This window comes from Vulpes lagopus, chromosome 10 (genome assembly GCF_018345385.1).
Source record: "Vulpes lagopus strain Blue_001 chromosome 10, ASM1834538v1, whole genome shotgun sequence".
NCBI lineage: Eukaryota > Metazoa > Chordata > Mammalia > Carnivora > Canidae > Vulpes > Vulpes lagopus.
Genome location: NC_054833.1, coordinates 103136113 through 104264454, shown reverse-complemented (window position 1 = coordinate 104264454; position 1128342 = coordinate 103136113). Strand labels below are relative to the sequence as shown.

The 1128342-nt window shown below is 44.2% G+C and overlaps 18 protein-coding genes, 3 long non-coding RNA genes, 8 other non-coding genes and 5 pseudogenes across 70 annotated transcripts in view; 15 read left to right on the top strand and 19 right to left on the bottom strand.

The window, feature by feature from the left end:
* Window positions 1-17211: 17211 nt before the first annotated feature.
* LOC121499525 lies at window positions 17212-17932 on the bottom strand. The gene is made up of 2 exons (XR_005990165.1): window positions 17779-17932; window positions 17212-17447 (listed from the first exon to the last, which is right to left on the bottom strand). It is a non-coding gene; the product is annotated as an uncharacterized LOC121499525 (long non-coding RNA).
* Window positions 17933-29563: 11631 nt separating this feature from the next.
* Window positions 29564-42092, top strand: TAT (tyrosine aminotransferase). The gene is made up of 12 exons (XM_041772650.1): window positions 29564-29719; window positions 30318-30564; window positions 30721-30825; window positions 33425-33492; window positions 34774-34932; window positions 35337-35475; window positions 36289-36341; window positions 37545-37697; window positions 38332-38460; window positions 38791-38874; window positions 39616-39714; window positions 40901-42092. Exons 2-12 carry the CDS (start codon window positions 30330-30332, stop codon window positions 41039-41041), a joined length of 1365 nt encoding a protein of 454 aa, XP_041628584.1. The 5' UTR covers window positions 29564-29719; window positions 30318-30329; the 3' UTR covers window positions 41042-42092.
* A 25809-nt stretch (window positions 42093-67901) lies between these two features.
* CHST4 (carbohydrate sulfotransferase 4) lies at window positions 67902-75465 on the bottom strand. Its single transcript, XM_041772497.1, has 2 exons — window positions 75440-75465; window positions 67902-69949 (listed from the first exon to the last, which is right to left on the bottom strand). Exon 2 carries the CDS (start codon window positions 69931-69933, stop codon window positions 68794-68796), a length of 1140 nt encoding a protein of 379 aa, XP_041628431.1. The 5' UTR covers window positions 69934-69949; window positions 75440-75465; the 3' UTR covers window positions 67902-68793.
* A 17115-nt stretch (window positions 75466-92580) lies between these two features.
* LOC121500966 lies at window positions 92581-94853 on the bottom strand (annotated as a pseudogene).
* A 28081-nt stretch (window positions 94854-122934) lies between these two features.
* LOC121500756 lies at window positions 122935-124863 on the top strand (annotated as a pseudogene).
* Window positions 124864-127300: 2437 nt separating this feature from the next.
* Window positions 127301-145766, top strand: ZNF19 (zinc finger protein 19). 5 transcript variants are annotated; one of them, XM_041772364.1, is made up of 6 exons: window positions 127301-127332; window positions 127916-128093; window positions 129515-129577; window positions 132305-132431; window positions 132964-133077; window positions 139657-145766. In XM_041772364.1, exons 2-6 carry the CDS (start codon window positions 127992-127994, stop codon window positions 140754-140756), a joined length of 1506 nt encoding a protein of 501 aa, XP_041628298.1. In that variant the 5' UTR covers window positions 127301-127332; window positions 127916-127991; the 3' UTR covers window positions 140757-145766. The 5 variants fall into 5 exon arrangements, 4 of the variants coding, with proteins under 4 accessions (XP_041628298.1, XP_041628299.1, XP_041628297.1 ...); XR_005990415.1 differs by lacking the exon at window positions 127301-127332 and having other exon boundaries at window positions 127344-128093; window positions 139657-140823; window positions 141217-145766; XM_041772365.1 differs by lacking the exon at window positions 127301-127332 and adding an exon at window positions 127344-127691.
* Window positions 145767-150959: 5193 nt separating this feature from the next.
* Window positions 150960-166412, top strand: ZNF23 (zinc finger protein 23). Of its 4 annotated transcripts, XM_041772526.1 has the most exons (7): window positions 150960-150989; window positions 151305-151443; window positions 155035-155104; window positions 155652-155716; window positions 157922-158048; window positions 158629-158742; window positions 164156-166412. In XM_041772526.1, exons 4-7 carry the CDS (start codon window positions 155693-155695, stop codon window positions 165943-165945), a joined length of 2055 nt encoding a protein of 684 aa, XP_041628460.1. In that variant the 5' UTR covers window positions 150960-150989; window positions 151305-151443; window positions 155035-155104; window positions 155652-155692; the 3' UTR covers window positions 165946-166412. The 4 variants fall into 4 exon arrangements, with proteins under 4 accessions (XP_041628460.1, XP_041628461.1, XP_041628462.1 ...); XM_041772527.1 differs by lacking the exon at window positions 150960-150989 and having other exon boundaries at window positions 151003-151443; window positions 164159-166412; XM_041772528.1 differs by lacking the exon at window positions 150960-150989 and having other exon boundaries at window positions 151003-151443; window positions 157872-158048.
* A 10565-nt stretch (window positions 166413-176977) lies between these two features.
* Window positions 176978-180527, top strand: TLE7 (TLE family member 7). The gene is made up of 9 exons (XM_041773053.1): window positions 176978-177192; window positions 177291-177313; window positions 177486-177544; window positions 178279-178488; window positions 178597-178838; window positions 179036-179177; window positions 179336-179489; window positions 180033-180106; window positions 180423-180527. Exons 1-9 carry the CDS (start codon window positions 176978-176980, stop codon window positions 180525-180527), a joined length of 1224 nt encoding a protein of 407 aa, XP_041628987.1.
* A 6036-nt stretch (window positions 180528-186563) lies between these two features.
* TRNAM-CAU lies at window positions 186564-186636 on the bottom strand. The gene has a single exon. It is a non-coding gene; the product is annotated as a tRNA-Met (tRNA).
* A 20404-nt stretch (window positions 186637-207040) lies between these two features.
* Window positions 207041-234682, bottom strand: CALB2 (calbindin 2). Its single transcript, XM_041769991.1, has 11 exons — window positions 234530-234682; window positions 222997-223073; window positions 220420-220509; window positions 217564-217644; window positions 213992-214048; window positions 213358-213435; window positions 212810-212865; window positions 212451-212490; window positions 212006-212059; window positions 211331-211402; window positions 207041-207637 (listed from the first exon to the last, which is right to left on the bottom strand). Exons 1-11 carry the CDS (start codon window positions 234621-234623, stop codon window positions 207521-207523), a joined length of 816 nt encoding a protein of 271 aa, XP_041625925.1. The 5' UTR covers window positions 234624-234682; the 3' UTR covers window positions 207041-207520.
* A 49973-nt stretch (window positions 234683-284655) lies between these two features.
* On the bottom strand, window positions 284656-287642 carry LOC121500964 (annotated as a pseudogene).
* CMTR2 (cap methyltransferase 2) lies at window positions 287625-296186 on the top strand. 2 transcript variants are annotated; one of them, XM_041772671.1, is made up of 2 exons: window positions 287625-287853; window positions 291697-296178. In XM_041772671.1, the coding sequence occupies exon 2, from the start codon at window positions 291716-291718 to the stop codon at window positions 294014-294016; it is 2301 nt and encodes a 766-aa protein (XP_041628605.1). In that variant the 5' UTR covers window positions 287625-287853; window positions 291697-291715; the 3' UTR covers window positions 294017-296178. The 2 variants fall into 2 exon arrangements, with proteins under 2 accessions (XP_041628605.1, XP_041628606.1); XM_041772672.1 differs by lacking the exon at window positions 287625-287853 and adding an exon at window positions 288106-288408 and having other exon boundaries at window positions 291697-296186.
* A 16805-nt stretch (window positions 296187-312991) lies between these two features.
* Window positions 312992-671041, top strand: HYDIN (HYDIN axonemal central pair apparatus protein). Of its 11 annotated transcripts, none has more exons than XM_041773068.1 (86): window positions 312992-313140; window positions 367760-367917; window positions 369973-370098; window positions 377554-377673; window positions 381146-381280; window positions 390394-390593; window positions 398472-398596; window positions 413533-413734; window positions 419769-419952; window positions 432850-432949; window positions 447721-447839; window positions 452847-453070; window positions 457873-457940; window positions 463547-463782; window positions 466280-466380; window positions 469097-469232; window positions 472231-472395; window positions 474068-474220; window positions 496911-497149; window positions 499911-500184; window positions 501992-502135; window positions 508148-508291; window positions 513352-513665; window positions 531280-531414; window positions 532112-532214; window positions 534458-534577; window positions 534854-535063; window positions 537270-537407; window positions 538972-539149; window positions 541698-541819; window positions 545866-545993; window positions 546422-546558; window positions 546793-546920; window positions 547070-547261; window positions 547600-547749; window positions 550427-550666; window positions 555156-555324; window positions 558166-558345; window positions 558804-558974; window positions 561493-561663; window positions 565655-565869; window positions 570585-570722; window positions 573172-573355; window positions 575774-575915; window positions 577905-578064; window positions 579678-580301; window positions 583516-583737; window positions 586259-586467; window positions 586682-586864; window positions 587972-588091; window positions 590836-590995; window positions 591098-591270; window positions 592113-592311; window positions 594485-594584; window positions 596553-596652; window positions 598527-598695; window positions 599129-599367; window positions 600632-600749; window positions 606585-606789; window positions 607513-607748; window positions 609666-609817; window positions 609930-610119; window positions 613752-613854; window positions 614080-614358; window positions 616387-616529; window positions 618771-618989; window positions 622171-622331; window positions 624551-624648; window positions 625444-625651; window positions 626974-627186; window positions 627656-627794; window positions 628860-629025; window positions 632029-632176; window positions 632616-632823; window positions 633415-633636; window positions 638472-638641; window positions 641147-641345; window positions 643403-643561; window positions 645502-645779; window positions 647010-647229; window positions 648848-649060; window positions 650052-650215; window positions 651155-651305; window positions 661800-662030; window positions 668702-668926; window positions 670459-671041. In XM_041773068.1, exons 2-86 carry the CDS (start codon window positions 367783-367785, stop codon window positions 670939-670941), a joined length of 15354 nt encoding a protein of 5117 aa, XP_041629002.1. In that variant the 5' UTR covers window positions 312992-313140; window positions 367760-367782; the 3' UTR covers window positions 670942-671041. The 11 variants fall into 11 exon arrangements, 8 of the variants coding, with proteins under 8 accessions (XP_041629002.1, XP_041629001.1, XP_041629003.1 ...); XM_041773067.1 differs by lacking the exon at window positions 312992-313140 and adding an exon at window positions 340325-340399; XM_041773069.1 differs by lacking the exons at window positions 312992-313140; window positions 668702-668926 and adding an exon at window positions 340325-340399.
* LOC121501044 lies at window positions 586879-586973 on the top strand (annotated as a pseudogene).
* A 6223-nt stretch (window positions 671042-677264) lies between the features above and the next one.
* Window positions 677265-778354, top strand: VAC14 (VAC14 component of PIKFYVE complex). The gene is made up of 19 exons (XM_041772479.1): window positions 677265-677663; window positions 689467-689617; window positions 689906-690073; window positions 690851-690913; window positions 691655-691762; window positions 692255-692364; window positions 692662-692768; window positions 693720-693854; window positions 694328-694480; window positions 701086-701149; window positions 708136-708280; window positions 708548-708613; window positions 726679-726835; window positions 738973-739105; window positions 768613-768787; window positions 770213-770331; window positions 771519-771598; window positions 773416-773566; window positions 777732-778354. The coding sequence occupies exons 1-19, from the start codon at window positions 677560-677562 to the stop codon at window positions 777892-777894; spliced, it is 2352 nt and encodes a 783-aa protein (XP_041628413.1). The 5' UTR covers window positions 677265-677559; the 3' UTR covers window positions 777895-778354.
* Window positions 686697-686767, bottom strand: TRNAG-GCC. The gene has a single exon. It is a non-coding gene; the product is annotated as a tRNA-Gly (tRNA).
* Window positions 687673-687743, bottom strand: TRNAG-GCC. Its single transcript has one exon. It is a non-coding gene; the product is annotated as a tRNA-Gly (tRNA).
* TRNAG-GCC lies at window positions 695449-695519 on the top strand. Its single transcript has one exon. It is a non-coding gene; the product is annotated as a tRNA-Gly (tRNA).
* LOC121500618 lies at window positions 765700-779533 on the bottom strand. The gene is made up of 3 exons (XR_005990423.1): window positions 779477-779533; window positions 771512-771676; window positions 765700-767377 (listed from the first exon to the last, which is right to left on the bottom strand). It is a non-coding gene; the product is annotated as an uncharacterized LOC121500618 (long non-coding RNA).
* A 26-nt stretch (window positions 779534-779559) lies between these two features.
* On the top strand, window positions 779560-800744 carry MTSS2 (MTSS I-BAR domain containing 2). 6 transcript variants are annotated; one of them, XM_041772484.1, is made up of 15 exons: window positions 779561-779742; window positions 784252-784313; window positions 784405-784478; window positions 785247-785331; window positions 785423-785514; window positions 785598-785672; window positions 786003-786011; window positions 786892-787049; window positions 787471-787578; window positions 788428-788525; window positions 790105-790231; window positions 796613-796687; window positions 797013-797189; window positions 797352-797517; window positions 797599-800744. In XM_041772484.1, the coding sequence occupies exons 1-15, from the start codon at window positions 779674-779676 to the stop codon at window positions 798345-798347; spliced, it is 2124 nt and encodes a 707-aa protein (XP_041628418.1). In that variant the 5' UTR covers window positions 779561-779673; the 3' UTR covers window positions 798348-800744. The 6 variants fall into 6 exon arrangements, with proteins under 6 accessions (XP_041628415.1, XP_041628416.1, XP_041628417.1 ...); XM_041772480.1 differs by having other exon boundaries at window positions 790009-790231; XM_041772481.1 differs by lacking the exon at window positions 786003-786011 and having other exon boundaries at window positions 779560-779742; window positions 790009-790231.
* A 440-nt stretch (window positions 800745-801184) lies between these two features.
* IL34 (interleukin 34) lies at window positions 801185-811844 on the bottom strand. Of its 7 annotated transcripts, none has more exons than XM_041772490.1 (7): window positions 811706-811844; window positions 805819-805952; window positions 804780-804857; window positions 804316-804498; window positions 802701-802757; window positions 802039-802175; window positions 801185-801808 (listed from the first exon to the last, which is right to left on the bottom strand). In XM_041772490.1, exons 1-7 carry the CDS (start codon window positions 811731-811733, stop codon window positions 801805-801807), a joined length of 621 nt encoding a protein of 206 aa, XP_041628424.1. In that variant the 5' UTR covers window positions 811734-811844; the 3' UTR covers window positions 801185-801804. The 7 variants fall into 7 exon arrangements, with proteins under 7 accessions (XP_041628424.1, XP_041628425.1, XP_041628427.1 ...); XM_041772491.1 differs by having other exon boundaries at window positions 804316-804495; XM_041772493.1 differs by lacking the exon at window positions 811706-811844 and adding an exon at window positions 806280-806419.
* Window positions 811845-812057: 213 nt separating this feature from the next.
* Window positions 812058-818863, bottom strand: LOC121500616 (annotated as a pseudogene).
* Window positions 818864-878929: 60066 nt separating this feature from the next.
* On the bottom strand, window positions 878930-931617 carry SF3B3 (splicing factor 3b subunit 3). Of its 2 annotated transcripts, none has more exons than XM_041771826.1 (26): window positions 931481-931617; window positions 926172-926318; window positions 924855-925181; window positions 923963-924135; window positions 923305-923446; window positions 920838-920950; window positions 918481-918618; window positions 917556-917659; window positions 909118-909283; window positions 906169-906264; window positions 902961-903033; window positions 897829-897980; window positions 897379-897534; window positions 896441-896596; window positions 895782-895925; window positions 891575-891697; window positions 890699-890853; window positions 886256-886430; window positions 884852-885057; window positions 884599-884755; window positions 883494-883619; window positions 882874-883086; window positions 882070-882168; window positions 881068-881211; window positions 880125-880229; window positions 878930-879559 (listed from the first exon to the last, which is right to left on the bottom strand). In XM_041771826.1, the coding sequence occupies exons 2-26, from the start codon at window positions 926239-926241 to the stop codon at window positions 879419-879421; spliced, it is 3654 nt and encodes a 1217-aa protein (XP_041627760.1). In that variant the 5' UTR covers window positions 926242-926318; window positions 931481-931617; the 3' UTR covers window positions 878930-879418. The 2 variants fall into 2 exon arrangements, with proteins under 2 accessions (XP_041627760.1, XP_041627761.1); XM_041771827.1 differs by having other exon boundaries at window positions 931376-931575.
* LOC121501088 lies at window positions 918881-918965 on the bottom strand. The gene has a single exon (XR_005990527.1). It is a non-coding gene; the product is annotated as a small nucleolar RNA SNORD111 (small nucleolar RNA).
* LOC121501087 lies at window positions 924472-924551 on the bottom strand. The gene has a single exon (XR_005990526.1). It is a non-coding gene; the product is annotated as a small nucleolar RNA SNORD111 (small nucleolar RNA).
* Window positions 931618-931868: 251 nt separating the features above from the next.
* Window positions 931869-955561, top strand: COG4 (component of oligomeric golgi complex 4). Its single transcript, XM_041770963.1, has 18 exons — window positions 931869-932043; window positions 934241-934323; window positions 935037-935151; window positions 936743-936917; window positions 937715-937908; window positions 939498-939603; window positions 940736-940893; window positions 941622-941680; window positions 943890-944023; window positions 947633-947751; window positions 948269-948435; window positions 949259-949424; window positions 952661-952777; window positions 953352-953444; window positions 954008-954091; window positions 954319-954420; window positions 954636-954764; window positions 954986-955561. Exons 1-18 carry the CDS (start codon window positions 931876-931878, stop codon window positions 955118-955120), a joined length of 2304 nt encoding a protein of 767 aa, XP_041626897.1. The 5' UTR covers window positions 931869-931875; the 3' UTR covers window positions 955121-955561.
* Window positions 955562-955861: 300 nt separating this feature from the next.
* On the bottom strand, window positions 955862-976044 carry FCSK (fucose kinase). 4 transcript variants are annotated; one of them, XM_041770961.1, is made up of 24 exons: window positions 975897-976044; window positions 971322-971426; window positions 970620-970771; window positions 969786-969836; window positions 966926-967051; window positions 966493-966565; window positions 966004-966101; window positions 965530-965610; window positions 964789-964908; window positions 964524-964614; window positions 963952-964064; window positions 963195-963296; window positions 962911-963081; window positions 962516-962580; window positions 961755-962125; window positions 960928-961138; window positions 960585-960751; window positions 960269-960490; window positions 959780-959923; window positions 959527-959646; window positions 957738-957925; window positions 957551-957650; window positions 956822-957045; window positions 955862-956652 (listed from the first exon to the last, which is right to left on the bottom strand). In XM_041770961.1, exons 2-24 carry the CDS (start codon window positions 971401-971403, stop codon window positions 956566-956568), a joined length of 3159 nt encoding a protein of 1052 aa, XP_041626895.1. In that variant the 5' UTR covers window positions 971404-971426; window positions 975897-976044; the 3' UTR covers window positions 955862-956565. The 4 variants fall into 4 exon arrangements, with proteins under 4 accessions (XP_041626895.1, XP_041626893.1, XP_041626894.1 ...); XM_041770959.1 differs by having other exon boundaries at window positions 964443-964614; window positions 975897-976043; XM_041770960.1 differs by having other exon boundaries at window positions 960928-961132; window positions 964443-964614; window positions 975897-976043.
* Window positions 970961-971066, bottom strand: LOC121501040. The gene has a single exon (XR_005990489.1). It is a non-coding gene; the product is annotated as a U6 spliceosomal RNA (small nuclear RNA).
* Window positions 976045-990362: 14318 nt separating the features above from the next.
* Window positions 990363-1042860, top strand: ST3GAL2 (ST3 beta-galactoside alpha-2,3-sialyltransferase 2). 4 transcript variants are annotated; one of them, XM_041771034.1, is made up of 8 exons: window positions 990363-990654; window positions 1023016-1023123; window positions 1023626-1025002; window positions 1027991-1028184; window positions 1032984-1033163; window positions 1036243-1036288; window positions 1036586-1036705; window positions 1037534-1042860. In XM_041771034.1, the coding sequence occupies exons 3-8, from the start codon at window positions 1024664-1024666 to the stop codon at window positions 1037705-1037707; spliced, it is 1053 nt and encodes a 350-aa protein (XP_041626968.1). In that variant the 5' UTR covers window positions 990363-990654; window positions 1023016-1023123; window positions 1023626-1024663; the 3' UTR covers window positions 1037708-1042860. The 4 variants fall into 4 exon arrangements, with proteins under 4 accessions (XP_041626968.1, XP_041626966.1, XP_041626967.1 ...); XM_041771032.1 differs by having other exon boundaries at window positions 1023016-1023179; XM_041771033.1 differs by lacking the exon at window positions 1023016-1023123.
* Window positions 1010351-1010457, bottom strand: LOC121501118. The gene has a single exon (XR_005990540.1). It is a non-coding gene; the product is annotated as a U6 spliceosomal RNA (small nuclear RNA).
* Window positions 1042861-1052464: 9604 nt separating the features above from the next.
* LOC121500524 (ATP-dependent RNA helicase DDX19A) lies at window positions 1052465-1074576 on the bottom strand. Of its 2 annotated transcripts, XM_041772268.1 has the most exons (12): window positions 1074413-1074576; window positions 1070723-1070771; window positions 1067302-1067352; window positions 1065946-1066081; window positions 1063309-1063401; window positions 1061336-1061438; window positions 1060826-1060940; window positions 1057759-1057936; window positions 1057142-1057379; window positions 1054677-1054839; window positions 1054037-1054228; window positions 1052465-1053620 (listed from the first exon to the last, which is right to left on the bottom strand). In XM_041772268.1, exons 1-12 carry the CDS (start codon window positions 1074467-1074469, stop codon window positions 1053559-1053561), a joined length of 1437 nt encoding a protein of 478 aa, XP_041628202.1. In that variant the 5' UTR covers window positions 1074470-1074576; the 3' UTR covers window positions 1052465-1053558. The 2 variants fall into 2 exon arrangements, with proteins under 2 accessions (XP_041628202.1, XP_041628203.1); XM_041772269.1 differs by lacking the exons at window positions 1065946-1066081; window positions 1067302-1067352; window positions 1070723-1070771; window positions 1074413-1074576 and adding an exon at window positions 1065585-1065622.
* Window positions 1074577-1074639: 63 nt separating this feature from the next.
* On the top strand, window positions 1074640-1089329 carry LOC121500135. Its single transcript, XR_005990311.1, has 4 exons — window positions 1074640-1074859; window positions 1084302-1084470; window positions 1084658-1085015; window positions 1088469-1089329. It is a non-coding gene; the product is annotated as an uncharacterized LOC121500135 (long non-coding RNA).
* Window positions 1081550-1105679, bottom strand: DDX19B (DEAD-box helicase 19B). 5 transcript variants are annotated; one of them, XM_041771596.1, is made up of 12 exons: window positions 1100908-1101127; window positions 1093854-1093902; window positions 1092978-1093031; window positions 1091946-1092081; window positions 1091568-1091660; window positions 1088449-1088551; window positions 1087886-1088000; window positions 1084801-1084978; window positions 1084215-1084452; window positions 1083512-1083674; window positions 1082872-1083063; window positions 1081550-1082455 (listed from the first exon to the last, which is right to left on the bottom strand). In XM_041771596.1, exons 1-12 carry the CDS (start codon window positions 1101079-1101081, stop codon window positions 1082394-1082396), a joined length of 1557 nt encoding a protein of 518 aa, XP_041627530.1. In that variant the 5' UTR covers window positions 1101082-1101127; the 3' UTR covers window positions 1081550-1082393. The 5 variants fall into 5 exon arrangements, with proteins under 5 accessions (XP_041627530.1, XP_041627531.1, XP_041627533.1 ...); XM_041771597.1 differs by lacking the exons at window positions 1093854-1093902; window positions 1100908-1101127 and adding an exon at window positions 1105509-1105679; XM_041771599.1 differs by lacking the exon at window positions 1093854-1093902 and having other exon boundaries at window positions 1100908-1101043.
* A 312-nt stretch (window positions 1105680-1105991) lies between these two features.
* Window positions 1105992-1128342, top strand: part of AARS1 (alanyl-tRNA synthetase 1) — a 22960-nt gene continuing 609 nt past the window's right edge. The window contains exons 1-20 of the mRNA XM_041772154.1: window positions 1105992-1106059; window positions 1108863-1109027; window positions 1112906-1113094; window positions 1113449-1113594; window positions 1114938-1115129; window positions 1116108-1116252; window positions 1116606-1116751; window positions 1117597-1117705; window positions 1117860-1118010; window positions 1118708-1118832; window positions 1119262-1119406; window positions 1120492-1120670; window positions 1121758-1121871; window positions 1123083-1123289; window positions 1123802-1123986; window positions 1125547-1125655; window positions 1126511-1126624; window positions 1127209-1127328; window positions 1127445-1127531; window positions 1127918-1128031. Coding sequence (XP_041628088.1) covers window positions 1108884-1109027; window positions 1112906-1113094; window positions 1113449-1113594; window positions 1114938-1115129; window positions 1116108-1116252; window positions 1116606-1116751; window positions 1117597-1117705; window positions 1117860-1118010; window positions 1118708-1118832; window positions 1119262-1119406; window positions 1120492-1120670; window positions 1121758-1121871; window positions 1123083-1123289; window positions 1123802-1123986; window positions 1125547-1125655; window positions 1126511-1126624; window positions 1127209-1127328; window positions 1127445-1127531; window positions 1127918-1128031 — 2721 coding nt within the window. The 5' untranslated portion in view covers window positions 1105992-1106059; window positions 1108863-1108883. The remainder of the gene's footprint in view (window positions 1106060-1108862; window positions 1109028-1112905; window positions 1113095-1113448; window positions 1113595-1114937; window positions 1115130-1116107; window positions 1116253-1116605; window positions 1116752-1117596; window positions 1117706-1117859; window positions 1118011-1118707; window positions 1118833-1119261; window positions 1119407-1120491; window positions 1120671-1121757; window positions 1121872-1123082; window positions 1123290-1123801; window positions 1123987-1125546; window positions 1125656-1126510; window positions 1126625-1127208; window positions 1127329-1127444; window positions 1127532-1127917; window positions 1128032-1128342) is intronic.

Genomic DNA, 1128342 nt, shown 5'->3' with positions numbered 1-1128342 from the left:
AAACCAATGCCCTTGCCACCTTACCTTTTTCTTTCCCTTGTTTTTGTTTTGTTTTGTATCTTTACCTTGATCCACTTCTTATTGGTCTGTTACTGGAGGCCAGGGAGGGGGGCAGATGACTCCAATTTGGGTTTTCTCTCTCTCTCTCTCTTTTTTAAAGATTTTATTTATTTATTCGTGAGAGACACAGAGAAGGGCAGAGACACAGGCAGAGGGAGAAGCAGGCTCCCTGTGGGGATCCTGATGCGGGACTTGATCCCAGGGCCCTGGGACCACCACCTGAGCCAAAGGCAGACTCTCAACCGCTGAGCCACCTGGGGGCCCCTAGTTTTCTCTCTCTCTCTCTCTCCTTTTAGCAGTGATTCACCTTTTGCTTTTTCTTCTGCCTTCACAGACCCTGTCACTCTGAACACCGGGTCTACTGAGGTCTCTAAGAGTCACCTGTAAATGTTCCCCCTTATGTGCTCAGTAAGGGTTTGCTGAGTGGAAGGATGGACAGATAAGTATTCCTTTTTTACTCTCCTTGGATGCTTTGTGGAACGAGGAGGACTGGATATATCTTTGTGGGAGGCTATGGAGCAAAGTCTTTCCAAAGTCCACATAGTGCCTTAACTTCTCCACAAAACTTTTATGGCAAATTTACCTTTTCTAAAAAAGGTCACAACTCTAGTCTCACATACTCTTCCAGAACCTTGCCACTGCTCCATCAAGACAGAAAGTCTCTATCTAGGGGATCCCTGGGTGGCTCAACGGTTTGGCGCCTGCCTTCGGCCCAGGGTGTGATCCTGGAGTACCCAGATCAGGTCCCACGTCAGGCTCCCTGCATGGAGCCTGCTTCTCCCTCTGCCTGTGTCTCTGCCTCTCTCTGTGTGTGTCTCTCATGAATAAATAAATAAAATATTAAAAAAAAAAGAAAGTCTCTATCTAATGATGCCCCCACCCCAAGCCTGTGCAGGCCTTTGTGATTACCTGGATGAAGCGATTCAGGGCTGGCTATGTAATTTGTGGGGCCCAGTGCAAAATAAAAATGGGGAGCCCTTTGTGTAAATATTAATAGGAATTTCAAGATGGTAAAGGCAGAGTATTAAACCAGGGATGGGGCTGTTCTAAGCATGGGGTCCTAGGTGACTGAGCAGGTCACATCCTGTGAAGCTGGCCCTGAATAGAATGTGGCAAAAGAGACAACATGGCTTCTAGGGCCTGTCATAAAAGGCCATGGAGCTTCCTCCTGGTTCTCTGAGAATCCTGCCTCTTGGACCCCAGTCACAGTAATGTGAGGAATCCTAGGCTACATGAAAAAGCTATGTGTGGGTGTTGTGGCTGTTAGCCCCAGCTGTGGTCCCAACTGATTGCCCATGTCACCTGCCAGGGGTTGCTGAATGAAGGCTCAATGATTCCCTTCCTAGTCTTTGAATCACCTCCAGCCTTTGAATTTTCCTGCTCAGTTCCTACTCAGTTGTGAAGGAGAGACAAGCCATCTTCACTGGTTGTTTCTAAATTCCTGACCCACAGGATCCATGAACATGGTTGTCTTATGCTTCGAAGTTGGGAAGGGGGAGAAATTGGATTTGTTACTTAGCAGAGGATAACCAGTGTCCATTCCTTGACTCCAGCTCATCTTGGCCTCTCCCTTTTCTGAGTAGGGAAGTTTTTTGAATTGAAAAATTTGTTGCAGTTTTGGTTCAATACATGCATTTTATTTGAAAACTTACATTTATTTGTATAGTCTGTCTCTCTAGCCAGTCAACTCCCTGGAATGATATGTTTTTATTTTATTTTATTTATTTATTCATGAGAGAGAGAGGCAGAGACACAGGCAGAGGGAGAAGCAGGCTCCATGCAGGGACCCGATGTGGGACTTGATCCCGGGTCTCCAGGATCTCACCCAGGTCCAAAGGCAGGCGCTAAACCACTGAGCCACCGGGGCTGCCCATGTTTTGTGCCATTTTCATTGCACAGAGAATTTGCATTGCTCAATAACTAATCGTTTGATAAATAACATTAGTTCTTACAGATGAATCTGTGTTCTGAGAAGGATGACAGGGGCCTTATGTTTCATAGCATCTGCATAACAGTTTCCAACTACGTGTAATTTTTGATAAATCAGTCAACCACACAAGTGAGGAAAAGAGTAAGTAAGGTGACTGAGTGAGAGCCCAATGAAAATCTGATGAGTTTATTTAATTTTAGTTTAGTGTATGTTCTTGTTTTTGTAGACAGATTAGGAACCAATACTCTGACATCTCTTTTGCCTTAGTTAGAAGTGTAAAACCTTTGGGTTATCTACCGTGTTCCCAGAACCCTTGACATTATGCACATGGTGGAAGGTAACAAGGATGGGAGCCCTTTTCTGAGGTAACTTCTTGATTGTTCAACCAAAGCAAAGAGCACCATGAGCAGACGGCCAAAGAGCAGAAAAAGAAAGTACCTGCCATTGGTGTGTTAACAAGAAATGTCCCAAAAAGGTAAGATCACAGTTCTCATTCAGATATAAGATGGACACATGCTAAACATTTTATGTAACTCAGTCATCACTGAGGGAATCAGGCAGGTGTTACAACAGATTCAAAAGAAAATCCGAAGAACATGCCCAGTGTAGATCAGGAATGATAAATGAGCATACGAAGGAGGCAAAACTGATTGCTTGCAAGGAGGAAAGGGAAAATCAGTTGAATCTTTACCAGACAAAATAGAATTTGCATCTCTATAGGCAAAACTTTTTTTCTTTTGCATTGCTATCGATTATCTACAATGCAGAGTTGTAAAATAACAGTTTTCTGCTGAAGCACAAAAGCAAGGGCATTGCCTCCACTTAAACTGGGAAAGTGGGATGCTTTGTGGGTTTGGGAAAATGTAGCTGAGAGGCTAGCCCTGAGGAGAAATGGTACACCCGGCCTCTTTTGACTTAGCAGGCTCACAAAAGCCTGCGCATCTGCATTTTTTTTTGTGCGTCTGCATTTTTTAATAGTTCCATGAAGCATCCCATTTGAGAACTAATTTATTAATATAAATTAGCATTCAATTTTCCATCCTAAAGGAGAGCCTAACCTAATGCGAGGCTAATCCAAATTCTCACCTAAATTTTTTCTTAAAAATAAACATTTCAGGACACCTGGGTGGCTCAGTGGTTGAGCATCTACCTTCGGTTCAGGTCGTGATCCCAGGGTCCTGGGATTGAGTCCTGCATCAGGCTCCCCACAGGTGGCCTGCTTCTCCCTCTGCCTGTGTCTCTGCCTCTGTCTCTGTGTCTCTCATGAATGAATAAATACAATCTTTAAAAATAAATAAACAAAAATAAACATCTCTGTTGGTTTGGGGTACCTTTTAAGGCAATTTGGAGCAGAGGGTTTACTTTCCCAATTCTGTTCTTAACTCTGAGTGGTTTCTTTCAGCCATCCCTAACAGGAGGAAGTCCTTCAGGTGAGTGGATCCAGAGGCAATCCTTGCATAGTCCCTGCATGATCCCCCGGCTCCCTCTCCCTCTTAGAACATCCTATGCTGGTCACCAGACTCCAGACTCCAGCTCAGGTGGCGGAGGGACTTGTGACCTGGTTAAGCCTGCAGCGAGGGTAGAGCTGGCCAGCAGGCGGCAGCACAGGCTCAGGTTGGGGCCTCCCCGGCATGTCCCTGTCCCTCAGCCTGAGCCTTTCCCTGCCCACCTGGGCCTGGGTAACTCTATTTCTCTCATCTCAGGTGTGATACAGAAAGCACACAGTTCAGTTTAGTTCAGTATTCCCTGAATAATAAGTGACCTGGAAATTTCTCAACTTCTCTGTGTCCAAGTGTCCTTGTTTGCAGAATAGGGGTAATTGTATCCATCTCCTAGAATTAAATCAGGTAAGTATGTGTAAATATGTGTAAAACACATGAAGCAGTGGTTGGATATATTAGTGCTATAAAAGTATTAGCTGTTACTACTGTCCCTGTTATTATTTATCAGGCACTGTGTGGACTCCTAAGTGAATGAGACTTTTTCTTTTTTAAGATTTATTTATTTAGTTGAGAGAGAGAGTGAGAGCCAGCAACCCTGTGTGCGTGCATGCCTGTGAGCAGGGGGAGGGGCCTAGGGAAAGAATCTCAAGCAGACCCCCTACTGAGCACCGACCTCCACGGGGCTTGCTCTCATGACCCTAAGATCATGACCTGAGCCGAAATCGAGTCAGTCTCTTAACCAACTGAGTCACCCAGGCCCCAAGACTATCTTTTAAAGCTCACAGCCCAGGGCACCTGGGTGGCTCAGTGGTTGAGCATCTACCTTTGGCTCAGGGTGTGATCCTGGAGTCCTGGGATCGAGTCCCCCATCAGGCTCCCCACGGCCAGCCTGCTTCTCCCTCTGCCTGTGTCTCTGCCTCTCTCTCTCATGAATAAATAAAATCTTTAAAAATTTTTTTCTGATACTCTACAAAATAAAACAAAAAATAGTTTCTATACCTCATCCACAAGCACCCATTTCTCTAGAGGAAGAAAAATTATCGAGGGCAGGCTCAGCCCTCAGAGCCTGGGGGACTCCTCTCAGGGTAAGCTGTCCACGTATGTAATTAAGAATCACCCTTCCTACAGTTTCTACCATTTCAAAAGGTTGCAAAAAGTTTAGAGCCCTCTTTTGGCCACCACCCCTAAAAGATTTAGAGTCCAGGCATGTTAGAGTTCAGGCTCCAGGAACTAGGCCCACCCAGATAATCCAGGATATAATTTCCCTATTTTAAGATACTTCATCATATCTGCAAAGTTGCTTTTGCTATGTGAGGTGACATTTTCAGTTTCCAGGGAGTAGGCTGTGGACATCTTGCAGGGGGCACTGTGGGTCAGAGATTTAGGAGTGCTTTGCCTGGGTGGTTCATGAGAATCCCATGAGGCTGCAGCCAAGAGTTTGGTTAGGGCTGCAGTCATCTAGGCTTTATCGGGGCCAGAGGATCTGCTCCAAAGGTCATCCACTCGCATGGTGGACAAGTTAATGCTGCTGTGATTGGGGGGCCTCCGTTCCTCTTCAGTGGGGCTGTCCATAGGACTGCTTGGGTATCCACACATGGCAGCTGGCTTTTCCCAGAGCAAGAGATCCAAGAGACCAAAGTGGAAGCTGCAATGCTTTTTTTGACCTTTGCCTTGGCAGTCACATGCTATCACCTCCTCAGTGGAATCACTGGTCACACAGGTCAGCCCTTATCGCATGTGGAAGAACCATGCGAGGGCATGACCACCAGAAGGCAAGGAACACTGCGGAGGCTATCCCCGATGGTTATTATCACTAGTCTTTTTTTTTTTTTTTTTTAAGATTTTATTTATTTATTTGACACAGGGAAAGAGAGAGAGAACAAGCAGGGGGAGCTATAGGCAGAGAGAGATGGAGAAGCAGGCTCCTTGCTGAGCAGGGAACCCAACGCAGAACCCTGGGATCGTGACCTGAGCCGAAGGCAGACACTTAACTAACTGAGCCACCCAGCTGCCCATCACTGATCTTTTGATTTATGGCATTCTTAAGAAATTTCTCAGGTTGCGGAAGCATTTTCAAAGCATTCTTTGTTTTTAGGAAGTCTATAAATACATGTTATGTATTAATTGTAAAAGTAATGTAACATCATAACAACCCCTCATAATCATAAATTAATTTTTGCATATTCTATTAAGACTTTGTCTGTAAAAATATGTTTTTTTACATATTTTAATACTGTTGTAAATATACTATATACCATTTTGCAGTATGAGGAGGAGGTTAAGTGGTCTGTGGAGCCAAATTGCCTGGGTTCAAAGCCTGATTCCACCACTTGCTAGCTATGTGACCTTGAAAAATAACTTACCTCTGCTCTGCTATGCCTCAGTTTCCTTATTGGCTGCATGAGGATCCTGATACTTCATAGGAGTGCTGTGAGGATTGAATGAGTTTAACATATTTAAAGTGTTTATAACACTACCTGGGATATAGAAAATGCCAAGTGAGAGTTTGCTGTTGTTACCATTTCTCTTAGCATTATGTCATAAACACTGTCATTGTAAAAGACTGTTATGTCTTCCTGTTGGAGGAAGGGGAGGGGAAATATATGGAACTGCTAACGTCTGGTACTTCAGACTATGACCTTATTTGGAGATAGAGTCTTCACAGACATAGTCAAGTTAAATGATGCTGTTAGAGTGGGCCTCTAATCCAATATGATTGGTGTCCTTATAAAAAAAAAAGGGGGGGGGGGAACACTTGAAGACAGAGATGGACATGCATAGAGGGAAGACCCTGTGAAGAGACAGGGAAAGGATGGCCATTGGCGAGCCCAGCAGACAAGCCTGGAGCAGACTCTTTTTCCTTCACGGCCCTTAAAAGAAACCAATCGGGATCCCTGGGTGGCGCAGCGGTTTGGCGCCTGCCTTTGGCCCAGGGCGCGATCCTGGAGACCCGGGATCGAATCCCACATCGGGCTCCCGGTGCATGGAGCCTGCTTCTCCCTCTGCCTGTATCTCTGCCTCTCTCTCTCTGTGACTATCATAAATAAATAAAAATTTAAAAAAAATTTATAAAAAAAAAAAAAAAAAGAAACCAATCCTACTAACACCTTTTTTTTTTTTTTTAAGATTTTATTTATTGGGACGCCTGGGTGGCTCAGTAGTTGAGCATCTGCCTTCAGCTCAAGTCGAGATCCTGGGGTCCCGGGATCGAGTCCCGCATCAGGCTCCCTGCAGAGAGCCTGCTTCTCTCCCTGCTATGTCTCTACTTCTCTCTCTCTGTATGTCTTTCATGAATAAATAAATAAAAGTGGAAGCTGCAATTCTTTTTTTGACCTTTGCCTTGGCAGTCACATGCTATCACCTCCTCAGTGGAATCACTGGTCACACAGGTCAGCCCTTATTGCATGTGGAAGAACCATGCGAGGGCATGACCACCAGAAGGCAAGGATCACTGTGGAGGCTATCCCCGATGGTTATTATCACTAGTCTTTTTTTTTTTTTTTTTGTAAGATTTTACTTACTTATTTGACACAGGGAAAGAGAGAGAGAGAGAGAGAGAGAGAGAGAGAACAAGCAGGGGGAGCTATAGGCAGAGACACAGGCAGAAAGAGAAGCAGGCTCCCTGCAGGGAGCCCAATGTGGGACTCGATCCCGGGACCCCAGAATCTCACTTGAGCTGAAGGCAGATGCTCAACCACTGAGCCACCGAGGTGCCTTTCCTACCAACACCTTGATCTTGGACTTCTAGCTTCCCAAATTGTGAGACAATAAATTTCTGGTGTTTAAATCACCCAGTTTGGATCACTTTGTTACAGCAGCACTAGCAGAGTAGTACAAACACTTTTCTAGGATGGGATATATACCTTTGCAACTGTGCTTATACTCATTATTATAATGTGTATTCGTTAAATGAATGATATTATCAGTTTATTTAGCTGTTATGAAATTGTGGCACTTTGGATGTTTTCAATGCCACAATATTACAGCTAATGCAGAGATAATTTTCTTTGTAGGATAAATTGTCAGGAGTGGAATTTCTGGGGTCAGGGAATATGTATATTTTTGTGTCTGGATGTGTCTTACCACGTTGTTTTCCCGAAAGGCCGCTCTGGTGGGCCATGTCAGAAACCTGGCCGTGGCAAATCAAAGCTCTGTGTAATGATCCGTCTCTGTCTTGGACCTCTCTAGGGCTTTGTGCCCTTGGTAGTGCCTCTGCCCTCTGAGCATTGTAGTTTCAGTTATAGTGCTCAGTGAAAAAGTCGGTGAGGTGCTGGCAAAAACTAGCAGTTGCCTAAATCTTAGGACATCAGGAACAGCATATGTGCACTAACCAAAACAGTTCCTTCAATCTTTTCGTCTCACTGCATATCCAGTGTGTTGCCTTCAGAGGTGGCTTAGAACCTGTTGACCTGCCAAGGGACCGCAGTATGGGCCCTGTTAGCTTTCTGCACAGTGACGTCAGCAGAATGCCCTGTCCTGTTCTTAGCGCCACCTTGACCAGTACCACCCAGCTGTGAGTGATTCCCAACTCAGTTTCACAATGTCCCCGGGAGGGCAGTTGAGTACAAGAGGCAGCCTGGGACCAGGAAGGATGGAGCTCTGACTTTAAGAGCCAGTTTCCAGTAAAATCTGGATACTGGGTTTCTTGGGTGGCTCCGTGGTTGAGCGTCTGCCTTTGGCTCAGTGTGTGATCCCAGGACCCTGGGATCAAGTCCCACCTTGGGCTCCCCATAGGGAGCTTGCTTCTCCCTCTGCCTATGTCTCTCCTTTTCTCTCTGTGTCTCTCATGAATAAATAAATAAAATCTTAAAAAAAAATCTGGATACAGATGAAAGGTGTTGCTCACCACCTTCAGACTTCTCCATTCAGCATCATTTCCTTCTTTGGGGGCACATGTTATCCCCCCCCTTATATCACCTACTCCAAAAAAATCTGCTCAGAGTAAACATTTACACAGAAGAACAAGTGATCTGTGCCTAATAAAATCACTCGCCATCCCCCTCCCACTCCAAAAATGGAAGCCCCACAGGAGCTGTTTTTTTACTGCTGTGACAGTGCCTGGCATGCAGTAGGTGCACAATAAACATTTGTTGACTAGAATAAACTTCATCTTTTAAAGTTCATATTACTGGAGCACCTGGGTGGCTCAGTGCTTAAGCATATGCCTTCGGCTCAGGTCATGACCCTGGGATCCTGGAATCCAGCCCCAGAGTTGGGCCCCTTGCTCAGTGGGGAGCCTGCTTCTCCCTCTGCCTCTGCCGTTCCCCCTGCTTGTGCTCTCTCTTTCTGTGTGTGTCAAATAAATAAATAAAATATTTTAAAATAAATAAATATTATTTTGGATGATTAGCAGCAGCACTTACTGTAGTAGAAATATTTTAAAATGGAGAAAAATGTAGAGAAGCAATTAAAATCACCCATAGAAAAATCACCCATAAATCTATAACCCCCTATTCCTTTTTTTTTAAATTTTTATTTACTTATGATAGTCACACACAGAGAGAGAGAGAGAGGCAGAGACACGGGCAGAGGGAGAAGCAGGCTCCATGCACTGGGAGCCCGATGTGGGACTCGATCCCAGGTCCCCAGGATCGCACCCTGGGCCAAAGGCAGGCGCCAAACCGCTGCGCCACCCAGGGATCCCTATAACCCCCTATTCCAACTAACATTAGTGTTTTATATTTTTTCCAGTAACTTTGACATCCAAATTTACATACTTGCTATTGTGAAAGTGCTTTAAAATAGTGTAAGGTGGTATTAAAAAATAATTCATAATTTCCTGCAAATGGTCTTTTGGGTGGTCCTAAGTATTCTCTCCAACATCCATTTCTGTGCCCAGTGGCCATTTCTTTTGTTTATATCTTTGACAAAGGGGATAGGATTACCTTATGGTATGATAGAATTTATAAGACCTAATTAATTTTTAAAGGTAAGTCCATGTTTGGCAGTTCCTTTGGGCTGGAGCTGGAGGGGACAGAGGCTTCAGGGAGGTGGAGAATAACGGGCAGTGTCACAAAATCAAATAAACAACCGTAACATGTTGGGTGTTGCAACTCCTAAAAGGCTGGAAATTATCACGGCCTGAAGGCAATGGTCCTATGACACCATGTATATGAAGGCAACTCTAGCAAATCAGTCCCAGGGATCCTGCGCCTTGTGTTGCTGGGACTCTTCATACTACAGTCCTCTCAAAAGGTCTCTCTTTTGAATTGATGACTTGTTTCAAACCCAACATCTAATTTAGAACTTTATGTTTTAAGTCTTCCCACAGAAATGGTATTTATTTTTTTTTAATATTTTATTTATTTATTCATGATAGGCACAGAGAGAGAGAGAGAGACAGGCAGAGACAGAGGCAGAGGGAGAAGCAGGCTCCATGCAGGGAGCCCGATGTGGGACTCGATCCCGGGGCTCCAGGATTATATCCTGGGCTGAAGGCAGGCGCTAAGCCACTGCACCACCGGGGCTGCCCCCAGAAGTGCTATTTCAAGAACAACAGGACCAGAAGAGAAGCCTTGGAATCATCTATAGGATCTCCCCTCTTTGGCCAATTTGCTCAAGGTCAGCAACAGATTGATAACAGACTAAGACTGGAACCCAAATTCTGTTGTCTTTCCAGTTTGTCATACCAATACTCCTATTTGCTCCTTGTTCTGGGTTGAATTCTATTCCCTCAAAGTTCATATGTTGAAGTCCTAACTCCCCAGTATCAGAGAATGTGACTTCATTTGCAAATAGAGTCATTGCAGATGTAACTAGTTTTTGAAGGAGAGTGGGCCTCTAATTCAATATGACTTATGTTCTTATTAAAAGGGGAATTTTGAGATGCCTGGTGGCTCAATGGTTGCACATCTCCCTTTGGCTCAGGTCGTGATCTTGGGGTCCTGAGATCGAGTCCCCCTCAGGGAACCTGTTTCTCCCTCTGCCTATGTCTTTGCCTCTCTCTCTCTTTCTGTGTGTGTCTCATGAATAAATAAATAAGATCTTCTTAAAAAAATAAAAGGGGAATTTTGGACACAGACAGGTGCACAAGGAGTGTGACATATTAAGGTGAAGGCAGAGAGCAAGAGGATGCACTTTTAAGTCACAGATTGCCAGTAAACCACAGTAAACCTCCAGTAAGCTGGAGAGAGGCATGAAACAGATTATCCTTCCCAGCCCTCAGAAGGAACCAACCCTGTGGACACCATGATCTCGGACTTCTGGCCTCTGGAACTCTGAGACAATAAATTTCTGTTGTTTAAGCAACCCGGTTTGGGGTCCTTGGTGTCACAGCCCTAGTAAACTAGTATCACCCCAGTATGACCTTGACAAGTCATAGAATCTTGGGAAATCAGTACTCTCCCTAGAACTTAGAGTCTTTTTGATGATTTTCTGTTTTGTTTTTTGAAAGATTTTAGTAGTACTCAGGCACAAGTAAAGTTTTCCAAGCAAATGTCAACAGTTGGGGTTATTAAAGTCACGAATATGCAGGTTAAGGTAAAATATGAAAATGTGTGATAAAAAGCTTGATGCATAGAGTATACCATCAGATTATACCTATGCAAATTATATCTATTATTCAAGGAACCTTACACAAATTGTATCTATTGTTTGTATGTGTATGTTGCATGTATATATACACATAAAGATTGTATTTATGCTTATGTACAAAGAAAAAGATTAGGAATATAATAGATATCCATAAACTGCTTCATCCAACCAATGTACGTAATGCATATTCCTCTCATGCTCACATGGAACATTTACCAAGAGAGATTGATATAAAATCAACGATCTAAGCTTCCACTGTAGAAAACTAGAAATGGAAGAGCAAATCTAAAGCAAGCAGAAGGTGAGGTGCCTGGGTGGCTTAGTTAGTTAGGCGTCTGCCTTCAGCTCAGTCATGATCCCAGGGTCCAGGGAGCAGGGAGCCTGTTTCTCCCTTTGCCTCTACTGCTACACCTGCTTGTGCTTGCTCTCTCTGTTAAATAAATAAATAAACAAACAAACAAATAAATAGAGTAAGCAGAAGAAAAAGAGATAATAAAAATTAGAGGAGAAATCAATGAAATATAAAACAGGAAATCAGTAGAGAAAATCAATAAACTGAAAGCCAATTCTTTGAAAAGATTGCTCTCACTCTAGCCAGGCTAATTAAGAAAAAAGAAAGATGACAAACTACTAATATCAGGAATTAAAGAGGAGATATCACTGGATGTTAAGGAGTGATATCAATGGAGATTCCAAGGATTTAAAAGATAATAAAGGAATATTATGAGCAACTCTTCACAAATTTGATAACTTAGGTGAAATGGACCATTTCCTTGAAAGACACATCTGTCAAAATTCACACAGCAAGAGATACATGATCTGAATGGGCCTATATCTACTAAGGAAGTTGACTCAATAATATATAACCTTTCCAAACAGAAAGTACCAAGCCTAGGTGGGTTCCTTGGTGATTTCTGCTGAATATTTAAGGAAGAAATGTATATCAGTTCTCTCTTTCAGAAGATAGAACCAGAGGGTATATACTTCTTAACCCATTCCATGAGTCCAGCATTACCTTGATGCCAAAACCTGACAAACTACAGACCAATATTTCTCATGAACCCAGATGTAAAAATTAGCAACAAAATATTAGCAAATTGAATCCAACAATATATAAAAAGAATTATATACCATGGTCGAATGGGATTTATTTCAGGTACACAAGGCTGGTTCAACATTTGAAAATTAATTAATGTCATCTATCACATAAACATACTAATGAATAAAAGTCACATGATCATATCCATAGATGCAGAAAAACCTTTTATAAACTCTAGACACCCATTCATGATAAAAACTCTCCGTAAACCTGGAATAGAGGTGAGCTTTTTCAACTTGATGAAGAATATCTATAAAAGAATGTACAGCTCATATCATACTTCATGATGAGAAACTCAAAGCTTTCCCACAAGAGTGGGAACATGGCAAGGATGTTCCTTCTTTCATCACTGCTTTTCAACATCATAGTTGGAATTCTAGCTAATGCATTAAGACAAGGAAAGGAAATAAAAGGCATACAGATTTGGAACGAAGAAAGAAAACCATCGTTGTTAACAGATGACATGATCATTTATGAAGAATATCCAAAAAACCAAACCAAAACAAAACAAATAAGCAATTATGGCAAGGTTTCAGGATACAAGGTTAACCACTTTCCTGTATATAAAGCCATGAAGAAGTGAAATTTGAAATTAAAAAACAATGCCATTTACATTAGTACTACAAAAGTGAAATAGGCACAAATATAACAAAATAGGTACAAAATAGGGGCAGCCCCGGTGGCGCAGCGGTTTAGCGCCGCCTGCAGCCCCCGGGGTGTGATCCTGGAGACCGAGGATCAAGTCCGGTGTCGGGCTCCCTGCATGGAGCCTGCTTCTCTCTCTGCCTGCTTCTCTCCCTGCCTGTGTCTCTGCCTCTCTTTCGCTCTCTCTGAATAAATAAATAAATAAATCTTTAAAAAAAAATAGGTACAAAATATATATATAAGGGAAACTACAAAACTCAGATGAAAAATGTGAAAGAACTAAGTAAGTAGAGAGATATTTCATGTCCATGGATAGAAAGAGTCAATAGTGTCAAACTGTCATTTCTTCCCAAGTTGATCTGTAGATTCAATAGGACCCCAAACAAAATCCCAGTAAATTATTTTGTGAATATTGACAAACTATTCTAAACTTTATTTGGAAAATAAAAGACCAAGAAGAGCCAACACAATGTTGAAAGAGAATCAGATTTGGAGAAATGACACTACCCAACTTCAAGGCAGAGATTGTCAGACTGATTTTTTTTTAAAGATTCAATTTGGTGCAACTGGGTAGTGCAGTCAGTTGAGCATCTGACTCTTGGTTTTGGCTCAGTCATGATCTCAAGCTCGAGTTCTGTGTTGCACTCTGTGCTCAGCACAGGGTCTCCTAGAGATTCTCTCCTTCTCCCTCTTCTCCCCCTGTGCTCTCTCTCTCTCTCTCAAATAAATAAATGAATCTTTAAAAAAATATTTAATTGTATGCCAACTACAAGAGACCATACTTCAGATTCAAAGACACAGATGAGTTGAAAGTAAAAGGATGGGAGAAAAATATACATGCAAAGAGTAACCATAGATGAACTGAAGTGGCTATACTAATATCAGACAAAATAAATTTTAAGACAAAAATATTAGTAAAGAGGGGCATCTCAATCCTAAAAGGTTAAAGGATCTATAACACTTGTAAACACATACTTACTAAATATAACCCTGAAATATGAGAAGCAAAACTGACAGAATTAAAAGAAGAAAGAGATACCAATAATGGATATAAGGGTGGGGGAGAGGCAGGAGTCAGTGATGAGCTTAGGTATGTAGTTTGTATAACTTGATGAATGGAGAGTAACCATAATCCAAGATGGCCCACAATGACTCCTGCCTCCTGACATCAGTGCCCTTCTTTATTGAATAGGGCTGATCTATGGAGCCAGTAAGATACCATAGGAATGACAGAGGGTGGCTTCTGAGGCTAGATCAAAAAAGACACTGGGCTTCTGCCTTCCTCTTTCTCTTGAATCACTCGCTCTGAGAGAATCCAGTTGCCATGTTGTCAAGATACTCAAGCGTCCCTCTGGAGAGGTCTACTTGGAAAAGGACTCAGGTCTTCAGCCAGCACCCAAAATATTGAAGCTTTCTGACAACAGCCATGCAAGTGAACCATCTTGGAGGTGGATGACTGTGGTCCCAGACACATCTCTCATTTCTTTTCTTATCTCTTCTTTTACAGAGAGGCAAGGGCAGAGGGAGAGGAAGAGAAAGAATCCTTAAGCAGACTCCCTGCTGAGCACAGAGCCTAGTGCAGGGCTTATGTCTATGACCTTGAGATCACGACTCCAGCTGAAATGGAGTCAGATGCTAAACCAACTGAGTCCCCCAGGTGCCCCAGTCCCAAGATATATCTTGACAGCATCTTTGGGAGAGACTCAGCATGCTCTCTCTACTAAGCTCCTGAATTCCTGATTCACAGAAACTGTGAGAGATGATAAATTTTTATTGTTGTTTTAAGCTTCTAAGTTTTGAGGCAATTTGTTTTGCATTAATAGATAACTAACCCGAATGGAGATATTTATCCATTGAGTAAGTGAATCCTGAAGCAGAACTAGGTTTCAGGGGAGAATATAATATATATGGGGCCATCCAACTAGTTCTTGCCAATAGAATTTATTTTTTTTAAAGATTTTATTTATTTATTCATTGAGACACAGCTAGAGAGAGAGGCAGAGACACAGGCAGAGGGAGAAGCAGGCACCATGCAGGGAGCCCGATGTGGGACTCGATCCCGGGTCTCCAGGATCACGCCCTGGGCTGCAGGCAGCGCTAAACCACTGCACCACCGGGGCTGCCTTTGCCAATAGAATTTAAAGAGAAATGATATGTGCCACTTCCAGTTTGAAACCATTAAGAATGGTTCTGCCTTTTTTACATTCACTCCCTGTCTTCCCTACCTCCATTTCCACCAAACCAGGATGTCATTGAGGGTATGTGGTGAAAATATCAGAACCACAGGATGGAAGGAGTCTGGATCCCTGAATCACTGCTGCAAGAAAGCTTCTTATGAGAAATCACAACCACGAATGCCTGCTTTGAAGTTTAGGTGATTGATAAATAAACATTAATTTCAGTAAGCCACTGAGACTGGAGATTGTTTAGAACAGTTAGTGCTGATCGGTCTGGGTAATAGGGACATTTTTTTTGGGGGGGGGGCATTTTTTTTTTTTTAAGATTTCATTTATTTATTCATGAGAGACACACAGAGAGAGAGAGAGGCAGAGACACAGGCAGAAGGAGAAGCAGGCTCCATGCAGGGAGCCCGATGCAGGATTTGATCCTGGGTCTCCAGGATCATGCCCTGGGCCAAAGTCAGACACTCAACCGCTGAGCCACCCAGGCATCCATGGGTAATAGGGACATATTAAGTTTAAGTTACCTCTGGGATAGCAGATATGGAGGAAGCAGTTGCAGGTACCAGATGCTTGGGAAAAGTTGGAAAAATAGATTGAATATCATCAGAGGTCCCCAGGCTTTCAGGAGTCTCTGTTAACTATCAAGTTACAAAAATGCACATGACATATATACTAACATATCTGATAAAGTTTTTTTGAAGATTTTTAAGCAATGTCTATACCCAACGTGGGGCTTGAACTCACAACTCAGATCAAGAGTTGCAAGCTCCACTGACTTAACCAGTGCCCCTTTATTGTGGTTTTTAAGAAGTTTTGAGGTTAATTGTTCCAGCTACTAAGCATCCAGTCCACGGCCACTCATGATTAAAGTGACTGGAATGTTCTTGAAGGAGTTCTTTTTGGTCGTTGATTAGTGGTTATGATAAATCTGGAAGCCAGCCTACCTGGGTTTGAATCCCAGATCCCACCTGATAGATCTGTAAACTTGAGCAAGATATTTAATTTTTCTGGACCTAAGTTTCCTTTAATGAAATGAAAAGTTTTTCTCCATTGTAAGTGAGCATAAAACTGAACTCATAGGGTAGTTGTGAGAATTAAATGAGTTAATATATATACAACACCTAGAATCCAGACTGACATATAGTAAGTTTTACATAAGGACGTCTGGGTGGCTCATTTGGTTGAACATCGGATTTTTGATTTCAGCTCAGGTCCTGATCTCAGGGTTGTGAGATGGATATCCTGGATATCCCAAGCAGTCAGGGCAGTCTGCTTGGGATTCTCTTTCCCTCTGTTCCTCCCCCTGCTCTCTTTCTCTCTCTCTAAAATAAATAAATACATCTTAAAAAAATAGAGTCTAGGGATGTCTGGGTGGCTCAGCGGTTGAGCATCTGCCTTTGGCTCAGGGTGATCCCCGAGCCCCAGGATTGAGGCCCAATTGGGCTCCCCGCACGGAGCCTCCTTCTCCCTCTGCCTGTGTCTCTGCCTCTCTCTCTCTCTCTGTGTGTCTCTCATGAATAAATAAACAAATAAATAAATAAGTTCTATGTCAGTGTTAGCTACCATTTTTACTTCCTCTTGTATACCTTTACATCTGAACCTTCCTATATTTCACATGAGACAGAAAGCATAACCATGAAAAATACCTTTTTTTTTTTTAAGAGAGGGAAAAATCATTGATAGACATGACTTGAAGATGCATGGAGCATTTTGGAAGTTGAAGCTTTACTGCTATGCTGCAATTTTCTTCTGACCCTCCCTACCTCAGACCCAAGTCATTGTCCCCAGGTGAGAATGGTCACTCAATGCTAACAAGCCAAAATATATGAGTTTGCCCAGATTGTCATTTTTATTAGTTAGGATACATATTTTGTTCTGATTTATTTGGCACTTGTAAATTATATTTGTTTTATGAGTTTTTAAAAATTGAGATGTGTGAATGTGTACATTGAGATGTGTGATGCTTGTATTTTAACCCCTTTTTGGAAATAAGCATCCACCTCTTGATTAAATTGAATTAAGTATTCCCTTGTCATGGAACTAGCACTGTATAAAACGAGTTAAACAAGTATAGCCCCTGCCCTCAGAAATGCACAAACATGAAAAGAACTAGAAATATATACACTTTCCCAGAGTCCACGCTTTGGCACAGGCACAAGCCAAGAACACATTGATCAAATACTCACAAGACACATAAGCATTGCAGTTAATTTTCATGTTATGGCTCACTGACATCTGAGTGGGAACTTAGAGGTAGTTTTGTTTTTTTTTTAACTTAATGGTAGTTAAAAAAAAAATCAATAGAGCAGTAAAAATCAATAACTTTTGTAGGCAAATTTATTGGTCGCTTTGAAAGATTGGTCATATATAAAATCTCTTAAGAAAACACTGATGTATGTTCATGTGTGTACTTGTAACCATTACTTATTTTTTAAGAAAGGAGACCGGAGTTCCTGGGAGACCGCAGAACAGCTGGCGTTCACATGCCTTGTCCTTATGGATTATTGATCTGATGTCAGGCAACAGTCCATCACCATCCGTGCATTCCCTGTGCCCTGGTATACAGGAAACTTTGCAGGATCAGTCTCTGGTCACTCTCTTTCTGTTCTTTTCTCACTATCTGCATTCTTTGGCAGTCCCTGGTTGTTCCCCACTCTGATTTACTGGGACATCTCTCTGCCACAGCCACATGATTCCCATCTGGGTGGTGGGGGGGGGGGAGAGGGGGGGAATAGATCCATTCTGTGGCACACGCAATAAGGTGCAACACTGAAGTCATTGAGCCCGACATTTCTCAATATTTGCTCTGGCAGAGATAGGGAACTAGAGCTGTTCTCATGTTCTAGGGAACCAAAAATTGTTTTGTAAAGAGAGGAAGGAATATACCTGGCCTCATGTCTGGAGGGCAGGAGGTTTGCAGGGCAGTGAGTCCAGCCTTTCTTTGCTCCTGACTCCTCCTTCAAGATTCAACACGAGTATCAGTAAAGTCTTCTCTGTCCCCTTGGACGCATCTTGAACCTTCTACAGGCTTCCATGGTGGCGATTATCTGTCTCTGAGCCCCTTTATTTATCTGTCCCCAGTGCCTATCACAGTGCTTGTCACATCAAGGGCACTCAACAAATGTCAATAGAACAAAAGCCAACCAGAGCAGTTTGGCTCTGCCTTCCTTTCGTCATTTGATAATTGGCCAGCAAACTGAATGGCCTAATTAACCAGGGGGGGGCGGGGGTGTCACTTTAGTAACAAAAGTTAATGATTTTTATTGCTTTATTGATTTTTTAACTGTCACTTAAGTACCATCAATACAGTATAGGACGTTTTAGTGGCTATGAGGTAGTATAGCCTGGTGGGTAAGAATGCTGACCTAGAGTAGGCTGCTTTGGCCTAAGTTTTGACTCAGCCATTTAGTTGCTGTGTGACCTTTGGCGAGTTCCTTAACCTTTCTGTGTCTGGGTTCTGTGCCTGTGTTAGTACCTGTTTCCTGCTATTGTGAGAATCAGAGGAGTTAACATCTGCAAAGTATTTAGAACTTGCAAAAGTGCCAAGAATAGAGAGGTACTTGATCAAAATTTATTAATAAATAAAATTTTTGTTTTTAAATTTTCAGTTCATTGTTAAAGAAATATTTTGATAATCTCCTTTATTTCTTCCCAGTTGCTTAATTTTATGTTCTGGTTAGCCGAGGTATTGAAAACTATTACTGTCCGGGTTATTGATTATTTATGATAAATTCCCCTTTCTCATAGGGGCGCTTGGTTGGCTCAGTGATTGAGCGTCTGCCTTTGGCTTGGGTTGTGATCTTGGGATCCTGGGATGGAGTCCCACATCGGGCTCCCCGCAGGGAGCCTGTTTTCCCTCTGCCTGTGTCTCTGCCTCTTCTCTGTGTCTCTCGTGAAAAAATAAATAAAATCTTTTAAAAAAATTTATTCATGAGAGACACACACACAGAGAAGCAGAGACTTAGGCAGAGGGAGAAGCAGGCTCCATGCAGAGAGCCTGATGTGGGACTCGATCCCGGGACTTCAGGATCACACCCTGAGCTGAAGGCAGACGTTCAACCACTGAGCCACCCAGGTGTCCCAATAAATAAAATCTTAAAAAAAAAAATATCTGTACTATCTTTACAATGTTTCTGTATATCTAATATTATCCCCAAGGAAAAAGTTTAACCAGAACATTGTTATTAGTGTACTTGAAACCACAGCCCCTCTGTAAGATATTTTGCCCAGTAGCCATGAACACAAACAGTTCTGGATCATAAGAACAAAGGATACAAAAGGCAAGGGCTTCCAGAACGAGAAATAAAAATAGCTAACATTTATTGAACATTTGCAACATGCTCAGCTTTGTTTAAAGTGATTTATGTATGTTAATTTCCCAGATACCACCACAACCCTATGACATTGGTATTACCATTATTCTCATATTTACCAAAGAGGAAACTGAAGCACAAGACTAAGTAATTTGCCAATTTATGTAGTTGAGAAGGCGTGGAACTGTGATTCACATCTGTCTGGGTCAGTGGTCTTTAAGTGGAGATAAGTTTGGCTCATTTAAGGACCCAAAAGTCCAATGTGGTCAAATGTGAAGTATAAGGGGTATGCAGTAGGCATGTGATGTCCAGGCTGTTGGTAGGGGCCAGGTCATGTGGGGACTTAGGAAAAGTTTGGATTTTCTTCCAAGTACAATGAGAAGCCATCCAAAAGTTTGGAGGAGGAGGTTTGGATATGGATTTGTTTATTTTCTAGTAAGACTAAATTTATTTGATACCCTAGTAAAGGTTTTGATTATAAGTATCCAACCATATAAAAAGCATACAACAGATTTGTAGATTTCTTTTTTTTTAATTTTATGTACTTATTTGTGAGAGACATAGAGAGAGAGGCAGAGACACAGGCAGAGGGAGAAGCAGGCTCCCTCTGGGGAGCCCAATGCAGGACTGGATCCTAGGATCCTGGGATCACACCCTGAGCCAGAGGCAGATGCTCAACCACTGAGCCACTCAAGCGCCCTTGTAGATTCCTAATATATTAATACAAAGGGCATGAGTATGTACAGTACATCCTACAGGCAAAGAAGTGGAAGGAGAAAAATAAGAGTGTGGTCGAGGTCTAGTGATAAATAAATATGAAATAGAAATTGAGATGGCCCATAAAATAGTATATTCTAGCACCAATACTGCAGCCAAAATGTCCAAAAAATATGTTTTGTTCAATAAAGACACTTCTACTTTCTAAAGAAGCAACAAACCATTGTTTAGGTGATTATCTGTTTCTGCAAAATTACTTTAAAGGATGAGCTACAAGACCAAATCTCAGTGGCACCTTTCTCAGCACAGGTAATTTTGGTTTGGTTTGTTTGTTTGGAGGTAACCTATTCATGCTTCTTAAAAAGTTGAGGTACCAGGGATGCCTGGGTGGCTCAGCGGTTGAGCGTCCACCTTGGCTCAGGGTGTGATTCTGGAGTCCCGGATCGAGTCCCACATCAGGCTCCCCAGAGGCAGCCTGCTTCTCCCTCTGCCTGTGTCTCTGCCTCTCTCTCTCTGTATCTCATGAATAAATAAATGAAATCTTAAAAAAAAATTGAGGTACAATTTATAAACAGTAAATTTCACTCTATTTGGTGTAGAGTCCTACTGTGTTTGTCAAATGCATACAGTCACATAGCCAGCACCACAGTCAAGGTGTAGAACTGTTCCTTCATCCTCCCACATTTCCATGCACAGCTCTCTGTCCCTCATTCCCAGCCTCTGGGAAACCACTGATCTGTTTTTCTTTCCCTAGAACTCTACCTTTTCCAATTCTTCCGTAAATGAAATCATACTGTATATAGCCTTTTGAATCAGACTTCCTTCACTTAGCCTAATGCATTTGAGATTTATTATTATTATTATTATTATTTGGCTGAGTAGCTTTCCTTTATGTGAATGTGCCACAATTTGCTTGTTCATTCATGAACTGAAGGACATTTAGGCTGTTTCCATTTTTTGACAATTATGAATAAAGCCACTATAAACATTGACATACAGGTTTTGTGTCAACTTAAGTTTTTATTTCTTTTCCTAAGCATGGGATATCTTTTCTTAGGATTGTATGGTACGTGCATGTGTAATTTTTTAAAATATGTTTTTTAAAGGGTCTGCCTTCAGCTCAGGTTATGATCCCAGGTCCTGGGATTGAGTCCCTCATCAGGCTCCCCACAGGGATCCTGGTTCTTCCCCTGCCTATATTTCTGCCTCTCTCTCTGTCTTTCATGATTAAATATATAAAATCTTTAAGATAATAATAATAATTCATTTTGGATTTCACTCTATTTGGTGTAGAGTCCTACTGTGTTTGTCAAATGCATACAGTCACATAGCCAGCACCACAGTCAAGGTGTAGAACTGTTCCTTCATCCTCCCACATTTCCATGCACAGCTGTCTGTCCCTCATTCCCAGCCTCTGGGAAACCACTGATCTGTTTTTCTTTCCCTAGAACTCTACCTTTTCCAATTCTTCCGTAAATGAAATCATACTGTATATAGCCTTTTGAATCAGACTTCCTTCACTTAGCCTAATGCATTTGAGATTTATTATTATTATTTGGCTGAGTAGCTTTCCTTTATGTGAATGTGCCACAATTTGCTTGTTCATTCATGAACTGAAGGACATTTTAGGCTGTTTCCATTTTTTGACAATTATGAATAAAGCCACTATAAACATTGACATACAGGTTTTGTGTCAACTTAAGTTTTTATTTCTTTTCCTAAGCATGGGATATCTTTTCTTAGGATTGTATGGTACGTGCATGTGTAATTTTTTAAAATATGTTTTTTAAAGGGTCTGCCTTCAGCTCAGGTTATGATCCCAAGTCCTGGGATTGAGTCCCTCATCAGGCTCCCCACAGGGATCCTGGTTCTTCCCCTGCCTATATTTCTGCCTCTCTCTCTCTGTCTCTCATGAATAAATAAATGAAATCTTAAAAAAAAATTGAGGTACAATTTATAAACAGTAAATTTCACTCTATTTGGTGTAGAGTCCTACTGTGTTTGTCAAATGCATACAGTCACATAGCCAGCACCACAGTCAAGGTGTAGAACTGTTCCTTCATCCTCCCACATTTCCATGCACAGCTGTCTGTCCCTCATTCCCAGCCTCTGGGAAACCACTGATCTGTTTTTCTTTCCCTAGAACTCTACCTTTTCCAATTCTTCCGTAAATGAAATCATACTGTATATAGCCTTTTGAATCAGACTTCCTTCACTTAGCCTAATGCATTTGAGATTTATTATTATTATTATTATTATTATTATTATTTGGCTCAATATGAAGTCAGAATGACCTAGAGAATCTTCAGTTACCAAAATTTCTAGGACTTGTGGAATCACTATGTTGTACACCTGGAATTAACGTAACATTGTGTGCCAACTGTACCTCAATTTAAAAACAAATCTAGGGGGATCTCTGGGTGGCGCAGTGGTTTGGCGCCTGCCTTTGGCCCAGGGCGCAATCCTGGAGACCCGGGATCGAATCCCACGTCGGGCTCCTGGTGCATGGAGCCTGCTTCTCCCTCTGACTGTGTCTCTGCCTCTCTCTCTCTCTCTGCGTCATAAATAAATTTAAAAAAAATTTAAAAACAAATCTAGGGGTACCTGGGTTGCACAGTCGGTTGAGCATCCGACTCGGTTTTGGCTCAGGTCTGATCTAGGGGTGGTGGGATTGAGCCCTGTGTCGGGTTCCATCCTGAGCGCAGAGTCTGCCTAGATTTCTTTCCTTCTCTTTCTGCCCTTCTCCTCTGCTCTTTAAAATAAATAAATAGGGACCCCTGAGTGGCTCAGTGGTTGAGCGTCTGCCTTTGGCTCAGGGTGTGATCCCAAGGTCCTGGGATTGAGTCCCACATCAGGCTCCTTGCATGGTGCCTGCTTCTCCTCCCTCTTCTTATGTCTCTGCCTCTCTCTGTGTCTCTCATGAATAAATAAATAAATAAATAAATAAATAAATTAATTAATTAAAAAAATAAATCTTGAAAAAAAATCAAATACTGTGTTTTCATTTTCATTTGTCTCCATGTATTTTTTCTTTTCTTTTTTCTTTATTGACTCATTAGTTGTTCAGGAGCATGTCATTTATCTTCCAGATATTTATGTTCTTCCCAGTTTTATTCTTGTAATTGATCTCTAGTATCATACATGATAGATACTTGCTATGGTTTCAAATCTTTGGAATGTAGTAAAAGCAGTTCTAAGAGAGAAGTTTATAGTGATACAGGCCTACCTCAAGAATCAAGAAAAATTTCAAATAAAAGTCTAACCTTATACCTAAAGAAACTAGAAAAAGAAGAAAAAAGTTAGTAGAAGGAAGTAATAAAAATCAAAGTAAAAACAAATGAGAGATTAAAACACAGTAGAAAAGATCAATGAAACTAAGAGCTTGTTCTTTGAAAATATAAACAAAACTGATAAACCTTTAGCCAGACTCATCAAAGAAAAAAAAGAGAAGACTCAAATAAAATCAGAAATGAAAGAGGAGAACAGTTGACACCACAGAAATGCAAAGGGTTATGAGAGACTACTATGGAAAACTACATGCCAACAAACTGGATTATATATTATCTAGAAGAAATGAATAAATACCTAGAAATATACAATTTTCCAAAACTGAATCACAAAGAAAGAATATTTGAACAGACCAATTGCTAGTAATGAAATTGAACTGGTGATCAAAAAACTCCCAACAAACAAAAGTCCAGGACCAGATGGATTCACAGTTGAATTCTAACAAACATTCAAACTATTCCAAAAAAATATGAGAGGAAGAAAGCTTCCAAATACATACTATGAAGCCAGCATTACCTTGATGCCAAAACTAGACAAAGACACTGAAAGGGAAAATAACAAAAAACCCAAACCAAAAAAGCAATAGGGCAATATCCCTGATGAACATAGATGCAAAAATCCTCAACAAAATAGTAGTAATTCGTTCAACAATATCAAGGATCATTCAACATGATCAAGTGGGATTTTTTTTGGAGATTAAAGGATGGCTCAATATCCACAAATCAATGTGATATACCACATTAACAAAATGAGGGATAAAAATCATATGATCATCTCAATAAGATGCAGAAAAAACATTTGACAAATTTCAACATTTATTGATTCATGATAAAAAAACTTTCAACAAAGTGGGTGTAGAGGGAGCATACCCCAACATAATAAAGGCAATATATGAAAATCCACAGCAACATCATACTCAAAATGGTGAAAAAAACAGCTTTTTCTCTAAGCTCAGAAACAAGACAAGAATGTGCACTCTCACTACTTTTATTCAACTTAGTACTGGAAGTCCTAGCCACAGCAATCAGAGAAGAAAAATAAATAAAAGACACCCAAATGGGTAAGGAAGAAGTTAAACCATCACTATTTTCAAATAACATGATACTATTCATAGAAAACTCTTAAGATTACACACACACACACACACACACACACACACAAAGCTATTAGAAGTAACAAATTCAATAAAGTTGCAAGATACAAAATATTCTGGAATCTTTTGCAGTTATATAAACTAATAATGAAATAGCAGAAAGAGAAATTAAGAAAATAATTCTATTTACAATTGCACCAAAAGGGGGCAGCCCGGGTGGCTCAGCGGTTTAGTGCCGCCTTCCCACCAGGGCGTGATCCTGGAGACCCGAGATCAAGTCCCCCGTGGGGCTCTCTGCATGAAGCCTGCTTCAATCTCTGCCTGTGTCTCTGCCCCTCTCTCTCTCTCTTTGTGTCTCTCATGAATAAATAAATAAATAAATAAATAAATAAAATCTTAAAAAAAAAACACACACACAATTGCACCAAAAGAAAAAAAATACTTAGGGTGAACTTAACTAAGGACATGATAGACCTGTACTCTGGAAACCATAAAACATCGATGAAAAAAACTGAAATGATACAAACAAATAGAAAGACATACCATGCTTATGGATAAGAAGAATTCATATTGTGAAATGTTCATGCTACCCAAATCAATTTACAGATTCATTACAGTCCCTATCAAAATATCAATAGTATTTTCCACAGAACTAGAACAAATAATTCTAAAACTTGCATGGAACCACAGACGACCCTGAATAGCCAAAGCAATCTTGAGAAAGAAGAACAGAACTGGAGGTATCACAATCTTGGATTTCAAGAAATACTACAAAGCTATAATAATCAAAACAGTATGGTACTGGCACAGATATAGACACATATATCAATAGAACAGAGTAGAGAAGCCAGAAATAAGCCCACACTTACATGGTTAATCTATGACAGAGGAGGCAAGAATATACAATGGGAGTAAGATAGCCTCCTTAATAAATGGTGCTGAGAAAACTGGACAGCTACACAGAAAAGAATGAAACTGGACCATCTTCTTACATCATACATAAAAATAAACTAAAAATGGATTAAAGATCTAAATGTGAGACCTGCAGCCATAAAACTCTTGGAAGAAAACATAGGCAGCAGTTTCTATGACATCAGCTATTGAAACATTTTTCTAGATATGTCTCCTCAGGCAAGGGAAACAAAAGCAAAAATAAACTATTGGGGTTACACTGAAATAAAAAGCTTTTGCACAGTGAAGGAAATCATCAACAAAATGAAAAGGCAATCTACTAAATGGCAGAAGATATTTGCAGATGATATATCTTATAAGGGATTGATATACAACATATAAGGAACTTACACAACTCAATACCAAAAAACTCCCAAATCATCTGATTAAAAAATGGGCAGATGACCAGAATAGATATTCTTCCAAAGAGACATGCAGGTGGCCAACAGATGCATAAAAAGATGCTCAACATCATTAATCAGGGAAATGCAAACCAAAGAACTACAATGAGATACTACCTTACACTTGTCAGAATTGCTAAAATATATAAAAACAAAAAAGCAAGAAATGACAAACATTGGTGAGGATGTGAAGAAAAAGGAACCCTCAAAAAAAAAAAAAAAGGAACCCTCATGCACTGTTGGTGGGAATGTAAATTGGTGCAGTCACTGTGAAAAACAGTATGGAGTCTTCTAAAAAAAAATTAAAAATAGAAATGCAATCCAGTAATTCCACTACTGGGTATTTACCCAAAGAAAATGAAAACATTAATTCAAAAAGATATATACCCCCTACATTTATTACATCATTATTTACAGTAGCCAAGGTGTGGAAGCCACCCATGTCCATTGATAGATGAATGGATAAAGAAGGCTTGATACACATGCACAACACACATACACAATGGAATATTACTTAGCCATAAAAAAGGAGATCTTGCCATTTGGGACAACATGAGTAGACCTAGATGGTATCGTGCTAGTGAAATAAGTTACACTGAGAAAGAAAAATACCGTGATTTCACTTACATGTGGAATCTAAAAAGAACAAACAAAAAGCAGAATCAGAGCTATAAATACAGAGAACAAACCGATGGTTGCCAGGGGAGAGGGGAATGGGAAGATGGGCAAAATGAGTGAAGAGGAGTAGGAGGTATAGACTCCCAGTTACGGAATGAATAGATCACACAGAATAGGACACATACCATCAATGATATTGTAATAATCTTGTAATAACAAGGTACACTTGTAGTGAACATAGCATAACATGTAGTTGTCCAATCACTGTTTTATACCTGAAACTAAAGTAACAATATGTGTCAACTACAGTTCAACTTAAAAATATATATCTGGAAATGTCGGATAAAATATAACAAAACCCCTGACAGAGCTCCAAAAATACAAAAGGGAATACACCAGGGACCAAACAATGAAAAAGAACTGAGAACCAGAGACAAAAGTAGGCTGACATTGCTGCTACCCAGAGTGGATTATCTCAATAGTCTAAGCCTTCTGTGTTAACTTCCAGGCGAGGACAGGATACAGCCCATAGACTATGTGAGTGTGTGGGAGGGAAAGTTGAACCTGAGTCTCATGTGGAGCTGGGATCCTTGAAAGTCTAAACTTCGAGTGGTAGGTTGTCAAAATAAGACATATCTGTATTGTCTCTTCTTTCTATAGTACATCAATTGATCAATTTGGCAGGTGTCTCAGTATGTGAAATGTGATTTTACCTCTAGAAAACTATCCCATAAGGAATAGGATACCTATAAAAATTCTCAGTCATTAACAATGAGTGTGTTTAATATGCTTTATTTGTAAGAGAAAAAAAATTTAGAAGCTGCCCCATGTCCAACAAGAGTAGAATAGTTAAATGATACTATTTAGCCATTAAAAGGAATGTAATTGATCTCCAGTATGAAAATGGAAAGGATGTCAAGACAACATGTTAAGATTTTTTAAAAGGCAAGCTATAGGCATTTTTCAATAGAAACAGAATGGAAACCACATAATAATTTAATTTCAAATTTTCTAGCAGAAGTATTTTAAAATGTAAAAAGGAGTAGGTGAAATTGATTTTAATAGTGTACTTTACTTGACCCAATATATCCAAAATATTTAAGTATGTAATCAATGTAAAATTATCGATGAGATATTTTACATTCTTTTTATGTAAGTCTTCAAAACCTGGTGTGTGTTTTACACCAACACCATGTCTCAGTTTATTTTTCCCCCTCCCTCCACCATGTCTCAATTTAAACAAACCCACATTTCAAGTACTCAGTAGCTGCTTTTTTTTTTTTTTTCAGTAGCTGCGTTTGACTAGTGGCTTCCAAAAGGGACAGTGCAGCTATAGGACAGATGTATAGTATCCAATTTTTTCCCCCAAATTTTCAAACAGCTTTCAAACCAGCTATATATAAGTATTGCATAGAAACAGAAAACACTAATGAGATACAAGAAATGACTAACACGGCCATCTCTATGGAGTGGGGTTGTGGGGAAAGGTGTTCAGGGCTTTGTCTATAAACATCCCTATTTGAATTTATTATATGAGGATTTTAATTACTAAAAATCAAGAGTAAAAGAAAATATTTTGGAACTTGATGGTGGTGATGGTTGTACAACGCTGCAAGTGTACTAAAAGTCATTGAATCTTATATTCTGAAATGAAGAAAACAGTGAATATTTTGTTACGTGAATTTTATCTCACTTTCAAAAATATGGATTTAGAAGAAGATATCAACTTTGTAGGGGAAGAATAAGACTAATGTGTTAACAATGGTGATGGGATTATAAATGCTTTTAATTTTTGTCTACTGTTCTCCGGTGCGTATGTATTATATTTCAAATGGAGGTGGTGGTGGAATAAAAGCAGTTGGGAGAGAAAAGTCTTCTCTCTTGACAAAAATCTGTGGACTTTGGAAACAATACCATGTTCTCATTATGCTGGCAGCTACACAAAGGCTAGGCCTTGTCCAGCCTGTGAAGTATACACTTATCTGTACAATGTTTACCTGCTGTTTAGTAAAACAAAGAAGCCATTTGCCTTTTGCTGTAGGGTGCCAAATAGCAGAACTGACAACCCTTTCCTTCTCCGTGTCTTTGGATGTTGTACAAACAGGGCTGTGTACTTGCATTTTGAAACAGAACAGCCCTGGGTCTCTAGCTCAGGGTATCTGGCTTCCAGCTTTAGAACTTAAATTCTCTTTGACCTGACTGGCTTCCTGTTCTTGCCTTGTGCTTCTGCTGCTCCACTGGTAAGACAAAGTGGCAAACGCTTGCTTCATTGGAGTGGGGAAGGCAATGTGTTAGATAAGTTCTTCAAAGCACTAAGAGATGAAAGGTCCAGAAAAATAAAAGGTTATTCAACCCCACTGGAGACTCGAATCACCCAAAAGTAAATGGAGAAGAAAGAACTTATGTAACAACCCTTTGTCTTCCAATAAATAAACAGATAGGATTTGAGCCATGGAGTTCCTGAGGCTTCTTTTAACCCTTGAATGGACGGTATTAGTCATAGGCTCACTAGAATGCTGAGAATTCTGCTGTGTGTGCTTAGCGAAGTTGTTTTGTTTAGACCTCACCTGACATCTTATTCTCCCAATAACTCCATACAGGTAAATGAAGGAGAATTCACAGGACAAGATAATATTGCACAGATTTTAGTTGCCTCAAAGACCACACTGTCTTCTAGGTATTTGTTGAGTAGGATTTAATTTGTTTCAACCGCCCACTTTGTTGTGACTGGCGTAGAATCTCGTGGACAGGGAAAGGAGTGCAAGATATAGGAAGTAAATATAGAGGTTGCAGAACAAATTGTAGAACCTGATCCCTTCGGTGTTTTGAAAATCTATGAAATTATGTCTGTGTATCTATCTTGTATCTATGTATTTATCATAAATCTACCTACTCACCTACTACTCCATCTTGGTGAATGGATAGAAATGGCCAAATCATTACCACTGCCTATCCCCGGCAATGAGAATAGGGCATATAGAGCTACAAGGAAGGACTCTCACTTTCTATTTTACACATTTTTGTACTGTAAACATTTTTAATATGTTGTTTTGTACCAAAAGAGATTTAATAAAAATTGCCAATTGTAATCATAACTATACCTCTGACAGTCCTCTCAAATGTCTCACAAAGTGCCCAGAAAGAGTTAACACCGAAAATTCCAGATGTTTGAAGTGAGGACAAACTCCTGATCTGGTGGTGGGGGTGGGGGAAGGGTTAGAAGTGAGAAGTAGCAGAAAGTGAAGAGGGGAGGGAAGGGAGGGCTGGCCACCCAGTTCTCACCCTAACCAATAGCACAAAAGTTCCAGGCCCAACGCCCATTTGTGCAGACTATTTCAGGAGTCAAGAATTGCCTCTGAGGCCATTGTCGCTGTGACCTGGTAAAGAAGAATCAAGAGAGCTTCCAGGTTTGTCTACTTGGAGGCTGTTTGTCCTTTAGTTAGAAGGTAAAATCTCAAGCCTCAGCTAATCTGGTGGTGGTGATTGGGATGTATGCTTTTTTCTTTATGGTGTATTAACTTCTTTTTCCACAGAGCAGTAAGATACTTATGGGATAGGGCTTTATTTTTACTCATGACAAGATTAACATTAAATTTCTAACAATGTGGAATGGTTTTGCAGATAGAATGGTTTTGCAGAGGGCAAGACACAGTCTGTTGAAGCATTAGGGAGACTCTTGGGTAGCTTTCGCATTGAAAGGAGGCAACACATAGTCTTTGATGGTTTCACGATTTCCATGTCGTCTCCCCTGGGTTTCACTCAGAGCACTTTTATGGGTATTAAGGTTGCACACAGCAAGTCTCACAGTAGATAAGAATGCAATGGGATGGTCTTTGCTAACATTATACAGTAGGTTCTTTATTTTCTGTCTCAGGACAAAGTCTTAAAACTCCCCTCATTCACAAGAAAGCATGAGAAATGTAGCAAAACAGTGCAGTTTGGAAAGAGATGTCTAGTGAAATCACCCTGATGTTTAGGTCCAAACATAGCCTCCCAGGATGGTGCTCTGTTCTTAGTGTCTCAGGGACATCCTTTTCTCCATAGGCTTCGCTCGTGATGGACCCGTATGTGATTGAGATGAACAGCAACAGCAACCTCCCCTCAGTCCTGGATGTGCATGTCAACATTGGTGGGAGAAGCTCCTTGCCAGGAAAAATGAAAGGCAGGAAGGCCAGATGGTCTGTGAGGCCTTCAGACATGTCTAACAAAACTTTCAACCCCATCCGGGCCATCGTGGACAGCTCGAAGGTGAAGCCAAATCCAAACAAAGCCACGATTGCTCTGTCTATTGGTGAGTTGGGGACACTCTGGGGAGGGGCGATCGTTGTGTCTTTTATCCCCATCCTCACAACTGTTTGGAGAAGATAGGAGTAGAGGGGATGTCTGAGCACTGGGCCTAGAAGAGTAACATCTTGGTGGCTTTTTTTTTTTTCTCTCTCACGAAAAGGCGACCCTACTGTGTTCGGAAACCTGCCTACAGACCCTGAAGTTACACAGGCAATGAAAGATGCCCTGGACTCGGGGAAGTATAACGGCTATGCCCCCTCCATTGGTAAGCTTCTCCTGAGACTCCCTCTGGTGGCTTCCAAATCTTTAGTGTTCTTCTATTAGGAATAAATTTCTAGCAGTTCTCCCTTGCTTCCCTGATGCATGGTTCCTAAAGAGAGGCTAAAATAAAATGGTCATTTGGATTTGGGGAGGTCTCAGAATGCTCAAACACAGCCAGCAAAGTCCAGCTTTTTTCCTGGTCTTTTTGGCACACCAGGCCCTCCTCTCTCGGCTCCCTTCACATACTTATTTCTCACATAGCACTCCTATCCTATCATTGCTAATTCTCATATGAAGGCCATGAGGTTAGTTGCAGCTGCTTGTCTACTGAGTCCTCTAGGTCCTAAACTAATTTACTTATTGCACTATGTTAATAGCTTCTTGGCTTTATATCTCCTTCTTTATACATTCGACAGTTAACTATGGTTCTAATCACATTCAAATGCAGTCGTAACTGTCTCAGATTAAAGAGATAAAAATAAACTAGAATATAAAGAATAGGCTGTCCTCTTGAAGGTTAGAAAGTTGTTTCTGACAGAAAGTATTCTTATTTAGGTGTTTTTAAAATATATGTTTCAGATGTATAGCTTTATAATATGACAACTGTACATACTACAAAGTGATCACCACCAAAGGCCTGGTTACCATCCATCACCATACAGTTGACCCCTTCACCCATTTTGCCCATATCCTATTCTTACTTAGGTGCAACTGTCTCCATCTATTAAATATTTCCACATTAGACATGTTAATAAAATACATGATCCTTTGACTTTATTTCAGTGTTCCACACTGTCTATACTGTGCACCTAGCAACATGTTTTCTTTTTTAAAAATTATTTTTATTTTTTTATTTGAATATAATTGACACACAATATCACTTTAGTTTCAGGTGTTCAACATAGTGATTCAAAATCTCTATATGTTATGCTGTGCTCACTGAGAATGTAGCTACCATCTGTCACCATACGACGCTATGACAATATCATTGACTATATTGCCTTCGCTGTGCCTTTTATTCTCATGACTTACTCATTCTATAACTGGAAGCTGTATCTTCCTGTCCTATTCACTCATTTTGTCCATCCTCCTACCCATCTCCCTTTGACAAACATCAGTTTGTTCTCTATGGGTCTAATTTTGCTTTTTTTTTTGTTTGTTCATTCATTTGTTTTTTAAATTCCACTTATAAGTGAAATCATGGAATTTGTCTCTCTCACTCTGACTTATTTCCCTAGGTCCATCCATGTTGTTGTAAATGCAAAACCTAAGTACATATTTCTTTTTTCTTTTTTAAAAGATTTTATTTATTGGTTCATGAGAGACACAGAGAGAGAGGCAGAGACACAGGCAGAGGGAGAAGCAAGTTCCGTGCAGGGAGCCCGATGCGGAACTTGATCCTGGCATCCCAGGATCACGCCCTGAGCTGAAGGCAGACGCTCAACCACTGAGCCACCCAGGTGTCCCCTAAGTACATATTTCTAACATAGAATACAAATCCAGTTTTATGCTAAAATAGAATTTCAAAAACACTTCAAAGAGGTCTGAGGGACATAATTTTTAGGTTGATTATATATACAGTTTCATAAAACAAAAATAAAAACAAAATAAGACCAAAAATAAAACAAGCTTATAACTTTTATCCCCAAAGTATTAGGGAACTGATTCAACCTGAAAAACCAGAACCAATTCTCCAATTGACAAATATTCAAGAATATGAACATTTCATGCTAATGGAAATATAGATCATAATATATATCTAGGAAAATGTTCTTCCTTATTAATAATTAAGGAAGTGCTGATTTATATAACTTCAAAACATTTATCTTTAACTACCATGTGGAATATTGTGAAATATTGCATCTGGACTTTATGATTGAATGGAATCTTTCTGGAAAGCAATTTTGCAAAACATAATTTGTGTGATGCTGACTCTACTTCAAGGTCATAAGCCAACATTTGGAAATGTTGTCCAAGAATAGAATTTAAAAGAAAAAATTGTACAAAATCCCTAATCGGTATCTTATATGATCTAAAAAACTTAAAAGGGACCCAATGTATTGAATGCATTGATTATAACTTTCTTTTAAAAGATTTTATTTATATTATTTATGAGAGACACAGAGAGAGAGAGAGAGGCACAGAGACAGAGGCAGAGGGAGAAGCAGGCTCCATGCAGGGAGCCCGTGAAGGACTCAATCCTGGGACCACAAGATCACAACCTGGGCCGAAGGTAGATGCTCAACCACTGAGCCACCCAGGCGTCCTGATTATAACTTCTCAAAAAACATAGTCCCTGGAAGGGATTAGGAATAATCTAAATCTTTCTGTTTTTATGAAAAATAAAACAATCACAGTAACCAAGATGGTGCAGAGTATTTCATAGTTTGGAAAGTTCTCCTTGTTATTATTCATACATTTGAACTTATTATAAAAAAGTAAAACATAAAGTCAATCTCTCTTTTCTATTGTGGGTGAGAACTAACCTGAATAGAATTGTGCTCTAAGCAGGGGCAGAAGGTAGCTGGAAGCCCTCTGGACTCTAGGGCATAGTGGTCAGTTGCCAGATGCAAACTTCCGGCTTCTTCCTTCCACTCTTTCAGGCTACTTATCCAGTCGGGAGGAGATTGCTTCGTATTACCACCGGCCCGAGGCACCCCTGGAAGCTAAGGTATGCCTTAGACAGTGTATCAGCTCTGAAACAGTATTGGGCAAACTGTACCTTTTTCCTCATTTCTATTTCACAAGGAATAAAGGGTCGCAGGGGTAGTAACAAAAGGTGTGGAGAATTTCCCTTTAGCAATTTGAGGACTTCTCATATAGTGAGGCCACTAATCCATGATTATATTTAATATTATAGTATGATAATGATGTTGCATACAACTTATGTGGTGTCCTGTCTTAAGGAGACTCAAAGAACTCAGAGGCTCCCCTATATTTGATTCTTTGCAAAAGATCATTAAAAAAATGTAATTTATAAACACCACATAAACAACATTTTTAAAATTTTACCAATAGAATCTTTCTTAAATTTGTAGCTTCCCTCATTCCCCTGAAGTTCACTCAGTTGGGAAGATCGAGATGCTATGGCATATTGAATTGATGGTGGTGCCAAGTTTAAATGCCACTGTCCCTCTGTTGTCTACTGTGTGCGTTTGATATTTTTTTAACAGAAGTGCCCTCAGTCTGCATTTCAGAGAAGAGTCAGGCTTCAAATTTCTGGTCAAAAATAAATAAATAACCAAGTGAAAAAGTCCAAGGTCATAATGATCTCTCATGGAAGCCGATGAGTCACAACTGGCATATCTTTTTCAAAGTGATTTACTTCTTTTTATAAAAAAATAAAGATGTATTTATTTATTTATCTGAGAAAGAGAGAGAGAGAGCAGGGAGGGACAGAGGAAGAGGGAGAGAAAGAATCTCAAGCAGACTCCCTTCTGAGTGTGGAGCCTGACTCAGGGCTCAATCCCATGACCCTGAGATCATAGCACAAGCCGAAATTAAGAGCCAGCTGCTTGGGGATCCCTGGGTGGCGCAGCGGTTTGGCGCCTGCCTTTGGCCCAGGGCGCGATCCTGGAGACCGGGGATCGAATCCCGCGTCGGGCTCCCGGTGCATGGAGCCTGCTTCTCCCTCTGCCTGTGTCTCTGTCTCTCTCTGTGTGTGACTATCATAAATAAATTTTTAAAAAAATTAAAAAAAAAAAGAGCCAGCTGCTTAACTGAATGAGGTACCCCAAGTAATTTTTGTCTTTTAAGTGGTCAACATTTTCAAAATTTAGAAATGGACATACATAAATATATTAATTTCTTTCAATTTTGGCTTAGTACAGTCCTTACCACTTTACTGAGAACTTGGAAAGTAAGTTTATTATTGCTTCCCACTCACCTGACAATCTCTTTTCCCTGTTGCTGTTGGAACCCCTAACAAACTAAACCTTTTATTTCTTCACAGGATGTCATTCTGACCAGTGGCTGCAGTCAGGCTATTGAACTTTGTTTAGCTGTATTGGCTAATCCAGGACAAAACATCCTAGTTCCGAGACCTGGTTTCTCTCTCTACAGGACTTTGGCTGAATCGATGGGAATTGAGGTCAAACTCTACAATTTATTGGTAAACAGCTTTTTAATTTAATTTAATTTAGTTTTTTAAAAAAGATTTATTTATTTATTCATTCAGAGAGAGCGAGAGAGAGGCAGAGACACAGGCAGAGGGAGAAGCAGGCCCCATGCAGGGAGCCCGACGTGGGGACTCGATCCCGGGTCTCCAGGTTCACACCACGGGCTGCAGGCGGCGCTAAACCGCTGCGCCACCAGGGCTGCCCAACTTTTTAATTTTAGACTCAAGAGCTCAATTACTACATCATAAAAATCTATGACCATTATCTTAGCACAGAAAGATCTGGAAGTGGGTGGTGGGATCAGAAACACATTTTATTATTTAGAAGACACTGTTAGGTGAGTATTCCCCTTAAACTTTTCAGAATCATCTTAATCTCGCCCTTTCTCCCTCCCCAGCCAGAGAAGTCTTGGGAAATTGACTTGAAACAACTGGAATCTCTGATTGATGAAAAGACAGCTTGTCTCATTGTTAATAATCCATCAAACCCCTGTGGGTCAGTGTTCAGTAAAAGTCATCTCCAGAAAATTCTGGCTGGTAAGTGCATCAGTCCTCATTTGACAGGAATAGATATGGGGATGGAATCCTTTATCTGTTTCCTGGAATGAGAAAAGAGTCAGTTCCTAGCTGAGGATGGAAATGCAGGAGCTCCACTGGGGTCTCCAGTAAATAGTGTGCCACTGGAATGGTAGAAGTTGTCTACAAGGAGAAAAGGAAACATTTGCCTCATCCCCATATGTGGAAGTGAAGGTTTGAAATATCCATTGACTAAATGGCAGATTTAGGCTCTGTACCCTGGAAGAGTATAAGAAGAATGTACAGTTCTTAAAGAGGAAAACAGGGCATCCCTGGGTGGCTCAGCGGTTTAGCGCCTGCCTTCGGCCCAGGGCATGGTCCTTAAGTCCTGGGATCGAGTCCCACATCGGGCTCCCTGCATGGAGCCTGGCTCACCCTCTGCCTATGTCTCTGCCTCTCTCTCTCTCTCTCTCTCTCTCTCTCTCTGTCTCTCATGAATAAATAAATAAAATCTTTAAAACACACACACACAAACATGAAATGCAAAGTTTATAAATAATAATATATATTATATTATATAATTATATTATATAGTTATATATAATTAAATTATATAATATATAATATATTATATATAATAATTAATATAATATATAATATAGTATATATAATATAATATATAATAATATAATATAATATTATATATTAATAATAATTAAATTATATAATATATTATAATATACATATATACATAAATGCAAATAAAATAAGTCCTGGTGAATATTAATTGCTAAGGCAATTCACCTTAAAAATGACTGTTTCTCTTATTTGCAGTGGCTGCAAGGCAGTGCGTCCCCATCTTAGCTGATGAGATCTATGGAGACATGGTAAGTCTTGGGCAGGGTATATCAATACAATAATCTCAATTCCAGATTATTTCATGGGGCCTTTAGAGGTGGCATCTAGAATAACCAGAAGTAATTCTTAATCATTTCAGTGCAGCAAATCAGTATCCCTCCAGTCTTTTTTTTTTTTTTTAAGATTTATTTATTTATTCATGAGAGACACAGAGAGAAAGATGCAGAGACATAGGCAGAGGGAGAAGTAGTATCCCCATTGGGAGTCCAATGTGGGACTCAATCCTGGATCCTGAGATCACTCCCCGAACAGAAAGCAGACACCCAACCGCTGAGCCACACAGGAGTCCCAGTATCCCTCCACTCTTAAAAGTATAAATAGAGAAAAAAAAAAGTATAAATAGATTAGGGCGCCTGGGTGGCTCAGTTGGTTAAGCATCTGACTCTTGATTTCAGCTCGGGTCGTGATCTTAGGGTTGTGAGATCTAGTCCCTGTATTGGGCTCTGTGTTGGTCATGGAGCCTGGTTAAGATTCTCTCTCTCTCTCCCTCTGCTCCTCTTTCTCACCTTAAAAAAGTGCATATAGATCTGCGATCCCTTAGCCAGTTTTCTGAAGTCCAAAAAGCTATGAAAATCTGATTATTTTTGAAATTCATTTGGTAGAAAAACCTGATTAACCTGATATAAAGATATTTGTAGATATTTTATGTATCTCACAGATCCATATATTTGTCAAAAATGTAGGGAAAGGGAGAGAAAAACATTAATATGCTTGATTAAAAGTGCTGTCCCACACTGCCCTTGGGAGTGTTACATAATATATGATACATGTGCTACATAACTTCTCCAAAATCCAAACAGTTCTGCATTCTGCAATAAATATGAGCCCAGGAATTTCAGACAACACGTTGTGGGCCTCTATTTTATTTTTAGATCTCTAATTCCAACAGGCATTCATTCCTTAGAGCAAGCTTCACTGAGTTGTACATATTCCCAGGCTAGGGTCAATGTCCTCATTGTAGCCTTCCTTTAATCCAGACCAAACACCAGGTTAAATGTCTTAGGATAGTCTCCTTTAAAGTCTGTTGGGCTCCCAGTCATGCTTCAGAGTAGAAATGAGCCCAGAAATGAGAAAGGCCCTCTCCCTAGTTATACAATTTAAAGAGTGGGAGGCATGGGGTTTGGAGGAAAGTAAGCCAGAAGACAACTCTAACAAGCATCTCCTCTCCTCAGGTGTTTTCAGATTCCAAATTTGAGCCTCTGGCTACCCTGAGCAGCAACGTCCCCATCCTGTCCTGTGGAGGGCTGGCCAAGCGCTGGTTGGTTCCTGGCTGGAGGTTAGGCTGGATCCTCATCCATGACCGAAGAGACATTTTTGGCAATGAGGTAAGAGCAATGTGGTGAAATGGTATGTCTAGTTGTGTGTGTGTGTGTGTGTGTGTGTGTGTGTGTGTGTGTGTATTATACTTTGTATGCACAGTGGTTAGGAGGTGATTTTGTTGTTGTAGAGTTGTTTTTTCCCTCTTTGTTTTTGGCCCTGTAGTTCTGAGTGCCTGGAAAGATGCCCTAAAGATGGTGCTAGTTATTCCTCTCCAGAACTCAGTTTTCTTATACCTGGTTCTGTGAAGAAGTTCCATCTGCTTCTAATTTTAGGATCACAAAAAAGGAAACTGTAGCTCTAATAATACCAGGTATTGTTTGCAGGCTTACAGTGTGTCAGTGCTTCAAAATATACTTTTTAATTTAATCCTCATAACAACCCCACAAGGCCAGGATTAGTATTATCTACATTTTATGGTTGAGAAAAATGAGGCACTAAGATGTTGTCTAATTTGCCCGGAGTCACACAGGAGGTGTGTGACAGAGCTGGGCAAAAACCCAGGTGGTCTGATCCACTAGGACCATCATTTCCCCAGAGATTAAAAACCCAATGGGAAAAAAAAAAGTCAGAACAAAAGTCCCCAAAGCTGGAATGCTTAAGGAAGGCTAAATAATTAATACATTTGCTGGGGCACTTTAGATCCGAGATGGGCTGGTGAAACTGAGTCAGAGGATCCTGGGGCCCTGCACCATCGTCCAGGGAGCTCTGAAAAGCATCCTGCGTCGCACCCCTCAGGAGTTCTACCACAATACTCTGAGCTTCCTGAAGGTAAGGGCAGCCTGTGGCCTTCCACTTTGGAAGTCTCGGGGAAAGCCACCAGTGGAATTAGGAATAATGGGTCCTCATTTCTGCAGCAATATTCCACTATGGGGCTTCCGGTGTTCCATTATGTGGCATCAGTGCAACCACCTACCCTTACATTTCTCTCATTGGCAATTCACTCTGCTCCTGGCCAAAGGCTTCAGGTGATAGGACTTTCTCGTTGACTCCTTATGCCAGCAGAGCAGACTTAAATTCCCTGCCTTCAGTGTTGGCTCTATTTTTGTTTTTCTTTTACTTAAATCTGGATCCTTGACCTCTTTCTGCCTCCTCTTGTAGTCCAATGCTGATCTTTGCTATGGGGCTTTGGCTGCCATTCCTGGACTCCGGCCAGTCCGCCCTTCCGGGGCCATGTACCTCATGGTAAGTATGTGGGTGGCAAGCATTTGCTGTGGGGCAAGCAGAATCCAGTCTGCAGCACTCACGGAGACAACCAGCTAAGTTTCTGGGCCAGTTAGTTTAGGAGTCACCTTGTTCTGAATTGTCCCACTAACATGATTTAACCTCAGTGTTAAAAAAAAAAAAAAAAAGAACCCTCTTAAAATGACTTAATGCCTCAGTTCAGAAAATCATTTTATGTGTAGATACAGGGAAGATATAAGACACAAATAAGAGGTTTTCCACATGATTGTACTTCTCAACTAGGAATGATACTGGTTCCCTAGAGGTGTTTGAGAATATATGGGAATTTTGTTTGTTTGCAGAATGACTTGGGGCGAGTGTGTGAGGGGATGCTCTTGGCATTTTGTGCACTGGGGATACTGAATATTTTGTAATGGGTGGGATTGTTCCATGCAGTCAAGAATTGCCTGGCCCATAATGCTTATATTGCCTTTTTTAGAGAAACACTGGCATTCTGTTTGTAGCTCTCGTTTATCATGGTCCAGAAAGGAATGCTTCGAAAAACTAAAATATTAATATAAATATATCCTCTCTTCCCTATGAAAAATTCCTTGAGCTCCTAAGTATTAGAACTCTTAGCTACTAGTAGTAGAGTTCCAAGATATCTTTTTAGAGCAGTCCCTACCTTAGTTTATAGCTTAGGGAGTTGGCCTGTTTTTTCCCTCCTTCTGATAAGTTTGCCTCTCTCTGTTATTGGTATAGGTTGGAATTGAGATGGAACATTTCCCAGAATTTGAGAATGATGTGGAGTTCACAGAGCGGTTAGTTGCTGAACAATCAGTCCACTGCCTCCCAGCCACGGTGAGTGCTTATGTCTCTCTCAGGACATTCTCAACCATTTCTAGAGCCTCAGGAGCTCTCCCTGAGCTGGTCTTTAACCTGATTTTTCTCATCTGCCAAGAAAATGTATTCTTATTTGATAAGATTTAAACTTATGTGTCTTGTGGCCTCTATTTAAAATTTGTTTCTCCTCCATCATTATCTCATCTGTACTGGGAAGAAAAGTTGTGGCCATACATTGTAGGTGAAGGGAAACAAGCTTGTCCCACAAGTTTTCCCACCCTCCAGCCCCCAAACCCCCCTGGAATGAAAGTCAGGTTGGTTTTTTTTTTTTTTGTTTTTTTTTTTTAAGATTTTATTTGGGATGCCTGGGTGGCTCAGCAGTTGAGCAACTGCCTTTGGCTCAGGGTGTGATCCTGTAGTCCTGGGATTGAGTCCCACATCAGTAGGGAGTCTGCTTCTTCCTTTGCCTGTGTCTCTGCCTTTCTCTCTAAAATAAAAAAAAAAAATTATTTATTTGAGAGAGAGAGCGAGAGTAAGCCCAGAGGGAGAGGGAGAAGCAAACTCCCTACTGAGTTGACAGCCCGATGTGGGGCTCGATCCCAGGACTCTGAGATCATGACCTGAGGTGAAGGCAGATGCTTAATGGACTGGGCAACCTAGATGCCCAAAGTCAAGGGTTTTTAAAGACAAAAGGGAATGCTTGTATATATTGTTTATAAAGAATTTTGATTGTTTGGTGACAGAAAACTAATCTTGGCTAAATATGATTGGTTACTAAGACTATCACTGAGCAGTCTCTTACTATAGCAAGTTGCAGTAAAAAGTAACTAAGGAGTCTTTGTAAGATTTGTGGTTTGGCCTAGTTCAAAAGTTCATAGTTTCACTGGTGAAGAGGTGCATACAGTCCATCTCCTTAATGACCTCCTGGCTCCATTTTAATTTTTATTTATTTTCTCCTGGCTCCATTTTAAAACCTTGTGACATTAAAAAACAAACAAACAAGACAAAAACAAAAACAAAAACAAAAAAAACCTCGTGACATAAGTGACACCATTTCATTTCACCTTCCACAGTGTAACTGAATAAACTGATAGCTCTGAATAAATGACATCGCTGCTTCTTGCTGATTAGGACCCTGGTCATTTTAGGGGAGTTTAGTACCAGATTCAATTGCTATGAGAATAATGGGCTCTTATTTTTGCAGTGCTTCGAGTACCCGAATTTCTTCCGAGTGGTAATCACAGTCCCCAAAGTGATGATGCTGGAGGCCTGTAGCCGAATCCAGGAGTTCTGCGAGCTGCACTACCATTGTGCTGAAGGGAGCCAGGAGGAGTGTGACAAATAGGCCCAAGTCCATTCTCTTGAGTAGGTGCCCCATCTGGGGAGGGCTGGACTAGGCCTTGCTCTTGTTCCTTAAGAGGAATCAGGCACCCCTACTGGGAGAGGGGCCTCAAAAGCACATCAGGGGTTCAGAATGGCTCGTGCTTTCCCCTAGCTATGTCCACATACACACTCTGAATCCCAGATTCTCCTCTCACTCTGCTCTGGAGTGACTCACTCATTCCTGAATATGTCCCCTCCTATATGACTTCCTCCTTTTTTCCTGAGAGTACGAGGTGAGCAAAATTTACTAGAAAGTGGAAGAGACAAGAAAAGTTAAAGCGCATGATGAGAGAAAAAAAGAGATTGAGAAAATTTGTGTCCCCAAACATTTCCTCATATTATATCAGTAAGAACACACTCTCCAGTCAGGTCTAAGGCCCAATTCTGTTACTGCTTCACTTCAGGTATATACCTCGCTTTATGCAATAGAACTATAACGAAAGACGTTGGGAACACATATATTTGGTTAATTGGATTTTAAACACATTAGCAAAATTTGCTGATTTGAAGGATCCCTTACAGAAACCTTCTCACTGATTTTTTTTGAAGAATGATTAATTACATGGGGCACCTGGCTGGCTCAGTCCATACATGTGACTCGTGCTCTTGGGGTCATGAGTTTGACCCCTTTGGGTGCAGAGATTACATACACACATACATACATAAATAGAATTATTGATTGTAAAGGTAATCAATGGACTTTCTAAATTTAGATATGTGTAAATCAGGATTACTTAAAATGAGGGCACATCTATACTTTAAAAAAAAAAAGGAGGAATCATAGGACCTTCCAGAAATACTGTGGTATAAGGTCCAGAAATATCCTATCATTTTTATGGAATCATTGCCTTTGCTGTAATGTTGATATTGATTTATTGATATATATATTATATTATCTTTTCATATGTTTTCTAAGAAACATTTATATTGACAAGATCCTTTATTTTGCCAAGGGCATAAATTATTGTTTTTCTTCTTTTTTTTAAAAAAAATAAATTTTACTAAGTATGTTCTTTTGTGGTGTGGTTTTTCTCCTCTGTGGGGAATTCATATTTCCAGGTGCTGTTCATTGTTCAGTCTGATTGATGCTTCATTTATTTCTTTGTCCATGTACTGACCTTTGGAGTTATTTAAGAAACACTATGCCTAAAACATTTTATTTGGGAGTTCAACTTCTTGCTTCCTACTTTACAAACAAGGCAAACTAAGAAGTTTATTATTATAAACCTCTGGCCTTTGACTTCACACTTTCAACTCTTTGGAATTTCCAATCTCTGGTCCCAAATTCCTATGCTCTGGATCCACTAACCACTCATTAGTGAATGAAACTGAATGGGTTCAGTTGACCCAGGAAATGAGAAGTATCAAATATCTTTCATTAGGGGCCTTTTGCCTGCATATCCTCTTAGGCACAGTTGACTAGTTTTTCCCTCACAACTTCCCTTAGAGGAAAGCATCAAGTTATCTTGCGAGGTTGGGAGGAGGAGCATACCATCTTCAGTCTGGAGATTAGTCACTAAGAGAAATTTTCCTTATCTATAGAAGAGAAACATCAGGTCTCAACCCTGCCAGTCACACCCAGTTAGTTTCCTTTACAAAAATAAACATCGAATGTCCGCATGGAGTGAGTTCCCACTAAAATGTACGTTTTAATTTTCTTTGGCAAATCCAGAGGGAACATGGAACAATTGAGATGATAAAGATTTGTTTCCTGTATGCCATCAATGCCAAGAATTTTCCCAAAGCGCCTTTTCCCCTATACCTCCTTGGCCCCAACCCCTGAAAGATCTCCGTCCAGAAACCCACAGGAACACTTGGTGGTTTACACAAGACATTTGATCTTAACATGTACATATAATTCTACCCAGCTTTACTGAATTCTACTCAGACTTCTTAAACATCCGAATTTCTTTTCTTTTTTTTTAAACATCCGAATTTCATGTCTATGTTTTGATAAAGGAGTCAAGGAAATACTCAAACATTAAAAAAAAATAATAATACATGCACACAGCACATTTCAAAAGATGCAAACGAACAAAACCCAGAAACATTCCTCATGCCTGTCCTCCAGCCTCCCAGACCCTTGTCCCCTGAGGTGACCAGTTAGCAGTTGCTGGTCCCTTCTTGGAGATTCTTCTGTGCATCTGTAAACGGGTGTGTGTGTGTGTGTGTGTGTGTGTGTGTGTGTGTTTTCCTTTTTTTCCTTTTTCAAAGTAACTATTACTCAGCTTTATAATTCAGCTTTCTATGGAAGACAAAGAAAGGATATTTCTGAGGCGCCCATCACCTCCTGGGTGTTTCTAGATAAAAAGAACCCCAGGGCCGGGCTGCTTGCAAACAAGATTAAAATCCCCCCCGGAGAGAGCTCGATGCTTCGCGGGCAGCGGCTGCAGCAGAGGGGGTGGCGTCTGAGCGTCCCAGAGAAAGCAAAGCGTTCAAGACCGTGCAGTCACCCTTCTTTCTAAGCCAGAGCACCGCCCATCAGGTAACCGGCCAGTATCCCACGGCTGGTACCAGCCCGCCTCCCACCCCAGCCCCAGGAGCCCTCCACGCCAAGGCAGCGGGCGGGAGCAAAGCCGAGGGAGGAGAAGCTACCGCTGCGCAGGCGCTGATGCAAGGGCGGGCGGGGGGGGGGGGGGGGGGGGAGGCGGCCGTGCAGCCCCGGGCGCATGCGCGGTCCCGGGCGCCGAAGGGCCGCTCAGGGCGCAGGCGCAGAACGCGAGCAGCCGCCGAGCCTCGCTCCAGGTGGCAGGTGCTGGGTTTCCCTCCGTTGGGGAGGTTTCCGTTCTGTTGCCTCCTCCAGCTTCATTCTCGGACCCGCGCCCTGTGGAGAGGTTCTCTTCCTCGTTTGCCCGCTGTCTGGGCCACATCCCTAGGTATTGTAAACACCTGTTAAATAAGTGAACTGTACGTTTTTCTTTTCCTCACCCTGGGCCGCCCCAGCGAGTCCGATGAGACGCAGAAACAGGGATTCCCGGTAGCTGTTATTAGCTGACAGCAAATGTGTGGTCCCTGGACCTTTTTTCCCCCAAAGAATTGTGTCCTTTATAATCCTGAGTACCTGGCTTGTATGTTTGGATCCCTACTTGGGCAGGAAAATGAATCCACCGCTAGGCTCCACACACTATCCCTATTACTACCAGAAGGGGCTGTATGTTAAGTACCCTAGAGGTCGACCTGAGTTCCCGGTGCCTCTTATTCACGCTCATTTATTTTAAACAACTTGGGTATGTTTACAAGCAAGTTTCATAGGGTTTCCTAGAACCTACAAACTGCATGATTTCTGTGGGTCAGATTGTTACACAGCACCTTCCAAAGAAGCAGACACTCTCCGACATTAGAATTGAGGTATATGGGATCCCTTTGGCCCAGGGCGTGATCCTGGAGACCGGGGATCGAGTCCCACGTCGGGCTCCCTGCGTGGAGCCTGCTTCTCCCTCTGCCTGTGTCTCTGCCTCTCTCCCTCTCTGTCACTCATGAATAAATTAAAAAAAAATAAGTATATCATGTGGGAGATGATGCTATTTCTGCTAAGGAAACAATGAGATGAACTAGCAAGTATGTCTTAATTTTTGTCAGTGTTTCAAGCATGGGAAAGAATTCTTGCTCTTTGAGACGTTTATTCATTTGGTAACTGAAATGCAAAGTACGTTTTGGAATTCAAGGGAGGTAGGTTATTCCTTATTTAAAAAATAAATTCACAGGAGTTCTTACTTTGGCCGCACACATACTAAAATTGAAACAATACAGAGATGAGCATGGTATTAGCAGTGCAAATTCAACAGCACCTTAAAAGGATTATACACCGGGGCGTCTGGGTGGCTCAGTAGTTAAGTGTCTGCCTTCAGCCCAGGGCATGGTCCTGGAGTCCCAGGATCGAGTCCCGCATTTGGCTCCCTTCATGGAGCCTGCTTCTCCCTCTGCCTATGTCTCTACCTCTCTCTCTCTCTCTCTCTCTCTCATGAATAAATAAATCTAAAAAATAGATAAATAAAAGGATTATACACCATTTGGTCATGGGATTAATTCCAGAAATCCAAGAATCTTACAACATAAGAAAATCAATCAACGTAATATACAACCACGACGAAATGAAGGGCAAACAACACATCATAGATGCAGACAAAGCATTTGACAATGTTCTACATTCTATTATGCTAAAAACACTCAAGCTAGAAATAGAAAAAAATGACATCAACATATTATAGGCCATCCATGAAAATCCATTGCTAACATCATAATAGTGAAAAGCTGAAAGCCTTTCCAAGGATGCCCACTCTCACCAGTTCTACAGTTGTATTCAACACCATATTGGAAGTCCTAGCCAGAGCATATAGGAAAGAAAAAGAAATAAAAGGCATCCAAATTAGAAAAGAAGCAGTAAAATTCTCTATTATTAGATGACATGATCTTATAGATAGAAAACCCTAAATAGTCCATGAGAAAACTAGAGCATATCAACTATACATCAATAAAAAAATAAAAATTAAAAAAAGCAAAATTCATCAAAAAAAAACCCCAACCTAGTACAACTAACAATTGAATTCAGCAAAGCTGCAAGATTCAAAATCAACACAAATCAGTTGTATTTCTGTATATTAACAACTTACTGTATATTAACAACAATCTGAAAAGGACATCGAGAGACTCATTTAGCATCAAAAAGAATAAAATACTTGGAAATAAACCTAACCAAGAAGATGAAAAGTGAAAAGATGCTCAATATTACTATTCATCAGAGAAATGCAAAACAAAACCACAATGAGCTATCATCTCATGCCCATTAGGATGATTATAAAGAAAGGAAGGGAGGGAGGGAGGAAGGAGGAAAGAAGAGAGAAAGAAAGGAAAAGAAAAGTGCTGGAAAGGATATGAAGAAATTGGAACCGTTGTCCACTGTTGGTAAGAATGTAAAGTGGTACAGCCACCATGGAAAACATTATGGCAGTTTCTCAAAAAATTAGAAATGGAACTACCATATGATCCAGCAATACTACTTCAGGGTATATATCCAAAATTGAAAGCAGGATGTCAAATAGATATTTGTAAATCTATGTTCATAACAGCATTATTCACAAGAATCAAGAGGTGGAAGCAATCCAGATGTTTACTGATGATTGAATGAATAAACAAAAGGTGGTGTATACATGCAACAGAAAACTATTCAGCCTTAGAAAAGGAAGGAAATGCTATAACATGGATAAACCTTGAGAATATTATGTGAAATGAAATAAGCCAGTCACGAAATGACAAAGAATTTATGATTCCACTTCTACGAGGTATCTAAAGTAGTCAATTTCACAGAATCAAAGTAAAATGGTGATTACCAGGCATCTTGTTTTGTAGGTATAGAGTTCATATTTGCAAGATGAAAAAGTTGTGGAGATTTCTTTTACAACAATGTGAATATATTAAACATTACTGAACTGTACACTTATGCTTAGTTAAGGTGGTAAATTTTATGCTGCTTCTTTTCTATCTAATAAAAAAAAAGTAGATCCTAAGAGTTCTCATCATACAGAAGGAAACAATTTTTTTTCTTGTTTGCTGTATCTATATGAGATGATGGATGTTAACTTACTGTAGAAATCATTTCACAATATGTATCTTATGCTGTACCCCTTAAACTTACATAGTGCTATACGTCAATCATATCTCAAACTGGAAAAAAAATTGAAAGCCACAAAAATGTAAAGTTTTTTTGTCTGTTTTATTTTCTTATATATGCTCAGTGCCCTGAACAGCCTCTGACACATAATAGGTACTCAAACCACATTGGATGAATGAATGAATGAAAAATACAAAGACTAATGTATTGCCATTACTTTTTATCTTCTTGTTAAGTAAACTTGTTAAGTGGTTACTTAACACTTGTTAAGTGGTTCAACCACTGAGCCACCCAGGTGATCACTGATCTGACATTTTATAATAGAAGTAGACAAAGTGGGAATCCCTAGGTGGCTCAGCAGTTTGGCACCTGCCTTTGGCCCAGGGCATGATCCTGGAGTCCCGGGATCCCACAGTTGGGCTCCCTGCATGGAGCCTGCTTCTCGCTCTGCCTGTGTCTCTGCCTCCCTCTCCTCTGTATCTTTCATGAATAAATAAATAAAATCTTAAAAAAAAAAAAAAAAAAAGAAGAAGAAGAAGAAGTAGACTGTCAGTTTGGCTTCCACAATTGGAAGATAAGAAATTTCCAGTGTAATTTATATGCTACACTAGTCCTCTTTAAGAACTTTGGTTCAGGGATGCCTGGGTGGCTCAGTGGTTGAGTGTCTGCCTTTGGCTCAGGTTGTGATCCCAGAGTCCTGGGATCAAGTCCCACATCAGGCTCCCGGTGCATGGAGCCTGCTTCTCTCTCTTCCTATATCTCTACCTCTCTCATGAATACATAAAACCTGTGAAAAAAATTTTGGTTCATGTGTTCTCTAAATAATTTTGAGTTCTGACTTTGAAATTTTTAAACACATATAAAGTATAATTAACAACCATATACTCGTCATCCATTATCAAGACTGCCGTATTTCTTTTTTCCTGCTTGCTGCCTTTGTTGAAGGATTATAAAGTAAATCCTGGGCATGTGTTGTTTTCCCTCAAACTCTTGGTATGCATCTCCAAAACCATAATTGCTTAGTCACAGTGATGCATTACACCAATAATTAGATCTCTTCAGTTGTCTTCAAAATGTCTTTTATAGTTGGTTAATTAAAATTAGGATCCAAACAAGGTTCAAATTTACTTCTAGTTCTCTTAAATCTCTTTTAATATTTTCATGCCATTGACTTGTTGCAGAAATCGTTGTCCTGTGAAATGTCCTACCCTCATTTTAAGTGTTTGTTTGCTTCCTTGTGCTGTCATTTAACTCATTCTTCTAAACCCCAGATGTCCATTAAATTGAATTTTAACTCTAGAACATGCATTTTCAAAGGAATGATATTAGAAAATTTACATCATTCCTTTTCTCTCTCGATCTTGTATTTCGAGTCCATGTTTGCCCCCAATTTTATGTTAATGTAGTCCTTTATTATCGCCGAAAGTGTTGTATTGATCATATTTCTCTTCAACAAAAATATAGACTGAAATGGCAGACTGCTAGGTATCCTAACACCCATTTCTCCTCTTTTTCGGTAGTAAAATACCTGGACAGGACCCCCGTTTCATGTGAATTTCTCAACTTGGGGTCCCAGACTATTGAGATAATTTGAACATCAAGCCCACGTGAAGGAACACTCATGGTTACAGATTCTCAGGGGGAGAGGTTTTTTTTTTTTTTTTCCTTCCCAGAACCCAGATCAAGGAAGATTTCTTTTGAATCCATCTTTTCATTCATGCTTAGTATTTGGAGGGTCCTGACTTTGTGCAGAGTCTAAATTTTAACTCCCTGCCTTACATGGGCCTAAGGTCTCCCCTCCTAGTATTAAAATCCAAACCCCTGGGTTGCTGAGCTAGTACCAGTGTAAGTGTACTCTTATTGTCCTGCTTTTCAGTTCCTCTTTACCTGTGTGCCTTGGGAGATTCCCTTATTGTCTTGCAAGTTTAGCTCTAATCTGAAAATGTTTGTTAGAGTTGATCCAGCATATCTAGGTGTTTTGAAGGCAAAACATTTTCATATGTTATCTAGTTTCTGATATGGCTCTAGAAACTCCCATACTTGTAGCTCCCTCTAATCTGATGCTTCCTCCTTCCATTCTTTCCCCCTGGAATCCTTATTCCAATGCAGATAAAATTCCTGGTCATTCCCAGATTCTTTAGAATATTCCTTTACCTCTTTGCTTTAACTGTAACTTGGCTGTTCCCCCAGAGACACTGCCATGCCTAGAGCCAATTCAAACTATCTCTCTGAGAGAGTCCTGTGATAACCATCCTTCTTTAAAATATAGGCTATATTATTTTATACCCTTTCTGTGCACTTTCCTTTGTTTACTTAGGACCTTGAGACGTGGGACATTTCAACATTCCTGTGACTAATACCCTAACTTCCAGGCCTCCTGCTGGTCTTAAACTGGAGAAGCTATAAATCCTACCCCAGGATGCCTGGTGGCTCAATGGTTGAGCATCTGCCTTTGGCTCAGGTAGTGATCCTGGGGTCCTGGGATTGGGTCCCGCATTAGGATCCCCACAGAGAGCCTGCTTCTCCCTCTGCCTATGTCTCTGCCTCTTTCTCTGTGTCTATCATGAATAAACAAATATAATCTTTTAAAAATCCCTTTGTTTTAAAATATATCATTAATGATACAATTAAAAATCATACACCCCTGGGGGCACCTGGCTGGCTCAGTCAGTAGAGCCTGTGACTCTTGATCTCAGGGTTGTGAGTTTGAACCTCACATTGGGTGCAGAGACTACTTACAAATAAAATCTTAAAGAAAAAATCATCAGGACTCCTGGGTGGCTCAGTGGTTGAGTGTCTGCCTTTGGGCTCAGGGCATGATCCTGGAGTCCCAGGATGGAGTCCCACATTGGGCCCCCTGCATGGAGCCTGCTTCTCCCTTTGCTGGTGTCTCTGCCTCTCTCTCTCTCAGTGTCTCTCATGAATAAATAAATCTTAAAAAAAAAAATACCCTTAAATAGACATTTCTCGAAAAAAATATGCAGTGGCCAACAATTTTATAAAAAGATGACTGACATCATCATTGGTCATTAACGAAATGCAAGTCAAAACACAGTATAATATCACTTCTCATCCACTGAGATGACTTGTAACAAAAACAAACAATAAAGTAACAAGTGTTGGCAAGGCCATGGAGAAATAGGAACTCTTGTTTGTTGGTGGTGGGAATGCAAAATGGTATAGTTTTTTTTTTCAAAGAGAATGAACGTATTTATTGTTCCTAAAATAATTTTGCCAGTTTTACATATTACATAGTCACAGGATTAGAATGTAAAACCAAGTAGCAGATGAAATTAAGATACCATGTCCATTTAGCCCATACTCAACACATTGAGAAACGCCATCTACAACACAGATTTTTCATCTGGCTAATGCTCTCATAAAATGATGCATATTTCATTTTTTTTTAATTTTTATTTATTTATGATAGTCACACAGGGAGAGAGAGAGAGAGGCAGAGACACAGGCAGAGGGAGAAGCAGGCTCCATGCACCAGGAGCCTGACGTGGGATTCGATCCCGGGTCTCCAGGATCGCACCCTGGGCCAAAGGCAGGCGCCAAACCGCTGCGCCACCCAGGGATCCCGTTGATGCATATTTCAAAGTAACAAATGTTCATTTCTTTGTATTGCCAACAAGCCAGAAAATCCACCAATTTCCAACAGCAGACTGAAATAAGATCCCCACAGAGGAAAAAGAAAAAACAAAACAAAACAAAAAAAAAAACAAAAGAACCTGTTACTGAAAATACATCATGTGCCACACCTTACGCTACAGACTTTTCTCATATGTCATCTAATTTAAGGCTGACAATTATATAGTAACTGCTTCTATTTTTACAAAATTCGGGGTAAAGAATAGCTCATGTTGTTTCTACTATAACAGCCTAAATAAGCAAGAAAAAAATTAATAAACTAATTACAAAGATGCTTCAGGACCACTTTCAAGCAGAAGTGTTGAAACATGTAAAACCAGTTAGCTAATTCCTTATGACATAGAGGCATTTAAGTGATCATATGAAGACAACGTTTTCTTTCCTGGCCTTTAGCTAATTATAGGGGAAAAACACACTTTGTAAAAAATTTATTTTAGGTGAAATAATCCTAAAGCCTTTTAGAGTGAATACTATATAGAACTATGTTTCAAAGAACATTTTAACCTCAACATATCAATATTTTCATAATATGACCAATTCTATAATTTTATACAGGTGTTTGCAACTTTTTTCCTAGTTTAACCTACTGTTGAAAATAGCATACATACAAAAAGTGTATGAATCATGATTCTAACAAGGTAGAAGTTTTCATATGATGCATATAAATCGAAAAAACAGAAATTACTAGCATCCACTAACATCCCTTGTGCTCTAACACCAGAGATGAGTTTTGCCTTCACAGATGTTTTTTAATCTAGCAAAGCTCTGATAAATTTGTTGTGACTTTTACTGAAGTACTCATTTCATTTCTGCTAGCTCTTCCATTTCCTCACTGAAGAGACAAGATTATCCCATGCGATCAAGGAAAGTGAACCACCAGAGCTTTAGATCTGTTGCTTAGAAGTTTCTCGATATCCCTGGCTGCAGGTTCCACCAGCTGCCGTGCATTATTTGGTTCCACAGTATACAAATCTTGATACTTTTCATAAATATCAACAAGCCGATTGACTCCACTTGCTGTCTTTGCCAGTGTGACAAGATCTTCTTGCATCTTACCCACCCATGACTTGATAGTGACGGCAGAAGGGAAGGGCTCCGCGGCGGCGGGCGGGACCAGCGCCGCCTGCACAAGCGCCAGCGCCAGGGCCAGGGCCAGGGCCAGCAGGCGGCCCGCAGCGATGCTCGCGGTGGGGACCGGCGGGGCCCGGGGCGGGCGGACCCTCTAGCGCGCGGCTCCGGCTCCTGCTCCGCGGCCGCCGCGCCTCCGCCTCCATCAGCGGACACTCGGGAACAGAGGCGGCGAGTCCGCCGGCGCCCGCGCTCGCCGTCCCAGAATGGCATCGTTGCTATGGAAAACAATCTGTTGATTCTTGGAAAGATAAACATGCAACTATAGCAGTTCTACTTGCAGGCTTATGTATATTTCCATAATCATACAGAATCATAATCCAATATACTTTTCACCTAATTTTCCCCTACAATAAAAACATCTTGCAAAGCTGCAATACAACATCACAAACAGGATATTAACACTAATACAGTCAAAATACACGCAATTTTCATCACATTTCATCACTACTATGTGCCATTTTAAAAATATTGAAGATGCATGAGAAGTATATCGGATCCTTCTGTGTTATTTCTCTTAACTGTTTGTGAATCTACAATCTAATTATCTTTAAAAGTTAATTACAAAAATATCATACCAGCCAAAATCAGTTTCATTAGAAAATATAGAACATGAACTCTTGAAAATTGGAAATGACATTTTTTCCCAGGCTTTTTGATTTAATTTTTGGAATAGGTGATATAGTCATAAAGGTCAGAAAATTTCAAGTATAAAGAGTCATACAGTAAAAGTTGTCCTTTTATCCTTATTCCTCATCTCCAATCCAACCTGCTTTATTCCTTATGGGGTCACTGCTTTTAGTGTCTCATGTATTCTCCATGGTGTATAGGCGTATACAAACACATTCGAATATAGATTTATATATTCTCCCCTTAATATAAAAGATAGCATGAAAAAAAAAAGCATGAATCAGGATCTTGTGCTTTGATTTTTTTCTTTAAATATACATATATGTGGGACACCTGGGTGACTCAGCAGTTAAGCGTCTGCCTTCAGCTTAGGGCATGATCCCAGAGTCCTTGGATTGAGTCCCACATCGGGCTCCCTGCAGGGAGCCTGCTTCTCCCCCTGCCTATATCTCTTCCTCTATCTCTGTGCCTCTCATGAACAAATAAATAAAATCTTCTAAAAAATTTTTAAAAATACATATTTTTGTATAAGTATATAATGTATAATGTAATGTACAATATATAAAATATATATTATATGAATTGGGGAGCTCTCCATATATGTGCACAGAGAAATTTCTCTCTCTCTCTTCTGCTACATAATATTCCATAGTATGATTATACCATAATTATTGCCCATAAATTTTGCACATCACTAAGGGATTAGCTAATAAATAAGTTAATTGCTTATTTGGAGGATACCAGGAGAGAAGCCCAGCGGTAGAGCGACTTTCCCCATGAAGCAATGGCAGCAGATGTGGAGGCTACCAGAGGTTTACCTGGAGGGTGAATGGTAGAGCCCACCAGGTGGAGAAGAACATCAACCATCCTCCAACACTAGTGAAAAAGATGCCATTGGTGGCAGAAGGCAGCACTTCTAGAAGTAGTGAGAATGACACTAAAGCTTTTCTCCAGCCCACCACTTTTCCCTCAGGCTCCTCACTCAACCTTCTCCCTTCCACAGCTCCCTTCCAGTATTTCTGTCTCAGCTGCCTTCTCTTTAAGAACCATCCAATTCCAGGGAATTGGAATTAACTCCTAACTCCTCCCTTTCTGAGGCCATCTTACCCTTATTTCAGTAACTATAAGTTGATGACTCCCAAATGAACATTTCAGTCTAGACTTCCGAACTTCAGACTTGCACATCCAACTTCCTCTTCCCATCCACTTGGAGACCTAAGAAATACATCAATCCCACTCGTATCTTCCCAAATTTGGCCTTCTTCCACTGTTCCCTCTTTCAGAAAATGGCATCTCCATCCAACTGCACAATCTAGAAACCTAAGAAACTCTTCAACACCTCCTTCATTTGCATTTCCCTATATATTTCCAATTATCCCCTAGATCTGGCCACTTCCATCTTTGTAGACTGCTCACTCTAATCCAAATTACCACTGGCTACTATAATCTCTTAACTGGTCTAACAACATCTATTCTGCTCCACTATCCTCTCAACATTGCAGCTGAAGTCTAGTTGTTGTTGTCTTTTAACCTGAAGTCTGATTTTGTCATCTGCTTAAATAATAACTTTCCATCGCTTTTATTTTATTACTTTTTGATTTTGTTGTCTTTTTAAAAATTTAAATTCTATTAATTCACATATAATGTATTATTGGTTTCAGAAGTAGAGATCAGTGATTCATCAGGCTTATATAACACCTAGTTCTCATTACATCACGTGCCCTCCTTAATGTCCATCACCCAGTTCCTGCATCTCCCCACCCCTCTCCCTTGCAGTGACCCTCAGTTTGTTTCCTTTAATTATGAATCTCTTATAGTTTGTCTCCCTCTCTGATTTCATCTTTATTTTTTCCTCTTTTCCCCAATGATCCTCTGTTTTGTTTGTTTCACATATGAGTGAGATCATATGGTAATTGTCCTTCTTTGACTGACTTATTTCACTGAACATAATATCATCTAGTTCCATCCATGTTGTTGCAAAGGGCAAGACTTCATTTTTTGATGGTTGTGTAGTAGTCCATTGTGTGTGTGTGTGTGTTATATATATATATATATATACCACATCTTCTTTATCCATTCATCTGTCAATGGACATCTGGGCTCTCTCCATAGTTTGGCTATTGTGGACATTGCTGCTATAAACATTGGGGTGTGGATGCCCCTTTGGATCACTACATTTGTATCTTTGGGGTAAATACCCATTAGTGTAATTGCTGGGTAGTAGGGTAGGTCTATTTTCTTTTTAATATTATTTATTTATTCACGAGAGACAGGGAGAGAGAGAGAGAGAGAGAGAGAGAGAGAGGCAGAGACTCCATGCAGGGAGCCTGACGTGGGACTCCATCCCAGGTCTCCAGGATCAGGCCCTGGGCTGAAGGTGGCGCTAAACCGCTGAGCCACTGGGGCTGCCCAGGTAGCTCTATTTTCAACTTTTTTGAAGAACTACATACTGTTTTCCAGAGTGGCTGCACCAATTTGCATTCCCTCCAACAGTGTATGAGGGTTCTGCTTTCTCCACATCCTCACCAACATCTGTCATTTCCTGATTTGTTCATTTTCTCCATTCTGACTGGTGTGAGATGGGATCTCAATGTGGTTTTGATTTGTATTTCCCTGATGCTGAGTGATATTGAGCATTTATTTCATGTGTCTGTTGGCCATTTTTTAAAAGATTTTATTTATGTATTCATGAGAGACACAGAGAAAGAGGCAGAGACACAGGCAGAGGGAGAAGCAGGTTCCATGCAGGGATCCTGATGCGGGACTTGCTCTGGGGACTCCAGGATCATGCCCTGGGCCGAAGGCAGGCACTAAACCGCTGAGCCACCCAGGGATCTCCTCTGTCGGCCTTTTGTATGTCTTCTTTGGAGAAGTGTCTGTCATGTCTTCTGCCCATTTCTTGATTGGATTATTTTTTTCTTTGGGTGTTGAGTTTGATAAGTTCTTTATAGATTTTGGATAGTAGTCCTTTAACTGATATGTCATTTGCACACATCTTCTTCCATTCTGTTGGTTGTCTTTTGGTTTTATCAATTTCCATTGCTTTAAAAATCAAACAGAATCCCTGGCAAGGGGATGCTTGGGTGGTTCAGTGGTTGAGCCTCTGCCTTTGGCTCAGAGCATGTTCCCGGGTCCGGGGATTGAGTTCCATATCAGGCTCCCTGTGAGGAGTCTGCTTCTCTCTCTATGTCTCTGCCTCTATCTGTATCTATCATGAATAAATAAATACAAAAAATCTTAAAAAAAAAAAAAAAAGAATACCTGGCATGGCCTTTGGGGTCCTATGTTGTCTGTTCTGTCTGCTTTCCTCCATTTTCACCTTGCACCAGGCAAGCTTTCGGGGCTTTCCTACTGTAAAGTCCTGTTCCCTCTTGCCATCGGCCTTTTACTCACACTCTTCCCTCTGTCTGTATCATTAATTTCTATTCATTTTTCAAAGTACAACTCATAGAAGTCTTCCATAGACCCCCCAGCTTTCATCAGCTTTCTTTTCTTCATTGTTTTTACCTTCTTTTGTTATATATTCCTTTGGGTGGTTCCAATATTTGATTAACATTTGTCTCCTTCGTTAGGCTGGAAGTATCTTGAGTGTAGGGACTGGCTTGTGTTTTTTCTTATCATTGTCACATGCCAGTTAAATTCTGAATAAATTAATTACTGCTGGTGACAAGAGTGAGGGGTGCCTCTTTACCACCTTTCGCTACTACCATACCCTGGGAGATACTGTAGATCACAGTCTTATCTCTTACTTACTGGGGATGCTGCAGAGGAAGAAGCATCCACTAGCCAAGAGCTTATGGTTTGGAGGCAGGGATATCTGGCTTGTTTGGGTACTGACCTTTGCCAGCTCTGGATTCTTGGGCAAGGTTTCTCTGAACCTTAGTCTGGAAAGGAGGGTTACCACTTACTTCATAAGGTTATTTTTTTTTTCATCACAGTCACTACATTTAATATTTTTCAAAAATATTAAAAATTGTCCATTTTGAAAATTTCTGATTGTCCCCATAAGTGTCTTTTTTCTGCCTTTTTGTATCTCGGATCCAATTGAAGTTCACCCATTGCATTTTGATGTCCTATGTCTTTAGTCTTCTTTAAGCAATATACTTGTCTTTAAGAAATGTTTGTCTTTGGTGATATTGACAGTTTTGAAGAGTCCAGGCCTATTGTCTGGTTGAATATCCATGTTCAGCACTTGACTGCTGCCTCATGATTAGATTCAAGTTAAACATTTTTTGGCAAGAGGACCAGTTCAATGATGATTTGTACTTCCCCATATACTCCACCAGGAGGCATGCAATACCAGTTTGTCACAGGATGAGCCATGCTAAATTCCATCACACAGTTAAGGGGGTGTTAACCCTAACAGAGTTGTGTTGGGGGGATTCAATGGAGGAATGTACCCAAAGGGTCTGGCCCATAAACCTTACTTCTTGTTCCTTCCCCTTCATCTTTCACTTTGGGACAAATACACAACATTTCTAACTATACTTTCCCACCATAAGTGCCTTTTGGGGGGTGGGGGTGACTGGTAGTTATCACTGACTTGAGACTATTTTTAAAAGAATATTTTATTATAAAAATTTCACACATACAGAAAAGTAGAGAGGGTAGTATAATGAATCTCAGTGTATTCATCATCAAATGATCACCATTTTGTCAGTTTGTCCCCTCCCCCCTTTTTTTTCTGGTGCATTTTAAAGCAAATCCAAAATATATAAACTCATCCATAAGTACTTCAGTGTGGTACATAATTAACAAAGACTATGTATATATGTAAAAATATATGTATGTATAAATGTATATATACATACAACACAACCATGATGTCATAATGTCTAACAAAATTAAATACAATGTCTTCGGGGATCCCTGGGTGGCTCAGCAGTATGGCACCTGCCTTTGGCCCAGGGCGCGATCCTGGGGTCCCAGGATCGAGTCCTGCATCGGGCTCTCGGCGTGGAGCCTGCTTCTCCCTCCTCCTGTGTCTCTGCCTCTCTCTCTCTCTCTCTCTCTCTCTCTCTCAGTCTATCATAAATAAATAAATAAATAAACAAACAAACAAATAAATAAATCTATCTTTAAAAAAAATACAATCTCTTCATATTATCTGAAAGTAAAACCATACTCAAAGCTTTGGAATTACTTTTGAGTTTTATTTTTTGAATCTTTCTTGTTTTTCTTAACACACAGGTCCCCAAGTGGAAGCACTGCATGGACTATTACACAGGCTTTGATCTTAACTTTTTAATATATATTTGTTTCTCCAGGCAAGGCAGAAGTGTAGTTAAAAGCACAGATGAACCTATTTGTGGAGGTGCAGCCTAAGAATTGATAGCTTTAACAAGTACCCAGATGATGGAGACTCAGCCCATAGCTTCTTTAGAAGTTAGTTATATTCAGGAGAAATGAGAGGTGTGGTTAGAAAAAGTCAAATAGTTTGCTCATGTTTCATCCTGGATTTATCATGTCGATGTGGAATTTGTCCCTTCAGCCATCAAATATTTAATAAGCACCTGCTATGTGGACAAACAAGGTGGAAACATCCTGTCAGAGGATGAAAGATGGAAGATAAACATGCAAATAACGAGGACAACTTTTATGTACTGAGAAGCATTTTAAAGAATTATGAAAGAATTAAAACAGACCCTGGTTTTCCTTGTTTTAATCTTCATCTCCTTTCCTTTTTCTTTCTTTTTCTCTCTCTTCTCCTTCCCTCTGTTTCCCCCTTTCTACCTCCCCTTCCCTTGAACCTTAACTAGCATTAGATGACTCACAGGACTTACAAAGATAGCTCTCAAAAGAACTGTTTCAACAGCTACCAAAGTAAGATTGCAACAACAGTCATGAAAAACCCCAACATAACCCATCATTCCAGCTGCAAAGCTTTGCAGCAGTTACAGATAAGGAAAATTGCAACTGGGACAATATCCTAACCATAGGCCCCTCTCTCTGTGCCCTCTATGTAAAAACTCCAATCCTGCTTCAGCTCAGGGAGTTTTGTCATCCTGAGGGACTGCCTGATACAATCAGCTAAATACCTGAGTCACTTTAACCTGAGTCACTTCAACTAATTTTTGTTCCTTGACAGAATATAGAAGACATCATTTGAAGAGAGAGAGACTTGTGGGAAAATGTCTCTGAGGAGGATTCATTTGAATTGAAGCTAAATAATGAGAAAGAGATCAGCTTCTGATAATTTGGGGTAGAATGTTCTAAGTAGAAACCACAGGTGCAAAGGTTGGAAAATTGGTACAAAGAAGAGAGCATGGATAGAAGTGAATGAATGAAGGGAGAAGTACTGTGTGGACTGGGAAACCCCTGGAGTTTCTCTTCTGTTTGTTCTAATGGCTTTCTTGAGATATAATTCCTATACAATGCATCCATTTAAAGTCTACAGTTCGGGGGCGCCAAGGTGGCTCAGTTTGTTAATCGGTTAATCCTCTGCCTTGGCTCAGGTCATGATCGCAGGATCCTGCTGAGCAGAGAGTCTGTTTCTCCCTCCCCCTCTGCCTGTCCACCCCCACCTCCCCTACAACTTGAGTACATTCTCTTTCTCAAAAATTTTTTTTAAAGCTTTTATTTATTTATTCATGAGAGACACAGAGAGAGGCAGAGACACAGGCAGAGAGAGAAGCAGGCTCCATGCAGGGAGCCCAATGTGGGACTCGATCCCAGGACTCCAGGATCACGCCCTGGGTTGAAGGTGAACATTCAACCTGTGAGCCACGTAGGTGTCCCAATAAATAAAATCTTAAAACAGAATAGTGTAGGGGTACTTGGGTGACTCAGTCGGTTAAGTGTCTGACTTAGGCTCAGGTTATGATTTAAAAGTCCTGCGATTGGCACTTGGGGCTCCCTGCTCAGCCAGGAATCTGCTTCTCCTTCTCCCTCTGCCTGCCACTCTGCCTGCTTGTGCTCACACTCTCTCTCTGTCAAATATTGAATGAATTAATTAATATTTTAAAAAACCGATGAATTATACAATTCTGTGGCTTTTAGTATATTCACAGGATTGTGTAACCGTTACCACTATCAATTTTAGAATACTTTTTTTTCGATCTCATGACCCTGAAATCATGACCTGAGCCTAAATTGAGAGTTGGATGCTTAACTGACTGTGCCACCCATGCACCCCTAAGATTTTATTTTTAAGTAATCTCTACACCCAACATGGGGCTCAAAGTGACAAACCTGAGATCAAGAGTCACATGCTCTACTGGCTGAGCCATCCATATTGTCTTAATTACTGTAGCTTTATAGTAAGTTTTGAAATTGGGACTTCTTCTCCGACAATATTTTAGGATCAGCTTGTCAATTTCTGCAAAGAAGCCTGATGACATTTTGGATTGTTTGCTAGTAATAGAAACAGAATTTGTTATTTGTTTATTGATCTTGTATCCTGCAAACCTGCTAAACTCTTTTATTAGTTCTAATATTTTTTAGTGGGTTCCTCAAGATTTTCTATATATAAGATTATGGTATCTGCAAATAGAGATCATTTTACTTATTCATTTCCAATCTGGTTACCTTTTATTTCTTCCCCACTTGCCCTGCAAAGAACCTCCAATATATTATCAAATAAAAGATGAGAATGGACATCATTGTCTTATTCTTGGTCTTGGAGGTGGGGGGGGCACTCATTCTTTTACCATTAAGTATGATGTTATCTCTGGGTTTTTAATAGATAAACTTTTTCCAGTTTGAGGAAGTTCTCTACTACTCTTAGTTTATTGGGTATTTTAATCATGAAAGGTTTTTGGATTTTGTCAAGTACTTTTTTTTTTTTTTTTACATCTATTGAGATGATCAAATGGTTTTTTGTTTATTTGGTTTTGGTTTTTAGAGAGAAATAGAGTGTTCACATGTGCACATGCACAGGAGCATGCACAGGAGCTGGCAGGGAGAGCAGAGGGAGAAAGGCAATCTTAAGCAGGCTCCACACTCAGCATGGAGCCCAATTCAGGGCTCAGTCTCACTACCCTGAGATCTTGGCCTGAGCCAAAATCAGGAGTTGAACGCTTAACTGACTGAGCCACCCAGGTGCCCTGGTTTTTGTTTTTTATTCTATTAATATGGTGTATTGCATTATTTAATTTTTTGACATAAATTACATTTCTGGGATAATTCTCACATAGTTATGGTATATAGTCCTTCTTACATGTTGCTAGATTCAGTTGGTTATTATTTGTTTTGTTTTGTTTTTAAGATTTTATTTATTTATTCATGAGAGACAGAGAGAGAGAGAGAGGCAGAGACACAGGCAGAGGGAGAAGCAAGCTCCATGCAGGGAGCCCGACATGGGACTCGATCCCAGGTCTCCAGGATCAGGCCCTGGGCTGAAGGCGGCGCTAAACCACTGAGCCACCCAGGCTGCCCGACTATTATTTGTTGAAGCTCTTGCATCTATACTTATAAGAGATATTGGTAAGTAGGGGTTTTTGTAACAAGTTTTTCTGGTTTTTGTCTCAGAGTAACACTGGCCTTATACAACAAGTTGGGAGGTATTCCCTCTTCTTTACTTTGGAAGAGTTCAAGAGAATTTATATTAATTCTTTAAATGTTTGGTGGAATCTATCAGTAAAGCCATGTGGGCTTGGGATTTTCTTTGTGGGAAGTTGTAAATCACCAATTCAGTCTCTTAACTTATCAGTCTTTCCAGACTTTCTATTTCTTTTTGAGTTATTTTTGACAATTTGTGTCTTTCTAGGACTTTGTTCATTTTGTCTGTTATCTAATTTGTTGGCATATGGTTGTTGATAGCATTCCCGTATCATCTTTTTTATTTTTATAAAGTCAGTAGTAATATCCCCACTTTCATTCTCAATTTTAGTAATTTTAGTCTTTTTTAATTTTTCCATCTGGCTTAAGATTGGTAACTTTTTCTGCTTGGGGATTTGGCTAAAAATCAGTCAGAAGGCAACCACTAAGCAAGTATTTGCCAAATGCTTCCAGGTGGCACTTGATTCGTTCATATACTACACCCTGTGAACACATGCAACTCTTTAGAAACCAGCATAATTTGCATCTCTTCTTGCCATAGTAATAGCACTATTAGAAATACATGTCAACTTAATTTCTGAATCTCTGCTTTATCCTCTACCTTCCATCTGCCACCCCACTTGACCCAGCACTTCTGAGCTGTTGGCTTTGAGATTCAACTTCCTTTATTTTTCTTAAACAGGAAACTTTTAAATGTTGGTTCTTTCTTATCTGAATCTTTAAACATATAACTGTTTCTCAGAATAGAAGGTTCTGTGATTAGCCTTTTTTTCCTAAGTCTTACATAAAGAATGAGCTCTTTACATATAATGCAGATAAGATTAACATTTCATTTATTAAACATTTAATGAATGCCAGAGACTGTACCAGGGACTGTGCTAGGCATCAGTTATAATAAGTGAAAAAGATAGTTTCTGCCTTCAAAGAGCTCAAAGACACATACATTGGGTGGTTTTATTATATTGCAATATGTGCTGTGATGATAGAAAAACCTGTACAAATGGCACTGAAGGTTAAGCTGGGAAAAACTCCCAGAAGAGATATTTTAGTTGAGAAGGAATTTAAAAAATTAGTCAGAGAAGTTGGGGATGGGGCAGAATAGCATATTCTAGGTGGGAGAAATAGCATGATCTAGGATCTAGACATAAATGTGGCACATTGGTAAAACTACAAATTTGAGATGTTAGGAAAGTACGGTCTAAGAGGGAGTGACAAGAGAAAGATGCAAGAGCCAGATCATGAGAGGCTATCTCAACTATAATAAGAAATTTGAACTTTCTGAATTTTCAATACAGTGTAGATTGTACTGAAGTGGGAAGCTTGGAGGCAGGAAGACCAGTCAGTGCTTCAGGAAAGAGATGGTGATGGCATGAATAAAACAGGGGTGAAGATTTGGAGGGACCAGGAAAAGAGAAGTAAATGAACTTTAAAAAAAAATGTCGATGGGATAGAGTCAACAGTTGTTGATTGATTAGTGGAAGAAGTCAAGGGCAAAGTCCAGTTTTTTTGATTTGGCAACAGGTTGAAAAGGTGGGAAGAGACCCAGAAGGGACGAAGATGTTTGGCATCTAGGGTGGAGGAGGGGAAAATTGTGAATGTGATATTTGGACATACCGAGTCTAAAACATCTTCAGAGATGTTCTAGGGATGTCAGTTGGTGATTGGATTTACAGGTCTGGAGATCAGAGAAGATAAACATCAAAGATATAAAATTGTGGATCATCTACATGTGGGTGTTTTTTTAAAACTACATGGGTATAAATGAGATAGTCTAGAGAGAAAGTATAAAGTGGGAAAAGAAGAGGATCTATGTTGTGCTTTAAGTAACTCCAACATTTAATAGCTAGAAAGAAGATAATATGAGGAAAACTAGGATACAGTGTCTCAAGAAGGGAGAAATTCTCAATCAAGTTTATTGCTGAGTCAGGTGAAATGAGAATTGGAAAATGTCCATTAAGTGAATGAATAACATGGAATTTTGTTACCAGCTAGAACAGTTAGAAAAGGGGACAAAATCCAGATTGAAGTATATGAAGTAGAAGGTGAAAAAATAAAAAGCCAATGACTATAGACATCTCGTAAGAGCAATTTGGCTGTGAGATGAGGAGAAGCTAGTACAGATGGTCTCCAGCTTCCAATGGCTCAACCTAATTATCTTTTGACTTTATAATGTGTGAAAACAACATACATTCAGTAGAAACCATACATGAAATTTTGAATTTTTATCTTTTCCCAGGCTAGGGATATGTGCTTCAGTTCTGTTGTGAGCCTGGACAGGGCGACAAGCCGCAGCTCCCAATCAGTCACACCATCACAAGGGTAAAGAGCTGATATACTGACAACCGTTCTGTATCCATACAACCATTCTATTTTTCACTTTCAATACAGTATTCAGTGAATTGCAGGAGATATTCAACACTTTATTATAAAAGAGATTTTGTTCATAAAAAAAAATAAATAAAAGAGATTTTGTGGGAGATGATTTTGTTCAATGGTAGGCTAATGTAAGTGTTCTGAGAATGTTTAACGTAGGCCAGGCTAAGCTATGATGTTCATTTAGTTAAGGGTATTAAATTCATTTTTGGCTTATGATATTTTTGACCTAGGATGGGTTTAACTCCATCATAAGTGGAAGATCTGTAGTTGGAGAAGAAGAGTTTTTTCAAAATGGGAGTATACTAAGTTAAAAGGCCAAAGAGAAGGATTCAGTTGAAGAGAAGTTGAGTTGAAAGAGAATGAATACTAAAAATATACAATTCTTGAAAAGGTGAGTGGATAGAATCCAAAGCTCCAATAGAGGGGAGGCTAGCCTTCAATACAAGACAGAACAATCTCTATCTTGTAATACAGTATAAGGAGGAAGAATGGATACTGGCATGGAGTGGTTCAGATGTTTGCATTGAGGAGTAGAGAAGTCTAATATTAGATGACTTTTCTTTTCTTTGGGAAAGTATGCAGCCAGAAGATGAGTAGGGAAAGTTCTTATGCTGAGAGGGAAAGAGTTGTGAGTGTTGAAGTGATCATAAATTGATATGGACTATCATAAAGCCCCTGTGAATTACATGCCTGCCTGCAATGCCCTCAATTCAGCATTCACCTGCCTGTGCTCAGGAGGAGGCAAAAAGAAACCAAAGTGTTGGGGTCATCATCCAGAGTTAGGATTGCTGAAGACAACTCCGCATTTCCCAGATTGGCCTTTCTCCAAATATTATGCTGACAGATGTTAATAGGTATATTGAAGAAAAAAAACCTCTTGGTCAAAAAATATGGGAGAATCACTTTCTGCTCTTTCCCATTCTTAATATGCACAAACATATTTGAAAGTTCTGAGGGTCTTGCATTTAAAAACCTGGTTAAATTTAGTATTGTCAACTTTTTCAAGCTTATTTGTTTCCGGAATGCTGTGTGAGTGCATGTATGTGTGTACTACATCTATTAAAGTCTCATCGTTTATTCATTGTTTGATCAGGTAATCAGGATTTTACCTCACCCCTACCTAAAAGGACAGGAGTCTTTATCCCTTTCATCCAACATGTTTACATTATCTGTCGTTAGCCATTTAAATCCATATTGATTTAGGGTGGAACAATAGGTTACTTTTCCTGAAACACACCTCATTCTTTATGGACAGTAGCCCTATGTGCCTGTTCTACTTGTTCACTTCTTATCATACACTTAAGACACAAACAAAATGTTCTTCCAGGATCATAAGAAGTCATCTCAAAACGTGGCAAGGCAAACAAGGCCAGTGGCCATCCCAAATAGTTAAGATTAGTGCTAGTGGGAGTAGGGGCTAAGAGGGTGGCAATGAGAGTTACTTGTATTATTATTATTATTCTAATAATAATAAGCAACATTTTCATAGGTCTTTATAATTTACAAGTTGCTCTCATATGTGTTATTTTGCATGATCACATTTAATTACAGTTGAGCAAGGTACAAGTCTTATGGGTGAGAGCAAGGAACATAGTTTGGGGGCATGACAAAAGGCATGATGAGGAAAATAGGAGCAGGGAGGGAGCTAAGATCATACATTCTCAGTGGAGTTGCTGTTACCACCGACAGTAAAAAGTGGTTTGTTGGGGTGGGGGGGGGCGGGGAATGAAAGCATTACTGTGATTTGTAGCTTTTGGGAGGGCTACATATATTTTTATGCAATTTTTATTGTGGTATTAACATTTCATAATAGAGGACAATTCGAACAAAAATGTCTACCATAGGCTTGCTAAGGGAAGGAGGTGATAACAGAAAAAAATATTGGGAGCCATGGTTTAAATCTTGTAGTGTCTGTGGAATATTTTGACATTCATGAGTGATTCTTTTGTTTCCAGAAATGTTAGCTCATTTGTCTAGTGCAGTGTCTGCTTCTGGCTTCATTTGTCCTGGCCATCTTCCCCAAGACCCTCAATGACTATGTTTTGCCCACATTATTTTTTTTAAAGATTTTTTTATTTATTTATGAGAGAGAGAGAGAGAGAGAGAGAGGGAGGGAGAGGGAGGCAGAGACACAGAGGAGAGAGAAGCAGGCTCCATGCTGGGAGCCCGATGTGGGACTCGATCCCAGGACTCCAGGATCATGCCCTGGACCAAAGGCAGGCGCCAAACCACTGAGCCACCCAGGGATCCCATGTTTTGCCCACTTTAAACTCCTCTTCTGGCCACAGTGGACTGAATTAGGGTGGACATAAGCCGAGGCACAGATTGGCCAGTGCATGACTGGTCCCAGGAAGCCTGGCTTTGCTTGCTTCCTCTGCTCTGAATTTTGATAATGTCTGCTTCACTACTTATTCCCTTTGACATGACTTGAGTGGGTGCCAGATCATTGGTTGGTTGCAACATCTCCCCCATCAGGACGCTTGGCCTGGGGGTATACTGTCTGAGTAAGACTGCATGAGACTGAGAAAAAGGAGAAGAGAAATTTGTTTTAATCATTGACTCTTCATCTTGCATATATGCATCATCTGATGAATGTAGAGTAGGATTCTTTCTTCCTCTTTCTTTCTTTTTAAGATTTTATTTGACAAAGAGAGAGAGCACAGCAAGGGGAGCAGCAGAGAGAGAAGCAGACTCCCTGCAGAGCAGGGAACCCAGTGTGAGGCTTGATCCCAGGACCCTGAGATCATGATCTGAGCCAAAGGCAGATAGATGCTTAACCGACTGAGCTACCCAGGCACCCCTAGAATAGGGTTTTGTTTTTGTTTTTTAAGATTTTGTCTATTTACTCATGAGAGACATAGGGAGAGGCAGAGATATAGGCAGAGAAGCAGGCTCCCTGTAAAGAGCCTGATATAGAATTCGATCCTGAACCCTGGAATTACACCTTGAGCCAAAGGCAGACCCTCAACTGCTGAGCCATCCAGGCGTCCCTAGAGTAGGTCTTCTTAACAGATGTGCTGTTGACATATTGGATCAGAGAATTTTTGTTGGGGATAGGGGTTTTCCTGTACACTATAGGAGGTTTAACACTCTACTGGTTGTGATAACCAAAATCTCTCTAGACATTGCCCAATGTTCCCTAGGGAACAAAATCACCTTGGGTGGAGAACAACAGATGTGGATAAACTGGAATATTAGACAGCTGTAAATCTAATTGTTTCAGTATGATCAGACATGCCACAAATGGCTTGTAATCTGCTGTTGAGTATCACCTTAATGAGGATATTACCAGAATGATGGAAGATGGTCCTTGAGAGAGCTAAAACTAGTGTTGTTACGAATATATTCACTGCTACCACTTAGTGAGTGCTTGCTTATGAGCCAGATGCTTGCTAAGCATGTTCCATTTATTAATTCATCAGCCCTCCCAGCAACTCCAGGAGGTCAGTGCCACCATTATTCAACCCACCCCACAGCTGAGGGAACAGAGACATGGAGATGTTTAGGGACTTGCTGGAGATTGCCCAGCTGGTAATAGTAGAGTCACCCAGGCAGCAGGATTCCAGAGCCCATGCGCTCATGAGCACATAACGATTCCTTTGGAGAAGGAAAAGCAAACAGCTTTGTACTCCAGCATCTCATAGAAATGGTTCCTAAGGAAGTTGCTAGCATTAAGACAATTCAGGTGGAGGCTGGAATCTCAGAGGGGAAATCAGAGGTGGTTGAGTCTCTCACTGTCTTTCCCCCTCACTTGCCTTCTTCACTATTTGCACCATACCTGCTGCCCTGGCCTTATTTTCAGTGTTGGGGAAACTTTTCACAGTTTTGGAAGGTTTGTAGAAGCAAGAAACATTTGCTTGGGAGATCCTGGCTAGGTTCTTGAGGTGTGTCTAGAGTGGCTTAGGTTTATGTGTTAGAATAAATCCACTCCTTTAGATTCACATATAAATTAACTTTGCTAGACCCAGCTGGCAAAGGTAGCTGCTCACATATCTTAAGTGATGCCACAGCCCAAGAGCTCCTTGGCAGAATCAAGTATGAGAATTCCCATCGGACACTGAGAGCACTTTATGAGGTAAGGACCATGCCCAGAGTGGGAACAAAAGGAAAGATGAAATGATGGTATCTTTCAGATTTGGACAGTGAAATACTAAGCAAGTCAGGACTCAGAGGTCCCTGGAGTTCCAGACCGATAGAGACCTTCTTCCTATTCCTTTTTTTTTTTAATCAAAGATTTTATTTATTTATTCATGAGAGAGAGAGAGGCAGAGACACAGGCAGAGGGAGAAGCAGGCTCCATGCCGGGAGCCTGATGTGGGACTCGATCCCAGGACTCCAGGATCGTGCCCTGGACCAAAGGCAGGCGCCAAACTGCTAAGCCACCCAGGGATCCCCTTCTTCCTATTCCTTCTAACCTGAGGACAGGACCAATGTCAGGAGCAAGCAGCATGGATACTTGGCATGTGCTGAAAAGGCATCTGTTCTGGAGTGGGAAGGCACACAGTGCTGCTGCCCAATGGAGGGTGTGGCATTATTAGGCTGGTCTTGAAAGAATTACCAGGGTTGCTTGATCAACGTATAGAATCCCAGCCCCTACCCTGGTGGATTCCAATTCCAGTAGATCTGAGGTTGGGCATGGCAAAATGAATTTCTGACACTGGATTCTGATGCATAAGTAGACCTGGGGAGTACTGCAAAGACTGGGAGAAACAGCGTCTATCAGGTGGAGAGGTGACCCAGGAAGAGCTGAACATCACTAGCCATACTAACCCTGAGGTCCTCTGGCTGAGGATCACATTAGAAGAACCCTTTGCCCAGACCCTAGAGTGTTACTGCAACTCACACCTCACACAAGAAAGAAAGGGCTTGTTGCTAGTTGCCTGTTTCTACAGATTCTTAAGAGCACAATGTGATGGTCAGTATTGATCAGTTTAGACTCAGCTCATCATCTGACACCAAATATTGTCTTAGAAATTTTTGTGTGTGGGTAATAGATAATAGTAAAAGTACACACACACAAAAAAAGTCTCTAAAGATGCTTATGCTATCAGGTTAGGATCCCATAAGAATTAGCATTTACTACTAAGTAATTAGAAAGCATAAAAGGGAAAACTCCAAACAGAATCCTATTTGGAATTTTAGTGTTAATGGATAGCAGCTTCACAAATCAAAATCTTCTATGCGATAGGAAAACACTGAGGGGAAACAATGTCCATATCAGGCCTAGCCACTCCATGAATTTAAGAGCTTGCTCTATTATGCGGAGATCTTAATTTTGTATTTGTGATAACTGATAACTGTAATGGCCAAGCCCACCGTAAGCATCCAACTCTTTTCTCTGTTCCCTTTGTGAATCCACCAGGAGCTCCATGGGCTCAAAGTTCATATCCCTGTGGAATGTGCTGGTGGGCTCTTTGGCAGAAGACCCATCTCCTGTCTCTCTCCTTTCCCACTGGGCAAGATGTGGATAGAGAAGTTTATGGATTTATCCCACTGATACTGTGTGGTGCCAATTAGGACCCCAGGCCACAAAGTCTTTGAGGTACACGCAGATGGGAAGACCAAGAAGAGAAGAAAGGCAATACTCCTTTTTAGGTGGTAGAACATGCTGCTCGTATACGTTTCTGAATCTCTTCTAGGCCTGAGTGGAGACATGAAGATTTCTCAGCTTGAGCACGTATAGGCACAACTCATGCTCACATGTACACCAAAAGAGATGTAATTAAGACTAAGAAGCCTTTGTTAATGTGGCCAAAGCTGGTGCCAAGTGGGGACACACAGCCTCTTCAACCCTCTTGGTAGACTTACTTGGAGGTAGTCTATGTAGACAGAAGATCCAGTGACAGGTTTCTCTGCTCTTGCTCTGATCTAACAAGCTGGTAGCCCAGCAAAGTCATGGTATCACTGCAGACTTTCTGAAGTCGAGAAACCTTTTTGTAAGGCAAAGTCCAGCGCCAGGCCTGGGAGACGTTGAGAGCATTCCTGGCATTAGTGTGGAAGGCATGATTACCCATGCCCTCACCTCGAGTGATGTTGTACACCCAGGTCTGGAGATGAGGCAAGAATTTCAATCTCACATATTCATATATTTGTGCAGTCCGGGCAATGGGGTTCCGGACAAGGTCCTCATAGCGTATGAGCATGTAGCGTTCCCTCAGCGCTTTGGGCAAGGACTGCACAGCCTTATAGATCTCCAGCTGGCTTTGGCAGATGACCTGCATCACATAGTAGGGCTGATCCTCCTTCTTGAGTTTCTCCCAATGCTGCCCCAACACAATGCGGCTGTCGATCATGAGTTCCTCTGTGGTGTGTTCTCGAGAACGGAACACTGCCCGAGGGTCACGTACCAAGTGCACGATACGCAGATTGAGGGAAGGGTCTCTCAGCAGCGGGTAGAGCATCTGCAGGTTGAAAAAGCGTACCTCCTTGAGCACCACATGGCTGTAGGAACGACAGGCCTTCTCTACCACCTCAAAGGGCTGTTGACTGCACAGAAGCTTACAGTGAGCCCGGGGTATGATCATATCCCGGGAGAAGATGTTGCAGGCAGGTGGGGAACACAGGGCCCGGCTGTTCTCCCACTGGAAGAGGCTGGACTGTCTTCGAGGACCAGGTTTCATGTAGGCGTCAAAGACACTCATGTCACACAGGAAAATGGCACGTATCAGATCCCTCACTGCCATCTGCAGCCTCCAGGCAGTGCTGTGTGTGAAGGTCATCCAGATGTGCCAGGCAGGCTCCATCAGGTAGAAGACATCTGGATGCTGCCCAAAAAGCTGTCCCACAAAAGAAGAGCCAGAGCGCCAGGAAGACAGGACCAGCACATGCATGGGCTTGGGCTCCTCTGTGGTAGATGGGGAGTTGGAGTTGTGGCCATACAGGTGGAGGAATAGAGCAAAGATGGCCATCTGGGAAATCAGAAACAGCAGTGGCTTCATTTTTTTTGGCAGTATCATCATGCTGAAGTGGAAGATCCTTAAGGAACAAGCAGAAGGGCTGTGTTATGTTTCTATTTTGGTGTCTGCCTTCCATCCCCTTTCCTGCCAATGCCATTTTTTCCCTCTGACCCCCAGTGAAGAGCAACATAGAGTGCTGGAAACTTCTGGCAACCAGCTATACAAATCCTTCTCTGAATCAATTTCTGTCCCTTGCAGTTAGTGTGTCAATAAGTTCTGTTTATTTTAGGCTCCTTACTTCCTCCCTTGTGGTCTTTCTTGTCCAGTAAACTACCAAAAATCCCTGAACCCAGCCATATTTCATTGACATAGAGGAATAGCTCTGCCTTGGTGACATGCATGTCTCCACACAGGCCACTTAGGCAAAGATTAACCATAGTCTGACACAAGTTTTGGTTGACTGCTCTGTGATTCCTTCTGAAACTAAGAGAGATTAGCTGACTTGGGAGGAACTACCTCAAGGCCATTGTTCACCGACCTCCCCTATCTTGAGGAAGATTGCCATAGATCATTTCTCATTACCTTCCTTCATCTCGAGCAAGCACAAGCCTTTCAATCTCCTGAAGGATATGGTCACAGGCTATAAAATTGTTTGGCTTGAGTTTGGGGTTGTCTCCTCAGTGACAGAGCCAAGTGCCCATGGCATTTGTCAGTTAGTCTCCTCTGATCGGGTCTCATCCTGTGGGACTAGGGACATGAGGAACTGACCCAATGCTGACCTTACATCAGTGTAGCTAAGAAACTATCTAAATCTATTTGACTTTAATTGTTGTCTCCTTAACAGCTGACTCTATGGAAGTGTGGCAAGCCAACCTAAGAGCTGCAATAGTGCTACTTATGGCCTGTTAACTGCTTGACACAACCCAATCAGGGCTGCTCAATACAGATGGCCAGGCTGTATACTATAATCCTAGGGAATGCCATCTCATGAAAACTTTAAGATATTTATTATTAAAAAAATGTTCTCACAGGTGACAGTAAAGTATTTTGGTCCAAGAGAATAATAACATTAAAATGATTTTCCAATTTTTAGATGTTAAATACCTAGAGAGGGGTGCCTGGGTGGCTCAATTGGCTAAGCAGATGATTCTTGATTTTGGCTCAGGTTATCTCAGGGTTCTGAGATTGAGCCTTGGGTTGGGCTTCATGCTCAGTGGGGAGGCTGCTTGGGTTTCTCTCTCTCTGCCCCTCCCTCACTTGTGTGTGTACATGTGCATGTGTTCTCTAAAATAAATAAATAAGATCTTTAAAAATATATTTAGCGAAATGAATTCTTCCTAGTAATTCACACAAAGGCTCATACAGCCTGATGGCAACCCTCAATTTACTTCCTTAGTAATCAAGGCTTACTTGGTATGAAAAGACCATGGTTCCTGGTGCCATGTAGAATATTATTCTGAGGAGTTTTTTTGTTTTTTGTTTTTAAAAGTTTAAGGTTAAGGGTTCTTTAAGGGTTAAGATAATTCTGGATTGTTTTGGGTGACTTCCTAGCATAAACAACTATTGAGAGAAAGCTATTTCACATAGTGTAAAATATTAATAGAAGCAACGTGCTAATTTTTTTCAAGGATTTTAAGTAATCTGTACATGCAATGTGGGGTACAAACTCACAATCCTGAGATTAAGAATCGTATATATCACTGGCTGAACCAGCCAGGCACCCACAATGTGCTAATTTGCACATCACTATATACTAGTAATATTCTTCTTTCCAGCTTTAACAAAGAATACATTTCTAGACAGTAATTGGAGCTGGATTTAGGGTTTGTTATTTTCCTGGTGACAGATCTTATCACTAATTTTTAAAAAGTTTTTAATGAGTAATAGTTACACAGCTCAAATTGTTTTAAAAAGTATCATTATCATAAACATTGAATCCAGATTTAGAATTTAAAAGAAGGCTTCCTGTAATTCTGCATGCAGGAAGAGCATAACGGGAGTGCTTGCTTACCAGCCAGAGCCTAGTGTGTCACACTGCAAATCTTTAATAGATGGGGGAAATACGATGACAAGCAGTTATGTCTGTGGGTAAAGCCTCTATTCAGAAATCAGAAAACTTCTAGAGCTCTTTGTAAACAGGGGTAATGATTTACCTTAACGATGGGTCACAGTATTTTCCTGAGGGAAAGAACACCCAAGAATTTTACCGGCGGCTGACTCAGTAACCTCATCTCTACTCACAGCTAGGATTAATCTACTAGCTAGTGTTTTGTCATTACTGTACAGCAAAAGTCTATTTCCAATACGTGTCCCTTATCTGCCCATTCCCACCTTGCTCCCAGGTAGCAACTGGGTTCATTTTTCATGTGTCTTTTCAGTTGCTTTTTGCATACCCAAGAAAATTCAAATGTACATGTAGTCTTAAGTTTCCCCCTCTTTATAACAGAAGTAGCAAGTTATTCGCACCATACTTTTTTTAACTTTACTGTATGTCTTGGTGAGCTTTCCGTGGTAGCACATAAAGCATTTCCTCATTCCATTTTACCACTACATAGAGTTTATTATATGGATGTACCACAATTTATTTAAATAGTTTCTTCATTGATGGGCTTTTGACTTATTTCCAGCTCTTTTGCCATTTCACAAACTTCAGCACTGACCATGATCATTACATATGCATGTAAGCTAAATCCCCAGAAGTGAAAGCATAAAGTCCAAAAATACACATGTGAGTAACTTTGCTATTTATCACTCAGATAGCATTCATACTGGTCATGAACCATTCACTATATCAAGAGCTGCAGAGATCCTAGGGAGTAGGTTTTTTTTTAAAGATTTTATTTATTTATTCATGAGAATACACAGAGAGGAGAGAGAGAGAGAGAGAGGCAGAGACACAGGCAGAGGGAGAAGCAGGCTCCATGCAGGGAGCCTGACGTGGGACTCGATCCCGGGTCTCCAGGATCACGCCCCGGGCTGTGGGCGGCACTAAACCGCTGAGCCACCGGGGCTGCCAGGGAGTAGGTTTTTGAGGAGGAATTGGGCAGCCGTAGATGTGACTCTTGGATTTTATAGCGTGCTTCCTGAAGAGGTAGAGCATGCTTTGCCAGCTCATGGGCTTCCCTTGGAAGTCCCCTGAACCTTCTGGGAACTGTGTATCGACCCAAGCCAGACCTTATGTGGCAGTGGCACAGAAACTCCTCACTTCCATTCATTACAACAATGCGTTTCCTCCTTCTGTGTCAAACGGATCCAATGAGGATCATCTCTCTTTCACGGCCAAGATTATTTTGCTATAGCCAGGGAAACGCCAATGAGTGGTAATTCTTTTCATGGCCCTGAAGTTTAGAATAAGACCAGCTAAGATATGCTCTTAGGTCTTTCAAACTCAAGCCTAAGAAGAAATGATTAGAAACTAGGCCATTATTATAGCCAAAGATTGTCCTCCTCTACCTCCACCTCCCAAAGACTGAGGAAATGACTTTAGCAAGAGATCCTCTCCCAAAGGTAATGTAAGTATGAAGAAAAATTTGGAACAAAGATAGGAAACAACAGAGCAAAAGAGAGAAAAGTAAAGAAGAGAAGAACTTGACCTGTATACAATTTATTATAAGGAAACCATGATAGAACTTTATGCAGGGATTGTAGTCAGCTCAAAAAGAAGCTAACATTTCTTAAGAATTAGGAATATAGACCTTTCAAAGTTACACCCTTTCTTCCCAACCCTGGCTTTGGGCCATTTCAGTGTCCTCAGCAGGATCAATGGCTTTAAGTCCTCCTTGCCTACCAGTATAGCTCCTGGCCTCATGCCCATTCTCAGAGCTGGAGCCAGGCCTTCGAACTCCATCCCCAGTTGTCCTCAGGCTTTAGTTGTCCGTGGTTTCAGGAATTCCCATGAAAATCCTTCGATTCCTTCCTTTGCTTTTTCTTACCATGAGCACTCACCCTGGCCAGAAAGAAAGTGTGCTTTTGTAAAGTGAGTCCCATCTCTTGTCACTGGGCTCTAGGTACTTCCTAGAAGTACCATGATGGGGTGAGCCAGAATAGCCAGGGAAGACTGTAGATAAAGTTCATTTCTGCAGAGATTGTAATCAGTGATAGAGATGGATACTCTTGAAGGCCTGGGAGAAGTGAGCAGGTGTGGCTCCATGAAGAATGGGCAAGTCGGGTTTTTTACAGCTATTTCCTCAATCCTCTCCTGTCTCCCACCTCTCTCCCACTAACATCCTCTGTAGTCTTTGGATTTGGTCAGCATTTGTGAGAAGTATGTGACACGACTCCATTTCAGAGTCCGTGGTCCACCTTGCCAAGTGTACTTTCCTGGCTGCTCAGTGGCAAGCTTGAATCCTGCCTCCCTGTTGTCAGAATCTCTGGTCTGTTGTCTGCTGTCTCTAGCCTGGCATTTGATAATAAGTAGCCTCTCTCTTCTGTCTCATCATCCACTGCTGCCAAAAACTGTCTTTTCTAAAGTACAAGTCTATCAGTTCCCTCCTTGAAATCCTTCAGTAACTTTCCAACACATACAGGATTAAATCAAAATCCCCAAATCTTGTACCCAAGGACCTTCATGGTTTGATCTTGATACCCTGCCAGTCCCTTGCTTTTCAGCATCGTAGACTCCAGATTTTTGGTTCTTTCCTGTTATTTAGAAGTCATTCCTCCTGAGATTTAATTGTTCTTTGAACTTTCAGTTAGCATCCATCTCTCCCCTCTATTGTAAATAGCTGTAGAAGAATGTTTCTGCGACAGGGCTGCTATAACTTAAGGGTAAGTGGGTAAGTGCTGTCTTATCTTATTTACAGGCACATGAAACTTATAAGTGATTAAGGCTCTTTAAACACTGGTTGAATAAATTAATAATTGAATATGGGAAAAGAAATAATCACGCTGGAAAGCAGATAACTGAATGAGACCTGTCAAGAAATGAAAACTTGGCCTTTCCTAAATGCACATGGGTGTCTCTTTAGTATCAATTACTAAAATTTAGGTGATTCCGTTGAGCATTGAGCACAGAACCAAAACTATCTCAATTGCATGGAGCAAAATATTAATAAAGTCAGACGCATAGGTTTGATGGCATGGCACAGTTAACCTTACTCCAAAAAAAAAAGTTTCTACACTGAATATATATTCATGAAAACTAGGGGGAAAAAAAGCCATGAACATTATTTTTTAATTAATAAGAAATAAAAGCAGGGCATCTGAGTGGCTCAGTCAGTTGAGCATCTGACTCTTGGATTTTGGCTCAGGTTGTGATCTCAGGGTTGAGATGGAGCCCCACTCAGCAAAGAGTCTGCTTCTCTCCCTCTCCCTAAATAAATAAATAAATCTTTAAAAAAATGACTAAATCTTTTTAAAAAATAAAATAAAAACTGTATTGCAGGACACAAGACCACTCAGACTGCTTCTCTGGTCTAACTAATTCAGTTAGAAAAAGGAAAAACAGAGAAAACCCTCAGCACATCTGTTACCACTCCCCCTCCCCCAATAATTAAAAAACATTTGCGTCAAGGAGGGATGAGTGGTATTGTTCTTAAAAAAAAAATCACCATCATAAACATGACCTTACCTGATGACAGAGGGCTGAATTATGGATGACTCCCAAATGGATGCTGTGTAGCCTTTTAGAAACAAAATGAAGACTTCTGAGGGAAAAAATAACAGACAGCAATTTAAGAGCCCTGGATTCCAGCCACTGGCACATTCCTAACTTAGATTCCTCAGGAAGATTATGCTCCCATAACCCGAAATCAGAGATTGTAGAGATATTTTCACAAACCAAGAGATCAGAGCTGGGTTGGGGAAGCCGATATCTACACATATACCTATAGAGTCAGGAAAACCATGGGGATAAGGACCCGGGCAAAGGCAACAAACAGTAACTAGACTGAAAGTTAGGGTTGGACCTGGGTCCTCATCACTGCTGTGTCTCCGGTGCGTCAACAACAGTGCCTGGCACATAGTAGGTGCTCAAGAAAGTTACTGAATGATGACTGAGTGACGTCATTTGTAAGGCAGTTTTTATTGTTTGAGGTGCCCTCATTGATGTGGATAAGGAAGGCAGGACAAGATATTTTTATTTTGCGTGTATAAAGTTATTTCAATTCCAACTAGAAGTTCTAGATTTATCTGAGGCCATACAAGACAGAAGTCTCTTCTACTTCGGTTGTTGCGCTGGCCTCACAACTTAATCTTCTTTTACATCTGAATAGCACTCCACAACTTTGAAACCCCATTTAGTCACAATCACGACAGCTACCCGGTTAGATATACAGGACAGTGATAATTCACACACCCGTTTTTCAGGATAAGTAAACTGAATTTTAACTGATTGATCCAATGGCGGAAATAGCGCACCTTAATCAGACCCCAGGTCTGTTGAGTCTCAGGGCTGAGAGCATTCAATTATCACATCCCAAACCTACAGCTACCTCCACCTCCCACCTGCCACCTCCAGCACCCGAGCAGAAAAGCTACACGAAGTATAGAAACTTGCACTCAGAAGCCAGGATCTGAGCAAGTTAGATTCATCAGGGGACCATCTACAAAATATCTATCAAGACAGCCCTACTGGCATTCTAGGCTTTTTCGGATCCTTTCAGAGATGGAGCCAGTGGGGATGAGGGAGCTGCTGGTAGGCAGCTTGCGCTTTTTCAGGGAGATTCTCCAGGTGATTCTGATTTAGCCGCCCTCCACAACCCCTCCCTCTGACACCGCAGTTAAAATCCTTAGCTTAGCTTCGGGTAACTTTCTGATACTCCACTCCAGGAGCCTCGGATCAGTGGCCCTGCTATGGAGGCGTATACAGAGAAAATTCTCCTCTTACCTTGATAATAACTTAGACTTCTCCACTGCTTTAGAAAGGCTCACTGCAAGCCAAGTTGTGCTTTTCTCCTCTGACTCACCCACCAACTCCCCTATCGGCTTCCACTTCCTCCTTACATTCTGCATAATCAACTGTGCTCAGAAATAATTCCACTGACCTCTCCCTTCTGCTGGAATAGTGACCCACCTTCCAGGACGGTGTTGAGAAAGCACTCACTCCCGAGTAGCCTTGATATTAGCAGCTTTAACACTGAGACACTCAAGCACTGGGAGAGGCTGCTCGCAGTAGACCAGGAGACGCAAAGGAGGAAGTTCTGTATCACACAGCTGGAAGCTGATGCTGGAAAGTAGGCTCCTTGAACGCAGCTGAAAAGGTTAAATCCCTTAGGACAGAGTAGAAAAAGAAGACCTGGGAGATGAGGTCGATAAGGAAATCAGTGACAATTACAACCCAAATACTCACAAGATTTTAAGCCTTGCCCTTAATCTTATCTCTGATGCCAAAAAGAAGAGAAAAACTGCATGCTGTTTCTGGAATGTACCTGCCCGCTTACTCCACTGGATTTAGGGAGATAACATTTTTTTGGCCTCTGTGTCATGTTCTACATCTTCAACCTTTCTTACAGGAGATTATAACTAGATAATTACCTAGATGCAATAACTAAATGTATGGGAGGACGTGGATGTATTGGCATTTGGTTGGGGTACAGGAAAAATATTACCTCCTTAAGAAAAAAAGAAACAAGTTATTAAAAAATTAGCTTCTTACTAGCTGTGTGTCTTTGGGCAAATCACACAACTACTCTGGGCCACTTTACATGATCTTTGTGAATGTAAACAGTAGATGAGAAAACTCAAGTAAACATAAATTGTGGCCAAGTATAGAAGTCACTGACTTTGCAGTCAGACATCTCAATAAGTCCTTTTCCACTTCTCTGAGCCCTAGAATTTTAGTGTAAAATATATATCTACTTTATAGAATTCTTGTGAATGTTAGAGCAAGATTAATGCATATAACACCCTTAATACAATATTATGACAATAATGAGTTAAAAAGTGGTAGTTAAGGGGCGCCTGGTTGGTGCAGTCGGTTAAACATCTCATTCTTGGTTTTGGCTCAGGTCTGATCTCAGGGTAAAGATCAAGTCCCTTGTCCTGCTCCCTGCTCAGCAGGGAGTCTGCCTGAATTTTTATCCCCCTTTCCCTCTGCCCCTCCCCCTGCACTCTCTCTCTCCCACTGAAATAAAAAGTAAAAAAAAAAAAAAAAAATTTAAGTGATAGTCATAATACCTCCTTGCTCAGTGGCTGGAGAGTTGTACGAGTTCTAAGCTAATCTAGGAAGTGTCTTTGCTAGTTTCTCAGCTGAGCCTCCTAAGGTCTTATCATTGGCACAAATGACCAGACCTATGGTAATGGAATTTCAATGGTGTGGCCCTCCCTCTCTCCCAATTTCACCCTGGCAGGGAGAAGAGAAATTTCTCTTCCTCAAAGTCATTCCATGCCAGGGTATAAATTGAAGGGCCAGAACTGAGCAGCTGGTAGTTCTGCTTTTTTTCTTATTATAAAAGTTAGTACCTGTTCATTATAAAAAATGTGAAAATTACAAAATGTATAAGAAATACAATATACTATAAATCCCTTTACATTTGCCATGCAGGGGGAACTGCTTTTTTCCCATGCTTGCAGAACTCTGTATAATTGAGATCACACTGGAAAATACACATTTCTACTTGTTTTCCCCTTGTCTTTATTTTAAAATATTTTAAATTACAAAAGTAGAATAAGGGGATGTAGTTACAATTTAACAAGTAATATGAAGGAACTACCACTTAAAAAAGAAACCAGGACACTATCAAGATTGTTTCAGCATCCCTTCCCTCCCGCAACCTCCTCCTGCCATTGTTATGCAGAGGTGATCACTATCATGATGTGAGGTTCCTTGCTTTTCCTTACACTTTGTCTTTTTTTTTTTTTTTTTAAGATTTGATTTTTAAGTAATCTGTACACCCACCGTGGAGCTCAAACTCACAACCCTGAGATCAAGAGTTGCACACTCCACCAACTGAGCCTGCCAGGTGGCCCCTACAGTTTATCATCTTAAGCAAGACAATTAAATTTTCCCTAATTTGATCTTTCTGTAAATAGAATCATACCACATGTATTCTTTTGAGCTTTGCTTTTTTCCTTTCATATTATCCTTGTAAAATTCATCATATTGTTGCATATAATGATAGGGGTTTTAAAATTTGTTTTTGGTTTTAAAATTTTGTTTTGGTATATTCATGTGTGAATATACCACAATTTGTCCATGATCTTGTTAATCAACATCTGAAGTGTTTGTAGTTTGGAGTAATGACTGAATATTCTTGACATGTCTCCAGGCACACATTTACACAAGTGTCTCTAGGGGATGCTAGGACATGTGGAATGTTTGGCTCTGATTTTTTCACCTCACACCATATACTTAGCATTTACCCATGTAAACAAGTATTTATGGAAGACATCACTTCAAAAGAATTTGTCATATGCCAACATTCCAGTGCTCTATTGTCAGATATTTAGATTGTTCCCAGTTTCCCTGTTACATATAACACTGTGATAAATATGGTGATCTTAATGATTAATGAAACACCTAGCATAATTCTCAGTGTGAGTAGCTGCCCCACCCCTTTCCTTACATGTAATACCACAGATCTTAGCCTCTTTAGTTTGTGACTCTACATCAATTAGGAAGAATTTTCGGAAAGGTTAGGCTGGAAACAGCCGTTTAAAATAGGTATTCACAGTAATCAGAAACCCAGGGTATCCCAAACAGAGGGCATTCCCAGGAAGGAATTAGGAGGCTGAAGACTGTGAAAGAAGAGAGTGATATGATAGCTCCTGCTTGTTTGGAGCTGGCTACAAGCCAAGCACTGCACTGCATGCTTATTTGGGTCATTGCATTGTTGCCTTTGCCGTTGCCTGATGAAGTAAATTCCATACTTTCCAGATGATAGAATAGAGGCTTAGAGAAGTTAAACAATGTTTCCACAATTACATGACTAATAGTGGGAAAATATGGACCCAATCTTCCGTCTGAGATCAAAGTCCAGTCTTACTCATCGACATTGCTACCTCTGTCTCATCATGGATAGGATTATTAAGTCTATTACCTTTTGCTGTCCTCCTAAGAGTAGTTGATAGTTCATTCAGGGCAGAACTCTTTCTACAGTTGTAGGAATAGAAATTTAACATTCATAAAGAGGAAGGAGCTGTTCCAGTTCCCTGCATCACCTGTAATCCCTGGTCTTTTGGGGGATTCTACTAGCCTTATGTAAAAAGAAGAGAGAAATTAGGTCTTTGTCAGTCATTGATGAATACCGATAATTTTATTTATTTATTTTTAATACCAATAATTTTAATCCAGCCCTTTCTACTATTTTTTTATGCTTTTCTGAAGCTTTCCCAAATATAACGAGGTCACTCATATACACCAAAACCCTAAATAATTCATATCACTTACCATCTTTTTCTTGATAGGAATTTGTGCTGATAGAATGCCAGGCAGCTAAAGAAAAGCCTCCTTTGATCATTAGTCTCTGGTGGTAGTCAGCATGTTCAGATATGTGGCTTTTACGAGTCTATAATATTGGGCAGTCCCAGTGGCCCAGCGGTTTAGTACCGCCTTCAGCCTGGGTGTGATCCTGGAGACTCAGGATCAAGTCCCACATCAGGCTCCCTGCATGGAGCCTGCTTCTCCCTCTGCCTGTGTCTCTGCCTCTCTCTCTCTATGTCTGTCATGAATAAATGAATAAAATCTTTAAAAAAAGAGTCTACAGTATTCCACAGCACCAGGAAGAAATTTGAATGCCAGTGTTTGATATCCAAGCCTTCTTGTAGAACATTTAAGCCTTGAGTAGAACATTCACAGGGAAAACCATTTCTTTAAGTCAGCACCATCCATAGAACTTTTCTGTGATGGCGAAATGTTATGTATCTGCATTGCCTAATACAGCAGCCACTACTACATGAGGCCACTGGACACTTGAAATGTGGCTAATGTACCAGGTCTCAGAAAATCTTATGAAAAATACTGTCTCTCTAGAAAAATGTACATTTGATCATTATACAAACACAATATCATATCCAATTGCAAAGAGTCCCTACTTAAGAATCCTGACAAAAGACTGTATGTACCTTAGGTGCTTCTCAAAGCATGATTTCAAGAGTTATCTTCCAGGGACCACTGTTCATCAGTTTTGTGCCCCAACTCTCCCTCTTGGACTTTTACCATCTTTATAGTCTGGGGACCCACTCACATGGTAAAGAGTCAGCCACTGATCCAGAGTCTGATTTTCTTAGGGGTCAAGAAGAATCTTTCTACTAGTTATACTCCTACCTTTACCCAGACCATTGCTCCCTATGTACTAGGATTGGAGTTTCTTGAATGCTATACTTGTTACATGTCTTTCCTATTCACTGACCTTAAAAGAACAGATAGGGGGATCCCTGGATGGCTTAGTGGTTTAGTGCCTGCCTTCAGCCCAGGGTGTGATCCTGGAGACCTGGGATTGAGTCCCACATCGGGCTCCCTGCATGGAGCCTGCTTCTCTCACTCCCTGTGTCTCTGCCTCTCTCTCTCTCTCTCTTTCTGTCTCTCATGTATAAATAAAAAATCTTTAAAAACAAACAAACAAACAAACAAACCACCCACTGTTTGGGTGGTTCAGTCAGTTAAGCACCCCACTCTTGATTTCAGCTCAGGTCATGATCTCAGGCTGCAATGAGGGTAGCATAGTCTGGTTAAGATTCTCTTTATCCCTTTCCCTCTGCCCCTCCCTGCCTCTTAAAAAAGAGAGAGAACAGTTGGGCTTTCCTTAAGTTCTTTTTCCCATGGGGGCTCCAGAATTCTATACATTACTCAATATGGATCAGCCTGCAGCATGAATGTCAATACCTGAAACCTGAATGACATTGTACTCCCTATACCGATCACCAGCCCTATGTTACTTACCAAAGCCTGGTGCCAGGCCTGATGAGGGTACAGGCTGGGTTTAGAGAATGGATTCTGGAGGACTAGAGCTTTCTACTTTGGTTAGGAGGACTAGAGTTTTTTACTTTGGTTAGGCATCTGCAGGCTGCAGAGATTGGACCTCAGCATCCTGGAGAGCCAGCACCTTCTGAAGAAGTGTGCCAGAAGGGGAATTTTCGTTGCTATAAATCCTATTATCAAATGGACAATTGCCTTGAGTAGAACCCTCTTTCCTGAGCTGGGCCCTGGGGGTAGACACCTGGTTGGGAATCCCTTGGCCCTTATCTCTGTGTTAAAAGTATTTGTTTCAATAGTGGGAGAACAGGTTGGATTAGAGTAGGTTAGGATGAAGGAAAAGGTAAACATGGTATTATGTTTCTTGTTGGTTCTTACTTTCTTGAGGTTCCTGAATAGGACAGAGGGGGTGAGAAAATGGGGAATAGAGTCAGGAGTTCCTCCTAAAGCTCAGTCTTGTATGTTGTTGGTGATTCAGGAGCTTGACATTATTGGACAATGAGTTCCTTATCTGGAATTGGGCCAGGATATTATCTGAGATGAGAATTCTACCTCCAGGCTTTTAGAAGATCTCCAGAGATTGATATAGGTGATCCATGATGGTTTAGTCAAGGAGTTTCTGGGGATGAAATCTGGGGAGAGTAAAGAGGTGTCTTCTGCTGGGCTCTAACCCCATGTATCACATTGGTCACCTCTATATAACTCAAATTTGCTACCTTTTTCTTTTTGTTCACAGACGCTGTCTTTGCTCAGGCTCTCAATTTTTCCTGTCTGAGTTTCTGCCAAAAACCCCTCAACTCTTCTCTCAACCTCCAATCCTACCCCCTCCAGTCTTTGCTTCACCCTGCAGTTAGAGTGATCTTTCATTGTATAGATCCAGTCCCAATCACTTCTCCGATAAAATGCTGTGATGGAGCTCATTATAGACAAAGTGAAAAATTTTTTGGCCTGCTATTAAGCACCTTTTAAGAGCAGGTGTTTCTCTACCCTCTGTTATAATCTTCTTCATGCAATAAATTCCAAAAATATTTGTTGGTTGCCTATTACATACCAGGCTTTGCTCAAGGCCCTGAAAACCACATTGGACAAAAGACAAAATTCACTGCCTTTGTGGAACTTGCATTCTGCTGGATAAGGGACAAACATATACATCAAATGTGTGATATATATCAGATTGTGGTAAGTGCTATAAAGAAAAATAAGGAAAGAAGAAAACAGAGATTGTGCCTGGGTGGGGGTTGTTACAATTTTAAATTGAGGGGTCAGGGAAAGTAACATTTTGGTGAGGATGTGAAGGAGGTGAGGGGGGAAAAATAAGAGAATATTTGAGGAAAGGCCATTCCAAGCAAAGGGAACAGGCAAGTGCAGGGGTACTAAGCCAAGAATCTTAAGGAAAGCAGTGTGACTAGTCAGAATGAGTAATAGGGGAATAAACAAATAAGTTGACTGTTTGTCTTTATTTTTTTAAATATTTTATTCGTGAGAGACAGAGAGAGAGAGAGAGAGGCAGAGACCCAGGCCAAGGGAGAAGCAGATTCCCTGAGGGAAGCTCAATGCAGGACTCTACCCCAGAACCCCTGGATTATGCCCTGAGCATAAGGCAGATACTCAACCACTGAGCCACCCAGGTGCCCTATTTATCTTTATTAGTGGGAATTGGGCTCCTCCTTTGAGTGAAACGGGAAGCTACCAGAGGGTATGAATTTGGGAACAACTTATATCCTACAAGGGTAATTTAGGATACAGTGAGGGGAATAAACCGTAAGGGAGTTAAGGGCAGAAACTAAGAGATCAGCTAGGAGACCAGTGTCTTAAATCAGGGTAGTAGTGGTGGAGGAGGTGGATTCTACAATATCTATTAAAACATATTTTATAAGTAGAGACAAACAATTCACCAATATGAATAAGACGTGGGGTAAGAGTAAGACAAGAGTCACGGCTGACTCAAAGATATGGTTGCCATTTTCAAAAATGGGAAGAATTATGATTGGGGTGGACATCAGGAGTTTGATTTGAGATGTGTTAATTTCAAAATGCCTATGGACATACAAGTGGGAATGTTGGAGTAGTCAGGTAAATAAATAGTCTGGAGATCAAAGGAGACACACTTTTGAGAACCATTAAGATGGAGATAGTATATAGAGCCATGAGGCTGGATGAGAACATTCTGGAAGAGTGAGAAGATAGAGAAGATGACAAAGGAAACCAGTAGAAGGAGTCACTAGCAAGTTAGGAGGAAAACAAGGGGTTGTGGTGTCCTGAAAGCCAAGAGAAAAAAGTATATCAAGAGAAATGAGTAATTAGTTGTGTTAAAAGCTTCAGAAGGATTAAGAAAGATAGAGACTGGATATTGATTGGATATAGAAAGATAGATGTTATTAATGACCTTGACAGGAGGGCATTCTGTAGAGTTATAAGCATGAAAATCTGTTGGGAGGAAAGGAATTGGAAGTAGAGAAGATAGCCAACTGTCAACGTCTAAATGGGATGAGAAATGGGACAGTAAGTAGTTGGAAGTAAGGTCAAGAGACAGGTTTTTTTGTTTATTTGTTTTGTTTTAAGATGGGAGAAATAACAACTTATTTATTGGTGGAAATGGTACAGGACAGAGAGGAGAATGGTTAGAGTGATGGAATAAAGTGTACACAAATGGAGAGTTGGCCTAAGTTAGGAACACACATAGTTTGTCCTTATTAATAGAAGGGAAGGTGGACTATGTAACCCAGCTGCAGGTAGGTGGGGGGATGATGTTCTGAGAGTTTGTGAACATTATCTTCTTACTGTTTTTTATTTTCCCAGTGAACTAGTTGACAGGGTTTTTAGCTGAGTCTGAGGATAGGAAAGAAGTTGTGGAAAGTTTGAAGACAGAGGAGAAAGGATGGAATAGCCATTAATGAGGATGGGTTAGTAACTATGCTAGGGTAATGTAAGTAGTATTGATGAGTGACATTGAAGGCCTTTGCAAAGTATGTGGTCATAAACTTAAAGTGAGAATAGTCGGCATAAGTGTGTGAATTTTCCAGCCATGTTTAGCTGTTGCAATTGTGTAGACAGGTGGAGAGTTAGATTTAATTAAGGCTGTTAATTAAGGTGTTCTGTCCAAGAGTCGAAATGACACAGGAGAAAGGAAACCAATGGTGTATTCAAAAGAGTGATAATAAGAGCCACAGAATCTAAGAGCATAAGAGATGAAACAAGGACATGAGAGGAATAACTGACCTAAGGAGGAGGACAGGCTTTTTGAGGGAAGGAGGTCAAGGATTTTAGAAATAAGCCTTTTGGAAGGATCATTCCCAAGGATGTTGAGATTGTGTAGGAGCTGGGTTACAAAGGGAGGATGGCCATAAGGCTGCAAGGAGGGTAGCATAGTCTGGTTATCATCAGAATCAAAGCTGAGCTATATTAAGAAGGAGGGAAGTAGAATGATCTGGAAGCAGCAATGGGGAACGTTAGAGAATAACAGAGGACAATGATGATTCCACTGTGGGATGTGGGAGAAAAAGAGCCACAACTTGAGAGGGCTACAGAGGAAGCAGTGTCCTCAAAAGAAACCCCAGTTTCCTTAGAGCAAAAAGGTGAAAAAAAAATTCAGAAACTTCAAAAAAAGAGGGATTTTGTCAATTCTGATGATGAATTGCTAAGGATTTCAGGAGGTGGGGGAGCTGGGAAATGGGGTTAGAGAACAGCATGTACAGAGCCATTTGGGATGAAATCCAAGGGATGAGGAACAACCGAGGATCCTGGGCTCCTTGTGTGACCGACATAAACCTGGATAAAGGGAATCATGATTAGGAAAGGTTGCACAGACAAGGCATTTCTGAACAGGGTTTAGAAAGCTGAATGGGGGGACAGCTGGGTGGCTCAGCAGTTGAGCATCTGCCTTCGACTCAGGCCGTGATCCTGGGATCTGGGATCGAGTCCCACATTGGGCTCCCTGTGAGGAGCTTGCTTCTCCCTCTGCCTGCGTCTCTGCCTCTTATAAATAAATAAATAAATAAATAAATAAATAAATAAATAAATAAATAAATAAATAAAATCTTTAAAAAAATGGTAAATAAATATTTAAAAAGAGAAAGCTGAATGGGGGCGCCTGGGTGGCTCAGTTGGCTGGGCATTTACCTTTGGCTCAGATCATGATCCCGGGATCCTTGGATTGAGTCCCACATGGGGCTCCCTGCTCCACAGGAAGCCTGCTTCTCCCTCTCCCTCTGCCTGCAGCTCACTCTGCTTGTGCTTGTGCTTCTGCTCTCTCTCTCTGTCAAACAAATAAATAATATCTTAAAAAAAAAAAGACAGAAAGAAAACAAGAAAGAAAGAAAGAAAGAAAGAAAGAACGCAAGCAAGCAAGCTGAATGGGAGTTTGTAAAGTGAAATTAGGAGTAAGGTAGAGAGGAGAGCATTCTTTTTTTTTTTTTTTTTTTTTTTTTTATTTAAAGGCATAAAGGAATGGAGTATAAAAAGACATGCTTCTATCACTAACATGACAAGATTTGGGGTAAGATATTTACCTTCCTGACTCTAAATTCTACTTGAATAAAAAGAAATAGTGACACTCATGTAGCAAATACAATTAGTGAATTATGAAACCTTTCCCAAGAACATAGTGACACCTTCACACCCAGTAGTATTTACCAAAACTCAGGTGAGATGTGTCCTTGGAAAAGGCACTTAGAAAAGTACATTCAGAGGATGAATGTATGTACCCTCTACCTCTTTTCCCCATTTTTGGTCTGGAATTCAGATGTGAGTCCTAGATATGCAGTGGCCTACTTATGACCATGACACAATAATCATCAGATTGAAGATCTACATAAAGATAGCACCTAACTGCACCACTGAGCCACAGCAATGGCCTTGTCATATGGCTCAGCACCCAGGAACTGCCATGCCAGTCAATGCTGCAAGCACAACCATTACCTTCCTTTCTTCCTTCAAATGGAACTCCAGTTCTTCCAGTTGAGCTAGCTCCAGATGCTGGGCATCATTTGCAGAAGAGGTGACACTAATTCTCTCCAGGATGAAGTTTCTAAATTTCTGGAGTTTCAGGTGCTCTGGATAAGACAATGCCCCTGCCCTGGCTCCACATCATCACTGCCAAGCATGAACAAGTGCACCTTGGACATTCAACAGTATTCACTTTGGCTACCTTAAGGCATAGGCCAAGTCAACAGACCAATGACGGTCCTCCTTGAGAGCATCATTATCTGTTATCATGATTCCCTTTATCCAGGTTTATGCCAGTCACACAAGGAGCCCAGGATCCTTGGTTGTTCCTCCCTTTGGAGGAAAGGTTGCACAGGCTGGGGTACACAGTAGGAGCTCCGTTAATGTTGCAAATCCAAAGGGAGAGAACAGAAAAGCGAAACGGAAAATTCTAAACTCTTCTAACAATCTAAGCAGAAAATTAAGGGACAACACCCCAAACCATCTCCACTTAGATTCGTGTTTTTCATTATATGGTTTCACTCATACGGGGAATATAAAAAATAGTGAAAGAGATTATAGGGGAAAGGAGAGAAAATGGGTGAGAGTGGCTCAGCGGTTTAGCGCCGCCTTCAGCCCGGGTCGTGATCCTGGGGACCCGGGATCGAGTCCCACGTCGGCTCCCTGCGTGGAGCCTGCTTCTCCCTCTGCCTGTGTCTCTGCCTCTCTCTCTCAATCCTCTCTGTGTGTTCTAATGAATAAATAAATAAAATCTTTAAAAAAAAAAAGAAAAGAAAAGAAAAGAAAAAGAAAAGAAATATCAGAGAGGGTGACCCAACATGAGAGACTCCGAACTCTGGGAAACGAACAAGGGGTAGCCGAAGGGGAGGTGGGCGGGGGGATGGGGTGAGCACTGAGGGGGGGACTTGACGGGATGAGCACTGGGTGTCATACTATATGTTGGCAAATTGAACTCCAATAAAAAAATACCAAAAAATCTTCTTCTTCTTCTTCTTCTTCTTCTTCTTCTTCTTCTTCTTCTTCTTCTTCTTCTTTCTTCTTTTTCTTTCTTTCCTTCTTCTTCTTCCTTCTTCTTCCTTCTTCTTCTTATGTTTTTCTTCTTTAAAATGTTTGGGAATGGAGATTTCCCAGGCTTCCTGAAGCCATGGAGGAAATGTAAGCGCTGCTCCTTGGTGGCGTGTGTGGGGTTGGTGGGATCGAGGGGGATCCGCAGGCACCAACAAAATGGCGTCCGACCCTCCATCTTGTTACTCTCGCCTCGGGACTTTCCCACTAGCAGACGTCATCATGGGAAAAACAGGGCCTATGCAGGAAACAGGAACCGCTGCTTACCTGAACCCCATAAAAGGGCATAAGCAGTCATCACTCATACCGATTCCACCAGTAATATGCCCCAAAACCTATGACCCCGTACAGACACAGCCCCTTACCCTCCCCTTAAAAAGCTGGCATGTACTCCCTTTGGGCGCCACTTCCCCGGCCCGCGCCTTCCCATCTCACTCCCTTGCGGGCCAGGAACCTCGCCTGACAGCGCGTCCATTAAAAGCTTGTCTCCACCGACCTCTGCCTGGACTATTTCATTTCACTACCAACCGGATCAAACCTGACACTGTTCACTTCCGGGGTTCCCCCTGTGGACTCCGGCAGTTGTGTGCTGAGCTCTTCCCATATTACCTTGACCCCTCCCAGGGGCCCCACCAGGTGTGGCTACTTTTTCTGCCTCAATGAGTCTTCAACGTGGATGCTCGCTCTACTCACTTTGCCCTGGTTTTCTCACATTTCTCCATCCAGGAACTTCCTCTTGAGGAGGTCTGTCTTCCACACCACATCCTTCTCCACCCAATGCCTCCTAGGAGAGCAGGCAGAGGAAGAGTCATCGCCTGGGCCCTCTGGTATATTTTCCTTAATGTACATTCCTTCCAGTTTTTCAAATCTGTAATCAGATAGGCATGAGATATAATCAGTAGGTAATGAGGGCTAAATGAACATGAGCAGGATTTATTTAAGGGGAGAGAAATAAGTCTACACTGGCAGGCGGGCTCTTCCGGATTCTTCTAACTTCCTATGGTTATAACCACTGGTACCACCCCGGCTTAGGGTTGAATCTGGTACATGGTTCTAGGGAAGCCAAGTCACGAAGCTTCACACACAACCAAAAGAAACAGGGAAGGAGAGGGCAAGTTTCAAGGGCTGAGTGGAGCACCAGTTAGGAAAGGTGGAGAATGGACTTGCGGCAAGGCATGCTGTTAACCCCCCTGAGCTCCTTAAAAGTGTAACAAAGCACAGCCTCAATGACCCCAGTGCTCTTAGCTTTAGGCTCTTTTCCCAAGTACTTTCCCTGGTGATACTGTCACCATTCCCCCCACCCTGCATTTCATTAAGAGAACTATTCAAGGTAGAGTCTCCAGGCCCCAGGCTAGAAATTGTTGGAAATAGTTTGGCCTAGGAGAAGAGAATGAAGCAGAGTTGACCAGTCCCCTGTGGGGAAAAGGTAGCACGAGAAAGGTGGATTTTTGCTTGTATTTTTCTGTAGCAAATCTCCACAAGTAGGATATTTTAAGCCAGCATGGCGACAGTTTTCCTAAACACATAATATAACCACATAAAGCAATTATAATATCATCTTTTTGGAGTCTTGAAATTAACAAACATTTTTTTTTCTTTTAAAAATGCAAATACCTTAATTGTTGACCTGAAATGTTGACAGTAGTTGTAACAAGCAAGGTTCCCATAAGAAGCAGAAGGCACCCTAAGTTGCAATTTAGTAGGGAATTTCTTCTAAAGGGTCAACTTACAGAAATGTAAGCAGCATTAAAGGACTCAACAGGGATCCCTGGGTGGTGCAGCGGTTTCGCGCCTGCCTTTGGCCCAGGGCACGATCCTGGAGACCCGGGATCGAATTCCATGTCGGACTCCCAGTGCATGGAGCCTGCTTCTCCCTCTGCCTATATCTCTGCGCCTCTCTCTCTCTGTGTGACTATCATAAATAAATTAATTAATTAAAAAAAAATAAAGGAATCAACAAAAGAACATGAGGTACCCAGAATCTGTCAAAAGCAGAAAGCACCCATAGGCCTGAAGAAGGGGAGGGAGCTCTGCAAAAGCTGAAAGTGTAGGAGAGGGGCCTCTGGACAGGAGCTGTTCCTGTGGAAGAAGCAGCCACTGCCTGAACTTTGGTGATGGAAGGGAGGGAGTGGGGAAGAAACACCTAGCTTCTGGTTTCCTACAGGTGCTTCCCATTGGCTGCACACAACTGGGGCAGAAGGGACAGGCAGGGACAGAAGCACCAGGAAGAGGGGAAGGAGAAGGAGGCTGAGCAAGGCAAGTGCAGGGTGGGATCCTGCCTTTATTAAAATTTACGTATTGTGTCATCCTGGATTTTTTGCAATAATGTTGCTTCTTAAAAACTATTACATTAAAATATTATTTATCTTGATTACTGAATTTTTTTAGCATTGGCTCTGCCCCACTCCCTTAAATTTTGTATTACTCACCTCCCTCTAATCCTGGCCCTAAAGGGATTCTCTCTGGATTGGGGGATTTGTGGGTGGTTTTTATTTTCTCATTTTTGCTCATCTGTATGTTCTAATTTTTCAAGTGACCAGGTAGGTATTCCTTATATAATAAAAACAAATACAAAATTTACTTTTTTGAAAAAAAAAAAAGAAAATAGGGACCCTGGGGCACCTGGGTGGCTCAGTTGGTTAAGCATCTGCCTTCAGCCCAGGTCATGATCCCAGGGTCCTGGAATTGAGCCTCTTCCTCTGCCCACCCCCACTTGTGCACACACACACACACTCTCTCTTTCAAATAAATAAAATCTTAAAAAAGAAAAAAATTTTTAAAAAAAGTAGGAATCTTTTGTTCATGCAACATGGAGCAGACTCAGCAAGAAAACCAAATGTTTGTTGAATGAGTGATCTAAAGAATGTGTATGTCAACTCTATTTCCAAATCTTACCTCTTTTCAAGTTCTAACTCAAATGCCACTTTCACATGAAACATTTCCTTTTATCCCCAATCACACTGGCCTACAAAGGCCTATACAACGCGTACATGGGCCACCCCTATCTCTTTGTGGCCTTCCCTTACCTCCTGCCACCCTCCTGTTCCTTGCTTGGCTCCACTACATTGGCCCCTTCCTGGCTATTGCTCCCCAATATTTGTTGAACGAATGAATGAATTGCCTCTCCCTTTTTTGTATCATTCTTGACATAATATGTTTTGTTCTCTATAGGTGTGTATTTTTCTTACTTCCCGTACTCTTAAGCAACTCAGGCCATCATCCTACTCATTTTGATGTGACCCTTGGTGCCTGGCATTATTGCTTGGAATGTAGTTAATAACAACTACTAACAACAATAGTAGGAAAAGCCAGTTTTTGAATAAATACTATGAGTTAAGCCCTGTATTAAACATTTACAGGTATACATCATCTCACTTATGTATCTAAATGCCTGTGAGGTTACAACATCCATAGAAATGTACATAGTCATAAGAGGGACCTTCTGGGGGCACCTGGGTGGCTCAGTGGTTGAGCCTCTGCCTTTGCTCAGGTTGTGATCCCAGGGTCTGGGGATCAAGTCCTGCATCAGGCTCCCCACAAGAGCCTGGTTGTCCCTCTGCCTATGTTTCTGCCTCTCTCTCTCTGTGTCTCTCATGAATAAATGAATAAAATCCTGAAAAAAAAAAGACTTGTTTTTAGTTTCACTTTACAGCTAAGGAAGGTAAGGAGTAGAGAGGTTAAGTCACATGCCTTATAATAATAAGGGACATGACAAGAGAGTGCATTCCCAAATTACACCAGATCAGTAGTTCTCAAAGGGTAATCCGGAAGCCTTCAAGGGGTCTGTATTCTGAAAAACACTCTTGTGTGCCTACAGTGATTTTCTCAAAGCTACACGCCATGTGCTATCAAACACCCTAAATGCAGAAGTAGGGATAAGAACTCTGCCGTTGTCTGTTGAGCCAGACACTAAAGAGATTTTCAGAAATGTAAAAGAATGCCAATCTTTTTACTTCGTTTTTTTTTACGTTTTGTAATACGGTTATTTTTCATAAAACATGTTATTTGTTAACATATGTTTATTGTTATTATATTAAAATGAATTAATAAACACTTAAACATTTTTATCATTGTCAGTTTCTAATATAGTAAATATCAATAGCTATAGCCCACACATAAACAAAAACTCTTTGGGGTCCTTGATGTCTTTAAGCATTATGGGGCCCAGGGATCAGATTGCTTGAGAATTAGATGTATTAGGTAATATTTTTCTTCTCTGCTCTGAAATGTAAAGGTTCTCTGCTCGTGAAGCAGTTTAGGCATACGTAAGTTTTGGAAGTCAGAGGCAAGGGTTTCAGATCATGAGGCAGTCTCTGGGACAGGTCAGAGAAGAGGGGCCATCTTGGGACTGGATTCTGTGCCTAGGTTTCACTTTGACTTGTCTTGGGCACCTGGATTTATTCTGCTCTTAACTGCTCTATGGACTTCTGGAAACCCATGTTCCCTTGGACTCACCCATAACTCCCAGTTGCAATTCATTTCTCCTGAACTCAGTAGTTCACTCTTTATCCCTCATCATCCTTATGCTTATATGATGTGTGTCTACTTTTACCTTGACCCTTAACTAGACCCTGCTTCCAACTTTCTTTTTTTAATTCTCTAACAAGATTTATTGAATATGCCAAAATTCTGTGTACAAAATACCCTGGACCTGTTGCTTCAAAACATGATCCTTTCTTCCTAATATTTTGATAAGACAGTCTATGAGTGTCAAAAAGCAGCTTACTCTAAAATTAATGGAAAAGCGCCTAATGCTCACTAAATAAATGGCCTACCAGAATTGTAATAGTTCTACAAGATAATTAACACTGAGTCCCTATGACAGGCTGCTGGAGAACTGATATGAGATGTCAAGAGGCCATTTTGTGCACTGCCCCTGTGATGCTGTCATGTTTCTGGATCATAATGTTCCCATTATCTGATTCGAGACACTCCACAGGAATATCAGTTAGGTCTGAGGTTAGCTTAGCTACTTGCTGGGCTAGAATACACATCGCCCCAGGATGCTCAACTGACAGCCTCCCACAGCAGCCCAGATTAAGTCCTTGTGGATCTGCGCAGAGGACTCCCAACAATGGATGGATTCTTTATTATGTCTTCCAAGTGCTGCTCAAAGGTCATCTCCTTCCCGCCTATGGTCCACCCAGCCTCGGCCCTGCCACCAACTTTCTATATTTAGTCTTCCATAAATGAAGATCTTATAATATCCCAACACTTCCCAAACTACAGATTAGCTCCAAATGTCTTATTTCATGTTGTCTTGGCATGTACAGGGTTATAACAGATTTCATGATTTAAATTCTTTCTCATTGATTACCTCTGAGGAAAGGAAGAAGGTGGCAGGAGGAGTTGGAAGGGAAACCTACTCTTTTGTAAAACCTTTTGAGTTACTAGTCAAAAATTAAGAAACACATTGTTTCAAATGAAGCAAAAAGAAAAAAAAAAAGTCTAGCCTGAAATAACTTCCTTGTTTGGCTGACATCATTCCACCCCAGGAAGGATCATCTTGCAGGGTGGTTACAGAAGTTCAAAGTAGGGACACCTGGGTTGCTCAGTGGTTGAGTGTCTGCCTTTGGCCCAGGGCATGATCCTGGAGTCCTGGGATCAAGTCCCACATCGGGCTCCCTGCATGGAGTCTGCTTCTCCCTCTGCCTCTTTCTGTGTCTCTCATGAATAAATAAATAAGATCTTTATTAAAAAAAAAAAGAAGAAGTACAAAGTACATCACAGATACTGGACAGTGAAGAACAAATGTGCATTTGGGGAGCTTTATGTTTTTTGCTTTTTCTGCTCTTCAGTTAACTGAGTCACAGTGTGAGGGAGCAGACTAAGAATACTCATTGACGGGATCCCTGGTTGGCTCAGCGGTTTAGCACCTGCATTCAGCCCAGGGCGTGATCCTGGAGACCCAGGATTGAGTCTGCTTCTCCCTCTGCCTTTGTCTCTGCCTCTGTGTGTGTGTGTGTCTCTCATGAATAAATAGATAAAATCTTTAAAAAAAAAAAAAAAAAGAATATTCATTGGCCTCTGTTAGTTCATGAAAATGATATTTTAAAAAAATCCAGATGGACCATAAACTTAGATATGCTATATACTGTATATAGCATACATACTGGATATGCTTCATGCTTTATGTTAATCTGCTGGTATTTGATGTAATTGGTGATTTCTTCATTCTCTGCTGTTGGAGAAAGAAGGTGCTGTTCCCAACCAGGTCACTTATTTTCTGTGATATCTTTGGCAAGTTTTGCCTGATCTCCATAACCCACATCTATCACACAAGGGGAAGACTTGCCTTTGAAGGACAGTTGGGAGGAAAACACAAGATCCAGACAACAAAGTCTTGGAAATTTAAAAGTACTGTTTGAAACCTAAGTAGTCCTGGTAACTCTTTCTCATGCTTAATTCTCAAAATACTGTGGAAGGAAGCCAGAAACTAGACATTGGTTCCACTTGCGAGATTGAAACAAGAAAGCTGAAGAACGTTCCCTGAGTTCCAAAGCAAGTCAGTGGGGGAGCCTGTTATTATCTACCTTTTCCCAGCCCAAGGAAATACCCTCAAAGCTGGAGGTCAGTGGTCAGTGTGGTCTTCAAATTGAGACTAGCAGCATCTATATCCAGATCCTCAGTTTCGTGTGGAAGTAGGGCTGCTTGCCCTTGTAGGTTCTCCTTCCAAAGCCGCTTTCATAATCTGCCCTTCTGCTTTATAAAAAGAACACATACTCTTAAGCTGCCCTGACCTGCCCTACAGAGTCAAAACCTCTGGGGCACCAGAGATAGGTTAAAATATAGATTTCTGAAAAGACTCCCTAAATAATTAATTGAAGGGAAAAACAAACCCCACCTACTTTTTGTCTTCCATTCTCTTATACATTTTTTATTGGGAAGAATTGGCCTGCATTTTGACAGTCTGAATGCAGATATTGTGTAGTGGCATGGGCATGGGGGTGGAAATCATTTCACCTCTTCCATCTCTAGTTTATTGTTGAAAAAAACTTTGCTCCTAGCAACAACCCCGTGAAATCAAAGCAAATATCAAATCCCCAAAATGACTTCCCCCACCTCATATTTAAGATAAACCAGTCCATTCAGTACATTTCATTCAGTACTCACCACAGGACATCTTTTGTGGAAAGAAAAGGTACCTCTAAAGGGGTTCAAGTTAAAGCTTTTTTTTTTTTTTTTTTTAAGATTTTATTTATTTATTCATGACAGATAGAGAGAGAGAAAGACAGAGACACTGGCAGAGGGAGAAGCAGGCTTCCCAGTGGGAGCTGATGTGGGACTCATCTCGATCTCGGATCCCCGGGATCACACCCCAAAGCCAAAGGCAGATGCTCAACCAGTGAGTCATCCGGGTGCCCCTTGGGGTACAAGTTAATAGTGCTGATTCCTTCAAGGAAACTTCACCTGGGACTATCAAATTATTCAAGATATACTGGATAAATTTGCCGACATAATCCCATGTGATTTCTTTCAGATTTTGTGTGCATTAATCAATGTGGTAGTTTATCGAAACATATCATGAAATATTTATTACAATAGCAGTTAATTCTCATCTTATTTCTCTTCTAACATGTTTAATGATGCAAGTGCTGGGCTAATTAATTTAATAGGCCTTTCTCTTTCTTTGAAAAGTTCAATCAGGATGTCAAACTAAAGTAGTAAAGTTAATTCTGATTTTTATACATAATTTTATTTTCAAAAGTCGAACACCTGATATTTATATATGCATATGCACACATAAAGGAATAACATATCTTCTTCATATTTCTTGCTTTGTAAATAATTTACAATGTTAGTTGAACATTGGAAGACTATAACTAAGTGATGGCAAATAGCATAAATATCTTGTTTTTATAAATTATTCTAAATGTGAATAAATTAATTATGTGAGCTGCATTATTTGAATCTTACCTGCTTTTACTAATGTATCTTACTGATGTGTTCCATAACTTATTTCTCAGTAATTGTTATAATATTCCTTAAGAATGTCTATTAACATATTTACCTGAATTTTAAAATTCAGGCAGAAATTAATGCTGATTTAGTTTATTGGTTTGAAAATGAGGATCAGAGTTGACAATTGGGTAATATGGTGAGTGTTTTTCATAAGTGAAATGAGACATACTTCCAAGACTTTTAACAAAAGTATATTTACTTATTTTTTAATATTTTATTTATTTATTCATGGGTGACACAGAAAGAGAGGCAGAGACATAAACAGAGGGAGAAGTGGGCTCCTTGAAGGGAACCTGATGTGGGGCTTGATCCAAGTACTCCAGGATCATGCCCAGAGCCAAAGGCACATGCTCAACCACTGAGCCACCCAGGTGCCCAACAAAAGTATATTTAAAATGTGGGATTAGGAAATTAATTTTATTGAAAAATATTGAATTAGCTATGATGCATTAGAATTAATATTTGGTTTTTCCAATATTTCTGAATATATCATATTAAACAAGATGTCTCTTACAGGAAAGAGTAATAGGCAGGGGTGCCTGTTTGGCTTAGTGATTGAGCATCTCACTCTTGTTTTTGGCTCAGGTCGTGATCTCATGGGTTATGGGGTCAAGCCCACCTCAGGCTCCACACTCAGCAAGGAGTCGGCTTGAAGATTCTCTCCCTCTACCCCTCCCCCAACCCACATGAGTACCCTCTCTCTCTGATAAATAAATAAATCTTAAAAAAAAAGAGGTAATGGACATAACTATAGTTATATAATTCTCAATATTAATAAGTGTATAATCTGATAATTAATAATTCTTGAAGTTATTTGAGTATACGACTTTTCAGAAAATAAGAAGGTGTGGGACGCCTGGGTGGCTCAGTGGTTAAGCATCTGCTTTTGGCTCAGGGCATGATTCTGGGGTCCTCGGATTGAGTCCCACATCAGACTCCCCACAGGGAGCCTGCTTCCTCCTCTGTCTGTATCTCTGCCTCTCTGTGTCTCTCATGAATAAATAAATAAAATCTTTTTAAAAAATAAATTAATAAAGTGAATGACTAATGATTAGGGAACAGATTATTGTCTGGGGTCCCAATTATTTATGTTCATTGAAACTGAAGGAAAAATATGTAATGAAATGATGGATCTAAGTAGTGATCACTAATGGCTGCTAAACTATCAGATGAAAAGCTGATGGGGCTGGTAATGAGTGGATACAGCCTATAACACTGAACCCACTGATACAGTCTATCACAAAAAAAAGACACCTAGACTTCAGGTACCTCCAATGAAATAAAGACTACATACACACCAGCTATAAAGGAGTCTTGCTAAAGAATCATATCTGAATCTATTCAAGACTCAAGATCTAAATATCAATTTTCAGGAAATACAGAGGTCAAGGAGATATAATCAGCAAAATCCAGAACATGGAAAATATATCTACAGGACAAATGACCCAGTTTTTCAATAAATCAGTTGTAAGAGGAAAGAAAAACAAGGAAAAAATCTCTTGATTTTAAAAAAAGATTTAAGAGGTGCCTCTATAGCTCAATCAGTTAAGTGTCTGCCTTCTGCTAGGGTCCTGGTCTTGGGATCCTGGGATCAAGCCTGTGTTGGGCTCCCTGCTTGGCAGAGTCTGTTTCTCCCTCCCCCTCTCCCTCTGCCTTTCCCCCCTGCTCATGCTCTCTCTGTCTCTCTCAAATAAATAAATACAATGTTTTTAAAAATTTACAATAAAAGACTTAAGAAGAATGCCTGGGTGGTTCAGTCAGCTAAATATCTGACTTTTTTTTTAAAGATTTTATTTATTCATTCATGAGAGACAGAGACAGAGAAAGAGAGAGAGAAAGGCAGAGACACAGGAGGCAGAGGGAGAAGCAGGCTCCATGGAGGGAGCCTGATATGGGACTCCATCCTGGAACTCCGGCAAGGATCACACCCTGAGCCAAAGGCAGACCCTCAACTGCTGAGCCACCAGGTGTCCCATATTATTATTTCTTTTTAGAGAGAGGAGAGGGAGAGGAAGAGACAGAACCTCAAGCAGGCTTCATGCTCAATGCAGAACCTGACCTGGGGCTCAATCTCACAACCCAGAGATCACAAACTGAGCCAAAATCAGGAGTTGAATGCTTAACCAACTGAGTCACCCAGGTGTGCCAATTGTTTATATTGTTTATCAAAGTTTGTTATATTTATGTTGTTTTGATCAATTGTATATTAATACCAACTATAACAACTCAATCCAGAATAAATTTTTAATATTTGGAGACTTTGGAATCAGGGAAATAAAAACTTTAAAAATTACACAAAGAGGGGTGCCTGCGTGGCTCAGTTGGTTAAGCACCAACTCTTGGTCTCAGTTTGGGTCATGACCTCAGGATTGTGAGATTGAGCCACATGTTGGAATCCACACTCAGTTGGGAGCCTGCTTGGGATTCCCTCTTTCTCTCTCCCTCTGCCCCTCCCCTACAAAATAAATAAATAAATCTTAAAAAAATAAAAATTACACAAAGATAAAAATCTGAAAGGAAATGTAATGGAAATATAATTTCAAGGAGAAAAAGGAATAAGATAACTGCTTTTTTTCTTCTTCTATAATTTAGAAGATGTTGTTCATTACTTTTAAAAATAGGTGATGGGGTTGGGGAGCCTGGCTGGCTCAGTCAGGAGACCCTTGATCTTGGGTCATTAATTCAAGGCCCATGCAGGTGGTAGAGGTTACTTAAAAAAAAAAAAAAAAAAAGGCAACGGGGTATCAAATTAGAGCATTTAGATGGATATATTTAAAAGAACAATGTAACAGTTTTATTTTGAGGGATGCCGGGGTGGCTCAGTGGTTGAGCCTTCCAGGTCAGGGTGTGACCCCCTGGGTCCTGGTATCGAGCCCCACTTTGGGCTCCCTGCTCAGTGGAGAGCCTGCTTCTTCCTCTCCTCCCCACTCGTGCTCTCACTATCTCTGTCTCTCTTTCAGATAAATAAATAAAATCTTTTTTAAAAAAGTTAAATATTGGGGATCCCTGGGTGGCGCAGCGGTTCGGCGCCTGCCTTTGGCCCAGGGCATGATCCTGGAGACCCGGGATCGAGTCCCACGTCGGGCTCCCGGTGCATGGAGCCTGCTTCTCCCTCTGCCTCTCTCTCTCTCTCTCTCTCTCTCTCTGCGACTATCATAAATAAATAACAATAATAAAAAAATTAAAAGAAAAAAAAAAAGAAAAAAAAAGTTAAATATTAACTGAAAACATATAGGGAGACTACTTAGGTTTTTTTCTTTTATGGATTTTTTTGAGTAAAATTCACATAACATAAAATTAACCATTAACCACATTGAAGCATACAATTCGGTGGCATTTAGTATGTTTACAATATTGTGCAAACACTACCTCTATTTCAAGACATATGCATCATCTCAAAAGGAAACCCTGTACTCATTAAACAATAACTCCCATCACGCCCTGCCTGTTTCCTGGCACCCACTAATCTGTTTTCTGTCTTTATGGATTTACCTATTCTGGATGTTTCCTATAAACGAAATCATGCAATATTTGACCTTTTGTGTCTGATTTCTTTTATTTAGCATGCTGTTTTTGAGGTGTATTCAAGTGGTAGTGTGTACCAGTACTTCATTCCCTTTTATGGTTGAAAAGCATTCCATCGCCTGTGTATACCACATTGTACTTAATTGTTCATCAGCTAATGGACATTTGTCTTGTTTCTACCTTTTGGCTATTATGCATAGTGTTGCTGTGAGGATGAGTGTACAAGTATTTGTTTGAATACTCCTTTCCAATTCTTTTGGAATTCTTTCCAATTCTCTACCTAGGAGCAAAATTGCTGATAATTCTGTTTAACTTTTTGAGGAACTGCCAAGCTTTTCCACAGCCACTGTACCATTGTACATTTGCAGCTACCACGGGTTCCAATTTCTCTGCTTCTTTGATAACTCTTGTTATTCCATTAAAAAAATAATTAACCTAGTAGGTATAGAGTGGTATCTCCTTTTTTTTTTTTTACAAGATTTATTTATTTATTTATTTATTTATTTATTTATTTATTTGAGAAAGAGTAGGAGAAAGAAAGATATCATGAGCAGGGGGAGGGAGTAGAAAGAGAAGCAGTCCCTGCACTGCTTTTTTTCTTTTTTTTCTAGCCAATCAACACTTTATTTTTCCAGTCAACACTTGCACAGATGTTACTGTCCACGTCCTGACCCTAGTGGGGGGGGGTCCCACCACACTGGGAACATCCATGGCCCCTAGAGAGCAGTCTCTTTAAACCTTCCTAGGATAGTAAGAAAGCCCTTCATCCCAACGAGATGGAGCTGCTGCTCACTAATGCAGTGCTGGTGCACGTGCTGTGGGATTCCCGCTCTCCTCCCTTCTCAGGGAAGTTTGGGATGAAGTAGGGCAAGGGTGCAGTGGAGTTTTTGTGAGCTACAGTGACCTAAGCGCATAACCACTGGCCTGACCTACCACTCCAGGTTTAGTCTGTACCACCCAGACAAGAGCCTCCTTGAAGCTTAGCCACAGCCTGCTGGGAAGGAGGAGCTGGCAAAGAGTGCAGAGTGAGCTGCAAAGGACAGGACACAGCCAGGAAATAAAGCAGAGAGGGACATGGGACAGGAGAGGAAAAGGATAAAGTGCCCAAGCTAAACCACCAGTGGGACACGAGGACAGAGCAGCACAGGTCCCTGAGGATAGGAGGAAAACAGAAAGGGCCAGACCACCAGGGCTTGAGGCATAGTGGAATGAGAAGAGAGATGAGGCAGGGAGGCAAGTGCAGGGAACCTGAAGCAGGACTCAGTTCCAGGACCCTGGGATCATGACCTGAGCCAAAGGCAGATGCTTAACCGACTGAGCCACTCAGGCACCTCTCACTGTGGTGTGGTTTTAATTTGCATTTCCTTAATGATGTTGAACATCTATCTATTCATGTGCTTGTTGGCCATGACTATCTCACTTTTGCAAAATTATTTTATGAGGTGTGCAAGCAAAAATGTTATGGTCTACAGCTGTAGATGTAAGCCACTGTGTTTCTGTAGATCTTGTCTAGTACCCTTCTGTTCTTCAGCAGCATCATGCTATTGCCTCAAAGCTTTCTGACAATTTGTCTGAGTGACCCTTCTCCCATCTAGAGGTGTAGTACTAAAATAAAAAAAACAAAACAAAACATCCCTTCTCAGTGGGGTGGCTTGAAGGTCTGTGCAGACTGAAACTACAATTTATAATACCAAATTTTCTTTCTCTGCTACCTGCTAAATTAGCTCTCCTGTGTTTTGAAGACTTTAACTTTGAATGCCAATGTTAGCTAGCCCCTTGCACGTATTGAGCTTTTTACATCCTTATTTGTTGATTTGACATGAAGTCAGAAGGGACCTTTGGCTGTGCAAACTGAGAAGGAGTGCTCTGGGGAAGACATTTCTGTGTCAGGCTGGAGGAGAGTGAGGAAGTGAGGGCATGTCTGCACAAAGTTGTGCCTAGGCAGGGGCCTATGAAAGTAACAGGAGATTCTTGGGACCCACATGTCTGCCCCAGGACAGCAGGGACCTCCCCCAGGACGGGAGGAAACTTGAAGACTAGCAGTCTCCCCTGGATAGGTTGCTAGTTCATTGAAGACAAGAACAGCATCTTAGTCCTGTATCCATCTATGTTCCCTAACCCAGAACCTGGAGTATAGTAGGTACCCAGGATGTTTCCTGGATTGGATGCTACACTAGTGGTACTCTGTCCCCTGATAACTATGGAGCCCTCTTGCCTCCTCAATGGGAATTAGGAAGAAGACATCCTGGTTGCTGCTCCTGATTCTCACTCATTCTTGTCCATCTCAGACTGACATCCTCCAACAGCTTCCCGTTACCCCCAACACTGTGTTCTAGGATTCCCAGTTGTAACATAAAAAATCCCCCATATCCTTGAACATTATTTCTAAAGGATTCCCTCCACTTCCTTTATATTTCAATCACATTCAAGGTACCCTTAGGCATGGGCTAGGGGCCATGTTTGGGACCTTGGAATCACATCCAATCTTCTATGGTAAAAGAAAAATTCTAGAGACTTTCAAATTTTTTGAATATGAAAATCATTTCATTAAATTTTTTTTATATTATATATGTAATATAAATATACATATTATTATATACCTCTTTGGTTAAGTTTATTCCTAGGTATCTTATGCTTTTGGGTGCAATTATAAATGGGATTGGTTCCTTAATTTCTCTTTCTTCAATTTCATTGTTAGTGTATAGAAATGCCACTGATTTCTGGGCATTAATTTTGTATCCTGCCACATTGCTGAATTGCTGTATGAGTTCTAGAGATTTTGGGGTGGAGTCTTTAGGGTTCTTTATATACAGTATCACGTCATCTGCAAAGAGGGAGAGTTTGGTTTCTTCTTTGCCAATTTGAATGCCTTTTATTTCTTTTTGTTGTCTGATTGCTAAGGCTAGAACTCCTAGTACTATACTGAACAACAGCAGTGAGAGTGGGCATCCCTGTCGTGTTCCTGATCTTAGGGGAAAACTCTCAGTTTTTCCCCATTGAGAATGATATTTGCCATGGGCTTTTCATAGATGGCTTTTATGATATTGAGATGTGTTTCCTCGATCCCTACACTTTGAAGAGTTCTAATCAGGAATGGATGCTGTATTTTGTCAAATGATTTCTCTGCATCTATTGAGAGGATCATATGATTCTTGTCTTTTCTTTTCTTGATGTAATCTATCACATTGATTGTTTTATAAATGTTGAACCACCCTTGCATTCCCAGGGATAAATCCCACTTGACCATGGTGAGTAATCCTCTTAATGTACTGTTTGATCCTATTGCCTAGTATCTTGGTGAAAATTTTTGTGTCCATGTTCATCAGGAATGTAATTGGTCTGTAATTCTCCTTTTTGGTGAAGTCTTTGGTTTTGGGATCAAGGTAATGTTAGCCTCATAGAATGAGTTTGGAAGTATTCCCTCCATTTCTATCCTTTGAAACACCTTTAGTAGAACATTTAATTTCTTCTTTAAATGTTTGATAGAGGGCAGCCTGGGTGGCTCGGCGGTTTAGCACTGCCTTCGGCTCAGGGCATGGTCCTGGCGACCCGGGATCAAGTCCCACATCGGGCTCCCTGCATGGAGCCTGCTTCTCCCTCTGCCTGTGTCTCTACCTCTCTGTCTCTCTGTTTCTCATGAGTAAATAAATAAAATATTTTTTAAAAATGTTTGGTAGAATTCTCCTGGACTTTCGTTTCTGGGAAGGTTTTTAATGGCTGCTTCAATTTCCTTGCTGGTTATGGGTCTGTTCAGGTATTCTATTTCTTCCTGTTTCAGTTTTGGTAATTTGTAGGTTTTGAGGAATGCATCCATTTCTTCCAGGCTGCCTAATTTGTTGGCATATAGTTGCTCATAATACATTTAAAAAAATTGTTTGTATTTCTTTGGTATCGGTTGTGATCACTCCTCTTTCATTCATTATTTTATTAATTTGAATATTTTCTCTTTTCTTTTTAATAAGTCTGGCTAGGGGTTTATCCATCTTATTAATCCTTTCAAAGAACCAGCTCCTGGTTTTGTTGATCTGTTCTTCTGGTCTCTATTTCATTGAGTTCTGCTCTAATCTTTATTATTTCTTTTCTTCTGCTTGGTTTAGGCTTTATTTGCTGTTCTCTCTCCAGTTCCTTACATATAAGGTTAGCTTATATATTTGAGATTTTTCCAATTTTTTGAAGGAGTCTTGTATTGAGATATATTTCCTTCTTAGGACTGTCTTTGCTGTATCCCAAAGATTTTGAACAGTTGTGCTTTCATTTTTGTTAGTTTCCATGAATCTTTTGAATTCTTCTCTAATTTCCTGGTTGACATCTTTTAGTAGGATGGTCTTTAACCTCCGATTGTTTGAGTACCTTCCAAATTTCTTCTTGTGATTGAGTTCTAGTTTCAAAGCATTATGGTCTGAAAATATGCAGGAGATAATCACATTTTTTGGTATTGGTTGAGACCTGATTTGTGACAGTATGTGGTCTATTCTAGAGAAAGTTCCATGTGTGTTTGAGAAGAATGTGCATTCTGTTACATTAGGATGAAATGTTCTGTATATACCTGTGAAATCCATTTGGTCCAGTGTGTCATTCAAAGCCCTTGTTTCTTTGGTGATCTTCTGCTTAGAATATCTATCCTTTGCTGAGAGCACTGGGTTGAAGTCTACTATTACTGTATTATTACCTATGAGTCTCTTTACTTTGGTTATTAATTGGTTGATATAATTGGTTGCTCCCACATTAGGGGCATAAATATTCATAATTCTTAGGTCTTATAGTTGGATAGACCCTTTAAATATGATGTAGTGTCCCTCTTCATCTCTTATTACAGTCTTTGGTTTAAAATCTAATTTATCTGATATAAGGATTGCTACCCCAGCCTACTTTTGAGGACCATTTGCATGGTAAATTCTTCCCCACTCCCTCATTTTCAGTCTGAAGGTGTCCTTAGGTCTAAAATGAGTCTCTTGTAGACAGCATATAGATGGGTCTTGCTTTTTTGCCCAGTGTGATACCTTGTGTCTTTTGGCTGCATCATTTAGCCCATTCATGTTCAGAATAACTATTAAAAGATACAAATTTAGTGTCATAGTATTACCTATATAGTCCCTGAATGCCTGTTTCCTTCCCCAGAGTAGGGAAGTTCTCAGCTCTGATTTGTTCAAACATAGTTTCTGGTCCTCTCTCTCTCTCTCTCTCCATACCCTCTGGAATCCCAATAAGATGAATATTATTCTTTCTCAAACTATCAAGTAATTCCTTTCCATCAACTTGTCTTCTTTGTCACTCTCTCTTCTGCCTCATTAACCCTAGCTGTTAGAGGATTCAGTTTAGATTTCATCTCAGTTAAAGTATTTTTAATTTAAGCCTGATTAGATCTCAATTATGCAGTAAGAGAATCTCTAAAGTCTTTTACGCTTTTTTTTTAAGAGCCACCAGTAATTTTATCATTGTAATCCTGAATTGTATCTCCGACATCTTACTTAAATCCATATCTATTAGATCTGTGGCAGAGAGTATTACTTCTGATTCTTTCTTTTGTGGCGAATTCTTCTAGTCATTTTGTCCAGTGCAGAATGGCTCTATGAGTGAGCAGAGTCAAAAATATCAACCACGACCTAAGTAAAATACACTCCAGACAATTCTGAAGAGGTCAAGGACCTGAAAATAAAAGAAAAAGAAAAAAAAGATCATGGAACTGAAAAATGAATTAAAAAATAGTAAAAATTTTTAAAAGTTAGGGGAGAGGAAGTGGTAAGGGACAGAGAATATAGTCTCACAGAGTAGAACAAGATGGTGATCCTCTTGGTTCTGAGTATATTTGGCCTGTATATTAGAAGGTGATAAATTCAAAATTTATATAAACAAGCAAAACTTATAAGGAGAAACAACAGGAACAACCAAAACGAAAACAAGGCGACAAAAAGTGGGGTGCAGAATGGGAAAGAAGAGAGAATATAATCTCAATGTGGACCAACATGGTGCTCCACTTGGTTCTGAGTGTATTTTAGTCTTTACGTTAGAAGGTACTAAATTCCAAAATTATAAAGCAAAACAAAACTTACATATCAACAAAAATTAAGTTGAATATGGTGAAAGGAAGCCAAAAATGAAAAATATATCTATGACATGTAATCGTAAAAATATGAAAGTCAAAAAGGAAAAAACTTAAAAATGAAGAGTTGATAAAATATGGTAGTTAAGATAATAAAAGAGAAAGAATATTGGAAATTTTTAACCTGAAAGATAAATGAATCATAAGGAAAAAACCCTCAAGTTCTATATATTGTTTCCCCTCAGTCCTGGAGTTTTCCATTGCTGCTTGGTCAGTAAACTTGCTGTTCCCTTGTTCTTCCAGGTGTTCTTCTGGGGGAGGGGCCTGCTGTGATGATTCTCAGGTGTCTGTGCCTGGGTGAGGATGTTCCACCCCTTGCCAGGTGGCTGGGCTCCATGGAAGCTGTTTGCCGTGTGAAGCCTTTGTTCCCTGGAGGCAACACCTCTCCCAGGTGAAAGGAGGAAAAAAAATGGTAGTGGCCAGATCTCCAGCCTTGGAGCCAGGAGCTCCCAGCATGTACCAAACTACAGTCTCTCAGTGCACACTGGCTCACATCCTCCTGGGGCAGGTGCGGGGGGCACTGACTGGTACAGTTTGAAAGGTGCTTGGCAGTGGGAGAGCTTTCACCCTCTTGTGGCTCACTGGCTCCATCTCTCCCAGAGAGAATAGAGGATAGCCTGCCTCTGTCTGCTGCCTGGCCCTGAGGTACAGAGCATTCACCCGCTCCAGTGTGCACCTGTTCCACCTCTCCCAGATGCCTGCAGAGGGTTGCTGCATTCTAGTCCTTTGCCAGGACCTAGGATGGCATTGGTCCCCCGACCTAACCTTGGTTTGCAGTTTATGGCACAAGTTGAACTTTCTCCCAGATACCTCTGTTCGTTCTGTGTCTCGGAAATATTGAGACTTCACTGCCCCGACTCTAATTCTTCCCCAATAAGCACTTTTCAGTCAGGGAAGACTCTCTCAGGAGCAAATTTCTAAAGGTCTCTATTATGAGCTGAGTTGCTATCCTGCAGCCAGTTTACAAAGGCTCGCTGGGTTTGAGTTTATCTTCCCATATATCCCTTCCATTTCTCTTCTCCACACTCCTCCCTTGTAAGAAGTGATCACTTTTCTCTCTGTTGTGTTCCAGCTGTTCTTTCTTTACATCTCAGGTTGAATTCATAGGTATTCAGGATGGTTTGAAAGTTATCTAGCTAAATTTGGGGGACCAGATGAAATGAGGACCTCTACTCTTCTGCCATCTTGCCTCCTCCTCCCCAACAGCGATTTCTTTTAAGATTTTATTTATTTATTCATGAGAGACACACACACACACAGAGAGGCAGAGACATAGGCAGAGGGAGAAGCAGGCTCCATGCAGGGAGCCCGACGTGGGACTGGATCCCAGGACTCCAGGATCATGCCCTGTGCCAAAGGCAGACGCTAAACTACTGAGCCACCCAGGGATCCCCCCAAGAGCAATTATTAAGAAAATTAAAAGGCAAGTTACAAACTAGAAAAACAAAAACAAAAACAAAAACAAATTTCTTGGCCCTGTAGGAAACCTAAGAGAAAGGGAGGCACCAAGAAATCTGTTTCTTTAAATTTTAAGTAAATTGCAGAGCTAGCTCGTGTTCCAACCAACACTAGATGTCACCATCGTGCTGTGACATGTAGCTGGCACTCAGGAGTGCTATTTAATATTTAGGACAGGGTGAGGCTTTTCAAGTGTTTGAAGATTGTTCATTTTTTTGACTCCCGTTTGATGCCAGAATATGATTGCTATGGCTTTACCAAAACTCCTCGAACCTTGATTTTCTCTTGTTTATTTATGATTCATTCTACATGTCTTATACTTGGTACTTCTTGGGGCCAAGCTCTAAGGAACACCAAAGGAGGGTACCTGCCTCAGTGGTTCCTGTGAAGGGCGGCCATGTGCAGGGTTCCTGTGTGTCTCTGCCTTGGACCCATGCTGGCTGCTCCCTGAGGCCTCACCAGTGCAAGCCCCATTACTGGAGTTGGAAAGAGAGCAACCCCGGGTTCAGGAGACCATGTCCTAAAGAGCTAGATGCACATGTTAACTGAGGAGACTTTCTGGCCCTGGGAAACTCAACAGCCTTCTGGGTTCTATCAGCCAAAGGCTGAAGCTTTAACCAAGGCTGTTGTAGTGTCCAGTTATTTCGGAACATCCAAATCTACCAGTTTGGTACAAAAATTACATGTAACACACAGAAGTTATTGTTCCCAGTCTTAATGATTCTTGGACTTTGGCAAGAAATGTCAAGAAAGAATGTATTGTATGTGAACTATAACAGGATAACTAGTAAGAAGAGAGCTCACTTATATTTAATTTGTTGCATTAGTAATTAAGAATTTAGGAATTTCTGTTTAGGAGAGTATACTTCATGTGTACATGGGGTCTTGTCCTGAGTGAAAAGAACAAAGGCTCTCCAATTAGAAACACAAAATTTGGGCAGCCTGGGTGACTCAGTGGTTTAGTGCCGCCTTTGGCCCAGGGTGTGATCCTGGAGTCCCAGGATCGAGTCCCGTGTTGGGCTTCCTGCATGGAGCCTGCTTCTCCCTCTTCCTGTGTCTCTGCCTCTCTCTCTCTCTCTCTCTCTCTGTGTGTCTCTCATAAATAAATAAAATCTTAAAAAATATATAGAGAAAGTGTGCAAAAATCTTTGGATTTAACTCCCAACTTAGCACCAGAAAAGTCCACAGAAGAGTTTTGAATCGAATCTATATCAATGTAAGGAATGTGGGAGAACATTAAATATGAGGCAAAACTAAATTGGCATTAAGCCACACCGTGGAGAAACCCTTCAAATATATAGCATGTGGAAAAGATTTCAAGTATAGTTCTTTCTATATTAGACATCAAAGAATCTAACTGGAGAGAAGCCTTATGCATGTAATGAATGTGGGGAAAGCTTTCAATGTCAATGCAAATCCAATCAAAGAAACCATAATAATGATAAACCTTATTTGTATATGGTATATTGGGATGGTCTCAGCTGTAATTCTATCTTCAACATCAATAGAATCCACACTGGGAAGAGTCTATGAATATAATGAAGGTGGGAGAGCCTTCGGATGTGGCTCCCGGTGTGGAAGGCATCAGCTTATTTATACTGAGAGAAGCCCTTTCAAGGTAAGGTGTGTGGAGAAGGCTTCAGCATCAGTGGAAAACTAATTCAGCATAAAAAAATCTACAGCCGAGGGCAGCCCGAGTGGCTTAGCGGTTTAGCTCCGCCTTCCGCCCAGGGCGTGATCCTGGAGACCCGGGATCGAGTCCCACATCAGGCTCCCTGCATGGAGCCTGCTTCTCCCTATGCCTGTGTCTCTGCCTCTCTCTCTCTCATTAATAAATAAATAAATAAAATCTTAAAAAAAAAATCTACAGCCAAGAGAAGCCATGACTTTATTAGGTCTGAGAAAGCTCTTAAACCTGTAACTTCAGACTTTGTTGGCATCAGAAAATCCACACTGGGGAGACATCTTATGAGTGAAGTGATTGCAAGAAAGCCTTTAGGTATGCCTCCCAAGTGAGTTAATAGGAGAATACCTACATTAGAGAAGAGATTCCCCCCACATTGTTAATGCAAAATTAATCAGGGATTCAGGTTTGCCATGGGAATAAACAACAAATGCATGTTATGTGAGAGGGGATTTAATTGTAGTTCTGAAAGTACCTCCCAATTTGATATGCATCAGAGTATCTGGAGAAAAACTCTACCAGTGTGAGTGCTATGGGAAAGTCTTCTATATTGTTAAAGCAAAATTAAATGGGCATCATGATAGGAAGAAACTCTGTATGTATAAAGTGTGAGAGAGGTTTCAGCTATGGTTCTATTGATACTATGCATTCGACGTGAGAAATTCAGTGACTGTACAGGAAGAGTTATTCCCAATTTACAGGCCTCTGGGTGGCTTGGTGTTTGAGCATCTGCCTTCAGCTCAGGTCATGATCCTCAGGTCATGATCCCGGAGTCTGGGGATTGAGTCCCACATCGGGCTCCCCTCAAGTAGCCTGTTTCTTCCTCTGCCTGTGTCTCTGCCTCTCTCTGTGTCTCTTATGAAAAAATCAATAAAATCTTAAAAAAAAAAAAAAAAGAGTTACTCCGAATTTAGACAGTCTAGGATTTACCCTGTGGAAACAAGTTCTAATAATACATCTGGAAGGCTTCAGTGTTAAAACAGAACTAATATATCACCTGACAGTCCATTCCAAGGTAAAAGTCTAATAATAACGAATGTGATAAAAGCATTACTTCTACTTTTAAATCTTTATTTTTCATGTGAAATAACTGACATAGAAAAGTAGTAAAAGTAATCAATTCTCTTGCACACACCCCCCCACCCAGGTTAAGCAAATACTGGGATTTTTTTCCAACATTTCAAAAATATTTTCATAGCTAACGCCCCGCTTCCCCTGTGTCTCCTCCTTCTTTCTCCTTCCCTTCTGCCTTCTCTTAGTGTAAGCACCTATTCTGGGGTTATTGTGTATCATGAACTATGCATGTTTTTCTTTTGAGCTTTTACTATATATGTAAGTTCTAAAAATTATCCATAAATATTATATATATTTATAATTTAAGTATTTTTTTAATGTAAAAACATTTTGCACTGTGTCCTTTTGTCACAAGATTTAAACTCAGCATGATTTTTATGAGATTTTATTTTGAAGCTTGTAGCTCCAGTTCATTTTAACTAATGAATAGGATTCTCTACAGCCTGCTTATCTACTCGTATCATTTCATGGAGTGCCATAGTGAATATCCTTGTAAAGATGCAATCTCAAAGAGGTCTATAGGGAGAAAGCCAAAGCAAAGGGGGGTCTCCATATTTAATAGCTGTTAAGTTCATGCTACTTATGTAATAGGGGAGTTATAGAATGAAGGTAATGAATCACAGTAGAGGTAATATGCTTATTACACATTAAGTGAATAAACTCAATTTCCTACAACAAGCATACACTTAACAAGTGTCTTTTTTTTTTCAGCAAGTAGAGCATGCCCAAACAATTTCCCACAATACATATGTATAAAAGTTTGCAGTAATCATAATCTTGCCATTTAGAGTAGGTTCCCTAGTGAATATAAAACTTTTGTAGTCAGTGATCATACTTTCTCTTTGTTAATGGATGCAATTAAACAGAAATTCAAATTCATTATAATAAGACACAGTGTGTATTTGTCAGAGTTTAGTTTAAGTAAACCGGATTTATTACAAGATTTTTAAAAAAGATTTTTAAAAAATTCATTTATGAGAGACAGAAAGGCAGAGACATAGGCAGAAGGAGAAGCAGGCTCCCTACAGGGAGCCCAATGGGGGACTCGATCCCAGAACCCTGGATCGCGCCCTGAGCCAAAGACAGATGCTCAACTGCTGAGCCACCCAGGTGTCCGTATTACAAGATTTTAGAAACTTGGGATCCCTGGGTGGCGCAGCGGTTTGGTGCCTGCCTTTGGCCCAGGGCGCGATCCTGGAGACCAGGGATCGAATCCCACATCGGGCTCCCGGTGCATGGAGCCTGCTTCTCCCTCTGCCTGTGTCTCTGCCTCCCTCTCTCTGTGACTATCATAAATAAATAAAAATTAAAAAAAAAAAAAGGCTCACAAAGTTAAAAAAAAAAAAAAAAGATTTCCAGCCATTGATCATTGATTCCTTCATCCAAAAATCACATACACAGTCTTCAGCCTATTCCTGGTTATACAATATTGACTGGATCTAGGAGAAAATGAGGAAAACCTCATCTGTCTCCAGATTTAACTAAAAAAAAAAAAAAAAGATTTTAGAAACTTATAAAATCACTGGGAAGTTTGAAGAAATAGATTCTGGCTAAATTTCTGGGAATGACTCCCACAGCAACACTACAGGACTGTACAATCAAAGGGACTCTAATTCCTGCAATAGATTTGAAACTTTCTTCTATATTACAGTTGGTGGCTTCTGAACAATGCTGCCTCTGTGGTGAATCACACAAGTTAGCCCTGCATGGATACATCAGTGGAGCCTACTCAGAAGCCCACTCGCAGGGAATATGGGACATTTGGTGTTTAGCTTTCCATCTTGTGTACAGAAAGGTGCACCAGAGGCTCCTGGATGGCTCGGTGGTTGAATGTCTGACTTCAGCTCAGGGTGTGATCCTGGGGTCCTGGATCGAGTCCTCCATCCGGTTCCCTGCAGTGAGCCTGTTTCTCCCTCTGCCTATGTCTCTGTCTCTCTCTCTGTGTCTCTCATGAATAAACAAAATCTTAAAAAAAAAAAAAAAAGGTACACCAGAAGAAGGCTGGAAAACATGTTGAGTGAACCACTCCACAGCATCTACCACATAAAGTATGCATTGGTTGGACTCAAACTACACTGGTGTCCCATCTGGCTTATGCTCTTTTTAATGAATTTAGGCAACTGGTATGTATTTCAAAATACTTCTTTAGAGAAACATAGGCATTGATTTTTCAAAAGCATGTAGAAGAATATTATCGCTTTCAAGGTTTCTTCTTTATTTGTATATTTTTTATTGGAGTTTGATTTGCCAACATATAGTATAACACCTAGTGCTCATCCCATCAAGTGTCCCCCTCAGTGCCCGTCACCCAGTCACCCCATCCCCCTGCCCACCTCCCCTTCCACTACCCCTTGTTCGTTTCCCAGAGTTAGGAGTCTCTCACGCTCTGTCACCCTCTTTGATATTTCCCACTCATTTTCTCTCTTTTCCCCTTTAATCCCTTTCACCATTTTTATATTCCGAAATGATTGAAACCATATAATGTTTGTCCTTCTCCAATTGACTTACTTCACTGAGCATAATACCCTTCAGTTCTATCCATGTTGAAGCAAAGGGTGAGTATTCATCATTTCTAATGGCTGAGGAATATTCCATTGTATATAGTCTCTGCCTATCTTGGAAGCTCTTTATCTCTCCTTCTATTCTGAATGAGAGCCTTGCTGGATATGGTATTCTTGGCTGGATGTTCTTCTCATTTAGGACCCTGAATATATCCTGCCAGTCCTTTCTGGCCTGCCAGGTCTTTGGAGAGGTCTGCTGTTAATCTAATATTTCTCCCCATATAAATTAGGGATTTCTTGTTTCTTGTTGCTTTAAGGATTTTCTCTTTATGTTTGGAATTTGCAAGTTTCACTATTAAATGTTGAGCCGTTGAACAGTTTTTATTGATTTTTTTTTTTTGCGGGGTTGGCGGGGGGTGGGGGGGGTGGGGGGGTGGGGGGGTGGGGGGGGTGGGGAACCTCTCTATCTCCTGGATCTGAATACCTGTTTCCCTCTCCAAGTTAGGGAAGTTCTCAGCTATGATTTGTTCAAATATGCTTTCTAGCCCTCTGTCCCTCTCGGTGCTCTCTGGAACCCCAATTATACGTAGGTTTTTCCTTCTGAGGCTATCATTTATTTCCCTTAACCTTTCCTCATGGTCTTTTGTTCTTCTCTTTTTTCCTCAGCTTCCTTCCTTACCATCAACTTGTCTTCTGTCACTCACTCTTCTACCTCATTAACCCTCATCGTTAGGACCTCCAGTTTGGATTGCATCTCATTTAATTGATTTTGAATTTTGGCTTGATTAGATCTAAATTCTGCAGTCATGGATGTTGGGGCCAGGCGGGAAGAGAAACTCCTCAAGATGGCGGATACCCCAAAATGGCTGAGGTTCCTGTCACCACCTCCACCTGGGACGTCAATGGACCAATGACCTGCTGACAGCTTGACGCAGACCCTTAGACCTCTCCGTTGGACTTCCCCAACCGGACCCAATGCCCTTCAAACCCCAGAGGAGGAAGTCACCTTTGACTGACCGAATTGCAATCCTTCCTTTGCATAGTGACGGTCACTCTGACTGGTTGGATTGCAATCCTTCCTTTGCATATGAGCCAACCAATAGGAAACCGTTCTGCCTTACAACGTTATGTAAACCCCCCCCCCAACCTTATCTTGGCGCGACTTCCCGACTCACTCTTTCCCTCCGTGAGTCGTGGAACCTCGCCCGAGGGTGCCTGCAATAAAATCTGTTCTTGGACCCTTGCTTGCCTTGGCGGTCTCATTTCCATTTAGTTACTAAAAAACCTAACAATGGAGTCTCTTGATTCCTTTATGCTTTTTTCCAGAGCCACCAGTAGGTTTATAATTGTGCTTCTGAATTGGCTTTCTGACATCGAATTGTAATCTAATTCTGTAACTCTGTGGCAGAGAGTACTGTTTCTGATTCTTTTGTGGTGAGTTCTTCTTTCTAGTCATTTTGCTCAGTGCAGAGTGGCTGTATGAGTGGGCTGAGTCAAGAATATCAACCACGATCCAGGGTAAATTTCACCCCAGATGATTCTGCCAAGGTCAGAGACCAGAAATTGAAAACCAAGGTCAGAATGAAATAAAACAAAAGGACCACTAAAGTGAAAAACAAATTTAAAAACAAAGTAGTGGGGATCCCTGGGTGGTTCAGCGGCTCAGTGCCTGCCTTTGGCCCAGGGCGTGATCCTGGAGACCCAGGAACAAGACCCGCTCCCTGCATGGAGCCTGCTTCTCTGTCTGCCTGTGTCTCTGCCTCTCTCTCTCCCTGTGTCTCTCATGAATAAATAAATAAAAATTTTAAAAAAATAATTTTACCATTTTCTTTTTACTTTTTTAATGTGGCTCCCAGGAAAACAAAATTAAATATATAGATTGTATTTATGACTCACATTATATTTCTTTTGAACAGCCCTGCTTTACTACAGAGCATGCCCTTGAGCCCTTTTACTTAGCCAACCATGCATAAACATCATTGGTGTGTACAGAAAACCTAGAGCACAGAGGTTATGTCAGACCAGAAGACTTGTCCCCTATGTCCTAAGGAACATAACTGCATAGGAATAGGAAATGAGAGAGCTGGCAAAACAATGTGGAGCAGGAGAGGTAGACTCCTGCCACAGTGACCTTGCCACTAGTGGCATATGACATAAGTTCATGATTGCTATGTTTTAAAAATATTAATTGGAGGCGCCTGGGTGGCTCAGTTAGTTGGGCGTCTGGCTTCAGCTCGAGTTATGATCTCAGGATCCTGGGATCGAGCCCCATATTGGGGTCTCTCCTCAGCAGGGAGTCTGCTTCTCCCTCTGCCCCTCACCTCGCTCATGCTCTCTCTCTCTCAAATAAATAAAATCTTCAAAAAAATAAAAATAAAAATATTAACTGGATGTAGTATGTAATTTGGACTGTGGGGGAAATTAAGGCATAAAACCTTGTTACATTGTTATTATATTGCAGTTAATAACTTTGGAGACCTGCAAGGGTAGGGACAGGGTGATGCAGGGATAGAAAGGACTGTAGAGGTGTCAGGGTACCACTGATAAAAATTAGCAGTAAACATAAATAAGTCATGATATAATAATAGCTTTTATGGTGATGATGACAGTGTAATTATCTCATGAAGTTTGAGTTTCTCTGCAACACACAGTTCTATGGATATAGCAAACTCTTGAGAATGCAACTCTGTCATGTTGGGACAAGGTCAAGGCTGAATTACACAGGGTGTCAAAGTCTAGAAACCTAGGAAGACATACACAATGATGTGAAAGACATCTTCAATCTATTAAAAAATACATCTGCTTCCAGACTTTATGATCATCCTGTATTGGGAATCCTCCAGATCAATGGTTCTCATCAGGAACCAGTCACTTTGTCCCCTAGGGGACATTTGACAATGTCTGGAGACAGTTTTGTTTGTTCAGACTGGGGAAGGGGGTGCTACTTTATCAGGAAGGGTGCTAAACATCCTCCACTGCACAGGACAACCCCACACAACAGAATTATCTGGCTGCAAATGTCAGTAGTGCTGAGATTGAGACACCTTGTTCTGTATAAAGGACTCCATGTAGCTGAAATGTCCCCTCAATAGAGAAGGGGGTGGGGAAGAGAATCTTAAAGATTTTCTAGGGTTGAAGAGAAAGGGAGGAGGAAGTAGAGATAAAGACTAGAAACATCACAAAGAGAGAAGAGTGAGATTGAAACTAAAGGAGGGAAGATTTTCAAGGAAGATTGTGGGCAATGGAGCAGAAGCCCATGGAGAAGTAACTGAGATGTGAACATGTTGAGGAAACACTTTTTGCATGGTTTAGGAATGAAAGAAAGACTGTAAATAGTGGCTTTAAGGCCATGTTTTGCAAACATTTTTTACTGTCACCTACAGTAAGAAATACAACTTAAGTCATAACCTAGTATATAAATGCTTCTATAAGTAACTGAAACCAAAGTTTCAGATTCAGAGCTTACCTTTCTGTTTGCTCTGATGCCTGGTATTCTCTATCGTGTATTCAAATCTAGTCTGATGTCTTTCACTTTTTAAATTTTCTGTTTACAATCTGCTACATTTATTTCATGACCCACTGGTGGGTCATCAAACAGTTAAAAAGGAAAAAAACAAAAACTAGTCTAGGAAAGGTAATTACCCTCAAGTGGACCTGAATAGCTGAAGTCAGAAAAGGTGCGCAGCCCGGGTGGCTCAGCAGGTTAGTACCGCTTTCAGCCCAGGGTGTGATCCTGCATCGGGCTCCCTGCATGGAGCCTGCTTCTCCCTCTGCCTATGTCTGTGTCTCTCATGAATAAATAAATAAAATCTTAAAAAAATAATAAAAGTCAGAAAAGGTGAAAGGGGAGAAGGGAGAGGATGTATCCAATGAGCTTCGTTAGAGGAGTGGACAGAGTTGGCATCATGGTGAGGAGACAGCCAGCCCTAAAGGGAAGATGGGAGATGGGCGCCACCCTGTGGGGGTGGACAGTGTGGAGCTTGAGGTGCACCTTTGAGGCCCTCTTGGTTTTCCAAGCGAGTAAGAGGTGATACTGACAGGAGAGTTGAGTGAGAGGGCAGTTGGAGGTCTAGGGAAAGTGGTGATTGCTTGGAAGGACCGCTCTGGGGAAACTGATCAGTCCAAATGACAGGGTTCCAGGGTGTCAGGGAAAGAGGGGATTTCCATGTCATCTATTACTCTAATTTGGATTGTGTGACACAACACACCTTTCTGCCAAACAGTGAGGGAAAAGATATGTAAGAATTGACCTCCAGGGTCCACATTATTCTGGTCACTGTATTTCAGATTGTTATTTCCCTGTGTGTTCACAGTTTCGGCTGTCTCCTTGCTCCTGTTTCCCAGCACTTCCCTTTGGAAGAAGCCCCCTCTCCAAATTCACACACATGTAGGTGTGTGCAGAGAACTGGGTAGATAACCCCTAGTTATCTACCCAACATAGAACTTATGTTATAACATGGATCCAGTGATTTTTGAGCCATAATAGTTTTATATTATAGTACATAAATTGTATGCCTATATTTTTGTTGTTGTTGTTGAGAGAGGGCGAGCCAAGTTGGGGTTGTGGTGTAGAGAGAGGCGCAGGAAGAGAGGGAGAGAGAGAATCTTAAGCAGGCTCCATGCCCAGTGTGGAGTCTGACCCTGAAATCATGACCTGAGCCAGAATGATAAATTGGACGCTTAATTGACTGAGCCACCCAGGTGTGTCTCTATGCCTATTCATAGATAACAAATAATTATTCAATCATTTTATCACATTTATTAGTATCTGTGTACCAAGAATTGCTCAAGACACCTAGGATACAGCAGGAAGGAAAACAAAGCCCTTGCTCTTATGGAGCTTATGTTCTAGTGGTTTAAGGGCATAGGGCAGCTTGTTTGTAAAAAAAAAAAAAAAAAAGGAAAAGGAAAAAAAAAAGGAAAGATAAACACATTCTGCACATCATTTTATTTGCAAAAGGCATAAAAATACTATTATCCACTTTTAGTTACAAATGTTTAACAAAAAAAAACAAGTGTACAAATTCATAAAGATCAACACTTGAATATGAAATTTAACTCAAAATTTTAGAAAAAATGGGTTGGATTTCAACAAACTTAATGAAAATGTCCTTCAATCTTTGGAAATACAAATGTCACTAGAGAGCCTGTTCCTGTTGTGTTTCTCATCTACGGCTTTCCTGTTCTTTAGTATGCAAATGAAGCCTGGGCCTCACAGCTAACTGCTCTCTTCTTTCTAAGCAGTTGAGCAGACCTGTTTTGAGTCCACAACAGCAGACTCAGCCATTTCTAATAGTTTGATAGCATAGGCACAAACTTGTAGCCCATCAGGTGTTGCCTCTTGCTCTTAGATTCGATGCTTCTTCCTCCATGAGCATTTTCAAGCATTTAAGTACTATGAAAACACAAATTACTGGGGACATACAGGTCTGGAGAAGCTTAATAAGCAGCCTTCTGTGTTGGAAAGTGCAGTGAACTGGGTTCAAAATCTCATTTCCTATTCCCCAGCTACTACTTTCTGCCTCTTTCATATTTGGCTCTTCCAGTTTAATAGGTTTATATTTCTGGTAGGCTACATGGGGGTTGCCATAGTAATCTCCAGAGGCCCTATAATTTCAATGCTCTAATCTTTCCAGTATAAGTCTCAGGTGTCATGTGTCTTCCATTTCTCATGTCAGATGCTGAGACCAACATTGACAGTGAGTCCACATCTACTCAAGGAATTTCTGAAGAAAGGGAGATGATGCTATCATGTGGGCTGCCGCAGAGTGTCTCTCAGGAAAGTGACTTTCCAGAAACATGTGAACTGGAGAAATACCAGGAAATCCCCACAGAGAAAAGTACTAAAAGAAAGGATGAGAGAATCCTCTGTGCCAGAAAACCCTTCAGATGTGAGGAGTGTGGGAGATGCTTCAGCTTTGTTGGATACCAGAGAATCCACACTGGGGAAAAACCTTGAGTGTAATGAGTGTGGAAAAGTTTTTGCTGTTAAGTCAACTTTAAGTCAGCATCAGAGAATACACAGTGGAGAGAAACTATATGAATGTCTCAAGTCTGAGAAAACCTTTAGGACTTCCTCCCAGCTACATCATCATGCATATGCTCACCCTCGAGAGAGGCCTGTCCTGGACCTTGGTTCCTTTGGCCTCCCAGCATTTTTTACCCCCTTTTCATGGTAATTACTGCCTTGCTTTTTTTGGAAAGCCACTCTGCCCTCACTCAACAATTGTTGTGGTATATAGGTGGGGCTCTCTTCTCCACAGCAGGGGTGGAACTTGTGGCCTAGTCTAGCCCTTCTATACTGTTCCTTCCCCTTGCCACAACGATGGGTTCAAGTGACCAGGTTCATCCAATCAGGTGCAACACCTACCTAGAAGCAACATTTATTCTGCTGGACTCAGATGTTAGCCTTGATCCATCATGAAGGATGAAAAGAAGACCAGCCCTGCAGATAAGAGAGAAATGGAGAGAACCAAATCTACCTCTGGGTTTTTCAGTGACATAAATCAATAAACTTCAGTTTTTTGCTTAAATTGTTTTGAGTTGAGTTTTCTTTCCTTGTTGATACTGAGCCATTTCAATGTCTCCTATGTTTCAAAGACCTTCAGATAATATAAACTTGATTTGGCATCACTGAGTCCATAGTATGAGGAAACCTTTCATATTTGGGATGTATTAGAAACACAGTAGCTGTGATTCTGGTGGTTTGCACAGAGGTAAACATTCAATATGAATGTGGAAAGGCCATTAACCCTCACTTAAGCCAGGTTAACATTCAGGGATCCCATTTGGAAGGAAGTTCTAGCAATTTAAGCACTATAATGAAAATTTCAAGTTTGTATAGGTCCTTTTCTTTGTTTGTTTTGTTTTTAATTAGGCTCTGTGCCCATCGTAGGGCTCAAACTCATGACCCGAGATCAGGAGTCACATGTTCTACTGACTGAGCCAGCCAGGCATCCCTTCAAGTTACTATAAAACTAAATCTCTGTCAATGAATATTCTGTAGGGAAGATTCGTGTATTAAATGGAAAGCCTTGTTTATTTCCTACTCGGTTTCTGACAGAAGTAGATGCTGAATTTTCAGTTTTAGATCTTACTGGATGTTTCTTTTTTGACCCACCTATAGTTAATTATATTAATGTTTTCCTATTACTTAGTAATATTTATGCTCTCATAATCGTAGTTGGATACACTAGTACACATTTCTTTATATCTTGCTGGGTAGTATTTGTTAATATTTAGGATATTGTCATCTATATTCACATGTGTGATTGTCCTAATAATAGGACAATTTTAATAATTTTAATAATAGGATAATTTTTTTCCATCTTTGTTGGGATTTGGGAGCTGAATTATATGAGATTGCTAGAAATAACTAGGAGGCTGTTCTTTTCCTGTACTTTGGAACAGTTTCAAAAGCCTAGCAGTTATCCGTTCCTTGGAAATTTGAAAAAAAAAAGTCCATCTAATAAAGCTGATTGGGCCAGTTGCTTTTGTTGGGGATAGTGTAGAGGAGAAGAGATCTTTGATTACTTTTTCAGTTCCTTCTCTGGCATTGATCCAATGACACTGTCTACTTCTTGAACCAATGTTGGTAATTTACAATTTCTTACTGACATTTACAAATCATTAGCCCTGCCTTTTATGCAGATTGTGTACCCTTTAAAAGAATATTTTATTTATTTATTCATAAGAGACACAGGCAGAGGGAGAAGCAGGTTCCCTGCAGAGGGTCTGATTTTGGACTCCATCCTAGGACCCTGGGATCATGACCTGAGCCAAAGGCAGAAGCTCAACCACCAAGCCACCCAGGTGCCCTTGTGCATTGTATTAAAAAAAATTTTTTTTTGATATATGCTCCTTGGCATTCCTAAATTTTTTGGTTGACAAAATCTGTATGAAGAGTTTTTATTACTCATATATTTGCATGCAAAATTTGACATTCGTCCTTATAATGCCTAGAATAGCATGGCTGCCATGACCTTAGATTTGGTAAGGGGAGCTGATAACCAAGGCCATTTCCTTGGCCTAAATCTAAAGCAGAATTTCTCAGACCTGACGCTGCCAACATTTGGGACCTGATAATTGTTTGTTGGTGCTGTCCTGTAGGGTGTTTAACTTACTCACTGACTTTTACCCACTAGATACTCTTTGTAACACTCTGCCTGACCCCACTCATGAAAGTCAAAATTGTCTCCACTGATCTAGAGAATATAGAGATTCTCTTCTTTGCAGGCTTGTCAGTCTGTGCCTTGTTATGTCGTATGCCTCCTTGTACTATCATCTACTTCATGACAGTTCTCAATCCCAGACTTAACCTGATGTTTGAAATATTGCCCTGAGAAGACAGCTTTACCATCTCCTTATTTGACAGCAATCTGTTCAAATAGGAGAAGACACTGGGAGGTCATCTCTTAGTAATGGACTTAAAATTGTGCAGACACACCAAAAAGTGATTCAGGCAAAGAAATGATAGAAGTCACCTAAGTCAAGGTTTGTTTGTTCCAGTTGTTGCCTCCCCAACAGAATATTAGCCTTTTATTTGTTATAGCTGTTCTTTAATAAACACTAATAACCAGTAACATTGTGTGTGCTTTCCTATGCTAGGTAATCCCCATTAACTGGATCTTCATAGCAGCCTTTGAAGTAGATACCGTTATCTTGTTTCAGTTAGGATATTGAAGAACAAAGAGATTAAGCAGGTTGCCCAAAGATACAGCTAATAAGTGGAAGGGCAGAGACTCAAACCTGGGCAATCTGACTTCAGAGCCCATGCGCTAACCATTACACAGCATTGCCCTCCTGTCTCCACTGCTTTTTTTTTTTTTTTAGCTTTATTGTATGATTGACATACAATTGAGTCATTTGCTTGATTTTTACAAAGGGTCTTGCTGAGATTTAGACTGGATTAATTTGAATATATATATCAATTGGGGATAATTGACATCTTAATATTGTTTTTCAGCCAATGAACACCATATTTCTCTGTTTATTAGGTATTCTTTCATTTTCCATTATTTTGTAGTTTTCAGCATGCATATCTTGGACAAATTTTCTTAGATTTATACCTAAATATTTTGTGATTTTTTTGTTCTATTGTAAATGGTACTATTTTTGAAATTTTATTAAAATTGTATTGTATTGGGGCACCTGGATGGCTAAGCAGCTAAGCATCTGCCTTCAGCTCAGGTCATAACCCCAGAGTCTTGGGATTGAGCCTGCTTCTCCCTCTGCCTCTGCTACTGCCTCTCTCTTTCTCTCTCTCTCTCTGTCTCTCATGTATAAGTAAATAAAATCTTTTTTTAAAATTGTATTGTCTCACAGGAAATTTTATTATCAGAAATTTCAGTTTCTAACAATTGATTTTTTTCTTTTTTGTAACCACTAATTCTGTGACCTTGTGAAATTCACTTGTTAATTCTAGGAGATTTTATAGACTCCTTGGGATTTTCTATGTAGACAGTTATGTCCTCTTGCAAATAGTAGCAGTTTTATGTCTTCCTTTCCAGTATGTATGCCCTTGATTTCTTTTTCTGGCTTTCTTGCACTTGTTAGGACTCCCAGGACAGTGTTGAATAGTAGTGGCAAGAGCAGACATACCTGTCGTGTGCCCAATCTTGGATGGAAGGCTTTCTGTCACCATTCAGTATATTTTCAGCTGCAAGGAAATAATTCACATAAAATTCTATGTCATTGTAGCCACTGCAACAAAACATTGAGTTTGTACGTTTTTGGACAGTCAAGTTTTGTGCATGAAATTTAAGTTCCACTATAACTTCAGTCTATTTTGTGGCTAGGGTTTTCAGAGAGCTGGGAGAGAAATTGATATTTTCCCCACCACTTTAAAGTCAAGAATAACAAACAGCAAATGTGCCATGATTATACACTATATTCTGGCTTTCCTGACTTACAGTGCTCTTAGTCTAAATTAAAGATGGATAATATAGGGGACGCCTGGGTGGCTCAGTGGTTAAGCGTCTGCCTTTGGCTTGGGGTGTGATCCTGGAGTTCTGGAATTGAGTCCCACATCAGACTTCCTGCATGGAACCTGCTTTTCCCTCTGCCTGTCTCTGCCTCTCTCCGTATCTCTCATGAGTAAATAAATAAGATCTTAAAAAAAAAAAAAAAAAAAGATAACATAGGAGTTAGAGAGAGAGCCAGGTATTCAGGCCATAAGGTGACCACAGGAGAAGGTGGCTCCCTGTGGAATCTGAGGAGTGGCTGAGGCATTAAGATAATTATGTTTGATGGTAGATACCACAATAGATCTGGATATGAGTATACATTTTCTTGTAGGTGGTCCAGTAGGACAGCACCAATTAGCTGTTTATTAATTCTAAAGATGCACTGGGATACCGTGTAGATAATTGGGAGTGGAAGTTACTCACCATTTAAGCAAAAAGGATTTCAGATGGGATTTCATTTCCCCATTCTAAAGGTCCAAAGAACATTGGATTAGAGTCTTGGTCAGGGAAACCCAAATTGCAAAATCCTACTGAATTTCTCTCTAAATATCAAGAATAGTATACACTCTGATTCATAAAATATGACTATGCAAGAAATAAGCAACACTGTTTAACTTCTAACCCTTCCCCATGAGTCACTTGTGACAGTATTGTTGACCTGCCATTCACCTGCAACAATAATCTTGCTCTATTTACTAAATGATTTGAAGGAAAAAAAAAAAACCTTACATAAAAATAAATAAAATATCATGGAGAAACAGGGCACTTAAGTTCAAGCCTTGCTAGGAGGCATCTGCTAATGCTCATTATGGCCAGGGTTGAAAGGTGCTGCAGTATGTAGTTTGTCCAAAGGGCTTCAAAACACATCTCAAGGGTGCCTAGAGGGAAGGCGAGAGGGAGACAGACCGTGAGAGAACGAGAAGGAAGGAGAGAAGATGGCGTCCACGGATTATAGTACCTACAGCCAAGCTGCAGCCTACCAGGGCTACAGTGCATACACTGCCCAACCAACTCAAGGATATGCACAGGCCACCCAGGCATCTGGGCAGCAAAGTTATGGAACCTGTGGACAGCCCACTGATATCAGCTATACCCAGGCTCAGACCACTGCGACCTATGGGCAGACCACCTAGGCAACTTCTTATGGACAGCCTGTCCAGGGGTACGGCACTGGTTCTAATGATACCATCACTGCGATGCTCACTAATATTCAGGCCTCCTATGCTGCTCAGTCTGCATATGGCACTCAGCCTGCTTACCCAGCCTATGGGCAGCAGCCAGCAGCCACCACACCTGCAAGACCACAGCGGTAACAAACCCACTGAGACTAGTCAGCCTCAATCTAGAACAGGGAGTTACAACCAGCCCAGCCTAGGATATGGACAGAGTAACTACAGTTATCCAGTTATCCCCAGGTACCTGGGAGCTACCCCATGCAGCCAGTCACAGCACCACCATCTTATCCTCCTACCAGCTACTCCTCTACACAGCCGACTAGTTATGATCAGAGCAGTTACTCTCAGCAGTTACTCTCGGCTACCTATGGGCAGCCGAGCAGCTATGGACAGCAGAGTAGCTATGGTCAACAAAGCAGCTATGGGCAGCAGCCGCCCACTAGTTGTCCCCTCCAAACTGGATCCTACAGCTAGGCTCCAAGTCAATATAGCCAACAGAGCAGCAGCTACGGGCAGCAGAGTTCATTCCAACAGGACCATCCCAGTAGCATGGGTGTTTATGGGCAGGAGTCTGGAGGATTTTCTGGACCAGAAGAGAACCAGAGCATGAGTGGCCCTGAAAACCGGGGCAGGGAAAGAGGGGGATTTGATCGGGGAGGCATGAGCAGAGGTGGGAGGGGAGGAGGACTCAGTGGAATGGGCGCTGGAGAGTGAGGTGGTTTCAGTAAGCCTGGTGGACCCATGGATGAAGGACCAGATCTTGATCTAGGCCCACCTGTAGATCCAGATGAAGATTCTGACAACAGTGCAATTTATGTGCAAGGCTTAAATGACACTGTGACTCTAGACAATCCGGCAGTCTTCTTTAAGCAGTGTGGAGTTGTTAAGATGAGCAAGAGAACCGGACAACCCATGATCCATACCTACTTGGACAAGGAAACAGGAAAACCCAAAAGTGGTGCTACAGTGTCCTATGAAGATCCACCAACTGCCAAGGCTGCTGTGGAGTTGTTTGATGGGAAAGATTTTCAAGGAAGCAAACTTAAGGTTTCTCTTGCTCAGAATAGGTCTCCAACGAACAGCATGTGGGGCGGTATGCCTCCCCGTGAGGGCAGAGGGATGCCACCGCCACTCTGTGGAGGTCCAGGTGGCCCAGGAGGTCCTGGGGGCCCCATGGGTCATATGGGAGGCCGTGGAGGAGACAGAGATGGCTCTCCCCTAGGAGGACCCCAGGGTTCCCAAGGGAACCCATCTGGAGGAGGAAATGTCCAGCACCAACCTAAGGACTGGCAGTGCCCCAATCTGGGGTGTGGAAACCAGAACTTTGCCTGGAGAACAGAATGCAACCAGTGTAAGGTTCTGAAGCCTGAAGGCTTCCTTCCACCACCCTTCCCGCCCCTGGGCGGTGACCGGGACAGAGGCGGCCCTGGTGGCATGCGGGGAGGAAGAGGTGGCCTCATGGACCGAAGGGGTCCGGGTTGGGGGTTCAGAGGTGACCTGAGATAGAGGAGGCTTCCGTGGTGGCCAGGGCATGGACCCAGGTGGCTGTGGCGGAGGAAGACAAGGTGGTCCTGGCGGGCCCCCTGGACCTGAGATGGAACAGATGGGAGGAAGAAGAGGCAGGCATGGAGGACCTGGAAAATGGATAAAGGTGAGCACCGTCAGGAGCGCAGAGACCGGCCCTACTAGATGCAGAGACCCCACAGAGCTGCCTTGACTACCAGATTTATTTTTTAAACCAGAAAATGTTTTAAATTTATAATTCCATATTTATAATATTGGCCACAACATTATGATTATTCCTTGTCTGTACTTTAGTATTTTTCACCATTTGTGAAGAAACATTAAAACAAGTTAAATGGTAGTGTGCTAAGTTTCTTTTCCTTCTTTTAAACAATGGGAACCCCATGCGAGCGTGCTCAGTATCATTGTGTGGAGAACCAAGAGGGCCTCTAACTGTAACAATGTTCATGATTGTGATTTTTGTTTAAATAAAATTCCAAATGTTTATATATATACAAACAAAAAAACCCACCACATCTCAAATTTCACTGCTTCTCTGCTTGGAGTGATCACTTACCAGAGATAACTGAGACATTTCTCCTCACTGGGATAGTCTTTTGTTGTTGTTGTTGTTGTTGTTGTTGTTGTTGTTGAGGGTTTGTGCAGATTAAAAGTCTAGCAACCCCTCCCAAGCAAAAAAAATCAAGCTCTTCCCAAGTCTTGCCAGGGATCACGTAGGTTTCCACTATTCCAAAGACTAATAAAATGGCCAACAATAAAGATCTTTGTTTTATGTCCAGATTTAATGGATATTATATGATGTAAGTGCCCAGAATATGCAAGTCTGTAGAGTCAGAAAGTAGATCAGTAGTTGTCTAGGAATGGAGGAGGCCTCACACAGGGATTGTATTAATTTTCTGTTGCTGCTGTAACAAATTACCACGAACAGTGACTTACAAGACAACACACATTTATTCAATTTACTTATTATCTTATAGTTATAAAAGTCAGAAGTCCAAAATGGGTTTCACCAGGCTAAATTCAAAGTTTAGCCAAAGTGTTGGCTAAGGAGAGACTTTATTTTCTTGCCTTTTTCAGTTTCTGGAAGCCACTTGTCGTGATTTGTGGCTCTTTCCCTCCACCTTCAAAGCCAGCAATGATGGGACAAGTTTCTCTCAATTTGTCACCTCTTTGGCTCTTCTCATGACCTCCATTACTTATAAGGACTCTTATGATTACATTGGGCCCATCTAGATAATCCAGGATAATCTTATTTTCAAATCAGCTGATAAGCAACTTAATTCCGTCTGCAACCTTCATGTTCCTTTGTCATGAAATCCAACATACGAATTCCAGACATCTTTGAGGGGAACAGTATCCGGCCTATCACAGGGAAGATGGCAAGTGAGCGCTGGTGCTGATAGTTACAGGGTTTCTTTTTGGGAATGATGAAAATATTCTAAATTGACTGTGGTGATCTTTGTGCGATTCTGTGAATATACCAAAAACTAAACTAAGTTGTTTACTTTAAATGGATGAATCGTATGGGATGTGAATTACATTTTAATAAAGCAAGTGTGTGTGTGTGTGTGTAATTTCTAAAACCAAATTCTGTGATCTTCCTGCCTGAAACCAGCTCCTCTTCCTAAATTCCTGAATTAACTGAATCTCCGTTAGTGACACCTTCATCTATCAGGTGGCTCAAACTATAGTAGATTGCTATAGCAGATTGCTCCCTGTCTCTCATCATCTGTTATTCAGTCTTTTAAAAAATCTCCGTTGTTTTCATTTCCTAAATAGTTCTGGAATAGTATCCCTTCACAGTCCTGGTCTTTCTTAATGTGACTGGATCTTTATCCCTCAGGAAAACAGGTTTTTTTCTTTCTTTTTAAGTATTCATTCATTCATGCATTCATTCATTCATTCATTCATTCAGAGACGGGGTTTTTTTGTTTTTTGCCTGACTGCCTCTTTGGCATTGTGAGGACATCTGTGGACCACTCTGAAACTAATTCTATTTTATTTATTTATTTATTTATTTATTTATTTATTTATTTATTTATTTATCTTTGAAACTAATTCTATTAAAATACAATTAAGTGGTTTAAAAAATAAAATTGTGAGTGGCACCTGGGTGGCTCCGTGGTTGAGGGCCAGCCTTTGGCTCAGGCCGTGATCCCGGGGTCCCGGGATCGAGTCCCGCGTCGGGCTCTCTGCATGGAGCCTGCTTCTCCCTCCTCCTATGTCTCTGCCTCTCTCTCTCTCTCTCTCTCTCTCTCTCTCTCTCTCTCTCTGTGCCTATCATCAATCAATCAATCAATCTTTTAAAATAATGATTAAAAAAAAAAAGAAAGTATCTGTGCTTTCCACTGGGGACAATCCACAGGTGCTCCTGATAGTACCGTGGCTTGTTGCCAACACTCAACTGAAGCGAAGGCTACCGGTTAGGGAGCAGCGACAACCACCGCCAACTTCCCCCGCCGGCCCAGGTCTCCCGCGCGGGGGTGCAGGAGCCCCGCCGGCCTCCCCGGGGCGCGCAGCCAGGAGAGCACCGAGTCGCGCTCGGCGTCCTAGAGAGGACGTACATGAGGCTCGGGCGGCGCTCCCGCGCGGTGACGCACTTCCGGTCCCGCCGCGCGCTGCGCCTTTCCTGAGGTGAGCGGGGGCTCCGGCGGCGGGTGGTGTGTGCGGGGGGCGCGCGCTGCGCCCTCCCAAGAGCTGCCGCCGCGTCCCTGAAGCCGCGGTGGGGGAGGCCGCTTTGGGGCAGGGAGGCTGCGGATGGAAAGGAGATGCGCCGCGGGCCCGGGTCCGGCCGGTCGCTGCTTAGCCAGCAGCTGAGGGGCGGCCGCTGCCCTGGGCCCCCGGATGCGGCCCTAAAGGAGACGAGCGTCGGCCCCCCTCGGGGAGCTTTCAGTCCAACGGGAACGTCACCTCGTAACCAAATGTGATCGCTTCAGTCCACCTGTTTGTAAGCCGGTAGCTGCGGCTGTGGGTTTTCGGCGGAAGACCAACCTGTACGTGCGCGCAGATCCCCGCATGGCTTCATCCTCTGCGGCGACGCCGCCGCCGCCGCTTGGCGACACGCTGTCGCGGCTGTGCTCCAGCCTTGGCTTTTCACCTCCAGGGCATGGTGGTTAACCTAGTCACTTCCTACCCCTAAGTCCCGTCTACGATAATCACAGTTGTGATCTTGAAGTTACTTATGAGAATCTCCGATTCACGTGCGCCTTCCCTTTAGTCTAGACAAAGCTCCAGGCCAGAAGGTCACACCCGTTTTCCTCTCTCCACCGTATCTCACGCTTGGCCTGGAATGAATGAAGTATCTGATAAATGTTCGTTGGGTGAAGAAAGCACAGACTAATGCAGATACATCCTCTCAGACTTGGAGACGTGGTCTACAGGACAGCGAACACCGTGTGAGTGGAGGGTTTAACGGGAAACCTCTACCTGGTTTGTAGAGGATGATCTGAAGGATGACCCAGCCTCACCGAGGGGAGGAAGGGGCAGGCTGCTGGAGAGTATTGTAGGCAGACCGTATCAGTTACAGAGGTCCTGAGGTTGGAGAAGAGTAGTTCATAGAGGCAACAGCAAGCACAAAGGCCCTCAGTTACGTAGTACAGGGAACTGAGGGAGGCCAGAGTGGCTAAACAGGAGGGTGGCAGATGAGGCTAGCAGGAGGTTACAGAGTGCAGTGAGGTTAGGGAAGATGCTGGCCTTGGGGCAGAATGTGACTGCTTAGCAAGAAAACTGTTGTAGGGGACGATGTAATTAAAGTGATAGCCCAGCATTTGGGCGTGCTGAGGTGGCCTTTCCGGGCCCTTTGCTAATCAGTTTCGGTCATCGCTGGGTCCTAGAACAGAGTGGTGAACAACAAGATGCCTGCCTTGAGATCCAAGAAAAGGAAGACTTACTCTGTGATTCTTTATCTGAACTTTCTTGGTGACAGCTCTCCCCATGTGAACCTCAGAATTACTTTATCAGGTTCTAAGAGATCCTTTTGGGATTATGATTGGAAGTGATCTAGTGTAGTTAACTAAAAACGTGGCCTTTGGAATCTGGCACATCTGGTTGGAATCCAGGTTCATCCACCACCTTGTGACCTTGAAGAAAATTATTCTCATAGCCTTGTTTTCTCATTTGGGAGAAAGAAAATTCAGAGGATGAAAGTGGACACTGAATGAAGGGATATGTATTTTACATCCAATAACCTATATCTCTCTATATATTTATGTATTATTATTTTTTTTACTTTTTATGTTTCTCAGTAAAAGTTTTGTTTAATTTCATTTGTTTATTTGACAGAGCACAAGAGTACAAGCAGGGGGAGTAGCAGGGGGAAAGGGACAAGTGGACTCCACCAAGCAGGGAACCCAATGTGAAGCTGGATACCACGACACCTAGATCATGACCTGAGCTGAAGTCAAGAGTCAGATGCTTAGCCGGCTGAGCCCCCCAGGTGTTCCAAACGTTTATTTTTAAGAAAAAAGATCTAGATTTCCTCTTGTTAGGTTTTGCTTTAGTTTTGTTTAGTTTTGGTTTTAGTATTGTTTTACTCTTTGTGTATTCCCCCTGTACTTACGTCTTACCCAGGATGGGCAGGGTTGCTTGATGGTGGTAGGCTCTGGTGCCCGTGGGCAAGTTACTTACCCTTTCAAAATCTGTTTCTTCCAAATTCAAACTTGTATGGTGTGGGTTGAAAGAAGAAACATATGCCACTTATCCAGTGGGCATTGAGTAAATGATGGCTGCTATTGTTATTGCCACAGGTTTCTGGATTTAAAGGAGAGCCTTTGGCTGGGCCAGGCTCACTCATGGTTCTCTTTGCTTCTTCCCTCAGCCCCTGCCCTTCACTGAGGGAGACCAGGTGATGTCAGCCATGCCCCTGAACGCCTGGCACCAGGTAAGCTGTGACTCAGGTTAGCCTTCAGAGATCTTATTTGAAGGAAATGGGGCATGAGAGGGATAATTATGGCAAGACTCTTGGAACTAAAGCAGCAGGAAGGCACCTCTTGATTGTCTCCAGTATGACTAGATGTTGGGGAGAAAGCTGATGGTGAGGAGCTGAGCAGCTAGAAGCCCTGAAAACATTGGCTGGAGAGAGTGTCCGAGAAATCAGAAGTACAGCCTCCTGTTCTCCATGGATCTCTGCTGAACTGGAGAGCTCCCAGGTTCAGGAGGGACTCTCACGAAGGGATCTGTGAGAATGAGGGACTCAGGCTGGTGGTAGAAGTGTCCAGTGTTCAATGGGAGTGATTGAGATCACTAAGGTTGCAAGGTTCTTGGGAGGTGGGAGCAGGGAGCTAACAGGAGGAAGACAAGAAAAGGGGGCCTCTAGCCTTTGTCCTCCTAAAGAAAGAAGCTTAGGCTTCATGATCAGGACAGATATATCGCCCTTGAGGTAAGTGCTGCTGGCTAAGGTGAGGCACCAGTAGGCTATGTTGAGGAAAATCTGCACCAGGACAAATATGCTCAATGACAGGACATCTGAATTTAGGGATCCCATCAGGCCTCTATGGTCTTGAGCCAATCACTTGAACTCTGTATTTTGATGGACTTTATCTGTAAAGTGAATGTTAAGTACTTTGCATTTGTGGGACTGGCCAATTCATTTCTTGGGTTGTGGTTCACTTTTTGACTAGGGAGTTTCTAGGTGCTGATTACCATTTCCTCGTGCTGGGACTTATTTATCCAGTAACTTAGCACCCACGAACCATATCCCAAATCCCAATCTTGGGTTTCTGACATTTGGTAGGTCCTTCTCCCTGAATTTAATTGATGCAGTATCTTCCCTGTAGCTTCCATCCTCTTCTGATCTTCTATAAGCATGGGTGAGTTGTTGACTCCATCTCTCTTGATACCACTTCTAGAGAGGCACCAAGTCCAACTTCTGCTTGCTGTCTCTTCCGCTTGTCCCATATTTTATGTTGTCATCATTCAGGTTTCGGCATTTTTTCTCTGGGATTTTGTTGGCAGAGCATTCCAGCTAGTTTCTCTATGTATACTCTCATGCCTCCCTCTCACTACTTATCACCTGATGCAGCTCAGTTTCCTGAGTTTTGATTTTATCCTGTAGTCCAGGCTTTTCAAACTTTAGTGTGTCCAGGATCACCTGGAGGCCTCATTAAGGCAGAAATTGCTCTCAGGTGGGGCCTCCAAGTTTGCTTTCCAAAAAGTTCTCAGGTGTTGCTGTTGCTGCTCCTTCTCTTCCTCCTCCTGCTTCTGCTGGGAGAGGGATACACTTTGATAACCACTATTGTAGTTAGTGTTGACTCATTAAGTCATTGAGTTTATTGGGTTATGTTGTCATTTTAAATAGATCATTGTAAGTGTTGGCAGAGGATGGATTCAGTGCAAGACAGCCTGGAATTGGAGCTGTTTAAGTGTTCCCAGCTGTTGAGCTAGTGTACTGATTGTATGATGGTGAAGAAGAGTCAGATGCCAGAAATATTTAGGCAATGAAACTGGCAGGATCTGATTACCAACTGCATATGAGAAGTGACCAGGGCCTGGGGTGAGTTAGTCTAGGTGAATCTCAAGTTCTAGTGTAGGAGTCTGGGCTGAAATTGATACTATTAATTGAGATAGGGAAACAAAATTGTCAGTGCCAATGAGTTTATATGATTTAGAAAAGTTAGTTTTGGTTGGAAGATAAGTTTGGTGTAATTGGTGGGTCAGCCATGTTAGGTCACCAGGCAGTCTGAGGCAGTGCTGGAACTAGTGGAAGATGGGGATCTGCAGCATCAATGGAGGCGTTAGAAGGTAGGAGGATATTCATTGCATGTTCAGGTAACCAGTTTGATACCAAAGTCTGAAGAGTAGATAGATGATCTAAACAAGATGCTGGCGCTTTCTAGGAAGGTAGAGCTGGGACTGTCAGAGAAGAGAAAGGAGGGGCTGGTGAAAAATCTTGAAATTTGGTTGATAGGAACTATTATAGATTGTCTTGGAGATATACAGAAGAGCAGCTAAAAGAGCTGCCCAGTAGCAATTTGATTCCAAGAGCAAATTCTCCTAGGAAGACCCATCAGGAAGTCTCTCAGAAATGACTGCTCTGGGCGGCACTAAGCTCTCTCTGCTGATCATTCTTGAGTACAAGCAGAGGTGGGGGTTGGATGAGACTGGCTCATCAATCCAGACCACGATGCTGTTCTTGTTAAGTGGGCTGGAGGTTTGGGGCAGAATGGGCATGTGTGGATACAGATGGATTACCTGGGTGCTGAGGCAGTGAAGGGGGAATGGGTGGGTCCTGACATGCCACCTGTGAGTGGGTGTCTAAACTGATTGAAGCTCATGTCCATTTGTAGGTGTAACAACGAAAGATTAAAAGTATTTATAAAACCAAAGAATTTGCTTTAGGAAGTTTAACTAATGCAAGATTTTCCAGGGTTTTTGAAACGTTACCATGTTTTATATTAGTACATTTCGTGTCCTAATGGAAGCTCTTCCATCAGAGATGTGTCAGACTTTTGGCTGTAAAAAGTCATTTAATGGTCTCACATCCATTTCCTTCATTTTTTCTCATTAGCCATCCCTAAAAGGACCTCTCCCTCATACTGTCCCCTGTGCTCTGCACTCTGTCCCTGAGTCAGAGAATTGGCTCTGGGACAGCAGGAACCTCTTGTTTTAGGAATTGGTGAGCTTTAAGGACGTGGCTGTCTACTTCACCCAGACAGAATGGGCTGGACTTTCTCCTGCACAGAAGGCCCTGTACAGAAGTGTGATGCTGGAGAATTATGGGAACTTGACATCCCTGGGTAAGGTTGCTGGAACTCAGCTCTGTTCTCTGCTGTTTCCTTCCTTGTTCTCTTCTAATAGACTGTGCAGTATGGGAGGGAATGGTTGTCTCTGGTATCCTCCACTCTGTGGCTCCAAGGCTGAGACCAAATGACCCACTTCAAAGATTGCTGGGTATGAAGAGATCTTGGGTCAGTTTGGTCACCATGTATGGAATTGCTATCCCCTGGTAAGAGTATGTCCCACCTCCAGGGGGCTCTGCCAAGTAAGGAATACATAGTTTGTGTTACCAGAGCTAAGATCTTAGCTTGTGTAGGGAAGGGTGTTACCCCTTCTCTGTGTTTGCATTTGTCTTATAGGATCTCACTAACTTAAATTACTCTAAAGTAGAAAGGGATCACAAATGCTCGATTCCTTCTTGATCAGATCTTGGCTTTCTCCAATCCTGAGCTGCCTTCTGTGGATCTTACTCTTAGGGAGGCTCTTGGGGTTTTCCTTCTTTTGATACAGCAGACACACAGCTGAAAGGTGCCATTTTCTCTCCCTTTTCAGGATACCCAGTTCCCAGACCTGCTCTGGTCTCCCTTCTGGAGGGAGGGAATTTGCCTTGGGGCTTGGAGGCACAGAATAACCCATCTGCAGAGAGGTCCAAAGGCATCTGTAAAGGTAAGCAAGGAAGCTTTAGAACTGGCAACTATGGAGCTGTATAGAGCAGTATGTTTTAAAATGAACCATGCTGGGAAGGATTTAAACAAAATGGATGATTTCTCTTAACAAGTAAAATATAAAACCTTTCTCATTAATTTTAACTGTCACCATGATAACAAGTACCCTTTAGTAAGTTTCATGTGATTTTTTGAATCCATTACTCCTTTCTGAGTTTCAACATTTCCTATCTCAGTGGTTCTTGTTCTTTGGACAGGATGGATTTGTTCAAAAGCGGTTTTCAGCACTTGACACGTGCCAAGCTTTATTTAAGAAGCTCTGGAGGATACATGCTATGGAGACAGATGTAAAGAGCTTTAAAAAAAAAAAAAAAGAGTGTGTTAGGTGCTGTTGTTGATATATAGGTAGTGGGCTGTGGGAGCACAGCAGGAGGAGAAATTCTCATTTAGAAGCTTAAGTAAGCTCCTTCAATGGCAGGCTATATGTTCCAAATTTGACTTATGACAATGGATCCCATGTGGAAAAAAGAAGGTAGATTATCTGGCCTAAGAAAAGGAGTAGAGGATCCAATAAATTGTTGGGAAGAATGTTACAGTTTAATGTTCAAGGGATAGTTGCCTGGGGAGCATATTTTAAAATGGATATTTCTGGAGCACCTACAAGTATTTCATTTGTCTTTTCTAGTAAGCAGTAGAAGAGCATGAAGCTTAGGACTCAAAGCCCAAGTAAGACTTCCTGGAATCTGGGGCTGGCAGAGTCTATAATACACCCTGACCCCATTTACTCAGGTGGTTTAGAAGAATATAGTTGGTGTATCTTACCCACCCAGCCTTGTGTGTGGAAAGTCTAGAATGCAGAGTTTGTGGTGGACCTGAAGGCTCTATCCTAAAGAACTTAGGGCGTGGGAACAGGAAATGATAGAGTTGGTAAAAGCAAACAAGGAGCAGGAACAGTGACCCCTGCCACAATGACCTTGCCTGTAGTGACATAGGCCCGTATTTAATTGTATTTGCAAAATATTATCATGGTGTGTGCTTTGGATTGGGCTGAAGGAAATTGAAAGCATAGAATCTCGTTAAACTATTACTATATGTCAGGTGTTAACTTTTGAGTGAGGGAATTGGATAGGGGACAGTGACAGTGCAAAAATGGAAGAGGAAAGACCCGATCTTACCAAAACTTATCCATCAAAGAGGAGAGTTGAGTCAGATAATACTGGGAAGTCATGACATAAAAGAAGCTTTTTAAATTCATGTGAATTCAGATCTGAGCACAGAATCTGAGGTTCGTTTAGAATATGTATAAATGGATGGCCAGAACAAGCCATGAGAAAACAGGTGTAGAGTCTGAGATTAATGTCAGATCTACAGGGGTAGATGTGAGTGTACTCTACCAGAGTTTTAATTGAAATGACACCCAGAGGGGCACCTGGGTGGCTCAGTGGTTGAGCATCTGCCTTTGGCTCAGGCAGTGATCCTGGGGTCCTGGGATCCAGTCCTGCTTGGGCTCCCTACATGGAGCCTGCTTCTCCCTTTGCCTGTGTCTCTGCCTGTCTCTATGTCTCTCATGATTAAATAAATAAAATCTTAAAAAAAGAAAAAAAAAACACCTAGAGAGAAAAAGGGGCTGAATCTTAAATATTAAGGGATATTTAATTCTAAGAGGGAAGTGGATATAGGCAGAGGAGGGTCCCCAAGAGGGAACAAGGAACTAAAGGCAAGGGTAGGAGTTTCAGGGTGGATACTTCATAGAGAAGGAGTAAATGAGATGATGAAATTGAGGCAGCATTTTAGATAAGTTTATTTTGGTAAGTTTAGAAATGAAATATAAGGGACACTTGGGTGGCTCAGTGGTTGAGTTTCTGCTTTTGGCGTGGGATGTGATCCTGGGATCAGGATTTGAGTCCTGCATCAGGCTCTCCGTAGCCTGCTTCTCCCTCTGCCTATGTCTTTGCCTCTCTCTCTCTGTCTCTCATGAATAAATAAATAATATCTTAAAAAATTAAATATAAGTGTACCAATTCTTTGTTTATTATGAGCTTCAGCAGGTATTAGATTTTGTATCACAACTCTGTATACTCGTTATGTACTTTGAGACTTGATTATCAAGAGATAAAACTTACCTTGGCATTGCAATGTATGTGAATTCTGTTCTAGGTTAGACTAGTGTATTTCATTTGAAAAAGTGATAGTTACATACTGTGTCACTTTCACAACTAATGGGTAGGCAGTTTGAAAAACACTACTATAAAAAAAAGTTGGATGTGAAGGGATGATTGTTAAGCCCAAGATTTGAGGATCTGCAGAAAGAGGTTGGTGATGAAGAGGAGGTATGATACATCTAGTAGGGAGCAGTGTAGCAGGGGAAGGGAGGAGACGGCATCAGGGATGATTGGGAAACGTGAGACTTGAGAGGGTAGTGGATGGCTTGAGATGAGTGGGTGTGACGTTGAGGGCACTGCATCTGGGCAGCTTTTTTCTTTCAGCAGGAAGATGGAGGTAATGGCTAGAGACCTAGGAAGGTGATTGCTTGGAAGACTTGCTGTGAGGATCCTGATCTAGATGATGGCAGAGTATGGGGCAGCAGGAAAATAAAGAAGTCATCGATTGCTCAGTCCTGGTTTTATAACTGAGCACCCTAGTAGCAAGAAGGTGGTGTGAGAGCCCATCACCGGGTCCAGTTGTCTCAATCACTGTCTTCCAAACTAGACCTTACCCTGTTGACTTAAGTCTCCAATGTCTTTTCTCCCATTGCCTTTCTCCAAGGGCTCTTAACTCATTTGACTCACACTTGAAGGATGAACTTGATTAATGAGCCAATTAACCCAGATAACCCAGATTAATGTTAAAACAAAATTAGCCCAATATTTTATTTTATTTTATTTTATTTATTTTATTTTATTTTATTATTTTTTTAATAAATTAATTTTTATTGGTGTTCAATTTACCAACATACAGAAAAACACCCAGTGCTCATCCCGTCAAGTGTCCCCCTCAGTGCCCGTCACCCATTCACCCCCACCCCCCGCCCTCCTCCCCTTCCACCACCCCTAGTTCATTTCCCAGAGTTAGGAGTCTTTATGTTCTGTCTCCCTTCCTGATATTTCCCACACATTTCTTCTCCCTTCCCTTATATTCCCTTTCACTATTATTTATATTCCCCAAATGAGTGAGAACATACACTGTCCTTCTCCAATTGACTTATTTCACTCAGCATAATACCCTCCAGTTCCATCCACGTCGAAGCAAATGGTGGGTATTTGTTGTTTCTAATGGCTGAGTAATATCCCATTGTATACATAAACCACATCTTCTTTATCCATTCATCTTTCGATGGACACTGAGGTTCCTTCCACAGTTTGGCTATTGTGGCCATTGCTGCTAGAAACATCGGGGTGCAGGTGTCCCGGCGTTTCATTGCATCTGAATCTTTGGGGTAAATCCCCAACAGTGCAATTGCTGGGTCATAGGGCAGGTCTATTTTTAACTCTTTGAGGAACCTCCACACAGTTTTCCAGAGTGGCTGCACCAGTTCACATTCCCACCAACAGTGTAAGAGGCTTCCCTTTTCTCTGCATCCTCTCCAACATTTGTTGTTTCCTGCCTTGTTAATTTTCCCCATTCTCACTGGTGTGAGGTGGTATCTCATTGTGGTTTTGATTTGTATTTCCCTGATGGCAAGTGATGCAGAGCATTTTCTCATGTGCATGTTGGCCATGTCCATGTCTTCCTCTGTGAGATTTCTCTTCATGTCTTTTGCCCATTTCATGATTGGATTGTTTGTTTCTTTGCTGTTGAGTTTAATAAGTTCTTTATAGAACTTGGATACTAGCCCTTTATCTGATATGTCATTTGCAAATATCTTCTCCCATTCTGTAGGTTGTCTTTTAGTTTTGTTGACTGTTTCTTTTGCTGTGCAGAAGCTTCTTATCTTGATGAAGTCCCAATAGTTCATTTTTGCTTTTGTTTCTCTTGCCTTCATGGATCTATCTTGCAAGAAGTTACTGTGGCTAAGTTCGAAAAGGGTGTTGCCTGTGTTCTCTAGGATTTTGATGGACTCTTGTCTCACATTTAGATCTCTCATCCATTTTGAGTTTATCTTTGTGTATGGTGCAGGAGAGTGGTCTAGTTTCATTCTTCTGCATGTGGATGTACAATTTTCCCAGCACCATTTATTGAAGAGACTGTCTTTCTTCCAATGGATAGTCTTTCCTCCTTTATTGAATATTAGTTGACCATAAAGTTCAGGGTCCATTTCTGGGTTCTCTATTCTGTTCCATTGATCTATGTGTCTGTTTTTGTGCCAGTACCACACTGTCTTGATGACCACAGCTTTGTAGTACAACCTGAAATCTGGCATTGTGATGCCCCCAGCTATGGTTTTCTTTTTTAAAATTCCCCTGGCTATTCGGGGTCTTTTCTGATTCCACACAAATCTTAAAATAATTTGTTCTAACTCTCTGAAGAAAGTCCATGGTATTTTGATAGGGATTGCATTAAACGTGTAAATTGCCCTGGTTAACATTGACATTTTCACAATATTAATTCTGCCAATCCATGAGCATGGAATCTTTTTCCATCTCTTTGTGTCTTCCTCAATTTCTTTCAGAAGTGTTCTATAGTTTTTAGGGTATAGATCCTTTACCTCTTCGGTTAGGTTTATTCCTAGGTATCTTATGCTTTTGGGTGCAATTATAAATGGGATTGACTCCTTAATTTCTCTTTCTTCAGTCTCATTGTTAGTGTATAGAAATGCCATTGATTTCTGGGCATTGATTTTGTATCCTGCCACGCTGCCAAATTGCTGTATGAGTTCTAACAATCTTGGGGTGGAGGCTTTTGGGTTTTCTATGTAGAGTATCATGTCATCGGCGAAGAGGGAGAGTTTGACTTCTTCTTTACCAATTTGAATGCCTTTAATGTCTTTTTGTTGTCTGATTGCTGAGGCGAGGGCTTCCAGTACTATGTTGAATAGCAGTGGTGAGAGTGGACATCCCTGTCTTGTTCCTGATCTTAGGGGAAAGGCTCCCAGTGCTTCCCCATTGAGAATGATATTTGCTGTGGGTTTTTCGTAGATGGCTTTTAAGATGTTGAGGAATGTTCCCTCTATCCCAACACTCTGAAGTGTTTTGATCAGGAATGGATGCTGTATTTTGTCAAATGCTTTCTCTGCATCTCATGAGAGGATCAAATGGTTCTTGGTTTTTCTCTTGTTGATATGATGAATCACATTGATTGTTTTACAAGTGTTGAACCAGCCTTGTGTCCCGGGGATAAATCCTACTTGGTCATGGTGAATAATTTTCTTAATGTGTTGTTGGATCCTATTGGCTAGTATCTTGTTGAGAATTTTTGCATCCATGTTCATCAGGGATATTGGTCTGTAATTCTCCTTTTTGGTGGGGTCTTTGTCTGGTTTCGGAAATAAGGTGATGCTGGCCTCATAGAACGAATTTGGAAGTACTCCATCTCTTTCTATCTTTCCAAACAGCTTTAGTAGAATAGGTATGATTTCTTCTTTAAATGTTTGATAGAATTCCCCTGGGAAGCCATCTGGCCCTGGACTCTTGTGTCTTGGGAGGTTTTTGATGACTGCTTCAATTTCCTCCCTGGTTATTGGCCTGTTCAGGTTTTCTATTTCTTCCTGCTCCAGTTTTGTTGGTAGTTTGTGGCTTTCCAGGAATGCGTCCATTTCTTCTAGTTTCCCTAATTTATTGGCGTAGAGCTGTTCATAATATGTTTTTAAAATCGTTTGTATTTCCTTGGTTAGCCCAACATTTTATATAAAATAGATTGACTTTAAGTGAGGCAAAAGGGCATCCAGTCTTGGAACACAAATGCCATTTTATGGTGACTGTTTTCTTTTTGCTAAAATGAGAAGAACTACTCTACAGTTTTGGTGTATCTAAGTAAACTCTGTTCTTCCCTTTCCAAATAAAGTCTGTGCATGTTTGAGACTCAGACTTTTCTGAGTGTCTGATAACAAGACAGAAATTGCCAGCAGTTTTAACGAGTTCATTGTCTTCTGTGGACCTGAAGTTAACAACCTCTGGGGGATGTCCTACAGTTAGGAACCTCTGAGTGTAATCTTCTCTCTGTGTCTTGTCACAGCCTAGTGCCTGTAATGCTCAGTGTTTCCAGGCTTTTGGGCCATTTGCAGGGTATGAATTTTTTTAAAGAACCATCTTTGTATTCTGACTCTGTTCTGTTGTACTTTCTGACTCTGAGTCTTGCCAGCCCAGTGTCACCACTTGATCTTAGGGCCTGTGCCTTTGGTGTTTTGTCGACCTATGAATATCTTAAGGTCAAAATATACTAGAATGTACCAGAGAGAAGTCATTCAAAAAATATGGAGTCTGGAAAAGCTTAGGAAGCAATCTGATATGTGCTGTGTATACCGATACCCTGTTTCTCCTTGACTATTCTGTGTGATGTTTGGCACTTTCATTTTAGTATCCTGGTGTTGCTAGCAGTCTGATGTCGAGGTTGCAATAGTAATCTCTAAAGGCCCTCTCATTTTTTATGCTCTTTTGTTTGTAGCATAATTCTCAGGTGGCATTTGTGTTTTCTGTTGTATTAGATACTGAGACCAACGTTGACAATGAACCCACATCAACACAGGGAATTTCTGAAGAAAGAGATGTGATGTTGTCACATGGTTTGCAGAAGAATGTTGTTCAGGGAACCAACTTTCTGGAAACCTGTGAACTACAAAAGCACCAGGAAATTCCCACAGTGAAAAATATTAAAAGAAAGGTTCCAAGAATCCACTGTGCAAGGAAAACGTTCAGATGTGAGGAGTGTGGGAAATGCTTCAGTTATTTTTCTTACTATGTTAGACACCAGAGAATCCATACTGGGGAGAAACCCTTTGAGTGTAATGAGTGTGGAAAAGCCTTTAATGGCAATTCTTCATTAATTCGGCACCAGAGAATCCACACTGGAGAGAAACCCTATCAATGTGAAGAGTGTGGGAGAGCCTTTAATGATAATGCAAATCTGATCAGGCATCAGAGAATCCACAGTGGGGACAGGCCCTATCTCTGTGGAGAGTGTGGAAACAGTTTTACCAGTAGTTCTGAGTTTGTTATACATCAGAGAATCCACACTGGGGAGAAACCTTATGAGTGTAATAAGTGTGGAAAAGCTTTTGTTGGTAATTCACCACTACTTCGACATCAGAAAATTCACACTGGAGAGAAACCCTATGAGTGTAATGAGTGTGGCAAAAGCTTTGGAAGGACTTCCCATCTAAGCCAACATCTACGTATTCACACAGGCGAAAAGCCTTATTCTTGTAAAATATGTGGGCAGGCCTTTAATTTTCATACAAAACTAACTCGGCACCAGAGAGTCCACAGTGAAGAGAAACCCTTTGACTGTATAGATTGTGGAAAAGCCTTTAGTGCTCAGGAACAATTAAAAAGGCATCTAAGGATCCATATTCAGGAGTCTTCATATATATGTGATGAGTGTGGAAAAGTCTTCACTAGCAGAAGAAATCTTCTTCAGCATCAAAGAAGCCATACTACAGAGAAACCCTATGAGTGTGTCAAGTATGAAAAACCCTTTAGGACTTCCAAGCTAGGTCATCATGAGCATGTCTACCCTGGAGAGAAACCTGTCCTGGACTTTTGTCATTTTGGCCTCCCAGAATTTTTCACCCCCTTTTACTGGTAATAGTACACTAAATTTCCTTTTGGAGTTCATCTTCCACTCAGGAGCAGGATGTGTGACACAGGCCCAGGTTAGCTGCACATTTTTTTTCCTAAGCCATAGCTATAGGTTCAAATGTCAGTAGTTTACCTAAGATGATCCAGTTATAGCTCTAGGACTTGGCAAGAGTTAATAGGAAGAAATACTCTTCTCTTTTTCCCTTAGTCTTTTTTTTCCCCCCCTAGTCTTAAAGCTGAGAGGAACTCTTAGATTCTTGTGGAGGCTGAGGAGGAAGTCAACACAACAAAAGACAAATCAGAGTTGAGGAGTAATCACCTTCAAAGTTTCTGTTTGAACAACTACTTTAAACCATATCTGAAGCCAGAAATACATCTGGGTTTTTAAGTTCCAGTAACCAACACATTTAACTTTGTTTTTGTCTTTTTGTTCAAGCAAGCTTAGGATAGGTTTTCTTCCCTTGCAGGAGAGCTTTATCGGTGTAACAAAAATCTTCAGGGATAACAAACCTGATGGAGAAATGTTTTATGTATATAATGTGTGGGAAAGCCATTAGCTATAGTTCCAGCAGTCCTCGTAATTGCAACAAGAATGGAAAACCCCTTGTAATGCAAGAGCCTGGGTTGCATCAGGGTACCAGTATATAGAAGTTCTAGCTACTTAAGCTCTGCGATGGAAGTTTCATTGTTACTGCAAAACTATGTCTGCATCAATGAGTCCATTCTCAAGGTAAGTCTTAACTATGAAACCAAAAGCTACTGCTCATAAAGCTTTCATTCTTTTTACTCCTTTTTATTTGGGATGGATGCTATTCTAGGGATTACACTAGTAAATGCCAGGCTATTTTGGCATTTACAGCATGCCATTGACCAGTTTCTCTAAAATAGCATGCCCACCTTGCCCTATGATTTGTTAGTGGGCCAAGGAAACACTTTCGGTCTCTCATAAGAGAGAGTGCTGAGGTATCTCAGTAGGAAACCAAAGAGCTGGCTGGCCCTTTTCCTTAGATGATTGTTGTAATCTGCACCGTCTTTTGCCTCCTGTGTTATTTTGCTTCCAACCATTGTAGCAGTTAGCCTGCAGCATTCCAGACTCCTGGGACTCCAGGATCACACCCTGAGCCAAAGACAGATGCTTAACCACTGAGCCACCCAGGCGTCCCAGTGGACTTCTTTATTGAGTAATCAACATCCATGGTCCCTGACCCCCATTGCCACTGTCAGGAAACCCCCCTCCAACTGAGTAGCCATCTTTGATTTAGTCTGTGGTTAGTATATTAGTTTCCTGTGGCTCTGTGACAAATCACCACAAATGTAGTGGCAGAAAACAAAAGAAGTTTATTCTCAGTTCTGGAGGCCAGAAGTCTGAAACTATTCTGTTGGGCTGTAATCATGGTGTTGGGAGAGTTTTGCTCCCTGAGGTAGCTCTAGGGCAGAATCTGCCTTGTCTCTTCCAGCTTCTGGTGGGGGCCAACATTCCTTAGCTTGTAGCCACATCACTCCTCAATCTCTGCTTTTGTTTTCACATCACACCCTTACTGTATCTAATCTCCATTTGCTTCTCTCATAAGACACTTGTGGCATTTAGGACTCACCCAGATGATCCACAATACACCAGCAAAACCTGCCATTTAAAGTCACATTTAAAAAAAAAAAATTAAAAAAAAAAATAAATAAAGTCACATTTACCAGGTTCCAGAAATCAGGACCTGGTGTCTTTGGTTGGCTGTTATTCAGATACACAAATGAGGTAGAAGAGGAAAGAAATTAACATTGAGCAATGCCTGAATCCCAGGCCATACTGTATGCACTTTAAGTGAAACAACATATAGTATTTACAACAACTATGTGCTTTTACTCCATTTTTCAGATCAATGAATGGAGTTTCAGGAAAATGCAGTGATTGCCCAGTGTCTCCTAGCTAGTCCTTGAAGGAGCCAGGACTCCTCAGTAGGCTTCCTACTAGGTCACACAGTTGAAAGCTGGCTGCTAAGTGTTTTACACTTACTGACCACGTGTTAAGTTAGTGCACTTGGTAACATGTAATGAACTTACCTGTTTGTTTCTTTTTCATTTCCTGCCCACCATCTATATTGCATTTTTACATGATCTGAAGATACAAAAACACATTGTGCTATTAGCAGCTTGCTGATTTAATGTGGTTTGTAAAGTGGCCAAATGAGGTCATTCAGGGAATACTACCTCCAGGAACCAGAAGTACTTGGTTTGGCTGTTGATGTAGTTTCTGCTTTTTTACCATTATCATCAATGTGATCTCTTGTTTTTTAATTGGAATATTTAACCATTTGTATTTGATATACTTCTTAGGTTTAAGTCTGTCATCTTGTTATTTGTTTTCTGTTTGCCCCATAGTTCTCCCTACTACCCCATTTCCTGCCCTTTTTTTGGATCAGTTAATTTTTTGTGATTTCATTTTATCTCCTTTTCTGGCTGTTTAGCTATAACAGTTTTTGTTTTAGGGTTTCTGTAGGATTTAGACTATATTTCTTAAACTTAGCATACTTTACATTTAAGTAATATTATACCACTTCATGTATAGCATAAAAACCTGTGTATATAGGTTTTTATATATATACATATATATAATACATAAAAACCTGTATACATATACATACAAGTTTTTATGCTAAATACATATAAAAATGTATTTGCATTTCTCTTTTCCTGACCTTTTTAAGGCTGCTTGAAGTTGTCCCACCATTTATGAATGATCTCATTTATTATTTAGTTAGACTTCTAATTTTGTGATGACCATAGATTGACATGCAGTTATAAGAAATAATATGGAGAGTTTCCATGTATTTTTTACCCAGTTTTCTCCAAAGGTAACATCTTGCAAAACTAAAGTACAACAGTCAGGATACTGACAGGGATACAGTCAACATACTGCGTACTTCCCTATTCACAGGGATCGCTTGTGTTACCCTTCTATAGCCACCCATAACCCTCTCCTTCACTCCTGGAAGCCATTAACCTATTCTCTATTTCCTTTTTAAAAGTCATTTTAAGAGTGTTATATGAATGGTACCAGACAGTGTACAATGTTTTGGGATGGGCCTTTTCACTCAGTGTAATTCTCTGGAGATTGAGATTGTATAAATAATCTATTCTTTTTATATCTGATTTTATTCCCTAGTATAGATATTCCACAGTTTGTTTACCCACTCATCTGTTGAAGGACATCTTAGTCATTTCTAGTTTTTGGCTGTTGTGAATGGAGCTGCTATAGACATTTGTATATAGGTTGTTGTGTGAAAGTAAGTTTTCGTTTGTCCTTAATTAAATGCCCAGAAGTGCTGGATCATGTGATAATTGCATGTTTGGTTTCCTAAGAAACTGACAGACCTTTTTCCAGTGTGACTGCACCATTTTATTTTACATTTCCACCAGTAACGTGAATGATGCAGTTGCTCTGCATCCTTGCCAGCAGTTGATGTTGTCACTATTGTTTTGTTTCAGTCATTCTGATAATTATGTTAATGATTTTGTGGTTTAATTTTATTTCCCTAATGGCTAGTAATATTGAACTTTTTTTTTTTTTTTGTCATCTGTGTATCTTCAGTGAAGTGTTTTTTCACTTGGATTGCTTGTTTTTTTACTGTTGAGTTTTGAGAGTTCTTTATATATTCCAGAAATAAAGCAAGAAGTATGTGCTAGTACTTGTTGGATATGTGGTTTGCACATATTTTATCCTGCTCTATAGCTGGTCTTTTCATCCTTTTAATAGGATCTTTTGTAGAGATATTTTTTAAAATTTGATGAAATCTAATGTATCCATTTTTTCTCTTAATGACTAATGCATTTTATGTTAGGTCTAAGAACTCTTTGCCTAACCCTAAGTCCTAAAAATTTTCTCTCTCACTTGTTTCTAAACTTTATTTTATGCTTACATTTTGACATTTTTACATAATTTCACTTTTATGTCTGTGATCAATTTTGGGTTTATAAATTGTGATACCTAGGTTGAATTTCATTTTTCCCTTATGGATGTCCAATTGCTCTACCACTGTTTCTTGAAAAAGCCATCTTTCCTCTATTGAATTGCTTGTGCACTTTTTAAAAGAAATAAGTTGAACATATTTGTATAGGTCTATTTCTGGGTTCTTCATTCTGTTTCATTGATCTATGTGTATATTCCTCTTCCAATAAACACGGTCTTGATTGTTGTAACTACGTAATAAGACATGAAATTGGGTAGACCTATTCCTTCCATGCTATTCTCCTTTTTCAAACTGGTTTTCTTATTATAGATCCTTTACCTTTTCATATAAATTTTTAAATAATTTTGTCTATATCTTCAAAAAATCTGCTGGAACTTTATGAACTGCTTTAAACCTGTATATCAACTTGGGGAGAGCTGACCTCTTTCCTCTGCTGAATCTTCTAATCCGTGAACTTGGTATTTGTCCTCATTTGTTTAGATCTGCTTTGATTTCTTTCATCAGCATTTTGTGGGTTTCAACATGGAAGTCCTATGCATGTTTTATTAATGCTTACTTATTTTTAATTTTCTCTATGTGTTTCTTTCTGGATAGTTTTTACTGCTATGACTTCAAAAAAAAATACTGCTATGACTTCAAGTTCACTACATTTTTAAAAAAGGTATTTTTAAAAAATATCTACTCCTAATTCTGTCCAGTGACTTTTTATTGTACATTACAGTTCTCATCTCTGGAAGTTTGATTAGGTCATTTCTATATTTTCCATGTCTCTACTTAATTTTATAATCTGTGATGTGGTTATAATAACTTTTAAATGCCATTGTCTCCAAATTCTGTAGGGACAATTTCAGCAGTTTGCTAGGATTCATTTTTAATTTCTTAGATTATGAGTTACTAGTCCAGTAGGTAGTATTAATTTTAAACTCTGTGCTCAGGGGCATCTGGGTGGCTCAGTGGTTGAGTGCCTGCCTTTGGCTCAGGTCATGATCCTGGGATCCTAGGATCGAGTCCCACATCAGGTTCCCTTTGGGGAACCTGCTTCTCTCTCTGCCTATGTCTCTGTGTCTCTCATAAATAAATAAATTAAAAATATATTTTTTTAAAAACAATAAAAAATAAGGGATTCCTGGATGGCTCAGCGGTTTAGTGCATGCCTTCGGCCCAGGGCGTTATCCTGGAGTCCCAGGATCGAGTTCTGCATCAGCTTCCCTGCATGGAGGCTGCTTCTCCCTCTGCCTGTGTCTCTGCCTCTTTCTCTCTGTCTCTCATGAATAAATAAATGAAATCTAAAAAATAAATATATAAATAATTTAAAAATAAACTGTGCTCAGTAATACAGACTATGATTATAAATTCTTTTTATGATTATAAATTCTTAGGGGACATCCCTACTATCACTCCAAAACCTAGGCAAGGACTATAACCTTTCTAATCTCTCTTTGCTAGTGGGAAGATTTTTTTTTTTTTCTAATTTTTACTTTCATGAGTCCAGGCATTTGGTTGGTTGTGGTGTGTGTGTATGTGTATTTGTGTGTAGCCCCAGTTCCTCCTTGTGTCATGTGGCTTCCTGAATATTATAATTCAACCTCTGCAGATATCAAGATCTTCAAATTTCTACTATTTCTAGTCATGTTGGCCAAAGCAGTGAGGGCAGCTAAACTCTGGTTTTAGTTTCTTGTTCAGTTTTGGTACCTGGGTATATTTTCCTGTGAGCTAAAATGATGTTTTAAATTATATCTTATCCTAAATTTCTAGATAACTAGTTTATATCATTCACTATATTGCCTTAAATGAAACACTGCCTAGGGATATTTTTGGTCTCAAAATCATTGCTATAGTAATATAGTTAATGCTATTATTCCTTTAGTTTAACACTTGTCTGGTATATCCATTCTTTAACTTTCAGTCCTTTTGCATTTTTATGTTTTGGTAGTACCTTATAAATATATAACATTTTTTCCCTAGATGAACGTTAGAATCATTTCACGAGTTCCAAAACAAATCCTGTTATTGGGATGCCTGGGTGGCTCAGTGGTTGAGCGTCTGCCTTCAGCCCAGGGCATGATCCTGGGGGTCCTGGGATCGAGTTCTGTATCGGGCTCCTTGCATGGAGCCTGCTTCTCCTATCTCTGCCTCTCTCTGCCTCTCTCTCTGCCTCTCTCTCTGTCTCTCATGAAAAAATAAAATCTTTAAAACAAAACAAATCTGTTGTGGTTTTATTTGGGTACAGCAGTTCCTCCCACTTTATTCTTTTTTTTCCCCAAAATTGTTTGAAATTGGACTTAAAGATTAAATCAAGATGAATGTCCTTTCTTTGAAAAATTACCTGTGCCTTTCTATATACAACTTCTTATTGATGGTGGCAGAGGTGATGGTGGTGTAGTCCCCGAGTATTTAAGTTTTTCTTCATATATGTCTTAAACATTTATTAATAAATGTATTAACTTTTTTGGTTGCTTTGTTGTTTTTGCGAGTAAGACCTCTCCCTGCCCTATTTCTACACATAATAGAGTGATATAGTAATTCCACTCATAATGTCCATAAGTAAAGGAAACTTTTATAATATTGAAACCTATTTGAATTCTTGGAATGAACCCCAAACAGACTTGTTGTCTTCTCATAATTTTCAAGAGGAGAAGCAGGCAGAACGACCTTTACTATGTCATCTTAAAACTGGAAACACCAAAAACATATTATTTAACATGAGAAGATTTGTCATTTTCTCCTGGTGGGCAGGGAGAAAGGGTTTTAGGGAGGCTCTGGGACTGCAGGGCCAGAGGGCACTTAGAGCTGAGGAGGACACTTGGCTGCAGGCCCAGCATAGAGATGAACTTCCAGAGCAGTGAAATATGAGAACCATCCTAAATTTTTAAATATGTGCATGTGATTTTTCCATCGTCCCTCATTCCTAGAGGTATTCCATAAGGCTATGATCTTGGGTATGGGTTTGAAGAATCCACATCAGTGTGGTTAAACGTGATTAATGCATATTTCTTATTTGTATATCATCTGAAGGTAGCAGTCCAGGGCTGGTACAGCAGCTCTATGGTATCTCCTAGCCGCTCTGTCATTCCCCAGGGACCACATCCTCATTCACATGGTTTAAGATACCCCCTTGTCAGCACTCCACCTAGCTGATGGGGATACTGGGCCTGGGCCTGGAAGGGCATGTTCCTTCTCGTAAAGGTATGGCATCACTTTTTCTTACAGCCCATTTGCCAGAAGCTGGTCACATAATCACACTTTGCTTTAAAGAGGGCCAGATGTATTAGACATGAAAACCATACTAGGGCTGCCTGGGTGGCTCAGTTGGTTAAGCAGGTCATGATCCCGGAGTCCTGGGTTGGAGCCCTGTGTTGGGCTCCCTGCTCAGTGGGGAGTCTGCTGCTCCCCTGCTGCTCACTCTCTCAAATAAGTCTTTTTAAAAAAAATTTAAAGAGGAGCAGGAAATGTGTTATTTTTTCTGGACTGTCTTTGGCTTGCTAGAGATTCTGTTAATATATAAGGGAAGAACAGAGATGGTCTCGGCTTCTGCAGGCCTTTTTTAACTTGGCCTGTGCGTGTCCTAAGAGTTTCATGTTATTTAGGAGGCCTTATTTTCTTACCTGTAAAATTAGTGACTGGTTTATGATCCAACATTTGGGTCCAGCATTTCTGTGATACTCTGGTCTCCTAATTCCTTCCTATTTCTTTAGACAAGCCCTCAGCCCTATCTAAAGTTCTACTAAAGGAAAAAAAAACAAACACTGCCAAGTGCAACATTATCCCTAGCTATCACTGCCAAATCCTGGGACCAGTTTCCTATCTGAACAAGAGAAGCTGTGTAAAGTGCTCAATTTAGGAAATAGTGATGATCAGGGTCAAGGCAAAACAGAGAAGTGCTCCTGACAGTGGTCAGTGTTGTGATTCCAGGCAGAAGATATACCCTATTTCCAGTGGCACAAACATGAAAGGTTCTACTCTCGAGTTGGGATTGGAGTCTTAGGATCATGTCAACACAAGATATTTGTTGCATGCCTCCTTTGTGCTGGGCCTTGTGCTTTAGCTGAGGATGATGGTGTTGAACAAGATAGATACAGTCCTTGCTTCCTAGAGGGAGCAGAGAAGACAGACACTTAAATAAACTGTCATCATTAAATAAGCACAGAGGTGCCAAGTACAGAGAAATAGAGTGCTGTGATGGCATGTACCTGGGGGGCCTGCCTTATTCTATCTAGGTGGTCAGAAAAAGCTTGTTTTCCAAGGAAAATGGGATTTGAGCCTAGACTTCAAGAAATAGTCAAGATGGAGGGTAGGGATGGGAAGGGAAAGGCATCCTAGGTTTAGAGAACAGTATGTTCAGCAAGCGGGCTGAAGTTGAGAGAGGAGGAGGAATGAGGGTGGTCCGAGGCTGGAGAGCCAGGTAAGGCGGCCCACCAACCACTTTCCAGTGCTGTAGCTTTGGAGGCATCGTAGCTAGAAGATAGGCACTATCTTGGGAGGGAACAAGGATAATCTAATCCAGGGGCTTCTAGGGGTGTTTCCCTTCTGCCTTGGCTCAATTTGAAATTTTATAGGAGTGTTTTTGTTAGTGTTTGGTGGTGTTAGATGGGAGCCAGGAGTGCCACAAATCCTAAAAGGCATTGAAGGGTTCTGCCTATTTGGAAACAGACTTTCAGGTCTTTCTGGACATTCATGTAGGTAAAAACTGTTTCTTTTTTATTTATTCATAGACATAGAGGCAGAGACACAGGCAGAGGGAGAAGCAGGCTCCATGCCGGGAGCCTGATGCGGGACTCAATCCCCAGACTCCAGGGTTGCGCCCTGGGCCAAAGGCAGGTGCTAAACCGCAGAGCCACCCAGGGATCCCCGTAAAGACTGTTTCTAAATGACCTGAATCTAGAACCTGTCTTTCAGCTAAATGAATTTTTACAGTTTTAACATAGCTGATTCTTCAGGAATGTAACTACTGTAAAACCAAAAGAAGGTTTTACTGTTTCACTTTTACTTTACCAAGAAGTGTTCACCATTTTGATTACTGTTTGTGATTTTTGAAACATCAATAAAAGACAGCATTGTGGCTGTGGCATTCAGGCACATTCCATGTGAGAAGGCAAATATCTGACGACTTCATTAGGTCCATAGCAGTCATGACCGGATGTATACATACTGAAATGTGTATTTTTGCAAATTATTTTCCTTTGATATCTCCTCTATTAAAGCAGACTGTTAAGGTGTTTTTTTTTTTTTTTTTACCTTTCAAGTTATTATTTAAATTCTAGTTAGCATACAGTGTAACATTAGTTTCAGGAGTAGAATTTAGCAATTCATCACTTACATACAACACCCAGTGCTCATCACAGCAAGTGCCCTCCTTAATGCCCATCCCCCATCTAGCCCATCCTCCCACCTCGCTCCATCAACCCTGTTTGTTCTCTACCTTTAAGAATTTGTTTTATGGGAAGGCCTCGGTGGCTCAGCGGTTGAGCTTCTGCCTTTGGCTCAGGGCGTGATCTTGGGGTCCCAGGATCCGGTGCCATATCAGGCTTCTCACGGGGAGCCTGCTTCTCCCTCTGCCTGTGTCTCTCCCTCTCTCTGTGTCTCTCATGAATAAATAAAATCTTTTTTAAAAAAAAAGTTTGTTTTATGGTTTGCCTCTCCCTCTCTCTTTTTATCCCCAATGTTCATCCGTTTTGTTTCTTAAATTCCACATGTGAGATCATATGGTTATTTGTCTTTCTCTGACTTATTTCATTTAGCATAATACCCTCTAGTACCATCCAGGTCATGGCAAATGGCAAGATTTCATTCTTTTTGACGGCTGAGTAATACTCCATTCATACATCTACCTATCTCACAACTTCTTTACCCATTCATCAGTTTCTAAAGTGTGGATTGTTTATAATACCTATAATCTTCTAAGTCCGGCTCTATGAGTTTCATGGCAAGGGAGTAAAGCGTTCACTGGGGAATTACTTGTCACAAAAGGTTGCCTTAGGTCTGAGATCCACAAGCCCAGGCCTGAAACTCTAATTCCTGAAGTACGGACTCCCCCATCCACCCGCGGGGGTGAATCCAGCGCTCCCGCCTGACGCTACCCCAGCCCACCTCCAGGAACAACGGGCCTGCAGCCGTGACCCCCAGGAGACGGCCGCGGGGCACTGGGGTGCGGTCACAGATACTGGGCCCCAGGGGCGCAGCCAGAGCACCACCGAGCAGGAGCACCGCGGCTGCTAGAGAGGCTCCGCCGGGGCCGGTGACGCACTTCCGGCTGCGCCGCGGCGCGGCGGGCGGCGGAGGTGAGTGCGGGGCTGCCCGAGGCGGGGGCGGTGCCCTGGCGGGCGGCGGTGGCTGCGGTGGGGATGCCGCTGGGGCTTCGGGGGCCGGGGAGGGCGGGGGCCCGCGTCTGTCCCGTGTGCCCGCCTCGGGCTTGATGACCGAATACGTTCCCTCGCGTGGGAGGCGAGGCGTGGATTGCTGTCCCGGCCGCCGAGCCCCGCGCCGCGTCTGTTCGGGGATGTGTGGGGCAGCCAGGGGTGGAATATTAGGGGTGAAGCGCATCGTGGCGCCGAGTGGTTTGACGTGTCGACGTGGTGCGGGGCTCCCACCTACAGGCGTTTCTAGTCCGGACTGTGTTTCCCGACTCCTGACAGGCTCAGTGGGAGCACAGAACAAGCAGAGCCCAGCCCAGTCACCCCGGAGCAGAAGCAGCCCGGCTTCTGGAGGGCACTGTCTGGAGCGGGCAGTTCAAAGGTAACTTGGCCCTAGGCTCGGGCCGGTGGGGTGACGATGACCCGGGGATGATTTCAACATTGTAATCGGTGGTTTGCTCGATCCTGGGATACACGTAAAATAGTTCCGGAATTGCTCGTTCAATACCATCACGAAAATTATACTACACTAAAATCATAAAATAGTAATGAAAACATGAAACATATATACATATATTATTTATTAAACATTCATATTTATATTTGCCTCTCTGTCTCTCATGAATAAATAATCTTTTAAAAAATGATAGGCCTATTTATTTATTTATGTATTTTCAATGTATTTGTAGGTTGTTTCTAGTTTTTTGCTCTTCAGAGACTGTTAATAATTTTGTACATGTTTTCTACATATGAGGGTTTCTCTAGAGCATAAATTTTAAAATGTAAGCATGAATATTGAATTTTATTCAGATGCCATTGGCATTTGTTGGGATGGAGAGTGTGTTTCTCTTTCTTTGATTTATTCATGTGGAAAATTATACTAACCTGTATCCTAATATGAAGCATTCTTGCATTCACAGGATGATCCTTTTTAGTCATGGTATGTCACTTTAATGAACTACTGGGGTCTATTCCTTTATATGAGTAATTTTTCTGTCAGTGTTAATAAATGAGACTGGTCTGTGGTTTTTTTTATCAGTGTTGTGCTGGCATCATGAAAAGGACCAGGAAACTTATTTTGCTGTTTTCTCCTACGGTTTCAGTAGTGTTAGAATTACTCATGTCTTAAACACTCGAAAAGATTTGTCCGTGATAACCTGTGGGCTCACTGTTTTGTGTGAGTCTGCTCTCTGCTGGCTCAGTTTAATTAGGTAAAAGTAGCCATGGATTACAGAGAAATATCTATGTAATAAAATTAGTAGAGTTGATTTATTAGATTCAAATAGAACTATATGTTCTTCTATCATAGAGTAAGTTTTTTTGGTAAGCATTCACACTTTAGCTAAAAAAAAAAAAAAAAAAGCCCTCAAAAATCTGTAAAGCAGAGGTAAATAGATCAGGCTATTTAAACACATGCAATAAAGCCAGAAATTATGAGCAGGGAAGAAATTAGCAACAAACTATCCTAAACAATTCTGTGATCAGAGATAAAACACAGGTGCTTATAGGCTACAAAATGTAATTAATATCATTAAAACATGAAATATTTTTTAAAAACTCTGGCATGTGGCTAATAGTGTATTCAGAGGGAAAATTTATGGCCTTATAAATTTTTTTTTAAGATTTATTTATTTATTTATTTATTTATTTATTTATTTATTTATTTATTTATGAGAGAGAGAGAGAGAGGCGCAGAGACACAGGAGGAGGGAGAAGCAGGCTCCATGTAGGGAGCCTGACGCAGGACTCGATCCTGGGACTCCAGGATCGCGCCCCAGGCCAAAGGCAGGCACTAAACCGCTGAGTCACCCAGGGATCCCGGCCTTATAAATTTTAATTGCTAGGTAGGAAAGAATGAAAATAAATGAATAAATCATGCAACCTCATGAAGGTAGAAAAAAGCCTTTTGTAGTCTAGCTTCCTCCAAAAGCAGAACATAGGACAGAGGTTTATGTGCTGGCAGTGCACTTGGGAATGTATTCCAAGGGCAGAGTGAAAGACAAGGGGAGTGAAACAGGAGGGAGAGCCAATACGAGGTTGTACTGTCAGGCTGGCCTGTCTACAGGCAAGACTAGTGCTCAGTCTTGTAGGATCTTTGAGGAGCCTTGGAATTTCATGTAGGAGACTGAAGGGGAAAATTTTTATCCCTTGACCTGTCTCCTGTTGGTCATAGGTGGCCTCACAGACATTAACTCCTCTCTGCTTTTTAGACCTAGCAAGTGTCCCACACAGGACACCAGAGAAACCCCAGGGCAGGAGCCAGCCCCATGTGGTAGATCCTTGAGGACACTTTGGTAGATTGTACCGCTGCAAAGCTGGTCAAAGCCTCTGGCACTGGACTAAGACCAGAGGATTTGGAGTGGAACAGAAGGTGTACTTCTCAGAGAGGTATAGCTCTCACAGAGCTAAAGAAACAAAGCAGAGGGGATCCCTGGGTGGCGCAGCGGTTTGGCGCCTGCCTTTGGCCCAGGGCGCGATCCTGGAGACCCGGGATCGAATCCCACATCGGGCTCCCGGTGCATGGAGCCTGCTTCTCCCTCTGCCTGTGTCTCTGCCTCTCTCTCTTTCTCTCTGTGACTATCATAAATAAATAAAAATTAAAAAAAAAAAAAAGAAACAAAGCAGAACTTAATGAACCACAAGGAAATAGAAAAGAGTAGTGTTGTAAATAAATAGAAAAATTTGCACTTTAAAAATAAGAGAAAACAACATTCAAATAGACAAACCATTGTTCAACTTAACTTTGAGTCTGCTCAGACCACCAGATCAGAATACCATAGACTGCATGCCTCAACCAACAGAAATTTATTTCTCACAGTTCTGGAGGAGCCCAAGTTTAAAGGTGCCAGACAATTTGGTTCTTGGTTCCCTGGGTTGCAGATGACTGCTTTTTCACTTTGTCTTCATGTGGTAAAAAAGAACTCTAGTGTCTCTTCCTCTCTTTTAATTATTTTTTTTAAATTTTTTATTTATTTATGACAGTCACAGAGAGAGAGAGAGAGGCAGAGACATAGGCAGAAGGAAAAGCAGGCTCCATGCACCGGGAGCCCGATGTGGGATTCGATCCCGGGTCTCCAGGATCGTGCCCTGGGCCAAAGACAGGCGCCAAACCGCTGCGCCACCCAGGGATCCCCTCTTCCTCTCTTTTATAAGGGGGCACCAGCCTTATCAGAGTAGGGACCCACCCTTATGGCTTTGTTCACCTCATTACCTCCTCACAGGTCCTAGATCCCAAACGTAGTCATATTGGAGGATAGGATTTCAACATATGAATTGGGGGGATGGGGGGCGCATTCCATCCATAATATATTTTTTTAAAGATTTTATTTATTCATGAAAGACACAGAGAGAGAGAGAGAGAGAGAGAGAGAGGCAGAGACACAGGCAGAGAGCCCAATGTGGGACTCGATCCCGGGACCCCGGGATCATGCCCTGGTCCGAAGGCAGACACTAAACAGCTGACCCACCAGGGGATCCCTCCATCCATAATATTAACAAAGGGGAAAGAGTTTAGAAAACACATATATTCAAAAGAAGTGGGAAAAGCAAAGTAGCTCCAGATTCGGAGGAATTGGAAAGAATCATGAACCAGTGTTTTTCACAACTCTGCACTCAAGTTGAAATCCTAGAAGACATAGATATTTTAGGAAAACATTTTCTTTTTTTTCTTTAAGATTTTATTTATTCATGAGAGACACACAGAGAGAGGCAGAGACATAGGCAGAGGGAGATGCAGGCTCCCTGCGAGGAGCCTGATGTGAGACTTGATCCCGGGACTCCAGGGTCACCACCTGAGCTGAAGGCAGACACTCAACTGCTTTGCCTCCCAGGCATCCCAGAAAAACACATGTTTTCAAGACTAACTTTGGGAGCAGTATAAACCCAAAAATAACCAGTCCATGTGTTTTGAATACAGTGAACAAGGGGTGCTGGGTCATGGGACCCTAGATGATCTAGTGATCCCTTCTCTCAGGGAGCTGAGGCCTGGCTTCTGCACTATCAGAGGGCTGGAGAACATGAGGAGGCAGCCTGGGACCTCAAAGGTAAGCCTGAGCTGTGTGGGAGGCTGGCTTCCCAAGGTCTCTACAGACAGAGAGGGCACTAGAGGACACTCTGCTGTGTGAGGGAGCAGGCAGGAGGTAGGGGAACGGCTCCTCCAGCTCCATGGGGCCTGACTCGGGCCTCTGTGCTGGGCTGGCTTCTGCCAGCCTGGCTTCTCTTGCAGAGTAATTAAGGATGATTCTTGTTTAGAGGAAAACAAGTAAGTCCAAGATCTTGGTGATGATCTATTTCTTGAGCTGAATTGTTGCTATGTAGGTCTTTGGTTTATTATGCTTTAGGCTCTGGAAACATTTTATGTGTGTCAGAATTGTGAAATCCTAGGGTTCTGGGCAGTGAGCATCAGTGTCATGGCTGGGAGGGGTCCTGGGCACCAAGCCAGTGAACAGATCACCCCCTTCTTCCTGTGGCAGCTCCCACTGGACTCCTATCTGGACACCGGCTGCCTGTGTCTCAAATCTTCTGTGAGGGGGTGTGTTGTTCCTCCTGGGATGGGGCTTGCCTCACACTTGCCTCTCTCTTTTTCCTCAGCTCCAGCCCTTCTCTGAGAGGGAGAGCAGGTGATAGCAGCCATGCTTCTGACAGTCTGGCCCCAGGTGAGCTGTGGGTCCTTCAGCTCTTCCTCTGAACAGTTTCAAATTGAAGAAAATTGGGAAGGGAAGCTGGTGAGGCCCTCCTCACTTCCGCCTGGAACTTGTGGGAAGAGCAGTGAAGTGAAGGGATGGAAGCAGCAGGAGAGCATCCCTGAAGGCAGGAGTGAAATGTTCTGTACAACAAGGTTCTTTGCTTCTCTGGTGAACAGGGAACATGAAAGCTGCCCATGGAGGATACTCCATGCATGGATGTGAATCTCCATTCACATGGAGGATAGCAGAAGATTAGGGTGCTCAGGGACTGGGGTGTAGGTGAAGAGGAGTAGTAGTAGGACTAGCTCATCACAAAGGGTGGCTGTGCCTCTAATTTGGTGGGGGGTGGGGAATTGAGAGTAGGATCTGGAGAGGGAAAAAGACAGGAAGTCCAATGGAACAGGATGTCTCATTTTGTCCTGGAGAGGCTTTGGGCTTGGAATCAGGGGCTCAAGTTTTAGGTCTCTCATAAGAGATCTGGACCCTCTCCCCACCCCAAGAAAAATAAACATGCAAACCAAATTTTCCATACAATTTCAGGGACTTCATGGACACCCTGAAGCACATCCATGGACCTCCATGGATTACAGGTTGGGAATAATCAGTCCCAGTAGCATCGTTTGAGGCTTGCTGTGCTGCAGGCACTATACAAAGCACTTGCATGGATTGTTCAGTCCAGACACCTGGCCTCTGAAATAGGTGCTGTGTTGTGCTCATTCTGCCACAAAAGACGTGAAGGCATAGGGAAGTAGAGTGCCTTGCCCAAGGTCACACAACCAGTATTTCATTCTTAATTGCTTATCCCTGTGACGTGTGCAACCAGTGAAGTTAATGTGGTCAGAATTGCGATGGCTTTGTAGGGAATAATTTTTAGAGATGATTCAAAAGGAAGGTGACCACTCCAGAAAGAATTCCATTGGTCCAAGTGATGTGGGCTTCATCAAGGAAAGTAGTTGTTAAAAAAAAAAAGAATCCAATTCAACTAATGCTTAACAAAAAAATATTTAGGATGTAGAGTCAAAGGATTGGGGGGTAGGGTATGGGAAAAGGAGGGATCAGGAACAATCCTTAGGGTTCTGGCTGAGGTTTCCTGCACAGATGGTAGGGGGGTGTTTGAATTCAGGAGGAGGCACCAGCTTACCAGGGTAAAGGTAGTGGCAGTAGCAGTGAAGACATTTAATATTGTTCAGAGAAGTTCCTTGGTCACAGTTGGGTGACTTGCAGACTCATCCGGAAGTTGGACTGGAATTGTTGATAGGTGGAGGTCAGGAGAAGGAAGCAAGACAGAACCTGGCAGAGAGGAATGAGAGCATATCCCTGCCAGTGGGTCCCTAAGGTTGTTACAGAAGACTGAGGTGGGCAGAGAGAGAGTGACCAGAGGCTGCAGCCGCCCAAAAGGGAGGCATCAATCCTGATGCAGAGCCTGTGTTGAGCACATGGTGTCGTGATGCAAAGAGGAACAGCTGGAAGGGTGGCCGAGTAGCTGGCCAATGGGAAGGCTAATCTGCCCTCTTTCCCAAACCTTCTTGAAGAAACAGTGAGTTCTTGGGTAAAGTTGGAAAGGATGAGAGACATAAATGGGAGAGGATGACAGAAAATGTTGGATTTTCAGTGAGATGCATCTGGAAGCAGAATGGGCTGCTGCCCCCTGCCCCAGCCAGTCTGGGCAGTACTGAGCTGCTGGAGGTGCTAAAGCAACCACACAGCCCTTTGAAGCAGGGGCAGTGACAGGAGTCAGGTGACAGATGGGGGCTGGACAAGATGGAAGCCATAGCTGTTCTCTGGGGTGGCTAGAGATTTATAGGTGACGGGGGCAGGATGGAGGAGCTGTCTCAAGGGGGAATGCTGGTGGCTTGGTCCTGAGCTGCATCTGCCACTGAGGATGTGGTTTTACTGAAAGAATGGAGTTACTTTGGGGGAACTTGATTATGGGAATTGTTTTTTTAGGATATCTTTTATAAATGTAAAATACGGCATGAGGTTTCCCTGCCGTGAGAGAAGTCAGATACTCTCCATTGTTTACTTTCCAGGTGCTATTTCTCTAACCTTTCCCCTTGTTATTAATTTTGTACTATTGATGAGCTCCCTCCCCAAGCCCTTATACTACCCTCTGCCCCTCACTTAGGGCCTGAGCCATGGAATTGGCCCTAGGGCAGCAGGAACCTGTTGTTTCAGAAGTCGGTGACCTTCGAGGACGTGGCTGTGTACTTCACCCAGACGGAATGGGATGGCCTGTCCCCTGCACAGAGGGCCCTGTACAGGGATGTGATGCTGGAGAATTATGGGAATGTGGCCTCCTTGGGTAAGGCCTCTCCCCCTGGGACCCGGACACTGCCAGTTGGGGCTTCCTGGCTTATAGCCCCCTAACAGGTTGGAGGTGGGGTCTCTGGTAATCCTTTACTGAGTGGGAACCCCAGAGGCTGAGATTCCTAATACCCCTTGTGTCAAGGGTTGCTGGGAAGGGTGAACTTCAAGCCCTTTTGGGGCCAGTATAGGACTTTGCTGGGGACTGGTGTGCATTCTTTATCCATCCTCTAGAAGTTGTGGTTTGGACACCGAGGAAAAAAGAAACTTACTGCTGCACACACAGTATTATCTTCAGGTTCACCTTTACCCAACCTGCATATCTTGAGGTCTTCTGGGCCCAAGTCTGGGCCATTCCCAACTCTCACACTTCAGGCACCCTCCAAACACATATACCTTCCAAACCCCGGTCTTTCCACTTAACCCCCCACCCCCTCACTTTCCCATAGTCTTTAGGCATGGGATCCCCTGGTGCTCTTATTTTGCCTTCCCATTGCCAAGGACAGCCTGAGGAGATGCTTAAAACTCCTCTGTGGGAGATATTCACCTGTCTCTCCTATTTCTTTTCCCCTTAACAGGATTTTCACTTCTCAAACCTGCTGTGATCTCACAACTGGAGGGAGCAGGTGAGCTGGAAGGCCCATCTCCGCTGGCAGCTGGAACAGAAATAGGCCCCCAGGGCCTCTGGACTGGTAAGGGACACACAGGCTGTTTTTTACGGGGGAGAGTTTAACTCTTTAAGAAGTCAACTTTAGCATATAAGCATGCCGTATTTATGAGCCAGCTGTACACAGTAAAATTTAAATAAATGTTGATGATTTATAGAGATAGGTATAGTTGAGACTTGACTATTTTTGTAGTTTGCTGTTTCTAATTCTAAGAACAGATCTTTTTTCAAATGCTTCATTCTAATTCATCCCAGTCCTAATTTTGGAATTCTACCTTTCTCAGATGAAATGAATGAATGTGGTGTTTTGGGGTCCTTGCTACTTCCTAAGCATTGTATAGTTAATGTGATAGATGGAGAATTAACAGGTTTTTTTATACAGAAAGGGAGAATAGCCTGGCAGTTAAAAATATAGTCTTTGGAGTAGACTTCCCTGAGCTCCAGTCCCAACTACTATTCCTAGTTATATGACTTCCTAGTTGTGACTTTGAGCAGGTCAGTTATTTGAGTTCTCCAAGGTTCAGTGTTTTTATCTCTGAAAATGGAATAATAAAGTGATAGAATAGTGCTGGTCTTGTGGGTTTGAGGATTATATGAGATAATACATATTAAGTGTCTAACTTACTGTGTATGCTCAGTGAAGTATTAGTTTTTATTTTTATTTTTTTATTTTTTTTTTATTTTTTATTTTTTTAAATATTTTTTTTATTATTTTTATTTATTTATGATAGGAACACAGTGAGAGAGAGAGGCAGAGACACAGGCAGAGGGAGAAGCAGGCTCCATGCACCGGGAGCCTGACGTGGGATTCGATCCCGGATCTCCAGGATCGCGCCCCGGGCCAAAGGCAGGCGCCAAACCGCTGCGCCACCCAGGGATCCCTATTTTTATTTTTTTTTTGAGGAGACAACTGTATATAGTAAGATGTGGGAAATAAGGCAGAAGGGAGAAAGTGCTCTCAATTCAGTGCTTCTCAAATGATGTGCAAATGAATCACTGGGGTGTCATGCAGATATATATATTGTCATTTAGTAAGTCTGGCATAGAGCCAAGATTCTGCAATTCTATGAATTCTCAGGTTCTGCCAATGTTTCTGGTTCCCAGACCATAGTTGAAGTAGCAAGCTTCCTGTTGGCTTAAGCAGAGTAGTTGCCAGATGATTTCCCATTTACTTCCTGCATTTGTGGTCCATAGATTGTCGTGTATCCTTTCAGTGAATCCTCCTTATTAAAAAGATAGTTTCAGTGGATTTTTGTTCCTTGTGGTCATTCAACCAGATGATCCCTGACCAAGGAGGACATGTTTGTAAATTGAAAAGTTTAAGGGAAAAGAGATGATGTTGTGGACCTCAAAGGAGTCTGGATTTAAGGGATCCCTGGGTGGCTCAGCGGTTTAATGCCTGCCTTTGGCCCAGGGCATGAGCCAGGAGTCCCAGGATCGAGTCCCACATTAGGCCCCCTGCATGGAGCCTGCTTCTTCCTCTGCCTATGTCTCTGCTTCTCTCTCTCTCTCTCTCTCTCTCTCTCTGTCTCTGTCTCTCATGAATAAATAAAATCTTTAAAAAAAAAAAAAAGGAGTCTGGATTTCATTCCATAAGCAGCAGATAATCCTGAAGTCTTTAAAGTTTTCAAATAACCCATCATGATCTTAGCTAAGAATGAAAACATTAATTGGTGTGTGTAGGTTAACTGAAGTGAGGAATCAAATGGCTTTTAGGCAGACAGGAGGGGAAAGTAGGTAAAGGGCACAAGGCCCACATCAGCAGAGTTGACTCTTAAAAAACTGGGACGCTTGGGTGGCTCAGCAGTTAAGCATCTGTCTTCTGGCTTGGGGCGTGATCCTAGAGTCCTGGGATCAAGTCCCACATCGGGCTCCCTGCATGGAGCCTGCTTCTCCCTCTGCCTGTGTCTCTGCCATTCTCTCTCTCTGTCTCTCATGAATAAATAAATAAAATATTAAAAAAAAAAAACTTTTAGAAGGCCCACCCAATGACTTCTATTTAAATCTCATTTGCTGAAACTGTCTTATGCCCCCCCACCACTGCAAGAGAGGGTGGAAAAATATAGTTTTTATCTGTAGTTTTTATTGCTACCTCAAAAAAATTGGAGGATATACTAGTAAGGATGAAAGGGAGATTGGATATTGGTTAAATAACTGGTAGCATCTGCCACATTGTAGGATTTGGTAAATTGAAGGTCACTAGTACAGAAAAATTGTCAAAGCATATTTTAAGTGACCCACATAAGAAGTACATATTTTATTTTATTTTAAAGATTTTATCCATTTATTCATGAGAGACACACACACACAGAGAGGCAGAGACACAGGCAGAGAGAGGTGCAGGCTCCACAGAGGGAGCCCAATATGGGACCCGATCCCAGGCACCCAGGACTATGTCCTGGGCCGAAGGCAGGCACCAAACCGCCGAGCCATCGAGGGATCCCCAGAAGTACATATTTTAATCAATATGAAAAATCTTCACCCTCAGTAAAACCAATGAAATATAAATTAAAACAGAGATGTTTCACCTAACATATTTGACATAGACAGGCTGGGTCCAAGGACCTAAAGGGGGTCCTGCAGGACCCACCATGAGGGTCCTTGGCTTTGAACAGGATAGAAATCAAATATGAGCCAGGAGGAAGTGAGAGAGGAGTTTATTGAATAGCATAAATGATAGAGTATAGCAGATGGAGTGTCTGGGAGCCTCAGAAAGGAAAAGAAAGTGAATATCTCATTTGTTCGGGGTCTTTGGTTTTTATTGAGGATTAGAGTCCAGTGTACATGTCCTCTTCAGGCACCCAGGAACTGGTCAGAATAAAGACAAGTGTTCAGGTGTCCTCCATAAAGCACTTATTCCCTGGAGTCAGGAGGTTTGGATATTAAGATGTCTAGAGTCAATGGTCTAGAAAATGTACATGATGGCCTTGCTTGGTCATTCCTTAGATGTTATCACCTGTGCTGGAAGACGCCGAAAACTCCTTAACCTCTTGACCCAAATAAGAAAAACAGATATCATTTATACTATAAGACATACACAAGGCAGCGGTACAGGTCCTAGCAAGAATAGAAGCAGGAAAATAAGCAAAAAGCAGTTTTTCATGGAGTTCCTTCAGTTTCCCTAGTTCATACTAGAACAATAAATCAAACTGGAATAGACTTTTGGAGATGAATGTGGATCAGTAGTCTTTCTAGAAAATACTTCTCAAGGGCCTTTTAAAAGTTTGTCCTTGATAGTCTGGATATTCCTTCTTAGAGTATCCTAATAAAGTAATCAGATACAGACAAAGATGTACATGCACAAGAGTTGATCATAATTTTATATAATAAAATGTGGGAATTCAGTATACAGAGAATTGGTTAAAATAAAATACCTCTGCAGGATGGAGTGCTATTTAGCAATTTAAAAAATATTTTTACAGAATATCTAAAGATACTAGAAAATTGTCATTATTAATGTTAAGAAAGAAAAATATTTTCAATTTTGAAAACATTTTTAGGGGCACCTGGGTGGATCAGTCAGTTAAGTGTCTGCCTTCGGCTCCAGTCATGATCCTAAGGGTCCTGGGGCCAAGTCCCACATTGGGTTCCCTGCTCCTTGGGGAGCCTGCTTCTCCCTCTCTCTCTCTCTCAGATAAATAAGTAAAATCTTTCAAAATTTTTTTTTTTTTAGAAAACTGGAAGGAAAATGATTGGGGGAGGAGATACATCAGAAGATTAGATGTGGTTGTTAGATGGTTGTATTTCACGTAACTTGATTTTTCTTTGCACGTTTCTGATATTGGATAAAGACCAACCAGTGTTTTGAAAGTGCTTGCTAGGGAAATTCAGGTCATTTGGGTCTCTTGAGGCGACTTACTACATGTGGTTGAGGACAGATGGGAAAAGAAAAATAGAGGCAGCATTTTGAGGGCAATTTTGAGAAATTTGGGAACAGATACCTAATTCCCTACTGGGACTATAAGGATTCCAGAAAGAATGTTAGGGCTGGGGCACCTGGGTGGCTCAGTTGGTTAAGCGTCTTCTTTGGCTTAGGTCATGATCTCAGGATCCTGGGATTGGGCTCCCTGCTCAGTGGGAAGCCTCCTTCTGCCTCTCCCTCTGCCTCTCCCCCTGCTTGTGTGCTTTCTCTCTCTGTCAAATGAATTGATTAAATCTTAAAAAAAAAAAAAAAAAAACATTAGGGACTGATGACTTTCAGGATTGAGAGAAGAGGAAGAAGGAAAGGCAAGGAGAATGCAGCAGTGTTCTGGAGGGTTGGGAAGAGATGGATTAAAGAGATCAAGAGAGCCTAAAGTCTCCTTCTCTAAGCAGAGAAAAAAGAAGGTGAAGGAGAAATTTTGGAAAGCCAAGAGTTTAAGTTCCAAGAAAAGCAAGTTCTCTCCCTTTCACCTCCTGGTGCTGCAAACTCTTGCGATCTTCAGTGTTGCTACATGTTGTTGGATCCTGTGCTTTTTCCTTCTTGAGCAGTTTCCATTTATATCAACAAGGGACTTAGGGACACAAGGATAGCTGAGATGAAACTGCTGAGTATATTAAGGTGTGGTGTGATAGGAAGAATGCTCATCTGGTGGATAAAACCTAGGATTTTCTTCCATTGCTGTCACATTTAACCATTTTGTTTTGGTTATTTGCATAGAGGTTGGTAACCTTTATAAATCATTCATGCTCAGAACTATACAGAAAGTGTATAAAGCATATTGTAGAAAAAAGTCTCCCAAATTTCCTGTACCAATTTGCTCAGTTTCTTGTGTATTCTTCCAGTTTTCTAGCCATACACATACAAATATATAAGTATATAATGGCCTATTTTATTTTTCCTTTATACAGACGAATCTACCTTACATCCATTTCTCTGCTTGCTTTTCCATTTAACAGTGTATCATGGACATCTTTTCGTGTCAGCATATATGGATTTCTTTCTTTCTTTTTCTTCTTTTCTTTCTCTTCTCTTCTCTTCTCTTCTCTTCTCTTCTCTTCTCTTCTCTTCTCTTCTCTTCTCTTCTCTTCTCTTCTCTTTTCTTCTTCCTTTCCTTTCTTTCCTTTTTTACCAGCTACATATTATTCCACCTTATGGATGAACCTTAGATTCTTTGGCCGAGTTTGGCAATTTTCAAGAGACCTTTGGTTAAATACGATTCTTTATTCTTTTGACCACAGTTCTTTTCTTTTTTCTTTTTTTTTATTTAAAAAAAATTTTTTTTTAATGTAGTCATACAGAGAGAGAGAGAGAGAGAGAGAGAGAGGCAGAGACATAGGCAGAGGGAGAAGCAGGCTCCATGCACCGGGAGCCTGACGTGGGATTCGATCCCGGGTCTCCAGGATCACGCCCTGAGCCAAAGGCAGGCGCCAAACCGCTGCGCCACCCAGGGATCCCGCTTTTCTTTTTTCTAACATGGTTCTTACATGACCTTTTTCTGTTTTCTGTTTTTTTATAGTAGATATTGATATCCAGACTGACAATAATTTGACAAAGGAAATGTATGAAGAAAAACATAGTACATCATTTGAACTTCAGAGGGACTTTTCCCAGGAAACAGACTTTTCAGAACCTTGTATTCTAGAGAAACAGCAGGAAGTCCATTTAGTTGGAAGCATGAAGAAAGAAAACAGCAGTATCATTGACGGAATAGTGAAAGACGACACCAGCTCCATAGAGTGTTTCTTTAGTCAGAGTTCAAAGTTGGATCAATGTCACACTGTCACCCCTAGAGAACAGCCCCCTGAACGTATAGCATTGGAGAGAGCCTTCAGCTTTGACACAAAACTTCTTCAGCATGAAATAATTAATTCTGGGGAAAGACCTTTTAAATGTGAAGAATTAGTGGAAACCTTCAGGTTTAACTCTCAGCATCAAGATGGCTACACTGGGGAGAAGCCCTATCAGTGTAAGGAGTGTGGCAAAGTCTTTAGCATTAATGCAAAATTAATTTGGCATCAAAGACTTCATAGTGGGGAGAAACCTTTCAAATGTGTGGAATGTGGGAAAAGCTTCAGTTACAGTTCCCATTATATCACACATCAGACAATCCACAGTGGGGAGAAGCCCTATCAGTGTAAGGTGTGTGGGAAAGCTTTCAGTGTTAACGGGAGTCTAAGTCGGCATCAGAGAATCCATACAGGAGAGAAGCCCTATCAGTGCAAGGAATGTGGAAACGGCTTCAGCTGCAGTTCTGCATACATCACACATCAGAGAGTCCACACTGGAGAGAAGCCTTATGAATGCAATGATTGTGGGAAAGCTTTCAATGTTAATGCAAAATTAATTCAACATCAAAGAATCCACACTGGAGAGAAACCTTATGAGTGTAATGAATGTGGGAAAGGCTTCAGGTGCAGCTCCCAGCTGCGGCAGCATCAGAGCATCCACACTGGGGAGAAGCCCTATCAGTGTAAAGAGTGCGGGAAAGCCTTTAGTAATAATGCAAAACTCATTCAGCATCAAAGAATCCATACAGGTGAGAAACCCTATGAGTGTACCGAATGTGGGAAAGCCTTTAGTGTCAAAGGGAAGTTAATCCAGCACCAGAGAATCCACACGGGTGAGAAACCTTATGAGTGTAACGAATGTGGGAAAGCTTTCAGGTGTAATTCCCAGCTACGGCAGCATTTGAGAATCCACACTGGGGAGAAGCCCTATGAGTGTAATGAGTGTGGAAAGGCCTTCAACGTTAATGCAAAATTAATGCAGCATCAGAGGATTCACACTGGGGAGAAACCTTTTGAATGTAAGGAGTGTGGGAAATGCTTTACTTCTAAAAGAAACCTACTTGATCATCACCGAATCCATACTGGAGAAAAGCCTTATCAGTGTAAGGAATGTGGGAAAGCCTTCAGTATCAATGCCAAACTAACTCGGCATCAGAGAATACATACTGGGGAGAAACCTTTCAAATGTATGGAATGTGAAAAAGCATTTAGCTGTAGTTCTGACTACATTGTACATCAGAGGATCCATACTGGAGAGAAACCCTTTCAATGTAAGGAGTGTGGAAAAGCCTTCCATGTTAATGCCCATTTAATTCGGCATCAGAGAAGCCACACTGGGGAGAAACCCTTTAGATGTGTGGAGTGTGGCAAAGGGTTTAGCTATAGTTCTGACTGCATTATACATCAGACTGTCCATACTTGGAAGAAACCCTACTTGTGTAATGTGTGTGGGAAAGCCTTCAGGTTTACCTTCCAACTTAGTCAGCATCAGAGTGTCCATAGTGAAGGCAAATCCTAATGAGAAGGATATTTCTTAGGAAACTCTCAAGATTAATGAAATGGATCAAGTTTCATCAGATTCACCCTGGTGGGAAACTCTGAGGGAAATGAATATGGCATTTTCCATCTTTAAGAATCAAGAATGATGACTGGTTAAAAAGTAACATCTAAAAATAAATAGCTTGTCTTCTACCAACAACAAGTTAGAAAATATGATGAAAGATCCCATTCCCAATAGCATCAAGAAAAATGGATCTCCTAGGTATAAACTTAATTTTTACACAGGATCTATATGGAGAAAGAAATCTCCACACTGGGAGCCACAAAAGGAAAAGTATATGGGGAAAAGAAAGAACCTTGTTCTTGGATAGGATAATTCATGAAGATAGTCACTTTACCTAAATTTACTTCCCTTTCACTTTTGACGCCAAGCATGCATCACTTTTGTAAAGAGGATAAATAATAAAGATTTCCTTAGAAAGAAAAGATGAGTAAACTTTTTATTTTCATGGAAGGGAGATAACCTTTCTTAAGCATCATATGAAAGCTAGAAACCAACCATAAGGGAAAATACCAATACAGTGACTTTTCAAAATTACATATTTATGTTTTTAACAATCCCAAATGAAGTTAAAAATAAAGCACAAAAAGTGGAAATACCTTTGTAAGATTTATGATATATTTAATATGTAAAGATAGGTCTTACAATCAAGAGAAAGATATGTAATCTAATAGACCCCTCCCCAAATGACAGTAACAGGCAGTTTTTAAAAAAAATATCAAGATGACTAATAAAGTAAGAGATGTTCAGTCTCAGTCCTCTAAGGAGTGAAAATGAAACCTGCACACAGTCATACACAGGGAGCCTTCAGACCTCTCTTCCACAGACCATCCCATAAACACACACATAATCATACACAGACACATACAATGTACCCTATGTACACAGGCTGTACGCCCCACCCCCATAGGCCACTGACACTTGGTCCTGCATGTTCTGTAGCTTGAGCAGACATGGTTGGCTAAGGATGCTGTCTTGTGTATTTCAAAAGAACCATTCCTGTTAGAAAGCCAATGATGTGCTGTAGGACCTCAGCAGAGCATCATCCTGGGGATGCCACTGTGTGGAAGTCCCACTGCTCTCTGCCCCCAGGCTCCTGGGAGCTGAGCATGAGTAGAGGCCAGACCCTGGAGCTCCCAGAACATAGGAAGGAGCTTTCTTCCCCCTATCTGACCCTACTCCTCTGGGCAGTTCCAGATGATACCCTAAGACCAAAGTGCCCCAGGTCATGGTGTCCAAGTCCTTAATTTACTTAAGAAACAGGCCCAAAGATGGATGGCACTACCTCTGGTCACACAGCAGATCAGCTGCTAATGTGGTCTTTTACCCAGGTGGGAAGGGTACAGCACTCTCCAAGTCATCCTGGTTCATGAGCAGCCACTAGCTGGGTCTCCACAGTCCTGGCTCCTGGCAGGGTCTGGCAGTTTCTGTGCCATGGCAAGACCAAGGCAGGGATTGTAGGAGGGTCAAAAGCCACTAAGGACAGAACCTACTGTCTGGGATCTGCTACTGGTGTCCTGTGTGACCACAATCTCTCTGAGTCTCAGGCTCTTGTCAGTGCAGGGTGGGGGCTGGTCCCAGAACTCCAGGCCCTTCCCACCAGATGGTCCCTGAGGATTTTCTCTCTCTAGGTTTATTACTGTCCAGGACAGGTCCTCTGTTCGGATCCCGAGGACAAGAGGAAGAAGAGATACCTGCAGAGCCTCATGAAGTCACATGGCTCCATCATCCCAGTAGTCCTACCATCTTGTATCCTCAGTGCTCATTACTCCAGCGCAGAGCTGCCTGGGTCCAATGGAAGCCTTACCAGGGTCAAAGGAGCCATGGCACCAGAGACTTCTGTTCCCTCACAAAAGCTCTTCTATTTTTCTGAACTGGAGCTGTGGGTCTGGAAGGGCCAGGATTAAATAGTCTTTCTCCCTTAGCCCAGTTAGCACACCCTTCCGGCCCAGCCTGTCACACTGGAAGGGCCCTCAGAGAACATCTGGTCCTGTCCCACCCAGGTAAGGAGGCAACTGGCCTGTCCAGGTCAGCGGTCAATGTGGCTGCCCACAGGCACCCAGCAGGTCAGGGGACAGCCTGGGGAGAAAGGCCAAAGCAGGACGAGGCTCCAGTGTCATCTGGGGGGGGACAAGAGGCCCAGCACAGCTACCCCTGGGCTGGCATCCCCCTCCTCCTGACACTAGGGCTAGGGGTTGTGAGAAGAGGCCTCTGGACCCAGTCCGCCTCTGCGGACCCCACAGTCGGCAGACCACACCCCACTGTGTGCTACCCTGTCTCTTGATAGGGACCTGAGGACACCCCCTCCCACAGGCCCAGGTCGACCGTGGCCTCCCCGCGTCCCTAGTCCTCGGGCTGAGAGCTCCCTACAGTCCCTTCCCCCAGCTCAGGCGGGGACGCCGCACAGACCACGTGGTCCCCAGCAAATCCTGCACGTCCCAGGGCTCCCGGGGCTCCAGCCCTGGGGCCGAGCCCGCTCTGCTGGGCCCGGGCTCCTGCGCCGGGCCTCGGGCTGCTCCAGCGCTCCCTGCTCCTTGCGGCGCGCGGGCCCGGTGGCTCCGGTGATCGTGCGGGGTCACCTCCAGCCGCGCCGGCTCCTGGGACCCGCGCTCGGCCGAGGCCCAGCCCCCGGCCCCGCGCTGCCCGGCCCGTTTCCTCCAGCCGCACGGTAAGGGGCAGTTGGGCCACCCGCCCTTGGCCCGCATGCTCCCGGGTGGGGACCCGAGGCTGCGGATCCGGGCGCCCGGGCCGCGGCGCCGCGTGGGGGGCAGCTGGCAGCCGTCTGCGGCCGCCTCAGTCCCCGGCGGCTGGGCGCGCGCTCTCGCCCCCGCGCCCCGTCAGCCGCGGTGCGAGGAGGGCAGGGGCGTCGGGCCTGTGCGCGCGGGGCCCGCGACCTGCCCCCGGGCGCGAGAAGCCATTAGCAGCCGCCGGCCTCCCGCCTCGGCGCCCTGCTGCCCCCGGCGGCCGCGTCCCTCCCTGCAGGGCGCGGGAAGCCCAGGCCCGCCGCCGCGGGGGCCGCCGCGGGGGTGGGGTGCACGCGGGCCGGGGACCCCTAGAACGCTGCGCCGGCGCCTTGCAGACTTTCCAGGTGGCCCTCGGTCCGACGTCCGCCCTCCCCGGCAAGTCTCAGAGGCGCCGCCTGGAAGCCCGAGGGGGCGCCCGGTTGCCCGCGGGCCCGGGCCCGGAGGGCGGGGTGTCGCCCAAAGATGCCTCGGCAGGTAAGGGGCGTCGAGGGCGGAGACGGGGCTGCGTTCCAGAACCGGAGCGTTCTGCAGCGGGGCCGCGGCTGAGGTGGCTGAGGGGAGGCACCCGGGGAGGAGGGGCTCGCACGAGCGGCCGGCCAGCCCCGCGGCCAGGGAGCGGCGAGCAGCGGCGCGGGCACCCCGCGGGCGGGGGCGGGGGCGGGGGCGGGGGCCTAGCCCGGGCCGTGCCCCTGCGCCCCGCCGGCTCCCCGCCTCCGCCCAGCCCCCTCGCTGCCCGCCGGGCGCCTCAGCCCCAGGCCCCCGCCGCGCCCTCCGCCAGCTGCCAGCTGCCCGCGCTCCCCGCGGCTCGTTTTACCACAGAGTCGGGGGCGGGGGGCTCCCCGGGCGAGGCGGGCCTGGCCCCTTAACTCCGGGCCAGCGGGCCCCTTACTGAATGGAGAAGCGTTTGGTGCCAGGCTTCGACCGCTTACCCACTCACGTCGACGTCGGACGTCCAGGTGAATTCCCGGGGAGGCCCTAGTGCCGAGAGAGCAGGAATTCCGGGCTTGGGGAGCCACCGAGGAGCACAACCACCGCGCACCGCGCCGGGCCTCGGAGCGCAACCGCCTCAGCCCTGATTGCTCGCCCAGCGCCCCCCGAGGGCGCTCCGCCCCGCAGATAAAGCTCTGGAGGCGACGATCGAGGTCCGGGTCTGAGAGGTCCGGCTCCGGCCTCAGGGTTTGCCCACCGGGTGCTGCTGCGTCCGCCCGCTCCTGCCGGCCCCAAGCTGCCACTGGGGGGCCAAGGCGTCCGGGGGCAGGTAGGGCTCTTCTCCTGGGGAGCAAAGGTTAAGAACACCACCAGCTAAACTGCCCGCTGTTTGCTGGGTGAAGAAGGAAAAATGCTGTGGGAACTCGCGAGGCCTCTCACTCGCGACACAATGACAGTTTTTCTTTCTTTATTGTGGTAAAATACCCATAAAATTGACCGCTTTAACTACTTCAAAGCGTATGATTCAGTTACACTAAGTACATTCACAGTGCTGCGCGCCCACCACCACCCTCTAGTTGCAGATCACTCCAATAGGAGACCCCATTAAGGAATCACTCCCCCACCCCGCAGCCCCTGGCAACCACCAGTCTGCTCTCTGCCTAGGGCTTTGCCGATTCTGGATATTTCGCGTAAGGGGAACTTTGCGTCTGGCTTCTTTGACTCAGTGTAAAGTTTTCAAGGCTCATCCATGTTGTTGCCTGACTCAGTACTTCATTCCTTTTTAGTGGCGACTAATGGTCATGGTGTGCAGAGACCACATTTCCTTCGTCCATCCGTTGACGACGCTTGGGTTGTTTGTACCTTTTGGCTATTGTGAATAATGCTTACTATGAACATTGGTGTGCAAAAATCTGTCGGAGGCTCTTTTCAGCTCTCAGGTGCATACCTAGGAGTGGCATTGCCAGGTTAGCTGGTAATTCTGTGTTTGACTTTTGAAGGAACTGCCAAGCTGTTTTCCACAGGGGCCGCGCTATTTTGCATTCCCACCAGCAGTGCCCAGGCGTCCCGGCGTCTCCACATCCTCACCAACATTTATTATTTGCTGTCATTTTTGTTGTTATATCCCTCCTAGTGTGTGTGAAGTGGAATATCACTGTGGATTTGACTTCGATTTCCCTGATGTTGAGCATCTTTTAACTGGTCTTTAGACTCCGGTCTTGCCCCCATCTATCCATTCAAGAGTAGGCTGAGTCCTTTCAAAACACTAGTCTGATCCTGTCTCCCCCAGCTCAGAACCCCTCGGGGGCTCCCCACCTACTCTCCCTAGACTAGAACACAACACACTCTCTGTGCTCCAGGCCCTAGAAGCTTCTCCCAGTTGTTAAAATACACTAATCCAAACCTTTGTACCTACTATTCTCTCTACCCAGAACATTCTCCTGTGCTCTCCTCCACCCCACTTTCCCCCAGAATGCCTTTCATCCTTCATGTTGCAGACCTCACTGACCCCTCATGACCTTTCACATCTGGTGTGTCCCCCTTCCCTGTGCTCCCCTGTCACACCCTCCCTAACTCCATCCTGTCACTTTCCATTCTGATTTGTAATTCACAGCTCAACTATCAGTGTCACCCCAAAGACTGAAATCCAAAAGGGTCAAGGCCAGATTTGTAGGCTCAGCCCTGTGTCCTCAGAGCCCAAGGCAGCAGGGGTGCAATAAACCTGTGCTCACTGGCCACTTGGAGGGAAAGATGATGGGTGAGTGGGTGGGTGCACAGTATTTGACTGAGGTCCTGGATCCAGTCTGCTAACTCCACCTGGAAGTTCCAACACCCTGGTTCACACATCTTTGGTCTTACCTGTTGGCCACCAGCCCGGGTACAGTCTAGGCTCAAGACAGGTGCTGCCATCCACAGGCACAGTTGAGAGACAATAGAGCGAAACTGTCTTTTCTCCATCTAGGTTATAAATTCCTTTTGTGGTCATTTCCCTTTTCTATCTTAAACTAAATTCCTTCTGTGCCCTTGACCTTCCTTTGTCACTTTGGTCCCTCCATCCTCAGCCTCTTGAATGTTCCCACCTGCTTCCCTCTACCCTCTCACCAACACAATGGTCCTGTTTCCTTCTCTGCAGAACCCTCTACTTGAGTGGTTTCCAACCTTAGCTCACATTGGAACCACAGTGGGAACTCTGAAAAATCCTGACACCCAGGCCACAGTCCTACTAATAGTAATGGAGAGGGCACAGGTCCTTGAGCACCGATAAACACCCAGGTTACTTTGACTTGCCTCTAAGTTTGAGAACCACTGTTCTTGACGCTGCACCCTTCAGAGCTGCCCCGTTTCTTCTTTTGTTCATGTCTCAGTTGAGTACCCTGTTATAACCCCCCCCCCATAACCCCCCACTTATGTTCTTCCCAGTGTCTGACAACTCAAATCTTAGTATTCCAGTGTCTGGCCAAAGAATGCGCAGGAAGCATCCTCTCCAGGCTGTTGAAGCCAAATGGCCCCCTGTTCCTGGCATCCTCCATCTCTCTGCAGCCTGGAAGAGGGCCATGTGGGATTGTGTGGACCTGGCGTCAAATCCTAACTCCAGCCCTTTGTTGCTGTATGAGGTTACTTGAGCAAGTTACTTAAGTTCTCTGAACCTCATTTTCTTTAAACATAACTTCCCTGCTGGAGCAGCTAAAAATGGACACCGACAACCCAGAAATGCACATCTAGTGAGTGCCCTGCAATGAATGTAGCTGATTGTGATCCAGACCCTATGCACCTTCCGGCAACTCTCTTCTCCGTGGGCTGCCTCCCTGCACAAGGGTCTTCCCACTGGCCTCTCTCACCTCTTTTTCTTTCCTTTTCCTCAGACCCCTTAGAGTTGCTCACCCTTACTGAGCATTTACTTGAAACCTGGTCTTGTCAAAGCCCTATTAACCTTTGGGTCTGACTTCAGCTTTAGGAAGGAATTCATAAAAAAAGGAATTTATCTTGCCCTCTCCATTTTACAGAGGAGAAAACTGAGGCACTGGCTGGCAACTTGTCAGAGCTCATGGTGCCTGGAAGTGGCAGGCCTGGGCTTCAAATCAGGACAGTTTGACAGAAGGGCTGGGCTCCTCACTGCAGGGCTGGTGGCCTCCCATTGAGAGACCTAGGCTTGTGGCCTGGATCCTCTGTGTTCCCTGCAACTCTTTCTAGATATTGCCAAGCTCCTAAACTTTATACATTTAGATGTGGAAGGTAAAATAGAGAACCTCCTAGAATAAAACAAAGGGGCATATCATCATGATACTGAGGGCAGCAAATATTTCCTAAATAAGACTCCAAAAAAAAAAAAAAAGTTAACCTTAGAAGGTTAGATAAGCTGTACTGAATTAAAATTAAGAACTATGGGACGCTTGGGTGGCTCAGTAGTTGAGCATCTGCCTTTGGCTCAGGGGGTGATCCTGGAGTTCCAGCATCAAGTCCCACATTGGGCTCCTGCATGGAGCCTGCTTCTCCCTCTGCCTATGTCTCTGCCTCTCTCTCTGTGTGTCTTTCATGAATAAATAAAAAAATCTTTAAAAAAATTAAGAACTTCTTTTCATCTAGACACCATTAAGAGAGCTAAAAGGCCAGCCACAAACTGGCAGTGCACACGTTCTGCCAAAGGATTCATAGGCAGAATATAGAAAGAACCCCTATGATTCACTACAGCTCCCTCACAAACATATTTTTAAAAATTATGTAGGCCTAGCTTTGGACCCAGCTCTTCCACCTGTTCAGTGACATCTCCATGAAGTTCTGACTCCCCAAATTAATTCTTGTATTTCCAAAGTGGGGATAAAATCCATGTTTCACTGTTGTGTTTCCTGTGAGAATCAGAAAAGGGATAATTCACCAAAAATGGATCATGGGTCAGCTGGGGAATTCTATCAATACCCTTCTGTCCCTCCCTCTCAGGTTGGAGCTCCGCAAGGACTTGGGCCAGGTCTTAACCTGATGGCTAGCAATGTGCCTGGAGTACACGGGAGTATAAATGTGATACATGGGTGGACGAGGAACAGCATTTCTGGATGAGGGAACAGCATGAGGGGAGCGAGGGTGGAAGGGTGCAGTCAAGCTCTTTGGGGGGTCAGGTTAAGGTATTATCAGGGGAAAAGTGAGACCAGGCTGGGCCCGGAAGGGGATGATGGATCTTAAATACCGAGCCAAAGATAATACCAGACATTATCTGGAAGGCCACAGGCAACCATAAAAGTTTTAGGGATGAGGGGTGCATAAATGATGGGAAAAGAGAGAAAGGGAGAGACAGAGAGCTTTGGAGATTAGAGGTCAGAGATAGTAAAAGATTTCTCTGGATGCAGTGGCCATTTGAGGACTGATGCTTCCAAAGAAGGGAGCAAGGAACCAGAGTAGAAGTGAGAGCGTGTTCAGTGGGATGGGTGGGCCAGAGGCCGGGGGTGCGTGGAGGGGAAGAGCAAGAGGGGATGCGGTTCACTGCCCCTTCACTCCTGCAGAAGGGGACCACCAGACACAGGGGTTCACAGTGGTTCTCAAATGTGGCACCCTGGAAGTTGTTAGAAATACCATCTGGGTCCCCACCCCATTCCTACAGATTCAGTCTCTGGGGTGGGCCTTGCTCTCCAGGTTCTGATGAGTACTCAAATTTAAGAGCTGCCGGATGAGACAGCCAATGAGAAGAAAGGCCTCCGTGGCGTTCCGTTTCAGAGACTCTGATGAAAGATGAATGATCACAGAGCCAGGCTCAGTCGGGGCCCCAGAGGAGGACTAGTGCCCCCCCTCCCGTCATAACCCTAAGGGGATGCACCTGGAGATAAGCACCCGCACGGGCTCTTGGGGACAGCCTAACCAGCTCTCCGTCTCTGCGCCAACACTGGCTCTTGCGGGCGGCCTGAACCTGATCCAGAGACTTACCCCCTAAAACTTTGTTGCTCCATCTAGCCTCCTGCCAGGACTTCCCTCGGGAGACCCCTGTCCCATCCCTCTTCCAAGGATTGGGGGGCTAATTGGAAATGGGAGGTTGAGGCCATGCCCGGGAAGATACTTAATGCAGGTTCTAACCCAGAGCTTGATTATCAATTAGGCTAAGGTGTAAAAACAGCAGGCCTGGGTGGGAGTGGGGCAGTGCCTGGGTGCTGGGTGTGGGAGGGAGGGTCCCAGCACTGGCACTGGCACCGGCACCGCACCGATTAGGTCTCAGTTCTGCTTCCCCTTCTCTGGGGGTTTGACCTTCTGCCTTCAGGGTGAGTTTCCTCCTGGGGGGGGGGTGTCGGTGACCGGATGGACGCCCAGCACTAGCATTTTGTATTGAAACTTGCATAAGAATTCCGTGGTGAGGGGAGGGGAGTGGTCTCTGCATTCCCAGCTCTGGGGATAGAGCAGAGTGGGATTCAGTCATATGGACCCTTTCTACTGCTCTTTCTAGAAAGTCTTGTCTTACTCTTAGGGTGAAATCCTCTTCATCTGTGAAATTCTGACTAAATGGCCTCACTGCCTTTAAGCTTTACCCAAGGGCAGCTTGCTGGTCCCTCCCTGCCCATCCTCGTCACACTGGTTGGTGTGTGCTGTGAGCTTCCACCCACTTAAAAGGAACCTGATGCAAGTCAGGGTGAATTTGTTAAATTATTTAAACAAGTAACTAAGCATCACAAGGACCCCAAATTATCATTTGGCGGAAGATAAGAAAGTGGATTTGGTGGAGAAAAACATTCAAGGTCTGACAACTTTAAACTTAGGTTCAAAGAGCTACACAGGTACAAAAATTCTCCTGAGTTGGGCAGAGGCAAATCTTCCTCTAGTTCTTGTCGCTATGTCAATTTGCATTCCCAAAGGCCACTACTCTTCCTAATTTCTTATGTGCATACAAACATATGCAAAGATAGGTTCAGATTGCCATCCTTCCTTTACACCGAAGCTGCATGTTATGCACTTTGTCTGAGCCTTGGATCCACCTCTCCCCTCATGAACACACCTAGAAAACTTCCTGGTCCTTGCAGATGTGTCCTTATTATCGTTAACAGTTGTGTAGTATTCCACATTATGCACGTACCGTACTGTAACATGTCACCAGTCCCTTCCTGTGGCTGTGGGACTTGTCTATATCATCTGCTGTCACAGCACTTCAGCTGGTACATCATTTTGCCTATATTTAAGTGTTAAGTCAGAGGGCAACTGCATCTGTGCCCACAGTGAGTGTGTCTTCCCTCTTCTCACAGGGAGGTAGGGAAGGTGACTGTTCAGAGCCAGACTCGGGTTAGGGGGTGGGGGAGTAACAGGGATTTGAACCTTTTCCCTGTGCTTTTTAGTTATCTGTTCTCCTGAGCTTCAGTTCTTAAAATCTGTAAAATGCAGCTCACGCAGTCATCTGGGTGAAATGGGATCAACTACGTATAAAGTGTTTGGTTCTAGGCCATATGCAGAGTGAGACCTCAGAGTGTCCAGAGTAGCAGAGTCTGGCCATACAACAGTTCCCCAGGCCTGCTCGAGCTACCTGTCAGGCAGCCTGGAGGACGGCCTTAAATCCTCAAAGCTCTGGTCCCCAGTGCAGCCCACAGATAACTGCCCTTGCAGCCATTTGGTGAGGGTCTGTCCCTAGCCTTATGTAATTCTGAGTATCCTACACACATAATTCCATTCAGTTCTCAGGATATCCCATAGAGTAGGAGAGAAGAATATCCCCACCAGCCAACTTCTCCGTCATTGTGTGACCTTGCCCCTCCAAATGGAATGTCACATTTGCATGACACCTTGGGGTGCTTCCACTGTTGTTGCCTCAAGGCAGGAAAAAGAGCCTGTGACCTGAGTAGAGTTTCCTGTTGCCCCATGTTCACACTGGGGAGGAGTCCTCATTTGAGAGGTATATTGCCAGATGAAAGGGTGACTTTGATTTTGTAGGACTGGAAACGCCATCTGTGTGTCTAGAAGGAAAAACATAACACCTGCTGCTAACATCTCAAAACGGGTGCGTGAAACTTTCACCTTTAACACCATCACTTCCAGCTTTTAGGATAAAACATGATTCAGCAGTCAACCTTTTGAATGCTCTCATCACTCTTGATCTGAGAACTGTTCTTGACCTGAGAGTGTTCTCAGACCCTTGTAAATAGATCCTAAACAGTGTGCATGTATACTGTATCTGTTCTCTCTTGCTACAGGGGCTCAGGACAAATTGGTCACCCAGGTGCTGTTTGATGGGCTCCTTTCTCAAGCCCTAGAACCCCGTGGCTCAGACACTTCACCGATCTGAGAACATGAGTAGAGAGAAGGAAGAGGCGTTATTTAGTATACTTAGTATATATGATGAGCCAGAGGAGGGAAGCAACATGCCGGAAAGCTCTGGCATTTCCCAGGATGAAGACCAAGCACAGACCCAACCTGAGGGGGTATATGGGACACCCCAGCAGCTTCTGGGGTCCCCGACGCAGCATGACCCAGTTTATCAGCAGCAGTGGGTCCTCCAGACTCCAGACAGATCTGAGCTCCAGGCCAGTTGGCTCTCTGAGGCAGAGCCAGAAGCAGCAGCAGAGCTGAACCCCAGGTGGGTCTTGCTTGAACCCAACTGGTGATGGGAGGGGGGATCCTAGCACAGAGCTCTCCCGATCACACTGTGTCCCCCCTCCTCTCCATGTGTCATAGCTTCCCGCCAGGACCCGAATTTGGTAAGTCTCAGCTGGGTCACGTGGGCAGGGAAGGTGGCAAGGCTGGGCCTCACATGGGGGGGGGGGGGGGACAAGGCACGAGGCCTGGTGTCAGGAAAGCAACCTTCCCCTTGAATCTGTTGCTGTTGGCTGCCCTCTCTGTGAGCAGGTGGGTGTTGGTTTTTCCCTGCAGGCCAGGCTTGCCCTTCGCCTCCGCCCAGTGAAGAAGTTTGGTCATTCCTCAGGGCAATTGTAAGTGTATTATTTTTCTAAACTTGGGATCTTTGCCTTCCCTACTACCTCCCAAAACAAGAAGCTAGTAAGAGAAGGTGAGGACATGCAGTGTGTCCTCGTTCTCTTTCCCATAGGTGGTGGGTTTCCTGTAGCTCTCTGCCTTTTTTCTTTTTTTAAAGATTTTATTTGTTTATTCATGAGAGACATACACACACAGAGAGAGAGAGAGAGAGAGAGAGAGGCAGAGACACAGGCAGAGGGAGAAGCAGGCTCCCTATAGGGAGCCTGATGTGGGACTTGATCCTTGACCCCAGGATCAGGACCTGAGCCAAAGGCAGCTGTTCAACAACCACTAAGCCACCCAGACATCCCATCCCTGCTTCTTTTGAACTAGGCTGCCCAGCTCTCACCACCAGCGTTTAGAGCCTTTGGCTCATAGTGTCACCTCTTCTAGAGCTGTGTCTGAGGGGCAGTGGGGGGGGGGGAGGGGGTTCCTAGCTGGTCCTGCTCTTACTGCTGGCACACAGAATTATCTCAGAACATGGCCTGTGTATCCAGGAGGGAAGCCTGGCACCATGCAGCTAGTGCAAAAGGTTGTTGATGGTTGGGTCCCCAGATGAGGACATGGTTTCGCCCTGGGTCAGGAAGAGCTGTCAGGTGAACAGTCAGAGGATGGGGCAGGCTGTTGCGCATGGATGACAGGAGGCCTTGACTGTGCCCTTTGCTGGCCACCCACTTTCTCCTCTCCCCAGCCACCAATTCCAGATGAAGCAGTCGTCAGGCAGAGGGTCCCACGGAGGTCCTGGAAGGTTGGCAGGCTCCGCCACGGAAAGAAAGTCTATGCCGTTGCCATCAGCTCCACTCACCATGTATACACGTGTGGCCACGGCTACATTAAGGTGTGGGACAAGAGCGCTCTGTACAGCTGCAACATGCCCCCGCAGGCCCAGCTGGACCTGCAGGTAAGTGGTGTTCAGGAAGGACCGTGGGAACCCAGATGTGACCTCTGTCGTGAGACTCAGAGGCCACGCCTCCAGGAGGTGATGTGAAGGTGGGAACTATTCCTACAGGATCGCCAGAACTGTGTTCTCACCTGCAAGCTCTTCCCTGACGAGCGGAGCCTCATCACTGGGGGTCTGTCCCGGAGCCTGACTCTCTGGGACCTGGCACCCACACCCCGCATCAGGGCACAGCTGGCCTCCACGGGCCCCATGTGCTATTCCCTGGCACTCTCCTCCAATGCCCAGATCTGCTTGGCTTGTTTCAAAGGATTTGTCGAGATTTGGGATTTGCGGAACCAGATCTTGATCAGGTACGATCTAGGGGAGGGCTTGATGGTAAGGTCTTTGGGAAAGCTGGTATCCCTTTCTGGGCCTCCCTCCCCGCTCTGTGCAGGAGGACTAGGTGAGTGTGTGGAGAATATATGCAGGGTGCTGCTGGGGTCTTCCTGGGCCCACGACTTCCGGGTGTTTAGCCAGTGCATGCACCTCTGAACTGTTTTCCCATCAGGAAGCATGAAGTCCCAGAATATGGGTCCCGATGTGTGGACATCGTGGGCAATAAGTTCTGGACGGGAGGTGAAGACACCAGACTATATTCCTGGGACCTGAGGAGCTACCAGAGGTTACAGCAGCACGATTTGCAGCATGAGGTGTCTGGGCATCTGGGCAGCCACTGCCGGGCTGAGGGCAGTCCCTGTGGCTGGGAGCCGGGGGCGCTCGCAGGGGTGGGGACAGAGTTTCAAGAGAGGGCACAGATGATGGGGGTGTGGGCAGTTCAGAGTGGTGACTCCATCCTTCTTCCACACAGATCCTCAGCATTACCCACGACCCTAGTGAGGAATGGGTGCTGGTAGGCTTGAGAACAAGTGATATCATAATCCTCCATACACATCGGAGAGAGAAGTTCAAGGCAGTCCTTCATAAATACGTCAACCACCACAACCTCAAGTTTGCCTCCTGTGGTGAGTAGAAGCCAGACGACCTCCTCTAGGGGTCCCGTCGTACCACAAGATGTCCGCTCATTTACAGAGTCTGGGCCCAGCCTGGTTTCAGGCTCTGTTCCTCCCTTTCCAGCCTCAGGCCCTGGCCAAGTGGAGACCCAGGTGTCCGTTTCCCTACCGCTCTTACCTCCGCATCCACGTCTTCCTTCCCCACCGCTGCCTCTCCCTCTGTGACCTGGTGCCCTACCTGTCTCCTGTCTCCTGTCCCTCTCCTTTCTGGCTCTCTGAGTGCCTTCATACACTGAACAGCAGCCTGGAGACTCAGGTGGGCAGAAGAGGCCTGACGCCCCGTCTGATTGTCCTTTGCTCAGTGATACTGACTATGATCCCATATGTGGCAGGAGGGCCAGATGAGGGAATGGTTTGGCTCTTGGGTCTGATTTTTATAGACCCACACACTGAGCCAGAGAAAGAGCGGCCCTTTCCCTAGTCATCTTGGGGATGGAGCTGGGACTGGAATGCAAGCTTGGTCTCTGGCCTCTCCACCTGCCTTTCCTTCACCAGGGAGCTATTTTGTGACCACACTGGACGAGTCGATCCACTGCATAGCTGCACCTTCTCTACAAAGGTTGTTTCAGGTATTGGGAGGAGGGATGCGCAAACTCAGGCAAGCAGAACTAGTAGACCCAGATCCTAGTGGGTCAGGTCCCAAGGACAGTCCCAGAAAGTACCTCTGGGCTGGCATCTGGGGCCATTTAATAGAGGAAGGGGAATGAGGACTCAAGGTTCTGTGACCTCACAGGCTCCACCTTGAGCCCTGAGAGCTGCCCCATGCTCTCCAGACTGAACCTCAGGTCCAACCTTTGCCTTGAAACAGCCCCGTGTGAGGCTTTCATCTCTAGCCCGTGCCGGCCGCTGCCTGTGGTCATTCTTTTGGCCTCTCTTTCCCTATAGGCAGAGGAGCCTACGGATATTCTGTGTTGTGATGTGTCTTCAGACAACCAGTATCTGGTCACGGGCTCCAAGAATAGTGCCACGGTTTACCAGCTCTTGTACTGAAGTTTGCATGTTGTGCTCCTGATGGTGAAGACCCAGAGGTGGCCGGCAGGCTGAGAGGATGACCATCTTCATGCCCTGATACCTCCACCTTACCCTCGATGGCCGGTCATCTGGCCATTCCCTCCTCCCAGTACACACCTAGTCTGTGCTCTCAGGTTTTTATGATATGGCTTAGGAGTTTTTCTTTGTTATTATTCTACCACTGATTTCTGCATTTCAGTGGGGGAAACTTGCCTTTATAATTAACAAAATAGAAAAGCAAAAACCAAAATGGCCTGATATGTGGTCAGTTTTTTCAAATAACAAACTCATTGGATGGATTGCATACAACCCCCTCAGCAACTTCCAGGGTGGGAAAGGAATATTAGACTAGAGTTAGTTTTGTTTGTAACTTTTTTTCGGTGGTCAGAATTCTTGGAACCTTCAGAAAGCTCAAGAAGAAAGGTACATACCTGTACAAACTTTCAGGCTCTATCAGGGAGTCAGCAGACCAACAACACTCCATTCTTGACCCAGGTTACGACTCCATGAGCTGGTTTAACCATATCCCGAGGAAGGGTGCTCTCTCCTTGTAGCTCACCTGGCTTTGCCCGAATCTTGCGAAGGCCTGATTTTCATTCTGGCGTTCTGTAGCATTTTGTCTGGCCCTTTGCAGGCATAAAAAGCTCAGCTCCTGACATCAAGCCGTAGAGGCCTGCTTTTCTATCCTTGCCCATTCTGCCTTGCTTGTTGGTATTGGCGTGGCTGAAACAGCTACAGTTGGTAGCTTAGGGTTGCCACTGGGAGGAGGTGACCAAGTATGCCACTCTTTGTACCGGGATACTGTCAGGTACCTCGTTCTTGCCGATGGATCATGAGTGAGGAAGGAGGCTTGTTCCTGGACCAGGGGCTAAAGGAGTAGTAGCGTCTACAAGCTCAAGGCAATGACGTGGAGGCCCCTGTGGATTGCAGAGCCATGGGATGGAAGCATCCCTTGTCCACAAATCGAACATGGAGAAAACTGCCTGCTTTGGGGGTATGGTATGGTAAAAGTAAACTGGTGTTTGAGCTGTTACACATTTTGGAATCTATTTGTTACTATTGCCCTGGAAACCACAAACTTTTACTTAAAGGGTTAAAGTATGAATAGTTTAGGCTCTGCCCTATGGTTTTTGCCCCAGTCACCCAACTCTGCTGTTGGTGAGAATCTGCTGTTGTAGCATGCAAGCAGCCATAGACAATTAATGCACAAATGCACGTGGCTGTGTTCCAGCAGAATTTTATTTATAAAAACAGGCAGTGGGCCATATTTGGTCTGCTGGCTGAGGTTTGCCGACCCCTGCTATAGCTAGTGTGTCTCTAAATAATAGGAGTAATTAAAATCCACTAAAAAATATGATACAGAGGGTAGAGGTCAACACTAGATCTAGCCCACTGGGCTAGACACAAATTTATAACAAGTGTCCACTGAAAGATGAATTGACAAACAAAATGTGATGTGTATGTAATATGCAGACACACAAGAAAATGTTATCATTCAGCCTTTTAAAAGGAAGGAAATTCTGACACCCGCTATAATGTGATGAACCTTGAAGATTGCGTGGGAAGTGAACTAAGCTAATCCCAAAAGGACATATACTGTGATTCTAGTCCTATGAGGTACTTAGATGATTCCTAGAGCCAGAGAGCAGAATGTGGTTACAAGGGCCTGAGAGAGAGCAAGAAATGGGAGCTTGGTGTTAGACAGGGACAGAGTTTCAGTGTTGCAAGATGAGAGGGACTCTGGGGATGGATGGTGGTGATGGTGGCACAGCCATGTGGATGTGCTCGATGCCACTGACCTGTATACCTCAAGATGGTTAAGATGGTATAAGTTCTGTTATGTGTATTTTACAGGATTAAAAAAACAACTAGGAAATTAGAGATCAAATCTAGAATAGAAGTAATCTCTGGGGAGGTAGGGAGAGAAATTGTGTCATTAAGTGACAAAAAAGGAGCTTTAACTCCAATTGCAATGTTTATTTCTTCAAAAATAAAGTTCATCAGAATAAAAAATGAGCACCTAGGGGAGACCATCAAGAACAGGGGCGGACAACCCACAGAAGGGGAGAGGACATTTGCAAATCCTGCTTCTGGTAAGGAGCTTCTATCCAAAACATATAAAGAATTCTTAGAACTCAAAAATAAGAAGACAAGGAAACCAATTTTTAAAAGGGCAAAGGATTTGAATAGACATTTCTCCAAAGAAGGTATACTGATGGCTGACCAGCAAGCAGGGGAAAGGCTGCTCACCATCATTAGGAAAATACAAATCAAACCCACAAGGAAATACCACTTCACATCTGCTAGGAGGGCTAGAATAAAACCAACAGCAAGTGTTGGTAAGGATGTGGAGAAACTGGAATCCCAAATGGTGCAGCTGCTTTGAACAATAATTGGTAGCTCAAAATGCTAAACATAGCATCACCATGTGACCCAGCAACCCCACTCTTAGGCATGTGTCCAAGAGAACTGAAACAAGAAAAAAGCATGTAACTTGGGAGAGTAATAACTGGAGTGATAAAGTAAAAGAATTCTAAAATTTTTTCTGGAAGGTATAAGTCCTGGGGTGCTTGCCGGCTAAGTCCATAGAGCATGCGACTCGATCTCTCAGGGTTGTGAGTTTGAGCCCCACGTTGGGCACAGAGATAACTTAAAAAAAGGTAAAAACCCCTGTTAGTAGTAGTTTTCATAAGTCAAGTAGTAGCATTGAAATTTCTAGGTTAATTACTAAAAGAATATTAAACAAGGGTATAGTTTTCAAAAAAAGAGGGAAGGGGATCCCTGGGTGGCGCAGCGGTTTGGCGCCTGCCTTTGGCCCAGGGCGCGATCCTGGAGACCCGGGATCGAATCCCACGTCGGGCTCCCGGTACATGGAGCCTGCTTCTCCCTCTGCCTGTGTCTCTGCCTCTCTCTCTCTCTCTGTATGACTATCATAAATAAATAAATAATTAAAAAAAAAAAAAAACAAAAAGAGGGAAAATGCTGGCATAAACAAGTATAACATTAATATTAGTATTTACAATCAATACAATCTATTAACTCATTATTTAATTTGATATTAATCTATTAATATAAGAATAAAGCAATCCAAAAGAAAAGATATATTTTAACTAATTAGAATTTTTTTAAAAGTTTTTTTATTTATTCATGAGACACAGAGAGAGAGAGAGGCAGAGACACAGGCAGAGGGAGAAGCAGGCTTGCAAGGAGCTGAATCCGGGACTCCATCCCTGGATCCGGGACTCTATCCTGGGACCCCAGGGATCATGCCTTGAGCTGAAGGCAGATGCTCAACCGCTGAGCCACGCAGACGTCTCAACTAATTAGAATTTAAATAAAAACTTGAAACAAAAATAAAAGTGCAACAGACAACAGGCAGAACAAAAAGGGAAACCTTATTAAAATGGTAGATTTGAATTCAAACATGTCAGTAATTATGTTAAATTTGAATAGAGTATATATTCCTATTAACCTGTAGGGGTTATTAGACTGGATTAAAAATATAACAAATGTAGGTGTTTATTTATTATTATTATTATTTTAAGATTTTATTTATTTATTCATGAGAGAGAGGCAGAGACAGGCAGAGGGTGAAGCAAGGTCCCTACAGGGGATGCAGGACTCAATCCCAGACTCCAGGATCACGAACTGAGCCAAAGGTAGCTGCTCCAGTGTATGTGTTTAAAGGAGACATTAAAACAAGGATACTGACCGAAAGTATGAAACTTATGGAAAAAGATGCTTTCTTGTACACACTAAATCAAAGTAAACTGATATATTACTATTAGACCACATGTAGTTTTTTTTTTTTTTTTAAGATTTTATTTATTTATTCATAGACACAGAGAGAGAGAGAGAGGCGGAGACACAGGCAGAGGGAGAAGCAGGCTCCATGCAGGGAGCCCGACTTGGGACAGATCCGGGGTCTCCAGGATCACGCCCTGGGCTGCAGGTGGCGCCAAACCGCTGCGTCACCGGGGCTGCCCACCACATGTAGTTTAAAATAAAAAGCCCGGCAGCCCAGGTGGCTCAGTGGTTTAGCACTGCCTTCAGCCCAGGGTGTGATCTTGGAGACCCAGGATCGAGTCCCAGGTCGGGCACCCTGCATGGAGCCTGCTTTTCTCTCTCTGTGTCTCTCATGAGTAAATAAAATCTTAAAAAAAAGAGCAATATTTGCAGCAAAGGTGAACATTTTATAAGTGTTCAGGTTCAATTCACAACGGAGATACAAGAATTCTATGCTTTATGCATTTATTAATGCATAAATATATATTATATTTTGCATACATATAAAAATATGTAATTATAACAAATATATACAAATTGACAAAATAGAAAAAATCTATCAATAACCAATAGTTCAAACAGAAGTCTTAAAAATAACAGAAGGTGGGGATCTCTGGGTGGCTCAGCGGTTTGGCACCTGCCTTTGGTCCAGGGTGTAATCCTGGAGTCCCGGACTTGAGTCCCGCGTCGGGCTCCCGGCATGAAGCCTGCTTCTCCCTCTGCCTGTGTCTCCGCCTCTCTCTGTCTATCATGAATAAATAAATAAATAAAATCTTAAAAAAAAAAAAAACACAGAAGATTTTAAAAGAGAATACAGAAGATTAACGTGAGTAGGAAACAGTACAATGCATACAACCAGTACAGAATATTTTTTCCCACATTCAGAAAAAAAGCATTTACAAAATGCAACCAAACACTGAGCTATCAATTTCAGAGGATTTAATTCTTACAGACTATATTCTATGACCAGGGCACCTGGCTGGCTCAGTTGGTCGAGCACGTGACTCAACCTCAGGGCAGTGAGTTTAAGCCCCTCTGGGGGTTGTGGGGCTTACTTAAGAATAATAATAATAATAAAAAGGAATAAAAAAAGAATAAAAATAATATAAAATAAAAATAATTTTAAAAAGATATAAAAATATAAAATATAGAACATAAAAAGTTTAAAATATACTAAAAATATTTTGTTGTTGTGAAGAACAAAGGCAAAAGAAATGTAGATCAAATTAGATTTCCTTACAACTTGCAGCCCAGTGAAGCACTTGAGGCGGGCGGAGTAGGACATTCGTGTGAGCTCCCGGGTGTCTTACAGTGGATGCTCTGCTAGAGGGAAAAACACCCTCGGCCTGACCACAACCAGGTCTCCAGGATCCCGTAAATCTTCTTTAACATATGAAAATACTTTTGGAAACTTCCTTATCTTTCCCTCCCCCGACCGCAAGGTGTGTAAGGAATGCTGCTCAAAAATCCTAGCGCCGCTCGTTCCGCCCACGGGCCCCGCCCAGGCCCTATAGTAAAACCACCTTTTTTGCACCAAAAACCTCTCAACAATTCTTAACCGTTGGCTCGGGAGCCCCGCCTCAAACCATATCCCTGTGACCACCACGCGACCCTTTAAGACAGAAGTGAATCAAGAGAAGAAAACTAGAAATTCCTCTATCTTGGAAAAGAAGAAGAAACAGACTCGTAAAGAATGAACGGGGACGAAACCCCAGTCCTCGAGGCCCCGGTGGACGGAATCCCGAAGCTCGCGGGGCTCCGCCGGGGCACGGGGCGCGGCCTGGGTCACCTGCCGGCGCCCCCCTGGCCGTCCGGGGACCCGGGGGGGGGGGCGGCTGCCCAGGTGCTCCCCCGCCCCCCGCCAGGCGGGTCTGCAGCGGAGCGACGGTGCAGCCTCGGGAGAAGCCGGGACGGCGCGGGGGACGCGGCCTCCGGGCAGCAGACGACGCGGGGCGACGGGGCGACGGGGCGCGGGGCGACGGGGCGCGGGGCGACGGGGCGCGGCCCGCAGCGCACTTCCTCGGATGCCGCAAAAGCAACCGCGTGCCCGGGCCACGCTCCGTCCGCCTCCCCGCGCAGCGCCGCCTCACTTACGGCTCCGTGCTCCGGGCGCGGGCGGCCCGGCCCGTCCTTCCTCCCGCCTGCGCTGCGTCCCCGCTCCTCGGCCGGGCGGCGTCCTGCTCCCCGGGGGCTTCCAGCAGCCTCGCCCCGCGGCACAGCAAAACGCCGTGCCCTCTCTGAGGCTCGAACTCAGGACCTTCAGATTATGAGACTGACGCGCTGCCCACTGCGCCAAGAGGGCCGCTGCGCCGGAGGGCCCCTTTCCCGGCTAGGGAGGCGCCGACGGCCCCTTCCGCCGCCCGAGCCGCGCCCGCGCGTCGGCTTCTCCCGGTAACCCCGGGGGGGTGGCTCCGAGGGGGACCCCGCGGGCGCGCGGGGCAGGGGCGGGGCCCTCGGGGCCGGGGTGTCGTCCTGAGGGCGGCTGCTGGCCGCGGGAGCACCTCAGGCTGGCGGAGCTCACCCGCGGGGCGGGGGCGGGGGCGGGCGGCAGGGGGCGCCCCTGCGCGAGGGGCGGGCGGGGACCCGGCGGGGACCGGGCGGGGGCGGGGGCGGGAGAGAAGACTCCAGAAGGCCCTTGGGGTGTGGGTTCAGTAGGACAACAGGGAAGAATCTGTGGTGACTACTCTGAGGTTTCGGATTCTCTTCTCCGTGATTTGCTCCCTTGTTACATGCGGGGGCACCTCGTCCTGAAGGGCCGACGAGCGACGCCGTTCCCCGAGCGGGCGGGCAGAGGGCTGGGTGGGCACGACGCACAGCGGTCCCCAGGACGCCCGCCCGCCCCCCCCGCCTTACCCCCCCCCCCCATTCCTGCAGGGAAGTTTCTGCTGCGGATGCCCAGCGGGGGGCTCCCCAGGACGCCCGCCCGCCCGCCCCCCTGCCTTACCCCCCCCCCCCGCCTTACCCCCCCCCCCCATTCCTGCAGGGAAGTTTCTGCTGCGGATGCCCAGCGGGGGGCTCCCCAGGACGCCCGCCCGCCCGCCCCCCTGCCTTACCCCCCACCCCCCGCCTTACCCCCCCCCCATTCCTGCAGGGAAGTTTCTGCTGCGGATGCCCAGCGGGGGGCTCCCAGGGAATGGCCGCCTGTCCCCCTCGTGCCCCGTTATTATGGGGTAAGATGACTGCAGGCCTTGTCGGCGTGTTCGCGCCCCAGCCCTCGGGGAATTCTTGCTTTGGGCAGAGTAACCATATGTTTTTGTATCTGGTAGGACTCGCCGCTTCCTGGTACTTGCGCCTTCAAGGGTTTTGGTGCTGATTGGAAACAGGTTTCAGGTGATCCTTGTACCACAGTTCACACGGATTCCCTCTTCCTTTCCTGGTTTCTCAGAGCAGTAAGTGCCGGTAGGGTATCCTGTGCTTCCAGATTGCTCTCAGTTGCCTCTTCTATTGACTGCATGATCTGTGATCCACGACGGGATCTGAGGCACCCCTAAGTACACCACATTCAGTGGTGGGCGGTGGGGGCTCTGGGCTCCACCCCAAGCCACCCTCGGCTACCATCTCCTGCCCAGACCCGCAGCTGGCAGCTGGTGGGAGAGGCTGCACTGAGCAAACAGCCCTGCGCGGGAGTCAGGGGCTTGGGTTTGTTTTTCTCTCAGCTGCTACCCGACCTTGCCTTTGTGGCTTCTCCCTTTCATCCAGGGGTGGCACAAGTTCTCCCAGAATAGGAGTTGAAAACCAACAGCAGAAGGGGTTCCCAGGCACCCCTAGAGCTGTGAAGCCTGAGCTCCCTCTACCTCTCCCACCGTGAGTCTGCAGGGCCTTCCTGCCTGCCCCCCCCCCCCCCCCCCCCCCCCGCCCACTCATCCTAATCTGTTTCCTGGGCTCCTCTTGCACAGCAGCCTCGAGCTAGCAGAGATCTTTCTTTCTTTCTTTCTTTCTTTCTTTCTTTCTTTCTTTCTTTCTTTCTTTCTTTCTTTCTTTCTTTCTTTCTTTCTTTTCTTCTTTCTTTTCTCTTTCTTTTTTTTTTTTTTTAAGATTTTATTTATGTATTCATGAGAGACAGAGAAAGAGAGAGAGAGGCAGAGACACAGGCAGAGAAAGAAGCAGGCCCCATGCAGGGAGCCTGATGGGGAACTTGATCCGGGGACATGGGATCACACCCAGAGCCGAAGGCAGATGCTTACCCGCTGAGCCAGTCAAGCTTCCCAAGCAGAGATATTTCTTGCTCTTGGTCACTTCTTCAAAACCTTTGCTCTTCCCCTGAGATGACTTCTCTTTCTCTGGGGCAGAGGTTGGTTTGGATTTTTCTGGGCCCTCTGCCACAGGTACAGAAGAACTAGTTTTAGCTTACTGAGAGTGGAGGGTCTGAGAGCAGAGGCAGGTGCAGCAGAGGGTACGGGCTTATTGTAAGGAGTCAATGTTGGAGATCCCTCCCGCCCCAAAACTTGGGTGGGCAGGGAACTGAGGGGAAATGCAGGCACCAGGGGATGTGAGCCGGGGGTGGGGGTGGGGGGGTGGCCCTGTCTTCTCTGTTTCCCTGGGACTTTCTTACTGGCTTCTTCATTTCTGAAATCAGCCCCTCCTCACACTTAGCTCAGCTACAATGCCTGCCACGAGCCCCTCCCTTGATTCTTTAGTCCTCCCCTCTGTTTCCATTCCAGCCCTCGGGTCACCAGAGATTGTATTTGAGACACCCAGCAAGTTATCACCTCTGGGAAGACGGACAGGTTTACTGTCTCAGATTCTGCACCCATCCCAGTGCCTCTTAGAGAAATGAAGAGCCATTCTCTCTAGGTGTTCCTTGAGGCCCTGATTTCAGGGACGCAGTGAGTGGGAAAACTGCTTTGTGTGTACTGGGCCCCAGATAGGGGGTCCTGAGGATTCTACAGGGGGGCACCAGTAGAGAAGGGAGAACCACCCCCGCCTGGCCCCCAGGGAGGGCCAAGGTCATGAAGTCCACCAGGAAGCAAAGTGAAGCTGCCCAGGGTCTCAGGAAGGAATGCCTGCAGTTTTGCTACCCTTCCTCCAGGGGGCAGCCTTGCATCACCTCTAACACCTACATGCTTTGCGGGGATGCCAGGAGCCTTGCCTTTGAGACCTGGACTCTGGTCTTTGCTTGGACTTTCACTGGCTTTGTGATCTGAAGAAAGTCTCTTCACTTTCTGGGTTTGTTTCTCCTCTGTGAAGCAACTAGGTGAATCCCTTGCAGCTTATTTTAGGATACCAGCGTCCCCTAAGTTCCCTGGACTGTGGCCATGCAACCTAGGGGCCTGGGGACGAGTCCTCTGCCTTGCACTTCTCATAATGCCCTTAGAAGACCAGGTTTTGGAGACAACCATGTGCGGCTGCTGGAGTGAGGTGCCTCTGTTCATCTCCCGGTCTGCTGTGGTTGGTTGTTTTAACCCCTCTATTCTCATAAAATGGCGATCATACCTGTGTCTGCCTCCCTGGGCTGCTGAAGATTGAAGGGAGATACTATTCTAGAGTGTGCAGCATTCGCCTAGCATGGAGAGGCAGCTGCGGTGACTGTTGCTTGTCACTGATCCTTTGAAGCAGTGTGAGCTGGAGAGCCTTCTCTGGCTTTGCTGAGCTCCCCTACTCACTACCTGGTATGGAGAGTCCAGCTGTTCTCAAGGGCACCCCGTAGGGAGTAGGAGCAGCCCCCAGAGCTGCCGCAGCCCAGCCCGGTCAGTTACATTCCCTTGGCTTCCAAACCGACTACACATCAAAGTAACTGGGGAATGGTTGCTCTTCACCCACAAAATAAGTACTGATTTACAGCGTTAAATTCATCATATATTTCTGAGTTACTTATAGAGCTGGTAGGAGCTGAACTAAGATCATTCTATAGAAGGCAGTGGTCTTTGTAGCAGTCAGACAGTGTTTGAAAACCCCAAACCTGGGCAGCCTGGGTGGCTTAGCGGTTTAGCGCCTGCCTTCAGCCCAGGGCGTGATCCTGGAGACCCGGGATCAAGTCCCACATCAGGCTCCCTGTGTGGAGCCTGCTTCTCCCTCTGCCTGTGTGTCTGCCTCTCTCTCTCTCTCTCTCTGTGTCTCATGAATAAATAAATAAAATCTTAAAAAAAAAAAAAAGAAAACCCCAAACCTCAGATTGTTGTCTGCATGCACCCTCTTGGGCAAAAGGAAGTTCTTATTTGGGGAAAGCACAGATGGTGTCTTCACAGTAGGTCTCAGGGAACTGGATGTGGAATCATGGGCTGGGGGGGGGGGAGGTGGTAGCACGGGAGGTGCTCCTGGGTGAGGCTGTGGTGGAGCGTCCTGATGGAGCCTGCATCTTTGTTTTGGTGTGACCATGGACATCATAGAGATGACAGGTGGTCTGTGACATCCAGCTCTTTAGAGGAGAAGGATTTCTTTATCTGTGGATGGGACCCCCAGCTGGGCCCGCTAGGAGGCATACCATGCACTTGAGACCCCAGATGACTCCTAGGAACTGGTTTTTGGGCTTCCAGTCCAAGTGAAACATCTTCAGCAGGAAGAGTAAGACCCCACAGGGTCTTATTATTATTAGCTTATTATTGGTGCTGGGAGCCAGATTTTGCCTGTGTTGATAGTTGGGCCAGAGGAACCCACTGGGCATTGAAGGTGTCTTTTAGGAAGTTTCTGGTGACTTCTTACTTCTTGGAGTTGTTTAGAGGGACGTGGTTTATTGATAGAAAGGTTCATATGAAAAGTAAGCCTGGCAGTGTATCTAGGGAAACATTGAAAAGGGGAGAAGGTCTTTTAGTGTTCGTTCACCAGACATTAAAACAAACCATAAAGTCTCTGTAATTACAACAGTGTGGCCATGGCACATGAATAGACAGACCAGTGGGATAGAAAGTGCAGAAATGAACCTAAATACAGATGGAAATTTAGTGTATGATAAAGGTGGCATCTTGAATCTCAGAGGCAGTGATAGACTTCTTAATAAACGATGCTGGGAAGCTGGGCAGTCATTTCAAAAGATAAACTTAAATTCATAGCTCACATATAGAAGAATATACTCAAACGGATCATGAATTTACATGTAAAAAATGAAACCCTGTAAGTACTAGTGAGGGGAAAAGAAGCATGGGTAAGTTCCCCTTGAGCTCAGTGTAAGGAAGGGATTTCAAACTGACTCTGAATCCAGAGTTGAGTGAAGGAATCATTGGTAAGCTGGACATGGCAAAAAACACCATAAAGTCAAAAGATAACTAAAAAAATTGAGGGAAAATATTCGCAGCCCCCAGTACTTGGGCTTTGCTACAAAGATGGAATGCTTAAAATCCTGACACTCTTGAGAATTGAGGACAGAGGATAAAATCTCCAAAAGAAAAATGAGAAAAGATGTAAGCAGACAATTTGCACACACGCCCAGTGACCCAATGACGATGGTCCTCAAACATGGTAATGAGTTCAGGCACACTCATCACATGGGGATATGGAAACTCAAACAGCTGAGTGCCGGATGGTACCCTGGATGGGATCCTACAACATGTAAGGGACATTAATGAGCAACTGGTAAAACCTGGGTGCAGTCTGTGGCTGAGTTAACATCTCCATGTTCATTTCCTGGTTTTGATCCTTGTGTTAACTGTTACGTGTTAACATCTGGAGAAGCTGGGTGGAGGGTCTGTGGGAGCTTTAATTACTTGGAAAGTTTTGAACATTAAAAACGAGGTTCTGTTTCAGCGAATCTTAGAAATGGGGCTCAGGTTGTATTTTTAACACACTCCCTGGGTGTTTCTGGTAATGAGGTGCAAAATCCCTTGGATCAGGTGAACTTTGTCCTTGAAATGTTGAAGGACTCATCAACACTCAAACAGAATAAACAAAGGGATCAAAAAAACATGGCAGGTGTGATGGCTGCGTGACGAGGAGCGAGGAGCATAGACCTGGGCTGTGGGTGTGAGCAATTTCTCTGTCAGGAAATACATATGATATTTTTAAAATGTTAATTAAATAAAATGCTCCCTTATGAGACACTTTCTGCTTTAACTAAATACCCAAATTCACTTACTCAAAAATACATTAAAGGTTTTGTGTGCCAGGCTGATCAGTCTTATAGGGATGAAAAATGGAAGAAAAGCCAGTTCCTTGTCCCCAAGGAGTTTCTGGTTCACTGGGTGAGATGGACGCTGGAAGTTCATGCTAACAGGGGCCAGGGTGTGGTCAAGACTCAAGGGGGCTTGGATTTGACCTGAGTGAACCTTCTGGGGCCTGTGGTGTACCGTTGGTCAGTTAGAATGTGGGGAAAGGGAACAATCCGAGAAGCAGTTGAGGGGCAGGTGGTTCCAAGCAGAGAGGACAGTTGGAGGAACGGGAAGGCTGCTGGAGAGGGATGGGTCGAGGGGACAGCTTCCAGTCTCGGAGGACCAGATGAAAGGTGGTTGCTGTGAACCAGAGTAGGGGAGCCGGGAGGGTCACCGGTTTGATGTAGGTCCTGCATTTACTGTGCGTGGGTCTGTGAGCCGGCCTGCCCCTTGAGGACAGGTTGCTGCCCTCCAGGCCCCCACATCAGAGGCAGGAAGATGGGCCTGGTCACGCTGAACGAGACTTCGGGGTAGAATGGGCCCTGTGCCCTGGTGGAGGAGCCCTGAGGCTGAGGCTGGACGAAAGGGTCGGGTGCTTGGAGCTGGTCAGGTTTCAGGGGAAGACAGACCTCCATGTGCGTATATTCCACTGGCCTTTGGAAATGTGGGTCCGTTGATCAAAGGAAAAGATGGGAGGCTCGAAATGAAGTGAGATTGGCCCCCACAGCTGCCAGGGAGAGGTTATGGAGGGAGAAGGTGTGGCTCGAGGGTCCTGGATGGGGCCGTGGGCACGTGTGATTAGGAGCGGGGTGTCTGATCCAGTAATCCCGTTCAGTCCCCTACTGTGCACGTGGGGGCTCTGTCCTTAAGTTTTCTTGCCTTTAAATTGGGAAGGAACAGTATCTTCAAAGCACCGTGGTGGGATTAAATGACCCGCGTATGTAAAGAGCTTTCAGATATGTGCAGCACTCAGGAATGCCACTATTAGAGGGCAAGAAGAGATTGAGGGAGCAAGACCAGGGGCTGGTGCAAAGCCATGAAGCCCGGGGGAGAGTGGCTTTTAAGAAATAGAACAGTCTCATGATAGCAAGTGGTCACTGGACGCCAGGTATGGAATATGGAAGTGTCCTTAGTGTCGCCTTTGGAGGTTTTTATTTATTTTATTATCATCCCCACTTTATGCTGAAACAAGCTTAAGGTACAAGAGTATAACTTCTTCTGATCTGGACCTTGAGTATTAAATGGCCCTTGGGTTAAAGGCAGGCCTCCCATGGAGATGGTCATTTGCAGGATGCCTTCAAGGTCCAAGGCTCTGCTAAATGCAGGTGACCTTAAGCTGTTCCCACCCTCCTGGGCTGCAGTGCAGGTTTATCGTAGCCTCTGCAGAGAGACTGGCCACCCTTTGTCTTGGGAATCTCTATAAGCACACTTTTTATTATGTGTCTTTCTTGCTTCCAGTTGCCTCCTGGGAAATATTCCCTGTGGCCGTCCAGGCGATTCATCCTGAGGCTTCCTGCTCCAAGTCATTGCTCCTAACTCCATTGCCTCTCCACATACAAATCCCACCACTACCACCACCGTTACCCATAGGGATCATATCTCTTCCTCCCCACTTCCTCCTGCCTTAAAATGGCCCCGAGTGAGCTTGATCCTTCCTCTGAACTTGCAGAGAAACTTCTTCCCTCAGCATGACTCTTTTATACGTTTCTTGCTTCCCTGGGATGATTTCTCTTTCTTAAAGGCAAAGGATGGTTTAGACTTTGCTGAATCCCCTGTGTAAGAAATATCTCTCACGTAATGAATTCTCAAGTGTCCAGATTGTGGACAAGCTTGTACAGGATTCAGGAAACCAAGTGTTCATCAGCAGGGCTGAGGTAAGAGGGCTGGGAGAGTCACAGGGATCCCCCCAGACATGGACCTAGCTAGACAGGCCAGTCAGGAGAGGTGGGTAGGTTCTTGAGGTGACAGCCACTGTGATCCATGGTGAGTTAGGAGGGAGGGCAGGAAGGAGGAAGAGGAAGCAGTTGGGACAAGGGACAAGTGAGAAGGGGCATTGGCTGTGTCTGTTCCTGCCTCCAGAAATGGCCTTTCCATGTTCTGTCTACCTTTCTCTCCTCTTCAGAGCTCTAGATGTCTTGTCCCTACTAGAGTCCCTCTGGGTACTTGGTCCCCCATTCCACTGCACTCAACCCATCAAATCTTTGCTTCACCGTTTCTTTGGTTATCTGCCTCACTTAAGAAACTCCACAAAGACTGGAACTGTGGCTCATCATGTCTGATCCTTAACGTACTAGACCTGATTGGCTGGGCTGTAGAAAAAACACCACACTATGTGGTGCAGCAAGGGAGAGAAAGGAAATGATGGTGGGCATGAGTTTCCCATTAACAGGGATCCCAGGAGTATTCCCGTAGGATTGTCTAGAGCGAAAGAAGGAACTCTCCAGGAGGGGTATGCCCTGAACCTTACCTTCAGCTTTCTCAGGCAGGGAATCCCAAGAAATCTGAGAGGCAGACCTGAAGTTTGGGTTGCTTAGCAGTGAGACAGCAGGAGGTGCTCTGGCCCCACCTGGATCCCTACCTCTGGTGCCCTGGTCCTCTCCCTCTTGACCAGAAATGCTGACCCCAGGGGCAGGATGCCCACAAGTGAAATTGCAGCAGCTCTGAACCTAGGGCAGTTGGCTGGCTCCTCTTCTCAGGGCTGAGTCAGGGAGAGGAGACCCTCGTCTTCACAGCCTATTCTCTGGGATGAAAAGAGGGTTCTGATGATGCCACCAGCTCACAAATACTCTAAAAGCCTAGAGCCCTTGCAGCTCTAGTCCCTACCCTGACACTGTGATCTTGACACATTCACTTCCCTTATGGGCTTCTTTGTTCTCCATCAAATGGCAGAGTTCATACTCTCCAGCCTGTTCTAGAATGCAGAGCACCCCCCAAATCATCCTGAGCTGTGGTGCTGCTGTGTGGACCATCATGCTTTGTGGCCTCGAACATTGCCCTGAGGGAATCAGAGTCCAGAACATTTCACCTCCTCCTGCTGTGGGGACTGGGCCTACACCGGGCATTCCACACACCCCCACCCCCAATCCTCCCCAAAGCCACCCAGGCACAATTAGGAGGAGAGAGGCCAGTTAAGGAATAGAGTAGAGGCCCCTTAAAAGAGGAGCTCCAAGGGCACCTGGGTGGCTAAGCGGTTTAGCGCCTGCCTTTGGCTCAGGTCATAATCCGAGGTCCTAGGATTGAGTCCCACATTGGGCTTCCCACAGGGAGTCTGCTTCTCCCTCTGCCTGTCTCTGCTTCTCTCTGTGTCTCTCATGAATAAATGTTTAAAATATTAAAAAAAAAAAAAAAAGGAGCTCCAGTCAGGGTCCAGATGCAGTACTGCACATATGGCAAATGGGTAACGCCTGCCAAACTGGGTTGGCTATTGTTTTCTGAAACAAAACATTTTCTATTTGAATACACATATTTGCAAACTGTAAGAAAAATGTGCCTGTGAAGACCGTTTGCTCCAATGCAATCTCCTGCTTGTCACAGGGGCCACGCTGGGTGGCTTTCAACAGGAAGCCGGTGGTGAGACTGAAGAGTCAATGGCAGGAAAAGAGGACAGAGGATGAGCCCTGGGGCACAGATGTCTGACCTGGGCATCGGTCTGAGCTGGAGGAGGAGTCAGCCTGGTCCCTGCACCGCAGCCCGCCAGCGCCCAGAGCCACCTCTTGCTATGGAACAAAAGCAAAGAGACTTGGGGAACCAAGGAGAGGTTTCCTGGAGGAAGACTGAGGACTCCTCAGGGATTCGCCAGTACTGATTATTTTCCAGATACTGGCTGGCTGCAGGCCTCTGGGGAGCACAGAGAGGGGCCTGGCAGGATCTGGGCGGGCAGCTTGGGTGACCGCAGATGCAGGGGAGATGTGCCTTGGAGCGACTTGCCAGCTTCGTGAATCGGCTGCCCTGGGCAGTGGGTCGCGTTCACAGGTGAGCGCGGTGGGAGATGGGAAGGAGCTGACACAGACCGCGGCCTCCTGGCTTGCCCGGTGCCAGCGCGCCACCTGCCCGGTCCCGCAGCTCAGGAGAGGCGGGAGAGGCGTTGCAGGGTCCCTCTCCCTGCAAGCATGGTGGCCCCAGGAGGGCGCAGCCTCCGCTCTACTCCAGTGGTCCGCGTCTACGCCAGAGCCTCGGGCGCCGCTGGCCCTGCCCAGGGTGGTGTGGCAGGGTTGGCCAGGTGTCTTTGATGACTTGTCTCCAGGCGAGCTGAAGGCGGCCCAGGAGCGCGAACCCCAGGGGAAGCCAGACTGGAGTCGGAGTGCCCTGCCTTGCCAGGATCCTGAACGTGGAGCGCTCTGGCCATGCCTGCGGCTCTGTCACCTGCTGGCTGTGTCACCTTGGAAAAGTTATCTAACCTTCTCTGTCCCCCAGTATCTTTCTCTGTCACCTGGTGATTGCAACAGTCCTGACCTGATTATGGGGCTATGAGGTCTAAATGGGGTAATATGGGCCACAGGTTCTTACGATCAGGCTTTCTCTCTTTTACTTAGAAGGATGGAAAAAAAATGGAAGAGTTCTTGACCTCAGTATCTTTGGGTGCTTGATATTGCAGGGGAGGGTGTCAGGGGTTGAATGGCATCAGGGACTGGTGAACTACCCCCTCCAAGACCGCAGAGCCTTGTGTCTGTGTCTTTGTGCATAAGTCACTTTTCTCCCCAAGCACAGAATTTACATCTAAGATGGGGGGGGGTGTGGGGTGGTGGTGGGGGTCCGGACTCCAGAGTGGATATCTTGGGGGATTCAAGTGTCTTTATTCCAGACTACCATTTCCCAGCTTCAGCACTATTGACATTTGGGGCCGGATAACTCTTTGTCTTGGGGTAGGGGTGGGGGGTTGTCCTGTGTATTGTAGGATGGTTAGCATCTGTAATTCTTGCCCATGAGATGCTAGTTATGATGATCAAAAATGTCTCCAAGTGTTGCTAAATGTCCTCAGGGAGCGGGGAGCAGGGGACAGATCGTCTGGCAGAGAGCTCCTGCTTTGTACAGTTCTCTATGCAGCGAGCCCTCCGCGAGTGGCCATTATGCGCTGTACTGAAATTTATAGCAAAAGTTAATTTTCTGAGCCTCGGCGTGTCCGCCAACTTCTGTGCACAGTCGGAGGGTCCAGTGAAAACCTGGCAAAGGATTTTTCAAAGTTGACGGGCCACAGTCTTTCCGAACCCCAGCCCCGTTTGATATAAACGACTGGTTCCTTAACCTGGCTGGGCAGCTGGATCAATTGAAACTTGGTTTTTATTGTATTTCTTTTTTTCACTCAGACTTACAGGGATTTTAGAGCAGTAAATGCAACATAATCACTCAGTCCTTTACTAGTAAGACCTGAGCTACAATTAAAATTAAATAGTTAATTCTGTGGAGAACAAGATCTTGAAGTAATCTTTTGTGGTAAATACATTTTCTGTTTGTTTGTTTGTTTTTAAACCACAGACCGCAAGTTGGTAGTTCCTCATTCAGGGGAAAAGCCAGAGAAGGGTTTTAAGGAGAAGGAGCCCAGTGTGGAAGAAGAATCTGAAGCATTTGAAGTCCCCACTATTTAGGAAGTGGTCTGAGAGGACCCGACACTGGGTGCCCTTGTGCTGGGGCGTCCTGGATATGATGAGGGTCTTTGACTCCCTGCCTTTTAAATGATTAATCCTCCTCCATAGATGTATAACATTCTGCTCTCCTCTGGCTTGACTCCTTGTATATCTGCTCAAACATGTCCCCAGGAATTCCTGTGTCACTGCCCAGGAGTGAAGAATGTTCCTCCAGACTTTGGAAGATTTTTCTCTGCATGCTCATGGAGCTTGCTTTTGGGCAGTCCTTCCGTTGTGGGTTTGCCAACATTTTGGCTCCCCCATCTTTGGGACCGTGAGGTCTAACGGCAGGCAGCAGAAGCAAGCTTTGGAAATGCTGTGGGTGCAGCAACAAGCACCCCTGGGTGATGGATTGCCTTTAAACCAGGGGGCTGGGGTTTGCCTGGAGCTTCTCCTCCACCTGGTGGGATCTGGGGGTCTTGTCAGTAGCTCCAGGTATAAGAATCAATGTGGTGTCTAGTGCTTGGAGGTGTGTGTCAGAAGCATTTAGTGTGGTCCTTTGAGTCCCTTTGTATTCATTGACCTGGACTGTCGTCTGCACAGCTGGTCCTGTGGACACAATGATAAGGATTCCAACGAGCTTCTTGTGACACAACGGCTGTGCTATGACAGATGTGACCCACACCAAGACATCTAGGGTTGAGTAAGGTGTGTGCACCCCAGCAACGATGCTGGCTGCTCTAAAGGCACCGAGCTGGCTCTCTGCAGAGGGAGTGTGGTTATTATCCCTGGGTTTTTCAAGAACACTCTCAGATGCTGTACCGTATGGACCAAGTTGATGTTGCAAGTTATCATAGACTTGTGGCATTGGAGGTTCTGTTCCCCAGACGGGCATGGCAGCCATGGGGTGGGGTATCAAGTTTGCAGTTCCTTGGAAATGGGCAAGTCTCTTCAAGTGAGGCAGACTGCATCAGGGGTAGTGGTACAAATTGCCCTAACAGCATGGAGTCCTCTCATTTGCTATGTAGACGGTGAACTGATGCTAGAGTGTGTCCAGTCTCCACTGGTGGGCCCTGCAATCTCATCAGTCTCATTTAGAAGATCCAGGGAGGATTGTGGTGGTGGTGATGACTGGGTTGGCCCTGAATTGGCCATCTTTGTGGGCACCGTGTGAGGTCCCCTTTGATACTGTGACACAGTGGTTCTCCTGCCCTTAACCTGCAGAAGTGAGGGGTTTCAGCAGAGCATAGATACGAACGAGATCAGGAGCTGAGACCTCAGACAAGCCTGGGACAAGGTGTGGCGGCTTCTTCAGCAGACATGGACCCTAGTGGAGGCTAAGCCCCTCCAGTGAATGATGAGGATCTTATAGTTGGGCTCGTTGATGCTGAGAAGAAACAGTTTGAGCAAAACAGTTTGACCACTTTATAATAGTGGTCAGACAGTTTTTTTAAATCCACCAAACCTCAGATTGTTGTCTTCATGTACCGTCTTGGGCAAAGGGAAGTACTTATTTGGGGAAGGTAGAGATTGTGTTTTCTCAGTAGGTCTAAGGAGAACCAACCATGGGTGGAAGGACAGGAAGTCCTGGGTGAGGCGGTGATCTCCTTAGGGGGCTGGGCACCTTCCTCTTAGAAATCAAGAAAATTCTGGAAAGGACATCTAACTTTTCAGGAGAGAAGGAGTTCTTGCATCTGGGACCCTAGCTGGACCCACTGGGAGGCATGCCAGGCACTTGAGGCCTCAGAGGACCCCTAGGAATTGGTGTTGGGACTTCCAGGCCAGACTGGACGGGCTCCTTTGGCAAGAAGAGAAAGACCCTGTGGGTGGGCTTATTATTGGTGCCGGGAGCCAGATCCCACCTGTGTTGGTGGCCGGGCCAGAGGAGCCCTCTGATCGCCAAGGGCCCTCTCCTGGAAGTTTCTGGTGGCTGCTTACTTCTTGGAGCTGTTTTGAAAGGACACGCTATTGAAGCTCTCTCTCTTTCTATGTGTGCTTGTCCTAAAACCAATCTCAAATTGGCACGTACCCCCGGGGGAGGGGGCAAGAGCTCTTCTAACATCCTGTACATGAATGAGAGTTCATGGCTTTCCTGTTTAAAGTACAACTGTAAATTTTATAGGATCTTTCTTGTATTTTGTGTGTTTTTTTTTTTAACTTTTTCTCCAGGGCTTGGATTTTCTGCGAGTTCATTTTCACGTCCTCAGGCAGCTTCTGCTCTTTTTCCTTCCTGATCGGCTGTCTGTGCATGGACTTGTTGCCTGTGGTCCTCATTCGGTCCTGTGTGGTGTTGCCTTCGTGTTCCAGGGGAGCGCTGACCCAGCGCCCAGGGGGCACCTGCCGCCTCCATTGCTTGGCGTCCTCTTCCAGTTCCCCCCCATGCTGGACACCTCATCGCACAGTGGGCCTCGGAAGGCCACATCTTTTTTCAAACCACTCTTTCTTCCCGACTCTGTATTGCCGAGCCATGGCCCGCTGCCAGTGGCCCTCCAAAGCCTTGTGTGATGTTCTTCTCGAGTTTTGGGTAGCGGGTGGCCGGACACCTTCCTTGTCCTTCCTGCTACGGTGCAGCGATAGCTCCCCCTCTCCTCGTGGAGGAGACAGAGGCCGACACTTTGAAGCCTTCATGGCGACGGTATTTTGTCCTGGGATCACTGTGATCAAACTCGATCACACGATCGTGGATCATCGCGCTTCACGTTTTCTTGTGCTGGGATTGAACTGCTTTCTGACTCGCGGTGCATCGGTGCATCGGTGCTGGGGTTTGGGGTGTGAGCTGTGGGCCCCGCCCCGCCGCCGCCGCCTCGGTGGAGGGCTCCTGTGCCCCTGTTAACTCTCCAGAACTTTTGAACCCTTTTGGGGTTCGATTTTCTTCTGCCTCTGGCTCTTCAGCTCCTTACCGTTTAATCCAGCTGTGGCTTCAGCCGCTTACTCTTTGATGAAATACCCTGTCTTCTGAGGAGTGTCTCCTGACTTCAGTGGTTCTCATGACCCGGGGGGGGGGGGGGGGGTCGCTGAGAACAGTGACCCTGGAAAGTGAGTCGTGAGCAGCAGCCCTCTCCGCAGGACTTACAGAGGCCGCCTGTGGAGGGGGACAGAGGCTCTGCTCTAAGCTGGGACTCTAGGGACAGCTGGCACCCCTTCAGCCTCTCCTTCCTGTGTGCCGGACAGTCACCCCCTGGGGATGCGACGCCCTGTCCCCACACCGCCCCATAGCCGAGGTGTGCTGCTTTGGCTTTTGTGATTTAGAGCATGGTTTTGTCGTGGGGAAGAAGAACTCTTTAAGACTTTACTGTGGTTTTTAAAATGACCATTTGGGACACTAGCTTTTGCTTTAAGCCTCTAAGTTCTGTTAGCAATTTCTGCTTTCGAAGATTTTAGCGATCCCTTTGAAGGGGGAGTTGGTGAGACTCTGGGTCCTGTTTGGAGCTGTTAGTAGTGAGAACCCATCCCCTGCTTGTGGAAAGACAAGCTGGCCGGGACTGGGTGTTGCAGGCCGGCCTGTCCCGTTCTGCCCTGGGCTGGTGGTTTAGCAGCTCATTTGTCTCTCCAGGTCCCAGAGGGGGCAGGTAGTGGTCAAACAATGACAGACTTCATAACTGAGCTGAGTGACAGTGGAATGTGCTGCTTTGGCAAGTGGCAAGTTCTCTCCTGGTCGGGGTCCTGGTTAAGCAGAAACCAGCCCCTCATCTGATACTGATCATTGATGTTTTTCTTGTTGGTTTAACACGATGGAGCATGTACCCTAACCCCCTCCCCCCACACCAAATGGGCACTATCGTGCTCTAACTCATGCATCTTAAAAATATCCACTTAACAGGATGACAGATGCTTCCTGCATGTGCTTCCCACCCGGCCAGCACTCCCACCCTCATCCCTGCAACTGAACAAAAGCCCTTTGGTCACCAATGCAGGCAGTCTGAACATAATAAAGATGCTTACGTTGCCTCTGAGCTTCCCTATCCTGGTTGCTGCTGCTCCTCACACTATGGATGCTCCCCTGCTCCTTGCCATGCCTGGCTTTGCTGGAGAAAATCCTCCAGGTCTGGCATTCCTGGAAGGAGATGGTGCTGGGAGCCTATGAGAGGGTCTGTGTGTGGCATCCGCTCTGTCCCAGGCAGCTGCAGCTGGGTGGGGAAGCCCCTGGGTACTTTATTCTCTTGAGTGGGGGGCGTGGGGACCCCCGTGCACAGGATGAGTGTTAAGTTCACTCTTCAGTTCCTGGCGTCATTATCAACGGTGTATGTGAGGTCCCTCTCTTAGTGTTGTAATCCCTTTCGATGAGATTTCCCATGGCCATTCCTCCTCCTCCCACAGACACAATCATTCTGGAACGCTTGATGGGTGTCTTTTTTTTAATGCTCTAACAAAACATCATTGCTTTCTTGTGTATAGGCACTTTTAATCCACTTACATGGTATTATACTATTTCTTAATTCTGTTTTCTTTCTCAGCACTGTGTTTTAAGATGCAGTTTTCCCCTCTACATTCCTAAGGCCTATTGAGATTACCCAAAGAGCTTTTGTTTATGTGGGTTAAAACTATCGATACTTGGCACACTACAAATCGAAACAGACATTTACCAATACTTATTGATTCATTTGCAAATAGCAGTGGTGAACATATTGCAAGTCAAGGTGAATAATATTTTAGCATTATTATGAAAATAGTTTTGACCCTGCGGACCCTCTTTCCCCTGTAGTAAAGTGTCCATTTGTTCCAGAATGCAAAAAGGGCAGTAGGAACGATATAAAGTTTGGAAAGTGAGTTTTATGTATATTGCTTTATAAAACCTGTATCGGAAGAGAAGCTATGATATATATTGTATTTTAGCAGAGTTTCCTCAGGTTTAATGGGCTTGCCTCCTTGTGGAAGGCTCTTCTAGATAGCAGAGATTCTGTGTCTTCTTACCAGAAGACTTTCTGGTGTTTTTTGTTGAATTTGTCATGTCCTAGAAGACGTGACAAATTCACCACGCAGGGAGCCTGATGCGGGACTAGATCCCGGGATCACACCCTGAGCCAAAGGCAGACACTCAACCGCTGAGCCACCCAGGTGTCCCTATTTTACTTATTTTATAATCCATGCCTGCATAGGCTTTTTTTTTTTTTTTAAGAAAATGAAGATGATATTCACCTATGGGTCAATGGTTTTTAGTATATTACTAGGTTGTGCAACCATCCCTACCTCTATCCAATTCTGCCTAATTCCAGATAGAATTAATTCCTAATTTATGAATTCCTAATTGTTGAGGCCCTAATTAATCCCCAGTTCCTAATTTCAAAATGACACCCTGTGCCCATGAGTGGTCACTCCCCCTTATGTAACCCCTGCCCCCATCCCCTGGCAACCATTACCCTCAGTCTCAAAGAATTTGCCTCTCATGGCCATTCAATACATGGAGTCTCACAAAATGTGGCCTTTTTTGGTCTGGCCTCTTTTACTTAGCATCACGTTTCTGAGGTTCACCCATTTGTAGCATGTGTCAGTACTTCATTGCATTTTATAGGCGACTAATAATCCCATTGTGTGGATATACTGTGTTTTGCTTACCCATCGTTGATGGACATTAGAATTGCTTCCACTCTTCGGCTATTATGAATAATGCTGTTGTGAACACTGCGTGTAAGTGTTTATGTGGATGGATGGCTTCTGAGATTCTCAGGTCTGTTTACTTTTATTTTTTATTTTTTTTTAAATTTATTTATGATAGTCACAGAGAGAGAGAGGCAGAGACACAGGCAGAGGGAGAAGCAGGCTCCATGCACCGGGAGCCCGACGTGGGATTCGATCCCGGGTCTCCAGGATCTTGCCCTGGGCCAAAGGCAGGCGCCAAACCGCTGCGCCACCCAGGGATCCCGGTCTGTTTACTTTTAAACGTTGGCACTTCATTACCTGAGTCACCAAGGGTGGTTTCTCAGGCACATCGATGTTAAACAAGTGTCCATGTCTCATCTGACAACCCTTGAGATTTCTGCCTTCCCAAATAATTTAATAGATAGAGGGGGAAAAAAAACCAAAAGGGAACTTTTTAGGATGTCTTTTATACCTACGGTGATCTTTGAAATGTCCCAGGGGAGCCCTAGAACATCACAAAGATTTGTTTTCTGCTTATTACAAGAGAGCTGCTAGAAATAATTAGGTTTGATGTGTTATTGTTGTAAGATGTGCACAAGAGGAGTTGTCAGATCAGAGGACACATTCTGTCTTCCTGAAGTTAAGCTTATATGCTTGAAAGGTTAATGTAAGTATTTTAGAAAGTGTGTGTGTGTGTGTGTGTGTTGATTGGGAAGTCCCTGGAGATTTGTCAGTGCCCTCACTGCACCTATGTTTTTACAAACCTCAGGAGAAGCACTCATCTGAAGTCTTAGGAAATAGTTCTGTACTGTCCCCAGATGGAGACCTTTCCTCTCCCCCATTCTGGCAAAATTGGTGAGAGTCCTGGATGAACCACAGCTACTATGCAGGTTTTGTCATCTTACAGATGTTTTTGTTTAATGCTTCCCCAAGGCTCTGCTCTAAAGTTGCAGGCTGCAGTTTGTGTTTCAGTGACAAAGGACAGTGTTACAGCCTCATGAAAAACGACTGTACCAGGCACTTTGAACTATCCAGTCTTTAAAGAATATATTCTTGGGTGCAAGGCTTCTGAGCAGACATCACTTGAGCAACTCTCAGACTGTCCCTGTGGGCCATGTCAGGATTTCCAGGACTCTTCATTCCAGAAGCAAGACAGCCTCATGAAAACAGAACGCTAATCCAAGATCCAGTGGAACAAGAACCAGTTACACACGACTGCATGAAATGATGTGGGGATTTTATTGTGGTGAATAGTTTATTAGTTTATTTGTGGTAGTTTATTTGTTTAAACTACTGGCAGTGTTTTGTGGCTCTATTTTTGGTTTTATGGGGAAGCCTTTTTCTCTTCTTCGGCTCCCTGTAATCCACACAATTTAGTAGACTCTGCTTTTGGAAACGAATAAAGCATTTAAAAATGATGCTCAGTTTCTACTGGTGTGTAATGGTATCTCATTGTGGTTTTAATTTGCACTTTCCTAATGGCTAATGATGTAATCTTTTGTGTGTTTTTGTTTTTAAGTGGGCTTCATACCCAGCATGGAGCTTGAACTCATGACCCTGAGATCAAGACCTGAGCTGGGATCAAGAGCCGGACTCTTAACCGACTGAGCCACCTGGGTGCCCCCATGATGTCAGTCTTTTATGTGTGTGTTTGCCATTCATATACACTTTTCAGTGTCTTCCCTGCCTCTGCCAGGGGGTTAGTGTGTGCAGGTCATCCCCTGGGCCTCGGCAGACAAAGTTGTCCCCTTGAGGTATCTGCCAGGTTCGGAGGACTCACACCCTGGAAGGAGGAGGCAGTGGACACCTTCTCTGAAAGGTGAGTAGGACTTCCCAGATTGGGAACCCTCTGAGTCCCCGTGAGTCCTGAGGCAGCCACAGAACTCCCAGCTGGAAGTAGAGGAAGCCTTTGGCATTCTGACCCTAGCAACCACAGTAGATCAGATCCCACAGCTGTCATTTAGTGACACTCTGGTGCCAGGCAGTATGCTGAGTGTGTGTGCAACTAGAGTTAACCCGTACTCACAAAAACAGGGAGATACAATCTTACCAACATTTCATAATGGGATGGGAACACAGATACTAATGTGTAGGTGGCCTGTGTCTTTGCCTGGGTACTCGTTTCTTATTGCTGCTGTCACCAGTTATCACACACTTGTTTCCTTAGAGCAACACAGATGTATTATCTTACAGTGCTGGGGGTCTGAAGTCCAAAATGGGCTAAAGTCAAGCCTTCGTGGGCTTCTGCAGGCTCTAAGGGATAATCTGTTGTCACTCTCTTCCTAGTTTCTGGATGCCTCCTGCTTCCATCCTGAAAGCCAGCAGTGCCTCTTACGGTGCCTCACTTTGACTTTTGCCTCCCTCTTTTCCATCTAAGGACCCTTGTGAATATTTCCAGCACTGGGGTGATCTTCCTAAAGTCAGCTGATTAGTGACCTTAATTCCCCTCTGCCAGTTAAGATAACATATTGGCTGTGTCCTGACATCTTTGGGAGCTCATAATATTGGGGATTTTTGGGTCACTGGGTGGAGAAGCAGGAAGGAACGGTGCCCCCAGGTTTGTGGGTTGTGCAGGTGTGGGCAGGACCTGTAAAGGGCAAGTTTGGCACCCTTGGGGACATCCACTCTGGCTGGGGGAGCAGCTGGAACACATACTGGGTCACATGCTCATGGTGCCACTCGTGGTGGTGGTGGTGGTGGTGGTAGTGGAATTACTGCTGGGGAGGAGCTAAGGGGTGATAGGGTGCAGGGGGCTACAGTTTACGGACTATAGTGAGGATGCGCCTCATAGAGGAGGTTCTTCATCTGAAAATGGAATCTATTACATAGAATGGCTGTGGCATTAAAATGATGTGATGTCAAAATGCATCCTGTAGACAGTGAATGATAGCATTTAAAAATTCTAGGATCTCAGCTCTGTGGACCCGTGGGCCAGGCTGGCCCTCTGCCGTGGGGCATCTGGTGAGTGGTGAGGTAAATTACATTTTGAAGAGAACAGGTCAAACTTGTGGTGGTCCAGAACTGGTGGAGGTGCCCTCTTCTCGGAGGACATCACCTGGTACCGCTGTTGTCACACCCAGTTGGTGTCCCTACTGGAGAGAGTGTGGACCCAATCTGTAGATCCCATCTGTGGGATCCGTACCTTAGTTCTGCCTCACACTGGCCACGAGATGTGGGGCTCCTTCTTAACCTCTTCAATCTGGGGTTTCCTTGTCTGTACAGTGGAGGTGGTCACACCACCTCCCTGCAGGGAGTGGGAGAGACCTCTGGTCAACCGTTTAGCACAATACCTGGCGCTTAGCTTTCCGAGAGCTGATGGCTGCTGTCATAACCTCAGAGATGTGGACGGGAACATGGAGCAAAGGGACAGGTTGATGAAGAGACAGGCGGCGGATGGCGAGCCGAAGCCCTCCGTCCCGCCTTTTGCGGTCCCCCCCAGCTGGGTGGACCCAGTGCCTCCCCCACCCAGCAGGGCAGGCCCTCTCCTTGTCAAGGGCTGCTGACTGCAGAGGGAAGCACCCCGCCTGACCAGGACTGGGTGAGCCTCCACGCGGGACGTTTCCACTTTATTGTCTGTAAACTCTTTGGTAAACAAGGAGACGAGGAACCCACAGAGGAAGGAGCACGCGGAGCGAGGGCAGAGGGCCGGCGCCCTCCGGGACCGGGAACTCACGACAGCTGCGCGCTTACGAGGTGGTGGGGGCCCTGGGCGCGGGTGGGTGCTGGCGGGGCGGGAGCGAGGGTCCGCTCCCGTGGGCGCAGAAGCCGAACTTACAGCGGACGGACGAGCTCATGCAGCAGCCAAGGGGGAAGCCCGCCCCGCCCCGCCCCGCCCGGCCTGGGGGGGTCCCTCGGCGCAGGGGGCGCCCGCAGGCCCGGGCCGCCGCCCTCCGTCTCTCCTTTCCTGCTCCGCGGGCGGGGTGCGCAGGCTGCAGGGGCGGGGAGGGCGCGCCGGGGCCGGGCCGGGGCCGGGGCAGGTGGCAGGGCAGCGGGGGGGGGGGGGGGGGGAGCGGAAGCCGCCGCGGCCCCTTTACATGGGGGGCTCGCTGCAGAGGACGATCTCCAGGTCCTTGCGGTAGAGCTTCCCGGCCTCAGCCAAGGACATGACGCTCTTTCTGTAGGTGGTGAGCTGCTGGATGTTCATTTCCTAGGAGACACAGGGAGGGCGTCGGAGCCCCTCTCGCCCCCCCCCCCCCCCCCGCGGCCCATCCGCTCACTCACAAACCCACCCGCCAGAACCTTCCTCTAATCCCGTCCCCGCAAACATGGGCTTTGGAGTCCCAGAGCCCTGCGTTAAGCCTCCCTTTGTCATCCTGGCGGCGCCGCTTTGGGGCAGGTATTCAACGTGCCTGAGTCTCAGCTGCCTCATCTGTGCGATGGGCACAGGCACAGCGGGCCTCGCCGAGGTGTTAGGATGACTGACATCATCTGACATCAGCTGACAGCTGACGCCGAGGTGTTAGGATGACTGACATCATCTGACATCAGCTGACAGCTGACGCAGGACGGGAACCCGCCCAGCAGGCCCCTGACAACTACCGCCCCTCCAAAATCCTGACGGCGGCCACTCAAGTCCCCGCCTCCCTGGGCCTCTGGTACTCAGCCTGGGTCCCTGTGGTGTCAGCAGGCCCCAGACCATACTTCCCAAACCCCACCCATGTCAGCAAGGAATTCTAACTCCTGCCTCCTCCAGCAGCAGAGCTCAACCTGCCTACTTCAGGGGCCACGAAGACAGGTGACCCACAGACATACGGCCGTTGTCTCATGTACAACGGGGGCCAACATTAAGCAGCGTCAGTACCTGTGTCGAATGCATGCTTTACAAGAATTGATCTGGATACAAATAAGCAACAGGTGTGAAATATAGTAAAGGCATCAACCATTTATACTTTTTCTCTCCCTTTCCTCTCTCCCTCTTCCACCCCTTCCCTCCTCTCTACCTGTCTTGAAAATGTTGGCAATTTTTTTTTAGTACCTCCCCTTTCAGGCTGATGGTCTTTTCCCCCATTCAGCTAATGAGAAAAGTGACGTAAAAAGACTATGGTATTTGCTAAAGGACTAGACCAACTCTACAGCCACAAATATCCTTAGTCTCCTGAGTCCCGAAGTCTATTTATCTGGTTCACCTGTCCTCAGGCACCTCCTTTTTGGTGCTCAAGGGTCAGCCTTTTATTGTGTTGTTTGACTGACTGCTGGTTTTGTGCCACCATCCACCCCAAAGGCACTCTACAAGCATCTCTAGCTTTGGGAAACATCTTCCCTAAAGTGAAGTCCCTGGACATAACACCTAGTCCATAATACTACCTACCATTCAAAATAGGAGCTAAGGGAGGGACCCCATATATTAACCTGCAGCTTGAAACTGCCCCTCGCCAGTGATTCAAGGTGGCATCAAGAATCTTAGCAGCATGAAGGGAGAGGGCAGCTCACTTTCTACGTCTAGAAGTTCTGCTCGAAGCTGGGGAAGGAGTTAGTGGGCTGCAGTTGCCTCAGGAGTGGTGAGAAATACTGAGGTTGGATCTCACCAGCCTGTCCCTCAGAAGCCTCAAACATGAATCTGCTCAGAATCTGGATCACAGACTTGGCACCATTCAAATGGAATGTGCATCTGCCGTGTGGATTCACAAAAAAGTGGCCTCTCCCTTCCCAGCACAGGAGCTGCTGCTATGGTCCTGTGGCTCCTGATCATGTTCTCCATCCCCAGGTGCCACATGCTGAGCTCTGTACAGGTGGAAGACTCCCAGGTAAACAGCTGTAGTTCCTTCTCTAACCTTCAGAGTTGGAGTTCGTAACCCCAACATCTGTTTTTGTTTTCACATCTGGAGTGAAACTGGCCACAGGACTTGTGTTTTGTGGTAATTAAGAAAGAGCCCAGGGGCACCTGGGTGGCTCAGTCCATTAAGCATCTGCCTTCTGCTCTGGTCATGATCTCAGGGTCCTGGGACCCAGCCCCATGTCATTGGGCTCCCCGCTCAGCAGAGAGTCTGCTTGTCCCTCTTCTTTTCCCTCTGTCCCTCCTGTCCTGCTTGTGCTCTATCTCTCAATTTTTCTTTTAAGATATTTTATTTATTCATGAGAGACAGAGAGAGAGAGAGAGAGAGAGAGAGACAGAGACACCGGCAGAGGGAGAAGCAGGCTCCATGCAGGGAGCCCGATGCAGCACTCAGTCTCGGGACTCCACGATCAGGCCGAGGCAGGCACTAAACTTTTGAGCCACCCAGGGATCCCCTCTCTCAAAGAAATAAAATCTTAAAAAAAAAAAAAAGCCCAGCGAGGCAATGAGCAGAAAATTCAGGTCACTCTAGATTTAATGCTTGCCTTCAGAGTTGATCAGCCTCAGGTGTAGAACAGGCCATATGGAGAATAATTATGCCTCATTAATATAATTAGAGTTAAAGATAATTTCCATTAGGATGCCCAGTATCTCTTGGACACATAAGGGTGCATAAATAATTTTCTCCTAGAATTTGGGGCCAGGAAAGAGTCTGCCGAGTTGAAATTCCTTGTGAAGATGTCCTTCTTCCTAAGAAGTATGTGCTCCCTTATAATTTATTCTCTGCCTCTTTCAAAAGCCACTTGTACGGTAGGTAACAAAATTAACGTAGGATTATAGAAATGAAGAATGATATTCAGGACAAAGAAGGAACAGTCAGAAAGCAGCTAGAAGGGGAGACAGACTCAGAGGCTGCAGTGAATTTTCCCCCCTGAAATGGAGCAGTAAATTTAGCTCTTGCCTGGCAGCCAAGGCGGTTAGGCAACACAAGGGCTCATGGAGTGTTCATCATCTAATTAAAACAGCAAACCTGTTTGCTCAGAAAAAGACATTTTCCAGGAGGTGAGGGAAGGTGGCTGCAAAGACAGTTGTCGGCTGGCGGTCCCCCTGCCACCCTCCGACCCTGGGACCCAGGATGAGCCCACTGCCACCTGCTGTCTGTCCTGGAAGTGACGCCACCAAGCAAAGTAATAGTTTAGCCCTCCGCCTTTGCTTTGAGGGGAACAAATGTTTCCGTGGCTCCTCTTAGCCTCTCGCTCACCTCTGGACTCTGCATTTAATCAACCTGGAATCCCTTCACCTCCACCCGGCCCCCTCTTTCCCATATCTCTCTTGGTGGAAAAGGTCGTCTTTGATGGCAGCGTGGCCGACCCTGCCTGAACCTCGCCAGACAGGCTGCCGGTGCCTCATCAGAGATTCACTCAAAAGAGCCAACAGGTGGAAACACCCCAAGTAGCTGTTGATGGATGGACAGATAAAAAAGTGGTGAATGCAAACACTGGAATATTAGCCTTAAAAAGGAAGGAAATGCCGACACGCCTACAACATGGATGAACCCAGAGGACATTATGCTCCGGGAGGTAAGCCAGTCACAGAAGGACAAATCTTGGATGATCCCATTTCTGTGAGGTACCTGGAGCAGTCAAATCAGAGACAAAGTCGAATGGTGGGGGCAAGGGGCTGGGGAAGGGGGGAATGGGGAGGGGTTGTTTAACGGGTGCAGAGTTCTAGTTTTGCACGGGGCAGAGAGTTCTGGATGTGGTGCTGGTGATGGCTGCACAACAATGCGGATGTATTTAGTACTGCTGAAGGATACACTTAAAAATGGTTAAGATGGTAAACTTTGGGTTACGTGTATTTTACTACAGTGAATAGAAACATAAACCAATCACCCAAGCATCCAACCAGCAACAAAAAGTGACAGCCCCCAAGCTGCCATTGCCTAGTAATGGATGATGAGAGGAGAGCAAAATGCAGCCCACATTCCCCCCCGCCCCCCGCCCCACACTCCCGCAGGAGCCTGTCTCCTGCCCAAGGACCACCTGCCCAGGCGTCTCAGCTGCTTACCTTCTTGTTTTTCTCATACAGATCCTTCAGAAGGGCGTCCAGCTCATTCTCATCAATATAGCCGCTGCCGTCCTGGTGGGGGCAGCAGAGGCAGCGCAGAGCTCTAGTACTCACGCCCCCCACCCTCTCCCCACCTTGCCTCCCGTTCCCCCAGCTCATCCCAGGGAGCTTGCAGCCTGACCTCCCTTCCTGCACAAAGGCGTTCACACCGCACCGTGTCAAAATAACACCTAACTGCTGACTTTACCAGCCAAGGCAGGAACAGGACACTTGAGGGCAAATTTACGTCCGAGGTTTTTCATTTGCATTGAAAATATAAATGGGGTTCAGGAAGCGTTTAGCTAACTCCCTAAGATGTCAGGACAGGCACAGGGGCTTATTTATAGTTTACCCCCACCCTTTAGTTATGAGGAAGACTACTGGAGCCACCCAGCTGGGGGCAAGCGAAGGAGGGGTGATGGGCGGTAAGGAGGGCCTCTCCCTCCCAACGTCCTAGCAAAGCAGTTGGCTCCAGTGCAACGTTATGACCTGGCTCGGAGGGCGCAGTACTGAGCACCTCCTGACTCCGAAGGACGAGGGACGAGGGACGAGGGACGAAGTGGAGCCATCTGGGCCTGGGGGCTCCCCTGCTGACGTGACCCCTGCTTTTCCATCCCATGTTGTCCTCCCTCTTACCTTGTCGTAAAACGTGAAAATCGCGTTGAACTCCTCTGAGGTCAGCTTCATGCCCTGTAAGGCCCGAGGTATTAAAGAGAGAAGCAGAAGCCCAGCAGAGAGTGTGTGTGCGCGTGCACGTGCAAGTGTGTACACGAATGAGTACGAGTTTGTGCATGTGTGTGCACACGTGGCATGTGTGCACGTGTCTGCATGTGCATGTGTGCACGTGTCTGCATGTGCATGTGTGCACAAGTGAGCGAGCGTGTGTGTCTGCACGTCTGTATGTAAATACAAATGAGCCAGCATTGTGTCTGCATGTGTGCATGTGTGTGAGCGAGCGTGTCTGGGTGTGTGCACGTGTGCATGTATGTGTGCATGTGTGTGCTGGAGGGCGGACAGGAGGGTGGCAGGGTGCTGTGCATGGGGATGAGGGAAGGGAGGGAAAGCAGAGTGGCTCTTTTACCTGAAATTTAAGCAGGAAGTTTTCCTGTACAGGCAAGAGTCTGGAAAGAAAGTGTTAGAGCAGAGCTTAGGAGACAGGGCAGAGGCAAGAACAACGGTACGCAGGGGTGGGGTGGGTAGGGGGTGGAAGCGGCGCCCGTAGTTCTAGAAGCAGTCTCTGGGCATTAGGAATTAGTGGCAAGTTCTACAAGGAGGGACACGGACACACTGAGGTGCCCTCACTCTAGCTTGGTCTTGAGCTTCATGACACCCGAGCTGTCACTTTCCCCACTGACTGGTCTTAGAGCCAGGGAGGGTGGCACGGAGTGGTCTGCAGAGGTCCCGGGAAGAGTGACCCCAGGGGTGAGGTCTGGCACTTACCGGGACATCTCCGAGAGGCCCAGTTTGCCATCCCCGTTCAAGTCGAACATCCGCAGCTGTTGGGGACAGACAGAGGTGCTGGGTGATTGGCTCTGACCCCTCATGTGGCCCTGACCTGCCAGCCCCTCGTTGGAGAGGAGGGGAGATGGTGGGTGTGTTCCTGCCTCCTCCGAGGTCACCCGGGGGCCAGAGGCCAGCATGGTCTAAACTGGTCCCCGCTCCTCTCTCCCCTTCTAGGGGCCCCAGAAGCACAGCAGGCCAGCACCCAAGGCCCACCCTCCCCAAGCCCATCCTCTCCCAGAGCTCTGGAGGTTGTCATGGAAACAGATGCTCCCAGTCTCACACTAGCTCAGCGAGGACCTCAGACAGAGGGTGTGTGGGGCCAGGGACCGGCATCTCTGCTGCCAGTTGCCACCGGGAGTCACTTCACCGGGGTCTGAAGACTCAGCCAACAAAAGACACTGCAAACCCAGAATCCCACTGGCTTGGCAACGCCCCCCCCACCTCCTGTGCGTCTGCAGCGGGGAGGGGCCCTTCAGCCCACTCACTATGGTTTGGGTGTATTCCTGGAGTTTGGGTTCATCGTATGGCCGGTTTGCCTTCTTCAGCAGGTCAGACAGAAATCCCTAGAATACAAAAGGTCTCCTCAGCTCTCCTGACTCAGCCGGCGCCCCCTATTCCTTCTCCATCAGTCACTAGTCAGCTTGTTTTCTGAGGTCTCCCACCTGGATGGTCGACATCCCTCATAATGTGCTAATCCCTAATGCTTGCAGAATGGCCACAAGGTCTGGAGCTACCTCCTGGATGCAACTTCACCCCTCAGAGAGCCCAGGACACAGGGCCTGGGGGTCACTAGTTGCAGAGGAATGGAGGGGTAGGGGGGCAAGCCAGGAGGCCAGCCTGCTGGAACTGCCACGAAGGTGCCTGTCCTGGACACTCATTTGCAAAGGAGTATAGTTTGGCCCAGCTCCATGGTGGCCCTACAGTTCCACGTTACCGATTCACCCGGCCGTCCTGAACACGTCCCCGTTTCCGAGCCAGGCTTAAGTATTCCCAAGCAGCCCACAGACCCTGGTTCCTCATCCAACGCCTCCCCGCTCCCCGGGTTCCTTAAACCTACCACCCCCCGGGCCTCAGTCCCATTCTCTGTGCCTTCCGGGCTGTCCCCAAGGCACATCCTACCTTGAGCTCGTTGGCTTCAATGTAGCCACTTCTGTCCGTGTCGTACTTTCGCCAAGCCTGCAAGGGGAATGCCAACCTGTTTGCAAAGACCTGCCAACATGTCTGAGCTTCCTTCCTATTTCCTCTAGTGGACCAGACTGGGTCTTGATGTTCAAGAATATTACAGAGGGATTGGGACATGGAGATGGTCTAGCTCCATCCCTTCTGTGTCACATGAAGAAACGAAGGGAAGTATCTTGGCCAAGGTCACATAGAGAAGGAAAAAACCTGCTGGGACAATGTCTCTCCACCCCAAATGGCTACAAGCCGGGGTCTCTTTTTGGGTTGTTTTGTAACTAGGGTTATGGTTTTCTTTTCTCTTCTTTTTTTGGATAGGGTTATGGTTTTCTGAGGTGCTAACCATGCAACTTCTAGCACTAGGGTCCAGTGGATCCGATTTTTGCTGTGGGCATATAGCGTGCTCTTTTACTGCTCTGGAAGCTTCTCATTCTCGGGGTGAGGGCTGGGAGCAAGGGTCAGAACCTTCTGGAAGGGGCAGAAACAGGCTTTGGTTACTCTTCACTGTATTCCCTCCTCCATCCCTCCAGTCATGGTGCACACAGCACCCACGTCTGAAGGGGAGCAGAGCTGGGAGTGTAGTCAGCTTGCTCAGACTATCTCAAGGCCAAAAGCATTCCTTTTTCCATTTTGTTTTGTTTTAAGGTACCCCCCCCCATCCGTGCTCAGTCTAGAGAACCCCACTTCCCCAAATCTTTGATCTCTGTAGGTTCCTGGTCATATTTCTTATATTTTCTTTCAAGTATTCACCCCTTGACTTTTTGTCTCTTCTTCTCCAGCTCAAACTGCGCAGTGGACACCAGTGACACCTGGTTTACTGAGAATCAGCAGGCATTAATTATTTTACCAAATTTGGATCCCCTGCCTCCCCTCCCCTCGCCATTTCATGTCTCCCTTTTGTTGTCAGGAGTGTGAGTTTATAGAGATCCTAGAATCTTTCTTCCACATCAGCAGACAAGACTGTGTAGTTCTCCTGGTATAGTGGTGGCTCAGGAAATTTGGTAGAATTTTTTTTTAATCCTGATTCTTAAAAAAGTTTTAAGATATGAGCGAATCCCAACGAAAGGGTAGACTTATACCACAGACAATTTGGATAGGTGGTATTTGATTAGGGGACCATCTTTTCTCTGGGGAAAAAAATGCTTTGGTTCCATCAAAATATTTCTTCCCAGGCCCAGAAAGCCTGCTCTTGAGAAAGTACTAATATGCGCCGGTTTACAGATACGACTTCACCAGCCACCTGCATATACTTAGTGCATTAGAATTTAGTTCATCTGGGACCCCAGGGTGGCTCAGTGGTTGAGTGTCTGCCTTTGGCTCAGGCTGTGATCCCGGGGTCCTGGGATCGAGTCCCACACTGAGCTCCCCCTGCAGGAGCCTGCTTCTCCCTCTGCCTATGTCTTTGCTTCTCTGTGTCTTTCATAAATAAATAAATAAAATCTTAAAAAAAAATTAGTTCATCTGAGTCCTGACAGGGAAAAAAGGCAGATACTCACTAAGTTGCCTAAAAGGAGGGCAACCCAAAGGGGCCCGAGTCCCCACTCAGGGCAAAGCATCACTTTGGTTTTTGCTTTTCTTCTGGAGAGATCCTCCCAGCCGGCTGACCTCCTCCCTCCCCGCCCCACCCCCGCCCCCACACTCTCCCGCTCACTTCTCTGCCCACCAGCACTTTGTGCTCGGCCTTCAGTGGGCCATTCTCTTCCCATTCAAGGAAAAGAGTTCAAGGGACCTGGGCTTTGTGAAATCTCAAAGAAATCCTGAGGCGTCACTAAAATTAGAAATTACAATGTTGTGCTCAGCAGTGGGATGGAGCTTTCTGACCGCACTAGCTTTTCAGGGCAGCAGAGGGACCAATTCATGTTTCCAGCTGATAAAAATGGAACAAATGGACAATCGGGGGGGGGGGGGTGTGCTGTGGGATAGTGGGTCCCGGGAAACTTGGTGGGGGTGTTGGTTCAGCAGTTATACTGTGGATTAAAGGATAAAGACAGATAAAAATATAGAATCATGTCAATGACACAGAGAAACCTCTAATGACTTTGAGAGAAGGGGACAGAGACAAAGGTTTTTTTTTGTTTGTTTGTTTTTTTTTGTTTTTTTTTTTTTTGCTTCTCTTTAAGCAATTCTCCCCTGCAAACTACTGTTATCCCCATTTTCCAGATCAGAGGTGGAATAGTGGCCAAGTTTTCGCTGCCCCCCAGTCAGGGAGGGAGCCATCAGGCATAATGCTCCCTTTTGCACTCTGACAAGTAGTTGCAGACTTTCCCCGAGACACGCAAGAGGAGGGCTAAGAATGTCAGAATGTCATTTACCAGCTTATGGAATCTTCCCATCTTGAAAAAACTGGAGAAAATCCTTTAAAGCACCATAAAATTCAATCCATATCTGATGCTTAGGCAAGCTGCCACCTAAAAACTGACTTCTCTGCCCGGAGACTCAGTTATTTCTAACCAACTTGCTACCCACGTGGAGAACTCCATGCCAGTGGGTTTCTGGGCTAACTCGCCATTAGTTTTAGGCAGTAAATCACGGAGAGGGGATTACCGGTGTCTGGGAGTGGATTTAACACGGGGAACGGCAACTCAAGTCAAGCTGAAAGCCAGTCAGCATCATAGCAGGCAGCGTGCGGGGGGTATGGGTTGAGTTTCACTCCGAGGGACACGTATATTGAATGACTAGGGTGCTGCATCCAGAAAAATACCAAGAAATAATTGGTAGTTTGCTGGGTATCAGGATTAGTCATGTACTTGGTGGAACCATTTGGGATAACCAATCTTTGTAAATCAAAAATGGTCAAAGATCAGCAATTTCACATGGTTCAATCTAGCGGTTGAATATTCCTTAAAAAAAAACCCACATGAGTTCGGATGTTTTATTTCACATGGGGATTTTCAAAGCCTTTCTGTTGCAAAGATCTCTTTTAAAGGGGGGTACTGCAGTCCAGACCAGAGTGAAGAATCAGAACCGGAAGATACTGCAAATAGAATTCCCCCTGGGTCTTCTTCCAGCTTTGGAACGATACATAAATGCATGCTCCTTGGAAGCTTGACTTCAAGGGACACTAATGTTATTGAGAACAAAGTATGTGAGATCTTGAAGCCAAATGATGTGAAGCAGGTCTCTTCACTGCAGGATTTCTCAGAGACCCCAGGATACAAATGTCTATGACCAATTTTCAAAGGGGAGATAAGTGTGCACATGGAATTTCCCAAGTGTACTTGCCCACACTTACTTCTCACCATATTCTGCACACTTTGGCGCGCTCATGTCATTTGGGGGATCTTTTTGGAATCTAGATTCTGATTCAGTGGGTCAGGGACTCTGCATTTCTCACAAGCACTCAGTAGATGGCGATGCTGATGCCGCTGGTCCGTGGACCACACTCTGAGTAGTGGAGCTCTAAGGGGGAGGCGTTCGGGTGTGGGGGGGTGGTTAGCATCTCCCAGGGGACCATTACCAGGCATTTGGGTGGGCCTGGCTCTGAACACGGGAGAAAGGCAGCGCCTTGGCCTCACCTCCATAAACTCGGTGCTGGAGCCCACGTGCTGCCTGAAGCACAGAAGGAAGTTCTCCTCGGTCGGCAGGATCTGCGCCAGCTGTGGGGGCCAGAGAGCGACAGACGTTACAGAGGGCCTTCCCAGGGAGCAGAGGAGACTTTCCTGGAGGGAGGATGGTAAATGGCCAGCGGCAAGGCAGCGGGGGATTCGCAATTTGCTTTTTCCCCCAGAATAGCCCTTCACAAGGGAGGAAGGATGTTCTGAGAAGTGCATCTGGGTCACCCCACATCTTAGGGGATGAGCAGCTGGAGGGACAGAAGGTGGTGCCACTTTAAAATACAAGTATCCAGGGGCACCGGGTGGCTCTGTTGGTTAAACATGTTACACATCTGCCTTCGGCTCAGGTCATGATCCCAGGGTCCTGGGATGAGCCCCATGTCCAGCTCCGTGCTCAGCAGGGAGCCTACTTCTCCTTCTCTCTCTCCCCCTGCTGTTTTTTCTCTCTCATGTGTTCTCTCTCTCAAATAAATAAAATCTTAAAATAAAACGCATGTGTCCAGTCTCAAAAGAATACTTAATAGATTATTCCGTCTATATAAAATTCTAAAAAAAATGCAAACTAATCTGAGATTAGTGGTTGCCTGGGATTTTTAATGGTGATAGGAGTGCTGCATCTTGATTGCAGTGGTAATTACATGGCTGTACACAACTGTCTAAACTCACAGAACTTTGCACTTCCAATCAATGCAACTTATTGCGTGTGAATTATACCTCAGCGTATCTGGTTTTTAGAAAATGCAAAAAGACTCTTGTTTAGCAAATGCTGCTGGCTGTCCCCCACTTGTTTTGCTCTCAGCTTCCTTGGGTCACAGGCAAATCCTCGTGGGTCTGAGTCAACTAAATGGGTGAACCCTGCTTCCCTTGCCAGTGATTGGCTTATGAGGAGCCATGTGACCAAGACCTGGCCAATGAGATGTGAGGGGAGGTCTGCGAAAAGTCCTCCTGGGAAAGGTTCCATACTCCTAGGAGTGGGGAAAAGAGATGGATCCTTTCTGCATCTGGACATGGTTGTATCTGGATGTGATGCCATCCAGCCATCTTGCTACCAGCCCGAGGGTGAAGCTGTTTTGGGAGCAGAGGACTGCAGAGAAGCAGGGCCGAGGACCTGGCTTCTTTCATCTGGAGCCAACCCGTCCCATGGCTTTTCTCATTGGGAGCCTCTTCTAGTTTAAGGCAGGAGTAGGTAAAAAATGGCACAGGAGCCAAATCTGGCCCAATGCCTGTTTCTGTAAATGAACTTGTCTTGGAACATGGCCATGCCCATTCATTTGCATATTGTCTATGGCTGCTTTGGTGCCACAGTGGCAGAGCTGAAAGAATTGGGACAAGGACTGTATGGCCCACAGGCCTTAAAACATTTACCATGATCTGGATCTTTACAGGAAAAAGTCTGGTAACCCCTGGGCTAAGCCCATTTGAGTCAGGATTTTCTGAGACTTGCAGCATAGGCATCTATGTTCTTGGGGCCCTTCCTAGATCCCCTTTAGCTAGGCTGGTGGGCCATCCCTCATGCAGTGAAGGATGACCACTAAAGGCCACTAGCTGCCCCCTGCAGCACAGCTGCCCTCCACCAAACCACTGCTGCTCCAGCCCTCCTCCCCAACTCCCCCACCTAGAGGGGGCAGCCTGTATGCAATGACTGAAATGGGAGTGCAAAGGACCACCCCACCCCTTGCCTGAGGTCAGACCAAGTGTGGCACAATCCACACTCCGGAGCTCCCGGTGAGATCAGGCCAAGACCAGGCTCCAGCTGAGACCACATCCTTCCTTGGCTCCTTCCTCTGCCTTTTCCTGCTGTGCTCTTTCCTGGTATTGAGAGTTCTTTCTCAATGCACCCCATCTACTTGAATCTCTGCCTCAGTCTCTGCTTCTGGGGGACTGACTGAAGGCAGCATCCCACCCAGTCACCTGGGAGGAGCTATGCCCTCATTTGTGTGCTGCTTCCATTATTCTTGACCCCTAGACCACACGGCAAGCTGATGGCCAGAGGTGTGTGGTTAGGCCGGCGCACACATGCATATGTATTGTGCATGTATGAACGTGTGTACGTGTGTATGCATAAATTGTTTAGTCAAACAAGGAAGCCATTAAACTGAGTTGGCCTTAATGCCTTAGGAGCCTATGTGAGCAAACCCGAACTGAAACTGTCAAAACAGCCAATGAGGCTTTCCCAAATAATGCAACCACTTAAACTATCAAATAATGTCAAATAGCCAATCAAATAATTTCCTTGCTCTGCTCCCACCTCTTCTCTATAAGAGTCTTTCCCCAGCTACAGTTGGTGGAGTGTTCCTAACCATTTTTGGTTTGGTGCTACCCCATTTGAATCAATTTTTGCTCAAATAAATTCTTTAAATTTTTAATATGCCTCAGTTTGTTTTAACAATATGTATTTATTCAAATATAAATGTGTGTATATATATATTACATATAAATGATACATGCTCTATATGTAAATTGTGTACCTAAAAATCAATTAATTAAGAATGTTGCCTTTGGATGCCTTTAGGTGGGGCATGAACCATCTTGTTCTCTCGTTGCTGTGCTCCTTTCTGTCTTTAGCTGGGCTCATCACACATATGCAATAGCTGTTGGCACCCTGAGAGCATTTAAGGTCTCCAGCCCTGTCTTAGGCCAATGTTTGTTGCTTCCTTCCTTGTGAGACACAGAAAAAGTCCCACCTGTTCTTGTTGGTCAGCCTAAGTGCTAGAGGTGGGGTGGGGGTTTCCAGACCACCCCCTCATTGTGTGTGGCAGAGTAGAGGTGATGGACGGCCCCTCCCGTGTAGCTCTTAGCTAGGACAGTAGGACTCACCTCGGCCATCTCGATTTTGCCATCTGAGTTCTTGTCATACTTCTGCATGAACTCCTTCATCTTCTCCCCAAAGTTGTCACTCTTTGACATCTGGGGAAAGACAAAGGAGGCTGACTGTGCTGCTGGGCCCCACATGAACCATGGATCTCCCACCCACTTGGTGTGGCAGTGGTGCGATTCATTTTGCGCCCCCAATCTGATCAGGCTGGGTCAATGCTCTGAGTGGTCAGGGCTGCACTCTTCTCTTTTCCAGGGTCCCTCAAATCCAAGTGATCTCTCCTTTGAGGCTCAGTCACATGAGGATGGTTCACCTGTACCATGTAATTTGTGTAATTAAATTTGCCCCACTGCCTTTGAGATGGGATTAAACCACAGCTCTATCAGAAGGGCGAGGACTTACTCCCATCACTCAGATGTGAGAACTGAGGCCCCAGCAGTCTACCAAGGTAGCTTCTAATACAACCCACTTATTCCAGGACACCCCAGTAGGTACTAGCACTACACCAAACCAACATAAATTGCGTATTTTCTTCTCTCAGGTCTAAAGGCAATCCGTATTTTTCACTCTGATTTTATGCCAGGAGGAATGTGGGGAGACAGTCTTCCAATAGCTGAGAGGTAATTTAAATTATCCACTAGATTATTGTGACTACTACCAAGGCAGAGAACTTGCCACGCTCCTTTAGCCCATCATTGCCTACCTTAAATCTAAGGCTCTCCGAGATTGTTAAATCTTAGCCTGTTTTGGGTGCTGCTGAATCACTATATGCATGAATGAGCTCCTCCTCCTCCCTCACCAATGGCGAGTCTACTGGAGCAGCTGGTGCCTCTTCTTGGCTTCTCTGATGACTTCTGGGTGGGTTGTGCACGTCCTTGGTTGGGCCCGGGAAACTACCAATTCTTCAGATGACAGTCTTTTCTGTATCCCTTCTATTGCTTTCTACATGGGAACTGGTTTCAATTTGCCACTATTTGTTCATCAGTATTTATTGCCTTACATTTACAAGTATGCACAGAATGTCCCTAGGCTCTTATCACAAGCGAGGTCAAGCAGTTTAGCTTTAACAACAGCCCCAGTGACGTGAGTAGCCTGTCCATTTTACACACAAATGCAGGCTGAGGTGAAGCGTCTTCTGAGGTCACCGGCCGGCGTACCTAGAATTGCAACTTGTGGTGCCTGCTTCTAAGGCCATATTCCTTCTACCATATGACAGCTGCTCTGAACACCAGTCCTGGACGGTGTCAGTTGAGATTTTTGTTGACAGCCTTGAGAAACACCCATGGTGCCATCTGAGGAAGGGATGACTAAGATTTCAGCCTAGAAGCACTTCATAAAAACACATTCCTCCGCCTACCTCATGATCCCAGAATCAGTCTTGAAGCCTGTGTTTTCAGTGATCCAGGCTTCATTATCCTAGTAATGAGGAGTGATGAGGGAACAGTTGATAAACAAACTCATGAATCACCCCCATCGCCTAAGCCCGTGGCTGGACCTCCTCCTTGCTGGGGCAGTCGGTGGAGCTCCGGGCCAGGACTTCACTGGTGGATTTGTGACTCATCTCCCAAACTGCCCCATGAAGATTTCTTAAGAAGCAGCAGATTGACCAACAGACACGCAGCAGGGGAGAGAGGGGAGACCCCCAAAGGACCAGCGGGAGCTGGGGGGGAGGTAATGAGTCTGTGTGTATCTGAGAACCAGACGTAGGAATCACAATAAACTAGCTCCGATTACCTTAGCTTTTCAGTATTTCAGACAGTCCTCTAAAGGCTTTAGTGAATTAAGAGCGCCAGGTTGGGACTACAGGCCCCACAGTGACCCTGCCATTAAGGGGCTGGGACGTGATTTGGAGTCGCTGCAGGCAGGCTAAGAAAGGCAGTTGGACACCTCCACGAACGAGGCCAGTCAGTACTATCTGGTTCAGATGCTGGTTTGGAGCAATCCTGTTCTCTAGCTCCTTGCTGAGGATTCCAGACTGTTGGTCTAGAACAGTGGTTCTCTGGTGGGGATCATTCTGTGCCCCACACCAGAGACATCTGGTAATTTCTTGAGACATTTTTCATTGTCACAACTTGGAGGGGATGCTACTGGCATCTCATGGGGAGAACCAGTGATGCTGCTAAGCATCTTACATGCCCCCCACAACGAAGAATTATCCAGCCCTGTCAATAGTCCAAGGCTAAGAACCTCTGGTCCAGAATAAAGACACCTGAAACCCCTGAGGTATCCAGTAGAGTCATGATCCCCCTGAGAATCTTAGCTAGGCTCTGGACTATTCCTTAGGGGAAAAAAATCTTTCATACGCACATATACAAAGATTCGCAGTTGGTGGGGTGGGGGAGCTCAGGAACCCCTGGTATCCTTTTATGAATACCCCTCAATCCTAGACACCCAAGCTTTCTTTTAAGGGATTATTCCAATTTAAAAAATCCTTACAAATAAAAGAAAAACTTGGAAGGTCAAAGACCAGAGGTGTCAGGCTGGCTTATGCAATGCATAACTTGGGACAGACAGTGCTGACCAAAGCCATGATCAGGATGTTAGAAAAATCAAACAATGGGAAAGAGTACTGGGCTTACCATGCCAGAGCCTTTTCTTGCCTTCTCCAGCTCTTGGAAAAAGTTTTCTAGCTCTTTACCTTCAATATATCCATTTCCTGTGAAGAAAGCAAAGAAAAAAAGCAATTGACCTTGGAGCTAAATAGTAAGACTGATGGGGGGGTCGGGGGATGGGGAAGTCACGGCTTCAGGGAGGACTTCTCATTGGCTAACCAGCAGGTGTCTGGGTTAGCCTCGGACTGTGTGATGTTAGGGATGGGGGTCCTGCTCTCAGAGTGTTCTCAGCTGTGCAGTTGCAAGAACAACCATGTGTCTTTGGGGTATACATTCAGTAGCCAGAGAACACTGGGACCAGCATCTGGGCCAAGCTGGTAGAAGTGGACCAAGCTGGGAACTGTCTGTAAGTGGCTGGGCAAGCCCCAGGAGCCAGGATCCAACGGGGACAACAGGTCATCAGCATCCGGGCTTGTTGGCAAGTGGCAGGCCTGGTAACAGGGGTGAATAAGGTCCCAGGCAGAATTTGGGTCTCTGGAGTGGGAGAGTCTATGGAATTGAAAAGGGTCCCCTCTGCTCCCTGCCAAACCCATGCCCACCCAGAACCTCAGAATGGGACCTTGCTTGGAAACAGGGGAATGAGTTAAGACAAGCCATACTCGATTAGGGTAGGCCCTAGGCCAATGACTTGTGTATTATTATTATTTTTTTTTTAGTTTTATTTATTCACGAGAAACAGAGAGAGAGAGAGAGAGAGAGACAGAGACATAGGCAGAGGGAGAAGCAGGCTCCCTGTGGGGAGCCTGAACCGGGACTTGATCCCAGGACCCCAGGATCATGACCTGAGCCAAAGGCAGCAGCTCAACCACTGAGCCACCGAGGGGCCCCGACCTGTGTCCTTTTAAGAAGGCCATGTGAAGACACAGGGAGACACACAGGGAAGGAAGACTATGGAAAGACAAAGACTAGAGTGATGTAGTTCCAAGCTGAGGAACACCACGGATTGGTGGCAGCCACCAGGAACTAGGAGAGAGCCTCCACAAGGAAGCCAGGCCGCTGACACTTTAATTTTGGAATTCCAGTTTCCAGAACTGTAAGAGAAAAAAAATTCCGTTGTTTTAAGCCACCCAGTCTGTGGCATTTGTTACAACAGCTCTGGGACACTAACCCAGAAGGGAAGAGAAAGGGCATCTATCCTTCGGGATGGGGGCACCCGAGAGAGTCAGCCCCAGGGATTCTATGTAGGGGAGGCGATGGCTGCTGGTAATGGGGAGGGAGGCTGTGGGGTCTGTGAATGGAGTCAAAGCCTGTTCCCCATGTGACTTTGGGAACATCATTTAACCCATGTCAGCTGCAAAATGAGTTACTACAATTAAGTGGGATTTTGTGTGTAAAGCCTATGAAGCCACCCATTATGCGTGGACTGTAAACGTTGCTATTCTAGTTCAATGACCAGAACCTGTCATTGGAAATGGATCAAATCCGAGCGAACACTGCAGTTACCAGGACCAGGACCAGGCCCCAAGGTCAGTGCCTGACTTTTAAGATCACATAAGTGGTGAGCGGCCTTTTAGGTTGTCAAGTCTTGAACCCAGATGGCCTAGAGCCTGGGTGAGCTGAGTCCATGGCTAAGGTCACTCGTCTCTGCTGTGATTGCGAGGAGGCATCTGTGGGCGGGAAGTCAGGCCAAAGGCAGTGCTCTCCACACTCCCCCAAATTGGAATCTCCTAGGATCTTTAAAAAAACATATATGGATGTCTGGCTCCCACCCCCCAGACATGCCGATGTAATTGGTTTGGGGTGTGAAGGAAACATCATGGTCTTTTTCTATAAGCTCCCCAGGTGATTTCAATGTGCAGGAAGTTTGGAAGCCACTGGCCTCAAGTCAAGTTTCAAATCTGATGTACAACAATGGAGCAAAGTTCCTAGAGAGAATAGTCAATCGGTAGCTTTCCTCAAGGGCCAGTGGGATTACCAACAAAACAAACAAAATGAAAAAAAGGAGGGATGCCGGGTGGCTCAGCGGTTAAGCATCTGCCTTCAGCTCAGGGTGTGATCCTGGGATCTTGAGTCCCACATCGGGTTCCTTGCACAGAGCCTGCTTCTCCCTCTGTGTTTCTGCCTCTCTCTCTGTGTCTCTCATGAGTAAATAAATAAAATCTTAAAGAAAATGAAAAAGGAGTATTTAACTTGGCCTTTGGGGGTGGGATGGGGTGACTGGGGGTTCTTCTCACCCTCCCCCACCTCATCCCCTTAGAATTTAGATTCCCAATAACTAACCCTAGAGGCGCCCCCTAGTGGAGAAGCTGCCGCACTAAGCATTGCGTGGAGAGAATCCCGTTGAGATAAATGATGTATTTTTGTCTGCAGAGAAAAGATGTGATTGTATCTCGGGAGTGGGGAAAGGAGACTTGAGCTCCCTTTTTCCCCTGGCCTAGAGTGGTCATCGTTCTTGGTGAAATTTCACGAGCGTGTGTCTCCTGGCCTGTGAGGCCCGCTGGAGAGGGGGTGTCGAGAAGAGCCAAGGGCTTTCTGGGCAAAAGGCAGTCTAGTGGATGATGCCTCTGGGCTGAAGGAACAACTAATTTTTCTCCTCTCGTCACTCCCTGCAATGATCTGGGAGGATGGGTTTGAGGGAGTGCCCACTCCGCTCCGACGGGCACCCCCCCCACCAGCGTGGGTCCTGCTTGCCACTAGTCTGCTGGCTGGGCACCTGCTCTAGGGGAGGTGGGGCGGGTTGCTGACACTTCTGCAGGGCACCCGCACCCAGTTCTTCTCCTGCCTCTATTCCTCGCTGGCTCGCTTGGGGGTGTCGCCTCTCCAGATCTGTTTCCTCACCTATAAAACAGGGACAATGACGGTGCCTTCCTCATGCGGTCAGCAGCGAAGACTCCGTGGAACAACAACGCGTGGAGCGTGCTGGCCCCTACTGAGCCCCCAGGATGCCAGCGGTCATTACCACCGCGGCTCGTGTTTCCGCCAACTGCCCAGGCTGGGGGACACCTTGGCCTTGGGCTGCTGGCTGCAGGCTGGGAGGCTCTGGGGTGCAGAGGGAGGCCGGAGCAGGTGAGGCCGGCACCGAGCCACGTCCCTTTGAGCAGTGTGAGCAGGAAGAAGACAAGCACAGAAGTATGGGACCCACCTCCTCCTTGGGGTTTCTCTGAAACTTACGAAGAATAAATGTATTTGTTTATTCTTGTTCTAGAAAAGTTTAAGGTGGTCTAATGATCTCCAGAACCAGACAATCAGCCAGCGTCTTGCCCAGCAGGAGCGCACGGATGGTTGTGAACGGCAGTAACGCCTCACAGATACACTTTTAATTTTCCAGAGCACATTCGCTCCTTTCTTTGCTTCAGCAGATAATGTGAGGCCTCACTCCGTGGAGGGCCCTGTGTAGGTTGCGCGGTGGGGATAGGAAAATGTAGGAGATTGAGCTCCTGTCTTCCAAGCTGCCGCAATCCTGCCACACACAGGATCACAGTATGGCAGTGTTGCATCCTCCTCTTGTGACAAAGAAATCTGAGGCACAGAGAACGTAAGCAATCTGTTCCAGAACACACAGCAAGGCAGGACCAGAACTGGAGTATCCTAATTCCTGATCTAGGTTTCATTCATTCATTCATTCATTCATTCATTCAACATTTATTGAGCATCCACTTTGTGCCTGCTGTACGCTAGGCACCAGGGGTGTAAAAGTGAGCGAGACAAGGTCTGCCAGGATGGGGCTTATGATCTAATTGGGCAGGGGCAGACAGACAGTAAGGGAGAGGAAAAATGATGTAATAGAACAGAGAGGGACGGCCAGGGTTACTTGATGGGGTAGGTGGTGGGCAGGGAAGGCCTGAGAAGCCCCAGCTATCAGGTGGAGAAGGAGAAAGAGAGGCATATAACCAGAGCCTGGGAGGGTGCCACAATAGAAAGAAATCCCCTCCCCGAATGCACTTGGCACAACTTGGCAGCAGGAGGGTCCCAGAGGCTGGCCAGCCCCTCGCACCCTGCTAGGAATCCCCCTAGCGCTTCCCCTCTGTACCCCCAACAAAGGGACGAACGGTGGCTCAAATCAACAAGCCTAGATTGTTGGAAGTAAACAACAGTTCCACTTTGTGCCCGGTGCTCAGGGAGCTCTAGACATGTTCTAGATGTGGGCTTATTCCCAGGAGCATTCAATGGTCTAGTTGGGTGAGGCTGTCAAACAAGAATTGCCAGGATCTACCAGCAGACCGCAGAGGGAGAGGAGCAGGGGTCGGTTAGGGAAGCAGGGGCTGTGCGGCCCGGGAGGGGCATCCTCCATCACTGGGGGGTAAAGGCCTTAGCTACTTGGTCCCCCTCAGAGCAGCCCCCATCCATCACCCAGGCGGCAGCTGCTCTCCCCGGTCCGGGGTGGAGGATGGGTTGACCTACATCCTCCCAAGGCCGACTTCAGCACTAGACAAACGGATTGCTTTCTCTATGACCCTCTTATCAGGGCGTGGGGTGACTGGCCACCAAGCAAACCTCATGTGGATGGGCATTGATAAGAATGTGGTTACCATAGCAACCGCCACTCCTTACCTTCCTAACAAGCCACATCTGGTGAACATTAGGAAGAGGGGGCTGGGTGGGAGTCAGGGACCCTGCATCTTTTCTTACTGGCCTCTTGCTACCACGCCTCACCACCACCGTGCCTCAGTTTCTCCCACTTTAAACTGAGACAAGACTTCTTGGGGGGCACCTTGGTGGCTCAGTCAGTTAAGCGTCTGCCTTCGGCTCAGGGCATGATCCCGGAGTCCTGGGATCGAGCCCCTTATCCAGGCTCCATGCCCGCAGGGAGTCTGCTTTTCCCTCTCCCTCTGCTCCTCCCCACCTCCACTCGTCCTACGCTTGCTCTCAGATAAACAATAAAATTTTAAAAAGAGACACTTCTTTACAATTAAGCTGATTACAGACACCTGGAAAGCCTTGACCAAAGAAAGGCCGCTGTGCTCCACGTTGGAAAGAGGGCTTCTCACTGAGGTTTGTGTGTACAGATTTTCTAAGAGCTGGACAGGTAGGAGTAAGAGGTGTAATTCCGCCACCAGCTCTGTGACTGTCCATGTGACGTCGAGCAAGTCAGCGTCTCTGAGCCTCAATTCCTTGATCTCTAAAACGAGTATACCTATGCATGCCCTTTCTACTTTATAGAGCTGTTGTGAGAGCCACACGAGGTAATGTTGAGAAGAGCATTCTGGAAAGTGTAAAATCTCACATGAATGGAAAGCATCGCTTTTATACTCTGCCCTCTAAACCAGTCCATGGCTGTAAACTCTTCACCTCAAAGATACACTTCTGGTTCGCAGCCCAGGCCGTACCCAGAGTCACCTGGGAAGCTTTTTTTTTTTTTTTTTTTTTTTTTTTTTATGATAGTCACACACACACAGAGAGAAAGAGAGGCAGAGACACAGGCAGAGGGAGAAGCAGGCTCCATGCACCGGGAGCCCGATGTGGGACTCGATCCCGTGTCCCCAGGATCGCACCCCGGGCCAAAGACAGGCGCCAAACCGCTGCGCCACCCAGGATCCCCAGGCCGTACCCAGAGTCACCTGGGAAGCTTTTAAAACAACATCATTGCCTGGGCCCCGCCTCTCGAGCTTCTTATTTAATTGATGGCCGAGGTGGGGACTTCTCCTGGGTATGCTTTCAAAGCTCTCTGGGTGATTCTAATGTGTAGCCAGGGTTAAGGACTGCTTTATGGTGAGTCTCAAATGTTAAGGTGAGCAGGAATTACCTGGGGATCTTATTAAAGTGGAGAGTCTAATTTAGCAGGCCTGGAGTAGAAGCGCTGGCTGTTCCAAGTGGGTCTGTGGAGCAGCAGCACTGGAATTATCCGGGAGCTTGTTAGAAACGCAGACTCCCAGACCCTACCCAAGATCTCCCGAGGCAGGCGAGGCAGGAGCACCGGGAGTGAGACCCGGGAATCTGATTTTCACAGGCCCTCCCACACGCCCAAGTTCGAGAACTACTGGCCTAGCCGCAGTAGAACTCACCAGTCTGTTTCTCTGAGACGCACAGGTTAGAGGACTCAAGGACAGGAGTTGCTAAGTTTCAGATTTCCTCCTTAAGAAAGTGTTCATGAGACCAAGCCACTTGGTTGTCTGTCTGGAGTTCAAATTTATGGAAAGGCAAATAGCCCTCCGGCCCCACAGGCCTGAGCACCCTCTGGGACAGCCAGACACCACCCTCTGGGGCAAGAACTTGGCTTCCTCAGATTCTGCCCTGGTGTTGACACTACATTCCAGGGTATGCACTGTTTACGGGGAGCGCCACTCCCCGGCCCACCTGGTCTTCAGGGCTCGGCCAGGTAAGCACACAGGTGAGGAGAGGGGGAGTTCGAGGGGGAAAGAGATTAGTTACAGCCAATAGCCTGGTGCCCTGTTCATCCCAGGGACGACCCCTGCCCACACCTACATTTGTCGTGGCCTGTCAGTCATATGAGCACACACACGTGCACACACGCTCCTGCACACGCCTCTCTCAGTGGCTTCCAGGGGTGAAAAAACAGTGCAAACAGCTACCGGATGAATGTTCAGACACAACTCTTAATCTGTGTTCCGGGGCTGTGCAGCTTCTGGAACAGTGGTTCTGGAGCTGGGCTGGGTCCTCCGAACCTGGGGACCTCTGGTAGCCCAATGCTGGCTGATTCCCAGGCTTGAGGAGGCCAGAGGCAGGGCAGGGTGGACAGCAGAGAGCCAAGGTGGAGCTGGGGGGCCCAGCGAGGCCAGAGCCCCGATGGGCCCCGCTGGGCAAACAAGGGCCTGGGCCGCCATGGGCCAGACCAGCTACCAGCACAGCTGCCAGGAGAGGTGCTGTTTTCGAAGAGCCTCAACCCTGCTCCCCAGGTGTGGCTCCCCGCCACATAATTCTGGCTCCCCAGGTGTGGGAAGAGCTTTCCCGAAGGGTCTTCTTAGCCCTGGAAAGCTCCCGCGGGGCTTCGGCCGGGACAGCCACCGAGGCCCAGGGGGGAAGAGGCCAGCCGAGCTGGGAGCTGGGCTGCTGGCTGCCCTGGGAGGCGGCTCGAGCCTCTTGTTTGTGAGAAGTCGTCCCGGGGCTGCCTCCTGGGGGAGCCCAGCTCCTCGCAGACACTGTGGCTCCCAGGCTGGTGCAATCGGCCCCCAGGGGCAGGCTGCAGGGCCACCGCCACCGCTGGCTGCGGATGCACCCAGCAAGGGCACCGTGAGCAAAGGGTGCGGGGGTTTAGGGGTGAAGCAGGGTGGGGGACTAAATCCCAGGGCTTACCCCGGGTGGGACAGGGGGAGCTCCCAATGAAGCCCACATCCTGCCATCAGGAACCCCAAATCCATGCCCTGCTGTCCCAGATGAGACACACAGACCCCACGGGGACTCGGTGACAGCGTGAAAAGACGGCTCGATCTCCGCTCCCCGCGCCAGACCCCTCTGACTTTCTGGGGCCTGGAAGTGATCGTTTTAACGAGTCCTCTAATCATCGTAGGAACAGCACCGTCCCCCTGCGCTGGAAATGTTCTAGTGTTTGTGTAACTACTTCATCTATCCCGGAGAGTGTCACCCTGTCTGGCAAGTCCTCTTTACTCTTCCAAGAGCCTTCCCTCGGGATCCCAGGGCAAGCTGCTCAGGCCCCTCGCCACCTTGGACGGGCCCTGTGGCTTAGCTTCCTCCCAGTCTCTGGTCCCGGAGCCTCTGTGCTCACCATGGGGTGCAGGAGGACAGAGGAGGGTCTAACTTGCAAAGGTCTTCAGGTCCCCACAGGTAGGGCCCAGGCTCCCTCCCTGCGTCACCAGGGCCACCCGGAGGCAGGCAAACGCCCCGAAGAGTCTGGGCAGATTCCCACACCTGGAGATGTATCACTTTTTACCTCGTTACCGTTTTGCAGATTCACACAAGAAACAGAAGCTCTTATACAATTTTCGAACACTACAGAAATCAACTTCGTAAAAGCAAATGCCTTTTAATTTTACCTCCTCCACTCTGTAGAGAGTAGAGAATTCTCCATTCCCTGCTAACATGTTTCAAGTATCTTCCAGCATATGCGTTTTGTGAATAATGAAAATGGGTTCATGCGGTAACCATGTCCTGCTACCATTAAAAAGAAATCCTAATAGTACAGCTCGGGCATTTGGGTGCATCGGTGGAAATGCTCCACCTCACTCTGCTTGGCTGCATATATTCCCCCGTAGAGAATGGCACAATTCATTTCTCTGCTCCCTGGGGAAGCACCTTTCCCTTCAAATCTCCAATATTCCAAAGAACTCGGTAGTAGACACCCCGGTTCATATAACCTTTTTGTACACATGAGAGTGTTTCTACGTCAGGTAGGTTCTGGGGATGAGTGACATCCCCTCCTTAGACCCAGGATGTCCCTGGCCTCTGGGAGTGACCCCCTCCTATCTCTGTGATTGCAGTGGCTCCTAAAGGCTTTTCCCTCTTGAGCCACACCTTGGCTCTCCATGGAAATTCCTACTGGTCATCGGTGGAACAGGAGCCTGGGAGCCCGTCTGGTCAGAACCACCTAGATAGGACAGTGTGAGCTCTGAGCTGGGCATCCCTCACTGCTTGGATCCTGCAGAGGGAGGACATTCCTGGCAAAGCAGTGACCGGGCAACACCTGGACAGCGGACTCAGACACATAGGGCCATGTAAGGGTCACTCAGAGCACGGAGGTGGTATGTAGGTCATAGTGTGGGCTTGGCTACGGTCTTCCCTACCTCTGCCTTTGAGAGATGACACCCAAATCCTCCCAAATGCACGACCTCAGTGACTGCCAAGGAAGAGTCAGCGATGGTGCAGGGTACTAGGAGATAGGATTTCTTGCCCCCCCCCCCCACTTTGCCGTGTGATCTTCTGGAAAGAACTTTGCCTCTTTGAGTCCCAGTTTTTCTCTGTCCAAACACCCACTCCTTCCTTTCTGCACAAGAATGATGATGATTGTGAAAAGAATCTAACTCTTAAGGCAAAGTCGCCCGGATGACTCTTTCTCTGGGTGAGGAATGGGCTGAGTTAGGGTCAGGGCCCCCCCGCCCCATCTCCACTGTCTGGCATCCAGCTTCTCCTAAGGTCGCCTTGTCTTTGTTTCCTAGAGGGTCCAGGAGGATTGGGCCGGTGGTTCTGTCCCCTGGGGGCTATGCCTAACTGGGCTCCAGGGACTTGGTGGGCCTCAAGGGAAAGTCGTCCCAGAGCTCATTAAGTTTGTAAGTGGCACAGGGACTTCATACCAGGAAAAAACCCCAAGATGAAAACAGAAGCCAGAGTTGGTGAGGGGGAGGCCCAGATAGGGCAGGGAGTGCCTCAGGGGATTGGGATGGGCACCCCAGCTGCCTCTAGGAATGCAGGAGTGGTTGGGCAGGGTAGGTACAGAGCAAGGCAGTCCACAGCCTAGTTCTAGGTCCTTCAGTGGAATTCCAATTTGGCCGTATCCTCATTTTCCTGAATCGCTTCTGTGCCATCTCTGGCATTGTAAGCCCCTTTGTCTTCTTTCTCTCTGAGGTCTGTGGCTCCTCCTGGGGGCCTCCCTGAGGCAGTGACCAGAGACGGTGACGGGGTGTGTGGAAGAGGAATCAGGGAGCAGGCATTCGGCTCCCCTTTCACATCGGAGCAGGAGGGAGCCAGAGGCACAATGGCTTTGGGGGTCTTTGGGGGTCTTTGGGGGGCTCTTGCATCTAGTGCTAACTTAGCTTTCCTTGCTCCAGCAAGGACCCCTTTCTGAGGTTAGGGGAAAGGCTCATCCCCTCTGAGGCTGGGAGTGGTGGAGGCTCTTCTGTGGGCAAGTGGGGGGGAACTGGTACCTATCATCATGGGAAAACCCCTCCCCCAACCTAAATGTATGACCCCAAACCTGGGGACGAACACTGGCCCAGAACCAGCCTCTGAGAACTCACCCCTCGTGCCTGTTTCCTCATCTGCACAAAAGACACCACGGCCTGCCCAGCAGCCTCACCAGGACTCCAGAAGGTGTGACGGTGTTTTGAACAGTATGAGGTCTCAGATAAATGTAAGGATTTGCAGGATTATCGGGAGTGCTATTGGTTGTCCCCTCGAGGCCAGGGGTAAAGCTACGGAGTCCTCCGTTTATTAGAGCTGACTCATCTGGCAGGAGGCCGGTAGTATAACCTTGGCCACTTGGTAACTTTCCTTGAATCATGCAAGTCTCTGGTGCAGATAAACTGGCAGATGATCCTTAGGGAATGTGCACGTCCTCTGGGTACCAAGAGGCTGCACCTTATAGCCCTTTTCATCGAGGCAGTTTTATGGCACCAGCTGGGGATTGGAAGTACACCCCTCCTTGGCCCCATTTTACAGATTTAACAATCTATCCACCTCCTTCGGTAATTCGCAGGCGGATCACGGCCCCAGCCGGGCCTAGTCCTCTGCCTGGCTCTCAAGCTCAGTTGGCTCCAAGGGAGCAAAACTTTACTCATTAACTTTACTGGACATTAACCCTTGCCTCTCCAAGCCCTCTGGGCAGAGGGCCTCTGCTTAGCCCTCCAGGTGCAGGAAGGCAGAGGGAAGGATTTAAGTGAGCCGCCACTGATCCTTCCTCTGGTTCCCACCCCCCCCACCTCTGTCAGTCCCAGGATAAACACCCAACACCACCGCCCTGCCAGTGATCTGAGATGTCGTAACATTTTGGGTGCCCATCCCAGCCAGGACCTCAGAGAAGGGAATTAGATCACTTAATTTTTTTGGAGGGGTGGAGAAAACATCTTTGGTGATATCAGAAGCTCCTAAAGAGGCGGGGAGGGGCGGGGAGGGGCGGGGAGGGCTCTTTATCCCTCAGTCAGACCATCATAGGCTCTTGGAATACCAGCACTGAGAGATGCGTCCTAAGGTCATTCAGTCCAGCCCTTGATTTTTGGGTGAGTCAGTGTCTCAGGAGGCATTTAAGATTGCGTCCCCCCCCCCAATCCAGAGATGGTGTCACCAAAAGCACCGAGGACTATCACCAGGAGGGAATATGTCAGATTCAGATGGTCCCCAACCCTGCCCCACCACACCCACTGCTGCTCTATATGGGACCCATTTGTCCAGGGAGGATGGGAAATGGACAAAGAAGCCCAAGGGGTGTTCAGGGCCCCCGACGTCCCTCTCCACTCCCACCCCCCCCAGTACGACTGGCGACGCCAAGGCTTTCCCCTCAGTATCCCCCAGCGGGCCCCAACCTCCAGGACCGTGAAGGGGGGCTAAGCCGGCATTAAAAGGGTGACCCCAAGGAAGAAGCAAGTGGGCTTTTGAGACCTGTGGCTGCAGCAGCTGACGGCAGGCCATTCCCTCCAGAGAAAGGCGAGGAGACAGGAAGGCAGGGGCAGAGCGGGGAGCCTGGCCGCCGCCCGCCTGGGGGCTCCCCTGCCCCGAAGAGGCTGCCAGGGCCGGTGGGCTCTCCGCGTCCGAGTCGGAGGAGCAAAGTTGCTGGCAGTTGTCAGCCGAGCCTCCGGGCGTCTCCCCGCTCCCGGCCGCGACCTCGGCAGGCTCGGCCCCCAGTCCCCGGGGCCAGGGACCCCCGCCCCGCGCCCGCCCCGCCGCCGCCCCTCCCCGCCGCCCCGGCCGGCGGGCTCAGAAGTTGGCAGGTACTGACCGTCTGCGTCAAAGTGCTTCCAGATCTCCAGGAACTGGGACGCCGTCAGCTCGGCCAGGTGCAGGTAGGGCGGCTGTGGCTGCGGGCTGGCCATGGCGAGCGGCTCGGCGACCTCGGGAGCGCGGCGTCGTCCCCGCGGCTCGGCTCCGCACTCGGCCGTCCTGCGCGCCCCGCAGCCCTTATATACGCTCCCGAGGCTGCGGCCGCGCCCGGCTGCCGGCAGGGGGCGCGCGCGCTCAGGGGATCCGCCGGGGCGCGGGGCTGGCGGGGGGGCGGGGGCGCGCCCGTGGGCGCCGACACCGCTCGGGCGCTCCCCTGCCTCCGGGGCGCCGCCGCCGCCCGCAATCCCGCAGGAAGTGCGGGTCCTCGGCACCCGCGCCTCGCCGTGTTCGAGGCCTCGTCCGACCCTCGGCAGCGGGAAGAACGGGGACCGCCTCTCCGGTGAGCAGCCTGGAGCCTTCCAACGGCCACGTGACTCGCCCCGCCAAGGGGGCCCAGCGAGGACTTGAACCCAGCTCCTGCCCGCGGCCCCCGGGGATGGGCCCGGCGTTCTCAAGGCTCCGCTGGGGCGGCTGGGGATGGGGATGCCCAGGGAGGGTCAGAGGCCTCCGTCCTCCCCGAAGCCCCCCGGGACTCGGTTGCCCGCCTGCCCTGGACGGGCTCCGGGAGGTGAGGGTCTGAGCTGCACCCACTAGGACGTCGGGGACCGGCCCCTGCTCCTGCTGACCCGGGAATGTTCCGTGCGGGTCTCCGAGCAAGCAGGGGTCGCTGCTGCGGCCGCCGCGGGGACCCCGGGACCCCGGGCGCTGTCCCGCTCGGCCCAGCAGCCGCGCCCCTGCAGCCCCCCCCACCCCCGGAGCGGCCCCTCCCTTCCTCCCTCTCCCGCGGAGCGCCGGGAGGTGAGTCGAGGCTCATTAACACGTGCTAATGAGCGTTAGCCCAGCTGCCTGCGGAAAGGAGAGCCAGAGGGAAGGAGGTGAGCGAGAGGCAAAGGAAGGTGGAAGGTGGCCCCGTGGCCCCTCGGAGGGGGACGAGCCACCAGCCGGCCTCGCGGGGCGAACAGAGGGAGGCTCCCAAGGCACTTGATTTTGCTCAAAGCAAATGTGTGTAGAGTTTCTTGCGGGAACACACGAGGGAGAGGAGTCATAAAGGACCAGCTTTTGAGGACTGAAGGCTTCCCCCTCCCCCTTGTGCCGGAGAGCCCCGGCTGGGAAATCCACACTGCTGCCGGGCGGCCTGCCGGGGTCTCTCTTGCCCGCTCTCTGGGCGGCAGGACGGCCCAGTGGTTTAGCGGGGACACTCTGGAATCGGGGTGCTCGGGTCTGAATCCCAGAATAAGCCCGGTGACCTTGGGCAAATTGCATAACCCAGCTGCGTCTCAAATTTTCTCTTCTGCAAAATGGGAATGCGGGTATCCACCTCTTAGAATTGTTGTGAGGTGTAAATGAATTGATGTTCCCGCTGCCCTTCATGGAGCCAGAGATCAGCAGTGATTAGCTTGGGGAGATCTTCCTCGGCCAGCATCCCTCTCCTGGGGTAGCGAATGGCTCCCGAAGGGGCCAGCCCCAGAGGGAGGCGGAGGGGAAGCTCTTCACCACAGTGCTGCAGAGCCCGCGGGGGCCACGCTCAGCCCCTTCCAGCTCTGACACTGTCATTTGGGCCCCTCCATCTCCCCTCCTGCTCCTCCCCTGGCTCAGATCTGTGGGGCCAGAGAGCTCATCCCTGGTTCTCTAAGGACCAAAGCCAGTACCACCTGGCTGCTTTGGTTTTCCCGGTGAGGAAGAGCGAGTAGAGCTCCTTGCTTCCTACTTTCTAGACGAGCTGAGATAGGGCTTGGGTGTCGGGGTTGGGGCAGATGTTGCCTTGATCGGGGGAGGTCTTGGGTATGACTGCAGTGTGACCACAGTGACCTCCACCTCTGCGTTGGAACAACCCTGCATCATTCATTTTAGATGCATGATTGGAATCTTTCTGGGAGGCCCATCCCTGGGCCCATCTCTGACACAGAGGGCTGTGAAGCCCAAGCAAGTCCTTTTGTGCTTTGTCCCCAAGCCAGGTACTACAGAAGCAGTCATGTTGAGGAGTTACAAGATTTGCTCAGGGGTCAGAAAGCTGCCGGTTCAAAACCCACTTAGTAGCAGGCTCTTTAACCTCTTTGACCCTTAGGAAAAAATAGAGGTGATAAAAGTAATATTGGTCACACAAAGTCAGTGTAAGGACCAAAAATAATGTAGTCAAAAAGTTAGCTAGCAAGCATCCTGGCAGTGGTATGTATGTGTTTGATTAAAAGGTAGTTATTATATTAACATAGGATGTTAGGAAGAATTTTTGTTGTTCTGAAAAGGGCCAAGTACCCCACTTGTAAAGCTGCTCCACGGAAGCCAGACACCTCCTGTCTGAGGGACTCACTAAGCCTGTCCCCCTCACTTCCAACCAAGACCATGGGCTCTACAAAGAGAAGGCTGTGGAGTGGAGTGTGGAGGGGGCCTTAGCCTTTGGGGAGCGCAGCATTTGTGGCTGTTCTGAAACAGGTTTTGTTGGGGAGTGGGGGGCTCCAGAAGGCCCTTTCAGGTCACGGGCGAGTGCCTGCAGTCAGGGGACTCTGACAAGCCCAGCCAGTCCTGGAGCAGAATTCTGGAGTCTTGACCCCATGTGAAGACAGAAGCGGTGCTGTTTCTGACTTAGAGTGGTCTGAAGGCCCACACTGTCCTGTCCTGTGCCTAGAAGGGTTGTACCCCATTCCTCTTCTCTGCATCTTTGGAGGTGGCTGTGCCTCCTCAGAAAGGTGCACCGAGTGTAAGGGCAGAGCCGAAGCCGGATACCTGCTGGTCAGCCTTTGGTGTTGAAGGAAGCCAGGGTGGAGCTGAAAACTGCTCTGGGAAAACCTTCATTCCACTGTGCTGGACCCCCTGACTCCCCGGAGAGCAGCAGCAGCAGCAGCTCCTCCAGCCCATCGGGACCAGATAGGTGACAAGAGTTCCTCCTCCCCTCCCGCCCCGCCAGCGCCAGCGTGTGCAGAGTGCTTCTGAGATCCTGGCCATAGGGAGCCTCTCTGTGGCCAAGAGTGATGCCATGGCCACTGTTTCCAGGATGCCCATGAGTTCAGGCTGATGGCTGGCCCCCCCTTCCCCAGAAGGGGAATATTGCGTACCATCCTCCTTTTTGCTCCCCTAGCCCGCCAGCTGCACCTCGAGGGCTGCAACCCAATGCCAAGGATTGGCAAGAAGGCTTGCCCGACTTGCCCTCTGCTTCAGACCCCAGAGTCGCTTTCCGGAGGGAGGGAGGTCTGCTGACGGTGAGGTGGTGAGAGGCTGGAGAACAGATGACAACCTTGCAGCCAGCACCCACTGGGCCCAGATAATTGGCAGGGCTCCTCAGAGCACCTGGTGTTAGTTTGGAGCCCATCAAAGGGAAAACCAGAAGCCCGATCTGGTTCTTCTCTCTGCCTGGAAATATTTCTTCCAGGTATGGCTTCTTTGGTCTTTATAATGGTCAGGCCTGGCTATCCGGGTGCCAGAAAGCTGGCCTTGCTTCCCAGGAAGAAGGATAAAAGGGATGCAGGAGCCCAGCAGTTTCCATGGAAACAGATCAGGTGGAGGAGAATAGTCTAGAGGAACCCCGAGGTGGGAGCAGCACTTTTGAGTAAACTCGGTCTGAAGCCTGAGATTCTATGGCCAAAATAGTTCCTCCTGAGGAAGGGATTTGGGTCACCAGAAAGCAACTGGATGTGGAATAACAACAGATGGGGGCTGTTGGGTGACGCCCTCCCCCAGTAGGCCGGCTCGGGGGTGAGAGCTCAGCTTCCAGAATCCTACAGGTCCCTTTCAGCTTTTGCTTCTGCTGCTAATCAGCAGCTGTGCCGAGTGATGGCTGTGTGACCCTGGGCAAGGTGTCTACCCTCTCTGAGCTTTCATGTTTTCATTGGCAGAATGAGGATAATTCTAGTAGCTTACTTGAATGGCTTTTGTGAGGGTTAAACACGGCAGCCCATGGAAAGGGTGATGGAAGGCCTGGAACATGATAAGCCCTCAGATGTTATTATAGATGGGAAAACGGATGGCGGTTGATAAGTCTAATCCAATCAGTGTAGCCCATCCCCTGGCCAACGTGATTGGTTCAGGATAGGCAATGAGAGAGTGTATCTCAGAATGTGAAGGAGCCACAGAAAGGGCTCCCTCTCCACCTGCAGATGTTCTGGTATGAAGCTGTGAGGTCTGGAATTGCTGCAGCCATCTTGACACCCTGAGTGAAGAATCTTGGGTGACCTAAGGTGGGGAAGGGCACAGAGTGGAGACTGAGGATGAGGCCCATGTTGCACAAGGTGGGGCAGAGAGACTGGAGGAATTTGAGTTGATATGATATTGGGGTCCCGGAGCAAATGGTCAAGAAAGAATTCTTGAGACATTTTTGGTGCAAAAAAGGTGGTTTTAGGGCAGCCCGGGTGGCTCAGCAGTTTAGAGCTGCCTTGGGCCCGAGGAGTGATCATGGAGTCCCAGGATCAAGTCCCGCGTCGGGCTCCCTGCATGGAGCCTGCTTCTCCCTCTGCCTGTGCCTCTGCCTCTCTGTCTCTCATGAGTAAATAGATAAATCTTAAAACAAAAAAAAAAAAGGTGGTTTTATTATAGCATGGGGACAGGACCTTGTGGGCAGAAGAGCTGTACGGGGATTGTGAGGAGTGATTGATGATATACTTTTTAGTTAGGGGATTAGGGAGAGCGTAAGTCTCTAAGGAATTTGGAAGCAAGGCTTCCAGGACCTCGAGGGGGCTAGCTGCTGTTAAGAGAAGGTTCAGGAGACCCTTCTGATGTATATCCTTGGCCATATGTTTGGAGGATGATTGCTAGCTTATATCTTGGAGTGGGGGTAGAGATAGGGGAAGTTTCCAAGTGGATTTTTATTTATTTATTTTTACTTTTAAATGTTTTTTTTAGAGAGGGGGAGAGAGAATCTCAAGCAGACTCCCTGATGAGTGCGGAGCCCAACACGGGGCTCGATTCCAGGACCCTGTGATCATGACCTGAGCTGAAATCAAGAGTTGGATGGTTAACCAACTAAGCCACCCAGGTGCCCCTTGAAAGGGATTTTTGAAGAAGACTTACAGGATCCTGGAGGTCAGGCAAATGTGAAGGTAAGATTGCCTTTTGCATCTAGCAAAGTATTAACATTAAGCAGTTGAATTCCTGGTATGGAAGAAGGTCGCTCTGCCTGTCTCAAGTACTTGTCAGTGGGCTGCAGGTTGGAAGGAGATTTTATTTTATTTTATTTTTTTACATTTCTTTGGCCTTTGACATCATTTGAGCTGTTGGATCAAATGAGCCTGAAGTACCTTTGGACTTCTCTGTTACATGCATCAATAGACACCTATTAGTGTTTATGTTGGATTTTGTTTCATTTGCAACCAAAAAGTTCTAACTCCTAACTCAAGAAGAGTGCAGTTGTTCTAATGGAAGCTGGACTTGGGTAACCTTTTGGAAACAAGCCTTCTCTCTTTTGTGTTTTCTTGGGATAGCTGGGTCACCCCTTCATAGATTCTGTGTCCATCTCGATCCTTCCTCCATTTTCTTCTCTCACACAGCAAGCATCCTTAAGCCTTGCCTTTTCTTTCCCACCATGGCCACTCAACGTCAATTTGTCCTGAAGTCATAGCTTCCATTTCTCCTGACAGGCTCAGCCTGTTTCCCTATTCCAAATTCCCAAGAGAAGAATGTGATTGGTCTAGTTCATCTTTTTGTTTTGGGCCATCCAAATCCTAGGGTCTGTCTCAGTCTGTGTGGCACCCACCCCTTGATCCAGTCAGCTGTGGCTGGGGTCAGGGAGGGGGATGTTCCTCTTAGAGTTGGGGGCATGGTGGCATTGGTTAACACCTCTAACACTGGGTGCTCAAGGTGGAAAACTCAAACAGGCAGTGGGACATATTTGCTGTAAACGGAGTAAAAATCTCTGACCAGTGAATCCAAATGTAAAACAGAGAGCAGGATGGGAGAGAGGGATGTCATCTAGAACAGGGATTGACAAACTTCTTTTTCTTTTTTTGGGCAATTTTTTTTTTTTTTTTTGTAAAGGGCCGTGTAGTAAATTTATTTGACTTTGCAGGTCACAGGGTCTCTGTCTCAGCTACTCAATTCTGCCATTTCCTGTAGCAGGAAAGCAGCCACAGACAATATGCAAACAAATGAGCATCATTTGTTTCAATAAAACTTTATTTACAAAAACATGTCACGAGCTGGGTTTGGCCTAGGGGACATAATTTACCGATCCCTGATCTGGTAGAAAGGCTTCTAGACTCTCTCTAACCTCTCTACACTGCAGTTTCTTCTATGAAATAGGGAGTGTAATAGAACCCACGGAGAAGGACTGTTGTAATGTGTCAATAAAATACGTATGTAAATTGTTCAACACAGTGTTTGGCACAGAGTGATAGACATTGGCTGCTTTTATTCTCTTTATCATTGGGAGGGATCGCGGAATAACTGGATTCTAGATCCACCCATTAGCTTTGTGAGTCTAGGAATGACCCTTTGTAGGGTTGTCATCCCTCTTTTCAGAGGGTGGGATGAGATTGCTGAGGAAAGAGTTGGAGGAAGTGGAGAAAGGTAAGACTCAGGCAAGGAGGGCAAAGGGAAATGTAGCTGCAATAAATCCAAATCTGTATGGCCTCCATGTGAAGCTGGCTTGGCCTCTGCTCAGGGACCTGGCAGGGATCCCTGGGCTCCATTTGCAAACAAACCTGCTTCGCTTCCTGCCAGCTTGGGACTTCCTGGTGGCCAGGAATTTGGAACCTTTCACCAAGGCTAGGGAAGGGGTCTCTGAAGGAGCAGTGTCCCACTTCCAGGATTTCCCAGGATGCAGCAGGGATGTTGGAATGAAGTGCTGCATTCCATTCATTAGTGAATTCATTTAAAATTTAATTCATCTGTGCTGAGGTGGGACCCCTGGCCAGGGAAGCTAGTGTGCCCAACAGTATTTACCGCACCCCAGATAGGATCAGATACAACTGAGTGGTCCAGGCAGGGAGACACAAGGCCAGCCATTCTGGACCAGTGGCCAACAGGGAGGACCCAGTGTTTCTCCATGTGACCTCCAACCCCCACCACTAGTTATCTGGTAATCCCTGGCCTCTCTCACACTCAGACACTGTCCTGGAGACAGAGGCAAGAAGATTAAAAGATAGCGTTTATCCAAAAGAAATGAACTCCTCCAAATGTCCTCTTCTAAGTGAACCAGCATGGAGGTGCCATAAATTGGCAATTTTAAGGTGTGTTCCCCTAATCCTGTCCCTGCTTCCCAGCAGGATGGGAGCCCTGGAGGATGATTGCATCAATTATGGGAAACAAAGAAACTGTGTATTTCTTGCACATCTATCTGAGTGACCTGCGGCCCTGCTACACTCAGTTCTTTGTCACCCTCACTGGGATAGAAGTAGGGACCTGTCTGTTTGGTTCATATTTTTTCCAGCTCTCATATGGATAATTGTTGAATGAATGAATAAATGGATGAATGAATGAATGGCAGCAGAATGGAAGAGGATGTTTCTGTGTATAAAATCAAGACCCTCTGGAAGCTCTAGAAGTGACCCCAGGCACTGATCTGGCCTGCTCAACTCCTGGCAGTCAAGGGCCTAGGCAATGGGCCCATTTGGGTTGCCCTCAGGAGGGCAGCTGCTCGCCCTGCTGGGGGTGCAGCACCGGCTGGTGGGGAGGAGGGGCCTGGCTCTCAGCCTCTACCCTCATTCACTAATCCCCAGGCCTGGCTCCGGGCTGTTGCCCTGCCCTGCCTTCCTGATCACGTCACTGGGAATCCCCTCAGAGGCAGGCCGCAGGATAGGGCTTGTGGGGACCAGGTCTAGGCTGGAAGAGACCACAGTGGGACACTTCCTAGAATCTTGAGCTCTGGCTGTGATTGCTGATGGTCTGATATAGGAGCCAGAAGCTCAGGCCAAGCCCTGTGCAGCCAGTGCTGGAGGGTGACGAAGGAGGAGATCCAGAAGGAAGAGAGGAAGAGAGGGAGAAGGGAAAGGGAAGGGAAGGGAATGTGTTTTTCCAGGAGCTGCAGAATCAGTTAGTGAGGTCACCAGGGTCACCTGCTTATAGTAGATGCCAATGGCGCCCTGCCAAGGTTCTTCTAGCAATGGAACAACATTCTCCGGAGGCTGTGAGTATTGACTGCTAAGGCATCATTCTCTGGAGAATTGCCACCTTGTCCAGAGATGCTCCCTACAACCCCATGGGGGACAAACCATAGCCAGTGACTGATGGATACAGGGCATCATGGGCTGACTCTTGCCTCAAGGTGAGAGGACCCTGTGGTAGCCTTCCTGGTCCAGAACTCCCTGTGGGATCAGGCCAAGGCCATGCTTCAGTTGAACCTGTACTTTTGCTTGGAGTTTCCCTCATCCCTGCTCCCTCCAGGTTTCTCCTGGGCCCCATCCCTCGATAACTCACCTGCACAAGAATCCCTGTTTCAGACTCTGCCTTCAGATCGGACCTAAGACATAACCTCAGACTAAAACCTCTCTTCCACTTGCTGGGAAGCCCAGCTCTACAGCCTAGGACCCCAGTTTCTGATGGTATCTAGAGACATGTCTTCACCTGAGGGCAGGGTGGCTTCCAGCATCTCATGTCAGCAGTTCTAACACAGAGTTCTAGCATCACCGCTCATCAGCCATTTGAACTTGGACCAATACTTTAGCTTCTTAGAGTTTCTATTTCTGCATCTGAGGAATTGGGATCATAATACAATCTTGCAAGGCAGCTGTAAGATAGGGAGAGCCAGGGGAGATGGTGACAAAGAATTTGGCTTATAGTCAGACAGACCTGCCCAGCTGTGTGACCTTGAGTGTGCTGTTAATTTTTCTAGTCTCTATTTTCTCATCCATAAGATGAGGCTAATACTAGTACTGAAGTCATAGGTTCCTGAGAGCACTGAGTACACGTACAGCACTTAATACAAAGCCTGGCTCATTAGTAAACACTAACCATAGAGATTTGTACGGTGCCTGCACAGACTAAGTACTTAGTACGAAGTGAGTGTTGTTCTTGTTAATGGGTATATGTGCAAAGTTAGTTGGTAATAATAATGATAATAATAATAATAATAATAATAATAATAATAATACATATCTTTGGTAATTTGGGAGAGGTGCCTAAAAGGTAGCCCAGAGTGTGGCACGTGGGACCCTTGGGACCTGGTGCGTGGGATGTGGGCTGGGGAGGGGTAGGCAGATGGAACCCATCCTAGCTCACTTCTCAGCCAACCAGTACGAACTCTAAGGCCACTGTTCTGCAGCCTGCTGCCGGCAGCGTGCCGGCGTGCCAGCCCATTTGTCACCCTGTCATCTCTCCACACTTGAAAGCAAATCCCCAGGGATCATGGGCACTGCACGCAGAACAAGGAGCCACTTTTCTCTCTAGGTCTGGAGAAGGGGAAGCAAGGATGGTGAATAGCCAAGAGTGACTAAGGGCTTGTCCTTGCAGAGAGGATGGTTTGATGGGAAAGGTGCAAGTACTGCCTTTCATGAGGGGCAAGGGTCAGCAAAGTGTGCTTCTTGAGCATGTCCAGCCACCTCCTGTGTCTGCATGGCCTGCAAGCTAAGGGTGGTTTTTCCATTTGTAAGTGCTTGGAAGCAGTGAAAAAACAAGTCATGTTTTTATGAAAATGATATGAAATTCACATTTCATTATCCATACTAGCTTTAGAGACCTAGCCATGCTCTGTGTGGCTGGTTTCATGCTACAGCAGCAGAAGGGAGTGATCCCCACAGAAACCCTATGGCCTGCAAAGCTGAAAACACTGGCTCTCTGGCCCTTTCCAAAACAAGTGGGCCGGGCCCTGACTTAGAGCATCAGGCTGACCAAGCGAGGTCAGAAAGTAAGAAAAGCAGAAAGCAAGATGTTTCTCCTTTGCTCATGTTTGTTTTTCCTCTGCCTCCTGTTCATCCTCTTCCAACGCTTGGTGCTTTCTTAACACCTGGCTGATGCAGAGGGAAGAGTCTGATGAATAAACTCATACTAAGGTGTTGGTTACTTAATGCACTGCACTCTTCTTCTCCCAGGAGATTGGACTAAAGGAATACATCTTTGCGTGGTGGAATTTTAGGAAGTGTGGACCATGTCTGTGTGTGCACACATGTGTGTGCGTGCACGTGCATGAGAGAGATAGAGAGGGAGAGAGAGAAATTTATAATCACAGAGAGTGGCAGCTGCTGAGTTCTGGCCCAAAGGAACTGGCCAAATAGATTCTCTGTGATTGAACCACCTGGGAGTGAGCAGTATGAGCTCACCTTAGCGGCTCCTGGAACCTCGGGGGATAGGTTAGAGCAGTCCCGGCCCTTCTGATGTGAGCTCTAAACCTGTGCAAGGCTCCTTCGATGGCCGGATGAAGTGGGAGGACATGGAATTGGAGAATAAGTTGCAACAACGGGGGTATCACTTTTCCCCCAAGGCTCTGCCCAGGAATTCAAACCCTCCATGGCTTGGCCAGAGGACAGGTGATCGCTGGCTTTATGGCTTCGTTGGCCTTGACACTCGCTCTGCAGGCCATCGCTGCCTTTGTACAGTAGCGTGCCTTTGTCTCCTCTTCCCCCTGCTGCCTGGATCTGAAGGGCAGTCCCAGCTGGTGAGCGGCCTGTCAGTCCCTCTGCTGTGGCTCCTGCTGCCCCACCATCCCCCAGACTGCAGGCTGAGCGCCTGGCTCCAGTGGGGCTCTATTGCCCCCCGCCATGTGAATTCTCCAAGTTGCCCCCCCTACCAGAACCAGGGCGTGCTTTCTGAAATGCCAGATGTTATGAGATGTTATGTGCTGGATTGTGCCCCCCACCCTCCCACCCCAGTTCTTGTGTTGAAGCCCTCCTGCCCTCCTAGTACCTCAGGTATGACTGGGTTTGGGGATACACCCTTTAAAGAGATCATTAAGTTAAAGTGAGGCTGTTGAGGGGAGCCCTAGTCCATCCTGATGTCCTGACAAGAAAAAATATGGACACACAGAGAGATCCTGGGGGTGTACACACAGAGTGGGGGGGGGGGCACCTGCAAGCCTAAAAGGGGCATCAGCATGAAACCAACCCTGCTGATACCTTGATCTTGGCCTTCCAGCCCCTGGACTGTGTGAAAAGAAAAATCTGTTGTTGAAGCGATGCAGCTTATGGCAGCCCTAGAGGACAGACACCAGCTTACTTCTCGGTCTAAAATCCTCAACTCTCTGTCACCTAAGTCTGCACTCTGCGTGGCTCTCTTCCCCCCCACCTCCCACTCCCCCCCCAGCCTCAGCTCCCGCCACCCCTTGCTCTCGGCCTTCATCCACCCACACCAGACAATTTCTTGCATTCTCCAGAGTGTGACCTGTTCCCCCAAGCCAAGCTTTTGCATATATGTTGTGCCCTGTGCCCTGTGGGCTCTTTCCCCTACCTGCCAATCCCTCCCTCCCTCAGGATTCCTTTCCAGTACCCCTCCTCTTCCGACCTTCCTGATGGGAATGCCAAGTAGGGCTCTGGTGGGTGTTACACATGGGATTCGCCAACGGCCAGCCCAGCTCTCCTGGAGAACAAGACCTGTACCTCATTGATCTCTGTGGCCCCAGAACTCAGCACACGGTGAGACCTGTGATGTATGCGGCAACTCTTGGTGAGTGCTTGTTGGAGGTCAGCGCTGGGCTGAGACTTCACCTGCACGACCTCATTTACCTTATCCTACACTTTCCAGCTCCCAATTCTGCAGCGAGGAGCAAATATTAGAATGTACCTAGTGCTTGGCACAATGACACGGGCATGTGACAGCTTCTATGGGCTTTGCATCTAGCAGCTCGCACCTGCTCCCTTCTTCAGGGACCATCTGAGCCACTTCACCTCCAAGGGACCTGGACATGCTCATAGGGGGTCAGGCAGAGACCAAGAAGTGACTTGATGTCACACCCTGGTTTGGCTTCCTTCCCCTCTGTCCTGTTCCCTCCACCCCCTTTAACTGGTTCCTCCTGGCTGCACTTCCTTCCTGATAAACCCCTTGCCCCCAAATCCTTGTCTCAAGTTCTGCTGCTTGGAGACTCTGATGTAAGATGGGGTTGGCAACTTTTCCTGCCAAGGGCCAGATAATAAAATTTCAGGCTTTGTGAGCCATCTAGTCTCTGTCATAACTACTCAGCTCTGCCATTGTAGCAGGAAAACAGCCATAGACAATACGTGAATGAATATGCATGGCTGTGTTCCAATAAAACTTTATTTACAGAAAGAGGAGGGGTCCGGATTTAGTCTGGGGGCCATGGTTTGCCGACCTTTGGCTGAATACAACAGCCCTAGAAGGTTGGTGTTCTGTCCCATCTTCATCTTTTTTTTTTTTCTTGAAGATTTTATTTACTTATACACACACACACACACACACACACACACAGAAAGAGAGAGAACACAAGCAGTGGGAGTGGCAGGCAGAGGGAGAAGGAAAAGCAGGCTCCCCACTGAGCAAGCAGGAAGCCTGATGCTGCTCAATCCCAGGACCCTGGGATCATGACCTGAGCCAAAGGCAGACACTTAATTGAGCCACCCCGGCGCCCTCCATCCTCATTCTTATAGATGAGAAAATTGAGGTACAGAGAAGTAGCTGGTCCTAGGTCACCGTGGATCACATATAGGCAGGGCCTGCGGACTGATTCTGAAGCCTCTAGGCTGGACTCGTCCCTGCAACAGAGGTTTAGTTAAGTTCATGGTTCCAGGTGCCTAACAGGAGGCAAGAAAACGGGGTGGCAAGGGAGAATGTTCTGGTTGGCTTAACTCTCTTCTACCTCCAGAAGGAGGACTGGCAATGGTGTGCTTGCGGTGGGGTTGCAGGGATGCATCTCCTCTCAAGTTCTGGGCGATTGCCACTAAAATATCAATCAGCTCATTTGCCTTCCTCAAGGCGCGTGGACCGAGAAGGGCTCCTGGAATCCTTTGCGAAACCGACGTGTTGGAAAGATTTTAAAAATAGCACCAGGCCCTTTGACAAGATGAGCGCTAATTACCCCGAGGCTCTGGCACCCCAGCCGCTGTGCCGCCACAGCGTGGGCTTGGAGCCCTCCCCCACCCCCTGCCCTGAATCGTGAAGGCTTTGTGGAGAAGTGAGGTGAGGCTGTCAGTATGCCCCGAATTTTCTGGCTCAGGCCAGGGAGCTGCTTCATTATAAGGGTCTCCAACCAGGACCATTCTAGCAGGGATGCCGCAGAACCTGCTTCCTGCATGTGTCAGGGAGTGGGGTGCCGCAGCAGGGGGAGCCCAGGCACCCCCCCCCTCCCCCCGCCCCCGGGGCTCAGCAACCCAGGAAGCTTTCTGGCCAGCTGTGTGTGTGTGTGTGTGTGTGTGTGTGTGTGTGTGTGTATGTGAATTTTTTCTTAGTAAAATAATTTATATTCATTGTAGAAAATGCTGCTAAACAAAAAGAAGAAAACTCACCCACACTCCCACTCCCTGGGTTAGCGATTTATTAACAGTTTGGTTTAATTCCTTCCAGTCTTTTGCCTGTGCCTATATTTATGTATTATTTATTTATTATAAAAATGAGATCTTTCTGTGCCTATGGCTGAGTGTCAGTGGCATATTTTGACCATGCCATTGTATGCTTTTCTACAATGTCTTTTGAAATGACCATGCATGATATACGCTTTGCATGCATGTGTCATAGCTTCTTTACTTACCAATTTCCTATTATTAGGGAAAAGGCATCAATTCCAGTCATTTTACTGTTATTTTTTTTTTTTAAACATTTTTTTTTTTTTAATCTTTATTTATTTACGATAGTCACAGAGAGAGAGAGAGAGGCAGAGACACAGGCAGAGGGAGAAGCAGGCTCCATGCACCGGGAGCCCGATGTGGGATTCGATCCCGGGTCTCCAGGATCGCGCCCTGGGCCAAAGGCAGGCGCCAAACCGCTGCGCCACCCAGGGATCCCTACTGTTATTTTTTTAAAAAGATTTTATTCATCCATGAGAGAGAGAGAGCACATGCATGAGTGTGTGTGTGTGGGGGGGGGGAGGGCAGATGGAGAGGGAGAAGCAGACTCCCTGTTGAGCAGGGGTGCTCTGTGCGGGGCTCCATCCCAGGACCCCGGGATCATGACCTGAGCTGAAGGCACATGCTTAGCCAGCGGAGCCACCCAGGTGCCCCTAGTCATTTTATTGTTATAAACAAAGTAGCTAAGTCTTTGTTTGAGTCCTTGATGATCCTTACTTTTTTCAGGTATGGAATGGCTGGGGCTTGGGGTGACCTTTGGGGAGGCTGAAATCTTATCGATCTGCTATAAATTATCTACAGCTTCTTGACAAGACATTCTGAGGGAGCAATTAAGGGCACATGTTCTTAAGCTTGAGCAGTTGGGTTTGAATCCCAGCTCTGCCTAAAAAAAAAAAAAGTTTGGGACTCTGGGCATATTACTTCACTTCAGTTTCTTTATCTGTAATGTTGGAACAACAATACTATCCAACTTTGTGCTACTGCGATAACGATCTGACTCTCTGCCACTGCTCTGGCGGCATCCTCCCCTGCTTTTGCCCTTGATTCTGCTCCCCTAGCCTCACTGAGGGAACACATGAGTGGCAGGTCCACCACAGGACCTTTGCACTTGCTGTCCTTTCAGTGTGATACATTCTTCCTCCAGATTTCCACATGGTTCACTTCCTTACTTCCCTCAGGTCTTGACTCATTTGACCATTCTCTCTTTATCATTCTCTGTCACTTCACTGGGTTGTTTTTCTTTTTTCTTTCTTTCTTTCTTTCTTTCTTTCTTTCTCTCTCTCTCTCTCTCTCTTTCTTTCTTTCTTTCTTTCTTTCTTTCTTTCTTTCTTTCTTTCTTTCTTTCTTTCTTTCTTTCTCTTTCCTGGTTTGTTTTTCTTAGACCACCATGACCTCCTGATGTATAACATGTCTATTTTTTAAAGATATTTAAAAAAATTTTTTATAACATTTAAAAAAAGATTTTATTTATTTATTTATTCATGAGAGACAGACATACGCAGAGGGAGAAGCAGGCTCCATGCAGGGAGCCCGACGTAGGACTCGATCCTGGGTCTCCAGGATCATGCCCTGGGCTGAAGGCAGTGCTAAACTGCTGAGCCACCTGTCCTGTTTGTTTTTGTCCCTTTCCCCCACGCTGAGGATAAAAATTCCTTGAGGGCAGGGAGTTTGTTATCTTGTTCATGACAATGTCTCTAGCATCTGAACTTACATTGCCTGTTGCATGGAAGGTGCTCAAACGGAATTTTTGGCGTGGATGAATTTTGCGTATGAAGCCAAGCCCGGGCCGGTGCACAATAAATTATTATTCACCAACTAGAAGAGCTGAATGGGATAGTTGGGAGGTTGGGATGGTGTTTTCCAGCGGGTCTGAGCAGCGGTGTCATTGAAGGGACAAGAGGTGGGAGGTGGGAGGGATGTCCTGTTTGACCCCTCCTGCAGCTCTTGGTTGAACAGGGATTGGCACTTGGGGTGATGGGCCCTGGGGATGTGTGGCCACAGCGCCCCCTGTCTCCCCTCTCTGCTCCCTTCTCAGGGGACAAACCCTCCTTCTTCAAACACGGCACCTTCTCTCAAAGAATCTGTCCTTGGGCTGTTTGATTTGAAGGGGAGCCAGGCAGCTGGAAGCCTGGGGAAGAGCTGAGGGCCCTTCCTTGTCCTGAGCTGGCTCTCTTCTGGGGCTGCATCTCCCTTCTCATTTACTCTCCTCCTCTGCTGCAGTGGCCTGGAATTGCTTGCTGCCCTGAATGCTCTCCCCACTCCAGGGCTTTTACGCATGCTGTTCTCTCTGCAGGGAGGACCTTTCTGTCTACTTCCCAACTGCATCCCACTACCTCTCAGGGCTCAGCTCAGGGCTCTCCTGAGAAGTACCCCTGACCGCCCCGCACCCCCTCACCCCAGGCTGGTGCCTCTGCAGCCTCCACACTTGTATTCACACGGTTTTTCTAACTCTGTGTTTTCTTACTGTCCTCACCGACTAGACTGTCCAGTGAACACAGGGACCTTGCATCCCTCACTGCTTATCCTCAGTGCCTTGCCTGACACGGAGAAGGTGCTTGATATTGTTGAGTGAATGAATGAATGGTGATGAAAAGGCACCGAAAGTGTTGGGGGTCGGGGGACATCTGAGTGGACACTTGCTCATGGTTGCGTGGTGGATGGCCGCCAGGGCCTGGAGTCTCGGGGTCTGTCTCAGGTCAGGCACTCCTATGGTTTTTTTGGATAAAGCATCCTTATGTGTCTGGGGGAGTGACATTCTCTGCCTGGTGGCCCAGCCCTGGCAGATTCAAATGCTCCAGCCAGTTTCTATAAATGTGAACATTTCAATTGGGCAGCAGCTGCCATGGTAACTGGCTGAATCTTAGAACTTAGGAACTGGGAACAGACCAGAGACCAGGTAACTTCCAATAAGGCTTTTTTGAATTGCGCTGGTGTGTGGAAGCTCACTAAGGAGACCTGACTTTGCCCAAGTGCTCCAGACTGCTGACAGCCAGGGCTTCCCTCTCTCTAGGAAGGGATCTTCAGGGGCTTTGCTGGCCATATTTGTAATATCTTCAGCTTATCCTCTTGGATCCCGGGTTGTTTGGGGCTCAGAGGAGGCAGGCTGAGATTTTTCTTGGTACACTGAAGTGATAGGACTGGGGAGGGGCATAGCAAAGCAGGCAGAGGAAGATCACTGTCACCTTTAATGTTCTGTTCCAGTCAAACTTGCAAGTAGCAATCCATGCTTGTGAGTACCTTCTCCTCCTGGAGCTTTCTCAAGTGGTAGGACAATGTTTTTGAAACGTTAACTAATATATTCCCCGTGGCATTTTTTTCTTCCCAGTCTGTATGCTGTGTGCTCAGTGTTTGACCCCAGCTGGAGGAGGGGTCAAATAGGACAACACATACAGCTGTGCATGTGCATTCAGATGTTCAGGTTGTGCACTGTGTAAGTCCATCCAGGCTGTGTGCATGACACTCCCTGAAGTGTGCTGTATGCCAGCACTGAGAATGGAGGTAACAAAAGAAAAAGGAGATGCTTCAGGGATTTTCTATTCAAAAGCCATGTCCTTGGGGGGAATGAAATGAACTCTAAGTATAGATAAAAGAATGAGAGAATGGTGGATAACCAAGAATAAGGGTTCTTCAGCCACAGTCTAAATAAAGATTCCTTGAGGTATCAGAGGGAGAAGAGAGGTGGTAGCCCATTGAGAAGAGGACTCTGAACTCTGCAACCTGGGCTAAGTCCTGGGCAGGGTAAGGGTGTGTGGCAAAAACCCCATCAGTTTGCTGAATCCAGGGGTCTCAGAAGGCTCATACCCTATTTCCCAGGTGCAACTCCAGCAAAGAAAGGGCTGCATGCTAGATCTAAGCCTCAAAGGGTGAAGAGCGGCAGGATGATTTCAGTGCTGTGGGCGCAGCATCGGAGCCAGCCAGGGAACTGCTGAAAATGAACGATCCCCTGGGCGGGGTGGGCCATGACTGAGCAGCCTTCTGTGTGGAACAGCAATCAGGGAGGATGGGGTGGTGGCTGAATCAGGAGGCCCAAGTGGACACGGATTGTGAGAATCAGATCTTCCTCCACCCCGAGCCCTCAGTGGTCCTGGAGACCTAAGTGCGAGTGTGTGGGGAAATGAAATTGGGCGTCCTCAATTTGGCCCAGATTTAGTGTCTGTTCTCTGGTGGGATGAGAGGTGAGAACAGAGATTAAGTTGCATTAAAGACAAATAAGGTAATGTTTCTTGCAGTCAGGCCTGAGTCTTGGATGCAAGATTTATTCCCCCAACACATTGCTCTGAGATTCTCAAAAAGGAGCCTGACTGGCTGTGTTTATCCACCAGGGCTGCCAGTTAGCCCTGGGGAGCTTGTGGAAACACACACACCATGTGCTCTTAGACTTAAGAATCAGGATATCTCGGGCGGGGCTGGCCTGTGTACTCCGTTGGCTAGATCAGTACCTGAACAGTAGCCAGTGAGACGTTCTCAGCTGAATTTGCTGTGGGCTTTAGAGAAGCTTCTTCCTCCCTCCCCCCATTTCTTTATTTATGAAAACAAGTAAATCCCCTTTCTGCAAGTGACTCCCAACACTTAGAAATTCTCAGATGACAGATCTTAAAAGAAACACATAGCCCTGATGGTCATCAAAAACCATCGCATGGGACTCCTGGGTGGCTCAGCGGTTGAGCGTCTGCCTTTGGCTCAGGGTGTGATCATGATCCCGGGATCAAGTCCCACATCGGGCTCCCTGCAGGGAGCCTGCTTCTTCCTCTGCCTGTGTCTCTCATGAATAAATAAATAAAATCTTAAAAAAACAAAAACCAAACCAACAATAAAAAACAAGAAACATTCCATGATTATTGTTTAAAAAAGGAGTCTTTGGGGCACCTGGGTGTCTCAGGCTAACTCTTGATCTTACTTCATGTCTTGGTCTCAGGGTCATGAGTTAAAGCCCCACATTGGGCTCCATGCTGGGTGTGGAGTCTACTTAAAAAAGAAATAAATAGAGTAAATAAATAAAAAGGCAATCTTTGTCACTTAGAAATTCATTCTTTAATATTAACAGATGAAATAATAGTAGTAACAAGCTACTTACCTATAGGAAGAAAGGGAAACAGGTAGACATGACAAGGATCCAAGCTGAACTTTGCAGCATGTAACCTTTTCTGTAGACTTGATTTTGAAACAGTGTAAATGTTTTCTGTGATTACAAAAAAAATTAACTCAAAAGCAGAAATGACAGTCTTTGAACAAAGAAAAACACAAATCGTATGAACCTAATTGTGTGTCAGGTTGGAGACACACAAAAAGGAAAGATTTTTTTTTTTTTTAGATTTTATTTATTTATTCATGAGAGACATACAGAGAGAGGCAGAGACACAGGCAGAGGGAGAAGCAGGCTCCATGCAGGGAGCCCGATGCGGGACTTGATCCCGGGTCTCCAGGATCATGCCCTAGGCCGAAGGTGGTGCTAAACTGCTGAGCCACCGGGAGCTGCCCAAAACGGAAAGATTTTGTCTGACCTTTAAAACGCAGTATTTTAACTATATACACTTAGTGGAATATATCCTAAGGGCAAAGTAACTGAAAAATAGATCTCAACGTGCTTTCAGCAAAAATATCATTGGAAATAATATTGATATTATTATTCAAAACCATTTCACACACATGGTAAAATAAAGCAAATAAATAACGATGTTATTGGGAAGTAAGGTTTCAACATGAGAGAAGAGATGCAAATTTAAAATTAAGAGCCTCAGGAAAAATTCTGTAATTTAAAATTTGCATTGGAAATATCAGTTTAAATGTATGATGCACTTTCTTTTTTTTTATTTTTTAATTTATTCATGATAGACATAGAGAGAGAGAGAGAGAGGCAGAGACACAGGCAGAGGGAGAAGCAGGTTCCAAGCAGGGAGCCTGATGAGGGACTCGATCCCGGGACTCCAGGACTGCGCCCCGGGCCAAAGGCAGGCGCTGAACCACTGAGCCACCCAGGGATCCCCTCTTTTTTGAAATATACACACACATTTGTATTTCCTACGTCTGTGAACTCTAGAAGCCTAGACCAATAACCACCCAACTCCATAGCAGTGAGAAGCCCAGGGCCCAGGTCATGGTCTCCCAAACCGTTCCCCACTGGAAGGGGGGATATTTCAACCAAAGGCAGTGTATAGGACCTGTTTACCTCCTGATTTGAACAGAATAACTGTAAAGAAGCATTTATGAAATGATGGGGAAGACAATTGGGAAATACCTAATGGAATGAAGGAATTATGGTCATTGTATTTTGGCTGTGTTTTTAAAAAGAGATCTTACCTTTTTAAGATATATGCTGAAGTGGGGCGCCTGCGTGGCTCAGTCGGTCAAGCATCTACCATTGGCTCAGGTCAGGATCCCAGGATCCTGGGATCGAGCCCTGCACTGGTCTCCTTGCTCAGCAGGGAGTCAGCTTCTCCCTCTCCCTCTGCTGTTCCCCCTGTTTGTGCTCTCTCTCTCCGTCAAATAAATAAACACAATCTTAAAAAAAAAAGCGATATATACTGAAGTAGTCACAGATGACAACTCTTGGTTTTGCTTCAGAATGATCCAGCGGGAATGGGAGGAAAAGTAGGTGGAGATTAGAAGAAAAAAAGTTGGGGCACATACTGATCATTGGTGATGTGAGGGTTTGTTGTACATGTAGTTCTGTGTATGTTTGAAAATTTACGTAGATTTTTTTTTTTTTTAAGTAGGAGGAAAAGAAGCAGCAGGAGGAAGAGGAGAAGGAAGAGTAGGGGGTATTCCATAGATATTCCCAAGTTAAAGGAATCTTAGGTTGTCCTCAGAGAGAAGTCCAGGCCTCCAGGGAGCTCAGCCACTTCTCTCTGCCCCAAAGGTCACAGTGTCTCTTGGGCAAAGAGACACGTGACTGGTGACCTAGACAGAGACTCGGAAATCACAGCAGTGGATTGGATAATTCATTTAGAGGCAGCTGGCTGAGCTGGCCTGGCGGCAGGGCAGCTGGGAATAGGGCATTGGTGGAGAAAACCTGGGAACAGGGAGCTAAGTGCCCTGGGCTTGTAAAGGGAACTAATCCTACTTTTTAGGGTGCTGTAGTCCTACTTAGAAGGGATCACTAAGAAGGTACCGACTGAGTCAGTCCCTGGAGGCACTTGTATGATTCCAGATTTCAAGTATATTTAGTAATGCTAATGCTTTTTTTTTCAGATTATGAAAATAATATAGTCATAATAACATGCTTTTAAATAACATGACAAAAAATCATCATGTGTGAAAGAAGCCAGATATAACAGAATACAGACTATAGCATTTCATTTATATCACACTCAGAAGGAACAGAATTCAACTACATTGCTTAGAGATACATGGTTTAGGTGGTGGTTTTAGGGGAAAAAGAAGGATGTGAATAAGACAATGAAAATGGTTATCTTTAGGGGGGAAGGCAGGAGCTAGGGTCAGAAGAGACACAAGTGGGGCTTCTGGGGTCTGATACGGGTGGTGGTTATGTGGGTGTTTTTTTATGAAGCTGCAAATTTATGTTTTATGCACTGCCCCCTAAATGTGTCATGCTTCACAGTATAAATATAGAAATGATATACTTTACCTGTGGAAAATTAGGAAGATAGGAAAAAGTACAAAATAGAAAGAGAAAAGTCACGTGCAATCGCTCTACTTAGAAGTTGACATTTTGGTGTGTATCATTTTGGAAGGAGCCGAGCTTGGTAGTTGAGGGGTACACTTTGGAGATGGACTGACCCAGCAGGGTTCAAAGCTTGGCTTTGCCACGTACTAAACGTGAGTCCTTGGACAAGTGATGGAAGTTCTCAACAGCAAAATACCTGTCTGGAAGTGTTGTCATGGGGATTGATTTAAATAATGCTCAGAGAACACCCAGACTGTGATATATCTTCAATCAGTGTTAGCTATTTTTAGTTCATTCTAATCTTTTTAAAAGCATAGGTATATGCATATTTAATTTGTATATTAGATGTGTGTATGTATAACCTGTAGGTTTTTTGAAACTATTACAGTTCTTAATAGTTCTTACTTGAGAAAATTAAAAAAAAAAGCAGCCATCCCTTATGGGAGTCCCTCTAAGGGACAATTCAATACAATAAAGCCTGAATAATCTTTTTTTTAAATAAAGATTTTATTTATTCATGAGAGACACAGAGAGAGAGAGACAGAGACATAGGCAGAAGGAGAAGCAGGCTCCGTGTGGGGAGCCCGATGTGGGACTCGATCCTGGGACCCCAGGATCATGGCCTGAGCCAAAGGTAGATAGATGCTCAACCACTGAGCCACCCAGGCGTTCCAAGCCTGAACAATCTGATTTAACGTCCAAAGCTGTCTGTAGCCTACACTACTCCATCGCTCTCCAGAGATTATCTGCTCATGCCTTTCCTTGCACCATTACCCTTGTCTGACATCTCTTCTCCTTTTTTGCTGGTTGAAATTTGACTCGTTCTTTGGGACATAGCACAAGCACTCTCCATGAGACCCTCCTTGGTCCTACCAATCTGGGGAGAAGAGAGTAGTCCTCTACATAGGACATGCCTATGTATGGAAGCCCAGGGAGAAGCCCACACTCTCTCCTACCTCTAAGGCACAGGTGGAGTCTTAGTGTTTACCTACAAGGGGGATGAATTGCTTCTTGTTGATTTGAAAGCCATTGGAAATAAGTCATGTCAGGGCTTAGGGTGGGAATAACCTATCCAGAAACTAGCACCTTGAATAGAATTTTAAATGGCTCAAGCTAGTATGCTCCTTCCCATCATCTAAAAGCTGAGAAAGATCACAGACTCAAACATAGAAGAGACCTTTTCTTGTGTAGAAGAAATCCAGAACTGGGTGGTTGGGCCTCATAGTGGAGGCTTCACAGTGCCACGAGGCCAGCTCTCATCTCTCTGCTTTGCCATCTCCAGGGCACAGCCACCCTTATGTCCCCACAGGGTCTAAAATGATTGTTAGTGCACCAGTCATTGGATATCCAGGCCAGGCCATAGGGCCAGGTTGTAAAGGGACATAAATGGGGGCATGTTTTCCTTTTAAGAGTCTTTCTAAAAGTCCTATCTGACACTTCCATTTACATCTCATTGGCCAGGACTAAACTCAAAGGGAGTCTGGGAAGTATCACCACCCAAATGCAACTGGCATCCTGTTATAGAGAAGGAAGGTGAAAATGGTTTGTTGGGAGCAGCACCCAGCAGCCTCTGCCTCTGCCAGAAGGCTCTCCCAACTGGCAGTGTTACCAGCATCGCTCTCCCCTGTAAGGGGAGCTGCCACAGAACAGATAATTCTGGGGGGCTGAGGTAAGGCACATTAATGTTACAATCATATAGAAATGCCCAGGGGTCCTAGAAGTCACCCGTCCTGCATGGCAGTGGTTCCCTCGGGCCTCCTATCTCTTCTTGCTCTGGTGTGTCCTTCCTTTGACTTCTACTTGAAGGACATCCTTCCAAACCTCAGCTCTGAGGTGTGCTGTCATGATTTCCAGAAACTTTCAGAGTTTGCGGTTTCTTTTTTGGTACTCGCCTTTCAAAGTCTTTTGCACACACAGTTCTACTTTATTTTCACTAAAGCCTCGTTTGGTAGTTAGCAGGTGGTGTCGATGGCTCTTGCCGTATGCCATAGAAATGCGGAGCACTTTTACACGCTACATTCTTACAATGACCGAGGGGCCAGAGCTGCTGGAAGCCCATTTTTCAGATGAAGAAATGGAGGCTCTGAATAATGAACTGGCTTGTCTGAGGTCACAGAGGATGTAGTTGGGGTGTGAACCCAGTTCTCTCTGATTCTGAAGCCCCTGCTCCTTAACCATAAGGCTAGGTAAGCTCTTACTCTTATTTGATAGTTGAGAAAAAGAAACCCAAAGGAGGTTATTTTTTATTTTTGAGATTTTATTTATTTATTCATGAGAGACACAGAGACATAGGCAGAGAGAGAAGCAGGATCCCTGTGGGGAGCCTGATGCGGGACTCAATCTCAGGATCCCGGGATCATGACCTGAGCCAAGGGCAGACACTCAACCACTGAGCCACCCAGGTGCCCCTCCCAAAGGAGATTAAAGTGGCTTGTAAAAGCTTATAAACCAAGTGGGTGGTGATGCCAACCTCAGGACCCAGGCTCCTAGCCTTCTCACCGCTGAGCTGCATGGTCCCATCGCCCAGGACCTTGGAGCATCGCCCAGACCAAGCCGACTCACAGGGCTCAGAATTACACCTAGGATCCCTGCCCCCTCCTCACCATTTCCAACCCAGACAAATCAAGGCCCAAGGTAGATTTGTGGATTGTCCAGGAGAAGCTGCAGCCCTAGCAGGAGGGGAGCGATGAGCATCTTTTGAATTGTGAGCTGAACCTCTTTGATCTGAAAATCAATAGGAGTAAATTGGTTAGACCCACCAAAGCCTTTCCCTGCCATGCCCTGCATGCGGTAGCTCTTGAACTTGCTGCCATCCCCAGCCCTCCAGCACTGTGTGACTCCCTCAGGATGGCCCCTGCCGCTGCCCCTGTAGAAAAGCAGGCATCAGATGGAGCTATCCTTCTGCCAGCACCAAACAGGAGGTTTGTTTTTGTTTTGTTTTGTTTTTTTTCTGGTTGCAGCCCATTCTGTGACTTCAACATCTCTTCCCCACTGTTTGGCAGGCACTGTCCCAGATTTTAGCTGTAAGAGGAAGACCCGGATTTAAGAGACCTGTATGGAAAATGCCAACTGGACCCTAGCAAAGCTTCCTGGAGATCCCACAGGGAACACTGTGTGGCTATTTCAGAACTTCTCAGCTTCACTCAAGGGCTGAGCAGTGCGCCAGCCAGGCATTTGCGATGCATGCGCTGCTGGTTTGTCCTGTTCATCACTCTGTGGTTTTCTGAACAGTGTCAGGAGTATCCAGGATCTGCATGCCCAAAGCTGGAAGGGCATGTTACAGTCATCTTGTCTAGTCCTGGATCTCCAGGGTGAACCAGACCTCCTGGGAATATTTTCCAGTTGAAAATAATTCAGCAGATGATCTTGTACTCTGTTTCAGTGCTTGACACATTCTAGGTACTCAGTGAATAAATATTGAATGAATGAATACAGGAATAAATTGCCTCTGTAACTAATGGCTTCTGAGTCAGGAAGTTCTGCAGGGAATGCTGAGAACTCATGTTTACTCATTAGTTGTCCAGGAGTTAAGAAAGTGTAAGGTCAAGAAACTAGCATCTCATTAAAAAGAAAGGATAATAACTATAATTATGCATTAGGATCTTACTATTTGCTGAATGCTTTATATGAATCATCTTTTTAAATACTCACAAAAACCCTTCAGGGTAAACATTATCCTCCTTTTAGAATTTAGAGAACTGAGGGCCAGGGAGGTCAAACAACTTAGCCAAGGTCATCCACCTAGTGAGTGGCAGATCCAAGATTCAAATCTGGATTCTGCTGATGCTAAAGTCCATAGTCTTAGCCAATGTACTTAAAAAACAAAATCTTTGGGGAGGGGCGTCAGGGTTGATTAGTCAATTGAGCATCTGACTCTTGATTTCAGCTCAGGTCATGATCTTAGGGTTGGGAGATCTTAGCGTTGGACTCTGAGCTCAATGTGGAATCTGCTTGAGATTCTTCTCTCCCTCTCTCCCTCTGCCCCTTCCCTTGCTTGCTCAATCGCACTCTCTCTCTAAAAATAAATTTAAAAATGAAATATTAAAAATATCCTTGGAGAAATCTCTCTTCTCTTTCCTTCATTTGCTTCTTTTCCTCTTCTGAGAAAAAGTCTTTCAAGCAATGGGTAGAGTGTGGGCTGATAACCCTTTCCATGATTGGACAATGGAGCCACTAAATTTCTCTTGAAGAACATTAACAAGACAATAGTCTCTGATGACTTTGAGGTGCTCCACATATTTCTCTTCTCAAATGAGGCCGATGATCTTTTCATCCATCCATCCATCCATCCATCCATCCATCCAGAAATATACTGATGGTCTGAATATGTTACATGATAGAGATACAACAGAAAATAAAGGCACACAGTGAATGCCTTCTCTCATGAAACTTGCCATCTCCTCTCTGAGTGCCTTTGAACAGAGAAGGCCAATTCTATGATGGGCAGTGAGAGTGACCTTATACTATCCTCTGGTCTCAGTAGGTAATATAAGGAGGGCAAAGTAGTTGGGTATAGTGCAATAGAGATAAGTGGGGCACTAACTAGAAAGTTCATGGCCCATCTAAGGGGGACAGCCAGCTGAATTCCAGCTGAATGTGGTCCTGACTCCCAATGTGATTAGCTATTTGTGTTTTTATCAAAAGAGGGTGGATATTTACATTTTTATGTGAGAGCTCCTGATTTTAAGATATGGGCAATTTATTCTAGTAAATCTTCCCGTGTGTCCCCTCTGTCTGTCTCTATATGCATTCACTCCTCCCCCCATGAATCTGATCCAATTTATAAGCTGTTGGTTTGCAATTTTTGCTTTATAGTCACCGAGTAGATTACATAAGAGTGGCAGTGCATTTAATAGATACTATTTCATCTTTGCTACTCTTTTTTAAAAATTCAAGATTGGTACTTTAGCTCTACAACTATTACCCCTTAAGAATAATTTGTCTTAAATATGCCTTCTGGCTAGTAAGATGATGGAGGCGTACCTAGGGGATGCAGGGTTATGTAGGCATAAACATGCATTTAGCTATGTGGATATTATGATTTTGAAAGCTACCTTAGTTAAGATGGTTTAAGGAAGACTCTTTGGTGTTTTAGAGCCCACTTCAATGTGAATAGTAAGCAGGGGGAGAGGATGATTCAACTGAGAACCTAGAACTAGGACACAGACAGTCTTTCACGTCTAGGTCACTGAACTCCATCCAGCCCAAGGCACAACTGTCTAAAACGTGTAAGCATCAACAGCTGCCTAGTGGACCATGCGTGAGACACTCGAGATCCCAATTTGCTATGATATTTGCATTTTCTATACCACTTTGCTGCTGTGCTTAGGTGTCACCCTTCATAACAAATATGTGAACATTGCCAGCACTGTCATTCCCTGTTTAGTGGCTGTAGAGATTGAGGTGGCGGGGGATGGGCTGCTAATTTAGCGAGCCCAAGAAGCCAAGCTTCTGAATTTAGGTTATTTGCCTACCATATGTAATAATAGAGTATTTCCTAAATATCAGGTGTTTTTATGTTGCCATGATGATTCTTACCTCATCTTTGTACCACTTACCTCTGCTCTCATTAACACAGTTTAAAGCAGTTAAACCATATTTTTGCTTAAATAATTCATTCTCTAAGGGAAATTTCTGTCATCACCGTTAATCCAGAACCATTATTTCTTGCCATAAATAGAAGGGAACAGCAAGGTATGCTAAGTTACCTGGCCATTATGGTTTTATAAAGGTTTATCCACATGTTAGTTATACGTCGTGCATGCCACGTGCATGCCATTTGTGGAATGCGTTAGGTCTGTATCCCGTGCAGAAAGAAGTGTATGCCGAGCTGTGGCTTATATATAGGTGGCAGGCTAGGTATGCCATCCTCCTAGATCTCTTTCTGAGAAGCTGTTAGTTTATTAATTCACTCACTGACTTGACATTCATTAGAGCCCTACTCTGTTCCCATCCCTGTGATCCCTCTTAAGGAAGATTATTTTGTGGGTCATGAATGCCAGTTCAGAGTGGTGTGGTGCAGGACACACTGCACAGTCAGGATCCGATGCTGGTGAGGATGGACCCCACAAGGGTCAGTCTCTCTGATCATGACTAAAATCCAGATGGAGGGTCTCACTGTTGTAGACTTTGGTCAGCCAGACACAACTTGAGTGGCAGAGGGCAAAGCCCAGATTTTTGTATCCCAAAGAGGGGAATTCTCAAAACGAAACAGAGGTGCTAGGTGGTCAAAAGGCAGTATGTATGAGGCTCTTCATATAAGCTCTGGTGTTGATCTCAGGGTCATGAGTTTAGGCCCCATGTGATAATAAATACGTAAATATAAAATCAATATAAATAATAAATAAATAACAATAATAGGCAACATGTATCTAATATATTGCCTTCTTAGATCTGGGGGAGAAAAATTTAGGTCCGTTGCTCATTAGTGGATTCATTGTGGGATGGAAAGAAGATGAGTTTTGCTATAAATAATAAGGTTGGAAAGCAATGGCAAAGTTTATCCTCTGATCATTTATGGGAAAGAAGTGCCTTTTCCTTTCTCAGAGATTTTATATTTCAACACTACATGATTATACTAACCAAACTTGTGTATTTAATGAGAAAATCATTGTGCCTGGAGCAAAAGGTTCTTATTTTGCTTAATATAGGTAAAGCTCTGAGCTTAATATGTGTAAAACGACAATGACAAAATCCCATAGATGTGGGATTTAATGAATACATGAATAAAGTATTTGTCTTTGAGCTCTGATTCCTTTCACTAATTTGTGAGAAGAGATCTTTGGCAAAATGCTCTCTAGGAAACTTTTCTGTGGCTTGAGGCCAAGACAAACCTCCCAGTATCTCTCCTCTGTTGATATTACCCAGATTGGTATTCTAAGGCAGATGGGTCTGTGGAGGCCTCCCTGGTTCATAAGCACTTTAAGTGCCTCAAAATGAACCAACTTGTAGGTAGAACTTCCAAATTGATCAGCCTTGTGGGGAAAAGTAGTTGCTAATTATTTGGCATCAAGTAGATCAAACCCTAAATGTCTGACTGAATTTTTGAATCAATATTTTCTTTTAAAGATTTTATGTGTTTATTCATGCAAGAGACGTGGAGAGAGGCAGAGATACAGGTAGAGGGAGAAGCAGGCTCCACAGGGAGCCTGATGCGTGACTCAACCCCAGGATCCTGGGATCATGACCTGAGCCAAAGGCAGACGCTCAACCACTGAGCCACCCAGGTGCCCCAAGAGTCAATATTTTGATATTTAGGGTGCTACCGTAAGTTCCCTCTGGGGGAGTGCTCTTCTGGGTCATCCGGGCTGCTTTATTCATTGTGGCTATATCAGGAGAAATGGCATGTGTAACTTTAATCAAAGGGAAATATCAATAGTCAGTCAAGCCAGAAATAGTTTGAGAGTAGATTTTTTTTTTTAGAGATCTAATGATCAGTGGTTTTCCAACTTCTGACATGTAAATATATATTTTTTGAAAATTTCAGTATATATATACACACAGAGGCCCACAGTATATGACAAAATACTTAGCCTGACTATGTGCAAGCGTACTGTGCATTTTTTATTCCATTCTTTTCTTTTCAAAATGCTGGTCAAAACCCTCTAGTATTGATTTTGCACAGTCTTAGAGTTTTGAAAAAACCACTATAAATGGTCCAAGCTCAGAGCCAACAACTTCTGCCCTATTTGCTGTTGGTAGAGCTGTCCACATTGTTGATTTTACCTACTAGATTGACTTGTTATATAGGAAAAAGCATCCTAAAACCTTTTGTGTTAGCCAACAGAAGATGCACTTTTATGCTCAGTTTCTCCTCTTTCCCACCCTGAAAAAATATTCTCTGGCCACAGGGCTGGATGTGTCAATGCAGAACTGTGTAATGAAAATAGCCCTTGCTAGCAGTCAGCCACTGTTCTGAGCACTTTGCACATATTCTCTTTCTTAATCCTTGTCATAAACCCATTCATAAGAAGTATTGATGTAATTCTTATCTCAATATTCAAATAAGTGGATTCTCAAGGAGATTTTATAACCTGCTCAAGGTCACACAGTTATATAGAAGTGGAGTTGAGATTTAAATCCAGACCTCTCTGACTTCAAAGGTTTTCAGTCAGATTTCTCCTTAAGATGTGTAGGAACAGGAGCTGAATAATTCAGACCAATTCCACAGCATAGTATTTACTTTTTCACAGAAGGTCTAAGTAACAGCGCTCACCCTGGGGCCCAGGCTGTGGTGGATTGTCATAGCGCACAACTGCGCGTGATGTTCAGTGCGGGTGACTGGCCAACACTGATGACTAAGCCTTGCTGATGGCCAGAACCGTATTCCTCCAAGCTCCAAGCACCCTGCCATCTGGAGAAATGCTTCTTTTATGAGGAACTGCTAAACCCAGGAGGCTCTCCTGCAGCAAAACATGCCTTCCACATGCCTGTATGTTGGCTTACTGCGAGTCCAGCCAAGGGAACACGGCCAACTCAAGAGAGCAGGAAGGGAGCACACATATTCAGAGTCCATCTATTTGCAAGCCAGATAAATACACTCTGTAGCTCGAACCAGAGCGTTGAATATAGCTATGTAAATGGCCAATATTATACCAGTGCAAGCTCCCCCAAGGTCACCTGGGCATTGCAATATTTTGCAGTCCAGACATCTGACATGAACCAGATGGCTCCCTTCTTTTTTCATAATAACGTGTTTACTTCTTCTCATCCTCTGTCTGACATTTATGGAGTACCTGGTCAGATGAGCAAAGAAAAATAAGACAGGGCTCATCTGCTATTGAGGTGATGCTGTCTCTCCCCTTCCACAACTGCCTGTTACAGGGCTTTGTGCATTGCCCGAGGCATCATCTGTCTCTTTCGGTTCTTCTGTTCTGTTTTTTGCAAACTCCTCCCTCTTTTCCCCAGAGATGAACACAAGTTAATGTGTGCACTGGAGACCAGCACATGGTAACATCAGGATTTTAAGAAAACCAGTTATCCCTGTGCAGACATGATAGGCTCTGTTCCCCATGGTTCCTCAAATATCAAATAATCAAATATGCTAATTCGAACCCCACAAACAAGCAAAGACTCAGAAGAGGGTGGCTTCAAAGAGGGTAAGTGTGGAAAGCTATTCCGAACTCTGCTGATGTTGTGGGTTAATATTTCCTGTCCTTTGTTCTTCACCAATAAGTATTGTTCAGCTCTCAACCTGCATTCTCTTACCTATGGTACAAGATTCCTGAGAGTATTTTGCCATCATTTTTTATCATTTTTTATCATAGTTAACAAGTAGCACATAGATGATTTTGGTGTTTGATCAACTGATACTTCATAAGAGTAGGTGTTGGTATCTTTTTTGATCTCCTTTTGACTGCAAATGGTAGGTCTGGATACCTGTTTGTTGAATTAATCAGAACCTGATATGAGGCCGTATCCATGTGATGATGGTCTTCATGCCAAGACATTGAATAAAGCCCAGGTCCATCTAGAAATCATTTTCATTGTTTCTAGTGGTATAATATGGAGCATTCTCAAGAGAAAATACTTATAAAATGAAAACTTTGGGAGTCAACAAACATCTCTGGATTAGATGCAAAGGCCATAGCAGCCAATGTCAACCACCATATTTTCTGAGAATGCCCTTTTTATTGTCATGGGATGTGATGATGGGCATATAGAAGAGATAAGAAAGTTAAACCTAGAGTGGGCCATTAGGTATTGCCGTGAGAGAAGTTTTGGGGAGACTTGCACAAAATGTCTCTTTGAATTACAAGAAAGATAATTAAAGCCTATTTCCATCGCTGGGCAAATATCAATTATTTATAACATGTCCTGGACTTCCACAAGCCAGACAGACCCCTCTCTCTCCTCTGTATTGGCTCAGGACCCCGAAATGCTCCAAGCTTCTTGGAATTTTAGAGCTGGAAAGAACTTTTGATATCACAGAATCCAAATGACCTTGTCTCATAACTGTTTCAGGCTGATTGAATCCCTTCATTTATTCATTGATTCAACCTCTGTGCCTTAAAGATCTATCAGATGCCAGGCACTGAGCTTGTGTTACTACAGGGGCACAGTAGTAAATGAATCGGGAAAGTCCTAACTACACTCTTCACTCTTGTACAGTTTATGTTCCAATGACACAGAGAGAAAAGCAGTTGAGGAAGTAAATGATGAGCAAGATTGTTTCAGATAGTTGTGGATCCTGGGAGGGAGATAAAACAAGGTGACGAGACCATGATTGGGAGAGGGGCTGGATATGAGAATTAGGGAACATGCCTCTACAATGAATATTTGAATTGAGATCTAAATGACAAGGAGTCAGTCTTGCAGAGTTCCACTTAAGAATTGCTAGCCACTTCTCTGGCAAATAGAACAAAATGAGAATAAGTCATTAGATTCAAGAACAGAAAGAAGGCCGTGTGACAGGATCACAGTGGAGGAGGGGGAGGCGAGAGATGGGCAGCGGTCATCTCATGCACGGCTTTGCAAGTCATGGCAAGTGGTTTGGATTTCACTCTTTGTGCAGTAGGAAACCATAGAGAAGCTTTAACCAGGGAAGCAAAGTGATATATTATTTTTTTTTTTAAAAGGACCACTCTGGCTGTACAAAGAAAATAGTCTGTTGATGCTGGCACCAGAGAAGCATCATCCAAATAAGTGATACTTCCTTAATCACACAGTGACTTAATGGCAGAGCCAGGGGTAAAAAATACTAGGTTTCTTCCAACAACAAATGGATTCAGTTCAGTTGAAAAATATAAAAATAAAAGTGTTAGTTAAATTTGCTAAATGCTTAGTGTTGCCACACTCTGTGTGACATGCTTTATATACAGCATTTTATGTAATAGTTGTTTTAATTGTCTAAGGTAGGTCCCATTCTTCTATTTTATGAATGAGAAAAGTGAAGCTTCAAGAATTTAAGTTCACCTAGATAGCAAAGGACAGAGAGGCAGAGTGAGGATTAAGACCCAAACTAACTCCCAGAGCCTATATGCCACAAAGATTAGTCCCATTACTTGTAATGAGGGGCAGTATTCCCTAGTGCCTAGGCAGGTGGGTGTTGAAGAGCCAGGCAGTCCGTGTTCAAGTTCCAGCTCTTTTGCTTACTAACTCTGTGACCCTAGGCAGGTCACTTCACTGTTTGTAATGTGGTTGGAATTTTTGCTATATTGCATCCCTCTCCCTGCGGCTTCCCATGGTGGTTAGTTATAAAACTCTGGAAAGAAATATGACCTTTGTGCTTTGTAAAGAATGGAGAAGCTGGGAAGATTGGGTCCCATGTTATAGCCATGGCTTACAGAGTAGATGGTACTGGTGTTTCAGGGAAGGGAACAGATGCCCATTCTCTGGATTCCCAAGAAAAAGGAAAAGTGGATTCAGATGAGAGGATTCTGAATGAGACCTAATAATCAGCCTTGGGGCTAGGAGGGCAGAAAGTCCTCATATGTTTCTTGGTACATGCATGGTCTGGTGGTCTCTGAAACCTAAGTTCACAGTTTTCACAGTGAAAACTGTTCAGTGTCTGTGCTCTTCCACATAATGGGCAGCAGGGGGCAGTGTAGCCAATGTATTACTTGTGAGTGAGGGGTTGTCTACTGTTAGCACGGGGGGGTCTGGGGAAGAGCTTAGGCAGCCTGAAACTGCACCTGTCTGGGCAGGTTCTGGGCAGAGAACAACACCTTCTCCTTCTTACTCTTCCAGGATCCCATTCTTCCCTCTTTCCTCTTGTCTCCTGTTCTGTTCTACATCCTCTGCTCTGCCTTACATCCCCATGTCTCATCACCTTTTATCTTTGTCGCATGTTCATCATACCCATTGCCTTCTGGGATCTTCCCAAATATTGAGCGAGGCAGGGCCAGGTTAGATATTTATCATTTACAGATGAAGAAACAGAGGTTCAGGGAGGTGCCTGGTCCCTAGCCCCTGTTCTTCCCTCTAACATACTTATAGAACATAAAAGCCAATGGTCAAGGTTTATCTTGTTTATCGTTCTAGAGAAGGCAATTGTACCACCAGTGCCCCACACTGACCTTGGAATTAGAACAAAAGTTGGCAAAGCACCAAACTGAGAAGGGGCTCGTTCAGAGTTGAGGGCCACGGAGAGCTGTTTCACGAGGGTCTCCACTGAAAGGATTGCAAGCCAAAGGGTGAAACCCTTTGAATACACACTCGGGACCAGGTGGGTATGGATAATCTTTGTGCTTTTTAGGAAAAGAAGCCCTCAGAGCCCCTGTCTCAGGGTCCATTTTGTTGGACTGAGCCAGTGAAAGCTAAGACCATGTCATTTGTTCAGAAACATTGGACTGTAAGCAGATTTCATCATCTCTTTGAACCTTGTTTCTTCTCATATAAGGGGTGATTGTAATAGAGCAGCCATGACAGAGTCTACACACACTCTGCGTTCAACCCATATTGCTGTTGGTGTCAAACAGGGGATTCACTATTTTCAGAGCTACTCTTGTGGAAGATTGGTTACATCGATGGCTCCAATTAATGACCCCCTGTATTCATATCCTTTGCCATGATAATTTCTAGACCCTACCCTCTCTGGCTCTAAGTGGGTCTGTGTCTTGCTCTGGCCAGTAGCATGTGGTGTCTGCTAGTTTCAAGCCTGGGTCTCCAGGGGCTTATGTTATGCTCTTTTGCAGTCTCTTGCTTGCTGTTGAAACCCTGCCTCTATGGTATGAAAAAGCCCACCTAGACTGCTGGAGGATGAGAACGATACACATAGCTCAGTTGTCCGAGCAGGAGACATCAGATCAAGACGATAGCCCATAGACCCCCAATCACGTGAGAGAGCCCATCTGAGATCAGCAGGACTGCCCACTGTACCTACAGTTGACCTCAGGTACATGAGGAAGCCCAGCTGGGACTGGAAAAACTGCTCAGCTGACCCATATATCATGTAACAAGTACTTAATGTTGCTTAATTTGGAGAGAGTTTATTATGCAGCCATAGCTAACTGCTACACTAAAAGTTTTAGGTCAGCTAACTGGTGGAGGGTAATGTGGGGTGAGACTATTTGGAAGGTTATGAACTGTGCTGCTGAATACTTAAAACGGTATGATATTTTTAGAGTCTCAAGTTCAGAGATAGTACGTGGTGGCTCAGGGTAAACACTGGAGTAAAACAGACCTGGTTCCAAATCCCTGCTCTACCACTTTCTAAATATGCACCTTTGGTCAAATTTCTCTATGACTCAGTTTCCTCTTCTGTAAGATGGGGATGATAATAGTTACTGGGAAGGTCGTGAGGATAAACTGGGATAACTTATGTATTTAGTATGGTATGTGGCATGCAGCAAGTGCTGAATAAATGCTAACCTCTAGATGACATTGCTGCATACTGTCCCATAATTGCTGCAGGTGCAACTGGTAATCCAGGACAGGATTTTGCAGCGTGAATTCTTCTAAAGCTTTGATAAAAGAAGAATTGCAATTGCATATATATTTTTCCTCCTTTCTTTAATTATAGAAGTAACCTATATTGTCTACCTTAATCAAAAGCTCTTCTAGGGCAAAATTCCTGATTCAAAGAAAATCTGTATTTTGAGTTATGACTTATAATTATGAATATTGAACCCTACTTCAGTGCATCGTGGTAGACCTTATTTTCTTAGAAAGGAAATGTGCACACCGTGCTCAGTTGTGAGACAGGGGCATAAATCTCTGTTTGTTGCAAGTTGCAACAACTTACCTTCTATTTTGTTGAACAAGGAAACAGAGCAATTATTCACAGTGTCTAAGGTGGAAAAAAATCATCTGACTATATAGCTCTCATGTAAAAGTTTAATCTGACAGGAGATCTGAAAATGTTTAATGTTCAGGGAAGACTTCCTTTGGTGATCAACTCCTCACCAGCTTTCAGATATAGTAGTTGATGTTTATTCCTCGTGGAGAAGGACAATTGTGAGGGAGATGGGGAGTCGGGGTGGAGATTCTTCCTAGACTAGAGAGGAATGCCATGTCAACTTCTTGGTTCTAAGCAGAGTTAGGCTGGGTGAGCATTCACTGATTTTGTTGACTCTCAGTTGATCAAATTTAAAAATAATAAAAAATAAACCTGACCCTTTCCCTAAACACTGGCTCTTAGCCTTTTTTGTTTTGTTTTGTCTTGGTCATGGTTTTGGGGTTTCTGATGTTGGCTCTATACTTATGAATACCCAGAACACTCTGTGTATACAGTCAAGGGGTTCACAGTCCCTCAAGTGCATCAAGGAGCTCCAAGATTCTGTTTTAAAGGGAATAACAAGTTTACCAAGTCCCATTACCCAATAATGGATCTTTCCAGCCCCTTCTCACATAGATCAGATGGAGGCATTTCATCCCTGTATGTTCTTCCAGGGATCACAGTGGATGCACTTGACATTATCACAAAAACTCATCTGTGAGTTGTCTGGCAGAGATACTGACTCCCCAGTGGGCTATAGAGCAAATCTGTGATCACACTGAGGTTTCTGTGCTAGTCTGTCACAAGACTCCCACTCAGGTGATCCTGAGGTTCTTGAGTCTGACCTCCTGCAAGCTTAACTCCCTGAGGATAGCGGGGTGTTTGAGGTGAGCGGGTGCTATGTTTCGGCATGGCAAACCGCTGGTGGGCACCCAACATCCAGGAATGGGCTTTACCACTGTTTATGGTGAGTTCCCTCTGGAGTGTTTGATGTTTGGGCCTCATTGGTTAGTAAGTGTTATGACTATCACCTCTGGATGCAAGTGACAGAAACCTGTAGTTTTTATTGTACCTCTCCAAATCCCGGGGAGGAAGCATAGTACCCCCCTCCCCCCCGTCACTTCATATCTGGCTCTCTCTCCTTATCTTTGAGCACAGCAGATCATTTCATTTCAAGCCTCTAGCAGAAACTAATCAGAGTCCCTGGGCTGCAATTCAGAATTCTTAGGGGGAAAGAATCTAATTGGTCAGGTTTGGGTCAGGTGACCATCTTCAGCCCCCTGTGGCTAGGGGGTCCCAGTTATGTGATACGATTTAGCCTGCCCATGTGAGTGGTGAGGAGGGAGTCAGTTACCTGAGGAGGACCCTATGGTAGGCAGCTTCTGAAATGGCTCCCAACGATCACTATTTCCTGGTGTTCACACCTCTGTGTAATCCCCTCTCCTTGAGTGTGGGCTGGAGATAGCGATTCCTGATTCTACTGAGTAGACTATGCCAAAATTAGGTTATGAAAGACTGGGACTTGTGCAAACCCTTTCTCTCTGGTTCTTGTTGCGTACTTTTTCTGATAAAGCAAGCTGCCATACTGTGCCCTCCGGAGAGGTCCATGTGGTGGGGAACAGAGGGCGGTGTCTGGCCAAGCAGCAGAAGGGAACTAAATCCTGCCGACAATCACGGGAGTGGGTTTGGAAGTGGATCCTTCTCCAATTGAGCCTTGAGATGACTGTGACCCTGGCTGACATTCTGAATGTAGCCTTGTGAGACACCAGAGCCAAAGGACCCAACTCAGCTATGCCAGGATTCCTGACCCACAGAAACTCTGAGGGAACACATGTGGTTTGAAGCTACTAAGATTTGCTCTACCCTTCCAGAATTTCCACCCCTAAGCTACTAAGTTTTGGGGTACTTCCTTATGTAACAATAGATAACGAATATAGGCACCTGGTGAGTGAAGACGCTCTACGGTCACATGACCTGTGTCTTGTCCTAACTGCACCATGTACCAGTTGTGTGGTTTTGTGCAAGTTATCCTACTGAATCCAGTCACATTCTCTTCTGTAAAATAGGGATAATAGTACTAATGTGATTGTTATGGGGACTAAATGAGTAAACCTGGTGCCTGCATGTAGTTTAGTTATGCTAATAGTAATTATTAATTAAATCAATTAATATTAGTAATATCAATGAAGTTTTGCTACCATTACTGAGCTTTCACAGCTCTGCTAACCCTATACACTGGGTTACTAGTGCCTCAGTTTCTTCTTAGGGTTCTAAAGAATTCTGTGCCCCTTATAGAATGCAGAGAGGAACATAAAATACCCAAAAATCTCTTTGAAGCAAATGGCTATTTAACTACTAAATATAAAGAACTATTTCCATTCCACTCACTTTGGTTTTTATAGTGAAGAATAATTTCATATCACAGAGAAGTCAAATAACAGAATTCATGGTCTCAGATTCAAAATATCAAAAAATATTTGAGCTGATGGAATGGAATTTGTTTTCACAGTTTCCTTTACACAAAGGCATCCAACAACTGCCTGCAGCCAATTATTTTGTGTGGAAATGCCAGGGCACTATGCAGGTGGCAATTTATCACAGAGACGAAGCCTGAAGATGAAGAGCACAGGGGTAATCATTGGTGCTTAAAAGGTTTCTGCCTTCTGAGGCCAAAGCCCTCGATGTCAAAGGTTTGATGGGATTTGCTCATTAATTCCAAGCTTGAATGCTTAGTTATCAGGTTTTCATTTCTCCTCAGGGATGCTGTTTTTCTCTCACTGGGAGCTGATAGGGCTTGGGAGGGGGTGGGTGGGTGGTGGGAGGTATTGAATTTGCAGATTTCCCACCTGCTTCGCCTCCCTGTTTATACCTGCATCCCAAGGCCACTGCCCAGGCCCTGATTTCCTGCCGGCCTCTGGCCACACTGTGTGCTTGTTGCAGCAGCAGGGTCTCCACCTGCCTGCCCCGCTTCTCCACTCATTCTCAGGGCCGAGCTGCTGAGTGGGGCCTAGCTTCCTGAGCTTTCCTCACTTCCCCATCCTGAAGTTAAGCGCAAGGAAAGCCCTTTGTGTTGGAGAAAACAAGGGACAGCAGAAAGAATAGATGGGAAGTGTGGCAGCCAGACGGACCATGAAAAATCCCAGGCTCCGCGAGTAGGGCCTGCCGCCACTGCGAAACTGGGGTGTGCTGGGGTGTGCTGGGGTCATTGCATTTCATCTTTCTTCCCCACTCCAACCCTGTCCCTGAGGATGGTGGGGCAAAACTGCCGGTCTCCTCACAATTATGAAACAACAATGCTTTTTGGCTTCTAGAATCACCATCCCCTATCATTCAGTGAAATAAACTAGTTAAAAATAATTACTACCAACAACCAAACAATGAAGAAGTCATCCTCATGCTGTGAACTGAAAAGTGCCCAACAAGAAAATAAACCAGAAGATTTTTTAAAAAGATTTTATTTATTTATTCATGAGTCACACACACACACACACACACAGAGGCAGAGGGAGAAGCAGGCTCCATGCAGGGAGCCCGACACAAAATTAGATTCCAGGACCCCAGGATCACGCCTTGAGCCAAAGGCAGATGCTTTAACCGCCGAACCCCCCGGGGGGGTGCCCCAAACCAGAAGATTTTGGTGTGACTTTATGCAGCTCCTGAATCATCCTTTCCCCAAGACATGATACAAGGGAAGGAAGTGACTTGCAAAACTTTGAGAATTCTACCCAATGCCCTCTGATTTGGATAGAAGATGATGAAGGTTGGGGTAGGGAGCCTAGAGAAAGTCCAAAAATCCCTTCCAAGAGCAGAGGTTCTGGTCTATGATCTCAGTATCACAGCGGAGCCGGGAAGAGCGCCCGGGGGTCATCATCTGCCAGGATTCCATGCTGAAGCAGAGGACTGAGGTGAAGCCTAAGGACACTACCCTGGCGGGGGCAGCCCCTATGGCCCAGTGGATTAGCGCCACCTCTGTCCTGGGTGTGATACTGGAGACCCAGGATGGTGTCCCACGTCGGGCTCCCTGTATGGGGCCTGCTTCTCCCTCTGCCTATGTCTCTGCCTCTCTCTCTCTCTCTGTCTATCATGAATAAATAAAATCTTAAAAAAAAAAAAAAAAAGGATACTACCCTTGTGGGAATAAGGGGGGGGGGACCTCCATTTGGATTTTTATTTTTTAAGAGAGAAAGAGAGGCAGAGGTACAGGCAGAGGGAGAAGCAGGCTCCATGCAGGGAGCCCGATGTGGGGATTTGACAGAATCTCAGAAGAGAGGTAAGTCCAGTCCTATACCAAAGTTGCAGGAAATTTGCCATGTTCTTTCCACATTCCTGTCCTCAGGCTATAAGAAAGTGCATGGATTGCAATCCCCAGGCCTGAGAATGTTGCTGGCAGGGAAAAAGGTCCCAGATAAGGTTCAGAAGTTGTCAATGAGAGTCCATTTTCTATCAAAACAAAAGGAAGAACGGGGGAAAGCTGTCCATTTGAAGCCGAAGCAACATGGTAACTAAGGAAGCATTTGCAGGTGAATAAAATGAAGGGAAGAGTTAAATGAGCATAGCAAGCATCAAACAGGTGGGGGACTACCAGAAACAAACAAACCCGGGACGCCTGGGTGGCTCAGCGGTTGAGCGTCTGCCTTTGGCCCAGGGTGTGATCGTGGGGTCCCAGGATCAAGTCCTACATTGGGCTTCCTGCATGGAGCCTGCTTGTCTCTCTGCCTGTGTCTCTGCCTCTCTCTGTGTCTCTCATGAATAAATAAATAAAATCTTAAAAAAAAACCCCAAATAAACAAAAACACCAAAGAACATAAGAGAAGTCCCCTGCAATTGCTTTGAGCACAGAGAAAAATAATAACATGAATTCAATAAGGCAAGAGTAAAAAACAAAAACCTCAGTTCACTAATGGAATTTAATAAACCAGGAGATGAATGGAGAGGTCAAGAAAAGAAAGACTAATGCATTGCTCATCTGTAGTAGATCATAGAGTAAATTCTACAGACTTTTCAGGGAAAGAAAGTATAAATGTCCTTTGAGGATAAAGGCCATGAGAGACATTTTTAAACTTGTTCAAACTTGGCACTTATAAGCCCTCTTGAAAAACAGTTCTTAAAACCATGGTAAAAAAATGACACACATGAAGAAACAATGGTAAAAGGACTCCAGATGAAGCAACTTAGGTATGATGACATCAAGGAATGAGTTGCCATCTATTGACATGTGGGAAGTTGTGTGCAGAAGAGGTCTTTGGGACTGAAACTCCACTTCAGTTCAATATGAGATGCCTGTGAGGCATTCCCAGTGGAGATGTTGAGTAGGTAGTTGTATATAAGAGACTAGAGGTTGAAGGAGAGGTCTGGGAGGAAGATACACATTTGGGAATCATAGATGTAGAGATGATGCTTGAGGCTGGGGGTTGGGTGAGATCACTCGAGGAATGAATGTAGAGAAGGGGGCCAAGGAATGAGACTTGGCTTACTCCAATGTTAAGAATTAGGGAGAAAGGAAAAGCAAGCAGAGATGGAGAAGGAAGGCCAGTAAGGTAGGAGGTCAACCAGAAGAGGGAGGTATCTGGAAAGCCAAGGGAAAGATGGGTATCAATGAGAAGTATGTGACCAGCTGTGTCAAATGCTGCTTGTTGAAAGAGCAAAGTAAAATGGGACTTCAGAATTGTTGTTGCCTTTATCGTGGGTGACTTGACAAGAGCTGTTTTATTGGAGTCGTATAGTTGAGAGCCTGATTGGGGGAGGTTTTATTTATTTATTTATTTAATATGTACGTGTTTTATTTATTTTTTTAATTTATTTTTTTATTGGTGTTCAATTTGCCAACATATAGAATAACACCCAGTGCTCATCCCATCAAGTGCCCCCCTCAGTGCCTGTCACCCAGTCACCTCCCCCACCTCCCTTTCTACCATCCCTTGTTCGTTTCCCAGAGTTAGGAGTCTTTCATGTTCTGTCTCCCTTTCTGATAATTCCCACTCATTTTTTCTCCTTTCCCCTTTATTCCCTTTCACTATTTTTTATATTTGGGGGAGGTTTTAAAGATATTTGAAGAACTTTGCTGCAAATGGGGCAAATAAAGGGGATGGTAGCTGGCTAGGATGATGGGTAAATATAATATTTTTTTAAAAAATGGGACTGGATGTGATGAATAAAGGAGAAGAGGGATGATTTCTAATTCTATTAGGCAATTGACTGGTTAGCTCTAGCCTCAGTAGTGAGCTCTTGGTTGGAGATGTAAATTTGGGAATCATCAACATATTTAAGATTGTCTGAAGTTTAGATGAGATATCCTAGGGAAGCATGTAGCCTGAGACAAGTAGAGGACCTAGGTGAGAATTCTGAGGACACCAATATTTAACAATTAGACAGAGGTATTGGATTCTACAAAGAAGCCTAAGGAAGAATAACCATAGGAGGAAAACCAGGAGATTGTGTAGTGACAAAAGTCGTGAGAAGAGACTGTTTTAAGATGGAAAATCACAAGAGTAAATAGTGCCAGGCATTCAGTGAGATAAGGGCAAAAAATTCTAAGTTGAGTGTAGCAACAAAGGAGGTTATTTGTTTTTTGTTTTTTTTTTTTAAGATTTTATTTATTTATTCATGACAGAGAGAGAGAGAGAGAGAGAGAGCAAGCGAGAAGCAGAGGGAGAAGCAGGCTCTGTGCAGGGAGCCGGACACAGGACTTGATCCCCGGGCTCCAGGATCATACCCCCGGGAGAAGGCGACGCTAAACCGCTGGGCCACTGGGGCTGTCCTATTTGGGGTCTTTTAATGAAAGACTTTCAGGGGGTATAATGAAGGAGAAACACATTTTTCATGAGTTGAAAACTTACTGGGAGATGAAGTGGAAACCATGAGGACACAACTCTCTTGAGAACTCTGGCTGCAAAAGAGGTAGGAGAGAGATAGGGCAATACTTGGAGGAAGACACGTTTCAGAAACGTCCTTTCAAGATGGTGGAGACATGCGTGTCTAAATTGTTGGAAAGTTTCTCAGGGTGAGAAGAAGCTCCTCTGTGCCTTTGGGATGAAGCTGGTAGAGATATAGAAGGGAGGGTGATAAATACAGGAGAACGAGAGGGAGAGGGGGAAAGAGAGAGAGAGAGAGAAAGAGAGAGAGAATTGGTGGAATCAGATTCCCTGAGAAGGCAGAAGGACCTGGGACACAGAGAACAGAAAGGAGTAGTCTTTGACACCTATTCCATTATGACAGGAAGGATAGGAGAATGGGTAGAGATGCAGATAAATTAGTGGTGAGTGGCACAATTCTGAAGGAATTCTCTTTTGATTACTTCTATTTCCTTTGTGATGGAGGAGGTGAGGTCATCTCCTGACAGTGAGTGAGAGAATGATAGGGTAGGAAGTATGAGGAAAGTAGAAGAGTTTTAAAATAGTCTCTGGGAAAGAAAAAAAAGACTAGTCACTTGGAAACACAGAAAAGGGCGTGGGAAGAATGTACGAGAGTTGTTTGTCCCTCTTTCTCCTTTGTCCACTGCACCCAAGAAATGGACCTCTTTTCTTGTTAAATGTTGAGTGTTCAAAATGGATGCTCAGGGAGGATGTGGATAAGTTGGGCTTGAATTCCTCTAGGTGTCTTTCTAAAGTTGCATTATATTGTGTGGTGGGGGAAGGGCAGAGAGAGACAGGGAGAGAGAGAATCTGCAGCAGGGTCCATGGTCAGTGCACAGCCCAACATGGGGCTCAGTCTCGGGATCCTGAAATCATGACCCGACCCAAAGTCAAGAGTCAGACACTTAACCGACTGAGCCACATCTCTCCTCTAGGTCTCTTAAAGGTCATTGTCAACAAATTCCTCTTGTCCATTCTGGTCTCAGCTTTGCAGAAAGTTCTTTAGTGAGCCTACCTCGGTTCCTTGGTTTGGAGACATGAGGGGATGTTGATCTAATTACAACAGGCCCTGTGGAAACACTGAAATTGGGACCCTAGAATTTGAGTTGTGGCAGAGAGGATGTTCAGTGAAGGAACTAGACGTGTGGGAATGTCTGTTATCATCTTCTACAGCAAGGTCAGAAGCTTTGGCCCATGAACCATATCCAGTTCACTGCCTTTTTCTGTAATAAAGTTTTATTGCAATACAGCCATGTCTCTGTTTGCTTTTCAGCTACCACTTCGTAACGGAGTGGTTGTGACAGAGATCTTCTGGACCACCAACTGAAGATATTGACTCTCTGGTCCTCTTGCAGAAGATGTTCGTCAGTCTCTGTTCTAGAGGAAAGATGGGAAGGTTTCAGAGGAAGCATAACCTTGAGAAAGATCCCAACTCTGAGTCTCTTTCCTTTTCTGCAAAATAAGGACACCGTTCATTAAATCATTCTTTCATTTAACAAACATTTATTGATTGCTTACTATGTGCCAGAAGCTGGGAGTGCAGAGATCAATAAGATCCAGGCTTGTCCTTTCAAAGCCCATAGCAGAGATAAATGGGTAAACAAATAGTTGGAATACCTAGAGAGAAACGCTGTGTGAGTGCCATGGGGATGACGGGGAGTTATCTCACCTGGCTCAGATGGCACTGGGAAGGCTTCTGAGAAAAACAGAAGAGGAGGGGCCCATCAGCTTGTTGGGTTGCTAAGGATGACAATGAAACCAGCCAGGAATTATTGTAGTGTAAGTAAAGATACGCTGAGTCTGGGTGGCTCAGTGGCTTGAACACTAGGTCTTGATTTGGGCTTAGGTCATGATCTCAGGGTCCTGGGATCGAGCCCCATGTGTAGCACTGTGCTCAGCGGGGAGTCTGCTGGAGGATTTCTCTCCCTTTTCCTCTGCTTCTCCTCCCTGCTCCTGCTCTCTTCGCTCACTCTCACTCTCTCCCTCTAAAATAAATAAATAAATCTTAAAAAACGATAAAGGGGAGTCTGGGAGCGGAATTCTAGGAGCACCAAGTTAGAAGAGATAAGTGATGGGAATTGGAGATGGAGCAGTGAGAGGTGGAAGGAGAGCCAGAAAAGTGTCAGGAATATTATTGGGACACAGGGAATTAGCCCTTCACTGTGCTCCTGACATAGCTCCCTGTCTGATCGTAGCCCTTTCTGTGGAGCCCAGGTACATTTTTTCAACTGTCCCAGCTGAGCACTCTAGCCAGCCACTATCAATCAACTGGAGTTTGTCCCTGATATGAAATCAGTTGGAGATCTTAAAGTACACACAAGCAATTTGTTAATCACAAAACACCCCCAAAATGTAATGAGGTGTGAAAAATGAAAATTTAGTAATATGATAATATGTGTAGTTCAACTCCGATATCAGAATGTGAAATATATTTTGGCAATGAAAACCAGCACAAGGCATAACCCATTTTTAATGGATTCATTATACTTTTCTCTAATTGAATCTGAGAAGCATACTCATTCCTGAAAATCATGCATACGTGTGATTTAGCTGAACAGATGGATTTCTAAAGTGCATGGGAGTTTGAATGGATTTAGAAATGAGGCCGATGGTCTTCTTTTTCTGTTTAAAATTTTCAGGAAATATTTCAAGCATTCAGAAAAGAGAATAATAGAACACCCATGTAATCCACTACCTAGATCTTAGAAGTGCCAATATTTTGCTATACCTTCAGAGCTTAATAAAAAGAATACAAACATTACAGGTAAGGTTGATGCCTCTTTTGTGCCTCTTCCCCATCTCCTCTGCCTTCTCAAAGGTTACTACTCTCTGGAAGTATGTTTTTTTTCATCTGTGTTTATATATTTTTGCTATGTTTATATTGATAAACATTAAACCTAATTGTTTTATGTGTTTTCAAACATTACATAAACGGCAGGCAACACAAGACTGTTCTGCAACTTGCCTTTATCATTCTACATTATGTTTTTGAAATGTATCCATGTTGACTCATGTGTTCATTCATTTTACAGCCAGTCTTCTTTCTGCTCTTTGAAACTTGCCCAAATTGTTGAAAACAGAAGCAGATACATCTGAAAGATTCTCAGTGGAAGATATGAAATAATTTGGTCTCAATTGTCTTCTCTTTCTGTCCTTTCTTCTCCTTCATCTCCCTTCCCTCTTTTCCTCTCTTGCTCTGTTAAGGATTTTGAATATAAGAAGAAACAGCAAAAGGAGAACCTTGTCAGGAGGGTGTGACTTTAGCACCCATCTTCCAGAAAAGAGCAGACATTTTTCAGGAGCAGCTAACAACTATCACATGCTGTCTAAGTGCAAGAACCCGTGCTAAGCATTTTACATTTGTTTGGTGATCCTTAGTGTGACCCTTGGAGGTTTTCCTTGCCCACGGCCCTGAGCTAGTAGGTGGAGAGTCTAACCAAGGATCCAGAGCTGTTGTGCTTAACCATTCAGAAAGAGAAGCCATGTTGATCCCAAGAAGGGACAGTGCTAGGTGAGCTATTAACAGTGAGGAGTCCCCCGGAGCTAGTGCTTTAACAACTTTTGGTATTGATTCTATTTCCAAATTAAGTATCATAATTATTGTTCGTAACAAATAATAATAAAGCAGTAAACAAAGAATGTTTAGACAAATTTTTGGTTTTCAAAAAAAGAGCTCGTTTATTCTCATTACAAGAAAAAACCTTTTGTTAACTACCTATGGTGACAGATGTTAACTCAACTTATTAGTGATGATCTTTTTGCAATATGCACAAATATCAAATTATTTTTGTGCACCTAAAACTACTATAATGTTATATGTGGATTATATCTCAATAAAAACAATAATAATAACACAACATTTACATTTATTAAAAAATCATGTTTACTTTTAGGGGTAACAATTGGAGTGGAAGAGGAAGGTGTCTTGAGGGCAGGCAAGTTCTATTTCTTGAGATGCTTGCTACTTACAAGGGTGTATTCACCTTATGAAAATTCACCAAGCTGTCCATTTATGAGATGTGAACCTTACTTTGTGTATTTTATACTTCAGTAAAAATATTTTTTTGCAAACAAAACAAAACAAATTCACAGGTTTGAATGTTGCTGTAGTTTGCTTGCCTGAACTTCAGCCACCCATTGATTTCCAACTCCCTCCTGGATATTTCTGCTTGGCTGTTCCACCATCATCCTTAACTCTCTATGAACCAGACAATCATTTCTTTCCCTCTTGACCATTTCCTAGTGCAGCAGATTCTGGTATCTCACCTGGCTTCCCTGATCCTCTATACTCTGGCTTTTCACTACCTGCTGTAGACAGGATAGTGCCTCACAAAATTCATACATGTTGAAGTCCTAGCCCTCGGTGTGATGGTACTTGGAGATGCAACCTTTGGGAGGGCATTAGGTTCAGATGAGCTTATACGGGGGATGTCCCCAGGATAGGATTAGTGTCCTTACAAGAGGAGACCAGAGAGCTTGCTCTCTCTCAGCCACATGAGAACACAGTAGAAAATGATCATCTGCAAGCCAGGAGGAGAGTCCTTGTCAGGAACCAAGTCTGCCAGCAACCTTAATCTTGGACTTCCCAGGCTTCAGAGCTGTGAGACATGTTTCCATTCTTTAAGTCACTCAGCCTCTGGTATTTTCTTATAGCAGCCTGCACTGAGACAGTACCTCTGTAGCATTTCAGTCTTACTAAACTTCCATTCCTTTTCTGCATTTACCCTTCTTTTGCTATATTTTTTTTATCCATGTTCTTTTCCTGAGCTAGGCTGGTATCCTCTCTCCCCAAATAACAGAACCTTTTCTTTAAAAAAATTAAGGCTTTGGGATCTCTGGGTGGCGCAGCGGTTTACCGCCTGCCTTTGGCCCAGGGCGCGACCCTGGAGACCCGGGATCGAATCCCACGTTGGGCTCCAAGTGCACGGAGCCTGCTTCTCCCTCTGCCTGTGTCTCTGCCTCTCTCTCTCTCTCTCTGTGACTATCATAAATAAATAAAAATTAAAAAAAATTAAGGCTTTTTATTTATTTATTTTTAAAGATTCTATTTATTTATTCATGAGAGAGAGAGAGCAAGGCAGAGACAAGGCAGGGGGACAAGTGGGCTCCATGCAGGGAGCCCGCTGTGGGACTCCATCCTGGGACCCTGGGATCACGCCCTGATCCAAAGGCAGATGCTCAACCGCTGAGCCACTCCAGGTGTCCCAATAGCACCTTTTTAAGACGAAAATTAAAGTCTCTTTTCCCCATATTTTTCCTACTATCTCCCCTTCCATAGACTTCTACAACACTTAACCTGTGCCATACAATAGAGCATTTAGTTGTATCATGGTATTTATTTTTAAGCATCTTGGGTCTACAGTAAAATGATTAATGCTTCAAAGGTGGGTCATGTCTTGTGTTCTATTTCATATGCCAGTGTTTCTCAACATTTTATTTTATTTTTTTATTTTTTTTTGTTTCTCAACATTTTTTAAAAAGATTTTATTTATTTATTCAAGAGAGACACAGAGATAGAGAGAGGCAGAGACACAGGCAGAGGGAGAAGCAGGCTCCATGCAGGGAGCCCGATGTGGGACTTGATCCTGGGACTCCTGGATCACGCCCTGGGCCGAAGGCAGGCCCTAAACCGCTGAGCCACCCAGGCATCCCACTTCTTTTTTTTTTTTTTAAACCTGTACCCATCTCACAATAATATATGTTGTTTCTTAAACCCTTAAGAATTTTTGAAAAAGCCATTTTGGTCATTTTTTTATGTGGGATTTTAAGTAAATAAGTATCTTAGGCCAGTGTAGTATTGATAATTGTATTATGAACCTTACTTTAAAACTCATCTAAAATATAATCTTTAATGATTATAGGTAAGAACTCATTTTTTGACTTTTCCCCATTTAGTGATTCAATCTGTTAACTTTAGTTATGTAAGGAAATAAAAGAATTGTTAAAAAATAAGTTTTGGGAAAGACATTTCATACAGCATCTTAGTTCTGAATGTTAATTAAAATGCAGAATGAGGTTTAATTATGTGTTATATAGCACACGAAATAGACAAAAACTGCTTTCATAACCCAATGTTTATGCTTTTTTTGTATTTATGTCTAAAAACTTATTGATTTGTTTATAATAATTTTTGCTCAGTTGGAACTGTAAGAAAGAAGAGATTTCAGGCTCCTGCTTTCAAGCACTTTCCCACAAATACTACCATTCAGATACTCTACCGAATAGTTGAATAGACAAGTTGGTTATAATATTTACTATATTTTCCCTTTTTAACATTGTATTTTAATAGTGTAGGGTGCTATGTAAGAATTTTGATCAGAATGCCATTTAAAGATCTAGTGAAGATCATCATGAGAGAAATTTAAAAATTTATTAGAAATTAGAAAATTTATTAGAAAATTTATTAGAAATTAGAAAAATTATTATCAGTTTTATAACCTTTGCTGACATCTGGAACTCAGTGTCAGTGTTCCCTTCCTTGGTTTGCTGCCTTTAAGCAATGGTGCATTCCATGTGGCAGGAAGAGACAATGGACCATTACGTGACAAAGAATGGGAATAATTTAAGATTGTATAATGGTCAAAACCAAGCCTGAATGGTGTTCACCAAAGCAAATAAATGGGTTGAGTGGCTAGGACATAAGAACACTGCCCTGGTTGCCACCAAATCCAATGCTGTTCACTTAACACGTGTTCAGTGGCTTTATTTCCTGTGTTAATGGAAAATGCTAGATACTCATTGTATATACATACATATATAAATTTTCTTTAATAGGGAGATGCCATTCCTGCCTTTATGATGCAAATCCCTGTTTATTTCTCCTACTATTTTTTATGAAAAAATTTCAACGAAAAGCTGAATTAGTGCACAGCTATGTGTCCACCGTCTAAATTCTATAATTGTGAACATCATACTATACTTACTTCACCATTAATTCACTCCTCTATCCATTTATCAATCCATCTTATGTGTGGTGCTTTTCAAAGTAAGATGTATATCAGTATACTTCTCTCTAAACACTTCAGCATACATATGGGTAACTAGAGTTCAATATTTGTTTATGGCTCTTTATTTTTTTTAAAGATAACATTTATGTTTAGTGAAATATTCAAATCTTAATTATACTATTTGATGAATTTTGATAGATACACTTATCTCTAAACCTAAACCCCCATCAAGCTTTAGAACATTTCCAGCATCGCAGACAACTCACTCTGAGATTTCAGAATTGTGATTTATACATTGTCACCTCACAAAATCTGTCTGAAGATGTAATTAGGGACTCAGCAAGTTGATTGGTGATAAATGACTACAGAAGCAGTTTTGTTTGTTTGCTTTGACAGAGAAATATAATCAGAGCAGAGGCTGGAGAGCTGGTTGTTTTAATTCTTGTGTATGCTACTTATAGTCTCATTGGCATGCCAGTTGAGTATAAAGAACATTCCGGAATGGGAAAGAATAATTGTAGCTAGCTTCCACTCAGATACTAACGTGTATTTGTTAAAGTACATATTTAGATGTTGATACCAGGTGCATTCACCTAACTACATTTTATTCAAATTTGCAAATACATTGGTGCAGGGCTTGGTTATTTTCTTTGAACTTAAGTTTCAGATACTAATTTCATTCATTCATAACATTTCATCTTTTCCAAAAATTTTGCAAACTCTTCGGGTCTTAGAACAAAATAAATGAAACATCATTTTCATAAAATGAATTGGCTTTATATAAACATTTCTGGACTTGAATGTGGACTATAAAGTTGCTTTTAAATTACTAGAGGCAATTTCTAGGAATTCTCTGCAGAACAGATTGGCCTGGAATGAGACAGAAATAGGTCCAAACCCTGACTCTGATACTTACTGACTCCATAAACTTTAGCAAATCACTTAATCACTTTGACCCTGATTTCTCTGTTTATAAAGGGGGACAATATATGTATCTACTTTATGGAATTGTTGAGAGGATTAAATAAATTTTAAAAAGGGACCAGTTTTCAGTGCTTAGCACATATTATGTACTCAAAAAATGCTAGTTAATACTGTGATTACTTTAGTAAAGACTGGCTCAGTATATGCTTTGTCATTTGGAATATTCCTAATAATATCTATAAACCTCAGGGAACATTTAAGGGATCATATAGCCTTCATCTAGCATCCAGTCCCATATAAGAACAATATCCACAGCTTTTTCACTCTTAATATTTATTAAGAATCAGAGGTATAAAGCAACCAATGCCCACCAATAGCTAAGATGAAAGATTCACGACACCAAAAGTTGGTGAGGATATGAAGGAACTAGAATACTTTACTGTTGTTGTTTAGCTTTTACTTCATATTGATAAACTTAACTCTGCAATCTAACTTGACTTGGACAGGGATAAGGAAAATACAGAACCCATCAAGCTGCCCCAGGGAACACAAAGATTCTAGGGTATTTTCAGCAGATGGGGGTAAAGGGGCCCTCTCCTAGCTACAGAAGGAAAGACCTGGTGCTTAAGCTATGACACAAGTCAAATTTATCAGATTAGTCCATATCAGCAATGGTGATCTTCTTGCTGGTCTTGCCATTCCTGGATCCAAGGTGTTCCATGGATATTCCTGCCCTCTCTCACCTTGCCAGAGAATGCATGCTTGTCATCCAATCACTCAGTTTTGGCAGTGCAGACGAAAAACTGGGAACTGTTTGTGTTGGGTCCAGCCATTTTCCAAGGACAAGATGCCAGGACCCGTATGCTCCAGGATGAAATTCTCATCAAATTTCTCCCCATAGATGGACTTGCTGCTAAGGCCATTATGGTGTATAAAGTCACCACCCTGGCCCATAAATCCTAGAATCATACTATCAAAGCAGGAAACATTATAACCAAATCCCTTCTTCCCAATGCTCAGAGCATGAAAGTTTTCTGCTGTCTTTGGAATTTTGTCGCAAACAGCTCAAAGGAGACCTGGCCCAAGGCCTCACCATCCGTGGCAATGTCCAAGAACAAGGATGGGTTGACCTCGACTGGGCGCGGTGTTTGCAAGTCCCATAATTCTTAGGTATTGTGGGTAAGGATGTAAAATTGTTCAAGCACTCTGGGAAAACCGTTTGGAGGTTTCTTCAAAGTTACACATAAAAAAACAACAACAACAAAGTTACACATAGATTTACCTCAGTGATTCTCAAAATGACCATAATGCTGAGACTGAGAAACGTTGATCTACTCCATGACCCAGCCACTCATTCCATGCCTAGGTATTTGCCCAAGAGTAAAGAAAACTTATGCCTCCAAAAATGTCTTGTAGTAGAATGTTCTTAGCAGATTTATTCACAATAGCTTCAAACTGGAAAAACTCAGATATCCATCAACAAAAGAATAGAGAACTAAATAATGGTCTGTCCATACAATGGCATACTAATTAGCATGCTAATTAGCAATAAAAGGAAGGAACTACAGATACATAAAACAACATGGGTGAATACTGAGGGTTCAGAACATGCAGCCCCAAAATATGGTGGTTGGCATATTTTAAACTAAGGGAATTTGAGAAATGGCAGGTTGCAGGAAGGATCCTCTGACCTTGCCCTGAAGCAGGTCACAAGATCCTCATGTGAGATATGCCCTCCCTATAACCAGAGGAAAGGAACATCTTTATTTCTGAAGATGAAAGGAGATTCAAGAGGAATCTGGGTGAACATGCCTTGCTAAATTTCCCCCAGCGTACTCCTTTTAGCTCATATCATTTGTCTCATTTTTCCACAATTTTCCATTCCTCATTAAACTTAGTATAAAAACACTCAGGTTTACCAGTGTCTTTAGATCTTCATTTCCTTATGGAGGCTCCCATGTAACATAGAGCATGTTAGTAAATTCACATGCTTTTCTCTTGTTAATCTACCTTTTGTTACGGAGCCCCAGCTGAGAACTTAGAAGGATAGAAGGAAAATATTTTTTTCTCCCTTACAATATAAAAAAATGATTACTGAGTGGAAATAGGCTGCAAACAAACCGTAATGACTGAATTTATATAAAATTCTAAAATAGGCAAAACTAAACTATGACGATATAAAACATCAGTGGTTGCTTCTTGGGAGTGGGAGATTGGGAAGGGGTTTATAGGAACTTTCTGGAATATTTAATAGGCATTTGGCAAAAGTAGTTGAACAGTACACATAGGATCTTAGTATTTGTATATAAATTAAAAAAAATTTTTTAAAGGACAATCAACCTGTGAATTTGGAAGACCTTGGGAGATCTTTTCCTTCCAAAGAGCTTTCCATTGATTGCACCTCATACTCTCCAACACTTATATTTGATCTTTTCCATTTTAGCCTATTTAATGTATAATTTTAACTCATTATGGGATTAGTTTACATTTCCCCGAAGACTAATGAAGTTGAGCATCTTTTCACATGTTTATTGGACTTTTGGATATCATCTTTTAGAAGTATTTGTTGTGTCCCCCCCGCCCCATTTATTCCACTAGAGCATTTTTTCTTACTTATTTGTAGGAGTTATATATTTTGGATACAAATTCTTTGTCATACATATGTGTTATAAATATCTTCTCCCACTCTGTAGGTTGTCTTTTCATTCTCAATGGTGTCTTATGGTGAATAGACATTCTTAATTTTAATATGGTTCAATTTATATACTTACTCTTTATGATTAGTGCTTTTTCTGCTTTGTTGTAAACTTTTTTATCTATTTCAAGGTCACAAAGATGTTTTCTGCTAAAAGAGTTGTTTGCCTTTTTAAAATATAAATTGGCAATCCAAATGAAATGTTTTTTTTATGTGAGGTAAGAGTCCACATAAAATTTTTTTCTATATGAATATCCAAATGACCCAGCACCATTTTTTGGAAAGACAATTTTTTCCCTTTGATCGATGCATATCCTGAAGGACTTGTAAAATAATGTATTTTATTTTTTTATTTTTTATTTATTTTTAAAGATTTGTTTATTTATTCACGAGAGACACAGAGAGGCAGAGACACAGGCAGAGGGAGAAGCAGGCTCCCCATAGGGAGCCTGATGAGGGACTAGATCCCAGGACCCCGGGATCACGACCTGAGCCAAAGTCAGACGCTCAACCTGACCCATCCAGGTGCCCCTAAAAAAATATATATATAATATATAATAATATGTAACATATAATCAATATATAAAATATATCAATCTACTATTATTCATAGTAATATGTAATATATAATCAATATCTGAAATATATCAATATATTATTTACAGTATATCAATATTATATTATATATCATATTTGATATGATTTATGTGATATTATATATCACATTTAACCTTATGTTGTTTTTAGAGCATGAGTTTTAACTCAGCCCGTGTTAGGAACCAACTTTTGCCGGACGAGGTTAGAAGGCTTCCCCGCCCAGGGCCGGGTGGGCGGAGGCAGCGTGATCCGGACAGGTTGGCCCCGCCCCGCCCCGCCGGCCCCGCCCCCTTCTCCGCCGGGGCGGGGCCAAAGGACGCTCCGCCTCCGCGAGCGGCTTCCGTTGCCATGGGAGCCGTGGGCAAGGAGGCTGGCGTCCCCGCGACCCCGCGGAGAGGGAGAAGCGAAACCCAGCGAGCGAGGGCTTGGGCGCTACGAGAGTCGCCGGCGTGCGTGACGTTGACGCGTGACGCCAGCCCGGGCTCGAGGCGCGTGCGCAATGTGTGTGTCGGGGCCCTCGGGCCGCGGTCGGCCGGCGTTGGGCGGCGGCGCTGCCTGGAGGTGGGTTCCCGCTGCCGGGGTCGCGAGGGCGCGTCTGGGCCAGTTTCCCGGCCTTTCGGGGCGCCGCCTACCTCCGCTGCGGCCGGGGGCGCCGGCGCCGCACGCCCCGAGCAGCGGCCGTTCCGGGAAGCGGCCCCGGGAGCGGAAGCGGAGGACGGTTCCCTCGAGTGAGGAGAGGAGGGAGGCGCTACCTCTCCCCCGGGCGGGGCGGGGCGGGGCGGGGCGGGGGGCGAGGTGAGGTGGGCGTGAGCGGAGGTAGTCAGGCCCGGGCTCCGAGGCCGGTCCGGAGGGGGCAGGGCGTGGGCCGGGGGTTCCTCCCGGGGTCGGGCCGCTCGCCCGAGTGGAGCTTGGGACTCCCTTCCGTCAGGTGAAGCGGGGTCTTGGGTGCCCCGGCCCGAAGTAGCGAAGGCGCTAGATGACACTGGCTGTACTGCCAGTGCCGCTGGGGGCCGAAGTGCGCGACGGAACTTCTAAAACTCCTTAGTCGACGTTAATTGGAGAGAGCACAGCTGATGAGGTCTCGTGCGTTTTGTGCCAGGCCGACGGATTTTGCAGGTATTTCCTTCGAGGCTTCGGCTGCATGACTTCCTACTTGACTGCAAAATAGGAGCGCTGCTGCGGACCCTCCTAGCAGAGCTGTGGTGCCGCAGGGCTCGAGGGCGTGCTCAGGGAAAGGCGCAGAGCAATCTACGGGGAACTTTTTTCTCTATGAACCACGTGTTTTTTTTTGTTTTTTTGTTTTTTTATTTTTGGTTATTGCATTGGTCATGCCGGAGTGAGGTTGAAGTGCATTATCATGACTCATTCAGAACCTAATCAGACGAGTGCCGTTTGTGCTAACATTTATTCGTTAAATATTCACTGTTTACTGTGTCCTAAGCACTGTTATAACCTCGGTGTGATAAATGAATCAACAAAACCAAGATCTTTGCCCTATGGAGCTTAGATTCTATTTTTGGGGGGGAAGACAGTAATAAACATAATAGGCAAACGAACTATATGTTAGAAGGAAAAAAAGAGTGTCATGGGGGGAAAAAAAGTACAGCAAGGTCCTTCCCTTTACCATTGGTATTGCAAAATGCAATTAGGATGTTGGGGTAGGCTTCGTAGAGAAATTGCATGTGAGTAAATACTTGAAGGAGGTGAGGGAGTGAGCTGTGCGGGTCATCTGAAGGAAGAGCGTTCCAGGCGGAGGGGTTGCCCAGTGCGCAGGCTTACAGGTTGCAGTGTACCTGGTGCTTCAGTGAACAGCAGGAAAGCTTGTGTGGCTGGAACAGAACGAATATGAGGAACAATAGACAGGTTAGAGATAGGTTGGGGCTGGAGGGCAGAAATCTTCAAGGTCCTTGGAGGTTATTGTAAGGACTGTGGCCTTTACTTTGAGTGAAATGGGGAGCCAGGGGAGACAAAGATAGAAGAGACCAGTTAGAAGGCTCTGGCAATAGCCCCGCAGAAAATTGACAGTGTCTATAGGAGGCTGGTAGGTGGAGGTGGGTGAGCGAGTGGCTTGAGCCTGGGAATTTGATAGGAGGAAAGAAAGGTGGGATTGTAGACCTGAACATTATTCAGTATATACATGTTCAATATTTATAGTTTATATATAAATACCTAAGATATATAAACACATAAGATATACGTAATACATAATTTATATATAAATACATAAAATACATTTGTGGTACACAAATCAAGATTCATATGATTCAAATGATTCAAATCAATGATTTAAATCATTGAATCATTTTAGTTTTTCTCATGTAAAGATAATTATCTATTAGCTTAGGCAAGATTTCAGAGCTTACCTACAGCCATTAATTAGTATGTGAAGTTAGACTAAAATCAGACTTTTTCCAAAATAGAATATAGTTGCGATCTAAACATGGTCGTAGTTTCCAGTAAGCACAGTGTGAATTAAGACAGAATAACTTGTAATAAACTTTCATTTGATTTTATTTAGGGTTTTAATGAATGTGACAATGCCTCATTTTTGTCTTTCAGAAATCTGTCTGAATATAGCTTCTAACAGTAAAAAAAAAAAAAATATATATATATATAATATGGACAAGGTATTGATGGGCAAGTGTGACTACTAACTAATAATTTAAAAAAAATTTTTTTTAAATTTTTATTTATTTTTGATAGTCACACAGAGAGAGAGAGAGAAGCAGAGACACAGGCAGAGGGAGAAGCAGGCTCCATGCACCGGGAGCCCGACGTGGGATTCGATCCTAGGTCTCCAGGATCGCGCCCCGGGCCAAAGGCAGGCGCCAAACCGCTGCGCCACCCAGGGATCCCCTTATGTGTATTGTAAATACATTGTGGCAAACAAAAATGACTAAGAAGATACTTGTTACCTCAAGAAGCTTATAGCTTATAGGCTAGTGGAGTACACAAGGTTGTAAATACTTTAAACAAAATAGAAGAGGATGAGAAAAGTGTGCTAAAATACAGTACAAAACAAATGGTAATAGGATACAGCCTTCTATATATTATTGTATTTTTTGTGGCATTAGCTCACTTTTATTTCCCATCTTAATCACACATTGGCTTTTTGTGGGTTGGTGGTTTTTTTCTCAATTTTTTGTGTTTGACAGTTTAGATCCTTTTTGAAAAACTGGTGTAGCATTGAATATGCAGAGTAAACGTGGAGCTTTTGAACTAAAGCACCTATTTTTTTTTTTTTTATTTTTTTTTTTTTTTTTTATTTATTTTTTTTTTAAAGCACCTATTAATTAACATTGAGCCAACAAGTCCTAGGTAATACTTAGAGCTCTATCTGCTGGAATTTATAACTCAGGCCAACACTGTGCCGTTAAGCCATGCTTCTTTCCATTATATCTCTTTCCCTCTCTAGTGGACAGATGTTTTTGGTTTCTTAGACGGTGTTAAAAAACAGAATGTAGGGTGACTTTATAATTTGTATATTCGGTGAGGATATTTCTTCAATTTGAAGATCCTTTATCAAAGTGTGACATGTTTTAGTGGCAAGAAGATGTAATATTTTATAGTGGAGGCATGGAGCTATCGGAGCAGATGAGATAGGGATCTTGTTCAGAGACATGCCAGGTTGAATATTATAGTTCAGTTTCAGCATTGAGCTGAACAGAGGCTGACCAGTCAAGTACACAACAGGTAACAAGCAGTATGGTGATGAGAGTGTTAGTTTGTGGCCTGTAAAGGTGATTGGGTACCACCAAAGTCGTGTCTTAGCAAGAGTGAGAGATCTGGACAGAGGGCGTATTTGGCAGTCCGTGTTAGTGAATAAGTATGTGGTGGCTGAGAGGCCTGGTAGCAATACCAGTACTGGGTTCAGGTGTAGAGTCTTCTGGAAGGAGGTGAGATTTGGAGGGACCTAAAAAAAGCTAAAAGTCATTTGTTAAAGCTTGATCAAAGGTCAAGGGATGAATCTTAGCCTGGGAGTGCTTTTGGGGCCATGTGGGTAGTGTCTCAGCCATGGGTGGAGGAAAATTTTGGGGAGGAGCTAGATGGATTACTATGGTAACATGAGCTGCCATCACTGATGAATATTCATTGGTGTATGCTTTTTATATGCTAGCATGTTTATTCCTCATCCAAAAATATGATATCCTAACTTTTAAATAAGAAACAGGCTTAAAGATGTAATTTGCCCAAGGCCACGTTTTAACTGGATTTGAGCTCAAGTCTGTTGGATGTAAAAGCTTTCTCTTTCTTTATCCAAATTGCCTCATTATGTAACAGAATGTGCTGACATTAGCCTTTCCATTTTATGTGGTTTGTCATGAGTGTGATGGGATTTGCTGTGGATGAGATTTCATTCACTAATAAATTTGATTCATTTAATTATGTGTTTTCTTTTTCTAGATTTTAATTTAATTTGAAAATGAGTAAGTGCAGAAAGCCACCACTGGGTTCAAATCCTGAGACATTCAGCCCAGATGTTCTTGCTGACATTTTTGAACTCTTTGCCAAGAACTTTTCTTATGGCAAGCCACTTAATAATGAGTGGCAGTTACCAGATCCCAGTGAGATTTTCACTTGTGACCACACAGAATTTAATACATTGCTTGATTTGAAGAACTCCCTAAATGAAGTAAAAAACCTACTGAGTGATAAGAAATTGGATGAGTGGCATGAACACACTGCTTTCACTAATAAAGCTGGAAAAATAATTTCTCATGTGAAAAAATCTGTGAACGCTGAACTTTGTACTCAAGCATGGTGTAAGTTTCATGAAATTTTGTGCAGTTTTCCACTTATTCCACAGGAAGCTTTTCAGGATGGAAAACTGAATTCTCTACACCTTTGTGAAGCTCCTGGAGCTTTTATAGCTAGTCTCAATCACTATTTAAAATCCCATCGCTTCCCCTGTGATTGGAGTTGGGTAGCTAATACTTTGAATCCATACCACGAAGCAAATGACAATCTTATGATGATTATGGATGACCGACTTATTGCAAATACCTTGCATTGGTGGTACTTTGGTCCAGATAACACTGGTGATATCATGACCTTGAAATATCTGACTGGACTTCAGAATTTCATAAGCAACATGGCTACCATTCACTTGATCACCGCAGATGGGAGTTTTGATTGCCAAGGAAACCCAGGTGAACAAGAAGCTTTAGTCTCTTCTTTGCATTACTGTGAAGTTGTCACTGCTCTGATGACTCTTGGAAGTGGTGGCTCTTTTGTTCTGAAGATGTTTACTTTGTTTGAACATTGTTCCATAAACCTGATGTACCTGCTAAACTGTTCCTTTGACCAAGTCCATGTTTTTAAACCTGCTACTAGCAAGGCAGGGAACTCAGAAGTCTATGTGGTTTGTCTTCGCTATAAGGGAAAAGAGGCAATCTATCCTCTGTTATCTAAGATGGTGCTAAATTTTGGAACAGAAATGACCCAGAAAGCCCTCTTTCCCCATCATGTGATCCCTGAATCTTTTCTTAAAAGGCACGAAGAATGTTGTATGTTCTTTCATAAATACCAGCTCGAGACTATTTCTGAGAACATTCGTCTGTTTCAGTGCATGGGAAAAGGAGAACAAACAAAGCTGAATAATTTAAGGGACTGTGCTGTTCAATATTTCATGCAAAAGTTTCAGTTGAAGCCCCTTTCCAGAAATAATTGGCTAGTGAAAAAATCTAATATTGGTTGTAGTACAAATACAAAATGGTTTGGACAGAGGAACAGATATTTTAAAACCTATAATGAAAGGAAAATGCTGGAATCCCTTTCATGGAAAGATAAGGTGGCCAAAGGATACTTTAATAGTTGGGCGGAAGAACATGCTGTGTATCATTCTGGACAAAGTTCTCTCTTAGAAGGGACAGCTTCCAATCTTGAGTGTCACTTATGGCATATTTTAGAGGGAAAGAAACTCCCAAAGGTAAAGTGTTCTCCTTTCTGTGATGGTGAAATTTTAAAGGCTCTTAATGAAGCGATTGAAAAGTCTTTAGGAGGAGCCTTGAATTTGGATTCCAAGTTCTGGCCCAAACAGCAGTATTATTGTCCTTGTCACATTTTTACGGAAGACCTGATATTTTCTGAGTTGTTTAGCCTTACCACGTGCCTTCAGGATGATCAGGTCGTAGAACCCAGCAACCAGATAAAGTGCCTGCTTGTGGGCTTTCCAACTCTCCGTGATATCAAAACGCATATACCACTGGAAGTTCAACTCCTGGAATCGGCTGAACTCATGACTTTCAGCTGTTCGTTGCTTCATGATGGAGACCCGATTTACCAGCAACTGTTTTTGGACTGTCTTCTACATTCACTGCAGCAGCTTCATACAGGAGATGTTATGATTTTGCCTGTACTTTCTTGTTTTACAAGATTTATGGCTGGTTTGATCTTTGTACTCCACAGCTGTTTTAGATTCATCACATTTTCTTGTCCTACTTCTTCTGAGCCCCTGAAGACCTGTGCAGTCCTGCTGTGTGTCGGTTATCAGGACCTTCCAAATCCAGTTTTCCAGTATCTGCAGAATGTGAATGAATTATTGAGCTCTTTGCTTAAATCTGACGCACCCCAGCAGGTTTTACAGTTTGTACCAATGGAGGTGCTCCTTAAGGGGGCCCTACTTGACTTTTTGTGGGATTTGAATGCTGCCATTGCTAAAAGGCATTTGCATGTAATTATTCAAGGAGAGAGAGAAGAAATCATTGGCAGCCTTCAGCTATGACATAGAACTTGTCTTTTCTGAGATTTGACTTTATGGCTTACAGTTTCCATTGTTATTTCAGTCCTTTGCTATTTAAAACCTTTCATGTGGGGGAAAGGCCAACTTCTGCATCATGGAAAGTCTTATTATTTCTGGAAAACCACCAGCTAGTTCTGATCTCATATATACGCCCATAGGCATAGAGTTTTCCATGTGGTGCAATCTATGCAGTGGTGATATTCAACCTCAAATATGACATGTGCATATATGTTGGGATGGACACACCGATACTTAAGCAGTTTACTTGGTCTTTTTTATCTGTTTTAAGATTCGCACCCATGTGCCTTCATTCAGATTAGATTTTTTTCCCAACTAATTTCCTCAGTGGCTCATGCTGTTAATAAATTGAGAGAGGCTTTGATGAAAGGTGAGCCACGGATTTTAATACTGACCACGTCAGTTACGAATTTGGGGAACTCCTTTTGCCAGATGCTCAATATGTGCCATTCCTTGCCCTTAGGCCACTGACCCAATTTACTTGTGTAGTTGTTTTATGAGTATTTTAATGACCACAACCATCCAGCCAGAAAGGATATCAGGATAGCTTCAAACCAAAGAATCATGTTTAAAATAATGAAAAAAATCACTGTGTCTAATACACACCTGTATCATGAAAAACTTTCTTTTACAACAGTGTAGTAATTTTTAACTTCCAGGAGATGATCTCTGAGCTAATTTTTTTAGATTGTAAAATATTGTGTATGGACTCATATTGGGGACATATGAATGTAATGAACATAGTGAATCCTGAAAAAAATTTTAACACTTCTGGAATGATGGTTCAGCACCTAAAATTTTTAAATCTTATTTCTTTGAAAGTGGCACTTTACCAAAAGATTGACCATGAGATAGCTATTTTATCAGTTGTGTTTGGTTTCTTGAGAGTTCGAGTATTTGACAGTGTAAATGAGCTTTTCTGGCAAACTGTATTAAGCAGATCGTCATTACTCTGCAATTCCACAAAGTGGAGAATGTTTATATTCTCACATATGTATTTTAGACATATTTGTTAGTTATATAAAAAATAGATGTATTCTCTGATGTATTTGGTTGATAAATATTAATCTGAATTTCTTTCATGTTCTTTGCTATTTTGAGTTCCATTATAGATTCATGAATAAAGTCATTAGCAGAGAGATTTTGTGTTCGTCTTTTTAAAAGAGAATCATGGAGGAAGTTAAAAATATAACTTGGAAACATTTTTTTAAAGGAAGGTTTGAATGGGAGTTAATGTTCCTTCATTTCCTCTGATTTGTATTCATTAAAATTTAGTCCTTAATATTGTAATATTTATGGAATTTCTACTTCGGGAAAGAAACTGAATACTTAAGGGAGGGGAGGAGTAGGGGTAGATTGAGTTCTTGCCAGGGTGGGTGTGAGGGCCTGGAGGTAGATTTCCAAAGAATTGTAATTTCTTACTGGTGACTTTGTGAAAGCAGTTCTAATTGTATAGTGATAGAAGTCTGACAGAAAATTTATACAAGATTACCAGGAGAGAATTAAAAACTATTCTTGGAAAAACATTTTGCACTTAATATGCCTTGATTGGTTTGGTCTCATACAATGACACAGTTTATTGTTGCTTATTTTAACTAGTTCATTTGAATGTGAAGTTTGAAAGCCTAGGTCCAGACACTGGTATTAAAACTTTAAGCACCTGAAATAAGTATTGAATGCTTAGTTGTTTTGTTTGTTTGTTTTTTAACACTAATCAATCTCTTGTTGGAATATATAGCAACCTGGTGTATATTAGAATATATTTTGATATTTAACTTGACTTTTGGAATCAGTTGCTGTATCTGATTTTTTGGATTCAAATTTGCTCTATAGGTGAGATAGGACTTGAAGGTTTGAAATGAACTGGATGTGGATGACAGGTACCAATGACTTATAGGAACTTTGAGAAAAAGGGGAGGAAAAATGCTGTCCAAAATGAATGGCAAGAAGACCGTAAGGTGAGAGGTGGTTTGTGTATCAGTTACTTTTCTTTAAAAAAATATTTTTTGTAGATCTTGAGATTTTTAACTTAATTGTGGTGTTTTTTAAAATGGATTTTTTGGGGCAGCCCGGGTGGCTCAGCGGTTTAGCGCTGCCCTTGGCCCAGGACGTGATCTTGGAGACCTGGGATCGAGTCCCGTGTCAGGCTCCCTGCATGGAGCCTGCTTCTCTCTCTGCCTGTGTCTCTGCCTCTCTCTCTCTCTGTGTCTCTTGTGAATAAATAAACGGAATCTTTAAAGGAAAAAATAAAAAATAAAATGGATTTTTTAATAGCCAGAAAATTTCAACTTTACAAATGTGTTTTCTAAAAAACATGGTTAAGAAGTAGGTCTTACAGGTTTACTTTCGTCAGTGTTAATTTTTGTCCTCCCTAAGAGAAGTTTTATATTTTAGTGAGGCTTCTATATATTAGCTTAATGTTACTTAAATATTTAAATGCATCAAAGATTCTTTTCTGGAATAAATTAAAGATCGAATTGTGGTCTTCATCTTTAGAATAGTTATTTTGTTTAAAGAAATTTGTATGAAATTTTTTAAAAAAATATTTTATTCATTTATTCATGAGAGAAAGAGAGACCTAGGCAGAGGGAAAAGCAGGCTCTCTGGAAGGAGCCAGGTGTGGGACTCAATCATGGGACCTCAGGATCACAACAGAGCCAAAGGCAGACACTTAGCCACTGAGCCACAGGAGTGGAATGAAAGAAGCAAATTCAGCATATTAGGGAGAGTTGGGGAAAAAAGTTAATTGATGCTTTTGTTGTTTATTTTTGATGAGAATATAACTGGTCTTTTTTTTTTTTTTTTTTTTTTTTTTTCTATAACCGGTCTTTAAAAGTATGCAGATGCAAACCTGGGCACCTGGGTGGTTTATTTGATTAAGTGTCTGCCTTTGGCTCCAGTCATGATCCCAGGGTGCTGGGATTGAGCCCTGTATCAGGCTCCCTGCTCAGTGAGGAGTCTGCTTCTCCCTCTTGCTACCCTTGCTTGTGCTTTCTCTTCCTCTCTGTCAAATAAATAAATAAAATCTTTAAAAAAAATAAAAATATGTAAACTTCATTTTTCATTTCCAGTTGAACTCATTATAATTGTACTGTTGTAGCGTGGGTATAGGAAATCAGTTAATTCCTTACATTCTCACATTTTTAGAAATGAAAATATTGATTATAAGCTCAACCAAAATCTTATTTTCCATGTTTAAATACTTTTCCATATTTAAATTGATTTGAAAAGGAAAGAACAACATTGATATTTAGTGTATTTTTGCTTTCTAAGATAAAAGAAATAGGACATTTTTAGTTTCAATATTTTAAATTATTTTAAATATTGATTATCATTTTTTGTAAAAGTATATACTTACAAAGTTTTTAAAGCATGAAGATTTTTTTGCTAATTTTTATGTTCTAAAAAATAACATTTATTAATTAAACTGGTACCATTAGGCCTTATTTAAATGTCCTTTGTTACCCATTTAACCTGAAAACTTATTATACATAGATGGTACAGATATGCAAGGCCTGAATAAAAATTTTGTTTACCATAATTACTGTTGAAAACAGAGATACTCAATTATTTGATAATTGGCCACCTTTTTTTTTTTTTTTTTTTAAGACAAAAGTCATTTTAGGTTGATCTTAAGAGCAGAACTAACCATTGAACAAAAATTTCAGTATTCCCTAATGATTTGTATATGGATAGTAAACATTTTTTTAGAGCTGGCCTAATGGCCAAGTATCAAGTAAACTAAAAGCATGCAACCTATAGTAACTATAGTATGTAGGTATGTTTTAGGGCATGTAATTAAAGCAATAATCCTCAAAATTTATAATGAGTTCTTGCTTATTATTTTGTTTTTTATGAATGACAATATTTAGAAGTTACCTGTCAGTCATGAGCATAGGTTAGCATTTAATTTTACTCAAGTGAAAATTTTATTTAAAAGTCTAATCTGTTTGTGGTCACATATAGGTTGCATACTCATTTACAGGTTGTACCCAGAGTAGTGTTTTCTCTTCTTGAGATCTTAACTCCTTCCCTTTCCAGAGTATCTTTATAGACCGACTAGGTGGAATTCTGTGTTTATGTGTGCCAAGTGCAGCAGCATCAGTGTTGCCTGTTAATTGGATATTTAATATTATTTATTATTTAAAATTGCAGCCACATTGTTGACTCATGGGTTAAATTTGTCATGATATAATTAAGGAAAACATTTGTAGATACATTCTGCTGAAAAGTTACTTTTATTAAAATGATTCTATAGACCTTTGTGGATAAACATTTTATTTGCATGTGTATCTGCATCTTTTTGCTATTTAAGCTTGTCCTTCAACACCAAATTATTTTGCTTGGGCAAGACAGATGTGCTTTTACTGTCTCAACTTTTGAGAATTTCTGTTGTTTTCAGTGAATTTCAGGATTGAAAAATTAGTCTGCATACTAGACTGGTTGAGAAAATTCAAAAGAAGCACAAACATATTCTAGTATTTATTTTTATTGGAGTAAACATCATTCCTGTAATTGATAACTCCAGTAATATTAATCTCTTCCTGGAGCTGTTGGATTTACTGCTTGAATCATTTAATTTGAGCATTACCTTAAATTAAGCAATATTACATTGTTCTTTCTTTTTTTCTCCATCCTTTCATTTTCTTTACAGAATTATAAATTCAGGGTGCTATGGTATATACTTATTTTATATTGCATATTGTTAATATAGGTGTCTTCAGAATACTATTTGATTTTTTTATTATGGAAAACTTACAAGCACACAACATTAAAATCATGTTAACAACCCCTCATGTATCCTTGGCCAGGTTCTATAATTATCAACATTTTGCTTAACTTGCTTGCTTTATCTTCCTACACCTTTTTTTTTTTTTTTTTTTGAGGATTTTAAAACAAATTCGTGAAATCTGTCTTAACAGAAAAGGACTTTATCACAGCTGGCAAAATTACTATCCCTCAATACTTAGTCCATGTTCAAATTTTCCTGGTTGTCTCAAAAGTGCCTTTTTATAGTTGGATCAAGTAAGGATCCAAATAAGGTAGACACATTGTATTTGCTTAGTGTGCCTCTGAAGTCTATTAAAAGTTCGCACCCCATTCTACAGTCCTAACATTTTTTTCTGTGCCATGCCAACTGTCCTGTACTTCTCCACATGCTGGATTTGGCTGATTATTTTATCTTTTGCTTTGTATCTTCATGCCACATTTTTCCTATAAATTGGTAGTTAGATCTAGAGGATTGATTACCTTTGGCAAGAAAACTTTTTAAGTGATATTATGTACTTTCTTTTTTGTCAGATCATGAAGCACAAAATGACTAGTTGCCCCCTCTCATTGACATTAAGGTTAATCAGATTCAAATGTCAACCTTATTTATTTAAATATTTATTCACTTGAGAGAGAGCATGAGAGAGCACAAGCAGGGATGGGGGAGAGAGGGAGAAGCAGACTCCCACTGAGCAGAGACTCCAAGGTGGAGCTCCAGCCCAGGACCCTGGGATTATGATCTGAGCAGACCCTTCACTGACTAAGCCACCCAGGCACCCCAACTTTATTTATAGGCTACTAATTTTTCTATTGATCTTCATTTAATAGTATTAGCATTTAATGGATATTGATACTTAGCTTTATTAGAGTTTGCAAATTAGTGATTAACCACATTGCTTCAGTATTAACTGGACTTTATAATATGTACTTGAAGTCATCCACTATTTTTTTAAAAATAGTTTGTTCAGTAAAAACATGGGAAAAGTGCTTCATTTATTAAAACACTTTATCAGCTTTCAGAAAAATAAGGTGATGTTTTAGCAACCCTCAAGGATGATTAATGAAATTTTTGTGTATGTGTGTTTTAAACTATCTTTAGGAGCTCATGGATGGTTATGTATTTTAATCACAAATACTGTTCTCTGTTGATGCTCATTTTATTTTGACTTGGATGGGTGAACGAAGGGCTCCTTCAAGTTGATACCTATGTCATTTTTTATGTAATTCAATCTTTAATACCTTCTATACTTTCTGACACAACATATGCCCGTTTCATCTTGTATATATCTGCCCAGACCTGACATCCTTGGTATGTCCTTAATCCTGACCTTAATGGGAATGTCTATGATGTAGTCGTTCTCAAGCTCTTTGGTCTCAAAGCTCCCAAAGAGCTTTTGTTCATTGAAATTAAATCTATTGAGATGTTCCATGTCAGAAGCTGAAACTCATAACAATTTGAAATTTTGTTATTGAGAAATGACACTGATAAAAAACTATTGTGTTAACAAATATATCTTACAAATATAACTTTGAAAACAAAAGTTAGAAGCATGGCAGTGTTTACACTTTTGCAGATTTTATTTTGTCTTTATAATAGAAGACAAATTCTCCTGTTTTATATTCAGTCTGTTAGCAATACTTCTTTTGGTTGAAGTTCTTAAGAAAATCTGGACTCAAATAGTAGTTGGAAAAGGAAGGAGTGTTTTAATAACTTTTTTAGGTAATTGTGGATGTTCTCTGATGCTACTCCAAAACTTGACAGGTGATAGTTTCTTAAAAGTTGATTGCAAAGAAGAATCTTAAACTATATTAATGAACTTTTTGTACTCTTAAAATCCATTGGTCTGTCTTGCACTTTGAAGGGATTGCTTACTCACATGTAGTTTTGTAACCCCACAAATTTGTCATTTGAAAAATGAGTTCATTGAATTATACAGATCTTGCAAATGTTTGATGCATTTGATATATATATGGTTCAAAAAATCATATTTTTATACATCTCTGCTGATCTCATCAGAAAATCTAAGTATGGAGAAGCTGTCAAATTCAAAGTGGTTGACAAAAATTTTCTAGTATTTCAATTTTTGTTTGAATGCTTGAATTTTCTCTTAGTGACAAATATTGTCAATTGCTTCCCTTGAAGTGAGAGCTCCTCTTATTGAGGAAAATACCTGTCGAATACCCAAGTCTATAACTATAAACTGTAACTATCAACTATATAATAACCATAGTTTGTCTCTCAGTTGTTCTTCCAAGTAAATGTAATGCTCCATGAAAAATATACTACTTCAGTTTGTAACTGAATTGCACAGATGCTTTTCCTGGTGACAACAACTTTCCCACTGTGGTATGCAACAGAAGTGCTTTATACATACTTCCCATTTCTTCACCTAGAATATTAAAGGCATGTACTTAATACATTTAATTATTTTTACTATTTCATAGAGTTGTGCAAAGGAGAAATAAATAACGTCTTGGTTTGGAACCACAGATGATAGTTTAAGAACTGGTGTCCTAGTATATTCCCATTATATCAGCTGCTGATTTTTAAAAGTTTATTATTTTTACTTATATCAATGAGATATTCCTATTTTTGAGGCTTTTAAAAAACATTAATAAATGTTCAGTTTTTCCACTGCTTAAAATCTGCGAAGATGAGTATATTTTTATCTTTAGTTCTACTAAAGTGATTCATTAATGGATTCCCAAATACTGAACCCCTCTTACATTTCTGCAATAAACACTGCTTGATCATGATGGATTTTGAGATTCTGTTTGCTAATATTTTATTTACAATTTTTGCATTGATATTCATAAATGATATTAGTTTATTGAGCAATGTTTGGTTTTGGAATTGATGTTAAATTCGCATTATAAAAATAATTTGGACATTTTTTCTTTCAATGCTCTGAGTTTAAGTAGCATTTACATCATCTGATCTTTACAGGTTTGGTAGACTTATTTGTGAAACTGGCTGAGCCTAGTGTCTTTTTGGCAGAGGAGCTCTTTTATGACTTTCTCTGTTTCTTTTTACGTAATTCACTTGTTTAGAATGTTATTTCATCTAGATTTTCTTTAAAACCTTTTTTATTTCATGAAGTTGTACAAAGTAGTCTCAGGATTAAAAAAAAAAATCCTGTTTTGACCTTGTTTCTTTTGTGTGCTTGTGTTTTCTCATCTTTTAAAAATCAGGTTAACAGTTTCTGTTTTGTTGATTCATTTTAAAAGAATCAGCTATTTTGGTTTACTTACTGTTTTTTTCCAATTCATCGATTTCTGCAGTATTTTTAAAAATTGAGGAATGATTGATATATAACATGATACTAGTTTCAGGTGGATAACCTAATGATTCAATATACATATATATTATTAAATGATCACCATAATACATTTAATTAACATTCATCACTATACATAGTTCTAATACTTTTCTTATGATGAGAAAGATCTACTTTCTTAGCAACTTTTATATATACTTTTGAATATAACACAGTATTATTAACTATATATATAAAATCCCTGCCACTGGCAAACACCAATCTGTTCTCTGTATTCATGCACTCATTTAAAAAGTTTTAAAAAAATATTTTGTGTATAAATGAGATCATATGGTATTTATCTTTTTCCGTCTGACTTACCTCACTTAGCATAAAGCCTTTAAGGTCCATCATGTTGTTGCAAATGTCAGGATGTCCCTTTTTTTAAGTGACTGAATAATATTTCATCTTTATTCATCCATCAGTGGACACTTAAGGCTATTTCCATGTTTTGGCTATTGTGAATAATGCAGCAGTGAACGTGGGAGTGCAGATATCTTTTTGAGTTAATATTTTCATTTCTTTCAGATAAAAACTCAAGTGGCTGGATCATATGGTATTTTATTTTTAACGTCTTGAGGAACTTCCATACTGTTTCATTGGAGTAAAACATAGAGGCTGCACCAATTTACATTCCCACAAACAGTATATGAGGGTTCCTTTCCACATCTTTGCCAACACTTATTTCTTGTCTTTTTGATAATAGCCATTCTAACAGGTTTGAGGTAATGCCTCATTGTGGTTTTGACTTGCATTTCCCCAATGATAAAAGATGTTGAGCATCTTTTCATTTTTCTGTTTGATATCTGTACATCTTCTTTGGAAAATGTCTATTCAGATTCTCTGCCTATTTTTTAATTGGGTTGTTGTTTTGCTATTGAGTTGTAGGAGTTCTAATATATTTTGGATATTAACTCTTTATCAAATATATCATTTGCGAATATTTTCTCCCAATCCATGAACATGGGATATCTTTCCATTTATTTGTGTCTTCTTTAATTCTTTCATCAGTGTCTTATGGTTTTCATTTTTCTTTTACCTCTTTGGTTAAATTTATTCCTAGGTTGGTTTTTTAATTTTTTTGGAGATAGTTGAAAACGGGGTTGTTTTCTTAATTTTTCTTGTGATAGTTTATTAATGTATAGAAATAATAGATTTTTGTATATTGATTTGGTATCCTGCAACTGAAATAAATTTTTTATTAGTTATAACAGTTTTTTTGGCAGAGTCTTAATGTTTTCTATATATATCATGTCATCTGCATATAGTGACAGTTTTACTCCTTTCTTTCCAATTTGGATGACTTTTTTAAAAAAAACATTTTATTTGAGAGAGAGAGCATGAGCAGGGGAGAGGAAGAAGTGGACTCCCCACTGAGCAGGGTGCCTGACTGATCCAGGACCCTATTATCATGACCAGAACTGAAGGCAGGGGCTTAACTGACTGAGTCACCCAGGCACCCCATGGATGACTTTTTTAAATTAAAAAAGATTTTTTTTAATGGAGGACTTTTATTTCTTTTTCTTAAGGTACTCTGGGTAGGACTTCTAATACTATGTTGCATAAAAGTGGTGAGAGTGGGCATCCTTGTTTTATTCCTGATCTTAGAGAAAAGATTTCAGTTTTTCACCATTGAGTATGATGTTAGCTGTGGGACTGTTATTTATGGCCATTATTATGTTGAGGTATGTTTTCTCTCTACCCAATCTATTGAGAGTTTTCATCATAAATTGGAGTTGAATTCTGTCAAATACTTTTTCTATATCTGTTGAGATGATCATATGATTTTTTACCCTTCATCTTATTTATGTAGTGTAAAACGTTAATTGATTTGCAGATGTAGAACCATCCTTGCAGCTCTGGAATAAATCCCATTCGATCATAATATGTGATTTTTTTTCACATATTGTTGAATTTGGTATGCTAATATTTTATTGGGGATTTTGCATCTATGTTCATGACAGATATTGGCCTGTAGTTTTCTTTCTTTCTATTTTTTAAAAAGATTTTATTTATTTATTCATGAGAGACACACAGAGAGAGAGAGACGCAGAGACACAGGCAGAGGGAGAAGCAGGCTCCATGCAGGGAGCCCGATGTGGGACCTGATCCCGGGACTCTAGGATCATATCCTATGCCAAAGGCAGGTGCTAAACTGCTGAGCCACCCAGGGATTCCCCTGGCCTGTAGTTTTCTTGTGTCATCCTTGTTTGGTTTTGGTATCAGGATAATGCTGGCCTTGTAAAATGAATTTGGAAATATTCCTTCCTCTTCTGTTTTTTGGAAGAGTTTGACAAGGCTTGGTATCAGTTCTTCTTTAAATATTTGTAGAATTTACCAGTGAAGATGTCTGGTCCTGGACTTTTGTTTGTTTGGTGGTTTTTATTACTGATTCAGTCTTCTTATGAGTAATCTGTTCAGCTTTCCTTTTTTTCTGATTACCTTTTGGTAGGTTGTATGTTTCTGGGATTTATTCATTTCTTCTAGGTTGTCCCATTTGTTGGTATGTTCATCATAGTCTCTTATGATCCTGTATATTTCTGCGGTATCAGCTGTAATGTCTCCTCTTCCATTTCTGATTTTATTTTCACCCTCTCTCTTTTTTTCTTGGTGAGTATAAGTTTTGTCAATTTATTTTTTAAGAATAACAACGCTTAGTTTCATTGATCTTTTTTTGTCATCCTTTTAGTCTACTTCATTTATTTCCACTCTGATCTTTATTTTTTCCTTCTTTTACTAACTTTGGGCTTCGTTTTTTTTTTTTTTTTTTTTTTTTTTTTGTTCTTGAGGCTTAAGATTAGGTTGTTTATTTGAGATTTTTCTTGTTTCTTGAGGTAGGCATTTACTGTATGAATTTCCCTCTTAGAACTGTTTTTGCTGTATTCTACAAGTTTTTGGTACATTGTATTTCCATTTTCCTTTGTTTCAGGGTATCTTTTGATTTCTTCTTTGACCCATTGGTTGCCATTAGCATGTTGTTTAATTGATTTCTAGTTTCATATTACTGTGGTTGGCAAGAGATACTTAATCTGACTTCAGTCTTCTTAAATTTATTAAGACTTATTTTGTGGCTTTACATATGACCTGTCCTGGAGAAAGTTCCATGTTTGCTGGAGAAGAATGTGTATTTTGTTACTTATGCTTGGAATGATCTGTATATATCTCTTAAGTCCATGTGATTTAGTGGGTTGTTTAAGGCCAATGTTTCCTTATTGATTTTCTGTGTGGTTTATCTATCCATTGATGAAAATAAAGTATTAAAGTCCCCTGCTGCTGTTTGTTATATTGCTGTTTCTCTCTCCCTTTATGTCTGTTAATATTTGCTTTATATAATTAGGCACTCCTATGTTGGGGCCCCCCTGTGGCAGTGTAGACTAGTGACTGTAGTCAGGTCCATCTCTGAGACTACAGGCAATTCTGTGGGCCTTAACTGTCTACACGCACCTGGGTAACTGCAGTAGTTGGCCCTGGGTACGTGCAAATCCATGGGGAGCAGCTCTGGGGCTTAGGCTGGCATCTTGCAACAGCACATAGCTGTTGAAGCTGAGGCTGGCAGTGTAGACTCTGGGCTTTGGTGGGGAGGGAGCATGGAGTGACTCAGATAGCTGGTATCTGAACATGAAAGCCTGGAGAGTGAAAATCTCATTGGCAGAATCTGCAGGAGGTCTGCAGAGGCTGTGCTAGCTGTTGGATTCCTCAGCAGCAAACAATCTGCTGGGGTCTGTAATGAGATTCTCAGTGATGAAAGCCAGGGATGGGGTCTGTAGCATCTCTAAGGGCTGTTGAGGTACTTAGCCCTGAAGATTTTTGTGGTCCTCTTCAGAGCAGGCCACTAGGAACCAGTTGCTCACACTGTGCAGCCGATACTGGTAGTCCCTTCCCTTGTTCCCTGTTCCTAGCCATTTCTAGATGTCTCAGGTTTCTGGTTTCTGGGTAGGGTGAAACTGAAGTGGGTTCTTCGTGCAGTGCTCCAAAAGGCTGGGGGAGCTTATTGCTCACCCCACTATCCTTTTACCAGTAAGGGGACCTCTCTTGGCCTGGGGAGTCCCCTCTGGGGACAGAATAGTGCCAGCCTGGGGAATGGGATGATGCAGGCAAAATATAACTTCTTCCTACTCTTTTTGTGTGGTTGTTCTCAGGTCTTTTGCTCTGTTGTGATGCTGAAGAAGCTTCTTCTTCTTTCTTCTTTCTTCTTTCTTCCTTCTTCTTCTTCTTCTTCTTCTTCTTCTTCTTCTTCTTCTTCTTCTTCTTCTTCTTCTTTCTTCTTCTTCTTCTTTTTCCTTCTCCTCCTCCTCCTCCTCCTTCTTCTTTTTCTTCTTCCTCCTCCTCCTCCGCCTCCTCTGCCTCCTCTTCCTTCTTCTTTCCTCTTCCTCCTCCTCCTCCTCCTCCTCCTCCTCCTCCTCCTCCTCCTCCTTCTTCTTCTTCTTCTTCTTCTTCTTCTTCTTCTTCTTCTTCTTCTTCTTCTTCTTCCTCCTCCTCCTCCTCCTCCTCCTCCTCCTCTTCTTCCTCTTCTTCCTCTTCCTCTTCTTCTTTTCTTCAAGATTTATTTGTTTATATGAAGAGAGAGAAAGAATCACCAGCAGATTCCCTAGCAAGCAGGGAGCCTGACACAGGGCTCGATCCCACAACCCTGTTGATCATGACCTGAGCCAAAATCAAGAGTTGAATGCTTAACCAACTGTGGCACACAGACACTCCTCTTGCTGAAGCTTAAGTGGACTTCTGAACTCTCCCAGAGCTATTTTTTGTTCATGGATTAGTATCTACTTGTTTTTTTGTGGGGGAATGGAGGCTGGAGGCTCCTACTCCTCCTTCTTGATGATGTCACTCTCTCATTCAGTCCTTTAAAAATGTCACTCTTCTGTCTACTAGCTTGTATGTTTCTAACAAAATGGCTATTAAAATTCTTATGTTTATTTCTCTTTAATAATTTCTCCCCCTTTGGCTGCCTTCAAGATTTTCTCTTTGTTTTGTGTTTTCAGAAGTTGAATATGATATATTTGTCTCTGGCTTGAATATTTATCTTGGTGGTTTGATCTGTAGTGTGATAAATGCCATTACTTTTGAAAATTCTTAGCCATTATCCCTTCAAATATTTATTCTACTCAATTCCCTGTCTTTTTTTCTTTTTTGGAATTCTAATTGCATATCTGTTAGATCATTTGATATTGTCCTGTATCTCCTAGATGCTATGTTTTCTTTTTATTTTTTACTCTTTTCTCTCTTTCAGTTTGGGTGTTTTCGAGTTCACTAATTCTTCCCTTAGTTCTGTTAAGTCTACTGATGAACCTGTCAGTGATGATCTGCATCTCTAACATTGTGCTTTTTATTTCCAGCATCTTCATTTGATTTTTTCTTAGTTATCATCTCTCTGCTGAAATTTCTCATATGACAATGAGTGTTGTTCAGTTTTTCCATTTGACATATTTTCATAGTTATTAAATTTTTTTTTAATTTTATTTTTTAAGTAATCTCTACACCCAATGTGGAGCTTGAACTTACAACCTGAGATCTAAAGGAGCACACTCCACTGACTGAGCCAGCCAGGCACCCCTGTAGTTATTTTAAATTAAATGTTAATAGCTCCAGCATCTGTGTTATATATGGGTTTGGTTCTGTTGATTGTTTTGTCTCTTGGCATTACAAAGTTATTTCCTCTGATTTTTTTTTTTTTTTTACACCACATCACCAGTGATTTTTTTGTTTTTGTTTTTATAGGGGAGTTAGAGAAGAAGAATCTGGGCTGGGCTCCATGGCCTTCTTGCAGCAGCTGCACTTTCTCACCCTTAAGCCTATACCCTGAGAGATGCTTTCTCAAGGGCTCTTGCCATCATTTTTTTGTGATTATCTATTGGCATCTGTAGAGGAAGAAGCCTGCAAGTGGTATTAACTCCCCTTATATCTGTAGCTTTTAGGGCTCCATATTGTGCTTCCAGCCAATACTTAGCTTCCACTATTTTGTTAACAATTCTAGTGAATATTCTTCCCATTGTTCACCTGCTCCAAGTAAACAAGTGCTTGCATTCAGTGACTCCCTGTAGGCATTTGTCTCAACCCAAATTTAGGACTACTTGGCATTTCCTCAACTTCAACTCTGATGGTTCCAGAAAAGTTATTCACTTGTGGTTTGTTCAACTTTTTTTCTTTTTTCTTTTAATTGTCAGGGTGGGAGGGACATTCTTTCTAGCTCTTTTCCTGCTCTCTATACCTGAGTAGAAACCAGAAACTGGATCTTCCCTTTTATTCCTGATATCACTACTGGTAGGGTGACTATTTGTCCTGGCTTATACCAGTATAATTATTAATAGCATTCCCCTTTCACTTAAGAGTTATTCTGTTTGAATGATAAATGATCATCCTGTCCTCAAAAATATTACATAAATAAGGTTTCACCAGGGGAGCATTTGTTAAGTCTGGATGGATTTGTTTATCCTGGATAAAACTAAAATATTGATTATTTTGGTGATATTCAAAAGGACTTAAGCAGAAATTAATGTTAATGAAAGACACATCAACCAAATCCAATTTGTAAACTTTGGGTCTTGTTTCACTCCAAAAGGAGTTTCATTAGGCAATCAGGGATATTAGAACATGGGCTAGATATTAGAAGTGTTAAAGACTTATTGTGACTTTGTTAAGTATTATAATGATATTATAGGTATGTTTTCAAAAAATCTTATTTTTCAGAGATAAATTCTGATGGCATTTCGAGGTGAAATGGCATGACAGTGGGAATTTCTTTTAAAACACGTGGATGGCTCAGCGGTTAAGCATCCGCCTTCAGCCCAGGACATGATCCTGGGGTCCCAGGATTGAGTCCCGCATCAGGCTCCCTATATGGAGCCCGCTTCTCTCTCTGTCTATGTCTCTGCCTCTCTCTCTCATGAATAAATAAATGAAATCTTAAAAAAATTCTCAAAAACAAAAACAAAAAAAGGCGAAGAGATATGTAATAGATAAAAACAAGAATTACAAAATGGTAATTACTGAAGTTAGGTGATATGTTTATGGGGGTGCATTATTTTATTATCTCATCTTTTTCTTATTTTTACCAATTTCCATAATAAAAAATTTAAAAAGAGACAAGGATATTATCAGGAACCTAGTTTTTTGTTTTGTTTTGTTTTTTAAAATTATCCTACAGTTTAAACTGGTAAAGGTGAATTTCTTCTTGTGGCCAGTCAGAAGCCAGGTAGGCATGCCTCAAAGTTCTTTTGAAAACTTTCTGTGCTTCTGTAACTATTTAGCAAAACAGATAATAGGTGCTATGCTACATATAGGGGGAACGAAAAAGAGGTGAAATACCATGGTTTCCATGCAGTTCAGTCTTGCAGGTCCCACTGGATCAGGAGGAGGGTTGGAACTTTGCAGATGTCTTTTTAATGCTGATTCCATTTAGTTTCTACTTTGTGAAGACTTACATTAGAAGGGATTCAGTCTTTTTTTTTTTTTTCTTGGTGTAAATGTCTGTTAGATGTGCAAACTTACATTAGAAGGGGAGAGGTAACACGGCTATAAACTCCATGAGGGGGGATCCCTGGGTGGCGCAGCGGTTTGGCGCCTGCCTTTGGCCCAGGGCGCGATCCTGGAGACCCGGGATCGAATCCCACGTCGGGCTCCCGGTGCATGGAGCCTGCTTCTCCCTCTGCCTGTGTCTCTGCCTCTCTCTCTCTCTCTCTCTCTCTCTCTGTTTGACTATCATAAATAAATAAATAAAAATTAAAAAAAAATAAACTCCATGAGGGCAAGGAGTTCACTGCTTTTAGAAGTGAGTGGCAAACTGAGTACCATTACTGGCACATAAAAGACATTAAATAAATATTGGATGAAGAAATGAATGAATAAAAATCACATCCGCTTCTCACCACATAAAAGGAACCCAATAAATATTGTATTTGTTGAATTGAATTGTGAGTGACAGGATTAAAAAGAGAATTTTAGAGTTTATATCCATTAAGTGCTGGACCTCTTCAGAGCCTTTGAAAGATGCTTAGATGAGCAGAATCAGCCAATGTGGTATCTGTGCACAGGCAAGGGAAGCCAATGAAGTGTAATTTCATTTAAAACTAAAAGAACAATATACAGTTACATACATGTTACCTTGCTGTCAAATATATTCATGGAAATGATTAGGAGAGGACGGTGATTCTCCCCTCTAAAAGTCCTTATGCTATATAGCTCTGTGAGGAAATTGAGAGACTTTGTAATATCCTGTCCACAAAAAATTGAAATGACAGGTATCCTTAAAGATAGAGGTGTAATTAATCATGGTCTTCTTGTTTTGATGAGCATGCAAGAGTGACAAGTTAATAATAAATCTCCAGCTCATCCAAGGAAGGTGGCTAAGGAGGTGCTATGGTTTAATTTACATCTTTGGAAGCACCGAAGATTTAATAATCTCCCTGCCTCATACATCAAACTAACACCCCCGAGGCAGAAAAGCAAAACATTTTTAACTGTTAATCTGAGGAGCAATAAAATCCTGTCTAAGGTCACAAATAAATTGAGTTTCTGGTGGTTTCAATGGACCCCTAGTGTGTGTGACTTATTCAGATTCTGAAGCTACTCATGACTCCAGGGAACCTTGGCTGCAAAAGCAGCAAGCTGGGAACACTATGGGGATTGCCGGTGTAATCAGAAGGTCTCAACTGAGGGCAGTGACTGATTTTACCTTAGGTCTACCCAATTTATTTTACTTTCTATGTCAACTACACATAGATTATGGAATACTGAATTTGAGATTCAGTTGTAAATGGTTGCTTTTAGTCGGGATTGTAACCATTTTTATACTTAGGTAGTACTTGTTCTTAAAAGATCAAAAGGTGTTTTGAAGTTTTTACTTTCAAAGTATAGGATTTTAACTTGGCTAGAGATGTAGAGGGGAGTAACCCTTCATAGCATGGTGAGCCATTTGCAAAATCTAAGCAATGTTCAGATATCCAGCCCTTCATTTCTTTTTTTTTTTTAATTTTTTATTTATTTATTATAGGCACACAGTGAGAGAGAGAGAGAGAGAGAGAGGCAGAGACACAGGCAGAGGGAGAAGCAGGCTCCATGCACCGGGAGCCTGACGTGGGATCCGATCCCGGGTCTCCAGGATCGTGCCCTGGGCCAAAGGCAGGCGCCAAACCGCTGCGCCACCCAGGGATCCCCAGCCCTTCATTTCTTAAGCAGCTGAGCTATGAGGTGTATTGAATTTATTAATTTGGGATTGATATTTTCTTCCTTGTTTTAAGAATGGGCTGTGAGGGATCCCTGGGTGGCGCAGCGGTTTAGCGCCTGCCTTTGGCCCAGGGCGTGATCCTGGAGACTCGCGATCGAATCCCACGTCGGGCTCCCGGTGCATGGAGCCTGCTTCTCCCTCTGCCTATGTCTCTGCCTCTCTCTCTCTCTCTCTCTCTCTCTCTCTGTGACTATCATAAATAAATAAAAAATTTAAAAAAAAAGAATGGGCTGTGAGGGTCTCAGAAAGAGGAAGATAGAGCTTGTGGATTTGCAGTATGCATGTGTGTATTCATTGCTCCTGTTTGTCAAATAATTTAAGGAATTAGATTATAAAATATGATCTCAGATCATTTTTTTACTGATGCTGCTTATAATTTCGACTGAATCATTTTTTATATTTAAGGCACCATTATAGGAAATAGAAAAAGGAGCCTAAGTTGATCTAAAAATAACTTCCTCCTATGTCCCTCCAGCGCTCCATCCCCCCCCAACGGCTCTAAATCACAGCTGTAAATTACAGTTGCATTTTGTCATGTCTTCCAAGGGTACGCTTAGTGACATAGAATGAGCTTCAGATTATTACTAGTACATTCATCCATTCAGCTTAGTAATTAGGAAAACATACTACCGCAGATATACCTGGGCTGCTTCTGTCTCCTCTCTGAAGAAGGCTTGATTCTCCCTGTTAGGAGTTCAGGTGGGCCACGTGGGAGATACCCCGGAGGAAAATTTCTTCCTCCTTCAGTAATTAGCAAATATCTGTTGACTACCTTAGGTCTTGGGGATATAAAGGCCATACGAGGACAGAGGCAAAGAGCACTCTGTCACTTTCTTATTGCTGTCATTAACAAGTGACCATAAATTTCGTGACTTAAAACAAGAGACTTACTATCTTCCTGTTCTGAAGTTCAGAAGACTAAAATCAAGTCTAAAATTGGCGGTTTGAGTTTCTTCTTGAGGCTCTGGGGAGAATCTTTTTCCTTAACTTTTCCAGCTTCTAGAGGTTGCCTGCATTACTTGGCTCATGGCCCCTTCCTTAAATCACTTCAGCTACTATTTATTTCTGTTGTCACATCTGCTGCTCCTCAATACGATCTCCTACTTCCCTCTTATTAGGATTCTTATGATTACATTGAGCCCATCTGGGTAATCCAAGACAATCGCCCCACTTCAAAACCCTTAATTCCATCACATTTGTAAAGTCTCATTTTCCATATACAGAAATATCCACAAATTCCAGGAATTAGGATGTGGACATCTTTGAAGGGGCCATTATTTAGCACAGAATTTGGCATTGGCCAGCTCTGCCACTCAACATGACCATTAAGTAAGTTTCTTAACCTTTCTGAATCTCAATCTTTTTATCTGGGCAGTGGAATAAACAATACTGATCTCAGAGGGTCGTGTTAAGGATGAAATGCCTGAAAACAGCACCATGTCTGACACATATTAGTAGTTTAGTGAAAGAGAAGTTAATGAATTATTATTCTTACAATTCACTGATGCAAGGGCATAGTCTCACCTTTTTTTTTTTTTTTAAAGATTTACTTATTTATTTATGATAGAGAGAGAGAGAGAGAGAGAGAGAGAGAGAGAGGCAGAGACACAGGAGGAAGGAGAAGCAGGCTCCATGCCAGGAGCCCGACGTGGGACTCGATCCCGGGACCTCATGATCGCGCCCTGGGCCAAAGGCAGGCGCCAAACCGCTAAGCCACCCAGGGATCCCATAGTCTCACCTTTTTGAGGACTTCTGAGTCTAGTGGAAAAGATAAACAGGTAAATAATTATAACAGTGTGACGCAATGTTTTCCTTAAGCTACGTTTGTCTTAGGCTCCAAGAATCAATCCTTTGGGCATGACTTCAATCAGTCTTTTATAGACGGTCACCTAACCCTGAGTTTTGAGGTGAAGGAAAGCAAAATATAGAAGGTTGTCTGAAGCCGTTACTGACATGAAATGTCAGGTCCTGGAAGGTTGTGTGTTTTTTTGTTTTAGTCTTTTGGATGAGGTCATGTTTTTTTCTAAGAAAAAGTTAGTTCTTAGTATTACAATATTATGTTAACTCTCTTGGCCTTAGGGTTTATGCCTTTTAACAAGTTAGAACCTTGAGGGGCTTAAGACTGTGTCATATAGTAAAAGGAAAGACAATTGTGCAGGTCTGTAAGAAAAAGTTGAAAGTCCTTCTGTTCATTTCTCTTCTGCCCTCCTCCTCTTGTTACTGACCTTCACTCCCCCATCCCCCAGGCAAAAGAGTGCTGATCTGGTTGGAAACAATCCAGGGTTCTAGTTGGCCAAGTTGGCTAGAGACTCTAGAATCCCTGTGTATGAAAATATGGGCGCTCCGGGTGGGTACCACTCATGTGTCTCTCTCATCTATGCTGCTTGAATGGTGAGGACCAACGTCCACTCTTTTCCTTCTGTGTATGTCCTTTCTCTGTGGATCAGCTGGGCTGAACATACCTGCTCTCCCTGTCTGTTTTGTTTCTTAATTCTGTTCTCTTACTTGACCTTTCAGCAGCATGGGATGCAAACTCTTTATTTGGCTTCTGGAACACTGCTTTCTTCTGTTTTCTTCCTACTCATGTCTACTCCATCTCAGTTATCCCTGCTGGTCTTCCTCATTATCCTGACTTCATAATCTAATTTGCCAATCTCAGTCCCAACACTTCTTCTCTTTTCTACCATGGATATCCCACCCATTGTGGATTTAAATATTGTCAATATGTTGATACTTGCATATATTATAGTAGTTTTCCATTACTACTATAATAAATGACCACAAATTTAGTGGCTTCAAACAACACTGATTTATTGTCTTATAGTTCCTTAGGTTAGAAGTTTTGACAGTCTTACTGGGCTAAAATAACCTGTCATCAGGGCCACATTGCTTTCTGGAGGCTGTAGTGGACGATCCATTTCTTCGCCTTTTGCAGCTTCTAGAGGCTTTCTACGTGCCTTAGTTTGTGGTTTTTTTCCCGTGTCTTCAAAGTCATCAATGTCTTATCTTTTGAACCCTCTTCTTTTGTCAGCTCTCCTTTTCACCATAGCCAAGAGAAGTTCTCTGCTTTTAAGGACCTATCTGATTCGACTGGGCTCAGTCATATAATCCAGGATAATCACTCCATCTCAAAGTGCATACCTTTAGTCACATCTGTGAAGTCTTTTCTTTTTTCTCCATGGGAGGTAATATATTCACAAGTTCTGAGCATTAGGTCATGGACATTTTTGGGAGACATTGTTCTGCCTACCACAATGCCCATATATATGTCTCTGGCCTAGACCATTCTCCCAAACTCCAGAACCAAGTATTCAACTACCTAGTTGACTTCTCCATTTGGCTGTTCATTAGACACCTAGTTTGTCCAAAACTGAGCTCCTGAGCAACTTCCTGCAAACCTGCTTCTTTTGTAGTCTTTGTCTTATCAGTTGATGGAATTACCCCTTTAGTTGCTGAGGTCAAAAGCTAAGGATGATTTTTGACTTTGCTTTCTTTCTCTCTCATACCTTATCTATGGTCCTTCAGGAAAATCCTGGTGGCTCTACTTTTAAAGCTATCCATAATGTGGCCACTTTCCCCCTCCCTTCCTGCTATCACCTTTGTCATAGCCACTAGCTTCTTCCCGGTAGGTCATTACAGTAGCTTTCTCACTGGTCTCTCTGTGTCTGTACTTACTCCCCCTTGTTCTGTACTTAACACAGCAGCCAGAGCCATCCTGTTATTAAAATGCAAGTTGAATAAAATCATTCCTCTTTCCAAAAAAAAATCACCAATGGTGTCCCACATAATTTAGAATAAAAAGCCCAAGTCCTTTGAATGGCCTGCAGTGGTGCTCTGTCCCCTCTGCCCTTCACATTACTCCTTTGACCTCTTCTCCTCTTTTCACTTTGCCAGTTCCACTCCAGCCACAGCAGCTTCCTTACTATTTTCACAAATACTCAAAGCATATTTGTACCTCAGGATTTTCACACAAGCTGTTTCCTCTGTCTGAAATCTCTTGCTTCAGAAAAGCATGTGGCTTGTTCTCTCGCCTCCAGGTGTTTTCTCAGATGCCATCTTCTCAGTGGGGTCCACCCTGAAACCATTTATGTAACATGGTATCTCGATCAAGGTTTCCCGCTTTGTGTGTGTGTGTGTGTGTGTGTGTGTGTGTTCTGTAGTGCACTTATTTACCTTGTTGTAGTCTGTTTCCTCCCCCTTGGAAGTAGACTCCGCCAAGGCAGGAGTATATCCCTGTAGTGTTCACTGTTGTACTGTCATTGCCAAGAATGGCATTTAGCCCATGATAAGTACTCAGTAAAATTGGTTGCATGGATGCATGAGTTCCCTCTGGCATTGGTGAGTGGTTTTTGGGTTAGCCTTCCTCACATCAGAAAAAAAGATAGAATTTGAATGTTAGGAGACTAGAGTGAATAATATAACATTGGGAGCTCTAACTTTAGGATAAGATGCTTACCACTTGTAAATGTTTTTATTAGAGAAATAAACAATTTTAAATAAAACATGTTAACTTCTAGATCTCATAGTGCCCAGGATGAGAAAAGGTATCGTAAATTTAATCATCTCTCCTCCAACAACACTCAATTTGTTCACTGTCATTAAAAGTTTCTTATGGTTTGCCTCCCCCTCTCTTTTTTTTCCTTCCTTCCCCTACGTTCACCTGTTTTGTGAACATGTTCATGTGTTCCCATATATGAGTGAGATCATATGGTATTTGTCTTCTCTGACTTATTTCACTTAGCGTAATACTCTTTAGTTCCATTCATGTCATTGCAAATGACCAAGATTTCATTCTTTTTTATGGCTGAATGATATTCCATTTGTGTGTGTGTGTGTGTGTGTGTGTGTGTGTGTGTGTAGAGAGAGAGAGAGAGAGAGAGAGAGAGTAAAAAGTGAATATATATATATATATCCATTCAGCAGTTGATGGACACGAAGGTGGTTCAGTATTCACAAATCAATCAATGTGACATACCACATTAGTAAAAGAAAGGATAAGGACCATATGATCTGGTCAATAGTTGCAGAAAAAGTATTTTTTAAAATTGGGTAATTTTTTTATTTTGAAGTAATCTCAAATTTACCAGAATTTCAAGGATAGCTACCTTTCTCCCAAGCCATTGAGAGGAAGTTACCAACCTGATGCCCCATCAACCCTGGATACTAATACCTGAAATATTTTGCATTTCCTATGAATAAGGACACTGTCTTAGATAACCATGACACAGTCATCAAATTTAAGAAATTAACATTGATGTCCAGTTTTACTAATAACATCCTTTGTAGCAGGAGTCCTTCCTTTTGTACCTTTGTGTCAAGTGGTATCTGATTTTGATTTGTCCCATTACTGATGATGTTCATTTCGATTAGTTGATTAAGGTGGAGTCTATCAGACTTCGTCACTGTGAAGTTACTCTTTTCCCTTTGTAATTAAAAAGTATTTTATGAGGAGGCACTTTGGAAATATTTAAATATCCTGTTCTTTGTCAAACATTTATTTTATTCACTTATTTATGTCAGCAAATTAATGGATTTTTGTTTTATTTAATGGGTTATAGTCTGTTACAGTAATTATTTTGATACTCAGATTAGAAATGAAGGAGCCCCACTGATCTGTCCCATCATTCTTTGAGTACTTCTTTTGTTCCTGGCACAAGACTTCTCAAGTGCATCTTGTACTTTCCTTACTCTAACTCTTGGGTCAGCCATTTCTCCCTGGTTCCTTTTAGTGGAGAACAGTTCTTAAGAGACCAAGATCAGATTTTGGGTGTCACTGCCCCCAGCCGCTCTCACCCTCCTAGTGGGTGAAGCTAGGGGATATGTGTGTGTGTATGTATGTGTATGTCATGCAATGCATGGATTTTGTTTGTATTTGGATTCAGATGAACTAATTGTAGAAAGACATTTTAAGATAATTGAGGAAACTTTATAGAAACTGGGAGTTAGATGATATAAGGGACTTGTTAATTTTGTTATATGGGATAAAGACCTTGTGATTATGTTAAAAAAAAAAAAAAGATCTTTAGGGGTGCCCAAGTGGCACAGTTAGTTAAATCTGACTCTTGGTTTTGGCTCAGATCATGATCTCAGGTTTCGTGAAATCAAGCCCTATGTTGGGCTCTGTGCTCAGCAGGGCGTCTGCTTGGGATGCTTGCTCTCTCGCTCTCTCTCTCCTTCTGCCCCTCCCCCATGCTCTTTATCTCTCAAATAAATAATCTTTTTTAAAAAAGATTTTTATCTGAGAGAGGCAACTGACATACTTAAATGTGAACTCTCTCTTCAAAGTGGTTAAATGAGATAATATAGGTAGAAAGGACTATGTAAATAATTTATTGTTCCATATATATGTATATACTCATGTATATATACACTGTGCATATACATATATGTACAGAGACACATATATACAATAACTTGGTGTATAAAGTGTCTGGAATCTCAGCCCCCCCATATCCAAAGTCTAGAGCTCATGTAATCCAAAAGCTTCCTGTTAAACTAATGTTGTATCACAAGCCCTGTTTGTTTTATAAGACCTAGAAAGGTTTTGACTGTGTCTAGAAGAAGACTTGTTTCCTGACTCCTAGTTTGGTGCATTGTATACATCTTATTCCAAAGATAGAACTGATCATTTGAGACATCATAAGGTACTCATGGCTTTGGTTCAGCATTTGTGACATTAAACAGTTATTTAGGTCCAAATGCAAAACCTGTCTTTCGTCATCTTGTCTGTGAACTGTCACAGGTATGACAGGAAGGATTGACACCAGACATAAGTGCTTCTATCCTTCACTGGGTAGGGGAGCTGACCTCTAACCCCCACAGCCGGTCCCTGCTGGAAATGGTCCTAGTTCCTGTATGCTCTTTGACATCCTCAGCAGCTGTAACAGCAAGCAATTTAGTGTAAAATCATCCATCCATGAATCTCTTTATTATTGGACATTTCAGACACTTGTGTCTGACTATAAATGAGATGGGAAGTAGCATGACTCTTGATCGTCACAGGCATTTCCCATCGAGGTTGTCCTGCCTACTCAACAGCGACCATGGGAGGCTCTAGAGCCCAGAGAAGAGGAGTGACAGCGTTAGGAACACAGTCTATAGGTTATACACAACTTCCTCACTATTGGCAGCAACGCTACCCTTTATCTCTCACTCCAGGAAACATATCAAAATGAATGAGAGGGCTAACCTCCAGTCCTCTTTAACCAGGAAATTAAGTAAATTACTCAAAAATGTAAGTACTTGGAACATTGCTAACAAATAGCATAAGGATATGGTTCTGAGCTACTGCTCTAAAGGAATAATTTTAGTAAAAAAAAATTAGAAATGTAAAACAATGTCTACACACTTAAGCAGAATTGTCCAGAGGCCTGCCTCTTGCCAAAGCTGAAAAATCCCTTGGAAATCTTCAGCTTCACACTTAATTACCACCTCCTTTGGCTGTTTCTCTTTTACTGCTTTTTTCTCCTTTTCCTGTGATTTTCCTTCTCGCTGCCAAACACACTTTCTCTTCCAGACATCATCTGTTTTCAGAATACATTTGCATTTCCTCTTCCCTTCCCAAAGTGGCCCTATGTTAGGCCTGTATTTCCCTCTCAGTGGACTGCTTCTATGTCACCACATGGACTGGTGGGAAGGAAAGTCGTGGCTTGTAGAATTGAAATATAACCAGGAACCCAAAAGGGACATTTTTGTATGTTCCATGTCCTGGTGTACCAACCCTCTTAAGGACCTTGGGGTGCAGGTATTAGTTTAGGGTATGTCTTTAAAATATCTTTTGTTTGTTATAAAACTTCAAAGAATTTCAAAGTGTGAAAAGGAGACAGTGAAAGCCATTCTCTCCAACACCAGTCACATTCCTCAAAGGGACATGAGCTCCTCAGGCATACACAGTGACCACTATCAACAGTTCTAGCCTTTATGCTCTGAGTGTATTGAAATGGGAACTATGAATATATGAGATTTAAAACAAATTTGATCGTGCTCTATATATTATTTTACATAAATGTCATGGGCATCTTTTCATATCAATACACATAAAATTTGTCATTACATATCACAACTGGCATTCCAAAAAGTAAGAATGTGCCATAATTTATTTACTCGGCCCATCACTAATCTATATTTTTTTCAAATTTCTCATTATTACCAGTGTCTAACATGTTTATCTTTGTGCTCATGCAGCGGTGTTTGTAGGATAGTTGGAATTGCTTCATCAGAGAGTAGGTACATTTTAAACATTGGTAGATACCGTCCTAAACTTTATATGTAAGCACCAATAGAAACATTTTCTCCCCTCAATTCTCAGATAATGATTTGTAAAGGATAAAGTATGTTACCAAGTAATATATATTGTAAACAGTACTCTACTTATTTAACAGTCACAGACATGCTAGAAGGAGGTGATGATCTCCAATTTACAGATGAAGAAATGAGAGTTCATTGAGATTAAGTGATTTGCCTTAAGTAATACCCTTGGAATTGGCTGAGCTGAAGCTAAGTACCTCTTATCTCCAAGCCTGAAATGCCTACACTTTGTCCTCTACCCCTTTGGCTTCTTGCAGAGGAGCTCTGAAACTTCCAGTGATGGACTGACTGAGCATAGGTCAGGGAGAGGGAGTGTGGTGGGATTACAGGCCAGCCAGCTTCATGCTGGTGTGTAATACCTGTGCACATACAGACATTTACTCCCTTAGGAATCTCATCTGGTCACAGCTTTAAATACTATCTGTGGTCAGTGACTCCCAAACTTCTATTTCAGTGTAGCATGCTCTCCTTAACGTACCCTTTACCCAGCTCTGGTTCTTGCTTCTTCAGCCTGGTGCAACTGCAGCCCATATCAACTCAGCTGTAACTTCTGCACCATTTCAGTTTTTCAGGCCCAGGTCCTTGATTCCTCTTTCACACCCTCATTCACAGAGACTGTGGCCAAAGGTCTTAGTGAGACTCCTGACCAGGTTTGGAATTAAAATCCAGGCATGTCTTGTTCTAAAACACACCTAGATTATACTGCTCTATTCTAATCCTATTAGCCTGAAAGGTAATTCTGATCCGACTCTTGGAATTTTCACTCTAATTTAGGAGACCCATGGACTGAGTGAATGTTTGGAGATGAGATCATATTCTTTTTTTTTTTTTTAAAGATTTTATTTATTCATGAGAGACACACAGAGAGAGGCAGAGACACAGGCAGAGGAAGAAGCAGGCTCCATGCAGGGAGCCCAATGTGAGACTTGATCCTGGGACTCCAGGACCATGCCCTGGGCAGGCGCTAAACCGCTGAGCCACCCAGGGATCCCCAAGATCACATTTTTTTTTTCTATTTCTTCAGGTCTTCTTTTTTATTTTTATTTTTTTTTATAAATTAATTTTTTTATTGGTGTTCAATTTGCCAACATATAGAATAACACCCAGTGCTCATCCCATCAAGTGCCCCCCTCATGCCCGTCATCCAGTCACCCCCAACCCCCTCCCACCTCCCTTTCCACCACCCCTTGCTTGTTTCCCAGAGTTAGGAGTCTCTCCTGTTCAGTCTCCCTTTCTGATATTTCCCACTCATTTTTTCTCCTTTCCCCTTTATTCCCTTTCACTATTTTTTATATTCCCCAAATGAATGAGACCATATAATGTTTGTCCTTCTCTGATTGCCTTATTTCATTCAGCCTAATACCCTCCAGTTCCATCCACGTTGAAGCAAATGGTGGGTATTTGTCATTTTAATGGCTGAGTAATATTCCATTGTATACATAGACCACAGCTTCTTTATCCATTCATTTTTCGATGGACACCGAGGGTACTTCCACGGTTTGGCTATTGTGGACATTGCTGCTATAAACATCAGGGTGCAGGTGTCCCGGCATTTCACTGCATCTGTATCTTTGGGGTAAATCCCCAGCAGTGCAATTGCTGGGTCGTAGGGCAGGTCTATTTTTAACTCTTTGAGGAACCTCCACACAGTTTTCCAGAGTGGCTGCACCAGTTCACATTCCCACCAGCAGTGCAAGAGGGTTCTCCTTTCTTCACATCCTCTCCAACATTTGTTGTTTCCTGCCTTGTTAATTTTCCCCATTCTCACTGGTGTGAGGTGGTATCTCATTGTGGTTTTGATTTGTATTTCCCTGATGGCAAGTGATGCAGAGCATTTTCTCATGTGCTTGTTGGCCATGTCCATGTCTTCCTCTGTGAGATTTCTCTTCATGTCTTTTGCCCATTTCATGATTGGATTGTTTGTTTCTTTGCTGTTGAGTTTAATAAGTTCTTTATAGAACTTGGATACTAGCCCTTTATCTGATATGTCATTTGCAAATATCTTCTCCCATTCTGTAGGTTGTCTTTTAGTTTTGTTGACTGTTTCTTTTGCTGTGCAGAAGCTTCTTATCTTGATGAAGTCCCAATAGTTCATTTTTGCTTTTGTTTCTCTTGCCTTCATGGATCTATCTTGCAAGAAGTTACTGTGGCTAAGTTCAAAAAGGGTGTTTCCTGTGTTCTCCTCTAGGATTTTGATGGAATCTTGTCTCACATTTAGATCTTTCATCCATTTTGGGTTTGTCTTTGTGTATGGTGCAAGAGAGTGGTCTAGTTTCATTCTTCTGCATGTGGATGTACAATTTTCCCAGCACCATTTATTGAAGAAACTGTCTTTTTCCAGTGGATAGTCTTCCCTCCTTTGTCGAATATTAGTTGACCATAAAGTTGAGGGTCCACTTCTGGGTTCTCTATTCTGTTCCATTGATCTATGTGTCTGTTTTTGTGCCGGTACCACACTGTCTTGATGACTACAGCTTTGTAGTACAACCTGAAATCCGGCATTGTGATGCCCCCAGCTCTTGTTTTCTTTTTTAATATTCCCTGGCTATTCAGGGTCTTTTCTGATTCCACACAAATCTTAAAATAAGTTGTTCCAACTCTCTGAAGAAAGTCCATGATACTTGATAGGGATTGCATTAAACATGTAAACTGACCTGGTTAACATTGACATTTTCACAATATTAATTCTTCCAATCCATGAGCATGGAATATTTTTCCATCTCTTTGTGTCTTCCTCAATTTCTTTCAGAAGCGTTCCGTAGTTTTTAGGTTATAGATCCTTTACCTCTTTGGTTAGGTTTATTCCTAGGTATCTTATGCTTTTGGGTGCAATTGTAAATGGGATTGACTCCTTAATTCCTCTTTCTTTAGTCTCATTGTTAGTATATAGAAATGCCACTGACTTCTGGGCATTGATTTTGTATCCTGCCACACTGCCAAATTGCTGTATGAGTTCTAGCAATCTTGGGATGGAGTCTTTTGGGTTTTCTATGTAGAGTATCATGTCATTGGCAAAGAGGGAGAGTTTGACTTCTTCTTTGCCCATTTGAATGCCTTTTTGTTGTCTGATTGCTGAGGCTAAGACTTCTAGTACTATGTTGAATAGCAGTGGTGAAAGTGGACATCTCTGTATTGTTCCTGACCAAGATCACATTCTTAATACATTTATTTCTACTGGTTTTTAAGACTACAAAAATAGAAAGTTAGAGTTAAATGTATTGAAAACATAATTTAATTTTAACTGAGGAGCTCAGGGGCCCAGACTTTGCAAGTACACACGTCCTCCCTCAATCAGTTCTTCCATATTGTGTGCATGTCAGTGGGGAAGGGGGAAATGGAGGTGAGTGGAGTCCCAGAAGCGAGCCTCTTGCTTTTCTGCTTTTTCTCTCCCTCGAAAAAGTACAGGATCAGAATGAATATTTTCGAGTGGAAAGGCAGCTGATTTCGGCTTAAACATGAGCTGGGGAGAAGCTGTGGATCTTCCTCAATGCACAAAGGAAAGCAAGCTCTTAAGTAAACCATCGTGAAGAACTTAAATTATTGATTAGGGGGGGGATTTAACTTGTCAGGAAGCATTTTTATGAATTTTAGCACATCCTCTTGATATTTGTGTGTCTATGTCTATGTTTGCGTATTGGAAGTTGTTACACTCAGAAACCAAGGGTTGAGTAGTGTATATACTCTTCTAATTATAATTCAGTTGTCAGCTGGGACCTCCCTGGTCTTAGGAAGTTTAGGGAAACTTGATTCAAATACTCCCTTTTACAGCCTGGCTAGAGTTAGCCTGGACCAGAGGGCATCCTTGGAATGCTAGGAATGCTAACGCCAAACCACTGCACACTGGTTGCCCCAAGCTCGGCTGAGTCAGGAGCCCTCCAGCACTTCATGGATTTCCAAGAAAGATTCACCTTGCACTATGCATTTAATGAAGTATGCAGCTCTCCCAAAGACTTACGGGGTCACATAGACCCCCGGACAGCTGTCAACCATGTCTTTGGCTGCTTAGTGTCCCTCTTTCTCTTCCCTGCAACCTTGATTGCAGCCAGCAACTTTGATTTCTTTGTCTCATCCAGACTCTTTCTGCCTCTCAAGGTCAATGGTGGCAGGGATCCTACATTTTATCCCATGAGGATATACCACGAAATTTCTTTTTTTTCTTTAAAGATTTTATTTATTTATTCATGAGACAGAGAGAGAGAGAGAGAGAGAGAGAAGGCACAGACACAGGCAGAGGGAGAAGCAGGCTCCGTGCAGGGAGCCTGACGTGGGACTCGATCCCGGGTCTCCAGGATCAGGCCCTGGACCCAAGGCGGCACTAAACTGCTGAGCCACCTGGGCTGCCCTACCACAAAATTTCTTAACAAAGGTGGGTCTCATCCAAGAGAAAATCTTAAGCCAGCTATGTAGAGAATAAAATTGTGCCTATTACATTACATAATAAATATCTTATACAAACATGGTTGAAAATTTCTGACCTGATTTGGGAAGAATTAAGCCATCTTCTTTCTGTCTCTTTGCCCAGATCTTATAAGATAAAAGTCCACCCCCAATTACACATTTTTTGCTCTTTTCTTCTGGAGTTTATCAGGAAGGGCTAAACTAAGAAAAGAGCTTAACTCTTTTCTTGTTTTAGGGACATCATGGAATTTTACTCAGAAGTATGTGGCTTGATGCATTAGCGAACCCCTCAGGATACTGGCTTTGCAAGGGGAATTGTGTCTGCATCTTAAAAATCAAGTGATGCATTTTTCCTAATGGGAAGCATTAAAGATTCAAGTCTGATTTGTACCAGACACCATAATAATGAGAAAGTTGTCAAAGCCATTTATCAAGAAAGAGCTAGAGGGAGATCAGGTCAGATGGATGAGACGCTGGGTGACCTGGAGCCTCTGAGTAGGGATCCTGTTTCTCTTGGAATGGGCACATCTGAGCAAGGTTGGGAAACTGTTTGGGGTGGAGGCCAGAAGTCTCACCTGGCTTTCATTTCTTCTTACTCAACATGTCTGGACTCAGAGTCCACTTGAAAAGTTGTGCTTTGGTCACTGGAGAATAATAATAATGATAATGACTAACATTTATTGCATGCTTACTATACAGCAGACACAGTGTTTAATGTATACATGAAAAGATGCTCAGCTTTATTGAGTCACCAGAAAAATACAAACTGAAACTATAGGGTGATAATGCTACACACCATTAGAATTGAATGGCCAGGGACATCTGGGTGGCTCAACAGTTGAGCATCTGCCTTCAGCTCAGGGCATGTGATCCTGGAGTCTGGGATAGAGTTCTACATCGGGCTCCTTGTGGGGAGTCTGCTTCTCTCTCTGCCTATGTCTCTGCCTCTCTCTCTCTCTCTCTCTCTCTCTCTCTCTCTCTCTCTGTGTGTGTGTGTGTGTGTGTGTGTGATGCATGAATAAATAAATAAAATCTTAAAAAAAATAGAATGGCCAAAATGAAGACATCACAAAATACCAAGTGTTGGTGAGAATGTACAGCCACTAAATCTCATATACTACTACTAATAGGAATTTAAATTGGAGCAACCACTTTGGAAAATTGGTTGGTGTCTGCTAAAGCTGATACCCTCTGACCAAGAGATTCTACTTAACCCAGAAATTGTATACATATTTTACATATATTTATGTATACATATTTTACGTATATTTATGTATTAGAAATTTCAAAGTGGTACTATTTGTAAAAGCCCCCAAATGGAAACAACTGAAACCTCCATCAAGAGTAGAATGGATAAATAAATCATAGAATATTCACTAAACATTCTACTGTACAGCAATCGGGATGAATAAACTCCAACTACATGCAACACTGGATGAATCTCACTTACCTAGCAGTAGCTTGATGAGGTAGCTCTGATTCTTCCTCTCATTTTACAGATGAGGAAAGTGAGTGCTGAGAGGGTACATTACTGCTGGAGCCCACAAAACTTGGCAGTGAAGTAGTTGGGATTCAAACCCTGGCATCTGAGTTCTATCCTTTAAACAATATGTACCACTGCTCCACGCCTCTGGCCATACAAACAGCAGGCATTTAGTGTGTGTGCTGCTTTGGTGTTAACACACCCAAAGGCACAGAGTGGAGCTGGTACAGGCTGGTCCTGCAAAAGGCGTCTGTCTACCAGCTAAGTCTGATTACCACGTGCCAGGCTTCATACAAGTGCTTCACCTAGAATACAATGTTTGATCTTCACAACAGTCCTTTGCAGTGGGTACTGTTGCACCCATTTCCACAAAAGCGGAAACAGATATGGAGAGGTAAAGTAATTGTCATCTATCCAAGTGACGAGTAGTATCACTAGTATGTGATGCGGCCAGAATTCAAAGCCAAGTCTGTGCACAACAGAGTCTTTACCCTTTATTATCTCACCACATGCCTCTCCTCCATACCAACCAGGGCAGCAAAGCCAGAGGAAGTCCAGCAGGAACTACTGCTCCTGGTCATAGAACTTGAGTTCTTTGAACTTTATCAGTTGACAAAAGCAATGAGAATTTGAGACCAGCCCCCTGAGGGTTCATGAGGTCAACTGGCTTCTGAGCAAAATATCTACCATAGATTGTCTTTGCCCACTTCCAAGGGAAGAAGAAGCTTGCATCTCCGCAGGAGGAAGATCACAGTTAAGTTGTCATTTTCATCATGTCATATCAAGAGTGTAAGCAAACTTTTCAAAATGTCAGCATATAATAACTCTTCCCTCTTCTCAAATTTGTGTTCCTATCTGTATTTCGTATCTCAGTTAATGGCATCACCACACACATAGTCATGAAGGCTACAAATTGCATCTGCTCCTTCTTCTCCATCTTCCATCCAATTAGCCATACTTATCAATTACTAAGATACTAGTGTCCTGTCGCTTTGTATTTTTCCCTGTCTCTTATTCACTCTGCCTCTGGTTAACTCTGTGTTATTTTTTCCATAAACTGTTACCATAGCACCCTACCTAGTCTCTCTGATTCCATTTCCTTACTCTCCATGTCATTCCTCCTCATACTATTGGTTAACTGTTGGTCTAATATTAACTCTGCCTTCAGAAATCTCAGAATGGTTCCCCATCACATACAGAATAATGTTTATATTATTGGTGTGGAATTCAAGGATCTTCTAGTGCTAGCTCTGAATAACCTTGTTTGCCATCGTAAATATTCGTTGCCTTACTCTTACAGTTAATGTTTTTTTTGGAATTTATTTATCTCAAAAATAAATGTTTTCTCAAATCTCCCCCCATTAGAGTAAAGGAAACGGTGTGTTGTATGTATGTGTATGGTGTGTGTACCTCACTGGCCATATGTTCCTCTCCACACCATGACTTTCTCTGGACAAAAGAGCTACCCATGACTTCAAGTCTGATATGACTAGGACAGGTCCACTTGCTGTATAGTTTGTATCAAATTAGAAAAGATGAGAGGGAAAAAGAAGGTAAGGAGGAAATACAATTTCTCAGAAGTGTATGTATGCTCAACAAAACCTCTACTTGCTTTCCTTCCTCTGGAATTAGAACTATAACCTCTATTCTCTTACACTCTCTGTGGGTCAGAAGTCCTGGCACAACTTAGCTGCTCCTCTGGCTCTGGATTTCCCACAGGGCCACAGTTTCTAAAATTTACTGGCTAAACCTTAACTACTTCAAACTTCTATAGCTCTGAGAGCTTTTGTCACACTCCGGGAATGGTGTTTAAATGAACATTAAATTCCTTCATTGTGCTTGAATGTATAATATGGTTGTCTGAAATTTTAATAAGCAAAAGAAATTGGCTTTCAAATTCTATCTGCCAATTATTCATGCAAGTCCACGATCTTCATTATTAGAGTTTAGAAGTGCACGAAGAATTGGTCAAAGTCTCCTAGGTGCTTGCTGAGGAATGCATAAGCAGTCTAGACTAGAGACCATTTTTTATGCCCAGCCCTAGTTGAAGAGAAAGGCTAACAGAGGGAGGGAAACAAGAGCAGAGAGAGTGGGAACTACGGGCCCAGGAGTGCTCACAGGCAAGATTTTGGATAAGTCATTGAATTAATTAATCAGGAAGATTAATGCTGTCTTGGCATACTTATAAATATTGAGCTCTTAGCAGCTCAGCGAATCTGTGTTATGGGAAAAGGCAGAGACTGTGCAGAAATAGTCACACTGATTCAGAAACTATTTTCATTTTCAGAGCTTCTAAATGATGAAATTATTTTCTGAGAGTGGAATAAGAGCTGTTACTCTGGGATGGGAAACATCCACGGATCCTCTAATAAAAGGACTGTGACCAAACCATTGATGTTTTCACAGCCTCTGGGAATCCCATTTATCCATGGTGTAGAATGCTTCCATCTTACATGACTTCAGATAATTCTGTGTTGCCCATGGCAGAAGGAAAGGCCATTTTTTAAGGGGTTAGGTAGTAAGGTGCAGACACTGACAGACCAAGACAGTTGGTCAGAAATAGGAAGAACACATGGGCAGAACAAATCACGTAATTCCACTATATCCGTGTGACTTAGAAACACACACACTCACCATCCACCCATGTGTATGTCAGCTGTGTTCCTCCACTAGGCTCCTAATTTTCCCTTGTTAATACTAAGAATTCTTTAAAATACTCACCTTTGGTGTATTATCCATGTTGTGACTACCTTTATTAGTGCAGATAGGCAATACTTGATTTAATAAATGGTCTGTGATGTTGCTGCTACCTGATTTTATTTTTTTTAATAAATTAATTTTTATTGGTGTTCAATTTACCAACATACAGAAAAACACCCAGTGCTCATCCCATCAAGCGTCCCCCTCAGTGCACGTCACCCATTCCCCCCCACCCCCCGCCCTCCTCCCCTTCCACCACCCCTAGTTCATTTCCCAGAGTTATGCTACCTGATTTTAATTTTTATTTCTCTTCCCCCCAACACCTCCATTCCTATAAGGGGGATTATTTTTCTTAAATCCTAACATAATTTTAGATTTTACCTTGCATTTCACTGCTTAAGCAGCATGAAGTAAAAGTCATTGCCCTCAGATTTCAAAGTCATAACTGTCTTTATAGGGTCAGCAACTAGGACCAAATCATATTAGGGTCATCCTGGCTGTGGTTAATCCTTCTGATATGTCCATCTGCTTTTCTAATGAGGCCAGGGGCCTGAGGACGTTCCAGAGCCTCAGGGTTGTCTAATGGGAAGAGGAGGGCAAATGAGGTGCATTTAAATTTGTTTTCTTATTTACTTTTAACATTCAGCCTGGTCAGCTTACGAAAGACCGCTAGCTTAGTGCCTGCCTCCTTCTGGCCTCTTCCCTGGCGTGATGATAGAGGCTCTATATTTTATATTTAGTCTGGCTGGAGAATAAACAACTGAAAAATCTCCTCTCTTTATCCCTGGTATCTGACACCGCTGATACAGTCTTGAATTCTAGGTATCTGAGAAATACATGTTTAAATGAATGAATATGTGAGTTCTTATATGCCTCTCCATTTCTGTAACAGGATATTATGATCTTCAGAGCAAATTTTTATATGGACTCAAACATTTCTTTCTATTTTTCAGGGGCTAGGGGTGGGCAGGCACAGAGAGAATCTCAGGTGGAGCCCGACCCGGGGCTGGGTCCCACAACCCTGGGGTCATGACCTGAGCTGAAATCAAAAGTTGGACAGTTAACTAACTGAGCCACCTAGGCACTCCCAAACATTTCTTTCTTCTCTTCTGGATCATCTAGACATTTTGCACATCCTTCCTCATTTTGCCAGAAAGAGAATCTGACCTTTGTCTCACCTTCCCTCTTAAGTCCAGGTAGCAGCTCCCCTGCCCATTTTCTCCTCTTTATAGTTCTTGGCTTTGTCATTCTCCCATCTTTCATTCCCAAGCACCTAAGATTACATTTTATCTTCAAAATTGCTTTCTTCACCATGGCTAAGCCCTGATGAGCCATTTATAGGAATGTGGTATGCAGCCCCACATCTGGAAGCTTCACCCCTCTTTTCCCTCTGCTCCCTGGGGTTCTGTTTGTTTCCAGTGGCATCCCCAGGGCCTGGCATGGAGGCAGCTCTCATGAATAGCTGTTGGATATATTAAATAAGGTTTTGGTGACCCCCCTCCCTGCCAGTGGCTGGCATGATCTGCTTTAGAGCAAGGACTCAGAACACTATATGAAGAATCCATCAAAGCACATGAATAAGTGAGTCAAAATTTTACTGGTCCTTCAATGGCTACTTCAAGTTCAACTTCATTTGAAGCTTTCTTGAAGAATCCAGCCAACCAGTCTTTCTCTTCTTAACCACTCTTGTATTAGTGAATCTTTTAATAGATTATTACAGTGATGTTTATTTTGTGATGTATTATTATTGCACATTAATTTTTGTGTGTCTCTGTGTCCCATCTCCCCTTGATTGCAAAGCTTCATTGGGAGCTAATTTTTATGGGATTTGAAGTTTATACAATTTTGGAAGCCCTTTAGTATAAACAAACTAGAAACAAAACTGAATTTTTTTAAAAGGATGAGTTGTAACAAACTTAAAATTTAAAAAAACCCTGATAAGTACCACACACATCACAAAATAAAAAATAAGATTTTATTCATTAGCCCCCTGCTGAATTTTTGTGATTTTCTTCTGTACTCGTCTGCCTAATCTTTTTTTTTTTTTTTTAAGATTTTATTTGTTTCTTCATGAGAGACACATAGAGAGAAAGGCAGAGACATAGGCAGAGGGAGGAGCAGGCTCCCAGCGAAGGTCTCCATCCCAGGACCCTGGATCACACCCTGAGCCGAAGGCAGACGCACAACCACTGAGCCACCCAGGTGCCCCTTGTCTGCCCAATCTTTGACTGCCTTTTCATATAATAGTGGTTTTGTAGTATCATTTTCTAGAGAAAATAGACAGTTCAGTCTTTTCTCTAGGATGGTTGATAATAACTGGTGGTTTTTTTAAAAAATTTTTATTTATTTATTATAGTCACACACAAAGAGAGAGAGAGAGAGAGACAGAGACACAGGCAGAGGGAGAAGCAGGCTCCATGCACCGGGAGCCCGACGTGGGACTCGATCTCGGGTCTCCAGGATCGTGCCCTGGGCCAAAGGCAGGCGCCAAACTGCTGCGCCACCCAGGGATCCCATAACTGGTGTTTTTAATTATTGCTTAGTTTCCTATATATTTTTGTGTGCTATCTCACACATATACATATTTACTCTTTGTAGTTCTGCGATACCTGTGGGCTCTACAAACACAGGAACTCTATTTTGTTAGAGCTTATTCAAAACAGGAAGAAAGCATAGTGCTTCTGTAATCATATACAGTGCATTATCAAGTACTTTCCTAGCAAGAGAAAATTTGGATTTTGCCTGTGTATTGATAAGAATGAAAACCTCTGCTTAAAATGATACATACCTAATGATTGGCAGATTTTTTCACAGATGAGCTCTCAGCCCAACCCTTTGAAACTATATGTCTTCTTGACCACATGTGTTTGATTCCATATGATTTTTCATATCAGTCCCTGATCCTGGGGGTTCACATCTACTACTTTTTAAATTATGACTCATGGCTGCCAGACACAACAAGTGTCTGGTGTCTCCTCATGACAGGCATTTCTCCCTGGGTCTTCTCTTGACAGTTAATCAACAGTCCTGTTGGCATGTCTTGGATTTACATTTTTAGGAAGTCTAAAACAATGAAGTCTGTTTTAAATTCCCTTTCAAACCAGACATAGTCTATATTGACTAATCCTCAGGACATGAAGCAAGATATATTTCCTCCCTACAAACAAGACAGTGGGTAATTAAACATGATGCTGACAGTTTTTATTCCTAGGCCCTGTAAGAACATTATAATTCATCTTTTAATTGTTAAGCCAAGTGTGATGTCCTAGCAGTAGTCCAGTTCCCCAAATGGAATAAATAGAAATTGCTCATAGCAAAGGGGCAGACACAGAAGATGGAGTGTCTACAGAACTAGATGAGGAAACAGGGTCACATCATCTTGGATAAGACCTTAGACTCAGGCCAGGCCGACCTAAGTCTTGCCACTTTACTGTCTGTGTAATTTGGGCAAGTCACTCGTGGTTTCGGAACCTCAGCATCTCATTTGTGAAATCAAAAGACTAACCTACTGTGGGCTTGTGAGGATTCATGTTTGCAGAGCACTTTTACAGAAGCATAGGATAAGAACTTCAGAATGTTAGGTTTCATTTCTTTTAACATTTCTTTCTCTTCTAGGTCTATCTAGCTATCTAACATCTTTGGTTATTTAAGCCTTTTCCTAGAATCCAGCCTCTCCAACTGGTTTTCAAAATCAACTTTTTTTTTTTTTTATAACAGGGTTCAGGACTAAGTCATTTTCTGCAGCATTTTGCAAATAATAATCTCTCTCATTCATTTAACAATCTACTATTTATAAAGTGTTTTTCTTTGCTACTCAGGCTTCAGAATGATCCTCTCTCTAATGGTGGTGTCAACGAGCTCACCATGCTCTGCCCTTCCCCTGCCCCTGCCAGGCTGGTGCCCAACCAGCCTGCCACACTAGTAGCTCCTCCCTTGTAGATGTCTGGCTGCCCCTGCTGGTCATCCAGATCTCACCTCTGGGGTCACCTTTTCACAGGGGTCCCTAGCTCACCTCCTTAGCTATTCTCCCTCATAGTGTCCTAGTTTACTATTTCATAGCACTTTTCACATCTGATACTTTACTTGTTTATTTTTTATCCAAATTCTTATGGTATAACATGGACCTTGTGAAAACAGAAATGTTTTCCTCTGTTTCCTTAGGGCATGCATTCTCAATAGGTATGATATCATCCCCAAGGGACAAAAACTGGTTCTTGAGGAGGCAAAAAAATCACTTAAAAAAAAAGATTTTATTTATTCATGAGAGACACAGAGAGGCAGAGACATAGAGAGAGAAGCAGACTCTCTGTGGGAAGCCTGATGCAGGACTCAATCCCAGGACCCCGGGATCATGACCTAAGCCAAAGGCAGATGTTCAGTCACTGAGCCACCCAGATGCCCCCAAATCTCACTTTTCAATGTGTAGAACACAGGTGTATATATAGTATATAGACTGATATACAGTGTATACATGTTATGAAAATTTGGGATAGAACAAAAGTGTCTAGGGAACCCTGGGTGGCACAGCGGTTTAGCGCCTGCCTTTGGCCCAGGGCGCGATCCTGGAGACCCAGGATCGAATCCCACGTCAGGCTCCCGGTGCATGGAGCCTGCTTCTCCCTCTGCCTGTGTCTCTGCCTCTCTCTCTCTCTCTTTCTGTGACTATCATAAATAAAAATTAAAAAAAAAAAGAACAAAAGTGTCTAAAAAGTTTCCTTAGGGAAACCATAGTGAATAAAAAAAGGTTGAGAACACTGCTTTATAGGATAGAACACAGCATAGCTCATAAATAATATTTTTTGAATGTCTGAATTGTGCCATTTGATAGTAGCTGCAGAAACTGAGATTCGGAGAGGTGAAGTAGCTAGCCTCAGGACCAAAAGGTGATGGATAGTAGAACTGAGTCCCCGACCTACGTTTCCTGGCTCTTGTGCTTTTTATTCTAAGCCAACTAATAAATACCCAACATATGCTTTTTGAACATATTAGACATTTTTACAAGAGGAAGCAAAACAAACTTATATTTTCTAAGTGATACAATCAATGATCTCAGACATTACATTTAGAAAAGTCCCGCTAGTCTTCTTTTATGAGTTATATGATGCGTTCTACATGACTCGTCTTTGAAATGGGACTCAATGCCATCTCCTGCTCTTGGTAAAATAAGAAAAGGTGGAAAATATTTGTAGTGTGTTACCAATTGTTTCACAGCATCTGTGGGCCAAAAGAAATAGCCGACAATTCCATTTATTAAGTAATCAGGTCCAGATAACTTAATAAGCCCATATGTCCTAACAGTGTAGTGCTTGTTGATCACTGCACACTTTCTCAAGCCTTGGAATCATCATCACACACCACCATTCTCATTTCCTGTGCCACATTAATTTTCAAGTGGTTCTTGTTTTCATCACAGCAGTTATTGGAAACCCCACTTTGACATGATTTGGTCATTGAAAACAGTATAATAATCTAGTGTTGAAACTGTGGACTATTATAAGCTAGTAGTTTTCCAACAGATACATCTGTGATTCCTGTGAAAATTTAAAATATCCAGAGACACTCCTGTGAATTCAATGTAGTGCCCTGAGATGCCTCAGCACACACTTTGAGAAATGTGACACTAGACCAGACATGAAGCTGGCTTGAGGTAGATTAGTGGCAAGAGAATTGAAAAGAAGTGGGATAATCTGATGGTGTATGGAAGTGAAAAATTGAAGGCAGGGAAAACTTCTCTAAAAATGGCAAAGGAACAGGATGTGGGGATGGAGGAAAGAGGTTTGGAAAATGAAATTTGGGGCCTGGCTGAGAGAACTCCTATGTAGTAGAGGGCTTTGAGGACTCTCATTTTCTTAAGAATGACTACTGTCCTCCATATAGGAGTGGCCCTGGCCTCTGTACCATTCAGTGTGACTTGCCTCTGGCAGATGATTGAACTGGAGGAGTATGTTGCACTCAAGTCAGCCTAAGCCAGTTGGATTTTCCCTTCCAAGAATTTGTGATTAAAACTTACTGTGTTCATTTCCTATGATGGTGGCAAAAAATTACCACTAACTAGGTGGCTTCAAACAGCAGAAATTTATTCTTTCACAGTTCTGGAGGCTAGAAGTCTGAAATCAAGGCATAGGCAGGCCCACACTTGCTTTGGAGGCTCTGGGGAGAATCCTTTCTTGCCTCTTCCAGTTACTGGTGGCTGTTGGGGGCCCTTGGCTTCCTTGACCATACCACTCCAATCTTTGCTCTGTGCTCACGTTGCTACCTCTTCTTTATGTGTCTGTGACTTCTCTCATTCTACCTTTTACAGGGTTGATAGATTTAGGATGTACCTGGATAATTTGGGATAATCTCATATTTCAAGACCCTTAATTACATCTGCAAAGACCTTTTTTTTTTTCCAAATAAGGTAACATTCATACAGTATGGGTAGTGGGATCTGAACATACCTTTTTCAAAGCCACCATTTAACCCACTACCCTTGGAGACTTAGAGATAATTGGGCGCAGAGAGGATGGGTATCTATGGCATTGGGATGACTGTTTTGTAAGATTTGGGTAGGGGATGGAGACAGGTCTAAGGTGAAAAGAAAAAATGACACAGGTATCTATAGAGAAGTAGGGGCATTTGGGCACAGGGAGAGGTAGGCAGACAGAGGGACCAGCCCTGCTTTGGTTCTGTTTAATTTTCCATTTCTTGGTTCCTATACCCTAAGGATCCAGCTGCCCTCAGGTCCTATGATTTAGGTGAATTCTTCAGTTAAATCTCCTATTGGCCTAAGATAGTTGGAGTGAGTTTCTCTAATTTTCAACCAAGAGCCTTGATGAAGGCAAAATAGCAGGAGGGTGGGAGATTGGTCTCAATTTTGGCAAACCTTCAGTCTCCTTAAGCTTGTGATTTATGCTACCCAAGCATCAACAGAAAATTTTGGCAGTGGCTACTCACAAAATGAGGCTGATTAGAATGTGGTAGGTTTTTTTTGTTTGTTTTGTTTTGTTTTGTTTTGTTTTTAAACACGAAACAGGAAAAAGTGGTTCATTTACTTCACTGTCTCAGAATGTGAGGAATTAAAATTTTTTCCTACAATAATCCCATCCTACACACTCCTCAGAGCACTTGAGAGAAATGTTTCACCTTGAGCTCCAGTGAAGGAAAACACAGGGATTTGCCCAGCATGGTCAGGATACAAAGGGACCAACTAGAACTCATGCCCTGTGAAAAACTGTTGGGAGACTCAGGTAGTTTAATCTGAAAAATGGAGGACTTAGATAGCCACAATGGATGTTTTTTAAACTGGAAAAATTGTCTCATAAAGGAGATCTAGGAGTCCTATTCTGTGTTATATCAGGAAGAAGTTTTCAAAAATTTTCACTGTTCGAATATGGAGTGTCAGTGTGTGATCTTAGGTTTGAGAAAGTGTGAGAAATAAGCAGCTTAAAGAAACAAAAGACTGAGCCCCTTGAGGGCAGGGACAGTATCGTATTTGCTGAGTACACTCAGTACCTAACATAAGCTCAGTGCTTAGTGGGTTCTCAGTCAAAGCTTGGTAAAGAGCAAGAGCTTAAGCAGAAGTCAGATGTCTTAAGCTGGTTTGGGTTGCTATGACAAAAATACAATACACTGAGTGAGTTGAACAGTTCTGGAAGCTGGGAAGTCTAAGATCAAGGTGTCAGCAGATTCAGTGTCTGCTGAGAGCCCACTTCCTGGTTTGTAGACTATCTTTTTGCTGTAACCTTACATGGTGGATGGGTTCTAGGGAGCTCTCTGCAGTCTATTTTATAAAGGCACTAACCCCGTTCATGAGGGCTTCACCCTCTTGATCGAATCACCCAACGGCCCCACTTCTTAATACCATCACATTGGGGGTTAGTGAATTTCAAATTTTGAATAATGACACAAATACTTAGTCTTTAGCACTGGTCAGCTATTTGGAGGTGATGGCAAAGAGACAGAAAACTAGACTGAAGGGTGGTGATAATACTAATAGAATGATAGTTTTCCTTTATTAAACACTTAGTTTATGTTATTGTCTCATGCTTCACCAATTGTATGCAGTAGTTGCTCCTATTTTACAGGTGTGGTAACTTAACTACAGAGAGGTTACATAGCAAACTCCACACAGGGAGTAAGTTCAGAACTGAAGTCATGTCATAATAGTAAGAAAAATTATTGCTCATGTATTATTCTAAAAATTGTATACACATTGATTTCTATGGCTCTTTGTAGTGAATTCATGCTTTCTGGGTATGTGCTCCCTACGTTCTTGACCATGGCCCTTCTCTGCGGTCCCCTGGACCAGGATTGCTGAGGTGGGCTGCGTAGGCTTGAGGCCCCAGGGTAACAGGCCAACTTAACCACTCTGAAGTCTAAGGAGGGCTAAGTCTTCACTGCTCATTGACCCAGTGATCTGCTCACACCTTGGAAAGAACAGGCCCTGGCCTCATCTCTTATCCCATACAAGTGTGAGGTTCTGTAGGGGTCTGGCAGATGCAGAATTGAGACGGTTTTCATCTTTCCTGTTGAAGGCACATAAATGGAAGTAAGCAAAGATCCCCAAATTTGATCCACTTATTAATGCCTGAAATTAGTTTTCAGCGGGATATCCATTTCTAGATGCATGGCTTTTTAAACATTTTTGCATTTGTTTTTCCCTTTGTTGCCCGCCCACCTGTCTATCTAGCACTGAGAACAAGCCAGGCTTTCATCACCATGCAGCAGCTGCAGATAGACCCTGAGGGAATAGCAGCTCTCAGAAGCCCCAGAAAGGCCTCTAGGGGTTGGGGATTAAATGCCAATCTTAGGTCTGGCTCCGAGGTGCTATGCGACTTTAGATAATCTGTTTTTCTCCCTGTAATAATATGCACTTTAATCCTTAACTTTATATATCTTCTACTGCTCTGTACACTTCAAGAATAACACATGTTCCTGCTTGTATTTATAGCCTGTCTCATATTTCTTCTGTAACCCTTAAGTCAGACAAGCATGACTTGTGGGCTGCAGTCATAAAGCAACTTGACTTTTGTCTTGTAGTTTCTTTTTTAAAATGTCTCTGTGGGACAAATTGTTTCCCTGTCTGTGGCTGAATTCAGGTGCCAAGACCTTTACAGATCCTCCTGGGTGTCAAGATCCAGTCTCAGTACCGTTGTTAAAATGTTATGTCCAAGGTGATGGTCAAAACTTTTAAGTATGGCTTCTCTCCTGTTTTAGCTTGGGCTGCTGCAAGTAGGAATGCTACAGCTGGGGAATGAGAGTGGGGTCACCTTCTTCTTTCCTGTTGTCTTCTACTTGGGCTCATTGCCAGCCTCTGCACCTGTGCCCCAAGTTGGGCAACTGTTTTCTGGCCCCGTTGGGATTGGAGCATGAAGAGGGAGGAAAGAAATAGACAATAAGAAAATTGTTATTGTCTGATGCTGCCATGATTAAGATGATACTTCTACTTGTGGGGCACTTTCAGGAATATTTCAGAAAGCTTACCCTCATCACCAGGCATCTGTACCCTGTAGTTCTTGTAATGGGGTATCTCTTGTTTGCCTGGTCCTTGGCCCCTAGGAACCTAACAATCTTTGATGAAGTCTCTTGTTGCACCAGATTTTCCTCTCAGAACGGATCCAAAATGACCCTACCCATCTTTCTTGTGTGGCCCATACCTGCTCTATAGAAAACCCCCATGCATTTTTTTTTAACCTTGATATATCCTGGAGGCTTGGGGCAGGTTGTCCCCAACAAACCAATTCTTCCTTTGCTTTCTGCTGACTAGTTCACCCATCTCTTGCCCTTTAGAACTTCCAGGTAGGATTCAGACACAAGCCCTCTGTGCCCTCTGATATGGCAAACTCACTGGTGGTCCCTGTAAAAACCTTTCTTTAGACTAGAGATTAGGAGATGGGGTTCACAGCTGGGCTCTCTTCCCCAGTCACCTATTCCTGGACCTATTTTCTTTGGAAATTCTTGTTCTAGTTCTTCTATTTGAGGTTGCTATCTATCCTGCTTCAGGTGAAATGTCTCTTTCATTTTTAAAGTTATGTACATTTTTATTTATTTATTTAAAGTATCTCTACACCCAATATGGGGCTCAAACTCATGATCAAGAGTTATGTGCTCCTTTGATTGAGCCAGCTAGGTGCTCCCTGAAATGTCTGTCTTAATATCTGAAATAAGATGTCACTTGTTTATTCAACTAGCATTAAGCTCCCACTAGACCAGTGCTAGCTAGTAGAAATATAATGCAAGCCACATACATAATTTAACACTTTCTAGCATGTCAACCTAATGATTAGAAACAAGAAACAAGTGAAAATAACTTTAATAATAATAATCTTGTTTAACCCAATATATCCAAAATGTTATTTCGGTATGAAATCAATATTAAAAATTATTAATGAGATATTTTACAGTCTTGTTTTACACTATGTCTTTGAAATCTGCAGTTTATACTTGCTTCACGTTCCAGTGTGGACCAGCCACATACCAAGTGCTCAATGGTCACATGTGTCTGGTGGCTACTGTAATAGACTGCATGGCGGTAGAGTGAGCTCTATAGGCAAGACTGGTGATCTTGGTCATCACTATATATCACAGTGCTTGGCATATGGTAAACACTGGATATTTGTGAAATAGAACTGAAATATAATAGAATGAAGAAATTATCCAGAGACTTGTTCAATGACTTTCCACACCATGTATAGTCTAAATCATTCAATTCTGCCTACATTAAATTAGTCCACGTGGTTTGTAATTCATTTACTCTGTAAGCATTTATGCTTCATAAAGGCAGAGATGTTTTGCTCTTATCCTCACGATTCACTGTAGTTCCTAGTTTTGTGATATGGAGGTTCATGTAGTCAACGGATATTTATTTGGCGTCCATGCCAAGCCAGTTATTTGAAGTGCTGGGGATCCTGTGTTGAGTCCTATCCTCAGGGAGCTCACAGACAATACAGAGTCATGAGGGCTATGAAGGAAAGAAAGGGTGATATGATAGGGTGTGACTGGGGATGGGCAGGTAAAGGAGGAGGGAGAAGTTGCTAGTCCTTTGAAGAGCTAGGTTAAGGTCAATCTGATAGTCTTTTCTCACACTCTTGCAAACTGTCTTCTTTTCAGCTGTATTGGCCTTTCATTTTCTGCAACATTCAAGTTCATTTCTTTTTTTTTTTTTAAAGTTCATTTCTTTTAACTGCTTTTCTTTTGCCTGTGTTGCTGTCTTCCTTGCTGGTGTCTTCTCACATCTTGGCTCAAATGCCATCTCCTCAGCGTGAACCTCTCTGACCACCCTGTTTATAGGGCGTGTTACCTTAGACACTTTCTACCATATCACCACATTTTATATATTATCAGAAACTGAGATGATCTTGTTTATTCATCTGTTGTTTCCTACACCACAAGGAAAACTCTAAGAAATTAGGGATTTTGTCTTTACAATTGCTATACTCCTGTGGCTAGAAAGGTGCTTCTTTGACAAATGTATGACTCATAATTAATGATCAATAGTTATTTATTGAATGAATGAATGAATGAATGAACGAATGAAAGTCAAGAGATAGTTCGAGTCTTTGAGAGATGTCTCAAGGCAGGATTTGAATGAGGCCACAGTCTAAATGAAGTCTGGGAAGAAGCACACTATTTGTGTCTGTGATCTCTGAGAAGGAAGAAGGGGTTAATGCATATAGAAACTATTCGTTCCGACTGTCTTGGGTTCTGGCTCAGGCTCCTTTGAGAATCTATACTTAGAGACCACCCTACCGGTTAAATGGATATAAACTTTTACAGATAACTTAAGAAGGTTCATGCACATTTTACCTGAAGAGGTAAAACTGACTCCAGGTTAAACATTCCTGAGGAAATGCGAACCCTCACAGTGCCACGGGGAGACCCATGTTGAGTGAGATAATGCAGGAGCATCTTTCAAGAGGTAGGTCCGGTGCCTGCTGACGGGGCCTCTAAAGACAGAGGGGGCCTGAGAGTTCCTGAGAACAAGTTCAAGTCCGCCCGACAGCGCAGCCAGGCAGTTGCTATGGACGCTGCCTGCTCCAATCACGCCGCGGCTTGCTGAGCTGCGCCGTGCTCCGTGGTTGCTGTGGCAACGGCTGGCAACAGCTCCGGCCGCACCGAGGGGAGCAGGAGCTCGGAGCCGGCTGCGGGGCCCCAGGGCGGCGGCGCCTGTGAGTTGGCCGCAGGGTCTTGGTGGGGAACAGGGCGCAGAGCTGACGGGCAGTCGGGGCTGTTCCAGGGTCCGAGGTCCTGGCAGCGATCAAGGGGTCGCAGCGCGAGGGGCTTAGGGACTGGCCGGGGCATCCTCTCCTCGTGCTCCCACCCTTCGTCTCAGGGGCCCCTCAGGTTTTCCAGACCCCGCTCCTCCTCAGCCTCCCCCGGCCCCTTCTTCTCATTCCCATGACAATAGCAGAGCCTCCCACCGGGGTGTTCGCTTTGCTTCCAACTTCTATTTAGCCCCGAGGCCTCGAAGCAATCATTTTTCAAAGATTTTGTGTTTCGTGGCCCAGGCGGGGTGCCACGCTCCCACCCCTGGTCCTCCGCACTGCACTCTCCTTCCCAGGAGGACCCTGACGATCGAGGTCTCACCAATACACCCTCAGATGTACTTCATCTATATGGTCGCATTTCATAGCCACGGTCCTGCTCTAAAATGGTTCGTTTTAAGGATTAGCTCGCCTTTACAGCGGAGCATTCTAGGCTCAGCAAGTGCCCCATGACGAGGGCGAGTGAGTGCCCGTTGCTATGACTCACCACCTATGCTGGATGCCAGGTGTATTGTCCTCTGTGTGTGCTCAACTGTTTACCTTGGATTTGTTTCTTGCTCCCTTCCTCTAGTAAGTCTTGGCCTTTTGATTTCATAATATTTCAAATACTATGTATTTTATCAAGATGATTCTTCCCTACTCTTCTTTACTCCTTAAAGTAATCAACGTCCTACTTCATATCCAGTACTAAGGTATTTTGCAGGAGAAAAAAAAATAGTGTTGCCCACAGGATCTGTGACATACTCTTGATTAGGCTATTTGGTGGAGTCACATTTTACTCTGTTAGTTTCAGAAGTCATTGCTAAGCACAAAATTGGCCTCAGTCAGAAATATCCCCGGACAGTCCCTTAAATCACTTCGAACAACCCAGTTCAGAAATTGAACCATTGAAAAGCCTTCATTCTGAGAATATTTAAGATTCCAATTTATACACTTTTCCTATATGTCACCATAAATTAGTAGAAGGATACATTTATCAGTTCCGTTATGTCTTTATTCTTCTAAATTTTGCTGCGGCCCTCATTTCATACTTTGCTTTCTTTTTTGACAATCTCAAGGAAGCTGGTACCATTTGAAGGGCTACTTGGACATTACTCTTTGCTTGTTGGGCTGGTAAATCCTTAGAATCATTCATGTGTACCTTCCATGGTGTTCCCAGTCTGCACTGGACTGACAGGCTTTTCCAGCAGTGACAAAACCAACACTAGCATTTTCAGGACTATCTCACCTCATTCTACAACCCACTGACGAGAACAGGAAAGACAACCACCCAACATTTTATTTTAATTTAATGTACTTAATTTAGTTTATTTGTACCACCCAACTATTTTAAAGGTTATTTTTATGTCTTTTGATTTGGCTAAGTATGAATGTAGTTGAAATTCCATCATCCCATTGATGTAATTTTCTTGGGGTCTTATTTTAGGGGTTGTATTCGCTCTGCATAGGCATCACCATTTGGTATTTTCAGTGTTTGAAGAGTTTGTTTTTCTGATGAGAAAATAATGGTTATCACTTTGTTATAATTTACATTTGCCAGATTACTAGTAAGATTGAGCAGTAGATGTCTATTGACTTGTTGATAACTGATCTTCTGTGGATTGCCTGTCTTTATCTGTGCCCAATTTAAATTTGACCTTTTTGTATTGATTTTTAGGATTACTGTACATACCCTGGATATTGATACTTTGTATGCCATGTTGAAATATAAATTAAATTAATATTTACTCCTGGTATGTTCTTAGCTATTTTTTAAAGTCAGGTTTATGATGTATAATTTATATACTATAAAATTCACCTCTTTTTTAGGTATACAGTTCCATGATTTTTGAAAAATATATGGTCATGTAACCACTTTAATATATAGAATGATTGATTCCATTGGCTCAAAAATTTCCCTTGTATCCAGTTGTTGTCAATCCCCTTTCCCTACCTCCAGCCCCTGGCAACCAATGATCTGATTTCCATTTCTGTATTTTCCAGAATATCATGTAAATGTATTCATAAAATATACAGCACTTTTTTTGTCTTGTTTTATTTAACACATTGATTCTAAGGTTTATACACACTGTTGCATGTAACAGTGGTTCATTCCTTATTGCTGAGTACTATTCAATTGAATGGATGTACCACCAGTCAATGGACTTCAGGTCGTCTCTCATATTTGGTGATTATGAATATATAAAGCTGCTATAAACATTCACATACAGGTCTTTGTATCAATATATTTTATTCTGGAGTGGGATTTCTAGGTTCTATGGTAAGTATATGTTTAATTTTATAAGAAACTGCCAAACTGTTTTCCAAGTGACTGTACCTTTTTGCCCTTCTGCCAGCATAGTTTTGCTTAATCTATAACCTTGCCAGCAGGTGACAATTTTGTTAATTTTAGTTATTCTTGTAGATGTGTAGTGGTATCTCATTCTATTTTTGATTTGAGTTTCTTTCATGGCTAACGGTGTTGAACAACATGTGCTTGTTACTTTATTTTGTCTTTGGTGAAGTTTCTGTTCATATCATTTGCCCCTGTCTCATTTGGTTGTCTTCTTATTGAGTTGTCTTTTAAAGTAAAAAAAAAAAAAAAAAGTTAAATTTAGAGGTAGTCCAGTTTATCACCGTTGTCTTCCATAGATTATGCTATCTAAAACTTTTTGCTTAACCCAAGTAATCATTCAATCACTTTGTTGTTTTGATATTTTGTTTTATTTTATTTGCATATGAGCAAACTTAGATTTATTTGGGGGAAATAAAATGCCTCTGACATGTGTGTGAGAATGATTCCTATAACCACAAAGTAGAGGGGAAGTTATTATTTGTTATTAGTTCGCAGCATAGTTTCACAGACTTCAAAAGAGTTTTGAGAATGTTTCTCCACGTTAGCAAAAAAATATAGAACATGAAAATTTTCATCAAGTTTGAAAGAAACCCGTATAGCTTGTGAAATCATGTTTTAGCTAACATATTTTGGGATCTGTGTAGAGATTCTTGACATATGTGTTTACGTTTATCTTTTGGGGGACAGTGTTCATAGCTTTTATCCAATTCCTAGTGGGACTCAGACCTCAAAGATCAAGGATCACTGGTTTAGAATGAACACGTGTCAGAGCACAGGGGATAGTAATACACTTGATAAAGGTTGGTATCACTGAAGGTGAAGAAACAACCTGCAGGCAGTCTCTTTGTCTCAAATGATTCCTTCTAAGATCTATTCCCTTATGAACACCGCAGAGGCACTTAGTGTTTGGCTAGTCTTCATATAAAAATGTCTTGCAGGGGAATGAGGGCTTGAAAAAAGGCAAAAATGACTGTTGGATCATGGCTGGGAGGATTTCAGGTTGGGCAGAGAAGGATAAGTGAAGAATTGATAAATCACCAGATGGCCTCCACAGAGATTTTATTTGAAAAACCATAAAGTTAGTCTTTTCATTTTTTTGAGGATTTCAAGTGCTTTAAGTTCTGATTTAAGAGTTATATTTACCCCTTGTGGTGGTAGGGAAGAAGATTCGGCTTTTAAAAAATGTTCTTTACTTAAAAAAAAAAAAAAAAAAAAAAAAAAAAAGGTTCCTGGGTAAGGTAGGTAGGGGGATGGGCTACCTGGCTGATGGGCATTAAGGAGGGGAAGTGATGGGGACACCTGAGTGGCTCAGAAAAATAAGAATGAAATGACTAAGAAATTTCTTGTAATTTCTTGGCAGTTCATAAATCTCCTCCATTTTATTTGGCATCTTCTTGCTTTAATAGGCTATCTAAAATGTCCTGAATGTAGGATTGCTCTAATAACATTATGACCTGATTGCATCTGTGTCTGTTGTTATTTAAGTCACTGTTGTAAGCCCAAGTTAAATAATGTTGCCTAATTCTATGTTCTGTACAACTATGTTGTTGATGCTTGGTTTTATTATAAATAATCCACCCAAGTTTGCAGCCGTGGCTTTGAAAAATCCCTAATTAAAATAAATTTCAAGGTTAAGCTATTTTTATTCATGCCTGAAAATAATTACCGATACTTGTGGCTTTTAAAATAATAACAGTGTTGTAAGCATATTTCAAAACCAGGAAGGCAGAAATTTGTGTTTATTAAAGCCAAAAAATTAGTCTTGCAATACTTTGGAATGTCCCTGGTAATTAATTATAGTTGATGTATATTATATGGAACCTCAAAGATTTTAGCAGGAGGTGGAAAAAGGGGGCCCTGATGTATTTCATTTTTTTCTTTTATTTATTTATTGATTTATTCATGAGAGAGAGAGAGAGAGAGAGTGAGGGAGAGAGGGAGGGAGAGAGAGAGAGGCAGAAACACAGGCAGAGGGAGAAGCAGGCCCCATGCAGGGAGCCTGATGTGGGACTCGATCCCAGGACCCCAGGATCACACCCTGAGCTGAAGGCAGGCACTAAACTGCTGAGCCACCTAGGGATCCCCTGTATTTCATTTCTGATATAATTCCTGTCACTCTCAGAGGGAATTAAAGTTTAATAAAAAAGAAAAACAAAGGGATATAACCTATGAAGAGTAATTAATAACTTTAGCTTTATCAGAATGAAATTCCATAATAAACGGTAAGCTGTCTTTTGCTAAATCATGAAATATTGCAGAGGGAAAAAGCAACATACTCTTTCACGATATGGCTCGTTATGTTAAAACTGTTAGTGGTAGGGGAGTTTTGTACTTGTTAAGCATTTGTGTTTTTACATCGCTGTGTGTAATTATAATTAAACAGATGGTTTCTGAAAAGATAGTGTGTTCTTAGCAATTAAAACTATGGCAAGCTGCTTTTCCTTTTCCCCAACATACAATTAAACTGAATGGAATCACACACCCTGTGGGTTCTTCAAAGGAAAGGTTCTGTGTAGATTCAAGTAGATTAGTATTCTGTTCTGCAGCCCTGTCATCTTGCCCCTGCAAACTGAGAGCTTTGCAGCTGCAGAGGACTTCCAAACATGGGTTTTAGGAAGTAGTTACCGCTTCTCTGCTTTCTCCCTGAATCCTATTCTTGCTGTAGGGAGATTGATAGATTATTTTTTTATTATTTTTAGAAAATATTTATTTATTTATTTGAGAAAGAGACACACACGTACACAGTGCGAGTGGAAAAGGCAGAGGGAGAGGGAGAGAGAATCTCAAGCAGACTCCATGCTGAGTGCAGAGCCTGATTCAGAGCTTGATCCCAGGACCTCAAGATGGTACCTGAGCCAAAACCAAGAGTCTTATGCCCAAACGACTGTGCCACTCAGGTCCCCCTGATAGATTACATTTTTAACTGGGATTGGTGGAACAGTCTCTAAAAACCATTGGATGTGTTGTATCTTACATAGCTTTCTAAATTCTGAAGAATTTCTAAATTCTTTCTAAATTCTTACAATTTCTAAATTGCTCAGCTAGCCCATGAAATTCCTTAAGGGCACAGGAAAATTAGATTTTTTTTTTCCTTCTTAAGATAGCAAATATTGGTGCACCTGGGTGGCTCAGTTGGTTAAGCATCTGCATTCGGCTCAGGTTATGATTACAGGGTCCTGGGATTGAGCCCCACATTGGGCTCCCTGCTCAGTGGGAAGCCTGCTTCTCCCTGTTCTGCTGCTCCTCCCCCTGCTTGTGCTCTCTCTCTCTCTCTCAAAAAAAAAAAAAAAAATTTAAAAAGAAAAAGACAACGAATATTGACATGTTTGCTTGTGAAAAGATTCTTTCATTTTGGAGTTTTTAATCAAAAGAATATAGAATTTACTTTGGAGTCCAGGAAAACCAAATTATGTTTCATTTACAATTCCTTTTACAACAAGGAAACTTTAGGAGATTTTTCAACAAGGATTCAGTGCCCTGTGAAATATTTCGCCTTTCAAAATATAGCTTTGTGGCCAGTGGCCCCTCCCTGGAACCAGACCCCAGCAGTGTTAATGGGTCTCCCCCAGAGCAGTGCAGTTTGAGCCTGTGGTGCTCTGTTCACAGATGAAACCTTGAAAGAAGTGTTTTGTTTGCACGAGCACAAATAGGACCGAATATACTTTCAGTGATTTTAGGTACAGGCTTTTGTGCCCACAAGTAAGCAGTTATTTGCTGGGGTAATTAACCATCTGCACTTTATTATGGGAGTGCAGCTGGCTAATTATGCCCGGTGCCCTAGGGCAGGTTCAACTTCTCATCTGCATAAGAAGTGGGTTTGCAGCAAAGGACACTGACCTTTACAAATGAGCCCCTAAATTTAACCAGTTCAGTTGGAGGTCACCACTCATGGATCTTTGTTTTATTTTGTTTTGTTCAGAAGTGAAATTTATATATGGCTAATGATATTTCTATTTGTAAAGCAATTAATAACAGAACCATAGGACAGCCATATTATGATGAGCCAGGGACAATGAGATCCCTGCTGAGTTCAAATTGTTTTGGTTACTTATTTTGAAAAAAGTGGCACATCAATATGGATGTATGTATATTCGTGAACTTGTACAGAAACTTTACATGAGGTAAATTGGTGTATTAACCATTGCAGAGTCATTTTCAGCAACAGTTGTACATTTTTCTAGTACTCATCCAGTAGTTGTATGTTATTGTATAGATTGTTTGAAGAAACAACATAATGCTGGAGAGCAGAGTCTTACATTTCAAGGCAGTTTAAGTTCAAGAACAATGTTAAGTGTGAAGGGGATGTGCTGGGGTGAACTTCCCATATTTGTCTGTCTGAAATTGTCCTGAATTCACCCTTATTCTTGAAAGATATTTTTGCTGGTTATAGAATTTTAAAATGGCAGGTTTTTTTTCTTCTGACACATTTGAATTCATCATCCTACCATCTTCCGGCTTCCACTATATTGATAGATTAGCTTTTAATGTAACCACAGCTCTGTTGAAAATAATTTTTTATTGGCTTTTTAAACCATTTTTCTCTTTATTTTTGGTTTTCTTCACCCTAAGATTGAGTCCAGGTATGGATTTTTCCCCCCCCTTCATCTACATAGCTTGGGATTTGATGGGTTTTTGGAACCTATAAATTGGTGTCTCCCAGCATTTCAGTAGACTGCCCAGCTAGTTAGTTTTTAGTTACTGCCTCTGACTCTTCTCTGGTCACTCAAGGCTCTCATGACCTCAGTCTCTGTCCTTCATGTCTCTGGACCTCCCTTGTGTGTTTTCTGTTCCTTTGTCACTCCATGTACTGACCTGCCTAATTCTTCTGATCCATTTTCTTGCTCAGTCATGTTCTCTTCAGCTATTTAAAATATGCTTTTTACTTTTCCAAATCTGTAAATTTAGTCTCTGTATCTTTTGTTGCCAGATGTTCTATTTGAATCTTTTTTGAATCTTCTATACAACTCCCCCCTACAGCATTTTGTTTTTAAAAGTGTTCACATCTAAAGAAAACTTGAAGTAATCACCGTACCTAAATACCCTTTACTTGGGGCCATCAGTTGTTGTTCCCATTCTGCCACATTGGCTTTTGCACACTCTCTCTCTCTTTCTCTTCTGAACCATTTGAAAGCAATGTAAATTAAATTTTATAAATTTTATAGTTAGGAGGTATTTGCTAAGATTAAGAACATTATTTTATGTAACCAAAGTGTTGTTATCACAGTCTACAAACTTAAAAAAGATATACTATTGTCTGATAGGCACTCCATGTTCATATTCCCCAGTTTTTTAAAAAAAATTTATTTATTTATTTGAGAGAGTGCCTAAGGTGAAAATATTTCTTATTATACTTCTCATCTCGAGCAGACTCTAATCATTGACTTCTGCCTCAGCAAGTTCACCAAACAAAGCCCCAGTTGTTCAGGATTAGCAAGTGCCCTGGGACAGAAGTGGCTATAGAGTTTTAGTTCTTTGCTTACTTCTCTGGTGTTTGATTGCATTTAGATATTGGCCTGGTAATTGCTCACTGTGTTGATAGCTTTTTAATACTTTTAGGGGGAATTAACATTTATTTTTCCCCTAAAGTTTTTAATTAGTGTTCACATGAATGGTTGGTTCAACCAATTGTTATCTGCCATTACTGGAAATGAAAGTCATCTTTAATTTTAGGAGAAAAATTTATTTCTGTCCTTATTAGAAATGTAGGCTGGGTATAAGTATTTTTCATACTATCATAATGAAAATCGATCTGACCAAGTTCTGCTCTCTAATACCAGTGCACGAAGAATTTCCCAGTCAGTATTTACCAATGTGATAATGAAAGAAGAAAAATGACCCTGTTATATGCCAGACAGCTCAGGTACAGTTTTATAGTATGCAACCAGTCCCTGTCATTGGTTTTCATTACTGAATTCTGTTATGACAGCCATCCAGTATGAATTAAAAAAATTACATTTGACATTTTAATAAAAGATAGACATATAGCATTTAACAAGTAGCTGCTGGTAAGGGTGTATGAGACAGCGATCAGTGTTGAAAGCACTCCGTTTGAGCAGGGACAAGCTAACTTGTTCTTCATTTGTTCTTGGGAAATACCACATCCCTAATGGCTGGTGGAGATTGATGAAAACCCCAGTCTCTTTCTTCATTGATAGTAGTTAGAGCCCTGGAAGGGTCAATGAGTAAATCCACGTTTGCTCTACTATGTATAGCTGGCTTTCTTAAAGGGATTCTAAATATTTTCTGTGAAAGGAAATATGATTCCCAGGCATTATTTTCGTCAGAGGGATTTGGTTAACAAATAAGATCACTTTTAAATAATGTTTGCAAAAAACTCTTGAATTTATTAGTACCTGGAGAAAATTTACTGATTTTCTGTAAAGAATTTTCTCTGTAACCCTCAATAAAGTTATATACGTATTTAAAGTATGAAAATGAAGTATTTCTAGTTATCTCTTCTGGATTCAGATGACCCGGAATTTTTTAATCCATGTGAATTTCTGCAGAAATCTTGCTATGTGCTAGTTTTAGTCACATGTGGATTCGGGAAGAGCAGAATTATTTGTGTATGAAATTTCCTGTGCTGTGTTAATTAATGCAGATATCTAATAACTTTTCATGATTTCCAGATTTTTAGGCACCCTGGATGGTACCCTGATGGTTCAAATGAATTAGTCTATGCATTATATATAAGTGCAAAATGTTTAAACTTATTCTCTCCTATTCTAATAGAAGTAAGGCATTTTTAGCTTGCTTTGGAAATAGCAACTCACACCATTACATATTAGTTATTTGCAAGTCTTCCTAATAAACCCCAGGAGTAAATTTTAAGTAAATGTATGATTTCTAAAAATATAACAATTATCATTAGAGAGTGCTAGGTTTTAAGTAATAGAAACTTAGTTCAAACTTCAGTACAGTTTAATTAGAATAAGGAATTTATTAGTCCATTTAGCTAGGACACTAGGATGGCTGATAAGACCAAAGATGAACCATTTGTATCAGGGCCTCAAAGTTTAGAACTGCTTGCTTTCTTTCTTTCTTTCTTTCTTTCTTTCTTTCTTTCTTTCTTTCTTATTTTTTTTAAAAAATATTTTATTTATTTATTCATTTATGAGATACAGAGAGAGAGAGAGGCAGAGACATAGGCAGAGGGAGAAGCAGGTTCCTCACGGAGCCCGACACGGGACTTGATCCTGGACCACAGGATCACGGCCTGAGGCTCAACTGCTGAGCCACCCCGGCGTCCCTAGAACTGCTTCCAAAAGCAGTATAATTCACTCATATTCATCATCTTTCCTCCTGTCATCTAGTCTTTCTGCTCACATTTCTGCTTTTATCTCCTTGGCTGTTTTGTATGAAAGCCTTTTCCATGTAGTGGGGGAAATGGCTGTTAATAGCTTTAAATTCATTTTCATCCCAGCAAACCCAAGGAAAAAAATTATCTTTCTCAATGTCCAGCTATCATTAAAGGGAAGGAAGGATTCTGGGATACCTGGGTGGCCCAGCGGTTGAGCGTCTGCCTTGGGCTCAGGTCGTGATCCCAGAGTCCTGGGATCAAGTCCTGCATCAGGCTCCCTGCATGGAGGCTGCTTCTCCCTCTGCCTGTGTCTCTGACTCTCTCTCAGTGTCTCTCGTGAATAAATAAATAAAATCTTAAAAAAAAAAAAGAAAAAGGGAAGGATTCTGACTGTCATTATTAGAGTCCCACGCTCATACCCAGAACCAATCAGAGCATAGGAGTATTGGATACTATGATTGACCAAGACTTTCTGCTTTTCTGGACAGGACAATGAATTCTTATAGGAAGAAGGAGATTTGGGGCATGGGGGAGAATTATACTAGACAATCAGAAGAAATCCTTTATAAAGATAGATTGTCAAATCAAAAGCTGTTGAAGAGTATTCCTTATTGAGTATGCATTTTTGAATCCAAATAAGATAAATAGATTTGAGAAAATGATCTGCTAAACCCATTGTAGGCATATGAGAAGATGTTTTCTCATGTTAGAAAATTTCCTAAATAGAATAATTGGTATGGCACACTGGAGGGAAGGACAGTTGAATTAGGGATTGTTGTGTTAGGAAAATAAATTAACATACCCAATATTTTCCTTTGCTTATATTTCTTCCACAGAAGAGTCACAAAGAAATGATAGACTGCAGCTTTTAAAAAAAATTATTTTAGAATTTTGCTAAATTAGCAGGAGGGGGCCATTACATTTGTTGTTGATATTAAAATATGAGTAAGCCCTCATTGATTTGATAGTTAATTCCAAAATAAGGAATTTTAGTTATCAGTGAATGGTAATTTCAGTATCTCTTCTTTATTGCAGCAATTCATAAACAAATACATATGTATTTCTTTCATACAATGAAAATAATATGAATTGCCTAGGATTCATAAAAAGCTTATAAAATACTTCATCTTGAGTGATGTATATGTATGGTGTAAATTGAAGCAAATTCTCCAAATCAACATTCATCATGTGTAATAGCTGTAGAAGTCAGAGGCATTCTGTTTGCGTTATTGCAAGCCAATTGGCCTTTATAATCTGGTAGTAACAGAATCAGTGGTATATAAAATAGAAGTTGTTATATTTTAATAAAGCAAACATGGATTTAAAATAGTTTGTTATGTTTATAATAGCATATTTGACAAAATGAACAAGACTTATCAAAAACTGCTTTTATAAATTTTGGTCTAAATGGTTCTCAAGTTATTCATGCTATGGTAACACATTACAAATAATAAATAAACTGCAATTATTTATAATGAATTCACTTTGTCAAGAGATTGTGGCCACAGAATACAGCTCAGATGACACTTGTGTCAAAGAACATAAATTGGCTCAAATAGCTCAAAAGATCCTGCCTTGATCTAAGGATTTAAATAATGTCATCAGAATTCAGGCTTATGACACTGCTTTCATGTGTGGCTTCCTTCTTAAGAGCCTCTCTCCTGTCATAGGGGCAAGAAAGCTGCCTGTTGCTTCAAGCCCGTATCCCACTTTTCAGCAACCTCAGTGGAAAGAAAGTGTGCCTCTTTTTCAGCAGTTCCAATAAAGTCAGAATTATGCCTCATTGGCTCTGACTGGTTTAACTTTAGTCATTTGCGATATCTAGAACTAATCACTGTGGCCAGAGAGATGTGATATTAGGATAAGCTACTCCTGGATTGGGGTAAGGAGTGGGGTGTTGCCCTGAAGAAAAATGATATTGATCCCTGAAAAAGGATAAATAGATACAGGGTAGTAAAAACTTATACATACCTGACAAATGATTCCTTTTATTTTTTAAATTTTTTTAAAGATTTTATTTATTTATTCATAAGAGACAGAGGGAGAGGCAGAGACATGGGCAGAAGCAGACTTCCTGTGGGGAGCGTGATATGGGACTCGATCTCAGGACTCTGGGATCATGACCTGAGCCAAAGGCAGATGCTCAACCATTGAACCACCCAGGTGCCCCAAATGATTACTATTTATTTATTTATTTATTTATTATTTATTTAAAGATTTTATTTATTTATTCATGAGAGACACATAGAGAGGCAGAGACATAGGCAGAGGGAGGAGAAGCAGGCTCCATGCAAGGAGCCCAATCCGGGATCAGGCCCTGAGCCAAAGGCAGATGCTCAACTGGTGAGCCACTCAGGTGTCCCATGATTCCTTTGTAAAATGAATATATTTTTGAGAGGCACCTGGGTGTCTCAGTTGGTAAAGTGTTCAACTCTTGATTTTGGATCTCAGGGTTGTGAGATCAAGCCCCACTTTGGGCTCAGCATGTTGAGTGTGGAGCCTGTTTAAGTTTCTCTCTCTCTCTCTCTCTCTCTCTCCCATCCCTCTCTTCTTCCCCATTGCCCTCACATGCTCTCTCTCTCTCAAAAAATTTTTTTTCCTAGAAAAAAAAAATGAAGATCTCTTTGAGAAAGAAAGCATAGATGGCTTAGTGATTCAGCTACCCATCCAATCACTCCTGAAATATTTATTGACTCCATGCTAGGCATTATGTTAGGCATATATACTAATGATGAGGATGATGGTCAAGGTCTCTGACCCATGAAGCTTGCTCTCTAGTGAAGAAGACAGACAGAGAAATCTAGTTACACAAATTATTTACTCAATATGTGAAAAGTGAAATTGCTATGAGACCTTAGGAAAGGCTTTCTAGAAGCAGTGATGTTTCAAATGACACCTGTGAGATGAATCTAAGTTAGCATGGGGAAAAGGAATGAGAGGGAGAGAATTCCAGACATTTTACCTCAAAATAACCTTGTAGTGTGATCAAGAGAAATAGGGCAGCCTGACAACCTAGACAGAAAGGAACCAGAGTATCCTGGTACGGTTAATGGACTTGGAAGGAGAGACTGGGCATTCCAGAGACAATTATGCACTTTACCATGTCATCTGAGGGTGCCTGTAATAGTGTCTCATAGTTTGGATCCATACACAGATTAAGACTCTTTCTGAAAGATCTAGCTAAAGCTCAGAGAGTCTGAAGTTTAATATACATTTTCAAAAAATGTTATTGCTTTTATTGGTTCTTCAAGTGAGAAGGGGCTGAAGAATAAATATGTCCTTGGTTGCTTGGCAGAGAAATTTAAAATGTTTAATTCTGGCCATTAAAGTTCTGTAAATAGGTATTCATTGTTAATAAAGCAAGGTAACACTAACTATATCTCAATCTGATACCTAAAATGAATCACAATGTTAAGACATAAGCTCTATAAATCTTGGATTAGGTGGCATGAATGGATAATCCAGGTTATTATCCAGACATCTGAGCAGTGCTATAACTTCTACCAGTTCTGGGAACTATGTGTATTGTGCTTCATTTTTGGGTTTTATCTTCAAATAAAAAAAAAGTTTCATTTTTGCATTGGAAAATTCTTCAGTCATGGAATAGGTTTTCTCACCTTATACCATCTATACTTTGGCAAATGAGGATTTCTGCTTCTGAGAAGGGTAGACGAGGTAGTACAGGTCTGTCCTCCTGCCAAGGACAACTGGAAAACTTGGGTAGGTTATCAACAGGAGCCCGCTTCAAGGCAGTAGAGAGCTAACAAGATGGTGAAGAATTATCAGGCCAGCTCTAAGTGGAACAGGGACCCAGGAAGGTGAGTTCAAAACTTAGAACCCCTGAGAGCATATGCAAATAAATTCCAAGGAAGAAGCCAAGAGAGTAAAAGGCAGAGCAGTCTTTGTGGGCTAAGGCAGCAGGGATTGGTGACCAGGGCCTGCCAAGGATAGAGGGCACCTGCTGAATTCCTCTTTGGGTTTGGACCTCAAAGGGCTGCTTCAAAGGAATAGAGATGAACTGGAAGTTGGTGCATAAAGCTGCTTGAATAAAAAAAAAAAAAAAAAACAAGCCATAGAGTGGGCAAAGACATCTGCAAAAACAAGTAACTGTGCATTCAGAATATTTGAAGGACTTATACAAATCAGTAAGAAAAAGACAACCCAAGGGAAAAAGTCAAGGGACTTGAACACCTCAAGACATTTCATAAAAGGGGACATCCAAATGGACAAGCAACATATACAAAGATACTCAACCTTATTAGTAATCAGGGAAATGCAAATTAATACCACAGTGAGCTGTGATAATACACCCACAGGGTAGCTAAAATTTAGGTTTCTAATAGCAAGTGTTAGCAAGTTTGGGTGGTATCCAGATCTCTCATACACTGCTGCTGAGAATATAAAATAGGTACAATGACTTTGGAAAACTGTTTAGCATTATCTACCATAGTTTAAGATATGCTTACCTATGATCCAGCAATTCCATTCCTAGATAGATACTGTTTGGCCTTGTGCGCAGACAGACATTTATAAGACTGTTCATCGCTGTCTTATTCATGGTAGCCTCAAACTGGAAACAACCCAGATGTTAACCGATAGTAGAATAGATTAATAAATAGTGGTATATTTCAAACAGTGAACTCTTAAACTTAAATGAAGAGAAACAGATTGCAGGTATATGCAATGAAATAGTTATATAAAGTAGAATAAAAGAAGCCAGACATAGAAGATTGCGCACTGAGTCCGTTGTTTCAAATATTAAAAACTGAGCAAAGCTATAGTGTTTAGGGATGCATACTTAGGTAGTAAAAGAAAATCAAGGAAGTGATTTCTACAAAAATGAAGAGAGTAATTGCCTTTCGTGGGGAGAGATGGCTTAGTGATTGAGAAGGGATGTGTGGGTCCTTTGGTAGACGTAGTAGGTGCTGACAGTGTTTTGTTTCTTTACTGGCATGATCATTACACAGATGTTCGGTTTATAAGAAATTTGTTATCTGTACATTTTGGAGATACCTTCCTCTGTATATATAAAATCTCACAGTAAAATCTTTTAAAAGGCAGTATCATTTTAACTTTTACCCACCTCATTGTAACTAAAAGTAGAATTTATCAAGTGCTCGAATTGCAACAGTGCTTTTCCCATAAGAGATGTGACCAAGCCTGAATGTGGATGGATATGCAAAGTCAAAGTCAAAATCCAGTTAGATTTCTGGGTGCTTGTTACTGTATGCTAGAGGCCATATCACTAAGTTTCATCTTCACTCCTCAAAAACAATATGATTTTATTTATAATTAGCATAGTACTTTGCAAATAGTAGATAACTCTGTGAAATTGAAAGATAATTGAATTCCCATGTGAGAAAAGTAATCTGATTTGGAGCTGTATTACTTGTAGATTCTTGGTTTAAATCATGAAAATGATGTGAATTGGGGCTCACAAATAATAAATAAGCTCTTTCTGCAGCTGTGGCTCTCTCTTTTCTTGTTGTTACTGTTAAAAAAAGAAACAACAGACCCCAAGTGGTGTCATTTGTGCTAAACTCATGTCAGCAAACCCAGACTTTGTACCTAATCTGATTACAGTCTCAGCCTCTCCTAGGAATGTTATCATTTTTTTTAAAGATGTTATTTATTTATTCATGAGAGACAGAGAGAGAGAGAGAGAGGCAGAGACACAGACAGAGGGAGAAGCAGGCTCTGTGCAGGGAGCCCAATGTAGGACTCGACCCTGGGTCTCCAGGATCACGCCTTGGGCTGAAGGTGGCTAAACCGCTGGGCCACCCAAGGGATCCCTGGGAATGTTATCTTTAACCAGTCAATTTGGAATTACCTGGGCAGCACTAGTGAGGTAATCTGCTGGATATATCCCATCCATACTCCACAGAAAGGTGAGGTTGCCTGAAATAACCATTATTTTAACTTAACTTTCTTTTCATACCTCTGTCTGCCAATAAAACCCTTCCATTTTGTAGCACTTTTTGGAGTTCCTTTCTTTTTCTTTGCTGGGATGCTGCCTAATTCATCAATAATTGAATAAAGTCAAATGATCTTCAGATTTACTCAGTTGAATTTTGTTTTTGTTTTTTTTTTCTTTTAGAGAGAGAGAGCATGAATGAGAGAGCAAGAGGGGGAGGGGGAGAGGGAAAGGGAGAGAAAATCTCAAACAGGCTCCATCTCACTATCTCTAGGCTACAACCTGAGCGAAACCAAGAGTCCGATGCTTAACCAACTGAGCCACCCAGGCACCTCTGAATTTCGTTTTTTAACATTGCCTTATTCCTATGTGGCCCATAGTTGGCTGTCCCTGGCCTGGTTCTACAGTTTGAACAAGTTTCAAACTTTGACACTTTTCTATGAGAAGCAGTTCTTTTTGTAATTTGAGGCCTAGGAAAATTAGTTTTCACTCTGCATCTTGTGGTATTTTGACTTATAGGAAACGCATATTTGGTCTTCACTCTTTCTGGTACAGAGGTCCCAAAACTCTTGGAATTTCCTGAGTGAGGAAAACAATAAAGGGGTCTTTTTTTTTTTTTTTTTTATGATAGTCACACACACACACAGAGAGAGGCAGAGACACAGGCAGAGGGAGAAGCAGGCGCCATGCACCGGGAGCCCGACGTGGGATTCGATCCTGGGTCTCCAGGATCGCACCCTGGGCCAAAGGCAGGCGCCAAACTGCTGCACTACCCAGGGATCCCAAAGGGGTCTTTTATTATGGTAATGAGCTGACTTTTGGACTCCACCTAAGGGTGAGGAGCTGATTGCCAGAAGAACCAACCATGTGATTCCAGGATTACAACTTGCAGTCCCACCCCCAGCCTCTGGGACGGAGGAGGCTGAAGAGGAAAGGGACAGGAGGTTGAATCAGTTTTGTTGTTTTTTTTTTTTAATCAGTTTTTAAATGGCCAAATTTAATCAATCATGCCTATGTAGTAAATCATCCATAAAAGTCCAAAAGGACAGGATTTGGAGAGCTTCCAGGTTGGCAAACGCATAGAGATTTGGGGACAGTGGTACCGTTGGAGAGGGTGTAGAGATTCTGTACTCTTTCCCACATATCTTGTCCTCGGCATCTCTTCTATCTGCTGTTCCTGAATTATATCCTTTTATAATAAACCAGTGATCTAGTAAGTAAAATGTTTCTCTGAGTTCTGAGAGTCACTCTAGCAAATTAGTCCAACCTAAGAAGAGGATCTTGGGAACCTCTGATTTATTGCTAATTGGTCTAAATTACAGGTAACACTCTGGGCTTGTGACTAGCATCTGGTGGTAATGGGAGAGATAGTCTTGTAGGACTGAACCCTTAATCTACAGAATCTGATGCTATCGCTGGGTAGATAGTTTCAGAATTGAGTTGAATTGTAGGACAGCCAACTGTAGGGAATATTCCCCTCTCCTCCCCACCCACATTGGAATTGGTGACCAGAACAAAATACATCTTCATTTTCCTTTTCTTCGACAAGAAAAGGGTCAAACAAGAAGATTCTTTTCTGAAACTTGTCTCTTTTATCTGCATCAGATATAATAGGTCACACATTCTGCAGAGACAGATTATTTTCAGGAAGTATTTCAAGGAGAAGAGAACAGAGGCCATTGTGAAACCTATGAAATCTAAAGTATTCAATTTAAAAGAGACAAAACAGAAAACCAAGGAGCATAACAGCTTTAGAAACAGTAGAAAAACAGAAGATGAAGTAAGATTAAAAAAACTAAAATCAGTTCTTTTATTCTGAGTTCCTGGAGAACCCTTCACTGATAACATAAGTCTTACTGCATTTGAGCATTTTCCCTAATTTTTTTCTTTGATATTTTTCTGTTAAAATGGTGTTTGGGGGTAAAGAAACATTTATTAACATTCCAGAGTATAATTGCCCTGCCCTCACTCCAGCAGTAGCAGAAATTGAAGACACGAACAGATTCATTGCTTTTTTTTTTAACCAAACTTTCTGCTAATACTAAGAACAATTATATGCCAGATACTGTGCAAAGCACTTTACACACATTCTCTCATTTAATCCTCACACTAAACACCTGGGGTATACGTGGTAGCTGGCTTTCAAGGTGGCTCCCAGCAATCCTCCCTTCCTGTATCCATATCCTTGTGTAGCTTCTCTCACACTGAATAGGGCTGATCAGTGGGGCCAATTGCATAAGTGACAGTGTGTGACTTCTGGGTCACAGAGGACATTGCAGCCTCTCCCATGGTCTGCTGACTGCTTGTTGTGAAGGTAGTCAGGCATCATGACACAGAGACTCCAGCAGCCCGGTTGAGAGACCCATGAGGAGAGGAACTGAGGTCTTCCACCGAGAGCCAGGACCACCTTGCTTAGCCATGTGAGCCATCCACCTTGGAAGTATATTTTTCCAGACTTAGTCAAGCCTTCAGATAGCTGCCACCCTCGCTGCCATCTTTGATCACAATGTAAGAGATCCTAAGCCAGAATCACCTAGACCTGTGTCTTTCAAATTTTTGAGTCACAGAAACTATGAGAAGTGAGAAATGTTTTGTGTTGTTTCTAACTACTAAGTCTGGGGGCAATTTGTTATGCTGTAATAGGTAACTACCATTATCTCAATTTTACAGTATTTTAGTTTTGTGTTTCAGCAAAGGAGGGACTTGAGGATGGAATAAGAAGGCAGGAATAAAAATGTAAGGAAATAAGTCTTTGAGACATTTAGGATGAAGGGAAAACAAGAAGAGATGAATAGAGATGCGGGATGAAGTAGAGTTCAGGTCATCATGATAGATATTTATGTGACATATACATGTCCCCATAGTGTCTGGGGGCTTTCACTAATTTAATAATATATGTCAGTAAATTCTGCTTTACTAGGCAGCAGCCCATTCTACATTTGATCACTTTTAGACTCAGCTCCCTTATGAATTCCTAGAGGTAAGCAAAACTCATTTTTGTGCAGAAAATGAATTTTGTGCTTAAGAATATCTATCCTAAAATGTTTTTTCCTTTTTTCTTTTTAGAATTTAGTACTGCAAAATCAGTAAGGCAGAGCTTTAACACAAACCGTCCTACAAGGTTCTTCCGCCTAAGAGTTAACTGAGAATACATTTTCTTGTCTTTTCTGAAAGAACGTAGACTCTGTTCCGTAGAAACACAGAAGGAGCCCAAGGTTGACATTTAAATTAAGGAACGTGAAACAAAAGAGAGAAATTGTTCTGGGAAATATTTTAGTCTTGTGAAAATTCTCTTTTAATAAATGCAATTTAATATGAAGTTAAATTCAAATATTAACTGAGCCTTTTTTCTTTGTATTCACACATGATCCCTACAGTCAAGCTTACGTTCTAGAGGTAGAGACAGGCTTGTTAGCAAATAATTGAAATACAATGTATTACCTTCAATAATAGAGGAATATGCAAAGGACAGAGTGATTGACACTCTGTTTGCATTAGGGAAAGCCTTACTTCTGGGGACCCTTGAGATGGGTTTTGTGGGATGAATAGAAGTTTGCCGGCAGATGGGGATAGGGAAGTGAGAGGAAAGGATGAACTTATACAAGCATATTAGAGGTATGAAATAGACACATTTGGAGATTGTGGAAAGTCATTTGTGTGGATGAATTAACACATTTATGAAATAAGCATATGTACTGGGCAGTGAGAATACAGTGGTAGAAAAGACAAAGTTTCTGTCTTCAAGGAGCTTACAGTCTAGTGGTAGAGGGAGATGATCATGATGGGGTGAGCATGATACAGAGAAGGGGCAGCCTTGGAAGGTCAGAGAAGGCTTTCTGAAAGAGGTGACATCTGAGCCTAGAAAGACAAAGGAGTTAGTGGTGGGACTGGGGGTGGAAGGAAAGGTGTTCCAGGTGGTATGTATAAATCTGGAGGCATGTGAGCACTTGAGAGATTGTGAACTGCAAATTGCACATAAAACGAAGAAGAGCAAGTTCCTGGTATGGATGTCATGCTAAGGAGCTTACAGAATATTATGGACTAAAGGATTTTAGGCAGATAAATGACATGACCTTATTTTTCCCTTGAGAAAGGTCACTGTGGCTTCAGTGCAGAGTGGCTAGAGAATGAGGTATTGTGAGGATGAGATGCTGGAGTCAGGGAGTTCACCTAGGAGGTTGTTCTGGTTAAGACATGAGGAGTACAGTAACAAAGGAGGGCCACAGGGATGAAAAGGAGGAGATGGATGTGTGAGATATCCAGGAGGTCGAGGCAGAATAACGTCATGAGTGTGGACTCTGGAGCCAGAGTGACTGGCTGTCTTTCCAGCTCTAGCCTTTACTAGTATGAGAACTGGGGCAGGTTATCTCCTCTGTGCCTCTGGGTTTTTAAAGCTGTGATTTGGGGAGAATAATAGTATCTACATCTAGTACATAATGTTTGGAACACTATTGTTTATAGGAAGTGTTCAATAAACATTTAGTTATTATATGAATGACTGGAGGAGAGACAAGTCATAGATGAGAGGTGAATTTGGGGTGTGGGCAATTGTGTGGATGGTGATTCCATTCACAGAGGGCTACAGGAAAGAGCAGGTCTGGGGGCGCATGCTGCGCTTGAGGCAGATGTGGGACATAGGTGGGTGGAGGCATCTTGTTTGCAGTGTGGTCAATGGAGTGGAGCTCAGAAAGGATCTGGGTAGGCTTAAATCCTCTAGAATTGCAGGAAGGCGCAGAAATCCTCCAATTGCAGGGAAGCCTTGGAATAGGCTGTGGGAAGAAAGCTGACAAGGACAACAGGGTGGTAGGTGTACAGAGCCCAGCGGGAGCCAGAGACTCTGGATTTATAGTGACAAAGTTGCACTGTTGTGCGGTTTTCTCCAGCAATCCTCACAGCCTGGGGATAGGAGAGAAGAGCAGCTGGACTGCCCCAGTATTGGGGTTTTACTGGCTGAGATGGTAAGACCTGGAATTGGGATGTTGACAGGACTGCTCAGAGACTGGGCAGGGGTTAACTGTGAGATGTAGGCTGCAGAGACAAGAGTGAAGATGTGAGAAGGGGCAAGGGAGCAGAAGGAGTTTAGGGTGATTCTTGGACTACCTGGCTTGAGAACGTGATCATGGAAACCAAGATGATGAGAAATAAAGGAGTGTGTATGTGGGTGCATATGTGCCTACGTGAGTGTGCATGCAGGCTGTACAGGGGAATGGAGGGTGGAAAGAGATATAATGGCTATTTAATTAAAATAGAATTCTAGGAGTTTATGAAGTTAATTTTAAAAAATGAAAATTTATTCTTGGTGGAAACTGAAGATTTGGTGATATGTCTAGCTGGTACTATACATGCCCTAATAAAAGTATTGTTATCTCTTTAGTTAAAAAGTTATTTGGTAAAAAAAAAAAAAAAAAGGTCTTGGGTTCATGGCCCCTTTTACCATATTTTTTTGACCTGAGGGTGGTCTTTAAAAGCAGGGTGTTAAGATGACTGATGGATTACAGGAGTCAAAGCATTCCAGGGATGTTAATGCATTTGGCCTATTTGCATGGATTCAGTTTTGTGTTAGATATTGAGCAATGGGCTAGGTGATTGTCATTTTTAATAACACTCTTGATTATTGATTCTGTCTAATTTACTGGTCGATGGTTCATTAGAAATTCACAGGCATCCATTTAAATACAAGGCACTATGCATTACAGTCTCTACTCAAGGAGTCTATGGTCTATTAAGATCAGAATAAGCACCCACATAACCGTAAAGTAGAAATTTTTAGGTGTCATAAAAGAGAGAAATAAGATATTGGGAGGTCAGAGTTGTTGAACAGTCACTTCCAGCTGGTAAGATCAGAAAGAAATTGCTTCGATAAGGAAATGACATTTGAATCAGGAAGGGATCTGTGCAGAGGTAAAAAGAAAGGACACTGCAGTCAGAAGGAACATTGTGAGCAGATTTTTTGGGAAAAATATATTAACTCTTGTAGTTGAGCTACAAAGGCATGATCCAAGTACTGCAGGCTGGAATTGTAATAAGGTGTTAGTGATCAAAACTGGAAAACAGCAAAACAGGAAAATGGTCAAGAATCTTAAAGTGCTTAAGAAATCAGTTATAGAAAAAAATTAGTTTTATTTATTTTAAGAAATTAGTTTTAATAAAAAATGCCAGAATCATCAAATTTTAACAACATAACTGCTTTGTGTTTTGGTTTGATAAAGAGAGAGTCATTGTTTTTCTCATGTGTTGAAGTTGTTGTTAAGTTACAGTATAGTTTATCTTTTCATAATTGGGGTACTCTGCTATAAATAGCAAAAGATATTTATTTATACATCAAAGGATATGTACAGTTTTAAAGGATTGCCAAAAGAAGTTACAGATTTATATGCTACCTGTAGCATGTGAATAGTATAGTGCCATTATTCTACAAAAAAACTCAATAATTATTTAATATCTATTATTCATTTATTTGCGTCATGATCTAAACAAGGTGCATCCTTGCACTTGGTTTGTTTAGAACTCTTCTAATTTATATCTATCCCCTGCCCACAACCCTCTGATGCTATTTATTAGTTGAATAAAGGAGGTCATTTTCCTATAATATTTCCTACCTTTTTGATTTGGCGTAATTGTATTTCTCCAGAATATGCTTGTTCCTCCATTCCCCATGTCTCCTGCAGCCTGGCTCGTAGATCTTTGTTAGTAGTTCTACATAGCTGGTGCTGTGTAGTGCATCATGTGTGGAGACACATGATATGTCTGGTTTTCAAGCATTTAATGTTGAGATTGGTTTAGAGGGCTCAGGTGTTGTTAGCCCAACTGAGCCATTATAGAGTTCTTCAGCAACAGCTTTCCTAATTATTTTAGCATTGATGGTCTTTTGTTTTATTAGGGGTTACATAATGGTCATGATTTTTCTGTTGTTTGTTCTGAGTTTATTAGCTGGAGTTCTTCTGTGAAGAATTATTTTCCTTCCTTACCTGTTTGATTAGCTTGCAGTGCAATTTGTACCAAAAAAGTGGTTGATTCTTTCCTTTTATTATTTTCAAAATAATTAGTTTGGTGCTGTAGAACTTCCATAGGTGACCAATGATTCTTTTACTGGTATCTTTTAAACTTGAATTTTTAGAGACTTATCCATTGCAGACTTAAAAAATGTTTCAAATCGTCCTATCTTTGGTGAATGGGAACTCCTATTGGATCCTTTAGACACAATCCCAGTGGCCTTTGATAATGTCCTTGTTTTATTTATTTTATTATTTTATTTTTTTAAAGATTTATTTATTTATTTATTTATGATAGACATAGAGAGAGAGAGAAAAAGAGGCAGAGACACAGGAAGAGGGAGAAACAGGCTCCATGCCGAGAGCCCGACGCGGGACTCTATCCCGGGACTCCAGGATCGCACCCTGGGCCAAAGGCAGGCGCTAAACCGCTGAGCCACCCAGGGATCCCCAATGTCCTTGTTTTATAGTAAAATAGAATTTCCCAAGTTCATCTTATACATTTTATGCATCAGACCTCAAATTACCCATTTCTCCAAGGAGATGTGGTTCCTTTTAGTGGGAAATGGTATTTAGAGTCTGCAATATGTCCTTGGACTGTTATTGCTTACTGGACCTTCATTGTTTCTGGACTTTTTCAGTAGGCAGGTTATTTAAAAGAAGAAAATAATCCTGAGCTCACACTTGTTTCCAATTTAAGTGTAAGATTATAAGATTTCTTAATATGAGAACTTCTTTGGCTTTATTTTTTCTTAAGATGAATTGCTCGGTTCCTTTTTTTTTAAAGATTTATTTACTCATAAGAGAGAGAGAGAGAGAGAGAGAAGAGAGACATAGGCAGAGGGAAAAGCAAGCTCTCCTCAGGAGCCTGATGTGGGACCCGATCCCAAATCCCAGGATCATAACCTGAGCCAAAGGCAACTGCCCAACCGCTGAGCCACCCAGGCATCCTGAATTGCTCAGTTCTTAACAATATTGCTTTAACTACTTGTTTTAAAAATATTATTACTGGGGCTCCTAGCTAGCTCAGTCAGTAGAAGATGCAAACTTGTGGTCTTCGGGTTGTGAGTTCAAGCCTCACGTTGGGCCTAGAGCAAAAAATACATATATTATTACTCATATTATGACTAACAATAAGACTACATTCAATGAAGACAGTCAAAATACTACGTTTTTAGGTCAGTTGGAGTAATTGTTTTCTCTTTGTGGTTATGAAAGCAGCTTGATATACAGCAAAGTTCATTTCTTTCAGTTGTTTTTCAGCTTTAAAGAATTGATTTTTTAAGGGCTCCTGGGTGGCTCAGTCAGTTGAGCGACTGACTCTTGGTTTCAGCTCAGGCTATGATCTCAGGGTCGTGAGATTGAGCTTGTGTTGGGCTGCATGCTCAGTGTGGAGTCTACTTGTGATTCTCTCTCACTCTGCCCCTTCCACTTGTGCATGCTCTCTCTCTCAAATAAATAAGTAAATCTTAAAAAGTTGATTTAAGTGTTTTAGAATGTATTTTTAACCACTTTATTGAGATAAAACTCACATAGCATACAATTCACCCTTAAGGTGTATATACAACTCAGAAGTTTTTAGCATATTTACAGATACATATTTGTGGTGCAATCATCACCACAGTCAATTTTAGAACATTGTCATCTTAGTAAGATATCCCATACCTTTTAGCCATACCCTCCCCCCTGCCCATCCCTTCATTACTTCCAGCCCTATACAACCACTAATTTATTCCTTCTCTCTAGAGATTTCCCCATTCTGGACACTTCATGTGTATAGATTCATATAATATGTGGTCTTTTATAACTGGCTTACTTTACTGAGCATGATGTTTTTGAGGCTATTCCATGTCTTTGTGATCTAAGGGGGTACTTCAGCCTCACCCCTGGTTCTGGGATTTTCACAAAGGTATCTTGTCTCTGGATAGTTTCTAGTTGGTCTTTTTGCGAGAGAGACTGAAGTTGGTAATCACCTGTTCCACCATGTTGGTGACATCACATCCCATATTACCTTGTATTATAACAATTATTTGCATTACATTTGATTTATTGTTTGCCTTTCTCTGTTTAGTATGTCTTCTTTGCTTTTTCTAAAATTTCTTCTGGTATTTAGAAAGATTTACCTTTATGTTTAGTAGTTTTTTGGTGTATAAACCCTTTAAAATACCTACATTAGTAATTTATTATTGTATGATAAAGTACCCCAAAATTAGTAGCTTAAGACAGTGAATATTAGTTTTCTCACAGTTTCTATGGGTCAAGAATCTAGATGTGGCTTATTAGTTGGGTGCATCCTCCTCAGTGTCTATTATGCATCTCCAGTCAAGCTGTATGCTGGGCCTGTAGTCACCTAAAGACTCAAATGAGGGATCCCTGGGTGGCGCAGCAGTTTGGCGCCTGCCTTTGGCCCAGGGCGCGATCCTGGAGACCCGGGATCGAGTCCCATGTCGGGCTCCGGTGCATGGAGCCTGCTTCTCCCTCTGCCTGTGTCTCTGCCTCTCTCTCTCTCTCTCTCTCTCTCTCTCTGTGTGTGTGTGACTATCATAAATAAATAAAAAATTTTAAAAATACTAAAAAATAAATAAATAAAGACTCAAATGAGGCTCGGAAATCTACCTTCAAGCTCATTCACATGGTTGTTGGCTGGCCTCAGAAGACCCATTTCTCAGATCACTCATGTCACTGCTAGCAGAATTGGTCCCTCACCACGTGGGCTTCTCTAAGCTTTCTGAGTGTCCTCTCAAAATGGTAGCTAATGATCTGAAAGAGAGCCAGACAGTACCCAAGATGGAACTGAGTCTCTTTATAACTAATCTCAGAAGTGGTGTCTATCACTTGTGCTGTATCATATTTGTTAGAATACCTAAGGACAGCCCACACTCAAGGGCAGGGTATTACACAATACATGAGTGCTTGGAAACAGGTATCACTGCCATTGTAGGGGCTTTCTACCACAATTCCCATAAGCTCCTTTATTCTATCTGGTTTAATAGTTTGACTCCTACCTGTTACTTATTCAATTATTAATGATCTTATTCTACTTTTGACTTTATTTCTATTTTTTACTTTTCTTTTAAAATTGCATTCTTTCAACTTTTTCAGAAACTGTTGAAATTCTATTTTCTCCTCATGTCTTCAACTTCATTCTTAAAATTAGCCCTACAATTAAATACATGAAGTGTTCATTGTGGGTCATTTTGCTGAAGTTCCCCAGTCACCTTTTGGTTGGCTGAAGCCCATCCTCTAGTAGAGTCCTCAAGAAGGGAATTTGTTTACTATTTTCCTTGAGCTTTTACATGTTCAAAACTCCTTTTCTGTAGCTTCGGTAATTGAAGGAGAGCTTGACTGTATGTAAAATCCTTGGCTCACACTTTTTAGTTTTTGGAAAATATTATCTTCTATTTTCCCATTTCATAGGTTGTTTTTTCAAGGTCCAGTGACATCTAATTCTCTTGCCCCTGTGAGTTATTTTACCTTTCTGCCTGGAGGCTGTGAGGAGTTTAAAATTTTCTCTAAATGTCTAATAGTTCTGCTAAAATATGGCTCAGAATTGACCATCTGGGTCTGTTTTCATGGGCACTTACCAATCCCTTTTCATTATGTTTTCTTTCATTTCTGGAAATTTTTATTGGATGGTAGTTTGAAATATTAGTTCCACTCCAGTACTTAATTGTTCTTCTTCATGGGCTCCAGTTATAGTGTCTTGGATCTTTTTTTTTTTTTGACTGTCTGCGATTTCAGCCATTTGTTTTTTTTTTTTTAATTTCATATTCATTTCCTTGAGTATTTTACTGCTTTACTTCAGTGTACCTTATTACATTTTCATTCAGATCTATTTTTCTTTATGCACCTCTTTCCTCATTGTTTTAGTCCGGTAATGACTTACTGTCTTGTGATCTTTTTAATGACTTTTATGGTTTTTTATTTGACATTGTATCAAGCATTTTTAGTTTTTGTTTTTTGTGTGTTTTGCAGGGCACACGGTTGGGTAAACTAGCTGGCTATTACTGAAAACAAATCTCCACTTTGTTTTTTGTTGTTGTGTTTTGTTTTGTTTTTTTTAAATCTCCTCTTTGTCATAAATAGGCCTCCATAGTTGCAAGTGTCCTACTGACAGGCATAAGGAAGGATATGTAGAGGGTAGATGTCTTATCTCTTTGATTTGGAGATATGGAGTGGCTGTTTAATAACTTATTTATGACTATAAACTTCAAAAATTCTCCAGAAACTTCCTCTTCCTTATCTCATGCTACTTTTTTAGCCTCTGCCCAGCTGTGGAAGCCTGAAGCCTTATATTTTTTTATATTTGGATGGTGTCATGAGAGAGAATTGTCAAATAAATATAAAGTAGCAAATGATGAGCAGTGTTTGTTTATCTGAGGGGATAGAAGTTTTTATCTTTATTGAGCAGTGTTTATTTGTTTTTCTGGGGGGATAAAAATAGCAAATGTAAGAACTGCTTGATTTCTGATTCTTCCCTAAGGTCAGTGCAGAATCACTTGGTTTATTTAAAAGGAATCCTAGACTTTGGAATAAGGTTAATTCTGGACTAATTACATGGCATAGACTCCTGTAGTTAAGGCATTTGTTATAAGCATTTGATGTATTTTTGAAGATTAGTCTTTTCTAAACCTTTGTACTTGAAAAAGCTTTAAAAAAAATTGTGACCTGTATTCAGGAATTAACTGTATTTATTCTAAAACCCTTTTTTTCCCACTCCTAGGTGAACGAAGGAAATAACTAAAAATGACCAGTAGAAGACTTGAGGAGTCCATGGGGGCTGTTCAGATGGGGTTAGTCGAAATGCTGAAAGGATTCAAAAGCAAGGTTCTGCCCCCCTTGAGTCCAAGGGTGGTTACAAAAGAAGAAGTAAATCGAATGGTAATGTACCCAAGACTTTCAAGTGTAAAATACTTAATGCAGTCTCCTCAGGCGGATGACAGCTGCTACTTGGCATTCTCAGAAATCAAACAGAGAATTACTGACCAATAATATCAATTTAGATAACATGGTAGCTTGCCACAGAGCTGAGGCACCTCTTAAAGCTCGAGAAGTTTTTGAAATTACATACCTCAAGGTAGAGGCTTGAATTGCTTAAGTTAATCAGTTGAAGTAAGACCGTGCAATGAAATTATCATGGTTTTCTAAATGTTAGGTTGAACCTTATGAGACTGTCTTTTGTGTAATTCAAAAACAATGAGGTATCAGAATTCCATAGGGTTTGACCTTAACAATTTATTACCTGTTGATTGGCAACAGTTATTTCTGTTGGTACATTTGTAGAACAGAGAGTATCAAAATGGTGACTATATGGTATCAAGAAAAATACATTTTTTTCTCTGTCCTTTAAAACAAAACATATTTCTATTTTTTTAAGATTTTATTTATTTATTCATGAGAGATGCACAGAGACAGAGACATAAGCAGAGGGAGAAGCAGGCTCCCTTCCGGGAGCCTGATGTGGAACGCAATCCCAAGACCCCAGGATCACACCCTGAGCCAAAGACAGACACTGAACCACTGAGCCACCCAGGCGCCCCCATATTTCTATTTTTAATGAGTTATCATAATTTGGTGAGAACCAAATTATAAACTATATGCCATAGAAAATATCAATAACAATCTATAGGATTCAAGATAGTATGCACTGAATTTTAAAAACCAGTCTTAAGCTATGTTCTGAGGAGAAAAGAAGACCTGCCATCACTCTCTTTTATGGTGGTTATCATTTCATATTTAAAGTAACTCCCGACTTTTTGCTTTTAAGGCTTCATTATTTTATTTATTTATTTATTTATTTATTTATTTATTTATTTATTTATTTTCATTATTTTTATTTAAACTGTGATACAGCTGATACCTCTTAACATTTTAGTATTGTAATCTGGGTTCCAATCAAAAAGAACCTGAAAACCGAGTCGGAAGCAGCATTGAAATATGCCTTCATTTAAATGGGTTCAATCACAGAAATTAATTTTGTAGGGATTTTGAAGAACATTGATTTTAACCCAAAGGTAAAATGAATCAGCTAAATTATATGCCTCCGAATGTTTTAAGAAGTCTTGGTACATAGTTAAGCATTATGTTGCTGTGAGTGATCATCATCTCCCTGCATATAAAGTAAGCCCTGGAATATTCCAGAACAACAATATACTATTGTTTGGTAATAATAATAATGTTTGGTCCTGGGTAATTAAGTCTTGTTGAGTTATTTAGATGATTTTATTTAAATGATAGATTACATTTTTTTTCTCATAACATCAGAAAGTGTTAAAGCATTTTGTGTTCCTATTTGGATATGTGAATGTGAGTGGCTGCTGGATCTGACGATGGCTTTAGGGCCCTATTAATACAAGTTCTAAATGCACTTTTGTGATTTCTAAAAAGTTCAAACTCATTCATAAACCTTCCGGTCACTCTCTCTAGAAGATCCTCCCCATTTCACAAGATTCCTCTTGAAACTACTATAGCAGAATAGCTAAACACCCAAATGCTTTGCTTGTTTGTTGTAACTTCAGTTGAGAAGTAGAAGCATTTCAAATTCCTTAGCTCTGAAGACTATAAGTGATTTTGGAAGCAGATTTGTATGCTCAGATGCTTCTTCTGAGCATCAATGTTAAACTCTTTGGGCATATTCCTGCAAGTTCCTGATTCTGCACTCCCCCACCCCTACCCAGTTTCTTTTGTGTGATTTCTTCAAAATCACAAGGAAATGGCAACCCGTGTCATTTCAAATTAGTGTGCAAAGAGCTCAAAAGCGCACATGTACTTCTCTTGTATTATTTAGTTAATTTAAATATTTTATAAGGGGACTTAGCAGCATTCCAGAATTATCCCGAAAGCTGCAAACACAAATTATTCATTACCGGCACTTATGAAAACACTTTTTCAGTATAATCGTCTATGAATCTTCAGCTGTTTTGTTTTAAATTCTAGCTGACACCCTCGGAGTTCCTAAAGGAAATGTCCCTCACCACAGAGCAGAGACTGGCTAATACACGTTTGATGTGCCGACCACAGATCATCGAACTTTTAGATATGGGGGAAACAACGCATCAAAAGGTAGCTGCTTTCTGTGATACGTGCTTATGAGGCAGTGTGAATAATGTGAACATTCTAAAACGACAGTCCCTAAGCAGTTATTGTTTCTGGGCTAATTTCCATATTGGGTTTTTGTGTTATATATTCTTTTTCTACCTCTGTCGATTTTGATATCTGTGATTTAATATGGAGAGAAATACAATTAATAAATACAAATAATTTTTGACAAGTCACAGTTCCTGGCTACTTCTGGACACTGTTGTTTAAAGATTAGGAGTAGTTCCAAGGATTATAGGGGCCAAATCCAATTAAGTCATTTTACCACAACAAGAAATCCCTTCTTCCCTGAAGTGTCATCACTAGAAAGGAAGAAGGTGGAATTGTTTTCTAAAGGAGGCATTTGTTGTCTGTTTTGGCTCACTCCCAGGAGCCAATGTATCCTGTCGTCTCTAAAGGATAGTTATTTGAACTTGTTTCTATATTCTAATGTGAAGCATACATTCTAGGCTTTTAGGAGTTTATGATCATAAATAAGGTTTCAGTTCCTACTTTTAAATTTATTTCTTGATTTATGTGCTTTACTTGTTACATACAGATTATGGTGCGAAGCTCCATCAGTCAAAGTGATGGAGGTCTGTCTCCTCTCAAAGGCTTCCCGGCCTATTTCTGAGAGATTTTCAGAGATCTTTCCCACGTGATAAATGAGTCCCTCAGACTTATTTGCTCTCACTACAACACCATTGCCACTCGTGTTTAAGTTCTGCACAAAATTTGCTCTTCCTCTGAGCACTGCTAGCTTTAGCTATTTCTGCTTCTCTGTTAGCACCCTCTACTTTTGAGGGCAGGAGACATGGCTTCTCCCAATGCTAATTCATCATGATCAAGGGCTGTTTGCTCCTTTTCCATAGTATAACTGAGACCAGGCCATGCATATTTTCCTCTGTGTACTGCTTGTGTGTGTTTTAGTGTATTTTGACCCCTGCTATGAAGGATGATGAAATTAGTATAGTATATCTCATCATTGCTCCTCTTTCTTTCTCAACTCATTGGGTTGTTTTTACTTTATTTTCTGGAGTTTCATTTGTTAGTTGGGTGACAGTCATCCTCCACCAATATCTTCAAGAAGAGCTTATGGAAACTATACTTCCTTGGCATAAAGGCAATGTTTGCCTGTTGCCTTTATGCCAAACTTCAGATTTGTTAGGCCTAAAATTCTTGGGTCACACATTTTACCCATAAGAGCTGTGCATGCACTTTCCTCACTACCTTATGGCTTTAATGGTAAGCAGAAGTATGATGCATAATGGTATGCAGAAGTGTGATGAAGCCAGCTTGATTTATACCCCTCTACAGTTATGTGAATCTTTTTGCTCTTTTGTCCAAAGACTGTTTATTTTAATTTAATGTCCAGTAATTTTATTAGGACATGACTAAACTTTCCTGAGATATTATGTATCTTTAGTTACTTCTAGAAAGTTTTTCTTGACTTATCCAGTATTTTATTCTTGCCATTTTTGGTTCTTTTCTTTAGGAATATCAATTATGAGCATGCTAGACCTTCTTTGTCTGTCCTTTTACATCTTGTATTTCCTCTCCATCCATTTTTCATTTTCTGTTCACTTCCATTTCATTGTCATTATATCTATCAGGCTATCCTCTGTGTCCCTTCCTTTGAGTTTTGTGTTTATGTGTGTTTCTTGTATAATTCATCCTTATGCTTGACCAGCTCGGCATTCTGGTTGTCTCACAGCATTTGATTCAGTGTCTCTTTTTTGTACCTTTTTATTTACTCATGGCTCAGATATCATATTCCTTTGATTTTCTTCCTATTTCACTGGTTGTTTTTTTCTTAATTTGTTTTTTGGATCTCTCCTGTTCCTGATCACTAAATGTTGGGGCTCCCCAGTGCTTGGTCCTTGAACTTGTTTCTCTTCTGAATTTATCCTTTATATAACTCCTTTAGGAGCAGGCTTTAAATTCTACTTTTTAGATGATTATTTTCACAACTATTTCTCTTGCTATGGCTAATGCTCTGAACTCTGGATCACATATTCAGCCCAGTGAATGATTGGCAGCTCAGACTTAAAATATTTAAGATTTAATGTTTTTGTTACCTTCCTTCCCTAAGGATATGATCTTTTCTCTTTTGTCTCTTCCTTCTAGTATATAGTACCCTCGTTTATCCATTTCTTCAGGCCAGAAAACTACCTTGGAATTATCTCTGATGTCTCTTTTTTTTTTTTTTTTTTTTTTTGCGTCTTATTTGAGATCCAATGACAAGTACTATAAATTTCTACTTTCACAACGGTATCTCTAATCAAACTGCTTCTCACCACCTGCACCACTACCCTCTCACCATTACCCTCTCAGTTTAAGTCATCACCCTTTAGACTACTGAAATAATCTGTCTGTTTCCATCTCATTGCTCCATCATCAATTCTGCACAAAGAGGAAAGAATGTATTTTTAATGTAAATTAGAAAATGTTATTCCATATATAAAGCCATCCAACAGTTGTTTCCTATTGCCCCCAGAGTTATAGGGTCCTGCATCATCTAATCCTATTTCCCTCTTAGACCTCTTTTTCTTCCAATCTTCCCTAGCTCATTGTCTTCACATTGTGCCCCCTCTTGTTGTTCTTTAAACACTGAATGATGATCCCCACCTCAAGGCCTTTGCACTTGCTATTCCCGCTAACTGGAATGCTTTTCTATCATGTCTTGCAGGACTTGCTTAGATCTCTCCTTGGATGTCTTTTCCTCAGAGAGGCCATCTCTTCACATCTATTGAAAAGAGCATACATCCTGCATTTACTCTGTCTCCTTATCTTCCTTTTTTTTTTTATGTAGCCGTATCACTGCCTGACCTTGTATTATGCATTTCTTTATTTTTTTATCCATTTCCCTAAGAAAGTCTGCTTCCCGAGGGCAAGGGCTTTGTTTGGCTTTGTTCATGTCTGTGTGCTTAACACGTGGAAAATATAGGAAACTCAATTAGTATTTATTGAGTGATCACATGAATTTTTCATCATTTTGATTCATTAAGTACTCCCTACACTCTTAATTATTTGCTTTGTGCTCTCAGATTTTTTCCATTATGTCTTTTGCATTTATAGTGAAACAGCATAGCCAATATTTTCATTGTTTCTTGTTAACTTTTCTGTTAACCGTTCTTCATTTACCATTTTCTTTATTCCTTTGTCTTCCTTGAATATTTTTGTATAAATCTTGATTTATCATTACCATTATTGTTACTACTCATTTTTGGAGGAAAGAAGGACATTTTTCCTGGACTTACAATCTGCAGGCAGTTACTGTTGAGGCAGGTTCTGGCAGTGTACCAGACCATCAGGAATCCTTCATGATTCTCAGCACAGCATTTTATGAAAGAGGAGTGTGTGTGTGTGTGTGTGTGTGTGTGTGTGTGTGTGTATTTTGGAAGGGGGCTGAGAGGAAGGAAGAATGACTGAGTTGTATTAACCTTTCTTTCTCCCCAAAGTTGTGACTTGTGAGGACCTTAGGATCCAGAGTCCTGCTCTTATAGCCTGTCTCAATGACTCACTGCTTCCTATGAACATGCGAATTGATGTGTTGCCATTTGGCCCTGCCTTCTCTATTATTTCCTGGAGCCAGATGGCAACAGGGAATTTCTTGTTGCCATCCCTGGTATTCTAAACAAGGAGTTGGTGGTTATGCCTATGAGAGTGTGTCACCTGCTTTGGAGATCTGTATAGTGCAAGCCTTACTCGAGATCTGAAGTCATGGACATTCTCACTGGGCATCTTCTCTTAACCTTGGTTATTTGTGGCAGGAGAGGTAGAGGAGAGAGCTCAAGCTATCAGTTAAGACCTACACTGAGTCCATCTTGGCATCAGTCATTTATGCTGAAATCCATTGTTTGCTCCTGCACTTGAGGGCTTCTGTGGTATAGCAAGTGATCCATATGCAAGGATTTGTTTCTGGACTTTTCCACACCATTGGTCAGTTTATTCAAATCCAAAACACAGTGTTTTATATATATATATATATATATATATTCATATTTCTCTATTCAAATCTGTAGATATGGATTATATATTTATAATAAAAACAGAGACAGAAGAGGGGCAGAGAGAATCTTAAGCAGGCTCCACACCGAGTGCAGAGCCCTTTGGGGGGCTTGATTCACAACTGTGAGATCATGGCATGAGCCAAAACCAAGAGTCGGTTGCTTAACTGACTGAGCTACCCAGGCGCCCCCCCCATACATTTTTAAGTAAAATTTTTACTGAATTTGTATATGTATTATGAACATATAGCTTGATGAATTTTAGCAAAGTAAAGATATTCGTATAACCACCACTCAGATGAAGGAATGTAAGCTACAACATTACTGGCATCCTAGAAGCTTTCTTATGCCCTTCCCAGTCATTACCTGTCCCTCTTCTCCAGAAGAACTGCTAACCATAGGTGTATTTTTCCTATATCTAACCTTTATATAAGTGGAATACCACAGCATATACTCTTTAATTTCTGGCTAATTTAATTCAATATATTGTTTTGAAGATTTATGTTGCTGTGTTTAGTAGTAGTCCGTTTTTATTGCTGTATAGTATTTCATTGTATGACTATACCACCAATTGTTTATCCATTTTACTGTTGATGAGCATTTGTTTTTTCCACATTTTGACTCCAAATAAATGATGGGTTATAAACACTCTTGTACATTTCTTTTAGTGCACATACATGCAGTATTAGGCGTACACCTAAAAGTGGAATTTCTAGGTTATAGGCATGTGTGTCTCTTTAGTAGTAATTGATAGTTTCCTGAAGTGTTTATACTATTATACTGCCATTAACTGTTTGAAAATTGCAGTTGGAATCGCTAATACTTGCTAATACTTAATATTATCAATCTCTTCAACTGAAATTGTTCTATTGGGTGTGTAGTATTGTCACACTGTGGTTTAACTTGCAGTTTCTTGATTCTAATAAGGTTTAGCAACTTTTTATGCTTATGATCCATTTGTATATCATCTTTTAGAAATTATATGTTTATGTGTTTTGTCCATTTCTTAGCGATTTGTAAAAGTTCTTCATATATCCTGGAGGCTAGTCCTTTATCAATTATGTGTATTACAAATAATTTCTAATTCTTTGGATTTATTTTTCATTTCTTAAAGGGTATCTTTTGATGACATGTCTTAAGTTTCAATATAACAAAATTGCCAATCTTTTCATTTATGTTTTGTATTTTCTATGCCCCATTAAAGAAAATTTTGCATTCCTCAACATCATGAAGATATTCCTTTTGGTTTTCTTCTGAAAATTTTCTTGTTTTACCTTTCATATTGAGAGATTTAATTCACTTGGGTGGTGTGTGATAGGAGTTAAATTGATATTTTTCATATGGAATATCCATTTAACCCAACACTGTTCATTAAAGAGAACATATCTCTTTCCCAATGCTTGTTAGTATTACCTTTGTCATAAATCAAGTGTTCATATATTTAAAGATTTGTTTCTGGGCTTTTAAATCTGGTACATTTGTTTTTAGGATAAATCATATACTATATTTCACTATTTTAATTATTCTGATAAATAACAATATATGATATGTAATAATATAATGAGTCTTGCTACTTTATAAAGCAAGTCCTCCTATCTTGTTATTTAAATGTCTCTTGCTTATTCTTGATCCTTCGCTTTTACATATAAATTTTATAATCAGCTTTTTAATTTCCAAAACAAAATTTTTACCACAATTTTTAAATTAGAGTTCATTGAATTTTTAGATCAGTTAGGGGAGTACTTGACACCCTTGAAATATTGCCTTTTCATTCACGAACATGGTATATTCCTGTATTTATTTAAGTCATTTTTAATTCCTCTCAATAATATCTTATAGTTTTTCTGGATAAAGGTCTTACACAGCTTTCATTGAATTTATCCCTATGTATATTATGTTTTGGGATGCTATTTTAAATAGTATTATTTATAAATTTCATTTCCTAAATGTTCTTTGCTAGTACATAGAAATCTAATTGATTTTTGTGTGTTGACCTTGTACTTAGTAATAACTTTTTAATTCTATTAGTTTATCTATAGGTTATTTTGAATTTTCTAAATAAGCAGTTTTTTTTCTTCTGGGGCAAATGACAATTTTGTTTCTTTTTAACCAATTTCTTATATTAAAACAACTTTGAATTTCTGAGATAAACCCAATTTGGTCATGATATGTTATTCTTTTATTATTTTTATATATTGTAGGTTTCAGTTTGCTAATGTTTTGTTACTTAAAAAAAAATCTATTACATAAGTAAGATTAGCCTATATTCTGCCCCCCAACCCCGTCTTTCTAACATCATCATTGTTATGCTATCATCATCAAGTTGAGAGACTTTAATTTTTTTTCTTTCTTTTGAGAGAGTTCCTATAATATTTGTGTTGTGTCTTTATTTTTTTTATTATTTTTTATTTTTTTGTGTGTGTGTTGTGTCTTTAAATGTTTGCTAGAATCTGCTTGTAAAGTTATTTGGGCTGGGGTTTTCTTTGAAAAGTTTTTACTTGCAGATTCAATTTAATAGTTACAGAACTATTCATATTTTCTATGTCTCCTTGTGTTAGTTTTGATAAATTGTACTTCCTAATATAAATTTTCACATTTCTTGAATAATATCCACTTATTATCTTTTCAGTTAGTTCAGTTTCTGTTGTAATGTCCCTATTTTCGTTCTTTATATTGACTCTTTGTGCCTTTTGTCTTATTTTCTTGATCATACTCACTAGGTATTTTATCAATTCTGTAGTCTTTAAAGACTTGACTTTTGGCTTGTTGATTCTGTAGTATATTTACTTTCTATTTTATTATTTTTGTTGTTTTTGTTATGTCATTTTTTTATTTGTTTGAATTTTATTATTATTTTTTAATGTTTACTATTACTTTTCTAAATTATTGAGATGGATACTTAAAAATTCATTTTGCAAACTATACTAAGGTGCCCCAGGGTGCAACTGTGTACTCATAGGGCATCATAGGATATTCTAAAATTTTAAGGAAACATGGTAGTACTCAAAACTTGTTGGATTCTACCCAAGCTAATAACTTGAGATAATTCATAGTTTTGACATTAGATCATACTGTTTTTGTTAGCTCTTCAGTGCCTCTTAGCATATATTTGTTGATATAGTTTTTCTTATTATTTTCATAGGGAAATTGGTTCTTATTCACCATTGCTGTAATGGAAATTTAGGGTTAGTGTTCTAATTAACCTGTATTTTTAAAACTGAGGGCCAAATCTACTTTATTTTGTATTAGACAAGTCGATCACAGTAACCTTAATACTTATAACAATTATTGCTTATAGTAGTTACCCCTTTCTGAGTGTTTCCTATGTTTTTTAGAATTAATAGCCATAAACCTATGTAGTATTTTCATATCTTCCCCTGTAATTTCTGCCACTGTGTGACTACATAATGAATTTACCCTTTCAATGCAGTTTTCAGGAATTGACCTGGATCAGGCATTATTCCAGCCCTTTCCATCAGAAATTGTGTTTCAGAACTATACTCCTTGTGAAGTCTACGAAGTTCCACTGGTTTTGAGGAATAATGACAAAGTGAGTATGTTTACTGGATGTACCTTTCATGGATATATAAGAAGGTATCAAATAAAATGGGATCCTGTAGGATCTTCGATAAATTCTTTAATTTGAGAGACCTAAAATAATAGGTAAAAACATCCCCTTTGATTATAAGCTTAATGAAGACAAGACTATGTTGGTTTATTCATATGTATTCAGGCCCAGGTCAGTGCCCACCAAATGGTCAACTCTCAACATGTGCAGTAACATTTTGTTGAGTAAAATATTAGCTAGGTAATGTTATGAAAATTTTTAAAAATATTTATTTATTTATTTTAGATAGAGAGCGAGTGGGGACAGGTAGAGAGTGAGAGAGTCTTAAGCAGACTTAACTCTGAGCATGGAGCCTAAAGTCAAGCTTGATCTCATGACCCCAAGATCATGATCTGAGCTGAAACCATATTTGTCGCTTAACCGACTGAGCCACCCAGGCACTCCAAATGTCATGAACTTCTTATGTGTGACTGGTTCAGCTAGGCTTTCATTCAAGATAAGGTGAAGCATAGATTCATATTCACTTACTCTGCATTAGAGCCACAAATGTAGGTATAAACTCTACTCAAATTATTTATACTTTAAAAATTGTATCTTTAAAAAAAACTTTAAAAAAATGGAGCCTTCTTTCCCCTTTTTCTATCTCTTCCCTTCTACCTTAGATAGCCTTCAGATTTTGTCTACAGATAGTTTTGGACAGCTTCTCCCACTGTATATTCCTTGTCCTTTTGTGGTTGCAACTGAGAGTTTCTTCTCCATCCATATGCCTTTTTTTCCCTAGAGATAAATTATGATTTACTTCAAGAAAAGGTATTAAGTGCCTGAAGATTTCCTTGACATCTAACAATAATGGAAGAAAAAATAATGTGGGAAGTCAGCGTGAAGCACAGTTAAGTGTGAAAAGTAGTCAGATGGGGAGGAAGGCATCTGAGAGATGCTGAACTTCAGATGTGAAGGCAGGTAGGAATACCTCAGGAGTTTAAGAACGTGGAGAGAAAAATTCTCTCTATAAGAAAAAAGGGAAGATAAATGAAGACTATGCAAGAATACTTGAAGTTATATTTGGTACAGTAGCTCATTAAAGGAATCAGTGATGCCTTTCAGAGATCAATGGGGTGATTTAGTGACAGCAGAGTCAGACTCTGGAGAAAACGGTATATTTAGTTTTTGGCTTCCGGACTATTAGCAAGACAAGCTCAAGGGATAGAAGTTAAAAGGATAGGCAGAGAGAAGAAAAAGAATCTGAGATGCTTAGGATCATGCCCCTAGACCTCAAGAAGAGATACATTACATAGACATCAGGACTCTTCTCTTTTCATATAGGGCTGCCAAACAATTCCCTTTGTCACTTCCAGTTCTCTTTTTCCCTTTCTCCTTGACTTTTTGACTCTTGCTCAGATATTTTAAGGCTGTTAAAGAGAGAGGAGCTAGCCCAAGGGATACTTTGACCACCCCTCCTTGGCCCTAAACAAGAGATGATTGACATTAGGCATATATGGGCAAGTAAAGGGCATTTTGTCTGCTAAAGGGCACTAAGTTCTCATGGGTAACCCAACACTTCTTGGTTAGATGCTGCTACAGTGTTGGACCTCACAAAAGGAGGGTCCCTATCCAGGGAAAGTCCACCTACCAAAAAAGCAGATAGATTTCTTTAGCCTAGGCAAGCTTGTTCTTGGGTAAAGTACTCTCAGAGCTAACTGGGTGGCCTGCCTCTCTACTTCCTTAGTTCATGGACTCATAAGGAACTGCTGGGATAGATGTAGGGCACCAAGAAATGCTTTCTGTGCTATTCACCAGTGTTTCCTCACTGAATGCAGAAGACAGAGCCTGTTTGGTCATTATTTCTCTATCTCTCACACGACATAAGGTGAGAGTAAGCTATGAGCACTCTATAAGCCACAATTCAATTCTACTTGGGATATAATTATTAGCACCCAGACTCTAGAGTCAGACTAATCTGGTAGATTTTCCCAGCTGTAGACTTTGGGTAAGTCACTTCGCTTCTCCGGGCCTTGATGATACTAATAGTACCCATTTCAATAGGTTGTTTGGAATATTAACTGAGGAAATGAATGTGAAGTATACAGCGCAGTGCCTATCATATAGGAAACGCTAAACCATTATTATTGTTACTATAATCAGTAGTACTAGTATTGCTGTTGTTTTTCTTTCTAGTTTTTAACCCATAATTATGCTCTTACCAAAAGTATTCCCAGCAAGCTTACATAAGCTCTGCATGTCATAAATGACACCATACATTCCCCTTACCAGCAAAGCCAGTTGGACTCCTATCAGATTTGCACACATCTCTTCCTTACCTCCCCACTCTCTAGTCTTAAGATCTCTCTGAATTCTCTCTGTATTTCTTCTTACTGTGCTCATCTGGGTTTCATTTTTAAGAGGTTGTGCAGGTTCTTTTGTACTCATTTTTCACCTAAGACTTCTCAGTCACCCTTAACTATAGTTCACTTTAAAATAAATTATTTATTCATTAGAAAGAGAAAGAGAACACAAGCATGGGAAGCAGCAGGCAAAGTGAGAGGGAGAAGCAGACTCCCCACTGAGCAGGGAGCCCATCATAGGGCTCGATCCCAGGACCCCGAGATCATGACCTGAGCTGAAGGCAGACACATAGCCACCTGAGCCACCCAGGTGCCCCTGTATTTGTTTCTTCTGCCCCCTTTGAGTCTCTTAAAAAAATTTTCCCCCTTTTCTTGTGTCCCTGGAATCTCCACCCCATTTTCCTCACAATCCTATTTGTTTTATTGCTTTGACTATCTTCAATAAACAGAGATACTCTGGGTGAGGCAAGCAGAGCAGAGGAAGCCTTGAAGCAAAGGAAACTGTTTGAAGCCACTCTGACACTGGCCTGGGGACCCTGTACTGCTTGCTCTGTTTATTCTTGCTCATTGTATTGTCTACGGAGGACAGTCCCCTAAGAGGGAAGGTGTGAATAGGCTGGGACTTGGGAAAGATGTAACCATAAGGACAAACATCTTGTTCGCACTGTAGGATGGAGGTCATAATGAAACTCACTGGTTACTGAGAAGATTGATTGGCGTCTCATGTGGATGGTCCGTAGTAGGAGTGCAGGAAGTGTGACTTCTCCCAGAGCACTTCTCAAATGTTGGGGAATCCAGCATTCCTCCCCTGTGTGTGTGGGGTTTAGCTGGTCAAGCAGCTCCTCTTTGAAGATAGTCTCATTTAAATGATAAAACAAAGGCTTGGCAATCACAATAAAAATGAACAATAATTTTACTAAAAATTAAAGCTCAAATGCACCGAGTGAGTCATCTCCTCTCACAGTTGGGGAACTGGAAGTTAAGCCCTGACCAAGCTTATGTGTGGCTGGTAAGTAGTAGGTGGAGATCTCCTGGTGGACGACAAAGCCTGTGCTTTTGCTTCTGCTTTTTGTCATGGGCAGGATGTCTACCATGGTGTGTTTTTCTTGCAGATTCCAAGAATGGTGAAAGTTGTTGAGGAAAGTTCACCTTACTTTAGAGTAGTCAGCCCCAAAGATATTGGCCACAAAGTAGCCCCGGGAGTCCCATCCATATTCCGAATCCTCTTCACTCCAGAGGAGAACAAGGTAAGAAATTGGTGGAATACTGGTCGCTAGCAGTTTGCAATTCTGAAGATTCCTGGAGGTGGTGCTGGTGTTGGTAGTATTGTCAGTGGTGTTGGTTGTGGTGGGGGCGGGTGGTTGTGTTGCTGAGGGTGTTGGTGTCGATGGTGTTAGTGGGTGATGGTGGTGAGGGAAGCAGACAGGTTGGCTGAGAGGAAGGGATAGTGCACCTCTGGAATAAGGGGAGAACTGTCAACCAGAGCCGAGGGCTTCCATGAGCTGTGAGTAGCCAGGGTATAAAGAAGGGTACATCCTTCTGGATGCACCGCACCTCCCTTCACCTACCTCAGCATATTTATATTTGACCATGAGCTCTAAGGTCACAAAAAATGGTGTGCTCCAGATGCAGTGAGTGGAGGCAAAGGATAAGGATGAAACAGGCCATTTCCCCTCAGCACCACTCCAGCTATGGGAAAGCCAGTCCATTCTCAAGTCCATTCTCAAATTGAGTCCATTCTCAATTTCTCCGTTGTAGAAAAGCCAGTCCATTCTCAAGTCCATTCTCAAATTGAGTCCATTCTCAATTTCTCTGTTGTAGAAATCCCAGTTCCTCCTGGAAAGAAGGACCAGCTAAGGGGGACTGAGGCAGGAGGCTTCCTATCCGGCCCATTTCTAGAAGTGCAAAATTGTGGGTTGAGTTTTCTTCACTATGGGCCAGAGTGGGGACTTGTGAGGAGGAGGAGCCAAGGAGTTTTAGCAGCATAACTGAAGGTGTGAGGGCAAAAAACAAGGCTCAAATAATCATAAGAAAATGTCAGGTCATATATAATGTCAGTTCTGTGTGTGCTTATCTGTATTGTGCTGTTAGGGTTGGAATCAAGCATGTTAGAGACGGAAAGAACTAGCTTTGAATCCCTGACTCTTTATCGCTAATATGTATTAGGTGTTGTTAATGCCATTACTAGAATTCCTGCTACGAATGCTACTTTTCTAGAGCAGGGATAGAGAATACAATGTGGTCTGCCAAGCCTGTATCACTCTAGTGAGTGCTTAGAAATTCTATTGTAATAATGCTGCTGTTATTATTTTGCCACTTTGTAGTGTGACTGTTTAAGGGCCTGTAATTTTGCCTGGGGTCCTATTGAAATAAAGGAAAAGATAAATAGCTCCAGAAGTGTTGCAGTTTTTTTTTTTTTTTTAATGTTGCCATTATTGTTCAGTGTTATCAACGTCCTTGGTTTTTTTTTTTTTTTTTTTTTTTCTTGAGGTTCTGTATCTGAATACTATCTGTGAAGAGAATGGTTATCTGGATTTAGTTTGGGTGTCAAATTCCTAACCTGTCATTTTGGTAGGAAGCTGATTACTAAAACTTTGTGCGGCTTGAAATACAAAGCTTACTGGGTTTGAGGAGTTGAATTTCCTTACTTTTTTTCCGGTGCTGCAAAAAATATGTCTTCTGTTGGATAAGTATTGTTCTCCCCGTAGGTCTGGCTGAGAAATGAACACATGGAACTTTCTGAGGAGGTGGAATGTTCTATATTTGTGACAAGTGTGTGGGTTATACGGATGAATTCATTTGTCAGAATTGTACATTTAATATGTATGCTTTCTAATATATCTAAATTTTGCCTTACAAACTAGAAAATATAATAACAACAATGGAAGCAGGTAGTGGATGTAGATATAGATGTTGCCAGAATGGCAGAGTGTTAATACTTGTTGAAGCTGGGTGGCGGGTACATAGGGTTTGTTAAACTCTTTTGTTTTCTTTGTGTATATTTTAAACTTTCCCTACTCAGAAGCTAAGAGAAAAGTGTTATTGCTGCTTATCTATACAGCAAATAAGGAATCGAAACATATGTTAGCATATTTGTATTTACCATATAAATATGAAATGCTAACATTCCTATTAAGGGTTATTACTTGGCTATATTTTGTAGTTGCTTTTCTTACTCCTCACTTTTTTATTCCCTCTTACCTTTCCATTTCACCAGCACTGCCTGTCTATTGGTAAACCCCTAATTTAAAAAAAATCAAGTTGAGGATCATTTCACTATTGCTGCTAAGTATTTAAAAGTTATCAAAGGCTACATGCCCATATGAGGAGACACAAGTGAGAATAATGGCTACTTGTGAGAAATTTAAGTAGCCAATTTTGGATACAGTAACGTTTTGTATTGGATTTGGACTCTCAGCTATAACATGATTTATAGAATTTGTTTTTTTAAACCATAGAGATTTTTCCTTCGGCTGGCTTGTCTAAGATGGATTGTGGGAATTTGAGGAAACTCCTACTACTTGTTTTGATCTCCCTTTTCTACAAAGATCCTGCTACACTTGCACCACCAGCGGGGCCTGGCCACTCTCATGAGTTTTTTCCAGTCGTCCTGGCATCTGCATTCACTCACTGTTGGAAAGCCAGCAGGGCCACGTACAGAACGCCCAGCTAGTCTTTCGTGCTGCTCCAGAATGTGACAGCGGAGCCAGGTTTATTTTAGAGGAGATAGAAGCCAGTCTTTTCACTGTGTCACTTTTTCTTTAGTTGGCCAAATTGATAGCCAGCGTACATATGTATTTTTCTTCCTTATCCCCTGCTGATCTGAGCACACTCCATTCTCATTTACCCTCCTCACATCTGGAGGGCGAGATATGTAAATTGTAGCATGCCACAGCTTAATAAGCTAGTCCCCTTTCAATTGGATTTTCAGCACCCATGTATATTAGCATGTCGAAGATGATAATGTAATTTACATTTTTCCCTGTCATCTTTTAATCTGGCTTCCTGGGGATTTAACTTGTTAAGAATGCCAAGTCCCCAGATAACAGGTGCAGCAAATTCACTCTGGCTGTCCTTATCTCTTCTTGTCACACAGACTTTAAAAAAGAAATGACTGGATATGTTATTAATCTAATAATCCTAGTGTATGTCAATGCGGTGGAAGTACGATAGTCAGTGTTATCATAACACTGTAAAATATTGGAGCCTGGCACTTTTCTTGACCTTTTAAATTTGTATCTTTACTATTAAAAGGAGAATGAAAAATATTAGACTTCTGTAGGAAAGCAAAACTGGATGCTTCCTTAGAATTAAGAAAGCATCTATTTACTATAGAATTGTCATATGCATATGACCGTGGTGGTTTAAAGATCAACTTTATTGCTTATTTATGTTTTAGGAAAATATATAATGTTGTCAAAATAGTTTTCCTGGTTTGCTACTATGAAATTTAAAAATTGTGGTTTGAAAAGACTAGAAAAATGTTAATGTATTTTATGTTATCTAGATGTATGATGATAATGAACTATACTGCCAGAATTTTTAATTCAAGTGTAGATAACACAAAATCTTACACAATCAACCATTTTTGTTGGCAAAAAATTCTGATAGGGATTTTGTCTTCTTCCTGCCTGAATTAGCCCTCTGTAAGTCTGTTTGGGTCACCCCGGGCTCTCCAGGGCCTAGCACAGTGCCTGGCAAATAAGAAGCATGCAGTAGATATTTATTGAGTAACATAAGTAAGGAAAAGTTAATCTCAAGAAAATCTAAGGAAGTTTCTTCAACTTGAGGATGGCCTCCAGATGATAAAAGCAAAAGCATATATAAAGGGCTCAGATGTCTGTTTGTGCCATGAATATATTAGACATTAACTTTTTCTTGTTTCTCTCCATCTTATTTCATATCTTCAGTAAGTTTCTGTCACTACTTTTTAGCATTCTGGACTTGATAAATATCATTTTATAATAAGCCTAGCGAGAATGTTGGGAATTCTCTTTGTGAGGAACTCTTGAGAGTTTAATACCCAAATAAAGATATTAAAAATGAGTAATATTCTTTCCTTCACTCTGAGAACCCAGCTGAGTCTCCAGCTGAGCCACTTGGAGAGCCAGAGTGTCAGAAGATAAGACCCACAACGCCTGACCAGTCCTGGTTTCAAAATGATTAGGACTTCAGAACTGATTCTTCCCTTTTGAGGGATGAATTCTGAATTGAAAAGATACTATATAATACTTTAACTGGTTAGGGAATCTAACATTTTCCCAGGACACTGGATATTAAATTCACTGAGTCCTAATCAAATCTAGTTCTAATTTTACTCTGTGTGAGCCATGCTTCCATCAGGTTTAGAAGTGAAGGAAAGGCAGAGGAGGATTGTGAGGGTCTAACCCCACTGGCCACACTTGCCTTTGACGGATGCCTGGAGAGCCACTGGCTGCAGGAGAGAACACCATTTTCCTTTGCCTGAGACTGTGAAGGACAGAATTATTGCGTGTATACTCTCTATCACGGAGCTAATATAAAATCAAGATTCATTCTTTTCACTTCTCGGAAAGTCAAATCTTCCCTTTTCATATTCTGCTGCTCTGGTTTTTAAAGTTTGGGGACTAGATGTTTTGGAAGGAAAGCTAATGGACAAAAAGTAGACTGGATGTTTCGTCCGGTGAGCATTGTTATAAAGGATAACATTTTAGGATAGATAGTAATTCGTGGCTAAGTCTCTCATAGTAGAGGGGAAAGAGCCTGGAATAAATATTTTGGCTCTAAATGGTGACCTGATTGCTTTGAATCTAAATACAGTGGAAGGGATTATATAAACTAAAGTAACTGCTTAGCTTGAAGGCTGGCAGGCCTCTGCGGGCATTACATCTGAATTAATTGTAAGCCAGTAGAGCAATATATAATTGTGTATTACATAATCTAATATAGTCGTATTGAATATAGAACTTCAGAGATTAGAATACATTTTAATGCAGTCGTCTAAATAATTTCTTCATATTCTTTTATGAGTATGTGAATTGATTATGAAAAAAATAATGTAATTCAGATCAAAATTCACATCTTCCTCATATGGAAATTTGGAACTTTTTTTTTAAGATTTTATTTATTTATTCATGAGAGACACAGAGAGAGAGAGGCAGAGACACAGGCAGAGGGAGAAGCAGGCTCCACGCAGAGAGCCCGACGCGGGACTCGATCCCGGGACTCCAGAACCACGCCCTGGGCCAAAGGCGGCGCTAAACCACTGAGCCACCCGGGCTGCCCTAAATTTGGAATGGTTTGAAAACATCTCTGTGAATATTTCCATTAGTCCCCTAAACTATTTTAAACTATCTTCAATTCTTATAGAACAAAACAGAGAATATGTAAATATAGAATAGAATAAGATAAATTACTTTGGGATCACCTCTCATTCTGGATTCAGCAGCATCTTTTGTTCTTTCTCGCAAAGCCTTTGGTAATATTAAGTTTCCACATGTGCCAGAAGCTTTCCAGTTCCAAATTCCCAACCAAATCTTTGCTTGCTGGGTTTGATCTACTAAGAAAAAATGAAAACAGTACTTATCTCTTTAGGATTCTGTTGTAATCAGACTAGACTGTTTCTTCGGTGAATGCTGTGGGGTTTTCTAGGATCAAGTATGCTTAGTGTAACTTGTACTTGCTCATGTGTGATTAGCATATTTTTTGAGCCTGGCATTACCATCTAGAAACCAGAATCAGTTGAAGAGCTAAGAGTCCAACAACTCAATTTTAACAAATTTCATGAATACTGTCCATTAATTTGTATTACTTGTTCCTACCTTAAGACCTTTACATTTACAACTCTCCTTGCCAGGAAATACTCCATTCCTAGATCTCACCTGACTGGTTCCTTTTGCTGGTCAGGTTTCCATCTCAAGGTCACCTCCTCAGGAAGGCCTCTTGAGTTGTTCTAACCAAAAGCAGCCCCTTCCAACATTATCACCTTACCATCTTTTATTTTCTTCAAAGCCCTGATAGCTTTCTGAAATTATCTTATATTATTATCATCATCAGGATTATCATTATTATTATCCTAACAATCAGAGTAAGCACAAGTTGAGTTTTTCCCATGTACATTACACAACATTTTAATGATGATGGCTTGCATTTATGGAGTACTCACAAGTCAGCAAATGCTAGATGAAGCATTTACCACACTAGGCCAGGTCACTAGCCTCTCTGCCTGGATGCTGCAGGGGCTTCTTGACTGGCCTACCTTTTCCCATTTTAGCTGCTTGCAGTTTGCTGCCTACAGAGCAGCTAGTGATCTTCATAAAACAGCTGTCATGAGCAGCTTTCAGCATCAGCAGGCTTTTGACCATCTTCAGGGCCTAACTGGCTTACAAGGCCCTGTGTGACCTGGCCCCTATTACCTCCTTGCCCTGTCTCTAATCTCTCCTGACTTCTGGCCACTGGCTCCAAGTCACACGTGGCTCAGAAGACTGTCCAGCCACACATGGTTCAGGTGTCACTTTACTCAGATCTCTGCTGAAATGTTACTGCTCATGGAGGCCTTTCCCAAGCATGCCATGTGAAAAAGCAAGCGATCACTCTCCATCCACTTCTCATGCCTCATTTTTCACCACTTGCTCCTGTCCAACCTTGCATTACTTATTTTCCTGTCCTCAGCCAATCTTTTTTGAATGTTTACTATGTACTGGGCCCTGTTCTAGGCACTGGATATATGAAGTCAGTATGATGGGCAGAGTCCCTGTTGATCTTGGAAATATTAGAGGCAGGCAGATAGTGGACTCAATAAATAGGTAAAATATAGATTATGTTGAATGCCTCAGGAAAGGTAAAGCAGGAGGAAAGACTGCTTTCTGGTGTGATAGCATAGGAGTGGGGGTTAAGTTTAAAATAGGGCGTCAGAAGAGGCTTCAGTGAGCAGCATGTCTTCCCAAGTCCTGAGGAGGTGAGGATGCAAACTAAGTGAGTGACTAAAGGAAATGTATTCTGCACAGAAAGTGTTGGAAGGCTCTGCAGGTGGAGCAGTTCCTGTTTGAGGAGCAGCAGGGACACCTCTAGTGGAGCAGAGTGAGCAGTGGGAAGAGGAGCTGTGGCCAGAGTGGTGACAGGGCACCAGGCTGTAGCATTCACAGGCCCTCCAGGTCTCAGCCTGGGAGACTGAACTGAGAAGCATCCAGAGCTGACTTACATTTTAACTGGATCCCTTGTGCCCTTGTGTGGAACATAGACTTTAAGGGAGCAAGGGTCAAAAAGGGCGTCCACTAAGCCCAGGAAGATTGGAGCAGCTAAGGTCAGGTTGGCAGGGTAGGGATGGTGAGAAATGATGCTGGTCTGAATATATTTTGAAGGTCGGTCCTATAGAATATAGTAAGAAATTGAGAAATAGAGTAATCAAGAATGCCTCTTTCCAGGGTTGTAAATACAGGCCACTGGAATGGTGGTACCAAGATGGGAAGGAAGTGAGGGGGAACAGATGGAGGGTCGGGGGAGGGCCATGAGCAGGACCCCAGTGGCACTGTAGAGTCTTTGTAGGCAAGAGGAAAGGACTCCCCCTCTGGGCTGATGCAGTTGGAGACAGCAGAGTGGGCTGGATTTCAGTCCCCATTCCTCCTTGACAGGACATCTGTGCACAACTGCAGGCATTGATCAGTTTACTTTTGGGATGTGCACCCAGTGAGGTGCTGACTGGGTAGCTGGGTATGAGTCTGGAGTTCAGGGAGACAGACTTTGGGTATACATACAGGCACTGTCATGTGAGCATTCCTGGTGATTTTATCTTTATGTTTATTTATATATTACATTGTATATTAGATGTGCGTTATTTACCTTTTCACTATGTACATCATTATGTAAGCTTGAAGTGATCCATGCCTGTGTTTTCTGCTTCAGTGTATTCACACACCTAGCTCAGTACTTAGTATCTGAACACCTAGTAAACGTGGTTGAATAAATAAACTAATCGAGGAGACCGTTGCTTTATACTTGTCCTGTGGGTTGCATGAGATTGAGTGCATGGCCAGATTTTATGTCAATCTGTATGTCAGACATCCCCATTCCTACTGTATGCCTAAAACTCAAAGAGGGTTTTTCTAAAAACCTCCACAATTTAATATCATTTACTACATGATAATTGAAAGGAAATTTAAGTTCCAAGTGGACTTTACATTTACCAATATTGCCTTGAAGCTAAATGATGGGAAAACTTAAAATAAAAGCCTGTTTTAGATAACAAATTCCTTTCATAGTAACTTGTGAGCTTCTGATCTATTCTTGAGAGGACTATTAATACTTTATACTATTAATACTTTATTTTATACTAAAATATAATACTATTAATACTTTATTTTATACTAAAATGTCTAGTTTTGTTTGTTGGTGAGAGTTTTCTTTTTTTTAACTTTGGTATATCAAGGATAAGAGTTATATTTTTCTATCTTATGAAATGACACAAACGGTGACTTGCATTTATGTTGCATTTAAACCCCAGACTGGGGAAGATACATGTCTTAGACCTCAGCATTTTTATATCGAAAGGTCAGTGATGGCTTTGCTCAAGAGATGAGGTTTAAACTGGGCTATGTATCAATTAGTTATTGTATATAACAGACTACCCCCAAGCCCACTGACTTCAAATAATGAACATTATTGCTCACCAGACTCTGGTTCAGCCTGTCTTGACTGGGTCCACTCATGCATTGGGTAGGCAGTTGTGCTCATGCTGGTTGGGCTCTCTCACATATCTGGGGCTGTAGGCTAGTCTGGCATGGTCCTGGCTGGGACATTTGGGCTCTCATCCTTCAGTAAGCTGGATAGTATTTATTTACATGGCAGTGGCAGGGTTCCTTGAGGTCTCAGCTTGGAACTGGCATAGCATAGTTTCTACCACATTCCGTTGGTCAAAGCATGGGATGGAGAAATAGACTCTACTCATGATGGAGACACTGCAAAGTCATATTGCAAAGAGAATAGGCTTAGAGATACCGTAAATTGGAGACCATAAATTTCCATTAATCTAATGGCTTGAAAGACGAATACGGTTTAGGAGGAGGATATAAAGGAACTAGTGTGAACTTCCTCTGATCTGAAGAAAAATGTGCCTTGATTGGCCCCCATCCCAGCTCTCTAGTATCTGGAAAATGAAGCGTAAGCTTCTCCATTGACCTGTATGTTTTAACACTTTAACTGTTCTCTTTCTCTCAGAAAAGAGTATCTCATTGAAAGTATATCTATAATTGTCTTGAGTTTTCATAGAATACATTAAGTTGTTAAGTTGTTTTGCAAGATAGCTGGCAAATGGCCATACTTCTTGCACAGTTATCTTGATCATGTTGGCATCTCCACAAATAATGATTGTACCCTTCTCTTGTAGGATTATGCTCATGTGTTGACCTGTATAACTGAAAGAGAAAAGTTTATTGTGCCTATCAAAGCTAGAGGTGCACGAGCCATCCTAGATTTTCCCGATGAGCTGAATTTTTCCACTTGCCCTGTCAAATACAGCACTCAGAAGATTCTGCTGGTACGAAACATTGGCAACAAAGATGCTGTGTTTCACATCAAAACCCATAGGTATGCATTCCTTCAGTTCTTGTTTTTGATTGATTATAGCTAAATCTAGTCAGCACAAAGTAATTTGCTAGAATAGCAGTCAGAGCGGAACTGCTTTTTACAATCTTCAGTTGCAAGGCTGAGAAACCTCACTGATGTAGGGCAAACTTCCTCTTCAATCCAAGAGGAAGCTAAAATTCAAGGTTACCTTTGAGTAACCTTGGGTTTGGGTATGGGTGGTTTTCTGAAATGCTGACACAACCTTTTCTATTTAGCACAGATTGGCCCATGGAAATCTATTAATAAATATGAGTTTTGACTGAGAATTTTATAACTGGCTATATCAGTTTTCTATTGCTAATGTAACAAATGATCATAAACTTACTGGACTAGAGCAACAGAAATTTATCATCTGATATCTCAGTAGACCAGAAACTTCACTGGGCCAAAATTATTTATTTTATTTTTTTAAAGACTTTTTAAAAAAATTTATGTATTCATAGAGACAGAGAGAGAGAGAGAGAGAGAGAGAGGCAGAGACACAGGCAGAGGGAGAAGCAGGTTCCATGCAGGGAGCCTGACGTGGGACTCAATCCCCGGTCTTCAGGATCATGCCCTGGACTGAAGGCGGCGCTAAACCGCTGAGCCATTGGGCCAAAATTAAAGTGTTGGTGGCTGCCCCATTGGGCCAAAATTAAAGTGCCCCATTGGGCCGAAATTAAAGTGTTGGTGGGACTGTATTATTTTCTTGAGGCTTCAGGGGGGAATCCATTTCTTTGCCATTTCCAGCTTCTAGGGCCATCCACATTCCTTGGCTCATGTGTCACATTCCTTGGCTGAAAAAATGGGAAAAAGTGTAGTAGTCACTTCATAAGGTTGTGAGGAAGAAATGAATGAATAAATATAATCTGCTGGCACATGGGGGGCACTTGGCTGGCTTAATTGGTAGAGCACATGACCTTTGATTTCAGGGTCCTGTGTTCAAGCCCTATGCTGGTGTAGATTTTACTTTAAAAATAAATAAATAAACAAACTGCTGGTACATAAAAAATGCTATATAACTAGTAGGTTTTTGTTGTTGTTATTTGTTTCTTCAGAAGAGCTGCCAGTGTGGTAGGCAGAATGGCTCCCCAAGTATGTCTATGTCCTGATCCCCAGAACCTGTGAATGTGAAATGCTACATGGCAAAGGGGGATTTGGGCTGCAGATGTAATTAAGGTTACTAATAACCTTAAAATGGGGAAGATTATCCTGGATTATCTGGGTGGGCCCAGTGTAATCACAAAGGTCCTTTAAGCTATGTCTAGGCACGGGTTTTGTCTTTGTTTGTTTTTTAAGGATTTTGTTTTGCTTTTGTTTAGTTTTGGTTTTCATCCTACATGAAGTTCCAAGCTTCCTAGACCTTTCGTTATTTTTGGAAAATCTCAGCAATTATCTCTTCAAATATTTCTTTCGTTTCATTGTCTCTTGCTGTTTCTTCTGCATATGGGTAAGTTCTGTCTGCCACAATTAAGACAGTCTGCACCTTTCTCTCTTCCTGGAGGGCAGAGGGATTGTCCATCTTTAGATTTCAGGCTGCTTGTTTGCTCTGCAATATCTGCTTTCTGAATGGTCCAAGAAAGGTTGTGATTTTGTGTTTGCCTGGCTTTTTTTCATTGTTAGGGTGGGCAATCTCTTTCTAGCTTTCTACATCCCAGGCAGAAGCAAGACCCCTGAACTAATTTAGCTAAATCAACCAGCAAAGGCAAAGTTCTTTTGAAGATCAATGTCTTTTGACCTTGTCCCTAAGTGCTTATATAGCCTTTGTCATCTCATGGTGCAATTCACATAGTTTGATTAAAGGAGAAGGAAGCAAGGTGACTGGCTCACCATGACTTAAGAAAAAACAAATCTTTTTTGATTTTAAAAAAGGCCTCCCACAGTCACTTTCCATAATACACATTAAAAACTTCCTGTTATACTCATGTTTTTCTTATGAAAAAGAAAATCTACCTAAGGTGGAAAAATAGGTACAGGCAGGATATCTTCCTGGACTGTGGCTGACTCTTAAAAGCTACATAGAAATGACAATTTATTATATATTACATTCATACAAAAGTGAAACAAAATCATGTCATAGGTTTAATGGTGTGAAGCTGCAGGAAAAGATCTGAAACGTTTCTCTCCATGTAACTATGAGTGTGACTCCCCTCCTAATATACAAATACTTCCAAGGTAAAACAGTGAGCCAACTCAGGACTAGCCAGGAATCATAAGGACATTAGAAACTCTAGTCCAACATTCTCATTTTGCAGATGAAGGAAATAAGGCCTGAGAAGGGAAATGGCTTATCCAAGTTTCCTCAGTAAGTTAACAGCAAAACCTGGGTTAGAAGGAACATGGGCCAGTTCTGGGCTTATGTACCCTGGGATCCACTCCTTGCCCTTCCCAGGCTCTATTCAGTACCTTTGGGCAGTCAGCTTTCTTAGGAGTCTCAGTAGGCTGGATTCCAGCTGGGTTTGACCACCGGGGGGCACTAAAAGGAGATTTCAGGGTAGCAAGGAGCCAGGACGTTTCTCCTCCTCCCTCTCTAACTTCAGCAGAGTCCTCAGTGGTGGCTGCATCTCTTCTAGGGTTCAAATTCCTCTTGGCCTAGCTTGTCATGGTTCCAACTTTTGCCAGGTCCCCAGGGTCTGATAACACTTCCTCCTTGTCTTGTCTCAGCCGAGGGGCGGAGATGGATAACTGCTGTTACTAATCCCTGAGCAACCTCATCATCTTAAGTCGGGCTTCTCATCTCTCTCATCTTCTGTGTTATCAATCTCTCAACTGAATTCCCTGTTTGCAAATATTTCTGCTTTCCTGTTTAGATATCTATTCATGATATAGAGTAGTTTTATGTTCTTTCCATAAAATGCATGTTTTTCAACCATGCCATCAATTCTGTGAGCTACCCCAAATCCTTCCAATAAATCCCTTTTCTGTTTAGGTTAGCCAGAGTTGGTTTCTGTTGTCTGCAACTGAGAACCCTGCTGGCTACAATGAGAAAGGACATGATTGAACTTGTGTCAATTATGTCAATTTACACTTCTGTGTAAATTGTATTGAATCAGAACCTTGGGGGAGATGCCCTGAAAAATGTCCTTTTCTTAAAAAAAAAAAAAAAAAAAAAAAAAAAGCACAGTTGATTGTGTTGCCCTCACAGAGGTGAGGACCACTCTTTCAGGTAATATGATTGCCAATAGATACAATAGAGCAATGGACACACTGTGAGATTTTGGAGTTAAAAAACCCAGGGTCTGCTCTTACTCTCATCACTTTTAGAGTTAATACACAGTTAGAAACAGCATCTCACAGGAAATTATTTAAAAAACAGATCGTATTCTTTTCACTGAAATAACGATTGAATTAATAGTTAAGTTTATGAATGATTAGGTTCATATAAATCATAAAAATTAAAATGTTCCTTATATATGTCTGTTGCCCCCTTTAGAATGGGAGTTTCTAAAATGCAAGAGTTGCATCTCTTTTCGTTTCTATTTTCCCAGCATCAAATATAGTGCGTAGAAGAAACAAGTACTCAATAAATGTTTATAGGATGCCTAACCAACAGTATATCACAAAGCAAAGCTACAACTATAAACCTGTACAGTAATTTAAAATAAAAAAATGCTCCAAGTACTATAAAATAGGCATAATGTTTTTTATGCTAATAAAAGGAGTTACAGTGCGCTATAAAATATACAGAGAACATAAACCATTACTCTTCAAGTTTATTACAGATTCGACCTGAAACTCTAGTAGGTACCAGAATAATTTTGACTATTAAAGTAGGATTAATTTTAGAAGGAAGATTAAGAAGCAATCTCAAAAATCCAAAACCCCATGTCAAGAATCAGTTAATAAGAAAGATTGTCTGAAGAAAACATACTAATATTAAATTCCATATTTAATATAACAGAGCCAATATTTGGCCTTCTGCTGAAATATCAATTCATATGGATAGGAGAGTTTCAGTTCTCAAGAGCAGTTTATAGTGGATTGAACAAAAACTCAAAATCTTTCTTGTGACTCATGATTTTTCATGAGCCCAAGTCCCCTTCCTAATCAAGCATTCAATATTAATGAGGATATTATATAAAAATAAAATATTTTGGTAGACAGAGCCAGCCTTATACGCTTGAGAAACAATGCCTCTTGGTTAAGAACATTTTCTGATACTTGATATTTTCTGGCCAGTTCAGCCTGTCTGCTTGTAGTAAAATCAAATTATAGACAATGTTTAAGCAGCAGAACTTAACACACTCTATCCAATTAACTTCTGATTTATTGAGAAAGCCTAGGCAGCTGTAAGTAGCAATAGTTGTCTCAGGTGATTTTTCAACTACTGAAGAAATTTAGTGTAACATAAATCCCAATAGGGAGCACAACAGAAAAGTATCTGTTACCTCTGTATAGAATTTGGATTTCTGGAGGTCCTAGAGAAGGGTCTCTTTGTCCATAGCAAATTAGCTTATGTTCTTCTGTGTAACATTATCCAGTACGTTTCAAAACCATTCTTTCACAACCAAGAAATGCTTGAAAAGAAAATGAAAGCACCATGTAGGAAGAAAAATATTAGGAACTAGGGAGGCAAAAATAGAAGAAAATATTAAAACTTTGTTCCCAAAGTCAGGAAACTTGGGCCCAGATCTCACTTCTTTACATTCTTACTGATGCCATGACAGAGGAAGGAATGATAAGACTGCTGATTTGGGATCACTTACCTTCATCTCAGGAAGCAGAGATTCTTGAGATACTAAAAGTCTGCTCTTTTTCCGTTCCACCAAGATGTTATAAAGATGACTTCATGATTACAGATATTTTTTATTTCCCTCTGAAAGCTGGCTGTGATTCAATCCAAAACTCCTCTGAGAGGCTTCTGTGAGTAAAGAACTGTGCATGGGGTGAGAGACACAAAGATGCATCTCACTAGGTGGCTTCCATGTTCAGGGCTGGTTTGGGCAGGCAGAAAGAACACAGGCTTCCATTCCAGCTCCACCACTACCTAGTTGGGTAACTTTGGGCAAATCACCTGCCCTTTCAGAGCATCTGTTTTCTCCTATCTTAAGTGCAAATAACAATACCTCTTTTATGCAGGTTTCTCCCAGGATTAAAAGGATTGGCATATGTAAGGTGCCCAGTGTAGTGCCCAGTATGGAATCCATGCTTGTGGCAGTTTATTTGCTTTCTCTTTCCTGTCATCTCAAGAATCTGTAGCTATTGACAGGGGCAGGCATGAAAGCTAACTATAGTCCAAGGTGAACTGAAGTGAGAAGTAAAAAGAAAGCTGTAGCCTCTGAGAGGAAGGAGACTTTATTAACAAGATAGAATCCAGGAAGATTCTAGTTGAGAGGTGGCTTTGAGTCTGGACAGTGATAAGTGACTTTGGAAGAAATACAACCTGTGGAAAATGGTAAGTATTGTGTGGCACTAGTGTTTGGGGAATGTCTGTGTAGGGGGCACAGTGTGTTGGAAGGGAGAGTGGTGCAGTGCTAGACGAGGTTATAGTGAAGGGAGCAGAGTCCTCCACCCTTTCTCTTCCCCAGCCTTACTTGGAATGTAACAGGTATGTGGACACTTGTACAGATGTATGTGTTTGTTGAGAAATGAGAACACAAAATCTAATTGGGAGAAGATGGTGTGGAACCTCAAATGCCTACAACTTTGAACTTTATTACATAGGATATGAGGACCACTGAAGGTGTCTGAACTAGAGATGGATGTGTTATGACCTGTGTATGTTTTTTTACAGTATCCTTAGAGCAGTGTGAAGGATTGAGAGGAGAATGATAAAAGCTGGAACTCATCTAAACACCCAAAATCATCCTCAGGCTTGTCATCCATCTAGAGGCTGCCAGTGATGAAAAACAGAAATGATAATAAACATTAGTTTAGCACTCCCTACGTGCCAGGCATTATTCTAAGCTCTTTACCTGCATCGACTCCTGTAGTTCTCCTTACAACCTTATGGAGTAGGTGCTGTCTTTACCCTCATCTTGCAGACCAGGAGACTGAAGGTTCAATGACTTGTCCCAAAGTCATGGCAGAACTGAGTTTTGAACTTTTTCGGTTGGCTTCAGGCTAGTGATCACTACCCCATAGGCCTCTACAGCAATGCCTGGGGTTCCCTGGAGGATGGGTGCTATAGGTGTGGGAAAAGGACAAAGGAATGGGAAGTGAAAGTGAAGGGAGATCCAAAGAGAGAGCCCCAGAGAAAACAAAGTTTCCCTTGGTGGGAAGCATTGGACATCCTGCAGTGATGATCTCAGGTACCACCAAGTGCTACCCTTGCCATAGTTCTGTACCCTCACAGAAGAAAGCTTAGGCTTTCTGACATTCGTTCATTAACTAAGGGATGATTTAAGAGATGAAACTAAAAAATAGTTGTGATAGAAGTAAATAATCAGAAACAGCTTAGCCTGCCAGATACATTGTATAACGCATTACTTTGAAAAACTAGCAATTAAGAAAAGTGAAATGGACCATGAAAATAATTAAATGGGCTGGGTTTTCTATTTAGAAGGAAGAACTCCATAAGTTATTTAAGATACCTCATGATCAGATCCAGCTTCTCACTTACCACTTCCTTCCAGGGAAACTAAATGCAATGATTTCCTGTTTCCAAATCTACCCTATCACTCCATCATGTCTACACGTCCAAATTCTATTTTCAAGGCACAAAACTTGTTTCCAGCTTGCCTTCCTAAATGCTCTCCACTCTTCTGCAGCTTGCTATCACTCAGGAGGCTGACCTATATGGCATAGGTCAACAGGTTCCCATGCCTTTGGCTTCTGGGTGGGTTCAGCCTATGGGAGTCCCAGCAGATGATCAGACAGGAGAATATGATGTCAGGGTGCTTTTCCCCTTAGTGTCTTCCCTGTGAGGCCATTGGAGCTGACTCTCTCTCTTGACTAAAGCTCCTTGCTCCTCGTAAAGCAGCATTCTCATAGGACTCTTGTGAAGTTCAAAGCAACTCCTTCTCCTTGTCTCTTTGGGCCTAGAGGTTGTAATGGCTTTGCTGTCTATAACCCTGGGGGACTGTATCATTTGTAGTTCCCCTTCCCCTTTTTTAAAGTAAAGCCTTACTCATTTTTTCTCCTTTCCCCTTTATTCCCTTTCACAATTTTTTATATTCCCCCAAAATGAGTGGGGAATATCAGAAAGGGAGACAGAACGTGAGAGACTCCTAACTCTGGGAAACGAACAAGGGGTGGTGGAAAGGGAGGTGGGTGGGGGGTGGGGGTGACTGGGTGACGGGCACTGAGGGGGGCACTTGATGGGATTAGCTGGGTGTTATGCTATATGTTGGCAAATTGAACTCCAATTTAAAAAATATGTAAAAAAATTTAAATATTTAAGACATTATTAAAATTATTATATTTGAGCAAAAAAATAAAAAATAAAAATAAAGTAGAGCCTTAGTTAAACTGCTCTCAAATTGTCCTCATGTGATGTGTGATATTTGGGACTCTGATAGATTTTTCCATTATGAAAACTTTTCTTCTCTGAACTGTCACAAAACTTGGTTTTTATCCCTTCCAAAGTACTTTTCTTCTGCTAATTACAGTATTTGCATACATGTTCTAAGTCTGACTACTGGAATCACTCAACGAATGTTAAAAGAATGGCTGAATGGCAAGGACACAAACAAGACTACTACCATACCATTTAAGTTCCTCTTACACTTGCTGCTCTAGAACTTCTATTTTAACATTAAAAGCAAAGTACTTTCACTTTGGGGGGAAAAGTACTTTACTTCTGCGTCACTGAATTGTGGTGTGGGATCTGAGCTGTCTGCAGAACTAGAACTCCTGTACCCTCTCTTTCTTCCCTGGCCACCAATGTGCTCTGATAGTGTGTCTCCCTGTGCACTGCAGGCCTTTCTCTGTAGAGCCATCTGTTGGAACTCTTAATGTGGGAGAGTCCATGCAACTGGAAGTGGAGTTTGAGCCACGGACCGTGGGCAGTCACAGCAAAAGACTTTTTGTGCATTACGACACAGGTATGCGTTATTCTTTGTTAAGAGTCCTACATGTCAAGAAAGGTCAGATGGGGAATAGGGTGAAGCAAAAGAGGAAATGGTTGTTTTGGCTGCATTTGAGTAAGCTAAGATCCACAAGGCAAAGAACCAAAGAATGGATGTCTCTAACAGAAGTAATGTTCAGCCACGTATAAATCCCACCTGACTGGTTTCTCCACTACTTGAAAGCAGGAGCAATAACAACTCTCAGGAAGGAAACATCCCCCTGAATTCACACCAGTAGCTTAACGTTATTTATATGTAAATGGAACTTGAAGGTAACTTAATACACCATGGGTTTTCCATTTGATTTATTACTGAATTTGTCTAACATTTAAAAAATGTAAACCCCAGTTCGGAATGTTCTCATATGTGCCAACCAGTCTATGTAAGATCCAGTTGCCTTAATCCTTAGAATATGCAAATGTCTTACTTAATATCTGACTTAAATGTAGTTCTGTGTCTATTGCCACCAGCATTTTCTTGAAGGCCACAGTCTGCATAATCATGAAAATTATACATTGTTTTTGCTAATCCTTAAATTATGGTTGTGTAGGCTGCATGTACATTATGCAAGTCTCCAAAGCTGGTTTTTAAATGAATATTTTAACATTGCCATTTATTATTTCATGATTTTTCTCATTTCTCTCTCATTTCTTTTTTACTCATTCGTGTTTGCTGACCCAGATTGTCTGCATCAGAAGGGCACTGTAGGCAGAAAACACAAGTACACAGCCAAGGAAAAAGCAACAAACGCCATCTCCGTCACAGTTCAGAGTTGCTGGCACTGTGGATACCAATCTGAGCAGGACAGTTCAAGTCCTTGCCTAAGGACCTGTGGTTAAGTCCCAGTTCCACATTGCCTGGCGGAATGATATCCAGTTGTACCATCTATGTACCTAATCTTTTAGTGTAGGTCAGAATTTATTGGCTGCCAGCAAGACAAACTGAACCTGAACTAGCTTAAGCAAAAAGGGTTAAGTTTTGACCCATGTAACCCAAAAGAGGAAAGTAAAAAGCATAGCTTATAACACATCAGGAAGGTGAATTTTTCCAAAGTAGTTGTGCCATTTTACACTCCCACCAACAAAGCATGAGACTTCCAATTGCTTCACATCTTTGCCAATAAATGCAATGTTGTCTTTCTTTTTCTGCTACCACATAGTATTGTCTTTTCATTTTAGACATACCAGTAGTGTAAAGCTGTATCTTCTGGTGGTTTTAACTTTCATCTAATGATTAATGTTGTTGAGCACCTTTTCCTGTGCTTACAGCCATTCATATATCTTTTTTAATGAAGTGTCTGTTCAAGTCTTTTGCTCATTTTTTATTGAGTTGTTTTTTTCTTTTATTAATTTGTAAGAGTACTTTATAACTTGATATTGTGAATACTAATCACTTGTCAGATAAATGTATTGTTAATATGTTCTTCTAGTCTGTAGTTTGCCTTCTCATATTTCTTGATCAGCAGAACCTCTAAATTTTGATAAAGCTGACATTATCAGTGTTTTCCTTTAAGATTAATGCTTTTTTGCCTTCTTGCTAGGAAATCATTACCTTCTTGAGGATCACAAACATAGTCTATGTTTACTCTTAGAAGGGTAATAGTTGTAGTTTCTTTGTTTAGATTGATGATTGATCTTTGATTTCATATTTGTATATGTGTGAGGTAGGGACTGTATTTATTTATTTATTTAAGATTTTATTTATTTATTCATGACAGACACAGAGAGAGGCAGAGACACAGGCAGAGGGAAAAGCAGGCTCCATGTAGGGAGCCTGATATGGGACTCGATCCCGGGACTCCAGGATCATGCCCTGGGCCAAAGGCAGGCACTAAACCGCTGAGCCACCAGGGATCCCGGGACTGTGTTTAATTTTTTCTCCCCATATGGATTATTGGCTCTTCTTCCTTCTATTATCTTGTTTTAGAATTCCAATCAGTTACTCTGTTACTCTGTTTCATAGTCTATTATTACTCTATTATTTATTCCTTTTTAAATAATAGATTAACATTAAAAATTATTTATTTGAAAGACAGAGCAAGAATGCAAGTGGGGGGTAGGGAGGAGCAAAGGAGGGAATCTCAAGGAGACTCCACACTAAGTGTGGAGCCCAGTGTGGACCTTGATCCCAGGACCCTGAGATCATGACCTGAGCTGAACCCAAGAGTCAGACACTTAACTAAGTATACCACCCAGGTGCCCCAATTATTTTCCTTTTAACCTCAATTTTATTTTTCCATTTCTTTGTCTTTGTCAAACTTCTCTGAATACTTTTTCTCCTCTATTCAATAATTCCCTCTTCCATGAAGTCTCATCTCTTGAGTCTTATTTTTTCTATTATAGGTATTTTCATTTCTGTAATTTTATTTGCTTCTTAATTCAATCTGTTCTTAAATCTGATTGCTCTCTGCTCTTTTATTTTTCAAGTTTCCCTTTTATTTCTTAAATATATTAAACATTGTTATTTTCATTCTATTTCTGAGCATTTAGATATATATTAAATCTGCTTTTTTATTTACTTTGCTGTTTATTATTTCTGATGGTTTTCAACTACAATATCTGTAGAGGAGGAATAATATATTTTTCCTCCACTCTTCTAGGCTTTTGGTGGGGGCCACTGTAGTAAAAGACAGATTAAGAAGAGAAAAACATACAAATGATTTATTGTAAGTTCTCCTTTGATGCAGGCAGGCCAAATCTGAAGACTCAAAGGGGTCCCGCAGGAGTAGCCAAGGGAGTCCTTGGCTTCACATAGGTTGGAAATCAAATATGAGCCTGTAGGAAGTGAGAGCAGAGTTTATTGAAGATATGGAGAGAACAGATACAGGTGGAGCTTCTGGGAGACTCAGAAAGGAAAAGAGGGAGTCTTGTCTTTGTTTGGGGCCTGGTATACATGTCCTTTCAGACACCCAGGAATTCATCTGAACAATGGCCAAGGCCCAAGTATTATTCCTTGGAGCCAGGGGCCTTGGCATTGACATGTCTAGAGCCTTGATCTGGAATGAGCATATGATGGCTTCCTCAGGTCACTGTTACCTGGTTCTTCCTTAGATGTTATGTATTCTAGAGAAATCATTACCTCCTTGTCCCTTACAAGGTGGACATTCTGAGGCATGTGTGAAGTGGGGTGAGGGTGCAGGTCCTGGCAAGAATAGAAAGCAAGATAAGGAGCAAAAGCAGATTTTTATGAAGTCCTGCCCTTTCCCTTCTGTAAGCATGGGAGCTTTCAAAAGGAAATGAAGACCTGGAGGAGTGATTAAATCTGAATTGTTTTTTGCTCAGTTTGATGAAGAGTAGAGAGTTGTGGGAAAATGTGTTAGGACCAAAAAGGGTATGAGCTAAATGTAGTAAACTTGGGAAAACAGCAAGTCCTGTTCATTCAGATTCTTCTCAGTGTCCCTCTGTCTTTGAAGACAAGGGTGCTCCTTCCATCTAATTATAGCTGGAACTTTTTAAATGAAGGTTTTATAGTGCTTTGGTAGAAGGTAAGAAAATCCTTTCTTACTGTTTCTCAGGTTCCTTCAACTTGAAATATTCAATATGCCAAGGTGTGCCATATTTTGGGAGAGTGTGTCCTGAACCTCATCATATTTTATGCCCTTTCATGTTTTGTAAATTTTGGACTTAGCATCACCACTTTGGGCAGGCCCTAGACTTCATCTCCTGTCATTTGTATACAATTCAGTAATTAAAGCAGAAGTTCAAGTGTTAACAAAAGCCATTAGGACAAAGGACAGTCTTGGTACTATAATAATTTCTGCAATTCTTAACTTCACTTTGATATTCTTATTTTTTGATAGAGTTAGTGATGAATTTTAAAGTAGTTTAAAAATATTTTATCAGCTATTTTAGTTATTTCAATCTTCAATTTAATTTGCTGCTTAAAACTGACTCAAATTTGTATCTTTTTTCATGTCATTCAGCATTATTTAGAGTAGTTCATCCTTTCCTACTATTATAGAATCCTGGGTAGCAGAGTATAAACACAGTTTATCCCTCCATGTACTTAGGTTTTCTCTAGTTTCTCTCAGCAGTAATTGTCTGGGTAGACGTCTTGAACACTGCAGTTAGATTTATTCATTTATATTCATTATTTTTTGTTTATTAGCTATATATTTATTCTGTAACTTTTAATTATTTTTATTGAGTTATAGATACAATGAAATGCACAGATCTTCAATGTACAGTTTGATGAGTTTTGTCAAGATCTGTGGAATGACCACTCCATGTAGGATAGAGAACATCCACAGCTTTAGAGTGTCCCCTCATGACCTTTCCAGTTAGTCCTTCCATCCCCATCCTAGACATTCTAAATTCTATCATTCTATATTAGTGCTGCTTGTTCTTGGACTTCAAATAAATGTGCTCATACAGTATACACTCTTTTGTGTCTGGTTTCTTTCACACAACATCATGTTTTGGAGATGTATTCATGTTCTGTGTGTCAAATTCCCTTTTTTACTCCTGAACAGTATTCCAGTGTATGATTATACATGGTTCATTCATTCTCCTGTTAATGTGACTTTATATTGTTTGAAGTTTGGGGCTATTATGAATAAAGCTTGAATAACCATTCTTGTACAAGTTGTGTGTATGTGTGCATATGTTTTTATTTCTCTCAGATAAATGTTTAGGAGTAAGATTCTGGGTCCTAGAGAAGGTATATGCTTAACTTTCTGAGAAACTTTGAAACAGTTTTCTGAAATAGTTGAAGCATTTTACATACCGCCACCTCCTCCTCCAGCGGTGGATGATCCACATTCTCATCAACTCCAGGTCATTGTCAGTTTTCTAATTTTAGTCATCATACTGGTTGTAAAGTTATTAGCCAAATATCAACAAAAGCCTATATATTTTGTTTTTAATTGGCATTTCTCTAATGACTAATAATGTTGAGTATCTTTTCATGTGCTCTAGACCATTTTATGTCTTCTATTCTCAAGTGTGTATTCAGATTTTTTTTGCCTATTCTTTAGGGGATTGTTTGTTCTTTTGTTTTTGACTCATAGTTTTTTATATATTCTCAAGACAAGTCTTTCAGAAATAATCATTACAAATATCTTCTTACACTGGATTGTCTTTCTAATTTTCTTACTAGTACCTTTTTATTAGCAAAATAATTTAATTTTGATGAAGTACAGTTTATCATTTCCTTTATAACCAGTGTGGTATTTTTCTTTTAATTTTATTTTCTAAATTTTGGGGTGTATATTAAAAAGAAGTTGAATTTTGTACATTGCTTTTATATCTTCAACTTTGACAACTTAACTTTTTGACTCCTAGTTTATCTGTAAATGATTTTTGGATTTTATATATATACAGTCAGGTCATCTGTAAATAATGGAAGTTTTATTCCTTTTCAAACCTTAAACGTTTTATTTCTTGTTGTTTCTTGCACAGCTAGGCCTTTAGGACATCATTCAATGGAAATGATGATGGCAAGTATCCTTCTCTGTTTTTAGTCTCAGAGGGGAAGTTCTCAGTGTTTCACGATTTACTATAATGTTTTTATTTTATTTATTTATTTATTTATTTATTTATTTATTTATTTATTATTTTTAAAGATTTTATTTTTATTTATTCATGAGAGACACACAGAGAGAGGCAGAGACATAGGCAGAGGGAGAAGCAGGCTCCCTTCAGGGAGCCTGATGTGGGACTCAGTCCCTGGACCCCAGAATCACACACTTAGCATAATGTTTTTAATGGACACTATCTATTGAATTAAGAAAATTCCCTTCTATCTCTAGGTTTCTAAGACCTTTAATTCTGAATGAGTGTTGGCTTCTATCCATTACTTCTGCATTTGTTGAGATGATCATACATTATTTCACCTATTCATGTAATGGCTTTGTCTTTCATCTGAGAAAACAAATTGGTCTCATAAAAGAAGTTGGGAATTATTCTACTTTTTAATTCTCTGGAAGGGTTGTCATTTCTAATATGCATGTTATTTCTTCTTTAAGTGCTTGAAAAGTTCACTTTTCAAGCTATCTGGGCCTGAGCCTTTTTGGAGGTTTTTAGTTATTCAGTTTATTTAGTATATTTAGTTCTACTGAGGTGTTTCTATTTTTTTCTTATGTAATTTTTGGTAAACTTTCAAGGAATTTTTCAATTTAATCTAAAAATTTAAATTTATTGGCATAAAATTGTTCATAATAACCCCAAACTTTGTAATGTCTGTAGCATCTATAGTGAATTTTTTCTTTCATTATTGATAATTTGTGTCTTCCTTCCTTCCTTGAATTTCAACAAAAGCCTTTGTGTTGTTAGTGTTGATAGTGGATGAAAGTGAAAAAATATGAGTGTTAATAAATTTGGTCAATGATTTCTTCCATCTGGATCTCTATATCTTTGTGAAGTATCATTTTCATTTATGTCAGCCCCTAAAATTAAGTCTTGGAAAAAATGTGGCCTTAGAATTATATTTGGATTACTTTATCAAAAGGTGTTTTAAATCAAGAGTTTAAAAAAAATGAAACATAGTTGATCTTTTGTTGGTAAACATTAATTATTGATAAACATTCCAAAATATCTTTAAAATATTCATTTTTAGTTCATTCTTTTAAATATTTTGGGTCATATTTTTAATAGATTTGACATATGAGTAGTATATAGTATGATTTATAAATGAACAAGCACACAGGGTGATGGTATAATATTAAAAATATTATTTGTTTGGGTTTTAAGGCCAACATCTTAGAGTGCTCATAGATCAATAGAATCAAAGCTTGACAGAAGACTTAACTAATAACCAAATCTAGTCCTTAGATTTTACAGATGAAAAACTGAAGCTGTAAGAAATTAAGTGTCTTGCCCAAGGTTGCTCAAGTAGCACAAGCATAATTATAACCCAGGCTCAGACTCTAATCTCTCGTGCAGTGCTTTTTCCATCAGAGTGGATCATCTCCCTAGTCTCTCATATTATTACCTAAACATTTTTACTTCCTTAATCTGTTGATTAAGGAAGTAAATGCAGCTGCTTTCTCCCAATGGCCTTCAATCTAGATTTTAACTTTTCGCTAAGTATTTGGATTGATACCCATACTTACATTTATAGTCCTGTGCTAAAGGAAACAAATAATTGTGTATTAAAATTTAATCCCCATGGCAAAGTCGATTTCCACACTTTGAGATTCTAATGTCAACTTTGGTTCACAAAGTCATTTTCTAAAGATGCAGATAGAGGTAAACTATCTTGTAGCATTCTTCTTTACATGAAATGAACTGCTGATAAGAATATGCTTTCATCCGTATTGTGGGTTATCAATGACCGGAACCTATAACCTTTCATTAGTGAAAAACAGTAATGACTGTTTAAACACAATTAATCATGGAGCTTTTCCAAACAGCCATGATCATTCTTTCTCATTTCACTAAATAAGGATCTGATTGAACTTTCTGCAGCTGTTTGAAGTATGAATTGATTTGAGGAGGGAAAGTTAGCATTTTTTTTTTTTCACACGTCCTCAAACAATGTTCCAGAAGGAGGAGCATTGATAATCCTCAGTGGGAAGTACTCAATCACAATTCTAACAGTTGTATTTATGCCCGTCAGTAGCTGGTTCTCCATTGGTTATAAATCCTTAATAAATGCAGCAAGGAGATTTTTCTTTTTCATCAACCAGGGTTTGAACCAGTGTTCTAGTAATTAAGGAAGTTGAGTGTAAATTTCACCAATATCTATTATTTTACTCATCAACATTTACCTGAACCAGAACTCTTCCCTCCTTTCTCCTACGGATGCCTTTCTGAGGCGAAACTAAGTTTATTTAGGGAATTGATTTTACCCCAGAAATAATTTACCTTTTTATTATAGTCCAAAACAGAAGGACTAAAGTAACTTGATTCCTTTTACAAACTAATTCCTCCAAAAAAGATTAGGAACACAATTACTCAAGACTACTTTCTTAACAACAAAATAAAACAAAAATAGAAACAAAACCAATGAGTTAAATAATTCTATCATTTCAATAAAACTGAGGTGTGAAAATATTATTTGACTATTAAAAGACAAATAAATGGTTAATTGCTTATGTTTTGCACTTTTCAACTGAGTATTGAGAAACTTTATATAATCTAAGGGTTCAAGGAGATATTAGTATTTAGAATAGACTTTAAGAAAAAAGACATTCTTATTAAACCTTTGGTTACTTAAATGAACCCTAGAAGTAGGAACATAGAAGTGTTCTTTATTCAATGGCTGGTGAGGTTGCTGTCACCTTAGAGGTGACATTAACCACTGGCATAATCAGGAAATAGAGCTGATGCACTTACTCAGCATTTTTTAAGTATTATGTCTCTTACTGAAAAGGAGATATTTCAATTCAGGAGTCAGAAGTTGGCAAATAGGTTCTTTTCGCACAAAGGCACGATGATGAATTATTATTAAAGATACAAGTAATCATAATATTAGTATTTCACAGGACAGCTTTATAGTCATTTATAGATTGTACTCTAATAAACCATAGAGAAGTTCTTTTTTTTTCTACTAAAGGCCAATAAAGGAATACCAAAATAGAACATAGTAAGTAAGTGAGTGCAATATGTTACTTTATAGTTGAAACTACTAAATAATATGTATCTGGATATACCTGTGCAGACTCATCTGCATAAGCTTTGTTTCAATTGTGTGATTGTTATAATTAATTATAAGTGTGTGCTGTTTTAATTGGAAAACCTAGCAAAACATAGTTATGGTAAAAGAGTAAATGTTTTCACGTGGTTTCAGAGGCAATGGAAACATTCCTTGACCAAATTTTCTTTTCTTCATTTCTTATTCCATAGCTTAGAGTAGGGAATAGCAGAAGCTTGGACAAACGGATGGTCAGGGATTGTTTAGGAGAGTGGAATGAGCTTTCTTTAAATTACATAGCAAGTGAAGACTCAAGTCATTAGGTGTTTGTATTTAAAGGAACACTAGAGCAACAAAACAAAACAAAAAAAAAAAGGAACACTAGAGGACATCTCCTAACTCCATTTATTTTATTTTATTTTTAGAAACTTTTGATGTATAGTTGACACACCATGTTATATCAGTTTCAGGTATACAACATAGTGATTGGGCATTTATATACATCACAAAATGTGCACCACTGATAAGTATAGTTGCCATCTGTCACCATACAAAATCATTACAGTATCATTGACTATATTCCCTATGCTGTACTTTTCATTCCTGTGACTTATTTTAAAACTGAGTTTGTACCTCTTAATACCCTTCACTTACTTCACTCCCCCTCCCTTGCAACTACCAGATTGTTCTCTGTGTTTATGTAACTCCTTTAATTTTAGAGATAAGTAAGCTGCAGCCCAGAGGAATTGAATGACTGTACCCCTAAGTAAAGCTGGAACTTGAACCCAGGTCTTGGATGTCCTCTGAGGCCAGCATACATTCTGTAATCCTACACTGTCTTTCATGTAGAAGAAGAATACTGACTGTGACATTGCCACTCATGTGCTGGGTAAGCTCAGTTAAGTCTTGTAGGTTACTTCTTGAACCCTTCAAAGAAAGAGCACTTCTGAAGAAGTTTGATTCAGCAATTCACTTGCATGGTGAATTTGAGCCTATAGTGAATAAGAGATGAGAAATACTCTTTCCATCAATTTGCTAGTTCTTAGAGAATCTGTGGCTCCACTCATATATTTTATTTATTGCCCTCTCTTGTCTGAAAGTACTGAAACCACAGTATGAAGTGTATTGTGGCTTCATATTTTTTTGTAAACTCAGTTTTGTCCATATATACTTTTGCTTGACTGATAGTAGCAAAACTAGCAAGAGGTAATGATACTTCCACAAAAGATATTTTTACTAGGACATAATAAATGACGATGGCTAACCTCATCTACAATGATTGCAACATTCAACCCCAGAAACCAAATAGGAAGCCGAGTGAGAACAGGCACTCCAATGAGACACAAAAATACCAATGCTGGGGAACAGTAACTTAGTTCATTCTGACAGGTATAACATCCCTTCATCCTACCAGTTTTCTAAGTAGCTAGGGTTTGGGAACACTTTTTAGGGTTGTCTTCAGGAAAGTGGGTGTACAAAGCAAGTCAAGTCCCTAAAGCTATGGAGACAAGAGTTATTGCTTCCTTTACTGTGTAGATCTGATGATTTTGGGAAGATGGATTGAAAAAAATCAATATTAGATGGTTTTTAAAAAGAGTATAATGGCTTTTTCTATATTTCTGGAACAGTTTTGCAGTGAGCAACTAAAATTGATGACATTAGTCCCTCTGACCCTGAGATTTGTATGAAATAATTAAGCCCTTGGATATCTTTTTCCTTGATTAGACTTTTAAGTGATGAAATACTTCAAATAACCACAACAACACAAATAATATAATCAACAACCATCATATTTAACACATCTCAACATTTTACTATACACATTTCTTTCAGATGTTTTATTTTATGGATATCTAAACTGGTTACAGATTTGAAGTCATCTCATTACTTTATCCTGTTCTAATTCCCCTGGCTTGGTCCTCAGAGGAGCTGTATAGGGTACATTTTTATGCTATTTTTATATATTTATCTATCCATAAATAACATATGTTATTGCTTCAAGTAGTTTTTTTAAAGATTTTATTTATTTGAGAGAGAGAGAGAGAGGGTGTGATGAGAGTAGCAGAGAGGGAGGGAGTGGGACAAGTCGACTCTACACTGAGCACAGAGCCTTACATGGGATTTAATCTCATGACACTGAAATTGTGACCTGAGCCAAAACCAAGAGTTAGCTGCTTAACTGACTGAGCCACTTAGGCACTCTTCTCAAGTAGTTTTAAACTTCACATAAATGATATTACAGTATTTACTGTTTCTCAACTTGATATTTTCATTTAACATTATGTTTTAAAGATCTAAATACATAGATCCATACAGCTCTGATTCATTTTAACTAATGTAGTGCACTCCAGCATGTGAACATGCTACAATCTACCTATTCTCCTATCCAATATTAGGATGTTTTCCCTAGTTTTTTGCTATTACAAACAATGCCACAATGAGTATCTCTGTATATGTCTTGTGCAGCTGTATGAGATTTTCTTTAAGAAGTGCAACAGCAGAGTTATAGGACAAGTGTATCTTGAGCTTTATTGGAAACTAAATTGGTTAGTCAAGTGGTTGCACCAATTTGTAGCCTCATCAGCAGTATATGGAAATTCTTGTTTTTCTACATCCTTAATATAGTGCCAAAACAGTATTGCCAAACTATTTGATTTTTCTTAATCTGATGGTTATGAAATGGTATTTTATTTTATATTTCTCTCATTACTAGTGCTATCTGGCAGCTTTACATGTTTCCTGAAGACCCTATCATCCTTCCTTATATTAAAGTTTTGGATAAGTGAGGTGCCTGGGTGGCTTAGTTGGTTGAGTGTCTGCCTTCCTTCTGCTCAGGTCATGACCCCAGGGTGCTGGGATTGAGCTCCACATCAGGCTCCCTACTTAGCTGGGATTCTGCTTCTCCCATTCCCACTCTTGCTGCTTGTGCTCTCTCACTCTCTGTCAAATAAATAAATAAAATCTATAAAAAATGAATAGAAATTAAATGCACTGGTTGGAAACCTACTTAAAAATTTTTTTGGATGAGTAACATATTCATGTGTTCAAAAATTAAAGCAATATATTAAAAGTGTACATTGAGAGGTGTCATTTCTACTTTACCTCATTTACCACCCTCCCCCGGCTCTTATTTTATTCCAGTGTTTTTATGTACATAGATGCAAACATGAATGCATATTCTTATTTTCCTTCCCTATATAAAAATAGCATACTATGTGAATAGTTCTAAACCTTACTTTTTCCACTTAATCATATATCCTGGAGATCTTCCCATATCACTCTGTACTTTTATACCTGCATGGCATTCCACTTTTAGGTATAGCACAAATTATTTAACTAGCCTTCTCTTGGTAGGTATTTGGTGGCTGTTTCTACTTTGTAGTTATTAAGGACAATGCTGTAATGAATACTCTTGATCTTGTTCTAACTCATCTATAGGATAATTTCCTAGAAGTAGGCCAGAGGGTAAGCTGTTTTGTAAGCTTGATAGATATTTATTTTGTTTTATTTTTATTTTTTGATATATATTTTAATCTGTGTCACCAAATTCACTCCATTGAGTGAGGAAGAATGGTACCATTTTGTATTCCCATGGCAATGTATAAGAGTGCCTTCTCCCTACAGCCTTGACAACTGATTATATTCTCAAACTTTTGTTCTACCCAATATGTTTGGGGAAAGTGGTATATGAATATATCTTTAGTTGTGTCTCTTACTAGGAGTGAAGTTGAGCATCTTTTGATACATATGGGGGACCTGTATATTTCTTTTTTTGCAACTCTATCCCAATCTTGTACTGGATTGTCTTATTGATTTCTAAGATTTATTTACATATTTGGGGATTGAGTTGCAAATATTTTAACCACTTGTTCTTTTGTTTTTATTTAAATTTTTGCACCTCCAAGGTTTCTTTTTCCTTTTATTTTACAGTAGGTTCCCCCAGTGTGGAGCCCAATGTGGGGTCTGAACTCACAACCTTGAGATCAAGACCTGAGCTGAGATCAAGAGTTTGGACATTAGCCAACTGAGCCACTCAGGCACCCCAAAATTTCTTTTTTCATTTTTATGTAATCAAAATTCTTAATACTTTTTAGAGGAATCTGGATATTGAGACATAGTTAGAAAACTTTCCCCTCAAAAGTTACAAGGAAATTTTCTTATGTGTTATTCTACTTTTGTGGTTTAATATTGAACATTTAAATATTTTATTCATTTGCTACTTATTTTATTGTTACTATCACCATGGCTCTGAAGTGACTTTAAGATGTTTGTCCAGATTTTAAGGTTATCTTAGCAGGAAAGTCTATTAACATAAACTACCTTATCACTGCTAGAAAAAGAAAATCACCTATGTCTCATTTTAACAGACCTATTAAGAGCTAGGGGCTCATGTGTTTATTGAACCAGACCTATTTATGGTCTCCTTAGTTTCTTTAAGAAAAGAACTACTTTTAAAGAGAAGGTGCAAGGTAAGGTTAAAAATGTAATTTTAAAAAATATAAACTTATTTTTAAAGGCCATAAGGAAAAGAATTAAAATAGACTACATAAAGACTAAGAAAAAAAAGACTTATTCAGAAAAAAGTCATAAAGAAATCCAAATATCTAACAGAGGAAAAGTATGCAACATATAAGACAAAGAGCTAATTTTTCAATATCAAAAAAGTGTCACAAATCAATAAGCAAAAGATAAACTTCTCAAAAGGAAAATGACCAATGCTATAATAAGCATCTCAGAGAAAAAAAGTCTTTAATCAGTGAAAAGATGTTCAACATCATCCCAAATTAAGACTATGCAAATTAAAACAATAATGATTTTTTCACTTATCATATTATTAAATTTAGCTCATCAGAAAGTTTAAAAGTTGGCAAGAGTGCATACCCTTATTTGGGAAGGGAACACATGAAAATATTAACAACTCATACCTTTGAAAAGCTGTCCTAGGATTGAATGAAGAGAAGAAGACATTTTATTTTCACAGTATATGCTTTTATAATTTGAAATTTTTACTTTATTCATTTTTAAAGTTTAAATTTTAGAGTCAAATGCCTACATACTGTTTCTTTACACTTTGGAGAAAGTTTTGGTGTGTTCAAAGTGATAGAGTATTAAGGATGTTTGCACTGTATAAAGTGTTATTTACTAAGTGTCTGCTTGGTTAATATAATGGTGAATGAAGCAGAAATATTTGCTAAAAAATAAGGCATAGCGCTTATGCTTTCTGGGTTCTCATTAAAATTATAGCAGCACAGATCAACAGGACATTCATGGTATTTAAGTATTTCCTTTTTCTACTCTGATATCAGAGTGAGGCACCAGCTGTGACATTGCAGAGATCAGATGGAACATAGTTTATAAGTTTGTATCTTCTTGGGAGCTAAGGGGCTCATGTGTTATGCTACTTAGAATCAAGGGAATTGATGCATCTTGAATGAAGTCAGGAACTTAAAGTAGTATGCTGAATAAAGGTGTTCTTAACATTAAACATTTAAAAATTTAAACATAACTTTGGTCTTTCTATTTTGTTTTCTTTCTATGTAACTACTACCTAGATATAGTGTGTGTGTTTCATTGTTTTAATTGTTGTTGCTTAAGGAAGTGATTCTTTTTAAATAGTTGTTTGTTGAGGTTTTTTGTTTGTTTGTTTTACTAATGAAGTTATTAATTTTTTCTTTCTGATCCCCTTTGGTTGGACTTAGATCCCTGCATCCTGAGCAGCTCTTCTTAGATATACTTGGTACAGCTACTTTAAGAATCAAAATTCCAGCTCATGCTTGGGATAAAGATGAGACATATGGTTATAATTCTAGAACTCATGGTGCTCTCATAGTCCGGCTGTAGGATTTTAAAATACTACCATGAAGGGGCACCTGGGTGGCTCAGTCGATTAGGTATCTGACTCTTGGTTTCAGCTCAGGTCATGATCCCAGGGTCCTGAGATTGAGCCCCTTGTTGGGCTCTACACTCATGCAGAGTCTGGTTGTCTCTCTCCTTCTACTCTTCCCCATGCTTGCTCTCTCTCTTTCTCTTTCTCATAAATAAATAAAAAATTTTTTAAATTTTCAAAGAAGAAAAGGTCTTGTAACACCCACTGTAACAGTTCATATTTTATGTGTTTTTTTTTACAGTGACCAAATAAGATAGTTTGATTCTCTATAACTGCACCAAACATACTATTTAAGTTTTCTGATCATGTCTGATCTCTGGATTGATGAGGGGGGAAGAAAAATAATAAAATGTCTAATGCTTGTGCTATAACTTCACCTTGGGGGAAAAAAGAGCTAGTAGCTCATTTTTGAATAAATCTCAAGGGGTATTTGCACTTTGTTGATTTCTAGGTGAAAAAGTCTTTTTATCTCTATATGGAGCTGCCATAGACATGAATATAAGGCTGGACCGGAATTCGTTGTTCATTGAGAAAACCTACATATCTCTGGCCAGTCAGCGTACTGTAACAATTCACAACCGCAGCAACATCATTGCCCATTTCCAGTGGAAGATATTTGCTACTCAGGAAGAGGAAGACAGAGAAAAATGCAGGTTTGTAAGAAAAACTACCAATATGCTGTAATTTGGAGGAACATAAAGCTTAGTTATTATGAAAAAATCTGACATTGGTGGTAAGTTTTTAACCAACTCAAGATCAGATTTTTATAAACTTGGTTCTGGTGTATGATGCTCCTTTTTTTTCATTTAAAGAACTTGAATTGAGGAACACAATGTTGTCTATCCCTGGTTAATCTTAACCTGATTATAATTTATTAGTAGCTAAACTCCTGGATTTTAAAGACCAAATATATCCTTTTTCACTAGTCTCTCAAAATTAACCTACAGGTCTGTATTTTGTTTCATAACTCTAATCAGATTGGTCAGATTTCATAGTTTCTAAAAATAATCTCTTTTGGATTGAGATCAGTGTGGATTTTTTTTTTCAGTGAGGAAATTTTCCAGAAAATATGAAGAATGAGGAAAAAGAAGAGCTTAGATATAATGGCTTTTATATTCTCAGTTTTAGTAGCGTTGCTAAATCCCTGCTAACCATATAATTTAATAATGATTTCTTGTTGGTATCTTTAATCTTCTACTTTTTAAAATACTTAAGGCAGTGGAGAAAATTAATAAAGTGGCAAACCAAACCTTTTAAACTAATCTCATCATGGTTAAATTTTGAATATTTCTTTTTACTGAATCTATCCCTGCCTCTTTTAAAGTCCATTTTCATTTTTATCTCCTTCTACCCTCCCTGAATTAGCACTTTTGCTGCTTTCATTGGAATTTATTTCAGCCTTTTTTATTTGCCTCTCCATTTTCATTAAAGATTAGCCCTGGGAAGCTTCAAAGCTTTGTTTAAAACCAAGTTAGTATGTGATAAAAATAAAAATCTTAGGTCCATGGAAACCAGGCAGAAATCCCCCAGTGTGCTGTCCCTAATTGAATCAGAAGGAGCTGTGACAATGACAGGACACAGTGGACCAGAAGCTTTATCATTCAGACAATGAGCTTTAATCACTGAATTACCACTGTGCCATCTTTAAAAAGTGGGAAAAGAAAAGTCTTTCCTGCCTAAAAACTTCAGTTTGCCTCATAGTATAGAAATACCAGTGGTTCAAAAAGGCAAGAGGAAACTGCTCATCTACTCCTTCATTTATCCTGATTCCCTCTTTCGTGAGTGTACCAACAATCAAAATGGTCCAGGCATGCTTAAAGATAAAATGGGAAAGCAGGTACAAATGAAGAAACTCTAGTAAATAGTGTTTCAATATCCTGCTTGGCCTGTGGGCATAATCTTTTAGGGAGAATGGGTATACACTATCAGTAGGAAAGCCAGCTTTACCTTCAGCTATGTGCGTTTGACTACATGTATAAGACATGACTGATGCCACGCCAATGTCCAAAAAGTTTAAGGAAGTCAATTTCAACAGTGAAACTCAAGAAAAACTTAAACCAATTATTATCAGAGTTCCAGGAATAGAGACTATATTTTTAACTACGCATGAATGGACATTCTTTCTTTTTTTCCTTTACTTTACTACCCTCAGTATTCATACCCCTTATCTCCTTCATATTATCCTGAGGCTTATTCTTCCTTTTCCCTTGTGTTGTCCTTCTTTTGCTATCTTTCTTGCTCTATTAGTTCCTCTAGCAAATTTTTTTGTAGCAAGGGAATAATGTGGAATAGCGTTTTCATAATGGTGATTGGAAGCCTACTTTGATCATTGATGCTCCTCCATTAAACAATGAACTTGAAAAGTGGCTTCAGATGACCAAATAAGAATACGTCCATTTTCACTTTGGTGACACATGGCAACACAACTCCTGTTTCTCCAAACTGTATTGGTTGATTTAAGTGAAGAGGTTATTGAATATGCTGTTCTTTACCTGATCCCTGCCCCTTTCCTAGGGTCAGATGGTCAGGACAAGAGGAGAAATAGAGTTAGAGGGTAAATAGGCCATTTATGCCCCAGTTTCTTGTTTGGTGAGGATATCTTTTCCGTCTTATGCCTTTCTTGTTCCTTGATATATCCCCAAGCATGCCATAACTTTCCATTTTTTAATGTATTTTTAAAATTGAAGTTCATGTTATTAGTCATGAATTTTTGTCCTGGACATAACTAACCATGGAATGCCCATTCTCTTGAAAAGCAAGACAAATACAGACAGGTTTGCTCTTTCCTGAACATTTAGTTTGGTCTTCAACTTGGAGCAGAGAGGATCTGTTCTAAATGGGCTCATGTACACTTTGAGAGAAAAATTTTCCATTTTCAGCTCCCCAAGGACCTAAAATTTAAAACTTCAGTGTAGGCTCAGCAGTTGAGCATCTGCCTTTGGATCAGGGCATGATCCTGGGATCCGGGATTGGGTCCCACACTGGGCTCCCTGCATGGAGCCTGCTTCTCCCTCTGCCTGTGTCTCTGCCTCTCTCTCTCTGTGTCTCATGAACAAATAAATCTTTAAAAAATAAAAATAAAAATAAAAAACTTCAGTGTAGATTTTTAGGTGATACTCAAGAGTCTGCCCACTGCTGTCCAGTTATAATATGGCTTGAAGGTTGTCCTAAGGCATTCATCTTACAGGAGCTAAAAGTTGCTCAATGAGCATGTCGAAAATGCTAATCACTTTAATGGATCCCCTCAAGACCCTATTCTAGTCATTGTGGTTTCTGGCCATCAGAATCTTATTTTTTTCTTAAAGATAGATAGATTTATTTATTTATTTATTTATTTATTTATTTATTTATTTATTTAAAGAAAGAGAGAGAATGAGTAGGGAGGCAGAGGGAGAGGGAGAAGGGTCTCAGGCAGACTCCACACTGAGAGCAGAGTCCGACTTGAAGCTCAGTCTCAGGACCCCAAGATCATGACCTGAGCTGAAACTAAGAGTCAGACACTGAACTGACTGTGCCACCCAGTCACCTCATTCCTCCAGCCTCTTTATGATGTGACTTGGGGCAAGGTTTGGGTATCTGTTCTCCCTGTGGAGGAATTCTAGCCCTAATCAAAAATAGGAAACCCTATTCCTTTCTGGCAATTATTATTTCCATTCCAAGAAGGATGACTTCCTCTTTACCTACCAAACCAAAACATGTTGGTACCAACATTAGGACATATGTTCATATTTGAGAACCTTAGGCTAATCCCAGGCTCTAGACTCTGACAATGAAGATGTTACTCCCCCTGAGAAGAAGCTTTGGGCTTTGAAAACTTTTGTTTTTATTTTTTACTTTTTTAAAAACCTTCAGAATGAGATATAGGGAGCTTTAAAAAAATTATCTTTTGGGTCTTTTTCTTTGTTGACTTTTTTTCTGGGACTTGCAGAGAAATTAATCTCTTCAGAAATAGAAGCTGCATTCATCTCTCTCTACTTCCTCTCTCTTGTCCTAAGGGATTATAAAACATCCTACAAGATTCTTTCATACTCATTCTTATCACAATTTATTAGATTCAGAGACTTGGCACGGGCTCTTGAGAATTTTTGCTCCCCATTTCTCCATGAAAGTCATGGCCATCGTTTCAGTAGCATTTGGCTCTAATTCTAGATTTGTTTTATACAAGAACTCTCAGAATCCTCAATGGAACCTCCACAAGGTTGTCAGCATGGATTTATTTCACAACATTCAGGTGCAGGAAAGGACATATTTCTCTGGATAGATCAATTTCAATTGGGCTTTGAGCTTACCACCTGGCTAATAATAAATTTAATCTTACTTGTGTCTGGGGGCCTCATCTCTTCCCTAAGGTCACTGAGGAATCTGAAGACTTGAGTGGTACTTGGTAAACAGGAAGGAGGACCTAGTCTTCAGTTTATAATAGTCATTACAAAGTTGCTCAATGTCCAGGGTCACATGGTCCATTTGAAGATGTATGACTTCATCTTTTCCATGCCAAGTGTGTACATGAGAGTATTTCTTTCTGGAAAGCCAAAGCTTTTAGTTTTTAATCTCCTCAGCATCCAGTTACACTCCTTGGGGGTGCTGCAAGGAACAGGGTCTCTAGCACCTCATTATGAGGGAGCATTACTGTTTCATTACTGAGACACAAGGCTTTCCCATTCATTGTAGTCCATAGGCTGGACTGTATTTGTTGCCTGACCATTTATAAAATGACTTAAATCATGGTTTTACTGAGAGAAAAGGCTAGTGTGTTGTTATGTTCTACATATGCCCAGTTTGTAGGCATCAAACTCTCAGAGGAGGAGAGGTTTCCTCCTCTGTAAAACAGAAGCACCTCTGAACATAGGAGACAATAGGTGTCAGGAGGACTAGATGGCCGAACAATCGACTGAGGTTTATAGAAGTCTTGCTGGACTCAGTTCAGTTCACAGTTCAGTTCAAGGTGTTTCACTTTCCCTTCTTAGACTCAGCCATAGCTCCAGTTCTCTAATCAGAGGGCAAAGAGGAAGATATATAGTACATTATGACCCGCTTCACATCATGTGGCTGTGAGCGACTCGTGAGTCATAGCAACGTAGGAGAAGACCTTTTGGGAATTTTTGTTTTATTCTCTTTTGTATTCTCTTGTTAAGATTTGAGTAAATCACGCTCATCAGTTCATGCAGCATTATCATCCTTGGTCCATATAAGATGTATTATTTCCACACTATAACCCCCTAGAGAAATGTAATGTTTGTGATTCCTATTATGTGTTTAACCAATCCTTTGATCTCTCCTATCAAATTTACCCACATCTTTTAGTATTATTGCTAGCGCTTTGATAAACATCTTTCTGGCTGTGTTACTGTTCATATCCATGACTGTTTCTTCAGGATATTTTCCCAAAAGTAGGTATAAAATCCACTCACAGGAGTAAGTGACTTCCTTTCTTTCTGTGGACTGATTTTAATTTGTCCAGCTCTGCCCAGCAGTGTAGAAGGACTGCTGTTCTGGTTACCTTGGGCACTGCTTTCCAGCTAGCCATGGAAAGGAAGCACAAGGTGCTTTCTTCATGGGACCAGAACACATTGAACCCATTTCTTTGACTTCTTTGTGCTCTGTGACCAAGGGACCCTGCATACTAAAGTTATTAAAAAGAGCTGTTTGGCATTGCTGAACATACAGTCTGCTTGAAGTCGTTTAGAAAGTAGTTGGGGCTGAGACAGGAATTCAGTGACTCATGTTCTTACTGAGCACTCACTTAGCTGAATAAATTGTCTCTCACCATTGGCAATACCAGCAAAATGCTGGGAAAATGGTTCTATGTCCTGGAAAGAGATAAAATCTAGTCTTCGAAGTGCAGATGAAGTAACTAACACGTACTAGGAGTAGTGTGAATACAGCTTTGTGAGGACAATGAGGAGAGGGTTGGGGGAAGGCTGCTTTTTTTGAATTATCATGATATTAAAAGCTAGAAGGAGAGAAAAAAGGAGGTGTATTTAAGTGTGATTTGAGCATTTTATAAGCTTTACAGCTTGGTAGTTGCCTATGGTTGACCCTGGGGAGAAAATGGTATTTATTGAGTACCTGTTCTGTCCCAGGAACTGTACCAGGTACTTGATGATGTTTTATCCTCAACACATCTTTATGATGGAGGAGCTCCTATTACCTCTATTGTGTAGGTGAAGGCATTGAGGCTGGGAGGCATTCAGGAACCTCCAAAGTCATAGAGCTAGTAAATGGTAGCAGAAATCAATATCCAAGTCTAGTCCTTGCTGCTTTCAGAGCCTGTTCTCTAGGTAACTAACAGCTAAGCAAGTTTAAAAAGAAATAAAATAATTTTTCACATGTGAAAGGCAGGGTAGATATTAAATATATAAAAAGCAGTCTGGGAAACATAATTATCTGAAAGAAAGTATTTGACTAAATATACATAACGGCTCAGGAGTAAACAAATGGTCATTGAGTAGAACAGGAAGCCCAGGAGGGCTTGTTAGAGCAAGTGAATAATGATGAGCAAACTGATGCTCCTGAGAGGTTAAAGTCCAAGGTCACTTAGCTCAGTATGTTACCGACATAGTGCACAAAGGGACCACCTCAGGGTGAAGGGTGAGACCATTTCCAGGGAGATGGACTGGAGGGGAGCCCTTTACAATATTCATGGGAGTACCAAAATGAATCTCACATTTGCTGTATTTTCTTCAGGGTCTGTGATGATCTGAGCAAAGAGGAAAAGAATGAGACTGATGAGTTTCTTGAAGAGTGCATTATTGATCCTTCACTCCGAGAACGTCTTTCCATTCTCTCCCGCACCTTTGAGAATCAGAGGAGGCTGGTTCAGGCAGACAGCATGCTCTTCTTGAGTAACATTTTCACCATTGAGCCCCTGGTGAGCATGGAAATAAAATCTGATTATACAGTAAACATAAGTGGGGGTGCAGGGCTTATTTTGATTAAAGTACTCACTCTGGGATTGATAGTGAATTCTGAGAACATAAAGATTTCAGCTGAAAGCCTCATATCATTATGAGACAGTGAATGAAGGCTAATGGTAAGAATGCTCAACGATCTTACTTTCTCTACCCAGCAATTGCTGTGTTAAACATCTCATGTGCATTACTCAACTTATCTAATTTGTGTTTATGTTATCTTACAACAACCTTATAAGATATTATCAGTCCTGCATGCTATAGATGAGGAAATTAAGACTTAGAAAAATTCAGTAACTTGCTCTGAGCCAAGCAGGGTCCATATTTAGAAATGTATCCCTGACCAATCTGACTCTGGGGCAGGTTTTCTCAGCCTCTGCACTGTTGACCTTTGGAGCTAGATAATTCCTTGTCCTGTACCTTGTAGGATGTTTAATAGCCTCTCTGACCTTTACCCAACAGATGCTAATTGTGACAGCCCAAACTGTCTCCAGCCATCACAAATGTCCCCCTGGTGGGCAAAATAACTCGAGTTGAGAGCTCCTTTGTCCTTAATTCACTCAATAAATACTTATTAACTCTATGTCCTGTAGTAGGCACTATGTGTTGTACAAGGCATGAGTGAACAAAAGAGACATAGTCCTCAACCTCACTGGTAAGGGCTGAGCCAGACTTAGAACAGGGTAGGTCTAATTTCACAGACCTAGCTCTTGACCACATTCCCTACTGCTTCAAAATGAAAGTAGCTAGAATCTTCTATATTTACTATGTGCTAGGCACTGTGCATGACCTTATACCTATCAAGCATACAGGGATATAAGAGTAAAAATAGCAGTAGAAGTTGAGAAAGCCTTGAGGTACTTGGGGGGCTCAGTCAGTTAAGTGTCTGACTCTTGATTTTGTCTCAGATCATGATCTCATGATTGTGAGATCCAGCCCCGCATCAAGCCTTGTTGGGCTCTGCACTGGGCTCCACACTGGGCATAAAGCCTGTTTAAGATTCTCTTTCTCCGTCTCCTTTTGCCCCTCCCTCTCTGCTCATGCACGCTTTCTTTCTCTCTTGCTAAAAATAAAAGTTGAGAAAGCCCAAAGCTAATCAGAGCTGTTGGATTGTTACTATTCAAACCATTTGGAGAGAAGAAATGGCACATGGACACATTAGAATGCAGGATCGCTAGTGGGAAATGTCACTGGCTTGTGGGTGCATTTTTTTCTTAATGTCTGCACTTCCAAATTGTTGTTTTTTAAAGATTTTATTCACTTATTCAATCTACAGATTGAGAGAGATAGAGTACAAGCAGTGGGGAGGGAGAAGGGGATCAAACAGACTCTGCACTGAGCGTGGAGCCTCATCTGGGACTTGATCCCATGACCCTGAGATCATGACCTGAGCTGAAATCAAGAGTCAGGTGCCCAACTGACTGAGCCACCCATGCATCCCTTCCAAATTGTTTTTGGAGGTTGGAAGATAGAAAAGAGATTCCATAGCTAAATGAGTTTCAGAAATAGGGTATTCAGGAGCACCTGGGTAGCTCAGTGGTTGAGTGACTGCCTTTGGCTCAGGTTATGGTCCCAGGGTCCTGGAGCCTGCTCTCCCTCTGCCTATGTCTCTGCCTCTCTTTCTATGACTCTCATGAATAAATCTTAAAAAAGAAAAAGAAACAGGGGGTTCAATATTGTTTGAAAAGTTTCTTTGCTGTAAGATGTCTAAGTTTTCAATATGATAATGTACATCGTAATTTCCAAGAGAGAGCCTTCTCCTTGGAGACATGCTTTGGGACTATTGTTTTGCAGACCTGCTGTATGAATCTCTGGTGAAGACAGTCCATATGCTAGCTCAGAGGTTGAGGTGATTATCATAGGCCAAATTAGGGAAGGTTTCTTGGGAGCAGAGCCTTGAACTAGGTCTTACAGGACAGGACTTAGGAAAAACAAAATGGGGAATGTGTATGGCAGGGATAATTCAAGGCTCCATGAATGGATCAGTTTGTTTGAAGTAAAGGTCTCATCTGGGATGTATGGCTTGAGGCTAAATCTCCTCTCACCTCAGAAGACTGTCCAGGGCACAGCTGAGCAAAGGAATCTTCATGTATGATGGGCTAGACCAGCAAGAGGTTAAAACAAGATGATCATATAGTCTTGGAAATACAGGACAGGTCCCTGTGATAATAGGTCAAACCAGAAGATGTTAAAAAACATTAAGAAGGCATTATAAGTCTAAGCAAGCAAAGGCTGAGCTGGACAGAGACAAGAAGGAGCAATCAGTCATGGTAATGTTAGACACACTGGTAAGGTCCAGAGTATCAGCAGTCCAAGATTCATCCCGGCTAGTATTGTAGATCCAGGCCGATAACTGCTGTCCTGTTTGTTATAGCCTTTTGGGAATGAATGGCTCTAGAATGGTAAACATTGGTGGCCAGGAGGAGGTGGGAGGCCCACAGGTGATTTTTGGTATGTTTTCAATTCAGGAAGTAGACTAGGGTTACCTCAGCTCTCCTTCTCTTCATGAGTTCTTCCATAACTTGAAGCTTCTTATGGAGATTGTAGTGATACATGTGTTAAAATGGACATTTAATATGTTTGCTTTTGAATTTTAGATAGGAGCTGAACTGTGTGTTATTATCACAAGGCATATTCTCACCATTAGAAAGAAAAAAATTTTAAATAAGGATATATAGAATGGTATCTTTTAAATAATGAGACTAATTTTGTTTATATCCTGTGAAAAATCACTGGAAACAGGAAGGGATAATATTCAGAGTATAAGTGGTATTTATGGCATCTGTAATGATTTTGTTTTTTCTGTGCACTGTTCACTATCTCATGATAGTATTCATTAGCTGGTTCTTGACAATTTTGCAAAATGAAAATGAAGGCATTGAACTTTGCTAGTATCTTCCTAAAGTTATTCTGGTCAGAACAGCCAAACTCAGTGTCAGTAATAGTGAATTATTTATTGATGTTAAATCTCCTTTTACTCCCCCTCCTTCAAGATCCTGATAGTTTTATAGAAATGTGTTTCTTGTGAATGGAATATAATCTTACCTTATAAATTAATTTGAAGTTATTTGATAGGCAAAATTTTGTCATTTCATTAGCTTCTTGATAAAAAGGTGAGCTATGCATATTTTCTACTGTTGAGATTTTGGTTTTCTAGTACAAGTAAATAAATGCTACAGTAGTTTTGGATGAGAGAATTGGGAAGGTATTTATAAAGAGGTGAGACCTGAACTGAATTTTGGAGGAAGGGTAAGTGGAAAGGAAGAAGAATATCTCCAGTTGGAGAAATTGTGAATATACAGTATTCAATAGCAATGAATGAACCAGTTTTGCTGGAGCAAGCAGTCATGGAAGGATGGGAAGGAGAAGAGAGGAAGTCTGGCCTGCATGGCCAATCTGTTGAACTCTAGCCTGTAGGCTACTGCTTCCCACATGTGTTTCTGCAAATACTGGATCTGAGGGGTGATAATGTGTGTTCTTTGGAATAAGGAAGTTCTGTGGTCAAATAAGTTTGGGAAATACTAGTTCAAGAGGAAATGATTCTCCCGGGGATAGAGTGCAAGCAGTATTTCCCCATAACCACAGACCCCTTCTCCCACACAGCATGTCCAGTATATTGGAGCCTCACTGTAGGGATTGAAGCAGGAGCATGACATGTATAGGTGTTTTAGAAATATCTTGGTAGCCATGTGTGGGTCAATTTGGAGGAGGGTGGACTGGAGGTGGGAGGGTAGTGCAGGTCAGGTAGGGGACATGTGCTAGTGCCGCGAGTACCAGGGAGACTGAATATCTCTGCAGGCAAGGTCAGGGTAATGTGTGAAGGTCATGCTAACCTAGATGGTCAGCCTGCTGGTAGTTGGAAAGCAAAGGAAATAGGGGAATGTGAGAAATGTTCAAAAGAAAGATATAAAAGTGCCTTTTGAATCATTGTTGAGGGTAAGACATGGTAAGGAATCCCGTGTCTCCTCAGATCTGAACTAGAGTGGCTAGGAGAATTATGATACTTTTGACGGAAATTAGCAAATCAGGAATCTTGGGTTTAACTCCAGGCTTTGCCAATAGCACATGTTACCTTAAACAAGACATTTGATCTCTCTTGGCTTTGGTTACCTTGTACACAAAATTAGGATGTTGAGGTAGGACACTTAGATCCTTTTTGACTCATAAATTTTGATTCTCCAATTTGGAAACAAACTCTGAGCTCCTTAAGGTCAAGGAGTGCCTTAGCCTTACCTATGCCCCAGGTCTACTGCAGTGCCAATAAATGGAGGATGGAAGGAGAGAGGAGGGAGGGAGGGAGAAAGGAAGGAAAGAAGGAAGGAAAGGGAAGAACGGAGGGAAGTCAGTTGATGATGATGAGTCTGGTTCTGAATCTGTTGAATTTGAGATGATAATAGATGTCCAGGAAGTTTTGGAATTTTACTAATAAATAATGTAGGAGAAGAATCAGAAGTGGAAGCAAGATTTGTATTATATAGAAATCTTGGGATGCCTGCATGGCTCAGTTGTGTGTCTGCCTTCAGGTCAGGGCGTAATCCCAGAGTCCCAGGATTGAGTCTCACATTGGGCTCCCTGTGGGGAGCCTGCTTCTCCCTCTGCCTCTTGTCTAAATTTGAGACTGCTGAATACTTGAGCAGAATACTGAGACTGATAAAGAAAATACATCTTTTTTCTTTATCATAAAGGGATTCATCATAGTAGTAATTGGCATTTACATACTGTATACCATGGCAGGCACCGCTCTGGACACATCACTTAAATATTAACTTATTTTATCCTCTTAAAAAGAGGAAGTGACTATTATCACCCCTATTTTACAGATGGAGAAACTGAAGGCTAGGAAGGCTAAAGCAGCTTTGCTCAAATTCACAGACCTAGTAACTGGCAGAGGTCAGATTTGGACCCAAGCAGTCTGGCTCCAGAGTCTATGATTTTAGGATTAATATCTCTTGTGTAAGAATATTCTTTTTAAGGGCACCTGGGTGGCTTAGTGTTTGAGGGTCTGCCTTCAGCTCAGGTTGTGATCCTGCATCCTGGGATCACTGCCTGCTTCTCCCTCTGCCTGTGTCTCTGCCTCTCTCTCTGTGTCTCTCGTGAATAAATAAATAAAATCTTAAAAAAAAAAAATCTTCATTGAAGGCATGCAAAGAAGATGGAAATTGTAAGAGCAGAGCAAACTAGAAAAATTGTGGACAGCTCTAGACAGCCCCCAGATGCTCATCTTTGGGGCCCCTGCAGAGAGAGGAGAGGCTATAGATTCACAGAGAAGGATGGCTAAGAGAACCAGCCAGCTGAGAGCACATCAGCGTATCTTACATGTCTTTCTATCCTATTCTGGCAGCTTTATCACCATTTTCTCCTGAAGTACTCTTCTGAATCTTACTCCTGTATTAGATCAGCTATGCCACATCATCACTATTTAATTTCTATGCATCATCGATTATTTTTTTCTATTAGGATGTGATCCCTTTTAATTAGCTTCTTGATATAAGTGGAGTTCACAGTAGAATCAGGGAAGATTAAAACCAAGCAGTTGTCACCTACTGATCTAACAAGCAATCGCTAATGGTTACCCCTGTCCAAAAAAATAAATATAAAAGGTGGATGCAGGGGCTTAGAGACCACCTTGCTTTCTGATGGACTCTTCAGCCTCTGTGTCCACTAAGGAAGGACACTGTCTTCAAATGAGGTAAACTTGAAAAATACCTGTTACTTTAGAGTCTGAAAAGAAATAAGAAAGGACCGCAGCCTGGGTGGCTCAGTGGTTTAGCACTGCCTTCGGCTCCCCCGCATGATCCTGGAGACATGTGATCCTGGAGACCCGGGATTGAGTCCCACCACATCGGGCTCCCTGCATGGAGCCTGCTTCTCCCTCTGCCTGTGTCTCTACCTCTCTCTCTATTTATTCTCTCATGAATAAATAAATAAAATCTTAAAAAGAATAAGAAATGATATGCTTATTTTCTCTGACACACATCTAAATATCTTGGTTCTTCAATGCATCACCTAAAACCAAGGATAGTTTAGCCCTTACTGTGTTCCGCACATAATGAATGTTTTATGGGAATGTTGTTCCCATAATTGGAAACAAGTAGATTTAAGATCCCGATCAGTCACTGTCTCTTAAATGCCTAGAGGTAGTGATGAGTTTGAATTTAGTAAAATTTTATTAATTTGATCATGTGAGAAGTAGTTTAACTCAATGCTGACCCAAACTCTAGAACTGCAAGTTCCTAGTCTCCTCTACCACCTGTTCATCACTTGACCTCTGGGTAGTTCCATTGTCTTGCCTCACTTTGTTCTCAATATGCCTGTTGTATAACATTGCCATAGAGTTTGTTATCCAAACCTTGAGTTATGCTGGAGTATGTCTTGGGTACTGATATGGCCTCAGAATGCAGAGGTGGTAATTTGTCTTTTGAGAGACCTGAAGGGTGTTCACTGGTTTAAAAAAAAGGGGGGGGGGTAGATGAGGACCCGGAGTGACCATCAGGGCAGATACAGGGTAGAAGGCTGGAAGGGTTTTTTTTAAATCTTCACTTGGTAATTTATTGATATTCTGGTGATAGCCATGATTGTCAGATTGTCATTCTAGTCATTAGTGCATGTGGTGTATACTACAATTTATATCAAGTTCCTCATGTCAATTCTTTTGATAATGTCTTAGAATATTAGCCTGAAATTTTCCACTTATGCCTTCCGTAGGGAAGGTACTTGGTTCTATAGAATACTGATTATTTCCCAGGCTATCTTCATCTGTATATTTTTTCCCACCACTTTGGGGGAAAAAATGGCAAAACTAAGTCTATTATGCATGTTTTGTGCCTTCCAGAAAAGCAAGTGGAATTGAGTACTTTCAGAAATATAATATTCTATTTTACTAGATGGACTCTGGCTATACAGAATTTTGACAGTCTCATTATGTTATATCCTCTGCTTAGGTCTCTTGGGTACCATGAGTGAGAGAGATTCAAAGACAAAAACCACAAATCTGAGAATCGTGAGGCAGAAGAACATCACAGGGCAAAAAGAGAATTAAGCTTTCAATTTCCATGGGTATCCAGGAGTCCTCTGAGAAATCACAGCACAGATGTGCTAGCCTTGTTTCTGGACTCTGGTACTACTGGCTCAGGTTGCACTTTTAAGATGCAGCAATTTTCTGAATGTTGAGCACTTGATATTTTCTCAAAAAGAAAGGCCTGGGAATGAAAGGTATTTGCCCAAACTGATCCTGGTTGCTGGTATCAGGGAACAGGGAAAACATTTCTACTTCTGTTGGCAAATGTCTTTTCCATCAAAGAAAACTTCATCCATATCCCTAGGGAAGCTTTAGCTTAATTTAACTAAGCCTCAAAAAGGGAGGGAAACTTGATCATTTCTTTATTACCATGTAAGTAATCGTAAACCATGCTTTGTCGTCATCTAAGCCTACAGAAAACATGCGGTTCAGCAATTCAGGCTGAAAGCACAGCTCAAATTTAGTTTGCTTTATTTTCCCCAAATCGGCATAGCATGTAGGCTCAGCAGAACCAGGCTGGGTGGAAGCCCAGATAGCTACCAAAGAGGAAAGATCTAACTTTTTACTGCAAACCCCTCCACTTCTTGTACCATTAGTCGTGAGTCACATTGCAAACATATGGGAGCTGACTCCTCGGAAATGGACACCAGAAGGGAGAAAAGAGGACAGGAATCTGCTGAGAGCAAACTGTCCTTGACAAGTCACAGCTCTTCTGGCAGCACAGTTTTCCATCCTTCAGCCACCCCCCCCTTTATTATTCTTCATCCTCTCCGATCCTTGCACTCAGGCAAACCTCTTCCAGTTGTGCTGGTACATCCACTATTGGACTGGAGGACCGTTGTAGGTGGAGGGAGGCCTGGAGGAAGTCTTAGAAACAGCAGAGCTCCTCATGGCTCATTAAATAAATTAATAAATTAATAAATAAAGCCTTCAGTGTTGAAAGGGACACTAATCTCTTCTCTGCAGAGAAGGATGTGAAGAACATCACCCACAAATGCCCCAGCTCCTAGAAAACCCCAGTGGAATTTGCAGTGCATCTGAGTTGGGGTATCTCTCTGAAAACAGGACATACCTTTAGTGAAATTGCTCTGACAGATGACCAGATCTTAGATCCCTCTCTTAGAAACTTTACTGGCCATTATTTTGAGAATCAAAATTTTGCTAAAATGATTACTAAAATCACAGTGTCTTGTCCCAGGAATTACATTGGAGTAGAAAGTCTCCTGATATGTCATGTGCCAACTCAATCTCTTCTCTCAAGGATGATTACGGAAGTTTACCTTTAATATATCAACTTCCATTTCTCCCCCACTTATTTCTCTTTGAGACAACTTCAACTTGGCCTGAGTGATTATGAGGGGAGCCGTAATTTCTCTCACTGCTCTGACAGATTCTGGAAGAGCGATCTCAGGGGGTGACTCAGATGTGGTTTTTCATCAGTGCTTCTTTTTTTTAATTGATTGATAGAAATTTGATTAAGAAGATATTTTGGGGGGCATTCTGGGTGGCCTCTGCCTTCAGCTCAGGCCACAATCTCCAGGTCCTGGGATCGAGCCCTGTATTAGGCTTCCTGTTGAGAAGACAGGAAGGGAGGGTGTTGAGAAGGGAGTCTGCTTCTCTCTTTCTCTCTCTCTCTCTCTCTCTCTCTCTCTCTCTCTCTCTCCCCTTTTGCCTCTCCCCACTGCTCATTCTCCCTCTCTCTTTCTCTCTCTCAAAAAAACAAAACAAGACAAACCACAACAGCAACCCTTAAAAAAAAGATATTTTTATTTCCTCAAGAGAAATTTTAAAAATTTTCCTTAAATATGATAACACAGCTGAAAATATCTGTTTACGTAGTCAGGATTTTTTCCATTTTGGTGGAACATGATAGAATTCATCACACATTATACAGCTGCTTTGAAATCGTTTTTCACTGACCTTGTTCTGAGCTGACTGCACCCCGACCCAACCAGGATAGCTTTATAAAGATCTTCCAGTGCATTTCTCAAAAGCTGCAATATTGACTGTATCATCCAAAAGAACCCCTTGTGAGTCAGTCACCTTCCAAGGTACCTGAACATATGAGCATACAGTGCCTCCTGCTTTGTTCACCAGATGGGAACACCAAGTCATGCTGGCCTCATCTAAGCCTGATTATCAGTTGTAGTGTTTTTAGAGATCTTCTGCCATTTTGTTTACAACATGAGAAAGGTGAGGCCTGGCCTTTTGTTATAATTGCAGGCGGGTTCAGGAAATTAAAAATATATTCCAAAATCCTAGCTCTGCCACTTAACAGTTGGTGTGGTCTTGGGTGAGATACTTAACTTCTGTTTGCCTTGGTGGTCTCATCTTTAAAGTGGGGATAATACTTCGCAAGGTTGTAAAGTTTAAGATAGATAATGTGTATCAGCACTTAACACAGTGTTGGGAACATGAGCTCTGGGTTAATGGTTGCCAATATTATGATGTAGTGTTAGATGTGATTCAGTCTCATCAGATTAGGGAGTATGATTAGAAAGTATAATATTTGAGTAGCAAATGTTTAGATCACTCTTCTAAATTTAAGTTAGAGATTAAAATGCAACTATTTTATGTGACCAGTGTAAGCATTGAGTCATACTGTAAACTACTTTCCAGATAAACGAAGTGATTAAACCTATATGTAACTCTGTTCTTGCATTGGGTTCTGATTTTGCAAAATTCGCAAGAAATAATCCTTCATTGGAAGGGAGGGAGGGTGCTCGCTTTGGCAGCACATATACTAAAATTGGAAGGGAGGGAGGGAGGCAACTACGGAGGGAGGTAGGAAGGAAAGGAGGGAGAGAGGGAGATGGGTGATAGGTGGGAAGGAAGATGATTTTTAAAATATTTTTCATTTAAGGATTTTCAAGGGAGATTTTTAAAAGAGTCCCTTTAGTCATCATCAATGTAAGTTTTTTTTTGGAAGATAATTTTAAAAGGTTACTTTTCTCATGATGGTGTCAATCACCTGTTATGAACTAGTGGCAGTGTGTTCATAGACATCTTACTGAAAGTCTCGGAACTATATCCATTAGGTCACTTGGTTGGTTGTTCTTGTTCCAGAACGAGACATGAAGTTCCATTTCCAGAGACATTTAACATTTGAGTAAAAGCTGCAACATGAGAGTTAGCTTTAGACCTGAAAAGCTGATCCAAATTCAAAGTACAATTTGAACTCAATTCAATTCAAAGCTGATTCCTTCTAGAAGGCCACTTGATTGATAAGTGAAATGCATCTATGGATCTGAGGATAAAGACAAAATAATAAGACCATGAAGGAACATAATTATAGCATTACTGAAGGCCAGCTTGACAATTATTTTCAACAAACAAAACATGGTCACTTACAGATAATATCCTATAGACTCAATCTCTCATTTGGAACAGAATAGGCAGTGATGGGAGAAGGGTCATACGTGGAAGACAAGCAGAACAGCAGGGTTTCTGTGTGATGAGGCTGCTTTTAGAGGACTGAGAAGAAAGGATATTGATGGTAGAGTGGGCCAGGGAAAATTCTGAATGTTTTGGTTTCCAGAAAGAGACTTTAAAACCGAGCAGTAATGAAGGGAACATTCTTTTCGGAGACTCAAGTGACATGGAAGCTAATCTCAGGAGGGTTGGAGAAGTAATATGAAATGTTTCAGAGCAATGTAAGTGAAAGTGGGGTCAGCTTAGGCTGATCACCTGTTTCTGAGGTTTATTTTCTTCGACTTGCTAGGAAGTGCTATGTTGAGTTTTTGCTCCAAAGAAATAGAAGTTATTTCACTTTTATTTTAATACCAACTGAAAAATAACTGTCCTTCTACATGTTCCTAACTCCTTCAGATGACCTAATATTGAAAACATCCCTCTGTGAGAGGAAACCGAATGACCACACTTCTGTTTTTATAGATAGACATAGTCCTCTAAATGCACATTACCTGCGACAAACCCAGGAGAGGGTTTTAGGATAGGATTTGTCCTTGAATTTTCTTCCAGGGCTCAGTAAAAGCTACAATTTACTAACAGATGTTGCAAGCACAGTAAAACCATCACAGCCCAGGATAAGAAAGCACTGAGCCCATGGTCCCATTCACTCTGGCTGAACCCCATGGACTCAGATTCCGTCTGAAGCAGAAGGGCTTCTCAGTCTCTGGGAGCCTCTGTATCAGATGATCCTCTTCTGTATCACATCCAATCATCAGTACTCCCTTCTCTGGGGAGATTCTGGTCACCTCTGGAGTGTTGTCTTCCTACCATTTTCCAACCTACCAGTTCTGATCATCAGATGATTATCAGATGGGGTGTCCCGGAATGCTTCTGGGATAGAACTTAAGTGTGTTGCCTTCTTGTATGCATATGGACCTTGGACTCTTTTGCTGGGATAATGCTTTTGAAAGTGGTCTGGCTCACCCCAAACTATAAGATGCTTGAATTTTTCCCCATGTACTGAGCTTGTCTGATTTCCAGTATATCCTTAGGGCCACTTCCTCCTGTCCTGGTGAGACTTTCTCACATAGGTTTTCTTGGGATCCAAGGTAGCTCCTTTAGTCAGTTGGTTTAAATAAAACGGTTATCTGTGTCCATTCTACACCCCCAAACAAAGCGGTATCTAAACCCACCAGGGGAATGTAGATCTTTGGTTGTGATGATCACTTATGCCCTACTTGGTCTACTTATAAAAACCATTGAAAAATACATACTTTTTTCTTCCCCAGTTTTTTCAGTAATTTCATCTTATTCTTTCTAGGTGGCATAAAAATAGCATCAATTATACTAAACAGTTATTTAATGAGCTCTTACTCTGTACCAAGCATAGGGCAAAGCATGTGACCTGCATGACTTTGTCAGACCTCAGGTGGGAAATCCTTTTGAGGCAGGTGCTACTAATCTTTTATAGTCCTGAAAAATTAATGAAGAGGTTCCAGGTTACATGGTTAATACAAAAATACTTTTCAAAGAATACCTCAAGGGGATTTTCATATGTGGCATGTTGTATTATAATTTCAAAGCTCAGTTTCTTTACTATGACTTTTGAGTGGCTTGCATTAAAATGAGAAATATCACAAGGGATTAGAATCAATAATTTGATCTGGTCATTGTTTTGCCTTGGGCCATTGCTATGTCTTCACAGAATAGGGTATTTCATGCTATCACCTCAAGAGTAAGCCCATCTGGACCCTGTATGTATATAAGGTGCCGCATCTCTCACACATATTATAAAATATTTAAATACATATTTATCATCCTGTTATGATGTGCATTCCATGCAATCTCAGACCACACCTTTCTTCATCTCTGAAGCCCAGTGCTGGCCATCTGTTGGCATACAATGAATGTCCACTGAATACTCAAATATTAAAAATGTTCTAAACATCCTTTAGTAATTCTATATTCATGAACTCACTTAAAATATCTTTGAAGCTCATTTCCAAATTGTACCATCTCTTAGCAAGTAGCATAAATTTACTATCTGTTGGGTAAAATAGTGCTTTTATTTGTTGTAAAAATATTTCCTTTAAATTTCCTGAAGTTGTAACATAATAGCAACATTTAAAAGCAGTGCCTTCTTTTCATCACATTGGGATTTGTTGTTTTTAAAGATTTTATTTATTTATTTGTTTGTTTGTTTATTTATTTATAGAGTGTGTGTGCAAGCAGGGGAAGAAGCAGAGAGGGAGGGAGAGAGAGAATCTCAAGCAGACTCTGCGCTAGTGTGGAGCCCGACTTGGGGCTCAATCTTACAACCCTGAAATCATGGCCTGAGCCAAAATCAAGAGTCAGATGCTTAACTGACTGAGACACTCAGGCACTTTTTTATCACATTATTTTTTAATGATTCTTTCATGGTTTTCAGGAAGGTGATGTCTGGCCTAATTCATCAGCTGAAATTACGGTGTACTTTAATCCTTTGGAAGCCAAGCTCTACCAGCAGACAGTTTACTGTGACATTTCAGGTAAAGACTTTCCCCGTATGATAAACTCAAGTTACCAAGTGCCCAGAGCATCAAGTGGGGTGCCTGTGTGTGTATGTGTGTGTGGGGGTGTTTAGACTATAGGAAGTATGTGATATTACTAGAGGAATAATAGAGTCAAGTTGTGCACTTCTCATTTTTTTCTATAACAGATCGAACTTTGAAGTACATTACAATTGTGGTGTGGTCGAGGGGAATGGGAAACCATGGATCTGGGTTTACTCTTGATTTTTGGAGCAGTAAGAATATTACTTGACACAAATTCTCAAAAATTTACTTTTTTGTTCTTTTTATAGTATTTGGCTATTTAATTTTTCCTTTTCAAACTTTTAGTCAAAATAATGCAGGCCAAGGAGGATTCTGGCAGTGGCCAGAATCAGCATGGGTGATATATAAGTAGAGTAGCAATCTAATAGCTTCAGAAGACTGGATACAGATAGAGGAATTAAACCAAACAGTAAATATATTGAGGATAACAAAAGCCAGTATTTTTCACTCTTAGAGGAGGCAGATATATATGTATCTGCCTATATATATATATATATAGAGAGAGAGAGAGAGAGAGAGAGAAAGGCTAAGGTGAGTTTTGGTATTGGAATGGAATTGGAGTTATCACTATAAACTCATGGTTGTTGATATACTCAGATATAGGATATATGTGTAAATGTTATATGTTTATGTATATACATGTACATATTTCCTAGCTGTGACCATTGAGAGGTCCTGTCAGCTTCAAGACTCTAGTAACACTCTAGAGCACACCGCATACCCAAAGTTTGGTTTCTGAATCCCAACCTCTTCTAAGAGGGACTTTTTCCAGGTCTGAGGCAGGGAAAGAACAAGATGAGCCTGGAACATTCTATTATGTTGGAAACTAAGGAAATGCTCAAAGAATGACAGGGGCATGTCAGAATGATACAGAAGCCAGAAAAGGGACTCCCACTGACCACATTTAGTAACAAGTTAAGAATAAAAAACAATAATGATGCTAATAGATTATAATCCACTGAATAAATAGGAATCTATGAATCCACTAAAGAAAAATTTACTATTTGGTGATCATAGTAATGACCAATTCAGACAAAAAGCATCCTGAAGATTTAGTGGGTCTCAAAATATCCTACCTCAAAATGCTTATTAATTATAAAAGGGAGAAATCCAACTTTACAGTGACGAAATCTGAGAGATGTTATTTTAGTTAATACCAGCAGTAATATGGCAGTCAACCACATGTACTACTCACTAGGACACAATCAGAACAGAGCATCTCTTCAATGATATTTGGGCCAAAATACTTAACATGGGTCTAAATGTGGGGGAACATTAGGCAAACCCAAATTGAAGAACAAAACAAAATTACCAGCCTGTAATCCTCAAAGACATCAAGCTCATGAAAAGAAAAGACTTGTCTTGAGTGAGATTGAGTGAAACTTAAGAGACATAACATCTGGGTGTAACGTGAGCCTGGACTGGATCCTTTGCTATAAAGGAGGTTATTGGGTAAAGGGTGTATGGAGGTTCTTTGTGCTACTCTGGAAGCTTTTTTATTTTTAAGAAATGTTTTTAAAACATATTTTAATGCATATTTTTTTAAATGCTGGTGCCAATAAATAAGTAAAACAGATAAATAGTAAGATTATAAAGCTGACTAGTAGTCTCTTTCTCCAGTGTTGCTTTCGTGCAGCACTTTTAGCTGTTTTTTGTGGTGGTAATTTTCCTTGCTAATTCCATGCTTATATCAATTGCTTTTTGTTGATTTATCAGCTTCACATATTACCTGTTACGTTCCCCCACTAAGATGGATGAGGATTTAGTTCATATATAATCTCATTGTCCCCTTGCTGGCCTTACTGAGTTTAATTTACATGCAGTGAAGTTCACCATTTTTTGGTGTATCGTTCTGTGAACTATGACAAACCTAAACAGTCATGTAACTGGCACCAAAAAAAAAAAAAAAAGATACAGAATATTTGTATCACACCATAAAGTTCCCTCATGCTGCTTTGCAGGCATTCCCTACCTCAGCCCCTGGCAACCCAATTATTTTTATTATATTTTATTTTATGAGTTTTATTTATAGCCTTAAATAATATACTGAAAACTATATTTTTGTTCCATTAACTCTATAGTATCTCTTGACATGTAAGGGTATTGGGACCCGTGACCTGCCTACCACCGTTCCACCCTGTTTCTCCTTCCTTCTGTGAGTTGTCCTACTTTTGTATTAAAATGATTGGTAACCATATTTAAGTCCTCTATTTTGTCTACATGGATTTTATACACTGAAGGGCCAAATTTACCCTGGGATTACATTTTATCTTCTGTTGGTTGAATGTACTGACCTCCGCTGGTGAATGTTAACTACTAAAAAAATGGCCCCAAGGTCTGTGGCATAGACCACATAGAGCATAGTTGCTCTTTCTTAGCTGTTCATCGCTTCTCACTATTATACCTCATTTTAGCTCACTTCATCACTGAGTTGAGTCTTTTGTGCAGGTTTTGGGATGTTTCTAATTCTTCATTTCTTCATCCCTAATTGTAGAATGTATGCTCTTCTTTTCCTTGAAGTCCTTTTTCTTAGAGCCTCACAGCTTCTCATTCTAAGTCAGATCAGCCACCTTCTCCTGCACAGCCGTTACTCAGAAATTTTTTAAGTTTCCATGTGTGTTCCATTATATCTTTTTACTCTTACTTTGCTCAAGTAGCTTCCTCAGGAAGGGCCTATGGAAGGGGAACTTTGATCCTTGAATGCCTGATAATGTCTTATTCTGCTCTCACACTCACCTGATGGTTTAGCTGACATTACTAGGTTCAAAGTCATCTCTCAGAAATGTTGAAGACATTGTGCCAACTTTATGGTAAAAGTCCAGCAGTCTGAAGTCACCTATTTTGCATTTCTTGATGGGTGGCCTGTTGTTTCTCTCTCAATATTTTCTAGAGTTTTCTTTTTGTACTTGAGGTCTGAAATATCATGAAGCCATGTCCAGGAGTGAGTTTTCTAGTTCATCCTCCTCAGCTTTCTGTGGACCATTTGAGTCTGATTACTCATGTATTACTTTAGTTCTTGGAAAATATATAATTTTAAAATGTACTATCCTCCATTACTCTTCATTTTCTTATTCTGAAAATCTTAACAGTCTGATGTTAGACCTACAGGGCTGATCATCTGTTCTCAAAGAACCAGATTTTAATCAAACATGAGTAATAAATGACATTAAATGCCATTCAATGCTATTAAATAAGGATGCCAGGAGAAATATTTATTTGTTAGAAAATTCCAAGGTAGCAAGTATGCAGTCATAGGGATCCTTCCAATGCCTTCTGGTCCGTGGTTGTTCTTTGTATATAAGGATAAGAAAATGGCTTTAATTTTCAGAGTGCTTAGTGCTACTTATCTCTGCTCTGTAATGTGTAGGTCTCCCTGGATTTACAGGTGTGATGGTTATTTTAATAATAAAATATTAAGTGGTGAGAGAGAGAATAGTAAGAGTGCTAGTAGCTTCAAGTGCAGAAATCCCACTATTCTGCTCTACCTAGCATGTTTTTAGTCCATATCTACATAGTCACTTTTCTCTGTGTATCAAGGGGTCAAGCAGTCTAAGAACAGTGGAGAAGAATGGGCTGCTTGGGTCAAGACTGCTACCCTCTTCCTCCCCTAGATATGTGTGTCCCTTCCTGATGATGTTTCCCTCATCTTCCGTGGAAGTAACAATCACTTTGACTTTTGTGATAGTTATTTTTATTTGTTTATTTCATGTATAAGTCTACTGCCTATGTAGTCATGTCTAAGCAAAATAGTATAGTTTGGCTTGTTTAAAAAAATCTATATATTGAAATTACACTCTATGTCTTATGCTGTGATCACACTGGGAAGATAAAGCCGTTCGTAAACATTGATTAAATGGATGAGCAACTAAATGAAAACAATGAATGGATGAGTGAACGAATCCTAGTTTGATCTGGTCTCCCCTTTGCCTGTGAATGTAGGATTCTCAAAATGGCTCCAGAACAAATGTAGAATGGACTTGGAGTTTCAGGATTGACATAAATCTCGTTCCACACTTCCCACCGGCATCATTTGCCTGAGACTTCTTAACGGGTCTGGAGGAAATGCTGGTACAGCAGTGTTCAGACACAGGCTGGAAGTGCTCCAGTGGCCGGGGTGCCACAGGTGGTAGGACCTCCCTCCCATCTATGACTCCCCTGGGATGTCGTGCTTGGCCACGTTCCAGGGGGTTGGCTGCTCTCCAGGAGGTTCCCAAACATTACATAACTAGTCGTATTCATCTATTGTTTTGTTTGCAGTTCTGAATTCTGCCACAGAATTCACATCCTGGATAAACTGAATAGTATAATTTTCCATCTGGATGACATTCTTCTTTATTTTGTTAGTGGTTTATTAAAAGACATGATTGCCAGAGAAGGGTTTTGTTTACATTGTAATTCCATATTATCTTCCTTGTAAATTCCATGTAATTCTGTGTCTTTTCAAGAGCTCTTGATGATTCCTTAGTATTATTTTCAAAGAGTTGGTAAAACCTCCTGGCTTTAGGTCACTAAAAAATACTTCTTAGGCAGTTAGAAAAAGCCCCTTCCCTTGTTTTGTTTTGCTTTGTTTGGCTATGCTTCCCCCTCATGCCTCTTTGCATAAATGATAGCATACTTTACACAGTGGTTCTGACACTGCCTTTTATTTTTATTTTTTATTTTTTGAAGATTTTGTTTATTTATTTGAGTGAGAGAGAGAGAGAAGGAGCAAGGGGGAGGGACAGAGGGAGAGGGAGAAACAAACTTCCCACTGAGCAGGAAGCCCAACCTGGGATCATGACCTGAGCCGAAGGCAGACCCTCAACCAACTGAGCCACCTATGCACCCTTTAACACTGCTTTTTAAATATCTCTTGCAGATTATACCATTGATACTAAATAAAAAGTGTCACTCTTTTTTCGTGGTCTTATAGGAATCCTTTGTATTTACATACTGTAGTTTTAATTTTTAACCTTTTGTCACTAAGAAATAGGACATAGATCCACAAATGTGCATAAAATATATTGTGGTGGGCAGAGTAACAGCCTCCCAAGGATGTCCATGCCCTAATCCCCAGAACCTATGAATATGTTACTGTGAATGCGTTACATGACCTGACAAAGGTCATGAGAAAGCCCCCTGTGTGTCCCTTCCCAGTCACACTCCATTCACCCCAACCTCCCCCTGAGAAAATCACCATTCTGTCCTTAGTGGTCATCTTTCATTGCTTCTATCTTTAGTTTTTACCCCAATGTGTGTGCAACATGAACAAAGGAATTTGGTACTGCCTATTTTTGAAACATACATAATTGGAATCAATCTGCATGTCTCATCCATGTTTTGCTTGCAGCCTTGGTTGCATTTCACTTTCATTGTTGTATAGTGTTCCACCCTGTCAATATATGCTCAGAGACAGGGAGTAGTAGGGAAGGCCAGCATCACTGGTCTTGAAGGAGGCCTCTTGACACGCGTGCAATTTAACACATCTCCAACAGTTAACTGCAGTGCTACACAGTGAATGAGTGTGAGATAGAAGAGCATACAGGGCGCACATCTCAGTCAGGGGTTTTGAGGGAAGGCTCCCCAGTGAAAGTGACCCTTTTGAAGTATTTGTTAGTCAAGTAAAAAAAAAAAAAAAAGATGTGGGGCTGGGAACACTTTGTGCAAGTACATGGCAAGAGGATGAAATGAAAAAGAATTGCAAATTCTTAGCATGTGGCTGCCAGAGAGACAGAGACAGAGAGACTGGGAGGGGAAAGGAGCGGGCAGGAGATGGAGCGGGACCCAGGGGAGTAGGTAGTGCGGGGAGAGCTGCCCTTGACTGCCAGACTGAGAACCCTGGACTTCCTCCTGACTGCCATGGGGAATCACGGAAGGGCCCTATGCAAGCAAGTGACCTGCTTTAATCTGAACATAGGAACTATAACATCATTCCAATCTTTTCAGTTCATCTGAAACTGAAGTTTTTTCTTCATTGAAATTTTCAGATTTTCTTAGAAGTAGTTAAATTGTATGTTAGATATTTATAAAGACTTGCTGATGGTCTGCTCTGTAGCTTGAAACTGACTTTTTATCTCTCTTGACTTTCCAATTCCTAATCTAATCATGAAAATTACCTTTTTTTTAAAAAAACTCAACGGGAAACCGCACACATTTGGTTTGGATCACCATATGGGAACTTCAAAGGAAGCAACACTTTCTGATTTAAACTGTGAAATATATTGCTAGATAACATCGTTAGTGGGTGCTTCAGAGTCAAATGTGAAAAAGCAGCATGGTGGAAAGGATGCCAGATGTATCTGCTTCCTTTAAGGACCCAATTAAAATGAAACTGCAGTGTCCATTTTCATTCTGTCCGTCAGAAGAAGTATCTGAATTTTTAGCACAATTTAGAGCTTTTGATCTTTATCCCAATTGAAGTAAAGAATGGATACTTAGAAGAGAGAAAGCTAAAACTCCTCAATCATTGAAAGCATTGTTGGGTTTTTGGAGTAATAAGTGAGTAGTGCTTTACATATTTGTAGGTTTTCTTTCTCAAAACTCATCAGACTGCCACCTCATAATAATATAAGGCTTCTTAGTTCTGTGAATAAGAAATTATTTTCTTGATCAACTACACTATTTACTTTAAGTTATATGTTCAATTATCAAATATTCCAAGCATAAGGAATACAGGGAATAATATATAAGTATCTATGAATGCATACTCAGATTTCGGAAAACTTAAACAAATGGAAAGGTATGTCGATGTTTTTGGTCAGGAAGATCCACATCATAAATAGATCAGTTCTCTTTGTAAATAAAATGTGATCCCAGTGGTAATATCAAAGTTTTTTGTTTTTAGTTAGGTTGGTTCTAAAGTTCTTATGGAGGAAATAAATGAGCTAGAATTGCTTAGAAAATCCAGAAAAAAAGAATAATGTGGGAGGACTAGCCCTACCATATGTTAAAACTTATTTAAAAGCTACAATAAGTACAATTGGATGGTTCTAGAACATGAAAAGAAAGTAGCTATTCAATCAATATTCATTCTTTTCATCCTTACTGATCAGCAGCAGCAGCAGCAGCAGCAGCAGCATGTCCTAAGCCCCTAAATCCTCCCCTCCCTGAAATCCTCATTTCCTAATGTCCGTGGTAGGTGAGCAAAATAAAAGCCTTAATTTATTTAAGCCATTTTGTTCCTTTTATCTTTTGCTGTATAACAAACCACCCTAAATTTAGTGGCAGCCGATTATTTTGCTCACAGATCTGTAGTTTGGTCAGGATTCTGCAAGGACAACTCCTCTTTTCTCTACCTGGAGACTGTTGAACAGGCCAGAAGGTGAAGGCTGGTATTTTATAGCTCATCCACCTACAGGTCTAGCAGTTAATCCTGGCTGTTGGCAGGGACCTCACCAGGTTCTACTTGCTAGAACCCCTCTCCATGCCCTCTCCATGAGGCGGCTTGCTTCCTCATAGCATAGACAATGGAGCAGATTGTTGATGTGGGAAATCTACTGCAGTCTGATTATCATTTAAGTTACCTGTCTCCTCACTGAGGTGGACACTTGACGGGATGAGCACTGGGTGTTTTTCTGTATGTTGGTAAATTGAACACCAATAAAAATTAATTAAAAAAAAAAAAGTTACCTGTCTCCTGTATCAGACTGATATCCAGAATCACTTTATGCTTTGGTGTTCTACAGTTTCATTGTGATGGAGTTGCCTTTGTTTATCCTACGTAGGTACTTGGTCTGCTTCTTCAGTCTAAGAATCTTTTATCACTCTTGGAATTTTTCAATGATTATCTCTTTGATATTTTTTTCTCTCATAATTTCAGTTTTCTCCTGGAAATTCTTACAGATATATGTCCTTCCCATTGAATCACCATCTCTTCTAACTTCTTTACATTTTTTTACTTCTTCATTTCTTTTTGGTACATCCTGGGTATTTTTCTAAGATCTTTCTCTCAGTTGACTAATTCTTTAGCTATTTTTACTCTTTGGTATTCATTTATTCTGTTTTTAATTCCATCAACTTGGCTTTTCAGTTTTAGACGTTCTATATCATTTTAATACTTTCTTTTTTTCCTCCTTAATTATGGTTTCTATTTCTTCATTTGCCTCTTGAAAGATTCTAAGAATGCAACATTAGAGTTTCTGTTATCTCAAACTCTTAGAGTACTAATTTACGTGTTTGTAGTAAATATATTCCTCATGCTGCATTGTTTCTTCAGATGCTTTGAAATGTTAGCATTGTAAGCCCATCTTTAGCACATACTGTGGACTGAATATTCGTGTTCCCCCAAAATTCATATGTTGAAATTTAATCCTCCATGTGATGTATTTGGAGGTGGGACTTTTGAGGGGTGATTAGGTAATGAGGGGAGAGCCCTCATGAATGGGATTAGTGTCTATATAGGAGACTCCAGAGCACTCCCTCACCCCTTCCTTCATGTGAGGGCGCTGTGAGAAGGTGGTTCTCACCAGACACTGAATCGGCTGCCACCTTTTTTTTTTAACCTTGTTTTTTATTTTAATTTTTTAATTTTAAAATTTTTTTTATAAATTTATTTTTTATTGGTGTTCAATTTGTAAACTAGAATAACACCCAGTGCTCATCCCGTCAAGTGCCCACCTCAGTGCCCGTCACGGCTGCCACCTTGATCTTGGGCTCCTCCACCTGTGAAATATGTTTGTTGTTTAAGCCACCCAGTCTGTGGTATTTTTGTTACAAAAGCCCAAATACAAAAGCCAAAAAGACAGCATGGGTGTTGGATCATGGAAGTATTCCCGCAGAGCAGTTTTTCAGGATCCTACAACTTTTGTTTTCTCAGCTTCTGATTCTTTCACCTATCATATAGGGTAAATTTAGATCCATATCTGTATCTGGGATTTCGATCTCTCATAGGAACCTCTTTCCCCTATTGACAGAACTAGGGAGACGACAATTTTCATTACTGCTTCTCTAGACCAATAGACAGAATTTTTCTTCTTGTTTCCTTTCCAAGGTCCTGGATTTATGCAAGGATCTAAGTTCAGTTCCTTATTCCCAGAAAGGAACAAAGCCAAATGTCCTGTTTTTGTGAAGGTGTTAAAACTGAAGCCACTAGACCATAAGACCTGTGTGAACTTTACAAATCTCCAAATTCCTTTTTCATTTCTGTTGCCTGGTATTTTCCTTTCTTCCTTTTGAGCGCAGATAAGTATTAAAAATACATATTTGTTATATTTTTAATAAGATTTTTTTTTTTGGTATTTGAAATGGAGGATGGATTGAGTCAGCTTACTCTGCTATGTTGTTGGAAGTTAACATAGTTAACAGTGTTCATTCATGAGGTAACGTCCCTAGAGAATCTGCATAGGCTCACTCTGGCTGATCATTAAAAATGTAGATTTCTTGGGTTTCATCTATGTTTTATTGAAGCAAAACCTGTGGAGATTGTACTTGGGAATATCTGTTTTAAATGAAGGCTAAAAAGTGTGTGGCAAGGTTATAGGATACGGGATCTATATAGAGAGAATTGATTGTATTTTTATACAGTGAATAATGGGAAATTGAAATTTAAAAAAGCAATATCACTTACAATAGCACTAAGAAATCCTAAATACTTAGAGGTGTATTTGACAAGAGATGTGTGAGACCTGCATTCAGAAAACTACAAAATGTTGCTGAGAGAAACTAAAGACCTAAATAAATGGAGAATTGTACCTTGTTAAAAAGTGGGTGAATTCAGTATCATTAAGATGTTACTTCTTCCTCAAGTTTATCTATAGATTCAATGCAATCTGAATAAAAATTCTAGCTGCTTTTTGTGTAGAAATTGACAGGCTGATTCTAAAATTCATATGGAAATGCAAAGAGCCTAGAACAGCCAAAACAACTTTGGAAAAGAACAAAATTGGAAGGCCACTACTACCTGATTTCAAGACAGTTTTTAAGCTACAGTAATGAAGATAATCTAGAATGATCTCCCCACCTCAAAATTCCTAACTCAACCACATATTTTTCCATGTAAGATATTTATATATATATTTATATTTACAAGAATTAGGACACAGGCCATCCTTGGGGGGGCCATTATTCAGTCTACTGCAGATCCCATGTGGATGCCCAGTTGTTCTGGCTCTGTATAGCCTTGCCCATCTTCCCTTACTAACATTCAGTACCTGCTCTGTCATAAATTAAATTCATATATATGTGTACATTTATTCTCAGTTCTATAGTTTCCTTAGTCATTTTGCACCTTCTTCCCCAGTACCACATTATCTTAATTATAATAGCTTTATAATAGATCTTAATATATCAAAGGCAAATCAGTCTAATTTATTCTTTTCGAAGAATGTCTTGCTTATTATTGGCCGTTTGATTTTACATTTAAATTTTATAAAGCAACCTGTCAAATTCCACCAAATTCTGCCTGCTGGCATTGTGTTTTAGCAGAGCATTGAGATTATAGATATAGATCAGTTGGAGGAAAATTGACAATTTTATGATATTGAGTCTTCCTTTTCAAGAACATTTGCTAGTTCTCCATTATTTAGATCTTTGTTAATATCTTTCAGTAAAGTTTTATGATTTTACCCTTGAAGATCTTAAGCATATAGTGTTTGATTTATTTCTAGGTACTTTATATTGTTGCCATTATAAATAATTTCTTGAAAATTAATTTTTCTGATTGTTGCTGTATGTAGAAATGCAGTTGACTTTTGTATCTTGATTTGGTAACCATCACTATTACTCTATCTTATTAATTTAAAAAAAATTATTGATTCTTTAGGATTTTCCAGGTGGACAGTCCCAAAACATTTAAATAGTGGCAGTTTGTTCTCACTATTTGTATTTTTCCCCTTCTTTTTTCTTGTCTTACTGCATGGGAATGGAGCTCAACTATAATACTGGACATCTAAGATAGATGGCAAGGTTTTGAAAACCCCTAGTTATATTTCTTGGAATTTAATGCAATGAGATCTCTTGCATTCAGAGACTTAAGAGCTGTGAAAGGGGGTTTATAGTGCATCTCTCTGCCTCTTGTGTGAAACTAATAAGACACTGTAATCAGAGATGGGAAACTTCCCTATTTTAAAAAACATTTAAATATTTTACTCTTCTAACAAGGAACCTGTCCTTAGAGCTTACTAGTTCCTTTAGGTTTGTCCCTCTTGCTGTCTTTTTCCAAGACAAGAAAAATCCCTGCTTTGTAAGTCTTGCAGAAAAGTAGCATTTGTAATGCAACCTTAAAATTTAGATTAACTCTTAAAAAGCAAGGCTGGTTATCACTTGTACTCCCATTCTATCCTGGCTAGCTACAAATAAGACAATCTCGCTTGAAGTAGTTAATAATTCCCAAAGAAACATTGGCTCGTTGCTTTATTACAATGCATCTTTTATTATTATTGTTGTTATTAAGTAATGCAGTCAGGGTAACAGATGGGGAAAGCTTTAAGCCTGACAGTTATAAATAGTCTTGCTGTTTATTCCACAATATATCTGCAGTTCTCTTTCTTTGCCATTCTGAAAGTTGGATCCCTGTCAAAATACGTTTTTCTTGACCAAGGAATACAAATCATTGCTAATAGATTAGAACTCTAAAATAATGGAGTAAGTTGATGAGGTTCTCTGAAAATTTTACTTACATTTTAGAAGATTGTTAACACAATTTCCTCTAATACTAAATGCTAACAGAGCATCAAAGTTTTTTAATCTTCAAAATGTTACACATGGAATAAATATATTATTTTTGCTTAAAGAACTTTAAATGGTGTAAATTTAAGGATAATCTATCCAATTGTCAAAGATTCTCAAAAATGGTAATATCCCCACTGTTACAGAGTGTGTGGAGAGATAGAAACCTTTAAATCTGCTTGGTGTTTGTGTGCAAATTTCTACAACCATTCTGGAGGGTAATATGGCCATAGCTATCAAAATGTCAAATGTGTATCTCTGTCCTGGCAATTTTATTTACAGTAATGGTGGGCTAGACAATTTAGATAGATATTCTCTCCCCCCACTTCCATCTCCCTCTAAAAATAACTAGAAGAGCAAGGAAAAATATTTTCAAAGCCTTTTTGAAGGCAAAAGAGAACTACTAGAACAGTGAAGAGTTACAGGGCCAACACCCAAGAGACAGAGACCAAGACAATCAGACTTTGGGGGCCACTTTATCCTTAGCAATACCACCTTTTTGGTAGACACTACAGAGAAGACTAAACATTAAATGGAATTAGGGAAGATACATAGGAGTTCATGGGATGCCCAAGGAGAAAGGGCCCTAGTAGCCTTCCAGACTTTAGGATGGGACCCAGTGAAATGAGGACTGGAAATGCACCGATACTCACAATGACTGAGGCTCAGCTTTGGCTTCTTTTTCAATTATCAATTTGATTTAAACAGTTCTTCAAAAAATAAAAAATAAAAAAATAAACAGTTCTTCACTGGGATTCCAGAACATCTCTAATATTTTAAAGCATGATTGTGTATGAGGAATTGACTTCTCCTTTATATCTAGGATATTACTAGCTATATATTCTTCTTAGGAGAATTGAGAAGATAGTCACTCAAATGACTTTGGTACAAGGCTTAATTCTCTCACAGAATCTTAGCTGAGAGTGGAAAGGTTAGGGCATCCTAATGCCCTCTAGTCACCAGCCAGAAGCTAGAGGAAGATAATGTCTTCTCAGGGCCTCAAATGACCACTCTTGGCTTTATATACGCTGACTAGCACTCAGTCAGAAATAACCACACATTTGAGGAGACAACACAGTCTGATAGAACACCAAGGTAAACAATAGAACCTCCATAGAGAGCCAGAAAATAGAATTATTTGGCAGATTTTTTTAAATGTTAAACAAATTTTCAGTGTTTTTTTTTTTTTTAAAGAAAGATTGATCAGAGGCCTGGAAACTATAAAAAATCCTAATGGGCAGTCTGTAACTGAAAAGTTATAATGACAAATTAAGAACTCAGTAGAATTAAATAGTCTGTTAGGTACAGCTAGAGATAAATTTCATAAACTGGAAATTAAATAAATCTAAAGAAAATGCCCATAATGAAGCATACAGAGACAAAGTAGAGAAAAGAGCATCAGAGTCAAATAAGATGTAGCAAAAGTTTATCTATCTGGATGGAAAGAAGTGAGAAAATGGAGCACAGGCAATATTTAAGACATAATGACTGGAAACTTTCCAAAACCTGAAGAATGGCATTCATCTACAGATTCAAGAACCATTATGAACCCCAGGAAGGATACATGCAAACCACCCCTGGGAACATCATAGTAAAACTACTGAAAACCAAAACCAAAAAGAAAATCTTAATGTAGTCAGAGGAAAAGACATTACCTCAAATGAGCAATAAGACAAGAAGCTGACTTCTCAATAGAAGCAGTGGAAGACAAGAAACAATAGAGAATCTTCAAAGTGCTTGAAGAAAATATAAGAAAATTGTTCATAAATGCATTCAAGGATATTAATTACATTATAATTTATTGAGTGAGAAGTTGGAAGCCCTTCTCCCTCTGCCCCTCCTCTCTGCTCACTTGCTTGCTCTCTCAAATAAATGAATAAAATATTTTAAAATGAAAGAAAAATCGGAAGCCGTTTAAATATCCAACAAGAGTCACTGGTTAAAAAGACTTACCTCAGGGTGCCTGGGTGGCTCAGTGGATTAAGCATCTGACTTTGGATCAGGTCATGATCTCAGGCTCCTGGGATTGAGCCACACATTGGTCTCCCTGCTCAGCAGGAAACCTGCTTCTCCCTCTCATTCTGCCTCTGCCCCCTATGCTCATGCTCATGCTCTGTCTCTCTTAAATAAATAAAATCTGTAAAAAATAAAAAATAAATACCTAATCTTCAAGTGATGGTTTGTAAAAATGTTGCAAGTATATTGTTAAGTGAAAAAAAGCAGTTTACAAAATAGTATGTAGCATATGCTCTCATATTAAACTTAATATAGAATTTACTATTTTAATATGATTTCATGTAGTATTTTAGTATTTAAATATTGAGTATGAAAGGATAAACACTAAAAAACTAATAGTGATCTTTGGGTAGTGGAATTATGTGAGAGTTTCCACTTTATAATATTTTTATAATGGTCATGTATTATCAAATGAAGATATACCCATTTTTAAAAAGGAAACAAAATCAGTCAATACTATAGAGATTGTGTTCTCTCTTCACCCTGGGCCCACTGTGGATGTGCAACTACAGATATTGTTTAGTGGATCCCATTACCTCTACTGAAAGAAAGTCTACAAAGTAGGGGTAAGACTCCTAGACCCATATCCCTTAATACCCTGATCTTCCTAAATCTACTGAAAATCAGTGAGAACAATGTCCTTTGGAGCCCCATGGTGATTCTCATAAGAAGCATCAATTAGTGGTCACACGTCTCTAATTTAGAGAAATTTGTTTTTTTTTTAACAAGAAACTTAAGAATACCACTAAGACTAGGTTAAATTTTTTAATTGTCTTTTTTTCCTGATAAAATATCTGCCTAAATTAGAAGATAACCTGCTCTCTAAAGAAACTACCAGTATTCCTGTTTCCCAAAGATAAGCTAAATCTTTTTTTTTTTTTTTTTTGGATAAGCTAAATCTTCAGCATTGTTTAAATTGTAGTTCCCTGGGTCTTTTGCAGGGAGATGGTGCAGTACTGTTGATTGCTTACATTGGCAACACATTGTGCATAATTTGGGGTAATGAAGCATCTTTCAGGGTAATAAAGTCTAAATTGTTTTTATAGGCCGAGAGATCCGTCTGCCTCTCCGAATCAGAGGGGAAGGAATGGGACCAAAGATCCACTTCAACTTTGAACTGCTGGACATTGGAAAAGTCTTTGTTGGATCTATACATTGTTATGAGGTAAGCACTAGAATTGTTCACTGAGACTCAAATAATACTTACCTTTCTTGGTTTATTTTATTTTGTGTATGTGCTTATTGATAGAAAATGTGTGCAGTCATATCCATTTGCCATTATTCATACTCAGACTCTGGAATGATCTGGCTCTTCCTTGTCTTCCTAGCCTTGTTGAAGGTTTCTCCTCTAAATTTCCTGGAGGCAATGAAGCCATACTGTAATTGGTTTTATTTTCATCCTCTTGTATCTTGCAAAGAGGAAAATCATAATTTTCTCTCCATCTGTTTAATGCTTGTTCTCTGATAACAAATCCTATAGACCAGAGGACAGAGAAACTTTCACATTTTCCGGAATGTCCCAATGGGGATAGCTGTATTCACACTTCAGAGTTTTCTCTGAATGCACTAGTCTCCAATCCATGACTTAAAACCAGTCATTGGACTTTCTGGAACTTTCTGATTGAATCTTCCCTGCTTTGTCTTTCCAATTAGATAGAAAATGATCCATTCACTAGATGTACTCATGGGTTCTTCAGTATCAAAGTTACTTCATTGTCACCTTGCCACTAACTTTGTATCTACTTTTTTTAATGTTATGTCAAATTGTAACCATCAAAACTTTATTTTACAAAGATTCATAAACTTTAAATGTTTGTATTTGTCTAAAGATAATAATAAAATAAGTTATTTAATGAGTGACAAATAGGGATCAGGTTCCAGGCTTTCTTGTGTGTACATGTTTATGTATGTGTGTTTAGTTTCCGATCCTTGCAAAACTATGAAAGGTAGGTTTTATTGTACCTATTCTACAAATGAAAAAAAAGTGGCAGAGAGTGGTAAATACCATCAACAACATTGCCCTTCATATATGTTGAGCACAGTACCAGTACTTTTACATTCATTTGTTTGGGCCTCTCTAAACCCTAGAAAGTAGGTGTAATGACTATTCTCGTATTATAGCCAAGGAAGCAGGGGCTTAGAGAAGTTTTACTAGTTAAGGTAATGCTAGATACTGTAACAAATACAAAGATCTATACTCTCTCAGACATGACCAGTCTATTTTGTTGCTTACATAAGGTCTATCAGCACATGGCTCTCTGCCAGCAGAGCATCAGGACCCCGGCTCCTTCCAGCTCATAGCTCTGCCAACCTAAACATGTGCCTGCAAGATTGCAGCCTCACATGTGTCACACGGGAGGAAGGGGAAGGAGCAGGGAGAGATGCCCTTGGAAGATCTCCTGTAGGAGTTGGGCCTATAGGTGGCACTCGTCCCTTTCATTCACCTCCCATCAGCTGTCCGTAGCTACAATAGTAGCTGGGAAACACATGGGAGGAAGAGGGAGTGGGTTCAGTGAAGAGCAAACCTGACTCTGCCTCGTGTGTTAAGTAACTTGGCTAGGTCATTCAGTTAGTAAATATTAGTAAGTGGTGGGTTACTAGGGCCCTGTATTCTGGGAAGAGAAGGCTTTTGCTGCCCTTTCAATCCTGGCGCTTTCATCATGAGCAAATCCAGCCTACAGCCAACTCAACCCTCAGTCCACCTAACCTTGGCATGGGAGGCAAATGGCTCGTTGCTACCCAGAGCTTTCTATTGTGTTTTTTATCCCCACATTCACTAAAGTAACTGTGGCCTAAGCAGGATGATGTGAAAAGTAAATAGAAATGTTACTGTCATAGTGAGACAGAATATACATAAGAGCATTTCTTAAATGAAGAAATCAGTCACATGACTATGATGAAGTGAACAATGGCAGCTTACGATGCTGTATTGGCTTTTGCATTTTGAGAAAAGGGTCACCTTGGGAGGAAAAAAATGTGCAATGCTTCTAATGAAATTGACATTCTGTCCATAATTTATCCAGTGTGCATTTCCCTTACATCATACAGACTGTTCCTAGTGGATGCCACACCAAAAAAAACCCCCTTTAGTTCTGATGCAAAATGGATAGGTTTTCCCTGAGTGTAGTAATAATTTCTTACAAATTTAACCGAAGTATATTTGAGGCCGCTGCTTCCCACCCTCCTAGATTTGAACAATAAAGCAAACCACAGCCAGCTAAATAAGTGTTATATGAGGTGCTGCATCAGATTGGGCAGTTCTGAGGGCTGTGCATTGGCGGAGAAGGACATGGGCATGGTAAGGTGCTTCTTATGGGAATATTTTGCACTCTCTGCGTATTTAGTGCTGATGCCTCATTGCATCTCTCTTTCAATTTATTATGTTACCTACTTGAGACAAATTTGAATAACTAGTTATTACCCGTAGTCATTGCTGAGCTTAGCAAATACATAAAAGTAAACCACAGCCCCAAGAGTATACACTGTTCCCCAATATAATTAGAAGGAAAACAAGGTGACGCTCTAGTATAAATTTTCTCCTCCCCAAGGAATTGGACTGCAAGGGTAAGGTAATAAAAAGGTCTCAGAATTTCATCCCAAATGACTTTCTGGATTGTGCCTTCACATGAAGGTGCCCCTTTGCCAGGGGGAGAGGAATGACATGCATGTTCTTGAACATGGAAGAGCCAGTGCCTTATACAGAATCTGGGTAAAATATTGCTCTTAACCAGAAAGTAAAAAGACAACCCATGCATCTCCCTAAGGAGCAACTGGGGCATAGAGAAACAATGCAGGTCTCCCAAGGTCACACAACCAGGAAATCCATGGTAAAGCTGGGATTTGAGCCCAGGTAATTTGGCTTCTGAGTCCCTGGGCCATAATCACTTTCTGCATGGTCTCTTTAAAAGTATCGAAGAGTGAAGCATGAATTCTATGACCAGGGAACTTAAAACAGAGTGAGGGATATGTGAAATGGATGTAAAAAGATGAATAATATATCAAGCAGCAGTTAGTTATGTATCTCTTTTGGCGCATCATCCATCTTCCCTTGGAAGAAGTGGTGGTTTTCTCTGCAAAGGTCTCTGACTCTATTCTATATATACTCTTGATTCCTTCTTTGCTTTTCGGGAGGCAACCAGAGCCGATGGCCACCCCACATCCACCCAGACCCCATTCTCTTGGTTACCTAGCCCTCTTTTCTTACTACAACAACCATGTGGGCCAGGCACTGGGTAGGTATTATCTCATTTAATATCACTATCCTGGGGCTCCTCTGCCACACCTCCCACAGCTTTGCTGCCCCCACTCTCGCTCCACACCCCCTAATCTTCTCAAAACAGGAATCTCGAATAGTCAACCACTATTTCCTCCATACTCACTCACTCCCTAAACATTTGGAACATTTGGACTCTGGATTCTGCAGTCACACTCCATTAGAGTTACTTTCTTCTTCAAGGGCAGGAAGACCTTTAGTCAAAAATCAAAAATCTGGGGGAGGTGGGCGGGGGGGTTGGGGTGACTGGGTGATGGGCACTGGGGGGGGGGCACTTGGTGGGATGAGCACTGGATGTTATGCTATATGTTGGCAAATTGAACTCCAAAAACAACAACAACAACAACAAACCCTAAGAATAAAGAAACAGTATTTTATTTGCTTTGAGAAACAGTATTCACATGGCAAATAAAAGGTCCCACAAAATTAAAAAAATATATATCAATCAATCAATCAATCTGTAACATTTTGGGCAGCCCGGTGGCTCAGCGGTTTAGCACCACCTTCAGCCCAGGGCGTGATCCTGGAGACCCGGGAACGAGTCCCACGTCGGGCTTCCTGCATGGAGCCTGCTTCTCCCTCTGCCTGTGTCTGTGCCTCTCTCTGTGTGTCTCTCGTGAATAAATAAATAAAATCTTTAAAAAAAAATCTGTAACATTTTCCCAAAGTTTATTCCCCTTTGGTTCTGACTACATTCAATCCCTTCTGGAAATTTCTCCTCCCTTGGCTTCTGATATGTAAGAAGTAACCTCCCTAGGTGTTGACATGCCCCCACATACCTTTCTGTACATTCCTTCATGATCTCCTAGGCTCCTTTTCCTCCAGTGCCTTGAGAGTAGGTTGAGACTGTCTGTATATAGAAAAACATGCTGTTCACCTGTTCAGGTGTAAGCATTGGCAAGGAACTGTCTTAGAAGCCCAGGAACAGAGTTGCATGGTTATAGCAGAGGCAGAAGCACCTTAGGCACTGCAGGCGGTAGGAGGGATGGACTGAGCCAGGAGCGGAGAACTCTGAATGCCAGGCCTGAATTTTTTACATACACATACCTAAGGTGCAAGCAAATATGGACCTATAGCATACAGAAATAAAACTTTCCTGTGGTAAAACAGTTGCTTACATAAGCAGCCCCAAATAATAGAGTTATATCCACGCAATAGAGTTTGAGATGAAAGTATCCCAAAAGAATGAAATCTTGTAGCACAACAAAGAGAATCCTTGTCATCTGCAATCCACAGCGGTATCTCGTTCACATTCTCCAGGCTAAACTAAAAACATTGGCTTAGGTAGCATCGCTCCTCTGTTCTGATTTCTTATTTTACAGTATGCCACTTGTTCTCCACCTTGTACCTATAAGATAAATACCTCCCTTCCCTCAGTCACCCTAGAGAGTATTAGAAAAAGGCATTTTAAGGCTCTTTTTTCAGTGGATGTAATTACAATCAGTATTTATAACATGACTATAATACACGTGACAACTTTGTTCCAAAGAGGATACTAAAAACACAGAATTATTTCTGCATTGGGATTCTTATCTTCAGACCTTCAAGGCAGAAGACTGTTCATTTCTCCCCTGGAGTTTCTCTCTGGCTTTGATTCCTGCAGCTGTCTATGTGCTGGTATTAAACAGTATAGCCACATGCTTATATGAAAACAAATCAGGGACACCTGAGTGGCTCAGTGGTTGAGCGTCTGCCTTCGGCTCAGGGCGTGACCCCGGGGTCTTGGGATCAAGTCCCACATCGGGCTCCCTGCATGGATCCTGCTTCTCCCTCTGCCTGTGTCTCTGCCTCTCTATGTCTCTCATGAATAAATAAATAAAATCTTTAAAAAAAAAAAAAAAGAAAACAAATCAGATGTCCATGCTCTATCTTTGCATTCTTGGCTTTTTACTGATATAGGCAATGCTATCCAACAAAGGCAGCATTGATGCCCTCTTCAACGTGATCCCTCCAACTTCGGCTTTGGGGGCCTGCTTTGTTTTCAGCCCCAAGGAAGGCATCATCGAACCAAATGGAGTCCAGGCGGTCCAGATCTCTTTCAGTTCTGCCATTTTGGGACATTTTGAGGAAGAGTTCCTGGTCAATGTCAATGGGTCCCCTGAGCCTGTGAAATTGATCATTAGGTAAGATATTATCTGTAAGTAATGTGGAAGCTAACTGAAGCTTTGATCTACTGCCTTCTTAAACTTTAAAGCCAGATCATGTCTTGGATGTCCTCAACTGTCTTTGTTGGTAGGAACATGTCAAAAATAATGGAGTATTTTAAATTTCTACCATTGTTTACCTACTGAGCACATGTAGCTTATTATTGTAACATGGATACAAATGCTATTTGGGGATCTAGTTTTTCTACAAGCTATAGCTTTATAAAATAAGGACTTAAAAAATTAAGCTAGTTCCTAGTTATACTCTCTGTTTTAGGATATTTAGGGAAAATAAATCATTACAGTAACACCTGGATAAAATCATCTTCTGGTCTAGGCTTTAGCTATTATCCCAATTTCTCAAAACTTTAATCTTTCATTTTTATTTTAAGGAAATTTAAAATGCTCTCACCTATAATACTTCCAGGTACTGTAAGAAAAAAGCCTACTTATAGCATCAGTCATCCAAGGCTAGACATTTGCAGCTTTTGTGCTAGAAGTCCTTTGATGGCCTCTCCAGCTGTTTGTGGTAATTGAAAGTCATTAATAGCAGAGTTTGTCCTCAGGTTTTAAAAAGTTCTCTATGACCAACCCATTGGGCAGATCTACAACTTTGGCACCTGGTGCTTAGAAAGATCATGTCTTCAGAACACATTGCAGATCCTATTTGGATTTTCACAGCAACAGATTGTTAATTACCATGGCAAGTCTCTCTTATTATGATTACTGCTAGCAGGACCTCCTTCCATCTACAGCTAAGGTCTCCCTTGGGGTCTGGGGGTAACATAGAAAAGAGACAGACATATGTGTCTTGAAGAATCCTAGGAAAATGTGTTGGTCTCATCAGATTCAGTATCTCAAGATAAGCTTAAAGATTATTACCACTTCTTTCAATTCTTCTACCTAAGTGTCCCTATTACGGAGTGAATTGCGTCCTCCCAAATTTATATATTGAAATTCTAATATCCAGTGCTTAAGAATTGGACTGCACTCAGAGATAGGACTTTTAAAGAATTAAGGTAACATGAGGTCATATGAGTGGGCCTTAATCCAATGTGACTGGTGTCCTTATAAGAACAGGCACACACACACACACATACACACACACACACACACACACACACACACAAACCAGGCACCCAGATAGGAAAACACCATGTCAAGGCATAAAGAGATGATGGCCATCTACAAGCTGAGGAAGTCCCTCAGAAGAAACCAACCCTGGTGACACATCACTAGCAATGTGTGAACAGGTTAGATTGTACTGGGGTTTTCCGCTGTGAGTATAGGATTTAGGAATCTTTCAGGGACCTACTCACATGCAAACTTGGATTCGTGATACTTTGGCTCCTTGTGGAGGTTAAGTCTCTCATTTTATCCTCTGGACATTATGTTCTTCCAGGTCAATGTCTTATTTTGGATGTTATTTCTGGTTTCTTTAAAAGGGAAGGAAAACTTGTTTGGGGAAAGAATGTTTGTGTGCATCTTAAAACAAATCACAAATTTCTAAGAGAAATATTCTTTTTTTTAATTTTTAAGTTTTTTGTTTGAATATGATTGACACACAGTGTTATATTAGTTTTAGGTGCACAACATAGTTTGACAAGTTTGTACATTATGCTGTGCTCACCACGAGCGTAGCTACCACCTGTTCACCATAAAACATTATTATAATACCATTGACTATATTCCCCATGCTGTTCCTTTTATTCCTGTGACATATTCATTCCACAAATGGAAGCCTGTTATCTCCTACTCCCATTCATCTATTTTGCGCATCTCTTACCTCCCCTCTCCTCTGGCAACCATCATTTTGTTCTAAAAGAAATATTCTTATCTAAATTGCATGTGTCCGGAAGGGTTCCAGCACTTTCAACCATGAACTATAATTTTGAAATCCTGGTAAATATCTGTCTAATGATAATAGGTGAAATACATGCATAATTTATTATATATTCCCAGCTCTACACATTAATACTGACCTCACTTATGACTTTTCCAGAAATACTTCCTTGAGCCTTGTGGCCTAAGAAATTTCTATAAAGTTAATATTGGGGATTCTGAACTTTTGTTTCTTATCGTTTTATTGTCAGGTATGCTTCTTTCCTCAATACCACATAATTTTGGCCAGCCTGCCTGAAATATCAGAACAATTATCATGCTTTTGCTGTTTCTTTTTACTCCTCAAACTGTGTGACACAGGATTTTAAGTGGTTGATAAACAGCACTGTAAAATTAATGTGATTTTTAAAATTACCCATGAGTAGTTTTGCTGCCTCTGGTTTTTACAAATGCAATTTCATAAAATTTTAACCATAACAAGGTGTATTTTATATTCAACTTGTTTCACATAATTCAATCTTCCTATTTCTCTTAGTCCTTAAAATTACAGTTGGCCCTTGAACAACATGGATTTGAACTACACCTGTCCACTTATATGTGGATATTTTTTGATAAATGCAGCATAATAAATGTATTTTCTCTTCCTTCCTTATGATTTTGTTGTTGTTGTTGTTTTAAGAGGGGAGGGAAGATGCAGAGGGAGAGAGAGAGAATCTTAAGCAGACTCCATGCCTAGCGCCTGACTCGGGGCTTGATCTCACAACCGTGACATCATAACCTGAGCCAAAAATTAGGAGTTGGATGCTTAACTGACAGAGCCACCCAGGCACCCCCTTATGATTTTCCGAATAACATTTTCTTTTGTCTAGTTTACTTTATTGTAGAAATACACCATATCATGCACATAACATACAAAGTATGTGTTAATTGTCTATTTCTGTTATCATTAAGGCTTCTGATCAACAGTAGGCTATTCACTAATAAGTTTTGGGGAGTCAAAATATATACAGGATTTTCAACTACACAGAAGCTTGGCACCTCTAACCTCTGTGTTGTTCAATGGTCAACTGTATACTTTTAACAGACCACTGTATTGATGGAGGGTACAAACTTGGCAGAGACTGTCCAAATACTCAGAATTCCTGCTAGAATGGATGTAGCCATGTCTAAGTTCCCTTAGTTATATATGCCTTTGAACAAATTTGATTTAATTTTGGTTCTTTCTACCAATTAAACAACTGCTTTGCACAATTTTGTGAGCTTCTTTCTTACTTTCTGTAGTCTTTATGCATTTCAGATGCTTCTGATCTATTTGTCACTCGGCCTCACAGAACTTCTTTTACAAGTCAAGCATGTAACCTATAGGCTTGTTTGACTTCATTCTCAACTGGATCCCAATTCCTTGCCTATTACTAGCCATTGCTTTTGAAACCACTTTGGGTCATTAGCATGAAATAGAATAGATGGTCCCAAGAAAGGCTTTTAGAACCAAGATTTGCTTTTAGAATTGAGTCTTTGCTCTGATGGCTCCTCCCAGACTTATAACAGCCTCTTAGCCCATTTTGTCAGACACACAGCAGCCAGAAGTACCACTGGGCACCAGCGTGTTCAGTGTGGTCTGACACATACTTCCCCAACACGTAGCTGGGTAAATTAGGAGGGTCATGATTAGCATGTCTTCTGGGATCTTTTAAAAGCTTGGCACATAAATGGGGAATATTTCAGTTCTTACCTTTGGTCTATGGAATTTAGGGATATGGATCATGGTGAAAATCAAGAATAAACAAATACCTTCTATTGCTGCTGTAACAAATTACCACAAACTCAGTAGCTTAAAACAATACAAACTTACTATTTTACAGTTCTATACATCTAAAGTCCAATGTAGATCTTAACGGGGCTAAAATCAAGGTGCTGGAAGGGCTGTGTTGCTTTCTGGAGGCTCCAGGAGAGAATGCATTTCCTAATCTTTTTCAGTTCCTTGAAGCTGCCCATAGTCCTTTGCTCAGGGGCCCCCTCCTCTTTCTTGAAAGCCAGCAACAACTGGTTAAGTCCTTTCCACAGTACATCACTCTGACCTCCTCTTCAGCATCCTCTTGTATTTTTAAAGACCCTGTGATTGCATTGGGCAAACCAGAATAATCTAGGATAATCACTCTATTTTAAGACTTGTTAATTAAGAACTTTAATTTCTTCTGCTACCTTAATTCCCCTTTACCATGTAATCTAACATATTCTATGGAGTAGCACACAAATATCACTGGGGAACATTATGCTTTCTACTGCACCTGAAGCCGACTGGAAGCTGTAGAATCTATTATTTATTGTAAGCTAGAGCATCATTCTAAGATCATGAGGCCCTGCACTGAGAGAAATGGACCAACATTTACAGCAAAGTGTCCTTATAGGCCATCTGTTTGAGTCTTATCTTTTATACATCAGACAAAGAAACCTATCAAGGCAAAATGACCCACCAAGATCATAGCTAGTTGGTAGTAGGAACTGGATTAAAATGATTTTATAAAAATATGGGGCAAGGAATATTAGTATCATTGATAGTCCTTAATGTTTGTTATATGACCAGCCCTATAATTTTTATTTCTTGTCTGAGAATAACTTTTCATAATATGTATCTTATCCACCTTAATATTCTCTGTCGTTGGTTTGGTGCTGTGTCTGCTCTGCCTCATTCATTGGTAGGAATTTGATGATAAGTTAAGCACATCATCATTTGCTAAAACCCAGTGGTTCGAGTCTCGAAAAAGAACTCTAAGAACCACAGTGATAGACCATCATCTCGTAGTTTCTTTAAGTGCTAGATTCTATACTTGACTTAATGCTAGTTTATGGTTTTCAGGACTTAGTATCTCCCTAGTTCCTGTTACTCTGAATTCACTGGATTCTCTATCCACTCCCCCAACCTGTATTCCTACTTCCAGGGGCTGCGTCATTGGACCTACCTTCCATTTCAATGTTCCTGCCCTGCACTTTGGTGATGTTTCCTTTGGTGAGTATTTTTCCATTTGAAGTAGGAAATGGAGTGGAATTCATTTCTCTCTACATGGAAGGAGGAAGGTTTCCAAAGAACCTCTCTTACCATCTTTTTATGGATAATAGCTAAATAGATATAGAAATGTTCTCTCCTTCCTCTGCAGCAGTATATTTTAGTGCTGTTTCCTAGTTTATATGTGGAAGTTATAGCCATATCCTGGACACTGCGGGCTGTCAGGCTGTGGTCGTCCTGGCTCTTCCAGTAATGAAACAATGGAAAGCCTTAGACTTCACACTCCTATCTAAATGTTCTGAACGTTCTATATGTCTATCTATCTATCTATCTATCTATCTATCTATATCTATCTATCTAATTATTTATTTGAGAGAGAGAGAGAGAGCACAAGTGGGAGGGGCAGAGGGAGAAGAAGAAAATCTCAAGCAGACTCCACGCTTAGTAGGGAAGCCAATGCTGGGCTTGATCTCACGACTCCGAGATCATGACCTGAGCTGAAAGCAAGAGTTGGACACTAAACCAATGTGCCAACCAGGCACCGCTCCCCCTCCCCCGAACATTCTATTTATATGCAGATTCTGATTTGCCAGTCTGGCTACACAGCAACCTGTTCACAGAGATACTTTCAAGTTTCAAGTGAATTATTGGTGGTTGGATTCAGGTGGATTCCATCATTTCAAATGGAAGGCATCTATATTTTTGTGTTGTCTTCTTGCTTAGTTACTTCCCTAAGTCATTTCTTCCTGTCTCAGCATTTCCAATAATAAAAACGACGGTATTAGCAGTAAAAGTTTCCATTTATTGGTTCTTTCTTATATTCCAATCACTGCTAAGTGAATTATATGCAGTACTACATTTAAACATTTTAGCAATCCTTTGGGGAGATGCTATTTAGGATTCCCATTTTGGAGCTGGAAGAACTGAGTATTTGAACAGTTAAGTAACTTCCAAAGGTCATACAGCAGTAGCAGAATGAGTATTTCAATTGAGATCTGTCTAAATTGTGCACTATGAACAAGAGTGATATTGCCCCAAAAGGGATAAAAATTGTTTGTTTGGGGTTGGAAAAAAAATGCTTGGACCTAATCAACGTTTGTGGTCCTCCAAAGTTCAGCCCTGCCCAACAGAATGTTATTCTTTAGAGTTTTTTTTTCTCATTAGGGAGAAATTAATCCAATTTAAATTATATTTAGCTAGTTAATTTCATTGAAAATGAATTCATCACAGTGGTTCTTTTAGGGGGTGATAATAATTTAGAAGAGGCTGAGAAACCCTAGTCTGAATCTATAGTCCACCATCCTTTCCATTTTTCTTTGTTTCCTCCATTTTGACATTCAATTATTTTACTTCAAGCAGGCCCATCTATTTGGGAAAATTTTTTTTCTACAAAAATATCTTTTCTTTACAAAAAGCTTATTCATAATGCCTTTATCAGCTGCTTTAACTTTTGACATCTCCCAAAATATAGGAAAATCTATGTAAGTGGAGTTGAATGTCTGTTTATTACCATAGAATATGAAAATGGCTGGAGACATGTTCACAAATTTTAGGGCATGTTTGAGTAATAGAGTTTTTGCAGGGAAGCAAAAGTGACCTACAACTTGAAAATTGTCTGATGGCCAACAAAGAAAGATGTACTCTCTCAAAGGGTAACTGTGACTAATATACAATAAGAGGTGAATTACTTACCCAAAGGCCTATGCAGTTATCCTCCAGACAGCTCAACTGAGTCTACAGAGAGGTCTGGGCAACTGATGCATAATAGCAGCATACCATTTAAATATGAACTCCAAAACAGAATATTTGGAAAATGTGCCCTATATCATATTGCTCTGGAGAGAGAAAATAGAATCTAAATAAGCACCTTGGATCAGTCACTCCAAGAAATCTCATACTGGTTCATTGTCTAGAATCTGCCCTATTATTGTTCACTGCTGAAAGTTTAATGTCAATACTATACCAATAAGCCAATTTTTGAGCCCCAAGAATATCTGAGTCCAAACATTAAAAAGCACCAATGTCCCTGATAGTACATTTCAACAAAATATGGCAAACAGGAAGTGTATATATATCCCCAAGATGCCATTGATGTATTCAAAATGCTATATTTGATGTTGGCAAGCTCTAGGTAACACAGTGGGTGAATCCATTTGTGATGCTCCAAACTAGGTAGGTTTTTCCAATTAATGTCTTCCATTTGGTCTGTTCCTATTATCCTTAAGTATAGGAAAGGCCATCATTGAGTAATTAATTCATTGTTTCTTTGAGCTGTAGAGATAATAATCAACAGCTATTTCTCATGGTTGGTCAGCTAGAAGTTTTGGTAACCAAGCTTAGGTGAAAATAGAAACAGCTTATTTTTCTTTTGTTGTATAACATCTTATTGAACCATTTGGTGATAAGGCAGCTAGACAAGAGGCAGGAAAACACTGCAGACCCATGACCCAAGATTCCTCAGGTCTGAGATATGAAAACACCCCTCCTAAGCCCACCTTCAAAATTCAAGTTGCCTTTCTTTTAGTTTGGATATGAATTCATTAATCTCCTCTGTAGTGTGACAGGAAATGTTAACAAAAAACGTATCTTTTTGCTTGCCAGCAAGAAATCTAGGGCTATTTCATTTTCAAAACCAATTGCGTCAGTTAATTCAAGCTACGTTGCTGTGCTTCTGGATTCTGTACTGTAAAAGCCAAAGTCAGAGACAATTTTGTGACACAATTTCAAAGTTATTTTATGATAATATTTTTAAGTCCCAAAGTTGGAACTAGAGTTCTCTCATGAATCCTACCTAAAGTATCATTATTTATTTCTCCAGGAAGATTGGCCTACTATCACAAAGAAACACCATCCATGGAAGAGTTATTTATTGGAAACTTCCTAATTATTACCTCACGTGTGCAATTAGGGCTTTGATGAGACAGACAAAACTAAACATGTTATTGGTTCAGGGATGAAAGATCAATAAGGGCGTATACAGTTCCAGATGCAAGAGAAAGTAACTGTTAAAGGAACAAGCCAGGAATTGGAGGAATTTTCTTAGTTATTTCAGGATGACTGGCATATTGTATGGAGTTTAAAACAGGTTACAGAAGCTTGTAGCCCTGGGGAGTACATTGAGCTAAGTAAAGTTGGTAATGTTGTTCCCATATTGGCACTAAGGTCCATTCTTGAAGAGGTGTCTGATATGGGTTAGTTATTTGGCTTAGAGATAAAGATTCTGATTTGGCATCAGGGCCTGTTGGGATTGATGGTGTTAAATTATTATAAATACACTAAAGTAGAAGAGAGGTAATAGTACTATTGATTGGCTTCTGATATGTCTAAAGTATGGCTATAAATATTTTGATGGTAGGATTGGATGTTGGATGACATATCTAACAATTAATTAGGTTGACTGAAGCTACAGTAGTGTCAGAGACTCAGATTATAGAATGTGGGTGGTGAATGTCCCTGAAGGAACATTGAAGCTTTGATAAATCCTCAGATTCCTTAAAGAGTACAATGGACCAAGTAACAACTGATATGCCAGGTGATACACCAAAAGGGACAGGGTAAGTATGTGCACACTCACTATTTTTCAGGAGCTACAAGAATATGTTGAATGAAAATAAGGAGTTTAGAAGGCTCCAGGTACTCAGTGGACCTAACCATTGGGTAATTTGGTCAGAGAAGTTAGGGTTTGAGGGCAAAGTTGTTAGGATAAATATAGAGATCAAAAAAAGTAAGGGCACATGGGTGGCTCAGTGATTGAGGGTCTGCCTTTTGCTTGGACTGTGATTCCAGGGTCCTGGGATCAAGTCCTGCATTAAGCTCCCTGCTTCTCCCTCTGCCTGTGTCTCTGCCTCTCTCTGTGTGTCTCTCATGAATAAATAAATAAATAAAATCTTAAAAAAAAAAAAAAGCAGCATGATAGTTGTCTTCCATGGCCCAGGTATGAACTGGTAGTATTTCACTCAAGAAGAAATATTTAAATTGACTTTAAGAGGGTGTAAATTAGAGAGCCAGGAACAATTCGTTGTAATTGTCCCTTATAATCTTAACTGCAATGATTATAGGAAGATCTTAGGTTAACAGAGGAAATCATAGAAAGCATCAGGAAAGCCTAAACCCAGTAGTATTAGGATTTGGTGCAAGCAGAAGCCTAGGAGTAACACTTATGTTATTAATGACCCTGCAGTCTTTAATAAAATGATATCCTTTTCTTTAAGCTTCTAAACTAGAAATATGGGGTTTACAGGTAGTTGTACAAGGAATTGTCCTAGCTAGGAAGTTATAACTGGTTTTATTCTCAGAAAAACTTCTAGGTATAAAAGAAATAGAGCAATAATTTGGAAGGACCCATCTGAATCTTTATACTAACCACTTCTGGAGCAACGTTCATTACATTGTAGGAGTGCTTATCCCATAAATGGCATATTGTATGGTCCCCATAAATGGTGGGGTGAAATAAGGGTAAGGGATCTATAGTTTCAAGAGTCTTTGCTGGGAAAGTTAAGAAAAGTTGAATGCAGCAATACATGATTGTGAAACTGACTTTCAAGCAGTTCCTCTGGGGTTTCCAAGAAAATCCTTCAGGTACACTTAATTGGGCAATTCTTTTTCCATAACGGATCTCTTCCAAGTAGATTGGCAGGTGATATCACAAAGGAGACATAAATGTGTTTCCTCCAGCAGTCCTAATGTGTACACAAAGACTCAATCATGGGAATCTTCAAGAATTAGATCAGGTCTTGCAATGATGTAGTAACTACTCCAGAAACCAATTGTGTTTTATTGCAGTAGGGTTCAAGGTAGAAAAAGTAGTGTTTGCATCTAGTAGAAATATACATATTTGTTTTCCTCTTGTCCTGAAAGTGGTGGCAGATACAGTGGCTGCCTAGAGAATCCAAAATCAGGGTTCAGTTTATTGCTTGCCAGGCAAGGAGGATCCATATCTCTTAGAAAGGGATGAGGAGTCTCCCCAAACTGAATTGAATATAGGAAGGCTAAATTTAACATAACAAAGTAGCTTTGTCTAAGGGAGGTCAAAACCAACTGTTGTGTTAGTCTCTAGCTGGCTCAAAAGCAGACTATAAAGTCTCTCTCAGGAGAGGTCATTCAATCTTGTGTCATCTACCCTGAAAGCACGAGCCTCAGACAGGTCCAGGATGAGTTACATAATGCCTAGATCATACAGTGGGGAAAACCACACAGACTCCTCTCCTTCACACACTGGCAAAAACAGCAAATATGATTCAATTTTTTAGAAAAATCTGTATTCTATGCAAAAATTAAATGCAAAATCTACTTTTGGAAGACTATTCACCAAACAGATTACAGAGGCTGCTTCTTGAGAAGGTCCTGGATGAACATCAAGGGATTGGTTTTATGTCTATTGTTGCTACATAGTAAGTGTATAAAAGTATTCATTGGATGAAAGAAAAAGAAAGAAATGCATTCACTGATTGTACAGTTGAAGACTATAATCTGGGAGAGGTGGAGTTAAGCAGGTAGCACTGAGTTGTATAGACAGTTCATTTGAGAAGTTTGACAATGCTAGTAGGAGTTGAAGTTCAAGGGAGGGGAGAATGCGGCTCTTACTTCTTACTTCCTATTTTGTTTTCCAGGATTCCCTCATACCTTGATATGTTCCCTCAATAACACCTCCTTGGTCCCCATGACTTTCAAACTACGTGTCCCTGGGGATGGCAATGGCCATAAAAGCATTTCAACTTGTGAGCAGTATTCAGACAACAAAATACCATCTTGGAACAAGGACAAAATACCCATAATGAAACCAAAAGAATTCACCATCACTCCCAGCAGTGGCACCATTCGCCCCCAAGGATTTGCTGCTATCAGGGTAAAGTACACAGCCTTCCAGCAAACATGGCCAAGGAGCCAAATAGTTAATAGGACCACAGCCAGGGTATGCTTTATATGTCCAACTGTCAGTAGGAGGGAGTGCTTCTAATTCACGTGAAAAAGTGGGCCTATAAGGCAGTGAATTATTGGGGCAAAAGAAACCAGATACAAATATATTGGGCAAAAGAACTGACACTGCTCTAGTGGATTTCTATCAATCTAGATGCATTGCCTTCACCAGAACAATGGATTCTAGAAATTCGTAATACAACCATTGCTCTATATAGATAGTACACTTAGTGGTACAAACACAGAAAGATTTAAGAACTCATTGATAATTAGGTTCTACTTTCCTTCAGAATCAAATCACTTATACCAATAAAGGTTCAGATTTGTGCCACAGATGATACTCAGTTTATTCAGATTTTTAATACAAATCTGGGCTTCATGGTGAATGTAGATGTGATATTCCTAACAGTGCTTTATATTTAGACATGCAGTGTGATACTCTGATTATGGCCACTAGCAGAATTATTTCACAGCTAACGGAGAAAGGTTTTACCGTCCTCCCTCACTTACTTTTGCTTCTCCAAATAGTCAGGTTTAGCATTATTGAAGGCTGCTAAATTGAAGTGATTTTATCTTTTCTGGGAAAGACAAAATAAGATTCCCATAGCTAAGGTTGGTAATTTTCTCTTTAGTCATTATCTTTGAATATTTGATTCAGCTGCGGTTTTTATCCCCCACATTTGTTTTAAGTGTTTTATAATAGTTCACCTGAATCCACTCATCCTCAATCTTTTCTGGGAGTTTTTGGCATTTCCAAGGGCTTCTCCATGGACTTAATGAGGTTTATGTCATATTATTGTTATAACTTCTCAGAGTTGTGGTCTTAGTCCATTTGGGCTGCTATTTTTAATTGTTATAAATACTTAAGATTGGGTGGCTTATAAACAACAGAAATTTATCTCTCACAGTTTGGGGACTGGAAGTCTGAGATCAGGGTGCCAGAATGGTAGGGTTCTGGTGAGGGGCATCTTCCTGATTGCAGATTGCAGACTGCCGACCTGTGTCCTTGCATGGTGGGAGGAGCTGGGGATCTCTGCGGGGTCTTTTTTATAAGGGCACTAATCCTGCTCATGAGGGCCCCACCCTCGTGACTTAATCACCCCCCCAGTTCCCCACCTCCTAATTACCACCATACTGGGGGTTAGAATTTTGACTTATGAATTTGGTGGGAGGGAATGGAGGGCGAGGACACAACCATTCAGATTATAGCAGTTGCTAACTGTGACTTTCCCAGGAAGAAGTGCTGTTGCAAATAATTTTTTTACTTTGTGCTCAACCTACACATTGCCTACCTTTCCTTTTTGCTCTTGCACGTGGCACAGGAAGATTTTAGAAGAAATAGCATTCATCTAGCAGCCTTCTGCCAGAGCCACTCGTTCTCCCTTCTAACCATAGCTCAGAGATATAAACAGGGCTTCCTAACTCAGAGCATCTCTGCATGTTGGGGCAGCTACTTCTCTCCAAATCTGACAAGTTTTCTTTCCAAATCAATGGCTCCATCTTCATTCCTTCTTTATATTTGGAAAAGCTTCCTCCAAGCTTCAGTTTTTGCTCCTGAACTAAACTTCAGCCATGTCTGTGTAGACTCAAATTTGCATCCAATGTTTCCCTCTGCAACCAAGAAAAAAATTTTAATTAGTCCTTCATACATAATTTATAGATAGAAAAGCTTTCACCTGTGCCAGAAGCTGTTCTCTCTCCTTATAGGTATCTCTGCCACTACAAATCATCTTCAAGCAATTAAAAATTGTGACGAGACTTCAACAGCTTGAATATAAAATTTCACAATAATGAATAAAAAACACAGAGTAAAATATATACACTGGGCACATATTGTCCTTGAATAGACCTTTACTCGGAGCTTCCTGCTTTCTGCTCCACTAATGAGTATAGAGGGCAAGGGGAGGGGGGAGACAGATTTTGATTTTTTTTTTTTTTTAGATAAGACTAGTTGATTCCTTATGCCACTTTCTAGAACTGACATGGTTATGTTCATTTATTTTGCTGTAAGAGAAACTTACCTATTGTGGTTTTTTTCGGTTTATTGAATTTTCATAATTGATATAGCCTACAGGCATAGAGAACAATGTAAATTGAGTAATTATAGTTGTTTGATACAGCTCATCCTTCAGAGTCATTTTTTCCCCTTATGCAGGTATATGACTTCTTTTATACAGTCTTCTCGGAAATGAGCAAACCTATTGTAACTAAAGCCATTTGGTTTCTAACCTGGCCTTTGAAAAACCTCAGCACGCCCTGACCCCAAAATGTAACTTGTCCCACTAAAAATGTAAAATGCCGTACATCTCCTACTAGAGTACTTAGAAGTTGTCCTCATCAGTGTGGTCCTCCCCTGCTCCTTTCTCCCCTGTGCAGGGGGAGGGCTGGCCTTGTAGAAGAGCAGCTTTTCACCTTTTTCTTCCCAGGTGACCTTATGCTCCAACACTGTGCAGAAATATGAGCTGGCCCTGGTGGTGGACGTGGAGGGCATTGGGGAAGAAGTGCTGGCACTCCTAATTACAGCCAGGTATCATGCTCACCTACTTTCTATCTTCCTGAGTCTCCCCTGAGCTGCCAATATGGGCTGCCTCTCCAAGAGGCAGCATACCTGCATTCGGTTCCCACTGCATTTGTTCTGCTTTCCTGGGAAGCGAAGTTGGATCTGATATTCAAATGACAAAGCTTTAAAACAGCAAACTGCACCTTTGGTGGAGATAAGAGAAGGGATGTGTGTGTTTTGCAGCATTAAGAATAATGGTGCTTTTGGGGGATCCCTGGATGGCTCAGTGATTGAGCGCCTGCCTTTGGCCCAGGGCGTGATCCTGGAGTCCCGGGATCAAGTCCCACATCGGGCTTCCTGCATGGAGCGTGCTTCTCCCTCTGCCTGTGTCTCTGCCTCTCTCTCTCTCTCTCTCTGTCTATCACGAATAAATAAATAAATAAATCTTAAAAAAAAAAAAGAATAATGGTGCTTTTGAATGGTCGGACTTTCCAACTATATAACCTAAAAAGGCTTTACCAGGAAGATGTGAACAGTTGCTGCTTTTTATTTTTATCTTTAAATATAATACTCCAGGGTTATGCCCAGAAAGAGCAGTGCTCACAGTCCTGCAGTGGAGATCCATCTAGCAAGAAATTTCTTCTTCAGGAGATTGTTACTATGACTTAATGCTGGCTACAAGTAGATCACCCAAATGGGGGCCTCTAACCACACTCCTCAGAACCATCCCTACCTTCCCTGTGTTTTAATAGAGGCAGCAGTGGCCTCTGGGGCCAAGTGAAGATCCTGGCTCTGCCATTTGTTGACTGTGTCTCCTTGACCAAGTTACTGTCTTTCCAAGGATGGAGCATGACACCACTGATGATAGTGATCCTAAGTAAATAATAAAATCATGGGCCACACTTTGGCCAAAGCAAACAGGTGTCCAGGTCTGAGACTTTAAGGGGAATGTATGAAAATGCCATTTTTGTGAAATTACTTAGTAAAAACCTGATAACATGTCCATCCCTGGAGTTTAGATCTCATGAATTTCAGAAGCTGTATTGTAAAGGATTTGAAGGTCGAGGCTTGTGCTATGGTCTACTTAGTGTTCCTTCCAAAGACCTAATTGATTATTTTGTTTGCTTAAAAACAGCAAAAACTAGGCAGCCTGGATGGCTCAGCAGTTTAGCGCCACTTTCAGCCCAGGCGTGATCCTGGAGACCGGGGATCGAGTCCCACGTCAGGCTCCCTGCATGGAGCCTGCTTCTCCCTCTGCCTGTGTCTCTGCCTCTCTCTCTCTCTCTCTCTCTCTCTCTCTCATGAATGAATAATAAAATCTTTTTTTTAAAAAAAAGCAAAAACTAAAAAAAAAAAACAGCAAAAACTTTCATCTAGTCCTTTCTATTCCCAGATTTACCTTTTTGTCTAGTCTTGCATTTCATTTCTTTTCTGGTTGGATTTATTCTGACACTTTCCCCCTAGGAGCCCCCTTTCCCTGCAGGTATCAGTAGGAAACTCTGAATTTTTTTTAAAAAAAGTCTTAAGCAGCTATGAGTTTCCTACCATGTTTTTTCCTACCACGTTTTACTGTAAGTCCTATCAGCCACAGTATTTCAGGTAGTAAATGATTAGCTTTATGAAAGTCATCAGGTCAACTGGCAACTCCATTCTAGCTGAAAATGAACACCCATCCCATGCTAAACCTCAAACTTGGGGTTAACAAGACTCTCTTTCATGTCATCATTTTTGGTGTAATCTGTAGAAACTGCTTGAAGACCCTCAACAAAAGAATTGCTTTTAGAACTTTCAGAGAGCCAGCAGTGACAGCTTGCTGTGCCCTCTACCACAGGTTAATCATCTCTCACTGACTGAGCTCTTGCTCAGTGCTATGGGCACTGTGCTGTGCTATTCATTCTCATCATCCACCCACCCCCATATTTCCCACAATACTCTTAGAGTTCATTATGCTAATGTCAGTCCCTAGAATTACCTTCATTTTACCTCTGAGCAAAATGGGACTCAGGAAGGGAAAGCAACTTGCTCAGGCTTGTCCTTGTTAAGGTCAGCATTTGAGCCTGGCCCTGATTCAGACGCCAGTGCTCCTCACCGTGGCATTGTATTGTCACAGTGCAGCAAGGCAGGGCAGACTTTGAGATTCAGGCACAAAATAAAACCCAACCGCACACACAGGGCTTCAGCAACCTTCCTTCCCCTACCATAGCCACCTTTGCATTGAGCACCACTGTCAGTGCCAGTCCTGGGCCGAGCAGCCTACTGATCCAAGACAGCTGTTCTGCACAGGAGTTAGAATTGTTACCGTAATTTAGGTGGTACAAACTGGTAGCTAGTCCTTGCGGGACTGTGACTGGTTCAAAGTGTCACAGCTCATTAGGACCCCATGCGGGTGGTATTGGTCCTATTTAACTTGGAAACAAATCCACTAACCTAAGGAACTTGCACTGTGGGGGCCCCTTGGCAAAAGAAGGCCAAATATGAAAAACAATGGAAATGTTACTCATTACCCATGGAAGACTGCTGTATAAGGAGTCCTGCTTCTAGCCCTTTTTTTGATTAAAAAGTGGTGACTGGGGGCGAAGGAATGGGGATGACAGGAGAGAAGATTTGAAAATGATTAATGTAGTTGTTAGAGAAAAACTTTGTGACAGTGACAAATGAGTTTAACTTGGGACTCTGTGTTCTCCGTATGTAAACAAGCTCTCTGTCCTTTTGAATTCTTTAATGGGCTCCTTCCTTTGAGCAGGTGTATTGTACCTAACCTCCACATGGTTAACACAGAGGTGGACTTCGGGCGCTGCTTCCTCAAGTACCCTTATAAGAAAATGGTCCAGCTTGTCAATCATGATGACCTCCCAGGATGCTATGAGGTCCTGCCTCAGGTGAGTATATTATCCTTTTCCAGTGTTGCTTTTTCTTCGGTTGGATTTTCTCGATGAGAAAGAGAAATCCTTCCAAGGAACCATATTTCTGAACACATGACCCTCTGTAATTCTGATTTTTTTAACCCTGGGATAATCTGGGCATGGAGTTGTAAAGCCACAGCTGGATTTCCACCTCCATGATTGTGCAACTACAGGTGTAAACAGTTATTAATTTTCCAGGGAAATTGCCTTTGATAAAGAAAGGAAAGGGTCAATTAAGCCAACATGCAGAAGTTGAACCTGCAAATAATTGGCTATGAGATAATCATTCCTGGGAAATGAGGCAGAGCTAGGAGTTTCCATTTATGGCCATGGCTGTGACTTGAACAGCGTCACTAAGTTATGGTAATGCAATATTTATAAATGGACTTGTTCAACTAGAAGTCTAGAAATACTACAAAAAGAAGAAAAAGAGAACTTGTCTTCTAATGTTTTATGAAATAGATCTGTCCACATACTGCTATACCTAGCTAAGTGGGACACTAAGCAATTAAAGACATGTGGATTAAAGATTCAAAAAATCTGTACAGACCAAAGTAATGGAAGGTTACTAATGGGATGCAATTTACAAGAATGGATTTGTATTTAAAACCCTATTACTATGTAAGGACAGTACTCTAATAAAAATTCATGAAAAAAATCAAATGGGGCTTTTATTTTTACTCATTTATTCTTTTACGGAGTTTTTATTTGACTACAGGTTCAAAATGAGTTCAACGACAAGTATGGAGGCTATGGAATCAAGGCAGGTTAGGCTGCATCAGAGAAACACAGTGGTCAGCTAAAGGCAGTGCCAAATTTTGTCTTCAGATCTTGACATCATGTTTTTTTAGTGGAAACATGAAAAAAAAATCGTGTGTGGAGTAACCGGAATGGCAATTGACATTATCTGGAAATCCAAGTTATAGGAGAAGTACAGTGTTTAATCAGGAACAGAAAAGACTTAGCTAGGATGAAATTGCCACTTTTTTTTTTAATGATTTTTTTAAATTTTTATTTATTTATGATAGTCACAGAGAGAGAGAGAGAGAGAGGCAGAGACACAGGCAGAGGGAGAAGCAGGCTCCATGCACCGGGAGCCCGATGTGGGATTCGATCCTGGGTCTCCAGGATCGCGCCCTGGGCCAAAGGCAGGCGCCAAACCGCTGCGCCACCCAGGGATCCCCGCCACCTTTCACTAGTTGAAGGGCTACTACATAAAAGAGGAAATTAGAATTATTCTATGGGCTTCCCTAAGACAAAATCAGAAGCCAAGGGCTGGGTTGACAGGAGACAACTTTTCCAACTTTTAGATGATTGGCATCATTGGAACAGGCTAGCCTTGAGTAGCACATGATCATCTCAAGAACCCAGCAGAGCCTGCCTCTGTGGTGATGAAGGAACTTTTTCTACACAGCTGGGTACCTGTGGGAGAATGGTGAGACACTTGCTTTGAGCACATAATTTAGTGGGGGAGCCAAAAAACTCAGTAATCAAGATGAATTGTGTTTTCTGTCACATTTTAAGAAATTAAAATGAATGCAAAATTAAATCAAAATACAAAAATATTAGATAAAGACAGAATCATTATTGCCAATTTTCCCTTTTGGTCTGTGCTCCAGTAAGGCCAAACAGAGCACTGCCATGTTGACACACTGAGATTAGGCCAGCCCAGGTGTACAAAGACCAAGGGGAGGGGGTGTCTCTGGACAGGTGAAATTTGTATGCTCTATGTACTCTGTCTTTCCAGGAGCTGAGGTTTCCCAGAATCACCCAAACTTATTTGGCCATAGGATTTTTAAAGTTTAACTTATTGCTGTTTTTCAGAAAAACTAGTGGAGTGCCTGGGTGGCTCAGTTGGTTAACTGCCCAACTCTTGATTTCAGCTCAGGTCATGATCTCAGGGTCCTGGGATCAAGCCCTGTGTCAGGCTTCATGCTCAGCAAGGAGACTGCTTGGGATTCTCTGCCCTTCCTCTGCTTGTATTCTCTCTCTCTCAAATAAAATAAATAAATCTTGGGGCCCCTGGGTGGCTCAGTGGTTGAGTGTCTGCCTTCAGCTAAGGTCATGATCCCGGAATCCTGGGATCGAGTCCTGCATCAGGCTCTCCATAGGGAGCCTTCCTCTCCCTCTGCCTATGTCTCTGCCTCTCTCTCTGTGTCTTTCATAAATAAATAAATAAATAAAACCTCTTTAAAAATAAATAAAATAAAATAAATCTTTAAAAGAAAACTAGTAATTGCTGCAGAGCAGCATTTTGAAGAACCTACAGTGGTAAACGCTGGTTAATATTCATTCATTCATCTCCCTATTTTGCCATTTAAAAAATATGTACTGAACATATATTTTTGGGCCAAGAAATGGGTATGTATTGAGGAGAGGCTCAGGTCATGCCCTAGGGAGTTGACAGTCCATAGAACAGATGGACACATACATAGTACACACTGTGGAAGAGGACTGCAGGATGCCCCCTGGGGACAGAGGAAAAGCCCTGGCTCTAGACCCCTAGGGGTACCTGTGGGTATTCAGGATGGATGTGCAGGTCAATTGAAGGGAGAGGCCATTCCGGAAAGAGTAACATAATGCAGAGTAAAAAGCAGTATCCTGAGCTCAGGAAATACCCAGAGCCTCTGTTGATAGAAACACAAAGGGACGAGGTGGTAGGGGATAAAGCTTGAAGGTGTGGAAGGCCAGACCAAGGAATTTGGCCCATGGACTAATTCACATTATCCACTAATTGTGGATAATTTCTGCATCTTGCTGGGTTTGTGCACTTTGGTTTGAGGCCTTATGCACACCCCACTTCCCCTTAGCAGAGATGAGGTGCTGATCCCCCTTTACTTGCCTGAATGGTGATACACTCTTAAAGAATCTCCATGGACTCGGGATGACACTTGTTTCCAAATAATCGAATATGCTGTTTAATCCATACCCTGCCAGGGGTTTGCTTATCCATCCGGCTTGTCTCTCCCACCAGGTGCGTGAAGACTCGCCTGCAGTGTTACTCACCAGTCCTATGCCCTGTGGAGTCATCCCTCCCCGCAGCACCGCTCACATACCTCTGGCCCTGGAGACCCAGGTCACTGGGGAATATAGGTCCACAGTTTACATCTCGATCTTTGGGAGTCCAGACCCCCCTATGGTGAGAGCCAATTTTCTGAATTATAGTTAAAATTGCTGTACTCCTTGCATACTCCGTATTTGCATATTTTCTGGTTTTACATTTTCACTCTGCAATAGTAGAATACTAGTGCTGTGTTACCAAAGGAATCTATCTTCAGATCCATCTAAAAGTAGTGGTGTTTTATAACATCTCTCCTTTTTAATTTAAAACATTTTTAATTTGTAAATTTTTTACATTTAAATCTTATTTTTAAATTTTAGAAAAACTTAATTCCAGCATAGCTAACAGTGTTATGTTAATTTCCAGTGTACAATATAGTTATTCAACAAGTCTATATATTACTCAGTACTTAGCAAGATAAGTGTGCTCTTGATCCCCATCACCTATTTCCCCCATCCTCCCAACCACCTTCCCTTTGGTAACCATCCATTTATTCTATATAGTAGAGTCTCTTCCATATATGCATGAGATCATATGGTATTTGTCTTTCTCTGACTTATTTCACTTAGTATTATACTCTCTAGATCCATCCACATTGTCGCAAATGGCAATATTTCATTCTTTTTGATGGCTGAGTAATATCCCATTGCATATATGCACCACATCTACTTTATCAATAGCATCTGTTCTTAAACTCCTATCAGGAGTTTCTCATACATGCACAGACAGAGGGGGCCAGTCCCCCTTCTAGAATCTCTGAGGGAGAGCATATCTGTGTGTGTAACATCCTCCTCAGTTGTTTGGTGCAAATCTGAGTATCACTCACTTGCTGCATATGGGCTCTGAGAGTGATTTCAGTGACTTCTCACTGGATCTTTCCCAATACTTTGACTGGAATCATGGGGAAGTAGCCTCTCTCCAAGTGTGGGAAGAGGGAGACATGGAAAGCTATCCACTGCCTGAGCTGAATCAAAGGATGAATGTTGAATCTTGAAGGAAGTTGCCCAACAGGCTATGAGTCCCTAGACATTCAGTTTACTTGGGAGCTGAGTGATGTGGGCATGTATTTGTTTGAAGTGGTTCTGAATACTTAGTAGAATAAACCAGGGTTTTGCTTTTATCTCTTCCACGTATGGTGCCATAGATAAGCCACCTGACTTAGAAAGCAGCATCACAAAGGCAGGCCAACTCAAAAGGTGCCACCATTCCAGGTATCTGTCCTGCACAGATGCTGCCCATGAGAAGGTCACTTGCTGAAGGGCCCCCTGCCTCAGGCAAATGCAATGCCTACATGGAGGCACAGGGCTGGGAAGCAGAACAAGGTGGATTTCAGTCCCCAAACTGCATAGTGCACAGCACCATTGTGTTCCTAGTAAAGAAACAGGGTGGGGACTCAATCCAGCCACTTCTGACTTGGAAGTGCCTGTCCTTATCCCCACACTGAGGGTTTTTGAGGCTGGAGTGCTCGGTGGCATGCAGAGGACCAGTATTCTGATTTCCTCGCAATGTACAGGCTCGGGTTGAACAGGGAAGCCAATCATCCCTTTTGGGGAGGAATTCCAGGCTGGATTCACGGGCCGTCTCTGTATCCCTCTGACCAGAGGACAGAGAGAAGGAATGACAGTTCTCATAAGCACGCTTTAATGCCCCTTCTCTTTATAAAAGGGGTGGCCAGAAGCTTGTTTCAAGCAATCTTCAAGCCCTGCCATTTTCAGCTATTCTTCTCTTCTTTCTCTTGCATGGAACACAGGTATGTCACCTAAGGAGCATTGGAGAAGGCCCAGTTATCTATGTACATCCCACTCAAGTTGATTTTGGCAATATCTATGTCCTAAAGGACTCCTCAAGGATTCTCAACCTATCTAACCAGTCCTTCATCCCTGCATTGTTTCAGGCACGCATGGTGAGTAGATGGCAGGACCATCATGTGATGAAAATACTGCTTTGCCTATACCTTATAGGCAGTGGCCCTGTTTTTACAAAATGCCTTTGAGAATGATCCCCAAAAGTAGAGATTTATATGATTTGACTGCATTAAACTATGCCATTCTCATCCCTAGTTCCCCTTTATTATAATCCTTCTGTTGACTAAGCAACACAATAAGCATATAGTTTGGTAAACAAGCAAATATAATTTTGAGAAGATGCTTCAAAAATCTTCTTACTGAAGTATACCTAAGCCCAGGCCCCCACCTCCAGAAAATACCTTTTAAATGTCTCTGTAACTGAAAATGCCTTTTTATATTTAATTTGAACCCTTTGGGCCACAAATATGTTGGTATGCTTATTCTAGTTTTATTCTATCATCCTTTTAGCAATATTTTAATGTAGTTTTTTAGGAGATGTATGAAATACAGCAAAATAGTATTTGCCAAAAGTAGAAATTAAACAGCAAAACAAAGATTGATACAAAAATAGATATATAATAATTCTAGAAATGAGTCTGTCTTATGTCTATGTATTTTATAATGATATTTAGATCTGCTAGTCTTCTTTTTTTATTATAAATTTATTTTTTATTGGTGTTCAATTTGCCAACATATAGAATAACACCCAGTGCTCATCCCGTCAAGTGCCCACCTCAGTGCCCATCACCCAGTCACCCCCACCCCCCACCCACCTCCCCTTCCACCACCCCTAGTTCATTTCCCAGAGTTAGGAGTCTTTCATGTTCTGTCTCCCTTTCTAATATTTCCCACTCATTTTTTCTCCTTTCCCCTTTATTCCCTTTCACTATTTTTTATATTCCCCAAAAGAATGAGACCATATAATATTTGTCCTTCTCCAATTGACTTATTTCACTCTCTGCTAGTCTTCTATAAGCTAATTTTTTAGCAGAGATAATACCAATTTTTACAGAATTTAGAAATTTTACATCCCACAATTGAAAATATTTTTGATTTTAGAAAAAGGTTTCTAAGTTTAAATATAAAATTTTCAATAGTATAGTCCTCCTCCTATCCCCAGTTATTGATATTTGAACACTAACATTTGGTTTCAGCATTTGTCAGATATTTCTGAAAAATCAATTATTAATTCTCTAAAAGTCACTAATTAGAAGGAACAGGATCATGGTTTTCCACTGACCTGTGGCAGCTCCTCGGAGTCATGGTCCCAGTTAGCTTTCATTTATCACTACTATTATTCCTTTTTATTATCATTTATTATTAGTCTTTATAAAGGCGGCCATTTCCAGTACAGTCATGGCTCTGTTTAGCATGAGGCTCAGACACTACTCCACCCTTAACCCATGTGGATCTCATGTGGAGAATAATGTTTGATAATATTTAAAGAAAAATCCTACAGAAAAGACCCCTTGGCTAGTCTTTATCCAATGAGTTAGTTGATGTGTTTGGTGGAAAGCAAGGGGGATTGCCTAGGAAGTATTGCTTCCGGTTCAGTTTTCTGTGTGCAGAGTTCACAGTGGAGGAGGCAAAGAGGCAGCCAAGTTGTTGAGGATGATGAGAGGTGGCCCTGGAGAGTCCTAGTGAATTACAGAGGAGGAGATTGGCAGAAACCACAGGAACACTTAAGTACCAAGATAGCAACCGCCAGCTGGTTCATTCTCAGATAGCTCTAGATTTCACTTTTTATGACACCTTTTTGATACATGTTAAAAACCAGAAAGCAACACCAAGGATCTATTGATTTTGACTAATATAGTTTATATATTGAGTGACCTACCTGGTTATTAAAATGGGACTTTTTCTTTTCCACAAAGGTTTCATGATGCCATCTTTTGATTCTTTAGTATCATCTTAAATCTGCAAGCTCCAGTTCCAAACAGCCAAATGGGTGATATAAGCAATCCATCGTATATAGTTTTTTTTTCCCGCAAATCCTCTCTTGAAAAACTGATGTTTGTTGAGTTGATTGTCCTTCCAGCATAAAAGTAGTTTCAGCTGTAATTCTCATGGGTAAAAAGTAAACTCCTTTCATATTTCAGCTGGATTTTTGATGCATATCCTGGTAAATAAATGCTATATATATTAATATTATAGGAATTGAATGACACTAACTTGGAAATTAACTACAGTGGGATGAAATAGAAATACCATTTACTAAATTTCAAATTGATGTACAGTGCTGAACCTGCCAATTCATTCTCACAGAAATTACCAGACATTAGGAAAAAAGTTTCAAATGATAGTTGCTTTTTTTCCCCTAACTGAGCCTAGAGCTCAGTACCCAGGTTTGTGATGGTCACATATTTGTGGCATTTAATTTCTCACTCAGAAAGAAGCAGGGCAACAGCATGTTCTTTGCTTCTTCTATGATTACTAAGAATTCATATATGGAAGTTCTCTTTTCCTGCTGGGTGCCCTGACAGGAGGGTTCATCCTCTCTCCTCTTTTGGCTGTCCATAAATGTCAACCTTCCCAGATGCAGCGCCCATTGTCAGCCGTGTGTCACACTCAACCTTGTGCGTGGCCTGCACATCACAGCAACCACTGTGATTAGATTCTCCCTTGCTTGGCTAGAGATGTGTGTTTGTTATCAGCTGGAGGGTCAGGAGATGGGAAGCTGGAAGCCCACCTTCACCGTGCTGTTGGGAAGATACATGACACTTAGAGTGATTTTGAATTTCTCAGAAATAAATGCTGTACAAAAAAAAAAAAAAAAGGTTAAAAACCCTGAATCTTAGTATAATACAGAGTGAAGAAACAGTGAAGATAATTTTTGTTTGTTTGTTTCAGCAAAGCTTAACATGTCCTGAGTGTAAAAAAAAAAAATTTTTTTTTTGATTAGTAAAAGCAAGGTGTTCTGTGACCTGGAGCAGTAAGTTCTTTGCTTTGGAATGCCTGAAATACCCGCCTCCCCTAAAGGTTCCCTGTGCCTGATTTATTTGGATTTAAACTGAAGGACTCAAAACACTAGAGTAAGTCACCTCCAGTTTGGAGGGTTAAAAATATCAAAATGTAAGAGCAGAGCTGAGAAAGGCCATTTTGGCAAGAGTGTGTGGGCTCTGCTTGTACACACAGCACTCCTGCCTTCTCTCTGGGTGACAGCAGAAATAAGGCAAGAATACGGTAGTCCTCTGGGCCCTAGGACTTCAGCACCAGGCTGGAAGATAGATGTCTTCCCTCACTAGGCAGAGAAAGTGCTTTGCCCAGCACTTGTTTGGAAACATCTAGAATCCATTCGACCTAGGGAAACCATTAGCTTGAGAAGTTGCTTCCAGATGTCAGTGACATCTTGGGATTCAGCTGGCACTAAAGCATTTTTTAAATATTTTATTTAAATTCAATTTGCCAACATATAGTATAACACCCAGTGCTCATCCCATCAAGTGCTCCTTGATGCCTGTCGCCTAGTCACCCAAACCCCCACCTACCTCCCCTTCTGCAAACACTTTGTTTGTTTCCCAGAATTAGGAGTCTCTCATGGTTTGTCTTCCTCTCAAATTTTTCCCCACTCAGTTTCCCTCCTTTTCTTTATAGTCCCTTTCACTATTTCTTATATTCCACATATGATTGAAACCATATGATGATTGTCTTTCTCCAATTGACTTATTTCACTCAGCATAATACCCTCCGGTTCCATCCACGTTGAAGTAAATAGTAAATAATCATCCTATCTGTATCTTTGGGGTATATACCGAGTAGTGCCATTGCTGGGTCATAGGGTAGCTCTATTTTCAACTTCTTGAGGAACCTCCACATTGTTTTCCAGAGTGGCTGAACCAGCTTGCATTCCCACCAACAGTGCAAGAGGGTTCTTTCTTTCTTTCTTTCTTTCTTTCTTTCTTTCTTTCTTTCTTTCTTTCTTCTTTCTTTCTTTCTTTCTTTCTTTCTTTCTTTCTTCTTCTTTCTTTTTTTTTAAGATTTTCTTTATTTATTCATGAGAGACAGAGACAGAGACATAGGCAGAGGGAGAAGCAGGATCCTCACTGGGAGCCTGATGCGGGACTCGATCCTAGTACCCCGGGATCATGCCCAGAGCCAAAGACAGACACTCAACTGCTGACCCACCCAGGAGTCCCAGGGTTCCCCTTTCTCCACATCTTCACCAACATTTGTTGTTTCCTGTCTTGTTAATTTTAGCCATTCTCTCTGGTGCAAAGTGGTATCTCATCGTGGTTTTGATTTGTATTTCCCTGATGGCAAGTGATGTGGAGCATTATTTTCATGTACTTGTTGACTATGTGTAGGTCTTCTTTGGAGAAATGTCTGTTCATGTCTTCTGCCCATTTTGTGACTGGATTGTTTGTTTCTTGGGTGATGAGTTTGACAAGTTCTTTATAGATCTTGGATATTATCGCCTTATCTGACATGTCATTTGCAAATATCTTCTCCCATTCTGTAAGGTGTCTTTTAGTTTTGTTGACTGTTTCCTTTGCTGTGCAGAAGCTTTTTATCTTGATGAAGTCCCAATAGTTTGTTTTTGCTTTTGTTTCCCTTGCCTTTATAGATGTGTCTTGCAAGAAGTTGCTGTGGCCAAGTTCAAAAAGGTTGTAGCCTGTGTTCTCCTCTAGGATTGTGATGGATTCTTGTCTCACATTTAGATCTCTCAACCATTTTGAGTTTACTATTGTGTATGGTATAAGAGAATGCTCCAGTTTCATTCTTCTGCAAGTGGCTGTCCAATTTTCCCAGCACCATTTATTGAAGAGACTGTTTTTTTGGCAGTGGATATTATTTTCTGCTTTGTTGAAGATGAGTTGACCACAAAGTTGTGGGGCTTGATCCCAAGACCCTGGAATTATGACCTTAGCCAAAGACAGGCACTTAACTGACTGAGCCACTCAGACACTCCTAACGAATCTTTTTTTTTTTTCGATGCATTTTCTATAAAGATTATTTAGATTTAATTTTTTCTAGAAATTTTTCATTTTATCCAAGTGCAAATGTATTGGCACAAAATCATTCCAAATATTTTCATATGATTTTAAAATATTCATATACTAATTTCTACTCTTAGTTTTATCATTTTTTCCTACATTCTTTACAATTATTTTGTTCTTTTTCAAGAAACCTTAATTGGAATGTTTAGCAATATTTTTAAGCAATATTTTTTTATTTTTTTAAGCAATATTTTACATCTTAGTTTAATCATGCATTTAAAGCTTACAAATATTCTTGTTATGCAACATTTTAGCTCCATAACAGTCATTTTTTTAAAGATTTATTTATTTATTTATTTAGACAGAGAGAGAGAGGCAGAGACACAGGAGGAGGGAGAAGCAGGCTCCACGCTGGGAGCCCCACGCGGGACTTGATCCCGGGACTCCAGGATTGCGCCCTGGGCCAAAGGCAGGCGCTAAACCGCTGAGCCACCCAGGGATCCCCCCCAATAACAGTCATTTTTATTTGTAATACTTTTTAAAAATAAATATTTGGTAAACTTTACTGTGATTTCCTTTTTAATATGTGAGTTATATATGGGTATATATTTTTAATTCTTTACATTTCCCTTTTTTATAGAGTTTTAATAGATATTTTTAACTATAATGAAGTTGAAACACATGGTTTGCATGACATATAGTCTTTTAATTTGTGTTTTGGGAGACATAATTACGGGGTTTTTTTTTAAGATTTTATTTATTTATTTATTTATTTATTTATTTATTTATTTATTTATCAGAGACACACACACACACACAGAGACAGAGACACAGGCAGAGGGAGAAGCAAGCTCCATGCAGGGAGCCTGACGTGGGACTCAATCTTGGGTCTCCAGGATCACACCCTGGGCTGAAGGCAGCACTAAACTGCTGAGCCACCCGGGCTGCCCTACAGTTGGTTTTTATAAATATTTCACACAATCTTTTTTTTTTTTTTTTAAAGATTTTTTTTAATTTATTTATTCTTGAGAGATAGAAGGAGAGACAGAGCCAGAGACACAGGCAGAGACACAGGCAGAGGGAGAAGCAGGCTCCATGCACCGGGAGCCCGACGTGGGATTCGATCCCGGGTCCCCAGGATCGCGCCCTGGGCCAAAGGCAGGCGCCAAACCGCTGCGCCACCCAGGGATCCCTATTTCACACAATCTTAAAACTCTCCAGTGACTGAGTGTGACAGATTATCTGTCTATGTGTTTGTGCTAGATCAAGCTTATTGATTATATATTGTTTAAATCTTTTACAGCCTTACTAATTATTTGTATAACACTTTCTGATAGAATTTTATCAAAATCATCCATTTTTGTATTTCTACCTGTAATTATGTCAATTTTTTATTCATGTATTTCAAAGCTATATTAATAGGTGCATATAAATTCATAACTTATATTTCTCCTTGGTATATTATTCCTTTTTTAATAATATACTGTGTTTTTTAATCCCTATATATGCTTTCTAATTTAAATTCTGTTTTGATAGTAATATTGCTACATCAGCTTCCTTTTAGTTATCATTTGCTTGGTATGTCTTTTCATTCCTTTATTTTCAAATTTATGTGTGTGTTAATTTGTTTTGTGTGTCAACTTAAAATCTCTTTTAAGTCGCAGGTGACTGGATTTTTAAAAATCTAATGATAGACTCTGTCTTTTAATTGTCAAGTATGTTAGTTTCCTATTGCTGTTGTAACAAATGTATTATCTTATAGTTCTGGAGGACATTAGTCTAAAATGTGTCTGTAAGGCTATATAATTTTTGCAACTCTGAAGAAGAATATAATTCCTTGCTTTTTATAGCTTTTGAAGGCCACCTACATTCCTTGGCTTGTGGGCCCTTCCTCCATCTTCAAAGCCAACAGTATACCATCTTCCCTACTCCCTGACTTCTGCTTCCATCCTTATATCTCTGACTGTGACCCTCTTGCCTCTTTAATGTAAGGACTTCTGTTACTGTATTAGCACTATCCCAATAACTCAGGATAATCTGTTCATTTCAAAATCTTTAGTCAAATCTGAAAGTCCCCTTTGACATGTCAAGCAACATGTTCACAGATGCCAGGGATTAGACTATGGACATCTTTTTTAAAAAAAGATTTTATTTTTTATTTATTCAGAGGAGAGAGAGAGAGAGAGGCAGAGTCACAGGCAGAGGGAGAAGCAGGCTCCATGCAGGGAGTCTGACATGGGGCTCAATCCGGGTCTCCAGGATCACACCCCAGGCTGCACGCGGCGCTAAACCACTGCAGCACCGGGGCTGCCCGACCATGGATATCTTTGAAGGCTCATTATTCAACTACCATATCAAGACCTCTTAAAATGTTTTATGATTATTGATGTAGATGAGCTCACTTCTGTCCTATCATTTCCCATATACTGTGCTGGGTTTTTTTTTTTTTTTCATTCTCTATTTCTTTTTCTGCTTTGTATTGATTGATCAATTTTCTCCAAGTCCTACTCCAGCCGCTATTACCTCTCAGGCATTTTTTTCTATACTCATTTGAAAGCTATTGATTTTATTTTATTAAGTAGCTCTATTTACATTGTTAAGACATAAATAATTTTTCTCTAACAATAATGAAAGAATCTTGGTCCTCCTCAAGAGTAAGACAAGGACTCCATCACACATTTTTTATCCCTTGGCCTTTCCCCACTTCCATAATTTTTTGATTAGTGTGTAGAATGTTGGATCTTCTCTTCTTTACCACAAAGTTGTTGATTTTTGTCAGTCAGTAATTAACTACTCATTAGTTACCAAAATCGTTTGCTGATATTTCTTAATTCTTCTTTATTTTTTTAATCTCTCTGCTTCCTTCTTGGTTTATATTTCTTCTTGCTAAATTATATACTTCTGAATTCTGTTCTAGATAGAGATCTCATAGTTTATGTATATTTGTCTATATCTTGATTTCACCTTCACTCTTGCATGATAGTTTAGCTAAGTATGAAATTCTGTTTGACAGGTTTTTTTCCTTTGAAGCTTGATCTCTGGCATCAATCATTGCTGATAAAATTCCATTGTTAGTCAGATTATTGCTCCTTTATAATTTCTTTTTCTCACAAGATGCTTTTAAGACTGTATTTTTATTCTTGATTTTTGAAGATTTCTCTTTAAATGCATCAGAGGATTTGACCCTTCTAAATACTGGAAAGTTTTTGCCATTATATCCTCAAATGTTTCTTCTTTGCCAGTACTTGTATTTCTTACTTTGAGAAAAATACACACACACATGCACACATACACGTTCCAGTGTTCTATATACCTCTTTTTATTTCTCATCCATATTTTTCATCTCTCTGTGCTGCCTCCTCAGTGGTATGCTCCAGTTTATAAATTCTGGCATTGATTTTGGCAAAGTTAAAGTTTATCTCATGTATTTAATTTTTTAGTTTAATTTCAGTGACTATACTTTTCAATTCCAAGATTTGTAATTGATTACTCATAGCCACTATTCTTGATTCATATCTGGTTTTGTTTCATAATTTTTGTTTTACATATATTATCCTACCCTGCCTCTTTGAGGATCTAAGAAACATTTTCTAATCAATTTCTCTTAGGTCTATAGATTGCTTGGGAATAAATTCATTAGCTGATTGTAGCTGTCCTTCTTAGCATTTGGAATTTTAAAAGATAGATTAATCTGGCATGAGGTATATTTTTTTCTCATTCTCAATAGTCTTGCTTCCCTGTTTAACATTTTCTTCATTTGCTGTCACCCTGAACAACTATCACAAGCCCAGAATCAAGTATTGAGATTTTTTTCCCATGAAGATATTGAAAAAAATCACAGACTAAGTCATTATACTTGACAGTGGTTTGATATGGACATTTCTACATGACAGTCTGTACTTCACCACCACCACTGGCACAAGTGGGTGTAGATTATTACCTTGGGAACATCACAGTGTTTTGGGACTTCTTTCAATGCCGGGAAGCTCTCTTGGCTGGGAACCCTGGCCCTTATCCCTTACTTCCTGCAGAACCTTTTTGGTTTTCATTTTTTCCCCCTCAAGTTCCCTTTACTTATTTTAAGGCCTAGAGCCCAGGATATCTGTGGCTTCAGGACCCTCTTATTGTTTCTGTTCCTCTTCTGGTCCACACAGTGTTAATCTTGTTTTTTAGTATAACTATGACTGGTTCTTCCTTGTTTCAAAATTGTATCTCTTTTTTTCTGTGTGTTAGAGTGAAGGACAAGTTTTAAAGCTTGAACTCATTGATTTATAGTCAGTCTTCTTAACTAATTTTTATATTGCTTCATATGCTATCAGTGAGTCTTTCCAAAAGGTGATGAATTGTGTCTTCAGTTGGCATGAGGGAGCAAAGTTTTTATATCTTTGCCTTAAGTATGAAAAATCTAGAAGACAAATTCACAAGAATAGGTAAATGAGAGAATAACATTCTAGTTTATCATGGTGGGCATCTTTCTTTAATACATAAATGTCGGGATCCCTGGATGGCACAGCGGTTTGGCTCCTGCCTTTGGCCCAGGGCGCGATCCTGGAGACCCGGGATCGAATCCCACATCAGGCTCCCGGTGGATGGAGCCTGCTTCTCCCTCTGCCTGTGTCTCTGCCTCTCTCTCTCTCTCTGTGTGTGACTATCATAAAAAAAAAAAGACTCTCTATAATACATAAATGTGTTATGTGTTAGCCATTCGTGCTTTTCCTGAGAGACATTCCAAGGGACATATTTAATGACTAGAGGTTATCAATGACAATAATATCAAGAGACTTACAGAAGAAAGGATCGTGCTTGATAGAGAGCTGTGAGTGTCTTACCCTGACTCTCATTCTTTTACTTTGGCAAAGCTAAGTGTGAAAACTCAGAAGGCAGGTTCCAGCAGTTTGTACTGATTATAAACCACACTGAAAAAAAGGAAAGCTATCAATTCAATGTTATATCAATTCAATATAATGATGGATCAGCACCATCCCTGAATTTAGAACAACAGCTCTACTGATTTAATATGATTAGTTTGAATGTAAGCTAAAACCAAAATGAAAGGAGGTTTTGTTCCCTTGTTCTCCCTTAATAGCCATTAAAGGGCTATCTAGAAAATAAAAGAAAAATATATGAGTTTCTTACATGCTTTGTAAGATTTTCCATCTTCATTCTGCCAGTCCCAGCTTTTAATTAGCTTTAGCAAATTGTTTTTTCTAATTAATTATTATTCAGGCATATGGTTAATACTTGTCATCACAGAGGGAGATTAAGGTAAACTTCCTTTATATGGATCGGATGTAAATTTTTCCCCCAAATTCCACCTTCCCTCCTCCATAAAAATTTTTTTTAAAGATTTAACTTATTTATTCATGAGAGACACAGAGAGAGAGAGAGGCAGAGACACAGGCAGAGGGAGAAGCAGGCTCTGTTCAGGGAGCCTGACATGGGACTCAATCCCAGGTCTCCAGGATCATGCCCTGGGCTGAAGGCAGCGCTAAACCACTGGGCCACTGGGACTGCCCCCTCCTCCATAAAAATATATCACCAGTATCATCATCTACTCAACTGTTATGGACTAAACATTTATGTCCCTCCAGAATTCACATGTTGAAACCATAACCCCAAATATGATGATACAAGTAGGTGAAAGGTTTGGGAAGTAATTAGGTCATGAAGATAGCGTCCTCATGAATGAGATTGGCACCCTCATAAAAGAGACCCCAGAGAGCTGTCACACTTTCCATCATGTGAGGACACATGAGAAAAAGAGCTGTCTGCAACCTGGAGGAGGGCTCTCACCAGAATCTGACCATATTGACACTCTGATCTCAGACTTCCACTCTTCAGAACCAAGAGAAATACATTTCTGTTGTTTATAAACCACCCAGTCTATGGTATTCTGTTACAACAGCCTTAACTGACTAAGATACCAATTCACATCACTTTTAAGGGTTGGCTATCATTGTCATTATCAACTAAAGGATCTATTCTGATAGTGTGCTGAGAGAAGACAATCATATTCAATAATAAGCTAGTATGAAATGAAATAAACACTTTTATATAATGAACAAAGACAGGAAGAGATGCGATCAGTAGTATGGCGTAAAGGTTTATTAATGGTATGAAATCCCCAACACACATATGTCAAGATTATATGATGTTTTTCAGGCAGAAAATCATACTCTTCCTTTTCTAAAAAATATTTATTTATTTATTTACTTATTTATTTATGAGAGACAGAGAGAGAGAGAGAGAGAGAGGCAGAGACACAGGCAGAGGGAGAAGCAGGCTTCCCACAGCCTGCTGTGGGACTCGATCCCAGGACTCCAGAATCACGCCCTGAGCCATAGGCAGATGCTCAACCGCTGAGCCACCCAGGTGTCCTAAACATACTCTTTCTTAGTCACATTTCCTCTTCCCTATCACAAGCATAAAGACAGAGACTAGAGGGGCATATATGACATGGTAGAGCTCTCTGTAGGATGGCACTTGTGATTTGTCTCTTTAAATTTGTCATTAAATTGTTGTATGCAGCATTCAGATTCATAATTTTGAGGAAAAAAAAATCCCTCTCCGGGATGTTAGGACATTAAATTGGGATGTGTCTCAGAGGAAAGGGCAACATTATCTGAGGGAAGGCATAGTCATGTGTCATACACAGTTGCCTAACATGGTAGTCACTCAACGTATAGTTGTTTAGTATATGAGTGTTGCAGTAGCATTTCACACTATCAAGAGTAAGGGTGTTGTAGTCAGGCAGGTCTGGAATGAAGTTCTAACTCTATATGCACTAACTCGGGGAAAGTTATTTAGCCTTTCTAAGACTGATTCCTTCCCTTTAAATGGAAGTAATAATGGCATCTAGGAGATTAACCATGAGAATATATCTAGGAAGTGCCTGGTGAAAAATAAGCATTTGGCATTCAATAAATGCTAGCTTTGATGATTAATGTTATCAGACAAAAATATCTAGGTGAAATGACTTATGGAAAGAGTTAAATCTTTATGATATATATCTTAAGACCTTTTATAATTTTTCTTAGATAAGAAAGAAAAATAAATAAGGTACAGAGAGACCCTAAAGTTTCAAACTAACTGATCCATATAGTACAGAGCTCTTTGAAATGGGAGCTCTAATGCTGCCTTTTCCCTCACTCTTCACTTGTTTCTCTAAATTTTTGACAGTGAAGCCATCCTGTAAACTAGGAAATATTTGTATAAATGAAGGCATATATGTTCTTCCACATAAAAGAAAAGAAGTTTATTGGAAAATAGGTTACTATTTAGAAATTTCAAGTTCAATAGTTTTCTGATTCTCTATCTCCTTGGAGCTTATTTATTCATTTATTTGTGTAGATGCTCCCTGGAATCTGTGTCAATAATGTCTACATGCTCAGGAGCTGTCCTCTTTCCTTTTACTAATTATCTTCAAGCTTTGTATTTGATCTGACACCTTTCACTGAGTTTTGAGAAGCCAGTAACTTTCAGAAAGAACATTACAGTCTTTGTTCAAAGATAGATCCTAGTAACCTGAAAGGATTGTTGGTACATATTACTTAAGAGCAATGTAAAATTACCTGTACCTGCCTCCCTCATGCACCCAAACTCACCTGGCCTTAAAATTCTTATACAGACTTCCCCCCACACACAAATGGGGACATTACGAGGTAGGGAAATTACTTGACCTCTAACAACTCTCGGCAGATCAGTGACCAAGCCCTTACTATTCAGTCTATTATGCCAAATTACTTTCCTCTAAGAACAAGGAGAAAATCTGGGCAAAACATGAAAAATTGTGAGTTTAAGAGCAACAAAGCCAATGACAAACAAAAAGAAAAAAAAAAAGAAATATATGCTCAGCATCTGTGACTTGTTTTCCCTATGTAGTCTCAACAGAGGTTGAAAAACTGAAAAGAGCATTCAGAAAACCCACTGGCCTATGAAGATAAAAATTGAAATCAAAGGGCACCTGGCTGGCTGAGTTGGTTAAACATCTGCCTTCGGCTCAGGTCATGATCCCACGGTCCTGGGATCAAGTTCTGCATCGGGCTCCCTGCCCAGTGGGGAGTCTGCTTCTCCCTCTGCCCTTCCCCCCTGTTCATGATCTCTCTCTCACAAACACACACACACACACATACACTCTCTCTCTCTCTCTCTCTCTGTCTCAAATAAATAAAACCTTTTAAAAATTTGAAACAGGACTGGCTAGAGAGATAAAAATTGGAGAAGATTGGACTTGGTAAAACTCTTAGACTTTTGCTTAGGACTCTGATAAAGCTATACCCTGGGAACAAAAGTAAACTAGTACAGACCCTCATTTCAAATCATTTTAATCTCTTCATGGATAAAAGACATCTAGAATTGCTAGTTCTCCCCACATCTTTCCAGAAGCAAATATATATTACTCTCACCAAAGGAAGAAACCATTATTCTAATCTTTAAAGTATTTTCTGTATCTGCTGTTTTTATATACAAAGTCCAACAGTTAATTTAAAAACAATCAGGCATACAAGGAGATAAGATACTGAATAGAAAACTGTGATATGCTTAATATGTTCAAGGAACTAAAAGGCAAGATTTAAAATTTTGGTAGAACTATGGAAAATATAGAAAAGAACAAATGGAACTCAAGGCCTGAAAAATACATTGAAATTAGGGACTCACTAGATGGGTTTAACTGCTTATTAAATACAGATGAAGTGAGAATTGTGGAAGTGGGAGATAGATCAGAAGAAACTACCCAAAATGAATAGGAAGAATGATGAAAGGATGAAAAATGTAGAAGAGTTGGTCAAACAGACAAATACACACAGGGAGTATAGTTATTAGAGTACCAGAGGGAGAGAAGAGAATGGAGCAGAAGAGATCATGGCTGTGATGTCAAGCCAGATTCAAAAGCATTATGAACGTAAAGTGAGAGAAATACAAAGAAAATCACATCTAGGCACATTAGAGTAAAACTTATTTAAGACCAGAGACTAGATATTAAAGTCAGCCAAAGACACAAAGACAGTTTACCTTAAAAAGAATAATAGTAAACTGGCTGCTGACTTCCCAAGCACTGCTGAGAGCAGGATACCATTATGAAATTAAGAGGAATACCAGAGAGTCTTCATCCTGAAAGGCCCCTTCTCCCTCAGTACTCATCACATGGGTAGCAGATTGGAATATTCTCTGGGAAGTTTCACCAGCCACGAGGAAAGCAGAAATAAATTGGTAGCTTGGCATCTAAAGTATCTAGTAGCCCTTGGCTGACTGCTACCTGAGCACATAATAGTTTTAGTGCTTCTTAAGTACTTAACTAAGGCATCAAGAAAACCTGTGATGTAGAAGCAATAAACCAGAAAACATAAAATTGAGAGCTTGGAGGAAACAAAGGCAATACAGTGAGAAGAAAGCTTAAAATAAAACAAAATGATCATTAGTAATCTCAAGAAAATAAAAGATGAATTTGCATCCATGAACAAGAATAGTGATATTTTTTAAAAGGAGCAATAAAAAATTTGGTCATAGAAGTTAAAAATATAATCACAGAAGATAAAATTTTGATAAAAGAATTGGAAAATAAAATTGAGAAGCTCTCAGAGAGTAGAACACCAGGAGAAAAGGCTAGAAACAAGGAGAGAAAGGTTAGAAAATTAAGTGATCCAAATAAGTGTTTCCAGAAAGAACAGATTTTAAAATGGAGGTGAGGAGATTATGCAAGAAATAATTCAAGGAATGTATTCAGAACCAACAAAGAGGAGTTTATGGAAAAGACTCATCAAATATGCTTCATAGTTGGTGAAAATAGGCCCCTATGAAAACACATCATTAAATTCCAGATGGAAAAATATTAGTGCTCAAAAACAAATCAGGAACCAGAGTGACATGAAATTTTTAGACAGCAACACTGGGGTGGAAAAAAGACTTTTTGAAAGAAAATAAATCTTAGTCTTGAATTCATCATCCAGCCACAAGATTAATCAAGTGTGGAGGTAAAATAAAGACATTTCAGACAGGCAAGAGCTCAAAACATTTACCCTCCATGAATCCTTTCTTGGGAAGGTACTGAAAAATATTCTCTACCAAAGTCAGGAAAACCTGAGATCCAGGATACAGGAGCTCAGACACAGGAGAGAAGCTCAAGGAATACACAGGATGTGCTGTGAGGCATTCTTAGGATGCCAGCTGTATTGCAGGCCCGGAGAGCAGCCAGTCCAGACAGGAGTTGCAGAACAGATGACTCTGGGAGAGATTTGTCTCTAAGAAATTGGAGCTGATAGAAAATTTGATGTTTCTGAAAGTACTGAGAGGAGATTTATCCCTTTGAGAATTTGGGGATGAGTCCATGATAGATACATTAAACAACAAAGACAAGACAATAATTTCTGGGAAAATAAAAGCTGTACACAAAATGAAATGTAATCATAGTATGCTTTTCATAGCTCAGCTGTGAATAGTATTTGCATGTGCATAATGGTGTAGATTCTCACCAGAAAATAAGTTTTAACTATATTGGGAGGATGGGGGGAAGAAAGTGATGGAGAGAGAAAGCGGGAGAGAAGAGAGCTGTCATTTTCTTCTACAGAAAGTAAATTGATAATGCTCAAACTGAAAAATGAAGAAGTAGCAATAGATTCCTTAGAGAGAGGAAGGCAAAAACCAAAAGAAAATGCAAAAAGAATTGACAGTGGTTACCTCCATTGATGAATGAGGATGAAGAAGGGTGGGAGAGTGGGTTTAAGGGAGTACTGGTTTTCATGGGCTTTTTTTTTCCTAGAACCATTGACTTTGCAAATTATTTGTATGCATACATTTCATAAAAATAAAATTTTTAAACTTAAATCTTGCTGCAGAAAAGTATTATAGTGCTATTGCCATTTATGTAAGAAAAAGTAGTATATATGCAAATTGCTTTTTTTTTAAGTCGTAAAGAATCTCTGGAAAGATATGCAGAAAATTGCTTGGAGTGGCTGCCTCTCAGGAGGGCAGCTAGTGGCCATCAACAGACGGGTGGGGGGGAGGGGGGAGGAGACTCTTTTCTCTTATAGTCATTTGAATTTTACACTGTCTACCTGTATTATTTATTTACAAAGAAAAACTTCTAAGAAAGAAAGAAACCGGGAATGAAATGGAAGCAAGAGAGCAAACAAAGTTAAAATTACATGGGCTCAAAAGAGAATGCTCATATCCTTTTAGGATGAGTTCTTTCTTCAGTAAATATAAATGCATGTCTTCTTATTATGCAATTGACATTATCCTTGTAGAACAAATGGAGGAAGAAAAAAATCACTCACAATGCCACCACACATATAACCAGTTAAATTTTCAGGTATATCTTCTGAAATGTCTCTGTGTGTGTGTGTGTGTGTGTGTGTGTGGTGTGTATTCCTACCCCCTCCAATGGGATAATACTACTTCATTACCAGCTATTTTCACTCAATAATGAAGTGTAGTCACTTTCAATATGAATTATTAAGGAATAGTCCTGTTCAGATCATTTCAGTGACTGATTTTATTGCATCACATGGCTCCACTACAGTTGATTTAATTAGTTCCCTACTGATAGATTGTTTCCAGGTTTACACCACTGTAAACAGTGTTCCTGTCCTAATTGCTGATCACATTCCTCACTGTTTCCTTAGACTAGACTTCTAGAAATGCATTTGAGGGGTCATATGGCACAAACAAAACTAAAAGTCTTAATATATCTTAGGAAATTATCTCCCAGGAAATTTATACCAATTTATGTCCTGCCCCGCGTAGTGTTGAAGAATGTCACCCTCTCCCAGACCCTTGCCAGCATTTTGTTTGTTTTTGCCAAATCTGGCAGATAAAAAAGAGGTATTGTTAGTGTTTCTTTGGCTTACCGGTAAGATATTTATTGACCAAAAATATGTTTTGAACACCTTCCCCATACCTGGGGAAGTGAGAGGCATAAAAGTATATAGAATAGTCTCTTCCTTCAAAGTGTTTACAATCTCAAAAAAAGAAATGAATACACAACCAATACAGTATTACAGTGCACTGTGTTATGATATGTAACCACAGGGGAGGAAGTGATTAATTCTTCTATAAAACTTAAAACATTCTTACGTAAAACATTTGAGTGGAGACTTGAAGGATAAGGAGGAGGAAACCAGGGAAATGGGGTATATGATTCCAGAGCATAGCTAAGTACAGTGATAGTACAGTCCAGTACAGTGATGATGTATAGTAAACTTGGGAAGGGTTAAGTAAGTTGATATGGCTGAAGCCAAGGGTGCATGTTGGAAATTGACAGTGCCTAGGAAGTAAACCTGGAAAAATGCATCAGGGCCCTCTTCCAAAGAATTTGGAATAGATTCTCCAGACCAAAGGCTTCTGTCTGGTATACCAGTCTTGATTGCAGGCTGCCATGTTTCAAATAGAAAAAGTGACAAAGATCCACCATACATCCTGGAAAGTATATATAAAGTTTGGGGTGTGTGTGTGTGTGTGTGTGTGTGTGTGTGTGTGTGCATTTTCTGTGGTAGGGTTCCATAGCATTCTCAAAGGTGATAAAGGATTTAATACCACTGGTCTGGACCTTGGAGGGCCCTCCAGTATCTTCAGCAGGAGACAAACAGGATCAGGCTTGTGAAGAAGAACCTGTCACTAAAGTAGATTGGGGAGGGCAGAAGCAGGAAGAACTGGACGTGAAGTTTTGATAGATAACATTAATAATCCCCCCCATTTATTGAGCACTTACTCTATGGTAGACAAAGTGCTAGATGCTTGGCACCTAATTTATTTCATCTTCAACCAGCACATTTAACAGCTGAGGATACTGAAATAGATTTTAAAATTAATCCTGGATCACCTGGCTACAAATGGCAGAGTTTACAGTTGACCACCCAGTCATGTGACTTCAAAGCCCACTCTTTTATTAAACATTGTCCTCCACCAATAGAGGGCAACATTTCTTTCCTACTTCATTTCCTAATTCTCAGTTAATTACTTTAAGTAGCAAAGTGACTCACTTCAGGGAAGAGAATCAAATGAGTGGAGATACCATTTAGTAGAGGAAAGGGAGAACGGCCTCAGGGGACTGTTCATTGTTCTTGTTCCACAAAGAATTGATCGTCTGCTGAGATGATAGTATTAATCCAAAGAAATCCCTAGCTCTGCATATTGGTTCCTGTTGTTATTTGTGTCTTCTAATTCCATGGAAGGAAATTCTTGCAGATTCCAACTGGCAAACAAGTCATTTTGAAGAAAATGCACAGCATTTCTCCATGGTCATTAGCACTATGGAAGAGGAAGTCTTGCCCGCATATATTCACTCTCATTTATTGTTGAACTGACATGTGCAAACACTAGCAATCACTTCTGTCTTTCATGGCAAATATCAAATATACCATAAGGAAAGTTATAAAAGCTCTGACTGTATTACCTTGGGAGCTCAGTGCTGCCTAAGAAGGGCGCTGATGTGCTATTATCAAATAAAAAGCAAATGTTACCTTCAGACATTGAAGCCTCAGGGTGTCACGCTTATCACCAATGGGCATGGAATTCAGAATTGCAGCAGATCACTATCTTTCCATCTTTCACAGTCCTGCGTACACGCATGTACTAATGTTGTTCATGGGCAGCTTTAATGACTTGAGCTTTTTACCCCCAATTTACAGGAAAAAAAAAAAAAAAAGCAGAGGCAGCTGTTGCTGACATGTTGATGGAAGGATTAGGAAGGGAGACAGAACATGAAGACTCCTAACTCTGGGAAACGAACTAGGGGTGGTGGAAGGGGAGGAGGGTGGGGGGTGGGGGGGAATGGGTGACGGGCACTGAGGGGGACACTTGACAGGATGAGCACTGGGTGTTTTTCTGTATGTTGGTAAATTGAACACCAATAAAAATTAATTTATTAAAAAAATAAAATAAAATAAACTATTGATCACAAAAAAAAGAAAGCTCATTTTTATCATTTTTGGAACAAATATGTGAAACCCTAAGGGTTCATCTGATCCACCAAGGATAGTCTCCCCACCTTTGTTTGTTTTGTTTTTTGTTTTGTTTCAGAGGTAATTTAGTGATTCATCAGTTGCATTTAACACCCAGTGCTCAGTACATCATGTGCCCTTCCTAATGCCCATCACTCAGTTACCCTCCCCCAGCTCCTCTTCTCCAGCAACCCTCAATTTGTTTTCTAAATAGTCTCTTATGGTTTGTCTCCCTCTCTGTTTTCATCTTATTCTTCTTTCCCTTCTCCTATGTTCATTTGTTTTGTTTCTTAAATTCCACATAAGAGTGAGATCACATGATATTTGTCTTTCTCTGACTGACTTATTTCACTTAGCATTATACCCCCTAATTTCATTCACATCATTGCTAATGGCAAGATTTCATTCTTTTTGATGGCTGGGTAATATTCCATTATATATATGTACCACATCTTCTTTATCCATTAATCTGTTGATGGACATCTGGGCTCTTCCCATACTTTGGCTATTGTGGACATTTTTACTATAACGTTGGGGTGCATTTCCTCAAATCACTATGTTTGTATACCTAATAGTGCAATTACTGGGTCATAGGATAGTTGTATTTTTAACTTTTTGAGGCACCTCCATACTGTCTTACTGAGTAAACCCAGTCCTTTCTAAGGGCTCATCTGATCCAGCAAGGATAATCTCCCCAGCTTAAAATCAATAGACTAGGACTTTAATTCCATCTGCAAAATTCCTTCACAGTAGCACCTAAATTCATGTTTAATTAAATAACTGGGAGAAGATACCAGCACACCAGGAGATAGACATCTTGGGAGCCACCTATAATTCTACCTATCACAAACCCTAATAGGCTGCTTCTCTTCTGGCAAGAGTAGTGTCTCTTATATGCTTTCTTAGCATCCATCTTTATTTTCTCAGTTTTGTAATCTACTATTTTTTGCAAATATTGAGCCTATAATTATGTGTCATGTGGGGCATTTCATATTTTGGTGAAATGATGACAGTGGCCATAATTTATGAGGACTTACTATTTGTCAGACACTGCTCTGAGTTTCACATGCATCACCTCACTGAAGCATCACCATAATCCTTGCAGAAGGTACAGCAGTGTCACAAGCTCCAGATGAGAACAGGGAGCCTGGACATGGTTAAGTTACACACCCAAGATCCAAGAGTTGGAAAGCCCTGTGACTGGGACTCAAGCTCACATCCCTTTTTCTTCAGAGCCCTCCTTCCTAACCTATTTCCCTCCATTGTTGTCTTACTCTATTGTAGTTTTGAAAGGTTGTAGAGTGCCCTCCATAGCTATGATGATTATCATTCATCCATTCCTTCTTCCATCAGATCTGCCATATAGTAACAGAAAATGTCAGATGTGCCAAGTCCTTCCTAGTAGCAAAGGACATCCCTTAAAGTCAAATAGCAAAAAAGACACAAGGGTGTAAGAGCACTTTAAAACTTGACTTTAAAACTTAACGAACAATGTGCCTTGTTCGTGGATTCTGTGATATACTTTGTTGCCTGGTTTTATGCCAAACATTGATTAATAAGCTTCATCAAAAAGAAAACTCACCAATTCAGCCCTGGAGAGCAACTTTGTATCTTCTTTCCAGGGCAGCCAACCTGTGTCAGCAGGAATCAGAATAGAAATAGTACCCATCCATTGAAAACTAATGTCCCCTGACTTGAAATAGCACTTATGCTGGTGACATCCTATCTTCATTGTGAACAGAGGATTGACCTGTGTGCTATTGGCTAGCAGAGGAAAAATAAATGGTTATAACAAAGAGATGACATTGACAGAACCCTCTTCTGAAAGGCTTTTGCTTTCTGATAAAAGAAGGACGAAAATGGCATTGATTTATGTTTTAATTGTAAGCTGAGTCTCATAAATGAGTAAAACTATGTAGAGTGCTCCAAGGCCACTAATTTGGGGCCAACAGCTTAGATGATCTGGCTTAGAACTTTATTTTCTCTTTTAGCTGCCCCCATTTGACCTAACAGCAGATAGATATGAACTCCAGGCCTGCAATTCCCAAAGAAATTGAAATGCCAAGTTAGGTGCTCACTTCTGTGTTTTAATGGAGTAGATTCTTTACCTTCCAACTGAGATCCAGGGCAGTTGGGGGAAGACCCTAAGGATCTGCCAGTAGACTTAACCATCAGTGTGACTTTAGCAGCAGACAGCTAGTGATTTACCACACCCATTCATTCCCTTTTACTCTTGGACTCAGAGCCAGATGACATTTCTCAGCCTTATTTGCAGTTAAGCATGGCCATGTGACTGAGTTCTGGACAGTGGAAGTGGCAGAAATGATGTGTAACACAGCCAGGGTTGGTACATAAAGTTTCAGCATGTAGACCTCCACCCTCTTTCTTCTCTTCTTGGCCATCTGGATGTCAGTTCTAGAACGCTCTGATGCTGCAAGCTAATCATGTCACAACCAAAATATTTCAGTATCTTCTGCTTTGGAGAAGCATCTCATTCTTTAGGTTTCCTGAAGCACCTTCACCCCAGCCTCCTCTGACTCACCTTTTCATTGTTTACATGTAAAGGCAAGAACATAATAGATGTGTTTAAAAGTGACTTGCACACAGTGAAGAAAGAATTAGTGAACTGGAAGATAGCTCAAAACAAATCCAAAATGGGGGCACCTGGGTGGCTCAGTGGTTGAGCGTCTGCCTTTGGCTCAGGTCATGATCCTGGGATCCTGGGATTGAGTCCTGCCTCAGGCTCCCTGCAGAGCCTCTGCCTTTGTCTCTGCCTATGTCTCTGCCTCTCTCTGTGTGTCTCTCATAAATAAATAAATATAAATAAATAATATATAAATAAATAAATATAAATATAAATAAATAAATTTTATTAAATAAAATATAATCATATATTTATTTTATGAATAAATTTTATTTTATCATATATTTATTTATCTCATAAATAAATATAATCTTTAAAAAATTGAGTTTTCCTGCATCAAAGGCAAATACATTAATTCATTTATAAAATATTTATTAAGTACCTACTATGCACCAGACATAGTTATAGGTACTGGAGGTATATATCAGTGAGCAACAACAAGAACAGAAAACATAAACATCCCTTCTATGGAGAACTTATATCCTAGCACAAGGAGACAAACAGACATGATAAAGATGGTAAGTGCTAAGGGAAAGAAAAATAGAACAGGGTAAAAGGGATCAGGACTACTGAAGGTTTACAATTTACTGCAGGTTTACAATTTAAAATGTGATAGGCAGAGTAGGCTTCATTGAGAGGTATCATTTGACCAAAGACCTAAGGGAAGGAAGAGTGAGCTATATCATTTCTAACTCTATAATTTAGTCCTGTCATATATTTCAAAATAAATTTGGCATTTTAGCAAACAAAGTTCCATTGATTATTATGAAATAACAAATCAAGACTTCTTGTATTGTGTTTATTAATGAGAGCTGTTCATCCTCACTATAACACCATAGAAACTGTGCCCTTGAAAAACATTTGTTTTAAAAATTACAAATTACAGGAAGGATGTTGTATCTCCTGTTGGTATCCCAGAATTTGTAGATTAGAGTAGATCATTAGTATATTCTTGTTGGAGAACTGGACTGTCATCCTGAGAAAGAGATGTAAAGAATCTTCGCAGAGCATTCAAAAGTAGAATTGTAGGTTTGCTTTTCAGAATCAGATTGCTTTTTGGAAAAAAGAAAAGCCAAAAAACACCCAGCTGCTTTGATTCAAAAAAACAATGTTTGTCTCTGATGTGGAGTTCTGCAGTGCCAGCCATTTGAAGTGTAGAGGACTTTGACATGTGCAGAATGAAAAGCCAAGAATATCTTTGCTCTTAACTTGTGGTCTTGTGTTGCAGGCACACAAAAAGTCTCTGTGGATGATTGAACCCAAAGAAGGCATGGTTCCCCCGGAGACCAATGTTCAGCTGACCCTGACAGCAAAACTGAACGACATACTGACATTTAAAGACACGGTCATTTTGGATATAGAGAATAGCAACACTTACCGAATCCCTGTCCAGGCTTCAGGAATTGGCTCCACCATTGTCTCAGATAAGCCCTTTGCTCCAGAACTCAACTTGGGAGCACGTTTTAGGTAGGGAGACATCCTGGACTGATTCTTCTAGACACTACAGATGTTGCATTCACTGAGCATCACCTCTACTTTGAAAAATTATTTTTAGAAAATAGAACTTGTGTCTTCAGCATCATCTCCCTTTTCTTGTCTTCATTTTCCCTTCAAATGGGTACATCAGCCCCAAGAAGACATTTCCTAGGCACAGGGTAGTGGAGTCCTCCAAACTGTGTCCCTCCGCACTAGAGAAGAAACTTATAGAAGTGCATTTTTTTCCCAAACAGGCAGTGGCTTCTTTGTAACAAATTTAGAATCTCAACCATGATTTCTCCTCTTTAATTCCAGTGTACTGCTAATTCCTCTCCATGAATGTAGAAAGTACAGCTGCACCTTGGTGGTGACCTAAGTAGAGTATAACTTAGCAGGTTAAAAATGTATTGTTTATTATCAGGTATTGCAAGGTCAGTACATTTTTTGGTATTATGTCCTCTGCTTGTCTGTCTCCCCACCAAAGCTCCAACATTTGAGATGGTTGCAATTGGCTCCACATGAAAAGCTAAAGAATCTCAATATTTAAAGAAAAGGTGGTACAGTATAGATATCTTTGAGCAGAACAGTCTAAATGAGGCTCTGAAAATGTATGAAATCTGAATGCTAAAAGTGGAGGATATATATGGGGGTTTATTCCTGGTTCCTCAGAAGAGTCACATGGCTGCCACTAGTCAACTCTCAGGGGCCAGTTGAATTTGGCTTATCTGTTGCAACACTGTGAACAGATCTCAGAGGGATGCTCCTGCCTTCTGGTGTAACAAGCCTTGACACCAAGATGGACACACTATACTTAGAGAAGATGTTCCTGATAAAAATCAGTGAGAAGCCCTCCCCAAAAGCCCATCCACACCTCCTTCCCTCTGCTCCATTTACAACACATGATGTTTTCTTGAAAATACATTAACCAATAGGCTTTAAGTAACAGGTGTGTCAGATAGTTGGAATCGCATGTGTTTTCAGAGAAGCATCCAATTACAGTTTTTGTAAGTCAACTAGATATGAAAATGCTCTTCTCCACCCATCTATTGGTCATAAGCTAGGGCATTTGTCATGGCATACCATGCTTCTATTTCCAAATCTCTTGTTAAGTGCATTCAAATATAATTATAGAAAACAATATACGGCAAGCCAGACTTAATTACATGTTCTCCTTAGTCTACAAATAGTGTCAAATAGCCCCAAAGGATTTTCTGACACTTGCCTAGAAATGGAGGATTCGCTAATAGTTTTCTGTGAATGTAGAAGCAAACCACAGCTTTTAGCTGCCAATTTCTCCTCTGGACAAACCCTGCAGTTTTTCTTTTTGCCATAAAATCATGATGCCAGCAATCTCCCGGAGAATCATCAAAAGCAGGGCTGGGCAAACTGCAGCCCACTGCCTCTTTCTATAAATAAAGCTTTATTGGAACACAGCCATGCCCATTCTTATGCAGACATTTTCTGTGGCTTCTTTCACACTACCATGGAGAGTTGAGTAGTTGTGACAGACTGCGTGGCCCAAGAAATATGAAGTATTTATTATTCATCCTTCTACAGAAAAAGTTTGCCAACTTTTTTAACGTAAGGGCCTAAAGAAATACAGATATGCCACCTTTTCTTATTGCATGTTTTTGGGCAACTCCCTTAAATTTTCAGAGTTTCTATTTATTTATCTATAAAATGAGAGACAATAGACTTCTTGTGACTGGGTTGCTGTGATGATTGAAAGATACACCATGTACAAGTGACAGTGACATTGCCTTCCTTATAAACAGCTTATATTATTATTTCCCTAAAGCCTGGACTTAGCCATGAAGTCAAACTACTCCAGTGAGCATGCCCTGTGAATGCATATTTAGATAGAAATGGTTACATCTGCTGGTTGGTAAATACTCATTATTTATCTGAAGCTTCAACTTACTTATTAGATATGATGTTATTTCTCATGAGGAACAGCGGGGATGAAATCTCAAAGCCTGATAACATTTTAAAAATAAAAAACAGTCCTGAGATGAGTTTTCTCCCTAGAAAAAAAAATCTTAAGTAAGCTTAAAAATCAGTTAAAAAAAATCCCAGACAAAATCACATTTGAGCCACTGCCAAGATCTTAGAAATTCCAGTGTCTCACAAAGAGCCAGACAATCAAGAGGTTCTTAGTAAATATTTACGGACTAGATGAACAAATAAACAAATGAATTAATGAATGAAATAGCATTTTTAAAGCCCTACTCTGAGAAAAATGACCAATCCAGCTGATGTTCTGGCCCATGGTACAGTCCCCATGAGCTTTGGTTGGGCTTGGTGGGTATGTGTGGTTTCTCTTCAAAGTACCCTTAAAGTTGAGCTCATCATATTTTCCTCAATCAGTAGAAATTTGCTCAAAACATGTTGAAATATGTTTCCCCTCCAGTAGGTATTTTGCTTTCTTTTCAGGCTTCAGAATCATTTCTCATAAATTAGAGTGGTTTTCACATGTACTCTGTCTGTGTTCTGAGCCCCTTCCCTAGTGATGGCAACTCAGAGATCAAACCCAGGTGCCAGACTTGAGTCTGTGGACCCCATGAGGAGATATGACCTTGTCCCATTACTGTGGTGGTTCCTTGTAGCATTTAGCCTTCCTAAATTTTTAAAAATAATGTCTATTTCATTGCTCACTTTTTAAATACTTTCAGAGGAGTAAATCCCACATGTATAGAGCTGAACAGAACACCCCAAAGTTGAGTTCTCTCAATCCCTGCCTCCTCTTTTCCAGCCTGGACACCTATTATTACCGCTTCAAGTTGACCAACAAGGGACGTCGGGTCCAACAGTTGTTCTGGATGAATGAAGATTTCCATCCCCAGGACAAGCTGAGCAAGAAGGGCTTGGCTAAGAAGGGACTTGTTAAGAACCAGCCCCAACCCCAGGACTCCCAGGAGACCAGGGCTCCCCAGAGTCCAGTGTTTCAGCTCCACCCTGTCAGGATGGAGCTGTACCCAAGCCAGACCATCGATGTGATACTCGAAGGCTATTCTGCTACTCCCAGGGTAAGAGGACAGCACATTCAGAAGCTATTTTTCTCCTAAATAAATCTTTGCTCTATCTATTTCTTAGGAGAGTCCTTTGACATTTATCTGAAGAAAGGACATGGTTTCTCATGGTTTTCACACAGCACGGAGTTACCATGGCAGCACCCATTGCTTTCAGGGTTCAGCTCTGCTCAGTTTTCTGTTTGTTTCTACAGCTACCATGAACCCAACCTTAAAATACCATTTCAAGTAGGTTCTCATCCCCAGGGTCAGCAGGGACCAGCCAGCAAGTCTCTGGCAGAGGGACATCCAACGTTCAGCCAAAGCTAAGCCTCCTCTTAATAATTAGTGATATTAATTTCATATTTGTTCAAAAAGGATGTTTTTATAGACACTTTCAGATGCATCTGCTATCCAGGGATTGGGACATCCTTGGACCCTTCCCTCTCAACCTGACACAACAGCTTCCTATTTATAACTATCATCTTTTTATGTGTCAATTAAAAAAACTGAGTTATCGTTCAGCAACTCTGATATCCTGCTCATATTTATATCATCACTATTCTTCTTTAAACATTTAAGCAGTTCCAAATTATTGTCTATTTATTTCTATTCCCTCATGGAAATGGGAAACCATCAAAAAAAATAAATAAATAAAAGAAACTTCCTAAATCATTCCTGAGCCTCTTCTGCCTCACAAATGCAGACTTTATGAATGAGAAATGATCATGCTTGAGCTCCCGCTGCTGTCACTGAAGTAGGAGGTGATACTGAACTTTTTCCACATGAAATAGGAAATGATAGAAATTTGTCTCCCTGTTTTCCCAGGGAAAGCCTGTCCCCTTGCCTTAGCTCCTCTAGGGTCACTGATTGTACTTGATTTCCTTTACTTTCTTCACAGAGCATTTTTAGGCAAAACACATCCTCAGTGCAAAAGCAAAACCAAAAAGGTCATTTCTCATACGGAGTAAATAATGTGCCCTTTCTCTCCGTGATTCAGGGATTCAGCCAACTTTTACTGAGTATGTGCCATATAACAAACACTGTGCTAGGCACTGAGGATGCAGAGACAAATAGAACGCAGCCCCTTATCTCAAGACACTGGCAGCCTGTTGCAGGAGCACATTTACAATGTTGTTATCAATAGCCGATCATATCTTTAAAGGCATTAAATCTGAGCAGCTGGGATTCTAAATTCAGTTTGAGATTTCTAAAAGCTTCCCTGAATGTTCTTCCCTGTTGTAGTACATAATTGAGAAGGGACTTGAATTCATTAACATCCAAAGCCTGAGTACTCTTCAATATAAGCTATTCATGGTATCACTTCACTCTAGGGCCCTTTGTACTTATGAAAATCTGGGCCTCTTGGGTCCAAAGAAATATGTTTCTATAGCATGATTTTTAAATATTCAAGAATGAAAGGCAAAATTTTTCTAGCCATAGCTCCTGGCCAGCTTGATAAGAAATCACATATCTAACCATTGAAATAGAAGCCCAGGAAGGATTTTACTTGCTCTGTCTGCCACTGTTTTGTATCTCCAGTCCCTAATAGTCCTGGTGCATCATACAGGTTGAACTGAATGTAAATCAATTGTGTCCTCAGGAGTGGTCAGAAACAAACACAGGATCCATCCAGGACATAGTCAACCAATAAGACCCAATAATAGTGTGACAGAGAGCAATCCCTGAAATGCACTATTCAGAAAAATGTGCGTTTTACCCTCATGTCTCCAGGTGGGTAGTGGAGAATTGACTTGCAGATGGTTGAGAATTAAGTTTTCTGAGCTTTGGATGTTCCAAAAGTGCCAATGTATCTCATTTACAGGTAGTCAAAGAAAAGCTGGTGTGCCATGCCATTATCGGGGCACAAAAGGGGAAGAGCTTAGTGATGACTGTGAATATCATCTGTGAGTTTATAGCGCCACTTATCCAGCTGTCCACCAAGCAGCTCATATACCGACTGGAAAAGGTCAGTGGGACTTGCGGCCTTGGGGTTGGTGCTCCGAGTAGGGGTCAGCATGTTCATATTTTCAGTTTGGAAGCTAAATTAATGGGAAGCCTGTTACACCCACACCCAGCCAATGTTTTTTAAGCTTCAGAGGCTAATACACATTCAACTAAAACTTCTGAATCTAAACCTACATTCCTCTGAAATGTAAATTGCTATGGAAATTCTACTTCCATCATTCCTGATTTTAAGAACAAAGTAAGTGAAAGGGAATTCCAGTGCACTGAAAATGCGTTTTATTTATTTTTATTTTTTTAAAGATTTATTATACTATATATTATATTACATTATTTATTTATTTGAGACAGAGAGTAAGAGAGAGCACTAGAGCGGGGGTAGGGGCAGAGGGAGAGGGAGAAGCAGACTCCCCACTGAGCAGAGAGTCCAATGCAGGGCTCAATCCCAGGACGCTGGGATCATGACCTAAGCAGAAGGTAGATGCTTAATCAACTGAGCCACCCAAGTGCCCCTAAAAATGCAATTTAGTTGATCCTTTTATTCTAACTAGATTAAATAAACATCATAATATAGAAGGAGTTGGAGTAGAATTATTGATAAGTGTAATAATCAGTAAGAATAGCAACCTCTTTGACCTCAGCTGTAGCAACTTCTTACTATACACATCGTAGGAGGCAAGGAGGAAAAAAGAAAAAATTAATATTGGGACTTGATCAAGATAAAAAGCTTCTGCACAACAAAGGAAACAATCAACAAAGCTAAAAGGCAGCCTACAGAATGGGAGAGGATTTTTGCAAATGGCATATCTGATACAGGGTTAGTATCCAAAATCTATAAAGAACTTATCAACTCAATACTCCAAAAAAATAATAATAGTCCAGTTAAGAAATAGGCAAAAGACATGAGTAGACACTTTTCCAAAGAAGACATCCAGATGGCTAACAGACACATGAAAAGATGCTCAACATCACTCATCATCAGGGAAATTCAAATCAAAACCACAATGAGATACCACCTTACACCTGTCAGAATGCCTAAAATAACAACACAAGCAACAGCAGGTGTTGGTAAGGATGTGGAGAAAGGGGAACCCTCTTGAACTGTTGGTAGGAATGTAAACTGGTGCAGCCACTCTAGAGAACAGTATGGAGGTTCCTCAAAAAGTTAACAGCAGAACTACCCTATGATCCAGAAATTGCACTTGTGGGTATTTATCTAAAGGATACAAAAATACAGATCCAAAGGGGTACATGTACTCAAAGAGGTGAATTTGTATACACACACACACACACACACACACACACACACACACAATGGAATATTACTTGGCCATCAAAAAGAATGAAATCTTGCCATTTGCAATGACATGGCTGGAGCTAGAGTATAAAATGCTAAGTGAAATTAGTCAGAGAAAGACAAATACCATACAATTTCACTCATATGTGAAATTTAAAAAACAAAACAGATGTACATATGGGAGGGAGGGGGGAAGAAAAGGAAAGAAGGAAACAAACCATAAGAGACTCTTAATTATGGAGAACAAACTGAGGGTTGATGGAGGGGCATGGGTGGGAGATGGGCTAGGTAGGGGATAGGCATTAAGGAGGGCACTTGTGATGAGCACTGGGTGTTGCATGTAGGTGATGAACCAATGACTTCTACTCCAGAAACCAATACTGTGCTCTATTTAAACTAACTAGAATTTAAATAAAAATTTGAAAAAAGAAAAAAAAAAGAGTAGCCACAACTTACTGATTGGTATATGCTGATAAGTCGTGCTCCTCACATACACTTTCCCAGTTGTTTCCTCACAATATATGCTGTAGCTTCTGTTGTCATTCCCATCACACATGTGAGGAAATGGAGATTCAAGTTAAGTTGTTATGCAAATCACCTAATACTGCCTGAGAATAATCAACTTAATACTGTTTGATTCATATTCCTTAATTTATATGGCTTTAATTTTATAACACCCATGAATTTAATTTGTAAGGCCATTAGGGACAAGCAATGAATGGAGGAGGCAGAGGACAGGGGAAAGCTAGGAAGGGCTGCTGCTCAGGGCAGGGGGTCAGGATGGTGAGGAGGTGGGGGACACATCACAGGAGAATGTGACCTACACCTAGGTAGACTTCCATCCTAGAATTATGTACCATTCGAAACAGATATGTAGGGGGGTGCCTGGGTGGCTCAATCGGTTAAGCAGCCAACTCTTGGTTTTGGCTCAGGTTGTGATCTCAGGGTCCTGGGAATGAGTTCTGCATCAGGTTCTGCGTTAAGTGGGGAGTCTACTTGAGATTCTCTCTCCTCCCCCTCATGCTTGCTCACTCTCAGATAAATAAATAGGTCTTAAAAAAAAAAAAAAAGACATGTAGGGAATGTCTCTTCCAAGTTGAGGACTGTATTGGTGCTGGAAATCTGGGGAACCAACCCAACATAGTCAAAGCTAAGAGACTGGTCAAGGTTACAGAACTGCGAACAAATTATTAAAATTGTGTTGTTTAATATTAAATTCTAAACAGTGCTATGAAGAAGTGGTAAAAGGTGCTGTGAGTACATGTCTCAGAGACATGGCTGTATTTGTACATGTGGTCATAAATGGCTTCCTTCACCAAGTGCCTCAAGTTGAGACTTGAAGGAGAGATAGAAGTTAGTTGGTGACAAGGGAGGGGAAGAAAAATGATAGGCAGAGGGAACAGCACATGCAAAGAGCCTGAGTTAGGAAAGATCTTGGTGAGTATACAGAACTGAAGGGCCACCTTAGAGAATGTTCCCAGAGTGACACGAAGTCCATCTAGAGAAGTGGGCATATGCCAGATGAGTTTGGCATGACTGAAAGGCATGTTGTTGACTTTGGGTTTTGTTCCAGGTGGCCTTGGAGGGCCTTTAGGGAGGGAGCGGAGTGACATGGCCAGATATACTCATTGAAACAGTCATGCCAGCTGCTGAGTGGACTGTTTATCAGGGCCTACCATGTACCAGGCACTGTGTTGGGAGTTAGGGATATAACAGTGAGAATAGTCCCTCCCAGATGAACCTCACAGCCAACTGGAAAAACTAAGTGTTAAGTAAGCCATTGTTCTGTGCTGTGGGACATATATAATCAAAGGTAAGTCCTGACATGGTGTCATACAGATGGACCAAGTTTGGCAGTGCCTAACTGATTATGGGGCAATCATAATCAGGAGTCCTTTCATTACCTGGAGGCTTGCAGGAAAATGTTTAAGACCATTTATTCTGGTCATGGATTCCATTACATTTTGTTCATATTAAATATTTATTGAGCATCCACCATGGATAAGCTTATCATCAAGTAGGGGAGGTGAGATATACAAGTTCACTTGAAGCCAACAGATCGTCTTTGAGCACTTACATTGTATGGCAGTCAAGACAAAGCAAAAACCTGGCTTAATGGACTCATGGGGAATTAGACATTGAAGAATTAGATTATAAATTTCAGCCACAGGATGGGCAACTAACTATGACAAGCTCCATAAGACATATAAAAGATAATGCTACACAAGTTCCTGCTACAGCTACCACATTTTCATTGCTTGGTTTTAAAATCTTCGTCTTAAAGTAATCAGGAAAGATATTTATTGGCAACAGCTGCACCAAATTCAGTGGCATTATATTTCCTCTCAATTTGGTTACTCAGAGAAAATTCAGTGAATATATGTTGAATGTTCTATGCAAGACATTATGGTGTATGTTAAATATGCAGCCTGGTTTCTTATTAGACTTTTTTTTCTAAGCCTATAAACACTCATAAAAATGTGTGCATAGTGTTCCTTTTTTTATATATATACATATCTTTAAGCGTTGGCTTTTTAACATCTTATTTCTTGTTTAAATCTCTGAGTTTATCACTAGAATAAAAGAGCAAATATTTTGAATATGGCAGCAACTTACTGAATTAAAAATCAAATTGTCACAACTCTGTGTTCGTTTGTTTTTGCCCTTCTCTCCTTCCCCCCAAATATCATAATTGCAAAATCTGTCCAACTACTGTAGTTTTCATCGTTTATTTCCTGCTCACATGTAAGCCATATCAGAGACAACAAAGAAATGCAACTTGTTACCCACCATGCACAAGAGGCCTGCCGGTGTTGACGTTCAGATTTAATGACATAACACCCAATTATCTGTCCTGTCTCGTTTGGGGCTCGAGGCAGCGTGTCTGATTTAGTACATTAGACTATAATGATGCCAGCCCTGCCTACGGGATGATTTTTTCTCAGATTTGATCTACTTTATAACTATGGTACCATTCATAAGCCACACAGACGAAGCCACATCTCTGTGGAATTGAAAAGGTCAATTGAAAGTAGCAGCCAGTTTACTTCATGAAGTCCAGCAGCAAATCCTGTCTCATGATATTTGGGGAGACAAACAACCCAGAGAGAAGGGGTCATTTTAAAATAGAATGGCTTGTGTGCATCGACTCCTTCTCATCGCTAACCTCTAAATGGCCTCTTGCCAAAACCAACCAAGTCTGGCTTCTTCGCTTCAAAGCTTCCTGCAGTGACACAATGGCCTGGAGGAAGGTCACTGGGTAGACAGCCTTTGCATGGCACAAAAGTCTGCTTCCCCCAAAACCGTAGTATATCATCTGCAGGTACAAGGTGAGTTCAGTAGCTGTGTTACCATGTTCAAGGGAGGAAAACAATGCCTGGCATCTCACGGTAAGTGCCAGAATGAACCCCTGAAAGAACTCCAGGAGCGAACAGGGGACAAGCACGGTACAACTATTGCAAGGCTTAGGTGCTTAGGTCTGTGCTTCCTCTCCCCAAATTCATAAGTGAACTCCTAATCTCTAATGTGATGGTTGGAGTGGGGCCTTTGGGCAGTGATGAAGTCATGAAGACAGAGCCTTCAGCAATGGGATTAGTGCCCTGAGAAGTAGAGACAAGAGATATGATTTCCCTCTCAGTCATGCCAGGACACAGTGAGAAGACAGCCATCAGAAGCCGGACACTGGATCTGCTGGTACCTTGATTTTGGCCTTCCCAGCCTCCAGAACTATGAGGCCTAAATGTCTGCCATTTAAACCAGCCAGTTTGTGACATTTGTTTTAGCAGCCCAAACTGACAGGGACATGACAGGCACCAGTTCTCCAAGCTCCTCAGAGCCAGAGGCAGGGCCAGGAACCACAGCAGAAGGAAGACTGTTTTGAACAAAGAAGCAGAGACAGACTCTGACTAATATATAGAACTGGAAGGATTTAACTGAAATTGGAACAAGGAGAAAAAGCAAATCAAAATTGTGAGGCCTGGTGAAAACCGGCTAGAGTTGTGGGAATGATTGGAGGGAGGCTCTCTTTGGAAATAGCAGATTGAGGCTGATTGCCTCCTGCTGGTATTAAAGGACCCCCTTTCCAAGGCACACAAGAAATAATGTGGACTCCAAAATTAGAATGAGAAAAATTTTCAGCTAAAGATCCATTTCTGATGCATTCTCCACTTGAAAAAGTAAATTTGATGCATCTAAGAAAGTGAAAAGATGCTTCTAAATCCCAGTGTTATCAGGAAAAAATTTACAGGAAGTAGTTATGAGCATTTGTCAATATATCAATATATTATAAATGTATAAATTTTTGCAAGTGTGATTTTTTAAGCATAGAAAAAATATTGTATAAGGAAAATAATCTTTATTATAATCAGGCACAGGTTCTTTTACAAGATATTTCTAGTTTACTAGACTTTGTTTTATGAGACTGGAAATTTCTATAGTAATAGCACTACCGAGAGGCCTGGCTTGTATAGGTGTTTTTAGCCTGGCAACAGAAGATTAAGAAATCTAATCTGTGTTTTCTGGCCTTTTCAGTAGTCCACTATAAATTCCAAATGATTTATCTAAATCTATACAAGGGTTAGGGGAAGACAGAAAAAGAGAGACAGACAACAAGGAGGAGCAGGAAATGCTAATTCTACTGTTAACAATGAATATGAGGCTGTGGTTGCTAAAAGCTTACTATGTTTACCATAACTCGGTTTCCTTTTTCCTCTTTTGCAGAAGCCTAACACCATCCTAGAACCTGATTACCAGCCCTTGGTCATGAAGAACATTTCCACCCTGCCTGTGAATGTGTTACTCTCAACCAGCGGACCCTTCTTTATCTGTGAGACTGATAAATCTCCCCTGCCATTAACTCCTGAGGTGAGTTGACAAGGGCTGTCCTAACAAGCTCCTACGAGAGAGTTGAGTGTGTGACCAAGGAAGAGAATAATGCCGGTATACTACCTAATTTTGGCCCAGGGAAATAGAACTCAAGAAACAAAAAAGGAAACACTACAGAAAGATGCCATAAATTCCAATGCCAATCAACTATTATTAATGGTGTAAGAACTTATGATAACCCTTCATTCCTGTCCATTGCAATTTTAGAAAATAGTGACTTCCTACTAATGGCAATAGAGATCTTTTCATTCTCTTTTCTCAAATCCCACCAAAGCTCCATACTCTATGCAATAAGGAAATAGCTAAAACCTAATCCCTAAACCAAAGATCCCATCTCCAGATACTAAGAAATCTGAACCTGGCTGAGGGAGGAGACTATGAGCTTATCAAGGCACCAGTCTGATGCAGGGTCCAGTATTCTCTAAACATCCCTACAACATCACCCCTGTGATCCTTTGCTGGGCATGAGGATGCCAGTGGGAATGGCCAGGCCATGGGGCAAGTGGTACTGAAGAGCTGAAGGGAAGGAGTGAAGGAGAAACCATATCCACACACCATTGTGTACATCCTCCCAGTCTAGGGAGGCAGCTAATGAAGAAGTGATATAAAGGAGAAAGGGAGGGTAGGCAGCAACAGTGAGATCTCAGAAGGAGCCCATGATTGAAGGAGATTTGCTGTGAGCCTTACTCAGGGAGCTGCTTAGTGAGAGGGTTTCAGACAGTACCCAACTGGTGGCTGTGCACTGCACTACCACACTCCCCTCACCCACCCCACCCACAGTCCCTTAATGTTCAAGCCTGAGCTGGGGGGAAAAACAGCTAAGGTCTTTTAACAGAGGCATAAAAGGAAGAAGAGATAAAAGAAAAACCTACTGCCAGGGAACCTACGCAAGGAAGAAGACCAAAAGTATAAATGTTGTTCTCTACAGTCTCAAAGAAATGATAGATGATATGACTTGTCTTAAAAAGAGCTTAAAGATGAGATACAAGTGTTTAAAGTGGAGATGAAGACTAAACTCACAGAGCAGAGGAGAACAAAATGGGTGATAATCCATTTCCAAAATGCAAATTCAGGCATGAACAGCTTTCTTAGTCTGGGTGGTAGATTAGACCTACTCTCTTGTCCCTCCTGAAACCTTAAAAGTAGAAATGTTCAGAAGGAAAGAAGCCTAGAACAATAAAATAAAGGGGGAAAAGAATGGGTATAACTAGATAATGAGAGATTTAAACAAGTTCTAGAAGATAGAATGAACATGGAATGGGCTGACAAAAAAGCACAAAAGCATGCATTCTAGAAAATTCTCCAGAGGAACTGCAACGATATGCGAGTCTTTCAACCTAAGTAGCCTGGGCTCAGAAACAACAGGTGCGAGGAGAGCACTGAAAATAACGGGATTCCATGCCCTACATAGTTGTCCCACCTGACCCCACGCAAAAAATATGAGCAGCTGGCTTTTATCCCAAGACCTACAGATAAGTACTTTTCCCCAGATTAATTAATCAAAATGTCAGGGGAAATGTAATGTTTCTAGTGTGAGTTTCAGCCTTCCAGGATAATCCCTGGTGTCTGGGGTATGTCCACCAACTGATCATCCCCTCTTTGCCCAACAAAGCTGTTCTGTAGACCAGCCCTACTAAACACATTGAGAAATGGCAGCCTCTGGATCTTTAGGATCCCAGGTTGGGTCAGGAACTATAGCTTCTTACAATAACTTTTATAGCACAATTTGACCTTCCATATTATTTGTGCATGTAACTTTAATAAAAGCATACATATAGTTAAAAAAAATACAGACTCCCTACAAATCAACAGGAAAAACACCAACAGCCCAATAGAAAAACAGGTAGAAGAAATGAACAGAGTTCACGGAAAGAAAAATAAAGCAGTTCTTGAATTTATGAAAATCGTGCTCAACTTTAATCACATTAGAATAAATGCAAATTAAAATGACTATGAAACTTTTTTTTCCTATCAGGTTGGCAAAGAGCAAAAATTGGATAGTGCTCTGTGTTGGGAGGGCATGTGGAAACAGGCGCTCCCACATTGTTGGGGAAACATACATCAGAAGGCTGTGTACATCAGATATGGCTATAGCCATCAAAATTTTTTAAATGCCCATAATCTTTGACCTAGTTATTCTACTGCTAGGAATTTACCCTTTGGCAATATAAGATAACATATAGACAAGGATATTCATTACAACATTGGTTACAACAACAAAAGATTGGGAGCCAATATCCATCAAATTGGTTAAATCAATGTTGGCAGAATTTTATGATGGAATATATTTCAGCTATGAGGCAACTGCATATGCACTGAAGAGTGCTCTCCCAGTGAAAAAAGCGAATTTCAGAACAAAAGTGCACAGTATGCTATCGTGTATATAAAAAAATTTAAAAATACATATGTGAACATGATTTTTATATCCCTATAATATCTCCACAAGGACAAGCAAGACATTTGTAACCTTGGTTACTTCAGGAGAGGGGTACTAGTTGGCTCAGATAAGATGTTTAGATCTTTTAAAGTAAGGCATTTTGTCCTGGGACAAAATGTTATGGAATGTTCAACAGGGAGACATATCTTAGTGAAATTACTGGTCTTACTGATAACCAAAGAATTCTATGGCCTCTCAGCAGTAAAGAAGGGACCCATCAAGGGAAGGGCTTAGACTAACCCCAAACTTCTCCAAGATAATACTTAATGCTGGATGACAATGGACCAATGGCTACAGAGTTTTGAGAGAAAGAGCAACCCAGCTGCTGTCCTTTGAGTATAAAGACAGCAGACAGACACTCTCAGAATGCCAGGAATCAGTGAACCGAGCTTGCCTACAACTTTGTTGAAAAACCAATTTGCCAATGAAATACAACCATTGAGGAGAAGAACCGAATAAGGCATTCAGGAATGAAAAAAAAACCAATAAAGGAAAGATTGGTAAGAAGCACTGAGCCAATTCAGCTATCAAACTGAGACTACACAACTTTGGTGGCAATGACTTCGGAATAGGATTTTAAAACCTGTACTTTTAAAAAGTAACACTATAGCCAACAAAAACTGGGAGATACGTAGAACAGAAATGTGTTGATATTTTGTCCCTTTTTACAGGTGAGCATCAATAAGCTCTTGTCTAAATTTGAAACTGCTGAATACTTGACCATCGTTTTTCTTGATCATAAAGGGATTGATTATAGTAGTAATTGGCATTTACAAACTGTACACCATGTGGCAGACACTGCTCTGAACACATCACCTAAATATTAACTTATTTCATCCTCTTAAAAAGAGGAAGTGACTATTATCACCCCTATTTTATGGATGGAGAAACTGAAGGCTAGAAAGGCTAAGCAGCTTTGCTCAAATCCACAGACCTGGTAACTGGCAGAGGTCAGATTTGGACCCAAGCAGTCTGGCTCCAGAGTCTATGATTTTAGGATTAGTATCTCTTGTGTAAGAATATTTTTTTAAGGGCACCTGGGTGGCTCAGTGGTTGAGTGTCTGCCTTCAGCTCAGGTTGTGATCCCGTGTCCTGGGATCAAGTCCTGCCTGCTTCTCCCTCTGCCTATGTCTCTGCCTCTCTCTGTGTGTAATTAATTTAATTAATTAATTAATTAATTTTAAAAATATTTTAAGGTGTTTCTTTTTGAGAAAAAACTCAAATATTTAAAAAAATAAATTAGTCTAATTTCATTTTTGTAAAAATTGTATTTAGCCATCCATTATGTATGGACTAATGTTTAAAAAATGCTAACTCTGAGAAATAACATACAGTGACATTTTAGTTGAGTTTCCTCTTTGTGTTTTATATATAATGCAGACTGTTGTGGATGTGTATCATTTCTACAAAACAACCAGAGGGGGGAAACATTTAAGTCAGTCTTCAAATATATTTAAACACCAGGCATTGCAATAGTGAGCACTGCCGCACATGGTGTGTTCTGCAAGGATGGGTTCTAAATTGTACCCTGCCACCTGTACCAGTGGCCGGCCCTGCTCTCAGATGGGATTAGCTGCCCTCTCTCTGACGCCTGAGTCAGGTGATTGGCTTTATCCCCTGAAGCCATCTAATCATGTCACAGAGTCGCACAGTTAAATACCGGAACCTGAAAACTGTGGAGAGGGAAGAGCTCTGTAAAACACTCATCCCTGCGTGCACACCTCCCAACTGCCTTGGGGCACTTTCTGTAAAACCAGGAGGTTCCTTTCCTGTGGATTAACTGTGAATAAAGCAATTCCTGAAAAAGCCAACTCATAGCCAGGCTTTGTATGGTAAGGTGTTCCAGAGGCCTTGGCATCAAGGAACCCATGAGGACTTGAATCGAAGAGAGAAAAGGATAAACACAATCTACTGAACAAACTCTGTCAAGCTTCCGAGTGTCATTTTAAGTTGAATAGAAAACAGCAGAAAGTAGATAACACTGCACTTAAGAGTTAGAATTGCAGGCGTGAGAAAAGAAATTAAATTGCCTAATCCCTCCCTTTCTGGGTCACCCGCTCCAGAGCCTCTCCCCCAGGGCTTTAGAAAGCCTTTGAAAAATTTCTTAAGCAAAGGATTTTTCCCACTTGTCTAGGAAGAACATTTTACAATCGAATTTATTTTCAGTTTAGAATATTTTGTAATAGTTATTCACTGCAGATTTTCCCTTTTGCAACTCCTCAATCCTTATAACTTCACAACTATTACCAAAATCCCTTCCTTCAAATGATTCCTGTCCAGATTTTCCTTGCTTTCATTTTCAACTAATAAAATATATGTGCATGTGCATATATGTATATAAAATACCTATACCTGTCCAGATAGTATAGATATCTATATAGATTTATATATACTAGCTATTTAATTATGTATAAGTATAAATATATAATTATGGACCAAAGATGTGTGGATATATATATATTTCATACTAATCTCTTTGTAGGTGTGTATCTGCATGTGTTTATGTACATAAATATGCATAAATCCCTGGTTGTTCTGTTTCATAAAGCAGGTTGGAAATGCATAGGACAAAAATTGGTAAACCCCATTATCTTATTTGTAGCCTATTAAGCTGGAGGTTGATGGAGAAAAAAACTTGCTGGTCAAATTTGACCCTTCCTACAAAAGTGATTTGAACAACTGGGTAGCAGAAGAAATTCTAGAGATCAAGTACATGGAACACCCTCAAATCGACAGCCTAAACCTGCGTGGAGAAGTGCACTACCCTAACCTCAGCTTTGAGACCATGGAGCTGGATTTTGGCTGTATCCTGAATGATACTGAGGTGATCCGATACATAACAATCACCAACTGCAGCCCCCTGATGGTGAAGTTCCGCTGGTTTTTCCTGGTTGACAATGAGGAAAATCGGATAAGGTACACCTGCCCCGCAGTCCACCAGAGCTCTTCTCTGCTGTTCATTGTCCTCTCCTTTGGGCCGTGCCCTGGGTTTCCTGTATTCTGTGTACTGGGTCTTTCACACTTCAGTTCCGAAAACTAATTATTGACAGAAAGAGCAAAGGCTTCAAATCATGGTTCATCCTAGATTTTCTTTTCTTTTTTTTTAATAATAAATTTATTTTTTATTGGTGTTCAATTTGCCAACATACAGAATAACACCCAGTCCTAGATTTTCAAGCAGGAAAAGCATATAAAAGATCTTTGAAAGCCCCAATTACCACCAAATTAGCAGAGTAATATCCATAAGCCTGCTTTAACTTTGAATTGAGTGGTTGGATCATTAGACATTTGTCACTAAAAAAATGAAGTCGTTATAGAGTTTTCTTAAGCATTTCAAACCCAAAGCACAAATCGAGTATTAAGTTATGTTGAGTACGTGCTGCACTGAGCTCCATGCTCTGCAGCTTTCAGGGGGTTTCGGTCTACCCCATATTTAGACACATATGATGCATGCAGATGTATATATGCCCAAAGCAGTGGGAGGTGGCTAGTGCTGAGCGAGGAAAGCTGTCTTCACAATATTTGGATTTAGAAGTGTCTCTCTGTTCAATTAAAAGCTAAAGCCAGACTTGATTTGGAAAACACTGCTTAAAAAAATATAAACAGCCTGTTTCACTCAAGTCTTAGGAACATTTTCTTCTGAGCCCAAAGCCTCTTTGGACAAATGTATTTGTCTTTGACTTATGTATTATCTCCTTCTTGGATGTTTGGACAGCTCTGTGTTCAGCATCCAAATGTCCGGTAGCCACTCTGGATAGGGAAGGCTCACGTTGTTTCCTCAGCTCATCGGTACCTCCCGTATGCACCCGTCATCTTGTACATGACAGCCAGCTTTTCCCTTCCCTTGCTGGTTACCATGGTAACCACGGCTCGCTCTGGATGTCTTCCCAAGACATCTAATGATGACCCAGCGTAGCCGGCCTGGGGTCTGAACGACAGAGCCTGCTCATTAGGTGCCAAGGACTGTTTAGGTTTGGAATGAAAGCAGCCAACCTACCCTAATGAGCTTTGAATATCAGATTCTGTGAAGTTATTCTGTTGAAGCAACATAGCTACATGAGTTTATTCTATGCAGGAGGAAGGGACATGCTTTGTTTATTTTTCATTTTTGAGAGGCCATTTCCATAATTAAAATAATGGCATTTTGAAAATGTACTTGGCCACTACTAGAGATGATGCACTTAATTTTTCATTGATTTAAGCATTTTCCCCTGTCTTCAGGATCTTTCTATATCTCGATATCGAACTTCTGCTTATAATTCATTCGTTCACTTAAGTCATTCATTCATTCAGAGTCATTCAGAAAATATTATATAAGTGACTCTTATACACCAGATAGTGTGTGAGGCATCAGGGATACAAAAGTAAGACATGATTCCTGGCCTGAGGCTCCTGGGGAAGCAGAGGGAACATGTGATAACGCCAGGCTCTGAGGAAGGACAGAGCAGGGATGACAGCTCCAAAGAATCCAAGAAGGCTGCCCCGAGAAGCACAGTTCAACGTCTCCGGCAGAGCAGTGAGGAAACACTACCGAACAGGAATAGCATGTTTATATTAGTTAGGATTCATGGATTCCATTCTGTCGCAAGTGACAGGAAACCTGACCCTAAACAAAAATGAAAAGGGAAGGACATTCACTGACTCCTACGACTCAAAAGTCCAGATTCACTCTGGCTTCCGGCCCAGCTTAACTCAAAGCCTCAAACAGAGTCACCCGAGCCAGGGGCCCCATCTCTCAGCCCTGCTCTCTCTCTCACCCCTTCTCTCTCTCTCCCTCTCGCTCGCTCTTTCTAGTGTTAGCCAAGTTTTAGGTTAACTTTTCTCCTGTGGTCCCCATGTGGCTGCCAGTGCTCCTGGGGCCACATCCTTGCAGATCTGAGCTCCCAGAAAAGAACATTATTAGCCTTTGTACCAGGACTGTCTGGAGACACTCTGATCAGACCAACCCACTCACATTGCCTGTCCCTTCTATAAGTGGAGGGCAAAGCACTGATCAGTGTTGGCTGGGCTACGTGCCCCAGACCAAGGGCTGCCGTGATGACCTCAGCACCCCGTGGACTGAATGGGGTGGGGGTGGGGCAGATCTCCAGACAAAGACTGACATTTGGGAGAATGAATGCTGGAAGGGCAAGTGACACGCATCTACCAGTGTCCACAGAGGGCCCGTGTGCAGCTACGATACAGACTTCACTGGCGGGGGAGAAGTCTGGGATGTAGATTGGCAGTAGTGTGTGAGAGGCCTGGTGCCTGGACAAGGAGTTTAGACTCTTGGAAGGACTGGGGAGATTTGTAATCAAGAGGTGACAAAGTCTGCTTTTTTTTTTTTTTTCCAGAAAGATAACAGCCTCATTCATCGTGGCTACCCAACTCCTCCTTCCAAAACACCTGCCTCTCTTACTTTGAATAACACTGCTCTCTCCTGCTTTCCTGCTTATCCCCTCAACCTTTCACTCCTTCTCAGCCCTGGCCTGGCAACAGGTACGTTGTGCATGGGACCCAGGACTCCCTCCTAGGCCCCTGCTCTTCTTGCAATGGCACTTAGCGCCTGCTGCAAAGGCTTCCGACCGTCTCTACCTAGACCCTCTGTTGAGTCCAAGGGCATCTCCTTCTTGACAGCTTCTCTTAGATGTTTCTTAGATGACTCATGTCCAACCTGCCCCACGCTAAACTCAGGCTCTGCCGCTGCCCCCCTCCCTGCCTCTCCTCCAGGGCCCCCTGTCTGCATGAATGACAGCATTGTCCTGAGAGTCCTTCAGATTCCTTCCTCTCCCTGACCTCACTCATCAGACCCATCACCCAATCTGCCTTCTGAAACCCCCTCGTTCCCATGTCTGTGGTGATTATCCTAGTTCAAGTCGCCATCCTCTCTTGCCTGGACCACTCTGATGCCCCCTGTTGGGCTCCATCATCCACCCAGGTAGCCAAATGATGAACACGTCATTTTCTGGTTCTTAACCTTCAAAGAGCACCCATGCTTCTTAGAATGAAGTACAAATGCTTCCTGAGTTCAGCAAGGCTTAGCTGGGCTGCCCCTGTGTTCCTCTCCAGTTTCTTCTCACTTCACTCTGCCCTCACCATGCTGGTGGCCCGTTTCCTGTCCAGGGCCATTCCTGTCTAAGCCTGTGTTCTCTGCCCGAAGCAATTCCCACACCTCAACTCACCAGCCCCTGCTCCCTTGTCCCCAGTACGCTTTCCTGGGAAGCCGTCTTGAGACCATTCCCTACATAACCTCCCCTGTCATAGGCCCTGGTAGCCCATCTCCTTCATGACACGTCACGCTCGTAATTATGGCTCAGTACCCAACTTTCTAGCTGGCTCTTCACCCCCTTAAGGCCAGGGAGCACTTCTGTCCTATCACCTCTGGACCCCGGAGCCCAACACAGAGGACGCAACACAGAGTAGGTCCTCAAAGGGTATCTTCAAATTTGTAACTGCTCCCTCCTGGGTATTTGTGGTGAGGGCGAATCATTTCATAACTGATTAAAGATTCTTTTCTGTCAGCTTCTTGGCACCTGTCAAATGGAAAAGTTCGAGGTATAAATGTCACCTTGAGTAGAAAAAAAATGCCACTTGCCTTTCAGACAGGCTTTCTCCGCAGACCGTCGGAAAAAACATAAACCACTCATTGGCTAAAGGTCACTTTTATCAAGTATACCAACACTAACCTTTCTTTTCCAATTAGAATTCTCATAAGACTTACAGCTAATAAAAGAAACAGAAGCATGAAAGAGGTTTTTTCTCTTGTTAGGGCGAGATATAAGGATGCCAAGACAGACGCAGCATGTCTACCTATCACAGCACACATATCTGCCATGGGTGCACATGTGTATACGTGCATGTGTGCATGTGTGTGACTTTGTAGGCAATTCTGACCAGGCCATTTAAAGCATCTCTCTTGATTGAGCATTTTTTTTCCCAAGCTGGCCCTCATGTCACATATGAGAACAAAGAAGGAAGGAAAATGGACACACATGCCAAGAATGCACTTCCTAAGAGGAAAGCAGGTCATTGTCTTAGACACCTGCTCATCCACATGAGTTCATGTGCATGACTGGGTTTTAGACTGACTTTGGTAGCTGATGGTCCAGGCTCTGCATATATACACATGTAATGAGGAAGCCAGGATGAGAAATAAGGTGTGAGTGTGGCTGCCGACAGAGCCAGCCCTGCAGGAATGTGCCCCTTCTTGGGTCTGTCTCTTTAGCATAACTGCTCAACTCGTCAAGAACATGATGCTTCACGGCATCTGCGTGAAAGAGGCGCACAGGGCAGCCCCCCCTCGAAGCAGCCTTTACCTCTAGGAGGCCAGAGAGAGCCAAGTGGACACTAGCTCGGCTGGTATCTCTACCTAGGCTCAGGACCACAAAGCTGAGATGCTGCTGGAACTTAGTACATAGCCAACTGGTACCCAAAGACAGCATGGCCTTTTTAAAAAATTTGTTATCTTTTTTTTGTTTACATCCAATTGATTAACATATAGTGTATTATTAATTTCAAGGGTAGAGTTCAGTGATTCATCATTCTTCTATAACACCCAGTGCTAATTAATCGCATGCCCTCCTTAATGCCCATCACCCAGTTACCCCATTCTCCATCCCCCATCCCCTCCCCTCCAGCAACTCTCAGTTTGTTTCCTATGATTAACAGTTTCTTACAGTTTGTCTCCCTCTCTGATTTTGCCTTGTTTTATTTTTCCCTCCCTTCCCCTATGATCCTCAGTTTTGTTTCTTACATTCCGCACATGAGTGAGATCATATGGCATTTGTCTTTCTCTGATTGATTTATTTTGCTTAGCATAGTACCCTCTAGCTCCATCCACGTTGTTGCAAATGGCAAGATTTAATTCTTTTTGATGGCTGAGTAATATTCCATTGTTACATATACACGTATATATGCACATCTTCTTTATCCATTCATCTGTTGATGGACATCTGGGCTCTTTCCATAGTTTGGCTATTGATGCTGCTGCTATAAACATCGGGGTGCAGGTGTGCCTTCAGATCACTACCTTTGTATGTCTGATATAAATACCTAGTAGTGCAATTGCTGGGTAGTAGGGTAGCTCTATTTTCAACTTTTTGAGGAACGCCCACACTGTTCTCCAGAGTGACTACACCAGCTTGCCTTCTCACCAGCAGTGCAAGAGGGCTCCCCTTTCTCCAGCACGGCGTTTTTGTTTCCAAGTCAGATTATAGATAAATAGAACACAGGGGCCTAAGGGCACCCAGTCCTGCAGCAAAGGAACATGTGTTGTTCTCACATTGATTTTTCTGTGATATCAGTTGTCCAACATTGTGATTGGAATAGGAGAGTGGAAGGACTGGAGAAGCTTCATTTCTAGATACTTCCATCTGTCTCTGCATCACTCCTCAATTTGCCTCAAAAGTGGAACTTTTGTAAGACATGATCTATTAGGGGTAGTTGAGGTCCTGGACTGTGGAGTCAGACATGGCTGGTTAGAATCTGGGCTCTGTTCTCCGACCCTATGACCCCTTACTCAGGTTTACTTCCCTGTAAAATGTGGATAATGTAGACACCAAAAGGAGCTGTCATGAGGATTGAGGGAGATGTGTCTGTGAAGTCCACGAGTCTCTGAGAAGAAAGAAAATCTGAAGCTGGTGGCTGTTTCCAGGTTCGCAAAGGGTCCCTTCCTCTCTTTCATTCCTTGATATCAAATGCTGCTAAGTAAAGCACTCCCCAGCACCCTAAAGTTCTGGAGCTCTAGGATCCTTAGACACCAAGACAGTGGGCTGACTCTTTCTTACAAAGGGTAGAAAATCTGTTTCCTGTGCCAGGCCACAGTCACCAAGCCTGAAGCCAGGTGGCCCAGTGCACCTCCCTCTCCTCCCCACCACACCTCCCCACAGCCAGGTTCTTTAGGGTTTTTTTTGGAAAGAAAAACAGCTTTATTGATGGCATGGGGGCAGGTCCGGGGTATCCTTGCATCCAACAGTCCCAGGCTGCTCAGTGTGCTGGCCAAGAGCCTGGACTCTGAGGATCCTCCTGCTCGGCTGCCTGCTAGCTGTGACTTTGGACTCCCCTACCTGCAGAGCTCTTGGAACTATGCCTGTCATGTAATAAATGCTCAGTAAATGCCAGCCCCTACAAACATTCCTTTATTGAGGAAACTGAAGAGGCTACTGTTCATTAATGTTCATTAATTAAATGTTAATATCAGACTATGTTTGAGAAGCAGCATCCCAGGTGTGATTTTGAGACATTTTCTTCTGAAATCAGTCTGAAGCCTGATGTCTGAGGTCTGCAGGTGCCTCTCACTGGTCTAAGCTTCATTCCTTCCATAAATATCCCTCTGTGTCCCCCACTGGCCCTGCATGCCTCAGAATGTTTTAAGCTCCTGCACTCACATTTTTTTTTTCTTTTCCACCTCCCCGAGTTAAGTTTGCTTAAGAGATAGAAGCGAGGGGCGCCTGGGCAGCTCAGTAGTTGAACGTCTGCCTTCGGCTCAGGGCATGATCTCAGGCTCCTGGGATCAAGTCCTTGCGGGGAGCCTGCTTCTCCCTCTGCCTGTGTCTCTCATGAATAAGTAAATAAAATCTTTAAAAAAAAAAAAAGAAAGAGAGATGGAAGCGAGCATGGAGCCCTGGCACAAGAAGAAATAAGGCTCTGATGAGGGAGCAAATAGAGCCAAAGTGGGAACAGAAGCAGTGGCCACAGCTGGCATGGGCACAATGCAGAATCAAGCTCTAAGCCCCTCCAGGCCCCTTTCTTCCTTAACTGTCCCCTACATGTGTCTGAGCCACGATGACAATTTCACCACCCAAAGAATGAAGCCAATGCGAATGGAGGCTATCCTCCTTCCCCCTAGTAGTTTCTTATTACTCATCAAATCACCATAAACTAAGTGGCTTAAAACAATGTAAAGTAGTCTCTTCCAGTTCTAGAGGTCAAGAGTCTGAATCCGTGTCACTAGGCCTAAGCCAAGTGTGGCCTCAGCCATGTTCTCTCTACTCCTTCCAGAGGTTCTAGAGAAAATCTAGGAAAATCCCTTATCTTACCTTTCCCAGTTTCTAAAACTGCATTCCTGGCATTCCTTGGCTCCTGGCCCCTCCCTCCTCCTCAAAGCCCACAGCATAGTGTCTTCCCATCTCTCTCCCTCTCTGCTAAGATCACCACATCCCCTTCTCTATTCTCTGCGGTAGTATCACTCTCTGCCTCCCTTTTGTAAGGACACCTGTGATTATATCATTGGCCTCACCCAGATCCATCTTCCCCATGTCAAGACCTTAACTTAATCACACGTGCCAAGTCCCTTTTGCCATGTAAGGAAACATTCATGGGTTATGGAAATTCAAACAGAGACATGTGGAGGATGCCCATTCTTCAACCTACCAGATACCCCAACTTTGCCAGCAACAAGGTCTCATACTCTCTTCATTCTCTGCCAGTCTGAATTGGCTTCTAAAAAAATGGATTTTGATTACTGATGACTTTAAATGTCATAAGGAACTTTTTGGTTCTAATTTATAGCAAGCCAGACTCAAACTAACTTTAAAAAAAATGCACTGGCTCATGTAACAGAAAATGTCCAGGTGTAGGCTTCAGGCACAGCTTGATCCGAGGTCAGGCAATATGAGATATCTCATATCTCCCCCACCATCTCTTTGCTCTGCCCTCTGCTGTGTCAGCTCCATTCTCAGGCAGGTTCTGTATGCATAGTTGCAAGATGACTCAGAAGCTCCAGCAGCTCCAGCTCTCATGCCTGGTTCAAGTCCAGGGAAAAGAGGTAGAGGCTCTTTGTCTGAAATGAGCCCTGGCAAATGTTTTTGTTGCAACTTACTGGCTGTGGTTGGTTCTTGTGTCCATCCTCAACTAAGGCTAGAGAGCTCAGCCGTGCCTCTGAGCAAGGCTGCAAGTCTAGAGACAGGCTAATCGCCAGAGCAGAACATAAGGCACCTGAGCAGAGAAAGGGAGGCTGGATCCCAGGTAGCAAAGAGCAAAGATGCCCACCCCGATGACTGATGAGACCCCATTGTGTTTCCTTTGTGAGCTCCAAGCCAAAGAAATGGGCATCCAGTTATGAAATTAAATAGCAGCTTCTTGGAAAGCTATGTGAGGGAACTTACCAGGGCCCCAGGGACATGGTAAGCTGCCAGGCCCCTCAGACATGGGAAAAGCAACTCACAATGAGGCCTTTGCGCCTATTCCCAGCTCTGCTACCCTGTCACTGTAGAGTGCAGAGCACCAGCTTTGTAAGCACCTTCACATTTTCAGCTTCTACAGCATCGATCTTTCATATGAACGATAACATCACTATCTTTGAGACCTTATGATGAGACCACCAATACGGTCTCAAATCTACATCTCTTCTATGAGAAAAACCTCCTTGAACAGCCTTCCAAAGCAAGATTCTTCTCCCATAGCACTTATTTCCTGTAGACAACTGTGTCAGCCAAATCTTAATTTTTTTTAAGATTTTATTTATTTATTCATGAGAGACACAGAGAAAGAGAGAGGCAGAGACACAGACAGAGGGAGAAGCAGACTCCATGCAGGGAACCCGATTTGGGACTTGATCCCAGGACTCCAGGATCATGCCCTGGGCCAAAGGCAGGCACTAAACCACTGAGCCACCCAGGGGTCCCCCTTGAAATCTTAATATTAAGAGCATGAGAGAAAGATTCTGTAATTTTGACCATAAAAGTAACTATAACTGTGTGCTTATCTTGTGCCAGGCACACTTCTAACCCCATTAAGTATCTTAGCTCATATCATACAACAATCCTGGTATTAATATTCTCTACTTGAAATTGAGCCCACACAATGAATCTAAGACTCTAGGTGTGCACTGACTGCAAAGCCCCTGCCTTAACCACTATCTTCTACTGACATATCAAAGAGCATTTTTCTATATATTAGTAATATCCATCTTTCATTTAAATGAGTTTTTGTGAATACTTTATCCAAACATTGTGCTAGGTGCTGTGGGGATTACAAAGATAAATGACACCCCTCCCTCTCCATATGAATTGATAAACCATTGGTGGTGGTAGCAGTGGTTTTAGTATTTTCTGATTCATTCTTGCATGTTTTCATCCCCACTCACCATCAAAGACTCTGGAAGGACATGTGTGTGAAAACACATGTACTGAGAAGTGGAGAGGCAGAGTGTGGGGCCCAGCCACCTCCCTGTACTTCAAAAGCCAGGACCCCAAACTCAGCTGGCTCTTTATTTTTGTACTTCACAGTGTGTAACCAGAGAACCACTGCAGAACCTCACTTTAAAACCTTGGGTTTTGAATTTTTTTTTTTTTTTTAATGTTTGAAGGACACCATGTTGGCCTCTAAGAATCAGGTTGACCTGAGCTTGTAACAGCAGGGCTTGACAGTAGTCACGTTGGAGGAGCTATTGCGTTGGCTTTAGGAGAGAGAATGGGAAAGAGACATTGACAAGTGAGGTCCCAAAAATGAGCTCAACGTATAAGTTGTTGTACTAAGGACCTCAGTAATATGAGAACTGTCATGGTCTGTAGCCAGGTGGAGGTATTTTAGAGGAGGACCAAATAGGACTTGCTAAGGGGCTGGATATGAAGGAGAAGAAAAGTATATATATCAAAGTCCATGCCTGGATTTTTGGTTCAAGGAACTAGATAGGTGATAATGCTGATGAGTGAAGAGAGGAAGAGTCCAGATTTGGTGGCAGAAGGATAAAGAGGGTCTGGGACTGGAAAGGACGGCAATGAAGTTCCATGAATATGTACCCCCACACCCTGCCCCACCATAGAGCAAGAATCAGTGTAGAAATTGGGCTCCTTCAGGACAACCTGGTGAGTAGCCAGATGCTGCATGACAGCAGGTGAACAATAGAAATAGTTTCCATTAAACAGGACTTCCGGGATTCTTTTTAAGTAACGGATTTGTAAGTCTCTGTCATAGACACTTAGCTCCTCACAATGCATTTACAGATGCCCCTTGACCCCATCTGTTCATTTAAGAACTTCTGGCAGGAATGGGGTGGCAAAAATGAGAATGGAAATCTGAGTTCTAAAAAAAAATAAATAAAAAAAAAAAAAAAAAAAAAAGAAATCTGAGTTCTTCTGAAGCCAGTGACAACATACAAGGAGTTTGCAAGATGTGCAGTTTTGTCTTCCTCGATCTTCCTATGCTCACTCTGTAGATGAGGTTCTGGGGATATCAAGATGATATGCTTTCTCGTGTTAGCCTTCTGTGATTCGAGGAGGCCCAAGAAGGGGACTTTGATTGGAAGAATAGGCAAAATTAGAGGACTTGGCAAAGAAGGCTGAGAAAGAAGAAGGTGTCCGCATCAACTTAGAAAAATACATAAAAAGTAAAAATAACTACTCAAAACTTTAAAAAAAAAGAATTTGTTTCTAAATGGCAGCAAAAACAGTTCCATTTCCAGTGATACGGTGGGCTATAATGCCAATTTGAATATACATATTTTTTTAAATTTCAAGGTATAGATGATCTAACAGGAATTCCCACAGATAAAGTCCCAAGAAGCATTGAGCATTTATATTAGTGTGCTGTTTTGTTAGTTTGCTAGTTTACCTCAGACTGGAAGGCTTAAACAACATAAATGTATTTTCTCACAGTTCTGGAAACTAGAAATCTGAGATCAAAGTGGTGGCAGAGTTGGTTCCTTCTGTGGGCCGTGAGGGAAGGATCTATTCTAGGTCATCTTCTTGGCTTGGAGATGACTGTCTTCCCCTTATGCCTTCCCTCTATAACCAAATTTCCAAATTTTATAATAAAGTGAATCTTGTATCACCCTCATTCTAAATATGACATTCTTAGTAAATTTGAAGCCCCTCATAAAAGAGAACAGTGTGAGGTCAGCTTTCATCTGACCTGCTTATACTGCATGGTGATGTCTCTAGAAGCTTCCCAGGTCTCCCTCATCAGGCCTCCCATGGCCCATCCGTCTAGAATTTCCTCTCCGGCTATGATGGGCCAGCTAATTTATCTGACTAGGGAGTCACATTAGCATCTGGGACTGATGGGAAGACTCTAGCCATCTCTCAAGTCTTAGCTTCCAGAAACAAGTTCCTGTCTTTGTAGTGGGCCCACAAGAAATCAAGGCCAACCCTTTGAAGGAGACCTTTGAAGAGGGTGGACTTTTTTGCTCATTTCATATTTAACTTAAAGGTGATCACCGTTAGGGATCATGTCATCTACTTCTGTTTGCAGTTGGTTCATACAATTTCCTGAGATACCATGTTTGTTACCCCATAAAGAAATGAACTGAGGTGTTTTCATTTCACTTTTGAGTATTATGAAACTTTTCGTCCTGCTTTTATGTTGTTACAGAAGAACTCTAGTTACCTTATTACAGATTCATTCTTTTTAAGGCATCTTTCCAGTCAGTGCCTCCAACACTGGTGGAGGGTATTGGCCTCGTAGATATCCAGTGTGAGTTACGCTGGCTTCTAAAGAAATCAGTGGAAAGCATCAGTGCATATTTGAACCTGAGTTAGGGTTATGTCTGCTTGGTTCATTTAGTGATCTGATTCTTAAAAAGAGTCTATTTGATTTATCTACGTGTTCATATTAATTAAAATCCCCCAAAGCTAGCTCCATCTACTGAAGACCAGACATAAAAAGAAATCAACTTGAAAAAACCATCCTGTTTTGAAAGTATTTCTAAAGGGCTTTGAAACCGATAGCAAGGGAGATTTCACAGCCTACCTACCTGTTAGGCTGTCTTTCGAAAAGTATGTAGCAGTGGGGACACCTTCTGGAGCTTTTACAGAAGTGGCCATTTCTCACAGAAATCCCTCTGGAGAGCTTCAAGGAGATTCTGGGTACATTCCTCCACTACTCACCTTGCAGCAAAACTCTTTGTAGGAAATCACTTCAAGGCAAGGTCAACTGTGGCTTTCTTTTCCTTACCTAGATTACAATTAGGACAGAACCTTCATTGTCCAAATAAAGGTTCTAGACAATATGCTGGATGTTCTTTATGTTGTGGTTTCCACTTACTTTTAAAATGAAAAAGCCTGCAAGTCACTGCCATGGGCATGTGCAACCAAGGAGAAGCCCTTAACCATTAATGAGGTAGACCATCCAACAAAGTTAAGAGTGTGAGCTTTGGAGCTAGGCTAACTTAGCCACTTATTTGCTCTCTGAGCTTCAGTGTTATCATCTGAAGACTGAGGACCATCCTAGTACCTACCTCATGGAGCTGTTGTGAAGATTTAATTAGACAGTCCTTATTAAGTGCTTAATATAGTACCTGGTAGAGAGTAAGTGACTGCAGTTGTATAATTAGGGTCTGTTTTAATCTGTTTGGACTGCTATAACAAAATAGCAGACACTGGTGGCTTACAAGCAACACACATTCATCTCTCACAGTTCTGGAGGCTGCAAAGCCCAGATGATGGCACATAAGCCTTGCTGTCTGGTGACAACTGCTTTCTGGTTCACAGATGGTGTCTGAAGGGCTGAGCTAGCTCTCTCCACCAATTTGTGTGACCTTCTTGCCACCATCTTCTTAGCCCATGGTTCTCTTAGCCTTGAGTGCACATTAGAATCATGTTGGAAGCTTTTAGATATCCTGACTCCAAATAAATCAGAATCTCTACAGTTGGGACTTGGGCATCATTTGGTCTTAGAGTTCCAAAGGTGATTCCAGTGGACAGCTGCAGGGAGACCCACTATTCTAGAAGCTCCAAGCGCAATTCCTTTTGAGAACCTTTAAAAAAAAATATGAGTTCAACCCCAAAGGTCTGGGTAACTCGAGTTCCAGCTACTCAATTTTGTTCCACCACCTTCTCCCTTTGCACAGGTGACCAGTTGGAAGCATTCTGGGACACAGTAAAGTCAAAGGGCTAAGGCAGGCTGCTTTCATAATGGGTATGTGTCTGCAGTTTGCTTTCCTTTCTCCTGTGGCAGAGCTAGAACGAGCTGGTAGGGGAGGCACTGAGCCAGCCCCATCTGTCATTTGCTTCCCAATGTGGGAGGTTCAGCAACTGTAAGACCACAAAGCCAGGCAATAAATAAGGAAACATGGCTGGGACTTTGTGCCTAGAGGAGCTCAGGAATTTGCCTACTTTTAACATGACTTAAAGCAACGGATTATAATCTCTATTTAGAAAAAGGGCTAATCTAATCTGGAGCAGGTTTGTGATCAGTCGAGCTAGAGGAAGGGAGGGAGGCAGGGAGGGAATTCATTTGAATTCCAACAATGAAGGTGTTCCCCAGCAGTCCCAGCACAAGAGCAGCTCACAGCATTGGACTTTCACCCTGACTCAGGCACCCTGTAGAGCTTCCCCACTTATTAAGCCTCAAACTATCAGATGAGGAGAAGTCTATCACTAACACAGTGCCCACGTCACAGAGTTACATAGTATGTGAATGGGAAAGCCAGAGTTCAAACCCAGGCTGTCTGACCCTCCTGGTCTTGAACTGACCCCCTGTGCACTCTGCACACCTTACTGTTGGAGCAATTGTGTCCTGAGTGGCACCCATTCATACGTCTCGGACTCACTGGCCTCTGAGTCCTTTGAAGCAAGATTTGGCTTTCTTTATCTTTGGAATCCTACAATGCTGCGGTGGTCTCCTTAGAAACAGAGGCTGAGATGGCGATTCTTGGGCAGGTGATTTATCGAGTAAGGCTCTTGGGGGAAACTGTAAGAGAATTAAAAAATGAGATAGGACAAGGGGTAACTAGGGGACCTGCCTGACGTCATGCAGAGCTCTGGAATGTAAATTGTCTCTGAGTTTGTCCCACTCAGAGCCCTCAAGCTCATCCAGCCATCCTGGCCTGCAGTTCACACCCTACTGGGAAGGAGGGCATAATCTTCCAGGCAGCTCACAGTCAGGGGAAGCAATTCCAGACAAAGGGGCAGCCAACACCCAGAGCACCCAGTGCATGGTGAAAGAGAGCTAAGCACTGTGCCAACAGTAACTGCTATAGTCAATGATTTAAATATAAATGAGTATATATATATATAATCAGCATATGAGCCAAACAAAACACACCTTTTTTCCAGCCAGTGGTGGTTTTCACCCTTTCATAGAATCCAGGTGCAATGAATCAATAACTCCTTGAATTAGAAGTCATTGTGTCTACTTCAAGGCTGCTCCCCACTCCCCCACCCTCCCGCCCTGAGACCTGGGCTGCCCGCTCAGATGTCAGCACATGGCCAGCACACACCCAGCCGTCTCCAGATTTCACCTGAACCACAGCACAAAATCTTAAACTCAGGCACACTCAGGGCCATTAATTATGATGCAGCCCTACCACCAGTGAAGAGAAAATAACAAATAAGACTGGTGGACTTTTAAAGTAGCACGAAAGAGCGTATTGATCCTAACTTACCCAAGAGTTGAAAATCAAATATGAGGAGGGAATCTGCTGGGCCCAAACCAGTGTGGTTGATGGACAGTGTGTCTGGTGTTCCCGTGATCTGTCACGGCTAAAGGGAGGGTTTCTTCCCTTGCTCCTCCCGTGACTCTCATATGGGTAGCTCTGGAATTGGAGCAATATTGATTTTCCTTGTTTGCTATGTACTCTCTTTTAAAAATAACTGAATGTAATCCTGTTGGGGTCAGCATAACAGGAAAATAATTATCTATTCCTGAGGGTAAAATGAAATCTGATCCCAAAAACCACCAACATTCTATTTCAATTTTTTGGAGCAGGTTTTTTATTTTAATGATAAATTAAAGCCTTCATTATGACAAAGGTTTCACTGTCTCCTGTGGCTCAGTCTGTTAGCAGTAAGGCTGCCTGCCCAGTCTCCTTTGTTTCCAGAGACCTCTCACTTCCAATTGTTAGGGTATCATTATCAATGGAAGTGTTGTTTTTCCTCAGGTCTGCAGACATGATACAGCTTTGAATTTTTCCTTTGCAGATATTCCCATATGCTTTTTCTTTTTCTTTTTTTTTTTTCCATTCAGCACAACATCCCAGGGATGTGCAAATGTTGGATGAGAGAGTGCTATTATGTGGGGCAGTTCGGCAGACTCTCCCCAGGCGTCTCTGCTGACCTGGGGTGATTTAATGAGTGCTCCGAATGGTCCTCTGCTTATATGCACTGTCCCTAGCTGGGAAGGCTGAGTGATAGCCTCATATTAATTATCAGCTCCAGTCCTTAGCCATCTTGTTGCCATTCCTACCTACCGTGGGTCCTAAATCTGGCTGTAAATTAGAAGCACCTGGGAAGGCTGTTAAAAATCTAATTCCTGGGCCATGTCTGAGACCTGCCAAATCTGAATTTACCTGAGAATGAGATTCAGGAGACTTTATTTTAATGAGCTTCCCAGCACCCAGCCCAACATGGTTCCTCAGCCTAAGGAACCATTCTGGTCTGGTTTCAGCCTAAGGTAATGTCATCTCAAGACATCTGGCCTGGAATAAGCCAAAATGGAAGCTCATGGAAGCAGATGAAAAAGAGCTTTTGCACTCTTTTCCAAGGTCTTACAGAATGGGATGGGTGGGGATGGGATGGAGGTGCAGTGGAATGTAAACCCCATGGGTGGTGGAGGTTTGTTCTTTTTTTGTAATGCAAGTGTCTGATTTAAGCTTTGATTGCCAAGACATCCATTTCAAAGAGGCACCACTTCAGAGGCAGCAATCTCGAATAAACACATTGCCAGCCATATAAGGAGATAAGGAGCCAGGCCGCCTCCTCGCGCTGAGGCTCCTTCGATGTAGAGATTTGGTTGTTTTTGATAACCGATCTTTTGGGCTACCCGTCTTTCTCTTCCCCAAACTGTAAATTCTCATTCTCATGTTTTAAATTCACCAGTAGGGAGTGAGCCTGAGAAACCCTAGCTCAGGCTCTCTTTTTTTTCTCTTTCTCTCTCTCTCTTTCTCCTAAAATAAATAGTAAATCCTAAAAAACAAAAAATAAGAACCACAGGGCTGGTCCAACCATATCAGTTATTGATGGGATGAGACTGGACACAAAACACATCAAATAGCTGAATTATCCTATATGCTGTTTACCTGTTCCCATTCAACCATCCATCCATCCATCCATCCATCCATCCAACTATTTGTTTAATCAGACATATATTGAACTCATGCTCTACTTAGAAGACCCTCGGCAATGAGGGCTCTTGGATCCACCCTCTAAATCCTCACAGTTCCATAGTGAGGTGTTAGCCCATTGTTTTCCCAAGGGAAAGCTGAACTGATCTTTTTTTTTTTTTTTTAAAAAAAAAGGATTTATTATTTATTTGAGAGAGAGTGCAACAGGGGGAGGGGCAAAGAGAGTGAATCTGAAGCAGATTCCCCACTGAGCACAGAGCCCGTGGGGTTCAATCCCAGGACCCTGAGATCGCAATCTGAGCTGAAATCAAGAGTCGGATGCTTAACTGACTGAGCTACCCAGGTGCCCCTGAGATGATCTTTCTTCTTTTTTTTTAATTTTAATTTTAATTTTTTAAATAAATTTATTTTTTATTGGTGTTCAATTTGTCAGCATACAGAATAACGCCCAGTGCTCATCCTGTCAAGTGCCCACCTCAGTGCCTGCCACCCAATCACCCCCACCCCCCGCCCACCTCCCCTTCCACCACCCCTAGTTTGTTTCCCAGAGTTAGGAGTCTTTCATGCTCTGTCTCTTCTTAAAAAGAGCAAACAAGGCTCAGCTCAGAGCCCTCACCAAGCGAGAAAAGAACACTGATTTTCTTTCTGTCATACTGATTTTTCTAAATATGGCAGATAAAACTGGGTTTTAATTTATGGCAATGACATACAATTTTCCCTTAAAATCACCTATTAATGAACAGCATCCTTGAATGATTAAAATTTAAAATTTCAAACACTGAACACCAAGTATGCATGGGGATGTGGGCCACCAGAGCCCCCCTTCCCTTCTTAGCAACTGTATTCATAGGATTAAAGGCTGGAAACAGCCAAGTTGCCCATCAACACGAAGATGGATAAACACGTTCATCATCCACACCATGGAATACTGCTTGGTGATAAAAAAAAAAAAAAAGAAAAGAAAAGAACAGAGTACTTACTGCTCCTCGAAATGACATAGATGAATCTAAAAGACATTATGCTGAATGAAAGAAATTAGACACAAAAGAGTACATATTTATTATTCTACTTATTATAAAATTGTAGCCATATCTAATCCACAGTGATATAAAGCAGGTTTTTTCTGGTGCCCTAGTCCTGGTCACCTGGGTGCAGGGTCCTTGGTCATTCACCCATTCATAACCAATGCCCGAGTGCTGACCCCAGGCCAGGCACTGCACTAGCTGCCATATTACATAGAGGTCCTCAGGGAGCTCACAGTCTACCAGGGATAGAAAAAAGAAGTATGAAGAGGAAGTCCACGGGCTGTGGCACTCAGAAAAGAGTCACTGGACCCAGACTGGCAGGGAGTGGTCAGGAAACATTTTAGGAGAAAGTGAAACCTAAGATTTAGAAAAGGTAAGTCTAAGGGATGGTACAGGGCAGGTCCTTCTAGACCTGTCTGGTGTGAGATTTATTTGGAGTGTAGCCTCAGAAATCAAGAGCCCACTGCACACTGATTTGCAAAAGCTGACATGTGCCCATGTGCCTGTGTCTCTCCTGCCTTTGTAGGTTTGGGTCATGGCCACGGAAAGCCTACAGTACACCCCTGTCCCAGGTGGAGTCCATCCCCATAACCTCAGCTTCTGTCAATTCACCAGCAGTGCCAGCAACAGAGTCCCCCGAGGTGGATCTAAATGATTTTAAGTAAGTGCAAATGCAAAGCCAGAATGGTCTTTTTTTTTTTAATAGCATTTTTTCTTTCTCTACACTGATGTACAATCTCAAACTCATCCCTTATTTATTCATCCAGCCACTCAGTAGTCAGCAGTTTAGCGAGTGCCTTCTGTGCATGACACCCTGGACTATGCATCTGGGATAGGGTGGAAAATCATTTCTGCCCTCAGGAAGTCATCAGCTCCTGAGTCCTGGAGGACTAAGCCCTTCCCATCACATTGCCCTCTCCATCTGTCCAGGGTCTGCAGCCAGGGTCAGGTCAAGGGTAGCAAGCAGAAAAGGATATGACAATTGGCCAAACAGCATATCCTCACAATAAAATGCTGCAGTAAATAATGAAGCTTAACGTTGAGAACCAGGGACACAGCAAATTGAAGAATTGCTAGAGCTTTTCATAATGTGGCCCCGGGCGTAGTAGGCCAGGAAAGAGGGGTTGGATCTGTGGACAGTTGACGAGCCTGATGACCCAGAGTCCATGTTTGAGGCCAGGGAGGAACACAGCACTGCCCAGCTGACCTCTGGAGAAAAGCATCATTTGAGTGAAAACCCCATTTACCCTTTGGGGTGCAGTAGAGGGAGAGAGGAAGGTAGGGCTCTGACATAGCTGAAGACTGTGTGGAGTTGGTTACCAAAAAAGTGATTCAACACATTGCGTTCAACTCTCCAGGACTATCCTCCTGGATGAAGAGGTTGGCCCTGAAGAAAGAGAAAACAAAAAACCCGAAGTGCCCACCATGATCATCTCGGATGTACCGTTTCCTCTCCATGCGGTGGGTTGGCAAGTCGAGGGTCCTTCCTGTAAAACAAAAACAGAGGCAGGAGCAGTGGCAAGTGTAATCCTGGGGTTTGGGTGGGATGCGGCTGTGGAACCTTATCCAGGTCGTTCCCCAACCAAACACTCACAGAACCGGCACCCCATTGAGAGCCGGATACCTCAGCAGCTAGATTTTCTCTGGTTACCTCTAATCCGTGGCACTCTTCCCAGCCCCCAGATAATCTACAAAAGGAGAAAGGTTTTCCTCAGTAATTCCATAGTAAAAACAAGGGAGAGATCAAGGGATTTTAAAAATTCATACCCTTAAACTCTCCTTCTAGAAGAATGGCCTAAGGAAATCATTGGAGATATAAAGATTTAGGTACAAAGATGTTTGTCACAACACTTTAGAAATAGCAAAAAATCAGAAAAATAAATTACTGTAGGCCCATGAAAATATACAATCTTTTAAAATAGGGTTTGTCTCAGTAATGGCAGAGTGGGGATAAGCAAGCATTTTTATACTTTGTAGGTAGGATTACAAATTGGTATGGCCTCCCTGACATACAATTTGGCAAGTGTATCAAAATTTAAAATGCACAGCTCCTCTGCTAGGATACTTTACTTGAGATACCTTTACATTCTCATAGAGGTATAATTTTCCTTGTATACTACAGCTTTGTTGGTAAAGCAAGGAAAATTGGAAACAACTTTACTCCACCAATAGGAGACTGGTGGAATAAACCAAATTGTATCTGCGCAAGGCAATACTATACATTTTTTTTTTAATGAGGAAATTCCCTAATACTGATTTAGAGCAATCTCTGATAATTAAAACATGCATGTTCTACATTTTTTATTTTCTCGTATTTTAATTCTAGTATAGTTAACATACAATGTTATATTAGTTTCAGGTGTACAATATAGTGATTCAACAAGTCTGTATTACACAGTGCTCCTCATGATAAGTGTACTCTTACTCCCCAACACCTATCTTCACCCGGCCTGTCGCCCACCTCCCCTCTAGTAACCACCTGTTTGTTCTCTGTGGTTAAGAATCTGTTTCTTGGTTTGTCTCTTCTTTTTCTTTGTTCATTTGCTTTCTTTTTTTTTTTTTAATATTTTTTAATTATGTGCAGTTTTTATTTTTTTTTTAATTTTTATTTATTTATGATAGTCACAGAGAGAGAGAGAGAGGCAGAGACACAGGCAGAGGGAGAAGCAGGCTCCATGCACCGGGAGCCCGACGTGGGATTCGATCCCGGGTCTCCAGGATCGCGCCCTGGGCCAAAGGCAGGCGCCAAACCGCTGCGCCACCCAGGGGTCCCCATTTGCTTTCTTTCTTAAATCCCACATATGAGTGAAATCATATGGTATTTGTCTTCCTCAGACTGACTTATCTCACTTAGCATTATACTCTCTAGGTCCATCCATATTGTTGCAAATGACAAAATGTGATTCTTCTTTTTTTAAGATTTTATTTATTTATTTATTCATGAAAGACACAGAGAGAGAGGCAGAGACGTAGGCAGAGGGAGAAGCAGGCTCCCAGTGGGGAGCTCAATGTGGGACTCGATCCCAGGACTCCGGGATCACAACCTGATCCAAAGTCAGACACTTAACCACCACTAAGCCACCCACGTGCCCCTGTGATTCTTTTTTATGACTAAGTAATATATATATATCCCCCACCTCTTCTTTATCCATTCATCTATCAGTGAACACTTGGGCTGCTTTTGTAGTTTGGCTCTTGTAAGTAATACTGCAATAACACAGGGGTTAATATATCCTTTTGAATTACTGTTTTCATATTCTTTGGGTAAGTATCCAGTAGTGGAATTACTGGGTGGCTCAGCAATTGGGCATTTGCCTTTGGCTAATGATCCCAGAGTCCTGGGATTGAGTCCCACATCGGGCCTCCAGCATAGAGCCTGCTTCTCCCTCTGTCTGTGTCTCTGCCTCTCTCTCTTTCTGTGTTTCTCATGAATAAATAAATAAAATCTTTAGAAAAAATAAAGTGATCCCATATTGATAGGCATTTAGTTTGTTTTCAGAGTTTTGCTATTATAAATAGTGCTGCAGTAAACATCCTTGGACATATGTTTTGGGCACTTGTCCAATTATCTCCATAGGGGAAAAACTGTACTATTTTTAAGGTATAAACAATATACTTTAGTTTTCTCTCACTAGGTGGGGAGGAGCATATCAATGACCTGTTGTGAATGCTTGCTAGTTTTTCCTCACACCTCTAATTTGTAGGGATTAAAACTTAGCTCTGCTGAAACAGAAAAAACAGACCCAAACCAGAGCCAGATGGAGTTTCAGGAACCCCCATGGCTCTCTGAACGGGAAGAAATGCTGTCCATCGGGATAGAAGAAGTAAGTAACACCTCAAGGGCCCTAAAGTCAGGGGGTACTAACTCTTCTTAACAGAGCTCCTGTCTCAAGTTAGAGGTTTAAGTCTTGCCAGGCCACTCTCCCCTCTGTTGCCATCATTTATGTCCAGGGTGCTGGGCTAGGTACCTTCCATGGAATCAAACAAGTCAAAGTCAGGAATTCCTCTGTAAACTGACTGAAGCTTAACCCACTCTTTGTAGGCTCATCCCCCCAATTGATGCTCTCTGACAGAACTTTTACGGATGTTTCGTGTTACAGGTGTTTGATATTCTGCCCCTGTATGGAGTGCTGCGGCCGCATAGTAGCCACCAGATATCCGTCACCTTCTATGGACACTGTGACATCATTGCACAGGCTAAAGCCCTGTGCGAAGTGGAAGGAGGGCCCACCTATGAGATACTGCTGAGGGGAGAGGCCTCCCTGGTCAACTATTCCTTTGACACCAAGGACATTAACTATGGATTACAGGTATTGCCAGTGACAGGGAGGAGATCTCGTGGCTTCGCCTTAAACATCGCACACAGTCCTGTGCTCTTACCCCCCCCTGGAACCCTGGATCATCGCAGTCTCACCAGCACCCCTAACCTTGATCCCCGATCCACCTCCCTAACCCTGATCATCCCACCGCCAGCTGCTGGCCAGGCATTTTCACTTGCCTCTCTCTCTCTCCTGGAATTCAGCATGTTAGATGCCTTCCCTGTCCATGCAGAAGCCCATATACCGACCTCTCTGTTTCTTTCAATAGCACTACCACCTTCTCAGTCCCTTAAGTTTACAATCTCCAAGGCATTTTCCACTGCACTCTCTCCATCACCTCCCCACATCCTTACTGGCATCCAGGCTTGCTAATTCATCAAGTAGGATCTCTCTGCCTCGGTTTGTTGTTCCTGTGGTTACTGAGGTTCTCACAGCACAGGAGCTTATCAAGCCATGCTTGAGACATAACAGCACTTCTTCTCAAACCGTAACATGCATATGAGTCACCTGGGAATCTGATTCTAGTGCAGATTCAGATCCAATAGGTCTAGGATGGAGCCTCAGAATCTGCATTTCTATAAGCTCCCAGGTGACGCTGAGGACCCCATGGAAGCAAGGAATTACACCACGTTCATAGTTTCTACCACCAACCCATGTAGACAGCATTGCCCCATGGACTTTCCCAAAACTGCATTCTCATCCCATCAGTCTCAGAATAATTAGCCCCAGCAGCATTTGGGAAAGCAACATAGTATTGAGAAGAGAGCACGGTGTTGTAGTCAGAAGAACTGGGGTGTTACTTACCCCAGTTCGACTTCCTAGTATGTCACCTTGAGCATATCACCTTACCCAAGCCACAGTACCCCTCAGTACCCCTATAAAATAGGGATGGGGTCACATTCCTAGATAGGAGAATGCCTCTCTCCCTAGGTGGTTGTGGTCACTTCAGTAAAATATCTGGTCAGTACTGCGCATGGGCCACGGAAGACCTCCAATCCTGAGTCCCTTTCTCTGTCACCCACTGGGTCGGAGCCAAGCTCTTCCACCTGGCAGAGGGTATCCTCTATTAACTGATGCTCCTTACACACTAGGTTTCATTTCTTGTCATTTCATATTATAGCCCATTCATCCATTTGTGGTCCAACTGGTTTACCTACCAATGCTACTACTTCCCAGGCCTTTCTGCCTCAATACTTAATTTATATTATCCCTCTTCTCCACTCTGCCAACCCCAAGTCTACACACACTGTAAGACTCAGCTCAGTCTCCATACTCGAGTTTTCTTTCTTACTTTGCATTCTCTTGGCATGTAAGTATATTCTTTGCTGTAATGTACATTCTAATTTTCGTTTTGGAAAAATTGTTGATTCTGTGTCTGTACATCTCCTTTTCCAAATTAGATTTTATGTAATGTACTCAGAGACCCTATTTCATGCCAAATTTAATGGGAATTAACCCCCCTGCATTATATAGCTATTGCATATATAATTACTGAATTGCGTGTGTGCATGTGTGTTTATAGGTTAAAGATTGTGCCTAAAAACAAATTCACCCAACACCTATTGGGACTATGTCCGTTCAGTTGACCAAATAGAATTCTCTTTCATTTCTTATCTCCAGGGTCTTCTGGGCAATTGATTCTGGCTCAGCTCAGAGTATATTCTTTGAAGCAGCCCATCCTTGCCCTAGCTTATCCTGAGAACCCCTGAAGAGGCCTCAGTTTGTAGTTATCAAACCTTCTGATTAGCTGCTGAGTTATGTTAGTAAAATCTCCGCAAAAATGGCACGCCTTGCCTATTACTTCCATGTCTTTCTATATAAATAGAAAAAAAATTGAATTCTGAACATAAATTGTATCCAAAGAGTAAATAAATATTAGTCTAGGAAAGCTTACTTTTAAGATCTTCTGTTGTCGGTTCTTTGTGGGTGAAGTGGGTGAGGTGCTCAGGGTCAGACCTCCCTGCATGCAGCCCCACTCACCTGAATTAGTTGTTAACCTGGAGCCAGGTTTGCAGGATCTGCTGCTCCTCTGGCTCCAGTGGCCACCTTTTGGCGATAGTGAAATGTGGATTGCCCAGTGTCTATATCATGAAAACTGAAATCCGTGTCCATGAGACTTATTTGTCCGTTCACCTTGGTGGGGATGATAGCAGCATCCCAAAGGGTGTCCACCAGCAGTTCCTCTTCTCCTCTCAAGCTGTTCAATCACGTCACGGAGAATGAAATCACACTGAAGAATACTGGCAAAGTTGGCTTTGAGTTCAAGGTTCTGACTGACCACCTATCTTCACCAGACAACCTTCTGCCCGGAGTGCCCCTAATCCTGCCCCTCTCGGTGAGTAGCCTTCTTGCCCACAATGGCCATGTGGCAGTGATAGGAACGACCCCCAAGTTCAAACCCACAAGCTGCACCCCCATGGCACATGGGGTTATGCTAAACAATCACTGCTAGGATTATAGGTGTGATTTTTTTTTTTAAGATTTTATTTAGTTATTCATGAGAGACACAGAGTGAGAGAGAGGCAGAGACACAAGCAGAGGGAGAAGCATCTCCATGCAGGCAGCCTGATGTGGGACTCGTGGGACTCGATCCCAGACTCATGCCCTGGGCCAAAGGCGGCGCTAAACCGCTGAGCCACCCAGGCTACCTGCGATTTTTTTTTTTTTAACAAAAAAATAGAGTCCTCAGAAACAATTAAAAATAAATAAATAAATTCAAGCACTTTATTCATTTATTAAACAAGTATTTATTGAGTCTTGCATTAGCCAGACACTCTTCAGGCACCAGGGATTCCCCTTATGAACAAGACAATATATAACCCCACGGGTTGGTTTGGTTTGTTTTTTCTTTTTTTTCATGATTATAAGAGTGATTTGTTTCCACTCACGTCCTCACACTTCTCTTGTTAATTCCTTGAAGCCAAGGGCCTCTTCCCCTCTTGGGCTTATCATTTCCTTTTCAAAATACAGTTTTATTCCGCATGTATGTATCCTTAAACTACTTTCAATTTATTAATCTTTCAAAACTTTTAAGCACCTGCTATGACCAGGCATTTTTCTGGCACTGGGAATAGCATAGTATAGTGAACAAAACAGACAAATACCCTTAATCCCCAAACTTGGAAGTTTTGTCTTAACGGATTTTGCTCTATCTTGAGTTTTATGAAAATGGCATCAGTAATGAAATCTCGTGCCTTTTGCTTTCTTTCATCCAATATTGTGTGTCTAAGACTAGTGCACATTGTTGCATGTAGGTGTAGTTCATTTGTTTTCACTATTAGATAATATCCCTTCTATAACTATATTGAAAGCATTTTTTTTCCTGTCAAAGCATATTTGGGATTTTTTCCTCTAAAATTTTGCTATTAGAAACAGTCCTGCCACAAATATTCTCATACCTGTCTCTTGTCTATAGATAGAAGCATTTTCTTAGGGACTTTTCCTAGGAGTGAAATTTCTGGGTCATGGGCTACACATATGTTCAATTTGATAGAATGACACTAAAACATTTTTCATAGTGTTTTTTTTTTCCTCATTGGCATTCTCACCAGACACAAATAAGTTTCTTTTGATACATATTCTCACCAAAATTTGGTACATTTTGGCAATATGTAGTTTAAAAAATTCATCACAATCCTAGTTTCATTTTCCTGATTGCTTACAAGGATGAGCATCTTTTACTGCATTTATTCGCCATTCGTATTTCCTCTTTTATGAAATACCTGTCCACATATGCTACCTAGTGTTCTGTGGCTCACCTGTCACTTTCTCATAGCTTCATATGAATGAATGGAGAATAACCAGCACAATAGACCTGTGGGACTGTCTTGCCCATTAAATCTCCAGAAGCAGGGTCCATTGTAAATATTAACATTCTCTCTGGTCTTTCTGCTATGTAGGGTTTTATTAGGTCAAATGAGGAGCGGGTGTTGAAGGTTTATTACTTACCTGGAGTACCTGAGATCTTTCAAAGGAGTTTCCAGATACAGATTGCCCACTTGGACCCAGAAAATATCACTCTGCATGGAGAGGGAATCTTTCCCCGAATCTGCCTTGATCTCCCCAGGAAACTCCAAGGTATTACTACTCACTCTAGTATTTTCCCACTGGGGGACAAAAGATGCATTTTGCTTGTTTATTTGAAGGCTAATTGGCACTCACTTTATTTGCTTGGCAGTCCTCACTGGTTTTATTCTGTGTGATTCCACAATTGCAGATACAACAACAGTAACAGCAACAACAACAAAACAAATCAAGTTGAAATTGACCTGATAACTTGAGCTTAATATAACAGGATTTGGTCTATGGCAGTCCTAAAATTAAGACCCCTGACCAATTTTGCCATCAGTGAATTGTATAAGAGGGATCAAGAAGTTGTAATTGAAAGGCCTTTTCCTACAGCACACAAACCTTCCAGCCACAATCTCTCCCTGAATTGTCCTTATGTGGCACACTCACAGAGGCCATTGAGAGGCTAAGGCTGATTTTACTCCAAGGAGTAGAATTTGCAAAACATAACCTGTACAGAAAGGTAACCAAGGTTCTGACCCCTTCCTTATTTTGGCATTATACACTTTAGAGACTAACTTAGACTTTTATTAGTTGTCTGCCCACAGGCTTAGCCAAGGTTTCTCTGGTAACATCTAGCCTGTGGAGCCATTCCTCTGGACTAGAAGACTCCCATCTTGGCAAATCCCAAAACTTAGCTGAGCTGTTCTTAGCTATGGACTCTGGCTTTTTCTCCCTGGCATGGGGTACAGGATAAAGGGTTAAGACAAGCCTGTCTCTTCTTCGTGTCTCCTTGAAGCTCCTTGAAGTTTTTCCGCAGACAGCTTCAGACTAAGCCCTCGTAATCAGCCATTCCTTTTCCCCTGTGCCCTAAAGTCACTGGCTCACCTGCTGTCAAGAGGGAAAGTTTTTTTTTGGCCATGTCTATGTCTTCCTCTGTGAGAAATCTCTAAGCCTGTGGGCAGACAACTAATAAAAGTCTAAGTTAGTCTCTAAAGTGTGTAATGCCAAAATAAGGAAGGGGTCAGAAACAAGCACATGAGAAAATGCTCCACATCACTTGCCATCAGGGAAATACAAATCAAAACCACAATGAGATCCCACCTCACACCAGTGAGAATGGGGAAAATAGCAAGGCAGGAAACCACAAATGTTGGAGAGGATGTGGAGAAAAGGGAACCCTCCTGCACTGTGGGTGGGAATGTGAACTGGTGCAGCCACTCTGGAAAACTGCGTGGAGGTTCCTCAAAGAGTTAAAAATAGACCTGCCCTATGACCCAGCAATTGCACTGCTGGGGATTTACCCCAAAGATACAGATGCAGTGAAACGCCAGGACACCTGCACCCTGATGTTTCTAGCAGCAATGTCCACAATAGCCACACTGTGGAAGGAGCCTCGGTGTCCATCGAAAGATGAATGGATAAAGAACATGTGGTCTATGTATGCAATGGAATATTCCTCAGCCATTAGAAACGACAAATACCCACCATTTGCTTTGACGTGGATGGAACTGGAGGGTATTATGCTGAGTGAAATAAGTCAATCAGAGAAGGACAGACATTATATGTTCTCATTCATTTGGGGAATATAAATAATAGTGAAAGGGAATAGAGGGGAAGGGAGAAGAAATGGATGGGAAATATCAGAAAGGGAGACAGAACATGGAAGACTCCTAACTCTGGGAAACGAACTAGGGGTGGTGGAAGGGGAGGAGGGCGGGGGGTGGGGGTGAATGGGTGACGGGCACTGGGGGGGCACTTGACAGGATGAGCACTGGGTGTTATTCTGTATGTTGGCAAATTGAACACCAATAAAAAATAAATTTATTATTTTTTTAAAAAGTGAAAGTTTTTGCCACTGGGTTGAAAACCCAGTGCCCAGCTGGCCTCATTAAGCAGTAAACATGTTTGGCCAGCAGAGGGCTTTCAAAGAATTTGAATCTGAATATGATTTGTTCTGAATACTACTACTTGGGTCTCCTGTGCTCCAGTTCATTACAAGTTCAGTGCTTCCTATTGTTCCATCATAGGCACTTTACTTTCTCTGTCTACCTTGTTCCTCAAGCATTTGAATTTGCACTGACTTACTGGTGAATTTGGGTGTCTGAAAGTCTCTCCACTGATTGCCAATATCCCTGACTCGGGCCTGTAGCTTGTTTAGTTGCAGTTATAGTTGCAAATATAGTCCTTTTGTTTACTGAGATTTAACAAACATGCAAAGTGACTTAAAGGATGACTGGCAATCTGAGTGTGTCCAGCATGGAGGGGACTTCCCAAGTCTGGGGCATTCAGCGCTAGACCCCAAAAAGCACCAGGCCAGCTGGGGTCTGATTGATCACCCTATGAGGGACTTAGGATGTTACTGCCATCAAGTTGTTGAGAACCAGCTAGGAACTCGCTATAACATGATCTCATGAACTTCAGTGGGGTCTCTAATACAAACTAAACTCACTCACAAACTACATCCACTCTCTGCAGCAGAGAAAACATGGCAGACAAAGCACCAGAAGGTTAACTTCCTTTCTCACTTTATGGATCCTGAGCTGACAGTCTGCATTTTAGGCATAATTCATATGTTTCTAATCATCCTGATTTCCTTCTTCTTCCAATCTCACAGGAAATGAAAAGTATGAAGCCTTCTTGAATCAGGCCAGAAAAAACCTAGATAAAGAGAACAAATATGAAACACTCAATCACTTAGAGACAACTGAGGAAATGCCTGAGGATGAATCTTTTGAGGTAAGATTAGCTTCAGCCTGCACAGAATAGATGTGGCAGAAGAACAGTAGGTGCAAAGGCCCAGGGACAAGAAGGACATGGTATCTCTGAGGAACATAAAGGAGAAAAAAATAGAGCTAGAGCAAAGAAGGGGAGAGGTAAGGAGACCCCTAGGGAACCTATTAAAGGTTTTGAGCTTTATTCTGAGGGAGCAGCAAGTCACTGAAGTGTTTCAAGTGGAGCCTTGGGTAATCGAATTTGGATCTTTAAAAAATCTCTCTGGCTGCCTTGTGGAGCTCTGAGAAGCTTTCAGGGGCTTGGGGGGTGGTGAGAGTAGATGTGCTGAGATGTGCTCATTTTTTTAAAAGCAGATGGAGTAACTCTAGATGAGAGGTGGTGGATGTGTAAACAAGGGTGATGACACAAGGTGGTTAGTGATCAAGGATTGGTTGGATGTGGGGGTGAGGCAGAAATGACACCCCCCCTCCCATCAGAGTCTTGCTTGGATGACAAAATAAGGAGGGGGCACTGAGATGGTAAACTAAGGGAAGCAAGTCTGGGAGGAGGGGAGGAAGGGAAATGAGCTCTGAGGGTTCATTGTTACACACAAGATTTCTGAGCATTATCCAAGTGAGGCTCGAACAGGGATGTGGACCCACTGCTATGGACCTGAGGAGAGTGATGGACTGGAGAACGTGCTCTGAGTCACCAGATGGTCATTATAATCACAGGAAATGTGAGATTCCCTGGAAAGTGTACTGAGTGAACAGGAGAGTGGAGTCAGAATAGAGCCCTCTAGTCCCCACCAGCTAAGTGGCGACTAGAAGGGGCAGCCGAAGAAGAAGTTCAGTGTGGTGTCTCCAAGGTGGGAGCCAAGCCAAGAGTTGGTAGAGACAGAGAAAGAGCGAGAGAGAAAGCGCGAGTGCCCCAGCTTGTAAATAAAGGCTGCCCCTTGTGGTGGGAAGTGAAAGCCAAATCCCAAAATGTCCTTCATCACCATTCCCTGAAATTCCCTTAACAGTCCATTCCTGATCATGAGGGTTGCTTTCTCCCTGTGCTCATCTTTAAAATGTAAATGTGCATGAGAATATGGTCCTGAGGAAGAATTATTTATGTAGCTAGAGAGCCCTTAGGCTGGTTAAGAGCCGTGTCACTGGGGACACTGGGAGCCCCAAAGGCCACTAGCAGTGACTTGTTTTGCAGAATTTGAAAGTGTACCTTAGCTCCAAGGATGATCATAATTAATAACATGTGCTTCCATTTATTGAACTGTTTCCCAGGCCTGTGTCACACTACAGACCTGTATTATTATTTCATCAACCCCTCCCACAATGGGGAAAGTGGTGCCATTATTGTACTAATTGTACAGTTTTACAGGATTTGTGGAAGTGAAATGCATGTCCCCAGGTAGGCAACAGAGCTAAGATTTGAATCCAGGGCTGTCCAACTCCTAAGACTCTGTTTTTAGCTCCTGTTCTCTCCCATTGGGCCCATCTGTCCATACAGGCAGCAGTGAGTCTCTACTGTGGTCAGCACGTTCCTAGGCACAAGTGTCTCTGGCAGCCGCTCCAGACCTGGGGTGGAGCAAGTTTTCTAAAGTAACTGTTCTAAGGGAGACAGAACATGAGAGACTCCTAACTCTGGGAAACAAACTAGAGGTGGTAGAAAGGGAGGTGGGCGGGGGGTGGGTGACTGGGTGACAGGCACTGAGTGGGACACTTGATGGGATGAGCACTGGATGTTATTCTATATGTTGGCAAATTGAACACCAATAAAAAATAAATTTATTTTTTTTGAACTGGTGAATGTGGTGAAGAGAATGTGGTGAAGGCCCAGGCAGAGCGAGCTGCTCCTCCTGCACCAGGTGGCAGTTGACCTCTCCTGGCTCAGGAGCAAACACAGGGTTGGCTGTGCTAGCACCGGGATGACTGGGTACACCTGTCAGTGAGTCATGCTATTCTCCCGCTTTGTCACCCCTGCCTGTGGTCTCATTACTGGCCACTCCACACATTAACCTTCCCTGCCTGGCCCCTGATTTAAGATTTGAGCCTTTAGGAACAGTATTTCTCAACCTTTTTTTCACTATCACCTCCCAAGACATTTTTTCCTAATACCCCATGAAATATTTTTATTATATATAAAAAAAGCATAATGTCTTTGAATAGCTTGATGTTAAATATTTTTAACTGTTTATTTTGAAGTAATTAAAGATTCACAGAAGTGGCAAAAAATTTGTTTTCCTCAATGATAACATCTTAAATAACTTATAAGATGTAGTATAATATCAAAACCAGGAAGTTGTCGTTGGTACAAGCCACAGAGCTTATTCAGATTTCAATTTTTTATGCACTAATTTGTGTGTGTGGTGTGGTTCTATGTAATTTTTTTGCATGTGTAAGTTTATATAACCCCCAACACAATTAAGGTACAGAATTGTTCCATCACCACAAAGATCCCATGTGCTTGAGGAAATACAATTAAAAACAAAATCTCCTTCCAACAGAAAATCTCTCCACAGAGGTAGAAGAGAAAGAAAACAATTTCATTGTTGAATAAGCATTAAACCAGAATGTGATCCACATTTCAGGCAATTCACTACAAGATTGTAAAGAGAGAAAGAAATCTCAGCCTTTTATGTAACCAAACATACGACCCAATACATACGTATTCTTGAGGTAAACACTAACTAGTCCTCAAGTAAGAACTATAGCTAACTATAACTAGTCCTCAAGTAAGAGAACTTGACAGCACCATCCGTCACACGTAGTTCATCCTAAATTCACATGGTAATCGGGGTGACCATCTGCACTGGATAATTGGCTTTATCCAGAGGGAAACCTCTCATGTGTGAATGACAGGACCCTCTGAAGTCAGGCTCCACCTCTCATAGAAACTGGGGATGGGACCTCTATCTTACTTGGTGATCGCATTTCAAAAAGAAGGTTCCTGGGGCCTTGAGGAAGACACTCTTGGGTTATAAAGTGTATGGCTTTATGTAGGCTTATGTAGGCTTTAAAAAGTTTTATATGCATTTCAGAAAAACAGAGAAATAACTCATATGTTTTCTTTTTTTTTCTTTTTTAAGATTTTATTTATTTATTCATGAGAGACACAGAGAGAGAGGCAGAGACACAGGCAGAGGGAGAAACAGGACCCATGCAGGGAGCCTGGTGTGGGACTTGATCCCGGGACTCCAAGATCACACCCTGGGCCAAAGGCAGGCGCTAAACTGCTGAGCCACCCAGGGATCCCCACTCACAAGTTTTCTAAAGCAACTGTTCTAAGGGAGACAGAACATGAGAGACTCCTAACTCTGGGAAACAAACTAGAGGTGGTAGAAAGGGAGGTGGGCGGGGGGTGGGTGACTGGGTGACAGGCACTGAGTGGGACACTTGATGGGATGAGCACTGGATGTTATTCTATATGTTGGCAAATTGAACACCAATAAAAAATAAATTTATTTTTTTGAACTGGTGAAAAAATAAATTTATATTAAAAAAAAGTAACTGTTCTAAGAAAAAGGAGGAGGGAGAAGTCTCTCCCCTTATTTTCAACAAGGAGAACTAAACCTTTGATTTTTCATTTGTATTTGGCCTTATAAGCTACTTCTTCATAGCGACCCCCAATCTACCATCCCTAACCCCTGGCAACTACTATAGCTCTCCATCTCTATACTTTAGTTATTTCAAGAATATTTTGTAAGCAGAATCATACAGCATATAATTTTTTGAGACTGGCTTGTTTCATTGAGAGTAATGCCCTTGAGATCCATTCATATCAATAGTTCTTTTTCATTGTTGAGTAGTATTCCAGGATGTAGATATACCAGTTTCTTTACCCTACCCACCCATCCACCCACTCCTGTGAAAATTTTAATACCACAAATATACTGTATATCTCTTTATGTACTGTGGCCCTCTCTGGAAGGCCACAAATCACTGTAATATCTAAAACTTTTTCATTCCCCCTTCCATGAAGCAATTCTTTCCCTCTTTGTGGTGACTTGCCCCCATTAAGAATGCATGTTCTAGAAGAATTTGCTCACTTGCTCTTCTCTCTTACTCCAGGTAAGTCCTCAGCTCCAGATGGAAGTAGAGCGACTTATAGTCCAAGGATATGCCATTGAACATCAGAAAACAGTTATCCCCGATTCTCCAGATGACTTCAGCTATCGGAGTTGTTGCAAACTAGCCAAGTGAGTGTCCTATGTTGGGCTTGTTTCAGAAGGCAGCAGAACAAACAGTGTCACCTGCCAAAATGCTGCTTGAGTTAATTAATGGTTGATCATCTAGAAATTAAATCCATTTGCCTCCTGTATCTGCCATCCTCTAGCATCCAGCCACCCAGGAAGATCTCTGCCTCTGAAAATCAGAAACTTCTGGCTTTACCTAAAGGAGAGGCCTGGTTTCAGGTTCATGAGGGCATATGCTGAATGTGTTTTGAGATAATGACTGAAACAGCAGTGTGGACTCCTGGGAGAGGGAGTATCTTGTTCTAGGCTCCTCTCTGGAGGGTGGTTCTTCTCCACTCCCAAAGACAGAACTGTGACAGGATATAGAAGAGAACAGCACAGTTGCTCTTTTGGAAGAGTGACTGGTAAAGAGAGCTTGTTAACTGTTTCAGAGTCCAGCTGCCAGAGTATATCCTGGACTTTGGCTACATCATCTTTGGTGACGTCCGAACACACATCATCAAGATCACCAACACCAGTCACTTCCCAGTGTCCTTCCACGCAGAAAAGCGTGTCCTTCATGACACAGGTAATCAGGCTAGGAAGATGGTTTCCTCTTGTGCTTTGTCATTTCCAACAAGGTGCCCATCTGTACTGTTCTTCTAGAGTAGTGTTCATGCTTCTTCTGGGATCAGCTGAAAGAATTCTTGGGCCATTAATTGATACTTTGAATGGTCATCCTGCCCCAGGAGGGCTCTATCTACAGCAGCTCTTCTTTGCCATTTCTCTTTCCCACAAAGAAATTTTGTTTATCTTGGTCCAGGCTTCAGTACTGAGTTAGATCGTGTAAAGAATCTGCCCTACTGTGAAACGGAAACATTTGAAGTGAAATTTGACCCACAAGGGGCCAGTCTTCCTGTTGGAAACAAAGAGGTCATTCTGCCCATCAAGGTAAGATGCACTACTGGGCCCAGCCAATCATCCCCAACTACCAGCTAGGCTTGCCAGTTACCCTAGGATGATCCAGTTGCCATTTCAGGGCCACGATTCTTCCCTCAACGCCCTGCCGTGTGGTAACAGCAACTTTATGCCTGTTCTAGGTGATTGGAGGGCCAACAGTTCATATCTGTCTCCAAGCCAAGGTGACCATTCCCACTATGACACTGTCTTGTGAAAAAGTGGAGTTTGCCACAATTCAGTGTGGACAATGCCTCGTGGAAACAATTCAGTTTTCTAATCCTCTCCAAGTCCCTTGTGAATGGTTCGTCCACAGCCATGAGCCAGTTAACAAGGTAAATGAGATGTGGCCCATTGGTCCCCCTTTTCCATCTCTATTTCTATTTTGGCCAGATTTATAATTCTAGGCCTTCAGTTTTTCATTATTTCAGTCTTTTGCTCAAGACTTGCAGTGACAGCCATTGCTTCCTAAATATAGTCTAGGTCATTAGCCCCACATTCAAGGACTTACCAGGCTACACTGGTGGATGTCCTGCTCATTTCTGTAGCCCTGCCGTCTACACATTCCTTGACACCTGGGAGGGACTCAGTAAATGTAGGCTGAGTGAGTGGAAGATGGAATAAATCCAATTTCCATAAAAGATTATCCAATTGTCTAATATCTATCAACCAGCTGGAGAAACATATGCCAAAGTACTTACGACGGAAACTGCATGCTGAATTAAAGCCAAAGACACGCATCTTTGAGATCCAGCCCACTTCTGGGGTCTTGGATCCTGGTGAGAGATCCAACGTCCAAGTGAAATTCATGCCTAAAGAAGAGGTGAGCTTTAAAGAAATATGATTTCATTCAGACTCTCTGGGTTTCTTTGAGCTTTACTTGATGAGGCAGGTGTCCAGGGAAATTTTGAGTGACCTTTGTCTTGCTATTGTGACAAGGATACCCAGTGCTTGTTTCATGTAGGAGCTGTGTGGCCTGCTAGTTAAGAGCACCAGCTCCAGAATCAGATCTATCTAGCACATTGACTTTTATCAGCAGACCTGGGTGAGTAGCCTTCTGCCTCTGTACTTAGAGACTGCATGGCTTTCAGTAAATTACTTAGCCTCTAAACCTCAGTCTGCTCATAGATACAATGAAAAATAGTAATATCACACATTAGAAATCCCTTATTGCAATTCTAAAATCCAATAAACTCCAGAAACTGGGGAGGGGGGAGGGGGGATTTCATAAGTTTCAGACTCAGATTCATTTGGTAGAAAAATCTCATCCAAACTGACATGAGACTACTTAACCTTTATTTATTTCACTTAGTTTGCACAAGCATAGCAACTGCAGAAATATCAGTGTTTGATTTTCGGGGACATGTCTTAGCCCCTGCTGAGGATATATGTAGCAGAGAGTCTGTGCACTGCATTTACTTTTTTAGAAATCTCAATTTGCAAGCATCTGGCTCCTAGGGTTTCAGCTAAGACAGTATCAACCTGCCATACCTACTTCCTAGGGTCATTTTGAATATTAAATGAATTGATGTAAATAAAACGCACAGCATACTGCTCAAAATGCAGTATCTCAATAACTATTTACTGCTATCATCAGTAGTTGGGATAATAACAAGTATTTCCTGGTAGATGTACTCCGTGGACCTCACAGACATTTCTATTTTGAATGCCATTAGCACAAAACTACTCCTAGCAAAGATGACACGGTAAAAATAAAATCCTAGAGCCAGAGAGGATCTCAAGAGGTTACACTGTAAAGACTTGTGCTCAGAGCCTAAGGCATTAGAGAGATGCTTTCTCTCCTTTATTCTTTTAAAAGAAAAAAATCGATGTGGGTTTTATAGAATACCTACAGTTAACTCCTATTTTCCTGGTAATGGAAATGCTTTGAAGAAATGCTGAAGAGTCTGTAGTGAGAAAGAAGAAAAGCGAATGACTTCATATCTGATTCTAAAATAAAGCCCCTGTTTCATTCTCAAAATCTCCCCAACCCTTTGAAAAGAAATGATAATTAATATGTTTGTCATTCATAGGGTCTTAACACTGTTAGGGAGTTTACCGTCAGGTTGCCAAGATTTTGGATATTTTACTAAATGAGAGACATATCAGAAAATAGTTTTTAAAAAAATAGATTTGTTCAGGTGGTTCCATAAATGTTGAGTTGGAGCTAGTCAAAGTTAATAAAATGTTTCTACCAACTGGGAGAGGAATTTATTGGCTATATACAAGGAACCCATACATTCTACATCTGTAGCTCCTTCAGCATCAGAAGCACAAAAGAAATCACTGATGTTATAATATATGTTCAGAATACTCTGTTAGAAAACAAAAAAAATAATATCTTAGAAACATTTCATAAAACAATTAAAATATAGAAGCTTAGATCAGAAGGTGCTAAGTCCATCACCATATAGAAAACTCTTGTAGGCAATAATACATTCTCTAAATGTCTCCAGTGATATTTTCTGGGTGTGTATGTATGTCCATCCATATTCTATCCATCTGATTTTCCTTCTTGAGCTAAGATACTAAGGAGCTTTTCAAATCATGAAGCCAATCACGGCCTCCAGACCCAAGCCATGAACCTAATTATATCAGAATGATTTGGGCATGTGGTTAAAAATGTAGATTTCCCAGCCTTACCCAGTCACTATCAAGTCAGGATCTCTAGGGATGGGGCCTATGAATCCACACTTTTTTTTTTGGTAGGTTCCCCAGTAAAACCAGATTAGGGTGGTTGGTATCACTATCAATTGGTATTCAGACTGTAAATATATCTGATAAACTGATGCTCTCGCTGACCATCTCTGCCCTGCTGCTTAACTGTATCTTCAAACAATAAAAATATGTTAATTCAGATTCTACAAGAAATGGACTTGGAGACAAGGATTCAAGGGCAAGCAGATTAATTGGGAAGTGTAGGGAACATTGATGGAGAAGGAGAAGGTGGTCAGGGAAAGGAAGGCAGCTAATAGGGTATGCAAGTGAGCTAGCTGCCTTGGAGACTAAAACATAATCCTACTGGGAAACTAAGGAAATAGACAAAATGCACATTTCAGAATTATTCCTTCCGAAGATCAAGGGACCTGGGCTATTTATGTGGTATTTCCCAAGTCATTGATTGAAGATTGCTCCCAGAAGATGTTAGTCCCCAGCACTTCTCCCCTGCCCTGGCCTGCCCAGAGGCAGCAGGGCCCATGAAATGAGAGCCCAGATGTGCAGGTAGTGACCCATCTGACCCCACTGGAGGGTCTGAAGTATATGAATGTTGACATCCAGAGGTCCTCTACGAGTGATGAAGCACTTGGTACAGTGCCTGGCATGCTGGAGACCTGGTACTAATACAGTAATACAAATTGGTCTCATGCAATTTTACATGAAAAGTTTTCTCTCTTAATCTCAGTAGCTTCAGTTTTGTCTCCACAGTGGTTTTCAGATTTACATGGCATGTAATAACAACAACAAAAGTTAAGATTTTGTTTTGTTTTTACATTTTCCAGAAATTCTATAGCCAAACCCTGGTGTTCCAGATTGCCCAGAGTGCTCAGAAGCTTACGCTGCTGGCACAGGGGCAAGGTCTAGAGCCACGCTTGGAATTTAGTCCTTCAATTCTGGAGCTGGGACCACTGCTGCCTTATGCACCTGGAGATGAAGCTGAGGTGGTGGTGAAGAATCCCTGTGGCTTTCCCATTGAGTTTTACTCCTTAGAATTTGACCAGCAATATCTCATAGAAGAGAAGGTGAGCAGAGGCCAAAACCAAATTCCATTTTCCTACCGCTCCTGGGCCCTGCCATGTACCTGTGCTCTTCCCTCAGCATGGACAACTTCCTCCTGACCTTTGCCCCTTCTTCCCCTTAAACTTTTCCTTGTCAATTTAAAGATCACTTGGTAGCCTTTCTTAACCCACTTCCCTTGCTCTGAGCAGAGTTCAGTGCTTCTTTGTGATCTCATTACACATTTTAATCAACTAAGTGAAAAACTAATACATGCTCCTGGTTAAAATTCAAACACTAAAGAACATATACAGCAGTCATTATATTTGAAGTGAGTTTCTTGTAGAGAGCATGTAATTGGATCTCTTTTAAAAAAAACATCTGGTACTCTTTGTCTTTAATTGGTGTATTTAGACCATTTACATTTAATAAAATTATGTTAGGGATTAAATCTGCCGCCACTTTTTTTTTCCTGTTTGTTCTGGGCTACATATTTTCCAATTGTTCCTCCATGTACTTTTTTTGACTTTTTTTTTAGAGCACTCAGGTTCACAGCAAAATGGAGGGGAAGTTACAGAGATTTCCCAAATACCCCCTGTCCCCCGCCCCACATACGTCCCCTACTAGTGTGGTACATTTGTTACAATTGATAAATCTACACACACATAAGAATCATCAAAAATCCACAGGTTACATTAGAGTTCACTCTTGGTGGTGTACATTCTGTGGGTTTGAACAAATGTATAATGACATGTATCCATCATTATAGTATCATACAGAGTATTTTCACTTTGCTAAAAATATCTGTGTTCCACATATTCATCCCTTCCTCTTCCCAATCCCTGGCAACCATTGATCTTTTTACTATCTCTGTAGTTTGGCCTTTTCTATAATGTCATATAATTGCAATCATATAGTATATCTTTTCAGACTGGCTTCTTTCATTTAGTAATATACACTTAAGTTTCCTTCATGGCTTGTAGCTCATTTCTTTTTAGTACTAAATAACATTCCATTGTCTGGGCATAGCAGTTTATTTAGCCACTAACCTACTGAAGGACATCTCGTTTCTTTCTAAGTTTTGGCAGTTATAAATAAAGCCTCCATAAACATCCATATGCAGATTTTTGTGTGGACATAAATTTTTATCTCCTTTGGACAAGTACCAAGTACTACAATTGCTGGATCATATGGTAAGAGTATGTTTAGTTTTATTAAAAAATAAAATAAAAAAAAAAAACTGCCAGACTGTCTTCCAAAGTGGCTGACCATTTTTGCATTCTCATCAGCAATGAGTGAAAGTTCCTATTGATCCTTATTCTTATCAACATTAGATGTTGTCCATGTTTTGGATTTGGCCATTCTAATAGGTATGTAGTTGTATCTTGTTTTGATTTGCACTTGCCTGATGACATATGATGTGGAGCATCTATTCATATGCTTATTTGCCATCTGTATATATTCTTTGGTGCAGTGTCTGTTAAGGTCTTTGGCCCATTTTTTAATTGGGTGGTTTTCTCATTGTCAAGTTTTAAGTGTTCTTTACATATTTTGAATCACAGAAGTTTATCAGATATATCTTTTACATATATTTTCTCCCATTCTGTAACTTTTCTTTTCATTCTCTTGACATTGTCTTTTGCTGAACAGAGGTTTTTAGTTTTAATGAAGTCCAGTTCATCAATTATTATTTTCATGGACCATGCCTCTAGTGTGTATCTAAAAAGTTGTCACTACACCCTAGGTCATCAGGATTTTCTCTTATGGCACCTTCTAGGAGTTTTATAGCTGTATGTTTTTCATTCAGGCTTATGATCCATTTTAAGCTTTGTGAAAGGTGTCAGCTCCATCTAGATTTGGGTCTCCTACATGTGAATATCCAGGTCTGGCATTGATTTTTGGAAAAACTATCTTTGCTCTTGTATTACATTTGCTCCTTTGTCAAAGTTCAGTTGACTATACTCATTTAGGTCTATTTGTGGGATCTCTGTTCATTCCACTGATCTATCTGGGTCCATTTTTATTCCCTCAACCCTGTTCTGCTACCTTGAGGCTGAGTTGTATGAACTACTCATTTATCTAAAACCCTTAATACCTTACTTTTTAGAAACTGACTCTTAGTTCTCTACTATGAGCACTTATGAAGTTAGCTACTAATCTCTTTTTCTCTCTCCTCACCACCCTCTAATTTAAAATGATAATCTTTTCAGTTAATGATTACTTGGTGATCATCTCAGGTGCACACCCTCCATATTTTGCTTCTTGTATCTGTCATGTCAAAGCTTACAATATTAGGATGTCAGAACCTAATTTCTATCAGTTAGTTTTAGTTCTATATTTACATGTATTCAATGTTCAACACCAGTCCTTGTGGTGAAGCTTCTCCAGTCACCACTGTGTGGTCTGTAGAGGATTTCTCAGGAAGGGGCCATAGGCACACTATTCCCTGAGTATATACATGTTCGTAACTCTGCATCTGTGGCTTTTATGCCTAAAGATGAGTTTGGTTGGATACAGTACCTTTTGCTTATGTTTACACTTGAATATCTTAAATGCATTGCTCCATTATTTTCTCCTGTACTATTCTTGAAGTCTGATACTTAGTTTTCTATTGCATATGAATTAGTTATCTATTGTTGCAAAACAAATTGCCCCCAAGCTTAGCAACTTAAAACAATAAACATTTGTTATCTCATCTTGTCTGTGGGTCAGGAATTTTAGGAATGGCTTAGTTAAGATGGTTCAGCTTCCTCTGGACTCTCCCCCAACTCAGCCTTTGAGTGTTCTATCTTCTTTACATCTAGTGCTTATGCTCTGCCCAATTTAGATTCTGCACCTAGAAGTTTTTTTCAGAATGGGAATTTTTCCCACTGGAAAGGAGCCTTTTCATTAGGTATCTATGAAATGCTCGATGGCTTATGTTGGCATTGCATCCCCTGCTGTGGGCCAGGTTCAATGGAAAGCAGAATCTAATAAGACTCCGAGATGTACATGCAGGTTCATAGGGAACACTCTCAGGAGCAAAAACAGGAAAAAATAAGGCAAGTAGACCTGGGTGGAGAAATGCATTGTGATGGAAATACAGCCGAGACCTCATCGGACCCCAAAAAAAGCTCCGGAGCTGGGATGGCTCTTCAGAATTGCTCCAGTTGAAGCAAGTCAGCCAGGCCTTTGTATGTCTGCATCACCCAATCTTTGGAATATTCCTTCCTTTCCCACTGACCTGCCATGCCAGCTCTGTCTGGTATCAGACGTGATATGTATGTCTCAGTATATGAATGGGTCTATTCTAAGCTTTCTTTTCTATATCATATCACTGGTCAGTTAATCTATCCCAGTATCAATCCCACACTGTGTTACTCCAGTTTCAAAAGTCCTAATATCTAATAGGGCAATCCTCTCTCTTTATTCTTCTTCATTAATGTTTTAACTCTCTTTTTTGTAAACATTTTATTTATTTATTTATTTATTTATTTATTTATTTATTTATTTAAGGGAGCTGAGAGAGAGGAAGAGGCAGGCTCCTTGCTGAGCAGGGAGCCCAACTTGGGGCTCAATTCCAGGACCCTCGGATCATGACCTGAGCCAAAGGCAGACGCTTAACCAACTGAGCCTCCCAGGGACTCCAGCATTTTTTTTTTTTTACCGTATTTTACATTCAAGTATAATTAGTATACATGATTATATTAATTTCATGTGTTTTAAATATTCTTAACCCTTTGTTATTCCATATAAACTTTAGATTGAGCTTCTTAACAATGGTTTTCACACAACTGAAAATAGTGATCCTGGAGAAAGGTTATGTAACAAAACAGATTTTTCACATATATTAGGCTGTATAGGAAGCGGCTGCTTTCTACAACTTTATTGCACCATGTTTTATAAATATATAGACACACTAGGGTTATCAAATTTAATAGTAAGAAAAACAAGTTACATAGTTAAATTTGAATTTCACATAAAAAACAGGAAATACTTTATATGGACAGTTTTACACTAAAAAAATATTCCTCTGAAATTCAGGTTAAACTGGGCATCCATATTTTATCTGACAAGCCTGAAACACATCCCCTCCCTCCCCCTCCACATCCCCCCACCCCCACCACGTAATACCATTTTAGTTTTTCCCTGGATCCTCTATTTATGAGACAGCCACTTTCCTTGTATAACACTGCTAGCCACAGTATTTTTCAAGAATATGTCACTCAAAGTGGATAATGGAGTTCTATACTTTTGTCAATAGAAAAAAGAAAAATAGTATATGTTATTTGTAAAACAAGAAGGAATCTCGTCCACATGTGACATGCCCAGGCTCAAATGGGGCAAAAATCAAGATTCTATATCCCCAAATTCAGGATCCAGCCTTACTTTTTAAAAGATCTCTCCAAAGGCCCATTGTACACTCCTCAGGCTCAGGCAGGAGCAAAGCTCTTACAAAGTGGGTAGCCCCTCTGAGGGCTGTCAGGAGGAAGCTTCCAGGACAGCCAACAGAAGTTCCCCCTTCCCCTCTTGCAGATCTTGCGAACGCTGAAGGGCTATGATTCCTACAACACCCTGCTGCTGCCTCCCCGCCTTCCCGGGGAAAAGCTGCCCCCAGAGCTGTATGACTACTTTAAGGAAGTGAAACGGTCAAAAGAAGAACAGATGAAGGCAAAGTACCTGGAGAGTCTGGTCCAGGAAAATGGTGAGAGTTCAGTGCTGGTAGCCCACCTTCCACCCCTGCCCTGGCACCCTGGAAGTATCCCTGCTGAGAAGCCAGCCAGTTACTGAGCACCTACTATGTGCCAGGCACATGCTAGGCACCTCACATATTTTATTTCTAACCCTCACAAAATGGGTTGTTATCCCCACTGTATGGATGCAGAGTCAGGGATACATTCTCCCACTAGAGTCTAGTGGGGAGTTAAGACTTAAAAACAGTTGGGTGATGGACATTAAGGAGGGCACTTGAAGTAATGAGCACTGGGTGTTATATGCAACTGATGCATCACTAAATTCTACCTCTGAAACTAATAATACAGTATATGTTATGTTAAGTTAAATTGAATTTAATTAGAAATTTTTTTAAAACACCAGCAGACATAGGTATAGATAAACCTTTGCTAGTTACCAAGCCTTGTGCTGCTGGCTTTACATATATATACGAGAAACTAAAGCATTGAGGGTCCAGGTCCACATTTTTTAAAGATTTATTTATTCATAAGAGACAGAGAGAGAGAGAGAGAGAGAGGCAGGGACACAGGCAGAGGGAGAAGCAGGCTCTATGCAGGGAGCCCTATGTGGGACTCGATCCTGGGTCTCCAGGATCAGGCCCTGGGCTGAAGGTGGCGCTAAACCGCTGAGCCACCAGGGCTGCCCCAGGTCCACATTTTGAAGGGTTCAAGCCCACATCACTCTGACTCCAGAGTCCATGGTGGTAATCACAATGCTCCATAGCTTCGGTGTGCCCAGGTGATGCGAGGTAACACATCGCACAGGGTACAACTTGGTGCCCTAAGAGAGGGTAGGGAGTAGAGGTTCACACAAGGGAGAGGTTGGCCCATGGTCCTCGAGGCCAAACTTCAATCATAAAGCTGGATTATGCACTTGTAACCTGCCTCTTCCAGGCCCATACCCCCATCATCCACCAATGGGCTCCCTTGTGTGCACTTGAGCATCAGAGCTCCTGAATGGCCTGTAGCACTGTGTGGCTTGTCATGATTCATGCTTCTGCTTCCTGTTTACCATGGCTTCATCCTGAAAATGTGCCCTCCCTGTTGCTACATGCTCTCTTTTTCTATGTAACAGCTATTGCATGTGTAATTGTTTTCTTCATACCTGCCTGCTCCCCAAATGAGAAGCCCCCATAAAGGCAGTGATCAAGCATTCCCCACTTATAAACCCAAAGCATGGAATAGCACCTGATACATCATGGTGCCCAATAAATACATGCCAGGAGAGTGGATGAATAAATTGAATGGAGTCCATTTGCTCCTACCCTTGGGTTTGTCTTGCCTCTCAAGGAAGCTAGTCAGAGAATGCTAGCTTCTGAAAATGAGAGAAGACTACCTCTCTCCTAAGTCTCTTGGTCAATGTCATTGAGCAGTAAGTGAGCTAGAGCTGCCATCACAAAGACCACAGATGGGGTGGCTTAATCAACAGAAATTTATCTTCTCACAGTTTAGGAAGCTCAATGTCTAAGATCAAGGTTGTTTTCTTCTGAGCCTCCTTCCTTGGCTTGTAGATGGCCATCTTCCCCCAGTGTTCACATGGTCTTCCCTGTGGGTGTTTGTCCAAATCTCTTCTTAAAGAACACCAGTCATACTGGAATATGGGTGGAGAAGGACACTCATATGACATCATTTTAACTTTATTACTTCTTTAAAGGCTTTATCTTCAAATATAGTTATATTCTGAGGCACTGGGGAATTAGGATTTCAACCTAAGAATTTTAGGGGAACCAGTTAAGCCTACAACAAACACCAACTATGTTCCAAGAATGGAGCTGAAGTACTATAAACAGATCAATGAAACAAGGCCCTGTCTTTGAGAGCCAGAGTCAGGAAGGGAATGCAGAGTAGAGATTCTGAAACTCAAAACCACTGCCCGGTGGCCTGGAGCAGAAAACTGCAGGGGCTGCCAGGTACAACAGGCACTATGAAGTCAGAGGAGGGCCCTATCACTCTCGTCCCCAATGGACAGTCAGGGGTCCATTTTTTCATTTGGCCCATTGAAAAGTGGCCAAGAATGGGGACCCAAGGGTCCAGAGGGAGCCAGGCAGGTGCATGCTGTACTTTTCCTCAGAGCCTCTACTCCCTCCACTCTCATGTGCAGATTGTCCTCCTTGCTTCCCGCACCATGGCCAGGGAGGAGAGTTAAGGAAGAGCACCGACCTCTTTGCTTCAAATTTAACTTCTTAATAAAGACAATGTCTTGCCCTCTCCTCCCCCGGGGTGGAGGGGGTCATTTTGTGCAATCACAGCCCACTTGTTGGGTGAGTGAGTAACAGTAGGGAGAGTGCTGGGCAGACAAAACGGTACATGTGCTTAGCAATGACATGCACAAATGTTCATGACAAATTAAGAGGGAAGACGGACTATTCCGTCTTATATATAAATTGGAATATACAATATGATCCCAAGTTCAGCTTTGAAAAATGAGAAATGAACAATCAGAGAGCTTGAGGCTCTTCTATACTGGTATCATAAAATACAGCTGCAATTTCTCTGTCACCATTTCCTTTCTATGTCTCTTTCACTTATGAATTTTATAATTCTTGCTCTCCTGAATTTTCTAAATTTTCTGAAGCAACTGTATAATTTTAGTACTTTTTTAATGTTAAGATGTAGAAACACTCTGGGCAAAGAAAATTCTTAACAGCCAACTGATTGCAGTTCTTATTTCTTGGGGTTGGCTAGTCAGGGGTGATGGTAACCAGGTCAATGGTTTGTCTCCACTTTGTCTCTCTCTTTCACTTTCTGTCCCCATCTCCCTTGTCCCCCTCCCAACTCTTCCTCATGTGTTTTTGTCCTTGGCTTTCTGGCAGAGGATGAAGACATGCCTTCATCAGAGTTGGGAACCTCTGCCAGTACGAAGAGGACTTCACTTAGCCGAGGGATCTCGGTCACATCCAACTTGGAAGAGCGGCATATCCCTACAGTCGAGTCCAAGACCTATCCTGATGAAGAGGAAGATGAGGAGAGCCTGGAAAAAATAATGTTTCAAAGTAAATAAGCATTTTGTCGTTTTGGTACCAGTTCTCTCTACACAGAGATGGGAAGACTGTCCAGTGCCTTTCCACTTTTCTCCCTAAAATGCACCCTTGAGCCTTCTTGCAACACTGCATATTAATTCTGCAGTATGAATATGCCATCGATTATTCAGCCACTTCCTGTCATGTTGCAAATTCAGCTAGTTTCTAGTATTATTTTTTCAGTAGGGCAGATTCCCCCCAAACAGAGTTAACAGAGAGTATCTGTATTTTCAGTTCTAGTAGCTGTGGACAAATTATTAACAAAAAGGGCACTCTCATATGCTGCATGGGGGAGTGAGAACATTTGTAGCGGATTGTCATTGTACAATAGTGTTGGAAAAAGAAAACGTTGTTCACCTTTCCATCAGACCAGGTGAATTCAAGACCTGTCCACATGCACTCACTTGCACACATATACTCTTAATTTGCAGCTGACAAGTTACAGAGCATTGACAGCCACTCCACAGAAGTTGGAGAAGTAGAGAACAACCCAGTGAGCAGGGCAATCGCTCGCCACCTGGGCATTGATATTTCTGCAGAAGGCCGCATGACCAAGAACAGGAAAGGCATCGCCATTATCATCCATGGGACGCCATTGTCAGGTATGCCATAACTTTGAAGGGTTGCCCCATTGGGTTTTTTTTTTTAAGATTTTATTTTTATTTATTCATGAGAGACACAGAGCGAGAGAAAGAGAGAGAGGCAGAGACACCGGCAGAGGGAGAAGCAGACTCCATGCAGGGAGCCTGATGTGGGACTCGATCCTGGGTCCCCAGGATCACCCCCTGGGCTGAAGACGGTGCTAAACCACTGAGCCACCCAGGCTGCCCCCCCATTGGGTTTATGGTGAAGGTTGCACATGTAATTTTTGAGATAATAAAAGACTCTTTTGTTTGAAATTTATATAGCACAGGACTATCCCCAAACTACTACATTGCCAACCTCAGAGATACAGAGCTAGAGAAAAGAGCAGGGACCCTTTATTTTTAATTAATACATCTCTGAATTGTTTGAGCTTATATTCTTTCAATAATTTAAAATATTAAAATATTAGAGAAAAATCCAAGACATTAAATTATTTAAAAAGGGGGGGGGAATGTGTGTAGACCCTTTGAACTGGCAATATTCCTTCTATGAATTTACCTTAGGAAAATATTTAATGATGTGGACAAAGATTAACTGCACGAATGTTCACTGCAGCATTCCTTACCATTCCATACTGAAGCTTTCAGTATGGGAGACTGGTTAATTAAGCCTTAGTACATTCACATAGTAAGTTGTTTTGCCACTAAAAACAGTGTTTCATGCATCTATGTTTATAGCAGCACTACTCACAATAGCCAAAAGATGGAAACTACCCAACCGTCCATTGACAGATGAATGGAAAAACAAAATATGGTGCAATAGGCCCAGAAAGGAGGGGCCTGCTACAACATGGATGAACACTGTAGACGTTATACTCAGTGAAATCATTACCAAAGGGCAATTGCTGTATGATTCCACTTATATGAAGTACTTAGAGTTGTCAAATTCATAGAAACAGAAAATAGAGTGGTGGTTTCCAGACTGGGCGAAGAGAAGGATGGGTGGGGGGTGCTTTTTGTGTACAGAGTTTCCGTTTGGGAAGATGAAAAAGTGCTGGAGCTCAATGGTGGAGATGGTCACACAACAATACGAATGTGCTTTTGCAACTTAACTGTACACTTAAATATGGTTAAAATGATAAATTTTGTATGTATATCACTACAGTTTTTTAAAGTTGCCATAGAAGTGTGTTGAATTAATGGAAAGATGTACATGATACATTATTTTAAGTGAGAAAAAAATGTCAGACTTAGGATTTACAATCTGTATTAAATTCATATTGCTTCTGTAACAGCCACACATTTAATAAGTTGAAACAATGCAAATTTACTTTCTACAGATCAGAAATCTAAAATGTGTCCATAAGGCTGCATTCCTTCTGGGAGTATATAGGAGAGGATCCATTTCCTTGTCTTTTGTAGCTTCTAGAAATGTCATCAGCATTCCTTGGCTCGGGGCCCCTTCCTCCATCTTCAAAACCAGCATCATGGGGGCATCTGGGTGGCTCCGCTGGTGAAGCATCTGACTCCCAATTGGCTCAGGTCAGGATGTCAGGATCATGAATTTGAGCCCTTCAGTGGGCTCCCCGCTCAGCAAGGAGTCTGCTTGATATTCTCTCCTGCTCCCTCTGTCCTTCCCCCTGCTCATGACTCTCTCTCAAGTAGATAAATAAATAAGCCTCTAAAAAAACAAACAAACAAAAACGAAACCCAGCATCATAACATCTTCCACTCTCTCTTCCTTTTTCATCATCACATCACCTATTGACTCTGACCCTCCTGCTTGTCTCCGGTAAGGCCCTTGGGATTACATTGGATAATTAAGGATAATTTCCCATATCAGGATCCTTAACTCAATTGCAACTGCAAAGCCTCTCTACCACATAAGATAACATATTCACGAGTCGCAGGCATTTGGACGTGGATGTTTTTGGTGGTGGTTGGGGGGCCAGGGGTGGGTCCATGTTCAGCCTACCACAGAACCCATTTCTTTTTCCTGAGAAATATAAATAAGTTAGTTATATATGCATACTTAGCAGCCATATACTAACTGTAATACCTCTGGATGAGCAGATTATGGATTTTTTTCTTTTCTCCTGTTTGTTATTTGAATTTTCTGTTTTCTTTTTAATGAGCAGATATTTTGAAATGAGGAGGGGGCAAAAAAGATCAACACAAGTTATCCTTTAAGCCAAAAAAATCTTCCCATTAGAATCAGAGACAGTAGAGCTACAAAATTTTTAAAGATAAATAATTTTTAAAATAAAAAATTTTTAAAGGTAGAATCACCTTTAAACTGAGGAGAAGACACAGAGAGATTGTGCGTTGCCATCACACAGGGCACAGCAGAGTGAGAACCAGAACCCATGCGGTTCAGGTCTTCCTTCTCTTTTCTCCTTTCTGGCCACACAAGAGACTTAACAGCAAAGCACTTGGAGATATCACTTCACCAGGATCTCTGTTCTAGAAGCTTCTTCCATTTAGGTCATAGGGCACCTGAGAGCCTGGAAATTCAACCTCCTGGCCTTTTTTGCAGGAAAGACAGCCACTGCAATCAGCATGGCTAGATACTACAATGCAGCCTGCTTGAACATTGACTCCATCGTGCTTGAAGCGATCACTGACGGCAACAACATCCCGGGGATCCGGGCCCGTGAGCTCTGCATCAGAGCTGCCATAGAGCAGTCCATGAAAGAGGAAGATTCTGGTAAGAGCCATTTCTCCTGGCTTTCTGTGGTCAAGTGGCTGGTACCCCTGCTGCTAATACCCATGTTCTCTGTGTCCCCCACTGAGCTTTTCTCCCCAAGCCCGGTTGAAGGCTGACTTACAACATGCTCCCAGCTTATAGCCCAAGGAAGAATTCTCTTCACCAAGCATCTACAGCTCTCCCTGCTGCCCAGGACAGGCATGCACTTGGCTCTCCAGGGAACAGGACAGTGAATAAGATGCAGCCTACGCCTTTGAGGGTGACCTGTGAAAGGGAAACAGATGTGGGTTTGTTCAGAGCACAGGGAAATAATGTAATAGAAGGGCAACTTTGGGATGGCTGGGTTCCAACAAGCATGATCTGGGGAAGTTTTCGTGAAAATGAGCTTTGAAGGAGCAGGAGAACATTGACAGGCAAAGGTGAAGACAAGGACCTTCCAGCCTGAGAAGGCAAGGGAACCAACAGTAAATGAGAGGTGGGAGGGCAGGCTGAGGTCCATCATAGTTGACCTTGATGCCAGGAGTAAGAATTTGGATTTTATTTTGAAGGAACAGAGGAGTCAGGTGGTTTTCACCCTTGGGAGAAATGGTCAGAGTCACAGTGGGAAGGCAGGAGCTCTTGTAATGTCTTGTAAAGGAAGCAGTGGAGATACCGAGGCTGAACAGGCTCGGGCCAGCTGCCCCAAGGGGGGAGAGGCATTCCAGATGGTCACATTGAGATTTCTAGTCATAGAAACCAGGAGAGTAATGTCTTTTAATTTACCAAGATAGGAAACATGGGAGGAGGAGAAAGTTTGCTGGAGAAGAATATTAATTAAGTTTTTGAACCCCATTGTAGTGAGGCCTAATGTGGCCTGTCTACCAGAGGTTGGGAATCCTGGCTCCATTTGATTGTCTAAGGACCTAGAAGGCAGAGGAATGGCTGCTCTGAGATGGGAAAATATACTGAAGTAGAGTGACTGCTCTGAGCGAACTATTTTTATATAAATATTCATAACAGCATAACATCATTTCTTTTTTCTGAGAGGGAGAGAAAGAGAGCAGGGGGGAAGGGCAAAGGAAGAGGGGGAGAGAGAATCTCAATTAGGCTCCATGCTCAGCATGGAGCCCAATGCAGGGCTCGATCCCACAACCGCAAGATCATAACCTGAGCCAAAATCAAGAATTGGTTGCTTAACCAACTGAGCCACCCAGATGCCCGCATAACATCATCTCTAGCAGTGCACTGCTAGTTGATTGATGAAAGTGCCTGCAGCTTTCAGGTATGTCCTCTCCCCTCAGTACTCTGCATGGGGTGCTTAGGGAAATCGAGGATTCTTTGCTGGGAAGATAAGAGAAATAGCTTTCTTAGTAGAGTAAGGGAGGAAAAATAATTTTCTCTGTCTTTCTGAATTCTTGGCTTAAACTGTTGTGATGAAAGATTAACAAGAAGAAAACAAGTTTATTAACATGTATCTTTCACATGTCCATGGGAGATACTCAGGAGGAAATGAGGTACCTTACAATTCTGAATTAAATACCATCTTCACCAGGAAAGAAGAGGAAGGAGATAGTCCTCTTAGGGGAGAGCAAATGAGTTTTAAGGAAGACGAGTGGTCCCATAGAAGAATGGATGAAAGTAGAAAGTTTGTGACAAGTGTGTCTGGGTGTAGTCTCCTCTCCTGTGATGAGTCAGTGGATCCTTCCTGGTAGATGGAACTCCCAGGGCAAGGATTTGTGACCAATGAGTTCCCTTTGGATGCCTCTCCTTGGTCAGAGAAGACTTCTCCCTGCATTTGCTGTTGTTCAGGTGCCCACAGCTCAAAAGAGAGCAGCATATTCTGAGGGGGCATACCCTGAACTCCTATAGTCATATTTTGGGGTAACCTATTCTGCTACCTTTAGTGGGAACTCCAAGCTGCATCATAATTCTGGTTCTCTTAGATTTTTGCTTCCTTTTCTCTCAATTAAACTACATTCCAGAGGTCTTTGGAGCTGTGTTGGTGTCCCATAACCAATTCTGGATTTGGGTTTCTTATCTGAGAAGGTAATGTCAGGCTAAAGACATAATTGGGGGAGGCTTCCTCAACAAAACAAGAGGTGTAACCGCTGGAAGAGAGCAAAGTTCCAGAAGTTCCAGAAAGTTGCAGAAAGAGGAGAGGGATGGGAAGGACAGGATGGGACATTGGAGAACACTCACATTTTAGGAGGAGGAGATGGAGGAGAAGCCAAAGAGTCCGAAGAAAGCAAAGCGAGGAGGGTCAGAGGGGTGGTGGGCAGTCAGGAGAGCAGGACACAAGGAAGTCAAGGAGACTGAGCTGCGGGAGGGAATAGAGTAAGAAGGGCTTTCACACCTCTCCAGAGACCTCATGGGGCCTGGAGGGACCCTTCCTGCCTTGTTTGTCTCATAGGCCTTGTCACTGTTCACACAACACTTACTTGACTTCCTTATTCCACAATCTGTTGACTCCACTAGAATGTCAGCTGGAAGCAGGGATGCATGTTAGTTCTTCACTGATACATTCCCCACACCTAGAATGGTGCCTGGCACAGAGTAGACACAGAGGAAAGACTTCCCAAAATGTACTGAATCAAAAAGTGAAAGTAGTCTGAGTTAGTGAAAGTACAGATAGAAGGAGCCCTTAGAGAGGGCCACTGTGGTTCACAGTTCAGAGGGCACTTTGGAGAAAACCCTTTTAACAGAGGGTTTAACCCCAAACCTGCTATTCCCTGTGGAGTCCACAGGCTGTCCTGGAGTGGAAGTGACAAATCTAATCCTGCCTGTCCCACACAGCACCCACTAGCCACCTGAAATGTGGCCAATCCAGATTGAAATGTGCAGCTAGGGGTTTTCTTTGAAGATGTAGTCTGAGTAAAAGGCTATAAAATAACAGAGTAACAATTTTTAAATATTGTTTACATGTTGAAATGATCACATTTTGCATATATTGGGTTAAAGAAAATATACCATTAAAATCCATTTGGACTTTCTTAATGCAGCTATTAGGAAATTGTAAATTACATACATATTACATATCTACTGGACAGACGTGGTCCACACTACTATTTTAGAATTTGGGCAATGAGGGAAAGGGAGGAGATGAAATGATGATTTCTTAAAAGAAATGCAAAGTGGAATGAAAACTCTTGTTAGTATTATACCAGGAAGAGCTGGCTTTTTAAGATACAGTGGAATGATAGTGTGGGCAGGGAAAGCTCAAAGGCCTAAGGACAGCACAGAAGAGACTGCACAGCCATCAGTGAAGGCCATGCCCAGGGAGGCACAGGACTCAAGGCAAAGTGAGTAGGTAGGGGAGGCTGGAGTGGTGGTTATGGAGGCAGAGCCTGGAGGGGCTGGGGGTGACAGGGCCTGGATGAACCCAGGACCAGCCAGAAGAACGAGGGCACAACTGTTGCACTGGTGGCTCCAGGCTCTTTACCCCCCACCCCACCCCCAGCCACCTCCAGGTGCAACGTGGAGTCCTTGTACCCATAATCATCTCCTGGGCGAAGGACTGAGGGAGATGCACAACAAAATAAAGCGAAGTAAGCATAGTGACAACTCTCAAGGGAGTCCTGAGGGCCTGTTTGCTGAAACGGTAAACAAGGAATAATGAGTCTTCCCAAGTCTGCTTGTGCGCTGGAGAAACATGAAGCTGCCCAGCACGCAGCCGCATCACCTCATCTTAGTGTTAGGGTCCCAGGGCGGGGCTGTGGTGTACCAGCAGTTTCAGAAGAGTTGCCCTCTGGGCTGGAAGAGAACGTGGGGCAGACTAACATAGGACCCATTGGGAAGAAGTGCAGCAGAGAAACCTGGGCTCCAGGCCCATCGTCATCCAGCCTTGGGGACTGGAGCCTTTCCTCCCAGCTTCTCCCAGCCAGCTGCAGGTAGAGATGGTTTTGTGTTCCTCGGGAGAATCGCACCAGGGGGGGATAGGTTTTGTGCCATCCCCACCATTAGTTTCTTATTATCCTAAGGCAACTTTTAATATAAATCCACTCTCTCTGTGTAGCCCAGGAGGCTGCTTCGGGTCAAACTGCTGTGGGACAAACACGACTGAGCAGCGATACCCTGGGCAAATTGACATCAGAATCCACCCTGGTAACCCCTGAAATGAAACCTGCGAAGACGCTGCGTGGAAGCATGTTGATCTCCAAAAGCAAGGCAGAGAGCCATGGCTCCGGGTCTCAGAAACAGCATCACCAGCACGCGTCTGAAACGCCGCAGGTACAAATCAGGGCCCCCCACAATAAGGGTGGGGGTCCTTCCCCCCAGTCCTTCCTCCTTGGCATCCTGCAGCCTCCATTGGTGTGGGTGCCTCTGCAGATTCATGATGCAGGTCCAAAGAGGTGGTCAGCAGTAGCTTTAACTTTAGGCACTGGGTTGAGTGCTACCAAGCGAAGATGAATAAAGCAAAACCAAGAGTCTGATGAAGGAGATAACCACATGTTCAAATACTTGCAATAGAATGAGACTGGTGACAAAAGCCCAAAAGAATTGGGTTGAACCATATGAAATAGCCAACATTCCGCTGCTGGAACAGCAACTTCATATGGCTCAGCCTAATACTAAAGGAATGCCAAGTATGAAACCATTTGTGTAAATTGGGCAGGGCAGGGGCAAGGGTTTGGGGGAGCTGCACGGGAGTCTTAGAAAGTGATGAAGTCAGAGAGTTTGAGCCTCAGCCAAGGGACTTTGAGAAACAATTTTGGTGGGATAGCAGGTGCTGCAGCAAGAGATAGTGCATGGCACCATGAAAGACAGGTGGGTGAGGAGTTGCCAGTGGGAAAGCAGAGTCAGGTGGGTGTAGGCTTCCACCATGTTTAAAAGAAAAGGAAAAAAGACTAGTTGTTAGAGGAGCAGACCTAGGGTCAAGAGAGTTCTCTCCCTGGAAGGAGGTGGAGGCACAAGCAGATCTATAAGGAAGGGAGCTGCTAGGGGGGTATAAGGTGATGATATGCCCAAGAGGGAATGAGATTCCTCGAGAAGACAGGGAGCATAGGACAAAGCATAGTCAATGCAGTCAGAGGCCAGTTTCTTCCAGAGTCAGTAAAGGTGAAAACAGATGCAGCTGTGCGTTGGGGAGGCAAGGTGGAGAGCAGAGGCTGGGGAAGGTCTTGTTGAGTGGCTCTGGGAACGCATGCGGGACACAAAGTCTTTGTAGGAGGCGTTGAGGAAGATGGCAAAGCATTGAAGTGTCCACTGGGGGCAGGGGGGATAAAACCAGAAATTGGTGGTGGACAAAAGAAAGTTGCAAATGCTGATGTCCCAGCCGAGACAGGAAGCCATAACTTCACAGTTGTTAAGATTTTCCTACGCGGCAAGTGGCAACCTCCATCAGAGGTACAATTCTTATTGTAGGGGCGGGAGTGTGCTTAGAACCAGGGGTAAGGGAGGTGATAGTGGCATCAGTATACAGGAAGTCCAGTCTCCAAAGAGAAGGAATCAAGGGGAGGGCAGCAGAATGGGAGAAACAAGAAGAGAGGAAGAGTCCATGGGTCTCGTTACCTTCTGAGAGCGCAGTGGGGGAGTGGGGAGGGGCAGGCATCTTGGAGGAGGTGGCTGAGGTAGACAGAGTAGAGGTGAAAGCCCCAGAAGGAGAGGAGGCCCATATGTTAGATGGGCTAGGCAGGTGGAAGTCTGAATGGGGCAAGTAGACAGAGTGGAAGCCACGGTCTGCACAAGACAGGAGGTGTGCAGGTTGGATGGGATGTCCCGGGGCTGAGTTTGTGCCAGATGATGTCTCTGATTTTCAGTTCAGTCATACCTTCTTCTCCATGTGAAAATTAAAACCACTGACTCACTTCCTTTTGCAGCATCATTTAACCCTCTTTCTCAAGATCTAATATGATGTTCTTTACATAGAAGTCTATGGCTTATCTAGAACTCATATTTGTATTAAACAGGGTGTTGTAAGGAATCATTTTCTTCTATTGGGTTCCATCCATCTGGACAGTGAAGTAAGGCCTTGGGAGTATATCAGAGCAGCAGAAAAGCCCATTTCTGACCCCAAATCCCTTTCAATAAACAGGTTAACTTAAAATCTGCTCAAGATTGCCCCCTCCCTCATGTGGCTGCCACAGTGTGACAGGACTCATGCTTTGGACAACTGTCACCCTGTCAGCATGCTTCACCCAGAGATGGCTGTTTGGTTTTCGAAAGCTCTCCTAAAGCATGAACTCCCCAATGACTAAAAGTTTAGTCATGTTGCTAAAGTGGGAAGAAATGTGTAGGGGATCCCTGGGTGGCTGAGAGGTTTAGCGCCTGCCTTTGGCCCAGGGTGTGATCCTGGAGGCCCGGGATCGAGTCCCACATTGTGCTCCCGTCATGGAGCCTGCTTCTCCCTCTGCCTGTGTCTCTGCCTCTTTCTCTCTCTATGTCTCTCATGAATAAATAAATAAAATCTTTTTTAAAAAAGGAAGAAATGTGTAATATGTCATATAATGAAGATATGATCCCTAATATAAGGTCATTTATTTATATATCACCATGTTCTAAGAGAGCACCCACTGGCAATCCTAATTTTTGGAATGACATTTAATCTAACACTCTTACTTCTCAATTCCATGGCCTCCTCAGCTTTTCCCTCCTGTGGTCATGTTCTAGCACATATTTATCATTACCTATAAACTCCAAGACCACTGCATTTACCCATCCTACTTCCTGACAGCCATCTTCTAACTTTCCTGATGACTCACTGGTCCCGTGCAAGCCTCCAGTCCACATCTTCACTGCCTGCCACCCCCTTCACTTCCTTTCTTACCCAGTTTGGAATCCATGTCTGTCACTATAGGCACTCCCTTGCCCCTTCCCCTTCATTACACTCTGCAAGCAAAACTTCATCCCTGGTAAGCCAGATTCTCCACCTCCTCCGTGCAGGGTGGCTGAACACAGCTAGGAACAATCCTCTTCTCTCCTGAATGGTCTTCGCTTAAACTTAAGACCACAAATCTCACATAGACTCTTTGGTCTGCCCTGGGCAATTTGCCCTCCTCCTCGTCAAGATGACTATTTTATTGAGGTCATCACTCTCCAAACCTCTAAGGCCCTTTCCTGTTCCCCATTCCCAGCTAATGAGCAGCAACACCAGAAGTCAACCACCTATTCTCTCACCACCAGATAGATGAGCTGAGCTGCTACCTAGCCCAGCACCATGCCTTCCCTGCCACAGAGCCACTGTCCCAGCTTTCACCTAAGCCCTGCACGTGTGCACTGGACCTCCCCCACTCCTCACTCGAGATCTGAATTCCTCCAGTCATCCCCTCTCTCCTATTTGCTTTTTGTCCTATGGGATCCTTCCCATCAGCATCTATGCATATTGTATTACCGCTCATCTTTAAAAATACTGCCCTAAGACCCCAGATTCCCCTCTCACTTTGACTTATTCCACGGAGGCCTCCTTTGTCCTTACATGGTCAATCTTCTCAAGGTCGCAGGCACTCATCTTGCCAGATCCAGTCGCCTGTATTCTATCCTCATCTCATGTGACATCATAGCAGCTGATAACTCCGCCTCCTGGAAGTACTTCCTGGCCGTCAGAATACCACACACTTCCAACTTTCCCTCTGCCTCATCAAGGACTCCCTCCTCTCCTCCAGCCTCTCTACCTCCTCCAGATCCATAGGATTTGGGACTAGGCTAGAACTGAGTCATCTACTCTTTTCTTTTTGTTATCTACCTTTTCTCTATAGGTGATCTCATATAGCTCATGGCTTAAGTACTTAAATATTTCAAGTATGCGTGTGACCCTCAAATTTCTATCTTCAACCCTAATTTCTTCCCCAGCTCAGGTTCATACATCCAAGCGCACATTCAGTATCTCTGTAGAATGGCTTAGAGACATCTCAAAATGTCTGTGTCCAGAAAGTGATCTTTGCCTACCCCCAAAACAGAACAAGACAAAAAAAAATTGTTCTTCCCTCAGTATTTCCTTTCTTAATAAATGACTTTATTGTTTTCCAACTTGATCAGGCCAAACTCAAGGAGTTCACTGTTGGGAGTGGAGGTGAAAGAAAGAGGGGCACCAAGTCCTAGTGGGATGGGATGTGGAAAAAAAAGTATCAGCCACTTCTCCCCACCTCCACCATGACCATCCTCATCCCTGCCACCACCATCCTGCCTGGAGCACAGAAATATCTAACTAACTAGGCTTCCTGCTTCTACTCTTGTCACCTCAAGCAGCAGGCACAGTAGGCTTTCAAAAATAAAACCCAGATTATGTGTCTGCCTGAAACATGCCAACACCTTCCCATAACACTTGGAATAAAATCCAGATTCCTTGCTATGGTCTACAAGCCCTGCATACTCACACCTGACTATGTCTCAGACTTGCACGAAGCCCAACCATCTTGCCCATTGCTCACTCAGTCCAGTTACATTGGGCTCCCATGTGCTCCCCAGACCCCAACAAGTACACTCATGTGGAAGGAGCTTACTGTTCCCTCACGCAGACTTTTCTCAGACTCTTGTCTTGTTCTTTCATGTTACTGTCCAACCCTGTCACCGCTCTCTGGCCCCTTACCTCACACTTTTTCTCCCTGGCACTTGTCACTACCTGAGACTGTGCTGCTGATTTGTAGATCATGTGCTCCTTTTCTGGCTGCCCCATTTCAACACCGCCATCCTTGTTGTTGCATCCCTAGGGCTAGAGGGGTCCCTTATGCACAATAGGTGTTCAATTAATATTTGTTGAATGAATGAATAAATTCATGCTGTTCAGTACATGTACAAAGCACCTCCCACCATGTTCCCACTTGAAGCTTACAACAATTCTTTAAGGAAGATAGGAATTTGCCATTTTACAATGCAATCCCCATTTTACAGATGAGGAAATGAGACCCAGAGAGATTTCACGATGTTCATGAGGTCATACGGCTTGTAAATGTGAGAGCTGCTGGGACACCACGCTGGATTCTAACTCCTGATCCTTCTCCCGCCTACAGGTTTCCTCCAGCCCGCTGCCTTCAGGGCCCACACAGCGCCGGCTCAGTGTCAGCGCCAGTATCGGAGGTGAGACCGGGCTCATGAGCTGTGTGCTCCCTGAGGACCTGTTCACCCAGATCCTGGCCGAGCGCATCCAGGTGAGTCCATGCCCACCCCCACAGAGCTGCAGGGCTCACACTCCATCTCCAGAGGCCTTGGAGAGGAAAGATGGGTTTCTTCAGCCCCAACACTCATTTGCTTGTCCTCTTGACAGCCTCATCAGGCCCTGGCCCTGGTGCAGTCTGCATCCCGAAGCCACTCACCTTAAAGGACCAGTGAGCAGGTTACATATTTTAAAAGAGAGAGAGAGAGAGAGAAAGAGTTATTATATAGCCCTACAGTAATGTATTAAAAATCATAACATGGAGCCATGGAAAGTTAGAACTTAGAACTATATTAATTGGTATAAAAATTTGTCTTCAATATATTATTGAGGGGCACCTGGGTGGTTCAAAGGTTGAGCATGTGCCTTTGGCTCACAAAGTCCTGTGTCAGGCTCCCTACAGGGAGCCTGTTTCTCTCTCTGCCTATGTCTCTGCCTCTCTCTCTGTGTATCTCTCATGAATAAATAAATAAAATCTTTAAAAATATATATTATTGAGAAAAGCAGGTTATGAGATAGTATGTAAAACACAAACACATTTCTATAAAAATATTTCTAAGTGCATATCATACAAACAGTCAAAACTCTAGAGCACATGTAACAGTTGTTATCTTTGGTTAGCAGGATAGTGGATTTTTAGTTATCTCCATACGTTTCTGACTTATTTCACAGTGACATTACTTTTAAAGTCAAGAAACACAATAAATGTTTCCAGTTTTTAAGTTAAAGAAGACAAGATTGCAGGATTTGGGAGGGGTACCACTTGAGGCTGTTTGCTGCTTATGGTTGACAGAGAGCTTCATTGCTCACCAGGTCCTGGAGCTGTCCACTTGCCTTGTTTTTTTTTTAATTAAGGCCACAATATTAGTTGCACATTTAAATATAACATGCAGGGCCTGAACTTCCCAGGAGGGGAAGAATGTCATCACCAGAAATGACTCATAGTAATGTTTAACTGCTACTGTGTTGGTGCTGTCACTGTTAGCTGATCTGAGCCAGGAGGGCCAATAGGTGTGCAGGTATGCCACGTACCTGGGTTAAATCATTGAGACAGCCCAAAGTGAACCTGTCGAGCCGTCCTACTCAACGTACCAATCTTTGATGAAACATGAAGCTTGCACTGCTTCCTTCCTTGGCAGTCGTGCTACAAAGAAAACAAACAAACAAAAAAAACCAGCAGTTGATGTAAATCATGTATTTAGTGATGTAGTTGATTTACATTCTGACACAAGATTCTTGTCTCATCAAAAACTGGTAGTGATGGGGTGCCAGGATGGCGCCATGGGTTAAGCGTCTGCCTTTAGCTCAGGTCATGATCCTGAGGTCCTGGGATCGAGCCACACATTGGGCTTCCTGCTCAACAGGGAGTCTGTTTCTCCCTCTGCCTTTCCTCTTTTCTCTCTCTCTCTCTCATAAATAAATAAAATGTTAAAAAAAAAAAAAAAACGCAAAACTGGTAGTGATCAGCTCCCAGCCAGGGGTGACCAGCCTATGTACTGCCCTTTGAGTAACACCGCATTCCAGCAGAGGGTGCCGGTCAGTGATTAGTGTTATCAAGATCACCACACAGCAAGGCATTAATAACACGGAGGAAGGTACGAAGGGCCCACCTGCTACTGCTGCTGTCTGGTACGCGGTGATGGGAACATCGCGCCTTCCCGTCTGCGGTCCCTGAACCTCACAGGCCTTGCCTGACCCTCACTTTCACACCCAGTTTGCTCTCCTTATTTTCCATAGAGGCAGAATAAATCTTTCACTCTACAAATACAGATAATAAAGACCCTTCATGACTGATAAAATATGTGTCTGTTTCTCTTGTATTTCTAGCAGCACATTGAAAGTAGCAAGTGGAAGGGTGGCTTCATGGTATTTTCACTGGGGCCCCGCAGGTGTGCAGAGCCCACCGCAGCCCCCATGAAAGCCCCAATGGAAAGAATGAGCAGCGCTCTCTGTAGAGAACTTGGGGACTGTGGCCCCTGTAACTGTCTTTTTTTTTTTTCAGTTTATTTTTTTAATAAATTTATATTTTATTGGTGTTCAATTTGCCAACATATAGCATAACACCCAGTGTTCATCCCATCAAGTGCCCCCCTCAGTGCCCGTCACCCAGTCACCCCCACCCCCCGCCCTCCTTCCCTTCCACCACCCCTAGTTCATTTCCCAGAGTTAGGAGTCTCTCATGTTCTGTCTCCCTTTCTGATATTTCCCACTTATTTTTTCTCCTTTCCCCTTTATTCCCTTTCACTATTTTTTATATTCCCCAAATGAATGAGACCATATAATGTTTGTCCTTCTCCGATTGACTTCCTTCACTCAGCATAATACTCTCCAGTTCCATCCACGTCGAAGTTGCATCTGTATCTTTGGGGTAAATCCCCAGCAGTGCAATTGCTGGGTCGTAGGGCAGATCCCTGTAACTGTCTTGGCTCTCACTGCGGTTTCAGCTGAGCGACTGCTTCCGAGGAGTGGTGTTCGACAGCGTCGAGACCCTCTTCGCTCGGAACGCAGCGACGGCTCTCCTCTGCCTGCTGAAGGCCATCGGCAACCGGGAGCACATCTACGTTATCAACATGGCCCAGGACTACACAGCCATGAAGGCCCAGGAGAAAGCCAAAAAGGAGCAGGAAGGTGAGGACCCGTACCCTTCTGGGCCGTCCCTTCAGCAGAGCCTTAAGCCTTTTGCAATGCTCCCCTCCACGGCGACCCGTTAGGAGAAGACACTATTCTATCTGCCATCGCACCAGTGCCCACCTCCACCCTGGGAGGTGCCTGGCAGATGCAGGTGACAGACACATTCCCCTTTCCCCCAACAGCACACTGTGTCCCTTTGTCTTCTCTGTGATCACCACCAACCCCAGGGGAACACATCACCAGTCCCACCCTGACTCAGGTGACCAGTTGGCTGATTGGTTTTGTTTACGGCACCCAGGCATTTCCTGACAGTCTAGAGGTGCTGATAACCTTTACAAACCAACTTCTACATTTTAGCCTGCCACATCCCAGGCACTGCCACCAACGTTCTCTACTCTTGAAATGTTTCTAAATGGCAGTTGAGGTGATTTAATCCTCTCAATAAATCTCTGAAGATCATTGTCCCCCTATTACAAACAAGGAGAATGAGTCTCAGAGATACCAAAAGTCTAGTGTAAGATCACACAGCAGAGGGGCATCTGAGTGGCTCAGTTGGTTAAGTATCCGACTCTTGGTTTCAGCTCAGATCAGGATCTCAGGGTCGTGAGGTTGAGCCCGTGTCAGGCTTCATGCCGGGCATGGAGTCTGCTTGAGATTATTTCTCCCTCTTCCTCTGCTTTTCCTCCCCATTCATACTCTCCCCTCTTCCTCTCTTACTCTCAAATAAATAAATAAATCTATCTTAAAAAAATAAAAAGATCATACAGCAAATTAGTACGGTCTGTGTAACTGTGAAACCTTTGCTTTATCTGTCATTACCAGTGGCCTGAAAAATATTTCAATGACTGAAAATAGGCGCACACACACACAGAGTAATGTTAGCTTGAGTTCCCGCTTTAGTCAGACACAGAGCTAGCAAATCTTGGTCCCCAGGGGAGGAGGCCATCCTGTCCTTGGGATGCAGAGTCCTGCTCTGGCCCTCAGCTCTGGTCACATCACTCACTGCCCTTCCTTATTTGGCCTGACCTCTCCCTTCTGGAAAAATCTACACAAATAATAATGCTTTTCCATTTAAGAAAATAATTGGAAACATGAGCTCTCTTAGTTCTTAAACAGAGCTCAGACTGCTTCCTTATATTCTCATCCAGAGAAAAATTAGGAAGAATGACCAGGCTTCCCCAGCAGTGGTCCAACCTCCAGCTTCCTGGCTTCCCAGAAAGTTCATTTCCCCATAATCATCAACTTAGAAGAAAACATCCCATTTCATTTTCTCAATTACCTGCAGATTGAAGTTTTTCACAGTTGCATTATAGACTCCTCTTCACAAAATCATCTGCTTTTGAAAAAGTCCTAAGGCAGCATCCAGTAACATTATTATATTAAAATCTAATTTTTTACTGAACATTTATGAATTTGCCAGGCACCAGCCCAGATGCTTTACAGGATTGTTTATTTGATCCCCATCACAGCCTGTAAAAGAAGAATCCTTATTCTTACCTGTTTCTATCCTTTGGTAAGTGTCAGAGAAAGATCTCTAGATACATTTCTCTGAACCCAAAGCTCAAACCTACAAGAATGTAAGGTGGGAAATTGTGTCAGTGGAGTGTGAAGAGAAAGCCTTTGTGCTGGGTGCAAACCACACTTCTGGATCTGGAATCTGTAGGGTGTGGAAGATGGTTCCCCTTGGTCTGCAAATTGGCTGTGTCACCCCGAGGACTGTGGTGGCATATGTTCCTAATGGATTAAGTCAATGGGTGGCATATGACTTCCCTATTGCTGCAGTAGCAAATTACCACAAACTTGATGACTTCAAACAACACAGATTTACTATCTTACAGTTCTGGAAGTCAGAAGTCCTAAAAGCGGGGTGTCAGCAGGGCTACATTCCTTTGAAGACTCCCTCCATGGAGAGAATCCTTTCCCTTGCATTCTTGAGCTTCTAGAAGCCACCTGCATTCGTCAGCTCATGGTGCCTACTTCACCACCTTCTGACCTCTGCTTCCATGGTCTCATCTCCTTCTCTGACTCTACCCCTCCTGCCTCCCTCTCACAAGGACCCTTGTGGTTATACTGGGCCCACCCAGACAATCCAGGACAGTCTCCCCAATTCAAGGTCCTTCGTGTAATCACATCTACAAAATCCCTCCTGCCATGCCAGGCCCACATATTCACCGTTCTGGGGGTTAGGATGTGGACATCTCTGGAACTACTATCCCAGATGGAGACGGGGCTTGGAACCGTGAGAGTGAAGGAAGGCCCCCCAAGATCAGGAACGCAGCTGTGGCACGAGCTCCCCCTCCCTGGCCTAGACCCTCTGCAGCCTGTGTGGGCTGGGAGCTAAGCCTCTGAGGGTCTGCGCAGCCAAGGCTGGGAACTTACCGCCCCCCCACACCCCTGTCTCTGCTCCCTCCCCAGAGCACAGACACAGGGAGGCACTGGAGAAAGAGAAGGAACGTCTCCAGAACATGGACGAGGAAGAATACGATGCCATGACAGAGGAGGAGAAGGTCACGTTCAATCGAGAGGTTCAGCAGGCCCTCCGCGAGAGGAAAAAGAGGTCAGAGGCAAGCGCTAGCCAGCGCGGAGGTGGTCCCCCCACGAGTAACACACGGCCCACCCTGGAGACTGGGATCACTTCCGGGGAGCAGCAGTGGCCGAGGGAGACCCAGGAGGATGACCTGCTGAGAGCAGGAAAGCACCCCACCCGTTGAGGGTGCTCCTTGCTGCGGCCTTTCTGGGTTTCTCCCATTCTCCACTGCTTCCTTCTCTCTGGAGGGCATCTGAGACTACTGGGGAGGTTAGATGATGTAATGGGGGACACGTCTGGCCCCTGTGCTGTCCTGGAGCTCCCACCAGCTTCCCCTGACCACTGCCCTCCCACTCATCAGTACTTAGGTGTCTGCAGCTGCTGACCAAGGGGCCACTCTCTTAACGTGAGCTTAACCGTCATTCCCCAGAACTTGGCCATTTCTCCTTCCCTGGCCACCATCTTGGCCTTTGGTGGTGTTATCTGTCCCCTGCATTCTGGCTGCCTCTCCCACTTGATGCTCAGCCTGGGAAGTTCACCAGGGACCCTAGGCAGGCTCTCGGCCATTATTGTGCCCATCATTGGGGACCACACAGGAATGATTAGATCCCCTCCATGCCACCTGGGGCCCAGGAGACACAGGCTATCTCAGCTACAGGAAGCAGGATATATGTCCTTTCTGCCCTCAGATCTTAAACATGCCAGCGGAGGAGGGTATATTGCTTACCCTCCATAGAATGCCAAACATTGGAAGGGACAGAGCCAAGATATTTGCCCTACTATTTAACCTCATTCTCTCCTCTCCCTCTACCTCTGACTACTCCCACTGACCCCAAAAGAGCTTTTATGTCCTCTCTGCCTCTATAGTATGCCCTCATTTCTTTATCTGCATGATCCATTGTAAAAATGCCTAATCCTCTAGAGGTATAAGAAGCCTAGTTTAAAAAAAAAAAAAAAAGGCAGAGCTTTGGGATTCCAAAGGAGTCTCTTTCCTTTCTCATCCAGGTCATTGCTTTCAGGAATTCATGGTAGACTTAGAAAATATGAATCTGATCCTCAAAGCTCAGCAATGATTTATTTGTGTCACACACACACACACACACACACACACACACACACAGTAATGAAGAGTTGGCTTCAGTGGGTAGAGAGTCACAGAAACCTAGGAACAACCAGGGATTCCTAGAGATGAAAACAGATGGGTTTCGTATTTTCAGAAATGCTGTCCTCTCCAGGCTTGTTTGTACTTAATGCCCACCCTGCCATTGGCAGCAGGGCAGCTATAGCTGAATCCATAGCTGGGAGGGAGGGAAGAAGGGTGAGGGGGGAGAGACAGAGAGAGAAAGAGGAATGTGGCTTTCAGATCCAGTGCCATGGCTCCAAGCTAGCCTTTAGGGACTGCTATTTAAAACACAATTTCTTGTTGTCTGAGCATTAGACATGACAGTGTAGGAAGCTGGGCTTCATTTGAACTGATATTTATTTATTCATTTGAGAGAGAGAAGGAGAGAGAGAGAGAGCAATCGGGAGCAGGAAAAAGGGCAGATGGAGAGGGAGAGAGAGAATCTCCAGCAGACTCTCCACTGAGCTCAGAGCCCAACGCAGGGCTGTAGGTAGGGCTCCATGCAGGGCTTGATTCCTTCATCCTGAGATCTAAAATTGAGTCAGACACTTAACCCACTGCACTCCTGGAAGTTACTTCTTAAAAACTGCTCACATCAAGCTTATTTTCAGCCCTTGCCTTGCTCTCCTATGAGAGAGGATTGGAATAGAAATAGATTGAGAATTCCTCTTAGTTGAGTTTGAGTTAATCAGTTTTGCTGAATGACCATTCAGAGACCCTCCTTTCTTTTCTTCTTCCTTTCCCTTGCCTCCCTCCCTCCCTTCCTTCCTTCCCAGATTTCTTCTGTTTGTTCTTTCTTTTTATGCCCAAGAAAATTCTTCCCATGTCCCTCCATTAGACACTCCCATGCAGAGGAGGGGCTCTGAACTCTGTTTTCTCTGCCTGATTTGATGAAGGGAGCTGGAAAGACTGGCAAGGGAGATGGAGGAAAAGAAGCTACAGCAGGAGCTTGAGAGACAAAGGGAAGAAGATGAGCAAAAACGGAGGATCAAAAGGCCAAAGCAAGGACCAGTGAAGGAGGAACCTATCCCAAAGAAATCTCAGACAAGCCGGCAGGTAGCAACCCTCACTTGCTCTTTAACCTGAGACAGAACAGAGGAACCAGCCCATCAATCTGGTACCCTTCCCTTCTACAAAATTGACCCAATACTATTTAGATTTTATGGCGGAGCAGAAGGTAGGAGAGAAGGGGCCAGCATTTGTTGAAAGCTGATTGTGTGCCAAGAGCTCTGCTTGTACTTTATTATGGCACCCCTTCTGCCCTGCGGGGGTTCAGAGGCCTGAGCCCCATCTGGGGTTGAGAGAGACAGTTCCAGGACCTCACCCAGTTATATCTGACCACAGACCTTGCTCTCTCCACTGTCCCTCCCAAGTCTGCTGGATGATGCCCAATAGGCTGGTATTAACAGCTTGCCTCCAGTTAGCCACAAAGTCAGTGGAGGCCCTGTGTTCTACTGAGAGCTCATCTCGACAACAGTCAGGGACAACTGACATAAGCTTGTCCTGGCAGACAAGTAGCGATAGTTTATCAGCCTGCCAAGCTTAGAAGTCACCTGTCTGTTGCCATGACCTGGGAAAGGCGGAAGAGCCAAGGCAGCGCCCAGGGTGGCGCTCACAGCCCAGAAGGGTAGCTAGCTAGCAGGTGTTCACAGTGGCTATCTCAACACCAGAGGCTCTGTGGGTGAAGCTAATGCCAGACTCCCAGACAAGGTGCAGACTGGTCCCAATAAGTGAGCAAGAGACAGTGACCACACCGGGGTAGACAAAGGAGCAGAGGAATTCGTGTCCAGGGTTCACAAGCATATAGAGCTCAAGAAGCAAAAACAAGCACAAGAAGCAAGCAGGCCTGAAGTTATATAGGCTGTTACTGGCCGCTGGCTGCTCTGTGCTGGGCTCCCAAAATCTTCCAAGTGTAAGCCCTCCCTGTCCCTCTGTGGCCCCTCCTTCCACACAAAGTCCTCTGCCTGAAATCTGATATCTGAACAGAACTCTCCATGTCTTGGCAGTGGCTCTCCTGGCAAAGGAGAAAGATACAGTGGTAGCCAAGCCCTTCCCGTCCCGGCTCACCGAGACAGCCCTGCCAGCACCGACCTGTCCACACTGTCCAGGCTGTGTAGAGGTGCAGACATATGTGGAGGAGGAGTGGTACAGTGAGGCAAGGGGAAAGCCAACCCTGGCCAGGCCTGCCTCCAGGCCCAACCTTGTGGAGTACTGTCACCGGGGAAGGGGCTTTGGGCTGTACTGAGGGCAATCATCATCAGAATCAACTGGACTATAGGTCACCAAAGAATGACCAAAAATCTATGGAGCCTCCCCAAGGATTTCACCCAAGGGAGAAGAAAATCAGAGCCCACAGCAAGTTTAAAAAACCAAGTTGGTTTCTCCATGAGATTAATTAAATAAATACATATTTATTTTTCAAAAGCCTGAGGGCATAGCCAAATTCTAAACTCCTATCTGTTCCCAACAAAGGACTATGGAAAGGATATTTTAAACTAAGACCCCCGCGGTGATTCTCAGACACAGCCCCAGCCCTGGTGTGCATGGAAGAAGTGCCTGGAATCCTGGGAGGCCTTCTTTCAAAACACGACGTCACCTTGCTCTTCCTATGCAGTTTGTTCTCCCTTGAAGAACTGTTTTAAGCATGCTTTCTGTGTTTTACCTTCTAGATTCTGACTTTTTCCAAACTAGAGGTCAAGATGGATGCACTAGAAAGGAAAGCATCTGTCAGGGAACATATCAGCGAGAAGGAGGATCCAAACAGGAGAAGAAAGAACCAGCTGGCAGATATCCATATGCTTGGGTTTCCCCTGGCCCAGGAGCAAGAGGACAGCGAAGGGGACCTCCTGAAGGATGCCGACAGGCACTTGGCCCAGAAGTTTAAGGCCTATGAGCTGACTCTAAAGGATATTCAGAACATCCTCATGAACTGGGACCGGAAGCAGGGCATCCTGCTGCACCACACCGCCGAGGACATGCCCCACGAGCCCGATGACCAGCGCCAGGTTCCTTCAGGGGGGCGCCGAGGCCGCAAGGACCGCGAGAGGGAGCGTGCAGAGAAGGAGAGAGCCGAGAAGGAGCGCCAGGAGCGGGAGAAGGCCGAGAGGGAGCGCCTGGAGAAGCTCAGGGCGCTGGAAGAGCGGAGCGACGCAGGAGAGGGAGAGGGGGAGGAGGACCACCACGAGGGGAAGAAGGATCTGGGGGTGCCGTTCATGAACATCCAGACGCCTGACTTCGAAGGCTTGAGCTGGAAGCAGGCCTTGGAGAATGACAGGCTTCCCAAAGGGGACCAGGTACAGATGGAGATGTGATGAGTCGGGTAGCAGGTTCTGTGCTCGGCACTATTAAAGTGTTCCTTTCCGTATCCCCTTAATTCCACTCATCTCTGAGGCTCCTTTGGATGTGAGACAACAGTGGCTAACAGGACTTTTTTCTAGTTGGTGAATATCCGTAGAAAGTTCCACAGGTCTAAATTATTCCATCTAACCTCTTTAAAAAATTGCCTATAGAGTTGATTTTTTTTTTTTTTTTTTTTTAGTTTTAAGTTCTAGTTAGTTAACACACAGTGTAATATTGGTTTCAGGAGTATAATTTACTGATTCATCATTTACATGTGACACCCAATGCCCATGATAAGTGGGCTCCTTAATAACCATCACCCATCGAGCCCATCCCTGACCCACCTCCCCTCTAGCGGCCCTCAGTTTGTTCTCTCTCATGAAGAGTCTCATGGTTGGCTTCCCTCTCTCTTTTTTTCCTTCCCCTATGTTCATCTGTTTTGTTTCTTAAATTCTACATATGAGTGGAATCATATGGTATTTGTCTTTCTCTGACTGACTTACTTTTTAAGTAAGCTCAACGTCCAACGTGGGGCTCAAACTCATAACCCTGAGATGAAGAGTCGCACGCTCTACCAACCACGCCAGCCAGATGCCCCTCTCTGACCCACTTATTTCACTTAGCATAATACCTTCTCTCCATATCACTGAAAATGGCAAGATTTCGTTCCTTTTGGTGGCTATATACACCACCTCTTCTTTCTCCACCCCTATCAGTTGATGGACATCTGGGCTCTCTCCGTAGTTTGGCTACTGTTGATGCTGCTGTAAACATTGGGCTGCATGTACCCCTTTCAATCTGTATTTTTGTAGCCTTTGGGTAAATACCTAGCAGTGCAATTGCTGGATCAAAATTCTATTGTTAACTTTTTGAAGAATCTCCACACTGTTGCCCAGAGTAGCTATACCAATTTACATTCCCACCAAGAGTGCAAGAGGGCTCCCCTTTCTCTACATCCTCACCAACACCTGCTGTTTCTTGTGTTGTTAATTTTAGCCATTCTGACAGGTGTGAGGTGGTATGTTATCATGGTTTTGATTTGTATTTCCCTGATGAGGAGTGATGTTGAGCATCTTCTCATGTGTTTGTTAGCCATCTAAATGTCTTCTTTGGAAAAATGTCTATTCATGCCTTCTGCTCATTTTTTAACTGTATTATCTGGCTTTTGGGAGTGTTGAGTTTATTAAGTTCATCACACATTTTTAGGGAAGATTTTTATTTTTTTTAAATTTTTATTTATTTATGATAGTCACAGAGAGAGAGAGAGAGAGAGAGAGAGGCAGAGACACAGGCAGAGGGAGAAGCAGGCTCCATGCACCGAGAGCCCCACGTGGGATTCGATCCTGGGTCTCCAGGATCGCGCCCTGGGCTAAAGGCAGGCGCTAAACCGCTGCGCCACCCAGGGATCCCTAGGGAAGATTTTTAATATTGACAGTACTGGTGTTACAGGTTGGCAAGATAGATATATTGTGGAGTGAAGCAAGAGTCTCAATTACTTGAAAATCTTGTTCCTACAAGCTTCCTAGAGTAACAGAAATCACAGCTTTTTGATCCTAGAAAATATGGCATACCCAAAAGCCCCTTAGGTGGTGGTTTGAAGGAGATGGTCACTCTAGCCTTTTGTCCATGGATGAACTTTTTCTGTAAAACACCAGAAAGCAAATATTTTAGGCTGCAGATCCTACAACCTCTGTCACAACCAGCAACAATATATAAACCAGTGTACATGATTCTATCCCTATACAACTTTATTTACAAAAGCAGCTAACAGGCCAGAGTTGGCCAGGGGGCCAGAGTTTGCTGATCTCTGGTTTAGTTTAGCGGAAACTAGACAGCCTTAACAAGGAGGGAACAGAGCCTGGGAGCAACATGATGGGAAGACACAGGCAGTTCCTCAAGGGGGCAGGTTGGGGTGTGGTGTGGCCTCACAATGAGAGTCTCACAGCAGTGGTCCCGGTGGGCCAGAGGCCCGGAGACAGTTGGGGAACACGTGACACCAATACCACTCCGTTTACTGTTCTGCCTCCACTCAGCCTGCAGTGAGGAATCATGGCCACTTTTCTCTCCAGAAATAGGGTTTTTTAAAAAGAACCTCTTCTTATCTTGTTTTATGCACCATTACTATAGCCAAGGTTATCTTCTGGCCTTTTCTCATTCTCTCCACACTCCAAGTCACAGGTTAGACTATTGGTTACAGTTCTCTACCCCTGCCTCCATTTAATAATTGGCACAAATATTCATTCCTTTCCCTCACAGACATTCAAGCCCTAGGAGTTCATGCTGGCTATGCATTAGTCAGGAAATGTCTTTAGCTACCTGACCTGGGTTAGAAACCCAGAATTCCATGAAGACAGGTGTCTGTTCAGCCTAATTGCCCATTTGGTCCACAGAATGGATGCTTTGATGATATGTCACATGTACCCTCGTGATGACAACTTACGTAGAGATAGCATGCTTATTCTGAGGGTTTCTGTGCTGAGAAGGGAGTTGCTGCTAAATTTTCAAGCAGCCTGCTCTGGAGGATGCTCACTCAGTATATATCAGAGAAGAAGAGGGGAATGAATTTTCTCTCCAGTTTCTTTTTGGCTTCTCTCCTTATTCCCATCCTTCACCCAATTCCCAAAACTTTGGCTTATTTTCTTTGCTGTACCGGACCTGCTCCAACCCTAAGTTACTTTCAGCATCAGAAAGAGAGAACATTTAAAGGTAAATGAAAGGTTAACATGGACTCTGAAAGCAGAAGGAACAACTCTGTACTATAGACACCAGAATCTTAAGAGCTGGCCTCTAAACCATATCCTTTGAATGCCTACTGTGTGCTAGGCTCTGTGCTATATCACCCTGGCTCCTGTCCCAGTAGAGTTTATCATCCAATTGCTGAGACAGACACGATAAGGTGACTAAGACCATGATAAGAGAAGTATAGTGAGCGCCCACGGCAAGAGCCCCAGCCTGGTCTGGGAGCACAGGTCTAGAAAGACCTGCAGAGCTATGTCACAGGCCCTTCACACCCCTTCCCCAACACATGCCCATGGTAGTGGCATTTCCCACTACCATGAAAGTTGAAGAAAAGGCAGGAGGGTCTAAACCATTCTGTGCTCACTCAGGGAGGCAGCTGGGTGCAGCCCGCTCTCTGCATAGGAAACTAACCATGAGCTTTTCCTTTAGATCCTGGACATCTTGGGTCTGGGTTCCTCTGGACCACCCATCCCATCTCCCACCTTGTTCTCCATCATCTCCTACCCCATGAAGCGGCTGCCATTAGCCACAACAGAAATCCTGAAGCACTTCCTGTTTGTGATTCCACCATCTGATGAGCTCTCCCTGCTCGAGGAGAAAAGGGAAGCAGAAGCAGAAGCAGAGCTTTCAACCACCATGGGCTCTGGGAAGGTAAAGGGCGAGCCAGTCATGTTTTCTTCTGACTTTGGCAGGACTTCAGATGGGCAGACAGGAAAGGTCACCCTCTACAAGGCCAAAAACGAAGTATGGTATTGGTTGTCATGCTTGCTGATGCCTTTGCCCTTGACTCGTTCCAGATACTGGCTGAGGACCCCACATAAGCCTCTCTCGAAATGGCTGATTCCATCTTCCACCCTTTCCGGTCCCTGTGGGATGGTCTAGGGAACTTGTTGAATTGAATTGCTCTGATGCTTATAAGCAATAATAATAATAATATAATAAGTAAAGGCAGCTCTTTTTTTTTCTTTTTTTTTTTTAAACTGATCTCTGTAGGATCATTTTATTTTTTTTTTTTATTTGTTTATGATAGTCAGAGAGAGATAGAGGCAGAGACACAGGCAGGGAGAGAAGCAGGCTCCATGCACTGAGAGCCCGATGTGGGATTCGATCCCGGGTCTCCAAGATTGCGCCCTGGGCCAAAGGCAGGCGCCAAACCTCTGCACCACCCAGGGATCCCAAGGCAGCTCTTTTTAAAAAGATATTAGAATGTTTTGGGAAGCTAAGGTAGTTCACACAGTGTAAGAAAATACAAGAATCACCAGACACAGTGCTAGAAAAAGGACAGATGATCATAGAATTTATGAGGGGAAGATTGGGCATTTTGGTAAACTCACTTTTTATCTCTTTGCCTGATACAATATAGTAAAGTTAGTTGCAGCTGAGTTAAAAATATGATAAAATATTTTAATCCAAATATTAAATAAATTTGGATAAAAATATTTTAATCCAAATAAAATCCTACACGATTAGAAGAAAGCTGATATGCAATTAATCAAATAAATCACAAAAGAAAAATAGATTTGACCAATAATATGCATAAGGTATACATATTAAAAACTGAAGAGGAGTTATTTATTCCCAGAAGAATATGGTAGCCCCAAATTTGAATCTCTCCACACAGCCTCCTACAAACCAAGCACATCCCATCAGCAAAGAATAACAAAATCAGTAGGAAATAAAATCACCTGCAGGCCTCACCTAATGCTGAACTAGGTGAAGAGGATGCCTCAAACTTCTACTTACAAATAAGTAAAGAATTATCATCTGAGATGAGCGGCATGTGTGGGCAGACCTTTACTAGAACAGAGTCCAGATTAAAAAAAAAAAAAGATTTAAAAATTGCCAACATCAGAAGTGATTATAACACCAAGCTCTTTCCTTAAAATTAACCATTAACAGGAAAGGGTTAAGCATTCTTTAACTTACCATTTTAGGAGGAACTCTAGTTCATCCCCAGTTGACAAAGGAAAGCTCTTCATTCTAGAAGAATGGCAGCTAAGACTAGTAGAAAAAGAAAAACGCTATTCTGTTATCCCCAGGGAAGTAATTAATTAATTAAGGAGCGCTAACTAATATAAAAAGCAGTACTTTGTTGGGGAACAAGACACTCCCTGCAAGCCAGAGCATTGTCCCACAGGTGACTAGCCAGCTGAAAAGGGGAAAGCCTGCGTTATGGAGGCCAAGTCTGGCAGGTGCCACACCAGCCACGTGAACACAGTGCATCTGTCATCATGGGTTGAGGTGGCTTTTTTGTTGTTGTTGCCCCTTATTGTGATGGAGTGTGATGTATACAGCACCTTCTATGAATCTAATCAAACTTTTAAGCCTAATTTCCAGTGTACAGAAAAAAAATGAAGAATGAAGGAATGAATGAAAGGATGCTCTAAGAATAGTCAGAAAATTTCAGTGTAGAATATTCTATAAGGGGGATCCCTGGGTGGTTCAGCGGTCTGGCGCCTACCTTTGGCCCAGGGCGCGATCCTGGAGTCCAGGGATCAAGTCCCACGTCAGGCTCCCAGCATGGAGCCTGCTTCTCCCTCTGCCTGTGTCTCTGCCTCTCTCTCTCTCTCTCTTCTCTCTCTCTCTCTCTGTGTGTGTGTGTGTGTGTGTCTATCATGAATAAATAAATAAATAAATCTTTAAAAAAAAAAGAATATTCTATAAGAATACCCATCTGGGGCAGCCCGAGTGGCTCCTAGAGACCCAGGATCAAGTCCCACGTCAGGCTCCCTGCATGGAGCCTGCTTCTCCCTCTGCTTGTGTCTCTGCCTCTGTGTGTGTGTGTGTGTGTCTCTCATGAATAAATAAAATCTTAAAAAAAAAAAGAAAAAATAATATTGATCTGGTCTGCCTAGGAGTCAATGTAATTGAGAAGGGCAAGGGGTCTAAGAGTAAAAGGTACAAAAAACCACACCACAACAAAATGCAGTATAAGAACACACTCCCTGCAGCTTGAAGCTTTCTCTAGGCTTTGGCCTCCTTCTCAAGGAATAGGGTGCCAAGGAAAGCACTAGACTTCTCTGTACTCCTCTTCTGCTCTAGTGCTGTAGCTGGGCCCTTCTCTGCCCCCAGCAGCCACCGGCTTCCTAGACCCTAACACATGTGCTAGGTATCTGTGTCTCCTGTTCATGTACATGTAAGTGAATATTTAAGACTTGTGCTTGTGTTTAAGACCCAGGAGGAGCAGGCCACCTCCTCTAAGGGGAGCAGACAGAAACCAAAAGAAAAAGCAGATCAGGCCCGAGACACTCAGAAGGACAAACGTCGCATGGCCATCAACAAGAAGGCGCTTTCTGGGGGAATGACAGGAGCCGTTGCCCCCCTGTCAGATATGGACCAGAACAGCTTCTCTGGGCAGTTCTCCCAAGAGAAATTCATCAGGTGGGCCTCGGAAGCACCCAGGGAAGGGAATGCTGAAGCCTCAAGTAGAGGGTGTGGCTGTCACAGCACGAGAGAGCAGGGCTGTCCTGCCAGCAGGCCCCTCTGGATTGCTCTGCTTGACCCCAGCAGGCCAGGACTTCTCCCAGGCACCAGTCCTCTCGGCTCTTGGCCCGAAGGAAGCCTTCTCTCTTTAAAAGCCCTGTGGTCATTGCAGGCTGAATCACTTCCGGTGGATCGTGCCAGCCAATGGTGAGGTGACGTTGCGGATTCATTTCTCTTCTAATGACCTCGGGAACTTTGACCAGACGTTTAACTTTGAGGTCCTTGGAACTCACCGCCAGTACCAGCTTTATTGCCGAGGGGTCTGCAGTTACCCTTACATTTGCCAAGACCCAAAGTAAGTGTATCTTACTTTATAACAGAGAGTTGATAAAATTGGAAGGATACAGAGAAGCGTGGCCCTTGCACAGGATGACACGCAAATTCGTGAAGGGTCCCATGTTTTTGTACACCAGCGGGCTGCTGTGGCTGTACTGTGGGTAGATCCAAGAAGAAACAAATCCGTAGGCCTTGTCTGTTAATAAACAATTTATACATCTTTTTTAAAAGGGAGAGAGGGTTGAGAAAATAATAAATTAAATAAATAGATGATTGATAGATAGATAGATAGATAGATAGATAGATAGATAGATAATAAACGAGTTGACAAACATTTTTGTTTGGCCCCATGCCACTTTGAGCAAGGTAGCTCTTACTACTAATGTGGAACTGGGACAGCACCCCGGCCCTCTGGTCTTATTGGCCTTCAGTGTCTTGGGCACTGACTAAGCCACAGGAAGAGCATGAGCCATCAAAGTGAGCTACAGAGAATGTTCCAGGTGTGATGGCAGGGGAAACATCATCCTCACATTTCAGCAGGTTTTATATGTGCTGCCAGACTTTTTATCCTATAATATGATTAAGTGTGTGAATCTCCTTGGGCAGACCTTTTTCTGAGCTACCGAACACCACTCTGCCCTTTATGCACAACAGAAAGTCACCGGGCTGAGCAAGCTAGTGGGACAAGCCCTCTAGGGGACATGCCTTTTATAGCTTCTCCACCAAGAAGAGCTTTTTTGTGGTTCTTACCAGGGGGCCATTTTGGACAAGGAACTCAGAAACTAGTTACTATCCACCAGAACTAGTTTTCCAGAGAGATTGTCAGGAGTTTTTCTGGCTGGCGCACTAGAACAGGAAATCTAACTCAGCTCTATCACTAGTCCCTCATTGACACCCCTGGGAATCTTTTTTCTCAAGTTCAAGCCAAACTACCATCCCTGGGGGTCGCGGGTGGAGGGAACAGGAATAAAGCCTTAACTGAGGTCCTCAAATTAAGAATCATTCTGTCTCCAGATACCTGGACCCTTGGCATAACAGGGAGCATTGGGTTCAGGTCAACAGCATGTGGAGGCATGGAACTTCCACTCAGCCAGCCTCTCCTCTTTTCTCCCTCCCCTGTGTTCAGAGTGGTATTTCCTCAGCGGAAGTTGAACATGAAGCTAAATGAGGTCATCTTTAAGAAGTATATTATCAACACCAGGACGTTTTACTTCGGGCCACTCCTTTGTGGGAAATCAAGAGATAAGTAAGTGCTCCATTATTTCAATGCCAATTTCAGACTCTCACTTGGACTCAGGAATAGTACAGACAGGGTTGCTACATGGACACAACTTTACCAGTGCTGCCTCAGTCAGCCTGGAACCACAGGACAGCTGGGTTCTGGTGCTCCAAGTTTCTGCTAAGCACCCAGATGAATGCAGGTGCCATCTTCCCAGTTGGAAAAGCCTGGGGAAGGACCAGGCTTTTGTGGGGAAAGGGTAGGATCAAGAGTTCACTTTGGGATATGTTGTTTGGATGCTTATTAGGAGGTGTAGCTGGCAGTCACACAAAGGAAGAAGCTCTGTGGTTTTGGTTCATAGAGGACATCTATGGGGTTCAACAACATGGAGGTCAGGTCCCAGGGGCCCTAGGGGCCTTTTGGGGATCTCTAAGGATGAAGCCCAAGCAGAGTGAGTTGAGGAGTCAGTGGGAGGTGAGAGAATAGAGATAAGGTATAGAGGTAGTTCTTTGGAAAACTTGGTTATGAAGAGAGACAGAGGTAGTCAAGGATGGGAAGAGACGTGGAGTCCAGGGAGCACTGCTCACACACTGTTGTTCTTAGGCTGTTCGGAGGCTAAGGGGACACAGGGAGGCAGAGGTTGGAGTTTCAAGAGGATGTAAGTGCCATTGGTGGTACAGCTGCCCTGAGACAACACAATGGGATATAAAGATGCTGTTTCTGCCATGAAGAGGAGCCACTGCCTCCCACTAGGAGAGAGGAAGGTGGATGGCCTCAGGTGCTGATTCGGTTGGACCTGAGAAAGTTCCAATGGTACCATCTCTTTTCTCCATGACGCATGTTGCAAGGTCATCCCCAAGAGAGAAAGAAGTAGAGGGAAGATAAAAATGTTGAGAAAATGTGCCACAGTTTTCGTGGCAAGTTGAAGGAGGGAGAATATTAGAGAAACAGGTTAAGGTTGTCAGACAGAACTGGGGGCCCTGAGGGAGGTCGACGGTCATTCGGTTTTAGTGATAACCAGTTTTTTCGGATGTGTACACACTTCTTACTGCGCCGGCAGGGAGGCGAGACCAAAGCTGGACCCCGCTCTCAGCACATCTCAGTTCAGTCTAGCATTTATTGTGAGAAGTAGAGTATTTGTGCTCATGCTGACTTGCTGGAACTAGGAATGCTCTTTGTCCTCCAGTGCCCTCATCCCTGGAGTTTATTTCCTGAGAGGCTGGGCCAGAAAACCAAGATGAAGAGGGTTGGCTGATGATGCAGTGAATCTTCAAGGCCCAGTTGAAGGGCTTTAGAGAGAAGGAGGGGGGTCCAGTTGATGGACATGATAGATACAGCAGCCCAGGGTCAGGAGCCAGGGAAATTCAGAAAGGCGTGTGTTCTGAAAGCACTGGAACCCCAGAACCTGGGGCCAGACAGCCCTGGTCCAGGAGGAGAGGGACTACAGCAGCCCCAAAACAAGCCCCGGTACAACCCGGTATTATTTATTTATTTTCTTCAATCTTGCTGAGCCTCAGTGTTCTCATCTACAAAATGGGAAAATAATGACACCCACCCACGGATTTGGGAAGCTGCACTAGATAATGACTTCTTAGCACATGAGACTTAGCACAGTACTGGCTGGTGGTGAAGACCAGCACTCTGTCTCCCTGACCCCGATTTGTTCTCTGCCATTTGCCCTCCTTCCTTCCTCCATCACCACCTATCCAAAAAGCTTTCAGACTGTTCCCAGGCACCCATGGGTGCTGTGGTGCCTTTGCTCTGGTCTCTGATGATGTGCATCTTCACTGGCATTCCTGTGCCTTCTGTGGTTCCTCTTCTGTTCATTACCACTCACTGAGCAGCTTCTCATGCCAACAATGCCCAATGCTATGGATCTTTTCCTAAGTCACGAAGGAACAGAAACAGCCTTGTAAAAGGGAACCACGCCACATGGATCCATGTCAGAACAGTAACGGTCTTGTACCCGTCTAAGAGAAGGAGGGAAATGTGATCATCTCTAAGGCAGATGTGACATAACAAGTCACTCTCACAGGATCATGTCTTGTGGGAATATAAGCCCTGGGAATGATAGAGCCACACATTTCGCAGTTAGAATTCTCTGCAATAGGGGATCCCTGGGTGGCGCAGCAGTTTGGCGCCTGCCTTTGGCCCAGGGCGCGGTCCTGGAGACCCGGGATCAAATCCCACATCGGGCTCCCGGTGCATGGAGCCTGCTTCTCCCTCTGCCTGTGTCTCTGCCTCTCTCTCTCTCTCTCTGTGTGACTATCATAAATAAATAAATAAAAAATTTAAAAAAGAATTCTCTGCAATAATGAGGCACCTCATTGGCTCAGTCAATACAGCATGCAACTCTTGATTTCAGGGTCGTGAGTTCGAGCCCCACATTGGGTGTAGAGATTACTTAAATAAATGAATAAACAAACTTTAAAAAAAGAATTCTTTGCAATAATAGCTCACATTTATTGGGCATTTGATATCTGTAGCTTTCCTGAAGAGCATTAGGTGCACCATTACATTTAATACTCGTAGAAATCCTAAGAAGTGTTGTCATCCCATCCTAGAGATGAGGAGATCAAGGCTGGCAGGGAGGGAGGTCAAGCACAGTTGCAAGTCTTCGCAGCTGCAAAGCTTGTGTTCTTAGCTGCCACGCCAGTGCCTCCGTGTACCACACTACCCTCTGGCATTGCCATATTCTTCACAGTCTCCTTTGCCACCTGAACTCCCAGTCAATCCTTACATCTGCATCCCTAATTTTTGTTCACTTCCAGGTACAAGTCCTCCTTGTTCCCAGGTAACATGGAGGCACTGACAATCCTGAACAATTCCCCAATGGTCGCGGAGGTGTTCTTCTGTTTTCAGAATGATGTCAAAGCAAGCACCTACTTCCTGGAGCCCATCAACATGATTCTGAAACCCAATGAGAAGCAGGTATAGTCTCATAGTAACAAGTCCACCAGGGCAAGTCTTTCTTTGGAAATTTGAGGTCTTGGCATTCTCTGCATAAATGAACTGCTTTAATGCTTCCCTTAGACACTGAACGTGTGGGCCTACCCTACTGCAGTTGGTGTCTTTGAAGACTGCATTATCTGCTGCATCAAGGAGAACCCAGAGCCAGCTGTCTTCAAATTAGTCTGCCAAGGGGTCCGTCCAGAACTAGAGCTGGAACCCAGACAATTGCATTTTGACCGGCTCTTGTTGCACAGGTCAGAGCTCTGGATGATCCGAGGATTGGGATGGGATTTAAAGAACATTTAGTTCTAGGGTGGCCAACTCATCCTGATTTTTCTCAGGACTCTCCTCATTCTAGCACTGAAAGTCCTGCATCTGGGAATACTTCTGGTCCTATACAAACCAAGATGATTAGTAACATGTTCAGGACCAAACCCACTCACCCTCTGCCAAATCAACTGCCAAAGTGTGTGCATATCTGCATTTTTCTCAGGACTCTTTTTTTTTTTTTCAGATTCTCTAAGAAGTCCATTACCTTCAAAGGCTAAGAATCTTTGGTTTAGAAATTAGAGCACAGAGAACACTAGACTCAAACTGGAACTTAACATTTCATTCACTGCATTATATTATTCTAAATAGAAAATGTTTATTTGGGGGGCTACTGGCTGAGAATATTATGAGATGTATCCTACATTCCTTGACATTACCACCAGGCCCCATTCCCTGATAAACACTGGTTATTGAGCTAAGCAATGATTGAAATAACCAGAGGTGGTTTTTCTGACCTGCCATAAGAAATCAGAATCATTCAAAACTGATGGGATGCCTGGGTGGCTCAGTGGTTGAGCCTCTGCCTTTTTTTTTTTTTTTTTTTTTTTTTTTTTTTTTTTTTGAGCCTCTGCCTTTAGCTCAGAGCATGATCCTGGAGTCCTGGGATCGAGTCCCACATCAGGCATCCCATAGAGAGCCTGCTTCTCCCGCTGCCTATGTCTCTGCCCCCCTCTCTCTCTGTGTCTCTAATGAATAAATAAATAAATAAAATCCTTAAAAAAAAGGGATCATTCGAAACTCATGAAATTTCCTTTGGTCTTTGCAGAAAAGAATCCAAGGTAATTCTTCTGCGCAACATCACACCCCTGCCTGTGGCATGGAGGATCACCAGCCTGGAGCACCTGGGTGATGACTTCACCGTGTCCACCATGCAGGGGATCATCCTCCCCAAGGCTGAGTACAGCCTGCAAGTGCACTTCCAGCCCTCCAAACCTGTCTACATCAAGAAGATGATCCGGCTAGAGGTGAGGCTTCACACATTTCCAGACCTGATCATCAAAATGTGTACATATTGGTCTCTGACACACTACCAACACACACACAGAGCCAGGGCTCCCTGTTACACTCTCCTAATTGATCCCTGTTTAACAACCATGGACCCACAGTATCTTGCTCTGCACATCACTATAAGCTCCATAAATGCAGTCTCGTTAGTGGCTGATTTCCTGAAGCCACAAACAGAACACTCACTGAGTGCAGAGTGATGAGTGAGGCAGTGAATGATGTTACCATCTCAAAGCAGCCTGATCTTCCTTTGAACAGGTCTGACTATTAATAATTCTTCCTTGGGTTGAGTTCAGATTTCCAACTGTTATTTATATAAATTAATCCTGTTTCTACTTTTTGGCCCATTCAATGGACCCAATTTCTCTTATCACCCACCTATGACAGTTCTTAAGATAGCTGAACACAGATACTGATAGATTCATTTAATCAACAATTGTGTGTGAATATCAGAGGGTGATAGTCAACATTTTAAACATCAGTCTCCATCCAGACACCAGTCTCTGCACAATGAACCCAGGCCACATGGCTGGTGTTAGGGACCCAGCTGTGTCAGCTTCATCCTTCTGGTGCTGGATCATGGAGACTCTAGAGGTTCCCATGGTGGGAGTGGTGGGGGAGGCAGATAAGAGGAGATACTTGGAGGTCAAGTGACAGCTATTTACCAACTGACATGGAAACTTTTTAAATTTTAGGTATGATATGGCATCCCTATGTGTTCCAGTCGGAGCAGACACAGTGGGTTTCCCCTCAAGCCCCTTCACAGTGGTCTAAGGCTTCTCTTCCCTAGATTATATTCCTTCAACATCTACATGAGGAAATGCCTTGCTTTCTGGTCCATTTGAAAAGTGTTCTAGTGAACTTATTTTATTTGTGCACTTCTTAAATTGTTCATCCTATTTTCCCCAATTATAAATTTAATCTCCACCATCACCCTCCCCACACACACACACATACACACACACACACACACACACACACACACACACTCTAATAAGAAAGCAAAGGAAATAGAACGCTCTGGGTGCATGGCATCTATCAGGAGAAAGATACGTTGTAAATTCTGGAGCTGATAATACAAATTCTTTGTCCCATTTTTCCCTCCTGCTGCCAGTCCTTCTTGTCATCTCTGTCAAAGAGTAAACAGCAAAAGAAGGTAAAACTGAAGTCGGTTCAATTTGCTCTGAGAAACATTGACAAAATGTGTGATGAAAAAAAAGATGGAAACTGAATTAAAACTTGAGTTTAGTGACAGCTATAAATTTCCCCCTCAACAACAAAGCACAAGTAATGGGGAGCTGGTGACTTCATTTCTCAACTTGAGACTTCAGTAGAGAGGCAGGGAGTCTTCAGGAGAGCTACCCTCACTGCCAACAGCTCTTCCCCTTGGTGAATGGACCCTTTATCACCCCTTGCCCCTTGTTTGTCTCAAGAGTTAAAAGTTGAGTCCAGATGACAGCCAACACCAGTTCAGGTGTTCCTCAGGACAGAAGGGAAGGAGAGGACAGTGAGCAGCTGGGAGGGGGCAGGCTTGGTTTTTGTCTGTGTTTTGTTTCTTACATTTCCAACTGGAATAGTACAAGTGTTCATTTAAATAAAACATCTGAAATTTCCTGAAGAGAAACAGTAAAACACTTATTTTATATGAAACTCTAGCCCTTTTTCCATTGATTGAAGCAGAAACAAAGAACAGAAGAATTCAGATTTATAAAATTAGTAAAGCAAGGATGATTTACAAGGTGTAGGTTTTCCATTTCAACTGTCAGAAAAATGCACTTCAGGTTTATTTTATAAGTTCCAAGGAACACTTTTCCGCAGTGCATACTCACAGCCCCAACTTCAATAACGTAGTGGCAATCATGCAAAAAATTTAAACCCCATAAATGGACAAGATGAAAAATGCAGTCCCTTTTCCCCATTCTCATATTAATTGTCTACATTGGCATTTCCCAAAGGATGTTATGAGGGTACATTAATGGTACCAAATGTTCAGTGAAGACAAAAACTAAATACGTTTTTAAAATATTCTCCATCATGTCTCTTTCCTCATCATTCCCACTGCATGGTACATAGTTCAAGCTCCAAGTCCCTGTGGATCTTGCTTTTACTGAAGAATCCCTTTTATCCTAACAGGTTTTAGATGCAGACAATCTTGTTGGTGTTGTTCAGATTGAAAACATCTTGGTCTTTGCAGAGTCTTATGACGTCGCCTTAGACATCACCTTCCCCAAAGGTCTGTTGGCCCCTTCAAAGATAGGGTATTTAGAAGTCACATCTTTTAATGCAATAGATTTCTTATGTAGAAGAAGACTAGTGGTTGTTGGGGAGGGTGTGGAATTTCAGCAAATAGTAATGCAAGTCCCAGAGTAATGTTGGCAACATGACTACGAATCTCAATTTCTTCAACGGGAGATGACAAGGGATGGCCATAATAAAGTTGGCAGAACTCTTTTCTGAACAGCCATCCAAGAGTAAGTACTTATCTTCCTACCTGCATTAGCCTTTTATCACTGCTGTAATAGGTTATCACAAACTGTGTGGCTCCAAACAATACAAATTTATCATCTTACCGTTCTGTAGGTCAGAAGTCCAAAATTGAGCTAACTGGGCTAACATCAAGGTGTCAATGGAGCCACATTCCTTTCTGAAAGCTCTGGGAGAGAATCCATTTCCTTGCCTTTTCTATCTTCTAGAAGCTACCTGCATCCTTGGCTCACGGTTCCTTTTCCTCCATCTTCTAAGCCAACAATCCTGGGTCAGGTCCTTCTCATGCCACCATTTCTCCCACTTCAGTCTCCCTCTTCTATTTTATTGCGATTCTGTTGTGTCCACCCAGAGAATCCAAGATCTTTCTATTCTAAACTCAGATGAGAAGGAAGGAAGGAAGGAAGGAAGGAAGGAAGGAAGGAAAGAAGACAGATGATTAGCAACCTTCATTCCATCCATCATTCCTCTTTGCCATGTAACCAAACATATTCACAGGTCCCAGGGATTAGGACGTGAACACCTTTTGGGAGCACAGGGCATTATTCTGCCCACCACACTGCCCTCATGCCAGATTAGGCCCCTCCATTTTAGCATGCAGTTCTCGTTTATTCTTCCTTCTTCTTCCTTTCTTCCTTCTTCCTTCTTCTCTTTTATTCTTGCCCTCCTTCTCAGCAAGATTCATAGGACATGAGAGCTACATGTTTGCCTAGATGTCATTGGTCTTATGTACAAGGATATTTATTGCACCATTATTTGTAATAATAGAACATCGAAATAACCTATCTATTGAAGATGGAACATTATTACTATAGAAATAATATTGTAAACTGTGGAATAGCATATCACAGTATATTATATAACCATTAAGATCACATTTATAAGAAACTTTTAATTATATGGGGAAATGCTTATGATGCAGTGCTAAGTTAAAACAATACAAATTTAAATGTAATATTCTAACTATATTTCTTAGACACTTGATGCAAAAAATTTTTTAAATACCAAAAACTTTAGCTATTAGAAAGCATGACAGGAAAGACAGTGGTCCTAAGATGGAAGCTAGAGCTACTCAAGTTGAATTCAATGTAAGAGCAGCATCTATTGTTTGTTTGTTTGCTAAGACTCAATTATAGGAGGGCTTTTTAGCCACAGTGTTTTCAGAAAACAAATTCTCTGAACTTGTCACCATGGATTTTCCATGTGACTTCAAAAAGAAGGAGAAGAGGTGTGTGGGAAATGTCAGGAAGGGTGACAGAACATGGGGACTCCTAACTCTGGGAAACGGACTAGGGGTGGTGGAGGGGGAGGAGAGCGGGGGGTGGGGGGGAATGGGTGACGGGCACTGAGGGGGACACTTGACGGGATGAGCACTGGGTGTTATTCTGTATGTTGGTAAATTGAACACCAATAAAAATTAATTTATTTTAAAAAAAAACCACAATGAGATACCACCTCACACCAGTGAGAATGGGGAAAATTAACAAGGCAGGAAACAACAAATGTTGGAGAGGATGCGGAGAAAAGGGAACCCTCTTACAAAAAAAAAAAGAGTGGGAAGCTGTGCTCATCGACTTGAGGGTGTAATGTCTGCAGAAATTGATTAAAATTCTTCTACATGGGAAAAAAAAAAAACAGAAAGAAGTTCCCCCACTTCTCACTCCCTCGCCATCCTCTCACCCTCCCCACCCCCCATCCTGGCCCCTGGACTCTGCAGGAGCTGAAGGAGGCCTCGACTTCGGGATTGTGAGGGTCATGGAAGAGGTGAAACAGCCCCTGCAGCTGAAGAACCGTGGGAAATATGAGATCATGTTCAGGTAACCTGAAAACCATCAGGCACATAGTCATCCACATCCACTCATGGGGAGAAAAATGTTATCTGAGAGATAAAAAACAGAAACTTGATTGAGGAAATCATAAGAACCATCTCTGCTTTTAGCCCCTCTCAGGCTTCAAGTGAATGGAACTCCAACTGTTAAGAGCAGAGACTTTCACACTTCTCTCAACTCTGTGGCTTTACAGGGACCTTAAGGTCCCTCTCGAAGCACCCAGAGCCACAGAGATCTGGGGGTGGGAGAGAGACTCACAGGGAGAGGTTGGGAGGAAGATGTACTAGGTGAGGGAAGGTCCTGAGGGTGGAGGGAGAGACTAGAGATGAGGACCTGGCTGGCCTTCAGCTGTCCTTCCCTCCTTTCGGCTCATATCTGTTTCATACGTTGGCATTCCACATAAGATTCCATGTGGGGAAGAAAAGGGATTTTTGCAATTTTCTTTTTTTTAATTTTAAGAACCACTGTGTTGCAGAACCCAAATGATGGCCTGGTGGAAAGGAGTGCCAGCTTGTGCTCATCTCCTGAGATAAAATATGAAACACTAAATAAAGGAGATTTCTCAGAGAGGAAAGGGTGCCAGTGGGTGGGGGAGGGAGGAGGTCACTCAGGCAGGGCCACACAACCCTTGCAGGCAGTGCCAACACCCATGGCCAGTCTCTTCTGGGGAAGATTGTCCTTCCCCTGGAAGAATAGACGGTTGATAAAGGGACTTGCCCTCATAGACTTAGAAGAAATTCCATGCATTCATGATAGTTTCATTTCAGCTAAAAAAAAAAAAAAAAAAAGGGCTGAAATGAGAGAGGTCCTACCTCAGGGCTACCATAACTAGACCCATACATTGAAATACATAAATATAAATATAAACTTAACAAACCTAGAAGAAAGCCATTGTCACCTTAGAATTAGCACTGAATGGGTCTTGGCCGCTTGTGAGCTTTGTTGTAGGTTATCATGGAGCATTAGTTCTGTTCTTCTAGGTTACATGGACTAGTCACCCTCAGGTTGGAGCAGATGATCAAAATTAATTGAAAGGACTTGCAGTGGGTGCCTAGGTGGCTCAGTCCATTAAGCATCTGCCTTCAGCTGAGGTCACCATCCCAGAGTCCTGGGATTGAGCCCCATATTAGGGTCCCTGCCCAGTGGAGAGTCTACTTCTTCCTCCTCTGCCTCTGCCCTTCATCCTACTCATTATCTCTCTTTCTCTCTCTCTCTCCCCCCCTCCCTCCCTCCCTCTTGCTCTCTCTCTCAAATAAATAAATAAAATTGTTTTAAAAAGGAAGGAAGGAAGGACTTGCAGAGAATGGAGGAAGCTCAGGTAGCGAGCATGTAGCAGTGGAGTTGCCAGGTCTCCTAGAGTGTGGGAACACCATTTAGGTCCCCACAGCAACTCCAGATGTCCCACCTCAGCTTATATTCCTTGCTCCTGCTCCAGTCCCTCTGTCATTCTCATGAGTCTGCTGCTCTCTGTGGCTTTTCACCTTGTCCCCATTGGGCCATGGCCTCCCTGTACAGTACCTCTGTTAAATGGCTTCTCCCTCTACTTTCTCTCCCTCTTTAGATCCTCTGACTTCTGCATCACTGTTCCCTGTGTGTGGGCTGTGTTCAGTCTCAGACAGGGGAGGAGGAAAGGAAGGGAGACAGAGACAGACAGACAAATGGGTGAATTAATTTAGTTGGTCCTTATCCAGCCTCAAGTGGCCCTGTCAGAGATCTCCCACAAGATCTCTCTAGTGGTACTTCTAGATGCAGTGCTTAAGCAGGACCAGAGGCAAAGCGACACTCAACAGTCCGGAGTCTCCTCTCTAGTATCTTGGGTTCCCCATAATGACTGCAGCTGACCTTTCATTCCTCTCTTTCAGCTTTTCTGTGGATTCCTTAGGGATTTTATCAACCAATGTAAATTCTATGATCTCAGTCCAACCCAAGAAAGGCTCATTAATTGCAACCGAAAAGCCTACAAATGTCCAGGTGTCATTTCGTGCCAAAAAGGAAGTGAAGATTGAACACCAGCCAGTTCTGCGCTGTCAGGTACAACAGCTCACAGGGAGGATTCACTCAGTGGCAGGATTGTTGGACTCATTTCAAAAAGAAGAGTACATGGTCTAGCCCATGTTCCAGGGTTTGTGTTTTTGGTCCCTAGCAAGCAGGCAGAAGTAGGTCAGGTGGGGGTGGGAGTGCAAAGTCACCAGGAATCGAGAGTGCCAGACAGGCAATATAGCCTGTTCAGTCAAGTACAAGAGCAGAGTGGGGAAGTGAAAGAGGAGGTCAAGTCAGTCCACGTTGATCCATGGCTGGTACACAGTAAGTTTAATATCAGTGTTTGCTAATATTGTTGATGCAATAATATAAAGAAAATGAAATTGACTTCATTTTAGTGATGAAAACAGAGAATGAAATAGACAGTCCTGGGAACCCTGGGGCACTGTGGCTGACATCTTCCCACTTCTTCCTCCCTTTCTAGATTATCGAGCCCAATATCACAGAAGGAGGTGAAATCATTGCCAGCATCCCAATTAAGTTTTCTGTGAACGCAGTGTACTCCAAATACAACATCAGCCCCTCCTCCATCATCAACTTTGGCGCTTTGATCTGCGGCAGTCGGAAAAGCATCACCTTCACCATAGAAAATCAAGGTGTTACGGACTTCAAGTACGCCCTCTACAGGCTGACAGGGGAGAGCCCCATTCATCAAAAGAAAGGGTAAGACAAGTATTTACTTAACTCAGGCCATTCCCTGGTTAATTAGCGCATTCTCTTTTACAAAGAGCTTTCATTTATTTTATCTAAATTCACCCAATCCCCTTCTGTGGGATGAGGTCAATAGGGTTTTAAAATGGCTCATCCAAGATTGGGCAAGAAATCACCGGTAGATCTCAGTTCTGAACCCACATCTCTGACCACAGATTTCATATGCTTTCTTACTGCTGTCAGATATATGATAAATTTAATTGAACAGATGTAAAGGCTTCCTCATGGGGTTGTGTCTATTGCCCTGGTGCTTCTAGAATGCTACAAGACTCACAGGAAGTTGTTGTCCTGGTTATTGTTCTGTAGGATGCTGGGGGACTATTTTATAACCACAAGCTAAGTCAAAAGAAATCATAACTGTGCTTCATGTGGGGGCGTGCAGAAGGTACCCGGGAAACGTAGACTAGAGAAGCGTGCTACACCTTCTATCTACCAGGACTGCTTTGCTTTTACCTTCTCTGCATGAAGATGCTGTATCACAACAGCTTAGTTGTTCCAACAGCAAAACTCTGCATCCTTCAAAAAGCAGCTCTTAATCAATGCACTGAAACAATTTACCTTTTTGAGTGCTTTTAGTTGTCATGTTCTTTTTATGGCAAATTTAGGATAGTTTTACCCATTCCCAAGGCGCTTTGTCCTGACTAATTGGCTCTCTAATTAATTAATTAATTTGAAATGGACTTTCCAATTAATTGTTTTAAATCCGACACACCTTGTTTGTAATCGTTTTGCATTTTTGTAGATATCCTCTTCCATTGTGGCTAAGTTTGGACCTATTAAGAAATTTTGAGTTAAGCTATATAAAGACTCTTTCAAAAGAGAAAAAAAAAAAGTCCTACCCTTCTTCTCAGTGGCTTTTATAATACAACTTGGTGAATGATTCTTGCTTATTAATACTGATATTTGCTTCACACACAAAAAAAATAATGTCTCTTTCTTCCAAATTTAATTTCAACTTAATTTTTAGCATTTATTTTATAATAATTTAATACTGTTTATAGATGTATTTGTATTTTGCTTTAAATTGCTTTTAATTTTAGTTTGGCTTTCATTTAGTATGTACAAATTCATGCAAAATGTGCAAAGGGGGGGTTGAACTTAGTTGTTATGGTCATTAAGCAAGTGAATGCTCAACTGTATAAAACTCTCAAAAGTTTAAGATTGCACCTCAAATGCATTTGACAACCTGAGAGTGTACCCTTGCTTCCTTAATCAGAGTCAGCCATATTAGACATGCAAGATCCCGGGAAAGCGATAGCTTCTACAAGACTAGCCCTTCCAAAGCAGCCAAGTTCTCTGATGCTGTTCAAAAAGAAGTAAACGTCCCAAACCAGGTGAGCACCCTTTCCTTGTCACAGGAACTCTGGAAGGCCACCTCCCGACTAGCTCCCTCCTGAGTAAGTCTTGCAACAGATAACCTCCCTAGCTAGTAGGATCTGAACCTACTGTGGCAGCAATACTAGTTCTATTGAAACACTTCATTTTCAGACAAGCCATTGATATTTATTTTTTTTAAGCCACTGGCTTTTAATTTAGATATCCTCTTTTGTTTTAAAACCTTCATTGGCTCCTCATCACCTTAAAATTAAGTTTCAGCCTTCATATATATTATAACCAAGAATCATTTGTTTATAAGAAAGAAAGCCCATTTGGACTGGCTTAAATAAAAACAGATTTTAAGACTTCTGTTCTTGTACAATGAAGTAGATATACCTTTCTTTATTCTGTCCAACTAAATACAACTAAAAACTCTGCACATTGTGTGCAAAACAAACATTAGAAGACTAAAAGGTAGAGAGAAAAAAATCAGACCCAGACCATTGGGACCCAATGAACATCACAATGGTGAGTTCCCTGAGTTTTCTTTTTGCTTCATGTATCTAAAACTGGGTGCTAAAGGAGCCAGCAACCCAGAAACATCAATAGACACAGACCAAAAAAAAACCCCAACCAAAGCCTGCTCCCACTAGCCAAAGGACCAGGAAAAAGAGCAGCCTAGCAGGATAGAAACTTTCAGATAAGGACTATTCTATTACAGTCAAACACAACAGGAAAATCTGTGGCCCTACCTAATCTCTGCTAGCAAAGGACATTGGGGAGTCTAGATTTATACCCTATCCAGGTTCTCATGAGGTACCCCAAAACCCTGACAAAGTTGTGTTTGAGAATGCCCAGTAGGGAGCTAGGGTTTTCACTATCCCCTACCATTGTCAGTGAAGCCACCCCATGGGAAGCCTTGATTTCCACCCCAACCCAATGGTAATGAAACGTTCCTCCCTCCACTACAATGGACTTCCCTACCCTAAGGCATCAGCAGAAGAGCAACAAGTCACTCTACCCTTCCCGACCAGGTAGGTATCTGTCTAGGACTAGTGGGGAACAGGAACTATCCGTGCCTAGCAGTTCTGAGTGAGGAATCTGGACCACCACCCCACCTAGTGGTAATGAGGCAGTGCCCCCATGTCCTTTGCCAGAGTGGTGTCAGAGAAGGTCAGCCCAAATAGATTTAAGTAAGATCCAGAGTCTCATAATTGCCAAAATTCCCAGGTTTCAACTCAAAAAATTACACACCATACCAAAAAGTAGGAAGATCTCAAACTGAAAATAGATAGGTAATAAGTGCCAGCATTGATATAACTGTTAGAATTATCTGACAAAGATTGTAAAGCAGCGACATAAAAATGTTAAAGAGCAATTACAAATATGCTTGGGATAAATGAAAACATAGTCAGTTCTCAGCAAAGAAAAAGAAGATATAATGAACCAAATGAAAATTTTGAAAGTGAAAACATAATCAGTGAACTTGAAGACAGAACAATAGAAATTCCTATCTTTCTTTCCTATTGCTCCCATAACAAATTACCTCAAGTGTAGTGGTTTAAGACAATACAAACTGTTTAGCTTATATTTCTGTAGGTCAGAAGCTTGACATAGGTCTCACTGGGCTGATGTCAAGGTATTGGCAAAGCTGTATTCTTTCCTGGAGACTTTGGGAGAGAATCCGTTTCCTTGCCTTTTCCAGCTTCTAGAAGACATTTGTCTTTCTTGGTTCATGATTTCCTCCCTACATCCTCAAAACAAGCCATGGTGGATCAAGTTCTTTTCACATCACATGACTCCAGCCTCCTCCATAATGATGTACCTTAGGCCTGCTTTTTCCACATATAAGGACCCTTGTGATTACACTGGTCCCAGGATAATACAGGATAATACCCCATCTCAAGGTTCTTAATCCTATCAACAAAGGTTTTTTCCATATAAGGTAACATATTCACAGGTTCCAGGGATTAGGATGTCTACATCTTTGGGAAGCCATTATTCTGCCCAATCCAAACCAGAGAGAAAATAGACTCTGTTTTGAGTTCTGTTGAAAATCTATTTGAGGGATACCCAGATGGCTCAGTGGTTAAGCGTCTGCCTTCGGCTCAGGGCGTGATCCTGGAGTCCCAGGATCGAGTCCCCCATTGGGCTCCCTCCATGGAGACTGCTTCTCCCTCTGCCTGTGTCTCTGCCTCTCTCTCAGTGTCTCTCATGAATAAATAAATAAAATCTTAAAGAAAAGAAAAGAAAATCTATTTGAGTCTAATGAATAAAAAAATTAACAGACCCTGAGGGACCTGTGGAAAAACTCTAACATCCCTGTCATCAAAGTTCTAGAAATAGTTAAGAAATAGAGTTGGGCTGGGGCTACCCTGGATGGCTCAGTTGGTAGAACATGTTACTCTTTATCTCATGGTCATGAGTTTGAGCCCCACTTTGGGGGAAGAGATTATAAATAAATAAACCTTAAAAAAAAGAAATAGGGTTGGGCTGAAAATGTACTCAATGAAATGATGATTGAAAGCTTTCCAAATTTAGCAGAAGATATAAACCTATAGATTCAAGAATCAGGGCAAATCCCAAATAGGACAAACCTAAATAAATCCGCACCCACATACATCATAGTCACACTTATAAACACCAAAGACAATCAGGGCACCTGGGTGGCTGAGTGGTTGAGCATCTGCCTTTGGCTCAAGTCATGATCCTGGGATTCTAGGATTGAGTCCTGCATCAGGCTTCCCACAGGGAGCCTATGTCTACCTATGTCTCTGTCTCTCTCACTGTCTCTCATGAGTAAATAAATAAAATCTTTTAAAAAATAAATAAAGACGAAAAAATCTTAAAAGCAGTGAAAGAAGACACCTTCCGTATAGGGGGACAACTATTTGAATGATAGCAGATTTCTTATCAAAAGCCATAGGGGCCAAAGGAAAGTCGATCAACATTTTGCAAGTGCAGGAAACAGGTAACTGAAGCCTGAATCTTATATCCAGCAAAAATATGCCCCAGAAACAAATGGAAAATTAAAACGTTCTCAAATGAAGGAAAACTAATTTGTTACCAGCAGGTCTCTCAGAAGACTGGCTTAAGGAAGTTCTCTGAACATAAAGTAAATAATAAAAGAAAGAATTACGGGACAGCTAGCTGGCTCAGTCAATAGAGCACGTATGACTCCTGACCTCAGAGTCATGAGTTTAAGTCCATGCTGGGGGTAGAGATTTCTTGAAAAAAATTGGGGGGCACTTGTGGGGGCTTAGTTGGTTAAACGTCCAACTCTTGATTTCATTTCAGGTCATGATCCCAGGGTTGTGAGATTGAGCCCAACTTTGAACTCTATACTCAGTGGGGAATCTGCTTGAGATTCTGGCTCTCCTCTCTCTGCCTCACTCTCTCCCCCACCCCCATCAAAGAAATAAATCTTTTTTAAAAATCCTTTTTAAAAAAGAAGGAATTAGGAAACATCAAGAAGGAAGTCAAAACATGGCAGGCAATTATGTGTGTAAATTCAATAGACTTCCCTTCTCCTCTTGAATTTTCTAAATAATGTTTATCAATTAAAGCAAAAAATTATAACACTGTCTGATATGGTTCTAAGTGGATGTAGAGGAAATATTTTAGACACTTATAAAAGGCAGAGAGTGAATAAGCAATTGATCGACAACATGGCAAATACTATACCTGAGATGTATGTGGAGGAAGAAGCTCCAGAAAAGTGAAGGAATGAAGTCTTAACTGTTCCTGGTAGCTGTTAAAAGTCATCGAAGGCTTCACAGAGGAGGAAAATTTACTTGTATATTAGGATTGTGGTTAGCTACAAGTAACAGAAAATCCAACATTAGTGATCTAAATAGATAGGATATGGGGGGGGGGGTCTTTCTTTTTTTATTAGCTTAAGGGTAGAATTTAGTGATTCATCAGTCACATATAACACCTAGTGCTCATCACATCAAGTGCCCTCCTTAATCCCCATCACCCAGTTACCCCATCCTCCCACCCATCTCCCCTCCAGCAACCCTCAGTCTGTTTTCTAGAGTTAAGAGTCTCTTATGGTTTGCCTCGCTTATGTTTAAATAAGGTAGGCAGTTGCTTGTGTTGGCTTAGAGACTCATTGATGTTTGTGATTCTCCTGACTTTTCCTCATGGCCCCAACATGGTTGTAGCAGCTCCAGCCACCAAATATGCACTGAAGGCAAAAATAAAGAGAAAGTAGGTACTCTGCACTCTCTGGACACCAGTAATTATTGATTGCATTTGGATTGAATTTTCTGCATGTTGGTTTCTATGTCTTCTCAAATATTTTCTTCTTTAACAGAATAAAATTTATTTAACATACATAATTTTCTACATATGTTTCTATAACTCTCATCCCTTCTAATATATGTTATGTTTGGGGTTGAGGTTTTTTTGTTGTTCATTTTTGCTTGTTTGTTTTACCTTCTTTGCCCTCAGTGAAGCAGCCTCTCTATAATACCCTAACTTTCAGTTCCAATGGCCTTGTCTGCTTTCCCACCTTGGCAGTTCACTTACAAGGTCACACCCTGGATCTCACATCAAAGGAAACTGAGGTGCCTCTGGACTCTTGATTTCTAAGATTCCTTTCTCTGACCATCATTCCTTTATCCCCACTTACTGCTTCAAGTCCACGCATCTCAGCTGTTCTTTGTCCTCAGTGTGACCTAGCTCTTTTGAGACAACACTCAACCGTATTCTTATTTCCCAAATCTTCTCCTTCTTACAAATTTATATTCCCCCCAACAGTGCACAATGATATTTTTGATACTATCCATTCAAACAGGTGTGAGGTGATATCTCATAATTTTGATTTGCATTTCCCAGATGATAGGTGATCAACTTTGCTGGTATGGTTATATTAAGAACCTCGAGATTGGGGAGATTATCTTGGATTATCCTCAGCCCGATGTGATCATGAGGATCTGGGAGTGGTAGGAGGAATGGGGAGATGTTGGTCAAAGGGTATAAACTTCCAGTTATAAGATGAATAAGTTCTGGGGATCTAATATTTGCATGGTGAATCTAGTTAACAGTACTGTATTATATATTTGAAAGTTGCTAAAAGTAGATCTTAAGTGTTCTCATCACAAAAAAAATGGTAATTATGTAAGCTGATGGACATGTTAACTAACTTTATTGTGGTAATGATTTTGTGGTATATACCAGTATCAAATTAGAACATTGTAGCTCTAAACTAATACAATGTGATATGTCAATTATATATCAGTGAAGCTAGTTGTGGGGGGAAGAAGAGGAAGGAAGCTCCTAGGAACCAGAAGAGTGTATGATAATATCCCATTTTTTGAGTACTAATTCTTGCCAGATGCTATGTTAATGCCTTACACACATTTTTTCTTTTTCATTGAAGCCTCCAGGAACTCAGGTAGGGGCATTAGCCCCATTTCATGGATAAACTGAGACTCAGGAAAGTCACTTATCAAAGATCAAATAGTTAAACTATATCAGGGATAGGATTCAAACTCATGAGTATCTGCCTCAAAAATCTACAACCTTAACAGTGTTCTGTGCCCCTTTGCCAGCAGATTCCTATCTGGGTAAGAGTTGTGCAGACATGGAATATGTCTGTTTCCTTAAGCTCCCATCCAGTCACAGTTGGTCAGAAGGAATGTGCATAGAAAGAAACACAGAGGGAGCCTGTCCCTAAAGATTCCCCATTCCCTCCCTTCCTCCAGGAGAAACCTGGGGTTCAGAGAGAGCCTGGGGGAGAGGCCCCACCAGTCCCCTCTTAACACCATCTCAAAACTCTGGTGTAAGGGCTTAGACTCTCACTCACTCTACCTCCACCCCTCCCAACCCCTCCACCTTTCCTGCAGGCTCGCTTTACCCATGGCATGTTCACTGTGTACCCCGGGTTCGGCTCCATCCCTTCCGGAGGAATTCAAGTGATCACTGTCGACTGCGTGGCTGACCCGGTGGGAAGGTGTGAGGAATTCATAGCCATCGATATATCTGACCGAGACCCAAGAGACCAGCCAGCTGGCATTCCTTACAGCTTGCTGGCCGAAGCCTGTCTACCAGGTACTGAGCACTCAGATTGGACAGCACCCTCTTAAAAGACCCTCCCCTTCCCACCATGCAAATGTTTAGCCGAAATGGCTGCACTGCTTCCTATGGGTCCTTAGAACTCCCTCTAGTGTCTTTAGCCATATTTTTCCTTAAAAGACTTACAAGGCATATACACCTAAAAGATTTGCAGCTTTAGACTTCTAGTCTTCTAGAGTTTGGTCCAGGAATTCTCAGACAAATAGTGCTATCTGGGAGTCATGGTGTAATGGGATATGGCGCAAGACCCAGGACCACTAAATCCTGCTCACGGCCCAGCTATTCCCTATAGGCAACATATGTACAGAGAGCAGTGGTCAATGACTGTGCATACTCTAGCTTTCACTAGGCAAGATTCAGGTAAAGTGCAGAGAGAACTCCTCTTGCTTTGACCATCAGAACCCTGTTGCTTTGCATCAACATGGGCCAAATGCCCACTTCCTTCCTGAGCCCACCCTAGATCCCAGATCTAACCTCTCCTTATCACTGGGAGAAACATATTGGTTGGGGTCTGACAACCAATAAGAGCAGTACAAAAAAGGAAGAGAAGATGGAATTTGTGCCATCACTCCCACCCCCTTGTGTGAATTCCTCTACAGCTCCTCTATGACTGTCCTCCATCAGAATCCACATCTTGACATTAGCAATTACAGAAAAACAGAAACTGGGCTATCAGGCCTTGTCTCTCATTCTCTCCAGCCTTTGTGACTGACAACAATGCCTTGATATTTGAGGAGCACCAGATTTGTAGCAGTGCCAACCTGCTCAACATCCTACAGACAATAGAGAGTGGAGGGCTGTTCGTGGAGGATGAGAACAAGTTCATCTTCTGCAACGTCCTGGTGGGTCATCAGGCCAAGGCTCGGTTCAAGATTAGCAATGTGGGAAAGATCGCTTGCGATGTGAACATTGTAGTTAAGCCTGTATCCAACAAGGTAAGCAGCCCCAAATGGCCCTGGCCCACTGTAGTTGGCATGAAGCCTTGGAATGAACTCTTAGAAACCCTGATCTAGAGCCACTAGACCTGAGTGGGGATTATCTGGCTCTCAACCCCTGCTGGAAGTCATGTGAGGTAACTGGGCGGTCTCCCCTTAGGCCAAGAGCTATACATTTGTCCCAGTGGGTGCCTCCTCTGGGTTTGAGAGTGGTACACACTGATGAGCAACTCACTCATCCAGCAAACACCCAGCTCTGTCTGTAATAGATGAAGCATTGTGGGGAGAGCCAAAGATGAGTGCCAGCTCAGGCAGGCTGCCTCATGTTGTGCATTTGTCCGGTAAGAATTTGGGGGATGTCAGGTTATAAGGGCAAGGAGAAAGGATGAGCATCTATTGACCCCTGCCGCATACTAGGCACTGTGTTGAATTATTTACATTTATTGCCTCAGTTCACCCTCACAGAAAGTTTGTATTATCAGACTTTTTATTACTCTCCTCATTTTAATTAGGAAAATGAAGCCTAGGGATATAGGCTAGGTTTAAAGCCAAGCTTCACCCATACAGAAGGTAAATAATAAATGTCCCTCTCAGGGCCTGTAGATTCAGAGTTCCCTTCCTCTCCAAGTGAGACCATACTGAGATCCTTTGTCCTCACAGTGGAACAGAAAATTTAGGATGCCAAGAGAGAGGGCTCAGTCAATAACAATCAATCAGATGTGCCACAAATACTGCCTAATCTCACCTTGGCCACTTTGTTCTCTGCCCAAAAGTGGACTCTTAGCCCAGGTGGTCCTCATGCCCCCAGAGCTGGCATCGTTCACATGGCTGATAGCGGTGGGGAGATCACTGCAGGGTCGGCCTAGTCTAGAACTGCAGAGAGGGTGTGCATTCCCAAGGGACTGTCACTACAGAGGGGTAGGGTTTGAAAGACTATCTCATCCCTTGTATGACTTGTCTCAGGCCCTGGTGACATCCAGTCATTACCCTCTGACCTTTTTTTTGGACAGGGGAAGCTTTCTTCCTATTCTACACTAAAAACAAAGAGTGAGAGAGCCTGATTTCTAAAAGATTTTTAATAGGGGATTTGTAGACATATAGTCTCCTCCTCCCTAATCTGCAGACTATCCCTTGAAAAGAGCAAAGAAATCTTAGTGCCTTCAGCTTAAAAACAAGAGTGAATCGTCAGTCTTGAATCCCATTTGTCACTCTTAAGAATAAAAAAAATCATTTTGAGGCCTTGCCAGGGTCCCTATTGTCCCTACGGTCTTCCAAAAATCTGCCACAAGATGGGAACAGAAAAAATGCTATGGGAAGTTGTTCCAGCTAAAGCTCTTAGAGTTGCTTGGAGTTGCAGATACCAGTTCAGGATAGTCCAAACAAGAAAGGTTTGCTTCAATAAATCAGAGACCTCAGACAAAGGTCAGAACATACCCTGTAGCCAGAGCTGTATGGGACTGGAACTGTCACCTGTAATGCAACTTTCAGAAAACCAGCAGAAGCTCAAAGGCCACATGCCACTCACTCATGGTATCTCCGTTGTTCTATTCTCTAGTCTGGGTTCAGTTCAGCTCTCCATCAGCAACTGCCAATGATCTCTGGGCATCTTAATTTGTTTGAGAGAGAGTGGAGAGGGAGGGAGGGAGAGAGAGAGCGAGGTGGTATCTGAGACTTGGGTTAATTCATCTCTTTGAGTCAAATACCATAGGTGTAGCCAAGTCCCGCTAGTTATTGCTTAGGGGTGAGTCCCAGAGTGTGTAGGCTGCCCTTTTAGGGGTATGACTATGTAGGAAATGGACCTTGTCAACCACAGAGTTGAGGTGCGGAAGATTTCACAGCAAGGGCAGTCGAGACAAGAAGGAATCCCTATGTAGATGCAAAGTAGCTAACACACTGATCCCTGCTCCCCCTCCTCAGCTCGTTGCCCGAATTGTTGACATTTTTGAAGTGGAGCCTAACAAGATGTGTGTTGCCAGCCGCTCACATGCCTTTGCCACGGTGACCTTCACCCCGCAGACCATGCAGACCTACCAGTGTATCTTCGAGGCTACCTTGGATGGCTTGCCTAGGTACCAGCACCCCCAGCTCCCTCTCCTGGGGCAGGGCTACGGGCCACACCCTCTATGGAACATCATTCCTGGCATGCCAGGCTGACAGGCTCTGTCTTCCTGTTCCCTGCAGCAGCCTGACCAAGAACCGAAGCCTTGTGTTTGATATCGTCGGGGAAGGGAACCTCCCTCGGGTGACCGTAGTGCGGCCAGTCCTCTGCAACCAATATGGAAACCCTTTGCTCCTCTTTAAGAGGCTTCTGCTTGGTCACTCAGAGAAGCTGCCTCTCATCCTCAAAAATAATGGCACCATCCCTGCCCAGGTACTGCTGGAGGCAAAGTGTGGGATGGAAAGGGAGAAGAATGATTCAGAAGTAAGACTTCTAACATAGAGGTCTCCACCATACCTGATCTTCGAGGACTTCTTTGATTTTCCTCCTACATTAACCTGTGTGAGACATGGGGCATGCAGAGCCGCGTGAGCCATAGCATCCACACTCAAGGAGCGTAAGGAAGCAGATTACATAGCGCACTGATAGTTACTATGTGAAGCCAGTGTGCAGTGATATACCCTGAGCAGAGTGAGGAGGACTTTGGGTGTCCTTGGTGTCTTCTTTGTCCTTCACTTCTTTCTGTAATGAGCACTGCATTTTTAATAAGGAAGAAACAAAAGAAACCTCCATAGGGGTGAGAGATGCCACATCTGAAGGGACTTTTAGTTCAGCGATTAAATTGTGCTTTCATTTAACCACACACAAAAAAAAGGTCATACATTGTATATGGGTTCTACAAAAAATTGTAGGACATTTGAAAGTGATCTATTCCCATCTAGGGGAATCAAGGAAAATTTCACTATAAAGTGACATGGAAGCTGGGCATGGCAGGATAGGTGGGTTTCAGGAAGGGAGCATGACGGTAAGTGCATCCCAGCTGGAGGAAGAAAACTATTCAAAGGCAAAAAAGCAAAAAATGTGTCCAGTACAAACAGGAATGAGTAAGCACCCAGCTTCGTGAGAGCACAGGGACTAGAAGAGCAGTGGGAGATAAACATAGAAGGGTGGAATAAGGACAACTCGCGGGAGGCTTTGGATTCTCTCTATATTTTAAACCCTACAAGATGTTCTTACTATCATTGTTGGGTTTTGCTGTTTATACAGTCAAGGCTCATTTAGACTTACCCACATAGTCACCATTTATATTGCTCTTCGCTCCTGCATAGCCATCCTCCCATCTGAGATCCTTTGCCTACCTCCTGAAGAATAATAGCCTGTACTATTCCCTTCATGCAGGTCTGCTGGTAGTGAATTCTCTCAGCTTGTATTTGGAAATCTCCATTTCTTCTTCATTTTTAGTGTAATTTTTACTGACTATAGAACTTTCACTCGGCAGTTGTTTTCTTTCAGCAAATGAGAGCTATCATTCCAGCTGTGTCTAAAATGTTCTGTTAAGGCGATCTTTTTCTTCTGGCTTTGTTTAGCATTTTCACTTTATGTTAGTCATCTGCAGTTTCACTATGATGTGTCTAGGTACGGATTTCTTTTCATTTCTCCTCCTTGGAATTCACCAGGCTTCTTGATTCTGCAGTTGATGTCTTAAGTCAGTTTTGGAAAATTCTAAACATGTCTTGAAATATTGTTCCTATTCTGTACTGTCTCATCTCTCCTTCTGGGGGGGGTGCAATTCACTGTGTGGAAGACCTTCCCTTTGTGTCCTATATGTCTCACCACCTCACTGCATTGTCCATCCATTTTTCTCCATAATTTCTTGGGACTTATCTTCAGCTCATTAACTTTCCCTTTAGCTGTATCTAATTTGCTATTAAACCTTCCATTGAGTTCTTAAGTTATTATATTTTTCAGTTCTAGAATTTCTATTAGGCTGCTTTTCAAATACACATAATCAGTTTTTAGGGTTTCCTGTTTTATGCTGAAATTTTCAGACTTGGCTTTATTTCTTGAACATAGTAATCACAACCATTGTGCCATATATACCTGGTAATTCCAAAATCTGGAATCCCTGTGGAACTGTTTCTGATATCTGCTATTTCTGCTCATTTTTACCCATGTTGTCCTTTCTCCTCATGTGCCTGGTTATCTTCAATCATGTGTTGAGTATTATACTTGAAACATTACTTAGAAATAACAAGACTAAGGGTGATGTTATTTTTCTTCAGAGACCATTTTCATTTGCCTCTGCCAAGTACTTGGGGACGTTAGAAACTCAGGATCACAAAAACTAATTTTGGGCTTGAGATTTTCTGGATTATATATATATGACTCAGAGCAGCATTGCTACCCTTGGGGCAGCTGGTTTATATCCAGACTATCTTTGGTCCTGTTGGCAGGTCCTTTGGGGTCCCAGTCTACAGGAAAGAAAATATCTACCTTTCACAAGATTTTTGCCCTCTTAGCACCAAGAAGCCATCAAAAGCACAACTGAGCTTCCCACCTACCTCTTCTAGACTGGCAAACACTCAAAGTCAAAAACACCCTCAGAAATTTAGGCTGGGGGATCCCTGGGTGGCGCAGCGGTTTGGCGCCTGCCTTTGGCCCAGGGCACGATCCTGGAGACCCGGGATCGAGTCCCACGTCGGGCTCCCGGTGCGTGGAGCCTGCTTCTCCCTCTGCCTGTGTCTCTGCTTCTCTGTGTGTGTGTGTGACTATCATAAATAAATTTTTTAAAATTAAAAAAAAAAAGAAATTTAGGCTGGCCTCTCTGGATTACCATGCTCTCCTAGACCTTGGTCTGGCTACTCTTCATTATGTTCTTAGCTCTGTGATGCTTTAAAAATGTGTTTCTCTTGTTGTTCTCATCTTACTTTGTTTGTTTTGAATCCATATTACCTACTGTACCATTACCCCGAATTATTTCCATTGAAGTGGAACCTAATAAGCTGTGTGTCGTCAGCTGCTCACATGCCTTTGCCATGGTGACCATCACCCCATAGACCATGATTGTAGTTTTATAAAATGTTCTAGCATCTAGTTCAGTAAACTACTGCTTACCCATTCCCCATTTTTCTAATTTTTAAGCAATTTCTGCATATCTAGTTTCTCAGATGAACTTTAGACATCATTTTATAATGTTTCTCAGAAAATCCAACTGGAAATCCTAGAAATTATTTGGGAAGAATTTCTACCTTTAGAGTATTTAGGCTCTCAAGAGCAAGATTTAGAGTTCCCATCCATTTACCAAGATCTTTTTATGTCAATTTTTTTCATATAAATCCTCCATGTAGTTCTTACTAAGATTGTTTATAAACATATATTTTTTTCTCAGAAGCTTCCTTTGAAGTGTCACTATTTCTTTCTTCTTTTTGCCTCACTTCTTATACTGTTCAATCATATTTGTGATGGTACCAGCATTACTATCTTCTAAAACTGTCTGCTGAGTTGCCATACCTAAAATCAGACTTTAGTTTTTTAATCAGCTATGGTGGTCTAGAAAGCATCCCTTTTCTCCATCTAGGCCAGAAGCCCACTTTGGTTTTCTTCTTAACTCGTCAGGCTGCTCAATATGACACTATCAGGCAACTAATGCGTTAGCACCTAGGAGATACTGGTTTTTAGGAACTCATATTCATGTAAGCCTTTAAAGAATGATGAGTATTAATTTCCATTTTATTAGTCTAGTGTATATGTTACAGCCAGCTCTGTCAACAGCAGAGGTCTTGGCAAGCCCATTTTGATACTATTTAGCTGGGTGGTCTGGAAAGTCCTTATACTCTCTGGACCCCCAGTTCCTTACTTGGATAGTAAGGGCTAAACTAAACTTTCATTTTCCTCCCCTAGTCTGATATTTATTTTATCTCCCTTTTAATCAAAAATTCAAAAAAGTGAACACTGGGCACAATGACTTTTTGGGTACTTCCCAAACAGTGCTCTGTCTCAATCCAGACTCAAAACCCATGAGCAGCCTGTAAGCTTAACACTCAACCTTGCTTTCCTTCTGCCAGCTACATGTTGATCTGAGGGACCAACAAGGTGTCTTCTCCCTGAAACGGAGCCCCACCACCTCCTACATCTACATCACAGAGGAAAACAAACCACATGCAAAAGGTAAGTAGGGGAAGTATAGCTTCTAGAGGGCAACGGGTCCCAGGAGCTGTTTTGTTAGGGAACTAATGAGGACCCAGCCAGAGTAAGATGCTCCATCTCATCACCAGTGGCCTCTGTAGGTAAGTCTCATTCCCACACATTCCCTCCCTTGAGTCAGGATCTTTTTTGTTACATCTTCCTTTAAACTGCTTCTCACTCTCTATGGTCTCTCTCTTCTTTTTGCAGCAAAGAAAGCTCACACAGCCTCCCTGGTTGTTCCTCCTGGAAACACAGCTGGATTTGAGGTTGTTTTCCAATCCCAGAAGGTTGGGAGAATGACAGGCATCATCCACTTGTCAGTTATCAACAACCAGTATGAGGAGACTATCATCCACATGGTAGGAGAGGGTTACGAGGATGACATCACCTTGGACAACATCCATGGGCTGGTGGTTTCCAGTAGCCCCGAGACCCCAGAGATCTCTGAGATCATCGAGGAAAGTACTATGGAAGACTTGGTAACAGGTGAGAGAAAGAGCAGTAAGGTATTGGCAACTGTTGGCTCGGGTCATTTTAAATAAGAGTACAATTTAAATAACAGATCATCCAGCTTCCTGGGAATTTAGGAAAGCATCTCCTCTTCATTACTGTATGTTCCATCATTCCTGGTTCAGACAATGACTTCAATCACATGTTCCCTTAAGGACTATTTATTGAGCATCAGCATGTATGTACCAGGCACCATGCTGAGCCCTGGAGCTCCTAAGAGCAAGAAGAGAGTCTCTGCCTTGGGGAGCTTATAGTTTTAGCTAATTTCAGTTTAGCTAAAACATGAAATTCAAAATTCATATTCTAGATTAGCTAAGGGAGCACATATCTGTCTAGTTTTCTCTGTTTCTTTCAGCTGGCTTGTATTGACATTGTCTGTTCCATAGGAACCATGTATCCTAGACATTCCAAGAGAAACCGTGGGCTTCCTTAATTAAAGAAGGTGTAGGTTTATGCTGTCTCTAGAACATCTTTCTCTATAGCCTCACCACTCACTGCACTGTCTGAGGACCTACAGCCGCAGCAGCACCTAGGAGCTTGTTAGAAATGAGAATAGCAGAGCCACACCTGCACCTCAGGCCTACTGAAGCAGAGTCTACATTTTATTTAGCAAGATCCTGGGGTGACTTGTGCATGTATTAAAGCTTAAGACTTGCTCCTCTGCGGTCTTATCAAGTACTGCAGCTTCATTTGGTTGACTATATTCTTTGGGGTATGAGAAAATTTATTTCATCATTATTATCAAAAAGCACCCTAATTGTGTAGCTAATTAGTATGAAATGAGTTATAAACACATTCTCATAGTTTTTTTCTAGGAGCTTTATTATAGTGCTAGAATGTAGCATTAGACAGTCTATATGATATGGCTTAAAATCAACACTCCTCATATGTATGGCGTTTCACCCCTTTGCAGCTACAAGGTGACATCTCTCTTGTCAGGGGTCAAGCAGGAGCCAGCAGTGAACCCTAGTTCAGAAAGCAGATTTGATACTTAAAATAGGGTTACCAGGTTTAGAAAGTCAGAATACAGGAGTCCCTGTTATATTTGAATTTCAGATTTTAAAAAAGAAGAGCTTTTTATTATTTGTGTGTCCCAAAGTATTATATGGGACATACTGATACTAAAAATTACTCATCATTTATCTATGATTCAAGTATAACAAAGACTTTTTATCTTCTGTATCTTCTTTTATTTTTTATTTTTACTTTATTTTTATTATTTTTTATTTTTATTATTTACTTTATTTTCTTTTACTTTTTATCTTCTGTATTTTATCTTCTTTTATTTTTTTAATAATAAATTTATTTTTTATTGGTGTTCAATTTGCCAACATACAGAATAACACCCAGTGCTCATCCCGTCAAGTGCCCACCTCAGTGCCCACCACCCAGTCACCTCCACCCCTTGCCCTCCTCCCCTTCCACTACCCCTAGTTCGTTTCCCAGAGTTAGGAGTCTTCCAAGTTCTGTCTCCCTTTCTGATATTTCCCACTTATTTTTTCTCCTTTCCCCTTTATTCCCTTTCACTATTATTTATATTCCCCAAATGAATGAGACCATATAATGTTTGCCCTTCTCTGATTGACTTATTTCACTCAGCATAATACCCTCCAGTTCCAACCACGTCGAAGCAAATGGCAGGTATTTGTCGTTTCTAATGGCTGAGTAATATTCCATTGTATACATAAACCACATCTTCTTTATCCTATTTTATCTTCTTTTAGCTGTTAGTAGTATTGTTTCAGCAAACAAATAGAGTTGGGGACCTATATTTTTCTCTTGGAGGTTAGGGCCAAGGTGGATGGATGGACGGACGGATGGATAGATAGGTTTCCCAAGGAGGGAAAGCTTAAGCTAAGGGACTCTAAATTTTTCCAAAATAATCATCAAAGGAGGGAGGGATGCAGGAGGGTGAGGCCCCATGTCTTTCAGGTGCTGCCTCCTAGGGAAGTGAGCCCTAGGAGGAGAGGTGAGGGAGGACTCACCTTCTGCTTCCGTCCATAGCTGCTCTGGTGGACCACATCCAGTTTGGGGACTGCCACATTGGAAACAGCTATAACGTGAGCTTCACAATCACTAATCACAGCCAAGTGAACGTCATACGGTTTGAATGGCCCCTTTTAGCTACAGTTTCCTTTTCCCCACAGGTAAGTGAAAGCCACTCACTGTTTTCTGGACTTCCTTATGCATATGCCAACTCTTATTTGATTGTCAGTCTGTTCCCATGAATACATGGGGTGGGATGGATGGTTCTCAAGCTGAGAAACAGCCCAGTAACCATCCCTTTAATCAGACCAGGTACCAGAAGACACCGTTTCTGTCTCCTCTTCTCAGAACAGAGAATGAGCTCTGCCACAATGGCTGGTAGGCCGATGTTGAGGAATTCCATAGAAGCCTGTGTGGATGAAAACAGGTCCCAGCCTTCCTATCCCAGAGTGTAGACCTATATCCCCCAAGGTGTATGTTCTTTAGAGCATTAGTCCTGCCAAAGTGGTTCACTCAAAGCTAAAATGGGGGTACTGGGTTCTGTGGACAGCTGAGATTTAGCAAATCTGCAAATTACATCTTTGTCTTAAAGGTGCCCAGGGCCAGTCAGCATACTAAAACCTGGTTAACTTGTTTTACCTGGAATTTCCTGACCCCTTCTTTTAGCATCTCACAGCACACGTTTTATAAATTGCTGACCAAAGTTTGACATCATACAAGGCTTGAGACAACACAGTAGCAGATCTAGCCTCTGGCTACTTGTTGTTTTTCATAGACAGTTCACTGCTGAGTTCCCAGGACAATGGATATACCCAGATGTATCTGCTGCCTCCTGCTCTGTTTCAGTCACCAAGTCTGTTCAATAAACCTATAGAATTCTAGGGTGGATAGAGCAAGGAGAGTTGGGGACCCTATTTTGTCACTTTTTTTAGTGTTTTAAGTAGGCTCCATGCCCAGCGTGGAGCCCAACACAGGGCTTGAGCTCATGACACTGAGATCAAGACCTGAGCTGAGATCAAGAGTTGGACACTTAACTGACTGAGCCACCAGGAGCCCCCTTTGTTGCTTTTAAATCTTTGAGGGCTATCAGGAAGCTTTGCTTCCTGGAGGGATATAAGGTGTCACTCAAAACAGGTAGAGATAAGCTTCAGATAGTCCATTTATTTAGTGTACTCATGTGCACACACTCATGCGTATACCCCACACACACATACACATATTCATGGCCTTGGAAAATACTAAGCTTTCTTCTTCCTTCATCTTCCAGCAGAGGGAGTTTCTATATCTGTCAGAAATATGATAGGACTATTGTATATATATATATGTATACACACACACACACACACACACACACACACACACACACGTGTGTGTGTTTATACAGGCTAAACCATAAATGATTTTATGCTATAGACCAAATTAGATTTCCCATTTATCTGGTATACTTCAGTGAATTGCAGCCTTTCTGGCCTAAGGACTCTTTTGCCCTTTTAAACATTATTGAAGAACCCCAAATAGCTTTTGCTTATGTGGGTTATGTCTATTGATATTTACCATATTATAAATTAAAACTGAGAATATCTGAAAACATGTATTTATTCATTTTTAAATAATAAACCCATTAATGTTAATATAAATACCATTTTTTAATGAACATGGTTGTTTTCCAAAATAAAAATTTAGCGAGAAGAGTGGCATTATTTCACAGTTTTACAAATCTCCTTAATATCTGGCTTAATAGAAGTAGCTAGATTCTCCTATTTGCTTCTCTGTTGGATCTATGGCAATATTGTATGTCATGTAACCTGTAGAAAGCTCCATTGTATACTCATGAGAAAATGAAAGTGAAAAAGTCAACTAACATTGTAGTATTATGATGAAAGTAGTTTTGACCCTCATGAGCTCCTGAAAAGGTCTTAGGGATCCCAAGGGTCACCTGATCACACTCTGAGAACTGCTAATGTACTGTGTGCATCTGTCCATAATTCATACAGTTGACACTGATGAAGAAGCACAGGTTAACAGTGTGGTTCCTGGAGCCATACTGTCTGGGGCTTAATCCAGACCTTCCAGTATTCATGGGAGGACCATGAGCAAGTTACAAGTTTCCTTGCCTATAGAATAGAGGTAATAGCTATACATCTCATAGGGTTGTTGTGGGGATCAGCAAAATTGTATAAAGGCTTAGAATAGTGCCCATGGCAAGTAATGGTTTGTTTTTAGGATTGTATTGCTATATAAGAACCTCTTGTACATATTTAAGACAATTCACAGATGCAGGTTTGAATGATGTATTTTTGTGAAGACTTTTGGCTCTACCCCTTCTCTAGAATGTCACTATCAGGTATCAAAAGTCCTCAAGCTCGGATTTCCAAAAATACTAATACCAGGCTTTTCCCCAGATTGGCCACCTCCACCCCGGATGTGCCAAGGATATAGCAGTGACCATGAAGTCAGATGTGCCCATCAATCTGAAGAAGATGGGGGTCAAGTGCAAGCTCTCCAGGATCACATTTCAGTTCCCTGCAGACCAGGTCCCTGATTGGGATGACCGCATGCGCACGGTTAAATGGGTGGATGTTCACAGAAACACACCTGGGACTTTTGCTACAAAACGAAAGGTAAGTGAGGACATCAGGCACAAATCTGACGAGGCCTGCCATATAGTTGAGTGCCTGCTGCTCCCCGCTGCAGTGTCTCATCATTTCCTTCCTTCACAGACAAAACACACACACACACACACACACACACACACACACACACACACACAAAACAGACAAAGCAAAACAAAACAAAAAAAAGTTTTCCATTTCACTTGACCTTGATTTCAGAAGTGACAAACTGAACTTGCAAGCATGTCACCTGCCAGCCTCACGACATGCACATCCTGATCCATACAGCTTTAGTTTCAGTCTGGATGCCTCATGAAGCAAGTCCTCCTACCTTCTTCAACATCGTGGTTAGCCTTTTAGTTATCTCTTCTTTCTCTCGGGTGTCCAGAATTAGATCAGTTATAATCTTTGGTTCATGATGGAATCTCATCTGTGGTCCAAGCATGCCCCTCTTTTAATTAGTCCTTGGTTGGTTTCTTTTTAATGGTAGCATAAATAGAGATGAACTCACACTCAACATAAGAAGTAAAACATGGATTAGCTGTGTGCTTCTCAGCCATTTCATCCCCATGCCTCCCTCTTAGAGGTAATCACGATCCTGAATCTTGTTTACTTACTCCCTTGATTTTTGTTTTTTCTTTCTTTTTTAACCTATGCACTCTTTCTTTTTTTTTAATTTGGGAAAGAGGGAGCATGAGCAAGCAAATGAAAGAGAGAGAGAGAGAACAGGAGCACCAGCAGAGGGAGATGAAGAAACAGACTCCCTGCTTCAAAGGATCATGGCCTGAGCCAAAGGCAGACGTTTAACCAATTGAGCCACCCAGGCACCCCTACCTATGCATACTGTTTAGTTGTAGTCTTTAACTTTAGTTTTTAAAAAAGGTTATAATGCATGTGATCCGTATCATTGCATGTGGCTATAGTATACCCATTTCACTGCTATATAAACTTCCACTGTTATTTGTCATTCTCTCTTCTTTTGAAAACTATTTGCAGTTTTTTTTATCATGCACAGTATTTCTGTGAACATTATTGATCATGTCAAATGGTGTTCATTTGCAAACGTTTATATTCCTGGAAGTGGAATTGCCAAGCCATAGGATATATGAAATTCAGCTTTCCAAAGTAATGCCCAAATGTCCAAAATGGCTATACCAATGTACACTCCTACTGGCAAAGGGATCTTACTGATCCATATTCTCTCCACAACTTGGCATTGCCAGACCTCTTGATTTTTATCATTTAAATGAATGGGAAATGGTCTCTTTGGGGGCTATTTTGCATTTCCCTAACCACTGATAAAGTTGAATATGTCTTCATATGATTATTGGTCATTTCAATTATGATGCTTATCCTTTGTATGAGTTATTTTATTTTTGATAAACTCTACTATTCTTTCCTATTATTTGTCTGCAAATGTCTTCACCAAATTTATAGCTTATCTTTTTACTGTCTTTGATGTATCTTTTGATGGATAAAAAAAATCTTAATATAGTCACATTTATTAATCTCATCTTCTATATATATTATTATTTGTGTCTTGTTTTTAAAACCCCTCCCTATCAGGGAAGAAAAAATATGCATTTTTTTAAGGTTTAAGAACTTTGCTGTTTCTATTTAAGCCCTTGGCCCACCTGGATTTTATGTATGATGGTATGAGGCAAGGATCCAATTTCATAGTTTTCCATCTAGATAACTAACCTAGCCAACTCCCTTTTTTGTTTATCCCTTCTGTTTCCTAGTGACCTGCCATGACTCCCTTGTCATCTAAATTTCATATATACCTAGGGTGTTTTTTGTCTCAATATTCTATTTCATTGTCAATTTTTCTATCCCTATGCCAATTTTACCCTACCTTAATTTCTATAGCTTCATAATCAGGGATGCCTGGGTGGCTCAGTTGGTTAAGCATCTGCCTTTGGCTCGGGTCATGATCCCAGGGTCCTGGGATTGAGCCCCACATCAGGATCCCTGCTTAGCAGGGAGCCTGCTTCTCCCTCTTCCTCTGCCTGCTTCTCCCCCTACCTGTGCTCGCTCTCTCTCTCTCTCTCTCTCTCTCTCTCTCTCTCAAATAAATAAAGAAAAAATCTAGAGATCTCTGGATGGTTGAGGGGATCCCTGGGTGACTCAGTGGTTTGGCACCTGCCTTCAGCCAAGGGCGTGATCCTGGAGTCCAGGGATCGAGTCCCACATTGGGCGGGACTGCTTTTCCTGCATGGAGCCTGCTTTTCCCTCTGCCTGTGTCTCTGCCTCTCTCTCTTTCTCTCTCTCTCTCTCTCTCTCTCTCTCTCTCGGTCTGTGTCTCTCATGAATAAATAAATAAAATCTTTTTTAAAAATCTTTTTTAAAAAAGCTTCATAATCAGCCACGATATCTGAAGCAAGTCCCTTTTCCATACTGTTTTATTCTAAAGTGCTTTAGTTGTTCTTAGTCCTTTATTTTTCTAATTTTGGAACCCACTAACCAAGTACTATGGAAACCCTAATGGAAGCTTGATTGGAATTGGATTGCATCTATAAGTGAGTTTAAGAAGAATTAACAATTTTATAATATTAATTTATCTATTAACAAATTTTAGTTCTTTATTTAGGTCTTCTTTTATTTTTTTACTGCTATTCCGTTTCTTTAATAGTATTATAACTCTTCAGGCCTTTTATTTGTTCTTGAGTTAATTTTATTAAATTATTTTCCTAGAAATTTGCCCTTTGACTAAGTTTTCATATGTATTTTCATAAAATTATTTATAATATTTTCTTATCCTCTGTTTGAATCTGTAGGATTGGTGGTAATGTCCTCCTTTTTATTTTTGATATTGGTTATTTGTATTTACTCTTTTTTTTTCTTGACCAATCTCATCGAAGACTTTTTAAGTCATTCCAAATAAGTAGCTTTTAGCTTTGTTGATCCTCTCTGTTTTTTATTTATTTTCTGTTTCATGAATGCCTATCCCTATCTTTATGATTTCCTTTCTTCTACCTTCTTCTGAGTCCATCTAACCAAAAAACTCTTATCTCTGCAATCCTACTGCTCTCAGTAATTTGTTGTTAGGTTTGCTTTAATCATTTACTCTAGAACTTGAGTTTATGCATTAGTGCTCATTTGCACAGGTAAGATATTATACTGTGTCTCCCCCAAACCCCCATCCCAGCCCTTTATTCCTGTCAGTCAGCTGACTCTACCTTTGTTACAGGTGATAGAGACAGACCCTGAGCCTGCCCACTCCATAGTAGAAGAGAACTATCGAGAACTGCATCTTCAGATTAGTGCCAATGTGAATTTTGCTTCCTATCGATGCCATACAAGCAACGTGCACTTTAAAGAAACGCTGGTTTACCAGACCCGAGTGTTTGAGTGAGTCTTCAAAAGCCCCCCACCATCACAGAGAAGCTCTTCCATTTCATCATTTGTCCATTCCTTCACCACACATTTATTCAGTGTCTATGATAGCACATGCCAGGCATCATCAGAGCCATGTGGCATGCACCAGAGTAACTCTGTGGATGCAGGGAAACATTCAGGCCCACAAAGCTGTTGAAGCTCACACCCAAAATCAAAATATAGGTCAGGAAACACAGTCCACCAGGAGGGCAGCAGCTGGCCATCAGCCTCAGTGGGGACTGTCCCTACAGCAGTCCACACTACTCCCCAGGAACTGTTCTTTTCTCCCTGATCCAGGTGACAGCTCGGACAATATCCACACAAAAGGCAATGGGTCCATCTTAGCTTAGAAGCTCCACAACCTACAGAAGGCAATAATCCTCATAAGCATCCTACAGCTTCCAAGATGCTTATAGGGGACATGCCCAGTTTTGAGTCGCTATTCTCAGAGAACCCCAAGCTATGGCTTCCCTCCAGGGAATCATAATTCCTCCAGACTAGGGGATCCCTGGGTGGCGCAGCGGTTTGGCGCCTGCCTTTGGCCCAGGGCGCGATCCTGGAGACCCGGGATCGAATCCCACGTCGGGCTTCCGGTGCATGGAGCCTGCTTCTCCCTCTGCCTGTGTCTCTGCTTCTCTCTCTCTCACTGTGTGCCTATCATAAATAAATAAATAAATAAATAAATAAAAAAATTCCTCCAGACTAGATGTGATTTACCAATCAGGTGTCATTTTCACTATAAACAACATTCCCTGATAATACAGTGGTGCCCCAACTGAATGTTAGAGGATAAGAGGTACCCAGGTGAAGAAGTGAAAAAAAGACTTCTAGGCAGAGAGAGCAATATATACAAAGACAGTGAAAGACTATTCTTTGAGAATTACAAGCACAAAAATGTAAACCACTGACATTTCAACTTTATGAGAATTCGTAATTAACTTGTTCAACTCATTTTGCCTTTGTTACACTTTAAGTGTTCTCTCAAATTATTATAGAACCAAAAGAGATGAGGCAGGAAGTGAGACCTTCCTTCTGTTGATACCTTTTTCACCTAAAGCAGGGTTTGTCAAACTGTGGCCCACACACCAAATCCAGCCAGCTGCCTATGTTGTACATGAAGTTTCTTTTAGCCCACAGCCATGTCTATCTGCTTATGTGTGGTCTGTGGCTGCTTTTACACTAAAACAGCAGAGTGAGTAGTTGCTACAAAGCCCCATGGTACACAGAGCCAAAAAAAAAGTGCTCTCTTGCCCTTTGCAAAAAACGTTTGTCAACCCCAATCTAAACCCAGAACTTCTTTATCAAAAGTATTCTGTACCACCAAGATTGCTCCACTTTATAAAAATTTTCTCTAAGATAATGGCCAGTACTCATAGTTTTACACAATAAATGCAAGCCCTTGAAGTCAAAGCACTTGACTTTGGGCATATCTACCTGGTCTACCTGGATTAGATCATGGAAGCCTAATCCTTACACCCTACCTTAGACCTACAGCCCCCAAACCCTCAATTCCTGCTCTTCCCTAAAACTAGGAAGAACACTTGTGTTTCTTTCTCTCACACAATCATTTTTCTGGTGCCAAGGCCTCATCCTTCTCCTGTGATTGTGATCAAGTTCAAAAGCGATTCTAGAAAAAGCTTCTATTTTCTGTTCTTATCTTAGATGCAGAGAAACTTAAAGTGAGAAAGGCTCCACTAATTCAGAATTTGAGACAAATCTCAGCCAGTGAATTAATCTCAGGCAGAGGTCAAACAGCCTCTGACCACAGGGACATGGTTTCCAGTGAGACATGATTCAGGAAGGGAGGGACTGTGGCATTTGCACCTAAGGAAGGTACCATTGTCAGAAACATATTTTGATTCCTCTCTCATGGAATTTTTTCAGGATAACAGCGATGCATGCTGAGAGCTCACTGCATAGGGTGCTGGTTGTGTGCCAGATGATTTTAAGTGCTAAACATTTGGATTTTTTACTTTTAATAGCCATGTATATATCTTACGTGCTTTAGAAGAAAATATAGCATAGCAAATGCATGGCGTCAGATAAAATGCTTAAAAGCTGCCTTTTGAAAAAAATGTTTAAGAAACACAGTGATTACTTAAAAAGTTAAATAACAGTTTAGATGATGTGCAGACAGAAAAAAAAATCATCGACAGCACATTTCTCAAATCCATTCTCTGATCTATCTGCAGGCTTGAGCTGATTAACTCAGGAAATGTGCAGCTGGAATTCAACTGGGTCTCAGAGGATACTGCAAAAGCTGTCAGTTTTGCAAAGCCAGATAACCAAGGTAAATATGATGGCAGGCAAAACCCAGGGCTTGAACTAAGTTCCCAGTTAGTAGAAGAGCCTTGTTCATGGAGCAATGAACACTGCTCCAATGGCCCCCTCAGTAGCCAACAAGAAGCAGAGCAAATGTCTCATGGTGTCTACAGAGCCAAACATGCCTAAGAAACTCAATACCTGACCTCAGTCCTCCTGGAGTGGAGAACTTGGACCCTGGCCATCCACTAGGCCAGCATGGTCACAGACCCTGGGAATCTTGTCTTTTTAGGCCTTATTCTTGTGGGAGATTACAGGCCCTTGCAGAAACTGATGAAAGCTATGAGGGGTCTCCCTAAAAATATATACACCCAGACCCAAGTTGATACATATAAAGCACTTGAAAAAGGCCTCAGTACTTAGTAGACAAATAACCCATTACTCTTGTTGCAGTTTTGGAGATTCCCAGACTTTTTAAATGGGCCCTTATCCATAGGCTGCTAGTTTGTGAATCCCTACTTTAAAACAAGGATTCTCCAAAAATTATGTTCACAGTCCATTTTTCTTGAGGCAGAAGACCCAGAGACATCTCCTCGACCCACCTCCTCAAGCCAAAAGGAAACAACTTTGAAAACTTGATAGAATTAATAGAATTATTTTCATGAGTCTCCTACAGGAGATATGAGCCAATCTCTTACCCCTTGTGCCCAAAGTTAAGTGTACCTGCTAGAAGAGGTGAGCCCTTAGACCCCACAGAGGGTCCCTAAGGACTTGCGCTCCCACTGCAAATGCAGAATATCACTGGCTGTCTGTTTGCCCCTAGGTTCCTCTCAAAAAGACCAACTTAGCCAGGGCACGCTGCACACGGTCAGCACTCTGGACAGTGCCACAGACCACTGGAATGATGTTTCCCTGCCACCCTTCTCTGTGGACCCTTCCTCAGGCATTGTGCCAGCAGGGAAGACTCAGAAGCTCAAAGTGAAATTTTCCCCACTGGAGACTGGAGACTTCGAGAGCAATCTTTTCTGCCAGTAAGGAGACTTGGTCCCCAGAACAAAGTTCCACATCTCCTCTCCTCTCTTCCACCCCACCACTATCACCACCATTCCTTTGAGCCTTGGGGCCCCTCTACAGCCCCCAAATTGCCAGTTCCCTTTGGGAAGATTCTTTTTTAATACTTTATTTATTTATTCATGAGAAACACAGAGAGAGGGGCAGAGACATAGGCAGAGGCTCCCCTGCAGGGGGCCTCATGCAGGACAATTCCAGGATCATGACCTGAGCCAAAGGCAGATGTTCAACCACTGAACCACCCAGGTGCCCCCCTTTGGGGAGATTCTCTGTATCTTCCAGAATTTGGAAGATACAGAGAATTGGGTCTTTTGTGTTACTCACCAACTCTCTAGACTCTTCCCCCTCCTCCTTCCCCCTTCCCAGCCACAAACAGGATTCCACTGAACAACAGAATGGCTGACAGACAGATGGGTTCCAGGCCTTGGGCATGTATGAACTTAGGAAAACTTTCTAGTACCCCTTCTGAGACTTGATTTCCTCATGTAGAAAGCAAATAACAACACCTACCTTGTACGGTCATCATGAACATTAAATGAGTTAATTCAAGTGAAGACTTAGAACAGTACCTGGCACACAATAAGCACAGTAAACACACATGGCAGGAATGGAGGTAGTGGGGCTGATTTATAGATGAGGAATAGAGGGGGCTCAGACCCAATTCAGGAAAAGTCAATCCAATAACTCCTAGCAATGAAAGCCCCTGATGTGCTAACCACTCCCAGGAAAGCTCTGTGCAGAACACCCACTTGACAAAGGAATTGTGTGAACCATGGCATGGGGGTAGTGAGATGTATATGAGACATAAGAGCCTCATGGAGCCCCCACAATCTGGGCCCACTTGGCGCTCACATCCACTTGGTGCTCACATCCACCTTACCTTCTCCAAGGATCTCACGATACTCTTTTAGGATTTCGCTGTCAATTTTCATACTTCACTAGATGCCTATAAGAGCGCCCAGGAGATAAGCTTATTTTATAGCATGGAGATTTTGTCACCAGCTAGAGGAAATAACTTGGGGCTACTCTTATTTACAGAAAAGGAGCCAGAATTCAGCCTTCTCCTACTCAGCCCATTCATGTATTCATCCACTCAACAGTTAATGAATGAACACCAACCATGTATCACACACTGTTCAAGGACTGAGATTATGTTGTTGACCAGGACAGACCCAGTCTCTACTTTCATGGAGCTCACACTCTGGTGATATAACTCATTTCCAGCCAACTAAGAAAGCAACAATTGATTCAAAAATAAGTAATAATAACCTTATCTTCTCAGGATTCCCAACCTGCCACCTGGAGAGCAAGGCCCAGTCCTATTAGTAAAAGGGCGGAGCTTCTTGCCCCTCTGCCATTTTGACCTGAAACACTCTGACTACATCAGTGGTCATCGGCGTAATCCAGAGCTCCGAGGGCCTAGTGGTGCGGCTCTGGACTCAAACACCCGGGTGATTGAGTTCACCAGTGTGGGCATAGGAGGGAAGAGTCTCCGGTGAGTTGTCTAGGTTTACATCGGTTGATTTCAAATGAATCCTTCTAAAGAACATAGAGGAAGAATTCAGGGAAGTGAGTGAGGCTAATTCCTAGAAGCAAGCTTGAACTACTGGGGTTGGACTTTAGAGAACTAAATCCTCCATAAGGAAGCTGGATTTATCTCCTTGGTTTCAATACAGGGGAGATTTTAGAATACATAAAAATAGAATCCCTGACCACCATCTTAGCCACAGAGGATCACTGGGACAAAAGTGCCCTAGGCATCATTATTACTCCAGAGTCCAGAACTCTAGTCATAGTCTGGACCCCCAAATGAGATGCAGTTTTCATTTCCAAGGTAATGAAGTGCCCAGACAAGTTCTGATTCCCAGATAGGGAAACTGTGCTAGGGAAGGTCCTAAGAAAGTTTCTCTTATTTCTCAGCCCACATTTCACTCTCTGCAATAAATTATTTCCCCCTCTGCCAGGACTTTCACAATCCTGAACCCCACTAATAGCACCTACTCCTTCTGCTGGACCTCTGAAGAAACTGAAAGTCTCCAGAACCCTCCAGCCTTCACATGCCTTACAGAGAAGGGCCTCATCCACCCTGAAAAGAAAGCTGAGGTGTGTGTATGAATGAAGACCACCCAACAGAGGACTTTAATCATTCTCTCTCTTTCTCTCTCTCTCTCTCTTTCTCTGCATGGCAAGTGTGCTGTAGACCACAGGTAGAGTGAGGGGGACAGCCCAAGGGCACATCAATTAATACGTATTTCTTGAGTGGCATAGACATTAGGCAGTCCTTATGAACATGACACAGCTGTGCTCTCTTGGTTGGTCATGGAGAGAGGGAGAGCTCTAGTATTTGCTGTTTTAAAAACTGAAATTATTAAAGCAGGGAAAGAGAGCTGGACACTAATGCCTGGGGACTCAAGGACTCATGGAGTAACATGAAGACTTATTTTTTTCCCAAGGATTGACAGCAGTAAAAGGATACAGATGTATCCTTTTTACTCAGTCAGGCCAAAGGGCAAAAGAGAAAAGTGAGTCATGTCCCACAGTTTAGTCCTCATGTTTACATAGGGGTCTGGGGTATGGGTCAGACTTAAAGAAACATGAATTCATTGGCCAAAATAGATCTATGGTCTTTGTATCCTGTAAGTTATGCAGAGAATGTCAGAGGCAGAAACAAATCCACGAAACAGAAATTATGATTTCACATGCCTTGAGAGAGATCACACAAATAAATGCATGGAGCAGGCCAAGGGTACAATGATAGGGAATGCTGAGCACAGCACTGGCTGGCTGCAGTGCTTCTCTGCCAGATGATCACCACACAGACAAGTAGGCCTGGTGTTGCTAATTTTCCCAAACTTTTTGGGAAAAGCCAAAATTCCACATTTTTATCAGACTCTCTCTATTTTTCACATGCCAAACAAAGACATGGTGTGAAATACGGCAGCCCAGCCATCAGAGGCTATGGGTAGGGTAGAGGCCCTCAGAAGGACCTGTGAGCAGGGCAAACAGATATTGATATTGCTGGAACAGCCACACTTATAGCCTTCACAGAGATGGTAGAAAGGTAGGTGGTGATATCAGCCAGTGTAACTCCAGCACTAGTCAGCTTCCAGGGGCATGTGGAGCAAACTTAAATGCTTTTTACCACTCTGTTCCAAATTGTCTCCTTAGATTGTCTTCCAGTTCACACCTTTCCATCTGGACATCACAGAAGCATTCTGGGCTTTCTTAATCCGTGAACACAACATCACCATTCCTTTCCTACTGGTAGGCAAAGCCACCGATCCTCTCATCAATCTAGACAAGTCACACATCAATTTCAGTTGTCTCCTTATTGGTAAGGCTGCCCCATTGGTTTATGTTTGAGTTGGTGTGACCTTTGAGGGAGGGGAGTGGGACTGACCCAGCAATGAACTCCAGGAACAGACTTGGGTGGGAAACTTTTCTGGTGCCTTCCAGAAGCATGTCAGAGGTGCTCTATCACTGTTCACAAAGCCACAAAGTATTTATCTCTCAATCTAATTTCCATCAGGTATCTTCTAAACCCACACACTATAACCTAAGAAAGTTTAGGAGCCTTGCTACAGATCCTACTCATAAGATTCCTTGAAGTTCTGGACTATGTTCATTTCTAGAGCCTCACGTTATCCCCATCTTACTTGTATGTGCCTCCAGAATATGGGCTGTATTTGCCTCTCAGTCTGTGCCACAGGGGGTCAGATTTTCCTGCCATCCTTTTAGGCACTTATTCAGCTCAACAAATATTACCAAGCCCTTGTATGACCCAGGCACTCTTCTGTGACCTAGAAATGCTGTGAATAAAGCCAAAGTCCCCACCCTCATGGTGCTTACATTCTATTAATAGAAAGCAGACTATGAAAAAAGAAAATATATAGCATGTCAGATGTTAATAAGTATTCTAGAGAAGAATAGAGCAGGGTAGGGGGAATAAAGGATGCTAGTATGCAGTGGGAAAGTGACATTTGATCAGAGACCTGAAGGAAATAAAGGAGGTGATTGCCAAATCCCTTATCACATGGATGTGGGGAGTGTGTGTGTGTGTGTGTGTGTGTGTGTGTGTGTAAAATATAACTAAAGCCAGAGGATGTTTTAGTAACTCATTAGATTTTTATATTTAGAAAAGTAATATTCTTTATAATCAGACAATCAATCTGTATAAAATTTTAATCTCTTTCCATCCATCCTTTCCATCAAGGAAACAAAATGTTTACAGTTTGTTATGTAATATTTCCATACATTTCTTATACTGATACATATAAGTAGGTGGGAAGAGATTATAGTGTTTCAGAAGTTTCTGAACAAATAAATGGGCAGTATAGTATAAGAATAATAACAGTGCTCTTGTATAGAAAACAAACAGATGGTTACCAGAGGAAGAGGGGGTTGGAGAGATGGTGATAAAACAGGTGATGGGAATTAAGGAATGCACTTGTAATGATGTGCACCAGGTGATGTATCGAAGTGTTGAATCACCATACTGTACGCCTGAAACTAATATAACACTGTATGTTAACTAACTGGAATTAAAATTAAATAACTAAAAACAGCAAAAGTGAGACAAACAGAATTTAATCTGGGGATGCAAGGGTGGTGCATTTCAATATAATGATTATATCAACAGATTAAAGAACAACCATGTGATCATATACTAAAAATCATTGCTAAAATTAAGCAGAAATTCTCAACAAAAAATTCTAATAGTAAGATAGAAATAGAGGGAAAAACTTAAAGAAGACGAACCAGGAGTACCTGGGTGGTTCCATCAGTTAAGCATCCAACTCTTGATTTCCACTGATGTCATGATCTCAGGGTCATGAGATCAAGCCCAAGTCAGGCTTTGTGCTGAGTGTGGAGCTTGCTTGGGATTCTTCTCTCCCTCTGCCCCACTCCTCCTCACACATATGCTCAGGAGCTAGCTCTCTCTCTCTCTCTCTCTCTCTCTCTCTCTCTCTCTTAAAAAAAAAAAAAAAGACTAACCAAAAACAAGAGGCAAATATTATCCTATAAATAAGCCACTAAACCCTTTTCACTTCAGTTAAAATCAAGAATTAGGCAAGGATGCTCATTATCACCATTATTATTGAATACTTTCTTAATAATTTTAGCAGATACAATAAAACAAGAAAATTCAATAACTGGCATAAACATTAGGGAACAAGAAACAAAACTGTCTTATTTGCTGTTGCTGGTGACTTCATACATAGAAAACCTCAAGAGGCTCTAGAGAAAAGCAAAACAAACCACTAGAATCAATAGGATAATTTAGTAAGTGGCTGGATGCAAGACAATTATGTAAAAATCAATAGTTTCTCTTTCTTTTAGTGATAAGCACCTAGAAACAGAAACCAAAAAAATCCATTCAATATTATAAAACCTATATAGTATCGAACGATAAATTTAACAAGAAAAGCGTAGGACCTATATGAAGAAAACTATGGAATCTTATTAAAATGCCCCCAAACAAGATGTGAACATTTACTAGTTCTCTCAAAATTAAATGCAAATAAATGCAAATTTAATCAAGTTTCAATTAGAATCCCAACCGGTGTTGCCAGATAAAATACAGGATACATAGTCAAATTTGAATTTCAGATAACAATGAGTAATTTTTTAGTATAAGTATGTCAATATAAGTATGTCCCATGCAATGGTTGGGACATACTTATACTAAAATAATATCCTCTAAATCTGGCAACCTTAAACCCAAAAGGATTAGGGGTGGAGGGAAAATTGGATAAAATGATTCTAAAGTATGTGCAAAAAAAAAAAAAAAAAGATGCTCTACAGTAATCAAGGAAAGTAAGAAAAAACAAAATCATGACAGAAGCTGTATTAGGGCCCTGTCAGGACACTCATGACATACCCGAGCTCTGATTCAAAAGAGTTTAATGCAGACTATTTACAAAGATATGGGCAGAGTTAAGGGGCCTACTGGGGAGAGCGAAGCCCTCACTAACAAAAGCAGGAAAGGCATTGGGTCCGAGGAAACAGAGAGAGAAAATATAGTCATCGGAGTCACCTAGGATGCCATGAGCAAGACAGAGGACCCACGTAGCAGGAGCGGGCAACCGATGGAATAAAGTTCTAGAAGTAAGAGGTAGAATCTCCCCCAAGGGAAGAGGGTCACTTGTAGAAGAGAATCAAAGAAGAGAGGTAGTCAAGAACTGAAGAGCTTGGGAGGAGAGAGAAAAGAAGTTGAAGAATTTGTTCTAAGAGGAGCAGTGTCTCCTGAGATACTTTGGGAGCAAGCATGAGGCTTTCTTACTTTGGGAGCAGGCATGAGGCTTTCTTCCACTGAGGGCTGGTGTTTCTGCCTTAGGCAGAGAAGCCAGGGAGACCGTTCAGATCATCAACAAGGAGGAGCAGGGGTTCCATTTTGCATTCCAGGACAACTCCCGATATTCTGAAGGTTTCAACAATAGCCTGGTGATATGTCCCATGGAAGGCTGGATCCCACCACTGTCCAGGTACAGCAAAAGTCTCCCATGACTGTACCCTCCCAATATAGCAGGGGTTCTAAGCCTGCTAGTCAGGAGAATGTTTTTCCCTCAGAGTGCTCTACATCATGTCTCTTCCAACTCTAAAATTTAGATGAACAGTCCCATCCCTGTCTACTTATTTCCCATTGTTCATTTTCCTGATAAATTGTAGAGCACTGAGAACTCTCAGCTTCTCTTCTCAATATTTTCTCTCATTTCTATATTTTTTTTCCTTGCCATATACTGTATTTGTGAATTCATAAAGCAATGTCCCGCCATGTCTGGCAAATCTTCAAAACTCATCGTAAGTTGGAACGATGATGCCTTTTCCTCATAATGGGTATGCTAATCCATCGGGCTCATATTCTTCAGCAGGTTATAGCAGGTTGGCCTTGTCAGCTAATCTGCTGTCTTCTTCCCCAACCAGATTCCCAATTGATATTTTCTTCACACCAAAGCAAGAAGGAGATGTGAACTTTAATTTGATCTGCAATGTGAAAAAGAAAGCGCAGCCTCTGACCTTAAATGTCAAGGCTGAGGGATACACAATGAATGCAGAGGTCAAGTGCAAGGACAGAACTGGCTTAATCACTCTCCTGAGTCCCAAAGAGACTAACATTATCAACTTCTATGAGGTAAGAGTGTGAGAGAGCCTTGATTCATTCTCTCACCCCCTTCTCTCTCTCTCTCTCTCTCTCTCGATTCATTCTCTCACCCCCTACTCTCTCTCTCTCTCTCTCTCTCTCTCTCTCTCTCTCTCTCTCTCTCTTCACACTGGCTTGAAAAAGCTGTACAAGTTGTACAAGTGAGTGTTACTGAATCTGTTTCAAATTCCAGGGAGCCTAGGAGAACAGAAACATGCCAGAAGCTTCTCCATCCTCAGAATCCATATAGTTTAATGTGAAAACTTATTTTTCAGGGGGTGGATAGATGGTAGGGAAGGTAAGAACACTTGTGTTAAACATAGAGGAAGGATGTTTGGCTACCAAGGGAGGTCTAAGAATTAAATTGCCATCTCACTCTCAGGTACAAGGGTCCCCCAGCACTTAGTAGCTCTTGCTGGTACATCTGACTACATTAAGTCCATGATACTCACCTCACTAATATCATCTGTCATCCCTATTTCCCAAAGGGTATTTTCCCCAACATATTACATATCCTAACCCCAGAGAAGGGAACCATGACTTGCATTCCATCAACATACTGCTCTGTTCCCTGTCCCTCAGGTAGAGTTGAACGAATGTGTTCAGTGCGAGCTCAGCTTTATCAACACTGGAAAGTTCAACTTCAGCTTCCAGGCAGAGCTCTCCGGCCCCAAAGCCCTGCTACAGTACTTGGAATTTTCACCCACTGATGGCAGTGTGGATGTGGGGCAGAGTGCCCACGCCTCCCTGTCTTTCCAGCCATTTAAGAAGTGTGTCTTGAAAGGCCTGGAACTCAGAATCAAGGTGAGACCATTTAACATCGTCTGACACTGAAAGCACTCACAGCACTCTGTCCTGAGAGATTAATTCTCCTGGATGTCCCTTGTCTTCTCTACCCTGCCAGAAGCTCCTAGACAGTGGTTGTGTTGGAGACAGTCTCACAATCTCTAGTATAAAGGCCTCACCTACAGTTGAGGCAGCTGGTGAATAAGTGTCCATTGAAAAGCAGTTGAGCATCCATGCCCTGGAATCCTGTGCAGCTATTAAAATTAATAAGGGAGTGACCCTGGGTGGCTCAATGCTTGAGCATCTGCCCTTGGCTCAGGTCATGATCCCAGGATCCTGGGATCAAGTCCTGCATCAGGCTCCCCACAGGGAGCCTGCTTCTCCCTGTGTGTGTGTCTCTCATGAATAAATAAATAAAATATTTAAAATAGATAAATTAAAAAGGGAGATGAATGGGAAGTAAAGAGGAAGCAAGAGAGACAAAATATATGTAACATTTTCTAAAGTAAGTTATTGAATGAAAACCCAAGGAATTACGATGTCCTCAGGAATGGCAGAAAAGGACCCTTGAAGAGCTGCTCTTCCACAGTGATGAGAACACTGGCAAAAACCAGCAAAATCAACTTTTTCAGAACTCTTAAAAGGTTTGCAACATTCCTAGGATCATTTATTCAAGAAAAATGACTGTATTGTGTGTAGATGCCTCAATTTCTTTATCTCTTAATCTGTCAATTAACATTTAGGTTGTTTCCATATCTTGACTACTATGAATAGTGCTACACTGAACATGAGAGTGTTAATACCTCTTCAAGATCCTCATTTCAATTCTTTTGGATTCCAAAGCCAAACAAAGACACCACAAGAAAACTATAGGCCAGTATCACTGATGAATATAGTTACAAAAATCCTCAACAGAATACCAATAAACCGAATCCAACAATACATTGAAAAGATCATACGCTACAACCAAGTAGGACTTATCACTCAGATGCCAGGATGGTTCAACATACAAAAATCAATTAATGTGATATCTGACATTAACAAAATAAAGAACAAAAATCAGATGATTATCTCAGTAGAAGTGGCAAAAAAGCATTTGACAAAATTCATCAAAGACTCTGAACAAACTAGGATTAGAAGGAAAGTACTCCAACATAATAAAGATCATATATGAAAAGCTCAGAGCTAACATCATACTCATCAGTGAAAAGCTAAAAGCTTTTCCTTTAAAATCAGGAACAAAGCAAGAATGCCCACTCTTCTGGAAGTCCTCAGCAGAGCAATTAGACAAGAAAAAGAGAAAAGGTATCCAAATCAGAAAAGAAGTGAAATTGTCCCTGTGTGCAGACAACATGATCCTATTTACAGAAAACCCAAAAGATTCCATTTTAAAAAATCTGTTAGAATTGGGGCGTCTGGGTGGCTCAGTCAGTGAAGTATCTGCCTTCGGCTCAGATCATGATCTCAGGGTCCTGGGACTGAGTCCCACATCAAGCTCACCTCTCAAAGGGGAGCCTGCTTGTCCTTCTCCCTCTGACCCTCCCTCTGTTCATGTACTCTATCAAACAAATAAAATCTTTAAATAAAAAAATATGTTATAATTAATAAATAATTCAGTAGAGTTGCAGGACATAAAGTCAACAAACAAAAATCAGTTGCTTTTCTATACACTAACAAGAAACTATCTGGAAAAAAAATTAGGAAAACAATCTCATTTACAGTATCACAGAAAAGGATTAAATTGTCAGAAATAAACTATAGTGGTAAAAGACTTGTAAATTGAAAACTACAAGACATCAATGAAAGAAATTAAAGACATAAACAAATGGAAAGACATCCTTTGTTTGGGGATGGGAAGCCTCAATATTGTAAAAATGTCCGTACTACCCAAAGCCATCTATAGTTTGAGTGCAATCCCTATCAAAATACCAATGTCACTTGTTTTACAAACACAGAAAAATAATTCTATAATTCATATGAAGCCACAAAAGACCACAAATAGCTGAATCAATCCTGAGGGAAAAGAACAAGGCTAGAGACATTACACTTGCTGATTTCTAAATACATTACAAAGCTACCATAATCATAATCAAAATAGTAAAATACCAAATTTGAGACAGACTCATTGACTCTCAATGGAACAGAACAGAGACCCCAGAAATAAATGTGCACATATACAGCCAACTGACCTTGGACAAGGGTGCCAAGTCTGCACAATGGGAAAAGGATAGTCTCTTCCACAAATGGTGCTGGCAAAACCGGATATCCATATGCAAAAGAATGAAACTGAGCCTCTTACACCATGCCCAAAAGTCAGCTGCAAATGTATTAAAGACTTAAACATAAGGGACGCCTGGGTGGCTCGGTGGTGGAGCATCTGCCTTTGGCTCAGGGCGTGATCCCTGAGGTCCTGAGATCAAGTCTCACATCAGGTCCCCTACTGCTTCTCCCTCTGCCTGGGTTTCTGCCTCTGTGTGTGTGTCTCTCATGAATAAATAAAAATTTTACAAGAAAAGAAAGACTTAAACATAAGACCTAAAACTATAACGCTCCTAGAAGACAACATCAGGGGACAGTTTCATGACATTGGTTTGGATATGATACTAAATGCACAGGCAACAAAAATAAAGAAGCAGGACTACCTCAAACTCAAAAGCTTTTGCACAGCAAAAGCAACAATCAACAGAGCAAGGAGACATTGTCTTTATTCATATCCTCAAGGAGAAGGCAACTGATAGGGAACCTGGGTTACAACAATTGGAACCCAAGGTCAGTTGCTGGCCAGTCCATAACTTAGACATGAGTCATAACACGGTCCAAAAAATTTTTTTTTCAATTAGAAAAAATAAAACTGTAAAACTCCTGGCCTGGAACTCAAGGGCAATGTTACAGCCATCTTCTCTGCTAAGTGCCAGGCATGCCACCTCAGAAAGGGCCCATCCCTGTTGAGAACCATCTTTTTCAGAACTTTTGTGCCTTACAGCAAAAAGAAATATCAAACATGTCAGAGGACCTTCCTGCTCTAATTGGCAGAAAAGCCAAAGGTGGTACATTTTAATCATTTTCAGGGAATCAGCCACAAAATGTAAAGAGTTTAAAAGCCTTAAGTAAAGATGGAACTGGAGGTATCCTGCAGAGTGAAATAAGTCAATCAGAGAAAGACAGTTATCATATGGCTTCCCTTGTATGTGGAATATAAGAAACAGCAAAGGGGATCCAAGGGGAAGGGAGGGAAAACTGAACGGGAAGTCATCAGAGAGGGAGACAAACCATGAGAGACTCTTAACTCTGGGAAACACACTGAGGGTCACTGGAGGGGCGGGGGCGGGGAGATGGGGTAACTGCGTGGGGCATTAAGGAGGGCACGTATGTGATTAGCACTGGGTGTTATATGCAACTGATACAGTATTGAACACTGCATCTGAAACTGATGATGCACTATATGTTGGCTAATTGAATTCAATTTTCTTTTTAATTTTTAAAGCCTTAAGTAAGAAACTGTTTTCAACTGTAAAGTGTCATTAATGAAAACTTGTAGCAGTTACCGTTATGTTTATTCTAATGACGTTTAGGATGAATAGTGGGTATATTGTTTTAAATCAATTATCAACTTACAAAAATTCATTTTATAAAAATTTCTGAAGAGCAAATTAAGTTCAAGTCCCAACAGGCACATGTGTCATCTTGCTGAGAATCCAGGTATGACCCATTGCTCTTTATATCTTGTACTCTTTCACCCTTGACACTGGGGCCTTAGACCTCATTCTTGTCCTTTCCTGGTCACAAGATGGCCATTCCCTGGCAGCCCTGTGTCTGCATTCAAAGTGGAAATAAGAGGGAAGAGCCTGAAGGCAAAACAAACCAAAAAAAAACAACAACCAACCAACTGAACTTTCCCAGCAAGACTGCCTCTGTATTCAAAATAGGATACCGGTCTTGTCCTCTTGTGTTTATATCCTGATGACCAGAACTATGTCTGATGACATAGTGTCAAGGAAGGATAGGAACTCAAGTATTTTCACCCAATCACATTGGCAACTAACCCAAGCCCTATGAGTAAGGAACCCTTGGGAAGCAGATGTGGGGCAGGAACTAGCAGTGTCTTTCACCCCTCTGCCTGCCACCTGAGTCATCACTGCGGATCTGATCTCAGAGCACCCAATTTGCTTTCCTCACATAAACAAACTTCTTTTTTTTTTTGAGTGTTTTTTTTTTATTGGAGTTCACTTTGCCAACATATAGCATAACACCCAGTGCTCATCCCTCCAAGTGCCACCCTCAGTGCCTGTCACCCAGTCACCCCAACCCCCTGCCCACCTCCCCTTCCCCTACCCCTTGTTCATTTCCCAGAGTTAGGTGTCTCTCATGTTTTGTCACCCTCACTGATATTTTCACTCATTTTCTCTCCTTTCCCTTTATTCCTTTTCACTAATTTTTATAGTCCCCAAATGAATGAGACCATATAATGTTTGTCCTTTTCCGATTGACTTATTTCACTCAGCATAATACCCTCTAGGTCCCTCCACGTCGAAGCAAATGGTGGGTATCTGTCGTTTCTGATGGCTGAGTATATTCCATTGTACACATAGACCACATCTTCTTTATCCATTCATCTTTCAATGGACACTGAGGCTCCTTCCACAGTTTAGCTATTGTGGACATTGCTGCTATAAACATCCTTCTAACCTGTGAGTCAGAATCTCTGCCGATGAAGTCCATGGACCTGTTTGGGGTTTTTTTGTTTTGTTTTGGGCGGGGGGGGGGGAGCAACTGCTTTCCTCTTTCACCTGAGGACTTGAGGAGCCTTTGTTCACATTTCTAATCACTCTCTGCCTGCCATTCTCTCCCCACAGATCAGCCATGGCCCGATGTTTATGTGCAGCATCTCAGGCTGCGCCGTAAGCCCAGCTGTTCATTTCTCCTTCACCAGTTACAACTTTGGGACCTGCTTCATCTACCAAGCTGGGATGCCCCCATACAAACAAATCCTGGTTGTCACCAACAAGGAAGAAACGTCTATGAGGTAAGCAGACTTCCCAGAGCTTCCAGATGATTCTGTAGCTCCTTGTGGGTCCTAAAGGTGAAGTCTTGCCAAAACAGAAAAAGAAAGATTATGGGAAAGAGTCAAACACAGTTGGGCCAGAATCTGAAGTTTCTTTTCTCCACAACTAATGCTTGGGTAGCCATGATTCAGATTTCTGCTAAAAATCTTCTTTAAGTGAGGAGGGCAATGCCAGATGACCCGACGAGAGGCTCAGTGGCTTGCATTTATTTTCTTCACATAACAGATGTGGAAGCCAAGATCTGAAGAGTTAAAAAGTGAATTTCTCAGCCCATTACTTTCCAGTTAATAACAGATCTATACCAAGCCTAAGTCTTCTTTTTTTTTTTTTTTTTTTATTTATGATAGTCATACAGAGAGAGAGAGAGGCAGAGACATAGGCAGAGGGAGAAGCAGGCTCCATGCACCGGGAGCCTGACGTGGGATTCAATCCCGGGTCTCCAGGATCGCGCCCTGGGCCAAAGGCAGGTGCCAAACCGCTGCGCCACCCAGGGATCCCCTTAGCCTAAGTCTTCTGATTAAAATCCAGCCTCTCTATACCATCCCTGTGTAGTATATTCCAGTCCAGGTTTCTGGGCCTTATTCCAGACCTACTGAAACAGGATTCCCAGAGGCTGACCCAGAGACCTGTTTCCTCAAAGCTCTCTAGGTTAGTACTATGCAATAGAACCTTCCTGGACACTGGAAGTGTTACATATCTGTGCTGTCCGATATGGCAGCCTGTGACTACACGTGGCTGCAGAGCACATAAATGTGCCTGATGCAACCGAGGGACTGGATTTTTAATTTTTTAAATTTTAACTCATTTTAATTTGGATTTAAATTTGAATAGCCACATGTGTCTAGTAGCTACTGTACCAGATAGCATAGGCCTAAGTTCTAAGCCTAAGTTCTTTTTTTTAAGATTTTTTATTTATTTATTCATGAAAGACACAGAGAGAGAGAGAGGCAGAGACACAGGCAGAGGGAGAAGCAGGCTCCATGCAGGGGGCCCAACACAGGACTCGATCCCAGATCCCCAGGATCATGTCCTGGGCTGAAGGCAGGCGCTAAACCGCTGAGCCACCCAGGGATTCCCTAAGCCTAAATTCTAAGGTTAAACTCTCCTCCTCTGAGATGGCGGATAATAATAGCATCTCACCCATGGGCCTATTAGGAGGATTAAATTAGTTCCTCTAGAGAGAGTACTGAGAACAGTGCCTGGAACATAGGAAATGCTCAGTTATCCGCTGCTGCTGCTGCTGCTGCTGCTGTAATAATGATGGTTAGCATCCTGAAGGGTAAGTTATAAGAGTGTCATGTGATTTGAAATGCTAATTAAAAACCTTATCTACCTGCACTCTTTCCTGCATGATTTAATTCAATAGGAGTCCTACACAAAGGCATTAAGTGCGGTTTATTGATCTAGCTGGACTCCTCTAACTACCTGGAAGACAGACAAGGAAGTGTTGTAATGGAGAGGTCCAGGGGCCAGAGGTCATGGCCATGGTCTTCAGAGTGGATGTGGTCTTCGAAGATGCTGTGTAGTTGAGCACTTAGTGATAATGAGAACATTTGTGGAACATTTCCTCTGTGCCCGGCTTAGCAACTGACTTGGTCACTGTATTCCATTTAATGCTCACGACAACTATGAGGTAGCTGTCACTGTCTCAGCTTTACTGATAAGGCAACAGAGACCCAAATGGGCCAAGTAACTTCTCTCAGATCTCATAGCTCGTTAGTGATACAGTCCGGATCCAAACTCCTGTCTGTGTGACTTCAGAACACATACTCCTCTGCGCTTTGCCACCCAGTTACTTAGGAAGTGCTTTCTCCTTCTCCTCCCCTCCTCCTCCTCCTCCTCCTCCCTCTTTTATTCTTCTTTTCTTCTTCTTCTCTTCTTTTTTTTTCAGAGAGAGAAAGAGCAAGCGGGGGCGGGGAGTAGCAGGTTGAGGAGAAAGAATCTTAAGCAGGCTCCACACCCAGCATGGAGCCTGATACAGGGCTCTATCTCACAACCCTGAGATCATGAACTGAAATCAAGAGTCAGACATTTAACCTACTGAGCCACGCAGGCACCCCAGGAAACGTCCTTCTTATGAGAGGATACAAAGCCATGAGCTGCATTTTCCAGAAAGAGAGGACAAATTCAGTGCAAAGAGCATTGAGCAAAGGGCTGTGGCACTTTTGAGTTTGAGGGTTAGTTCTACCAGGATTTCAGGGTGTGATTTGGGGTAAGTAACTTAATGCCCAGGGCAGTGTGGGCTGGATCACTGCTGAGTCACAGCCCTTATATGCTGTGACTCTAGGGCAGCATGTCAGGAAACCATCAGTACCCAGCTCAGAGGACAAAGGGGACAAAATCAGTCTTTCTGGTCTTTGACCTCCAAGAGCATAGGCCGGTGCTGCCAATGCTCTTCCTTTGTAGACAAAACAAGAAGTATGTGGACCCTCTAATTTACACACCTTCCTTCTGATTTTCTGTAGCTTAGACTGTCTGTACACCAATACCCCACACCTTGAGGTGAACTTCCATGTTGATGTGATCAAGCCGGGAAAGACACTGGAGATTCCAATCACCTTCTATCCTCGAGAAAGTATCAGTTATCGAGAACTCATCCCCTTTGAAATCAATGGGCTCTCACAACAAGTAATTGAAATCAAAGGGAAAGGCACCGAGATGAAGGTAAGAGACAGTTGGGGAGATCCTCAGGCTTGGCATCCTCCTTTTTGCCCTCCCGGCCACCTATCCCCCTGCCACCGAGGCCACTCTTCCTCTCCTCTCTCCTCTCCCCATATCCAGCCCCCAAGCTGCTCTGTCAGAGGCCAGCCAGTCCCTTCCAAAAGATGAACTGTCAAATCTGACTCAAGTGAATCATAGACCTTATTCAATACCAAACTTTCGTGTCTCATAGGTTACAACTAATCACAGGCACCGGAGAAACATTTTCTTGGAGAAGTTTGTTTTGGGACTGTCAGATGTGTAATCCTGACCACATCCTTCTTTTCTTACATCAGGCCATGTTTCGTTTTCAGGTTTAATAGGCAAGATTTGAAAAAAAAAATAGGCAAGATTTGTTTTGGATAGCAGTTTGTTTGGGATATGTATGCAGACATACGTTTCAATTGTGAAACATCTCTCCTTAAAGCCACACTGATTAATATTCCTGAGCCAGGTACAAATTCCAGGATTACATTTGTTTGAGGGCATCTCCTCCAAGTAGGAGCTCCTAATGAAAATCCTGCTGCTAATCCCTTTCTCCCCAGTGTCTCGTAAACATTTAAGGAATCTGTTTGCTGGGTATATCTGCATTTTTAATAGAAGGTTTTGGAAGACTGTGGCCTTCCAAGATGTTCAGGTAGTGCATAGGACATTGCAGCCACTGAGAGAGAGATGTGGGAGGGATGGGGGGGATGTGTCCCCTGGATGCCTTCCCACCAAGCTAGAGGAACTACAGGACATTGCCACCTGGTGTGTCTGCACCCAAGCCAGAGGAGTGGAGGTCTCTTCCAATATCACTTATTCGTTCTATCACTCACTCATTCTGCACCCACCATGTGCTAGGTACTTTGGAGGAAATCCAGAGATGACTTAAACATGTTCTCTGCCCTCCAATAGCACAGGCTGTTGCTAGAGACTCTCAGCTTTTTAGAGAGAATGGAAACATGTGGGCTGGATATAAATGAAGCTGAGGAGCAGGGGCGTGTGCAGTTTAGTGAGTGATCAAATGACAGTGACCAGTGGGTGCTGCTCAGTGTGAGTCAGTGCTGTCCTGTGGGCGAGTCCCAGCCTGATTTTGATCCATCCAGGCCAGCATTGCAATCAATGCCTTATAAGGACTTGGAAGCGTGTCTGCTAGTCCATCTGTGCTGCCACCATTCTAGTCTGAATGGTCAGCTACCGTCACTCCTCAAGGTTTTCTCTCCTGCCATCTTCCAGACTGTCTTCACAGAGTGACAAGCCAGACCATTCACAAAATACACGTTTGATCGGGTCATTCCATGCTTCCCTGGCTTCCCACGTCTCCCAGCATGAACCCTGGCTACCCCCAAGCCTGTCTTCTCAGTGTGCCCCTCCTTCCTGGCCACAGGCCTTGACTTAGCCACTCCTCCAACTCAGGGCTTTGCCACGGGGTGTCCCCTGGCTCCGGATGCCCTCCAATCTCACAGACACCCTGACTCAAACTGACTAGATCCTACCCTGCCTTTAGCTCTCCATGCAGTGTAGTCATGCCTTCCTCAGGGAGGCCTCCCCAGGACCCCCAGCCAGTTCAGCATCTGTATGAGCTCTCAAGGTACCCTGAGCTTTTCCTTCATGACTCTTGACCCCGTTATAATTATGTATTTGTTGGGGCACTGGGTGGCTCAGTCAGTTAGTATCTGCCTTTGGCTCAAGTCATGAGCCCAGGGTCCTGGGACATAGCCCTGAGTCAGGCTCCCCGCTCAGCAGGGCGTCTGCTTCTCCCTCTGCCCCTCCCCGCAGCTTGTGCATGCTCGCTCGCTCTCACTGTCTCTCTCTAATAAATAAATAAAATCTTTTTTTAAAGTATTTAGTTGTTTAATGAGCTGCTTGGGCAGTAGTTTTTGCACATGAATGTTTACTGGGTGCATGAATGCCCACCTGTATGAAGAAGGCAGGACACTGAAAGAGAGGAACCACATTCGCCTCACCAGAGTAGATTATCATGATCATTATTTTTCTGGGTAATTGATAAAACCCTCCTCTCCAATCTCTTTCTGCAGATTTCGATCCTAGATCCAGCCAATAGGATTGTGAAGTTAGGAGCTGTCCTGCCAGGACAGGTTGTGAAAAAAACGGTTTCCATCATGAACAACAGCCACACCCAGCTCACCTTTAGCCAGTCGGTCCTGTTCTCAATTCCAGAACTCCAAGAACCCAAGGTTGGTGCTCAGGGCTCCCGGTGGGCTCTTTGTGCTTCACAATGATACAGATGACTGTGCTAGCAACACTAACAGCTCACACTTGTTGTGCACCTACTGTGTGCCAGACCATTCTAAGAGCTTCCCATGTGCTACCTCTGAATATCTTCAGAAAAACAGTGGAGGGCTAGTACTTTTATTATTCTCATTTTGCATATAAGGATATCAAGGCTTAGCGAGACTGCGTACTTCAAAAGGCAGCAGAGTGAAAGAAAAAGGGATGGATTCAATAGATATGAATTCTTATGAGTGTATATATCCTGTAGAAAATTTGAAAAATATGGAAGCTCATAAAGAAAAACATTTTGGGGGTGCCTGGGTGGCTCAGTGGTGTAGTGTCTGGCTTTAGCTCAGGTCATGATCCCCGGGATCCTGGGATGGAGTCCTGCATCACGTTCCCCATAGGAAGCCTGCTTCTCTCTCTGCCTATGTCTCTGCCTCCCTCTCTGTGTCTCTCATGAATAAATAAATAAAATCTTTTTAAAAAAAGAAAAACATTTTCCCCATAATCCCACACCCTAAACAATCACTTGCAGACTACCACCGTCTTGCCATATGCCCACACAGCAGAGAGACAGTGAAATCAAGCTCTCTGGCATCTCTTCTTGTAAGGGCTCTAGTCCCATTACGAGGATCCCACTTTCATGACCTCATATAAACCTAATTACACCCTAACAGCTGAGCACTACTCACATATGAATTTAGGGGACACAATTTAGTCCATAGAAAGATGAACACGACAGAGTGGTCTGATGGAGTTTGCAGTCTCCAGGGATCACTGACACAGAAATAACGCCAGAACAGCCTAGAAACTGCAGAGGCAGGGTGTGACTTGGGAGAGGGCCATTTAGAGCATGGCCACGGGCTGTTGGAAGGCCTCCTGGTGGAGGGAGGCCTGTACCAAGCTTCGGGTGAAGAGATGTCTTGCAGACAGACAGGTTGGGGAGAAGTATGCTCGCAGGTAAAGGTACATATGCTCCAAAGGGTCTGTGGTTGTGGAAATCTAGGTGTGATTCAGCATAGCACGAGTGCTGCAAACCATCTGGGGCTTGCCAGATATGGGAAAATGGGCTGAGAGAGCTAGCCAGAGCAAGAGAGCTGGTGGGCATCCCTCATGCCAGGGCCCAGGCTGCCATCCAGAGGGAGGGCAGACTCGTTGCTTCCATTTCCTCATTTGTCCAAGGCAGAGTCCTCAGTGCGGCTGGGCCAGGCCCCTGACCATCGGCCGAGCCACTTTTGCCTCTTCAGGTGATGAGTGACTTGTTACACCATCACCGTTCCACTGCTGGCAACTGCACAGCACCCTGTACCCCAGATAGCGCAAGCACGGAAGGGGCTTCAGCTTCCTTAAAGCTGATTTCGATTGATTCCTACCAGGACAAAGGGGGATGGGAAAGTCAGATGAATTTAAACAGCAGTTCTCAAACTCTAGAACACACGGGTAAGGGCACTTTTGAAGATGCGAGTTCCAGATTCTCCCAAAATTCAGTGGGCCCAGGGTAGAACCTGGGAATGTGCATTTTAAACAGCACACCAGGGAGCATGCTGCAGGGAGCCCAGGGAGCGCTCTGGAAAGACACCAGAAAGCTGAGTGTTTTCTATTTCCTCTTACCTTACTATTTCCTCCACCAGAGAGCACGGGTCACTGGCTGCAAGGGGCTGGAGAGAATTAACATTTATTGAAGGCCTATTGTGTGCCACACATTTATTCAGATGATCCAAATCTTCACTGTAGAGGAAGTCACAGAAAGCTTAAGTTACTTACCAAAGGTGACCCCGCCAGTAGGAGGGAGCAGAAAGGGATATGACCCTGGGCTGTTGCCACCCTGACAGCAAGACCCAGGAATAGAAGCTTCAGACACCCCCTGCCCTCAGTGGCTGAGTCTCGTTGTTTTGTCCAGGTCATCACCTTGATACCATTCTCCAACATCTCCCTGAAGCCCAAAGAGGTCTGTAAGCTGGAAGTCATCTTTGCCCCAAAGAAGCGCATCCCTGCCTTCTCTGAGGAGGTGTTCATGGAATGTATGGGGCTCCTGCGTCCCCTCTTCCTCCTCAGCGGCTGCTGCCAGGCCCTGGAGATCTCCCTGGACCAGGAGCATCTCCCCTTCGGGCCAGTCGTGTATCAGACACAAGCCACGCGTCGCATCCTTATGTTGAACACGGGTGACGTGGGTGCGAGGTAGGAGAGTGGGGTGCCCACCCCAAGGCTGAGCACAGCCCTCTGACATTGAATTTGCCCTGGACTTGAACTGGACGTTTGTTTTGCAAGTGTGGCCAAATTTTTATTCCCTTTCCCTCCCCTCACTCAAGATGTGACAACAGTGGCCCTGCTAGGGTGATTGCTGCTGCCGGGATTACTAAAATTAATGTCATAAGTAACATTTGCTTGGTGCCTGTTACAGGCCCTTTACATGGTTCCTCTCTGTTAATCCCAGACAGTTCTATGGCTGATCTCATTTTACAGATGGGACAACTGAGATTACTTTACCAAAGTCATACATTTAGCAATTACTTACACTGTGCAGGTGCAGTGCTGAGCATTCTTGCAAATCAGCTCCCATTTAATTATCCCAGGCCCCTGTAAGATATGATATTGTCCTCATTTCACAGATTAAGGTGAGGCTCAAGGAGATCAGGTGATTTACCTGAGGTCCCATAGCCCAGAAGTGAGAAAGACAGGACTGGAACCCAAATATATCTGTGACTGCTCTCCTTTCCAGACTCTTCCCTCTGGCCAGCAGGTGCCCACCCCAGTCATTACTCAGGCATGCTACCATGGCTATGTGGGTGGGCACTGCACACCTGCAGTGGGCACCCTCGCTCAGGCCTCAGGGTGAACAGCACCCTGAGCATGCAGTGTGGCAGCCCTACTGCTGGAAGCACAGGTCTGCACCACCACCCTCTGTCTCCTGTCTGGCCCACAGAGGGATGACTACACGGGGCTCTCACAAAAAGCAGGTACAACTCTCACATGAGGGCATCCCCTCTGCCCTCCTGGATCTGACCTGAGAGGAAGCACAGGGGGTGCTTATAGCCACGGTCTCAGGAGAGTTCCAGTCCTAGCACAATCACTTCCTAGCTGTGTGATCTTGAACAAGCATGTGTTAGCATGTTCATGCACCTGTTCCCCAATGAGTCACTTGTGGACAATAAGATAAGATGCAGCCACTTCCCACCCTGCTCAGGTCTGAGAGGCAGCCGAGCCATCTTACCCAGCGATGACCTAGCTCTTGTCCCTACCGGCCTCTGCTGCACCCAGTGAAGATCTTTTCCCCAGGTCCCAGGGAGTGTTCAAGGGAGTATACCTCTCAGCTAAAAGCCTAGGCAAAGTCTGTTGATACTAGCAGCATTGAGGAGACTGCCCAGGATACTAGTAAACTGTCTTTCTTGTCTCCTTTGTCTTGGAAAGGTTTAAGTGGGATGTCAGAAAATTTGAGCCTCATTTCTCCATCCGCCCAGAAGAAGGCTACATCACCGCAGGCATGGAGGTTTCCTTCGAAGTGACCTACCATCCCACTGAGGTGGGCAAGGAAAGTCTCTATAAAAACTTGCTCTGCTTCATCCAGGGAGGCAGTCCTCTGAGCCTAACCCTATCTGGAATCTGCGTGGGACCACCTGCAGTAAAAGAGGTCAGTAGATGCTGCCCACAGATGGGCCAGTGGTCGGAGTGGGCCCAGCAAGCTCCACGAGTGAATTCAGCTAGGCCTTCTAGAAACAAGTGACTCTGTTCAAACAGTGCTCGGTGCCAACATCAAACATTCAGACCTGCTCCCCCGCCCCTGCCATAGGACTTTTGCATATTCTATTCCCACTACTGCGATATTCATTTTCCTTCTTTATTTAGTTAATTCCTATTCATTCTTCAGCTCTCAACTCAAGCATCACATTCTCAAGGAAGCTTGCACTGACTTCTCTGGCTAGATCAAATTCTGTTACAAGCTCTGTAAGTAAAGGGTAAACACCCTTCTCTCCTCTCATTAAAAAAAAGAGGGGGCCTTGGATTAACCCTCTGCTGACCATGTCCATAGAAACCTGAGAGTGGACTCTGTTCCACTTTTGGTAAAAACTGCTGATGGTAAAAATGACACCTAATTTCCATCTCTATATTTCCATTATTTCAAGAGTGTTATGTAAATGGAATCAGTCAGTATGCTATGAAAATGTATGCACAAGTCTTGGCAAGAACATACACTTTCATTGTTTTGGGTAAATATCTAGGAGTGGGATGGCTGGGTCATAGAGCAAGTATATATTTACTTTTTTAAAGAACGTACTAAACTGTTTTCCAAAGTAGTTGTGTCATATTACATCTCTACCAGCAATGTCTGACATTTCCACTTATATCACTTCTAGCCAATACGTGGTACAGTCAGTTGTTTTAATTTTAGCCATTCTAATAGATATGCAGTGGTGTCTCCTTGTGTTTTTTTAATTTGTAGTTCACTAATAACTAACGATGTTGAGCATCTTTTCAGGTATTTATTTGCCATCCATATATGATCTACGTTGAAGTATCTGTTCAAATTTTCTGTCTATCTTTAACTGAGTTGTTTGTTTTCTTACTATTGAGTTTTGAGAGTTCTTCATATATTCAGGACACAAATTTTATATTTAGATCTCCAATCTGTTTAGAGTTCATTTTTGTACATAGTACAAGATAAGGGTCAAAATTCTTTTCATTTTATTTTTTTGTATATGGATATCCAATTGTTCCAGTACCATTTGTTGAAAAGATTATCCTTCCTCCATTGAGATACCTTTGCACCTTGGTCAGAATCCACTTGACCACAGGTGCGGGTCTATTGGTCTTATCTTCTAACGTATTTGACTCTCTTTACCGCCAATGCCACACTGTCCACATTACTAAATTTGGTCAGTTCTCAACTGTTGACCTGTTGATAGCATGTGAAACCTTGAACAAGTCCCTTGAAGGAGGATCCTTCTAACACTTTCTCCACATGGCTCCTAGGATATCACCCCTTCCTGAGTTTCCACCTACCTTATTAGATGCTCCCTCTCATCTCCCCTTCTGATTTTTCTTAACATTGGAGTGTGCCAATAAAGAATTAAATTTCTTCTTTTTCCTAAAAACACTTAACTTCTTGACAATCTCATCCAGTTTCTTGGCCTTAAAAAAAAAATCACCATGCCCTGAAATTCCCAAATATGTAACTCTAGCCTGCACCTTCCCTCGAACTCCTCACTTGTAAATTCCACTGCCTACTTTAAGTGTCTGCTCTCTTCCAGGTAGTGAATTTCACCTGCCAGGTTCGCTCCAAGCACACGCAGACCATCATGCTTTCAAACCGCACCAACCAGACCTGGAATCTGCACCCCATCTTTGAGGGCGAGCACTGGGAGGGGCCTGAGTTCATCACCCTGGAGCCCCATCAGCAAAACAAGCCCTATGAGATTACCTACAGACCTCGTACCATGAACTTGGAAAACCGCAAACATCAGGTAGACTGAGGCCCCCCTGACCCATGGTGGTTCCTCTGTGGGGTTGGAGGGGAGAGTCGTGCAAAAGAGGTGAGGAGACAGAGTCTGGGAGCTCGGAGAATATTAAAAGGAGAGGGGTCCCCAAGAATCATGTTGGAACAGTAGGGAATAATGAAGATTATTGAGTCCAAAGCTTCCCTTGGTACTCACATGTTTTCATGTATAGGGGATTCTGTTGGAACAAGGGTCACAGTTTTGAACAGAGTCCTGGACTAAGATCAAGCAATTAATATTTAGATTAATTGCACAAATACCATCATTGTGGCTGTAATACAAATAGAAAAGGAAAGAAGCCACAATCTTCCACCCTAAAAAAAGGGAACTATTTTCTTCTATCTTCACTACCGACCCTCATTCGGATATAACCATAGCTGCCATCATAGCATACCCAATTTTGCATTCTGCATTTTTGCATTCATATTTTCACTTTACATTATATCATAAGCATTTTTCTGTTTAACTAAATAGTCTTTGTGATAATCGTGTTTAATGATTACCTAATATTTCTTTAAATGAGAGTTCCATAATTTACTTAACATCCCCCAGTTGTTGAATATAAATATTAAAGTTATTACCAAATTTTCATCAATATTATAAATGGTTTTAAAATGTGTGTGTGTGTGTGTGTGTGTGTGTGTGTGTGTGCACCTTTTTCCTCTGAAGGAATTTTTTAATTCCCTAGAGTAAGGCCACTGGCTGGCTCAATTGGTAGAGGATGAGACTCTTAAATTCCTTGGGGCCAGGTTCCTGGTTCAAATACATATGAACATTTTTATGACTCTTAAAATCTACTACCAAGCTGCTTTCTAAGAGTTATGCTTATGAAAAAAAAAAAAAAGAGTTATGCTTATGTGAGGGGCTCTGTTAACCCTATCCCTATGTCACTACTATGCCTGAGAGGTAGATAATAAGGGACCTTCTGTGCCATTCTGACCATGTTTCTTCTCCTTAGGGCACCCTCTTCTTCCCCCTCCCAGATGGGACTGGCTGGCTATACATGCTGCATGGGGTTTCTGAGCTCCCCAAAGCTGTGGCAAATATCTACCGTGAAGTACCCTGTAAGACACCCTACATGGAACTCCTGCCAATCAACAATTGGCTTAACAAGCCCCAGAGGTGAGGGACTGGGGCAAAGTGTCAGAGTGGAGAAGATGGAGAGAGGTCTTCCACTGTCTAGCCTGGCCCTTCCCCTGGGAGCACCTTTAGAGGACACTGAGGGGCTGAAAGTATCAGAGACAAAGTTCCCTGATGTGGCCAGGCATTTCCTGAATTCTAAGCTTCCAGGCAGTCAGTGCTATCTGTGAATAGTTGATTACCTGAGTCTCCTGGGCCAGTGCCTGGCACAAAATAAGTGCTCAGTAAATGTTAGCTGTTATTATTATTACCAAAATGAGAATCATGGTGGTTATTATTGATTTCTCTACTTTATCGCCTAAGCCACTGGCCAGAGAAGGACATCCCTTGGATCTTTACTGGCAGTGGAAGTAGAATAGAAGAGGAGGGTTAGAAAAGCTTGAGGACAAGCATGTTTGTCCCCTTCTTTTCAGGGAAGGAGCTAAAGACTAGAAGAAGAGACTTACTTACTGAAAGCTGCCAGGTAGCATAGTAGATGAAGGCCCAGACCTATATATATATATATATAGACCTATATATATATATATATATATATATATATATATATATATATATATATGTTTGAATCCTGGTTCTACCAATAGCTAGTCATGTTTATCTAAGTGTGTTTCCTCTTCTTGGCCTCTATTTCCTCATTAGGAGGTGATAATTATATGTACCTCCTACAGACACTGTGAGGATTAAATGCCTGTGATGCATGAAGAGCACTGAATCAGCTCTAACTTCACATAACAGGGCACATAACAGGTCTCAATAAATGGTAGTTATTGGTACTGTCAGAGACAGAGTGAAGACCAGAATCCTGGACCCACATGCTTTTCATTAAATCAAGAGTAAAGATATAGCACCTTTCCTTCTTTCCTTTGGGCAGACAGTCTCACTTTCTCTGTCCTCTCTTCATGTGCTACTGTGTTCCCCCAGATTCCGAGTCATTGTGGAAATGGTGAAACCAGAGAGGCCAGACCTAAGCGTCACCCTAAAAGGCCTTGATTACATTGATGTACTGTCTGGCTCCAAGAAAGACTACAAGCTGAACTTCTTTTCCCACAAGGAGGGACTATACAGTGCAAAGGTATCCACACGTTAAAGGCATTTCCCTGGGACCCTGGAGGTTTGCCCCTGAGGATGATGATCCTGGTATTAGGGAGTGAAGATGTCCTCTCACTGTCAGCCTATCCTTCTCCTGTTGGGCTCACCATTTAGTAACCTGGCAAAAAGGCTTTCACAATTCCCAGCCTCTTTAAGATGGAGCCAAATGCAGGGCCCTCCATCCATAATGTAGACACACGCCAAACATTCAAGGCAGCAGAATCATGAAAATCCTTAAGCAGAATATAACACTAGGTCAGCAAACACCAGACCACAATAATGAGAAAGATCCCTTTTTCTGAATGCTTATAGTGGCCAACATCGTACTGAACACCCAGTATACATAGCTAGTAATGTCAGAGCCAGGACTCAACTCAGAGCTCAGCTCCAACATACCATGGGGTCTTTCATGCACGAACTGTTTCTCCTAATTCATTCATTAGTTCAACAAACATCTGTGAGCACATATGCCACGTACTATACTAAATGCGGGCAACACAGCAATGATCAAAAATTGGCACAGTCTCTGTTTTCATGGAATGCACAGTCCAATAAAGGAAGAAGGGCATTAACCAAACAATGGTACTGTGAATGTATAATTACAAAATGAAATACATGCTTTGAAGAAAAGGAGCATATATAGGTCAGTAGCTCACAGGAGAGGTTAAGGCTTAAGATAATATGTGGAAACTACTCATTTATAGATAATACATAGAAATTACTCATTTATAGATAGTTTTAGAAGCTATCATGAAGATGAAAAAAGCTGAGGAAAGATTTTAAAGTGAAAAAACAAAGAACCTAGGATCCTCCCTCCAGAAGAGATACTAGCAAAACCTATGCAGTAGGATGTCATCTCCTCTCCTACAATCACTGAGGTAGGCTGCTCCACTCAGATCACATTCACAGGCTAACATAGAACCTTAAAATCAACATATCATGAAACATCTGAAGAAAAAAAAAAGCCACCATAAATAGAAATACCAGCTCAACAAAGAGGAAACCCCTAAGATAAAGGAGTTATTAAAGCAAACAGAAGATTTTTTAAAAGATTTATTTATGATAGACATAGAAAGAGAGAGAGAGAGAGAGAGGCAGAGACACAGTCAGAGGGAGAAGCAGGCTCCATGCTGGGAGCCCAACGTGGGACTCGATTCCAGGTCTCCAGGACCGTGCCCTGGGCCAAAGGCAGGGGCTAAACCGCTGAGCCACCCAGGGATCCCAGCAAACAGAAGATTTTTAATGAATATTATTAATATCCTCAAAGGAATAAACGCAGATAATCCTATCCATTATAGAACAAGCTACTGTGGGAAACAATGAATTAAAGACCTGGGAAATGTAAAAACAAATTGAATGTTTATAATAGAAAACCATAGAGGAAGGCTGAGTAGTATAATGAACTCTGAAGAGATTTCTAGGAAGTTACAAGATAGAGCTGGGTAATAGCACAGACTTTAACACATGATCACAGAAAAATGGCAAGAATGGAAGGAAATAATAAGTGCTGGAGAAGGTGTAGAGACATTGGGTCCCTCCTGCATTGCTGGCAGGAGTGTAAATGGTGCAGCTGCTGTAGAAAGCAGTCTGGCATTCCTTAAATGATTAAACACAGAGTTGCCATGTGACTCAGCAGTTTCACTCTGAGGTATATACCCAGGAGAAATGAAAACATATAATCCACACAAGAACCTGTACATAACTGTTCATAGCAGCATTATTCATAAGAATCAAAAAATGGAAACTAACCAAATGTGCATCAATCCAAATGGATAAATACAGTGAATATCATTTGGCACTAAAAAGAAATGGAAATGAAGTGCTAATACATGCAACACATGGGTAACCTTGAAAACATGCTAGCTAGGAATAAACCTAACCAAAGAGGTAAAGGATCTATACCCTAAAAACTACAGAACACTTCTGAAAGAAATTAAGGAAGATGGAAAGAGATGGAAAAACATTCCATGCTCATGGATTGGAAGAATAAATATTGTGAAAATGTCTATGCTACCCAGGGCAATTTACATGTTCAATGAAATCCATATCAAAATGCCATGGACTTCCTTCACAGAGTTGGAACAAATAATCTTAAGATTTGTATGGAATCAGAAAAGATCCTGAATAGCCAGAGGAATATTGAAAAAGAAAACCAATGCCAGGGCATCACAATGCCTGACTTCAAGCTTTATTACAAAGCTGTGATCATCAAGACAGTACAGCACTGGCACAAAAACAGACACATAGATCAATGGAACAGAATAAAGAACCCAGAAATGGGCACTCGACTCTATGGTCAACTAATATTCGGCAAAGCAGGAAAGAATATCCACTGGAAAAAGGACAGTCTCTTCAATAAATGGTATTGGGCAAATTGGACAGCCACATGCACAAGAATGAAAATGAACCATTCTCTTATACCAAACACAAAAATAAACTCAAAATGGTTGAAAGATCTAAATGTGAGACAAGAATCCATCAAAATCCTAGAGGAGAACACAGGCAACAACCTTTCTGAACTTGGCCACAGTAACTTCTTGCAAGATACATCTATGAAGGCAAAGGAAACAAAAGCAAAAATGAACTATTGATATTTAATCAAGATAAAAAGCTTCTGCACAGCAAAAGAAACTGCCAACAAAATTAAAAGACAACCTACAGAATGGGAGAAGATATTTGCAAATGATATATCAGATAAAGGGATAGTATTCAAGATCTATAAAGAACTTATCAAAAAAAAAAAGAACTTATCAAACTCAACAACCAAGAAACAAACAATCCAGTCATGAAACGGGCAGAAGACATGAACAGAAATTTCTCCAAAGAATACATACACGTGGCCAACAAGCACATGAAAAAATGCTCCACATCACTTGCCATCAGGGAAATACAAATCAAAAGCACAATGAGATACCACCTCACACCAGTGATAATGGCAAAAATTAACAAGACAGGAAACAAATGTTGGAGAGGATGTGGGAAAAAAGGAGAATTCTCTTGCACTGTTGGTGGGAATGCAAACTGGTACAGCCACTCCGGAAAACAGTGTGAAGGTTCCTCAAGAAGTTAAAAATAGAGCTACCCTATGACTCAGAAATTGTGCTACTAGGTATTTACCCCAAAGATACTGATGTAGTGAAATGCCAGGACACCTCACCCCAATGTTCACAGCAGCAATGTCCACAATGTGGAAGGAACCACAATGTCCTTGACAGATGAATGGATAAAGAAGATGCAATATGTGTGTGTGTGTGTACATACACACACACACACACACACACACACAATGGAATATTACTCAGCCATCAGAAAAGATGAATACCCACCATTTGCTTCAACATGGATGGAACTGGAGGGTGTAATGCTGAGTGAAATAAGTCAACTGCAGGACAGTCATCATGTGGTTTCACCCATATAAGGAATATAAGAAATAGTGAAAGGGATTATAAGGGAAGGAGGGGAACTGAGTGGGAAAAATTAGAAAGGAAGACAAACCATGAGAGACTCCTAACTCTGGAAAACAAAGGGTTGCGGGAGAAGAGATGGGTGGGTGGGTGAGGTAACAGAGTGACGGGCACTGAGGAGGGCACTTGATAGGATGAGCACTGGGTGTTATACTATATGTTGGCAAATTGAATTTAAATTTAAAAATGTAAAAAATAAAAATAAAAAAATCTTTAAAAAAACATGGTAGCTGAACAGAGCCAGTCACAAATGCCCATGTTGTATGATTTCTCTTATATGAAATGTCCAAATTCATTAGGCAGCTCTATAGAAAGAAAAAGTACATTAGTGGTGCCTAGGGCTAGAGTGAATGGGTTAGGATGAAATGGGGAGTGATTGGTAATGGACAGAGTTTCTTTTCAGAGTGATGAAAATGGCCTAAAATTGATTGTGGTGATATTTGTACCACTTTGTGACTATACTAAAAACCACTAAATTGTATACTTTAAACGAGTGGATTATATGCTATGTGAATTGCATCTCAATAAAGATGTTTCAAAAGAAGAATGAAAGGAAATGTGAGACATAAAATATAAATCAAAAAGTTCTAATATCCACCTACTAAGAAACTCAACACCCAAAAAACAAATAATCCAGTTTAAAAATGGGAAGAAGAGGAGACTTCTTTTCCAAAGAAGACATCCAGATCGCTTACGGACACATGAAAAGATGTTCAACATCACTCATCATCAGGGAAATACAAGTCAAACAATGATGAGATACTACCTCACAACTGTCAGAATGGCTAAAATTGACAGCACAAGAAACAGGTGTTGGTGAGGATGTGGAGAAAGGGAAACCCTCTTGCACCGTTGCTGGGAATGCAAGCTGGTGCAGTCACTCTGAAGAACAGTATAGAGGTTCCTCGAAAAGTTAACAAAAGAACTACCCTATGATCCAGCAATTGCATTACTAGGTATGTTCCCAAAGGATACAGAAATACAGATTCAAAGGAGTACATGCACCCCAATGTTGATGGCAGATCATCAACAATAGCCAAAGTATGGAGAGAACCCAAATGTCTATTAACTGATGAATGTATAAAGAGGAGATGGGTAAAGAAAAGGTAATATAAACAATGGAAAATTACCCGGCCATCAAAAAGAATGAAATCTTGCCATTTGCAACGAAGTGGATGGAGCTAGAGAGTATTATACTAAGTGAAATAAGTCAGTCAGAGAAACACAAATACCATATGATCTCACTTATATGTGGAATTTAAGAAAGAAAACAGATGAACATATGGGGAGAGGGAAAAGCAAAAAAGAAGAGAGGGAAACAAGCCATAAGAGACTCTTAATGATAGAGAACAAACTAAGGATTGATGGAGGGACATGGATGGGGGATAGGCTAGAAGGGTGATGGGTATCAAAGAGGGCACTTGTGATGAGCACTGAATGTTTTATGTAAGTGATGAAATTACGTACTAAATTCTAAATTACTTACTAAATTCTACTCCAGAAACCAATGTTATACTATATATTAACTAACTAAAATTTAAATTTAAAAAAAGAGCTTCTGAAACAGGAAAAACAAGATAATAGAAGGAAGAAAATACTCTTCAATATGATTGAGGAAAAATTTCCAGGGCTATTTGAGAAAGACTGAGTCTTCTAATTAAAGGGACCCACCAACTTACCAAATAGGGTGAATGAAAAAAAGACTCACATCTAAATACATAAGAACAAAATTGTAGAAAACTGGGATAAAAAAGAAATTCCTAAATGTTTCTAGAGAAAGTAAAAGGAAATAATCACAGTAACATCAGATTTCTCATGGCAATGCTGAATGCAAGAAATAGTGGAAGGGCTCCTGGGTGGCTCAGCAGGATAAGGGTCTGACTCTTAATTTGGGCTCAAGTCATGATCTCAGGATAATGAGCTTGGGCCCTGCATTGGGCTCTACACTGAGCGTGGAGCCTCAAGCCTGCTTAAGATTCTCTCTCTCCTTCTCCCTCTGCACCCCCTCACATGTGTACACATACATGCTCACTCACTCTATAAAAAAAGAAAGAAGTGAACTAAGCTATTCACATAATTCAAAGTAATTTTCAATATAGAACTTTTTCCAAACAAAACTATTACAAGGGCAAATAAAGACATTTTTAAACATGCAAGGACTCAAAGTAACCTACCTATACATAGAATACCTTTTTTAAAAAGTACTGTAAAAAAATAAATAAATAAATAAAAAGTACTGTAAAATTAAAAGTTTTTTAATTAGAAAAAATTTTTAAATAAGTAAGTGAATTCAAAAGGAAAACATAAGGATACACTAAACAAAGAATCAAAATTCATTTGACAGGTAATTTCAAATAAATTTTGAAAAGCAATCTGAAATGAATATTTCAAATGACCTCAATATAGGAAATAGCAAGGGGAGGAATAAAATAAGGCAATGAAAATTTTTTTCTCTTTCAGTAGGAAGCAAATGGGGCAATGAAAGGTGTTTTTTCATTCACCAGAAGGGTAAGGAAAGAACAGAGTCATAAACTGTAGATGTGAACAGAAAAATATGAGTAAATATATGTTTTAAAGTGTTAAGTAAAAATGATGGTGAACCCAGATCAGAGTCTCTTTAAAATAATATGCGTTAAAATAAACAACACAAAAGTTTTTTAATCAAAAGCACTTCTGATTATGATGGGGTAACTACTCTTCCCACCATAAATGTCTATAAAACTGGACAAAATATCTGAGGCAAGTCTTCTCAGGCATTAACAACATGCAGCACAAGACTACATCAAAGAGAAGAAAAACTAATGAGATGAATCTCCATAATTGTCCTGGGTCTCTGCCAAGGGACAGTTTCCTGACTACAGCGCAGTGAGTTAGCAAAGCAAAGCACAGCTGCCCCAGTGAACTGACAGTGCAGAAATCAGAGTTTGGTGCAACTGAAATAGCTGGTCTCTACAGAGTGTGAGAGTAGCAGAGGGAGCAGTGCATGGAGTGGCAGGGTGCTGGGGGGAAAAGAGACAAAAGTCTGTATGGGAGTTTCCTTCAAAGTCTTTGGCTGAAAGCTGTCCTGCACATGCACAAGAGGACTACATGAGATTTATCAGAGAGCAGCTTCCAAAAGAGGTTGATAAAGGGACAAAGCTACCTTAATCAATGCTGGGGAACACTGGAAATTTGGCCCAGCCAGAGTGAAGAGATTGCATTAACATCGCATTAACATCCTAGGAACCTAGATGAAATACCAGCAAGGCCAGAAGAATGGACCATGCCCTTAGGATAAGTCCTTTTGGGACTTAAAAAGCCTAAAACTAAGTATCTACAAGATATGCAGGAAGGACAAAATTTAGATATTGAATCCCACCAAGTTGGGAAGTCTTGAGAAACACCTTGAGCTTTCTACAGATCTGCTCTAATAAAGCATTTAACCAAACCCACGCAAGTTTAAGGTGATAAGTTAATAAATCAATGATTGAACTGCCTCCTACAATAAAAATCAACACTCTTACAAGGAAGATAACAGAATCCAGAATCTCTACAATGATCATCAGCAATGTCCAGTGCACCAGCAGAAATTACTAGACTTATGATGAAGCGGGGAAATGTGACCCATAGTCAAGAAAAATACATTCAGTGAAAATGGACTCCAAGATGAGCTAAATATTGGATCTAGCAGACAAAGACCTCAAAGCACTATTATAAACATGTTCAGAACTAAAAGACAGTATTTCAAATAAATATGGACAGATAAGGAATCTGAGCAGAGAAATGGAAACTATAAAATATAAAAAATAGTGAAAGGGAATATAAAGGAAGGGAAAAGAAATGTTGGGAAATATCAGGAAGGGATACAGAACATAAAGACTCCTAACTCTGGGAAACGAACTAGGGGTGGTGGATGGGGAGGAGGGCGGGGGGGTGGAGGGGAATGGGTGACGGGCACTGAGGCGGACACTTGACGGGATGAGCACTGGGTGTTTTTCTGTATGTTGGTAAATTGAATACCAATAAAAATTAATTTAAAAAAAAAGAGAATAGAAGAATAAACAATTTTTAAAAGTTCTCTAAAAAGGAAAGAAGAGGATGGACTGGAGAGAATGGGAAAGCTAGACTTCTTTAAATATACTTATTTTCTAAGATTTGACTTTGAAACCATGCAAATATTTTACATAATTATAAAACTAAATTAAATGTAAAAAAAAAAAAAAGAACCAAATGGATATTCTAGAATTGAAAACTACAATAGGCTTAAATTAAAATGTCACTGGATGTGCTAACAGCAGATTGAATAAAAAGAACCAGAGCATCAAGAACCTGTGAAAAAATATAAAATTTTCTAATACATAAGTAATATGAGTCCCAGAAGAGAAGAAAGTTAGAATGGGACAGAAAACTATTCGGGAAAAAAAAAAAATCTGAAACTTCCCTGATTTGATTTGTAGAATATATGTATTTAAGATCCAAGAAACATGGCAAACCTCAAGCAGGAGAAACATAAGGAAAACCACGATATACAAAAAAAAAAAAATCATTTCTGTGCCCATCGGAGTAAAACTGCTAAGAACCAAAGAGAAAAGCTTGAAACAATCAGATATAAATAAATCTGTTATACAGGGACAATAATGAAAATAACCCCTGACTTCTCTTATATAGTGGAAGCCATCTGCAAAATGCTGAATTCTATCAGCCCAGAATTCTTCACTTATTGAAAATATCCTTTAAAACAGAAATAATTTCAGATAAAAGAACATGAGAGAATTCACTGCAACAGACTTGCATCACTGGACAACATACTACTACATATTCTTCAGATTGTGGGAAAATAATACCAGACAGAAATTTAGGTCTATTGGAAGGAAAGGGAGCACTCAAAATGATTAATAAGCAAGTATATACTATATAAATAATATGTATATATAATATATATGCTGCTGCTTCTTAGAACTTTCTTAAAATGACAACATTTGATCACAAATATAATAACATTGTAAGGTGAGTGTTCTTATGTATGTAGAAGTAAAAGATATGACAACAAAAGTACAAAAGATGGAGTGGTTAGGTCAATGAGATTATACTATAGTAAGGTCAATACATTTGCCAGGTTGGAAGTGTGAATAGAAAGCATAAGGATCAGTTATAAAGTCGGAAGTGATAAAATACTGACTTTAAATAAATCTGACAAGTTAAAACTTCATATTGTCAGTTCTAGAACAACCACTAAAAAAATCTATTATTAAAAAATATAGGGGTGCCTGGCTGGCTTGGTCAGTGGAGCATGCAACTCTTGATCTCAGGGTTGAGCGTTCAGGCTCCACATCGGGTATAAAAATTACTTAAAATATAAGATCTTAAAAAAATAATAAATAAAATAAAATAAAATCTTTAGAGGCACCTGGGTGGCTCAGTTAATTAAGCATCTAACTCTTGATTTCAGCTCAGGTCATGATCTCAGGGTCATGAGATCGAGCCCTGCCTTGGGCTCCCTGCTGGACATGAAGCCCACTTAAGATTCTCTCTCTCTCTCTACCTACACCCCACCCCCCATGCTCACACATATGCTTGTGCTCACACTCTCTCTCTAGCTCGCTCTCTCTCTCTTAAAAAAAAAATCTCTAAAAAAAGTATATAGCTAAGAAGCCAGTAGAAGAAATATAATATATTCCAAAGACTGTATATAAATCCAAAAGAAGATAGGAAAGGAACAACAGAAACAAATAAGTAAATAAGCAAGCAAACAAATAAATAAGGCAAATGGAAACAACTAGCAAGTAGGCAGACTTCACCCCAAACAAAGAAAGAATTATTTTAAATGTAAAAGAATAAACACTCCAAGTAAAAGACACAGGTGCCAGAAGCACTCTAAAGCTAAGAAGAGGTTGAAAGGCAAAAGTGACATATGGAAGGAACTATTCCCATGTAATAATAGATACACAACTCAAAGTATTAAAAGGGGCATAGGAGTTTAAGATAGATGCTCCTTCACAGACGTAACGTGTGAATGACCAATAAGCACATGAGAAGACACCCCACATCATCAATCACCCAGGGAAAAGGACAGAAAAAAGTGAGCGGCTTAGTGTGTCAGTCACAGGGGTGAGGGGACGATGTACTGCAGACACAAGCATGGGCTCTGGAGTAATTCAACCTTGTTCACATCCTGGCTCTGACACTTCTCTCTGCACATGACCTTGGCAAGATATTTAACTCTGTTCAATTTCAGTTTCCTTGACTTGAAACAAAAACAAAAATAAAAATAAACCAAAACAGGGATCCCTGGGTGGCGCAGTGGTTTAGCGCCTGCCTTTGGCCCAGGGCGCGATCCTGGGGACCCGGGATCGAATCCCACGTCGGGCTCCCGGTGCATGGAGCCTGCTTCTCTCTCTGCCTGTGTCTCTGCCTCTCTGTCTCTGTGTGACTATCATAAATAAATAAAATTTTTAAAAAATAAACCAAAACAAAACAACAACAAAAATAAGACCACGAAAGAAAGGAAATAGCAAGGGGAAAAATAATGTTGCCTGCCAACTGTATACATTAAGCAAGTACTCCTAGTGCCTGGCACTCAGTAATCATTCATTAAATGTTAGATGCTGTCATTATCATCACTGGTATCACCGTTTATTCCAGCAGCAGCTGGCACAGGAGTGAAGCCCACTACAGCATGGACCTCTGGAGGTCCCTTCTTCTCCAGGGCCAGCTAGCTGTGTTCCCCCCCACCACCACCACCACCGCCAGGTCACCTTCACCTTCGGTACCAGACAGCGCTGCCCTAGCCTCTTCTGAGCAAACCCCGGGCTGTCTCCTCATCTCTGGCCTGGGAGGAACCAGAGCAGAACACCCAAGGAGAAAGGCTGGTGGATGGGGGTGCAGACCGGGCAGGAGAGCCGGTGTCAGCCAGGCACCCGTGTGTCACGAACCTAGGCGATGCTAAGAGAGAGAAAGCACCTATGAGACAGCAGAGCCCCTCCACTAACCTCTCTCCTCTGCCCCTTTTGCTCCCCCTCTACCTGTGAACCCAGGTGATCTTCCGAAATGAAGTGACCAATGAGTTCTTATACTACATGGTGAGTTTCAGGGTCATCCCTTCTGGTGTCATCAGAACCATCGAGATGGTGAGCCCTGTGCGGCAGAGCACGTCAGCCTCCATCAAGGTGGAGAACCCTCTGCCCTATTCGGTGACCTTCTCCACGGATTGCCGGGTGCCTGACATCAGCCTGCCTTCCCAGTTCGTGGTGCCGGCCAACTCTGAGGTAAGCCCTGGCTCCCCCAAGGGTCCCCTGCTATCTGTGACAGAAGCTCTGCCCACAGGGCCTCCGGATCTGTGGCCTTCTGCATCCTTGAGGTTGACGGTGGTTGGGGAAGTGGGGGACAATCCCTCAGTGACACTCCTGATCTTCCTCTTCCCCTCATGCCTGAGTCATCATACGCCCACGGGCACACGAGAGCTCTGGCTCAGATGTGTCAAAGGGACTTTTTAATTAGGAACCCTTGCCTCTGTCATATGCTTGCTTGCTTTGTTCAAATTGAAAATATTTTTGTTTTTTGCTAATTATAAAGGCAACATGGAATATGCAGGGCAAAAAGGAAAGCAAAGAACGTAGTAGCAGCATGTCGAGTGAACAACACGTGTGCAGTCTCGTACATATGCTTGCCTATGCCCAGACCCCTTCAGGAACATGGCACAAAAATCCTATGACTGGTGGGGGAAACACAGCCTGGAATTCTGAGCTGATGTGGAGATGAACTTTCTATTGACTCTTTTTGATGTATGGCTGCAAACTCTCGCTGTCCAGATTCCATCAAAATCCCTTCTGTTTCTCCAACTTGAGCCTACCTGCTTCTTCCCAGGGCTCACTAGAGCTCTTCCTTCCCCTTCAGAACCCAAAATCCATTTTGTTCTTCAGAGAGTCTCCATGCCCTTTATTTTGTCTTTATATTCTTCATCATGAATTATACAATCTACACATAAAAGTACATATTTCACATATATAATGAATTGTACATATATATATATATACAAAATACTAAAACATGTTTACTTAAACAACTATGAAAGTAATATCTGTATAACCAACACCCAGGCCAGGACATTAAAAACTGCCACCACCACCCCAGAAACCTCTCTCCACTCACAGTACGATCCCTCACCCCTAAAAATTTCTAGTGTCCTCATTTTGTCATAATTTCTTGCTTTTAAGCCAAATGGTTTAGATTTGCCTGTTTTTTAACTTGATACAAAAGAAATCGTACTATATGCATTCTTTAATTTTTCTCAACATCATGTGTTATGATGGTCATCCTATCGATACACGCAGCTGAGGTTCATTCATCCCCCATCACTGCAGAATATTCCATCATACGACTATACTACCATTTGGATATCCAAATGCAGCTGGACCTCTGTGTGGTTTCAGCGTTTGGCTGTCATTAAAAATGCTGCCGTGAACTTCACTGCACAAGTGCCTTCCTGATGTACACTGCATGGTTTTCACCTAGGAGGAGAATTACTGGGTCACGGGGTGTGTGTGCCTTTAACTGCCAATCATAACCTCCAGTCAGTAATGAGAGGTCACCAACTTTTGCCATTGTCAGATTTGTAAAGGTTTCCCAGTCTGAGAAAACTCAGGATAAACTAACAGTTCCTTGTGATCTTCATTTACCTTTTTACAAACAGATTGACTTCAGTTGGGTAGTAGTCTGTGTAGCAGAGCTGCCTCTGTGCTCATGAGTGGGAATGGACCAGTTTTCCTTACTTGTATGTAGTCTTTGTCCAATTGGAGTGTCAGTTCTGCTAGCGAAAAAGAAAAAGATTTCTCTGCTTTCTCTATTCCGTGGAAGAGTTTTTATAAAAGATTGAAATTTTGTCTTCCTTGAACTCACAGATGAAGCCACTGAGCCCTGGTGTTTTCTTTCGGGCAAGATTGCTACTGATTTGATTCTTTTTGTGAGTTATTCAACTATTTAGATTTTCTGTTTCTTCCTGAATCAGTAACAAGAGCATGCCTGTTACCTCCATATATTCAAAATATTGGCATAACATTGCTAATATCCTCTTACTACCTCTTCTATGTGATATCCTTTTTTCATGTCTAATATTGGTTATTGTGCCTTCTATGTCTTGATCAGTCTTGTTAGAGGCTTCTCAGTGTTATATTCAAAAAGGCATCTTATGGTTTTGTTGGTACTCTTTATATTGTACATTTGTTTTCTAGTTGCTTGATTTCTGCTTTTAATTATTTTCTTCTTTCTGCTTCCTCTGGGTTACTAGTGTTTTATCTAATTTCTAAGATGAATGTTAAGTGCATTTACTTCTAGTCATCTTTATTTTCCCATACACACATTAGGATTACAAGTGCTGCTTTAGCCACAGTATGCAAATTTTTATATTATATGTAGCATTTTTTTAGCAATAAGTTCAAAAATGTTCTGACCTTCATTTTTATTTGACTCGTGGGTTATTATAAGTGTTTCTTAATTTCCAAACATGGATTTTTCTACGTGTTGTTTTTTAAATTATTTTGTGGTCAGGGAAGATATTCCATATTATTTCAGTCCTCTAGAATTTGTTTAGACTTGTTTGATGGCCCAATACATGATCTTTTTTTTAACCCTCCATTTATTTTTTAAAAGCACGTGTTTGTCATTTCAGTGTTAATTCTCCGATATTTTGGTCTACTTGTTTGGTCAGATTTAAGAGAGTATTTAAAGTCACCATTGTAATAGGAGATTTGTCTGTTTATCCTTGTGGTTCTGTCATATTTTTGCTCTAAATACTTTGAAGCTATATCACTAGTTAAACTAAAATTATAATTCCTTCTGGTGACATTATATTAAGACTTGATAATCTCTTACATTCTTGTTCTTCAAGAGTATTTTAGCTATTCTTGGCTCTTTGCATTTCCATATAAATCAGCTTATCATGTTCCTCCAAAAAAATAAATAAATAAACTGTTAGGATTTTGATTGTATTATTTTAAGAATGCATTAGTTACCTGTTGATTCAAAATTATTTGAAAAATTAGCAACTTAAAACCACAAGCATTTATTATCTACACAGTTTCTGAGAATCAAGAATCCAAGCGTTAAATAAATTAATTAATTAATTAATTAATTAATTAAAAAAAGGATCCAAGAGCAGCAGCTTAGCTGGGTAGTTTGGACACAGGCTCTTTCATGAGGATGCAGTTAGTTGTCTGCAGGACTCCCAGTCACCTCAAAGGCTTGATTGGGGCTGGATAACCTGCTTCCAAACTCATTCATGTGGTTTTTGGAAAGGTCTTCGTTGTTTGCTGGCTGTTGGCTGAAAGCTTCAGGTCCTCATTATATATACTTCTCCCTAAAGCAGCTTTCTACACGATAGCTTGCTTCCCCTAGAACAAGTGATCCGAGAGAAAATGAGACAGGCACAACATGGGAGAGGAAGACACAAGAGCGTGAATGGCAAGATGTGGGAACCACTGGGGGCATATCTGTCACAGACAGAATTCCAACCTTTACACTATTGAGATCTTCAATCCATGAGCAGATCTCCATTTATTGAAGTCTTATTTAATTTTTCTCAATAATATTTTTTTAAATTTTCTATGTAGAGGCCTTATTCTTTGTTAGATTTATTTCTAGGTTTTATATATGTTGATACTATTGTAAATGGTATCTTTTCAAAATTTTGTTTTCTATTTGTTGCAAGATTGTAATAATATTAGAGACTTTTGTATATTGACTTGGCCTTTAGTTTTTGGCTTTTTAAGTTTTTGTTTTAATTCCAGTTAGTTAGCATACAGTGTTATATTAGTTTCAGGTGTACAATATAGTGATTTAGAAATCCCATGCATCGGGGATCCCTGGGTGGCGCAGCGGTTTAGCGCCTGCCTTTGGCCCAGGGCGCGATCCTGGAGACCCGGGATCGAATCCCACATCGGGCTCCCGGTGCATGGAGCCTGCTTCTCCCTCTGCCTGTATCTCTGCCTCTCTCTCTCTCCTCTGTGTGTGACTATCATAAATAAATTTTAAAAAGTTAAAAAAAAAAAAAAAGAAATCCCATGCATCACTTGGTGCTTATCACAAGTGTACTCCTTAATCCCTATCACCTGTTTCACCCATCACCCTACCCACCTCCCCTCTGGTAACTTTCAGTTTGTTCTCTATAATTAAGTGTCTGTTTCTTGATCTGTCTTTCTTTTCCTTTGCTCATTTGTTTCTTAAATTCCACATATGCATGAAATCATGTGGTATTTGTCTTTCTCTAATTGGCTTATGTTGCTTAGCATTATACTCTCTAGATCCATCCCATGTCATTGGAAATGGCAAGGCTTAATTCTTTTTGATGGCTGAGCAATATTCCATTGACTATATATACCACGTCTTTATCCATTCATCAATTGGGCTGTTTCCATATCTTGCCTATTGTAAATAATATTGCAATAAACATTAGGGTGCATGTATTGTATTCTTTGGGTAAATCCCTGTAGTGTGATTGCAGGATCATAGGGTCATTCAATTTTTAACTTTTTAAATATTGACTTTGTACCCAACCACTTTAAATAATTCATTTATCAATAATTTCAATTATAGATTTTTTAATTCTCTACATGTACAATCATATCACCTGTACATACATACAATTTTGTTTCTTCCATTATAAACTTCTTCCTTTAAATTCCTTTTCATGCCTTATAGGGCTATCTAGGATGTGAGAAACAATGTTGACTAGAAAGGTAATAGAAAGCATCCTTCTCTTGCTCCTAATCTTGAAGGGAAAGCTTTCCAAGTTTCACCATTTATTATGTTTATTTTAGGTTTCTTATAGATACCCTTTATCAAATTAAGGATGTCCCTTTATTCTTAGTTTGCTAAGAGCTTTAAAAAAAAAAAAAACTCCTTGAGTGGATGTAGAGTTTTATCAAATGCCTTTACTGCATCTATTGAGATGTTCAAATCATTGTTCTACTTTTAATTTGTCAATGTGGCAACTGATTGGTTGTTCTAATGTTAAACTTTTCATTCATGGAATAAACCCAACTTCATCATAGAACATTTTCTTCTTTATATATTGCTATATTCAGTTGGATTAACATTTGCATTTTTTTAAGATTTTATTTATTAAAAAAAAGATTTTATTTATTTATTCATGAAAGACACAAGGAGAGAGAGAGGCAGAGACACAGGCAGAAGGAGAAGCCAGTTCCACGCAGGGGGCCGGACATCGATCCCTTCGATCCCAGGTCTCCAGGATCACGCCCTGGGCGTGAAGGTGGCGCTAAACGGCTGAGCCACCCAGGCTGCCAGGATTAACATTTGTATTGGGCACTTTGTATGTATGCTCAGAAAAACTGGCATCCAATTTTCTTTTCTCCTATTAGCCTTGTTGGATTTTGGTATCAAAATCATGTTCTTTTTCTCTTCTTTGGGAGAATGTGTGGAATTCTTAGATTGTCTAATAGAACTTACAAGTAAATCTTTATGATCCTGGAATTTTGTTAAAGGAAACTTTTTTACTATTGGTTTAATGTCTTTAATGGTTACAAAACTACCTAGGTTTTCTTTATCGATTGAGTCTGGTTTTGTAAGTTTTATCTTTTATACATTTGTCCATCTTCATCTAATTCTTTTAATTGTAAAATCTTTTTTTTTTTTTATTTATTTATGATAGTCATACAGAGAGAAAGAGAGAGAGGCAGAGACACAGGCAGAGGGAGAAGCAGGCTCCATGCACCGGGAGCCTGATGTGGGATTCGATCCCGGGTCTCCAGGATCGCGCCCTGGGCCAAAGGCAGGCGCCAAACCACTGCGCCACCCAGGGATCCCCTAATTGTAAAATCATCTAAATTTGTATACTATATTCTTCTCTGTTAAACATCTACAACTTTAATGATATCCTCTTTTTATGCTATTTTTCAATGAGAATAACTAATTCTTTTTAAAAAGAAATGATACCTACTCATGGTAAAAACAAGATTTTAACTATATAAAAGTATATGGAATAGAAAATGAAAGTCCTCAAATCCCATTTCCCTCAGCCTAAGATAACTACTGTTAACAATTTGATATACATCCTTACTCTTTTCTATACTTGCATAGACATATTCTTCTCCATAGATATGGGCACATGCTTCATATACATTTATGGAACATCCTTCCTTTCACTTACAATATCATCAACACCTTTCATGGCAATGGTTATAGCTCTGCCTCTTCCTTTTTAATGGCTATATATACTATTCCACCAAAGTAGATAAATTATTATTTATTTAGCCAAGTTCCTTTTTTTAAGATTTTATTTATTTATTCATGAGAGACACAGAGAGAGACAGAGACAGAGACATAGGCAGAGGGAGAAGCAGGCTCCCTGCTCCCTCCCTGCAGGGAGCCTGATGCAGGACTCAATCCCAGGACCCCAGGGATCATGCCCTGAGCTGAAGGCAGACGCTCAATCACTGAGCCACCCAGGTGCCCCTATTTAGCAAAGTTCATAAGCCACACTCTTTGGTTCTTGTTTTGTTTTGCCATGGGCAATAATAGAGGAAGGAGAAAAATCTTTCCAAATGAAAGTAGAACCCAGGAAGCTCTTTTGAGATTGGCTATGAGCAAAGAAGGAGCTGCTGACTTCAGCCCTCCTGCTGGCAACACTCACCCCCATCTCCACAAGCAAGCTTCTCAAGAGAAGATCTAATACCTCATAGATTCAAAGAGATTCCAGAAACATAAATAACTCTAGGGTATTTCTAGGGAAAACTAGAAAGGGTACAGGGAAGCAAAAGTTTTTTGCTTACAAAAGTTGGACAGAGATTCCCTGGGCTCAAGATCAGTGTGAGCATTTGCTATAAATATAAAGCACCATTTCTGCCACCAACCTACTCTGAGGTCACTGGGTAGCAATGGGTTGGACTCTCGGCATCACAGGAGCCTCTGTCTTCTCTTGCAGGGAATATTCTCATTTGAATTCCAGCCCCTGAGAGCTGGAGAAACCTTTGGGAGACTAACACTGCACAACAGTGATTTGGGTTACTACCTGTATGAGCTCAATTTGAAGGCCACGCCAGCACTGCCTGAAAAACCCATCCACTTCCAGACCACTCTTGGCAGTGGTCAGAGCATCTTTGCCAAGTTCACCAATTACACCCGGCAGAAGACCGAATACTACTGCAGGGTGAGCAGCTGCTGTCCCCTGCTCTGCCCTTCCCTTGCCAGAAGTCGGAGCTTAAAAATAATAGGAGGATACAGGGGGTGCAGAAATGTGAAACTCGGAGGGAGTCAGGTGCTTCATCCAGCCGGGAAACTCCCAGCTAGAAATAAACAGAATCAGGCCTGGGTTCTTCCTTACAGACTCTATCTTAACAAGCTGTGGTGGGGACAGTTTTGCTTCCCACAGCACGTGCAGTGGATACCAGAGGAGACAGTAGTGCTTAGTGGTCATGTATAGGCCGTGAAATCCAGCAGACTTGGATTTGAACCCTGGCTTCTCCACTTAATCTTTGTATGAATGATTTGCTAAAGCTCTCTAACCTTTTCCAGAAATGGCAATAATACCCCAACCTCACAAGATTGCTCTGAGGCTTTTAAGAGATGCATATAAAACTGTTTCCATAGAACCTGGCTCATAGTAAATACTTCATATATGTTCCAATTATATAAACTGGAATCCAGGTTTAACTACTGAAACAGAAACCCAAAATAACAACAAAGTAAAATAACAGTGTGAACATAAGCAGTTTGGACTGGAATGGTAGCTCCATGACATCAGGCATGCAGACTCCTTTTGCTCCGATGCTTTTCCCTCTGTAAAGAGCTGCTTTGGTCCACAGTGACCAAGATGACTTACCAATGATGTCTGCATTCCAGCCAGCTACAGGGGAGTGGCAGGGAGCTATATATATCCCTTCCACTCACATTCCCTTGAACAACACTACGTAAGACCACACCTAGCAACAAGTGGAGCCAGGAGGTGTGGCCTTCACACAGGGTGGCCCTCAGCAATTCCATGGCTACAGTCAAGAGGCAAGGCTCTTGATCAGTCATACCAGCCAGGAGAAGCTAAGTTATGCTGTAGTAACAAATAGTCAAAATCTCAGTGGCTTAAAAAACAAAGGTTTGTCCCTAATTTGGGCTCTCTATCCAGTGAAACTCTGCAGGGGACTCTGCTCATCACAGCCATTCAGGGATCCAAGCTGAAGGGCACCCACCAGCTCAGATGTTTCAGGTCACAGTGCAGAGGGGTGAAAAGATCCCAAGGGGACTTGCACTGGCAACTGGACGCCCTGGTGTAGAAGTGACACCTTTCACTTCTGCTTGCAACTAACTGTCAAGAACTAGTCCCCCTGCCTCCATCCATGAGGAACCAGACTGTGCAGTCTTTTGTGCATGTGAGAGAAAAGGAGAGCCAGAGAGGGGGGAGTAGTGCCAGTGAATGCTGCACTGACTTAATCCAGCTTTGTATCTCTGGGCAATTTATTTAACATCTCTTAGCCTTGATTTCTTTGTAGTAGAATGGGTATAATAATTAGTATTACCTACTCTTCAAGGGAGTTGTAAGGGCATGACTTTTTATGACCTGCTCAGCCTCACACAAATGTAGGCTGCTTCCGGTCTGAGAGTGGACGGGCCAGGGATGGGCCTGAGCTGCCAGTGTGCCCTTTAGGATCCTGTGTGAATGTGAACCAAGTGTATTTTTTTCTCTTTCAGACTGACTGTCAAGACTTCCACATGGAAAAAGTCATTGCTGCAGCCCCAGGAGCTCAAGGAGGCACCGAAGTCAGTGTGGAAGTCTACTTTGAGCCCAGCCACCTGGGTGAGACCAAGGGCATCCTGATGCTGTCATCGATTACTGGTGGGGAATATACCATCCCCCTCTTTGGAGTGGCTCTACCCCCGAAGCCCCAAGGTCCCTTCCTGATCCGAGCAGGGTACAACATAGTCATACCCTTCAAGAACATTTTCTATCAGACAGTCAACTTCTCCTTCATGGTGGAGAACCCAGCCTTCTCTGTTCGTGCTGTAGACTCTGTGCGGCCCAAGAAGATCAACAATATCACAGTCTACTTCGAAGGAAACCCATCAGGCAGCAAAACACCCATCACCAGCAAGCTGATTGTGTCTTGTCCTCCCAGTGAAGGCAACGAAACAGGCATTAAGTGGGTTTATTATCTGAAGGGGATCACCCCTTAGTGGTACCTAAGGCCAGCTGTGTTAATGTAAAGGCATCTCCTCAACCTTAAAATCTATGTATTATTCTACCCTGGTGAAGAACAGAGAAAACAGAATTCTACTGCTACTGTTTTATCTCCTCATTCAATTATAGGGCCACTTATTTCCATATTGTATGCATTTCAAATACATATATATGAAATATATAGTCATATTACACATGATAACTACAAAAAAATGGAGCTATATTGTACTTTGCCAGGGCAAGTCTCTGAATTTAGCTTCTAACCATATCCTGAGAGCTCAAGTAATAATCCCTATCTTTAATAAGATGACACAGATACCACACTCATGACCCCCTATCAGCTAGCACTTAGCAGTGCATAACACTGGGGCACCACAGTGCCTTTTAAAAATCCATAATGGCTTAAAGAGCCCGTAGGCATGCCTCTATTTTGATACGATATTATATCCTGCTTTCACATAAAAGCCAAATAAGACACTATTTTCAAAATGATAACACACATAACACTTGTGCCATTATTGCAGGGCCAGGGGCTGGGGATGCTCCCTCTACCTCTGAACCCCATATCTGTTCCCCACAGAAAGCTCTCACTGGGGGTCACGTCCCCCACTCCCACTCCCAGCCCTGTGCATAGCTGGCAGCCTGTAGCACAATGATTCTCTACCCATCTGCACGTCAGAATCAGCCTGGTGCAGACCCTTCCACCCCAAATTCTGATTTAATTGGTCTGGTGAGGGATGTGGGCATCATTTTCTCTTCCAAACCTGTACATTGAGAACCAGTGCTACAAATCATACACCCAACTGGCCATGAACGCTGCAACTGAGTCAGAAATCGACTTCTAGAGGAGGACCACATCCCAATATGATATGATTAAACAGCAACCATTCTGTATGTACAGAAAGGGTGAGGTCTAAGTCAATGCCTTTCTTAAGAGGGAAAGCACTAGGGAAGCTCCACATCCAAGCAGGAGTGGGACATCTGCCTTAGTCCAGGCTCTGGCCATGGGTCCTGCAATGTGTGTTAATAGGACCACTTAATGATAATAATAATAATAATAATAACAACAACAACAACAGGACCACTTATCTGTTGGCGCCACCTGATGAAATAAAGATGATTGCAGACTGGCCCTGGAGTAGATTTGCTTCTACAGGCATGCCTGAGGGTCCTCTGCCCTTCGCATCTGCTATAGCCCACCTGCGAGAGAGGGAGAAAGCATGAAAGGAGATAACGAATGCTCCAAACAAGTGGTTCTGAAAAATGATCCTTAGAACAGCAGCAGCAGCTAGAATTTATTAAAAATGCAAATTCTCACAGCACACCCAGACCTGCGGAGTCAGAAACTCCAAGGGTGTGGCCCAACAACCTGTGTTTTAATAAGCCCTTAGTGCTTTTATAGATGTGTTTTTGTAATGGAAGGAGACTCTTCTAATCCTCAGCCCAGTATATCCTACACTCAGCTAAAGTATTTGCAGACCTACATGTAATAGTTCATTTGCGCAACCACTAAAGATGCTGCTAACGGGCATAAAGACAAAAACTAGATGACAGATTTTCCAGATGGTTAAATGAGCAAAGAATGCACTACACAGCCATCTGAGAGGATACCAAGATCAATGAGCACGTGCTACGACTAGCAAACACCCAGAATCTGATGAAACCGGTGCTTTTCAAATTTTATTATCTCTCAAAATCACCCAGAGGGCTCGCTAACCCACAGGCTGTCAGGCCCCATCCTCAGAGAGTCTGATTTAGTAGATTTCGTGGGCTCGAGAATTTGCATTTCCGCCGGGTTCCCAGTGAGGCCGTTGCTACGGTCCAAAGAGCACACTGCCCAGCACAGCTGTGAAGCCTCAGTGGCCTTTCACCAACACCACCTGGGAACGAGCTAGGCAGAGCTGGACATGCAGGATCTTGAGCTGCCCCAGACCTACTGGATCAGAATTCGCATTATAAGCCCTCTCTAGGGGATGATGGGCGCTCTGCAGCTGAGAGTGGCTGCCTTAAAGGCAACTACAGAAGTTGGGCCTCTGTGGAATCCACAGCTCTGGTGCTCTCCATTAGGACCCTGGAAACAACTCTCACCAACTCTGCTTTTGACCTTGCCCAAGAAACTGGCCTTTCCCAGTATATCCCTCCTCCCTCCTCCCACCAGAGGCATAGCTGGGGGTGGGGGAACAATTGGCCTACCACCACCTTCTTCAAAAGGGGCATCCTCTCAACAGTTTGAAACCTGGTATGGCAGATGGTTTGAGATGGAAGAGAAGATACAAGAAGCTGTGTGAAAGTCAGCCACAACAGGGCAGAGCACTATGACACTCGCCCTGGGAACCACCACCACCACCCACTCACCCCATGAGGGTCAGTGCTTTAAGTGTATTCTGTTGAGCCAGAAGGTTCCCAGCCACCGCCCCAGACACTGGCTGCTATGGAAACTGGCCACTTCCCAAGTTACCACCAGCAAAATGCTGCCTGGTGGCCAGGGACAATTGCTCCTACCTCAGCCCTGCCTCAGCTCTCCCCAAGCCACTGAGTCTAGAGCCCATAGTCTCATAGGCCTCAAGTGAGGAGGCTGGCCTTCTCCCTAGGACCAGAGTCTGCTCAGACCCTCCCCAGCAGGAACCCCTTTTCCAGGTGACTTGAGATGTGGTGCATGTCTTCCCTTGAGGTCGTTCTCCTACTTCCTCTGCCTCAAAAAGACAGTTACAAAAATTGTTTCATTTTGGGAAATTTGAAATGACAAAGTAGCTCAACAGTGGGCTGGGGAAGAAGCTCAGTGAAAATTAACATTCTGACACAAGCTAGGGGAAATTACCTCTGAAAGGATACATTCTCAGCAAAGCAGACCAGGAGGCATCTCACTGGGGGTGTTCAGAGACATCAGGGCTGCAGTTTGACACAGCTCCAGGGAACAGATGCACAGAACATCATGTGAATGGGGGCTCCTGACATCGCTCAGCTCAGAGGCCCTGGTGAGTATGGCCTGCTGTTTGACCATGTCTTTAGGGAAGACTGGCCCCAGGTCAGGAGTGACAATATTGTGATGTTATGAGACACTGCCAGATACCAAGTGTGGGATTCCCCTTCAACATGTTACCCTGAAACTCCAGCAAAATTACATTGCTATTGGAGAAACTGCTTTGCATGGTTCCAAGATTTGGGCACAATTTCTCGCAGTGGTCACCAGGATCCACTTGCTACCATGTCCATAGCGTAGGTACTAACAATCAGGTGTCACATGGCTGCAGATGAGTTACAGCTGCGAATTATGATGGCTAGTGTGCAACCAGGCATATCAATTCCCTGCTAGTCTAGAAGTGTCTGAGTCAGAGTGGCCACCAGGGTTAGAGGCGTGAGCACATGGAGAAGGCAATGGTGGCCTTGGGCTTTCTTCTCAATGCCACAGCTCAATGCCACAGCCAACTCCAGGATGCATAAATAACCTTAATTAGTTGGTACTTTCCAAGATATCAGAGAAAAGAAACCACTTTTTTCCCCAGGAATTTCTGAACAAAAGGCAGGACAAAGCATGGGTTTAGGCCTTGAGTAAACTGGTTTCTTAGCAACCATATCCAGGATGTGATTTTAGGAGAAAAGAGTTCCTTCTGGTCAAAACATTGCTGTTTTAATAATTAAAAACTGTATCTCATTATGACCCTTGGGAAATTTGGTTCACCTTTAAGAAGAAGCCAAACCAAACAGCAAAAGAAACAGATGAAACACTATATTAGATATGGGTCCAGTGGAAATGAGTACATACTAGAGAAATAGATCCAAATCATTCCTGTTGATTTAATTGTTTTTCATTGTTTTGCATCAACCATCATCAAAATTCTAAAGGCAAAAACTTTGCAAAGATATTTGGAAATGTACTTATCAGTGCCACTTGGTACCAAGGTAAGAGAAGGAAACTATTAAGCAAAACATTTTCACTGGAGACAAATCTAAATTGGGGGCAGTTTCAGATTGGTGGTGCGCCCACCTTCATTCATTGCATTGTGTTGTCAAAGGTTTTAAAAGCTGTGAAAACCCTACCAGTAAAGGAAGGGTTTTCACGGATTTTTCCAGACACAATTCCTCCATGACTTACTGAATTTTGGGTTAGCTTTTGTCTTTGTTTTCTATGGCTGCATAACAAATTCCCACAAATCTAGCAGCTTAACACGAGTTTCTTATCTCACAGTGTCCATGGGTTAGAAGTCCAGAATGGACTAAGCTAGGTTCTTGGCTCAAGGTCTCACAGGCTGAAATCAAAATGCCAGCCAGCTGCATCTTTATTTGGAGGCTCAACTGGGAAAAGAGCCACTTCCAAGTTCCCCTGATGTGTTGACAAAATTCATTTCCTTGCAGCCTATGATTGAAGTCCCCATTTTCTTGGCAACTGACAACCCTCAGGAGATCCCTCTAGGCAACTAGAGGCTATTCTAATGTCTTTACCATGTGGTACAACATAGACCATTCACTTTTGCTACTGTTTACTCTTCAAGGCCAGCAGAAGAATCTCTCTCCTGCTTCAAATGCCTTCTGTCTACTTTTAAGGCCTCATCTGATTAGGTTGGACCCACCCAGGATAATCTCCCTTTTTATTAGCTCAAAGTCAACTGATTAGGGACTTTAATTACATCTACAAATTTCCTTCTGCTATATAACATAATTGTTAGAGTGACGGGCCACTGTATTTACAAGTCTTGTTCACACACAAGGGGAGGGGATTATACAGGGTACCACCTACCCAAAGGGGTGGGAATCTGGGGCCATATCAAAATTCTGTTTAGCGTACCCTCCTCACCTGGGTCCCAAAGACTCTGATCTACGGATTGAGGATAAGACTCTTCTCAACTTTGCTATCAGAATCACATGCACACTATTGAGTGAGTACTTTTCACTCAATAGAAAAAAAGTGCTATCATGTATCATGCTTGTATTTAATACTCTTTGTGCTCCACTGAGGTCTAGCCCTTGTCCTAAAATCCTTGTCCACTATGGAAGCTTACAATAAAGAACTCTGATGCATCTCCCTGTTAGCCACAATATGTCATAAAGTGCTTTTTAAATTTTTGCCACAGAGCTTCAATTTCTATTCCACCATTTAGCGTGGCACTCAAAGCTTTTGGAAAGGCTGCTTTACAGTGGATGCATCTGGAGACCTGCACCCAGCAGATCTGGGGCTTCTGCTGCCTGTAATCCAGCCCTCTAAGATACCCAAGCACGGTAAACAGACTCCCCTGAGCCCCAAGTGGTGGGGTGACAGCCACTGTTGACACCTGAGATTTTAGATGGCAGACAGGTAGCATTGTTTTTAATTGAGAATTTAATGTTTTAGAAACATGTAACTATTCACAGCCATGATTTCAGCACATAAGCAAGACTAAAGAAAGAATGTAAGATTTCCGAAAATAAGTTGATTTGAGAAAAAAAATTTTTTTTTTTTTATATAACAGTACAAGTGGCTAGACTATGGCAAAAATCGCGACGGTATTACTCTAATTTGGGAAACACTCCCACATGCGAAACTGTTGACTAGGTAGTAAATGAACTAGTGGATTCAGTATTTAGAAAGTTATGCTTAGTTCAGGCTCCATGAACCCCGTCGTGCTCCCAGAGGTGCACAGAAGCCCACCACGTGCGGGCACCCGCGTGCATGGGACACGAGCCTCAGAAACCCCATCTTGGAGGGTATTATGCTGGGTGAAGTAAGTCAGTCGGAGGACAAACATTATATGGTTTCACTCATACAGGGAATATAAAAAATACTGAAAGGGATTATAGGGGAAAGGAGAGAAAATGGGAAATATCAGAGAGGGAGACAAACCATGAGACAGACTCCTAACTCTGGGAAACAAGGGGTAGTGGAAGGGGGGAGGGATGGGGTGACTGGGTGACGGGCACTTGACGGGATGAGCACGGGGTGTTATGCTCTATGTTGGCAAATCAAATTCCAGTTAAAAAAAAAAAAAAAATATATATATATATATATATGGGCAGCCCGGGTGGCTCAGCGGTTTAGCGCCGCCTTCAGCCCAGGGTGTGATCCGGGGGACTCAGGATCGAGTCCCGCGTCGGCCTCCCTGCATGGAGCCTGCTTCTCCCTCTGCCCGTGTCTCTGCCTCTCTCCCTCTCTGTCTCTCATGAATAAATAAATAAATCTTTTTTAAAAACACACACACACAAAGATCTCGGACCACCATCAGCAGGCGGGAAGAGAGGGGGCGCCTGGGGGGGCGGGGACAACCCACCTGCAGCCTGCGTGCGGGGGCGTGGCGGGCAGGGGGCGGGGCCTGGGGCGGAAGGCGGAAGCGGCCGCAGAGTCACATGATCTGAGTAACATGGCCGCTGCCCCTTGAGCACTGCCGGTGCCTGGCGGGAGCGGGTGGCGGGAGCGGGTCGCGTGAGCCGTTGGCTGCGGGGAGCAGGTGTGCGGGGGCGGGGTCCAGGCCGGGTTCCGAGGCGGCGCGCGGCGGCGGAGCAAGGCCGGCAGGTCCAAGGCTGCGTGGTCCATGAGCCGGCGCCCGAGGCAGCGCGGAGCCGCTGACTCCCCCGGCCCCGGCGCCGCCCGGGCAGCCGCGGGCTGAGGAGTCGCGGGGCTCCGGGGAGCGCCTGGAGCTGCCACCATGAACCCGGAGAAGGACTTCGCGCCGCTCACGCCCAACATCGTGCGCGCCCTCAATGACAAGCTCTACGAAAAGCGGAAGGTGGCAGCGCTGGAGATTGAGAAGTAAGAGCCGCGGGCCCCCAGGTTTGGGCGTAGGGGAGCCGAGCCAGGACCCCGCCCTGGTGATGCTGGGCCCCTGCAGCGCCGTGCAGGGGATCAGGAGTCCCAGCTTTGCTTCTGATGGGCCGGATGACTTGGGCCGAGTTCTCTAACCGCCAGGTGCCCCCAAAGGACTGCCGTGCAATTAAAGCGACAAAGCGAATGTGCAGTGTAGGGCTTAGCACGGTGCCTGGCACACGGCGCGTCTTGTGGACTCCACCAAAACCAGCAAATCAGAGAGGGGCCTCTGTGATGGGAGGGAAGTGGGAAGCATGAGAATCTGCTAATCATGTTGACCTGCCTCATTTCTTACCCAAGCTTCTGACAAGTGAGACTATTGGGTGACCAAGGGGAGAAATCAGGTCCCAAATCTCAAGACTTAGAGGGCTGTTTATTTTATCTCTGCCTGTCACCCTTCCCTGCAGGTGGAAGTAGGAATAATTTGACCTTTATTACTTCTACAGTCTTATAACACGTATGTGTAACCATGACCTGACATTTTGCTCTATTTCCCAAGATGTTCAACTAGGAATGTTATATTAAGATTTTCTGCTATTATTTTATATTTGTATTTTTTTTCCAGTCAGATCTTTGTGATGAAGTCAGGTGGCTGGATGACTTGAGATGAGCAGAAAGAATCAGGCTGTGAAACTTGGAAGAATGCCAGGCTGGGAGTCAGGACACATGGACTGTAGTCCTGCCCTCTCCAGTAGGGTAGCCACTGGCCATGCATAGCTATTTATACATACATCATTAAAGATAAAAGAAATCTAGTTACTTAGTCAGACTACCCATATTTCGGATGTCCAGTTACCACATGTGGCTGTTAACTACCATAATGGGCAGTACAGGTCTTAGAACATTTCCATCACTGCAGAACATTGGACAGCTCCAGTCTAATCCATGCAGTGAAGCCCATTCTTTGACCTTGGGAAGATTGCTTCTCTGGGAACCTCTTAACCTCAGCATGATAGACATTTTGGGACAGATAAGTCTTGGTTGTGGTGTGCTGTCCTATGCATTGTAGGATTTTTAGCAGCATCCCTGATCTCTATCCAGTAGCCACCAGAAGTATTCCAAATGTCTCCAGACAGTGTCTCCAAATGTCTCCTGGGAGTCCAAAATCACCCCAGGTGAGAAGCACTGCCTTAACTGCTTTGGATTTTCCCTTCTTCCTCACGTAAAGGGTTTGGGCTGTGTTAAGAGGACCTTCCCATTCAGCGCTAACATTCAGTATGTCCAAAACCACCTAGCTTCTTCTCTCATCAGGCACCACTTTCTTGACTGCTTTGTTTCCATACTGCTACTTGTTTATGCCCTGGCTCTTACTAATGCTAGCAAGTCTTAAAGTTGGGTATCAATGCACTAAGGAGGAGACTCAGAGCTGATGTATAGACGTGGCTCCATGTCCATGGGTTTTATTGGCTTTGAAGCTACATTGCTACCCGAGTTTGGCCGTCACCCAGTCTGCTTCTTGGGAATGTCTGATTTTCATCATAGCTTGAATCATCTGTTGAGTCCGTGAATAGAGGTATTTATTTCAGCATTACTGTTGCCTCCAGCGCATATAAATGCTCTCACTCTGCAGACTGTAAGGGTTCTGTTTTTAATGGGGTTCTGTTTGCATTCAACATTGCCCTTGATTTGTGGAATTCAGAGAAACCTCCTAGGGCCTTAACTAGACTATGGATTCCTTTAGAGTGGAGACCCTATTTTATTTATCTTCAGCACTTGGCACAGCATCTGACAGTTGGTGTCTTAATGAGTGAATGACCGTACATTTTTGGTGGGGAAGTAACATTATGGTCTAAGGACTTTGCTACCCCAAAGTGTATCCCATAGACCAGCAGCATCAGGATCACCTGGGAGCTTGTCAGGAAGAGATTCTCCAGCCTCACCCCAGACCTCTGGATCAGAATCTGCATTTTGATAAGATCCCTAGGCGATCTGTGTACACATTAAGGTCTGAGAAGCACTGCCGTAGAGGGCCTTAATCTGTTTCTAGCCTTCTTCAGCCGTGTTTGAAATAAGGCGTGCCCAATTTGATATTTTCCTAAATATATGTATCACAAATTGCTTAGGAATAAGGACTTACTTATCTGTGCTTCACCAAAGAGCTTCCTGGCGTCTCTGCTTATGAGGACACTAATCCTATTGGATCAGGACCATTCCGTCATGTCCTCATTTAACCTTAATTGCTTCTTTATAGACCATATCTCCAAATACAGTCATAGTGGGGTTTAGGGCTTCAACATATGAATTTGATGGGGACATAATTCAGTCTGTAATAGTAATCTTTTTTTTTTTTTAAGTGATTACATGTAGGGACACCTGGGTGACTCAGTGGTTGAGTATCTGCCTTTGGCTCAGTTGATGATCCCAGAGTCCTGGGATCAAGTCCCACTTCAGGCTCCCCAGATGGAGCCTACTTCTCCCTCTGCCTATGTCTGCCTCTGTCTTTCTGTCTCTCATGAATAAATACATAAAATATTTTTTTAAGTGATTACATGTAAAGCACTGTCTGCCCAATTTGGGGAGAGGAGGATAGAGAGAAGCCTTTGTTTGGTCACCGCACACCCCTCATCTCTTTACTTTGCATGGCTGCAAACATGAGCTAGGTAGTTGCATTTCACAGATGAGGAAACAGAAGCTCCTTGAGGTTAGGTACTTTTCCCAAGGTTTCACAGCTAGAACCTGGATAGGAAACCCGGGCTTATCTGTCTCGAAAAGCTTCTCTACTACAATGAATAGTTTTCTCTGCCAAGAAGAGCCACATATATTTGATAAAGCATGTTTCATACTCGAGCATTTACATAGTGGTTTTAACTGCCACTTTTGGTTTTCCAGAATCATCTGCTCAGTTGGACAGAGCCCATGCTGCATATGGTTTTCCAATAAGCGATTAAAATTCATAATAAGAGGAGGGTGTTTCTTCTTGATGACAGGCCTCACAGACATTGAAATGCAGAGACATGAATGCTTGGCTCAGTTGAAGAACCTTGAACTCTAGAATCTCAAGAGCAGGCCGGGTCAAGTGACCCAAGATCTGATCACTACATGTGTCAGCCTGCTGTGCGCAGTCCTGGAGAGCTTTTTCCTGCATAGCCTCCCCCCAGTGTGCCCAGTTTGCTAAAGGATAAGGCACTTAGGTTAAGATTTTAGGATGGCTGTTTCAGGTTTGGTGGGCTCTCGATTTCAGGGGATATCGTCATTGCTCAGTCCTGATGCAAAGGTTGGTAAGACCCCAGGCTCAGCTCTCCAGGAGAGTGTGGTCTTAGGGAGAAATGCCAGGAGGCACTAGGATAACTGCAGTCGATGCTCACTCTGCCAGGGGTGCCATGCCCCATGCTCTGGTGGCAGGGCCCCCTGACTGCAGGCTGAGAGAGGCAGTGCCCTTCATGGTAAGCAAAGATGGGCCCAGTGCCCAGTCTCTAGTGTTCCTGAACTTTGAGTTCCAAAAGCCAGCAAATGTAAGTAGGTGCCCAGGCCATGCCCCTGAGAATACCAAATACCATGAGGGGGTGGGGGCTGGGGGATAATGCACCCTTTGCCTACCAGGGAGGAACTGAGGATCCCTGGCACTATGAGCAGATAAAGGGTAACTGTTGAATTTGACCTGGCTCTGGAGCCTACCACTGCTGCGAGGAGACACTTTATCACCAGTGCCTTAAGGCAGGTATGGGTCAGAACTCCACCCAGCCCTGCCCTCCACAAATTGCCCCATCCAGAGGTTACAGACCAGTAGCTAGGGACTCTGTCCTGCTGGTAGACCTGTTTGGGTTGACCTGAATTGCAAGGTATTTTAAATTGAGGAATTTCACAGTGAAGCTCAGGTTTTTGGCTTCTCTTGAGGAATGGAAAGTGTGTCTCTGTGGGGCACACAGTTCCCCATAGCAGGTACGGGCAACCTAGGAGCTTCCCTTTGGGCCAGGACATGGGCTCCCTAGTTTGCTTCCTGTATTGGTGCGTCCACCACAGCCTGTCCTCCCTTGTGTCTCCTGCCTGGCCCCTGCAAGCATGTGAGTTTGTGAACTCTGGTTTCATTCCTCTGTGCCTCAGTTTCCTCATCTTAAACACAAATGCACCTTGAAAACATTAGGCTAAGTGAAAAGAGCCAGTCACGAAGGGCCATGTGTTTCATTTATATGAAAATTTCACTTCTATGCATTATCTAGAATAGGCAAATTCAGAGAGAGAGAAAGTAGAGTAGTGGTTGGCTAGGGCTAAAGGGACAGGATTTGCAGAATACGGGGAGTGACTGCTAATAAGTACATGAAAAACCACTGAACTGCACACAGTAAGAGTGAGTTTACGATATGTGAATTACAGCACTTTAAAAAAATAAGAGTAGTGTTTCATTATAATGTGAAGGAATCACTTGTTAAGTGGTCACAGTTATTGTCATCTGAGATTCAAACAGCTGCTCTCTCAGACTCATTTCCCCTTTTTATGATCTTCCCACCGATTCCATCCAGTGGAAGCTCAGGGTATTTTGTCAGTTAACTCGGAGGCCTTTTCAGATGGTCTTTGGTCCTTACCCAGAGGCAAACGTTCCACTTCCCCTGTTCATTTAGTGGAGACTAGTGAGCAAGTGGAAACCAAATTACTTAAATATTCAGCAGAGCAGATGGAGATATTTCCCCAGATTATCCCTGGGCAGTTGCTACCTGGATATGCCTCCTGAACACAGCACATGATGTAGAAAAATAGAAAACCTTGAGGGATAAGTGGACTCAACCAGGACAAGAAAAGGCAGCAGCCCCGAGGCTACACTGAAAGCTTTACAACACAAGAATAAACACAACTTTGGATTTCTCTTCCTCTCCTTTGTTGGAGCCAGGAGTATGACAGGTTCTTGGTCAACTTTTACTGAATGAATGTGATCTTGAGTGGTTTGTCAGATCACAGTTTGTCTCTCTGATTCTGAGTTTGCACTGGTACCGCTATGTGAGCATGTGCAACACAGAGCAGATTATATGCCTTATTTTATTCTCTAAAAACAGTGTAAGGTCACTGAAATTAATAGCCCCACCTTATAACCAAGGACATCTCCACTGAAGACATAGGAACATGAGTGCAGTGGCTAAAACCCCTGCCACCTAGGACATTTGGATATCACCAGATGAAAAGGCGTTCAGATTCAATAAAATTAGAAATATAAAGTGCTTGGTGCCCAGTAGGCACCCAACAGGTGGTAGCTGTGATATTTGAGGAGGGGGATAGTGCAACATAGTGGAAATGACTTTAAACCATGGAGTCAGAAAAACCTAGGTTTCATTTCCATACCTGTCTCAAAGTTGTGTGACCGTGTGAGTTTCTTAATGGCTCTGAGCCTCAGTTTCTCCCATCTATAGAATGGGTGATATAGTACTTAACCCAGTGGTTTAATTTTAAGTTTAAATTAGGTAACGTATGTAAAGCATCTAGCACTTATTATTTAGCAACTAGTAAGAGCTCAGCAAGTGGTTACTTATTACCTGCCTTCACAGTAGAAACCTGGCTATAGAGCATTTCAAAACATCTTAAGTGTGCACGTCATCCATACTCCGTGTGTGTGGTGGGGGAATGCTTCGAGGATGTCTGAACACTGAAGAGGATGGGAAAATCTGTGGAGAAAGCTGCATTTCACTTAGGGCCTCAGTTCTCCACAAGGGAAGTTCGCTGTATAACCGGGTGTGTTCACTTTGCAGCTGATGCGGTTTAAGAAGATGGGCAAGAAGAACTGGTGTACAGTTGAAAGGGCTCAGGCTTTGAGGTGTGTCATGGGTTCAGATCCGCCGTGACCCTGGAAGGGGATTTGGTTTCCCTGAGACTGTTTCACTTCGAGGATGAGAGGGTAATCAGTGCAGAAGGAGTTTGTTTTTCAAGGGGGTAACAGAAATCCTGTGTAGAGTGTGTGCCCAGGAAAGGGTCCATCACCAGTCCTTGTGTGACCTGTGATTGTCATTGCCTGGTTGCAGAGACCAAAGGGGTCCACCGAGGGGCTGTGTTTGCATTGCTGAGACGCCCTGGGTTTCTTCTGATGACAGTTCCAAATATGTCCTCCCCTGTCTGGGGTTCCTTCTGTCAGGGGGGGAGTCGGTGGGGTGCTTTGCACTGTTGAGGGCCGCGTCACAAGCTTGGAGCTGCCAAGTTGAGTTTGTGCCTTGTGGGAAGTAGGTGTTCGTGCCTCCGACCATGAGAATGGAGGTTCCGGACAGCCTCTAAGGACACCTCATCAGCCTGGGTTTTCCACACCTTTTAGAAGGAAGCAGGCAGAAGCAGACCCCCTTCTCTGGCACATAGAACAGTAATACTTGTGACCTTTACGTCAGGGAGGGTCCCAGGGATTTGTGATCGTGAGAGTTTCCGGGCCAGATATTCACTTCAAAACTAGTGCAGCTTCAGATCCCTGCCTGTGGCTTGCAGCCTGTGGATGAAAGAGGAAACAATGTGGTCTTTTGAAGAGAGACTAGGCTTGCAACCCCGAGTGCTGGAGTTTAAACTCCACTCACTCTGCCTCCCTTTGTAGTGCATCTTTGTCTGCACACTCCTGTGAAGCAGAGAGGCGAGTCTGGTTGGTGGGCCTATTTTGGAGTACTAGAGAGGGGTACAGCACCCCTCGGCCCCTTGGCCCCTTGGCAGGTGGCTTTCAGAACATACCATAGCTTCTGCATCTTTCCCCAGCCACAGCTCTGGTGACCTGGGCCATTGACCATGCGCCTTTGGGGATTCCAGTAGAGTGCCCTTTGCTCCTCCTAACACTCAGGGCTTAGGACCCCCCAGATACGGTAGTGGTTAGGCTACCAGGTTAGGTTTAGAATACTGGGCCACCCTGTGTCACCCATATGGCAGTGTGGGGCTCTGGCCGTGTTCGCCCGGCAACCTGTGCCATCTTTTGGTGCCGCCAGCCTCCCAGCCCAGTCCCCAGCCTGTGCTGGCTGTCCCCCACACTGAGCATGACACCAGACTCCCAGAGGGCAGGCATGAGATACGCAGGCAGTCAAGACCCCAGGCTGTCCTCAAGGACTTCATTCAAGGAACTGCGGAGATAGAAATGTACACATGAAAATGAGCCCTGACATTTGACAGTGCATTGCTGGGAAGAGAATGAGAGGGTCACTGAGTCCTTCAGAATTTAGACGAGGAGTGACCCCTTTCTGGGATGGTCCAGAAGAATAGCAGCTTGGATCTGAGCCAGGCTTTGAAGGCTGGGTAGGATGTGAAGCAGAGCTTTCCCAGAGAGTAGGGCACTAGGGACAGAGTGAGTAGGGTCCGGGTTTCCAGGATGTAGGTGGGTCTGGCTGGAGTACACTGTTGCCCTGAGTGCCAGGTAAAGAGCATAGCCTTGGCTTGTGAGACCGCTGTTCCTGCTTGACCCGCAGAGCCAGCCCCATGTTCTCCAAGCTGATAGCATTGGTGAGAGCATGTTCTTGTGGCTTCCCTTCCAGGGGAACCATTGTCTTGGTTTCCTGGACATACCCCCAAGTGTGCAGGGTTCTGGGGCCTCCAGACTCAAATGGGTTACTGTTTTGTTTTTTTTTTTAAAGATTTTACTTATTTGAGAAAGAATGAGCAAGAGAGAGAGAGTGCGAGTGCACAAGCAGGGGGCAGGGGGACGGAGGGAGAGGGAGAAGCTGACTCCCCACTGAGCAGGAAGGCCAGTGCAGGGCTCAGTCCCAAGACCCTGGGATCATGACCTGAGCCAAAGGCATACACTTAACCGACTGAGCCACCCAGGTGCCCCAAACGGGCCACTATTTTTGCAGTGGCCTGGGATGCCCTGTGTTGAGCCCTGAAAGGACTCAGGGTGGGGAGGCCATCCAGCTGGTACTGAGCAAATGAGAAAGGTAGTCTTGGGCCTGCAGAGTCAGGTAGTGCTAAATCTGAACCTCCTGCTTGCCCATCCCCTGCCTTCGGGAGATCCTTATGCTCATGCAGGCTGTTACCCCAACATGAGAGCCCTGTTCCTCACACTCTCTTACCATGCAGTCCCTGTAAGCCTTTGGATTTTTCCGAGCTCCATAACACCATCCAGACCCTTAACAACCCATCACTGAGGATTACTCTTAGCTTCTGTGGCTCCTTACTACCACCAGTAAATGCCAGTTCCTTTACCACACACAAGACTGGAAGCAGCTTCCCCGGCCCTGTCACCCGCCTCTCCTCTACCTGTGTTCTTTGCCAAGCCAAATGCCTCTCTCCTTCCTCTGAGCCATTGTTCACGCTCTTTCCTCTGTCTGGGCTGCTTGATCCTAAACAGTTCCAGAATGAACGCTCATCCTTCAGAGTGCGTCTCAAACGCTGACCATCTCGAAACCATGCCTAATCCCTCCCCACCAGGTGGCGGGCCTGCTCCCTCTCGCCTGCACTTCTCGCCTCACAAGCTTCTCAGCAGATAGTATTGTCTCCGCTTTGCATGCGAGTCCTGTCTGCTGTCTAGCTTCCTCCCTGACGTTCACCGCAGCAGAGAGCCCCTCATGGCGGGGAATGCATCTCTATGCTGGCTCCAAAAGAGGAGAGGGTGCCCTTTCCAGGTGCTCAGGGACCATTTGCGACCTGAAATAAGCAGACAGGTGAGGCCGTGGTTCCAGGATGGACTGTGCTGCGGCACGGCTGGATATGCCACAGATGCCCTGTGGAAGCTTCTTCCCACCCTGGGTGCTGCTCTAACTTGTCCTGAGCAGAAACACAGCCTGGCTTCCTCAGGAATACTCTCAGCAGCCAGCTCTCTGGATGGGCTGTCCGGGCAGGAGCCGGGCAAGGAGCGGGGACAGGAGCGGGAGGCACGGCCGCTTCCAGTGGCTTTGGTGATCCCCGTATCCTGGACTCCTCGAGAACAGAGACACAGGTTCTAGATGTTTGTGGAATTCAAGGCACTGAGTACTTTTTGTCCAGGATATTTAAACCTGCAGCTAGAAACAAGTCATTCTCACTTCTCAGATTGTACCCACGTACTCTTTAGGCAGTGTGAAATCCCAAATCCAGTCTGCTGGGCTTAGAAAAAAATTTGCTGTTTGCATTGGCCGGGAATCGAACCCGGGCCTCCCGCGTGGCAGGCGAGAATTCTACCACTGAACCACCAATGCTCCAGCTGTGAGCGGCTGCGTGAGCGCCTCCCTTTAACCCCTGTCCGGAGCCTCCTTGTGGGTGCGCGATTCTCAGGATGCCAGGCCAGCCTGTGATGCTGCCACGTCAGCACAGCTGCAAGAGCAGAGGGGGGGGGGGTGTGTGGGAGAGAGAGAGGGAGGGAGATTGCTTTGCCTCAGACCTCAGGATAGAAACGAGAGTTGCTCGAGCCCCTTAGGGTGTGTGTGGGTGCGTGTGCGTGTGCGTGTGCGTGTGTGTGTGTGTGTGTGTGTGTGAGAGAGAGAGAGAGAGAGGGAGGGAGACTGCTTTGCCTCGGACCTCAGGATAGAAACGAGAGTTGCTCGAGCCCCTTAGGGTGTGTGTGGGTGCGTGTGCGTGTGCGTGTGCGTGTGTGTGTGAGAGAGAGAGGGAGGGAGAGAGAGGGAGGGAGAAAGAGGGAGGGAGATTGCTTTGCCTCGGACCTCAGGATAGAAACGAGAGTTGCTCGAGCCCCTTAGGGTGTGTGTGGGTGCGTGTGCGTGTGCGTGTGTGTGTGAGAGAGAGAGGGAGGGAGAGAGAGGGAGGGAGATTGCTTTGCCTCGGACCTCAGGATAGAAACGAGAGTTGCTCGAGCCCCAGACAGCGCTCCGAGCTGAATGCCTCCCTGGCCCTCGGAGCGTGGGGAGCGTGGGTCCCCGTTCCTGCGGTTCTCGGGTTTCACCCCAGCTCCCCGCCAGACCCCGGCCTGGGCCAAGCCCCTCGCTGGCAGAGGGCGTGAAGGCCCCCACAGCCCGGCTGCCTCCAGAGCAGGGAAGCGAGGCCAGACTCCCCGGCCCAGCTGCCGGAGGCGGCACGGTGAGGAGATTGGCTCCTCCAGCGGGATCTCTGACGGGAAGCCTGCCAGGAAAAGGCAAAAGAGCAGCCGTGCATTGGCCGGGAATCGAACCCGGGCCTCCCGCGTGGCAGGCGAGAATTCTACCACTGAACCACCAATGCTGTGCTGCTCCCTGCCGCAGCGGCAGGGCTTTTCTCAAGGGGCCGTGTCTCTGGACAGTCGCACAGGAGCTCTGGCGGTCCCTGCCTCGCCTGGCTAGTCGATCCCGTTTGGGAAGCCAGACAGGTTTCCAGAGAACCGTCCTTGTCCTTGCTGGGCCTGCTCCGGGAGGGGAGGGGGGCGGATTTGGCCTATGGAACTGGCATTGAACGTGCACCTCGGTTGGTCCGCTCATAGCTCCTAGCCCCCTGGGGCCGGTTTGGTGGAATTTCACCTTGTAAAGATCAGAGAGACCTCGCAGGCCATTCGTGCACCACCTTTCTGAAACAGCCATCCCTGCTCCCACACCCGCCAGCATGGGAACCAGGCCTGTTTTGGTCCCACCTGCGCTCAAGGTGTTTGGCACAGAATAGGTGCCGTATGACTTGCTGCCTTAAATCCCCCTCTAATGGTGTCAACCCCTCACTGAGCAGCTGTTTTGTAGGAGGGCTCCTTGCCTCATAGGGCAGCACGTGTGGTTTTGAACAGCTCTAATTACTGGCAGGTTCCTGACATGGCACAGGAACCACGTAGACTAATTGATACGCATTGGACTTAATTGTCCTTAAAATTCTTCGAAACAACTTAAGACCCATGTGGGCAGTGGTCCTGCCACGATGGACACAAACCAATTAGACAGTGAGTCCAGGCAGCTGCTTTGAGGAGTCCGTATTCTGGCGGCCCCTTGGCTGCTACGCTGGTAGCAGTCCCTCACCCTCGGATGATGGGACGGGTTCCGTCCGTCTCACAGCTTCCTAAGACGCTCTTCCACCATGTTCTTCAAAAACCATAAGAAGCTTCCCTGTCACCCGTGCTGTGAGATCCATTCTCCCTAATCTGACATGGCTGGAATGGCCAGAGCCAGTGGTGTTCCATGGGGATTTTTCCATCTCCTGTCAAGCCAGCCCATGCAGTGCAGCCTCTCCGGGCTGCTACCAGAGATACCTAATAAAAACGTAGATCTAAGTGTGTCATCCTGTTGCTGGAAAACTGTTACTAGGTTGTCTTCCTTGAACTGTCTAGCTGCTCCTTCCACAGGCCGAACTCCTTGTCCTTCTCTGATTACACCACACCTCTTTCCTGTGCCTGAGATGCCTTGCCCTCTACCTGGAAAGTGCCCGTGGGTGTTTTCCAGACCTGACCCAAATGGCACCTCCGATTCAGCCCAAGGAGATCAGTGCATGACATTTTTCTGGCCTCTCTGGTATCACTTGCACCACATGATGACAGTTACTTGTGTGTATGTGAATATTGCCCACTGATTGAGTGCCATCCCTGGAAATGATGACACAGACTCATAGAACCTCTCAGGTGTGGGAATGGGGGGTTGAGCCAGTGTCAACTAAAGGTGGTTGACCAGCTGGTCACATTGCAGTTTTTGGTTCCCAACAAGACATTCCCTTGCATTCTCTCTGATTCCCAGAAGTGAGGCAGCCCTGCTGTTCCACATTATGTCATGCACACAGGGAAACCATGACCCAGAATAGGGAAATGAACCGAGACCCAGCCTGCACCTTCCAGTTGATGGCAGAACTGGGAGAGGCCCACCCTGAGATGCAGGACTCCTGATTCCTCTTTCTGAATAGGTCATCTCCCTGCCGCATCCCTGACCCTGGAGCCAGCAGCCAGCATGGGGGGGTAAGCTTGACTCCACTGGCCTGCAGCCCCTCTCTCCTCTCTCTCCAGGCTGGTCCGGGAGTTCGTGGCCCAGAACAACACCGTGCAAATCAAGCATGTGATCCAGACCCTGTCTCAGGAGTTCGCCCTGTCCCAGCACCCCCACAGCCGGAAGGGGGGCCTCATCGGCCTGGCCGCCTGCTCTATTGCACTGGGCAAGGTGGGCCTTTCTCCCGAAGGGACAGACACTGCAGCAGTGGCCTTCTCTCACCGCCCAGACCCAGCAGGCAGCCATAGACTGCTGCTTTCCTCCCACTCTCAGCTGTGAGGCTAGTGCCCTGGAAGGCTGGCTTTGCGGCACTGCAAGTCTCTTCCCGTGACATGGCACCTGGCCCTGGCCCAGGGGCCTACCTGGCTCAGGGCCAGCCCCACGCAGGGGAGCCGGGATGTCCCCAGGGGCCGGGGACCTGGCCCACAGTGAGCTGTGTCTCCTCCTGCCCCCTTGCAGGACTCGGGGCTGTACCTGAAGGAGCTCATTGAGCCGGTGCTGACCTGCTTCAATGATGCAGACAGCAGGCTGCGCTACTACGCATGCGAGGCACTCTACAACATCGTCAAGGTGGCCCGTGGCGCCGTGCTGCCTCATTTCAACGTGCTCTTCGACGGGCTCAGCAAGGTGACCACCCCTCCTGCAGCAGGGCCCCCGGGTCCCCACACCCTGTCTCCCAGATGCAGGCATCACAGATACATACACTGGTCTGTTCGGTCTCACTGCCATTTTCTTTCATGGCCTTGTATTGACTTTTGATGGGGTTTTTCTATTTCTCTATTGATTTTTATCACATTTGATGAAAGCATCAGTCCACCACAGAGTGGAGGGGAAAAACAGCTTGAAAAGCCTTAACTCCCCTTATAGAAGGTGAGGATGGTGAATCCATAGTACAGACTGTATTTCCCCTGTGAGGGGAGCACCAGCCTGTAAGCTCTAGAAAAAGCTGCACTTACAAAGGCTGCAGAGCCCCTACCACACCCTCCTTAGCACCTCGATCAGCCCCACAAAGTGCACGCCGAGGCACAGAATAGCCTGGAAGCTCTGCTGCCCACCACAGTCGTTTCCAGGGCACTAGCCTCACAGCTGCCTCGGTCCCACCTCCAGGTGTGGAGAGAGGACCTAGCATTTTAGGATTGGAAACCCTTGAGGAAGGCTTGTGAGAACAAGCACCTGACCTGGAGGCAGCAGGTTCCAGAACAGAAGGAGAAGTCCACTGCATTTCGGTTCCTTAGCCAGGTTCCATTTTGCCTGTCCCTACCTCCCCTCCCTTGCTTCAGTTTATTCCCTAAAAGAGATGTCAATTTATATTCCCGACTGTGCCAGGGACCTGGGCTATGGATTTTTTGTAGATTTCTTGTCCTATATATTGACTGTAACCGTCTGTTTCTGTATCTCTCATAGCTGGCGGCGGACCCAGACCCTAATGTAAAAAGTGGATCTGAGCTCCTAGACCGCCTTTTAAAGGTAGTACTTGGTCTTTGCTTTTGTTTTGGAATGTGTTTCTTCCATATGTCTGTATAGCTTATAAACTGTATCCGTGGGGCTGCTCTTCCTAATTGTTAAAAATGTTTTCATTTACATATAGTAAAATTGACTTTGGTGTACAGTTCTTTTTTTTTTTTTTTTTTGAGAGTGAACAAGAGAAAGAGCACAAGCAGAGGGAGGTTCAGTGGGAGAAGCAGATTCCTCACTGAGCAGGGAACTGAATGTAGGACCCAATCCCAGGACCTCAGGATCATGACCTGAGCAAAGGCAGTAGCTTACCCAACTTAGCCACCCAGGCATCCCTGGTATACAGTTCTATGACAAGTGTACAGAGCTATGTCACCAACACAATCAAAATACAGAGACATTCTATCACCCTAAACATCTCTTTGTGCTAGCCCCACTCAGGGCAAAGGAGACTGCCCACACCTACCATCATCCCCCCCACCCCATGACTGGGGGTGCTTATGCTGAGCTCCCTGGGGCATTTGATCCAGATGATCAGTCCTCTTGACTTTGATTCCTGTTTTCACTCCACCATTTTTGCTTGTCCTTTGGTCTGTGAGAGGGTGGTTCCTCCGGGACCTCTGCTACCTAGCATGGGCTCTGCCATTTTGTTCTGTGACCACCTAACCCCCTAGAGCTTTAGCCCTGGGGTCAGTCAGGTCAGCCTGCCCTTGGCTTCTGACTCTCAGCCGGTCAAATGCCTTTGATCCACAGGACATTGTGACAGAGAGCAACAAGTTTGATCTGGTGGGCTTCATCCCTTTGTTGCGGGAGAGGATTTACTCCAACAACCAGTACGCCCGGCAGTTCATCATCTCCTGGGTAAGGGCCGGCCCCACGACAGTTTCTCCAGCTGTAATGAGCCTCTAGTTTAGTAAAATCCGCCCTCTGGCACACCCTGGGCAGTTCTTGCGGCTGAGAGAAACCTCGTTATTATCCGTCTGATAGCCAACAACCTCAGGTAGTCCAAAACATGTTTATTCCAGCCTGCCCCAGAGCCTGTAATGTTTGCTTCAAGGAGGATACAGTTCTTTCCTTGCCCCAGGAAACACCTCCATTTCTCTTTGAAGCCAGTGGTGCTGTCCTTTCCCGGGCCTTCGCTTTTCCCTGTGGCATCAGAATTTCCTTGGAGCTAAGTCACCATTCTCCTGCACACTTAGCAAGAGCCCTCTCCGCCAGGGAGCACCTGTGGTGCCATGCACCACTACCTCAGCGGGGCTGCCTTCGCCCTGCCCAGTCCCAGACCACCAGAGGAGGAGATGAAGGTTCACAAGCTGGTCTAATTTTCCCTCCTCGTTTCCTACCCTGGCTCAGATCCTGGTTCTGGAGTCCGTGCCAGACATTAACCTGCTGGATTATTTGCCGGAGATCCTGGATGGACTCTTCCAGATCCTGGGCGACAACGGCAAAGAGATTCGGAAAATGTGAGTGGAGGGAGGGGGCGGGCAGCCACTCTGTGTGCACATGCACCCCCACACCCGACAGACGGGGGTACCTCCAGACCCGCAGGAGAATAAGTTCCCTCTCTGCCTCCTGGCTCATGTGCTTCCTGCCTCGAGGAGCAAAAAAGTTCATCAGCCCCCAGCCTCCGGGAAGATAGTCATCTGGCAACTATGAGGTGTAGTCCCCCTCTCGGTAGCCTACGCAGAGTGGAAGTGGGCACCAGCAGAGGCTCCTCCAGCCCTGGCTGGCATGTGCTATTTTCCTTCTCTCCTTGGTAGGTGTGAGGTAGTCCTTGGGGAATTCTTGAAAGAAATCAAGAAGAACCCCTCCAGTGTTAAGTTTGCTGAAATGGCCAACATCCTGGTGATCCACTGCCAGACCACAGGTGAGTGTGAAGGCTGCAGGGCCATTGCCACCTCCTCAGAAGCAGAGAGAGCCGTGGTAGGAGTATAAACCAGCACAACACTGGACCTGGGGTGGTGGGGTGCTGGGTCCTTGTGAGAAAGAGATTCGGGTCCTCCATCAATGTGGAGGCCCTTTGCTTGTTCTGACCCTGGAATAAGATCCAGAGACCCTCTTGCTGGGAAGCTTGGCATTTCACTATAAATTGAAATGCTTGGAGGTTGGGACTCTGAACCTGTGACCTTCCATTGAGCATCAAACCACCAAAAAATGTGATTACCTAATATAGCAGCCACTTATTCTTAGTCATGAGTCCATAGGTCAGCTGAGTGGTTCTATTCACTTGAGCTAGGCTTGACTGCTCTTGATTATGCACCTACAGTCATCTGAAGGGTCGTCTGAGGCTGCGTGGTCTGGGGTGACCTCACTCATGTCTGGCAGTTAACTGGCTGTCACCTGGGGAGCCGGGACAGTTGGTCCATATGTCTCATCATCTAGCCTGCTAACCCAGATACATATATATGACATCAGTGAGGTCGCAAGACATATGGTAGAGGTGAGCAAGGCCTCTGGAGGCCTAGGTTTAAACCAGCCACACCTTCGCTTCCAACATCTTCTGGTGGCAATAGTAGGAAGGCCAATCCAGATTCAAGCAGTGGGGAAGTGAACTCACCCTTTGACAAAAGGAGCTGTGGAGCCCTTTTCTGGGTGTGGAAGGTAGAGAATCAAGGCTACTCTTACATTGGCTACGAGATTTTTGTTCCCTCCCATCCTGGTACCTGTGTGTACCTTTGGAAGGCAAGAGAGTATCAGTGAGGCTAGAAGCAAGGCAAGCTCTCAGGTCCCCTCCCGTCCCATCCTCCAGGCATGGTCACTGGGAGGGAGCACTCGAGCTGCTCGTGGTAACCCTCCTGGAACCCAATTCCTCTTCCAGATGACCTGATCCAGCTGACAGCCATGTGCTGGATGCGAGAGTTCATCCAGCTGGCTGGCCGAGTGATGCTGCCCTACTCATCTGGAATCCTGACCGCTGTCTTGCCCTGCCTGGCCTACGATGACCGCAAGAAAAGTATCCTTCACCCTGGAGAGAGGAAACCAGAGTAGCCCCAAAGGAGAATATGAAGTTGAGGATCCTGGCGTGGGGGATGGGGGTTCCTTTAGGATCCATCGCCTCCAGATAGCCCCTGGCACCTAGGGAGCAAGCAGCAGAGCAGGGCATGGACTGGGAGCACCAGGGCAGTGCTGGGGGCACGGCACTCCTGCCACCGGCCCTAAACCTCACCTGGTTACGTACGGGAACTGGAGCAGCTCTCCCAGTTCCCACAGTTCCAAGCCCCTGAGCTCATACTGCCCTGTCTTGAGTGGGGGATATCCTGTTGGTAGGAAGGGTCCAACAAGAAGACAGGAGCATTTCACGGGGACTCGGTACAGACTGCCCACTGATCCACCTCGAGGGAGGACCAGGTCCCTGGCCAATGCCAGTGACCTCAGGTTGAGGGAACACCCCCTGGGTGGGGCTACTCCTTACATCAGTGGACTCAGGCATCAAGGAGGTGGCCAACGTGTGTAACCAAAGCCTGATGAAGCTGGTCACCCCTGAGGATGATGAGCCTGACGAACCGAAGCCAGTGGTACAGAGGCAGGCAGAGCCCAATCCCGATGACTCCGTGGCCAAGCAGGAAGGGACAGCCACTGGTGAGTAGGCTCCGCCTCCTGCCCCTAGCCTCCCTAGGTGACTTGACTTGGGGCCTCGCCTAACCAACCAGAGCTGATTCCCATACGCGACTTGATTTAATTCTGGAAACAATCCAATAAGGTAGAAGTTGCTGTTCTTCCCTATTGCCCAGATGGACACAGGGAAGACAGGTAACAGGACCAGGGTCTGGCCGCCACAGGGTAACAGAACCAGGATGTGAGCCCTGGCAGTCTGCCTCCAAAACCCATGCTCTCAACTCTTACTGCCTCAAAAAGCATTAAGCCTTTTTAAAATCTTTTCTGTGTTGTTTTCAATGTGGGAAGGTTCAGAGTCTGGCAGGAGTGCAGGTTGCAGGGATCATGTGAGTCTTGGCCACCCAGAAGCCAGCTGCCTCTGCTCTGCCGGCTGCTCCCAAGCAGAAAGCTACGAAAGCCACAGATGCAGCTTATTCAGCCCTGGGGTTCTACCAATGTTGGTGTCTTTGCAAAATGAAATGGCTCTGCGGCCTCTCCCAACATTACTGTCTTATTTGTCCATCACATGAAGGAAGCCACTCCTATGTCAATTAAAGTCTGAAATTTGACTCTATCAACATTATCTAGAACTCTGACTTTGGGGGGCAGGGGGCCTATCCTTGCAGGTAATGTTCTCCTTGTGGAGTCAGCCAGAGAGTAAACTGATGCAGAGCTTACTCAGTATTTTTAAGGCTAATGGACTCAGTCTGGAACCTGTAAGTCCAGGAGCCAAAAGAGTTTCTCAAGCATTTTCTCCCATTGCCCTTCCCAGCCGTCTCTTGCACATGTGAGCAGTGTGCGGGCACATGAGCCCCCTGGGCCTCCTGTGCTCTCAGCTGGCTGAACCGGCAGCATTCCACACTGCCGCGTTCCAGGTGTCGGGTTACAGCTGTGCATGGCCTTTGTGAGCTGTAAGGGCAAAACAGCTGGAAGCAGGACCACACTCCAGCGCAGCATTGGTGGTTCAGTGGTAGAATTCTCGCCTGCCACGCGGGAGGCCCGGGTTCGATTCCCGGCCAATGCAGATGCAGGGAACTTTTTGGCAAATCCTTGGAAAAGATAAAGCTAGTGTGGTTCTCCAAGGCAGAGCTTTCTTACTGGGAGAACCTAGAAGAATCACAGGGATAGACATGTTTTGTAAATTTTCACTGATGTATGAGTATTTTTTTTGATGTATGAGTATTTTATTATCTTTTCATTTTTTGATTCTCATTTTAGAAAATTTAGACAGAGAAAAATATAAAAAAGCAAGACTGTCCCCACCAAGAGGCAATTAGTGTGATCTCAGAATATTTTTTCCATTATGTACACGTAACATGTAACAACATGTTTTCCATATTCATATATTCTTTTCCACTATATATGGAAACCATATGAAATCATACGGTTTACATAATTCCACATCCCGCTTTGTTTGTGTGATGGCTTCTTTTGGTTTTTGTTTTGTTTTTGGCTTGACAAGTTGCAACTTACAGAAGTTTTGAATATTTTATACTGACTCTAAAAGTCAGTGCCTCTTAATGCATTGAGTCAGAAAGTAGAATAATGGTTGCCAAGCTGGAGGGAAAGAGGGAACTGGATAACTGGTTTCTTTAGGGAGTGGTGGAAGTGTTCTAGAATGAAATAGTGGTGATGCTTAAATAACTTTGCAGATTTACCAAAAATCACCCCAGTTGTATGCTTTAAAATGGTGAACTTTATGTTATGAAACTTCATGTATGTGAAATGTGTCTCAATTTTTTAAATAATGTTGTTGCCTCTTCCCCCAAAGTGGAACCCAGCAGCCCTTAACCCACCTTTTCTGCTTACGTGACAACAAGTCAGGCCCTCTGGGAAGGAACCCCTGTATTCCGCAGGTTGTGGCAGCTGCTAAAAACCTGCCACCTGGGGCATTGGTGGGTCACCAGTAGTATCCTCACCTGCCATGGTGCTGTTGTCAGCCATGGCAGCTTATTTTATTCCCTTAGTTTTCCTAAGCACTCTTGAAACAGCTCTCTGCTTAGGATACTCTCAGCAAGACCAGGATACATTCAAGCAGCTTGGCCCTGGATTTTACTGCCTCATAAACAGCATTTCAGCAGATGCAAAGCTTAGTTTATGGTAGTTCCTAGAGATGATCACAGCTAATCTGGGGGCTCCATATCTACTCCAGACCTGCTTGGCTCATAACTGCCATTTTATCAAAGTGCCAGGAAAAGGTCCCAGCAAGCCAGGAGACAGCAGTGATTCAGCTGGTCTAGCTGATAGGTTCATCCCAGTCTTTGCTTCTTTTTCCTATTACTATTTTGTTCCAGCCCCGGTCACCTGGCTGAGGGCAGAAACCTCCTGCCTCGTTCCGTCTGTGGAAGGGCAAGACCTATGATGAGGCTGTCAGCCAAGCCTTCTGTGCATGAACCTCACATCTGAGCACGGGGCCTGCGTTGAGTCACACTGTTTCCCAGCCCCTCTCCGCTTGCTCTGGCTGCCCCTGGGCCCTGTGACTTCAGGGGTACATAATGCAGTGTCCTTTCTCTGAGTTTCCGCAGCTCTCCCTTTCCTCTCCATGATGCTGTGGGATTGTCTCAGGTGTCCTAGCCCAGATTCTGGGATCAGAAGGGCCTGCTGGTGAGTCCTGGCTCTGTGACAGGACTTCCTTTTTGTTGCCTTTGGACAAGCCATTTCGCCTTTTTAAGCCTCAGGTTCTTTATTTGTTAAACAAGTATAACAGTAATATCAGACTTACAGTGTGATGGTGAGCTTTAAATAAGATTTTTGCTTATAAAGCTCTTAGTATGTGGCAAAGGCCAGACACTCTCAGCAACAGGTGCTTTCATGTCAAACTGTTTTAATACATGTGTATCACATACCCATTCACTTAGCAAAGTTCTCAGGGAAGGGCTTTTGTATCCTTGTTTTTTACCACCAGTATTTCCCAGAGGGTAATGAGCCCCTGGTAGGTCCTAAGTTAGGGACCATAGAGGGTTAGGGATAGAAGTTCATGTGGCAGGTGAGGGGCAGAGCTGTAAATAGAGTTTCCAGCAGACGGTTTGCAACCATTGTTGGTGGAGATGTAAGGGAATCCATCCGTTTGTAAGGCTTTGATGGGACTGGATATATCAGCAGCTCCTACAGACTCTGCAGATGCAGGTGAATCAGACCCAGGTCCTGCCTGTAGGGAGCTCAGGGACAGACCCACAGTTCATTAATGATGTGGCCCTGTTTGTGGTCACAGAGGACTGGGGCCATGGAGGTCATTTGAACTGAATCTTTTCCTTTTCATTAGCTTCCACTCTGCCCCCACCCCACCCCCATATTATACATGTCCCTTGTAGAGATATAGGGAGAAGAAGCTTTCCTAGCGGGGGAAGCACAGAGTAAACGAGTGAAATATGTTGTCTGGTAGATGCACTTGGCAGCGTGTGTCAGAAGCCATAAACTTTTAAGAATTTGTCCTTAACAAATAAATAGAGATACAGGTAAGGTTTTTCACTTTAAGCACCTAACAAAGGTTAGCTCACCTATCATCAAAACAAGCCTATGCGGTAAGCCCTGGTGACCCCATTATACAGGTGAGGGGCTGGAGGTGAAGTCGGGTCAGCTGCCCATGGTCACACAGTAAAGAGGTCCTCTAGTAAAGAGGAGAGTCCAGGCTTAGACTTAGGCCCAAGGGCTCTGAGACTATGCTGTTGGTGCTGTTGATAATGCAGTTCTCTGAGGAGGGAGTTAATACCAACAGGGAAGCCACAGATTTACAGCTGACTGGGAATGGGAGCATTGCAGAGTAAAACAGTATACCATTTTTACTCATCAACTTGGCAAAAATGTGAAAGATCACTAATATCCCTGTGTGAGGCGTGGTGGGGATTGACTGCTCCTCCGTTCCTGAAGTGCATTTATTATTGGTAGAACTTTCCTAAGGAGCAGCTTATCAATATGGAATAAAATATAAAATGCCTGACCCTTTCCCCAACAGTACTACCCACACGGGATCCTGGAGAAATGTGCTCACACAGGAAGAAACATGGGGGAGACATAAGAGTAAAAGTAGGGAACAGTTGAAATTAATTTCAAGCCGATGTCTGACATTGCATCATTTCATCTGCAAACGTGCGTGGCTCTAGAAGTCAAGAGGGAGGAGGCTGCCAAGGGCATGGAGTCCAGGCCACCAGTCCAGGCCAGCCCACCCAGGCCTCCCTGCAAGTCCTCCTCCCCTTTGGGCCCAGATCTGTCCCATCACGCCCAACCCATGCCTGTCCCCACTAAGCTAGGCCCCAGCCCCTCAAAGGCCTTTTGGGGCTAGAGGAGACAGGCAGCTTGGAGCCTTTCTGTTCAACATGGAAGTCAAGGCCCTCTTTACCATGATCCACAAAAATAACACTGCTTTAGGACATAGTACAAAGTGTTAAAAAAAATCGCAGAAAATGTACTCTGATTCCATTTACGTTACAGAACAAAAAAAAAGCAAAAGATGAGGAGAGATACTTGCTAACCAGTAAAGTAGTTGCCTGCACATAGAGTGAAGTAAGATTGAAGGTTAGGGAGAGATGGGGCATGCTTTGTTTTGCTTGAAATTTTCAGAATGAGAACGTTTCACTTGTATAGTTTAAAACTTTTGGGGGGGGGGGGAAATAAAACTTTTAAGAGGCCAAGGGTGGTACCATCTGTATATATTTATATGCAATATATAAATAACAGTTCTAATTTTTTAATTTACAGAATAAAATATATATATATATATGGGCCCATAATGAGATGGATGGATGGGGAGGGACAGCTTTTCCTGATAGAAAGATTCCAATTAATAAGTATAGAAGGACAGAGAAAAACAGAAAATCAGCATTAGGGGAACTCAACAGCAATCATCATTATAGATCTACCAATGGATGCCAAAATCAGCAGGGGAATGTTTGAGGAAAAAAAACGAATATTTGCCTAGTCTCAATTACCTTCCCCAAGTTATTTATTGATTACAAAAAAGGAGACTGACAACTTACAGGAGAGAAACCAGCAGACACTGCCACAGTCAGTGATCAGGTTAGCATCAACCGTAACAAGACATACATCACATACCCCCAACATGATCCACGGAGAAAGCATAGCACTTTGGTGGCATTCTTCCAAAAACGTGTAACCTCAACCTCATCAGGAGAAAACACAAGACCAACCCAAATGACAACACATTCTACGACGTAACTGACAGGGCTTCAGTGATCCTGAGGTCATGAAAGATAAGGAAAGCTTGCGGAATGGTCACAGATTTGAGAGGACTAAGGAGACAGGACAACTTAATGCAGTATGTGCTCCCAGATTCTATGCTAGAACAAAAGGTGTGAGTGGAAAAACCAGTAACATTTTAATTAGGTCTGTAGTTTTGTTATTAATAGTCTTGTATCATTGCTACTTTACTGGTTTGATAATGTATCTTGTTAACATTAGGAGCAACAGGGTGAGGAGCACTTGGGTGGCTCAGTGGTTGAGCATCCACCTTTGGCTCAGGTCACAATCCTGGGGTCCTGGGATTGAGTCCCTCATTGGGCTCCCTTCAAGGAGCTTGCTTCTCCCTCTGCCTATGTCTCTGCCTCTTTCTCTGTGTTTCTCATTAATAAATAAATTTTTTTTAAAAAAAGCAGTGAAGTAAAGGGTAAACAGAATTCTGTACTATTCTTGCAACTTTTCATAAATCTAAAATTATTTAAGAATATAAAGTTTTTTGTTTTATTAACTTAAGAGAATGGAGATCACAACCTAATACCCCCTAGCTCTCAGCAATTTCTATGTTCTGTCTTCATAGATCTGCCAGTTCTGGACATTTCATACAAATAGAATCATATGATATGTGGGCTTTTGCGAACTAGGTTCTTTTACTTGGCATGTTTCCAGTGTTCATCCATGTTGTATTACATGCCAGTACATCATGCCTTTCTATTGCTCTACAGTAGTCCATTGTGTGACTCTAACACATTTTATTTATCCATTCATCAGTTGATAGACATTCAGATTGCTATGAACGTGGTTCTTGGTTCCGGCATGGACAGAAGTGTCCTTTTTCTGGGGTATATATCTGGGAGTGGAACTGCTGAGTCGTAGGGCAACTGCATTGAGCCCTTAAGGAATTGCCAGGCTGTTTGCCAGAGCAACCACACAATTTTACATTCCCACCAGCAGGATCCGAGGGTTTTCATTTCTCCACATTCTCATACCACTTAATATGTTTGTTTCAGCCATCCTAGTGGGTGTGAAATGGTACCTCCTTGCAGCTTTGACTTACATTTCCCTGATGGCTAATGATGTAGACTATACCAGGAGTCGTTTTTAACATCCACTGCCCTCGGGCCAGCAGTCCTTTCTGAGATTTCCCAGATGTGTTAGCACTGGTGTCCTCCTTTTGAGATCACTGTGCCTAAAAACATACAAGCATGAATACTATGCAGAAAGCTGTGGGGAATGATTGGCATTGTGTCCTCAGGGCTTGAGCTACAGTCTTTTTTCAAGAGCCAGAGTCAAGGTGCGGGGAACCTTAAGAGTCTGTGCCCTTATATCTGGGATCGTGTTCATTCAGAAGACCCCAGCAGCCCTTTAGCATGACACCTTGTTCCTCTCACTGTCTCTAGGAGGCCCCGATGGTTCTTGTGACTCAAGCTTCAGTAGCAGCATCAGCGTCTTCACACCAGCCAGGTAAGTGGTTTGTGCCAGCCAAAGGTGTTTGTAGAAAGCAAATGGTCTAGATCTTTCCTGAGTGCGGGAAATGGCAGTGAAGACTCAGGGAAAACTCTCCATGTAGGGCACTGAGGTACCTGATGAGGGAATCTGAAGGATACTGAGCAAACCCAGTCTACCCAGTTCTGTTGGGGAGGGATTAGAAGGTGTTGGAGGTCAGTAAGTACAAGTTGTAAAAGTATAAGCAATGCATGGTGGCTGCAGGGAGACCCTTGCAGACGCCCCTGCCTGGAATTTTTGCTTGTCAGGGTAATGAGACTGACAAGGGGAAGGCCATTCTAGGGTCTGAGACTGCATAGACTGGGCAGCAAGAGCTTCCTCCCCCAAGCGCCAGGTCGGCTGTAATAGCACAGCCTTCCACGTGGGGGCGGTGCAGGCCAAACAGCAAGATCACTCCCTTCCTCGAAGTTCCCTGTACCGCATGCAGGGTGATTGATGACCTTCCCCTGGAGGGAGATCTCACCATTCTGCCTCTGTCTGAGTCCGCTGAACTTGCCCTTTGTCAATTTTTCTTTGGGCAGAATTAGCACCTGTGGGGCCGCAATGGATGGTATTCTCCTGCAGGGGGTTTCTTCCCCCTAAACTCAACACTGAACCTAAGCCCTGGGGAACCATATGGTCTCTCAAGAAGAGAGAATCTGCACTCCGCAGACCTTTAGGATCTTTCCTCCTCTTGTATCATTTTTTTTCATTTATCCTTCTCTCTAAGGACCCAGTGGAGATTATCAAAGTGTGTGGGTACTGACTATAAATGTGGCTTGCTCCTAATCGTTTGAGCAAGTCAATAACCGTTAATTCATTGACTTGTCCTGTTATGTTGTCACATACCCCAGCATACCTGCATGTGTTCAGCCCTGCGGGTTCCTAGGTAGAAATGTGATCCCTGAATGTGGCCCCCAATCTTAAGGTTCTCTGATGGGGAGGCAGACACCAGGCAGTGATTTCTGTGGTGGGGGACTCAGGGTATTGGGGGTGAGCCATGGTGCCTGAGCTGAGGCTCGCTGGAATAGTGGCTGACAAGCATGATCACTTGGTGAGTGCCTCGTAGGCCCACTGTGCCAAGTACTTTGTGTCACGTCATTGGATTTTGCTGATGTTTAAATCCCAGGGGGTCATTAGTAGTATTTCCATTTTTGGGCTGAGGAGGGACAGGAGATCTGGACTGCTGTGTAGAGAAGGGATTTAGGAGGGGCCAAGTGAATGCAGACCAGTTAGGGGCCACTGCTGCCACCCTGTAAGAGGGGAAAGAGGCTCAGCCCAAAGAGGTGGCCTTACATGGAGAAAGTTGGATTTTTTTTTTATCTGTTTTGAAGGATGAAGTGACAGGGTTTGCGGATGCATGTGTTGGAGTAAGAGGAGAGACATGAGGGAAAGAATAACTTCTAGATTCGGGGCTTGAGCCAACTCAGGATATCCTGGCATTTCCCAAGCTGAGGTGGAAGGAGGAACAGGTGTGTGAGTGGGCCACTCAAGGGCTCTGTGCCATGTGGCTTTGAGTACCCCCGGGGGTGGTTAAGGAGGCAGGTTTGGAACTCGGATTCCGGAGCTGGGGGAGGGATCTGGATGGAGGTGCGGGGAGATGGTGCCCTGCAGAGGGGTCAGCTGTTGTTCTGAAGGCCATGGGAGCCTGATGATAAGTGGCACTGCCAGGTGCAGACCTGTGATTTGGCACATCCTCTGGCAGCCCAAAGGAGGGTAAATGAGGGAGAGGCAAAAGTAAGAGCACAGGAGCCTGTTGCTGACTCGTCACTGTTGTCTAGGCTACAGGAAATTGTCTGGCTCCACCGAAGTGGCATTGGGAGGTGAAGGGAGGTCTAGGAAGAGGCAGAGATCAGACATCACTGCCCGACCATGCAGGCGAGCACGACCCACCCCTGCCTTGCTGGGGAAGCAGGGGTGCCATTTGCTGGGGCAAGTCTAAAGGCTGAGGTTAGGAACTACCTAATTGGAACCAGGCTTTGGTTTATACCTGTCATTCAGGAGCCAAATCCTCCCCCTTCTAAAATTAAAAAACCAAGAGCAAATCATTTCATGTTTTCTGTCTCCCACAAATGGCGATACCCTCGTGGCAACTGCCAATCTGAGTCAGTAGCTGTGCCAGATGGAGGGTGCCCTTCAGAGTCATGAAACTTAAGCCATGGTGTCTGGGCACCCCGCTCCTTGGAGTTGGCAGCTAAGGACAATAGGGTTGGTGCATGCTTCCTCCAGTAGGTGCTGCCAGAGGAGGACTGAGCTTGGGCAAGAAGGCACCTTCCAGGATCACCAAGAAACAAAACCCACCCTGTGACTATCCAGACCTGCTGCCTGCCCTCAGCTCCCATGAATCCTCTGCAAAGTGGAGTCCAACCACCTGGGCACACATCTTGACTCTGTGACCCTGGGCAAGCCGTTTAACTGCTTCCTGCCTCAGCTTCCTCATTTGTAAACTGGGTGCAATGATAGTACCTACATCCCAGGGGTTTGGAGCTCATGTGAGTTGAATAGGTAAAGAAAATAGAATGGTGCCCAGCCCTCAGAAAGCACTTTACATGTTTTAGCTACAGATACTATTACAAGAACCTCATTATTATCCCCATTTTACAAAAGAGAAAACAAGCCCAGAGAGGTTAACTTCTTGCCCAAAGTCACTCAGCTACTTAGTGGCCAAGTTGGAATTCAAGCTCGACTGGTCTGACCCCCACTTCCACTGGTGTGACCTTTATTGGTTGCACTGGGTAAGTTACAGAAGCTTTGCATGTCAGCCTCCCCCACTCACCTGACATGGGAGCACAGAACAGGTGTTGCCACGCACACAGGCTTCCACTCCAATGCCCTGGGCCTCACCAAGGGCCATCGTGTCATCAGCAACATTCAGGATAGGTCTCCTGATATAGATGGCTGCATAAAGGCAAGCAGAAAGATCTAGAATTCAGTGCTTCCCAAGCTTTAGCATCAACTGATGAAAGGAAGTTGTAAAGATACTTTATTAAAAAAAAAAAAAAAAAAGTTGAATTCAGAAGCCATTCTTTATTTATTAACCTTTGTCCTAATTTGATTAGAGATGAAACATGAGTACCAAAAGAAGTTAGATGAAGTACTGCCTCCCCGAGAGAACCACTGGAATTTATCATTATTTGTTGGTAGTTTCAGAAGTCTTATTTTAAAAATCAGTATTTTAATAGCCACAGTAGTGCCATGCATTTGGAAAATGTAGTACATATATGTATATGTAAGACATTAGTTATGAGATGCTTTATGAGAAAAATGCTCACTGGAAATGGAGTTCTGCAGACACCTTGAAATAACTCAGAAGCCCCCAGGAGTGACTAGTCTAGACTTTTTGGAACTGACGCAGAAACATATTTTAAGCTATGAGTGAGCTCCCTTCTGCTCTCTGGGTAAGGGAAGCCCAGGTGGAGGCTGCCCCATCCCAGACTCCAGGCCTGCAGCAGGTCAAGAGCCCGTACACCATGCAGCCTGCCCTCCAGAGGAAGAAGGGCTCAGGTTCTCGCAGAGTTCCGGAGTGCCGGCTCCCCACAGAGCAGGTGGGGAGTCGCACTCACAGCAGCCAGCCCCACCCAGTGGAGCCACTGAGAGCTGCCTCCTCTACAGCCTCCTCTACAGTGAGTGAGATCTTTGGGCCACGTAGATCAGTCTGGGGCGTGCCTGCTTCCCTTGAGACTCCCCTCCAGCCAGCCAGGGGCAGCGAGCCCCAGGGAGAGTGTCGAGCCTCTAAGGGAATGGGATTTCATTGCCTGGCCACATGGCCTTGGACAGATCCTGTGCTGTCACATCTGTGCACTGAAGGATCAGGTTACTTGAACTGTGAGGTCCCTTCTAGCTCCGGTGTTCTTGGCTGGTTGAAGCTGACACCTGCCTCACTAGCAACCTGAAGGTGCCCACGTCCGGGTAATTCTGCTGTAGGGAAGGGCAGAGGACGGTAGTGCACAAAATGCTGCCAGTTCTCACACACTGGGCCCATGAAATCCTTCATTGTTTGGCCTTGACACATTACTACCTGAGGGAGATGCCACCATGGGCTGGCACTTGCTTTGTCCCTCAGTGGAGATGCTGAGCTGGCCCGAAGCATGTTGGGACCACAGTGAAGCAAGGAGCCCAGCTGGCCCAGGGACCATCTAGGGTCTTGGACCTCTTTTTGGGCTGCTTGGATCTGGAGTGCCCCCACCCCCTGCCCTACAGATCAGCCCCAGGCCTTTCCAGTATCCTCTCTCACCCCACATAGAGACTTTGTCTACCGTACTGACAAAAAAAATATATTGAAAGGTATATGTGACAGCCCCTTTCTCCCTCCAGTACACAGGGCGCTGCCGGGTCTGACCTGGTCAGGGAGTGGCCAGCCCACTGACTGTTCTGCTGCCCCTGCCAGGGGACAGTTGGAAATAGACTCTCCTGAGCCTGACCCGTTAGCAGGCAGGGCTGCGTGGTGGGTAAGACTGCTTTAGACTCAGACTGCTCACACTCAAAATTGCTGGCTTTACCACTTCCTGGGCCCAATTGGCAGGGTGGAGTTGGGGGAGCTGCTGGGCTTGGCACTGCCTTCCTCCCCACCAGAGCTTAGGACACAGCTGTTGCTTGCCAGTGCAGTTCTGACTCCCCCAGGGCAGTGAAAACAAGGCCTTGCCCCCAAGGGGGCCATTTCAGCTAAGAAAGTAGTGGTGGCCTGCCACGCACAGGGTCCTTCTGGCACCCTGGTGCCCACGTCCGGGGAATTCTGCTGTAGGGAAGGGCAGAGTACGGTAGTGCACAAAATGCAGCTCCCCATATGGCAGCTGAGTGTCCTGCAGCTCCTGCTAGGGAAAGGGACTCACTATGGGCTGGGCGCTCACCAGGGTAGGAGAGAGGAGGCAAGGATGGGATGGCTTCCACTTATTCCTCACAGCCTCCTGAGCTCCTACTTTGTTAAGACCGTGGGCTGCGGTTAGGTTTCTAGAGTTTCTCCAGCTTCTCAAGGAGAGAGCTATAATAACATGCTGGAAGGAGCCAGGTAGGCCAGCAGGATGGGAAAATGAAGCACTTAGAGATAAGACAGTAAGTCCTGGTCACTGGCAGGAAGATACTGGGAATGTCTAGGAAGTTGTCAGAAGGAGGGAAGATGCTCTGGAAGCCGTAGGGTAGATCACTAGCCTGACACTGCCGCAATGTGTTGTCTATGGCGGTAGCCGCTGTCATGGGGCTGCTGGGCATGTACAGTGTGGTTGGTCTGAACAGAGATGTGCTGTCAGGGTGAGGGGGCGAGGTGCATGCTGGATTTCAAAGACTTGGGACACAGAAAAGAACACGAAGTATCCCATGAGTGATGTGTATATTGATTTTTATATTGTTTATGTGTTGAAATGATACCCTTTGAGTATGTTAAACTCATTAAAAGATATATCATTAAAATTTTACTTGTTACTCGTTAGTACAAAACTTAAAAATGTTAAATTTCACACGTGGCTCACATTATAGTTCTATTAGACAGTGAGCATAAGAGAGGAATCGATGAAGAGATTGGCTGGGAGCTTGTGTTTGCCACCCTGGACTTGTATGTCTGTGCCTTGGTTTCCCTATCTGTCTTAGACTCCCAAAGAATCTAGATGTTTGGGTATTCTCAGAAGATCCCAGAATGCCCAGCCACATGACTCCTGGGGAAATCTCAGTGACAGCCCCAGCCAGAGGCTCAGGGCCATGGGTCCCGTTACTTGCACACTCAGTCCCCCTACCCCACCCCCACCCACTACTAGAGGACAGAAGTGACATTCTCACCCCTGAAATGAGCACCATGGGGAATCATCACACCATAGTAAATAGCGGTTCCATTGAGCAGTTACAGAGCTGAGAATGGAGCCCTTTAGGAATTCACATCAGATGAGCTTCAGAGAGGCTGCAGGCGAATTAGGGAAGCACAGGCATCGAGTTCCTGCTGCAAATGAATAATTGAGCAGCCTAGAAATACCACACAAGACCGTTTTGTACAGGCAGGCGGCTGAACTACCTGGCCTGGGTCCTCAGGAAAGGCAGCCCCTGAGCTGCACCTGTCAGGACACCTTTAGGCAAAATACGGTATGACTCGTCACAGGAAGGGTGCCACTCCCTGACATCCTTAGGTTCTCTGCCCGTGCTGTCCCCATCCCTAAAAACTCCAGCCTTTTCATGGGAACCATGCTTTGGGCAGAAGGCTGTGTCACTGTCCCAGCAGCCCCTGACCCTCTGAGGGCTCCTTGGCAGGACTTCTCTCTGCCCAGGGATCACCGAGGCTTTGGGCCAGGGAACCTGAGCCCCACTGGAGCAAAGCACAGTCTCAACAAGCTGTTTCCCAGAGGCAGAGGCTGTGTTGCCTCTTCCCGGCTCAGACAAAACTGTTACAACTTCACAAGCAATTCTCAAGGCTTCTCAACCAAGCCAAAACCTGGTCCAAGTGGCCTGGAGTATGGCAAGATCTAAAGCCATGACCTCTGTTCTTACTCGAAAAAAAGTTCTTCATCTGCCTGGTAAAAAACCTGTTGGCTCTCAAGGGCTGTTTTTAGGACTTTCCCCTGGACTCGTTGGATGTGGTGGTTTTGTTTTATCAACGAAGGGTCTGGACTTAATGCTCTGAGAATGCTAAACAGCCTTTGAGGCTTGAGGTCTGCTGGGCCCCAGCTTGGTGACATCAGAGAGGTTTTTTCCTGTCCAAGCTGGGCTAGTGCTGGGGAAGTGGGGTGGGCACACAGCAGACTGGCTCTCTCACCTCACCTGTGGTTGTCACAGCTCCAAGCCTTGGAAAGGGAGGAAGGAAATCAAGGAGTAAAACCAGCCCTCCGTGAGCCATGCCAAGGGTGTATGCCACCTGCCCTTCGCAACCACTGCACCCACAACAGCGAAGCAGAGTGTGGTTCTGAGCACAGAGCCGGGGTGGTGCTGCAGCCTAGGGGGAGGGGTTCCAGTGCCTTCAACTCCTGTCTCCTCCCTGATCTTGCCCACAGCACTGAAAGGGCCCCAGTGACCCTCCACCTCGATGGGATTGTGCAGGTCCTGAACTGCCACCTCAGTGACATGGCCATCGGGATGATGACCAGGATTGCTGTCCTGAAGTGGCTCTACCATCTGTATATCAAGACTCCCCGGAAGGTGAGTCCCTGGGCCCATCTCACTCATACCCACTTCCAAGCGAGGAGCTGCCTTGGGGTTCACTTTGGCTTTCAGGGGCTCCTTGGGGTTGGTAGGATTCTGGTCAGTGCAATTCTGGAAAGCTCTGGGGAAGCAGAGTGACAGACGCTGGAGAAGCCCTGGGAGGGCGTGGGGTGGTCCGTGCAGTGCTGTTACAACCCCGTCTGCGCTAAATCCAGTGGCGGAACATGGGGAGCTCATGGGTGCCCCGGCTTCTCTGCCCTGCAGATGTTCCGGCACACGGACAGCCTCTTCCCCATCCTACTGCAGACGTTATCGGACGAATCTGATGAGGTAGGCCACGTATGCCCCTGTCCTTCCATGCATGGCTGCCCAGCCTCCCTTTCTGAGTGGCTGAGGGGGTCTGGTAGATGAGAGGAGCTCATTTTACTGTTCTAAATCAGCACCCAGAAAATTGCTCTCATTCTACCTGGTAAGGTACGTCACTGACAGGGACAGCTGTGTTGTCATGCTCTGAGCTTTGGGAACAAAGACTTACTCTTCCAGCCCTTCTGAAGAGCGGTGGGTCAGCACGTGAGTGAGGACACCAGGCTCAGGGGGCATCAGGCTCATCTGTAGAAGGCAAGGAGCGTAGTGGTGGGCCGCTCGGCTGTGAGTGGGCACCCAAAAGCAAGGTCTGTCCCCACTTAGCTGCCTGACCGTGAGTAAGTTGCTTCACAACCTTGCATGCTGGTTCCTTCTCTGCTCAGTAGCAGGAGCAGTAGCAGCACATGCACTGTGGGGATGAACAGACCCTCGGAAAATGCTGAGTGCCAGGCCACATGGTGCTGGCCTCTCCGGAGCTCTCATTCTGTTCATTTCCCCCAGACTCCATTCTGACCTCTGGTTTGAAATTGTCCCTTTAAGCTTGCTTTGTTGGGGTCACCAAAGGCAACAGAGAGAGGCTAACCCAGAGAAAGGGAAGGAGAGCTGGGCCCTGCATTCTTCAGCCCTCTGGGGGAGGCCCCACCGGTCCCCACCCATTCTCTGCAGCGTTCCGTTCCATGCAATTAGGCTAAGGTAGTTCTTTTCAGGACTCCCTAGCCTCCCAGCCAAGGGACAAGATTTGTGGCTGGGTGTTGCCGTCGGCCACTGTAGCATCCCTTCTCTCCACCCATACCAGCTCCAGGCTGCCTTTTGGATGCTGGTGGGCTGTGCCTCTACTGATCCCTCTCCTTCCCTCTTCTGGGCTCTGGGCAGCTGTGGGCTCCAGGCAGAGTGGTGCCCCGTGAGGCAGTAGGCACATGAATGCATAGATTCCCCCACATGGCCCATTGGGAACATGGGAGTGGACAGGAGCTGGCCTGGGGGCGGGGGGGAACGGGACAAGAGAGGGATACTGGTTCCCAACTTCCTGTGCATGAGGCATATGAGGCACCTGAGGCTGGTACCAAACTATGTGAGGCCCAGGGTAGTCTTCCTGCAGCCTGAGTTTGCATTCTGGAACCTGAGCTGAAAAGAGATTGTAGATGGGTAGGTGTCTACCTCTCCATCCTCTGAAGTACCCTGCATTTCCAGAAAAATCTAAAACAGATGGTCTGGGCATCTGCCCTTGACCTCTCCTGCCTGCCCCACTCGCATGCATGCGCACGCGCGTGTACATACAGCCTCCCTTCCCTTCCCCTCAGCACCTCACTGCAGTATGGGGCCCAGGAGGACACGGCCCGGTTCTGCCCGAGTTAGGGGTGACTCACTGCGTAGTCACAGCCCTCATTTCAGCACAGAAAGGAAAAGCAGAACTTCGCTGATTGGTTCCTTCCCTAGGACTTCACTGGAAGCAGCTGAGTTTTCAATCCTTTAAATTGAGTTGTTTAATCCCATCCAGCTCTCTTTGCTCGTGATGGGTTTCTGTGTGCGTGTGCATTTACAGGGAGCAGAAGGAGATGCAGTCCATTAAACAGCTCTGTTCAGGTTGGGGCTGTGGAAACTCGATTTGCTGAAGTGCCAAATGTTGTCGGAGCTTTGGGCACATCTTGCAGGTCCCTGCTGGGAAGGGATTGCAGCTGCTATTGGAGACAGTCTCAGGGCTGGAGGGGGGTTGTTGCCCAACAGGAGCAGAGTCCCTGCTTTCCCTTCTCCAGGGGAGGGAGTTGGGGACCATGATAATCGTGGTGAGTCCTGATGATTCTGCTGCATTCTGGTCCTTCACCAGATCACATTCCTAAGTGTCCCCTGCCCAGTCTCTTTGGCAACCTTGAGGGCATAACTGTGTACTTGGCAGTGGAAATACAGCCATGAACAACACAAAGTCCCCCTTCTCCTGGAGCTTCCTTTCTAGACTATCTAGAAACCACTCTTTGGTGGGTTTTCCCAGTATTTCCAAACACAGCCCTGATCTCAATCAGAGCTCTGCAAGGTTAAGACCCTGAAAGCCCATTCAGTCAAATCAGACCACAGCCAGACTGGTGGGGAGAGGCCCCTTCCTCTTGACAGCTTATGGAACCTCCTTCACTAACAGAATTTAGCACAACGTTATATCCAGCCAAGGGGCCTTGAGGCTTAGGTTATCCCATTGCCTTGAATGATTCTTAGTAATGACTTGTGTGAAGTCATTCCTATGCCACGAACTATGCTAGACCTTTGATTGGTGGTATCTGGGGAACCCTTGACTGTTCTTGGGGAAGTACTGTTACTATTTCCATTTTACAGTTCCGAAGACTCAGACTGAGGGAGGTAAAGTACCACACAACAGCTAGGATGTGGTAAGGCTTAACTCAAAACCAGATGTTTGACTGCAAAGCCCATCCTCTTACTTGCTTAACAATCGTGCCTGTGTTCCACCCAATGTTGGTCCCATCAGAACCAGATGGGAGGTAGGGAGCTTGTGTTTAGTTGTATCATCATCCCCATTTCTGGCTGCCTTCTCCTATTCCACAGGTTCTTAACAGTTGTCAATGTGATGTGAAGAGCAGTGTATATTCTGGTAAAATTTCAGCCCCTAGACCCTTTGTCCATCTTCTTATTGATTTGTTGAAGCTCTTTGTATATTGGGGACATTTCAGTTTGTCATCTATGTTGCAATTTTTTCCCCCAGGATAATTGTGATAAACTCATATGCTCCTTACCCTTGGTGAGGGCTCTTGGCCTCAGGAAATGGAGTGTACCCAGGTGTTAATGATGCAAGAGCTGGGCACAGGGAAGGGCAGAGCCTCAGAGACACTACCATGTTCCGTAGTCCCACTGGCACTTGGCCTTGCTGGGGCGTCTTGCCTGCCATTGTTGCTCAGTTCTATTCTAGTGGTGTGTGGTAGTCCACACCCTCTGGCATCCTCAGTTGTTTCTGCTTTTCCATCATTCAGGATAAGTGGCTGTTTCCTCAGTTTTGCCTCCTCCTCGCACACTTTATATGAAAATCCCTTTTGTCAGAAAGAATCTGCAGGTGTCAAATTAAAATTCTTGGCACCAGAGAAGAAATCCTCCCATTAGCCAGAGATCCAATTACATGTTTTTAAGTGAAAATGCAATCCTGATTTCAATAGTGTGGAATGTAGGGTGCTTGCTCAGAGCTTCCTGTTGGACCCTGGTAGGGCGGTAGGCCTGCTTCTTCCCCTGCCCGGAAGATGCCAGTTGTCGGCTGCCTCTTAAGCCCGCAGCTGCCTGAGTGAGCTCCGCCCATGAGCACCAGGGGATGGCTCCTCTCAGTGTCCCTGAAAGTGTGGTTCCTGATTCCCCGATTCCCCACCTGATTACCCACCCCAAGCACCACTGCCTCCCAGCCTGCATTCAGAATCCACAGGGTATAAAAGTGTCCAAACCATAGAACATACAGCACCGGGAGTGAGCCCTCAAATAAACTGTGGACTCTGGGGGACAATGATGTATCAGTGAAGGTTCACTGATTATAACACCACTGTGGTGGGGAATGTTATGGAGAAAACCATGCGGGGGTGAGGGCAGGGGTATGTGGGAAATCTCTGTACCTTCTGCTCAATCCTACTGTGGACCTAAAATTTCTCTAAAAAATAAAGTCCACTTAAAACGGGGACACCTGGGTGGCTCAGTGGTTGGGCGGCTGCCTTCTGGTCAGGTCGTGATCCTGGAATGTGGGATCAAGTCCTACATCGGGCTCCTGTGAAGAGCCTGCCTCGCCTTCTGCCTATGTCTCAGCCTCTCTCTCTCTCTCTCTCTCTCTCTCTCTGATGAATAAATATTTAAAAACAAAACAAAAATGCAAAACTTTAAAAAAGAAATCTGTCTTAGAAGAGAGCTAGAAGGATGTCTGGTGGCCCTGAGAGAACGTAGCACCCCAGACAATTGGCCGCTAGAAACCGCTCTTGACTTCCGGCTCTCACCCTCTTCACCAGAGACCTTGGGCAAGGAGTCTAACCTCATTGGCCTGTGAAATGGGGCTGGTGATGCCCATACTTGCCTCATAGGCCCTTGTTAGAGGAGACCAAGCTCCTGACCAGATCCTTGCCCATCATAACGCCCTGTCATTATAAGTGCTTCAGTGGGAAATTGGCATCTTGCTGCCTTAAACTCTTCCCCCCAGACACAGAGCTTGTCCGTTTCTGTAAGTCATTTTGTAAAGCTTTCAGGTCTTTTTTGTAGGTCTTACTCATTATAAAGTTTATTTGCGGTATTTTAAATTTTGTTGTGATACCGAGTGGCATCCCTTTGCGGCAATATTTTCTCCCCAGATGGCAGTGCAGCTTGATGGTTTAAGAGCATGGGCTTTGGAATCAGGCAGTCCAAGACTCTGGTCCTGGCTGCCCACGTAATAGTTACCAAACCTTGAGCTTGAGCCAGTGAGTTGGTCTCTCGAGCCCCAGTTTGCTTATTCGAAAATCAAGAATAGTGGTAGAAGCACCCTCTCAGGTCTGGATTCCCAGGTGAGGATTAAAAAAGGTCAGGGATGTAGAATATACGATGCATGTAAACATGCAGTAATTTCTAGCTTCTCTGATGCTGGTACTCCTTTCTGTCAAAATGGCAAGGATGCACATGGAAACCAGGAAGACAGGCTCTGTGTTTTTCCCCACATCCTTCCTGCCCCAGCTGTTGCAGCAGAAGCTGGTCTCTGCCCTCTGTGTCCCTGCCTGTCGTAGGACCTGCAGGCCCCGTGCGGGTGGCTAGCTGGACAGACCTCTTTTGAGGGGCTCGTTGTCCATCTCCAGGCCATAGAAAAACCAAGGAGAAGGCAATGGGCCGCAGGCCCAGCACCGGTCACTGAACCTCCTCCGCGCCCACGCCCCAAGTCAGTGGGCTGTGCTCCCAGCATCACAGGGGGAAGGGAGGAGCTGGTGGCCCTGGCTCCAGGGAAGAGGAGGAACAGCAGAGGGCCTGCTCAGGCGAAAGCAGACCTCGGGGTCCGTGGAGATCCAGAAGGCACACCCACTGGGGCCTCTGGAGGCCTGCCCCGGGGTCTTCTCACCTCTTGGAGCCGAGGTGTCCTTGACACTTGAGAGCAGACGTTCTCACCGCGGGAGAGAGGCCCGCTTCCCCTCCGCTAGCCTCACGGTAGCCGCGAAGAGACATTGCTGAGCGGACTTCATGGCTCATGTGGCTGACGTCCAAGCAGGAAAAGAGAACGAGAACCGCCGTCTGTCTCAAGCGCGGCGGCGGGACTGAGGGGCCGTCGCTGGCAGCAGGGGCAGTTTCCAGCACGGGGGGCCATGCGGGGCTAGCAGACTGGCTGTGAGGGGGGGCCCTCGGAGGGACTTCCAGGACCCCGCAAGGTCCCCGTCCTCGGCCCCACCACGCGGCTCGGGAGTGGCCAGACCCCGCGACTGGCTTTGGGGAGGCGGGAGAGGATTTCGTGTTTCCATGATCCGAGTCCCAAGGGAAATGGGGCGGTTCTCCAGGCTGCACAGGGAGAGCTCACCGGGGCCGAGCCGCACGCCTGACAGGAGACCGGTCACGGCTGGCGGAAGAGTTGAACCGTTGAAGCACCAGGCTGTTGGCGCTGCCGCCCCTGACTGGCAGGCAGAGGCTGCCCTTGGCTTCCTCGATCCTGGGAGCAGCAGCCCCGTTGTCCCATCCTGTCCCTTCTTCCCACGCCATACCTGTGAGTGTTCCCTCTGCCTTGCTTTTCCCAAGGACTCTTGTCACTTTGGTCTGGTGGGTCGGCCAACTGGGCCCAGGAGCTCATCTCCACTCTAAAAAGGCTGTTAGTGATGATAGGGCCTCCAGCGTGGGGGTCTCAACCAGAGGTGAGCATCCCCATGGGTTCTTCTTCTTATGGTCCTGGGTGACCGGGGCTGCATGCTCTGGTCCCCAGGGACAGGATGGGGGGGTAGCAGCTGGTGAAATCTGTCATCGCTCCGTGTCTGCCTCAGAAATGAGGCTTCCACTTCATTAGAGCCCCTTCGTTTGAGGGCAGCTCAAGGAGCCGACTGCCCATCCAGCACCCCTGCCGCTGGCTACCTTTGGAATTCACAGCAGGTGCTGGGCTCAGACCCCTGCATCTGTGGGAGGAGGCTGGGAGCAGGAAAGGGCAGAAGGCAAAGTTTATGGGGGCAGACCCCCTATTCAGAGTGTATTGTTTCTATTCTGACCACGCCGCCTGGCACTTTTGGACTAGTTTTCATTATCCCCGGTTTGACTTAAAAGGGCATCCAAGTGTGAGGAGGATAACTTGCCCAAACTCATACCACCAGGAGCCAGAAGATGGATCTCTCTGATTCTAGAACATCTAAAAGCACACAAGAGCTGATCTCACTGCAGAGCAGGAGTCCAGGCAGGGTGGAGGCACAGCTTCCTTCAGGCCAGCCCCAACTCCCCTCTTCAGTTCTGAGCATTGAACCTTGACCTGCCCCGTTGGGCTCCTCACCCTCCCAGGGTGCATGCGGAAGGAGTGGTGCTGGCAGCTGGGTGGGTGAGGAGCGGTGTGGGAAGTGGCCTGGAGAGGATCAGCAAGGGCAGGCCTCTGCCCTGCGCTGCCCCCGCTCTCCATGGAACTCAGCAAGTCCCCGGCATCTCCACGCCTCCATCAAGTGCAGTTGGCCTGGTCTGTGTTCGTCCCGTCCAGCTCTGACTTTGTGTGGTCCTGACCCCGCTCCCTGGAATACTAATGTGGCCTGCTCAGAGTGGACCGTCTCCATAAGAATGGGTTTTGCTCCTCCTGAGATCCCTGCTTCAGTTTTTCTTTCACTCCAGTTTTCATTCCATCCACTCTCCAAAACAAACAAAAACAACCCCTCCACCCCCGCCTCGGTCCCCGAGATTGCTTTACAATCAGGTCACGCCATCGGGTCAGATACCAGCCAGAAAAACCAAAGGGCAGGATACTGAGAGCCGAGAACTTGGGTCCTCTTGCCAAGAGTCCCCCCAGCCTTGGGGCATGAGTGGGGTCCCAGCATGGACAGCCCAAACAGGAAAGGTGTGGGCCCTTCCTTGCCTACCGTAGCTGTCCCCCCTCGCCACAGCCATGCAAAAGACACAGGGCACTCTTCCACGTGGCTCTCCCTGTGGCTGACACTGCGACTTCCTTTGAGGGCTTCTGAAAGAGTGAGAGGAGGGAGGAACTGACGGGGAGAAGGCCAGCGGGGGTTCGGCTCACAGTCCCCAGGGACAGCCAACCAGGACCCACAGCCCAGCGGAGGCACCAGCAGTCACTACTAGGGGTCTTAGAAAGACTTGGTCTTTGGAAAGGAGTCCTGGTAACAGGGACTCCTCTTACTAGGGAGGAGAGAGGACTGCCTTGGTGTCGGCTCCAGAATTGCACCTGGTGAGAAGGCTGCAGGTAAAAGGGGACCCAAGTAACCACAGCTGGCCCGGCAGCATTCGGCTCTGGGGAAGGCAGGTCTATGTGCCCAGAGGGTCTCTAGCTTTTCTTTCTGTGTAGACTTCCCCTGATGTGCAGGTGAGAACCCAAAGCTGGCACAGTAACTGGTGGACATGGAGGAGGGCAGGCAGGGGGGCCTACTGCGTGGTGCCCCCGGGCTCCCAAGGAAGGCAGAGATGGGCTGGGAAGGGAAGAATAAGGGGGCAAGCTGGCTTCCCCGATGGAGGGCCCAGCATCGCAGGAAGGATTCCACAAAGAGAAGCCAAGTTGGGGACTGCCTTCCTCCGGGGACAGGGCAGGATGCTCTTGCAAAGCCAAGCCGCAGGGCTGAGTGGCCTGCAGGGATGAGCACGCTACCTGGCCCTGGGCCTGACTGCCTGCCACCAGCCCATCTCCCCTTGAGCTTAGGAAGTGATAGATAATCTTACCTAGAAAGGCCCAAGTCCAGTAACCCAGACATCAGCCCCACAGTGGAGCCATCCAAACAAGAGCTGCTATCAGAATCCTCTGGAGCTTTTTAAAACCCAGCTGCTTAGGCCTCAGCCCAGACCTCCTGAATTGTTCTCTGAGGTCGGGCGTCGTTGCCTGGGTTCTGGTATTTTCCATTTGCTTGCTGCCTGCCAGACCCTGTGCTGGACATCGAGTGTGCATGACCTTAGCACATCTCCACAGCAACCCTTCCAGAGTAGCTTCTGTTGTGTCCCCTACTTCACTGAAGCAGAAACCAAGACTCAGAGAAGTGAAGTAATTTGGTCAAGACCTCGGTTTAGATGCCCCGTGAAACCTTGTCTGTCACACGCCGCCCCCTCCTCCTGCATATCAGAGAGGTCCCCATCTGTGTATCACAGCATCCTGTGCACTCAGACCCTCCATAGCCCTTGTCACACTTTGGGAAGACAGAGGTTGTGTACGGCATGTAGTATGTGCTCAGAAACATTTTCGGAGAAAGTGAATAGGAGGGGCGGTGGATGGTGAGCCAAACCCCCCTGGCCTCCCCTACCCTGCTGGGCCCTGGCCCTGCCAGAGCAGACCTGCCTCCTCAGGGCAGGGTGCGTGTAGCTGGCAAGTTCTCTGGCATGAAGCAGAGGCCTGGAGGAGGGCAGGAGACAAGGAGCCCTGCACTGCTCCCCCGGTTGCCATGGACCGGTGCCCGGAGACAGCTGGCCCCTCGGCTCATCACCTGGTAACCGAGCACTAACGGTGTGTGTGTGTGCTGCTGCTGTGCTGCCTGGAGCACAGTGGGCCCTTCCCCAGCCTCTGGCTCACTCCCGAGGAGAATGTGTAACACTGAGAGATGCACATACCACCCCCCACCACCACCCACACCAGACGGGCCTGGCAGGAAGCAAGTGAGCAATGGCTGGCCTCACCAGGAGGGAGACCCAGGGACGAGGGGGTGCACTGGGGGGACTTGAGAACTGGCCTCCAACTTGTCTTACCCAGGCTGGCTTTCTCCTCTCTTCTCCCTTTCGAGGAATGGAGTCAGAGGGGTATAGGCAGCCAGTACTTACACTACGCAGTCACTGTTAGTGGGACTTAACAGTAGGCACCAAGTGCTGGCATTTTGCATATAGGCTCTGAGAGAAGAATTTCAGAGTATATAAAATGAAAGGAAGGAAAGAAGAAAAGAAAGTAGTCTTGATTCCTATGAGCATGTGTTCAAAGTTAGGCAAAAAAAAAAAAAAAAAGACGATAATCCTCCTTTTTTTAAAGTTGCTTTTGCTTTACTAAGACCTAAAAGGTGTTTCATCAGAGTGGTTTTGTCAATGGGAAATCAAATAGATCCAAGCCTAAGCACTCCTCTCCTGCCCCCAAATCTAAATTTTTGGCAGTGATTTCCTGGATTTCGCTGAAGGCAGGGCTGAGGGAACCACCCCCAGGAGGTACTGGGCGTGGCCTGCTCTGACCCCGTTGTAGCCCAAAGCTTTTCTGGAAGACCACCCATTTCTTGGGCCTGGCCAGGGCCCGATTGCTGCCTTCTGTGGCTCAGGTTCACTCTGTGTCGAGGACGGGAGCCTCCAGCCCTGGCACTGGCTGCTGCTGGTGGGTGCCTTCTTCCAGAGTTCCATCGGTTGACTGCTCTGGGGCCATGGGAGGTCTTGTGACCTTCCTTGGCACCCCCAAGGGGATTCTTCCTGGGGATGGCAACCAGGCGTCCTAGGATCAGTTCCCTGGCTGACTCCACAAGCCACAGGAGCCATTCTGTATGTGGTCAGGTCTTAAGAGGCCTGACCTACTGGGCCTGTACCCCTTGTGAAGGAAATGGACAGGCTTCTGTGTGGCAGCTGGAAGCAAAGGGCCCCAAGACTTGTGGATGCCCATCCTCCATGCCTCCACACTTAATTTCAGCTCCACTTCCCAAGAACAAGGAGCAGCCCGACCTGACCCAGATCTCACACGCAGCCCTGTGGCCCCATTGCTCTGGGCAGAGGCCTCAGATAGCCTTGGCAGTGGTCAGGCCAGACCTTAGCCCCCAGGGCCTTTAGCCTGAGTTCACCTCTCCTGCCAACACCTAGCTGTGTCCCTTGGAAACACTCTTGGGGCTTCCTCCTGGCTGGGACTAGAGGGGGCCCGGTTTGGGGATTTCCTCCCCTCCTTGCAGGGCTGGAAGACTGAGCCAGTTGACATCTGGGGCCTCATCAGCTGACCAGGGGCAGAGCCAAATTTGTGACAAAAGTTTCTTAGAGATAAGTGGGTAGAGTGAAGTCAGAGGCCTCTCCATCCATCCCCTTGGCAGAAGCTATTCAGACCCATCCACAGTTTCCATTTCCTGCCTGGCGCTGCCGGTCAGCAAGTATTCATTCAGCATCTGCTCAGTGCTTCGTCCTGGGACTTCAGAGTCAGGAGCCTCAGCAGGAGGCCGGGACAGACCTCCGGCCCAGGGAATGGGCTTCCAGCCGGTCCCAGTGTGGGGAAAGAGCAGCCAGGGAGAGAGAAGGAAGGGAGCTTCCCACGATGAGCAGTTTTCCAGGGCTGCTCTGTGGACAAGGTGTTAGGAGGGCCTGGCCAGCCTAGTAAAAGAGGAAACTGGCACCGTCCTAGAGATCCAGTCCTCGGCCTGCTAGAGTACAGTGAGTAGGGTGACAGCCTGCAAGTGGGGACTGCCCTCCCACGCTCCGATAGGCCCTTTGCTGGTGTCAGGTCACCTGGAAGGAAGGGCTTTCTCAGGACTCCTTTGGCCTCCTTGACCTTGCTCAGCCTGCCACAGGGGGTGTGCCGGCCCCACCCTCCCCCCAGGCCTTCCTCTCAGAGTTGCTTTGTCAGATGTTTTCTGCACCCAGTTGTCACCGACCCAGCTATAGCCAGCTCCAGCTCACCCCACCCCAGGGCCAGGGACCAGCTGATATGCCTTCCCCATCATCACTTCTCTCCTGCCGCTCCCCCCCACTGCCAGCCTGTTGCCATGGCAACTGCAGGCACTCCTGCCCCTGCAGAATATTGCTTTCTTGTAACCTTCTTCCTCCCTCCTCCCCTCTCTTTCTCTCACACAAAAAGAAAGCACAAGTGTTTTATATTCATTTTGCAAAAAGCTGTGTAGCGCATACTAATTGATGCAGCTTCCTCCTGCTTTCTTTGAGCCTTGCCTCGTTCTCAGAGCCAGGATTACAGGCCAGTGTAGGTTTGGGCCAGCCCGCTCCTTGGAAGGGGACTAACTGTGTTTCTAGAGGCTGAGCAGGGGGCCTTTCGTCCAAGCCTGGAGCAGGTGCCCTACAAGCAAGGCTGCTGAGGTTGCTGTGTCCTTGTCCCAAGCTTCTTGTCCACAGACCCCAGGAGTCTCCAGGAGGGGCACAGCACCAGACCCCTGGCCTGGCACAGAGATGCAAAGCCAGGTTCAGCAGGGGGGTGGAGCACAGCTCCCCTGTGTTGCCGTGTCCCAGACCTACTCCCACCTTAACATCACCTCCTTGGTCCCTGGGCCACTCCTCACTCCCTGGGCAGAGGCCAAGTCCTGGCCTGGGCCTGTGTCAGGAGCGTTGATCCATGGCCTCAAGTCCAGCCTCTGGGCTCAGCAGGATTTGCTGTCAGCGAAGAGAGAACCAGCATCTGGATTGAATGGGCACAGGAGCCCTGGAATGGCTCCCCACAAATTCCTCACTCTCTTTTCAAGCCACTCCTTGCTCTCCATTTTGGCAGCCCCTTCCTCTCCTCACATCTCAGAGGCTGAAGGAGATGGCGCTACTATTCTCAGACTCCCATTTCAAAGAACCAGGAGGGTGCCCGCCCTGCGTGTGTGTGTGTGTGTGTGTGTGCGCTCGCACACGCGTGTGCATGCACAGGCCCACAAGTACCCATAGTGTTGCCCCAGGCAGGACTGTCTGTCAGATTTTTTTTTACCAGTCCCCAGGGACCAGAAACAAATCTTTTGATACGTAAGCACGAGAGGAGTGGCTGGAATTATTGAAGGAACCTGTAGACAACATTTCCAGCTTTAATTGTGCAATTGAAGTATAATTTGCATTCATTTGCCATTTGGTGTTAAACTTTCCAAAATAAGGAAATTCAAAACATAAAATATGCAGTTTTGCTGGCTGCTGCTCTCCAGTGGGGCGGGAGGAGGAGGTGGTACCAAGATGTCCATGCAGATTCTCTATGGTAGGGAAATGAAATCTGAAGCCCTCCGCCTATGCATTGGTGTTGCTGCCCAGTCCCTGAGCCAGGGCTACTGACCAGACTCCGCTGTGGTGCCAACAATCTCGTAACCGAAGGGGAACGTAGGGATATCCTCTGTAATTTTCAGGACAGCCTTCCAAGGGTGAATCTCTGTTGGCAGATGTGAGGAAACAGACTCCCCATCATTTGTAAAGCTTTTTTTTTTTAAGATTTTATTTATTGATAGAGAGAGAGAGGGGCTCCCTGCAGGGGAGCCCGATGTGGGACTCGATCCTGGATCCGGGCCCGGGATCATGCCCTGGGCCGAAGGTGGCACTCAACCGCTGAGCCACCCAGGCATCCCCCCATCATCTGTAAAACCAAGTTTAAAACTCTTTGTCTGGGTCCTGCCCCTGCCTCTGACTTCTGCCTGGTTTCTGGCCATGGCCCCCTGGTAAATAACAAAACTTCAACGGAGTAAATTTAAATATCAAATTGGCTTTATTCCACAATTCTTGAAACAGGCAGCATCCCCATGTAGCCTAGGAAGAAGCTGTAGGAGAGGAAAGGTTTTTAAAGGCAGGAAGGGGGCAGAGAGAGAAAAGTATTATCAAAGAATGCATTGTTCTGGGCAAAGTCACCTTCCTAAGAGAACGGGAAGCGGTCTGCCAGGAGGATTATCTCACCAGAGCTGACCAGGTAATTCCATGTTGACTGGCCAAAGGCTATGTTCCTTTAAAAGTTAAAGGTTGAAACTGCAGTTAAGTTAGGTATTAAGTCTTGGTTTGTTGTCATGGGATGTAGCACAAGTGACTCCATTTATAGCCTGCTGTCTCCTGTTTAACGCCCAACCCAGTCCCGTGCCCCACTCCAGAGCTAGACTGAAGCTTAGGTTCCTGGAATGTGTCACGTGATTCTGCCTCTGTGTCCATGAAAGGTTTATGCTAGGTAAGAGAATGCAAGCCTTCCTCTACCCCTGGGCCCCTGGCAAGCTGCTGCTCAGGTACTTCTGAAGCCTCCGGATCCCCACAGGCCAAGTTGCTGGCTCCAGTTGCAGATGCACTGCATCGTGAGTGTTTGTTTACCGCCTGTCTCCCCAATGTCACTGTCAGGAGAGGCAGGGCCATCCTGTCTGGCTTCACATCTCCAGTCAACACAGGTGCTGGCCCACAGTGGGTAGGTACTCAGTACATGCTGAGGGAGGGGCTGGAGGGGCAAAGTTAACTGACTGGACGTCAGGATTGTCTGACCACGAAGCCCAGTGTCACTTACAGGGCTCTGGTTTGGGGGCCAGAGCTGAGTTTGAAGTGGACTCCTTGATCCTTTGAGCAGGTCACTCTGCAGTGGGGAGAGTGACAGCAGATGAGGGCATTAATTCTAGCGGGGAGTGAGGAGAGCTTCCTCCTTGGCTCTCCCTGTCCCTTGCAGCCTGGCCTCGGGGCTACTCTGAGGGTTGGAGCATCTCACAGGCCAGGCCTCAGGTGCTGGTAGTTCTTTCGGAGCATCTTTTCTGTTAGGGAAGGAACTACCCGCCAAAAGCCTGGTGTGGGCCACGTTGGCCTTTGTGGGGTTGGGATGTGGCAGAGTGCTAGGCTGGCCCCAGCCATTCTGCACTTTTCTCTTCAGCCACATTTGACCTCCAGGATTTGCTGCCTAGAAGACATGTGCCTCCGCCCACCTGCACAGCCAGCCTTGGGAGAGTAGCCTGCACCTCAGGGCTGCAGCAGGGTGCAGATGCCAGGAGATGTAGGGACACAAGTGGCCTCCCTGAGTCTCTCAGCCCTCCTGTGAGTCAGAACCAGGCCCGAGATCGTAGGGAGGCAGCGAGGCCCCTGCCACCTTGCCCATGGGCACAGCAAGGGCAGACTGCTCTAGAGGTACCACCGGACTATTTACGGTGCCAATTGGAGGTTTTGATTTGATTCTCTGCTTTTTTTATTTAAAAAAATTTTTTCCTTTTTTTTTCTCTTCTTTTTTTTAGATACAATTCACCAACCATAAAATTCACCCTTTTAAAATACACAGTTTAGGGGCACCTGGCTGGCTCAGTTGGCAGAACGAGCAACTCTTGATCTTGGGGTCATGAGCTTAAGCCCCACGTTGGGGGTAGAGATTACTTTAAAAAAATAAAATATTTTTAAAAAATAAAGTATACAACTTAGTGGGTTTTAGTATTTTGACAAGGTTGTGCAAACATCAGTGCTAGCTAATTCTGGAACATTTTTATCACCCTAAAGAGAAACCCCGTACCAATTAGCAGTCGCTCCCCATGACTCCCTCCCACAGCCCCTGGCAGCCTCAAGCTACTCTGTCTCTCTGGATTTGTCTGGTCTGAACATTTCACATAAGTGGAATCATCATACAATATGTGGCCTTTTGCATCTGGCTTCTCTTAGCAAATGTTTTTTTAAGGTTCATCCATTTTATAGCATATATCAGAATTTCATTCCTTTTATTGCCAAAGAATAGTTCCTGGCACAGATATGCCATGTTCTATTTATCCATTTATCAGTTGATACACATTTGGGTTTGTGATATTGTGATATAGAGTAAGAAAGACATATTTGGACTTCATCCCTGGTTCTGGCACACAGAGCTCCTAAAACCCTTGGAATTTCCTAAGTGTTGAAAATAATACAGGTGACTTTTGTTAGGTTAGTGAAGTGACTGGGATGCCCAGAGGATGGGGGCCTGGGTGCCAGGAGAACCAACCATGTGATGAGAGGGTTGAACTTTCAACCCAGCCTTCAAGGAGGAAAGAGTAGCTGGAGGTTACATCAACTGCCAACAGCCAGTGATTTCATTAGCTCTACCTATGTAATGAAGCCTCCTTAAAAACCCAAAAGGATGGGTTTTAGAGAGCTCCCAGGTTGGTGACCATATGGAGAGTTGGGGAAAGTGACACCCCGGAGAGCATGGAAGCTCTGTGCTCCTTCGCATGTCTTTTATCTGGCTGTTCCTGAGTTACGTTTTTTTATAATAAACCAGTGATCTAGTCAGTACAGTGTTTCTAGTATCACAAACCACTCTAACAAATTAGTGAAACCCAAGGAGGGGGTTTTGGAACCTTTGCTCTTGTAGCTGGTCATCAGAAGCACAGATGACAGCCTGGACTTGGAATTGGCATCAGAAGCAGGGGTGGGTGGCAGCGGAAAGGGGCAGGCTTGTAGGACTGGGCCCTCAGCCTGTGGGACCTGGCGCTACCTCCAGAATTGAGTTGAACTGTAAGATGGTCAGCGGTATCAGAAGAAAACACGTCAGAATTGGTATCAGAACCTTGGTGGTGGTTTCCCTTTTCTAGCCATGATGATCGCTGAGGCTGTGAACATTTCTATGTAACGTGTCCTGTGTGAACACATTTTTGGCCTTGGGTAAACGCTAGGGATGGAAGTGTACCTGTGGTGACTCTGTTTACCTTCTTGGGGCACAGTTGCCTTGCTTCTTGCCTCACTGTTTAATTTGAGTGAGCCATTCCCCCACCGGACTCCCAGGTCTCCCTTCACCTCCCTGCCCTTTAGACCGTGACTTGCTTGGACACTTGAGTATCTTGAGTGTGTGGCCCAGTGCTCAGACAGAGTGTGTGACAGAGTGCTCAGGCCGCTCTGTCAAGTAGCACGGCACTGTTGCCTGTCTAGCTATCTTTTCCCCCATCCCACCCTGTCCTTGTGTCCTCTTCTTGCCACTGTTGAAGTAGAGAGCTTCCTGGGGAGCAGATGGCCTGGGCCTCTCTGCTTCTGGGCCTAGACCTGTTCCGGCCCTCAGCTCTTGGCCTCGGCACGGCAGTGCTCATTCCTGCCATCTGTCTAGGGCTGCTTAGCAGCCACGATCTTCAGCCAGCATGGATACATCCCCTGCAGGCCTAGCAGTCAGAATGTTCCAAAATTTTACGTATCTATGCTTGTAAGGGCAGGCGAGTATGGGTCTCCCTGCCAGGCCGTGGGCAGAGGCATGTTGGACTCACCTGCAGCCCAGCACCCACACAGTGGCTGGCACAGTGGAGGCTCAGGCAGTGCTGAGAGCCAAGAAGGAATGAAGGAAAGGACAGTTAGGTGGGAGGTGTGTGTGTGTGTGTGTGTGTGTGTGTGTGTGTGTGTGCGCGCGCGTGCGCGCGCACTATGTCCAGCCTGGGGGAGGCTGGAGTGTGGCAGGACAGGAAGCAAAACAAAACCACCAGCTTGTGGGACAGTTGAGTGCTGAGCACACTGTGTTGCTGGGAGAGGTCTGGAGAGCCAGGGCTGGCAGAGAGGATACCAGAAGTGACAACTGGGGCTGGGCAGGAGGATGCACTGGTGTGTCACTTGCACTGAGACAGGAACCACTTTGAAGCTTTGAGGAGTAGCTTTATCCTTTTTTTTTTTTTTTTTTGAGATAAAATTTGCCCTTTTAAAATATATGGTTCAGTGGTTTTCTAGTATATTTATGAGGTGGTGTGGCCATCACTATTATCTAACTCCAGAACATTTTCACCATCTCATAGAAAGCCCTGGAATAGCCTTATCTTGACTATTGTCACCATATTCCAGCTAGCTGGTCTGTCATGGCGCGCACAGCCCACTCCCCGTGGGGATGCTCTGTGTCACTGCCACAAGTCCAGAACCAAAGCCCACGATTGCCATAGTAATTCTCAGCCTGGGTTCAGAGACAGTCACCCATCCATACCCACAGGTATCTGCTGAGTGCTGTGGACAGTCCTGCTGGCACAGCTGTGCCAGGACAGGCACAGAGCAGAGACGAATGTGGGGGAGGGGCAGGCAGCCCTACCTGCAGTGTGGCGGGAGCCTTGCTGATAGAGCTGGGACAGGTGTGCTATGCAGGCACGCACGCGCGCACACACACACACCCTGCCCTGCTGAGGCAGCGCCCTGCTGGCTATGAATGTCAGATGAAGGGCAAGAGGAGATGCCTGTGCAGGGCGGACAGGGTATAGAGGGTACGGAGGCAGCTCTGGGGAACCTTCTGACACACAGCACTGATTGGGGCTAACACTCAGCTGTTCCTCATGCTCAATTCCATGTCTTCCTTGGAAGAACTTAGTGGGCAGGGATCAGGCCTACATATGAACATCAAGGAGGCGGTGGAGAATTGAACAGTGTGTCCAGAAGTTAGGAAGTCCCCCATCTTGGAGCCTAGAATCATGTTCTGAATGTAAGAGTAGCCTGGTGTCGGGGATCCCTGGGTGGCGCAGTGGTTTTGCGCCTGCCTTTGGCCCAGGGCGCGATCCTGGAGACCCGGGATCGAATCCCACGTCAGGCTCCCGGTGCATGGAGCCTGCTTCTCCCTCCGCCTGTGTCTCTGCCTCTCTCTCTCTCTCTCTGTGACTATCATAAATAAATAAAAATTTAAAAAAAAAAAGAGTAGCCTGGTGTCACCTCTAGAAGAATCTTTTACGGGGATCCCTGGGTGGCTCAGCGGTTTGGCGCCTGCCTTTGGCTCAGGCCGTGATCCTGGAGACCGGGGATTGAGTCCCACGTCGGGCCTCCGGCATGGAGCCTGCTTCTCCCTCTGCCTGTGTCTCTGCCTCTCTCTCTGTCTTTCATGAATAAATAAATAAAATCTTTAAAAAAAAAAAAAAAAAAGAATCTGTTACATGGCCCGGTGGTGAGCTGAACTGTGGCCAGCAAACCAGCCTAGAGGGCACTATTGGTCCCTCGCACAGGTTAACCTCAGGGCATGGGCAGCCCAGGAATCCTGGGACACACACCTCACAGACCACACCCTGATGCCTGAGTCTCACATCTTCTGGAGACCTCTCGAGTCCCTGCTTAGGGGCTCAGAGAGGAGTGACCATACGAAAGCTTACTCTCATGCCTCAGACTCCAGCTTCTTTCCTCCACTTGCCCCCATCTTCTGCCTGTCTGTGTTCTTTTCAATCGTGTCTTTTACAGAACTTTCTGAGTACTGTTACAGCCATAGTCTTGGTAGCTCTTACCAGCCTGTCACCCTCTGCGGACCTCTCCCCACCCTCCCCCTGGAGGCAGCTCTCTGTCTCTGACCACAGCTCTCCAGAGGTTCCTGTCCTTCATCCTCTGCTTTTCTCCCCCAGGTTATTCTGAAGGATCTAGAGGTATTGGCAGAAATTGCCTCCTCCCCTGCAGGCCAGACGGATGACCCAGGCCCCCTTGATGGCCCTGACTTCCGGGTCAGCCACTCAGAGCTTCAGGTGCCCACCCCTGGCAGAGCCAACCTACTGAATACTTCTGGTAAGTAGTCCCCTTCTGGTTACAGCCTCAGGGACCCGGGGAATGCTAGTGCTCAGTCTTGTCCTAGACCGAGCACTCCTTTGAGCTGCCCCGCTTGAGCTCCAGAGCTCTGCTAGGATATGGGCAGTTAGAAATTTCTTCTGCTCTCTGAGAGGCAGACAGACCTCGCCCTCCTGCTGCCTCCCCACCCCCTTGTACCTCCCTCACATCCTCTTTTCCTCATCTTCCTGCACCCTTCATACTTTTGAGCCACCAGCTAAATATAAAACCATCTGAGTCAGCTGATTGTCTCTTTCGCTGGGGCAGCGTCTCCCCAGTCAGGAATCTGGGGGCTTTGGAGCCTTGGGTCGCACAGGTGGAAGACCAGGCAGCCATTTCCTTCCTCATAGGGGGAGCTAAAAATAGCAAACAACATGGCAGGCAGCCCAGGCAAGAGAGGGGATAATTCAAACAGGATGTTTCCGGGCAGTCCTTGGACATAAAGGTGGCCATGGTGTTCCTGGGGCTCGCCCCTCAGAGTCCTTCCAAACAGCAGGTGGCTCTTCTCCCTGGGCCAGTGCAACTCCCAGCTCCTCCCTCCCAGGCAAACGCCAGTTCTCTCCAGTGACGTGATCCCAGGAAATGCCAAGGATGCAAGTTTATAGGAAAGTCCCCAGTTAATCTTGGGTGTTTGCCTGGAGGTATCTCTTTGTCCCCTGAGTGGTTCTTGACATCCAGTTACAAGGTCCTAGATGGCTCCTCCTTGGATGTAGAAGCCAAATGTCAAATAGATTGAGGACCTTGCAGCTTCCCTCCTGCCACTCTAGCAGGCTGCACCCCCAGAGGCACTCTGGTACCTGGCCGTGAGAACGCCTGCTCCCTGGAGCCACCAGAGCCCTGCAGGCCTGGCTGCACCCCAAGGCTGCCAGGCTAAGTCACAGAAGGCCCTCGTATTGGAGACGTGTCCCTGGTGACATGTGAAGTCAAGGGCTCCCCCAGCTCCTACAGTGGGGTACCACATAGGACCCCAGGCTTCAGGTCACCATTCCTGCATATTCTCTGCCTGTGACTGGTCCCAAGTGTCCGTCTATTTCTACCCAAAGCAAGGAAAGAGTGAGGGGCTCTGGTGGCAGCTTAGTTTCCTTCTCTTGTTTCCCCAGGATGTAGTGGCTTCCTTGCCCATGAGCCCAGTTTCCTCTGGGCAGTCAGAGGCCATGGTTGGGAGGCTCCCACATCCTGACCCTGGACCCTTGGGGAGGTCCCCACCCTCTGTCCCATAGCCCAGGATTCCATTTTCCATCCTGTGTTCCACGTCAGCACTTGGGGGGTCAACCTGAAGCCCCTGGGGCGAATGGCAAGAACGCCAGAGGTTGAGTGTGGGCACCAGGCCACACAGGGCACCAGGGGTGGGGTCTCACTGAGGCAGGGAAGTGCAGGGACTGGGGGGTGGGGGTGAGAAGTGACTGCAAGAGGGGTAGAGCCAGGGGAAGGCATCCTGTGGGTTGGAGCCAGCCTTCAGACTCCCTCCCCAGGAAACACTTGTCTGGAATCTTCTCTCCTCCTCAGAGTAGGAGAAGCCAAACCTGAGGCAGCGCAGCCTCAAGCAGGGAAAGGAGACCTCTGTCTCTAGGACTCTCCAGGATCTGTCCCTCTGTCTCTAACATGTTTTTTCTCTTTCTCTGGGCATCAGGAAGTTGATGACTGAAATGCTTATTCATTAGTGGACGGATGGACCTGATAAATGGCTTGGGGCCCAGGGCTGCTGGAGAGGGCAGGGTGTGTGCCCTGGGAAGGCCCAGACAGGAAGCTCCATGAGGGGCACTCTCAGCCCCTGGGGAGCAAGAGCTGAGGGGAGTCTCAGATGACACAGTGCTCTGAACCCTGGCTCCTTGCCCTGCCAAGGTGAGTGAGCCACTAGCGAGGCTGAGATGGTGAAGATTTGCCCCAACTCACCAGGGCTGTCAGAGTGGCTCATACCAGCCAGGGACTCACCCTGAATTCATAGAAAAACAACGAAATATGCCAGATGAGAAAAAATTCCATCCTGGACAGAACACTGAGGAAGTGCCTACAGTTAATAACATTTCTTTCTTCAAGGATACGCAGCACCATGGGCCACGTGCCCTGAGCCTGAGACTCACATGTTTGCTGCAGAGTGTGTGGGAACCACACGTGCATGTGTGTCCACAGCTGGCACCAAATTTTTCAGATGGGTCCATGATGTTTAAAAGGTCAAGTTCAAACCAGTAAGAGAAGAGCACAGAAAACCAGAGCTGGGCCCTGTCCCCTCTCTTGCTTCAGCTGCCTTGGGGAGGGCACTGGCCCGGCACCAAGGATGTTGGGGGTGGCTATTTAGGTCAGAAAGCATGCAGGAAGTGTCATTCATCTGTGGGCTGCTTTTTCTCCCAGTGCTTCTCAGGCATGTAAGAGGGTCATTCTGTCTTTTACCATCTGGCCATGCACGTGGACAGAGGCTGCAAGGCCAGACCCTCTTCCTGTTTGGATTTTACTTCCCTCTGGCTTTCCAGGGCACAGCTCTGAGAACTCGCAGGGTGTGGTACTGTCCCTTTAGGATAGAGCACCACCACCCCCACAGGAAAGGGTCTTTCTGGAAAGCCAAGGAAGCAGGGAATCTAGCAAAGACAAAATCAGCACATTTGTCAGGAACCAAATGGTCCTGCCTGTTCACTGGATCTATAAACTCAAATGGTGCAGATTTAATGCGAGGATTGGGAAGCTGCCCGTGTGGGCCTAAATACACCATAGCCATAGGCCCAGGGCCCACAGGCAAGTTACTACCCACGCGGGATGTTCCTCCCACCTGGTCTAGTGCGAACATCTCTCTCCAGCGTGGAGCGTGTGGGCAGAGGCGATGGTCTTGCTTTTTCCACCCCCCCACTTTGTTGTTGATCTTCACAGAGTTGCGGGCCAGGAAGAGGGCCATTTCTGGGGCATCCCAGAGGGGAGCTGCCTGAGTGGGCAGCCCTGAGGGAAGCCAGTGGAGGGATCCAACATTTTGCAGTCTCCCAATTGTGATTTGGAGAAATGAAACGAAAACAACCACTCGGGTCGCCTTTAACTGGGTGGCTTTCGTGTATTCTCTTCCCATCTCCACTTGGGGATGCTGGCTGAGGCCTCCTAGGATCTGGGAAGAACAGATGATGAGCCCCCTTCGAGCAGATCTGAGGGGCCTGACCCTGAGCCCAACAGAAGGCTCAGCAGAAGCAGGAGGCCTCTGGGATCAGTCCCTCAGTTGAGACATGCCTGGCCCTCCTGGGGCCTGGATGTTCCTACCGCAGGAGAGGGAACAGCCTTGGCCAGAAACTGCAGCACTGTGGCATCTGGGGTCAGAGGTCACTGTAGGACTGATGTTTGCCCCCAAAACCCAGTCTTCCCTTTCTTTCCCTTCTAGCCAAGGGGGCGCATTCTTGGTGGGAGGACTACTCATGTCCGAGTGCCCTGCGGGGTTCTCTGGTCCAAGGTGGAGTTAGATCCCAGCTCTAAAAGCAGGGGCAGAAATTAAATGTTCTGATTCCATTCCGTTCCTTATCGCCCAGGCTGGTGTGGCCATATTCACAAACAAGTTCTAGAAGAAACCCAGGAAGCCCTCCCTGGGCATTTTTCCCAGTAGTACCAGCAACTATAATACTTGAGCTTGTTAAGACAGGAGGCTGTTCTGAGTACTTCCCATGTGTCGGCCTACTGAACCTCACTGTGGGGTAACCCCTCGACTCCTCACAACAACTGTGAAAGGAAGCGCTATTGTCATTCTTACCTGACACAGGAGTGCGGTAGGTGCTGGTGCTGACCCAGGAGCCCAGCCTGAAAGTCTGTTCTCTTTACCCCATGCTTAGAGGACAAAAGCACTTGCCCAGGACTGGAAGCTTCTACCACCCAAGGAGGGGGAGCCGAGCAGTGGTGGCCAGGCCAGCAGTCCAGGCTTCTCCTTTGGGGTGGTGGGCCACAGCCCCAGCCTGGCATACCCTTGAAGATCTCCCTTCTCTGCATAGTGACATCAGGGACCCTATTTTGGCCTTGTCCACCTCAGCAACTCATGCCTTCTGGTGCCTCCACTTCTTCCAGCCACACCAGACCTACTTCCTAGCCCCAAAAGCCTTCTCCATTGCTCTTGGAATCTTAAAAGGCCTTCTTCCTACATACTCTTTCAGACAGCATGGGTGCCAGAGTCAGAAGGATCTAGGCTGTATTCATCCCTGGATGCCCAGAGTCAGGCGTCCAGTCGGGATAATTTCAGAGTCATTACAACGATGGAAAGAAGGGGCACCAGAGCTGGCCACCCCATCATCAGTGCTGTGTCAGCACCACCACCCAGGTCTTTGCTTGTCCCCAGGTGGAGAGCCAGTAGCCCTCTGCATCCCAGGCCCGGTCTCAGCGATGGCCCTGAGGCTCCTGCCTCCTGTGTCTCTCCAGTGCTGCTCTTGGCCCAGCCGCTCTCAGCATCAGTCTTCCCTGACACAGCCCCTCTCTACTGCCCTGTCAGCTGGAAGCTCCTTCTGGGCCCTGCTGTGGCCCATTAGCTTATCTCTTTCTCTGAGGCAGGCAGCTGGAAAGCCTCCTGGATTTGGGTCACTGCCCGGGGTGGAGGGCTCCCCAGCCTCAGCTGGGCCGGCTCACAGCAAAGAAAATGACTGCCTCTTGGATCAAGTCCCAAGGGTGCCGTTGCTACATCTTCACCACTCTTTTTTCCCTGCGGCTGTGAGGTCTGGGCTCTCCGATTCAGCAGACTCCATGCCTCCTGAGACCCTGCTGCACCAGAGTCCTTGGCCTCCCTCCGGCCCCTTGATCCGGTAGGGGAAGTTGCCGCTTCCCTACCTGTGTCCCTGGGTTCTGTGCTAGCCTCCCAGTCACACAGCCCCTCCTCGGTGCAATCCCTGTACCAGGCACTGTGCTAGGCTCTGTTTCTCTGTGAGCTTCACACACAGGAACCAGCCCCAGAGAAGGTGTCACTTCCTCAACCCTGCCTTACCAGTCAGCCAGGGGCCTGGATCTGCCCCAGTCCCCCAGCCTTTTCCTCCACATTCTCTGGGTGGCAGAGCCAGATGCCCATCCGAGGGGCTGGCTGAGCACATGGGCCCCAACCCACGGGAGAGACAGGAGCAAGAGGGTGGGGAGCTGAGCAGGGACCACGCCGGGTCTGAGCTGGGCCACGGAGGCCTTCACATCTGGTTTTGTTGAACTGTAGCTTGCTTTGCCTATTGAGGCCAGAGCTATTTTTATCCTGACATGTGAGGCTCCTTCACGTCATAGCCACAAAACTCAATCTAAAACATCCCAGGGAAGGTTGTTTGTGAGACGTTCTGCAGATTCTCATGTCGCCACATCAGGTTTCACTTAGCAACATCTGCACGGCTGGCTCCCTGGCCGCCCACCCCACCAGCCTGCTTTTGTACACAGAGCGCTCCCGACAGCATCTGTCTGCCCCTGGGCTAGCCAGCAGTCACGTGAACTTCCTGCCAGAGCCCACTTCTCCAAACTTCTCCAAATCAGAAATGCAAAGCAGGCGGCATTCAGCCGAGGGGCTGGTCTTAGGCAGAATCGGGGAATGGAAACCCCACTCTCCTGTCCCCTTGAAGAGTAGGACTCTATTGAGACCCAAGGCCAGGTGGTTCCCAACTACCCCACTTCCTGGGCCCCAGCCAGAACAGCTCAGACCTCTCTTTGGTGGGCCTGGAAGGCTGTTGGCAGTGCCACCCAAGCAAAAGCCTCCTGGCCCTGGCATCCCAGCACCTCCTCAGGACACAGTATTGGATGGCCTGCCGGGAACTGGGTGCTGGGCTTCTGGCCAGGCTCTGCCCCCTTCCTAAAGGGCCAGCAGCACCTAGCCCAGGGCCCCACAGGCAGAGCTGGCTCTTAGCAGAGCTATTGAGAAAAGAGGCCAATTCCCTGCCCCGCTGTCGAGGGTGAGGTGAGCAAGAGCCAAAGGCAGGCAGCAGTAGCCAATGAGGCGCTGTGTACCCTCCACGGGGAAGAGTGGGCTGCGGTTGGGCAGAAATTAGTTCAGCTGAGAGAGGCCTGTCATTCCATGTAGTAACACTTCCTGGCGTGAGTTTACTTGTCTCTCCACCTCATCTCCCTTCTGTGCCTGCAGCCCTGCCCAAGAGCATCTCTCAGGTTCTGTCTCAAGCCAGCTGGGCCTGCGGGGGCTGGTCAGTCAGAAAAGTGGCTGAGGAACCAGTGGGAACAGGAGGCTAGGAGAGACCAAGGAGGCCCTCACCTTGTGCATGGTGAGCACCAAGCTGGCCCTGTCCTCGACCAGCCCACCTGGGAAGGGTTGCCTGTCCTGCCCAGACCTGTCATCTCTATACAGTCGGGCTGGCCTTGCAGTGAGCTTTCCAAGCTCCCAGGCCAGTCCTGCAGAGGCTCCTCCTCGAAGAGAGCCCATTCTGGTGGGTGGGAGCCTGAGGGACAAAAGTCTCTGCCCAACAGCTGCAGGCCCCAGCAACTCCCTGACACTCCCATAAGCCGGCTCTGGCTCTCCGACAGGGGCCCGGCCCCCACTCTGTACCCAGCCTCCTGCTCTTTGTAGTCTTTAAACAGGAGCGCTGGGAGGGCTGAGCTATAAAAGCTTTCCCAGCAACCACTGCACTGTGAGAATGTGAGTCATTTGCCATGGCTTCTCCCAGATGTCATTCTGCCCTCCCCCTCCCTCCCACTAGGGGCCTCAGCTCCAGGGGTTGCCATGGGGGCCCGGACATTGAGACTTAATCCTGTGGCCCAGAGGGGGCTATGGCTAAGAAGACCAGGCTGTCTTCAGAACAGCCCCAAGCCTTCTCTTCCACCATCTTGGGCCAGCTGTCAGCCGAGAGGTGGGCACAGCTCCCTCCCCAAATGCTGGGCTGGCACTCAGGGGAGTTACAGGTGATTCAGTCTTCCCTTTGCAGCCTCCCTGCCTCCCAGCAAGGCACTGACTGTAAAGTTGTCCCAGGTCTGAAATCTCTTCACTCAGACTTTCCAGACTGTCCCCCAGCCCTCAGTCATGTATTCCAACACTGAGAAATGGGAAAAGTCTGCCCCTTGCAGTGCTCAGAGTTCCGACATGTTTGCTAACAGCAGCATCTCACCCCCAATTCACTGAAATGGACTGTGTGGCAGGCCTCAGGCCCAGGGCATTACATTTTTTGTTTCATTTAAAGGGACTCTTTTTGGGGGTGCCTAGCTGGCTCAGTCTGTGGAGCACAGGACTCTTGATCTCGTGAGTTTGAGCCCCACCTTGGGCATAAAGATTACTTAGTGAAAAAAAAAATTGTTTTTAATGAAAGAATAGAGGCTCTAATTGGCCCTACCTTACAGGGAAAGAAATTGAGGCTTAGGGCTCTGGAATGGCAAACAGTCTCTGCTCCCTGGCCCAAAGAGAGAGCCAACTTTGAGACTTGCCCAAAGTTGCACAGCCAATAATAGGTAAATATCTGATCTGAACCAGATATGATGGACTCCCCAGCTTTGCTCTTAAACACTGTGCTCAATGTTTCCACCTGCCCGAGATAACCCAGCCCCCAGAGAATGGAGACTGTGGCCCCATATCGTGGAAGATTTCTTTATGGTCACTCCCTGTTTGGGTTCCTTTGTCCTTTGGAATACTTTGGAACCTAAATGGCCCTCAGCCTGGAAATGATGTAGGTTGGCAAGAAGGGGACAGGGACTCAGGAGCCATCACAGATGAGTGTCCCAGAGAAGGTTCCAGTCCACACCACCACCAGTGTTGGTGGTGTGCAGCCAGGCCACCACAGGGGCAGTATGGGGACAGGGAGGAGGGGCTTTAGCAGCTGTATCTGCAGCCACCTCTTCAGAGATCAGCCCCAGCTGGGCCCGGGGTAACTCGATCTGTAAGAATGTGACACTTGATTCTGCAAACAGCCCCTCTGGGCCAGGGAGCAGAGACTGTTTGCCATTCCAGAGCCACTCAGGACCTCCCAGGCCAGGCTGTTCTGGGCAGGGACCCAGAAAAACGCACTGCAAACATCAAGAAGTTCAGTTCACAGGGGCTGTCCAGGAGGTTCTCAGGAGAAAGTAATTTGAAGGTATGGCTCCTGGTAAGGAATCCTCATAGAATAATGCACAGCTGGGAAAAACAAAGCAGAAAGGCACCTTTTCCCATTCCCAGCCACACCCCCGTAAGGACCTTGCAAGGACATCAGAGAAGTCTGAGCTAAGCAGAAAAGCTCCTGAAAGGAGGGTTTTACCGCTGCTTTTGGCCACTGGCATCTAACGGAGTCAGCTAGTGGGGTTCCTCTATAGGCCTTGCTTCTAGTACCATGGATGGTTCTGAACATTCGTGTTGTGTGCTTGGACCTGATGCTTCTGGGAGCGAATAGCCCCTCCCACAGCCGAGTTTAGTTCTCTGGTTTGGTTTAGTTTGGTTTTTAAGATTTTATTTATTTGAGAGAGAGAAAGAAAGCTAGTATGTGCACAGAGTGAGAGAAGCAGACTCCCCGCTGAGCAGCAAGCCTGATGCAGGGCTTGATCCCAGGACCGTGGCACTGTGACCTGAGCTGAAGGCAGACGTTCAACCGACCCAGGCACCCCTTGGTTCCCTGTTTTATGCAGGTGTGTGACCACCCCCTCCCTGGTCTGGGGCAGAAGTTGGGGCTTTAGGGCCAGAGAGAGAGGCCAGCCTGGAAAGCAATGTCTGTGTGGGCCGCTGTGCTTTCCCCAGTGTCCGCCCTGTGTTCCCAGAGGGCTGCAGCCAAGTACTTCCCCCACAGTGTCTGATAGTGTCACTATCTGTCCTCAGTCTTGGCAAGGCCTTAATTTCAGTCTTTTGCCTCTTGTTTAGGAACATACCACCTGCTAACCTGCTAACCCCAAACTTCCCCAAGCACCAGTGCCCGGGTAATGGGCAGCATGCTGGAGCTGCTGAGAATGTGGACTCTGAGACCAGCTGCACGGACTCAGACACCACCACTCATCAGCTCTGTGACTTTGGATAATCCACAGCTTTTCCATGCATATGATGAGAATAGTAATAGCACATATTTTCAAGGATTATTTTGAGGATTAAATTAGATACTATGCATGAAGGTTTTAGACATGCATAGCACATAGTTCAGTCCCTGGTAAGTTGTAGCTCTTGGTTGCCTATTAAGATACCATGTTGGGGAGATGCTGGTCAGAGGGTACAAACTTCCAGTTAGAGTTTGATAAGTTCTGGGCATCTAACATACAGGACGGTGATTACAGTTAATGATACTATAGTATATACTTGGAAGTTGCTGAGAGAGTAGATCATAAATGTTCTCACCATAGAAAAACAAATGGTAATTATGTGAGGTGACGGAGGTATTGGCTGACTCCACAGCACTGTGGTAATCATTCTGCAATATGTCCATGTATGAAATCAACACATTGTATACCTTAAAGTTACATAATGTTATATGTCAATGTTATCTCAGCAAAGCTAGAAAAAAATACAATGTAGAAAATAAAGCATCAAGACACCTGGCTGGCTCTTGACTTCAGGGTCATGAATTTGAGCCCCACATTGGGGATAGAGATTACTTAAATAAATAAATAATTTTTAAAAAACTTCTTGTTAAAGTAATAAAAAACAAAGCATCTATAAAGTGAAAAGAAAGCAGATATCATGTTATGGTGGGACAATTAGATATCTATCCACATGCAAAAGAATTTAGACTCCTTCCTTATACCATAAACAAAAATTAAAATAGATCAAAGACCTAAATATAAGAGCTAAATTTAAAGAAAAAGAAAAAAAAACAGCTCTTAGAAGGAAGTGTATCAGGAAGTCTTTATGACCTTGGAATAGGTAATAGTTTCTTAGATAAGGCACCAAAAGCACAAGCAACCAAAAATATGTGGATAAATTGGACTTTATGAGAATTTAAAATTCTGTGCTTCAAAGGAAGACACCATCAGGAAAGTAAAAACAACCCAAAGAATGGGGGGAAATACCTGCAAATCATATATTTGATAAGAGACTTGTATCTAGGAAGACTCTTAAAACTTAGCAATAAAAAGGCAAATGACCCAATCTTAAAATGGGCAAAGGACTTGAATAGTCGTTTATCCAAAGATGTCATTAGTCATCAGGAAAATGGAAATCAAACCCACAGTGAGATACCACTTCCCATTCACAAGAATGGCTCTAATCAGAAGACAAGTAATAACAAGTGTTGGCAAGAACATGCAAAAATCGGAATCTCATACACTGCTGATGGGAATGTAAAATGGCGTAACCATCATGTAAAACAATCTGGCAGTTGCTCAAAAGTTGCACATAGAATAACCATCTGATTCAGAAATTGCACTTCTGGGTATATAGCCAAAAGAAATGAAAACATGTTCACACAAAAACTTACATATGAATGTTCATAGCAGCATTATTCTTTTTTTTTTCTTTTAATTAAGTAAGCTCTACACCCAGCATGGAGCTCACACTCACCACCCCAAGATTAAAAGTCACGTGCTCTACTGACTGAGCCAGCCAGGCACCCTGCAGCATTATTCTTAGTAGCCAAAAAAGTGGAAACACCAAACATCCAGCGACTGATATGTGGATAAAATATGGTATATCCATACAGTGGAGTATTATTCAACCACAAAAATGCATACAGAATGGATACACACTGCAACATAGATGAAATAAATGAACCTTGAAAATATGCTAGGTGAAAGAAGCCACGTTAACACAAAATTTCCAGAATACCCAAATCCACAGACAGAAAATAGATTGATGATTGACAGGAGCCGGTGGAGGAAAGAATGGGGAGTGGCAGCTAATGCGTACAATGTTTCTTACTGGGTCTGTTCTGGAATTAGTGGTGATCAATGAACAATTTTTAAAAGATTTTTATTTATTTTTTCATGAGAGGCAGGCTCCCTACAGGGAGCCTGACGCAGGACTCGATCCCAGGACCCTGGGATCATGACCAGAGCCAAAGGTAGGTGCTCAAACACTGAGCCATCCAGGTCCCCCAATGCACAATTTTATGAATATACTAGAAGCCACTGAATTGTACAGTTTAAAAGGGTGAACTTTATATGTGAATTATATTTTAAGCTGGTGTGTGTGTGTGTGTGTGTGTGTGTGTGTGTGTGTTAATGCCCTATTAGTGCCTTAGGCAGAGGGAGTAAGGATTCCTCTTTCCAGCAGTGCTATTGAGGTCAGCTTGTGTGACGAGGAAAAGACTAGGAGATCGCACGGGGATCAACCAAGCATTCTGACAGCCTGCTCTTGTCACCTCCGTAGCCGGTACCTTGTGGAGGGGAGCATGTGCTGGGTGAGCTTAGGAGGGAGACTGTATCTGGCCCTCAGGGTATTTTCAGCTGGGGTGCATATCAGGGGACACCCTGAAAGTGCTTCTGGTTCTAAAGCCAACTCTGGGCTTTCAAAGTCTTTAGAGTACTAGTCTAAAAGAGCACCTTTGGGATGCCTGGGTGGCTCAGTGGTCCTGTCCTAGGGTGTGATCCTGGGGTCCTGGATTGAGTCCTCTATCAGGCTCCCTGCAGGGAGCCTGCTTCTCCCTCTGCCTCTGTCTCTGCCTCTATGTCTCTCATGAATAAATAAATAAAAGCTTAAAAAATAATAAAAGAGCACCCTTGTGTAAAGAAGAATGTCTGATTTTAAAACATTGAGTGAAGCTTAAAGCCCTTGGTACCATTTCGTCAGTGTGAGCTGTCTTTAATCTAGCAGGTGCGTGCACAGTTGCCCTGTCCTTGAGCACCGCTGGGAAAAGAGTGTGTGTTGTTGACTGTCAAGGTGGTGTTCACCCCTCACTTCTCTTTGACTTGTCATCTGTTCTTAACCAGCCAAAATGAAGCCCAAGTGTATTTTATTTACTGGGATACTAGGTCCAGGTTTGTTTTATAAAAAATTCATAGCACATAGCAGCGGGTCTCACAGATAGGAGGCGTTCACTAAGTAATAGGGGGATGGCTGGAGAGTTGGATGGGTTCGTGGGTATTTGTGCAGTAAGCAGTTGTATTTGCTTGTACGTACTTGTATAGTCTGGCTTTTTTTGCCATTGACCTGAGGCCCTGAATTGAAGATTTTTCCCTCACCTTGTTATACACAGACCCGCCGCCACCACCTTTCTGGCATTTATAATTGTGTATGTTCTTTGGGGTCCCAACACCCTGTGACCATGGACTAAGTCTCAGCTCTGTTCCTTTCTCTGCAGGTACCAAAGGCTTAGAATGTTCTCCTTCCACCCCCACCATGAACTCCTACTTTTATAAGTTCATGATCAACCTTCTCAAGAGGTTCAGCAGTGAACGCAAGCTCCTGGAGGCCAGAGGCGCTTTCATCATCAGGTCAGGCGCAGCGCACCTTCTCTTCCTCACACAGCCACGCTTTTTCACTTTACACCATACAAGGGGTCCAAGCAACCATTTTCTCTTCCACTTCTCTCCCCTCTTTTTCCTTTGCATTTATTCTTAAATGAAACAGAACCCCCCTTCACACTAGGTTGCTGGTGCTGCCAACACCAGAGAGGTCAATGTCTCCGTTTCTCAAACGAATGAGTTAATTTTTTGTTTGTCGAGACACTGTTTTCCCTTGAGGTTAAATGTCCTCTCAGCACGCCCTTGTTGGAGTCTTTGGGGAAGAAAGTAGGTGAGCCAGATGGAACACGAAACGGCGCTGTGCTCAGGTGCCCAGCCAGCACGGGGTTTGGCCAGAGTTGGTGGTAACAGTTGCTCTGGCAGAGCTGGGATCTTGAGTCATGTGAGCCTGGCCCGGACAGTCAGTCCCAGGGCCCCATCCCCTATTGGCCTCTAGAACTCCCATCACCAGCAGTATGGCCAGGTCTGGCCCTTTGCCTCCTCCTTAGCTCCATGGAGCTGGGGTCACTGAAGAGTGCCCCTCAGGTCACCAAAATCTAGATGGAGCACAGATTTCTTCAGGCTCCCCAGTAAAGCCAGGCAGAAGAGTTTTGGCAAATAGTCTGAGTGGCCTCTAATGCTCTATGGCAGTAGTTCTCAGCCCTGGCTGCCCGTTAGTCACTGAGGGTGACTATTAGTTAGTGACTGTTAGTCACTGCCCGATGTGTGAAATAAGCACTTCTAATGTGTTGGGGTACCAAAGCTGGCCGGGGTGCTTGGGGAGCTGACTAGACCAGTGTGGCCCATGGAGTTGGGAGGATTCCCAAGGCTATCTGCGGGCTCTAGGGGTTGAAGGAGGATTGCTGGCAGAGGGTCCAGCCTGTACAGTTAGCAAAGAACATGGAGAGTTCATCTTGCTGTGATTCAGAGGGTAAAGGGGAAAGAGACCCACCTTTGCTGGCCACACCAAGGGTGGAGGCCTCACCCAGAGGCCGGGGGGAGCCACTGAAAGGGCTTGGATGGGGGGGACAGTGAGACAAGATTTTTAAAGATTACTGTGCTGCTGAGAAGAAGGGGTGGATGGAAAGAGCAAAGTGGATGTGTGGGAGACCAGTTGGGAGGCTGTTGTCCAAGTGGGAGATGGTGGCTGCTTGGTAGGGGGATGGGAAGAAGCAGCAGTATTGGGTAATTTGTAAGAAGTATCATTGATTAATGATCGATTACCTGAGGGCCTGAGAAGACAAACTGTTGGAATGACACCCAGGACTCTGGTGTGAGCACGGGGTGGATGGTGGTGGCAGTCCCTGCGATGGGAGCTCTAGAGGAGGAGGGAGGGCGGAGTTTTGAGGTTCAGTTTCAGTTTGCTCTGGTGACATCAAAGGAGAGATGAAGAAGCAGGTTGCTATCCTGGACCCTCAAAAGAGGGACCTATGCCCTAGTTATAAATGTGGAAAAGGATAGCATAGTTCTTCCTTCATTTATGTCTCATTCATTCAGCAGATAGTATTACTGAGTACTGACTCTGCCAAGAACAGCTCTTGATGGCTCTGTCCTTGTGGAGCTTTCATTCTTAGGGAATAAGAATGGTCAGTGGTAATAGGGGCAGAGGCGGAAGAGGAGGGGCCTGAAGCAGAGCCCTAGGGAGCTCCAGTGTGTAAAAGAAGAGGAAACCAAGAACAGAGGCTGAGAAAAAGGGCCCGAGAGGTGGGAAGAAGCAAAAGGGAGTGGCAGGAGACAGTGACGGGAGATGAGGCCCACAGGGGTCTGCCAGGAGCCATGCCAGGAACCTGCCCAGCCATAAAGGTGAACTGAAGGAAGGAAATGGAGTGAGCAGCCCCTGGCCCCTTCATCTACCACTGCCTGCCAGGGCTCTAGCTCCAGAGCTGAGGGTGGAGTTGAGGGCATAGACCAAAGGACTGAGTTGTAGGAGGAGACAGATCTGCCTGGCCAGAAGCACAAATAGGACCACCGAGTTTTTGCCCCTTGGGAGGAATGGGCTTCTAATGGTCCAGACCACCACAAGGGGTCCCTGTGATGGTAGGAGGCTGTCACGGCCCTCTTGCATTTCTGGGGTCACATAGAGCAGTTCTCAAGCTCAACACTGTTGGCATTGGGGCTGGGTAGTCCTTGGTGGGTGGGACCATCGCATGTGCCCGTCCCAGGGGAACAGCACCCCTGGCCCCCACCCACTGATGTCAGGATCACCCCTGCCCTCCCCGCTGGGACTGTCAGAAATGTTTTCCAGCATTGCCAGATGCCCCCTGGGGAGCAAAATCATCCCAGGTGAGAACTGCAGTTACACAGGGACAGAAATGGATTCTTAACCCTGATTGGCCAGACGAGGAAGATTTCTAGTTTTACTTCCCACTAAGTTGGACAGTCATTGGGACTAGAGTGGGGATTAGAAGTGGTATAGGAGACCCCCCACCACCACCAGGAGAGCAGTGGTCTGTCCCCACATGAGTGGCAGTTTATATGGTTTTCCAAATTGCAGACATGTCACTTCTCTTGATGAGCCCTCCTTGCCTGGAAGCCTTTTGAGATCCAGTGGAGAGAGAGGCCTTTGAAGAAGGCATTTACAACTAGTTCCCCTCTGGAGAACTGGACCATAATGGGTTTTTCCATCCTCCAGCAGCGTCACATGCCCCATCAGGGACCTGGGGAGAGAAAGCTCAGAGCAGTCAGCAGCATCCCCAGTCTGCGTCAAGCAGAAGTGTGGGCATCAGGGGCATGCGTGGGTGTTCTCTGCACCCCCTCAGGGACCCAAGGGCTCCATGAAGCCAGTGGCCCAGTGGCCACTGCTGTGTTCCCATTACAGCCTCCAGAGTAGTGAGACTTTACTTGCTTTGTCTCCTGTCTTCTCGGTGTCCTGGGCTGACCAGAATCCTCATTTTGTAGAAGGGAAATGAGACGAAGCCACATGCCTGCCAGGTGTGCTGGGAGCTGAGCGCAGACCCTTGCCCACTGCTAATTCCTCACCCACTGCTTTATCCTTTCTGTGAGATTGCAGAGGCCAGATGCCTTGAGGGGCCCTGCACAGCATGTGGCCCAGGACCACCTGGAGCCCAGCTCTTCAGAGGGTCCGAGGGTCCTCTGGGCCTGTGGGGTCTTCCCTCATCCTTCTGGGGATTTAGATTCTGGCGATCGCTCCCTATTCTGGGGCTCACATCCCTCAGGGACCACAGTGGGACCCTCAGGCAGCAAACCTGACCTCCAGGCTGTGCCTCACTGCTACACCACACGCCAGCGGTCTCCTGGCCTTTGGCACTGGCACAGGAACCCAGTGGGCTGGGATGGAATGAACCTTGTGGCTGGGCCCCTCACACTTGTCCCTCCCAGTCATCTGCGTCATTTGTCCAGCCTGCCATCCACCTGGAAGCAGCAGCAGCACCTGCTTCCTCTGGGCAGCACTGGCTCTGCGGGCTGGCTGCCTGTTAAGCCAGTGTGCCAGGCCACTGCTGACCAGCCTGGTTGCGGTCCCAGCCCACCAGCCTAGGCTCCTGGGGCACACAACACACAGTGACAGACATGGAGGAGGCCTTGAAGATGTGCTCTCCTCCTCCTTCCTGTGATCAGACAGGGGGGGTGAGGCCCCTCAGCGAAGTTTGCTGGGAACCAGCCGTCGGGAGTATCAGCCCGCCTGTCTGCTTCTCGTTTCATTTCCTTATTTTTTGCTGATGGCTTTAAAGAGAAGCATAATAATGGTCCGTGCAGACTGCTGATCAGAAACACAGAGCGACTTAACCCTCCCCTTCAGGTGTTCCGCAGAGAGAGAAAGAGATTCCTCTGGCGACGAGTGAAAAGCCACTGTTTCTCCAGTAGTGCGTTTAGCTCAGGGAGCAGGAGTGGTTGCCGTCCAGAGGACAAAAGCGGCCAGAGTTAAAGACAAACATCTGGTGGGCGTCTTGGCGTTGAGGAAGATGCATGATTTCCCTCAGGACCCTGGAGTGTTTCCTCTCCCCCACGCAGCTTTCCCAGGCTGCACCTCCATGGGGGGGTGGGAATAGGGCCCCGAACTCCCACCAGGCAGGCCCCTGGGCGGGTCGGACCTCCTCTGTGTCTGTGTGGCCTTGTTATCTAGTGGACACAACAGTTTAGTCGCATGTGTATTTTGGGGAGTGGGTAGCTCCAAAGCCTCATCTCATCTAGCCTTGCTGAGATGTACTCTGGCCCAGGCCCTCTCTTAGCTGCAGTTGAGGCTGTGCCCACATGGGGAGGAAGGGGTCGTGGGGTAGAGGCACCAGAGGGGCTCGGACACCCCCCAGCCCTGCCCACTCTTCTCCCCCTTTCCTGGACTCCATGGAAATGGGGCAGATGGGCCTGCCGCAGGTCTGCAGGATCCAGATTAAGATTGGAACTTCTAGAGTCAAAAAGACTTGGGTTCGAATCCCAATTCCTCCAGTTTTGGCCGTTTGGCTGGCTGTTTCTATAGTCGTGCCTGCCTCGTCGTCGTTTTGCAGAGAGGGTTACGTAAGACCGTGTACACCGTCGCGCTCGGCACAGCTTGACAAAGGAGAGTTCTTGTTCCGCCTCATGACACGGCCTCTGCCTCCCATGGTGGTCTGTGAGGACGGGAAACCAGACTCCAGAGAGGATGAAATAATTAAACCTTCCGTGCTGAGAGCTGGCCTGGGCGCGCCCGGCCTACAGCCCCGGCACCACGGGCTCCCACCAGCGGCCCGGCCCCAGCCCCATTAAAACAACTCTGTCCCAAGTAGGTGTTGGTGTACATTTCCCTCCTCCGGCCTCTTCCCACCCTCCATGCCAATGCAGCAGAACAAGCGCAGGGCTTGTTTTCCCATGAACCAGGCCACTTATACTCAGTAGAAAGGGAGAGGAGGGAGAAAACGCAGCCTGTTTGATAAACTGATATGAACTGCAGCGTGATCCAACAGCTGTGATCCTTACAAGGCCTGCTTCTGTGCTGGGAAGTGAGTGAGTCTCAGGACGCTCCACTCTGCCCGCCAAGATGGCCCTCTGGCCAGCCGTCCTTTGGCTTAACCAACTGTGCTTCCCCCCCCCCCTCTTCCTCCCTGCTGCCTCGCAGAGAGGACTTGCCAGAGAGAGAATGCTTTCTTTTTAACAAGTGCCTGCTGTGAACTCGAAGGCTCCAACCCCAACCAGCCCAGCTGATGGCAGATGAGGCCCTGAGCACCCATCCCGAGGACATGGGTGCCCCTAAGCTGAGAGTGTTTGAAGAGGGTGGGCTGGGAGCCCAAGTGGGAGAGCAGGGGCCAGGCGTGGGTCTTCTTCCATGAGACCTGAGCCCAGAGAAGCCCTGAGATAAGGTTTCTGGTTCATCCTGGTGCCCCCTCGCCTCTAATACACAAGGGCATGGCAGCCTTTCCAATTCAGCAGATGCTCACAGTCCCTAAAGTGTACCCCTAATCCTCCCGCCCTTGCCCTACTCACCCCCCACTGCATCCCTCCCCCCCCAGGTTTGCATAAAAGCCCTGTGTTTGGTGGGGGAGGAAGGAGGAGGTCGATAGGTGGTGGGGCAGGGGAGCTAGGGCCTAGGAAGCCACTAGAAACTGGAGTTGTATTTAATTGCATCAGGGCGAGGGCCTCAAGAGAAGAAACTCTATTTCATGCCATAATGGGGAAATTCCACTTTGCTGTCCTCATGTGGTCCACCTGTGAGACAGGCCGTCGGCTGGGGCCGGCCGTGTCACCACTGTGGCTAGGGCAGCCCACTCTGGCTGACCCTCCCGCACTCAGCTCCCCTTCTCACTGTGCATCCTCCCAGACCTTTCCAGCCTCTGGAGCTCATTGACATCGTGTACCCCTCTTACATTGTTCATATGTGCCACTTGACATGCCAGGGGGGCACTAGCCGGGCCCCCCAAAGTCCACTATGCTGATGCTAATGCAAGATGAATCCAAGTTAAGTGGCAAGACCCAGATCCCTGATTCAAATGGCATTTTAGAAAACTATACTTCGCCTCTGGCCCCCAATCCTCAGGAGAGAACTTCTAAGAGGCCCTACTCACTTTCTTTCATGCTCCCCTTTAATGGGATGTGTTCTTTGGCTCCAAATACAAATAAATTTCCTTGACGAACATGCGCCAACCAAAGTCTGTATGTATGCTGGAAGGGACCCTGATGCACCTACCCAGAATACAGGTGGGTTTGGATCTTTTATTAGTTTGAAGCCATATTGATTGGGTCCCCAGCTGAGGGGAAAGAGAAGGGACATTGAACAGGGTTGGAGGAATTCTTCCAAGGAATTTCTAACCTCTCAGAAGCTTCTCTTCTTGCTGACTTTAAGTCTGCCCAGGTCCTGTATGAATCTTCTGAAGGTTTCCACAGTCCTCCTTTCCCCAGAGACCACGGGGCTGGGGTGCTTTTGTGGAGATGCAGGACAGCAAAGGGAGTGTGTGGCAGGAGCTGTTTTGCACAACCAGCTCTTGGCTTTGATCTAACTGGAAACAATGCTGAGAAAACGCGACTGGCAGGGATGATCTGACAGGCCAGGCAAGAGTGAGAGAAGAGTCTGCCCTCGAAGGTAAAATACAAAGATGTCCTTGGGAAGGGCAAAATTCTGGCAGCCCAGAGAGCCCAACCTGACCTGTTTCTTTAGTCTCCTAGCCCATGGAGAGGTGCCACATCCCAGCACCTCACAAGACCATCTGTGACCCAAAAGTGTCCGGGAGGACTGAAGACCTGGAGGCGGGCCAGTGGCTTTGCTCTGCGTCCTCCGGGCAGTCTCCACGCTGTCCCTGTAGGGCCCACTGTCACACACACACTGGCGCTCCCTGTAAGAAGGGCGTATTTCCTTCTGGAAAATGGGAACCACATGTGGTGGGCCTTGTTAGGCAAGGCTGGGATTAATTAGGTCCTACTGGGGGAGGGAGGAGGAGAGGAAGTGCTGGCCAGAGGGAGCCCGGCTCAGTAGGCGCTGAGGTCTGAGGAGCTTCAGAAGAAAGCATCTCCGTGTTTCAAGGCTCCTCATGGATCCCCGTGACAGAGGCCTGGAAGAAGGCCAAGGGTCCGCTCGCTTTAGCAGAGTTTGTGGGAGGTTAGAGGTCACAGATGAACTTGTTGGGGGTGGTGTTAGGGGTGACCCAAGCAGCCCTCCTGCCACGGAGCCAGCCGTCTCCCACGCACCTCGAGGCTCCTGTGGAGGGGATGAGCACTCAGGGATGGACCAGCAGGAAAGCTCATCTGTGCCCATCACACGCCATCCCTTGGACTCCCCGTCGTGCAGGTGCTGGCAGCTGCAGAGTTCTTTCCAGCTGCAGATTAAAGGCACTTTCTTGTAGTCTCCACACCTAAGAAGCATCAGCTCCCCAGCCCGTAGCTCAGGCAGCCTGCGGGGCGGGGGTGACTGTCAGGAACTGTTGCCAGTGGCTGAGAACTTGATAATGAATTTCCTTCTGAAGTTTGAGAGGTTTTCCAGATGGAATGGACAGTACTCTCTGAATCTGTTTATACTTTACCTAAGGATGCCAAGAAACTAACAAAGTTTTGACCTTGGTAAGTCAGACAGCTTAGTTAATTAGCAAGTAGCTGATGAGTATCATAATGTAGTATCTCAACAAAACAGTGGCAGGAATTGGCCCCTAGAAACCGCTTCCATCCTCCTGCCTCCTTGGGGTAGGGCTGCATCTGTGCCAGGACAGACAAAAGGTGTCCTTGGTTTTAAAGGTGCTTCTGAACTCCTAGAACAGCAGTTCTAGAGTGTGTCCCGTTCACCCATCGTAGAGTGCTTCTTAGGAAGTTCTTTCTTTTATCATGGAGTCATTTTAGCTCAGGTTTTCTGGGGTGCCCCTGTGTGGGTTTTTCCCTCTCTCCCCACAGCATTTTCCTTTAGCGGGTAACCATGAAGAACACACACACACACCATGCCCCTGTCTTCCGAAAAATATAGAGGAGGTCTCTATCATGTGCAGTTTCTAAAAGGCCATTCAGACCAGCCTCTCCTTCCACATAGAAGGAGGGTTCCTGTCTCAGCATATATGATGAGGACCCTCACCTGGGAGAGCCCTCACCTGGGAGAACCTTTGTGCAGAATTCAGCCTCAGGAGGCAAGCACAAACCCATGTGAAGTCCCTACGATCCACAGGGAAAGGCACTTTGTAACCCAGGCTGTGATGGCCCACCGAAGAGGCTCTTGGGATCCAAAGTGGATAATGGAACTTCCTTTAAAAAGTTTGCAGTTTCACCTTCCAGGAACGCCCTCACCCCAAGTCCTGGGACATGTTCCATGCTCCCGACTCCACGGGGCTGCTGTACAGTGGTCCAGAGACCCCAGAGCGGAGTGTCTTGGCTATCTTACAGATTGGGTGGTGGAGGCCATTTGGGAAAACTGCCCAGTTTTCACTCTGGACTCTGCTTTTCCTCAGCCCTCATGAAAATTAAGCTGTGCTCTCTTGTGGTGTCTCCCTTTCGCCCAGGGTCGTTAACCCACAGAAAATCCCCACCAAGACCCATCCTGATGTGGCCGCAGCCGCCGCCTCTATGAGGGCGCTCATCCTGCTAGCTACCACCTCCCATGCAGAAGTGAAACGCTGAGTCTAGGTGTCCTTTCCTGTCTTCCTTCTGGGCCTCGGCCTCCTGCCGTCCATTATCGTGGCCTACTTCCGGTCTATATTTAGATGACATAATCTCATTGGAACTGCCTGGCACTTGGACAATGAGTATCTTTCTTGGTCTAAATCTCCGTTTTGACTTGCTCAAGAGGACTTGTCTCACCCCCTCCTTATCCCAGATTATTTGTGCTGCCTCTGCCTCATCGCAGTTGCTTGAACCTTCTGTGTCGGCCTCTCTCTGAAGCTGAGCTGAGATGGATTTCAGGTGCCTCCAGAGTCTTCCCTCATTTCTTTCCAGTCCCCTGCCGCCAAGCATCCCATGCTGTTTATTTTGAGCCTTGTCTCTCTTTCCTCTCGGAGGCTGCTTTCCCATGTGCTTGGTGTTCTGTGGGAAAATGCTCTCCACTTCCTCAGAGGAGGCTCCAGCTCTCACATAGGATGGGTTTCCTGAATGTGGGGACATCTCAGCCTCCTTATTGTGCACCCCCAGATTGCTGCTGCCTTAGTACATAATGACGCTCCCACTTGCACTTCACCCTCAGCCTTGTGGTCAGTAGACACATGCCGTGGGGTGGACCCCTGTGCCCTAGACTGCCGTCTGCATTTCCCTCCCCGTGAGGGAAGAATGGCCTTCATGTGGCTTCAAAGAAGACCGTGCCCAGGAGTTCTGACTTGTTTACTGCTTGTTCTGGCATCTCTCTGGCACAACCCTCTTCCTTTCTCAAGCATGTACCACTCTGCATCAGTGCCCCAGATCTGTCTCCTTCCCTTCTCCTGACCAGGGCAGTGCAGCAGCCCTCCCTCCCTCCCACGCAGCCTGGGTGCCTGTGATGCCTTTGTCAATGTAGATTTTTCACTGAAGAACAACATACTATCTAAACATGCACAAATCATAGGGGTACTACCGCTCACTTATTTTTCACTAATTGTCTACTCCCACATAACGAGCACTCTATCAAGAAGTAGAGCATTTCCGGCACCCAGAGGTCCCTTTTGTGTCTCCTTCCTTCCAGTTATGACCCCTCTCCTCCTCCTCAGAGAAGCTGCTACCCTGACCTCTATCACTATAGGGTTTGTTTTACCTGGTTTTTAACTTTATATAAATAGGATCATGCAGTTCAGACATTTCTGAGGTGACTGCATCAGTGTCCACACCCCCAGCCATGTATGAGAGCTCCAGTGGCTCACATCCTCACCAGCGCCTGGTGTCATTATTCTTTGCTTTTAACCATTCTGGCAGATGTGTGGTGGTGGTATCACCGTGTGGCTTTAATTTGTGTTTCGCTGAAGCCTAAGGAGAACTCCTCTTTGCTTACTGGCCTTTTGGATACTCTCTTTTGTGATGAGCCTCTTCAGGTTATTTCTGCATTGGGTTTTTGATGTTTATTGATTTGTGAAAGTTTTTTTATATATTCTAGATCCAAGTCTTTCTCGGATGTGTATACTACAGTTGTCTTTTCCTACACTGCGGCATGCTTCATCATTCTCTTAATAGTATCTCTTGTTAAATAGAAGTTACTAATTTTTAATGTAGTTCAGGTGATCCATTTTTCTTCGGCGTTTTTTACGTTTTGTAGTGCTTTTTCAGAGGATTAGGAGCCCATGAAAACTAACCATAAAGCTGCCTATTTCTGGTTGATGTTTCTTAAGCATTCTCAGTGAGCTGGAAAATAATCCACCTAATACCCAAAGGTATCATTTCTTAGCTCTGGACAGGGTCTTGGAGGCCACCCAGTCCAGCCTGCTTGTACTTTGTCAAAGCAAAAAGTCGTAGTCCCCCTCCATCCTCCCACCCGGCCGAATCCCAGGGGCTTCTGGTGCAGCCAGGCCAGCAGTGGGCTGCAGCCTGGAGTTGAGAACCACTAATCTAGCGGTATTGATCGGCACTCAGAGCGATAGGGGGCAGAAACCCAGGTCACAGGTACCAAAATGAGCAAGGGAGTTTGACTAGCCAGCATGACCAGACAGAGGTGGAAAGCAGCAAAATCCGGGAACTCGGCGTTTCCCTATGGTGCCATCTCCCTTCTTGGCCCTTGTTTGAGATTGGCCGTGTTGTCTTGGTTTCTTCAAGTAGCAGAGATGTGGTCACCACGTCCCTACAGGATAGGCTGAGGGGAAGGTCTCATTGGCTCATGCAGGGTCACGTGCCCACCTCGGTGGGGCAGCAGTGGTCGGGTGCTACAAGTGACAGCCCCAACAGAACCCGCATGGAATAGGAAGCGACAGCTCTCCAGAGGAAAGGAGCCACTGTGCCCATGAGAAAGGGAAGGATTTGCTGACCAGCCACAGCCACGGGGGGCCCGCACATCTGCTTTCCTGAGTAGTTCTCTAATGTGGAAAAGGAAGATGCAGAGCATCGTTATCTCCTACTAATCCTCCGGAGGATTTGATGACGTAACAAAGTGTTTAGAAGTGTGTCTGGCACCTGACAACTGTGCAGTAAGTACCAGCAGCAACTGTGACAGTAATTGTGATGAGTCGCATCTACCCTTTCTCTGTGCAGGCAGGAGCCCGGAGACCTGGGGCGTGGGTGGTCGCTGGCCACTGAGCCAGGCCTGACACCCACCCGCCCCCTTTTCAGCCGCTCATTCACTCCAATGCGGCACACACGTCTCCCTCCGTGTTCTGGGCTTGACTGCTACTGTTTCTTGTTTTCTAAGGAAGAGTAAGGGAGCAAGCCATTGAACAACCCAACACATGATCCCGCCATTCTCTCTTCCTCTGCCCTTGCCCTGACCCTGCCCTGTGCAGTGCTGCCCAGTCATGACTCTGGACTGCACGTGACAGAAAACTGGCTCTCTGTTGAAAAACAGAAAGGTGGTGTGCAGTCAGGGACAAGGATTGGTTCATGTGTACCAAGAGCCATCCTCGTGTTCTCAGGACTTGGTCTTGCCTTCTCCCCTCCACAGCTGGCTCCTCTTCCTCCTCTGTCAGCAAATCCTGTGGCAGGATGGCCACCCACGGCTCTTGGCTATCTCCTGCCCCTTCGCGCCCCAGCCTTCAGCAGCAGTGCTGGGCTTGGCTCTCCTGGGCCTGTCACTGTGGCCAGAGAATGCCTGTGCCCTGATTGTCCAGGACAGGACCTTGTGCCCACCTGCAGATGCAGGAGGAAAAGCAGTTCTTCACAGGAACCAGAACCCGAGGCTGCTGGTAGGGGAGGGAGACTCAACCAGTGTCCATGCTGTGGTCTAGGTCCAAATGTGGACTGAAGGAGGATGTGAAGCAGGGCCTACTGGGGGACAGCAGAAAGAGGACATATCCCCTCCACTCTCCCAGCAGCCAAATCCTCCATCTGTCCAGGGGTGGAGCTGTGTAGTGACCAGCAACTTGTGACCTTCCCAGAGACCACCACAAGGGCAGGCAGAGAATGGAATTCAGCCTCCAGCTGATCCTGTCTCTCTGGCTTCCTTCCTTTTGAACCCTGCACCCCACCAGACTATAGATTGTGTGCTGTGTGGCTGGATGTGGCCTTGTTGTTTAGACACAGGCCCACCACCTGCCAGCAGGGCCACGTGGTGCGTGCTCCCAGAATGGTGGCTCCAGGCCCTGATTAAAGAGAGACCAGGAGAGTCTCCATCTAGATTCTAGGCTCAGTTCAGCGTGGCCAGAAGAGACCTTAAGAGTCAACTGAATTCTTTCATACATGAGGAACTCGGGCTCTGGTTTTTCCAGTAACTGTTTCCTCGTGCTGCCATCGTGCCATAGCCTGGGCTTGGTAGGCCCAAGCGCAGCCCACACACTGACAGGGCCTCAGATGGATCTGGGCCACCGTTAGAGGGACGAGCTCAAGCTAGCCCAGCTGGGCATAAGGGTCAAAGATTCACTCCCCACGAAGTCCTTTCCATGAGTGTTCCTAGAGCGCCTGCACCGTGCCAGGCCCCCCCTCCAGCCTTGCACACGTGCGAGACAGAGAGCGTATTCCTCCCTTCATCAAGGGGACAGTGTAGTGGACATAGGCAGACAGGTGACAAGTGACCAAGAAATGTGTGCCCTGGTGTTGTGATTTGAGCTCTGGAGGAAATGGTGGGGTGGGGGTGGGGGGGGTCCTCAGGTTTGGGCTTGTGTTAGGGAGTTACCCCATAGCTTCACCAGACCCAGGAACCTGTGACCTGGATCTGATATTTTCTCGGAGCATAAAAGTGCCCTAGTTTTTCCTCTCCTCAGGCTCAGCTGAAGCTATGCCAAGAACTGGCTTTTAAAGGCTGCCTGAAATGTGGTTTGGAGCCAAAAATCTATAGAGCCAGTGCATTTGTGACCTTGTTGAAAGTGCTTACTGAGGGAAATCAAGGGGGTAGGATTTGGGACTTTTTTTTCCTTTTTAAAATTCTTTTTTAAAAATCAATTTGGCCCTCCTCACCCCATCCCTTTCCTTCTTGGCTCTTTCCCTCCCCAGAATGCCTGAGTCCTCCAGCCCCACTGAGCTCATCTCTTCCATTTGTCCACACCTCCCCCATTCCTGAATCCCTCTCCAACCCCCCCCCTCCCCCCCCCCCCCCCCACCCATGCTTCAGGAATGAAAAATACCAAGTGGGTTAAAATAAGGAGCCTGGGTATAGCCCTGGAAATTAGGCCACAGCTGTCAGGCCAGGCAAGAGTCCTCTCTGTGAGAATGGAAATGCCTAGAGCAAGCGCTCAGCCCCTCCCTGGTGAGGAGAGATAAGAGCCTCTTCCCCAGCGCTGCCCCCACCTCCCCAGGGGGCGGCCAGGAAATGCCATTTGTCACTGAGCAGACCTGTCTTAGTGCCCACTGGCAGGGACACCACAGTGGACAGAGCTAATACCTGCCCTCCCAGGGACAGGGGAAGTGCCCAGCCCTGATGGAGGGGTCCAGGAAAGCTTCTAAAAAGAGATGCGGTCTAACTGAGCCCTGAAAGATAGAGCCTGGGTGGGGGTGGGGGATGACAAGGGGTTTCTGACGTAGCAAGCAGTCTGCCTAGAAGCCCAGAGGCACTAGCCTCTGGGAGGGCAGGTATTAGGGTTGCCTATGGCATGGCAGGGAGCTGGGAGTATGGCTACGACCAGGATCCTGGCTGCCTCAAGAGCAGCCCTGAGGCACCCAATGACCTACCGAAGGGACTGAGCAGGTTCAGAAAACTCTCCACCTGCTATGAGTGTCCCCAAGAACTGAGAGGAGAAACCACTGATCTGTGGCCACCCCTAGAGTCTTCAGGATGGCACTGAGTGAGCCCCCATCTCCCCCAGCCAAGGAAGGATTGTGGGTCTACATGAGGCCACGCTGAGGTGGCTGGCCCCCGAGAGCCCAGTGGCCTGCCCTGCTTCCAGAACATCCTTTGAGTGGAAGGGAAGTGTGGCCCGGGGCTGGGGGAGGGGGGGGACATACTCAGGGGTATGTTACAATTCTGACCTTAAGGTCTCTCCCTCATTACCCTGCCCCCCAGAACACCAAAGACTAGTTAGGAGTGGCTCTGGAAGCTTGCTTGACCAGGGATCTGGCTGCTACATCTTTCTAGAAGATTCAGTGTCACTGGGACCAGCACTTTGAGCAGCGAATCTGGACTAAATTTAAAACTTTCTCAGCACCCCAGACATCCCTGCCCCAACTTGTTTGACTCTCCAGAAGACACTGCCTTCAGCCAGTTAATTCCAGGTGCCTGTGAATTCAGCCAACTTGCCTCGTCTAGTCATTTCTCCAGAGAAGAGTCAGCTTTTTTCTTCCTCCCACGTGAGCTGAGCCCCTTTCCTGAAGCAGCCTCCCTGCCCACCTATGTCAGTAGCCTCTGGCCCAGACAGTTGGCTGGTTCCTAGAATGACCTCACTTCCTTCCTGCCCTTGAAGCCTGAGGAGCTGCCCCGGTCCCATCCCTTCTGCTTCCCCCCAGCCCCCCAGCCCCCCAGCAGTGTGGTAATTGGTTTCTTAGAGCTTCAGCCGTGCGCCCTGTCTGTATTTCCCGGTCCCCTGACCCTCCGCAGGAAGACCTGTGATCTTCCTGCCATGAGGACCCCGAGGGGAGGGGGCTGTGGAGAAACGGCTGCTCCCTCTTGTGCCAATAGTGCCCAAAATAGCAGCACCGCCACTTCTGCCCCCAGCCGCCCCCCTGCCCTCCCCCACCCCCCCCCACCCCACCCCCGGCCTGCAGCCCAAGGTCACACTCTCCCCAGGATGGGGCTCAGGGACTGGTGTGACCAAGCAGCTGCCCGGGCGCTATCTGCCCCTAGCTCGGCTCCCCGGATGAGAATCTCATTCTGGTTCTCAGAAGGTTACAGCTTTCATTGAATTTTGTGGTGTTTGAAGAAAAGCCCCTCTCCACATGTGCAATCTTCCCCAAGCCAACACGATGGCAGGGCGGAAGTAGGGGAGGCCAGAGAAAGGAGGGCAGGATGGACAGCCCCCGACAGGCATGAGTGCCCGAGGGGCATGGAAGGGGCACAGCAGGCTCCCCCACAGCTGTGCTGCGTCTCAAGGGCCAGGAGCCCGGCACAGCCTCCAGGGAGGACAGCTCCCTGTGGTTTCATCCCCTGAGCCCTCCTGCCGTGACTGCCCCCCCCCCAACCCTCTCCATCAGCCTTGGCTTGGCTCTGCCCTACCCCTCAGAAGGGGCATCTCGAAAAGCAGCCCCGAAATCCTCTGTACTTCTCCTGGAAGAAGGTGGTTGCATGGGGCCCTAGTGACACTAGCAGCAGCAGCCCAGGCGGTGGCCCTGCCGCGCCCAGCTGCGGTCGCATGTGGATGCACCTCTCACCCTGTGTGCTGCTTGCACCCACGATCCTCGGCCTGCCTGGGCCATCGGTGTGGGGCGGCTCTCCTCATTGAAGGCAGGGGCTTCGTCTCCATTGAGACTTTCTCCTCGTGATTCTATTTCAGGAGAAAGCCTCCCCTGTAGTAGGCACTCCTGCCTCCGAGTGGAGCCAGGCCTTTTCTCCTGCTCGCTCGTATTATGCTAATCACTCCTTGCAAACAGGCAGACTTTGTAGGAGGTTTGCCTGGTTTTAGATGAAACCTACGCCTTTGAAGCAAAGAGCCACAGCAGCTAAAAATACCATCTCCCGGCTGTTGATCCTCTCATTTGTAAAATGCATGTTTCCATTGTTAAATCTGCAAATCTGCAGCAGCCCCCACCAGGGAGAGAGAAGCTCCGCCATCTCAGCTGGAGCTTGGACACCCTCTGAGGAGGCACCGCCTTCTCTGCACCCTATCCCTGCTCCTCCCCTGAGAAGCTCCAGGACAGTCCAGATGATCCCCGGAAGTATAGCATTCTAACTTCCTTCTTATCTATTGTTTAAAAATATATAAATCATGTAAGATAAAAATCAAAACAATGCAGCAGATGCACCGTAAAACATAGACGACCTTTCACCACCACCTCCTCCCCCAGAGTAGCCTCCGCTTTAGTATCATGTATTTCCTTCCAAAACTTGGTCTTGCGCTTACAAAAGTACAGCTTGGCCGAGTTCGCGTCTAGCTGTGGCTGTGGTTTGCCAGCAGCGGGTCCGGGCCTCAGATGGCCCCGCAGCCCGCCTTGCTTTCCCTCCCGCACGCGCCTTCGGCGGAGCGTGCCCCCCGCATGATGCCGAGCTGCTTGGGCACTGCCCTCTGAGCTCCAAGCACACTGGCTTGGGGTCACCCTCCCTTACCAAGGCCACCACCTCGCCCTATTCAACTACATCGCTTGTCTCTGGATGTGGCCGCCTGGCCTCTGCTCCATGGCAGTGGCGGGTGCCGGGGGAGGGCAGGACGGCCGATCCCCAGCAGGCTACTCGCCTGGCCCACCTCTGCCGCCAGGACCTGGTCTGTAATTGCCACCTGGGACTCCAGAAGCCTGCCGACACTTTCCCCAAAGGGACTTCCACGGACGCTTCCCGCCTGGGGCCCTCGCTCGCTCTATTCATTTAATCCTGTGCGGATTTCCTGGGCTGGAAAGGAACATTCAGATGAAAAGCCCATTTCATGCGTCTTAAAACTCCCTGAAAATGAGTGATCACGAGAGGAATTTTTTCAGCTTCCTGGCAGGAGGTGAAGGAAGGTACAAATAAGAGAACCCTCCCCTTCTCCCCGCTACTTCACTCTGCCACCAAGGACTGAGGGAATCTCGTCCTTGCTGTCTTTGTCCTGTCACCTCTGCTGTGGCCCTTTTTTCTGCGCAGCCCTTTCTCTCTGATCTTCTTACCATTTTCCAAGAGACTCAGCAGTGAGACTGCTGTGAGACTTGCTCTGTGACCAGCTGTGGGTATTACTGTTGCACTTGCCATTCTGTTTCTGACATTTATCTCCATGCCCTGGAAGCAGGTACTTGTAAAGAGCCACAGACAGCAATCTCAGTTTATAAAATTTCACAAAACCCTCAAGACTAACAATATGAAGGCCAGAAAGGCAGGAGTGGCATGTGCCCAGCGCAGTGGCTGGTGAACTGAGCTTCCTCCCCGGGGGTTATCTGAGGTTGGGGGACACCCCAGTGCATAACTGCCAGAGAAACCACAGCCTGAGGCTAGGGTGCAGCACCGGTCTGGCCTGACTTGCCCTCCTTTCCTTCTGTTCAAACAGAGCAAGTCGGGGTTGTGCACAATGGGCTGGGGACCTCTCGGGTGGACCAGCAGAGAAATAGCAAAATCCCGGGTAGAAACTTAGGAAAACCAGACCTGGGCTCTGGGGAGGTGAGGTTACGTCATGACGTCATGACGACAGCATCCACGGCCTTACCCAAAGCTCCAAGGCTGTGCATCCTTTGGGATGCTAATAAAATCTCCCCATTTCTAACAGAGAGTGGTATCACTGAGCTTGTGGCTGTAGCTCTGGGAAGGCAGTTTGGGGGTAGTGGTTCTCAGTCTTGTCTATAAAGCCTGTTAACACAGATCACCACTTCCTGGAGTGGGCCTGAGGGTGGGCTTGGTGTCCCATAAGGCCTTCAGGTGACCAGGTTTAGGGGTCTCTTGGTAAGGTGCTGTTCCTGGCTTGGAGGGCCTTCCTGCTTCTGAAAGGTAATTGTGTGACCTTGTGGGTAGGTGAGGGCACTGATGGGCCGTGGGGGTGATGACTCCCTACTGAGAAGTGGGGGGCCAGTGCCCTAGAGCAGAGGACTGAGGCTGCCACCAGAAAGCAAAATGGCAGCCCCTGATTGGAACCATTCAGGGCAGGTTACATCCCTTAAAGAAAAGTCACCAGGGGAATGTGAGATAGAGGTTCGTCGCTGTGATGACTGAGGACCCAAAACCATGAGGACAGCCAGCCCATTTGAATGAGGAGTTTGCTGGAGGAGGCATTCTGGCCTCAGTGCAGTGACTACTGCGGGCTGCTGGACACAGGTGGGGCGCGTGGCTTTAAGATTAGAGAGGCAGAGCTGCAAGGAGGCCTCGGGGTCTGGGCTCAGTGCCCAGCACGCGGAAGGGAGATGCTCACCGTCTGTAAAAGTTTGTGGTCATAAAAGCAGCAGTGGGGAGTAATCCCTTGGCCTGGAACAAAGGACTCATTTGGGAATAATGGGATGAAGTAATAGAAAATCTGAACAGAACAACTCGGTAACAGAAAGACATTTGGGGTAAGGCCATCCCCAGGCCATCCCCAGGTACAATGGAGCAGCCTTGGGTGGGCTCCTCTGGCTCCTGGCACTTATTTTATTTGCTTGCCTTATTTCTCAGAAGGTCATCCCCATATCTGAAGTGGAAATGGCAGAAATGGGGCAAGGCGGGAGGTACTTGCCCTTACCCATCCTAAGACACACTGTAAGACATCTCTATTTATCTACTTCTCCCTGGGAATGCGTCACAAGCCATGGGATAAAGGGGTGTCTCTGCACTGGATATTTGAGTTGCAAGGATTGGAGCTCTCAGTCTGGTGGAAAGAAGGGCTGCTCTGGGGTCTGTGTCCTGCAGGTAACACACAGTGTGAGACTGTCTGGCAGAATGGAACGTGAACTCGGGGTCAGGAACTCTGCTCTCCTGCGGGCATGGCAGTGTGGCCTTGGACTAGTGCTTGGCTTCACTTTGGCCCTCCGCCCATGAGCACCTGATCCCTGAGGACCCCCATGCGTGTGGCTGGAAGCTGGCAGGGGTGTGGATGGGCAGGCACATCTGGGGCCTGAAAACAGTTTGCCCAGCTGTTTGTTAACATCAGGGCAGCATGCAGCCACTTCGGGAGCTGGAGGCTGAGCACTTCCTCGGGAGGAAATCCTGCTTGGAAGGGTAGGAGCTCAGAGGGCTTCAAAGGAAGAGAAAGTCTCCATCTGAAATTCTCTAATGGCTAACCCGGGAACTCCCAGACACGTGGGGCTCAGACGTACTGGTTCCCCGGCTGCATTCAGGGCCCCGGTAGTCTCCCCTTCCCTTCAGACCTCAGGCAGCAGCCGGCCTGGGACGTGCACTCAGGAGCCAGGGCTCCTAGCAGAGGTGTCTGGGAAGCTGTTGATGGAGTCACCCCTACGAGGTCGTTCCCCTGCCTCCACCTCAGCCATATCTGAGTCTGGGTTCTGGCTAGCAGAGCTGTGGGTGCATTTCCCCGATTCTGCCTCCCGTGGACCCCTGGAGAAAAGCCATCAGAACTACGTGTAAAGTACAGGGCAGCACTGTCCTGGCCAGGTGTGGCCTGTGCGGTCATTGCCTGCCACCCACAGCGGCAGCCCCAGGTTGAGGGTCAGGCCGCAGTAGCTGGTTTGCAGGTAAATTTCCCCAGAGCCACAGGAACATTCTGAAGAAACTGAGACTTCAGTCCATCAGAGGGCCCAGTGATACCTACAGCCAAAGTACCCCCAAATCATGTCTTCCAAAAAGACCATGTCTGAGCCCCTGTGCCAGCTGGGCCGTGAGACCCGCAGGCTGGGTGTGTGGCCTGGCAGCAACTAAGAGCATAGGGGGACGGGGCTGGGCCACCAGACAGGGCCTTGGCAGGGCTCTCATTTGTGCTTCGCTTTCATTCGCTGCTAAGAGGGGCAGCTGAAATTACACCTGTCCCACGTTAATGGGATTCAAGGTACGTGACATGCCTAATGTAGAAGCACTGCCGTGTGTGGTCGTTATGGGGCAGGAGCCTCTGTGACAGGAGAAGGTGGGAGCCACCTGTTCTCGAGGGCTTTCCATGTGTCGATGTTTCTCAGAATCGATCGTCGTGGAAACAACAGGATTTCTGTTAGTGACCCTTCCCTTTGCTTTCATTTGCTGACTATTCAAAAGATGAAATGCTCAGGAGCTGCTTCAGCGTGGGTGGAACCGGAGGGTATTATGCTGAGTGAAGTAAGTCAATCGGAGAAGTACAAACATTATATGGTTTCACTCATACGGGGAATATAGAAACTAGCAAAAGGGATTATAGGAGAAAGGAGAGAAAATGAGTGGGAAATATCAGAGAGGGTGACCAAACATGAGGGACTCCTAACTCTCGGAAACGAACAAGGGGTGGTGGAAGGGGAGGTGGGGGGGGATGGGGTGACTGGGTGATGGGCGCTGAGGGGGGCACTTGATGGGATGAGCACTGGGTGTTACGCTATATGTTGGCAAATCAAACTTCAATAAAAAATATACAAAAAGAAAGAAAGAAAGAAATGCTCAGGAGCCGTGGGCTTCCCGGGGGTCGGGGGCGGGGGGAGCCTCCAGCTCCTCCCACCTCTCCCACCCCCCAGCAGTGCCTTTTCCTCCAGTGCAGGCACAGCTCAGCCAAGCCCCCAGGGTCTTCCCTCCATGCCCTTTGGGTATTCCAAGCACCTCCAGCATGGGGATCCTGCCCCTGCCATCGCACCTGCATCCAGCTGCATTCTGGGGTATCTCCACCATGTGGGATGGAAGGTAGAGCATCTTTTCTGGGACACAAACCTGGACCTCGTCTGTAAGTCAGACACCTGCTGAGTCCCCTCAGAGGCCTCTCCTGGCAAATTTTGTAAGTGCTTCAGCCAGAACTAGATGCTGCACAACCCTACCGCCTGCCCCACCCCCCCCCCCCCCCGCAGGGTTCAAACCCCCCTGACCCCCTGGCTCCTGAGCATGCAGTTCCTCACGCAAGCCATGTTCCAGAGCTGTCATCCAAGCCACCTTGCTCCTCCTGGCAGTTCATCTCCTGTTCCATAAGTATCCATCCCTGGGCCAGGCCTCATGTGGTTCCAGACACATTCTGCCTTGGGAAGCAGAGGTTAAGAAAGGAGACACACAAGCAAATATTGGGAGGTGAGCTCAGAGGGACTGTGCAGATCTTGAGGAAGGAGATTGTGGGCAACTAGCCAAGGTGAGGCAGGAGAGGGGTCAAAGGCTTGAAGGGGACTGGAGAGGTCTCTAAGGATGGACACTGGGAAGCAGGCTTGGCCAGGTTGACAGAGCACAGGGCAGATAGGGCCTAGGCTGTCAGCTGGGCCATGTGCAGGAGACAGCTTCTCTCTTAAGTGAGTGGAACCCCTCACATGGTAGAAAGGGCCACCTGACCCCCCTGGCAGTGTATGAGCCGGAAGTCACCTCTCCTGGCTCAGAGCCACACTCATCTTGGCCCCTGGAAAGGGGTTGGCTCACCACAAGGCAGCAGAGACCGTTTGGTTTTCTTAGCTGCTCCCATCCGGATGAGGCCTTCCCTGGAGGTCTCCAGATGAGCCCAGCCCGGGTGTCTGTGGCCCCCAGGAGCCTGGCCATGCTCCTCTGTAATAGAGCAACAGAGAACTAACTAGATAAAAGACCCCTTTCTTCCTCTTCCCCGTCATGCTGTGCCCCTCCCTCCATCCCTTTCCATCAGCTCTCAGCAAGACCCAGAAAAACAAGTCATCGTGCCTCCTCCCACCACCACCACCACCACCCCCCACCCCGCAAAGAAACTTTTAAACGTATCAGACACATAGACTGCATTAAACACGATGAATTTTTAAGGCATGAGTTGGCAGGGTTACCATGGCTGCCTCTGCCCTGAGGGGCACACTGCTGAGGATTGATTGAAATAAATAAAACAGATTTACAATTTTCATACTTGGGAAGCTGGGAGCTAGAAGAGAAGAGGAGTGTGGGGCGGGGTGGGATGAGGAGAAGTGGGGGCAGTGTGGCTCTGGAGCTTTCTGAACTTCAGATGGGAGGCTACTCCTACTTCCCGTTCTAATGTTACTCTGACCTGAAGGCCGCTTTCTCTTTAAATTCCTAAAGGATCCCAGCTGTTGGGCAGGGGCAGGGGCAGGGCCAAGGCCAAGGCTGGAGGACCTTTGCAGCAGGAATGGTGGCAGTGGCTCTGGGCTCCTGTGTTTTCTATACTTGACATCAGGCTGCACTTTGGAGTTATGGTTGTGAGACTCCTGGCATCTCCTGGGACAGCCCATGTCCCCTTGGCCTTAGACTACTGAGGGCATATGGACCACAGCCAGAGGAGAGAAGTGAGGGCCCATACCTCCGTGTATCCTGCAGTCAGGACACAGACGCTGGGGATGGAGACAAAGGAAGGAGGCCCACCTAGAGGGACAGGGGAGGGTTCTGAGCAGAAATGACTTGGCCCATGGAACGCCTGGGTGGCTCAGCAGTTGAGCACCTGCCTTTAGCCCAGGGCGTGATCCCAGAGTCCCGGGATTGAGTTGCACATCAGGCTCCCTGCATGGAGCCTGCTTCTCCCTCTGCCTATGTCTCTGCCTCTCTCTGTGTGTCTCTCATGAATAAATCAATAAAATCTTAGAAAGAGAGAGAGAGAGAAAGAAAGAAGAAAGAAAAGAAAGAAAGAAAGAAAGAAAGAAAGAAAGAAAGAAAGAAAGAAAGAAGAAAGAGAGAGAAAGAAAGAGAAAGAAAGAAAGAAAGAAAGAAAGAAAGAGAGAAAGAAAGAAAGGGAGAAAGAAAGAAAGAAAGAAAAAGAAAGAAAGTAAATAAGTAAATAAAGGAAAGAAAGAAAAAAAGAAAGAAAGAAAGAAAGAAAGTAAAAGAAAGAAAGAAAAAAAAGAAAGAAATGACTTGGCCCTACTGCCAAGGACACCTGCACAAGAGGTACCTGAAACTTGTTCTTCGCCCTCATGGGCCTGGCACTGAAGCCACCTTGCAGAGGCCCAAGGGGGCCCACCCCATCCTGTGCTTTCCCCAGAGGCAGCAGCCAGTTTTAGCCTCAGCAAGGGACCTAGAACCAGGCCTGCCTGTCCAGTCACCCTGGAGACCCCAGCCAGACGGTGTTCTCCACCCCAGAACTAACCATCCCCTCCCCAGACCACCTGCCAGAGAGCTGAGCCGCAAGCCATGTCCAGTGTGGCCCAGTGTGGCTGGAGGCCTGGCCTGCCTGGGCAGGACTCCTGATGCTAGAGCACAGAGGTGGAGGTGGGGCCGGGCAGCATCGGGCAGGTGGTTTAGGGGCCACAAACAGACCTCCCTGTTTCTATCTGGGAAGCCGTTTACTGGGCTCAGCCCAGCCGGAGGTGCCGGATGGATCAGCCATGTCGCCCACCTCCCATGTGACACTAATGGCTCGGTTTCCTGGGTCTGGGCGGCCCAGAGGGTTCATTCCCTTGATCACACAGGAGACGGGGGTGTTAACGAGCCGGGGCCCACTCTCTGAAGGCTAATTCCGACTTCTGTGTTCATCACGGAGCAGTTGGCACCAAGAGGCAGGAGGGTTGAAGCAAGAAGAGGGCATGAATAGCAACGGGGGGAGTTTGGGGGGGGGTGGGAGGTGGATCTGCAGCTTCTGTCTCAGCATTGGCATCTCTTTCCACCCAAGTATGCCACTGTCCAGAGTCTCTCCCCATCAGGCGAGCTGTTCATGTCCTGTGCTGGTGGCCTTCTCATTAGCTGAGGACAGCCAAGAATAGGAAAGGCCTCACCTTAAAGTTCACTTGAATCTCTCTGGTGCCCTTCCCACATCCCTGTCCAGTAGCCTTGGGCTGAGTCGCCATGGGGTGGGCTGTGCCCACTGCTGTTGGACCCTCTGGGCTGAACGTTCACCCTAGGGACTCCCTCCGAGGGTCAGACACACCATCTGCTTATGCTTCCATCTCTATTTAAAAAGCCAGGCTTGTGGAAGGAGAGGGCAGGGGAGTGGAGGGCAACAGCCCCCAGTGAGTGTAGCTTAGCTCACTTCACTTCCCCAGCCAGCCCTCCACTCTGGGCTGTGTCAGAACAGTGGGGTGGGGGGGGGGGGGGGGCATCAGCCTGCCCTTACTTGGGGATGGGAGTGGAGGAGAGCCACAGGAGGGAACCAGCATGAGTGTCTTACAAATGGCCCAGGGACCTAGGAAGGATTGGCTGACAGCGAAGCAGGGGGAGGACAGTTTCTGACCTTGGTAACTTTGCTGGTCATTTCCAGAGGGCACAGGGAAGTGGGGCCATGGGAAGAAGCACTACATCTTCCCCCAAGCCACATGGCAGGGTTCAGATTCCCCAGAGCACAGCATGGCAAGGAGCCAGAGCACTTCCTCCCCAAGAAAGGTATCCGTGCTGAGGACTCTGCGCTCCAGGGCCCACACCCTCCTATGGAGCCTCTGCCCCTGCAGGTGGGCCTGGCCCTGGGAAGGAGTCCACTTAACGGCTGCCCCCCTCCTCTGGGCTCACCATGGCCTTCCCCAGGCCCTGGGGGTCATCTGTCCTGAAAGGAACTGCTCACTCTCCTCTTTTTACCACTCCCACTACCAAAATAATCTTCCTCTTTGCTGAACTCTATCCCCTCCTGCCCTGCCCAGGCCCTGAGGCGGTGGGGGACAGGGCTGGCTAATTGGAGAGAGGCATCTGGAGGCAGAAGCAGCCCCCACCTCACACCCTCAGACAGTGGCAATGGCCTCTTCTTTCCTGCTCTGCACACAGCCCTGACGGGGACAGGGGCACACAGCCACTGGGTGGGTTTCTTCCTCCAACCCAAGTCTTGGCCTTGTCTGAGTTGGTGACCTGTCCAGGTCCCTGGAGGAAAAGCAGCATGTGGCCCCTTTCTCACTGCCAGGAGAGGGTAAAGGACAGTGCCAGGCTCCCAGTTGGCCTAGCAGGAGCCAGCCTGTGCCCATGCCTGTCTCCCATGCAGCGGGCAGCAGCCGCTGCCTCATAGGCGGGATCCTCCTGGCCAGCCTGGGCACATAGCCTCGGAGTGTGACCAGCCAGTCTCGAGCCACCTGTAAGGCTAATTGGTACCTTCCTCCTCCTACCTGCTCTGGCCCACATATCACCTGAAACAGTGGCTCAGGAGAGCATCTTCCACTGTGGGACAACACTGAGGCTGGTGGCCATTCAGAGTCAGAGCCTGGGGCACGAGGATGCTTGGCCAGTGTTAGTGGTTGACGGGACAGTGACACAAAGCTCACACCAGCCTGGCAGGTGTGGTGCAGCCCTTTCCAGGCAGGCCCTGCTCCAGAGTGCCTTCCTCTGGCTCTGCTATAGACCTTGGCCTTTTGAAGTGACCCCCAAAGAAGCCATCTCCCTGGGCAAGGCAGTGTCATCTCAATCCACTAGGGAAAGTGGAGTCCCTCTCTTGGGTCAGGCTGGAGGCTGGTTGCTCCCCAGCGTGATCCCAGGCCCAGAGGCCAGGGAGCAGCTGTGCAGGAGGCTGGAGGAAGGAGAGGCGGAGTCCACCCCCGGGCCTCCTGCCTGAGGTGAGTGGCTGAGTGCCAGAGGCCACCCCAGGGCGCAAGTGTGTGGACCCCTGCCCTCCAGCCCCGAGCCGGGTCTGTGGGTCCTGCCCTCCCAGGACCCACGTAGGCTTCCTCCTGCCTCACCTCTACGCGTCCCCAGTTCTCCAAGCTGCTGTCTCGTGATGAATAGTACTTTAATACGGGTATTAAAAAATACAGGCAAATGTTTAACGCTTGCAAGCTGTGTTCCATTATTGATGCTGTGCTTGAGAGCCAGGCAGGCAGCCCAGGAGGGCCGGGGCTCAGCAGAAGTGATGACGCAGCAGCCCTGCGAGGCAGCCATCTGCCAGGCCCCCACTGGGCACGGACGGGCACCGGGGAGGCAGAGTAGGAACAGGAACTCAGGTCTGGAAGTGGCCTCTCTGGGTCAGGGCCTCCCTCCTCCCCCGATCAGCTAGGTCTTCTCCGTGTGGAGTGAGTCATACCCCCCACCCCGCAGCGTGTGAGGACTCAGCGAGGTGCCACAGGAGGACCCTGGGTCTGGGCCTCTGGAGACTTGGAGGCCACCTGTGCAGGCCATTTCATGGGCTCAGGGTTGAAGTGAAAAGTTGGGTGCCTCCCTCTCCCCCTAGCCCCCCCCCCCTTCTTACTGGGAAAGCGGAATCAGTGTCCCATTCAGGAATTCAGAGCCCCCCCCAGGGTACGACCGAGCTGGCCTACCGAGATTGCCCCCTAAAATGCCCAGGACCCAGTGAGCCCACAAAGACATGAGCTAGGCTCATTGCCCCTTGCCCATCCCCCCAGGGGCACACGTAACACCCCCAGCGCAGTGCCTGGCATGTGGTAAGAGCTCCCGGTGCACTAGCTAATACTTCACTGTTCTTGCCTTCTGGAGGCTTCGTGACCCAGCATCTGGGTATTGTTTTCCTTCTCCCCAAACCTCAGGTGACCTTGGGACAGGATGACAAAAGCTGGATAAGAGGAGATGAGGTGCAGCCCCTGCCTCTGAGAACCTCCCTGTCCCCTGGCCCAGCCACAGGGGTGGGGAGCAGGACAGCCCTGCTGAAGCAAACGTCCTGAGCACAGTGGGGCTTTGAGGCTAGAGGGTATGCCCCCCACTACCCCCTGCTTCTCTGGGGGGGGGTGCCCTTCCTGGCTCCTCTGCCTTCTCCTACAGGGATCTCATGAGTAGAGCTTGGGGGAGGCTCCTTGGTGCAACGTGTTGTGGCTGTGTCCTGACAGCGCCGGTTCAGGGGTCTTCTGAGCTGAGCCGGCCTCCCACATGCCCTGGACAGGCCCCCACTGGGCCATGGACGATAAGGGTGGAAATGTGACATCTGGGAAGCTACTGTCTGCGGACAAGCTGTGCACAGCAGGCAGGGAGGGGCCTGCCCAGGATGAGCAAAGGTGGTGCACCGGAGCAGGGCGCAGGAATATCTCTGGGCCTTTGCACTGCTCCTCCATGCGGTAACGTTCAGCAGTGGTTACTGAGCAGCTCCTCAGTGCCAGGCCCTCCTCATGAGGGTCACAGGCAGGGCCCTGCCTTCTGCAGCTCTCGTTCTAGAGGGAGAGACAGCCAGGACCCAGTGAACAAGTCTGCCTCCCAGATGATGCAGGTAGTGAGAAATGCTCAGAAAGACGTGGGACTTTCCTTAGAAAGGGCTGGTGGTGGCAAGAGAGGTGCACTGGCAGGGCCCTCCCCAGGGCCTGGGGTTGGAGCTGACACCTCCATGGCCAGAGCAGGCTGGCCACGTGCTGTTGCCTCAGCAGAGCTTTCCAGGCCACAGCAGAGGTCAGGAACAGAAGAAAAGCCTAAGGGGCCAGTCTGTTGTGAGTGCAAGAGAAGTGGTAAGACCTGAAGTTGGAGAGAAGTGACCAGAGTATAGGAGATCCTAGAGGCATGGTGAGGAGCTGGGGTTTGCTTCGATCCAGTGGGAAAGCACCAGGGAGTAGTGTGGTCTGATGAGCACTTCCAGGGCTTGCCCCGGTGGGCAGTACACTGAGAGGGTGGATTGTAGGGGTGGGAGAAGCGGCAGGGAGACAGTGAGGAGATGGCTTGGAATTGACCAGAAGAGGTGGCCAACACTTGTCGGCCTGGCGGGTGCCCTGGAGAGAGAAGCCAGGGCATCAAGGCCGATTGCTTCCTTGGTTTGGGCAGAGCAACTGGGTGGCCTCAGCAGTGACGCTGCTCGCTGAGATGGGAAGGCGGGGAGCCAGAGAGTTGTGCTGGGGCCCTGATCCAGATCTAGAGATGGCCTTGAAAACATGACCAGGCATGGCCACCGAGAGACACAGAAGAGAGTGAGAGACAGCACGTGCACTCCGGAGCAGAGCCAGGTCGGTGTGCTCTCACTGGTGGTCAGAGAGGAGCATTTCTAGAAAACTCTATCCCTGATCTTCTGTAGCACCATCAGTGTTCCCAGGTTTGAGGAACACCAGGAGGCCTTGGCGCCTGCCTGTGCTCACCACCACCCCCTTTGCTTTCCCCTCCACACCTCCCCAGCTGTCCTCACGTAAGAGCGCCACCCCCACTCCCCGGCTGCCACAGGTCCCTGTGCCCCCTGGTCCCTGGAGAGCGCTGCCCGGCAGAGCCTCAGCTGTCCCCCTCTGTCATGGAGACGGCAGCAGCTGCAGGCGACGGGCAGTTGTGACCATTTGTCAGAATGCTCCCCTTCCTCTCTGGCCTGCCCTTCTGGAACATTTCTATCCCACGGCCCTGGAGACAGGGCTCATCCAGGAGTGGGAGGCCCAGGAGGGAAAAGAGTACTGTCTGTGCTCCACAGAAAGGCCAGGCTTCTTCCTAGGAGCTGGCTGTCCCCCTGTCTCCCCGACCCATGGTACCACTAGGGTACTGAACGGGGATCCCATTAGCCACATATTGTACACCCCCACATGAGCCGCTCTCCTCTGAGTCGCCCCCTTCGTGCAGGTGGGGATTACCCCCAACTAGGAGGTGAAGAAATTGTGGCACAGACACAAGGGGTCACCCAGCTGGGCGGACATAGCAGGCTCTGGGTACACAGAGGTGAGCAGGGGTGCCCCTCAGGCGATGGCAAAGCCCAGCCCACACCGTCCAGCTCCATCCCCCCAACAGCCTTGTTCCTCTTCTCTGCTGCGTTCTTGCCCAAGGCTGCTGGCTCCAGCTAGGCCTGGGCTGGAGACGGCCTGCCCAGTGTTTGCACTTCGTGGTTTGGCCTCTCTGTTACCAAATGCTCTGGGATTTTTCTGGAGCCGGGGTGGGAAGAATCTTCTGCTGTCTGGCCCCAAGGCATGGCTGGTATTCAGAGGGAAGCAGGAAACCAGACCCTGAAATGCAGAGTTTAGTGTGAGTTCAGTGACCCAGGATGGCTATGCGTCCAGCATCTTGGCTCCAAATGTGGTTCATGTTGTTCAGCACACTAGACCTTGAGGCCCCAGACCCTTGTCCCCACAAGCCTGAGTCCAAGTCTATGCTTCCCAGGAGAAGGGACTAGAAGTGAGGCCAGCAGATGCGGACCCCAAAGGGGAGACAGGGCAGGGATGCTGAGCTGGTGCCGTCAGGAGCTCAGTGGCCACACACCCTCCTCCAGGCCTACCTGCCAGATCCTTGACTGGTCCTTCTCAGTCTGCAGGAGTCGTGGGATCCCTGGACTCCCAACAGGAAGACCTGTTGTTCCTTGGGGGACCAGTTGTTCCCCCAAGGCTGAGCCTCTGTGGGCACCATGGCAAAGAAGGGAAGTCAGCAGGCTTCCTCAGAACTTGTCCTTGAGACCTGTCTCTCACTTGTCTTGGCCCAGGGACCCTGAAAAATCTGCTTTTCTCCATTCTCTGGATTTCCTGTTTTCCTTTTCATAGAATGGAGACTCCTTTCCACACAGCCTGAGCCTTATCCCTGCAGGACTTCCTAGAGAGATGGTGGGAAGGAGAAGTGGCCCTAACTCATCCCATGACCTTGGTCAAGTCACTTTGCCTCCTTGCACCAGAGTTTCGTTTTCTGAACAGCAAAGATAAAACTCAGGGTTGTCATAGCAGGCACCATGCACTCCAGGTGGGGGGCTGGCAGCTGTGAACAAAACAAGTTCCTGACCCCAGGATGGCGGGCAGGGGGACAGTACCTAGATGACCGGTGCAGTGTTACTTGTCCCATGAAAATGATCTCTAAAAAAGTAAAGGCGGGAAGGGGTAGGGAGTCCTCGGCCTGTGGGGGGCATTGCTGTGGCCTGTGGAAGATCAGAAAGGTAACCCGGGGCTTCTGTGGCAACAGTGGTAGGCAGAGGGAGGCCCGCCTTTGCTCACAGAGTTCCATTTTGGGGCTGGAGGTAGGGGAGAGAAGTCAGTCCAGCCAGTGGGCTCCAGGGTTGCTGGGCCCGGGTGAGCAGTGTTGGAAGGCATGGAGCCAGGCCCAGTGTGAGCAGCACCCCACCGTCCCCCACGGGCCCGAGAGCTGGGGTCCCAGGCCAAGCCCAGGAAAGGGCAGGTTCTATCAGGATGCTGCAGGACCGGGGAGAGACCTCCTAGGTTAAGCCCAGAGGCTTCTGACCTCCACTTGGCCTCTCTTCCAGGCAGCTCTGCCTCCTGCTGAATGCAGAGAACATCTTTCACTCGATGGCAGACATCCTGCTCCGAGAGGAGGACCTCAAGTTCGCCTCAACCATGGTCCACACGCTCAACACCATCCTGCTCACCTCCACAGAGCTCTTCCAACTGAGGAACCAGCTCAAGGACCTGAAGACTCTGGTACTCCATGTCCACAGGCTCGGGCCCCGGGTGCGATCCTGTGTACCCACGGCACAGAGCCACAGTAACACACCCCTCACCCCAGGAGGCTCCCAGGGGGAAGGGGGGAGATGGGATGAAATCTGAGATTGCCTGGGTTGCCTACTGAATGCCAACCATGGCAGTAAGTCAGAGCCAGTTTACTTGGGGCCACCCGCTGCAGGGGTCTCTGCCCAGGGAAGGCTCTGGACTCTAGGGTCCACATGCCCTCCCTGACCCGCCAGAGACCATACATTTTCCACTTGTTGCCACCCCACCCCCCACTCCAGCACTGCCCCCTCACACACTGAGCAGACTGGCTCCTGGGAGCCAGTGGCTTGTGCCCTCGAGGTGTGCCACCCTGTCTGAGCCAGGCTTCTGGGCTATAACCGTTGCTGGACATCAGGGATTATTGCTCTCCCCACCCTCCGCCTTGGCTCTGGCCTTTCTCTCAACGGTTGAACACATCTGTCTCACAAGGCCCCCTATCCTAAGCCAGGTTGTCACAGTGCTGCCTGGCCCGGGCTTGGGATAAGGACCCACCGGGGCTGCTCAGAGAGAGCAGGGAGGTGCTCACCCTTCTGCTATCCTGCCCTGGAGACACCGGGCAAGGGCAGGAGGCTGAGCTTCCAGGGGCCTCTGGAAATGGCTGCTATTCTGGATGTGCTAGTGGCTCTAGGGTGGCTGGTGGCTCTTCATTTCCCAATGTGGGCTGTGGTCTCTGCACCCCACCCCCTCCTTCCCAGCTCAGACCCTGCCTCTACTCCCACTCAGAGAGTCTCAAGGACATCCAAGCCTACTTTAGGGCATCTGGGGCCAGGCAGCTCAGAATAATCCAGGCCACACCTCTGCCTTCTTCCTGTGGTTCTTTCCAGACGTTTGCAGAGGATTTAATAATTTTCCTCAGTGCAGGGGTTCCCTGGGTGTGGGCTTCACTCCTGGGCTGGTTCCTGAGTGCCAGGTGGGCCATGGGGGAGGGAGGAAATGGCATCTGAGGATGAGACGGGAGGTTGCTGGAGAGCCTCAGCCCTGAGGAAGCTTCCTCCCTCCCCGCGGCCGAGCCCTCCCAGCCCCATAGGCTCCAGGACCACAGAGATCTGGAGAGGACAATGCTGCTCTTTGCCGAGGGCAGAAATGCCAGCGCAGAGGACAGGCTCACGCCTGACCAGGCCTTCACAGCCACCACCACGTGGCTCTGCGGGACCGGGAGTAATGACAGGGTCTGAGGAGGAGCTGTCAGCGTTTCCTTTGTGACAGCTTGTTCCCAGCTGGGCTGCCAAACACAGCCCTGGGTGCTGAGCTGGCTCCCCGGCACAGCGCAAGGGCCCCTGGATCCCAGGCCCCACGTGGACCCCGGCTGGGCAGGAGTGGGGGCTCTGTGAGCTGCTCACACCTCTTCCCCCTCAGGAGAGCCAGAACCTGTTCTGCTGCCTGTACCGCTCCTGGTGCCACAACCCAGTCACAACGGTATCCCTGTGCTTCCTCACCCAGAACTACCGGCACGCCTACGACCTCATCCAGAAGTTGTATCCTTCGCTCTCGCCATCCTTCCTATCCAGCCACTGGGGGACAGGCGGGAGCCAAGTGCTACCCTTCTGCCCAGGTGGCAGGCCCCACTAGCACGCTTCTGCCCCATCCCCCTGTCCTTCTGCTCTGCCTCCAGGCCTTGTGACATCAGGACCTTCGAGGGCGCAGAGAGGGGTGGATTGGAGAGTGCTGTTGGCAACAGACAGGGTCATCTGGGTCTTGTGGCTGGGGCTGCCCACCTTGTAAGCCAGGGATCCAGCCTGAGGGGTGCCCCAGGGCGGGGGCTGGGAGAGACCACAGGAATGGGGAAGGCAGGTGGACTGCAGTGGGTGCAGCTAGGTGAGGCCTGCGGGCTTGAGCTCTGGTGTCTCAGCATTTCTGGGGAGGAGCTCAGGGACCTTCTAGGGCCACAGAACCAGAGAGAACCCAGGTTGGCAGTGACGCAGAGGGGAGAAGCAGGCTGGGTGAGAGGCCTCAGCCAGAGTGAACACCCCCGGCATGCCTCAGGGCCTGTGAAAGGCATCCATGGGCAGATTGGTCACAGTTCTTAAAACACTGAAGCAAACCAGCCTCTCTCTGAATGCCTGGCGTGTGACCCGGGATCGAGGAGCTACTTAGAATGCACAATGGGCCTCCTTTGCTCATGGGACCAGGAGTTAGGGGTAAGGAGAAAGGGGCCCTCAGGTTCCTCCACTGAGGGTCGGTGTGGCCTTCCTCGCTCCCTGAGGGCTCCTGCTCTCCTTCCATGCCCTAGCTTTGCTTTTCTCAGCCATTGGCCTGGCCCAGGACTGCAGGCCACACACGTGCTGCAGCCCTGACCTTGGCCCTGCTGACAGGCGTCCACTCAGGGAGGAAAGAGGACCTTTCCTGCTCAGCTGCCCCCCGCCCCCAGGCTACAGGGCTGAGATAAGAGCCTTTCAGAGCTGGGAGGGCACAGAGGAGAGAGCCACGGGGCAGAACCCGAGTGCCCGTGGGGGGGGGCAGAGACAGCCATGACCTTTTTCATTTAGAGGGACAGAGGTCAAAGCGCCAAATAGACTGGTGTCCTGTGTGTACCTTCGTGCTGAGGCAGAGCCACGGCTCAGGTGGGAAGAACATGGCCCTGGGGCCCAGCTCTCCGGTTGCCCCCACCCCAACAGGGCCCGTCCCCGCCCAGTGGTCAGCCTTTCCTTGACCCACCGGCTAGCGGGGACCTGGAGGTCACGGTGGATTTCCTCACTGAGGTGGACAAGCTGGTGCAGCTGATCGAGTGCCCCATCTTCACATGTGAGAGCCCTGCTTCCCGTGCAGCAGGAGGGGGGGGCCGCCTCTGCAGGGGGGCGGGGCTCACCCCAGGGATGATTCCTAGAATGTCAAGAATGTAAGTCAGGGCCAAGGAGCCCCGTCCGTGCGGCATCTCCGTGCGGCATCAGGCCGAGCATCTTCAGGTGGGTCTTGTGGACCCAGGCGAGCGCACGGCAAAACCCACCCTGAGGCTGAGAATGTCTCCGCGGCGGGGGCTGGGGTCACAGCTGTCCCGGAGCTGTTCCCAGGCACGGTGCCCTCCGCCATGGCTCTCCGAGGCCGGGGACAGGGCCCACCTGCAGGAGCTTCTCCATGCCCAGCAGCCACCCGCTCCTCTCACTGCAAGGCAGCGTCGGTGTTTGCCGGGGGCCCAGGCACGACTGTGTGACTGTAACATCCAGGCTGAACGTGCCCGAGTGGCAGCTGGCTAGGGCGAGCGCAGCTCCTGGCACCTCGGCACGTGCAGTGCTTGCCCTCCAAAGCCGGCAGCCCGCTGAATCAAACTCCTGTGTTCACGGGACGGTGGGGAGGCTGGGAGGCAGCCCGCCCGGCAGCCTCCTTCCTGCCCAGCTGGTTGCCCCGGCCCCCGGCGCTCTGGCAGCACCTCTCACCTGCCCAAGCTACTCCACACAACCGCCACCACTGGTGGATGCGCAGGAGACCCGAGAACAGGAGGGAGACCCTGTTCCCAGCAGTGTGCATCAAAGCCTGTCCCAAGTGGTCCCCTGGTCTGACATCTCACTTCCCCCAGGGCCTCCAGGTCCAGCGTGACCCCGGAGGAGCCGCAAACACCTCCTCACCAGGCCCAGGGCTCCGTGGGGGGGACCACACAGACACACCCTGGGCCTGCTCGGCACCCATCCCGCTCCTGGCTTGCCTGGCCCCGCCTTGGGGACTGGCTTGGCCGCACAGCCCCAGCTTTCCCAGAGATGACTACTCAGGTCTCCACTGGTGGCTCCTGCTCCCTGTGCCAAGAGGAGGGCTGGGGGTGGGGCAGCAAAACCTGACTGCTCTGGCTCCAGCGTCAACCCAGACCTCCCCCCCACACACACACAGCTGCTGCTGGGGTGACATGGCCTTTCCAGAAGTTTGTGGCTCATCGTCCACAAAGGTTGTCTGGGACTGGGCCTTAGAGATACAAGAAGGCAGGAGCCAAGGATTCTCCCAGAAAGGCTCAAGAGGAGGGCAGCGTGGGCCTGTTTAATTGGGACAGGTACTGGGCAGGCCCAGGGGCACCTCTCCTATCTGGTGGGGTACGCCCAGGGCTAGTATCTGAGGTGGCTTTCCAGAAGCACCTACCAAACACTTCTGAGCTTGGCGTGTGTTTAGCCACACACACATGCGTTTTTGCATCCTGCCCTCCCTTAAAGCTGTCCTAATCCGGTCTTTCTCTCCTGCTCACTCTATTTATAGCTCTCTTGTGCTGGCACGTGCAGAGCAGACCGGGGAATCTGTTACACTACAGGCCCCGGGTCCCCTCATTACTAGGCTGCAGTGAGTGTAGGGGCTCAGGGACAAGGCCCAGCAGCAGCCTGGGGGGCACCAGGCTGAGGTGACTCAGGACAGATGGCCAGGTGGAGGTAGGGGTGGGCAGGAAGAAAGAATGAGGACATCCCGGGACAGCAGAGGCACTGCTGGAGGAGAGGGTGGGCGGGTCTGGCCAAGGAGGAGCCCCTCCGTCGCTCTAAGCCGCTACCACCTGCCCAGCCCTCCCCAGGGTAGACCCCTCTCCCAGGCAGGCCGAGGCGCAGCCCAGGGTGGTGCCTGACCCCCGATCTCTACCCTGCGTCCTGCCGCAGACCTGCGCCTGCAGCTGCTCGACGTGAAGAACAACCCGTACCTGATCAAGGCCCTCTACGGCCTGCTCATGCTGCTGCCCCAGAGCGGAGCCTTCCAGCTGCTCTCCCACCGGCTGCAGTGTGTGCCCAACCCCGAGCTGCTACAGACCGAGTGAGTGCTGGGCTGGGGACTGCCACCCTCTGCCTCTGTTGTGGCTTTTGTCACCAAGAGAGGTCAGACCTGGAAGGGTCTCCCTTGCCTCAGAATCACATCCGTCTGGCACTGTGGACACTGGCCACCCCACTGCCACTTGACCTGAGGCCTCAGAGCACCAGGTCGGGTGTCCTGGGCGTATTTATAAGGGACAGAGGGTAAGCAGTCAGGGTTGAGTTAATCTAGAAAATGAGAGCATGCCAGTCACCCAAACCGATGCCCTTGTAGAGAAACTGCAGGAGAAGGTGGAGGAGGAGTTTATGTCCTAGGTCAAAGATGATGTCTGGTCCCATGGCAGATAGGAGAGCCAGGCTTCAGGTGGCCCTCCCCTCCCCACATCTTTGGCAGTCTCCAACCTGGGCCTCAGGGAGACCCCAGTGTCCCTGTGACCTTCCCAACCCCATCCTGGGTGGGGTGGGAGGCAGGATGCCCCCGTGGCTACCCTGCTAGAGTCCTGCCCATGGGAAGAACAGGTCCTGGGCATGACTCCACCACCAGCCCAGCATGGCAGCCTCCAGGCAGGAGCTGTAGCCCCCTGAGTTGGGGGGGCGGGTGGAGGTCCAGCCCGGCTCCCACCCCAAACCCACTGCTGGCCCGGCCTCCAGAGCCTGTTGGGCTGTGTCTATATTTGGTAACCCTTGGAGGCTTTGCCTCATCCACAGGCATTTGGCATCCGAGATGGAAAATTTCACTTGTCAGGTCGCCATGGAAACAAGCAGAGCCACTGAGAAGATTTACGCTGAATGGAGCGCACCCAGCTTGCATCAGATGCCCTATGTGTCTAGAATTCCCTCCCAGGCTGTTAGAGCCACTTGGCAGGCCTGGCACCTCACTCTCCAGAAGGGCCTCGGGTTTGGGCCCTTGGGACTGATGCAGGCGGCCTCGAAATGGGCCTGGCCTGCCTGATGCTTGAGGCCCCAGACCCAAGCCCCTGTGCCCTCCAGAGCCCTGGGCTTAGGCTCCCACCACCCTCCCATCCAGCTCAGCCTCTCTGGAGCCTGGGTGTGGGCCACCTGACAAGTTGTCTACCCTGGGCCGGTGGGAGGGCCTTGAGTCCTCAGCAGGTGTGGCCCCCTCACCACCCCTCTTCCCAGACAGCAGAGCTCTGGGGCGGCAGGGCTAGGCACCCTCGAAGCTGTTCATAGTGACACCCATGTACTCTCCCAGGGGAGCAGGGAGTTGGGTTTGCCCTTAGATTCCCTTGTTCAGAAAACCTCTAACCCCTGGGACTCCAGAGGTCCTGAAGCCACAGTGTGCCTCGCTGGCCTGGCCTCTGCAGCAGTGTCTCCAGTGTCAGGGGGGCGTTAGGGTCACCCTGGCAGGCACTCAGGAGGAGAGGTGCGGCTGGAGGGGAGGAGGCAGCGGCGGCAGGAGGGCTGGTTCTGGTCCCCACCCCCACCCAGCCTGCCCACAGACTATGCTGCTCAGGGCCATTCCGGTGTTGGAGCTCTATACACAGCATCTCCTTTTTGGGGTGGGGGTGTAAAGCTTGTGTTGTTAGTAGGACTCTCCCTGCACGCTCCAGGCCCTGGTACAACACATCTGCAGGCGGAAGCTGGGGAAAGAGGGTTCTCTCCCAGCCTCCTGTGGTCAGAGTCAGAGGAGTCTCGGGCCAAGGGGTTGAGGCCTCTGGGTTCTCTGGTCAGTGGGCTGGTCATAGGCCTGGACTAGGATGGGCAGGGAGAAATCGAGCAGGGAGGGGGCCTTGCGAACAGCTGGGGGAGAGGTCAGATTGCAGGGTTGGGCATAGAGGGACAGCCACCCCCTGGAGAGGGGGACTGGGACAGTTTCAGCCTGGGAGGGGCAGGCAGCTGGAAGCCGGCTTTGACTTGCCCGACAGGCTTGCAAGCCTGGAACAGCTGGGGGGTTCTGCACCCGCCACCCATCCCTCATCCCATGTGCTCAAGGCGCCAGGAGGCCTCGGAGACCCCGGCCCCTCTGAGGCTTCCAGGCCACTCCCCAGAGACCATCTCAGTGAGGCAGGGGGGATCCCCTGAAGAAAAAGTTGGGGCTGCTCACCGGCATTAGCCTGGTGACAGGTGGGTGGGTGGGGCGGCAGGTAAGAGGGCCAGGTTTGGGTACCGGAATCCCATCTCCGCTCCTGGCAGAGTGTGTTGCCCACCCTGCCCCCGCCCTCCGGGACCCACTCCCTGCTCATAAGCCTCAGGCCAGGAGGAGCCCAGGGAGGCCAAGTCACTGAGGGCAGCGCTCCTTGCCACCGTGAGGGCCCAGAGGGTGCAAGGTATAGCCCACTCCCCTGGCCACATCTGTGCCTGTCACCCAGGTTTGCTGTCCACTGTTGGCATCTCCATGGAAACCCCTCACCTCAGCACTACCTCGGGACCTAACGCCTGAGCTTGTCGTTCGTGTTGAGGGGAGCGGTGTACAGACCCGTGGACACCGAGCGTCCGACGACACTCGCCAGTGTCCTGTCTGGGCTCGTGTTTCCCAGCCCACGGATCTCTCCCGCATGTCAGCCTACTGGGTTGAGGAAGCACCTGGCCAGTGCCCGGCTAGAGCTCTAAGCTGCAGGGTGTCACACGTGGCCTCAGAAGCCCAGGTTACTCTCTCAGGGCAGTGACACCTGGACCAGAGAGGTACTGTGACAGGGCGGCCCCTTCCCCATTCCTAGGGTTGCTGAATACAGCAGCCAGAGTTCAGAATGTGCCCATAGTCTGCCCCCGCTAGGGCCAGCCCCACCTGGCTTCTCTTGCTCTTTGTTGGACTAACGTTGCCTGAGGCCAGGGAGAGCAACGGCCAAGCCACCATCCAAGTGTCTTCGGTGGAGCATCTTCCACAGGAAGGGAACACAGTGGGTAGGGGTGTGGGGGCCATCCCCAAGCTCCACATGGCATCCTGACCGCGGGAAAGGTTCCCGCTGCCCCTGGTCCTGCCCTCACAGCCAGGTCAGAGATGCCGATCAGGGCCCGAGCTCATTGGTGTGGGTTTCCTTTGGGTGAACTATCATTTCCCCCAAAGTGGACTAAGCCGCTGATGAACAGCAGGCCTGGGGCTGCTGGGCCCTTTCTGACCTCCCCTCAGGGGCAGAGCTGTAGCCCCACTGGCTGCCCCGTGGGCACCTAGGCTGGGGCTGGACACCAGGCTAAGCTCTGGCATGCTGAATCTGAAGGAATCCTCACCACCACCCACCCCATGGTGGCTCCTGTGGCAGTTCCCCTTTACAGATGAGGAAACAGAGTCCCGGGTCCAAGGTCAAATGGCTGGGAAGTGCTCGTGTTACAGCCGGATCCAGGCTTACTGAGCTCGTGTGCTCAGATGCTGTGTGGGCCCCAATATTGGGGTCTCTCCATGAACTCAGAGGGTTCTCGTGAATAGCCCATGGCCCTCGTGAGACCCTATTACCAGGGCCACCAGGCCTCAGCAGCTAGAAGCAAATACTTTTCCAGCCCACACAGATCTGTTTCCTAAGCCAGTGAGGCTACATTGCAAGAGGAGCAGACTTTCCTGAGATTCCACTGGAGGGGTGGTTAGGAACAGGGCCCAAGGGGATCTAGTCCCTGGGGCAAGCTGAACAGGGTTACTACACTGCACGACCCCTGGAGGGCATCCCGTACATTTGTAGCTGTGTACAACCTGTGCAGCTGTACAGAACAACCAGGGAGGGTGGTAGCAACAGGAGTTGTAGAGATTGTCAGCATGCCGGTGGTGGAAGCAGCTCTCCTTCCCCAGGAACAGGGAATGACCACAGGCCTCTGGACCCCAACACTCAAAAATCTGTGTCCTGCCAAGCCAGGGGAAGGCCCAGTAGAGACTCTTGAGCAGTAGACAATCCCTGTTGTCTACAGGCCTAGTCCTGCCCCAGAGAAAGAGCCAGGCTGCCTCCTCCCCCTTCTCCCTGGACCCTGTTCCAGGCCCCAGCTGGCTTCCTGGCTGGCTGCTAGCCCTGGCTTTCACCCCAAAGAGAGCCAGTCGTAAACAGGAAATGCTTCCCGATGAGATGCTGCTCCAGAGACTGAAGACCCTATCCAAGCGGCAGTGTTGACTGGTCCCAGCAACGGAGGGGGAGGGGATGTTGCCGGGCTCCCCTACTTTGGGGCTGCCCCCTGCCCCCCAGCTCCCTCCTGTGTGTGCTGAGACTGATGCTGAGTCCTTCTCCCCCCAGAGACAGTCCGCAGGCCACCCCCAAGTCACAGAAAGCAGATTCCCCCAGCATCGACTACGCAGAGCTGTTGCGGCACTTTGAGAAGGTCCAGAAGAAGCACCTGGAAGTGAGACACCAGCGGAGTGGGCGCGGGGACCACCTGGACCGAAGGGTTGTCCTCTGACGGGCCTGGCATGGAGAAGGGCCGGAGGAGCGGCCCCACGGAGCATTCAGGGTCTTCAGGCCCCTTCCCCAGGAGCTCGGAGACCTGCCTGGGGGGCGGGGCGGGGCCCGGGCAGCAGCGCGGGCGGGGGGCGGGGTTTGTCCACGCAAGCTCCCTTCCTAGCCCAGCCCCTGGGGCCGCCAGGGCAGGCAGCTGCACCCCGGCCTTCTCACCGAGCCGGCGTCCCACCAGGGTGGGGCCGAAGCCTCAGGTGCCGCCCCATTCTCTGGAACTGGTCTCTTTCTAATATCCTCTTGCAAAAGAGCTCGACCTCTCCAGCCTCTCCAGAGCCCACAGCTCTGGCCCGTGCTGACGCGCGCACCTGCTAGTATGCGCACCTGTCTGCACCGAGGGACCAGCACAGAAGTCCATGTGATGGCACACCCCCTGCCCTAATAAAGAAATGACAGAAAACCCTCCACCGCACCTGCTTGCTCCTTTCCCTGGCACCTGCTCCCCGCCTGATTGATGCCCGCAGTTGCTCCAGGACCCCGTTGCCTGTCCCGGGGCGCTGGTGCCAGGGATTACTCCAGGGAGTGCTGGCTGCACCTGAGAGGCTGCTCACCGCCCAGCCCCTGATGGGGTGTTCCAGGTGCCAGTTCTCGCCTTTAGGACCCACCGCGTCCTGGAGACCGCCCAGCACTGGTCTGGCCTGAAACCCTGAACCCTGCCTTCCCGGGCACCTCCTCCGACCTTCCCACCGGATTCCCCCGTGGGAACGGGCCACATACCCAGTGAACAGATGAACCAAAGCTGGAGTTTCTGAATGGAAGGGCACGCCCTGCAGGCTGCGGCACAGGGCCGGAGCAGGTGCCCACCTTGGCGGCTCAGGCTCAGAGCCTCGTTACCCGCCGTGGGCCGGAGTCCGCCCGATCCCAGTCTCGGTCTAATGAGCTCCCAGGTGGCCCCTGGGGCTGGGGAGACCGAGCTCGGGCGGGCCTTCCCCGGGGCCGGCTCTGCGCAGGGAGGGCGGGAGGGATGTGCCGGGAGTCTCCAGGGCCCCCCGGAGGCTGCAGCCACCTGTGCTCGGTCGGGCCGGCCCCGCCGCTGAGCAAGCAGCGACCCGACCGGGTCGCGCCCCCCGCCCCCCGCCCCCCGCCCCCCGCCCCCCGACGCGGTGGCTGCGGCCCGCGTGGGAAAGCAGCCAAGGAGCTCCCGGGGGCCGTCCGGGCTCGTCGTGCCGGGGACGAAGCGCCCCCCGCGCCCCCGCGCCCCCGCCGCACGCCCCCGGGGGAGCCCAGCCTGCCGCCGGCCGCTAAAAGCGCGGGAAGACCGCGGCCCGAGCCCCGGGCGGGGGAGGGCGCCGGGCAGGCCCCCGAGCAGGCCCCCCCGCGGCCCCCGCCCCGCCCGCGGCCCCCGCCCCGCCCGCCCCCGGCCCGTCTGGCCGCGCCGGGCTCGGGTTTCAGGGCCGCGCTCGGGCGCTGACCGCCCCGCGCCCCGCGCCCCGCGCCCCGCGCCCCGCCGGCCGTTCCCACAGCGCGCCCCGCCCCCGCCCCCCGCCGCCGCGCCCACGTGACGCCCGAGCCGCCGCGGCTCCGATTACCGCCGCCGCCAGTGCCCGCGCTGAGGCCGCGCCGCCAGCCGCCGCCGCCGCCCCCCGCGCCATGGCCCGCGCCGCCCCGCCGCGGCCCGCCGCCCCCGAGCGCCCCGGGCCCCGCCGCTGAGCGCCGCCGGGAGGCGCAGGCCCCGCCTCGGAGCGAGCGCCCCTGCCCTGCCCGCCCGGCCCGGCCCGCCGCGAGCATGGAGACGGCGGAGAAGGAGTGCGGCGCCCTGGGCGGGCTCTTCCAGGCCATCGTCAACGACATGAAGGTAACCGCGCGGCCGTGCGTGCCCTCGTCCGGCCGGGTCGGGGCCGGGGCCGGGTCGGGGCCGGGTCGGGGCCGGGTCGGGGCCGGGTCGGGGCCGGGGCCGGGGCGGGGCGGGCGGGGGCCGGGCGGGGCGGGGGTCCCGGCGCGGGGTCCCGGCGAGGCTGCTCCCGCGCGGCCGCTGCGCCCCGGCCCGGCGCCCCCGCCCCGCCCCCGCCCCGCACCCCCGCACCCCCGCACCCCCCGCACCCTCCCGCACCCTCCCGCACCCCCGCACCCCCCGCACCCTCCGCGCCCTCCCGCCCGCCGCCTCCCCGCGGCCCTGGGCCCGGACAATGCTGTCACCGCCGAAAGCCGGAAGAATAATAAAGCAGAGCCGTTGCCTCCTTCCCCGCCGGCCGCCCCCGTGTCCCAGGCCTCCGGCCTCACCTTGCGGGGAGGGAGACGTTGGGGTTCCCGGAGCCCCTCGGGACAGCCCGGCCGCCCGGCCCTCGGCACCACCCTCCCCGCATCCGCCCCACCACCTCGGTCCAGGTCCGGGCCGGAGCAGGCCGCCAACTCTTGGCCCACCACTGGCTCACTAGGAGGGGAAACTGAGGCCTGGGAATGGCTCAAGGTCACCAAGGAGATGGGCCGGGCTGGCCCTGACCTCAGCCGTCTCGCTGGTCTCGCTGGTCCGCCGAGGGAGATGCTCTCTGGGGAGAGGCCGGGGCTGGGCAGGGCTGGCCCAGGCTGACCAGGCAGGGAGGGCTTCCCGCTCCAGTGATAGGACCGGGCGGGACCGTTGCTGCTGCCCTTCCTGGGGGGAGGATTCTGGGGGCAGGGGAAGAAGTGGGCCCTCCGCGTGAACTCCTGAGCGCCCCCCACCCCGGCACACACTCCCAAGTACCCAACACCGTCCCACGGGGACATCACAGGCCCAGGAGGAGGCCCCGCGGTGCCCAGGCAGGCCCTTCCCGAGGCCCCCAGTGCTGCCAGGGGACAGCCCCGGGGGCAGCAGCCAGACCCCTGCCCCTGGAAGGGGCCCGAGGCCATGCCCACCTAGGACTTCAGGATTAGCGGCACATGGGCGTCCTCCGCCCCCATATAGGGTGCTCCCCTGAGACCTCCGTCCCTTGCCCCGTCTGAGCCCCTCAGGCAGCCGTCAGGAGTCCTGGCCCCTCCACCCTCAGCAGCCCCTCCCGTGCTGTGGACATCACAGCCCTGGTCGCGGGACTCCTTCCCAGGACCAGGCAGCCTCGAGCACCCTCCCCCAGCTACTCCCAGGGCTGGGACCTTCCTGCACCCTCCTCCCGCTGGCAGCCTCTCTGCTCACACTACGGGGAGCAGCAGCTTCTCTGTGTGGAGGACGGGGACAGGACTGTCCCCCCTCTCCAGGCAATTTGCAGGGAACTTTGAGAGCAGACAGAAGGAAGAGGGAGACATAGCGGGAGATTCAGGCAGGATTTTCTGACAACGTGGGGGTTTCACCCGGGGTGATGCCAAGGACCTATGACATACGCCTGTGTTCAGGACAGGGACAGAGCAGGGGACTGGGCCTGGAGGGTGATCACCTGGATTTGAGGGGCAGCTTCTGGCTGCAGTGATCTGAGCCGCAGAAGCAGCAGGGCTTCCCCAGACGGAGGGGGCTGAGCTGAGGAGCCTGAGCTTGCCCGTGAGGCCCGTGCACAGCGCATCCACTCGAGCAGGAGGGAGGCCTCCCTCAGCTACACCTGGAGGCCGGACGGGTGGGGGGAGGGCACCAGCCCAAGGTCGGGGCTCCCTGCCTCTGTGCCTTGTTGAACTCAGCCCAGATGCCCACCGGGGGCCAGGCCACCTGCTGAAGCCCAGAGAGGGCAAGGGCTTGCCCGAGATGGCGGGACCAGGCCAAGTGCCTTCAACGGAGTGAAGGAGGCCTCCCACTCAGCCCTGGCCCATCCAAAAAAGGGGGCTGTAAACTGTGCCTTCCTCCTGAAAGTGGGGAGGTGGCCCAGACATAGGCCCTGCTGCAGGGCAGGGGCGGGGGGCTTCTAGCGGAGAGGCAGGGATCGTGGGGTTAGCCAGCGTTAACTGAGCACTTACTGTGCACTGGGCACAGTGCTAAGTGCTTCCCACGCAGTGTCTCCTTCAGTCTCCCCTAGGACCCAGTGACGTGGGTGCAGCCCCCAGCCTGATGTGACAGGTGAGGAAACAGGCCCAGAAGGGGGCCTGTTCCAGGATTCCCCAGAAAGCCCTGTCCCTGGGATCCCATTGTGGGGTTGGTTGCTCACCCCCACAGCCCATGCCGGGACGACAACCGCCGCCAGGTCAGAGACAGTCTCCGAGGGCCTCCCCCTGGGTCCTGTGCCATCCACCTGAGCAACTCTGGTAACAGGCCCTGGGGATAGGGTGGGTGTTTCTCCCGTCTCTGTGCTCCTATCCCCTCCCCACTTGCTGCCCAGATGCTTATCTCTCTGTACCCCTGGAAGTAGGTGTGGTGAGCAGTCAGACATGGGATCAGATCTTGCCCCTGCCACTTGGTGGCCTTGAGCAAGTCAGTTAATCTCCCTGAGCCTCAGTCTCCTGACCTATAGAATGAGGGTGACGGGCATATTTATTTTATGGGGCTGTGCTAAAGACCCAACGTACTCACACAGAGAGACGGGCTTCGCACAGTGCCTGGCTACCACAGCCCCTTGGCCGGCAGCAGTCACTGCCACCAGTGGTGGTAAGCCAGTCTGAGAGCCTGCCAGCCAGCGCATGGCCAGGATGAGGGTAGGGGCCCAGGGGAACACAGGGACCTCCCCCCACCCCTGGACCCTGGCTGCTCCATCCCCTCCACCTCTCCATCTCCAGGGTCCTGAATGAGTGACCTACTGGTGGGGGTGGGCTCCCGGGCTTAGAGACTGGGGAGGAGGAAGACCTGGGCCTGGCCTCCCCCAGCCCTGTCTCGTCCCCTCCCTACCGGGAGCTGAGAGTATGAAGGTCTGGGATGCAGTGAGCCTAGAGGCTGGGGAAATGGACCTCAGCCTGAGGACTTTAATGGAGTAGGAACTTGTCTGTCCCCAGCTTCTCCTGGTCCCTTGTGCTCCGAGACTGCACAGAGGCTGCTCAGGGGCTGGGAAGGTGCTCTGGGTCAGGACACCTGCCCCCAGATCCCTGCATCTTCAGCATTGTCTTCCCCGGAGGTCTTAGCAGGGCTTCGGGGCTGAGATGTTGCAGTGATGTCAGGGTGCCACCTTTCAGAAGACTCTTTGGGGTGCCGAGATGAGGGTCAGCTCCTTGGGATTGCCAGGGACAACCCACCAGGCCCCTTTACCCTGAACTGCGTGCACATGGAGACAGCCCACCCACCACCTCTCCCATCCCGCTCCAGCCTGTGTGAACTCAAATATTTGCTTTCCCTGAGCGCTGGCTGGGCTGGGAGGGGAGGAAGTTTCTAAGGCTATCAGAAGCTGTCCTGTCTCCTTTCCACCCCTACAGGCTGTCCTCCGCTGGAGAGGCCATCTCAAACCTGCCCCTGGGTTCCAGTCTGGCAGAGCCTGCTTCTGGAGCCTCGAGGGCTGGGGTCTCTGCATTCTCTGTTTCCCCAGCAGCCCACACCACAGCCTGCATAGAAGGGAGGGTTAGAAGCCCTTTGGGGCTGGGACTTTACTGCCCTCTGGCTCCCCTTCAAGCTTCAAGGCCTCCACAGGGCGCTCAGGCGAGGGCTGAGGTTTCTCCAGGACCCAACCACCATGGAAGGACGCATTAGCCAGAAAAGCCCCTTGATCAGACTGGACAACTTGGTCGCCAAGAGCCCAGTCTCCCTACTAGGAAACCCCCTCCCAACTCAGAGCTTTGGGCCAGGCTGGGATAAAGGCCACACTGTGTCCCCAAGAGGGGAGGGGAGCCGGGGGTGGAGAAAGGTGGCTCTGTTGGCCGCACAAGGCCCCATTCAGCCTGGGGCCTGGCTCTCCCAGGCGGGCTGGCTGGGCCCTGCAGCAGTCACAGCCTCCCTGGGCCTGGGAGCCACTGCGGCTGGCCTGGGATGGATGGGTGGCCAGGCTGGCCGCAGCTTCCGGACCACAGGGTGGGGGCCCGCAGAGGCCCCGCTTGAGACCTGGCATGCCTGAGCCCTGCTGGTGGCACACCATGTCTCTGCCCTCGTGCCATGTGGACTACACCTATGTCAGGAGGGACACGGTTCCCCTCATGCGGCTCAGCCCAGAATCCCTGCTGGAACCCAAGGGAGCCCCCAGGAGACAGGACCTGCCATATACTGCTTCCACCTCCCCCAAGAGAGGGTGTGAACCAAAACAGTGGCCGCTATGGACAGTAGGCCAGGCTTCCTGACTGTCAGGGAGGGAGGGCTGAGCAAAGGCACCTGTTCCCAGGGCCCATGGCTCTGTCCTTGGGCCTCTGCAGCCCCAGAAGGCCCAGGAGCCTCTCTCCTGGGGGCAGGGCTGAGACCTCAGAAACTGCCCAGAATCTGGATACAGGCATGTGGGGAGCCCAGCGCAGGTGAAGCCTTACAGTCTCCATAATCTCATTACCTCTTCCATCTCCTCGGCAGAGCTCCTACCCCATCTGGGAGGACTTCAACTCCAAGGCCACGAAGCTGCATTCCCAGCTGAGGTGAGGCTGCTGAGGGCGCCCCCGTTGGGGAGGGGACGGGCAGAGGAGAGGACACCTCACCCACAGACCATCCCACTGTCCATCTCCCCAGGACCACTGTGCTGGCTGCTGTGGCCTTCTTGGATGCCTTCCAGAAAGTGGCAGACATGGCCACCAACACCCGAGGTGGGGAGGGGGCGTGGCTGGAGGTTGGGTAGGCCCCAGCTTGGGCGTGGAGGCTGCAAAGGCTGAGCCGAGTAGGAGCCACAGACAGGACACTGGGCCCAGAGTCGGGACCTTGAATTCTGTTCCCTAGTGGAATCGGCTGGTCGTGGAGAGAGTGAGCCTCTAGCACGAGTGGCATGCAAGCAGGAGTGTGAGAAGGGACCGGGATGTTAGTGGGGGTTCCGCTCTGGCTCCGCGGCCCGCTGCGCGCCCAGCCACAGGTCAGCGTCAGGGCAGGGCGTCCGCGCGGCTCCCCCGCACCACCTCTCCGAGCCCCTGTTGGCTTCGAGTTCAAGTAGCAAGGTCGGGCCCAGCTCCTCCGGGAGGTGAGAACCGGGTGGCGGGCGCTTCGCGCTCTCAGCCTGCCCCTGGGCCCCCGCGGGGTTCCCCGCACGGAGGCGCTGGGCCGGCCCCGGAACACCCGCAGCTGCACAGGCGGCCCGGCCCGCATAGGCAGGGCCTTGCCCCAGCGCAGAGGAGCCTCGCAAGTACTGAGAACCCATCCGATCCCCGATCCCCGATCCCCGATCCCCATCCCCGCGCGGATGCAAGGAGGAGGGAGGACGAGGATCGCGGCCGCGCCGAGCGCCCAGAGCTGGGGGCGGGGCGCGGGCTGCGGCTGCGGCTGCGAGGGCGGCCTTCGCGGGCCGGCGCGCCCCCTCGTGGCCGACGCCGGGACTGCAGATGCCCCGGCGGGCCCCTTCCCACGCTGCGCGCTTGCCTCGCCAGGGGCCACGCGGGACATTGGCTCGGCGCTCACGCGCATGTGCATGCGCCACCGCAGCATCGAGACCAAGCTGCGGCAGTTCACCAAGTGAGTGGGCGCGGCGGGCCGCAGGGGGTGGGCGCGGGGGCCGGGGACACCCGGTTGGTGGCCCTGACCCTCCCGTCCCGTCCCACCGCAGCGCGCTGCTGGAGAGCCTCATCAACCCGCTGCAAGAGCGCATCGAGGACTGGAAGAAGTCGGCCAACCAGCTGGACAAGGACCACGCGAAAGGTGGGCCCTGGGCTCGGGCGGCCTTACTGTCCCCGTCGTGCAGAGCCCCCCATCATAGCGCTCCTCTCTCACCCCGTGCACAGAGTACAAACGAGCCCGGCATGAGATCAAGAAAAAGTCTTCAGACACGCTGAAGCTGCAGAAGAAAGCACGCAAAGGTAGAGCCCACAGTGGCCCATGGAAGCGTAGCCCCACGGGGCCCTGCTCCACATACCCCACACCCCATGGGGCATCCCAGGGCATCATCCTGGCTGGAGGGGCCCTCTCCTGGACCCAGGACACTCCAACCCGCTGGGTGGGACAGAGGGAGCCTCCCTGCACCCCAGACCTGGCCCAGGCCCTCCCCTCTCAGGGAGGCAGCAGGAGGCCCAATAGGCCCAGGCACCCACACCCCTGCCCCAGGAGTGGCTCTTTCCATCCGGCTGTCTTTCACACATTCTTTCTTTCTCTGTCTCTCCTCCTCTCCTCCTCCCACATCCTTCCTGTAGAGCTACTTGGTAAGTCAAATGTCCATCCCTCCAGCTGCTCCTCCCGTCCTTGTCCCATTTGTCTGTCTCCCTCAGCTCAGGGCCATTGGAAGGAGCCTCTCCAAGCCAAGGAGGAGCGAGGAAGGCGGTCGGTCCAGCGAGGGAGGGGCCTGGGGCACAGTCCCCCTGGGGCCCTGGGGGCCCCTGGCCAGGGAAGAGTCCCAGGCCACTGCTGGGTCAGTCTGCCAGGCCAAGAGGGCTTGGACTGGGCGGGGGGGGTTTGGGGGGGCATAGGCCCTGGCTGCCCCGCTCCCACCAGGCCTGCCCAATCACCTGTCGCCTTCTTACTTCCTGTCTCACCATCTCTACATCATCCTCTTGCTTCTCTCTGTCTCTCTCGCTGCTTCTCTGTGTCGCCGTTGCTGTCCTTATGCATCACTCCCTGAGCTGAGTGGGAGCCCCCACCGAGACAGCCCCTTCCCCCCCCCGGGGGCCCAGCCCCTAGCTCTCCTGACCCCCATGCCCCTCAGTGGCCTGGCCCACAGCTGAGCCCCAGGCTCTACTTTGTCCAGCCCTCACCCTCTCCCTATACCCTGTCAGGTGAGGGGTTGCTGGTCCATGGGCAGTGAGGGTATCCTGAGGGTGGAAGGCTCAGCTGAGGAGGCCCCTGCTGGACTCACCTGAGCACACCTGCTCCCAGGTCCCAGGTGGCTTTGCAGCTTTGGTGTCTTTCCTGTGTGTGTGTGTGTGTGTCTGTCTATCCTCTCTGCCTGCTCTGGGACCAGCCCCTGCACAAGCCCCAGAGTCCTGGCCGCCCTCCCCGGTCCCCAGCCCCACGGCCAGGGACGGCACCTCAGGCCCGGAGCCAGGCTGGCATCCCCAGCGCGGCCTCTCCTCCCAACCCTTCCAGGGAAAGGAGACCTGCAGCCACAGCTGGACAGCGCCCTGCAGGACGTCAACGACATGTACCTGCTGCTGGAGGAAACAGAGAAGCAGGCGGTGCGCCGGGCCCTGATCGAGGAGCGCGGGCGCTTCTGCACCTTCATCACTTTCCTGCAGCCTGTGGTGGTGGGTCCCTCAAAGTCAGGTGTTCTGAGCAGCCCCACGGTTGTGCTAGTGGGAGGGTCTCCAAGAATCTCAGGAAATCCCAAGAATCAGAATTTGGGGACCACTGGTGGGGGTTCTGGGTGACTCAGAGGCCCCAGCCACTTGGCCGGACCCAGGGCTGACCACTTGAGCTCCGAGAAAGGCCACTTCTCAGTGATAGGTAGCTGGGTCCACGTGCTCATAGCCCACAGACAGGTCTCGTAGCCCATGATGCACTCATTTGGTCTGGACAGATGGTCACACTAGCCCCAGAGTGTCCAGTTCCAACCTCTGCCAGACCCAAGCAGTGGTGGGTGAGAGAGGAGAGGCTAGGGGAGGCCCATTCCTCCGGGGGCAGGGGGACAGGGGCTGGGCCAGTGGGCCTCACCTGCTGCTTCCTCAGAACGGCGAGCTGACCATGCTGGGAGAGATCACCCACCTGCAGGGCATCATCGATGACCTAGTGGTGCTGACCGCGGAACCACACAAGCTGCCCCCCGCCAGCGAGCAGGTATCGTCCTGGAGCTAGGGCCGTGGAGGGGGCAGCTTGCCATTGGCTGGGGACAGTGGAGGAAAAAAGAGGACAGAGGACCAGACATGTCCCCAGACATGCTGTGGGACACCCAGGAGCACCTGCCCAGGTGAGGGTGGGGGCCTCAATCTGAGAGCACATGGGCAGAGGTCCCGTGGGGCTTTACCCCACCTCTGCCCCCAGGCTCCACCCCAGTGAGCCCCAGACCTGGTGATGCCTGCTAGTCATCCACACCCAGAACCTGTCCCCTCCCCTAGACTCAGGCACACAGGCCACCCTGCTCGGCTCAGCACTGTGCGCCCACTGCACTAGGGTCAGTTCCACCCAACAGGCCCGGGGCGTCGCCCTCGCTAGGCCCTTCCCGTGTACCCAGCCCTCTGCTGAGCACTTTCCGCGGCCATCCCAGTGAACCACCCCGTGGCCTACAAGACAGGACGACTCGCTGTACTTCACGGGAGAAAGCAGGTTCAGTGCGGTTCCAGGAACTTGCCCAAGGGGCTCAACAGTGCCAGGATTTGACTCTCATGATCACTGTCTTGGCTCCCCTGCCAGTGAGTCCCCAGGGACACTGGTTCTCCCATATCCCCTGCCTGGCCCAGGAGGGGACAGCATCCTTGAGAAGCCGAGAGGGAGGAGTCTCCCCTGATGCTCCACCCTCACCCCCACCTTCAGACTCCCCTGCAAGGTATCCTGGGGCTTGGCTCTCATTAGGGAAGAGAGTGGGGGGCCTCTGGCCCTACCAGTCCTCTGTGGGGTCCCCCAGAAAACGATAAGGCACTCTGCAGAGCAGGGCCGCCTCTCATGACCCCCACCCTCGTCCCTCTCCAGGTGATCAAAGACCTGAAGGGCTCAGACTATAGCTGGTCCTACCAGACCCCCCCGTCGTCGCCCAGCGGCTCTGGCTCACGGAAGTCCAGCATGTGCAGGTCAGTGCGGGGTTGACGGAGGCGGAGGAGGCAGGGGGACCCTAGGGGGGATGGGGAAGCTCCCAGCCAAGCTGCATTGAGAATTGCTTCAGGGCCCCAGGATTCACACAACTACGTCACGGAGGAATTTGCCAGTGTAGAGGACACGTACCCCCATCTCCAGGCTGCTGCCAGCACAGGCATGTGGTAGCAGGAAGCGGGCAGGAGCAGCTTCATTTAGGGAGCAGTCACTGTGTGCCAGTTGCCACACTAAATGCTTTATGCCTTTTCTTCATTGAATCCTCACCCCACCATGGTCTCCGTTTCACTGAAGGGGAAATTGAGGCCCGGGGTCCCAGCATTTCACTCTCCGGCTCTGCCCAATCCAGCAAAGTCAGTACAGGTGGAGGACAGTAAGGACTTAAGACACAGGAGGGAGGGGCACAGACACTTCTGGGAACATGTGCTGAGGCCACAAGGAAAGGGACACTCCAGCCTGGCTGGTTTCCAGCCGATGCCTCAGGCTGAACCCTGGCCCCGGAGTCTCATTCAGTCACCGCCCAGCCCCAGGATCAGGGAGGCCTCCAGGGCTGGCATCAGGGCAGGATTTGGAGGAGACATTTAAGATTCAAGGTTCCTTGGGCAAGAGGGCAGTGAGCACAGGGCGAGTTCCCCCCCTATTGGGGGAGGCTCCTCTGTCCCAGGTTCCCTTTCCCCAGAACCACCTCCGGCTGGGCATCTGGGCACAAGAGGTAAGCCAGGCACCGCCATCAACAGCTCCTGTAGAGGGAGGAGGGCTAGGATTTGTTGGACGACCGGGTAGGTGTCCATCACAGCAGGGAGGGCTGTAGAGGACACCTGTGACCAAGGGTGGTGGCTGAGTAGCTTCAGGATCATGTTCAAAAGGAAGGCAGCCTTCGTTGCCCGAGAGTGAAGTGGTTGCACAGAGGACGTGAGCTACGGAGGACTTGACACACTGAAGGGGGGCGGAGGGGGTGAGGACAGTGGTGGGTCCAGGACCCACACAAACCATCACCACATCCTAGGTATCCAGTTAGGGTTTGACGGCAAAGATCAGACTTTGCGGAGGCAGTCCAGAAACAGTCAGACCTGTGTTAGGTTCTAGCCCACCTGGGACAAGCTTTGACACTTAGGGACTCAGTTTCCCCATCACCAACATAAGGCCTACTGTTCTTAATGGCAAAGTAGGAAGCAAAGTGACTGCTCGGCCCTGAGAATGCCCTGGAATTCTGGGGTGCTCTGAGGGCAGGTACTGGGCCAGCTCTTGGGGGCTGTTCCCTGCCAGGGCCCCACCCCCATCCCACAACCCAACTCTTCTGTGGCACCTAAATCTCAGGACTTGTAGTCTGACTTTATCTTTTCCTTCCTTTGCCCCTCACCTCTTTCTTCCACCCTTGTCTGTCACCCTCCCCTCCATACACACCCTTGTGTCTCCCTGTACCCCTGTATCTGGCTGCTGTACCCCCTCCCTCGCTCCCCCCAGTGCCCCCAGCAGCGGTAGCAGTGCCAAGGGTGGCGGAGCCCCATGGCCCGGGGGTGCCCAAACATACTCACCCAGTTCCACCTGTCGCTACCGCAGCCTGGCACAGCCAGCCACCGCCGCCGCCCGCCTCTCCAGCGTCTCCTCCCACGACTCTGGCTTCGTCTCCCAGGATGCCACCTACTCCAAGCCCCCCTCACCAATGCCTTCAGACATCACCAGCCAGGTGAGGAGGCATCTGCAGGGCCTGGAGGTCCCCAGGACCACCTCACTGGGGACCACCCTGGCTGAGGAGAGGTGAAGGTTTTAGAGTGGCCAGCATCTGCCTCAGCAGTGTCAGCAGGGGGCTTCTGTGGCTCCCCTTCCTCACCATTCCCTGGTTCCTTACCTACTGCCTTCTCCCAGCGGGGGGAGCCCCGAGGGGACAGCTTAGTAGCTCTGATCCTTTGTGACTCTCCTCCCACATAGGCTTACTGTGATGGGGTGGCTGGCCATGGGAGGCATCCCCGGGAGCCCCAGGACATCCTCCTGCTTCTGTACACTTGGGCCAGCTCATGCTGAGCCCAGAGACTGGCCCGTGAACCTCCTCAGATGCAGGCGCAGATCCTCCAGCCTCAGTGAAATGGGCAAACAGAGGGAGCCCAGTAGAAGGCAAAGGGAAGTCGAGCCACCTGCCCAGGAGGCTATCCTGAGGGTGTCAGGAGCGACTGCATTAGGATCCAGCCTGCTATTCCTCCCCACCAGGGCTAGTACCCCATTTGGGCTGGGTATTTTATCTTCTCCTGGTTTTTTTGCTCAAGGATGTCCCCATTACACTTCTAGTCTCTCTCCCTGTGCTGGCTCATTCCCATCAGTATACACACAAGCTCTAGTATCATGGATCTTACTTTTGTTTTTATTTTATTTATTCATGAGAGGCACAGAGAGAGAGGCAAAAACACAGACAACGGGAGAAGCAGGCTCCCTGCATGGAGCCGGATGTGGGACTGATCCCCAGCCCCAGATCACACCCTGAGCCAAAGGCAGACGCTCAACCGCTGAGCCACCCAGGCGTCCTGTATCATGCATCTTAAAAGCCCTCCCTTCTGACTATAAGAGAAAGGAGGGAAACTGAGTGGGGAAAAATTAGAGAGGAAGACAAACCACGAGAGACTCCTAACTCTGGGAAACAAACAAAGGGTTGCCGAAGGGGAGGGTGCCGAGGGTGGAGGGGGTGACTGGGTGTGGGCACTAAGGAGGGCACTTGATGGGATGAGCACTGGGATGATACTTTATGTTGGCAAGTTGAATTTAAATTTTTAAAAAGGAAAAAAAAAAAAAGCCCTCCCTTCCTCCCAGGTTATCCTCCAGCCACCTAGTATCCTTCACAACAGAACTTCTTAAAAGATTTTTCCACACTAAACATCTCCGCCTCATTTCCCATTGACTCCTATCTGCTTCACCTATCTTATGACTGAAAATTTTTAGATTTGTTCATTTCTCCCATATAGTTCTATCCATGCTTGCTGTATATATTTTGAGACTGTTTTATTAAATGCATACAAGTTTAAAATGTCAGCTTTTCATAGCGGATTGAATCTTCTAACATGATGTAGTTGATCCTCTGTTCCTTATAATGCTTTCTATCTTAAAGTCTGTTTTATGTTACTACAGCTATTTCAGCTGTGTTCTGTTCAAGATTTATATTACCATTTCCCACTTCTTTGCTCTTAAACTCACTATATTTGTATGTTTTAGATGAGTCTCTTATAAACAACAGATGTCCAGATTTTCTCTTATCCAGTCTGACAATCTCTATCTTTTAATCCGTATTCTTAGTCCACTTATATTTATTACGATTACGGACTTATTTGGACTTCTTCTGTCTTTTTATTCATTCTGCTTTTTCTGTGCCTCTTTTGTCTCTTCCCTTGCCATTCGATTGTTTTCTTCTTCCCGTTCATTCCTCCCTACTAGATTATAAATCGTATTCTATTTCTTTTCTTTTACAGGGTACTTTGAAATTTTACCATGCATCCTTACACAGGCTCACCTTCTGAATAATTCAAAAACATTAATAAATATTTTAACTTAGCCACTCACTTCCTCCCAACTTATAAGCTATTATACGTTATCTCTACTTTTTTGGTAACACTCACAAATGACACTTTTCTTCTTAATTTCACTATCATTTCCTACACATAGCATTTGTCTAGATTTATCCATATGTTTACACATTTTTTTTGTTCATCATTTTTTCTTGCACCTCAAATCTTCCTTCTTTCTGAAATATATCCTTTAGAAATTCTTTTTTTTTAACTTTATTTTTTTTAAGATTTTTTAAATTTATTTATTCGTAGAGACACAGAGAGAGAGAGAAGAGAGAGGCAGAGACACAGGCAGAGGGAGAAGCAGGCTCCACGCAGGGAGCCCGACGTGGGTCTCGATCCCGGGCCTCCAGGATCACACCCCAGGCTGCAGGCGGCACTAAACCGCTGCACCACAGGGGCTGCCCTGGAAGGTCTATTAGAATAGATCTGTAGGGCAGCCCTGGGTGGCTCAGCGGTTTAGCGCTGCCTTCCGCCCGGGGCCTGATCCTGGAGACCTGGGATCGATTCCCACATCCAGCCCCCTGCATGGAGCCTGCTTCTCCCTCTGCCTGTGTCTCTGCCTCTCTCTCTCTCTCTCTCTCTCTCTCTCTCTCTCATGAATAAATAAATCTTAAAAAAAAAAAAAAACAGATCTGTAGTAGTAAATTCTTGGTTTTTGTTTATCTGTAAACATGTTTCATTTTGTTATCTTTCTTGAAAGTTTGGCCAAGGACACAATTCTGAGATGACAGTCATTCCCTCTCCAGACTTTGAAGGTATTTTTCCACTGTGTTCTCACTTCCGTTGTCGGTTGAGAGGTCTGCCGTCCGCCAGATTTTGTTGCCCTTCATGAGTGAGCTTACTTTGCTCCCTGATCACTTTTAAGATCTTGGCTCTTCAGTTTGTGTCTAGTTGCAGATTTGTTTTTAGCCTCATTTGATATGTTTATATTCCTATATCTGTGTATTCATGTCTTTCACATGTTCTGGAAATTTTCAGGCATTATTTCTGTATTCCTACATTCGTCCTTTCTATTCTTTCCCTCTGAGATTCCAATTCCGTGTGTTATCAGACCTCCTCATTTATCCTTCTGTGTCTTCTCTTAATTCTCACAGTTTCCATCCCCTCACTTCTCTGTACAATGTTCTGGATCATTTATTCAGGTCTGTCTTCCAGTTTCCTTTTCTGTCTGTTAACAGCAATTTAACCTCTCCATTGAGGCTCGTTTCTAACTTGTTATTTTAAAGTAATTTCGGAAAAAAAAATAAAATAAAATAAAGTAATTTCGGACTTGTAGACAAGTTGCAAAAAGTACAGAATTCCCACTGGCTGCTCCCAAACCTCCCCTAATGTTAACCCCTTATGTAGCTACCAAACCAGGAACAAACACCGGCATGTGTGGATAGTCTTTTTTCAAATTTTGCCAGTTTTCTCACTAACTTCCCTCTTCTGATCCAGGAGTGCAGGATCCAGGGCTGGACCCCAGGTCACCTTTAGTTGTTATATCTCTTTCAGCTTCTCCAATCTGTAGTGATTCTTCAGTCCTTCTTTCATGACTTTGATGCTCTTGAAGACTACCAATCAGGTATCTTGTAGAACATTTCGCAGTTTGGGTATGTCTAGTGTCTTCCCATAATTAGATTGAGGTCATGGATTTCTGACAAGAATACCACAACGACATCATATTGTTCCTCATCCTCACCAACCCCGGGTATTTTGCATCTTTTTCATTTTAGCCATTCTAGAGGGTGGATAGTGGTAGTGCCCTGTATTTTTTTAATTTGCACTTCCCTAACGAGGAATGAGGTTGAACATCTGTTCATACTTCTGAAGGCCACTGGGCTGTCCTCTTTTATGAAGGACCTATTCAAATTTCTGCCCATTTTCTACTGGGTTGTTTGCTTCCTGATTCTGAGAACTTCTTATATTTTATGGATACAACTACTTCATCTGAGATCTTCTCTGTTTCTGTGGGTTCCCTTTTTACTCTCTTAATGGATTTCTTAATGATCTAAAATTCTTAATTTTAGTGGACGTCGTTTGTCCAGTTTATTCATTTTTTTTAATCGTGCTCTTTTTGGCCTGAGATATATTTGTCTACTCCAAGGTCACAAAGATATTTTCCTCAAAAAGCCTTTTTACCTTTTTCATTTAGATGTGCAGCTCATCAGGAACTGATTGTGTGCGCGTGCATGTGTACACGTGCACATGTGTGATTTGAAGTAGGGGTTGTTATTCCACACAGATATCTAATTGGTGATTTATTGAAAAGACCATCTTTCCCCTCTTGCACTACAGTGTTGCCTCAGTTATAAATCAGGTGTTATCTACATGCCTGTAGCTATTTTTGGAGATTGTATTCTGTTCTGCTGCTTAACTTGTGTTCTCATACCAATACTATACCGCCTTAATATGTAACTATACAAAACTTTGATATGTGGTAACAAAAGTTTTCCATCTTTGTTATTCTTCAGTATCACCTTGTCTACTTTTGGCCCTTAGAAATTCCTTGATTTTTAATGTCTGCTTGTCAGTTTCCATAAAAAAAAAAAAAAAAAACAGTAACAGCAACTCCTGGGGTTTTGACTAGGGATTGCTCACATCTCTCCATTTATTTCGGCTTTTCCTTCTCTTGGTAATGTTTTGTAGTTTGCATGTAAAGATCTTGCACATCTATCATTGGTATTTTTTTCCTGAGTATTTGATGTTTATTGGTGGTTTTATTTATTTATTTATTTATTTGAGAAAGAGGGAGTGAGCAGGGGGAGGCACAGAGAGAGAGGGAAAAGTAGACTCCATGCTGAGCTTGGAGCCCAACGTGGGGCTTGACCCACAACTCTGAGATCTTAACCTGAGCTGAAATCAAGAGTCAGATGTCCAACCAACTGAGCCAACCAGGCACCTCTATTGATGCTATTTTAAATTCTATTGGCTTTTGAGGAGGTATTTTGTTTCTTGGCTGCTGGAAATTTGATTTTTTTTCTTTGGTATATTGACCTTACACTCACATTTATTAAAACCACTTATTTCTAATACTTGTAGATTCTTTTGAGTATTCTGTATATGTGACAGTCCTATCTTTTATAAGTAATGACCACTTTTTCTTCCTTTCCAATCCTTTTGCTTTCTGCTACTTTTTCTCGCCTTACCGCCCTGCTAGGATTTTCAGTACCGAGCAGAAATGGTGATCATGGGCATCCTTATCTTTTTCCCCACTCTCAGAGGGAAATACATTGATATTTTTGTAGATATTCCTTATTATCAGACTAAGGAAGCTCTTTTCTATCCCTAGTTTGTTTGTTCATGAACTAACTTTGAATTTTTCCACTGAGTGTTCCAAATGCTTTTCCATTGTTTTTTGTTGGCTTTAACAATTATATTGGTAAAAATCCAAATTTTCATGTTTCATCTGAATCCTCGCCTATGGTACTTTGTTTCCTTTTATTTTGGTGATCTTGGTTCATCATAAACTGTAAAAAAAAAAATATGGGGGTCTAAATTAAGGAGAATATGGAGAATTTGGCAGGGCAGACATGCTACTAATAATGGATCCTTTCCAGGTACCCTTGGCTTAGTCCGGGCCATCACAGGGCAAGCCCCCCACGTTGCCCCTTGCCCAGTCTCCCAACCACTGTCCCGCACTCATTGTGTGCCCCAGGAAGCCTTCATGGCCCTGTGTCTACCCTGGCTGCTTTTGTCTTCATTCCTCTGTCTTCTTTTGAGTTGGGGGCTTCCCAGGCCACCTACTACCCGGAGCAGGAGTCTCCCCTGCACACTTGGTAGACTCAAAAATGATCTTCTCCCCCCACCATTCTGTGAAACGGTTCTCGAGGTCTCCAGGGATGCCTCTTTGCCCTCATCTGAAGGATCCCCCATAACATCAGCACCACTAACTGTCCCTCCTCCACATGGTAGGTCCTTCCAAGTTCTGTGACATCATCTGCTTGTGGTTTTCTTCCCACTTCTCTGGCAGCTACTTGTTCCTCTCCTTTGCTGGACCTTCCTTTTCTTCTCAGCCGCTGAGCATGGGCATGCCTGAGGTCTTGAACCTTCTAACTGCCCTTGTTGCTGAAGTGACCTTACTCTGTCGCATGGCTGTTAATCGGTGGCTCCAACCTTGTCTTCTCCCTAAACTCCAGACATGTAAATGCGGTTACCTAATCACAATCTGTGTGTAGATACCTACCAGGGAGCTCAGGATGGAACTCTGGGCTCTTTCCTTCCCGCAAGCCGGCCCTTCTGACATGACAGGGACACTGTCAACCCCGCTGCCCTCCCTAGTGTCTTTCCCTTGCCCACCACATCCAGGCCGTCAGCCTGCGAGTCCTGCCATTCAGCCTCACAACCTGTGGCTCCTGGGCCAGGCCACGGGGTTGGTCGGTGCCCGTGGCGTGCGCTCGGGGTGCTGAGGTCTGCTGCAGATGCTCGCAGGGTGGCGGGTGGGGCACCAAAGCGGAACGCCGTGCTGCATGCCGGTGCTGTGACCAGCTCTGTTCTCTCCTCTCCTCGTGGCCTCCCCGCCCGCCCCCGCATGGCAGAAGTCCTCCAGCTCCGCGTCCTCAGAGGCCTCGGAAACCTGCCAGTCCGTTAGCGAGTGCAGCTCCCCCACTTCGGTCAGTGCTCCCGCCTGTGTGGGATGCAGGGAGGGCCCAGGGTCTACCCCGGGGGGTGCACACAGTGCCTGCTCCCCCAGGAGGAGCTGCCTGGGCACACCTGCAGCCATTCCCAACACCATCTTTCCCTCCCAGACGTGCCTTCCTACCCTGGGCCTGGAGGGACTGAGAGGTCATGGCGTCCTCCATTCTCTGCCCTTGGCCACGATCATGAGCCTGAGGCCCCGTGTGGGTCTGAAAACCCTGAACCTCAACTGTAATGAGGGGATCCTTCACCGAGGACGCAGGGCCAAGGGCCCCCTGACCTGTCTGCCACACCTTGCAGGACTGGGCCAAGGCAGGCCCCCACGAACAGCCCTCAGGCACCAGCCTGCAGCGGAGGAAGGACCGGGCCGAGCACCCCCGAGACACAGAGCCAGGCCTGGCCAGCGGGGGCACCCTGGGCCCCAGTGGGGAGGAGGCCCCACGACCCCGCATGTCCCCTGCCACGATCGCAGCCAAGGTAGGTGCCCGCTCCCCTGGTGGCCCAGCCCGGGGCCCCACCTTCACTCCCAGGGAAGTGGTCTCAGGCCGGCCCCTGTCCACCCGGCAGGAGCCCCCCGGAATCTGGGCTGAGGGGGGGCAGCCGGGAGCCGGCTTCAGCCTGCAGTCTTCCCACCCCCAGCACGGTGAGGAGGTGTCCCCGGCAGCCAGCGACCTGGCCATGGTGCTGACCCGCGGCCTGAGCCTGGAGCACCAGAAGAGCAGCCGGGACTCGCTGCAGTATTCCAGCGGCTACAGCACGCAGACCACCACGCCGTCGTGCTCTGAGGACACCATCCCCTCCCAAGGTAGGCCCTGGGGCCGGGGCCGGGCCGGGTCACCGGGCCTTCGCGGCCCCGGCCCTGGCCCACCGCCTCCCGTGCCCTCAGGCTCCGACTATGACTGCTACTCCGTGAACGGAGACGCGGACGGCGAGGGCCCGGCCGAGTTCGACAAGTCCTCCACCATCCCCCGCAATAGCAACATCGCCCAGAACTACCGCCGCCTGATCCAGACCAAGCGGCCGGCCTCCACGGCGGGGCTGCCCAGCGCCTCGGGCGCACCCCCCGGCGTGGCCACCATCCGCCGCACGCCGTCCACCAAGCCCGCCGTGCGCCGCGCGCTCTCCAGCGCCGGCCCCATCCCCATCCGGCCGCCCATCGTGCCCGTGAAGACGCCCACGGTGCCCGACTCCCCCGGCTACTCGGGGCCCACGCGGGCGGGCAGCGAGGAGTGCGTCTTCTACAGCGACGAGGCCGCCTCGCCCCTGGCGCCGGACCTGGCCAAGGCCTCGCCCAAGAGGCTGAGCCTGCCCAACACGGCCTGGGCCAGCCCGGCCCCCGAGGCGGCCGGCTACGCCGGGCTGGCGGGGGACGACGACGAGCAGCAGCAGCAGCTGGCCGCCAACCGGCACAGCCTGGTGGAGAAGCTCGGGGAGCTGGTGGCGGGCGCCCACGCCCTGGGCGAGGGCCAGTTCCCCTTCCCCTCGGCCCTGGCCGCCCCCGCCGAGGAGACGCCCAGCCCGCCCCCCGCCGCCGCCGGTGACCCCCCCGCCGAAGACATGCTGGTGGCCATCCGCCGCGGGGTGCGGCTCCGCAGGACCGTCACCAACGACAGGTCGGCGCCGCGCATCTTGTGATGGCGCCACCCTCCCGCCCTCTGGCCCCTGGAGAGGCCGGTGGCCTGGCTGGTGAACAGCAGAGGCTCAGAGCGAAGGCACAGCGTGGAGAGCAGACCCAGGCAAGCTTTCGGTTTTTTGTTTTTTAAGTCACATGAGGCAAAGCCACTGGATGGAAAGACACGTGTCTTGGATTTCAGTACTTAAACGGGAAGTGACTTCTTTAACACAGCTCGCCAGCTCTGAGCCTACAGGCCTTGAACTGGATTCGGAGCCTGTTTTTTACGTCTCTTGCCTGCTCTGCCCTCCTCTTCCTCTTCCAAGGCCCTGCCTCTCCCTGTCTCAGTGCGCCCCGGTCTGGGCCCTAGGGCCGCAGCTTAGGCGACCAGGCCCAGCTTCTCCTGAATGCCAGCCGCCCCCCCCCGCCCCCCGCCCCTGGCCGGGCTCCTCTGTCCTCCCTTCTCTCCTCTCCCAGGCTCCCCTCAGTCAGGGAGGCAGGCTGTCTGTGGAGGGGCCAGGCGCCCAGTCGGGCCAAGGTGTCAGATTTGACTGAAGCTACATAAAATGGCATTTGGGTGGGGAGCACAGATTGAGGTGGGAAGGTCCACCCTGCTGTGGGGGGAACGCGGCCCACAGGCCCAGGCCCCAAGTTAAATCCTGGGGAACTGTGTGGAGGAGGCCATGGACGCTGAAGTGCGTGGCTGAGGTTGAGAGCAGGGCAGTGGGGAGGGATCCAGAGGCCTGACAGTCATCTGGCCAGCCCTCCGGGAGCTGCTTTCAGATGAGACTGTAACTCTGGTGGCACTTTGGTCACGGTTTCGGCCACCTTTGGGGGTAGGGGCTGGAGCTGTAGAGGGTATGGGGGGTTATTTTATGAATATAATAATAAAATAGAGCTGACTGGACAAGGACTATGTGTGGGGACAGGGTGGACAGTACAGGGTGTCCGAGAGTGCCTGAGGGAGAAGGGGTCCTCACAGTGGCCCGGTGGGCCCATGGCCGGAGGAGGAGGGCCAAATTGGCTTCCCCAAAGCCAGGGGGTAGTTGTTTTTTCCTCCAGTTTCTGGAGCAAAGCCAAAATAAGGTTGGGGAGGGCCAAGGTGCGGCCTCCAGCACGACCGCTTGGATGGGGGTGAGGTGTGATCCGGGGAGATTGGCTTTGACTCTCTGTTGCCAGAGGAGATGCCATCCCGGCGCAGTCCCCCCGGCCTCCAGTCCTGTGCTGGCGGTGGGTGCAGGGTGGGGGTGCCCTCCCCTCCATTTACCGAGTCCCACCAACTCTAAGCAGCAGGTAGAAGCAGGTGAGTCTAGGGCGAGTGGAGGGCTTCCTGTTGTCCTGCAGGCCAGCAGAGAGGGTGGCCGGGCTCGGAGGGCAGCAGGACCACAGGGCAGGGGCCCCCCGGGGTCAGGAGAGCGGGCTTTTCCTGGTCTGGATGGGGTGGGGTTGGGTCTGAGTCAGCGCCAGGCTGGAGCTCCTGGTAGTTCTGCAGGGAACTGGGATCCAAGCAAGGCGGCCAGGCAGGTCTGGGGAACCAAGGATGCTCCTGAGTGGATGGAGCCCCCCGGGCTCCCCAAGCACAGATGGAGAATGGTTTCTGTAAGTTGCTAGGTCTGAGAACAGCCTTGCTGAATGCTCAGACCAACCTGAGAGCCCGGGTTAGGGCACCTGGAGAGAGGGCCCAGGTGCGGGAAGGCCTGGAGCGCCAGGAGAGCAGGTGGCCGGTGTAAGGAGCCGCGGGGGTGTGGGGGGTTTGCACTGCCCCTCCCCGAAGGGCTGTGCTGGTCTTTACCCCGGTGGGCTGAGGGAGGAAGATACAGGATGTGTGATGTGAGCAGGGTAAGGAGCGGTGGGGGGTAGGGTGGGGGGGTGGCTTGGGAGGCCCGAGGAGGGGCCCCCAGGCTCATGCCTCCTCCCCTCCAAGCCACCCCAGGGTGTACATAACTCCTCCATCCCCCTGACCACCTATCTCCCAGTTAGTGACCACCTCTTAGGCCCACCCCCTTGGGATCCGAGCCAACCATCCCACATCACAAACTTTGGTTTGGGGGACTTCTTTACGTTTTTGTTTTTTGTTTTTTTTTTTCATTTTTGTACAGAGAAATATTCTTTTCAAAAGCGTCTTTTGACTGAAGTAACTTTTCTGGTGCTGTTAACTTGTTCCTTTTTTTTAATTTATTTCCCCACCCGAGTCTCCCCTCTTGGCTCCTACTCACCCTTTCTTCCCTCCACCCCTCCCCACCCAGCCCCATCCCATCTGACCCATTTTGTTTCTTTTCTTTCTGTCCGTTTTTTGGATAAATGATCCTCTCCTCCCTGCCCCTCCACCCCGCCCTCCTCTCGATTTAAATAGTCACTGCTACAAGTAACAAATGCACTGTGAAGATTCCAGTATTAATAAAGTTGTACTGTAATTAACACCCTTGCCTCCGCCTGGCTTCCTCCGGGGCTGCTCCCCAGCCCCCTGCGGCAGCCCCGGCGCCCCGGCCTGGGGCAGGGGCACCCTGGGAGCCCGGGCTCCGTGGGCCAGGGGCAGGGGCGGCCAGGTCTCGCGCCGGGACCTATGCCTTTGAATTCCTCTGTCCCTGCCCAGGAGGCTGTCTTGGGGTAGCCAGGCGGAGCCAGGGGGGCGGCCAGGAGGCACTGAGGAGGGCAGGTCTGGGAGCAAGTCCCTCAAACACCATTTCTAGGCCCCCAGGCTAAGGCTTCACCCATTCCAAATCCAACTCTTCAGACCCGGGCCCCAGGTCTCCTGGATCCTACCATCGGGCCAGCTGGAGCCGACTGGAGCAAGGAGGCCGTGGAGGGGCTCTCGGCCCTCTGCGGTTCACCTTCGCAGATGCAAACCAAACCAAACCAAAACAAGCAAGTGTTTAATAGAAAATAGAAACTGGAAGAGCATCCACTGTGGCAAGATGTGGTGTGTGGCGCTGCCCTCTCCCGTCTCGCCCCCGCCCACCCGGCACAGGTCTTGCCTCTGCGGCCAGCGGAGACACGCAGCTCAGCACCACCTCCGGGCGGCGCAGGAAGGCGTAGAGAGCTCTGCGCACCTTCAGGTGCCCCCAGACCCCTGCTGCTCCAGGTGAGACCACGTGAGGTACCGAATGGGAGACTGGGCCCTTCTTAGGCACCGAATACCCCTCAAAGGAAAAACACTCTCCTGAGGGTTCCTCCCCCAAGAGAGGGCTCCCCACCACCGCCCAGACAAGTCTCCGGCTCAACCGAACCGCGGGAGCACCTCGAGTTGCCCCACACAGATCGCCCCACTGGCCGCCCGGGGCAACAGGCCTCTGCCTGCACCCTCAGCACCTTCACGGAGCTGGGGCTCCAGGCTTGGATCCTGGGGAGCGGGGCAGGGAGATAGGCGGCGACTGGGACAGGGGGTACAGCTGGGCAGCCACGCACTGCGATGAGGGCTCTGGGCTGTGGTGCTGAGGGCTCGGCACCTCACAGTCCTGCCAGTTTAGGACAGAACTCTGTTTACCTGCAGGGGACAGGAGAGAAAAAAAGCAAACAAAAAAAAGGCTGCAGGAGTGGTCAGCAGCCCCCCTCGTCCTCATGTTGTTCGTGCTCCTGTACCCAGGGCCCATCTTGGCTTTCAGAAATGCCCTAGAGCCCTGGGGAGCTGAGTGCCCAGGAGGGTCCTGGCTCTGCTCAGTGATCCAGGCTCAGAAGGCCGGTGTCCTGCCCCAGCCCCATCCGCTCGCTCCTTACAGCAAGAACAGTACAGCAGTTCCATGACCCGGAAGCAGTTGTCCAGGAGGGCTTTGGGTCGCACCAGCTTCAGGCTCAGCCTCGGGGCACTCAGGAGTGACACTACCGCTTCCACCTTGGGGCCTGACCTCCACATCCTGGAAGGGAGGAGACCATCAGGACCTGGGGCATCACCACCACCCCTGCCCCTCAATACCAGTGAAGAGATAGGGCCACATCCCAGGAGAACCCTGGAGGCTGCCCTGCTTGGAGCTGCACAAACCAGGGAGGAAGGGGACTTCCTGTGACCAGGAGGGTAATTCGTCTCCTGCCTGCAGGTGCCAACCTTCCTGAGAGGGTCCCCCCTTGATGCCCCTCACCCAAGCCCAACACAGAGGCTCCTCTATTTCCATCTTAGGAAAAATGATTGCAGGGAGCAGGCGAGGACATAGGGAAGTAGGGGGCATCTTTGCTGTTCTAGCCCAGGCCCTGCCACCAGCACCACACAGGGAGTCCTGGCCTGGGGAGACTGTCCTTCAGGATTCAAAGGTCTCCACTGCCTGCAAGGAGCAAGACCCAAGGACCCTCCTGAGGGTTGTATCGTGAGGCACGTAGGTGCAAGGCACACGGGCCAGGCCAGTCTCAGGCACCAAGCTCAAGGTGCGTCTCTCCGTGGTACTTACAGGGAGCACCGCAGGGGAGCAGGCAGGCACAGTGGGGGACCGAGCAGGGGGCCAGAGCTGTTGCAAGAGATACGGCATAGGAAGGAAATGTGGGGCCTGAGCCAGGACAAGACCTTCCCTAAGGTAATGTACTGGGTTGAATTGTGTGACCCTGATCCCCCTTCAAAAAAGCTGTGTCCAACCCTGGTACCTGTGAATAGGACCCCATTAGGAAACATATTTGCAGATGTCCTTACGCATCTCCAGATGAGATCAATTTGAATTTAGGGTTGGGCCCTACTCCAATGACTGGTGTCCTTGTAAGAGGACACAAGAGGGAAAGGCCGTGTGAGGGTGGAAGCAGAGGCTGGAGTGACGTGGCCACAAGCCAACAACAGTAGAGCCAGCAGAAGCTGGAAGAGGCAGGATGGGCCTTTCCTCCCTAGAGCCTTCCAAGAGAGCATGGCCTTGCTGATATCCTGAGTGCGGGTGTCTGTCCTCCAGGCCTGGGGCAGAAGAATTTCAATTGTTTCATGCCACCAGTTACTGGCAATTTGTCACAGCAACCCTGAAAAGCCAGTCTACAAAGGCTTGGAAAGAGAAGCGAGTGTGGTGGAAGGAAGAAGGGGTCTGTCCCCATGGCCCACTCCCCAGCAGACACTGGGCGTATTTGGAGCCCAAATGGAGTCACAGGCCATTAACTCCATGAGAAAGAAGACAGACTTAACGCTGGTTAAATCTGAACAGCCTGGGGCGGCATGGTGGGGGGCAGGCCTCAGCCCACTCACAACCTCGTGGACAGCTCTTAAGAACTCAGGGTCAGGCTCTCTCGAGGAAAACCAAGGATACAAACCTGTCTGTCGAGGTCAGATCCAGCTTACACGGCCCACGGGCACAAGAGCCATGAAGGAGACCAGTGGGCCTCTAAGCCTTTGCCCAAACCAAAGCGTCCCCAGAACTCCCAGCAGCGGTGAGCTCCTAAACCCTGGTCCCCTCCACAGCTCACAGCTCCCCGGGGCAGGCTCCTGAGGATGGCTAGCATCAGGGAGTAGGGCAAAACCGGGGTGTGGGGGGGTGTCCTGCAGAACGGACGTGGCCTGCACGGGCTCACACTGATCTTGTGACCTGACTCTGCAGGCTTTTCAGAGGACACATCCCTGAGGCCTCAGATCAACCCTGCTGGGCAGGCAAACTTCAGGAACCTTATTATCATGATTGTTATTATTTGAAGTTCATAGTTTATATTAGGGCTCACTCTTGGTGGTGTACGTGCTATGGACTTCGACAAAGGAGGCGTTTACGGTGTCTACAGAAAAGCTTCATTACCCTAAAAACCTCCTGTTTTCATCACTCCACCTATTCATGCCTCCTCCCCTCTCCCCCGAAAGGAACTTTTAGAGTTCCTTTGGCTGGCTTCAGTGACTTGCCCAGGATCACAGAGCAAGAGACAGAGCCTGGAACATCCTGAGGCTCCTGAAGGGCAGGAGTCCTCCAGCCCAGGCCGCCCACTGGGCACTGGCCATCTCTTCCTCTCATTTCTCTCTCCCTTCGGGACATGCTGAAACTTTCTGTGTGTTTTCCTCTTCCCTCAACAATCCTCAGCCACCACACAAACACGCAAACACAACCTGCCCACCTGCACCTCTGCACAGCTCACCGTCAGGCTCTGCTGCACATCCAGCAGCAGCGTATGTACGTCCTCCAGGTACTTCCAGGATGGGTGGCCCTCAAGCAGTACTTCCTGCACCGACTCAGTAGCACTGAGGCTCACCCAGACCCACAGATAGCGCAGCTCCTGCTGGCTGACTCGGGCCCTCTGCTGTGGGGACAGGAGAAATCATTAAAGCCCACAGACACGGGGCTCTGGGCCCTTCCTGCCATCACCCTGACCACCCCCACCCAACTTGTCCCCACAACAAGAGCAGACCACAGGCGTCCACTGTGGGCACGGAGCACCCCTGGGCCGACACCAAGGTCAGGCTTGCTTGCAGAGCTGGGAAAGGTCCCTGGCAACAGGACTGGCGAGGCCAGTGTGCCTTGGGCTGGGTCCGTGGGGTGTCCCAGGAGGCAGAGGTCCCCAGCCCAGGACGGGATTCTCACCAGCCTGGTGATGTTGGCCATTCTGAGCACCCCCTCATAAGGCACGCTGACCCTGTAGTTGATGGGGAAGTAGTGTTTCTGGGGAAGTACAAGAACAAACCATGAGGTCAGAGTCAGCAATGGCTCAGACAGGTCCCCCCAACTCCCAGACAACTTGATGTAGGAGGAGAAGACCAAGGACCAGCCCTTTGATGGCAGAGGTGGCCTTCCATAGAGAATATGCACTCGGCTCCCCACCAGGACAATGACAGCTCTCTTTCCCCTGGGACCCAGGCTGAGACAAAACACGGAGTTCCTATGATGGCGGAAACTTCAGGCCGAGAAGTGTTCAAGGGACCTACTACCCCAAAAGAAGTATATTCGTTGGAGGTGAGGAAGACTATTTTAAGTAAGATTACTCTGAACCTATTACGGTGCTGGTTGCAGAGCTCTGCCAATATCCTAAAAACCACTGAGCTATACACATAAACAGGTGAATAGTATGGTATATGAATTACATCTCAGTAAAGCTGAGAGGAAGGAAGGAAGGAGGAAGGAGGAAGGAAAGGAAAGGAAAGGAAAGGAAAGGAAAGGAAAGGAAAGGAAAGGAAAGGAAAAAGAAAGAAGAAAGAAAAGAAAGGAAAGAAAAAGAAAGAAAAGAAAAGAAAAAAGAAGACCGGCAGGCTGCCAGAGCCTCAGGGCCCGGGCTCCTCTACCCTACACAGAGGTGCGCGGTCCAATTTCTAGGTCCTTATCTGCTCTGCTAATAAGCTCCTGGAGTTCCCCCAAGGCTTCCCGGAACCCATTCACGCAATGCGGGGTGAGTGCCCTGTGGAGGTGGGGTCAAAGGTCAGACCGAGCAGCAGGGGTGGAGGCCTCCCGGTTGGCTGGCAGGGGAGGGGACAGTGTGTGGGGGCCAGGTACACGGGCGTGCGGTGGGAAAGGAGGACAAAGGCGCCAGGGGGCTCAGGACTGAGGCGACGGAGGAGGGGCGCCCAAGGCCTGCGCCCTGAGAGCCCAGAGCCCGGGAAGGGGGACAGGGCGCTGCCTGCACAGTTACCATGTACTGAAGGCGGTTCCTGTACTGCAGCTTGTCGCGCAGGAAGCCGGTGACGGCACACTCCTCGTTCTGGGTCAAGGGCCACATCTCCAAACCCTGGTTCCCCAAGGCCATGCCAAGGAGGAGCCCGAGATCTGCGGACCGTGAGCAAGAGGAACGCATGAGCACCCCGCCACCTCCCGCGCCCCGCGTGTGCAAAGCTGTGCGTGTGCCCTCCCTTTCCCCGCGAGCCCTCCCAGAGCCCCGCGGAGGCCTTGCCACCACCTCCAGTGCTTGCCCTGGCTCCAGGCTCAGACCCAGCAAGGCCAGGTGAGCAGGAGCCGTCCTGCCCGTGCCCCTGGCCCCGGCCGGCCCAGCACCCGGGCAGTCACACCCCGAGGTTAGCGTCCGGTCTCCCCCTCCCCACACTCCCACCCGAGGGGGAGGCACAGCCCCCTGCCCGGGGCAGCCTCAGCCCCCACCCCATCTGGGGCGGGAGCGTCCTCAAAGCCTGGCTCTGCGTTTTCATCTGGGGGTTCAGAAGATAGGGATGCTCGTTCCAGCTCTACAGGTGACTGTTGGGAACCATTATCCTCCCTGCTGTAACGGATCTTGGCATCCCTCTCAGACGCGCGAATCACCACAGCCCTGACGAAGTGCTCGTCCTGGGAATCTGGGCCCTGCCCGCCCGCCTGCCCGCCTGCCTGCCCGCCTGCCTGCCAACGAGCTCCGCCTCCCAGGCATTACCAGCCTTCACCGCTGGGGGGCGCTGGGACTTTAAACACAGCTTTTGTGATTGCCGGGAACCCAACACACTTAGAAGAATTCTGAACAACAGTCCAACTGATCGGAGCAGAAAGAGAACATAAATGGGCAGGAAACGTATCCAAAAAAATCAAACTCACCAATAGAGGTAAAGAAATAATATTAAAACAATCAGATGAAAAAAAATTAAAAATAAATAAACAATCAGATGCCATGTTTCACGTATCAAAATGGAAAGTTGTGGGGGGAGGGGGTTCTTTTTCTTTTTCCTAACACTTGGTTCTGGCAAAGGAGTGAGGCAGGTGCTCTTATCCTGGAAAGCAATCTGGCAATTTTTATTATTAGTGAACTTAATGTCCAAACCTTTTGACCCATTAAGCCTTAAAAATTCTCATCCTTTGACCCATCTGGCTAGTGCAGGGGGTTAAGCATCTGACTCTTGGCTTCAGTTCAGGTCCTGACCTCAGGGTTGGGAGAGCGAGCCCAGGATTGGGCTCCACTCTCATCAGGGAGTCTGGTTGGGACTTTCCCTCTGTCCCTCTCTGCCTCACTCTCTCAGACTTTTTTTAAAAAAATTTAAAAACTTCTTCGCATCTTTTGACCCATTAAATTCATTTCAAGGGCAAACCTGAAGGAAAACAAGAGAGTCATCACCAAAAGATTTGTGTGGACAAAGAGTGCCGTGGCAGTATTATTCTCTTTAATAATAGTGAAAATATGTAAATGGCCCCGATGTTCATTAATGACTGAAGCCAATACAAACCACATTGTCAAAGAATGTTTATGATATGCTTATGTGACAGGAAAAGTACTCACGACATGCCTAGTAAAGTCTTTTTTTTTTTTTTAAGATTTTACTTATTTATTCATGAGAGACACACAGAGAGGGAGGCAGAGACACAGGCAGAGGGAGAAGCAGGCTCCATGCAGGGAGCCCGACATGGGACTCGATCCCTAAACCGCTGAGCCACCCGGGCTGCCCATGCCTCGTAAAGTCTTAAAAAAGCATGACTCAGGGATCCCTGGGTGGTGCAGTGGTTTGGCGCCTGCCTTTGGCCCAGGGCGTGATCCTGGAGACCCCGGATCAAGTCCCACATCGGGTTCCCTGCATGGAGCCTGCTTCTCCTTCTGCCTGTGTCTCTGCCTCTGTGTCTCTATGAATAAATAAAAATATTTTTTTAAAAAAAGCATGACTCAACATCCCTCCTCTGGGTGTACAGCACGACGTGGATTACATACGTCTGTGTGTGCGTGAGAAATGCAGTGCAAGTGTGCTAGAGGGAAATGTACCAAATCTCTATGGGAGATGTTTATGTTCTTTATATTTTGTAGGACTTTTTTTTTTTAAGATTTTATTTGAGAGAGAGAGCACGAGTGAGGGGAGGGGCAGAGAGAGGAACCTGCTCCCCACCGAGCAGGGAGCCTGACATGGGGCTCCATCCGAGGACCTCAGGATCATGACCTGAGTTGAAGGCAGACGCCCAACCCACTGAGCCACCCAGGTGCCCCATTAGGACATACTTTATATTCTACAATCAATATAATCAATATCTATATTATTGCTATAGTCAAAAGCAATCATTTGTTTTCTTTTCTTTTTTCCTTTTTTTTCCTCCCCAAAATAGCCAGGCAAGCTGTCGTCCTTGTCCCCTACCTGGTCATGAGTAGGAATTACTGTACTTTCTCCATTTACCTCCCTGGAAATTAGGGAGACTTTTGTTCTTAATCCCTCACTGCGCCGGGCCTGCTCCTTGCCGCCTCTCCACCTGCAGCCCTGCTGCCAGGCCTGTGCTCTGGCTGGGTCCTCACCAGGAGCTCCCTAGGTGGACACAAGCCCTGTGCCCAAGACGGCCGCAGCCTACCAGCCCTTCTTCTCACAGAAGTCCGCCAACCATATATTTTCAAGGTTGCAAATTTGCAACTCATCTTGCGCTTCCTCTGTCTCCTCCCAAGCGCTTGTCCTGGTATTTGGACAAAAGAACAGATAAACACAAACCGTCCCAGTGTTTTCTGCCGGCTTTCTATCTTGTCTGTAAATCACTGAGGCCCTCAGCTTGGCACCCCTGCAGGTCAAGATCACTCCCGGTTCGAGGTTTTTGCTCACATTTTGCCCTCCTCCCGGGGTTTCCTCTCAAATGGCAGACCTCTTTCAAGGTCTCACCAAGACTCCTTACCACCCCCCAGCAGGCGCTCCCCTGCCTGAACCAGTCCCCAATCTCTGTCTCTAGCACCATCTGTTCAACTTGCTCCTTGACCAGACAACTTGGCCCCTGTTACGTGAATCCGTAATGCAGTTAACCACAACATGGTCTTGTGTACTGAGCATTTTGGGGGTTCATCTTGAACAAGGAATCAGGAACATGCATCTGAATCTTCTGGAAAGCTGGTTAAGGCCCAGACTGATTCAATAAGTCTGGGGTGGGCCCAGAGAATTTGTATTTTTACCAAGTTCCCAGGTGCTGCTGCCGCCTGTCTGGAGACCTTCCTTTGATACTCACAGAGCCCTTGATGTCCAGAGACAGTTGCAAACTGTGGGCCACAGCTGGTTCAGAGATTTCACATAAAAATCTAACTTTGCATCTTGTCTTTAAAAATCAGTACCTCTGGGATGCCTGGGTGACTCAGTGTTTAAGCGTCTGCCTTCAGCTCAGGGTGTGGTCCCAGGGTCCTGGGATCAAGTTCCATATCAGGCTCCCCACAGGGAGCCTGCTTCTCCCTCTGCCTATGTCTCTGCCTCTCTCTGTGTCTCTCATGAATAAATAAAATCTTTTGTAAAAACTAAATAAAATAAAAAATAAAAATCAGTATTTCTGTCTGCACTTGGCCCTCCTTCCTATGGGGCAGTGACCATGGCTGCCCAGTTAAGCCCTGAAATCTAACCCTCACTGCCATTACCCAGATCCTAACAACTGTGGGCCCCTAGCAGGGAACAAGTCATAGAAAGCCACCACGTGCCAGCCTGGCATGCATGGGCTGTGCCAGAAATTTTGTCCGTGGACGCTTTGCCTTCCCCCAGACCCAGACTTCCTTTAGATCTGCAGAATGACCACCATCTCCAAATTTAAGCCCCTCTTCTGCTGCCTCCACCCCGAGAAACAAGTCAGCAAACCGGTAACTACCCAGGGCCAGCATGGCCATAGCCTCACAGCTGCTCTGCACCCCAGAGGGCCCCATAGCCAGCACAACCCCCGACTCTGGAAGGGGGCCAGTCTTGCCCCCTTGTCATCCAGAAGGAAGACACCCCCAAGACAGAAGAGGAGGCTGAAGAAAGAGCAAGTGAGAAAGGAGATCCCTTCCAGAGTCTCTGGATGGAAGAGGGAGGGGCTGTGCTCTCCAAGGGACAGCCCCTTGTGCAGGGACAAATGGGACTTGTCTATCAACCCCACCTGCAGCGACAAAATCTGAACCTGAGGAGAGGGTTGAACAGCATCCCCCCACCCCCGCCCAGAACTCCTTGCTCATCCAGATCTTCAGATATGACCTTATTTAGAAATGGGGTCTTTGCAGGTAAAATTAAGGCCACTCTGAATCCAGTGACCAGTGTCCTCATAAGAAGAGGGGAGGACACAGAGAGGGAAAGGCCAGGAGGAGATGGACACAGACTGGAGCGATGCCACCACAAACCATGGAATGCCAGGTGCCACTAGAAGCAGAAAGAGGCAGAAAGGAGCCTCCCCTAGAGCTTCAGAGGAGACTGGCCCTGCCCACACCTTAGTTTTAGACCTCTGGCCTCCAGACCTGGGACAGAATAAATTTCCACTGTTTTAAGTAACCGAGCTGTGGCAAGTTGTTACGGCAGCTCATCCCTTTCCGCACCCAGCCCATCCACACGCCCCTCATCTACACCCCTCCCTGCCTCCCACCCCACAGCCGATCCTTGCCAAGGCCTGCAATCAGCCTCCACCATGCCTTCCATTCCCACGTCCATCTCCGGAACAGACCTTCATCTCTTCCTGCCCAGAAGGTTGCGACAGCAGGGCCAGCAAATACCACGGACTGATTTCCTAAAGCAGAGTAACTCCCAGGCAAAAGCCCACCCCCAGATCTTGAACCTTCCAGGGCTCCCTGCTGTCTCATGAATTGACATTCAAGGCCTCCACCATCGGAGCCCAAACCAGCTACAGTGTGGCCTCTCACGGTCTCACTGCTGAACCTTTGCTCATGCTGTTCCCTCTACCTGGGACACACCCTCACCTTCCCACATCTACCTGTGTGAACACTGCCCACCTCTGAAACCATTTCAAGTGGCACCTCATCCATGCTGCTCCTCTGGCTCCTGGTGACTGGAAGCTTCCAGAACACTGGGTCTTGGTCCTTCTGTGTGTTCTGAATGCCCTGACCCTTTGCAGTATCCCTCTTCAAGGGCCAGGCTGGATCCCTTGCAGGATCCAACCGTGGACCTTGTCCATTAGGCACACAGGTCCTAGCACCTAACTCCATGCCAGGCATCACAGAGAGGGGCGTGAGCTAGCCCAGGTCCTTGTTGCCATGGCAGTAACTCTCCAGTGGGCATGTGGGAGGCACCAGAAAAATGTGTTGAATTTGAGTCAATTCAATTGAATCTTGGAGTCTGAAGGGATCTTGGTCTGGCCTCCCACCAGCAGGCTTGAGAGGCTTCTAGACGCTTTCTGTCCTCATTTCAACTTATTTTTCTTTTTACCAACAACACTGTTCTCTTTCTTTTAATTTTGTTCTATTATGGAGGGAGGGGCAGCGGGAACAGGCTGCCTTCTCCAGCACCTGGTGGCACTTGCCCCACGTGTCACGAGGCCCACTTTCTCAAGCTCCCGCCCCCAGCTGACCACACCCAGGGAGGCCAGAAATCCTCTCTGCACCTCCGCCCCCCACCCAGTACACCCCAGCAGCAAGGGGTCTGAGAGGGTGGTGCTACCACTTGCCCCCAGTGCCAGCCCCATCCCCCTGACCTTCACCCAGCCTAGACCTCGTATCCAGCACGCCGGTCTGAGCTGGGGTCGCCCAGAGGCAGGGCAGAGGGCGGCCATGGGAGTCCCCAGGCTATTAGGCTGGGAAGCATCTCAACTTGTCACCAGCAAGAATGGCCTGGTTGCCATGGTTACAGCCGAGCCCAGCTCTGGGCCAAGGCCTCCCCCTGGCCGTCTCCACAGACACCCCCAGTACTCACAGTGCAGCCAGGCGATTCCCCGGGGCATGGTGGTGCGCTGTGTCCCCAGAGAGCAGAGGCAGTGTCCCCAGCCGTGTGTGTCTATCCACAAAGACCCAGGCAGGGCCTACATGGCCTCAGGTCAGCAAAGGTGGCCCAAAGCTGGGGAAAGGCTGGCTACAGAAGAGCAGCCCGGCAGGGGGCAGCAGGTGCTCCTGGGGCAGTGCCCGCCCTTATCTGCCTGGCAGTGTGGAGGGCAGCCGGGGGGCAGCAGCTGCGAGTCCCATGGCAGCCAGGACCTGGCCTGAGACTCGCCTCGGGATCTTCCCTCTTGAGCAAGAGGAGAGTCCCCAGCCGTCCCCTCGGAATCTGGGGCTGGGTTGTGCTTTCTCTGATTTCTCCGTCTGCAGCTGCTCAATGTGAAATCTGGCTCTGGAAAGAGAAAGGAGGAGAGAAACTGGTTATGTAAGAGCCGTGCTGCCACTCAGCCATCAGCCGCAGGCACCGGGAGTCTGTGTGCGCTGCGCCCACTGCCTGCCAGGGACCCCCGGGAAGGCCGCAGGCGCGCAGCCCTGCCGCGGAGGCTGGCTACTGGGGGAACAGGCCCGTACACAAGAAATGCCTTCAGAACATCCCCAGGGCAGTTCTGGCCCAGGCGTGAGTTACGATGACACCAGTTGGCAGCCGTGGGTCTGAACAAAAAGCAGGACTAAGGGGATCCCTGGGTGGCACAGCGGTTTAGCGCCTGCCTTTGGCCCAGGGCGCAATCCTGGAGACCCGGGATCGAGTCCCGCGCTGGGCTCCATGCATGGAGCCTGCTTCTCCCTCTGCCTGTGTCTCTGCCTCTCTCTCTGTGACTATCATAAATAAATAAATAAATAAATAAATAAATAAATAATTTAAAAAAAAAAAAAGCAGGACTAAGGAATGAATGGCTGAACGGGTTAAATCAAGGACGCTTCCTGAAGGAGGTGAGGTTGCATGCAGGTCAAGTACCTACATGGCTCAGGCTGCCAGGAGGTTAAAACAGCACAGCATTCATCTCTCTACTCACCTTCGGGCTTAGTCCCAATCTCCTATTCCCCAAATCCCTGTCCCTCTTAACAGGGGGACAGACGAAACACCAGGTGCCCAGTTAAATTTGAACTTCAGACCAACAATACATATTTTTTTGTATAATTATGTCAATAATTGTGTATAGTACTTTTTAATATATTCCAAATATTGCACGGGACATACACGAAAAAAATTGTGATTTAATGATTCCATGTTATTTAATTAATATATGTTTTATTTTTTTTTTTTAATTTTCTTTTATTTATTTATGATAGTCACAGAGAGAGAGAGAGAGAGGCAGAGACACAGGCGGAGGGAGAAGCAGGCTCCATGCACCGGGAGCCTGATGTGGGATTCGATCCCGGGTCTCCAGGATCGCGCCCTGGGCCAAAGGCAGGCGCCAAACCGCTGCGCCACCCAGGGATCCCCGATGTTATTTAATTAAATAATTATTTAATTCTAAATTAAGCACAAGTCCTGTATTTTTATTTGCTAAATTTAGCAAGCCTATGATAATAATGAGATTGCCTTTCCTGAGTACTCACTATGGGTGAGGCCCAGGGCTCAGGCCTTCATATTCATTGAATCCTCACCATTGAATCTTGCTGGGCCATAAAAATCTCATTTTTTCGGGACACTGAGTGGCTCAGTGGTTGAGCATCTGCCTTCAGCTCGGGTCATGATCCCGGAGTCCTGGGATCAAGTCCTACATCATCAGGCTCCCTGCATGGAGCCTGCCACTCCCTCTGCTCTGCCTGTGTCCCTGCCTGTGTCTCTGTGTCTCTCATGAATAAATAAAATCTTTTTTAAAAAACAAAAGTTTATTGAAGTATAATTTACATACAGTAAAATTCACTTTTTTAGTGTACAATTTTAGGACTTTTGAAAAACTCAAGAGTTGTATAACTGTTACGATAATCAAGATATAAAACATTTCCATCCGTGCGGAACATTCTCCCCGCCACTTTGTGGTCGGCCCCTCCTCCTACCCCCACCCCCATGCAATAACTCATCTGTGTCCTGTCCCACCATTTTGCCTTTTCCAGAAAGACAGACACACACAACATGAGTGCCCTTGTGTGCGGGCCCCTTTCACTTGGCAAACTGCATCTGGGATTCAGCGAGGCAGTTGTGGTAGTGGGTCGCTCACTTCGCTTCCCGAGTACTATTCCATCCTACAGCCACCAGCTGAGGGGTATCTGAGTTGTTTCCAGTTTTTTTTTTGTTTTGTTTTTGTTTTTTGTTTCCAGTTTTTGATGATTAAAAATAAACCCACTACTGGCTCTGCATCCCGGTTTTGATGTGGAAGAAGCTTCTATCTCCTGGGCCAGCCCGCAGGCATTTTGCTGCCCAGAGGGCTTCTGCTGCTGGCCTGCTCCCACCCCTGGGGCTCCCCTCCACCGAGAACTCCGGCTCCCATGCGCAGGGCAGAATCAGGTTCTGCCCCCCACCTGTGCCCCCCTAATGTCTCTGGGCAGCCTCCTCACTCAGAAATCTCCCAGAAGGGCCTTCAGTACCGAACTCCACCATACATCCTGGACCCCTAGACCCCCATGGAGAAGCCACAAAAGTAAGACACCGGTCACAGTCACCTTTCCACACACCACACAGTCCTGAACCTGGGTGTCTTTTGTGGTTCTAGCCCTTGAACTCCTCCAAAGGGGAGGAAATATGTGAAAGCTAAGGAGGTCACCAGTGGGAGTCACCTGATGACACAGGAGCTAGAGCCTTTGGGGTAGCACAATCCAGCTGCTCACAGGGCCCCGGAATCAGGGCCTCTCCCCGGTAAATGAGGCCAGACCAGTGGCCTGACAGCAGTCTGCCTGAGAGAGTGGCCTTCCCCACACCTGCGACAGCCCAAGGCACCCTTCTCTCTCTCTCTCTCTCTCTGTCTCTCTCTCCCCCTTTCCTTCTTTCATGGGGGAAGGTGATGAGTTTGAGAACATGCCTCTCCCACACCACCCCAGTCTACCCCATGGCTTACAGCAGGCATTAGGAAGCTCACACAGGAACAGGTGTGCAAGAAAGTAGATGCTGGAATATTCTGCACAGTTCAGTTGTGAGGACTGCATTTTAAAAAATACAATCACATTACTATTATTGCACATTCCCAAATTAATCATTCCTTATATCATCTATTATAGAACCCATGTTCAATTTTCCCTGGTTGTTTTTAAAATGTCTTTAAATTGCTTTGCTTGAATTTAGAGCCTAACAAGGTCCATTGACTGATGTGTCTCTGCGGTTTTTTTCCTTTTTAAAAAAATATTAAGATGTAATTCACGTCATAAAATTTGCCATTTTATAGTGTATAACTCAGTGGGATTCTTTTTTTAGTAGATTCACAAAGTTGTGCAACAATAACCCACAATCTAACTCCAGAACATTTTCATCATCCCCAAAATAAACTGTATTCATTTGCAGTCTCTGTTTATTTCCTCCCCCTACTCAGCCCCTGTCAAGTAACTACTAATTTGCTTTCTATCTCTATGGATTTGCTTTTTCTGGACATTTCTTATCAATGGAGTAATATGGCATATGGTCTGTTCACTTAGCATAATGCTTTCAATGTTCATTCATCACATACCATGTGCCCCCCTAAAATCATATACTGAAGCCCTAGCCCCTAATGTGATGGTATTTGAGATGGGATTTTTTGGAGGTAGTTGAGGTCACAAGGATGGGGCTCCCATGATGGGATTTGTGCCTTTCTAAGGAGCCACCAGAGAGCTTGCTTGCTCTCTCTGCGTGCTCCCACAGAGAAGAGGTTGTGTGAGCACACGAGAAGGCAACCATCTGCAACCCAGGGGGACAGTCCACACCAGAAACCAACCATGCTGGCACCCTGATCTCAGACATCCAGCCTCCAGAACTGTGAGCAAGTAAATTTCTGTTCTTTAAGCTACCCAGTCTACGGCATTTTATTATGGCAGCCCAAACAGGCTAAGACAGGGCATCTATCAATACTTCATTCCTGGGATGCCTGGGTGGCCTTTGGCTCAGGGCATGATCCTGGGGCCCTGGGATCCAGTCCCTGATCGGGCTCCCTGCATGGAGCCTGCTTCTCCCTCTGCCTATGTCTCTGCATCTCTCTGTGTGTCTCTCATGAATAAATAATATCTTTAAAAAAAAAAAAACCTTCATTCCCTTTTAATATTGTTTTTAATTTTTTTTAAAGATTTAATTTTTAAATAATCTCCATACCCAATGTGGGGCTTAAACTCACAACCCCGAAATCAGAAGTCACATGCTCCTCCAACTGAACCGGGCAGGCGCCCCTCTCTTTTATTTTTTTAAGGGTTGAACATTTTATTCTCAATTTTTTTTTTGTCTTTTTAAAAGAGGATTTTGGGGACACCCGGGTAGCTCGGCGATTGAGCGCTTGCCTTCCGCCCAGGGTGTGATCCTGGAGACCTGGGATCGAGTCCCACATTGGGCTTTCTGCATGGAGCCTGCTTCTCCCTCTGCCTGTGTGTGTGTGTGTGTGTGTGTGTGTGTGTCTCATGAATAAATAAAATCTTCAAAAAAACAAAAATAGATAAAAAAAAATGAGAGGATTTTATTGGGGTGCTTGGGTGGCTCAGCAGGTTAAGCATTTGACTCTTGATTTCAGCTCAGGTCACGATCTCAGAGCAGTGAGATCAAGCCCAGAAGCGGGCTCCACGCTGAGCACAGAGTAGAGTCTACTTGTCCCTCTCTCTCTGCTCCTCCCCCCTCCCTGCTCTCATAAATAAATAAATAAATAAATAAATAAATAAATAAATAAATAAATCTTTAAAAGAAAAAAGAGGATTTTATTATTATTTTAAGTAGGTTCCGCAACCACCGTGGGGCTTGAACTTAAGACCTGAGGTCAAGAGCCAGCCTGGTGCCCCACCCCTTTTCCAGCCTTTTTATTTATTTTTTTTATTTTTTATTTTTTTTTTTTGCCTTTTTAAATAAAATAAAACAGTAAAGCAAAATGCACAAAGCCCTTCCCTTGCAGCCAGCCCCCTTTCCTTCACACGCTCACCCGGCCCAGGGTTTCCAACCGAGAGAGCGAAACTGCCCCAAGAACGGGAAGGTGCGAGAAGAGAGGAGGGGAGCGGTGTCCACCTTCCAGGTCACGCTGAGCCAGTCCACACCGCCTGGTGCCGGATGGTTTTCTCTCATTACCCAAATGGAAAAAGGAAAGTCCCCCGACGAGCCGCTTCAAAGCTGAAGCCCGCGCCGCCAAGCAATGCCAAGAAAACGCGGTTTGGGTCCGAGTCAGCCCTCCCGCGCCGGGCTCCCCCGGGCCTGCTCCGCGCGAGGCCTCCTCTTGGGTCAGTGAGGAGAGGAACCGCTCCTCTGACCTCCTTGGACCGGTTCTCCTCCTCCTAGAGGTCAGCATCGGCTCCCCTGGGCCTGTCTCCATGGAGCTTCAAGGCTCATTTTTTTTAAGATTTTATTTATTCATGAGAGACAGAGAGAGAGAGAGAGAGAGAGGCAGAGACACAGGCAGAGGGAGAAGCAGGCTCCACGCAGGGAGCCCGACGCGGGACTCGATCCCGGGACCCCAGGATCGGGCCCTGGGCCGAAGGCCAGCGCTCAGCCGCTGAGCCACCCAGGCCTCCCTCAAGGCTCACTTCTGCTAAATTTTCTCTACCTCGTCCTCAGAGGCATCCACGTACACTCCCAGAATCTTGCACTCCTCTTTACTTACCTTTCTTCAGCTCCAGCTGTACATTTTTTTTTAAGATGCTGTTATGTTCTGTTTTCTCCACCTGATAACGCTTTTCCACAGTCCTGTGCTGCTGCTTCAAATTGTTCTGTGTCCATGTAACACTGACCTCTTCTCAAGGAGCCTTTTAATTAAGTGGCATCAAGCCTCACTGCATTTGTGCAATCTTCTATTGCACCACCTAGTCTCCTAAGCTTGGAATGATCTATCCCCCAATTACAGTAGACTTCGGCACTTGTTTTTATATTATTGGGGTCTGTCCCCAGGGCTTCCGTGTACAGTTCATAGGCCAGCTTCGAATTTCCTTCTTTAAATGCTTTATTCCCATCTTCTTTCTCTGCTTTAAGTGCTTCGGCATTTCTGCAAGCAAGGCAGGCATTTTTGTGGTCAGGAGCCATCCTGAGAGCCTGTGCAAAAAACTGAACTGCCTTTTCCATACGGTCTTCTTAACAAAGGCAGAGGCCTTGTACATACAGAACGTGGATTTGGTGGAATGTTGCTGGCTGCAGACTGCTCCTGGATACTGATCCAGCATTGCTAAATATTCTGCTTTGGTGATTTTGAAGCAATGGCAGGCAGGGCAAATTCTAGGGCATAGTCTGTGCAGAAAACCATTTTCCAAAAATCCTGCTTCTCAAAATCTGTTTCTGTCTTTTCTCATGTTCATATATATTCTGTTGTGCCTGAACATTTCTGTGATCCAGTTCTAGGGCACTCTGGAAATTATGACATGCTGCCATGGCATTCCCCAAGATGGGGGCATTTGCCTTTCCATAGATGTCACCAGACAAAACTGTCATTCAGCCTCACTGCCAATGCATCTCCCAGAGCTTCCTGGAACCTTCTGAGCATCATCAAGTCTGCTCGAGCATCTGCTCGAGTCTCACTTTAGCTAACAATTTTAAGACACATATCTATGTCTTTTGTATAATAGTTATAAGCTTCATTGTAATCTTTCTTGGCATAGTTTGCATTTCCTTTTTCCTTGATAGATTTTGCTTCCCTCTTCACTTCATCTTGGAGCAGCTCTGGCTCTGTTGCCACCATTACCACATGGTGCTCTGCAGCAACCACCATCTGACCACTGAGACTACTACCACTTCATTCTTTTTTATTCTCAAATAATATTCCACTGTATGGATATACCACATTTTCTCTAACTATTCATCAGGTGATGGACATCTGGGTTGTTTTCACTGGGAGGCTGAATAACAATGAATAATATTGCTATGAATACCCCTGTACAAGTTGTTGTGTGGATATATGTCTTTTCTTGGGTATATTCCCAGGAATAGAGTTGCCGGGTCATATTGGTTACTCTATGTTCAACTTTCTGAGGAAGTGCCAGTTGTTTTCCAAAAGCAGCTACACCGGGCAGCCTGGGTGGCTCAGTGGTTTAGTGCCCCTTTCAGCCCAGGGCGTGATCCTGGGGTCCCGGGATCAAGTCCCACGTCAGGCTCCCTGCATGGAGCCTGCTTCTCCCTCTGCCTGTGTCCCTGCCTCTCTCTCTCTCTCTCTCTCTCTCTCTTTCTCATGAATAAATAAATTAAAATCTTAAAAAAAAAGCAACTATACCATTTTATATTCATATATCCCATCAGCAGAGAATGGGGACTCTGATTTCTCCACATTCTTGTCAACATTTGTTATCTTTTATTATTATTATTATTATACCCGTCAGTTGGTGTGAAATGATATCTTATGCGGTTTCTACTTGCATTTTCTTTATGACTAAAGATGTTGAGCATCTTTTCATGTGCTTATTGGCCATTTGTGTATCTTCTTTGGAGAAATGTCGATTCAAGTTCTTTACCCATCTTTAGTTTATCTTTTTATTCTTTTTGAGATTTTTTTATTTTTTTTATTTTTAAATTGATTTTTTTAAATTTATATATATATATTTTTAAAAGATTTGAGAGAGAGAGCATGAGCTGGGGGAGGGACAGAAAGAGAAGCAGAGGGAGAAGCAGACTCCCCACTGAGCAGGGAGCCTGATGCAGGGCTCAATCCCAGGACCCCAAGATCATGACTTGAGCTGAAGGCAGGCACTTAACCAACTGAGCCATTCAGGCACCCCTAAAAACTTTTTATTTTAAAATAAAACACAGATAGGGGCACCTAGCAGGCTCAGTCAGTAGAGCATATGATTCCTGATCTCGGGGTTGTGAGTTTGAGCCCCATATTGGGTGTAGAGAATACTTAATAATAATAATATAAAATATTTAAAATAAAACATAGTTATAGATAATATAAAACAAATGTACAATTTAACCAATTATTATAAGACAATCATGCCTTGGAACTACCACCAAATCAAGAATATAAATGTTGGCCAGGTACCCCAGAAGCCCCTCCATGAGACCTATCCCAATCACAGCTCCCCCCTAAGAGTAACCACCATCCTATGACAGCACTCACCTTGTTGGTTTCTTTATGGATTCACCCAGCACACTTTATCAAGTGTGCATCCCTCAACACTATAGTTTTTGAACTTTGTCTTTTTAAAAATTTCATATATCTTTCAAGTCTCTTTTAATCTATGGGATTTCCCTTCCATCCCATTCTTCCCCTTACAATTCATTTGTTGAACAACACAGGATATTTGCTCTGTAGAATGTCTCCAGTCCAGATTTTGCTGATTGCACACTCATCATATAATTCAATATGGTCCTTGTCCTTTGTTTCTGAACATTGGCAGTTGGATCAGGCTTAAACTCAAACTCCTCCCTACCACCATAAGTGGGTTGGGTTGAAATAATTGGGTTATTTCAACAGGAGGTATGTAATATCTGATAATCATTCTTTTCTGATGTTGACAGCCGCTGATGCTTAATGCCTAGACCCATTAATTCATTAAGGGTTGCTAACTGTAATATTCCCACTTACTTTACTATCCTTCCGATCAAGACTTTCCCACAAGGCAAGCAGATTAGCAGTTTTGCCAAGATGTCTGATATGAATGAAATATTGTGCTTTCCTCCCACATCTGACCTCTCTATGAAATCAGAAAGGCTCCAGGCCTGTGTGATCTGTTTTCAAATGCCTGTTTCCCAGACAAAACTGGATGGGATCCAGACATGCACTGCCTTCACACTTATCCAAAGTTACCTGGAAGATTTTATCAAGACTCACTCCTGGGTTCGCAGACCAAATGCTTGCAGCAAGCAGTGCACTTCTGGCAGGTGCCACAGGTATGTAATGATTAATAGCTGCATCTGGGAGGCTTGGGACCCATGCCAGATCTCTAGGGGAACTTCTAAGCTTCCGGGTATATTGTCTTAGATGAAACAGAACATGAACACCTGCCCAGTACTACAGCTGATCGAAGTGCTGAGACAGGAAGATGTGTTACCTAGCCTCTCCCCTAGAGTTGGGTACCCAGCACAACACTATTTGGACCATATTTACATAGAGTGAGACATATTTCTCTATATTCACTCAAATTAACTTGTCAAGAAAACTTTATAACACTTTCATTAGGAGAAAAACAGTTGCCAGTTGCAAAAATGAAAAGGTGATATTGGGACGCCTCGGTGGCTCAGCGGCTGAGCACCCGCCTTTGGCTCATGGCGTGATCCTGGAGACCCAGGATCGAGTCCCACATCGGGCTCCCTGCATGGAGCCTGCTTCTCCCTCTGCCTGTGTCTCTGCTTCTGTCTCTCTCGGGAATAAATAAATAAAATCTTACAGAAAAGAAAAGAAAAGGCGATATCAAGGAAAGCAAAAATAAATGTAATTAAACTCTAGTGAGAAAACTGCCTGCTGAAGGCTCTGAGCTATGGATCTGCTCTATCTTTTTGGAAAAGGGAGATTAGCAAGGGTTAGAGAATTATAAGAAACAAGCTGAGGGTTGCTGGAAGGGAATGGGTAGGGGGACGGGGTAACTGGGGGATGGGCATTAAGGAAGGCATGTGATGTAATGAGCACTGGGTGTTACATACAACTGATGAATCATGAAATTCTACCCCTGAAATTTCTAATACACCATATGTTAACTAACTGGGTACTTAGAAGACTTAAATAAAATCTTGTAAAAAAGAAAAAAAATATTTTAGCACAGACTGAGTCTTTTCCCTGAAGCAGTAGTTCTCAACCAGGAGCTAGATTCTGTCTCCCAGGTTACGTTTGGCAATGTCAGGAGATATTTTTGGTTGTCACAACTGGGGGTGGAGGTGCTACTGGCACCTAGTGTATACAGGCCAGAGATACTATAAACATCCTACAATGCACAAGGCAGCTCCCCACAACAAAGAATTGTCTGGCCCCAAATATCAATAGCACTGAGGCTGAGAAACCCTTCCTAGATAAGTAAGAAGGGCTTGGGGGAAAAAAAAAAAACAGAAAAGTAATTTCCTCCCTCTGGGATCCAACGTTACTTAATGCATTAGCCAGGTACCCTGTAACACCATCTAACATTAACCAGGGCTGCAATACCCTCACCTAGAAGAAGCTGGAAATGCTGAGATGCCATGGAAGCAGCGGTAACACCAGCCACTGGTGCTCAAAGCACACTGTTGTCAGAAGGCTCACTTCAGAGGGGTCCACATGGCCAGCAGCAGTACTAGGGCACCGTTCGTACAGTCACTGCTGTACTAAGCCTCCTGTGCTGGGATCTAGTAAGTTGTGGTTCTGGTAAGAGGCACACAGGGTGGTGGCGGAGGCAAGAGGGAAATAAATGAGTACAAACAGCATCACTGGAAAGTGTGTATGGCCGAAGAGGAGAAACCACCAACCAGGGGATCACCAGGGGTGAATGGAGGTCCAGAGGCAGGAAAGTTTTCTCAGGAAAGACAATGATTGCAATCCTTAACCCTCCCAAGAAGCTCTCTTTGGTTGGAAGCAGGACTAATGCCAAAGAAATGCACAGCTTCCATCAGAGGGCAAGGATCCAAACACTTTTAACACTAGCTTGTAGTACTGATAAAGATCCCTAAGGGGCAAGCTGTGTGCCTGGAATATCCACTGCATTGCTATTTACATTTGAAGAAAGAACACTGGAAGTAGCTTACTTCCAAACCACAGGAAAGTAGTTAGCATAATCTAAGAACTAATTGCTATTGAGCGCTGACCACGTGCCAATGGGTGTACAAAATGATTATACCTTTTTCTCCTTGTGGCAACTCTGTGAATTAACCCTCCTGTTTACTGAGAAAAACCAGATTGAGAAAATAGGAGAAGGAAGTCTTTTCAACCAATACTGCAGAAACTCCTGGACATCCTTAGACGAAAATAGAAAATTAAGCATAACCCTTGCCTCATGCCATGCATAAAAATAACCTGAAACCTAGGAGAAAATCTTTGTGGCTTTGAGATGGACAAAATTTTCTTAAATATGAAACCCAAAGCACAAACCATGGGAAAAAATGGGGGGTGATGGAGGACCAAGAGGAACTTAAAATTATGTTATCGGAGCATTCATTTTTGTGGTTATCTATTTACAGCAGGTAAATGGATCTCCCATTTAAATAAATGTGGCTAGATTTCTGAAATGTGAATGACTCTAAGGAAGAAAATGTGCAGGTAGGATACAGACTTTAAACTTTAACAAGTACAGACTCTGAACTTTAGTTCAAATTCTGGCTCTGCCTTGCGGTGGGAGAGGTGAGGATTCTCTTCCTGCCTCAGGCTCCTCATCTGTAAAATGGGCTTGATAGGAACTTTCACCCTCAAAGAGTTATATGAGGATTTACGAAGTTTCTTTTTATGGAAAGCTCAGACCATGAGCTGGTGTAGAGCGCAGAGTTGCTCAGTATTTATCATTGTTAGTATTCACTATTATAAGCAGCAGTAAAAATGAGTTTTGGAAAACTTATGCCTCCTCTTTTATTTTTGAATGATTCCCTTTATTGCTGTTGCTTTTGCACCATCAATAGAGATCTGTGAGGAAAACACTTACTTGATTGTGAAAGAAGAAAGAAACCCAGTGTGGAACTAGTCATGTGGGACCCCTGAATGCTCTAAATAGCCCCTACTTTAAGAAAGCTGCTGCTGACCCTCTGACAGACTCTGACCTCCAATGTTAACCTCCAGCCTCTGACCTCCAACAAGCAAGGAGACTCCAGAGTGGAAGAAGAGAGTATGGAGGCTCCACACAGTGCTGTTCTCGGAAGAAAGGGATAGTAGACAGATCTCAACACCTGTAAACTTCCTTGGAGTAACAAGGATAAAAGAAAACAAAGCAAAGCAAAAAGGAGTGAGGTAGAAGTCAGTAGCTGGAGGGTCTTGATCCTGACAGCACCAGGGATGGTAACCTCTGCAGAGGGTTATCCTCTCTGTGCATCAAAGAAAATAATTAGCACCAAGGAAATAGCTGAGATCATGAGGACACAGAACAGCTGGAATTCTCACACGTCACTCTTGGGAGTGTAAACCAGTACAATCATTTTGGAAGCCTGGCAATTCGAATGAAGTTCGAATTGCCCTGTGATGTAGTAATTCCACTCCTCATACTTAATCCATAGAAATCAAAACATAGGGCAGCCCCAGTGGCGCAGCGGTTTAGCGCCGCCTGTAGCCTGGGGTGTGATCCTGGAGACCCAGGATCGAGTCCCGCGCTGGGCTCCATGCATGGAGCCCGCTTCTCCCTCTGCCTGTGTCTTTGCCTCTCTCTCTCTCTCTGTCTCTCTGAATTAAATAAATCTTTAAAAAAAAGAGAGAAAGAAATCAAAACATATGTCAACAAGAAAATGAACAAGAATATGCATTGCCACTACATTCATATTTGGAATCATATAGAGTTCCAAAAACTGAAAACAATCGAAATGTCTATCAACAAAAGAAAGGATATAAAAACTGTGGTATAATCACACAACAGAACACCACCCAGCAAGAAAAAAGACCTACTGATCCATGAGAAAAACAAAAGGCCATATCTTAAACACATTATGAGCAAAAGAACAGACACAAAAGAGCACAAGCTACATAATTCCATTTATGTGAATGCAAGAACAGGCAAAAAAAAATTAACCTATGGTGACAGAAATCAGAATGGTGGTTGTCTGGGGTGGATGGTGGTGGTAAGAATTCACTGGAAGGGGGCATGATGAAAATGTTCCAGTTCTTGATTGGGGTGGTGATCATAGGTATACACAACTGTTAAAAACATCTGTACAGGATTGAATAGTGTCAATTCCAAAATTCACATCCACTCGGAAACTCAGAATGTGACCTTATCTGAAATTAGGATCTTTGCAGATGTAATTAGTTAAGTCAGAGTAAGGTCATACCAGGTTAGGGTAGGTCTTAATCCAATGACTTAGTGTTCTTATATGAAGAGTGAGAGAATACTATGTGATGATGAAGATAGAGATTGAAATGGTATATCTACAAGCCAAGAAATGCCAGGAACAGCATGCAGCCCCCAGAAGCCAGGAATAGGCAATGGAAGATCCTCCTCCTTCCTTCACAGATATCATGGCCCTGCTGACACCTTGATTTTGGCTCCAGACCTGTGAGAGAGCACATTTCTGTTCTTTTAAACCACTAGGTTTGTGGTACTTTGCTTGTAGCCCTGGGAAAACAATATACCATCAAATGGAATATTTAAAGCCTGAGCATTTTAAGTAAATTATACTTCAATTTAAAAAGTTTTAAGGGATCCCTGGGTGGCGCAGTGGTTTGGCGCCTGCCTTTGGCCCAGGGCGCGATCCTGGGGACCTGGGAATGAATCCCACGTCGGGCTCCCGGTGCATGGAGCCTGCTTCTCCCTCTGCCTATGTCTCTGCCTCTCTCTCTCTCTCTCTCTGTGTGACTATCATAAATAAATAAAAATTAAAAAAAAAAAAAAGTTTTAAATAGGGCAGCCCTGGTGGCGCAGCAGTTTGGCACTGCCTGCAGCCTGGGGTGTGATCCTGGGGACCTGGGATCGAGTCCCATGTCGGGCTCCCTGCATGGAGCCTGCTTCTCCCTCTGCCTGTGTCTCTGCCTCTCAGTCTCTCTCTGAATAAAATAAATAAATCTTTTTTTAAAAATTTAAAAAAAATAAAAATTAAAAAAATAAAAATTTTTAAATAGTTCATTGGAAACAGCAGGCTAGGGATGCCTGGGTGGCTCAGTAGTTGAGCATCATCTGCCTTTGGCTCAGGGTGTAACCCCACGGTCCCAGGGTCGAGTCTCACATCGAGCCCCCTGCATGGAGCCTGCTTCTCCCTCTGCCTCTGCCTTTGTCTCTCTGTTTCTCATGAATGAATGAATGAATGAATGAATGAATGAATGAATGAATGAATAAAATATTTTTTAAAAAAGGAAACAGTAGGCTGCCTGCTGAAGGCTCTGAGCTATGGATCTGCTCTATCTTTTTGGAAAAGGGAGATTAGCAAGGTTAGAGAATTATAAGAAACAAGCTGAGGTTTGCTGGAAGGGAATGGGTAGGGGACGGGGTCACTGGGGGATGGCATTAAGGAAGGCATGTGATGTAATGAGCACTGGGTGTTACATACAACTGATGAATCATGAAATTCTACCCCTGAAATTCTAATACACCATATGTTAACTAACTGGGTACTTAGAAGACTTAAATAAAATCTTGTAAAAAAGAAAAAAAATATTTTAGCACAGACTGAGTCTTTTCCCTGAAGCAGTAGTTCTCAACCAGGAGCTAGATTCTGTCTCCCAGGTTACGTTTGGCAATGTCAGGAGATATTTTTGGTTGTCACAACTGGGGGTGGAGGTGCTACTGGCACCTAGTGTATACAGGCCAGAGATACTATAAACATCCTACAATGCACAAGGCAGCTCCCCACAACAAAGAATTGTCTGGCCCCAAATATCAATAGCACTGAGCTGAGAAACCCTCTAGATAATTAAGAAGGGCTTGGGGGAAAAAAAAAAAACAGAAAAGTAATTCCTCCCTCTGGGATCCAACGTTACTTAATGCATTAGCCAGGTACCTGTAACACCATCTAACATTAACCAGGGCTGCAATACCCTCACCTAGAAGAAGCTGGAAATGCTGAGATGCATGGAAGCAGCGGAAACACCAGCCACTGGTGCTCAAAGCACACTGTTGTCAGAAGGCTCACTTCAGAGGGGTCCACATGGCCAGCAGCAGTACTAGGGCACCGTTCGTACAGTCACTGCTGTACTAAGCCTCCTGTGCTGGGATCTAGTAAGTTGTGGTTCTGGTAAGAGGCACACAGGTTGGTGGAGGAGGCAAGAGGGAAATAAATGAGTACAAACAGCATCACTGGAAAGTGTGTATGGCCGAAGAGGAGAAACCACAACCAGGGGATCACCAGGGGTGAATGGAGGTCCAGAGGCAGGAAAGTTTTCTCAGGAAAGACAATGATTGCAATCCTTAACCCTCCCAAGAAGCTCTCTTTGGTTGGAAGCAGGACTAATGCCAAAGAAATGCACAGCTTCCATCAGAGGGCAAGGATCCAAACACTTTTAACACTAGCTTGTAGTACTGATAAAGATCCCTAAGGGGCAAGCTGTGTGCCTGGAATATCCACTGCATTGCTATTTACATTTGAAGAAAGAACACTGGAAGTAGCTTACTTCCAAACCACAGGAAAGTAGTTAGCATAATCTAAGAACTAATTGCTATTGAGCGCTGACCACGTGCCAATGGGTGTACAAAATGATTATACCTTTTTCTCCTTGTGGCAACTCTGTGAATTAACCCTCCTGTTTACTGAGAAAAACCAGATTGAGAAAAATAGGAGAAGGAAGTCTTTTCAACCAATACTGCAGAAACTCCTGGACATCCTTAGACGAAAATAGAAAATTAAGCATAACCCTTGCCTCATGCCATGCATAAAAATAACCTGAAACCTAGGAGAAAATCTTTGTGGCTTTGAGATGGACAAAATTTTCTTAAATATGAAACCCAAAGCACAAACCATGGGAAAAAATGGGGGGTGATGGAGGACCAAGAGGAACTTAAAATTATGTTATCGGAGCATTCATTTTTGTGGTTATCTATTTACAGCAGGTAAATGGATCTCCCATTTAATAAGTGGCTAGATTTCTGAAATGTGAATGACTCTAAGGAAGAAAATGTGCAGGTAGGATACAGACTTTAAACTTTAACAAGTACAGACTCTGAACTTTAGTTCAAATTCTGGCTCTGCCTTGCGGTGGGAGAGGTGAGGATTCTCTTCCTGCCTCAGGCTCTCATCTGTAAAATGGGCTTGATAGGAACTTTCACCCTCAAAGAGTTATATGAGGATTTACGAAGTTTCTTTTTATGGAAAGCTCAGACCATGAGCTGGTGTAGAGCGCAGAGTTGCTCAGTATTTATCATTGTTAGTATTCACTATTATAAGCAGCAGTAAAAATGAGTTTTGGAAAACTTATGCCTCCTCTTTTATTTTTGAATGATTCCCTTTATTGCTGTTGCTTTTGCACCATCAATAGAGATCTGTGAGGAAAACACTTACTTGATTGTGAAAGAAGAAAGAAACCCAGTGTGGAACTAGTCATGTGGGACCCCTGAATGCTCTAAATAGCCCCTACTTTAAGAAAGCTGCTGCTGACCCTCTGACAGACTCTGACCTCCAATGTTAACCTCCAGCCTCTGACCTCCAACAAGCAAGGAGACTCCAGAGTGGAAGAAGAGAGTATGGAGGCTCCACACAGTGCTGTTCTCGGAAGAAAGGGATAGTAGACAGATCTCAACACCTGTAAACTTCCTTGGAGTAACAAGGATAAAAGAAAACAAAGCAAAGCAAAAGGAGTGAGGTAGAAGTCAGTAGCTGGAGGGTCTTGATCCTGACAGCACCAGGGATGGTAACCTCTGCAGAGGGTTATCCTCTCTGTGCATCAAAGAAAATAATTAGCACCAAGGAAATAGCTGAGATCATGAGGACACAGAACAGCTGGAATTCTCACACGTCACTCTTGGGAGTGTAAACCAGTACAATCATTTTGGAAGCCTGGCAATTCGAATGAAGTCGAATTGCCCTGTGATGTAGTAATTCCACTCCTCATACTTAATCCATAGAAATCAAAACATAGGGCAGCCCCAGTGGCGCAGCGGTTTAGCGCCGCCTGTAGCCTGGGGTGTGATCCTGGAGACCCAGGATCGAGTCCCGCGCTGGGCTCCATGCATGGAGCCCGCTTCTCCCTCTGCCTGTGTCTTTGCCTCTCTCTCTCTCTCTGTCTCTCTGAATTAAATAAATCTTTAAAAAAAAGAGAGAAAGAAATCAAAACATATGTCAACAAGGAAAATGAACAGAATATGCATTGCCACTACATTCATATTTGGAATCATATAGAGTTCCAAAAACTGAAAACAATCGAAATGTCTATCAACAAAAGAAAGGATATAAAAACTGTGGTATAATCACACAACAGAACACCACCCAGCAAGAAAAAAGACCTACTGATCCATGAGAAAAACAAAAGGCCATATCTTAAACACATTATGAGCAAAAGAACAGACACAAAAGAGCACAAGCTACATAATTCCATTTATGTGAATGCAAGAACAGGCAAAAAAAAAATTAACCTATGGTGACAGAAATCAGAATGGTGGTTGTCTGGGGTGGATGGTGGTGGTAAGAATTCACTGGAAGGGGGCATGATGAAAATGTTCCAGTTCTTGATTGGGGTGGTGATCATAGGTATACACAACTGTTAAAAACATCTGTACAGGATTGAATAGTGTCAATTCCAAAATTCACATCCACTCGGAAACTCAGAATGTGACCTTATCTGAAATTAGGATCTTTGCAGATGTAATTAGTTAAGTCAGAGTAAGGTCATACCAGGTTAGGGTAGGTCTTAAATCCAATGACTTAGTGTTCTTATATGAAGAGTGAGAGAATACTATGTGATGATGAAGATAGAGATTGAAATGGTATATCTACAAGCCAAGAAATGCCAGGAACAGCATGCAGCCCCCAGAAGCCAGGAATAGGCAATGGAAGATCCTCCTCCTTTCCTTCACAGATATCATTGGCCCTGCTGACACCTTGATTTTGGCTCCAGACCTGTGAGAGAGCACATTTCTGTTCTTTTAAACCACTAGGTTTGTGGTACTTTGCTTGTAGCCCTGGGAAAACAATATACCATCAAATGGAATATTTAAAGCCTGAGCATTTTAAGTAAATTATACTTCAATTTAAAAAGTTTTAAGGGATCCCTGGGTGGCGCAGTGGTTTGGCGCCTGCCTTTGGCCCAGGGCGCGATCCTGGGGACCTGGGAATGAATCCCACGTCGGGCTCCCGGTGCATGGAGCCTGCTTCTCCCTCTGCCTATGTCTCTGCCTCTCTCTCTCTCTCTCTCTCTCTGTGTGACTATCATAAATAAATAAAAATTAAAAAAAAAAAAAAGTTTTAAATAGGGCAGCCCTGGTGGCGCAGCAGTTTGGCACTGCCTGCAGCCTGGGGTGTGATCCTGGGGACCTGGGATCGAGTCCCATGTCGGGCTCCCTGCATGGAGCCTGCTTCTCCCTCTGCCTGTGTCTTTGCCTCTCAGTCTCTCTCTGAATAAATAAAATAAAATCTTTTTTAAAAATTAAAAAAAATAAAATTAAAAAATAAAAATTTTTAAATAGTTCATTGGAAACAGCAGGCTAGGGGATGCCTGGGTGGCTCAGTAGTTGAGCATCATCTGCCTTTGGCTCAGGGTGTAACCCCACTTCCCCAGGTCGAGTCTCACATCGAGCCCCCTGCATGGAGCCTGCTTCTCCCTCTGCCTATGTCTCTGCCTCTCTCTCTCTCTGTGTGTGTGTGTGTCTCTCATGAATAAATAAATAAAATTTAAAAAAAATAAAAAGCTATTTACTAAAAAATTATAAACAATACTGAAGGACATAGAAGATTTTTTTATGGAAAGATATACCATATTCTGGGATAGGAAGATTCAATGTCCCTTCTATGAAGTTAATGTGCAAATTTAAAGCAATTTCAATACACTTCACAAAAGAGGATATTTAAATGGCCAACACATGTATTTTTAAAGTGCTCAAATTCATTGGTCATTAGAGAAGTGAAAATTAAAACCACAATTAATTACCACAACATACACCAGAATGAATACTATTTAAGAGACCAACAAAATCAAGTTTCACAAGGATGTAGAATAATGGGAATTTTCAGACACCACTGGAAGGAGGGCAAATAGTTACATATCTATTTGAAAACAGTTTGGCAATGTTTTCTCAGGTTGAATACATGCATATCCCATGGCCCAGACATTCCTAAGTAAATATCCAACAGAAATGTGTATATATGGGCACCAAAAGCCCTCTGTTACATCAAAAGCTGTTTGTGGCAGCATTACTCATGACAGCCAAAAGCTGCAAACAGGGATGCCTGGGTGGCTCAGTTAGTTAAGTGGCTGACTCTTGACTTCAGCTCAGGGTCCTGGGATAGTAGCCCCGAATCAGGCTCCATGCTCCGCAGGGAATCTGCTTAAGTTTCTCTCTCTCTTCCTTTGCCCCTCCCCCCACTCACATACGCACACACTCTCTCTCAAATAAATAAGTAAATCTTTTTTAAAAAAAACCCTGGAGGTGGGGATCCCTGGGTGGCACAGCGGTTTGGCGCCTGCCTTTGGCCCAGGGTGTGATCCTGGAGACCCGGGATCGAGTCCCACGTCAGGCTCCCTGCATGGAGCCTGCTTCTCCCTCTGCCTTTCTCTCTGTGTGTCTCTCATGAATAAATAAATAAAATCTTAAAAAAAAAAAACCTGGAAACAATGTAAATGTCTACCTGGAGAACAGATAAATAAACCTCACAAGTATAATGTTATAATGTTGAGCAAAATAGTACATGTATATAAAGCCTTTTTTAAAAACCAATCTATGGCATAAGAAATGAGGATTATGGGGTGCCTGGGTGGCTCAGTCAGTTAAGAATCTGCCTTTGGCTCAGGTCATGATCCCAAGATCCTGGAATTGAGTCCTGCATCAGGCTCCCTACTAAGCAGGGAGCCCGTTTCTCCCTCTCCTGTTCACCCTGCTTGTACTCTCTCTGTCAAATAAATAAAATAAAATTAAAAAAGAAATAAGGATGATTATTACTTTTCATAAGAGGTTAGGGGGCTTCTGCACACTGGTTATGCTCCAGATCTGGGTAACAGTTTACTATGTTTGCTTTGTGATAATTTATCATGATGTATACTTAAATTCATTCATTTTCTTGTATGTGTGTTATACTTCAATTTTTACTAAAGAAATTTCAATAGGGATCCCTGGGTGGCGCAGCGGTTTGGCGCCTGCCTTTGGCCCGGGGCGCGATCCTGGAGACCCGGGATCGAATCCCACGTGGGGCTCCCAGTGCATGGAGCCTGCTTCTCCCTCTGCCTGTGTCTCTGCCTCTCTCTCTCTCACTGTGTGCCTATCATAAATAAATAAAATTTAAAAAAAAAAAAGAAATTTCAATAAAAACACCAACTATGTGTGTGTAATTTGATATTAGATTTAAAGTTCAGGGATGCCTGGGTGGCTCAGCGGGTGGGCGCCTGCCTTCCGCTCAGGTCGTGATCCTGGGATCTGGGATCAAGTCCCACATCAGGCTTCCTGCGAGGAACCTGCTTCTCCCTCTGCCTATGTCTCTGCCTCTCTTTGAGTCTGTGTCTCTCACAAATAAATAAGTAAATCTTAATAAAAAGATCTTAAAGTTCAAATAGAAAAACAAATCAGCAAGAATAGCCCAAAATGTAACTAAAAATATGGGGAACAGCCCTTCCATATACTAAATATTTTTTAAAATATTATAAACCTTACCAAGCAAAACTGTGGAAAAATTAATGAATATGAATCAACAGAAACCAATGGAAAAGACTAGATAATTCTGAAAGAGACTCACAGACCATGAGAAAGGAGCTTAGCTTCTCATTTTAGCAGGGAAGAGATAGGCAATGGGAAGGGGGGTGATTTGGATTTATACCTCATAGCATGCATCAGAATAAATTCCAAAAGCATCAATATTTGAATGTTAAAATAATAGAGGAAAATAAAGGACGTGTCCTGTTATCTTGAAGTGGGAAAGACTTTTGTACCCATAAGTCAACATTCAGAAGCTGTAAAAGACTGATAGATTTGACTACATGAAAATAAAAATTCAGGCATACAAAACAAATAAACAATCCACAAAATAAAAGAAATGCTAAACTGGACACAATTTGTATCAAAGGCAAAAGACTAACTTCCCTAATAGATAATCACTTCCTAAAAAGAAAAAAGAAAAAAGAAAAAGGCAACCATCCAATTTTAAAAATAAGACTGAAGAAAAAAAAGAGACCAAAACAAAACAAAACAAAAGGCTTTAACTATAAAGAACTGGTGGTTACCACAGCTGGAGAATGGGGGAAATAGGTGAAGGGGATTAAGAATATACTTATTGTGGATGAGCACTGAGTAATGTATAGAACTATTGAATTAATATATTAATATATATTAATATATTGTATACCTGAGACTAATATAACACTGCATGTTAACTATACTGGAATTTAAATTTTTATTTATTTTTTTAAAGATTTTATTTATTTATTCATGAGAGACAGACAGAGAGAGAGAGAGAAAGAAGCAGAGACACAGGCAAAGGGAGAAGCAGGTTCCATGCAGGAGCCTGACATGGAACTCGGTCCTGGGTCTCCAGGATCAGGCCCTGGGCTGAAGGCGGCAGCGGTAAACCGCTCAGCCACCCAGGCTGGCCCAGAATTTAAAATTTTAAAACAAATGAAAAATAAATAAATTTATTATGGTAATTGTTTCACAGCATATGTAAGTCAAACCATTATGCTATATACCTTAAATTTTATAACGATGTATGTTAATTATATCTCAATAAAACAAAAAAATTTAATTAATTTTTCTTAAGATTTTATTTATTTATGAGAGACACACAGAGAGGCAGAGACATAAGCAGAGGGAGAAGCAGGCCCCATGCAGGGAGCCTGACGTGGGACTTGAACCTGGGTCTCCAGGAACAGGCCCTGGGCTGAAGGCAGTGCTAAACCACTGAGCCACCCGGGCTGCCCTAATTTTAAAAACAAAGAAAAGAATATGAGTAAGTCAACTATAGAAAAAGAAATGGTCCTTAAACATATCATGAGTTTAAAACTTTTCTTAACAGGGGCACCTGGGAGGCTCAGTCAGTTAAGCATTTGACTTTAGCTCAGGTCATGATCTCAGGGTCCTGGGATTGAGCCCCCGCATCAGGCTCTGCACTCAGCTGCTTCTCTCTGCCCCTACCCCTGCTCATTCTCATATTCTCTCTCTCTCTCTCTCTCTCTCTCTCTTTCTCAAATAAATAAATATAATCTTTAAAAAAAACTTTTCATAACATTTAAATTAAGCCTCCGCTGAGTCACTTTCTCACCTATCAGATTGGTAAAAATCCAGTGATGTGACAATTTAATGCATTGGCAAAGATGTGGGAAAACTGTAACTTTTCATCCAAAGCAGGTGGAGATGCACGTGAGCACTAATCTTATGAAGGGCAAGTTGGCAATAGCTCCCTAAATTACAAATGCAGATACCTAGAATCCCATTTCTCGGCATCTATCCTGCATATAAAATATGCACCTGCAAAGTGCCACATGTACAAGCAATATCTATGATAGCAGACTGGATACAGCCTGAGAGTTCACCACACAAAGGAATAGCATGATATTCAGGGAAACAAGCAACACACAGAAGTGTGTATTTTATTCTGTAAATTGTGTTCAGCAGAGGTAGCAAAGCATTGTGTGTGTGTGTGTGTGTGTGTATATATATATATACACACATATAAACATATATATACACATACATATATGTATAAAACAGTTTATTCATGCAAATACAATCATATACAAGTATATATATACTATATAAAATATGTACACTTGTGCGTACTTGTATCTGCATAAAGAAACTATATTAGAAAAATTCACACTGAAGTATGAATGATTGGCAGTTCAGAACCTCCCAGAAATAGTGCATCCTTTAAAGAGGATGCTTAAGAAACAAAGACATTCACCTGTCATTTGGAGGACTTTTTGTCAGAGTGATAAAATGAATTGGAAAAATGTGCATAGGGCAAATCCAGAGATTTGGGGAGTCATGAGGGCAGCCATATATAAGGAGATTCCTTAGCTATCCCAAGGATCAGCCTTAATTAGATTAGACTCAATAAACTAAAAACAGTTGCCTAGGAGAGAAGGGTCCTGGGTGGTTATGGAAAAGAAAAACTTTCAGTATAGTCCTTTTAAAGGTGTTAAAACTATATGAATGTATTATCTAATGAAAACAGTGAACAGTAAAAGAGAAGAGGTTCTTGATCAAAACCCCCAAGAGCTACCCCAGCACCTGTTCCAAAAGCCTCTGTCATGTATAATCAGGTAATGTTAAATATTTACGAAGAGTTTTATTACCCTGTAGCAGTTCACTGAGTTTGCCAGAAACATCAATATTCCAAGGCACGGTGTGAAAGGAAGCTCTTGAGCAACCCGCTTCACTTCTCTTCCTTTAAGTTTCTTTTCAACTCAGCAAAGATAAGGAGAAAATAACATCACAAAATTGCTGTGAAGTGCTGGTGTGTGAGTGCAGGAAAGCAGCGCAGAATAAGCTCTTGCATGTAACAGCTGCTCCACGGCCAAGCCTCAGCTAGAACCATCTTAGACATGAGCGTCAGCCCTTCTCAAAGGTCAGTGTGAGAATCACCGGGAGAGGTTATGAAAGCACAGGCTCCCAGTCCCCACCCTCAGAGATACAATTCACTAGGTCTGGGGCCCATGAACTCCTATCTCTAATGAACTTCTATTTCAAGGCGATGTTTATGTGGCTGGTTTATGGACACATTTGAGTAATCTGGTCCAGAGCAAGGCACTTCAACCTGTGACGTGTGGATAAATCACCTGGGAATTCTGTTACAATACAGATTCTGATTCGAGAGGTCTGGAATGGGGACTGGGACTCTGCATTTCTAAACAAGCTCCCAGGTGTTGCAGGTAATCCTGATCTTCACACACTGAATACCAAGGTTCATGGAATAGCCAATTCCATTCATTTGACAGAAAACTGTGTGTGGGGAAAGGTAAATGATTTGCCCAAGGTTCCCTGGATGGTCATGGTAGAGACCAGATGAGGGCCAGTCCAGGGTGGCCACCACTCCTACCCTACAAAGCTGCATGAACCAACAGTGATGCCGACACTTTAGTAGATGGTGTGGAAATTTACTGAAGCAGGGGCACCTGGGTAGTTCAGTCGGTTGGGTGTCTGACTCTTGACTTCAGCTTGGGTCATGATCTCAGGGTCATGACTTCGAGCCCTGCACTGAATCCCACTTCAGACTCCACACTCAGGGGGTGTCTGCTTAAGATTCTCTCCTTCTGGGGATCCCTGGGTGGTGCAGCGGTTTGGCGCCTGCCTTTGGCCCAGGGCATGATCCTGGAGACCCAGGATCGAGTCCCACGTCAGGCTCCCGGTGCATGGAGCCTGCTTCTCCCTCTGCCTGTGTCTCTGCCTCTGTGTGTGTGTGTGTGTGTGTGTGTGTGTGACTATCATAAATTTAAAAAAAAAAAATTCTCTCCTTCTGCCCCTCTAAAATAAATAAATCTTTTTTTTAATTTTTATTTATTTATGATAGTCACACACAGAGAGAGAGAGAGGCAGAGACACAGGCAGAGGGAGAAGCAGGCTCCATGCACCGGGAGCCCGACGTGGGATTCGATCCCGGGTCTCCAGGATCGCGCCCTGGGCCAAAGGCAGGCGCTAAACCGCTGCGCCACCCAGGGATCCCAAATAAATAAATCTTTTTAAAAATTTATTAAAGCATAGAAAGTCCTCCAATCCTCTGAGAAATAAGCCACATACCAGAGAGCTTACTTTGCTCAAATCATCAGTCCATTCTTTTTTAAAATGCACTTTTGGCAAAATTTATTTCTTCAGCTTTTAGCACCTTCTCCTCCAGTGACTCACACCTTTGACAGGCCCTCCTGCAGGAACCTGAGAAGACACTCAGCATTTCTTTCTTTCTTTCTTTCTTTTTTTTTTTGACACTCAGCATTTCTTAACATGTGTGGCCGGATTCTGGGGAAAGAGGGGTGGGAAGAAGTAGATCCCTGGGAAAGCTAAACAATCTCCTGATATATGGCTCCCTCATGACCTCAAAACCTATACACCTGTGCTGTATGCATTTTTCCAGCTCACTTTATTACCCTGAAGAGTCCATCAAACTACAGATTTACTTGGATTAACAAGCATCTTCTTTTCAGGATGCATGGTCTCTGAGCTGCCAATCTCTCTTGTTTTAGAGCGAATTATGCTAAAACAGAGGGAGAGGGCTAGAATTCAGGACACTAAGTTCTCTGGACTAATGAAGGCAGAGGGAGACTTACCTGAGATGGAGCTTGATCTGGGAGTACAGCTGCTGGTAAACCACAGCAGCTGCCTTGGCCTCTGCACCACATTTACCAGCAGGCTCCACCCTACCCTGGTGCCTCATGGCTCTGAATGGCTTGTGGGAGGGCTTTGCCACTAACCTGCTGTGTGACTGAGTAAATCACAGTTTTAGAGACTTTCAGAGCTGCAAGGAACAACCCTTAGGGGTCCTCTGGTCCTCTGATCCTAGAACCCCAATTTCTTTTTTTTTTTTTTAAGATTTATTTATTCATGAGAGACAGAGAGAGAGAGAGAGAGGGGCAGAGACACAGGCAGAGGGAGGAGCAGGCTCCATGCAGGGAGCCCGATGTGGGACTCGATCCCGGGACTCCAGGATCACGCCCTGGGCCGAAGGCAGGCGCTAAACCTGAACCAGCCAGGTATCCCATCTGAAGTATTTTTAAATAACACCCGAGAGTCCTCCCAACTGAAGTAGGGAGGCTGGGCCCTGACTCAGTCAGTGGCCCCCTGGGTTGGGGAGGAGTATAATCTCCCCAAGTATCTCTGGCAAGGTGACTTGGAGGAGGACATAGGTCTGCTGTGGTTGCAATTCTTTCCACCCCTCAGCTGCTGGGAAATCTGTACAACAGTGGGTGAAAAGGATCTGGTGGATGCCAACACTTGCCTCCTGTTCTGAGAGTGCCTCAGATGTGTTTCTAAACAAGAAGCCCCAAAAATCACAAAAGAGAGAAAGAAGATAAGGAAAGAATACAAGCTTTTTTTTTTTTTTTTTTTTTTTTTTTTTTCTCATTTCCAAAAGAATCTTGGAATCTGCACTTAGAATATCCTAACTGCTGCCCTGACTTCCCGGCAGCCTACAAGGTGGCTCCTCCCCCAGCTCCACCCACTGTCCCCAGCACTGATGGCCCAGTCACACATCAGACTGACTCCTCCCTAAGGACTTTGCCTGTTTCCTCTGCCTAAATGTTCCAGCCCAGACTTTTTGCCCAACTGGCTCCTTCTTGTCAACTCAAATATCACTGACATAGAAAGGCCTGCTCTGATCATCCCAGGTCATTCCCTGTCCCACCTCCTGTGGCACATCAGCACAGCACTGACCACTCTGACATTATCTCAACTATGTTCACTTGTATGTTATCTGGTCTTTCCTTTACAAGGAGCCTTGTCCCCAGAGCCTGATACCGGGCTAGAGACCACACTAGAGACCACAACACCTGGTGAATAACATCCAAATGAATGAATTGCACATTTAAGCCAGAGGCTGAAATGCTAAAGGAGAAGTACATTAGCTAAACACTCTGCACCCCCAAGAAGTAGGAGGAAAACCAGGCAGGATGAAGAAGGAGAGAATCTACCAAGAGTTTCCTTGCATACTTGATTCTTTTCTCCTCCCCCGGCTCCCTCTCTCAGCATCTACCCCTCAATTTGGAGCCAGAGTTAACATCGACCCTGGGGAGATCCTTCCCTTTCAGACCTCTTGAAATGACTAGGGGCATCTGGGTTCCACTACTAGCTCTAGCTCTGAACCACTTTCCCCACAGGTACCCAAGTGGGCCACAGTGATCGTGCCAGTCTGGAGGGGTTGCTGAGAGTGTCAGCCTTGGAGGCACACAGCACCAACTTAAGCTAGCAGAGGGCAAATTCCTGTCCCTTTGCAAGGCCCCATTCCCTCCCTTAGCCCTCTCTGTAGCTCCTCAAGCTCCAGGACAGTCTCCACTGCACCTGCAAGGGCCCTGGTCACCTGTGAGATTATGCATTTTCCACATGCCAGGCACCACACCAGCTGCTTGATGCACACTTGCTCACTCACCTGCATGATGCTGAATTATGGTGGGTACTCCACATCTCACAGTATCATCATATCTGTTTTCCAAATGAGGAAACTAAAACTGAGAGATTCAGCCACTGGCCGAAGGACATACAGCTAGTGAGTGGAGGCATCTGGATTCAAATCCCAGCTGTGGATGCTTTAGTTTCATTAAGTGGTTTGTCATTATACAGCTGCCCAAAAAAGTAAGATCATTACCTTCATTTCACGTAGAAGGGAACTAGTCACAAGGCCCGGGCCTGGTGCGCCACTGTCCACTACACCAGGCACCCCTTCATGAGGTGCACAGACTGGCCAAAACCCATGGCCAGCTACCACCATCTTGGTTTGGCAAGAGGTATAGTGTATAGAACCGGGGGCTCCAGGGAGCTCAAGAGCAGCACACTATGCCTAGGGCGAGACCCTGGTGTCTCCCCTAGGTCTCGCCTACACATACTGTAGGGAGCAGCCTCCTGTACCTTCAATTAGCTGGAGGCTCCCTGGGGCTGTTCACCTGGAGCCACTCACCTGGGCAAGCCAAGACTGCAGTGTCTGGCAGCGCTCTCTCCCCCACTGTGGGGATGACTGTGCCCAAAGCTGAGACTCACTGGGGGACAAGAGATAGGATCCCCATGTTCTAACCTCCTAGTCTCAGGTAGTACCAGGAATGAAGAGTTGATTGAACATTCGAAAACCAGTCATTGTAAATTCCTCCCATTAGCAAGCTAAAAGAGAAAAACCAGATGATCATCTTCAGTAGATGGCAGCAGATTTTGGCCCCTTTGACAAAGTCCAATATCCACTCCCAATAGAAATTCTCAGCAAATTATGAATGAATAGAAGGCAATTTTCTCAACCTGAAAAGGGGCATGTATGAGAAACTTCCAGCTAAATGGTGAAAGCCCAATGTTTTTCCCCTAAAATTGGGAACAAGATGACCAAGAAACAAATTCAGCAAACCCTCAGGACAAAGATCAACGTACAAAAACCAATTGTATTTCTATTTAATAACACTAGAAGTTGAAAACAACCTAAATATATACCAGTGAGTGAATGAATAAAAAATATGAGAGACCAATACAATGGAAGAATGAACGACCAATGCACACAACATGAGTGAAGCTCAAAATAGTTACACTGAGTGAAAGGAACCAGACATCCCCCAAAGAAAGATTACTACTTTGTAATTCCATTTATTTAAAACTCTGGAAAAATCCAAACTAATCGATAGGGACAGAAAGCTAACTCGTGGCTGTGTGGGGAGGGTGGGTGGGGAGGAATTTCAAAGTGTGAAAAAAAACTCCTGGCAGTGCTTGATATAGTCATTATCTGGGTTCTGGTATAAATATTCAAAATCAGCAAATTGTGCACTTTTGTGTAATTTATTGTACATCAATTTCCCCTCAATATGCTATTTTTAAAAGATTTTTATTTATCTGTTCATGAGAGATACAGAGAGAAAGGCAGAGACACAGGCAGAGGGAGAAGCAGACTCCCTGTGGGGAGCCTGACGTGGGACTCCATCCCAGGACTCTGGGATTACGACCTGAGCCAAAGGCAGATACTCAACCACTTAGCCACCCAGGAGCTCCAGTATGCTATTCTTTAAGCGTTGCATATAAATTGAGGTCCCCACAACAGGCAAATTCAAAGAGACAAGTAGAATGGTGGTTGCCAGGGGCTGGGGAATGTGGAGAAGAGAGTTACTGTTTAATGAGCATAGTTTCTGTTTGGGATGATGATAAAGTTCTGGAAATAGATTTACTGGTGATGGTTAGACAACACGGTGAATGTACTTAATGTTACTGAGTTGTATACTCTTTAAAAATGCTTACACTGGTAATTTTTATATTATGTGTATTTTACCACAATTTTTAAGAAGTAAAAATAAAAAAGGAATCCCTGGGTGGCTCACTGGTTTAGGGCCTGCCTTCGGCCCAGGGCGTGACCCTGGAGACCCGGGATCGAGTCCCATGTCGGGCTTCCTGCATGGGGTCTGCTTCTCCCTCTGCCTGTGTCTCTGCCTCTCTCTGTGTGTCTTTCATGAATAAATAAATAAAATCTTAAAAAAAAAAAAACCCTCAAAAATGTTGCATTTAAGTAGACACTTGCATTTGAGGGGAAAGGCTCTCTGCTATTCTCAAACTATCAAGGGGTGTCTATCCTCAGAGGTTTCAAACAGTCCTCCTCCCATAGGACAGACTTCCTTCTGACAGTACAAGGCCCTCATGATACTTGGCTCCATGGACCCAGGATTGCCAGGGGACAGTCAGGCCCCCACCTCTGCAGCAGGCACCCCTCCATGATGCCTGACTGGCCTTATTCCCTTTGGATTTGCTGTTCCTGAGCAGAATACCCTTCCCTCTTCACATGCCAACCCTCCCACCTTCTCCCTCCTCCATGCCCACACCTCCAACCCAGGTTCTCACATGCCACCCTTGACCTACAAAAGGCTGCCAGCCTTCTGCTTGTTCCAGATGTCCCTCTTTCCAAGGGGAAGGGGGGCTGTCCCTCTGTGCCCCCAAACCCCTGGTGCCCCTTGTCCTTTGGCCTAACCACAGTGTCCTGTGCATCTGGTCTGTCTCATCTTTGAGCTGGGAGCCCCTTAAAGTCTAAGACTTTGTCTAACTCCCTTTATCTCCAACTTTCAGATTACAGTTTAGACCCTGCACAGCCTATCAACTGCCAAGATGTGGGCTGAACCAGTCCCTTTTTTACCAATTCAGGAATGTCCCTAGTGGAGAACAATGTGGGAAAATGGAATTCTTGGTGAACAGAGCAGCTTTGTTTCTAAGTTTTTGGCTCATGGAGGGCAGACTCTGGGGACTTGGGCAGACCCATGCAGAATGCCAGGAAACCTAGCCATGGCTTCTCCTTACTGACTCCCCCTTCCTGACTTGGACTCAGAGAGCAAATCATTTCTTTTCCCTAGACTTCACTTTCCTCATCTGAAAATGGAGCTTGGGGAACTCCTCTTCGAGGTGAGTGTGGAAGGAGGAGTGGTAGGGGAGGGCACATGGGGGTGTTTGCACAGGTCCCCACTGTGGGGAGCACCTTGATCACTCAAGGTCCATTTTCCTGCAGAGCTTTACCTCAGACTTATTGAGTTTGGGTTCAAGCCTCACTCTTCCAAGGATGCTGGTGGGGGTGCCCCTGCCCTTGGCGCACAGATGGCCTGTTCTGGCTTTTCTTTTTTTTTTTTTAAGATTTATTTATTCATGAGAGACAGAGAGAGAGAGAGAGAGAGGGGCAGAGACACAGGCAGAGGGAGGAGCAGGCTCCATGCAGGGAGCCCGATGTGGGACTCGATCCCGGGACTCCAGGATCACGCCCTGGGCCGAAGGCAGGCGCTAAACCTGAACCAGCCAGGTATCCCATCTGAAGTATTTTTAAATAACACCCGAGAGTCCTCCCAACTGAAGTAGGGAGGCTGGGCCCTGACTCAGTCAGTGGCCCCCTGGGTTGGGGAGGAGTATAATCTCCCCAAGTATCTCTGGCAAGGTGACTTGGAGGAGGACATAGGTCTGCTGTGGTTGCAATTCTTTCCACCCCTCAGCTGCTGGGAAATCTGTACAACAGTGGGTGAAAAGGATCTGGTGGATGCCAACACTTGCCTCCTGTTCTGAGAGTGCCTCAGATGTGTTTCTAAACAAGAAGCCCCAAAAATCACAAAAGAGAGAAAGAAGATAAGGAAAGAATACAAGCTTTTTTTTTTTTTTTTTTTTTTTTTTTTTTCTCATTTCCAAAAGAATCTTGGAATCTGCACTTAGAATATCCTAACTGCTGCCCTGACTTCCCGGCAGCCTACAAGGTGGCTCCTCCCCCAGCTCCACCTACTGTCCCCAGCACTGATGGCCCAGTCACACATCAGACTGACTCCTCCCTAAGGACTTTGCCTGTTTCCTCTGCCTAAATGTTCCAGCCCAGACTTTTTGCCCAACTGGCTCCTTCTTGTCAACTCAAATATCACTGACATAGAAAGGCCTGCTCTGATCATCCCAGGTCATTCCCTGTCCCACCTCCTGTGGCACATCAGCACAGCACTGACCACTCTGACATTATCTCAACTATGTTCACTTGTATGTTATCTGGTCTTTCCTTTACAAGGAGCCTTGTCCCCAGAGCCTGATACTGGGCTAGAGACCACACTAGAGACCACAACACCTGGTGAATAACATCCAAATGAATGAATTGCACATTTAAGCCAGAGGCTGAAATGCTAAAGGAGAAGTACATTAGCTAAACACTCTGCACCCCCAAGAAGTAGGAGGAAAACCAGGCAGGATGAAGAAGGAGAGAATCTACCAAGAGTTTCCTTGCATACTTGATTCTTTTCTCCTCCCCCGGCTCCCTCTCTCAGCATCTACCCCTCAATTTGGAGCCAGAGTTAACATCGACCCTGGGGAGATCCTTCCCTTTCAGACCTCTTGAAATGACTAGGGGCATCTGGGTTCCACTACTAGCTCTAGCTCTGAACCACTTTCCCCACAGGTACCCAAGTGGGCCACAGTGATCGTGCCAGTCTGGAGGGGTTGCTGAGAGTGTCAGCCTTGGAGGCACACAGCACCAACTTAAGCTAGCAGAGGGCAAATTCCTGTCCCTTTGCAAGGCCCCATTCCCTCCCTTAGCCCTCTCTGTAGCTCCTCAAGCTCCAGGACAGTCTCCACTGCACCTGCAAGGGCCCTGGTCACCTGTGAGATTATGCATTTTCCACATGCCAGGCACCACACCAGCTGCTTGATGCACACTTGCTCACTCACCTGCATGATGCTGAATTATGGTGGGTACTCCACATCTCACAGTATCATCATATCTGTTTTCCAAATGAGGAAACTAAAACTGAGAGATTCAGCCACTGGCCGAAGGACATACAGCTAGTGAGTGGAGGCATCTGGATTCAAATCCCAGCTGTGGATGCTTTAGTTTCATTAAGTGGTTTGTCATTATACAGCTGCCCAAAAAAGTAAGATCATTACCTTCATTTCACGTAGAAGGGAACTAGTCACAAGGCCCGGGCCTGGTGCGCCACTGTCCACTACACCAGGCACCCCTTCATGAGGTGCACAGACTGGCCAAAACCCATGGCCAGCTACCACCATCTTGGTTTGGCAAGAGGTATAGTGTATAGAACCGGGGGCTCCAGGGAGCTCAAGAGCAGCACACTATGCCTAGGGCGAGACCCTGGTGTCTCCCCTAGGTCTCGCCTACACATACTGTAGGGAGCAGCCTCCTGTACCTTCAATTAGCTGGAGGCTCCCTGGGGCTGTTCACCTGGAGCCACTCACCTGGGCAAGCCAAGACTGCAGTGTCTGGCAGCGCTCTCTCCCCCACTGTGGGGATGACTGTGCCCAAAGCTGAGACTCACTGGGGGACAAGAGATAGGATCCCCATGTTCTAACCTCCTAGTCTCAGGTAGTACCAGGAATGAAGAGTTGATTGAACATTCGAAAACCAGTCATTGTAAATTCCTCCCATTAGCAAGCTAAAAGAGAAAAACCAGATGATCATCTTCAGTAGATGGCAGCAGATTTTGGCCCCTTTGACAAAGTCCAATATCCACTCCCAATAGAAATTCTCAGCAAATTATGAATGAATAGAAGGCAATTTTCTCAACCTGAAAAGGGGCATGTATGAGAAACTTCCAGCTAAATGGTGAAAGCCCAATGTTTTTCCCCTAAAATTGGGAACAAGATGACCAAGAAACAAATTCAGCAAACCCTCAGGACAAAGATCAACATACAAAAACCAATTGTATTTCTATTTAATAACACTAGAAGTTGAAAACAACCTAAATATATACCAGTGAGTGAATGAATAAAAAATATGAGAGACCAATACAATGGAAGAATGAACGACCAATGCACACAACATGAGTGAAGCTCAAAATAGTTACACTGAGTGAAAGGAACCAGACATCCCCCAAAGAAAGATTACTACTTTGTAATTCCATTTATTTAAAACTCTGGAAAAATCCAAACTAATCGATAGGGACAGAAAGCTAACTCGTGGCTGTGTGGGGAGGGTGGGGGGGGAGGAATTTCAAAGTGTGAAAAAAAACTCCTGGCAGTGCTTGATATAGTCATTATCTGGGTTCTGGTATAAATATTCAAAATCAGCAAATTGTGCACTTTTGTGTAATTTATTGTACATCAATTTCCCCTCAATATGCTATTTTTAAAAGATTTTTATTTATCTGTTCATGAGAGATACAGAGAGAAAGGCAGAGACACAGGCAGAGGGAGAAGCAGACTCCCTGTGGGGAGCCTGACGTGGGACTCCATCCCAGGACTCTGGGATTACGACCTGAGCCAAAGGCAGATACTCAACCACTTAGCCACCCAGGAGCTCCAGTATGCTATTCTTTAAGCGTTGCATATAAATTGAGGTCCCCACAACAGGCAAATTCAAAGAGACAAGTAGAATGGTGGTTGCCAGGGGCTGGGGAATGTGGAGAAGAGAGTTACTGTTTAATGAGCATAGTTTCTGTTTGGGATGATGATAAAGTTCTGGAAATAGATTTACTGGTGATGGTTAGACAACACGGTGAATGTACTTAATGTTACTGAGTTGTATACTCTTTAAAAATGCTTACACTGGTAATTTTTATATTATGTGTATTTTACCACAATTTTTAAGAAGTAAAAATAAAAAAGGAATCCCTGGGTGGCTCACTGGTTTAGGGCCTGCCTTCGGCCCAGGGCGTGACCCTGGAGACCCGGGATCGAGTCCCATGTCGGGCTTCCTGCATGGGGCCTGCTTCTCCCTCTGCCTGTGTCTCTGCCTCTCTCTGTGTGTCTTTCATGAATAAATAAATAAAATCTTAAAAAAAAAAAAAAACCCTCAAAAATGTTGCATTTAAGTAGACACTTGCATTTGAGGGGAAAGACGAGGGCTCTCTGCTATTCTCAAACTATCAAGGGGTGTCTATCCTCAGAGGTTTCAAACAGTCCTCCTCCCATAGGACAGACTTCCTTCTGACAGTACAAGGCCCTCATGATACTTGGCTCCATGGACCCAGGATTGCCAGGGGACAGTCAGGCCCCCACCTCTGCAGCAGGCACCCCTCCATGATGCCTGACTGGCCTTATTCCCTTTGGATTTGCTGTTCCTGAGCAGAATACCCTTCCCTCTTCACATGCCAACCCTCCCACCTTCTCCCTCCTCCATGCCCACACCTCCAACCCAGGTTCTCACATGCCACCCTTGACCTACAAAAGGCTGCCAGCCTTCTGCTTGTTCCAGATGTCCCTCTTTCCAAGGGGAAGGGGGGCTGTCCCTCTGTGCCCCCAGACCCCTGGTGCCCCTTGTCCTTTGGCCTAACCACAGTGTCCTGTGCATCTGGTCTGTCTCATCTTTGAGCTGGGAGCCCCTTAAAGTCTAAGACTTTGTCTAACTCCCTTTATCTCCAACTTTCAGATTACAGTTTAGACCCTGCACAGCCTATCAACTGCCAAGATGTGGGCTGAACCAGTCCCTTTTTTACCAATTCAGGAATGTCCCTAGTGGAGAACAATGTGGGAAAATGGAATTCTTGGTGAACAGAGCAGCTTTGTTTCTAAGTTTTTGGCTCATGGAGGGCAGACTCTGGGGACTTGGGCAGACCCATGCAGAATGCCAGGAAACCTAGCCATGGCTTCTCCTTACTGACTCCCCCTTCCTGACTTGGACTCAGAGAGCAAATCATTTCTTTTCCCTAGACTTCACTTTCCTCATCTGAAAATGGAGCTTGGGGAACTCCTCTTCGAGGTGAGTGTGGCAGGAGGAGTGGTAGGGGAGGGCACATGGGGGTGTTTGCACAGGTCCCCACTGTGGGGAGCACCTTGATCACTCAAGGTCCATTTTCCTGCAGAGCTTTACCTCAGACTTATTGAGTTTGGGTTCAAGCCTCACTCTTCCAAGGATGCTGGTGGGGGTGCCCCTGCCCTTGGCGCACAGATGGCCTGTTCTGGCTCATGGTCAAATTTGTTTTAAGATTTTTTATTTATTCATGAGAGACACAGAGACACAGGCAGAGGGAGAAGCAGGCTCCATGCAGGGAGGCTGACATGGGCCTCGATCCCGGGTCTCCAGGATCAGGCCCAGGGCTGAAGGCAGCACTAAACTGCTGAGCCACCTGGGCTTCCCCCAAATTTGTTTTGCTACACCTTCCACGAGCAATGCAGGCCTGTGCTTGTAACAATTAGTGCACCTGTGATTAAATCACTAACTGAAGCTTCACCTCTCTCTGCCCTGCAGGAACACAAGCCCCCCTGAATTCCTAGCTCTGCCTATCATGAGACACATGGAGGCGTGTAGCAAAGGGCTGGGTATCTTTTCTGCTAACATGCATCAATGTCATAGCTAAGGAAGAATGAAACATAGAGCCTCTGTCCCTGCATCACTTGGAATAGGAAGGTCTGGGGCCAGGGGAGAGCTGCCAGCCTCCTCACCAGACCACAACCCCTTCTCCCCACTCACACATGCCCAGTCTGACTCAAGACTGGCCTGGCTCTCCCATAAACCCCACTCATGTCCATACTTCTTTGTATAAGAACATGAAACTTTGGGGGACACCTGAGTGGCTCAGCGGTTGAGCATCTGCCTTCGGCTCAGGTCATGATCCCGGGGTCCTGGATGGAGTTCCGTATCGGGCTCCCCACAGGAAGCCTGCCTCTCCCTCTGCCTATGTGTCTGCCTCTCTGTGTGTGTGTCTCTCACGAATAAATAAATTAAAATCTTTTAAAAAATAACACAAAACTTTTTAAACAGGTCATGAAGTCTCCACTTCAGGGTTAAATTCTGTTCTATACACAGCATTTGTAATGGGAGCCTCTCAAGTGCCCAGGGCTAAGCACACAAAGATGAAAAGCTGCAAGCCCCAGCCTCAAATGGCTGACACTGAGAGGGAGGCCTGATCATAGAGCAGGCTGGTAAAAGTTGGGGAGATAGGTGCCTCAGCAAGCAGTACAGAAAGGACAGGAGACCAGGGAGGGGCTGGCAGGCTTCTTGGAGTAGGAACCGCAAGGGGCCTTTACCACCTTCCAGCAAATGAGGAGAAACAGCTCCATATACCTCATGAAGGGACCCAGCCTAGGCAAGGAGGGTTGTTCCAGAACTTTCAGAAATATCTGTTACCAGAGTCAGGGGCCCAGAGGCTGGCAGTCAGGCCCATCTATCCTCAACAAAGAGATACAGGGAATGAGCAACTTTGGGTTGTACCAACCACCCAGCTTCCTCCTCCTCACCCAATCCCCCAGACTTTCCCACAGTGGGCCTCAAAGCCAAAGGAACTCCAACTGAAATCCTCTTCCCTCCCTTCCCTCTCACGGTCCTACTTCTGGACCTCACTTGCTTTTTCTTCCAGAGACATCCCTTAGGTGCACTTTCCACAGCCTCTGCTTCCTCCTCCCATTCCAGAGCATCCGACATAAACAAGCATCTCTATCTCTCCCTCTTACTTTTTAATCCAAAAGTAGACTGCCACGGTGCTTAAACAGTGTGTTGAATAGCAGCCTCGAGTTCCCATCCACCTGGAACCTCAGAATGTGACCTGTCACACAAGAAGGCCAGAGGAAGACAGAGGCATAATCACAGGGATGCAGCTGCAAGCCAAAAAATACCAAAGACTTCAGGAACCAGAAGAATCTAGGAAGAGGCCAGGAAGGACACCCCCCCCCCCCCCACTTCCCAAGCATTCAGAGGGAGCATGGCCCTTGATCTCACTTCCAGTCTCCCAACTGTGAGATGAAACACATCTGTTGTTTTAAGCCACCCACTGCAGCCCTAGGAAATGAACACAAACCTGTTCTGCTCTTGTGACTCAACCTGTCTAGAAGACAGTGACATTATCTCACTTCTTTTTTTCCTATTAGCTGTTAAGTATTCCACAAGTGATTTCATCTGTCTCCTGCTGATGAACATCTAGGCCTTTTCCAGGCTTTCACTTCCACAGCTAATGCTGCGATGGTTGTCCTGGTACAGACAGGAGAGTGCCCCTGGAGAAATGCACAGGTAGAGGCAGAAGTGCTGGGTTGAGGAACAGGTACAAAATTTACACTTTTGAAAGCTATTGCAAAAGGACCCTCCAAGGAGAGCAGACACCTGACATTCTTAAAAGCAGTGGAGGTACGTTTTTCATCAGTTCACGCATTTGTTTTTAGTTGTCCTTATTTGGTGTTTTTTGTGTTCCAAATCAATGTAAGTTTGTTGTCACCAATAACACAATACAGTACAGAGACATCTGTACTTGTGTCTCTCTTCTTAGGAGGACCCAAGATCTGATTTCTCCCTCTTGTCCTTTGTTCCTCTCTCTCTCTCTCCTTTGCAGTATTACTGGTGCCAACACCTGTACTTCCCCATCTTTCTCCTCGCTCACACTAATACATGTGGACATATGTACACATATAGAGGAAGTTTGCTTGTTTGTATTAATAAAACCAAATAACCAGATCCACAGAACTTGTCCCCTCTCCCCTGCCCCACTTCACAGTAGGCAAATCAGCAAGTCAGTATTATAATTTTGTTAATCCTTTAGAACACACACGTTCAGATATCACCCTCCATAAATGGGATTATAGCAGATATTTTGAGGGCCAAATGTTGTAGATATTTTCAGTGCAATCTTATAACCTTTTTTCCCCTCCTCCTTCAGCCCCACACAAACAATCCTAATGGGATTATAGCAGATATTTTGAGGGCCAACTGTTGTAGATATTTTCAGTGCAATCTTATAACCTTTTTTCCCCTCCTCCTTCAGCCCCACACAAACAATCCTAATGGGATTATAGCAGATATTTTGAGGGCCAAGTGTTGTAGATATTTTCAGTGCAATCTTATAACCTTTTCTTCCCCTGCTCCTTCAGCCCCACACAAACAATCCTAATGGGCAGTCTTTGCTCCCTTTTTCATACAGATCTGTTTAGAAATATACGAATATATGCTTGTGTGGGATGTGGGGTCAAGATTTGCTTTCTGTGGGGTTGCTTTGCAAAAATGGGATCATATTAGCATTCATCTCAGAGCACCTGGGTGGCTCAGTGGTTAAGCATCTGCCTTTGGCTCAGGGCATGATCCTGGGGTCCTGGGATTGAGTCCCACATTGGTTGGTCTCCCTGCAGGAAGCCTGCTTCTCCCTCTGCTTATGGCTCTGCCTCTCTATGTCTCTTATGAATAAGTAAATAAAATCTTTTTAAAAAACATATTAGCACCCATCTTCATTCCTTATTTTTCTCACTCAGTAATAAAATCCCTCAGGGAAATCCTTCTGAATCTTTTAATAGCTATATAATGTTTCCTGGCTGCCAGACTTTTGCTTTATTTCCAGCTGTTTGTGGTGATGGGGGGTTTTGTTTTGGGGTTTTTTTGTTTTTGACATTCTGATTAATTCCACAGTAAACCTCTGGTGACATTTATCCTCTAGCTTTCTTTTTCATTCTGCTACTGCCTCCCTCGTGGTTGCTGGTTTCCTAATGTATTTTGTAATTTGGGCTTTTTGCTCAAATTTGACAAGCATCCTACAGGCAGCCTGAGCAGGCGGGGTTGAAAGTGTATCCCTCCGAAGAAGTTCTGCTTCGGCTTCTGTGAGGTGTCCCAGAAAGACACTAGTCAGAAATAGCTTTCTTTTTTTTTAACTATAGCAAAATACACACAATATGAAACATACCATCTTAACCATTTTTAAGCATACAGTTCTGTAGCATTAAGTACTTTCATACTGTTGTGTAACCCATCTCCAGAACTGTTCATCTTGTGAAACAGAAACTCTATGCCCTTTAAACAACTCCCGATCTCCCCTTTCCCTTGTCCCCTGGCAACCAACATCCTACTTTCTGTCTCTATGAATTTTCCAGCCAGGAATAGCTTTTACATTCATTTCCTGGCTCAAGATGCTCTGGGTTCACAGGAATTGTATAAATCGGATCCCAAATTCAAAACAGGGCAGGAGTGCTGTTATAAATTTCTCAGAAGAGGCCTTCCCCAAACCAAGCCAGATTAGAAGAGTTTCCTTCTCTTCTGCCTTTGAAGCTGAGTATTTTTCCTGGCCCTTTTTTTTTTTTTTTTAAAGATTTTATTTATTTATTCATGAGAGACACAGAGAGAGAGAGAGAGAGGCAGAGGGGGAAGCAGGCTTCACGCAGGGAGTCCAACATGGGACGTGGGACTCGATCCCGCGGCCTCAGGATCACGACCTGAGCAGAAGGCAGACGCTCAACCACTGAGCCACCCTAGCATCCCTGGCCTAACTTCCACTGAAAGTTTAAACCCTTGAGGATCCCCTCTGTATGTGAGCATCAGAGCTCTCCCTCTCCCTCACACATGATCAAAACATTGTCCCCGCCCCTGTGTCTATTTAAACCCAAGTCCCTGCATTTCCAGACCAGCAAAGGGCCCTCCGGGCAGGCAGAGCAGCCTCACTTCTCTTTTGTCTCTTCCCCAAGGGCTATCCTATTTCCATGCAGCTCAGCTATGCATAAAATGTGTGCTTTCTGTCCTACATTTCTAGATATTTTACAGTTTTCCCCCACAGATGATCAAATCTTCCATCTTGCTGGATAGGAATCTCCTGTTTATTTTAGCCTTAACTTTTCATGGCTCCTGCCTCATTTCTTCAATAGAACCAGAGGTCTGGACATTCACTAGGCATAGTTCCCAGTGTACATCCAGGAAATGCTCAGTGAAAACCAGTAGAATGAGGGGAAAACAGCCAGAACGTTCTGTCAGGGCCAGGGGATGGACGCGGAGACCGTGCTACCTCTGCTTCAGGGATGTTTGGGGCCCATAAAACCTGTGTTGATAATGTTGGTGAGGTCCTAGGATGGAGCTAGGACCACCTTTGACGAGACAGTGATGATAATAATAATAGTGGCTAATGTTGGGATGCCTGAGTGGCTCAGTGGTTGAGCATCTGCCTTCTCTGCTCAGGGTGTGATCCCAGTTTAGGGATCGAGTCCCACATCAGGATCCCTGGGAGGAGCCTGCTTCTCCCTCTGCCTGTGTCTCTGCCTCTCTATGCTTCTCATGAATAAATAAATAAAATCTTTTTTAAAAAATAGGGGCTAATGTTAGTCACTTTGTCACTTAATCACACACACACACATACACACCCCAACAAGAGAATCACCCTCACATTAAAGACGAGGAAACCAAACTGGTGGCTGGGAGAAGGTGGGGGGACAGGGCAAACAGGCCACGGTGGCTAAGAGAACACTTTGGTGATGAGCATGGAGTAATATATGGAATTACTGAATCACTATGTTTTACACCTGAGACTGATAGAACACTTTATGTTAACTCTACTGGATTAAAAACAAAAAGGAGGGGATTCCTGGGTGGCTTAGCGGTTTAGCGCCTGCCTTCGCCCCAGGGCGTGATCCTGGGGCCCCAAAATCGAGTCTGAGTCCCTCATCGGGCTCCCTGCATGCTTGTGTCTCTGCCTCTCTCTCTCTCTCTCTCTCTCTCTCTCTCTCTCTGTGTCTCTCATGAATAAATAAATAAAATCTTAAAAAAAAAATTCACAAGTGGGGAAAAAAAAAGACAAGCTTTCGTATGTCAATTCCCTTTGCTATTATTAAAATCACCACCTACTAACCAGAAGAAGAAAGTTCAGCAAGTTGCCCAAGGTCACACAGGAGCAGGTGGGAGAGCAAGCATCAAATCTAAGTATGTTTGACCCCAGAGACCTTGCTGGTAACTGCATTAGAGGATGGCCTGCAGGTAAAGGGAAAAGGATGGCCACCTACCCCACTCAGCAGTTCGTGCAGTTACAGGAACCTGCCTATGCCCAAGAGAGGCCTGGCTCAGTGGATAGAGCCCGTAAACACCTGGATCTGGAGGTAAGATGGGAGCTGGTCGAGGCAGGACACTTGTCCAGAGCTCCAGCCATTGGGCCCAGAGAGGAGCTGTTCCTCTTCACCATGGATGGGCGGCATTCTGTGCTTCCTCAGAGGCTAGGCTGTCTGTGGCCTCCGAGCCGCAGAGGCTCCCCTAGTCCCTTGCTGTCTGGGCTGGGAGCTGGGAGGTCAGCTTTCTTGTCTTCCTAGCTGGGCAGCTGGCTGGTCAGAGGCGTCCATGGATCTAAGGCCATGGGAAGGCTCCTCACAGGCAAAGGAAGACAGCCTCTCTACCCACTCACACCCCACCCGGGCTGGTGATGTTGAAATTCCAATTAACAAGGAATCAGTCTCTAAAGCAGCATAGACACAGGGGAGACAGGAGAATGGAAGAGAGGAAGAGCTGAATCAATTCAGAGTGATTCAGGAAGCTTCTGGACCCCTCCCCTTCCTTCTCAGCACACCCCCACTTCTCCCAGCATCCCCTCATCTCCCAGTGTCTCTTCATTTCCCAACATCATCTCACTTCTCCCAAATACATTCTCCAAGATACAATCCAGAAACCACTATTGACAGATTCTCACATCAACCAGTAACAGCATCTCCATCAAGTAATGTGCTTTTTCATCAAGTCTACTGATGAGATAGTATATAACTGACTATAAAAGGCACCAATAAAAAAAAGGCAACAATATTTTATATTCCACTAAGAAACAGAGAGGGAGAAACTGTCAATTAAATCATGATACACCATTTATCCTGATTTCAGAGGAGAGATCAAAATGCGAGGAGTGGGAGAAAGGTGTTATTATCTGTGGAATATGGTAACACTAAGAGCCCTGCTGTTGTCTTGCCTAAGGGTTGCAGAATATTTCCATGTGCATTGTTTCACTGTTAATGGTGAGTGTGCAGGCACTATATGCCCAGAACCACCCTACACCCTGTGGGATTCAGTTCTCTACCCTTATTGAAATCACAGTCAGGTTGGTGATCTTGGAGGCAGGCCCAAAGAACATCTATAGGACGTTTAAGGGCTAGTCTCTATGGTGTGAACAATAAATATCATAGGTGTTTGGAGAAGGGATGGACTGGAGTTGGCCAGCTGGTCAAAGGAGACTTCATGCAAGGAAAAGGGGTAGACAGGCTACAGGATGAAGGATAGAGAATGAGGATGAGAAAAGACACTGAGAAGGGAGAAGAGGGGCTCAAGTGAACAAGGCATGGGGATGAAGCCCATGTGGCAGATACTCTAGACAGCAAAGAGAAGGCTGTTTATCTGGAACAAAGAAGCTCTGTTGGAGTGTCATGGGAATTTATATTGAATAGGCAAGACAAGGACAGACTATAGATGGTCCTGAAAGCCAGGCAATTCTTGCTGTGACAGGCAGCAGGGAATCAATACAAATTCTTGAGCTGGGGAGTGAACTGATGAGCACATTAATTTAGGGAGCACTGATGTGTAAGACGACTTGGAGGCAAAAGCTGGAGGTGAGAATACCAACCATCCCTCCAGGCCCCATGATGAAGGAAGACAGCCTAAGAGGTGTCTAATGGAGGCTCATGTGCCTGGAGGGGCTGAGAGGCAGTTTTCCCAGGCACTTTGGGCCATGCATGCCCAGATGGAGTCCCAGGCCCTCTTAAGAACTGTCCCTTCAAAGTGTTGGCCACCCAGACATTTGTCTAGTCTATCCAGGCCATATAAAGAACCATCTCTGGGGCACTTGGATGGCTCAGTTGGTAAAGTGTCTGTCTTCAGCTCAGGCCATGATTTCAGGGTCCTGGGATTGAGCCCCATGTCAGGCTCCCTGCTCAGCAGGGAGTCTGCTTCTCTCTCTGCCTCTCCCCACCACTCATGCTCTCTCTCTCTCTCTCTCTCTCAAATACATAAATAAAATCTTTAAAAAAAAAATAAAAGAACCATCTTCTATTCACTAAAATTGGTACCACTCATGGTCAGCCTGGGTGGCTCAGCAGTTTAGCACCACCTTCAGCCCAAGGTATGATCCTGGAGACCCAGGATCAAGTCCCTCATCAGGCTCCTTGCAGGGAGCCTGCTTCTCCCTCTGCCTGTGTCTCTGCCTCTGTGTGTGTGTTTTCCATGAATAAATAAATAAAATCTTTAAAAAAAAATAAAATAAAATTGCTACCATTCAGTAGAAGCACAGGATGCAGGACATAGTGCTCACATTTACACAGAATGTAACTATCATGCTAAGTGAGTCCTTTCTGCCTCCAGGAATTAAAGACATGTATTTGGTAAGAGGTACATGTCTGATACATGTTCATTGATACAGTAATGCAATCTTTCTGAGTTGGCCCTACTTGACAATTTGTATTAAGAACCATAAAATTGATTGAACCCTGTGAAGGAGTAACTCCTTTTTACAAGGTGGGCCCTGAAAATATAATCCAGTCATAAATGGCCCAAAGCAGGACCACTTGGAAAGGTGAGAGCCAAGGGCAGCCCTGGTGGCGCAGCGGTTTAGCACCGCCTGCAGCCCAGGGCGTGATCCTGGAGACCCTGGATCAAGTCCCACGTCAGGCTCTCTGCATGGAGCCTGCTTCTCCCTCTGCCTGTGTCTCTGCCTCTCTCTCTCTCTCTCTCTCTCTCTCTGTGTGGGTGTGTGTCTCTATAAATAAATAAAATCAAAGAAAAGAAAGAAAGAAAAGAAAGGTGAGAGCCAGAGAACTACCCCAGACCCAAACTAGGGGGAAGGGTCTCAGCTCACCCAGATAGTCAGCATCTGAGCTGTTTAAGTGAGGCACTTACAAATGTATCAAGTTGGGGAGAAGGACTCCTATTGTGTGTGCCACTATTCTGGGTGCTAGGACGCTCTAGAGGCAATACAGTGTTACAGCACAAGCACAAGTTTTGCTTCAGAGCCCATTTCCTCACCTGTAAAATGGGAATGAAATTTCAGTCACTGGCCCTCGTCCTGGACAGCAATGAGCTTTTTTACTATTACATGTATGACAAACACAGACAATAATCAAGGCAAATATTCTTAGCAGGGTTGAGGAATAGGTGGAGGGCAACATACATGGAGTTGTAGGGTGTCCACTGGTTCCAGTGTCTGAGGCAGAGATGGGAAATGGGATGCCAGAGAGCCTAGTGCCACGTCTAGGAAAGTAACCTCCAATCTGGCAGATGCCCAGGTAAGGACGCCAACTTGGCCCAGACTCAGACGCTCAGTCCTCAGAAGCCCCCTGCCTCTCTTTGGCTCTTCATCACAGCTGTCCTGAGCAGGGCCCCTTCTCTGTCTCTGAGGATGCCCTGGCCACTCCCCTTGCAGTGTTTGTTTCAGTATGGATAAATCTCTTTTCTCCTAAGGTCAGCCAAACAACGTTAGGCTGGTCCCTAGAAGAATGGGTCTAAGAAATTAGAGAGGAAACAAAATTACAGAATTAAAATGCAGTCATCTTAGCAACAGGATTTCTTAGTCCTTATTCTGAGATGAATCTGGCCCCAAACTGGGTTAGCAGCCTCCTCACTGGTACCTATTTGCCTTGGCAAGAAGTCCTCCCTTCTAGAACCTGCTTCCTCTTGTCTTGAGCAGCAACAGCCCTGCCTCTAGCTCTTGGCAGGAGCAGCCTCACTGCTTAAGCTCTTGAAGAATTCAACTAGCCCAAGAGAGTCTTCCTTTGGCCCTCAGCTCTCCCACAGGGATAATACCTGCCAGGCAGAGTCCTCGTGAGAACTGGAGATAAAGTTGGTGGTGCCAACTACAATGAATGTCAGCTCCACTAGAGCAGGACTTCCTCTTGTTCTCTGCCCCATCTCCTATGCCTGACCCATAGCAAATGCTCATGGATGTTTGTTGAACTAATCATAAATATTAATAGGAGCTTGAGTATACAATCTCTAGAAGGACCCACAAGAACCTAGCATCAGTGAATGTCTTTGGATAGTTGAAAATAGAGGCCCAAGGAATAGGATATATAGAGGAAGCTATTTTTCACTGTAAACCAGTCTGTATCTCTTGATTTTTTTTCTTTCTTTTTTTTTTTGCTGTGCGCATGTATTACCTATTTGAAATTAAAAACACAATACTCTACATTAGGACCAAGACAATGAAATACTTTGGTAAAAATCTATCAAGATATGTAGAAGATAAAACTATAAAACTCTGATGAAAACCAAAGAACACCTAAATAAATGAAGAGAAATGCCATGTCAGGGACAGAAAGACACAATTTTTAAAGATGTTTGTTCTCCCCAACTTGAGCTCAATGCCATCTCAATCAAAATCTCACAAAGTTATTTTTGTAGATATCCACAAACTGATTGTAAAGTTCCTGTGGAGAAGCAAAAGACTAATACTGAAGAACAGGCCTGGAGGGCTGATAGTACCCAATTTCAAGACTTAGTAGAAAGATATGATAAAAAAGACAGTGGGGTATTGGCAAAAGAATAAACAAATAGATTGATGGAACAGAATACTGAGCCCAGAAACAGACCTACATAACTATAAGCAGCTGATGTTTGACAAAGAAACAAAGGCAACTCAATGGAAAAAGGACAGTCTTTTCAATAAATGGTGCTGAAACAATTGGACATCCACATGGGAAAAAAAAGAATACAAACACAGACCTTATACCTTCAAAAAATTCATTTAAAACAGATCTCAGACCTATATGCAAAATGCAAAACAATAAAACTTCTAGAACATAACATAGGAGAAAATCTTGGTGACCTTGGGTTTGAAGAGTTTTTGAATACAAGACTCACAATAAGAAAAAAAAAACTCAATTAAAAATTGGACAACAGGGGCACCTAGGTGGCTCAGTTAAGTGTCTGCCTTTGGCATAGGTCATAATCTCAGGGTCCTGGGATCAAGCCCCACATTGGGTCCCTTGCTCAGCGGGGAGTCTGCTTCTTCCTCTGCCTCTGCCCCTGCTTGTACTCTGTCTCTCTCTCTCTCCCTCTCAAATAAACAAATAAGATCTTTAAAAAAAATAAAAATAAAAAAGGGACAACAAATCTGAACCGACACCTTACGAAAGATGGATGAATGGCAAATAAGCACATAAGATGTTCAGTCATTAGGGAATTGCAAATTATTATTATTTTTTTAAGATTCTATTTACTTATTCATGAGAGACACAGAGAGAAAGAGGTAGAGACATAAGCAGAGAGAGAGGCAGGCTCCATCCAGGGAGCCTGATGTGGGACTCGATCATGGGACTCCAGGATCACCCCCTGAACCAAAGGCAGGTGCTCAACCGCTGAGCCACCCAGGCATCCCGGGAATTGCAAATTAAAACAATGAGATAGAATGACGCATCTATTACAATTTGACTAAAATTTTAAAAACTAACAATACTAAATGCTAGAGAGAATGCAGAGCAATAGGAGCTCTCATTGATTGCTTGTGGGAATGCAAAAACGGTAAAGCCACCTTGGAAGGCAATTTCTTACGAGCTAAACATGGTCTTACATTACAATTCAGCAACCATGCTCTTTGATATTTACCTAACTGAACTGAAAATTTATGTCCACATAAAAACCTGCACCCACACGTTTATAGCAGCTTTATTCACAATAATGGAAAGCTGGAAGCAACCAAGATATTCCTCAATAAGTAAATGGATAAACAAACTATAGTACATCCATACAATGGGACATTTTCCAGTGCTTAAAAGAAATGAGCTATCAAGTCATGAAAGGCTATGAAGGAACTGTTGGTCCTTTTTTTTTTTTTTTTTTTTTTTTTATGCTGGCTCTATGCCCAATGTGGAGCTGAACTTACAACCCTGAGATCAAGAGTTGTATGCTCTACCAACCCAGCCAGCCAGGTACCCCCATAAGAGCATATTTTTAAGTGAAAGAAACCAATCTAGAAAGGCTACATACTATATGATTCCAACTATACAACATTTGGGAAAAGGCAAAACTACAAATATGGCAAAAAAAATCAATGGTTGTCTGGGGTTGTGGGGAGAAGGGGACGAATAGGTGGAACAGAGAGGAATTAAAAGACAGTGAAACTGGGCAGCCCGGGTGGCTCAGCAGTTTAGTGCCGCCTCCAGCCCAGGGTGTGATCCTGGAGACTGGGGATCAAGTCCCACGTCGGGTTCCCTGCATGGAACCTGCTTCTCCCTCTGCCTGTGTCTCTGCCTCTCCTTCTCTGTATGTCTCTCATGAATAAATAAATAAAATCTTTTGTTTTTTTTTTTAAAAAAAAGGACAGTGAAACTATTCTGTAATATACTATAATTGTGAATATCACAACTGTCACAGTGTTATTATACATTTGTCAAAACCCATAAAATAGGGAACCTGGGTGGCTCAGGCAGTTGGGCATCTGCCTTCAGCTCAGGTCATGATCTCAGAGTTCTGGAATCAAGTCCTGCATCAGGCTCCTTGCTCAACGGGAAGTCAGCTTCTCCTCTGCCCTTCCCCCTGCTTCTGATCTCTTTCTCAAATAAATAAAATCTTAAAAAAAAACAACCATAGAATGTACAACATCAAAAGTGACCCCTAATATAAACTATGGACCTTAATAATAATGTATCAGTATCAATTTATCAATTGTAACAATTGTACCACACTAATAATACATATTAATAACAAGAGATACTGTGTGTCTAGGGTATGATGCCTATATGGAACTCTATGCCCTGCTTAATTTTTCTATAAATCTAAAACTATCCTTAAAAGCCTCAATAGTTTTTTATTTGTTTATTTTTTAATTTTTTAAAAAGATTTTATTTATTTATTCATGAGAGACAGAGAGAGAGCGAGAGAGAGGTACAGACACAGGCAGAGGGAGAAGCAGGCTCCATGCAGGGAGCCTGACGTGAGACTTGATCCCAGGTCTCCAGGATCATGACCTGGGACAAAGGTGGCACGAAACTACTGAGCCACCCGGGCTTCCCCTCAATAGTTTTTTAAAAGAAAGCTTAAAAAGCATAAAATAAAAATTATTCAGCCAGTGTTATGTGCTTTGCTGGCCCAGGGTTTAAGTCCCAGATCCTGAACCAGCCTCAGTTTCCTCCCCTGGGTTTAAGAGTCGTGCTTAAAAAAAAAAAAAAAAAAAAGAGTCGTGCTTTATAGGGTTGGGTTAAGGGTTCCAGAACTCTTGTTGTTGCAGTATGACAGCCAAAAATTATGTTGCCTATGTAATTTCCAGGGAAAAGGAGAGAGAGTGGCCTCATGGCCAGGAGATGAACAGGGCAAAGAGGACCAAGAGGCACCCCCTGCAGAGATGTCACTCAATGGTTTCCCAACTGTGAATAGACACTGGAAAGTACCTGGCCCCAGCCCAGCCTTCACCAGGCCAGCTAGTCTGCCAGCCTCTATGAATCACAGCTTCACGAGGCCTGGGGCAGCTCCTCCAAGGAGGCAAGCAGGAGGGCTAGCTATATAAACCACAATCCAGGGCAGTGGAGGTGGGAAGGTACCTACAGAGCAAGGAGGGCCAAAAGGACCACCACCTTGCCCTGGTGTGTCCCTTTTGTAGGAAGGAGAAAGCCCCTAATCACCGTCTTCATCCATAAAGTAGCTCTACCAAGGCCAACTCCCAGGGTGGCAGTAGGAAAGCTTAAATTCTACCAAGCAGTGAGTGGAATTACTGCTGCCATACCAGCAACTGATACAGAGTCTCACGGCAGCTGCAAAAAGAGGGAAAAATCTGGGTTTCTGAACACATGGTTTAACTTCCCCAATCCCCAGTCTCCTCATCGCTAATATGGGAATAACACAGTCCTTAATCTCCCAGTTTCTGTATCAATTCAGTAAGGGAGTACCTGCATAGGGCTTAACAACCTGCCTGGCACAGAGGTATCCTTAAGGGAGAGCTCCCTGTGCCTTTTTATAAGGTATGAATGACACCCCAGCCAACTGGGTCATTCTAGATAAATCACCATCCCTGCCAGGGTTCCTTGCTCAGCTCTGAGGACAGAGGAAGCCACTGCATTGCCACCATTAGGAAAGGAATTTATTGCCTTGTGGGTACTGGACTGGGAACTTGGACAAACTGAATCATGTGGACAAGGTCTTGGCACCCAGAGAGCTAGGTTAGGGAAAAAACACTGTTGCAAAAAAGCAAAATGTACTCAACAGCTGTGGGAAAGACTTCTAAGCCCTGGAAGAGAGTTGTTAAAGAGGGTCCCACTTAATGGAAGAAGGGGGCCATTGAGCAACAGAGAGTCTGGCTCCCCATCAAAGCCAGTGTTGTCTGCAGTTTTATCCTTGGGCTCTGGGGACCCAAGTAGACTGGGTCTGACTCCACAGAGAAAGCGGCCAGAGGGAGAGGGACAGTCCTGACTCACCTGGCAAGGGGAGGTGGCAGCAGCTGAATCCATACCTGTGAGAGTGTCAGAGCCTGAGAACTGTTGGCCAGGCACAGCGGGGTAGAAAGCAGCCAACTTGTAGCAGGTGGATTTTGGAGATTTCCACCCAGCACAGAGGGCTGAAGACAGTGTATAGGTTCAAATTGCAGCTCCATCACCTACTGGCAAACGAGCAAGTGACGTAAACCCTGGGCCTCAGCTGCCATCTATAAAATGGAGATATAGAAGCACCCACTGCACAGCACAGTAGTGAGGATTTGATATCAAGCCTGTTCAGCATTTAAACATGGTGCTTACCCAGAGCAAATGGCAGCAGCTGTTATTACTGTCCTTTAGGGGAGGGCTGCCCCCTCCCTCCCTCTGACTTGGGTCCCACCTTCACATCGGCCTGTTAATGTGTAACTATCTGGACTGAATCACATTAGAGAGGTGCAGAGCCTGGAAGAGCCTCTGCCTCCACCACTGCCTCATGCATGAGTCTCCTCCACAGCTGGCCAAGTCTCTCCTTCCATGCTTCCACTAATGGGGGGTGTTCCACATTTGGAAGGCTTTGACCACAAGTCCTCTAGGTGGAGCTGCAAACTGCCCTTCGGTGGAAGTGATTTTTCTGCCAGGGACTTTCCAGTGTCTGGAATCCACCCATCCCACAAATGCTAGGATCACCCTGAGGAGGGCCCCACGCAGTCCTCCAGGAAGTCTTCCTGAGCCCCACACAGAGCACCTCATGCAGAATGGCAGTCCCTTTAAGGACACCTCCGTCCCCCAACACCTGGGTCCATGAGGCAGAAAGTCTTGGGTGTTCCCAGACCTGACACTAATAATAGTTCATATGCACTGCCTCACAAAACCCCTGTGAGAGATGTATTATTTTTACCCCAATTTTTAAAATTGTGGTAAAATACACAGTACATAAAACCTTAACCATTTCTAAGTGTACGGTGCAGTGGTATTCAGTACATTCACATTCTTGTGCAGTCATTACTAACCATCTCCAGAACTCTCTTCATCTTGCAAAACTCAAATCCTACAAGCATGAAATAACAACTCCTCCAGTTCCTGGCAACCACCACTCTACTTTCTGTTTCCATAATTTAGACAACACTAAGTACCTCATATAAGTGGAATCATACAGTATTTGTCTTTCTTTGCTTGGTGCATTTCACTGAGCAGAACATCCTCCAGGTTCAGCCATGTCAGAATGTCCTTCCATTTTAAGGCTGAGTAATATTCCACTGCATGTGTATACTACATTTAGTTTATCCATTTATTTGACAGACACTTGAGTTTCTTCTGCAAACAATACTGCTATAAATATGGGTATCCTATTATTTCAAAATCCCGCTTTCAATTCTTTGGGGAATATATCCAGGAGTGGGACTGCTGCATCATATGATAGTATGATTCATATTAATTTGGGGGGGAACTGCCAAACTGTTTTTCAGAGCATCTGTACCATCTTGCAATCCCATCAACAGCACACAACCATTCCAATTTTTCTGCATCCCTGCCCACACTTGTTATTTTTTGTTTTGTTTTTTAATAGTAGCCATCCTAAAGCATATGCAACCTATAGGGAGAGTCTATTTTTATCCCTCCTTCACAGCAAAGTGGGACTGGAGAAGCACTGACTTGCCCAAGGTCCCACAGGCAGCACAGTTCAGAGCTAGGATAGAGGCTGTCTGCAACTGTCTAGTGCTCTCAATAACCCCCATCTCAGCAAATGCTTGTTGTCCACCTGGTCAGTGGCCCCACCCTGGGGCCCCCGAAGTCCTCAGAGCTCCATTCAGGGCCTGGCTAGGGAGGAGGAAGTGATATAGAAGAGGACCTCCCCACCCCCGCAACAACCCCAGGCCCTGGATCTCCCAGACCCAGTCGACCCTGAAATTAGCATCCAACAAAGGACTTACCCTGCACAGCCGCAGAGCCTTTCACCTGGAGGCCTCTTTAAGGGGCCTCCTTCTTGGGCTGGTCTGGCTGAAACAGAGTGGGGTTCAAGGCTGGCTCCACAGCATCTAGAAGGGAGTACAGGAGGGGAGGCAGGGAGGGTCTGGGGGTACCCATGCAGCTTATAAATTCCGTTTTTTCCCAGCGCAGTGGAGCCAGGACCAGAATGGCCGGAAGGAGGGGTAGGGCTACAGGGAAGGACATGTGAGGTTACTCAAGCAACTAGCATTCAGATGCAGAGTTGGCACATCCCTGGCACTACCACGTCCCACCTACATGACCGTGAGCAAGCTAGTATGCCCTACACCTCAGTTTCTTCTGAAAAACCAGGAAACTAAGTTACAGCTTGCAGGGAGCTGTGGGTACTAGAGATCCACAATGCCAGGCTGCAGACTGGACGCCCCTTGTGCTGGCCTGCTGCCTCCTCCCATACCCTGCCTGCCCCACCTCTATCCCACGCTGCTCTGCTCTCAACAAATGGGGGACAGGCAGAGCCTGGAGATAAAGGGTCAGGTCTTCCAAGTGACTTTCAGGAGTAACACATCTGAATGTATTAGCTCTGGTCTGTTTCTTAGAAATACAAATAAATAGGCAACACCTGGTTGGCTCAATCCAAGGAGTATGTAACTCTTGATTTCACGGGGTTGTGAGTTGAGGCCCCAAGTTGGGTGTAGAGATTACTTAAACGCATAAAACTTTTTTAAAGAACAGTAAGTTGGGATCCCTGGGTGGCGCAGTGGTTTGGCGCCTGCCTTTGGCCCAGGGCACGATCCTGGAGACCCGGGATCGAATCCCACGTCGGGCTCCCGGTGCATGGAGCCTGCTTCTCCCTCTGCCTGTGTCTCTGCCTCTCTCTCTCTCTCTCTATCATAAATAAATAAAAATTTAAAAACAAAAACAGTAAGTCCTCCAGATAAACAAAGACATGGTCACAAAGATGTTTGCTACTGTATTATTTATAACAGTGATAATTTGGTAGCACACTGAATTTCACCCAAAGGGATTGATTGAATTAGCATCCTACCATGGAATGGGATAGTATATGGCATTTCCATGGCAATAAATGTTGAGAGTGTGTGTGTGTGTAAAACACAGATTACAAGTCATGTATAGATGATCCCATATGACACAGAAAAAAAGAGATATAGAATATACTGGGCCTACCTCAGGCCTCTGGAATCAGAATTTAACAAAATCCTCAGGTGATTCACATGTAGATTACAGTTTGAGAAGTGATAAAGTAACGCACTGTCTGTCTGGAGAGTTGCCCAGTAAAATATTATTAGGGGATGGTTACCTCTAGGGGAGTGGGATTAGGATTTTCTTTCCTTCCTCTGCTTTTCTGAATTGTTACTATTTTTTTCTAATAAACATGTCATAAAACCAATAAGGCCATTAATATGCTTTCAAAGATATAATATCCAGGTGCCTGGGTGACTCAGTTGGTTAAAGCAGACAATAATAAGTGTTGGTGAAGATGTGGAAAAATTGTAAGTTCTCCAGGTGTGGCCACTGGTTCTTCCTGGCTGGGACGCACAGACAGAACTTTCCTGGTAGCCCCTGGGAAGTTCAGGAGACTGGTTCCCAGGCTAAATGCAGCTCAGTTCCCAGGGGACACAAACCCCTACTGGTGGGCATGGCTGTCATGCATAAGTGTGTAAGATAGCCATAGCCACCTTTAACCGTGGAAGCTACAGGCCTGGAGGCCAAGTTCTCAGACCTTCCAGGGAGTCTCTGGGGTTAAAAGGCCAGTGTCCACTTCAGACAAAATGCCTCTACCTAGACTGAGTCAGGGACTGCCACCGGACAGTATTGCCTGGGAGGTCGCGGTAGGGAGAGCTTCAATTTCCAAAGACATTCTGCACACCCCCAGAGGGAAAGAGCTATAGGAAGCCTAATTGCCCTGAACCATTAACTGAGGCAGAAGAGAGAGACCCACCCATCCTGGTGGTAGGGCTGGGATCAGAACCCCAGAACCTAACACCTCAACTTCTAGGCCAGGCTCCTGAACCTATTCACTCCACTGAACCTATCCTTAGAATCCCACTCTGTGCACCTATTTATTTGGGGTGCCTTTAAAGCCCCTGGGATGGGATAGAAGGATGGGTACTTTTCAGGCCTCCAACACCATCCCTCAGAGCTGCCAGAACAAGCAACCCCAAATTGGCTTAAATCACATCCTTAAGATGAAGTCCAAATTCTCACTTGACTTTTGAGCGTCTTCAAATTTGACCCCCCCGGACTCCTCTCACTTCATACCCTACTCTTCCAGCCCTGCAGCCCTCTGAACGTCCCACCCTTCCCCCAAAGTCTGCTTTCTCCCACTTCTACTGAACAGCTTATTCTTCCTTCTTAAGTAGGGGGCTGTTCCAGAGCACCCAGGCTGCTCAGTCACCATCTCCTCTGTTCCATGAAGGACTGTGTCTATATCAAGAACATGGGGTTTCCAGCACCTGGCTAGCCAGCCCAGTAAACCAAGAAAATGAACATGTCAGTTTTCTGCTTGTCTTTTATGGCTAATTCTGGTATCTTCCTAAAGCCTCTGGAGCATGACCTTGACCTTCCACAGTAATGGGCCCCTATGTGCCAAATGTTTTACCTATGTTATCGCATGTAATTCCCTGGCACAGACATTAACATTTCCATTTCACAGATGAAGAAACTGATGCTCAGAGAAATCTAATGACCACCTATAGGACTGGAACCCAGTCTGACCAGCCTGTCTTATTCCACTGTGCCTCATAAATGGCCTCCCAGTAACCTACTAGAGTGAGAAGCAGGGAGTACCACTAGACCACTGGTGAATTCTCCACTCTGTCCAGGGCTCCTTTAAACCTGTGCTTTGACACAAGTGACTGAGAGATGGAAGGGTGATCTCTAGATCAGATGGCCAAAGGCCGAGAAACCTTCAGAAAGAAAGATCTAGACATGAACTGCTGTCCTCCAACACCCAGCTCTCCAGCCATTACCCAGATAGGGTTCTAAGGCAAAAAAAATCCTCTATCGGGGTGAAGCCTTTCACTCATTATAATGGGGCAGGGTTAAAAAGAGTCAGGGTGTCAAGAAGATGCTCTTGAGATGACCTCCCCTATTCTGTCCAACTAGTAAAATGGAAGAGAAGCCACAGGCTTGAAGAACCTTCCAGGGGTGCTTAATGAGTGCCAGACATTGTGCCAAGTGCTTTTACAAATCCTGTATCACTAATAAATTTTATAATCTCTATTCTACATGTGAACTAATTGAGGCACAATTATTCGGTGAGAGTTCAAAGTCAGGCAGTTATGTATACAAACCCAGGCTTGCCTGCCTTCAAAGGTCAAGTCTTAAGCACTATGGAGACTACCTCCTTTCTATTTTAGTAGAAGTGCTGCCAAAGTGAGCACCAGACTACCTCCTTCCTGAAAATCCTCAGAGAAAACAAGTTCCTTACCCACCCCCTTATACCATCATGGTCCTGGAAATTAGGAATTAGTCACATAATTAAGTGAGCTCACCCCATGTGCAACATGAGCTGAGCTACAAAAATGTTCTTGCCCTTTGGCCCAAGTGTTCATTCATTCTGGATGGAGAATAAACTCCAAGGAGAGGGGGGAAAAATCTAAAATAACAGGAAAAGTTATTTTCATAGTGTTGCCTGTAAAGGCTGAATTACTAATTGCAAAACACCTGGAAGCAACCCAGCCTCACAACCGAGGGACGAAGAATGCATGTGCCAAGATGGGTTAATGAAGTGGATACCGCACAAACCATTAAGTATTACCTACAGTAGTTGGTTTGGTACATTTAAAATAAATGCAAAAAAAAAAAAATAAATGTAAAAGTAGAACTCATTTTAATTTCAGAATATCATCTGAATAAGGAAGACTCACCTATGCCTTTTTCTCCTCCCCTGCCCTTTTTTTTTTTTTAAAGAACTTTAAATCAATTAATTTTGGACTAGGGAATTCATGCATGTGGTAACTCACACCATAGTACCTAAAGACCTAAGGCAGTATGCAGTGGAGCAGCCCCCAGTAACCCACAACAATCATTTTAAAATGTAGGTTTGTTGGGATCCCTGGGTGGCGCAGCGGTTTGGCGCCTGCCTTTGGCCCAGGGCGCGATCCTGGAGACCCGGGATCGAATCCCACATCGGGCTCCCGGTGCATGGAGCCTGCTTCTCCCTCTGCCTGTGTCTCTGCCTCTCTCTCTTTCTCTCTGTATGACTATCATAAATAAATAAAATTTAAAAAAAATAAAATAAAATAAAATAAAATAAAATGTAGGTTTGTTGGTATACAAAACTCAGAAGAGGACATGGAAAAAGTAACTTGCTTTATGGTTATTTGGATCTGCTTTTTTTCCTGCAAGGCTGAAGAAACACGCAGAGAATTCACACCATTTCTGAGACAGTTCAGAGCTTCTTGGCGGGGGCTGTATTTTCAAGGCTTGCTCTAATCCCTCTTGTTGTGATCTGTAAAAGCAGCAGCTAAATTGAGGTGAAATCAGGAAAAGGAAACCACGTGAGAAAAAAAATGAATGCCTTCTTACCTGTTCACCCATGCGGATGAGGTCTTCTAGGGCCTTGCTGAAGATTTTGAGGGGCTCCACAGCTGGAGCAGGTGCCCAAGAACTGGGCGCAGTGGATGCCAGGTGGGAAAGGCTGCGGCTTCCCCTAACGCACAATCCCGGCTTCCCGACTGATGAGAAGGGCGGGGAAAGCAGGCCACAGCAGCTGCCGATTCAGAAACTGAAGCCAGCAAGGGCGGGGCAAGGCCACGTGTCCTCAGCCTGCCTTGGGAGTGCGGGTAGGAGGGGGGTCACAAACCCAGAGGATCAGCCAGGAACTCTTTCCTGACTGAGGGCGTCTGGCAAGTTAATGGCAGGATCAAATTTTGGCTCCCAGGCAGGTTGGGCCATTTTAAGGGGCTACCCCAGCTCCTCTCCAGAACACATTTACCCTGGCAAAAAAATACTCTGCAAAACTTAATAAAACTGGGTGACATGATAATAACTGGAGTGCACGTGTACATAGAGGGACAGATGGAGAAAAGGCCTTTGATAATCACCACTGTTGAGGACCAAATTACCCAGCATACAGATGGAGCCACGAGCCCAGAGATGAAGTATCTAACCTAAGATCACACAGTCAGGGCTTCCTGACATGACTGTTTTGGTGTAATTTGTGGTAGGACACACAGCACAGGGAGTTTCTGAGGGCATAGAAGGGAGGCCCTTTGCTCAGCCCCATCTCCAATTAGGGCACTTTCACTTTGCCTGGGTCAGATCAAATGCAGAGAATAGCTCTGCCCAGCAGAGTTCTGTGGGCACCATGGGGCAGCTCCATCACCTTGTTTTCACAGCAAGATCCCTGTATTTGGAGTTAGGGGTGGCCCAACCCTTCAAAGGATCCTTTAGCTCCTCCACCAGTGGACATTACAGAGATCAGGGAACAGGGGAAGGGTTCTGTTTAAAAGAGTAAACTATCTTAAGACAATAATTTGTACTTTCTTTGAATGGGAGCACAGAATTCTTATTAAGAGGCCTCTTATTAACATCTAGGATTCCATAGCACCTACCTTGAAAGATGCTAGCATACATGTTAGCATGTCTTATTCAGAATGTCAATGCCTGGCAAAATAGTTCAAGAAATGATTTCTGAATTGGGTCGACAAAACTGGATTCCCGGTTTGGCCCTGAACTTCCAGCAGGACAAGGCCCACACTAGAAATGTACTTGGCTAATTCCCCACACTCATCCCCAAGGCTGTGGCTATCCTGGCCACACCCTCCATGAGGCCTTGGCAAAGCTCTGCCAAATTGATTCATACTATCGTGGCCTGCTGGGACGGCAGGAGAGAGTGATGATGAGGGCACAGCCACAGGATCTCACTTGAGCCTCACAGAAGTCTGAATAAACTCCACCGCGCTCTCTAAGGCCTCTTGGCTTGAAATGTCCCTTCTTTTCAAAGTATCGTACATCTTGCAGTTCAAGATGGGGGATGGCTCTAGACATCCCAGGGTTCCAGACCCAACTTTAGTGGCCATGCCTCCTCAAATGCTCTGGAAGCTCAGCAAAACCACTTTGCTGTTACCATGACCCCCTGAAGGCTGGCTTTATTCTCCTTTACAGACAGGAAACTGAGACCATGCTCAGAGAGACCAGTGAACCCAGGTCATTGGTCTCGGTGTCCAAGGTTCTTTCTACGGCCTTCACTCCCCTCGGCATTTGGCAGATAGGATTTTAATTCTGACAGCTTTCCGTGGTTAGGTGGCCTTTATCCAGCTGCAGCAACAGCTCCATAAAGGGAAAAGGTTGCCCAGACTGCCTTAACACTAAATCCTAATAACTCACAGTAAATGTTGATGCTTCTTTTGACCATCATGTCACTAGCCTATACACATCTATTCATGGCCCCAAATTATTAAATGTGTGAAAACTCTTTCCAAATGAACTAATTCAAAGTCAACACTCATTCCGAGACTTTTGTTTTTTGTCAGACAAGGCAACAAGTTCTGCTGGGTAGTCCTGTGAATTGAAAATGTGAAGGCTCTAGAAGGTACAGGTAGGGAACTGAGATGGGTTTGCCTCTGGGATTTCAACAAAACCCACTGGGTATTGGTTTCTGGATTTGAGGGGTAAAGGTGGGCTTGGATGGTATGGACAGGCTTTGAGCTATCTGAATCTCCCAACCTTTTGTCCCCAAACTGGAATTTACAACTGTGGTCTATTTATTTATTTGGCTACATTTTGAGTAAGAAACACTGCTCCCTCATTCCCCACCCAACTTAACGATTTCCAAGTCTGATGACCACTAGACTGTGAAATATACAGATGCTCAGACACCAGCAGAAATTTGAGTAATCTAGGGACAAAATCCAGCAATCTGACAAATGATCCTAATATCTAGCTGGAGCTAAAAACCACTGCACAGGTTTCCTTGCATTTCTGTACTGAAAACCTTTGGCTGCCCACCCTCCACCTCCCCATTTTTTCGACTTGGGATCTTCTGACATTTCCCAGAAGTTGCAAGGCTGTGGCTGTTTTATCTGAGACCGCCAGAGACATGAGACAGGCTCTTCAGAAACTTGCCAGGCTCTCTTAGCAGACTTACCAAAACTACTAGGTTATAAAATATTAACTCTCCTTCAACTTCTGGGTACAGAGCAGACCTGCAAGGATGTGGTACGTAGTAGGTGCTGGTAAATACTGGAGGAATAAACAAATTTAGCAGCATCTTCTAGTGGATTGGTCATGTCTTCTGACATTGGCTTTCAAGCTTCTTTACAAGCAATTGGCTATGCTGGTGCAGACTGGTGTAGGGGACTCTTCAGATTCCTGTGTAGTTTGTCTCTGCTGATTTCAGTTAGCTCATCTTCACAAAGCCCCACACATTGGGCTATCAGATCCTCAGATATACATCAGTCACTGACCACAGGTGTTCACTGAAGCCCTACCACGTACTCAAGAGTAAGCTATCTGGCCCCCACACTGTTTTTTTTTTTGGACAATCTGATTGATTTCAGTAGCAGAGATGGTTCTTCTGAGGTCTTGATTTAGCCCTTCAATGTATTTTAAAGGTATGATAAACAAAATATTCAAATACAATATTCCATATGCAAGTGAGCAAGTAGATGACTTAGACAAACACATGTCATTTCTATTTTGAATAGAAATAGAATTTACAATTTTTTTAAAAAAACTGGAAGTCAGAAAATAAAAAACTGGAAGCCAGGTTGATCTTATCTGAAGAATGTTCCCAACATTCCTGGCTAATGAGAAACTCAAAAGAGGCTACATCACAGGAGCAGCACACATTCTGAAGACCAATACTCTCCCCGTGAGAGAAGTGAACTCCAAGAGCCTTTCCCAGCCACAGCAGTCTTGCTAGCAACACGTTAAAAAAAAAACTAACATTCCATCCATAGTCCAACTTGAGCCCCCTCCCCCCAAGGAATGCTATTCTTGGCAAGAGATCTTCCAAAGGAAATGACATCCGCAGAACCTCTAACCATGAGGTCAGGGAAAGATGAGGCAGCTGAAAACTTTTCAGTCCTTTCTTAGACCCAAGTTACAGAAACTTAACAGAGCAATAAGATGGGAGCAATCTTAGTAATAACTAAGGGCAAATGACTCAGGCATTATCCCTCCTGAGTTCCATGATAGGTAGGCTCTGATGTGTTTTATAAGGCTACACAGAGTTCCCATTCACCTGGCTGCTCAGTTAAACCAAAGGAATTGATTAGTCCCCCTTAACACCTATATAGATGGGTTTTATAACTTATCCTCATCCTATCATCAAGTTTTTTTTTTGGGCTGGGGGCTGGGTACAGTATACTTTATTGATGGTACATGACAAGGTAGGGCTCCCCAAGCCCCTCATCAAGTTTTATTAAACACATTTTGTATGTTCTGGGGCAACAGCTATGAACTAGACAAAATTCCTGAGCTCTACATATTCAAGCCTAATTCCTTGTGCCTGTGCTCCAGAAATTCTACTTGCAGACAAGAAGCAAATTTATGGACAGAAAAGTGAAGGAAGCGGGTCCCTGGGTGGCTCAGCAGTTTGACGCTTGGGCCCAGGGTGTGATCCTGGAGACCCGGGATCGAGTCCCACATCGGGCTCCCTGCATGGAGCCTGCTTCTCCCTCCGCCTGTGTCTCTGCTTCTCTCCCTCTCTGTGTGTGTGTGTCTCTCATGAGTAAATAAATATTAAAAAAAAAAAAAAGTGAAGGAAGCTCAATGGTGACAATCCCTGTATACGACATCTAAAGCACAAACAGGGATCCCTGGGTGGCGCAGCGGTTTAGCGCCTGCCTTTGGCCCGGGGCGCGATCCTGGAGACCCGGGATCGAGTCCCACGTCGGGCTCCCGGTGCATGGAGCCTGCTTCTCCCTCTGCCTGTGTCTCTGCCTCTCTCTCTCTCTCACTGTGTGCCTATCATAAGTAAATAAAAAATTTTTTTTAAAATCTTTAAAAAAAATAAAAATAAAGCACAAACAACAAAATGAAAAACAAGTGAGACTCTATCAAGCTAAAAAGCTGCACAAAAAGAAAAATCAACAAAGTGAGAAGACAACCAACAGGATGGGAAAAATTATTTGCAAACCAAGTACCTAGATAAGGAGTTAACATCCAAAATATATAAAGCATCCAAAATATATAAAGACCTCCTACTACTCAATAGTAAATAATCTCATTAAAAAAATGGGAAAAAGGGAACACTAACGAAAAAAGATACATGCACTCCTAGGTTTACTGCAGTTATTATTTATAGTAACCAAGATATAGAAGCAGCCCATGTATCCATCAATAGATGAATGGATAAAGATGTGGTATATATGTACTATGAAATATTATTCTATCAATCATACACAAGAATGAAATCTTGCCATTTGCAACAACATGGATGGACCTGGAGAGTATAATGCTAAGTAAAATAAGTCAAAGAAAGACAAATACCATATGATTTCACTCATATGTAGAATTTAAGAAACAAATGAACAAAGGAAAAAAGAGACAAAAAGACTCTTAAATACAGAGAACAAACTGGTGGTTGCCAGGAAGGAGGGGGTGGAGAGAAGGGCAAAATAAAGAGGATCAAGGGGATCCCTGGGTGGCTCAGTGGTTTGGCGCCTGCCTTTGGCCCAGGGCGCGATCCTGGAGTCCCGGGATCGAGTCCCACGTTGGGCTCCCAGCATGGAGCCTGTTTCTCCCTCTGCCTGTGGGTCTCTGCCTCCCTCTCTCTATCATAAATAAAAATAAATCTTTAAAAAATAAATAAATAAAGAGGATCAAGAAAACTTTTTTTTTTTTTAAGATTTTATTTATTTGAGACAAAAAGAACATGTGCATGGGCAGAGGGGGAGAGTGAGAGAATCTCAAGCCCATGGCACTTGATCTCACAACCCCTGGGATCATGACCTGAGCCAAAACCAAGAGTTGGCTGCTTATTCAACTGAGCCACCCAGGAACCTCTAGATTATACTTATCTTGATGAGCACTGAGTAATGTATAGAATTTCTGAGTCATTATGTTGCACACCTGACACTAGTAACACTGTATGCTAATTATACTTCAATAAAAACATGGGCAAAGGAAGTTAATAGACATTTTTCTAATATAGATATATTGTAAATAGATGGCCAAGAAACACATGAAAAGATGCTCAGCATCATCAGTCATTAGGAAATGCACATCAAAACCACCATGAGATGTCATCTCAAGCCTGTTAGAATGGCCATTAAAAACACAAGATAAGAAATGCTGGAGAGGATGTGGGGAAAAGGGAACCCTTGTGTACTGTTGGTGGGAATGTAAATAGGTACAACCACTACAGAAAACAGTATGCAGAATCCTCAAAAAATTAAAAACAGATCTATCCTATGACCTAACCAATACCACTTCTGGGAATATATCCAAAAGAAATGAAAAAGGTATGTGCATCCCCATGTTCACAGCAGCATTATTAATAATAGCCAAGACATGGAAACAACAACCACAGACAAATGAATAAAGAACTTGTGGTATCTCAACAAACAGTGCTGGGAAAACCGGAAAGCTACATGCAAAAGAATGAAACTAAGACCATTTTTTTTTTGCACCATATACAAAAATAAACTCAAAATGAATTAAAGACCTAAATGTGAGACCTGAAACTATAACAATCCTGAGAGAGAGCACAGGCAGTTATGTCTCTGACATTGGCCATGCCAACGTTTTTCTAGATATGTCTCCTGAGGCAAGGGAAATTAAAGCAAAAATAAACTATTGGGACTACATCAAAATAAAATGCTTCTGCACAAAAAAGGAAACAATCAACATAACTAAAAGGCAGCCTACTGAATGGGAGAAGATATTTGCAAATACCATATTAGATAAAAGATCAGCATCCAAGATAACCCATACAACTCAACACCCAAAACAACAAATAATCCAACTTAAAAATGAGAAGGCAAAAACAGACATTTCTCCAAAGATGGCCAACAGACACATGAAAAGATGATTAACATCACTTATTAACAGAGAAATGCAAATCAAACGACAATGAGGTATCACCTCACACCTGTCAGAACGGCTAAAATCAAAAGCAAGAAACAAGTGCTGGTGAGGATGTGGAGAAAAAGGAACCCTCCTACAGCTAGTGAGAATGCAAACTGGTACAGCCACTGTGGAAACAATATGAAGTTTCCTCAAAAAGTTAAAAATATAACTACCCTACTATCCAGTAATCACTACCAGGTTTTCACCCCAAAAATACAAAAACACTAATTCAAAGGGATACATGCACTTCTGTTTATAGCAACATTATTTGCAATAGCCAAATTATGAAGCAACCAAGGTGCCCATCAATAGATGAGTAAAGATGTGTGTGTATGTGTGTGTGTGTACCCTCACAAAGAAATATTCAGCCATAAAAAAGAATGCAATTTTGCCATTTCCAATGACAGGGATGCCGCTAGAGAGTATAATGCTAAGTGAAATTCAGTGAGATAAAAACAAATACCATATGATCTCACTTATATATGGAATTTAAGAAACAAAATGAGGAAAGAGAAGAAAGAGAGACAAACCAAAAAACAGACCCTAACTACAGAAACAAAGACAGTTACCAGAGGGGAGGTGGGTGAAGGGAATAGGGGAAAAAGGTGATAGGAATTATAAGTACACTTAGTATGATGAGCACTGACTAATGTACAGAACTGTGGAATCACTATATAATTATACACCTCAAACACTGAAACACGATATAACACTGATGTTAACTAAACTGGAAAAAAAAAATTGGGGACACCTGGGTGGCTCGGTGGTTGAGCGTATGCCTTTAGCTCAGGGCATGATTCTGGTACCATGTTGGATGATACCATTCAGATACTTTCAGGATCCAGTCCCACATCGGGTTCCCTGCATGCAGCCTGTTTCTCCCTCTGCCTGTGTCTCTGCCTCTCTTTGTGTCTCTCATGAATAAATAAAATCTTTTAAAAAAATTAATAAAAAGAAATTTTGGTATATGCATACATATATGCATACATGCAATGGAGTATTATTTGGTCATTTAAAAAAATCACAAGGAAATCTTGCCTTTTGTGACACTGATGGACCCTAAGAGCATTATGCTAAGTGAAATAAGTCAAACAGAAGAACACTATATGACCTCACTTATATGTACAATCTAAAAAAACACCAAACTCCTAAAAAGAGATGAAATTGACAGTTGGGAATGGAGGGTGCAGCGATGCTAGAGTAATGTGGTCGGTCAGAAGGTAAAAATTCCCAGTCATTAAAAAAAAAATTTTTTTTTTCAGTCATAAATATTCGAGGGGTAACATGATTATAGTTAGCACGGCTATGTGATATATATGAAAGTTAAGAGTAGATCTTAAGTGCTCAAAAGAAGAAAAAAACTAATATCCTTTTATCAGAGATAGTGAATATAATCACTTGAAAAGGGATCCCTGAGTGGCGCAGCGGTTTGGCGCCTGCCTTTGGCCCAGGGCGCGATCCTGGAGACCCGGGATTGAGTCCCACGTCGGGCTCCCGGTGCATGGAGCCTGCTTCTCCCTCCGCCTGTGTCTCTGCCTCTCTCTCTCTCTCTCTCTGTGACTATCATAAATAAATAAAAAATGAAAAAAAAAAAAAATCACTTGAAAATATATGTAAGTCAGGGATCCCTGGGTGGCGCAGCGGTTTAGCGCCTGCCTTTGGCCCAGGGCGCGATCCTGGAGACCCGGGATCGAATCCCACGTCAGGCTACTGGTGCATGGAGCCTGCTTCTCCCTCTGCCTGTGTCTCTGCCTCTCTCTCTCTCTCTGTGTGACTATCATAAATAAGTAAAAAATTTAAAAAAAACATATATATATATGTAAGTCAAACCATTATGCTGTGTACCCTTTAAACTTATACAGTGATCCTGGAGTCTCAGGATCAAGCCCCATATCGGGCTCCCTGCATGGAGCCTACTTCTCCCTCTGCCTAGGTCTCTGCCTCTTTCTGTGTGTGCCTCTCATGATTAAATAAATAAAATCTTGGGATCCCTGGGTGGCGCAGCGGGGGATCCCTGGGTGGTGCAGCGGTTTGGCGCCTGCCTTTGGCCCAGTGCGCGATCCTGGAGACCCAGGATTGAATCCCACATCGGGCTCCCGGTGCATGGAGCCTGCTTCTCCCTCTGCCTGTGTCTCTGCCTCTCTTTCTCTGACTATCATAAATAAATTAATTAATTAATTAAAATAAATAAATAAATAAATAAAATCTTTTAAAAAAAAGTAATCTTATACAGAGATGTATGTCAATTATATTTCAAAGCTGAGGGGATAAAGAAGAAAAGAAAATCTTTCCATGTGTTAAGATCCTGGTAGAGAACTCAAATCTAGCGAAGGCCCCTCAGTTATGGAGTTGAAATGTTATCTGTGTATCCCTCAAAACTCTTCTCATCCAGCACCCATTTGGCTACACCAAAAGAGAATGTGAGAAAGTCAATATACATCAAAAGCAAACCATCTACCATCTAAGGGAGAAAGAAAACACTGTAACGTGTACAAGGTGTGGAGGGAAGGAGACTCAGTCTATGGTTCTTCAGTGACTTCTAAAGGAAAATCCAAGACTTCACTGGCTTCCTGACCTAAGTCCCAAGTATATTAAGAGCTCAGGTTTGGCTTAATAAGCACTTACAACGTGCTAGGCATTTTGGATAAATGCTCTCATTTTAAACTCACAATTCTGTTTTATCTCCATGTTACAGGTGAGATGCCAACCTGCCTGGACAATGTCACACATCTACTCATAGAGGCAAGGCAAAGACTTGACTGAACTCAGGCTTGTGACTTCATGTCTAGCCTTGTTTATAGGTTCCCATTCCAGACTTAGTGTTTCAGAATCTTTTGGGGAAAATGCCCAGGAATCTATATTGAGTGGCTTAAGGGATGATTTTCATGATTAGGGAAACTTAAGAAAAAAATAAAACATACAAACAGAAGATACAGGGTCACTCTTTTTTGATAAATATTGGGACTCTTTAGGAACCAAGCAACACATTAAGGGACTTGCTTGCAGCTTATATGACATCTCTCCCTTTACTAAACTTACAAACCTGGGAACCAAGGCCCATAAATTTTAAATGGTTTGTCCAAATTAACTCAGCTATTATCTGGCCAAACCAGATGTTGCCTGATCCTAGCTTTCTACTATAAACACATTTTGACTATTTCACATGTGAAAGCCTTTTCTCCTTACTAGGCTATCAAGTTCAACTGAGCAGGCCCTGTGAATTTCTTACTTGCTTTTTATTAGTATAATACTCAGAATATTATTAGCTCATGATCTGCTGTCACCTACCAGTTAACCTTTTACAATACCCAACACACATTTCAGTGACAATTCCACTGAGTTTGTCATCATTTTCCCTGGGCTTTGGATAATAGAGGAATGGGAAAGAGAATCTCATAATATTGAAGCCTTTGCCCTGGCCTACCTGTAGCTCTCCAGTGGGGCAATAATCAGGTAACAAAACATTTCCCAGCTGTGGTAAAAGATCTAAAATTAAGATTTAATATTAAATGCTGTAAAACCAAAAAGGCTTCAAATGGCCTAATTGCAAGCTTCCCTCCCAACTCTGCTCTTATGAATAAGGTTCTCGGGGGGATCCCTGGGTGGCTTAGCGGTTTGACGCCTGCCTTTGGCCCAGGATGTGATCCTGGAGTCCCAGAATTGAGTCCCACATCGGGCTCCCTGCACAGAGCCTGCTTCTCTCTCTGCCTGTGTCTCTGCCTCTCTAGGTCTCTCATGAAAAAGTAAATAAAATATTAAAAAAAAAAAAAAAAAAACGAGTAAGGTTCCCTAAGCTAAACAACCCTCATTATCAAAGGACTAGACAGTTCCTGCTCCCCTCTAGGCAGCAGGTTTCATTGCATGCTGGTCTATGGATTTATTTAAACATGACAATCACAATCATATCTTCCCCCCGAAAGGAGGCACCCCACCTTCTTGGTATTATAAAACCTGTCTCCCTCTCAAAGCCCCCAGCTATTTACTGAGTTAAGTACAATCCCCACATCACCTTGCATGGCATGCAGTGTCCTCTTTCCCTTGGCTGTGATTTTGTTAATAAACTTGTTTATACCATCCAAAAAAAGACAATTCCTAATTCTATACAGAGACCAAGTTTTCCTTTCTTACATTAACCCCCAATGACAACAGGAAGAAGTACTTCAGGAAAAAACTGGGACTAAGGGACTGCTACTCAAACATCAACACCAAGTCTCCCAGACTACTACATGTTAACATCATACAATCTAACAGACTAAACGAAATGGGTTTAGGTAGGGGCCACAGAAAAAAATGAGACCCCTGAAATTAGGCCATGAAAACAATTCAAAAGTGTTATCTGCTAAATGAACCAGTGAGATAACTGAGAAAGAATGTTACCTAGGGATTCAACTCCTGGCAAAATCTGGATTTCTACTGCCGGCTCTAAAACCTAATCAAGATTAAAGACATCCACAGCTTCAGGGGCAGCATCAGTGACCCTCTCAACCCTGGAATAGGCTGCCCAGGGCCAAACGCTGTTGTCTAATCATCTCCATTCCTGATTCCAAACCAGTACTAGCCACAGAGAATCTGTTTGTGGAAGTGGCTGAGCCTACGCACAGGAATATTTTACTTTGTGAAAGACTGAGCTCACAGCAGTGAACTAAGGTCTCTCCAGGTTCAAAGAAGCTGGGGGACTGCCTGGAAGATTAAGGCTGCCTTTTCAGGTGTGGGCCAGAACATCTGACATCAGGACACTTGCAGCTGACAGGTTAATAGTGCTACCTCCTCAGACTCCAAGGCCCTCCAGAGCTTGTCTAAGATGTCCACTGCAGACAGAACTCCCCTTCTCCCACCCCCAATGGTTGGTTACCCATGAGCCTTTAAACAGGGACCACATATACTGACTGTTCCCAAGGGCAGGTTAGTATCTGGGTTCTTCTGTACTTACTGGTCTTTCCTAGGAGTCATATGGCAAACGATCACTTCAGGAGCTGTAGAAGTAAAGGGAGCATCTGTTAAGAGACCACCTAGCTGGAATGCATACCAAGACCTCAAAGTAGAAGAAAGCTAAAACAGGGGAGAAGAAATCAGCCACCACCCTCAATATCCAATGCGAAGAGGCATGGCTCACACCACATGGTTATTACAGAGCCCATGTTGCATCTGCATAGCAAAAAGAACTAGAGGAAGCCAAACCAGCACCACAGAGCTGGGAGTGGGAGGCCACAGGGTGCCAGAAGTACAAGCAAGTAGCTGGAAAAAAGAATACTCCATTCTTTCTGCTCCAACTCAGGCTCAAATCTCCCACCTAAATTCTTGCCCCCAGAAAAGACACATGGACACAAACCACCTTAAAAACTAGATTTGTATTTCGGGTTAGAGTGCAGAGTGGCAGAACTCAGGAGTTACACTATATTCCACCTGGTCCCCACCTCAGCTTAACTCCCTCCCGCCCTCCCTCCCACAAAGATAACATTGTACAAAACTATATTTACAGGAAAGCCAGTTAAAAACTAAGGGTGTATACAAAAGTAGACAAGAGAGCCAGAAATATCAATGCAGGGAAGGCAGTGGGGCTGAGGGAACATCTTATTACACACCAAAACCTGGGAGAATTGTACTATGCACTAGGCAGAAAGAAGCAGCGCAAATTTCAGTGCCAGTTTTAGGGGGAACCAGTCACTCCAGGGAAAGAGTGGATAGGAAAGACTAACTAGCGTTAATATTACAAAGTCTTAATTATCCAGCCACCCTTCCTCTGCCATTGGTTCAGAGCCAGATGGTGAGGGAAACAAAACAAAGTCTCTGACACAAGCCCCACAGGAAAAGGTAGGGCTCAGAAGGCATAGCGGGTCCGGATGTCCTCAAGCTTCTTGGACACTTCAGGTGGAGTTCGGTCCAGTTCTTCAGAGACGTTCTTCTGTTTGTTGGGCTCCATGGAGTTGAACTGCTCACAGAGGTCTCCATCTATCACATTCTAAAGACATAGAAAAGTGAAGAAGAAAGAGGTCAGATTCTCAAAGAAAATGGCATATGCTAAAGCACCTGTAAAGAAAGCTTTTATTCTCTCAGATTTGTGAACCACGGTCTTAAAACCAGGAACACTAAGTTCATCCTTAGTATCCTGTGTTCGGAATAGCAAAACTGGGTGAAGGCTTTTCTCTGGCTTGTGGTCTGCCCTGGGGGAAGAGGTCCCTAAATATCATTAGCCATTCCACTCCCACATTACTGCCTCCATCAATCCACTCCTTTGATGCTCCTTTGTTCAGGACTGTTTCTGATTTTATTTTTTTTTAAGATTTATTTATTTATTTATTCACAAGAGACACAGGCAGAGGGAGAAGCAGGCTCCACGCAGGGTCTCCAGGACTCAATCCCGGGTCTCCAGGATCACACCCTGGGCTGAAGGCGGCGCTAAACCGCTGAGCGACGGGGGCTGCCCCAACTGTTTCTGATTTTTAAGGGAGGGAGGTACACAGAAAAGACTAATTATCTGGACCAAGGGTCTCCCTTTTCAGCCCAGATTTCCAACAAAGACTTACCTTAACAGGGAAGTAATAGGAACGAAAGCTGAGGTGGTCTCGCCCACAGAGAGGGGGATGCTCAGACCGTAGGTGCATTTCCACATGCTGGAAGAAGTCATGGTCCTGGTGGAAAAAATAATGAATCTGTCACTAAAAGAAGAAAGTGACTACTAGTCTATGGTTTTCAGAAGCACAACAAACAGACAAACCATTCTTTTTTTTTTTAAATAACCATCCAAACAGATGTTAACTATCAAATTGCTCCTCTGACAACTACAGGTTTTCCTCCTACAAGATACCTAAAGCCTGAAAGAAACCCCACCTATATTTGAAGAACACAAGAGAACACTATACATATAGACTGATTTGTGAAGTCAGATTCCTGATCCCAGCTTCCTAAGCTGAAACGACAGAAACCTAATTTAGTCAGTCAGTCCTAGAGTCAATTCAAGGAGGCAGTAAATACAGTCTACATCACCCATCATTTCTAATCTGTAGGGGTGACAAAACCTGTACCATAACAGAACTAAACCAAACCCAGGGTGCCTCGGTGGCTCAGTCTATCAAGCATCCAACTCTTGACCTTCGGCTCAGGTCATGATCTCAGGGTCCTAGGATTGAGCCCCACATAGGCGGGCTCCATGCTCAGTGGAGACTCAGCTTGAGGATTCTCTCTCCCTCTCTTGCTCTGCACCTCTCCTTCCTCCCACTTGCTCCCTCTCTAAAAATAAATAAATCTTTAAAAAAGAACTGAACCAAACCCGGATACAGTATAAAAACAAATGGCTTTCCAGCAGGGGGAATCAGGATTCTTATCTTGTAGGCACTTCTGTCACCTTATAAAATTTCCAGAACATGACTAGTTGCAGGTAGGGACAAAAGATTTGCCCTCTTAGACTGATTTAGCACCAAGAATCAACCTTGTAAAAAGGCAAAGATCAAAGAGTATGGGAGATTTCACCTCATGGGATGTGAACGGGACAAGGATGCCAATTCCTCCTGACAAGGTGGTATAGACAAGTGATTCAGAGCCTCCGGGGATCAGTGTGGTCTTCTGTAATGACAGCACTGTCTCACCCACATGGTAGTTCATGATCACCTCTGCCTGTAAGTAAAAAACAGACTAGTAAACTCCCATTCTAGATTTCCAAGAGCAAGCAGTGCCTCAAATCCAAACATTACTAACATTTAAAAATACTTTACATCGGGACACCTGGGGGCTCAGCAGTTGAGTGTCTGCCTTTGGCTCAGGGCATGATCCTGGGGTCCCAGGATTGAGTCCAACATCGGGCTTCCTGCATGGAGCCTGCTTCTCTCTCTGCCTCTCTCTCTCTCTCTCTCTCTCTCATGAATAAATAAGTAAAATCTTTAAAAAAAAAATTACCTTTATAAAAAAATAAAAATATTTTAGAATGTTCTTAACATCTGAGATTAATGTCCTCACATAGCTAAAGTTAGATCATTTCTGATGAACAATTACAATGGAAAAAATTTTGTTAAATTACCAAGTTTACAAAAAAAAAATCCACAGATAATTATTAAAAAGCAGCAATCATTATTAGACTTGCTCTCTAAAATGGATCAGCTTTTAAAAATCCAGAGATGCTCTAGAAGCATATGCCTACCGGAGAAAAGAGCCCAGAACAAACCCTGAGAGAAGAACTGGCTAATATCAGAATGACTCTGCGCAAAATTTTTTCCAAGGAACTCACTATGCTCTAGTCACTACTAAGATGTCTGGAAAAATTCTATTTCTGCAGTCACAAAAATTGAATGGTGACTTGGTCATTTTACATCAAGCCCAGCAAATATGCGTCACAGGATTGATGACTGAAAGGATTTCCACACAGAGGAGAGTACCCAGTGCACTGCAGGCAGCTAAAAAATGTTCCCTCAATGTGGGTCATGGGAAATATACCCTGCAGGCTGGTACCTCTCCTTCAGGATCCTTCTGCAATCTTACCTTCTGAGAGGCCCCATTGAGCAAGCCCCGGTCCCACAGGGCTTTGTTTCCTGTGGGATCCTCATCCACTTCGTCATTGGTGTTAGGTGGGAGCCTCACCTACAAGGAAATGACACAAGTCACAGGGCTGGGTCCTGCACCTACACACCTAGATCACCAAGTAACATATTTGCCCCATATCCTTGAAAGCAAGCCTGGAACATCATCACCTTTGGCAGAGGCCTGAGCCTATCTCCTGCAACCTGGTGTCTGAGTGACAAATCAAGAAAATCAACCCATGAGCAAGAACAAAACAAAGACTATAGAACATATAAATAAGGTTAAGTCAAACTGGGCTCAGAAAGAGAAGCCAAAATGTTGGCCAAGTAAAAATAAATATTACTCATTAGCTCAAACGAAACATCCTATTAAATTATATTCCATAAGGCAGAGGAAGATGGACCAATAGGTGGTGGAGGGATGGGGGACAGGGAGTTCTAAAAGATTGGTTAAGAATGGGGCGCCAGGTTGGCTCAGTCAGTAGAGAATGCGACTCTTAATCTCAGGATTGTGAGTTCGAGCCCCACGCTGGGTGTAGATTACTGTAAGAAAAATATAAATAAATAAAACCTTTAAAAAATAAAAATAAATAAAATATTGATAAGGCTTCAAGAACACAGTTTTCTTTTTAGAGCTAGTCTTCATAGAATTAAATATACCTATTTTTACTTTCCATATTAGAGATCATAGCCCTGGGTCCTTGGCTTTACCACTGAAAGAGACCTTTCTTAGACATCAATGTAACCCATGTAAACATCAACTCACCACACAAATGTTGCCAAACTTGTCTGCCCCAGCCACAGTGTCATAGTCCAGGAGGCTAGCTGTAGTGACCCATCGTGGGTAAGTATCATCGGCAAAAATGATGAGCTGGTTCTCATTACGCTTATATCGAACCCAGATGAAACTTTCTTGGACATCAGACACAATTACCCTGTGCCCAATAGTCTGGATCCCAGAGATGTAATTGGCAATATGCTGGGAAAAACAAGGACAGCAATGGGTGTAACCTTGAGATTCACAGAACCCACAGAAAGTCCAGCTCCCCCGACTGCAATATATACATAGGGCCTACAGAATGGCAGTCAGCAATAAACTCTTAAAAGATAGAAAAAGAACTGGTTTTACTATAGTGGAAGGATATGTTCAATTCTCAAATACCCTATAGAAGCAAGCAGGACAGAAATCCAGTTCTTAGTATGAAGAAATCAAGAAACCCACCTAATTTCTATCCTTCTCAAGTCTAAAAGGCCTAATAAGGCTGGAATTGGGAAAATACAAGATCCTACTAAAGACACATGATTTTAAGTTACTGTCCACAGTTCTGTCAATGTTTCCTCCTGTCTCCCTAGCTAGATCTGAAGTCCTGTAACCAGCATATTTACCTTGTTCTCACATTTTCGGAGTAATTTCTTCTTCCCCAGGTCATAAACTCGCAGAAGCTTCCCCACACCAATCAATACTCTCCCTTGGAATGGGGCAATGGCAGCAGGGACCTCTTCCACTGGAGTCTGTGAGAAAAAAAAAGCAGGTAATGTAGCTATTAGGACACCAGCCATAGCTAGCCCCACCCTCTCAACCAAAAATGTTTTTACAAGAGACAGTGAATGATCACCTTTGGCTCATCAGAGAAATAAACCACACATACAACAGTCTCTAGGAAATGGGGTGGTTGCATAAACAGGTCCCACACACTGCAAATCACTCAGCAAATGATCAATGCCACAAGTCAAAGGAGCCTAATGAATGTGGTCTTAGAGCCTGTGTTAATTCAACTGGTGCCACTAACAGTGAAGCCTCAATATCAAAAAAGTGACTGCTGGTTGTGGAGGGATGGGAAAGGAGTGACAAGTGAGTTCTTAGTTTTAAGGGAGATACAATGAGTTTAACACAAAAAAAGTCCACAAGTAGTTAGTTTCTAGGGGACACTCCCCTGTGCTTCAAAGGGCTAGAGGAACTACATGCATTTGTTGTCCATGTGGAAGAACAGGAAATTTTTTCCCTTATTTTTAAAACTGTGATAAAATACACATAAAATTTTCCATTTTCCAATTTTAAGTATACAATTTAATAACATCAAACATTTTCAGTGTTGTGCAACCACCACCATCATCCCCAGAACTTTATTTTTCCAAAGGGAAACTATCCATTAAAGGCATTTCTCCAGAGATTATTAATTATTTAGATCTACTAGATTTTGGTCACAAATTGCTGTCTGCTTAGTAAAAGCAATAAACAAGGGGCCAATTCGGTGTGTATCTAAGTCATCATTGTGGATGGTTAGAACACAGGCTTCCTGTGGAACTCCAGGCAGTGGAGCTTCACTGGAGCATGAAAGCCAGAGCGTTTCCTGTGTCCCACCAAGAGACGGAACATAATCAATGAGCTGGCTCCCAAAATGGTCACCAAAAGACCTGACCCACAACTTAAGCAAAAGGGGGAGAGTTCAGTTGGACCAGAGACACAGGAGTACCACTGGCTGGTTCCTACCTTGTGCAAAAACTCCAGTTTTTCCCCATTGTTCACGAGCTTGTAGGTATAGACAAAGCCCCCTGCCACAGACCTGGGGTTGAGGATCAGGTCTTTGGCCACGCCCACCAAGACATACCAATCATCACCAGTGTTAGAGAACCTACACACAGCCACACTGCAAAAAGAGAAAGAAGCAGGAGTCAGGCATTAGTTATAATATAAAGTATTCTCATTCCAGCTCCCAAAACCTTGGACATCCTGTGCTCCTTACCTAAAAGCAGCCTCATTCTGTTCTAGCTGGACAAGGTCCAGCGTGTTCCCTTGAATAGGATTCATCACTCGGATCACAGAAGCCCACTGCCCATTGCCAGCCTTAGGAGCTCCAAAAATGGACTCAGGGAGGTTTTCATTGAGGAACGCTGCTGCCATTTCAGCAGCAAGCTCCCGCTCATCTTCTCCCGCTGCTTCTACCATTTCCTAAAATCAATCAATCAACCAATCAATCACAAAAACACAAAACAAACACACAAAACAGGGAAGATGGGACACTTGGGTGGCTCAGCGGCTGAGGGTCTGCCTTGGGCTCAGGATGTGATCCCGGGGTCCAAGATTCAAGTCCTGCATCAGGCTCCCTGAGAGGAGCCTGCATCTCCCTCTGCCTATATCTCTGCCTCTCTCTCTGTATCTCTCACGAATAAATAAATAAAACCTTAAAAAAAAAAAAAAAAAAAGGAAGAGTCGGTATATTCAGAGGTCGGTAGTGGGTGAGAAGTGGACAAGTATACAACACCTCCAGGGGGAATTCATACCATGTAAGTAGCCAAGTCTGTAGGCCAAAAACAAATCTCCTATAAAGTAAAGATTAAAGGGAGAGGTATACAGATAAGGGGAAGAGGGAAAACCACGAAAGGGGAAACCAGGTACTTCATTTTTTAACACCCAAAAAAACCCTAACATCAACTACGGCAAATACCTGAAAAGTGGTCTGAGATACATAAAATGAAAACACCATTTTTCTACCTATCCCATCTGATTTCCCTTGCTACAAATCCTTGTCTCATCTCTCCAGGCCAGACACAGCTTTACATGGTTGGAGCTATTTGTTTTTTTGCTAGGAGATGATTTCTGGAAAGAACTAGTGTTACGGAGAAAATGAAATCTGTCTCCTTTGGGCCTGAATCCAGGAAACACATACATAAACTGTTTGGGAAGCTCAAGGACTGAAGAACTCTGTTTCAAAAGGAAAGCTGAATACTGAATAAACCAGGTCAGTGTATTAGTCCTGAGTCACAACATAATCTCTAAAAACAAGGATTCAGGCAAAGGGGTCTGCTTAAAGGACCTGACAAAAGCCTGGGTCTTTTTTTTTTTTTAACATTTTATTTATTCATGAGAGAGAGAGAGAGAGAGAGAGAGAGAGAGAGAGAGAGAGAAGGCAGAGACAGAAACAGGTTCCTCACAGGGAGCCTGATGTGGGACTCGATCACCAGACCCCGAGATCACACTCTGAGCAAAGGCAAAACGCTCAACCTCTGAGTCACCCAGGCATCCCAGCCTGGGTCTTTTTTAATCTAACAGAGAATATAATCAACAATTACACGAGTTTAAACTTTTCAACAAAATTTCACATGAATGCTTTTTAGCTGAACCTTGAAGGTCAGTCTCATTACATTACCTCTGCCATCTGCTGCTTCCTCTGAGCCTTTGTCGCTTCAGTATAGGCATTGTGGTCTGTCTCAATTATGATAAGGTTGTTGCTCTCAGGGTGAATGACAAATTTCCTGGGTGTGTACTGCAGTGGAAAGGCTACTTGATTGAAGACAGCACCTAGCTTCTCCAACGCTAAAATCCTATTGTGAAAAAGGCAGGGAATTAATAGATCACTCAGGGTCTAGAAACTCAGGTAAAAGTATAAAACCAGTCACACAAATGCATCAATCTCTAAAGCTCTCATGTTAGCATAAATTAACATCAAATACCAGCCTTCTAACCTAGAAGATTCTGCACAGGAAACAAGGAAATCCTAGAAGGGCCTTCTACTTCAGCAACAGCAATTCTGGTTTTCTTTTCCTTTTCCTTTTTTTTTTTCAATTCTGGTTTTCACTAGTGAAATTTTTTTTGTCACTCCAGTGATAACACGACAGTAAAGAGTTAAAATTTCCTCTTATTACTGACAAACTCTGAAAAAAAGAACATCAATTCCAAATTCATTCTAAATTACTGAAACTGCCTCAACATGTAGTATTTGTGCTGTGTTTCCTAAAATAAAGTGGGTGCTCTCCTGAACAAAAATCACCTAAAACAGGAAAACGGCAACCATACAAAAAGAGATGGTGAGTAGGGGACCTACAACCTTTGTCAAATGAGACCAAGAGATGTGCCTAAGCCAAACTATGTCCAAAATAAGCAGAACCTAAGTACTCTTAAAAATATAGTCACTTGGGGCACCTGGGTGGCTCAGTCTATCGAGCATCCAACTCTTAATTCTGGCTCTGGTCATGATCTCGGGTTCCTGGGATGAAGCCCTGCAATGGGCTCTGTATACTCCATGCTCAGCAGGACGTCTGCTTGGGGATTTCTCTCCCTCTCCCTCTGCTAGCGCATGAATGTGCGTTCTCTTTCCCTCTCTAGAAAGAATAAATCTTTTTCTTTTTTTTTCAAAAAAAGATTTTATTTATTTATTCATGAGAGACACACACAGAGAGAAGCAGACTCCACACAAGGAGCCAGATGTGAGACTTGATCCCCGGACTGGGATCATGCCCTGAGCCAAAGGCAGATGCTCAACTGCTGAGCCACCCAGGAGTCCCAGAATGAATAAATCTTTACACACACACACAGTCACTTGATCTCTAACAAGGGATTTTTATTTCTAGTTTAAATATTATCTCCAGATTGCATACAATCTGACAGTGACTTTAAAAAAAACAATGGAAGGCAGAAGAAAACCATTTCAAAGTGTTCAAAGAAAAAACAGCCAATTTAGAATCATAACAAAGAGTATAATATTAAAAACACTATTTCCTGATACACTATGGTTAACAGTATTCTGACTTCCAGGGATATCCAAAATATTCTCCAAGTAATTAGCATATTCCTCTATTTGGAGAAAAACAATAAATCAAGTATTTTACAAACATCTGAATAATGAAACTAAGTGTTTAGGCATCAAAAGTTGTCATTCTGCAAGAAAAAAATAAGTATCACATAAAACCAAAATGAAAACCACTGATGCTTCAGTTTTGATTCTTCTTGGTCTAACCCACACACTAATCTGTTTTATAAAGGCACCCTACCACCACAACAGGCAAATTCTAAGGATAGAGAACACCTGCTCTCAGGGAGACACACAACACAAGAGGGAGCACAGATACTCCCATGTTGTATTACTCCTGAGAAAATATGAGACTAGCCAGTGTTTGTCCAAGCAGAACTTATGCCGCAGGTGATACCCAACAGGACTTCAGGCAGTTTTCAGATGGACTTTAAAAAATATAATTCTTTAGGGGAACCTGCATAGCTCACTTGGTTATGCATGTGCATTCAGCTCAGGTCACAATCTATAAAGGTCCTGAGATCAATCAAGTGTGCATTAAGACTTCCTGCTCAGTGAGGAGTCCGCTTCTCTCCTCTCTCCTCCTGCTCATTCTCTCTCTCTCATATAAATAAAAATCTTTAAAAAAAAATTTTCAGGGGATCCCTGGGTGGCTCAGCCGTTTGGCACCTGCCTTTGGTCTAGGGCGCGATCCTGGAGTCCTGAGATCGAGTCCTGCATCGGGAGCCCGGCATGCAGCCTGCTTCTCCCTCTGCCTGTGTCTCTGCCTCTCTCTTTCTCTCTCTATCATGAATAAATAAATCTTTAAAAAAATTTTTTTTTCAATATAATTCTTTAAAAAAATACTTCGCCTTTATGTGTTAAAGGACATCATCAAGAAAGTGAAAAGATGGGATGCCTGGGTGGCTCAGCAGTTTAGCGCCTGACTTTGGGACAGGGCGCAATCCTGGATTCCCGGGATTGAGCCCCACATCGGGCTCCCTGCATGGAGCCTGCTTCTCCCTCTGCCTGTGTCTCTGCATCTCTCTCTTTGTGTCTCTCAGGAATAAAATCTTAAAAAAAAAAAAAAAGTGAAAAGACAATCTACAGAATGGAAGAAAATATCTGCAAATCTTTTCTGATAAGGGAGTTACAGCTAGAATAAAGAACTCTTACAATTCAGTAACAAAACAAAAAATAATCCAGTTTAAAAAAGGGGCAAAGGACCTCAACAGACATTACTCCAAAGAAAAATACCAAGTAAGTACATGAAAAAGAAGCTCATCATTAAGCATCAAAGAAATGCTAATCTACACTACAAGGAGATACCACTTCACACTTACTGGGATGGTTGGAATAAAAATTAAAAAAAAAAAAAAATCAAATAAATTCATGTAGATGAGGATGTGAAAAAACTAAAACTCTCATACCTTGCTGGTGGGAAAGCAAAACAGTGCAGCCCTTTTGGAAAGCAGTCTGGCAATTCCTCAAAAGGTTAAATACAGAGTTACAACATGACCCCACCATTCTACTCTTTCAGGTACATAACCAAATAAAAATAAAAATATATGCCCCCACAAAAATTTATGCATGAATATCCACAGCAGCACTATTCATAAATAGTCAAAAATAGAAGTGACTAGTTCTGACAACAAGTACTCTAAATGCTGGTGTTCCTAAGAGTTCTGCTGTTAGACCTTCCCTGAAGATTCTTGTTCTAGGGAGGAAATGATCTACTGCTACAAAAGTCTGAAAAATCTGTGGGAGGGCAGCCCTGGTGGCCCAGCAGTTTAGCGCCGCCTTTGACCCAGAGCACGGTCCTGGAGACCCAGGATCAAGTCCCACGTCGGGCTCCTTGGATGAAGCCTGCTTCTTTCTCTGCCTGCGTCTCTGCCTCTGCCTCTCTCTCTCTCTCCCTCTCTCTGTGACTCTCATGAATAAATAAATAAAATCTTAAAAAAAAATTTGTGGGAGTGTCCACATTTATAGGAATTGAGAAGAGAAGGAGTACCCAGTTAATAAGACAATGAAAATGTCGATGAATGAGGCTAGGCCTTGACCTGCAGAGATGTGTGTGGGAAGCATGCTAGGGACAGGTACAGAGATAAAAAAAAACAACAGGGGAGAGTGATTCTGCTGGAGTAGAAGGTACATAAAGGTGTGAAGGTGAGAGGGTGGAAGGGTGAGAGAGAGAGAGAAAACAATGACTGAAAAGATCCTGAAAGTTGCTGCAAAGAAAACTGGGAGTTCACTTAGTAATTTATCCATATATCAAGAGGTTCTAGTTCCTTTTGATAGAGTTCCTCTTATGAAGAGCCAACAGTTACAACCAAGACATGAACATTAAGTGGCATTAAAATGTTAAAAAAGGGACGCCTGAGTGGCTAAGCGGTTGAGCATCTGCCTCCAGTTCAGGGCATGATCCCGGAGTTCCGGGATCGAGTTCTGCATCAGGCTCCCTGCAAGGAGGCTGCTTCTCCCTCTATCTGCCTCTGCCTCTCTGTGTCTCTCGTGAATAAATAAAATCGTAAAAAAAAAAAAAAAAAGATTAAAAAACAAAACTCAAAACTTGACAGTCACACTACACAGCTTATTTTTTAAAATGAATAGACATCTCGTAAGATGATAATGCTCACTCCAACATAACCAGCATAAAAGTCTGTCAACTTGTAAAAGGCCTAAATAATTCATATTGAGGTTAAAATTCGAAGCCGTAACAATGCAAATGACAAGACTGAAAGAGAAAAAGTTATCAGTGATCTAATGCCTGCCTACTCTAAAACTAATCCAATGGCAATGCCCTGGAAAACAAGATGCTTAAATCTCAAGCAAACTCAACTGCACTACTGAGTATATTAAAACTTGGCCCTGAAAATTTAAACAGAAGCTAAAACCCCAAACACCGAAACTTGGCTAGCAGGTACTTAATATCCTGAGTCAGTTGCAACATCTTAGTCCCATGGTAAAGAGTTGGCTCTCTGCCATCACTTCATAACTTCTTCCAATACTCTGGCAGAACCACAATCCTAACCACTAGGTTAGGCAGAAAGGCTTTCCACTAGCCTTGAACCGTGGGACTCTCACCTCAGGGTATTGGTGGAGATAGCCACAATCCCCTCAGGACACTGTTCAGAAGCGAAGCCAGATGCAAACTCGAGAGTCTCATAAGACAAGGGGGTGAGATGGAAACGAGACTGGTAGGAATAGCTCAACCATGAGCGGCTTGACATGGCCAACACCTGAGGAAAGAAAAATACTCCAATAAGCTTGGGAAAGCACAAACATGGAAATTAAGCAAACAGCCTATCTGCAAATTTCCATCTGCAGAATAACCCAATGTATTTCCGAAACCTAAAAGGCTATCTTAAGAAAAAAGCAGAAAAGAAAGAGAGAGAGGAAAAAAAAAAGAGGACTGGAGAAAAGGCAGTATGGCTTAGTATTTGCTAAGCATGGGCTAGTAGCTGTATGACCTAATCACTCAAACTCTCTAAACCTCAATTTCCATGTGTAAAATGGGAATAGTATCACAAGGCTGGATAGTTGTAAGAATTACATGCAGTAACAAGTAAGGATCCAGCAAAGCCCCAAGCAACAATAACATAGCTACAAAGGACACAATGCTTCCCAACTTCTTTCACATTACATAGTGAACCCTGGTATAAGGTATTGATATAAGTAAGGTTGCTCATGGGTGATGGGCTTCTCAGTCAGCTCCATCTGCCCAGCCTGAAAAGTGAACAGATTGCTAACCTATCCCACCCATAACCAAAGCATAGCTCAGTACCATGGAAAGCTCTGGATTAAGGGTCCCAAGACTTCCCACAGGAAAGCTAAAAGAGAGCTAATATCAAACTAACTATATATGGCTGCACTAATGAAGCAAAGCTTATGCCAAAAGAACTTTTCTCAGTTGATGCCACTAATGTCAAAACATGCTGCCCAGCCTCTTTCATTACTTACTGCCTCTTGGCCTTGCATCCGGACGCGAAAGAGTTTCACAGGACGAGACCCCAGGTACCTAGTGCGGGTGTCAGAGAGGTCCCCAGTGACAGGGTCCAGGACAGTTCTCAGCAGCACACCATTCTAATAAAAAGAAAAGGAGTAGGTGAAGCCTATCCCTAATGGAAGCTCCTCTGGCTACTTCACAGAATACATAAGTTCAGAACGGGTGGAAGAAAATGACTTGGTAGTTTAAAGAATATCCTAATAATCAGCGAGCCACTCATTCACTCTCTCACTAAACCACTCAGTCACTTAAGTAGTTAGTGAGCATTTACTAAGTAAAAAGGACTTATTTTTCACTATACGTCCTTTATTTTTTAATTTTTTATTTTTTTATTTTCATTTTTTTTAAAGATTTTATTTATTCATGAGAGACGCAGAGAGAGAGAGAGAGAGAGAGAGAGAGAGAGAGAGAGAGAAGCAGAGACACAGGCAGAGGGAGAAACAGGATCCATGCAAGAAGCCTGACATGGGACTCAATCCTGGGTCTCCAGGATCATACCCTGGGCTATAGGAGACGCTAAACTGCTCTGCCACTGGGGCTGCCCTATTTTTTATTTTTAAAAGATTTTATTTATTTATTTATGAGAGAGACAGAGAAAAAGGCAGAGACAAAGACAGAGAAGAAGCAGGCTCCATGCAGGGAACCTGTTGTGGGACCTGATACCAGGATCATTCCAGGATCATGTCCTGAGCCGAAGGCAGACACTCAACCACTGAGCCATCCAGGCATTCCCACTATACATCCTTTAAAATTCTTTCTACCATGTATGTTACTCCTCTTTATAATTTTATTTTATTTTTAAAATATTTTATTTATTCATGAAAAACACACAGAGGCAGAGGCAGAGGGATAAGCAAGTTCCACGCAGGGAGCCCGAGTGGGACTCAATCTCAGAACCCGGGGATCATGTCCTAAGGCAGAGGCAGGCACTCAACCAATGAGCCACCCAGGCGTCCCTCTTCTTTATATAATTTTAAATTTTAAGATACATGCATAGTAAAGGAGTGCCTGGGTGGTTCGGCAGTTAAACATCCAACTCTTAGTTCTGGTTCAGGTCATGATCTCATGGGTCGTGGGATTGAGCCCCACCATCAGGCTCTGTGCTCAGTGGGGAGCCTCATGCCTCATTAAGATTCTTTCCCTCTGCCCCTCCCCTGACTTGTGTGTACGCACTAAAATAAATAAATAAGTCTTTAAAAAAAAAGGATACATGCATACTTAAAATAACGAGGCCTATTGTGATCTCTACATGCCATTTCTCAGAAGGCTTTTTTTTTTTTTTTTTAAGATTTTATTTATTTATGAAAGACAGAGAGAGAGAGAGGCAGAGACACAGGCACAGGGAGAAGCAGGCTCCATGTAGGAAGCCTGATGTGGAACTCGATCTCGGGACTCCGGGATCACGCCCTGAGCCAAAGACAGACAGACCCTCAACCACTGAGCCACCCAGGTGTCCCTCTCTTAAGACTCTTAAGAGAAACAGCTAATTCAGTTCTAGGGCAAGAATATTCCAGATATACATAGGGGCACTCTACCGTACCATAAGGAGGGAAGCACCCAAAGATAATGGCATCATGTTAAAAGGACAAAAAAGCTAACTTCAAAAGGGACCTCCAACTCCCACCCATCTAAAATGAGGCAATTTAGCATCCAAAAATGAGAAAAGACCATAATAGTTTAAAGCATAAATATATAAAAATCTGCAATTTTATGTTATTAAAAAAAAAAAAGAGAGAGAGAGAGAGAGAGAGAAATAGATTTCTTGAGCCCCCACTGGAGATTGCTACGGCACCAACTCTTTACTGTGAAAATAAGATGAACAAGGGGAAAAACAAAGTATTTATCCTTTCCCTATATGAACTATACTTTGGGATAAGCAAATTTTGTCTTCAGAGACAAGTTCCAGCTAAAGAAATGAAGATGAAACAGAAAATCAGGGCAGCCGGGTGGCTCAGTGGTTTAGCACTGCCTTCAGCCCAAGGCCTGATCCTGAAGACCGGGGATCAAGTCCCGAGTCAGGCTCCCTGGATGGAGCCTGCGTCTCTGCCTCTGCCTCTCTCTCTCTCTCTCGCTCGCTCATAAATAAAAGCTTTAAAAAAAAAAAGAAACAGAAAATCGTCATTTCCCAATCCCTAATGACATAATGAATCTAGGCAATGGGCATCGACAGCTGCTGCTAGGTAAAAGGTTGACAGGGAGCAAATAATTTAAAATACATACAAACATCCTAACACCATTACAAGTAGGATAGCCAGACATTACATGCCTCCTGATATAATAGAAAGTAAAGAGTGCCACTTATAAAACATTGGGCCCCCCAAAAAATACTAAATCTGGGGCAGCCTGGGTGGCTCAGCGGTTAAATGCCACCTTCAGCCCAGGGTGTGATCCTGGGGGCCCGGGATCGAGTCCCACGTCAGACTCCCTGCATGGAGCCTGCTTCTCCCTCTGCCTGTCTCTGTCTCTGCCTCTCTCTCTCTCTCTCATGAATAAATACAAAATATTTTTAAAAAAAGACTTTGTTCAAAAAGAGAGAACATGAAGTATGTTAATTTTTATAGTGATTACAAATTGAAATGACATTTAAAATATACTGGGTTAAAGAAAACATTAAGATTAACCTCATCTGTTCCCTTTTTGTGGCTACTTGAGTATTTAAATTACACATGTGACTTGCATTATATTTTTAATGAATAGCATGGTCTAGACTCACCCAATAGTTTACAAGAAATAGAGGATAGATAAACATCAAACACACAAGGAAGGACTCTGCCAAAGCCAGCAGGTAGAAATTCAAGAAAATGATCTAGTTTCTTTAAAAAAAAAAAAATAATGGAGTAGAATTTATTAAAAGAAACATAAAGGGATAGATCACACAGATGCAAACTACAGATAGCTTTATGCAGATCCTAAGTAGAACTAAAGACAAAAACATTTCTGGAAAAACAAAAACGAAACAAGAAAAACCAGAACACAAACAGGTATCAGATATTAAAGAACTGTTAAGTTGTATTAGGCATGATAATAAAATTGAAGCCTAAAAAGAAAACCCATAAATCTGGTAGAGCTACATTCTCAAGATTTATCGATGAAATGATAAATCACCTTGGATTTGCTTTAACATATCCCAGAAGAAAGAAAAAACAAAGAATAGATAAAACAAGAACAGTAGAATGTTGGTTAACTATTAAAACGAGTGATGGAGGGCAGCCTGTGTGGCTCGGCGGTTTGGTGCTGCCTTCGGCCCGGTGCCTGATCCTGGAGACCCAGGATCGAGTCCCACATCGGGCTCCCTGCAGGGAGCCTGCTTCTCCCTCCGCCTGTGTCTCCGCTTTCTCTGTGGGTCTCTCATAAATAAGAAATAAAATCCTTAAAAAATAAAAATATAATAAAAAAATAAAACAAGTGATGGGTACATGTTACATTAGTCTAACTCCTGTGCATGTTTGAGAAATTTCTCAATTAGGAAGTAATTGAGAAATAGCAAGACATAGCAGGGCTAGATTATTTACCCAGGGAGCTGAACAAATAATCGTTAAGGAAAAAGAAAAGTGTATCATCAAAAACACTGACACTCTGCTATCCTTAGGTTGCTGCTTTTCATGCTCTGAAAAGCCCCAATGCTTTGACAACAGTAAACACCTAGGGGTCCTTTATTACTAATGGAGTCCGTTATAAAACAAAAGGTATTAGTTTCCAAAAGCTGCATATTGTGAAAACTGCAAATGACACTTCAGACTCCCTCTAGTTCTGACCCAAAGCAGTAATCACATTTATATCAAAGACTCTTTCTGAAAGTATCTTTTCCTAGGCCTGACCTTTCTGATTAGTACTGAGAGAAAAGGAACACACAGCAGCACCATTCATTTTTCATAAGGTGGTAAACTGAACAGGCTCAGCAAATGCCCATATTGAACAAGGACTGCATAAAAGGTAAAGAAGACCTGACATCAACAATGCTCATCTGCCTTCAGCTCAGGTTGTGATCCCAGCGTCCTGAGATCGAGTCTCCCATCGGGCTCCCAGGAAGGAGCCTGCTTCTCCCTCAGCCTATGTCTCTGCCTCTCTCTGTGTATCTCTCATGAATGAAGAAGTAAAAAAAAAATTTTAAATAAAAAACAAAACAAAACAAAACAACAATGTGAGCCTTGGATCTCTTACCTGCAACCCAATATTCAGGTATAGGAAGCCAATAGAGCCCCTCTCACCCAGTTCATCTTGCTTCTCAGTCCCACCCATTTCCACAATACACAAGGACTCAGGCTGGGCTGGGAGAGCCTGCATGCTCAGGGGCTGCAAACAGTCCTAAGGAGGAAAGAGAAAAGAATAAAACATGGGAAATGACCAATTTTGGAAAAATCTAATTTGAGGACTGAAGAAACAACTTTCTTGTGGATAGGGAAATCTTATAGAGTGAGTTCTAAATGGGTTACTACTAGTTAAACCAAACGTTAGAATAAGCTCTAGAAAGAACCATGCTTTCCTTTCCATAAAAGTGGATAATGGTAAATGTAAATAAGCAAAGGGCACTTATTCTTATCTAAGGTCCAAAGCCAGTCTGATTCCTTTTCTGCAAAGTCTTTGGGTTTTGTTTAACTATAAAAGGGAGTCAAGGCTTAAGGTAAGGAAGCACTTAGTAGTCTGGGATCAGGATCTTTAAAGTACTGCAGAAGACTCCTGAGGTGTGCTGCTATGATAATCATAAGTGGCAGATGCTGATTTCAGGGGCTAACCTAGCTGATCCCAGAAATGCCCATCAGGAATGGGCCAGCAGCTCAGATTCCAATGAGAAGATCCTTGAAGTCCAGGGTAACACTCACTGAGGGGTCCAGAGAGATGATTCTGACAGTATTGTCCACCAGCCCCACAGCCAGGAAGCGAGACCGTTGTTCTCCAGGAGGCACATTGGCCAGACTCATGCACACCACGTCTGCTGACATCTCCTTCCGCTCTGTGTACTCATTCAGCTGTCCTGACTACATAAATGAAACAAAGAGAGGTGACAAACCACTCCAACTTGCCCCTAAACCCTGGGCCTAGAAAAGGAAGAGGTACTGTTAAATTCCTTTTTGCTTCCTCTCACTCCTCTTATTATAATCAATGACCAAGCATTTCTCTACTTAAGATCCCAAGACTGAACTCTACAGGCTAACAGCAAGCAAAATTACTGACAAAACACTCAAGGGACAACACAGTATCTTTGTCTTTGACAAATATAATATGCTTGCTACAAATTTCCTAAAACAAATAGAAATAGAGAAAACTGCTTATCTGTTCATGAGAATACTTTTTGGTGAAAGAGAATTCAAATATGGAACTTAAAAGACAAAGAAATCTCAATCAGAGGTACAGTTAGACTACCAGGTTAGCCACAGCCAGAAACTTCCCGAGACTGATAATTAAATATATCCAGCATCCTTCCATACAGAAAAACAAAAGCAAAAGCAAATATCTGAAATGGCTTCAGATTACAAAAACTGAATAAAACCCATGGCCAATATTTGGTGGAAAAGTAGAGTGTGAAGGGCAAAAAAACAAGTACTTCACTACTAAGATGGGATTTCATAACTCCAGTTAGAATTACGACAGGAACTTACCCTTCCCATCCCATATCCACCCCCAAATAGCTGGACTGCCTTACATATACTTTCCCTCCTCAATTCTTTTTGTGAATATCATCTAAATACCAAACTACAACTCTCATGTTTACCTCTGAACCCGAACACTAAGTCTCACAATGAATGATAAAATAACATACAGGATCCATCTCAAAATAGACCAGCTCTCCTCCTGTCAGGGCGATCACCACTTGTCGCTGGTTCACTGCACATTTTACAATCGTTTTCTTTCCAGGAGTCTTCCACTCATTGACTCGCTTGTCTGCTCGTATATGTCGAATGCCATCAGGATATACCTAGTAAGTGACGAGAAGGAAACTGGACTTTACCAATGTGACTCATTGCTCAGCATGACCCCCTCACCTCTCAGACTGGTCACTCTTGTCAGAGTGGAGCCAGTGCATTTGAGTTGCCCCCTGTGAGTCAATGACAAAGAAGAGTTATCAGGACCCAGACAGGTCAACTTAGAACAAGTTCACATTTGCAATGTCCACTTCAAGAGTTTGAAGCTCATTAATGTGAGCACAGGAGCCAACACCAAAATGAAAGGACAAAGAAAGGTGATTAAGTAACTTTCTGGGAATCCTCACCTGCACCAAGGCATCATCTCCTAGCAATGAGCAGGACAAGGTTGGGGTGGTGCCCAAGAACCCAGAGTCAGTCACTTCTTCCACAGTCTCTCCGATTGACAACACAAGTGTGGCATTCACGAAAGACACAATGATGTAGGCATCAAACTCATCTGCAAAAGGAAAAAGAAGAGTTGGTCAGCTAAAAACTCATTAGTAACAAAGCCAAGTGAGACACACTACGCTTTCTCTTCAGAAACCTTCCAAGGTACTTCTTCTATGTGTAGCCATTAGACACTCATGTGGCAAACGGCACAGAATGATCCAAAAGATAACTGATAATTGTAACAGTCTACAGATATACTTTGCTTCCTTAAATACCTAAAAATAGTGAGTAGATATACCCACCCACCCCAGTAACTCTGAAAACTAATTTTTCTTTATACATTTGCTGGATAAATGCAAGAGGACAAAGCAGGGTAACTAGGCAGGAAGAAATTCTGAATACTACAATATTTATATATATATGAAAGCTAGAGCTTGTTTATTTGTACCAGATGCAAATCACAATTCATTCTTAAAGATAATCCTTACACCCAGAAAAGGTTCCCAGCCTTTTGCAAAAGAAGCTTATGTGAGAACACAAAATCTTTTTTTTGCGGGGGGGGGGGGGGGGGGGGGGGGACACAAAATCTAATGAATAAAACAGAGATTACTTAAGCCTCAATGAGACTATCATTCTCAGGTTCATAACTGAGAATCCCCGAATGTCCCAACAGGAATGAGATAAGAGCATTAACAAGAAGTGGGGAGGCAGGGGACTGTTTAAGACTGTTAGTCATTGACCCCTCTACTCTCATTATTTAAAAATCCAACTATTTGGTGGTCATGAGCAACCCTACTAGGATTTGCTTTTTATTTAACAAAACATAGTTATGGATAAACAAACACTAATGAGTTTCTCAAAGTCAGTGAATCTGAATACAGGCAATCTCAGAAGTTTCTTATACAGATTCCAGAGTTAAAGGCTACCTATTTCCATTTTTCCATCCCACACATAAAAGTTTCTTTTTTTCTCCCACATCCAACACAATGTTTGGCATTAACAGGTTGATAAATGCTGAATAAAGAAAGGCATATTTTTTCATGAAGAATTAAAATTTCCCTATTTTCCATTTGAATTTTCAGTATCGATTCCCCTTTCCATCCCTGCTCCCTTATAAGAAATCAGGTGAACAAGGGACAGAACGACAAGTAGACAAACTACTAACTTCTTTTTTTTAATTTTTTTAATTTTTGACAAGGTACTATATTAAAGTGGCTATCTCACTTGCAGAAGTAGCTATAGGACCCTGCAATGCCTAAGCCCTTGTCAGAGCTCAGTACCATAGGGCTAATCCACCCCACCCATATCAAGCAGTTTGGACTGACTGCTCTAAAGGTGGTTCAGCCGAACCAAGATTACTCAATTAGTTCAGCACAGTATTCTTTACAGGAAAGGCCAAGTGAAGACGTATCACTGGTGTAGCCCAGAGTAGTATCCTGCATATGAGCAGGACATACTCAACCTGATGGGCTGTAATACCATTTTAAACAAAAATATATAGAAATAAATAAAATTTATGAAATTGCTTTACTCATGAAATCACTCACACAGTAAGGGTGAGTACTGTTTTCCAAACTTTTACTTAATAATACATGTGTGTACTGACTAGGGGCTGAAAGGCAAGGATCAAAGATCTTTCCCAATGGGTATAATCCAATGGCTAAACTAGGAATGGAGAATAAGGATTCAAGTCCCAAATCATAAGGAGTAACACTGGAGAAGTGGATGGCTGGTTTCAGAGTATTTGTTACAACTGTCAAGAGGTATCACATGCTTTAAAGACACCTTATAAAATGGCTTTGTAAGACAACACTGGTCACCATCATGTGAGTAAGGACATGGTTGGCCCTGAAATGGATGTCTTAATAGTTTACAACAAAACCAAAATGAACCTCCACACAACACCAAACATGGAAGCTTTACTCCAGCTGTTTTTGAACTGAAAATTTGTAGTGTGTAAAAATAACAGGAATTGCTTAATTTTAACACTATATGAATATCAGTCCTTTCCCACTATCTCATTACTGAAACCTAATATCCTTAAAGTAGTGCCAGAGCAAATTAAAGCCAAACAAAGGACTTTTAACTGGTCCAGATTTCTGGTCTCTTCCTTTAGTCAAGGGGAAAAGGAGGAACTTCCAACAAAGAGACCATGCAAATTTTAACAAACATGCAAGAGAAGGAAGAGAGGGAGGAAGCTGGGCTGCCCGGTGTTTGTCTTCCCTTTGACGCAAGGCCCCAGACTGCTCAGATATAAAAATAAAGAGATGCGCAGTGAACTTATATAGGGTCCCACATTCACTGAGCAATTCAACAAGTAGTAGAGCTACTTCTACATCACACATTTCCTCACAACATCCATTACCCTGTAAACACTAAGCATACTGTAACTTCTCCCCTTTTCCATTCTCCAGCCAGGAGGACCTATAGTAGGCTAGTGCTCATGTCCTAGGGTAGTCACAGGTTTAAAGTTGGAGTTCAGAATGAAATCAAGGTAAATGACCATTAATATCCACCTTGCCTTTTTCCATAAGTTACATATAAAAGAATATTAGTTCATACCTCAGTGAAGAATCTATTATGGTATGAGAATGCATCTTTGTTTCATTTAAATAGGACTCCTATCTGAGCACTGCTGAAGCAGCCCAGGGGAGGGAATGCTTTATTCTTCTTTCCTGTGCCTTAGTATCTGTAGCTCAACAAACAGCTCATGCCAAAAGGTAAAGTGAGTGATAATATGGATGACTTAGCTTCCAGTATCTCATTCTCACTTTATACTCAGACTACTTGGTGCCTGTCTTGCTTCAGCAGTCCTGATTATACCCCCAAAAAGGTGGCTTTCTCCAGGGCTTGAGTCAGAACAACTGGAACATACAAAACTCCAGAGGAGAATATGGAGTTAAGGTTTTCCTAGTTACAGGTTCTTTCAGCTTAGTGAAAGACAAATTAGTCATATTTTCCACTAAGGGAAAAAATAAGGGAAGCTGATTCCTGCTTCAGACCACGTAATATACAAGCAGCTATAATGCAGGACAGCCAACTGCAAAATTACCCTCTGAGAGATGCCATCAGGGCAGTCTTAATACTTTGTGCGGATCCCTCTCCCTGGGTAAACTATAAGACCCCATGGTAGACCCTAGCAGTACGTACACACCTGTGGTGATCAGCACCTTCACCAGCCACCTGTGGAAGAGAAAAAAAGGCTTGGTATTGGTAGTGTGCATCACCACGTACCAGCCAAAGTTAGTAGTTGCCTGCAAGACTACAGCATGTGTGGACATGTGGGCTATTCACTCAACAGAAACTTGGGAGTATCTGGAAAGAGAATGAACAGAGAGAATCTAATCTGTTTCTGTGGGTGATCACCCAAATTATAGTTTTTAAAGAACTAAAATTTATTAGGATGTAGTCTTTTCCTAGATTTTGTTATCTAGAGAAGAAAACTTTTCAGCTTCAAGTTCCATCATGCAACACACTGCTTATCACTAACTTATCAAGCACTGTCCAAAAAAACTTTTCTGATTCTCCAACATATGCCCATTCCCTGTCCTCTAATCCGCCCCAGCAACATGCCTGTGTGCCTTCATTACATCAGAACACATAGTAGTTTTGTATACTTGTCTTCTTTTTTGGATGGCGAGTGCCCTAAGAGTAAAGATCCTATCTTAATTACTCAAGTACAAGGTAGACACTTGAAAGACTACAGGATAAGAGTATAGAACCATCAAGACCCACTGCAGGATTAGTCAAAAGAACACTGGATTGGAAGTTCAGAGACTGGGCTTTCAGCCTCTATTATCTCGATGTGCTATCTTGGAAAAGACAACATGTGTGATTTTTCTGCCTTTATCATAAAAATGAGGGGTAACTTTCCTGTAAATCTAAACTTATGTTGTAGTAAATTTTATAAAGTAGAAAATGAAACAAAAACATAAGAAGGAGGAATACTAGGTTTTATTACAAAGGCTCAAAAAACTCAAAGTCTAGGCAATGTTTTCATCAAGAACTGTAATATCAACTAGCCACAAAGCTAAAGGTGAACGTCAATACTGAGCAGTTTCTATATGAAGATATTACACAAAGTGGGGAAATCTTTCAAAAATCAATCATCTAACACTTATCTTCTCAGCAAAACTGATCCTACTAATTTCCTATTTGCTTTTTTTTTCTTTCTACTCAACTCAGGTTCAAATGCCCACATGAAAACAAAATCTACCACAATGTGCATTCTACTAAAAGGAAGAGATTTCCCCTCCTACACATTTCCCAGCTCCCAGAATATCAAACATCAGAACATCAAAATATCAGGACATCAAAATATTAGGAAGATTTCCAGCTGTCTTCTTGAAACAGTTTTGTATGCTGGCCAGAGTGATCTTACTCACCAGGCCCACATTCCTGAGGGAACAAGAGGAAGATGAAGTCTAGGAATAGAAATGACCTACACCCCCAAAGAATCCAAGGGAAAATGAGAATTAAGTTTCATTTCTCATTCAATTGACTCAAGACTTTCCTGCACTATCATGGATTTTCACATACATTTCAAAATTTTAGGATGAAGTTAACCATTTTTATCCAGGAGCTCAGACTATTTACTCCATCCCTTCCTTTCTACCCGCTCTAAAATTCTGATTTCATTCAATCTTAATCTAAACATTCTTAAAGCACACTATATCCACTGAGCAGGACTAATTAATAAATTAAGTAAAATCTCTTAATACCTAAAATAACACCTTTAACTTCACTGTGGTTTCAACACAAAAGGAGAAAAACACTGAAGAAATATGAAGCAAGAACTTTCCCTCATACCACATCTCTTCCACAGATGGAACCAGAATCCTAAAGATTATAGTCCCCTTACTCATGCATACAAAGGTGAAGGTACCCTGATTCAGAAAGACTGATAAACATGGTGTCAGGCCAGAAAATGTTTCTAGTATATTGCTAGATGAAGCAATATAGAAATATTATGAATGCATCCTTCTAAGCCTTCTACTGTCAATGTCACCCAGACCCGCACTTGGACCACTGGGAAAGGGATGCTTACCTTCGATGTGCCGACGCACTGTCCAGACAGCATTGGGGTTACCGGGTAACTCAGACACAGCCATTTCTGATACCTGACAGGAGAGGAGACAACCACAGATCCAACTTAGCTCCTTGCTTACAACCCACTAGATAATAGGATTCTAATACGGCAATGCTCACACTGCATGCTGGATTAAAAGAATGGGCACTGGGCTGGCTCAGTCAATAGAACATGTGACTCTTGATCTCGAGGCTTAAGTTTGAGCCCCATGTTGGGCTGTAGAGATTACATAAATTTTTTTTAATTTTTTTTAATATTTTATTTATTTATTTATTCATGAGAGAGAGAGAGAGAGGCAGGGACACAGGCAGAGGGAGAAGCAGGCTCCATGCAGGGAGCCTGATGTGAGACTCGATCCCAGGACCCCAGGATCACACCCTGGGCTGAAGGCAGGCATTTAACTGCTGAGCCACCCAGGGATCCCCTAAAAATTTTAATTTTTAAAAAAATTTTTTAACAGAATCATTTTCTCAAAAAACCACAAAAAATTAAAATTTAAAAACTTAAAAGAAGAACATAAGAACCGAAAAGGCTTGGATATATTGGCAACCCCCATAACAAACTTTTGCAAAAGGTGATAGAATATTTAAGAGGATAGTTGTTGCAGCAAAAACCATATGCTTTCTTTTGGTGTGGCATGACTGCATTCTCCTCAAAAAGAGAGCACATGGAAGGAATTAGGCCATTTATATTAGCATCCCATTTCTTCCCTAGCTCCCTTAAGGCCAAATCCCATCTCTCTTCAAGGACCAATTAAAATGTCATACCCCCAAAAAAATAATAAAATAAAAAAAAATAAAATGTCATACCCTTTAGGAAAAATCTTCTCTTAACCTCTTGTAAGGCAGTCCATTCCCCCTCCTCTAAGTTCTCACAGAAATACCAATTACCCCTCTTAAGACATTCATCTAAAAAGTGATTCCAGGAATTATTCTTTCCTCCTACTAGATTTTATGATCCTTAAGGTTAGAGTCAAGAATCCTCTGAATATCTTATGGGTTCTCAAACATGAGAGAAAATGAAATATTTAAGATGAACTAAAAATGATCTAGAGGGGAAAACTAGATGTAGGTTACACATTTACTCTGTACTATCCCATATTTTCCTGTAAATATAAAGCCATTCAAATATAAAAATGTTACTATGTTTAAACCAAAAACAATTTGCTTGATATACTATATGCCATTAACCACATTTTATAGACAGAAGTCATGTATATCCATTAAAGATATTACCTTTTTTTTTTTTTACTTTACTTATAAAATAATAGGAATAATTGATTATGGTACAGGAAAATTGTGGAAAATTTCATCACCAATATAATGTAAGCGTTTAAGAATGCTATACTCTACACCAAATGTACTATGTGACAGTAACCCTGCTCAAAGGAGACCATAATCTAGCTAAACAACAAGGTTCAACAACTAGATATACAGGAACAAAGTAATGTTTAACAGTTTAAAAATATTTTTCTGTATAACAGATCTTTTGTAGAGCTGGAAAAAGTGGGAGGGGGTCTCAAAAACAATCATTCTTAATTGGGTCTTTTATCTCTTACACAGTACACAAAATTTTCTGTTAATGCAAGTATGCACTTTTGGTAGTGAATATTAGCTTTTGTCAAATGCTGAATGGGATCCAATGAGCAGTAACTAATTGGGAACTATTTATCTAAATTGGGTTCAAGTCATTAAAAATTCAGTGGCTTAAAAAAAAAATTCAGTGGCTTGATGAGTGTTTTGGCAGAACCAAATAACTTTCAAATTTCCTAAAACGGCAGTATTAATAGCTAGCATAAACTGAACAGATACTGTATGTCAGACCTTGATCTAAATGATTCATTTGCATTATCTCATTTAATTCACAACATGTCAGGCTCCCCATGGGGAGCTTGTTTCTCCCTCTACCTATGTCTCTCTGCCTCTTGCCTCTCATGAATAAATTAAAATCTTTAAAAAAAATTCACACAACAATCTTTTCTTTATTTTAAAGATTTTATTTATTTATTCATGAGAGACACAAAGAAGCAGAGACACAGGCAGAGGGAGAAGCAGGCTCCCCATGAGGAGCCCGATGCAGGACCAGATCCTGGAACTCTGAGATCATGACCCAAATGCAGACACTCAACCACTGAACCACCCAGGCGTCCCCACACAACAATCTTTAAAGCAGGTACCATTATTAAGCTCACTTTATAGAACAGGAGAAACAAAAGCTTACTAATAGCTATTTAGTGGTAGAGCCAGAATTCAAAACTAAGGTCAGTCATGTTGGCTGTGTTCCAATAAAGATTTACAAAGACAGTGGGCCACTGAGAGCTTATACAGTCTGGTAACCTCCAACTCTAGAGCAAACTGCCATAGGAAGCTTTAATTTGTTCTTAAAATCAACTCCAGGGAACTTGCTAAAAAGCATCAACCCTCTCAGAACCAAGTGAGAAGAGGATATGGCACTGAGTGTCCATATCACCTAAAAGATCCAACAATAAAGGATATATTAAATAAATTATGATCCATCCACTATAATGGAATATTGCAGAAACATTAAAAATAATGTAACTTTGGCGCCTTGGTGGCTCAGTCAGTTAAGCGTCTGCCTCCAGCTCAAGTCACGGTCCTAGGGTCCTGGGATCAACCCCAAGTCCAGCTCCCTGCTCTGGGGGGGGGGGGGGGGGGGGGGGGGGGGAGAGTCTACTTCTCTTTCTCCCTCTGTCCCTCCCCTTGCTGAAACTCACTTGCTCTCTCAAATGAATAAGAAACTCTTAAAAAAAATACAACTTAAGAGAACACATAAGGAATAAACTTAATAAGATACAAAAATACATAGTATTAATACAGTCAACACATAAATACTTAAAAACTTTGAATACAGACCAAGACTAGAAGAAAATGGAATAAAATGCTCCATGCAGATTTCCTCCAAGTTTGCTGGTGAGCCCAGAGCCAGCCAGTAGGGATTATTCTCCCTTTTAACCACATTTGTCTATTTTTTAAAATGTGCCTATTGTATTATTAAAGGACAAGAAATTTAAACTCTGTTATGGAAATAGAAGGAAAAAAACACTTTTTTCCTTTCATAGAAACATTAAATACATCATTGATCTCATCGGAAGAGTCATAAGCTTCTCTCCAAACCATGCAGATAATCTAAAAATGCCCAGCTTTACCTCAAGTCCATGTCTTAGGACTCTCAGAGATGATCGGGGTCCTCTACCACAGGCCACATAGAGCTGTGGTGTGTCTTCATTGGCCAGATCAGCTATCTGCACAGACAAAAATGCAAAAAAATGTCTACTTGTACCAAGTTTTCCCACTCAACCCTGATTATTCTCAGGAGACAAAGTACTTCTTAGTTTATTAAGCTTATATATTGGCTACCAACCCTGGTAGCAAGGGAAAGAACCCTCATGTTCCAAAAGGCAAACCAGTTTGAAGCAACAAGTCCTACTAACAAAAATGGTTTATATCAGTTCTTTAGTGAGCAGAGTACTTTTTTCACAGTTAGTAAAATGAGTATTATATAACCTCAAACTAAAATTTAGTATTTCCTTTCAACTAAAAACAAATACGCTAATATTACCAGTATCAGGAACTGTCACAAATAAAAATCACATTTATTCATATTACATACCTCTAATTATTCCTCTCATCACTGCTTCAAAATTACCTTCATTAGATCTGTTAGACTACACATTATCAAAGTTGCCCTATCTACATATTCCTATGGTGTAGCTGACCAACTACTGGGTAACTGCACCTGATTGTTCAGCCACCAGATGGGGAAGCCATGCACTTTCTTGTTGGTATTCCAGACATCTAGCTGCTTTCCATTTCCAGTATATTTGTTGGTCAATAAATAATGAGACCAATCATCCATACTGCAGTTTTGTCAAACAGGTCAGTTCAAGTGAAAATTCTTGATGATCTATTAAGGCTATACAGTTCACTGTAATATGGACAAATGTGTTGAGTGCATACTGCCTTCACGCTGATCTCTTCTTTAAAAAAATTAACTCATCTATTTCAAATGCATCATCTTGTTATTTAAAGCCTTGATAAACAAATACATTACTTTTTCACAACTTACAAATATTTTGCTATCTTGACTAGCTTACGTTTATTACTACATGCACTTAAAAATATTCAGAAGCACCAACCAGGGAGGCTCAGTTGGTTAAGCATCTGACTCCTGATTTCAGTTCAGGTCATGATCTCAGGTTATGAGACTGAGCCCCCTGTCTGGCTCTGCACCATGCAGAGAGTCTGCTTAAGATTCTCCCTCCCTCTCCAGGCCCTCTCTCTGTTCACATGCACATTCACACATGCTTTATACATAAATAAATAAATTTAATAAATAAGTAAAAATATTACTCAGAAAAGTAATACAGTTGCCCCACAAGCTGGTAACGGCATACATGGCACAAAAAAAAAAATGCTTAGCCCTGCTATAGATACCTAAACTTTATAATAATTTTATTCTCTATCTACAAACTATTTACACAATTATTTCTTCAAATTTCAATGAAGGGGGGGAAATCACTAAAAATCTACTTAGGAATTACTTAGTACTTTCTATTACCATGGGGTTAATCTTTTCTCAAAAAGAAAGCAAGCAAAAAAGGCAAAAAAATAAATAAAAAATAAAAAAAGAAAGCAAGCAGATAATTTCAGAATAGTTGATTTTACCACGAATAGTACCTGAATGCTGACTTGTTACTCAGAACACAGTAAACAAACCTCTCTCAATTAGAAGTGTGGTCAACTAGACAGGGTATGGGGGCACCTAATGGTCATTTAAACTCCAGTAATCCAGGATACAAAGGCATGGCAAAATTTCTGCTACAATTGAGCACCAGCAATAGTGGACACAGTCCCTCTTCCTGGCCACCTTTAGTTCCTCCCTGAGGATGTATTTTAAAAAGTTCTATTACTGACTGATCCCAATGTCTCTGGAATATTTTAAGAAATTCAGTATTAAAATAAGATAGACATAGGTATTCAACTATTAATATTCTTAAACTATTAGGTGCTAAAAGGTCAATTTCAGAACACTGAGAAGTATATGAGCCTATTTACATTAAAAAGAAAGGGGCAGAGGATCCCTGGGTGGCTCAGTGGTTTTAGCACCCTGCATCGCACTGCATCTGCAGCCTGCATCTGCCTTCGGCCCAGGGCGTGATCCTGGAGTCCCAAGATAGAATCCCACATCGGGTTCCCTGCATGGAGCCTGCTTCTCCCTCTGTCTGTGTCTCTGCCTCTCTCTCTGTGTCTCTCATGAATAAAATCTTAAAAGAAAGAGAGAAAGAGAGAAAGAGAGAGAGAGAGAGAGAGAGAGAGAAAGAAAGAAAGAAAGAAAGAAAGAAAGAAAGAAAGAAAGAAGAGAGAAAAGAAAAAAGAAAGAAAAAGAAAAGAAAGAAAAGAAGAAAAGAAAAGAAAAGAAAAGAAAAGAAAAGAAAGAAAAGAAAAGAAAAGAAAAGAAAAGAAAAGAAAAGAAAAGAAAAGAAAAGAAAAGAGGCAGAGCACCTGGCTGGTAGCTTAATCAGTAGATTAAGTTCAGACTCTTTACTTCAGCTCAGGCTTAGGTTATGATCTCAGGATCCTGAGATCAAGCACTGCACTGGGCCTGGAGTCGGCTTGAGATTCTCTCTCTCCCACCCCCTCCTTCCCTTTATTATTATTAAAAAATAATAAAAAGAAATATATAACACAAACACACACACACGTGTGCACTGATGGATGCAGGGAAAATACCTAGAAGCAATCATAAATTGTTAATAACAGCATCCTCAGTGGATAGGAAGTTGAAAATAAGATTGGGCAGGAATTTTACCAGTCACCTTTTACACAGTTTAGAACTTTTATATTGAACACGAGTTATGGAATTAACAACAACAACAACAACAACAAAACCCTAAGGATTGATGTAATGGTTTTTAGTTACCCAACTTCCACCTTTAATTGCTTCACCTTTACACTCTGTTGATTCTACAGATATGCTAACGAACCTCTCAGATTGTATCTTAAACTGTAACTGGAATTACAGCTTTAAACTCCTTCAGATTTAAAAACATTTGGCAGACACTGCTCATTGTGGAAGTAACTAGAAAGACCCACACCTGACAAAATAAAATGGGAGAGAGGCTGTCCAATTCATCAACTAGCACAAGGTTTTTGAGTGGTCGTGGCTGGAAGAAAAATGTGTCTCCTTCTTCCAGAGGCATGGCAGACGAAAATTCGGGTTCTTCGTCGTCATCTCCAAGATGTGCTATTTGATACAAGTAACTGGGAAAAAGCAGAGAAGAATTTAATTACACACCTTCTGTCTATAGATAATGCATGCTACAGACATAGTGCTCATAGAGCACTTTACAAATATCTAATCAAAATTCTAACATGTAGGATGCCTGGGTGGCTCAGCGGTTGAGCTCACAGCATGATCCTGGAGTCCCAGGATAGAGTCCCACATCGAACTCCCTGCATGGAGCCTGCTTTTGCCTCTGCCTAGGTCTCTGCCTCTTTCTCTGTCATGAATAAATAAATAAAATCATAAAAAACAAACAAAAAACAGATTTTTAACTCTAGAAAAGAATGGGATGAAGAAATTAAGACTATTGAATCGGGGAGCACCTGACTTGGTCAGTCAGTAGAGAATGTGACTCTTGATGTGGGATTTTGAGTTCAAGCCCCATGTTGGGTACAGACCTTACTCAAAAAAGACTACTAAATTCACATTGGTACAAAGGAAGAACATTAGCATCACAGTGGTTAAAAGCACCTAGCTTCCACTAGAGTGCCCAAGTTTGAATCCCAGCTCTGCACTCTTAACTAGCTGCATATTATTAATCCCTTTGCCTCACTGTGCCTCAATTTATAAAAATGAATAGTACTTTCCCATAGAATTCAATGAATACTTAGAACAGGGCATGGAACAGTACTTATCAAATAAAATGAAATATACATAAACGAAATCCAAAGAAAACCTACTACCATTTCCTATTCTAGCCAATAACAAGGCCAAATCTAACAGAAAACAACTGGTGGTCACTTTATAATAGCATGCAGAGATTACAGCATCATTCCCCAAAAGGAAACATAAACATATTAGAGGTAATAAGCAGCAAAATCATCTTATAAAGCAACTTTAAAGAGTAGATAATCTAGGGACACCTGGGTGGCTCAGCAGTTAAGCATCTGTCTTTGGCTCAGGGCATGATCCTGGGGTTCTGGGATTGAGTCCCTCATCAGGCTCCCCGCAGGGGGAAGGAATGCTTCTCCCTCTGCCTGTGTCTCTGCCTCTCTGTCTCTCATGAATAAATAAATAAAATCTTTAAAAAAAAAAAAAAAGAAGAGTAGATAACCTGTAACAATATACCATCATAAGCTAAGTAGGCACGGAGCTTTTGGGAAGAAGCTCAATTTAAAAAAGAAACACCAAAAAAAAAATAAAATAAAAATAAAAAAGAAACACCAAATCACTGGTTATGTTTACCCTATAAGTAATATTCCAAGACCTTTAATACATAGCACTTTTAACAACATTAAGTGTAGCTTTCTAAAAACAGGTTAAAATGACTAAGTCAGCATCTGAAATACATAAGCTATTCAAGAAATGTTTCCCAAATAAACCTTAGCATTTAACACTTTTAGTAAACAAATAAGACTCTATGCTAAATTACAAAAAAGTAAACAGATTATCCTTGAACAATGTACAAAAGCATGGAGAATAGAAGATACACATATAAAAAGTTAATTAGTATAAATCCCTTACTCAGGCAAGAGGTGTATACACATATGATGAAGCTCACTTGTCAAAGATACTTTCAGCATCTACCTACTGCCAGATAACCAAAAGGATGCTGGACTCATCACAACCTCTATCACAGGAAAGGTTGCTCTGGCCAATCTGGATTAAACAGTTTCTATAAATATGGTACAGTGCTTCAGAACAGGAACTTTAGAACCAGAGGGTCTGGGACTTAGGTGTGTGATCAAATTTTTCATAAATTCACAATTTCTCTGTGACCCAGTTTTCTTTTTTTTTTTTTTTTGTGACCCAGTTTTCTAAACTGTAAATGGGGATAAGGGCATTGTTTCACTGGGAATACTATGAATATGAGTACTATGAATACTATGAATATGAATATGAATATGAATTCGTGTTATTTGCAGTGCTTAAAACAATGCTTGGGACTGTAAATGCTAACTGATAAACAGGTTGCTTTATAATTGAGTTAATACCCTTAGCACAGGTTTGGAACAGTGCTTGGAACAGTAAATGCTAAGTGACAAACAGGTTGCTTTATAATTGAGTTAATACCCTTAGCACAGGTTTCTGATGCCCCAAATCAGCACCTTTTAAAAGTGTTCCAGGAGCGCCAGGGTGGCTCTGAGCATCTGCCTTCAGCCTAAGGCCTGATCCTGGAAACCCTGGATTGAGTCCCACGTCGAGCTCCCTCCATGGAGCCTGCTTCTCCCTCTGCCTATGTCTCTACCTCTCTCTCTCTCTCTGTGTCTCATGAATAAATAAATAAAATCATTAAAAATAAATAAGTAAATAAAAAATAAAAGTGTTCCAGACTTCAACTCTAGCAGCAATGGATAATTTCTCACAAGCTCAAACCCACCCCACGCTGACAATTATCCACCTGTATACTGCAAACTTTCTATTCTCTGCCCCAAGAGGTGATTCTCAAACCAAGAGAGAAGAAGAGGTATTGTTAACCTTCAGGTGGGCAATTCTCAGAGGCATTCTGCTAGTCTGTTGTTGGGAGCAGGTCTTGATGGAAGTAAGTTCCTATTGCCAACAGCAGGAATCTCCATGTCACGCCCTTATGTTGGTTTCTCCTCTTTCCCTATTCCTTTCTACTGCTCCCTAACTCCTGCTTCTTGCAATTCCTCCCCAATAATCTACCTGCATCCAAGTCCTTGTCTCAAGCTCTGCTTGCAGGAGAACTCAAACCAAGACAATATAAGAAAAACATTTAGAAAAGTGCCTGATACATACAGACAAGTGCTGGATAAATTTTCACTATCATTCTCCAAAACAGAAGGAATGAATGTATTATTCCTAAATCATTTTAAAAGATTTTATTTATTCATGAGAGACACACACACACACACACAGAGAGAGAGAGAGAGAGAGAGAGAGAGAGGCAGAGACACAGGTAGAGGGAGAAGCAGGCTCCCTGCAGGAGCCCGCTGTAGGACTCGATCCTGGACCCCAGGATCAGGCCCCAAGTCAAAGGCAGATGCTCAACTGCTGAGCCACCAGGCATCCCTATTCCTAAATCATTTTATAAGACTTAATATAAAATTAATGTATAATCTTATCAAACATACTATGTGCATAAGGTAACGAGCAAGAAAGATACCTTTTGTATGCAATTACTGCTTCCACCCACAGTCTTACCAAGACAATTATCTAAGTTTTAATATCTGCCAATCTGCTAGGCGAAAAAAGACACATAGTGTGACTGGCATTCCTTTGATTATAAGTTTGAAATACTTTTACATATTATACTTTTAGACCACTCATTTCTTTTACTGTAAAGGCATATTCAAATTCTGTCCCTGTTTTTCTTGAACTACTAGTCTTTTTCTCGGTGGTTTTTAAGAGCTTATTAACTCTGTCAAGTACCAAGAAGAAAAAGGTCTCTCATATACTATTGGTGGGAATGTAAACTGATGTCACGTATTCAGAGGACAATATAGCATTCCTTATCAAAATTTCATCCTGCATTTATGAATTTAAATGATGGTTGCATTCAGCTAACACAAAAGATACACCTACAATATTCACTACAGCACTATTTGTGACAGCAAAAGTACAACCCTAAATATCCATCAATATGAGGCCTGGCCATAAAATATGCAGCTACTAAAAATGTTTTCTATGTACCAAATGCAATGTAGGAGTCTTGCTAGATCCTGATCTAAACAAATCAACTTTAAAAATATTGAGATAGGGCACCTAGGTGGCACAGTCAATTAAGCATATGACTCAGGTAATGATCTCAGGCTGGTGAGATTGAGCCCTGTACCAGACTCCCCACTCAGCAGAGTCTGCTTAAGACTCTCTCCCACTGGGCAGCCCTGGTGGCTCAGCGGTTTAGCGCCGCCCTCAGCCTGGGGTATGATCCTGGAGAGCCAGGATCGAGTCCCACGTCGGGCTCCCTGCATGAAGTCTACTTCTCTCTCTGCCTGTGTCTCTGCCTCTATCTCTCCGTCTCTCGTGAATAAATAAAACCTTTAAAAAAAAAAAAAAACTCTCCCACTTCCTATACCCCTTCCCTTGCATGCATGCAGACTCTCTCAAATAAATAAATCCTTGGGGATCCCTGGGTGGCGCAGCGGTTTGGCGCCTGCCTTTGGCCCAGGGCAAGATCTTGGAGACCCGGGATCGAATCCCACATCAGGCTCCCGGTGCATGGAGCCTGCTTCTCCCTCTGCCTGTGTCTCTGCCTTTCTCTCTCTCTCTCTGTGACTATCATAAATAAATAAAAATTAAAAATAAATAAATAAATAAATAAATAAATAAATAAATCCTTAATAAAAAATTGAGACAAAGAAATTTGAATACTATTTAATTATATCAAGAAATTAGTATTAGAAATCAGTTTTTTGTTGTTGTTAATTTATTTATTTTTGAGAGAGACAGACAGAGAGAGGCAGAGACACAGGCAGAGGGAGAAGCAAGCTCCAAGCCAGGAGCCTGATGTAGGACTCATCCCAACCTGAGCTGAAGACAGGTAACTTAGCTGCTGAGCCACACAGGCATCCCAGGAATTAGTATTCTCGATTATATTTTGGAGCAGTGGGGCATAAATAAAGCAAGACTGACCATGGTTAGCCTTTGTTGAAGCTGAATGATGTGCACATATGGATTCATTAATTATAGTATTCTCTCTCCTGTACCTATTAAAAACTTTCCGTAATAAAAATTTTAAGTGAAAAATATTTATGATAGAAAAAAAATTTTAAGATACACTGCTTATTTGAAAAAATAGTAGTAATTTTTTATAGAATGATGCAGTTCTTACAATAAAATTACATAAATAAACTAAAAAGTAAAACTACTGGAAGTAGATACAACAAATGTTAGTATGACTATTCTGAAATACTCCTAGGATTACAGGTGATTTTTTATTATTTGCTCTTTTACTCATTTTCCAAGACCTTCTACATTGCCAGAGTAAAACAGCAAGAATGGTGGCAACCAATATTCACTAAATGCTTACACCACAAAGTAATTATTAGTGCCACCCATCTGTATTCTTATTAAATACCCACAAAATCCACTGAAGTACATACATCATTACTATCTCCCTTGGAAAATGAGAAAACTGGGACATAATGCTAGAGAACATAAAGCCAAGATAATAACCCAACCAGGCAGGGTGACTCCAGAGTTTACACTAAGTTATAGCACCTCCCCCAAAATACCCCAGATCATTACTAAAGAATACCATAGAAAATAAGCAGATGTGACTAAGCAATTAACAGAGGATATACTCGTAGGCAAATAAGTGCAAAGTTCAAACTCTTTAGTTAATAAATTTTTAACCCCCTAAATTAGCAAACCTTAAAACATGCACATACCTAGAGCTGACACGTAGCAAATCATAGGATACATACTGCTGCAAGAGTATAAATCCTCACAAACTTTCAGTAGGAACAATTCAAAGTTTTGAAAATGTATATATTCTTTAATCCAGTAACTATATCATCATGGATGTCTAACACACAGCATAATCAATGATGTTGTAATAGCATCGTATGGTGACAGAGCGTAACTACACTTGTGGCAAAAATAACATAATGTACGAACTTGTGAAATAGCTATGCTGTACACTTGAAATTAACAAAATACTGTGCGTCAATTATACTTCAATTTTTTAAAAAAAGCAAAGTCTATCCAAAAACAAATAAAAGCTTATTTAAACAAATTAACTCAGGCCCATATAACAGAATATTGTATGGTCGCTAAAAATGGTACTACATTCCACAAATGCTGTTTGAGACAACTGGATTTTCACCAGAATGAAAAATGAACACGAACTCCTACCTCACACCATATAAAAAATTAACTCAAAAAAATAGAACAACCTAAACATTAACTAAAATCATAAAACACTTAGAAGAAAACACAGACGTAAATTTTCATCACCTTGGATTTGGCAATGGATACTTAGCTATAAATACCAAAAGCACAAGTAACAAAACAAAAATGGATAAACTGAACTTCATCAAAATTGAAGACTTTAAAACTTTAAAACATCAAGGACAGTATCAAAAAAATGAAAACACAAGCTATACAATGGGAGAAGTTATTTGTAAACAATGTATCTGTAAGGGATTAATATCCAGAATATATAAAAAACAAGTCTTACAAATAAAAAAATAAAGAGATACCATTTCACACCTACTGTCTATAACAAGAGAAAAGTAACAACTGGTACCTATTGGAACCTTCATGCATTGCTGCTAATAATGTAAAATGATGTAGCTGCTACTAAATTTGGTGGTTCCTCAAAAAATTAAACAGAATTATGTGACCCAGCAATTCCACTCTTAGGTATATACCCAAAACAATTAAAACAGAGACTCAGAAAAATACTTCTATACCAATGCTCAATGCAATATTATTCACAATAACCAAAAGGTGTTAAACAACCCAAGTGTCTATCAACAGGTAAACAAAATGTGGTATATACATACAAAAGATATTATTCAGGGACAGAAAGAAGTGCTGACACCCAGTATAGAGGAACCCTGAAAACACTATGCTATGTCAAATAAGCAAAACAGAAAAAGGCAAATACTGTATGACTTCACTTAGGTTACCAGGAGCTAGAAGAGAGGGAAATGGGAGTCCTTGCTTGATGGGTATAAAGTTTCTGTTTGGGATGATGAAAAAATCTGTAAAGATACCAACACATTTTTTTTTTTTTTTTTTTTCACGAGGGAAGGTGTTTAATGAGCGCTGGGGACACAGTACAGCCCAGTACGAGAGCACCAGGCTTAGCTCAGAAGGAAAACACCAGAACACACGACACCAATCTTGCCTGGAGAAGGGGCTGCTTTTCAGTTGGCTGGGGGAGGGGGTGGAATGTTCCCAGGGCCTTCGGAGGGCAGTGGGGGCCTCAGCATTGGGGGCATGGGAGTTGGGGGGTGCACCCCAGGATTTGAGGGGTGAACTCCAGGAGGCTGGGGGTGGACCCCAGGAGCTGGAGGGTGGACCCCAGGAGCTGAAGGGTGGACCCCAGGAGGTGCCACTGAACTGAATATTAAAAAATGGTTTAAAATGGCAAATTTTATGTGTCTTAACCACAAAAAAGTGGAGGAAAAAAGATTAGCTGCTAAAGAAGTTTGAGTTATAGGTCTACATTTATTAATATAGATACTTATGATGTATTGCTGTGTGAATAAAGCAAGCTACAATAAATTTATCACACATCATGGCATTTCTGTAAAAACATTTAAATAGGGCAGCCTGGGTGGCTCAGCGGTTTAGCGCCACCTTCAGCCCAGGGTGAGTCTCCCGGCATGGAGCCTGCTTCTCCCTCTGCCTGTGTCTCTGCCTCTCTCTGTGTGTTTGTCTCGTGAATAAATAAGTTTATCTTAAAAAACAAACAAAAAAACGTTTAAATATATACACACACAGGAAGGCTACACAAAAATACTATATTCAGGTAGAAGGACTGCAGGTGACATTTTTGCTTGCATTGCACTTTCTAACTTTTCTACAATGAAAATTCCTTGTTAAGAAAAAACTGGAAAATTGGAAATGGACTAAAATACAAAAAACAGACTAAGCATGAAAAGCATGACAAAAGAGGTATAAATATGGAAAATGAATAATAAACAGCTAGAATAAAGTCAGTGAGGATGAGTACCAGGCATGTCTAAGAAATGAAGAATAGTTTGAGAAAAGGCAGAAATCGCAAAGATTCCTAGAATACTTCATTTTAATTATGAGGAAACAGCAATAGTTAAGTGGTCTGTGCAGTCTTTAGCAGATATTGGCAAATCCTGAACTAAAAAAAGCAAGACCTAAACTAAAAAGGCAACACCCAGTCTCCAGTAATTTGGCAACTTAGATACTGGTCTTAAATCCAAGGCTAGAGTTTAGACTTTACGCAAACAGGGTTAAGGGAAAGGATTTCATCAAGGTTAGGTCTTGGCTGCTGAATGAGATGACTATAATAGGTTAAGTTGTTTTTTGGTTTTTTTGGTTTTTTTTTTTAAGATTTTATTTATTTATTCACAGAGAGAGAGGAAGAGACGTAGGCAGAGGGAAAAGCAGGCTCCATGTAGGGAGTCTGATGTGGGACTCGATCCCGGGACTCCAGGAACATGCCCTGGGCTAAAGGCAGGTGCTAAACCGCTGAGCCACTCAGGCGTCCCTAAAAAAGGTTAAGTTTTACAGGAAAAGCAAAACTTTTGAAAAAACTGTAACATTCTTGTGGAAAGTTCTATGGCCTTACAGCCACGTCTCCTCCTGTCAACTTTTAGAGGAATCAGGGTGAACTAGGGTAATAAAAGGATTACTCACTGGTTTCCAAATTCTGATGCTACAAAAAGGAAGCCTGTTTTAAGCACACACATGGCAGCAGCAACAGGCACAGTATCAAAGTACTTGAGCCGGATCTCAGTAACCTGGAAGGGGGGGGAAAATATTGTAGCATGTAGGTCAAGTGAAGCTAGGTCACAGAAGGTAGCCAGTATTTTAAGATAGACAGCATAAATAGAATAGCAAATAAAATATCATCCTTAGTATCTAAACCCAGGGTTAGCAAACTAAGACCCAAGATCAGCCATGCCTAATGTTTACATACTTCCTATAGCTACTTCAGTGCCACAACTGCAAAGCTGTATAGTTGAGTCAGAGATTATATGGCCCATAAAAGCTAAAAATGTTTACTATTAGGCCTTCACAAAAAAAATTCTGCCAACTCCTGAGCTAAATAGATATCTAAAAAATTACTCAGTTGTTCAGAGTTCCTCCATAGGACAAAAACAGTAACAGTGTCATTACCAGTGTTCATTAGACAAGCAGAGTCTTCTCTTGTTACTCACTAGAAGAGGCACTACTCAGTCTCATTCATGAGACTACTAGACCAGAAATCTGTTAACCAAATGAGAAAATCTACATTCGATATACCAGTTCCAAGTTTTATTTTATTTTATTTTTTTAGTTCCAAATTTTAAAAGCTCTAAACACCTTAGACAACCACTCTTTAAGGCACTGTTTCCATTTTATTAACTTGTAAAGTATTAATTGTCCTATCTCAGAGTAGTTTCAATGAACAAATGGTTTATAAAACCACTTTGTGAACCTTAAATCTACAGTTAAGTTTTTGAAATAAGGCTACTTAAATATATCAAAATTAGAATACCATAGGACATTTTATCAAATCAGACTAAACCTAATAAAAGTGTGTTTTCATGTTTTCCTTCTCTATCCATGGTCTGCTTACCATATCTTCATCTGTCTCCAAAGTGATCTTGAAAATATCTCCCTGCTCAGTTTGGGCCAAAAAGAAGAACATTGATTTGGTCTTATGGGTGGCAGAGCAAACAAAAATCATTCCTCTTTCAGGGTCATCCAGGTCATTCTAGAAGTCAAACACAGAACCCACAACTTAGAAAGGAGTTCTTCTTATTTAGGGAATGTAGCACCTTACCAATATGGATATACATGTTGCCCAAGGCCTAGAAGTACCTGCAACCTTTTTTTTTTTTTACCTGCCACCTCTCTATACAAGCTTTGACCCAGAGCAGCCGGTTAGCCAAAAATAAAACACAATGACCAAAAATGCTTGTCTACTGTAAATGTGACAAAGCCTATGTACAAAAAACAGCCACAATTTCACTGTACATTCTCATCAAATGAGTAAGACAAAAAACTTTCTCCAGAGAAAAATGTCAAAGACATGAAATTGAAAGTTATCGTTTCAGACTATGAAAAAAACTCTTCCACGTCCATCCAAACTATCCTTCATTAGCCCTTTTCCATATCAACTTCCTTGATTCCTCCAAGGGAGCTTCTTGACTATGATGTTAGGTTTTTGTTTTATGTTTCCAACATTTTGCATTTCTCTCACTGACTCAGCTCTTCAAGGGCAAAACATGTTTTATACATTTCTGTAGTCCCAAAGCCACCTACAGTGCCTGGCAGGTAGGCGCTCAATAAATGTCTGATCAACCAAATCGAATTACTTCCCACATACCTTACCAAGAATTTACTAAATAGATTCCTTCTCAAATTTTCTAAAATTTATGGAATCTTACCCAGGTTATCATATTAGTTAAACTAAGTAAGACCTAAAAGATTTAACCCCAGGACCTATAAATGAATATTAAAAAGATAGAAAACCAGGGGTGAAAGGAGAGACTGAAGGAGCAGAGATGAAATGAGATTAGCTGAAGCTGGATACTCAGCTCATTACATTCTACTTTTGCATACGCTTAATAATCTCCACAGTAAACTGTTAAGATTAATATCAATAAAATAAAAAAAAATCAATAAAATACCATTTTCAACCACCAATGTAGTAACTGAACTGAGGAAAAGCACTATGTGAAAAGATGTTAGGATAAAGATTATTTACCGTCTCAAAATTCACCATCTCCTTCCACACCAATTATAAAAAGGAAAAGGTACCTTCATGATTAAGCAGCACCGGCAGGCACTACCTTTTAACATAGGTGATTAATTTAACATCACCAACAAGTCAACCCAACATTGTGTGCTCCTAATGTGATAAAGTGGGAAATATGCCACCACTTATGTAATGATTCTATCAAAAATATTAACATGGATATAATCATAAGGAAAAACATGAAGGGACAAATTTCATGACAATTAGCCTAGACTCTTAAAAAAAAAGTCAATAAAAGACCAAAAGCAGGGCAGCCCCGGTGGCTCAGTGGTTTAGCGCCGCCTGCAGCCCAGGGCATGATCCTGGAGACCCAGGATCGAGTTCCACGTCGGGCTCCCTGCATGAAGCCTGATTCTCCCTCTGCCTGTGTCTCTGCCTCTCTCTCTCTCTCTGTCTCTCATGAATAAATAAATTTTAAAAAATCTTTAAAAAAAAAGACCAAAAGCAAACAAAGGTGAGACAAAATATTCTAAAGAACAAAAAAGAACAGTAAAACAGTGAAAGAACAGTTAAAGTGTCATGATGACTGTAACTTATTTTCAAACGGTTTGTCTAAAAAAGCATATAGCTATGTCATAAGAAAAAAAAGCCAAATGCAGTAAAATATTAAATTGGTCAATCTTTTTTTTTTTTTAATTCATGAGAGAGAGAGAGAGAGAGAGAGAGAGAGAGAGAGGCAGAGACACAGGAGGAGGGAGAAGCAGGTTCCATGCCAGGAACCTGACGCAGAACTCGATCCCGGGACTCCAGGATCGCACCCTGGGCCAAAGGCAGGCGCTAAACCGGTGAGCCACCCATCAATTTTTTTTCTGAATGTAAAACGCAAACAGGAATTCACCGTTCTGTTCTTTAAAATTTCCTGTATGTTGGAATGGGGTGAAAAAGACAAACAATGGAAAATACCTCCAATAAATATGTCTGGTTTTTCAAACTAGGAACTTACAGGAATTTCAAACTGATCATCCAGAGATTCTTCTAAAATGGAAACTGTTTTTAATTTCCTTTCTCAAAGAATTTATTTTGCTTTTACTAAAATACCAGCTTTATTAAAAAGAAGATTTACAAAGAAACTAAAACCTTACAACAAATAAACTAAGACACTATATCGTAATTACAAAAAAAAAAAAAAACTTCACAAACACCGTATCTTTCCTTATGGCAAAGATTTTTACCCGTCTCCTGGGAATTGGACAGCGGATATCCGGTTGGTCACCAAAGTTCTTGTAGGTGATATAGTTTTCAGAGCAGATTAGCACTCCACTTGGACCATCTGACCCTCCAGGAACTATCAGAAAAAAACAGAATTTAGCAATGATTTAACATAACCATGATTTACAATTAACCTTTCAATTCCTTCTCCTTTTCAGCACAATTTGAATGAAGGTTTAAGTGCCCGAGACTGAGAAACATTCAAAGTATTTCTTTTCAATGATACTAGCGTAACACAAGGATGAGCACAGTTCGGGTGCTCTTAGCCTGTCCAGATGTCTGAGAATGCATCTAAAATAAAATGTTTAGCTCCGAGCCCAAAACTCAGTTCTCATCTTTAGCCCTATAACCCAACTGCATATTGGAAACTCTTACAATGATATTCCACAGCAGCTTAAAAATACATTGTACTCATAAATTCAAGTTCCTTCCCAAATCTGTTCTACCTCCTGGATCCTCCATCTCAAAGAACACAACTATCAACCAACAGACTAAACCAGAAACCTGGGTGTCACTCCTCAAGTCTCTCCTGCTTCACAGCTCTATTGATTTTAACTCCTTTGCAGTGCTCATGCTGCCAATCTCTTGGGTTAGTGAAACAGCTTCCTAATCTGGCTTATAGTCTTATCCTCTATTCAATTAAACAAAACGTAAGCAAGTAATGTTTCTAAAATGTTCATCTTTAGCAAGTTATTAATCCGCTGCTTAAAATCCTTCAGTAACAAAAAGAGTAACAACAAAATCTTTCAGTAGTTACCTCCCCACCACAACCTCTACCCAGCCTGTTAGGTCTATCAATCCAGTCACAATCAGCTTCCAGTTCTTTGAATGAACCACATTCTTTCTTTGCACACAACAAAATGTTGAACAAATGAAGCCCTTGTCAATGAAATATAGGTAATATTACCGCAAGTAATGTAATGTGTAATGTTTAATATAGGGCTGCTTTCTAAGATTTAATACTCAAAGACAAGTGCTATCTTATTCTCCAAAATCCTCCCTCCTAAAGACAGATTTCACTTTAGACATCAATTGAAGTACAAATGACTCCACATAAAAAGGATCACTGTCTTCCCCATGCCTGCTGAAACCTAGAGTACAAGTAGTCATTTCCTTTAGTCTTTTTATATGATGAATAAAATTGATACGGATTTTTTTTTTAAGATTCCATTTTTAAGGGCAGCCTGGGTAGGCTCAGCAGTTTAGCGCTGCCTTCAGCCCAGGGCCTGATCCTAAAGACCTGGGATCGAGTCCCACGTCAGTCTCCCTGCATGGAGCCTGCTTCTCCCTTCTGCCTGTGTCTCTGCCTCTCTCTGTCTCTCATGAATAAATAAAATCTTAAAAAAATAATTTAAAAATTTTTTTAACTTCCATTTTTAAGTAATCTCTACACTCAATGTGGAACTGGAACTTACAACCCGAGATCCAGGGCTGCCTGGGTGGCTCAGAGGTTTATCGCCTGCCTTCACGCCCAGGTCGTGATCCCGGGGTCATTGGATGAGTCCCACATCGGGCTCCCTGCATGGAGCCTGCTCCTCCCTCTGCCTGTGTCTCTGCCTCTCTCTCTCTCTCCCCGCCCCCTGCCCCATGTCTCTCATGGATAAATAAATAAAATCTTTAAAAAAAAAAAAAAAAAACCCGAGATCCAAGAGTCGCACACTCCAATGACTGAACCAAGCAGGAGTCCCGGATACTGATTTTCTAACTGAACAACTCTGAACTCCTACAAAAATCTTACTTAGCTATGATCATTTAAAGTTGATTTCAATTTCCTAAGATTTTAGGTTTTGTTATTTATAACCATAAACTAGCATACAGAATTTCTTTTGTTACTAATCTTCCTCAGTTTTGATACTTAAGTTATATTAGGCTCATAAAGTGGTATGATAGCTTTAATTTTTTCCTAATCTCTAAAGAAATTTAAGGTCCCTGAAAATTCTGGACCTTAAATCTTTTGGGAAAGATTTTTGACTACTTCTCCAATTTCTTTAATGGATGCTGGTCTATTCAGGTTCTTCATTTCTTAGAGTCAATTTGGGAACAATTTTCAAAAATATTCCTATTTCACCTAAGTTTTCAAATTCAGACATAATACAGTTTTATCTTGTTGATTTGTCCATTTCATTTGTCTTTTTAAAGATTTGTTTTAATTTTCTTAATGACAGTGACTATCTATAATAAAAATATCAGAGCACTCAGTAGTAGTCAATATTCCAAGCTGAGCACTCTCCCCATCCTTTCTTCCTTTGCCTCTATCAGAAGTAAAAGTCAACCATTCCATGAACTTCTAACTTCACCAGACACAAGATATTTATTAGACTTACTAGAAATAGATTATAGTTTCCAAACCCCATTAAGTAGACTCTCCTAGGTTTGCATATAAAATGAGCCAAGTAAAAAGATACAAAACAGCTCTGAGAAAAAAAGTACCTGTAATAAGAAAGTTGCCATGTTCCTCCAAAGGTTCACTGTACTTTCGGACCACATGATTTAAACCAAGGTCTAACTCATAGAAGGTAAGCGTCTGCTGGGTATTAGCTGCTGCTTCCCCTGTTGGATCATTGTCTGCTTCCTATAGAGAAGTACATTAGCAAAAAAAGGCATCAGGATTCCTCTATTTTACAAATGGGGAAGCAAAGGTCCTCAACAGTTTACCAAAGCTCACACTACTAGACAATGGCAGAACTCGAACAAGAAACTGGGTCCCCTATTTTGGGGACTAGGGTTCCCTCTACTCAAGGCTACTGCAAAGAATGGTATGCCTCCCTTTCACTATCTCCCTGCAAAAAAAAACCCCACATACAGTTTCACTTCCTTTTTCAAACTGCTGTTTCCCATAAATACCATTTTTTAGGATGACTGTTCAAATCAGGATAAGGTGCTATTATATCGTTAGGTAAGCTGTGAAACATCCCAAAAAATCTTATTAGTAAGACATTTGGAAAACAAAAGCTGTAAGACATCAACAATGAAGAAAACAATCATTAAAGCACTGAGATGAATGGAAGAAACCTAAAGGGGGGGGGTAGGGGGAGAGAGAGGGAGAGAGTGAGAGAAAGAGAGGAGGGAGTCAATGAGTCCCCATTACCTCATAATCCATTTCCAGACAAGCAAACATTGGATTTTCAAATCCCACATCTACTCCGACCACATGATATACTAAAGTGTTCGCTTTGTGGGCCTCTAGAGGGGATGAAATGGTAAGCCGGGCTGCAGCATCTCTGTTCAAGATATATACCAATTTCTGTTTTTCAATGGCACCTATACATAAAAGAGACAAAACAAATAAAATTTCCAGAAGATAAAAGGACTTACAGAACAGCCAGAGTCACACCACAATTATTTCTTTAAAATCATTAACATCCAGCACTAACTCTACAAGTGTATTAACTTAGAGGATCTTGGAATTAGTAAAATAAACAACAGAATTTACACCCCCCTTCCTAATAGGGATCTCAATATCCCACTAACTCTTCATAATTTTTCAGCGTCCTCTAGATTTAATGATACTGGAAACAATAATTCGTAAAATTGACAGCTTTATTCTCTGAACTTCGATCTAATGATTTTGTCACTTGCCAGAGAGTTGCCTTCCAGAGGCCTGATCAGATACACAGAATTTCCTTCAAGAGATTTATCAGAGAAGAGACATGAATGTGAATCATCACTTCAGGCTAATGAAAGCAACCATATTCACTGCCTAGTTATATAAAATCATTTCACTGTAGGCTTTCTGCTACACATATAGAAACGAAAAAAACACCTAATCCAACCAGACAGTAAATAGAAAAGGTGTGTTAAGACGACTTTCCCCATTGTTTTAAAAGGAAAAGTAACTTTAAACCATGGCATTAATCCAAATATTGTCCAAACTTTACCCAGGTAAGGAATTTATTGGCACAATGCGAAGACCACAGCACTGTTACCCTAAACTGAGCATCTGTAAGTCAGAAGTACACTCAATAGAGCAAGTCACTCACTAATCATAACAGCTCGCCCTTTGGGATCCACAGCTAAGAACTGTCCAGGAACAATGCGGCGGCATCCGCTCTTGCCAAACGTTTCTTGGTGAATTTTCTCAAACATATTCTTGGATGGCTGGTATTCCAGGATAACTATCCGACCTGAGTCACTGCCAACCACAATGTAGTCTTTGGTGCCACCCGTTAGCCTAAAGGCCATGAGTGATCTGATAACACCAAATACTTCCACAGTTAGCAGAGTATGTACTTTGCCAGTGTTGGGGTCAGGGCGAAGCAGCTCCAGTATCTTCCCACGGGAAACAACAATTTCCTGTTGTTTGGTTCCTAGATTACCAAAACAATAAAGATCACAAACAATCAGAACTAGTCAAAAATAACCTGGATGGATCAAAATGCCCCTCAAAATAAATGTAAGTAAGTTGGGGGCTCAGTATTTTAATTTTTTTATTCTATTTCATTCCCACAATTGATAGGATTTAACAAAAGTGGTATCAAAAAACTTTTAAAAATGGTCAACATAGTTCTTTAAAAAACATTTAGATTTTCTAAAATGTCATTAATCCACATAATTAGGAGTTGTATACAAATGGTATTAACATATAATGTTTAGCTTCATAAAATTAAGTATTTCCAAAGGCTCTTTCTAGCTCATCTTGAAGGTTATTGTTCTAGAAAATCATTTTAACTTTTTGTGCAATTTGATGGATTATTTCAAACAACTTTTAAAGCTGTTATGTAAAATATATAATTTACTTCTAAAGTCAGTCCTAAGAAAGTTCACTTGCCCTCATAACCATTATTGATACTTCTAAATGCTTAATAGCCAATTTTCCCCCATCTCTCCCTGTTTGCTACATAATTCCACTTGGATATGTTGTCATCATCGACTTCTTCCCAAACTCCCTCTCTAGTCCCAACTAACCTGCTATCAATGTTACTATCATTTTCTCTGCCGCCCAGGCTGGAAATTCATATTCTTCTCGATCTGTCCCCACTTTCCTAGTACAGGTCTTTACTACCTAATGTCTAAATGCCTTCCTAGCCTATCAGATATCCCAGTCTTATCCATCCCAATCCATTCTCACTTGCTCAAGGCCACTACTTATCAGGTCACCTTCCCAATGGTCCCCTCAGAATCAAATAAGATCAAGTACTTCAAATGGCTTTGGAGACTGTAAAGCATTATATAAATGATGTTGTCTGGTGATAATTTATTTCAGGAAAAAAGTTTGAATTTAGAAATGGAATCTGAAGCATGAAACTATTTAATCTTGAACATGTTTAATTCAGAAAGACAGTAACTAGAAATCTTACCAGAAAAGTTGCCATGAATGGCAAAGCTGATGCCTGTGGCTCGCTGCAAGGTCAAGTTGTATAGAAACATGATGGGAGCAGCACGGAGGTACTCACAACTCCACAATCAGGCCTCAGTTATACTGAGTCAAAATAAGCTAAGAGGACCTAAAAGCAGAAAATTATCAGCTGAGAAACTTACTTTAACAATTATTTTTTTAAGATTTATTTACTTATTCATTCATTCATTCATAAGAGACACAGAGAGAGGCAGACACAGGCAAAGGGAGAAGCAGGCTCCCCACGAGGAGCCCGTTGAGGGACCCGATCCCAGAACTCCAGGATCACAACCCAAGCCAAAGGCAGACACTCAACCACTGAGCAACCCAGGCGTCCAACAGATGTTTCTATATAGGAACTTCAGGGTGAAGGCAGAACCCAGAGTAAGGCTTTCTGACTAACAGACTTATAACTAGAAAGTATTCTATACACCAGGGACTATGCTGTATACTTTGCCTCTATTTCCTCAAGGAACCTATAAATAACTCATTATTGTACTAATTATATAGATGAACAAATTAAGAAATTAAATCACCTGTCAAATTAATAACAAGTGGTAAAATCTTAGGATTTGTACCAGTATTCATTCTTTACGATTTACTTAACAGAGGGCAGCCCCGGTGGCCCAGAGGTTTAGCCCCGCCTTCAGTCCGGGGCGAGATCCTGGAGACCTGGAATGGAGTCCCACATCGGGCTCCCTACATGGAGCCTGCTTCTCCCTCTGCCTGTGTCTCCGCCTCTCTCTCTCTCTCTCTCTCTCTCTCTCTCTCTCTGTCATGAATAAATAAATAAAATCTTAAAAAAAAAAAAGATTTACTTGACAGAGAGCGTACACATGCATGCACGCACACACATGCCCATGAACACAGGCAGAGGAAAGAGGGAAAAGCAGGTTCCCCACTGAGCTGATCCTGGGATTGAGCCCAACACCCTGGATCACGACCTGAGCAGTAGGCAAACTTAACCAATTGAATGCCCCCAGGCGCTGTACCATTAATAGAACTCTATTTACCTTTACTGTCATAGAAACTAAGGAGCTCTACATGTACCTATGATTGCATAGGCTATACACACATGGTTAAGAATTCTTTAAAAACACAGCAAAAAGCTCCTTCTATCCATTCCCTAGCCATTCAGTTCTCCTCCCCAAGAAAATCAATTTTATTTAGTTATATGTCCTTCCAGATATTTTCACAAAAACATGTTAACACTAATCCTTTTTAACTAGTGGTTGAATACTACATATTATAGACTCCCTCATATTATCCTGCAACTTACTTTTTATTACTTTAGTTTGAAGATAGCAACAAAGAGCTTTCTCATTTTCATTTTCCAGCCATGGAGTACTTCACTGAATTTAGCCAATACCCTACTGATAATCATTTAGGTTCCCAATCTCACTATTAAGAATACTGCTGCAAAGAAAACCCCTCAATTGGGGCACCTGGCTGGCTCAGTTGGAGGAGTGTGCAACTCTTGATCTCAGGGTGGGGAGTTTGATCACAGACGAGGTGTAGAGATTAAGTAAGAAAAAAATTTTTAATTTTTTTGGTAAGATTTTATTTATTCATGAGAGACACAGAGAGGCAGAGACATAGGCAGAGGGAAAAGAAGCAGGCTCCTCGCAGGAAGCCCAATGCAAGACTCGATCCCCCGACCCAGGATGACATCCCGAGCCGAAGGCAGATGCCCAACCGCTGAGCCACCCGGGTGTCCCTTTAATTTTTTTAAGTAGGTTCCATGCCCAGCATGGAGCCCAACACAGGGCTTGAACTCATGACCCTAAGATCAAGATCTAAGCTGAGATCAAGAATTGGACACTTAACGACTGAGCCATCCAACGACTGAGCCATCCAAGTGCCCCAATAAAAACTTAAAAAAAAGAGAGAAATAAAACCCCTCCTATATAGATCATTTATACATGTATGACTATATATATATATATATATATATATATATATATGTACTTTTTTTTTAGGATTTTATTTACTTATACATGAGTGTCACAGAGAGGTACAGACACAGGCAGAGGGAGAAGCGGACTCCCTGTGGGGAGCCTGATGCCAGGACTCGATCCCAGGACCCCGGGAACACGACCTGAACCAAAGGCAGACCATTGAACCACCTAGGGTGTCCCTGTATGACTATATCTTTAAGATTAATCCCTAGAAGTGAAATTGCTGGATTGATGGACTCATACATTCGAAATATTGACAAATATTACCAAATTACCTTACAAAGAAATTCTAACAATCTATATCCCCAGAAATGCATGAGCCTCTATTTCTGCACAACTAGGGTTTTGCTAATCTAACAGATAAAACTGTTAAGTGTAGTTTCCTTTTGCATCTCTTATCTAGCACAGTATTTGACAATTAGAATTTAAAATTTGCATCTACTCACCATAAAAAAAAAAAACTGAAACAAAACTCAATTCCTGCTATTTCAGGAGGCCTCTCTATACAATCACATAAAAGGATTCTTTTCATTAAACAAGACTGTTAAGATTGCAAACTAATGTACCTTTACCATAAAATTACCCAGAACTACAACTATACAATTACTGCCATGAAAGTTATTTTTCAATATTTTTTTTTAATTTTTTTTTTATTTATTATTTATGATAGTCACAGAGAGAGAGAGAGGCAGAGACACAGGCAGAGGGAGAAGCAGGCTCCATGCACCGGGAGCCTGATGTGGGATTCGATCCCGGGTCTCCAGGATCGCGCCCCGGGCCAAAGGCAGGCGCCAAACCGCTGCGCCACACCGCTGCGCCACCCAGGGATCCCGAAAGTAGGTCTTGAAAAATCCAAAGTAATCACTGTGTAACTAACATAAAAAATTTGTTTTAAGTGAGAAAAGAGAATTATGAGTGAACAGCTTCATAAATGATAGTCACCTGAGCACCTGGATGGCTAAGCGGATGAGTGTCTGCTTTGGCTCAGGTCATGATTCCAGGGTCCTGGGATCGAGTCCAACATTGGAGCAGGGAGCCTGCTTCTTCCTTTGCCTCTACCTCTCTCTCTCTCATAAATAAATAAAATCTTTAAATAATAATAATAATACTAATAGTCATCCAGCTTTTGCCCAGCCCAGAAATGGTTAGAAGAGGAAAAGACTGGAGCACCTGGGTGGCTTGCTCAGTAGGTGAAGAGTCTGCCTTTGTCTCAGGTCAAGATCCCAAGGTCCTGGGATCAGGTCTCGCATTGGGCTCCCTGCTCAGAGGGGAGTCTGCTTGAGGTTCTCTCTCCCTCTATCCCTCCCCCTCTGCTTGTGCTCTCTCCAATAATAAATAAAATCTTTAAAAATAAAATAAAATAGGGACACTTGGTGGCTCAGCAGTTGAGCATCTGCTCAGGGCGTGATCCTGGAGTCCTGGGATCGAGTCCCATATCGGGCTCCCTGCATGGATCCTGCTTCTCCCTCTGCCTGTGTCTCTCGTGAATAAAGGTAAATAAATAAAATAAAATAGGAAAAGATCAAACCCTCCACTTTGGAAACGGGTACTGAGAGGTATAAATTTTCCTTCTTGAAATTTTATTTTTATTTTTTATTTATGATAGTCACAGAGAGAGAGAGAGAGAGGCAGAGACACAGGCAGAGGGAGAAGCAGGCTCCATGCACCGGGAGCCTGACATGGGATTCGATCCCGGGTCTCCAGGATCGCGCCCTGGGCCAAAGGCAGGCGCCAAACCGCTGCGCCACCCAGGGATCCCTCCTTCTTGAAATTAAGAAACATCTTTAACTTTATTCTAGAATGGTAGAGATAAAAGAAAAATTGAGATGATAAAAGGAGAGCATTTGGAGAAATGACCTACAAAAAGAAAAATTAAGAAAACGCACTGACAGAGACACAGACATACTCGCATCCCTAGCAGTTATACATTCTATAGAAGTTCCAGGGAAAGTTGTTCTCAGCTTAAAATTGAAAAAAAAGAGGCAAAGAATATGTTGCAAGGGCTCTGATTTGCAAAGCAGTTATGTGATCAACTATACTTCAATTTAAAAAAAAAAAAAAAGGAGGGAATGTGATTCTCAAAGCTAAATTTATTCTATCACAACCTGCTGCGGTTATAAAATTTCAAACATACTTTCAAAACTGCAATTATCAACAAGAAAACGTAATAAAGCCCTATCATGTCAACATGATCCATGTGGCACGACTGACTAAACTAAAAGAAAGAAATTGCTATTTAAAAAAAGAAAAAGGGTGGCTCAGCGGTTTGGCGCCTTAGGCCCAGGGTGTAATCCTGGAGTCCCGGGATCGAGTCCCACGTCGGGCTCCCTGCATGGAGCCTGCTTCTCCCTCCGCCTGTGTCTCTGCCTCTGCCTCTCTGCCTCTCTCTCCGTGTGTCTATCATGAATAAATAAATAAAATCTTTAAAAAGAAAAAGAAAGAGGAAACCACAGGCCACTTCTGAAGCCCGTAAAAGTTTCCAGCCTACTACTCTTCATTCTCTGTAACTCCTGAAGAACTCCATCTACTTTCCAGTTCCTTTTAGAACTGCCGGCATCCATTACAGCCTGCAGAATTCAAACCTACTTGGATTCAGGTTCCTCAGCTATTCTTTTTTTTTTTCTCTCTCTCTTTCATCAGGTAATGGGAGGAGTTGCCTTTTGGAGGAAGATCAGCACAAAATCACAAGAGCTATATACCAGGAACCCCTAACGGCCAAAACTTGGTAAATATGATTTCCCGGCAATCCTACCTCCTGTCTGTGATCGCCACGAATTGCGCCTCTAATTGCTGCCTCCGTCCCCTTTTCCTTGTGCCAAAGGAACGGCATCGCATTCAAACCTCGCAAAGTCTTCAAAACAGATACTACTGTCCCCCACTTTGCAAATGAGAAAGCTGAAAATCACTGAAACAGCTGCCCGAACACCAAAGCACGAATTCAAAAGAGGGTCGGTCTTGGCACCAAAAACGGTTTCCGTTATTTACGCTTTCAACACACTAGACCCTTCCACCTTACAGTTGGTGTCGTGTACGTCCATCCCGCCCCTTCCCTCGCCTCCCGCAAAGCCTAGGAGCTGGGCAATTTCCAGGAGTCTTATTTTGATCCAAGCTTCGCTCCCACCTTTGAAACGGAAGTGGGAGAGGACTCCTGGAAACCGTTTTCGACCCAAGCGTTCCCCTCCACCTCACCGCTTTGCCGGCACCTTACCGGCCTACCCTGCTTCAAAGACCCGACCAAAGGCTCCGCCAACCCTCCTGCTTGACCGCTCTCTGCCTCCTCAGGCCCGGGGAAGTTTGGAAGCTGCTTCTTTACCCTGCAGCAGGAAGGATGGCGTCGATATCCAACAGATGCTGAACTCCTTCAAGGCCTAAGCCACCGCCACCTTCAACCAGCCGGCGTCCGCCATTAGCTCTTAAGGCAGGGACCTTCCGGCTGGCGCGCGACGTAGAAAAAGTCCCCAACCAGCGCCTGAAGAATATATATATATATAATTTTTTTAAATGTTTGTTTCTTCGACTCTACATTGAAAACTAAACATACCTTATGGCTTTCACTTTTCCCAGGAGAACAGAAACCAAATACACCCTTTAAAGTGGACTTAAAGAAAAAAAACTCCACATAAACCCATCGGGCATTTTCTTGGGCAGCCGCAAAGACCTGGCGCTCAAACGAGGCTGGGGGGGGCCTCGCGGGGCCGGAAGCGCGAAATGGGAACCAAGATGGCGGATCTGGAATCCCCTCAGAAGCGGTCAGGGGTTTCTCTGCCTGAGGGGATGGGAGGAGGCCGCTGCTCGGAAATCTCCACCGAGCTCATTCGCTCCCTAACCGAGCTGCAGGAGCTGGAGGCTGTATACGAACGGCTCTGCGGCGAGGAGGTGTGGGGCTGAGCCCGGGGCAGTGGGTAGGAGCCGTCAGTCGTGGGAAATCCGGGCTGTGGGAAGTTCTTTCTCTGCCTTTGCTGAAGGAAACAAAAAAAAAAGCATAAATTGAAAAAGGAGTGTAGTTGAGCGTATTAGGGGGGACGTGACATCTCTGTTCCCTTGGTCTGATGTCCCTAAGTTTGTTTTCCCTGTTACCTGGCGATCTGCTTCGCTCCCCTTGATTGCCCAGGCCCTTGGTGGAAATTTCTTGGCCAGAGCAGTTAAACTGACAGCGTATGTCAACTCGCTTGTTTCTCGAAATAAGTAAATAAGTCTTCCGTTGACTTAGCAATATAAAAATTATGAAACGCAAAAAGAAAAAATTATGAAACGCTTTCACCGTGTTACCTCAGTTAAGCAGGAAGTCATCGCAAATAAACTTGAAGCGTTTTGAGACTTTTGGAGATGCAATTTAGGTAGTTAGCGTTTAGGTAAATGCACAGGTTTGTAGAAGCTTGAGGTCTTAAGACAGGCACAACTGTCTAATCTTGGACTAGTCCCTTTCACCTCTTGCACCTCTGCATTGTGTCAGATAAGGAACATGGCTTGCAACCTCCATTTTCCGTGGCAACCTGATGCTATCAATATATTTTTTAAAAGCATTTGGGTTCTTTGCCTCTCAGAAGAGAGAGATCCAAGCTCTGATCTAAAAGCCTGGTAGCTGTTCCCGAAACCAGACTTTTAATTAAGATTTAATTGAGTACAAAAGGCAGCAGGAGGGAGAGGGGATTATTGATATCTAAGAATATTTTCAAATATTAACGTGCACCAACTCAAGCAGTTTGATAACATTTTTCTCAGCAAGTTGTGCTTTATAAAGTTCAGTACTCCAACAGTACTACGCGTGCATTCATTGAGTCCATGTTTAAGGTGAAATTAAGACCATCTTATGGAAAAAAAAAAGTCTTATGGAATAATAATAGCTCTGTATTTGTATTTGATGAATGTCAAAGGAGAAGTTTCCCTCTGAATCCTACTGAATTATTTTAATAGAAATGTATAACTGATATTGATGGCTATTAATGAACAATATTTCACATACTATGTTAAGCACTTTATGTTTGTTGCCTTGTTTGGCTCATACAGCAGTCCTATAGGATATGTATTACATTCTACAGATGAAGAAAGTCAAGCATTTAAGGTTAATGTCAGTTGCAGTAATGCAGCATATAACTTGGCTGAGAGGATTATGTATTTATCCCTTCTGGGTACTAACTGTACACTATGAAGAGACTTTTTGTAACTACCACTTCGAAAGTTTCATTTGTTTAGGCATTGTATATATTTTTTAAAGATTTTATTTATTTATTCATAGAGTCAGAGAGAGAGAGAGGCAGAGACACAAGCAGAGGGAGAAACAGTCATCATACAGAGTGCCCAATGTGGGACTCGATCCAGGGTCCCCAGGATCACGCCCTGGGCTGCAGGCGGCACTAAACCTCTGCGCCATCGGGGCTGCCCTATATATATATTTTTAAAGATTTTATTTATTTATTCATGAGAGACACAGAGAGAGACCGAGGCAGAGGGAGAAGCAGGCTCCATGCAGGGAGCCTGACCTGGGACTCGATCCCGAGGATCACCCCCTGGACTGAAGGCAGTGCTAAACCGCTGACCCACCCAGCTGCCCTAGGCATTATATTTTAGATGCCTTCCTGTGTTAGATACTATGCTAACTATATTGAATAAGAGTTTATTTCCTTCCTTTGTGGTATTCATCTGCTAGATGAGAATAAAATATACAGAAGGTATCAATCATTATGCAATGTGATAGATACAAAAATGAAGTATTGTTTGCTTAAGTTGTAAGAGAATTAAGTGAAGGACATTTGAAATGGGATTCACCCTTCAGCTAAGTGGTTGAGTTAGATAACTCTTAAGGTTCCTTCTGATTAAGACGCCTGAGTGGCTGGCTCAGTGGTTGAGCATCTGGCTTCGGCTCAGGTCATGATCCCAGGGTCCAGAGATTGAGCCCCACATCAGGCTCGCCAAAAGGAGACTGCTGCTTTTCCCTCTGCCTATGTCTCTCCCTCTCTCTCTCCCTCTCTCTCTCTCTCTCTGACTCTCATGAATAAATAGAATCTTAAAAAAAAAAAAAAAAAAAAGGTTTCTTCTGACCATTTTGATGACAAAATGCTTGATTGTGTTTCAGAAAGTGGTGGAGAGAGAACTGGATGCTCTTTTGGAACAGCAAAACACCATTGAAAGTAAAATGGTTACTCTCCACCGAATGGGGTGAGTCTCCATCTCAGCAAGACCTATTGTAATTCCAACAAGTTCTGCTGGATAAATTCCTGTTTTTCCTAACTTTCTATTATAAAATGCCATCTAATTTTGAAATTTGAGGATTATTTCAAGGTTAATTAAATACTTAAGGTATGCATAGTCACATGGTTCTAAAAGTGTTTTCGGACCAGTAAGTACCAGAATCTTTGGGAAATTTGTTGGAAATGCAAATTATGAGGCCCCACTCAAAACTTACTGAACCAGAAAGAAACTCTGGGGGTAGAACCTGGGAATCTGACAAGCTTTTCACAAGCACACCAAGTGATCCTGATGTGTGGTTCAAATTTTGAGAACCACTGTTTTTACAAACTTTGTGTATTTGCTAGTCATAAAAATTGCTCTTTTAACCTCATCACCCTCTTTGATTGTTGGTTAGTGCATTTTATACTCCACAGTGGGGAGTATTTGTTCTCTAGTTCTTTAGCAGTACCTATTTAGGGGAGTCTTTAGTATATAAAAGTAATTTTTTTTATTTAGTATAGGCCTGAGTTTCAGTAAAATACTCTTTAGAAAAAGCTGTGAGTAGAGTGAACTGAGCTAAAAGTTGTGAGAAGGTACAAAGACAGTAGAAATCATAGTCACCATCTGTAAAAAAAAATTTTCTATCTCTTACTCTGACCTTCTGCCCCTATGGATATGTGTGTGCTGACATGTGTCTCCAGTCCCAACCTGCAGTTGATTGAAGGAGATGCAAAGCAGCTAGCTGGGATGATCACCTTTACCTGCAACCTAGCCGAGAATGTGTCCAGCAAAGTCCGTCAGCTTGACTTGGCCAAGGTAATCTCATTGAACTTCTGATGTTTGAAGTTAGCAGAGCGCAGTACAAAAGCCGCCACATTAGAAATTAGAGCAGCACCATTCAATATAAATCTAATGCAAAATACCAAAACCCGACAAAGATACCACAAGAAAACGTCAGACCAATACCTCTTATGAATAAAGACATAAAAACCCTCAACAATACCAGCAAAGCAAATCTAGCAACATATAAAAAGGATTGTACTATGATCAAGTAGAATCTATCCCAGGATCGCAGGCTTGTGTTAACATCTGAAACCCAAATAATATAATCCACTGTATCAAAAGAATAAAGGACAACAACCACATAATCATCTCATAAGCTCAGAAAAAGCATAAACTCAAAAGACTTGTAGTAAAAGGGAACTTCCTCAACCTGATAAAGGCCATCTATGGGGACACTTGGGTGGCTCAGCGGTTGAGCATCTGCCTTCAGCTCAGGGCGTGATCCCAGGGATCAAGTCCCATGTCGGGCTCCCTGCAGGGAGCCTGCTTCTTCCTCTTCCTGTGTCTCTGCCTCTCTCTCTGTGTCTCTCATGAATAAATAAAATCTTTTATAAATAAATACATACATACGTACATACATAACTATAAACCGGTATTGACATTTTGCCACCTTTATTTCTATACCAAGTCTTTGAAATCCAGTGTGTGATTTACACATCCTAATTTGGGCTGGCCACATCTCAATTACTCAGTGGCCACAGATCATTAATGACTACTGTAGCGAATAGCACAAGATCTGGGCTCTTGAATAAGTCAGTCCCAGCCTCATTTTACCCCCTGTGAAATAGCATAACTTGCTGATCTATTTGTTGAGATTCTGCAAAAGTAATTTAACGATACATTATAGCCACACAGCCACCAAGTCACATGTTAAGGTTTCTTTAAAATATTCTTGCTTATTCTAGAGGCACCTGGCTGGCTCAGTGGGAAGAGTGTGTAACTCTTGATCTCAGGGTTGTGAGTTCTAGCCCCACATTGGGTATAGAAATTACTTAAATAAATAAAACTTTATTTTTTATTTTTTTTAAGATTTTATTTATTTATTCATGAGAAACACAGGGGGAGGGGAGGCAGAGACACAGGCAGAGACACAGAGATGGGACTCGATCACAGGACTCTAGGATCACACCCTGGGCCTAAGGCAGACGCTCAACCGCTGAGCCACCCAGGCGTCCCTAAATAAAACTTTAAAAAAAAATCTTGCTTATTCTAAGGGAAGAATACTTTCTACACGTTTCACCTATTTTATTACTTGGTTTATAATGTCCTCTTCTCAAATATTAAGTACACTCTGATTCCATTATTAATTTAACAACATAAGTCAAATATAAATATGCCTTGTCCCTGTTCCTGCTTCCATTAAAATGAATGATTTGGTCACATAAATAAAATTGTATGATACTTATTAGTGTTATTGATCATCATCGATAACAGTTTTGTGAGTGGTAGTGGTTTTGGTTCAGGGCCTCTGGTTAACTGGATTCTGCCCCAGAATCTCTGTACCTTCTGAACAGATGTTTTGCAAGAATAGGACATTTTTTCTAAGCATCAAGTCTTTTTGCAGAATCGCCTCTATCAAGCCATTCAGAGAGCTGATGATATCTTGGACCTGAAATTCTGCATGGATGGAGTTCAGACTGCTTTGAGGAATGAAGATTATGAGCAGGCTGCGGCCCACATTCATCGCTATTTGTGCCTGGACAAGTCAGTCATTGAGCTCAGCCGACAGGGCAAAGAAGGTGAGCATCCATCCCAAACTGTTGATTTCTACGGTCATTACAAGCATTTGTAATGTGTGTTGGTAAGCACCTATAATTTCTGGTCTAGTTACAAGCAGCTATAATCAGAACAAGACAAACTCAACCAAGAAAAGGGCAACTTAGGCAATTTCCTTGTCCAATACTCAACCCTATATAGGTCATAGACCACCCTAGGGCAGGTGCTGTTATTCCCATTTTATAGAAAAGGAAACTGAATCCAGATCCGCTGTTCCTCTGGCCAGTGGGTTCTTTCCACTTGACCATATCACTTACTTATAAAATTAAATTCTTAGCCTTGCTTCTTAGGCCTTCTGTGATTTCAACCCACCCTGTCTTTCTCATCTTGTTTCATGCTATTCATTCATACATCCTTTCACTGTGCATATATAGAGTCCTTTTTATGCCAGAGTATTACTTGTAATACTTTAAAAAATACTTTTTTCATCTTTTTGTTTCTATTCCTTTGTTTCATTCCCTTTGCCTGGAATGTATGTTCCTTCTATTCAGGTATCAAAACCCTACCCATCTTTAAAAGATGGGATATCATTTCTAGGAAGACCTTTATAATTACTTCAACCAAAAACTTGACTCGTGGACACTATTCTTATACACTTACCGTACACTTAGTTTGTTACATCTATTTGTGCATGGATCTTATTTCTTTTGCTTGATTGTAATTTCTATGTATATTTCGAATGAATAGTGGTACACAAAGTGGCATAGAACTAACATAGTACCATTCTTTACATTCATGCCCATTTCTCCCCATTGTGCAGGCAGCATGATTGATGCCAACCTGAAATTGCTACAGGAAGCTGAGCAGCGTCTCAAAGCCATCGTAACAGAGAAGTTTGCAGTTGCTACTAAAGAAGGGGATCTGCCCCAGGTGGAACGCTTCTTCAAGATCTTCCCACTGCTGGGTCTGCATGAGGAGGGATTAAGCAAGTTCTCAGAATACCTTTGCAAGCAGGTATGGCCCCTGACTGCTTGGTAGGATAGTGGTATGGTTCTCTGACTATAGATTGGGGCACTGTATAGATCTAGTTTCTGTGGATATGTTCTCTCTTCTGGATTTAACTCCCCCTTTCTTGCTCTCACTGTAGCCTAGCAGGACTGGATGTACACATTCATTCAGCACTTATCTAGGCATGACCTAGACATCTACTGATATACATTCATTTCCAACAGACCAAGTGAAACCATAGGAAAATTAAAATGTAAATTCTGTGATAAGTTGAATCACCCTTTTTAAGCTATCAGCCAGGGCCTGGCTTCTTTTAAGAACATTCAGAGTTGTTTGTTAGTCATTTTAAGACTTCATAACCAGGCTTGAGTATCAAAATCAGCCACATTGAAATGAAGGAGGTGAGGTCACTTAAGGTTAAATCTTGAAAAAGAACAAGTTTCAGTTAAAGCCTCAGCATCTTCCCTTTGATCTTAGATGGAAAGAAGCAAAGCTCAGCAGGCATGGGTGCAAAGGTTATTGTTTGTAACTATATATCAGAATGCATCTGGCCACTTCCCCCCAAAATTCTCTATAATGGAACACTACTCTTCATTAAGAAAAATGAGTTCCATATGTGCTGACATATTTCAGTCTCTGACATATAGTTAAGTTAAACAACTATATGCAGCATTTCTGCTTAAAATGATAGGTGTCAATAAAAATGTTTGCATAAGTATAGGGCATTTTTCAAAGGGTTAACAACAGTTATCTCTTGAGAGGAGACTTAGAAAACTGAGAAACCTAGGGAAGAACTGCTTTTCACTGAACACTCCTTTATTCCTTTGGAATGTTTTAAGTGTGTGTCTTACCCATTCTAAAAAAAAATTAATTAAAAGGGCACCTGGGTGGCTCAGTCAGTTAAGTGCCTGCCTTTGGCTTAAGTCATGATCTCAGGGTCCTAGGATTGAGCCCCGCCTTGAGCTCCCTGCTCAGTGGGGAGTCTGCATCTCCCTCTGGCCCTCCCCCTGCTCATGCTCCCAATCTCTCTCTCTCTCAAAATGAATAAATAAAATCTTTTAAAATAATTAATTAGAAATTAAATATTATAAATAAATAAATAAATAAATAAATAAATAAATAAATAAAACATAAGGGGGGGTGGGGGACTGGCACTTTTTTTTTTTTTTACCAGTACTTTGCCACCTGGGACCTAGAAATGGCTTCTGCTTTTAATCCTTTAAAAATCCCTCTGCAGTACCCAGATTTGTTGTCCTGCTCAATTGAAGCACCATTAATGATAACTTTGAGTTAAACTTTGAGGTGATTATTGGAAGTGGGGATTCTTTTCTTTGGCTAATGGCAATATATATCTTCAAAGTAAAGGAAAGCATTATTTATATCTCTGAGTTGAAGAAGAGTTACTGCTGTGCTCAAGTTCTTTGTCTTGCCTGAGGCCCAGACAACTCAAAGCTCAAGAGAGGTTCCTCTGTGCTGCCAAGGCTTTCAAGCATCAAAGCAAACATGGGAAAAAGAAAGTCAGTGGGAGGTCTTTTTGGAAAACTGAGGCTAGCCTTTGATTTGAGAACTGTCTGTGGATTTTCCACTTTTTTCAGGTGGCCAGTAAAGCTGAGGAGAATCTGCTGTTGGTGCTGGGGACGGACATGAGTGATCGGAGAGCCGCAGTCATCTTTGCAGATACACTCACTCTTCTTTTTGAAGGCAAGCCTCTTTCTCCACTTGAAGAAGACTGAAGATGTTTCTGCCTAACACCCACATCCTAGCTTTTCTTCTCTCCCCACTAGCCTGATGCCTTTAGTTTAATCCTGTAGCTTGCTATGTATTGATACATTGGAGAATTAACTTTCTTTTTTCTTTTAAAGATTTTATTTATTTGAGAGAGAGAATGTGCACAAGCAGGGAGAAGGAGAAAGAGAGAGAGAAGCAGATTCCCTACTGAGCAAGGAGCCCAATGTGGAGATTGATCCCAAGACCCTAAGATCATGACCTGAGCCAAAGGCAGATACTTAACCAGCTGAAGGCATAGCCACCCAAGAGCCTCTGTAGAATTATCCTTCTTTCTTTCTTTCTTTCTTTCCTTTTTTCTTTCTTTCTTAGAGATAAAGAGAGGCAAAAACATAAGCAGAGGGAGAAGCAGGCTCCCTGCGAGGAGCCCGATGCAGGACTCCATCCCAGGACTCCAGGGTCATGACCTGAGCCAAAGCTAGACGCTCAACCATGAGCCACCCAGGTGCCCTTAGAATTAATTAACTTCCTAATTAAGTATCTAAATAGGAAAAATTAGAGTCTCTCAAGTGTTTTGCTCCTCCCCAGCCCTCAAAACCCAAATGCTAAGAGTAAATTTAACCCTAAAGTAAATTATTGGGAGGACAGTGATGCTGATTTCCAAAAATACTCCTATTAAACTATCAGTATAGAGGCACCTGGGTGGCTCAGTCAGTTGAACATCTGCCTTTGGCTCAGGTCATGATCTTTGGGACCTGGGATCAAGCCCGGCCGCCCTGCTCAGCAGGGAGCCTGCTTCTTCCTCTTCCTCTGCCTGCAGCTCCCCCTGCTTGTGCTCTTGCTCTCTCTCACTCTCAAATAAATAAATAAAATCTTAAAAAAAAAAAAAAAACTATCAGTATAATGTAAATGCCTTCTGGTTTACCAAGCACTGCACATTTTAAACAGCAACTTCCAGCACTGGCAAGAACCACTTGTAATTTATTTTAGGAGTTAAAATTACCTTAAAGCATTGAACTAGACCCCAGATCAGTCCTGGATAGAGGAAAGGAGTTTATTTTATGGGAAGAATATTTAGAATCCAGTCTTCTCATTTTCTCCATTGTAGGTATTGCCCGCATTGTAGAGACCCACCAACCAATAGTGGAGACCTATTATGGACCAGGGAGACTTTACACCCTGATAAAATACCTGCAGGTGGAATGTGACAGACAGGTGGAAAAGGTGGTGGACAAGTTCATCAAACAAAGGGACTACCACCAGCAGGTAAGCAGGGGAAGCTGCAGGTGGGTTTGGAAACAATGTGAGCCATTGATACTGAATACAATAAATAGGAGGTGGGGTGGGGAAGGGATGAAAAAAGAGGTAGATAGAAAAATAAGTGCTGAATGCAAACTGCATCTTGCCTGTCACCAGCTTACTTTGGATTTGAGGTATTCTCAAGATGATATAGTGCAAAATTGAGAAAGAAGTAGAAAGGGCTTCCTGGAAGAAACAAATAGAAACATTAGAGCACCTCTCTATCTCAGAATGTGCAACAGTGCCTTCTGCTGATATAAGGAGAATTTTACTTAAGTTCCTGTTAAGTGTTAAGTAATTTGTCTGAGATTTCTCCTTAGTTCCTTTTTTATCTTCTTAGTTCCTTAAGTGCTCACAATAACACTTGCTTTTACATGAACTTTTTTTCTCCTTTGAGCAGAGGAAGTAAGAGCAGGATTTAGAAATACGAGTAACCCATACAGTTTTACTTGTAGAACTCTAGGCAGCTAGGCAGTAGTTCATTAGAACATCATTAACATCACTTTTAAGTGCAATAATAGAGATGAGCATTAGCATCTAAAGCAAAAGTAAATCTTTGGCCTATCTCCCTAATAGCCTACTGTTAAGCAAACTAAACTCAAACATTCTTGTATGCCCAAAGTTTGGAGGGACCAGCAAGAGGAAGATAGAAGGAGGGTGGGGAAGAGCATTTTCATTTCTTTGGTATATTGCAGTTCCGGCATGTCCAGAACAGCTTGATGAGAAATTCTACAACAGAAAAAATAGAACCAAGGTAATAATCCTCTTTTCTTCAGCCCATGGGAATTTGGATTGGTAATTGTGCACCATTCCAAGACTACTTTATTACAATGTGGTCTGTGTTTTAAAAATATTTTATTATGACTCAAGCTTTTACTTTTGCCTAATAAAAGTAATATGCTTGTTAAAAGAAAATTCCAACATAAAATTGTATTCATTCAATCGGTAAATTTTTACTGAGTACACATTATGGGTCAAACACTAGTCTTTGGTACTGGGATGTGACAGCAAGCAAAGTAAGCAAACCAGACAGTCATTCTTTCCTTGTGGCATTTGTAGTCTATAAAACAGATAATAATAGCTAACATATATATAGTGTTTCCTATATGGCATACATTGTTCTAAGCACTTAAATAATCCAGTCATTTATTCCAGCCTCTGTACTGTTGTCATTTTGGCTGGATAACTCTTTGTTATGGAGGACTGTGCTGTGCATTGTAAGATGTTTGGTAGCATTCTTGGCCTCTACCCTCTCACGAGATGCTGGTAGCCTGATGTTTCCAGACACTGCCAAATGTCTTGGGGGCAAAATTACCTTCAGTTGAGGATCACTGATTTAATCCAGTAGCATTTTTTACAGAGGAGACTAAAGCCTGAAGAGGTTAAGTGATTGGCCCAAGGTCATACAGCTAGAAGACTACAGACCAGAAATAGAATCCAAGTAGTCAGACTCTAGAATTCATGTTGTTAATCATTTAGATATACTAAGTGTAGGGTACAGAAGAAGAGCATATAATAAAGGGATATTACTTAAGCTGATAAAGTTCAAGGAAAAATCTCTGAGGAAATGACCTTAGATCTGAGGCCTTAAGAGTAACTAGACATAAGAGATAAAGAGTTGGGGCGCCTGGGTAGCTCGGGAGTTGAGCGTCTGCCTTCGGCTCAGGGTGTGATCCCAGGGCCCTGGGATCAAGTTCCGCATTGGGCTCCCCATTAGGAGCCTGCTTCTCCCTCTGCCTGTGTCTCTACGTCTCTCTCTCATTAATAAATAAAATATTTAAAAAAAAAAAAGAGGTAGAGTTTTCCAGGTAGAGCAGGGAAAGAATGGACAAAGTCACTGTGTATTTGAAAACTAAAAGGACAGTGTAGCTGAAGTACAGAATTGGAGAGAGCCTCATATGAGGTGAATCCAAAGAAGTCATTAGAGTCAGGCCAATCAGGGTCTTATATTATAAGCCCTATAGAAATCATGTGATTACAGTATGACCAGATCTATGTTTTAAAAGGATCTCCTGAGGGATCCCTGGGTGGCACAGCGGTTTGGCGCCTGCCTTTGGCCCAGGGCGCGATCCTGGAGACCCAGGATCGAATCCCACGTTGGGCTCCCGGTGCATGGAGCCTGCTTCTCCCTCTGCCTATGTCTCTGCCTCTCTCTCTCTCTCTCTCTCTGTCTGTGTGTGTGTGTGTGACTATCATAAATAAAATTAAAAAAAAAAAAAAAAGATCTCCTGAAAATAAAAATAAAATAAAAATAAAAAGATCCCCTGGAGTTCAGTGTGGAAAATGAGCTGATTTGTGTATATAATGTAAGGGAGGGGTTCAACTTCATTCTTTTTATTATGGATATCCGTCATTATCCCAGCACAATTTGTTGAAAAAACTATTCTTATTCAATTGTCTGACCACTCTTACTGGAAATCAATTAATTGTAAATGTGAAGATTTCTAGACTCTCAGCTAATCTATATGCCTGTCCTTTTGCCAGTACCACACGGTCTTCACTGTTGTAGCCTTATAGTAAGTTCTTAAATCTTACAACTTTGTTGTTTTTTTTCAAGTTTGTTTTGGCTCTTCCTCTGGGTAGATGAATGGGTGTGGGACACAGTTTAATAGTGTATTCTAAAATCTCATCACTAAATAAGAGGTTGGGGAGATGTGTTTCCTTTCATGTGATGCATAAATAATTTTTACTCAAATCACTAACAAAAATACACCTCCCAGTGTCTTATTCAGCCCCTGACAGTATTTTAACGGGTGATGGTTCAGGTAAAACAGGTAAGTGGAATATGTGGTTGACAGCTGTCTGAGTTCAGTCGGGCCAGCAGAGCCAGGATGATCATCTGGCAGAGCTGACTCTTCTGGGCCCAGTGGGAGAGGGAGTTTGAGACTATGTTTGCCCTATAGCTCTTATATCTAAGAAATTCAGTGTCCTCCTGCTTATTCCTTCTGTTCCATGTATCTCAGGGAACTGGACCCTATCCTGACTGAGGTCACCCTCATGAATGCCCGCAGTGAGCTATACTTACGCTTCCTCAGGAAGAGGATCAGCTCTGACTTTGAGGTGGGGGACTCCATGGTCTCAGAAGAAGTAAAGCAAGGTAAAAGGCATTTCCTGGGAGGAAATATTTTCTGGGAGGGCTAGGACAGAGTTGGCACTGTTTTCTAATGGTTAAACCACAGATCTCTTAACAAAATAACTAGAGCTTCTAGCCTCTGTGGTCTGTGGGCAAACTGACTCCCAAAAGGAAAGCTAGAATTACTGAATATTAGAATTGGACTGTATCTTTGAGCCTATTTAGTCATCTTACAGGTGAGGAAAGCTAATACTCAGAATGGTTAATTTTCCTCTGATTTTTTTCTCGATACCATGTTTCCTCACCAGCTCTGAGTTAGGTTTAGCATTTAAATAGATGTAACAGGGCACCTGGCTGGCTCAGTCAATGGAGCATATGCCTCTTGATGTTAGGATTATAGGTTTGAGGGATCCCTGGGTGGCGCAGCGGTTTGGCGCCTGCCTTTGGCCCAGGGCGCGATCCTGGAGACCCGGGATCGAATCCCACATCGGGCTCCCGGTGCATGGAGCCTGCTTCTCCCTCCGCCTGTGTCTCTGCCTCTCTCTCTCTCTCTGTGACTATCATAAATTAAAAAAAAAAAAAAAAAAAGGATTATAGGTTTGAGCCCCACATTGGGTATAGAGATTACTTAAAAGTAAAATCTTTAAAAAATAATAATAATGAATAAACTTAGTAAGTGATTTGCACACATGATATATAGGTAGAGCAAAAAGATATACTTAATTCCATAAGGGAACTTTTGGAAGTTATAGGAATATTCTAAAACTGGATTGTGACTACTGTTACAAAACTTTATAAAGTTACTGCTAAGAAAACATTGAAATGTACACATACAAGGTATGAATTTTATGGTATATAAATAATACTTCAGGGGCACCTGGGTGGCTCAGTTGGTTAAGTGACCTTTGGCTCAGGTCATGATCCCTGCTCCTAGGATCAAGCCCCGTTTTAGGCTCCCTGCTCAGTGGGGAGTCTGCTTGTTCCGCTCCCTTTGGCCCTCACCCCACTCATGCTCATGCATGTACACACTATCTCAAATAAATAAAATTTTTTTAAAAACTTCAATATTTAGTCATAATATAGAGGAAAGAATATATAGTATAAAGAGTATATGAAAAGAGTATATAGTGTAAAGAAAGCCTTTCACTCCCTCCCTCAGTCTTCCAGTTCCTCCAGTCAAAAGTTTTGAAAAGGGCAGCCTGGGTGGCTCAGTGGTTTAGCACCGCCTTCAGCCCAGGGCCTGATCCTGGAGACCTGGGATCAAGTCCCACATTGGGCTTCCTGCATGGAGCCTGCTTCTCCCTCTGCCTGTGTCTCTGCCTCTTCGTGTGTGTGTGTCTCTCATGAATAAATAAATAAAATCTTTAAAAATAGGGGGCAGCCTGGGTGGCTCAGCAGTTTAGTGCTGCCTTCAGCCCAGGGCGTGATCCTAGAGATCCAGGATCAAGTCCCACATCAGGCTCCCTGCATGGAGCCTGCTTCTCCTCCCTCTGCCTGTGTCTCTGCCTCTCTCTCTCTCTCTCTCTCTCTCTCTCTGTATCTCTCATGAATAATAAATAAAATTAAAAAAAATCTTTAAAAATAAATAAAAATCAAAAAAAAATTTTTTTAAGTTTTGAACGGATAAAGTACATTGAAAAAATATGCGCCACAGTCTTGTTTTATTTATAAATTGATTCTCCAGGTATTTAAGAAGACTATTTAATTCCTGCTAGTGAAGTACATGCAGGATTCTCTGAACTAGAGACTTGAAACTAACACAGGATCTGTGGCATTCTACACAACTTGTGTCAAAATACATGGCAAGGGAATTTTTATATGACCCAGAATGGTATTGCTCTGATTTGGTGTTTAAGGGAGGTTATATGCTCATTTGGAGTTTGGTGCTCATTGTTATTCATAATGACTTGTCCAATACAGTAGCCACCAGCCCCATGTGACTGTTTAAATTTACATTTAACTAAAATTAGGAATTCAGTTTCTCAGTCACATTAGCCACATTTCAGGTGCTTAATAGCGGCTACCATATTAGACAACACAAAACACTGTAATCATCACAGAAAATTCTGTTGGACCAACACTGGTTTAGAGAATGAAATATACTGTACCCAATATATTTCATTCTTTGCCCTGGAAACTTAAGTATTTTAAGTCTTCCTAATTAATTCTAGTGGAAAAGAAGTAAAAAGTTCTTTGTATAAAAGCATTCACTAACGGGGTGTATGGCTGGCTCAGTCAATGAGTGTGTGACTTTTGTTTTGTTTTTTTTTTAATTTTTATTTATTTATGATAGTCACAGAGAGAGAGAGAGAGGCAGAGACACAGGCAGAGGGAGAAGCAGGCTCCATGCACTGGGAGCCCGACATGGGATTCGATCCCGGGTCTCCAGGATCGCGCCCTGGGCCAAAGACAGGCGCCAAACCGCTGCGCCACCCAGGGATCCCGAGTGTGTGACTTTTGATCTCAGGGTTGTGAGTTCAAGCCCTATGTTGAGTACAGGGATTACTTAAAAATAAAATATTTTTTAAAAATTACCATAATCTCCAATAACTGTGGTTTCCAATTATCTCGAATAAGGACAAAACATTTAGAAATAACCCAGGTGTCTAAAAATAGAGTTTAAAAAAATTTGGACCATCTGCTTGATAAAGTATCACACAGGCATTAAAAATAAGTAAGCTTTAAAAAAAAGAAGGTGGGCACCCCAGGTGGCTCAGCGGTTTAGCACCGCCTTCAGCCCAGGGCATGATCCTGGAGACCCGGGATTGAGTCCCACATCCATCACTGCATGAAGCCTGCTTCTCCCTCTACCTGTCTCTCTCTCTCTATGACTCTCTGCTTCTCCCTCTGCCTGTCTCTCTCTCCCTATGTCTCTCATGAATAAATAAATAAAATCTTTTTTTTTTTTTTTAAGATTTATTTATTTATTCATTCAGAGAGAGCGAGAGAGAGGCAGAGACACAGGCAGAGGGAGAAGCAGGCCCCATGCAGGAAGCCCGAGGCAGGACTCAATCCCGGGTCTCCAGGATCACACCCCAGGCTGCAGGAGGCACTAAACCGCTGTGCCACCGGGGCTGCCCAATAAATAAAATCTTAAAAAAAAAAAAAGAAGCAGCTACGAACATTGAAAATATATCTTTTTTTTTAATTTTTGTATTTGACTATAGTTGACACAATGTTACAGTAGTTTCAGATAGATATAATATAATTTTTAAAAATATTTATGTTAGGGAGGGAGAGAAAGGAGTGTGTATGTTCAAGCACAGGAGTAGGAGGAGGGGCAGAGGGAGAGGGAAGGAGACAATCCTCAAGCAGACTCCTTGCTGAGCATGGAGTCCTATGCTCACCTTGATCGGAGCCCTATGCCAACCTTGATCTCAGCCCTAAGATCATAACCTGAGCCAAAACCAAGAGTCAGATGCTCAACTGACTGAGCTACCCAGGCTCCCCAAAGAGTATAGGATACAATGTTTTAAAGCAGAGTACAAAATTGTGTCTGTACTGTGATTATAACCATGTAAATTATGCATAGATTGGGAACAAAGACTAGAAAGGAACCCGGGAAAATGAAAACTGTTGAACCTTCTCCCTTGGGGAAGAAAGGTGAGTGTCCCTTTCTTGACTGTTCCCTAGAGCACCAGAAGTCTCTGGACAAACTCCTTAATAACTGCCTATTGAGCTGCACCATGCAGGAGCTAATTGGCTTCTATATTACCATGGAGGAGTACTTCATGAGGGAGACTGTCAATAAGGTAGGACAGAGGACACATCCCTTGGAAATGCGGCTTCCTGTCTAAGAAGGAAACGGCTAAAGCATGTCACATTTCTTGGTCCTGCTTTGAGAATATCCTTGCATGCGGACGGAGCAGTACCACTTTGTATGGTTAGAGAGCATTTTTGGAGTTGTCATGTCCTCCAAAGACCCAGCTAGGTTGTCTTTCCCAAGGATCACAAAAGAACACCTCAGCTCCTCAAGGAACCTATCTGTGCCCTGCCTCCCTGAAGGTATGTGGGTGAGGAACCTTGGGGAAGAAGGGCCTCTCCTGATGTCTTACGTTCTATGTAGCAAATGTCCCCAGGGGAAAGGCCCTGAAAATTTAATGTCCTAACATAGTAGAAAAATGAACTGTTTTGACAAGAAGGATCCACACCAAGTTGAGACCAGAGTAAGCCATGTTGGGAGAAACAAGGACAAGCTCAAAAGGGAGCAGAACCATCTAGAACAGTGGCAGAACTGGAGCCCTTATGGCTGCTTTGCCTTTCGGTTAGGCTGTGGCTCTGGACACCTATGAGAAAGGCCAGTTGACATCCAGCATGGTGGATGATGTCTTCTACATTGTTAAGAAGTGCATTGGACGGGCTCTGTCTAGCTCCAGCATCGACTGTCTGTGTGCCATGATCAACCTTGCTACTACAGAGCTGGAGTCTGACTTCAGGTAGGTTTGACTCCCTTTCTACTTTCTAGGAAGCAAAAAGGTCCTAGTTGTGATTGACTCCTGAGGCCCATGTTGCTTCCTTTTCTTCCATATGATTCTAGTTCAGTGCTATCTAGAATATAAGCTCCTATTCATGGTACAGCATCCTTGGCTCCAGGCAGCTTTACAGCAGCCACATATCTTACAAGCCAAATCTGTGATCCCTGCACTGGATTAGAAGGGTTATTAGCCCTCAGACCTAGGAAAGAGAACAGGCAGCTCAGTTGAAGGCAGTAGTTGTAATATAGCAGTTATAGTTACCATTGCTACAGGCCACGCACTATGCCAATTTCCTGCTCTTATTCAGTCCTGATAACAACCCTGTGAGGCAGGAACCATTATAGATGAGGAAACTAGGGCTCAGGGAGATCATACACCTCATAAATGGTGGAATATGTAATAGATCCCAGAACTAACTCCCAAAACCTATTCTATTCTCTCACCACTTACATGGTATTGCCTTTCACTAAGCTGTTTACTAAGCCTTCTCTTGAGCTTGTTGGAGCTCAGTGGTGATAACTGAAATCCTCATAGAGAGAAAAGAATTGGCCAGTGTCCTCTATATGTTCTCATCATATAGGTGGTTTTGAAAAGGTATTGGTCTCTTTCATACCCTGGATGCTCAAGTTCTCCTACAGTGATCTCAAGGATTGGTTATTCCCCCCAAAGAGCAGTTCATGCTACTGGGTTAGGGTCTTGGGCTCCTGGTCCTGCTGTCCTGGAAGCCAATTGAATGCTGTCAATCTCCATGTGCCATTCTTCCCCCCCACCCCCACCCCACCAGGGATGTTCTGTGTAACAAGCTGAGGATGGGCTTCCCAGCCACCACCTTACAGGACATCCAGCGCGGGGTGACGAGTGCCGTGAACATCATGCACAGCAGCCTCCAGCAAGGCAAATTTGACACAAAAGGCATTGAGAGCACTGACGAGGCCAAGCTATCCTTCCTGGTAGGTAGTCCCATAAGTTGAGAGCTGGTCCATTTATTTCAAGAAGTTAAATTATGACCTCTAAGCCACAGTATAATTAGCTTTCAACCAGAGCGTTTTCATCTAGTGTCTCTATAGAAGGAAAACTCCTTTAAGGAAAGCTCCTCCTAGAAGGTTCTGAAATCACTTCTTATCTAGGGACCTATTTCTGAGCTGCCCAATCCAGGATATCACTGTTCCCTGCCTGGAACAGGCTGGGCACCTCAGCCCTCCTGAGTGCTCATTCCCAAGAGCACTATGAAGCTGTTCAGAGTATTAAGCTTGGTTTGTATCTGCCACAGAACCAACTGTAATATCTGTGCCAAGCCTCCAGACCACTTTTCTGAGGGCAGTCCCCAACATGGGTGGATACTGATCATTTAGGCCTACCAGGGCTGTTTACCTAGTACACTTCTTAGGCTTTCAATTTCCTCAGAAATATTACCTTTTTTTTTTTTTTTTTAAGATTTTATTTACTTATTCATGAGAGACAGAGAGGCAGAGACATGCTCCACACAGGAAGCCCAATGTAGGACTCGATCCCAGGACCCAGGATCATGCCCTGAGCCAAAGGCAGATGCTCAACCACTGAGCCACCCAGGCATCCCGAAAGATGACCTTTTTAAAGCCTTCAGCCAGAGTGACAGATAAGATGAAGCAGTGAGTCTTACCAGTTGTATGACAGCTGGGAAGGGAGAAACATAGAAGGATAAAAGGATTTATACAAGGTTAACAGCCAGTTTGTGATGAACCAAAAGAATACAGAAGAGTCCTGAGCCTGTAATCAGCTCTTTCTGGCAGGTGTTGTCTTGGCATGAGTGGTAACAGTGCTGTCAGAGGTCATTCTGCTCTACCCCCACATTGGCCAGACTCTGAGTCTACTTGGCTCCTGGGGTTCAGAGCCTGAAGGAAACATCCAAAAGCAGAACTCTCAGTAGTCTATAGATGGGTGTCTCTGAACACCCTGGGGTTGGATGCCAAACATGTCCTTTTTTTTTCTTTATCTGAAAGCAGCATCCTTAGCTTTTATCAGCTTCTTAAAGTGTCTATGACCCCAAAGGAATTAAGAGCTGTTATTTTCAGAGACAGAAGCATAAACATACTGTTATCTACCCACCTGTGCAAGGGAACCCACAGTAACTCATCCTCAGACAAATTCATTCTGGAGCCTATTTAGGCAGCCCCACTCTCTTCCTTTTTTTTTTTTTTTAAAAAGATTTTATTTATTCATGAGAGACAGAGAGAGAGAGAGAGAGAGAGAAAGAGAGAGGCAGAGACACAGGAGGAGGGAGAAGCAGGCTCCATGCCAGGAGCCTGACGCGGGACTCGATCCCGGGACTCCAGGATCACACCCTGGGCCAAAGGCAGGCGATAAACCACTGAGCCACCCAGGGATCCCCCAACTCTCTTCCTGTCACTGAAAATATTTTCCCTGAGCATGGGTGATTGGGGATGTCCTGGTTGTTCCAAGAAAGAGGATCATCTCCAAGAAGCTTCTGAAATCCGACACCATTGGACAACTTTGCCAAAATGTCTGGCAGCCAGCTTCATATGATCATGAACCAACTTAAATTTTTCATTTTGTTTGCATTCATTATTTCATTTTCTATAGAACTTACTTTTATTTTTTCATTTCTCTGCTCAAAAATGGTTCCTATTACCAACCACCTCAAAGCTTTTTTGGTGGTTTGTTGACAGCCTCCTGAGTCCTTCCCATCCTGTCACTCTAGTGCCATTGTCCTCTACTTGTCCCACAAGTCCCCATTACACTGGCTGCCACTCAGACAGCTTCATTGTTTGAGGGCCCAGAAGATAAGGCCAACAAGAAAGGTGATGCTAAATGCTTGGTGACAGGTTTCTAGTTTTCCCGATGCCAAGTACTTAAAATGTCATCACTCCCACTGTAGCGCCGATTTCTTATGTCACCTTGATTCATTTGGCTGTCAAGATGAATTCCCCAATGGTGCTGACATATCAGTCGTCATGAGCCAGGGATAAGCCTAGTGAATCCATGCTTACAAGGACTGTCAGTAAAAGGAAACTCTGAAATCAATACCTTTTGAACTCAAATCCATTTTCCCCTTATGGTAGATTTTTCTTATACCCTTAAATGCCTTGGAAACATTTAAGTTGTGGCCTTCATCCTTGAGCTGTCATGACAGTCATGACAGTGCACTTATTTCTCTGGAAGCTTGTGATTTTAGCAGCCTTGTGTGTGGCATGCTAACAAATGGCTTGCAGTCTTATCCATCCCCCATGGAAGCGACCTTAGCAGCACTGTCAACAACATGATCTTTCAGTATTGACTGCAGGACAGTGATAAGGGAAGCACTCTTGGGAACCCAAGAAGGCCATCCTAATCTCAATCCCTGGGGTCCTGGGATTCTTTTTACCCCCAAATCCTGACGCTTCGGACTCCTCTCTTGAAAACTGGCTCCCGGGAGATACCTGGGTGGCTCAGTTTAGCACCTGCCTTTGGCCCAGGGCGTGATCCGGGAGTCCCGGGATCGAGTCACACATCGGGCTCCCTACATGAAGCCTACTTTTCCCTCTGCCTGTGTCTCTGTGTGTCTCTCTCTCTGTCTCTCATGAATAAATAAATAAAATCTTTTTTTTTTTAATATTTTTTTTTAAATGTAGGTTTTTATGACTCTATTTATTTATTTATTTATTTATTTATTTATTTATTTATTTATTTATGATAGTCACAGAGAGAGAGAGAGAGGCAGAGACACAGGCAGAGGGAGAAGCAGGCTCCATGCACCGGGAGCCCGATGTGGGATTCGATCCCGGATCTCCAGGATCGCGCCCTGGCCAAAGGCAGGCGCCGAACCGCTGCGCCACCCAGGGATCCCCAATAAATAAAATCTAAAAAAAAAAAAAAAGAACTCTTGCCTAGGGGACGCCTGGGTGGCTCAGTGGTTGAGCATCTGCCTTCGGCTCAGGGCCTGATCCCAGGGTCCTAGGATCAAGTCCTGCACCAGGCTCCCTGCCTATGTCTCTGCCTCTCTCTGTGTGTCTCTCGTGGATAAAATAATAAAAATCAAACCCCCCCCCAAAAAAAAAAAGAACTCTTGCCTAGGATCGACTATAGCTGCTGCCAAAGAAAGCTGGAGTTGAGAAATGGCTGGTTATACGTGGGCATCCTCTCCACCTTCCCCACACCCTGCACGGCCCAGCCATGCTTGGAAGCCTTATAACTGGGTGCTCTCCCCTAGAGTGACTGCACCAAGCTGTTCAGCCAGGGCATTGGAGGGGAGCAGGCCCAGGCCAAGTTTGATAGCTGCCTTTCTGACCTGGCTGCCGTGTCCAACAAATTTCGAGACCTCTTGCAGGTAAGCCACAGGATCAGATGCTGACTGAATCCTGTGCCTGTATGTTGCTCTGAGAATACTGTTAATATTTTATTACTGGCTCCATATACATAAGGAAACAAGGAAGACTGAGGGAATAGCAGTAAGACACTGAACTCATGTGAGTCCCTTGAAGATTAAAGGTTTTTCAGCAGTTGTCATGCTGACAAGCCAGCATTCCGGTCTCCTTGAGTCTCCACTTGGCCCCCACAGTGCCAAGAGCCCAGAAAGGTGCTCAGAGGAATTGGAACCACGTGGTTACTCAGACCTGCTGCTTGCCCTTAGCCAAAGGTCCCACCTAGTACCAGGCATTCAGAAATCTCTTGCGTTTGCCAAACCAGCCCCCGTGGCCTGGACCTGACTTGGCACAGATCTGGAAAGGAACAGGTTGTTTCTCTTTGATTAGCATGATCTCTGGTAGACTTTGGACAGGCCCACAGGAAAGCCTGAGAACTGGAAGAAAGCCCTGGCAGCCATGGGGTGAATGGAGCAGAAGGGAAGGGAGAGGTATATATGTCTTTTATGTCTGATACGTCTCTGCCTTGTCCTTCCGCAGGAAGGGCTGACAGAGCTAAACAGCACAGCCATCAAGCCGCAAGTGCAGCCTTGGATCAACACCTTCTTATCTGTTTCCCACAACATTGAGGAGGTCAGCCTGACCATAGGCAGCCATCAGGCCCAGGATGACTCCTCATTCTCCCAACCCCCTGGCTGGAGGGCAGTGGAGCTGTCTGAACACACCAGCCCTTGCCTACTTCTCTGGCCCACTTCCCTCACCCTGGAAACTAGGTTGTTCCCAAGAAACAGGTTGTCCCTGCAGACAGAGGCTCTAAAAAACATGTGTAGGGGGTTTGCCGTGACCTGACACATCCTCTTTTATTGAGGCTTTTTGCCCTACCTATCAGACTTAGGAGCTTTTTTTTTTTTTTCCCCGAGCCTAATGATGTCATTCCTGTAGAACATAAGATGCAAAAGGAAATAAAATGCCAGGAGCTTTACCATATTGTGTGGGCCATGGCTGCAGCCCAGGGCCATTTCCTGATCGGAAGTATGATATAAAAGCAGCAGCAACATATGCCAGCATGAATGTCCAAGCTGCTTTTAAGCTGGATGAGTGAGGAAAGCCCTGTTTTCATGGGTGAAAGTAGGGGTAGGGTGAATGGTACCGTCTAGAGAGGCCCCCAGTAGTGACCCAGCTTGTTTCCTGAATAGGAAGAATTCAACGACTATGAGGCCAATGACCCTTGGGTACAACAGTTCATCCTTAACCTAGAGCAACAAATGGCAGAGTTCAAGGTGAGCAGGGGCTCTAGAGACCAGGGTATGGAATTACCTACCTCTGCCCAAATCAGCAGCCTTTGGCTTCTCATCTCATTCTGTTGGGAACCCCGAAAACCCTTCCAGGTCCCAGCCTGTAGACATACCCGATGGCCTCTTGTAACTGTGCTCACCCCCAGAAGACTCCTATTGGAGGCACAGGGACTTAGGTAGGACTCCTGCTAATGTCTATCCTCTGTGTGCAGGCCAGCCTGTCCCCAGTCATCTATGACAGCCTGACCGGCCTCATGACCAGCCTTGTTGCAGTCGAGTTGGAGAGAGTGGTGCTGAAATCCACCTTTAACCGGGTAAGGTTCAGGGAGTACAGGTCCCTAGCTCTTTTGCTTTTCCTCTGAGGAAGACAAGTTCTGCCATCCGAGGACTAGCAGGCCCTCTGTATGCTACCTGCAGCCCCTGCATATGTAACCCCAGTCCTGCCCTGGCATCTGAGGCCTTGAAGCTGACTGAGATACCACATGAGGGCAAGGCCTTGAACAGTGACTGAGCTTGTACTCCCTTGCAGCTGGGCGGTCTGCAGTTTGATAAGGAGCTGAGGTCACTAATTGCCTATCTTACCACGGTGACCACCTGGACCATCCGAGACAAGTTTGCCCGGCTCTCTCAGATGGCCACAATCCTCAATCTGGAACGGGTATGTGTGGTTCCCTTGACCTGGAGAGGGAAAGGTGATTGGGAAGACAGGCAGAGACAAAATTTGGAACCTTGCTTCTCCCTCAATACCAAGTGTCCATGAGTAGCCCAGCCCTACAGAGCACCTTCATTCTGGGCACCACCCCTGCTCTGCCTCTGATGGAGTTCAAGGCCTCCTCTCAGGACGGCCTCTCGTTGCTGACTTGCCGCTCTTCCCCACAGGTCACGGAGATCCTAGATTACTGGGGCGCCAACTCTGGCCCATTGACGTGGCGCCTCACCCCTGCCGAAGTACGCCAGGTGCTGGCTCTGCGCATAGACTTCCGCAGCGAGGACATCAAGAGGCTGCGCCTATAGCCGCCAGGGGGAGCCCATCTGGCCCATCATACTTCAGGTCCATTCCCTAAGTGGCCACAGCCAAGTAGCTGAGCAAGGCTGTCTGGCTTGGGGAGCTTTGCCAGTGCAGAGTGTTCCATCCATTGAGACAGCAGGAAATAAGGCTCAGCTCAGTCTGCTGTCTGCACTCAGACCTGTCTGAGTGGTGCTTTGCAGGCAGCCTCTCCTCACCCAAGAGTGGTGAGTCCCCCTGGGCTCCTCTAATTATGTGGGAAAGCCAAGGCAGGCCAGCTTTCTGCATGGGTGGTCGTTCTCTTCTCCTTAGATACTACAGCAAACCAGCTGCCTCCCTGCCAGTCCTAAAGGACTTGGGTATATCTGGGGACCAGGGGAATTAGGTTTACTCTGAGGAGAGTCTGTGATGTTTATGATCACCCTGAATAAAGACACTCCTTGGATGGATGCCAGCGTGCTGTTTCCAGGGAGGGCTGGATGCTGTAGGACAAGAGAAGTCCACCAGTTGTGCTGAGATATGAAGGCAAAAGCCTAAAGTCTCAGCCTCCTCCAGCACCCAGAGCAGTATACAGCCACCATCAGGACCCACATGAAAGGTACCTCAACCTCATCTAATCCTGGATCCTCATCCCCCTCTTGGGCCCTTAGCACGAGAAGCTGGATCATCAGGGGGAGTTTCCCACAGTGCCAAGGCAAGTGGGAATGACTCCTGGTAGGAACAAAAAAAAAAGCTTTATGAAAACAACCTGGAAGGGCAGAGCAAATTTATTCCAAGAAAGTTGCAATCCTGAGAACCAACTACCCATAGGCACTGGGTCATGTGGCATAGTCTGCAGTTTTAATGGTTAAGGCCTCTATTAGCAGTGACTTGCTGTAAGACCGCATTGGCTCATGGCCACAAACAAGGAGTATGAGCCCCTACCCCTTTTCCCACTCCCCCATCAAGTCATCCTAGGACTGAGTGTTGAACAGGATAACTCTTCTCAAACAGAAGCCTGACCTCTAAGGAAGGCCACAGGAAATGCCTCAATGAGCTTCTTCAGGGTTGCCCTTATCAAGGGACCCCAGCCATCTGCTAAAGCAGGTTGCCACTCCTTCTTCGGGCCCTTATGGAGAATGAGGAGGCCAAAGCCCAAGGTGGGCCATGGATTTGTAAAGGCTACATGAGACACTGAGCTTAGGACTTTCCTATGTTCAGATGGAGCAGAGGCCTCACCTAGGCCATGGTCAACCAGGAGATCACAGTCCTATTCCCAGGCACCATCTGTTTCACCAAGCTCCAGAAAAGGTTGTGACCAAACTCACGTTGGCTGGCTTCCTTTGGGAGCAGATTCACAAAAGGGTAGGTAAAGAGTAGAAGGCTGACACTCCCTTGGGGGAAGAAAAGGTGGGGCCACTGTAGCTCCAGGTTTTCTCCTCTTACAGAGGGATAAGCTTTCTGGGAAGGAACATCAGGTTGAGGTCTCATCCCCCAGCAGCTTCAGGCTCAGGCCCTGAGTGTCCACTTCCACCAGGTGTACACTGTAGTTCCCAAGGCCCTGGGACCAAAAGACAAGGTGTTTAGAGGACAGGAGGCTCCAGGCAAGAATCAGGCCACAAACCACATGCTGCAATGTGGTGAGGGGGACTTGCCCTGTAGTCCCTGGTTAGTGGTGGGCTACAGTGAGGGCTCCTGTCCTCTACCACACCCCCAACACCATCAGGTACCTCAGTCTTGGCCAGGACAGCCTCCAGAGTCTCCTTTTGCCGTGGCTCCTTGGTCAACAGATAGAGAAAACCCCCGCCACCTGCCCCTGCCAGGCTCTGGCCATGCACGTGGGGAGCCAGGACATCCATGATACGCCGTACAGCCAAGGGCTCACAACCTGGAGCCATGAGCTTCTTTTGCTCCCAGTATGTGGTCAGGCACTGGCCCAGCAGAGGCAGGCTCCCTGAGAAGGGGGCAGAAAGGGGAGCGGCATGCATGAGGCAGGATATTCATTCAACACCCATTTGTAGACTGAATGAGGTGCCAATAGGCACTATGTAACCAGTTTCATGATTAAAAACCTAGACCCAGTACTGGCTGAAAACAGGGTTGTTCGAGGACTAAAGTGCATAGAGCAGCCGGCATGGTGCCCTGTACAGTATCGAGTCAACTGTAGCCACACACATGGAACCCTGATCAGCTGACTGGAGCTCAACAATGGGGATGAGCCTCCTCCCCAGGCTGCTGCCTGGTAGTTGGGGCTGGAGGCCTTCCTCCTGATGCATGTGTTATCCTAAGATATGGCCCCTACATAAGTGTAAGACCCTGCAGAGGACAAGACAGTAGGCTTCTGCCCCCAGGGGCCTCATACATGAAGCCTATGCAAAGCCTGCAAAAGTTCCTGGCCTCAGGCCCACACACCACAAGGTACTCCTAGTGCCCTGAGACCCAGGCAAAAAGCACCTCACCTTGGCGGAAGGCTTCAGCACATTCCTCGGTGTGCCGTACTAGGCTGTGGGCATTCTGCACGACGGCAGGCAGCCGGGCATACCAGCTCCTCAGCACATCCTGCAGATGGGGCAGGAGGGATGCAGTAGGGATCTGGGCCCACCTGAGCCAGCTGCCTGCCTCCTTCCCCCTAGGGCCAGGGCTCACCTGCAGCAGATTCCGTGCCAGCCGGGTCTTGCCAGTGTACACCAGGAGCAGGTGGTCATTGAGCTTCTGGACAAAGCCCTCAGGCACAGTGATCTCTTCCACCTCCACCTTCAGTGGCAGCTGAGCCCGAGAGTGCCCCACCTTGATGCCAGGCATTAGACCACCCACTTGGTCCTGCCAGCCACCTCCTGCAAGCCCAAGGTCCCATCACTTTTGGAGACTATCTGGCTCATCTTCTGGCTCCCAGCCTTGCACCCCTGGCAGGGACCAGCATAGGAAGACAGCTAACCCCACTCAGGCTGGGCCAGGTGAGCTATGCAGCTTCTGCCCCCAGACCAGGGAACGGGACCAGCCCAGCACAGGGAAAAGGTTTCACTCTCAAGCCAAGTGGAATTCACAAGACCTGAGTCTTGTTGCAGACCCAGTGTGTAATTGGAATTGGGTAACCCACATCAAAGGATGAGACCTAACAGTAAACTTCTCCCCTCAAGGAGAGATGACATAGGACTTTCCCTGGAGCCTAACAGGCCTCTGCACCCTGTCTTTTCTAATAAAGGGTACTGATGTTAGAAATCAGCCTTTCAGCACCTCTTGTTAAACTTGAAAGAGCTTGTTCACATCTTGCTTTAGCAATGAAAGGTTTGGATCTCTTTTCCTCTTGCAGCTATATAAAAGTGACACTACCTGAGATAATTCTGGGATAGGCCTTTCATATCTGGGGAAGGGCCTGCAAGTACAAAATGCCAATGCCAGGAGGCATCTGGAACTTTACAGCCAAAACCTGGTGGTTGGTGTCGGGCCCCAAATGTCAAGAACTCCTTACCAGCACCCTTCTCCTTCAGAGCACTTAGCACAGCTTGTAATTATACATTCATTTGAGTGGTTATTGATTAAGATCTGTCTCCAATAGACTATAGACTTCTGAGAGCAAGGACCCTGTTGTTGCTCATTTTATCCTCAGGGCCCAACACTGAGTGGATACTTAATAAATTGTTGTCAATTGACCAAATTGAAGGATTTGAATAGTATGCCTCAGAAGGAAAGTGAAAAGGCTGCCCCTTTTGCTAATGACTACGCATTCTGGGGTGTGAATCATGGCAACGAAAGGAGGAGGCTGGGCTACAGAGTGCCTGGAGGAGATACCAAAGTCAGGTGTCTATTGGTCTTTTGCAGCAGCTTCCCTCTTGGCATCATGCAGGTGAGGCCCTGCATCCTGAAGTGACCAGAGTGCCATATGATCTGGAGTCAGACAAACCTCCAGCTGCTCTCCCTCGTGCATGGATTCCAAGGGGGCATGGTGGCGTGGAGGAGGAAGGTGTTAGTAATGTTCCATTATGATCCCAGCCATGTACTGGCTCTCTTTTCCCTGCTCCATATGGTAGTGGAGGGCACAAATGACCACAGCCCATGGGACGGGCAAGTTGCCAGAAGGCAAGCTTAAAGTTCTGTCCCCTATCCCAAACCCACCTTTGCCCAGCCCTATAATGAGGGACAGTCCTAGGTGGGGAAAGAATGAGGAACAGCACCTGGCATAATGGGTACCTAATAAGACACATGAAAGGTGCAGCACATAGTCTAGCACTTAATAGGTGCTCCTAAAGCATCAAGCCCTTGTAGGTAGAAACATTTCAAATTGAAAACCACCAGAAGGGATCAGATTGGTAAGGAAGACTTTCTAACCAATTTAAGGAGTAGTACACTTACGTGGCTGTCTGCAAGTCCAGGGAGCCCCTGGAGGGCCCTAGGAAAATACCCATGACCTCCCTCCTGCCCCAGGGCAGTCTTGTACCTGTGGTGAGCACCTGTTCCAGGTGGAGCACTGCATGGATCAGGGCCTCTGTGCCCACGAGCCGGCCCGCAGCCCTCTGCAAGGCAGCCAGGGCTGTGCCTGCCAGGATGCTGCTTGTGCCTGCAGGATGCAGAGGAAGGTGCCAGCCATGAACCAGCTCTGCCTAACCCAGTCCTGCCCTACCCACTCCCTCTGCTGGGCAGAGGCCAGGGAGGGATGCACTTTGGACAGCGGGGAGACAGGGCCTGCTCACCAAGACCAGAGCCATGGGGCAGCTCAGACCAGGTGTGCAGCTCGAAGCCACCCCCGAAGGTATGCAGCAGCTGCTCTCTCAGTGAAAGCTTGGAGCTGACATGCACAATCCCCGCACAGATGAAGGCTGCCTTCAGCAGAGCCCCTGCAGAAGGACCAGCAAGGAATTTGGTCTCCAAGGGCAGAAGCAGATACCCTAAGCTACCTCCACTATTGCCCGCCCAACATGGGGCTCACTAGGGGACAAAAGCCCAGCAGTATTGTAGGCCCCATCTCTAGGCCATAAAAGGGCCTCTGGTCTCCCAGCAGAGGCAGATGTGCCCAGCCCTACCTCCTGGGCCAGTATGCACCTAGGCAGGATGGTGGGCTTCAGGGCTCCTCCACCAGACTGGCTCACCCTCAGGCCAAGCCTCTGTGGCCTGCAGGGCCTTCAAGGTTCTGCCCCCATCCCTCAGCTGGCTATGAGTGCCATCCCCACAAGTGCCCTGACCTGGGGCATGAGGCTGGCAGTAATCCTGCAGGTCATCTAGGCTCCAGCACACGATCTTCATGGCCATCTTGTCCTGCCGAGGCCCCACTGCCAGCCACAGCTCAGGCTCCGGGATGCGGCGTGCCCTGGCCCCGATGGGCCTGCGGCCATCCACTCGTACAGCCAAACCCAGTACTGCCCCACCAAGCTCATAGGCGAGGGGTGGCGTGTCACTCCAGCCACCTTTGGCAATTCGACAAGACCAAGTTGGTCACAAGAGCTGCCAGCCCAGCTCTGGGGTGGCTGTCCTCACCCCCAGCCCCCACAAGGGGCTCACCAGAGAAATCCACACGAGCCGGGCACTCAGCCACCACCCATTGCCCAGGTGCTGGCAGCTCTACTGGCTCCGTGGAGACAAAGTGCTGGGCTGACATCACAGCCTGGCGGATCAAAATCTGCCCAGCTCCCTCGTAGTGGCGGGCAGCTCGCACAAGCAGGGCTGGCCTGCCAAGAGGGAAGGGAGAGATGGTGACTGGAGCCCCAAGCTGGGGGTGGACTGCCTGGGTCTGGGGACCTGACTGCCCTGGGTAACCCTGGGTAGGACACCCTACCTCTGTGGGTTTCTACCTCCAGAGATGGCCAGGGACTTCTCCAAAGGTTTCAAGATCATTAGCACCCACCTGCTCAGCCACTTGTCCCGCTCCTGGGCAAGCGCCTGCACACCCCCAGCCAGGTCCCCACACTCCAGGTATGAGAAGGGCCGCATCCACTCAGGGTTGGCAGCTGGCCCACTCCGTAAGCCCCCTTGGCCCTCTGCCATGCAGCCCAGTACATCCGCCACACAGGCCAGAGCCCGGGCTGCCACACCAGGGTCTCCTGCAGCAGCTGCAACTGAGACACCAGGTGTCACCTGGTGGGGGAAGGAGCTTGCCCCCAGAGTTCTCTGCCCCCAGAAGACTACTCAGCAATCCCTAAACACTCCAGGTCCCTCACACCTCTTCACCTTTGCCCAAGATGTATCCTTTGCCTATGAGTGTTCCTCACTTCTGTGTGCAGAAACTGTCTTCTCATCAGCCCCATCCCAGATGTGTCTCTTCACCCCTCACCCAGATGTCCATAGTTGTTACGAGCTGAGGCTCCAGGGTCAAACCACATGGGTTTAGTCTCAGTCCCACCACCCACCAACTTAAGTGGCTTAGCCATGAGGCTAAGGCTGAGCCCCCCCGCCAGTGTGCCTGGACCCCCAGATCCAGCCAGCCACATCCCAGCCCACTGCAAAACACGCAGGGTTTGCTGATGCTCATAGGACCCCAAGGCTCAGCCCCAGGCCTCAGCCTCTCATCAAACCCCCCACTGACAGGGATGAAACTTCCCAGAAAGTTATGAGTACGCTCCACTGTATCTCTCCCCTGCTTTAAAGTCTCATGGCTCCCTAGTACCCTCAGATTAATGACCCAGATGGCAAGTAGGGCAGGTGACACTGGGACTGGCTTTCCAGCACACTCACCCTGGTCCAGTGTGGCCAGCAGGGGCCTGGGACAGCCCTCTCGGACAGCAGCCCGGATCAGCGGGCGCAGGCTGAGATCCTGCCGGGCCTCCAGCACATGCCTCGCCTTAAGCAGGGCCTGGCGGAAGAACAGGTCCCGGCGGAAGGCCAGTGTGGCAGCCCGGTCCAGGCATGGCTGCAGCTGCTCCCACGACAGACGCCAACAGGCTCGCCAGGCCCGCAGGGCCTTGCCCCCATCCTCCTGGGGATCCAGCATCCACAGCATGTCCTGGGGTCCCAGGGTCCTCGAGGGGTGGAGCACAGGAAAGAGGCGGGCACCAAGAAGGCAACGCTCTGCAGGGGGCGTGTCTGGATCCCACAGATCCCAGGCTCTGATGTGGGGAAAAGGCACATTAGGGCAGAAGCAAGGGCAAGCTCTGGTCACCAAGCTCTGACCGCCTATCAGCTGGGAGTTGACTCATTCATGGGGACAGGACAGATTCCTCTAAGGCAGCCCAAGTGGACAATTCAGAGATGGAGGCCCAGCTGCCTTGCCTCCTTTCCCAGACCAGTGAACAAAATCCCCAATCCTGGGTGGGAATTTGGAGTTGCCCAGGAAGGTGCTGGGGCAAATGAGGCTGCCCAAAACAACCCCAGGCCCAGGGATGGCTGGGCGGCCGGGTGCTGTTCTGGGGCAGGAACAAGGGCAGGGATGAGCCTCAGGGAAGCAGCCACCCTGGCTGCCTCAGCCCATGGAGGCCCGGCGGGACCATCCGCCTTACCGAACACCTGTCTTCTGGAAGAATTCACTCCAGGACATGTTGAGATACGTGCCTGTCCCCCGTCTCTGGGGGAAGAGGAGGAGGCAGTCAGGGTTCCCGGGGCCACAGAAGGGGGTTATGGACATGAAGGCCAGAGGGGACAGGAAGGGAGAGGGGAACATACACGAGCAAGTTCTGAAACACCGCATCAAGCCCTGGAGGCTCACTGCGCCTGCCCAGTTCAGGAACCCGGAGCGGTATCCTGCCTCTAGGCCCAATCCCCCATACCTGGCTCTGCAGTCCAAGGCGGTCACCACCCTCTCTGAACCTGTGTCTGGCCTGCAGCATGGGCATAAAAGTCCCCACCCAGCCCGCCACACAGAGCAAACAAGGAGGGAGGTCAGGTGGACACCTACCTCCCAGCTGTCCAGACGGCCAAAGACCGTGAAGACTCGGCTGGGAGCGCCATGCAGCCGCACATGATGTCCCTGCAAGACGAGGTCGTGCAGCTCCAAGCCATGCAGTGCCTCACACTGGGCCGCATCGAGGCCACTCACCAAGCAGCCGGTACCAATGTGAACAGGGCCCTGGGAGAAGAAAAGTCAGGCATCCTAGCATGGCTCTTAGTTACCCCCGCCAACACACACAGGCCCCGGCCCCTGTAGCCTGCCCTCCCTCTGGCCCTGCTCTCGGGCCTCACCTGAAGGTGGCAGTGCTGCAGGACACTCCCAGGACCCAGCTGGACAGGGCCCTCCAGCAGGCAGCTGACCACAGAGCTCTCAGCCCCCAGGAGCTGCGGCTCCTGTGAAGCCAGGGAGGAGGTCGTGAGGGGCCAGGGCCCAGGGCTGCCCAACCCCTCCGCATCCAAGGAAGGCCCCAGCCCGAATTTCTGCAGCTCCCCGAGTCTGATGACCAGCCAGATCTCTCTGCCCTGGCCCGACCTCACGCCAACTCCCATCCCACCTTGTTCATGCTGCTCCCCCACCGGCACGCTCTGCCCGCGTTCTCCTCCAGAGCGAGTCTGCGCTCAGTTAACGGAGGTCCCAGCAGCTGACGGCTCTCCCAGAAATCCTCTCCAACCCATCCAACCACCCCCATCCCTGCCACCCCGAGGGCCACCTACAAACTCACCCCGCCCCCCTCCTCAGCCCATCACCCCACATGTGCTGTCTCCCCAGGCAGACCCTGCAGAAAGCGTGGAGGGCGTCTTCTCTAGTTTCTCAGTCAGGCAGACCTGGAGGTAGAGTTCTGACTTGGCCACCTATCGGCTGACTTCAGGCAAGCCACCTCACCTCTCGCTGAGGCTCCTGAGCCTCCCTCATGTGAACAAGAATAACGATGCCTACACTCCTAGGTGGTCTGTTCCAAGCATGGGCTTTTCTTTCCCTTTCCTGAAGCCCCTGCCCCACCTGTCTGCAGGCACCCGGCAGGTGCACCTCCCTCCCGGCAGGTCTTACCTCCACCTGGGAGTGCACTACCTGCGCACTGGGAGCCCCTGGGAACGTGAGGCTATACAGGAACTCACTGGCTGAGCTGGTCATGTAGCTGTAGCTGCCATCAGGGACGTAAGCTGTAAAGATACAAGAACTGACCCCAACCCCATGCTTGCTGCAGCTCTGCCGCCAGGCCACCTCCCACCAGAACACATTCTTTTTTTTTTTTTTTTTAGAACACATTCTTAATCAGGCCCTGGGAAGGCAGGAATGCCAATGAGCCCATTGTGCCAGTGGGAAAGTTGAGATCCAGAGGCTCAGCCACTGTCCAAGTCACATGGCATGAAAGTAGAAAGACTGGAACTGGAGCCCAGGAATGAGGCAAAGGAAGAAGAGAAGAGAGTTATCGGCTCTGGTTTGGGAGAGGGGAATTGTCCGGCATGCACTAGGCCTGCCTGTTCCTAGGGTCCTCACTCCTGTTGCCCCACCCCAGAGAGCCAACGGGCAGTACCCACCCATGGTGAGGGGCTGATCGCGAAGCTCCCTCCACAGCTCAGCCCGGGCAGCCTGCAGATAACCTGCGATGTCTGAGTCACCTTGCCCCATCTCCGGGGGATGTCCTGACAGGAAGTCCTCCCTGTTCACATTCCGAGCCATGCAGAGCAGGATGTCGAAAAAGAGAGACAGCTGGGGCAAGGGTAGGAAGCACAGCTATTGGAAAGGTTCCTAGGCGGAGCTGGGACAGTCCCAGAAACGCTGATCCAGGGAGGGAAAGGGACTGGCCGAAGGCCACACGACTAGGCTGTCAGCGTCAGGGCCTCTGTCTAAGGCCAGGGGACCCCTGCCCACACCCCCAGTCACCTGGACAGGCCGGGCTCCAGAGTCCAAGCCCATGTAGGTGCAGGCATCCAAGGGTGGGCTCACATGGGTGGCCAGGAGGTGCTCAGCAGTCTCCGCAGAGAAGAAGGCAACCCCGGAGACCTGAAGAGGTCAGGGTCAGCTGGGGGGACACTGGGGCCAGGCTTCGGCCTGAGCTGGGAAGGGCACATGCAGACGAGCTAGGCAAGGTTGGCTGCCATACCAGGCAGAGCGCTCTGTCTCTGGGCCACTCCAGCACCCAGGCTCCAGGTGTACTGGGAGTGGCTCCCACTCAGGGATCACTCGACAGGCACGTTCTGGGACCCCCCTCAATTTTCAGGCCTTCCTGAACTAGAGATAGAGAACGAGAAATAGTTCCCTATCTTCCCCAAGTCCAGTCCCAAACCCTGACCCAATAGTCTTATCCTTGTCTTTCGGTCTAGAAGGATCCCCCAAGTCAGATTCTAGACTTCCTCCCAACTGCATTCCAGAAACTACTCACATTCCGGTTCTAGCCTTTCTGGTTCAAGACAAGACCCTGAATTCCAAGGCCACACCTTCCTCAGATTCTAGCTCTACTTGCTCCCCCGAATGCCAGTTCTAGACCTTACTCAGATTCTGGTTCTAGCCTGCCCCCAGAATCTTCTGGAAGGAGCAGAGCTCTGCCCTGAGCAGGAAGGCAAATATTCCCTTCCTCTTCCCATAAGGTCTCCAAAGCCCCCGGCGTGGGTCTGGCAGCTGTACCAGTGGCACTCGCCCATCCGGCCTGGCACACAGTTGTATCTCTGCCTCCGTGCCCTGGTAGTAAATATCCAAAACAAAGCCCTATGTGGGAGGGAGAAAACAGAGTTAGGGAAAGGACCAAAAGAGGATCAGCAAGGAGGGCATGGTAAGGTGTGCTCCAAATGAAAACGTAGGACAGAAATCTGACAGGTATTAGTGTGCTCCCAGGGACACGAGTGCCAGCGACCCCCACCCCCCGATGGTAGAGGGCAGGCTTTGAATGTCTTCACGGACCCAAGAACAGAACCATTCACATGGCCAGTGGACAATTCTTGTTTAGCAAAATACTGAGTGAGCCCAAGGGCTGTTTGGAGGGGAACTCCTCCAAATCCAGACCATGCCAGGAAGTCCAGGAGGACAGGCTCCCCCAAGCATAGGACTAGGAGGCCAACCCTGATGGTCCAGCTGCCCACAGCGCTGCCCCAGGGACACTACCTGGGAGTCGGTGAGGTAAACACCATGGTTCTGGGCATAGGCCATGCTCCCTGGAAGGGCAATCACTCTGGCTCCCCGGAAGTTGTCCCAGCTGATCCCTGTGATTGAGGCAGTGAGGAGGTTCCCTGAGGGCTCCAACCCAAGGCAAGGGGGTTGAGCTCAGGGCAAGTGGCATCCAGACACCTCTAAAGGGAATATGGTTTTCAAAGCCAAATGGAGATTCGTTTGGGAGAAGGACAATACCTCCCCTCCCAAAATTCTTCCACAGAGCCCGGCAGGGCCGAAGAGGGAGGGCTAGGGGTCTCCATTTGATAGCCAGGCAGACAGAACCCAGTTGCGGAAGGGAAGCCCTGCCTCTGGGTCTGGGCTTCAGGCTCTACACCCTACAGCTTCCCTTCTGAGCAGGGCAGCAGGCCAGGCCCGGAGACCAAGGAAGACAGGTGTCTGCCTGGGGCTGGGGGAGGCAGTCCCAAGCCTTCTCAGGCTCACCTGGGTCCAGAGGAACAGACAGCAGCATGTCGGTGCTGCAAACCCATACACCTGGTGGGGAGCCCGGGCCCAGCTGTGGAGGAGAGAGAGAATGCCGCTGGTGGCCTGGCCCAGCCCTCCCTCTGCTCCCACACAACCCCGTCTTGACTTGTGTGCACTCCAGTGGCCATCCTGTCCAGGACTCTGGCTGCTGAGGTAATGGGGCCTCTCCTGCCCTGTGGTGCCAAGGCTGGTCCTTCCCTCTACTCTGAGGACCATGCCTTCCCACCGGCATGGCCAAGATGAACTTCCTGAAGCTCTAACTCCAGGTACCTCCAAAGCCGTTCTTCCTGGTGCCTCCTGTCTGCACCAACACAGACTACATAGCTGGTGATGCAGTAGGAAAGGTGTGGTTCTCTCTGCCATGAGGCCCCATGGTCACCGCCAGCCTTACCCGATGACTCATGATGTCCAGCAAGCAGTCCAGATTGCAGACGACAGCCTCTACCGGAGCCTGGGGGTTCTCCACAGGGAGGCAGGTGAAGGCCCTGCCACAGTCATCCAAAGGGAAATCTCGGCCCTAGGGAGGGAGCAGGGACAGGAGAAAGAACCCTTGGGTTAGAGAGCCTGGGGACAGCTGTGCAAAGGCAGGAAACCATCAAGCTAGACTTTTTAAATGTGTTTTCTTGGAGTGCCTGGCTGGCTCAGTCAGTGGAGCATTCAACTCGATCTTGGGATTTTGTGTGTGTGTGGAGTTCAAGCCCCACTTTGGGTATAGAGATTACTTAAAATCTTAAAATAAAATAAAATGTGTTTTCTCTTATAATGTTTTCGACTATGTGATTACGGTGAAAAATTAGAAAATGCAGATCTGCAAGAAGAAAACAATTCCTCAGGGATAAAAGCCATTGCCTTCATTTTGAGCTATATCCTTGCAGGTTTTCCTTTAATTTTTTAATGAGATTATAAGAAGATGGAGACAAAAGAACTTAATACATACATACACACACACACACACACACACACACACACACACACATACACTCACACAAGTAAAACTAGGGGAAAAGATTGGGAATTAAATCAATTTCAATATCCTAGCTGTGGTTATACTATAGTTCTCAAAAATATCATCACTGGGGGAATCTGGGCAAAGTTTGCAAAGGCTTCTTTCCATATTATTTCTTCCATATCATGGATCTATCCTCATCTTAACCAAAATTCCAATGAAAAGGGCATCTGGTTGGCTCAGTTGGTAGAGCATGGGACTCTTGATCTCGAGGTTGTAAGTTACAGCCCCCTGTTGGGTATAGAGATTACTTTTTTTTTTTGTTTAATCTAAACAAGGGGCACCTGAGTAGCTCAGCTGGTTAAGTGGTTCAGTGACTGACTCTTGATTTTGGCTCAGGTCATGATCTCAGGATCATGAGATCAAGCCCCCATCAGGCTCCACGCTTAGCAGGGAATCTGCTTAAAATTCTCTCCCTCTGCCCTTTCCCTAGATCATGTGTGTGTGTGTAGTGTGTATGTGCATTCTCTTTCTCTCTAAAATAAATTAATAAATCTTAGAGACACCTGGGTGGCTCAGTGCTCAATATCCCACTGCTCCCTTGGGGTATATTCAGTAAATTTCTATCTCCTTTGTTCTACCTCAAGTGAATTCTTTCACCGTCTGCACCTCCAGCTTCCACTCGATCAGGTCACCCCACATATGGGGGGCCCCAGTCAGATCAGGAGACACCATAATATGTAGTCCTAGTTATGGACTTCCTGTTCTGAATCACCGATCTTAAAGGGACAGACAGCATTTTGGGCTAGGGGGCCATATATAGTCTCTGTTATACTCAACTTGGTAATTAGAGGTCAAAACCAGCCTTAGGGAATATGTAAAATAACAGGTTTTGCCTTGTTCCAATATAAGTTTCTTTATAAAACATACAGCCGGGGCACCTGGGTGTCTCAGTGGTTGAGCATCTGCCTGTGGCTCAGATTGTGACTCCAAGGTCCTGGGATTGAGTCCCGCATCAAACTCCCCATAGAGAGCCTGCTTCTCCCTCTGCCTATGTCTCTGCCTCTTTGTGTGTCTCTCAGGAACAAATAAATAAAATCTTTAAATAAATAAGAAATAGATAGATAGATAGATAGATAGATAGATAGATAGACAGACAGACAGACGCCTGGGTGGCTCAGTGGTTGAGCATCTGCCTTTCGCCTAGGGCATGATCCTGGGGTCCTGGAATCGAGTCTTGCATCTGGTTCCCTGCATGGAGCCTGCTTCTCCCTCTGCCTGTGTCTCTGCATCTCTCTGTGTCTCTCATGAATAAATAAATGGAATCTTTAAAAAAATAAAATAAAAATAAAAATCTAAACAAACAAAAAGAATGGCTGAAGAAAGTTTAGCAAAAAGTTTCCAATTAAAAAGCTGAGATCAGGGATCCCTGGGTGGCGCAGCGGTTTGGCGCCTGCCTTTGGCCTAGGGCGCGATCCTGGAGACCCGGGATCGAGTCCCACATCGGGCTCCCGGTGCATGGAGCCTGCTTCTCCCTCTGCCTGTGTCTCTGCCTCTCTCTCTCTCTCTCTCTCTCTGTGACTATCATAAATAAAATAAAAATTAAAAAAAAAAAAAAAAAAGCTGAGATCAATGTATATAAACTTGTGTGGCTGACTTTTCCCACTAAACAGTGAAAACATTCCCTGAATGTTCAGAGTGAGCCAGGCCAGGCCCCGTTTAAGCATTTACCGTGGATCGTCTCAGCACTTCCCCATGAAGTAGAAACTGTTGCCAACCTCATTTTACAGATGATGAAACTAATACCTAGAAAGAAAGGATCAAGTGACTTGTCCAATGTCACAGAGCTGTTAAGTCTCTTTCCAGGTCAATGCATAGAGCTAGTTGGACTTTTTTTTTTTAGGATTTTATTTATTTATTCATGATAGACATAGAGAGAGAGAGAGAGAGAGAGAGAGGCAGAGACACAGGCAGAGGGAGAAGCAGGCTCCATGGAGGGACTCAATCCCGGGGCTCCAGGATTGCGCCCTGGGCCAAAGGCAGGCACCAAACCGCTGAGCCACCCAGGGATCCGAGTTAGCTGGACTTTTAAATCACTGTCTACAGTCCGCCAGGGGGATACGCTGCATATATACAGCCTGCTCCCTATTTCTAGACCTTTGGATCGATTCTGATTCTGATTCTTTTGGAGTTGCACAATGAGCATCTTGCACAAACACGAAGATAGAAGACCTATCTAACCCCAAGGATCAATGGTTTCAGCCTTCTGCATGGCCCCTGAAGACATACATGGCCCTCTACTAACCATGTGCAGGATAAGGATCCAGGCGGAGTGCAGGACATCAGATGTCACCACCTGTCAAAAGTGAAGAGCCCTGTTGACAGAATCCTGGGCAGATGGCACCCAAGGACATTGTCCTCTTCTCCAGGGAGAGACCCCAACACAAATCCACTCAGTACCAAAGGAAGAAAAGACAAGGTCAGGACCAATGGCCACAGGCAGGCAAGGGGCAGCCCTGCCCCCTCCTCAATAAAAGAGCCTACTGGCCCTCCACCTGGGACACTCCTCTGTCCCTGTTTTTTAGGGGAAGCTATAGGCAAGAATGTGAGGCTAGCTGGGTGACTCACGGTAAGTCAGCTCCATGGCAACCACACAGTGCTGTCCTTCCCTGCCAGTGCCACATCCATCACCAGAGCATGTCCATTCCTGTGACCACCCAGGGTGCCTTGAGGACAAGGTGACTGAGCGAAGGGGCTGTGTGTTGGGGGGACCTGGCCCACTGGGAACACTGACCCCTGTGCCCACACAAAGGAGAAGCTATATCCTAGTTCCAGCAAACAGTTGCCATGGGGGAAGGAGAGGCCAGGATAGTAAGACGGAAGTTTTCAAGAGAAGCCGGAAAGCCTAATTCTGAGGTACTGGCTCTGATGTTCTAAAAGCACTAGAAAGTCCAGTCCTGACTTCTACCCCACCTGATGAGTCTGTCCAATCTATGGGTACAGAAATTGGTACCAAATGCTGAACTGGATAGGTGATGGAGCCCAAAGAGCTGGTGACCCTGGAAACAATCTGTCTTGAGCCCCCATCCCTGTTTGGACCAGGACCTGTGGCAGAGGATAACATGTCATGAGCACTCACGGTGAAGCCTGCCCGGGCACTCAGGTGTTCAGCAGCCACCAGCAGGGCATTGAGGGTGGCTCCTCCGCTGCCCACACGCGTCTCAGGGTCCTCCACAGCCAGTAACAGTGTCCTGGCCGGGATCTGCTCCCGCTTCTGTCGCACTTCCAGCTCTGTGGTCAGAACACAAGCTGGGACTGGCCCCCAACCTCCCCACCTTGTTCCAAAGCATCTAGAGCAAATCTACTGATAGTCATTACTTTCTCTTCTTTGACTTAGGAGCTTCTTTTTAATTGAGGTATAACTGGCATGTAACATTATATTAGTTTCCACTGCACAACATAATGATTCAGTATTTGTGAAAAAATATAGAATGCTTCACAAACGTGCATGTCATCCTTGCAGAGAAGCCATGGTAACTTCTCTGTGTGGTTCCAATTTCAGCATATGCGCTGCCAAAGTAAACACTTAGTTAGCTTTTCATGGAGTAGCTCATTAGATCTTCACCCAACTCTATGAGGTAAGTACAACCAGTCCCATTTAACAGATGAAAAAACTGAGTCTTAATGAAATGACATGATGTTTATTGAGGTCACATGGCTAGAAAGAAGCAGAATATGGGCTTGAACCTAGGTCTTCCTGGCTCATGGGCTGTAAGGGTACAGATCAGTATCTGATGGGGATTCTACATCAGAGGCAAAGTGGGAAGGGAGGGTCCCCTACCTCTCTGGAAGACGTGGACACTATCCTTGTACTGGCATGTCAGGATGATGACCGTCCAATCGACCCCCTTCGGCTGCTCCATTCTGTTCAAAGTAGAGAGGCTCCCTGAGGCAGAGATATAGGTGTGCGTGAACTTTTGAAAACAATTACCTTACCCTAAAATTGATTCTTTCTGGTACATAGTTCTGTGAATTTAACACAAGTATAGGGGCACCTGGGTGGCTCAGTCAGTTAAGCATCCAACTCTTGATTTCAGCTCAGGTCATGATCTTTCTCTCTCTTTCCCTCTGCCTCTCTCCCTCCCCCTCTTAAAAAAAAAACAACCCCCTCACATGTATAGATTCTTGTGGGCACCACTACTTTCTTTTTTTTTTTTTTTTTTAAAGATTTTATGTATTTATTCATGAGAGACAGAGATCGAAAGGCAGAGACATAGGCAGAGAGAGAATCAGGCTCCCTGTGGGGAGCCTGATGCGGGACTTGATCCCAGAACCTTGGGATCATGACCTGAACCAAAGGCAGACACTCAACCACTGAGCCACCCAGGTTTCCTGGACACCACTACTTTCCACACCAAAAAAAAAAAAAAACAAAAAACAAAAACAAAAACAAAAAAACAAAACAAAAAACAACAACAAAAAACCTCCTGCATGCTATCCCTTTGGCACACCCCCCTCCATCCCTCACCTCTGACAACCACCCTGCTCTCCATAGCTCCGGCTGGACAATAATTTTTTAAGACTGGCTTTTTCACTCAGCATAATGCCTTTGAGATTCACCCAAGTTGACTGTACACATTAGTAGTACTTTCTCTTTATTGGCCAAGCAGCATCCTACTGCGTGGACTGGTATCCATGGCCTATGTGTCCATCCAGCCATCAAAGGACATCTGGGCTCTTTCCAGGTTTGGGGAATCATGAATAGAGCTGCTTCGAACAACTGTGTGCAGGTTTAGTGCGAACATAAGCCTTCACATCTGCCGGTGTATATCCAGGGTGTCCCTCATCCTTCAGTTATTGCCTGTGAGCTAGGGGGGAGGAGAGGGATGGAGGTTCTAACCTCCCAGGCTCCTGAGGCCAAGGGCAATTCCTTGGAGAAGGGAGCAGCTGGTGGAGGGGTGTCAACAGCGCCCACTACAGGGACCTCAGAAGGGATCTCCCCTCCCAAAAGCTCCAAGCCAGAAGGGGGCTGCAACCCACCGGACAGACATCTTCTTCCAGGGCACTCTGAGCAAGTGAGGGGAAAGTGGGCCTAAGCTATGGCTTTCCCCTCTTCCATCCCCTTCAACATTTCTCTCCTACCAGATGAGAAATCAACGTGACTCCAGAGCCCCCCTAAGACCATCTGCGGACAAGTCCTCAAAGGTACGCTGGCATCCACCTCTGGCAGGGGTCCAGCTGCTGTCCCCCAAAGCAGCCCAACCCCACCTCTTCTCTCTGACTTCCAAAGCTCAGCATGGGGAGTGAGGATGGGGTGCCCAGAGTGTGTGTCCAGTAGTCAACCCACGCTCCCACTAGGAGCTAACAGAAGCAACGTCCTTTTATACCACACTCTGCTGCCATTAAGCCTATGGTTAGAGCTGACAGATACAACCATTTAGCAACACCCACACTCCCACCAGCTTTCAGGGAGAGCCTCTACCACTAACAAAAATTGCTCTGCTTCCTGCTAAGCCCAGGAGGGAAATCCAGAGGGAAAATTCTGAGCTGGAGACCTTGGCCAGCCACCTGAGGAAAATGGCATTCCCTAGGATGTCCATCTGGCCTTTCCAGTAAAGGGGCTTCAAGGAATTCCAGCTTGGCCACAAACTCACTGTGTGATCTCCAGCACCCCTAACCTTCTCAGGCCTCCCGTGGCAGAGTATAACTGACAAATGCCCCCAGCCTGTTCACATGGAGGCCACACTTCCCACCAACTGTTCCCAACCAATCAATGACTCCATGCATTAGGGACATGAACATAGACCCATTCTTGCAAGATGGGGATCCTCTGACAGGCAACCTTGACTCCTGGGGTCCCCACCAACCCAAAAGAAATGTCTCAGAACTGCAAGGCAGTCAGAGATCTTCCTACCCTACCTCCTTCCTTCACTCCTTCCCTCCCTCCCTCTCTTCCTCCCTTCCTTTCTTCTGGTGCTCCTTCAGAGGCAGCAGCCTGACAGCTCTCCCTGTCTCCTCTAGCTCCCTCCCCTTTTTCCCCTTTCCCCAATAAATCTCTTGCAAGTCTAGTCCTATCTTGGTCTCTGCCTCTCCAAGGACCTGAAACAAAGTGAGGAGTATAATATCAGATTGTCTCTTGCCACCTTCAAAGGAAAAAAATCATGGTAAGAACCTCTAACTTCATTTCAGCAAAGTACTACCTTTATCCTCAAAGGTTAAGAAACCGAGGCACAGAGAGATTAAGTAACTTGCTCTCACAGCCAGCAGGTAGCACAGCCAAATTTGAGCCAGACATTTTTTCTCCAGAGTCCGTTCTCTTAACCACTATCTACTTTGTGGGCACAAGGAAACAGTAAAAGGAGTAAATACATGTAAAGTGCTCAGTGTGTATTAGCTATTATGATAAAAGCCTAAACAAATACAAGGTGATAATTAAATGAAGACAATGTTAATGATAAAAGCCCCTGGGACTGAGCTCACCACTCTGTCCATAGTTAAAACACTATGATTTTTCATCCTCACAACACCCCTGCAGGATAAGTATTATTGTCTCCACTTTACAGAGGCTAATGGATGCTGCAGCCAGGAGACTGGGACCTGGGTCACTCCAATTTTTATACAGGTAACGGTGGTAATGATATTTGGTCCCAAGCAAAGATGCTGAAAGAGAGTAAGGAAGAAATGCTGCAAGGAGGGTCCCATGACCCTGAAAATCTAAGCCTCATCTTAGTCTCAGCATAGTGACTGGGAGACATGGACAGGTGACAGATCTTGGCCAGAGGGAAGAGGGCAGGCCAATCTGGACTTGCACCCTCCTCGAGACTTAGGGCAGAAGAGCACTGGGCTGAGATCAGCCCTGGGGGCTCTGTTCCCATAACTGACTCTCCCTGTGTGATTCTGAGCAGGTTACCTCACCCCTGCAAGCCAAAGATACCAACCTCCTAGACTGCTGCTGGTATTAAATAAAACGTAAAAGATGTGGATCACAGTGGGGGCTCAATGAGTGGTAGCTCTCTCCAGCAGGGAAAGGGAACAGGAGAGTTCAACTTGACCCTGAAGTCGATTGGAGTGAAGGCTCTGAACATTCTTCAGGCCAAAAATGCCCCTGAAGATGAAAAAGTCAGGGAAGGTCTAGGGAAATCAAGCCAGGATCAAGGAGCATGCCTTGCTAGATCAACCAAAAGGGTATTTTATGACAACACAGAAAGTGGAAGGACACTGGTGGCTGAAGCTCAGGAAGCGCTTTTGACAGGGACCAATGCCAAAGACACCACAGAATCAGCTCACAGGACTCCTCCAATAGCCCTAGGAATTGGATCTTATCACACTCATGAATGACACAGATAAGGTAACAAACTGAAGGAGATCAGTCTGCTCAAAGTCATATACAGCTGGTACAGGCAGGCCAAATGTGTTCAACACCAAGGTTCACGTTCTTCACCGTCCTCTTGGAACAGGACACCTCTCCTTCAGTCTATGCCCTCTGTCACACCTGACGTTCACGGAAAACTTTGAAAAGAATACAGACCTCGGGATCTCCGGGTGGCTCAGCAGTTTAGCACCTGCCTTCAGCCCAGGGCGTGATCCTGGAGTCCGGGATTGAGTCCCACATCGGGGTCCCTGCATGGGGCCTGCTTCTTCCTCTGCCTGTGTCTGTATGTGTGTGTGTGTGTGTGTGTGTGTGTGTGTGTGTCTCATGAATAAATAAAATTTAAAAAGAGAGAGAGAGAGAATACAGACCTCTATTCCAATATCCTGTCCATTTTCAAGAACGCTTCATCTACGGAGGCCAAGTTTAACAGGCTCGGCCAAGGTTCCCCACTTGAAAACTGGATAGGGAAGGGGAGCCAGGGACAGAATAAAATAATAAAACCTCTTCATAAATGCTTTTTGAAGAGAGGTAGGGCGGGGATTTTGCATTTTAGAGCTTTAAAGGTAAAAACAAACAAACAAAAAAGAACAAGCTCATGAAGGGATCTGATCTGCCTTCCGGAAAATAAACAGACAGACGTTGACTCGGAGTAAAATCACTTAGTGACTTATACCGAAGTCCTATAATCGAGATTCGTGCGTAACTGATGAGCCCAGATGGGGTAAACTGAGGCAAGAGACGTGGCCTCAAAGCAAAGTCAGCAGCGCCGGGGTGAGGGGCCCCCGGGGCTCGTACCCTCCGGCCCAGGCGCCCCCGGGTGCCCCCGCGCTGGCCGGTCCCGGACCACCCACCGAGGCAGGACCTCCCGACGCGCCTACAGCCAGGAGACCCCGGGGGCGCCGGCGGAGTTCACCAACACTCTTCCCGAAGCGGGAACCCGGAGGCCACTGGACCAGCTCGGTCCTGCGGGCCTGAGAGCAAGGGCCGAAAAACAGTGGGGGGCGCTGGGGGGCGCGGAGCGGGGGCCGGCCGGGACACACTTACCAGCCGCCGCCGGGCGTTGCGCGCAGCGGGCTCTTTAACGCGGGGCTGCTCGTCCCTTCGCGGCGCACCCTGGGAAATGTAGTTTCACCCCTCCGCCCGTCCCGGCTTGTTCTCCCCCAAAACACTGACTCCGAGCTCTTTATTGCCCTTTATTGCCGGGGTACCCAGATCTGGCGAGGGCCGCGCTTTCCTAAAGGGCGTGCGCGTTCAGATCGAGAAGGGAGGTGAGGCGAGAAGGGGGCTCCGTTGCTCCGCAAAACTACAATTCCCAGAGGAACGAATGCGTCTTAAAGACACAGCCTCGGTTTCAGGCGCTTGAGGTTCCACGGTGAAGGGTCTGTTTGGTCCCCCAGCCCGGACCAGGGGCAGCTGCTTTTCTGGGAAGAAAATAAAATCCTTTGAGGGGTAAAATAAATAAGAACAGCTGTTGCCGGATCCTAAGCGGCTCCTATCGGATTGGCGTTTGGCTGGTGCTTTTCGCGGGTTTTATCACTCGGGTGCTTCCGGAAGAAACTTTGCAGCTCTGCAGTGGGAAGGGCATCTGCGGAGCTTTTGGAAAAGTTGTGCCTTGTCTGTAGCCGAAAAGTTGGAAACACCTTTTCTCTAGGGGACATCCATGCCGTGGAATACTATGCAGCAATTAGAAAGAAGGAAGTAAAGCTGTGTTACAGTAGGGAGCAGCGTTCCTGATACTTTGTTAAGGGGGGAAAGCAAGTTGTAGAGGAAGCCGGTCCTGTCAAAAATAATGTGTATAGACACAGTTTCCGTGACAGGAGGGAGATTGCTAGGGATGGGCCAGGAGAACTTGAGTTTCATCGCTATTGTTTGGATTTTTCTTGCAACAGCATGCCTTCCAAACCTACCGTCCCGTCTCGGTAGGGAGCCTGAGGCCTTGGCATCAATCTCAAAGGAGATGAGGGACCCTGCTCCAACTCTGTGTAACCTTAGCCAGTCACTTGGCTACTCTGTCTCCTTGTCACCGTCTGTAACACAGGTTAATAATAGTATCAAATGCCTGAGATGGTTGTGAGGATAAGATACATTCTGGATTCCGTAATAAATGCTCAAAAGAGGGGATCCCTGGGTGGTGCAGCGGTTTGGTGCCTGCCTTTGGCCTAGGGCCTGATCCCAGGGACCCCAGATCGAGTCCTGTGTTGGGCTCCCGGTGCATGGAGCCTGCTTCTCTCTCTCTCACTGTGTGCCTCTCATGAATAAATAAAATAAAAAAAAAATTTTTTTAAATGCTCAAAAGATATTAACCATTAATAGGATTATTTTTATTCTTCTTCTCGCATTGCTTCATTAAAGCAGGGTCTTGCCCATGATTGTATCCTCAGTCCCCAAAACAGTGCCTAGAACATTGTAGGTGGTTAAAACAATTTGTCAAATGAATGCATAACCAACGATTCCCTACTCAGTCCCCACTACCCTGCCTCCTCCCCTAAATCTCTCTCCTTCCCTTGGTCTTCTCCCCCTGACGTTATTCCGCCCTCTTCACTTGGCCCCACTTCAGTGCCTGTTCTTCCTTCTGTGAACCTAGGAAGCCTCCAGGGAAGTGATAAGCTGTCTCCCACTGCTGCTGTTCTCAGCAATGCAGATCCCCACTCTGCAGTGGAGTGGAAGGCAGGGATGCCTACAACTACGGCTTTGGTAGGGGCTCAAGGACAACGGTGTGCACCAAGGAGCTCAGAGAGAGACAAAGGAGTCACCCCACTTCCTAGGGCAGGCATGCTGAGGGGGGAGCTCCAAAGTCATTCTAGAATTCCCTGGTCTGAGTACCAAAGATACTCAAGGAATATGTTTAATAAGATGAAGCCCTCGGGATCCCTGGGTGGCGCAGCGGTTTAGCGCCTGCCTTTGGCCCAGGGCGCAATCCTGGAGACCCGGGATCGAATCCCATGTCAGGCTCCCGGTGCATGGAGCCTGCTTCTCCCTCTGCCTGTGCCTCTGCCTCTCTCTCTCTCTGTGATGACTCTCTGTGATGACTATCATAAATAAATAAAAATTTTTAAAAAAAGATGAAGCCCTTGGTGCAATCTGTCAGCAACAGTCATAACAACATGTAGATCCCACTGTCTGGGGTAGACTCATAAAAATAAAAGTTCCAGGGGTGGCCCAGGTGGCTCAGCAGTTTAGCGCCACCTTCAGACCAGGGCCTGATCCTGGAGACCTGGGATGGAGTCCCACATTGGGCTCCCTGGATGGAGCCTGCTCCTCCCTCTGCCTGTCTCTGCCTCTCTCTCTCTCTCTCTCTCTCTCTCATTAATAAATAAAATTTTAAAAAAATAAAAAATAAAAGTTCTGAAGCTATAATCTAAGAGTATAGTGGGTAAACACAAGGGTGTGAAATCAGACAAATGCTACCTAGTTTCTACTATACTGTGTGAGCAAGATACTCAACCTCTCTGAGCCTCAGTTTCTTCATATAAGAAGAAAATAGTATTTGCCTAATCAGTTTGTTGCGAGGATTATGTGCTAATGCACACAAAAGGGTTAGCACGGTGTCTGGCCAGAGGAGGCATCCAATTGCCTCATTAAATGCTGCCAGAGTGTGAGGGCCTAGGTCCAGGAGGGCTTCTTTGAGGAGGTGCAATCTGCAGGGCCCTAGATGAGATGTATCCCAGCTGCTGGTAGCAGAAATACCTCTGGGAACCAGGACTACCCACAGGGATAGCTGAGGTTAGGTTCCCTAGATGCAGAGTCTGAGACAGTGACTCTTGTGCAAGTGACTTATTAGCAGTGACGGAAGCAGGATAGGGCAGGGGAAGAAGCCAAGCAAAGATGTCTAGCCTCAATATTATCCTACAGTGAGCTCTAAAGCATAAAAATGCAACACAAGATTTATTCCTCTCAGAAGCAAGGGAGCTGGACTTCGTACCCCACTTCAGTCATTCACAGGCTGTGGGCCCCTTGGAGGCTGGGACAACAGGAGCATAATTTCCCAGGTGCATCTGGATGAAGCAGCTTAGGTGGACTGAGGAAAATTCTCTGGAGAAGGGTGAAACTGTGAGTCATTAGCTGCCAACACAATAACTAAGAAAAGTAGAGAATGGGTGCACCATTGCTATAAAGGGGTGTAACCCACAGCATTTACTAAAGGAAGAGTAACAAGAAGATGGGAATAGTTGAAGAAAATAGAGTTTATTAAACTCTTCTACTGGGTCTTCCAAGGAAAAAAATAAAGCCATTGGTATGGTTTTTAAAAATTATTTTTTTAGGGGCTCCTGGGTGGCTTAGTCAGTTTATGGTTTGCCTTGGGCTCAGGTCATGATTTCTAGATCCTGAAATCAAGCCCCACATTGGGCTCCCTGTTCAGTGGGGAGTCTGCTTCTCCCTCTCCCTCTGCCCCTCCTCTCTGCTGATCCACTCTCTCTCAAACAAACAAATAAAATTGTTTTTTAAAGATTTATTTATTTGTTTGAGAGAGAGCATGCCTGTGTGTACATGAGCAGGGGAAGGGGCAGAGGCAAAGGGAGAGAATCTCAAGCAGATTCCCCACTGAGCCAGGCAGAGAGGCTCAATCTCACAATCCTGAGATCATAACCTGAGCCAAAATCAAGAGTCCGACATTTAACCAACTGTGCCACCCAGATATCCCATGTGTTTTAATTTTTAAAAGTTTTTTTTAAAAAAGGAAAAATAAGTAAAAATTAAAACACAGACTTGATATAATAAACAATGAACCCTTTCTGGAGAGCTTTTAAGTGTACTTCATCATTAAGTGGACCCTCTTCCCCAAAACCTGACCACTGCCATTCATAAATATCTTGTGCAGTCCTTTCCAAAAAATGCTTCTGTAAGATATTAGCCAGCATTGCTACAGAGGGGGTGTAGATCCATTAAAAAAAAAGGTGGACAAAAAAAAGTGGACAGGCTTATTTTCTTCTCACAATTTTAAGAAACCAATATGTTGGATAAACAAAAAGTAGTATTTCAGGGTGCCTGGGTGGCTCAGTTGGTTAAGAGTCTGCCTTCAACTGAGGTCATGATCCTGGGTACCTAGATGGAGCCTTGTGTTGGACATCCTGCTTAGTGGGGAGTCTGCTTCTCCCTCTACCCTCTGTTCCTCCTGCCTCCAGATTGCACTCTCACTCTCTATTTCTTTTCTTTTTCTTTTAAGATTTATTTACTTATGATAGACATAGAGAGAGAGAGAGAGAGTGAGAGAGGCAGAGGCACAGGAGGAGGGAGAAGCAGGCTCCATGCAGGGAGCCTGACGTGGGACTCGATCCCGGGACTCCAGGATTGTGCCCTGGGCCAAAGGCAGGCGCTAAACCACTGAGCCACCCAGGGATCCCCTCACTCTCTCTTTCAAATAAATAAATCTTTTTTTTTAATGTAGCATATCTATGCAATGAAGTAGTATTCAGTCATAAGAAGAATGAAATATGGACACGTTATAACGTGAATGAGCCTTGAAAATATTATGCTAAGTGAAAGAAGCCAGACATGAATGACCCTATTTTGTAGGATTCCATTTATATGAAATACTTAGGATAGTGAATCCACAGAGACAAAAAATAACGGTTGCCAGGGGCTAGGAGGAGGGAGCATGAGGCATAGTTGCTTAATGGGTACAGGATTTTCTTTCTTTCTTTCTTTTTTTTTTTTTTTCAGGATTTTCTTTTGGGATAATGAAAATGTTTTGAAACTAGATAGAGTATTGGTTATAAAGCATTATGAATGTACTAAATACACTGAATTGTGTGCTATAAAATGGTTAATTTCTGGGTGCCTCCTCCAAGAAAATTAAATTAAAATTAAGATACCAAAATAGTTAATTCTATGTTATGTGATTCTCACCTCAATTTAAAAAAAAAAAACCAATAACAGGGACGCCCAGGTGACTCAGGGGTTAAGTGGCTGCCTTTGGCTCAGGGCGTGATCCTGGAGTCCCGGGATCGAGTCCCACATCGGGCTCCCTGCATGGAGCCTGCTTCTCCTCTGCCTGTGTCTCTGACTCTCTCTGTGTCTCTTATAAATCAATAAATAAAATCTTTTTAAAAAATAAAAATAAATTAAAAAACAATAACAACAAGCTCTGTGCATTTGTTGCTAATGAGGCGTCACTGCTGCCAGGCCTTCTCACTGAACAAAGGTAGAGGAAAAAATACCTATATGGATGGGGAACCTTGAACCTTCTCTAATGCATAAAGCATTTCATATGCAGGTTGGGGAATCCGCCTCCTATAGGGGAGCATCTCACAGGACCTGAACATCTTTGAGAAGCCTGTTCCAGTGTATGGAATATTGATGGCAAATGGTTCCCTTGAAATCCCTAGGGCACTATGGATGGGGTATTAATGGAAGGATGACTTCTATTTTAGTCAGTATCTTTCTTCTCCTTTTTCATACGGCTTTTAAGCAACTACTTCTCTGATCTATGCCTCAGTTTACTCACCAAAACAATGGTCTCCATCGATATAATTGAAAGAACCATAAAAAAAAAAAAAAAACTTTAGATTTTGGAGGCACCTGGCTGGCTCAGTTGGTAGAATGAGTATTCTTGGTCTGGGGATTGTGAGTTTGAGCCCCATGTTGGATGTGGAGATTAAAATAAAATATTTTTTTAAAACTTGATATTTTTATTATTTTTAAAATATTTTATTTATTTATTTATGAGAGACACAGAGAGAGGCAGAGACACAGGCAGATGGAGAAGCAGGCAAGGAGCCTGATGCAGGACTCAATCCCTGGACTCTGGGATCATGACCTGAGCCAAAGGCAGACACTCAACCACTGAGCTATGCAGGTGCCCCCAAAAACCTTGATATTTTTTACGGTGTCGGCCAGAGTGCTTTACTAGATCTCAAGCTCCTAGAAGGGAGGGTCCAATTTTTCAATTTCAGAGTGCCTCCCACTGTGTTTTATACATAAGGACTAGGTAGTGCATATTATATATGAATGACCTTGGATGAGTCACTTAACCTCCTCGAGCTGCCTGCCAACTCAGTTCTGCCAGAGACCAAGAAATAATTTCATTAATTTAATCAATATTTCTTGAAGGTCTGTTTGGACCTACAAAAGCCAGTCCCCTGCTCTCTAATAGTTTGTTATCTATTGAGATAATGATAACAAAAGACACCATCAGTTGGAATGTCTTCAATATATTTATTTAATCTTTAATTTGGATCATTAACATATTTATTTATGTATTTATTTGAGGGAGAGTGTGAGCAGGGGGAGAGGTCACAGCGGGAGAGGGGGAGAGAGAATCCCAGACTCCCCACTGAGTGGAGCCCAATAAGCTCTATCTCAGGACCCTAAGATTATGACCTGAGCCAAAACCAAGAGTCAGATGCTTCACAGACTGAGCCACCCAAGCACCACAATGTATAGGTCACTTTCAATCTTTGCTCTTTCAATGTAACAAATAGCCATCTCTGTATGTAACTAAGAAAATGTGTAAATAGGATACTTTCTTACAAATTGCTGTGTCAGGGTCCTCCTGAGTGGCTCAGTGGTTGAGTCTGCCTTTGGCTCAGGGGGTGATCCTGGAGACCCGGGATCGAGTCCCATGTCGGGCTCCCTGCATGGAGCCTGCTTCTCCCTCTGCCTGTGTCTCTGCCTTTCTCTCTCTCTCTCTTTCTGTGTGTGTGTGTGTGTGTGTGTGTGTGTGTGTGTGTGTTTCATGAATAAATAAATAAAATCTTTTTTAAAAAAATTGCTGTGTCAAATGGTGTGTATGTGTAATCTGAAGATATTACCAAGTTACTCTTCTTAGAGGTTGTACCAATTTCCAGTCACACTGGCAGCAGCTACGAATCCTGTGCCGCACACTCATGCCAAGATAGTTATCAAGCTTTTAGGTCTTTGCCAATCTGATAGGTGAAAAATGATATTTCAGTGCGGTTCTAATTTGCATTTATTCTATGAAGAGTGAAGCTCAGAAGATAATGGTTGATGAGGATGTGGAAAATGGAAAACCGGGATCCCTGGGTGGCGCAGCGGTTTGGCGCCTGTCTTTGGCCCAGGGCGCGATCCTGGAGACCCGGGATCGAGTCCCACGTCGGGCTCCCGGTGCATGGAGCCTGCTTCTCCCTCTGCCTGTGTCTCTGCCTCTCTCTCTCTCTCACTGTGTGCCTATCATAAATAAATAAAAATTTAAAAAAAAAAGAAAAAGAAAAAGGAAAAACCCTTAAAAAAAAAAAAAAAAAGAAAATGGAAAACCTTGTCACTGTTGTGGGAATATAAAATGGTACAGCCATTACGGAAAATATTATGATGGTTCCTAAAAAATTTCAAAACATAATTGTCATATGATACAGCAGTTCCACTGCTGGCATATATATAAAAGAATTGAAAGCAAAGACTTAAAGAGAGAGTTGTATACTCATGTTCATAGTGGCTTTATTACAATAGCCAACAGAAGGAAGTGACCCAAGTGTCAATTGACAAATAAATGGATAAAATGGGGAATATACAGACAATAGAATATTATTCTGCCTAAAAAAGGAAGGAAGTCCTGACACATGCTACAATGTGGATGAACATTGAGGACATTATGCTAAGTGAAAAGAGCCAGACACAAAAAGACAAACACTGTCCTCATGCTGATATGACTTCATAGTCAAATTTATAGAGATGGAAAGTAAAATGGTGGTTGTCAGGAGCTGGGGGGAGGGGGAAATGTGAGGAGTCATTGTTTAATGGGTACAGAACTTTTCAGTTTTGCAAGATGAAAAGAGCTCTGTGGATAGATGGCAGTGATGGTTGCACAATGTGAATGTTACTTAATACCACTGAACTGTAAAAAAAAAAAAAAAATACCACTGAACTGTATATTTAAAAATGGTTAAGGTGGTAAAGTTCATGTTACGTATATTTTACCACAATTTTTTTAAAAACTGAAGATCTGCATCTTTTCATATCAGAGTCATTGTGGGTTTTTTTTTTTTTTTGGTGAATTGTTTATATAATTTTTACATTTCCTATGGGTTTCTTGGTATTTTTACTGATTTCAAAAGCATTATTAGTTCTTCACTTTTTAATATAAATTGCAAAAATGTCTCCCTTTTTTTTAAATTTTATTTATTTTTTCATGAGAGATTGAGAGTCAGAGACATAGGCAGAGAGAGAGGCAGGCTTCCAGCAGGGAGCCCAATGCGGGAGTTGATCCAGGACCCTGGGATCAGGCCCTGAGCTGAAAGCTGATGCTCAACCACTGAGGCACCCAGGCGTCCCCCCCTTTTTTTCTTTTTTATTATTTTTAAAATATTTTATTTATTTATTCATGAGAGACACACACACAGAGAGAGAGGAAGAGACACAGGCAGAGAGAGAAGCAGGCCCCATGCAGGGAGCCCAATGTGGGACTCAATCTCAGGTCTCCAGGATCACCCCCACCCCACCAAGGCGCCAGGCCACCTTTCTTTTGTTGTTGTTTAAAAGGGGCTGCCCTTTTTTTCCTTTCCCTTTGTTTTGTTTTTTTTTAAGATTTTATTTATTTATTTGACAGAGAGAGAGAAAGAGAGAGACAGCACAAGCAGGGGGAGTGGCAGGCAGAGGGAAGAGGGAGAAACAGGCTCTGCAGAGACTTGATTCTAGGACCTTTGGATCATGGCCTGAGCCATAGGCAACCTGAATCACCCAGGTACACTCCCTCTCATTTTCTATTAACTCGGTTTTTGTTGTTGGTGGTTGGTTTTAGCTAAGTATGGGGTAGAGATCTTACTAAAAGATGTTTAAACCATTTTATTATGGAAAACTTCAAACACATACAAAAGTAGAAAAAAAATGTTATAATGAACCCCAAATAACCATCATCCCCTTGCTCCAACAATGATCAATTCAGTCAATCTTGTGTCTATACCTCCACCCAGCTCTGGATTTTTTGAAGCAAACCCCAGACATCTTATCATCCCATAAATATGATTTCCGTGTATATTATTAAATGAGGTCTCTTAAACAAACAAACAAAAACTAACCACAGCATCATTAGTACATCTAAAATTAATAACAATTGCTTAATATCCAATGGTCAGTGTTCAAATTTTCCCTATTCTAAAACAATTTTTTTTTCAGTTTGTTTGAATAAAGTCCATACGTTGTAATTGGTTGATAGGGCTTTTAAAATTTATAGATTCTCGGGGGATCCCTGGGTGGCACAGCAGTTTGGCGCCTGCCTTTGGCCCAGGACGTGATCCTGGAGACCCGGGATCGAATCCCACGTCGGGCTCCCAGCGCATGGAGCCTGCTTCTCCCTCTGCCTGTGTCTCTGCCTCTCTCTCTCTCTCTCTCTGTGACTATCATTAAAAAATAATAATAAAATAAAAATTATAGATTCTCTTCTCTCTCTCCCTCCCTCCCTCTTTTTAATTTTCAAGGTATTCAGAGAACAAGCTGAGTCATTTGTCCTGCATGGTTTTTCACTGCATTTTGTTGATTACATCTTCCATGATTTCAAGTAACTTGTTCCTCTAATACCAGCGAATCTGTACATTGGTGTTGTCAGCTTTGAGATAATTTCTCTCTTCAGCACTGCTTTAAGAGTATTATACTTCCATACTTCTTCAAATGAAGCTCCTCGTTTTTGTTTTTCATGACACTGAAAGCTATTGGTGATTTTTACCTTGATCCATTCAGTGTTGACATAATTTTTTAGCAAATGGTTCCCCAATTGTCCCTGCACCCTTATATAGTAATTCACCTTTTCTCCCACTTAGAGAATATCTCTCTCCTATATGTCAGTTTTCCTTAAGTATTTAAGCTTTTTTTTCTATGTGTATTTGAGTAATTTCTAGACCAGCAGGTCTGTGTCATTGACTTATCATACTATTTTAAGAGTAGGCTTTATAATATGTTTAATATCTGAGAGGGCCAACACTCTTTACTACTGTTAGTTTTTTTTTTTAAGATTTTATTTATTTATTCATGAGAGACACAGAGAGAGAGAGGCAGAGACACAGGCAGAGGGAGAATCAGGCTGCATGCAAAGAGCCTGATGTGCGACTCAATCCCAGGAATCCGGGATCACGCGACAGGCGCTCAACTGCTGAGCCACCCAGGTGTCCCTATTGTTAACTTTTTAAAAATTTTATCTTGCTTGTTATTTTTTCAAATAATTTTTTAAAGATTGTATTTATTTATTCATGAAAGACACAGAGAGAGGGGCAGAGATAAAGGCAGAGGGAGAAGCAGGCTCCCTGTGGGGAGCCCAATGTGGGATTTGATCCCAGGACCCCAGGATCATGATCTGAGCCAAAGACAGATGCTCAACCACTGAGCCACCCAGGTGCCCCTCCGAATAATTTTTAAAAATCAATATATCTACTTCGTGATCCCATCTCCCAAAAAATGAACAACAACAACAAAAAACAAACAAACAAACAAAAAACCTGCTGGTACTTGTACTGGAATCACATTAAACTTAAATATTAACTTGATTTATTTTTGATAGACTTCCTACCTAAGATCGTATTTTTTCCAATCTTTTCAACAACTCTAAACAATGAAGTCTTCTTTTATTATTCTTCTTCTCATTTTTATAGTTGAAGGAATTGTGTAACTTGCTCTGGGTCACACACAGCATAAAAGGGGTGGGAATTGCCAGATTGGTCTGACTTTAAGCTTCTGTACCCCAAACAAACTCAGGGAGGGAGGGAGCCAGCTCCTCTTTGTGCCTTGCTACTTAGTAGCTGTCTGCCTCCAAAGCCCTGTGCTGTCATCTGCCATGTTCCAACTCCCAAATTCCTGTTCCACTGTCTCTCTTGCACTGGACAGTTCACAGGCAAAACTAGGCTTTTCAATGAATGATTCAAATCCAAATGCTCCACTGAGGCAGTTGGGGAGAACCTTCTCGAAGAAGGAAAACTCAAAGTTTTCAGACAGACAGAATTTGGACTGGGGGAGGGGATGGGAAAGCAGAACCACAATTGAACACCAATAAAAAATTAATTTATTAAAAACAAATAAATATATTATGACTCTCAAAAAAAAAAAAAAGAAAGAAAGCAGAACCACAAGGGAAAAATGGGTGAACCAATTTGACATCTAATTGGGAGGTGGTAAGGGCGATGGTGAGGGTTTCTGTTGGAGTTGAGGTAGAGAGAGGGTCTCTCTGTCCTGCCCATGAAAAGGCATCTTAGGGGATCCCTGGGTGGCTCGGCGGTTTGGCGCCTGCCTTCGGCCCAGGGCGTGATCCTGGAGTCCTGGGATCGAGTCCCACATCGGGCTCCTGCATGGAGCCTGCTTCTCCCTCTGCCTGTGTCTCTGCACCTCTCTCTCTGTCTCTGTGTGTCTCTCATGAATAAATAAATAAAATGTTTAAAAAAAAGAAAGAAAAGGCATCTTAGTTCTCCCTGAATCATCTGCCAAAAGAGATTTGGAAGATAGATATAAACTCAAAAAAATTTCATATACCTTCTGCAGGTGAGGGAATGTTGTCATTGTACATGACTCAGACGCTGAGACCTATCTGCTTTAGGAAGGCCCTGGCAGCTGGTTGTATGGGCAGAGCATGAGGTTGCATGACGATTACTTAGGCTCCACTGGCCTGCGATAGAGACACAAATCTAAAAGAAACAGAGAGGCATTCCAGAGTTCATTTTAGTCAAGGTCCAACGCCTCTGGTGGCCACTTTTCGACTTGCCCAGGGACCTAGGAATAACTTGCTTTTTGGCCGTCAGTAGATGGGTGGAAGGCTAGATAACCTGGGCCCTGGGAACTCAGTGTACCTACCCCCTTTGTCAAAAATAAACAAAGCCTGACATTAAGGTGGTAAGGACAGATTTTAACCAGGAATATACTACTGCAATAAGGAAGAGGGTCCGATGTAAACTGAACTCATTTTCTATTTGTACAGATGACTGGGCATCTTATTTTTATTTTTATTTTTTAGATTTTATTTATTTATTCATGAGAGACACACACAGAGAGGCACAGATACAGGCAGAGGGAGAAGCAGGCTCCCTGAGGGAAGCCCAATGTGGGACTTGATTCCGGGACTCTGGCATCACGCCCTGAGCCAAAGCCAGACGCTCAACCACTGAGGCACCCAGGTGCTCTGGTGCCTGGGCATTTTAAAGAGAGAATGAGGGAGACTGGAGGAATGAGGGAGATTGAAGCAGGGACTCAGTAGAGTCAGGGAAGTGAGAAATGACAAAGGATTGGTCAGTGTAAATGCTTAGGCCAGCTGTGTCTGTTAGCTGGCAATTATGGAAGTTAGGATTCTATCTTCCCATGGATACTGGGAGACAGAGGCCCTATTCTTCCTGATGATTACATTTCAAAGGAATGGGTTTCAGGTCCTTAGGAAAAGCAGACCAGAGCTGTAGGAGATACATATACATCTCAAAGGGACAGAAGGAGTCACAGTTGCAAAACCTTTGTAGTAAATGCTTAAGTTGGAGTAGTCTCTTATCTTTAGGTGTTGGCTAAAGCAAACAGTAAATCCTTTCCCAGCAGGCCTGAGCTTTATCTGGCCTGCACTTTAGTAGAGCTAGGGTCATCCTAAGTAAGTGGCTTTGAGTTGTTAGAAACTATATTATGGTGTTTAAGTCTTTAATGTGCGGGAAGGAGGATGGATGAAATCATTTGTGGTGAGGAGTGTAGTTTTTATAGGCCAAGGTTGAGGCCTATTGGAGAACAGAACTCAAGAGGAACCTGGCTTGGGTTTGGTCAAGCAGTGAATCTTTGTCACCTGACAACTGGGAGATTCTAGGATTGTGCCTGTGGTGTGATGGTCACCAAACTTTGTCTTCAGGGGTTTATAGTTCCCCCAGAACATCAGGACAGCAGGTGGGAAGGAGAAGCTCACCTAAGAGGTCAGGAAGCCACCTCCCCACCTCTCACTACCCTAGCCTGTTTTGCTTTTATTATTTATTTTTAAAAGATCTTATTTATTTATTTGGACGACAGAGAAAACAGGATTGGGAGGAGAGGGACAAGCAGACTCCCACTGAGCAGGGGGCCCAGTTGTGGGGCTTGATCCCAGGACCCTGAGATCCCAACCGGAGCTGAAGTCAGATGCTTAACGGACTGAGCCACCCAGGTGCCTCCCCAGCCTGTTTTAGGTCCTAGCCGCCCAGAGGTAATGGATTCTACTAAACCCACAATACTCCCAGTTGAGATCACACCCCTTGGCTTACATCTACGGGGGAGGGGAGAGCGTGGAGGGTGGAGTCAGCGCGAGGTGTACCTCAGCTGCAGCCCTTGGCAACAGAAAACCTTCCCAGCTTTAAAACAAACAAAGAAACAAACAACAACAACAAAAAAGGTCAAGGGCTAAAGTCCGAAACACCTTTCCGTCAGATGGTCCACGTCGTATTTTTCTTTACAGGATGAACTGATTTGTTTATTGATCACAATTACAAAGAGCACTTCTGTGCTCAACTAGCTAGGACCCTGCCTTTCATGGCCTGGCTCTTCAGAGGCTAATATTCCGCAGCAGGCCTAACCGTGAAGGACGAAGCCAGAAGTCCAGCAAACAAAGAGCAGCAGCAGTAGCAGTTCTCTAAGTGGTTCCCCAGGCCATCAATCTCACCTGGGATGTTGTCAGAAATGCAAATTCCCAGGCACACCCTAGAGTCCATGAAACAGAAACTGCGAGTGGGGGCCAGCTAGACTTGAGCAAGCTCTCCAGGAGACTCTGGTCCACGCCAAAGTTTGAGACCCACTGGCCTACAGGCTCCCGCTCTGCCAGAGACGAAGCTTGGAGGGTGAAAGTGCGGTCGACCCGGGGCTTCATCAAGGGTTTGAGTTCGGCTTGGAAGTTGGAGAAAGGACTTGATAACAGAAGACATGGAAACAACACTTAAAACGTGTGCGCCTTACCCTAAGCAGTAGGGGAGCTAAGAGCATCTGACCAAAAAAAAAAAAAAAAAAAAAAAAAGAGGAGAGAGAGAGAGAGAGAGTGCGACTGGAATGAGGTGCTCCGGGAAACCCACAGTCCCTCGGCTCCCTTTCCCCGGGTGGGGAAGACCCCACGCCCACGCCGCTCCGGCAGCTCCTCCTCCCGCCCGAGCGCAGAGGCCCCACCGCGGCTCCTCCGGCTTGCGGAGCCCGGCACAAAGCCAAGCGGGTCTCAGGTCGTGGCTCTCCGGGAGCGCGAGTGGGAACTGCACCCGGGGCGCCGTTCGGGGGCCCGGAGGCTTCGCTTTCAGCCGGGCTCGGCCGCAGCTGGCCACAGCCACGTCTCAGAGGCATCCAGGGCTCATCCGCACCTCCCTGGGGACTCCAGGTGTTCAACCCGAACCGGGGGCGCCGCAGACCCCACATCCTCTGCTTCAGACGCCGGGAACCCAGCCTTCGGGGAACGGAGATTTCCCATCCCCCCTCTGCCGACCCCACCTCCTGCACGGTAGACGCCCCCCCGGCCCCGGCCGAACTACAAGGCCCACAATCCCTAGGGCGCGCGCGCTGTCTTCCGGGAGCTGTAGTCCTAGATGCGAGACGCCCCTAGCGGCCCAGGGCCGCCCGCACTCCATATCCCAGCAGGCCCGCGCGCGTGCGGGTGGAGGAGGGAGGGGAGAGACGGAGAGGATGTGAATGGGGAGGGGGCAGTCGCCCCCTTCCCCCACCCTTCCCTTCAAGCCGGGCTGGGGTGGGGGGAGGGGCCGGGCTGAGGCGGCGGCGGCGGCTCGCTCCGGGAGGGCAGAGCCGGCAAGGGCGGGACTGGCCTGCTGCGGGCGGACGGGGGAGCCGCGGAGCTAACGGGTCCGGACGTCGCCGGCGGCGGAGCTTTCTGCACGGGCGGAGGCGGCGGCGGCGGCGGCAGGAGCGGCAAGCATGGCCCGCGCGGCGCCCGGCGCTGACTGAGGTGCGCGGGCGGGACGAGGGCGGGCGGGATGCGGGGCGCCCCGGGCCGCTGGCTGCCCGAACCCCTTACGCGCGGGCAGCTGGCTCGGCCCAGCGGCCCAGACCGGCCCGGTCCACCCCGGCAACTTCCCCGGGGTCGGAGCTCTGGGTGCCCCCGGGGAAGCGGGGTCCGCCTGTCTTGGCCTCAGCCCCATCCCCGCCTTCTGCTTCTGCACCTCAAGCCGTTCCTCTCCTTGATGGCAGCGCCCAGCCCCAGCCCTGGGAAGCGTCCCCTGCCCCAGTCCCGACTCACTGCCCCCGGCTGGTTCGTCCCCACAAGCCCCGCGCGCTCCTGGCCTCTGAGCCCCCCGGGGACCCCTGCCTCGCTCCTCTTGGCCACGGGCTGTCTGCACCATCAGCACCTCTCTCCCCTTTCCCCTACTTGGCACTGCCCCCTAGCCACCCCCAGTGGCCCAGTTCTCTCTGATAAATCTAACAGCTTGACCTCCTTTCCACTTTGGAGAAACTGAGGCATGACAGTAAACCAGGAACTTGGTCAAGGCCATGCCCCAGTCCTTTGGGGGCCTGCCGGAGACGTGCTTTGGAATGGAAGTCATTTTTCTTTCCTCCAGCCATTCCACTGTAGCTGGACCAAACTTCCCAAGCCCCCGGCTACATCTCTGGGCTGAGCTCACTTTAGGTTCTCCTCTGGCTTTCCACCACTTCTGCTAACCCCCTCCTCCTTCCCATAGCCCACCTCTGACCCTCTCTGCCTGTAGAGAGTCCCCCACCCATTGCTTTCTTGCTCAAGGTAGCCTTTCGATTTCTATTTCTTGTCAACTGCATCCATCTCCCATCTTGTCTCTTGCTTTACAGCTGCGTACAACACCAAATAAGACTCTAAGGTATTGGGAGAATGGGGGAAGAGAAGTGCTGGCGGCAGGAGGGGAGTGGCAGCCTCTTGTAGCCAAAGCTGCTGAGGGGCTTCAGGGCACTCCGAGGCCCCTGGGAAATAGTCATTCCTAGCCAGTAACTCACACTGTCATCTTGTCTTTGGGACAATTGTCTAGACGCCAGTGGGTCATTCTTTCCTCTTACTATGCCTGGTGGGCCCTGAAGTCCTTCTGAGATGGAGAGAACTTCCTACCTTAGTGGAGGTGGTGACATAAATGGAGTCTGGGAGACCACACCCCTAAAACTTATCTGGATTCTGCTGCTAACTTTGGAGGGGGTTGCCAGTTCAAGGAAGGATGCCTGCTAGGTGCCCTGAGCACTTTGTGGAGGAAGGTACAGTGTCTGTAGGCGGTGATCTCGAGTTGAGTCGTGGTGTTCAGGATCTGAAGGGAAGAGAACCAGAGCTCTGAATGGTGACACAGAGTTGCCTAATTCAGGTTTTTGTTTTCTAGTCTTCCTTTGGCTAATTTGCCTTTGGCTCGCCCCTTTCCAGCCCAGTCCTCAGTTTCCCTGTGGGAATTTGGGGGAGGGAGGGAGGGAAAACTCTGAGCCATCAGGAAGGCTCGAGGAGGCTCTGGGAGTTTGCTGGGGTCCTGAATGCGCAATCTTGATCTGAACCAGATGGCTCACTGCTTCAGCACCCCCTTTTTTGATCCCTCCCCCTTAGCTGTGAATAGCACGCCTTTAACCTTGTAACTTGAGATTAGAGGAAGGGAAGCCAGGGGGCCAACTGTCTGTGTGTTTATGTCTCCATCTGCACACTCGTGTGCAAGCTTGCCAGGGGCCTCTGGGAGTGACCCTGCCCAGGAATGCATTGTTGTGATGTGCTGTGGCATGTTCATGGCCCTCTAGGAACTTTGTGAGCCCAAACCTATGATAGGGCTGATTTCGAAGTCCCTCAGAAGCACTGTGTGTGGTGGCCTCCTTGGGAGCATTTCCCCACATGTCAAGCTTCTGGACCTGAGACATCTCTCTTCTTGAGAAAGCTACCTGCGGTTGAGAAGTCCGAAATAGCAGCAGTGGGGGTGGATTTCCACAGCTGGTGTTTTTTCCCCTAGTTATGACAAGAGCAGGTCTGAGGAGTAGGGGTCTGGGTAGAGGAGTGGAAAGTGATTCTTTTGACTTCTTTTATGCCACATCCTGCCTTGTGTATTTGTGTACTTGATTTGGGCCCCCGTTGGACTGTGGAAGTTCTCCAGATGTGTCCTTACTTCTGGAATACCATCATCTGGCTTGGTCCTTGGCCCATAGTGTTTGGCAAATGTTTGAGTTAAAGCAGCGGGTCATGCCATTAAAGGTTTAGGGCAAGGTTCCTCATACTTGAGCAGGCATCAGAGTCCCCTCAAGAGCTGTTTAAGGCACAGATTGCTGGGCCCCACTCCCAGAGTTTTCTGATTCAGTCAGTCTGGGTGGGGCCTCGAATTTGCATTTCTGCCCAGCTCCACAGAGAGAACACTTTGAGAACTAGTGTCTGTGCTCTAACAGTTGCTTGGGAGATTAATTCAGGCAGATGTAAGTCTTAACAGGGACTTCCTTCTACCTTGCTTCCCAACCTAGGCTTGTGGCACCTGCTCTGTATTGGCCTTTGCCTTTCATTCTCATGCTGCCCAGTGTTGACTAGGTTAATGGTAGGGGTGATTGTGGTGCATGAGCTCGCAGTCCCATGTAGTAGACACTACCCCATGGTTATTTAAAGGAAGGCCCCACAAAAGCAGAACATTTAGGAACTAAGACTTTGGAAAAGGGAAGGCTGTGTGAATATGGGGAAGCAGACCCTGAACCACACCATCATTTGCCCTGACTCTGTCTCTCAGACTGAGCAGGTTGGAGTATTTGCAAGGTAAAGGTCTGCCATGGCTGCGCACTGGACAGGACGCCTGGGAGTTTCTGAAACTTAGAAAAATGGGAGGAATCACTTCCATTGTGCTTTTACTTTGTGAAGCATTTTTTACCTGTTGTTTTTCAGAAGGCTTATAAAGGCAGATACAGATACAGGTGGGGTTACACAGCAAGCCCTAGGACTCCTGATTCCAGCCCTCCAATAGAGCATCTGCTAAACCAGTTTCTAATAGCTGGAATAATGGCTGGTGTTATCTGTGTGCTTACTATTAGCCAGGCACCATGCTAGATACCCTCACATGTCAGCTCATCAAATCCTCACAGGAACATTGCAAGTTTGGCATTATTGTCACTACCTCATAGATGAAGAACTGAGACTTACAGTACTTATGAGACTTGCCCAAACTCAGACAGCTAGTAAATGGAGGATCTGCAATTCAAACTCCAGTCCTTCTCATGGAACACCCCACATTCTTCATCACTCGCTTTCTGTTTTGCCCAGTAACTCTGTAATTGTCCTTTGGGTTGTCTGTCCCCAGAGTCTGTGAATTTTACTGAACCTGAAACTATGCTGGGTTGCTGGTGTGGTGGAGGGGAGAATGACCAGTCACTGTCCTCTAGGAGGAGGCTAAGACCCCAGTGTCTACAGTGGAAGGAGGCAGGGGCAGCTAGTGGCTTATTGGTTTAAAGGAAACAGAAGCCATCCCCATAAAGGGTTCAAAAAAGGTCTTTGGCAGGAAGAGCTTCAGCAGTGCCTGTAGGCTGGAGAGGTATACAGGCCAATGGGTGCTGAGAAAGGCCATCATGGCACTTATTGGGACTTTTCCCTTTTGGCTGGAACATAGGAAATGTATGTCAACAAGTACTAGGAAAATCTTTTTTTTTTTTTTTTGAAGATTTTATTTATTTATTCATGAGAGACACGCAGAGAGAGGCAGAGACACAGGCAGAGGGAGAAGCAGGCTCCCCTGTGAGAAGCCTGATGCAGGACCCCAGGATCACTCCCTGAGCTGAAGGCAGATGCTCAACCACTGAGCCACCCAGGCATCCCAGAAAATCCTCTTTGTTTTTTTGTTTTTGTTTTTAAGATTTATTTATTTATTTATTCGTGATAGACACACACTCAGAGAGAGAGAGAGGCAGAGACACAGGCAGAGGGAGAAGCAGGCTCCCTGCCGGGAGCCTGACGCCGGACTCGATCCCGGGACCCAGGATCGCACCCTGGCCAAAGGCAGGCGCCAAACCACTGAGCAACCCAAGGATCCCAGAAAATCCTCTTTGTTTACAAGCAACAGCTTTGCTGACTTTGGCAGGAAAGGACTTCCTTAGAAGATTGTGGGGACTCCCAGAATCAGAGAATGACTCAACACCCAATCCCCTGTAGGGTCTCAGAGTAGGTACAGCAGGAACCAAAGGCCAGCTGACTTCAAGGTACCACTGTCGCCAGGATAAATCTCCTCTAGCCATGCTCAGTAATTTTATTCCCACAGCTTGGGATGGGCATCCCAGGGAGGAAATGTCCTGTTGGCTCAGCCTAGCAGGGAGGCCTGGTGGCATGGTAGGCAGTCCCTCCCAGACTTTATCTAAAAGTTAAAGTCCCCAGAAGAAGAAGAAATGGTCGCTACAAGAGATCAGTCCAGAAAGCCACCAGAAGAAGACTTGAATTGGCAGGTGGCAAATGGAGCACTTCTAACAAGTTACTGAGCAGGCAAGGAACAGACTGGCAGCAGGATATGGCTGTCATAAGGGGATAAGAAAAGAAGGGAGGGAAGAAATGGAAAACTAGGTAGTTACGGTCCAGATGAGATGTAGTGAAACGGAATTTGGCAGTAGAAATGGAAAAGAAGAGACTGATTCTAGAGAGATTGCGAAAGTAGCTATCATCTTGTGGAACAGATACTTGATTGGCTGGGGTGTAACATTTCAGTGCCTGGGTGATGAGGTTGGTTTCTTGAGCTGACATGGTGGAGTCAGGAGGAGGAAGTGTTTGCAAGAGAAAGTGATGCGCCCTTGCCTCAGAGGGGCTGTACACAGGATGCTGACAGCACATCCGGAACCCTGATGAGGTCATTTCTTCTGACTCCACTCTGCCTGAGGTTTGGGGCCTTACTCCTGAGGAGGTGTGTCCCAAAGCCACAGGAGCCCTGCACATCCGGAAAGCAGCTGGGGCTTTGTGGCCCAGGTTGAGCAGGCCTGCATGTCTTCTCTCTCTACCCATGAGCCTGAGATGGGCTTCTTTTTCCTTCCCCTTCCCTACTCTCAGTTCCCATGCCTCAGCTTCCCTACCACATGTCCTCCAAACCTGAGCCCTTATCAAACCAAAGGGCCTGGCCCACCTCTCTGGGGACTAGTTTTTAGATTGTCTTCCCTTTCTGCTCAGAATGCTTGTTAACAATAAGTCCTTGCTAACTATTAGGGCAGATATCTCCAAGTGACATTTTGGAAGGAGAAGGTCTCAACTTGCTATCTGGGGAAAGCAGGCTTTTCCTCTAGTTATGCTGTGCTCACCAGGGATGCCTGCATGGGTCCCTAACCAGTCATTCTAGAGTACTTCTTGGTGCTGATTTATAAATCATTATTGTAATTACAGCATATTGTCAGTGGAGACTTCATGTTGCCATTACAGATCTTCTGTAAGACTCCAGGGCATAGGCTGGGCTTTGGGCCACCCCAACTTGCTAGCTGAGAACTGGGGAAATTTTTTCTTACAGGAATGGAAGGCAGGGATCAGGGTCTTCTCTGGGGCAGGGCAGAAGGTGCTGTGCCAGAGGGTACTTTATCCCCACAGGTTCTCAGAGAGAAGGTCATCTTCCTGGGAAGAGGATTCCTTCCTTCAGTTCCAGCTATTGGCATTCAAATATATGTGATCTTTTACCATCTGTAAGTGAAGTGCATAGTACCATATGTAATAAGGTGAACCAAGGGAGGACAAGGGAAATTTAGAGAAAAATGTCATTTTAATTTTGTTATCAATGCTAAATTTTTTGTGTGTGCATAGTAAAACAAAACAAATAGTTTTGATATTGGACATTAAAAACATACTCAATCCAGCTTCTTCCTTCAGGGGGATAAGACTCTACAAGTGAGGAAGCCCAGGGAGGGTAAGCCATTTACTGGCTGCTGAGGTGGGAAGGGAGCCAGAGCCAGTGTGTCTGCTGCCCTGAGGGGCTTTGCTTTGTTCTCTGTCCTGTGGTCCTGTTTTTAATCTCTTCCTGGGTTATCATGTTCGCCCATTAGGGTGTCTTTTCTCCTCTTCTCTTCCTCTATCGGATCAGAGTAAGCAACATACCAGAGGGACACTGAAAGTAGTTCCACTTCTGTGTGGTTAAGGGGCAAGGCCCTTCCTGCTCCCAAAAGAGCAGCATTGCAGGGCTTGAGAGAGAGCAGGGGACCCTGAACTGTTGTGACATGATCTAGGGACCCTGGAGAGCAGTCCTGATCCTGCTCTGCCCTTTCTGGAATCCTATAGCCGCAAAGTCCTAGCACAGCCAGCAGGCAACAGCCTTCCAGCTTGAGCAGATCAGCAGCCTTCTGAGGAAGAAAATCAGCAACAAATGCAAATAGCTAATTGGTCTAGGGGGAGCTGCTCTGGTGAAGAAAAATCAACAAGTTATTTGTATGGCTAAAGGGATTTGGAGGGGTAGTGAAGAGGGGAAGATGAGAGGTGGATTGTAGGAAGAGGCACAGATAGGGGGGCAAGAGGTTGGAGATGCCCCCCTTCTCACCCCTATCACCCCCACAGCTCCACTCCCACACTCTTCTTCCTTCTTTGTAGGCTTTCTTTGGATTGAAAAGGACATTAGTAGAACTTTCAATCCCTCCTGACCCTTGAGTGGAGTTACCTCCAACACATATTCCCACCCAAGTTCAGTTAAAGACAAAACACCAATCTTTTGATGCTGATGGTGATCTAGAACTGAATCAGGAGGAAATGAAAGTCTGTGAGCCTGTGCTGAGTCCTTTGGCTGTGCAGGTAAAATAGCAGCTAAAGGGAATGAAGCTGTTTGGGCAAGGCAAGGAAAGGGAGAGAGCCCCTGAACCCCTACTGGTTCCTCTCTTAAGTTTTCTACAGAGCCATGCAAGTCTGAGGTTGCCAGGCTGTGAGGGATTTTCCAGGGGTTGACCTTCTTCTGTCCCATCCCAGAGGGCTTGGTGTTTGCCTGGACCCACAGCTGCCTTTTCAGCCTCTGACTTCCTGGGGTCTTTGGCATTGCTTAGGAGGAGACCTTAGGTACCACAGGAGAGAACAAAGGTGAGGAGAGGGATGGGAACCCTCTTCAGGCTCTTCCGGTGGAGTGGAGTCCACATGTTCCTTAGACAGGAAGATGCTGTGAAATGAGAAGTAAACAATTTAGATCAAGAAGGTTCAGCCAAGGGGGGATCCCTGGGTGGCGCAGCGGTTTAGCGCCTGCCTTTGGCCCAGGGTGCGATCCTGGAGACCCGGGATCGAATCCCATGTCAGGCTCCCGGTGCATGGAGCCTGCTTCTCTCTCTGCCTCTTTCTCTCTCTCTTTCTCTCTCTGTGACTATCATAAATAAATTAATTAATTAAAAAAAAAAAAGAAGGTTCAGCCAAAGGCCAAAGTGGCAGCTCTTTGATGAAAGAGTTTCTTCAGTGCGAAGAGTAACTGTTTGACCCTAAAGCAACAGTGGGTAAACTTGTAGGATCAATGGGAGGTTTTTTTTTTTTTTTTTTTTTATCTTTTTTTTTTTTTTTTTAATTTTATTTATTTATGATAGGCACACAGTGAGAGAGAGAGAAGCAGAGACACAGGCAGAGGGAGAAGCAGGCTCCATGCACCGTGAGCCCGACATGGGATTCGATCCCGGGTCTCCAGGATCGCGCCCCGGGCCAAAGGCAGGCGCCAAACCGCTGTGCCACCCAGGGATCCCGATCAATGGGAGTTTTAATCTCTCTCTCGCTCTCTCTTTTTTAAAGATTTTATTTATTTATTCATGAGAGACACAGAGAGAGGCAGAGACACAGGCGGAGGGAGAAGAAGGCTCCATGTAGGGAGCGGGATGTGGAACTTGATTCTGGGACTCCAGGATCACACGCTGAGCCAAAGGTAGATGCTTAACCACTGAGCCACCCAGGTATCCCGAGTTTTAATCTCTCAATTGACATTTTCTGTGTATAACAAGAAGCTACCTCACCTCCCTTCATATGGGTGAGGTATTTTTTTTTTAAAGATTTATTTATTTATTTATGAGACAGATAGAGAGAGAGAGGCAGAGACACAGGAGGAGGGAGAAGCAGGCTCCATGCCGGGAGCCGGACATGGGACTCGATCCCGGGACTCCAGGATCGCGCCCTGGGCCAAAGGCAGGCGCTAAACCACTGAGCCACCCAGGGATCCCAAGCCACCTATCCTAGTAATTCTTACCCATCTGGGATCTGTGGGTCTACCCTGCTCTTTATGTTGTGCAAAACAGGGAACAGCCAGCAGGCTATGATGCCTATGAGGCCAAGGCTGAGGACCTCAGAGCCTCAGTTCAAGGGTATTTGGCTTTTCTAGAGGGGAAGCAGCTTATTTGGTGAGGGGGCCTCGTCCATGATTTTCGCAGCCCAGAGCCCATTCTAGCTGTGTGCATACAGGACCCTTGCTGCCTTTGCTACCACAGTGGCTTGATGCTATGTGACCCAGGGCAAGTCCCTGCCTCTCTCTAGGCCTTGGAGTCTTCATCTAGGAGTACAGAGTTTGAAGGCTTGCTCAGGGACTTGCTCTCAAGCCATCTGGTAGACCCAACAGAAGAACACCATGTCCTGAATGAGGCGGCAGTGCTGGGGGCCTAGGATGCCACTATGTGGTCTGGACACTTAATGGGAATCAACCTTTCTTCTAACCTGCTTGAATGCGTTAAACAGCAGCCAGCCTGCTCTGGTGTCTCTGGAGAATTTGGGCTCTTGTCGCTGGGAAATCTGTCCCCAGGCCTCCCATTGTCCTCCTCCTTATATTCTAATCTTTGCTCTGATTCTTTCCTGAGTTTAGGCAGAAAAACCATCTTGATCTTTCATCACATTCCTCCCTTACTTCATTGGCCACCGGTTAGGCCTCAGGCCTCGGAGTGGCTGTTTATAGGGTTCCCGTTTCTTTCTTCTCCCAGTTCCCCTCACCCGCTTATGCCCTGGGCTCTGCTCTAGCCAGGATTTTTTACCCCAAAGCCAGGGTGGGAGGTGAGATCACAGGGTGATGGATCACAGGAGGGGACACATCAGTGACATGGATCTAGGGCAAATCTGCCAGGAGTTGAGAAGACACTTGGAAGGGGGTAGGAGAGGACTTCATAGTAGAGGAGAGAAGGAGGATAGTGAGGAAAAGGCCACTAAAGGCCTGAGATGAAAGGGCAGGACATCACTCAGGACGTTGAGGAGACTAGTTTGGATCAAGCATAACACATATCGGATAATTGCCCGAGAAGGGGGGCCAGGATGGAGGGGTCTGGCAGAGAACCAGGCCCCAAGACCCACTGTGGTGAAGGAAGGCACAGGCTTTCTTGCAGGACTGCGCTGGTCACAGGATTGTGCTAGTTGGAAGTGTGGGAGGGGTTGTTAATGACTGTTTGCTGTCAATAGGCAGTGAGGCTGCCAAGGGTCAGTCTGATAAGAGGAAAGAGATAGACTCCTTGAGTTTTATACTCCCTACCGCTGCCTTCTCTCAGCTGGCCCCATAGATACTGACAGCCTAGTGTGGCACTGTTCTTGGTCTGTCTCCTCTCCTTCCTGAAATACACAGTTCCTGGCTTCAGCCCAGCTGGGTTTCCCCTGCCTGGCTGGCAGTTCCCGTTCCCAGCTGTGGTAGATGAGGCCTGCACTTGAGGGGGGAGGGGTCAGAACTGGCAAGACCAAGCCAATGCTGAGCCTGACCCTAGGGTGGGAAGCCACCTCAGGTTGGGGTCAGGGCTCTGGTGACTCCCAGACCTGCTTGGTCTATTTTGGTCTTAGGATTACCTTGCCAACCACCCAGCCAGGTCTCGGGCCAAGAGGCTTTTGGAGAATCCTTCCTTTGCCCCAAAGTAAAATGGGAGTTCTGGCTATTTTGCTGGGAAGATTCAGAGGTCAGGTCTGATGGGATCTGATGGAATTTGCATTTGTGAAGATCACTTTGGCCTCCCTGTGGAGAATGCATTGGAAAGGTCTCTAGTAGGTCTGATGCTTTAGCAGTCAATGGGCTCTCTCTGTAGATAAAGGATGGTGAGGTGGATAGACAGAGAAAAGTAGAAAGATGAGAGATCTAGGTGGTAAAAATCAGGTGGACTTGGTACTAGGTTGGCTAAGGGAGGTTGGAGGAAGGAGGGGGCCATAGATGGCCTTCAGGTGTCAGGGTTGGATGGATGATGTCCCTTTCCCAGAAAATAGGAACACAGAAAAAGGATCAAGTTTGGAGGCTTGGAGCATGCATGAGTTTGGTTTGAGGCAGGTTGAGTTTTGAGGTATTTTGGGGTACTTCTAAGGTATGTCATCAAGGGGAAGTAGCATCTAGAAATGAATGGAATAGATGGGTCTGGAATTCAGGGCAATGTCTGACATTTGAGACACTAGATATGACTCTTAACAAGTTGAGAAACAGGTTTGGAAGGGGATCCCCCAAAATCTATTGCCAGGTAAGGAAGGGAATCTAGAGTCCTCACTTCTATTGTATCCCATGGTCAGGGTCATATTCTGTTTCCCTGACTGATTGAGTTGATTCAGTCAGGGCCTGGCCAGGCAGTAAAAGGCACAATACCCTTCCCTGCTAAGTCTTCTCTGGGGTTGAGGGACTCTGGCAGTGGACAGTGCTGACCCTACACCACCCAGGAAAGCTATGCATATTAGAGCTTCTCTCACCATCTGCATATCTGGGCAGTGTCCCTGACTGGAGAAGGACTTGGGTCCTGGCCAGAACTGAGCCACTTCTGGGAATCCTAGGACCACCTCTGTTTGTGTGGCCTCTGAGCTGAGTTGACCTATCAAGGATAGGATTTTAAAGGGACAAGTTCAGAGCAGTTCGATGTCAGATGGCAAGTTATACAGTAAGTGACTTAAAAAAAAATTTTTTTTTTGCTTAAATTCAATTTAGTTAACATACTGTATTATTAATTTCAGGGGTAGAATTTAGCAATTCATCAGTTGCATATAACACCCAGTGCTCATTGCATTAAGTATCCTCCTTAATGTCCATCATTCAATTCCCCAATTCCCCCCACCCCCATCCTCTCCAGCAACCCTCAGTTTGTTGTGGCTTTAAAAAAAATTTTTTTTTTTTAAGATTTTATTTATTTATTAATGAGAGACACAGAGAGAGAGAGGCAGAGACACAGGCAGAGGGAGAAGCAGGCTCTATGCAGGGAGCCCGATGTGGGACTCAATCCCAAGTCTCCAGGATCAGGCCCTGGGCTGAAGATGGCGCTAAACCTCTGAACCACCCGGGCTGCCCAGAAATTTCTTTTAAATGAAATGGAAGCTGGCCATATATGTGCACAAGATAGTATCCATTGGACTTACTAAATTACAAAGACTAAAAGTGCATCTTGAAATGCCCATTGATAAATGGGAATCTGTTGACTTATATCTGAGTATATGTCTGGCTGCATGCAGGGGAAACGCGGGGCTCAAACAACATCCATCTCCCTCTGCCCTTCTCTCTGGTGATGCCATTCTTGGTAGTCCCCACTGACTACCTGGCAGGACCCAGCCCTGAACCCAGTACTGTGACTGAGGGCGTTTGATGCTCTGGTTGGCCAGGCCTGGGTGACATGGCACAGAAATGGAAATTTGAAGAGAGGTGGCTCCTCAAGGGAAAATAGGCAGCAAGCAGTGCAAGGTGTGTACTTGGACTCAGGAAGATCTTGCAGGAGTTCTGTGGCCTGACTCACATATCAGAAACACCATCGTAGACAAACTAAGGATTCATTGCCATTTATTAATTTACCTTGTTATAAGCTAAATACTGAAACGTAGAATGGAACTTAGAGTCGTTGAGTCATTCCATTTACAGATCTGAAGTTGAGACATTTGCCCACTGTCATCAGATCAGAAGGTAGAAGCACTGAGACCAGAACCCAGATCATCTGACATAGGGTGGGAACTCTTTCCAGTGTGAAGTGGGTTTTTTTTCTTTTTTTGGTGTTTTCTAGCACCTTTAGCTGCCCATCCACAAGGAGTGATTTATCCCTTGGACTGCAGGTCAAAGAACTGACACAGGAGGATTATGGCATAGGGTCCATTCTTTGTGGTGGGCCAGGGTCATCTGCATGGTGCATAGTGTTATGCAGGGGTCTGTCTGAGATGGGGGAGACACTCACTCTGGTTTCAGACTGGTCCCAGTAAACAGAAGAAGCATCAGCCCATCTATGGAGGGCTTCTACCCTCGTGCTGCCTTCATTTGTCCTCTTGGCTTTCCCAACTTTCACCCTCCTCCGTATTGTTTTCTGGTGCAGCCTAGATAGGGATGTAGCTCTGGATGGATGGATTAGTTTCAGGGGTAGAATTTAGTGATTCATCAGTTGCATATAACACCCAGAGCTCATTGCATCAAGCACTTTCCAGATTATGTTGGGAAATTCCCCGTTGGGGAGAGTTGTGCCCCTCTGTTTTCTCCCTTGGAAGAGGATACCCAGGACAGCAGTGCTAGTTTCGGGTACAGATAGACAAATAGCACAATTTTTACTTCATTTCCCATCACCTCCAGTTTGTGAAGGAACAGGTATTAGAATCAGCTTGGCAGAGCCAGGAATGAGGTATTATAGAAAGAGCTCAGGGCTTCGAGCTTCCAACTTAGAAAGAGGAGGCTTTAATCAAGTTCAGTTGGACACAGGCTTCTTGCCTTGGGTGGCCTCTGATCCAGAAAGGGAAGGCTGTCCCCATGAGGAGCTTTAGGGTATTTGAAAGCATGAATGATAATTTAACAAAATGCTTGAAGTTCTAGGAGCTTGAGGGCAATTCTCACCAAGTCCTCAGTGCTAAGAGAGTGCAGTGGAGCTTTTCTGAGTTTGGGACAGAATTCCTCTTTTATTTTGACCATTTTCTCACACCTCTTCCCTCCTGCCCTTCGATATTTGCTGACAGCCAGTTAGTTCTTCTCTCCCAAACTGTCTGCCGGCCCATACTGACTAGTGTGCTCTGTCTGCCCCTCATGCTCACCTTCCAGAGGCCCCTAGTCTGCCTTTTTCTGTCCAGGGCTATGTTCCAAGTGTTCACCCAGCCTGGCTCAGACCTCCGTGTTCCTCTGGCTGAGCCCCAGTGTCCACTCTTGTTCCTGCCTCTCTGTTCACTGTGAGGGTGAAACTCCCTGCTGCCTCGGGTCCATAGTGCAGCTTATCATCCTTGCTTATTTCATCTTGGCAAGGGCTGTGTGAGGCAAGTGGGGCAGGCATTATCATGCTCATTTTACAGTTGGAGGACCTGGGGTCTAGAGAGCTATGATCTACCCAAAGATGCAACTTTTTTTTTTTTAATTTTTTTTTAATTTATGTATTTATGCTAGTCACAGAGAGAGAGAGGGAGAGAGGCAGAGACACAGGCAGAGGGAGAAGCAGGCTCCATGCACTGGGAGCCCGATGTGGGATTCGATCCCGGGTCTCCAGGATTGCGCCCTGGGCCAAAGGCAGGCGCCAAACCGCTGGGCCACCCAGGGATCCCTCAAAGATGCAACTTTTGAATAGTGGAGCCACTTCTGGAATTGAGATACTCTGGATTTAGTCCAGAGCTCACTGTAAAATGTTAACTCATAGGCACACTTTGGGGTAGGGATGCCCCAATCTCACCAGGGAAACCAAAAGGCTTGAAAGCAGGCCCTGGGCTCCCCAGATCGCCTCTGCATAGCCCCAGTCCCAAACAAGCACATCTCTATGTGACCACAAAATACATAATAAGCCAGACAACAGAGACTGTTCCCTGGGGACCATTGTAATGGACACTGGTCTATGGTTTTTTTTTTTTTTTTTTTTTTTTTTTTTTTGGACACTGGTCTATGTATTCCTCCCTTCCGCATTCCCCCAAAGTTGACAACAGTAATGCGTGTCATGATGGATATCATCTCAGCCAAATCCAGGGGGATGAGTCACTTCTTGAGAATAGGACTGTGGAGGGCTCCTTGCTTCCATACCCCAGACTCCCCTCCCTTGGGAGGGAGGGGCAGAGGCAGTGCAAGGGGAAGGCTCCCTTTGCCCCTTCTCATAGCAGCTGATATTGCCACTTTGCAGAGGTGGTGAAGAGCATTACCTAGCAACCTGGAGGATAGTCCTTATCTCAGGGGCCTTGTCTGACATATTATCAACTTGTCAATAAAAAGGAGGATTGCTCAGCCAGAGCAAGGGAGAAATGAAAACAAGTGTTGGGTATGGCGCAGCCCAGAGCTGGAGTCTCCAATTTACTGGCCACTTGCTCTTTGCCTTCTGAAGTAACACAGAGAAAACCAGGGGGACAGGATAGGGGTGCTTCCCAAAGCCACCTTCAGGGTTGGTACTGGAAGTTACTGAAGGGACCAGGCTGAGCACAGACTCAGGGCCTAATGGAACTTCCATTAGTTCCAGTTCCTAACTGGAACTTCCAAGGTGTCCGTTGGAAAGGCAACATCAAGAGGACACAGTGACCAAACAAGGGGCCCAATTCTGGCTCCTCCATTATTTTACTCTGCTTTTCTCTACCTCCGCTTCCAGGAAGAGAGGGAACATCATTTCCCTTTAATCTCTCATCCAAGCGTGGCGGCAAACACTTTCTTTGGGTTTCCATTAGCATAGCTGGATTGGCTGACCTTTCTAAACGACATTACTAAGTATAAAGGAAGAACAAAACAAAGCTAGATAGGGAATAAAAGCAGCCTGGCTCATAAAGTGTAGTCGACAGGTTTGTTTTCAGGGTTTTCAGAGTACTCCACTGCTAGAGATACTGACCTCCAGGCTGGCATACCTCTGCATGCCCTTCGGCCACAGTCTCTGGCCTGCTAGTGCTGACCTGTCTCCCTGTCTAAGGCAACCCCTAGGACCCATACTACCATGAATCCTCCCCAAGCTGGACTGCTTCCTGATCAAGTGCTTGGCCTACTCTCCTCTCTACCCAGGGCTCACTGGCTCTGTCCCTAGGTCCCAGAGGGCTGGGGGATTGGCACCTACATAGCATACCTTATAGGAGTTCTGTCTTATTCTAAGTAAGCCTTGTAATAGGACCCATCTCTTGACACAGTACTTATGCCCCAGCTCAGCCCACGGCTGCCATTGAAAGGCTGGTGGTTCTCCAACATCACATCTTGTCAGGAACTGCATAAGTCTCCCCACCTGGTTCCTTCCTCCCCCTGGCCTACAAAAATAGAAGCTGATAAGAAGTGGGCCTGGTCGATGGGAGTTTTTTGGGTGGATTGAGGAAAAGACTGTCTGTGTTTAAAAACAAAAAACAACCCAAGTCATCTAGTCTTGAGGAAGTAGATAAGAGCCTGGCCACAAAGCTGTTTCCAGCCTGCAGCACTGCCTCTGTGTCCTGCCTGGCACATGAATGGTGCCCAGGAGCCAGGTCTCCACACTCCAAACTGCTGCCTGCCAGCATGCACAATACTCCCATTTCATACCAAATGTTCAGATAAAGACAAAAAATCAAAAGAACCACCACCTCACAAGGAAATGTGGGGGCAGGATGGATAGAAAAAGAGAGGTTGTCATCAGTTACAGCCTCCTGTCCCCACTCTGCTACGGTTGTAGCCCTTTAGAGAAATTTGCCCTGTGCAGAGTAGGCCTCCATGCCTACAGTCCAGGCTGTTACCTTCATGATATTATCTGGTCCCAGAGGTTTTGGCAGACATTCCACCTGGGTGGCTCAGCTAGGCCACAAGAACTGAAAAGCTAAACCGAAGGTCATACTAGCCCAGTGGGGGAGGTATGACATGTTACTGGAGCTGATGACAGAGAGAGTTGCTCTCACCTGTACCTTCATGCATAGTACTAGCCCTCTTTTAGTGAGTGTGCTACTCCTGACTTCCAGCCCCTGGACTGGGAGAGAGAATCCCAGAACTAGAGCTGATGCACTCAGAGAGCATCACTTCTGGACCTGTATATCCCAGAAGCTCTGTCATCATTCTTGAGGTCATAGCTTGTCCTAAGCATTAGAGCTTTAGGCTAAGCCTATCCTATTATGCCGTCCAGGAGGAACTGGTATCTTCCCTCTGGTTTGCCAAGGACCTGGAATCCTTTTGGGTCGTGTCTTCTGCAATGACTGCATAGACCTATCCTACAGACTTTCTTTTTTTTTTTTTAATTTTTATTTATTTATGATAGAGAGAGAGAGAGAGAGAGAGAGAGAGAGGCAGACACAGGCAGAGGGAGAAGCAGGCTCCGTGCACTGGGAGCCCGACGTGGGACTCGATCCCAGGTCTCCAGGATCATGCCCAGGGCCAATGGCAGGCGCTAAACCGCTGCGCCACCCAGGGATCCCTCCTACAGACTTTCTTACCAGTGAAGCAGTAGGGCACCCTGCTTCCTGGACCTCTTTCTTACAGGTTCATAGCCCTGGCAGTTGGCTTATGACCTCTTCCCTGGCATTCTCTCCCCTATCCTCTCGCAGAAGATGAGGGAATAGATGCTAGAGTTTTTTTGTTTTTTAAAGATTATATTTATTTATTCATGATAGACGTAGAGAGAAAGAGAGAGGCGGAGACACAGGCAGAGGGAGAAGCAGGCTCCATGCTGGGAGCCCGACGCGGGACTCGATCCCGAGACTCCAGGATCGCACCCTGGGCCAAAGGCAGGTGCCAAACCACTGAGCCACCCAGGGATCCCCGATGCTAGAGTTTTGAGTGAAGTTAACTTGGCCTGGGCGAAGGCCTAGCTGGAGTTTTGAACCACAGTGACTGTGGCCTGGAAGCTTTTAGAATAGCTTCTCCCTTCCCTAGTGTACATTGGCAAGACTAGTATGTGCCCTAGCTCATCCCTTCTCCATCATTCCCTGCTGGGGTCTTGAAGGCTTAAGCCTTCTTGTAGGTGACCAACCTTCGTGTGCTTACAGGTAGAGGGAAGGGAGAACCCTATCAGAGTCCCTTGAGATGGTCCAGACTTCGAAAGGGGCAAGAAAGAACAATGACAGAAAGCAGAAAAACCAGTCTTGTTCTTTTCCCCAAAGTGAGGGCAAACGTGACTAGAAAGTGGTCAAGAATTCTGGTTTTGGGGAAAAAAAAATTCTGGTTTTGCTCTCTGAGGGCTGGGAGAAAGAGTGCTGATTGGGAGTTAGGGAGGGAATGCCCTGTCCCTCTCCACCATTTTGTATGACTTACACTCTTTTAGGACAGCATTTGCCCTTTGCCCCCAGCCACTGGAACTTCCTTCTCAGTCGGCTGTCTCCCACCTAGAAATGTTCCAGGAAGCCATCTAGGTTATGGTGGGCCATGTTTTCACTGGCTGATTCCCTGTCATGTGGGTGTAGGGCTCGAGGAGAAGAGGGTTGAAAGTTACCTATAGAAACCATTTACTTCTCTTCCCTTTCACTCCCCTTGGTAAGGGGGATGGAGTACAAGAAGACACTTTTCTAAACCTTCTCTTAGACCCACTACTCCCCCCACCCCCCTGCCTCTGCAGGGTAGCAGGAGTATGTGTTTGCAGGGAGTCAGTGTTGAGGATAATTGGATTAAACCATATTTCTGAGAAGAGCAAGGAGGGCTCCCTTTGGTTAGAGTGAGTTTGATGAAGAGCATGGTCCTTTTCCATAAGGAAGGCCACAAGTTGAAGATTGTCTCATCTCTTCCTTCTTGGAGCCCTCAGCTCTGCCCTCAACCAGTGCTCTGGCTGGTGGGTATTGCTCTGATATGCCTGTCTAAAGGCTTCTGGAATAGGCTGTGGAAACACAACACTAGGTCCCACCTCTTTAGAGGGCAAGACCTACAGTTGGGACTTAGAATGCCAGTCTCTGAGGTTATCTGCCCCATGGCATACCCTTGGTAGGGCAGCCCTCCTAGGGGAAGCCTCGGTGGCAGAACAAAGGAGCCCTGGGTGGTAGGCAGGCTGGAGGGGCTGAGAAAGTCCTCAAAACAGATGAACTCCATTCTCTGCTCTTTGACAGAGCAAGAGCCACAAAGCTGTAGAGAGAGGGGTTTTGCTAAGGGGCAGTGGAGGTAGGGAGAGGACTGAAGTCCTTTCCATGTCCTTTCCATGCTGTCTGCCACTTCTTGGTGGTGATAAATATTTGTTGAATGAACACATCTTCTGCTTTTCTCTTGAGATTCAAAGCATACCCCAGACATCCAGACAAGTGTAGAAGGAAAAGGAAGCCCTAGCAGCTTTTCTTCAGCTCTTTGGTTATATATCTGTGGCATGACTGAGATCTAAACCATAAACAGTGATGAATAGCCAAGCCACCTGGTACTTTGAACATTATCTGTAAAAAGTCAGAGTGGACTATAGGCATCCTAGTCCCCTGTCCCTGGGAGGTGGTACGTCAAGTTTAATTGTCCCAGGGAGGCAGAGTTTGGCAGTAAGATCTAAGCTCCCAGCTTTCCAGACTCCTCTCTGGCTTGCCCTGGGCCACCATTCATTCATCCCACTCCTACTTCCTCTAAAAGTCCCCAGAGAAACTTAGATTTATTTTTTAATCTCCTACCTTCAGGGCCTTCTACCTGTCTCCTGCCTCTCAGTGTCTGAGGTTTTCAGCCCTACAGAGAAACTCCTTATTAACTGTGTCTTTTCCTGAATCTTGCTTCAGACTGTGGCTAGAGAGCTCATAGACAACTATGGTTGGGACTTGAGGAACTGTTTAGAACCAGCTCAGGGCAGGCCTGTGTTCTGTATGGTCTAATGAAGTAGCAGTCAGGGAAGATGTAGCAGGCTCTGTGACTCACAAGCTCTACCACAGGATAGACATAGCATTCCTTTCTGCGCAGCCTGAGGTAAGGATCAGCCAGGGTGGAGCTGACTATGAGACACATCACCCCATCTCCCTGGAAGCTGCTGCCTGCCAAAGTAGGGAGAAGGGGCAGTACCTATGGTTAGCCAGGAGAGGAAGCTCTAAAGCTTCATGGTGCTGGCCCAGGAGAGGCTGGAGTAGGAGTGGGGGTGCTGAGAAATCTGAGCCAGGGCTGTGCAGTGGGGGCTATCCTCATGATGCCTACCCAGGGTTATGGGGCTCTAGCCCAGAAGAGTTGCCCAAACTGGGGCTGACTGGTAGCCCTAAACCTACCAACCCAGGTGCACAGGCATTGAGCTAGAAGCTTTATGCCTTTCATCCTTATCGGAACACTTACAGAGACAATATTCTCATTTTACAGAGAAGGACACAGATCAGAGAGGTTAAATTGTTAATAGCTGACAAGTAGTGATGCCATATGTGAGCCTAAGATTTTCCCAGTGCTTTCTTTTTCTGGGAGGCTTGACTGGAAAGGGGCTTTGAGCTGGGGTGAACAGATGAGAGATCTCCCAAGACCTGGCTAGCAAGGACTACGACCAGTAGCCTGCAGTGCCTAGGGGAGTGACTGGAGAGAGTTTCATTTCAGCAGCTCTGGTGTGTCTCTGCTGACAGAAATTTAGGAGTGGGGCACTTAGACCATTTACATACACACCTTTCCCTTTGCCTCTGACTTGTTAAATCTGGTTTGTACTTGAGGCCGCATGTTTCTTGGTGGTCCACAAGAAAATGGAGAAAGTTTTCATTTCTAGAATGTCAGGACTGGAAGAGTGGAGGCAGAATAAAATTATCACTTCCATCTGTGTCCTTATATAATGATTTGTAAAATGATTTGATTTGATTATTTTTTAAAATTTTATTTATTTATTCATAAGAGACACACAGAGAGAGAGAGGGCAGAGACACAGGCAGAGGGAGAAGCTGGCTCCATGCAGGGGAGCCCAACGTGGGACTCGATCCCGGTTCCCCAGGATCATGCCCTGAGCCACCCAGGCGTCCCTGTAAAATGATTTTATTTATTTATTTATTTATTTAACCAGAACGTTTATTTTGACTAATCATTGAAATAAAAAGTATGGAATGCTTCACGAATTTGCATGTCATCCTTGTGTAGGGGCTATGCTAATCTTCTCTGTATTGTTCCAATTTTAGTTTATGTGCTGCCGAATCGAGCACTGTAAAATGATTTTAAAGCATATCTTCATTGCTATGACTTCCTCTGATTCTTATAATGCTGAGATATTATATATGGAGATGATACTCAGCTGGACAATTTTTTTAAAAGATTTTATTTATTCATGAGAGACACAGAGAGAGAGGCAAAGACATAGGCAGAGGGAGAAGCAAGCTCTGTGCAGGGAGCCTGACATGGGACTCGATCCTAGGACTCCAGGATCACACCCTGAGTCAAAGACAGATGCTCAACCACTGAGCCACCCAGCTGTCCCAGGGACAAGTATTTTTTAATGCCTGTTACATGTAGGCCAGTGCTAGGTCCCAGAGTGATAAAGAAATGATTAATTAAATAATATGGTCTATGCACAGTTTATATTTTGAGTAAAGGAGATGGATATGTATGTATGCGTCTTTTTAGGCTCTGTATAAGATCTTAATAAATATGGGCCAGATTTGGTCTGTGCTCCAAACTAGTTCATAACCCCTAAGAGGATAGGATACAGTGAGAGATGATGCTTAGGAGGGTGGCCTGGTTTGAGGGTCTCTGAATGCTATGCTAAAGAACTTGACCTTGGCCCTTGTGAGCACCCCATCTCATAGGCTTTTGGATGTAGGAGCCTGATGAGTTTGTTAAATCTGAAGTGCCATATAGACATGCTGAAGAGGCTGTTGAGAATGTAGGTCTAAAACCTAGAGTAGGGACTCCTGGGTAACTCAGTGGTTGAACGTCTGCCTTCAGCTCAGGACATGATCCCTGGTCCAGGGATCGAGTCCCACATTGGGCTTCCTGCAGGTAGCCTCCTTCTCCCTCTGGCAGTGTCTCTGCCTCTCTCTCTGTCTCTCATGAATAAATAAATAAAATCTAAAAAAAATAATAAAACCCAGAGTATACGGGCTAGCAACAGATTTGGAAGAGGATGGGGCAAAGAAGCCAAAAGGGCTGAGGGCAGAACCTTTGGGATGCATTACAAGCTGGAAGAAACAAGGAAGTGTTTAAGTCAAGAAAGTAGATTGCAGTGACTTAGAAGTCAAAGTGGTGGTCAGCAGGAACAAACAGGAGATAGTGAAAAAGAGGGTGGGAGTAGGATTGCTTTCTTCTGATTGTTTAGGAATCTTGGCCTGAAAAGAAAAAGTGGCTTGCTGCCTGCTGACAGCCTAGACTAGAATTTTACTCCTGAATCCACCGCTCTCCTCTTCCAACATTTGTTTATTTGTTTGTTTATTTAAGTAATCTCTACACCCAAATTGGGGCTCAAACTCATGACCCTGAGATCAAGAGTTGCATGCTCTTCCGACTGAGCTGGCCAGGCACCCCAATCCACTGCTCCTCCGATGTAATTGAAATTGAAGCCTGAGCCTGCCATAGGCAGGCTAGGGACTCCCAGAGTCAGATGGGCCTTTCATCAAGGGTGTCCTTATAGCCAATATGCATTTCCCCCTAGCCAGATAAAAGACTGCAAAGTGGTCAAGTGGTATGGAAGAGGAGCTGACAACTTGGGTGGCCTTCCCCTGTGAAGCCCTGGTCAGACCACATCTGAAAGATCTTGTTTGCATGTGTGCCTACCCCTGTCTCTACCCCCAAGGTGGACTGGAATGAAAATGGGGTGGGGATGGGAGAACAGTTTTATTTTGTTTTTAAAGATTTTATTTTATTTTTTTAATTCATGAGAGACACAGAGAGAGGCAGAGACAGAGGCAGAGGGAGAAGCAGGCTTCCCGCAGGGAGCCCAATGTAGGACTCAATCCCAGGACCTCGCCCTGAGCCAAAGGCAGATGCTCTACCACAGACCCACCCAGGTGCCCTGGGAGAACAGTTTTAATTGGGGCTCTTGATCAGCTTACGCCCGGCTATCTCATTCTGCTTCCTTCAGAGTGCTGGCTGGAGTTCTGTGAATCTCGTTAGAGATGGTTTGATATGCCTTCCCAGGAGACTGGTATTGGCAGGGATCCCCAGTTCCTTGGTACAGATGGTTTAATCCAACTCATCCAGTCAAGATGGCACTATAAATTTATATCTAAACACATAGCAGTAATACACAAAAAGATAAAATTCTAAAAACATAGTCATACACTCCCCCTCCTTCCCCTCACATGAAAAGACAAACATCCCTGTAATGAGAAATGGAGCAGGAACACAAAGAGGAGAGCAGGGCTGAAGCTGAAGGCGTGCTGGTCTCTGAGTCTAGAAGCAGGAACAATCAGTTGGAAATCTGGGGTAACAGAGCTGTAAAGTCCTCCACATAAACCATGGAATTAGAGGTTGTACACTGCTTGAGCCCAGGGGCTGGGAAAGTAGGCTGAAAAAGGTTGCCTGCAACCCTGCCCTGGGGCTATGAGTTTTATAAAGATGCTTACCTAGGGGGAAGAACCTCAGATCCTGGACCTAAGCTGAGTAGCTGCTATAAGATTTGATTCTAGCCTAGGAGAGCCAGAGGACATAAGGTGTTGGGAGAGAAAGGTGAAAACCCCTAGACGGGAAGGCAAAAGTAAAATATGAGAGGAGATGAATTTATGCACTAAAGTTTAGAAACATGTGAAGAGGGATCCCTGGGTGGCTCAGCGGTTGGGCGTCTGCCTTTGGCCCAGGGTGTGACCCTGGAGTCCCAGGATCCAGTCCCGCATGGGGCTCCCTGCAGGGAGCCTGCTTCTGTCTCTGCTTGTGTCTCTGCCTCTCTCTCTGTCTGTCTCTCATGAATAAATAAATAAAATCTTAAAAAAAAAAAGTGAGGAAAATTAGTGAGAAAAAAGAACCAATAAAAATCAAAGAAAAATTTACCTTAGAAAAAATTAAAATTATTTTTAATAATTTAATTATTACTGTTTAATTAATAACAGTTATTAGAAAATGTCTTTTTAATATAATAGATTGAGGATCCTCAAAGAGATAAAGAAACATGAAATCCATTAAAGAAAAGAAAACGAGGTTATGAGACACACCTGGCTGGCTCAGTCAGTGGAGTATGTGACTCTTGATCTTGGGGTTGTGAGTTCAACCTCATGTTGGGTGTGGAGCATACTTAAAAAAAAAAAAAGTAAAGTAAAGTTATGAAAAGAAACAGAAAAATGTCAGTATGAAAAGTACTAAAAATTCTAGCAGTGAAAAATAGTGTCATTCGAATTTGAAACAATAGATAGAACTATAGCCTAGACACACAGAATCCCAGGAATTGGAAGCTGACATTGAGGATTCCATCCAGAAGGCAGCACAGACATGGAGAACAGATTGACAGGCTTTAGCATGCATCTAATAGGAATCCCAGATATGAGTCAAGAAAATGGCAAAGAATTAATATTTGAAGAGAGAATGGTTGAGAATTCCAGAATTGAAGAAACAGCGTGAATACTGAACAATAAATAGATATCTAGGCACTATGAAGTGAAGTGGCAGGCAAGAATAAAAAGAAAATATTAAAAACCAGAGAAAACCAAGAATTCAAAGGAATGACCATTAGACTGACATACATCTCATCAATGCAGATGCCAGAAGATGATAGGGGTATCTTAGGGAAGCTAGAACTCTCCACCCACTATCATTCAAGAATGAGGTGAAATAAAGACATACTAAGGCAATTTTATCACCTTTAGACCTTTGCTAAAAGATATACTAAAGGTATGCTTTATTACGAAGAAAAGTAAACCCAGGGAAAGGAGCTTATTGCTAGCACCATCCTGAGCACAGAAATTGACACATAATGTTGATAAATTTAATTAACTGTAGGACATGTATCAGGATACTTTCTGCTATAAGTAACAGAATAACCCACAGTGACTTAAACTGTGTGTGTGTGTGTGTGTATGTATATATATATATATATATTTCTTTTATAATGAAAAATATGGAGGTAAGGAATTCCAGGGTTGAGACAGTGGTCCAGCATTGACAGGAAGGACCCTGGATCATTCATTCCATCTTCCTCCTCTGCCATCCTCAGAGTGTAAGATCTCTCTCCTCATGGTGTTGAGATGACTGCTGCAGCTCCAGGTGTCATATCATTTCCCATAACATCCCAGGCAGGAAGACAAAGAGATGCTAGCTGAAAGGAAGCTTTTGAATGTGCCTCTCATTCAGGAAGGATAATCTTTCCAAGAAAGCCCCTGCGGACATCTCCTTATGTCTCATTGGCCCGAGCTGGTCCATCCTCAGACTAATTCCAGATGAAAGAGAGTAGGCTTACTATGTTTGGCTTTGACCAGCCTCACCTCCTCTCCTGGGACTGGCTCCATTGTTGTCTGAGCAAAATCAGGATTCTGTTGACAAGAAAATAAAAGGGGGAGTAACTGCTGATAGGCAATCAACAGTGTATGCCGCAGATGGCAAAACACACACAGATCCAGTGTCTGATTTGCTTTTCAATTAAAGAAAAAAAGGAAAACAAATTGTTGACCACACTGCCAGGGAAGAATAATAAGGTACAATGAAGTAGGGAAATTCATTGTTAAATCACACCAAGTTGCTGCCTTGTTCAAGGGAATAGTGCTGCTGAAAACTTGGAGATTTCATTAAAAAAAAAAAACAAAAACATGTATAGGGATGCCTGGGTGGCTCAGCAGTTGAGTGTCTGCCTTTGACTCAGGGCGTGATCCTGGGGTTCTGGGATCGAGTCCCACATCAGGCTCCCTACGGGGAGCTTACTTTTCCCTCTGCCTTGTCTCTGCCTCTCTCTGTGTCTCTCATGAATAAATAAATAAAATCTTTTTTTTAAAAAAAAAACATGTATATGCTAGTAATTTAAGACAACCACTAAAAAAAAAAGAGAAAATTTCCAAGCCAGGAAGAAAAAGAATGGTGGGATCAGGGATAGCATAGCGTGTCAGTCCAACAGAAGAACTAAAGGGAAAGAAAAAAACGACTTAAAGGAATAGTAAAGAGAAAACAAAATAAGGTAATAGTAGAAGTCCAAATGCATAAGTGTAATGGATTACATGCATGTTAAAAAAAAAAAAAAAACAAAAAAAAACAAACAAAAAAAACTATCTCATTGGCTAAAAAAGCCAGTAAGTAATCTGGAGTGTGGAGAGACCTGTCAGACTTGGGGACTTATCAGGCCTTTGTCACCAAGCGGTTCTGTTCTTTAAATAACTTCCTGTTCTTTGCCTCATATTTCCTCTTCTCTTCCCAAATGTTTTTCTCTGACTATATCTGCCTCCTTCTTTGGATAACATTGTTTTTCTAGATTTTGCTTCCTACCTTAGTATGAATGTGTATAGCAGATTCCTGGACTTTTCCCCTATGAGAATAAACTACACTTGGACCCGTTGAGTGTGGAGCAGAGCTTGGCCAGAGTGAAGCAGGGAGTTGACTAAGGAATACCACATCCCAGTGCACCCCCTCCTCCCCCACACCATCCCCGAGAGCCCGGCATTCTTGCCCTGAGAGCCTGCCTTGTAAGGTGCAACACTGATCCTGTCATAGGGAAGACTGACAGGTTATTTTTCTAGGACTTAATTGGAAGTTAGCCAGAGTGATGACCATGGGCTTTGTTTGCTCTTTCCCAACTGCTAATCCTGAGCAGCAGCAGCTACAGCAGAAGTACCAGAGCTGAGGGCTCAGAGTGGATGTGAAGTCAAGGAAGGGAGGCACTCGAGAGGCAGCGGCTGCCTGAGGGTGTATTACTAGGGTGCCAGGAGGGCCTGAGTCACTAGGAGAACTGTGATGGGTCTGTGCCAGGAGCTGGTGCCAGGATGTTGCAATGAGATGACTTCACTTAGCCTATCGTGCCGAGGAAAGCAACCAGTTCTCAGGCACATCAAGAGGATGCCTCACTTGGTTTGAGATGTGTGTGAGGGAGGGACTGTCTCTTCCTCAGGTCTCTTCCTCATGGTGGTGACTGGCCCTCCAGGACACCTTCTGCCAGGATAATCTGTTGCTACACCCAGGACACAGGGAGTTTGCTGGGTCGCTAGGTTGGCAGGGATCTGGGAGCATAAAGAACCCTTCAGTTGTTGTACCCCAGTGAATAGGAAGAGCCACTCTAGTAGCTAGGGGGTGCTTGTGACAAGAGCACTGGCCATCAGGCCTGGAGTGACATTAAAGCTCTGTCACTTACCGCCTGGCTGACCTTGTTCAGTTAGTCTTGGGACCCAAATGCTCAGAAATGCATACAACATCATGCAATGTGAGTAATCTGTGGTTTGATGCCTTTACGTTGAGGCTCTGGGACGTATCCTCAGGCTGTGTGTCAGTGGGTGGAAAGAGGGCACTTTGTCAGCATCTTGCTTTTTTTTTTTCCTTTCTCCCCACCCCTTCCAGATTCAAGCCTCCCCTTCCCCCCATCCTCCGAGCCTTATTTTGACATTTCTTTTCTCTGCCTGCCAAGAAGATTGTGTTCAGCTGTGCTGGTCTGAGGCTGTGCTATCCTGTGCTTCAGTAGGTTAATTCGGTGGCTTGTCTCCTGGGAACTGACCAAAGAAAGGCTCTAAAACCACCCTACCCTCCAAAAGCCAGTCCCTCCGTTCTCCTTTTGGGCCAGCCTTTGCTGCTTGATCCCATAGGACTGTTTTTCCTCTTCTCTATCGGTGAGCTAAAGGCCCCCTTTAGTTTCCATTGGTTGCTCAAGCATGCATCCTTTGATTGGTAGAAAGCACTAGGGGAGAGAAACCCATCCATTGTTCAAGGCCCTTGCTGCCCCTGACCTTCTGAATTCTGATCACCAGTTCCTCTGCTCAGCTCAGCATTTCAAGCTCAGCCAGCCCTACAGGGGACATGTATTGTTGAATGGTCTCACCAAATTTGCTAAATTTGTGACCACAAACCAGTCAGAGGACCACGGCATTGCTCTGCTACCTACCAAATTTCCCATGTGACTTCCCTGGTCTCTTAGAGGACTGTTTCACATCTGGTCTCTGTCAATATCCAACCCCAGCAATAAAGAGACCCTCTTCATTTCCTATTACCATATCACTCCCTCTCTCTGTGCCTCATGCTCTGCTTTGCCTCCTGTTTCTCAGGTAGACCTTTTCCATGTAGGCACCAGCTTCCATCCCTTCTTACTACTCAAGAGTTTTGCTGTGTTTTTTTTTTTTTAAGATTTTATTTATTTATTCATGAGAGATAGAGAGAAAGGCAGAGACATAGGCGGAGGGAGAAGCAGGCTCCTCACAGGAAGCCTGATGTGGGACTCGATCCCAGGACCAGGATCACATCCTGAGCCAAAGGCAGACACTCAACCACTGAGCCACCCAGGCATCCCAAGGATTTTGCTTTTTGACTGTCCTGTCTTTTTCCTGCAGCATTAACTTTTCCTTCTACCAGCACACAAACATTCTGCAATATCTCCCAACTTAACATTCCACTTTATCCCATTCCTTTTTTGGGTAACATTTATTGAGTTATAATTCACATACCATACAGTTCACCCATTTCAAGTGTACAATTCAGTGGGTTTTAGTCTATTCACATGATTATGCAACCATACCACAATTTTAGAACATTTCATCACCTAGAAGGCAACACCAAACCCAATAGCAGCACTCCCCATCTCCCCACAACTCCCTGCCCTAGGCAACCATTATCTGCCTTATGGATTTGCCTAGTAGGAAATTTTATATCATATACATATTCTTTAAAGAATGAAAATAAAAAGTACTGTTTCCACAACCTAGATTAAGGAGTAATGCATTACCTAGCACTTCTGAAGCCTCTGTAGGCCCCTCCTTGATCTATCTTATCTACCATCCTGTCCCTCCAGAGGAATTTCTTGAATTTTACATCACTTCTTTGATCTTATGTACTGTTTTATCTTCTATATGTGGAGGTATACATTTAGCGTTGCAAGCTTTCTAACTTTTGAGTGAACTCCTACTATTGATGTTTATCCTTGACTTACTTTTTTTGCTCAATATAATAGGGTTTTTTTGGTTACATTCATCCCTATTGATGTCTGAATCTAGAGTTCATTCATTTTTTTCTGTCTGCAGTTTTCAGCTCTTATCCATTGAACATCCTTGTATGTCTCTTGGTGTACATATCCATATGTACCTGGTAGTAGAAATACTAGAGTTGATTATATACCTATTAGGAAGGCCTAAGCTTTTAAAAAATAGAAAATTTCACAGACATGGAACAAATGGAACAACATGTTGTACATTACTGGTGGAAATGTAAGATACTAAAATCACTTTGGAAAACTATTTGGTAATTTCTAGTAAAGTTTAGCATATACCTACCCAGTATTTCCACTCCTAAGTATTTACCCAAGAGAAATAAGAGTAGTATCCACAAAAAGACTTATACAAGAAGTTTAGGGCAATTTTATTCATAACAACTCCAATTTGGAAGCAACTCAAATGTCCAAACGTGGAAAAGAACAGACTATAGACAGATACAATATAGAGTCTCCAAAACACTGCACTGAACAAAAGAAGCCAGACACACAAGAGTGTACATAATAAGTGTTTATATGAATTTCAAGAGCAAGTGATTGTAATGTATGGTGACAAAACTCAGAAAAGTGGTGGATTGCTGGATATTGACTAGCAAGGAGTACAAGGGAACTGACTCTGCAGTGATCGGGATGCTCTGTGTTTTCTGATGGGTGGTTCTATGGATGTGCACATAGGTAAAAATTCATCAAGTTTACATTGAAAGATCTCTGCATTATATTTCATGTGAATTAAATTCTAGTGGGAAAAAACTGTCCCAAGTGGGGGTGAGATTTTAGGGGAAAAAATGAAACCCTATACTTAACCTGTTGTCAGAGTTCACCTTAAGCTTTAAATCTGCTTAAAATTACAAGCAGACTGAACTCACTGGATTTGTTAATGATTCTAAGTATTCAGCCTTTCAGTGAGAAAGCCATTCATTCCCACACCCAAATCTGAGGAGGATTAATCTCTGAGGATGTCCACACAAAGGAAGTCATAAAATAAATTAGCCCGGACAGCAAGGGGAACTTTCTACTCTCACATTCTATTCCCAACTATGCCTTTTGTGAGAAAGATGGTTTTTAATTTCTCTTTTAAAAAGCATAAAACACCACTGGGATATACTTATATCTGTCTTTATTAAGTAATGCCAAATTATTTTCCAAAGCATTGTACCAATTTATTGTCCCAACAGTGGTGTGTAAGTGTTCTTAATACTCCATATCTTCTCCCAACTCTGGGTACTGTTATTTTTTTTTTTAATTTTCCCATAAAAGTCCTAGAAGAGAGCACAGGCAGTAAGTAATATCTGTGACATTGGCCATAGCAACATTTTTCTATATATGTCTCCTGAGGGAAGGGAAATAAAAGCAAAAATAAACTACTGGGACACAGGCAGCCTGGGTGGCTCAGGGGTTTAGCGCCGCCTTCAGCCCAAGGTGTGATCCTGGAGACCCCGGATTGAGTCCCATGTCGGGTTTCTGGCATGGAGCCTGCTTGTGTCTCTGCCTCTGCCTCTCTCTCTCTCTATTTCTCTCATGAATAAAATCTTTAAAAGAAAACTATTGAGACAATATCAAAATAAAAAGCTTCTGCACAATGAAGGAAACAATCAGCAAAACTAAAAGGCAGCCTGTGGAATAGGAAAAGGTATTTGTAAATAACATATCCAATAAAGGTGTTAGTACCAAAATATATAAAGAATTTATATAAATCAAAACCCAAAAAACAAATAATTCAATTAAAAAATGGGCAGAAGACATGAACAGACATTCCTGTAAAGAAGGCATCCAGATGGCCAACAGATACATGAAAAGATGATCAGCATCACTCATCATCAGGGAAATGCTAATCAAAACCACAATGAGCTATCCCCTCACACCTGTCAGAATGGCTACAACCAAAAACACAAGAAACGACAAGTGTTGGCGAAGATGTAGAGAAAAAGGAACCCTCGTGCACTTGGTAGAAATGCAAACTGGTGCAGCCACTGTGGAAAACAGTATGAAGATTCCTCAAAAGATTAAAAATAGAACTACCCTATGATCCAGCAATCACACTACTAGGTATTTACCCAAAGAATATAAAATAGTGTTTTTATTCAAAGGGATACAAGCATTCCTATGTTTATCACAGCATTATTTAAAATAGGCAAATTATGGAAGCAGCCCAAGCATCCATTGATGAATGTATACAAAAGATGTGATATATATATGAATATTATTCACCCAAAAGGAATATTATTCACCCATAAAAAAGCATACAGTCTTGCCATTTGCAACAATGTGGATACAGCTAGAGAGTATAATGCTAAGTGAAATAAGTCAGAGAAAGACAAATACCACATGATCTCACTCATATGTGGAATTTAAAAAGCAAAATAAATGAGCAAAGAAAAAAGACAAACTAAGAAACAGACTCTTAGCTGAAGAGAACAAACAGATGGTTACCAGAGGGGAGGTGGGTGGAGGGATGTGTGAAACAGGTGATGGGGATTAAGGAAGGCACTTGCCCTGATGACCACAGGGTGATGTATAGAAGTGTTGACTCACTATTTTGTACACCCAAAACTAGTATAACACTGTATATTAACTATACTGGAATTAAAACAAAAATTCCTCCATTTTAAGATGTAAATCAGGTCATGACACAGCCCTCTTCAAAACCCTGCCATCAAACAAAACAAAACAAAACAAAAACCCTGCCATCAGCTTCATAATAAATCCTAATCCCTTCAAAGCTCTCTGTGGCTGGCTTTGCTTTCCTCTCCGCCACCCTCACCACCATCTCCTGCTTCATGGGTCTTCTTGTTTTCTGTTTTAACAGGTCAGGCTTGCTTCCTTCTTATTCTTTTTGCACTCTTTGTTTTCTCTCAGGGGTCTTTATAATTTCCCTTTGTATTTGCACCTAGACAGAAGCTCTGTGAGGACAGGATGGGTGTGTCCTGTCCCACACTGTCCCTGTGGCCCACCGCTGGCCTATTAAGTATCTGTGGAATGAACAAACAACTCCCCAGCAGCCAGGTAGCACCAGAAGCCTGATCTGATTCCCTTTGTGGTACCAGAGTGCGTGTCCTCCCTTCAATTTTTTTATATTGATGTGTGTATGCATGGGCTTAATGTGAATGATCAGGGCAGCTGTGAGGGGAGAAATCAGAATTAGGCAGTGGGCAATTGGAGGGCACAGGAATTCCACTGGAGGAAACAAGGTGCACGAAAGCACTTCACAGGGTCAGTACTGGGTGACTTCTGGGGTTTGAGGTGCATATCTAAGGGTCTCTGATGTTTCTTGGTCTCGGCAACAGTTCTTCCTTGTGTCTTTGTCCCCAACTCATGTTGAGCCACTCAGGCTCCTGGCCATGGAGTTCACAAAGCAAGGGCTTTCCTGGTTACTCCACTTCTCTGCTCTTCCCAAACACCTTGTTGAAGCTAGAGCTTTTCCTCTCCCCCACAAAGCAGCCTGTTACCTCAGGTCCTTCCTTTATTGAGTTAGAATCCCAAAGAGTTAACTTCCCCATCGGGGGAGACCTCTCCTACTGGCTTCTGCCCAGCCCCTGCTTTCAGTGGCCACAGTGGGCTGTCCATCAGAAACCAGGTCTTTGTGGAGAGGCCCCTTGGAAAGTCATGTCTCCCTGGGCCACTCCCCTCAAGTTGGTGCTCCCAGGCCCCAGGATGTTGGGAGCAACACCTGTAAAACCTCAAATCCTTTCACTTAAATGTTGGGTGTGGAAAGGGGTAGAGGGAGAATGGGAAGGGACAATGACCTGGCTTCCTATTTACAGACAATCAGCAAAAGGCCATGCCTTGGAGTCTGGCCTTCCAAATGGGTGCAATAAAACATCAGAAGTAAAGTACATTGGAGCCAGTGTTGCTGGAGCCCCTGGGAATTAGAGCCAGATGTCCTGGGTGAGAGGGAAGCTTTACTCGTGACCTTGGGAACCAGCTTCCGTGTCTCCTTGTTACTTGTCCCAGAGCCCTTTGGTAGTTGGAAGAATTCACAGGCCTTTTTCTGTGCCCTGGCCAGTCACAGCCTTTGGAACCAGATAGACCTGGACACAGATCTCACCTCTACTCACAAGATTGTGACCTTAGGCAAGTTCCTTTACTTCTGCGAACATTATTTCCCCACCCAGTTAATGTTTTCCCTATTGGAACATGCTAGTTCCATTCCCTGATGGCTTTGTGGTTTGGCTTGGCTCCAGAAATTTGAGCTGCCATGTGTGGAGGGGGCAGCTGAGGTTCTTGAACACAAAGTCTCAGAGGAGCAGCAGCCAGAGGACTCTGGAAAGGCTGGCTGGAGCTTTAGCTGTCAGCAAGGGGCCTTGAGGCCCCAGGACTGGTCAGAACCAGGGCTAGCAGGATTTGAAGAAGAGCTGGTGGGGACAGGCAGGTGGCCAGATTTAAGTGATCCCCGTGGCATGGAGCCAAGGCCCAGGGCCTCCACTCTCAGCCTTGTGCCTGACTCTTACCCAGGCTCCCTTGCACAGGGCATGGATTCAGACTCCTTTTCTCAGGGCCCATCCCCAAACTGCTAGCTTTTCTCCCTGTTCTTGCCCACCAGGGCAGCACAAGGCCTCAGACTGTCCGTGCCCCGGGGGCTCTGGCATTCATTTCATCTGTAACATATAGATGAAGGCAGCTGTCCAGATGGCTGTGTGGTGGGGGCACTGAGCCCAGCACTTCTGTGTCCTGACAGGTTATCTCCCTGATACTAGAGTTGGAAGGATTGTTAATGGTTCACTGAACTAACCCAGAAATGCCTCATCTGGAGCCCATACTCAAGAGAGGAGAAGGCAAATCCCAGGTCAGAGGCCCAGTCCTCTCCCCCAATGACCTCTTGCTCAGAAGAGCTTGTCACAGGTACTCGGAGGGTAGAGAACATCAGGGTGGGGAGCCATATCTTCAGTCTCCTCTGATCTTTCTTCTGTACCATTTTCTCTTCAGTTTCACCTGAAATTAACCTTACATAGTTACACTAGGAACTTTCTAAACCTGGTTCTGCCAGTGACTTGCCATGGACTCCAAGGAAGTCATTTTATGTCCTTGTTTACTTTCTGGCTAATAAGTGAGAGAGCAGGCTAATCTTTTCCTCTGCAGCCCCTGAGAGCTATCTATGGGTGGGTAAAGGGGAGGGCCCTTTCTTTCGTCCACCCTTTGGTTACATAGGCGTCTCCTCTGCTGCTGGCTTTGTCCTCTCTGGGACGTGGGGGCAGGGCTGGGGGAGAGCATGTGTGTGTGTGTGTGTGTGTGTGTGTGTGTGTGTGTGCAATTTATCTGCACATTACTTTTTCTCTCTGCAATTTCAGGGTCATGCTGCGGCAGCCTGGCGCCTGACGAGTGAGGGGGAACCTGCCAGGGGATTACTGCTAGCACGAGCTAACAGCAGGACAGGAGGCCTCAGGGGAGTGGGGATGGGCAGAGCAGCCTGCCTGCAACGCTGGGCCAGTGGCACCAAGGAGGCCCAGGCCCTGGCAGGGAGCTCGGCACACGCTCAGCTGACCCAGACAGCATTCAAAGTAGGTCCCTGCTGAGCAGCAGCTGTTCCCAGGCCCTGGAGGACCGCAAACGCCTCAGCAACCACATTTGGGGCTGTGACCATCAGGAGAAGGGACCAACACCTCGAATGGGAAGCAGAAGGGCAGAACCTGCTGCCAGGAGGATCTTGGTCTCTGCAGCAGAGTCTTCCGACACCGGTGGAGCTTCTTGGGTTTCTCCTCTCAGGACTGGGGCCTTGTTTCCTCCTCTGGCGGAGGGGGTAGGCCAGGAGGGCCAGCTGAGGTGGGGACGACTCTCGGATGGAATCCAGGCCACTTGAAGCCCATGGGCTCTCTGCTGTGATTGGGGTTCGAGGGCTTCCCCACTGCAGGGGACGAGGGGCCGCCTCCGTGTCTGCTCATGAACCACAAGGACCCCGAATGCTCCAGACTGGACCATTTCGAGCCACCAAAGAGGGGGGCCCCCAGAGCTGGCAGCCAGCAGCTCCAAGGGACTAGAGAGCTGGGATGGACTGACCTCCCCCTCACCAGGGCATTAGGAGAGTCAGAGCCTCTGTGGCCCAGCTAGTGACAGAGAGACCCGATGAAGCCATAGCTGGCACTCGAGTGACTCAGGGACAGGAGAGCCACTCCTGCCTACTGTGCTTTCTCCTTACGTTGAGGGAGGGTGTGGTAAGGGACCCCTGCCTCTGTTCCCTCCTCAGCACGTGCCCCTATGCCCTTTGCACGTGGTGCCAGGAGACACAGGCTACACTGTGGCTGGCCCATCAGTGGGCTGGGAAGGGAGTGGCCACGGTGACACCCACCCGCCCACCAGGCTGGTGGTCTAGCCCCCCGGGGCGCCAAACCATGAAGTGCTCCCTGCGGGTGTGGTTCCTCTCTGTGGCCTTCCTGCTGGTGTTCATCATGTCACTGCTCTTTACCTACTCCCACCACAGCATGGCCACCTTGCCCTACCTGGACTCAGGGGCCCTGGGCGGTACCCACCGGGTGAAGCTGGTGCCTGGCTATGCTGGTCTGCAGCGCCTCAGCAAGGAGGGGCTCACCGGTAAGAGCTGTGCCTGCCGCCGCTGCATGGGTGACACTGGCGCCTCTGACTGGTTTGACAGCCACTTCAACAGCAACATTTCCCCTGTGTGGACCCGAGAGAATATGGATCTGCCTCCAGATGTCCAGAGGTGGTGGATGGTGAGAGCTGCAGCCCCTCCTGCCTCCCCTTTGCTGGCCCCTGTTTGGGAGTCACTCTTCAAGCCCCTGCTGGGATTTGGACCCCCAGAGCCTTGACAAAATATTACGTTCATTTGACCAGAGCCACTTACTAGGGTCACAGATTCTGAAAGGCAGGATGAGCTTTGGCCTAGAAGGAGAGAACTGTTTTCTAGTGTCTGTAGGGTCAAGAAGACCAGAAATACCTAGTAGCCAGGGAGATAACTAGGAGAAATAGGCCCCAAGGAGGAAGATGGTGAAAGGTAAGGACTATGGCAGGGAAAAGGTCGGTCTGCCCTTTATAAAGAAGGAAGCCACTCAGCTGCAGCAACTGGTGCTCTTTCAGGGATGTGACCTATCATTGCTGGGTCTTCTGACCCTCTAAGAGAACCTAGAAGTCCACAGTTTTTTGTGTACTATCCTAATTTGTAAACGTTGGCTCACAATAATTTTAAACACCATGAGGGCCACTTATTTGACTTTTTACAATTGCTGGGAAAGACTTTCTTCCTGGTCAGGATAAGAAAACATTATCAATTCCTATGGGTGATAAGGGAAATGAAGGGGAGGGGATGACGGGACAGGCGTGTTCAAGGCTCCCTGCCCTTTTGGATCCTGTCCCCTTTCAGCTGCTTTTAACTGGCCTTCCATCCCTGTCATCTCTGGAGTATCACACCCCAGGCTCTGCCAAGGCCATCTGGTTGCCAGTTGTGTCAGGTAGAACAACATTGGTACTTAGCCCAGGGGCCCAGAGGCTACCTACATTCCCCACTGGCGGCCTTGGGAAGCAGCTCATGGCTCCTGGTTTCCCCAGCTGGCATATGGGGAGGATGATGACTCCCCTGTTTCTCACATTCAGAGAAGCAATAAGGATGAGCTCCTGTGATCAGGCTTATCAGAATAATTTACAGATCCCACTTCCTGACCCAGACTGAGTCCCTAAGAATGGGGAGATCTACAGAGCAAGGATCATCAGGAGCCCCACAGGCCAATCCTGTAACAGCCTGGAGCTTTTGAAGGGTTCTGCTTGTTAATCATAGTCACAGCCTTCATTTTGTGGGGAAAATCATGGTTCAGATTGTGCACAGGGCTTGCCCAAGGTTATGGGTCTCTGTAGTGGTCATCAAGAGCAGAACAGGACTCTAGGCAGACGTAGACCTATGGATAGGCCAAGCCTCCTTCTTCCCGTAGGAATGGAACTCAGGGCAGTTTAAGCACCAAGCATGTTCCTTGGCCAAGACACAGCAGAAACCACTGCTCTCACTCCTCACAGCCACCCTCTTTTGCTATGAACTTAGAAATTCCTGTGTCAGAGCTAAGCTTCCCTTCCACACTCAGTTTGTGTTCTTGTTCTTAGGGGCCTTTCCTGTGTGCAGAAGAGAGGCAGAGAAGCAGGCCTATGTGGTCTCCATCATTTATGGTATCCCCTGATCAGCTCCTGCTTAGTTATAATCCTTGTGTTATGGCTCAGAATACAGAGCTTTTTATGCCTTTTTTTTTTTTTTTTAAGAGAGGAAGTGGGGAGGGGCAGAGGGGAAAAGAGAACCCTCAAGCTGACTCCATGCCCATTGCAGGCCCAACATAGGGCTCAGCCTCACAACTCTGAGATCACAACCTGAGCAGAAATCAAGAGTCAGATGCTTAACTGAGCCACCCAGACACCCCTCACAGATCATTTTAACACCCTAGTTTCTACCTTACTGATCTGTGGCTTGTGAATCAAGTCCAGTCTGTTCAATTTTTTTAAATTAAAAGAAAAATTTTAGAGATTTTATTTATTTATTCATGGGGGGTGGGTAGGCAGAGACACAGGCAGAGGGAGAAACAGGCTTCATGCAGGGAGCCTGACATGGGACTCGATCCCGGGTCCCCAGGATCAGGCACCAGGCTGAAGGCGGCGCTAAACCGCTGAGCCACCAGGCTGCCCCCAAAAAAATTTTTTTAAAAGATTTTATTTATTTAGAGAGAAAGAACACTCAAACAGGGGTGGGGTAGAGGGAGAGAAGAGAGAGAATCTGGAGTAGATTCTGTGCTAAGCACAGAGCCCAATGTGGGGCCTGATCCCAGGACCCTGAGATTACAACCTTAGCCGAAATCAAGAGTTGGCTGCTCAACCACCTGAGCCACCCAGGCGCCCTTGTAAATATTTTAAAAATATTTGCAATAGTTACCAACACTTAGAAATCAGGATATTTCACATGAAATCTATATTTTCAGCTTCTCAAAAAACTGGAAAATTTGGTCCTTTTGGGCTCACAATACCACATGGCAACATTGGCTGATGTCACTTGTTTTTGAGGAGGCCTCCTGTTTGCCATAAGCCCCATCTGCCTCTTTACTCCTGAGCTTTGCTTGCCTGGCACGTAGGCATTTGAGGGCAGCCCCAGCTTCCTGTCACAGTCTTTTGCGGTCACTGGTGGTGGGAAGAGCAGGGAACCAGTTTGATTCCAGCCATTCTGACTTTGAAAGAATTCCTATATTTCACTGCCTTCCCTCCTCCTGTCCTCCAGGGCTCAGGGGGTGTCTCCAGTTATCCCTGGATATTGCCTCAGATGAGGCTTTTGTAACTCTGGGCCCTCAGGCTGAGTCCCAGCGGCGCCCTCTGTAGGCTGGTTAGGAATGAGCCCCTGAACTTCACAGGGTTTTCTCTGCTAACTGCACCTCAAAATGACTCATAGCTCCCCTGAGAGTACAGCAGAGCAGGGGCCTCTGGAGGCTTGACAAGCCCAGAAGTTTCTTTGCTTTGCAGAACCACTTGACCCCTGAGCCCCTCCAGTGCATTAGAGTACTCCTGATGAGCAGGGCACCAGTCTTGAAGGGGACGTTGTACCATCGTTGAAAAGGGGAACATCCTCAACTGTTCAGAGAGAATTGCTCTCTCTGACTGAGACTGGACGGTGAGGGCAGCAGGCAGGAATTCCTCCTTGTTTGCATAATCCCCCCTCCTTCCTTCTTCCCTCACGTCCACAGATGCTGCAGCCCCAGTTCAAGTCACACAACACCAACGAGGTACTGGAGAAGCTGTTCCAGATAGTACCAGGCGAGAACCCCTACCGTTTCCGGGACCCCCACCAGTGCCGGCGCTGTGCGGTAGTGGGGAACTCAGGCAACCTGCGGGGCTCTGGCTACGGCCCAGATGTGGATGGGCATAATTTCATCATGAGGTGAGCCCTGGGGAGCCGCAGGGAGGAGCCTAGGACAGGCCTCCAGAGGGAGGGACTGGCCTCCTTAGTCTTGTCTGGCAGTGGAGGAGTTGCCGCTGCTGTCTCGGATACCAGAACCTTCGATAAAGGCCCGAGTTTCAGGCTTATTTGTTGGGTAGATGGGGAGCCAGAATTTGTACTCCATTCTTGCTTGAGGCCAGCACTCAGTTTCTAGCTCTGAACTCCTCCTAAAAGGGCTGGGAGTAGACTCCTGGTGTTTTCTGGTGAAAAGTCCCAGCAGCGGTCCTTTCACCTGCCGTGTCCCCTCAGTGCTGGGCCGGGAGTGAGAGCCCCACACTAGTGTCTTGCTTAATAACCACAGATGTTTCCTTCTGGCAGACTCAGAGAAGGCAGAGGTCCTGGGCAGAGCTTGCTCTGGGCTGCTGTCTCCTACCTTTATTTCATAAGGCTTAGATTGTGTGGGGGCAAATTCATTTAATGGACATCTGTACCCAGCCTGAGGGAAGCAGAGGAGTTAGGAGGGCATTCATTTCAGACAAAGACAGAGCTATGAGCCTGGAGGTAAGCGGGGACTAGATTTCTGTTTTAAGATTTTATTTATTTATGAGAGACACACAGAGAGACAGAGGCAGAGGGAGAAGCAGGCTCCACGCAGGGAGCCTGACGTGGGACTCAATCCCGGGACTCCAGGATCACGCCCTGGACCGAAGGCAGCCGCTAAACTGTTGAGCCACCCAGGGATCCCTGGAGACTAGATGTTAGACTTGGTTTTTGTTTTGTTTTCTAAGTAGGCACCACACCTAGCATGGAGTCCAATACAGGGCTTGAATTCACCACTCTGAGATTAAGACCTGAGCAGAGATCAAGAGTGGGATGCTTAACTAACTGAGCTGTCCAGGCGTCCCTAGGTGGTAGACTTGTAACTTGAACATGAGCTGCACATTCTGCTCCTGAACATGTGTTTTCTGACTTCCTCCCTAGACTTGGGGACAGGAAATGCCAAAGTGGGGATCCTTCCATCCCACTCCTTGGTGGAAGAAGAGCCTTAAGAGTAAAGATGCTGAAAACGCCCAGTTTTCACTAACCGTCTCTTAGGATGAGCATTGCAGAAAGACCAGGTTCCCCAGGAGGCAGGAGGAAGGGCTTTGTCTTAGAAACTGTTGCTGTTTCCATGGCAACACCAAGGCAGCTGTATGTCTCTGAGGCTTTTCACCCGTTCCTTGCAAAACCCTTTTTCATGTTGAGAATGGTAAGGGTGGGGGAGAGGAGGGATGCTAGGCCCCCATCCAGGAACCCAGAGCCACCTGAGAGGTACCCCCCCCCCACGCCCAGTTGCTGGCTTTCAGAATGTGAGGGGGGCAAGCTGGTTGCTGGAGAAGGAGCTCTCTCCATCCAGACACAGTGGCCAAGAAAGTGGGGAATGAGACGTTCATCACTTCTGTGCAGCCCTGGGACATTCCAGAAGCCCAGGGAAATGCTCTTGAGTGCCTGAAGCTCCTGCCATCCATGCCCTGCCACCTGTACCAAGTAGATGCTTTCATTATGCATGTAGGTGATGGTTGAGAAGCTCCAGGGTGGAAGCAGGCAAAAAAAGCTTGGCTACTATGACATCTGTATAGTACTGATTTATGTTTTGTGGAAGGGCTAACCCAGATTGAATTGTTTTTTTGCTGATCTGTACAAAGAGCTAGATGGTACTGGAGGTGATTCTTTGCTTATAGACATGTCTTGGTTTGGAACCAGTGGGGAGACCTCCCTGCTCCCTGGAAGCAGGACCAACATAAAACCCCACTGAGCTGAGTTACAGTGAGATGATAGCTGTACCCATATTTGCCTACGCTACTCCCCAACTGCCTCCTCCTCCTCTATGTCTTCTGAGCCCTGCTAGCAACTCCAAATGAAGTTGCGCTGGTCCTGCCTCAGCCAGCCAGCAGATAGATCCACAACTCCTAAAACAAGTGCCTGGCAGATTGTAGGCTCACCATAAATATGTGAATGAATCAAAGAGACTAGGTGACCAGATATCAAACCCTAAGCATGAATCCACATCCAACCTTCCTGTGCCTTTGCTCTCAGGTGCTTTGGTGGGTGGAGGCAACCAGGAACAGATAGAATCCTAGGATGTTTTTCTCCTGAGTCATGGAGATATAGTTCATCCTCCATCCTGCTCTGGCCCCTTTCCAAGGCTTGGCTTCTCCAGAATGAATCAGAGCCTTAATGCAAAATCCTGTCCTCAAAAGCATGCCCTATTCCTACCCTCTACCTTGGAGGCTCTGAAACATCTTTTTGGATTTGGACTTCTTTCTCCATTCATCCCTAGACTTTTGAAATCTGGTTCCTGCCCAACAAGTGGGAGGGACTCAAGGAAGGTGGAAGGTCTAAGAAGGGACTTTGTGGCTGCAGATGCAGTGGAAAAGGCAGATGAGGGAGGTGGATTTTTTTCAGAGGCCAACCTGGGGTACTTGTAGCCCTTTGATCTGTGGGACCAGTTTGGCCTCTCCATGTCAGGTGAAATGAGGTTTGTTTCTTAGGTACTCACCAGTGTGAACCTTGACCCCAGCTCCCGCCCAGTCCAGACCCCAGCCTACTTGGAGTATCACCAACACCAACTTAGGTGTTCCAACTCCTGCTATCCCCTTATATACACCAGGTAGCTGAGAAACACCATCCCTTTTAAGGCTTTCTCTCCAAACTGCTCTGTTTCTCACAGACCCCAGGGCTGATGTGGCAGAAAGCAGATCCAGACTCTGGCTGTGGTGACATAGGACACTAGTGCTGTATGTAGAGCCATAGTAGCCCCAGCAAACTGTCATTAATGCATGGGGAAAGCTACTTCTAGACTATTTTAAGAGACAAAATCTCTGAACTCTAAAGACCAGGAGAACAGAGGGGCACCCAGACAGGAGGCAGAGGACAGTTCAGTTAACCTAATGAAATAGAGTATAGTTGGTCCTACAGAGAAGATTCGAGGCGTCTGCTTGAACCAGACTAGAATTGAAATGGCCAAGAACAAAGACTCACTATGTGGTTCCAAAGCAGGCCACTCTCAGTTATGGCTTCCCAGCCCCAACACTCTCCAGTCCCTGAAGGGAAGGGAACCAGAGAGGTAGGAGGTACAGCAATATGACCAGCAGTGGTGGAGTACCCTGGACATGCTTTTACTATGTCGTGCTACCAATGGGAGAGGAGCAGGAGGAAGGCATTGTGGGAGCCCCAGTGACAGGTCTTCATTCAGCCCAGCTAAGGGGTGCCAGCCATTTTAAGGACAGGTAATGTTCATACCAGTTTTACATAATAGGCATAAAAAGCAGGGAAAGCACATGGAGACTTTGCTTCCTCTCTCCCGGGCCCCTTTTTCCCCACTGGAAGGCAAGGTTATGGTCACCTCCCTGGGTATTCATGATTCTGCAAAGTGGTTCACACAAGACAGGAATGTTCTCATAAACAGTCACAGCAGAAAAGACCAACATGTTTGTGTTCAAAGCTGGATCACCTGTTTTGAAGATGCTCGCCAAAAGAGGGAGCTTTGATTTTATTGATCCTGTGTTTTGCACTGGTAGAAAGGAAGTAAAAGCCTTCTTGGCTTATTATACCCAGGAGGGTGGCAAGCCTGCTCTGGGTTTCTGAGTTCCTCCATGGCAGTGTGGGAGAAACAGATCCACACTGCACATCACCAGGGGACAGCCAAAGTGGGTACTGCCAGAATTTGGAGCATCCCTCTTGGCCTTGGATGGAAAGGCAGCTAGAAGCTGAAATACAGGGGCGGAGGGGCTGGTGCTGTTGGCATAGAGGCTGCCATCTGGCCCAGGAATACTTCAGCTTCTTATGCATTTCTGCTGTCTTCTAGGAAAGAAAACAGAACAGCCAGGTAAGGTTGAAGCTGTAGAAGATTTTCTTTAAAAAAAGAAAAAAAAAGTTTAATATGTGCCTGTTCTTGGGGGGGGAAAGTCCAGAAGTGTATACACTAAAAGATGAATTACTCCTCCCCATCCCATTTCCCAAGAGTAACCTTTTTTTTTTTAACCAATTTTAGTACTCTTCCAGGTTTTGTTATATTCATATATAAAAGTATGTTTTTCTTTCCTCCTCCTTTCTTTCTGCCTCTTTTTCTATTTTTACACAAAATGGTTTCACACTATCTAGTTTTAAGTTTTCCTTTTGTGTGTTGTTAACTCCCTCTGCAGCACATAGTAGTATTCAAAAGATATGTATGAAAAGGAAAGAAGGGGATGGATACCTCACACTACTTGTTTTTTTTCACTGGACTTATTTCTTATTAGCACATATAAATCTGGTTCATTCATTCTCATGGCTACATGGTATTCCATATGTGAGTGTGCCAAAATGCACTGACAAGTTCTTTATTGTTAAATTGATTCTCTTTTTCACTACTGTAAAAAATAATGCACTGAATATCTCTGTATATGTCTTTGCAGATTTATGCAACCATTTTTGTAGGATATCTATAAATAGAATTACTGGGTCAAAGTGTACACCCATTCACATTTTTTAAAAAAGATTTTTATTTATTTATTCATGAGAGACACAGAGAGAGAGAGAGGCAGAGACACAGGCAGAGGGAGAAAGAGGCTCCATGTAGGGAGCCCAATGCAGGACTCAATCCTGGGACTCCAGGATTACGCCCTGGGCCGAAGGCAGGTGCTAAACCGCTGAGCCACCCAGGGATCCCCCACCCATTCATTCACATTTTTGATGGCTAGCACCAAATTGTCCTCTAAAAATCTTGTACCAGTTTTCATGGCTAGACTTTTTCTCATGTCACCCCCTTGTCCCTGCAGGATGAATCAGGCGCCAACCGTGGGCTTTGAGCAGGATGTTGGCAGCCGAACTACCCACCATTTCATGTACCCCGAGAGTGCCAAGAACCTGCCTGCCAACGTCAGCTTTGTGTTGGTGCCCTTCAAAGCTCTGGACCTACTATGGATTGCCAGCGCTTTGTCCACAGGGCAAATCAGATTGTAAGTCACTCTGCCCCCTGGGAATGGAATATGGGTGACAGGAGCATTTTGAGAAAAGTCTTCCCAGGGATTGGCTCTTAGACTTCCTTTACCTGAATATTTTGAGCAAGAGGGGCTGGTGAGGAGGGAGGCATTCAGAGGGAGGACTCAAAATTATGGGTTAGATGAGGCCACCCCTTGTTCACTGTCACTTCCTGCATAGTGACAGCCAGCTGGTGGTAAAAAGGGGAGGGAAAATTTTGGTCTCCTTTCCAGGAGGTGGCTTCTGACTGTGGGAGCTCTGCCTTCTAAGAGTTTTCTTAAAAAAAAAAAATAAAATAAAAATAAGAGTTTTCTTTAGAGGCAGTTGCCCAATCACAGGTAAAAGCCTCGGGAAATTCAATTCACCAAGTTTTTTTTTTTTTTAACTGAAGTCTAGTTGATGCATGTTCTATTAGTTTCATCACCAAGTATTTTTAACAGCTTTATTGAGATCTAATTCAAATGCCATTCAAGTCACGCATTTAAAGTATACAAGTCAATGGCTTTTATTAAATATAGTGTTATATAACCATCACAATTTTTTTATAATTATTTCATCTTCTTAAAGATGAAGATTAAAGATCTAAAGATACCTCTGCACCCCTTAGCATCACCCTCACTCCCTCCATCCCCTGCCCCGCAGCCCTAGGCAACAACCACTAACCTACTGTCTCATCCTGTGTGTGTGTGTGTGTGCGTGTGTGTGTGTATGTGAGTAAATGTATATAACATATGGGGCACTTGGCTGGCTTTGTCAGTGGAGCATGTGATTCGCGGGGTCGTGAGTTCAATCCCCATCTTGGGTGTAGAGATTATTTAAAAACTAAAAATAAGTAAAAATTACCTTTTTCAGGTCACTGCCCACATTCTCCATCAAAAATATAAATAAGGGCAGCCCCGGTGGCACAGCAGTTTAGTGCCGCCTTCTGCCCAGGGTGTGATCCTGGAGACCCGGGATTGAGTTCCACATCAGGCTCCTTGCATGGAGCCTGCTTCTCCCTCTGCCTGTGTCTCTGCCTCTCTCTTTCTCTGTCTCTCATGAATAAATAAAAATTTAAAAATACATTAAAAAAATATATATATAAATAAGCCAAAAAACTGTATGTAACTATATATATATATATTTTTAAGACTTTATTTATTCATGATAGAGAGAGAGAGAGAGAGGCAGAGACACGGGCAGAGGGAGAAGCAGGCTTCATGCAGGGAGCCTGATGCGGGACTCCAGGATCACGCCCTGGGCCAAAGGCAGGCACTAAACCACTGAGCCACCCAGGGATCCCCCATAAAATATATTTTAACCATATGGTTCAGTAGCATTAAATAATTTATTTTATTGTGCAAACATCACTCTATCCATCTCCAGAACTTTTTCATAATTTCAGATGGAAATTGTACCCATTAAACAGGAACTCTCCATATCCCCCACTACCTAGCCCCTGCTAACCACTAGTCTTTTTTCTTCATGATTTGACTGTTGTAGATACTTCATGTAAGTGGAATTATAGTGTTTGTTCTTTTGTGTCTGGCTTATTTCACTTAGCATAATGTTTTCAGGATTTATCCATGTTTTAGCATATACAAGATTTCATTCCTTGTAGAACCTGGATAGTATTCCATTATGTGGATATACCATATTTTATTTATCTATTCATCCATCAGTGGACAATTAGTCTGTTTCCATTTTTTGCCTGCTGTCACCATATTTTTTTAATAAAGCTTTTTTTAAAGATTTTTTTTTTTAAAGCAAGAGAGAGCACAAGTGGGAGAGGCAGAGGGAGAAGGAGAAAAGCCAAAACCAAGAGTCGGACACTTAACCAGCTGTATCACCCAGGCGCCCTTGTCACATTTTTTTAAATTTATGTTTTTTTTTTAAAGATTTTATTTATTTATTCATGAGAGGCACACAGAGAGAGAGGCAGAAACACAAGCAGAGGGAGAAGCAGGCTCCATGCAGGGAGCCCGATGTGGGACTCGATCCCAGGACTCCAGGATCACACCCTGGGCCAAAGGCAGGCACTAAACCACTGAACCACCCAGGGATCCCTAAATTTCTATTTTTTAAAAGATTTTATTTATTTATTCATGAGAGATAGAGAGGCAGAGACATAGGCAGAAGCAGCTCCCTGTGGTAAACCTGATGTAGAACTCAGGTTCTCCAGGATCACAACCTGAGCCAAAGGCAGATACTCAACTACTAAGCCACCCAGGTATCTCTCACATTTTCTTTTTTTTTTTTTTTTTGAGATTTTACTTATTTGAGGGGTGCCTGGGTGGCTCAGTCAGTTAAGTATCTGCCTTCAGCTCAGGTCATGATTCTGGAGTCCTGGGATCAATCCCTGCATGGGCTCCCTGCACAACGGAAGTCTGCTTTCCCTTCTACTCCTCCCCCTACTCATGCTTACTCTCTTTCTCCCTAGAATAAATAACTAAAAAATCTTTAAAAAAAAAAATTGAGACAGAGAAAACATGCTGGGGAAGGGGAGAGGGAGGAGAGACAAGCAGACTCCCCATTGAGCACAGAACCTGATGTGGGGCTGGATTCCAGGACCCTGGGATCATGACCGGAGCCCAGGCCGGTTGATCAACCAGCTGAGCCATCCAGGCATCCTGCCACGTATTTTTTTAAACACAAAGTTATAGTTTTCTGACTTTATCTTATATTTGGGAGACATAAGGGCTAATTAATAGGAAGTAGGGATTTGTGCCAAATGTGAGGATAGTAGTGAGAGGGTCATTGTGGGCAGAACTAAGAGATAGACATGGTAGGTATGAGATGATTGGCTAAATAAGCGGAGAGTTCACAGCTGAGTATTGTGGAAAGCAAAGTTGAGGTTGGATAATAGAAGGCCCCAGTGTTTGTCTAAAACATTCTATTTTATCCTGAAGGACATGGGTAGCCTCTGAACGTTTCTGAGCAAGGTACTGCAGTGATGTGTTATGGGGAAGCAGTCTGGAAGCAAGGCATCTGTATTAAGTCTGTCATCACTCAGACCTGAGAGGGAAGAAAGGCATCTCCCAAGAGCCATCTAAATGTTATTTATCTTTCTGCTTACAGCACCTATGCGCCAGTGAAGTCCTTCCTTCGAGTGGACAAAGAAAAGGTAAGCTCCCTCCTCCTTTCCCTTCTTCATCCCCATTTCATTGGAGGAAACTGTGCAGACTTGACTTATGGTGTGTCTGGTCCAGTGGCTCAGGTGTCCCCCAGTGCCCTTCCAGACCCCTGAGTCCCCCACATCTGCTGGCATGCCTGACCCCCTCAGAGGCCACAGGAACCAGGGAACATGGAAGAACAGGTCTGCTGGCAAGCATGGAGGAACAAGCAGAAGCTGCTGACACCTGACCTGAGTCTCCAGGGCCCCAAAGCTCCTCAATGGGTCTGTTACCTTTTCTCCTGCCAGGTTCAGATCTACAACCCGGCATTCTTCAAGTACATCCACGACCGGTGGACAGAGCATCACGGGCGGTACCCTTCCACAGGGATGCTGGTGCTCTTCTTTGCCCTGCATGTTTGTGATGAGGTGGGTCGCCCAGTGTTAGGGGTACAAAAGGGACCCACAGATCAGAGGGAGTCAGTCCTTCTTAGGGCTTAGCAGAGCAAGAGGAATGTGGCTTTGTAGACAGAAATCAAGTGGCTCTGATTTCCCCATTTCTAGGTTGTCAAGTATACATCTTCATTTCCCAAACTCATGACTTTGGTGATTTTACCAAATCTTAAATCACTTCAGTGAAAAGTTAAATTCACTTAAAAAGGAAATAGACGACTATCACCATAATGGGTTATTACATGTCATAAAGAAAAAAAAAATAACCAAAAGTATAAATAGAAAGCAAGCAATGTAGTTCAGTTCCAGGGGATGGTCCTCTCCCACAGCTGTGGGCCCCGGGCCGGCTGTGGGTGTAGCGCTGGAGGCCAGTGGTTCAGGAGCCGCATGTCACTAGCCAGCCGGGCTGCTGTGCACGCTCGGCAGTGCTCACGCCCAGCACACCCACTTCAGTGTGGTCCTGGGTACTTGACCAGCTTTCCTGTCAAAGTACTGCATTGCAAACGACAGCAACAAGACAAAAACCGAAAGGGATGTTAGCAAGGGTTGGGGAGCTGTCCTAGCCGGACTGAGGCCTCTGGGCTGCGGGGAGGCGGGCGGGCGAAACCACAGGCAGCAGCGGCCTTCCCCGGGCAGCGTGCGCAGCTCCAGGCCTGGGCGTCCCGCCTCCCCGGTGCCTCTGCGAACCGGCTGCCGTCGGGTCGCCGCGGCCGCCGTGTCCCAGCCTGCCAACGACCCGAGGCTCTTCCGCGCCCCGGCCCCCGGCCCCCGACGCGGGGTGACCTGCGCCGCCCTCCCCTGCAGGTGAACGTGTACGGGTTCGGGGCCGACAGCCGGGGCAACTGGCACCACTACTGGGAGAATAACCGGTATGCGGGCGAGTTCCGGAAGACGGGAGTGCACGACGCCGACTTCGAGGCCCACATCATCGACATGCTGGCCAAGGCCAGCAAGATCGAGGTCTACCGAGGCAACTGAGCCCGGCCTCGCCGCGACCCTTCCGGCCCAGCCGCGAGGCTGCGACGCTCGCTCCGCAGCCGGGACTCCCGGCCAGCCCGAGGGCGGAGGCCTTGGCGAGGGCGCGGCGCCCGGTTGGGCGTCTCCAGCCCTTGGGAGCGACGCCAAGTCGCGGTCTGGACCAATCATGCTGCAAGTCCAGCGAGCGCCGGCTGTCCCCCGCCAATCAGGAGACTTTGGGGGCTGGCCCAGGCCTGGCACCCAATCAGCGCTGCAGTGGGAGCGGAGGCTCTTTCTCCCAGCCAATCATGCGACTCAAGGAGAACTTCCGGCGCTGGGCCCGGTCTCCTCCAATCAATGGCCTTCGGAGGCGGGCCGGCCGCCGCTGAACCCCCACTCCCCTATGCTTTGGGTAGGATTTTATTTTATGCTTTTTAAGGAGTAGTGGTTGGTTCCGGCCTCAGTGGAGTACTTTCCTCAGGCTCTGCGGGAGGAGTGTCGGTGGCCTGTCGGCGGTACTCGGCCAGGGGCACCGAGGAGGAAGCGGGGGGGAAGGTGCGGGGCCGCAGCGGCTGGGCCTCCCTTCGCCGGGGGCCCCTCGCGACCTCGGGGCGGGCGGCGGGGGGGGGGCGTTGGCCTCCCGCCTCTGGAGGCCCGGGGGGAATCGGGTGGCTTCCGGGGAGCGCGCTTTCATCCCCGGGAAGAGCTAGATCCCTCTCAAACCTTTTCAGGCCTCAGAGCACTCTAGACCGCGTATTTCCTTTATCTGTCGGGCCCAGATGGGTGAGTGTAAACCCACCAAAGAAAGGCAGTGGAGCGTGGGTCCCCTCGTCCTCCCTTGTCCCCATCCCCACCTTTGGCCACCCTATGGAATGGCCTTCCTGACCAGGGCATTGAGCATCCCACCTGGAAACTAGAACTGTATTCACCCGTTGCTAGGGCTCGGAGTTCGCCGAGGGCCTGACTCGAGCGCAGGGGTAAGGAACAGGGCAGGGGACCCGGAAGCCCCGTCACTTCAGATGTAAGGTGCTTCTCACTCTCGTGTACTCTCGCGGCCCCTTACTGTTCGCCCACAACTTTTTTAGTGTCCCTTCTTAAGCCCTGGGCGTCCTCACCAGCCTGCTCGTCCTGGGATTGGGGGTTGGGGGTAGGGCACTGCTGGCTTTTCCAACCCCCTACCCCTCCTCGCTCGTCTTTAGCCGGCTCTAGGGAGAGGAAGGCAGGCTGGAGATGGGGAGCCCAGCTGCCTGGTGCATGCACCTTCTTCCTCCGCCCATCACCCCAAAGAGGAGTAGGAAACCTCTTGCTTGGGGGTGGAATTTGCTTTGGTCTCCTAATTTAGTTAACTTGAGGTTACCAGGGATGGCTGACCAACAAAGATTCTTTTAAAATTCCAGGCTGGCCATGCAAATTGCTGGGATCCTAGCTGGGGAGGAGTCGACTGACTTGCCCGCCTTGCATGTCTCCTCTCCTGCCCCTGCGTCCCCTCCCTCTGCCACGCTCACTTCCTGCCTCATCTCTCCAACCCACTTTCCATTTCAGCTCTAGAAGGGCAGGGATGCTTACAAACGGAGTTACACTTGGAAGTTACTTCCAAGACTGAACCCAGCTTAAGTCCCTAGAGGAAGCTGCTGATGATATTCTCACCCTTCAAGGTTGGGGAAGTTTCGGAGGGGGAAAGCGCTTCTGTGAAGCTTCCAAACCACTAATAGGATCCCCCTTCCCGACAATGAGGAACACAAATACCACCCTTTATCTTAGTTGATACCACCAAGCAGCCTCCTGGCCATTGGGGTAATTCCTGCAGCTGGCTGAGGGAACAGTAACCAGCAGGGGAGTATATTAGAGGAGGATTGGGGCAGGGCAGTGGGCACCCCTAAAGTTAATATATTGAGAACTTAGCTTAAGTCTAAGTCTTAGTTCCTTCCCAATTCCAAAAGTAGGAGGAGCAACGAGTGGGGGTGGATTTGGGGGGGCCTATCCTGGAATGCCTCTCTCAGGGCTTCCCCCACCATTTTAGAGAGTCAAGGCACCAGCCATTCTTGCCAGTCTCCTCTCAGTGCTTCCTGAAGAGGCTGTTTGGAGTGTTCAGAAAATGAAAAAAACAATGCAATTATGCCAAACAGTATTGAGCAGAATAATTTATTTCTCTTTTGTTCCTTTTTCTTCTTTTGTTTTGTTTAAAACATTAATAAATCCCCTTTCTGGAAGAGGTAGGTCCCAGCATCCAGCCCAGATCTCCTTTTCTGCAATAGTTATTTAAACAAATGTTTTTTGTTTTTTTTTTTTAATTTTCTTCCCTTTCTCTCTCTTTCTGAATTAAAAAAAAAAAAAAAAACCCTCCTATATAGTCATTTGTCTATTCTGAAATGGGTACGATCATGGAAAGAAGACATCTGTCACTGAAGAGCTGTGACTAAATAACTAAGGACATCAGGTGGAATGTGTGAAGGAGGAAGAGAATGACTTCCCGACACCTGCCGCTTATACATGAGGCCTCCCAACCTGAGATGCCCTCTGAAATGGTGGTTCTTCATCACTGTCTTTGGGGGGGCACCAGAGTGGATCAGCAGGGCAGAGGCTCCATAGCATCCAGCAGGCACTAGGATGGGACTTTTCCCCTTACGCTTCCAGGTTCTGTGGATGCTGTAGGTGTGGGTTGACAGGAAGCCAACAGAATGATAGGAGAGGTGCCACAGACATCGGGGACACCTCATACCATTTCCTTTAAATACCTGGACCCCTTTAGTCTACTGCCATTATGCGGTGGAATGCCACTGAACATCCAATTCTATAGTTCATTGGGTCAAACAATATGGATCTCACAACAGATAGAGTCTAAAGTCACTTGGTGTCCTGCAACTTAGTTTGTGCCAATGCCCAGGAGCAAGCTAGGAGTTGCTTTTCAGATGGAGAATACTTTGGTCTTTTTCTAAAACCCTAGAACTTGGGGCTATAATTCTCGTACTTGGAGTTCTCAGAGACTCCATTTCTGTGTACCACAGACACTCTAATAGCATTTTGTTGGCTAAATCCTAAGGCCTGGTGACAGGACAGTGCACACATAGCCTAGGCTGCTGAGAAACATTTCTTGTCTGGGTCTCACTCAAACTGCCTTATAGGTCACCTACATGGAGCAGCACTTCCAAATACTGTACCTATTGCCTTCAAGATGAAGAGTCCCACCAAATTGTGTATCTTTTCTTTATGTGTTGGTCAAGGACTGTGTTGCTTTGATCCCACAAAGATACCACATCTGAAACCACAGGTTGGCATTACCATTTGATTGCATTTGCAATAAACAACTATTAATTTCTAAGATTCAAGATGGTGAGTAAATGGAATGAAGAAATCGCTCACCCCTGGTATAACTCAAGTTTGATGGCAGGACTAATCTATAGATCCTGCCGGAGTATGGTATTGATTTTTTTTTTTTTTTCTTTTTCTTTTGAGCTTCTATCTTGGAGATAGTTCCAGGGACTTTTGTTTGGCCCATCCTTCATAATCACCCTCATTCCATGGGTCAGGTTGCCAATATGGGAATTTTGCCAGGTAGTAAATGTTTTCTCTTTCCTTTTGGGACTGAAGAAATTACAAGCATGACCGATATTAATTGCACTTTGCAAATTGTGAGGTCTTTGTTTTTGCTTTTTTGTGGAGTTTTTTGTTTTTAATATTTATCAGTTCATGAGAGACCCACAGAGAGAGGCAGAGACACAGGTAGAGGGAGGAGTAGGCTCACTGCAGGAAGCCCAATGGGGACTCAATTCCTAGACCCCTGATCATGAGCTGAAAGCAGATGCTCAACGAGGCTTCCTCCACCCTTTATTTATATATATATATATATATATATATATATATATACACACACATATATGTACACATATATATACATACACACAAATTGAAGGCTTGTGGCCAGCCTGTGGCAAGTAAGTCTGTCAGCGCCATTTTTCCAACAGTGTTTGCTCACTTTGTGTCTCTGTGTCACATTTTGGCAATTCTCACAATATTTTGAACTTTGTCGTTATTATATTTGGTACAGTAATCAGTGATCAATGATTACAACTTGCTGAAAACTCAGAAGATGGTTAGCATTTTTTAACAAAATATTTTCAATTAAGGTATATATATTTTTATATATAATACTATTACACACCTAATAGACTATACTATAGTGTAAACATATGTACAAGGAAACCAAAAATTCTTTAAATTTGCTTTATTATGCTATTCATTTTATTGCTGTGTTCTGGAACTCAACCTGCAATATCTCAGAGGTATTCTTGTACCCATTTTTTTTTTTAAGGTAGGCTCTACACCCAGTGTGGAACCCAGTGTGGCTTGAACTCATGACCAAGAGATCAAGACCTGAGCTGAGATGAAGGGTCAGATGCTTACCAACTGAGCCCCAAGCACCTAAGTATGCTTATACCTTAAAATGGATCTGTGGTCTCATTGGACCCACCATTAAATGGACTTAGATCCGAGCTCCATCTGTCATTTGCCATAATAAGCCCTGACTCTTAACTGGTGGACAACTTTGGTATTCAGATGTCAGAGCTAATATCTGATAACTCTTGAAGCTCTGTGGGTATTTCCCTTTCACTAGTACACTGTTTCTTTGGAAAATGGGTCTCACAGGAAAGGCTTGCGGAAGATTTATGCTACATACCTGAGTTTTGTCAGAGTCACTCCTCAGAGGACCCTGGGATCCCCTTGAATAAGAGATTCCATGTGTGACTTGAATTAGGTCTGGGAACTGGGTGAGAAGCTGTGAATCTTCGCCCACTGTGACTCCATTTCCTCAGTCCTCGAATTTGTCCTCAAATGCACATTAATAAACAGAACCTTAGTAGGCTGCTTAGTATCTATGTCATTTCTAGAGATTCTAATAGTCCATTACCTTGTCCCAAATTCTTGTAGGTCAAAACTCCAATTAACATACTGTGGTTTGTTGTGGTAAATGTGCCTACAGTCTCAAGCAGTTACACACTAGTTGGCCATATCTTTTTGGCCTTTATGATAGTGAGGTCACATTATTCTCTATTCTTACACAGGACAGCCACCACAGAGTTCCTCAAAGATATTGGTGTACCAATCACTAATGCATTTTTTAAAAAGATTTTATTTATTTATTCATAACAGACAGAGAGAGAGAGAGGCAGAGACAGGTTATTTATAATAGTCACAGAGAGAGAGAGAGAGAGAGGCAGAGACAGGCAGAGGGAGAAGCAGGCTCCATGCAGGGAGCCCGATGTGGGACTCGATCCCAGGCCTCCAGGATCAGGCCCTGGGCTGAAAGCGGTGCTAAACCTCTGAGCCACCGGGGCTGCCCCTAATGCATTTTTTTTTTAAATTTTTTTAATTTTTTTTTTTTTATTTCTTTATAATAGTCACAGAGAGAGAGAGAGAAAGAGAGGCAGAGACACAGGCAGAGGAAGAAGCAGGCTCCATGCACCGGGAGCCCGATGTGGGATTCGATCCCGGGTCTCCAGGATCACGCCCTGGGCCAAAGGCAGGCGCTAAACCGCTGTGCCACCCAGGTTTCCCCCTAATGCATTTTTTAAATTAAGTTTCTAAACTATTTTTGTCATGGGATATACTACATATGCAGAAAAGAACATACAGATAAATGTACAAAAATAGATAATTTCACCAATTGTTATTTTTTAAAAGCTCCATAATGTAAGTTTATTTGGCAAAGCAAAGATAGGATAATATTATATATAATAAATACAGATAGATTTCTTTGGTAAAGGAAAAACAATTTCCACTGCATTTGGTTATTGAAATGGACTAAAGAAAAGGAGAAAAAAAAAAAAAAAAGAAAAGGAGAAACAAGGTAGTCAAACATGTTACATGGAAGAAGTAGAAAAAATAGAATGTTGTTTATTTTCCCAGCTTCTTTGAGATATAACTGACATGTAACATTGTATAAGTATATAAGGTATACAACATAGTGCTTTTTTTATATGTGTATATATTTCAAAGTGACTACCACAGTAAGGTGAGTTGACCATCATCTTAATATAGTTAAAATTTTTTATGTGTGTGATGAGAACTTTTAAAACCTACTCTCAGGGGATCCCTGGGTGGCGCAGTGGTTTGGCGCTTGCCTTTGGCCCAGGGCGCGATCCTGGAGACCCGGGATCGAATCCCACATCAGGCTCCCGGTGCATGGAGCCTGTTTCTCCCTCTGCCTATGTCTCTGCCTCTCTCTCTGTCTCTCTGTGACTATCATAAATAAATAAAAGTTAAAAAAAATAAAAAATAAATAAAGACTGGGCTGTGCATTAAATGTGCTCCTGCTCCATTTAAAAAAAAAAAAACCTACTCTCATAGCAACTTTCAAACATACAAACTGCATGCTATACATTACATCCCACAACTTATTTATCTTATAACTCGAAGTTTGAAGCTTTTGGTCACCGTCACCCCACCCCCACTTCCAGCAACCACCAATCTGCTGTTTCTATGAGTTTTTTTTTTTTTTTAAAGACTACCTATTAAATCCCACCCAAAGTGAGAGCATACAGTATTTGTCTTATTACACTTAGCAAAATGTCCTCAGGGTCCATCCATATTACAAGTGGCAAGATTCCTTTTTTTTTTTTTTTTTAATGACTAAATGATACTCTTGTATATATCCACACACCACGTTACATTTTCATCTATTTATCCATTGATGGACACTTAGATTGTTTCTATGTATTGGGTATTACTATAGTGCCCCATTAAACATGAAGGTGAGATTTCTCTTTGAGACAGAGATTTTGTTTCCTTCAGATACATACCCAGAAGTGGAATTGTTGGCTTATAAAATAATTTTTTATTCATATGCAAAAGAATGAAACTCGATCTCTGTCTTCTGTCACTCACAAAAATTGACTCCAAATAGATTAAGGTTTAAATGTAAGACTTGAGCGGCTCCTGGGTGGCTCAGTGGTTGAGCGTCTGCCTTCGGCTCAGGTCATGATCCCAGAGTCCTGGGATTGAGTCCTGCATCGGGCTCCCTGCATGGAGCCTGCTTCTCCCTCTGCCTATGTCTCTGCCTGTGTGTCTCATGAATAAATAAATAAATAAAATCTTTTTAAAAATGTAAGACTTGAAACCATAAAACTAGAAGAAAACATAGGGGAAAAGCTCCCTGACATTGATCTTGGCAATGATTTTATGGATATGATACTGAAAGCACAAGCAACAAAAACAAAGTAAACAAGTGCGACCAACCTACAAAGCTTCTGCACAGCAAAGAAAACAAAACAACATTCAACAAGATGAAAAGGCAACCTCCAGAATGGGAGAAAATATTTGCAAACCACATATCTGATAAGGGGCAATATCCAAAATATATAAGGAATGGCTACAATTGGAGAGCAGATAGACGATAGGCTGTTTAAAAAGTTGGCAGAGGATCTGAGTAGACATTTTTCCAAAGAAGATACTCTGACGACTGTAACAGGTACATAAAAAGGTGTTCAACACCACTAATCGTCAGGGAAGTACAAATCAAAACTGCAATGAGTTATCATATCACACCTGTTAGAATGGCTGTTATCAAAAAGATGAGAGAGGGGTGCCTGGGTGGCTCAGTTGGTTAAGCACCCAACTCTTGGTTTCAGCTCAGGTCGTGATCTCATGAGTAATGAGACTGAGCTCAGTAGCAGGCTCCCCTGCTCAGCAAGGAGTCTGAAGATTCTTTCCCTCTGCCCCTCCCTCCTAAAATAAATCTTAAAAAAAAAAAAAAAATGAGAAGTGCTGATGAGGATGAGGAGAAAAGGGAGGGGGATCCCTGGATGGCTCAGTGGTTGAGCATCTGCCTTTGGCCCAGGGCGTGGTCCTGGAGTCCCGGGATTGAGTCCCTGGACCGAGTCCCACGTCAGGTTCCCTGCATGGAGCCTGCTTCTCCCTCTGCCTGTGTTTCTGCCTCTCTCTCTGTGTGTGTCTCTCATGAATAAATAAATAAAATCTTAAAAAAAAAAAAAAAAAAAAGGAGAAAAGGGAGCCCTCCTGGTGGGAATGTAAATGGGTGCAGCCAGTATAGAAAACAGTGTGGAGGCTCCTTAACCAAGTTATTTTCAGATGAACACTCATAGCTGCCACCCAGGCTGTGGGAGTAGTCCAGAGGCCTCCCCACTCCATCTTCCTTGCCAAGCACAAAACCCTTCCTTCCTTTGAGGGTGACCACTACTTTGATGTTCCTATAGTCACTTGAGTGTATTTCTGGATACTCTATTCTGTTTCATTAGCCTGGTTGCCTAGACCTGAGTCCATATGGAAATGTTAATCATAAAGATGGCCTCTCAAATAACTTAGGAAAAGAGGGAGATTTAAATAAATTTTATTGGGACAACTAGATAACCATTTGAAAAAGATAAGAATTACATCCATACTTGAAACCATTCACCAAAATGCCAAGTGAATCAGAATTAAATGTAAAAAATAAACCCCTAAAAGTGATAGCTCCTTGATAAGTTCAAACAGATTGTATACATATTTCAGCTTTGTAATTAGTATTTGGGTTGGGATTTTTTTTCATGCTCTATATAGTCCCCTGAATTGCTAAAAATGGGAGCTTTTTCATCGTGTGTGTGTGTGTGTGTGTATGTATGTGTGTGTTCCAAACATTTTGTTAAATTATTTTTCTACTGATGTAATTGCCATTTGATTTGTCCATGGGAGTTTATTCCTTTTTCAATTCTTGTAGGTTACAAGGGTTGTGGGAAGGAAAGTTTGGTATGTGTGATGTTTATTCATGTACTTAGTAGACACTTTTTCTTTCCTCGGTTTCCCTCTGTCTCCACAGAGTAGATTTTTTGTAATTGCTTATTGAACGCCTCTCTGTCATAATGGAAGCTTTTTAAGTAATTGGGAATTGAAGATTGTTTTCTCCTCTGAAATAGTGGATCAAGAAACTGCTTGGGAACTTTGTGTACCTGGATGGGGCTTACCTACCCTCCGGGTTGGCATTGGGTGGCTGGACAGGGAACCAGCCATTCCTTGGGGGTGGAGGGGTAAGGATGAGCTAGATCACGTTGCAGTAACAAACACCTCTGAAACTCCCAGTGGCTCAAAAGAGCAAGGTTTATTTCTCACTTAAGCCACATTTCCATCCCGGGGTTCTCTGCTTATCATGGTCACTCAAGACCCAGACAGGTAGTGGTACCATCCGTGATGGATCTTGGGTCTCAGGAGGAGGAAAAAGAGAATCTGGTGAACCACATACTAGCTCTTAAGGCTTCTGTCAAGAAGTTCATATCTCCTTGATGCCAAAGAAGTTCCATGGCCTGCCTGAGTTTTGGCCCCTGAGCAGAAATGTGTAACTCTCCTCTGGGTGAAGCACCATATTTGGATGAGCAGTAACACGGTCTATGACACAGAGGGCTCTTTAAAGAGAAGTGCTTGGATTTATGGTCTGGGCAGGGATGGATGGATGTTGGGGAAGGGAAGGAAGGGGTTAAGGATTTTACCAGTCCCGGGAATAGCTGCAGACTGCCATTCAGCAGGCTGGGAGCTACTTCCTATGACAAGTTTGGCAAGGTTAGGAAACCTCTTTCCTTGCTAAGTTAGGGAAAAGATGAGATCCTAAACTTGGATTTTTAAAAATTAAAATATTATTTTCTGAGTTTAAGAATCGGTGCCCCTTCTCACTACCCTTCCAGAAAAATCACAGTTTCTGCAGCAAGTCTACGCCTGGATGACAACTAACCCACATAATTGCAAGAAGGTGCCCCCTCCCCCCACGCTTGCTGAACCATGGGTATCAGGACCAGCTTGTTCCTCTGAGAATATAGAATTAACACCTTTCATCTAACAACTGTTTCTGTTCTGGAAAATAATACAGGCTCTTTCTGGCAGCATGGCTTCTCTCCAAGAAGGCTTGGGAGGTAGAGCAAACATATGGTGTCTGCATTCAGAGGGTTCTGAGTTTAATCCTCTCTTTGCTCTACTCTGCTACCTTTGTCTTTTATTTTACATTAAAAAATAATAATCATTACAAAAATAATTGAAACAACTCATAAATATATAAGGTAAAACATAGAAGGCTTGTGCAATATTTCATTTGTATTTATGACTTGTCATAAAATGGGTAAAGGGTTCCATAGAAGGAAAGAGAACCCTACCCACTCTGGACCACTTTTCCAGTCTCCCAGGCTTTGTCTGCACAGCTCTTCCTGTGAAACTGTTTCCGTGAACCACCACACTAAAGACCATTCAAGGGAAGGGTCTGGAATCTCAGCTTTCTTTGCTATGAAGGATAATTAAACTTTAAGATGCGAGTATACTTAAAAAATTTTTTTTAAAGATTTTATTTATTCATGGGAGACACAGAGAGAGACAGAGTCATAGGCAGAGGGAGAAGTAGGCTCCATGCAGGGAGCCCGATGTGGGACTCGATCCCACGATCCCTGATCATGACCTGAGCCAAAGGCAGATGTTCAACCACTGAGCCACCCAGGTACCCCCATTTTTTTTTTAAATATCAAACTCACCCATGTGAGACAAATCTCCCACATAGAATAATTCCAAATAATTTACATAACTACTCTGCCCTCAAAGAGGGGGAGCATGGCTCCCCATTCCATAGATGTATGTAGTGACTTCCTTTCAAAGAGAAAGGTATGGAAAGGGAGAAGAACATAATTTTGCACTGGAAAAACCTAACAAACATTACCTCTGCCAGGTCACAACTGATGTCATGTTGATTATATGTGCCTTTGGTATGATGTGATGAAAATGAAAATTTACCTCTGTGATCTTCCTTCCTTCCTATTTAGATTTATTTATTTGAAAGGGGGAGGGGCACCGGAAGAGAGAGGAAAATCCTCAAGCCCACTCCCTGCAGAGCCTGGAGTCTGATGGGATGTGGGGCTAGACGAAGAGCTCCATCCCAAGACCCTAAGATCATGACCCAAGTCAAAATCAGGAGTTGGACATCCTACTGACTGACCAACCCAGGTTCTCCTATTTATTTTTGAAAGATTTTATTTTTAAGTAATCTCTACACCCAACATAGGGCTCAAACTCAGAATCCTGATATCAAAAGTAACCGTGCTTCACCAAGCCAGCCAGGTGCCCCTATGGTTCCTTTGGACTTCCCATGTTAGACTTTATTTTTTTATTATATTTTCTATTATAATTTTTAAAAGATTTATTTATTTGTTTATTTATTTATTTATTCACGAGAGACACACGGAGAGAGACATAGGCAGAGAGAGAAGCAGGCTCCATGCAGGGAGCCTGATGCAGGACTCGATCCTGGGTCTCCAGGATCATGCCCTGGGCCGAAGCAGACACCAAACCACTGAGATACCCAGGCATCCCCCATGTTAGATATTAAAACAAGAAATAGTTCTTTGTTGTTTTTTTAAGTAAACTCCATGCTCAGTGTGGAGCTCAACACGGGGCTTGAACTCACAACTGTGAGATCAAGACCTGAACTGAGATCAAAAGTTGGATGCTTAACTGAGCCACCCAGGCCCCCTAAGAAATAATTTTATTACGTGAATCTACTGAAATTTGGATTTTTATTGTCTTTAAAATGAGAAAATAATTAGGTTTTGATTTTAAGATTTTATATTTAAGTAATCTCTACACCCAATGTGGGGCCAAATTCATGATCCTGAGACCAAGAGTTGTATGTTCCACTGACTGAGCCAGCCAGGTGCCTCCAAGGGTATAATTAGGACTTTTACTATTTTTTCTTAAAATTTTTATTTCAGAGAGAGAGAGAGAGAGAGAGAGAGAAGCACGAGCAGGGGGAGGGGTGGAGTGAAAGGGGGAAGCAGACTCCAAACTGAGAACGGAGCCTGATGTGGGGCTTGATCCCAGGACCCCAGGATCATGACCAGAGCTGAAGGTAGACACTTAACCCACTGAGCCACCCAGGCACCCCTAATTAGGATTTTATTTTTTATTTTTTTTAATTTTTATTTATTTATGATAGTCACAGAGAGAGAGAGAGAGAGAGGCAGAGACATAGGCAGAGGGAGAAGCAGGCTCCACGCACCGGGAGTCTGATGTGGGATTTGATTCCGGGTCTCCAGGATCGCGCCCTGGGCCAAAGGCAGGTGCCAAACCGCTGCGCCACCCAGGGATCCCTAATTAGGATTTTAAATCTAGGATTCCCATTTATTGACTTTATCTCAATGACTACCTTCCTCTTTTCTAAAATTTCTAATATTGTTTTCTTTTCAGTGGTATGCTGGTGAATTGTCTAAAACCAAATAAAACCCTGATTTGTAGTGTTTCCTGACTTTGTTGGTAAATACTCCCAGTGCAGCCAGTTACCAATGACTTAACAGCCAGCTTGTGTTGAGTTTCGGCACACCACTGCTTTTATCTAAATTTACTTAACAATTGCATGCTCTTTTTTTAGTGAAATGTATTCTTTCCCTTTAAGCATTCAAATATAAAGTCTTTTATCAGACCATTCCTAACAGTTTTATCAGCGGTGGATTTGATCTTGTTTGCAGTCTGCATAGATTTCTTCCCCATGACAATCCACAGGTGGTTAGCAGTTGGCTCCATCCAGCTCCTGCCCTTTTGGCTTTTATTCTAGAACCAGGTCTGCTGACATTCAGTCACCTGGGGATATCACACAGCAGGCAGTCAACAGGATTGTGTCACTTGCCTGTTCTAAGAGGGGGTGGGTGGTCCAAGTCCTCCCACGCCTTCATGGGCCTGGGCCTTAATGGTCTCACATCCAGCCAGTGTGCAGGCCAAGTTCCAGGCCAGCTCCCTCTCAGCAGTGAGCCTGGCTTTGGCTCCAGTCTTATATGCAATGCTTCCGGTGCCCTCTACTCCGCAGGACCTAATAGCCAGTAGCTACTGTTTCTGGATTGGAGCCGAGCAAGCTTTTGGCTTCAGCCCTGCCTCACCGCTTTGCATTTTTACCCCATTGCTGGTCCACAGAAATATTCATCTTGTTTTTGGGTCAGGCAGAGTGTTTTCTGGTTTTTACTTTTTTTTTTTTTTTTTTTTTTTAAGATTTTCTTTATTTACTAGAGACACACAGAGACATAGGCAGAAATGAACTCTCTGCAAGGAGCTGGATGCAGGACTCGATCCCAGGACCATAGCCTGAGCCAAAGGCAGATGCTCACCATTGAGCCTCCCAGGCTCCCTTCTGGTTTTACCTTTTCTGTATCACTCTTTTGGGGTCAAAGTAGGTATCACCTAACTGGAACACTGGTGCCCCACTGGGCCTCCTCCATCTCCCCGCCCCTCCCTCCTTCCCTTGCCATCTCTCTTGAGTACCTCTTTCCCCCTCCTCTTGTCCCATCTCTCTGGAATCTGGCTCCCCTTCCCGCCCACCTTTCTTCTCCAAACCCCTTTGCCACCTCCCGCTTGCATCCACCCCTCACACACTTGCAGGCACTCTTTCCCCTGGTGACACCTGCATGGACACCCGGCCTTTCATTCACTCACATCTGTTCCCGATGGACCCTTTGTATGCTCACCCCCTTAGTGGCAGGGAATCCAGCTCACACCCACAGCTCTGCCACCCACTTGTTCTTGAGACAGCCATAATAATCACTTGCAGCAAATAAGTCCGGAAAAACATTTAAAGACCTACAAGAACTTAGAAAATCTACTCTTCAAGAATTGCCACTATAGGAAGCATGAGTAAATAATTTATAATACTGGATGAGTACAGGATAAACTGGGGTTTATGATACTGGGATGAGAAACTTTCCTAGCCATGACATAAATCCAGATCTCTTTAAAATGAAAACTGAGTAACATTAAACTTTTTTTTTTAACATTAAACTTTTGAATAATATTATGAAAAATGAGTTTGTAGAGACAAACTAGGAGAACATCTACCATTCAAGATAAAGTCTAATTTCTTTAAAATTGCAGAGGATTAAAATCATTAAGGACTGACAACCCAATAGTAAAATGAGGAGGCAAGAATGGGCAGCACCCAAAAGACAAAAATGCAAATATCCAATAAACTGAAAATTTGCCAAACCTCACTAAATATAATGCAACAATTTCATTTTTCAACTTGCAAATTTGTAAAAATTGGTAATAGAGAAGATTGGCAAGCAAGTAAGAAAATTTTGGGGGGCGGGGTGCCTGGGTGGCTCAGTTGGTTAAATATCTGCCTTTGGCTCAGGTCATGATCTTGGGGTTCTGGGATGGAGCCCCAAGTCAGGCTCCCTGCTCAGCAAGGAGTCTGTTTCTTCCTCTTCTGCCCTTCCCCCTACTCATGTTCTTGCTCTCTCAAAATTAGTAAGTAAAAAATCTTTAAAAAAGAGAAAGAAGGTATTTTTGTATCACTACAATAATGTAAATTGATAAAAAAAAACTTGGCAAGGTAAGTTGGGAATGGATTAAAAACGTAAATGTTAAAAACAACAAAAAAACCCATAAATGTTTCCACTCTCCACCCCAGCACCTGTACTTTCAGGAATAGGCCTACAGCTACTTTCCTAGGGCAGAGGTGAGTGAGGCTGCATGCTGCGGCACTGTGGCCATCTCCCATGCTTGTACTAGAGAGGCCACGAACTAAATACTGGGGCAGCTAATGCTAGAATGATGCCATTGTCATGAGTGATGTGTGCTGGACACATTACACGTCCAAGATATGCCACGTGAAAAGGCAGGTCGCACAAGAGTATGAACAGAATGTTCACATTTTTGTAAAAAAGTGGATATGTAAACAAATCTATTGTATGTTCACCAAAATGCTAGCAATGGTGATCTCAGAGAGGTGGGGATTGAGAGCACTTGCACCTTATGTATGTGTATACAAACACACACACACACTTTTTTAATGAGCATATATTAGTCTAATAAGCAGAAAAATACAAATAAAAATGAATCATGATTAGTAAAGCCTTTCATAATCACTTTAAAATTTCTGAACATAATGAATGATGGGTATAGCTCGAATTTATCTGTCCTTATTTGTATAGATGAATGAAATAACCAATAGGTTCCACTATCACAGATAAAGAGCATTATCAGTGTTTTCACTTGGTCATAACTTCCCTTCCAAACTCTGCTGCTTGCCTCTAGGCACAGTGTGACACCCCATGGATAAGATCCAACTCACGTGGCCAGGTGAGTATCAGAAACTCACCTGGTGTCACATGGCTGCCATGACCACCAGTGCCTGAGCAGACACAGCAACTATAGGAAAAGGAAGGCCCAGATTCTCAAAGGACTCATCTACCCTTGCCAGACCAATCCCTCTGAAGATTCACTGATCACCAGGTTTCTCTCCAAACTGAAGGTTTATAGAAGTAGCTAAGATGCTCACCCAGAGAGAAACAGGGAAATCCTCTGGCACAGAGAATGGAGGTAAAGGGGATCAGAACATCTCTGGATTTAGGAGGAGGATGGCCCCAAGGACAGGAGACATTGGTGGCAGCTCTCTGGTTAGGGACAGAGAAGGGGAAGAGCTCATGCGTCTCTGTTGCCCACACTCCAACCGTACAGTGGGGCTCACAAGCCTGCACTGTTGAGCCTCTCCTGTTCTTTCTCTACATCTACCATTTCTTCAGGAACTGGAGAACGGTCCTATCACCCCAGCAACAAAACAAGCAGGGAATCCTGGGCTCAGCAATTACCCATAGCAACAAGATTATTATAAAGATAGGGAAAACTATGGCTTAAAAGGGTGGGGGCGGGGGTGGGACCACTAAATTTTCCGAAATGCAAAATTTTTTTCTACCTTCCCCCATCATTTGCACAATTTTTGTCTAGTCCAAACGTAATTTAAAATGAGGTAGGTAGTTTCTCTCTCCTCTGCCTCCTCTTTGTGGTAACTGTCAAGGCCTGTGCCATGAAAGCACTAGTCTTCCGTGCAGGTGGAGTGAGTGCCAGGCATGGGCACTGGTGACTGGTGGAGCTTCTCAGTTGGCTATCTTCTCAATCTCGTCCAAATCATCCGTGTCCAATCTTTCTATTTTCTTATCTGGGGAGGAAGATGAGAATTCAAAGAGAAATCAACATGGGGCTACCACAGAGACCCACCCCTAGGGATGTGGAGCACGGCACAGGGAGAGGAAACAGGGTTCCGCCCTGCCTAGGGATGGGCCATGCATCTGGCCACAGCGACCTTTCACTTAAGCCCAAAGACTCCCAGTGCCCGAGCAAGGGACAGAGCTCCAGGCCCCTGAGGCTGGCCAAGGGAGAACTGTGATTTGCGTCCCTGACCCTGAAAACTCGCCAGGTGTGCTCTTGGAGGACTTCCCTATTGTAGGGAAGGAGGGGACTGTGTTGGGGACAAAGGCCTTTCTTGGGGCCACAGGAGAATCTACCCTTCGCCCCCTCCCTTGGACTCGCCCCTGTAAGGAGAGGGCACCAGCAGAGACACTCCCAGGCACTCACTAAAATGCTCCTGGATTCTGTTGAGGATGTTCATGCTGTGCTTGCTGTCAACCATGTTCACTGCCAGGCCCCTCTTGCCAAAGCGGCCCGTGCGCCCGATCCTGTGCAGGTAGGTCTCGTTGTCCGGGTTCCCATCCTTGTCCACGGGAAGGTCAAAGTTGATGACGACAGAAACCTGCTCGACATCAATACCTGCATGAAAGAGGTGGAGAGGTCAGGAAGGGAGACAAAAATCACCAGCAGCCAAGCAAGGCCAACATACACCAGCTTCACTTGGAAGAAGAGTCGGGCAGGTTGGCTCTGGGATTTGGGGCCAAGGGGCACCTAGCAGAATCCAGAGGGAAAAACAACTTTGGCAGGGTGCCAACAGAATTAGGACATCAGTAATGCAGCCAGAACCTCACTGGGGGCCCCAAAGAGAAGGTGCCCTTCTGGACCAGTGAGGTGCCTGTCCCTGTCCTTCCACCACATCAGGGCCCCTGGCTTCTGTGACAGTTCTCATCTGCTGGGGGAATCCAGTCTCTCCCAGGAAAGAATGCCAGCACCAAGCCCATGTGGACTCGCCCCGAACCGGCAGAGTGCCCCATACAGGAGGACTTCCCTTGCTACCCAGGGCCTGGCGGACAGATTCTCTGCTCACCGCGGGCACACACGTTGGTGGTCACCAGCACCTTCTCCTTGCCCTCTCGGAAGCGCTCAATCACCGCAGCCCTCTGCTCCACCATCATTTCGCCACTCAGCAGGGCCACCTGGTGGCCTTCTTTTGAGAGCTCTGCTGCCAGCCAGCTAGCTGTTTTGCGGGTCTGCAAAGAAGGAAACATTTGAGAAATGAAGGTATCTGAAAGAATATTTTTGATCTAGAAGACTCTACCTGAAACTTACCAGCTGAGGGTTAAACTTCCTAAAATGATGGGGCGCCTGGGTGGTTCACTCAGTGGAGTGTCTACCTTTCGTTCGTGATCTCAGGGTCCTGGGATCGAGCCCTATGTCGGGCTTCCTGCATACTCCCCCTTCTATCTCCCCCCACTCCACTCAGGCTCCTTCTCTCTCTTTCTCAAACAAACAAAAAAACAAAACTTCCTAAAACTGTTAACATGACATGCTGTGACAGGAAGTAACAATGTTACTTGGATATTTATCTCACAGAAATATTTAACCTGAATATAATCATGAGGGGGGAGAAATGAAAGAAATTCTTAACACTACTTACTAGTTTGGACTCTTCAATATGTTTGAGTCACAGAAGGTGGGGAAATTGTTCCAGGTTAAAGGAGTCTTGAGAGACAGGACAACTAAGTGCAATGATTTCTGACTGGCTCTTACATTTAACACCACCAACCAAAAACAATAAAGAAGGTTTTTGGTACAAGTGAGGAAAATGGGATAAGGATGGACTAGACAGGGGATAATATTATTATGTCATTGTTAAAGGTAGACAATGGTATTGGGCTTAGGTAGCAGCATGTCTCATTCTTGGGAAGTACTTAGGTGTAAACTCTCATGATCTATACAACTAACTTTAAAATACTTCACTAAGGGCCACCTGGGTGGCTCAGTTGGTTAAGCGTCTGCCTTCAGCTCAGGTCATGATCCCAGAGTCCTAGGATGAAGCCCTGTATCGGGTTCTATGCAGGGAGTCTGCTTCCCCCTCTTCCTCTATGCTCACGCACATGTGCACTCTCTCTCAGATAAATAAAATCTTTCCAAAAAATTAAAAATAATAACTTCACCAAAACCAAAAAGCACGGATGTGTCACACATGTGAGCACATGGATAAAAAGCAAAGTGGCTAAATGTTAACAATAGGTGAAAGGCATAAAAGTGCTCAGTTTCTTTTTTTTTTTTTTTTCTTGTCTGGAGATTTGCAATTTTCAATCCGAAGGTAACAGTCTAAAAAAGCTTTTTCAGGGGCAGCCCGGGTGGCTCAGCAGTTTAGCGCCACCTTCGGCCCAGGGCCTGATCCTGGAGACCTGGGATCAAGTCCCACATCGGGCTCCCTGCATGGAGCCTGCTTCTCCCTCGGCCTAGGTCTCTGCCTGTCTTTCTCTGTATGTCCCCCATGAATAAATAAATAAAATCTTAAAAAAAAACAAACTACTTTTTCAATGACAAGTCCTCTAGTAACAGAGTAAGATTTGTCTCATTCTAATATCCCTTAACAGCATTTTTGTTTTCTTTTTCCTTAACAACATTTTTGAAGTGTTCAAGTATCTTGAATATTTATTCTTGATTTTTTTCCCTATTAATAGGATCCAGCCTTCCTTTTTTTTTTTTTGGACACAAGGACAATGTTTTATTTTTAAGTTTCTATGTTACTGTATGCAGAGCAAAAAGTATAGTGACTGATCTATTTGTGCATTCCTGTTTTACACATCCTTGAATTATAAATGAGTGAACAAATGATCAGTTATTAGCCTTCTATTTTTTAAGTATTTGCTGTTTGAGGGCAGCCCAGGTGGTTCAGCAGTTTAGCACCACTTTCAGCGCAGGGCGTGATCCTGGAGATCCGGGATCCAGTCCCACATCAGGCTCCCTGAAGGGAGCCTGCTTCTCCCTCTGCCTGTGTCTCTGCATCTGCCTGTCTCCCCTCTCTCTCTCTCTCTCTCTGTCTCTCATTAATAAATAAAATCTTAAAAAAAATTTGCTGTTTGAGACTAGAAAACAACTTATATTAATTTTGTAACCAGCTACTATATTTAGTCTCTTATTTTTCCTGCAATTATCAGATGATTCTCTTGTGTTGTCTAGTAACATATCACCTACAAATAGAGACTCTATTTTTTTTTTTTTTTAAGTAAGCTCTAGGTCAAACAAGGGGCCTAAACTTATTATCCCCAAGATCAAGAGGTGCATGCTCCATCGCCTGAGCCAGCCAGTCCCTTAGGAACTCTTTTTTTTTTTTTTTAGGAACTCTATTTTTAAGCCATGTATACCTTAGGATACTAAGACAGCACTATCCTACATCTTTATAAACCATTCCTTTCCGGCCACACAGGGTCCCTGGTCCTCCTCAGCACGGAGTTGGAGCTGGCTGCAAGGAGGGGCAAGCACCTCCTCCAGGGTAACTCCTCCCCCAGAAGGCCTGCTGCTGCCACTGCTACTCACATGGCAGAAGATCATGGCCTGAGCAATGGTGATGGCCCCGTAGAGGTTACACAGGGCCTGGAACTTCTCATCTCTGTTATTGCACAGGACGTAATACTGCTTGATGGTGTCCAGTGTCTCCTCCTCACGCTTGAGTTTGATAATGTTTGGATCTGGGACCACTTTCTGGGCAAATTTCCATACAGAGTCTTCGAAGGTGGCAGAGAAAAGCAGCATCTGGCAGTTTTTGGGAAGCATCCTGCAAGGGAAGACCCAGGTATATGGCATGATCCCAAGTCTTTCCCTGGAAGGAACAGAAGACAGCTGCCCCAGGCTTGGGTGATCCACATGCCCAGGAGAGTGGCAGAAGGGGGAGGAGAACAGCAGGGAGGAGGCGAGAGCAGCCATGGGGCAGGGATGGGGCTGGTGTTAAGATTCCCTAAATCTCCTTCCTCAACCCACGGTCAGTGCTGACGAGGATATTGCCCATCAAACAAATGCTTCTGAAGGTTCTAAAAGCAAATAACCCAGCTGGAGAAAGAAGAGGGGTTAGATATAGCAGGAGGAGATACAGTGAACAAGATTTTTACTTGCAGATCAAGAGGCTGAGAAGTTCCTCTTGGCTCAAGAGTTCCTACCTCTGGATGCGGATGCTCTGATCTTGGTGGCCCTGAGTAGCTATCATCACGTCGGCCTCATCCAGAACAAACACCTTGATCTTCTTGGGGTCAATGAACTTGAGCTTGGAGCACCAGTCTAGAACAGTCCCAGGGGTGCCAATGACAATGTGCTCACTGATCTTCTGACCTCTTTCCACTGTGGAGACAAGACATTTTCCGTGGGTATTTCCATGGCAAACCAGTTTTGGAAATCAAAGCCTTGCCCATCCTTCCAGAGTGAGTAAAACAAGTTAATTCCAGATGTCAAAACACAAGAGTGTTATCCATAAGTCTTGGATTCTTCTATTGTTAAGTCGTACAATGGCACCTATGTCCCAGCATAGTGGTAAGGATTCAATCCTATGCAGTGAATTCTCAGTAAGTGCCATGTCTCTCTTCTGTTTCCTCCTGTAATTCAGCATTATCCCACTCATTCTCCTTGGCGTTACTCTTACTCACTTTGCATCATACATTCACTCACGGTTCCCAGATTTTCTCTTCAACTGGTAGTTTTGAGTCCCAGGATCCTGGCCTAGTGAGCTTTAGTTAGACATTCTAATATAGACAGTCTTCCTAAGTACATGTGCTAAAAAACACATTACTCTCAAATTATAGCTGCTGGAGTTGACACTGGTACAACCACCTATTAAAATTACTAATGTGCATAGTCTGTGACCAATACTCCATGATTAGGAATGAACCCTGTATGTATGTTAACATGTGTAAAATAACAAATACGCAAGGCTATGCCGGCATTGAACGGTAACTAATTAAGCAAAGTATGGTACACACTGGATGATGCCAAGAAAAGTAAAAAACTACTTAGGAACTGATAAGGAAAAACCTCCAAAATACATTATCAAATGTGAAAAAAAAGTTGCAAAGCAGTTTGTATACCAAGAGGCAAAAAACGAATACATGTAATACATACACATGTATGAAGTGTACACATTTACATACACACACACACACACACACACACGATGTGCCTGCAGCCACACAATATCTCTGGTGCACCACATGAGAAACTGGTTAGTACTGAGTGCCTACAGAATGGAGAACTAGGTGGTTGGGGATATGGGAGAAAAAAGTTTCTACCACATAATACATTCACAAGTTGAAAGGATAACTATTTTAAAAACAAAATTTAATTTAAGGAGAAGGGCCTTTCATTAGAAATTCATCAGTTATCCATTGGAAAAATTTTGAATTAACTCAAATGTAGTTCTCAATGTCCACTGCCTCTAAGTCAAAATTGAACCTTTAAAAATAATACATTAAATATAGTTAATCTATTAATCCTTCATACACAGTGAATCCCATCTTATTACAAAATCTTAAGAAGTTATATGTTGTTACAAGATTCTGGTATCTACACTTAGATGTATGCACCACTGTGAGACATCAAATAAACACACAAATTACATAATCAACCTAAAAACTTTTGGATAAAGTAGTTTTGCTGCATGCTGAAGCATGATGGTTTTCTCCAGGAAAAGCTCCTCTGTGACTGTGTGATGAGCTGAACTTAGTTATTTCTCTCAGTTGACTGATAAACTATAGAAAATGAAGTTGGGAATCTGATACCCACTTTCTTGAAAATGAACAGGCTGTTTCTTCAATGAAAACAATCTACTGTATTTGCTGCCACAGTAACATTTAAACTTTCAAGAGAAAATTAGAATGAGAGTTTTAGTAGACTTGTGAGTGCCATTAAGTTTGAGTTTCTTGATATATATAAACTCTGATGAGTCTGGTGGTAATATTTGTGCAGACAATTTAAAAAGTTTGTATAATGAGATGTCTCAACATCTGGAAGATCAGTGTAACTCAGTAAGACAGAATTTTCCAAAAGACCAAGGTATTTTAATTTAACAGTATGAAAAGTTCAGTAACAGGATTTCAGATTCCATACTGGAACTAATTCTTAAGTAATTACCACTTGTTATGTTTTGGTGTAGCACCTAAAAAAGGTACCTAAAATTATCAGAAAGGCCAAATTTTCTTCATATTCTTTAGAAGTATAATTTCTCAATTTTAGCTTCCAAAATGGCAAATATCAACAGATAAAACCTGTATAAACAAAAATGCTGTGGGGTCCTCATAATGTTTAAGAGTGTAAGAAACCAAAAAGTTCAAGAATCGTTGCTCCAGGCAATTACAAACTGCTGGGTCAAAGGGAGGTCTCTTTTTAGTTTTTCTAAGCAATGACAAACTGCTTCCAGAAAGTAGTAGTGTATACGCCCCACCAGGAGTACACAGGCATTCCAGTTCTTGTAGGTCTCCATCAACACTTAGTATTGTTGTCAGACTTCTTCATTTTTACCCACCTGAGAGGCATATAGTGGTTTTAATTTACATTTCCCTGATGACAAATGAGGTGTATTGATCACCTTTTCATATTTACTGGCCCTCTGAATCCCTTGTTTTGTGACGTGTCTGTTCAATTGGGCTTCTTTCCTATTGAGACTGCTTGCTTTTTTCTTAATGACTTGAGGTTTTATATACCCTGATAGCTTTCTAATGATCGGTTTTCTATCTGCCCCTCACCTCCATCTTAGTCCTTGTTTTTTACATTACATTCTGTAGAACACATGGGAGAAAAAATTGATAGAAGGATTTCTATTTTCAATAGGACCAAGTTATCTGCATATACTCCTAGTTTACTCTTACTAAAGCTGTGCTTGTTTTTAAACAAAGGAATATGATCCCAACCTACCATCCTCAGACCTACTAATCCCTTGTTAGTAAGTAGTTTCCAGAATTCTGGATGCTGAATTCAAAATCCTATTTTCTCAGTGAAGAACACCAGACTTTAACTAAACTCTGTGACGCATACAAAGATTTTCCTAACAACTCAAAATCCTCTTTTAAGAGCAGAAAGGACTATTAAATAGCAAGTTTAAAACAGATTTGCTGAAAGCAATGCAGTGGGTCCTAAGGTTAAGTGAACCAGAAAGTTTAACATCGTCATCACATCTTCAATATTCAAATACCCAACTACCCTATCCTGCTCACTGCTTAGGTCTCACCCCTTTATACTCACATTTATTGCCTCGAACAGCATAAGCAAGCTTTAGTTCTGGATGAAATTTGCCCATCTGCTCAATCACTTTTCCCGTTTGAAGCGCCAGCTCATATGTTGGGGAGAGGCACAGACACTGACAGGGAGATCATAAAGGTTGAGTTTAGGAGAGCCTTTTAGTAATAGACAACAGGCCCAAAAGGAACAATATGCTGGTCTTATTACCACTCAAAAGTGCAGCGAACCACATCTTCTCCAACCAGGCCCACTCTTCAGCTGTAGACCCAAGCCTTCAGCAGAGAGCCCTGGCTGGGTTAATGCCTTCAGAGCCACTGTTTGAGGCTGCTGCTTCTGAATAAATTCTCCCCAGGTTGTGGCCTAGTGCATGAATTGGCTCTGCCTGAGCCACAGTCTGAGGCACAGGAAACGTTCAGAGACGCCTTTAGGGGCACCCTCATTAACTACCCACCAGATGGCACTGCCTTTCCTAGGGCAGGTAAGCCAGGGCCCTGGGGATCCTCCAGCCCTTACCTGAGGGTATCTCTCTGCTGGTTCCACTCGGCTGAGCATGGCCAGGACAAAGGCAGCTGTTTTACCAGTACCTGACTGAGATTGGGCAATCAGGTTCTGTGGGCTGGATCAAGGAAGGACAGAAATGAAAACTCATTAAACACAGTACAGTGTCAAAATGCTCTTTCTGGATGGTAGGAATACGGAATCTTTTTAATTCACGTTTTCTGCGTTAAGGACAATGATAAATTTTTTTATGTGTTGTTAAAAAACTGCTTAAATATTAAGGGACATAATGATTTAGATGGGTTCATACCAGGAAATCTTCACTCTAGACTCCAGCACAGCTAAAGTGCCCTAGTTTTATACCCTAAGGGCCCCATGGAAATTAACATGGCAGAGAAAAATCTGTGCCAAGGCAAATCCCCAAAGACATTTTCTGCTGAGCTATAATGTATCTCCAGGGCTTGGATCCCTGTGTGTTCCCTTTCCCTTCTTTATGAAAATGCAAGACACCAAGTCGAACATCCTTTAGAGAGAATGTTCACATTTTACTTCATGTAAACCAGTCATGGAAATACATAGAATTTTTGTTATTGAACAAACAAAAAAATAGACTTGAATAGAAAAGGTTATTACATATAACATGATGCCAATTATCTACAGCCTAAAAATATGTAAACAACTCTTTAAATTCTAAGGAACATGATAGATATGTAGTAGAAGTGTAAAGAAATGTGAGAGAATGATGACCCGCTTCAGGATGATGCTTATTTGGGTTGAGGAAGGGAATGTGAACAGAGGGGTATATGGGGGCTTCAACTGCCAATGAGGTTGCTCATGTTTTATTTCTTGGCAGGTAGGGTTAAGGTGTTCTTAGTATTGCTCTTGACATTTTTTTGTAAGTTTAAAAATGTTCAAAGTTTTAAAAACCTGATTTTTAAGAGGTGCCTGAGTGGCTCAGTTGGTTAAATGTCTGGCCTCAGCTTGGGTCATGAGATCAAGCCCCACATCAGGTTCCAAGCTCAGCGAGTATTCTGCTAAAGTTTCTCTCTCCTTCTGCCCCTCCCTGTGCTTGCTGACACGTATGCCCTTGCTAATAAAGAAATGAATCTTTTATTTTTTAAAATATTTTATTTATTTATGTACTCATGAGAGAGAGAGACAGAGAGAGAGGCAGAGGGAGAAGCAGGCGCCATACAGGGAGCCCAATGTGGGACTTGATCCTGGGGCTCCAGGACCACGCTCTGAGCCGAAGGCAGATGCTTAATAACTAAGCCACCCAGGCGTCCCAAGAAATGAATCTTCAAAAAAAAAACCTCTGATTTTTAAATTGCATAGAATACCATTAGCTTTCTCTTTCAGTTTTGTTTTAAAGATTTTTATTTTTATTTTTTTAAGTAATCTCTACACCCAATATGGAACTCGAATCCACAATCCTGAGATCAAGAGTTGCATGTTCTACCAACTGAGCCAGCTAGGTGCTTCCTTCTCTATCAAGAGCCCTACATGGAGCTTAATCTTACAACCCTGAGACCGTGACTGAACTGAAACCAAGAGTCAGAAGCTCACCGACTGAGCCACCCAGGAACCCCTATCAGTTTTTTTTTTTTTTTAAAGATTTTATTTATTCATCATAGACACACACAGAGAGAGAGGCAGAGACACAGGCAGAGGGAGAAGCAGGCTCCATGCCGGAAGCCCGACGTGGGACTCGATCCCGGGTCTCCAGGATCGTGCCCTGGGCCAAAGGCAGGCGCTAAACCACTGAGCCACCCAGGGATTCCCCCCGCACCATCAGTTTTTACTGTTAAGTGGGAAAGGCAGAAAGAAACTGTACCAAATTCCAACTGACTCTCTCTACTTGCTCAAGTTTCCCTGAAGAAACATGCTGTCCCAAACATGCCATATTGTTCTCAAGAATAATTACAGTTTATTAGTGTAGGACATTAAATCAAATCCTGAAGAAGTACATTTGAGGTCTGCATACTCACGGCTCAGCAAGCATCATGGGTAATGCGTTCTCTTGTATCTTGGATGGTCGATTGAAGCCCATGGCATAGACTCCCTGGAGAAGCTGTGGTTTCCTAGGAAGCCAGGGAGAGAAAGGATAGATTCCTAGTTGTTCAAATTGTTTAAAGGCTTAGAATTTTATCTTTCCCTAAATCTAACAAAGAGTAACACTTCCTATCTTTGTCAGACATATTTTTCCAATGCCTTAAAAAATACCTAAAATGAAACCAAGCCACCATCTTTCTCTACTAAATTTTAATCTGCAACTCTTAATTCAGAGAATACAAACTTTTGTTCTTGGAGATATTCATGCTTTCAGCAGATCCACAAATATGACTGGCCTTGGATGACAAATGTTCCCTGGATATTGCAAGAGTGGTATGTATTAATTCATATAAATTTTATAATTTGCATAAAATGAATAATAAAAAACACATCTAAAAATATACTGCTTACTATACCACTAAGATATAGATGTCCTTTTTTTTTTTTTTTTTAAAGATTTTATTTATTTATTCATGAGAGAGACAAAGAGGCAGAGACACAGGCAGGGGGAGAAGCAGTCTCCCTGCAGGGAGCCCAATATGGGACTCAATCCTGGGACTCCTGGATCATGCTCTGGGCCAAAGGCAGGCGCTCAACTGCTGAGCCACCCAGGTGTCCCTAGATGTCCCTTTAAGGAACGAGAGTCAGTTTTAATTTCTTGGAGATGTTAATTGATCCACAGTCATTTTGTAATCTATGGTCCTTCCAAAGCCAGCTATGTAAATACCCAGGACAATCAAGAAGTAAGAAAATTGATTCAGCTAGTTTCTAGTAAGCTGATCTAAAGTAAAAAGGTAGAAGTGTTCAATTACCATACTGAACTTTACAAACTCATATTTAATTATTATGTCTAGTCAAAAATCAAGAATAGGAAAGCACCAGCTCATGTAAGTAGCTGTACAACAAATATCAATTAAAGTTGCTCTTTCATCACATTTATGATAAGCTCTCTGCTACCTCCACACTGACAAGGTATTCAACAAAAAATCCCACCAGATTGTAAAGAAGAGTCAAACCAAGTTAAGACTTCTGTTCTCTGAGCCTTCCTTGGAGTTAACAGGCTCTCTAAAGGGCAAATTCTTCCAGCATATGTTGGTTCTCAGATACAAAGACCTCTGAAAGCATAACTTTTGGTGTCTTCTGAAGAAAAGGCTATGAAGCTCAGCAGATTTTGATTTGGTTGCTAAGGAAACAAAGTCACAACTGAATGAAGATCTGAATGATCCAAGAGCTTCCAGGGGTTCATTATTTTTCTCTTATTTTGCAGATTAATTAAAAAATTTTAAGTACAAAACAAATCAAGGCAACTTAGGTTTCATTCTTTGTTTCCTCTAGCCTAGCCAACAATGACTAAATCAGAGAGAACTAGACTTTTCAGAGAGGACAGTTCCTCACTGGTTGGATTGAAGTCTTTTAAATGAAAGGGGGTTTAAAAAGCATCAATACTTGGAAAAGCAAACTGTCCTTTCAGGAAACAAAAAAGCATATCTCACTGCCCTGATATAGTTTATAAACAGAAGCAGAGATGACAGACTTGCTGAATGAAGCCCCTGATGGAGGAAATACATGAAGAAAAATACAATTTCCTGAAAACATAAAAAAAAAAAAGCTACACTTTAAAAAACTTCTTAGCTATCAGTTCATTTCTGACTTGATTTGGTTTTAGTTAGCTCTCATGTTTTAAATGTCTCAGTCTAAAGCAGTGGTAATAAGCTGACAAAATGTGGCCTCTATTTGCCCACAATGGACATACGATAGATTTTGCTGATAAAGGCAAAGAATCTATTAATTCTACAACATTCTCATTCACCAGCTATTTTCCGTCTATGATTCTGGTCCTGGCAGGCAGCAAGAACAGTAGTTATGTCTTGTGTTACTCATGACACCCAGCATAATAGCCTGTACACAAACCAAGGATTCACAAACACTTCTTTACTAATATGCTGAGGGAAACAAAAAACTTGGTATGACTTTCCATAATTTTGCCTTCAAAATAAAAAGATGTTAGAAGTGATTCTTAGTACAGTGCTGTAAACATGCTCCCTTGTGGCTTAATTCCATGTTCTGAATTTTTTTTTTTTTTAATTCTGGAATATTCAAGGCTGCTTTCCACTATAGGTACTGGGAATCCTGCACAGGCTCTTTTGATTATGTAAAAGCAGATAAAATGTTCTTAAGACCGTAAACCCTGTAGTCTAACAAAAGGGCTTACCTAATAAGAAATGTTCCTGACATCCAGAAATCACCTGTCAGCCAATATTTTATTGAAAGTTCTAAGAGCATAAAAGAAAAAAGACTTTCAGCTATGATGAATAAATCGCTGTCATTTAAAAATCCCTCCCAAGAGGAGGAGAACTGGGTAGCCAAGAGACAAGGGTGGGAGGGAAACCATCACCGTAAACTTTTTCATACTTTCTCACTTTCAAATCACGTGAATTATTAACTAGTCAAAGAAGCAAATACATTAAGATTCTTAAAAATAAAAAGTAAAATTCCCAAAAGATCTCTGAGATGCTAAGTTTTAGAAAGGAGGGACCGACAAGGAACAGCTGTTCCAGGGAACAGACACTCACAGCCGAAGTTCCTCAAAAGACTTCACTGAGTAGAGTGGGGAGTTTGGATCTCGCTGCAGGACTTCCACCTGGTTTGTGTTATCCACAAGGTTGCTTCTGATCAGCTTGTTGAGTAAGGACTGGGCAGCTCTGTCCTCTGTCAGGAAGAAACCAGTAGGTTGTCTTCATACTCATTTGGCAAACCCACCCTCATGAAATCTTTCTCCTTGTCTCTGCACCAGCACCTGGGCAACTGAGCTTGGCTGGATAAAAACAACCACACTGACAGATCTCACTAAATTCTTGACCACGAGGGAATTCCTGGGTGGCTCAGCAGTTTAGTGCCTGCCTTCAGCCCAGGGCGTGATCCTGGAATCCCAGGATCGAATCCCATGTCAGGCTCCTGCTTCTCCCTCTGCCTGTGTCTCCACCTCTGTCTCTCTGTGTGTCTCTTATAAATAAAATCTTAAAAAAAAAAAAAAAAAATTCTTGACCACTAGACTCAAATGGGCTGACCTGCCCTGTAAGTCTTAATGTTTCTATTCTCCACTCACTCTTCTTAGATCTCCACTTTTACCTTCCTCTCTTCTCATCCCTCTACATTCTCATTCATCTGATGAGCCCGTGTCTTCCTTCACAAAGAAGTACAAGTGATCAGAAGTGCCTCCACACACTGCAGTAACACACCCACCCACATCTGGGTGCATATCTCTATGTTCCTTCTGGAACCCTGAGATGAACAGTCTGTGCTCAAGGCTAACCCTTGCACTGATACAACAGGTCCCACCCCTCTTGCCTACAAGGATATTTCTCCCAACATTGACTCCATCTTGCATTATCAGTTTCCTCCTTCACTGGAACATTCTCCCTCGCATGTGCACACATTTTAACATCTCATTATAAACCTGCTTCCTCTTTTATCCTCCCATCCCTATTTCTTTGCTGCCCCATTTCTTTGCTCCCCTTTATGGGACATTCCCTGAAAAGGCTGTCTATACTCACTGTCCCCACTTGCTGTCCCCCCCTTCTGCTGAATGTACACTGAATAGGCTTTTGTATTTAACCTCTGCACTTGACCTCAAAGGCCCTTCTTGAGTACACCAATGGCTTCTATACTGCTAAATCAAGTGAACAGCCCATTTTGATAACTTCTTAATCAACTTATTACCTATATTTGACTACCTACTTTTGAAACACTTCCTTCTCCTGGTTTCTGGATATTCCTCTCTTTTGGTTCTCCTTCTATCTCACTGACTGCTTCTTCTCAATCTCCTTTGTGATTCTTTTTCATCTCCTCAATCTAGTGCCTCTAACTCCAGAAAGGCAAACCTTGGGTCATATGCTGCTTCTTGCCACAGAGTTTTAAAAAGTAATTACCTTTTTCCTCTTCTTCTGCTTTCTCTGCAGTAGCACTGGTTTTAATAACACCTACACAAGAAAACAGGTGTCATAATAAGAAAGGCAAATATCAAACCTACCCAAAAGGTGACAACATAAATACTATATCTTACATACGTGATCAAAATCTAAGTATTTGGCATTTCTTTATATTTAATAGGTTTTTGTTCAGGAAGAAATTTTTATTTAGGAAGAAAATTTCTTTTTTTTAGTAAGAAATTTAAAAAATTTCAACTTTCTAGATATGTTGGCTAACTTCAGAGTGATTAGAATATATTGCTTCTAAAAAAAAAAGAATATATTGCTTCTGACTTGCTTATCCTATTTTAAAATATACTATTATTTTAGGAAACACAGACATGAGAAAGAAAATAAACATATTAAAAATTAAGAGGTAGGGATCCCTGGGTGGCGCAGCGGTTTAGCGCCTGCCTTTGGCCCAGGGCGCGATCCTGGAGACCCGGGATCGAATCCCACGTCGGACTCCCGGTGCATGGAGCCTGCTTCTCCCTCTGCCTGTGTCTCTGCCTCTCTCTATCTCTCTGTGACTATCATAAATAAATATTAAAAAAAAAAATTAAAAAAAAAATTAAGAGGTAAAACAATCACTTTTTGTGGATTAAGGATTGTAAGCCTATGAAACTAATTATCAATTTAAAAATGACTACAAAATAACATATCTTAGTAAAAGATAAAAAAGCTAGGTACAAAGTAAATAAATAGAAATCAGTAGCTTTGATAAATGCAGAAATATAACTGAAAAGATCTTATCATAGTAACTAAAAAGATGAAATCCTGCACCTAAAAATAAACAAAAAATATGCAAGACTTATATGAAGAAATCTATAAAACACTCATAATATAATGCAAAGAGTATAGCTAAAATATCAACAGATAAATTAAAATTGAATTCTAGGGATCCCTGGGTGGCGCAGCGGTTTGGCGCCTGTCTTTGGCCCAGGGCGCGATCCTGGAGACCCGGGATCGAATCCCACATCAGGCTCCCAGTGCATGGAGCCTGCTTCTCCCTCCGCCTGTGTCTCTGCCTCTCTCTCTCTCTCTGTGACTATCATAAATAAAAAAAAAAAATAATAAAAAAAAAAAAATAAAATTGAATTCTAAGATATTCAATTAACTCAAAGCCAAGAAAAGAGGTAGAAAAACTATGAGACAAATCAAATAGTAAAACTGATTAACCAAACCCTCCATATCAATAATTATATAAAATGTACATGGATACAAGAAATAAAAGGCATCCAACTTGAAAAGGAAAAAGTAAAACTGTCAAAATTTGCAGATGACACGATAGTATATTTAAAAAATCTAAAATGGCATCAAAATACCGTTAGAATTAATAAATGAATTTAGTAAAGTTGCAGGACACAAAAATTGATAAACAAAAATCTGGTGTTCCTGTATAATAATAATGACTATCAAAAAGAGAAAAAAAATCCCATTTATAATTGCATTAAAAATAGTTAAATACATAGGATAAATTTAAGGAGGTGAAAGACCTATACACTAAACACTGTAAGACATTAATGAATGAAAGAATTGAAAACACAAATAGGAAGATTTTCCTTCTTCACGGATTGGAAGAATAAATGTCCATATACCAAAAGTAATACACAGAACCAATGCAATCCCAATCGAAATTCCAATGGCATTCTTTTTCTCTCTCTCTCTCTTTCTTTCTTTCTTTCCTTTTCTCTTTTCTTTTCTTTTTTTTATTCATGATAGGCACACAGTGAGAGAGAGAGAGGCAGAGACATAGGCAGAGGGAGAAGCAGGCTCCATGCACCGGGAGCCCGATGTGGGATTTGATCCCGGGTCTCCAGGATCGCGCCCTGGGCCAAAGGCAGGCGCTAAACCGCTGCGCCACCCAGGGATCCTCCAATGGCATTCTTGACAGAAATAGAAGAATTTTATTTTTTTTTTTTATTTTTAAAGATTTTATTTATTCATGAGAAAGAGAGGCAGAGACATAGGCAGAGGGAAAAGCAGGCTCCCTGTGGGGAGCCTGATGGGGGACTCAATCCCAGGACCATGACCCGAGCCAAAGGCAGATACTCAACCACTGAGCCACCCAGGTGCCCCAAAATATAAGAATTTTAAAAGTTGTATGGAACCACAAAAAATCCTAAAGAACTAAAGCAATTTTTCCCCCCAAAGCAATCTTGAGAAAGAAAAACAAAGCTGGAGGCATCATATTCCCTGATTTCAAACTATATTACAAAGCTATATAATTAAAACACACCCCCCCCCAAAAAAAAAACCCACTATGGTACTCAAATAACAGACACATTAATCAGTGGAACAGAACAGAGAGCCAAGAAATAAACCCCCACACATATGGTCAACTGATTTATGAAAAAGGAGTCAAGAATCCACAAGAGGGATGCCTGGGTGACTCATGGGTTGAGTGTTTTGCCTTCAGCTCAGGTTGTGATCCCGGGATCCACACAGGGCTCCCTGTGGCAAGCCTGCTTCTCCCTCTGCCTGTGTCTCTGCCTCTCTATCTCTGTGCCTCTCATGAATGAATGAATGAATGAATGAATGAATAAATAAATAAATCTTTAAAAAAAATCTACATGAGGGAAAGGACAGTCTCTTCAATAAATGGTGGGAAAAATGGACAACTGCATGTAAAAGAATAGAACTGGATCACTATCTTACTCACACACAAAAAATAACTCAAAATGGATTGAAGACCTGAATGTAAGTTCTGAAACCTTCAGAAGGAACCAACCCCACTGACACCTTGATCTCACTTATGGCCTCAAGAACTATGAGATAATACATCGATTGTTTAAACAACTCAGTTTGTGACACTTGGCATGGGCAGCCCTTGCAAACTATTAGAGAGTAAGAATTGGGTAAATGACAGTCTGGAAGAAAAAGGAAGCCTTTCATCTGTTTAGACTTTTAAGTTTTGAGCCCAGATTAACTTTTAAAAAAAATTAAATAAAAAACTTAAAGAAATACTATCAAATGAACACTTGTAGGAGTCTGAGACTAGATAAAATCTGGAGGGGATCCCTGGGTGGCTCAGTGGTTTAGCGCTTGCCTTTGGCCCGGGATATGGTCCTGGAGTCCTGGGATCGAGTCCCACATCAGGCTCCCTGCGTGGAGCCTGCTTCTCCCTCTGCCTGTGTCTCTGCCTCTCTCTGTGTGTCTCTCATGAATAAATGAATAAAATCTTAAAAAAAAAAAAAAAAGATAAAATCTGGAAAACTAATGTGTTCTCTTTGGTAATGCAACTTAATTTACTGGATCTCAAATACAGTGCTGTCATTTGCCAAATATTACGCTAAATGAAAGCGCCTTTTCACACTGCAGCTACTACTGCAAAGCAGAAGAGCATGTGTAGCTTGTATCCAGGTAGTTACAAGTGACTCACCATTGGTATCTGGTTTGACTTTTTCTTCCTTGATTTGCAAATTACTCATCTGAATAGGAATAAAAGCAAACACAGTTAGGCAGATGACCCAATCAAAGGAAGTCTCTTGAGCAAAGAGAAGTTCCCTAGTGAAAGTGTAGCAGGGCTAGTTCAGCACCTATATTCAGGGAGTTGTCCTGCTCAAGCAGAATTCCTACAAGTTTGGGCGAAGACCTCATTTCACATCTTTAAGAACCTTAAAAAGGAGGGGGCAAGGGTGGACTAAACAGAGCAAATGGGAAGAAAGTTTGACAGCAGTCTCAAACCTCTAGTTTTCCAACTTACGCTTTCTAGAACATCCACCTTCATTACATACCTATGACAGCCTTTCAATGACACATGCATTCACAGTTCCCTTCTACATACGGTAAAGAACAATGCTATGTAAGTATCTCAGCTTTCTTTTTAGTCCTGAAACCCATGCTGTATTAATGCAACACTTAGCAAATAAATTTTTTTACCATTATTTTCTTAACATATTTTATTTATTTTTGTATTTAGCAAATAAATTATAGCCTGCTTTCTTGCTTTATCAACCACCTCCACTAGGAGTTAGGTAAAACAAGTAATTATGATGAAAGAATCAACAAATTCATGTTTCTGCTTTAGAATATTTCAGAAACTGGAACCAAAGGATTTTTTTTTTTAATTTATTTTGATCACCAGTCCTGGTCAATGCAAACCTGCTTATTAAGCTGCAAATGAAATGCAAGCCAAGCAGTAATTTATACATTCATAATGAAGTCTCCAATCTCATGAGAACTATTTTTCCATGTTCAAGGTATTCTTAAGAGTAAGGGTATTGATATAGAAAGAGTATTATAAAGGTATGTTGTCAGGTTCAGAGAAGTACCCCAAACCAAGCCCTGCCCCCAACATGATCCCTTAACTGATGTAACCCTTCATTATCCTTATGATGACCACCAGTGATTCCTGAGGGCGTTGACAAATATTTCCTCCTCCATTCCCCCTCCCCTCAACTGACTGTTCTTGGTCTTTGGGAAAAGGAAGTCTACCCTCACACAGTGGGGATATTCATCTGATCTCTTCAGAAACCAGGTCTTCCAGAGAAAAATCAGATCAACCCACTACTGGAGATGGACACCCTTTCCCTGAAGGCCAATAGGAAGGTTGGCCTGTAACAGAGAAGGTATCTTATACCAGAACTTATCCACTGATTAACCCACATTTTTAGGCTAATACACAGGAATCTGCAGAAGCCAACTAATCTTGGGATGGGCTGACAACGCAAACATGACAGTCTGGAATCCCCAATCCACAGTTGGATTCCTACAGTGCCAGAGCCTTATCCTTTGTGATACTCTGATTTCTTTATGGAGGGCAGCCCCGGTGGCGCAGCAGTTTAGCACCGCCTGCAGCCCAGGGTGTGATCCTGGAGACCCGGGATCGAGTCCCACGTCAGGCTTCCTGCATGGGGCCTGCTTCTCCCTCTGCCTGTGTCTCTGCCTCTCTCTCTCTCTCTGAATTAAAAGAAAAGAAAAGAACAATTTCTTTATGGAAAACAGCCAGTTTCATTAGTGGTCCTGATTCCTCTCTTGAACTCTAACGCCACATTTTCAAATGCTGCATAGTTGCTATACAGAAAACCAACACAGCTAACAGTTTCCTATCCTTAGAAGAGTCAGCTTGCAAGGTTGGCCCCTGTCTGGCATATGGGGACATGGACTTCAGAAGGGTTCCCACTTTCCTAGAACTGACGAGCGGTTCGTTATGCCTAAACTGTTTGTAAAAACATGTAATTTATGTTAAACATTTGCTTTCCTTCTGGAAGTCTGGAATTTTGGTACACGCTAGGCAGAAGGTGGCTTTGTGACAGCCCCCCCAATAAGGACCCTGAGAACTGAGTCTATAATGAGCTTCCCTGACAATACTTCACATGTGTTGTTACAATAAGCTGCTGCAGGACTTAAACTCTAATTAAGCTGAATGTGTAAATCCACTAGGAGAGGGCTCTTGGAAGATGGTGCCTGGTTTTCTCTGGACTTTGCTAGATGTGCCTTTTCTTTTTGTTAATTTTTTTGTATCTTTTCATTGTAATAAATCATAGCTGCGAATACAATTATATGCTGAGTCCTGTGAATTCTCCCAGGAAATCACTGAACCTGGACTATTCTTGGAGGCTCCCAACACAGGTAGGTACTTACCAAGATGTCCTCAACTTCAGAATAGCCAAACCTGAACTCACCATCCTCCATAGCATATCTGCCCATCCTCCCATTTCCCTAGTTCTGTTATTAGCATTTTACTAATACCGCCTGGTGGGCTCCTGACTATAAACAGTAACTCCATCCTCCTAGATCCTACTTTTTATACTGCCACAATTCTCTCTTGAATCCGTCCCTTCATTGTCACTTCCACCACACAACAACATATGCCCTTCTCTAGGCTAGAGTAACTTCCATACTGATTGCCTTTCCTTAGGAATCACTCCTAATTTTCTCCGAGTTCAATAAATCTTGCCAGTTCTCAGATCTAATCTTGTCAATATCCTCCTGAAAAATCACCAAATCAAACAAGTCAAGTCTCTCTTCTTTAAGTTCTCAGTTAAGGTTGCAAAGTACACTCTACAGTATTTTCTGTACAGCTTCTACCACTTACTGGTAGACTTAGGCTGCGGCAAAAAAATGAGTTCCAATTCTTGCTCTCTAGACAAGTCCAGCACTTTTGTGCATTTTCTCCTAAAATGTCATTCACTTCTATCTTAAATGATTCATTCTCTAATATCCATTTGAAATGTAAGCTTCTTCACAAGGAATTTCCCCATTTCCTACTTATAAACGTCCTCTCCCCACTCAGAGATCATTTATCACGATATTCTTACTATTTTCACAGCACTTCCCACATGCTCACCTTCCGACCTAGACTGTAAAGATTCTTCCTATACTCTGCTGGATTTAACCCATAATATTTGTTCACAAACTGACAATCCTCCCAATGCAATCAAGGATGACTGCCTAAGAAATGCAACTTATCCATTAAAAAGTTACATAAGACTTCAGACTACCAAACACAAACTATTAAAATCATTAGTGCATCATCACTAAACAAACTTAAACTGAGATAAAAGAACAGAAAGCCAGTTTACACTCTAATTACCTTCCAGCTGAATGGATCTTCATTAATGAAAGAGCCAATATATGAAATTAAATGTCACTTCAAACATCAATGAAACAATTTGTAGGGCCTCCCACCGACTTGTGCAGTAGATTGAAACACTAAACCTGAACCTGTTATTCTGCCAAGAGCTACAAACTGTCAACCATGGTAAGCACAAAGCTTAAAAAAAATGTTTAGCACAGAATCACTCAGAAAACAGATAAACAAGAGAATCAGCGTCTAAATTTCCCTACAATCTCCCCGAGAACGAGGTGCAACAGAAGAAAGAAAACATATAAAGTGGGAACAATTTTGCTACAGGGGAAAAAAGTCTTTAACTGGCCTAGATGAACAAAACAAGCCTGACTTTGGTCTCTTCCGCCCCAGGCGCAAAACCAGGATAGGGATTCCTGGCGGCAAACTCTAGGGAAGTGTGGGCCACAAGCCTGCCCAGCCCAGGGAGCTCCCGGGGATCGCCTCAGGGGCCGCTCGGGCCCCGGCTACATTTACCCCGCGGGAGCTGAAGACACTGACCGACTTGACAGCCGCTTCCTGCTCGTCCACTGCCAGGGCCCACGAGTCGGTGGCCATGATCCGGCGGGAAGGGAGGCGGACTCGCTGAAGAAGCCACCGCAAGCGCGCCAACACCTGCCCTGAATCCGCTGGCTGCGCGAGAACCTCCCCCACGCGGACCGGAAGCGGCCGTGCCGAAAGTGACGTCAGTTCCACCCCCGGCGCAATGCGTCACTATTCCGCGCCGCTCCGGGCCGGCGCTGCGGCGTCGCCTCTCCCGGTCGTGCGCCACCGCGCGTCGTCCTCAGCCTTTCCCGGGAGCAACCTAGTCGTGCTTTGAGGTCCCTGGGCTTTGCGAGGTCAAATTCTTAGTCCTTATTTTATTTATTGCCGTACTTCACACTGAAGTAACCCATGTTTTAGCCTAAGCCTGTCACGTGTCTCTGAATTCTAAAGCCTTAGACGAAGGTAAGTCCTATGAGAATGTCGTAGACGCCGGTTTCTGCCGTTAAGAACGCGCGGTAGCCTGTAAGACAACAACAATCAAAACGAAACCCAGAGCCCTCAGGGCCCCGTAAGTCCACCACTCCTGAAATACACACAGCAGCGTTTTATTTTCTCCCGGGTCTTCCCAGTTTTCGCCCATATGCATCAAAGTATGGGTGTTTTACGTAGACCTAATCAAAGTGCACATACAGTTTTAAATCTCACCGTTTTTCTATGACTAAGTATATTTTCATGTTGTGATTATTGGTTCCATGGCATTATAATAGTCCATCAAACTCCTATCACATAAGTTACCTACCTTCCCTCCTCCTATCACCTTGGGGATGGATAGAAGTTGTTTCCAACATTTTATTGATACTCAGCATCTCCATACCATCAAAAATCCTGTTGTTTGCTTTTTGTCTTTTTGCCTCCCACTCTAGATTATGAACTCTTCTGAACAAGAGCAAAAATCTTATGTCTTGATCACCACTAATTTGTGAATCTAGAAAAATTCATGACTCATAGTAGCCTCTTGATAAATATTTTTTTAATGTGTGGTTGAGTAAATTAATAGAGGTTTTTTAGTTCAAAATGTATTACTTTAGGACACTTTTTATTGTAACCTTTATGTTAGAATGTTTTTTTTTTTATTTTTTTTTTTTAATGTCAGAATGTTTGAATGACTTGAACCCTTTGCAAAAGAGGACACCATTGTGGTCAGTAAGCACATAAAAAATAGCTGGAAATCACTGGTTGTTAAGAAAATGCAAATCAAAGTCACAGTGAGATACTACTGCGCAAAGCTAGAATGGCTAAAATTAAATATTGACCTGCCATGTGTTGATAAGAACGTGGACTGTTAAAAAAAAAATAGTGACATGGTAGAGATGGCGAGGCACTCGGGATAGATATGGGGACCACTGCAATGGTATTTTCCAGTGATGGTGAGATAGAACATGAGTGAGAGGGGATTTATAGCTGAGCAGTGTGGTGGTGGTGGAGAGTGGTCAGTGGAAGGAAGATTACTAAGAGGAAACATCAAGGTGTAGGGGAATTCTAGTTAAGCTAACCTAACAGAATTCTTGCTGATGAAAGGTAAGACATCAGACATCACCTGAGGGATGGTGCAACGATGAAGACCCTGTCAGATACTGAGGGTGACCAGATACCAAGTGTGGGGGGTTCTTGCTAAAATTGGATTTTACAAAGAATTGCACAGACAGGTTTAGGAGAAGGTTCAAGAACCTAACTGGAGTTTGGTCAATCAAAGAAATTTTGTCAGCCTCTGGAACTCTCATCAGCTTCTGCAGAGAATGTAAAATGGCACAGTGGTTTTGTATGTTTGGCAGTTTCTCAAAAAGTTAAACCTACATCTGTTCTGTGACCCAGCAAATCTACTCCTAGTTACTATCCAAGAGAAATGAAACATACGTCCACAGAAAGACTTGTACAAATGTTTATAGGAAACTTCGTCAAAATAGCCCCAAACGGGAATCCCAAATGTCCATCAACAGGAGAATGGGTAAACAAATTATGGTATATTTATTCAGTGAATTACTACTTAGCAATAAAAACGAATAAATTACACATAATGAAGTAAAGTCAGTCTTAGAGACATTGTGTTGAAGGAAAGATGTCAGACATAAGAGATGCAATACTGCATGTATATGCAAGTAAAAAATAGGAAAAGGGAAATCTGTAGTGAGAACAATCATCTGTGGGTGATGCATCCGGAGGAGGGAAAGTCAGGACACAAGGGACCTTCTTGGGTAATAGAAATATTCTATATATATATATATTTTTTTTTTTAAGATTTTATTTTTATTTATTTTATTTTTTATTTTTTTTTAAAGAGAGAGAGTGTGCAAGAGAGCACAAGTGGAGAGGGAGAAACAGGCTGCCCATCCTCAGGGAGCCCGATGTGGGGCTTGATCCCAGGACCCTGGGATCATGGCCTGAGCCAAAGGCAGCCGCCCAGCAGACCGAGCCACCCAGGCGCCCCAAGATTTTATTTATTTTAAAAATATTTTATTTACTTATTTGAGAGAGAGAATGCATGAGTAGGGGCAGAGACGGAGAAGCAGACTCCCCTGCTGAGCAGGGAGCCCAATGCAGGGCTCGATCCCAGGACTCCTGGATCATGACCTGAGCTGAAGGCAGATCCTTAACTGAGCCACCCAGGAGCCCGAATATTTTATTTTTAAGTAATCTCTACACCCAATGTGGGGTGTTTACTGAAATTTCTTTCTGGTTCCCCACTTGTACTTACAGGAAGGCTGGTGGGCATTTGCTTTGTCCAGGTGAGTGCTCTCAGGGAGGTCTAGGCTGAAGGTCCAGCTGGGATAATGAAACCAGCCAGCTGTTTTAGGGCAGCTCTGGGTGATAGGAATTTCTGTCGAGGCTGTCACTTCCCTCTCAGTTAGCATTTATATTCCAAAAAGAAGGCATCCAGCCAGAAGCCACTGAGAATCCCACTCTTCTCCAGACCAGAGACTGAGAAGGACACATTCTCCTGAAACTGCAGACTAGACACTTTCCTCCCCTAAGTTAGATTCACCTAGACTGGGCAATGAGAACCTCATGCATTAACATTTTTTAATGCATTCTGCACAATTTACTTGTATCACCTAAGTTGATTCTTAAAACATTACTACCGTTATTTCCTTTTTTTAAAATTTTTTTATTATATATATACATATATATGTATGTATATATATATATATATAGAGAGAGAGAGAGAGAGAGAGAGGGAGAGGGGGAGAGGCAGAGACATAGGCAGAGGGAGAAGCAGGCTCCATGCACCGGGAACCTGACGTGGGATTCGATCCCTGGTCTCTAGGATCGCGCCCTGGGCCAAAGGCGGGCGCTAAACCGCTGTGCCACCCAGGGATCCCGCTACCGTTATTTCCATTTTACAAATAAGGAAATCAAGGTTCAGAGAAGTAAACTTTTCCAAGGTATCATATGACCTAATGAGTGGCAAATCTAGGATCTGAATTCAGGGCAACCCAGTTTCAGAAAGCACTGGGCAAGAAAACCAAAAACTAAGGGCAGAGTGAAGGGCCAGTGTTCCTGGGACCCCTTCCTGGGGCACTTTCTAACTAGACCTTTGGGCCTAGGTGAGCTTAAACTGCATCTTCCATGGAATTACCTGATCACATGATTATTTCAGCTTCATCATTCAACGGGGAATCCTGTGGGGATCCTACCTGTTCTGTTCACATTTGGTTCCCCAGCATCTCACCCAGAGCAGGGATACCTTAAACAGTTGTTGAATTAGCTAGTGAATGAAATCCATGAATGAACTAGTGATCAACAAATTGATCATCTCTCATGGACACACCTGTCTCTTGGCGTCATTTCTTCTGGTGAATGGGTACAGGGATTTATACTGCTTGTGCCAGTGGTAGGAGTAGGCCTGATAGGATGGTGGCTCTGCTGTAGGAACTCCTTTTCCTTCATGTTGCCTCTATGTGCAGGAAGCAACAGGAGGGGAATGGGAAGAGGGATGCTGTAAGGATTCAGATAATAAGAATAATGGCAGGAGCCAGACTAAGTTTGTATTTGGCCCACAAAGGTCTAAAGAGTAGTTTATAATGAGTACAAAAAATTTGTATGAAAAAGTGATTGGGGATAATATGTGTAAAACATATTCCATGTTTTCATTCGTTAACACATTAGCAAGTTTCTCTGTAAAACACATCCTGAAAGTGCCACTTTTATAGGTCAACAGCTGTCCGACAGTCCCATTTCATTTGGTTCAACCTGATAGAAGGTGGTGCCACAGATATTTCAAGCGATCCCATCAGAAGCTATTTATTTCCCCACTATCTCTGCGCTGGCCTAGTGATTTGCTTTGACTAAAAGAATGTGACAGAAGTGCACTGGGGAGTTCTAAGCCAAGGCTTCAAGAGAACTTAGAACTTCTGCTTTCCTTTTTTAAAACCCAGAGACCATCTACCATATTATGAAGATGGAAGACCATGTGGAGGAACCCAGCTGTTTCAGCTGAGCCCAGACAACAGCCAGGGGAATACAGCTGCAGAAGTGAGCCTAGGAGAGACCAGGAGAGCCACCAGACTAAGTTGTTTTGAGCTGTTGTTTTGGGGTGATGTGTTACATAGCATTGGATGATACAAAAGGACTTGGTGATTATTGGTTGGGGAGCAGGAAGTTCCTGATGAATCCAGATTTCTGCCTCAAGCCACAGACAATTATAATGCCATTTCATGAGATAAAGGAAAAGCCAAGAGCAGAACATGAGTTTTTTTGAGTGGTGATGTTTGGTGGTAGTACAAGATGATAGGTTCAATTTTGGATATACTGAGTACATGGTTCCTTGAAGACATTCCAAGTGCAAGTGCCATGTGGGCAGTTGTTTCTACAACCCTGGAGCTCAAAAACTGGGTCTTGGTATAGATTTTGGAATTGTCAGCAGAAAGAAAGCCAGAGGAATGAACAAGATTCCCCACAGTAGAGAAAGAAGAAATGACCCAAAACAGAGCTATGAGGAACACTCACAATGGCCAGAGTAAAGGAAGACCAATGAGTGTGTGTCACTTCAGTCATCAGAAGAGTGGTTAGAGGAAGGGACTGTTTATATTGTTAAATGCTGTTGACAGGTCAAATATAATGTGTTTTTTTGGGGCCCCTGAGTGGTGCAGTTGATTGAGCATCTGACTCTTGGTTTTGGCTCAGGTCATGAGATCAAGCCCTACGTTGGGCTCTGAGCCAAGTGGGGAGTCCACCTCTCCACCACCCCATCCTTACCCCTCTCCTTGGGTATATTTCAGTTTTGCAAGATCCAAGAGATGGATGGTGGTGGGTGGTGGTTGTACATTATGAATGTATTTAATATACTGTACACCTAAAAATGGTTAAGATGGTAAACTTGTATTTTATTTTTCATTATGTGTATTATACTACTACACACACACGAGGGAAAATTGATGGGAACCCGCTAGTGGGGTGGGAGAGGTTGAAAATATGAGATGGAGTAGATGGAGCAAGTCCTTAAAGAGCCACAGGAGAGGGTGCATTTGTAGAGAAATTTAGATAGTAGGGACTTCTCCCGTTGTAATAGGAGGGAAAGGGAAGGATAGGTGTGCTTGGGGGAGTGTCCTTGTGTTGATTGTTGCCTCCAAGTATGGAGATAATGGGGTTGGAAGTTTGAGGTGAGTGAAAGTCTTAAAATGGTCACTGGTCAGAGTGGAAGAGTTAACCAGAAAAGAATAATGAGGGGCACCTGCATGGCTTAGTTAGTTAAGTGTCTGACTTTTGGTGTCAGATTTTGATCTCAGGGTTGTTAGTTCAAGCCCTACATTGGGCTCCATGCTGTGGGTTAGGATAGGACTAATGAACTATGAGGCTCAAGGTACTGCAGCTGTTTCTGAAGTTGTCCCCTCCATGGGCATTAAGTATGAAATCAGATGAATAGAACATTATTTGTCCCTCTAGCATAACCTTATTTGTTTTAGAAATTAAAGCAGTGCCAAAACACTGGACCTATTCTGTTGTTAAACTTGTACTCAATTGGCATTGGTTTATCAGGACATTTCTTGTACAAATTAGAAGCTTTGGTGTCTGAGGAACACAGACCAGAGGACAACCCTCCTAGGACACCTGACCATACACCTGACCAGGGCTGACTCATGGTCTTTCAAATCTAAGCATATGGTTGTGTGTTCTCAGGGATAAGCTACCTAAGGGTACTTGGCTTTTCTCCTATTAAGAGAATTCCAAGGATGGTGGAAACATGGGTAAAGATAGAACAGTATAGTTGTAAAGATTCACAAAATATGTACTGGTACTTCCATCCCTGCCCCATCCCCTAGCTGCTTAGATTTAAGGCTATGCAGTTGGCAGGAAGAAGGGAATGTAAGTCAGCCTGCAGCCTGTAAGGAGTCTATACTCCTTTAATTCCTGCCTTTGTTTTAGTTATTTCAGGGTTGGTCCACAGCCCAGCAGGGGGTGGGAGACAGAATTTCTTCTCTTGGGTCAGAGTTGGCCAGAATCAGAAAAGACTACGAATGGCCACTGGGGAAATGTGGCAGGAGTGGCAGTTTTTGGTCTCTCTGTATCTAATGTCAGATTAAGGAAACCACTTGGAGGCTGGCATGGACCCCTTCCCTGCCTAGGAAACCAGTCTGGCCCTAAAACATGGAAATGCTTATAAGGATAGTCTGGGATTAGAATTACATAAAATCCCTCTTTCGGGCCTGGGCCTAGACAAAGTACCCGTTCTGTATCAAGGTCAAAGAGGTAGAGAAGACTTCATGTTGCTGGGGTTTCATCTCATCTTTGCTCTGTAACTCTGTGGATACCATCAGCCTTAGCCAGGTAAGAGGAAGCGTTCATTACTAACATTTGTTCTGACTATTCTGCACAAAGATGCCCAGTAAGGAGGGAGCCAAGTCCTTGGCATTGACTCCCGCTTTGTGCAGGTGAATGGCCATAGTCCTAGTTCCTTATTGCACTATGTGTATTCCAAGAAATGTGAACACATATTCAAAATCACTTTACAACCAAGACATCAAATACCTGAAATCATACCCCAGCTCTGACAAATGTTGCCTTCTGGGATCTGGAGACAAAGCAAGTATTTTTGACTACTGCTGATTCACTTCTGGAGTTGCCTTCAGGCTGTCTGTGAATGACTTGAAGCCACAGTTTTCACTGAGGATCCAAACCTTAGATCACCTTTTATTTGATTGAGGCTAAGGGGCAAAGGTGACATTAGGGATTATAAAGAAGATGCTGCAAGTGCCTGTGAGCCCAGGTTGTATGGTAAGTGAGGGCTACCACTTAACTCTCCATGAAGACTTCTCCACAGGCTTTAAGCATAGGCAAGGGATCCACTGATAATCAGATGTGCACTATACACACATTGCCCTGCTGATGAAAACCAGGTCATGGTCCTGCAACACAAACCTGCAAGCACCAAAAGTCCCAGGGTGGCAATTTGGCTCATGGTTAGCAAATCCCTTCCTACTGTGGAGCTGACAACACTCAGATGCGCTGCCCCACCCCAAATCCAAAACACCAGCTCACAGGCCTCATCCCATACCCCAAACGTGATGGCTGGCTTACACACCTATCCCAGTTAGGGCTTCTGTCTGTCATCAACTCTCTTCTGTCTGGAGGCTATTCTGAACACTTGTGGCCCTCTGGCTGGGCGGTGGCAAGGACTGCCACAAGCATCTTGAGCAAGTGATTAATTAGCTACAGCTTAAAGGTGGGGAAAATGGCCAAAATGAAGACGGAATTTCCAAAAGGTAAATTTCTGTGTATTCACGCCTAATCTTCAAAAGTTGTATAAACAATTTTTTTCTACCTCCCCCCATCATTTGCACAATTTTTGTCTAGTCCAAACGTAATTTAAAATGAGGTAGGTAGTTTCTCTCTCCTCTGCCTCCTCTTTGTGTAACTGTCAAGGCCTGTGCCATGAAAGCACTAGTCTTCCGTGCAGGTGGAGTGAGTGCCAGGGGTGGGCACTGGTGACTGGTGGAGCTTCTCAGTTGGCTATCTTCTCAATCTCGTCCAAATCATCCGTGTCCAATCTTTCTATTTTCTTATCTGGGGAGGAAGATGAGAATTCAAAGAGAAATCAACATGGGGCTACCACAGAGACCCACCCCTAGGAAAGGGACAGCACGGCACAGGAAGAGGAAACAGGGTTCTGCCCTGCCTAGGGATGGGCCATGCCTCTGGCCACAGCGACCTTTCACTTAAGCCCAAAGACTCCCAGTGCCCAGCAAGGGACAGAGCTCCAGGCCCCTGAGGCTGGCCAAGGGAGAACTGTGATTTGCGTCCCTGACCCTGAAAACTTGCCAGGTGTGCTCTTGGAGGACTTCCCTATTGTAGGGAAGGAGGGGACTGTGTTGGGGACAAAGGCCTTTCTTGGGGCCACAGGAGAATCTACCCTTCGCCCCCTCCCTTGGACTCGCCCCTGTAAGGAGAGGGCACCAGCAGAGACACTCCCAGGCACTCACTAAAATGCTCCTGGATTCTGTTGAGGATGTTCATGCTGTGCTTGCTGTCAACCATGTTCACTGCCAGGCCCCTCTTGCCAAAGCGGCCCGTGCGCCCGATCCTGTGCAGGTAGGTCTCGTTGTCCGGGTTCCCATCCTTGTCCACGGGAAGGTCAAAGTTGATGACGACAGAAACCTGCTCGACATCAATACCTGCATGAAAGAGGTGGACAGGTCAGGAAGGGAGACAAAAATCACCAGCAGCCGAGCAAGGCCAACATACACCAGCTTCACTTGGAAGAAGAGTCGGGCAGGTTGGCTCTGGGATTTGGGGCCAAGGGGCACCTAGCAGAATCCAGAGGGAAAAACAACTTTGGCAGGGTGCCAACAGAATTAGGACATCAGTAATGCAGCCAGAACCTCACTGGGGGCCCCAAAGAGAAGGTGCCCTTCTGGACCAGTGAGGTGCCTGTCCCTGTCCTTCCACCACATCAGGGCCCCTGGCTTCTGTGACGGTTCTCATCTGCTGGGGGAATCCAGTCTCTCCCAGGAAAGAATGCCAACACCAAGCCCATGTGGACTCACCCCGAACCGGCAGAGCGCCCCATACAGGAGGACTTCCCTTGCTACCCAGGGCCTGGCGGACAGATTCTCTGCTCACCGCGGGCACACACGTTGGTGGTCACCAGCACCTTCTCCTTGCCCTCTCGGAAGCGCTCAATCACCGCAGCCCTCTGCTCCACCATCATTTCGCCACTCAGCAGGGCCACCTGGTGGCCTTCTTTTGAGAGCTCTGCTGCCAGCCAGCTAGCTGTTTTGCGGGTCTGGAGTGAACAGAATGGTTTTAAATGAAGATACCTGTTAAAAAAAAAAAAGATAACCTGCAAAAAAGTGGCTTGTTGCCATTAAAATACATGAAGACCTGCTGAGTTCAGTCAACAGGATAGGCTTACCAATTTCACAAATAATTTTAGCCAAGTGAAAAATTTTTTTGGATGAATTACTTAAATCATCTTAGCATTCAGCAAAGAAGAGTGGTGTGATCCAAAGATCTTCATTCCCAAATAGTCTATATTCTTAATGTTTTATTTCATTGGATGTTATTAAGAGTTTTTTCCAAGTAATCTCTAAGAACCAAAGAAGACCAACCAAAGAAGGTATAGTTCTTCACAATCTTTCCCTAACTTATTACAGTCTGAGGAGAATATTCCCTGGGGCAGGTGGAGGTGATTCATTTCCTTTCTGGCCACACCGGGCCCCTGGTCCTCCTCAGCACCCAGTTGGAGTTAGCTGTGTGGAGGGTCAGGCACCTCCTCCAGGGCAGCTCCTCCCCCAGCAGGCCTGCTGCTGCCACTGCTACTCACATGGCAGAAGATCATGGCCTGAGCGATGGTGATGGCCCCGTAGAGGTTACACAGGGCTTGGAACTTCTCATCTCTGTTATTGCACAGGACGTAATACTGCTTGATGGTGTCCAGTGTCTCCTCTTCACGCTTGAGTTTGATAATGTTTGGATCTGGGACCACTTTCTGGGCAAATTTCCATACAGAGTCTTCGAAGGTGGCAGAGAAAAGCAGCATCTGGCAGTCCTTGGGCAGCATCCTGCAAGGGAAGACCCAGGTATGTGGCATGATCCCGAGTCTTTCCCTGGAAGGAACAGAAGACAGCTGCCCCGGGCTTGGGTGATCCACATGCCCAGGAGAGTGGCAGAAGGGGGAGGAGAACAGCAGGGAGGAGGCGAGAGCAGCCATGGGGCAGGGATGGGGCTGGTGTTAAGATTCCCTAAATCTCCTTCCTCAACCCACAGTCAGTGCTGACGAGGATATGGCCCATCAAACAAACGCTTCTGGAAGTACAAAAGTAAAGAACCTAAAGAGGTGTTTGAAGTAAAAGGAGAAGATGCTGCAGATCAGGAAGCTGAGAAGTTCCTCTTGGCCCTAGAGTTCCTACCTCTGAATGCGGATGCTCTGATCTTGGTGGCCCTGAGTAGCTATCATCACGTCAGCCTCATCCAGAACAAACACCTTGATCTTCTTGGGGTCAATGAACTTGAGCTTGGAGCACCAGTCCAGAACAGTCCCAGGGGTGCCAATGACAATGTGCTCACTGATCTTCTGACCTCTTTCCACTGTGGAGACAAGACGTTTTCTGTGGGTATTTCCATGGTAAGTTCAGCTTTCCTCTCTGAGAAAACCTAAAGGCATGATGTATTTTAATGCAATTGTTTGATGTTTGCATTAATATCTTAAGGAAAGGTTATATCACTATAGTATTTAATAATGCTGAAAAGATAAAATAAGGATAAAAACAGTGACAAGATGAAAGTCTCTTCAGTAGCGTTCTTGTCCATTCTCTGTAGTCCTCCCCTTTATTTCTTCTCTGGCAACAGCATTCCCCCAGCCCAGGATTGCACTTCCTCACAAGCAGACTTCCACTGCTCTTTCTGGTGCACTCTGCCCCTCAGCTACCCTAGTATCTACATCAAACTAGTCGGTTGCCTTGATGTACTCCCTGCCCAGGTCAGAAAATAGGATTCATCATGAATGGCTTTGCTTTCTCCAAGAAACACCTACTGCCTCTCCTAGATGAAGTGCTTCCCTAGACAAGGCCTGGCGAGCTATGGCACATTCTTGACCATGTACAGTCTGAAGCTGAGATTTGGCTTTTCATTTTTAATTAGATGGCACTTATACATTGAATTTAAGTCCTTTAATTACAACCTTGACCTGACATACACAAGCTCCCTGTAATCACTGCCAAAAGTTTGCCCAAATATAAATGTTGACTCAGTTCAAAGCCAATAAATGCTGCTGCTTCTGTTAATCCAATTACTGCCTTCCACAAAAGTTGCATTCTAACTTCAACCCAAACTGCAAAATTTTAAATGTCTTATGATCATCTTCCACTAAGTTTTATAATCTTACTTTTTAGAAGCAACTTCAAGTTGGTATTAGGACATTATATGCTGAGTGGATTTCTGAGAGTCATAGTTACAGGTTTGTGTTAAAACATTCATAGCCAAACTCTCAACAACACTTTTTAAATATTGTTAATTTGTTGCAAAACAGAAGTAGGAAAGGTGAATAAAGAAAAAAGAATAATACAAATAAGCTTAGTGAAAAAAAAAACAGGCAAAATATTTTTTTTCTTTTAAATTTTTATTTATTTATGATAGTCACACACAGAGAGAGGCAGAGACATAGGCAGAGGGAGAAGCAGACTCCATGCACCGGGAGCCCGATGTGGGATTCGATCCCGGGTCTCCAGGATCGCGCCCTGGGCCAAAGGCAGGCGCTAAACCCCTGTGCCACCCAGGGATCCCTAGGCGAAATCTTAAATACAAAGAACAAACATGTCTGCCAGAGGGGAGGTAGGTTGGGTGGGGTGAAATAAAGGGGATTATTCTTTACATTTATTACACTTACTTTGATGAGAAAAATATAGAACTGCTGAATCACTGTATAGCTAAAATTAATAAAACACTGTATGTTAATTATAATTTAAAAAAATTAGATGCCAGAGTTATGAATATTCTAGAACATTTTTGTTCTAATTAACATTAAAAAGAAATCAGGCAATTAAATTCAGAATGTATAGCATTTTATAAGCAACTGATTTGGCTTGTTTAAATCTTTTTTTTTTTTAAGATTTTTAATTTATTCATGAGAGACACACAGAAAGAGGCAGAGATACAGGCAGAGGGAGAAGCAGGCTCCATCCAGCGAGCCCGATGTGGACTCAATCCCAGGTCTCCAGGATCACGCCCAGGGCTGAAGGCGGCACTAAACCACTGAGCCACCCAGGCTGCCCTGATTTGGCCTGTTTAAAGTCAAATGTACTAGGGAGAAGAGAAGGTGAAGGAACTATTCTAATTTTTTTTTTTTTAAGATTTTATTTATTTATTCATGAGAGAGAGAGAGAGAGGCAGAGACACAGGCAGAGGGAGAAGCAGGCTCCACGCAGGGAGCCTGACATGGGACTCAATCCTGGACTCCTGGATTACGCCCTGGGTCGAAGGCAGGCACTAAACTGCTGAACCACCCAGGGATCCCCGGAACTATTCTAAATTTAAAGACAATACCAAATGCATTGCATACACACCAATTTGTTGTTGGTTCAAAAATAGCCATAAAGAGTATGGGACTTTTGGGACTATGGGGGAAAAATAAAAATGGATACTAGTTATTAGAGAATCTGTTAATTTTCTTGGCTGTGATAAGGATTTTGTGGGTTATGTTGAAGGATGTCCTTACAAGATGCATGCTAAAGTATTTATTAAAAAAAAAGTTTGGGGCGGGGGCAGCCCGGGTGGCTCAGCAGTTTGGTGCTGCCTTTGGTCCAAGGCCTGATCCTGGAGACCTGGGATTGAGTCCCACATCGGGCTCCCTGCAGGGGGCCTGCTTCTCCCTCTGCCTGTGTTTCTGCCTCTTTCTTTCTCTGTGTATCTTTCATGAATAGGTAAAATCTTAAAAAAAAATTTTTTTTTAAATTGTTTAAGTAGGCTCCATGCCCATTGTGGAGACCAAGGGCTTGAACTCAAGGCCCTGAGATGAAGACCTGAGCTGAGGGCAGCCCCGGTGGCCCAGCGGTTTGGCGCTGCCTTCGGCCTGGGGTGTGATCCTGGAGACCCGGGATCGAGTCCCGCGTCGGGCTCCCTGCATGGAGCCTGCTTCTCTACCTGTGTCTCTGCCTCTCTCTCTCTCTGTCATGAATAAATAAATAAAATCTTAAAAAAAAAAAAAAAAGACCTGAGCTGAAATCAAGGGTCGTCAGATGCTTAACTGACTGAGCCATGGTAAAGTATTTAGGAGTAAAGATCCACAGTGTCTGTAATTTACTTCCAAATGGTTCCCTCAAGACACATACACACTTCTACAGATAGAGCAAATCTGGCAAAATGTTAAATTTTCAAATCTAGGTGAAGGGCACATGTTCTTTTTTTTTTTTTTTTTAATTTCAACTACTGTGGAGGTTTTGAAATTTTTAAAATACAAGTTGTTAGCTTAATGAATTCAGATCACATATTCATACTCACGTTTATTGCCTCGGACAGCATAAGCTAGCTTCAGTTCAGGGTAAAATTTGCCCATCTGTTCAATCACTTTTCCCGTTTGAAGTGCGAGCTCATAAGTTGGGGAGAGGCACAGACACTGGCAGGGAAAGAGTGCAGAGTGAGATCTCAAGGTGGGTGGGAATTACTATCAGGACTTGTATGTAAATTAAAGTGCATGCCATTTGATTCTTTATGCTGCAAATTGTAAGTTAGAATTCTTAAGGGTTAAAACTCTGGCTGGGTAAAGACACTTGTAAATAGCCGTTGGCCACAAGAGTACAAAAACCCACATGTGAGGAAGGATCTGAAATTCTAGGTGGAGGTTAGCTTCCTTTTCACTTAGAAAGTTCTCAGCATTATCTCAGAACTGGCAAACCATGGAAAGGGAACAGGATGTATGTTGCTACTAGAGGGTCAACCATATTGTTTGGGCTCAACAAGGGGTCTAGCTTATGTAAAAAGTAATATGCATCTTGGCTTTTAATCCAGAAAATGTAATTTCTAGCTACACGTTAGCAGAAAATCCAAATTTACCAAGCCCTTACCTGGGGATATCTGTTTGCAGGTTCTACTTGGCTGAGCATGGCCAACACAAAGGCAGCTGTTTTACCAGTGCCAGACTGAGACTGGGCAATTAAGTTCTGTGGACTGCACAAGAAAAAAAATGGTTTAGGAGCTTAAATCTCAAGTATCCTTTTAGTTAATAATAGTGAAGAATAAAGCTTAGTTTATGTAAGGAAGCTTTGATTTCTACAGTAAAGTTACAAAGGGTAGCCCCACAAACACAGAGCACCAGAAAGAGGACTGTGGTGGGATTTAAAGCACTCCCTATCTTTTATTCTTGACTCAGCAGCCAGTGATTCTTTTTAAAATGTAAGTCAGCTCATGTCACTCCTCTGCTCAAAAGCCTTCCAGTCACTCCCCATTTCATTCAGATTAAAAGTGAAAATCCTTCTGCTGTACAAAGTCCTACCTGACCTGGCTCCCTCGTAGTACTCTGTTCTGACCTCCTACTAGCTACTCGCTTAACCACCCCACCACAAAGGCCTTGGTGCTGCCCCAAAGGCATGCCAGCCATGCCCCTGTCCTAGGGTTTCTGCACTTGGCTTGTACTCTGCTGGGATAACTGTCCGCAAATGATATGTCAACTAACTCCTCTCCTCCAAGGCTTTGCTCACACATCACCTTTGAAATGCCTTAAGAAATGATGTATTGGTGGATTGATATGTGATAAAGTATAGAATAGTGTTATTGATACCATTTAGATGGTGGGCATATGGATGTTCACTATAAGATCCTTTCAACTTTGGGGTGCCTGGGTGGGTTAGTTAGTGAAGCAGAATCTGACTCTTGATTTCAGCTCAGGTTATGATCTCAGGGTTGTGACATTGAGTCCTTGGTGGGGCTCTGTGCTGGGTGTGGAGCCTGCTTAATATTTTCTCTCTCTCCCTCTCTCCCCCTCCCCAAGTTCTGTCTCAAAAAAAAAAAAAAAAAATCCTGGGATGCCTGGGTGGTTCAGTGGTTAAGCCTCTGCCTTCGGCTCAGTGTGTGATCTTGGAGTCCCAGGATCAAGTCCCGCATTGGGCTCCCTGCATGGAGCCTGCTTCTCCCTCTGCCTGTGTCTCCGCCTCTTTCTCTGTGTGTCTCTCATGAATAAATAAAATTCTTAAAAAAAAAAAAAAATCCTTTCAACTTCGTTGTTTGACAAATTTCATTATATAATGTTGGGGGAAAATTGCAGTCAGTTCCCTTGGTATTCCTGATCTCCCGTATTCTGCTGTTTTCTCATTAGCATTTATCACCTTTTTAATTAAAAAATTTTTTATCACCTTTTTTAAAAACAGCTTTTTTAAGTGTACATTTCAGTGGCATTAATTACATTTGCAACTTAGTATCTTTTAACACTATATACTATTGCTGATATATCCAAGTGCCTAGAATAGGATCTGTTATATACCTGCACGCAATATATATTTATTAATGGAGAAAGGTACTAGATAATTCAGATCTCTTCTAATATTGATGATTTAAAAACTGAGCACCTATGAAAGCATTAAGATCTATAAATACAAGGGATCCCTGGGTGGCGCAGCGGTTTGGCGCCTGCCTTTGGCCCAGGGCGCGATCCTGGAGACCCGGGATCGAATCCCACATCAGGCTCCCGGCGCATGGAGCCTGCTTCTCCCTCTGCCTGTGTCTCTGCCTCTCTCTCTTTCTCTCTGTATGACTATCATAAATAAATAAAATTAAAAAAAAAAAAAAAAAAAAGATCTATAAATACAAGGGATCCCTGGGTGGCGCAGCGGTTTGGCGCCTGCCTTTGGCCCAGGGCGCGATCCTGGAGACCCGGGACCGAATCCCACATCGGGCTCCCGGTGCATGGAGCCTGCTTCTCCCTCTGCCTGTGTCTCTGCCTCTCTCTCTCTCTCTCTCTGTGACTATCATAAAAAAAAAAAAAAAAAAAAAAAAAAAAAAAAAAAAAAAAAAAGATCTATAAATACAAATGACCAACATGAAACAAATTTTCCATTATGCATCCCTAAGTATGTTTAAAGTGTCAAGCTAAAAAGAGACATTATTTATCATGAAAATAGTCACTATTATGACACAGAACAAAGAAAATATCTATTTTTAGGCTATATGAAAAGAGTTTCAGGATTTAGAATTATATGCAGTACAGTTCTATATAATCCTATATAACAGAGGGACCAATTTTTTTTTTTTTTTAAGATTTTATTCATTCATGAGAGACACAGGGGGGGGGGGGGGGTGTAGGGACACAGGCAGAGGAAGAAGCAGGCTCCATGCAGGAAGCCTGATATGGGACTCGATCTCAGGACTCCAGGATCACACCCTGAGCTGAAGGCAGATGCAGCTAAACCGCTGAGCCACCCAGGCATTCCCAGAGGGACCAATTTTTATAAAAAGTTCCGTATACTCTTGGATCTTGTTGCTCAAAATGTGGTCTGAAACTAGCAGCATGAGCATCACTTAGAAGCTTCTCAGAGGGCAGCCCGGGTGGCTCAGCGGTTTAGTGCCACCTTCAACCCAGGGCGTGATCCTGGAGACCCAGGATCGAGTCCCACCCACATCAGGTTCCCTGCAGGGAGCCTGCTTCTCCCTCTGCCTGTGTCTTTGCCTCTCTCTCTGTGTGTCTCCCATGAATAAACAAAATCTTTTTTTAAAAAAGATTTTATATGGTTCTATTTTTTAGAAAAGGTATAAATATGTGAGTTTATGTAAAAAAAAAAGTCTAGAAGTCTCTAAATGTTAATATAGTGCATGGGGGAAGATTACAATTTTTCTTATTTTTATTTTCTATTTATTTATTTATTTATTTATTTATTTATTTATTTATTTATTTATTTATTTATTTATAAAGATTTATTTATTTATTCATTCAGAGAGAGCGAGAGAGAGGCAGAGACACAGGCAGAGGGAGAAGCAGGCCTCATGCAGGAAGCCCGATGCGGGACTCGATCCCGGGTCTCTAGGATCACACGCCAGGCTGCAGGTGGCACTAAACCACTGCACCACCGGGGCTGCCCTATTTTCTAACTTTTTATAAATAAGTATGTATTACTAGTATAGTTTTTTTTTTTAAATAATAGAAGTTTTAAAAAATGGAAAATTAAAAAGGACAGAGTTGTATCAGGACACATACGGCTCAGCAAGCATCAAAGGCAGTGCGTTCTCTTGTATCTTGGATGGACGGTTGAAGCCCATGGCATAGACTCCCTGGAGAAGCTGTGGTTTCCTAGGAAAACAGTTAAAGATGAAAGTTGCCGTCTCTTTGGTTGAGGAAGGATGCCAAAGTCTAAAGGATTTTTTCTTTGTTACTGTTGTTACACAGTTTATTTACAACTAATGCTTGAATTGCACGTTTAGCACAATTCATATTACCTGGAAATTTTATGTTATAGCCCCCAGCACCTAAATTCTTTGATTAAAATTGTGTTAGCTAAAAAAGTTCTGCTGTAATGAAAAAAATAGGCCTAGGGGTCTCTAACACAAAGGGAAGAATCAGAAAGTAAACACTCACAGCCGAAGCTCCTCAAAGGACTTCACGGAGTAGAGTGGGGAGTTTGGATCCCGCTGCAGGACTTCCACCTGGTTTGTGTTATCCACAAGGTTGCTTCTGATCAGCTTGTTAAGTAAGGACTGGGCAGCTCTGTCCTCTGTCATGAAGAAGAAAGCAAAGAATTTTAAAAGGCCATGAAATCCACCATGAACTCATCTGAATTCGCTTGTTCATTGGCACTTTAGCATTAACATATATTTATATTAGGACTTCTAATTCAAGATATATCATAGTTTTGATTCATAAATTATTTTTAAGATTTTATTTAGTTATTCATGAGAGACACAGACATAGGCAGAGGGAGAAGAGGCTCCATACAGGGAGCCCAATGTGGGACTCAATCCCAGGACTGCAGGATCATGCCCTGAGCCAAAGGCAGACGCTCAACCGCTGAGCCACCCAGGTGTCCCTTGATTTATAAATAGAATCAAAATTGCTTTATTAAAGAGGAAGCTTTTGAAACTGATACCATACATTTGGGCCTTATATTCCTCTATAGGACTGTTCCAATCAACCATCCTTCCAGAGATTATCTACTCTTCCTATGTAAGCCCGAGTATTTACTCCCCAATTTGTGCTCAATGGAAAATTAAAAATTATTAGCTTGGCTAACACATCATAATGATGAAAAAAAAAACAGAAATTAACAAAGTTCTTATCTTAATATCATATAAGCAGTCTATATATTGTTATGTGTTTAATGTGTACAAATAGCATTAACTTTATTAGACAATGGAGATGCAACTTAAAATTTCTTTTATAGTGTCCTGTACAAGATCATTCAGGGCATATTTTATGCTGCTACTGAAGTTCGTAAGTTCAAAATAAAATTTCTCTAAAATGTAAACAATGCGAATTCCACCACCAACTATGTTGAGCATTTATTAGCACTATGACTCCCTTTAAAGCCAAGCCAGGTTAGGTATAAAAACGAAGCCTTGTAATAATCTATTAAGACTGTAGAACCTCGTGGGTATGGCTCTAGGCTATTACCTTTCTCTTCTTCATCTGCCTTCTCTGTATTAGCATTGGTCTTGACAACAGCACCTTTATCAGACAAAAAGCGGCCGCTGTTATTCAATATCACATCCCATACCCAACAGCTGAGACAATTCAAATTCTATGAGACACTAGAAATGTAAAGGCTGGGGAACAGAAAAATAAATGAGGAAACCAAGCCACAGATAAAGCATTTTATTGTTCTTAAATAAACAAAAGTGTGAAACAATGTTGCTTATATTTTAGTTCTTTCCTATTCTGAGTCTCTCATACATTCCCTCATAGCATCAATATTTCTGAAATGTTACAGAAAGATGATTACAGCAGGCAATGCTCACAAACCACCTTGATGCTCAACAGAGGAATATCTATGCAAACCACATATCAGTATATTACACTATAAAGTCATTAAGATTCTAGGAGTATAAATTGTTAAAAGAAATGTACAAACAACTTGTAGGTAAGAAAAAATTATAGAAAAAGACTGTAAATGAATTTGAAATGAGGTAAATTTTACTATTCTCCCCACCACCAATAATATTAAGTGTATCAACAAAAATTTAATGGAAATCTTGGATTTGGGGTAGATACGACTTCAGAATAATAGGTTAACTCTCAGGTTGCTCATACTTTGTCTATTGTATATTTTCATGGTCAGCAATAAATTTGGTAACTTATAAGTCAGATAGGCATCCTCATGCTTATTTTTAAGCACAACACAAAGCAAAACAATCCAGTTTAGTTCCCAAATCAAATGACTGCCAGTATCTGCCAGCCCCTTGCATGGTACATGTATAATTTTTTTTCCAGTTACTATGTCAAAGAAGAAATACTAAAATCACATTTGTTTCCAAACTAGCTTTTACTCACCATTGGCATCTGGTTTGATTTTCTCTTCCTTAAGATGCAAGTTGCTCAACTAAATGGAGAATATGGGGGGAGGAGGGGAAAGTGTCAGGAAATCACTTAAAATATTTTGAATCACAGAGCCTCCCCAGTGAAGCTGGGGAGAAATGAGCCACTCTCAAGACCTACTCATTAAATTGTTCTGCTGGGCTCTTTTTGTTGACTAAATGTTTTCAGTGAGAATAAACAAAAATTTCCCATAAACATAGCAGTAGAAAAAATTGGTTACACAATGGCTCAAAATTCATACTTCCTAATTACAGTCCCTAGAGAAAATTATAATTTATGTGTTTGCTTAATGCCCTGATTACAAAGACTCTCTCAGTTGAATACCATTTGTCATTCTCTCATATTCCAACAACAGGAAATTTTACAAGATATGGGAAAACGCCAGACAGAGAACGTCGAGGTGGGAGGGCTGCAACGAAAAGCATCTACGGGTAGGAATCAGTTATGCTGCACAATATATTTGAGCCACAGGACCACAACATGACATGCACACTCACACACTGCCTTGTTTTGATAGAAGTCTAATATTTTTAACTGAGAACAGCCTGGAGCATGTGGCACACTGTAATCAAAATACCCAGCAATCTGAAGTAGGAATACAAAGGAAGGGACAGAGCAAAGAGACATTTCAAAGAAAGAATTATTAGGACTTTGATCAAACACTGTTAGACATATCCTGGTGGGACTTATCTCCTGTATTAGAATAAAAATACCCTTTTATTTGTCAATTATACCTCATTAAAGCTGGGGGGGGGGATTATACCTTAAAGATAGGAATTTTTAAATTTTTGGGTCTAGCACAAAGGTACTCTAATCACAAAATACTAAGTGGAGCTTAGGACATCATCTGGTGAAGGGTAAGAATGAAAATGGCTATTTCTTAAAGCACACCCACACTGGTTCTTTATGTTTTGAGGTTCATTCTCTCTTTCCTCTTAAGTCCAAGAAAGGGAAAAGGCAACATTTGAAACAAATGTTTTAATGGGTGATTAGTTGGGATGGAGGAACTGCATTTCTATTGCCGGAAACAAAAGGGAGTTTCTGGTATCTCTGCTTTGATGTTAGGAGGGAGAAGTAGGGCTTAACATACTGGAGAGACTGGCAAGAAAGGAAATTGGCAAAAAAGGAAATCCTCTTAATGCAGCAAAAATCCTTCATTAATTCACAGGAGAGCAAACACACTAACAGACAATGAATATGAAGTGACGAGCGCAGTGCATGACATACAGCAGGTGTTCAGTGTATTTTAGTCTTCTCTAAAGCACTTGTCCGCATCCTACCAACAAACCTTGTTTAAATGTAGTATCCAGGTCTATTGAGAGGGAGAGGGGGAGAGACAGAGAGGGAGATAGACAAACATATAGAAAGACTGCCTGACTTACTTGCAATATTTACAACAGTAAGGTTAATAGTATTCATTCCTAGGGTGGTAACTGCTAGCTAAAACAAATGATAGGGCTGAGGCATAAATGAGTTACAAACACCTATTAATTTAAAGCATTTTAATAATCAATGATTAAAAGGGCAAACCATTCTTTTGTCGATATATTGTTCAAATTGAAGTTATCAGAGTAAAGTAATAACTAAAATAACTAAAATGCAATATGTAGTAAAAAGCTGGTAGCAACAATGTAAGTGAAACCAATAGATGTTTTGATTACAATGTATCAGGATTCTGGAGAGGTTCCAGCAGAATCTAAAAAAAAACTCAGCCCTCTCTTGGCTATAAGGATCTCAAAGCCTATAAAGCAAAGACAGTGAAGTTTGTATTACCGAGTACAGTGTCAGTGAACTGAACGCTGAAACTTCGACTGAAAGTACAGTTAGGTTAGATAACCTTTATTTGCTTGGATGAAAAAGGAGAAACCAATTTTTCTTGCAGCTTCATTGGAAACCATTTTGAAATTAACCAAAGGGCAAAAAAGCAAAAACATCCACTTTGTAATATCCACATTCTTTCAATGCCTTTTAATATTTTAGCTTTTAAGATATATTAAAGATAAAATAATTGAAAGCTCTACAGTTACACACTGCATTTTGCTCAAAACCTACTTGAGAAAGGATTCTTGAGACATAAAAGATTTAATGGTAAGTGAACTATATGGAATAGGGGTTCTTAGGCAAAATGGAGAAGTAGACTTTGGAAAAGTCTAAATTAAAAAATCACCAACAGTGCTTCTCCCTCTGCCTGTGTCTCTGCCTCTCTCTCTCTCTTTCTCCCTCTCTCTCTGTCTTTAATGAATAAATAAATAAAATCTTAAAAAAAAAGGGGGGGGGGCAGCCAGGGTGGCTCGGCAGTTTAGCACCGCCTTCAGCCCAGGGCGTGATCCTGGAGACCAGGGATCGAGTCCCAAGTCCGGCTCCCTGCATGGAGCCTGCTTCTCCCCCTGCCTGTGTCTCTGCCTCTCTCTCTCTCTCTCTCTCTTTCATGAATAAATAAATAAAATCTTAAAAACAAAATCACCAACAGAACAGAGGGCAACAAAGAGAGGAGCACTGGAGAACGAGGAAATAAATATAAATGAAATCTAGTATTTTCTTAAATGAATAAGGAATGAAGCTTAATAAATATTTAAAATGTAGTAAATTTGCACCACACACATTACTGTCACCTATGTCACACAATCTCTGTGGGTATCCTCAGTGAGAGTTACATAAAGCAGAGGCTAATAGAGGCATCTTTACCCAATTTGCTCAGTTTTGGAATACTGTGATCTAATTTACATGTGCATGTGTTAAGTATATGCACAAATCTTATCCAGGTTCAACTATCTAATCCGTAAAACATGGACAAGTAATTTATTTATTTATTTATTTATTTATTTATTTATTTATTTTTTTATGATAGTCACAGAGAGAGAGAGAGAGAGAGAGGCGCAGAGACACAGGCAGAGGGAGAAGCAGGCTCCATGCACCGGGAGCCTGATGTGGGATTCGATCCCGGGTCTCCAGGATCGCGCCCTGGGCCAAAGGCAGGCGCCAAACCGCTGCGCCACCCAGGGATCCCTGGACAAGTAATTTAAAAGATTTCTGCAAAGAAACTGTGGATTACAGATAACTATTACTTATGTAGCACTTATAACAATTATGTCCATAACTCAATGAGGTAAGTATTATGATTATCTCCATTTTACAGATAAGGAAACCGAGGCATAGAAAGGTCAAGCAATGTGCCAAAAGTTATATAACTAGTAAGTGATGGACCTAGAATACAAATCCTAGACCATCTGGCTATAAAGGTTAAGGTTTTAACCTCTACATGATGGTGCTTGTCATAGATAATACTAATCTCATAGAACATAGTAATTTTAAGGATGATATAATGGTGCAACCACTTTGGAAAAGTCTGACAATTCCTCAAAGTTAAACATAGAGTTATTATATAATCCTGCAATGCCACTTCTAGGTGTATACCAAAGAGAACTGAAAATTTATGGGCAGCCCGGGTGGCTCAGCAGTTTAGCGCCACCTTTGGCCCAGGGCGTGATCCTGGAGACCCCGGATGGAGTCCCGCATCAGGCTCCCCACATGGAGCCTGCTTCTCCCTCGGCCTGTGTCTCTGCCTCTCTCTCTCTCTCTCTCTCTGTCATGAATAAATAGAAATATTTTAAAAATTAAAAAAAAGAAAATATATGTCCACACAAAAACCTGTACATGAATAATCACAGCAATATTATTCATAATAATGAAAAAGTAGAAAAACAAATGTTCATCAGTGGACACTGATGGATAAATAAAATGTGATATATCTAGACAAAGGAATATTACTTCGCAATATCAAGGAATCAAGTACTGATACCTACTGCAACATAGATGAACATTGAAAACATTATGCTAAGTGAAAGCAACCAGACACAACAGACCACATACTGTATGATTCTACTTATATAAAATGTTCAGAATAGGCAAATCTAAAGAGAAAACAAGCCAGCGGTTGCCAGAAAAGGAAGGGAGAAGGGAGTGACTGAAAGTTTGAGGGAACTTTTTTTTTTTTTTAAAGATTTTATTTATTTATTCATATGGGGATCCCTGGGTGGCGCAGCGGTTTGGCGCCTGCCTTTGGCCCAGGGCGCGATCCTGGAGACCCGGGATCGAATCCCACATCGGGCTCCCGGTGCATGGAGCCTGCTTCTCCCTCTGCCTATGTCTCTGCCTCTCTCTCTCTCTCTCTCTCTGTGACTATCATAAATAAATTAAAAAAAAAAATTAAATATTTATTCATATGAAAGACACAGAGAGAGAGGCAGAGGGAGAAGCAGGCTCCATGCAGGGAGCCCAATGTGGGACTCGATCCCCGGTCTCCAGGATCATGGCCTGAGCCAAAGGCAGGCGCCAAACCGCTGAGCCACCCAGGGATCCCTGAGGGAACTTTTTGAAGGTGGTGGAAAAGTTCTGTATCTTTTTTGTTGTTGTTGTTGTTCTGTATCTTGATTGTGGTGGTGGTTACACAACTGGATGCCTTAGTCAAAATTCACAGAACAAGGATGAGTTTTACACTGTGTAAATTATACCTCAATAAACTTGACTTAAAAAGTTTAGAGGGCCAGGCCAAGAGGTCCAACAGTCAAGTAGTAAGAATTCTTGAAAGAAGGCAAAGAGAAAACAGAGGAGGAGAAATCAACAATGAAATTTTTCAAGAAAATTTCTCATAACTTAAGGACAAGAATTTTCCAGATTGAAAGGACCCACCCAGGAATGCCTGGCTGGCTCAGTCAGAAGAGTATGCAACTCTTGATCTCAGGGTTGTGGATTTGAGCTCCACATTGGTTGTAGAGATTACTTAAAAATAAAATTGAAAGAAAAGAAAGGACCTATCCAGTGCCCAAAGTGGATGAAAACAGACCCATACCAGGACTCATTATCATGAGTTTTCTGTATACTGGAAACAAATAGAAGATTCTTATGGATTACAAATGAGAAAACAGGTCACATCAGGAATCAGAATGGTCTCAGACATCTCAATAACCAATAAAGAAGTCTAAAAGGCAATGAGACAATGCCTTTAAAATTTGGTAGGAAATTAATTCCCAACCTGCAGCTCTAGACTGAGCCATACCACTATCCAAGTGATAGAGCAAAATAATTATTTCCAGAAATGCAATATTATCTTAAAAAAAACTTATATACTCCAGAAAGCTGGATGGATGGTTGCACAAAATCAAGAAAGATGAAGAGAGGATACAGAAAGGAGGGGATCCAGTACAAGAGAAGAGGAGTGAATCTTCAGAATGAAGGTGAAGGGAAATCTGTCTTGTTCCTCTCCAGTCCTTGAAATGAGTTCTGCTCTAAACCTAGGGAGAACTAGTCCAGTATGAAGTAGGCCAGAAGACCTGGGGGAAATAGAATTAATAGACTTTTTTTTAAATTTAAGATTCTATAAATAAATAAATAAATAAATTCTTAGGCAGCCGAGGTGGCTCAGTGGTTTAGCACTGCCTTCAGCCCAGGGCATGATCCTGGAGACCCAGGATCGAGTCCCATGTCAGGCTCTCTGCATGGAGCCTGCTTCTCCCTCTGCTTGTGTCTCTGCACCGACCCTCCCTCCCCCGTCTCTCATGAATAAACAAATAAAATCTTTAAAAAATAATAAAAATTAAAGATTCTAGGGACGCCTGGGTGGCTCAGTAGTTGAGCATGATCCCAGGGTGCTGGGATCGGGTCCTGCATTGGGCTCCTGTGGGGAGACTGCTTCTCCCTCTCTCTATGTCTCTGCTTCTCTCCCTGTATCTCTCATGAATAAGAAATAAAATCTTTAAAAATAATAATTTTTTTGTTTATTTATGAAACAGTGGGAAGGGCCAGAGAGAGAATCTTAAGCAAACTACACACTGAGCACAGACCCCCACATGGGGCTGGATCTTACCACCTCAAGATTGTGACCTGAACTGAAATCAAGAGTCAGTTGGTTAATTGACTGAGCCACCCAGGCCCCCTGAATTAATAGAATACTTAATTTGTCTGAACATCCTGAGATAAACTAAACAATTAGCAAAGTGCTTGAGGTTGAACTGGTGATAAGTACAAAAAAAAAAAAAAAAAAACACCATGAAGCGTGTTTTTTATAAATTCCAAGGAAAAACAAAACTTTATAGGAAAGTAAAAGTATCATAAGTTACTAATAAGATAAACATGAAATGCTGATCTAACTAAAATTACAATATAATGAAAAGGTAAGGAATGGGAAGGTGTGCGTGTGTGGTGGAGAAAGGATCGAGGAAAGAATTAAAATCAGCAAATACCTAAAATTGAAAATTCAAGAACTAGCAAAACCCTGTGATTTAGAGAACAAGGAGGTCAACGATGTATATCCGTTTCAAGAGAACTATTAGTTTTTCTCTGGGAAGGAAAAATTGGTGGTGGTGGAAGCAGTTTTCAAAACTATTTGACTCTTTGAATTATGTGCATATAATTTATTATCAGTTGTATAAAAATAAGACAAAGAGTCCTTATTCTCAAGAAATTCACAGAAGTACTAACAGAAGTAGGTTCAAAGCATTATTAGAACTTAAGAGTGTTTAGGTGGAAGGAATTAATTCTACATAGTCATGTTTAAGTCATATCTTGCTTACTGTGTACAAAGCCCAGAACAAAATTAAGGTGATCAGAGAAGAGGATTTACTGACTACCGGGCCGACGGAGTCGTTCATTCATCATCAGTAAGCAAGTAAGGAAGCACACAAAGATGAGTAAGCCACAGTCCCAGAGCTCAGGAAGCTCACAATCCAGAGGTAGGGAATGACACAGGGAGATTATAATCCAAGTGGGGAGAGCGCAATCTCGATCAGTCTTGATTCCAGAAGACAGGCGGCTGGGCGCTAGATCCATGGGAGCACTCACCTGCTCTTATGTAACCCAGGAGGCGGATGGATAAACAAAGCCAGCTCAAGGTTCAGGCTCCAGCCTCACACGCATCCTATACCGTCCTGGCCAAAGCAGCGAGTGTCCTACACAAGGGTGCGCCCCGGCCAAAACTGACCCCCTGACCCATTTACGCCTGAAGCCAACTCACCGACTCAGCCGCCGCCTCCTGTTCGTCCACCGCCAGGGCCCACGAGTCGGTGGCCATGGTCCCAGGCGCCGGCGGGACGCTGGTGCTGGCAGACTCGCTGGCTGGGGCGGCGCGATCGTGGGCTCCCTGGGGTCGCAGCAAGCCCAGCTCCCGCCCCACCGAGGGAGCAGTCATTCGCTCGGGAGCTGGGGACCGGAAGCGGCGCGCCGCAGTGACGTCGGATCTGCGCCCGCCCAGCCGCCCCTCGCCCCCCGGGAGCTGCAGCTTCCGTCGCTTTCGGACCCCCGGCGCTGACCCTTGCTTAGCTCTGTCTATCCGGTGACCAGAGACGCAGACTGCCAACTGGACCTCCGGGCCACGAGCAAGACCGCATTGCGGCCCAGCGCGCTGGCACAGAAGCTCTTGGAGAGCCAATCCATCAAAACACAGAACCTTTACTAATACAGGCGTCACCAAAATGCGTATTGAGACGACCTTTTTCTCTTCAGGACAGTCATTTCAATGCCCAGGGCTTGGCAATCAGCCATGTCAAGCACCGTTTGGTTAAAAATTTGTCCTGCAGACTATGTCGGCAACACGACTTGCAGGAATTTCACTTTCAAAAATACTCAAGGAAGGTGCTAGGGAAATGTGTTCCAGGTAGAGGAGAGAAAAGGCCAGGAGGCTTGTGTCTGAAGGACACAGTTCCTGCGGGGATTGACAAGAACCAGAGATGAAGAGATTGGAGGTAGAGGCAATGGGCTATGCAAAGCAGCTTAATGAGCAAATGAATTCATTCCAGGGAACATCTTCTCCAATCCGACAGGACTTTTGGAGTTAGCTGTGCCTGGAATGGAATCCCGAGTGCTTCCATGTAAGAGTTGCGTGATTGGGAGAATTTTTTTAAAAGGAAAAAAATACCTTGGATTTTTAGAAGAGGTAAAATAATAATGTCTGACACCCGCTATCCCCTAACTGAAAACAAACAAGGTTCTCTCCCCTTGTTACTTCACTGATAAGAAGCTGGGCATTTTCCTGCAAGGTGAGAAGATGAATCCTCACTTCTCTTTGCCACTTTTCTTCAGCAAATTAATTTCAAGCAGTAGTGGGCTCTATGTGGGATTTTTACTTCAGAATATGAGTAAGAATGTTCAGGAAAGGTAAAACAGTTCCAGGCAATACTCTATTTGCCATGGCTCTTTTTCTCCTGTACTCTTGAGGGAGTTAATTTGGTGAAGATTTTTTTATTTTTTAATTTTTTGGAACCTACAGGAAGGATATGCAAAAAGAAAAAGGCAAACACACAGTGAGGGAAGCCGTGACCTACATCTCATATCAGAAGCAGCCCTGGGAATATCTTGCCAGCAAAGTTATATTGATCACAGGGCTAATGAAGGCTAAAGGCTTTTTTTTTTTTTTTAAAGTTTAATGAGGTTAAAAAGGAAATCATCCAAAGTGCAATACTGTATATAGTAAGATCCGCTTGTGAGGAGATAAAAAAAAAAAAAAAAACCCTCATGTGTTTGTAGGTACTATAGAAAATGTATGAGATACACACGAAACTGCTAACACCTGCTCCTAGTGAGGGGCTCTAGAAATCTGGGGTGGGAGAGACTTCCTTTTTGATGTGTACACTTCATCCTCTGAAATTTTCCATGTGCATGTTTTCCTTTTAAAATTGTACTTCAGACAAACAAGAAAGGGAATGAATACAATAGACATCCATAGGTTCCCACCTTAGGGTTTAAGAAAGAAAACAAGATTTGATGGAAGCTTCCTGTATGACCATCCCAAGAGACAGCAGCTCTCCTGAATTTGGTGTTTATCTTTCCCACAAACGCTTTTAGCACACGTTGCTTTCTCTATTAAAAACCCAAAACTTAATAAGCATCAGGATTCTAGGGTCTTCTATCCCCACTCAGGCACCCAGCACAATATGAGCCACCTGCTAAGAAGCGCTCTAGTTTACAAAGTGGAGCGTGGAGAGGATTCAAGGTCCTAAGAGCCCCCGGATTTGAAGGTAGCCCTCTGGATTTCCTCCCACACGACCTCGGCAGCCTCTATCTTCTCTGAAGTCATTGTTAAGTGGGTTAAGTACCCACTGCACCGCTCAGTGATTCAACAGTCACACGGTTCTGTGATATAGCAACTGGCCAATGGCAAAGGTTTGATAAATATTAGCTGTTACCACTATTCCTGCCTCTCCCCTCCAGGGATGGGGGTGAGGAAGACGCTAAAATGTGGAAAAAGGGGTCTCGTTTCTAACCTCAGAGATACTCACGTCGCCCACGGGCAGGGAAAGCGGAAAGCGCCCCAGGGCACGGCCTCGGAGGCGGCCCGCAGCCCCGGCCATCGCCCCTCAACAGCGCGGTTGCCTCCACCAACCGCCACTCACTGCCCCCGCCTCATTGGCTGGGGCCTGAAGCCGGTCCGGCCAATCAGCGGAGGGGACGACCCAGCCTCCGGCAAGTGGGCCTAGAAGCTAAAGGCTGAGTCTAGGTCAGCAAGGGGCCCTTTGCATATTGAATTTTGTCATATTTTGCTGAATATCCAGCTCTTTGCTAGACTGGAAGCTTCATGAGGGCAGGGCATTGTCTGCTTTCCTTAATATTGATCTTCAGAGACTAATGCATAATGGATACCCATTTGGTGAATGACTAGATGAGGAATGGACATCCCCCAAATATGTCAAACTTTTAAATCTATATCCTTGAACATAGGTGAAGAATTTCATTCCTAGTTTATGCCCTTTGCTACTCCAGGTGTGATGTTCCAGCAGCTGCAGCAGCAGCATAGATATCAGTACCTATGGGAGCCTATCAGAATGCAGTCTCAGGCCTCATTCCTATACCTACTAAATCAGGATCTGTATTTTAGGATACCAGGTGATTCCTTAAAAACTTATGGTCTGAAAACTATTCAATCACTCTCATTTGACCTAATAGCAAATAAATGAAAGATCTAAGTCCATTTTATAGATGATAAAAATATTTTAGGTGCCATGGGAGAATTAGGATCTAGGACTACATATTTCCAAAACTAAGTATTTAAGTTGTACTATCTTGAGCTCTGTTATCTTCCTTATGTCCCAAGAGGTTCAACCAGTGTTCTACTTCAGAGTAAGCCATGTGTATAGCACTTACTCTTACCAGCAGGCTTATAGGCTTAGCCCAGAATAAATAACTTTCCTGAAATATACAGTTTGCATGTTGTATTAAAATAGCTTTCCTTTTATTATATAGTCAACCTTATCTACAAGAGAAACATATCATAGAGAACTGGGTAATTATCAATTATTCAAATAGAATGTTTAGAAGGATGTGACATTTGGGCCTCAAGAAGGATGTGACATTTGGGCCTCAACAATTTCTCTTCATGTGTATTGACCCAGTCATTGGGTGAATGAAAAAAAAAAGGTAAATATGTCTCTAATTCTTTCATTAGTGAAGGTGCTATGCTAATGGTGACAACTCTGGCAACATAAAGTTATTGAGACTACAACCAGCATTACTTTATTTTGAAAATACAATTTGTACAATTTTGGCTTTTTATTTTAGTTGTGGCACAGGAGTCTGACCCATTTCTTGTTTAGGCTAAATGTGCTAGTTGGGGCCAATTTGCATCAGAACAAACACTGGTCTTTCTTTGCTTCATCCTTTGCTGACTTAACCTGAGTGCCTCAGTTTTCTTAGATGTTAAAAGCAGGTAATATTAGGAACTCATTATGGGATTGTTGTGAAGATCAGATCAAAAGCTTAGATCAGTGCAGTCTGCATACTAAGTATTCAACAAATGTTAGGTGGGATGATGATTAATGAGTTGGGATGAACTGAGAAGTTAGTTCAAGTGATCTTTCTTTCTTTTTTTTTACCGGCTTTTGAGCTTGATCTTTATATGTAGGATGCTCTTGTACATATAAAAGTAAAATATTTCTGCAGTATCTTTAACTCAGTTAAGACTAGCAGCACAATTTTATAGCCATATGTTTGGATATATGAATTCATGGAGATAATAGTGTAGAGGTTTGAGTATGGATTTTAAAGGCCCCTGGCTGGCTCAGCGGACAGAGCATGTGACTCTTGATCTCAAAGTAGCTGAGTTCTACATTGGGGTAGAGTTTATTTAAAAAAAAAAAAAAAAAGTATGGCTTTGGAGTTAAAAAGGCATGAGGTTGGATCACAGCTCTGCAACGTTACTCTTCCACGTGAGCTTGGGCAAGGCAGTTACCTCATCGGTAAAAAGAGATGCCAAGGCGCCTGGGTGGGCTCAGTGGTTGAACATCTGCCTTTGGCTCAGGTTGTTGGGTTTTTTTTAATAATAATTTATTTTTTATTGGTGTTCAATTTGCCACCATACAGAATAACACCCAGTGCTCATCCCGTCAAATGCCCCCCTCAGTGCCCGTCACCCCTTTGGCTCAGGTTGTGATCCCAGGGTCCTGGGACTGAGTCCCACATAGGCTCCTCGCAGGGAGCCTGCTTCTCCCTCTGCCTCTCTCATGAATAAATAAATAAAATCTTAAAAAAAAAAAAAAAGATGCCAGTTGACCTGCCTCATATGCAGTTTAAAAATTAAATGAAATAAGCCATGTGAAATGCAATGCCTCGCATATAAATACTTACTACTATTTCTCAAAGGCAAATCGAGGACCAGATGCCAACCCAATTGTCCCTCTTCGAGTAAGTCATTTCTTCCACTTGACCAAATCCAAGAAGGTCTGACAAAGACAAGGGTAACCATGGGCACAACAAATCAATCTTTGAAGTCCGCGAACCATCCTGCAACTAAAACGAACAGAACCGCATATACCAAGAGCTGTGACCTCTACCAAACACACGTCGCCGGTTACACTTATTAACCAGGTCAACTATTAACCACTTTGCAAACCAAAATGTCTACCTCCAGAAGTCCGCAACCTCGCCGGTCACGTGACGTATCCCGACCCTCGTTTTCCCGGCCATTGCGTCAGCCGGCTTAGGGCCGCCTTCCTGGAAACCGACTCATAAGCTGATTCGTTCCCGTAGTTGATTGGCAGGTGGGTTGATCAATAAAGTTCTCGGGACTGAAAGGCTGGGCGGGGCTCTTTCCATCCGCGCGCGTCATTGGGCGGGGCTGTGCGGGTTGCTGTCTGTCGTGGCTCCGGGCCGGTGCCGCGGAGTGTCTGTGGGAGCAGGTAAGCGCGGGCTCCCGGCGGTGGGCTGTGAGGGAGGAGTCAGGGACCGCGACCCTCGGGAGAAGCAGAAGGGCCTCCGAGAGTTTTGCGACGCCGCTGGAGCGGCCGGGTCGGGCCTGAAGGCGGGGCCGCCGCAGCGGGCTCCGGGGGCCCGGCCCCACGAGGCCTCTGGAGCCGGGAGCGCCGGGGACGAAGTGGCCTCGGGTGGCCTTGCCGAGGACCTAGACTTCGCGAGGATCACGATTGCCATTGACTACGCGCCCAAAGCTGTGGTTTTCTCTCCCCCGGTTTTAATCCTCCAGGAACGGACGAGGAGGTGGGGTGGGTTGGGGTGGGGCTGGGTGGGTGGTGCAAGGTGGTCTCGATGGGTGGAATTCCCTCTGAGCCATTTCCTAAATTCTTAAAACTAGTGAAGTAGCTGACGCTGGTTCAGGTTCATCTGAAAGCACTTTCTGTGCCCCATCAAGTTCAGCTGTTACTTCCAAAAGAGCCTGCATTTTCCCTTGTGCTTTAAATTCACTTAACTATTCGCTGTTAAAGGATCATACCTAATCCTGAAATACTTATTTAGCAGTGATTGTACTAGATGTTGAGGATGTACCCCTGATGGGAAGATGGACTTTGAACAAGCAGTCCAATGCGTGTGGAAGGTGTGAAGGAAGACGCCTGGAACTACGAGAATAAAAATAGGATCTCGTCAAGAAGGAGAGAGAAAGCTTCCTTAAATAGGTCTCTTTGGAATTGATCTGTCACAATTGAGGAATTCTAGGGAATGGGAAAAAGTGGAGTAGGGTAGACAGCTTACTTGGCAAATGAAGAGCGCGTTGAAAGATCTGTGGCTGGAGCCTTAAACCCAAAGGCCAGTGTGATTAAAGGTACCCAAGACCTTTATAGCCTCTGCTGGGAAGTGGACTCTGAGGACCATCCTTTATCCCAACCTTCCAGTGCATATACAATATAGACATCCTTCCAGTATATATTGAATAAATGAACTTGTGATGGTGACATGGCTTTTAAGAGTCCTTGCCTCTGTAGGGCTTATTGTCAATATATTGGATCCTTATGTCATACATTTCGCAGTTCTTTCTGTATGACTGTCACTCTGTTGAGGGCATAGCCTCATTCATATCGGTTCCCAGCACAGTGTGCATTTATATATGTTGAATGAATAAGCGAAATGGGACATTTATGTGTCTTTTGGAATACAGCTGATTTACCTCAGCCCGTTTAGAGGAGGAGCAATGAAAATTTTGAAACTGCTGTGATGCTGCTCAGTCAGAATTGGCATTGTATGTTTATTTTTGCCACCGTTAAGACTCATTGAGTGCCATGATGAGAAGGGACCAGGAGGAATGTGGTGTGGCAAAGTTTCTAAAAATCCTAGCCTTGGCTCCTTATGGATATGAGAGTCCTTATCTGTGGGAGTTTTAGTCCTCTCTTTGTCTCTTTCAGCCAGTTTCACCATCTTTTTGCCCGAAGGGCTTTATTGGAGTCATGAGTTGATTGAATTGTGAATAAATTGTTTGAAATTGTGGTTAAGGATAAATCTGAATCAGAGTCCCTTGTTCACTATGTACGTCTTTATCTTCCTTAGAAGAAGGGGGGAAAAACTTGGCACTAAGTGACCTAAAGTAACAGCATCCTTCCATGTTCCTTTAGGGCTTTCCACTTTACAGATTGCTTCCAAATATTGGATAGATTTTGAGTCTCACAACACCTGGGCAGAGTAGATACTACTTTTTTACCAAAAGAAACATATTGGGGATAAAGTCACTTATTTAAGGCTAGAGTTGGGTCTAGAATTCTAGAGACTAATGTCAGCCAGATGGTTCCCATTTTTCCAGATGCCGAGTGCTGCATGCCATGACAGCTCCATGCCAGTGATTGGGATCCTCCACCAAGGGCTGTTACTTTTCCACAACCTGCCTCTCAGGAAAATCATAATAGATGAGAAAGAGCTTTGAAATTGTCAAGTTGTTTTCTAATTTCTCTCTCTTCCGATTCCCTTTCTCTTTTACTGACCCTGAGCTCTACCTCCTTAGTGTGGCTGCAACATCCTCGCCCCCTAGGAATCTAACTGGCAGTCTGCCAGTTGTTCTGGGGGTGCTTAGGCTAGGTGGAGGCAGGTATAGTCCTACTTGCAGGCAGTTCCTTGTATAGCGAGGCCCCAGGTTCTCTGCTGTTGACAGCAGCCTCCCAAAGACAGGCCAAACCTAGAGACCCTGGCTTTAGGGATAATGGGACTTTGCATGATCTAGGCATGTAGATGAGCACGGAGCTGAAAGGGGCTTTAGAGTTCATCTCATAAGGACCCCTCCATTTGTTGGTGAAGTGAAGTAACTCCATTAAGCTTTTATAGCTAGGACTGGAACCCAGGTCTCCTGAACATCCCCTCCATGCCTAGTAGGCTTCTCTGCTGGACTGTAAACCATGAGATTTTTATTCCCATTTCTTAATTCCTGGCCTAGGCCATGGCACAGAGGATGCATTCATTACACATCTTCATATTTGGAATAAGTGAATACAGGAAGGAAATTCTCCTGCTCTACTTGATGTCTTGGTGTATTGAAACTATTGAGGTTGGCATGGGAAAGAAGAACATGTGGGGCTGTTGGCTGCTGTGTGCAGCAAATTTTGCTTCGATGATGATTTTAGCCTCAGATGTTACAACATAGAGGTTTTAGGATCAAACAGATTACCAGTGCCCTGCTTTGACTTGGCCTGTGGAGCCAGGAGTCTTGTGTAATACCTACTTATCTCTTAGTCACAGTTCCTCTAATTTCCTTCATTTTTCTCTGATTAGTTCCGTAGGGCTACTTTCAAGATGGACTCGACCCTAACAGCAAGTGAAATCCGGCAGCGATTTATAGATTTCTTCAAGAGAAATGAGCACACCTATGTTCACTCATCTGCCACCATCCCATTGGATGATCCCACTTTGCTTTTTGCCAATGCGGGCATGAACCAGGTAAGGGTTTTTACCTTTTTCTTAATTTTTTTTTAATATTATATATATTTTTTTAAGTAAGCTCTCTGCCCAAGGTGGAGTTTGAACTCAAGACCCCGAGATCAAGAGTCACATTCCCTACCTAGTGAGCCAGCCAGGTGCCCCTAGTTTGCGTTTTCTTCTAAGTAAAGAACTGTTTTATTAGTCATTGGCTAGGTTAATCTTGCTGAGCCATGAAGAGACCTATTAATTCCACTTTCGTGATTCTCCTTCAACTCTTAATTATCCTTGTTTTTTTTTCTTTTTTCTCTTTCTTCCTTTTTTTTTTTTTTTGTTAAATATTTATTTATTTATTTGAGAGAGAGTGCACAGCAGAGGGGGCAAGCAGGAGAAGGAGAAGCAGGGGTCCCAGGACCCTGGGATCATGACCTTAGCCAAAGGCAGGTGCTTAATGGACTGAACCAGCAAGGCATACCTCCCTCCCCTTGTTTTTTCCTTTATAAAATTAGTGAGTTCTTCAAGATTCTTTCAAAGCTCTGCTTTTTTTTTTTTTTTTTTTTAAGATTTATTTATTCATAGACACAGAGAGAGGGGCAGGGACACAGACAGAGGGAGAAGCAGGCTCCACGCAGGGAGCCCAATGTGGGACTCGATCCCGGGTCTCCAGGATCACACCCCAGGCTGCAGGTGGTGCTAAACCGCTCTGCCACCGGGGCTGCCCAGAGCTCTGCTTTCATTTCCATTCTGAGCCATGCAGCTTTATTGACTTTAAAAATTTGTTTTTATTTTTTTTAAGATTTATTTATTTAGAAAGAGCATGCACATGTAGGGTTGTGGGGGTGGAGGGGAGGGGCAGAGGGAAAGGAGGGAAAAATTCAGGCTGACTCTTCCATTCAGCTCAAAGCCCCATGTGGGGCTCAATCCCATGACCCTCAGACCATGACTTGAGCCAAAATCAAGAGTCAGACGCCTAACAGACTCAGCCACCCAGGTGCCTCTATTGATTTTTTTTTTTAAACTCTTAAAGCTACTGTCCCCAATACCAATTTGGATCTACTGCTATAGAAACTTTATTAGTAGGATTTATGTTTGGGGCAGTTGAACTATAACAGATAACTTGAAAGTTTTGTTGTGATATTGAAAACTGTTTGTCAGGCTGACTGTGGACTGGAAGTGGATTCAGGTTACATAGTCCCCTCAGGGTTTTCCTTTCGTGGTTCTCTTGGAGCCCGGCTTAGCCTAGTGAACCCACTGGCTCTTAGAATGTGGCTCACTTTGCACTAAGTGATAAGTTGACATTTTCTTTTCTTTCCTGGCATAGAAAATTAAAAGCAGTGGGGGGAACATTTTCCATCTTTTGTAATAACAGTAACTGTGAAATCATACATATGTTTTCAGTGATATGTGTAAGTCCTTTGTATAAACCTAGAATAGGGGGCACTAATTTTATGTGGACTTGGAAGGTGATAGGTTTTCTGGAACACTGGAAAAGTTCTATTCTAGTGAGGCATTCCTAGGCATGGGTTTTGTCTTCTCCCACATGCTCCGACTAGGTAGGAGAACCGTGGAAGTCCAGTGTTCTAATGTACTCTGAATAATAGTAATTATTAGACTGTTGTATGTAGCGCTTACTGTGATGTGCTAGGCACTCTTCTATGTCCTGTACGTATGCTGACTCATTTCATCCTCACTCTGTACTGAAGCACTGACAGCTCAAGTAAACTGCCCAACCTGACATAGCTGGTGAATGCTGGAGTGTGGTTTTGAACCCCAGGTAGTCATTTGCTTAACTTTTGTGCTATACTGCCTCTTAATCAGAAATACCTTGATGGGGTTTTGCCCCCCCTCCTTTTTAAAACATTTTAAAAATAGTATTTATTAGGCATCTACCCTTTTTTAGGTACTATGCCAGGTGCTAGATATACAAAGATAAGTAGTAGAGTTTTTGCTTTTAAGGAGTTCATGGTCTAGTTCATAACTGTCCAATAGAGGGCACCCCAGGTGGCTCAGCGGCTTAGTGCCGCCTTCAGCCCAGGCCTGATCATGGAGACCTGGGATGAGTCCCAAGTCTGGCTCCCTGCATGGAGCCTGCTTCTCCCTCTGCCTGTGTCTCTGCCTCTCTCTTGCTCTCTCTCTCTCTTTCTTTCTGTTTCTCATGAATAAATAAAATCTTTAAAAAAAAAAAGAAAGAATTGTCCAATGGAACTTTCTGCAGTGATAGTAATGTTCTATAGCTGGGTTGCCCAATATGGCAGCTACCAGCCATGTATGGGTTTTTTTTTTCCTTTTTTAGATTTTAAAAATTAATTAATTTTTTAAAGTAATCTCTACACTTGGTGTGGGACTCGAACTTACAACCCCCAGATCAGAGTTGCATGCTCCACCAATTGAGCCAGCTAGGCACACCCCAACCCCATGCATGATTATTGAGCTGGTGTGACTGAGGAACTGAATTTTTTGTTTTTAAATATTTTTAATTAATTACTAACAATTTCATTTTAATTAATTTTACAAGTCACAAGTGACTAGTGGTTACCAAATTGGACAGGTCTAGTGGGAAAATAAAGCAAAGTTACATAACAATGATACATCAAAGTCTAAGTTGATAAATCCTGAGAGCAAAATAATACCTTCTTTCTACAAGTCATTTGCCAAGTTGTGCTGATTTTATTCCCTTAATAGGTCTCAGTTTCTTTTCTTCCTTATCACCTTTACCATGAAGCCACTACATCAGTTTAAAAAAAATTTTTTTTTAAGATTTTATTTATTTATGAGAGACACAGAGAGAGGAGAGAGAGAGGCAGAGACACAGGCAGAGGGAGAAACAGGCTCCATGCAGGGAGCCCGACGGCGGGACCTGATCCCGGGACTCCAGGATCATGCCCTGGGCCGAAGGCAGGCGCTGAACCGCTGAGCCACCTGGGGATCCCCCTAAAAATTATTTTATTTATTTTCTTTTTAAGTCAACTCTAAGCTCAACTGGGGCTTGAATTCATGACCGCAAGATCAAGAGTCACTTGTTCTACCGACTGAGCCAGCCAGGCGCCCCCAACATATCACTTTTATTAATTAATTTATTTTTATAATTATTTTTTTAAGATTTTATTTGTTCATTCATGAGAGACAGGGCAGGGGGGCAGAGACACAGGCAGAAGGAAAGCGGGTTCCATGCAGGGAGCCTGATGCAGGACTTGATCCTGGGACTCCAGGATCACGCCCTGGGCCGTAGGCAGGCACTAAATCGCTGAGCCACCCAGGGATCTCCCACATATCACTTTTATGTATTTTATTTTATTTTTAAAAATATATTTATTTATTTATTTATTTATTTATTTATTTATTTATTTATTTTAATTTTTTTTATTTATGATAGTTACACACAGAGAGAGAGAGAGAGAGGCAGAGACACAGGCAGAGGGAGAAGCAGGCTCCATGCACCGGGAGCCTGACGCGGGACTCGATCCCGGGTCTCCAGGATCGCGCCCTGGGCCAAAGGCAGGCGCTAAACTGCTGTGCCACCCAGGGATCCCTATCACTTTTAGAATAAGTTCTTCCAGAAAGGTGTTCTAAGCCCCGACCACCGGAGACTTATGAGGAAGCGTGAGTTTCACTACATCAACCTCTGGCTGTTAGCACAGATCCAGCAGGCCTTCTCCTTGTATAGGTGGTGTTAGTGGCAGTGGTGGGGACTGTGAGAGAACTAGGACCAGGGAGAAGCTGCTCCAAGATAGGATGCCTCTGCTGTGGCTCCATCAGGCCGCCTATCTCCCAAGTTTCTGTATTCCCGGCTAATTAAACCACAAACTGAACAGTTTATGTGTGGTCTCTTCCTGCCAGCATGTGACCACCTGATAGATCTGCATCTCCTTAAAAGTTGAAATGTTCCCTTTCTTTTTTAGTTCAAACCCATCTTTCTGAACACTATTGACCCATCTCACCCTATGGCAAAGCTGAGCAGAGCTGCCAATACCCAGAAATGCATCCGGGCTGGGGGCAAACACAATGATCTAGATGACGTTGGCAAGGATGTCTATCATCACACCTTCTTTGAGATGTTGGGCTCCTGGTCTTTTGGAGATTACTTCAAGGTAAGCTCAAAGAGAAGATTCCTTTGGGGTTTTGAGCAAAATGATCCTCTCCACTGAAGGAAATGGATTCCAATTTTGCTTGTTATAAAATAGGAAGTATCATCTAGGAGATTCAGGAAAGAAGGATATTTATTAATACTAAGACTTCCTGAAAGTAGTACCTTTCACTTGATGTTTTCAGGTTACATTTTGGAGGTCTTGTATAAATTGATCCTGAATTTATTTGGCTGGGTTGATAGTGAAGATGTTGCAGTTTTATATTTGTGTTCCTAGGATCTGGGCATTTTCTACTCATACTAAATAGATTTTGGCTTGGCCACATTCCACGTCCTTTCTTTTCTTATCTTTTTATAGGAATTGGCATGTAAGATGGCTCTGGAGCTTCTCACCCAAGAGTTTGGTATTCCAGTTGAGAGACTTTATGTTACTTACTTTGGTGGGGATGAAGCAGCTGGTTTAGAACCAGACCTGGAGTGCAAACAGATCTGGCAAAACTTAGGGTAAGAATGTATCTCACATGTTGAGTGTGGAGGAATAAAGGGATTTCTAACTTGGTGCCATAGTGGGGTATTAGAGTTTGGAGTGCATTGCCATTTCTTGTTTTGGGCTATACATTTTGAGATGGAGGTGGAAGTGACTGGGTGCAATATCCTTTAGTGCATTCCTTGCCTTTTTTATTTTATTTTTTAAAGATCCATTTATTTGAGAAAGAGACAGAGTGTGAGTAAGGTGAGAGGCAGAGGGAGAGGGAGAAAGAGAATCCCAAGCAGACTCCATGATGAGCAAAGAGCAGGAAGGGGGCATGACCCTGAGATCATGACCTGAGCCAAAGGCAGACGCTTAACTGACTGAGCCGCCTAGGTGCCCTACTCATTTTCTTATTCTTTTCACTCTTAGAAAAGCATAGCTTTTTACCACACTTAGCACAGTTTCTCAGTTTCATTCATTCATGTATTAATTAATTACTTTTACTCCAGGAATATTATTCCAGTCCAGCTTCCCCTGGTACCTGGTCTGAAACCCCTACTTGGTTAGATTCTGTGGTCTACATGTACTTGGACATTTTGGGCAGTAATGCATGTGAACCTTAAATAGTACTCTTGGCTTAGGAATCCTGTTTTGCTTGGCTTGTGTATATCTCGACTCTGTTTATCCAGTATGCTCAATCTTTTTTGAGTGTTGTATTACCTAGCAGTTCTCAGCAGAGTCCAATATTTTTAAAATAATTTTAATCTTATTAAATTCCTTTTGGTATCATTTTAAGGTGAAACACTGGGCTAAATTGGGGCATAGAGAAGTGACTTGAAATACTCAGTAGGGGTTTTAATGCTTATACTGTTTCCATTTTTTTTAAATGTTTTATTATTTATTTATTCATGAGAAACACAGAAAGAGAGAGAGGCAGAGACACAGGCAGAGGGAGAAGCAGGCTCCACTCAGGGAGCCTGACGTGGAACTCAATCCCGGGTCCCCAGGATCACACCCTGGGCTGTAGGCAGCACTAAACCACTGCACCACCGGGGCTGCCCTGTTTCCATTTTTAAAATGAAAGAACATTTGCAAAGAAAGTGTTTGCTTAAATTCTGGTCCTGTTGAGCATAGGTGTTTTCATTTTTATGTGTTTCCTAGGCTCAATCCCTATCTTTGCCCATTTTTATTTAGTTTAAGAATGTAGCCCCTTATGTATACTTTGTATTCTATTATAGTCATCGCTTAGTCATTTTTTAACTTTATCTTTTTAAAAGCTGGAAATGCATAAGAATTTCCTTTTGTGGTGGATGCAAGTCTGGGCAAGAATCTTGTCAATAGCTATAACTGGGCTTGTCTTCCCTACCCTGTGCAGGCTGGATGACACCAAAATCCTCCCTGGCAACATGAAGGATAACTTCTGGGAGATGGGTGACACGGGCCCGTGTGGTCCCTGCAGTGAGATCCACTATGACCGGATTGGTGGCCGGGATGCTGCACACCTCGTCAACCAGGATGACCCCAATGTGCTGGAGATTTGGAACCTTGTGTTTATCCAGTATAACAGGTGGCCGTGGGGTCCTGAACTGTTCATGCTAATAGCAGCACCTTAAGCCAAGTAGAGAAAGAGGAACGCAACACAAGGCTGTCTTCTCATCCTCATCTTTGGGGACAGTGGAGTGGAGCTATAGAAGGCACTAAAGGCATCAGGGGATCTTGTGGACAATATTTAGATTTTATTTCTCAGGTTTTCCCTCTGATCTCTGGGACATGGTTGGATTTAATCTTTTGTTTTTTTATTATTATTTTTATTTTTGGATTTAATCTTTTGTAAATTACTTTTATTCCACATAGTACTCACTTCAAGACTATTCCTAATGTCATTTTTGCGGTAATTTGGACTGTGATTTGATTCAGTTTTTTTTTTTTTTTAATATTTTATTTATTTGACAGAGACAGAGTAGGTAGGAGAGAGAGGGAGAGAGAATCTGAAGCAGACTCTGGACTGAGCGCAGAGCATGATGTGGGGCTCGATCCCACAACATGAGATAGTGACCTGAGTCCAAACCAAGTGTTGGACGCTTAACCAGTGTATCCCCCCAGGCATCCCTATGGACTACAATTTTAAAGTTCATTAGCTTGAAGCTTGCCTCACTTTTTATTTTGAGATTTTATTTATTTGAGGAAGAGAGAAAGTGAGAGGGAGACCACACAAGTCGTGGGCAGGGGCAGAGGGAGAGGGAGAAGCAGACTCCCAACTGATCAGGGAACCTGATGCAGGACTCTGCCCCAGGACCCTGAGACCATGACCTGGGCTGAAGGCAGATACTTAACCAGTGGAGCCACCCAGGCACCCCTTGCCTCACTCTGTAATAGGCCCCAGAGTACTACTTCCTTTTTCCCCTCTACTCCCCTCCCTCCCACCAAACCAGACAGGCAAATGGCAAATAGAGCCTGCAATCTGTGCTATATAAGTGAGTTTTAACCAGTGGGGAGAGGGAGCAACCAGAGTAATTTCAATTTCCTCTTTCTCTGGATCTTGCAGGGAAAGCGATGGCGTTTTGAAGCCTCTTCCTAAGAAAAGCATTGACACAGGGATGGGCCTGGAGCGATTGGTGTCTGTACTGCAAAATAAGATGTCCAACTATGACACTGACCTTTTTGTTCCTTACTTTGAAGCCATTCAGAAGGTACTGGTCCTGTTGTAAACATTGCAGACTTCTGTGGAGGTGTCTAGGTGGGACTCTTAGCAGTACTGTCAGAGATAACATAATATCTTTGCCAGCTAAGAGTACCTGTGACCATCTGTCACTTTAATTGTTAATAACCTCAGAGGTTCTAGCACAAGTCGCTGTAGTTTGTTGAGTGCAGGGGCATGGCTAGAGGCTCTTTATCCCTGCTGTCACCTTTCTTGGTGTTAAAAGATCTGGCAAGAGGGTCATCCTTTTCCTCTATGTTCACTCAGTCCTCTTGGAACCTCCAGAGCAAGGCCATGCCAGAAGGGCTACTTCATAAAGAGCTTCCTCCTGGTTTTTATCTGTAGGGCACAGGTGCCCGGCCATACACTGGGAAAGTTGGTGCCGATGATGCTGATGGGATCGATATGGCCTATCGGGTACTGGCTGACCATGCCCGGACCATCACCGTGGCACTGGCCGATGGTGGCCGACCTGACAACACAGGACGGGGGTAAGTATGTTTGTTATACATGGCATGGTGTTAGGATTGCCACTGAGTTTGTTGAGTCTCCATGGAACTTAAAGCCATTCTTTATTCTTTTATTTGTCTTAGGTAGTTGGAGGAATCCCTTTATTTATTTTTTTAAGGGATTAAGAGAGTTTTAGGTCGTGTTACAGAGTTGCCACTATATTAAATCTTTGCTGCTAAGTACAAGATAGGATACAGATTGTATTTTAGGTTGTCCAGTAGGATATTGGCAAGGAGGGAAGGGGTAGATACTGATAAGCCCCAGGCAATTTTATTACTGACGGGCAGTACCTGGGATTTGGGGCATCAGCCATCTGGGCTATACCTGCCTCCATCTCTGGATCAGCAGAATGTGGTAGAAAAACAAAGCAAAGTTATCTTTGATGCATATTTGTGGGTATATCCCTGAGTTTTCTGCGGGAATTAATGACCTCAGGGACACACGAAAAGCAGTCTTAGGGTCAAATAAAGTCTCTGAAAGAAAAAACTAGTCAGGGCATCCCTGGTGGCGCAGCAGTTTAGCGCCGCCTGCAGCCCGGGGCGTGATCCTGGAGACCCTGGATCGAGTCCCACGTCAGGCTCTCTGCATGGAGCCTGCTTCTCCCTCTGCCTGTGTCTCTGCCTCTCTCTCTCTCTCTCTCTCTCTCTCTCTCTCTCTGTGTGTGTGTGTGTCTCTATGAATAAATAAAATCTTAAAAAAAAGAAAAAAAGAAAAAGAAAAAACTAGTCATGTTGCTTTGGGTAGAATTCTAAAAGCCCCGAATTAGAATTACCAAATGCTTACCTTGGAAAGTTGCGTACAGCAGATGGTTTTCTGCATTTTTCAGGTATGTGTTGAGACGGATTCTCCGCCGGGCTGTTCGATATTCCCATGAGAAACTCAATGCCAGCAGAGGGTTCTTTGCCACATTAGTAGATGTTGTCGTCCAGTCTTTGGTAGGTGTACCTCCCTGCTTAACTGTGTTCTGCTAATGCACAGAGCTTAGAGGGATGAGGTGGGAGTTAGCATACTGTTAATGAGAGTTTTGAGGGGGGTCACGGAATATTCCCTGTCCTTATTGAGCCCACATCTCTGTTTCTCCTTTGCCAGGGAGATGCATTTCCTGAGCTGAAGAAAGACCCAGATATGGTAAAGGACATCATTAATGAAGAAGAAGTGCAATTTCTCAAGACTCTCAGCAGAGGGCGCCGCATCTTGGATAGGAAAATTCAGAGCCTGGGAGACTGTAATACCATTCCTGGTAAGGACCCATTTTATTCCAGGCTGGTTCTTCTGTCCAGAAGAGGCAAGCCCATTTTCAAAAATGACTGGAGTCCCGTGTCTCCAAGGGCTAAGGATAGCTTGGTTATATGGCTTTTACTATAAAATTGGGTTTATCATAAAATTATAAAAGTAATACGTTATTGTGGCAAAGTGTTTAAATAACACAGAAGTAAAAAATGAAAATTCTCTTTCCTAAACTCATTTTTCAGAGGTAACAGTTCTTACCTATTGTTGTATAACTATTCAGGGCTTTTCTCTATTTTCATACACATGTATGTAGGGGCATATGTGTGTGTTTTCCAGCAAAAGGGGAACATATATACTATTTTGCAACTTGTCTTTCTTTTTTTTCTTCTTCTTCTTTTTTTACTAGACTGGAAAACTCCAAAAAAATTTTTTTTTTTTTACTTTTTATCGCAGCATAAGGTACAAGGGGAAAGCATGATGAATTTCCACAAACCGAGTACACTCATGTTCAGATTAAGAAACAACTTTACCAGGAGACCTCCTGTACTTCCTCCAGGTCAATTCTGAAGGATTTGATAGATTTTCTGACAAGTGAACAGAATCAATACTAACTTGCTTTGTCTCCAGTTCCTTCTGTCACTGCCAGCTTCCTTTGGAAAGGGTGGGGACTGTTGTGTCAATCTTACACAGTTCCCTTTGTGCTCCAGGGGACACTGCTTGGCTCCTCTATGACACCTATGGGTTTCCAGTGGATCTCACTGGACTGATTGCTGAAGAGAAAGGCATGGTGGTAGATATGGATGGATTTGAAGAGGAGAGGAAACTGGCCCAGGTAAAGAATTTGGGGAGTGAGCAGGAAACCCAGCACCAAACAAGGCAGGACTTGGCTACAAAGAACAAGAGTTTCCTTCCATTAAAGTCTTTGAAATTCTATTTTCCCCAAGACCAGTGAGTGTCAAAGGAGAGCACTTTCGCCTCGGGGGATATTTGTCAATAATGTGTGAGGACACTTTGTGGTTTCTACAGCTGAGGGTAGGATGCTACTAGCATCAAGTGGTTAGAAGTCCAGGAGGCTGCTCAGTAACCTACAGTGGACAGCCACCCAGAACAAAGAATTACCTGGCCCTAAATGTCAGTAGTGCTAAGATTGAAAAACTGTTCTAGAGCTTTATATTGGGCATAGTTTAGCAATTTGAATTAGAATCTCAGAATTCTTTTTCCCACATTAGGGTAACTTCTGTTTATTTTCTCTTACTGGCAGCTGAAATCACAGGGCAAAGGAGCTGGTGGGGAAGACCTCATTATGCTGGACATCTATGCTATTGAAGAGCTCCGGGAGAAGGGTCTGGAAGCAACAGAGGATTCCCCAAAGTATAATTACCATTCGGACTCCAGTGGGAGTTATAGTACGTCCCTGTATTACTGTGTGTACCTCTGTTGAGTCTCAAGATTAAGAACTTAGGGTATTTATCAGAGCCTCTCCTGCCTCTCCTGTAGTACTAGAGTCATGCTCTGCAATTTCATACTCCCAGAGACCCATGGCAATTAATTTTTTAACTCTTTATTTGGGAATAATTATAGATTCATAGGACAGTCCTCATACTCTTTACCTAGTTTCCCCTAACTATAACACCTTTCAGGAAACCAGGGAATGGGCAATGATACAATCATCAGTGGCTGTTGAATTTTGCATCAAGGATAGCTGCATTCTAGGGGTGCCTGGCTGGTTCAGTTGGTAGATCATGTGACTTAATCTTAGGGTCTTTTTTTTTTTCTTTCTTTCTTTTTTTTTTAATTTTTTTTTTTTTTTTTTTTTAATTTATGATAGTCACAGAGAGAGAGAGGCAGAGACACAGGCGGAGGAAGAAGCAGGCTCCATGCACCGGGAGCCTGATGTGGGATTCGATCCGGGGTCTCCAGGATCGCACCCTGGGCCAAAGGCAGGCGCCAAACTGCTGCGCCACCCAGGGATCCCTAATCTTAGGGTCTTGAGTTAAAGCCCTGCAGAAATTAATTAAATGAATAAATGAACGAATGGAATAGAATAGTGGCATTCTAAAGTTAAGCCTCAAAAGAAAGAAACAGGCAATGTATGTTTTTACTTTTGTTCTGTCAGAGATCCCTAAATCTATCCAAGCAAGCCCATGAATAAATTCTTTGTGAATTGACCTTGGGAGTAAGGAATTTATTACTGCTTCTAAATACTTAACCAGATTTGCTGGGTTCCTGTTCAGTAGCTCAGAGATAGAGTGACTGGAACTGCCCCAGTGATGTGAAAGTTTCACCTGGAAAAACCCCGAGTTCCAAGCAAGCTATGACAGTTGGGTCACTCTACTGAGTGTTACATTCCCTGGTACTAAGCCCTTTTGTTGAGTCTAATGGTCTTGCTTGTAAAATAAAATTAGACAGAACCTAAGGACCAAAGGAGAATCCAGCAAAAGACAAGAATGTGTGATGAAGTCATTGACTCTGTTTTTCCCCTTCTCTGCAGCATTTGAGAACGTAGTGGCCACAGTGGTGGCTCTGCGCAGGGATAAGATGTTCGTGGAAGAAGTGTCCACAGGCCAGGAGTGTGGAGTGGTGCTGGATAAGACCTGTTTCTATGCTGAGCAAGGAGGGCAGATCTATGATGAAGGCTACCTGGTGAAGGTTGAGGACAACAGTGAAGATGTGAGCCAACTGTTCATCCTTGCTGGCCAGGGATGGGGCATCCAGCTGAGGGCTGGGGCTGGACTGGGGTAGCTTTTCTGGCTCCTCACACTCCTAGCCTTGGGGAGCAGACATAACTGATCTTTTGGTGTGGTTCATTATTAGTGTTTCTGAGGCCAAGTGAGTTGCCTCTTGTACTACTGATTCAGTTGCCATTAAGTCCCTCTTAGCAGGATCCTTGCAGTCAGGTTGCATCAGTTGATCCTGGGTTCCTCCAGGCTTTCCTCATGAAGAAGAAAAGGTAGCTCTCTGGAGAGCAGACTTCTCTGAAGTTGACTCTGTGATCTTAGATGAGTTACCTCATCTCATGGGCATCAGGTTCCTCCTGGTGGCTTTAAATTCTCTAAGATGCTCCTTAGCATCTGTGTTTATATACACATATATTTGTGCACATATAAAGTGGTCTATATATTTAATGGTAAATAAGGTATGGTTAAACCTTAAAAATGAACATGTTATTTTACCAGGAAGAGTGAGTTTATTGGGAAATAGCAGAGAATTGCAGTGTGGGACATGTAAGCTATGGCAAAACCATAGGCAAGTCCAACAAAGGAAGGAGAAGAACTGATATTTTATGGAGGAGGAGGAGGAAATTGGGAGGGGTGTTTTAAAGGAAAGTCCATTGGAGAAAATCACAAGTTTGGGGTGATGATGGTTTCTTGTTGGCAGAGTTGGAGGAGTAATTGATTTCTCCTAGGAGATCCATCTGCATCTTTTCTTGTTAGGGCCTGTACTTGATGCTTTGGTTCTGTAATTGACAGTTCTTTCTGAAATGAACTACTGTTCCTGTTCCAGCCTCTGCTTCTAGCCACCGGGCTTCACTTTAGTGTGGTTGCTTTTTATTAGTTTTCAGTGGATAATGGTGTCTGTGTGCATATATACAATACATATAATGGTATTAATAGTATAAAGTATGTATAATGGCATATACCCACATTAGTAAGGAAGGGCTTAGAAAATATGTAACATATATAAAGATGTATATGTATGTGTGTGTATATATATATGTTGGATTTATTTACATGTTGTTCTCCTGGACTGCTCTTAGAAAATGGAATTCACAGTGAAGAACGCTCAGGTGCGAGGAGGGTATGTGTTGCACATAGGCACCATCTACGGCAGTCTGAGAGTGGGGGACCAGGTCCGGCTGTTTATTGACGAGGTGAGTTGCAATATGCTGGTTGGCATTGGACCTGGTTAATAATCATCTCCCTTTTTTAAAAAAAAATTTAAATTTCAGCTTTATTGAGGTATAGTTGACATAAAATTCCAAAGTATTTCAAGTGTACGTCATGGTGACTTGATACATGTTATGAAAAGAACTCATCTTCTTTGGCTTTAAATTGGTCTAGTCCTTGTTGATCACTCCTCAGAGAAAAGATTATTACAAATCTGATGCAGGAGCACATTTTATGAGGGGTGCAGCTGTGAATTCTTAAATGTGTATGTTCTCAAATCATATGACTGTGATTGTATTTTATTTTTATTTTTTTTATTTATTTTAAGTAATCTCTGCACCCAGTATGGGGCTCAAATCCGAGATCAAGAGTCGACTGCTCCTCCAGCTCAGCTAGCCAGGCATCCCAAATGACAGTGATTTTAGTTGAGACTTATAGACTCATTTCATGGATTGCCCTTCTCCAGATTAACCACAAATACTCCTTCAGGAGCCCAGAATCCTGTATTAAAAAATAGATCCTGTTTGTGTGACCGAGCTCCAAAATAACAGGAGCTTATTAAAACAAGGTAGAAATGTGTTTCTCATCTTGGAGTCCAAGCTGATACAGAGGCTCTGCCCCACAAAGGCATAGGGCCCAGTTTTTCCTTTTTTTTCTATCCTCATTGTTGCCCTTGATTTCATAGTCTAAGAAGGTAGCCACCAGATCCATTGGTAGGCCAGGCATTGGCAAACTTTTTGTAAAGTTTCAGATAGTTGATATTTTTGGTTTTGTGAGCCATATAATCTCAGTCACAACTGTACACCTCTGATGTTGTGGCATAAAAGTGCCATAGATAATATATAAACACGTGGGTGTAGCTGTCTTCAATAAACCTATTGATGAAAAAAGACAAAAAGCTAGATTTTGGCCCACAGGCCATAATCTGCCAACTCTTACTTCTTAGTCTAGGTAGTGGGAAAGAGGAAGGGGAGGGCAGGTTTCTTCCCGGTAATGGTATGCATCACATCTGCTCACCACCCATTGACCAGAATTTAGTCATATGGCCACAGTTAGTTGCAAGGGAAGCTGGGAAACGTAGCCCTTATTCCAGGCAGCTATGTATCCAACTAAAAATTCTAGTAGTGGGAAAGGAGAGAGCAGATATTAGGGGATGACGGCAGACCTTTCCACTAGCTGCCCCTGCCCTTCACAGCCCCGACGGAGGCCCATCATGAGCAACCACACAGCCACGCACATTCTGAACTTCGCCCTTCGCTCTGTGCTCGGAGAAGCTGACCAGAAAGGGTCCCTGGTTGCTCCTGACCGCCTTCGGTTTGACTTCACTGCCAAAGGAGCCATGTCCACCCAGCAGATCAAGAAGGCTGAAGAGATTGCTAATGGGATGATTGAGGCAGCCAAGGTAGGATTGTGCATCAGCTCTTGGGTCATGAGCCTTGCTTCTTCCTGCACCAGCGCTTTTCTTTGTGGAGCCTTCTCTGAAGTCCAGATGTTCTTCCTCTATTGGACCATACCCTGCTAAACACACAGATTTGTTTGAAGCAGTAATTCTCAACTGCACTGAGTGTAGGGGCAGTGGTGGTATCCTGTGGAGGGGTCTTAGGGCCTCTGGGGAAGGGAGCAGAGGGAGGTCTGTGCTCTACCCTCTCCAGAGCTTTTCTGATTTTATTTCACACAACTATAGTGCATCCATATGAGATTTGGTTCACAGTTTAGCAAAATAATTGGAAATTCCTATTTTGATCCCTTTGACTTTACTCATGGTGCCTTATTTCAGGAGGCTCAGGGCACATGATGGGCAGAGCTGGGATTAGAAACCAGAGTCCTGCCTACAAGACCATGCTTTCCCTGCCACTTCCTACTGCCCCTCCAGAGATCTTTTCCTACCTTTTTTCTGTCTTCTTTCCATGGCAGCCGGTCTACACCCAGGATTGTCCCCTGGCAGCAGCTAAAGCCATCCAGGGCCTACGGGCTGTGTTTGATGAAACCTATCCTGACCCTGTGCGAGTTGTCTCCATAGGGGTCCCAGTGTCCGAGCTTTTGGAAGACCCCTCTGGCCCTGCTGGCTCACTCACTTCTGTTGAGTTCTGTGGGGGAACGTGAGTAGAAGGGGAGCAGTGGATGGGACTGGCTTTTTGTTAATCTGGTGCTATCCTTGGAGGAAGTGAGTAATAGGCTAGACCCCACGCTTGCTTTTATAGGGTTGAAATGAAGTTCTCAGAAATACACTTGCCAGATCGCATTCCCAAGAACTTTAGGATCCCGTGCTCCTGTCAGACCCCTTGGTGCTGTCAGACCCCTTGGCATCCGGCATTGACATTTGCTGGCTTTGTGATGAAATGTTCTTCCTAGGATGGAAAAAAGCATTGTCTTAACATTTAGCTCACAGTTGCTTGCTCTTGTGTCCTGGGCTGATTCTTTTTTTTTTTTTTTTTTAATTTTTATTTATTTTTTATTTTATGATAGTCACAGAGAGAGAGAGAGAGGCAGAGACATAGGCAGAGGGAGAAGCAGGCTCCATGCACCAGGAGCCCAACGTGGGATTCGATCCCGGGTCTCCAGGATCGCGCCCTGGGTCAAAGGCAGGCGCCAAACCGCTGCGCCACTCCTGGGCTGATTCTGATAAGAAGGCCTGTGAATTCAGGCTTCAGGAAGGCCATGGAGTGCTCACCAAGCTCCTGAGCTGTTCCTAGCTCTTCTCCATTCTGGGGTCTTCACTTAGCTTCTTTTGCCAGCTTGAGCAGCATCTGGGGATTCACTCCATTGACTCAGGGCCCCTGAGTCAGGCCCCACCGCACACCCAGCTCAGCTTGGGTTGCAAGAACCACTTGTTTTCCAGCTGGAGTCCTCTGTAGCCCTTGGGGTCATTTTGGGATGGTATGGTGGCCTGGGAAGTTCTTGCTTGCAAAGGAATCTCGTTGAGAAGAACATCCTTCAGGCCATGGTAGAGCCCATTCAGGGCCTCCTGTGAGCTGCAGGCAGGGAACAGGTGCATGTGTGAGGATGGCTAGGAACCTGGGGCACCTCATTCCTGTGCCCAGCTGAATTGGGCCTTCACCTGACCCGCACTCGGCCTTAATGCCTCTTCACTCTTTAGAGCACGGGAAGCTACCTACAAAGCCTTTAATGCCACTGAAAGAATGACTGAAATTTAATGAGCATTTGAAATTCTCTGAGCAACTGGGGAATAAAACCTGTTTCTAGGATTATGAGATTTTAAAGGTAATTCTCGGATAGTGTCAGTAGTGGCAGGAACAGAAGAATATAGTTTCTGTTGCAAAGAGGACCAGAACTAGGAATGAATGTAGAGCCCACCAGCAGGAACATTGTGTTGGGTGTTAGGCACTTTGTTTGATCTCATCTGATTTTCACAGTAGTCCTGTGAGGGAGAATTAACTGCATTTTATACGTAAGAACACTGAAGCTCAGAAAGGTAGTGTCTCAGTGTCAGAGTGTTCTCAGTTCCAGCTAGGCTTTCTCTGACTCCTGGCCTGAGCCATACCCTGAAATCAAGTGAAGGGCCTCTTCCCGCTGTGCCCTTGTCGGGGCTTTCCTGGAACCTCAGACACCTCAGGCTCTCATTATGGTCTCCCGGGTGTGGCAAGGACCAGGGTGCGTGGGCTTTCTTGTCACCGTGGACTTTGTCCTCTGCCAATCAGGCACCTGCAGAATTCCAGTCATGCGGGAGCTTTTGTGATCGTGAGTGAAGAAGCTATTGCCAAGGGTATCCGGAGGATCGTTGCTGTCACAGGGGCCGAAGCCCAGAAGGTGAGTGCTGCAGGCTGGTCTGTAGGTTATTTGAACAAGGCAGGGGGAGCACAGTCTGTGAATCTGTAGTGTAGACGATTAAGTAGCTACTACACACAGAATTGGAAGTAGGATGCTACCCCCAAACTGTCTGCCAGTGATCCCTACCTGGCAGAAAAGAACCACCACCTACATGACTTTTTTTAAGATTTTATTTACTTATTCATGAAAGAGAGAGAGGCAGAGGCATACCCAGAGGAAGAAGCAGGCTCCCTGTGGGGACCCCGATGTGAGACTTGATCCCAGCACCCTGGGATCACACCCTGAGCCAAAGGCAGACACTCAACTGGTAAGCCACCTAGGCGTCCTCGTATAGGACTACTTAGCTATACTGTGTTTAATCTTAAAAAAAAAAAATTCTGCCATTTATTCCATAATGTATCTGCTTCTGGGAGGGTAAGCCGTAATTCTGCTGTGGCTTCCAGTGCCCCCAGCACTGACTCACATCTCCCTGGGTGTACATGCCTAGTTTGAGACGCATAGTGTACAGGGCTAGTTGCTCCGGGTTGGGGACTGCAGCTGGGGCCTGATATGTGCTGAAGCTTGAGGACTGGTCATTTTGTTGGAGTGAGAAGGGCTCCTGACTCGGGAGTTGTTGGTTCTCCCCTGAGCCTGAGGCAGTGCAGCCTTCCTGCTGGTCAGGCTTGTGAGGAGGGCTAGGGCATGAGGCCATCAACGCTGGCTTCTTTAAGAAGAATGAGAAACTTCTAGTATCCTGGGAGTTCCGTAGCCTGCCATTAGTGCTTGCCCCAGTTTACAGCAGGAGTGAAGATGAAAGTTACCTGACTGGGAGCTTACAACTCTGCCCCTCTCTAGGCCCTCAGGAAAGCGGAGAGCTTGAAGAACTCTCTCTCTGTCATGGAGGCTAAAGTGAAGGCCCAGACTGCGCCAAACAAGGACGTGCAGAAGGAGATCGCTGACCTTGGGGAGGTAGGGGCAGCCTTCCCCCTCAGGCCCTGCTCGGGGCCAGATGAGTCAGACACTCCCTGAACTCTCAGGTCCTGGTTCTCAGGGCAGTGGACCTTTGATCTCTTGTCTCGCAGCCTTGCAAAGGGGTCTCCGTGGATCCCAGCCTGTGAACTCCTGGAATCTGCTTGCTGCCCCCACTGCCAGTGGCAGGGCCCGTTCAAAGCACCAGTGGGCATCAGTGTTGAGGGACTTGGGGGAATGGGTGCCCACTGTTGCCAGGCCTCCTCATCTCTGTTAATATGTGGAGGCTTCTTGTGAGCCCATCACAGGCTGTGTCCACTGCCTGGTAGGGACCAACTCTTAAAGGGGCCTCAGCTCTCTACCCCTTTCTCTCTCGCCCTACTTGGTACAACTCATATAGTTGCTTATAGGGTGACTGGTCTCTAGGCCAGTGGATACCTTTTTGTTTTATGTTTTCTCTTTCCTTCTGGATACTAGCCAGGGAAGACTTTGGTGTTCAAAGCCAGAAAGGTGGGGTGGACTTATGTCTCACATCCTAGCTCCTTGTGGTCCAGATTCCAGTGGTATTCTGGTTCTGGTTCCAGGCCCTGGCCACTGCAGTCATCCCCCAGTGGCAGAAGGATGAATTCCGGGAGAATCTCAAATCTTTGAAGAAGATCATGGATGACTTAGACCGGGCTAGCAAAGCTGATGTCCAGAAGCGAGTGAGTCTTGCTGTACTGGTGGCTGGAAGGGAACAAGGAGGATTCGCCCAGCAGAGACTGTGTGGACAGCTGTCTGGGCCTTTGACCTGAAGCCTCTCTTGTGGATTTCCTTGCAGGTGTTGGAGAAAACAAAGCAACTCATTGACAGCAACCCCAACCAGCCCCTTGTCATCTTGGAGATGGAAAGCGGTGCCTCGGCCAAGGCAACGTGGGGGCTGGAACTCCCTGTGTTGCTTTTACCTGTCTACTACTTGTCTCCTTTCTGGGTCTCAGCCCTGTGTTGGCTGAAGTGTGAGCTTTGTGGCTCTGAGTAGAGTGGATGCCTGAGGGTCTGCTCTCTGGTTTGAGGTTAGGCTGAGCCATGGAGGGGGCTGGTGGCCTGAGTGCTACAGCTCCTGGAGATGTAAGGCACACCTCAGAACCAGAGTGTGGGCGCGTCCTCCTCCACACAGATTCTTGGGACCAGTACCTGCTCTTAGAAGGGGGTGGGCCGCAGGGGTGCTCTGAGAACTGAGCTTTGCAGACTCGCACCATGCAGAGCATGGCACCCCTTCCCCAGGCTGTGGCCTGACATCAGCTTTCCCCATAGGCCCTGAATGAAGCCTTGAAGCTCTTCAAGACGCATTCCCCTGAGACATCTGCTATGCTCTTCACAGTGGATAATGAAGCTGGCAGGATCACGTGTTTGTGTCAAGTCCCCCAGGTCAGAACACCTTGTAGCCCTGTACTAGTGGGAAGTGGTATTTATAGCTTTTCTGAGGAAGCTTGGTTCTTACAGTTGTTTGCCCAAGACCCTTGTTTGCGTGTGCAGCCAGTTAGAAACAGCCATTCTTCTGGCCCCCTGTTTGTCACCTCCTCCAGCACCCCTACCCTCAGGCCCTCTCCTTGGGGGGGATGTGTTTAATCATGCTGAAGCCCGGCTTGCTGGTGCCTGCCCCGGGCTGTAGTACCAGCTGGAGGATCTGTCTCAACCCTGGTGGCAGCACCCAGGAGGGCAGGAGTGGGCCTTTAAGC

What these genes read in the sequence shown, in the direction of transcription:
- TAT (XM_041772650.1), top strand. Translation starts at nt 30,330, where the DNA reads ATGGACCCGTATGTGATTGAGATGAACAGCAACAGCAACCTCCCCTCA. An exon ending in CGGCTATGCCCCCTCCATTG is followed by an intron (nt 30,826 to 33,424) that starts GTAAGCTTCTCC and finishes CCACTCTTTCAG; the next exon opens with GCTACTTATCCAGTCGGGAG. An exon ending in TCCACTGCCTCCCAGCCACG is followed by an intron (nt 39,715 to 40,900) that starts GTGAGTGCTTAT and finishes TTATTTTTGCAG; the next exon opens with TGCTTCGAGTACCCGAATTT.
- CHST4 (XM_041772497.1), bottom strand. Translation starts at nt 69,933, where the DNA reads ATGATGATACTGCCAAAAAAAATGAAGCCACTGCTGTTTCTGATTTCC.
- ZNF19 (XM_041772364.1), top strand. Translation starts at nt 127,992, where the DNA reads ATGAAGTATCTGATAAATGTTCGTTGGGTGAAGAAAGCACAGACTAAT. An exon ending in TACAGGACAGCGAACACCGT is followed by an intron (nt 128,094 to 129,514) that starts GTGAGTGGAGGG and finishes TTCTTCCCTCAG; the next exon opens with CCCCTGCCCTTCACTGAGGG. An exon ending in CCCTGAACGCCTGGCACCAG is followed by an intron (nt 129,578 to 132,304) that starts GTAAGCTGTGAC and finishes CTCTTGTTTTAG; the next exon opens with GAATTGGTGAGCTTTAAGGA.
- ZNF23 (XM_041772526.1), top strand. Translation starts at nt 155,693, where the DNA reads ATGCTTCTGACAGTCTGGCCCCAG. An exon ending in TGGGAATGTGGCCTCCTTGG is followed by an intron (nt 158,049 to 158,628) that starts GTAAGGCCTCTC and finishes TCCCCTTAACAG; the next exon opens with GATTTTCACTTCTCAAACCT. An exon ending in CCCCCAGGGCCTCTGGACTG is followed by an intron (nt 158,743 to 164,155) that starts GTAAGGGACACA and finishes GTTTTTTTATAG; the next exon opens with TAGATATTGATATCCAGACT.
- TLE7 (XM_041773053.1), top strand. Translation starts at nt 176,978, where the DNA reads ATGCCGGAAAGCTCTGGCATTTCCCAGGATGAAGACCAAGCACAGACC. An exon ending in GGTCATTCCTCAGGGCAATT is followed by an intron (nt 177,545 to 178,278) that starts GTAAGTGTATTA and finishes TCCTCTCCCCAG; the next exon opens with CCACCAATTCCAGATGAAGC. An exon ending in CTCTACAAAGGTTGTTTCAG is followed by an intron (nt 180,107 to 180,422) that starts GTATTGGGAGGA and finishes CTTTCCCTATAG; the next exon opens with GCAGAGGAGCCTACGGATAT.
- CALB2 (XM_041769991.1), bottom strand. Translation starts at nt 234,623, where the DNA reads ATGGCCAGCCCGCAGCCACAGCCGCCCTACCTGCACCTGGCCGAGCTG. An exon ending in TTTTCACGTTTTACGACAAG is followed by an intron (nt 211,403 to 212,005) that starts GTAAGAGGGAGG and finishes TGCCCCCACCAG; the next exon opens with GACGGCAGCGGCTATATTGA. An exon ending in TGTATGAGAAAAACAAGAAG is followed by an intron (nt 207,638 to 211,330) that starts GTAAGCAGCTGA and finishes TGTGTCTCCTAG; the next exon opens with GAAATGAACATCCAGCAGCT.
- CMTR2 (XM_041772672.1), top strand. Translation starts at nt 291,716, where the DNA reads ATGAGTAAGTGCAGAAAGCCACCACTGGGTTCAAATCCTGAGACATTC.
- HYDIN (XM_041773068.1), top strand. Translation starts at nt 367,783, where the DNA reads ATGACCAGTAGAAGACTTGAGGAGTCCATGGGGGCTGTTCAGATGGGG. An exon ending in TCTCCCCAGGAAACTCCAAG is followed by an intron (nt 539,150 to 541,697) that starts GTATTACTACTC and finishes CCAATCTCACAG; the next exon opens with GAAATGAAAAGTATGAAGCC. An exon ending in AAATATGAGATCATGTTCAG is followed by an intron (nt 596,653 to 598,526) that starts GTAACCTGAAAA and finishes CCTCTCTTTCAG; the next exon opens with CTTTTCTGTGGATTCCTTAG.
- VAC14 (XM_041772479.1), top strand. Translation starts at nt 677,560, where the DNA reads ATGAACCCGGAGAAGGACTTCGCGCCGCTCACGCCCAACATCGTGCGC. An exon ending in CTACGATGACCGCAAGAAAA is followed by an intron (nt 693,855 to 694,327) that starts GTATCCTTCACC and finishes CAGTGGACTCAG; the next exon opens with GCATCAAGGAGGTGGCCAAC. An exon ending in CGAGTGCCCCATCTTCACAT is followed by an intron (nt 771,599 to 773,415) that starts GTGAGAGCCCTG and finishes GTCCTGCCGCAG; the next exon opens with ACCTGCGCCTGCAGCTGCTC.
- MTSS2 (XM_041772480.1), top strand. Translation starts at nt 779,674, where the DNA reads ATGGAGACGGCGGAGAAGGAGTGCGGCGCCCTGGGCGGGCTCTTCCAG. An exon ending in AAGCTGCATTCCCAGCTGAG is followed by an intron (nt 784,314 to 784,404) that starts GTGAGGCTGCTG and finishes CCATCTCCCCAG; the next exon opens with GACCACTGTGCTGGCTGCTG. An exon ending in CTTCAGACATCACCAGCCAG is followed by an intron (nt 790,232 to 796,612) that starts GTGAGGAGGCAT and finishes CCCGCATGGCAG; the next exon opens with AAGTCCTCCAGCTCCGCGTC.
- IL34 (XM_041772486.1), bottom strand. Translation starts at nt 806,326, where the DNA reads ATGAAAACGCAGAGCCAGGCTTTGAGGACGCTCCCGCCCCAGATGGGG. An exon ending in GGGCTGTGCCTCCCCCTCGG is followed by an intron (nt 805,953 to 806,232) that starts GTGGGAGTGTGG and finishes CACGGTCCGCAG; the next exon opens with ATCTCGGGCTCCTCCTTGGC. An exon ending in GGAACCGCCTTCAGTACATG is followed by an intron (nt 804,858 to 805,818) that starts GTAACTGTGCAG and finishes GTACTTCCCCAG; the next exon opens with AAACACTACTTCCCCATCAA.
- SF3B3 (XM_041771826.1), bottom strand. Translation starts at nt 926,241, where the DNA reads ATGTTTCTATACAACTTGACCTTGCAGCGAGCCACAGGCATCAGCTTT. An exon ending in CAGAATGAGGCTGCTTTTAG is followed by an intron (nt 884,756 to 884,851) that starts GTAAGGAGCACA and finishes CTCTTTTTGCAG; the next exon opens with TGTGGCTGTGTGTAGGTTCT. An exon ending in TCCGAAAATGTGAGAACAAG is followed by an intron (nt 883,087 to 883,493) that starts GTAAATATGCTG and finishes TGTTTTTCCCAG; the next exon opens with CATATTGCCAATTACATCTC.
- COG4 (XM_041770963.1), top strand. Translation starts at nt 931,876, where the DNA reads ATGGGAACCAAGATGGCGGATCTGGAATCCCCTCAGAAGCGGTCAGGG. An exon ending in GTTACTCTCCACCGAATGGG is followed by an intron (nt 934,324 to 935,036) that starts GTGAGTCTCCAT and finishes ATGTGTCTCCAG; the next exon opens with TCCCAACCTGCAGTTGATTG. An exon ending in CAGAATACCTTTGCAAGCAG is followed by an intron (nt 937,909 to 939,497) that starts GTATGGCCCCTG and finishes CACTTTTTTCAG; the next exon opens with GTGGCCAGTAAAGCTGAGGA.
- FCSK (XM_041770959.1), bottom strand. Translation starts at nt 971,403, where the DNA reads ATGGAGCAGCCGAAGGGGGTCGATTGGACGGTCATCATCCTGACATGC. An exon ending in TGTCCACGTCTTCCAGAGAG is followed by an intron (nt 970,772 to 971,321) that starts GTAGGGGACCCT and finishes TTCTGACCACAG; the next exon opens with AGCTGGAAGTGCGACAGAAG. An exon ending in CGATCAGCCCCTCACCATGG is followed by an intron (nt 964,065 to 964,442) that starts GTGGGTACTGCC and finishes GTATCTTTACAG; the next exon opens with CTTACGTCCCTGATGGCAGC.
- ST3GAL2 (XM_041771033.1), top strand. Translation starts at nt 1,024,664, where the DNA reads ATGAAGTGCTCCCTGCGGGTGTGGTTCCTCTCTGTGGCCTTCCTGCTG. An exon ending in ATGTCCAGAGGTGGTGGATG is followed by an intron (nt 1,025,003 to 1,027,990) that starts GTGAGAGCTGCA and finishes TCACGTCCACAG; the next exon opens with ATGCTGCAGCCCCAGTTCAA. An exon ending in TTCGAGTGGACAAAGAAAAG is followed by an intron (nt 1,036,289 to 1,036,585) that starts GTAAGCTCCCTC and finishes TTCTCCTGCCAG; the next exon opens with GTTCAGATCTACAACCCGGC.
- LOC121500524 (XM_041772268.1), bottom strand. Translation starts at nt 1,074,469, where the DNA reads ATGGCCACCGACTCGTGGGCCCTGGCAGTGGACGAGCAGGAAGCGGCT. An exon ending in AGGAAGCGGCTGTCAAGTCG is followed by an intron (nt 1,070,772 to 1,074,412) that starts GTCAGTGTCTTC and finishes ATTCCTATTCAG; the next exon opens with ATGAGTAATTTGCAAATCAA. An exon ending in CAGCAGAGAGATACCCTCAG is followed by an intron (nt 1,060,941 to 1,061,335) that starts GTAAGGGCTGGA and finishes TCTCCCTGTCAG; the next exon opens with TGTCTGTGCCTCTCCCCAAC.
- DDX19B (XM_041771596.1), bottom strand. Translation starts at nt 1,101,081, where the DNA reads ATGACTGCTCCCTCGGTGGGGCGGGAGCTGGGCTTGCTGCGACCCCAG. An exon ending in AATCAAACCAGATGCCAATG is followed by an intron (nt 1,093,032 to 1,093,853) that starts GTGAGTAAAAGC and finishes TGTCTGATAAAG; the next exon opens with GTGCTGTTGTCAAGACCAAT. An exon ending in CTGCAAACAGATATCCCCAG is followed by an intron (nt 1,088,001 to 1,088,448) that starts GTAAGGGCTTGG and finishes TTTCCCTGCCAG; the next exon opens with TGTCTGTGCCTCTCCCCAAC.